Source organism: Bacillus rossius, chromosome 3, assembly GCF_032445375.1.
Source record: "Bacillus rossius redtenbacheri isolate Brsri chromosome 3, Brsri_v3, whole genome shotgun sequence".
NCBI classification, from domain to species: domain Eukaryota; kingdom Metazoa; phylum Arthropoda; class Insecta; order Phasmatodea; family Bacillidae; genus Bacillus; species Bacillus rossius.
Genome location: NC_086332.1, coordinates 45,462,729 through 46,588,226, shown reverse-complemented (window position 1 = coordinate 46,588,226; position 1,125,498 = coordinate 45,462,729). Strand labels below are relative to the sequence as shown.

At 37.6% G+C, this 1,125,498-nt stretch overlaps 2 protein-coding genes across 3 annotated transcripts; one reads left to right on the top strand and one right to left on the bottom strand.

The window, feature by feature from the left end:
- Positions 1 to 38,978: 38,978 nt before the first annotated feature.
- LOC134530606 (uncharacterized) lies at positions 38,979 to 76,427 on the top strand. Its single transcript, XM_063365592.1, has 9 exons — positions 38,979 to 39,252; positions 50,669 to 50,901; positions 52,466 to 52,576; positions 57,948 to 58,187; positions 60,224 to 62,711; positions 63,331 to 63,661; positions 67,458 to 67,584; positions 70,938 to 71,216; positions 72,236 to 76,427. Exons 2-8 carry the CDS (start codon positions 50,818 to 50,820, stop codon positions 71,202 to 71,204), a joined length of 3,648 nt encoding a protein of 1,215 aa, XP_063221662.1. The 5' UTR covers positions 38,979 to 39,252; positions 50,669 to 50,817; the 3' UTR covers positions 71,205 to 71,216; positions 72,236 to 76,427.
- A 281,774-nt stretch (positions 76,428 to 358,201) lies between these two features.
- LOC134530605 (cytotoxic granule associated RNA binding protein TIA1) lies at positions 358,202 to 1,075,412 on the bottom strand. Of its 2 annotated transcripts, none has more exons than XM_063365590.1 (9): positions 1,075,359 to 1,075,412; positions 693,186 to 693,273; positions 537,731 to 537,806; positions 484,925 to 485,027; positions 410,819 to 410,999; positions 383,763 to 383,892; positions 366,473 to 366,648; positions 364,579 to 364,726; positions 358,202 to 359,207 (listed from the first exon to the last, which is right to left on the bottom strand). In XM_063365590.1, the coding sequence occupies exons 4-9, from the start codon at positions 485,001 to 485,003 to the stop codon at positions 359,166 to 359,168; spliced, it is 756 nt and encodes a 251-aa protein (XP_063221660.1). In that variant the 5' UTR covers positions 485,004 to 485,027; positions 537,731 to 537,806; positions 693,186 to 693,273; positions 1,075,359 to 1,075,412; the 3' UTR covers positions 358,202 to 359,165. The 2 variants fall into 2 exon arrangements, with proteins under 2 accessions (XP_063221660.1, XP_063221661.1); XM_063365591.1 differs by lacking the exon at positions 1,075,359 to 1,075,412 and adding an exon at positions 908,680 to 908,752 and having other exon boundaries at positions 364,579 to 364,729.
- Positions 1,075,413 to 1,125,498: the final 50,086 nt, after the last annotated feature.

Here is a 1,125,498-nt window from a genome sequence, read left to right as displayed (position 1 = left end):
GCTTAATGTCCGGTGTAGAGGCTAATGGCAGAAGCGCATTGGAGAGCCCGGGTTCGGCAGCATGCGGTGTATAATCCGATGATGATGAGGATGATAAAGCGGCATGGGTGCAGCACGAAAGGTGGTGGCGAGGTGCTCTGCAATCGCGTCTGCCCTCTCTTCTGCAGTGTTTGCAGTGCACCCGCCAGAGGTAAGCCTCTGGTGTGGAGGCCTTGAGGTGGCGAACAAAAGCCCAAACTGTATCGCCCCTGCGAGCTATAGCACAAAGTCGGCGTTCTTCTTCGAGAGCGCACCACCGCTTATACAGAGTTTGACAACGTGACCGCAAGATCTTGTAGCCACGCTGGTGGAGTGGGTCCTGTGTGCGTTGCCAGAGTCTTAGAATGTGGTTACGAATGTCCAGTAGTGTTCGCAAATAAGGTGAGAGGAGCTTGTCATGCGCCGCAGTGTCCTTCAGGGGGATGGAGGCCACTGCTGCAGATTTGATCACTCACACTAACTGTTCGATCCGAAGGTCCAGATCTCGGGGAGTACGGATGGAGAAGTCCAGGAGTAATTCGCGCGTTATGAGCTGCTGGAATTGGCGCCAGTTAGCTTGCTGGAAGATGAACTTGGGGGGCGTATTATGAAAAAGAGGTTGAAGGTGGATTTGGTCGATAACTGGATAGTGATCCGAAGTACCAACACACACAACGGTAAGATCAGTGATCGTAAGGTTGCTGGTGGTAATGAGAAAGTCAATAATATTCGGTAGGCGGTTGGCAGCCGCTGGATAGTATGATAGTATGTGTCCTCTTGCGGGGGAAATATGCACAGCAGCATGAGACATAGGTAGGAGTAGAAATGGGCGCCTTTCTGGTTGATTGTGGGATAGCCCCAGTGGCGGTGTGTGGCATTAAAATCCCCCATCCAAAGAACACGCTGGTCCAGGTGCCGGATGGATTCCATGTCTGCGATGGGAAACCGATACCCAGGTGGTATGTAGGCTGCGACAATGGTGGTCGGAGTGTACACTTCCTGTAGGTGGATGGCAAATGCCTCGACGGTGTCCAGAGGAGGCAGCCGAATGGCATGGCATCGAAGAGAGGAACGCACGAGTAGTGCGACTCCACCCCCTCGGTCAATCAGTAGCGTAGCCAGGATTTGTGTATGGGGAGTGTTAAGAAGCATGCCCCCCCGTATTAAAGTGGGGGGTCCGGGGGTCCTCCCCAGGGAAAATTTGGATTTTAAGGTGTATAATAGTGCTATTTTAGCAGTTTTCGGTACTTATATTTAAATATTGTAATGGTAAAAATTTTATTAATTTTAATATGAAATTTGTTTGAGTGATGAATAAGAAATTAATTAAAGATTTAGTGCTGGGGCGGGGGGGGTTGAACCCCTAACCCCCCCCCTCCTAGCCACGCCCCTGCGATCAATACGGTCCTTGCTATAGATGGTGTAGCCGGGAAGTGACAGTCGATGTTGTGGGGTGAGCCATGCCTTAGTGAGGACTACGATGTCGGGGTGACGAGTTTGTAGCAGTTCAAGAAGATCCCCATCTTACAAGCGAGAGAGCGCATGTTCTAGATGGCGACCTAAAGACGTGTTGCCATCAACCAACATAGCACTTCGAACAATATCTGAAATTTCTCGCCGGTGGTATGTGCACCGTGCAGGCGGTGGGCTGCCACCCTCACAATGGGTAAGAACACACGGAAAGCGTCTAGTAGTGGACGCAGTTTCCTGCATGATCGGAGCAGTAGTCAATTGAGTAGTGTCAAGAGTACGTACAGTGCTGGTGTTTGATATTGTATGTTAAGAAATTTCGTTTTCTAACTTCTGTGGTGTGGCCACCCTGGTCAGACGTAACAAAAAAACTTAGTGTGTGATTCAGTGCATCAAGATGGCCGACAATTGGCGGTGTATGCACGTGTGGTCCTCCGGAACTTTTTGCCTCGTGGAACATGAATTTGTGTAACATTTTTGGTCCTCCACCCCTAGTAGCCAAAGTTTTGTACTCATAATTTTCGTTTTTTTTGTTCCTCGTCTCGTCGTTTTGTGTTCGCGCGTATACGTGTGTGTGAAACCATCCTGCGTCGACATCTGAAGTCTTGTCTCACCACATTGCGGGCTAAGGAGGAATGGAGAAATTGTAAGGTCGTTTCTTGTCTTAGTTTTGGTGTTGAATCATGAGGGCAGGCTACAATACATTCGTTAGGTCCAGTGTTTTCGTGCTTTTCTTTGGGGTTCGCTCTCTTCTGCCGGAACCTACTTTGTTGTTACCGTTTGTTGAATCGTGAAGTTCTTCTCTTTGTTTTTTTTTTCTTTTTGCTGTTTTGTTCTCTGCCGCCAGCACGATGAGGTTTGCGATGTTTTCGGTCAGCGCTAAGCTGCACGAATATAAGGTTAAGCACATACAGTCCCGAGTGAGCGTTATTGCAACCACACCGAATGTTACAATGGCTATGGTCCATGAAATGCAAGTTTTCGCCGAACAAATTTATGAGATTGAAAAGGCTACAATGACTTTGTACGATCAGTTTCTTCAACAAGAACAAATGCCTCCAGACTATGACGAAAATGTGTTTTTTGCATTCCATAATGATATTTCTGACCTAGTGTCGGATACCAGTTTGGTGACTTGCATTCCTAGCTAACCATGTTGACCTTGTGGCCCCCACTGCTGTTGTGTCCCACATGAATGTGAAATTGCCAAAACTCAATCTGCCTATGTTCTCTGGCAAGTAGGAGGATTGGCCTACATTTTCACAGTTGTATCAAGCAACCATACACAATAATGAGGCATTAGCCGATGTTGAAAAATTTCAATACCTTGTGGGATGCCTCACAAGTGATGCTGCACAATTTGTAAAGAATCTACCCATTACTAGCGAAAACTACGCTACTGCATGGGAGTTTTGACATCTCAATATAAAAATAACAGAAAGCTGGCCACCATGTACATAAATAGGATTATTGAATTATCCACTGTCAATTCTTCACATTTAAAATCACTGATGTTCTTCGCTTTAGGCTTTACTGTGTTGTGTTTACTTGTGACATAAAACAAATGTATGGACAAATCTTAATACACGAAAATGATCGTCCCTATCAGCTCATCCTGTGGCGTGACCATCCGTCGGAACCCCTTTCAGTCTATCAATTGAACACCGTCACATGGATTGTCACCATCTCCATCCCTAGCAATTCGTACGTTGCAGCAGTTAGCAGCTGATGATAGCCACTTGTATCCTCTAGCTGCGGATATTTTGAAGCACCACATTTTTGTTGATATTATCACAGGAACCATGACTGTGGAATAAGCATGCTGGTTGAAGGATCAGCTCATCAATCTCTTACATTCTGGCGGTTTTGAGCTCCGGAAAAGGTTAAGTAACCAACCTAAGGTCTTGCAAGACCTACCTCCTAGCCATTGTGAAAACCCTCAGGTGTTAGAATTCTCCCAAGGATCTGTCATAAACGTCCTGGGTTAAAATGGGACCCAACCAATGACACCTTTTCATATGATTTGAATATTGTTACTGGTCAACCCACTAAACGTTTTGTATTGTCGCAGATTGTACGCATCTATGATCCATTGGGTTGATTATCTCCTATGGTGATATGGGCGAAAATCCTGATGCAATGGATCTGGGTTCAAGGTTTGGATTGGGACGAACTCTTACCTTCTCAAGTGTTGACCCCTTGGAACAAATTCCTAGAGAACATCTACTTGGTGAAACAGCTTCAATTGCCCCGTTATGTATGTCCAGGGGCTACGATTGTAGAACTGCATGGATTCTCAGATGCCTCTGAAAAGGCATATGCAGCGTTTCTGTCCATCTGATAATGGCCAAGTCTAAGGTCTTTCCTCTGAAACAAGTGTCACTACCTAGACTTGAGTTGTGTGGTGCTCATCTGTTGGCAAAGTTGCTGGACTACTGCCTAAAGTTTCTTTCCCAGTATGTAAATACTCTTTCATTCCTAGCCTGGTCCGATTCAAGCGTCACTTTAGCTTGGATAAAAACTCCACCCTATTTATTGAAGACATTTGTTGCAAATTGTGTGGCTCAAATTCAAGAATGGGTACCTCCCCAACAATGGAGACATGTCAGGTCCAAGGATAACCCGGCTGATTGTGCTAGTCGTGGCATACTCCCACATGAGCTTGTATCTCATCATCTGTGGTGGCATGGACCACAATGGCTTGTTAGCTCACCAGATGATTGGCCTTAGTCTAGTGTCCCATTGATTCCAGATGAGTTACCTGATTTAAAGTCTCCTACTGTCACGTTACTAGCAGAGCAAGTTGCTTGTAAAGAATTGTAAATCCTGCAAAAAAAACCTGTATGGCCTAAACTTGTAAGGATAATGGCTTACATGTTATGTTTTGTCAAATGTTCTCGACAAAAGGCTCGCACTCACGGACCTCTGTCCTCCTGTGAACTCCAGCAGTCAACAAAGGTTATTTGCCGAAATATCCAAGGTCTACATTTTCATTCTGATGTGCAAACTCTAAGAAAAAATGGAATGTGTTCGACAAGGCTGCAACGACTCTCTCCATTTTTGGATGATGGTCTGCTCAGGGTGGGCGGTCGATTAAAGAACTCCACCCTAGATTTTTGTACCAAACATCCAATTTTATTACCTAAAGACCATCCTGTGGTTGCAACTCTTGTAGATTATTACCACCTTAAGTATCTTCATGCTGCACCCCAACTTCTTCACTCTCTTATCTCCCAACACTTCTGGATTTTGTCTGCAAGGTGTTTGATTCGCTCTATAATATTCAGATGTGTTCGGTGTTTTCGATGCAAACTTTGTACGATAAATAGATGTTAGCATGTCGGCCATTGCCAAGAGAGAGTTCCGCGCTGCCTGGTTCAGTGTTGCCAACTGTGACCTGATAGTACATCCTCCTTCCCTTATTTATTGATCAATGTATACATCAATTTACATCCATTTAAGAAGCTTCCTACATTTACATACAGTTGATACTGTTGAGACGTTTCTTAGTTAATCCACCAAAGCAACGAACACAGATTACAAAGAACTTCATAGTTTTCATTACTACAAACAGTTATCTAAAGTTAATTGATTGAAACAGTCTTGAGCCATAAATAACTATTACATGAAACACAGGTTTAACTTAAAGTTAGAAATACAGCGACCCAAATGCAGTGAATATTGTCTGATTTTGCATTTGCATTACATTACTACGTTACCCAATAAACATACATTTTACACAAAGTCAGATATACAAGATTCTCTACGGTTACTCTATGTAGTCTTTCAACCACCTTGGTCTGTTAAAGTTCCTTTTTAAGCTCTGCCTCTCTAGTTCTTTGGACCCTCCCTTAGAATTAGTGGCTATTTCTGTTTCCTGGTTATCAAAACCCCTAAACCCTTCTGTACTCTCACTATCCTCTGCATCACTGATACTTTCCAAGACTTTTTCTGTAGGCTGAATGTTATTACCTGGTTTATCTAAAATCTTTGGAGGTATTTCGGAACTTCCGAGTACCTGCCGGTAAGGGGCAGGTATAAGGAACCACCGATTCCTCCTGTAACATCCCCTGTCTGTGTCGATTATGTATGATCTAGACTCTGACCCAACCTGTTGGATTCGACCATATCTACGTAAATCAGTTATCCATACCGAATCACCCTTCTTCAAATTTTCTAGGTTTTTGACATTATGTCTTTTGTCATACTGCTTAGCCTGCTTGTCTGCTCTTCGCCCCTCCCTTCTCTGAACCTCCCGGGGACTAACCTGCTGAGAAAGTTGGGATGGTAGCAAAGGAAGGTTGGATCGAAGCCTTCGATTCATGAGCAGTTCTGCCGGACTAAACCCATTCTCCAAGGGAGTACTTCGATAAGCTAGGAGTGCAGAAAATATATCCTCATTTTTTTTAATGAGTTGTTTCGCTACCTTGACCGCTGCTTCAACCCCTCCATTTGACTGGTGGTAGTGCGGTGAGGAGGTCACTGTTTGAAAGTTATTTTCATCTGCAAACTGCTTAAGGCGATGTGACAGAAATTGAGAGCCACTGTCTGCCCTCAACTGTTCAGGAGTACCGAAGCGCGCAAAGACTTCTTTGAGTTTTCTTATTACCACTTCCTCTGATAAAGATGTTATGGGAAAGACCTCAAAAAATCGTGAGTAGTAGTCCGTTATGATAATATACCAAGTTTGATATTTGAAAAAATCTACCCCTACTTTTTCCCAAGGGCGCCTTGGAAATTTTTCTTTCAGTAATGGCTCTTTGTGATTTACTCTTTCTTCAACACAGCGTGGACAATTGCGGATCAAGTTTTCAAGCTGAGATGACAAACCTATCCACCAGACTGAAAGCTTGGCCCTTGCTCGACACTTCACAATCCCTTGATGCCCCATGTGAATGAAATTTATGCATTTCAGTTGTAGGATGGGTGGAATGACAATTCTTGTTCCTTTCAGTAGAAGGCCCTCTCCAAAAGAAATTTCATACCTGAACTGATAATATGGCTGCAAGTTTTCTGGAATCTCGCACTTTTTAGGCCAAGTCCCCAAGGAAAATTCTTTCAATTTTTTACAAATAGGGTCTTGCTCTTGTTCGGTCTGTATGAGAGAAAGAAATTTATCTGTAATAGGATATGTTGTTAGGGTTTGATGCACAAAGGCTTCAACCTCCCGGGTTAGTTCTGGATCATTCTTGCTAGCAAACTCTTCTAAAGGATTTCTAGACAATGCATCAGCCACTACTAACTCCTTCCCTGGGACGTACAGGACCGTGTAGTCATACCTCATGAGTCGGATACGGAACCTCTGAAGACGAGGAGTAAGTTCATCTATAGGTTTGGTCTGTAAAATTTGTAGTAAGGGTTTATGATCAGTTTCCAAGATTACGTGCAAACCAAGGATGTATTGTTGGAATTTCTCAGCGCCCCAGGCTAGGGCTAAAGTTTCTTGTTCAATCTGAGAGTAACGCTTCTCAGTGGGTGTAAGCGTTCGAGAACCATATGCCACTACTTGTCGAACTCCCGCTTTTGACTGCATAATACAACAACCTAACCCAAAAGAGCTGGCATCTGCACTCAGTATTATTTGCTGCTCTGGGTTAAAAAATGCAAGTGTAGGCGTTTCTGAAAGAAGTCTTTTAATCTCAGCAAAAGCCTTTGCCTGCGACGGTCCCCAAATAAATGAAGTGTTTTTCTTAAGAAGCGAAGACAATGGTTCAAGTGTTTCAGATTTGTTTGGGAGGAACTGAGATGAAAAATTCACCAACCCCAGAAATCGTTGTAATTCACTTGTGTTAGTAGGCTGAGGAAACTCTAACAACGACTGAACTCTTTCTGGGTCCACCGAAATCCCTTTGGATGTCAACACGTATCTCAGGTATTTGACTGCTGTTACCCCAAACTCACTTTTCTCTTTATTTATGGTTATCCCATCAGTTTCCAGTCTACGTAAAACCTCTCTTAATGTAGCATCATGTTCGGAAATAGTAGAAGCATAGACAAGAATATCATCCATGTGGAATAAAACCCCTTGAATGTTTTCCAGAAGCTGTGCAATTTTGCTTGAAAAATACTCCGGAGCACATGCAACGCCAAATGGCAGTCTTTTAAAGAAATATCTACCAAACGGTGTAATAAAGGTTGTGAGAAGCTGACTATCCTTATCTAAGACCATTTGGTAGAATCCTGAATTGGCATCCACTTTAGAGAAGTATTTTGCTTCTTTTAGCATTGCTAGTTTAGTTTCTACGCTAGAAATTGGGAAATGAGGTCTACAAACACTGCGATTTAACTCTGTGTAGTCACCACATAAGCGAACTGTATCCCCTTTAGGGACTACTACTATGGGTGCTACCCAATCTGTCGGTTGAGTAACTGGCTCAATAATATCCATTGCTATCAGCCTGTCCAATTCCCCTTTCAATTTACCTTGCAATGGTATGGCTACTACCCTTGGAACGGACTGAACAAATGGTTTTGCACCCTCTTTCATCACAATTTTTACCTCTCCTTTCATTTTGCCTAATCCCTTAAGTAACCCTGGGAACTCTATCGGGATTTTAACCTTTGTGTGTTCCGAATTTGGGTCTACATAACCTTCATCATTTACGTTAGAAACCTCACAACAATCACCTCTGAAGTATACAATACCCAACCTTTGCAGACAAGCTCTACCCAATATTGCAGTTTGCAGCCCTGAAATAACAAACACCTTACATCTACTTTCTTGACCCTTTGTTTGCAAGAGCAAATCCAGAAAGCCAAGAACATTTAACTGGTGGCCATCTGGACCAGAAATTTTCACCCTACTCGTTTTAACAACCTTTAAGAAATTCTCTGGCACAACTGAAGTAGGAACACAACTAATGTCTGCGCCTGTATCTATAAGAAAGTCTACTGACATTTCGAAATCAACTATTTTCACTTTAGTGGTCCACTTGTCTATCACTCGACCTAGTGAATTTAGCCATAATCCTCCTATAAATGTACCCTCTTGCCTCTCATTCTCATCTCTATCCCTGTCTGAAACTGTAAAGACTTTACCCCGTGCTGGCTTCACCCCGGCTTTGCATACCGAAGCCCAATGCCCTAATTTATCACAATTGAAACACTTAGCTTTACGTGCTGGACACTTCATCCTCTCGTGTGCAGGTAATCCACAGAACTGGCACCGAGTTTCTTCTGGATGTGTCGGAAATCTGGACCGAGACGAGCCTTGTTGAGGAGAAACACTGCATTGATTCGACGAACGAATTCCCTTATGGATCCTGTTGACATCACCACTGTATTGCTTCTCCCGATGAAGCACTGATGACTGCTGTGACTGAAGCTCTGCTTGTTTAGCTGCCAAAACCGCCTCTTCTAATGTCAGTTTTGAACGTAGTTGTAACTGCTCGCTAGTCTTCTTGTCCGCCATGCCAACCACTAACCTGTCCCGAATAAGTTCATTTTTAAGGTCGCCATAATCACAGCTTGCAGCCAAGGTGTGCAACGCCGTTACGAATTCACCAACCGATTCACCTTGAATCTGAACTCGAGAATTAAATTTGTATCTTTTAAAAATTGTATTTGTTCTGGGTGTGAAGTACTCACGAAACTCTTTCAACGCTTTTTCCAATGTGTTCGGCGTCGGGTGAAACTGTGTCCATATTTCCTCCGCACGTTCTCCCAACACGTACAGCAATAGATCAACCTTATCTTTTCCCGGTTTAGAACCATGCCCCGACACGGACATATACCGCAAAAATCTTCTTTCCCAAGCTGGCCATGCTGCCGGCTGAGTGAAGTCCATTGGCTGTGGTGGTTGAAGATTGTTTACTCGCCCAGGCGGCGAGGCCACCTCTGACGCGTCGCTATCCATACTGATTTATTATGTAGTAACAGGTACAATGAATAAACCCCGAGCGCCTCGAAACACAACGGAAACATTAACGCTGTTTACCGCTGCCACCATGTACGATAAATAGATGTTAGCATGTCGGCCATTGCCAAGAGAGAGTTCCGCGCTGCCTGGTTCAGTGTTGCCAACTGTGACCTGATAGTACAAACTTATTAACCAATTACCACTAATGGGTGATCTACCATAAACTATAGATACTCATACTCGGCCATTTGAGCAAACAGGAGTAGATTATGCAGGGTAAATTTCAATCCGATTGAATGGACTGCGCCGTTGTCCAATTCAAAAGGCATATGTCTGCATTTTCATTTGTTTTGTGACAAAAGCTGTCCACATCGAAATCGTGACTGATTTGACTGCCGATAGCTTCATTGCAGCCCTCTCACGTTTCGTGTCGAGGAGAGGATTATGTACTGCTCTTTACTCAGATTGTGGCATTAATTTTGTGGGAGCATCCAGACAGCTGACTCGAATTTTCCAACATCTTCTGAAATCCACAGCATTGCAAGAATTTTTATTGTCACAGTCCATTGTCTTCCATTTTCTTCACCCTGCAAGTCCTCATCAAGGAGGTCTGTGGGAGGCTGCAGTAAAATCTGCCAAATACCATCTTCGTCGAGTTATTGGTGAACAGGTCCTCACTCTTGAAGAGTTGATGACACTTTGTGCCAGAGTGGAGGCTGTTCTGAACTCCAGACCATTGACTCCTTAATCGTCAGATCCATGTGACATCGCTGCATTGACTCCCGGTCATTTTTTGATTGGAGCTCCACTTGTAGCCATACCCGAACCCAATGAGGACGACGAGACGCTGTGTCTTTCCAGAAGATGGAAGATGGTGTGCACACTCGCTACCCAGTTCTGGAGACACTGGTATAGAGAATACATATTTGCAACAGATGCAGCCTCGAGGGAAGTGGACCACTCAGACACCTGGACTCACTGTGGGTGACCTTGTCCTTATTGGTGAGGAACGTGTGCTTCTTCAAGGGTGGTGCTTGGCCAGAGTGACTAAAGTGCACCCAGGCAAAGCCAGAGTCGTCAGAGTTGACACTGTTCGCACACAGATGGGAGAACTTACTCGCCCTGTGCATAAGCTATACAGACTTCCAACTCAATAAATCCATGCTGGGGAACTGATTAGTGTTGTCTGTAGCTGGTTTGGCTTCAGATTAGAATAGATGTGTGTGTCAGACATATTGTGAACTAGACAAATGTTTTGATATGTTGTGGAGTGTGTGCCCTTTATATATAAATCTGTTCGGAGACCTCATGTATGTCTCGGTGGGCGGTAGGTTTGATATTGTATGTTAAGAAATTTCGTTTTCTAACTTCTGTGGTGTGGCCACCCTGGTCAGACGTAACAAAAAAACAAACCTAGTGTGTGATTCAGTGCATCCAGATGGCCGAAAATTGGCGGTGTATGCGCGCGTGGTCCTCCGGAACTTTTTGGCTCGTGGAACATGAATCTGCCGAAGGTTGGCGGCAAATATTTTCGGTGCCTCTAGACCGGAAGTCGACGGAGGTCGTTGCACCGCTGGAGACTCAGGCGGCGGAGGTCCCTTGACTGTGGTTCGAGAATGCGATGAAGTGCGAGGTGGCAGATGTGCCTCGCCAGGGAATAAAGCAGATGGTATGGCCGGAAAATCTGAGGACTAAAAGATAGGAGCTTGGGAGCTCGACACAAGTGGTGGTGCCTTAATGCTTGCCTGTTTCCAAGTTTGTCTTCGAGGGCACAACTGTGAACCACCTACATGAGGGCCCTCGCAGTAAGGACACTTAGGGGTGAGGTCCAGCGGGTGAGGACAGTCCTTGCTAAGGTGGTATTCGGCACACTTCATACAGTGAGGCAGAGTGACCATACCACTGACAGTTGAAGCATTGAGTAGGGCAGTTTGGTGTGTTGTGCTCCACTTTCACCAGAAAGGGGCCGATGTGGCGAATGGCGTGTAGTTCTCATTCCTGTGTGCGGCCCTCAAGGGTTATAAAGTAGAGCTGCATGTATACCGGCGATCAGGTGACTTTGGGGTCACCCAGTTTCTGGATCTTGGCATCGCGGAAGCCCTGGGAAGCCAGACTATCCACAATGTCTTGAGTGTCGAGTCCTTGGGGCAGCCGAAATAATGCCTTCGCAATGCTGGCCGACATCATGAGATAGGTAAAGGGTTCCATCCCCTTATCAATAAGAAGCTGTAGAAGTGATGTGTGAACTGCAGGTGTAGAGGGGTCGAATCGAATCTTGTGCCCTGCTTGGTGCACTTGAAAAGTTCCCGACTGTTGCTCCAAAGAGCGAAGGAAAACCATGGGCTTGTTGCCCAGTGACCCGCGACAGTAGATCGAGGGAATTTTCGGTGGCCGAGAAGGATGGTACTCGGTACGAATAGGGCCAAGACCAGTAGGGTGCTCGGTGCGAGTAGTGCCAAGACGAGTAGGGTTCTCGGTGTGAATAGGGCCAAGACTACTCTGCTTTTGGTTTGGTGGTTGAGTGGTGGTGTTCCTTCGGAGCTTGAGTGGGGGGATGTGCCCTGAGAGGTGTCTTTTCTCGTAGCTGTCTGTGCTGCAGAAGCCCTGGTGTATTAATCAACGGAGGATGACTGTCTTGGGGACGGTTTCCTCTTGGGGTTCTTGACACGCTGAGAGCCAGTGTTGAGATCGTCATGACTGGAAGCCCAGTCGGCTGCGGAACCTACGGTGGACATATCGCCACCATCATCAAAATCTGTGAGGATGCTGAACCGACTGCCGAACACTCGCGATGAGGGGGTGCCGTATTGGGAGGAGTCATCCATCTGTTCCTCTAGGTGAGACTCAGCGACAGGGGGAGGCTGAGAGGATGCGAGCCCGCAAGAAGTTGCCTAATTTAGCAGTGGACGATCACCCTGGGTGGGAGCGACATCTATCACTTGAGTAGGTAGCGTCTCAGGGATGAGCCGCACAGTAGATATGCCTGGAGGGGCATCCTATAGAGCCTGGGGCTTCGGACGAGCAGAGGAAGATGCTGTCACTGGTCAGCTCTGGAGAGCTGGTGTGTCCACTAGGGGAGGATCTGGTCATGCGTTGCTTCCGAACATTAAGTGAAACAAGTTTCGAGTCTAGTCTGGTTTGTGAGCGGCGGCTTTTCCCTACTGCTAATGCGCACTTGCGGGGGTCAAAAGCACTGGGCGTACGACTACGACTATCGGAACGGTTGGACGATCTGCCCGACCTATCCGATTATCTGGCCTCGGTTGAAGACCTCGGTCCTCCCTCAGCTCGGGATGGGCACAGACTATTTCTTGGGTCCATCCCAATCCTCAAGTAGTCCGCTCATTTACCCGAAGAGGGTTTGGCACCAGAAAGAAAGTCACTTCTAAACCTAAACTAACTACAATAGCACTGAATAAAACAAATCTAAGCTAATGTCCGCAGTTGCACTGTACACTGAATAATCAAAGTTTGTAGTAATTCGCATTGAAACATAGAGTAAATATTAGCTTTCTCACATTTTTTTTAAAATGGGTGGGGGCGATGGGTTCGGATGAACTGTTGGGCGACAGGGGATCTCTTGGAAGGCGGTGTGGTTTGTAGGTCCTGTAGCCTTTGTTCTAGCAGACAGATCCCTTGTTCTGCTTGTTGGCCCTGCTGTACAAGCTGACAGAGACTCTCCCTCAGGATTTCTGTTTGTTGGAGGTTTATCTCTTCTTCCTTAGGCAGCAGCTGGGAGTCGTGTTCCATGACCATCCTGTCACAATCTTGGAAGTTGTCGACCAGTGGTGGTCCAGTGGGGGCCCGTGACATTGCGTCTGTAAACTCTTTTTTTTTTCCAGGACAATGTTCAATGGAGAAGTTGTACTCTTGTAGTAGTAGTGCCCAGCGAGCGAGTTTGGAATTGCTGTCTTTCACAGAACTTAGCCAGGTAAGTGCCCGGTTGTACGTCCGTAGTGTAAAGTGCTGGTCCTCTAGGTAGGGTCGAAACCGCTTGATGGGCCACGTAATTTCCAAGCTCTCCAGCTCTTTGCTGTGGTATTTTTGTTCCAAGGGGGAGAGTTTGGCACTGGCATAGGATATAATCCTACGATTCCCAGGCGTTGGTTCCTGGTAGAGCACGGCTCCCAGTCCTAGTTGGCTGGCATCTGTCTGTAATGTGAAGGGCTGAATCGGGTTGGGTCGGCCAAGCTTTTTTATCCGGGAGAATTTTCCTGAAGGGAAGCTAGGGTTTGATCCTGGGTGGTTCCCCAATGGAAGCATCTTTGTGGACTCAGCAGGTCGGTAACAGACGAAATGTGGCACAAATTCTCTTACCCAATTGCAGAGGCCCATGAGTTTTCGGACCTGGCATATGGATTTGGGGGTGTTGGCTTCCATGATGGCCTTGATTTTTTTCAGGTTTGGCCTCGTTTCCTTCGGATGATACCAGGTGTCCTAAATACTCCAGTTGATTTTTCCCGAAGTGGCATTTGTTTAGATGGCAGGTCAGGTGGTGTAGTTGGCATCGCTCCAGGACTTGGGCTAGGTGGATGAGGTGTTCCTCCCAAGATTTGGAGAACACTTTGACATCATCTAGGTATGTGAAGCAACATTTCCCAATGAGGTCGGGCAGCACGTCCTGCACCATCATCTGTTGAAACGTACTGGGGGCGTTCTTCAGGCCGAAAGGCATGACCTTAAATTGATACCACTCCCCAGTTGGTGTAGTGAATACAGTCAGGTTCTTAGATTCCGAGTGCATGGGGATTAGCCAATAGCTGGACTTGAGGTCCAGGGGCGAGAACACGCCTGCCGTCCCAACATCTTTTAGGGTTTCGTGAATATTCACAGGCTGGTGGGGCTGCGCTGATAGTAGCATGATTCAAGGGCTGTTGATGCAGAATCGCGGCGTTTTGTCCTTCTTGGTTACAATCACGATCTGGGAGTTGTAGGGAGATCGGCTGGGCTCTATGATGTCTGCAGCCCTCATCTCTGCCACTTGCTTCGCGATCAGCTTGCTTTTATGGTGCGAGGGGGCCCCTGGTCTGGTGTAGATGGAGTGGTTATCCTTCAGCATGATCTGGTAGCTAGCACGAAATGTGCATGATTGTCTCCCACTAGGCAGGATTGTATCCATTAGCTGTGGTTGCAGAGGCTCGGGGAATCCCTAGTGTAGATCTGCTAATGTTAGCACGGGTGGTGTGGTATCCCCCCCTCCCAGCCGAGTGACCCAGTAGAGGGTTTGACGTGGAGCTGCTCCAAAGCACACCCTCTGGGCTTCAAAATCCATGACTGCCTTCTGTTCAATGAGCCAATCTTGGCCCAGTATCAGGTCTTCGTGCAGTTCTTCAGCTACTAAGAAAGACACTGTCACTTCCCTATCCCCAATGTGGCAGGTCAATGAGACCCGGCCTTGGATGGCAATATGGGTATGGCATTGTGTCAGCTGTGCGTATTGCACTTGTGGAGCCATGGCTGCTCCAGTCTGATGAACCCAGCTGGCTTTCACATAGCTGGTGGTGGCTGCAGAGTCCAGGAGGGCATATATCTGGTTGTCGGTTAGTTGTACAGATAGGCGAGGAAGGAGCCGAGGGTGGTTGTGTTCGATACTCATTACTTGGCCCGTTCCCTCGAATTCTCCCGGGGTCGCATATGAGCACAAAGTGTCCTCCTGTTTCTTGGGGATGGTTCCGGAGGCACATTTCCTTCCCCTTAGGCATTTCCCGGTGGGGCCTTCTGGTCCTGGTTGTCCCACTCCCGGCACCGCACTGGACAATCTGCGTTGAAATGCCTCTCTGGGCAGTGCCAGTACTTTGGGATTTCCTGACGAGGGGCGAATTTTTTCTTCTCTTGAGTTGGGGAGGCGTTAGTTATACTAGGATGTGGACTTCGCGTTTCCTGGCAGTCACGTTGTACAGCAGTGGCTCAGAGGCATAGTTCGAACCAATCCTGCGGGGCTGGGTATCTGAGGAATGGCCGCAGATTGGGCATCACTAGTTCTAGAACCGTAGGTAGAGATTCTTTGACATTCCGGTCGGGGTATAGGCGTTCGAACAGTTTCTTCTTGTGCATCAAGAAACTTTCAATCTCGTTGCCTTCCTTCTGTTTGGTGTACCTGGACATGGTTTCTGGTCTCGCAGTTGTTCTCGGCAGGAGCGACACACATAGATGAAGTCTTGGGATTCCGGGTTCCAATCGGCTTGATCCCGACATTACAAGTGAAAGGGAGCCCTGGAAGAGATGCAGGCGAGGCTGGATCTTTCCTGGATTTTGCAGCCAGGTGCAGTGCAAGGTTGTGATGCCATCTGGGCGAAGGAGGGCGCCACCAAGTGTTTGCTGTCAGTGGCGTGTGGTGGAGTTATTGTGTGGGTAAGCTGTCTCACCCATCCCCGACCTTAAGGCGAGGGGCCCGGGGGCCCTCCCCCGGAAAAAATTTGGATTTCTAGGTGCAAAATGGGGCTATTTTTGCAGTTTTCCTGGTAGAAATATAAAATGCACTTTTTTAGCAAAAATGTTTTCCAAGTAATTGGCAGCCGGTTAACCACTCATTTTTCGAATATAAATTACAATTAAAATATCTAACAAAAGATTTTCCTGTTGTTTTTATGTCTAAATCAGAAGTCGGTTTCCCTACTGCCAAACACTTTTTTTATCTTCAAAAGAAAAATAATTAAAATCAGTAATTAAAAAATTGCAAACAACGCAGTAGCTGTGTTCTTGGTTGGGGCCGAGTTGAGAGTCTTGCTCTATCCCGGACAGCATACGCTGCGGAACTCACAGCTTACCTTGTTGGCACATGGACGGCAGTCGCTGATGAAGTTTACATTCTCACTGTCTAGCACTTACTACGAAAACAGTTAACACCAAAACAGAATAAAATGTTCTTGAAATGGACACTGTTGCGCAATGAAAACTTGCCTTATAAGTTGTAAAAATAAAATTTGTACTGGTATTTGTTTGTTGTACGACGCGCGCAAACACAGCGAAGGCCAGCTTCTCTGGCTACAGCAGGCCTTGAGCGAACATTACCGAAGTAGTCTCACGAAGATACACTAACCCTTTCACTCCCTCCGCCCCGGCACCTCAACCCGCCCGGCTTTCACGTTACCATGGCAACCGGGGGAGACGTTACCCGACGCGCTCGCTACGGTGATCGGATCGCATTGGCACACGAGATGAAATTTCCAGATAGCAAAAACTATTACATTACCCCAAGCAACATAACAACAGGGTAAGCACTGCTTACCTAGCATCTATTGAATATACGCCACTGTTTGCTGTACTCCTGGAAGCGGGTGTTGGCTCCGGCTGCTCGAGTCCGATAGTCTTCCTAGACTAATTCTGGCCCCACGTTGGGCTCCAAATTGATGTGTCCCGGCGATGGGCCAGTGTCTGGAAGGAGCTTGAGGTGGGGGTGAAAACCCCCGGGGTGCGACTGCCTCAGTCGTCCCTGACGAACAGTGCCTGTAGCCAGGCAGGCAGCCGAACGGAGATGGGCTGGGGCCTCGGGCCTCGAGGCAGTTCGTCCACTGGGAGTGGTGGCAGTAGCCGGTGCAGGGGAAGGGCAGGAATCTCAACAGGGAGCAGGATACTGATGCGGGTTTCGATGGGGGAAAGGAGTACGGGTTGATGAGGGAGGTGGGGGGAAGGCGTTGGTGAACTCGGCGGGGAATAGGAAACAGGTGAAAATTGGTAGGAGTGGCCGGGGATGTACACTAGGCTTGGTTCGACGGCACTGGTGAAGTAGCCCTGTTGGTGGGCTGACCGCTGCTCCTCCTCATGGCATGGAGGTTGACGTGGCCAGTGGTGCCTGCGCCCTGCACGCTTACAAGGCATAGAGAGGAAAAGGGGACCCCTAAAGTGAAATCCCTGGGGCCGCTCCAGTGAGAATAGGATACTTAGAGCATTTTCCCTGCATCCGTTCCAGGGAGGATAGGAGACCTAGAGCGTAATCCCGAGGGCTGCTCTAGGGAGAATAGGAGACCTAGAACATGATCCCGAGAGTTGCTTTAGGGAGGACAAGAGACCTAGAGCATAATCCCGAAGGCCACTCCAGCGAGGGATTCTAGAGTTTAGACCCAAGGCCCCTTCAGAGGAAGGTGTGAGAGAGAGTGGGGGGGGGGGGGGCTAGGAGGCGGGAAGAAAGTAGCAATAATATTCCAATTTTCCTTTCCATTGGTTTTATTTCCCAGATTTTTCTGGGGCAAGGAGAGCTGTCAAGTATGGTTGACCCCAAGTACATATACATCAAGTCTACACTTCCATCATGGTTATTTATACATTGATCAGAGGCGCAACTACAGGGGGGGGGGGGCAAGGGTATTTTGCCCCACCCCCCTCTGAAACCTTGAAGTGGGGGCAAATGGGGGCAAATAAAGTGCTGTGCAATTAATTTTTAGATAATAAAACTGCTTAAATAGCACCATTTTCTAGAGCTGTAGCAAACCGTATGTATTCGTTACTGAGTAACGGGTCCACCATCTATATATGAGTAACGAAACGTTACACACGGCTGCATTTCGTTACTCGCATTTTTCGTATGTTTCACGCATGCGCAGGCTTATACGATGAATTTACGTTACAAAGAACAATGTTTGTTTAGTAAGTAAAGTATGAAGCTAGGTGGAAGTGGGAGATCAATGTAACTTCAACAGGTTAAGTGGGAACCAATGGTGTACCATTCCAGTATGATACAACAGCAGTTGTAAAAATGTTGTTATATTAGGAAAAAAAATGAAAGTAGAAAAAAATATATTTTATTCATTAAACAAAAATGATAATATATTAAGGTACAAATAGATATAACAAATGTGCAGGCAACACACATTAATCGTTGTGGTTTTTTACAAACATGAGTATAAAACAGATGCTTGAAAAGAGAGCATCATGAACAATTTGCGCAATGAAATATGCGCCTGACGTAACACGTATTTAAGTACTGCGCATAAGGAAAATTCTCTTAATTAATGTACATTTAAAAGACCTTGGCAGGCAGACAAAAATCATATAAAAGTCTCACGCTATCAAACGTTATCAAACAATTAAGTATAAATATTAAGGCTTTAAATTATGCATTAAGTTTACTTGCAACATAAGCTTTCATGGCAAATTTAAATGGGAATCGCGAACCCCAGCTAAAAGACATTAAATCAAAAAATATTACGACAGGGAGGAAGCCCAATGCGCAAAACAAATAATCAAGCAAACACTCATGTAAATTAAGGTCGGTGATAAATGGAACATCCAACAAAATTAGGTACAAGACCCATCTAGACCACTCAATCAAGAGCAGAAGGCTCGTAAGAAAGAAGTAAACAGACCATTAATGCACGCGGAAATTACAAGGCAGAGATCCATAGTGGATTGAAAGCGAAGCTTCTAACATAACTAATCAACCATGAGCATAAGTAGCGTGGCCTCCTCCCAGCGGACTGCCTACGAGAGAGAGTGACTGAAGACAGTGCCGGCCTAAGCAAACTCGCGGCCTTATATACAGGCGAACTGTCTTTCGAGAACAATAGAGAAAAGCGGGGGAGGGGAAGGTTCGAGAAAGGAGGAGAAGGGAAGACGGGAAGCCTTGGGAAAGAAGGGGAAGTGCGGAGGGGAAGGCTGGGGCAAGGTGGAGAGGGGGAAAGGATGGAGGGGAAGGGAGCGCTCTGCTAGCCCGGGAGGCGGCAACTGCTGCAACCCCCCCCCCTTAAGTGGCCCTACCCTGAGAGCATAAGATCACGAAGTCGAAGAACAATGCGAAGCCACGCAAGCTGCAAAAACATGGATGCTGGAACGCCAGCATGAAGAAATCTTTAGCGGCTCGCAGCTCGAGCCGAAACGTTGACGAGTCCAGAAGCGGGGCAGAAGACGCCATCAGTGTCGCTTGGTGCAGGGAATCCGCGAGTCTCAACCACCCAGGCCTAGGTGGGACTCCAGCGGAACCCGCCGTAGACCGAAGTGCCGAGGCAGGCAATCCAGAGCGGCAATCATCGTAGATGAGGGATCACCTCTGATAGGCTCTGGAGCATCCAAGCGCTCACAGGAGCGCGAAGGCGTTCAAACTGGAGACTGCCGGTGCTCAACAGGGCACCTCAACAGGGGGCCTGCATCCGGGCGCCGCGAAGGAGCCATGCCATCAGGCAAGAAGTCGAAGCGAAGATTGCTCTCAGGGGGACACGTCCTGGCGGGGGGAGGCGAAGACGACGACGACGCCCCGAAAAGACGTCTCTCCTCGAGGCGAAGAAGCAGGCTGGTGAAGATCGTAGAGATGCGTGGCCAGCAGAGCGAGGGCAGGGGAGAAGAGGATGGCGCGCCAAACTAAAAAGGGAAAAAAAAGGGAGAGCCGCAACAGCAAACACAACAAACAAACAACACTGAAACTTAATAATAAAACAGTTATCTTAATGCAAGCTTAATAAACACTCTCAAGTAATAATAGCAAAATACTTTAACTCACAAAGGCCTTGACTTGACTCACATGAGCCTTCTTAAACTTATGTTTAAACTTACATGACTTAAGTAACAAGGTATTAGCGGCCAAAATCCTATGCACACTATAAGGTCCTTCATAGGGAGGCAAAAGTTTCACATTTAATTTACTGGCCAAAGAAGGGAGGGTGAAGCTGCGACAGAGAACAAGGTCTCCGACTTTGTAACCATGAGGGGATCTGGATTTGTTATAAGATTCAGCGACAGCCTGACGGGCCTTACGTAAATTGCAAGCTACCGAGTCGAGCACACTGTCAAGGCCCGAGGCATCGAGGGCGGAGTCGAGAGGGGGAAGGCCCCACTGGTTAAGTAAGGGATGAGTGAGCTCACGCCCAAGGAAGGGAAGAGAGGGAGGAAATCCAGAGGGGGAATGAGTAGCAGAGTTCAAACCCACGTTAATATAATCCAAATCGGAATCCCAAAGAGTTTGGTCAGAACGATAGAGGGATATAAGGATGCTCTTCAAAACCTTATTTACTCGTTCGACCATGTTACCCTGAGGAAAGTAAGCAGAGCTATAGATGGGTTTCACAGCCCATTCAAAAAGAAAATCACAGTAAACAGAAGATCTGAAATAAGGAGCATTGTCAGAAACCATGATACAAGGGGGACCAAACAATTTAAACACCTGTTCTCTAAGAACTCTAACGATCGTAGCAGCCTTCATGTTTTTGAGAGGAAGGAGAATGACAAATTTCGAAAAAATATCCAGAACCACTAGTAAACAGATATTTCCCTTTTTGGACCGGGTAAGAGGCCCAAATATGTCGATATGTAAAGCGTGCCAAGGAGCAACAGGAGGATCGGCGGCATAGAGCCCTACCTTGGAGTTGTGAGGGGGCTTTGATACTTGACAGTCTACACAAGAGCGAACATAGCTACCAACATCGCTCAATAACTCGGGCCAGAATAAATGCGCGGAAATCCTGCGCTGGGTTTTCTCAATACCCAAATGGCCACCGAGAAGTGAAGAATGAAAATAAGCCAATACCATGGCCCTTAAGGCGGCTGGAACGACTGCCTTGCGAGCTCTACCTGAAGTTCCAGTAAAGTAAAGTAAACCCTGTTCTTCAATATAAGGCACAGGCCTTTTGTGATGAAGATCTCTACGAATCTCCTGACAAAAAGGGTCATTGCTCTGACATTCTCTAATATTTAAGTATGACTGGAAAAAATTTTACAAACAGAGAGGAATTCAGTTCTCTCAGAATAGTCCTCATCAACAGGCTCAAACTCATCAGTACAAAACATACGGGAAAGGGAATCAGCAATAATGTTTTCTCTACCTGGTATGTGATGAATGGAAAATCAGAACCGCGACAACCGAAGGATCCAGCGACCCAACTTACCCAGCTGGTGTGGGTGGTTAAATAGCCAACTAAGGGCTTGGTTGTCGGTAAATAGGTCAAACTCGTTAGCATCCAAATAATTTTCGAATTTTTCAAGAGCAAAGAGGCACCCAAGGGCCTCCTTCTCGTACACACCCAGGCGCTGCTCAGATTCCGAAAGAGAACGGCTTGCAAAGGCGATGGGTCTGATCTTACCCTCTTCCAAATGACCTAAAACTGCTCCAAGGGCGATAGAAGAGGCGTCAACCTGAACTGCGAAGCGTCTACTGAAATCGGGTAAAATAAGAACTGGAGGAGAGGCCATACAAGTCTTCAAGGCCTGAAAAGATTTTTCTTGTTCAGGACCCCACTCAAAAGCTACATTCTTTTTTCGAAGGTAATTTAAAGGAGCACTTAGAGAAGCAAAATTATGAATAAATCTGGAAAAGTAACCCAGCATGCCTAAAAAACGCTGAACTCCCTTAATGTTTATAGGCTTAGGAAACTGTACAATGGGTGCAATTTTATCTGGATCCATGAGGAGGGTTCCCTGAGAAATGACATAGCCAAGGAATTTTACTGACGTCTTTGCCAAAATGACCTTATTAGGGTTAACAGTCAGATGAGCAGCTCGTAAACGAGTAAGAACTTCTGTTAAGTGGGCAATGTGATCGTCAAGAGTATCGCTATACACAATAATATAATCGACATAATTAAACACAAATTTATACTTAAGGTCCTTTAGTACATGGTCCAAAACACGACTCATGGCCTGACTGCCAAAATTAACCCCCATGGGTATGCGATTAAATTCAAAATGGCCAAACGGGGTGGAAAAGGCGGTATATTTGCGACAAGAAGGATCCAGGAGGCATTGATGGAAGCTTTGATTTAAATCAATAATTGAAAACACCTTGGCCTTGCCTAAGTGCTGCAAGGCACTTTCTACAGTAGGGAGGGGATAAACATCCTCCATGGCTATTTTACGATTCAAGGGAATGTAGTTGTGAACCATTCGCCAATTAACCCCATCCTTCTTACGCACTAGGAAGGTGGGAGTGCTAAAATCAGAAGTGGAAGGAGAAATAACGCCAGCAGACAAGAGCTTATCTACGATATCATGCATGGCCTGAAGTTTAGGAGGGGAAACCTTGTGATATTTACTGCGAACCGGAGTTTCATCCTTCAAGTAAAACTTGTAGGGCAAGATGTCGCAGCGTCCGATTTTAGGAGAAATGGCATCGGAAAATCTATGCACGAGGTTGGCAACGGCTTGCTTCTGTAGAGAGTCGTTACTATCACGAAATTCAAAAATGACAGGCTTAGAAGAGTCGAAAGTTAAAGGGATTTTGACAGTAGGTGCGAATCCAAAAGAAAGCTCATGAAGACCAAAATTTAAAACTGCTTTAGTCTTGCCCAAAAAATCTAAACCCAAAATAAATTCAGGGTGTAAATCAGAAATGACAGCGAATTTCCAGTTCCAGGAAAAATGTTTAATCTTTAAATGTAAAGTGACTGACTTGTTAGATCGAATGCATTCACCATTTGCAACACAAATATTAACTGGATCATTGCAATACACATGTGAAGAAATACTAGGAAACATTTTAATTAAATTCTGCAAAAAACCTTCGCTAATAACCGAATGGGTGGCGCCAGTGTCAACTAGAGCCGGAAAAGAATGCTCCTGAATATGAATTGGAAGAAAATGCAAATAGACTGGCACAGAGGATTTTTTAATAAACCGACAGAAACGACCTCTCTTACGTCCCGTCAGACGGAGTTTCCCGGACACTTAGCCCGGTAATGCCCTGTTCCCTTACAGGAAAAACATTTCCGGTCATTGTGCGGTATGAATGGCTGACCGCAGTCTTTAGAAATATGTCCAAAAATGCAACAGTTTGCACAGCGAGTGCGTACATTTCTTTGATCGCACTGTACATGACCTGTGGCTTTAAGAGCGGAGGCGGCAGCAAGGTGGGCAGGAGCACTTACACGAGGCGAAGAGAATGCGCCCGCTGCCGGCGCGCTAATGCGTTCAGTGTTGTGTGACTGAGTGTGTTGCCGGAATGCACCCCGACTAGGATTTGAGGGGCGATAAGAATGACATGCCTTATCATTTGCCTCTGAGCGAAATGTGGGTAACGAGCGAACCTCGCACTTACAGTCGCGAGGTTGCCACTTACTATCAGTGTCACGACGTGATGGAAATTCCGTCTCGTATTTAGAGACGGCTAACAAACGGGCCTCTATTTCACTACCCCAGGCTCGTAAAGAATCAAGGGTGGAAGGAGGAGTTAACATGCTAGCAAGACTGAGAACACGAGGGGCAAAGTTACCTAAGACAAGCTGAACTAATTCCGCCTCGGGGGTATCAAGTTCCAACACATCCGCGTACGAAAGTACCGAATCAATGTACTGAGTCACCGACTCATCGGGGCGCTGAAAGCGAAAGACTAAGTCTCTCTTGCAGGCGTCCAACACCCGGGGGGGGGGGGGGGGGGGGAACTCCCCTCAGCACAGATAACTTAAATGTGTGAAAATCCGACTTTTGCACAATAGCCTCAGTTAGCCTATTCACAAATATACCAGAACACTTAGTTAAGAGCGCCTTCATAAACGCCTCAGAAGGAACCAGGTTCAGCTTAATGAGGCGCTCAGCCTCATGAAAAAATTCAAGAACACGCTTAGGCTCACTGCTGTCAAGAGCGGGCATACACTTCAAAGAGGAAAAGAACAACTTTTGAGAAAAGGAATGAGTGGGAGCAGGACTTACTTCCAGTGAGGCTTCCACCTCACCCCTCACAGGTGTGACGTCACTGCTGTCACGCATAAACCGAACGAGTCGGGCACGCAAGGTCGTGACAGTGTCGCCCGACTCGGCAGGCAGTTGATTTTCTTCACAGTACCGGACAAGTTCATCCCGGTGCAGCTGATAGATCCATGTGACTCCAGGGCGGCTCATGGTAACAGAGAACAAACAACAAAGTAACAACTGCCGAAGCAGAGTTGCGCAGACGTTGAAGCTAGGTGTAAGTGGGAGATCGATGTAACTTCAACAGGTTAAGTGGGAACCAATGGTGTACCATTCCAGTATGATACAACAGCAGTTGTAAAAATGTTGTTATATTAGAAAAAAAAATGAAAGTAGAAAAAAATATATTTTATTCATTAAACAAAAATGATAATATATTAAGGTACAAATAGATATAACAAATGTGCAGGCAACACACATTAATCGTTGTGGTTTTTTACAAACATGAGTATAAAACAGATGCTTGAAAAGAGAGCATCATGAACAATTTGCGCAATGAAATATGCGCCTGACGTAACACGTATTTAAGTACTGCGTATAAGGAAAATTCTCTTAATTAATGTACATTTAAAAGACCTTAGCAGGCAGACAAAAGTCATATAAAAGTCTCACGCTATCAAACGTTATCAAACAATTAAGTATAAATATTAAGGCTTTAAATTATGCATTAAGTTTACTTGCAACATAAGCTTTCATGGCAAATTTAAATGGGAATCGCGAACCCCAGCTAAAAGACATTAAATCAAAAAATATTACGACAGGGAGGAAGCCCAATGCGCAAAACAAATAATCAAGCAAACACTCATGTAAATTAAGGTCGGTGATAAATGGAACATCCAACAAAATTAGGTACAAGACCCATCTAGACCACTCAATCAAGAGCAGAAGGCTCGTAAGAAAGAAGTAAACAGACCATTAATGCACGCGGAAATTACAAGGCAGAGATCCATAGTGGATTGAAAGCGAAGCTTCTAACATAACTAATCAACCATGAGCATAAGTAGCGCGGCCTCCTCCCAGCGGACTGCCTACGAGAGAGAGTGACTGAAGACAGTGCCGGCCTAAGCAAACTCGCGGCCTTATATACAGGCGAACTGTCTTTCGAGAACAATAGAGAAAAGCGGGGGAGGGGAAGGTTCGAGAAAGGAGGAGAAGGGAAGACGGGAAGCCATGGGAAAGGAGGGGAAGTGCGGAGGGGAAGGCTGGGGCAAGGTGGAGAGGGGGAAAGGATGGAGGGGAAGGGAGCGCTCTGCTAGCCCGGGAGGCGGCAACTGCTGCAAGTATAATTTGGAAATTCGTCGTCCAGTTTTTTTTTACTGTTTTAAAGGTATTGTGTGTGTAGACAAAGTTTGAGATTGGAACAGAAACAACGTAAGAAAGTATTTTTTACAAATTAGAAATATGTATGTTTTTGTTTTTTACTATCGCGAATTTTCATGTTTTTTTTATTATCTTAAAAGAGATAATATAATAAAGCCATTCTAATGAGATTTAATTGTTTCTTGGTTATCAAAAACTGTTAATTATCAAATATTGTTAATTGTATATATTCTATTTATTATTATTCACACGACGTTGCCATCAGCCGGGGTTTCGGGTGCGATTCCCGCGGCGAGTCTAAGGAGTTGTACGTGAAAATTGGGGTGTTTTCCAGGAGGGCGCCAGGCTAGCTCTGTCGTCTAACCGTGAGTGGGTCAATCGGCCCCAGCGTGTCCCCTAGACTCGGTGGCTTGACTCGGAAAGTAGCGACGGCCGGGTTAATCCCTGCACCGTAGAAAAAACCGACCCGGAGTCATGTGGGGAGTTGCGTTGAAAAAGGTATTTGGTAATGACTATAGTTACCAGTCGTGAAGAATCAGAGAGACAATACTTGAAGGCTCCCCACGGTACACGCACGTCCGCTCCGGGCCGCGAGCTGATCAGAACTGTGTCAGGGGTTGGCGTGCGGAGGGGGGGGGGGGACACTCCCTCCGTGCGCCAAGGTTACGCCGTTCGTCTCATCTGGGTGGAGACTTGGCGAGGGGTGCGTTCCGCCAGCAGGAGCCAGTACTGCGGGCTGAGGCCGGGCTAATGGCCTTCGGTCGGTACGACGTCAACGTCATACTGTACGAGTATGCAATACGACTCGATTCGTTTCATGTTATGTGGTATCAGAAGTAACGAGTAACGATATGATAGTAACGAATACATACGGGTACACTTTTTTCCGTTACTTTTACACCTCTACCTAGAGGTGGGTCGAAAAGTATCAACCTGATACTTTGTCACTGATACACGCCTGTATCAGGAACGGAAAACGAGTACACTTGAAAAGTATCAAGTACTTTAGTATCTGTTCAGAATTCGCCTGGAACAACACCACGGCCAATGTGCGCAGAACCCGATCGCAGATGACGGTCACTTGGGCGGAGCTTGTGAAAGGGGAGGGAGCAGGAACGACGAATAAGGGATAAAGAAGGGAAATAATGTAGGGGAGGAAGCACAGGGGAAGGCGTTGAAGGAGAGGCGCAAAGCGAAATTGTTACGAGTCGTTTGGTTATTGTCCCACATCAAAGTACGCTCAGTGCGCAGTGCGTGCACAGTCTCGTTCAATAATAAAACTAATGAAATTTTAATATTAAAAAGTACATTAATACAAGATATAATATTTATATTTGTGCACCTAACAGCTATGAAAATGCAAATAAATTCTCAGTTGACACTAATAACAGATGTAATCAACATATGGACTTTTTTTTCCGAAAACAATTAGTAACTAGTGTTTTCATACATTAAAAGATTACGTTTTTTCCAAAAATTAAAAATAAAAAAACAGATATGTACATTAGTGAGCATACTATATCAATGTTTACGTTTCAAATGTTTCTTCAGATTAGTCGATGATGATTTATAACTCAGTTTTTGTTTACACAAATGACAATTAGCAAACTCATTATTTTCCGTAAAAAAAATTCCACACAAATGAAGTCTTTTTCCTGCAGTTATCCATTCCTTATTTCACTATAAAGATACTAACTACAAAGCATAACAGCCCGCAACAATGTACATGGTGGTAATTAATACACGGCCAGGACGAACTGCAGTGAATGTTGAACTTATTGATACTGGCTATATCAGGCGGGCATGAGAGTAACAGAGGTAGAGAATTACCGGGCGTGATAAATAATGTATCAGAGACACCAATACCTTTTTACGCTGGTGATGACGGCACGGAGGATGTGTACCCTGTAACGAGAATGCTGATACCTTGTCGCTTCCTGGGACCACTACTGCTCTTATACAAAAGGATAGAGCTGTAGCAAACCGTATGTATTCGTTACTGAGTAACAGGTGCACCGTCTATATACGAGTAACGAAACGTTACACACGGCTGCATTTCGTTGCTCGCATTTTTCGTATGTTTTAGCATGCGCGCGCATATTCGATGAATTTACGTTACAAAGAACGATGTTTGTTTATTAAGTAAAGTATAATTTGGAAATTCGTCGTCCAAGTTTTTTACTGTTTATTAAAGGTATTTTGTGTGTAGACAAAGTTTGAGATTGGAAAAGAAACAACGTTAGCAACTATTTTTTACAAATTAGAAATATGTATGTATTTGTTTTTTATTATCGCGAATTTTCACGTTTTTTTATTGTCTTAAAAGAAATAATATAATAAAGCCACTCTAATGAGATTTAATTGTTTCTTGGTTAACAAAAACTGTTAATTATCAAATATTGTTAATTGTATATATTCTATTTATTATTATTTACGCGACGTCATACTGTACGCGTACGCAATACGACTCGATTCGTTGCATGTTATGCGGTATCAGAAGTAACGAGTAACGATACGGTATTAACGTGACGCCGACCGCCAATGCTCCTCTGTCGCATAGACCGCTATGCCTCATCAACGTCTCGCAAAAGCGTGTGCACCGAACGCGCCCGTGCGCGCAGCAAAGTGCAGTTCGTGCGACGAGGCGAACGCCATACAACGAGTGCTACACCGGCGCAAGGATCCGGCCGGGTGTGGCATATCCTTCCGCCGCACTACAACAAATTGTTATAATTATGTTTTTCCACAGGATTTTATTAAACATTATTTTTTATTAATTAATAATTAAGTCTTTGCAAAATCATGTTTCAATGTGCGATTTGTCCCGAACCTGGCCGGTTCAGTTTCCCGCGAAATTCACACGTTTCCGCGGGAGGGCTGGCGGGGGAGGGGGGTCGCGCGCGGCGACACCGCTAGTGTCCTTCGAGAGCTCAACCAGGCCGGCAGCCTGCGCGCAACGCGGAACCTTCAACCTTTGCATTCACCGACATGTAGTTTTCCATAGTGTAATTTCTTTTCAACCTTTTGTACAGTTCCGCGGTCGGCCTAAATTTACCATGAGGTACTTAACTTAATTCAATCAGTGCTCCGAGATGAGTGTTTACGTCATACGTAAGTACTGTGGGGAGAGTATGTGTTTTTACGTCGGCGCTTCACGCCCAACCTAGCCTACAGGCTACTTAGTTTTGGCCCGCACGGGGCAGCCAGCAGGCGACACGTGCCATCCAACTTAATAACGATTCAGTCCCTGGGACACACCTAGACACCACGTAGAGTCGCCGGAGACACGGGCCTACGTGTTGCTAGCCCAGTTTATCAAGTGTAATGTGTTAGCGGAATAGTTGTTCGCCTAAGTGTAATTCGTCATGTCAGGGCTTATGTATCACCGTCGTACTGCAGTGCGCCACCAAACTTAATAACGATTCAGTCCCTGGGACACACCTAGTCACCACGTAGAGTCGCCGGAGACACGGGCCTATGTGTTGCTAGCCCAGTTTATCCAGAGCTAGGTACTAGTGTAGTGTATTGTGCTTCAAAATATCGTGTGCCATGTCAGAGTGTCTTTTGTAACTTTCGCGTCACGTATACGAGTCTGCCCCTCACGCGCATAAGAATCGTGAGCCGCCACTGAGGAAGTGAGCTGCGCGTGTGACTAGTCGCGTCGGGCAAACCGTTACGGCCAGAACGGGCAGCACCATGTATTGGGCTGTGCTGTATTAAATTCACCAACTATCTGAAGAAGTTTTGTGTTATTATTCAGGCGTCCCGAGTGGCCTCAACAGCTCGGGGGGCCCTACTGCGTTGACCCCTACCTCTAGCCACAAGGCCGAACCTTCCCTGAGATCACGAACTGAACAAAATCACGTCTAAATACTCAGAGGTAGCGGGGACGGCGTCAAATTGGCGCCCGACTAGTGTGGCTTTAATTTTCTAAAAATTAATTTCCAAATTTTGTTTCAAATTTTTCAAATTTTTTCTCAAATTTTTCAAATTTTATACTTCAAATTAGTGTACCAGTAAGGACTCGCGTAGGAAGTCGGGAATCGCGCGGAAACGGACGCGACGCGCAGACAGCCAAAGGAGCGGGCACCTGGCGATAGGCGCGCGTCAAGTTACACGCCAGACGCGCATCAAGTTACGCGTCAGGCGAGATAACGGCTGTGGGAGCGGAAGTCCGCGCGCCTCGCACACGGATCAGGTGGCGCAGCTGCGCAGCTGCTACGCGCCGAACAGGAGCACGAACATGAGCCGTGACGGAGCGGTAAAGATAGACATGGAAGGGGTATGCCACGCATGCCTTCTGCCAGGGTTGCCAATAAATCATGCCGCGGCAGGGTTTTTCGCCACCTGTACCTGCGACACAGATAGGAAGCACAAAACAGACTTTGACGACAGAAAATCAGGGCCGACGTCTACAATTCAGTGCGGCGCGAGGGGATGTCATCGGCGGCCCGATGAGGTGGCGTTCTGCCACCAGTGCGGCACCGTGAGGCACCGCTCGTGCACCGAGGCCCGGGAGTTCCTTAACTTCCGGAATGGACTATTCATGTGCCGCGCGTGCGAGCTCGCGCTGGACAGACCGTCAGCGACGCCGGCGGCCCCTGTCGCACCGCGCCCCGGCGGCACCCTCAAGCTGCCGGAGTTCGGAGGGCAGGAGCACGAGGACCCCGCAAAGTTCCTGCGGACATGCCGAGACAGGCTGGCACGATACGCGGTGCCTACAGATGAGTGGACGGAGAAGGCGTGCGATCAGCTGAGGGGGTGTGCCCTTGACTGGTGGACCACAGCCGGAGAATACGGCATGGAGTGGGGTGACTTCGCCAACGGACTGGAGGAGCGTTTCAACGACGCCCGTGCCCGGGCCCGGTGTCAACAGTCACTGTTCTGCCGGCCTCAGGAGGCGGGGGAGAGCGCGGAGGCCTTTATCAGGTCTAAGGCGCGGCTCCACCGACGGCTGGCGGAAGGGGAGGACGACAGCAGCATGCTAGGGGTAGTCGTCCAGCTGATGCTGCCCGAACTGCGGCCATTCCTTAGGGCCCCCACCGACAAGGGACTGGAGACGTTCGTGCAGTTGGCGAACGAGGTGGAGCGCGACGTGCAAGCTGTCCGTCGCAGCCGCGAGCCGCCCACCCGACGGCCAGGTGCGTCGCCACCGATGTTGGCGGCCCCCGAGGTCTCCAGGGCTCTGGTACCGTACGTGGAGCCAGTGCCGAGGCAACAGGGGGAGCAGCCGTCCCGACGTACCGCACCCAGGGAGAACACCGGGGCACCAAACCAGGGGGCTCCGCGCTGCAAGTACTGCCGTGAGGAGCGGTACCACTGGCACGACGTCTGTCCCACGCGGGCAGCTGTCTGGCAAGCCCGTGGGGCGGGCGGCCTTACGTCGGGAAACGCCCGCTAGGGGGTAGTGCCATGGCTGGCCACTGTCCCTGGAACCCTAGCCCGGCCTCCACTGTCACCCCGGCGCGCCCCGTCAGGACGGACGGGCGCGGCGCACTCGACTCGTCAGCGGCCTGCACCAGGTCGTCGGCGAGCCGCACCGGACACCAGGTGGCCCCGGCGACACCGGCAGCACCTGCGGTGTCCGCTGACACACCGGCACGCCCCGTCAGGACGGACGGGCGCGGCGCACCCGACTCGTCAGCGGCCTGCACCAGGTCGTCGGCGAGCCGCACCGGACACCAGGTGGCCCCGGCGACACCGGCAGCACCTGCGGTGTCCGCTGACACACCGGCACGCCCCGTCAGGACGGACGGGCGCGGCGCACCCGACTCGTCAGCGGCCTGCACCGGGTCGTCGGCGAGCCGCACCGGACACCAGGTGGCCCCGGCGACACCGGCAGCACCTGCGGTGTCCGCTGACACACCGGCACGCCCCGTCAGGACGGACGGGCGCGGCGCACCCGACTCGTCAGCGGCCTGCACCGGGTCGTCGGCGAGCCGCACCGGACACCAGGTGGCCCCGGCGACACCGGCAGCACCTGCGGTGTCCGCTGACACACCGGCACGCCCCGTCAGGACGGACGGGCGCGGCGCACCCGACTCGTCAGCGGCCTGCACCGGGTCGTCGGCGAGCCGCACCGGACACCAGGTGGCCCCGGCGACACCGGCAGCACCTGCGGTGTCCGCTGATACACCGGCACGCCCCGTCAGGACGGACGGGCGCGGCGCACCCGACTCGTCAGCGGCCTGCACCGGGTCGTCGGCGAGCAGTACCGGACACCAGGTGACCCCGGCGACACCGGCAGCACCTGCGGACCGCCTGACGGCAGCGGCAGCGCCCCGGGAGCAGTGTGGTGAGTCGTTCCAATTAGGGCAGTTGGGACCTGGGGCGGGGCATTTACTCCGGATTCCCGTCAGGATGGATGGACAGCCGGTGCATGCTCTTGTCGACACGGCCGCCAGCCACACGTATGTGTCGGCTCAATGCTCGAGCGTACGGGACATTGTCTCAGATGTGGAGGAGGTACAGTTAGCGACGCAGGGGGCGACAGCGCGTATTGTTGGCCGCTCGAACATCACCCTCTCCATCAGGGACCATGTTAGTCACACAACAGCACTAGTAGTAGAGGGACTACGGGAGATGCTGATCCTAGGTCTGCCTTGGCTGGCGCAGGAGGACGCCACTGTGGAAGTCAGGGAGGGGAGGTTGCACGTTGGCCACCACGAGCGGCGCACAGTTTACAGCCTGGGCTATCGGCCACCCGCCGAGCAGGGGACACCCATCACGCTCGCGGACTTGAGGAACGGTGTGCCCGCTGCCCATGTAGAGCTCATAAACAATGTCTTGTCTCAACAGCCACAGGTGTTTGCGGCCACAGATATGCTCCGCCGTACCACAACCACGGAACACACCATCCCCACCCGACCTCACCAACCCCAGTTCGTAAAACCATACGGGTTCGGACCCACTGAAAGGCACGTCATCCAGACCCAGATCACGGAAATGTTACGCGATGGAGTCATCGAACCCAGTGAGTCGCCATACAACTGCCAGATTGTCATGGCGAACAAGAAAGATGGCTCCATGCGTTTTTGTGTGAATTTCAAACCAGTCAATTCAGTAACCATACCCGCCCCACCACCGCTCATCAACATAACAGACGCTTTGGCGGGGCTGGGCGACGCCCGCATCTTCACGTCCCTGGACCTCAAGTCCGGGTACTGGCAGGTGCCGGTACGTCCAGAGGACCGCCCGAAGACCGCGTTCACTGCCCCTGACGGCCGGCGTTTCCAGTTCTGTGCCATGCCGTTCGGGCTGATGGACGCCCCCGCGACCTTCCAGGCCATGATGGTGCGTGTGTTAGACGGGTACGCGGGCGAGTTCGCCGCCGCGTACCTGGATGACGTCATCATCTGGTCACGGTCGTGGGAGGACCACGCCCGGCACCTCGGCCTGGTCCTTGAGCGGCTGGCCAGACACGGCCTCACGTGTGCCCCCCAGAAATGCCACGTGGGCGCGGCTGAACTGGAGTACCTAGGGCACATGGTGGACGCGGAGGGTTGCCGCCCTCTGCCAAAGCACCTGAACCTTATTGAGTCCAAACCCGCCCCTCGAACCCGCAAGCAGCTGCAGAAGTTGATGGGCCTTCTCAACTGGCTGCGCTCGTTCATTCCGCATTTTGCCAGCGTCACCGCCCCGATGACGGACTTGCTGTCACCCAAGCTCCGGTTTCAGTGGACCAGCGAAGCGGACGCCGCCCTGGATGCGGTGAAACGGCAGTTCCGCGAGTGCCACCAGCTCGCCCGTCTGCAGCCTGACCTTCCCCTGTTCCTTCAGACAGACGCCAGTCAGGAGGGGATGGGGGCCGTCCTATACCAGGTGGGGGACAAAGGCGTGCGCCGGGTGGTGGAGTACGCCAGCGCCAAGTTCGGCCAGCCCGAACGGCGGGTACCATGTGAACGAGCAGGAGTGCATGGCCGTCGTTTGGGCTATGCGCCGCTACCGCCACCACCTGGAGGGCCGCCGGTTCACGCTGCGGACGGACAGCCAGTGTCTCCGCTGGCTGGACTCCGCCCAGGGCCGCAAGTCGAAGTTCACGAGGTGGGCGTTGATGCTGCAGAACTTCGACTTCGCGGTCGAGCACGTCCCTGGACGGGACAACCAGTTCGCCGACGAGTTGTCGCGCCATCCCGACCCACACAACACGTTTCAGGATGACCAGGACTGGGAGGGGCTGTTGCCGCCAGGGGGAGTCGCGCCGCCGGTCACTCCAGGGGAGGCGCCCGCAACTTTATTCCACATCCCAAGGGCCCCCGATTATCCCGCCGTCTTGCCTGTGGAGACCCTGAGCGGATTAGTGGAATTCGTGAAACAGGCCCAGCGGACAGACGACCCCACACAGGCCGAGGTGCGGTCATGTGGGGAGCAGGTTCACCCCTACCACAGGTGCGTGGATGGGGTGTTGGAGACCCGGGTACCAGGGGACATGGACGCCTGGCGCCTTCATGTGCCGCTCGGTGCCCGCGAGCAGGTCATGGGCTTCCACCACACGCACGAGCTGGCGGGACACCCAGGTGCGCACCAAACCCAGTTAGACATCCGTAAGACCTTCCATTGGCCGGGGGTGAAGCGGGACGTACGGGACCTGGTGCGGCGCTGCCAGCAGTGCCAGCAGAGGAAGACGAGGCGGTCTGACGGGGTGGAGCAGCAGCGCCCCCGACGGCCCCGCGACCCGTTTCACACCCTGGCCCTGGACATAATGGGGCCCTACCCGCGGACCACCCGGGGAAGGAGGTTCTTGGTCGTCATCACAGACATTTTCACCCGGTGGGTCGAGGCCTTCCCGGTGTCCAACGTGCGCGCCGGAACCATAGCCGCCCTGCTGGACCACGAGATATTCCCGCGGTATGGTTTCGCGCGCGTGCTGTTGACAGACAACGGCTGTCAGTTCAGCGGGAGGCGCTGGAGAGCTGACTGTCGCCGTTGGGGTCTCGACCACCACACCACCCCCATTTACCATCCCCAGGCCAACCCCACTGAGAGGCGGAACCAGGAGGTCAAGGCGCAGCTGCGGCTGAGGTTGGGGGACGACCACTCCAAATGGGACGTCCACCTGCCGAAGCTGTTGTATTGCCTCCGGCGCCGCACCAACACTGTCACCGGTCATTCCCCTGCCGAGCTTCTGTACGGGAAGAACTTGGCTTTGCCCGGGGAAAGCAGGGTGGCCGATGTTGCCATGGGCACGGTGGCGCGCCCCAATCATGAGGAGGGGAGGGAGCACGCCAGACAACGGCAGGCCCAATTCCTGGCGGCCCACACGCCCATGACTAGTCACCCCCCACCCCCCATCCAGCCAGGTCAGCTGGTATATGTCAGGCAGCACCACTTGTCGTCCGGGGCGCGTAACTTTTGTGCGGGGTTGGCGCCTCGATGGTCGGAGCCGCGGGAGGTCCTGTGGAGGACGGGCCCCTCATCCTATGCGGTCCGGACGCCAAGGGGACGGCCCGCTAAAGTGCACCGGGACGACCTGCGCGTAGTCGCGCACGGGGTCAGAGTTGGCCCAACGACCCCCTCTTCACCATCCCCCACACTCCAGGAAGCCACAGATACGCCGCGGGAAGGAGCAGCACCTGAACCCACCACCCGGGGGGACATGCACACGGGCGACACAGACGTGGGTAGCCCTGATCAGGCACATGAGTGCAACCAACCCGACCTCCGGGACACCCCGAGCAGGTCCCCAGTGCCGCTGGCCACAGTTCCGCACGTCCCCGAGGAGGTGGGGAATCCGTTGGTCTGGTTTCCTGACGAGGAGGGGGAGGAGGTCTGTGAGGAGGAGGACGTCGAGCCACTGTGGCCGCTGGACCTCAGCCTGGCGGACGCCACGTTCCGGGTATCCGTGGACGAGCCCGAGGAGGGGGAGGAGGAGCCGGACAGTAGGGATAGGCGCCCCACCCGCAGACGTCGGGCCCCGGTCAGGACGTACTGCGCGGACGACAGCGAGCCGGTAGAGTTCGCTCCTGTCCCCGCCGTGGAGGCGAGCTGCCCGACCACCCAACCGGACACGAGGGGACCTACCACACTCTGCACAGTGGAGACCCCTACCAGCACAGTCCCCACCACACGACCACAGAGGGCCCGCCGACCCCCGGCCTACCTGGCGGATTACGAGTGGTCCAGGTCCCCGTCGAGCTACTCCACCCGGGCGCGGCCCGTAAGGGGCGATCCAGGTGTGCCAACACTCGTGGCCGGACCCCTATCATTCCCCCCGCCCACGTCATCCATTCCACCACCCTGCCACACCCCGACCACACTGACCCCCCCACCCACTTGTCACCATATTGAGCTAGAAGAGGCGCACGTCGCTGCCCAGTCCCAGGGGGGGAAAGGACACGGGTCAGGGCGTAACCCCTTATCATTCATTGAGTGGGAGAGGTATTCAGGGCAGAATGTTTACATCACAACACACCACCACTCCGCCGCGTAGTGTAGGGCTCGCAGTGCGGCGAACGTCAGTGAAGTGATCAGCGTGTGAAGCGAGGCGTTGATGCACATAGCGGTCTCAGAGAAGGGGGGGCATTTGACGCCGACCGCCAATGCTCCTCTGTCGCATAGACCTCTATGCCTCATCAACGTCTCGCAAAAGCGTGTGCACCGAACGCGCCCGTGCGCGCAGCAAAGTGCAGTTCGTGCGACGAGGCGAACGCCATACAACGAGTGCTACACCGGCGCAAGGATCCGGCCGGGTGTGGCATATCCTTCCGCCGCACTACAACAAATTGTTATAATTATGTTTTTCCACAGGATTTTATTAAACATTATTTTTTATTAATTAATAATTAAGTCTTTGCAAAATCATGTTTCAATGTGCGATTTGTCCCGAACCTGGCCGGTTCAGTTTCCCGCGAAATTCACACGTTTCCGCGGGAGGGCTGGCGGGGGAGGGGGGTCGCGCGCGGCGACACCGCTAGTGTCCTTCGAGAGCTCAACCAGGCCGGCAGCCTGCGCGCAACGCGGAACCTTCAACCTTTGCATTCACCGACATGTAGTTTTCCATAGTGTAATTTCTTTTCAACCTTTTGTACAGTTCCGCGGTCGGCCTAAATTTACCATGAGGTACTTAACTTAATTCAATCAGTGCTCCGAGATGAGTGTTTACGTCATACGTAAGTACTGTGGGGAGAGTATGTGTTTTTACGTCGGCGCTTCACGCCCAACCTAGCCTACAGGCTACTTAGTTTTGGCCCGCACGGGGCAGCCAGCAGGCGACACGTGCCATCCAACTTAATAACGATTCAGTCCCTGGGACACACCTAGACACCACGTAGAGTCGCCGGAGACACGGGCCTACGTGTTGCTAGCCCAGTTTATCAAGTGTAATGTGTTAGCGGAATAGTTGTTCGCCTAAGTGTAATTCGTCATGTCAGGGCTTATGTATCACCGTCGTACTGCAGTGCGCCACCAAACTTAATAACAATTCAGTCCCTGGGACACACCTAGTCACCACGTAGAGTCGCCGGAGACACGGGCCTACGTGTTGCTAGCCCAGTTTATCCAGAGCTAGGTACTAGTGTAGTGTATTGTGCTTCAAAATATCGTGTGCCATGTCAGAGTGTCTTTTGTAACTTTCGCGTCACGTATACGAGTCTGCCCCTCACGCGCATAAGAATCGTGAGCCGCCACTGAGGAAGTGAGCTGCGCGTGTGACTAGTCGCGTCGGGCAAACCGTTACGGCCAGAACGGGCAGCACCATGTATTGGGCTGTGCTGTATTAAATTCACCAACTATCTGAAGAGGTTTTGTGTTATTATTCAGGCGTCCCGAGTGGCCTCAACAGCTCGGGGGGCCCTACTGCGTTGACCCCTACCTCTAGCCACAAGGCCGAACCTTCCCTGAGATCACGAACTGAACAAAATCACGTCTAAATACTCAGAGGTAGCGGGGACGGCGTCAAACGAATACATACGGGTATGCTTTTTTTCGTTACTTTTACACCTCTACAAAAGGATCAGATATTTGTAACTAGGTACATTACTGTATCAGTATCACGTTGGAACAGATACCGAAAATTTCGGTAACAACTAGAGCTGTAGCAAACCGTATGTATTCGTTACTGAGTAACGGGTGCACCGTCTATATACGAGTAACGAAACGTTACACACGAATGCATTTCGTTACTCGCATCTTTCGTATGTTTTACGCATGCGCGCGCTTATTCGTTACAAAGAACGATGTTTGTTTATTAATAAAAGTATAATTTGGAAATTCGTCGTCCAAGTTTTTTACTGTTTATTAAAGGTATTGTGTGTGTAGACAAAGTTTTAGATTCGAACAGAAACAACGTAAGAAAGTATTTTTTACAAATTATAAATATGTATGTTTTTGTTTTTTACTATCGCGTATTTTCACGTTTTATGTTCTTATATTAAAAGATATATTATAATAAAGCCGCTCTAATGAGATTTAATTGTTTCTTGGTTAACAAAAGCTGTTAATTATCAAATATTTTTAATTGTTTACATTCGATTTATTTTTATTTACACGACGTCATACTGTACGCGTACGAAATACGACTCGATTCGTTGCTGTTACATAACATAGCATGTGCCATGTTATGCGGTATCAGAAGTAACGAGTAACGATACGAAAGTAACGAGTACTGATTGTTATAGTAACGAATACATACGGGTACACATTTTTTCGTTACTTTTACACCTCTAGTAACAACCCACCTCTACCTCTACCATTGAAATACAAATTTTCCTGGGAGAAGACCCCCGGACCCCCTGCTTCGATAGGGGGGAACAATGATTTGTTATAAAATGGTATATTGCCCCCCCCCCCCCCCTGGAAATTTAGTTGTTGCGCCCCTGACAGAGATATAACATATATCCTTCACATACCTATGTGTAATCATTACATTTAACTATACAATTTATCATAATCCGATCACTATGTGCATGTCATTTAACCTCGCCCTAGTTGTTCATAGGTGAGTTATTAAGTTCACTTAATAACTATTGCCAGCCCTCTGCCATCTTTGGGCAGGTGGTGACACTACCCCTTGTGGGCCATAGACCGAGTAGCGAGTCGTGGTGCACCCGTGGCTGAGGGTGTCACTTTGGCCCAGGCCAGAAAAAAATAACTAGCCTGGCACCCTCCTGGATAGATCCACCAATCCAGCATCAGTTACGCCACTTGATCCATCCCGAGTTTGACATGCTAATCAGGGTGATGGCAAAACATGTTCAAATTAAATTTAAAAAAAAAACCAACTCAACGCCCCCCCCCCCTTTTATTATCAACCTACACTCGCACAGACAGGATTTCTATATTCATCAATGATGACTACCCGATATGAGGTTAATGTCCCTTCCTATCCCCAACTGCTAAGATGAAACTGCTAACCCAGGGAATTCATCAGGCCAGGAGGATCATTTTTGTGGACCCTAGTTTTGTGTATAAAGTGGTTAAAAAGGAGGGGTGGATATCCAAAAAAATTCCGTCTGTCCTTATTATTCGACACGTGTGCGCACCGAAAGTGACATGGCCCATATCGCCTTGTTGTATTTTAGCCCGCTCTGAAAGAACGTACATTTATTTGTGTTTAATTTCTTTCAGACAGAATTAAATGAAATACATTTACGTGTGATTAAATTTAATTGCACTACAAATATTACTGAATAAAATAAAATTTGTACCACAACACTGTAGTAAACTATAGTACTACGATTGAAAAATCGGAACTTTGCCACAATCGAGTTGTGAAACGTTATGAAACATCGTAATCGTTGGCGAATGTTTACAAACTCCTGTACAAATAACTTGTTTACCTTCGGTTACGTATAATTTTACAGTCTGATTCGATCATTGAGCGATATGATTTGCAAAGCGATAAATTTAATCAGAATTACATTAATATCCTACGTTTTGTGACTTTTTTCCGAAAGCAAATTTAATTATTCAATGGCAGTTCAAGTCACATGTTTGATGTAGTCTCGTGATGTGTTTTGCTTGGAAGACCTGAATCATAGCGTGTAGTGAGTACATGTTAAGTAGTAGCAGACTAGTTAAACGTAAAATTAAGTTATTTGCAGCTAAGCAACTATTAATATGTGTTTGGTTTTCGTGAAAAAGCAGTTATAAAAAATTGTCATTACCTAGAGTAGCGACTTTCCACTAACCTAATAAACAATTCAAATGGTTTTGCATTAATTTGAATGTCACTAACCTAAATAACCATTTGAGCGGATTTTGAAGTATTTTTTAGTTTCCTTGACCTAACTGTAACATAACTAAACTTTTTAAAATGGTTTTACAGTATTTTAACAGTACTTAACCAATAAACGGTTTTTTTGCACTTAGTGCTTTGTTGCATATGTTTCACTTATTTATTTGTTATTCCAAAAGCCATTATTAATTAGTCATGCCAACGTATATAAACTGGCTTTAAATTTTGGTTCTTATACTAGACAGTTGTTAAAGTAATTTGTTAAATATTTAAGATTTAGGGAAACATGTCATTAGTAAAACAAGCTTTCGGTGTGTGCTGTCGGCTGGGGGAAAATTTGTTCCTCGTGAAAGTGCTGGTGGTGCTCGGCGGACTCGGTGAAAGACTGAGAAGCGGAGGTGGCGTGCCACGCAAACTTGTGATTGATACTCGGCCTAGAGAGAAGCTGCTATTATCTTTGAAAGATTTGTGCAATGAGAGTGCATGACTTGATGTAAGCTTTTGGACATACACCATTGCTTAGCAATGGCGTATGTCCAAAAGCTTACATCAAGTCAGAAGCTGCTAGTCAGGTGGGGAGGCGATGTTTTGCTGTGGTCTTATCACACTGGCCGTTGCTGTGTGTAAACCTTGGACTGTAATCCATGACTTCGAGACAGACTGTAAGTTAATTTGGTCCTGCCTGCCTTTTATGAGCCATCAGTAGGTAACTTTGCAGAACTTTTTGCCCCAACTACAAATTACAGTAACTAGTACTACGAATTTTCTGGCCTTGCAAACTTTGGTTTTGAACATATTTTTGTTGCCATATAATTTGTTGTTGGCGCCAAAAATAACTTTTGGTCATTTGCCAGGAACCCTTAAGCAACTGTACACAGTGTACACAGTAAATTTTATTGTGTCACAGCTGTGGTGAAGTAGTGTAAGCAAGGGCTGACTTACCTTGCACGGTCCTTCAAAGGTTGCAGGTTGTTAGCGAGAAATTTCTGGTGTTCAATTGTGTTTAGGCGTACCCACAGACTTTTGAGGTTATGCAAATGTTGCTGAGGAACTTTTACCTGCAGCAAGACCTTTTTGTATGAATGTGGTGCTGTGTAGAGAAGTTAAACTTTTTGTCCCATTTAACTTACCTGCCTGCTAGCAGTACCGCAGTTGGACGTGCTTTTTGTGTGAGTCACAGCTGGCTTGTGTTGAGAGACTACCACAAATTTTTAGCAAATTTTTGTGAGTTTTACTTTAAAGAGGAGCTGGGTTTAAATCCAGAGTGAACCAGGGGACCGGTAACAGCAGTGGGATGAGACTACACTTATCCCTCACTTAGCACTTCTTCAGATTGCGCGGATTCATTTAGCGCGATGTGAATTATACTGCCCCAGTCTTTAAAAGCACGTCTGTAAATTTCAGTTAGCACGAAATCTCGGCAGGCAAAAATAAAAAAAGTCAAGCACGACGTCTGTTTCAACTTCCGTGAACAACAGATGTGCCGTGGGATACAGTTAGCCAAACAAGGGGGGAAGAGATGCACGCGCAGGTCTGTCTACGCTATCGGCTGTTGTACAAACACCAGCTATGGCAAGTTAAATTGCGGCTATGGAGTGTAAAGGCCAAATGTTTTTACGTCCGCGCGTATGCCGCTGTGCCGTACCGTTGTCGCCTGGCCACAAACCGGGCCGTGTGAACTCAGTCTAGCCAGTGGCAGGGAATTCACTCAAACAAAAGCAGCGTTTGCCCATTCAGCTGCCGGTAACTGTTCGTGCTTGATCACTCATAATGCATCGTGTTCAAGTATTTGAGACAAAACTAGAAGTATTACGGCGCACAGATTGTCATGAAGGCCACTCTTATGTTGGTCGCACTTTAGTTTTAAGCAAGTCAACTGTGCGCACAATCGTATGAAATAAGGACTCTTACCAAAAGTTTATAAAAGTCTGATGCTGTTGGTTGTACTAGCGGGAATATATTTGACATTAGATACCGGAACAGAAATGAACAGATGATTCACATGGATAAGGTTGTTAAATGAATGTTGCAATGAAAAAAATAATCATTGGCCTGGCAGGATTGGTGCAAACCAGGTGGTGATACGCGAATAAGCACTTTAATTTTTGAAAAATTAAAAATGTAATTATCTGGACAGTAAAATCGGTTTCACTGTCAGTAAAGGATGGTCTGGAAAGGTACGCTACGTGAGTTGAAGGTCACGCCCGGGCGGGTAAGTCAGTCGTTTTGCCTAATTTTAGGCAAAATGCAGTTTAGGCAAAACACCGTTAGTCAAATCGCCGTTAGGCAAAACGCCGTTAGGCAAATTGCCTGTTACTCGACTGACGATAAAGTACATAACCACGTATCTCCTGTTACGCGGTGTCGTATTTGTCATACAAAGTGATATGGGAGGCATAGAAAGATAAATGGTGTGACATTTATAATTGAGTGTTATTCAACACATTTATATTACAATTTTGGAACACATAAAATATATTAACATTGCTATTTATGGAAACTAATGCTTCAGAATACGCGATTTCAAATAACACGAAAATTTTTAGGAACCAATTAGCCTAGTCGTGCTAAGTGAGGGATAGGTGTACCCTTTTTGGTTAAATAAATTATGTTGGCAGTATAGACTTGATAAAGATTTTTTTTTTAGAGGTTGAATAATTTTCTTCAGCAGTCTACAGCACACACCAATTTTAATAATATAATCTGTTTTTGCGCTGGTTAAAATTGCTAGGAAAGGATTTTTCTTGCTATTCACAAGTAACATTTTCAATGAATAAGAATTTTTAACATAATTTTGTATTTTTGAATATTTTTATATTAATTAATTTTCTGGTTAATTTTAGGTGTGAGACGTTACACCAAAGACTAAATGTGCTGGCACATTCTTCAAAAAATGAACTTGACTAAGCTTCTATATTTCAAAAGTTGTTGATCAACTTAATATTTTTGCTTTGGTTTTAGAAATTATCTAAGTAGATGGTTGTTTTCTTGCATGTTTCCTGCAATAAATTTGTTTTTAGTAGCAGTGTTTTATTTATATTGTTACGATTCACCGCGGGTTCGTAAAGGATAGCCCAATTAATAGATTTTATTTCACACACACAGTTTTATTTATTACCACTACTTGTCACTTACAAATAATCTTCTAAATTGGCAGATAATTAATTACACGTAAAAGAAAGGTCTATTCCCCAGTCACTCATTTCACACACCTCGCTGGGCCGCACATCCGGCGCAACTCTCGCCGCAGCACCCCTCGTGGGTCTCCGCCACGGGACTCCGTCGCCGCACTCCGCCGCCGTCACACCCTTCGCCGAGATCTCACACGACGACTCGCTCGCAACTTCACTGGGGACTCCGCCGCGCCCGCGACTCTATCGCCCGGAAACTCCCGACTCCACTGAACTCACTCACTCCCTGCCCTGGAACCTTCGTCCAAGGACTTCGCCACTCTGCCGCACCCGCGGCACTATCGCCCGGAAACTCCGCCGCGGGAGAACTCCCCACTCAGACTCTGACTGACTGACTCCAAGGTCGGACCAACCTCCTTATATAGCCCTTGGGTTCCCGTCCAGAACAATCGGGAATGTCTCCGAGATATCGCGCGACCTTCGCCATCGAAATGTCCAGAAACGCGTCGTGAGTCCTGTCGAAGGACTTGGTGGCTGCTCAAAGAACGCCGATAAACGCAACAAGCATCAGGTTCCCACAAAACGCGCCGATAAACATGTCTGAGTCCTTTTATTCCGCAGTGCGGCCTCTTTTAAGTAACTCGATCTGAGGCAGGTGCGCGCTGCGACGGTCAGGATGTCGCGAGATAGTATGACACGAGATACCAGGGAGAGGATGGGGGTGGAAGGGGGCGCAGACAGGCCGAACGAGCGCGGTGACGCCAAGCACTGCAGCCAAGCGCGATCGTAACATTGCCCCCTCCTTAAACCTGTTCGTCCCGAACAGGTAATGCATCTCCTCCTGGAGGTCCCCATGCTACTCGAAGTTTAGGCCTCCTGCCTTTCCTCCATCGCGGGCTGTACAGTCTCACCAGATAACCCTTTCTCGCAGTAGATGTAGCTTCTCTTGTCACCCGGCGACACTTCTGCGTCGCAGATGCCCCATGTCGTTCAGCCAGCTGCCCGAGACGGGCCGACCGTTGCCTTGGACGGACCCGATACTCTTGAGAGCATTGCTGGTTGCCTCCCAATGGTTCGCTTGTTTCTTCCCTTTTTCTCCCTGTTTGTTCTCTCGTAGCTACTCGTTCACAAAGCATTTCTTCCCAGCTCTTCTTCGTCTCTTCTTGGTTCCTCATTACCTCTTCGTTCTTATGAATATCACCTGGACTGCACTCAGTTACTCCTTGCACCATCTTCTTCACTCTTTGTGTTCTCATTTTCTCTTCTCGGTCTTTCTTCCCCTGTTCTTGGTCCTTCTTCACCTCTTCTTGGTCTGCCTGCATCTCTTCTTGGTTTTTCTTCGTTTCTTCTTTGTGCTTCTCTATCTCTCCTTGACTCATCTCTTCTAGGCTTTTCTTCAGCTCTCCTTGGCATTTTCCCCTCTCTCTTTGGTTTATCTTCATTTATTCTTGTTCAATATTCCTTAGTTTGTAACTCATCTTCACTACGTCTGTGCTTTTCTTCAGCTCTTCTTTCATATTTATGTCCTGGCTGTTCTCCTCTCCTTGGATAATGTCCTCTTCGCTGTGTTATTCGCTGTTCTCTTCGCTGTGCACTTCACTGTTCTCTTGACTGTTTTCCTCTTCGCTGGTTTTCTCTTCGCTGGTATTCTCTTCGCTGGTCTTCTCTTCGCTGTTCTTCGCTTTGCTGTTCTTGTCCTGGCTGTTCTCCTTTCCTTGGCTAATGTTCTCTTCGCTGTGTTCTTCGCTGTTCTCTTCACTGTTCTCTTCACTGTTCTCTTTACTGTTTTCCTCTTCGCTGTTTTCCTCTTCGCTGGTTTTCTCTTCGCTGGTCTTCTCTTCGCTGGTCTTCTCTTCACTGGTCTTCTCTTCGATAGTCTTCTCTTGGCTGGTCTTCTCTTTGCTGGTCTTCTCTTCGCTGGTCTTCTCTTCGCTGATCTCTTCGCTGTTATTCTCTTTGCTGTTATTCTCTTTGCTGTTATTCTCTTTGCTGTTATTCTCTTTGCTGTTATTCTCTTTGCTGTTATTCTCTTTGCTGTTATTCTCTTCGCTGGTCTTCTCTTCGCTGGTCTTCATTTCGCTGTTATTCTCTTCTTGGCTGGTCTTCTCCTGGCCGGTCTTTTGTTCGCTGTTATTCTTTTCGCTGTTTTTATCTTGGCTATTTTTCTCTTGGCTTTTCTTCTCTTCTAGGCTTATCTTCACTTCGGTCTTCATTTCATTCTTCATTTCTTCTTGGCCATTCTTAATTTCATCCTGATACTTCTTCATTTCTTCTAGGCTATTATTTGACCCGCTCTTCGTTTCTTCATGATGGTCCTTACTCTCATTATTTTCACTCTTCACTTCTTTCGCAGAGTTCTTCATACTGGATCTCCATGCCCTCATGTTATTCTCCATTTCTTCCAGGAGAACCCTTATCTTCCTGATATCTTCTACATTTAACTCTTCAGCAGCCATATCTCTCTAAAGAATTTACTGATTAAACAACCTAAATAATTTTTTTCTAATACTGTTCTTAATTTTCAATGACCTAGCCGAACCTTCTTATTAAACTAAAAATATCTCTATTACATTCAAAACTAACACTGACTACAGTATACTCAAACTAACTCTAGAAAATTTTAAATTCACTAAAGTTCTAAACATTAACTCTTATATTCTCATAAACTAAATTCTATCCTTAACTTTTATTCTAATACTGTAACTGAATCCTAAATCTATTAATTAGGGCTATCCCACTTCTGACACCAAAATGTTACGATTTTCTTGCGGGTTCGTAAAGTATAGCCCAATTAATAGATTTTATTTCACACACACAGTTTTATTTATTACCACTACTTGTCACTTACAAATAATCTTCTAAATTGGCAGATAATTAATTACACGTAAAAGAAAGGTCTATTCCCCAGTCACTCGTTTCACACACCTCGCTGGGCCGCACATCCGGCGCAACTCTCGCCTCAGCACCCCTCGTGGGTCTCCGCCGCGGGACTCCGTCGCCGCACTCCGCCGCCGTCACATCCTTCGCCGAGATCTCACACGACGACTCGCTCGCAACTTCACTGGGGACTCCGTTGCGCCCGCTACTCTATCGCCCGGAAACTCCCGACTCCACTGAACTCACTCACTCCCTGTCCTGGAACCTTCGTCCAAGGACTTCGCCACTCTGCCGCACCCGCGGCACTATCGCCCGGAAACTCCGCCACGGGAGAACTCCCCACTCAGACTCTGACTGACTGACTCCAAGGTCGGACCAACCTCCTTATATAGCCCTTGGGTTCCCGTCCAGAACAATCAGGAATGTCTCCGAGATATCTCGCGACCTTCGCCATCGAAATGTCCAGAAACGCGTCGTGAGTCTTGTCGAAGGACGCGGCGGCTGCTCAAAGAACGCCGATAAACGCAACAAGCATCAGGTTCCCACAAAACGCGCCGATAAACATGTCTGAGTCCTTTTATTCCGCAGTGCGGCCTCTTTTAAGTAACTCGATCTGAGGCAGGTGCGCGCTGCGACTGTCAGGATGTCGCGAGATAGTATGACACGAGATACCAGGGAGAGGATGGGGGTGGAAGGGGGCGCAGACAGGCCGAACGAGCGCGGTGACGCCAAGCACTGCAGCCAAGCGCGATCGTAACAATATTGTTACGGCCGTCGACTAACTCTTTTCTGTGTCGACCGTAAAGATGGAAATGAAGGGAATATGTACGTGAAATGATGATAATGAAATGAATCGTGAAAGATGATGGGGAAAGGGAATGGAAGTGAATCTACCGGGATCGTCTGTGTTCCTGATAATCGTGACGGCCCTGTCATGAGTATCAGGTTCTGGGGGGCGGTTCCACCACTCGTGTTTTTCCTTAATTATCCTTAAGGTAGGGTGACGAGTCCCTATTTGCAAAACATTTTAAATAAAGAGGTTAAGGGTGATCGTTTCCACAAGAACATGTTTATTTCCGCAGTTTCAACTAACCTTTTATTCAACACATATGTAATTCTCTACTTTCTGGGTCTTTATAATTACAATTTGTAACGATCTATTTATCACATATAAATTACACATAATTACTGAACCATAGTCGTGCCTATCAGGGATACTGTCGTTAATAAATAAACCGTGCTGTCTGCCATTTATTAGAGCTTATTCTTGACCTCATTTGTCTCTTACTGGTTGTGCAGTTACCAACTGTTGCTGACTAATCTCTCCCAAGTCACGTGACGGGTTTAAATTAATTTATTATTCATAATTTCTACCGAGTGATTGTTGAAATGCGTATTCTTAGTTTTTGAAATGAGAGAGAGAGATATTGAATATTACCAGCTGCATGGGCATAAGGCCGTTGTGCTGCTGTCTAGTGTTGAGCCATCGTCGCATCATGGCTGATCACTCACCAATCGTCGTCTCGGCGGCGGAGTAGCGTGGCTTCCAACTGACTCTGTGATTCTCACTTCTCGAATAAAATCTCCCCGTTTAAGAAGCCCGTTCTGTCCCTGTTTGCGTGTGTTGTTAAAACATAAACAGTTCCGCTTCGGCGCGCTTCTGATGTCGTTACACACTCCCCCTCCTTCCCTGTGCCTATGACCGAGTTTCGCTGCGCTGTGATCAAGGTCGCGCCCGCTGAGCGCGAGTGGCAACCCCCCGTTTGTTCCCGCGGCCGTGTTATGCTTGCGTTAGCAAACATTCCCCCCAACTCCCGCTTCACCTGTCATTCAATGTTTCCTGCTGCGTTTGTCATTTCCTCATCGTGTCCCGCTGTTCCTGATCGTCTGGCTAGCTATTAAAAAAAAAACAAAAAAAGCTTTCCCTGGTATCCAACAGTATTTTCGGCCGTTAATATATATATTCATGACTCCGGTCCTTTGGTGCTACCACTAATTTATTATTTCCTCTTTCTGAGATAAAGGTGATAGGGAGTTAGAATGAGTTTATAAAGACTTTCACATTTAGCAAAAGTTTTATTTTGTTTTGTTAATACCCAGGAGATACCTTAGGGCCACTCAGAAATAAAAGGAAAACACCCAAAAATGGATTTATTCAGTATGTACCTTATTTTATTTAAAATTATAATATTGAGGCACATTCAAATATTTTCTAGAACTTTACATGTAATTAATAATTTTAAGTTTGCCTGTACGGTATCATGGCCACGTTCATGCTTGTGTCTCGGTAAATGTTGAATACTATTATTCCAGTCACATGCAAAAAAAATGTATTTTCAGTTTAAAGGATGGTGTAAAATTGTTGTAAATATTACCTTTAATATAAATATAGTGACATATATTTGTTTTGTGCTTTAATATTGTAGCCGAGATTGTTTTCAAAAAGAGATATGACTGATCCTGTTGTCGCTGTCCTACTATTTACTTGATACTAGCTGCAACATGATCCTGTGGTTCTCTAAATACAGCATAGCTGAGACTGTTTTCAGCCCTAATTGTTTTCCACCCTAATAAGGAAAAATTAGGGTGCAAAACAGATTAGGCCTAGGGCTGAAAACAGTCTTGGCCCAGGCTGTAACATTCTTACATTAAACATCCCTGTCTTTTAGAAAACAGCCTCGTTAAGCTGTATTCTTAAGGATCTCTGGAAAACCACAGGATCATGTTGTAGCTAGTATGAAGTAAACAGTATGGCGGTGACAACATATTTAGTTGAAAACAACCTTGGCTATGCTATTAAAGCACAAAACAAATTTACGTCACTATATTTACATTGCAGGTAATATTTAATGTGGTTGGGGGATCCGCTTATGGATGATAATGCAATTAAATGGGTGCCACCTTATCTAAGGGTCAAGGATCCTGAGAGACTGTCCTCAGGACGTAACTTTGTCCGTGTGGAACCGTGACTCATATCCCCTCTATACCTTTGTCCTAGACCATTCTCAGCATCGGGCACGCTATAAGATGTTACTAATAAAGTGGGCTCTTATGAGCATCCCATATGCTGGTCTCAAAGTAAATGTTCATGTGGACGAATGCAGAAAGAAAGTACAAGATGTTCAGTACTGAGTTTTATTACGTGCCACTGTGCCAGCGGTGCCTTGTACACTTGATTAATAAAAGGTAAAACTTTTTAAACTGGTTTATGTGATATCCAGAGGGGCCTCGTGGTTGTATGAAGTCTTAGCATTGACAATCTAACTCTGACTAGCAGATTACTATTTGAATAAAATAAACAGATGAAACCCCGAGGTAAGCTGCAAAGATATATGAAAAGAATTTAATATAATTCAAAAAGTTGGATGACAATCGGTTGTGACACAAAGATGAAGTCCTCGAAGTGCTGAAGATGTCCTACCTCTAGTGTTGGTGCGGAGCGACTGGGGCAAAAGATGGTCGCTAGGACTGCTGGACAGAGCGTCTGCCACCAAGCTGGATTGACCGTTAGGCCATTCAAATTCGTGCTGTTAACATGTTATGATAACAACATAGTTGCCCTTCGAAAATTATGACTTGCTTTTTGTATGTATTGCAAAAATGTATGTTAAAATTATAAATTAAAATTAGTGGGAAAAAATAAATTAGCTGAGATTAGTAATTTTTTTTTTTTTACCTTTTGTTAAAATATTTTCAAAATATTATACTGTAAGTGAAAATAACTTAAAGGAATCACTCAAGTGATATTATTTTTCATATCCATTTTAACTGAAAGTATGTAGCTATGGTGAATTGTGTATGGCGATACTTAGTTTTAGCAAATGTCTTATGCTTGTTCATCAGTAATTTTGTGTAAGGGGCATCCTAATATACTGACGTCAGCCGGGGCTTCGCCCCACGAGCCTGATCATCCTCCATTCCCTTTCCCACCACCTTTCCTACCCGGCATTTGTGTCGTGACGTACGTAGCCGTGTGCGATTCAAACTGCGCGCCACGAACTACAGCAAGAGGGCGCTTAGATGCAGTGCGCCGCACCCCTAATATTTATTAATTAATATTGTAATCCTTTTTTCTTTCCGCCCCAAACAGTGTAACAATGGCTATGCATGTATGTGTTTTTAATTAACAACTTCATGGTCTTTTAATACTTAATAAGTCCAAGCACGAACAAGGACTCTCCCTAGCGGGAGACGGAGGAACTAGCATGAAACTCATTTTAACCCTGTTTTATGTTTATAAGTAATTATTACAGACGGTCTGGACATGGAAGTAATTTAATAATTATTGTAAAATTAGTTATGTATTTTCTAAGAGTAACCCGGGGCACGCTACAGCAAAGTGTAACAGTAATTGTGTTCAGCGCGAAGGGGCGCCATGTTGCCACCCGCAAGCCATGAGCTCATCCCAGTCTCCTTCTACAGCCGGCCGAGAGCAGACGTCTCTGCAGACACCCCGAGGACATCACCGTTGGTTCACCGAGTAGTAATTCTGTAACTTAATTTATTCAAATCGCTTTCTTTTTATCCTCGGGGCCTCTCTCGGTCGGAGAGACTGCTTAAGTAATAATTATTCACTCTTCGGAGTTTTTATCTCACCGGTGTATTAAGTAACGGCTTGAGGCGGCCACGTGCGTGGTTCGCCTCCTCACCTAAGTTGATTCGTGCCTCGGGCGTTTTACAGTTTTATCAGTGGAGGATCGTGTAAGGACGTGTACCGTGAGTAGAATAAAAGCCAATTAACTGTGTTACGTGTTTTGTGTTCGGGGGGCCACGTGGGTCCCTAACCTGGTCAGCGGCGTGTGGGACGCCCTGAGAGCCCACTGCGGGAATTAGAAGCGTGCCCGACGCTGAGAGTGGGCTTAGGTAGGGACAGGAGCTGCGTATAACATCTGGAGGGCTAATATCTCGCCGCACACGGGCCACGTAACGCCCTGAGTAGAGTCTTTCAGCCGGGTCCACGTGCCCACTCACGTGGTGGCGCCCATTAATTTCCACCGATATTTTCACCTCAACACCGGTACGCCCTCAATACAATGAACACAACATGATAACAGTCAGCACTAACAAGCACAGCACTTTCATTCAACTCCTTCCCTCTCTTAATAACCACACACTTTATTTTGCCTATATCTTGTTGATAATTTAGGTAGGCATATTATAAAAATTTTGTTTTGTTTTAAGACACTTTAATAAAATGCATGTAATTTTTTTTTCCAGAGCTGTTCATGATGAAGATAAGAATCGTCCAATATTTGTGATTTTTGGAAGATTAAATTATTATTAAAGGTTTTGGAGACTACTTTTGTACTACTTTTTATCATCATATGACTGTGATTGTAGCTTAGAGTTTTAATGTAGTGCCTAAAATGGCTAAATCACCATTTGTTTTGGTAATTACTGAAGATCTCACAGCAGTGTCTGCTCCACTGAAGTCAACACAGAGGATTAAGGTACACAAATGGTTTAGTCTACTTAGATTCTAAGTAGTTTTTGCCTTTGTGCCAAACTGTTGACTGAAAAGCCATTTTATTAGTCAGTGGCATAACTTATTTTGAAATGATTGCTTACATAAACAATTAATAAAAACAATGTCTTGTGACTTTCCTCTGGGAAAAAAATGTTAAAACAGTATATTTAAAATTGTACAAACTTAAACATTTTTCCCATAAAATTTATGTGCATGACTTTTAGCCACTTTACACTTTTTCAGGCTTTATAGCATTGAGATGTGTCAGTATTACAAAAAAATCATTGTTATTCACAGATTATTTTTTAGTACTTAAATAACTTAGGAAATGTTGTACTTATAGCCCTCAAACAAGTGCACTTTTCCCCTTTTCTGTATTTGACAGCTGAATATTCTTCCGTCATTTCTGAGGAAAATATAGTTAATTATTAGTTAGTCTAAAATTTTAATAAAAAAAATTCCTTAATATTTTAAAAATATAATTGATGTGGAATTACAGTTGTTTGCTTTAAGTGAATCTGTGAAAAAATTGCACTCACTATGGGTTAGAATGTCAATCACCTCTGGCTAGCTCAAAATTAGGTGATGAGTGGAACATACAGGTTATTAGCAGGTCACAAAGAAATTAATACGCAATATTTTATGTAATTATTATTTTTTAATTACAATCAAAATATATTCAGAACAGAACAAAAAAAATTAAACTGTATATTCAGAAAGGAGAAAAATGTGGAGCCATTGCCCAGCCACGGCATGTTCAGCCCGGCGCTTGAACAACAATCGCCTGGCCCGGTGTTCATATAATGACTACTTTACAGTCTTCCTTTCCTTTGTGCGGGCAGTGTCCTGAGCTCGCTGACGTAATTTTCAGCCAATCACGGCGCATGGCAACAGAACTTCTACGAAATGCTTACTTCTGTTCCCACGACACAGCAATTTTATCTCTTTCTCACACTCCCGTGACTGTGACTTACACAAAATAACCAAGGAGAATCATGTTGCATGCCTTCCCACACAAAGAAGCCAGGAAAAAAAAACTTATGAATTAAAAAAAAAAAACATCTAACCTGAAATTTGACAAAAAAATTATAACAAATTATTATTACTGGATTGTATGAGGAAGGCTGTAATCTGGGTTGTTACAAGACTTATTCTCACAATATTTGATGAATTTAAATTTTGGACATTATTTCTATTGTGTCACATATGCAACCAGTAGTTACTCATTACTTATTAATACTTTACAAAAATATTAGATAATTAGCATAATTAAAATCTCATTTAAATTATCAACATATTTCTGACACACTGCAGGTAGCAGATGGCATGTAGTGAAATAACTTGATGTTTATCATAAAATATAATATATATAAACATTTAGGACTATATTGAAAATTGCTTCAAAACAGAATCTTGAGTAGCCATTGTATTGAGGTGTAAACTAGACTCAGTACTTATAGTCTTATGCTTGATTTATAATCAGGTTAAGCTTTAGCAATTATTTGAAATTCATAATGTGCTAAACAAAAATTTGGATTTTTTTTCAGTACACTTGTTTCGACGTATCTGAAAACTTTATAGTTCTTGGAGCGTCTAGTGGTGGACTATATGTGTTCCAGAGGAATCCATGTGCCTTTTTACAGCTGCTACCAAACAAAGTAAGTGCTCACTTTTCTTCTTCGAATTACTTCTTATGCATGTACTATTTATTACAACTGTGGTACTATTCTAGATTGCGATACCTAAACACTACTGATGGCTTCACCAATACGGTGTTGCTTACGTAATTACCACCCCTACTTTCTTATGGGACAAGCACATGAATATGGGGATTTTGGATGGGGAATAATAAACACACTATTTTTCACGCATTTCATTTTTTAATATTATAAATTTCTGGTATTGTAAACTAGAATATAATCCCTCTGGTCTGTTATATTTTGCGCTTCAGATTTTTCATTATCAATAAAATTATGTCTGTAGATGTTACAACTTATGGCGGTATCACTTAAAAAAAAATCAAACACTGGTATCTCAAACTATGGTTGACCGGGGGAGACTGTATTCTAGTTCACGATACCAATATCGCTTTCAGTAGGCTAAATTAAATACCGATATTGCAAAATAGAATATACTAAGTGGTACTGTACTCTACTTCACGATACTGAGAAAAATAAAACCAAGATATTTCACTTTTTTACCGGTATTGTGAAAAAGGGTATACTGGTTGGGACTGTATACTATTTCGCGATAAAAATAAAAATTATATCTAGAATTTTTATTAAAATAATTATTTAAATATCAGTAGACTAGACCGGGTGGGCCTATTTTCTATTTCACGATACCATACATTTCGATCACAAAAATTCTTATTTTATATAAATGAAATGGAGCTATTGCTAAACAAACTAGACCTTTTTGAATTTTAGTCCCATTTACAATACCTTCCACATATAATTTATTAATTTACTAAAATTAAATATCCAAAAGTTTTTTTACTAGCCAAACCTACCCTCATACCAAACCTTTCGCTTTGTTATCGTCATTTCAACAATTACACAACCAACCTACAGGAAAATGAGCGATTTTTACATTACCTAATACCTTTATGATTCACCTAAACATAGGAACTATTTTACCTAACATCACAAATGTAACACAACACACCTTTAACCTAACACATCAAACAAAATTCATATAAAACTACAAATCACAAACATTTAAAAGCCATGAAAAACACCTTTCTTAGCATTATGGCAGTAATCATTTTCTGTCAATATTTTTCTTGTAGATACAAAATTTAAACCAGAAACAATTTGCCATTCCTCCTTAAAGTTATTCTATTTTGTGAAACATGAACCGCCACTTCCCTGGTCACGACTAAAATCACAACCGTACATTCTCTCTCTGCACTGCACCGTTTTATTGATACACTATAAATAAACACGACCTTCCTCTTCTCTCATCACTAATACACTCATTACCCCATATATCCAACAAATTCCTTATTACTGAATGCTTATTGCATACTTATTTATTAAATTTATAATGCTATTTATTTCAACTTATTAATTCACTCTTTCTCGTATAAACAACCGCTAATATCATTCAATCATCTTTTTTTCTACTAAGGTGCTATTTCGTCTTTCGCCGTTGCAAATACTACGTACAATATTTTCCTTCGTTCCACCATTCAATTTATTATCATAGGCCAATTTTCAAGACATCATTCTTTTCCCCTACCTTTTTTTACACCTTTGCAAGAACATAGCTTGTTTTTGTTGTAATTTCATTGTTATGAATTTGATTATTGTGATTTTTAGCCACTGTAATCAGATTATCATTTAAATTATGTTAAGTTAATGCATTTCCAACATGTCCGATACATATATATTTTTTTAATTTCAGTAAAAAAAAAAAATTAATGAAATTTATTTAAGCTTGAACTCACTAGCATTGTTTTAATAAAATACTGACTTATTAAAATCACACAACGAAAGGAAACATAATGTAATAATTGGACTTGTGTTTGGGAGTATCCAGGTTCTAATATAGGTTAGACCTTCACTATTTTGATTTTCATTGGTTTCTCAAAATTATTCTATGTATTGGCTAGGATGTTTCCCAACATGTCATATTATATTCCATCCCTATTTTTTCATGTTGATTTTGTTGTTTGTGCCTGTCTGTAATGACTTCGCCTTCAACAAAACAGAAAATTAATAAAATACATTTATTTAACAGCATTTAAATAACTTGATAATTCAGGAAATTGAGTTCAACAATTAAAATTTAATTCTGTAATTTCCAGTTTAAGTCACAAGAATTTTAAGCCAGTTTGATAACCTTAATGTCTTATTATATGACAGTACTTATGTCTCAGTTGCATGGAGTTTGCATGCCCAGTGGTACTTACCCTGCTGTTGCATGGAGGAGGATAAAATACCTATATTTAGAATGAATGAATTAGCTTAGTTTTTTTTTATTCTCTTATCCAAAAATACACCCCCAACATGTAAGTGCTCGATGTCTGACATGCTTTACTTTACTATATGATCTGTTCATCTATGTTGCAGAATTTAAAAGAAAGACTATTTTCTCCCTTGACCTTTTAGGGCACAGTGAGCAAATAAAAGTTAACTGTTTCCCTCTCTGTCTTTTTTTTCCTGCTCATCATAGCTCTCAAGTCCAGGATTATTTTCTGAGAGAAAAAAATGAAATCTGTTTTTTTAGTGAATTTCTCTACATTCACAAAGTATTCCCTTAAAAATCACCAAATTTTTTTTGAATTGCACATACGTATGTAACGTAAGGGTGTGATCCGGCCATGCGGAATTAGTGCTCTTGCTTGCTGGTAATTGACTGTCAGTATAGTTTAAATGGAAAAACCAAGTGTAAAAATGTGAATTGTAACCTGCTGTAAAACAGGCAAAACAGTACTGAAATGAAAACAGACAGTAACGATAAACTCTGAGCGAACTAAAAACACCAGCAGCGCAGTAATGTGATATGGCGGCTATTTCAGCACCTGGAATCCACTTTAAAAAATCTCAATGTGAATGGCTTGATTGTTGCGTGATTACAGAATGTGCCGAGCCATAGAATGTCAGATAAAGAGTGTATGTCTCGTTCCAGGTCATTATTTCATTTTGACGTGACGTCTAATAAATCGATGAACGCCGGCTGCACGCACAAAAAAGTGTCCCGTTATGCACATTGTTCCGTTATGCTGTGTCCCGTTTCACTCATTGTTCTGTTACGCTGTGTCCCATTACGCTCATTGTTCTGTTACGCTCATTGTTCCGTTACACTTGTTCTGTTACGCTGTCTGTGAGTGCAGTAATAATAGGTTATGTTACAATTGACTAAAAAATATGGTGATTCATATAATTGATGATAGATATTTGATTACAGTTTATTTATATGAAAACTTGTTCATAATTATATTTAAACTTTATAGCTAAACATCAATTTTTTAAATTAATTACAAGTCATCTATACGTGAACTGTTTCGTCAACTATTTATAAAGTGAAGTGAAAAGTTGATGTGGTTTTCATTGCTTATTACAACAACAATTTCGGCAATAAAAGTTAATTATTCTTGCATTTTAAAAATCTGATTACTAGTATAATTTCAAGTATTTATTATTGACGTGACGTCTAATAAATCGATGAACGCCGGCTGCACGCACAAAAAAGTGTCCCACTACGGATGTCCCACTACGGATGTGTCCTGTTTGCTCATTGTACGCATGCGTGGCATCTCTCTTCATGCCCATTGTACGCATGCGTGGCATCTCTCTTCCACTTGATTGGAACAACCATCGATTTTACTTTTCAATCATATTTTCGTCGTTTGAATTATTAATATTATGTAATTTAACGATCGTCCACCGATTTTCAGCACAATTGGTACGGTTATTTAAAAGTAATGTTGAATATTCACATACGTTTTGAACCAACAATGGTGTTTTACAGTTACACATAATAATTCAAATTACACCAGGGATCTTTTGCACAATGTTTTAAAAAAATATTGTAACACATTATAAATAAGTTTGGTGTAATTGGGATGCGTATTTGTTATAAAATCGTGTTATAAAAACGAAATAATATTATTCCCCTACCATGAACAAAATTTATATACATATGTATATAACATCTGAAACTAATATTCTTCAAGTATGGCCTCGTGGTCTTGCGGTCAGCGTCGCTATCTTCCAATTGAAAGATTGTTGGTTCGAATCCTGGCAGCTGTGAAACTTTTTTTTTGTACTTGTAAAAATAAATACGGCGCACACAACATTTCAAAAGTAATAAATATATTTGAATTAATGAATGCTAATAAAAGTAAATTTATTAATTAAATTATACATTTCATTTCACTCCTTTGTATCCATACAAAATACTGATAATTCAATAAAAATGATTCAATTTTATTCATAAAAGTATGCAGAGGTACATTTTATCATACAAAAGATAGAAAAATTAAAAAAAAATTTCTTCCTCAAAGAATATAATATTTTTAATGCCTATCTTGTTTTGGTTGCATAAACCTATTATGGCTCAGTCTCAGGCCGAATATGATATTTCCTTTTCTTCTGGATCAATCATTTCATCAATGTTTTGTTATGACGTTGTCACGTTAAACTATCGTCCGTAAACCGACTTTACAGACAACCAATTTTTTTTTATTATTAAAATAAAAATGATTCAATTTTATTCATAAAAGTATGCAATCATTTCATCTATGTTTTGTTATGACGTCACGTTAAACTATCGTCCGTAAACCGACTTTACAGATAACCAATATTTTTATGTTTAACACTGTTAAACTTGTCGACTTTTTGAGTGGCCAGACTCAACAAAATTGAAAAAAAATATTCAGTGCATACTTTTTGCATAATTAGCTGGCAAAGTGGAATTTTTAACATTTTTGTGCAGTATTAATAAGGGGAACCAAATGGAATAAATAACTGAAAATTTTCGGATTTAAAGACAAATATTGTGGCTACTGTGTGGTATGGTTTAAAATTCTTTCAGAGAAAAATTTACTAAATTTTATTTTGTCTTTTTAAATCATAAATATTCTGTTTTTTTTTTTAAAAGGCCAGGTAAAATTATTTTTTTCTGAAAGAAATTAAACCATATCATCGAACAGCCAGTAAAATTGTCTTTAAACCTAAAAAAGTTACAGTTTTATATTCTATTTAACTCTCATTATCCATACTGCACAAAACATTAAGAATGCAACTTTTACAGCTAATTATGCAAAAAGTATGCTATCTATATATATACATGTATACACACACATATGTATATCATTTTGTGAAAGTTCAGCCACTCAAAAAGTCGGCAAGTTTAACCCGTGAGAAGTAAATATGAAATAATGACCTGGAACGGGACGTTCACCCTTGAAGACCTTTAACTGAAGTCCTAATTTTTGTTGGCGAGCTCGCTCTGGGTAGATTTCACAAGCTGTGTGTACTGTATCATGTTGAAACGTTCCGAGTCGTGGTGGTTTCCCAGGATGGAGCCATCACGCATGTGGCCGTGTCCCCCAACGAGAGGTTCTTTGCGTTTGCGAGCGTGAAGGGAGTGGTGTGCGTGCTGGAGCTGAACGACGGGCCGGGTGCGCGACGGCTGCTGGTGTCGACGGAGCACCTGGATCGCGAGGTGTCCGTCCTGCTGTGGAACACCCGCAGCGACGAGCTGTTCGCAGGGGACGACGAGGGCCGAGTGTCCGTCGTCACCGTCTCCCTGTTCTCGGTGAGTGTTCGCTGGCTACTGAAGTGGTGTTCGTAACTCACTAAAAGTGACAAAAAAAATTCATCCATAGTACCTACTACAAATTTTTATATCACTACACTTTTCAGTTTGCGAAAATTAAATAATCAGGCTGGTAAAAATATTAGCCTAATTAGTGAAGAGAAGGGTTTTTTAAATCTGACGTTTTCAGGACTGCAGCTATGATGGATTAGCAATTTTGCCGGATCATCGGCTGTAAATAAATTTTCCGTGGGAATAGCATAGAGAAATTAATTTACAGTTAATGGTATGTAAATCAAGTTGTAAAAATCTGCTCCGATAAAAAAAATACAAATGTTGTATTGGTCTTCTTCTTATTGCGGAAATGTACCTGAAACATAGCATGCCATTTGAAGACCTGTCAAAATACTTGAAAAATTTACTTCATTATTTTGCTTGTAGTTTTATCTTTGGTTTTTAGTCTACCCATTAATTGAATTAATTTTTTAAAATTTAATTTAATGGATAGCCAATTTGTATTGTTTGTTTTTTTAGTAGTAGTTTTATTGAAGAGTATTTCTGTGTAAAAAATGTTTGTTTATTGTATGTCCTATTTACCAGGAAATTATGTTGTATTATTGGTTAGTTAAATAGCTCAGCATTGAAATTCTTTTGACGTTAATTATTTTATTCCCTTTGAAACTTGAGCAGTAGCTTGAGGATTAAAAGAGTACTAAAAAAGGGTGGCATTATAAATTTGGTAACGAGAATCTGCAACAACTTTCAATGCCTTACGGCAATACAGTATTAAAATGAAGTATGACAGTTGCCAAATGAAGAACTTATTCAGCATACAAGGCAGAAAACTTTGTAGTCAAATGAAGCAAAAAATTGAAGAAAAAATACAGTTAAAGGTGTGTTTTTGTGCAGCATACGAGGCAGAAAATTTTGTGGTCAAATGAAGCAATAAATTGAAGAAAAAATACAGTTGGTGTGTTTTGTGTAAAAGATACTGAATTTTTTAAAACTAAAATTGATTTCATATTTAACACAAGTAAGGTATTTGGCTTAGTGGGGAATTTTTTAGTATTGTTCATGACCATTCTGCAAGACAAATATGTTGCATTTGTATCATAGTTTTGGAAAAAAATAATATTTTGAAATAAAAATATAAACTTTGACAAAAACTGAGCTTCCATTTCAGTTTTTGATTCTTATGTTAAGTCTCCTTCATACCTTGCACACAAGGTGTGGAGGGCTTCAGAAAAAAACCACACAATTTGAAAACTGCTCAATATATCAGTGTAGTGTCTGTTTACGAAAAGCATTTAAGAATACACTGAGGGTGAATGAGTAGTTCTTTTTCCGGAATGGCTAAATGTTGTGTTTTCAGAATAATATTTAGGCATGAAAAACCTTGTACAAATTCTGCTATGTATGAACCTGCTATAAATTGTTATGGTTCTCCTTAAATCTCATAGTTGCCCCATGCACAATAAGAATACTTGCAGTCCACAGTCTTGTGCTTAAAAGTGATACTGCAATTAGAATCATCAGCAAGCATCTCACTTATCATCTGGCCTCACCAATGCACAACACCCATGACTAACAAGGCCTCTTAATAGTACATGGCTATTCTGCTGTGGAATTTTCTTCTTCCTTTCTCTCTCATTGTTTTTCTACTGTGAGATACAACCATAAAAAAAAAAAATTAAGTTGACAAATGGGTTTTTAAAATCTTCATAACCGTGCTTGTATCACTTAGCTGCCATGGAGTGAGGCAAAATATTGGTAGCACACTTAACTCACATTCCAGAGGACCTGGGTTCAAGTTCTGGTCTGGCCATTAAGGTTATGTTTTGACTTTGTTTCCTGCATTTAAAAATTGCTGGGATGGATTCTTGCTGAATGCCATTTCCAGTGTAACTTCAACCTTCTTCTTGATTGTTGTTGTTGATAAAATAATGACTAGTAAACCAACTTGGCTGCTAGTGCAGACTTGTGCAGAGATGGTGGATATAAATTTTTTGTAAACTGGTATTTTTATTTGATTGCAGGCAAAGCCGATGTTCCCCGTGCCGCCCTTCCAGCTTATGCAACTGGACTCGAGGGTCGTGCAGATGGACTGGTTCGCTGAGCTGCTGCTCGTGTCCACGCTGACACGCAGCTACCTCTGCGACACGGTCAAGGAGCAGTACCGGCAGATTGGCCACAAGCCGCGCGAGGGGGAGTTCGGCGCCTGCTTCCACGCCCCGGTCGGCGGCGTGGAGCCACGCGGGTCAGGGCCGCGCATCGGTGCCGCGGACAGGAGTGGCTACACCTCCGTGGGGGTCGCCGAGGAGCCGCCCGGCTCCGAGGGCCTGCAGGATGTGCGGCTGTACTGTGCGCGACCCGGGTCGCGTCTCTGGGAGGTGAACGTCCACGGCACCGTCCTCAGAACCCACCAGTTCAAAGATGCGCTGGCGATCCCCCCCGCGCCTGTTGTGAATCTTGTCGGGTCGGATGGCCCAGGCAGTCATACCTCTGCTTCTCCTGATGAATCTCGGTCTTGCTCATGGAACCCACAGTCTTTCAACTTTCCTAGACTTCACAATGTATACAAGAACTATTTGATGACCTTCCGACAAAGTGGTGTATATATTTTCGATCCGGAAGTTGCTAGTGTTGTGCTTTGGAGTGATGCAGTTGAAGATATTGTCGATGCTAAAGTGGTTAAAGAGACAGTGTATCTTTATACTTCTTCTGGAGATGTTCGTGCCTTAACATTGTTTTCCATTGAAGACTTTGTGGTGAAGCTATATTTTTGGAAGAAATATTCACTTTGTGCTGATCTATGTTTAGCGCATATGGATCACCTTTTATCTCATGTAACAGTGTTACCCAAGTTATGTATATTGTCAGATTTGGCTAGGAAAGTTGAAGATTTGGATTTGGTTGAGAAAATATCACCTTTGTTGGAGGCAGTTTCAAAGCTTTATAATGACAAAAGAAACTGTGTTAAATTAGAATCTGGCATTGTAATCATTGGAAATCAGTATTATCTAGCTAAAGAAGATGAGAATCAGTTGCGTCAAAGGTTGGCTACCTTAGTAAAAGAAAATACATCAAAGGAAAAATCTCGTTCGCTAAACACTTCTCCAAAAATGCTACGTCGTGGTTCTGCTGTCACTGAATTAGCAAAGCTTAATAAAAATGGTAGCACATCATCTTTACCAGAACTTTTACAAAACTCAAATAGTGGATCCACAAGAACATTGAGTGATGATGAGCACAATGCTTTCAACTCACCAGAGGCTCGTAAAGTGCTGAAAGATATAGGACAATCCATGTCAGGGAAACTTGTCAACAGTAAAAAAACTCTAATAGAAAAATGGCAAATACTGGAGAACAAAATGAAGGGGTTAGGCAGCAACCCTAATGTAAAACTCATTGGAATCAAACCTCAAAACCATCCAGAATATGATGCAGATCAATTGGATCCTCAGGATGAAAATACGGAAGATATTGTGTACCAAAAGTGTGTTCATCGGTTTCCTGTGCTTGATTTAGATCCTTTAATTAAGACGTGCCAGGAGATTCAAAATAGCGACATGAAAAAAAGCACAGAAAAAGGTACCAAATTCTTTTATTGTGTAAAATCATTGTCTAATGAGTTTAAAGAAAAATCAAGACCTTGTGAGAATGATTTCATATCGTCAATGTCACCTGAAATCGGGAAATGCAGCCACTCAAAATTAATAAACAACACCACATTAAAAAATTTCCCATTCTATCATTATTTTCATGGGGACTCACTTCAACTTGTTTGCAGTACACTGCACAAGTTATTTCAATTTCAGTTTGTAATTGATTTTGTGCAGACTCTAGAATGTGAAGAGTTATTACCTGTGCCAGACCAGTTGTTGAGAATACACAAGTTGACGGAGCTAGAATTAGATGCCAAAATGTGCCAATTTTTACATAGTTATTCAGACATCATAGACTCGAACATTATGGTTCAAAATATTAAGAGACTGAATTTGCCTTGTTATTACAAGTCTTTGGTTGCTCTTTTAGATATTTATCAGAGAGGAAAACAATTGCAAGTTGAAGAAGTGGAGGATGAAAAAGGTTTGATGATGCAGTTGAGTGTAATCCTGATGATGCTCCGAATGGACCAGATTGAAACTTGTTCAAAGATGGGCGAAGCTTTGGATCTCAAAGATGTGTTCTACTTGATCTTGAGAGTACAAGAAATGTCAGTAGAAAGTGGGGTGGACGCAAGCAAGGCGAAGAGGGACAGCCACAGAATGTTTCTGTCATTTTTGGACAAGTCTGTTGTATGCGATGAAGCGGTGTTGTCGGCCTTGAATGACTCGGAGCTGAGTGCCTTCTTGATTGCTGCATATGAGGATCTGAACAGTAATGTGGCATACAGCTGCCAGTGTGGTTATCCAGCCCCACAACCACCTGAACCACAGTTCCTTAGCATTGGCCGCTTAATACTTGGCCACTTGCTGACTGTTGGTAGCTCCTGCATCAAAAAATTTCTTCACAGAATTCCAGGTTTGATTTATTTCTCATCCTATTCATCCAAAGTTAAATAATTTAATAGTAAAATTGTAACATTGTAACAATTGTAAAAATTCAATCACATGTAGTGACTTATGTAGTGACTTATATGTACATAAAAAGCATAACAGCATTAATGATATAATGTAAAAGTACATTGAAACCCTTTATTCATTTTTTTTTGCCCCTTCAAATGACCAGAAAAAAATGTGTTTAGAAAATTAAGTGTACAAAGAGGTCAGTTTATTTTAGTTCCTATTAGAATGTTATATTGTACTATATAAATGTGTAAAATTGTGAAATGGGAAAGAGGGGTATGGAAATATGTGTTGGTTATGTAGGCATGCACAAACATTAGAAAATTAGATTGTGATAAAATTTTTTTTGTTTTTAAATCCAGGACTGAAATCATTTTTACAGGGAAACTTATATATTTTTGGCATTTATGTGTGCCAGCCAGCATTTAAAACTGATATTGCAAGTTTTTGCGGTATTTTGAAATTTGTGGGCTTTTGTTTTAATAGGGCCAGTTTATTGAAATGCAGATAAAACTAATAACTAATAAGAGAATCCATTGTGAGTATTAAGTTAATATGATCATGTACGTTCGCAGGCATGTGGTCTTGTTATCTGGACTTGAAGACGGACAGCCCCGGCTTGTCCGACCTGCCCCTCATCTTGCACTTGGGCGACGTGTCCTTGCTGGAAGGCGTTCTGCCCCAGACGGCCACGGAGCAGTGGGCGGATGTGCTTGACATGTTCGCAAAGTTCAGCTCGGGCCGGTGTCTGAACTGCAAGAAGCCGGCCACGTGGACGGCTCGCGGCGGCGGCATCTCCTGGTCCCTGCTCGGCTCGCAGGCGGTCAAGCACCTGGGGCCCGGCTCCGCGCTCGAGCACCTCGCCAAGTACGCAGACTGCCTGGGACCGGGCGAGCTGGACGCAAGGCAAGTGTGCGCGAGGCATGCCGCGACGTAGTCGAACTCACCGTCTTGCAACACCCACAACATTGCCGTTGACAAGAGTTCAGCATTAACACATTAACTGCCATAAACTAGAGTTTTCGAATGCAAACACTTCACTTTGACCAATGTTCTGGGTGTCCCACAGACATGAGGCAGACCATCAGCTGGATGAAAAGCAGCTTCACGTGTTTATGTATGTAGTAATTAGAGACAAGAATTTGTGGTTTTTGGTTTTTAGTTTTTGGTCAATTTAATTTTCAAAACAGGAGATTTCTGTGTTTTTATTTCCATACATTGTTTTTATTCATAAAAAAAAAGTGCATTATTCAACAAATATGAAACTAAAATATTTCTTGGTACACAATTCACAAAAATAGTCTAATTTTGACCGACATGTGATGCATTTATACAGTAAAATAATTAGTAATAAATATAACAGAATTAATAAAAAAATATAAAAATAAATAGCCAAATTTTTGTGTTAAAAAAAAGCCAATTTTGTTAATTTAAAAATGTGTTACTAATAAGAAATGCTAAATCAAACAATATAATATAAATTATCTCCAAGCCATTTAGTCAATATTTTTTGGTACAAAATTAATGCTAAATAAATTATATTGAATTAATTTACCATAATAAAGGATAACATTTTGTATTTTGATTTGTTTAAGTTTTCCTAAACTGTTGATTGATTTCATGGTTTTAGTTACATTTTGGTGCTAAATGGTGTATTAACTTTCTTTTTGGCATTATATATTGTTTTATCATGCTTTGCGGGGTTATTTTGGTTTTATTGCATTTCACCATATAATCTTGTCCCCAGTGGACTCAGAACTGTGGATTCCACTCAGTTTGGAATCGTAATGAACAAAGCCATGAGCTGATATTTTTTTTTTTGGGTTGCTCTGTTTGTCTCCCCACCTTCTTTCTGCTGCTTCTCCACCCCTACCGCTCCTGATCATTTCTTACACTGTCCAAGAATGGAAGATCTGCCTATGTTACGGTTGTCTGCCTTTCTTACGATCTAGGTTTCTCTCAATCACCCTGTTTACCTATCTTTCCTGTGAAGGTTTTATTTTTGCTATAGTTTTGGGCTGATATATTTTCATGTTATAAAATTACAGTAAATCCCTGTTAAGAAGTTTCTTAAGGTACTTACAAATTTAGATTTATTATCATGAACATTTTATCAAAAGCTGAAATTGAATATATTTATTACCTACTGCTTTTTTTTTCCAGGAAAGTTTCTTAAGGGGAATTTTCATAAGAGGGTAATACTCCACAATCCTTGTTCATTAAGAGACTGCTTGTATAAAATCTTAAAATTACCTATAAGTTATGTATATATCTTTTAAAGGATCAAAACTTGATAGGTTCAACTAGAATACAGTGACACCTCAATTATTTCTACAAAGTTGGCATTAATGCTACCAAATTTACCTGATGTGTCTTTGAATATATTATTTTTTATGAGTTTATGTTTAAAGACTTTATGGATATGAAATTGTAATTCAGGTTCATAGCACTTGAAAATTATTTTAATTATTAAATTTATTCTATATTTACTAGACCCTTTCTGGTGTCACTTTCTTCAGTAGAGTGATTTATATGGTCTCTTTTGAAACACCTAACTGCAGTTTAAAAAAAAATTGTGTTTAATGACTGTAGTTCTTAAGTGATGGCAGTTCAGAATGCAAAGAATGTGGTGTGTGGTGATGTACGGAGGTTGCTGGGAGAGTGAACGAGGAGGGGGAGCGGGTGTGTTCTCCAGCAGCCACAGTGAGGAGAAGCAGAAAGAACCCAGTGACAGACTCCATTAACACTCTCTCCTTCATCCTGCATATCTCATCTCTCACGCCTGTGCAGTCAGGAAGCCCCGGACTAAAGTGGCATGAGTGAGGCAGTTTACAGGCAGAGCGTGTAGTTTTAGGTAGATTTCGAAGAAATACTACCTATTGTAGCCGTTACCATGGTGCGACTTCCGGAAAATTTTTATACAGTTTTTCGTTTCGTGTCCATAGACCCCAAAAGCATCGTGAATTCAAAAGTTTATATGTATCACAATTTTTGTGGACACGATAACTGCCGTAATTAGTCACAAATCACTTCCAAACTGATACATGAAATATAAACTTGAAAAATCTCCGTTGAGTTTGTTAAGGGCAATATCCAACCAAAAGGGTAGAAATGGTTTTTTTTTGAAAAACAGAAAAATCGCTTTAACTCCCATAATATGGTAAATATCACATCAGTTTGAATGTATTAAAACACAGGAGTAATACCAAAACTTTTGTCTAGAAACATTTTGGTATGACCAACCATAACTGCAAGGGGTGGAAAAAAATAAGGGTTGGAAAACAAAAAAAAATTGTAACTCTGTTTGTTGGCACACCATTAAATTTTTTTCAAAGTGTGTGTAAATCTTATAATTTTTTAACTAAAACTTTTGTCTGAAACAAATTTTGATAAGACAAAGAATTGCTGTGCAAGGGGTTAAAATAAAATTGGGTAGAAATTAAAAAAAAATCCATGAAACCTTTAACTTGTACAGATGTACACTATTAAATCCATTCTTTTTTTATTGTAAAACCTTATAATAATATCTACAACTTTCATCTGAAATACAGTAAGTCCTCTATTTACGTCGTACCGATTTACGTCGTTTCGGATTAACGTCGCTAATGTTTGAGTACTCATGTTTCAATTTAAGTTGTCGCCGATTCACAATAACGTCGTTTACAATGACAGTAAATCTTTATTTTAACCAAAACACCGTATATAATTCGTTTATAATTCTTTGTTTCCTTCGGTAGTTAATTTATGCTATGTAGCGTAAGCTACACGTTCACCGCCTTATCTTATACATCATGAGGGACGCGTCCTGCTCTCCGCTGCTCTCCGCGCGGTGATGCAATACTACCAGCCCGCCCGCTCGGCCACCCACGTATCTCGCACGTAGAAGTGTTATCTACTTCCCGCAACGACACAGCATTTTCTCCTACCCCTTCCGGCCGACCTTGGGCCGTGGCCGGCCGGTGGCATGAAACATGGCTCATTTTGCGTCGTTTGTATTTACGTCGCGGTTTTCAGGAACGTAACCCCGACGTAAACTGAGGACTTACTGTAATATTTTAGAGGACCAACTATTACTGCAAAGAGTGGAAAATAACAGGGATTGAAAGACAAAATAATTAATAGCTCCCATAGTAAGTACACTATCAAATCCATTTTAAATGTTTGTAAACCTATTATGTAAAACTTTTGTCTCTGAAACGATTTTTGATACACGCAACCATTGCTGCTAAGGGTGAAATAAATATGGGTTAAAGGACAAAAATGAACCTAACTACCTTATTAAGTAACTGGTAAAATATTTAATAATTAATTGTGAATCTTCAAATAATTATCTAAAACTTTGGTATGCAACAACATAACCACAGTGTTTTATAGTACTTCTGACAATGATTCTATACATTTTGTGAACATTGGTGAAACATTTGATGAATTCTATAACTAGATGTGGCTGAAACTCAGGAGGCCAAAGAATTCAATTTTAATTCCCACTATATATTCTAGTCCTTCAAAACAATTTGTTTTTCCAGGACAAAAATGTTTCAATGTCTTGTGATGTGGGACAATAGTGGTACGTGTTAGTATGCAATACAAAATCTGCTGTACTGGTTACATGCAAATATTGTTGTGATTTTAATGGTTGATAAATGGTTGTTCTGTATAATAATATCTAAGCAAAGTTAATGAAGTATTTTTTTCTCCCCAGATTCTTCCAGAGTTGCATATTTTCAGTAATAGTTGATAAACATGCAACAGGCCTGAGGGATAAAGTTGTGGATATGGTTCTGGACACATCGGGGAAGAAAAATACGAAGGCATTAATGTCACAGGAGGTATGTCTTGGAAGTATGATTGGTTACTCATGTAATTATTTTGAATATTGACGTGTTTCTAGTACAGTATAACCTCCTTAATTTGGATTGACTGGGATGGGAATGATGCGGGATTGCAAGGGTCCTGGATATTTGAAGAGTTTGGAAAAAAAGAAATATAAAACATATTTACAGAAATTGTCCTTTATATTGAACTAGTTAGTTGTAAGGCACACTTTGAAAAATAATTAGGGGTGTGCGGGATCCCGACGCTTCGGGAAAAACGTCGGGAAAATAGGCTTCCCGAAATGCCGGGCGGGAATTTTATTATTCCCGAATTTTTCGGGAAATTGTTTAAAAATTTACAAATGTTTACTAATAATCATGTGAACATGTTTTCTATCAATTCAAACTGTTTTTACAACATTTTTTTATGGATTAGTACATTTTTGAAGGGTTTCCGTACTATTTAAACGCAAAACATCTTTTAAACGTATGCCGATCGTAGCGACAGCTGTGGTGTTCAGTGAATTATAATAATCGTTTACACATATCTAATTGGAATATAAAAAACGTACATGGAGTACCTTAAATATTGTATGCGTTCATAAATATATTTCTTCAAGGGTACAAATTTGCAAGATACGTGAATAGTCAGTTATATAACATTGCTATCACCATCGAATATTTAACCTAAAACCACTGTGTGTCCTTGAACACAAACAAAACACATGCGCAATCCAACCTTTTCGCCAAAGATATAAGAAATACTAGACTTGCGTTACATAACGAAGCGTAACCGTTCTCATTACTTGATAGCAGTGGCGATGTAGAGAACTGTATTGGCACTTTGAAAAATATGAAATCACGTAGTTTTACACCACTGCTCACGAGTATCTAAACATCTATGATTTTGCTTTGGGAGAAAAAAATAGTTTTTACTGTTTAGTTTGGCGGGCTTTGTCGGCTGACGTTATGTTATTAAGGCTTGTGCAAAGTATCTGTTCCTATTTTCGATGCCGTTGTATATTAAAACAAACTAGGGTAAATATGTATTGTACGGATTAGCGCCAAAAAAAATCGTACAAATATGAAATAACTTTCATTATATGCTATCTTACGTCCTCTTTTCAGAACCGCCTGCGGAGATAAAAAATTCCAATTACCTTTGGAGATATAGAATTTTTTAATATTCATTTTTTGGCGATTTTTTTAAAACAAAATTTTAAAAATCCGAAAATACCTTTATTCTGTGCTCTTTAACTTCCTCTTTTCATTAAACCTGGCGGAGATCAGAAATTCCAAATACTTTAGGAGATATGAAATTTTTTAATTTTCATGTTGTGCACTGATGCGGCATTAACCGGGAAGCCTACGATTCACACATCTTTCTGTACATACCCGAATACTCACGTTGGCAAGCCTTCTTTTCTTAAAATTAGCAAGAAGTAATTAAAAATACTTTAAAACACTGTGGATGGTTGGTTATATTAGGTAAGTATAGCTACATTAAAAAAACTGTAAAATCATTTTATGGTTGCTTAGCAAATAACTTTTTAATATGTAGCTATCCAGCGCTAGGAAACCGTTTACATGATTTCACAGTATTTTTAATGTAGCTATCCTAACCAAATCAACCATCCACAATGTTTTGAAATATTTATAATGTAGCTAATATAACCTAATTGACCATTAGTTTTCATGAGTTGCATATTTATTTACAATTAAAAAAAAAAACCGAAGATGCACGATCGGGCGTTAGCCTCTCGTCTGTTGAAAGAAGGCTTGCCAACGTGAGTATTCGGGTATGTCCAGAAAGATGAGTGAATCGTAGGCTTCCCGCGTTCACCATTGTTGCTTGTTTACAAGTATGATTTTTTTTTTTCGCGACGTAGTTGAACGACTACATAACGTAAAAAGAAAATTACGTGAGTTCCTACTGTTCATCCTTTTTCCCGGTTTGTTAGGTCAGGTCAGCTACATTATAAATACTTTAAAACTAAACAACCATTAAAATTAATTTTTATTATTTTTAATTTCCGTTCAGTTTCAAAGTATTTATACTGTAGCTGACCTGACCTAATCTACCTTTGTCCCGTTTTGTTAGGTCAGGTCAGTTACATTATAAATACTTAAAACTATACAAGTAAAATTAATTGATATTATTTTTAATTTCCGTTTATTTTGAAGTATTTATCATGTAACTAACCTTACCTAATGGAAAATTTCTATTATTTAGGCATTCACGCACACACAGCAAAATATAAAATGGCGTCTGTTGAATGATTACATAGGGCTTGTATTGCAAAATAAGAACGGCGATATCTCCAAAAGTAATTGGAATTTTTAATCTCCGCAGGCGGTTTTTAAAAGAGGACGTAAAATAGCATATAATCAAAGTTATTTCATATTTGTACGATTTTTTTTGGCGCTAATCCGTACAATACATATTTACCCAAACTAGCAGCCTACAAATAATGGAGGTCGCAACCGATCAGTTTGTTACTTGTATACCTAAAAGTGTTTGAAAGTATTTTGAACGTCTGACAGACAGTAAATCCCTGTCAAAGTGTGTCTCGTGTGAAAACTTTTTAAGATGCGAGCATGGTAGCAAGTCTGGATTACTAAGACATCTCAATAAACATCCCTCTATGAAAAATAATTTGAGGATGCTAAAAAATATGAAGTCGCCGCTGAAAAAAAGGGCAAGTGAAGCAGACAAAAGAAATAGCAGCAAAAAAACAACTAACTTTGCAAGAAAAGTTTAAATGGCCATCTTCTCATATTAGAATTAAAAATTTGCTTTTTTTGTAATTTTCCCGATCCCGTCCCGTTTCCTGCGGGAATAATTTATTTTTCCCGAAAATTTCCCGCAGTACAAAAACCTATTCCCGCACACCCCTAAAAATAATGAATATGATAATCACCGAAAAATGATGAAATTATCAGCCTCATCAAAATATGACACTATGCTCCAGTGCATACCTATTATCTTTGTGCCATGGACTCGGCAGCAGTGCTAGGAGGAACAGGTTAGCAAAGAGCAATGAAAATGTTACTCTTTCAGTGCATGAAAACAGAATTTCTACAGCGTTACAGAGTCAGTCAGTAATGAACATATTTATATTATTTATGAAAGATGTTTGAAACACAATTATTATTATAGCTTGCAAAATTGTATACAGTTAAGTATGCTTCTTGGAAAAGTAACACCTAACTTTCTGTAATATCAGTTTGGATGGCTGCTTATGAGTCGCACAACCATGCATCCTAGTGTTCATGTAATTGTTATGTTTATTTGTGTGTTTTAATCAGTCCGCGTTGTTGAGGGGCAGGCCTGTATTGCTGTAGAGTTGATGATGGATGGGGTGCAGGTCGGCCAGGCGCTGGCAGAGGCCCTGCAGCAGGACACGGAGGTGCGGCCCGCCCCCGCGGGACCCCAACGGGGGGACCACCACTGGGGGGTGGGCGTGGACCTCGAGGCAGGGCGCTGCCCCATCTGCTGGCTGCCGCTGGGCTCCGCGGTGCTCCTGCAGGACGGGGGCCTGGTGGTGTTCCGCTGCGGCCACGCCTGCCACTCCGTGTGCCTGGAGCAGCGCGCCATCAGCCCGCCCGCCTGCCTGCTGTGCGATCGCCTCTAGCTCACTCGCAGGGTACGTCGCAAGCTTCATCGTTGGGACATTACATTAATTAGTAAACGCCTGACAGCAACAAATAATTGTGCACCATAATAGATAATTGCTACGTTGCAGGTTATAATGTAGGAGAAAAAACTCTTTTTAAATTCCTTGTTATATATATAATCTGAGACAAATTAAAAAAAAAAAAGAGAAAAATTATTAAAGATAATGTAATACTGTATGTGCAGGATATCTGAAAGTATAGCAATAGTTGAATTTATTCTTGAACAAAGACAACAAATATTAGTTTAGGTTAGTATTTTCTAAAAAAAACATTTATGAAACACAACAAATTTTTAAAAATTATTATTTTTAATATTTAAAAGTAAATCATTAACCTTATTCAAGGGTTTCATAGTGTGCAAAGCTTTCAGATATACTGTGCGTACTGTACTTCATGTTTCCAGGTTATTCACTGACACTTGTATTGAAAAATATTTTCTGTAAATAATTAACAAGTAGTATTAATTAATTTGAGAATTAGAACTGTCACTCAACAATATTTTAATAAATTCTCTAGTGGAACTGTTTCCATCCACTAATAGATTATCATAATGTTTCAAATTAAAAACCATTATTAATTGTAAAGATTTATTTTATTGATTTTGCATGTTTCCATGTTCCAAGCTGTGTAAGGAGTTTCATATTACTAGTAATATATATTTAGAGTTAATTAAAGGGTCTGTTAATTGCAGGTTCTTGTTGGAATTAAAAAGAAAGACTGCTGATCTTTTCTCTAGGCCAGTTTGTTAGAGTTTGTTGCTGCTTGATTGGAGTGCGGTCAGTGGATAGGATCAACAAAGGCTGGATAAGTAAAAGAGGAAAAGGAAGAACATTAAAACTGATGCAGTGATAACGTTACAAAATATATAATTGTTATTTTTCAGAAATAAAAAAAATATTTAAAGGATACAATTTTATGGGTATGCAACTAATTTATTTATGAAAAATAATGTAGTTTTGTAATTTTTTATTTTGTGCATTTTTTTCAGTGAATCCCTTCTGTCAAAGAAACTTAACATGGAATGAAGATGATGCGACTTGTTCCAGGAGAAATTATTTTTAGTTTCTTAAAAGATTTTTTATTATGTAGTTGCTGCCATATTTCCTTTACGGTAGCTTCTGGGAAACAGTTACCGTGTTTTATCGCATAATCATTGCACTGTTATTTTAAAGTGTCCAAATGTGGTAAAAAAATCTCTCATAAAAATCGCAGGATGTTATTGGTCCCATTGTTAGATTCCGATTGTTTTTTTTAGATATTAAACATGGCCTTGCCAAAAGATTATCGTGCAACAGCAATCAGTTTTCAAATTCAAGTTACTGTCACAGTGTATAGTTATAATGGGAAAATACAGTAATTGCAATTAAGTACAGTAAAACTCATTTAAAATGTAACCGCACAATACAATTTCCCATCCAATATGGTTAAATGTTTTGGTTCTGCTACTTTCTACATAAGATATATATTATTTTTTCCCATGCAAGATGTTGCCTATAACTTCTTTTCCTGTATAAAAGATGTATTTTAAAGTTTAACTTCATTATTGGTTAGGATATTACTGCTTACTTATTTAAATAACAGAAATATAAAGTTGTCCGATGTGTAAATTTTCTTTTAAAGACTTTTCAAATGTTTATCTGTTCGTTGAAGCTGTGTAGCACGTGTAGAAATGTAACCAGCACTAGTTGATATGATTAATGTTTGGTTGTGTTGAATATCAATATTGATAGCTCGCCGATTGCATGCAATGTGCGCACTCTGTCTCAAACAGAGTAAACTACGTACATTCAATAGTCCACACTCTTTCGTGGTTAGTGTGTACTGACTGTAGTTTTGGCTCACATTCTGTTCACAGTTTTCGTTGTTATATTTTAAGGTGAACGAAATATGTTTTTGTTGCATGGCTAATTAATTAAAAATTTTTGGCGTGTTTTCGCATACTCTGCTTTTTAATTATACATACTTTTCATGCAACAATTTTTCTTTTCATAAAAAAAATGCTTTTCCAGCATAAAAGTAGTTTCAAACTTTGTTTTAGCATAAAATGTGTGAAGATTATGTGATAAACACGGTACTCAATACTGTCCAGTTTGTATTTCAAGAGAAAATAACTACAGTCTGCGCTCTTTAATCTGGCATTCTTTGATTAGGCACGGTCAGTAATCCGAGACCGATTGAGTCACTCTCATTCAAATTTTTTCAGAGTGGTTTGGGTGTTTGTATATCTTTTTGACCTGTAATATCAAATTACAAATTGTTTTAAATATTATAGAACTGGATGTTAATTTTTCTTTGGTATTCCAATTAAAACTATACGGAAGTTCAATAATCTGGCAAAATCGCAAATCTGGAACAGCCTTGTTGCGAACGTGTTTGATTAAAGAGCCTTTACTCTATCTAACCACATTTTATTTTCTCTATGGCATGTCTTGATCTAACTGTGAGTACTCACTGTGTAATGGGACTTCGTGAAGTGTCTCATACTGTGTAGTTCAACCTGCATGAGATGTGCAATTTTATTAAATACCTATTCTAAATTTAAAAATAAAATTCTATTAGTTAATTATGTACATTATAAGTTTGAGCAGTACACACAAAGAATGATGGGAAACTTTAGTTCTGTTAAAGATTCTAGTCACTTAATGTCATGCAATTATTTTAATGACCTTTTTATAACTGTTACCAGCAATAAGGTAGTGTTGCAGATGTAGTTTAGCTATTGTGGTTAGTTGTATGTGTTTTGGTTCCATTCTGTAGATATTTAAATTCAGTATGCTTAACATATGTAAATGTGACACTATGAAGTTAGATGTACCAACTTTTTTTTTCCACTTCAAGATAAATCTTTTACAAATATTGAACAAGGGTCAATGACTTATGGTTATGATGGTCAATGTTACATCAAGCAGAAATGTATTTCTACATCAATATTTCCCATGCTATGCACACTGAATTATTTTTGACATTATCGCAAATGAACCTTACCTGTTTAGATGGATTGTGAATGTAAAAAATTAACTAAATGCTTCCATTGTTTAGACTGTAACCATTAAATATTTTAGTGTGTCATTTTTCATTTCATAAGCAGGAACAATAAAAGGGTGAAAACATTCTACAATTTTAAAATATAAATGGCAATGCCATATTCAAGATTTTTTTAAGTGCAGTATCTAATGTATAGGTAAATCCTCCAATTGAAATTGTATCTAAAAACATCAATTTTTCACAAAATTTTGATTAGAGAAAATTTATTGTAACAACTGTCTTGTTCTTCCACCCCTCTACAATATCTTAGTGTTTTGTTTATTACATTTACTACACTTTATTCTCACAATAGCAGAAAACATATTGATTAAACAGTCCCATGTTGTGTGCTAGGGACAAGTACCATAAGTTGATTTTTAGGTTAGAATTTTCACTGATAATTGAAAAAATGTTGTGAATTATTGAATACATACTGGGTCTCTAACAACAAAAAGAATGCAGTGGCATCAGTCCAACATGATAAAAACCCCTGTTGCAAGAGCCCTTAATGATTTTGTTCTGTTTTAGCAGAAAAAAAAATTATATAGCGTGGTTTTGGTAATATTAATGCTAGATATTTTAGTATTGGGTGTTAATACTGACTTGGCACTATAACAACTGTTGGAATGCTGTATATTGGATTGTTTTTATTTCTGTTGAAAATTAGTGTGGTATGTGAAATGATTAAAGTGATCTTGCTAGCACAGTTATTAAAAATGGGCATATGTAAGAACAATATATTAGCTTGAGGATTATTATTCCAATAATATGTAGAACAGTTAAACTTAATGTATATGTTCACATTTTCAATGACTTGAGCAACACAACCATGGAGCAAGAGGTCTAAAGTACTCCCCCCCTCCCCTGAAATTGGTCCAGTGGTGCAGTGAAGGTAAAAAAAATAGTTGAAAACAGTATAGGGACTTGGGAGTCTTATTTCAAAGGTTTCAAAGATGGTTGGGATACATTGATACCAGAAGTTCTGCTACAATTTGACCATTTTGTCCAACAAGGTAAAAATTTGCTAACTTCTGCAAACTTGCTACCATTTCTCTCCTTCCTAAATCATTTAACGATTCATGCTCCACCCTTATAAAAAAAATGGCTTGCTGCCCATGTACCATAATATCTATGACCTATCATGTTTCTTCCTATATGGCTTTGACAGCATAGGCCTGTGGGCTCTTCAAGCCCATAAATTTGGAAATCTTCCCATGTTTTGTCTTTCTTTTGCCTATCTACGTGGCATGGTTATAGACAGTTTTTTTTAATCATAGTACTGGTATTCTGAAGTCTGATTCTCAAAATGTCCTTTAATATCACTAGGGATGGGCCAATCAAATCCTTAAATACCATCAGATCCTTAGTAATCGAAGGATTCAATATTCGAGAAAAAAGATTTGAAGAAAAATGTTAGAGGAAATAAAGTAAATTAAAAAAAAAAGCACTGATAACTTCTGAAATTTACTAGGTAATTTTTTTTCCCTTACCTATACTGTTCCCATTTCCCAAGATGTTAAACATGTAATTATATAAATAAAATTACAATATGATTTGATTCTGGAAACTTAGTTCATGAATAAATCATTTAAAAGGTTATGTATGTTTAAACATCATAACTGGTATGTTTTATTTCTTATATATAATTTAATTTTGAGACCTAGATTTGGATTCAAGAATAATTTTTTTAACTTCTCTTTGGGATTCGAATTCGAGATTTGGATTCCATAAAATTGGGATTTGACCCATGACTAAGTATTACCCTTCATTGGGTATGTGAACTTATGTGAACTGAATCATTAAATTCCCAGTAAAATTAATAAGCATATCTGTTTAAAAGTAGCCATCATATATGTGTTGAAAGTCTTTGTGCTTCCTGTTTTGCCCAGTATTTTTCCTGTTGTATCGTGTTATATGACATTTACTTTGCAATGAATCAACTGTGTGTATTGCGTTAAGACTACCAAAGATAAAAATCAAAATGTAAGAACTAATAACAGAGGACATATACTAATGTTAGATAATGTATATTTAATATTTTGTTAGAAGAATACTTGTTAAAGTTATAAATTTATTGAGTGTTATATTTGTAATTTAAAACTGATTTGTATGAAATTTATGTGTGAATAAACTTTTGACAGTTTTTACATTGCATTTTTACTAACTACTATCTACTGAAGGCTTGAATACTTATTGGAGTTGTCGCTTGTAACCAGAGTACTAATTTCGCAACAATGTGCAACATGATTTGTATTTAAAAAATGATGGCACTGTTTTACCATGTGTAGGCAGTAGTGATTCAGATTTCTTTATGTGAATGGTAAAGTAGTGATTCAGATAGCCTTGAGAAGGCTAGTTTTATGTCTAGAAATAATGTGTAAAATATATATTTTTTAAGTGTGTGACTTCAGCCTACAGCTGAGTTAATGCTGTTCACACCCCAGTGTAACACCGAACATTGCCTCCACCAATATTTGGTCAGGTCATGTCATATAGTAAGGTCTGGAATCTTTCTGTCCTCCTTGGCATGACCTGTCTGCTTAGTGAAGCTTGTGGTGGCTTGTGAACCAACAGGCAGAATTATAATTTACTGATTTAAATTGATAAAATGGCCTTGTGGCCAGTGTTTTTTTATACAATTACTGCTTTTAAAAAAAATTCAATGTTTTAATGGCATCATACAAAGTAAAAATGTGTTTAATTAATTTTAAAGGTAAGAAATATAAGTGATTATCAGAATTAAAATTTGAAATTCTAATGGAATGTGATACTTTGCTTAGGTGATATTTTATTTATTTTATTGAAAGCAGTAAATATTAGTTTGATTACTGATAATATTAGTGTCCTAGTCACCATGATTACATGTTGAATATAAAGTTGTAAAGGTTGACATTTTTAAAATTAATCTTTTAACAAGAGAAAAAGGAGAGAAAGCATATTTCAACCTAATTTTAAATACACCAAATTATAACTAGGAAATTTTAAAGATTTTTTTTAATGGCATGATATGAGTAATAATTATAAATCAGAATTTTTTACATTTTGGCCTCTTTCAATTAATTAATCATTTGGTGTATTGTGGGTAAGCACAATGCTACACAATAATTCTGTCATGGGTCTTCCATATTAACCGTCAACCTTACGTTTAGATGATAGCGCCGCTGAGCGCTCAGCCACGAGGCCATATTTGATAATTGGAAGTTTCAGATGGCATATATGATCGTGCCACCGGCCCCGGAACGAGCGTAAGCGGTGCGGCATTGCGGCCAGTTGCAGGAAGGTAGCATTGCTGTCGCTAGACTCTTCTGTCACAGTCGTTATTGGCGAAACTAAGGAATACGGGGGCGGGTGCAAGGGAAGAGAGTTGCGGCGTGCCTGTCCGCACGTGTTCCACAGTATTGCGTCAGCCGGCGCGCGACGTAGCGGCTTGCAGAGTACCACATTACTATTTTTCGATGAAAAGTAAGGTTTTTTTGTTCTATTTCTTTGTGTGATTGTTGTTTTATGTATACAGATAGAGTGATAAGTGTTTTTTCTCGTAAAAACTTAAATGTTAGTGGTTGAATGGCAGTGATTACTTTTAACGGAAGTTATCCGGTATAGTCATGGCAATTGTTTTTTTTCTTTTTTTGCGAATGAATGCAATGGGTACGGTTGTGGCCATATTTTCTGGGTACAGTTGGGACAAGTATTTTTCTTTTCTTTTAGATGCACCGAAAACGTGTAAGGAAGACGGAAAGAGATCAGTGTCACCTGCAACAATATCAAGACGCTTATCAAACAGTGAAACGCGGGACGTCAGCTGCGGAAATACACAAAGTTAATCGGATGTGTTTGTTTCGATACATTCATAAACGTGATGCAACCGGCGACGACGAAAGCCAGAATGAAGTCAGCGTCAGAATGGGGTATACCAGCCATAATAGAGTATTCAAGAACAGCAGTTATCAAAGAATATCCAACGTTGCGCGGAAATATATTTTGGTCTTTCTCCAAAAGAGATACGAAAGTTAGCTTTTGAGCTTACGAGTAGGTTAATTTTTTAGAAGTAAGAACTTCCTTAGATTTTATTGATTTTGTTTTTGTTGTTGCATGTTCACTTAAACAAATATTTATTTAAGCTGTTACACAGCTGATTGGAATATTAGTTATTTATTGGATGATTAATACGAAGACTGTTAATAATTATAGCTGCTACAAAGCCTTATTAGTTATAATTGATGCAAATGTTTCTTTGTTACCGACGTATTTCATCACAAAATGATTGTATGACATTTAGTACGTGCAATAAAGTTGATTAAAGACCATTTATGTGTATTTTTGAACCTGTCACTTTCGACCCCAGGCACTGTCACAACTGTCCTTGGGGTGGGAACGATTGTGACATTTGTTTCTTTCTTTTTTTCTTCAAATGGCTCCTATTAGTTAACCTTTGCACTTATAGACAAAATTGTAGTATTTATACGTCCGTTTCACTATAAAACACGCCTTGCTTCAAGCTAACTGGAATACTTACGAAATTATGGGCGATGAAATGAAAATTGGCACAACCGTACCCAGTCTACCCTACCGGTCGCCGCCAAGCCCTTCACACTCGTCGGAAACATTGCGCTGAGGATGGTCGCGTCGGTTATTCCGTATTCCGCGGGCACGTAACTAGAGCGGAGCAGAAGGGCGTCGCATTTAGGGGGCCGCTAAACTGCCAGAGTCATATTTATTAACTTGGATATCGTACAGTTAGAACACAAAAAAAAAAAAAAAATGTTGGGCAAATGAACTGGATTATTTGAATTGAATCGTCAAATATTTAAAAAACTTGTATTTTCCCCGAACCTTACAAATTGCGTTGTATTAAAAATTAAATGACTGCGAATGAATCTATAGATTTGGAATAGTGTAGTGGAATGAAGTGTTGTGGGGAAAGGTTTTGGTTTGGTTGGTTTTGAAATAAAAGGGGGGAGGGGAAGGGGAGGAGTCAAGATGAGTTCAGGCCCCGGGTGAAAACTAGTGTAGTTACGTCCCTGGTACGTTCTTTAAATAATTCATGCAATAGAGAATTTTATTTAATACAATTTATTGGACATACGTCATCGCAGTTCTGCATTGTTTGTCGTGGGAAAAATACATGTTTGTGCCTGATGCGGGAGCAGGTGGCAGTTCCCGTAACGTCACAACTTTTTTTTTGTCATAGGAAACCTACTGTGTTCGCCGGTGTTGTCGTTGTGTTTGTCCATAACATCTGTTTATCGTCATCGTTGTGTTCGTATATTTGCTCCGTTGTCCAGGTTTTTTTTTTATCTGTTTTGCATTTACCGGCCCGCTGTGTTCGTCTGTGGTGTTATTATTTTTTCTCATGACTAAATTCCTTCTACGAAATTTTTGTGCTGTCTGATATCTAAGTTTGAATGTGTTAGTCTGTGCTGTTGTCGTTGTGTTAACCATGATACTTGTTCAGGTTCACCGTTGGGTTTTTATCTGTTCGACATCAGCTGATTAAGGTTTCTTTTCTGTGGGTTTATTTATGTTTTTATTTCTTATTTCGCATTGGTGAATATTTTCCCCACGACAGATAGCGCAGGACTGCAATGGCGCGTGTGCAGGAAACTTGTGTCAAACACGTGGCAGGTGGTCCCCGACTCGTGGGAGATCTCGGCGAGGTACGACGTCACGAAGACGAGGCTGGCGCGCGAGGGCCACGGCTCCGGGCGGGTCCCGGACCTGCGGCGCGGGGCGAGGCCTGATGCTTGACGGCGCCACCTCGCAGCCGCGCACGCGGTTCTCATGCCCCCGCTCTCCGCCAGGCACGTTCATGCTACAGGCGCTACAGCTTAGCCAAATACACGCTCTTATTTAAAAAAAAAAAAATTGGTTGTCTGTAAAGTCGGTTTACGGACGATAGTTGAACGTGACGTCATAACAAAACATTGATGAAATCATCGCATACTTTTATGAATAAAATTGAATCATTTTTATTGAATTATCACTATTTTGTATGGATACAAAGAAGGAGTGAAATGAAATCTACAATTTAATTGATAAATTTACTTTTAGTTGCACTCATTAATTCAAATATGTTTATTAATTTAACGAAGAGATTATTTTATCTAAGTATAACTTTTATACATGTTTGCTATTTAACTTCTTCCAATCTGTGTTATTCTGTTAAGGATAGGACGATTATAGGAAAAGTAGGAAACGAATGGGAGTGTTTCAAGTTTAATGTGCCTCGAAAAAGTCAAATCGATGGTTGTTCCAATCGAGTGGAAGAGAGATAGATGCGGCGCAAGCGTACAATGAGCGTAACGGGACACAGCGAAATGGGACAATGTGCGTAACGGGACATTTTTCGTGCGTGCAGCCGGCGTTCATCGATTTATTAGACGTCACGTCAAAAAAAAATTACAGCAAATCTAGTAAGATGCTACACGCAAACATATATTATTTATCATTGGTACAAACGAACACTGAATGTCAGTGATGTATTATTCCTATTTCATCATCGCCAACTCTCTGCTATGGTGGTCTGAAGCTAATACTGTAGTTCTCACAATAATTTTAACGCAAAAAAAATAATTCTAGTAGCAACTTTACATATATCTCTCGGGTTTTGGTTTCAGCTTACTAATGCAATCACCAAACTGGCTAGATAGTGCATAATGTTTATTTCGTACCGTGGCCGATACGCGAAAAATATATGTACACAGTTTCTAGTACAGTGCTGTATCCCAGACTCGTAGATCGGCGAGACATGAATTGCGCATATATAAATCTGAAACGGTGCGGTGACTTCACTGTGAGCCTGAGTCATAGGCTTGGGTGCTGCAGCAATTCTAGTCTGACTTGGGAATGTACCTTCCAGTCAGTGATATCCGTGTGCTTCAGGGCTTCCAAACACTTTACCAAGTGTACTGCGTATTGGTCGGTAGCGGTGTAAATGCTAAACGTATAAGCCACAGGTACTTACCACTCATAGCGATAGTTTGAATTCCCTTCCAATCAGAGACGAGGCCCCACCAGGGAAAATCGGGTTTCATTCACGGAGGAGTAGAGACGAATTTTTTTTTCCTCTCGAAATAATGAAACGTCGCGGACATTCCCGTAGTCGGAGATATTTTCACGAGCTGCTCTCGTTTCCCACACCCACTCATTCCATCCGTGCTCCATTTCAGCGTCTCTAAATACCTTGATGTCACCGAAACTTTGAGATCAATTCATTTCATTTATAAAATATTAGAAAGTAAACGCACTCGAGTGTGCATAATTTACGTCTGTAAAAAGTTGCTGTACACTTGGGCAACGCTATCATGAACTGTAACTAGTAGATAAGGACCAGGACACGAAAACATATTCAGAAATTTTTCCTGGGTTGTAAGAGGGGGGGGGGGGGGGGAGGGAGGGATTTGTGTGTTTACATAGAAGCATTGAATATATATATATATAAATATATAAATAAATAAATAAATAAATATATATATATATATATATATATATATATATATATATATATATATATATATTCAATGCTACAAGGGAGGTGGCCGTGAGAATCTTTGTCAGCAGTAACACTAGAGACTGATACCGGACAGCTCTATACTGACAACACAGGCGAGAGAGTGAAAAATAACTTACCTGCAAGAGGTGTGAATACAAAAATATTTGATAGATAAATTGGTAAATGATACCTATATTATGTTATCTGGTAATGTCAAATATTATGAAATTGTTATTTTTTTTTAAATATAAAACACTAAAGGTTTATTGTCCCTCATAAATCTGTATGATGATTAAAAAAAAGTTTTCTAAGAGAAAAAGTTATTATATTTGGCTCAATGTTGATACCGTATGTATTAAACAGATAAATCGGTCATCCTGAGCATTTTGTCCGCCATCTGTCTGTCTGACGCGGCAAGAAGCCAGGATTTTCACACAATAATCTTGGAGCGGTCAGGTTTTAGTCTCTATGTACAGCATGTCCATAAAGGAATGTCCACGTCATAAATTTTAATAGTATCAAATGTAAGTTTCGTGGAGTGTTGGTTCAAGGTCAAAATTTGAAAAAAATAACTCAAACAATTTTAGAAAAGCGCATGCACGATTACCGCTTTGTTTTTTCTTTCTCGCTTGCAGCGCCACCTATGTTGAAAGAATAGCTCTTTCCCCAACTAGTAGATAGTGGACCTGTAAACTTTATTTGGCAACAGAATGTGTAAGGTACCTTGACCATAAGGCCCGGGTCCAAATAAGGCCCGTCATTGAGTTTACTAGGATAGCAAAGAGGTTTTCACCGGACGAGACATGCTACGGACAGCCTCTGGCATCTAGTGGTCAATGCAGGTACTACTTGTTGGGATACGAACTGTTCGCCATTTTACACGCATGAGAGACCAGCAAGGAATTCGTAGTGGCTGTGGTTACTAATTTCGACGAATCGTGGAAAACGACTTCACATTAAGGTAATGTAACTGACACAAAGTATCTATATACCATTTTAAAGCCCGTAGTTTACAGAATATGTTAATATGGTTATAATTCTGAAATCTTGTTGTGTATTAAACTGTGAGTAAAACACTTAAAGCAAGTGTGTGTTTGCGACAAACTCCAAATAAGGCCCACACTGGAGAAGGAAGGCCCGCGGGCCTTATTTGGAACATATGTTTTCTGAAATTTTTGTTAACAATGTAATATCGCCAACCCATTTGATAAAGCACGTGGACTGGCTGGAAGAAAATGGTTGAAACTGTTCTTACAGCGTCACCCAGAAATATCCAAGTGAAAAGCTCAAAACATGAATCCTGGTAGGGCTGCAAAGTTGAATAAGGTTATCGTGGATGATTAATTTTAAAAACTGAAGGCAGTTATGACCCGTTTAGATATTTTTGACAAGCCCCAGGTAATCTACAACATTGACGAGAAAGGCTGTATACTTACCCTCCACAAACAACAATAGTGTATGCCAGAAAAGGAGAAAAAAGAGTCAATCTTGTAGCACCTGAACATTGTGAAAATGTGTCTATTGTATCTTGTGCGAATGCACTGGGTCAGGTCATACCACCAATGATTCTTTTTAAGGGAAAGCGATTAAATCTTGAATGGAAAGATAAACTTCCGCCTGGAACAGAGGTTGAGATGACTGAGAAAGGGTCGATGACACTAGCAACTTTCATTTCATGGATTCATCATTTTGCGAAATTCAAACCACAAGGTAACATTTTGCTTATCTTTGATGGTGCATCATCTCACTTGGACATAGGCATTGTGGAAGCTGCTGAAGCCTACGGAATCACTCTATTCTGCTTACCAAGCAACACAACACATGAGCTGCAGCCTTTTGATAAATCTGTTTTCGGTCCTGAAACATTTTGGGATGATGAAATGTTACTGCATTGGTCAAAGCAGACAAACATTCAAGACCGCACAATAACCAAAAGGATTTTTGGGAAAATATTTAGTAGGTTTGGACCAAAGCTGCTATGCCTAGTAATATAGCAAGTGTGTTTTCTGCAACTGGCATATACCCATTTGACCCTACTGTTATCCACAAGAGTGCTTATGCTCCTTCAGAACTTCCAGAATAGAAAACCCAGATGAAACAGTACAAGGATCACAGTCTGCAGCCCCATTTCACCCACAAGAGAGCAAGAATGGGCAGGTAAAAGAGGAAACTCGAAAAATAGCTGACAAACTAAGGTATGCAGAAGACTCATCGTCGGGAACAAGTGATTCAAGTGACTCTTCTCTTGTATCCTGTGATGGCACAGAACCCAGTCTAAACATTTTATTCAAAGATATCCTACGGACACCTGAGGTGATGAAAAAGAATAATGTAAATTGAAGAAAATCGCTTAATTACAAAGCTGTTGAGGTAACTAAGACATTACTTGAAGACAAAATGAAGACTCAGAATGATCAGAATGAAGACAACAAGCCAGGCAATGCTGCCCCAGGAAGTTCCAATGTTAAAAGCAATAAAAAACACTCTGAACCTGCCACACAAAAACATCTTGCTATTGGATCGAGTGACACGAAGAAGAAAGGAAAAAAAGCCTGGTATTGTTTCATTTGCACAGAGGACAGGATTGCTGACATGAGACTGTGTAAAGTGTAGCCACTATGTTCATGAAGAATGTGTGGGGCTTACTGCTAAGGACGAAGTACCAAATTTCATTTCCCCAGTTTGTGCTTGTAGGCTACTTAGTTTTCACAGACATATTGTGTACCTACATGTTCATTTTCAGCTGTGACTTTTCTTTAAAATTTCTGGTTTGTGATTCGAGTGCGAACTTTTAGTATTTACATGTTCAGCTGTAGGAATTTTAATTTTATCGATAGAGGTTCTAAAATGTTACAATGTAATACAAATTATCTGAATGTGGACTACCACCATTGCACCTTGTAATGTATAGATGATTTCATTACACTTTATTGTTATTTGACTTCAATTGGCAGTTATTTAAACATGGGCCTTATTTGGTACTGCTGCTGGGCCTTATTCGGAACAGGTGTTCCTAATATGGCCCTTTGCATCATTTTTGGATAATGTCTTTTGGTACATACAACTAGCTTACTTTTGGTACTTCTGATCATGTATTATCGAAGTACACATGTTTAAGAAGGCTGCTGTCCAACATTCATAATTTTTACTATCTTCATACTATTTTTTTTTAAATTTTATAGTTAAGGAGGGCCTTATTTGGCTAAATTACCTTATGATTTGTTGTAAATAATCTAAATTAAACTGTAATAATTACGTACCATTGAAACCAGAAAATTATTTTATGGATATCCTGTGTTTGCTGTCGGCTCGGAATGAATTGACGACCGAACTAGAGCTGAAAGTCTCTTCGACATCATGTGTCATTAGAATCGATGAGGGGTGAAGTTAATTTAATTGATAATTGACTTAGATGAAAGGGGAGTACCCCGATGAAACCCAATGCATCGTCCGCCATGTTTCCCACTTGCGGAGAATACTGGTTCCACCCCGCCAGCAATCGAGCCCCGGCCTCTTTGTTCGAAGGCGAGTGGTCTGGCCTCTAAACCACAGTGTTCTGGTCGTATAGCCGGAAGTTTTCTATGTCAACAAGCACCTAATAGATTTTTACCCCGTGTTTTGACTCGAAGTAATATTGAATTAGTCATGGACGAGAAACTCATTCGTTTGCCTATCAGTTATAGTTATAGTATTACCAATTTTGGATTTAAGCTATTGATTTACTCAAATTAAAGCCATTACTGTCTACTGCAAAACTTCAGTATTCTTAAAAAAATATGGTGCTTACTTAAAGAGGAAATTCTTTTGTAGGTTTAACTGTTACTTTAGTAACTTTTAAACTTATAATTAACTATTTAATTTTTGTAAATCTGTACAATTTTATTGTATTTTTATATCATTTCAAACACACACGCATATATAATTCAAATAATTTTCTTCAATACTTGTAACGTTGGACATTCCTATTTTTTGTGCAACTGTTTGGAAGCTATAATGTAGTATTTCAGACAACCTCCCCCCCCTCCAAAAAAAAAAACTACTCTGCATTTCAGTCCGTTCGAGCGAGGAACTTGCCTAGCAGAAGAAACAGCAATGCTCTGAATGTCGTTACACGTACATGCAAAACTTCTTACACTGGAAAAATAAGCGAAACAAGTTCATGAGTATTTTATGCCTTTCCCCGTGTATTTAGTTAATGTTTTTTTGGTTCTTTCGCAATTATAGCGGATTCAATTACCAACGTTTGTGTACACAGAGTTGGCGATAAAGCTAGCAGGTCACTGAAGCATTAGATTACGCTATAATATAACAAAGGAAATAAATTTAACAGACTAGAACGGCCAGGAAATTGTTTTCATTGTTATTTCGCATGGTGGAGTCCTTTAACCATTATGCTACATTCATTATTATTTCGCAATTTAAATTTGAGAACAGAAGTTGCTCACTTTTTCTGGCATTTTCAGAAATTGTTTCATAATGATAAGGCACTAACACCGTGTTTGGTTTGCATTAGAATTACGTCGAACTAGAATACCAGGGTAAGTACAAGCTAGAAAGGTCGTAAAAAAAAAGATGGAACGTGAAATGAAGTGTGAAAATAAAGTTGTTTATGATTTGGTGTTTTATGAAAGTTCGCAATATTTTCATGTAATTGTGTACACAAAAACGTCGGTGCGACAGTCGTTGAGAAAAACGAATTCGGATTTTACATCGCACTATTACGCACAGAGGGACTCAAAGCGACTAAGTCATCGAGATCGTACGTGGCGAGCTCTGGTCCACTTACCACCGACTAGGCGCTCATGTGTCATGACTCATGTCCTTGTGTTAATGCGAGCCATCGGCAGGTTGGCTGGATGCATGCTCGAGTTGTGTACGAACAAATAAATCCATGCATTACAACCAAAACATTAATAAATTGAATCCATTGGGTATAAGGATGAACCATACGAAAAACAAGCAAACACAGTGATTGGTTTCATGGGCGTTGTCAGGATTTGGCAAAAAGGGGAAAAAAGGGGTTGGTGTAGGGTTATATATATAATTTTTTTCTACATATATCTGTTACTAGGGTTTATGATCTTTGAAAACGCATTTTTACCCTCACACTTGAAGCACTTTCAACATGGAGCCAATCCCCTCGCTTTTTTGCTCCAGCAGTAAACACTCTAATTACATCAGAAATGTCGCTTGAAATTTCTCTATGCCTCTAGGGCTTGAAATCTGAGTTTATTTTTGATGATGAAACGCTGGTGACGAAAGACTAAAAAGATTTACTGAGTTTGCTATGTAACTATTTAGAAACTCAGCACCGCCATTCAAGTAAGTGAATTACGGCGGATAGTGTCTGAAAGAAAACTGGAATAATTGCTAGAATCCTCGGTGTAGTCTCGGAGAAGGATGGCAGGGCGGGGGCCACAGTCAGCTCTCAGGACGTGACTGAAGTCCAGGCTTCGAATGGTCAGACTCCGGACTGCACTTGAGCCTTTATGCTCCGTGGGGGATTCGAACACGTGTCGCCAGGCAGCTCATTGTGCTGCTGGTACGCAGTGGAAGTTGCAATGGAAGCTCGAGTCAGCTACTGAAGAAGTAAACCGGCGGAAAATAAAGTAACACAAGTGAAACAAATAAAACTAGAAGGAAACCCGTCAATGACTTGAGCGAGTAATACGGATAATAATATAGAAGTATAATAGTCAAAGAACAACCTTTAGCAAATAACTGTAAATTTAAGTGTAAGCTTTCATAATGTTATACTGTTTCGTTTAATTTTTTTTGCTTGCACCATTATTCCAACACATTTGGAACAGATTTTTTAGTTGAAATGAAAACGTCAAGAAAACATTGTACACTTTTTGAGATGTATTTTTGTTATTAACTTGAGAAATGAGTCTTACGTGATAATATTTACTGTTGACTTTTGAACCGAGTTTCATTTAGTAGTTTTTACATACATTTTTTAATGTCTGAATGACGGCTGACCTTTCAAAGACACATAGTTATGTTCTACAATACTTTTGGTTATAATTTTTTTTAAGACTTCTGGCTTTTTAAATGTTTCTTTTGTTAGCGAGAAAAACGTCTTGCAGTGTAAGCCAAACACTAAGATTTATAATATTGGCTTAACCGTTGAAGAAAACAGCCGATTACGAGACGATTATTCAACCATTTACGCAACAATGTTGGCACAAGCATGAGTATCAGAAATACTTTTTCTGAAACATTATTAATTAACAAGAAATTCTTTGTATTATACATGTTTTTAGAATGTCTATAAATTAATATTGCCTAAATGGATTACTTAAGTAAATAAATAGGCTGTAAATTTGCATGAAATCCATTTAGAAACATTCTGGAAGTTATAGTGATCCAGCTTACACAGAGTGAATCTGAATCTGAATGCAAAACTTCGGCCGCAGGTGGATAATAAAATAATAAGTTGAAAACACATACGATTTGTTGAAAAGAATTTTGGAAAACCATGGTGTGCAAGTTTAGCGTTTGACCGCCTATTTTGGTCCGAAGCAAACAGCAGACAAAAACTATGTATGTGTGTAGGTATATATATTGTTTTGAGCTCAAAAACGGTAAAAATAACAATTTCTTAAAGTTTTATTCACAAATATTTTCACTGTTCAGAAAATACTTTGAACGGTTTTATTATTAGTTTAGTATAAAAGTACGCACCGATTATTTTTCTAACTCTGGTTATGTACCATCATAAAAAAGAAGAGATAAGAGTATCAAAACTGCTATTTCTGGGAAACGCATCCCCCCCCCCCCCGTGACTACTAGTCAGTCGCAAATTTTGATTGCTCTTATGTAACGGCAGTAGTGCGTGAAAAAAAAAAAAAACAGTATATATTTTTAATTTACTGTCTTCATCTTTACTAGTTTATGTTTCTAGATTCACCCGAAAATATAAATAGCTATTTGATTGTGAAAAATTTGGTGTCTCCGTTTGAATGTAGGAGTTATTTAAGCAAAACTTTCATAAATCGTTTGATTATTTTCCAAGAAACTCTATTAGGCACGATACCCTACTCTATCTGGGTGACAAGACGTAAATGGAGTTTTTATGACAATGCTTTACTACTCATATTTCATGAAAGTAGGCTATTTATAATGACCATAGACAAATGAGATATCGTTATATGCTGAAAAAAATGCACAGTATGAACCACGACATATACTTACGGCAGCTGATAGCGTTTATAATTATGTACTTTATTTCACAGACAGAACATATTCAATGTTTCAGCTTAAGTTGCGTGTTCTGCGCATGCGCAGTTTTAAAGTGGAGCGACCAAGAAAGCAAACAGCTGGTTAGGGAATGGAAGCGAGTTGCTGCATTTATTAGGGTGTTTAAAATTAGTACTAATTTATAAAACTAATTTTTTTTTGTTTCTACACTGGAACGTGTACGATAAAACAATCCTGTGTAACATTTGCTGATATAATTACAATTTTTAAAAACTGATTTGTATTATGGTAGAACTGATAATACCTACATTTTACGAGGCGATAATTTATGTGCAGAGAATTTAATTTCCTTTCCCTCATCTCCGAGTTTTGTGTTTTAATATTATTATGATGTAAAATTGAAAGATTACACAATAATGTAACGAAAACCATAGACTAATAGCTATCAACCACCATTTAGTTTGGTTAATTGTGAAGATTATTTAATCCCTTTTATATATGACACGTAATTTGTAATTCGTATTGCTATGTTCGGCAAGGCAAGACAATATTTTAAAATTTTTTTGAAGTTAGGTATTATTATTGAATAACTATTAATGAACAGTCTTAGTCTGTTCAAAATGCAGGTGGCTGCAAATGTATCAATTAAAATCACCTGTCAAGCCGCCAAATGTATTAAGTTTTGCATGCAATGCAACAACTGTAACGCAAGCTGTATTTTAATGTTACAGTTATAGATTATGGGCCATATGATTGAAAACCGTAATAAGGTTTCTTTGTCTCTTTATGAAGTGTACTTCCGTCATATTTCATAATCTATATTACCAATGGGTTGGGATTATGACTTGCCATGCGCCAATCACACGAAACAGTGCTAATTAACTATTTACTATCACGCCGTTTTCAATGCAGCGAAAAAAAAATTAAAAATTTCATTCTGGATAAAACGTTATGTTGGTGTAAAAGCTGCATTTTTTTTAAATTTAATTATTCTTATAGCAGCATTAAATAGCCTGCATGGCCTTCATTCTCGTAACCTACACGAGTAAAATAAATATGTATTTGAGGACGCAAGTACGATTGCTACCTTACATAAAATCAGCTGTTTGGTTCAGCGCATGTATTATACGGTGGTTGTTTCAGTTTCCTGCGCTGTGTAGCACTGCATGGTGATAGGCGCCCGCGACAGCGCGCCCCGGCGCGTGCTGCAACCTACCGGCGGAGATGCGAAGCTCTACGGGGAGATCCCCCGCCCCGCGCGCAATCACTGCCGCTGTTAGGAGCAGGAGGGGGCGGAGGGTTGGCGCGCGTATATAAAAATAGTAGACGAGGAAAGCAAAGGGGTTGGAACCTCCCGGTCGCGCCCACTCGCGATCGCCTCCGATTGGCCGCGCGGGCGACGCAGGCGTGCAGCGCCGACCAATGGCGGCCGCTCACCTGTCGCCAGCCAATATTATTATAACCGGCGCCGCTGGAAGAAGTTAACGAATTTCCCCGCCGGTTCGGGGCGCCGGCTTCAAGAAGCGCTTATCTCCGGTTCTGCTGTGCGCGCTCGCGTCTGCGCCGCCAGCGGACATCCGGCGGCAGAGACGCTGCTCGACTGCCGGGAACTGCCGCCTCCGGCATTGGGAAAGGAAACGAATCAAATTTATGCGAATTTTCAAATTTTTTCCTCCAAAAAAACCATTTATCAAACACAATATTCGTTTCTTTATCCTGATAAAGACTTATTTCATTTATATCGTCAAAAAACCTTAAACATATGAACTTTTTTTTTTGCCTATCGAACCTTTTTATCCCATCATTAACCAGCTAACGTAAAAAAACTTCTGCAAAAATGCTGGCAAAATTTAGCTGTTTTTATCGTTAGTAAAAGATTTCTCATAGAAATGTTTTTAATTTGGAAGGAATTCAGTACATAATATTTTATCTGTCTTTTACCGAGGTCTCAAGGAAAAACAAAAGTAAGAAATTTTCGTGATGTGAAGGCAACCCGCTAAACATAAGTGCATAGAATGCAGCGAATATCACCAGGCACACTATTCACATATAAAAAAAAAAAGAAGAGAAAACTACCACTGAGATAGACGACCAAAATTTTGAAATGCTCCGATTTGTTTTTGATTCAGCGCGTATTTAATTTTTTGACAGACAATCTTTTTTTAAATAAGTACTGTAGCGTATTCTAAGTAAAGATAAAATAAAAGGGTTTACCTAACATTTCTACTACCAACAACTAAAAACTTCCAAACTCATAGAAAAATAGTACAGAATACTATTTCCAAAATTATAAAATATATTTTTTTATAACAATGTAAAGTATTATGTCAAAACAGATATTTTGTTTACGCTGGAAATAATACATCAATTATAATGTAACCCAGACATTTTCTGAGAACAAATAAAAAATATTCACATTAACTTCACCTTAATATATAGAGCAGTGGTTTAATCAAACATCACTGTAATGTGCTTTATTTGCCTTCGAATAACATTACTCTAATATAAAAGGAATTGACAGATTTCTTTTATAAAATAATATTATTATAATTGTAATATTTCTCACAATAAGAACAAAGAACATGGTTTTATAATAACATAAATTATCCTCACAGTGTCGTAAGGGAAAATTGTCTTTTTGTACAAATTTAAAGTAGAAATTAAAATGAATGAATTTTATTTATTATTTTCACTAGTAATACATAATAATGTTAGATTATCGAAAACTATTACGAAAATATAATTACCATTAAACAATAGATTTAAATGTGAAAAAAACAATGTTTATAATATATAATTAATTATAAAAATTCACTTATGTCACATTTTACTTAAAACAATAGTATATTTATTTTAAATATCAATTGGCCATTGTGACATTTATTACAGCTTAAATATTTTTACAGAGTATTGAATAATTAAACCTATTACCTTTTGAGAATAATTACATTATAGAAATCATATTTTATCTTAGAATATAGTTATAAAATCCAAACGTAAATATATTTGTGTTAGAGTTTTCTTAATTAAAATAATATAATTGTGATAAAACGTACTACCCGATTGTAAAAATAAATACACTCTTCTCTTATTCTATTATTGACAGTGAAAATCATATTTTAATAATTCTGGAATATGATGGAGTACTTTTAAATAAATATTACGAATTTAAATGTTCGGCTGCAAGCATGCAAATAATAATTGCTTTAAGAACATACATAAATATATGTAAGCTTGTGAGTAATCATGTGTTTCTATCGTTTGAATTAAGCTCAACCATTCGCTTACCATAATTGAAGAATGTACTTTTATTGAAACTGTAATTAAATTTGACCAATAGTTGAAATTCTATTGCAAACTAGTAAATTTCGCTTGACTACTGAAATCCATTAAGCAATTAACCATTTATTTGAGAGAATTGCTGATTTTTGAGCCAGCACTAGTTAATTAACTCAATTTAAGGTAGTAGTAGGCCTATTTGATTTGTATAAGAGCAGTTCCTAAGGATGTTTTACGATTCAAACGATTCATAGTACTTAAATTATAAATTGGTTAGCTAGATAAATTCTGTAAGATTTCTGCTGTTTGTAAAATGTCGGAGATATTCGATTACTAAAATCTTCTTTTCGACGTATTTGCTTCGTCGTAACACGCTATAAGATCATGTTCTGTGTTTAAACAGCAATGGGGTAAAGCATACAATTCAACTCCTATTTTTACCTTCGAAATACATTTTTATTCATAAAAAATCTGGAATCATCAACTATCATTTACATTCGCAGTAATATTTGTAAGTACTTAGTTTTAGTTTCATATCATCCGTCCAGCTGAATTACACTAATGTTTTTAAAATCATTCAGATGCAAGGGTTCTATAGTCATTATTGGACCCTTACTGTGATGGCGGAGGTTCTCACACCTCAAGAGTAGACTCTGGCAGGAAGGGGTAGGGGGAATGAGGGGGGAGGGGAAGTTCAAGATTGTATTGGGCCGGATTCTAGATCTCCGGATCTTCGCACTTATCGGTTAAGTGTCGCCTTAGTCTAGGGCGTCGTGATATGTACTCAGTTCCCTAAAAAACTCTATTGTCTTTGACACGAGCTCCTACCCTCTCTATAGCTTCGACCGGAGACGTTACCACGCACGCGGCCCGGGTGCAATACATCATGTAACTGTCGGGGTGTACTCGTTATAGTTGACACTCTACCGTTGAAGTATGTCTTAAGCGCGTATCTGCAACTATCAGTCCTCTGCTGCAAAACGACTCCGCTCTCGTCCGTTGCTTCTTCACAGGCCCAAGTGACCTCTCGTCCCCTCCCACTCGGGCTCACGCGACATCTCCACGAAGAGGCAACTGCTGTGGAGCTCTACTCGCGCCTCGCGCTAAGGCTAGTAGAGGGACGACGAACTCGGAGCTGAAAATGCGAATACACACACACTCGCAGGCCCAGACTACGTCCCAAATACAATATTATGTTCCCTTAAAAACATTCATATAAAATAATTTTTAAAATTGGTTGTAAAAAAAACGTTCAAATACCTTGAAAACACACACACACACACACACACATATAAATTGCTTAGATGATTTTAGAAGAGCAAATGTATGTTGTTAAAATTTTTGACGTTGTACTTCTTTAGGCGCGTTATGGATAAACTGATGAGAGTGAATTTTTACGATGCGCGCGCACCATGCAACGAAATTTTCACAGGAAAATGGCGGACCCATGTGTATGAATATAAATACTTTTTTAGTCACTTTCATAAAAATTAGGGGACATACCAAACGTATTGATGTGTCAAATGATACTTTATGATAGTGAAACTAACTTGGAATGTATTTGGAAAACTAAAATAGTCATAGATAAGGTAATTTAAAGTTTTAAAAAGCCTAAGGATACTGGTATTACAGCGAATATAATACATATTCTCATTACATTGTTTCGTAAAGCTTTGTAGCGCAGTGGTTTTAGTATGCACATAATAAGTTGAACGACCATGGTTTGAAACGTGGCAATGGAAATTATTTTTTACTATTTTAAATTACAGATTACTGAATTATAAAAATTGTGCTCTAAGCAAATATATATGATTGCATATTATTTGTTTATGGTATGGCTATAATATTATAAATACATGGCTCAGTTCATTGGATTGATTATTTAATACTAGGTAGGCCTATATACCCTCTATTTTTATTTAAGTAATATTCAATTAATTATGTTTGTTAGGAAATGAATTTCTATGAATTCGCATAGGTAATAAAAGTAAAACTTAATAATAGTGCAACTATACTTTAATACTTAATAATTTAAAGTCTTCCAACGTGTGCGAAAACTATATAGTATGAACATTTTAATGAATTTTAACAAGGTGGGCAGTATTTTAATAAAAATCCTTGTCAAAAATCAGTTCCAAGACGGGTTTAAGTATTTCTTCAAGTCTTTTATTTTTAAAGTATTTTTTCAAGTGTTTCATTAAATATTTTAACTTTTCGCTATACAAATATAATGATTCGATAGTCGACGTAGCAGCTACGGTAGCGAATTATAGCGGTTGTTGTGGAACTTCGTGTGTGTCGCGTTCAGAAATTTAGTGATTTATATTGAATACTGGTCCATAAATAAAATATATATATATATATATATATATATATATATATATATTTATTGTGAATATTAGTGATAGAAATTGTGTTTAATAACTTTTTTAAGTGTTTTTATACATGTGAGATTATGTACCCGTACATACGTATATAAATTATTTTCATTATATACTGTTAATTATTACATTATTATTTAATAAAGAATTATAATTAATTATATTAAATATTCAGAATATTTATTGATTAATTAAAATTTATCTCAATAACATTACTAAATAAATAATTAATTTTACACTTATTTTTATATTAATATTGAATACTGAGTATTTATTAATTTAATTCATTTTTGTAACATTAAATTTAAAAATTGTTCAGTGTCTCAAATCATATAGAAGTATAATTCTAACGTGCGTACACTAGGTCACACACATTTTTGTTAAATTATTAAACTCTCTGAGAGCATTGATTACAAATAAAAATTTAATAACACATGAGTCCAACAAAATTATTGATTGAAAGTTTTAGACTGACATGACGTATTTACTAACATTTCCTACTATTATCAGCAAATTATGTTTTTTCCCTAATAAATAAAAATCACGTACTCTAACGCTCATTATACTAGCTTGATATATATATACATATATATATATATATACATAGAAAATATGACTTGGAATACAAATAAGTATCTTTACTCACTAAACAATTATAGGTGTGGACACAGAGGTTTCTCAGCTTGAGAATAGTTACTACTTTAAAACAATTTTTCATCTATAAGATCTATTAATAGTAGTTAAATATTTAAGTTATATTCTTACTGGTTGTTATAACAATACAAAAATACGAAATTGATACTTTAAATTTTTTATTGTCCTTTATTACAGCTGGTAATTCGTTTTTTCATAATATTTGTATTAAATCATACCAAATTGTTGTAATAAAATTATATTTTTTAAATAATATAGTGTAAATGATAAAAAGGATAACTTAATCCATGCTTCTGTGGTCTAGGGGTCCATGTACCCGGCTTCTGACTCTGAGGTCTAGATTTTGAGTTCCCTAAGGCGTGACTGATTTTAGATTTAGTTCATGCAAAGCCGTCTCCCGCTTAACCTTCCGGCGCAAAGTGCGGGGACATCAAGAGCGAGTATCATAAAATTAATTTTAACAAACAGTAGGTACTAAAGAACAAACTATGTTGCTATACGTGTGTCGGATTACTTAGAGAATTGGCATGCATCATACCTTAGAAGTTTCAGCAGGATTTATTATAGTGCTATCTTTCAAGTTATCCTCATCACAGACAGACATCCTAAAGTTAAAAAAAAACTATATTCATATTTAGTTTATGTAATCCAAGATACCTGTCAATTAATTAATGTAATCAAAGTTACATGTAAATTAGTTTTTAAAAATCTGGAAAGTTTAAATAAAATTCCCATTTATCGCCACTTATGTCTTTTTTCATACCTTTTGTCTGTAAGTTTAAGTTCCAAGAAAAAAAGTTTTAATTATTTTGCTTTAATTTCGGAAAATACGTGAGGAACTTGTAGTATTTTAGTTAAGCTTACAGTACCGTTATGTTGCTATCGTACTATATCAGCAGTAGTTTTAAGCAGAGAATGTAATGTAACGAAATGCGTGACTGAACGCATGGTGAAGGGTTTATTACGTCTCACGTGAGAATTTGTTATTCTATTTGTTAATTTATCATACTTTTGTATGGACGAAATAAGAAATTATGAGTGTCTAAGATAATAACCATCTATTAATGGTATCTCTCCTATGCTTGTTTAGAACAAAAATTTAGTCATAACAATTTTTTGTAACATGTTTTTTTATGGTGGATTACCACATAATTGGACCGGATTTCCGTTTTTATCCTACCCGAAATATACCGAATTCCATTAACAACCACAGAAAACTTTTTTTTTACCTTAAGCCTGTGCCATGTAAATTTGACAATGTTCCACTGGTCTACGTGTCCTTTTGCCACAGTTGTTCTGTAAATTGTCCTTGTAAACAACTTCATGTGACTGTCAGTGTTCGTAAACAATAATCACGTGATGAGTTGCAAGTGAAATTAAAAAAAAAAAGTTAAGGTCCATACTTATTTAAGAGAAGTGTCAAATACGAGACGAGTTACATGTGCTGATGTGTAGGCCTCGATTACAGGCAACTAGCGCTTTGGACAGAGAATCTTTATCCCCTTCCCCCTTTTTTCTATTTCCAGTTCACCCGAAACATCATAAAAAAATCTTACATTTCCAGCTTGTTTGTTATCAGTTTTAAAAGACTACATTATGCAACTAAATACCAAGGTTTTTCCAAGACATAGGAATTTTTCTTTTCAAAAATTAAATTTAATAAATGGTTGTTGCAATCTATCCGACTGTTATAACTACCCAATAAAACACGAATTCTAGTATACTTTATATTCTTAAACGAATTTTCCATCTATTTCCAAAGTATTTGGTTTAAGACCTTAATTTTTTAAGCACACTGCAATAGTTAGTATAAATTAACATTTCCCCTGACATGTATTTTTGAAAATAAAATCGTTACCGTACGCTGGAAAAATTATTTTTCCTGTCTATCATTTTTGATCTTTTTTTTTCGCACCTTAAAATCTTCCGCCCCTCAAAACCTGGCTCTCTGGGCAAACGCCCGGCTGGCCCGCTGGTAGATCGGAGGCTGCTGATGTGCTGTTCGCTGGCCGGTGCAGAACTGCGCTCCGGCCGAGAACATCACTAGTTCATTCTTGAGGTACGATTACATGGACAGAGTAAACGGGATGCAACCAGGGCAAATAATGGGATCGATTGGATGGGCAGAGTGAACGGGATGCAACCAGGGCAAATAATGGGATCGATTACATGGGCAGAGTGAACGGGATGCAACCAGTGCAAATAATGGGATCGATTACATGGGCAGAGTGAACGGGATGCAACCAGTGCAAATAAATGGATCGATTACATGAGCAGAGTAAGCGGGATGTGACCAGGGCAAATAATAGGATCGATTACACGGGCAGAGTAAACGGGATGCAACCAGGGCAAATGATAGGATCGATTACACGGGCAGAGTAAACGGAATGCGACCAGGGCAAATGATAGGATCGATTACATGGGCAGAGTAAACGGAATGCAACCAGGGCAAATAATGCTATCCCATTCGCTCTACCCGTGTAATTGTCCCTTAACGCTACGCTGACAAGTCGAAGAAGTCACTGCTCAGATCAGTTGCTCATTCGGACAACACCGCAGACTGCGTTGTCATCATAGCAGTTACGGGCCAAGTATTCCCAACTGGAAGATCCACGCATCGGACAGCGGGGCAAGGAGGAGTTTCAGGCGACGAATTGCCGCACATTACCACTATTAATGATGTACAATTACGTAGAGACCTGCAAAATTCGCGGTTCGATGGCCTTCAGGATAGACTGCACATTCTCCTGTACACTGGGAAAATAACGCAAGTTCATTGGTTGTTGACTTTTAAGTCGTCTCAGCTGGTTTGTCTGTGATTCGATCCTTCTTTGCTTGAGGGTTTATAATTGGTTGAGATTCGCCAAGATGAACAGTAAGCCAATAGAAAAATTATCTAAGAGGTATATGTGTTTGAATTCTTGCCTATCACCGAATGAATCCGCGAATTTTGCAGGTCTTTAACAATTAGGGACATGTATTTATAGCGAAAAATTCTGAGAGCTCGTTAGACTGCAAGAAAGTACACCCGCATCAACCGTTTCTCTGTTACAATTTGGCGGCCTTCTGCAAGAGAAGTCATTGCCACATTTAACCAGGCGAATCAGGACGAGTTTATCTCTGCACAAAATTGCTGCTATGCGTGTGCTGGCAGCAAATACAAACATGAAAAAAAAACACTCAACCAATCACGAAACACAGACGATGATGCAATGTTTTAAATCACAGCTAGGCTCTAAATATTTTCGCGAAAAGTATATGCCCCTAGTGCAAACAGTGAGTCTGAATTTGGACGAAAATCTTCGACAGCAGGTTTATAATGACAAAATAAGTTGAAAGTATAGTACCAACTATGATATAAAGGCTGATATACGGCTTTTGGAGCTGAACAACCTTTTTTACTGTGAATAATAGATAAAGTAATTAAGATGGAGTACTGGGCGTGTAGATTATGTTTAATTGAATGCACCGCGAATTTTGTCGATGTAAGAAAATTACTTCATAGAAATAATTTGGGATAGTAACATGCCACAAAAATTTGTGGAAAATAAAGGCGTTACCCCAGCGAAAAAATTCTAGATGGTTGTAGACATTCGTGACATTAAATATCATACAGACGCTCAATGTTCTATCTTAAATACTTTCTCTATTATTTACAAGATGACTGTTCAGCCCCAACGTCTTTAAGACGTAGGCCTATACCAGCCTTGAGAAGCAAAGATCATAAGTTGTATTATGTTTACAACTTATTTGGCCGAAGTTCGTTGGTTGAATTCTGACTCCCTCTGTATAATTTAGGTTGTAATTACGGTACATTCGAGAAACTACAAAAATATTAAAACACCCATCATACGTTTATGGTGAGGATGCCTACAAATTTGAGTATAATCTGGGAACCCCTCTTCGAAAACATTCAAAACCAATCTCTGCATTCAGAAAAAGACATATTGTCTCTGACTGGGAAGATAACACAGCCAACCTGAAGAGAAGAGGTAACTGGTGGACTGGCAGCTTCATTCAATCACAGAAGTCCATCTCCGATTGATCGAACAACCCAGCTAACCAGAATGAAAGAAGACCCCTGAATGGCCCACAGTTGCAGCCAATGAGGAAACACATCTCAGGCGAATATATGTAAAGGCATTAGGAGTGCTGATGATTGTGACTACAAGGCCATCATTTATAATTTATTAATATAAAAAATAGTGTCTTAAGCATGCTAAGGTCATATTTGCCAGTTTGCTGGTGGAAAAATGGGAAGATCTGACAGGAAACCCCATAAACCGCGAACTATGCGATATTTATCCCAACTAAAAAATAACACTTCAATATCGCATTAAATTGTGAACTACCAACAATCATTCCGTAAGTACCCGTTGGTTGAAAGAATGGTCGTTATCCACTCAGTGTGGTTAATGCATTAATTATTTACCTTTCATTAAAAATTACAAACTATCACAAACATGATTATTTCACGTACCAAAGAGGCCCGTGGTCGGAGATAGGTTAGGGTCTGTTTATTTTATTTTGTTAACAGGCATCTCTTCCAGATATCACGTAATGTAAACAACTGATGGTCAAAAACTAAAATAAACAGGTTACCAAACACAACAGCGTGAAAATTCTCATCAGCGCCGTATTTGCTGTATCCTTAGCAAAATACACGTGAATGAAAACTGCACGGATAAAATAAATACGTATGTCACTAAAATATATGGTAACATTAAAACAAATTGATAATTAATTGACTTTCCCTGTAACGAAATTTAATGCATTGGTTTTCTTGAAATATTTTTGTAGTGTTGGCACACGAGCAAAACCAGCTATTTTTCGCTCCAACTCCAGTATTTACTTTTTTCGTAGCTACGGGCTTTGTTTACAAATGACGTGCATAAACGAAATATAAATTTTTAATCATGCCGAACAATAAAGCTACTGCAGCGTCACGCACGGACGAGTTTAATAAGGAAGGATTGTACGTCAGTGACGGAAAAATACTTTTTTGTAAATATTATAAGTGCCGTTTGGAGCATGAACGCAAGGGCACGGTAAACAAGCACGTTATCAGTGACAAGCACGTAAAAGCTAAACGATCCTCATCTACTCTGAAACGACAGCTTTCTATCCCAGAAGCAGGGGCGGTGCAAATGTGCGCAAAAAAAAAAGAGAGAATATTTTGTTCTCGAAACTGTTGAAGCCTTTGTAGCTGCAGGTATTCCTCTTGAGAAACTTGACAACAGCAAGCTGACTGTATGAATGCAAAAGCATGTAAGTGGCGTTGGTGATCTTCCAACAGCGGATTGGATGAGAAAAAAGCACATTACCATACTTAGGGACAAAAAAAGAAGCAGAAATCAAGCAGCAGTTCTTGGGGAAAGATGTAGTCATACTAGCTGATGAAAATAATGACAAAATAAACAATTGTTTTTTCAACATCTTATTTAAAATTTTGGGCCCAGGTGCTGAACAAGATGTTATCCTAGGGGCTTCTTGTGTCCTTGATGCAGCATATGCTGTTTGTTGTTCTCGGGCAGTGAATTACGTGTGATCGAAGTATGAAGTTAAGGAGGAAAACATAATTGCATATTTCACAGACAGTGCCAGGTACATGACGAAATCTACTGGCACCCTTAAGGGCGTACTTGGTGATCACATGTACCACATACAATGTTGGGCCCATTAAGTAAACATCGTCGGGCAGATCTGGCAAAACAACTTGGATGAGCTAAAAATCTTTGCAAGGTAAAAATGGCCTTCCTTAGCACCAGAAAGAGGAGGCACAAATTCCTTGAATTTCTGCTCCAGAAACATGGAGAAAACAAGGCTCTGATAAAGTTGTTTCCGATGCCAGTGGTTACACAATGGAACACGTGGTTTGAGTCCGTTTCATACCTCGCACTCCACCTGCATGCCATTGTGGAAATCTTTGAGCAGCTGAGTGAAGATAACGCTGGTGTTAAACATATCAAGGGACTCCAGAAGGAAGAGTTACAATGTCTTGAGGTCACTCTGACATTTGTAGCTCAGAACTGTAATAACTTTGTAGAGCTCATTAATTTGTTTGAAGGAACAAAGTATCATACTGCTCATCAGCTGTGCACTAAAATGAGTAAACTACAAACTGCTCTTGACGTCTTAGCTAAGGTAATATTTCCTGAAATTGTTGAAGCCATTTTTTCAGAAATGAAAACTGTTAACTCTGCAAACTCTGCAGCTCTTAGAGAACAGTTCAAGAACACAGCTAAACTCAGTCTTGTAAAACTGACTGATCTGGTCAACAGTAATCCATCTCGCCAACTATTTCTGGGAATCAGCGCTATAATGAATCCTCAAAATGTAGAAAATGTTCGTGTGGAGGATAAAGAATTCCAGAAATACGTTGGAAACTTACTTTTTTTTTGTTGCAAAATGCAGAATACTTCAGTAGACACAGGCTACATAACTGTTTAAAACCTGGTTTCAGAAGAGCAGAAGAAACCTAATGTGAACCACATATACATGGTGGAAATACTCTGTAGAATGAAAGCGGATTATCCTGAATTTGCAGCTTCTGCTTTTAAGTTAATAGGGATACCTGCAATTAATGTGGACTTGGAAAGATCTCTTTCGAAGTATTCGGTCGTTGTAAGTGACAGAAGACGATATCTGAAACCAGATAATACTGAATTGCTGATAATGGTGACTTTCTCCTGAACTAAATGATATTGCATACAAAGAACTAAATTTTAACTGTACTTTCTATTTTCATTTATCTGTCTTTCTCCGAACTCAGAAACATTACAAAAGAATACTGAATGTTTCAGTATTCATTTTTTGTTTAATATTATCAATATAGTATTGTTTTATGTGCATATTTTCAGTGTCTAAGCACACATTGTTTAAGCATTCGAACAACACATCTGTGCTTGACGTGTAGCCTACAGGTTATTACATGTGTTTTAATTTTTTTTCTGACGATAAAGACGAAATCCACAATTTTTTATGACGAAGAGTGCTTTTTTATAACAACATAAAATCTTGGCTCTACTCATTAGGTATATGTATTGGACTGGCCTGTAAAAAATGATATTTATAAACCCACATGTGCAAATACGACGATGCTTGAAATACAAACAATCCATAGTTCGTGAATGAAACTTAAATTTTTTTAAACGTATGCATGTTCACTTTCAAATGATATCACATACTAGTGATGATAAACATTCTGATTAGCATAAAAACCTACAAATATCTAAACTGCAATAATACACATTACCGTAACATATACGGCATACAATATATCCTACCTTAAATGTGAACATACATATAAATATATAATAAAAAATACTCTTTAAAAATAATAATATATTTTTTTACTGTTCTCACATCGATCGCGTGTGTGAAATTCAGAGAAGAATACTGAGTTGCAATGCCACGAGAAAGTTCATCAAAAAATAAAATTTGTTTTCACTGTCATAGAACTTGTTAAGTTAAACGATATAATATATTTAAAATTATAATATTTTTACTGACGAAACAGCACATATATTTCCAGTCATTAAAAATTTTAGCTTAGCGAAATCTTGTATTTTTACAGGCATAATTATTTTTGGAAGGGGGCACGGCCATATTCCATGTACTTTCTCTTGGTTGTGACTATAGTCTGTGTCATTTAACTTGTCTCAAATTTTACAGTTATCAGAAGAAAATAGTACCAGTGGTACCCATTTCCCCATTGTCACTTGCAAAGTATCTAGTGATTCTGTTTACGAACACTGACAACCATAGAACAAAAGTGGCAGAAGGAAACGCAGACCACGTGTACTACTTTTGAGCACTGTCAAATTTGAGACAAGTTAAATGACACAGACTGTACCAGATGTCCAGGGAGCATCACCAAATAAAACTTTATTTTCGAGTGTGCTTCCTCTGAAGTCTCCCGCAAGATGCGGTCATTAATATAGACGTGCCGCGGAAGCCGCATGCATGTTTAACGGGTGTCGCGCAGACCACCGCTGCACTTAGCCGGTTGTTGTCCCGCGGCCGCCGCCGCCGGCCCGGCTTCTGACGTCATCGCGCCCGCCCGTTACCTCGTTCCGCCCGGCAGATGGCACGGCGTAAGATTAATTTTTGAATATGTTATGCGCAGTGATGGGTAAAAACGGCGCTTTTCACAGAACGTGCCCGTGCCCGCAACAAGAAGTATATATAATAAAAAAAAGGATGGAGGAGAAATAAAAAAATATTAAAGTCTAAAATAAAAACGAGAAATGCGGGAAAGTAACCCCGAGGGAACTGCATGCCCAGTTTATTAGTTCTAATTCTAAAAGAAATGAACAAGAGCTCGGGCGAATACACAGGAGTGCTTCTTTCTCATTATTTCCCCCCCTTCCCCCACGCGGTGTCTCCCTCGTTTCGTCGGTTCCTCTTTTGTTTTATCTTGTAATTTCTGTTGGCAGCCTCCGGTAACAAAGTATGGGCCTTCCCCACTCTCCTCCCTAAACTACTCCGCCTAGCCCGACCCGGTGCTACATTAGGCTTTGGCTTCCTTTGTGCGGGGCGCGTGATGAAAAACTTTTAAATTACTTTCATTAGGAGAGAGTTTTTTTCCGCGGGACGGTGGCAACCCTGGCCCGTGGCCCGGGAAGTCCGCGGCGTGACGTAGTGCTCGCGAGACGCGGCCGGTCAAACCATAGAGTCGAGGTGGATGTGGTCCGCACGTGAGAGCTGCGCAATAGAAAAAAATTGCCTACAGTACCATCGAGGTTATAAAATCTCATAGCACTTTGTACGCCTGAGTTTTAATGCAGTGAGGATGGATTTATAAACTACGCGAGGATGCCTTTTTGAATTACACCTGCTTGGAATATGGTATACTCAACCATTTTTAATTCCGAAATTTTGAAATTTAAACCTTCTTTACGCCACCATATAAGACACCATTTTAGATTGTCAAAAATAAATTAAATGTTCAAAAATAAAAATATATGAAATTATGTATATTTTATAATATTCTTTTGTAAAATAAACAATACCTAAACCTCAGTTTATAAATTTCTTAAGGACGTGGATTTAATACAGAAGCCGAGCTATATACCTAATACATATACTAACACAGGTATATATATAAAATACACACACACACATATATATAGGTATAGTGAAAACATTTCCCATTGTCTTAATTAGTCAGTAAAACATAATTATCTGATACGATATTGCACATTCAATTATAAGTTATTCTAGTGGAACGTTATCTATTATACTCCTTTATAGCCAACGTGATAACGGCTGTTTTGCTGAGAATCCACCAGGCGGCAGCACTGGGGAAAGCTCTTTAGCCGACTATCCATTAGGTGGCCATGCATTAATACATGGATACTGCTTTAAGAATTTTTTTGTCTGGACGTTGGTCTGCATCATATCTGCAGGACACCTAACGCAATGCATTGTGGAAACAGAACTAAAGAACTGTGTTTACTGAGAATGTCTGTTTAACAACGTAAATTATAATTCATGGTTGTAATTAACCACCACCAGAAATAGTTTGTAATACTGCAAGAAAGATATTGTAACTTTGTAAAACACATGGCTATGGTTATTTTTGCATAAATGAAACATGATTTTTTTGGAGATAAAACTGAGTATTTACTACCAAAAATTGGAGCACAATTTTATATTTTAACTGATCTTTAATCCAAGAATATTTTTTTAACAATGAAAAAAGATAATCAAATATTCAACAACAGGACTTTATATTGTTTTATTGTGCTTATCAATGTGCTCAGTTAATACCGTAAAGATATTCAGTGAACGGTTAACAAATAACTTTAACTATTGGAGGTACTGAGACAACACAAAGCATAAATTCTCGGTCAAGAATCCGAACCCAGTATTTCTGCGAGCACTATTCTGTAGTGATACAGTTGTTTAACTGTAAGTGTACAATATCTGCAATTTTCCACGAATATTTCTGTTCCATTTACAAAAAAAAATACAGTGCACAATTATATCGGAACTACCACTTGAATTGCCTCTTCAGATAGCGAATTAAAACTATTGTTAGTAATTTTTATAAATAGTACCCTAGTAGGATATACTCTCCCCACTAGTCATTGGCGGAGAGGCACATAAATATAACCGCTACGCCCTCCTTCTCCCCTCTCACCCACGGAAACTCTGTGGATAGATAAGTCAACAGAACCGTAGCTATTCATCCTGTTTTTTTTTTCTTTGGGAATAACTTGTCGTTAACCGTAACGTCCTACAGTCGGGCTGCGCCGAACACTTTATTTTATAATCACTGCGGCCGCGTGCCTTACGCCCAACGGTACGTTCCGGGAAGCCTTACGGCGCTCGGCGTTCCGCGCACGCAAGCCGTAATGGATATTTAAGTGTCCGTAAACACGGCACGCGACCAGCATCCTCACGGACTTCCCTCTGCGTGGCGGGAGACGGCACCCCAGAGGGGGGGGGGGGGGGGAGGGGTTGCTTGCACGCGTCAGTCCGTAAACAGCAACACCGCGGCATTACCGCCAGGGACTGGAAAAACTTAGCAGGCCCAATCAAATATCGTAATAGAACAATGGGGGAAACTCTGGCCAATTACTACGGCCATGCATTTTTCGCGAAAAGATTCCAAGAGTAGCTGGAAGTTGAAACACTGTAGCATCACCTGTGTTTCGTGATTGGGCCAGGTTCTTTCAGTTACACGTCTACTGTTACAACACCAATCATAGTAATTCAGTGCGGAAGCAAACACGTCCTGAGTGGCTCTCTCGCAGACGGTCGCCAATCAGAAGGAAGAAACCGCTAATGCTGGTATAGCGATTTGCAGTCTAATAGGCGTTCAGATTTTTTCGCGGAATGCCTGCCCCTACCAATTACCATTGGCAAAGAGCGAGACAATTTACTGCATTACTCTATAGCTGTTTACCACTCCACGTTAGATGCCACTACTGTAACATTCTCACGCATTTTAAACACATATTTTACCAAAACGTACACGGTTAAAATTTTCACCATCGATTTACGAAGAAATCTGGTTACAAATTATGTAATGATCTTCATAAATGTACGACTATCTTATAAATTTACGGATACTGAGTTAACTTACTTAGAACATGAATCTAAAACAATATTCTTGGTACATTAACAAAACATTCAAAAACTTGTTAAGTCCACAGCAAAACACTCTTATTTTGTCTGTGCTTGTGTTTACCTTTGTTTAGAACGAATAATAAAACCCGGAAGTCGAAATACGACTTAGTTTCTACGAAAATTCAGTTATTTGAAATTACTAAGAAGACTTCGTTCACTTGAGTTAAATTCTTTGTTGAAAAGACCGTACATTAGTGTAATTTCTAAAAGTGTAGGTACACTCTACGCCACCAGGTTCGCTGACATCACTTGTCTCACGTATCTCTGACCAGTTTCTCATACCGTCCCTATTACAGTATTTGCCCCAATGAGCTTCAGGACAGACTCCATGATCCTCTGCGTCACCTGTTGATTGGCTGCTGACTTCTAGTGAGGTGTCTCAACTGGGTGACTTGTGATTCGTATCTTCTTTGGTCGAGTGTGTTTATTTCACCCACAGTCCTCCAGATTACAAGTGAACCAATGGCAGAATTAGCACATGCGTATAATTATTTGAATTTCAGCATATTTACACGCATATGTACACGCGAACTTTTTCGGTCTCTACTAACAGTCTGTGAAATTCAACCTGTTTCAAATTTGACAGTTCTCCAAAGGAGTTACACTGGTCTGCGTATTTTACTACCATTGTTTTTCTATCAACTGTTTTGTAAACAACTTCATGTGTTTATCAGTGTTTGTAAACAAACATCATGTGATTTTTATTTAAATTTACACACTGGTACTACGTGTACACGAAACAAACCATATGCAGATTAAAACACTGTTGAAATCAACCTTGGATAGAAAGAAAAATTAAATACCCGTACTAAGAACACCGAAGCGCATTGTCGAAGTGGTAAATAATTGTGACTTGCATTCGGGAGGATGCGGGTTAGAATCCTGATCTCGGTTTACCGCTGTTCCCAAAATCTCTCCAGACGAATGCTACGACGGTCTTGTCCAATTCCTTCCTCAAATTTCCAGAATTGTGTTAGCTTTATACGTGACTGTCTCTAACGACCTTGCTGCAAAGAGACGTATATATAAAAAAAAAAAACTTCGGTACTGCCTACAGGCGCAGGTAGATTTCGAAATACATATTTCTCCTGGAACTTTCTGGAATTTTTTTAAAGTTCTAGAAACGTTCAAAAAAATTTAAGAACTTAATTTACATAAATTCTTATATGTTCAATATTCTAACGTGATCGATTTAATATTTTCTCTTATCCCAAGCGGTGAAAATGTGTCGGATGTTTTTAATTCAATGCATCCAGCTTTGAATAACTATGAAATAATTTAATTTTACGCCTACTAAATAGCTATCAATTTTTGACCTTGAAACACCATATTTAATCCCTTGTAAAAATAAGTGGTCCAAAAAAATTAGTTTAGAACCAGAGAATTTAGATAATATTCAGGAGGTTAACAATATGTTTAATGGGTTTGATACCGTACGTAGTAAAAAAAAAAAAAAGAAATTTATTTTAATTTCAACCTTAGTTTTATCACTCTTTGCAGAAATGGGTGGTTGTATAAAAATTGTTTTAGGCAATAGTTTAAGATAATATTTATAAGGTTCACAAATAATTTGTAAGTATTGGATGGTGTGCCTGCTTAGTGAGCTATGACTTATTTCTCCTCCAATTCCTGTTTTTACACCCCTATGTAGCAGTTGTCGGTTGTAAAAAATTGTTTCAGACAAAAGTTTTAGATAAATTGATAAGGTTTACCACAGACAAGAACATATTTTATAGTGTATATGATATGGAAGTTATGATTTTTCTTCTTCTGTATTTCAGCCCCGGTTTTTTTCTCCACCTCTTGCAGAAATGGTTGGTCTTATCAAACATTCTTTTAGTCAAAGGTTTTAGATAATATTTTTAAGGTTTACAAATAAGTGGAAAGTATTTGCTTACTTAGGAAGTTATGAAAATTTTTGTCCTCCAGCCTCTGTTTTTTCCACTCCTTTGCAGTAATAGTTGATCACATCAAAAAATGATGTAGAAAAAGGTTGTTGGTATTATTTTTAACGAGATATAATTATTCATACGGATGCAATATTTTTCATATTAAGGGAGTTATAACAATTTTTCTTTTTTCTTTAAAAAAAAATCCTTTATTTCTATTTATTTGGTTGGATTTTGCCCAACGACAGCAACAGCATCTTTCTGCGAGCAGTGAATCATAACCACATGAGGCGAAGAACTAGACCGTGGTAAACGCTGTAAACATTTTTCATCTTAACTTCTCCGAAGAACCCTGGTTACAAATTATCCAATGATATTAGGTCATTTACATTATCTTCGTAATTTTACGGGTTTTTAGTTCACTCACTTTGAAAATTATTCAACAACAATGATCTCATAATCAAAAGAAAAAAAAAACAATTCATAAACTTTTTGTTTGTAAGCAAATTTTTTTCCCCTCTCTCTTGCAACGTAACACAAAACTCGGAAGTCGGTACTCGGTATAGTTTCTACGAAGATACAAATTTTTGAGATTAAGTTCGTTTACTTCGGGTTGGTTCTTCGTTAAAAATTACGTAAATGCAGTCCTGTAGTTTGTAACAGTGCAGGTACGTCACTGGTGCCGTGTCGCTCCAAGTGAGCGCGCCCGCCTCCCCTGAGATCAAGTCGGCGCGGGAGTCGGTGACGAGGGGAGGCGGGCGCGGTAAATAAGTAACGAGCGCAACCAGGACATTGGCGCGACCTCGAATTAGGAGCAAATTAGGCGCGAGTCCCAGATCGCGGGCGCCCCCGGGCCCGCTTAATCCCGGGACTTTGGCCCCACCGCCCCTCCCCCTCGCCCTCCCGCCCGACAGAGGGGCGTGCGCGCGGCCGGCGCTAGTGTTGAATATTCCAGAGCCCCACTCGTGCCGCGCGCTTATTGAAGTCCCTGGCCGCGCCGTCCAGATTGCGTGACGTCACCGTCCTCGGACGCCAGTCACGTCTACCCGGCCACACACACGGTTGCATAGCTTCAAGAGGAAAAAAACCACCACGTGATTCGAAAACAATTCAAGATATCTTAGCGATGTTTGCGTACGAAAAAAAAAAAAAAAAAAAAAAACTTAAGACTACGCCGAGGGCGGAAGAGAAGTTGTGTTTCCGTATTTCGTTTTTAAACTTTTATTTTTTATTTTTAGGATAGTGAACGTAGCTAAAACGCGTGTATTCAGAATAACTGTTAGGTATGAAACACCTGCTGCAGACACTTGGAAACACTCAAAGTACTTGCATTGCCTTTTTATATTTGTATCTCCACCTTTTAATGTTATTTTTATAGCTCAAATCTAATAGCTTCCCTACACAGTCCATTTGCGCTTGGAGGCGATAGAGTGCTAGAAGCACCAGCGAGTTTAGCACTTATAATCCCGCCTCACCAACACACATACACACCCCTGACTAGGCGGGCTTCTTCCAACAGATTCTGGATAAACATTCATTCACGAATATATGTACTTATAAAAAAATCGTTACATGGCTGCCCCACGCGTTGGAAGTGAAACTTCGGACTTAAATTATTCACTTTCACCATCAAAATATACAATAAAGTACACAAAGGAGTGCTCACAATGTGACACACATGACGACGAAAAACCTGCTAAGAGTCTTACATCTGTCCGACTCTCCACCATCGAGCGCCCCACTCCTGAGCGTTGCCATTTTCGTCACGCTTTGTTGAGCCATCGCCTCGACTTACCTACCCTACCGGTTGCAAAAAAAACTTAAAAAAGAACATTTTTTAATAATTACATACCACTGTTAATTTTTGAGAAATTATAATGGTATTCACCTTGACCAACACGGGAAAAAACGTTTTCTGTACTTTTAGAAAATATTCCTTTGGAAATCTGTTGCCAATAAATAGTTTCCAATACTACGAGAAATATATTGTAACTTTGTACAACACATGGTTATGATAATTTTGGCATATATGAAATACTTTTTTCGAAATAATAATGAGCATTTCTTACGAAAATTAGTGCCTAATTTTATGTTTTAATCTATGTTACACGTATGCATCTTTTTTTTAAACCCCGGAGAATATAATCGAATATTCAGTAATAAACTTTATTTTGTTTTATTATGCTTATTAATGTGCGCAGTTAATAATTGAATGCTATTCAGGGAACGGTTTACAAATAAATTTAATTATTGGGGGTACTGGGACAACAAAAAGCATAAATGCCCGGGTAAGAATCTGAATCCAGTATTACTGCGAACACTATTTTGCAGTGATTAATTTGAGGACTTCTCTCATTGGCTCGCAGTTTCCGAGATAAGCTGTGGTCAAATAGCAAAAAAAAAAAAAAAAAAAAAAAGTATGTGGTCTGACAGTGCGTTCGAAGTGAAATTTCACAGACAGGGAGATGGGAAATTTGCAGGCTACACAAGTATTTTGCAACACGTGTTCTTATGCGCAAGCATTGAGCGATATGTACCTTTTTGTCTTGCGTTTTGATGACGTCAATGCATCGAATTACTCTACATGTTGCAAAGAAGTTTCACTTCAGAAAGATTTTCAGGGTTATACTATCACGAAATGAACCAGCAAAAGTTTTTTTTATGTGCAACATCCTGACGGCACATGGTAGGAGTAATTTCGTGAATGGAACGGAAGTTGCGTGGAACGGAAATTTGCCTGTGGTAGATGGCGCGAACCAAAGTTAAAAAAGCTAAAGGGAGACTATGGTTTTAACGGTTCGATAAATTTTTAACAAGATGGGCAGTATTTTAATAAAGTTCCTTGTCGAAAATCAGGTCAAAAGCCGGGGGTTTAGTTTATTTTATTTTTCAAGTCTTTTTCGTTTTTATCGGAGCCGTTTCATCAAAATTGTTTAAAATTTCGATAGTCGAGGTAGCTGATCCGGAAGCGAATTCTAGCGGCGTGCGCGGAAACTAATTGTGATTCGGAATCAAAATTTGCGTACGTTTGTCACGCTCGGCATTATTTTAAATAATTCTGAGTCAAAGTTTCGTACTGTAGGTAAGTTTGTTTGCAAAAACGAGAACTCGCGAATTCGCTCGTTACCGAGCTTGGATGTTTGCACATCGCTGAATGACTGGCTTCCTCTGGTGCTCGGATAATCGCGGGTAGCGCTGACTCACAGACGGGGCGCGCGTCAACCGCGGGGGAGCTAGTAGTCTCGTCGGGTCGCTGGCGTGCGGGCAGGCACACACGAGCGGTCGGAATTGCGATAGTTCCCATTTACAGTTAATCACTGCGGTAAATTGCGTTTACGCAGAAGAGGAACAAAGGGGTTAAAAAAAAAACTAACCCAACCCCCCCCCCCTTCCCGTCCTTCCAAGTTTCGGGGCTCGGCGCACACCGGCATTCCAAGTGCAATGAGCGCGCGGCGCGGCGACCATATAATCCACGCTTGAATTTTACAGCAGTTTTCACGGCTAGAATGTAATCGAATATGAAATGGAATGCGCGGCGGCAGTTAGGTTCTGCGCGCGTTATTCTATTGCGCTCCGGTTTTCATTCCGGGACCCTGCCGGCGCAAGAGTGTTCCATGGACACGGCTCTGGCGAACGCAGTGACGAATCTTGCCCGGGGCAGGAATTGTAATTATCGTACCCCCTCCTCTCTCACGTCCTTCCCAACATCAATAAAGTAATTAGTTTTTCATCCGTGTGAATCATATGTAAAATTTTAAATTATTATTTTTTAATTAGTGTTTAAGTTAACGTTTTATTTCACGTACCATATATTCATAAAAATAATATAGCTTTTAAGGTTCATTGGATAAATAATACGTAGCTTTAATAGTATATCATTGTTAAAATACATTATTGAAACATTATTTGGTAAAGCATAGAAACTAAACTGAATTTTACCTATATCGTATACATATCCAAGTTCCAAAATAAACATGATAAGAGTATATAATATTCAATTAGTAGATATTGTATTAATTTTTTTTCCATTCGCCTTTTATATCACGCTTTTTTTTGAAAAAAAAAAATTGTCGGCCCAGCCTGCAAGCAGCTTCCCTCCACCCCCCCTTTTTTTTTTTTGCCAATCCTGGGTAAGACCGTTCAGTAGCGTAGCCAGGATTTGTGTATGGGGGGGGGGGGGGGGTTAAGAAGAATGTTCCCCCCCCCCTATTAAAGTGGGTGGTCCGGGGGTCCTCCCCCGGAAAAATGAGGATTTTAAGGTGTAAAATAGTGCTATTTGAGCAGTTATCGGTACTTAACTTTAAATATTGTAATGGTAAAAATATTATTAATTTTTTAATAAATAATTGTTTGAGTGATGAAGTAAGAAATTAATTAAATATATTTTAATCAATCCAAGTGCCTTGTCCACGTCCACTCAAAATTATAAATCATTCTCGAAGCTCGTCAATACAAAAAAAAAAAAAAAAAGGAATAAAAATGGTTGGGTTTCGGCAGAACTGGCATATTCCTGGAAACAATTAGCTTTAGCTTGAAGAGTTACCCAGTCACCACCTGCTTATAATTACCGCGCTGGTTAAATACAATAGTAAGATATTTGAAAACTTGGGACCCATCATGGCGTCACAACCTTATAGCTTCTGCTGGCGACAGGGGTAGGGGAAGGGCAGGAGAATCGGTAGGGCTCGCTTACTCTTCCCCATCCAGTGCAGTGGCCGGTGATAGCAGTAACACCCAAGCTTTCAGCTAACCTGCTTTCAGATAAGAAAAAAAATGTTGGCTTAAGGGGGGGGGGGGCATTAGAACCCTAAAACCCCCCCTTGGCTACGCCCCTGAGACCGTTACTTAATGTAACAAATGAAATACATTTTATGAAATCGGTGTTTCTCTAATGCAAGAATCTTTCAAAGAACGCATTATTATGCAATTTAATAATTGAGTTAAAAATTTACGATGTTCTAGAACATAGTTCTCTATTTATCAACATAACATATACTTGACTAGACCCATAATTTTTCTTTCAAGTTTAATTTGCGGAAGTTTATTTGAAATCTTTTTTTTTGCATGCATGACATATTACGAGGCGTTTATTCTAAAATATGTGTTATTATTTCATAGTATATCCCGTAGGCAAGTAGACTGACTCAGTTTATAACCAAGATATATATATATATGTATATATATATATATATATATATATATATACATACGGCAGTACACATCAGGTTTTTAGAGAATATTAGAAGTAGAATATTAAACGTTTCCTTGAAAAATATTTTATATTAAACTCTCGTTTCTGCTAATGACAGCTTAACCACATTCCACACATAATTATGATAGTTATACGTACGATAAAACAGTGCTAAAGCCATGCAATTGGTAGACGAATGAAAATGTTTGGAGGGAAGGATAAACGAATAAATTGGCCTTTATAAATGCATGAGGGATTAGCTGCCGCACAGTAATATTTAAAGCGGGTATAATTTATGGACAAGTGCAGTTATTTTTGTTATTAAATTTCGAATATGGCTCTCATTTATAAAAAAAATACTTTTTCATTTAGACTAATTATTTAAAACATTATTAGATCATATCTGATGTTTACATAATTTTAAAACACGTAACAGATGAAGGGAAATCTATTTTGAGAATAAAAATATTATGCTTTCATGTAAAAGGTTATGACACATATTAAATTAAATCATACACTTGTTCAAACTCTTATTAAGAATGTACAGTTTCCATTAATTCTCGTTGTTTTGGACTTGTAATTTTGAAAATTGAATTCCAATTTTTAATCCTAGAAGCGAATACAGAATTTTTTATCACGCTAATTGTTGTAACTGGAACAGTTAGAACCACTTAGTCATTTAATTAATGGATGAGGTAAAACTGAATAATATTACTTAGGAGTTATTAAATATTACTAAAGCTTGAATATCATGCATTCGATCGGATATTTCAAATGCATATATATAGTATGATATTAAATGTATGTTTTACTAGCTGCAGTACCCGGCGTTGCCCGGGCTGAACACAGGGTGAAGGGGACCTTTTTCGAAATCAGATGTAGTTAGTAATTGTCTTCTTAGTTTGAATGTCAAGTGTGCAAAAGAATTTATATCACTTTCAGATCCCGACAGACGTTGTTCTGCTAGTGTATAGTTATTTACCTGTATATATCTAAAAATTGGTGATCTGTATGTAATCTAGACTCTATAAAGGACTATAGAAAAAAGGTGAAAAATAAGAGATTACTAATATTGAAAAGATTCCATTATCTAGCTAATGCTCGGCATGCATTGCAATGCCTCATTCAGTTTTCTTTTGTAATATGTTTGAAGTAGTTACACATATACAAATCATCTATCCATCTCTCTAAATATATATTTATCTCTATTACATCTATATATACCTATGTATCTCTATCTCTATTTATCTCTTTATATCTACATATATGCATATATACTTCCCACTATCTCTATCTCTTCTATATATATAAATCTCTATATAACTCTATACATCTACATATCTTTTTATCTAACCAATTTCATTCTCTATACCTTGCTCTATCTCAACTTATCTCTGTCTCTCTCTATCTCACTATATATAGCCTATATATCACTCTATCTCTGTCTCTCTTTTATATTTGAATAAATTGTGTCATGCGTGCGCACTGAAGTGCCGCTATAGAAAATGAAATAAACACATTTTTTGAAACGATTCGTGCCCAACTATTGCAAAATAGTTATACCGTCTCAGAAACCTTCACGGGCATGCGCATAACTCATAAAAATTTCATCGCAATAGGATGAATGGTATAGGAACGCATACGGCACAAACAAACGAAAATTAAAGACATGACAAATGCATCAAAAGATGGTGCGTTTAAAATTCAAGGCAACTCTATTTATTGACGAAGTTAAGAACAAAACTGTTATTAGCGCCTTTATTTTGCTAGCCGCTGTGAGCTCCACTAAGCGGGCTGGTCTCACCAAGGAGAAAAATATGAATTTGCCAGACCTTAATATGTGTATGATCGTGTGGCAGACATAGAGAAATGACACTCACTCAATATTTGTATGTCTATGACCTATGATTTTTTCTGTTATAAAATTAAATTATCTTTTTCACTCCATTAGGGATGGAATTTCATATTAATATGTGGTCTATGTGTTAATCCAGGTTATGAGCTCGCTGTAGGCCAAATTTCATCCAGATCCGTTCAGCCGTTCTGGCGTGATTGAGTTACAAACATCCATCCATCCATCCATCCATCCATCCATCCATCCATCCATCCATCCATCCATCCATCCATCCATCCATCCATCCATCCATCCAAACTTTCACATTTATAATATTAGTGGGATGTCTGGCATAGGCCAGTTTAATCATACAGTTGAGTTGAATCATACTCAAACGCTGCTTTATCAAATACGGACCACGTGTTTCTTGCATACGTTTGCCGTCGCTGTGCCATCCGGTCAGCAATGGCTCGTCAAAGATTTTTTGCATCTTCAATAGATTCATTAGCACGTAGCGATACCAAATATTGTGCATTCTGTAGCCGTCTCAGTTGTGACTGCTCCGGCGTTTCAGCAGTACGTTGAGTTGCCAAATACTCGGCGTGCTGTAGTCGCCGTTGTTGGGTTTGCTCCGGAGTTTCAGCAACACGTTGATTTGCCAAATACTTGGCGTGCTGTATTCGCCTCATTTCTGACTGCTCTGGCGTTTCAGCTGATCTAGAAGTAGCCTGTCGCTCCACTTGCTCAATTCTTCTAAGCTCCGCTTGAGGAGTCGTCCCTCGAACTCTAGCTACTTTCATAGCCCGAGCTTTATTACTCCTCTGCGAAAGATTATATTTGCTTTTTCGGGGCATTTAAAAAGACTACGACAACTAAAACAAAACAGCAAACCAATAAATCTAAATCAAGTCCGTATTTATCGATTCTTTTAAAGATAAAGGAGCCGAGTGAAGGTTATTTCAAAAAACTACCAAATAATAAACAAATCACACAAATTATAACTAAACTAAGAACAAAGTACTTAAACCTGTGAGCACAGAAAATTTAACTAACTTTAAAATAATTTAATTACAAAAGCACACAACTAAACTATCAACTAATTTATAATAGACAGGAGCTAACCAATTTCAGGAGCCTCCTACCTTTAGGGGCGAAATGTTCTTTGACACTTTTTTTTTTAAAAACATATTCATGATTATAACTTATATCTCCTCAGCCGGTTGTATAATCCTCTGACGGAGATTGTTCTTTGTTGCTTTTATTGGTCACAGTATTTGGCACAGTATCTAACCAAACTAACCGTTATTCTTAAACTAACCAAAAATACTATTATAATATCTAAATAAACACAACAAAAAATATTTGTTTGTTCCAAGAAGAAGGTGCCAGGCCGACATAGAAGAATGACACACAATCAATGTTCATTGGAAAAACGTATTAGTAAGTAAAGGGAAGCCTTCATTTCACAGACGAGAGAGTCACACCCGAAGTTCCCCGAAGTTCATGCTAGCTTTTTTTTCCCGTACCACAACAGGTGTTTTATTTGGGATTTAGCTTACACACGTCATACGCCGTTCTATCTCATTGTATAAACCGGTGTGGCATTACATTTTGCGGTCGATTAGGATAGGTTAGCTACATTATAAATACTTTAAAACATTGTGGATGGTTGGTTATATTAGGTAAGTATAGCTACATTAAAAATACTGTAAAACCATTTTATGGTTGCTCAGCAAATAACTTTTTAATATGTAGCTATCCAGCGCTAGGAAACTGTTTACATGATTTCACAGTATCTTTAATGTAGCTATCCTAACCAAATCAACCGTCCACAATGTTTTAAAGTATTTATAATGTAGCTAACCTAACCTTATTGACCATTAGTTATCATGAGTTGTCCAAAATAAACATTCACGGACACACAGCAAACGAAAAATATGGCGGCGTACAAATAAATACCGTTGCCTTGTTTATGGTCTTTCCTTTTATCAACGCCGCCATATTTATTTACAATGAAAAAAAAACCCCCGAAGATGCATGATCGGGCGTTTGGCTCTCTCGTCTGTGAAAAGAAGGCTTCCCGTAAGTAAATAACCTATGTATTAAAAGGATAAAAAGCATTCACACGCATTCAAAAACGATAGCACGTTTGTAATTCAAGACAATGCTATCTATTGACGAATTTAATAACTAAACTGTTAGTAAATAAAAAAAAAGTTTATTCCAAGGAGAAGGTGCCAGACCGACATAGAGAAATGATACACAATCAATGTAAATTGCTAAAAACGTATTAGTAAGTAGCCTATGTGTTAAGAAATAAATATTCACACGCATTCAAAAATGATAGCACGTTTGTAATTCAAGGCAATGTTATCTATTGTACGCGTAGCCACGTACAGAGTATTGCCTCAAAACAATATTTAATTTATGTAATTATTAGTGTTTCAGATTTTTATTCTTGTGTTACATCCATGGACAATTATTTATTACTCTTTGGACTCTGAAGTTTATTTTTGTTCATGTTGGCTATATGTTAATTTAATTTTCTTTCTGTGCACAATATTAACAAATAGTTTTGTTTTGAATGTTAATGTGGAGGGCAGGTATTTACAGAATTTTTATATTTAAAATTAGTCAGTTTGCAATATTTTGGTTATGTGTTAACGTATTTTTCATCGTTATACTGAGTATCCTTTAATGCTATTTAATTTCGGCCATATTGTAATAAGTTTGATTTAGGCTAAAAATGAATGTTTATATTTTGTAACAATTAGATAAATGAATTTTGTATGGAGTGCAGGAAAGCTAGAGGAGAAGAGAAAAAGTCTTTGGAAGCCATTTTTTAAGTATGGCCTGATCGAGGATTGATGTCTACTAAAAAGGGTTTTAACGTCAGGAAATGGCCTTAATTCATCAAGATTGGTAATTGAGGATAATCCTGTGGCTTTTGGCTACGAGTGGAAATATAATTTGTATCAATCAGGTTTGATTTTGGCTTGGTTAGGCCATTTACAGGATTTGTAAGGCCTCAGGCTTGATTACGTAAAAGAAGATTTCAGGTAAGCCTAAAATACATGAATATTTCCGAGCATTGTAACGTATTATTACTTGACACAGACTAAACTGATAATGTTGAAATATACAAAAAATTATACTTTGTCGACAAAACCCAGAGGTAGGGGTGAGAATCTCAGTGTGACCGATTGAAGCTAGTTTAGGTAAATATAAACTGTTACATGATTTTTCGTTCAAACTGTCGAGTACCATGGAAGTTTGCAGTCATGATTATATTCCAGCAAGAAAACATTAAACTCATCCAATTTTAAAGCTGACTATATTATAGCTATGTTAATAGGTTATTTTTATTACAAGTAACTGTTTGAGTAAGGTTTGGTTCAACATAATTAGGTAATATTTTATATACGAAAAGGTTTTATGGAAGGATGTAATTTGATGGTATATGTGTTATGTTGTTGGAAGTATTTTGTCACCTGGTGATTAAATTTAACAACCCTAGTAAAATCCTTTTTTTTTGTTGTTGAATACTATTGTATGATTCTATATAATAATTGTTGAAACACTACAATCATGACATTTCTTAGGTACCTGGTTTGTATATATACTTATTTGTTCCTTTAAAGTTTATTTCATGAATAATAATAATAGGAACATGGCACCTATTTTTATTAATTGTGACTAAAAATATAAGTTATCACCCTCAGATAACATAAATGCAACCTCTACACTTTGTAAGTAATTTATGTAATTGATTTATCGAGGTGGTAGCAGTGTAGGAGCAACACACAAAAAGAAGTAAAGAGGAAGAAGACGAAGAAGAGGCTATATTCACAGAAGTGGCTACCACGTGGGGCCGTACAAGCCACAGAAGAAGAGGCCAGAATAATAATATATATTTACACTTTTGATGAATTTAAGAACTTAACTGTTAGTATCTCCTTTATTTATCTAGCCGCCGCGAGCTACAATGGGAAGCCTATGATGTACATTCTATATTGCACAGACCCGAATACTTACGTTGGCAAGCCTTCTTTTCACAGACGAGAGAATATATCTATATATATCTATATCTCCCTCTCTAAATCTCTATACTACTATATATCTCTATCTCTCTATTTTTATACTTTCTTATTTTAATTTTTTACAAAATAGAAGACGAATATCTATATTTATTTTATCTTTTTACCTGTCACAGGTGTGACATAGGTAGGTATAAAAAAACTCGCATGTATTCGAATGCAACGTTGTGTCAAAATTTCAAAGCAATCGATGAAGAACTTTCAGATAACTACTAATCAACTAATAGGTAAGATAATAAAATGTAATAACGTCTATAGTACATTTAAAATAAATTAAGTGCAATTATTTATAAGTACTGTAAATACTAGTAATTAATAAAATGGTAATTGGAAAGCTTAATTGGGCTATCCCTTACGAACCCAGTTCTCCCCACATAGGTCGTAACAATATTAATATATGGCAGAGAAATGAAGAGTGCTTTGAGTAATCGGTACCGGGTGTTTCAAGTATGGAAATTATTCTGCAAACATGCGTTTTAGCCATTTTCGTTATTCTTAAAAACGAAATCTGGAAACCAAACTACCCATCCGCCTTCAGTACATTCGTAATAGCTTTTAGTAAAAAGCCACCACTCGGAAATCTTGAGCAGTTTTCAAATCGCATGGACGTTTTCTGCACACTGTCTCACGAAAAGCATTTCAGAGTTCGCTGAGGGCCGAAAAGTACTTTAGATTTCAGATTAAGTTTTTAAACTGTATTTTTAGAAGAGTAAAAATGGCGAAAATGCATGTTTTCAGAGTAATTTTTAGGCTTAAAACAATCGGTACAGATTCTTGAAAGCACATAAGGGACTTGCATTACACCTTTATCTTCATTTCTCGGCCATATAATGTTACAGTCACAACTCAAATTTTTATAATTATCATGTGACGACGAGAAGACTGCGCGCCAGTTCAGAGCCTTGCGCTTAGAGGCTATACCGCGCTGGAAGCACCAGCGAGCGTCGCGCTATCATCCCGCCTCACCTCTGACGAGGCGGGCCCCTTAATGCACCGACTCCCGCGGTTAGCTGCAGAGCGCAGCACTAGTCGGACTCTGTTAACTAAAGTGGCACCGTCTTGTGGAAGAAAACAGAACAATGCTATGCCCAGATAAATAAAAAATCTTCAGTTCTATATTTTCAGTAACACTTCAATATCTAAACAAACACTTTAAATTTTTATTAAAATTTAAAAAATATATATATTATATTAACATTGCTGTTGATACATAGATAAATGTTTCAGCCACGTTAAAAATTCAGATATTTACCACGACGGCAGTAAGAGTAGGTAAATGTTTTTGTCAGCAATGTTAACTTCATTTTTTTCTTCTAAAGTTTATTTCTACATAATGTACGTAAAATTTTTAAACTAACGAAAAGAACCCTAGTTCTCTTTGAATTACGAGATAAATCTTTTTTTTTTACACTGTCTATATTTTACGCATTGAAATACTGATACATTAGCAGTATTTTTGCAATTTTTTTCGGTGATATGTACTTTTCCCTTCAAGTTTATTTTGGCACTGTGTAGAAGTGTAGTGTTATCATTTTGCAATTTATGTATGGCACCGTCTCCACACTTACACTTATTATGTTTGTGTAAATGTGTCAAAATATGTAGTAGTGCTGCCTACAAATTTGTCACCAAAGTTAGATACACAAAAATTTATACGTATAGATCATTACTATAATGTGATAGTAGGCCCCACTTAGTTATTTTTTTACACCTTTATTGAGTTAATGTGAAATTTCTTTGTACATAATTAAAACAGTGAATTTACATATAATCAAATAATTTTAACCTGTTATAAAATACATTTAATATTTACCCTATCCTGTAGGCCCTACTACAGTATTATAACTCTGGATAAATAAACGAGAGTTAAGGCAGGCAGAGAGTATAAACAAAAGTCTTTAGAAATGAATTAAATTAAGATTTACCAGTTGTTCTCTGTTAATAACATACACTGTATTGACAGCGAAACCTACAAAATACACAAAATATATTTTTAAGTTTGTTATGGTTCTATACGTCCGACTGACTAGCGCAGCCAGAGAACCAAATCTCTGTGACCACTGAGGTCACGAGTATCCTGAATTTCTGTGTTATAACTTTTAATGATATTTTTAATTTTGAAATAATATTGCTACACAATACATTCATAAGCAGTCGATTCATAACTATACTTAAATGCCAATTCAGTTACGTTTATCCAACTTTATAAAGTTGGCGTCATTTCTGTTCATAAATATAACCATATAAAATGGTCGCAGATACAGACTTACTGCTTAATCTTATTTCTTTAAGGGCAATTCATACTTACAATTCAGTAATAAATTGCCTTAAACAATTAATTTATTTAGCCATGGTAGTTAAACGTTTTTATCCGCCCTTGTGCGAAAGGATACTACAAAATTGCTAAACTAAAACACGGAATAGTTTCTGGTACAAACGTTTACATGTTATCGTACGATGGTGTCACTAAAATTTACTACTCTTAATTTAAGCTAATCTCAATTAAAATTGTTTCAAAATTCTGTCCTCTCATTGGCTGGCTGGTACGCTGACAAACATGACCAGCCGTAGCAGAACAGAACTCAAAACATAAAAATTAAACTGTAAATATCTCAAAAATTATCAATTTAAAATACAATCGGTGCAATCCTCTGTATTACAGATTGCATTGTTAGGATAATAACATTTATAATTCCCTCCCAGGGGGTCTAGACAATTGAACTGTTGCAGAACTACGTGTAGGAATATAGTCTGTATTGTCATAGACACGTATACCATCTAGAACATAATAATGACTTAATAAAAATTATATAAACAAATTTTAGCTGTCAATATTGATATAAATAAAAACGATTTGTACGAGACAACTTTGTCGTTTCGGCACAACAGTGTTCGTAAAATATTTAAGCAAACAGCACGATATCTCGTACTTTTTATATCACAAGATAGGCCTATAACATTTATTTGCATAGTTTTCGCACTAAACTATTGATACATACATGTGTATATATGGCTATATTTTACGCACTAATACATTGCAAACTTTTCGGGAAGGCCTATGTATTTGAAATCGAGAAAGTCGCGCTAAAACGAACTGAAATAGAAGGTGGAGAACATTCACACTTTTAAATTGAAGTTTGTATTTCAAAAAATTGAAAAAGGGGGGGGGGGGGAAACATGTTTCACAGACAATGCGCAGTGGGACACAGGCGACATGGGTCGGACGAAGGCCGGACAGCTAAACGACATACGCGGACATACGCACGCACGTACACACAAGCACACGCACCGCGGGTCACAGCTACTGCAAATATGACACCTCTCAGCAGAATTGACCCTTAGGTCCCTACAGCGGCATGCGGATGAAAGCGAACCGGGTTATAGTTCGATGGGCTAGGGGGGAGGAGGGGGAGAAATTTTTGCGTGATCGCAGATGAAAGGTTCGCCATTTTTGCAGCGTTGCCCTTGGGGCACAAGCCTTTCCCTGTGATGGCACCTGCGCGATGTTGTGTATTCTTTTTGATCTTTCGTAACAACGTTTTTCCACCCCCTCCTCTTCCCTCCTTCATCCCGTCCAACCCCCATATACTACCCTCCCCCTTCAGTGTACACAGAAAAATAACCTTCCCCCTCCCTATCCCCGGGGCGCACGTCACAAAAATTAAACGACATGTAAATCCCATTGTTTGTCATGCACGTTCGTGCTTCCCCTACCTTAACTCCCCCTCCCTATCCCCCCTATTTGAATGCAGCATCAGAGAGGTTCTACCCTTCGAGCCCCCCCCCCCCCCCCCCACTTCCTCTCGCGTTGTGACCCTACCCTGTCAGCTGTCGTTTCATTTGAATCAGTCAAATCGTACTTATCTTCATCACGGTCCACGGCGTGCTTCGCAGAGTTTAGGGGACAGAAAAAAAAAGCATATCTCTATAACGGTGTCACTGAGACTTTTTTTTACCATTCATTTTGAATGAAGTAGCTATCACTCAGTTTTTAATTTTTCAGTGGTTGCTAACCTTTAAGGGTCACGGATGAAGGCTGAATGATAGGAATTCGTGACCAGCATTGCTGAAATCGACACACACACATTGATATATCTTGTAATATGCTTACGAAACGTATTTTCCTTATCAATAGACGTGACTAGAACTTAAAGGGATCCGCCTAGCAAGTGGTTTATTTGTGTTTGTGAGGCGGGATTATAAGTGTAACGTTCGCAGGTGTTTCTAGCGCGGTGTCGCCTCTAAGCGCAAGGCTGTGAACTAGCGCGCACTCTACTTGTCGTGGATGGGGAAACTATGATATCTGAGCGCTATTCATAACATTATAAGGTTGAGAAAGGGAGATAAAGGTGTAATGCAAGTCCCTTGAGTGCTTTCAAGTATTTCTAACGGGATTTTCAAGCTTAAATAGTACTCTGAAAACGCGTTTTTACCCATTTTCACGCTCCTAAAAACACTGTTTAAAAATGAAATCTGGAAACAACTATGTACTCATCCGCCCTCAGCATATCTTTAAACGCTTTTCTTAAACAGACTCAACTTGAATATCTTCAGAAATTTTCAAATGGATTTTTTTTTTTAAATCTCTGCACGCCGTATGTTTGCTCAGGAGATCGAGGCTCTTATTTAACACCTTTATTATGTACTGAAGTGTTTCAAGAAATGAACTCCGCATAGCATTTTAAGAAGGTAGAGCGTGTTTTTATAAACTTTATTTTATGCAAATACTAATGCACGTGTGTATATGCATATTGTGAAATTATTGACGTGTTTTCTATCCCGGAGTGTTTGAAGTTGTATAGGATAGTAGGAACAAATTGAATGAAAAAAAATTGAAATGAACTTACAGCGCAATCCTTGCTTCCCTATTGAGCGCAGCGCCATCTCCGTCTGGCAAGAATGACAGTGTGCCACTGCAAACAGAAAATTTTTGACACCGATTGACATTTTATTTACCAATCAAATATCCTGACCATAGACCAAACGATCAGACTGACTTAAGATACAAAAAATGTCTAAATGCAATATTCAAAAAGTTCTGCGATACTCCGGTTATCTTTTAAGCATAATATAATGGTATTTATTTATTATTACTTAAAAAATATAAATAAATTATGATATTTCCTAAATCAGTTTTGACAAGTAAAATTAAATTGAATATAAGTGTAAATTTATTTTAAGTATTTTGTGTCTAATCCCGTGTTAGTAAACACAGGTTGAGTTAGGATATAATTTTGTTGATGGATAACACTATGTTTACTAAATCTGTAGTTCTGGATTTTCACAGAATTTGGGAAATTAATTTCTTTAATACTTATAATAACTATTAATTAACTAATAGGTAAGATAATAAATATAATACCTCTATAGTACATTTAAAATAAATATGCAATTTTTTCAAAACTCTTAAAATAATGTATCTGCAATAAAGTGAAAATATTATAATTATTCTGACCACATCTTATCCAAAATAAATGAAAGAGTAAGTGTAAACGACATTAATATTATTAATTATTATAAAATTGATAAAGGCTTGTGTTTCAAAATTTGTTAAATAAGTTACCTCATGAAATGATAAGGTGGTAGCATAAGTGTGATTTCTTAAAGGTAAAATATATTCTTGAATACACTTAAACGGGAGTTATAAAAACGGGTACTTTATCCGCTTTAAAAATCAAAAAGACTTACGCATCACCACTTTATAAAATATCAGTCTTAATCGGTTTTCCTATAAATTTAATCTTGTATACACCTGAGTTTTTGTGGTTATTTCATTGGTAAAAACGTTTGGAATTAATCATATATTTTCCTTACAATGACAAAAATATCAGCAATACCCTAAAATTGCACGAGCGAAGCAGAGAGTTATTACCTAGTACAAATATAAATATTTTTTTTTTCACAATCTTGCAGTTTGTTTTGGTACTTAGCGAGGTTTATATTCACAGCTACGTACATCATGTTCGTTACTCGGACGGGCTTCGCAGCCCTGATCGGCTTGTAAAACGTTGGTTTGGAGTGACACCTGACCAGCAGAATCAGTTTGAGTGCACAGCGAGCGGGAGGGGAAAGGCTACAAAATGACTGATCACCCAACGAGAGAGCGTGTTTCAGAGACCCAGTGATGGGCTCAGGCAGAGGTCCGCTGGGGTTATGCGCGGGCAAGAGTGTCACATAGAGCAGAGACGCACACCTGCCAGCGAGTGATTTTTTTTTCCTAGCCTAAATTATTCTAAGTGTGTAAGGGGAGGGTCCTGGTTAGGTGAGGACCTAAGTGTGTCTCATGCCGAAGCCTATACACTCTACCATGCGGGTTTTTAACCATGCAACACAAGGGCGCGTGCATTGCCAGCGAATGGTTGCTTAGTTTTCTTGTTACCTTTAATTGAGGGATTACCTTGTGTATTCATTCCGGTAGCTTTTTCGTATCTCTGGTTTGGTCACGATTCATTTCACCAGATGCTATTTTTCGAGGCGTCGAAGGTCATGCAAACGATCGTGTTTTTTTTTAAACTTGTGACTTTTTAACTTTTTAACTTAGTAAATATATTTTGGTTCAAAATGAGACGAAACTAGAGAACTAGCCTGTTACGTTCACAGTAAAAGCCCTTAGCTGGATTTTGCATGTGCTAGTTCGTGCATCTTTGGGTACATAGTGTATCTATTGCTGTTGTAAAATTAATATGTGTGTTAGGTATGTTACATGAATATATTTCTCACGAAAATTATTTCCATGTGGGTAGGTTTCCGCACGGTCTAAATGATCGTTATCTAATAATGAGAGTTTGGTTGGGTTATGTCAGTGACATTAAAAAAACCCTCTAAAATAGTGAAACATAAATCATCGCAAAATTGTGATTTTATTATTACGACCGCGAAGTTGCACGAACGAGCGGCGAGCTTCGGATATGTTCGGGCCTGATCGCCGTCAGCGAATTTGAGGACTCCCTGGGCCCCGACACTTTCTTTTTTGTATTGAGCCAAAACTTTTAGACCACTTTCCATATTATTATTATTTTTTTTTGGCTTCACATGGCGTATAATCTAGCTTCGGGAACTTTTTGATATTGTATTTTGTGTACCGGTGTTAAGAATTATAGCAGTTGAAGCTGCCGCCGTTAAATACGTAAAAATTTAATTTTATAATGTCACGTTCCAGATTTTAAACTGTTAGCTTGGGAGGATATTATTTAGCCCTACGACATGATATGCAAGAAATTCGGATAGCTAATTCTAAATTGAAATTTAGCGTAAACATAAATTCCAAGATGGTGGGTTTTCTGGGGCAGCTATCGTTTCCCTCACCCATGAAATCCGTCAATGCTCTGTTATAATCTCGTCTTTTCATCATTGTTTCTAATGACCCCGATTCCAACGAGACGTCGAGTCCTCATTCACACAGTGCTTTTTAAATGGAACACAAATATTCAAGTAAAACCACATATATTTGTACATTTGTACATTTACATGAAAACAACTGTATCACTGCAACGTAGTGTTTGTGGTAGACTGGGTTGGGATCCTTACACGGGCAATTATGCTATGTGTTGTCCCAGTACTTCCATTATTTAAAGTTATTAGTAAAACGTTCTATGAATAGCTTTCCAGTATAAACTGCGCATATAAATAGCACCGTAAAACAAAATAAAATAAATTTTTGAAAACTCTATTATTTTCCATGGTAAAATAATGTATGCTTATATGAAATATCAATCCAAATATAAAACCATGCGCCAATTTTCGTGATAAATACTCCCAGTATTAACTAGAAAAAAGTATTTCATATATGAAGAAATAACCATAGCGATGTGTTTTACAAATTTTCAATATCTTTCGTGTAGTATTACAAACCAGTTCTTGGCAACTGGTTTCCAAAGGAATCTTTCGTAAAAGTACAGAATTTTTCTTTTTTCTTTCCATCTTTGTTGATACGGTTGTCGCCAGTTATATACTACAAATAACGCGCTATTTGTACCAAGCCAGGCATTTAATCATGACTAACCTATGTTGCTTCATGATCACTATTTCAACTCAGATGTTCATTTGCTGATGATCTACAACTAGATGGTACATGCAAAACAGTTTCTATTGTATTTTTAAAGATATAACAACATACATAATTGGGATTAAAATGGATTAAAGATCAAACTTAAGCTTTAAGAGGTGGAAACACTCTTAACTCGAATACTTTACTCGGGAGCCTGAAGATGGGAACACATCAGCTTCTGAAACGTCAGTGTTCCCTTGTGAGAGGTCTATTGTGATCACATATGTTGTTTTGCGTATTCGTATCACCGATATTATTATGCACTCGATCTATTTTCATCTTTACTTTTGATTGATTCGTTCTAGAATGAGGTTTTTACAAATTCATACTCGTTGTTAGCCCGTTTGATTACCCGTTCTTTTAATTCTTGTACGTTTATTTGAGACTGCCCAGTTGGCTAATTCTATGTAATTCTCTCTATGTTTTTCATATGTATATTGTTTCGAAATTCGTAGGACATATGTTAAGTGGTGATAGAATGCAACAAGTTAAGAACAAGTCTCTTTACATGTATGCTCGGAACTCAACTGGTGAAACGTGAATTTAAAAACAACCTGTTTTGACACCTTTTTTCTTTATATATTTATACATAGTTGATTCACGGTTGCTAGCTGAACAGTTTTAAAAGCCTTGCTTAGATTATTATCTTTTAATTCGTTGAATGCTTCTGCAGTACCAATGGATAAAGTATCTCTTCAAATGGGTCATATCCGTTGATCAATCGAAACATTGAAATTCTTTTAGTGAAAAATTATTTTACGGTTATGTCAGTTCTTACGCTAATGCGAATGATCAGAAACCCCCGATTTTGAAAGCCACCAATTGAAACAATCTCCCTCTGCTGTCAGCTAGACTGGACGAACACAAGGCTGTGTTTAAGTTAACACTTGTGATGTGATGGCGCACCGCAGAAAGATTTTCTTTATAGCAAAGAAAACTATATGTTACGAACTTTATGTTAGACTATCAAGTTGTCATGAACAACTTTAAAACCAACTGGATATTTGGTGCCAAACACTACGTTTTCAACCTTTTCAACACGAAGTCTTAACGTTCAAGGTCTAGAGGGACACTCTGTGCCAAGGATCTAAAGAGTTAGCCTTTAAAACAATAACGTGTGAATCTACTAAATATGGCTGAAAAATGTTTCATTGAGAAGAACAAACAATGCAAATGGTTTTGATGTGTAACATCTTAGCTCTCGGTATACGGCATTTAGTAGAAGTAATTCAGTGGATGGAACGGTGCTGCAATCTGTAGTGGATGGCGCGCGCCAAAGATCACAAAGCCAAAGGGAAACTTTAAAGTGTTAACTGTTTACTAAATTTTAACGAAATGAGCAGTATTTTAATAAAATTACTTGTCGAAAATCAGTTCCAAATCAGGGTTTAGTATTTTTTCAAGGTTTTTTTTTTCTCGCTTCAATTGGAGCCGTTTCATTTCATAGTTTTAAATTTCGCTCTACAAATCGAATGATTAGATAATCGACGTAGCTGCTCCGACAACGAATTCTAGTGGCGGGTGCGGAAACGTGTGATTCGCGTCAAGAAATGTAGTTGAAAACACAATTTGCGTATATATTTATCACGCTCGGCATTGTTTTAAAGAATTCTACGTTAATTTTCGTGTCCAAGTTTTGTGTTACAAATGTATTCGCAAAATGAGAACACACGAATATGATCGTTACAGAGGTTAGATGTTACACATCTCTGGAGTGTAGCCTACTGCAGCAGTTCCCAAAAGGTGTCACACGGGTTCCGTGAGTCAGGACGTATGCCATATAAATCAGGCTCAATTATCGTCAAATATTTTTCTTTGAAGGAGTTGGAGTTCCGCGAAAAGAAGAGTCGATCATAGGGTTCCCTGGGCGAAAAAAATTGGGAACCGCTGGCCTACTGAAAGACTCACTCATATATTATTTTTGAAATGTACTTTTCCTTGCAGCCCCTGTTGCGCGAAGCTGTCCCTGTGTTTGCACGGGTCTAATTCTCGAAACAATGCGCTAAGTTCCAGCGAAGAGAGCGAGGCAATTTTTGCCCGCGACCCTGGCTCCTTTGCCTTTCCTCTCCAGGCGCCGTCAAACGCGCCGCCTACAACAGGTTCGCTGCACCGTGAAATTAGCCCGAGTTAGAGCAGTAATCCTTTTTCCCACGCCCGGGGAGGAGGAGACGGAGAAGAAGAAGAAGAAAGTAAAGTAAACTAACATCCACCCTCCTTGCTACCGTTGTTTCAGGCTTCTTCCGCCTCGTCGAACCCAATTACAATGCTGATGGGCTTATCTCCGTTTCTTGACGATGTAAGGGACTGAAATACGAGATGTCTGCACTTTAAGGAATACGGGGTGAATTAACAACAACCCCGGGGGGCAACCTCGTGAACGCAGCCGTGGCTAAATTTCCAGCAGGTGTTTGTACGCATTGACCTGAGAATTTGCGAAACAAGAATACACAAATCTTTTTAGCTTTGAAAAATATTTTTAGTCGTTAAATATATATAAAAAAACACGCAAGAAAATTTAAAGTTAGAATTTTTTATACTGGGGTTACGCGTATTAAGGTTTGAACGACGGGACATCCACTTAAAGCGTATTGCTGTTCCAAATGGTAAGGACGTGTCCCGTACTGATGCAGCTTTAAAAATATGGATCATTTAATTCTAGTTTGAAACTGCTAGTCGGTAAAGGATATACAAAATCTTCCAACGTTAACACAACCTGGTTTATCAACAAATAAATTCTTTATCGGTGTTCAGAATTTTGAGTTTGTAATTATTTACACTCTATTTTCAAGCAATTGTCAATTTTACTCGGTTAAAATAATCACTTCGCTGTAAAAAATAAACCTTAAAAGCCATATACAGCAGTTGGCTGGCTAAGCAACAGACTATCACTTCATTTTTATAAAAGAAAGCTCCACAATAGACGGAAGCTGGTCGTTATTCCACGAACGGATGCATTGGCGATTCTGTGAGAATCTTTACAACTACTCGGAAGATCAACAGAGATTGCTGACATTCTTTAAGGTGCATTTTTCAATTAACTTCTAGGAACCTCTAGGCTAAAGGACTCTTTAAGGGAGTTTTCGTGAACAGCACATATCGTAAATGGGTGTAAACTCTCACCGGTTTTCGATGTGCTACTAGAAACAAATTCTTTAACTAGTTGCTAAAATATGAATTTATAACGTTACAAGAATATCAGTAAATTTCATGATACAACGCTATAGAGTACACGGATAGAATACTTTTTCATCTGAAACAACAACTACTTATTTTCTATTATATTAATGGCATAACATAAATAGTTTGGTATTTCATACAGTAGACTAGTATGAAGAAAAGTTATTAACATTTTATTATAAGGTTTACAAAACAGCACACTTTCTTGTTACTTAAAGTCAGAAACTTATATTTGATTTTCGTGTCCGTCTGCAAACATTTTGACAAATGGTTTCCACAGTTTTTTCTAAACCTCAGGATACACAATTACAACTGCACTAAATGAACTAAATGTACGTTAAAAAGCGAAGCCAATTTGTTTCTCCATTTGTTTGTTTACTCTCATTAGCCAATGTGGCAATCGTTTACTTACATACATCTGTACCAGATTTATTTACCTGTTGAGATCAACGATTGTGATTTCTGTTCTCCAAAAAAAAATTGAAACTTAATACGTCATCAAAAACTTTTTTTAAAAAATATCTACGGTTATAAACGAAAAATCGTCCATCCCTAAATAATCGCTATCAATGCATTCGAAAACATGTAAAAATACAGCCGCCACATGGTAAGTGAATATCACTGTTTTTCCAAACGGCTCTGGGCTCCAGTTCTCTCACAAGAAATATACCTAACGCCTTATCAGTATACAATTCATGCAGGCTGAAAACCACTTTTTAATATCAACCATTAAACACAACAAAACACAACACGAATACGTGGCCGCCACGCGCGTTAGAAGTAAAACTTCACATACAGAGGTAAAAGAATATATACATAACTATGTGTGTAATTATGCGAGTGACCAAGTACGCAAGAGAGTAAGTGTGATAATGCGCAAGTACACTAGTGCGCTAGTATGCAATATCACAAGTGTGGAAATAGCGAGTATGTAAGTGTGTATGTATGCAAGTGAACTAGTATGCAAGTGCGCGCATATGCGAGTGTGTAAGTATGCAAGTTCGTGAATATATGTAAGTGTTAAAGTATAAATTTATGCAAGCGTGCAATAATTAAATTATTTAAGTAAGCACAATTTTTGTTTCCTAAACTTTTCATTACCTACCCACTTTTTACGAATATATATACGTCATCGTTTCAACTTGCCGTACCGGTTGTAAAGAAGTTCACTTCAAAAAATAACTGTAAGCACGGAATAAAAAAAACTTCTTCGCATATTAGTACGTTGGCAGCATATCCATCAAATTTCGCGCCTCATTAAAAGTTCTGTGTTTGAAATTGGTGGCAGCTAAAATTGGAATAATTTAGTTAATGGCATTTTTTAAAATAAAATTTAGAGTGTTTTGCAACATTGGTTTAGATCTCTAATAACGCAAGAGTCTCGCCTCGCTCGAAGCTTGTCTAAAGCTCACAAGGCTCGTGACGATGCTTTTCGCGCGCCTGGCGGAGTTATACTGAAACTGGCTGTGCTCTTCCTTACCTCGGTAGCGAGCATATTTCCTGTTCGCGCCAATGAGAAAGAGAAAGTGAGAAAGAGAGTGAGAGCGAGAGACGGGGAGGAAACTCCTTCGCACCCACGCGCGCGCTAAAGATCAAGAAGATAGCGCGGTTCACAGACTCCTGTTAACATTACCCGCCCCGTACGAGCAAGGGAACAGTGTTTTGTTTTTATTTCAGAGCCTGGGTGGGTGAAGAGTGAGGGGGGATGGGGTTGCGAGCACACTCCTGGCGCCCCTCACCCCTTGTCAGTTTGTCCCGGCTAGATAAGAGCGGTTTCACCCCCCTCCGTCCACAAAAACTCTACCACGGTTAGATAAAAACTTGTGATTTACGACTTTTCGGGATCAAGTTAACGAATTCCGGGTGCGATTAATTAGTCCTCCAGGTTAGCTCGCAGTGTGCACATGGGAGACATACAGTGTTAACGTGAAAAAACTATCTAAGTCTTGTAAGTGATGTAAGGTAGCCGAGTACGCGTCTCCGACGCCGGTACAAAAACATTTAAGAATTATCTGAGGGCCGATCAGTAGTTTTGTTTCCGGATTAAGTTTTCAAAAAAGTATTTTTTAGAAGAGTTCAAATGGCGGTATGGTAGAATATCGCATTTCCTCATCCCTTTGGTTATGAAATGCGGAAAGAACTTGACGAGTTTGGCTGTGGCCTTAATTCTATCTGCCGGCTGCTGAACGTCATCACAAGCCAGCACGACATGGGACTGTCACGTCCGTGAGTGAGAAGCACTTTCACATCCGGGGCCAATCCAAACTTAAACTCACGCCAAGCAACATCCAAGACGCAACGAGCTCTTCCCAAGAAATCAAGTAATAAAATGAGGCTATGTGACAAAAAGAAGAGACCTAATTCCACAAAAAAACAACAATTTCAAGTGCAGAACAAATGAAACGTTAGAGCGTCCTAATACTTCTCAATTAGCAATGCAAATGTTTATTTTGGGAACGTTTACAAATGTCTAGACAACAGGGTAAATTTATAAAAAAAAAATTCCTAAAGAGTGACTCACTAATAAGTGAGCGCGTGGCTCCAGAATCTACAAGGGCAGAGAAAAATTTTCTTCCAATATGCATTGGGACATAATTAACCAATTTAGGTAAAAAGGATTATAGGATATTCCGACTATGATAACCTTTAATGCGCCCAGCCAACGCCCGTTTCCCGTGCGCGTATTTCGGAAGTGCACATGGAGTGAGAGACACAGTTGCACTCAGCCAATCAGAGAAGCGCTTGCGCCTGTCGTTCTGCACGCACGCACGCACGCACTCCTATTCTCCTTTCAACAACCCCGGGCCGTTTAACATTTCATGGCTTTCGAAAGGCTTAGCGGGCTGTCAATTACTCGAGCCAATTGGAAGAAACGTATTGTTGGAGCAGTAAAAAGTGTTTAGTAAAATTCACTTGAAAAAATTTAACATTATTTCATTTCAGCACCGGCAGGAGCTGCATGAATCAACGCAGTTTCGTCGACCTGTAACAAATAAATCAAAATATAAAATGCATGCAATATGAGAGTGATGCCAATGATGTGCGGATTGACACAGGCAACAATGATAGCTGATGTTGACGACAAACTGCAAGCAGGGAAAGTGCTGCTTCCGAATGCCAAAAATTTTCACCATTTCATTTTTTGACGTTTGTGTAATTAATTTAATACATGCAATTATGATTATAACAAACGTCTATGTGGAAAAGGTCACTCAAGGAAAATCATTTATTAAATAATAAAAGTTTGACTTCATAAACAAGAACATAATGATAAAATATCAATAGTATAACAGTGTCTCATCTAACAATAAAGGGTCATGGCAGTTGAGTGACATATGTGCCTCCAACCAAGGGGCTCAGGGTTTGATTCACTGCCACATCTAAGCCAAGAGTTCCGCATGTGGGAGAAATGCCTCATGTTATGTGGTTGATTTTCTCAGGGTATTCCCATAACCCAAAATATCAAAATGCTCCCAATTTTCCATTCTCATCTCATCCTCCCCTCATCTGTCTGTAATGAATGACCTACGTCATCGATATATCAGCCTCTAATTATAAACATACAACATACATTTGAATATATTTATATGTTAAAAGGTCTTTTTCTGTCTTTTTCCTTTTTTTTAGGGTTTACCTGGAAATGATTATTTATTTGGTTTCAACATCAACTGAATGTATGCCTCTTTAATGGGGATCACAAGCGTTGTGTGTTACTCACGTTGTAATCCGGCATCAATTATCTGCTCGTGTTGAGATATATTCGGGTGGATTTCTGCAGGTTGCAGAGTGAACTGACAATGCTTCCAGGTCACATTAGATGCACTGGGCTGCCTGTGTTTTTGGTTCACTCACAGTTCATCGCTGTCAGTTTTCATTTCAGCAGGCCTACAGCGTTTCATGTTTTTTACTTGGCTACATTTCATATTCTGAAACTTGATATTCCAGTTAAAACTATATCCGAGTTCGATTTTCCTGAAAATTAACTAATCTGGCCAGGGCGTGGTCCTGAAAATACTGGATTAAAGACTTTTCACTATGTTACTATATGTAGTATTGCTACATTAATGTAAACACAAATAAAAACTAACTTTGAACTGGTTACCTATCACAGCCTTGGAGTATGTGCTCCTGTGTGTACTGCCAAGTGAGCGACCAATTACAAATATTTCCTTGCAAGCTCTGGCATCCACTTGTTCATTAATGGAGAAGTATCATTTTCTATTCCCAAGGAAAAAAAACAAAAAAACATGTTTGATCAGACAGTAGTTACAAATTTTAAACTTAATTTTGCCACAGAAGCATTAATGACATTAATAATAGCATCTTGTGCAAGGCATGTTGCAATGTTGAAGCACGTCATTTTCAGTTTTAGCGATTCTCCGATCAAATAATAAAATAATTCTAAATTATAGAATTTGAGCCCAAATAAAAAATGTAGTTACTATTTTACCATAAATCTGTTTCACTTTAATTTTTAAAAGTGCAGGAAAAACATCCATCTACCTGCAGTCAGATAAATTCCTGCAAGTAGGCAGGAGAACCCATTGTGATAAATTAATTTTATAATTGCATTTTAAGTAATTGTTCCTTATTGCATTTGCAGTTGTATTTAACATAATAAAAAATAATAAAGAAAGAAATCGCATGTGTTTGTGATTAACACTTAGTAAGGTGGTTGTGTGTGATAGTTTCTTCCATTTTTTTTTTTTAATTTTTGTACGAAACAAAAGTTTTCTTACACTAATCCACTTACAAGTATGTTTTCTGTTTGGTAAATAAAAGCACTCTATTTCACATAATGACTCTTTTTGACAGCAAAATTAAGCTATTAATAACTTAATATTGTAAAGTAAATAAACAAATAAAATGTTCATGTAGCTTCCATACTAAATAATCACAAATCATTCATTAATTAGTTCATTTCTTAAAAACATTTAGCGATCGATCTATAAAATTTTGTTGAAACAATTACCAAACAAATTTAACTTATGCGATACAATCAATGTAGAGAATACTTAAGTAAAATGTTTCTTTTTTTAAATTTGTACTGAAAATTAATGAGTGTTCACACAGTTAAAAAGGTTCGGTTTTATTTCGGTTTTCATTAAAACGAAGAAAATGAAATTATGTGACTGTGTAATGTAATTATATTATTCTTCAAAGTAATTAAATAATGAAGACTTTTAATATAAAACTAAAGTATTACCTACATACTATGATAATTCACATTAAATAGTTTAGGACTTACAAATCGCATATTCGCGTCACGTTTTTAACACAGCATCTAACTGATAAATAATGTGAAACGAAAACACGCAAGTAATAATTCACAACAACCTGTCCTTGTCTTCCACTTAAAAAAAAAAAAAAAAAAAAAAAAACCCGGAACATATAGGTAATGTGCCTTGTGAACTGTTTCTCGCATTCGGACAACCATTGTATGCACATTTCTTTTCCTTTAAAATGTTTGAAATTCTAAAATTATCAATGCGAAATTAAGTTTGAATAAATATGTAGTTAACTTTTAATAATTAAACCATTTTTAAAGACAAGACTGACTGTAGGCTCGAAACAGAGATTTAGGAGGTAATTTTCACGTAAATCGGGTACGAAATCCTTCCATTCAATGATATAAGAAGCTGGCTTCTCCTGCGAGGTTTCATCTTTATCAAGGCACAGGTAAGGAAAGTTTCTCTTCAAGGTCGCATGCCGGTGTTAATAAGCGCTGCCGGGATATTTGAACCAGAGGGAGCTAGGGAGGAGGGAGGAAGATGGTGACATGACGTACGCCTAAGACCTCTAGGGCGTACGCTTTCGATACCCAGGGATTGAAGCGATCGCTGCGACGGAGCTTGCTACTATAATAATTCTGCGAAACTGGCCAAAAAATTTAACTTGGGCTCGCGACTTCTATACATTGCATATATTCAATGCTTCTGCTGACACCATCTCCAAACTAGTTCTCTTTCTGAGGTTTTTTTGGCAAATGATTCCAGGATGAATGTGATTGTAACTTCGCCTGAATCTGTTAGAGGGCAATTGCGTCTGGTAACAACCTTTACTGTGCCAAAGAAACTGAATTCGTTAGTTAATTTCGCAATATTTCGGATTTTATGCCACGGACCTTAAATTTTTTATAACACTTAAATTTACGGTATTAGGATAAAGTTTTTGCATAATTATATAGGCTTGCCGTACGCAAACTTTCAATTAAAGTGTGAAATGAAAACATTTATTATTCCCTAAAATATTTACGATACTGCTCCATAGTTTAAAGCACCCGATGAGACACCAATTTTCAGGACAAATGCTTATCCCTACTAACATCCGTACTAAAATCAGCAACACATTCCGAAAAATCTTCTTATGTCAATGTCTTCGCCTTCCGTTGCACATTCCTGGAATGTGGAACGTTGTCCTATGAAAGCTTCTTTCCGGACGTTGTGCATAGTTAGGGTTCTGTGCAGGCTGCAGTGTAGTGCGTGGACTGAAACTTAGAACTGTCATAAATTAGAAACGCACAACTTAGGAACGTCGTAACTTAAATAATCATAAATAAGAAAAATTATAATTTAGAAATACACAATTATAACTTAGAAGCATGTAATTGAAAAAAAAAAAACAACAACACGAAACGCCGTACCACCTAACATAACGCTATCACAAGTTAGAAGCACATAACTTAGAACAGGTAAAGGCAGAAATTTGTTGTGTGTTTGTAAGTTTTGTCCGCGCTCCGCCCAGCGAGCACTTGCGTCGCTCTTGCGCGTGCTTCCCCGACGGCTGGCTTATCGCAATGCATGTCCCGGCCGTCGAAGGGCCGCGACACTTGACACGAGGGGGTTTAAAGCCCCCCCTCCCGAGGTCGTGTTGACCATGATGCACTGCGCCATTGACAGACGCCCGCCTGCAGGGGGATTACCGGGGACGGCCCCCGATGTACGGCCAGCCTCGCGCCGCGCCCTTGCATTCGGACTGCCCGCCGGCGCGTCGCGGCCACACCTGGAAGCCGTGCATCCCTCTCCCGGCCCCGCTAAATCCTTCGGCCCCTATCCGCCTGACGATCGAGCCTTTCACGTCGATAGCGCGCGCCGGGATTAGCGCTTTTACCGCGCGCCGCTCACCGACCTTTCCGCGCGGATCCGGCAAGCCCTCAGTGACTCTGACTCGACAGCCACAGAGTTGGTACCCCCGTGTGTTCGGCCTCCGTCAAGGCCTACCCGATTTGAAGACCGCTCAGCATGTCCGAGTGGCATTTAGGAATGCGCCGAGGCCGTATGAGTAAAACTGTTTCCGTATCATGGTTTTAAAGTTTATCTTTTGGAAAAAAAAAACTCTGAAAAGCATTGCATTACACCTTTATCAGCCAATATAACGTCACGGTTACGATATAGGCCTATATATATTTTTTCATAGTTGGCGTATGTACGACAAGACTTCGGTCCATTTGAGAGCCTTGAGCTTAGAGGCGACACTGCGCTAGAAGCACCAGCGAGCGTCACACTTATCACCCCGCCTCACTAACGCAAATACACCAATGACTAGGCGGGACACTTATGCCTACGTGCATAATCGCCTGTCGTAAAAATCTTATTTTTACCTTGAGTTTCTTTTTAGATATAACGACATGTTTCTGAATAACACCTACAAAGCCTGACTGGCATTCAGTTCCGAGTAAGAAATTTTTTGAAGTTATACTTCTTAAGGCGCGTTATGAAAAAAAATTATGAGAGTGAATTTTGACGATGCGCGCGCACCAAGCTACGAAATTTTCACAGGATTAAAAATGGTTACATACAAATAAAAATTATATACGTGCTTTTAAATCTTAAACTTTAGCGATTGATTTCGAATACTGAACCTTATGATTAAAAACATTTATTTATTGTGAATATTAATGATATAAGTTGTGTTTATAAACTTTTCAAGGGTACTTTCAAGTGTATTTATATAAATGAGGTTATGTTCCTGTATGGAAAATTTATTTGTACTAAATTTATATATTATATTATTATTTAAATAATTAAATTAATAAATTAGAATAAACACTGTGAATATTATTAATTTTGATTATTATTTTATTAAATTAAGTAATTAATTTTATACATGTTTATATTAATATTGAATACTGAGTATTTAACTTTTTAAATTTGATTTAATTTATATTTTCCAACAGTATTTATAATATTAGTCCAGGCATTTAATAATTTTATTTATATCAATATTTGCATGCAAAATTTAAGTCAGTTTTTTTACCACGCCAAGTAAGTACAACTTATAACGCGTGTACATAAGTACACGTACTCCTTTTTACTTTTAATCATCTGGGTTTAATGCCTCTTCAAAAGCGAGGTGTCATTAGAGACAATAACTCACATTGCGACACAGAATAGAGATGATTTGGAGACGGAATTTGTTGATGACATATTGCATGGAACTATCCCAGAATTCTTCTGTAATGATTTAAGTAAACCACGTAGAAGCAAAGTCCCAATGGCCTTACAAGGGGCTCGATACTGAAATGCACTAGCCTCGTCTTGTCTTGACTCCCGCTCACGATAACCCGTATTCCGCCAGTATCGGTACTCTCAAACGAAAATAATAATAAAAAAGGGTAGGCGACATTACAACTTAAAAATATTAAAGAGTAGAACTTGAAATTAACTAAGTGCCCAAACTGAAAGTTTCTCAATTATTTCAATAAAATATTCTATGTGCCGTTCCTAGATATCTTTAAGAAAATAGTTGATATTGCAGTTCCATCAAAATCAACTAAGAGTTTCTCACGATTTTCTCGGAATCAGTTGTTTGGTTCTTAGTCCTTTTGGAATTTCAAGATGATTTCGTCTTTAAATCTCTCATAAATGCTTGGTAGATGTCTCGAGACTTTTTGATAGGAAGTGTGGTGAAACCAAACAGTCAACAATCACATCACACCATTCATTTGTGTTAAATCCCACCGGTTGACCTAAACAGGTAGTACGTGGATTTTCATCGGCCCGGACGTTGAAAGTGCAACATTTGGGGAAGAAAATCACTGTTGCTGATACCATCGTGCAAATCCAACTCGATGGTTGTACTCGTGATAATTTTCTACGTCGCCTCGCTGTTACCACCACTCTAGCTTGTCGTATGTATTGCACGTTGCCTATGCTTCAGATAATTTTAGATTTAGTATTTGACAATTATTTATGCATCTCGCGGAAGCGGCTTACCTGTGAATATTCCATCAAGATGGCTTCCATTTTTGTTAGTTTAGATGTACTGATAAATAAATAAATAAAATTAACAACCCCCATTTTAATAACCGAGAGTAATAAAATAGCCAATAGAGTTTTCACATATAAAAGATTTATGTTATAACTAAATTAGTTACAGTTGTGATAATTAGTTGTAATTATTATTTAGTATTTCGTAAAAAGTAGATTCTATTATTACATATTTATGGATACACGAGCCTCTCAAAGCTTATGTTTAATGAAAAAGTAACGAAGAAGATATTACCTGCTAAACGTTGTCAGTGTTACTCATGACCATCCCTGTATTAAAACTGATGAACATAAAACTAAGAGCAGCCAGTTTGAACAGTCGTATGTTTAAACATTAAGGTGCGAAGCCACAGCTTGATAATTTGTTGCCAACTTGATTGGTTGTACATACAGCGGCTAGGTAAAAATCAATGCAGGAGGTTGCCACGTCAGCATGATTTTACATGGTAGCAGAGAGAAGCCGTTTTCGTGTTCAGCTCATGGTCTGAGCAATGTTGGTTATACGTCCAAAACTTTGACTGAAGTGTAGTGTTTGCATTGTCGAAACAGTTTTAAAGGATTGCGTTGTATGTAAGTGACAGTTTTTAATTACGGACCCAATTCAACTTACTAACCATCTTAAGGGCTCCGTCTACCCGGGAACACATACGGTACTCAGAGCTTCAGGCAATACAACGCAATTTAAAAACCACCCAAGATATCCGAGTGGGGTCTTCTTACGATAAGCATTTAAGAGTTCGCTGAGGGCCGAAAAGTACTTTTGACTACGGATTAAGTTTTTAAACTGTATTTTTAAAAGAGTTAAATGGCTAAAACGCATTATTTCAGAGTAATTTATAGGCGTAAAACAACCAGTTCAGATTCTTGAAAGCACTTAACGGAATTGCAGTACACCTTTATCTTCATTTCTCCGCCATATAATGTTACGGTCACTGCTCAAATTTCACAGAAATCCTGTGACGATGAGAAGACTGCGCTTAGAGTCTATACCGTGCTAGAAATACCAGCGAGCGTCGCGCTTATCACCCCGCCTCACTAACACAGATACACTCTTGAAGAGGCAGGCCTCTTAATACGTGGTCAAGCACCTTTTAAGCAATGTTTTGGGCGTGCCAATACGGCGATGGCGAGGTAAAAACGAGGCTTCAACTACATCACAGCATGTCATCTCCTGACAATTCCTAACTCCGCGATGAAATGCAGCTACGAGTAAAGTTTTTGTTGTTGTTTCAAAGATTGTTTACACATGGGCACAAGCGTGTTGCACTTGAGTTAGTTTCCAGACAACGGAACCTTCGAAGCAGGGGCGCAACAACTAAATTTCCAAGGCGAGGGGGGGGGGGCAATATACCTTTTTATAAAGAATCATCGATCCCCCCTATTGAAGCGGGGGTCCGGGGGTCCTCCCCCGGGAAAATTTGTATTTCAAGGTGGAAAATGATGCTATTTAAGCAGTTTTATTATCTAAAAATTGATTACACAGCACTTTCTTTGCCCCCGTTTGCCCCCACTTCAAGGTTTTAGAGGGGGGGGGGGCAAAATACCCTTGCCCCCCCCCCCCCCTGTTGTTGCGCCCCTGCTTCGAAGGGGTTGAGGGGTGTAGTAATAGTTTGTTTACTCTCCGAGGCAGTTTATCGGTGTCGACCGGGCGAGCGCTTCTCTCGGCGCGGTCACCACGAGGCTGGACTGGAACTCAAACGAGGGACGACGGCGAGGCAGCTAGCTCGTGTTTGCTCTCGTGGTCGCGGTCGCCTCCTGCCCGTCCGGCGCGTGGCGAGGTGGACTCGCGACTTCCTCCTCTCCCCGAACCCTCCCGAGACCTCTTCCCGTGGCCGCGACTGTCTGGCTGGTCAGACTGAGCTCGAGGCGAGTCGATGCACTTTAGGCGGGCCGCACACTCGAGCAACTGTATTCATCACAAATATTTCATGTAATTATTATCATGTTTATCGCATACCAATTCAATTAAATTTTTGTTTCGTCGATGTCATCCTATAAGGAAAATAAGTGCTCATGTTGTACTTATGTGAACGTAACTGGGTTGATCCACTTATTTATGATAGACAGCAAAGAAGTTAAGTAGGTAGTTAAAAAGGCATTGAGTGTCTATGAGGGGAAAATTCCAAAGTTTTTACGGAATTCTTGAAATCTAAACTCAAGATCTCATTTCGGTATCATCAAAATTTACGAAAGTCATTCAAATGTAAACCGGAATATGGTTCATTCGACTCAAGTAGTGACGTGAGCTTGGCAGCAGAGGCGGGAGAATGTAGAGGGGACTTCTATGACGTCAGTGTCGCTATGACTGCACCAGCGTCAGTTACGTTACACAACGCCAGTGAAGGCGTGAAGTCGAGTGAAAATGTGAAGAGGTTCCAAGCCCAATTCAGTGATCCTAGTCTGAGTAAAACCCGAGTGTTCTATTGGGCCCAGAAGTTTCAAAATGGTCGTAATAAAGTGGAAAATCAAAGCCATAACGGCGTCTGGCGACCAGCGCCAACGAAGACAGTATTCAGGTCGTGCGTGAGCTTGTGGAAGGTCCACTGAAGGAGGCATAGGGAGGGGAAAGATTTGAAGACGTCGCTTCCGTCAAACAGTACAAGTACGTACGCAATTGGCCACTGGGGCAATCATCTTTATTTTTTCATGAAGGTATCATAAAAGCTACATATCCGATGGAGAGTATGCATTTCTGCTGTAGGAAACTCTACATATAAATTAAGAGCAGTATATAAATGTTCGTCTGAGCTCTGGTGCCAGTGCGAGGAGCTGGAGCAGAAATCCACCAAAAATTCACGAAAATTCGCTCAAAATTTACAACTTTCAGGAAAATAATCAGTCAAAAAATCTAAAAAATAATAAATCCAAATTCAAAAATTCCACATTCGAGGAAAAAAAAAACCCGTACAAAAATAAAAAATTTGGAATTCGAAAAACCTCAAAATATTTCGGCATTTAAATAACGAAAACATCCTCAAAGAGGCTTAAACTCCTCATCTACAAGCCTCCAATAAAACTCTGAGGACATTTTACCTAGACCAATAGGACGTTATGGCCACCATTTTGGATTATGACTCACTGTTGCAATTATAGTTACGGTCGCCATCTTGAAAATCCATATCTATAAGCGAAAAATATTGGGAAAAAATTAAAATTTATAAAATAATCTTAAAATACAATTGTAATATATTTTAAATTAAAAACGCATTTGCGTCATGGAGCTCGGAGTCTTCGGTTCAAACCCGGTGAGAACAAAATAAAGATGACAGATTCTTCCACTACGGAGCCCACCGACAGACTGATCTCCCACCACTAATACCAATATATATATATTATAAGAGCTAGTATGACGCCACGTCAGCCATCTGGTTTTAGTCTGCTGGAGGCTGCCATATTGGATTATGACATCACAACTACAATCATATTTTCTTCTGCTGGAGGCTGCCATCATGGATTATGACATTATTACTGTCATCTTGTTTTTATCTGCTAGAGGTAGCCATATTTATTTTTAGTGCTTGCTACCAGGAGCGATAATTTCACGTAGTACACACTTCGTCTGCCAGAGTTCACTGCCGCTATCTTGTTTTCAGTACTCGATACTAGGAGTGCTAGTGTCACACAGTATAGGTATATGCCATTTGCTAGAGTATGCCTCGGCCATATTAATTTAATTTTTACCCGCTAGAGTGTCAATCACCAGACCGTCGTGGCATCCGCCATATTGAATATCTGTAATTATAAAGCTAGAAATTTGGGAACAATTCTAAATATCATCAAAAATATTTTGGAATTAATTTACTGATTGATGCGATCGGTTCCTTTGCTTGGTTCGATACTTGATCCATGCAAATATTTAATTTTACATAAAAAAATATTAATTTCAATATATATGGTGGAAAGTCTTAAAAGAGACTTAAATTCCTATACTACCAGCCTCCACTAAGCTGATGATCACATATTGACTGCCATATTGAAATTCTCTAATTATTTATCTAGAAATTCGGAAAAATTCCTTAATTCGTTAAAAAATTACTCATTAATTTTCTGATTGATTTAAAGTATTACTTTTCTTGCTTCGATCCTTGGTCAATGCAAAGAATAAAAAAATTAATTAAATATCGCTTCAATTTACCATAAAAGTGACAGGTTCAAGAAATAAAACAATTAATTTACAAACAAAAATTACTACATAAATTCTACACTACTACAGAAATACTTGCTAAAGTTAGCTATCTAATAAACATTTAGTTCTGCATTGGCTTGAACTCATACATTTTCAGCTCCAAATGGTTTACTGAAGACAGAGTCCAGCCAGATCCTTCTCCTACATAGTATTTTTCTTCACAACAGAGTTTCTCGATACTGTGTTTAACACACTGCTTCACATCGTCGGAATAGTAAATGGAAGTATTCACTGTCTTGAATTCGCACTTCTTCACTTTGTCCTCGAACGGATATGGTTTGCCATATACATAGTCCAGCCACAAATTATTTTTTAAAGATCTGTGCGTTACTACTTCATCTGTAAGCTGATTTATTATGTCCTGCTTGATATTATTAAGTAAAGCACAAATGTCTTTTGACTCACTAAATGTTTTTAGATAATAGTAGTATTTTACGTTACACGAAATGCAGATTTCGCCAAGTGGAATCCGTTACTTAGATTAATGTCCAGGCATTATCGCAATAGGTTGCTGAACATCTATTTTTGTGCTTGTACGCATACGAGTCTCCAGTGTAAAGCGAGGAGTCGAAATGTCTGAAGGTGGTTCAACAGTAGGCGTCGACTTGGCGCTGCGAGGCCAGCTTCGCGCGAAGTCCTCGGCGGAACGTGCTGACGTCATGAAGTAGGTCACCGAGCATGATAAGGGGGGGGGGGGGGAAGTTGGGGGAGTCACGCACCCGGCCCCACCTTTTTCTTCCCGACACGGCTGGAACACGGTTCCTCCATATGAGGTCTTGCGGAGGAGGGGAACATGGTGCGGGTTACGGCCTCCCGGGAGCAATGGTTAGTGGGTGAGAAGGATAGGGAGGGGCAGCATGGCAAGGGTGAGGGGTAAGTGGCGTGGACCACCGTTGGAACATTGTAGTTCCCAGCTAAGTACCTACTGGCTATAATTACCCCTGCTGTAAATTAATTAGACTTTTTTTCTTCTTTTTTAACGAGAGCGGGCAGCCCCACGGAAAAAATCTCCCGCAGGCGGGCATTTTTGTAATGTGTGTGTGTGTGTGTGTGTGTGTGTGAGAGAGAGAGAGAGAGAGAGAGAGAGAGAGAGAGCTCTCAGCATTCGAAATTTTTATTTAATGAATTTTAGCGGTGAATTATGTATGCTTTACAGCGTTAGGGGTGTACGGGCGGGACATTGAATATTTAAGCTCGGTAATGAAAATCTATGCGAAATGGGGCAGGAAAGGGAATGTGGAACGGCGTGGGGGAAATACTAGACTAGGGTTGTTACGGTATCGATGCGCCCAAATTAGTTTTTAATGTTAATTCTTTCGCCGTAATGCGAAGAGAATGAAATGGGTTGTGTCAAATAAACTCAGAAAGCCCGTGTCGCAGATTAAGCCGATGGAAACGCTGAAATGGTTTCGAACAACCAAGGCAAAGCCAGATGTTATATTAAAGGGGTACGCATTATTTTATTAAACAGTTATGAAGTTAAGTTTTGTGTAACTTTTTTATATTTCACCAATTGAAAGGGTTTCTACGCTCCTATCTTAATTGTCTTAATTTTCCCAAATTAAAATCTGCAGATAGCTTACGTAATGCTACATTTTTTCGCTTTGGGTTCAAGTAAAGGCAAATTAATGTGTTTTGAATTTAAATAAGCATAATTTTGCCTGGAGAAGATCTTCCTGACGTATTGAAAGATGAAAAACTACAGTTAATTGTACGTTTTATCTCTGAATACAGTCAGTGGCTGGTCCTTACTGCCTAGTGATTGAGAAGGTACCTGTTATTTACAGCACAATTTTGTCTTTGTAATGGAGACCGAAATACTCGCATTAGAAACAGTCATTAGTAGGACTACAAACGTGGCCAGTGGTTAAGACCGCGACACTCCCGACATGCTCAGTAAACACGCTTGGCTTTAGTTAAATTTACAGGGTGACATTAGAGAGTTACGTTAGTGAGCAAATTTGGGTTACAATGGTCGCACTGATTCTTGAAATGCTGTAGGTCAGCATAATTACGTTCTGTTACACTGCAGCGTACTGGGCGGGATCGCTCCGTCCCAATAGTCTACAACACTCACAAGTAAACATAAGCCAAGCCTTGCTACAACTATTTTACACTAAAGAGCAACACGATATGTTTAATTACTTTCCCCCTAAGCATCCATTTCCGTGGCACGACGTTGTAATACATTTTTGAATGTATTTAAAAAATCTGCTTTCAAACAAAATCTTATTCATACAATGTCTACACTATAGTCTTATATTTGCCCCTCATTTTTCTGAAACTACTGTTAATATAACGATGCGTTTTAATAAAAATTTCTGGGTGATTATTTGTTGAAGCTGTATAAAAGAATGAGGTCACATTAATACATCTAAGTCACAATATGTCGTTTTATGGGTTTTACACGGTAAATATGAAGACCTATGACATTTGTCTATCGACCTTGTGCTCTGAGTCTGAGTAACACGTGGGGAGGGTGCGAACCAAAACGGCATTTTCCAGTTTTAGCCGAGAGAGCGATGTGTTAGGGCTTGGCCACGCTGGATGTGACGATACGAGACGCGACGCGACACCTAGCGACAAATATCAGCGCGACCGTCTCTCAGTTTGCTCAGGAGACGGTCTCGTCGCTTGCCTCAGACATGGATGCAGAAAAGTTGATAAGTGCAGTTTATGCGAAAAATAAAATTCTAATGGGTTACGAGCTCAAGTTGTTTAAGTGATCGTAACCAGAGGGATAAAGATAAAGAGAGAGACAAACAAAAAACTCCCCCTCCCTTTTTCGCCTTTTTAAAGGATGAATTTCGATAAAAGAAAAAAAAATACTATACTCAACTCTACATGCTCCTTGTTCTTTGATATCTCACATCTAATTTTAATTGATTAGGATGTATTAACTTATTCTTCAACGCCTTCATCACGTGTCTCTATAATACAGCGGCAGTTCGCTGTGGCCATGCTGTTGGAGACTGTCTCGTCGCGTCTCGTCGCATTCAGCGTGGTCAAGCCCTTAGCGAGCGCGGCAATCTAGGAACCCGTTCACACAAACGGGTGACACTTAAAATAGAATGCAGAAAGAATAATATACGCCGAATGGACAGAATCTCTCGCGGTCGCAAGTGGCGTGGCCTGAATATTACAAATGCGCGCTACTTGGACAAAATATGAACCACGAGTCAGAATCCAACCACCAAACTTCGGCTGCAGGTACTATCACGGAAAAAAAAGAACGAGTCTTTTAGTACTCGCCAGTGATGTGTAAACATCCAACATCGGTTACGAGAAAATTCACGTGTTATCGCTTAACAAATAGACATAATACGAAACTGTGACACGAAATTTAACGTAGGATTCTTAAAAAATAATGCCGAGCGTGGTAAATATACAAAAATTGTGTTTTAAACAATAAATCATATATAGTCTTTACACTTGCCGCTAGAATTCGCTACCTTGACTATTGAATTATTTGATTAGCAGACCGCAATATTCAACTATATAATGAAACCCCTCAGATAAAAGTGGAATTCAACATTAATTATATTGTTATGAAAATAAATATTCCAGTTGTAACGTGTGTACCTGCGTACACTTGCAAAGTATTGTACCCCTGACTTTTCACGGCATACCACCTGCAACACAGTGAGCTGGGCAGGCTTCCCCCGAATAGACGAGACTATTCTTCTTCCAGCTCGTCAGGAAACCTGCAAGTATAAAAGGGCATGCGCCCAGACTATCAAAAAGCAGAACAACTGGGACATCCAGCCAGGAGGCTGCCTCGCTGCTCCGACACCGCTCGCCGGTCTACACCGTCAACCACCACGGAGTTGCTGCCGCCCGAGGACCGATAAGACTTCGACTGGGTGAGACCTCTCCGAGTAGTAACCCAGGATATAGACAGTTCATGTGGAAGCGTCGCTGGAGTAAGCATAAAATCTTTCAGAACGAACATTAGCTAAAAAACGACGGTTCAGCCACAAGGGCAAAGAGGGCGGGCATTAGCAAACTCCGTGAGGGCCGAGCGAGCGGAAGAATTAACACAATAACGGTACTATCAGGACACTATCGCGACCAGATCGCTACACAGTTTGAACTCTAACTCTACCGCCGGTAACGGAGAATCGTAGCCACAAGAGACAGTGAACAAGAAAACGGACTTACGCGTTACTGCGAGAATGCGGAGAGAACTTCACATGATACCGGGGGAAGAGTAACTAAAATCAACCCATAAACTTTGACAGCGTTACACGACTAGTTGCGTGTATATAATTGTAACCTCTGGCAGTAACTATCTGTATTTGTGTTACGTGTAACATTCAGTAATATTAAGATTAGGTATGGTCCTTGTAACTTTGTAAAGGGTATATCTTTAGTAATTGAAATTGACGGGGTTTTGATCGTTAGCTGTGACGAGCGCACGGCTCGCCACAATTAAGGGTTTTGTTTTGTTTTAATTGTCCTGGAAGCGAGCACTTAGCTTTAATTCGTACGTTTGTGTTCTAGAGCGAACTTGCATCAGCAGTTCGTCTTCACGAGAACCCGACTTGTTTAAGTGTTATGTCAGTTTGAGAATCCATGCAATTCCTTTTGGTGTTATTAAGTTTGTCAATAAATTGTTATTGGATCGAATTTAACTTAGCAACTAATTTCCTAACCACCCGCATACGTCCCTTTTTCCTCCTTGTTAGGGTTTTCCTAGGTCCTTAGTAAAACCCGCGACACAGTGGCAAGATTTAGACCAAGTCCCTTGAGATTAACACGCATGCGCTCTACTACCGTGCTACCAAGCGCGTTGACATTGTACAATAAGAATATGTATTATAATAAGTGTAATGCTAGTGAAACTTGAGATTACTTTATACTATGAGTTTACCAAAAATATTACAGAGTAGTATCACTGAAATAAAAATAAACTTGGCACACCAATACGTTTGGTATGTCCCCCAATCTTTACGAAGGTAACTATATACGGCTTCATGCGGCTACACTTGGGTCCGCCGTCTTTGTGTCACATTTAGGTTCATCCAATTCCGTTCCATTTCCACGAAAATATTCCTAAAAATTGTCGCATACTGAGAGCTAAGATGTTAACACATCAAAAAATTTTAAAACATTGAAAATTATTTTTTTCGACAGCAAATATTTTCGCGGTGGTCCAAACTAACATTGTTTAAACTAAACTTCATGCATTTTCTTAAACCGTCGCATCTTCTTAAGAAGTTTCTTTGTTATTTTGAATAAAAAATAAATGTTCACACTTCAAAAGCATGTTCAAGCCTTGGAAAACACTCTAGACCATAGTCTATAAAATTTAAGCTTTTTTTCTTTCTTTTTTCGTGTTGAACCTGCATCAGTAGTTTTTCCTTCAAACTCTGACTCACACTGTATTTAGTAGACGCATGGACGATGCTTTTCCCGCCCGTGGTTCAAACAGAAAAAAAAAAAAAACAATATGTTTAGAGTGAAAGATATGGCACTTGCGCGCAGGGCAGCTAACTCTTGGCCTGGCAGAAGGATTCCCCGACTGCCAGCCATCCAGAGCTTTGCGCTTGGCTCACAGCAACGACGGCGGCACAGCAAGCTGTCCGGCTGCCTCCCAACCCTCTCTCCGCTTGCTGGTGATGTTTTTGTAAGCTCGGAGCGCAACTGCGTCACGGCGCTCGTGTGTGCGTTCCCGTGCGAGCGTGTGTGTGTGCGCGCGCGTGTGTTCCCGCCGGATCAATAAAACAGGTGAAACGAAAATCAACAATGCCTTTAAGCGGCGAAAGAACGGGCCGGCGAGCAACAGCAACACAACTGCCAGCACGCAGTTGTTCCCGCGCGTGATCGTCGACTCCCAGCACGCGCCAATTTTCCCCAGGACTTCGACGTCGGGTTAGTCAGCTGATCGTCCAAGCTTACTGTTAAGTTCCAACGACACGCGGTTGAGTAAAGAAAACTGCAAGTAAATTAGCAGGAGCGCTTCATTGCACTCACAACGCAGGTCATGTGAGTTTGATTTGCATCTAAAATTTGTTCTCGCGACTTTTTCGTGATTCTCGGTAGTTGCAGCTGCTACTAGGTTTGATCGGTGACGTTTCAGAGTGCTTGGAAATTCAGCACTGAGTCAGTTAACAGGTGGTTCGCGGTACTCTTATGTTCATTCGGTCAGTCACAGTTGAACTCACCATCGACACAGCCACCCCCCCCCCCCCCCCCCAGCTACAAACTGTAGTCATGGAAACTAGTATTGTTCTTAATGTGGTTTCAATATTAGTGAAGCTGTAGGTATTGACTAAAAACTCAGCCGTGAACGTTTACGAAAAAAGGTTTACCAGCTTTGCACTAACTAACCGTGTGCATGCAGTCAAATTCGATGTAAATCAATCAAATTTAGTCATACAAACATTAAGAAGGAATAATTGTCTCCAATGTAGAAATTTATAGTTTTAAATTGATATAATTTTTTTATATCCAATTTCGATTTTATGGTGATTCAGGTATGCCAATTTTCGGAATAGTTGCTGATAAAGTTCGTTGATAATATCAGGTTGATTAATTCGAGCAAAGTATAGTAAATCTACACTAATATTATATAAAGAGGAAATATTTGTTTGTTTGTATTGAATAGGCTCCGAAACTACTGAACCGATATGAAAAATTCTTTTTCCATTAGAAGCCGACATTATCCCTTATGAACATAGGCTACCTTTTACCGCGTTATTTATTAACCACATTATGTAAGCAACATATTTTAATTTTTCTATCCCTGATGAACATGGGCTACTTTTTACCGCGTTATTTATTAACCACATTATTTAAGCAACATATTTTAATTCTTCTATCTTTGTAATTCAGTAACTAGCAACTGTCCGTCGTCGTGGTGTCTTTCTTGACGCTCGCGTTCTCACCACCGCCTGCCTCTGCTCCCGCGCCGCGCCCACACCCCGCTCGGCTAGCTAGGCAGCAGCATTTGACCTAAGCGTCACTGCTGTGCGGGAGTGGAGTCAATGTTACAAAATAAAGTGCCGTGCGGTTGGCTCCCTACGCAGCGGTTGTGTGCGATTTCGTATATTTTTCTTGAAAATATTTTGAATTTTTTATAATTTTTCAATCACAACTTCATATACAGGTTAATTCCTGTTCAACATGTAAACAAATAATTTAGCATTAGTTAATGTAGTATTTAGTTATTTTTTATAATTTTAAAATGCCCAAAAGATCAAGATCTAAACTTTCTAGAAATAGTTTACAGGCTAGGGCAATAATAATACGTCGTGATAGAGAATCTCCGTCAGAAACTGAAAATAGTCTTGCAAGACAGAGAGAATACGCGTCGCAATCGCGTGCAAGAGTCAAGTATGGAGCTTTCGTAGCGGCTTGAAGAACAAAATATTAGGGAATCGAGATCTGAGCGTTCCGAACGCCTTCGGAATCAGAGAGAAAGACAACAGACGTCAACGGCTAGAGTTCGCAATCGAGTTTTAGCTCACAGTAACAGATCGGCTTTCAGATACGATCCACAGATTGATTATGCTCAACAGTCTTCCGTCCAAATCGGAGCCATGAATAAGATCTGCTCTAAATGTTCTGCCAAAAAATGGGTCGATGAACCTAATGGTTTGTGCTGTGCTTCTGGAAAAGTCAGTCTCCCCAATATTCAGGAGCCTCCACAGCCAATAAAAAGTCTTTTGACAAATAATCATTCACTATCTAGACATTTTTTTACCAACATACGTAGGTACAATAGCCTATTTCAAATGACTTCGTTTGGCGCGTCAGAAATTAGAGAAAAAATTTGTATGCCCACTTATAAAATAGAGGGCCAAGTTTATCATCTTATAGGCCGGGCAGCTATATTCAATAAATTAAGTGTTTCCGACGCGGACGAAGTCGCGGGTTTCAGCTATGTATCATATAGTCGTTAATTTTGGCGAATCAATTTTCACAATGATGTACTATTTGTAACGATTTAATAAATCCCACGCGGACGAAGTCGCGGGCCACGGCTAATATTTAATATTTAAGTGCATCAAGTGAACGTGAATAATCTGTGTTTGTTGTTTGTATCCCAATGGTTCAGTAGCTGTTTAGCCCACACGAATTATAAGGGTTATTATTTTTTTTCAGATGAGTCGTTTGTTCTCTTGATAAACGTCATTTTCGATCGTATGTGTTCCCAGCACATTAATGAACTTCATGACTTGTTTTCCTTTGTGGGGTGAACAATATTAAGAGTTGACAGCACCTAAAAATAATATGGCAATGAAATATCACCGTATTCATGGAAAACAGAAGACAGCCCCATACTAAACTTTACAAAAAGTGTTATCTAACTGGACAAAAAACCGAATAGTAATTAAAACAATTTCAATACCAGCCTATGGGTGTCTGTCCTGTACGTTCAATAACATTGTTACTATAATTTTGCCGAGAGTTTTAAGTTCAATTATAAAACTTATGTTCAAAACTAAACAGGAAAAACATTTTTAGAAAAAAACATTTATCCATCTGCCTATCTGAAACGTCTTCGTACTTGTAATTTAAGATAATGTTTACAAACGTTTTAAACAGTAACTTGAAGCCTAATTATATGTATAGCGTAATTATAAATATATATACACACACACATACATATACATTGTAGAAAGACACGTTTAATTTCTGTACTCGTGGCTTTTTCGACCCTAAGGTTTATGTGTGGCTTATGTAGGTTTAAATAATTATGTTAACTATAGCTTAATTTATTCCGGGGTCCAAAATGTTTTAAATAAAGGAAGAAACAAGAGACACATATAGCAAAATTCTATAATTTTTCAACTAAGGTCTCAGAATTCTTTCTAAATAAATCGACATAAATCCTTCAGTGGGGTATAACAAAAAAATAACTACAGAGAGAGAATAACGATCTCTCAAATTCGGATTTTTGATTGCGTCATAGTTGGAAATAAAAGAGCAGGTTTGGTGCCCAGCAAATTCCACTTGCGAGTTTTAAGGATAGATTTAAAAACTCCGGTTACCTGAAATACTTTTCTGGCAGAAATCTCACATGGATGACGTAAGGTTTCTGATGGGAAACTCTTTATCTTCCTCTGCTTCTGGTTATTTCTTGAGTTTAAGGAACATTTTTTTTTCTGCGTAGAACACCCTCAAGCACGACATTATTCATTCTTCACGTTAAGTCCTGCCACGAGTTGGGGATGGGAGGAGGGGAATTTCAGCTCGTCCAGTGATGTTTTACCCCAACGAACTGAAATCAGCACCACAGCCATGAGCGAATTAGCTGATGCGGGGTTCCAGTTCCGAGCCTTTGGCCTGCTAGGAGCAGGGATCAGAGCAGGAGCTCGCGGCCGGGGATTATGGTCGAATGTTCCACCGAGCCGGCGGCATTCTTTTCGATCCCGGAGCGCCGGTTGCAAATGAAAGACCACCCATTCACCCCCTTTTTGAATCCTCTCTGCCTCCCAGCCCCCCCTCGGCGTGCCGACATGCTCGCCAGTGCTCAAAACCACCCCCTCCCCCTCCCGAGCCCACCCATTCACGCGTGTAAACAACAGTGTCATGTTTATTTATCTTCGTTTCAGTATAATAATTTGCGCGTAGCCGGAGGGGACGGTGAAATGTGCAGCCCCCCTTCTACCCCTTCTGACGCGACCCCAACCCTCTACCCCTCGAGGCCGCCGGCACTCGTTACCTGTTGGCTTTGTGCGGGGCGAAGGGTAGGTGCGGGGGAGAGGGTTAATGGAGTGGCTGCCCCCAGCCAGGCTCCAGCCATAATTACGCGCTATCGCATGCCCCAGCTCGCGCCGCTGTAAGCTCTCCCCGGGTGCCGGCGACGTGGCGAAGCGAGCCGCCTCAGGCGACTGCTGCGGTGCGCGCGGCACACCGTCCCTGAGCTGTGCTAACTGCAAGCTGCTCGCCCCACGCAGTGCAAGTCATCCCAGGTGTCGGCAGTAGGCTGGCGCGCTGCAGTCAAAAATATGACGTCATTGACGGGTATATAAACCCGAGCAGCTGGCAGCTACACGCCACACCCAAGTTTAACTATAGATCACTTGAAATTTCAGCACACATACAAGCCTCCACATCACGCCAATTAGCCGATGTAATGGCGAGAAGCTTCTCCCCCCGCCGACGACAGGTACACGTAACGTTTCTAGCAGTACACTACAAGCCAGCGCACACACAGACCCGTGTGCCGAACTTATCCCACAAGACACGCGCCCCGCCCGTTGATCCATGTGATTCTAACAAAAGTGTGGGGGTGCACCTGAATTTACAATGCACCAAGTGAGTTATGGAAACCTCGGTTTCTGGTCTCGCACACGCTAAATGCCCCGGATGGCAGTGTGATCGACCGGCGAGCTTCAGAGTGAGTCAACTCGCAGAACATCGGGCGTTACTCAGGGGGCGCTTCGGCAGACGAGCAGCCAGAAGCTCTACGACAAGACTACTAGCGACGAGGAACGAGCGAGAGGAAGTTCTGCCCGAGCAGTACTACCGGTGGACGAGTTGCTGAACGACTGGAGAACTACTACTACAGCAGGAACGTCGGTCGCAGAGCGAGAACTAATGAAGCGTCGGTAGCATAGCAAGTGCTACTGAGACGTCGGTAGCTGAGCGAGTGGGAGACTCGCTATTCCCGACGGCTGCGGAGCGAGTGACAGACTCGTTGCTAACCTCGAAGAAACTAAGCGAGTTCCGACAGTAGATGAAACTGTTTGTTCAAGACCAACTATTTTAAATAGGCATCTAGGAGCGTCGAAACGAGTATTTTGCAAACTCGTAGCATTTACACAGGGCAGTAATTATTGGAGAGTATTAAAAATAATTTTAGAGTCCATAGTTTCCTTGTGAACTGCAGAATATTAAGTGTAATTGATGAATATCCTTTTAAAAGCAGTTCATTTCGTTCATGGACTGACTCTGAGCGAGTTTAATACTCTCGGGGCTCAGTATTGTAATGTAGATTTTGCTCAGTATTTTATGTCAAGGTTAAATCGCATTAAATTAATTGTTTCCAGTGACGTCGTTAAAAGTTGGTGCAGTACGTGTAGGATTGCTGCAGACTGCTGTGGAAGTAGGAAGCAGTCTACTTCAAGGATTAATCATCGTCACAATAGCAATTTTATGACTGTCAATTATATTTTAATTCAAACTGTTTGAAAGTGAAGGTGACTTAACGTCTTAGTACCGCTATTTACAGGCTTGTCGGTTGTTATCCCAACAGGACGAACGAGCGATGTCTCGTCGACATCGGTGTGATGATAAGAATGCACCATCGACGTCGGACAAGTTTCTGGTTTGACCCTCATCGGGAGTAGAACTCTGGATCGTCTCCAGTGGACCCCTCGATGACCTCGTATCGTCGGGGTACCTCGACTCTCGCATAGCTCGTCAAGCCCGCGTCACCTGACACTGTCAGCTGACTCCTGATCACAGGGGGAGTAATCCCTTGACAGCTCTGTCGTAATATTACTTGCTCTGGAATTTAAACAAAAGGATCTGTAAGCCAACTCCCAATCTACCCTTAAAGGGAGTATATTTGGGAGGACTGGTGGAGGATGCCGACCAAAAGGTTTGAACATAGCTGACACTGTAAGCAATGAAGATTACCGCAGGAATAAACCGCGTGGTTACGAATACAACATTTTTCGTTAAACTCCGACCATTGATGACGTTGTGACGGTATGTACCGTAACCTTTGAGTATGAACACACATTTCGGGCGGTATTTATCGCACCGGTGCTACGTGTATCAGATTATGGTGTGAAACTATAATAATGTATAATGTATAATTTTTATGGTTTTATGTTTGCTATGAAAAAACACAGATATTAAAACATCGACGACACAATTTTTTTACTCTATGTTTAAATGAAATAATTATTGAACAAATCACAGATAATTGAAATTAAAAATTAAATATAGAAATACATATTTAAATATTACTGAAACAAAACAATAGTTCATTTAACGCACACATGAAATATTCAATGGTTGCTTGCCTTTGACGTCACTGAATTTTACCGTGACTCACAAGTCCCGCGGATCATACGACACTGACACATCGCATTTGGTTCAAAATCACCAAATATGGTACGAGGATACCGCACGTCTTGGGTGAGTGTTCACAATCAACCCGTTGGACAAAAACTCATGTTACGTTGCTTGACTGTCAAAATAATCACTAATTTGAGAATTTTGAAATGCCAGGTAAAATTAAATAATATTTTCTGAAATAAATTCTACCCAATTCTCGAATTAGCCAGTAGAATTTTAGTTAAACCTGAAAAGTTTTGTCCTGTTCCCACTTGGTTCTCCTTATTTTTACAGCAAAAAAAAAAAATAACTTTGGCAGCTAATTATGCAAAAAATATGCGTGGAATATAATAATATTTCTTGAAATTTAAACCATTTAAAATTTCAACAAGTTGATTTGTGATTATTGCAAAGATAAAATCATGACCTAAAATTGGAGGCATCCCCTTAACGATTGAAAATACAATACACCGTCATGGCTTTCCCACAGTTCGAGTCCACAGAACTGAAGTCTTATGGGTATCTTGGATGAACCTCATTTGATCGAGTTCTGGCCCCTCTAAAAACTCACGAATTCATTCGCAACATATCACTGGGTACGTCCCAAAATATAAGCCGAGTAGTGATGAAGTGGAATAATTTAAGGAGCTGATGACTAACGTTATTTACAGTAATAAAATTCAAGCGAGTCTTTCAGATCTTGCCAGTGTTGTGTAAACACCTAACATCGGTAACGAGCAAACTCACGTGTTCTCGTGTTTTTAATGTTACAAATTAACTCATAGTACGAAACTCGGACACGAAATTTAACGCAAAATTCTTTAAACTAATGCTGAGCGTGATAAATAAACTGGTAAATGAAATATTCGTTCTTCAAATTCCAATATTTCTGGATGCGAACTACACGCACACTTTGTGTGTCCGTCGCTAGAATTCGCTGCCTGCATCGTAAACGCTGCTTGTCATCATCAAACGCAAGCAGCAGTTAGCAGCAGGAAACACTGGAGATTTGAAAATATTAGAAACGACTCCGATAAAATGACGCTTTGGACCGGATTTTAGACAAAGCATTTTATGACAATAATGATCATCTTGTTAAAATTCACTAAATAGTTAATATTATAAATTTTCCTATCACGTTAAAAAATTAAGTTTCTGTAGAATTACTAAAATATTAACTTGAAACATTAAAAAAAAACATATTATAACACTAAGTTTATGTTTGCATAGTTGTTTTTGCTTAAACTACTGAAATAAATCTGTAAATACTTACTACAAACAAATCTTAACCTTACTGAACTGATTCAACACTATTATATAATATATTAAAATATTATTAAAAAGTAAAAAAAAATCCCATGTCTAACTAAGCCAATTAGGAATATAGACTGAGATAATGCGTTATAATCATTGTCTGTTAGTTTTCTTAGGAATTTTTAAACTTGTGATTACTTTTTACTATGACTATTTTAAGTTACCAAATATATTCCAGGGTAGTTTCACTATCATAAATTATCATTTAGCATACAAAAACTTCGGTATGTCCCTTAATGTTTACGAAATTAACTATATACAGGTTTATGTTGCTACACGTGGATCCGCCATCGTTGTGAGGCATTTCCGTTTATCAAATTACGTTCCATTTTCACGAAATTACTCCTACCAAATGCCGTATACCGAGAGCTAGGATGTTTCTTCGAGCAAGAGTTCTGGAAGACCAAAAGTCTCATGAGATGAAATCACACTGGAAAAACTGTTTGGCGAGAAAATGCTGACTTTTAGTTCATCAAACTGATAGAACTTCAAATATGGCCTAAATTATTGTAGATATAAATTAATAAAATGCGAGAAACAAGGAATTTTCTATTGGTGCTGACCATAAATTTATAGCGAATATGTATATAAAGTAGAATATTTATGATATGATATTTTAGTTTCACTGTTCTGAAGAGAACATATAAACGTTCTTACATCATATAAGAACCAGTAATAATATTACAATTATTTTAAATCAAGGGTAGAAGAGCAACGGAAACATTTTTGCATTCTAATATCTCCAAACTCTCAGGTTCAGTCAACAATTATTGTCTCCCAGCTTTCGTACTATGTATTATGAAATGAGCAAACCATGCTTTGGCCTAAGGGCTAATTCATATAATATTTTCCTACTTTTGTTTAAGCTTCATGTAAAATCTCTGATGTACATAAATACCATGTACAAACAAAGATACTTTTTTTTAGGTGTTTCGATGCGGAGTTCTTAGTTATGTGCTTTTCCAGATTGGTGCCTATTGGCGTTGAAATGGGCCCGAACTTCTATCCCAGCATTGTAGTTTAGTTTTTTTGTATTTGCTTAAAATAACTGAAAGCACCACTTTTGTTATTATTTGTCACTTTTCAGAGTCTTATTAACTCACTTAGAAACCATTCTATCACACATAGAACTCGTCATTCAGCGAGGACTTTACTCAATCCCTTCCAGCGAAGCTAGGATCGCAACTATACTTTGTAGTCGCTTAGTCTTGAATTTACAATTTATTGTTCTCGTTTATGTGAAATGTTCCAATAAATTAAACCTTTGACTTGAATTTAATCAATAAACTGTATTACGTACCATATTAAATGAATCTCCGCCATCTTGTTCAATGAATTACAGTTCATTGCAACGATGTACTTAAAATTTTTAATTTCGTTTATCATGTAGCTTATCACAAGGCTTGCCTTATGAAGTATAGAATCGGCTAAGCATATTATAAACTAACACACAACGTGAAATATAAGTAAAGACATAGTGAAAAAGTCCAGAAGCAGCATTAGTACTAAGATGATTGATAATCATTTTTTTGCACGAAGAGTTACAAGAATCTGTACAAACATGAGAGGAAAATTTTATCTGATAAACATTTTAAGGCTTTCACGTCACCAGTTATGCGCGGGAAAGTTTACGGCGCTATTGCTCATTTTTAATTCGAAGTGCACATGATAAGTAGGTTACTCGTTGTCGGTGGTTACAGAGAGAGAGTTGACCTTGTGGTTGGAAACGATTGCTCGACCGCAGAGAGATAGTGACCGTACTGCAGACTGCATAAAGCCTCAAAGTTTTATCGCTGGAACAAAGAGGAGACTGGAGACATCAGCCGCAGACTCGGCCAAGCATGAGATTTTATTAGGATGCGGCATTTCGCAGTGGCTTCAGGGCCAACACACCCCCGCGCACCCGCGCACCCCTTCTCACTGGCCGCGACAAGGACATGCGGCCTACCACGACGGTCTCTCCCATGCATTCATTTTTCATAACAAGCCGAAGAAAGGGTCTTTGGGTCCACAGGGGGTGGTGGGGAGGAAGCAAGGGCTAAAAATGTAGAAATGACCGAGTGGAGAGAAGGCGGACGTAAAACTCGCCAGAGGTTTTTACGCGGAGAAAATATGTATCCATATTCTGGTGTAAGATGTCGGACCCCCTGCGGAATACATGCATAATAAATACAATACCCGCAGGGGTTTTTGCAAAGGGTTCAGGGATGGGGGGGTGCGGCGGTTGGAAAAGGGGGGGGGGGGGGGGGGGGGGGACAACTCGAGCGAGTGGCGACTCGCGAAGGCCGAGCCTAGCTTGCCGTTTGTTGTGTATATCATGAAATGGCGCTGGGATTCTGCCAGGCATTTTCATTTCGGTTCTTTTTTTTTCTCTTCTTTCTGCTCGCATCCCCTTCCCCCTTTCCCTTAAGACCATCGCGAGATTCCTCTTCTGCCATCTAGCAAATTATAGCCGCCCTGCTGGCTCCTTTTTCTTTTGGCTCGTGCCGATAAATAACGGCGGGGAAGGAGATAAATAAACCAGGGTGACTGGACGAGCGCCGCTAGATCTCTCTGCCCGAGCCGCACCTCTGACACAATTCAAGCGAGACAACCAATAAATACATACACTGTTCCCACGTGATTCCCCACCTCCCCTTATCATAACAACGCAAGGACCACCTGCGCAGTCGTGACTCGAGGCGAACTAAAGAATTACTCAGTATGGCTTTGTAACGCTCTCGCTGTTATGTCGATAAGGATGAACTGCTTACCCTATATGTAGTAGGGGAAGCACTTCGCTTCTGGATCATTTTAGAATAGTCAAAAATGGATCCAGCCAGAGTGCCTCCCTTCTCCTCAGACGTCATCTGCAGTGCCCCCCCCCCCCCCCCCATTTTGTAGTCTGTAGTGTGCTTTTGGCGGCCATCTTAGTTCCGAAGGTTCGAGGTAGATGTCGGCAGTGACACCGATGATTTTGATGTTGTACTAAAATCTGAATTGACATAGCCAAGCTTTGAATCGAGGGACACAAGCATGTAAAGACTAGAAAATGTTTTAAAATTTGTTTTTATTGACAAATAGTTTCAGGCAGTTGACAAATGGTACATTTATATTTGTACATTTGTGGGAAGAGGCACAAGTGCGCATTCCCAAACGTTTCACGCTTTACATTCACAAGGCCATTAACATTTCATTGTATTTACAGATCAAAATAAAAAGAGGTAAGGGCCAAAGTTTGGTTGTAGAGTTTTTTTTTTACCATAGTCCGTCGGGCCTTACGAGGATTTTAAATAAAGCCACGTACTTACTAAATAAGGTGTTTGGGTGTGCAAGTTACAGTCAACTAAGTTCATTATGAGCCAGACCAAACCTCGCCGTTTACGTCGGGAAACACTGAAAAATCAATAAATATGCTTTCTCTACATTAATTCCATGGTTCGGGTGAGCGAGTTGTCTTGCAATACGTCTTATACACCAATCCCAAAGGGGTTCGGAATATACACAGTTGGTGACTCGGTGAAGTGCTGTATCACAACGTCCACAGCTTTCACAACGATCATCACTGTCCAGGGAAATTTGATTTTTTTTTTACTTTTTTGTAGGAGTGAGATCGTTGATGAATGCATTTGCCGGCGCTCGGAGATTTGTCGATAAATCGACGTCCGCTATGTTTTTCCATATACGTGTCCAGTTGAAGTATATCCATTTGATTTGTACTCTGAGATTAATGCTGACTTTTTGGCAATATTTGTAATATAACAGCAGGTAGATACACACACCGTCGGACAATTCACTTACTGCCCGGCGCAACTCTTGTACCGCTAGTACATATCCACACTGCATGATGCATCCACTAGGCTACGAGATTAGTTGCAGAACAGGGAAATAAATAAGTAATATATGATTCCAAAGTATATATTTGAGACAATCGTATTAGTGATGTATTTGGGGGAGCGCCATTTAAATCTTAAAAATAGTTTGCCAGAGGGCACCATATTTAGTTCCATCTCAGGGTCTTACAAGCTACACTCACAAATTTAAGATGTCACATCCACCGATGACTTACCCGTGAGATTCTAACACAGATAACTTTGCACCGAAGATCGGCGCCAGCTAGGATTCTTACTTAGGTTGTCATAACTCGACTCACTTGGCCGTAGAACAATGTGCGAAAACTGCTCAAGACTTTTGAATCATATTTTGGCTACGAGTAACATTTCAGAAAATATTCTGCTTGCGATTACATTTAGTTCAAGTAGTAATGGGTAAGCCTAATTTTCTACATTTTGGATTCCAAAAGAGAGTTTCGAATATACTGCTAGAATCCAAATTTAGGTCTCAAGGGTCCAAAATAGTTTTAGGAATGGTGTTGAAACTTGTAAATGATCAATTAATTAATCAATTTATTTATATAATTTACATTTTAAAAGTGCAATATATTGTAGATGGATGAATAAAATAATTGACTTAGTAAACTTCAGAGATTATCAGTTGAGGATTTTATTGGTCCGTTCCTAGTTTTATGAAAAAGAAAACTGCTAAGAAATGAATCTGTAGCATGCAGCACGACGTAAATAACCAGCTGTTAATGTCATATGAGCATAACTGTAGCTATTCCCCAATTTTTAAACTTTATTGGTTTTATGCTCTGGTATTACTTCTTTTGAAATAAAATTTTAAGATCAGTGTGAGTTTGCAATAGTTTTTATTATCATTGCAGCAATCACACTCTAAATATGAAAATGTTAAATGTACTGCTAGTCAGAGGAATTTCACAAAAAAAAAAAGTGTTCAAACTGCTTCATTTGGAATTTTCATGTACAATTTATACTAGTAGAGAATTTCGTTAACAATTTTTGGTTAATAATCTTATGCATTCCCCTACTTTAACATTAAAGACACGGAGCATCTTCCGACTCTATTACTGCGCCGTAAAAACGGCAGGGTCCCCACTTTCAAGCCCCACGACGCGCATCCAAGAGGGGGGGGGGGGGGGGGGGAACTGCTTGCCAGGCAAAACCCTTAAGACCAGAGGCGATTAAGTATACCCAGCGCGTGCTGTGGTCGCCTCTAGCTCTCTCGCGCTGACGGTCCTGAAACCTTATGCTCGACGTTCGATTTGAGGTCCCAACCCCCTTCTTCATGGTCGAAGCGGGCGATAGTTGCTAGTCGAGGAACGCCCTTGCGGTAGAAGCAACCGTGGCTAAAACGCGTGTTTTCAGTACAATTTTTAGGCATAAAACAATCAGTACAGATTCTTGAAATTACTTAAGGGACTTGCATAACACCTTTATCTTCATTTCTCCGCCATATAATGTTACGGTCACCGCTCAAATTTCACAGTTATCCTGTGACGACGAGAAGACTGCGCGCCAGTTCAGAGACTTGCGCTTAGAGGCTATACCGCGCTGGAAATACCAGCGAGCGTCGCGCTTATCATCCCGCCTCACTAACACACATACACCCCTGACGAGGCGGGCCCCTTAATTGTCCTCGGCTAAGCTATTCCTCCTTGTTAAGTCTCCGTGCAGGCGCCTGGGAACAGAATACCGACCTCGCTTACAAATAACACTAATTTATTATTTTTATAGATCATCAGAAACTTGAAAATAAACTGCATCCCATTGTTTCATAGAATTTAGGACATCTTATTGGTGTCTCAGTTAAGAAATGTTTCAGTAAATGAAGTGATAGGTATGTTTGATATATCCCTTCAAACTATGGTCATTAACTAAATGAAATTTTTTGACACCATAACTGCCGCAATTTTTTTACAAATCTTTTCCAAACTGATACATAAATTCTAATTGTGGCACCATTTCTGTACCCGTATCTTCCGAACTACAATATTCTCTAGTTAATGGATATGGGTGAAATGAAAAAATCTGTTATCCTAATAGTAAAAGCTAAATGTGGTCAAATTTTGGTGGTAGTCGTTACTTAAAAATATATCGACTAATTTTATAGCAATATTATGAACTCCTGAAATATACAAAATTAAGGTAATTCATTGGAATCTTATACGGCGACTGTTCTACAGAAATGATTGATATTGATCCAAGTCTAACCCCCTTTTATTCCGTAAACATGGTTGTGCATAAAATCAATGTTAAAATATTTCGTAGAAATTGCAGTAAATTTAGTTTTTCTATACCATCATGTATAACATTAAATTAATTTTCATTTACAATTCATACTAACCAGAGGGAATTTCGCTAAGAAGACGAATCTGAGCATTTTATACAGAATAAGTTGATTACTAACGAATGAATTTAAGGATGCAATCAAATTTGAAAAAAAAAAAAAAAAATTACAGCAACATAGAACACCAGCCGTGTGCACGATGTCTAACCTATTGATTTACGGTCATGTGTATATGAAAGAAAGAAATATATTTTATTTCTGTCACAGATACATGGCGCAACGGACAATAAAAAATAGTACTGTGGCATTTCGACGGGAGTTTATAGTTGTTTATATTTATAATATTATGTTTCACAGGCATTCCTTGCTTTAAATATAAATAATTTACATAATTTACTCTAAATAAATGTTTATCTAAATTCCTTAAATATTGTTTACTAGAAATTTTGCATAACTTAACATAAACTAAAAAAATTTATATGAAAAATATTGTTTACATGCTGATAGCTGACATGGGAAAAATAATTTTTTAAAATAATTATTTACTACCGGTATTGATATATGTTACGACACAGCGTCAAATAGCATCGGTGTGAAATCAATGCGTGATGATTAAATTATTTACCTATCGCGCACATTTGTGTGCATGGTCTGCTGTGCGCGAGCTATCGATTTTTTTTAAAAATCGATAATCCAGATTTTTGTAAGTTCACTGTAAAAAAATAGAAGCTGAGATTTAAGTGATGGACTAAGATGATGTCTTTAAGATGTAGCTCGTGGAAAGTTTGGAAATGAAGGAGTGTTTAGAGGGAAGAAGGGAAGGGGGGACCAGATGTAAAGAACATCATCCACACAGTGACTACATTTCTGGTTCGTAACCGACCTCCCTCCGCGGGGCGGGGTCCAGCGAACGGCGCCCGCAGTTGTTCACACGGGGCGCACATCCGTCAGCGGCAGGACGCGCCGCGCGCCATTACGACGTCACGAGGCGCGACTGCAGCGCGGAACATCACGCCGACCTCCCGACGAACACGTTTATTCGCGCGCGTTCGCACATTTCGCCCGCGCCGTCCGCTGTCCACGTCGCCTTGTACAGCCGAATATATATATATATATATATATATATATATATATATATATATATATATATATACATACACACATATATATGCAAGAGCTCAGTCGCAGGTTGGTTTACGCTGAACTGTATCCAACACATTTTCGTCTTTTGTAGGTTTAAAAATACGTGGTACGTACTTCTGGGCAGTAGTTGCCTTATACTTTGCGACGCCCTGTGCTATTTACTTTAATGGAGGCACTCCTCTGGAAAATTTGAATAATTTGACTTTTTTTATAAAAACGATATCAACCCAACCTGTCAAGTAATTTCGGAAGACGGTTTCGCTACTTTATTTTAGGATATTCTGACACTGCAATGGACGCATCGTACTGTGCAAATGATAGAGCTGGGTGAAAGGTGCAAAATATTGATTTATTCAAACACCAAGAATAACTAATGTGAACATAGGAACACATCTTGGATATCAATCAACATATTAATCTACAGTCTCTGCTACCAAAATGCTCCTTTTTTATTTAAAAGGAATCAACTGCAACATAATAAAAGCGGCACAGTTACAAATGTCTTGAAAAGAACGAATTCACAAACATGATAAAACTTAGCGTATGGCACATACAATAAAATATTGCATAAAAATACCGGGACCTAACAAGATAAATATTAAGTGTCCATGGAGCTAACAAACTCTTAACTATGTTCAACAGCTCAATGCTAGTGACCAACCTTCAAAGACTAGTAGTGAATGAAACCTTAAAATTACACACTCAAAATCGCATTTACTCAGTTAATTAAACAAGCAAAAACTATTAAAAATTTAGTGCCAATATTATCCAATTCCAAATAATACTTAAAGCCCAAATGATTTTTAAAGGCAAGACAGTATATGACAAGCATTAAATTGTAATTAAAATTACATTTAAAGTGGATACAGAAACGGAACCCGACCCTCGATGCCTTCGACACAATATATAACTCGGCTGATAAATAAAGTATAAGTAACTGACAACGGGACTTACTTGCGGCCCTATGTGTTGTTACCAGGCTGTCCACTGCACTCGCTTTCCAAGAAGCCTAGTCTCGCCGATGGCGGGAGTCATCGAGTTCCTGCAGAAGTCGTAGTCGACTTCTCGATCGCAAGGGCCTCTTGTATAACTGCTCGATGTAACAGTCGACCACTTTAACTCCTAGACAACTGATAACGAATAGTAAAGGAAGGGCCTTACTATGTCACCATTCGCTAACATCTGGCATTCGATAGTAATTTAAAACGTCTTGGTTTTAACAGGAGTGTTGAAGCTTTGATTTTTTATTGCATTCAATAGACCATACATAATGGTATAGAATATGTCATAAAAAATACAAATAAACATAAATACAAACACACAAACAGGTACAAGAACAGTATTAAAAACATATAAAATTAAAATAATATAACAGCTGCACTTCCATGAATAAGCACCTATTTAGATAATATTATATATAAAAGAAAAGTAATACATAATTACAGTAAACAAAATTAAGTATATATATATAAAAAACAGTAAAAAAAATAGTAAAAAATGTTACGAAGCTACCTCCTGTTCATAATCATCTATATTATAAAAAGCCTTATGTGATAAATAAAGAAATAATTCTTTTTTAAATAAATTATATTGCTCCATATTTTTTAGAGCTGATGGTAATTTATTAAATAATCTAATACCAACATTTATAACTGACTGTAAAGTTTTCTTCTTATGAACCCTTTGCAGATGAAAGCTATAAGCAGACCTTTTTTTTAAAATATGACTCGTATCCACTCCAATTCGTACTAAGTCCTCTTACGTAACTTATTGTAAACACTCTAGTGAACGCCATAAAAAAGTTCTCAAATTTAAGAATTTTACTCCTCTGACCTCTAGGGATTCAAATAAACATAGTATTTTCCTTGCATAACCGTAACGTAACACTCTTACGTCTCTTACGTATCCTCGCTGAATTAAACACACACCAATACCAAACCGAGATAGCACTCGCCACTACCCCTGCCACTCGGGTATGCTAAATCCTTACGCCACTCGTCACTCATGCGTCACATACGTCGGAGATCTCTTCAGAAACGAAAGTCAAACGCCAGCCACACTTGCAAAAGTTTCTATCGCCCAGCGCCCGAGAAATATTCAAACACTTGCACCTGTGTTTAGCGAAATAAATATATTTATAAACATTTAATTAGTGATGATGACATACCATATCCAATTTTCGTAAGCGGCGTCCCGGGAAACGTAACGACAGGCTTTTTTTTTGCCTGAACCGTATGTTTTGCTGTCTAGCTGGTTGCCTATACACAAGGCTTCGTGCGTACGACACAGCGCCATTCACTTTTTCTAGCCCATGACCAGCACATAAAAATAAAGTAGGGCGGTGTGGGAGAAGGCCAGGAGGCACAACAATCTCACCCCCCCTCCCCAAAAGTCTAAGGACTGGTCCTTCGAAATAGCAAACAATAGGCTTGCGCAGGCTTAACTTGCAAGCAACTTCAATGACCACTCCGATAAGGAAAGAATACTAAACAAGAGTTACATAGGTAAGCCAACATAACCCTAAAACCTATGAACACTAGTGATTGGGTCAATTAAATTTTGTAATGTTTTAATCGGTTTACTGTCCTTCGGCGCGTGTAAAAACTACCTGTGGTCCAATGAGAAGGCAGTTCAAATATATTATTGTATGAATTCCAACATCTCTCTTATAAATAAAGCGTCAATTTTCAGGCGTCTGCTGATCTATAGTAGCAACACAGCCACTTGTTTAAAACAAATTCTTGCCTGGTAGTGAGTGTTAAAACAGCCACCATTTCAAAAATTTGTTAAGTTACTTGATTTCTTATGATTTTTGTGAAAAACGTTTACACTGTTTGGACAGCTGAATAATTAGAAGTTTGTTTTGCCACCGATGCTTCATAAAAAGTACGAAAATATAAATCTTCAAGTGCCTACAAAGTCAGGTTTTTTCTCTTTTATTATATCATTTCTATAATTCAATTATTTTATCTAAAATAAATAAATCAAGGGGTCTATTGTAAAATATTTAGCATAAATGATTAAGCTATTTTAAGTTGAATTGTGTGCTGGCCAGCAGCCTTCGTTAAATCTCTATAATTAGACCAGGAAACAAATTATTCACGGAAAGAAAAAATTCTCACAGTGAAAATAATGAAATTTTGCTGTTAATGATATTTGTATAGACATTTTTAAATGAACACAGCACCATTGGACTTATGTTGAACTGAGATTAAAACACCATCGCGTTTTTTTCTCTCTATCTCTCCTTTCTATCGCTCTATATATGCACACACGTATTTTACACAGTTTTTATTTATTGGCATTTAGCGTATTTGCTCTATATTTTCCGCAAACAATACAATGTTAGAGATTAATGTAAGTTTTGCTTGACATGCCGTATTAATAAATTATATTTTAATAATATAATTTGAGTCATCAACTTCAGCATATCGCCCGAAACACTTAAAGGGATATTTGGACCGAAATATAGATATTTAACTTGCGGATATAAAGTGCACACTTTACTCATTGGTGTATAAGATTTTTGTACATTTAATATATCATTATTATAAACATACTTTTTTAATTTAACAAAGTTTTTCTTCATTCAGTGTGTCTGGTTTTACTTTTACCGATGCTAGTAATTCATAAATTTACAAATACGATATAAAATATAATAACGAGAAGGAAAAAAAAATAAATGCACGTCAAGTTAATGTTTAAAAATTAAAACTTGAATTTCATGGAACACTTTTGTTCAGTTAACATAACATATTTACTAGAAATAAAAATTAATTGAGCTTTTAATTCACTGTTATACAATACGTTAAATTTATTAAGCTTTCTATAATATTTAAACTTTCACTATAAACCATTGCCCACACATATGTGACCACATTAATCATACAATCATCACGAACACATTGGAGAACACTAGCTGAAAACACGTTTAATTTACATTACGTAGTTGCGTAGAAGTAATCATATTCCCTGCACGTAAATCATGCTAACAAAATATCAGTATCTGCCTATAACAATACAAAAAAAATTTCTATCATTTTACATAATTTAATAACATGTTTTTATTTGTTACTTGCGTCAATTAATTCACACACACACACATTTGTCATAGATGTGAATAAACAAGCGTCTGTACGTTTCCCCGAACCTTACAAATGTCTCAAAGAAAACATAGAAGAATATTACTTTCATTGACAACACTATATGAAACGAGTTACTGAGACGAACTATTTAAGGAATATATATATATAAAAATAAAGGCGACAATATAAAAATTGTAAGTGATTTTCAGCAGTCCGAAGTTTTTCTGTTGTGGTAAACTCTCACAAATGAACATGGTGGATATATGGTGGAGAGTTTCTACAAATTCGAGATAAAGATACAGAGGAAAGCAGTTTTTTTTCTTTCTTACATCCTCAAAACACAACACATATAAGTTTAAAACATCGCCCTTAGGATTTATGGTAGAAAAATACAATCACAAAAATAATGTGGACTTGGCACGAGAACACGAGTTAGAGGTTTCGAGTGTAACCCAACACACCCTTCCTCCCCCCCCCCTCATAAAAAACTAGGAAAACAGCAAAATTTTCTGGGGATATGATGCAGGAAACAATTTTTTTTTGTCGAGTGTGAACGTTTGTTGTAGTGGGGGCGGTTGGTGAAGGGGGGGGGGGGGGTTAAAGGAACGGCGAGAAAAATATAAATGTTTATCGCTGAAAGAAGCCATAATTAGTCCGGGTTGGCACCCGGCTGACAGGGCCATTTGGACTCTGCGTCGTGGCGGAAGCGCCGCTGGGTGATGGGGGGGGGGGGGGGGGGTGGAGGGGTTTGCCGGGGTGTGCGGGAGTTTCTCCGGCTGCGGCGACGAACCCCTCTTCGGGGTCGGCATGGCGAAGTCCACGACGTCTGCAAGAAAAAAAATATATATATGTATACATCAAGGCGTCCCATAACTCAACGTGAAGCCGAGAAGAGCATATAGCCCAGTTAATCACGGTTCTGAAGCAAACAAACCCAATTTCCAAAAAGTGCACCAAATAATTAGAAAGAATTACTAAAAATTGTTGCTACGCAATCATTCATAACCTTACAATTCTATATTGGTATGATTATTTCATGATCCAATTTTATTAGTTATGTTATTCCAATAATAGGGTTACTGTTTCGTTTACTCTTTTATTAATTTTTACTACAAATTGGGTCAAGGTTCACAAAGTCGGAATCTACACAAAAAAAAAATAATACTAAACGGAGGCGGGTCGAAAGTTGCCGAATCATAGAACTTGCAGAACCGAAGGATGCCAGATGAAAGTGAGCAAACGGTTTTTCACTTTTGCAAAAAAAAAAGCCGCATACACTCTTGTTATTAGCAATCGATTTAGCAAAACAAACCGTAGCTACATAAACATGCTAATGATGAGAGTTTAGTAACGTTAAAGTTCGCTTGGAAGAAGTAATAATTGTTGTATTAAGATTTGATAATACAATCGGGAATGAGAATGAAATGCAACTATATTTTAAATGGTGTCACGGCCCTCAGGCGATAGCCGCTGCGGCGAGTTCCGTCTTTTGTCACGAGAGCTGAACCACGGGATTTGCGCTTGCGGGAGAAGTCAGAAACACGACCCGGGCGCCGTTATCCGCTACCAAGCCCGACGAAATAGGTCAATGGTCGTGCATGCATGTTTTGCGAGCGCCCAGCAGGGGAGCCATGACCCTCTCCCCTCTCCCCGTCCTCGACCATCATAAATATAGTTTATGAACGAGTCTTGACCGTCTCTCTCTCTCTTGACCGGGAAGCGGGCCATTCGCCGCCTTGAAACCTTGCCAGCCCTTGGCGACGTCGGCAGCGGTGGGCAGGACATCGCAGGACATCGCAGGACATCTCAGGACGCCAGGACACCGCCTTCAGCGGGCTCCAAGCGCGACTCCTGATATGGGGGAGGGGGAAGGGGAGCGACAGCCCCTCCCGAGCCCGAATTTCATTATTATATTTTACTAGGAGCTCGTAAGGCGCCTAAGGTGCCCGTTATTGTGCAAATAAATTTTTTTACTGACATATAAAATATATAACATATACAATAAATATTATATATATTATGTATAGTACATTTTTCTATTTCTCGATAATTTTAGGAGCAAGAAATGAAGTGACCACAAAAGAAGAATATAATATAAATATTCAAAAGTACGTAACTAAAAAAAAATCAAATCTGCAAAAAAAAACGTTCGGGTATAGAAACATATTTAAATAAAAGACAAAACTACAAACGGATATTTAATAAAAAATTCAACTTTTAAATATTTAAGCACATTAATAAAGAAAAAGAAAAGATTTTCGAAAGGGCATAGGTTTAAAATTCAAAATATAATAAAAATATTCCCAGTGACATAACCTTAGATTGCCAAAAAAAGAGGAAGGTTTTCACAGTTTTTGTTTATAGCTAAACGTTTTGAGATATAAGAATTTTTAGTAATTATAAGCATAGTTATTCGTAAGGTGCTAATGATGAATTTAACAAACAATTACATTTAATAACTACGGCGTATTCCACTTATGTAGCTGTATTGTTACACTTCCAATTTATATTTGTGATGATATTTGTGTGTGATGACCGTAACAATATATAGTTACACCACACCAAAAAGTTGTGAACCTCCATGATATCTGTGTAGCATGTTACCAACAGTTAACTGCGAACAATAAATGAAAGCACATATATTTATGACTTAAAAACACACGCTAATACTGCACAAACCTAAAAAAAAAAAAAAAGCCATAAATCTGTAAATCATACATTTCACTGTATGGTGCCAAACGCTGTTTTGAGTAGTGTGCTCAACTGAAAAAACAAACAAACCAAGGTATATACGATTAATTATGTACTTAAAGCCTTGCAGAGAATTCTACTCGAGGTGAGTAGTAGTTTCAAAAAACGAAGTGGCACGTTTTTAAATTTTTTGATAGTTGCAAAGATTAATTCGGATCAGATGCAGAGCAGACCCAAACTACATCAACTAGTTACTACACGAACACACTGCCTCAATTGATATTTGATAATTGATTTGGAAGTGCCTGGTCTAACTGTGTGTTAAAACTAAAATAATAATAATAATAATTGATTTGAGGGGTGGCTTTCATTACGTATTAGGGACAAAAAAAAAACAACAAAAAAAAAACAAGCCATTGGATGTGTCGACTCAGATTAATATGTTCACCATTAGCGCTGGGTGAGAATACTAAGTTTGGCGTCAGTAATATATTTGAGTGTTTGCTTGCGCCAGAGTTAAACATGCCCATCACAATTATTCGCCGTCAACTTGTGTGAAAAAAAAAAAAAAAAAACCAGCACGGTCGTTTGCGAGGCCGGTTTTAAACGCTTGCCGTTGGTTTACTACCCCAGTTTCTCCATCCGCGGCCCTTGCTTGGTGGGGGGGGGGGGGGGGGGGTAGGGGGTACGAGGTGGCATTATCGCAAAATGCTCGCGCACACCGGCAGTAAACCTTACACTCCTTCAACCTCCTCGAACACACTCGCGGCAGGCGAGAGCTGGCCGATAGAAAAGTCTGCCCCCCTCCTAACCATTATTACATTACTGATACGCCATTTATCCTCCACTTCCCTCCACCACACCAGCTTCTCCCCAAGGGTTCCGCAGTTATCGTGATCTGGGTCACGCACGTGGGGTGGAGCGATCTTTCCATAAATTGGGCGGGAAAGGAAAAGAGTTCCTGGGTTGGGAGGGGAAGGGGGCGGGTGCGACGCGTCTAGATGGTGAAGAGGGGAAGGGGGAGGCTCAAGTTTTGCGCGGGAAACCGAGGCTGATTACGAGCACGTAAGAATCCAATCAAGGGCGGGGAAAAAAATATCCGAGACAAGGATAAGGAGAGTCAAAGGGGGCAGTTCGAGTGGAAAGGGGAAGGGAAGGGGAGTTGTTTCTGGTGCAGAGTCCACGTTCTGTTATTTTGTTAACAAATAAATCGTAGCCGCGTGACTACTACCAAGAAATGCGCCACCTGTGACCACGATGAAATGTAATGACGGCCACTGTTTGCTCGAAGTTTTTTTTTTTTGTGGTGCCCGTTGCCTACTTTTCAAGTAATCATATATCTAGCTTCTGACACTTCTTGACTTTGTTGAACAAACAACCCGCATGAGAGAACCTTCATATTTAGTACATTTATTATTCATCTATTTGTTTAAATTTCGAATCCGGGTTTTACTGACACAATATAACAAGCGTTTGTATTCAAATGCAGTTTGAGTCAAGTAACGTTTTTCAAATTTGACAGTTCTAAAAAGCAGTACCTATCTTTCTGCCACTATTTTATGTCAACAGTGTTTGTAAACAACTTTTATATGATTGCCAGTGTTCGTAAAGAAGCGTTATGTGATGCTTTGCAAGTAACAGCCAGTGTCTGGCTGTCACGCGACATCGCGCCGTGTCACGCTGCTTTTTGTCTGACTCTCGGTGTGCCTAGCCCAACCGCGGCTCATGCCGAAAACTATACGCCTACATCACGCGGGGTTTCAACCATGCAAGAAGGGTAGCATGCATCTTGTGCTTACCGGGGATTGGCCGGCCATGGCAGAGATTGGTGCTGTGACAAACTCCGTTATCTTATCTCTGCACTATTAACTAGTTACCAGGGGCGCAACAACTAAATTCCCAAAAGGGGGGGGGGGGCAATATACCTTTTTACCTTTTTATAAAGAATCATCGATCCCCCCTATTGAAGCGGAGGGTCCGGGGGTCCTCCCCCGGGAATATTTGTATTTCAAGGTGGAAAATGGTGCTATTTAAGCAGTTTTATTATCTCAAAATTTATTACACAGCACTTTCTTTGCCCCCGTTTGCCCCCACTTCAAGGTTTCAGAGAAGGGGCAAAATATCCTTGCCCCCACCCCCCCCCCCTGTTGTTGCGCCCTGCTAGTTAAGCTGGACCCAGGTCAAACCTACACAGACACAGTGCAAACCAGGGTCTAGGAGAGGAGTCGGGCTATGCAGGAAAGTTTCTACCATGCGTTGGACACGACGAGGTGGTCCGAAATAGATTTCTCTGAGCATCTGGCTTTTGTATAACGAGGGCCGCATGCGCCCCTGGTGGTGAGCGACTGTGCTTTCGTCACTCATGCGGTTCCTGAACCTTATAAATAAAGCATCAAAATATTGGGTACTAAAATTAAATGAACTTAATTTTAATCCTATTTAAAGTTATGCTCATCACTGACTCACTGAGTTTGTAGCGCTAGAGACATGTATACGTTGGAGACATGCGTATCAGGTAGCACAAATACTAGCCAACTCCATAAAGAGTTGCATAAAACAGAAAATGGAAGTGTAACAATTGAGTAACATTTGAATTACAGCTACATAAGTGGAACACGCCTTAATTATTGAATTAAAAGTGTTAGTTGTATACATAATTTTTCAATGGGCGCCTTAGGCACCTTACGAATAACTAACTATGCTTAAAATTACTAAAGAGGCTTATACCTCAGAAAGATTAACTTTAAACGAAAAACTGTGAAAATGCTTTCCTCTTTTAGAATTCTAAGGTTGCGCTAATGGGAATCTTTTTATGATAATTTTGTACTTATGCGATTTCAAATTTTTGTTTTGTTTTTAAAATATTCTTTTAAATTTGAAGTTTATAATTTTATTAAAAAACAGTTGCTATTTTTGTCTATTATGTATATAATATATGTTTGTATGCCCGAATTTTTTTTTGGCAGATTTGCTTTTTTGTATTAACTTCCTTTAGAATATGTATACTATATTCTGCTTTCGTGGTCAATTAATTTCTTGCTGCTAATATTATGAGTAAAGAGCACAGATGGAACTTTATATAAAAGTATATTTTTTGGTCATATATATGAAATGATAAAAAAAAAATATTTATGATAAATAATTTTCATTTGCACAATTTTAAAAGAAATTTAACAATTAATAAAAAAAATTCTTATATATTAAAATAAAAGTGTTTGTTGTATTCATAATTATTTATTTTGAACGGGCGCCTGAGGCGTGTTGCAGCCTCCTAGTTTGCTGGGATTGTCTGAAGTATGAGTGAAGTATGAATCGCGAGCCGGTTCGCTGGGTCGCGCTCCAGACAGGACAGAGCGGCAGGTCGCACGTCGCTGCGAGAGGCGGTCGGCAGACAGCGGAGCCACCGGGCTGCGGTGTTCGCCCGGCCTAGGACGGGGTTTCTCCGGCGGACATTCGCACACCAGTCCCCCCTTGTATCCTAGCCACGCGCGCGAGGAGCGCCCTCGCAGGGCGCAGATGTAGCACGCTCCGGAGGACACGGGCACCTATACTAGCTAACGCGCGGCATGCGTTTCCACCACTCTCTCAATTTATTGTAATTAGTCTGAAGTAAGTACACACATACACACAGCATCTCTCTCTATCTCCCTGTGCATCTATCTCTATAAATATCACTTTATTTCTATATGCCTATATCTCCTATACCACTCTCTCTCTCTCCCTTACTCTCTCTCCCTCTCTCTCTCTCCCTCTCTCTCCCTCTCTCTCAATCTCTGTCTATCTCTCTCTCTCTCTCTCTCTCTCTCTATATATATATATATATATATATATATCTCCAGCCACATATCTATATACCACGCTATCTCTCTCCATATCTCGCTGCTATCCCTATATCTCTCTATATCATCTGTACCTTTCTTTACCTCCCGCTATATTTCCTTTTCTGTCTATATCTTCGTATCTATAGCTTTAAAACAGAAGAAGAAAAATGAATTATTATAAGTAGTATATAATAGGGCATACTGGCACAGGCTTCAGGCTGAGGTGCGAGGTGCCGAGCCACATCTCTGACGTCACGTCTATCTCTGACGTCACGGCGGCCATCTTGGATGGTTGTGACCTTGACCTTTGACCTTGAACTTGACCCCGGTGGCCATTTTGGATCCGCCATTTTGGATGACGTCATTTTGTTTTCTCGAAAATTCCGGCGTTGTGTTTTCCGCCATATTGGATGATGACGTCACCGTTGAAATTTACGTTATGGTCGCCATATTGGATTATATAAATGTTGCATATTTCGTTACACCCGCCATCTTGATTGAGTACCATGTCAATGTTACACTTTACGTTACGACCGCCATATTGGATCCTATTAATGTTGCAATTATCGTTATGGTCGCCATCTTGAAATTTAGATGCCATCTTGGAAATCCGCAATTTTTATGTTAGAAAATCGGGATGGATTCCAAAATGCATCAAAAAATTAACTTAATAGAATTCTGATTGATTATATCGATTCCTGTCCTCGGTTCGAAACCGGTGAGGACAAAAAAATTAAAAATGATGACAGGCTCCTTCCTCACAGTGGCTGCTGGCATACTGACTCCCACCACTTATGTCAAAGTATATATAACATCATCTAGTATGACGTCATGTCCGCCATATTGAAAATCCGCAATTTTAATGCTAGAGATTCGGGAAAAAATTTAAAAATCATTAAAAAAATAATCAACCTAATTAAATAATAAAAAAAACCTTAAAACCCTCGTTTCACTTTTCGTGACGGCCGCCATCTTTAAATCACCCACTGGAGATCACCATCTTGTTTTCGTCCGCTAGAGTGTGCTGATACCATGTTAGTAGAATTATCTGGTCACCACACATTTGTCCTCAACGTCCGACATTGAACTTTGACCTTGACCTTGAAATTTGACCTTGACCTTGAACTTTGACCTTAAACTTCAACTTTGACCTTTAACTTTGACCTTGAAATTTGACCTTGAAATTGAACTTTGACCTTGATCTTTGACCTTGACCTTGAAAATTGACCTTAACCTTGAAATTTGACTTTGAACTTGAAATTTGACTTTGTCCTTGAAATTTGACTTTGTCCTTGTCGACCATCATGGATCCGACATTTTATGTTCAGTACATGCTACCAGGAGCTACCACCTGCTGGAGTACGCCATCTTGTGTGTGTACTCGTATTATAGAGTACATTTCCATCTGGATAATTTATTCTAACCCGCTACAGTGCAGTAATAATTTATTACCGAGGTGCCCCCGCCATCTTGAAATTCGGCAGCCATCTTGAAATCATGTAATAATGTAGCTATAAAAGCGGGAAAAAATCCAAAATTCATCAAAAAAATCACTCATTAACTTACATATTGATTCGATCTGCTCCAGTCCTTGGTTCGATACTCGATTGATGCAATAATGTTTAATTTTATGAAAAAATAATAATTTAAATAAACCACGTTCAACATTCCTAAAGAGACTTTAAATCCTCTACTACCATCATCCTATCAGACATCAAGTCCACCATATCGGAAATTCGTAATTGTTATGCTAGAGATTCGGGAAAAAGTTCAAAATTCATTAAATAAATTTTTAATCTATATACTGATTGATTAGATCGACTAAGGTCCTTGGTTCGATCCCTGGCCGATACAAAAAACTTTAATTTTAAAAAAGTACCAGAAAAGTGCCAGGTTCGAGAAATAAATCACCGCAAGTTCTTTTACAAACATAATATTTATTACACAATTTCTATCCTACTACAGAATCACTTGCGAAAGCCAGCAATCTTTTAAACATTTAGCCCTGCATAGACGTGCAACGACGACTTCTTAGCTCCAACAGCTCCAAATGCTCCAAATGGCTCCAACAGCTCCAAATGGCTCCAAATGCTCCAAACGGCCTCAAAATGGCTCCAACAGCTCCAACAGCTCCAAATGCTCCAACTGCGTTTTCTTTCAACAGCTACAATGATATTAGAGTACAATGCTACGTGTCTAAGAGACTACGAGGCTACAAGGCTACGAGTCTAAAAGGATCTAGCTGGTTCCGAGTTATACATGGCTGCGAGACTGCATGACTTAAAGACCGCATGGCTACGAAACTACATGTCTATGAAGCTACAAGGATACAAGTCTACTCGGCTCCAACACGCAATGTACGCAATGTACGCGCAATACATACAATTTACACGCAATAAATGTAATGATTACACAGTACACACAGGAAACGGAACGTACACACAGTACACACACAGGAAACGGAACGTACACACAGTACACACAGGAAACGGAACGTACACACAGTACACACAGGAAACGGACTAGACTAAAGAAGAGTGATCTGCATTACGACAATAATTTTCCTTGTCCTGAGCGTGATGGTATTAGCTCACCCGATCGTGAGGAAGAACATAAATTGAAGGATGCTAATGGCTTCGGGAAGACTGAAACTAATGGAAGTATCAACACCGTGAAAAGTGAGAATACATTCAAGCCTATATTCAGTAGATTCTCCATTCTTTGTAAAAATGATGGACTCCTAAAAAGGAAGCATGAAGACGATGAAGACACTTCAACATCATCGATAGCGAATTCATACGGTAATCTGGGTGAAGAGGATGTCTTCTACAGTGATTGTTACAGTGACTCTGAGGCTGTTGACAAAGGCATAGACTGTGATGAAGCACCTAGAGCTGACAAGATCGAAGAATGTGACGATGTCCTGAGACCGAAACGATGGAAACGTGTTATAATAAATAAATCTGATAATGCTTATTATGATAACTGGGACGATTGTGATATTAAAAGTATTTATAATAAACAAACAAGTAAGATGGTGGTAGAAGAGATTGATTACACATCATGGAAAGATCCAAACATATTGGTTGACCGGCTAAGACTTCTACATGGCTCGCTTTGTGCAGGAAACTATCCGTGCATCAAAGAAATATCCTTCATACTCAAAGAACTGAGGAAAGCTGGCTACATACAATAATGGCTACTTTTACTTGTATTTGTGTAATGTTGAGAAGTAATAAAATATTGAAAGTAAAAATTTAATGTTTTTATTTCTTGTATTCTGATTTCCAACTAAGCCTGTGTGTGTGTTTCCGCTACTGTATGTGTGATCATTACGTTTCCTGTGTGTACTGTGTGTACTTTCCGTTTCCTGTGTGTACTGTGTGTACGTTCCGTTTCCTGTGTGTACTGTGTGTACGATCCGTTTCCTGTGTGTACTGTGTGTACGATCCGTTTCCTGTGTGTGTACTGTGTGTACGTTCCGTTTCCTGTGTGCACTGTGTAATCATTACATTTATTGCGTGTAAATTGTATGTATTGCGCGTACATTGCGTACATTGCGTGTTGGAGCCGAGTAGACTTGTATCCTTGTAGCTTCATAGACATGTAGTTTCGTAGCCATGCGGTCTTTAAGTCATGCAGTCTCGCAGCCATGTATAACTCGGAACCAGCTAGATCCTTTTAGACTCGTAGCCTTGTAGCCTCGTAGTCTCTTAGACTCGTAGCATTGTAGCCCAATATAATTGGAGCTGTTGAAAGAAAACGCAGTTGGAGCATTTGGAGCTGTTGGAGCTAAGAAGTCGTCGTTGCACGTGTATGCAGGGCTAAATGTTTAAAAGATTGCTGGCTTTCGCAAGTGATTCTGTAGTAGGATAGAAATTGTGTAATAAATATTATGTTTGTAAAAGAACTTGCGGTGATTTATTTCTCGAACCTTACGATTTTCTGGTACTTTTTTAAAATTAAAGTTGTTTTGTATCGGCCAGGGATCGAACCAAGGACCTTAGTCGATCTAATCAATCAGTATATAGATTACAAATTTATTTAATGAATTTTGAACTTTTTCCCGAATCTCTAGCATTAAAATTACGAATTTCCAATATGGTGGTCTTGATGTCTGATAGGATGATGGTAGTAGAGGATTTAAAGTCTCTTTAAGAATGTTGAACATGGTTTATTGAAATTATTATTTTTATTCATAAAATTAAACATTATTGCATCGATCGAGTATCGAACCAAGGACTGGAGCGAATCAAATCGATATGTAAGTTAATGAGTGATTTATTTAATGAATTTTGGATTTTTTTTCCCGCTTTTCTAGCTACATTATTACATGATTTCAAGATGGCTGCCGAATATCAAGATTGCGGGGGCACCTCCGTAATAAAAGATTACTGCACTGTAGCGGGTTAGAATAAAATTATCCAGATGGAAATGTACTCTATAATACAAGTACACACACACAAGATGGCGTACTCCAGCAGGTGGTAGCTCCTGGTAGCATGTACTGAACATAAAATGTCGGATCCATAATGGTCTACAAGGACAAAGTCAAATTTCAAGGACAAAGTCAAATTTCAAGGTCAAGGTAAAATTTCAAGATCAAGGTCAAATTTCAAGGCCAAGGTAAAATTTTAAGGTCAGAGTCAAATTTCAAGGTCAAGGTCAAATTAAAAGGTCAAGGTCAAATTTCATGGTCAAGGTCAAATTTCAAAGTCAAGGTCAAATTTCAAGGTCAAAGTTCAAGGGCAAGGTCAAAGTTCAAGGTTATATTTCAAGGTCAAGGTCAAAGTTCAAGGTCAAGGTCAAAGGTCAAGGTCAAAGTTCAAGGTCAAGGTCAAAGTTCAAGGTCAAATTTCAAGGTCAAAGTTAAAGGTCAAAGTTCAAGGTCAAGGTCAAATTTCAAGGTCAAGGTCAAAGTTCAATGTTGGCAGTTTAGGACAAAGGTGTGGTGACCAGATAATTCTACTAACATGGTATCAGCACACTCTAGCGGACGAAAACAAGATGGTGATCTCCAGTGGGTGATTTAAAGATGGCGGCCGTCACGAAAAGTGAAACGAGGGTTTTAAGGTTTTTTTTATTATTTAATTAGGTTGATTATTTTTTTAATGATTTTTAAATTTTTTCCCGAATCTCTAGCATTAAAATTGCGGATTTTCAATATGGCGGACATGACGTCATACTAGATGATGTTATATATACTTTGACATAAGTGGTGGGAGTCAGTATGCCAGGAGCCACTGTGAGGAAGGAGCCTGTCGTCATTTTTAATTTTTTTGTCCTCACCGGGTTAGAACCGAGGACGGGAATCGATATAATCAATCAGAATTCTATTAAGTTAATTTTTTGATGCATTTTGGAATCCATCCCGATTTTCTAAAATAAAAATTGCGGATTTCCAAGATGGCGTCTAAATTTCAAGAAGGCGACCATAACGATAATTGCAACATTAATAGGATCCAATATGGCGGTCGTAACGTAAAGTGTAACGTTGACATGGTACTCAACCAAGATGGCGGGTGTAACAAAATATGCAACATTTATATAATCCAATATGGCGACCGTAACGTAAATTTCAACGGTGACGTCATCATCCAATATGGCGGAAAACACAACGCCGGAATTTTCGATAAAACAAAATGACGTCATCCAAAATGGCGGATCCAATATGGCGGATCCAAAATGGCCGCCGGGGTCAAGGTCAAGGTCAAAGGTCAAGGTCACAACCATCCAAGATGGCCGCCGTGACGTCAGAGATAGACGTGACGTCAGAGATGTGGCTCGGCACCTCGCACCTCAGCCTGAAGCCTGTGCCAGTATGCCCTATTCTATACTACTATTATATATTTATTTCTACCTATCTAGATTTGTATCCAACTTTTTACCTGGCAAAGGTGTGACATAGGTATAAAAAACGCGCGTATTCGAATGCAACTTTGTATCCAAATTTATAAGTAATCAGTGAAGAACTTTCGTAGATTTAAAATTTTTAACGAACGAACATTTACATTATAATATATATAGACGATGCGATATACAGTGAACAAGATTACAATTGTTTTAATTAATTATTATAACTAACATTCATAATAATGTGTTCGTGTTTTCTCTGCAACAGCGTTCGGTAGTATGCTGTAGTAGGGACGTCCGCAAAAATATACCATCCTCACCAACAAATGGAAATAATTTGATAGTAAACAGCGGGAGAAAATTGATTCTATATATTCCCCCCCCCCCCAACCCAAATGAAATTCCACGTACGCTCTTGTGCTGTAATATTCTCAGTGCGTAAATGAAGAAATTATATTTGTACTCTGTTAACACAAGACAAATTGAGATCAGGCCTAGTGTTGAATTTTGCTAGTGTCTAAATAAGTAAGTAAAGAAAATCCCCAGTATGACCGTACTGATTTCAGTTTTAAATGGTTTCCCGATTTCTTATAGAAGCCATTGTTGATTTCTTTCCTAAAGTCCCCGGTCTTGTTGATGCTGTGTTATTCAGTCTCTATCACTGTCGGCGAGACAACACGTCAGAGCAATGCACGGGAAACAAGGGCGTTACCCAAAATGATTTCAATTAAATTATTTTTTACGACAACTACAAATTTTGCGATTGGTCTGTAGAATGTTGTTCATTTAAACAATACCAGACGCCTTGTTTTCCAACTTTATACTTAATTTTTTGCGATTAAAAACAAAATGTTCAGTTTCAGCTTCAAGGCTTATTTATACTCCGCAGCCGAAGTTTATCGGTGGAATATGAGCTTCTACGATTCCCGTTATTTATATTGTAATCAAATTTCGAATCGAATATGAAAATATTTATGAATATCAAATACTATAATATTCCTTTTTAAACATGCAGTGAAATTTATTTGTCACACTTCAGAGAAGTCTACGAAAAAATTGATGCAAAATGCAGTAAAATTAAAAAGATAGAAATATAGGTATATGGAACCATAATAGTGTCATGTAAAATGAAAAAAAAAAATAATAAAATGGCATTAGATTCATTTTCTTAAAACAGTAGCTAACATTTTAAATTGAATTTTTTGTTGTTGATACAACTGATAATATATAAAAAAAAGTTTTTAGTATTCTGTATTTTATATAACCATAACCATAGACATTTTAACGTTTAAAACTCAAGAACGTATTATGTTGCACTAAACAAATCCAAATTTCTCAATAAATCTTAATTGTTTCATACTATTTTTTTTTAAATATTTGTGTGAAATTTGTTGCGTATATTGGCAACGGAAAACTAAGAAAAAAGTTTTCAATTTAAATTTTCGAATCATAAAAAATGATTCACGAATTAAAACTATTTCAAATACTCGCATGCCCAGTGCTGGAATTCTAACTCCGTGGAGCGCGGTCATGGGTGACGTAAGCAGCGCCACTCGCGAATTAGCATTCCCAAGTACGTGATAAATAATCCATGTCTTAACAGCTCTCGACTGCGGCCCAAGCGGGGCCAAAAGGCCGCGTGCCTGTCGCGATTACTTCGTCATTTGCATCCCGCTTTCGGAACCGTTCAATATTAACGAGCCGTGCGGCGTGACACGTCTCCGGGATACGTAATCTTTATTTGCTTCGCACGATACGTCAACTTCAGCGGAGAACGTTGTAAACGTCGCCAGTTCGAATCTGTTCACTTTTCGCCATGAAGTTTCTTAACATCTATTTTTAACAAATTTTCTCACGTTTAAGTACTATAAATTTATTAACTACTTACTAGCCGCAGTACCCACCTTTGCCCGGGCTTAACCCTGGGTGAAGGGAGATTATTTTCTAAATCAGATGTAGACAGTAATTGTCTTAATGAATGTTGATTACGAGGATCGACAAATAACTAAATCGGCTTAATCCAAATCACGTGCAAAATCAGTTGTTAGCTAAACAGATAACACAAATCCATCCGAAAAGAAAGTATTGAGAACCTAGACCACCCCAAGGCAAGACGTGACGGACGCACTAAACGATAGCGCGTTTAAAATCAAGGCATCGCCATCTATTGACGAAGTTCAGAACTGAACTGTTATTAGCGACATTAGTTCGCTAGCCGCCGCGAGCTCCACTAAGCGGACGAGTCTCACCAAGGAGAAGGATAGGAAGTTGCCAGACTTTACTATGTGTATGAACGTGTGGCGGACTTAGATAAATGACACACTCTCAATGTTAGTATGTCTATGTCCTATGATATTCTGTTATAAAAATGAATTTACCCCTGGCGCTAGGTTGAACCATATAGAAGTTGATGCGCTGCAAACGCCAACTAGTGGAGAGTTACAAAAATAAAATGGATAGCATAAAAACCTTCTCCATGAAAAAAAAAAAAAACCTTCAATGCGCCAACTTTCATGATGATCATGACGATCCGTCAAACGGTTCCGGAGTGTGTGTAAATATATATATATATATATATATATATATATATATATATGGACATACACATACACCAAAATCCATTGGCAAGGAATTTACAAGTTGGAATACTGAGTGGAGCCAGTCGATAACGTCAGGCATTCAAATGAGCTGTGTCTTTGGCTTTGAAAAAAATTAAATTTTAAATTCTAAACATTTTAAAATAATGATTGCCTTAAAATGCTGATTTCAATCAGGTTTATATCGGAACTTAGCCTATCGTATGTTAATAAAATACACAGACATCAGACAGGCAAATTCTTTTGAGAGAATAAGTCAAAAACATACTAAAGCACTTTTTCCACAAAGTTAAAGGAGATCATGCATCCCTAAAATTTTAATTTCAAAATACCTATTTTTGAGAAAGAAATATTTGAATTCCTGCAAAAATCTACAAATAATCAAATTATGTTTCTAATAACAGAGCTTACAGAACTATAATACTGGTTGGAAATATTTACTTCTCATGAACACTACCTTTAAGTCTATTTTTCACGGAATACTGTTAGGAAATATTAGCATAAAAATATTCTCGGATAAATTAAAGTGAAGTGGTATTCCGTGAAATGCATACTACAGAAGTATCAAACATTTAATATAAATTTTCCAAATAGTAGACTACAAACAGAAATGTAATGCTATGCCAAACTTACACTTATGTTAAATAGTTTAAGTAGAATGATTGAAAAAATTGAATTGACAGTCTGAATTAGTTATAGCAGTAACTTCATGCTTAAGTTTACTAGGACGATAGGTATTTCTATGTGGAAGGATAGTCGATTTCATTAGGTTTCCTTACGTGGAATACATTTGCCAACTTTAGGGAAATTAAATTCTTAACATCGTAAATAACATTTAAGTGAAATCTCGTAGCATTGTTGTATTACAAAATCCGACTAAAAATAAGCAATTAAAATTTAAAAGTTAGGAATTAAAATTAATTTTCACTTTCGAAGTACTTTTTATTGGAAGTAAGTTGCAATTTTAGTATAAAATTCAGTCCTTTATAATAATGAACGATTTTGAAAGCAAAGGTAATACTGTAAATGTTCGTGCATTCTATGTAATGGAACGTGCGATGACAACATGAATGGTCTAGTTAATATAAAAGGAAACAGGAAAAAAAAATTGATTATTAATAGTTACAATAATTATTTTGTTACTATGACATGCCACAGACGATGTGACGCAATGCTCTAGGGGACAAGTCATTTGAGACGCAATTAAAGTCGCGGAAGCACATATTTTTTGAACAAGGGGAATATTTTGAAGTATTATATATTTAACTTTTTAAATTGTTTGTATTTTTAGATTCATAATTTTTTTTGGCGATAACTTACTACTGTATAAGGAACATACCTAATGCATTCTTAAAACGCCACACCGAACGAGCTATAACAAGTTGGAAAAAAAATGAGGTCATTGGCGATTTAATAATACAAAAAAAAAAAAGACCGCCAATCCCCCGTTGTTAACAGGTTGCCCACGTTGTTTTCAATGTCCCGACACGAGCCAAACACGTTTGCCGTAAAGCGCTGAAATATGGAGATACCCCCTCCTACACCCTCAGCTCCCGCGTTAAGGCAATAATACAGGTTTTTAATTAAGGCGCTTGTATTAAAAGAAGGGCGGCATGCAAAACGACCCTCGCCTTCCCCCCTCTACCCTCCAATTTGCTCTAGGCAACAGAACAATGGGCAGGGTTTTTGAAGCTGCTGGGGTGTGGGGCAGGCCGCGAAGGAAGGAAAGGAGGGAAGAGAGGTTTGGAGTTTCTGCAGAGGTCTAGCGCAGGCAGGCATCACCTCCTCCAACTCCCGTTACCTCCACTCCTCCCTTCACCCCGGGAACCCCTTCTTTACTTTTCCATCCAACCTCTCGCAGACATCCATCTCCCAGAACTGCCAAGTAGAGCAAGCACGCGGAACCGAGTAGCGCGAGAGGGGCGCGAGGGGAGGAAAAAGGCGCCAGTTTAATTAACACATCGTATTAATTATGCAAATTACCCCATCAGTAGCAGTAACGGGCGAATGTGTGGCAATTCCTCCGAGTATACACCGCCGGCTGGAAGGGTCGGCCTGGCGATGAGGGAGTGGGAGCGGAGGAGAGACGAGAAAGAAGGAGTAATGCGGGCACAAACACGGAGGGCGAACTTCAACGTCGTGTTAAATGTCTGAAGGGAGGCTGCAGCCGAGACTCCGCCATCACACGTCTCGGCCCGCGCTAGTCTTCCTGGTGCGGTGGCTGTTTGCACGAATTATTTTGTTTTATTTACGTGTAAAGTTTCGTTAGAGGCGCATGCACATCGCTCTACAGTTCAAAGAATCGGCCATGGAACGAACCACTGCATGGAGTGATACAGGGATACCCATGTTAACAACCAGGACCGGACTGGCTGGAACGGGGTTCAAGCTCAAGTCCTCTGGAATAAGACTGCAGTGTCTTACTACTGGGCCAACTTCTTTTTTAAAATGTTTGTCTCATTTGTGAATTTTTAATCGCCAAACGAGCCAGTAATGGCTTATTATTGAATGTTAATTTTACAGTTTCATCGTTTTTTTTGACGTAGTTGTAACCAATTTAGACGATACAATTCTGCATTAATGTTTAATTCGGGATTCGAACCCGTAAACCGATATGCATCCAGCTAAACTACGAGGACGGCTTTACTTTTTACAATAAATAAAACAACTTGACATAATAGTTTTTTTGGATTATTCCTGGATTCCAGCCGTTTGCTCATTACATGCATTTCGTGAAGCGTTAATGCCTTTCTCATGAAAACTTTTCGCTCGGAAAATTCTACGATACGTAGGAAAATCGGGTTTACTTTTTTGGGCGAAAGAATATCCGTTTCATATGATGCAAGAAAACGTTCAGACACTACACGGGAAAATTTCATGATTGAGTAAAATAAACAAAACCCAACTCTAGAAGGAAAAAAATCAAACCCTAGATTTGAAAGTTAATCCAAATAGACTAAGCGTGGCTAAGTTAATTTTAGGAATTATATTTACACACACACACACACACACCTAAACACACACATATTTACACAAAAAAGCACAGAATCACACAAAAAAGATCTTTATCCAATTTGTTAAATTATTTATTATTTAAACAAAAACATTATTAATTCATGATGTTTCAACGTGTCAGTGTACTCTGTGTTTGAATGCATCACTACATTTTCAAACAAGGTAGAATTATTTTGTTTAAGAATTTAAGATGAATAATTCTTTATTGGTGGTTCTTACTTCTTTTTGATTTCCCATCTTCTTTTCAGTGGATTTCAGTTTGTCATCTTACACACACTGTCTTGTACCGTCATAAAATACAACTTTGAGACAGTAAAATAACTTATTGTTTACAACATTACATCTACGATATTGCAAAGCTTCAAGCGGGTTAAAAATACAGAAACTTCGGTTGTTGTGCAAATTAATGCGGTACTAGAAATGTTTGCAGTTTCTTGCCATTTTTTAAGCAGAATAAAGGCAGAACTGAATTCTACTTATTTGTATTGCAGTCGACTCGACTTATGACCACAGTGTTTCATTTTTATTATTATTTTTTATCTCTTAATGCAGGGCCCTAAAAGAAATTTGGCTAAAACATTCCGAAAAGGAAACAAAACAGCATATAAAATGGATGAACGAAGTCTTGTTCTTATTTCCCAAGCATTTACTCCCCCCCGCCCCCTATTTTTATCTCGCTTAGAAAAAAATATACATAACGAAGGAAATGAAAGCACATTCATTTGAAATGCGCGGAACGTATTTCTGCGTTACTAGGTCCGGAAACACCGAGGGGTTGGTAGGGAAGGTAGAGGGGAAGGGGGTCGGGTTGTGGAAGGGGGAAGGGGGTCGTATCTGTGCGGGTACAGCCAAGGACGCGACGAAGAGGGAGAATGCTGAAGAAGCTAAGCACCAGCGCCACTTTCACTTCAAGGGGCGCACGCAAATAAGGAGAGAGAAAGTCATTCCCCAGAGAAAGCTAAGCTTATTGCCTAAAACATTGATTTAGCGGGGCACTTTAGGGCGGATTTCAATCAACACAGCCATCAACATTTGTCCTCGCTTAAAATCGTACATATTTTCGCGTGTGGGGGCGGCGGAACTTTTGGGTTTTGGAATTAGACCAAGATGTCCCGAGTCTGTGTTTGGACCAGAGAAATTTAATTTAAATACGTATTAAAATATTTTATTTCCAAAGACTCATGAACGTATGTACTAACACTGGAACAGCGAAGAAAAAAATGGTATCATAACTGTGCACTGTTTTTGTGCAAATAACCGTAAATCACGAAAAAAATTCAGATTACTTGTAATTTTTTTTAAAAGAATATTATGTGACATGATTTAGTTATCAGAATATCCGTATTCTTTCGTTTCGACAAATAAATATAAGTGACGTTAATTCTTAAGAAATTTTGGATTAAACGTATTGTTACGACCTATGTGGGGAGAATTGGGTTCGTAAAGGATAGCCCAATTAATTTTTCCCATTACGTTTTATTACAGTTTTATTAAACACTACTATTTACATTACTAATAAATAATTATACTTAAAAATGTCCGCTCACAAATCACTGTTATTTAAAAATGTTTATTTGCAAGTCACTCAGTGTCTGTCAAATTCCGCAGTTCACACTCCTCACTGGAGCTAGGTTCAACAGCGGTTCGCCCCTTACCACGCCCCTGTCCGTACATTGAGTCTCGCGCCACTCGGTCGCATTCTTACGATACCGTCGCTCCGCGTCACGCCACTCTCGAGGGGGTCTCTCACCCTCTTCGCCGATGTCGCACTTCCCTACACTCTCAGAACTCGTACGGAACTCGATTGAAACTCCCGTGAAGGCTTTTATACTAGTGGGTCGTCTTTCCAGAACCGACGGGAGCAGCTGTGGCGAGTTGTGTCATCCTGGGCCGACCAGACTTCCGAAACATCAAGAAAAGCGGCGCTCATTCACGCCACTTCGCGCGGCGGTCCACGGAAATCCCAAAGCAACTCAGCGATAGATAACAGCGCCGAGGAATGACGATGTGCGTGAAGCGGAGGGGGGAGGGGGTAGCTTGTTATCCATGTGGCATGCCTTACGTCAGTGGAAGGCACGTGACACGGCGCGTGACGCCAGTGGCTGTGCATGGCCGCCAGCCAGCTCCAAACAGGCATCGCGTTCGTAACAGTATTAATTGAACTTCATCTCTGAAAAGCCTAAACTAGGCGCCTGCCATTTAGAAGCTATCTAAATTGGATCACCTTGTAGGTTGTGACTGAGTCAACTTTGAAGAATGGTTTATATGAAACAATTCTTCAACTTTCACGCAGCAACAGCATATATAAATATATATATATATATATATATATATATATATATATATACACATATAAATATTATATATATTCAGGCAATGGGAGCAAAATACTGCAATCTAAAAACAGCTTAAGCATGTTTTGAAAATTTCTGAAATTCGAAAGAAGCTTTAGTTTCTAAAACAAGAAACGATTTGCACGCGTGTTAGTTGTACTAAACATACATATTTGAAAAATTATGAATGAATAACAACTCTTTCGACATGTATACATTGACATGTATGCATGTGATAAAGCTGCAACTGAATAAAAAAATTGCATTCATTTTATAAGTTGCTATAGAAAACCTAAACTATAAAAAACTTAGCCAAACTAAAATTTCTCGGATTACACGTTAAAAAACATTAAAAGTGTTGAGACAAATTTTTCAGGCGTTAGATTAATTTTAAAAGTTGTTTATCTCATTATCTACATAAAGGGCTTGGTTACAAAATCGAAAATAGCCTATAAACATGCACCAAACTGTAGACCTACGTCATAAAGAAAGTTTTTTTTTATTTCTGAAATGTTTTTACAATACAACGCACTTTAAATTTCCTGATATTTTGCACATTTACATTTCACGTTTCACGTAAAATAACACAAGAAACTAATGAAGTATATCTACTAGCACAGCCATATACATATGACAATTAATTTTTAATATCTAGAAATTAGCCTCTATTCTAGTTTTGTTTATTTTAGGGAAGAAATGTCGATTTGTTATCATTCACGTATATTGTGGATGTAAAACATGCCGAAAGGCCATTCAAATAATTGTTTATAGCTGCCGGAACTTATTCCGTACCCGTGGTTATCTTTAGAACATCATTTAGATACAGAACAAGTTAATGTGTTTTGTTCTAGATAACAAGTTAAAAAAACAAAAAAAAAAAACATTTCCGCTAACTTACAAAATTTACCGAAAAAATGGGTTGAAATCATTCAAGAACGGGTGCACTTTATTTTAAACTAGGATTGATTATTGCACTTCTTTAGGATGCATGGAAAAAAACTGACAAGAAAAGTTCTTCATCTCTCTACTAGAGAAACACTAAAGGAAAAAAATCTTACATGTTGAGAATTTCTCGCCACGTAAAATTCCATATGAAAATTTAAATGTTAGCGCCTAACGTCAACATTCCCAAAACTAAATAAATAACACAACATTGGGATAAACTGAAGGAAAAAAACCGCAGTAACCAGCTAGGTTGTGTGTCAACATTTTTTCTTTCTTTAATATTTCCTACCACACGTAAATACCATAAGTAGCAAACAAACGATTAATGCTGAATTTATTTCGGTTTGCGTTCAATTATATAAACAAGCCACATCTGCCACATCACAAATATAAGTTTTTTTTTTGTTTCGCATTACCGTTATAAAAAAAAATAATGACTCAGTTGTATAAATTCACATAAAAATGCTATGGAATAAAAAATTCTGAGTAAATAGTGAATGTTTAATAACAAATACGTTTGTAAAAAAAACTTTTAACCAGCACGTTCCCCTGATTTCAAAGATTGTTCTCTCATACAGTTACAAAAAAGGAGTTTGTAAACTGAAAACTCCCGGAACGTGCTCTTAACATTTGTGATACGGTGATATGTGATTTTACGTAAAATTCTTACCTACGTATAAGTTGAAACTAACAAAAAAATACCCGGTGATTAAATGTCCTAAGAAGATTCGTAACTGAACAGAATTTTTGGAAAGAAAACTTAATAACTATATTCGAACTTTAAAAAAATCTCATGAATGTTCACATATGTAAATTTTTATTGTTTTAGAACAATATTTTAATTACTAAGTGCTCATTGATAATGAAAAATGATAATGTTCACAAGAAAAGATTTCTAAATTATTTTTAACAATTTCTCAAAAACCTAATGGGTACTTTGTGCTAAACCTGCAATAACAAAGATAAATAATGGGTGAGATAGAAGCAATGACCATTTATCACCTAAAAAAAAGTTGGCGAAATAAGTGTAATTTATATTTTTGGACATTCAAAGATATAAATTAATTTATTTTTCAATAAATATTTATTTGTAGATGTTAAAACTTTAAATTTTTTTTTTTTTTCCATAACCCCCAGATGGATACATGGCGTATCTATTCTGCATGCGCAATGTTTATAGCTTGCATGATTGGGAAGAAATGTCCCATGAACTACAGCGAATTTGTTTCACAGATAAGAGGTGGTGACGGGCTGCAAATCCCACATAAAATGTTGGCGCAGAAAGGGACTGCGTTTCTCTGCGGGCATCAATATTCATGCCGCCAGCTTCTGTTTATTCAACACTGCGCGACTTGCGGGGTTCCCTCTCATGCATGCGTCATCGGGGGCTGCGCAGTCGCGATAGTTCCCGCGGTTAGTTGGCGCATGCGCGGTGCGTTGGCGGGTGCTTGAAGTACCTGAAACAATCACCACCAATAACTCGGTTATCGGCTGTTATTTTTTTGGACGACGTGAAATTTCAGATACTATCAGTGAAATATCCATCAAAACCTCCGTGCTAATATTTACCTCCGAAATTATTCAGCGTAGACGTCATTTGCAGGTATAAAGTAAGTTATGGGGCAGCACTTGCTTGTCAGTGAGGAGATAGCAAGCGTGCTGTGAAATTTATCATCGCGATGAAAACAAGGCACTAAAAGATCCAAAATTAGCTTTTAAATTTTCCATAGCTTTCGTGAAACGATTGTTTGAGTAATTTACGGTTTGATTTAAAATTAAACCTTGCATTTTTGTACCTTGTTTCCGGGTGCAATTATATCAGTATCATCTCTCAGCAATGTTCTTGTATTTGCAATTATTTTTAATTTTAAATAATGTTTTCTTTGCGGTTCCTAAACAAATAGAACAATCTCTAACTTACAAACGCGAATCACTGAGTTTGTTGATCACTTATTTTGTTTACTGAAACCAGTTACGATACACGTAAATGTTACGAAACTTCCTGCTCGGTGAATATTCAGGACGCTCACATAAGCTGTTGACGGTCATAATTTAATTGTGCGTAGCGAATGCTAAGGCCCGTTCTACAATGGCACATAACACGGAGACGGGTCACGTAAACGTAGACGGATCTCCAGGAACATTTCGCTATCACGTCTGCTGCTTCCACAATGCACGGAAACGTAACAAACTGTAACCAATAAGACTGCATTTAAGGTTACGAAATATCTATTTAATTTAAAGAAAATTTCATGCTTCGAGATTATAGCACGGGCAGAATTCACACAAGAAAACACGACAAAGTGATAATAGAACACAAGATATTCTTGTACTTGAAACTATTTAGAACATATACAAACATGGCTACCATTGCGGCCAAATACTCGGCTTCTATTGGTAGCACGAAGCAATGCAAACGGAAGAGCTCAGCATTGCCGAGCTAATCAGTACGGGCCGTCTCCGTCTGCGTGCTATTGTAGAAACTCTGTACCGTGAGATCCGTCTCCGTTTACGTGATCCGTCTTCGTTTCCGCGTCATCGTAGAAATGGCCTAAGACTGTTCACAACCACTCTCAGGCATTACTCAGTTTGTGAGCACCGAATCGGTTGTGGGGCTTTGTGGGCACTTTGGATGCCACGAAATATTACGTTATAAAGAGTGTGCCCAGATTTTTACGAAAATGTGTCTTAAATTAACAGAGACCACTTTTTTACTGTATGTTTAACAAAAATACATCATATCCGTATAGAATTTGCCATATATTTTTATAGCTTAGGGGTCGAGCATCAATATTTCCGAAGGAAAACGAAGCGTTTGTTAGCCGATAAAGTCCGAACCAGCTCTTTCAAGTTGCATTTCAGAAAATCACTTTATTTGTACCTACACATTATTCTTAAGAAATGTGGCCTAAAATACTATCAATAGTTCCAAAAAAAAACGATAAAGGTTCTAATTGTTTTACATTACACTGCAGTTAAGTCTTAAACTGATGGTTAGAATGGGAGACTAGTAATTTTTATTCTGGTTGAAGTCCAAAACACTTCAAAATAATTTTATGATATTGGATATGTTATAAACAGTACAGTTGATTGTTAATGAAATTTTTTTTTCACTGACTTACTTTTTTTTTTTTTTTTTTTTTTTAACCATAATAACCAATAAATTATTCATGAAACAACTTACGAACACTCACGCATCCACGGAAATTATTTTATTATTTCACTGAGGTTTCTGGAGAATAGTTTTCAGAACGCTTTCTTAGTTTTATAGTTTTTTTTCCTAACATTGAGACTCCTTAAACCACTATCAACGATTCCTCTGCGTTGTCTCACTTGCAGAGTTATGGGATTATTTGCTACCATTGGGCGGGGTATGACGGCAACCCGCAGTCACGCGCCGAGTCGCAGGTTGCCCCGAGGTCACCGGGCCGTCAGGGCGAGAGCCGGGCGACCCACACTCGCACGCCCGAGTCAGGCTCGGGACATCTCGGACCACGCTCCGAGTCCGTCGAAGCAAGTCGTCCCAGATCAGGGCTCAGCACACTGCGCCTCGCGAGCCGCAAGCTGCGCTTTCCATCGAATTTCACGGCTCTACAACTCACTGTGATGCCACAACACACAAATAAAACAAGCAGAACAAAATGAAACAGCGCAATAATATGGCATGTCCTCAACCTGCGCGCGCACCTAGCACAGCCCCGCTCCGCCCCCGCCCACACCCTGGTGTTTTTTCTTATTTTTATAAATAATAATTTACGTTTTATGATTTAATCTACCAATGAATGCCATATTTTTGTTTCATTGACGTGTTTTTTTTCTAAGTAGCCTTTATTTTTAAGACTTTAGGTCGAATTTGTGAATAAAATATTTTTATTTTATCTCGGGTTTTTATCGTCTTGAAATTCAATGTAAATACTGAGAGAATACATGTTGCAACTCTCTGAAAAATTTGAGAATCTGTTTACTTAATATTTGACTCATCTCACTCCAAAGTCTATCGACCCCTGTCCTAGACGGATGTTATGTCATCCCGAGCATGAAAAAAAAAAAAAAAGCCGAGTGTGACAGATATACACAAATTGTGTTTTCAAATAAATTTCTTGACGTAAATCACACGGAGTTTCCGCACCTGCCACTATAATTCGTTGCCGGAGAAACTACTTCGACTAGCGAATCATTTGATTAGCAACCAAAAAAAAAAAAAAAATTTAAACTGCCTATATAATTAAATAATATTCCCAAAAGAACCTTCCGATGAAGTAACGACTTATCTTGAACATTCTCTAATGGGGATTTCAAGGCGACGTAAAAAAATAAGACAATGTCATGGTACAAGGTCACTTCTGGTTTCAAAATACTGCACCTGAATTTTTATCCAAAGAAACAAATACAAGACACTTGAAAACATTTAAGTCATTTTAGTCCTAGAGCCTGATTTGAAAGGAAACACGAGAACTCTAGCTTTCCGAGGACGACATTATTGTTGGATCCTCCTCGCCAGACGGGCACCACTCTGGCACCCCTCGAGAATAACTTAGCGGGTTCGTTAAGTGGCGCGCGTCTTCGGCGGCAGGCCCGTAGGCAACCCCGGCGTCGTGACTCCCTCGTTGAGTGCCCCCCTTACACCCCTTCCCCCCCTGAAGTGGTTCGCAGACACACATCTCACGTCGAGCTCTGATGTGGAAAGCTCGGCCGAGAGGCAATTAGCAGCGCCGCCGCCCCAGGAATATGGCCGGAGCGCCGCGCGCCCCGACGCCATCTTGCGGGACGTGTCAGTACTAACGAGGCACGTCAAACATCCCGCTCAAGTGCGTTCCCGCCAATACCATCTCTTTGCTCAGTATTTTATTGATGTTGTAAGATCTTAGCTCTCGGTATGCGGCATTTGGTAGGAGTCATTTCGTGAATGGAACGGAAGTCGCATGGAAAGAAAATGTGTAACCACGGTGCTGCCATCTGTGGCGGATGGCGTGAACTTAAGTTCACAAAGCCAAAGTGAAACTTCGTTGTATTAACTGTTCAACGAACTTAAGCAAGATGGGCAGTATTTTAATAAAATTCCTTGTCGATAATCAGATTCAAAAACTGGATTTAGTATTCTCTTTTATTGGAGCAGTTTTATTATACAGTTTTAAACTTCGGTATGCTAATCAAATGATTCAATATTGTCTACGTAGCTGCTCCGGCAACGAATTCTAGCGGCGGAAACTATGTGTGATTCGCTTCCAGAAATGTAGTTGAAAACACTTTGCGTTTATATTTATCACGCTCTGATTATATTAATTAACTCTACGTTAAAGTTTGTGCCAGAGTTTTTTGTTATAAGTTTATTTGCAACATGAAAACACATGGATTTGCTCGTTAACAAAATTAAATGTTACACATTTCTGGCGAGTACTGCAAGACTCGCTTACATGTTTTAATTTTCCGTACTTACTTCTGACATGTAAATGTTTGAATTTTTTTTAATGCTTCGATCTATAATAATTATAGGCTGTTTAAGCTCGGTCTCACAGTCATATCATTTTATTTTTATTTTAACTTATAACTATTATTGTATGGCTATATCTGAAATTCCGAGAAGATACCTGCCTTGCAGTTGTTGTTATGTTACTAATTAAGTGAAATAAAATGGGTTAAAAAGTATCACCCTATATCCATATAAAGAAAAAAAATGGTGATAGAACCAAATAATGCATGACAGGCCATGCGCACACTGTGAACTCGACCTGTGCGAAATCTGTTCGCAATTAACAACTTACCGATAATTTCAGGCAATGAAATTTCGCGATGTATCAGACATATGTTGGAATTGTTAGAAAGTGACTACATTAACTACCAAATGATGATTCCATAACATCTGACCAGCAATATGTAAGCACAGTTTTTTCAACATAGGTATAAACAAATACGGGTTACTTAAAACTCACAGCAAAACATTCTAACCATGAAATATATTTTTTATTTACAATTTTGGCTAGTGACGCATAACCAACTGCATACATTCATTTATTAAAGCAGGAATTAGGTACACCTGAGCAATGGAATTTCTCGACAATTTCTTGCACACAATATGATTGATGAATATAACAGTTAACCAGCGCCACTAATATGACTTCGTACTCGACTCTCATTGGTTGTTGCGCCACGCGTCCGTAACAGAAATAAATTATATTAACTTTGGCTACATAATTTAACTGATGAAGAGATGGCTTTAGTATTTAAGTAAGTTGCAGTTCGTCTACACTTCGCATCCAGGGCACATCGAGCTCCCCTGCGGTGCCTTCGCCAACGGAATATATTGTTATAACTTTGTACCTGTACTTTACTTAAATACTAATTTTTATTTAATTATATTTTAATTTATTCGTGTAACAATGTTATAATTTATACTACGTTTTTTGTTTATACATAATATTGAATTTTAATAAATTTCTCTTTTTAACTTTCATTTTTATATAACTAATGTAAAGTTTCTTAGGTTATATTATATATATATATTTATTTCTCAGTTACTATACATTTACAAATGTTTACAATCGTCAAAATACCGCATGCAATTTGAAGTGACTCGATTCAATCACATACAAGCTTGCTTTCGTGAGTGCTAAATTTCCTGGTTAATTAAGTGAATATTGTTAACAAAGTGTAAAAAAAAAATAATAATTATTACTTTATCTCCATGCGCACGACCTCTCTTCCCAAGTACACGACCGTCCTTTGCGTTGTTATGGATCAGCAGGTTCGAAAGCACGGCGGTCAGATCTTAGTGTGCACGACCCACTGCTGCTGTCAAGCTGAGGTGGGCACGGTAGTCAGCTGGGGCGCGACGCGCGCACTAACGACGCGACGGCGAGGCTCTACCGAGCCCGTCTCGGCCGGTAATGGCCCGCTCATGAGCCAATACCCCGCGGACCTACCCCCCTCCCTCCACCCAGGCGCGACCCGCCGAGTGGTTGTCGCTGCTCCCGGGAGAAATCAATTAGCGAGGCTTGGAGAGCGCGCGGAACAGCTTGTCCGCCGTCAAGGGCGGATGGCGGGGGGGGGGGGGGGAGAGTAAATTCGAGGGGACTGCAACCTGCGCTAGGAGTTTGGAGGTGGAGAAGGGGGGGGGGGGTATAGAAGATACCAAATAAATCATACACAAACATACCCACAGTGCTTGCTCGGGGATCCGCGTTCCTTCCCGCTGAGGACTATCTGCGCGGCCATCCTTCCTGCCCTCGCCTCCTGTCACTTCGCCGCTTCGCCGTCCTTTTCCTCGTGGTATAACTCTTAACATGATTCCATACGGTCGCAACGCTGTTTCTTCAGATACACGGCAAAGGTGAAATAAAATACAAAAAAAAAAAAGAAGGGAAAAGGACTTCATTAAATACTTCTCATAACTTGAGTTCACTAATTTTGGTTGATTGTTACGCAAAGTGCTCTTTCTCCTTTCCCCTCCGATCGAATTAAAAAAAAAACACACACACTCATTAATGGGAAGACAAAGGAAAAAAAAGGGGGGGGGGGGGTAAATTGTCATTTAAAAAAGAGTAAACATAGAAAAATGAATATTTGAAATTGCTTCATAAATTATCCTCCTTAAAACTAAACTCGCTTAAAAAGAGGGCGAAATCAAACGAATTTATGTCATGGGAGAATTTTCATTTATAACCCGTTTATGTGCCTTTTATTTTATTCATACTTGGTTGATAAATTGAAAAAATGAAATAATTTAAAAAGTGATATTTAAAACTTATACTAAACATCATGGATAGATAATGAATGACGCGCTGCAGGTACTCTGCACTCGCTCTGTTCACACTGCGGAAGCAGAGTGGAGCAGATTTACGAATAACATAAAGTAAAATAAATATTTTGAAAATTTAAAAATAATTCAAATACATCACGGCCATAAATGATCGTTACTCGTATTTATGTATATACAGTATATAATATTTTTACGGGTGGATAACCATGGACTCGTAAGGATAACCCAATTAATTTTATAAAGTTGTATTTGCTACTAATATTTACATTACTAATTAAATCACCACACTTTATGTCTGTTCACAAATACCTAAGTATCTGTCCAGTCCACAGTTCGCACTCCTCACTGGAGCTAGGCTCGACAATGGTTCGCCCCTTACCACGCCCCTGTCCGCACACACAGTCTCGCGCCACTCGGTCGCACTCTCACGGCCCCGTCTCGCCACTCGCCGAACCCGCACTTCACTCAACTCGCCTGCTGGAACTCCCGCGGAGGCCGGCGTCGTCGCTGGTACATATATCGTATATTTCTGGAACTTGCTGGAGTAGTTGTGACGTGACGCGTCATCCCGGGCCTAGCCGGCGGTCGAAGCATTCAGAACAGTGGTGCGTTATTCACGCCACTCCACGAGGCGGCCTCATGAAAACCCCGCGGAATTCCCGGACTGTTAAGAAATAGATGACAGCGCCGAGGAAGGAGGGCGCGGGGGCAAGTGGTGGCGAGGTCAGGCAGCCCTAATTCCCGAATGTATGCGAAAGTGACGTCAGAGGCCTTGCAAGACCGCCAGGCTGCTCAGGTATCTGGCATGCGTTGTGGCTTTGCCTCCCACGTTCATAAATATATGTATATTTTTTCGTAAATATAATATATATTATCAGTGCGCCTACATAAAAAATTATCATCAATATCCTTAGAAAAAATACTCCGCAAAAAAAAAAAACAGTATAACCCCTCTAATACATCACCTGTAGGACTGGGTCGGATTATCAGAAAATACAGAAACATACAGATTTACAGACAAATAAACAATATCTGAACTCAAAAATTCCTGTATTGTTATCTATAGTAAAAACATTGCATTAAATAGCACAAAAACTAGTATTATTATTGAAAAAGAGCAATACATACTTTATGTATACACTGTACAAACTGAAAAATTGAAGGTAGCTTAAAGTAAAAATTTACTTAGAGAAAAAGTCAGCTATAGATTTTGATTTAGCAGATGAAATTCTAGACTGAGCTGTAGTGTTCCTCCATTTCTTGATCCCCAAAATGTCCACAGGTGTTAAGGTTGAGTTCTACACGATGTACTGAAGGGCAATATAAAAAGCGTTCTTAGCGTCGGTGTGTGAAATTCGGTTTCGTCATCATCACCGTCTGAGTTCTCGTTCACAGTTTCTTCACCATTCCTTTCCAAAACAGCGGCAATAATCTGGTTGAAATTGAGCTCTTCACTGGTTTCACAGTCTTTGTCAAATTGGGCAATCCACTCCTCAACGTCACTGGCAGGGACATTCGGTTGAACAGTTTGTAAATCTTTAACCATTTCCTGCGTGTCGGTGTTTTATTTGTCTTCGAACTGGTCACTTTCGGTCATAACTTCCGACCAAACATTAAATCAAGATTTTCCAGCTTGTCAGGTTTCAGTTCCTCTCATGACTCAGAAATAATATAGACAGTATCTTTAATATTTAGGGATTTCATAGCTTCAAATTGAGCTGATGTACTTTCTGCGGGACCGCCTCTTTAACCATTCTATTACTCCCTGATACATTGGTTGGATAAGTGATGTGATATTTGGTGGAAGGAAGATAGCTTTTATGTCCCCTTTCACTAATTTTTCATCCTCAGATGGTGTGTTATCCAACAGCAATAGAGCACGAACCGGGAGCTTTTTTTGTTTCAAGTATTTTTTAATAGATGGAACGAACTCGTCGAAAAACCAAGATTTGAAATGATTGCTATCCATCAGTAGATGGCGGAAAGTTCGAAAAAACAAAATGGTTGATCCAAGATGGTGGATATAAAATGGCCGCCGTGACGTCACAATTCAAGATTGTGGAAGGTACCACGGCACCACAGCCTGAGCCTGGCACTAAGCTTACTTATTCTTTTAGTTTTAGATATTAATATAAGTATAAACTGTTGTTATTTTTAAAATTTAGGAAAAAAAAAATATTATGTCTATTGCAAAGATTGCAGGCTTTCGCGGCCATTTTCTGGAGTGGCTTGGCTTCGCCTTCGACGCGGCTACAACCCAAGAGCCAAGCAACTCCCTGTCTATTGCAAATGGACAGTTTTATTTATAACATAACTCTGAAAACAAACAATTATTGACATTAATTCAAATTAAACAACATTACAAAAAAAAAACAATTGCAGACAATTATTTCAAATTTAGTCCAAAAATCAAGATTCATAAAAAAAACCAGCTGTTTTTAGTGGAAAACCTTTTGCTGTTCGTCCACTATCAAACTTTCAATATCAGGGTCAATGGAACTTGACAGCATTTGATCGCGTATCACCTGCAACGTTGCCACGTGCCACTAGATGTACGCGTACTACAGGTTGGGAAACCCCGTAATGTAGTAACTAAAATGAGTATGATGTGACACTGTCGAGGATCGTTCAGACAAGCACAGTTCTAAAAGGCATCGCCTGGTTAAGGACACTTCACACACGAGGTAAAGGAACACGGAGCGAGGTGGTACAACTGTGGGACACTTGATGCGCGGTCCTGGAGACACTGACTGATACAAACCCGGTCCGCACGCACCAGACTTCAGGTTATCATGTTCGGGTTCAACACAATCACTCTCGGCAATTGCCGGGGGCGGTTCCTTGCTGGAAATGCCGGAATTGTGTCTTCGAGAGTTGCCATATCTAATGACTTTGCTGTCGACGAAACGTTAAGGGGCCCCGCCTAGTCAAGGACATGTGTGTTGTTGGGATGGAATGATTGATGTGACGCACACATACTGGACTGGCACGCAGTATACTAGTCTAGGCAACTGGGAGATTTAAATAGCGGAGAAATAAAGATGTGTAATACAATGTAGAACGTGGGGTATTTACTTATTGACATTGGGCGCCTAATTCTATATATGGTGTTTCTCCAGCAATAAACAATTTATTGTGATTCCTCTTATTAATATTGCTTAATCCAAGTTATTACACTCATTTGTTCCTGGCTAATTTGTTTCCGCTTACAAGACATGTAAGTGTCCAAAATGTGTAGTAAATAAGTGGAGCGTGAATCATAAACTAAATATTCAATTATGAATTCGATTTGTCAAATTTATATTTAAAAAAAAATATGCCAAAGGTTAGGAATTTGACGTAACTAGTTATACCTTCCAAAATGTTAATTTTTTTATCTTGCCTTGAAAGAACAAGAAAACATAAATGACATCTATTTGGGTGATCAAATAGTCTCAATAAAATATGTACTAGATCAGTGATAGTTATCTGCATGCGGAAATATATCCCTAGAGAGCCAAAAATCTAAGTAAATGTATTTCATACTAGTAATGTCACGATTCACGTAACCTTACGCCTAGTTCAGTTGTTCGGAGACACTTCAAACTCTGCAGCACGGGACCTCTGGATTGCGGTAACCAGAGACAAGGACGTTTTCGACCAGCTGAAAACTAAGAATACTACTGTTATAGTTGCAAAATTAGATAACGGCAGTCCAGCATCCTTCTCTGATCCTGAAAAGCCTTTATAATTAATGTGAAACAATCTCACCGACGTAGACAACATCGAATCTTAGATGTATGGTCGTCATGGTTGTGTCGGGAACTCAGGTCTCAGAATTCTTGTGACAGCGACTGACGGCACCGACCATCGTCCTTCAGGGATGGAAAGAACGAAGATTCGAACCCAGGATGGTCAGGAACGTAGATATCGACCGAAGTGTAAGTTCATTTTTGAAGTTCGGAAAATCCATAATTTTGTCAAATTAATGCAGAATTTCATGAACTCAACTTGACATCTATCAAAATAACGGAACTCCGCTGTAGTCTCTTCTTGTGAGTTGAACGGAAATGTAAAGAGAAGTACGACCCTCACTCAGTACATGTCTTCCTCTCCGGATAATTTTTCCTTATTTTATTTGCTTTTAAAGAATCCATATTCGAAACAACCACTATCGAACGAATACCTGTTTATAGCAACCATAGATGAATTAACCAAAGCCGGAATTGAAAATCCACAGACTTATGGAAGTAGGAATAACGAGAATTTAAACCGCGCTAAAATATACTAATGGTTTTATAAATGAATAGATAAAATAGCTTCGCAATAGCATCATTAACTAGATTTGAGGCTTTCTATTCAGATCTTACTTTATTTTTAACATAAAACATTTTAAATAAATTACATCAATTTTGTATTCATAATCTCATAAAAAATGAAAAAAGAAAAAGAAAAACTGTAAACATAGTGACGGTTTACAACAAGTCTACTGGTTGCTTTCGAGACTTTCTAACAGGAGTTTCAGTCCTTAAAAATATCCTGGAAAGATTATAAAAATACAATAAAAAAACTAATCTGAAAATATAACTACCCGTCCGCCTTCAGAGCATTCTTAAATGCTTTCCGTAAGCACTTGGAAATCTAGAGCAAATTTATAAGAGCGTTTTTTTTATCCGAACCTGTGCATATAATCTGTGTGCCCAGGTAGGCGGAGGCTTTAAGCCTAACTGGGTCAGTAACTAGATGTTTCAGAGACATCTACATGTATAATCCGGAGGTCAATGTAGTCTCTAGCAAGGGCGTATCCGTTTGGATGTGGAGGGGCGGCAAATAAGGTAGCTGTCCCCTCCCCATTTGAAGTGGATAAACAATGAGCAACGATCTGTAGTTGGAAAATTTGTTAGCCAACCTCACATTCTCCAAATCTTAAAAAAATTAAATGTTATAACTCTCGTATGGTACTAAGGACCCTCCTACCACATGAAAGATTTGAATTCCAAAGAATGCCACCTCCCTGGACTCCTCCCTCCCGGTCCAGAGTATTCCAATCCCCCGCGGATAAATATGTGTTATGAGTAGGGGCAGCATTTTTCTCGAGAAGATTTCGAGGCAAGCTAAGAGTTAAATCACTGTAGCATCGTCAGTGTTTCGCGATTGGTTGAGTTTCTTTCAGGGACGTGTTCTCTGTTGGCACATACATCACCAGTCATTCAGTTTAGAAGCAAACGCGTCCTGAATGGTCTGCTTCTTTTGCAGACGGTCACCAATCACAAGGAAGAAACAGCTGGCGTGGCCATACTTTATCGCATTCTAATGAGCGGTCAGTTTTTTTATCTCGCGAAAAACGCATGGCCCTAGTTATCAGTAACATAACTGGTTTAAAAAAAAAAATACTGCAAAGTAAAATCTGCAGTAACGTTCACTGAAACTGAAAAGGAAGTGTACCTTTATCATGCACACGTCTATAAAACGAACGCCAATTAGCTTACACAGACAATACTTAAAAACAGAAGAAATAAAGGCTAAAATCTAAGAAGCTATGCAACTACGTTTGCACTAAGAAAACATTGAAAATGGCTCAATGATCACAGAATAGAATGAGGACTGCGCTATGATCTTTGATGCTTCCTAGCTTTGAGTATTATTACTTTAATTTGTATTTTGGGTTTTACTACTATTTTTATACTTGTGTGTGGCAAAATAACATTTCATTTTAATTTCACAAGAAATTATCCGACATCAATGTAATTATCTAACTAAGCGTAGTAGATAACTTTATTAGAAATTTATCTAAATTAAATAACGTCTCCCGTAAATACATATGCATAACAGATATTAAAATTTATTTTCAAATAAATAAATGAATCAAAACACTGGAAGTTAGACATGTCATATATAACTAAGCAAGGTAAGAAGAGATTTACCGCTGTCATGAAAAAAACAAGAAAAATAATCGGAGAAGCTAACGTTATTTCAGCGAGCAGGAAAAAAGAGAAACTAATTACACTAGCTTTAAATTACAACGGCTTCTAAAACCACCCTATCCTTTAGCAAGAAATAAGAGCCTGTTCACTGAAAGGATTTTATTTCCAAATGACTTGAAAGCAATTTTCTTCTTTTCAGACTCTTCTGCCAAGCGACGTGACTGAAAAAAGATACAACTCAAAAAAAATTATATTAGGGCTACTGGAAAAATAAATAGTATAAGAGAGTGAAATTTTATACAAGTATTTCTTGAAAACGGTGTGATTAAGGGTACTAAAAAGCATTTTTTCCCTCCTGATTGTTCAATTAAATACTATGCAGATGGTTACTTACATTTACAATTTAATAATTTACTATTTTAATTAACTAGTTATTCAGCCCAAGCTAGTTATTCAGCTCCAACTTTAAATACGTAAATGAGCTATGGGAAGCATTTAAACCATAACTAGTTTGATGTTTACAATTTATTTATTCATTATGAACACAATGCTAAATTTTGTCGATCAAATTCAGTCTTCATGAATTGTTACATTTTTCTGACAGGGTATTTTTTTCTCCCGTCATTATATTGCAGTTTAAAGTTAAGCTAAAGGTGTAAGTAAAGTAGTACTTACCACAGGTATACCCAAAGGCTTAAACATATGGTGCAACCAATATCGTAGTGTTCTTAGAATCCTTAGTTACTGACTAATTATGCTTAAAATTAGTTTAGTTAAGGTTTTCGTGAAATTAGTTCCTTATGAGTGTCGTGTTCATAAACCAATTCAACAAAACCAGCCAAGCATACTTTTATTCTTGACCGAAAATCGTTTATTATGGCTTCGATGCTTCTCAGTCGCAGTCGTAGCTAGAACTGTTTTTGACATTCGCAAATTAGAAATTCTTGGCTTTTTTTTTTTGGGTTTAGACCACGTCCAATAAAATAATGATGCACCCGACGTTTCATCTTGCATGTTGCAGCGATCCTCAAGGCAATGAACAAATGAAGGCCTTTTTTTTTTGCTTGAGTTCCTGAGCATGTACTCAACTGAGTACCGTTCAAATAACCTGTGCAGTTTGCTATGGAGTATTTGATCCAAGGGACATTTATCACCTGCCTAGTGGACCTAATGTAATGTTTTTCTAAACAAAATTTGTGGTATTGATTGCCTGCTGATAGTGCTCAGCCTAACTACTGACACTCCACAGCTCATCATTATTGATCGGATGATAAGACAGTAGAATGACCATACAAACATACTTTACTTGACTTAACATACTGAAGGCTTGATATTCTGGCAAAGTGTTAATGTAGGACCATCCACAGCCGAACTTTAAATGGTCCCTGCGAGCGGCCATGATTGGATGTTGGTCTCGCCAATCAGGATTTTATTGAGTAGAAGCTCAGTTGTATGTTTCGTTCTTAATAAGGTAAACACACACATGGACCAAATAAGACCGTTCTTACTGTAGACTTAACAAATTTTTTAATGTTTTTTTTAATATACCAAGAATAGCTATTCTAATGGATTTATGTTAAAAGTAAGTGAACTCTGTGCCCGAATATTTACGAAGAAAGCCGTAAATTTACGATGACCCCTGAATAATTTGTAATCAGCGTACTTCACAAATTGAAGGTGAAAAAGCTTGACAGCGTAAAAGTTGTCAGATCGCTTGCCTCTCAACTCAGTCGAATAGTGTTCGACTCCCAAAGGGAAACGGGCAGACGTTGCGTGAGCCACCGGTGAGTTTCCTCAGGGTATTCCCGTTTCCTCGTCAATGCTCCATTCACGACTAGTCGAGACCTTGGCCTGTATGCTGTTCTTTGAATGATTCTTGCAATGAAAAAAAATAATTTAAAACTTTTTTTATGTACGTACGCCATTGCTGGTTTTCACTGAATGCCACAGATAAACCACAACAATGGACAAAAAAGATGAATACTCAAACACACAGAAACAAACCAAAACCAGCCAATGCCAACTGTTAAATGAATAGACAGCACAGATAATCCCGGGGTAATAACAGGTCAGAAAAATAATATCACGGCACGGACGAGACAGTTGTAACAAAAACAGACAACCTTGGACAACTCGGCAAACAGGCTAATCCAACGATGACAAAAAACAGGTAATCTGGAAAACACAATTTATATATTATTTAATCTCCAGGTTACGTACTAATTCCTGTGTAACCTCTGCGTCCCAAATTTCTGTTATGATTATTTAATTTGCCTATGACTAGAGACCAGAAAAATTCGCGGATTTACTTCGCGTTATGCTATAATCCAAACACATGTAACTTTATATTTTTTCTGTGATTAGCTCACAGTTTATCTGAAGGACTCTTTAGCCAATGAAAAACCTTCAGCCAAAGAAGTATCGAATCGCAATCATCCCAGTCGACAGTTCTCACAAGTCAGTAGCCAATGAGCTGGTGGCATTTGCTCTAGTATGTAGAGGATTGTGGAGTCCATCCCAGACGTCAATGGAACCACGAATTTGTCCAGACCCTACCTATGAAAAGTAATTAAATACTTGTCAAATATCTGTGGGCCTGACGTTACTTGATGCTTGGTGGAGGGTGTGTGGAAAAAGTAAGTTAGAAATTTTTTTCAAGAGGATTCCTTCTTGTTCCACAAAGAGACTCTAACTATTTCGGGAGCTCGTCATTAGACTTAGCGGCCACTAGTTTGCCCTCGCCAACTGTGCCTGAGCTACGCCGTTAAACGCTGCCTTTATCTCCGGAAAGTTATCTGAACGTGCGCCGCGGTGCCTTTGTTTCTCAGGCTCTCCGGGGAGAGGAGGAGAAAAAAAGAAAGAAATATATATAAAAACGAAACGCCGACTCCTGCCATTCTCATTCGGCGTGGCTTAATTAGAACGTGCCTTTTAACAATGGCGGGCCAGGCTCTCGGGCTTGATTTAAGCCCGTCTGGGGATGGAGCAAGAAAATTGCAAAACGTTCAAAAAACTGTAGTCGCGGACGAAAAAGGTGGCGGGGGGAAGGGGGAACGGAAATAAAAGGGAGGCGATGAGAGAGAATAATCTGGAGTTCTCGTTTCCAGCCGGGCAGAGTTATGGTGTCCCAGGCGAGTAGACTGGGCGTGAATTCGAAACTAAGGGCATCGCGCCCTCTCGACTCCAGCGACACTAGCGGTAGAAAGCGGGAACCTAATCGTGTTTTCCTGTTGTTCAGCTGAGGAACGAGCTCTTGGTTGGTCCCTCATTGTGGACGGGAAATTAGCTATTTAAGCAGCAGTGCATGATTATTTCCCCCAATGCACATCGAAGTGGTACGCAACTGTCGACTGAAAAGCGGAAATTTTTTTTGCTGAAATGTAGTAATTTAAACAAAATTTATACTTGAAATATTTAACCCCATTACTATTTCAGGAACTATTATAAAAATAATAATACACTAACGACCATTGGTTAATGACTTACAAACACACACTCTACGGTATATTTATGATTGTGTAGTTAATCTCATCGTATTGATCTTGAAGGTAATACGTTAAAGGGTAGGTGTATGCAATATTTTTCACGTTAGAAATATGGTACCCGTTTTCAGAAACCTCCAAAACCAATATATATGTATATATATAACCTCTAACTGGCCAGATAGCCCAACCAACCATAAGAGAAGCTGTTGATTGGCCAGCAGATCCGATCCATCACAGAAGCCTATCTCCGATTAGCCAAACCAACCAGCCAACCAGGAAGTAAGAAGCCTCCGAATGGCCCACAGCTGTAGCCAATCAGGAAACACACAGAGACCAGACAAGAGTATACACAGGCAAGATGACATGTAAGATGCTACCCTTAAAGCCAAAATGATATTGAACCCCCACCTCCGTTTTATATCTGATAAGCAAAACATATTTTGATAAATAAATATAGCAGGTTTTCGCGGCTATTGTCTGAAATTACTTGGCTTATGAGATTAAGTCTCATCGAGTGCGAAGATTTCGCCAATATTTCACTATCTTATATGTCCTCATGACTGTATATGCATACTTGTCTGGGATCTGTGTTTCCTGATTGGCTGTAGCTGTGGGACAATTGGAGGATTATTTATTTCTGGTTGGCTGGTTGATTTGGCCAATCGGAGATGGGCTTCATTGAGGGCTTGGGTCTGCAGGCCAATCAGCGACTTATTCTCTTCTGGTTGGCTGGGCTATCTGGCCAGAGAGAGGTCATCTATATTATTTTTATTTGTTTTGGAGGTTTTCGAACATATATACCAAATTATTCAACAACCATCATCCCTAATTATATTTAATTGGTGTTTTAATATCCATATGGTTTCACGAATACATATTAATTGCATTGTAGTTGTTGGCTGTAGTCTTAATTGATAAAATTTAATTATGTCGCTTGTTTACAAGGAATGTTCTGATCTTAGGTTTTCATGTATTTAGTCTCTAATGATTGTGTTTCTTTGATCCTGATTATGATTTGTCTGCTATTTAGTTTTATGTACACTTTGCCACATGAATAGGGTATTCTAATTACAGCTGGAGTATTGTATTTTACTGCTGTCAGGGTCGCCACAATATTATGGATGGGTTTGAAAATTGTATAAATTCTAGGTTTCCTGAGAATTCTGGGTACATTTTAGAAAATTCCTTTTATGTAGGGGATCGGTGTATTGGTTGGGAGACATTAGATGTTTTTTAGCACACGGACAAGCTTTATTACTTATTCGGTTTTAGGGTATCAATTTGATTGAAGTACAGTTGTTGAGTGTTTTATCTGTTCCCCCAAGGCTGTCATCTTCACAAATGGCTCTTGCCCAGTTGAGCATAGTGGAAATATCTGTTCTCTTCTGAGGTAGTGGGTGATGTAAACTCATCCGTAGTTACCTATCTACATGTATTAGTTATATTAGTTAGTTTTGTGTAGGCACTGTAGCGAATGAGATTTTACATCTTTCCTTGTGACCAAGATATCTAGATTTCAAATAAATACTACCTATTGTAGCCGTTACCATGGTGCGACTCTCGGCAAATTTTTATATACCTAGTTTTACGTTTCATGGTCCATAGACCCCAAAACTATCGTCAACTTTATATATAAATCACCATTTTAAGAACACGGTAACTGCCGCAATTTTCCACAAATCATTTCCAAACTGATACAAAAAACTAGTAGTGAAAAATCTCGGTCGAGTTAGTTAATAGGCAATATCATACTAAGGGGTAGTAATTGGGAAGATTTCTTGAAAAAACAGAAAAATCGCTCTAACTTCCATAATATAGAAAAACCCGTTTGAATTAAAACTCTTTGGAGAAATACAGAAATCTTTTGTCTGAATACATTGTTGCAGGAGGTTGAAAAAATAAAGGGGTAGAGTTAAAAAAATCATTTATTACGTACCATGTACACTATTAAATACGTTCTGTTTTATTGAAAAACCTTAAATTATTATTATTTACAACATTCGTCTGAAATATTTTTTTATACGACCAACCTTTACTGCAAGAGGTGAAATAAACAGGGATTGAATGGCAAAAAAAAAAAAAAAGTCTAGGCATGTTACATTTGACAGCTAATATAAGCTTGTTCTCCGTGTGATAGTATTTTTTTTAATCCTCAGTTTCTTCTATGACAACCATTATAAACCATCAGTGTCTTATATCTATGGAATTATTTAAAATCAATATGTAACTTACGTAATGACTTCCACTGGGTTTAAGACCACAAATAAAATAATGAATAAATAAAACGAACGTAAGTAATGATTTGGATTAATATTCACGTATACGTATTTATTGCCTTTTTTTTTATTTCTCGTGGAAACTTTTATCACACCTCTGGCTGTACGGAGCGAAGTGCCGGGGCGAACTCTGCCCTCCGCAGCGGAAGTTACGCGCTTATATCACCGCGACCAAGTGGATGTCTCTCTCGGGATGGATTCCAGACGGCGCGTTTTCCTCGTTCCCCCCTCCTTTCCCCCCCCCCCCAAGAAATACAGTTTTATTAATCCCTGCGTCGCGCAGCATATCCGGGAACTCCGGAGCCAGCGCCGTCTGACGAGATGAGACACGGACCGCAGAGGCGACCGCAGGAGGGACGTTATATCGACTCCATCTGCAGCGCAGTCAGCTCCCTGTCTTTCCCTGTCTTTCGCTGCCTACTTCCTCCTTGCCCGGTCGCACTCCGAGGGAAACTGCTCAGCCTCAGGCCCCGCGCCTTCATGCAGGGAATATCGCACGACGAGTTACAAATATCTCTCTCTATGTATTTTTTCAAATGAAACTGAAATAATCATGTGAAATAACAGACGTACATTTAAGTTAAAGTAACTGTGTGGCTACAAAGGGGGTGAAAAAAAAAAACCGTGAGCGAGTCTTTCAACACTCGCCAGTGATGCGTTAACATCACTAACCTCGGTAACAAGCAAATTCACGTGTGCACGTGTTCTTCATGTTGCAAATAAACTCACAACACGCACTTCGGACATTTTTGAAAATAATGATGAGCGTGAGATATATACTGTATACGCAAATTGTGTTTTCAACTACATTTCTTGACGTGAATCACACGTAGTTTCCGCATCCGCCGCTATAATTCACTGCCTGAGCAGCTACGTCGACTATCGAATCATTATATTTGCAGAGAGAAAGGTTTAAACTTTACAATGAAACGGCTTCGTAAAATATTGAACATTGGCTTTGGACCAGATTTTCGACAAGGACTTTTATTAAAATACTACACATTTTGTTAAAATTCACTAAACAATAATTCTATAAAGTTTTCCTTTGTCTCTATGAAGTGTGGTTCGTGCCATCTGCCACACATGGCAGCACCGTGGTTACACATTTCCGTTCCACGCAACTTCCGTTCCATTTACGAAATTACTCCTACCAAATGCTGAATACCGATAGCTAAGACTTTTACACGTCACAAATGTTCGCAGTAATAGTGGGTTAGGATTCTTACCCATGCAGTTATGCTTGTGTTGTCCCAGTTTTTACATTAGTTAAAGTTATTAGTGAACCGTTCCCTGGATAGCACATTAATGTCTGAGCATAATACAACAAAATGAAGTCAATTTGTTGAATTTTCGATTATCTTATCCATGTTTAGAAAAAAAAGGCGTCTGAAATATTAATCAAAATTTCAAATTATGCGCCAATTCACATATTCAAGACAAGAAATATTCAGTATTGTTTCCAAAAACATATTCATGTAGGCAAAAATGACCATAGCAATGTGATATAAAAATTTACAATATTTTTCTTGTAGTATTACAAACTATTTCTTGGAAACTGGTTTTCTAAAGGAATCTTTTGTAAAATTACAAGAAAACATTTCTATGAACAGTGAAGTGAATTTAGACACAGGCTTCTGCGAACCGAGCCAAACATAGGCCTACGGTTTCATTCTTTTTCCTATGCTTGTAACCGTGAGTTCCAATGTTCCCCAGATTTTCGACTCTTTATTTTATTGATGTTCGGCGTTTGCAGATATATGTGATAAAATGCGAATATAGGTTTTGTAACAAGTTTAGGTAATGTACAGGTTAATTTCTGTTGCTATGGTTATGTAAACATGAGAAAAAAAGGCTCATCACTGACTGTAACACTGTATGAATTTTGTTTTCATGCGCTTACAGTGTAACATTTTCATGGCTCTTTGCTAACCTGTTCCTCCTGGCATTTCTGCCGAGTCCGTGGCGCAAAGACTCATAGGACGAGGCCGATAGTTTCATCATTTGCAATGATAAAGTAGCGAGCCATGGCACAAGTGCTACGTTTTGGCCGTTTACGAACCTTAGTGTTAAGTGTGGTATATTCGCTGAATCGAAATACGTATAATTACGCCAATAGGGAAGTTTAACTTCAATGCCTTCATCTTGGTGTTGGGTAAGCCATTTTCCTGCACATAATAGGTGAGTTATGTATTAAAAACGCATGGTAAGTAAGTATTCAATTTATCGCTGAAAACTAATTAAAAAAATCAAATTTATCTTGGGCTTGAAAATAATTCATAAGCATAAAATAAAACTGCGAATTATATTGCTGCATTATACAAATAATCAATAAAAATACGTCGAAATTATGTTATATATTATATATAAAATTATATATATGAATTATATCTATAATAAAATTATAATTTAATGTCTATATATCAGAAATAATTTTAATTTGCACAATATTAAAGAAAAGTGGATTTATATAATTATTTATAATTAAATATAAGTATTATAATTAAAGTATTTGTTATATTCATCATTTTCAACGGGCGCCTTTGGCGCCTTACAACTAAATAACTTGTGTACGTGTATTGTCTGTTTCCCGTAATTTTTTTTCGGTATATATCTTTGATGCTGATCGTTCACGCGAACGTGTGTTGTATTATTAGGCACTGCATAAGTTGGCCCCTAAAATTTGCTGCTACACAGTAACGGCTCTCCTATATATTCAATTTGCTGTTTATCTCAACCGCGGTCAATGTCCATATCCTTCGCCAAAAGAAAGGTTTTTGGCATATCCACACCCATATATATATTTTACATTTAGGTATATGCTTTTCATTTCTAGGTAGATTTTTGTTCAAAGTTAGGCTACCTATTGGTGTCGTTACCATGGTGCGAATTTCGCAAAATGTTTATCTAGTTTTTGTTTTATGATCCCTAGACCCCAAAATTAATGTGTGTATTAGGTCACTTTATTAAGGAAACGATGGCTGCCGGAATTTAGGATACATAACTTCTAGAATCATACGTGAAACACAGAGATGAAAAATCTCAGTCAAGTTTGTCAGTTACCGAAATCAAAATGCCTGTTGTAGAAATGGGAAAGTTTCTTTTGAAAAAAAAATAACTGAAAAATCACCACAATTTTCATTACATGAAAAACTTTGCATCTATAAAAAATTTTTTTTATCTCCTAAAAGTAGTACTAGAAACGTTTGCGTGAAAGATTTTTTTTAATCAGCAAACAATATCTCAATGGGTAGAAAAATAGGTAAAGTTACTTTTGTTTTTATATAATCGAGCTCGTTAGTCAGCGCATGATCGAAACGTAAGTATCTTTCATACAATGAAAGGTAAAATATATTTAGGGTCATCTATGTGTCGTATAAATTCGGTTCTAATTTAGAGTGCCAAAAAAAAAAACACGTTATAAGTGAAACAAATTAAAAATAAGTTAAGTCATATTGCTTATCCATCAAGAAGGTTTCTTTTAACCACAAGGCAAATTTTAGCACTGCCTCTAAAAACTCCTTGGTTTTCGAGTAAGTATTGAGCCGGCTTCAGTAAACATTCAGAATTAGTGCATAACATATTTGAGGAGATTTCCGTGAGCTTTTTATGGTCAATGACCTCGAAGCTTTCTTCCTCTTAACTCCTTGATATTCTCGCAGTGGAAAACCCCGGCCAGTTGCATAGTCACTTTATGACAGCAAAAAGGCATCCGTTATGTTAGGTGCCAATGAGAGTGGCACCATTTTTTTCAGTTCCAGAACTCAAACTGCAATTAAAATATTAATACATTTTGTTGTTTAATATGAGGTAGTTCCAAAATAACCTCGATATTCAAGGTACGTTACGGCATTAAAAATATGTTTCTTTCTTTCCTCGTTTCACACGAGTAATCACAACGCTTTACCTGAAGTTCAATGAATCGTGTGGGATATTTATTTGTTTGACTGAGTTTTCTTTGAAATACAAATACTTGTTTAACTGCGTTGTTTACAGTTATTCATAGATTTAACTTAACGTTATTTAAACTATGTGACGGAATTGACTGCATTCCAATAACTTAAGGAGGTCGGCCAAAAAAAATAGAAGTACTGTGCCCCAAAGTTATTTTTCTTAAAGTAAGTATTCTTGGAGGCGAAAGAATTGTACAATATTTTCATATCTGATGTTCTAGGTGGGTTTATGTATCCTAATTAATGAATTATTTTCACGTGACTCGAGTTCCAGATCCATCTTTTTATGTGTACCCCGATCTAAGACGCATCATTTATGATATTCCCTGCAGCGTGAATTAATTCTTAGATTGTCAGTTATTGAAGTATATTTATGAGATGTTCAAAAAAGTAACCACCTAAAATAAACAAAATTTTCTTTATAAGTACAGAAAAAATGGATCTTTGTAAAAAGCTAAGTCAGATTTCGGCTTATGAGATCAGTGATTTTGTTGTAAAGAGACATGTGATAGGAAGAAGAGCGTTTTTTTCTCTGGTGAACTAATAGGTGTTTGGGTGTTCAAATTAAAAGTTGTTTAACTAAGTTAGCTACTCGTAAATTTCCGAAAAAATGTGTAAATTTACAAAAACCGCCTGGATAATTTGTAACCAAAAGTTATTTATAAATTTAAGGTTAAAATTCTTAATATTATAGTTGTCACAACGACATTTTAACCCATATTAAACCTCAATGGCAGTTTTTATAATTATTTTATTTTATTATTTTGGCTTCTATAATTTTATTGTCTAATAAAATTATGAAAAAATTTTTTTAACGCATATTGAAAAACTTGTTATTTTTTATGTTGTTTTGAAGAATACTATTTCTTGGTCATCAGCAACGGTCTTTCAGTTCTTATTACACTGTTGATAACCATCACCGTTTAAAAAAACCGCTGAAGTAAGCGTTTCATGGTTCCTCTCTAATTAAAAGACCACAACTAAGTAATTAGGAGTGAGCGCAACACACTAACGACTCAGACTATTATCGAAAGCAATTAACCTTCTCTGTGAAGAGTTCCGGACTTCAGGCAGGCCCATTACGGCCAAACGAAGGGGAGAAAGAAACTCGAGACCGCGGCAAGAGAGACAATGCCGTTGAACTCCGAGGGAGACTGCAGGTCGCGTGAATATGCATCGCACATTATCGCTCCGCTCTGCTGCGCAAGTGTTTGTGTGCAATAGTTCGTGAGAAAATGTTCCGCCCGGATAGAGCTGAGCGGGCTGGTGCAGCTAGAAGTTAATTAAGTGGCGCGTGTTAGGTCCGGCCTCTCCACCAAAATAATTTCAAAATCATTCTACAACTGTTTACTCTAAGCGTCGTCAACACTTCAGCACAAAAAATCAAATCGTCAAACTTATTTTTTCCATACAATCAAATGATTTAAAATTTTCGCTTGAATATAAATATAATGTATGAAAAAAAATGGTCGGCTGTAAAGTCGGTTTACGGAAGATAGTTTAACGTGACAACGTTATAACAAAATATTGATGAAATGATTGCATACTTTTATGAATAAAATTGAATCATTTTTATTTTAATAACAAAAGAATAAACACTTGAAATTATACTAGTAATCAGATTTTTAAAATGCAAGAATATTTAACCTTTATTGCCGAAATTTTTATTGTAATAAGCAATGAAAACCACATTAACTTTTCACTTCACTTTATAAACAGTCGACAAAACAGTTCACGTGTAGATGTAAGTTGTGTGCTGCCGCTGTCTTTTTCTCCTCGGACGCATATGCCAATCGAGTGGAAGAGAGATAGATGCGGCGCAAGCGTACCATCAGCGTAACGGGACACAGCGTAACGGAACAATGTGCGTAACGGGACACTTTTTCGTGCGTGCAGCCGTCGTTAATCGATTTATTAGACGTTGTCACGTCAAAAAGTTAAGATTTTCTTATATCTATTCTTAACGTACCGCATGTAACGAACATTAACTCGAATAAAATCTTTTGTTTTCAACAAATGCAAAGGAAATCAGGAAAATTATATTTCCTGAAAGTAGCAAGTTCAATTAACCCATTTATACTTGCTAGTTTTTCAGACATTACCGTCTATAGTTTTCAGCTTTACAATTACTTCATCATGACCAAACTTAGTATTGGTTGATTTTTAATCACCGTTTTCGCAATGATCTAAGTGTTGTAATGCGGTGATGGTGAGGTAGAAAGTCACTTCAAATACGTCACAGCATGCCATATGCCATCGATGCCCTAAAAGACGGGTATATTAAACGGGATGTCAACTGGGGTAAGTAAAAATAGTCGCGCTACTACCCTCGTGTGGACAGTTGGGACAATATTTGGGAGAGTACTAAAGCTAGCAGTTGGAAGAATCAAGGGATAGCACATGTTTATAGCTCGCTCACTCTCTTTCCTTTATTTTTCATTACACCAATCGCTAGCTCGCCTTCTCCCACCTCCGTGCTTTTCGTGCCATCACACGCCTTCGCTAGTCACCGTGTGTGATCGGTAGGGGAACATTCGCGGGTTCAGTGACCTCCAGGATAGACTCCTCGGGCGAACGTTGCCTTTTCTTTGGCTGCTGACTCGTGAGTCGTCACAACTGCGTAACCTGTGATTTGATTCTTAGGGCCATGCATTTTTCGCGAAAATATTCCGAGAGTAGCTTGGAGTTAAAAAAATTGTATCATTGTCTGTGTTTCGTGATTGGGTGAGTTCCTTTCAGGTACAAGTCTACTGTCGGTACAACCAATCACAGTAATTCAGCGCGGAAACAAACGGAAAACAAACGGAACCTGAGTGGTTCGATCAAACAACGATCAGACGGCCGCCAATCACACCGGAGGAACTGTTGGCGTGGGAGTACATTGTTGCAGACTGACAATCTCTCGGTCTGTTTCGCGAAAAAAAAATGCATTCCGCTAGTAATCGATCAGTCGCGAGGTGGTTGTTGACTGTCGTTTTCGGGCAGGGATCCAGGAACGTGAAGCGGACGGTAGTTTTCACAGAAGATCGCGAGACTTCTGTGATACTTTTTTTTGACGTGACGTCTAATAAATCGATGTACGCCGGCTGCAAGCACGAAAAAGTGTCCCGTTACGCACATTGTTCCGTTACGCTGTGTCCCGTTACGCACATTGTTCCGTTACGCTGTGCCCCGTTACGCTCATTGTTCAGTTACGCTGTGTCCCGTTACGCTCATTCTTCCGTTACGCTGTCGGCGAGTGCAGTAATAATAGGTTATGTTACAATTGACTAAAATAATGGTGATTCATATAATTGGTGATATATATTTGATTACAATTTATTTATATGAAAACTTGTTCATAATTATATTTAAACTTTATTGATAAACGCCAGTTTTTAAAATTAATTAAAAGTCATCTACACGTGAACTGTTTCGTCGACTGTTTATAAAGTGAAGTGAAAAGTTAATGTGGTTTTCATTGCTTATTACAACAACAATTTCGGCAATAAAGGTTAAATATTCTTGCATTTTAAAAATCGATTACTAGTATAATTTCAAGTATTTATTTTTTGATTATTAAAATAAAAATGATTCAATTTTATTCATAAAAGTATGCAATCATTTCATCAATGTTTTGTTATGAAGTTGTCACGTTAAACTATCGTCCGTAAACCGACTTTACAGACAAACAATTTTTTTTTTTTTTACAGTTCCGTGTGAACGGCTCCGGCGAGGCGATGTGAACGCGGCCTATCTCCTCGAGGACCGACCGTGCGCATGGCGAGCGGGAGGTCGCCGGGGCGGTCGACGGGGGAAAAGGTCGCTAGCTGCGAGGGAGGGAGGGAGGGAGGGGGAATCATAACGCACGCGCGCGCTGCCCGACAGCTAATTAGCCGTGATGGGACAGGGCCGGACCGTGGGAAGCACGGCACGTGGACCGCGCGGCAGCAAGGCCGCGAGGGCTGAAAACCATTACGCAAGTGCCCGCTGGGGGAGTGTGTGGTCATGATTACCATCCGTGCGTCCCTTCCACCCCCGAGTGCTAGGAGCTAGCGGTGAAAGGCGGGGCTTGCGCTCGGAGAAATCTCCGGTCCATGCGCTGTGCTCTGTCCGCTCTGAAGACTGTATTAAGGGGGTGCAACATGTTGCAGATTTTTTGAAGCGCTTGGATTTCATAAAACAAAAATATTTATATTTATACTATACATTTTTTGTCTATAAAATCTACATTTTAAACGTTTTTTTTGGAAGAACAAATAAGCAGACTTAAACAGTTTATGGAACATTTTTTTTTTTTTAGTTTTATAGACAATACTACTATTTACTCAATGAATAAGTTTGAATTTTATTTCAACATTTTGTTTTTACTTGAATTTCTTTCAATAATTTGTTTTTACTTCGCTTAGCTGTCAAATCTTAGCCTTTTTTTTTTTAAAGAATTTTTAAAAGGTTGAGAAAAATTAAGTACATTAATCAATTAAAACAATATCATGAAGTACCTAGAAAAACTGTATTTCAACATAAAATAGTTTCAGTTCTTTAATCATTTTCATTATCCTTATTTGTTCGTCCTAAAAACGTCAAAATGTAAACTTTGGTATCTCATTATGCAAAAAAAAAAAAAAAAAATTGCTGACATAAATTCACTTCAAAAGCCTACAAATCAAATATTGTTTAAGGTTAATATTAATGTGGACATAATATGATGATTTGAAAGAAACGCAATCCATTAAAACTAGGTGATTGGTATTTTCGTTTTGTATTTTGTAAGCCTATGATTGGAATATTCAATTGTCACTTTTTGGCATCTTGAGCTGGTCAGAGATAAATGCCCAAGTTCAATAAAATTGATATATATATATATCCTTTATATACCCTATATTCCTAAATTATTGGGTAATTAATATAATAACTGTATCATATAAACATTGCTTAAATTACTCTATGTAAATGGAGATATTAATTATTTACATAGAGATATTAATTATGTTTTAAAAAACCAAAAAATAATTAAAACATAACATATTTAGGCCTACTATCGTACCTTACTAATGAAAAAGCGTTTATGAAATGGCTCAGAAGCAAGAGCGTTAGCAGTAGGTACTAAAGAAATTAATAAGTTAAATAATTAAGTCAAATATACAGCGGTAGCTCTTTGATAGAACGCTTGCGATCCATTACATATTCTATATCCACAGTTGATACCTATCCTGGGCCCTTAAGGCCCTTAAGGCTCCCAGCGCCCTTCTCAGGTCGTTATAGACAGGGTCTTTCCAACCATCCAACGTGAGACTCGTATGCGTCACTGCATTAAGTATTTATAGGTTTTCTACCTCATGGTTTTTTTCTAAGAATAACTTCTGTGGAAATTGACGTGTTTAAAAGGTCATATGTTTTATGTTATGTCATGTGTTTTGCACGGAAAAGGTGGCTCGGGTTGGTAACGGAACATCGACCTTACGTGCACGAGGCAGAGCGATGCTGGCGCTTTCTAAGAGCTAACAGCAGAAACAAAGATGGCGGTATCCAAGATTGGTGACCTACAGCAGAACAGAAAAAAAAATTACGACTGTGGCGTCATCCAAGATGGTGGCTTCCAGCAGACGAAAACGAGATGGTGGATAAGTCGTAAGAATCGCAAAATGTGGCTGTGATGTCATATCCAAGATAGCGGACGTGATGTCAGAATTCAAGGTGCGAACATGAGTCAAGGTCGTGGTGTCATCGTAACAAGAAGTGCAACGTCCGTGATTGGGGCACTTGATTTCACAATAGCAAAATTCAATAAGGCGGAATTCAAGATGGCGGCCGCGACTTCTACCAATTTAAAACAAAATTTAAAGACATAAACGTTACCGTGGCCGTAACTGTAAAATTGTACGGTTTCCAAAGAATGACTTGAGCAATAAGCATTAATTTTTACCAAATACCAGGGTAAAATAAAATAATAAAAACATATAAATTTACCCGGGCCCTTATGTTACCCGATACACCGGGGAGTTTAATCCTCCCTCCCTCAACGTGTGTAAAACTCTGTGTGCAATTACTGCACGAATTTGACCAGAGAACTGAAACAAACCACCCGAGTTCGAAACCAGTCTCGTGACTTGGTCCTGTCACGTGGTGAGACACCCCCCCTCCTCCAATACTGCCTCCCCCCCCCTTGTTCCACCGACTGTGGATCTGCGCGCAGCCTGCTGACAACGCAGATTGGTGCCTTTCCTGGAGCTAGTGTTAACCTCGACAGCGAGTCATACGGCGACGGTATTGATTTGCCATCTCGAGTTCATCTCGAGTGCGAAGCCTCAGTTTGATAGAAGAAAAATACTTCGAAACATGTGTGGTGGGGCGTACGCAGGGGTTGTGTGTCCCCACAAAAAAAAATCTATAAATATCTACCAACAAAAGTAACGAATTTGAAAGAAAACAGCAGGAAAATTGTTTCAACACCCCTTCTCCCCCCCCCCCCCCCCAATGGTTCAAAATGAAATTCTGCATACACTCCTGTACGCAGTATACAAGATTGAATAGAGAAGCAGAAAATGAAGAGCAACACTATTGGATCACACAGAATATTTTCGACAGAATTTTTTTTCCGAGAAATTACTTATCCAGGATTTATGTGATATCAAATTTTCCAATATACCTCACTCGTATAAACACACTATTGCCAAACGCTTTTGAAATTCCGGCGAGAAATGTGTTTTTATTTTACACTGTCACTGTTCATGCTCCACTGACTGCGCCATTAATAAGTAGTATGTCAACTGTCGGACTGAGTGTTCTATCACTGTAGAAACAACGTTAATATAGAAATGTTAAACCTGCTTACTTCCTAAATTTGTTTCGACGTAATTATCTCGGTAACAGATGAAACAATTAAACAGACTCCACAGTTCGGGTTGATGCACGTCAAGTTCAATTAAAATATTCTATTTTGAGTTTTTGGCTGGCACGGACACATGAAATCAAATAAACTAATTTAGAGTTATGCACTCTTTCTGTTGTTTCCTCTAAATTAATCGCACTGAATTTATTACTTTTTTTATAACATTGCTGGGTATATAAATTCTGGCATTCTGCAAACTAAAAATTTAAAATATTATTAAAAGGAATTAGGTTTAATATAATTGAACTTTAAGAGGACATTAAGTTTACTTATTTTTTTTGGGTAGACAGTAGGTTTTATCCAGTTTTTTTATATGCGCCGTGCGTGACATTTTGGGGTTTTATTTCTCAAAGAAGTAGGGAGTTTTAGTTTCATACATACTACCAAAATTGACATAAGCTTTTAATTCTGCCCGCATAAAGTTAGTCGTCATACGGGTTAGAGACGTTAAGTTAAAAAGCTAATATAAATTAGTATTACTTAGTAAAACGTCACATTCGTCTACTCCTACGATTGTATTTTGTATAGAAGTATAGCATTCTAGAATAGTAAATAAGCTAAAAGGCAAATCCTTATGCGCGAAGCTTAAAGGCAGGTATTTTTCGCCACAAAAATATGAACGCTCACAAGAATGTCATATCGCATGTTCGCGCCAGTGGTTTCTTATTTGTGATTGGCGGCCGTCTGCAAGAGAAACCGTTGCCTTTATTTTGCCGGGCCAATCAGGACGCGCTTGCTTCCGCACGAAATTGCTGCGATTCGCGTGCCGACAGTGGGAGCATACCCGAGAGAAACTCAACCAATCACGAAACACAGACAATGCTGCAGTGTTACTACACACGAAATCAACGCGCACTTGCTCCGTTTATTTGTGCTTGTTTTAGTGGGTTGTAGCAGCTCACGTGTTCCTCCGCATCTCTTACAGTCTTCTTCATTCCTGTTGTCCACTCAGTTTCGTAAATATACTCGGTGACATGTTGTTGGCAATTACTGCGGTTGTTTACGATTAATTACCAACCGTCTATGTGACCTCGGGCGTTACAAAATGAAAACATATTCACTTTCATCCCTCACTGCAGATTGTTCACTGCTCCGACGTTTACACAGTATGTTTATACATGACATAATTATGAGAGCATTGACATGTTACAATGTTTTCCTAACAAATCTCAATAGACTAAAAACATATCAAAAGAATAACAGAACAAAAACCACAATGTTTTTGTTTAATTATTGAATATAAACGAATTAAAGACTATTTTGTAGAAGTGTTATATTATTAATAACACAATAACACTAGGTGGAAATTAAAGTACTGTTATTAAAACATGTTTATTTACTGGACAGTGTTATATCATTTAACTAATTTAGGTGTTTTAACGTTTTTCTTCATAATTAACTTTTTATAACATTATTTTATATCATTGGGAAGGCTTTTAAACTTTTTTAAATCCACTACAGAAAAAAATATGCTCCGAAAGTAATTTTGTAGTCCTTTGTTCGTATATCTTGCAACTTGCTCTAGTTTTAAAATTATGGCAATCAGTATACAAAGTAAATTTTCCGAGGTTATTCTTGATGAGTGAGATACCTAGTTCTGAAAATATAAATGCTAGAAACAGGAGTAAAAGTAAATGCTAGGTTAAGTTTGATAATGTTTTCTACAGTGATACTCCACATCCTTACTTTATATTGTGAGCAATTTTATAGTTTCATAAGACCTTCATTGTAAAAATGATATGATTAATTTTTTGAATTACAACCTTAAAGCAAATTATAGTTAAGGAAAGATGATAGATTTTTCCCTTCGCAAGACGACACAAAAACCTTTTGAAAGTTTTGAAAAAAGAGGAAATGCTGATTTAAATTTGCTTCCTTTTTATTTGATTAAACTATAAATAAAATCATCATACACAAAACAAAGCAGTGAAGACTTCCTAAAACCGGGTCTCAAGTTAGTACACGCCTGAACACGTCAGTTTATTAAAATATTAAATTAGCCCTGCACATGAAGCCCACCACCCGTATGCTTCGTACTATGAGATTCGAAACTAGATCTTATAGAAGATATTTTTTTAAAGTTTAAACTAGCACTTTTTTTAAAAAGGACATCGCTGCTCTGCAGATATTTAGTTTCAGTATCTTTCGGCAAAGAGTAGGCTACTTAAGAGTCTGGGATAACCTAGGCTGGTACTGCTAGTCCCTATATTATATTCTAGCCTTTTGTTTTTGGTTCAGCGTAGAAAATATTATATAAATTTTTATATATTACATTAAATACAATAAAATATGAATTGTAAAATGTACGTTTCAGAGAGATTTAATCAATCAAGGTCCCGTTTTAAGTTAAACATCTCGGCCCGGCCACTCAAAGGGAATGATAATTACATTCTATTCATTTCCAGATTCATAAAATAGCAAAAAAAAAAAAAAGATTAATTTTTCTCATTTAAAAATCTTCTGTATGAGGTTATAATTAAAAAAGTTTTACCGTCATATGAAAAAGTGTGCCGTCAAAGTGCAAGGTTCCAAAATAAAAACCAGTAAATTATTCAGATACAACACACTTACTGACCGAGCGACACATTAGGGAGTAGATACCTGAAAGAGGGGGGGGGGGGGGGGGAGCAAGTGGGGACCAGGCCCTCTTGGAATTAAGAAGGGGGTCCGCTTGCGCCAGAAAAATCGTGACGATGAAACGGGGTTGATAAACGTAAACGTTAAACACTATGGTTTACGGAAAATATTCTGTCTATTACAACACTAGCTGCTTTATTGCATGCATAATGGGCCAACATATGGGTAGCATACAAAGTACAAGCATCGGTTAAAACTCCTTGCGCAAATAACTCGGGGCGCACCCCCCTCCCTTACTCGTGGCTGGTGCGTGGAGGTGGTGCAGTCACGTGGTCGCGGCGCCGAGACAAGAGGCCGGGACCGACGCCAGGCGCCCCGACGCCCCGGGCTAATCACCCGCGGGCAAACACGCCGCCTAACAAGAGGTATTAATTACCGGCGCCGACTCCCCTGGGAGCGCGCAGGCCCGGCGGGGGGGGGGGGGGTGGTGTTTCCCACGCGGCGGAGTGGTTGGGGGGGGGGGGGGAAAGAGACGCCTGAAACATTAACACGAGGGTGATAATTAGGTTTTATTGTCCTTCGCCCTGCAAGTCACGTCGTAAGTCCTGATCTTCGAGGCAACCCTTTAACCACCCTCTCCCTTCCACTCTTCCATGCTCTTACACCTACCCGCACCGCCACACCACATCAGGAGGATTAGGAAAAGGGGAGTAGGGGGGGAAAAAGGGTGTTTTGTTTCTCCTTGACTCCACCCCCTTCCCATCCCACCCCAGGGCGCTGAAAATGAAAAATTATGCACTTTAATGGAAGCGTGTCTGGAGAGGGCGCGGCGAATGTGGGTCGGCTGAGGTCACCCCTGGAGAAAATGCCGCGGGCGCGATGGAATGGCTCCCAGAGTTGGCGCGGGTTTCTTACGAGGACCATAAAGCTTGGCGACGCGAAAAAAAAAAAAAAAAAGCTCTGCGAAGTAATGAGCAAAGGTATGAGCTTTTGTAACGAATAACCAGCTTGACAAAAGCACTCCGCTGCGTTTGCGAATCAACATTACACCGTTATTTAAAGATGAATTTTTGGACATAAACCATTTTTGTTATACTGTATGTCATAAGAAATAAAAAAACAGATAGACTAGATAATATATACGAACACACAGAAAACAAGCCAAAAAATCCCACAGACAGCACATATAATTCCGTGGACGTAATTGGAATAATATGACAGCACAGACAAAACGAAGTGGGCTGACAACGACGAGACAGTTGCAACAAGAACGGTAAATAAAGACAAAAAATGACCACAGTGACAAATCTACGAACCCAACGAGGATAACAAACAGATTATGTGGACAACACAACAACACAGGCGAACTCAACGATGCACCGTTAGTGGGAGAAAAAACAATCAGCAGTTTAGTTATGGCCTTAAATTTCCTCTGCAAATGAAGCCCAAGACACGTATGCTACGTGCCAGGAGATTAGACAAGAGTTCTTATGGGATATTTATATATAAAGTTTAATATAACGTATTTTTAAAAATTTGGTTTCAGTATCTTTCCAGTCTAGGCTTACCTATTCTGCCCTCTTTTGGATCAGTGTATAAAATACTATGGAAATTTTTAAAATATATTCCGTATAATACGCTAAAATATGGATTGGAAAATGTATTTTTCAGAGAGATTTTACTAATCACAGTCCCATTTTCAGATAACTACTTTGGCCACTCAAAGGGATATTATAATTAAATTTTATTCAATTACAGATTCATATAATAGCGAACAAGTTATAATTTTTCCCATTTAAATATTTTCTGTGTGAAGTTACAATTTAAAAAAAATCCTGCGCCTTTTGGTTAACTTAAAGTTAGCAATCAAAAATATATTCTTTATGTTACATTCCGAGTACTTCTACACTGTAAAATGGATCCATTGGTATTGTATTTCTTCCCAATTAAGGACCTTTATCGCAAAACAGAATCACTCACGTAGTGTATCTACGAATACATAAACGCATCGCGAATCTCACACGCGTGTTCTTAGGAGAATAGGTATCGAGAAATTACGAAAGATTGAAAGTTACCTGATTCTTCTTACAAGAACGTGTGAAGAGTGCGATTTCTCTGGAGAAAATCTGTTTGAACACCTTGGTATATTTAGCATGCTTGCTCGAAATAGGAATTAAGATTTTATATATTTTAAATGAAAGTAGAACTGACATTCTTCTAACTCTTAATAAATATCTTGTATTTAAATATGCGAATTAAAATTTACTGGAATTATTGTTAATTATATGTTGCAGTGTGAAAATACAGTGGAATTTACATGAATATTGTCAGTGAACATACAACACAGAGAGAAGAAGAGAGAGAGAGAGAGGGGGGAAAGAGAGGAAACGAAATGGATAGAGAAAGAGAGTAAATAGATAGTTTGTGGAAATACACGTATAACTAAATATCTTCGTGGAATAGAAGCCAGACTTCAAAACGCTGGCAGATAAGCAATTAGGTTAAATACACCGTAGACGTAAAAATATCCAAAATGTTAAAATTTAGGTATGATGTAAATTTTACGCGCTCAATAGTATGAGGAGAGACTGAAAACCTAACAAAATAAGGCTCATTATATAACTTTTTTGCTTCCTTTGTCAAATGCTAAATATTAACGAATTTTTATTCACAATGAAAACATATTTGTTTTGTTAGAACTATAGTTTAATGCGTAATGTAATAATGTATAGGACATGTTAATCTGTAAGCTGATGGCTTTCAAGCGTACGTCAATGATGTCCGTGGAAACAAAAGAACGATGCAGCGTGATCAAAGGACTGACTGAATACACGTGGTTGATACAGGATTACGAAATTTACATTTTCATACAAACATAAATTTAGTTTTTCGTGTTTTACGTAACAGCACCAAAGAATTAGATTACCTTTTTTGCATACTGCCAGTGAAATAAGTTGTCCGAAGCTACGCTATGAAATAAAATGGGGAGTTTTGGAGTAATATATTTCCTTTATAATAACACGCACGGATTGAAACAACAGTAATATGTTTAGTTTATTTAGGTACAAATAATTTAGTTTATTATTCAACCTGTTCACTATTCAGAGACGATTCATTATTCGATTCTCAATAAACACCGTGTGTTATGTGGTCCAGTATGGTATTGTATACGACAAAAAGGCATACCTACTTCGTTGTAGTTCTTATAGTTTTGAATGTGCTGTCAAAGGTGGTTGTTGGTCTGTATTTGCTGTTCTTGACACCCCACTGTGTTCATCTGTGCTGTGGTTTTTGTTCTAGTTCCTTCTACGAATCCTCTCTACTGTCTATGCATTTATCTGAATTTATCATTTGATATCGGCTAATTTTAGCTTGGTTTCTGCGTGTGTGTTTGTGAAATCATCTTTTGTTTGTCCGTTTTTAAGGTTCTCTCTTTGACACAAGGTGTAACGTAGCAATGGCGTGTGTCCAATATAAATTTTTTTTAAATCAATCTTCTTCAGTGCGTAAATAATTTATAGTAATTTTATATAATTTATGTTTTCTACATCATTCGTTAATCAATACAAATTTAGTTTTGCCAAAATTCAAGAAATTGGAATTTTTCAGAGATTGGGGAAAACCACAATTTTACTAATTCATGAATGATGACAAAAATGAAGGCATTCACGACAAAAAAACATTCAAATAGCTAGTTCAAAGCTATAAACCATGTATTTCTTGCTGTTAATTACTGCTAGGACTGAAATATTGACAGGCCTCTTAGGTTGAAATCATAAAACCATTTAGAAACAATCATCCATAGTTAATAATATTTATTCAATTTTAAAATACAAATTATAAAAAAGGAGGAAACCACCTTCTTATTTATTAAGATAAACATTCGTAATGTAAATATTTATAAACTGTAGAATTTCTACTGAGGAGAGCTGCACTTACATTTTGAATGCTTGTCTCCAAATAATATGTATCGCTGCTCGTTTTGAAATATACATAAGATATACACGGTGGTAACCAAATACGTTTCCAGAATATTTAAGGAAAGAAAATAAATTCCCATCATTAAAACAAATTGTAGGTTGTAACACAAAACTCTTAAGAAAGTGTTTTGCTCAAGTCCATATTTTTTTAATTCTTAATAATAGGGCCGTATTTTGTATCAGCGCTGTATGAACAACTTTAAGAATACGGTGAAACATAAACTCAGCAATTTATTGTGTCAGAATCATATTTCCTGCCACGTAATTTTAAAATAAAAATCCTTCAATTTGCTGATGAAAATAGTTATTAAAAAATGGCTAGAAGAAGTAAAAACCTCATAAAACGTAATTTATTAAAATATTAAAAATTAATGAACAATTAATTTAAAACGAATTACGTCAACGCTGTAATTAATTAAGATGTGTGGTCGCGTTCAACCAACATACCCGAGGGAAATAGAAGTGGCGAAAATGAAGTGTAATTTGCCTGAAGGACGAAATTTTATTTATTTTTTCTATGTTGTAATTAATTTCACAGCTTAAAACACAGTTCGTAATAGATTCTTGCGTGTTATATGTTCTCCACGAGACTAGCAGGCAGTTGTGTTAGCACGGCGTAATCATTTCTCGTATCACTGCCTCAATTTGTATGCAAATACATCGCAACAATATCAGATATTCAACGCCATGAATATGTACGGGCAGCAACGCGAATCGCTAATGTTTGATTGTGCTTAATGTACACACGCTTTTTTTTTAATAATTTCTGAACAATTATCACAAATTAAGTAATAATTTGTTTCGTGTTTACTATCAGGTAATAAAATTTTTATTGACAGAATTCATACGTTTTTCGAAAGTCGTTGGTAAATAATAGGCTTTCTAGTTGATTAAACACATTGGGAATTTATGGTTTATGATACTGGCATAATGGGCCCCGTATCGTCCAGGCAACCGCATCAAACAAACACAAAGGCGCACATCCTAGCGATGCAGTTAGCGCGTTTAATTAAAAGAACTGACAATCAAACGTTCTAAAAATAATGCAAAAGGAAACAGATGATGTTAATTTTAAGAAATCTGTAAATAGAAAATACTTAGAATCTCTCAAATAAAATTTGTACCTTATTATTTCTCAACGTCTATTAATATTTACAATCATACTAAGAAATTTTTTGTATGTACATTATTTATGCAGTATAAAACTTAAACTAATTCCCACCAGAAACACTTTTTTTTGTTATATATGTGCTAGTTCTACTTCAGTCATAGCACGGTAACCAGTTAACACGTTTAGTTAAATCTATATTTTTACCGTCTTCACTGAAATAGTTGGTAAAACTAAACTTTGCACGCGCGTATATGGTATAGAGAATTTATTTCAATAGTTTTAGGATCGTACAATATTAATATCTGTATTGTATGGCTAGCTAAAAATTTTTAAAATTATACCAATACACTGATAAGTAACAAGAACAGCAGTATAATGACTGAAAACCTATTTGTTGGCGAAACATAATATTTGATGATTTTTGCCAACTTCACTGTCAAAAAGTTCCCACCTTAGCGTAATTCAGAATGGGAGCGTTCAGAAGCGAGGCGCGAGATACTCAGTTGGCGACACAGCCTCCAGAGAGCATCTGCGCGAAGGGGAAAGACGTCAGCCAGGTCTTCTTGCCCGACTTGCGGGGGTGGGAGGTGCGGTAATGGCGGGAGATGCGAGGAGAAATGGGTCAAAAAGGGGGAGGGGATTGGGGGGGGGGGATAAAAGCAGCGGTACAGCGCCGGGCAATTTGCGCTGGTCCGCTCAGCCGCGGGCGACAACGACATAAATGCGCGGCAGAAGACCTGTGGCCCATTTCACCCAAAGTTCAAGTTTTTAACAAACAAGTTATATTTTTACAAGTTCTTAAAAATACCCCTTTGGTAAGTTTTTCTTTCCATTAAATAACTCTCGTAAACGTGAAATGAGAAGTGAATTTTCACAAGTTTACAAGAGATTTACTTGTAGGATACTAAAATAATCGTGTAATTATGGGTTCTTGACAATAAAAGCTGACACTCGTTGTTTACTGCTAATTTTCTAACTAGCTCACAATTTAGATTACATTTACAAATTGATTCACTATTAGGGATCTAGTATTTCCTCTACTGAGTTAAAATGAAAAAAAAAGGAAGTGAACTAGAATCATGAAATCATTCATGCTGTAACTTAAAAAATAATATCTGTAACCAGTAGGGCATAAATTTAATCAAATGAGATTCTGTTGCCAAATTTTGTTAGTAAGAAGTGTAAGTACAATTAAACTTATCACTTACATCTGGAAATTTTACTTGTGTCAACTTCTGAACATATATGTGAAACGCCTGCTCGTGATATCTTGTGATTAAAAAATTAAATTTTCTCACTAGTGAATCAGGTCCATGAAACCCCATCTGCGCACTACCTGCTATTATCTTTAGAAGACCTCAACGTCCCGTCAAGTGCAGAACTATTCCCGGGAGAACATTTCCACGTTGTTACTAATTTTTTTTAACATAATTTTGCACAAATACACTATATTATACTAGAAATATGTATGACACTAACAAAAACTAGTTTTTTGTGACTGCTGAAAGTCTATTTTATGTCTACGTGAGTTACTTATTTTTTGTAATGCGTTACTTGGAAACTCGTAAAAAATATTTCGAGAGTTTTTCTTGGGGAAGTAGAGATAGTTTCTAGAAACTTATATCAGTTTTTTAGGATAAATTTAACTTAAAAATTGGTTTCATAAGTGTTATTTATTCAAAGCATAGAAAATTATTTGAAATTAAACTACTACTCTAGGGATAGAGTTTGAGATACGGAGTACTTTAATCTCTCAATTCATGACGCGTTTGCTTCCGCACCGAATCACTGTGATTGGTGTTGTAACAATCGACATTTACCCGAAAGAATCTCATACAATTATGAATCACATACGATGCTACAGTGTTTTAACTTTCAGCTAGTCTCGGAATCTTTTCGCGAAATATGCATGCCCCTAATCATACCACACTGTCTTGTTAATATTGGTAATATCTCCACATTACAGTGTTTACGTTCACTCACGTACATACTCAGATTTGAGCGCGCTAGCTCACTGTTGAAATATAAGTCCTAAAAAAAAATTGAACTGAAACTTATTTTACAAGTCTTTGAGTTACACTTGTGCTTCCAGTTCAGACAGCACTCGTGATTACACTCACGGAGGCTAGTTCGTGTAAGAGCATACTCCAGGTGAGTTGTGACACGGACTTTATAAACATGATCATTGACACGAGGAAGCCATGCAGTTACCCTTGGTTCCACGTTAGCAGCGCTGTCTCCGAGCCTGAATAAGCCAGCTCGTGAGATCCGCATCCCGGACAACGCTTCGCTTAGCGCCCAACGTGACGGAACTAGCTTCAGGGAAGAAAACACCGAGATTTGCCTCGCTTTCCAACTCGTCTGCCAAGGTCATACAAGGCGAGCTTGTTCGCTTGGAAATCACACACTCTTTCTCTCTAACCCCCTTTCTCTTTTCCATGCTTTTCCACAATTTTTCTTTTTCGCATGGGCATTTTTTTTTTTTAAATTATAATATGATGTTTCTGTAAAAACACAGGAAGTCTCAAAATTGTAATTTTCAGAAGGTTTTCGATTTGTTTCAACTTTATTTAATTGCAGGTTTTTTTTTTTAGTGGTAAAATGAATATTTCATTTCTTTATAAAAATAAATACATTTAATTCCAGGTTCTTTTTCCAGTGAAATAATATTTTATTGCTTGGTAAAAATCAACACAGTACTCTTAAGCTTCTTTATTAGAAAAAAAAATATTTTCATGTTAATTATTTATTTCTTTTTTTCATTTGAAAAAATGGCATTTGTATTTAAAAAATTTACTTCGAACATAATGGCATCAGTGCTCTAATAGAGCGAAAGAAGTATATAACAAACATTGTGCCAACTATGTTTCACAATAATGGCTTTCTATATCTACGATGTACAGGTATGTACCAATCACGTTTCATAACTCTATAAAGCAAATTTAGATGTACACATGCGTGTACTCACTAGCGGAATGGAAACAGATCAAGCGAATTTCTGGAGCTGTGAGTATTATTTAAACTATACTTTACAACTTGGCATTTTGATTAAATATTAACGGCTTGCATACAGTACAAGGTTTAGGCCGTGAGACAAATTAAAAGGAAATAAATAATTTCAGCTGAAGATTCAGCACACGAGACATAAGTTGAACACATGAAAATAAAATATTTATTACGAAACAATTTAGACAGCTGCTAGAGATCAACTCGATAAAAATGCAGGTATTCCATTATGATAAAACAACATATACACGCGTTCATTTATTTTTAAGACTACATAAGCGCTTTCGGCAAAACGTTTAGCCCAGCTACTTCATAATGAGAGCGTTACTTTTGTTCCGCAAATTAAATAGTATTTTTATAGTCTAATCAAATAACTACATGCCGAACAAATGAATTACCTAATTTTCAACAGAATACTTAAAATATTCAAGGATATGAAAAAAATCATATGATATTTAATAAAATTAAAAACAATAGTATTTCCTATAATTCATACGTTAAATTTTTTAAGCTATGAGTCACAATAGCTATCCAGATAAAATAGCCAGCTTATCTTTAGCAATGTTAAATTAATTGTTGGGGAGGGGGTAAATCATATAAATGCATAAATGTAACACCATATACGGTTCGGTCGCACATCATGTTGCTTATTTCATTTTAATGTTACTTATTTTATTCAAAGGTTATTTCTGTTAATTCAATACGATTAATCTTGCATCTGTTGTTATGATGAAAGATCCCACAAATAATCATTACAAACTGTGTGGCTATTTTCAGCTCGCAAGTAACGTTAGTATCTGATGATAAAACTTTCCGCCAAACTAAAATATTCGAGAGCCCTTAGACCAAATGTAATGCCTTGAAAATGAAACTACCCACATTCCGCGCTAGACCGGGGCTCTCACACGCGCCAACAATGTCGCGTTTTATCGACAGCGAATTGTAATCGATTCGGGCCAGGAACACCGTCGATTTGCGGCCATCAAGCATGGACTCGAACGATCCATCAGTTTCGGAAAAATTTGCACCGCTGAAGGTCTTAAACATATCAAAGTTTCCTTACTCGGAAATCCAGGCGGATAATCTCGGGCGCGCGGAGATCGCAAAAAAAAAAAGAAAGAAAAAAGGGTCGAACATAGCTAAAAAAAATATATCCCCCTGCCCCTTATTTTTTCTGTTGCAAGAAAATAGGGAGAAGGTTTATTTGAAAAAACCTTTTTGAATCGCGCAGAAGGAAGTGAAATAAGCCACAATACTTTTTATGTGTTCCTTTCTTGCGCCCCCCTTCCCACTTACAATTTTCCCTTCGGTTACGGCGCGTGTATATATCTTAGCACGAGGCAGGATGCATATTGCGGAAGACGTCTCGCTCATTGGAGCAGGAGGAGGAAGGTTGAGTCGTGAAGAGGGAAAAGGAGGGGGGGGGGGGTGGTAAGGTTTAGGTGGGACGGGTTAAGGGGGAGGCTAAGGCTATAAACGTCTGACGAGACGCAGGAAAGGCGTCCGTCTGGCTCAAATATTTAACGAGAAGAAGAGGCAGTCCGCTTGCTTTTTATGAGTTACATATTTCCAAAGCATTGAGTTATTTTTCGGCAACGGCCTTTGGGGTTGGGCTTGTAAAATATAGGGAAAAGGGGGGGGGGGAGGAGGAGGAGGTTTGGAGCAGGGTTTGGCGATGTTGGAGGGGGAACAGTAAATGGCTGGCCATTACTCTGCCTACCGAGGCGACGGTTTCCGTTTAAAAATGCGACACGGAAAAGGAAGAACTGAAAATATTTCTGAGCAAGAAAATAACAAGTACCTACTGGTGCAACTATAATACAATTTTTTTTCGTGCATTTAACTATATACATAAAATGTATTTTAGAGACTTTTTTCTTGAAAAAAAAATCACACACACAACACGTTACTCAATGAAAGTATTTTGAATAACGACTAAGAATAAAAAAAACATTGTTTATTCAAGAGTTCAACATAGATATAGGTACTTCCTTCTATCAGTTTTCTTATTCATGGTACATGTTAGAAGTGGCAGCACGTAATACCATTTTAAATGTTACAAATAAAGAAAATTAGTACAAACAAAATTTTACAACTTCAATCTTACAAAACTCTAGATTTTGAATGTATTTATGATATTTATGTATAAGTGTGTGTAAAAATATATATCCATTCTTAAATTAAAATATCAGCTTTTTAAATAGACTTAATCCAAATTACAAATTTGCGTGCTACTGATTGCGCTTGTGACTTTTCAGGGTTTCGTTTATGAATATTTGTTCCTTAAAAATGTTCCTTATTTGGCATTTCCTGCCATGCATTAAATTTATGCCTCACTATTTGCGAACACTCTGACTACCATCTATTAATGACATCCAGGTCATCGGAGAGTTCGCGAATTTTTTTATCACTGATTATAAGTACACTTAATCCTTTCGTTTCAACCTCACTTATTTCTATATTAATACCTCAAGTACTCGTTGCTAGTAATCTTTGTCACAAACTTCTTGGTTTGTAAAAAGTTAAACTTTATTTCTTCTTTCGGAAATTGAAATGGCTAACAATGATATCTCGATAACTAAATATACGTACACGTAACACGTGTTAACGAACTGACAAACATCTTACAGAACCGATTGTGTTCGTATGCAAGTTGTGCATGTGTGTTGATGCATGTCCGTGAGTGTCATTGTGTTAAGACAGATGTCGATATTTTCACATTCGTTTGAGATTACATATTTGAAAATATCACAATGGAAGACCAAAATTTCTGTACGAAAATCTAAATGATATCTTTTATTTAATTATATTATGAAGTAAAATACTATGTTAAATATAATAACATTTCCGTTACACTCCAACGCCTACCATAGGCGTTCCAGTTGGATTTTACATCTAGGTAGGAAGTGTTCTTTACAACATCTGTGTCTTGAAAATGACTTATATCCCCAGTGGAAATAAATTATAAAATGATTTGATGGTAGGGAAATTAAAACAATTAAAGTTTTGAATTCGCACTGAAAAAAGTAATGAAACCTAAAATTTTCTTCAAACTTTAAACATAGTAACATTTCTTTCTATACCGAATCAAAAATATTCACACAAATTTTAATTCATTTCTATTGTTTACTAATAATATAAAAAAGACTCTTGTAGACGTAATATATCTAAAACTGACTTAATGGTATAATAAATTTGAAGGCATTAAAAATTAATATATTTTATAATGCAAATTTAAGTAAATAAAAAAAAAATTGTTTGACACAGCGTTAGTTGATTATGTAGTTGGAATGCAAGAAATTTCCAATACTTATCCAGAATAATTTGTTGTGTGGGATTGTAAATTGCTACAATAGTGGTTAGGATATTTGGGTAGGTTTATTACTAAAAATGATAATTTTAAATATTATGCTTCTTTGAATAAAATTTACATCCATTAGTGGAACCCTACTTTTTAAAAATAAAAACTACATTATTCCTAGAATAATAACTTGGATATATACCTACTTGATTTGAGTTTTAGTAAGTACTGGGATAAAATCGTAGACCACTGCTTCGCCACTTAAGAGTGGCTACTGTGCACAGGCTGAATGCTAATGATACAGACAGACAGTAGACTTACGTGAACTATTCATACCCCGCTTTTTCGTTTTAAATCTTACAAGTATTTTCATTAGGTTTTAACAAATTCAGAATCACACATTTTCAGGACAATCTCTATAGGGTTAGAAATCTTTATGGGATTTTAAATCTGTATGGGTTTAGAACAATTATTTTTAATACATTTAGTCCGTTTTAATAACGTGGCAAGTTAAAAAAAATATTTAAATAAATATTTTCTTATTTTGAGTCATGTGTGTGTGAAATTTTGCAATAGATTTTAAACATCTTGATGAGATTATGACAGAGACATTGGCCAAATTTCGGGTTTATTTCAGTTACTCTTCATCTAATCATAGATGAAGTAGAAAATTGTTATATTTATTTGTTAATAGGATATCAATATGTTTAATTGTTATTTTTCAGGAAATTTAAATAAGGTAATAACAAAAAAAATAATTTTATAAGATTTTTATTTCAGTATTAAAAACAATAAATGGCATATCATTCTTGGTTACCAATTTTAAAAATATGGCTCACTTATGTTGCTGAGGGTCCTAGTTGTCCCACTATTATAATATATTCATTCTGAGATAGGTACATATGTTTAAAATTTTTAAGTCTCTAGCTCATCGCGAAGTTAGTTTAAATTCGATTGCAAAATTTGTATCGAACAGACAAACAGGCACAGAAGAAAGCGAGTTAGTAAAAACGTGGTACAATATATTCAATGTTGTGTTCGCACAGATGCAAGACTGCACGGGACTGAAGCATCAGAACAACAGAGCACGCACGTGGTGTGTTGTGGCGCCGGCGAGTGGCGGGGTCAGCATGGATGCGCCGAGTTCTGCCTGTCACTCCTGTCGCCTAAGGCGTCTGCCGAGGGATTTTTTTTTTTTTAAAAAAAATGAAGACTCCACTCTCACGAACAGACTTGCAACTTGAGGAGGATCAGTCACTGCCATCTTTTATTTTTATTTCTTTTACTTGATTTTATAATTTTGAACTATTCATCCGAATTTTAATGAATCAGGTACTGGCGGGATTTATATTTTCTTTCATGCGTGCTACTACAACTGTCATACATAACTACCAAGTCAACGACTTTTAAGAGTTCAAGATTATGCACTATGCCTTGTCGAACGAAAATAAAAAAAAATTGATACACACGGAAGTTGTGTTGCAAACTGTGGCAAACCATATTTAAAATGTATCCTATTTGGGCAGTGGCCTAGTTTCGATAACGTCGACTACACAGCTTGTTTGCCCGAGTACCGCAGCAACTTCAGATTCTCGTAAAGCTCGTGTCTCCTCCAGAGCACGTCGGACGTGGTTTGCAGTTGCTAGCGCAGTCACACATGTTTCTGTTCTCTCTCGCTCTCTCTCCCCCCCTCCTCCCCAACTGCGCAAGGAATGGTTTACCAATTGTTTGTTCCGTGTAGTCGGCGGTGCTTCTCTTCCGGGGCAGCTCCGGGGTGTCTCTGTGCCGCGCAGAGATGCATCACAAACAACACAGCAAATGGAATTAGGAATGAGTTTATAAGCCTCACGCACTCGCCTTTCTTCTTCGCTATTCGCGGCAGTTATTTTTCTCTCTTTACGTCCCTTGTTCCTTCTTCGGATATTAAAAACAAAAAAAAAGGCAGAAGTTTAGAAGTTTGCGCTCCGAGCAGCATTCGGCTAGGGTAATTTCTTCTGGCGCTTTCCGAGCATCGGGGAAAAAAAGAAATGAATAGCCGTTAATTTGGACGTTTTTTTTAAGTTTGTTTCATAATAGCTGCGGTACCAGGCTTGGTATTAGTAGATAAAGATTTTTTTTTAGCAGAATTATCTGCGGAAGTCGTCAAACGATTCAGATTTCCATTTAGTCACAAGGTATTTTTTATGTGCACAGCACCATACATCATTTTATTTATACATAAACGGAAACTTATATTGCTGTGTCTGTAACCAAATACTACAAAGCTGAACTCTGTTTGATGTAACTGTATACACAGCGTAAGTCAAGGACGAAGTCAAATTGATAGTTTTTTTCTACAAGTGTTGCTATACATTAAATAAAAAAGTACTTTTTTCCTTCAAACTATCATAGCCTATGTTCATCAGTAATAATGAAGCGTAATAAATGCGAAAACATTTTCGAAGCCAGTCCATTATTTTTAGAGCTAACCCTTACCGAAAAACAAAACAAACATAATTAAATTAATATAATTGTTAAATATAAGTTTGTTGGTCATCGGTTTGGAAGAAGCAACATTTTTCTCTTTCGTTTTAAAAACGTATTCGATTTCGGGTGTGTAATAGTTCTATATCGAATGCAACTAGATCGCCATAATGGTTAGAGTTCCCTAATAATCTTTGTAAAATTTTAGGAATGATTTTTAATAAGTTATCTACATTACTCCTTAGATCCTCAGCTCAATTACAGATATCTTCAAGAAGGGGATGTTGTGTATTGCAATACTAATTTTCTCATAAGGATATTCGAGACGATTAGGTTTTCTTCATCTCAGTATTTAGAATACTGTGCCGGCTGTTTATTTAGAGACAGTAGTACATAAATGTAGGCCCGGTTGCTGGTACCGGTGCGTGGTGTTGGTGGTGCTGGTGTACACCTTATTGGATTGTGACGTCACGGCAGCCATCTTGGATGACCTTGACCCCGGCGGTCATCTTGGATACGCCGACTCGGATGTCGGTATCACGAAAGATGTCACAGTTGAGTAGTTGGAAGGTAGTAGGTAGCACCACAGTCGCTGGGTTGTATATTATTATTCTGAAAACTTTTGAGTGAAGTGGCTGGGACTCGATTCATGATCACTCCTGTGATATCGAGGTTGGGAGGCAAGCATTTTATATAGTCTACCAACAACTCAATTCAAAAGTAGAGAAGTAAATAAGTAGTTGGAAATAGGGGGTTCAAGCACAGGCGGAGGAGCCAGGAGCCCGCCATCTTGGATGACGTCATCGGCGGCCATCTTGGATGATGTCATCATGACCTTTGACCTTGACCTTTGACCTTGCCAATCTATGCCAATCTATGCTAATCCGTATGCCAATCCGTATGCTAATCTATGCCAATCCGTATGCTAATCTATGCTAATCTGTATGCTAATCCATGCTAATCTATGCTAATCTGTATGCTAATCCATGCTAATCCATGCTAATCCATGCTAATCCATCCGCCATTTTGTATTTCTAGAAATTTCCACCAACTTCGAATCGTGACGTCACCGTTGCACTTTGTGTCACGGACGCCATCTTGGATTCGAATTTTTTTTTCGAACTTTTGAAATTCGATGTAAACATCAGCCGCCATCTTGTTTCGTCTGCTGGTGGCCGCCATCTTGTTTTCGTCTGCTGGTGGCCGCCATCTTGTTTCGTCTGCTGCAGGCCGCCATCTTGTTTCCGTCTGCTGGAGGCAGCCATCTTGCGACGTCATATAGTTCTGTTGGTCGCCACCAGATAGCAGCAGGGATTTTTTTATTTTTTTTCTTTAACTAAAATAATTTCAGTGCCGAGGCTGGGATTCGATCCATGGGACGTGAAAACGTCCAGGATGTCGTGGTTACGAGGCGGACACCTTGACCACTAGACCACGAGACCAATTGGGATATGGTGGAATAAATAATCTATATATGCCACGTACTGACGTCAAGTTTTATGATAAAAGGGGGGAGGGTGTCTTTGCCTTCCCAAATGCATGAAATTCAAATTATTATTATACCATCGCCATCTTTAATTCCAGCACAGACTACCAGATGGCGCCAAATTCAAAATATTAGTTAGGGAGTCGGCAGGCAGGTGTCGCATGCCGCCATCTTGGTTCTCAAGTTGGCTGGTAGATGTCGCTAGTATCGCGCGCCATATTCAAAAATTAGTTGCCAGAGGCGCCCTATGCCAATCTACGCTAATCTATGCCAATCTATGCCAATCTATGCCAATCTATGCTAATCCGTATGCTAATCTATGCTAATCTGTATGCTAATCCATGCTAATCTGTATGCCAATCCATGCTAATCCATCCGCCATTTTGTATTTCTAGAAATTTCCACCAACTTCGAATCGTGACGTCACCGTTGCACTTTGTGTCACGGACGCCATCTTGGATTCGAATTTTTTTTTCGAACTTTTGAAATTCGATGTTAACATCAACCACCATCTTGTTTCGTCTGCTGGTGGCCGCCATCTTGTTTTCGTCTGCTGGTGGCTGCCATCTTGTTTTCGTCTGCTGGAGGCAGCCATCTTGTGACGTCATATAGTTCTGTTGGTCGCCACCAGATAGCAGCAGGGATTATTTTATTTTTTTTCTTTAACTAAAATAATTTCAGTGCCGAGGCTGGGATTCGATCCATGGGACGTGAAAACGTCCAGGATGTCGTGGTTACGAGGCGGACACCTTGACCACTAGACCACGAGACCAATTGGGATATGGTGGAATAAATAATCTATATATGCCACGTACTGACGTCAAGTTTTATGATAAAAGGGGGGAGGGTGGCTTTGCCTTCCCAAATGCATGAAATTCAAATTATTATTATACCATCGCCATCTTTAATTCCAGCACAGACTACCAGATGGCGCCAAATTCAAAATATTAGTTAGGGAGTCGACAGGCAGGTGTCGCATGCCGCCATCTTGGTTCTCAAGTTGGCTGGTAGATGTCGCTAGTATCGCGCGCCAAATTCAAAAATTAGTTGCCAGAGGCGCCGCCATCTTGGTCCTCAAGTTGGCTGGTAGATGTCGCTAGTATCGCGCGCCAAATTCAAATATTAGTTAGGGAGTCGGCAGGCAGGTGTCGCATGCCGCCATCTTGGTTCTCAAGTTGGCTGGTAGATGTCGCTAGTATCGCGCGCCAAATTCAAAAATTAGTTGCCAGAGGCGCCGCCATCTTGGTTCTCAAGTTGGCTGGTAGATGTCGCTAGTATCGCGCGCCAAATTCAAAAATTAGTTGCCAGAGGTGCCGCCATCTTGGTTCTCAAGTTGGCTGGTAGATGGCGCCACCGTCACCATATTTTAGTTCATACAATCGATACCAGATGACGCCACCATCGCCATCTTTAGTTCCTAGTGTTGCTACCAGAGTGTGCCACCGTCGCCATCTTTAATTCTTAAAGTTACCGCCGGAGCGCGCCACCATCGCCATCTTTAATTCATAAAGTCGCTACCGGATGGCACCACTGTCGGCCATCTTTAATTCAAGGTATTGTCGCCGGATGGTGCCAAGTTTGAATTTAAAAACCTACAAGTGTTATGCAATGTGTAACCAGTCGAGATAAGTTTGGAACCTGTAGCCATATTATTATTATTATTTATTAATGTATGTTTATTAAATATGATAGAGTATTTATAAAATATTGGTGTTGTGTAGAGTCTCTCTCTCTTCTTCTCTTAGTGGCAGACAGTTGTAGCAATTGTAGTCAGTTTGGAACCACTATACTACATCTCGACACTACTTAGAAATTATGCCTCCACTATTTTACCCGGACTTGGCACCGGGCAAGCATGGAACCAGAGGAGTAATGCAAGGGAATGGCTTTTCATTTGTTTGTAACAAACAAACCATACATCCGATTACATTATCCCAAGTATGCAGAGGGCTGCGGGATCGCTCCCTACTATCATCCATTTCGCTGTCGCTGGATGAAGCCATGATGATGAGAGCGTGGTTAGAAGCAGACTACCACGTTAGTGGAGCGATGCTGTGAGGCCCCAGAACTCGCTCGAAATATCCTGCACAACACATTCCAAAAACCCGGCGCAGCCTATGGTTGACGGCACAAACACCCTGAGTGGCTCTGCGTGTTTCCTCCTGCCCGAACACGCGCTGCTGTGAAAGCCTCTTCCCGAGCACAGACGTCACTCCCGCAGCAGACAATACAGGCGTATGCTACAGGAGCTAGAACAATTGAATAACCAAATATATTTAGACTACCCAACTTCATAAATGACATGAGACAATTCCTGTGCGATAATCATACTTTAAATGTTGTAATGTATGGAAATAAATACTCTCCACTCATTTTTCAAAAATCGACACTTAATTCGACATTCATATTCAAAATCAACACTCAATTAAACACTCATTCTCCATCTGCACCCGATACAGAACTAAGTTACAAAAATTAAGATACACCTCTTAATATCAACTGTTTAAATTTTATTAAATCATAAAATACAATTTATAAATATTCTTCATCCAACTAAACATTATTTTATTCTATATAACATCTACATCTTAGAGCATTAAGTATACTGTACATGTTTCTTTGATAACAGACAAATCTTTAATTTAATGATTGCATTTAATTTTTGCAGTTAAATAATATTTTGAAAATTAAATGTTGACAAATTAATAACATGTCCAGCGGCCATATTGAAATTTTGTACTGTGATATAAATTTGAGGACAACGATCCTGAAGAAGCTAGTTGAATCATAGATCTCATCCAGTACCCGTGTACTGTGGTCAAAATGTCTTTTGATCCGTCTGCTGAGTATGCAGAGGTAACGTCTGGATTCCGTCGTGTGTTCTTCGTGACAGCTGATGGTCAGTTCCAGCTGGAGGTCTGCAACTTTGGTCATCACTGGGTGTCGAACTGTGACGAGGACAACCTAGATGTACGCAATTAAGCATGTAGTAAGGTCAACTGTGTTATATATCATATACGACCTGACAGTAAATTTCCCACAAGCTTAGACATACTTAAGGCTGCATCAGCAACCGAAACGTTACGTGTGCGTCCAGGACAAGCGTCAATGAAGTGTGAGTTGCGGCGTAGCACCGGCGCGGTTATCAGTTGGACGGAACAGTGTGACGGGCTTATTCACCACACCATTGAGGAAGAAAGTAATCAAGTATGGTGGGCTTCATGCAACTACCTGCAATGTAACCTACATAGTTTTAAGCCTCTGTACGAACCCGGTAGTTAGTACCACGTGACATCTATGAAATACATGCAAGAGAACCATTTTTGAAAAAAAAAAACGAAAGTGTTGCACAACAATAAAGTTGGTACAACTGTATGACATTGTTTCCGTCATAATCGTGAAACTAATTATTATAATATTAAATAAGACTCATGCGCCAACTGTATACAATGAACCACGTACCACCAGTATGCTCTGAGCCATACGCAGTTTACTTATGAAGTGGAATATTTTTTGTTTTAAAATTACAATGTTTGTAGCTCGAGAAATTTAATTTTAAAAGTTTTATAAATGGCTTGTTTTTAAAAATATATTATTATTATTTGCAATCTGTGGTTGCACGAGTATATGTCGACTTTCTTGTAATAAAAATAATGAATGTATTTCTCGACTTTAATTTAAGTAAACCCCCAAAGTGTATAACTTCAAATTAATATTTATTCGTGTAAAAATCCCTAAAGCAAATAGTGCATGCTTTGAAACGCAGGTTGAGGTCAACGGTTCGGAGCAGCATGCCAGGCCAGCGACCGGACGGAAAAAGTATTTCCGGGGTAAGGAATTTTGTTGACTGCCTGTGGGAGACGGGTCAGTCTTAAGGTGGTTTCATGCGAGGTCCTTCGTAATGAACAGACCCAACAAATCCGAAATTAATTTTGTAATACGCATGTCTAAAGGAAGTTCAATAATGCATACCATTAGTTTATAATGTATGAAACTACTGGTATGCATTAATACTAAAAATTAAACCACTAAACATATAAAAAAAAATTAATGTTTTTAAAAATATATATTTATAAACAGTCATCATCTTTAGAACCTGTGTTGGAAACCAGTATAAATTTACTCGATTTTTTTTAAAAGCTAACACATCAAATGAACGTTCAGGTGTGAACCCACCCTAGTGACTCGTCCATGACCTCACTGACGTCACACACAGAAATCCTTTATATACTCGAGCGAGCGCAACTCCAACCATTTGTATCGTGCCTTCATGATCGAGTTCTACCAGTCCACTAGTCCACGTCTTCAGTTCACCGCTGAGGTAAGATGCCCGCTCCTCGTTTATAAAAGAAATATTAGTATAACAGTGCATTGTTCAGATCCATGTCACATTAATATTAAAGTATTGTCATTCGTGCATTTCATTAGTTGTGAAGTAACACTATTCGCGGCTGAAGATTAACGGCTTATAGTAATAACTAAATTCGTTTGCAACTACTTATTTATTTTACAAGAAGCAAAAGCAGTAGTTAAAAATAATCTATATTGTTAACGTCTGTACTGTGGCGTCAACAAGCATCTAGATTTTAAATTTAACTCAAAATTAAAAACATTTTGAATGTCTAGCAATCATTACGATGAGTCAGATTATTCGGCTCTAAAAATCTACAACCTTTCGATAACACTATAGGCATCGATCTGCATTCTATATTAGCTTATATATTCAGGTGCATTCAGATATTTTAAAATTGAAACATATTTCCTAAAAATAATTCATTAGCGAGAGTTAATTTCCTCTTTTTGCAAAAACCATGTATCTACTAGTTTTGTTACGATATATACCAACACACATCAAATCACGAGTGTCGTGGTGGCTAATATCTAAAAAACTTTACGGAGAATTACCGTCTCAAGAATAAGTAGAAGCACACTGGTGAAATCCAACACAAATCGTGCACGCTTATGCTTTATTCCTAACACGTCTGTAGGTTAGTTGTAAACTGTTTACATTGATCCCCTCTGCAACTCGTAGCTACAGTGTTGTGCTCCTATCTGGTAGACATGGCGCTCCGTAGTCTGGAGTGCGCGGTTCGATACCCATCTCGTCCAGTTTTATGTTATTACAAAAAAAAAGTTGTTCACTATGTCTATATATTGAAATCTTTCATAGTCACATTTACTGTATACGTTACGTCCAAGTGCAATTCTAGTATCGCATGCATTATTGTCTGCGAGCCATAATCTCGTAAGCAACCATGCTCAGTCCTCTTTCCCTGACTGAACCAAATGCCAGACATGCTCGGGGGGACCGATGACTTTATTTATTCTGACAAGCCACAAATTAAGATGTATTTATTTTAAATAATTATTTCCAATGTAACACTAGTAGGCTCATTATTAGTTTTTATAATTTATTGTGCATGTCCTTACACAGTTTTATTCTCTAGCATGAGTAATATGGATTTTCATACTAGTGTATTTTCACATAGAATAGTTATTTTCGTATTTATTAAACACATTTTTGACCATAGAATAGTTATTTTCGTATTTATTAAACACATTTTTGACTTGAGTGGTAGTTGACGTCTACATAATGTACTGTAATATCCTAGCGGCTTACATATATACCGCTGCTCTCAGGCATCGGTCCTATGCTATAGGGTACGGACAAGTCTTTGACCTCGCCTCAGCTGATGTAACCTGTAATTTTATCACGTCTCAACTGATGCATACGTAGTCTGTGTTAACGTCCTACTGCAGGCACGAGCCTTCAGTCCGCCACAGTCAGAAGCCTACACATACTTGTAAAAAGTATTACACTTGTGATTGTTATTTTATGTAGTGTCACATGCAGTTGTAGCCATGAAACCATTTACGATACCCTGGGAACAATGTAGGGACCACATTAGGAAGTAATATTTTTCTTGTTGTACTTATGCTGAAATCATATATCCTAAAGTGTCTGGCCACATACAGGAAAAGGACGCATAGTTGGCAGCACACTATGCTATGAGCAGCGATACATTAATTTATATAGATTATGTTTTTATTTTAAATATCAGTGTAAGTATGTCTAGTATTCCAGCAATAAAACAGCAGAGCTACTTCCTTTCATTATACGTAAATGCTCCCCTGACAGCATAGGGTGCTCGAGACATGTCGGGACACGACTCAGACTGTCATGAAGCGCGCGCCGCCTGTCTGAAGAGAGTGGTGTAAGAGAGGTGGTGGTGGGGGGAGGGGGGGAGCTTCAACATACCTTCTGAAAGGTTTCCATTAGTGCTCTGACCCAGCGCAGAGCTACGTGAAATTATATATGCACTGCGAGTCCATTTCCTTACATCGCGCACGATATTACTGAGTCCCATACCTTATTAAATCATAAATATTATTTATATTTTTGTTAACTCGTTATTTACATTTGCTGCGTATTTCATTACAAATATATTCTTAATGAATAAAGTTTTTTCACGCACGATACCTAGCACTGTATCACGTAGCGGTAGACGGTCTGTTAGAGTCTCGTCGGCTAGTACACACATTTCCTACCAGTACAATTAATTATTATAAAGCTAGTGTGACCTGCTTATGTTTACACAGGAAATATTACAGCTTCAAACTGTTGACACATTTTTTTTTGTCAAGTTCTCAGTAATACATAAAATTTTTTTTAACAAGTTGGTGGTCCTGCTTATACACTTTCATCTGTTTTTATGCAAGTGACTGCTGGTTATTCTTCGAAATAGTATTTTAACTAGTATTTCGTTGGTAGGTATCTACTTCTCCGTCGAACCGCATCGAGGCTTCTCTGCAGGATCCGGAGCTGATAGCAAGAGATATAGCATCATCATCATCATCATCATCCACGTCTGCTGATATTTCAGTTAGTTCAGGGGTAGGCGCGATGGGTCCTAGTTGTCGCTTTTGCAAGAAGTTATTTACGGCCTGGAAAAATGCCTTACGTCATGAACGACAGTGTGCAGACGCACCTAACCTAGAAATGCACCTCTGCGAGAAATGCGGCACTACATTTTCTCGTTGGGGTAACCTACAGCGCCATTTGAAGATCTGTACCGGCACACATACATCTCGCAGCAAGCATTGTCGGTACTGCTACAGGCAGTTTACGAGGACCTTCGATGCTCGTAGGCATGAGGATTCCTGTACTGGAAACCAGGCTCGAGCAGTTAATGCTCTTTGTGATAAGTGCGGAAATGTTTTTGCCCGGCGCGACAATTTAGCAGCACACCGCTTGGTATGTCGTGGGTCTGCGGCGACGACTCCAGCTCTCCCGACTCGGTGCACAATGCTTGTGAGTGATGAGCAGCAAGCCTCTACTTCTAGAGCAGTTCAACCCATGGTGTTGCCTAATACCTCAACATCCCAGGCCACATCAACCATTGAGCCAGAAGATATTAATAATAATAATGATTTCGTTGAAGTGGCTCGTGCATTCAGTGGTAGTTTGCGCACCTTCGTAGCCGGGAACAATTTCGACCGTTCATTGGATATCTGTACATATCTTGAGACGATGGAGGATAGAATAGTTGCGCAGCTAACTGAGATTGTAGAGGCAACTGGGGCCGTAAAATTTAATATGTGGCTCGAGTGCAATTATGTAAAACCAGCACCATTCGACGACAGTGCAGACCTGCGTGCCTTCAAGACCCCCAACATCCCTCTATACAATGTAGATGATGTTGCTATAGCTGTTCGAAATAGTATTTTGAACATCTGTAAGGAGGAGGACGAGTACATGAGCAAAGGTTCTGGCTGGTCGCTGACGTCAGTGAAGTGCATACAACTTCGTGTCAGCAAGCTCGACCCACTGCGTGCATCTTCCTATCTGCCTCTGCCACCATCGATTGCTATCAAACATGCTGTACTTAATCCCCAGAACGAAGATCAAGAATGTTTCAAGTGGGCCATTATCTCCAAGTTTGTTGGGGGATTTAATGTGTGTCGAGTTGACCAACGATACCTGAACCTGGAGACACAATTTAACTTTGACGGACTTGATTTCCCTACACCAGTCAAACAGATTAATGTCTTTGAGCGACACAACCCAACCGTGTCAGTTAATGTCTATACTCTCGGTGAAGAGAATAAGGTGGTCCCAATTCGGGTTGTTGATGAAGAGAAGCAGCAGCATTTCGATCTTCTGCTAATATCCGATGTCGATCACAAGCACTACTGCCTCATAACGGACTTTTCACGGCTGATACGGTCTCAGGTAACCAATCACAATGAAAGAATATATATATGTAAGAGATGCTTCAAATCATTTGATGATCAACTCCGAGTGACTGGAATGACGGGACAACAGTGCCTGGAACAACATAGGAGGTACTGTGTTCCTCATGCACCTGTGCGTGTTGAAATGCCGCTTCCAGACAAGGATGGAAACCCACCCAGGCTGGAATTCACCAACTTCCACCAAATGGGTAAACTGCCTATAGTTGTGTATGCAGACTTCGAGGCCATGCTAACCAAGGTGGACTCATGTCAGCATGACCCCAATATAGCATACACAGAGAAGTACCAGAAGCATGAGCCATATAGCTATGGTATATACATCAAGGTGGACAATGCTCGTATACCCACACACCTTACAGCGAACCTGCCACAGGAACCGATTATATACCGAGGTGTGGATGCTGCGAGTAGGTTCATGGAGGATATAGTTGAAATTGGGAACAAAGTGAAGGATATATATGCTACCTCCATCCCAATGACACCTCTGACACGGACCCAGTACATTACCTTCAACCATGCAGCACAATGCTGCTACTGCCACAAACCCTTCACTGCATCAAACTATAGGGTGAAGGATCATGATCATTTTACAGGAAATTACATTGGACCTTCCTGTAATGGCTGTAACATGTTGCGTCGTAGACCAAAGAAGCTAGTAGTCTTCTTCCATAATCTCGGCTACGACCAGCACTTTATTGTCAAGCAGCTTGGGTATGACACTAAGGAGATCTTCATCATACCACACAGTGAAGAGAAAATGATAACATTCTCGAAGAAGCTTGGTGATAGGTTCTCAGTCCAGTTCATTGACACACTTAGATTCATGACATGCTCCCTGTCTACACTAGCACATAACCTACCACCAGCACAGTTTGTCACCACCATGAAGTTTTTCGATCCCACCTGTGTGTCGCTCGTCATGCGGAAGGGAGTATTCCCATATGATCACATTGATTCCTGGGAACGTCTGGACGAACAACAGCTACCGCCCAAGGAGGCTTTCTTTAACATTCTCACCGACTCTACCATTAGCGATGAGGATTATGTTCATGCACACACCGTCTGGGATGCCTTTCATTGCTCGACATTGGGGGAGTATAGCGATGTATACCTAAAGTCAGATGTTTTGATCTTATGTGATGTTTTCGAGAGCTTCCGCAGCCTTTGTCTTGACACGTATGGTCTAGATTGTGCGCATTACGTCAGTGCACCAGGATTTACTTTTGATGCCATGCTCAAGACTACCCAAGTTCGGTTGGACCTGCTCACAGATTATGACATGCATTTATTTGTTGAGTCAGGCATCCGAGGTGGGGTGGCACAGTGCATGAAAAGGCACTGCGTGGCAAACAATGCCTATGCACCTGAGACACACAACCCCACCAAACCTTCATCGTCTCTTGCATACCTAGATGCCAACAATTTGTACGGTTGGGCCATGTCTTGCCCTCTACCACACAGTGACTTTCAGTGGAGCAATGATACGAACATTGATTTTACCAGCATACCTGATGATAGTGATATTGGCTACATTGTGGAGTGTGACGTCGAGTATCCAGTAGAATTACATCCGTCCCACCGGGATCTACCCTTCCTTCCTAGGAATGAGTGTCCTCCCAATTCTACCCAATCTAAACTTCTCACCACTCTCTCCAACAAATCCCACTACGTTATCCATTACATTAACCTCAAACAAGCAATTTCCCACGGTCTCCGCCTAACTCATATCCATAGAGTCCTACATTTTCGTCAGTCAGCATGGTTGCAGCCATACATAGCATTGAACACTGGAAAACGACAAGCCGCACAGAACGACTTTGAGAAAGACTTTTTCAAACTAGCTAATAATGCTACTTTTGGGAAATTGATGGAGGCGAAACGTAAGAGGCAAGTAATGGAGCTGGTGTGCTGTGAAGAGCGCCTCCGCAAGCTTGTGGCTCGCCCCACCTTCAAAGACTACACAGTCTATGATCAGAGTCTGGCACTGGTGCACCTTCAGCACGAGAAAATAATGTTCGACAAGCCAATATATGTTGGATTTGCCGTTCTTGACCTCTCCAAGACTTTGATGTACCACTTCCATTATGATGTGATGAAACCCAGGTATAATGATAGGCTTGAGCTAGCCTACATGGATACAGACAGCTTTATTTATCAGATTGATACTCATGATTTCTACTCTGATTTGCAGTCTGACCATGCACTGTTAGACCACTTTGACATGAGTGGTTACCCTACCAACCATGTCCTGCACTCTGCGACCAATTCTAAAGTAATCGGGAAATTCAAAGATGAGTGCTGTGGCCGACCCATGACAGAATTTATCGGCTTGAGGGCTAAGCTGTACGCCCTAAAGTGCAGTGACATTGTAACCAAGAAGGCCAAAGGTGTGCAAAGGTCTGTGATTAAAAACCGAATCACTTTTGAGGACTACCTACGTACACTACACCAGGAGTCTACATTGCGTGTAAAAGTGCGATCTATACGCTCCTACCACCATGATATCTATTCCGAGTGCACCAACAAACTAGCACTTACTTGGACAGATAACAAAAGAGTTATCCAGGATGATGGTATACATACGCTACCCCATGGCTACGTTGGGTAATGGAGGCTTATCACATGTATTTATACATTTTTTATTTAGGCCTTCTCTTCCCCGTCCTCTTTGCTGTCATCTTTTGTTGTAATTAATGCTGGGAAGTATGTTTCAGCGATGGTTATTTTTCCCTCAATGTTTGCACATATTTACCCTCCCCTTGTGTTCTTATGGGAATTGTTTTCATTTTTCAGCTTCGTGGGGGGGTAACACAGCCAGGCATGGCACTTGGGATAATGTAATCGGATGGATGGTTTGTTTGTTACAAACAAATGAAAAGCCATTCCCTTGCATTACTCCTCTGGTTCCATGCTTGCCCGGTGCCAAGTCCGGGTAAAATAGTGGAGGCATAATTTCTAAGTAGTGTCGAGATGTAGTATAGTGGTTCCAAACTGACTACAATTGCTACAACTGTCTGCCACTACGAGAAGAAGAGAGAGAGACTCTACACAACACCAATATTTTATAAATACTCTATCATATTTAATAAACATACATTAATAAATAATAATAATAATATGGCTACAGGTTCCAAACTTATCTCGACTGGTTACACATTGCATAACACTTGTAGGTTTTTAAATTCAAACTTGGCACCATCCGGCGACAATACCTTGAATTAAAGATGGCCGACAGTGGTGCCATCCGGTAGCGACTTTATGAATTAAAGATGGCGATGGTGGCGCGCTCCGGCGGTAACTTTAAGAATTAAAGATGGCGACGGTGGCACACTCTGGTAGCAACACTAGGAACTAAAGATGGCGATGGTGGCGTCATCTGGTATCGATTGTATGAACTAAAATATGGTGACGGTGGCGCCATCTACCAGCCAACTTGAGAACCAAGATGGCGGCACCTCTGGCAACTAATTTTTGAATTTGGCGCGCGATACTAGCGACATATACCAGCCAACTTGAGAACCAAGATGGCGGCGCCTCTGGCAACTAATTTTTGAATTTGGCGCGCGATACTAGCGACATCTACCAGCCAACTTGAGAACCAAGATGGCGGCATGCGACACCTGCCTGCCGACTCCCTAACTAATATTTGAATTTGGCGCGCGATACTAGCGACATCTACCAGCCAACTTGAGGACCAAGATGGCGGCGCCTCTGGCAACTAATTTTTGAATTTGGCGCGCGATACTAGCGACATCTACCAGCCAACTTGAGAACCAAGATGGCGGCATGCGACACCTGCCTGTCGACTCCCTAACTAATATTTTGAATTTGGCGCCATCTGGTAGTCTGTGCTGGAATTAAAGATGGCGATGGTATAATAATAATTTGAATTTCATGCATTTGGGAAGGCAAAGCCACCCTCCCCCCTTTTATCATAAAACTTGACGTCAGTACGTGGCATATATAGATTATTTATTCCACCATATCCCAATTGGTCTCGTGGTCTAGTGGTCAAGGTGTCCGCCTCGTAACCACGACATCCTGGACGTTTTCACGTCCCATGGATCGAATCCCAGCCTCGGCACTGAAATTATTTTAGTTAAAGAAAAAAAATAAAATAATCCCTGCTGCTATCTGGTGGCGACCAACAGAACTATATGACGTCACAAGATGGCTGCCTCCAGCAGACGAAAACAAGATGGCAGCCACCAGCAGACGAAAACAAGATGGCGGCCACCAGCAGACGAAACAAGATGGTGGTTGATGTTTACATCGAATTTCAAAAGTTCGAAAAAAAAATTCGAATCCAAGATGGCGTCCGTGACACAAAGTGCAACGGTGACGTCACGATTCGAAGTTGGTGGAAATTTCTAGAAATACAAAATGGCGGATGGATTAGCATGGATTGGCATACAGATTAGCATGGATTAGCATACAGATTAGCATAGATTAGCATACGGATTAGCATAGATTGGCATAGATTAGCATAGATTGGCATAGATTGGCATAGATTAGCGTAGATTGGCATAGATTGGCATAGATTAGCATAGATTAGCAAGGTCAAAGGTCATGATGACGTCATCCAAGATGGCCGCCGATATCGTCATCCAAGATGGCCGCCGATGACGTCATCCAAGATGGCGGGCTCCTGGCTCCTCCGCCTGTGCTTGAACCCCCTATTTCCAACTACTTAAATAAGGTATAAAAATATAGGAATGAAAGTGTAATTGAAATTTTAAAGTGGAAGGAAATGGCGGATAAAAAAATGATGGACGTGACATAATACAAAATTGTGTAATCTAAGATGTTGGAATCCAATAAGGTGGAATCCAAGATGGCGGAATCTAATATGGCGGATCCAAGATGGCCTCCAGGGTCAAGGTCATTCAAGATGGACACCGCCACCACCACCACCACGCACCGGCAACAGATACCGGACCTACATTTTTATAATACTGACGATGATTTTACAGTGAATAACTGTTGTCTTTAAAGAGTTTGATCACCAGATCCGTCTGTAATCCTTGTGCACAGACCTTGCAAAAGTGGCTAAGTACTTTCTTGCTTTCTCTTTCTGATATTTTATGTAAGCCAGCTAGATCAGATTGCTAAGTTATGTTTACGCTCCATAGGTAGCAAATAAGCTTGACTCATAACCTAACTGGACAATGCCTATTAAAATAAGCCAACTATTACCCTAACAAAGTAACATAAGTAGGCCTACTAATTAAAAAAAACTGTTAAATTATTTTAGTACTTAAAAATTAACGCTATTAAAATTTGGCGTCTGACTTATGTAATTTAAAACAATCTAACATCTAGTAAAGTTAATTCGTGAAACAAATTTCTTTACTCCACCAGACTTCATGAAAGTGAAACCGCATATTATGAACATGTCAAGCGGAATGTACAAAACTTTTACGAAATGTTGATATTAGTTACGCTCTTTAAAACAAATGAGATAAGTCAAAGTTAAAAAAGATAAAGTATCTAGGATTGTAACACATTTAAAGATTTGAGCACTTCATATTAAATAATTAATAAAAAATTAGTTTACTATTTCTGACTGTAATTAGATATTTTAATTTGAAATGCTATGACTTACAAACACCCCCCCCCCCCCCCCCCAATATATTGTTACAATTTACCGCGGGTTCGTAAAGGAAGGATAGCCCAATTAATAGATTTTACTACAAACTACACAGTTTTATTGATGGTAACTACTTATGTCACTTACAATTTATCTTATAAAATTGCCAAATAATTAATTGCAGTTAAAAATGTTGCTTCACCAGTCACTCGTTTCTTACAATCCACACACCTCGCTGGGCCGCACCTCTGGCGCAACTTTCGCCGCAGCGCCCCTCGTGGATCTTGGCCGCGGGACTCCGTAACCGCACTCCGCCGCCGCCGACGCACTTGCCTTCGCCGAGATCCCACTCGATGCCTCGCTCGGACCTTCGCTTGGAACTCCGCCGCGCCCACGACACTATAACCCGGAACTGAACTCTTCGCCCTGGAACCTTCGTCCAGGGACTTCACCGCTATATCTCCCGGAAACTCCGCCGCGGGAAAACTCCCGACTCCACTGAACTCACTCACTCCCTGCCCTGGAACCTTCGTCCAAGGACTTCGTTATTCTGCCGCACCCGCGGCACTATCGCCCCGGAAGCTCCGCCGCGGGAAGACTCCCGCCTGAACTCTCTCTCTCTCCACTCCCCTCCTGAGGCCAACGTCCTCTTTTTAGATATCAGCCGCCATTTCTGGAACTCACGAGCGTGGCTGGGGCCAGTGGCGTCATTACGCGCCGACACGACGGCAGAAATCTCTCGAAACACGTGTCGGCGGCTCGCGTAACTCCGCAGCTGTCTGGTTTCGGATGTCAAACTAATAGTGCCACGCGGGGAGCGGAGTGAAAGAGGGGGTTGGGGGGGGGGGGGGAACGGTGACCCAGGTGCGCACGGCACATCTCATGTTACGGCGGCATGTGATGCAGCCCAGCTAGTTCTGCACCTGCGCGTGACGCGGCCTTGCTCACGTTCGTAACAATATATATAATATGGAAACTTAATGCATTACTTTGTCTTAAATAATAGTCACGCTCAAATTAAAAATTAGTACAAGTAAGTCATACATTTAAATTGAATGTTCTGTAGTCCTTTAAATTTTAATTTTTCCCGGAATCCGCTTCCTGTATATATTATGTTCAAAAGGTAATCGACTTATCCTATTAGTGAGAAATTAGAATTACATTAACGTTCTTATATGGCTGAAATGTTGTCTTTATAACAATTAGGGAAAATGACATAAATCATTATGATGATGCCAGTAAGTTTAACTTTTGTAGAGTTTATTGAATTACATGTTTTCCTCCTCAAGCAAGAAGCTAGCTGTTTTAGATTCGTCTTTAGTATCGATGGAATTTACCATCTAAGATTTTGTTACTTGGTAGTCGGGGCGTTATATAGGAATATTGGAAGTGCCGGTGGGAGCGAAGCTGCCGTTAACATATTTCCTCGGTCAATTATTTTTTTATTGTCTTTATCGCTCGTCCTCCACGCCACTTTTCCGCGGAGGAGAGTGGCCGAGAGGAGCGAGGGGAAAAGATACGCGACCAGATTGCGCTCCCGACCTTTGCCGCTGCTGTAGAACACTGCGGAGAAAATATGCGACCAGGTGTGGCGGCGAGGGCAGAGGGATGACTGCCATTCTCACCCAGCCCTTTCCTTATCCCTTGTCCGGGGCTCGCGTGGTTTTTATCCTCGTGCCAGGGCCGGCCTCGTCGGGCCGTTGCTCTGCCGGACGTGCGCGGCGTCAATGTTATCAATGTTTCAAGGAGGCTGGCTTCCAAGGAATTGTGGAGGGGTGAGTAACGATAACTCTTCATGCGTGTAGTACACCTCGCAAGTCATTGGCACGCCAACTGAATTTTGTCATAAACTAAGGAACGCGTAAAGCATTGTGTGGAATTCTCTATCGTATTTTTGGTGACTAGATGTTGAAATAGTAACAGCAGGCAACATCTGCCTCATTTAATTAGTAGCTTTAAAATAAAGTAGTTTTTTTTTCACTTTTGCGGCTCGCTAAGTTATTTCAATTAACCCGCAGAAAAAAATAGAAATAAGTTTGTTATTAATACCTGTTTTGTATAACATTTAGAGATTAGCATTTTAAATAATTTAGTGATCGTAGCTTTAGTGTCAAAACTAACACTCAGTTAAACACAAATAAAAAACGAAACCAAGCCGAAACATTTTAACTTCAATTTGACACCTTACCTTTTAAGGCAGGAACTCAATAGCACAATAAAAACCTTATCGCACTTAAAAATGGTTCTTTGAACTTCAATCAATAGTGAAAGACAGATAATGAATGCACGTTGAAGCGACGTATTGCGACACGCTGGAAGATGTGCATGGAAATGCTTCAGACATTCAAAACGGGAAACACAGGGGTTTCTCAAAGCACGGTAGTAAAACAGGAAAGTTGAGAACAACGAAATCTCGAACTCGAATATTTTCAAATTGAATTAAAAGCACAAATAGTCCATTCGAAGCTCTTAAACAACTGGAGTCCAACGATAATGATGCATTACCAAGTATGAATGTAGAAAACCCATCATCTAGGTCAGCTTGAAGTAATGCAGCAGTTCGGGTTGAAATTAAATGTACTTTTTACTTTGATAACGAATTTTAAAGCCAAACTGGGTCGTTTGAATCAGATCATAGAAAATAAATACTTAATTTTTTTCCCTTATGAAATTCACAACGTTCAGCCACTCTAAGAATACAGTGGTTTGTCCTAACCTTTAGGCGGTATTCCAAGAAGTTCGGGTAAGGTAGCGTCTAGTGGAAGTTTCGCTACCATCGATACAATTGTTACGCCAAAAATGGATACACAAAAATTGTTATAATATCCTTCAAATACTATTAAGTGGCGATTTTTTCTTGTTATTGTCACTAAAGTGTATTAAATGTACTCCAGGAGTTTCGCTATCATTAAGTTTCATTTGGCACACCAACACTCTTGGTATGTCCCCAGATGATGATCACAAAAATGACGATATACGAGTTAATGGCGCCAGACGCGGGTCCGCCATCTGGACGAAATCAAAGAAAAAGTAAGCTCTTTGCGCATGCGCGGAATTTGGGCAACAGAAAGGCAACGGATAGGACACAATCCGTTTGTTACAACACAGACCTCCCAGCTAGCTCAAAAACTGGTCTAAATTGCACATACATAAAATAACTTGAATTTGTTGGGTTAGAAAATAATGTTTAAGTTTCGTAAATACGTTCCACTAATAATTGATTCATGATGAAAATAATGTCTTTCGAGAACATAGGCGGAATTTTACTGCTTTTTATCATCCTTTACCGAACATTCACATTAGCACAAAGGCCACCAAAGGAGGGAGGTGGTCACGTGTCACCCACAACCAATCACATACCAAGTTTAACACCCAATTTCCAAAAATCAGCCAATCAATGCACAAGTTACAAGAAATAAAATCTCTCTGCATAACTAGGAGGTTTACCTTCTCTATCTCTTTCCAATCTTGATGATACATTTTTCCTTGATTTATCACGCTCGGCGGGGAAACCACCGTTTATCTCTCTCTCTTACACTTCAGAAAACTTAACCAACAAGCCAACTAGGTAATAACGCATAGCGGCTTTTAACATTTAAATCATAAATTAACAGACATATTTTAAAACCTATACAAATGAGAAATAAGAGCACGCTGCTAACATATGACTACCTCTGAAACATATAATCAGCTGATATTTATATTGGAACCAAAAACCTAATCAATTATTGAAAAATGATCCTAAAACATAATAAAATTTTTCATGCCAATGCTCTATACGTAGAGAGTGTAAGGGCTCGCAATGCTACACGTTACCTAACTGACCGTGTCCTGTTGTGCTCTAGCAATACGGTTAGGGTACAGTTGTTGCATATTCAACACGTAAATCCTTATTCGTATGTCTTGGAATAGCGGCCTAACTGAATTTCTTACCGTGTATAAAGACGATACGGATGTGATAATTTTTTTGGTGATTTTTATACTTAACGAATGATACCTCTTTTATTTCAGTAGTTACTCCACAAAGTAAAGTGAATGGCACTGGTTGGTTGTTAGCTTAGGAGGAAGAAGAATACGTGGAAGCGTGTGAATTTGTACTAATAATATAGCTGGTTCCATGTTCCAACTATAGTCCCTGGTGAATAATCACCTAACCGTGAGATTAAATGTGTAAATTTTCTGTAAAACATTCCGTTTAGTAATTAGTGACTCATCAGCTACATGTATTAGCATTTAAATTTAACGAAGTATTGATCCGGTTTAAAAAAAAAAACTAATAAATGTAGATAATGTTTTGACACAATGTTCGACACAAATTGTTTATGTTAGCATATTAATCATAGGACTTCACACAAATTTATAATTTTGATTTTAAAGAAACTCAAAAATATATCTTAAATGCGTGGTTTGGGAGTTATATTTAAACTGTACCTATTGATAGCAGCATTTCCCCTTAAGGTATTATTTAAGCATTACTTATAGTGTGATGGTCATCACATCGTTGTGTATCACAACGCGTGTGTTGGTGGGTTTTAAATCAGTTATTACTGAACTGTAAATTTTAATACACACTGTTAATAGTTAACTTTGTTTTTTTTCTTTGATATATTTCCCTTAGTATGTTTTCAAAGTAAAATCTTCCTACGTGAAAGATAATATTTTTCAAACCGTACGATGAATTTGCCATGCTTCATTTTAATGAATATTTTCCTTAAAACGTTAGCGTATTTTTTTTACAGTACGGATTTGAGTTTCATCTTGCTTATTAATCATAATGTACAAAACGTTGCGATCAAAATTTGTTCAGAAAAAAATGTGAGCCTTCCTTCAGTACTCGTCAGTGATGTCTAAACATCTAACCTCGGTAACGAGCCAATTCATGTGTTCTCATGCTGCAAATAAACATATAATACGAAACTAGGACACGGAACTTAAAGTATAATTCTTATAAATAATAAAGTATTTATTTTAGACGGACCCACGTGTAGCAACATGCACCCGTATATATCAACTTTCGCGAACATCGGGGGATGTTCTAAGCGTATTTTTATGACAAAGTAAACGTTATGATAGTGAAACTATCACTGAATACATTTTGTAAACTTGAATAGTCATAACAAGATAAATCGCAAATTGCAAAATACCTATAATTTATTAGCCAGGAATATTGTGTTGGAACAAATATGGAGACTAAGATATTTAACTTTTTTGGTACTCTAAAAATTATTAACGCAGCGCTATCTTTTAAATATCTTTCTAACTAAAGTTGCTTTCTAATAGATATATTAAAACGAAGTTAACCTGAAACATTTTAAAACACATAGTTATGTATGTATATTTGTTTTAGTTTAAACGACAAATATCAGTCTGTAAATTCTTCCTGCAAACAAAACTGAACTATATTGAGATTTAAGTTAAGATTTAACAGAATAATTTCATCATGAATTACCTTTATTCAACATGGCGTTGAATATTTGTATACTAACTATTTCGTGTGTCTCTACAGTATGACGAACACTGCGCTATCTCTACAAAAAATGTTATCTAAGGATTGTCAAAATTGTAATGCGTATTTTTTAAATTGTAATTATTTATTTTTATGATAATAAATTATAAAAAAATTAAAGGATAGTTGAACGAGTATAAAGCATAGTATGGCACACCAATACGCTAATAACATCAGTTGATATTCGCGAACGTAATAATATACGGATGAATCACGCGGGTCCACCTTCTTTACGAGATTTCTGAGTCTTCCACAAATAACACCCCAGTGTTTACACTTTTCCGTTAAAACGACTTCCGTTCCATTAAAGAAATTATTCCTACCAAATGCCGTATTCCCATATCTAAGATGTTTACACATAAGATAAAAGTTATTTATTATGTATCATTCTCGAATTAAATAATTTACTTTCATTATGCAATTTAAAGTATAATAATCCAAGGGTTGTTTACTAACTTAGTAACCAGAATACGTATTTTCTTCTTGTAAAGGCATCATCAAATAAACATAAACTTCCCCCGACTCCGAGAAAATCAGGAGCAAAAAGACTCTAAAATTGGCTCTCAGAAAATCCCCCCTTCAACGGAGCAGAACACGCACTGTTTCAGAAACAGGAAAAGGGGGCGGAGGAAAGGGTGGAAATAGTGTCTCCGTTTTCTTAAATATTTCATGGCCCATATTTCGCCGCAAATGAGAACATTCTCCGGGAGAAAAACTTTTACGTCTTGCGGGAGGGAAACTTCTTCATACATGTTTCTTTTCTTCTTATATTTTTTATTCTGTGGCGCAGATTTTCACCCCCTACTCCTATACCCTCCCCCTCCCCCCTTTCAAGACTCGTCCCGGCTCTTAACATTCTTTTTTAATCCGCGGCGAGGTCTCAGGACGACACTTTGGTGCGGCGCGCTGTGAGGACCAAGAGTGGTCAGGGGAGGGGCGTCGCGGCCGCAATCGAGGTGCATTTCATAATTCATAAGCGGGTTCTGCGCCAGTTTTGCGGCTGCCCCAGCCCGCACTTGGCGAGGAAGGGAGCCGCGGTGCCCCCCCCCCCCCTCCTCCACTGGAAGGTTCTTCACCGCATCGTCGGCCTCTGTGACGAACTGCCCCACCGCGGGGTCACGAGCGCCATAGGGCTTTTCCTGTTGGCAACTGCGAAAACTCACCTTGGGCATGTCTTATTGAAAGTCCGTGAAGACGCTGGAGACTCCGCTGAGGTTTTCATGGTTGGCCTTATATTGGTTGGTGGTGGTTAAACTCCGCATGCTGGGGAGACTGGTGCCCTCCCTTCATGGAGTCGTCCTGAGGGCGGATGGCATCATCCATGAAGTACAAGACCATATAGTGTCTGAATGGAGGGTCTCAAGCCGATAGGGGACGTGTAACAAGTGTCCAGTGGCATTCTTGCCGAATACTTGATACAATTAGTGGTGGGAGGTAGGAGATGTAAGCCTTTGTGCTGACTCCTGGTTCGCTGGGTGTTCACCATGGGTTGCACTGTCCCCCCCCCCCCCCCCCCCGGTAAAGGTGGTTAAATGACGCTGTGGTTCATCAAATCTGACAAACTTTCACACGAAATGGTGCCCCAAAGACTTCTCGATACTTATTTTACGAACGTTGGGTTACGTCGGATGTTCCCTATAGATGACATCTCTCCAGGCTGCCAAGGGGATGTCTGCCTCTGGGAGCAGTCGGAGACCGGGCGCAAATAAAGTGCCCTTTATCACTTCTTAATATAGGCTCTAAATTGATATGCTGTATTTTCACTACTCTGGGTGCATATGCCGAACCTTGAACTTTGACGCTATAATTTATTTTTGAAAGTGAAAACCGATCACCTTAGAATCAACACAAATGGATACAGTTACTCTAGGCACCTTTGGCATTGCTCCTACATCCCACAAAAAAAGATCCGGTCAGAGCGCCTTCACTTATCCTCAGGGGTCATCTGCAGAGATCTTAAATCCTAATCTTGGATGTAGGTGTCACTGTTCTCTCTTGATAGGATATTTGGACTCCTGAGTACTCTGGCCGACATGTCTCAGAGGTTTTGAATCCTCGTGAAGAGACAATTAACCAATGGTAAAAGCAAGGGCTTATAAGCTGGATATGTCCCGGGATCTGTCATGTGTTCCCGATGGGCTCTGTTGGGAGCTCAGGTGCTGTTTGGGGCCTTCCAGATCCAAACCGGGTCTCAGTGCTCTAAGCTCGGGGATTTTCGGTGTACGTGGGTTGGCGCGAATTCTGAGGAAACCATGTCATCCCGTCTGTGAGTTCGCAGGACTAAACACCCTGCAGAGCTCCAGCAGTACAGTTCTGGGCATGGTCTGGGGCAGTGGCGGATCCAGGATTTTGGTTTGGGAGGGGCTTGACTCAGCGGAGGCTAGGCTTTATCAAGGCAAACACTAAAACAATAGTTGACCCAGATGCTTTTGGAGGAGGCTTGAGCCCCTTAGCCCCCCCTCTGGATCCGCTACTGGTCTGGGGTCGAAGCTGACCTGGGCGGTGATGCGGGATTGGCGACCCTGCGATGCCCAAGACTGGGAAGGCTTAAAGATCCTGAGACTTGTTCTTGGGAGAGAAATAGAGGTACTCTGTGAAAAAACGGAGACACTATTTCTATTTCTTCCTCTACCCATTTACCTTTACCGGAAACAGTGCGTGTTCTGCTCCGTTGAAAGGGGGATTTCTTTCAAGCCAATTTTAGATTTCTCACGTTAGTGCGAATTCGCTGTAGGGTAGTCGTAATGTCTGTCTGAAAGTCTGTTTCGTTGCAACCAAGGGATTATTTTCACTGAAACGTAAAAGTTGAAGTAAATGACCGTCTGAATGCACGTAACGAATGTTTTGTTTACAATCATGCGCCATAGATATTCGTGCTGGTAAGCGAACGCACCTAACCTTATACACGTAGTCTTTGAATGCACCACTCGGAACACTTTAGGAGTACATATTTGACACAACACCACGACAAGTATATTAGAGTTGTACAAATAATGAAGAAAAGATAGCCTAATAAGTGGAGCTGTAAGGAAAATTGTACTAAGCTTCCAAAAGCAAATCTGAGGACATAAACAGAACTGGTTAAACCACTCATTGAGTAGGTAAATCAATCAGCTATTTTTTTTAACGGGGACACAAGGCATCATAAAAAACATACCCCAGCCTTTACAAATCGTTCAGGTATGGAGTTTCTCACAACAGTCAAAGAATAAGCATATTTAGGTAGTTTTGCATATTTTAGGTGCTATGGAAATTGGACTAAAGGTGATTTTGGTATGCCGTGTGAAAATTTGTCTGTATTATAATTTTATTGGTGATTTTTTTATTTGGTTAAAGACTTTCCTGGCATTATTTTATGGCTTATGTTTGAAAAGGAGAGAAAAAATAGTTTGCCATCGGTTCAACTCCATACCTCATTTATTGGGTGAAGATAAATTATAAGTTTTGCATGCGTTCATAGGCTCGGAGACAACTTTACAGTTATCGGGAAAGAGGAAAAGAGTTGATGACGTTAGGTGGAAAGTTTGAAAAACTATTTCAATTATGTAGTGACAAAGATTTTTTTTGTATATTCTGACAGATATCGTTTAGTCCCATCAACTTAAGAATGCGATGGGTTTGGAAGTGTTAAAAAATTGATTGTTACTTTACAGTAACACGACATAAAGCAGCAAACTTAAGAGTGCAAAGCGAAATTTCCCACACGAGAAAAATTAATCAACGGATGCAGAACCTGTATACCCACGCAAGAGGTAATACTGAAAAAAGAATTATTTTTATCAGTCAAAAATATTTCTAACCTCTGGCAGCGTATATGGACAGGGAAAAACTCTTTATATGTAGCTAACCTATACCATTAAAGGATTTTTTTTTTTTTAGAAAATCTTCTTTGGAACGCACAGCATTATGCAAATGTAAAGAACTATGAAAATGTGTTTTAAAATCTGGTTTGCTTAATAGCAAACCAAAAAAAGAAAGAAGAGATATCCGCATAAAGATGACACAGGTACCTATATGAAGTGAAACATCCGTAAATTCGATGATATTTGTGCTATTTTTACATACTTAATACCAAATTAAAGGCCAGAAAATTTTCTTTGCAATAATTATCAAATAATTTAACGCTATCTCAAGTAACAGTTCTGTAAAATTGAAATATCTCAAACAAAACGAATTAATATTTTTAATTTTGTGCTGTACAAAGTTTTGATTTTTTATTTAAAAAAAACTAATATTACTGCAATTTCATATTTTTGAAAGAAGAAAAACAAACCTGTTTATTAAATCACTTGAAATAAAAGTGAGTCACGCAATGTAATTTATTTCGAATAGTTTCATATTTCAAGATAAGTGGATTGTAAAATCGGGTACAAATACAGATCACATTTATAACAGTTTATGCTTTAGTATATTACTTCGCGATATTTTTCTAAGGAACGCAGCTTTTTAAGATAGGTTTGAAATTATTAGCCCATAACTTAATAGTTATTTATGTGGACCAAAGTTAAACTTGTAGACTTTTAATGTGAGTTAACTAACATAAAATGAAAAAAGGATACTAATGTTTTATAAATTTTGTACATTTAGTTGCCAAAGGACCATTTTGTTTATTTGACCCACCTACCATAAAAAATGGCAATTTAATGAAAAAAATAGGAAACACGCAATGAGATTTTATTTTACTTTATTGCCGTATAAAAAATCTCGAAACTTTGGAATATTTTAACCTTTCATTATATTTTTAGTATTCCAAATTTGACAACTTATGCGAATAAGAAGTGATTTCTTTAGCTCATTTTGAAATTTTTTTATGTAATTATTACTTTTTAATTTTAATTGACTAATTTTTGTACAGCGAACGCTTTGTGCAGTGTTTTGAATTAAATAGCAGCATGCCTATAATAAACTCAAACCAACTTAAAACATCTCAAGTGATGGTAAATAATCATATTTGGATGTGTAATGTGTAGTCGAATACATTCCGCAACACAGAGTGATTAATATCCTCAACCAGTTTTCCAGAACGTTACTGTTCGATTTAAAAATAACAACTCCGGCCTTCCCCTTCCGCCTGTACACCCAGCGCAGTCCATCAGCGAAATTACAAAGCAAAAATTGCCCGGAGGCTCAGAAAAACATCACCTGATAGCCAGGTAGAGTTCAGTTTTCAACTGCAAAGAAAAAAAATATTATTGTTACGTAGGTATAACGATAACATGCCTCAGGCGAGTATCGCTTCCAACGATACTTTTATGGAAAACAAACTTTAACGCAGCAAATACGTCACGATGAAATAACATTTTTTCAACGCTCTTTCATTAAGGTTCGACGAACACACGACAACGGAGTTAAAAAAAATAAAATAAAAAAATTAACAAAGCATTTCGAAGAACTGTTTATACTTTCAACAGTCCTGCTTCAGGCGACACGGATTTTAAATTCTGCATTTTACGGAACGATGGCTAGCATCGGGATATGGTTACACGTGAAATATTCCAGCCGGCTAAAATGTTTATTTAATCCCAGTTGAAATTTATTTAACAGTTTAGCAACATCACGGGTATTTTTTGAAACGAAGCTACATCAAAAATAAATAATCCATGCTGAGCATGTGAGAGCTTTAATCGTATAATTGTTTGGGTTTGATTTAAATGACTATACGGACAACAAAATATGTAAAATTGAGTAGGTGCAAAAATTTCGTAATGTGAAAATGTTTATTGAAAATGTCACGTTAATCCTTTTAAAATGTAGTACCTTCAAAGAATTTATAATTTAATAATTTTACTAACGAATTTTCTAACAGACTTGATTATAAAAATATGTGCTTTATCAGCAGAATAAACAGAAAAAAATGGTTTTCCACTTAAATATTTTGAATTGTATTCAAGTTACTTACATAGAAACTCAACTTTGCACGGACTTGAAAGTGTATAAAAGTGGTAAGAGAGTTTCTACATCTATAGGTAAGTATTAAACGGACAGTTCGTCTGTGTGTCTTACATGTCACTCGCGCATCGCGGAGACTGAAGAGTGCTAGAAGGCGTGTGAAACCCACAATTCTTTTTTAAAGTTATAATTTTTTACGAATAGGGGAAGACGTGGAACCACGAATAAGCAATTGTAGAACAATGGTAAAGGGCAGTGGTGGACCAACGAGGAGGGGTAGTAAAGGCAAATTATAAAATTTAAAAAAATTAAAAAAACAAGAATCTATTTTACATAAACTTTCAAAACTGATTTTTTATAAACTAAGGAAGCATTTAACAATAAAAATAGTATAACCTTTCACATAACAAATGTTTATGACTTTTAATAAAATGATTAATATAAATGCTGCAACGAAATATTTAATAAGGGAAATAAGTATTATTCCTAATTCATACATTTTTCATAACTTTCAGTTATGCGTAACGTTTCTATCATTGGTGTAGTACTTTCAAATCTTTTACGAGGGATATATAAAGGTATATCGCGTAATACCTATGTTTTTTTTTGTAAATGTACTAATGGTAGGAAAATTTTATATTGCAAAATTTTTAAACTTCTTAAGTTGACTTTATTGCCTTGCACTAATTTTCATTTTTCGTTTTACCGTGTCATGCTTAAAAATTGATGATGGCATCTCGCATTTAAAATGTAATCTGATAAATAATTTTGTATTCGAGGAACATGTAAAATAAAATTAAGCAATACCAAAATGAAATGATAAACGGTGGTTATATTTCTTATTATGTAGGTAGATTTCAAAAAAATACTGCCTATTGTAGCCGTTACCATACTACGACTTTCGGAAAATATTTTTATAAAGTTTTTCGTTCCATGGTCATAGACCTCAAAACCAACGTCAACTCAAAAAGTTTATATATATAGTTGGTCGTATCAAAACCTTATTGATGGACACGATAAGTGTCGCAATTTTTAAAAAATCACTTCAAAACTGATACATAAAATCTAGTAGCGTAAATTCTATAGGTCGAGTTAATTAATGGGCAATATTCAACCAAAGGGATAGAAATGGGGAATGTTTTTTGAAAAACAGATAAATCGCTGTAACTCCCATAATATGGAAAAATGACATCCTCTTGAACTTATTATAACTCGTAGGAGTAATAACAAAATATTTTATATGAATTATATTCTGATACGACTAAACATAACTGCAAGGCGTTGAAAAAACAAGGGATGGAGGACTAAAAAAATCACAAGTCCCTTCATAGGAACAACATCGAATTCGTGTGAATTCTGTATAATTTTTATGTGAAACTTTTGTCTGAAACATATTTTGGTAAGATGACCATTGCTGCAGGGGGTTGAAAAAACCCAGGGTATAATTAAAAAAATTGTAAATTGCGTACCATGTACAGTATAAAATTTGTTCTAATTTATTTTAAAACTTTAAATTATTATCTACATCTTTTGCCAGAAATAATTTTTATACGACCTACCATGACTGTAATGGGTGGAATAAACTAGTGTTGAATATAAAAAAAAAATTATCACTCCCTCATTAGACACACTAAAAAAATTCGTACAAATTTTTGAAAATCTTACCATTTTTATCTAAAACTTTTTGTCTGAAACTATTCTAGATAATAAAAATCATTTATGCAAGGCGTTGAAAAATCTTTGGCTTGGAATGAGAAAATAAATAAAACTTCGCTACCCGGTACATTATCGAATACATTATTATTTTTGTTTAATTGTCTTAATATTGACTAAAACTATTCTTAAAATAATTTTTGTTTACCCAATAATTACTGCAAGTGGTGGAAATAACAAGGTTTGAAAGTAAAAATAATCATTACTTTTTTAAAAATTGTGTTACGATTTATAATGTGGAGAGAAACTGGTTTCGAAAGGGATAGCCCAATTACGTTTTATTACAGTGTTATGGATTACTAATATTTACATTAATAATAAACAATTTATATAAAAATATCCAATCTCAAATCACTGGCATTTAAAAATGTTTATCATCTAGTCACTCAATCTCTGTCAAGTTCCACAGTTTGCACTCCTCACTGGAGCTAGGCTCAACAATGGTTCGCCCCTCACCACGCGCCTGTCCACACACAGTCTCGCGCCACTCAGTCACCGCTCTCTCACGATTCAGCCGAACCCCGCGTCGCGCCACTCCAAGGGGGGTCTCTCACCCTGTTCGCCGATGTCGCTCTTCCCTTCGCTCGGAACTCTCGCCTCACTCGCGGCACTCGCCGTCACGGGACTCTGTCACCCAAAAACTGTCGCGGATGCCGGCGTCGCTGCTTAAGTAGTCTGTGGCGCCCTTCTCGAACCAACGAGAGCAGAAGTGACGAGTTGCGTCATCCCGGGCCGACCCGACGCCCCAACATTCGAGAAGGGCGGCGTCCATGATCTCCACTTCGCGCGGCGGCCCGCGGAATTCCCAAGGCCGCTCAGCGATAGATAACGGTTCCGCGGCAGGACGATGCGGGGGGAGCGGCGGGGTAGGGGGATAGCGACAACCCTTGTAATCCGGCCAGGCACGCGTGGCATGCCTTACGTCAATGGACAGCGCATGACGTCAGTGGCCACGCGGGGCCGCCAGCCAGCTGCGAACCTGGCGCGCGTCGCTGTCTTGTCTGCGTTCGTAAAAATAGATACACTATCATATCCGTTATAATTTATTGTATGAATCTTACACTTCATCTAAAACTTTGGCTGAAACCGTTTTTGATGAAACGAATTATTACCTTAAAAATATGGATTGAAATTTCAAAATATTCAAAACTTTCGTAGTATATTTTGGTTTAAATTTATTTTAAAAAATAATAATATTATCTTAAACCTTGGTGCAAAGAAATTTTTTTTCGACCACTTTATTAGTGCACGTTTTCAAAAATAGTGTTTGAAGGTCAAAAAAACATTACCTTAGTTGACATATAATATGAAATTCGTTCTAAGCTATTCAATGCTGCGTTTTAAACTATTTGATTGTGGATACATTTGTTCAAAAAAAATCGTAATATTTTTTCTGCATTTAAAATGGTCAAATATTTAATAGATCATCTTGTAATACTGGATAACACAAATATGTTATGTACATTAAGTTCTAAAAATGTTACAGAAGTTTATAGAATATTCTCAAAAAAAAATGAATAAATAGGTACTTTGAAATCAACCTAGGCCTGTATGCTGTGCGGAGGATTATGTTTTTTTACTCTGATCTTTTACCTTAACCGTGAAATGATTATTACCATATTTCACGGAACTTTTCTGTACATTCATCGCGGAATTTTTCTTTACATGCCATGTTATAATGTCATACAATCTCATGGAAATTGTCGCTTACAGTTATATATGGTAATTTTCATTTAGAGTAAATAAAATTTTCTTCCCTTACATATAAGGGTATTTTACCTGCAATTTTTTTACTGTTTGACTCATAAATATGCATAGCTACAAGAATTCATAAAAATTTACAATGTGAAGAAGCATATTCAGCACATTTACTGTCAGAATACGCTAAAGTCCCTGAAGAAAAATGATAATTGGGAAAAAAAATATTAGCAAGCATAACGTTTGCTAAATTTTTTTTAAAAATATATATTATATATAATAGTTTATAACCGACGTCATTTTTACCTCCGCCTTTATGCAGTAGTCTAAGAAATAGGCATGGTCTTATGACGTCTCCGAAGAGACGGGGTGGAGTTCATTCTGAGCTCATTCTTCATGACGACGCCCCAGGGAACACGGTCGTCGTCTACCTGATTGCAAAACTGTGCATAGCAAAGGGTCGGAGGTCGTTCCGTTGGAACGTTAAGCTTCAGATGCTTATCTTTAAGGGCGCTCGAGGGGTTGTAAACTTTAAAAATACTTAGTTGACTTAAAATTATAAATGATTTGTGTCTGGTAATACAGAGTTGACTATAGGAAACAAGAAGGGTCTCAAATTCTTCGAGAACCTTTTTTTTCGCTCTATGCTGAGACCACGTACTCAAGCCAATACCAAGTGTTCGCAGAAGGTATCTCAAGTTTATCAAGGGCAAAGGTGTGTCGCATATCCGCACTGAAAGGTAAAAGTACTCAATCAAGAAAAACAATTCAAATCATAAATCTAAGGGGAAAATCCTGCCTGTCATTTTCACTTTAACAATATTACAATTTTAAGTTAATACCAATAACGTTTAACCACAGAACCACTATAATTATGTTTCCTAAAATTATATTCCCAAAAAGACGTTGAATACTCGTGCATTCTGGACCTTGCAGTGTCATACACATGAACTTCTTTGTCGAAAAACTGTGAACACACACATTTATGATAAGAACAAAAGGATATGTCTTAAAAGTACTATCCCCCAAGTCAATAATAATTCATAAAACGTATGACTGTGGGGCTTTAAATTCCAAGTAGGCATTTACTCAACTGCATACGCTACTATAAGTTATACCTTGTCTTTCTGTTAGGATGGACAGTGAAAATATTATTGACAACCATAAAATAACTCTCTATTAAAAACGACTATTTTCTACTAACTTTTATACACAGCTACAATACATACTCAAGATAACTCATTATGAAATTATTGAGCACAGTGTCCCTACTCCTTAGCTTGCGTGCTAGGGTAGACACCCCATGGGTATGCGGTACTATTGCCGTTGGTACTCGCCTGCTCCGAGGTCCTTCGCCAGCTCTAGTCGCCCTCGCTCCGGGACGTACCGGTTCACCAGGAGCCGTGGAACTCGCTGTCCTAGCTCGCCGCGGCTCCCAGAAGCGATGGGGGGCCTGACCACGGGCCTTCAGCACCAGAATGACTCGCCGTCCTAGTCGTAGCTCAGCGACACCAGTCTCTGACGCCCCGTCACCTCGTAGTCACGCGACTTCTCCCACTCGGCCTGCTCACTAGCCGAGCGAGTCCCGCTCGCTGTTGACGGACTGTAACATCCCGTCGTCTGTCGTTGCGTTCAAGACTCCTTGAGCGGTCGTTGCCTCGTCTGCTTGGAGTCACTCGTCGGGTTACTCGCACTCGCTGAGCGAGTGTTGCTCGCTCGCCCGGGGACTCGAACCAGCCACGTAGGTCCTCATGCTTGGCCCCGCCACCGCCTTACTCTCACTCGGTATTTACTCGTTTGCTCAAATCGACTAACCGAGCGACACTTGGCCTCGGGCTTGGTGACATGCCTACACTTCGGCTGTGGTTCCTGGTGTCAGGGCCTATCCTCGTACTGACGTCATCCGTCGGTTGGCGGGGCGTCGTGGCTGAGGCATAGCTTCGCCGGTTCCCTCTCGTGGTGGCGGTGTCGTCTCTTGACGCGTCGGAACCCGTCTCTCTTGTCTCTGCTAAACCTATGGCGCATGTACCCTCCCAGAACATTCTTCACTCTGCTCGCCGAAGTTGCGCAGGAAGCACAATCCCGGCCCTGCGTCGCAGTCGAATGAACGAGAACATTCCTCCTTCGCCCCGCTCAAACTCCGCGGGTTGTCTAACCAGCAGGAGAAGGCTGAGCTGCCCTCGCAGTTTGCACCACTACAGCGGGTTGCGTCAAATCACGCTACTCTTGAATAAATACTCAGTATTCAATATTATAATTACAAAATTACTATTCAATTTAGTAAAATTAACGAGATAAATTTTTAATTAATTATGAATAAAAAAAACTATGCTGAATGTGTATTATAAATTATTAATTTTACTTATTCATTAAATAATAATGAAGTAATTTATAATGACAATACATACGGGAACATAACCTCACAAGCACATCCATAAAAATGGCCATAAGTCTACTAAACCTTTCACAGACACTCCCTGCCAGCGTCAATTGCATGCAACCTGACATCTTTATACATACGCGAGAATAACATCACTTACATAAATTCACTTAAAAATACGCTTGATAAAGTTTATAAACACTATTTATATCACTAATATTCACAATGAAAAATATTTTTAATGGTATATAAATCACTTAAGTGGCTATATGATTTAAAAGCTCATACACAATTTTTATTTCTTTAGTCTATTTGTATGTAACCTTTTTTCATCGCGTGAAAATTTCGTTACATGTTGCGCGCGCATCGTAAATCTACAATCTCATTATTTTTTCATAACGTGCTGAAAGAAGTATAACTTCAATAATTAGACGTGACTGGTATCTTGTCAAGTTTAACAGAGAAGTTTTAGAAGCCCATGGTCATTAAAAGAAGCAGAAAGGTTGCACAGACTGAATTGTTCGAACAACCAAGGTATCGGGAGCCAGGAAGGTGTTGTGGGGGGTGGAAAAGGGAATGGAGAGGAAAGTTCAACGGTATGATTTACTTTTGATCCTTCTGGAAAGAGATATTTGTAGGGGTTGTTTTTTTTTTCCTTCTTCCCAATCGCGAGACATGGAGGAATTGATATTTGTTTTCACCGCGGGGTAGGTATTGCTAGAGACAGCTCCATCTGCAGCTTTTTTCCCCCCCTTCTATCAACCTCCCCTCCAGGCACGGGGTCGAAGACGCGGAAGGAGGTAACCAGATAACATAATAGAAACAGGGTTGTTCAGGGGGGGGGGGATAAGGGTGGTGGATGATGCGTTCGAGAGTACGATGAAACCCGCGGGGTTCTGCGAGGGAAGGGGACGCAGCGATTTTAAAAATGCATAATATTAGCTCCTTGCGAGGGTTTTGTTTGTGACGGAGGGAGAGGCCGGGAGGGGAGCAGGAAGACTGGAGTGCGTCCCACGGCGGATCCGCTGTGCTTGCCCGGGCAACGAGGAGAGATGCCGCCGGAACTTGGGTCTCGGGGAGTCCTTGGCCCGAACTGGAGAAGACCTGCGTCGAACTAGGGAGCCGGGAACAGAGCACATTCAGACATCTTCATTTGTCAGCGCGAAACTTTTCTCATAAAGGCCCTGAAACAATACAAGTAAACCGCCTCAGTACCGAAAAAAAACAAGAATACTAAATTATTCGTTCTTTAAATGATTCGTGCAATGGGAAATTTTGATTTAATGCAGTTTTTTATGGACATACGCCATTGCAGATTTGCACTGTTTGACATGGAAAAATTCCGAAAATCAAAAAATATTTTAAAAAAATATGAAGAAATATGAAGATTTTTGTCCGTGTTGTCGTCGTTGTGTTGTCCATAATATTTTTTTTTAGTTTCATCGTGAGTTCTGTTTGTCCGACATCAGCTGATTCAGGCTTGTTTTCTGTGAATTTTTTATCTCCAATTTTTATTTATTGATTTATGGTATTTTTCATGACAAACAGTGCAAAACTGAAATGGCGTATGTCTAAAAAAAACTGCGTTAAAACAAATTTATACCTAGTACGCCGTACCAACAGTATTTTCGTTTCCGTAGATAACTGAAACTCTCACATATTTATGTATTTATTGGTCCATTTAAAACGCCATAGAAAATAAATAATTCGTCGTATGGTTATGGCTGAAAAGTTAAAAATATTCAAAACTTTCTTAGTATAAATTTTGTTTGAATTTATTTTAAACCATCTTGATATTATCTTAAACCTTGGTGCAAATAAAAATTTTATACGGCCACTTTATTAGTGCAAGGTATGAAAAATAATGTTTTAAGGTAAAATATACCTTAGTTGGCATATAATATGAAATTCGTTTTAAGCTATTCAATGCTGCGTTGCAAACAATTTAATGCTCGATACATTGAGTTAAAATTATTCGTAATATTTTCACTGCATGGAAAATGAGCATATATTTAATCGACTAATTTTGGAGAACTTAAATATGTTATGTACATTAAGTTCTCAAAATGATCCAGAAGTTTATAGAAAGTTCCAAAATATTTCTGAATAAATATTTCTGAAAAATCACCTAAATCAGATATTAGAAGATCGCAAACAAAGTTAAACTGATAAGCATCTTGTAATAACTTTCATTTTTTAGAGTTTGTAAAAACTTACGAAAATCAACGAAATTCAAAACTGCTTTGTACGACATGCCGTTAAGACAATATTTAGTAAACACTATATTTTGGTGCCTGAAATATTTTAAAGTACATAAAAATGGCTTCCCTGATAAATTTTATTTTTTTTTTACAAAAATGTACACAGGTTAGCGACGAATATCATTCCACCATCCTCCGACATTTGCAGGTGTCAGTCAAAACATTCCAAGCAAATACTTTTCAATATTCCTTAAAACAAACTAATAATTGGTACAGTCAATGCACTAAATGCAACCTAAATTATAATCATACCGATGTGAGGGTAGACTCTAGCTCCTCACTTACTGGTTTACTGCAGACTAGCGATTAGGTACACTCTGTTCAAGATAAGGTGTCACACTTCTGACAGGCATTTCAGCGAACAGATTAAGATTAGTTCTACAAGTCTGTATGTTCGCTGAAGAATCTGTCACCTCGTTCTAAACAAAATGTGCTACATACGGTCGTGCTAGAAAATGCAAACTACACCAAGCACAAAAAATGTGGTTGTCTCGTGACTGTAGGACTGAGTCACGTGTAGTTATTAATAACGAGAACTTATGACCGTATATCCATTCAGCAGTCTCTTTACAGCTCACAACTCGCCCAGTCTCATCTCCCGCTGCTGACCTCGTAGCTGACTGGTTTCTCCTCACAATTTGATGCATTCTCATTACACGTAGCAAAGATATACATGTATATTACTATCTTGATTTATTCTTTCTTCTACAAGTCAGACTGAATGATGGTACAAGAAATAAGGAATTAAAAAGAGTTAAAGTACAGACATCATGTTTATCGTATTTTAACATTAAAAATCCTATTATTTCTATGTTATTCCGGTTAGGAAGCGGTCAAAGAGATTTCGCATACATATTTATTTAGTTTAAATGAGTAATAAATCCATTGTGAATTAGAGCGAGGCTAGATCAGAACGCACTAAAATAAAATTCTAGCTAAAACTATTTTAAATATATTTAAAAATAATAGAATATAAATGTAAATACACTCTTGAACCTGACATCTCATTTAAATTTCACTGATCATTGGCTTTTTAAAATTGAATATTTACGTATTATATAAGAAAAGTTTGAGTCAAGAGTGTAAAATGTAAAATTATTCGTAACAAATGTATAGTACTGTGGAACTTACCCACATAAATAAAAACATATTAAAACCCATTGACTGGTTTTCGTGGAATAATTGAGATTGCGAACAATAAAAACATTTATTAGGTACGTATAATTTTTTCTATGCTCATCACGTTACATGCGGTTAAAATGTCTAAGAACGGATTATATTTTTAAATAAATTTTTCTATAAAATGAATAATCTAAACTTTCTTGCCTAATACATATGACACTAACCACTGGTAGCTTTTCTCACTCAAATTTCGGGTTATTGTTGGAATTGCACCTTAACATTGTATAAGAGTATGTGATGAAACTCCGAGTATTCTTAACTACTTACCAATAAAACGTAATTTGTATATAATAATACATGGTTATTTATTTCAAAAGCGGTAAGATTGTTTATTTGTAATATAGAATACGTATGCTTTTTTTCGTATCTTACGTAGCCTACCTATTAGGTAAGTAGATATGCTTAGTCCTATAAGCGAACCTCGCAAAATTTTCACCCGTCCTCTCTTTTCCCCAATGACGGAGTAGATAAAAAAAGGCTATTCTTTAATTTAATGTAAAATATGAACACGTAAAAATGTAGAACTCCTGAATTTGTGATTACAGTGACATTCATAAAACCTAAGTACAGTAGAAATGCAAACTCATTCCATTTACAACCTCAGGTATCAAATTCCCCCAGAAAATTATAAGAAGTTTACAATTTATTTTAAATTAAAATTTATGACGCCAAATTTATCCTATGCTGTTTCAAAGGATTATTAAAAATAAATGAAAATTCTAAAATAGTAAAATATAGGAAACAAATTTTTATGTATGCTATTCATGCCAATATTATTACCTACATCTTTAGGAGATCTGGAGGTATACATTTTATTATAACACTGAATTCACGTTTGAAACCCAATAAGAGAATTCCATCAAGTGAAAAAAATATATATACAGTCACTAGTTATGTTTGTTATTCATGAAACATATCCTACTTCCCTTTTGAGTAAAATCAGAGTGATAATTTTTCCTAGAAAATTACTTTCCTCATTTTCACCGGGAAAACGGTGGTACTGCGAAAGCAATTACAACAGTTAACATTTTTGTCACACTACCTGAAGTGTAAAATTTTGGAAAATGATAAAACCAAGTGTGTAGTTTTTAAATGTTTGTTACCCATACCTGATATTTTAAATTTTGGATTAATTAGCTTCGGAAATTTATTTTTGTTATATAACATTAAAAAAATATAAAATTCTGACAATGTAGATTTTTATGTAAGTTAACCATTCCAAGCTTTTTTCCACCTGCTTGAGTTGATTTGTTTTCTTTATAAAACCAAAAATCCCCCCCCCCCCTTTTCATCCTTGTGGCGTGAAGTTACTGAAATAGTTGAAAAGGAGTTGATAGTTTTGTATGCACATATTTTTACCTAACAACTTAACTTACACTTGATAAGGTTTTGAGATATGGTTTTATTAATTATTCAACCTAGCTTATCCAATGATCACCCTTCTTAACTGTCGAATTTCTATTTAACAAAAATTACAATGAAACTAGTTGTGCACGGCTAGCTTTCTGTTTTTTGCTTAGAAACGTACCACCAGTGTCACAGATACTCTAAACGTTTATGAGTTATTTTGTTGGGAGTTACACTAAGAACATTCAAGTATGCCACTCAGTCATCACAGGCGTGTAGGTGGCGTGAACGCCAGTTACGGATATTGATTATACGACAACTTTATTTACTATCGTAGTAATGAAAATAACTAAATTACTTTGATATTAAGCGTTCATGGTGCACTTGTGACTCTACATAGCATCAAAAATCTTCCCAGGTAATGAAATATACTTGCTAACATTGTAAAGGCCGTCCTTGATATATTTACCATTGAACTTTATGGCCGTAAAAAGGCATGGCCATCTTGAATTTTGAAATTGTTTGCTCTATATCCATTTTGATTCATGGGTATATGACAGGACATAGATGATACCTTCCCATATTATTTTATACTAAGTTACATCTTAAGGTTTACAAACATGTTACAATCCATTAAACGGCTTGAAAGAAATAACCGAATTTTTCGTGGGGGAAAAATACAATTGATTTAATTATTTCACCAGTCCACAGTTGACTTCAACAAGTACCCAAAGCTAGTTTGTATGTCTTGTCAAGTCATATAACACATTACTAAAGCTGTACTGCTAGCTATGGTTAAAAATTTGAAAAACCAAGATGGTGGCGCATTCATCCTACTTAAGACATCACACTTAAGTAGTGAGGCAAGTGCTGATTTTTTGTGGCCATCTGGATTGACTAATAAATAATTGATTAATTTATTGTGAGTGAATTAAGTGCATTCCGAGAGGTTTGGCGTCCAGTGCAGCCTTGAGTGTTTCCTTTTCTAGAGACTTCCTTTGGTAACAGTGTGGCGTAGTGAACTGCCACTATGTTGTATTTCACGGTCCCAAAGTTTGCTATCAATAATCTGATACGGTGCAGTTAAACTTTTTGAAATCAACTTTATGTAAACACTAAACAAGAACACAACTGGAATGAACTATGGTCATCTATTACTGATTCATGCACAAGTAAAAAGTCGTGGCTATCAAACACCCATCTCCCATTACCAAGTGTCAAGGCCTTACAGGAGGAGGGGGGAGCATCCGCACAATCTCCTGCCATTGCAGAGAATACTTTCTCTTTTTATGTTTGTTTATTTGGTAGGTAACGTTGTGCTCCATGTTTTACCCGAATGTATGGTATAGTAGACGTACGGCTTCCACTAAAACTTACCATCTAACATTTTAAATTGTTGTATTCAGGGGTTGTATTTCATTTTGTGTCATATTTTCTTCAAGGTTATCATATATCAGAGGTTCTTGCATTAGAGTTTGTCACGCCCATGAAGTTTCTTTCATTCAAGCTCGTGTTATGTTCAAGATCATTTAATACTTAAGAGCGTTTTAGATTTGATATAATTTTAAATTTATATAACCTATATTTAAGTACATAATCGTAAATTACAAATAATTTCATACAATGGAATATATTGCTCTCTGTCCACTTTGATGAAAATTTTATTGACACATATGGCTTTTGCGTATTATTTCTTTAGGAAAGATAGTATATATACGATAAAAACCGAATATTTTATAAAAAGAGGTAATAAATGGGGCATAAATATGGACCATTTTGTAATTAAATATTTGCTCCGATGCCGGTTTCCGCCAAGTTTAAATCCAAAATCTGAACCGGACATACAAAAATTCGACTGGTAAAAATTACTTGTAGATACACACGATACTTAACGAATGTCAAGAGTCATTGTTAAGTCTTTATAGAGAGAGAGATAAAGAGAGCTAGAGAGGGAGAGAAAATGCAAGGATATATGTATTTATTTTTAAAAAAAATATATGGAGACTACTGCATGGAAAATTTTCAAAATAATTCCTCTGTGGCAAACAAAAGTGGTGCTGTAAAGAATCTTGACATGTTATCAGGACAATGCAGTTTGCAGTTCCATGGCGGGGGAGGGGAAACAGCGGCGTGGTCGAGCGCGGTTGGAGCTGCGAGGGAACGAGAATAAAAACACACAGAGCAGGGCGGTCAGCGGCGCATGTGCACTTTAAAATTCATGGGCTTGCCACGTCCATATATTCGGCATGCTGACTAAACTAACACTGATAAAGCCTGGAGGTGGTCCTGTTTCGGGTCGTTTGCAGAGGGGTGCAGGGGATGGGACGAGCTCGTGTTGAGCGATGGGGAGGGAGTTGGCGGAGGGTGCAGGGGGGGGGGGGATTGGTGTCGCGCTACAACAGCTCGTGAAATGGAGGCGGCTGCAGTTAATCCCTCACGCGTCACGGCCCTGTTGTATTTAACCGAGAGGTGAGATACCACGTGTCTGGCTGGGACCGCGGGTATGGTGTGTGTGTGTGTGTGTGTGTGTGTGCGGCCAGGGCTGTTAAAGCCCCTGCGTCAATTGACACGTGGTGACCAGTGGGAGGCGTGACTACAAAGGCCAAGACCTGCGGGCCGAACACGTTTGGTCACGAAAAAAATAGCATATATTTTTTTTAAGTCACGCGGTATTACATACACTGTAAAACATTATTGTTCTTTTTACAAGGAAAGTCCTTGAAAAATCAGTTGCCAACGATACCACCTGTAAAATTGCAAGGCAGAGCTTTGTACCATATGCAGTTTTACAAGTGTTTTTGGCAACTGAGTTTCCAAGAATTTTCCTTGTAAAAGTACAAAAATTATTTTATGCCCGAGCATACATACGGTGCGCAGAGTTTCAGGAAAAACTAAGTGATTTGAAAACAACTCAACATATTTGAGTGAAGTCCGTTTACGAAAAACATTTAAGAATTCGCTGTGGGCCGAAAAGTACTTTTGATTTTGGATTATATTTTTAATCTGTAATTTTAGAAGAGATAAAATGGCTGAAATGTGTATTTTCGGAGTAATTTTTAGGTGTAAAAGAACCAGTACAGATTTTTTAAACCACTTTAGGGACTTGCATTACACCTTTACCTTTATTTCCTTTCCATATATGTTACGGTCACCACTCAAATTTCACATTTGTCCTATGGATGACGAGAAGACTGCGCACCAGTTGACAGCCTTGCGCTTAAAGGCGATACCGCGCTAGAAGCACCAGCGAGCGTCATGCTTATCATCCCGCCTCACTAACACACATACACCCCGACTAGACATGTTGATTTATCAATTTTCTCTTTCAACTTTTTGTCATGAATTTCTGACAGGAATATGAATGCCTTTTAATCTTGGGTTGGATGTCACTTCAACTGTGGATTCGACACCGCTTAAAAATCGTAAACTGTGAAAGCTACAGAGTTGAAGTAAATATATCTTAGTAGAGAAGACCTTGCTCGTGGTCGTTACGTATGACTCACCCGGTTAACATTTGCAGTGATGACGTAATGAATGTCGGTGGGGGGCGTTGAATATTGAAGTCAATGAGAATTGTAACTCCAAAATTAATAGGTATATTGATTTGCGTTGATTTAAACTTTACGTTGCTCGTGAGTGAACACTGAGTGGTGCTAGTTTAGTTGAATAACTATAAAGTTACTATCTTTAGTTTTGGAGCGATTAATCGCAAAAGGACTCAGTGAAAACTGGTTATGTTGGATAAAAGAAAGAAAACAAGGGGAAATAGTCCGAGCAGAAGCAATTACAAATGCAGAGAATTGTCGTAGGTATGGAATGAGGCAAAAAGTAGCCGAGAAAAACGAGCCCCCGAACGAGGCACAAAATTTGCGCTCAAGCTAGCCTCATCCGTCTACCGCGCGAGAAGTGACAGGGAATACAGAAAATTGTTTGGATATGCTCTCTGATTTTGATTTTGATATGGAGTCGTTTGAGTCAGTGGTTGTGAACTTTGGGCCGAGTTTGTCGCGGTTTGGTGTCACAGTTTTTTTCTGGCATGGCTACCCGACCGTCAAGTAAGACGTTCATCGAATTCACGTCAAAAATAAAGCAACATCAATTTTGTTAAATTATTTTTATTTATTTCATTCACAACATTCACATTCAGCGTGATGCAAATCACGAAACAAACCCCTGGTGGCTGTAGTACAAAATACAGTCTACTTAGAATTATTTTTTTTTTTAATTAAGAAGACGTTCAAAACGAGAACTTCTTTTTCTAGAGCAGTGCTGGCCAAACTCACTCATTCTGAGGACCAGGTACAATTTTTGAAACTAATAAGGGGACCAGACACGTATTAATGATAACAGAATTTTGACAATTCTTATTTCTTATATGTTCTGTATAGTTACAAACAAATAAAATTGTGGTATGTGATGAGGTAACGAAATATATGTCTTTTAAAAACAGTACTTACAAAACAAAACCACGTGAGCGAGTCTTTCAAAACTCGCCAGAGATGTGCAACATATAACCTCGGTAACGAGAAAGTTCATTTGTTCTCATGTTGTAAATAAAATTATAATACGAAACTAAGACACAAAATTTAACGTAGCATTCTTTAAAACAATGATGAGCGTGATAATATATACGCAAATTGTGTTTTCAACTACATTTCTTGACGCTAATCACACGTAGTTTCCACACCCGACGCTAGAATTCGTTAGCGGAGCAGCTACGTCAATTATTGAATCATTTGATTAGAAGACTGAAATTTCAACTAGGTATATAATGAAACGACCGCGATAAAAAGCGAAAGATTCTTTAAAATAATAATAATCCCCAGTTTTGGATCTGATTTTCGACATAGAAGTTTATTAAAACACTGTCCATCTTATTAAAATTCATTAAACAGTTAATGGTATAAAGTTTCCCTTCGGCTTTATGTACTTTGGTTCGCGGCATCCGCCACGAATGGCAGACGGTGGTTTTATTTCCGTTACATGCGACTTACGTTCCATCCACGAAATTATTCCTGCCAAATGCTGTAAACCGAGAGATATGTTGTTACACATCAAAAATATTATAAATATTAATATTATTAATACTGAACAGTATTTAGAATATAAAAATAATATTTTGAGCACATCTGTAGGAGATACTGTGACATGCAAACACTGTCAGCTAACAAACTTTATACTAAATAAACCAAACAAAGATGGCTGATGCATGGTAATGATTATTTGCCTTGTTCCGCGGCTGGGTTGAGCCTGGTGGCGGGCGAGTTCCAAATGGCACCGCAGGAACGCGAACACTCTTCTTCGCTCGACGCAGCTCAGGGTGGCTCGACCTCCGTCGTCAACTGTCGGCAAACAATCCACGGACCACAACTCTTCATTCGTACCATCCGCTGCATCCTGCATACTCCTACACAACAAATGTATTCCCTTGCATCCCGCATGTATGTGCGACCAGGCAGGTCTCACCTGGGCCCAGCTTACCACAGTTTTAAGGTAGGGGAGTTAGTCATGAAGCCAATCGCTGCCATGGCTGGCCAATCCCCGAACAAAGCACACCGTGCATGCGACCCTTTACCTGCATGATTAAATCCCAGCATGACTAGGCGTAAAGGTTTCGGCCTGAGACGCACCTAGGTACCTCCCTAACCCGGACCCCTCCTACAAATACACTTAGTTTTCGGTTAGGAAAAAAACACAAAAAACAGCGGGCTAGTGAATTGAACCTAACATAAGTCCGCAAGTACGAACCTCGTGAGATTTAAACGTTCCTCAAGCCACACGCCGTGTGAACAAGAACTGATGTGTTGTCGGTTGCAGCAGGTAAAAGGGCGGGAAATGTTTATTTTAAAGTATGAGTGGTCATGGCATAGCAAAGTGTCATAAATTTATTTATTTTTTAAATCATCCAATTGGCTGTAAGACAAACTAGGTTCCAAACGCTCGCTGTCTTGTCATTTCTTCTGCAGGAGTGTGCATAATCATCAGCTCAGTTTCCTCGTCCATTGCTGCGCTTAAGGTTTTCATCATTCAACACCATAATGGCGTTAAAACTGTGCTATCCGCGGAAACCTTAATACATATACCAAAAGTTTATTGGAGGCTTTCGGGGTATTGTTTTGTAATAGATCCATGCAGCACACAAGGCCTCAAACACCGCTATGTTTCTTCAAGGTTATAGAAAACTGTCTGAAACTTTGGTGCAGTGTGGGAGTCTCGGCTTCCCCCCTGGAGGATGACTGATCCAACAAAAGTTGGTCTCTTGAAGGTGTTTCCCTCAGGACAGAAGTCTGTGCAAGAAGACGAGGTGGAGTGTCTGCTGTAGCAACCGACTAGACGCTGCTTTGTACCGGAAGCCAAGATTCCGCTATAAGGAATAAACTGTTTCAGTACGAAAATCTGCAGCCTTGCTCACTCAACTTTTTCGGAAACCAAGTTCCGCATGTCTGTCGACATTCCGACAGAATTCACACGATTTGTATATCAAATTAAAACACCAACATAATTTTCAGGAATATTCAGGGATTTATATTTTCTAACGTGGAATCAGTTTCGATGCGTAAATTTATACCGCCTGTAATCAGGAGCGATTAATAGGTTGACCTCTAGGTAGGGTTTGGGCGGAAGGGGCACTGGGTGTCTGGAATACCCCCTCCCCATTAAAACCAGAGAACGTGACTTCTAGATGTCTTTGATAAGTATTTAGAATTGAATATGCCCCAAATATTTACTTCAGAAGTCATTTTATAAAGCGCAACTTTTTACCCTTCTGGGGGAGTTTTGAGGGGGGGGGGGATGCCCCTTTGTCCATCCCTCTGGATCCACCTCTGCCTGTGACGGCTGCAGCAAATTCTGCACAACTTGTCTGTCACCATCCTCGTCGTAGCTCTTTCCAGGCAGGCATTGCCTCGAAAATAAATGAATTTGTAAAATATTAATTTTTGTGAGGACAAACAAAAAAACCCGGTTACTTCAGATTTTAATAAATTACCTTCGGAAATAAGTGGTAAAAAAATAGTTTTTGGGATCATAATGTTATCTTCAATAGTTTCTCATATGTTTAGGTTTTGGTAATTAACATTTGCTTAGAAAATTTTTTTAAAGGCGTGAATACGTTACACAAAGTCCAAAACTCAGGTGGTAACTAACCTGTCTGGCTCCAAAAAAAGTGTCCGTAAAAGATGTTTCAGCTAATCAGCGGTCTCTCATTAACTATTACTGTAGCTTCATTACATTTTAATTAAGTTAAAACGCGCAGAAGACTAATTACATTGAAATCCACAAAGCTCTTTGCGAGTGGCAACTTTCTAATATGTATTCCTTTGTTGAGTAAAATGAAGTATGACAAAACAAAGCTCTAAAAATTGCGCCGCTGTTATAATTCCAACACAGTAATTCTCTGTACGGTAATTAAACCAGCTTTTAACCTCTGTTTCCGCAAATGATTACATCATACTTTGTTCCTGCGAACATTGGTAATAAACTAACGAGACTTTCCCAGAGAGTACAGGATAGCAAAACTCTATTAAAATAAAAGTAAATTACAAATTTAATCTAATAATATCTAAAACATAAGTATTCATATGCAGACAATGTCAAATGAGAAATTGAATTTACGCCGTCGAAGTACGTTTTATTAACAGTTGATTTTTCCACTGAAAATATAATAAAAGAATACAAAGTAGGCTAATTATTGAATAGAAGTTTAGAATGATCGCGCTTCTTTCAAAACTTAAAAATAAAACATCATTTTTCATGTGGTGGGGGAAGGGAGAAACATCTTTATATGCCCGTAACTTTATATAGGTAGATAAACCATCCACCTTGTAAAATTGGCATCATATTATAAAAGTTAGTTTTTACGTTTGAAAATTAAAAACTTATAGCATTTTAAGTTGGGGCAACTAATAAGTTTTTTAAAGTTTACTTTACATACATAATAAAGACCATCATATTATTTTGTTAACAGTTGTAGCAATTTAAGGTTGCACGTGATGGACGCCTTAATACGGCACTAGATAACTCAAAATGTTAATTTTTATAAGTGAAAATAGTATTCACCTGACCACTGGCAATATTTACTTTAGAAACGAAAGAAAGCGTTGTCTACATGAGAAACATGCCACTTCCATGTCTTTAGGACAAGTTAACTGTATGAAACTCAGAGTTTTTCTTATAATTATTCATTTAATACTAAACATGTTTATAATTATGTATATAAATATTTTCCCCGAAATTACTACGGGATCTGTTGGGTGTTTGGCATTCCTTCAGCTGCTCTAGCAGACGATGTGTGTACTAAGGGACACTAATGCTCCTAGTAGCAAGTATTGAAAACAAGTTGGCGGCAGCTCTCTCTAATAAACACCGTGTGTACTACGTAACACCGGCGCTCCTAGTATTGAGTACTGAAAACAAGATGGTGGTTCTGTTTTGATGCTGTTATTTCTTCAAATTAAAAAAATATACAAGTCTGAATATGTGTGATATTTTTTAATATACCTTATTTAATTCTCAGTCTGGTAAATGTCTCGATGGCCGTGCGGTTAAAGGCGTATGTTTTCCAACCTAGAGGTCAGAGCTGTGAGGTTCCAATCACAGCGTTCCCAATGTATTTTGCATAACAAATTAAATTAAATATGTCGATAGGGAGCATAACAGCTCTGGTAGGTAATGGAACATCGACCTTATTTGATGAGACAAAGAGATGCTGGCGCTCTGTAGGAACAAACAGCAGAAACAAAGACATCAGTATTCAAGATGGCGGCCTCCAGCAGAACAGATTAAAAATTTGGCGGTAGTGACGTCATACAAGTTGGTGGCCTCCAGCAGACGAAAAAAAAAGGTCGATATAATGTCATAATCAGATCCAAGACCGCGAACATGTTATTAGAATTCATCATGGCGGCCGTAAGAAAATTGCAACGTTCCATAATCAAAAATGGTAACTAAAAGTGCAATGATGACGTCATACGCATCCAAGATGGTGGGTTACGAAAAGTGCAGCATTAGTGAGTGGGATACTCAAATTAAAGATGGCGGTTCTATGATAGAGGATCCAAGATGGCCGACGGGGTCAAGTTCAAGGATTATGTCATCCAAGATGGCCGCCGTGACGTCAAAATCCAAGATGGCGTCGACAATCCTCAATTCTCAGCTAGAAACCAGGGCTCGGAGGAACTATTATACACTACTGGGGTGTTTTTAAAATCTTATGTAGGCAGGGACCAAACATTTTCCTTAATTATAAGTTCAACAGTAATTTTCTTCTTATTTTGACCATCCACTTGTGCAAATTTTCATTAAGAAAACTAAAATTCTGCCTTGAAGTATGGGAAAAAGAAATGATGATGGTTTTTCGTCATTCCTCGTTTTTTTCTTCTTAAATCAGTTGAAGACTGTAATTTTCCCCCTTAATTTGAACGCAGTGGGTGCTAGATTCAATCAAAAATTACAAAAATTCTGTTTTAGTGGGTGGGAAAAGGAGATAGATTCTTTTTCTATTTCATGTAGACTATTTTTTTTATAGAAATCATCTATTAATAGTAATTTTGCCTTTATTTGTTTGAATGCATTAGGCCAAAATTTCGCCAAGTAGTATTGAAGTTCTGTTATTCTAAAGCTCATGTAGGCAGTGACTTTCCTCGTGTTTCAAAGGTAAAATGTGCAAAGTTTCAACGTTATTGTATGAGTGGTTTAGGAACGCATTCGGGACAAAAAAACAAACAAAAATAGATAGGCACTACTATAGTCTGTGTCATTTATCTTATCTTAAATTTGACCGTAGTACCAATGGTGTACATAACATTCTGCCACTATTATTTTGTCAAAACTGTTTGTGAACGACTACATGTGTGGTTGTCAGAATTCGTAAACAAATATCATGTGATGCTTTTCAAGTGAAAGTTGGCAAATGGGTTCCCATTGTACTTCTTTAAGAGAACTTTCAAATATAAGAGAAGGTACATGGCGCAGACCATAATGCTATAATAACTCTAGCTGCGTGTTTGTGAAAAATGAAGATGGAGGACAGAGTGACACGCTATTTCCGCGGATATATGGGTGTGGGTCGGGGGACGGAAGGGGAAGACAGAAAAAAACTGTCCAATAGAAATAATTTCCCCATTTCTCCGGGGTAATGAAATGAGTCTTCTCATCGTACGGACCGATAGGCAGGAGTGCGTGCAACTGTGGCTTGCCCTCTTTTAGATGTGTGGTCATATAATACCCCCCCCCCCCCCCTCCTTTTCACCATATCCTCAACTTCCCCGATACAGTCGCGCCAACCCCACCGGCGGTGTTTCCCGTGCGCGGGCTCTCTTGTTTGCCAACCTGTGAATGATACGGCCTGGAGTTGGCGTCACTGGTCCGAACCGCTGAATAACTCCCACCACCCCACCCCTCTTTTTCCACCCTTTCACCACCAGCCGTGGCCACGCGTTGGACACCCCCCGCCCCAACCCTCCTCACATCCAACCTACCAACCACCCCGTTTCTTTTTTCCTTATTGGCTCTCCGCTGGCGTGGAGCGGCGAGCTCGGGGACATTTAAATGATTCGGTGCGTTCAGGCGACAAATTGCATTTTATGATTTAACGTGTGGTCGCTGATGGGGTGGGGTCAACCGTACGTGGAGCGAGGAACGGGCGGGGTGGTTCTACGGGGTTGAATTCCTGCAGGTGAGTTAGCCAGAAATTATAATGCCAACATATATTTTCATTAGATGACCAGTGCGTAAGGGGAAATAAATGTCGGTCTCTAAAGTGCTGTTTCATAAATGAGTCTCCCCAGAGTGCGACGGCTCATTTGAAATGTGATTTTTTTTTGGTCACACGTTTCGGGCAGAACTAAAGCTGATGTTAATGACACCCTCTACCGCCTTATAGAGCAGGTAGGTGTTTAGGTATATTTTTTCAGGTGTTAAAATAAAGAGAAAATGTTGAATAATGGAAGAAATAAATATTGTACAATAAAAAAGTACCAGAGATGTAATGATATTTATTAGAAGCCTCATGTCATTAATAACGAGTGTCTGAATTGTGTATATATGTAAATATGTACGTAGTACGCACCAGAGATACACAGTTTTATTCATTTAAAATTATCTTGAAATATTGTGTGCATTTTTACAAATGAAGCAAATTAACGAGATAGTTAACATTTCACATACAGATTCGTCTATTTAACTGAGAAAGGAAAATGTGTCTATAATATTTATGACATATTTATAAGTCAATGATTAGCTCCAGACAATAAACAACAGAGGTGGGAATAGATTAGCATGAAAAATTAATTTGTAGACAACACTGTGCAATACGTCCAGTGAGGTTTGCTGGAATTATTGAAACTCGTCACATAGAGTAGGTACCCGTCAATAGTTTAGGACAGTTACGAATTTTTTGCATATACGTTATTGTTTTCAAATGTTTGGTTCAATTTTTCTTGATACACAGTCAAAACATTGTAGCCAACAGCACATATATTTTTAAATCTGATTTATATGAATGTTTATATTAGTTTTAAAGTTATGAAATTTAACAGGTTTCGTAAAATACAAGTTTGGTACATTTTGTTATACAAAGAAAAAAATCAAGAAACAATACATTTTCTGATATCTCAGTGTTATTTTTTTTTAATTAGAAAAATCGGTGCGTGTACTTTAAACCCGCGTTGGAAGTTTAACTTATTTGGTTAATAAAAAAACTTTCATTTAACACGTAAATAATTAATACAAATAAAATAACAAAATGACTATTGGTATTATAAATACAGTAGGTAAACTATAAATTCAAACAAATTTAAAATTAAAATAAATACTCAATATTAATATAAACACAAGTATAACATAATTATGTATTCGATTCGATATATTCGATTATATATTAAATATATATATAATCGAGATAAATTTTCATTGATAATCAAAATCAATAAATATGCTTAGTGTTTATTCTAATTTAAAAATTGTAATTACTTATGAATATATGTAATGTTAGTAATATATAAATAGCGATACGGGGACATTGTATTTCTTATGAGACTATGGCTTGGTGGCTTACTCAGTTGTGGCTTACCAATGAGCGTAGTCAAAAAATGACCGCCCAGGTCCTGATCATGCATCGAGAGGCGAATACGTACAAACATGGCCGATTCCTGACGATTGGTAAGCCACAACTGGGTAAGCCACCAAGTCATAGTCCCATAATAAATACATTGTTCCCGTATCGCCATTTATATATTACTAACGTAATATTTTATAATTTATATTGCAAAGAAATAATACATACGTGAACAAAACTTCACTTGAAAACACAATTTCTATCACTAATATTCACAATAAATAAAGGTTTTAATGAAATGGACCAGTATTAAATGTTAATCACTGAAGTACACGATTTAAAAGCACATACATAATTTTTAATTGTATTTAGCCTTTTCTCATCCTGTAAAAATTTTGTTGCAGTGTGCTCGCGCATCGTAAAAATTTACTCTCGTCATTTTATCATAATGCGCCTAAAGAAGTGTAAATTCAAAAATTAAGACAAAAATAATTTTACACAGATTTGTAAATAATTTTGAACGTAACGTTTTAAGAAAAAGCCTTAAACTGAACAAAAATTTAAAAATTTGATAAAGTTTTGATACCAACACATGTCTCTATAGCAAGAAATGTTATTTCAAATTATATGGATAAAAATTACTAAAATAATTTATGTATCAGTATATTTTACTTCACAATCAAATACGACAGGTTTTCATTGAAAAGCAAGCAAATATGTCACACAATGTATTTTTTAAACAAAAAAAAACACTGTAAAACATTTTTACATGGATATTTATTTGGTCTCTCATTTATCACACTATTATGAATGCGTACGTCTGTGTATAAGTTTATTCTCAATAACACCCGAATCGCTGAACGTATTTGGATGAGATTTGGAATACAACTAGCTCATAACCCTGAAGAACTCACAGGCCACATATTACAAAGAAATTCCATCCATAATGGTGTGAAAAAGGGTCATAGGCATAAAAACAGTGAGTGTGTGTCATTTATCTAAGTCCGCCACACGGTTTAACACATAGTAAGGTTTGGCAACTTCCTATTCTTCTTCTTGGTGAGACCCGTCCGCTTAGTGGAGCTTCCGGCGGCTAGCGAAATAACTGCGCTAATAACAGTTTAGTTCTGAACTTCGTCAATAGATCGCGTTGCTTTGAATTATAAACGCGCTATCGTTTGGTGCGTCCGCCGCATAGGGTTTGCGAAAGTTTGCGAGTGAGTGAGCCTATTTGTTACTTTTTCACTTTTTATCCCGAAAAAATTGGCTGTTCCTGTGGGATGATCAACGACACTAAAAAGTCATTAAAACGTTGACGTAGAAGTTCGTTCTAATCTTTTTTTTACAAACTAAGTACCTTCATCCAGGAAAAAAAAACGTTCCAGCAGGGTGGTATTATCACTAAACAATGTAACAACATACACCAAGAAGTATATATATTTTTTTCAATTTATATGAAACTAGATGGTGCTGACAACCCTTAAAACGCGCAGTTGCTTTAATTATCACGAGTCAATCTGAGGTGCTGCGAAGTTTCTTCGAGTGCCGCGGTGCTCCGAGAGAGAGAAGCGTCGCGTCAGCAGCTGTCTCTTCCTCTGGGATAGCCGCGACCTCGCGCTCGGCGGTGGAATAACTGCGCGCTCGGTGTCCAGACTTCCTCCGCACCTCGCGAGTCGAGGACACGTCAGCAAGGAGTGGTGGTCGCGGTGCGATGTCGCAGCGGTGCAGCTCGAGATCGCGTGGGACGAGTGCGCGACGTCACGCAAGCGCGCGAAGACCTGCGCGCCCACCGAGTGTTGATGGGGGTGGAGTGGTCGTCCTGCTCGCAAGGAGACTTTCGGCAGACGCCGCGGCGGTCGTCGAGCGAGGTCACGCATCACAGAGCTGTTGTGCAGTATCGCCGGAGGAACCAAAATAAGACACGGTACTGACACCACGTGTTCCCATTATCCCTGAAAGTTCACCTTTCCCGGTTAAAAATTCTCACAGTTCTTTTTTTTTTTTTTTTTAAAAGGCATTTTCAATTACTGTTAACAAAAGTCAAGTAAAAACACAAAAAGGTTGCAGGCAAACATCTGGGCCCCTCGTGTTTATCCCACTGACAGCTCTATATTGGCTACTCATGTGTATCGAGAGCCAAAAATCTGTACATTTACGCAGAAAACAGTAAGTCTCGAAACATTGTTTGCAGAGATATTGCAGTAAATTTTTGGCTCTCAAAACACCCCGAAACTATAACAGACATTTTACCCCGTGTTGAGGTACCCTGTCTCATAGAGTAACAGTAGTATCCCTTGACTATGTGTGAGAAATGTCTTCCAATAAAGCGGTGTTTATAACTGAATATTTTTTCCAAGGTTTTTTTGTTAAAGCTGCAATACATGAAATAGTCAATATTAGTGCTATTATGTTGAAAACTCTAAAGTATAACAAAAAATTTTAAAATTTGTCTGAGTGCAGGTCGGACTCGAGCTAAGTGTTGCATAGTTTACCCTTGCTGAGCGACTCGCACTTAAAGGTTATTTTGTTTTCAACTGTTAAACCAAGGGGCGCAGCCATATTATAATATTTTCTTCTGCTGCATTTATATCTACACTCTTTGTGTCAATCATAACCTGACATCAATTTTCCGATGAATGATTCTTTAGTCTATGAAATAGTTTTTGTGGGTTGTGATTTCCTTGCTTCCCTTAATTTTTATTAAAACTATAGTAAAAAAATATTAAATTCATATTTAAGAAGCCAATTTAAAGTGAATTATATTCGCAGCAAACATAAATCTCATAAAAATCGTTTTAACTTTGATAAGATTGTTTTCGGTTTGGCAGCTTTAGTAAGATTACATCTTTGGGAAAAGGGCTTCACTATGTAATGGCACACAAGCACTGGTTAGCCTTACAAGTTGCATGTCCAAAGTTAACTTCTCGCATTAGAGGCAACCAGGCTCTCAACCCGAAACATGTTAATCTCACGGTTCTGATTTCCCGACGCGCAAGAAACTTTTAAAAAATAGGGTGGCCATTTATCACAGCAGAGCCCACGACAGCGAGACAAACATTTCCATAATGAGGTAGGATTCCAAGTTTCTGCGGTGTCAGAACTGTCGCGGTGGGGTAGAACTGCATAAAGTCTGCCAGCTAACTCCGAGAAACGAGAAGGGAATGGAGCTTAACCAGTCTCTTGACAAAACGCGAAAACAAATTTTGATGTTTCCTAATTACATGTACAATATTAAAGTAATTTTTTGACGTGACAACGTCTAATAAATCGATGAACGCCGGCTGCATGCACGAAAAAGTGTCCCACTACGGATGTCCCACTACGGATGTGTTCTGTTTGCTCATTGTACGCATGCGTGGCATCTCTCTTCATGCTCATTGTACGAATGCGTGGCATCTCTCTTCCACTCGATTGGAACAACCATCGATTTGACTTTTCAATCATATTTTCGTCGTTTGAATTATTAATATTATGTAATTTTACGATCAGCACAATCGGTACGGTTATTTAAAAGTAATGTTGAAAATTCAAATACGTTTTGAACCAACGATGGTGTTTTACAGTTACACATAATAATTCAAATTACACCCGGGATATTTTGCACAATGTTTTAAAAAATATTGTAACACATTATAAATAATTTTGGTGTATTTGGGATGCGTATTTGTTATAAAATAGTGTTAATATTATACCCCTACCGTGAACAAAGTTTTTATAAATATATATATATATATATATATATATATATATATATAACATTTGAAACTATGTTATCTTATTATGGCCTCGTGGGCGTGTGGTTAGCGTACCTAATTTTTAAATTAAAGATTGTCGGTTCGAACCCTGGCAGCTGCAATTTTTTTTTTGTACTTGTAAAAATAAATATGGCGCACGCAATATTTCAAAAGTAATAAATATATTTGAATTAATGAATGCAAATAAAAGTAAATTTATTAATTCAATTGTACATTTCATTTCACTCCTTTGTATCCATACAAAATAGTGATAATTGAATAAAAATTATTCAATTTTATTCATAAAAGTATTCAGAGGTAGATTTTATCATGCAAAAGATTGAAAAATTAAAAAAAAATTCTTCCTCAAAGAATATAATATTTTTAATGCCTAAATGGTTTGGTTGCAAAAACCTATTACGGCTCAGTCTCAGGCCGAATATGATATTTCCTTTTCTTCTGGATCAATCATTTCATCAATGTTTTGTTATGACGTTGTCACGTTAAACTATCGTCCGTAAACCTACTTTACAGACAACCAATTTCTTTAAATAAAAAATGTGTTTTTTACACCTTGGTATTAATTGGTTGATATTTATTATTTGGCTAAGTTCAATAATTTTCTTAAATCTGTGTAAAAAAGCGTAACAACTATCTAAAAAAAAAAGGTAAACGAGTCTTTCAGTACTAGCCAGTGAAGTGTAATCATCTAACCTCGGTAACGATCAAATTAATGTGTTCTCATTCTGAAAATACACTTATAATACGAAACTAGGACACGTAACTTAATATCTTAAAAATAATAAAGTATTAATTTTAGGGAAAAAGCTATAAAATTTTCCCCTATTATAAACCTTACTATAATTTTGCTAAACAAGAAATTACTATTTATTTCTCAGGGCTAGCCGAACAAAAGGAGTACCGAATGCGTCGAATGTAAATGCCCCAACGCTGAAACTGACTGTTCTCCCTAAACCGGAATTATCATCGCCTGCGTTTATTAGGTTATACTTCTTCAGAGTCGTTAAGGGTGAAATTTCCATATGAATCAGAAATGCAACGAAATAAACGCACACTACTCAACTAAAATTTAACAGATTGCAAGTCCAAAGTGCATGAATTCGGAAATTGCTATAGCCACGAGCCGAAGTCGTCAACATAATGGACCTACGTGTTGCAACATGCACTCGTATATATTACATGTCGCGAAAATCGCTGTATATACTAAGCATATTGAAGTGCCAAAGTAAACTTGGTGGTAGTGAAACTATCCAGGAATTCATTTTGTAAACTTGAATAGTCATAACATGATATATTCGCAAATTTAAAAATACCTATAATTTAATAGACTAGATTTTTGTATTGTATCAAACATGGCGTCAAAAATAGACAAAATTTTGTTGGTTCTCTAAAGCATCACAAACGCAACGCTATTTTTAAAGTTATTTTTCACACTAAAAGTTGCATTCTAATAGATACATTAAAAGAAATATAATTTCAAACATTTTAAAACCAATATTATACCAAATATATGTATGTAATTGTTTTTGGTTGAACGACAGAAATAAGTCTGTAAATCATTATGCAATATTTTTATTCAACATGGCGTCGAATATATGTAGGCTAACGTTTCTTGGCTCTCTACAATATGACGAACGCTGCGCTATCATAGTTCAGTGTGACCTAGGAATTGTCAAAATTGCAATTCGTCATTTTTAAGTTGTTATTATTTATCTTTGTTACTATTAAATATAACATATTAATAAATAAACATTCAAAATTTCATGAACTAACAAAAAAACGTATTAAATTCTTTAAAATATTCGTGGGTGCCAGTGCTAAATTCGGAGTATGTTGATACAGCAAGTTTCATTATGCCAAGTTAAAAAAAAATATTGCCGAAACTATATCATTTTGAAATTCTATAGTTCCCACTAAATGACGTTTAACAGCTGGGACCATAGAAAGTGAGTGACACTGAACACTAAACAATAACTTGGTCCATTTCCAAACAAAATGACAATATTTTTTTCAAAATGATATTAAAGTTTACCAAACAAAATCAATCCCAGCATCATAATTTCTTTAGTATCTATCTTAACTATATCATAACCTAAATATTATATTGATTATAGCATAATTTTTACAACAAATGAATTTTATGGAGTCAGTAAAGCCAAAAATATCTCAGCTAGGTCAGATCGAACAGCAAACAAAATAATGAGACTCCTATCTATAATGGTATCCTCAATACTGAGATGGTATAACATAAAGTTACTGTGTGAAATAGTGGCAATATAAAAAATTAGAACCAAACAAGAATTCGATTGTAATAATCAGAATTATCACATTTACTTTGAAAATTTGAAGTCAGAATGCTAATAATTTACAAATACATGCACATTTTTATACATAAATTACTCCTTAAGGTTTATAAATAATGTAATATTAAACCTACAAATACCTTTAGTAGTATGTGTTAATCTGTTCACCATAAAATGTGAACTTGACTTATAATTGTTCTCTAGACGATGTTTCAGGAAACGCAGTAATTGTAGTAGTAGTAGTAGTAGTAGTAGTAGTAGTAGTAGTTTTCTGACCCGACGTGACTAATAGTCGTTGTACAATACAACTGGAGTTCACGGAGTTTCTCTAGTGGCTCGTGATAAAAATATCCACTATATATTTAAAATAGTTCATTTGAAACATTTTTTCTTGTCGATAGAGCAGTGGCGTATATGATAATTGCAACCAATTCAAGTCCGTCGGCCAAATGAAAATAATTTCAAACGAAGTACCCCCCCCCCCCCCTTCCCCCTCCAGCAAATCAATCTGATAGGAATCTTTCACTTCGACGTCCAGCCGGTCAGTAATTATATAAATTCGATACTTAATACACTGGTATAAATTAGTCTTAATTTAATGTGTACTATCGACGATAGTTTCACTTTCAATTATAGAAGACTTAATGATTACATCTGTTTCAGATTATGGTCGAGAGCGTGCTCAGAATGTTCTAAAATGGAACAAAATTCGAACTCCAACCAATGCAATTTTGTTTTATAAATAAAACTTTTTTGTCATTTCTATTAAAACTTTACTCTACAACATAAAATATTGTCGAATAGTTGTGCTATTATAAAGTTTAGTATGTCATACAAATACGCTTAGTACATCCACCGATGTTCGCAGAACCCACACGCAAAACTCTCCCCATTTGCTAATCCTACAGATTTACGCCCCTGGGGGGAGGAACCGGCACTTGCCTATTTAAAGGAACCATTTCAGCAATTTTTCGGAGTGATTTCGGAAAAACTATAGAAGATCGAAGTCATTACGGCCGGACTGGGATGTGAGTCTAGTGTCTCACCACTGCGTCATCTGGCCCCGTACGTGCATCGTAGGCGATAAATAGAATTCCCAGGCTTAGCGAACGAAGCGAATGTCATTGATCGCTAAAAAAAAAAATCAACTATTTATCATTGACTAAAATATTTTAAAATAAACATTTAAACAAGCCATGAACAGCGAAATTCTTGAGAATACTTCTGCGTTTGTAATGCCATGCAGCACTTTATCTTCTTCATTAGTATACAACAGAACAGGTACACGAAAATGTTGAAATCACCGCTGGGAAAAAAAAATTAAACCCGCATCTAAAACATAGCAACCAAAAAAAACAACAGATTTTGTATAATGTTGAGTAGGTTTGTGAGAGTTATTTTGCCGCATGCTACTTTAGTGCGTTACCAAGCCTTGAGAGAGTCGCGGTGCATATTTGTCGATAATTTTCATCTCTTACTTCTCCCACGACCTGAAACGAGCACTCTTCCTCGAATTCCGAATGAATCGCTTTTGCACTGTCTAGGGAAATTTTCGTTTTTTCCCCCCTCCCCGGGGACATTACTTCCTTCATCTGCTCGTCGTCGTAAGTGCTCGTACGTCCCCTATCGGTGAGTTCCAAGGGAGAAAGCATGATGTCAGCTTCCGGTTGCCGCTAAGTTCACAAACAAAAGAGAGCACGGAAGAGTAAAATGAAGAAGTGAAATACTACGCATGCACATAACAGAAATATCTGGCCTTTTCCCCAGAATAACCTGAGCTTGGAACCCAACGGGGTCTTGTATTACATTTGTGTCATCTGCTCGTTAAAAAAATACCTACTTGTTTGTTGTCCAAAGTGGAGTTTACGAATGTTTTCATTAAAATGGTAAATTGTTGTTGCGTTGTTATTTGATGTTATTCCATGGCCTAATAAAAGATTTAAGCCAAAAATATCTTACCTTAAAATATCTGATAGTTTTTATTTCACACTTGACCTCATTTTCAAATACGTTGGAGAAGAACAGAAAAGCTGGAAGTAGTCGGACTGGAATACCATACAAGATAGTCTATACGTAAAAGAACCAGTGCGCAGGGAGTCTACGAAGGAAGTAAGATTGAATGGGGTCAAGTAATATAATCAATAGATTACCTGGATGACACTATCGAATGCAATTTTAAAGGTAAATTATAAAATTTAAGAAGATGTCATTAAGATACTAGAAAATCTCAAACAAGGAATGGAGATTATCTTTCAGGAAACGTAGGCTGGACGGAACAACTGATTTGTAGTCATACAGGACACTAAAACCAACCATGCTTGTATTACGTTCAGGAGTTGGAGTGATCTGAGAAAGTGGTAATACAAGATGATTCAAAATAATATAAGCACATGCACTGACTAAAGAATCCACTGGCACACATGAGGATTAACCGCATTAACATTTAAAATTGAGAAATTGTCAAGTGATGGAATTTAGAAGCCAAACAACTTCAGATAATGGCCGCAAAAGCCTGCGTTCCTTATCCAAATAATTAATCTTTTTGTTTAGCAAATTATTGTTAAACTTATAAGTGTATTTACTTGTAATGAGTATAGTATAATGTGTAGAGCTTGTTAACATGTTTTCTCTTGCCAAATCAGAGCCCAACTTGGTGAAATGAAACCTTAACCTTTGGTGGCGAGATTGCTACAGACGGGAGCCAGGCGGGAAATTTGAACACACTACACTCTCGGGAAGACGAGAATAAGAAGTGGCTTTTCGTCTGAAAGAAAATGAGCTGGAAGATGAGTGAGCTGCAGGAGGGCTCCTACCGTCATAAAGCTGCAAGTGTGTGTGTGTGTGTGTGTGGGGGGGGGGGGGGAGTTAATAACGGGTTTTCGTACCACGTTTTCGTTCGCCCCGTGCTCAACAGCATAAAACACACGTAAATATTGTTTGAGCGGAATGGTTCTGCCTCACCTGGGACTAGCAATTTCAGTTTACTGAAATGGAATAAACATGAATGCGTGCAAGGACAATTAGCTAGCATTGTGATTGTTTGTGTAATGCATTTGTGCTCGTGGGCGAGAATAACACTGAATTTGATTACGAAGCCAAAGCGTCGAGAGTTTTTTGTTTCAGTCTGTTGGAATAGGGTGTCTCGTATGTGGTTTTCATTTACCTACTATAACACAGTGCAATAATGCAATATATTCATCGAGAATCTTAGAACTGAATGCATGTCATAATATGTGGTTTCAAATAAAATATTAAAGTTGTATTTTTTCTATTATAACCTATATTTAAGTTCTCTTCTATGTAATTTTATTGATTTCAATACCTAAAAACTGGTCATATGCAATTTTACAAATTTCTGGATGGCACATGATGCACGAAGCAATACCAGAAATGGCAAGGCAAACATTAATTTTCCAAAGTGGTGCCGAGAACCTCGGAATCAGCGAATCATCCACACTTTTTTTGAAACAGTGTAATAACACATGAGATTTTCTTTTTGAAAAATACCTCGTTTTAGGTTTACCTTGTTTGCTTACGGATTTATGGTAGAGCTCACAATCCTTTTAAGCCTCACTCTAGTTGATTAAAGCGTCTGCTGTGTCCAATAATCCCGTTGATAGTGTTCACAGAAGTTAATCTTATGCGCATAATGCCTGAAGTATGTAGTATATATCGCATATGCAAGTCAAAATATGCGAGGTTTTTAAAGTAATCTTTACAGAATTTCGAATTTCCCAAGTTCACTTACGAAACAAGGTAGCGCAGCACCCAATCACCGGAATAGCATCCCCAATTACAGGTTTGTATCCTAAAGCCAGAAATCCAGGTTTTTATATTTTACCTGGTTTCCCGAGATAACGTCAGGGATGGGTCCTCACCGAAAGTAATTGCCTATGCCTTCCATATCTTTCCTATCATTCCCTATCTTCTATTAATCGGTTATAAAAGGTTTATCTCTTCCATGAATTTGCTGTCGGCAAGACTTAACGTTTTAAACAATAGATATTACATTAAATTTTTTTAAATATTTAGTTTACTAGCTGAATTACCCGGCGTTGTCCGGGCTAAACACATCATAATGTAAGGAAAACATCACTACCGAGTTTCAAGTCTGTAGGACATAACACTTGAAAAACGGGAAATTTTGATTTTAAAGTTACATCGATTGAACAATCTCGGTGCATCAAAGCTACGCATCAGCAAAACCGAGGCGCCACTTTTTGGGGAGGCAAGACGTAAAGGACGCACAAAAACGGTAGGGCGTTACAAATTCAAGGCAACGCCATCTATTGACGAAAGTTCTAAATTAAACTTTTATTAGCACCTTTAGTTGGCTAGCAGTCATGAGCTTCATTTAGCGGATGGGTTTCGGGCTGACGCTCCAGTACGCCGTGATGTTTTTCAGCTGCTGCGTTTCCCTAAACTCAACGAAAACCATTTCAGTAACATAATTATACCATCTATGTAAGAACTGTACAATAAAAAGTGAATATTTGGCGTACTTATAGTTACGTTCTTGCTACCGCAGTTAAAAATTCTATGTGAACATTAAATAAAATGTCTACAAATCTGATTTGGTTTACCCGGAGATTTTTGTAAACGGGCTGTGGTTTTACTGTAACAAATAATTACTTAAAATCGTTCAACCAGGTAAATATGTGGGATGTCCAGAAACTACGAGGAGTATCTAGGCCATAGTGGCCAGAAACACTTTATAGTAATTAGCAACTACTTTTGATGAGAAAATTAATTAATATATAACATTAGTAGGCCTATATCATACTAAAATAACTAAAATTTAATATGTTATAATTCCACATTTAGCACCAATAAGATGAATAATTATATTTACTTCCTAATTATAGTAATAATATTTATTGTAATAATTTATTTTAATTAAACAATAAAAAAAATTAAAATTAATGAATTAAAAAAATAATGAAAATAATTTGAAAATTATAACAAAAATATCTCGATTGGCGTCTAATTGAGGCCACGTCAGTGGGAACGATGGTGTGTCTGATGTTTCAGGTATGCTTCGTTACAGTCATCTTCAAAGGGCGAAGCCCTGGTGTTCTGGCCCAGTATTTTCTTTAACCTATTCACAGCTGAGTAATGATTGGTTCATGCAATAATACCTACATAAATAGCATGACGGAACTTAAAGACAAAGTACAACGACTTTAATTATGAAACTGCTTCGTCTTAAAACCATCGTCATGATTGTATCTTAGTCATTAGTTCAAAATTCACGAGAAAATGAATTACGGTTAGTATCAAACTCCTTGTTGGTTATTTAAATTTTTTGATATTATTTTTATTTAAGGACTATTCCTACATAATGCGTCAAGATATATATCTAGTATTTTAAGATTGGTTTCACATTTAGTTACCAGATATTAACTAAAATTTATTTGCTAGCTGTAAAATGCCTCGCAAGTTAACACAATCATGAATAACTAGGTGACACTTTACTACTATTAGATACTAAGTAAATTTTGTTGTAAAAATTTGGAGCAACACGTAACATTTAAGAGACCTATCAGCCATTGTCGTTAGATTTAAGAAATGCAGAGAAAACTGAAATGACGTACACGGCTTAATACCAAGCCTCAATTGTTAATTTCTCCTTTGGATAATTGTTATTTTGTTAGAAAAGGAGGGAAGTGACTATTTCGCACAACCTCGATTACATTTCCTTTGCAAATACTGTTTGAACCGTCGTCGGGCGGAGAAGTGAACGTTGGTTGATTTCCAGGCGGTACGCGGCAACAAACGCACAATAATTTCGCTAAAGTGTTTTCCCTCTCGCGGTCCGCAAACAGCGCTCTGCGGCGTCGGCGCCGGACGCGCGGTGACGTCAGCTCGGGGACAGAGAGCGAGAGAGAGCGAGAGAGAGAGCGAGAGAGAGTGGTCGCCTCGGACAAGTGATGCGGTCTCCCAGAGGCAATTAACCAGTGTGGCGGGGACGTGGAGACGGGTAATGATTGAGGTCGCGTCGGGAGGGGAGGTAAATAAAGCTCGCTTCCAGCATGGGTTTGGAACTTCTCTGGGTGGCATCGCGACGACGTGGCCAATGGCCGGCAAGAGCGTCGTGACGCTGCGAACGATTCGGGGAGGGTTGGGGGGGAGGGGTGAGTGACGTCTGGCGCTGGTGTGTTTACCGTCATCATGAGAGGCGCCTTGTCCGTTACAATGTCCTCCCTTCTCGCTTTCGTGCGAGCTGACCGTCCTTTCAACACTACACCCTCCTTTCGACACTACCCTGCTTCGTGTCTCCCCCCCTCCCCGCCCCGCACTCAAATACACCCCCTCCCCACAACTAGGCCAACAAACCTTGACGGTTCCACATCTGCGGACGCGGACAAAGTTACTCATTAGTTAATTAACATGGCAATACCGTCTGCAAACAACCACCCCTCCCCCTTATCCCTGTTGCGCGCGCGTTTGTTTATTCTGCCGCGTGCACAATGTAATTGGGTGACGTTTAGAGTTTGCGCGGTCAGGATTGGCGAAGGGAGGAGGGGGGTATAGGAAGGCGGTGAGCGTGCTCTGGATGGGGGAGGAGAGGAATACCCCTTTAACTCGTGCGCCTGCGCAGTCCCTCGCTGTCCGCAGGGCTAACAACACACGGTATAAAACAAAAAAAATATTGGACGGGTGTGGGATATTTCACCTAAGTCCCCCGAGGCTAAAGGTAACAACGAACTTTTTTTTCAAACCTCGGGTAATTTTGTAAAAATAAAGAACAAAAAAAGGTTCCCTTGCTGGTTCGCAGAAGCGTTTGGACAAAGCTTTTCGCTACCCATGACGCCGTGAAACAATTGTGAACACGTATTCCGGCGGACGCCCGGGAAAGAGAACTTTCCAACACTCGGATTGAACTCGCGCAGTCTCTGTGGGCTCCCGCGTACCACAGAGTAATTAATTAAATTTTATACCTGCTGCGGGTAGCAGCGCTGTTCGACAGTGTTGAGTTGCGCCCTGGGCCAGTACCATGCATCGGGAAAACTGTTCCACCTGAGATTTACAGTCGTGGTTGGCTGCACTGTCAACATTTATGACCTTGATTTTTGCGATTAACACTTGTTACTATTCATCTAACGGTCAGTGTAATTTTAGCGGTGCTGAGTTCACTTGCTCGTAACATGAGTTCGCGTGAATATTTTGCAAGTTTAACCTCTTTACATGGCAAAGCATATCAAAACACATCCATACTAGTATCTACTACACTAGAAATTTAAAAAAAAATTGTGAAAGTGAAATTAATTTGAAAACATTTTAAAACTGCTTCATATGAATCTGAAAAATTTACAATTTTTTTTGCTTAATTCACTTATATTTAAGTGGTTTCATCCTTTTTTTGCAGTAAATTATACCAATATACATCATACTCGCAGTTAAGTCTGCTAGTTTAGCAGTCAAGAAAAGCTCATTAGCAGAACCGTGATTTACTCACTTAGCACTGATTTCAATCACCGATTCACTTCTTTAATAGGGATTGGCCAAATGCCCAAACTACATTCGAACACCATTTAATCTTTTATACTAGAAATAATTGATGTTTGAGTCAAACTATTCGAAGAAGAATATTTGAGGACGGGAAATTCAGATATTCAAACTCTAGAAATTCGTTTTGTTAAAGAGAACTACGTTATTAATCACTACAGAAATCATCAAATAAATATTTTTATTTGTCACCAGTTACTATGGAAAAGTTTGGTTAATTTTTCAGGCAATAGTTTAAACACAAATATTAAAATGTTTTTTTCCCGAAACATGTTGATAAATTATTATTTTAAAAATAAATATTAATGGAAAGAAAGTTTCTTAAAAATTAAATATCTGTGTTTTTTCTTCTAAATTTTCGTTCCTGGCTCTTAAGATTAGTTTTTGATTCGATAATACTAATTAATGAATCATATTCGATTTTCAGATTTGAGAGAATTAAGATTTGAGATAATTTTTATTTTTCGATATAGTTCGATCTCTTTAACTTTTATAAACTACGTCTTAACCTTCTCATAATTTTTTTTGTGAATTAAAATTAATGATATGTTATTTGACATAACTTAGATTGTAATAAATGATGAAAAACTTCCATTAAAACATATTTTTCAGATCATTATTTTAATAGTTTACCAACAGTGATACATAGCTAGTTTCAAAATGGTTCTCACCTAAACTAAAATTACCTTCCTCTCTACTTATAGAATAATCGTGCAAATTTAGTAGCAACGTATCTTGTCCAATATGAATTTATCTATGTTCCCCTGTACTCAATACACAAGGGTAAGATGTGTCGATGAAGTCTAGAAGTTCTATAGCTGTAAAATACAAATATGTATATATTACATAGTTTGCATTCCAAAATCACTCTGTCTATATGTAGGAATATGATCTTGAGGGGAAAATATCAACGTTTATTCTTAAAAAAATGGGTTATCCAAATTCAGATGGATGGATTGAAGGATTCTTTGATGACAGCCCATTGTTAAGCAATACTGACTTTGTAAACGTGCAGTTAGTTAATTTTTTATTATAAAATAGTTGTGGTGCCCGTCGTTGACGAATTAGTTTTTTTCCCTTTTATTTGCAAAACGTTCTGATGTACTCAGATCCTTTAAACAATCTATTTCACCATGAAAGTAACTGATACCCAAAGTTAAATCGCCATATAGTAGTAAAAAATTATATTTTTGATTTTTTTAAATATAAAATAAAAAATTAATGATACAAACAAAATGCTTATTGAAAGTTTAAACATAGGCAGTAGGCTCCATACATATACAAATTTAAATTAATTCTCACTTCACACGCACTCGCTATTGCGGCCCGTATACCCGTAAGTCATCAGTCATTACTGTAAATTGATTTTATTGGAAACTGTCTTAAATAAGTGTGTTTTTCACTTGATGGAAATAATTATAAGTTTTGATCCAATAATGTTATCAACAGTTTCATAAATTTATAAAAATCTGTTAAATAGTAAAGATTTTATTCAGTACTACAAACATTCAGATTTCTAATGTTTACATAGTAGTAGGATGTGCTAATCAAGTTCATGCAGTATCGTGTTTACTGCTTGAATAGCTTCAGAAATATGCTTTTTTTATTAGAAGCCCCAAATTACCCCATTTAATCACCTTTGCCGTCGAATTTCGAAAAATGAAAAAGACGCACCACCTAACTCTTTGTGAATGTATATATTCGATGCTCTGTTTCTGACCTTCACATGTAGAAGATTCTTGTTTTATAAAACGAACTTTACCCATTTTTAAAACATTATAGTTTGATTTTAAAAAATCGTGAAGAGAATTTGAGTGATTTTTATATTTTAACTACTTAAAACATTTATTTTGAAATAAGCTTAAAATTCATATGTATGTTTTTTTATGCCCATTTGTTTGGCATATAATACAATTTACACCCTTTTCAGCCATTTGCTGCCACATTTTGAGAAAATGGATAAGACATTGGACATAAATATTTATAAGTTTCTTATCTAATACTTAAGATATAGAACCAAACCTAACAAACTTTTACCATCTTAGGGTTAGAATTTCATAATTTTATGAATTTTGTAATGTATGTGTTAATTTGGCTATGTCCGTTTTAAATTTCATCCAAATCGATTTTGGTAAGATCATGATATAATAATAAACATTTAAACTCACAGTCATGTTAATAGGGCGTAGGACAAAAGACCTTATACTCCTTTTAAAAATTATGTAAAAACTATTGAGGTAATTCAAAATATTGGTGACCTACTGTTTATTTTGGGTAGGAATGTACGCGAATTAAAATTTTTTTTGAGACATTACCCATACTGTCCTACTAATGTATAAATGTGAAAGTTTTAATGACTAGATGTTTGTTACACAATTACTTCTTTACAATTTATTTTGATTAATTTTGGTACAAAAGTAGTGATATATCGGAATAAAAAACCATTGGTCCATTTTATCCCATTAAAACTCGTAGTTCTTTATGGAATTATCCTTAAAATCCATTAATAATAAAACCTAAGGGTGACACAAACCGCAATCTTGGCCATCATTCTATATGTTTAAAGTTTCATGTTTAAATTTTATAAGTGATATATAATGAAGACATACTTATGCTACTGCGGATATGAGTTATTTTCATAGCTAAATAGATATACACAGAGGTGAGTGTTTCAAAACTTTTATAGACTGAACAGAAATCAATCCCTTCATCGACGGGTACCACAGCTAGAAAATAAGATGCATATTTTTTTTACCTCTCTATGAAGTGGGATTTCGGAAAATGGTACTAAGAATTCGTAGTTTTTTTTTGACATGACAACGTCTAATAAATCGATGAACGCGGGCTGCACGCACGAAAAATTGTCCCACTACGGATGTCCCACTACGGATGTGTCCTGTTTTTTTTTTTTTTTCCTAACCTAACTAATTACTAAGTGTATTTGGGAGGGGTCTGGGTAGGGAAGACCCTAAGTGCGTCTCAGGCCGAAGCCTATACGCTCTAAGCATGCAGGTTATGAACCATGCAGGAGAGGGAGCATGCATCATGTGCTAGGAGGGGATTGACCAGCCATGGCAACGTTTTAGCCATGACTAACTCCCCTCACTGACTATTCTAAGTTAAAAACTAGATAAGTTGGGCCCAGGTAAAACCTGCATAGACACAGGGAAAACCCTGGGCACTGACATGCGGGATGCAAAATTTCATGCATTAATTACAAGCAGGTTGGTTACAGGAAACAGTAGGATGGTTCTGGAAGAAGAGTTGGACAGAGTAGAAAGACTACTAAGCAAATGGGCGGGAGCTTGGACATTTTGTCCGCATTTAGTTTGGTGGCACTGGTTGTTTCGGGGGCGACTTTAGTCGTTTCCCACCAGGCTGCCAGCCAGCCTAGACTAAGTTAAGAAGGGGAAAAAATTCGTGTGCGCTGTTGAATTTAAACTAATGTAAAGTAACATTAAATTAACATAAAATAAACATTAAAGATTATGTTCATTCGGTAGCTTAATTTAATCGTGCTTTTTCGTGAGCTGATGCATCGAGCCTGCACTCAGGAGTGGACATAGCCTCAGGTTGACCGAAGTCGGTTAGGGAAATTGCCCAGTCCTTCATCGCCAGTGTCCTGTTTTTTTTCCCCCCCTAACCTAAGTTAAAACTAAGTGTTTTGGGAGGGATCCGGGTTAGGGAGAGACTCTAAGTGCGTCTCAGGCCGAAGCCTATACGCTCTAATCATGCAGGGGGTACCATGCAGAAAAGGGAACATGCATCGTGTGCTAGGAGGGGGATTGGCCAGCCATGGCAGCGATTGGCGCCATGACTAACTCCCCTCACTGACTATTCTAGACTAAAACTAGATAAGTTGGGCCCAGGTAAAACCTGCATAGACACAGGGAAAACCCTGGGCACTTACATGCGGGATGCAAAATTTCATGCATTAATTACATGCGGGTTGGCTACGGGAATAGAAGGATGGCTCAGGAAGAAGAGTTGGAAGAGTAGAAAATATCTACTAAGCAATGGCGGGCACTTGGACATTTTTGTCCGCATTTGGGTGTTTGGTCATGACTGGTTTTTAGGGGGCGACAATGATCCTGTGAAGTACCCTGGGCACTTACATGCGGGATGCAAAATTTCATGCATTAATTACATGCGGGTTGGCTACGGGAATAGAAGGATGGCTCAGGAAGAAGAGTTGGAAGAGTAGAAAATATCTACTAAGCAATGGCGGGCACTTGGACATTTTTGTCCGCATTTGGGTGTTTGGTCATGACTGGTTTTTAGGGGGCGACTACGCATTCGTGGCATCTCTCTGGTATGTTGCGGACGGTACAGAGAACTCGGCCGGCACGTGGTGGCGTACTGCTGAGGTTTCACCCCGCCATGCTGCAGGGATAGGCGGGTCGCGCCGGTTGGATCGCGCCTGCGCATGTCGCCACACACGGGGTTCGAGGTTATTGTTGTGCGCCGCACCACGGGAGTATATTCGCAAGGAAATGGCGTTCTTACAAGTACGTATTATTTTAATTACTAGGGTAAATCAGTATATTTAAACAGTGTTGTATGAGTATTGTTTTAGCTGTGTAACTAAATATTTATTGCTGGTATGATACTTTTCACGCTTAAGTTTGACATTGTTAATTATTTGTCATGAGTTATTATTTGATTAACTAAATCACACACCGTATTATAGTTAAGAGCCCACGAGCGTGTAAATATTTCGAGTCCAACAGAGAATATGCTAATTAAAAGAAATTCAAACAAATATCGTGCGTGGAATATTATTAATTTATAACATCTGAAACATTTGTTTCCAATATGGCCTCGTGGCTGTGCGGTTTGACGGTTCGAATCCCGGCCGAAGCGAAAAATTTTTTTGTACTTGTAATATTAATACGACGCGCCCGACACTTCAAAAGTAATAAATATATTTGAATTAATGAATGCAAATAAAAGTAAATGTATTAATTAAATTGTACATTTAATTTCACTCCTTCTTTGTATCCATACAAAATAGTATTAATTCAATAAAAATGATTACATTTTATTCATGAAAGTATGCAGAGGTAGATTTTATCATACAGAAGATAGAAAAATTAAAAAAAATTCTTCCTTAAAGAATATAATATTTTTAATGCCAAAATGGTTTGGTTGCAAAAACCTATTACGGCTCAGTCTCAGGCCGAATATGATATTTCCTTTTCTTCTGGATCAATCATTTCATCAATGTTTTGTTATGACGTTGTCACGTTAAACTATCGTCCGTAAACCGACTTTACAGACAACCAATTTTTTTTTGTATTTTTGCTATCCATTCCCAAAGTTATGACTTCTGCATGATTATTTAAGGACATATAAATTTTTATTGCAAAATATCTTACCTCCTTTTCATCCCTTAGCCATTTAATTATAAAACAAAATAAAATTATAATTCGTTACATTTTGTGTATATTTTCTTTAGTTTCTTAACTCACGCTTGATTAACTTAAGATGTTTATTTTGTTATAAAATTGGACTTACCCCATATCCACTCCCTTATGGGGTGCAATTTTTGGAATTCGCATAGAGAAGTTTGCAGTTTTAGTATTTTTGTCACATAAAATGAATTCTTAAACAACAGCTTCGTTATTTTCAGACATATGAATTTATTATTAAAGTAAAGTCACTTGCTTTAAAACCCTTTAGCGACGTAATTTTGATAAATAAAAAAGTCACTAAGTTACACTTTATGTAACTTATTTTTCTTTAGTCTCTTACAAATAACTTTATTGGCTTCAGAGATATATTATAAAATTAATCTTACCCACTTTAAACACCCCTAGCGGTCAAATTTCGAAAACATACAATAACACTACGTTACTCGATACTTACGTTACTCGTGCTCAATTCATTATCTCCTATTCTGTTAAATTCGAATAAATTATCTATTTTTCATTAAAAAGAAATTTTTCCTTTCTTTCTTTTATGGGTTAAATCTCGGAAAATTGTAACGGTGAGGTAGAATTGCATAATATTCATATTTTATATCTAACTTACACCTAATTAACTTCGGATATATATTTTTTAATCATAAAACCATATTCATTCAGATTTCATTAGCTGCGTTAAGAGTGGAATTCCATAGTGTTTAATACTGTTTAAGTAAGCCAAAATTCTTTCTGACAAAACTTCCCTTTTAAATTCGCTTATAAGTATTTGCATTTTGCACGAATACTCATACCAAAAAAACAAATAGTTAGGGAATGGTGGCATTTTTATGGACATTTATAGTGGAATTAGGTTGAAAAAATCACTAATTCTGTTACCTTCTGCCTAGACCTATTAGCATAATATTGAAAAACACAAACTCGTTTTTAAAAAAGTCTCAAAATACCGGATTAATTGCAGTTTCAGCTTGATATCAGGATATAAGTTACAGGGCGGTAGCACTGTGGTGCAGTATCAGTGTTAAGAATGTATACCTCCCCTTAGCTTCTAACAACCTGATACTATCATATTATGCGGCAGCTCGAGCGGTCCGCGATTTTATTGTTAAGCAACATTTTGCTTTTTTTTATCAGTCGTTCTGAAACTCTTGGCAGTGTTAACGTCCAGTGTAGCCTGAGAATATAGGAACCCGCTATGTTGTCCGCTGTCTGTTGTGAAGCTAAAAGGAGCTTAAACGATTTAGAGAGGGATTCTTTAGCAGTCTAAATATGCTTTGCATCCTAAAAATCTATTCTAATAACAAAACAGTTCACAGAAATAAGTCCGCACATTACATGGGATATTGAGAGAAATATATGAAACATTCGACCGGAAAACTTTGACTTCGGGTTCATCACAACAAAATAAATTATTAACATCTCAACGACTTGTGGTCTGAAGCACTTCCCAAGGCTGGTTGGTAATACGTCTTTGACGTGAAGCTGAACAACATTTTTATAGTTAATAATGGAGAAATAGTTTAAGATAGAGCACTGAGCGTCTACATTATGTTTAATTGAACGAAGTTCTACAACCAGCGAAAATTTTGTCGCTATAGCAAAATTATTGCATTAAAATAATTGTGGTCAACACTTAAATTTTTCCACATATTTTTGTGGCGTGTTACTAAGCCCAATTTTTTAAATTAAAAAATTTAGCTACAGCGAAAAAAATCCTGATTTTGTAGAACTTCATTCAATTAAATATAATACAGACCTCAAGGTTTTATCTGAAATACTTTATATATTAATTAAAATAAAATTTTGTTCAGTTACAACGTCATACTAGCCTTGGGAAATACTTTAGACTATAATTTGTAAATATGTTTTCTACTTATTTTGTCGTAATAAACCTGCAACCAAAGTCAGTCGGTTGATTTCAAAAATATTAAAAAAATAGTTATAATTCAAAATTAATAAAAAGTTATTTTATTTTGTAAAATATAAAATGTTTTTAATTTTGTAAAATATTAAGATATACCTATTTTATTAATAACGCAAACAATAAGTATGCTGAATGTTTATTTCAACTTGTTAAATTTAATTGTTTATTGAAAAATTATGTAATATTTTACAATTTATATTGCAAAATAAATTATACTTACGGTAACAAAACCTCATAAACGCTCACATGAAAACGGCCAGGAGACTACTAAACTTTACACAGACACTCTGCCAGTGACAGTGGAAGTTTACAAGCAACTTAAAATCGTCATACATACAGGAACATAACCTCATTTATATAAATATAATTGAAAATAAAACTAAAAAAATTTTGTAAACACTATTCCCTTCACTAACATACACAGCAAATAAATGTTTTTAACTATATGGATATTCAATATATCCAATATATTCATTATAAATAACAAAAGTGTAAGACTTAAAAACACATATAAAATTTAAATTTTTATGTAGTCTTTTATTGTATGTAGCCTTATCATCATCCTGTAAAAATTTCGTTGCATGGTGCGCTCGCACCGTAAAAATTTACTCACATAAATTTTTCATAACGCGCCTAAATAAATATAACTTTAAAAAATTGTACACCACGTTTTCAAAACGGACTAAAAAGGATAAATAAAATATGCTAGCCCCATACAGATTTATAACCCTATACAGATTCCTAACCCTGTACACATTGTACTGAAAATTAGAGATTGAAATTTAATACAAATAAAAATACTTGTAAAATTTATAACGAAATATGTAGGACAATGAAATAGATAGCTGATTCATAAATAATTCACATAGGTTATTAGCAATTTAATTTTTCTGTAAAATATATGAATTTTGTGTGAGTTTTCTCAACGACAGCTACTCCCTACACTCCTTACTATTATCTCCAGCAAGCGCCCCACGTTTCCTGTTTTAAATCTCACATGCATTTTCATAAGTATTAAAAAATTCACAATCAAATTGTAAGGAAAACCTCTATGGGGTTATAAATCTGTATGGGGTTGGGAAAAATTATTTTATGCTTTTTAGTACGTTTTGAAAACGTGGTATATTAATATTTTTAATTTAAATTATTTTCTGCTTTGTATTTTTTTGTGTGCGTTTTTATCCAGTTCTGAGCTATGTTTTAAAGTTTCAAGTCTCTAGCTCACCGGAAAGTTTGTTAAAAACCAAATGCAAAACTTGCACCAAACCGACAGACAAGAACGCTAGTTAATAAAAACGTGATAGTAAATACACACCAGTTTGTGTGATTTCATAATTTTTCACAATATTTAAAGTACATGTTTTAAATACGTTGCCTACTTTAACCTAAACATACTTTCATTTTTGTTACAAACACCTATCTTAGATGATATTAGAGTATTGGTGTTGCTATGAAGCGCCATGTTTTTTTCCACCTTCCCTTCTATTGCGTCACCGTGTAATTAGCTGAGATAAGCAAAACCCTGTGACTGCAAATTCAGTAGTTAAAAACGAATACGTAAACTGCACATCAAATTATTCTAAAAACTGTTACACGACTATAGACTAAATCTGCAGAATTATATAACTTTTTAAACACATAATTGATATTAAATATGTAGATGGAATAGTCAAACTATAAATTATTTGGTCGTTTATAGTCGTTAGACGAAGCTCGCATCATTTTGTATTCACTATATAAAAATTGGTGCGAGGCCTCCACTTGTGTTAGAAGTGAGAACGTTACAGATAGAGCGGTAGGAAATTAGGGTACACAAATATGTGAAACACGTGGTCAAGTGTGCAAGTATATAATTGCACTGACGATTGTGCAGGCATGCGAGTGTATAACAATGTGTGTAAGGCTGGGTTCACAATTGAAAAAATAACAGTAACAGTAACAGTATGTCGTGTGCATAGGATATGAACGCCATGTTTCCTAACCTAACGATTCACAATAGCAGAAAGTTGGTCGTGTGCATGGGAGCGAGGTCGTGCGCATAGGAGTGAAATGAATATATTTTATTTCGGTCGCGTACGCATGGCACAACAGCCAATGAGAGAAGAGCAGGGTGCTTTTTTGGCGGGAATAGAAATATGTTTATATTTATTAACCATATTGTGGTAAGAAAATGTCGAGATAATAATAGTATTATCATTATTTTGAAAGTTAATATTTTTATTTACTAACACTGTTAACAGATGTCGCATAGTTCGCGAAATTTCATTCGCTGAAATTAACAGTAAGAATTCAATTGTGAACCGATTTCGCAGTTCGCACATGTCGTGTGCACAGGTCGTGTGCATGGCTTGCTATGCACTCGCTTAATTTTTTTAATTGTGAACCCAGTCTAAGAATCAGAGTGCATACATATGCAGGTGAGCAAGTATGCGAATTAGTGTGCCTAAGGCCGGCCGCACACCGGATACGGCGCGGCACGGCACGGCGCGGCGTTTTGCCGTAAGGCGCCGCATGCGATGTGGTTTGTATTGCTATCAATGGAGGTGCCGCACACTGCATCGTGCACGGCATGGCGCGGCGAGGCGGCGCCGCAAGGCGCCTTGTACTGCCTTGTCAAGTTTCGTCTTTCGGGCAAGAGGCTTGATGCAAAGCGTTCTGCGCATGCGCGAGAATCGTAGTTGAGAGGCAGTGGTAGTGGCGTGTAGCAGTTGTTTGTCTGTCAAACGAAAATGGCAAGCCAGGAGGATGATGTTGATGCAGTTACTAGTGTTGATGTTGACAGGTTGTTGTTTTATGTACAAAACAACCCACCAATTTACAATACATCGTTAAAGGAACACCATAATGTGGACGTCATCTCAAAAATTTGGAACGACATTGGCAAAGAGCTGAGTGTACCAGGTAAATGTTGTTATACGCCTGTCTTTAGTACTATCTGTTGTGCGAGTATTTTAATAGTAAGATAGTTCAACAACGAAATAAGCTAAGAATTTTCCCTGTAAGTTTTAAGCTAGGCCTAATATTAGCACTTGTTATTGTTGCATAGGCCAAAAATGGCTACAAGAAACTTCTGTCTGTCTGTCTGTCTGTCTTTTTGTCCTACGATAACGGCTAAACGCGTTGACCGATTTTTATATTTTGTTGCATGTATGTTCCTTATACCTAAGCGGATCGATGTAGATATAAGACTTTTACTTTCTCTCGTCCGTTTTAAGATAGCGGCCAGTTTTATGACGTCACTACAAGAAAACATCACCTTAAAATCACTGAAACAATTAAAAATAACCCACTTCCCGATATCGTAGAAACTTGAAATTTGAAATGTGGGTTCTCCTCTATATTTGGACTGGAAAAAAAAATCACAAAATTGAACATTTTTATAGTGCGGGCTGTTATGTGGGGCTGAAAATACCCTTGCATCCTTAAGATTACATGTTAATTTTGATACTACTGTGAGTTTTAGGTTCCTCAATAAATAAAGCGGCAAAATTTTACCAAACTGAGCGCTCACACTTGTAAACCCTAACACTTATTTACGACATAAAACAATATCTTTTTTAGTGACCCTAGTTTTCAAAAAACCAATATGGCGGCAAAAAAAAACAATATTTGTTGTTTGTTGACCGATTTTGATGAAACTATGTTTCACGCTGTATTTTTGGTCGCTAAAACGAATATGATGTAATTTCTTTTGAAATTTCAAAATTCAATCTGCCAAAATCCAAAATAACGGCCGAAAATCGATTGTGGCTACCGAAATTCAAAATTTAAGTATGTTTATTGACCGATATTGATGAAACTTACTGCATATTGTAAGACATTAAGAATAAAATAACAGCAACATTAATTCATTCAGAAATAGTCATACTTTATTTAACACATCTTCTATACATAATACAGTCAATAACAAATCATGTTGTTTATACAAAAGCCATTTGGTCTTGCCATGGTACTGAACCTTCAGTGTTGAAGTATTCTTTAAAGTTCTCTCTGATGTTGTAAGCAGCTTTAGCTGCTCTTGCCCTCGAAGTCTCTTGTTTATTGTCACACTCAACTTCAATGTTCATCATTTCGTCATACACCTGACTCATAGTACCCTCTTTTACTCTAATTACATTGTGGAGAACGCAACACGCTAACACAATGATTTTTGTCTTATCTGGATGAGTTAACATAGCCAATTCGAAAACACGAAATTTCTTCGCCATCATACCGAAAGCACATTCAACAATTCTACGTGCTCTAGATTGTCTATAGTTGTATATCCTTCGTTCTCGTGTCAAAGAATTCTTGTTGAAGGGGGTCATAATGTGTCTGCTGAGGGCATAGGCTTCATCCGCAACAAAGACATAGGGAAAATCAGTTGTCTTTGTCTTAAATAAAGTTTTGGGCTTTGGTAAGTTCAGTTTTTTATCGTTAAACAAACGACCAAATGTTGAAGAATTAAATACACCTCCATCACTGTGTTTTCCAGCTTCTCCAACATCGACTGCTACAAATTTACCTTCCGCGTCAACAATAGCTTGTAGAATAATAGAGTGGTATGATTTGTAATTAAAGAATAATGAGCCACTATTCCATGGGGCTTCAATGCGTACGTGCTTGCCATCAATAGCACCGCAACAATTTGGAAAATTCCATAGCTCTTCAAACCTCACTGATATTTCCTTCCACTTCTCTGGTGATGGATCAGTCATTAGGAACATTGGAGACATTACGGACCAAATGGCAGTACATGTTTCTGCTACAATCTTTCCTGCAGTAGTAGCGCCAACTCGATGGTTGAAATGCATATACTGGAACCGATCACCGGTTGCAAGAAATCTGTAAAAAAGGACAAGATAATAGAGTTGCTTACAATTTTTCCCACAATTAAATATTACAAATAATATTGTTAAGATGTGGAATTGATTTGTTTCAGTATGGAAAATAAGTTTACCACTTTTATTTTATTTAGTGCTCTTTCGTAACTTCTGGTTTCTTTTTAGGTAACACATGCAAGAAAAAGTGGCCCAATCTACGTGGCTCATACGTTAGATACGTAAAGGAGTTGAAAAAGACACCCAGTGGTTCCAAGCAACAAAAGAAAAAGTGGCACTTATTTGATGCTATGAGCTTCCTCCAACCTTGTATTGGTACTACGCGGAAAATGACAGGTAGTTTAGATGACTTTTTGCAAAATAACACCGATGTGACCCAAGACATATTAAACGAATCACAAGAACAGGGAGAGGTTGAAGACGATCCTCAACCACTTATTGAAAAGCAAAACAACTTTAACCCCTCAAAAAAACAAAGAAGAACTACAGCAGATATAGTGGCTGCACCAATGGTGGAATACCTAAAAACTGTCACAGAAAAACGTAAAGCTGGAGAGGAAAATTCTGATAGTGCAATGTTAACATTTTTTAAAAGTTTAGTGTCCGAAGCCGAAACGCTTTCTCCAAAAAGACAACGCCTCTTCAAATCATCGGTCATGGCAAAATTGCATAGCCTGTTGGAGGATCAAGATAGTGAGCAGAGTCGCTACACTCCGTCCTCTGCTTCAGTGGCTTCGTCCTCAAGCTCAACGTTGAACCATCAGTTCTTTCCTCTGATTAACCAGTTGCATGGCGTAAACTATAATGATGGTACAACTCACGGTGAACAATATCATCAATTTCCATGATTGACCACAAATATTTTGTATTGTTTTCTCAATAAAAATAGCATTTGTAACGTTTGAAACCTGGCATTTTACTACCCGAGGTTGTCACAGGTTATTTTATACATTTTAAGTAATTATTTGTTTTTTAGGGGATACTACATGAACGAATTATAGTTAACAAATTGAATAATGTGCAGTTAATAAAAATAATCTTACCTTAATGTGATCAGTAGTCGTTCTTCTGGAGTTATGCTCAGCCTATAGTTGGTGTTTTGTTTTTGGATGGATGGAGAAATTAATCCAAGAATGAAATCAAACGTTGCCGGTTTCATACGACAATAATTATAAAACTTTTCCGGATCTGCTCTTAGCTCAGCAATAAACAGTTTTATGTTACGTCTTTCATTGATAGGATGCACCCAGATTTGTCTCTTGGGGGAATCATCTATTGACTTTAGGAAGTACCACAACGCTATTACAGTCGCCTCTTCTTCTTCTGCGTTTATTTTCACGTGTCACAGACTGAAAACTGATTTCACGAAATATGTATCAATCTATCAAACACACAAGTTCACTTGTCTGAATTCTTCAATCCACTGAGCGTCTGCTCAAATTGCTTTCCCGCGCCGTGCCGCGCCGCGTGCTGCTCTTAACCATCGGGCGCGGCGCGGCAAGGCAAAACGTCTCGCCGCGCCGTGCCGTGCCGCGCCGTATCCGGTGTGCGGCCGGCCTAAGTAAGTACGCAAGTGCAAACGTGCGCAATAATGCAAGAGCGCAAGTGTGAAAGTGTGCTCTAATGCACACATGACATCGAGTATGTTGTTGCCTTTTTTTTTGGCAAGTAAATTTACAAGCTAAAAGATAATCAAAAACATACACATTAGAAATTCACACTTAGAATTTACAATAACTGTAAAAAAACACGGTGACATAAACATGGAATATGTCTTAAAATGGTCTGACTACTTTATTCGTCATTCCCCTCCCCATCAAATATCGAGCGCCCCACTCCTGAGAGTTGCACTTTTGCGTTTTTGTTACTCTGATCTCAACTTAATCAACCGTCTGTAAACGAAGTTTCATTTTAAAATATCGGTATTAGAGCACATTATGTAGCATATATGACACTATTTCATCTTTGAACAATGAGACTTTTTCAAATCAGGCAGTTTTAGACCTTTGATATTTTTGCTTAAATTTTACAACTGCAATAGCAATAAAATGATTTTCGTGTTTTAAATAGAATCAATTCAATATTTCGATAATTAACACTAATTTTTTTTCTGTGGTTCCATAATCTCTTGCTATATATAGCTATGTAATTTGAGGATAGAATGCTCTGCGACATCCTCTTCACGAATAAAAATGTGGTAACCAGTGTTTTATAATAAACACTAGCTGTTTCATTTATATTAACAGCTGTATGAGCTAGAAAATTTGTTTATCACAACAAAAAAATAACTTTTTTATACCTTCTGTCAGTGCAGTAGCATGAATTGTTAAAATAGTACTGGTCATGAAAATAGTTGTATAAATTAAATAATATAAAGGGTGTCCCCCGGCTAAAAGCTACATGAAATGCGCGTTAGCATATTGTATCCTGAGCGAACATGTTTTTACGAGTGACAGAATATATTTGGAGCACCTGAAATATTCTGCACATAAATAATTATGATCATAATTTATTGTCCCTCATCCTTTCCCCCCTTTTTTTTTCTTGCCGAAAAAATGCCATATGGTCGCTGCAAGAGTAAAAAAAAAAAAGTATAAAGATGTGGAAAAGTAAGGGTGGAAATGGTCTGGCGGTGGAGGTAATTCAACAAGTGAGTAGAAATGAAAAGGGAAGAAAAAAAAATTAATACGGAGAACGGCCACCAGGGAACGCGTTGGCTGCCTGGAGGGTGTACTTGGATGGCAACGCGGTATACCTAGCGTCCGGTCTTGATGAAACATTTTTCCTTCCCCGCTCTTTAACAATGTCTTCCACACACCGGCCACCGGGCATTACTTCCACATCGTGTTACGTCGCAGTTAAAAACGCGATGCGAATACTCGCCCTTTCCCTGAAGGGAAGCAAGAATTTCATTTCCCGGGAAACTCCCGGGTAGGGGACCACCTTTGTGGTGGGCAGAGTTTCCCGGCAAGTAACGACGCGTGTCGCTGAGGTCACGAAGAGACTGCCTTTCACGTGCTTAGAGCAAACGTGTTCAGATTAGTTTTTTTTTTTTTGAACCAGTAAAAACGGCTGCAGTAGCACGAAAGGATGGGTTTCACCCTGAAAGGGAAAGCCTGTGTTGTTTTATGATCTCATTACATTCCATGGCTTAGAATTTTAAAATTAGTCACAAACGATAACTATTGTTGACGATGGCTCTAATAGGTATTTGGATTTTAAACAATGACTCCTTGTCGTGACTTTGACCTTCTCACCTATAAAACTAAAAACCAGCACGGCTATATTTTAAAACTAATATAACTTAAAAAATATTCACTTAAATAGTAGATATTAAATTTGGCATAATTATTGGCAAAGTTAAGACGTGTTCGGATTCTCGTACTCTGAACCAGTAAAAAAAAATTTTTTCTCAGTCTCCGATATTGGTTTGACAGTGGTTGTATTAGAAACTCAATAATGCTACATACATAACCAATTTTGTCACTGTGCAGGACTATGTCACACAACGTGTAACTTCCAGTTGAAACACGCCACAAACGCACAGTCCTCTCGGGACTCAAACCAGGAACCCTTCGTGCCGAAGTGAGCGCCAGGTCAACCGCGCCGCCGAGGTCTCGGCCAGACTGGCCGGCGAGCGCTTCGTGAACGGCAGATCGCTTGGAGCCACAAGTGGGCGCAACTGCAGCACTTGATCTTCTCGGTCCGCATGATGGCGTCTAGGAAGGCGTCGTTTGTCACTGTCCGATGACGACGAAGATGACTGCACAATGTTAAGGGCAAAGTAATTTTGTGTCCACTCTGTCAGCGGCGCAAGACAAATGTGGAATTTCACCACGCGTGTATCCTCAACTGAAAAGATACCCAGAATTTTTTTTTTGAGTACTCAAGAACGTCGGTAAGGCGGCTTGATTTAATTTTGCAAAATATTGAAGATCGGATCACAAGAAAAGTGTCCTGCTCCGACGCAGAACGGCAGAGAACATTACGCTCAAAAAATGCACACCGTATACTGAGCAACCAGCGGTCAGGCATTGGGTTCGCGAGCGATGACGCGCAACATCGCTCTACATCCACCGATCCCCTTGCGCCAGTGTGGCCAAACTTTCTGTTGATTTTGTTTTTAGTTATGCTTCTTTAGGCGCGTTATGAAAAAAAAGGGTTGAGAGTGAATTTTTACGATGCATGCGCAGCATGCAACAAAAATTGACAGGATGAAAAAATGCTATATTAAAACAAAAATTATGTGTGTGCTTTTAAATCACATACCTTGGTGATTGATATTGAAAACGGGTCCAAATAAATTTAAAAAAAATTTATTGTGAATATTAGTGATAAAAAATGTTTTTATAAACATTTTAAAGTGTATTGAGATAAGTGAGTTTGTGTTACTGGTTGTATAATTTATTTTCATTATAAATGATAAATTACTACATTATTTAATAAATAATTAAAATAAATAAATAAGAAAAAACATTCAGCATATTTGATTTTTTATTATTTCAAAATATTTCTTGATTATTTTACTAAATTAAATAATTAATTTTATAACGCGCGTACATAAACACACGAACCCATTTTTTATCGCCGTCTTAGATTGCTGGAGATCACTTTGCCACTTCATCGCTCACCAGTCTAGCCGTGGCCTCTAAAACTGACTTTGTGTTCGAGGGGATTTGTCTTACTATACTTGTATATCCGGTAGGAAGTACGTACTGCTCTTCTGGGACCCCCCCCCCCCCCTGGGTGAGTAGCGATCACTCGTCTCTTCCCCCTTCCTTTCCCCGCGAATTGCATTCCGGGGTTTTATTCCTCGTGCGGTCGAACCGGGATGATTCCAAACTGGATAAACTTGGCGGACGTTGCCATGAGATAAATGGGGAACACCCGTTTTCCACAAGGCAAAGTGTATTCCACCGCTGGTACATCTCGTCGCTTCACCAATGGCTCGTCTTTAATGTCCTCGATGTTAAAGAGACGCTAAACCCTGTCAGGACGCCCGCTAGATCGGCATCACATCTCAACTACGAAACAACAAAATCAGCCAAGATGAGATCAGGAGAAAAAAGTTGTATTGGTGTTTCCCAATACTTCATTAAAGTACCCTTAGCCTAAAGGACTCTTGGAAAATCTACTTTAAAGTATGTCAAAGTCATTTTTTGTCAACCTTCCAAACAGTTGCAAGTATTCTTTCCAAATCGGCCATGCAGCCTGTCGTGAAGGGACGATTTGCTCGCGTCCTTTCAAATATCTTTGTGGCTTTTAAATAAAAATTAAACGGTAGTATGTTGCTTATCCAGCCGACTGCTGTCTACATCTTTTATATCTATGTTAATCAATTTACTTGAAAATGTGAAAATTTAATAATTGCCTTAAAATAGAGTATGAAATATTTGTTAATGTAAACAACGGACTACCTAAAAAAAAATGTGTGCGTTCGTTGAGTCCACGCGCAACGGAAGTGAAACTTCTTGCTTATTTTAATATTACGTATGGAAATCAAAATTCTTGTAACTGATCTTGCAGATCATAAAAAAATGCAAGTATGCGGGCGCTAACTTGTGCTATTGTGCAAGTGTGTAAGTGTGCAATTGTGCATGTGTGCAAGTGTGCTGCGTCATTCCTACTTCTCCCCTGCCGTCTCTTCATGTACCGGTCCCGTCACCACGTATCTATTTACTTCATGCGATCGGAACTTCCATAACGCTCGAAAATTGTAGCCCCATCATAAATGAAGTTTCACTTAAAAAAGTATTTATTTGTCGACGCACCAGGTTGAGTAAGCGTCAAAATAGTTCGGATGCCCCTTCACAGCTAAATAGTCTTGAAATTGAAGGTTCCTTTGGTGAAGGTTGCATCGGTAAAGGACACATCCGCGATACTCGGAAATAGCTCGTGCATACTGAGGCTGACAATGCGAGTTGTACGACGCAGCTCGGGCTCGCTTCCCTGCAGCGGCCGACAGTCCAGCCACACACAGCCCGGACGAGACGTCCTTCCTCCAACGATGTTGAGCCTCTGTCCCGAAGAAGTGTCGCCAATCGTGTACCTCCAGGGCCTCATCTACCTGGAGACCCATCCGAGTTCCGGGATAAGGTTTTAGACGTGAAAGATTACTGGGAGCGATTCACTGGAGGCAAGAAGCAAGGCAGTTGGGGCGGGAAATCCATGCCACGTTAATACTGGAAGTCAAGGTGACAAATAAACCATTTTCGGGAATAATTAAGTTTAGCGATAATTACTTTGCAGATTTATTGTTATGTTTTGTTTGTAAATACTGGCTTAGTTTATGGATTTTTAACGATTCTGCCTAGGCAAGCTTTTTTGAAGTTATTCAACAATCTTCTAAAATTAGACTTTATACGGCTATGATCTGTTTTCATAGCCAATTGTTAACTAGTTGACTTCAACTTCAAAACAGTCACCCGCTCTATAGACCTCCATGCGCGAATCAGCCATTTACTCACAACTAGACATGTGCCCGATGGGAAAGTATTCGATCGTTATTTGTTGATGAATTTCCAATAATGCAGATACAATTGACTTTTATTAATAAACAGAAGCCTAAGAACCAATGAAAAATTTCTATATAAACTTGCATCCTCTATTTAACCCTCATAGGGGATGAATTTTCAAAAATCCTTTCTTAGTGCTCACCTACGTTCTATAAGGAACTCATTTGCAAAATTTCATGCTTCTAGACCCGTGCGTTGTCTGTCAGCCAATGTTAGAGTTTTATTAAGTATAATTCAGGTATATACAAATACTACAATTTAGATGGCAAAGAGAAGAACAGGGATATAATCAAAAGTACAAAAACATAATTGTAGGTTAATATTTTCTAACTATTCAAATAGTACAAAAACATTATTGTGGGTTAATATTTTTCAACTATTCAAACACTTTTGAATAAACATCTCAATACTGCAAAAAAATCAATCAAAAACATTGTTTGAGAGCGACATTCTAAAAACAGAACGCCTATATCATTTCAACACGGAAAAATCTATCCCAGTACTGGAGGATGTATCGCGATGTTACTGAAAAAAGTCGGTAACTAACAGGTAGAGGTTCAAATATTTTTGTTGTCAACAACGAGACAAAACTGTAGTACTCATCATCCGTAGCAAACGTACTTTATTTCTTAACTTCTTTTGGCCACAGAAGTTACTTGGTAAACTACAAAACACTAGGTTTCATAAACTGGTATTGTCAACTTTTTCCAATAACCACAATGTACTTCGTATGCAACTGTCATAGATTTACTGTATAAGAATTTCAATATGTTTTGGGATGTGTACTTTTACTTAAATCGCACACATGGAAAGGATTCTTTATTGCTTTTTTTTTTCAAAAACCCAGAAAAATTTCCAAATATACGTCACCACTACATTCTGGAAATTTCTCCGGGAGATACTTGACTGTGGACTGCAGTGGATCTCCGCCGGGGTAGCCGCAACACGTGTTACGAGAAAGTGGAAAACGAACAAGAGGGAAGAGAGAATCGAGCGAAGAGCAGCGACAAGGAGCTACGAAGGGAAGTGTTTGAGAAAGGCGCTGTTGGTCTGAGAAATAATTTCTAATCTCTCCCCAGCTGCAGCCTCCCTTCGACCATGTATCAGCCACACCAGATATTGGCACTGTTCGCAGGCTGTTGCCTGCTGGTCCAATTTTGCCCGCGCTGAGGTAGCCTCGCTTTTCTTCTGATACTCTTTCACACTACACCGTCAATGTTATATTCACTTTGGAAATTGGCTCAATGGTACAAACGTTTTCCTTGCACCATAGAATAATTATTACGTAGACAAACTCTTTAATCCTACGTGCATGGTTCCAGCATGTGTACGATGAACATATTAAATTAGTTTTATGAGATATTTTCCTAAAGGTTTCCCTGGCATATACACTATTTTGTTAAAACTATCAACTTTGATTCATTTCACGCATTAAAAATAGAACATAAAATAACTTTGGGATTATAAAACCCCAACAATGTGCTAACTGCACCCAAGAAGATCATGTTTATATTTGCACCAACGTGTATGCAAGGCCTACATTTTCTTGTAGGCAGTGGTTCTTCTGAAGTTTGAAACTGTATCGCTGTTTTTGTGACAATCATCACAGATATTTCACTGATTGTCCGTATAGTGTCAGTTCTTAGTGTTGTTCTTAATTGCAACAAAATCTTCCAAGGATACGACTCCATTATCATTGGTAGTAAAATATTGTGCTAAGGCATTTACATAGATAAATTTTACACTGGAAATTTTAGTAATTTAACAGGCATTATACATTATATTATTTTCATACTTTGGTATGTTGTTTTTCATAACTCTTATGGTTTTGTGAAGTCACAGTAAGAATAACTCAAAACTTACAAAACTTAAACAATGTAGATAAATATATGTAGTTACTGGTTTGTTCAAACGTAGTTTTAATTTATCTAGGAGGCAGTATGTAATATTTGTAGGGCGGAGAGCAAAATATAATATTTAGAACGCGGGAATTTAAAATATTGTGAAAAAAATATGTAAAAATAGTAAACAAAAAATTGACATATGTGCTATTTTTTTTTTTTTAAATTTCAAATGTATTAGTAGTAACCAGAAATTTGTGAAAATTTACAAGGGAGTCACTGAGAAACTATGACAAAATTATTATATGTTAAGATTACACTTCTTAACAATTCAAAATGGTGATCATTTAACACAGAAATCCCCAAAAAATAAGTTGGTACGTTGTTACGAGAGACTCGCTGTCTTCTGATAAAGAGTAGTTTTATTACTTATCAGAGTTGGCGTACATTACGTGTCCTATTTAGGCTTAATTATGTGAACTACACTAGACGTTAACCACTCTGGCGGAACATTTTTATCCTTTGAAACTACACGCGTAATTAAAGTAAATAACTTTATAAGTTAGCAAAGTTAATTTTATAATGAGAAAAGTCGAATTTATCCATTTAAAATTTTGTTTTGCAGAAGAACTCTACCAAATCAGAAATCCCCCCTCCCCCACTAAATTTTATTCCGTGTTTGATTTTATTTCGAATTTTTATCAATAGTGGATTTATATATGAGTGCTATAGCTCGAAAACTACTACTTTTATTTATTAAGAACAGTGATTAATTGGGCAATCAACTGTTCTTACCTTGACGTTGAGTTCTGAGACATCATGTATTTGTTAACATCTTCCAATTACAATAAATTATTTTTATGTTTCTGCCTTTACAATAAAAAAGACCTGCAAAAATTTTATTCCTGCTATTTGAGTTAAATATAATTTGTTCATTTAATTAAAAATTTAGCTTTTATAAGAAGTACCTTAAATAGCTTCAAGAGGGCATGGTACACGAAAATATCAGCTCGATATTTATAATGCAGTTTATAAATTTCAGTATTTAAATTACTAAAAAATCTTTCGTTTGAAATGTATTTCTTGTAATGAACGTATGCAAAGCAAGAAACCGTAAGGGGCTTTGCTTTGAGACATGCGGTATTTTACTCAGTATTTGGTGACAACCATAAACTTCTGAAATGGACGTTAACATATATCTTCGTTTGAATGTACAGTATGTACATAAAAGAATTACCTCAAGTATAAACTTTAATAGTATCAACTGTAAGCATTGTAGAGTTTTAGTTCAAGATCACAATTAAACAGTTACTCAAACAGTTTTAGATAAGCGCATGCGCGAACACCAAATTGTTTTTTTTATCGTTTGCAGCGCCACCTACGTTGAAAGAAATGATCTTTCCCCAATTATTATAGGGCGAAACTGTAAACTTTATTTGGCAACAGAATGTAGCCCCTCCCCATTGGAATCTCTTTGTACGAGAGTGGTTATCGTAGAAGTTTCTGACTTTTGGATTGGTCGTTAGGGTCGAGATGACAGAAATTTTTTCGTCAGCCTCCACGTTCACCTGACATAATGCCATGCGATTTTTTTGGGACTTTATAAAAGATTTGTATCTATGTTCCGCCACTAATTAATAATTGACCATAGTTGAGACACACAATTGAAGAGGCTATTGCTTCCATTACTCCAGACGTGTTAACCAACATGTGGGAAGAATTGGACTCTGGTGTGCGGCATATAACTAAAGGTGCACATATTGAACTTTTGTAAGAACAACTATGTTAGATTAAGTTCAATTTCATGTGTTATTTGTTTTAAATAGTCTAAATTAAACTGTAATAAAATACCATTGAAACTAGGACATTATTTTTATGAACATCCTATATTTCAGCTCCTCGTTCATGAAGCACTCCTCAACTGAAGCGACGGTCCGAAGGGAGGAGGTTTGTGCACCAACGTGTACTGAGTTTCGTTTGGAAAGTTATTCGAACGTGGTTTCTCCAGAGGGGGGAACGAAAGACTCTTCCTGCATCGAAGGACTCTCAGGAGAAGGCGGCTAGTGTCAGGACCGTTACGCCCTCCTGCCGGCGAGCGATTGGCGCTCTTCTGAAGCACTATCGACTCGAGGGTCCTTCGAAACACCGCGCGTTTTCACCGACAGAGCGTCCGAGTATCCTTGTTGCGAAGCGACGGGGCGGGAGAACGCTCTCGTGAACGCAAACAGCAAAGCTACCAGAAGCAAGGACGATCTGCCTCAAAACAGCAAGAGGAAAATTTTTCGGAATTCAACCTCTTTCGTGTTGTAGGAGGGTCTTTGGTCACATACAATAATAAAAAATAAGAAAGTAGAAACATCTTTTATTTAAAAAATTAACAATAGTGTGTAAGATAAATCACCTTTTTTTTCTAACTATGGCACCTTGCTTCTTTTCTGCGAGGACCAATTCTATATATTTTGTTCTTTTTTCTTTTACTCTTTGGAAAAAAACGGTAGCACCTGCCTCCTTGCTAACCCCTTCTTAAACCCCACCCCCTGGATACGCCCTTGACCAGAAGTTTGCGGAGGTGAGTTTTGTGGTCGAATCAATACGCGAAATTTCAAGGTATCATTTGATCTCTTGACGAAAATGTTGATTCACAAAGATGCAAGAAGAATATCAACGAATATTGTTCCCAAGGTTTGTTTCGTGAAATATGAGTTGAAAAAACGAACTACTACTCATGCTAAGAAAGACGTGGACACTAGTAGCATGCTCGGATTGCCAGCTGTCAACGGAAGATAAAGCGGTGACTCGTTCTCACGATGCCCCCAGGTCGAGCACCACCCTCACTCGCGCTGCGTCTCGGTCCAGAGTCTCGCTGCGTGGCGAGGAAACTCGCAACTGCATAGAATGCTGCTAGCACACATACCGTTAATACAAAATTAATTGTGTTTTGTTTACGCAACACCAAAAAAAAGGTTCACTGGCGGACGTTTCTGTTGTCTTTTCAGTAGTGTTAGTTATTATAACATAGAGTACTTACGATTGCACTGCCTGCCCCTTTGCCAGCCGATATAATTAAGGTTTGCCACTATTTTAATTTATTTCCTTACTCATTGTCAACGTACATCTGATGCCCTCTTGACGAGAAGTCTTTCTGTTAGCATAGGGTTACCCATACAACACTCTTCTGCTCTAAACAGTTATACAATGTTTCTCCGCTTCACGTGATCCTTACATTATTTATTACTATGGCCATGCATATTTCGCGAAAAGATTCCGAGAGTAGCTGGAAGTTGAAACACTGTAGCATCGTCTGTGTTTCTTGGTTGGGTGAGGTTATTTCAGACACATGTCAACTGTTACAACACCAATCATAGTAATTCAGTGCGGAATCAAACACGTCCTGAGTGGCTCTCTCGCAGACGGTCGCCAATCAGAAAGAAGAAGCCGCTGGTGCAGGTATAGCTAGTTGCAGTCGAAAAAACGTTCAGATTTTTTTTCGCGAAAAATGCCTGCCCCTATTTATTACGGAATATCCTCAATCACCGTAGGTACCATGGAACATTGCATTGGTAATTAGTATAACCAATGTTCATGACGCTCGTTACCTTCTGACGTTGACCCGCTCTATGTCCTTGATACCGCAGTCCTCCGGGTCAGTGGTGGACTCAGTGCGTCTAGTAATTAATGCACTAATGTCTTACCAGTAAATAGGACAAGTCCAGCAGAATTCATCGTGGTACGGTTCAGCTCGGCGGCGTTCGGGCCAGCGTGAATGCAGCTTTGAAGCCCAGACAGCATTGGCTGCACGACGAGATGGTCTCCAGTAGCTATAATCGACTCTTACGGCCTGCTGGGTCCCTTGTTCACACCTCCAGCAAGGGCAACCAACTTTTCCTTCTGGATGGTTCCATACCGTTGTCGCCACACGATCACGTTACGATGACGTCAAGCCGAAAGCAGGCAGGCAACTTCGGAAACTAGTGGTTAGTTCGCGCGGCGCTGTTTTCATGATAGCGGAAGGCCCGTCACCAGGCGGCAACCCTCGGCTCATACATAAGTCTTTTCCAAAAAAAGGTGGTTGTCTGTAAAGTCGGTTTACGGACGATAATTTTACATGATAACGTCATAAGAAAACATTGATGAAAAACTACATACTTTTTAATTTTCAAATATTATTTACAGTTTTTTGCAAATTTAATTTAAATAATTCGTTTAAATATAATCACGAACAATTAGTTAAAAAGCCCGCCTTAACCTGTTTGATAATACAGAAGATTTTCTCGCACGGGGGTTGGCCAGTTCTTGCACGCTCGGCTCAGGCGGAACGTGACAATTTTTCGTGCGTGCAGCCGTTCATCGATTTATAAGACGTTATCACGTCAAAAAAAGTTTATGGGAGAAGTTACGCATGTAACAAGGTTGTGTAGCCTACGTACGGCGAACAAAATATACCATGCCATGATTCTAAATGCCAGGTTTATTAAGAAGTTTAAAATATAGCACGTAGTGAAAAGATTGACACAAAATTATGTTTCAGTTTTAAAAATTATAATATCGAAATTTCTTTAAAAAAATTTGAAAGGTATTTGTTTTACTCGGTAACGATTTTACGAAATTCGCGTAAAATTTTTATTTGAATTGTATATATGAGATCCCAACGTTACTAAATTAAATGTTTCAAAATTCCTTTCACAAGTATTGGCAATTCCTAATGCTTTTCTTAAGATTAAAAATAAATCACCATCACATAGAGTTTACAGGCTATTGCGCCCATTTTCCGTGTGGGTTTGGCCTGTGGGTTTATGCCGCACCAAAAATCTCACGATTTTGAGTCCGTCGAAAAAAACTTAATGAATATTTACATTATTTGGCTCTATACAAGAATCATGTCTTTATTGTTTTGCTAATTGGCTTACTGAAGCAGTATGCTACAACAATACCACTGATAGATTAGTGATTGCGTGTTTGATAAAAAATTATTAAAGCAATTCCTAGTCTCTTATTTAAGTTAATGAAAATTAAGGCATATTAAAATTCGTTAACGTGTTCCAACTGTTATGTACAATAACACGTGGAGACAAAATAAAATATTAAAGAACTGTATATTGTGGTTTTACAACTTTCTTGTTATTACTTCGTCTCGAGAGAAGGATAGGACTTAGCCACTTAGTTATCAGAACAGGCACCACCAGACTTGAACTTGTGTTCAACTAACACCATGATGCCTGCCTGTAATCGCTGAGAACAATTACATCGGAAATTACTTTATTTTGTCATGCCAAATGAACAGCATAACACTCACAAAGAGTTTAAGGGTATGAAATAAGTTTCTTCCAGCTTTTAAAGTAATTTTTTTACTTCTCACAAAAACTAATTTTTTGAACGAATATAATTATGGAGTGAAAGGCTGTAATTTTTTTGGCATAATTTATTCACTTAAAGTTTAATGAAGTGTAAATGCATACAGAACGCTAAGCTGAATATTAAACTCGGAAGCACATGTAATTTCCATCCAACCATTTTTTACGATTCTTCGTTCACGATGGAAATAGTTGTTCCGTTTAAAACGCGACAAACTTGTAGACTAATCAAAACTTTCCACTCGACAGCTTCTTAACTACCGATGTCGCGTCGCGCGGGGAGGTGTGTGTCTGCGGGCGAAAATGGGTTGGAAAAGTGTGAGGGGTGAGGGTTGGTTTCGCAAAAGGGGTGGTTTGATGGTCGAGCAGGAGCATCGAGGGGTTGGTCAGAGAGGGCGCTGTTTGTGTTTGCCGACGCCTCGGGCGAAGTCGACGTCCACACACACACACACACACACACACGCACACACGCACACACGCGTCTCGCGCGAGTGTATATGGCCGAACATTGGGCAAAGGGAGCTATTATGCTGTGCAGGTGAATGAACCTCGGGGATCTAGTGGCAAAGTGACACTAGTGCCACGCAGGAGAGTGTTCTTGCGGATGTATTGCAGGTGTTACAATTGTACGAGGGTTGAGATGGAACTAATAATGTTATTTAATTTATTCTTGTACAGAAATAAAAAATAATATTCGTCACATTTAGTAAAAATTTAATCCTACACGGAGCTAGTTATTTTTTTTTATAAATTTACTAATCAGCGAAATAGATGCAATTTTATATAACACATGTTCTTGTTGCGCGAAAAAAAGTTAGCTATCTCCAAACTGTTTATCATTTTATTGTGCACTTTGATCGACAAAATTGCCTTCTTTTCCAATTTAAATTAAATAACATTCAGTGACGTAAGAAAGGGGTAAATGCGTTTCAATCTTTTGCCGAAATTAAAAATAAATCAATTAGTAATCGGGACACAACCCGGCACAAAATATGGCATAATTGTAATTATATGAAGTATTAGTAGCTATTGTATTTATTCTCTTGTGACTCAATATTTTGTTTCTTGAATTAAAAATCCACAACTTGAAATTTTTTTATATTATTGGTGATATTTAACAAGCATTGAAGAAATAAAAAATATTAATAAAATACAGAAAAATAAGTTCTTCTCAGGCTTCATATGGTTACATAGGATAAACATTACAATGCCGTGATTTTTTTAATCAATTTAATATTAGTTTTTGGTTTTACATCAGCTAGGCTTTTCCCAAATCTTTCATAATGTTTCAGAGCACATGTCAGTTTCACAAAGAAGTTACATAATGTATGACGTTTAATATTTTAGAAATTTGGCTGCATCGAAAAGTTAGAATTTTTTTTGGAACGATTCTGATTGACTTGTACTGTCGAGCTTCAAAAAGATTTTTTGTGAATGTATGCCATCCAACTTCTCAAACAAGCATAGATGCACTAATAATTATGTTTTCCGTGACGTCAGAATCATCCAACTATATTTGACCAACGTATCTGAAGTTTTCGATGGATCCCAGAATGATATATGTTAGGGCATTTTCAGATTGTGTGGAAATGCACGCGAAAATTAGTAAAAAAATTTTTTTCTCTTTTAATAACGTCATTACAAAATAAATTCAAGTCTTTTAACAAACAAAATAAGTGTCTGTCCGAGCAAGGTTTTGTAACATTTTCCTACTTAAGTTATTAACTTGTAAACAATTTCATTTGTAGCATTTCCCATGATTTATTGTTCATCATTCTCAGCTTTTGCCAATTTACACTTATCCAACACCATGCTAGGCTTTTTTCTACTAATAGGTTTCAAAATACTATTAAAAAAATATATTTGTTTTTCAAGATTTGTCCAGCAGTATGAGAGGTCCTATTTGTTTCAATACGTGCAAAATTCAAGGTTTTTTTTTAAAGTTATATACGTACCCCAGGGCTAGTTATTGCAAATTTATGATATTCACGTTTATTCCTAAATAATTTTATTAATAGACTTGGAATGGAGGACAACTTTTCCCAAAGTATCCATGGGTAGTTAGAAATTATAGATAACGTAGTTTGTTGACATTAGATATCTGAGAGGTGTTTTCATGTTATCAAGACAGGCTATTTATGTAGATTATCCAAAATATCTCAGAAACTGATGAAGACATAAGTGTTATTCCTAGAAAATACTGCGGCTGTTTTAATTATCTATAATTCGGGAAGAAGTATGAGCTCTTGATTTGTTTGGCATATTGTTTACCCTAAATCATGTTCTAGGTTATCACAGAGGACTATTTTATTGATTAATGTTGCTTATAATGCGTTAAAATTAGTGCTGAGAGGTTTTTATTAGGTTGAGCTGCTTACTGTTGTCTGAACCAAAGACTCCAATGTATTTTGAGATTGTTGATTTTATGTTAAAATACACAAAACAATTTATATAACTAAAAATATTGTAGCTAGGTATAAAACATGTTCCATAATTTGTACCGCATCAAAGAACGTAAAAATAGAAGGTAAAACTAAGTCCAGACCGAAACACAACTGGCCTTTTTGGTAGTGTTTGTAAAATTGAGTGATATTTAGTATCGGGAAGATGCCACATTAGTTTCGACAGCTTTAACATTCTAACAATTTTTAAACGTTCTTTACGGGATTGACTATACATTTAGAGTTTTACAGAGAATATTAAATAATTTATTTTGGCGGTATTGATAAAGTTATCATTTAAAAAAATTAATTCAATTCTAAACGCCAATGGTTTTACAAGAGAAACTATGTACAGTATGTCCGTAAAGTCCTGGTGCGCTTTCGACTCGTCACAAGAAAGCTAAGAAACAAGACAGATATAAATGTGAAATCTCCAAGAGTTTGCCTTTTATTTTGCAAAGATTTCACATTGCCATCTGTCTCGTTTCGTTGCTTTCTTGTGTCCGGTCGAAAGTGCACCCTGACTTTACGGACACACTGTATTTGAACAGCGCAGACGTGCAGGGAGCAGTAAGTAGCCTTTCATGACAACATGATTCCTCGGCGGCGCGTGAGCTCACGTTGACGTCGCGTGCGCCGTGTCGAACACAGAATGCCCCCCCCCCTCCCCCCGCCATGGTCACAGGTCACGGGGGTAAGTCCTCCCGGGATTGTTAGCTTCGCCGAGTCTGAGGGATCAGCGACCATTTAGTAATTACGCCGCGCGTGGATTCGAGGGAATCAACCCTCTGCCATGCATCCGTGGTCCTCTCTCTCCCCTCCCTCCCCCTCGCCCTTCTCGTTCTCCTCTGGTACTTCCTCCGTTCGGCGAGAGCTGGCCTGTCAAGGCTCCCGAGGGCTGCAATCCGTTACGCGCTACCTCCCTCCCCCTCCGACACCCACTGATACCGTCCTAACCATTTCACGCCCCGCGGCAGTCGGCGGCGCTGCGCCGCGCGAGCTTGCTTGCTCTCTGGAACACCCGGGCCGCGTCATCGTCCAGCATTCCAACAGAGAAACGCCATCACGTGTACCTGCTGTCATGCACACTCCATCTTTTTTTTTTCTGATGCCCGACATCTTAGCTCTCTCGGTGAACGGCATCTGGTAGCTGGCAAGTCTTCTCGTGTACGCAACGGAAGCCGCAGGGAACGGAAATGTGCGACTGCGGTGCTCATAATCTGTGGCAGACGGCGCGAACCAAAGTTTACAAAAGTACAAAGGGAAAAATTATGGTATTAATATTTTAGTGAATTAACTGTCGAAAATCAGGTTAAAAGTCGGGGTTTAGAAATTTTTTACAATATATTTCGCTTTCATCGGAGCCGTTTCATTATATAGTTTAACATTTCGCTCTGCAAATCGAAAGATTCGATATTCGACGTAGTTGCCCCGGCAACAGATTATAGCGGTGGGTGCGGAAATAACTTGTGTGATAAATAATGTAGATATAAACACGATTAGCGTGCTATATTTATCACGCTCGGCACTATATTAAACAATTCTACGTTAAATTTCGTGTCCGAGTTCCCCGTATGCAACATGAGAACATTAGAATGTGCTCGTTCACGAGGTTAGATGTAGCACATCTCTGGCGAGTATTGAAAGACTCGCTCACATTTTTTTTTGCATTTATGTATTTTAAAGTTGTCAGCTGACAGTGTTTAAATGTCACAGTACACTCACAGTCATACTAAAAATATATAATTTTTTATATTTATGTAGCCTATATATATGGTTAAATGAAATACAATTTTAAACTATTTTCAGTTTTTTTTTTAAATGAAATTTTTAAAATACTTATTATTTTTTTTATTTTACCAATCGCCACATAAACTGTTTCTTAGTCACTTTGCAGAACACAAAAAATTGTTGTAAAAATTCAGTATTAACTCATATGTAACTGGCCCTCGGATTAGTGTGAGAATTAATATCTGGCCTTCGAAATGAGTTAAGATGGCCTTTGCTTCTCTAGAATACCCAAGCATCCATGTCCGTGATTACCCCCCACCCCCCTTTTTTTTTCAAGACGTCACATGGTCGCCATAATACTGGTAGCCCGGATGTGTCGATCCTTCACTCCTCAACTGAAGGACTCGAGGCTCGCTATAACATGCCAATTTCTTATAGTTAATTTTTAAAGGAATTATCCTGTAAATTGAACACTATGTATAGCTCTCTTGCATTGTATGTGTCGTCTCAAAAATTATCCACAGTTATTCACTGAAAATTATTTCATAGCGGTAAAATGTGACTCAGATGTTCGTAATTGTGATAACTCGCGTTATCACTGACCGGCATCATGTGGTTCAGAACATTATACAATCCGGCAATAATACAGCCGCGTCAGTTTATATATTTTTTAAGGGTGGATTGTGTTTCTTTACCTTGGCCGGCAGGGCGCATCCCTGCTGGGTCGGTGTTTTTTTTAGTTCTCTCATAGTTTTTCTTTACTATAGGTTTTCATGTCAGCACAGTGTTTTCTGTTTTTCTAGTGGGTTACATTTCTGTAATAATTTTTGGAATAAATCTTATTCACGTACCTAACGTGATAAGAGAGAATTTTATATACAGCAACGCTCATTGGTATTTTTTTCCTTTCTATAGAGCAGGTTTTATCGACTTGTTTTAATTACCATTGAGCTTTACATAATTTATTTTGTATTCCCTTTAAAGCTATATCGACGTTCGATAAAACGTCAGAATCGTTAATCCGACATGACCGCGGTTACAAATGTGCTGGATGAAACGCATTTCACCGTATTAAACTTTCGACACTTTTCCCCCGGACTTTTGACGTCAGCGATAGAGCAAAAGAGTTGATATTTCTTTGACTGCGAAATCTCATGAGGATACGGATCTTCTGTGACCTCGCTCTCATGAAGTGAGGGTTGCGGGTTCGATGCCAACAATCTGGCGTGACTCGAAGTTTATGAGCTCCGAGTTGGCAACCAAGTGCTTCCGAATCCACTGTAACCTTGGGTATCCATGTTGCTTTAAGCCTAATCCTTATAAACAAACAGCACATTTTGTACCTTATAATCACACGTTAACCAGCAGAACTCAATATTTTTACGGAGAAGTATAAAAAAAATAAAATAAAATAAAAATAGCACAGATTTAAATTAGCTTTCTTTAAAGAGGTCCGTAAAAAGGCAAGTAGTATTTCTTTTGAAATTTCATGTAGTACCGAATTAAAAATAAAAATAAAGCTAATATGGTTATCAAAAGAGCTGAAGAAGAAATAATTTGATAGCTGTAAATAAGAAGAAAAATTCTGGATACGACACACTTAAAAAGATTGGTAGATACGTAAATAGCTTGAGGAGGGAAATGAAGAAAAGAAAATACGGAGATGGTAAAATACACAAAAGAGTAAAATATGGCAAGAAGTTTGAGGATGGAAAACGATTAAAAAAATTTAACAGTATCCATAATATAATGGTATGGGTGTGTTTCAGATTTATTTGTACAAGACAGTTCGAAGGACCGAAATTAAATAAAAATGGGACAGTTCACACATACAAACTATTAATTAAAAGAATATTTTTTTAATCGGCCTGACATTCCTGGGATGCCCCGAGAATTGTTGAGTTGACACACGCACGTGTTCTGCAAGGAGACGTCGACGGCGAAACCGCTCCAGCACTTGTGCCGATGTTGCGCTGCGCGAGTGGCGCTTGCTCTTCGCGCATGCGCTATGGCCCTGCCTCCTTGTACACCCCCTCCCCCCTCCACCAAGCCCGGTCATTTCCGCCACACAACTCCGCAACCCCCGTAAGCACCGCCGCCAAATGAACTTTGCCCGGGTGCGTTTTCAAGTATTAATATATTCTCATTGCAAATACGCGCGCGCGTGGCAACACACACGTAGGGTTCCAGGGCGTATGGACCATCGCCGTATGCAGGAACTAACAGGTAATACAATGAGGCATTTACATTACCCTCCTCCTCTTCCCCTTCCCCTTTTGACCATTTTCGTCGGGGCCCTGCTCTTTGACCCCCCCTTCCTTTACTCTTCAAACCTCCCCCTTCACCGGACATTAACCCACATGTAGAATAATGGGTAACCCCCTCCCCAACATCAACCCCCCTTCCCACGACCTGGAATATGCTATGGGTATGGAAATGTGTTTATAAAACGCACGCGGAATAGGCCTAGCGTAAAGTCTGGACCAAACTGCCCGTTACAAAGAAATTTATTAACGCTAAATACAGTTTGATGCTATATATCCAGGACTGGTTTGTGAAAAAATATGTGTATATACGTTTTTTAGTAATTCGAAGGAACAACGGAAATAATAGGTAATATTCCGCGTTTTCCTTCCTTGTTGATCTTCATAGCTTTGTTTTTATGTTCGCCACCGGGTAACGAATGATGTGAGAATTGATTGATGCTCCCGTGTTCGGGTATTTATTGCCACTATTGTCATAGGACTGTTTATCATACTCTGATAATAGCCAAAGATCACTTGTAATGTTTTAATAACAACATTGAATTTATACAAGAAAATGAAATTTGTATTAATGAAACAAGTGTACTTCTAATTTCTTTATTTTATGTTTGAAATTTTTTTAGCAGCAAAATATAAAAAGAAATAATTTTTTCTTATTAATTGTTTAAAAAAAAAATTCTTACGGGAAGGAATTTTTTTTTAAATCGGAACGAAACTTCTTACTAGTGACACCGAAATTTTGCCGTCACTAATAGGATACTACAAAATAATAAATATGTTGTCACCTAGAAATATTTGGTATTTTGTATTTAGACAAAATATTTGTGTGGTCATAAAACAAATTTGTCCCCTTTAAGTATGAGGTTGAACATTGCCGAAGAAATACCAAGCTGAAGTAATAATGTTATATAAAATGGTTATCAGGAAAAACCCCACAATAAAACCTTGTGTAAGCTTAATTTTAAAAAAAAATATATTTTGTTTTTTTGTTTTTCGTTTGGATCCAAGGTTCAAGAGCACAATATGGTTGAATATATTTCCAATGCTCTTAATTTATCACATGTCAAAGTAGAAAATCTCAAAACTAAATTTTATTCTCACGCCTCATTCCACATAACAGAACTTGAAGAAGACTTTGTAAGAATAAACAACATTGTGATTTGGCCCAATGGGTGCTTGATAAGCCCCTTTTATGGTAAGCTTCACCCTAATCTCTCACCTGTCTTGAGATAGGCGTTGAATCCAATCCAGGTGTCAGGAGGAACAACATAAAACTCTTTGGTGCAAACGAACTCAAAGAAAAGGAATTTATTCTATCACAATGTAAGAGGTCTCAGATCAAAATCAATTAAATTTTTTGAAAATATCCTTATTTCCCAACCACCATGACATCATCTGTTTAACGGAAAACCTGATACAATAATGACAGCATAAATTCAAATTACTTCACAGACGAATACATTATTTTCAGAAATGATAGAGATGCTATTATTACGATGAAAAAATTATGTGATGGTGGTCTTATTGCACTAAAAAAAATTACTTTTTAATACCCTGGAATCGAAGCAGTATGGGTTAAATTTAAAATAAATTCTACCAAATATGTTATTCTGGGTACTATTTATCCACCCCCACAAACTAATACAAGAACATATTGCTCTTACTTTGAGAGCCTTGAAGACAAACATTCCTGCTGTCAAGAAGATTTAATGATACTTGGTGACTATAATGTTCCCGGCATGGATTTGTCTAATAATATCCAGCACATTAATGTCAATAACAAGGCACAGTGTCTACTCAATTTTTCATCAAGTCTTGGTTTACGCCAATGCAATAATATACGAGCTCCTAAAAATTGGTTAGACTTATGTTTAACTAATCTATTTCATTGCTCTGTGGCAAAATCAGATGAAGCACTCGTCAAAGAAGACACGTACCATCCTGCTTTTTCTAAAAAAAATATTCTGGACAATTTTTCCTGTAAGATCACTTCATCTACTGTCTTGAGGAATAACGCAATCGGTGACATTCTTGGCCTTTATAACTCTATTAAAAATTATGATTGGTCTAACTATTACAAATCGTCTGATGTTAATTATCTTGTTGACTAACTGACCATTGAATATGTAAGAATATTAATGACTACATCTCCTCTGTTATAAAAAAAGCTTCCAGTTACCCCAGTTGGATCTCTAGGGAGTTACTACAAGCCATTGAATCGAAGAAACACTTTAATAAACTTTATAAAAAGAAACAATAACATAATATATTATTCCTACTTTTTCAGTAACGTAAGCATGTAAGAAATCTTATTAAGCGTGACAAAATAAACTTGTGCAAATTTATAAATAATAATTTTAAGGTCAACCTCAAAAATATTTTGTTACTTTGTTAATATACTTAGGAATGGTATTCACGAACAACACTCATTGAAAGTGAATAGTGTTATATCAAGTGATAATGATCTTTGATCAATTTTTTATAATGTTAATGTATCTTCTAATGATAAGTACCAAAGAAATACCCCTTCTATGTGCTATGATACAATCTATTTTCCTTCTATTTTGGAAAGCCTAGTGCTTTGTGGCATTAAGTCCTTAAAGTCTTCCATGTGTTCTGGTCCTGACGGGATACCCCACTTTGTTATAAAAGGTGGTTCTCATTTATTAATACCCCTTCTGTACAATTTATTTAACAAAAGCCTTTACCCTCAAATCTTACCTAACAAATGAAAAATTACAAGGGTTGTTATTATTCATAAGAGTGGTACCAAATGAAATGTCACCAATTATCGCACAATATTTATTCTTAACAGCTTTTTAAAAAGGTTTTTAAAAATTATCTTTAGAATTATAAATTATCGTCTTAAAAATAGATTTTCTTTCTACCAGCATGGCTTTATGACTGTTATGACAACAGCTTCTGATCTCATTACTTTTATTTACCCCATATATGATGACATCACTAATAGGGGTCAGGTAGACGCCTGTTATTTAGATATAGCTAAAGCTTTTCGTACTATTAACAATGTTATTCTGCTCTACAAACATTCTGATTTTTGTCTAAGAGACAATTAGGTAAATTGGTTCTCTAGCTACCTTAATAATATATGTTCATTGTTTCAATTAATAACTATAATTCTTCACTTTTAAAAGCTAATTCGGGTGTACCTCAAAGTGGTACCCTTTTCATCCTTAATTTTTAATATATTTATTGATAACATTTTATGTGTTTCCATCAACTCCACAGGGGTACTTTTTGCAGATGATCTCAAAATTCGTATAAGACTAAGATCTCCCAATGATGGTATATAATATCAGAATGGCATTAATCAAATAAATATTTTGTCCAAACGTAAATAAGTAGCTCTGAACAAAGATACAATACAAATTATTCATTTCACTAGAAAATATTTTCCAATAAAATTTGATTATAAACTGGACAATACTGTATTCCCCAAAACCCTTTCTTTAAAATACCTTTGAATTATTCTTGACTCAAAATTATATTTGCATTTGCATGTAACTACTTAACACCCTGTTCTAAAAGAAACTCTAACTTCAATTAAATTTATAACTTATGATACTACTAATCTTGATTCTATCCTTTCTGTTTATTTATCACTAATTAGGTCTAAATTTGAGAAATGTTTTAGTTATCTGGAATTATATTAACTCCCCCAACAATTTAAAAATATATTCTGTACAAAATAAATTGTTGAAAATCATTAATCTCATAATCTCCACCTCATGATCTACTTAATCGTTTTGATCGCAGAGCGCATATAGATGCTATTTTTATTAAAAATTGTAATAGTTCAATAATTAACTGTAATTATATACTGGATAATACAGGAATAAGAGTCCCACAATTTAATTGTCGATTATCATCTACGTTTTGCACATCTCTCATGAGGAATGACTAATTTTATATTAATTTATAACTATAATAATCTGATAAACTTCATATTCTACATAAAATAATTAAATTATAAAAATAATAAATGATGATTGATTTATTTATATTAACACATTCTAATTGATTAAATTCCAACCTTTTACAAATATGCTTCTCAAGAATCAAGGATTGTGGTATTATTTCTCCTGGTTATTGTTCTGATGATTTTTGTTGTTTTGTGTTCTGCCCTGTCCTACTAAGTAAAATTGTCTTGTCTGTGTTATGCGTTTTATTTCACGTATTATATTTGTCCTGTGCTGTCTGTTTGTGTGTCTTATCCTTTGATTTTTGTTATTAGGTGTTTTTTTGTGTGTATTATATTTGTCACGCCCACCACTTAAGTGTCTAGTCTGTTGATGGGCATGGTACAACATTTAAATAAATAAAAAAGGTATGCCAACGTACACCAGCTAGTTAAATTGTTAGTTTATCACATATAGCTTGGAAGTCATGCCTCAAGTAATTTTATATCTATAATGTAGGAGTTACTTCGCAGTACACCTTTTAAAATTAGGTGTGATGATTATTATAAAAAATTTTAATTGAAATAATGCATGCTTTCCATTTCACAAACTCACATATACTTGGTATACATTGATATATACCTCCATCGATAACAATGTGAATTTATGTTCAGTGCAAAATTTCTTTTTTAACAATTTAAAAGCACTCTTTTTAAGTAAACTTTAATAGTGATTAAAAATTTATTGCTAAAAACTGTTTAATGAGAAGTAAAAATAGTTAATATAATTAATTAGAATATATTCAGCTTATGTTAAAATCACGGACAGTTTCTTTGCAGGTCTGAAGAATAATTAAAAATAATTATGTTTACTTCATACAACTATGTTTACTGAAGGAATCTTGCGCAAAACCCGCAAAACTTTACCAGAGACGACCTTTTAATTTAAAAGTTTGAAACTTTCTCTTTCGAAATAACATACTTTCTCGTCCAACGTTCCCTGGTGTCCCTTGGAAAAGGACCATTTTCCGGCTCATTTCCTTTTATACCTCTTTAAATGATAAACAACTAACTCGCCCGGCATAATTGATGGCCTCGAACGCCGGGCTGAGCGTTGTTTATTCTGTGCCCTCTGCTTCCTCCCCCTTCGCCCCACTTCACAGGACGGAGGATGCTCAAAAATGCTAATTCTCACACCCCTCGCTGGCCTCCTATCTCTCCGGCAATTCCAAGTCTCACACATTCTTTGCCCTGTCCGCAACCAACCCCCTAAATTTCCTTAATGATTTCGCAGTGGTTGGTTAATTGTCTTTTTCCCCCCTCCAACGATAATAGTATTTTTTTGCCCCCAAAGTTCCTTTCACGAAGGCATAGCTGCAGTAATGTGCCCACGAGTAAAATATATAACCGTTCCTACTCTTTTATTTTAAGTTACAAGTCCTCGCCTGCTGCCGGGACCACGTCATTTTCAGCCAGCCACTGTAATTTAAGCAACACTAACACGCCACTTACATCACGACACTTACATCACGCCAGTTATCCAACACTACAGGCGCGAACTCGTCACCATAATTACAATCTAAATAAAACATCTGGTGCACCCAGTGGACTAGACCCCCCTCCCCCTGCCGAAGTTAACCAAAAATAAAATCCTCGCTGCAGAGTAAAGCCCCCCCCCCACACAAACGATCAGTTTGAACTTTCAGTTCTGGATTATCAGTTGGAACTGTCATGTGTGAGCAAGGACGGTAGACTGGTCAGTCGGAACTGATGGACTGATGAACTGATGGCTTTTCATCAACTCGGACTGTGGGCTCGAGAGCCCTTAGTCCAAACTTCCGAGTGTGGAATCAGCGTCTCGCCAGTATAAACTGTCAGCCCAAAAAATCAGTCCACCAGTCCATCTCCATGGAGTCGTGGCAAACATTATTTTTTTAATACTCTGGTTGCTTAGCTATTTTAGATTTCTTTTTTCTTACTAAAATGACAACTTCAGCGGCAACATAAAGTTTCTTCCGTGTTAATACGACGAACCGATACATCCAACAGCAACAGCAACCACAAGACTGAACGTTTTTGGGGAAGGCTTCAGTCCAATCCAAACTGTCAGTTCGGCCTGTTCGGTCCAAACTGAGCACCTGGACTGATAGTGTGTTCAGAGGGCCTCAATTCAATCCAAACTGTTACTTCATGAAAGCGTGCGCAGCGCTTAATTTACTACAGGCGCTACCTAACCCTCGCGGGGGTGGATCCGACGGGAAAGGGCGCTACACCGTTCATCGCAGTCTGGAGGCGTTGGGGAAGAGCTATGTCGAGAGGCTGAGGCCACCCATCCAAAAATCGACACCACCCAATCCCTAGCCCATTCAGCAGCCGATATCTTCCCTGCTGGCTAAGCCCCTCCGACAGGTGCCTATCTGGGCCGATCACATATCTGGGGCTCCTCCGGAGCACCTAGAGAACCCGTGATCCGGCCGAGAACTAATCCAAACTGTCAGTTCAGGCCGAGCAGTCGGAACTGGGAGCTGGACGGATCGTGTGTAGGGGCCTTAACGTCGCCTGGTACTCGTCTGCGAGCTCAGCGGTTGGATCCCCAGGCCTGGCATTCGGCCCTCGGGGCTCGCAGCTGCTATGATGACGGCCCAGCTGCAACTCCACTGCAACTTCATTAAGCAGCTATTTCCGAGCCTGCTGCTGGGACTTTTTCCGTCGGCCGGTTCTCCCAAGGTAATCTATAACCATTTAGAAGTAAGATCTACGGGCAGTACGCAGCAGCCACGCGCGTGATACAAGTTTCGCAGTAAGGCCTCTGTCACAGACTAATAAGATAGCTGTTGCAGTCAGCCAACGTCTGGGATTTGCGCACAAGGTACATAGGCCTTAAATATATTAAATAAATTATATAAACTAGACTAGAGCATATAACAAATAACCTTTTTTTGCTTTTAGTGACAGAACTAAAGTTTTTAATGGTTAAAAGTTAGATGATGCAATTTTTTGATTTAATACACGATTTATGACAGTTTTAGTGTATTTTGTTTTCGTAATTAATATCTAAAAGGATGCACAGTTAACTTCAGAGATTTAATTTTTTAGATTTTTGAAACCCGCTTCACTTCTATTGTGGAATTTGAAACACAATAGGCTTATTCTTACAATACATTTGTATATCACTGTAATAAAGTTTTTCTAAATAACGGAAAGTTTTTTATATCATAATTTTAGTATCATAATTTCTTAAGGAAATAAAATGTTAATATTGCACCTGTTTTTTGAATCTATAGGACTTACGTGACAACAACGGCAAAAATGTGGTATAAAATTTATTAAGCTGTCATGTATTGGTTTCTGGTATATTGTTTTTAATTTATATGGTGTGGCTAATACATCTAGTCGGCGGAGGCATATATTATAGAACCTACTACAATATTTGATGAAGGTCCGATTCGGATGCGAGAGTTTATAACAAAATGGTGAGCAGTAGGCTGCATTTATAACCAAGCATATTATGGACAGGTATCATCATAGTAGGTACCTTTAGCGTCACTCTGGTGGTGTGTGACGGGAACTCGAGATATGGACGCCCCCCCCCCCCCACCGAAAAGTAAGGATGTGTTCTTTACAGAGACACCCTTAAACAAATGATATTTTAATTTCAAGACTTAATTCAGTGAGAAAGTAGTTGTGTAAAGATACCCGTATTATTTAGACGCTCAAACAACCTGTTATATCAGCAAATAAATACTCTTCCAGAAGTAATTTGTTTGCGTTCACAAATTTTTAACACTTTATTTTCAGACCACTTTAAATTTTAACGCTTTCAAGTTAATTAATTGGCAGGAATTTTTGGCTAGTTAAGATACTGTTGTTAGATATAGCCTATACGGGTATTTCATTATGTTCTTTGGATTCTTCATGCAATGGGAAAGATTGATTATAATGTTTCTTTGGAAATACGTCATCGATGGCGTTACTGAGATGCCTCAGTAACGGACAAAACGGTGAAAGTTTTCAAACAAACAGATAACAAGCCAAAATCAGCCAATGTCTAAAGATAATGCATATACAGCACAGAAAATTCCAAACTAGTCTGGAAAAATATCACAATACATACGAACACAGCCGGCTGACAATGACGAGCCAGTTGCGGAATGAACAATAAATAAAGACAAAAAGTCATCAGTCTGTTTGTACCTGTTTGTACCTTCATTGTGTTCGTCTGTGCTGTCGTCGTTGTGGTGTCTAGAAAATTTGTTTTAATATCTCAGTGTTCACTTTTGCACCCTGTGTTGTCGTTATATTAGTCTGTGTTAGTCTGTAATGTGATAATTTTTTTTGACTTGTTCCTTACGCGGAATTATCTGTGCTGTATATGCATTTATATTTTACTTTTGCATGATTTTGGCTTGTTCTTTGGTGTGTTTACACATACATATTGTTCGTACTTTATTGAAGTTTGTTGTGACATAAAGTGTAACCGGCAACGGAATATGCCCAAAGAAAATTTTTAAATCATATTTGATTCTGCCATTCTCCTCCTCGTGTAGCGTGCGTTCGTATGCTGAACGGTATCTAAGCTCTCGGCCTTCACGCGCATGCGTGCAAACTTCTCTCATGCCATCTCTCACTCACTCATGAGCATAAGGATGTAGAGGCTATTTTCACATACATATTTGAAATGCCTGCCTTTTTTTCATAAAAAAAACTGGAATAATTTTCTACTTAAATTAATTCCATCCTTAAAACATATAATTTCAAATGAATTTTTTACGAACCCTTTAACATTAACCTTTTTTTAAATTTATGATTGTACGTTGTTACAGTTATTATTAAAATATTATTTCATTTTACATGTACGAAAATAATATTGTTTTTGTGATACTCGAATATCAATCGACTTGCGAAATGTTTCCTAGTATTTGAATTACAGTAAACCATTATTTGCATAAATTAAGTTTGTTTTGGAAAAAACTATTTTATTTACTGAGATAGGTTTTTTAAATTATATTTTTAGAACGGTACTCTACCGAACGCACTAGTCGTCGGCTTATGCGATCTTTGTTTATTTCGTTTTCATGCCATTATTTACAATCGGGGCAATTCCTACACTTGTTTCAAATGCATTGCATTATTAAATTTCTCTTCTGATATATGCTACACGTAATGTATTATTCGTAAAATTCAGGTAACTTTATTTTATAGGCTTGGTACCACTTGGCATTTATTTGGTTTAGGGACTAGATATATAGATGTATCACTTTTATTTTTCAATTTCTGTTTGGTCATACAATTCGAAAAATTTACCACCATTTCATAAATTTATTCATTTGAACTATTTAATAATTAAATGGATTACAATTTTTTGTTCGACCCTAGCTAGGAAAAAAAAAATTTTAGCCTCTTAATACATATAGCTAAAATGTAATAAACAAAATATATTTGTTTTATAGGTCAAGATATCCATGCCATTTAAGTCAAGGTCTTTGATTCAGAAACATAAAATTGTTAGTGCATCTTTCCATACCATTCCGACGAGCATTCTAACTGTGTCACTACGAACAAGGAGTTCATACAAAGCAACAGTAAGATTGTGTCATTCGCTAATGCTACGCATACTATTATACTCGGTACGCTTTACGCATATTGTTAGGCCTATTTTAAGACTATTAACAAAATGGTTCTTAACAACAGAGTCAAGATACTATAAGACCAATTATAAGTGTATGTAAAATTTGAAGTTGTCAAATATAAAATTCCGTTTGTTTATTTATTGTTTCTCAAAATTTCAGAGCATAGCATGTACCACACTGTATCGATTTACCGGTTGAGTTACAGGCATATATTTTACGGTGATTTGTGCTTACCTAGTTGCGTCTAACCACCTCCAATCATATATGTACCACTAGCATTTAAAATTTTTTTATGGGTATTGTACGTAAAAAAGTTTGTGGGATCGTTTCAGACAAGAGTAAATCATGTGAACGATAGGAAGGGCGCACGTATGATAGGATAGTATTTTTCTTGCAGTATTTTTAGGTGAAAATTCATAGTTCGTGGGATTCATTAGAGGTAATTTTTTATGACGGACATATAGCACACTGAGCATTCAAACACGTTTAGGCTTTAGGTTGCTGAAATTTTTTTCTCAATGATAGTGTGGTTATTAATATACATGTTTATACTAATCCATAGGAATAATGAACCTTTTTCCTGGAACCAAGTTGTGTTTATAACGCCAATTATCCTAAGAAAATTGAGAGTCATGATTAAAATAATTATTGTATAATGATTCACTAATTATTTTTAACTAAATAATACGTTTCGCTTCAGCGAATGTTTAATGGTCGTGATAAGATTTAAAGAACAAAGATGATAATACATTTACTATACGCATTATATATATATATTCAATGCTATACGTTAGCTCCTACAGTAAGAGCAAAAATAATGTTTCTTAATAATAATTTGTATTAAAAAACCTCAATCCATATAGGCAAGTAAACTATTTCTTATAGTAATTTGTTTGAAAGTAAAAAACTAGGCTAAAAAGCTTTTGATTACCTGGGCGTTATTTCTATAGTATTCACAACTTTACTACATCGGTTATACAAAACAGCCTTTACGATAAAATACGCATGCAGGGATATTTAGTGAATATTTTTTGATGTGTAATCTCCTTAGCTCTCACTATACGGCAGTAATTTCGTGAATGGAACGGAAGTCTCATGGAACTGAAATTTGAACCACGGTGCTTCCATCTGTGGCGAATGGCGCAAAGAAAAGTTTACAAATTCAAAGTGAAACTTTATAGTAATAACGGTTTAATGAATTTTAACAAGATTGGCAGTATTTTCGTTAACTTCCTTGTCGAAAATCAGTTCCAAAGCTGGTGTTAAGTATTTTTTCAAATTTTTCGCTTTTGTCGGAGCCGTTTCGTTATATATTTTAAACTTTCGCTCTGCGAATCGAATAACTCTATAGTCAACGTAGCTGTTCCGGCAGAGAATTCTAGCGAAGCGTGTGGAAACTGCGAAATGTAGTTAAAAACCAAATCTTCGTATAGGTACGTATAACACTCGGCATTATTTTAAAAAAAATTAAAGTTAAACTTAGTGTCCGAGTTTCGTATTATAAGCTTATTTGCAACACGAGACACACGAATTTTCTCGTTATCGTGGTGCACTAGCGAGTAATAAAAGAACAGCGTGGTAGGACGTTCAGAAATAATGATTGGCCGAAAACGTATCATGGTTTCAGAAATAACATAAGAGTTGGTAATTTACTTGTGTAAACATTCAACTGGATATTGTGTATTTTTAGCAGATACTCACGACATGTATTTCGATTATACTTAAATAGCGTCGTTGCGATAATCCAATCATTTTCTTGTTTATGAAATGTTTTAATTTTTTGTCTACGTTTATGTTTCATTCAAGCCATGTTTTATAGAATTATTTTACCATTGCCTCATAGGTAATATTGACTTCAACTTGCCTGTCGGGTAAAAAATGCACCAGATAAATTTGCGCAAACTGTGGGAGAAGTACAATTTTATTATTTTTTACTAATTGTAACATTATTAATAAGGATTTTAAGGTAGTTGTGTTGAATATTACAGCAGCGGAAGGTTTGTATTTTAGGTTACCTACAGTAAAATTTGAGGACGTAATAAATTTGTAACTTTTTAAATATTTGTATTTGTTATCTTGCGAACATGATGTCGAACGATCGAGGTTCAGCAATATTCGTAGCTGATCGGGATTGGAATTTGAATACATGTCGGTGTCAAATGAAATACTACTATGTTCAAATTCATTACTTGTGCTCTTCTAGTACGTAACAGTTGTAGCAATCGCGAACAAAAAAATATTCAGCTTTTCCAGCGGTTTCTCTTAATGCACCGTGGTATTTTCTGCAGTCTTAATGACGTGTGCATATGGAAGAGTTACAGTCGGCCATTATAAATTATGCGGCGGTTACAAGAAGGTTTTTAAATGTATGAATTTGGGTTTGTACTTTGTCGGTTTGCGTGACTTTCCTGACGCGGCAACACCTATGTTTGGTATAGGTCATTTTATTGCTTGTGTTCTGTAAGTAATTCAAACTTTCGTGTTTATATACAATGTGGCTGTTTGGTTTTATTATTTAATAGCGTAGTTGATTATGTATTATATTATGATAATTTCGTGATCCTGTTGGCGCCGCCATAGTGTGCACCCGATACTCGCTTCAACTTGATCATGTGGTCCTTTAGATATCCTCAGGGATAAAGCATAGCTGAAACAGTTTTATAAAATACGGGGACTTTGATGTTAATACGTTACGGCCGAGGCCAGAATGTTCCCCGCCCTTCTTAGTTTTCGATGCCTCTGTTGAACTAGTTTCACTCCACAATTTTCCTCCACTTTATGGCTCTGCCCACTATACCATGTCTTAGAATATAATGCGAATTTCAAAATGCTCTTTTTGGGGTGAAAGAAACAACTAAGGTTTAAAAACCAGTGTTTCCAAAATAAAATTGTATTAAAAATATCGTTAAATCATGCAGAAGGTTGGTTTGGTTGGAAAGTAACTTAAAAATATTGTAAAATTGGAGTAGTTTGTCCATTCTTGTAAAATAAAGTTTTTTTTTCTCTCTAGTGTATGATAAAAAAAGCGGTATCTATGAAGGGTGTAAATACGACGAAATTTGTAATGATAACTTCGTTAAAACAACTGAATTTGATTGAATATTACTGACAACTTGCGTAGTATTTTTTTTATAAATTTGCGTAATTTTTTTATTTTGAAGGGTGTTTACCCGATGAATTGTCTTGTCTTAATACCACTCCATACTATCGAATTTTTGTTTTTATTTTACTTAGCCCTGTGAATTTCAAAACGCAGTTTTATGGTATATTTAAGGAACATTCGTAGATTACGAAAAATTCACTTTTCCTTTTTTTCAGAAGAGCGTTTGCACTAGGATAGTACTCAAATTGAAATAATTTAAGTTCAACTGTTAGAATTCTGTGTTGTTTTAGTGAAAATCTTAAGTTGATTGTGTCCGGGTATTAATGATTTTGGTTGGATTTTAAGTGTTGCGTATAGCCTGTTTGGCGAGAGATTTTGGACCTTTAAGATTTTGAATACTAACTACTGCAGAAACTACTCTGATTTTGAGTTTAAACGTTTAAATTCAAAGACTTAAAGTCAGCGATGATTCTACAACTAAATAAAACGTTCAAACGATAATGGTAATATAAATAAATGTCGAAATGACCAAATACAATTTTTGACTCCTCTATTAGCTATGCGAAACGGTATTATGTAAACCATTCGCTTTCTTCGACAATTCATTTTTATGTTTAGTTGAAAATAAAAATAAATAAATAAAAAAAGGTGTAGGTACATTTCTACAGAGAAATGTTCTTTTTTATTATCAGTATTTTTCAGTAAAGAAAGTTTATAAAAATATATTGTTTCTAAAAATATATATTTTTAATTAACTTCTTCGATCCAATTGTCGACTGACATGGAGAGAGTATCTGTAGTTGTGAAAATGCAGGGTAGATGGTGCTGCTGTTCCCTCTGGTTTCGCGCGATTTACCTAGATCCTTCTACGTGGCGAGCAGTTTGAACGCATGATCTAGATTTAAAATTTACGTTGCTACTAATAGAGCTTTCGCAATGAACTCATATTTATTATTAGGAGTGTATTTATAACTAGTGAGATTTCAGTAATTTTCACGTTTTCAAAATATTTATTGCAAGGAATGATTTTCACTGAAAACGATTTTTAAAAATGAACTTAATAAGTATCTTGGTGGCATGATTGCCGAGAAATTTTCAAGGGCAATATAAAGAAACAACCAATCACGTGTAAATTATTTTAAATTAAGTTCATTTGGGATTTATTTTGCGATAAGATGATCTTGGTTAGCTATGAATTATGTGAATTATAGTTATCAAATACTTTAACTGTAATAAGTTTCATTTTTTTTACCAATGCCAGTACATACTGCAAATCTAAGTGAACACATCCCTATCAATTTCAGCGGAATTTTTTAAGGCAATGTCCGAAATTAAGTACATAGCTAAGTATACTTGAGCACATACCGGCATTATCTTATGGTGTACTAAATCAATTAGGGCGAGTATAATTCTTTACATTAGGAAATTTTACTAGCCAACTAAACAGGTTGTTAACTATTTTCAAACAACTGAATTGATGGCAATATGGGCACTTAAATTTAGACTTTTTGTTTTGCAAAGAAAAATCGTTGAAATTTGTTGAAACTTCTTTATAAACCCGAAATAAAGTTTTTATTTCATATGTAAATCTTGGAAAATAAAAAAGAATTAAAATAACTTTATAATTCTTAAAATTTCTGAGTTGTTCATTTAAATATAACTTAAAAAACTCTTTTTAAAATGTTGGCTTTTATTCACCTGTAAGAACATGACAAGTACACATATTCGTTGACTATCATACATGCATACTTCACTTTCAGTTCGTAAACACTCGCGATGTTACTTCCTGAGGAAAATACATGTAAATATATACTTTAAACGAATTGGACACGGCATAAGGGTTGGTCTCACTCGTCAAGTTGAATTTTTCGGTCTGTTGCTTATTAGAGAATGTCATAAAAAAATTCGAAAATGGAATCATAGAAGAAAATTTATAGGAATTTCTCACTCATGGAAAAATGCGAAATAAATTTATAGCAAGTAATAATGACGAAATTACTTAAAAATTTATCATTTCCAAAATTTGCATGACCTTTATATAAAAAAAAATTACTATGCCTTGTGACGACAATATAGTTGGAAAAAAAAGATTGAAATGCTTTTATAGTGGGACATCCTTAGTATTGCCTTAAAAAAGAATAAAGCACAGTGGTAGCAACTGAGAGTTTAACACTCGTTCCTTCCATACAGCTAAATTAAATATAAACACGAACTTTTGATATCACATTTGATAAAATAGGTTTTGGAGGTAGCTTCGATCATTATGTCTTCTGCGTTTGTGTGTTTTTGGCTATATTTTATAACTATCAAACAATAACTGTTTTCATAAAAACAACTACACTGTGACGATTATAATAAATACATACATTTAAAAAAATTGGGTTGTGAAAAATAGGTATGAAACTTTTGTTTTGATTTAAATGTAAACTTGCTTATAAGTTTATTTACACAACTGTACATCCGACCTATTAACTTGAACAAACTTACGTCTAGTATATTTTGGGTGTAAAGTAACTTATGTTAAAAACCTTAGAAATTGATTCGTTATGATAATTGAAAATTACCTAAAGGTTTGCCGTATCTTGAACCGTCAATAGATAGATCCTACAAACGAGCCGGGTGAATACTTTATTGGTAGGCAACCGGTGTATCTTAGCGGCCCCGATATATCACACAACACTTTACTGTCTGTCTGAGCTCAGTGTGGTACTGGAAGCAACAAGGCAACTCGTGTGGACACGTAACTGTGCGGTAATCTACACCAAGTGCATGTCTGCAAGCTCAGCTGAACTAAACATCTCCATATCATAGCACTTTGAACATACAACTGCTTATCTGCCCCTGCGCTTTATGCCACCCTCTCGTCAAACACGCTACACCGGTTGCCTATCCACGAGTCGTTCACCCATCTCAAGTGCGGTGCTGTCATAACTTAAAAACACACAACCTAGAAACACTTAACTTAAAAATAAACAAATAATTTTTTTTAAGTTAGGGCAGTTCTAAGTTGTAACTTTCTAAATTGTGTGTTTTTTGGTTGTGTTTTTTTGTTGTGTGTTTCTAAGTTGCATATTTTGGCATTGTATGTTTATAAGTTAGGTGTTTATAAGTTTGTATCGTTATATCTTATTTTTTTGTTATGTGGTTTTTAAAAATTCTAAGTTGTGGCTTTTCTAAGTTGTGCCTTTCTAAGTTATGTGGGGATCCCGCCTCAAGTCAGTATGCCTTCTACCGACTACTTCCTTCACGGTTCGAGGTAGAATAAATGTCAGTTTTCATTCTTACGTAGTTTATAATGAATAATCACCTCCCAAAACTACTTTCCATCCTGTGTAGTATGGGAATGTAAGTTACATTATTTATATATATATGTTCTGTATAAATTAAACGTCTTTATAGCTATCAAAACTCACAAATATGACCTAAGGGACAAATACACAACTAATGAGCGCACCAGGTTACACATATAGCTAATAATGAAAATGTCACCTCATTAGGTGTTCCTACTTTTAGTTGATGTGAACAACTTAGCAAGGCCATTGGAATGTGAAATAAATTTTCAGGGTTCTCCGGGACTTTCATATTAAATACAACTCGTGGTACTTTGTCGAAACAATATTGAGTTTTGAAGTCAGAAGCCGACTACTAGGTGTTTATTCCGAAAGTATATACCGTTTTCACAGCACAATAACCATAATTTTCTCTTAATTCCTGTTGTTAGAATTTGAAAATTTATGCAGTCCACTTAACTATGCCCTACATAAGTATATCACTGCCTTAGAGTGCAATAATTTTGTTTGCTCTTGTAATAAGATATTTTTATGTATCAATATCATTACGCGCTTAGTTAAGCAACACATAATGGGCTTTTACTAGCGTGTTGGATAATCTATGCACTAATGGAATGTACTGTGCGTATCCTTTTCATTATTAGCACCTTAACACGTTAGGTATTGTACAAACATGTCGATAGTTTGATAACTTCAACATCACTAAGTTGTGATAACTTAATTATTTAATATTTTTTAGAATTGTAAAATTAAACTTTACCTTAGATATTAAAATCATATTAATTGCATTTTAAAAGAGGTTAAAAGTATTTGACTTTTTATGTGAATGATTGAGTAAGTCTTTAAGTCTTACCTCTTCTTTTGTACGAATAAATATCGATATCCCTAGGAATATACAGCTCAGGGAAAAATTGGAGTGTGTGGCGTGGCAGCACTGCTACGCTGTGGAGGTCGTCCTCTTCTGTCGCTAGGTCTCTTCTTCCGCTTCATCCTCTCGTTTTTCCAGATCACATCACTTCGTGCATTTCTTCAGCTTTCACCATCTCGCTATTTCCTTTGTGTGTTCCCGCGTAGTGGTGGAGGGGATAGACTAAGATTCACTTTAATTGAGTCAGACACCCTAACAGTTCCAAGACATATCCGAAGTTCATCGCTCGCTTGTACAACTTCGTAGTCGGAATAAATAAAAATTATATTTATGAGAATTTATACTATTTTACTCTTTTATACTATGTTTAATGTCAATCATCTAATATAACCAACCTAAATACCCGTCCAGGTAAAAATTAATAATAAATTTTTCCTACAGTTTTAATAGTGTAACAGACCTAAATAACTTAACTTTTACTGTTACAACAGCCAAATAACGAAGTTATACAAACATGCATTATTCGGACATCTGTAACTGTAAGTGAATTTTAGGTTTCTCAGAATAAATGGGGAAGGGGCCGAAATCCATAGACTAATGGCAAGATAGACTGCACGCCCTAGTTGTGTAGCAAACATTGGAGGTCCCGAAATTGAACAGCTTATTTGGCAATAAACATGTCAACAACAAGTGTAGTGGTAGACGCAGCTAGCACATTGTTGAAGTTAAAGGCTACGTCTCATATTTTCATGTATGCCCGTGTTTTAGTACAACACATTTTTGTTTTTAGTGATTAGAACACAAAACTACGCAGTGGTTTGAAATAAACTTAAAGTTAAATAAACATCAACGAACCTGATTTCTTTTCAAGAACCATTGGTGTAAATCAATGATTACATTATCCATCGACTAACCATAAGCCGATGTCGGAGCCAGACACGTAAAACATCTAATTGTTACGTACAGAGTGAGTCAGAGTTCAATCGAAAAACTTAGGCTGAAGGTTTGTTACAAATAGAACTAAGTTGAAAACATACATACGGTTTAAGTGCTTCCGTTATGTTTATACATTTTTGAAGTTGAAAAACTTTTAAGATAGAATCCTAAGTATTTAGATTGTGTTTTATTAAATATTTTTTTACAAACAACGCAGAACTCGTTAATTGCTTAAAATGATTTAGTTTAAATAATAAAAAGGGGAGTATGTGTGAGAAAAATGTATAAAAAATTCCAAATTTACGTTAAGTGTTTATTTCATTTACTTTTCATTTCAAAGTTTTTTACGTAAGCATGAACTAACTACACGCGCATTTTCTTACCTTAAAAATTGAACCATTGATCTCAGGACAAAATGATTCTAAGCTTCATCTGGCGGTGTCAAATTACATTTAAAGTAAAGCAAAAGAAATGCCTTAGACTACGTTGTGGATGCATTCTTTAAATACAGTTTTCGTCTGTGAACATCGATTATGAATACATTTAGCATGCCCAAAAGTTTTACACTTATGTATAATATACCCCCCAATGTGTCAACATTGAACTTTGTTGTGCTTTTCAAAACAGTAAAACAGTAAGAGATCTCTCGTCTTATGAGTATTCAGCCATGTCAAGAGTGGAGGGTTCCCCAACGTTTCGGTCAACACTGCAGTCGCCATTACCAGGGTAGCAGTCCCCTACATATTTCATGAAGTTTCTTGACTTGTGGACATAAGCCTCAAATTGGCCCACAGCTGCAGCCAATCAGGAAACACTCGCGTTTCAGGTGAAAGTTAGTCCAGGATACTCAGTAACAGACTGTTACCCCGTTGATGATGACCACTTCAAATGTTGACCGAAACGTTGGCGAACTCTCCACTTTTGACGTGGCTAAAAATCCATAAGTCAAGAAACCTCACGTAGAATGCCTGCGAAAGCTTACGATTATTAGTTAAACACTACCTGTAATAGTTTTTTGTACTTTTACTAGGAAATTCCTTGGAAACTCAGTTGCCAACGATATCGCTTGTAAAACTGCAATGCAGAGATATGTAAAATTACAAATGGTAAAAAGCTCTGAATTGCAGTTTTACAGGTTATATCGTTACTGAGTAACTGAGTTTCCAAGGAATTTCCTTGTAAAAGTAATTTTGTTTGCACTGTAGGCTGATCACTTAAGGCACCAGAACTGCAGGCAAAAACACAAAAAGATTGCAGGCCCGCTCACCACCTTGCACGTAAAGGCGACTGCACACTTGATGAACGCACTGGTGTCGCCCATAGAGATTTCTTATTTCTGCCGGAATAGTTATGATAACTATGTATAGATGGACTTCCTAAAGTGCAGTGGTATTCGTGCGTAGACAACCATAGACGTCACATACCAATGGGGTGATTCAATGCGTTTAAGGGGCCCTCTGGTCGGTGTATATGTGTGTTAGTGAGGTGGGATGATAAGAGCAACGCTCGCTGGTGCTTCTAGCGCGGTGTCGCCTCTAGGCGCAAGACTGTGAACTAGCGCGCAGTCTTCTCGTCGTCCTTAGGACAACTGTGAACTTTGAGCGGTGACCGTAACATTATACGGCATAGAAATGAAGATAAAGGTGTAATGCATGTCCCTTAAGTGCTTTCAAGAATCTGTATCGGTTTTTTCACGCCTAAATTTACCCTGAAAACACGCCTTTTGACCATTTAAACTCTGGAAAAAAAATCAGTTTAAAAACTTAGTCCGAAATCAAAAGTACTTTTCGGCTCTCGGTGAAATCTTAAATGCTTTTCGTAAACAGACCCTACTCGGATATCTTGAGCAGTTTAGAAATCGCTTTGTTTTTCCTGAGGCACACCGTATGGTTCCCGGGTAGGCGGGGGCCTTAAAGACTGGCAGCTCTTTGTGAAATCAACGCGGAATGCTGTGCTGTAATACTCATTCTCTGAACCTCAATGTTAGTGTATTTCGTCACGTTATCTTCGCGTTAGTTCATGAAAATCTGTCAAATGACTTTGGTCGATCTGCATTTGAAATTGACACCTGAGCCTTTAGCCGCCGCACCCTGGGACGCAGTTGCGTAGTTTCCTGAGCGCATTCGGCCATTTAAGGTGTCCGCCCGGTCAGGGCTGTATGTGTGTTGTTGAGACGGGCTGATGAGTGCGACGCTCGCTGGCGCTTCTATCACGCAGTATCGCCCCTGAACTGGCGCGCAGTCTCCTCGTCTGCATAGGCCAGATATGAGATTTGGGTGGTTACCATAACACCACACTGCATGTAAACAAAGATAAAGGTTTAATGCAAGTCCCTTGAGTGATTTAAATAATCTGACAGGATGGTTCATGCAAAAAATACATCTGAAAACACGCGTTTAAAAATGTTCTCTCTTCTAAAAAATAATGTTTAAAAACTAAATACGAAATATAAAACACTTCATCCACCCTTGGCGTATTCTGGAATGATTTTCGTAAGGAAAAAAAAGACACTCTGATGTCTTGAGCAGTTTGGAAATCTCGTGGTTAATTCAGAAGCTTTGCACACCGTATGGGGACTTTAAAGGCAATGCGTTTGCAGAGAAACATTCGAGGCAATGCTATTTGAGTGTTTCAGACGTTTATTTCGGAGCGCCCAGAGTGCGAGAGTCACTGAAGCTGTAAGACCATACAGGATAATGTATGTGAGATGCATCTCACCCGGATTAACTGGAAAAAAACGTACATTCGCTACGCCGAATTCCCCTCCTTATCATTTGAATATCACACAGCAGATTTAAAGTGTACATTTATGAATCAGAATCCAATCCAGGACTCAAACTAGAGCAATCGCGCATACATCAATGCCTGCCGCGCCGACTATGACTGCGATTCAAAGTACGCGTTCCCGTGTGAAGCAGGCTGTGCTCTGCAGATCCTGTGGCCCAATGAGTATTAAGCGTAGATTGAAAGAAGAACGTTTTATTCTTACAGAATTTTTGAATAGCACTTTCCCTGTAAATGTCTTCAAGAGACACATGTACATACTTACTTACCTTCCAGTACAGAATCGAACTTTCTTAATTTCGCCAAACTGCTGTTAAAATATTTTGCTGTCAGTTAGGTGCCACATATAATACAAATCAATACACCGCACGTAAAACCTTTATAAACTCCGAGTTACAAAAGAAAATTGATTCCTCAATTATTTTTTTTCTTTCACACAAACAGTGCATCTAAGGTCACGCAAAAGCGTGAGGGAAGTCGCCTGCTCGATCTCGTTTCCCAGCGCTAGGAACGGTTTTGTGCTAAATGTGATGGACATATAGACTGGGCGCTATAAATAAACATGGAAATTTTTAAGCTGAATGACAAATATAAATAAATTGACTTAATTGAATCGGTGCTTATCGGGTTGGTTTCTGCCACTATCACTCACATATTGTTAGTAATGAATTAATCGCGCATATTAATTATAAATATAAATATACCTGTATACATTTATTATTGTCCTTTTATGCCAATAATTCCAAAATGGAATAGCGACAAGATGTTAGTATAGTCAAGTGAACTTTATTTCTAACTAGTTTTTTTCGAACCAAATAACTTTTTGTAAAAGATGGCTAGTATGTAGTTTCCTCTCTCGTAGTCTGCACCACCATAATTTTTCTTTTGATGAATAGCTTCATAATTTTTTTTAACTTCTGATATATTGTGGTGAGACGGCGTGTGAGATATATTACATATCTTACAATTAATGACCCAGTGTTCCAGTAACATTTTTGGAAAAACAGCATTTGCGTGTACAATACGGAGAACTTAACAAACGTTACGTCTGAGGTTTTGATTTGAGGCAACAGTTGCGCTATTAGGTTGATGGACCTGTGAGTGGGCCACGTTAAAATGCGAATTATAAAATTTAAATATCCTAGTAAAAATTAAGGTAAGAATTACAGTACTTTGCACAATGCACTTACACAGTTTCTGTGATTTTTTACTTGGTACGTGTTGGGATTGAAAGAGGGAGGGAAAAATAAAAACATATCTACGCATTTATTATAACTTTCTTTATTCTCAATTCCATTCTCAACTACCAATCTAGATTTTTGTTGATTTTATTTTTAGTCTATCTACATTTTTGGTTCAATTTCTCTTTGCTATATTTTATATAGATCCCTTTATCCCATACAAATGAGATTTCAACCATAACACATTTTATTTCGTTTGTATAAAATTCTCTGCTATACAGAATATGGGGTTTTTCTCTTTTGGTTGTGTGAGGAGGGTGTTGGGTTGGTAACAGGCTTTTACCGATTTCATAAACAATTTCATGAAGAAAAGTTAACCATGTAGTGAGACTCCCTTTACATTAGGTTCCAAGTTAGCCCACGTTCAATTAATCTATTTTATAACTTAAATCATTCTAAAGTGCACGTATTCAGAACGTACCAAGAGATATTAATTTATTTATAAATCAATCTAAATCATAGCTGTAAATTGACTACCATAAATATTGAACATTTGATTTCTTAATAATTGACACTTATATAAAAACATGTATTATCTAAATAAATAATCTACTAAGTCTCAAGGATGCATTTCAAAACCTTTTTTTAAATTATTAGAAAAATTGTAAGGTAATCCTTTCCATTCGCACGCGAACCAAGTAACGCGAGTGATACGTATGTATGTAGGCTAACTGGCCGAAAAGGAAAGAGAGGTTTTCCTTGTTAGTAGCCGATTGTTGATTTCTGGTATCTAATTAAATTTTTGACTTTTTAGATTCACTTCTACTTTACGCCTAAATCACGGATTCTTTATTCGACTTCACTTTCACGAGTGTGCAATACCAAAAAAATATAAATTCCCATTGATGATTGGAAGCTCATAATCGTACGTTTTTTTTCTTTACCTCCCCACAAAAATGAGTAATAAAATATTTCAGTACACGATGTAGTTGGTTATTTAACACACTTTAAAATAAACCACCATTACTTCGTACAGTAAACGGTTGTGTCCGAACTAGACGTGAAAATATTTCTTGTATTTAATGTGCACACGAACATTATATCCTACATAGTTATTCAATTGAAAGTTTTGATCCAAAGACTTGATCATGTATGGTTTCTGTAGATCCAATAATAATATTTTATTATTAATTTTTGGTTTTATTATTTTGGTGTTCCCAGGAAAAAATCAAAGTTGAACGCTTGGAAGTGAAAATATTTTCACGTGTTTTCTTTTTGCATCCGAAGCTTATTTTTAAGCTTTACAATAATAGTTTGTAATATAAAACGAATTTTTTCCCATAAAAATAAAACATTTCCATGATTATCTAGGATACTCATGCGTTGAAAAAATGGCTTTGCCTCATACATTCAACCACTAATTCAAAAAGAACGTGACACAACTCACCGTATTGGATACAATAAAAAGTACATTTTGAAATATTCATGCATTACAATATATCCGGAAATGACAACTACACAACCAGATGAAAAAGAACCACTCAAATCTTGTTACACAAATATACGTCATGTACCTGAACATGGAGTGAGACAATTTGCCAAACAATAGACGGACATGAGTTAAGAAAACATTTTTTTTGACCAATAAGTTTCACATGACAGAATAAATATATTAAAAATGATTTTTTTGAAAACATCTCGAGAAAAAACACACCAATATTTGAATCAACAAATTCAATTGACACTGGTATCAGTTTCACCATAGAAAATTGTTACCCTTTCTTTACCGCTCATATCTTTATCAACTTTCCAAGAAAGCCATGGTTAAGTGTAATAATAATATCCAGTATAATAATTCTTTTAATCTATTATACGTGGCAATCCTTTCTGGAGGTGTTTTTTTTTACTTCTATCACACAAAATTACACATCACACACACACACACAACTGCTGTTTACATTTTGTAGTGTTGCATTTGTTTTTATTTGTGCGCCTACAACTAACGTGCAAAAATCACTGTGTACAAACAACGTAATCTCGATGACAGTCCAATGTGAAATGAGGGAACAACAACAACATCAACAGTTCTACCCAAAATTAACAACCATAGTTCATAAGCCCATCATGCCACGGATCTTCAAATAACACGTTCTCTCTTAATTCAGTACAGACTTTCATAAGTTATGGAATGCCAATGTTTTAAAATGTGATTACTAAAGAATAAATAAGCGTGTCTAAATTAAGTTTCAATGAGAGTAAACTGGGTGGCGTCAGTTACGTTTTCTGCACATTAAAATAGCGGAGTTAAATTTAAAAAAAAATAAAAAATATGGAATTGATTTTGATCCTATTCACTGCAGATAATTTCAATAAGATTACATAAGGGGGTTGTCGAAAACTATACGTATCACAGCAGTAAAACACATCAATTGCGTTCTCTCAAATTAAAAAAATAATGGATATTTTTTTACTCAAAGTTTATTAATTATTTACCAAATAAAGTCACATTTATAATTAAATTTCTAACTATTTCCGCTCTTGAAATGAAAAGACCCTCAGATTTCACTCACTGCGGCACAACCTTCCATAAAGAGTACTGTATGATTGAAGGCCGTGGCACGATAATTGTATGGTTTTATAATTATTAATAACATCGGAATTCTACACGTGACTTTATTACATTCTTTGGAAATTCTTGTATCAAAATGTGCGATCCATTCACAAAGTATAAAATGTTCTTCCATTTGTCATTAGCGTACGTTTAGGCTATAAATGTTTTTATATTATATATTGGCTTAGGCTAACAACACATCTCCAGTATTGATTTTGAGTACTCTGTCCATAGTTAATATTTTTATCCACATTTCCTTATAAAAACGTACACCTTCCAGCAAAAACAAATAAACCTCATGCCTACATTTGGTTTTATGCCAAAAAAAAAAAAACGATAGCCTATGTACAATCGAGATTTTTTGGAATAGTTTGAAGGCTTTTTGAATATCACATTGTACATTATAGCTATAAATACTAGCTACAGCTATGGAATGTTATTAATATTTTAAATATATATTTAAAACAAACTCTGTAAGTTACTAATGAATTAAATTAATCACACATAAGAAAATAATTTAATACGGTTAAGATGTTTGTTTTGTAACACATAATCTTAATATAAAGAAAGGAACTAACTAACTAACTAAACACTGAAGAGTATTTGTTTTTGCTGTTACACAACATAAAATATATAACACATGACGTTGTGCCAAACAAAACCATACTTCTAGTTAGCCAACCAACCATAACCACTTCTAAGCTTTAGGTTACAGGGCCTATTACCGAAGAGTAAGGTACAAGAAAAGGGATTTTAGGCGGTGGGTATAGGAGGCAGATTTTTGTCGTCACCTATAAAAAAATTACAACGCATTTTCAAAAAATATTTACCTGCCTCTTCTCATAGGCATTATCGGTAGACAGAAATTCGCTTAGCATCACCTTAAATTCCCATTAAAAATGTTTGTAAAGATGAAAATCTAATGCTTTTTACTCTCGAAAACGTTTAACAAAATAATTATTTCGTACAAAGTTGGAAAACAAAGAAGAAATATTACAAAATAGCTATTTTGCAAAATCTATCAAATCGCGGATAACTGCATACTCAAACACTGCGACATAAACTATAGTCTTATATCTATTAATGTATAATATTTATAAACAAATATCTCACATTGTCAATAATTTGAGTATCTTATTTCTTTGGGAATGATAGACGCACAACAAAAAAATCCACAAAAGAGTAATAAAAAATTCACGAACATTATTAAAACTTGATTTTCCTCAGCTTATACAGCCAAGAAATTTTCGGAAAACTTTTGGGGGCGTTTTAAAAGTTATTTGTTACGCAAGATTAATAAGGCAATAAATTCAATACCCCTTCTGCAGTGACTTAAAAAAAATAGCTCACAAATTTTCTGCAGCTTTGACACCGTAAATTATAATGTTTTACGTCGTCTGTGTATAGTTAATGATGTTCAACTTGTATAAAAACAAGGTTAATGTACCAGCTTGCAGTTAAATAGTTTCAATTATCATGATAGACCTAAATATCCCCAGTTATTTTTGTTTCCCTTAAAAACTAAATAACATTTTGTTTTGGAAATAATTTTCCACGCAATGAGATTGTAGTGGAACAGTTCATGCGGAATAAGTTTTTGCAAGGTTCGGGCAGGTGCTGGGCAGAAGGCTGGCTGGTGTACCTCAGTTTTTGACTCTATATTATAGAAAACTGAGATGTCAAATTTGAAAATCAGTTGCAGGAGTAAACAAAAATACTGTGCCGTTTTATGTACAAAACTTTTCATAATTATCTACTGTCTCTACCACTAACGTTTTTTTCTACATTATTTGTAATAAATGGCATTCCCTATGTTAAACACTAATTACCTCTAGCTGTATGCCTGATATATTAATTATATTTACTTCATATATTTCTTCGACTCGACATGTTTAGTACAATACTGATTTTTTTTCCTTTTCCTTAAAGATTTACTCCTCTGCAAATCATCATTTGACATCTCAGCATTGAGTGCGAATTGCCTTTTATTATACCGGATACATGTAGCACATTGGGTTATATATTTCTACATTTAAAATCTAATCTACCTGTATCAACTATTTAGGTTATGCCATCTGTTTTTTGGTATTTTTGCTTTGGTTTTTTATATGTATATATGTACTGTATATCACCAATAACCAAACCCCAGGTCGAGTTTGCGTGTCTACTTGTTATTAAAACGTTTCTTCGCTAGGGTTTGATTTTTTTCTAAGCTACACTGGATATTTTTCTTCACTTTACCTTTTATCTAGCTACACTGAACTTTGTACATCTTAAAGGGGGTATCACCCTTTATAATATATATAATAATATTTAACAACTAGATGCAATCATTTCACGACATCGTCTTCGCTGCTACGAAAATAAGCCCCACTCAAATTTACACATCAACTCTTTGTAAACTACACAATCCACATAACTTTTACGTTTCGTAGATATATAAGTGCTTCCTTTATTTTAAAATAACACATGTCCATCACTCATTATTTTAATATACATAATCAAGTTTGGAATATAATATGTTTGTTCATAGTGTACGCAATATTATTTCCCCATGCGTGAAATATCTATCGCTGTAAATACGATACTTTGGCAAGCTACTTGCAATTTACGAGTGTTATTGACAACAATACATAAGTTTGCAGTTTTGAAACCATTTGGGTTGAAGCTCCTATTCAAAAGTGCACGCGGTTCTATGTACAAAGTCTTCTTAACATAAGCATGCAGGTTAATGGTTTTTGGGTAAGTGTATTCTGATCGCATGTCCTCGGAAACGAGTCGAGTAGAGGGTCTAGCGGTGACGTCATCACTGGCCCAGTTCACAAGATGGCCGCTTTCGCTGCGTTGTGTTCGTATTCCCCTGTTTTACCATCAAACTAGTAGGCTGGGCGCTAACCAGTCTTCATCCGCTAGCTGCCGGCGTGCCGCACAACATTAAGAAACAACACGCTGCTTTTACACGGGTGTACAACAGCATCTCCGTTTCAAGTGCTCACTTTAAACACTATAGTTCACCAAATACCAACAACTTGGCAACGAAAAATATATTTTTGCTGTAAAATGAGAAAAAAAATCAAGCTGCATAATTGTGACTACTGTTTTACAATAAATTCTAAATACGTTTAACATCAGGAAGAAAATAACTGCTCTAAATAAAATGATTTTTTAAAAGAAAGAACACTACAAGTGATTTTGATTTTCAAATAAAATATTTTATAGAGCTGAAGGTTTTTTTTTACAGCTTCACCAATGATTTTTTATTCAGCCTTGAAGTTTTTAGGAGTTAATATTGTGAACTATAGGTTTTAAAAAAATAGCACCACAGTTGATTTAAAATTGTATACAACCTAGTATTTTAACAACAAATTTTAAATATTAAAGTAATAATAATCTGAAATATAAATATTTATTTTTAAATCACAGATACAATTCAAAAATAAAAACTTATCTAACAAACAAGAAACTGAGTTCAATCAATCAACTTGATATTTAAACGTCATATTTTCCGTGATTCTTAAAATATATATTTTTTCTGAGCAAAATCTTAAAAACTGTTAATCGGGAACTTTTCAGAACATAGTTCTTCAATGTAATTTAAATTGCAATTATTTGTTTATAAAATATGTTGCACGTAAAATGTAAAAAACTACATGGCCTTTCATAACAAGCCAACGTGAATCTTTTTCGTTAGCGTACATTAAAACTGTTGGCATTTTTGTAAAAGAATATATATTTTTAGTATTATTTCTAGCAATCACCCTTGGTCACATACCTATAAAACGATTTACAATACATATATTTTTAATATATTGTATACCTATAGTTTACCAGACCACAACTGAAATTTGAACATTAGCTGTTATTTTTTTTCAAGTGTCTTAAAAACTACGTCAGTTAAAAATAATTCGCATTCTCACTGTTTTCTAACAGAATTTTATGGACGAAAATTTAATAACCCGCATACACATAAATTGTTTTGTAAACAAAATATATGCCTGAATATATATTTTCTCCCTGAATTACATTATTTCTTCGTCGTTGCACATAGGAATATAACTTACTAGTTGGCACATTTAGGAAATAATTGTCAAAATAAAATCATCTGGACAAATTTTCTCTGTTTGAAAAATTACAAACAACCAGTCTTGAGCATGTTTACGAATATGTACACACTAAAAATACATTTTTCCATTTCCATACACGCCTTAGGTAGTAACATTTTTCACATGCACTCGGTACTGCATAAATATTTCTGTTTATATGTTTAGCTGCAGATTTATTGGTGACTGTAATCTCGTCGTCTTCAGAATGAATTCTGACAGTGATTATGAGCCTGTGAACCGCTCCTTTTAAGCGATCGTATTGCTGGTACCCGACTGCTGCATATATAGTAATATATGCAACTCATGGTGCCTGCAAGAAAAAAGAAAAGCTTTAAAAAGCAATGCGCCGTCCCTAACCAACCATGAATACAAGCGTCAGCCAATCGTGGGGCATGCGCAAACTATGTATATAACTATATTCTCGCTGTTCGATGGTGACGTGAAAATAGTTGCGAACCGTGCATGCTGGACAGATGTTGCTCGTTAGCCAAGGAAGATAAATAAGTTATTGCCAAACACTCAAATTAAATAGTATAACATCAGCAGGATCAACCGATACCTCGAGATCGTAAATACAAATGATTTTATGTTTGCGCACGCTAAACCACAATTCGCTTGCTTTGATTAATATTTGAGTTAGCTAACTCTGATTATCAAGAACATCCAAACACTTTTACCCATGCCCATGCTTTTGTTAAGCAAGCCGCAGTTATTCAAAATATTGAGCGTTTCTGAAGAAGAGTTAGGTTTTTCTGTCTTTAAAATTTGACTGACGCAAAATAATAAGTTTTAAATAAACACATACAACGTTCCGATATCATATAATTATATTTGACATCGTAATTTCAGAAGTAAAGATTGATATGGGTTAAGAACACTTACAGAAAGAGTTGTTGCGGTTTTTCTTGTCCCTAACTAATATATCGAACTACTATTTTCGACAATAAACTTCGTGTTAATAACTAGAACAAGGAATGCTGTGTATGAAAGTTTCTTTACTTGGCTTAAAATTTGGATATAAAAAAATAAGTTAAGAGTTAATTAAAGTTTTAGCAGTTTAAATGAGTTTTAATTTCTCAAATGATTTCAATGTTCATAATGTTTGTATTATCATATATATACGATCTTCCTTGCTGTCTAAAAAAACACATAGGTTTTATATCCTGCAAGACAATTTACAGTAGATATTTAGAGATCAAAAACAACTTTACAAGGTTTCCAAAGTTCGCATACTGTAATAATAATTAGAACTAACAAAACTTTTTAAGCAATATTTCAAGAATAATAGACTAGTTTAGCAGTAATTAAAATAATTCAGTGTACAAAAGGCTGACTGAGAAACAAGTTGTTATTGTTTGAATCGGAATAGAAATTTACCTACGAAAAATCTTACAAACTATCATCTAGTATCGGAAAAATTTAGATTAAAGTCTAAAAAAAGAGACCTCTAAATGTTTTAAGTAGTAACCCTATATATAACATTTAAATGTTATATTTTTACCCTACTATTACGCTTTCACATACACTGTTAATGCAAAGGTTTTAAAATGTCTTAATTACAACGTTTTTGCATTTTCAATAAAAAGAAAAAAAGTTTTTATGATGGAATATTTAAAGCTATTAAGTTTATGTTTCAGAAAAAGTACTGCATTTTATCTTCACCTATACAATAAATTATATGCATATATTTTGAAGCGATTCATTTGAGTCACTTTCCTACATATTTATTATTTTTAGGCCTAAGTAACAGACGAAGAAGACAATAAATTAAAATCATCAAGTATCCATGCATACGTGAAGCAAACTCGAAAACAAATAAAACATGCAAATAAGTTGATAAACAGTACTTCATTTAAATCTTTATAGCATCAAAGAGAAAGCATACTCCAAACTTGTACCAAAACAGTTTACGATAAAGGACACATGCAACATAAAAAGTTTCGTGCTTGATACTTCGTCTCAGCGTAGATTTCTAAGTTACTTTTATAGAGCCACCGCATATGTGCCTGTGTGTCTAGTATCAATTGTAAATCGATCCGGTAGATGCTTTGATTTTGAGTTCTTTAAGCTCAGTTTTAGTGGTAGAGACTGTGATTTAACCGACATAAAAATTTCACACCTCCGTGAAAAAAATAAGATTAAAATATACTGGCATAACATATATAATTTCGACTTTTTTACATTCAAAATAAATTCACTGTTAGAAACTTTTTTTGTAACCAAAAGAGAAAAAAAATAGGTTCAGCTAATTTTTTTTGTAATAAATATAAAATGTCAGACACTGTCAAACTTGCAACTCAGTTTAATGTGAACATTGGAATGGTAAAATTATTTCTCTTGCTTGACTTATTATGCACGTTTAAGCTAGTGGTAGGAAAGTACCAAAAATTGTTTTGTTTTAAGATGAATCTATAACCTCCATGCATACTTGAATGTTACAAACAGATTGGTTTGTCTGTGACACACATTAAATATGTAAGAAATAAAGAGGAATTGAATTAAAATAATTGGTTTCCTCTTTTCCTGGATAGCAATTCATATATTTTCTATCGATCATAACACTTTGATAACAAGATAACTATTTGTATACAAAATTGTAAGCATTGCCATAGTATAAAGAGAATACCCGCTAAAAATTTGGTCTTATTAAGTAGCTATTATTACCTAGGCTAACTAAGCAACACTGTTAGTAGAATATATAATTATATTTCTTCAGACCTAAGCAATAAACAGTCAGTTGTAATGGATAGCACTAATTTTCGCTCAGGGACAGATTTAACCTTTCAATGGTTCAGTTGGGTGCAAAAAATACTGGAAAACGCGTTTGCGTAGCGATAGACGTTACAAATTAGCTCAAAAATTAATTATTCAGTAAGAATATATTTTTATTTTAGTTATTACATGGAAGCTCAAAACTTTACTACACGGTCTATAAGCGAGATGGATGAAATGAACAATATGTCAATCTCCAACTGCAGAAAAAAATTAAGTATTAAATATCCCATACGTATACGTAGCCAACTGTTAGTAAACTATAGGAACTTTGAAATCAACCACACGGAAAAAAATTAAAATGTATATTCATGTATTTTTATAAAATTGTATGTGGAAAGTCAATAATACACATGCTCGCTTTCAATATCTTGGTGGCTGTATTCTTTTCCACGGAAAACGCTTTCAATACAGAAGTAATATATGACCCATTCAATTATTTAATTAAATTATTCTCTTATTTTTGTGTCTCAACATCATCATTGCCAGGCGTGAGTATGAGTGTTTAAGAATAAAAATTAAAAAAAAATTATATTCATATAGTCACACCTGTATTGCATGTCTATTGTACCTAGGTATAAATGTGCCAACTAGGAAGATAATTCCTCTGTTACCTTTTGAAAATGCATTCGTTAACAAGAATCTAAATACAGATAACTTACACACTCAAAGTACTTAAAAGTTTAGCATACTTTATTTCAAATTCAGAGCTTTATTTCTCAAATTTACAATAAATATTAAAGAAAATCATTTTTCTGTTTTAGATGCGACACTGTCAATCAAGAACAAGCCGAAAGATTCAAAAATTAATAAAGTTCAGTCATGCATGCCATTTAAATCATTGAGAAAATCAAAACAATTGAAACTTCATGAAATATTTAAAATCTATTTTACCTACACACTAAATCAGAAGCTACTGAGTTGCAGTTACTATGCTGTATGAACGGTAAAAATAATATAAAAAAATGTTTAATCCTTAAATTTTGGTTTAGAAAAACCTATTTCGAGAGAACTCTTGTTCAAGTATTTACAACAACTAAATCCATTATTTAAAAACATGAAATTTTTCAAATAAAATTTTCATATCTATCAATGATAACTAATCGCCGAAACACGCAAAAGAACGCAAAAACCAACTTTTGTAAGTTATATCAAAAAGCATAACACATGTTTCAAAATGAATTTTCCTTTACAGATTCACACCGAGTGAAAGATTTCATCTGAAAGAATTGGCAACAACGCCACGGTCGTTTGCAACTCAATTGCTTCCGAAAGTGGATCAAAAGATCATCTCATCGCTTGAAAACTGCAGCGAAGAAACAGAATCTACTTTGAAAACAAACAGTTACGAAAGGTAATGGTGATGGAAAAAAAAGGTGTAGTTCTAGAAGGACCTGGTCACAAACTACCTGGAACTGCTGCATCGGGTAAGCCATCATGCCGCCCGGCTGCTGGATGGCCGCGCCTTGCGCCGCAGCTGCCATCTGCTGCGCGGCTGCGGGAATCTGCGGCTGGCCGGGGATGCCCTGCCAGGCTGCCGGCAGCTGCATGCCCATCCTGCTGGAGGGGCACAATCGCGCGGACGTTATTCCAACCTCCACGCAAACTCCGTGGAACGACACCTCAGGTGCAAGGCGAACAACGCGTCTTCCTTAACTACGCCGACACCTCTGAAGTTCAGGTCAAATCAGACGCAATTCAAGTGCCCAGCGCCATTTGCAAACTAGCTCATTTTGAGGCGCGTGGCAAGCAAACGCAATGGGTAGCTTGCAAGCTACATGCAACGACACCTCAGGTGCACATCAAACAGCGTGTCTTCTCTTATCTACTCCGACACCTCTGAAGTGCAGGTCGAAGCAGACGCAATTCAAGTGCCCAGCGCCATTTGCAAACTAGCTCATTTTGAGGCGCGTGGCAAGCAAACGCAATGGGTAGCTTGCAAGCTACATGCAACGACACCTCAGGTGCAAGGCGAACAACGTGTCTTCCTCAATTATGCCTACACCTCTGAAGTGCAGATCAAATTCAAGAGGCCTAACGCCATTTGCAAACCGTTCTTTTGTGTCTTCACGTCTCCGACATTTTCTGTCCGTTTCGTGATCAATTGCAACTTTCGTGGTTCGCATTTAATTACGATGAATTAAATGAGGAATCACATTTTGCGTTGCAACATTACATTGCTTAAAGCTAGGCTATACCTGCAAAGTTGGTTACTTGCACTATAAAGTTAATTTTTTATGTATGCCAGTTTCCATTATTTTTATAAAAACTAAGTTTAATATTCCAAAATTGTATATTTTCCTGGGGTGTCTCACTAGAAGTTCATTTTATGAGTCTACTCAGCTGGGAAACGCGTTTAAATTTACTTCGCTCGTTCAATTGTGTAAATATAGCTTCATAAATACCTTAAATCAGCAATAAAAATCATTTAACATAGTGGGTGACACCAAGTCGTAACTGGGAATATAGAGCAGATAGTATAATAAAACAAAATATAATCAATCATTGAATACTATACGATCATTTCCATTATTAAATAAATTATGCTTATATTACTCATTAACTAAAATGTAAAACCATGCGCCGAATTTGGAAGATACGAAAAACGAATTTAATGTATGCAAAAAAGTGACCTCAGCCATGCGTTGTACAAAGCACACTGTTAGGACTTTTCAACGAAGAATTCACCTCGAATAAACTAACAGTTCTTCGAAATTTCGACTTCCCGGAATTTTTCTCTCTCGTTATTAACAGAGTGAACTCAAACGTGGAAGAAATAAGGCGTGTTTCTGCAGTAGTCTTAACAGTTTTTGAATGTGTTGAACTTAGGAAGCCATAAATTTCCGAAGATGAGGATACAGAAGATGAAGATCCCTGGATGATTGTAAACCAGTGTTGCTCGCAGATTGAAGGCGTGTACTTGTCGACTGGCCAGGGGCGTAGGAACCGGGGGGGACAGGGGGGACGTGTCCCCCTGAACTTTTTGGGTGGAGGGGACTGTCCCCCCCAACTTTCTAGACCGTGATATTTTTATTTTATAATATTATTCTGCCCAACTTTATTTGTAAATTCTTCACTCTCAAATTTTATCTTAAGGAAACAATAATAATTTTAACATCGATGTATCCAATGATTAGATACAAAAACTGCTTAAAAAGCGCTATTTTGCACTTTTAAAATCAAAATTTTCCGGTGGAGGACCCCCGGACCCCCCGTCTTAGTAAGAGGGGAATAGGTTTACATGACATAAAAATCATTATTTGTCCCCCCCCCCCCCCCCTTGAAGAGGAGTGTGCGACTCACCCCATGTAGCCCTGCTGGTAGCCGAACTGGCCGTAGGTGTAGCCCTGCATGCCCTGCAGGAACTGGCCCTGCATCTGGGCCGCCGCCGCAGTCGCCGCCGTGGTGGGGTAGCTCTGCGGGTACCAGTAGCCCATCTGCTGGCCGTAGGCGTACGGGAACTGCGCGCCGGTCAGAGGCTGCCGGCACACGCGCGCACGCCTCGCGCCGTCAGAGAACCCTCCCCCCTCACCCGCCGACCCCCTCTTCATCCTATACTTGTTCTCAGGGACGAGGGGGCGCAGGATGGATCGACAAAAATTTTTTTATACTACAAAATACGTTAATTAAAATCTAATAGGAAAAAAAACGACACAGTATCTACTGCACTGAGAGAAAGGTTTGTTTGCCTCTACAAAATATTTGTTTGTATATTGCGAAATAAATATATTTTGTTAATTAAAATAAATATTTTTTTTAGTAGGAAAGATTTCGTTGACCGAACAAAATGGTTTTTTCAACTGAACTGTATATTTGGTTAGGTGTAACAAATCATTTTTGTTACTTACCGAGTTTGGTTAAGCTAACAAAATATTTTGTTCCACCAAGTAAATATTTGTTTCGCCATATATAAACAAATATTTGTTTGATTCAAATAAACCTTTTGCTCTGTGTGACATTTCTTATCAATAATCATACGTGTTTGATATCAATTAAATTGAAATTTTTACCTATAATGTAACCTTATGCGAAACAATTCATGGTACATTTATTGCTATTGAGAAGGGGGGAAAAAGAGTGGGAGGGGGAGCTCTAAACACAATTTCTGCCACAGGAGCAGGAAAGCCTGGTTCCGTCCCTAATTTTCCTTGGAAACACGACAGAATTCTGTGTTCAGTTTGGAAGATTTTGTAAACACTGCACGATCATATTTGTATGAATAAACTCAGTAATGCGTGACTTGCTAAGTTATTCATAACTTCATAAAATAATAAGGTATTTTTTTAATTGCTTTCCTCTTGAATTGCTTATGAAATGGAAATTTTTAACATTACACACTGATGTTTTCGGCGACCAGGGAGTCAAATTGTTTTTGGATTTTCAAATGTATAACCAGAGAAATAGGATTTTATTCTGGTTTCACGACTCAAGTAACAAAATAAACATTTTTTTCTATCAGTGCTTGGATAGAGGAGCATGTTAAAATAGCTTGAGATATTATTTTGATCTGGGAATGTTATTAATTAAGATATATTTCCAATAACACGACAGTTAAATACAGGATGGAGATATCCATCCCCCCTCCCTATTCGTGTGTCAGCTGGATTCCGGCATGACATTGCACGGGCGAGGAAGGCTATAGAGCTGTTCTCAGCGCGTCAACTAAGGGATCTCCGACTAGAGCAGATGTTCTGCTCTGACGTCATAGCTCGTGAAATCGATGTCTGGCGACGTGGTCTCCACTGCAGTTGTTACGGTTCACAATTTTCCAGTGCCTTTTTATTTAAATTTTCGTGCACCTTAGTCCGGAATCTGAGTGGGAGTTGTATCCACGACGGCGCAACTCGGTACACTGTAAATATTTTCGTAAATGTAACATGAATATTCATATAAAATTACAGATATTTCTAAATTTGTGCATTCACATAAAAAAACTGTATCACTACAAATTATTGTTCGCAGTTATACTGGGTTCGGATTCTTCCCCTTTCATTTATGCTTTGTGTTGTCCCAGTATCTTCAATAGTTAAAGTTATTTGTAAACCTTTCCCTGAATAGCTCCAGTATTGACTTCGAATATTAATAATCATAATAAAACTAAATATAGGACAATTATTGAACAGCCATGGTTTATAAAAAATATGATTGAATGAAACATAAAAAATAAAATAAAATCATGCGCAAAATTTTGTAAGAAATACTCAGTACTATCTCGAAAAATCGTATATCATAATATGCAAAAATAACAAACTTACATTATCATACAAACTATTTCTTGGCAACTGGTTTCCAAAGGAATCTTTTGTAAAAGTACAGAACATTTTTTTTTCTGCTTGACAGTGGCGTGGTGGCGCGCGGGCGCTTGTGCTAACGCATCACGTTCCTGCGTGTAGCGTTACTACGGCTGTGCGTCTGACGCGGGCCTCGTGCTGACGTTTACGGGTCGCTCTGTAGCGTGGCTTACTACTTAGCTAGCCCGGGCACTGTTTACGATGTTTAGGTGGGACATTCTGGTGGAACATTCTGGAACGTGGGACAGATGTTTCTTAAGCGTGGGTCAGTGGGCGGGCCCAGGTCTCCTCGGTTAGTTGGAGATGTAGTGAGTAGGTAGTATATGTTGGCCCGGCCGGGGACAGGGTTTAAGGTGTGGTGTCTGTGGTGTCGGCTGCCATCTTTGACTGTGACGTCACGGCGGCCGTCTTGGACTACCTTTAACTTTAAACCTTGGCCTTCAACATTTGCCAAAAATTCCTCAACGCTCCTAAATGTTATCCTTTTTCGAGAAAAAAATATAAAATTTTTTGGGAATATTTTCCATTTTTTTCCCTGAAAAAAAATCAAAAAATTTGAAATTCGGAATGCCTCAAAAGACTTTTGCCTTTGAATGAAACCAAATTGCTAAAAAAAAAGGAAGAAGAAGCTTAAGACTCCTGAAAGCAAGCCACCCTAAACCACCGAGATCACGACCTTGACATTGACTATAAACACGAAATCTTTCATTTTTGCCTAAAATATTCCGAAAAAATTCTAAAAAATTGCTTGCGCCACACCCGACATCTTGGATTTTAGAAAATTTGCACTTTTCGCTACACCCGCCATAATCCGTAATTTTTATGACAGAAGATCAGCACCACCGACACCACACCTTAAACCCTGTCCCCGGACCGAAAACATATACTATTGTAGTGGTAGGCTCATAAGGTGTAAGGTTAAAATTGTAATTTCTTTAAGGTTTTTTGGGTCAGGAAGGACCCTCAGTAACTTAGTAGACGTGCGCGAAGTTCAAAGTAAAATAGTCGCTTTACAGATTTTCACAGCAGAAGAGGGATGTGCATCCAAGGGTGATCGAAGATCATAAGGAAACAAAGAAGTTGTAATTTTCTCTAAGGAGACTAACGCCTTAAGTGAATAAGTCATTCTTGGGTTCAGTTTTAATGGCGAAGAAGGTGTTTGGACTGTAATGTATTTTATAGTTCCTGTAAGTTGATTTTGAAGGTTCCATAAAAGTAAAATAAATAAATATTACTAATTTAAATATAAATTTTCGTAACGACAAGTCTTATTTGTGAATATAAGTATTTTATCTATTCGTAATAAATGTTTCATGTTTTATAATTTAGAGTTAAATTATTTTTAAGTATGACTTAGTGTTTTCTCGCATCAAACATCCTGCGTGGGATGGTGAATTATATTAAAATATCCCAGTTAAGCTGTATTTACTTTAGTCTAAAGAAGATTTTATTATTCTCTCGCAGATCAAGCACTTGTTTCAACGTTTGAAGTAGCACCAGTTACCGCTGAATGCTCTAGAGTTACGTTTTGCCCTTACGTCAGAAATCAAATCAATAATGACACATTTATTTATTATCAATAATTTTTCCCCTATGAATGGTTTTCCTACTATTGAGACCCCACTCGCTACACAGTGAAGCAAATAAAAATGTCAGGTAATATGAGATCCCATGGTAAACTGCAGCGTTTCGTATATCTGTCGTTTTTAAAACGATTTTATAGAAGATTTTTGAAAAATTATTTTAAATTTTTTTGTTCATATATAAGTTCAATTTTTGTTACAAAAAAGAAAATAGAAACGTGATATTGTAATAAACTTAACTTTTCGACCGAAAGTTATTTTCTATTCTGCTGCAATTCGAATGAAACATATACAATTAAAAGTTTATTTTTAAATCGTTGACTTTTTTTTGTTGGTGAGAATCAAACAGTACCTAAAATATCCCTGGAAACATTTGTAAATAGTAAAAAAAAAAAAAATAAGGGCAATTGTGGTTGTAAGCCTGTAGTCTACTTTAATGTAGCTGTATCACGAGACAAATTAAACCACTCGCTTTAAATCACCCGCGACTTAAACCCCCAACTTTGTGAATGGAAACACGAGCGTGGATGTGCAACGAACATCTCTCGTGGCGGACATCGGTGAGCCGAGTGTATTTGCGCAGTACCTTCCCGCGGGTGTTCGCCTCGGGAGGGAGAAAGAAAAAAAAATCGTTTCCGTCGTCGCGTCGGCAAGAGCGACGCCGTCTTTGTGACGGGTGTTCCGGGCTGGAGCTTGCGCTCCGTAATGTATATGTTTACTCTCTTTCCCCTCCCCCCACTTCATCGCGCTCTCTCTCTCTCTCTCCGTGTCCTCTCCTGGCTGGATCATGATTGCAGTTCCCGCAGAGCCGGTTCTTGTGTGCCCAATCCCCCCTTTTCCTTCCTCATCCCGCAACGCCATCCCGTTCGGAACAGCCGCAGTCCGCCATTATCCGCTTTGAAGTATGAGCGTCATACATTATTTCCGTCGATGCCGAGGCCATGCTAATTTGGATGCAAATACAGTCCCCCCCTCCTCCACCACCCCTTCCCTTTCATCCTATCCCTGTGCCAGCCTCCCCTCCCTCCCTCTTTACCCCTTTGTGTCGGCGGGATGTGCGGCTCGGCCGAGGGCGACCGAATAGCTTTGTTTCGTATTTTACGATCGGGCGCTGTTTCCGTTGTTCGTGGCCACCCGAAACGTCGCCATCACCGCACGGACTTCTTTTACTCTTATGCCGCGTGGGCTCAGTAATAATTAGTTCTCTCATTGAAATGTACGCGCTGAAACACACACAAGGTGGTTCGTGACGAAAACAAAGTTACTGATGAATGACGATGTTTCAATGGTTCCCAGCCGTTGGAGTAGGTGATCAAACACGCCACCTTCTGGCGGCAGTATGTTTCGCCGCACTCATGTGAACTGCGCACCGGTAAGTGCCGTTGGCGCGCGCGCGCGCTTCACATTGGGGCGTTTTTGTGCATTGTCATAACGCCTTACGAATTACGTCTACCCAGTCTTGTTGATATAACTTTGTTTTGACTTATTATAACGCTTTCATCAGATTCTTCGTTTATTATACTTCGTCATGATATATATTGTATAAAAATTGAGTGAGTGTAGAAAAATTAGTATAGATATTTTATCCCTAAATATTATCGATCAATTTTGGATAGTTATATTTACTTTGCTGATCCTGAGAGGTCGTCCTTGAGGATGACTACAAAAGGGGATGCCGAAAAAGTCGGGAAATTATTTTCAACCCAGAAGCTCAGACGCGCAGAAATGGCTTTCTTTTAGTTCTATGATGTATAATGGAAAGGGGAGGACTCTTAGACTCCTCGGCCACCGAGATCTCCAATGGAATGATGTACGGCTACCGCGAACACTTCTGGCGGCGTCAATGTAATCCCATTCCACGCGCGGCTTACAGTCAGTCAACAAGACGGTATCTGCGGGCGGAAACGACCACCCTGGGGCGCCGCGGTGATAACTCGGCAGCCGGGCCGGCCGGGCGGGGCGGGGCGGGGTGGGGACGCGGGACAAAATGGCGGCCACGCCCGTGCGGGCGACACGCGACACACGCACGTCGTTTCCCCAGGAGTCACGCCACGCCTCGGCAGGACGGAACGAACAAGCGAACAGCGCGGAGTGACCATGTCACTACTGTTGCCTGTTTGTGCGTGGGTCGTTGCAAGTGTGCGACCACCTGTTTGTGTCTTCCTGTGCAAGAAGCTGCGATGACGGAGTCTGTTCCGTGCCAGTCGTAACAGTTATCGTAGTCACGTGATCACAGTTACTGTTTATTAAGGCCATTGGAAACCTGTGGCTGCGATGACGAAACACGATTCTCGCAGTTTATCTAGGGAATTGCAACATTTTGACTACGATGACGAAATATGATTGTCGCCTGGTATGCAGGCCATTGCAAACATGTGACTACGATGATGAAATATGATTGTCGCATGGTATGCAGGCCATTGCAAACATGTGACTACGATGACGAAATATGATTGTCGCCTGGTATGCAGGCCATTGCAAACATGTGACTACGATGACGAAATATCACTGTCGCCTGGTATGCAGGCCATTGCAAACATGTGACTACGATGATGAAATATCATTGTGGCCAGGTATGCAGGAAATTGCAAACACGTGACTACGATGACGAAATATGATTGTCGCCTGGTATGCAGGCCATTGCAAACATGTGACTACGATGACAAAATATCATAGTCGCCAGTTATGCAGGGTAATTGCAAACGTGTGACTACGGTGACGGAATATGATTGTGTCGTTTCTTATGCAGGAATCTACGATGACCGAATCCTTTATGTACAAGCAGTCACAAACGCGTGACTTCTATTACTGAAGGAATTGTCGCTCTTTACGCGTCTAAGGCGAAGAAACATTGTTGTCACTTCCAATGCAGTCTGCTGAATAGATGTTATGAATAATATGACAAAACACGTCACTTCGTATGAGGTCGGTTACAAAAATGATGAAACTTCGCAGCCATACAATTCCAAAAGCGTGATCGCATTTAAAAACAACAGAACACAGTCGGAGGTTCATACTCAGCCATTTAAGAAATTATTAGAGATTACTTTTTACGTGTTCACGGGGACTGGGTAATGCAACATGAGTGTGCTAATATTCTCATGCTTTAAAGGTCGTGAACCTCTTGAATGTTCTCATGAAATTATTTTGTAATCAGTGGTTATAAGCGCTCAAATTATTTTTTTTTACAATAAATTTTTAACGTAGTTTCAAAAATTCTTGGGCTTTGAGGCTTATAGTTTCACAATTTTCGGGTTCAAAACACCACATTAACGGGAGTACTCGACTTGAGATGAAGTTTCGTCACACCACCGTCCATGAGCCTAAATCCATCACCGTCGTGAATGTTAATAACTCTGGCGGCGGAGGAAGATGCGGCAAGTTTTATGGATACGTTTTTTTCAGGGAAAATTTTTTCCCCCCTCCTCGGTGCCCTACTTTCCAGCGACTACGGCCCCTATAACGACCAGACCCAGCTGTGCTCTTATTCCCCCCTTCCCCACGCATTCGCTACTCCCGTCTAAATCACCTGGAAGAGCTAGCGACTTCTGGGAACGTCGGAGAGACAACACATCCATGAGAGACCGAGGTCTTCAACCAATCACCGAGTGAAATCATTCGTCATCATTCACCTTGATTTTATGTAATCTTTATCCCACTGTATGATACTGCGCTATTTTATATTATATAAAAAAAATCAATTAATGTTGAATTGTTGTAAACTTGCCATGGGTTTTTCTTGATCAGAATTATGCAGTTACGTGTAAAAAAACAAACGACTTAACGGCGGAGTTAGAAAGTAATAATATGCGATAACGATTTGTTAAATGACTTATTCAGTGCGTTTAGCTACGTTAGCACTTTCCTTGCCATTTTTCCAAATGAACAAAATCTGAAATACAGATATTCATACGCAAATATATGCGTGGACAAAAAAGGTGCTAAATACGAGAGTTTGAGGATAAGCTTCAAAATGATTCGCAGAACAACGACTTCAACACATTTAAACTGAAGCAATAGCACTACGAGAGCGATACTACCACATCTGAAACATTATCAGATTTTAGTTACACCCATATGTCAAAAAGTGGTCTGCACCATTGTGAAAAAATATTTCAGCAGAATTCCATGTAAAGTCCATGTGTAATTTTTGCAATTATTTTTTGTTTCTTAAGGTGATGCTAAAAACAATCCTAAATTATGTATTAAGGTTCTATTGTACACGGTTTACCATCCATAGAAGATTGCTTAATGTTTAGAAACGGAAATTTTGCTTCGTTCAAGATGTTTCACAACAGGAAACACATAAAAATTTGACAGTTTTACATCGTTAAAAATGTTTTGCAAAATGCCATATACACATATTTGGCACTTTTGCAATGTTTATACATAAAATCTTGTGCCACATTTATGTTTCATGGTCGTGTTCAAGTTATGCATTTTGAATGTTACATAGTTAACTGCCACAACATGAAATCATAGCGCTTTCTCTACTTGTAAGTGGCACAATAGTACAAACTCCCACAAATTAAAAAAATTTTCCATTAAAGACGTACTTAAAATTGTCAATTGTCATGGGTCATTTTCCCATAACCAGATTTTTTTTGCTGTGGTAGTATGAGTTTTTTAGGTTGAAGAAACGGGGACTACACACGACAAAGCGTCACTTTCGTGGGGATATATATATTTTTTCTCACGTTTAACGAACGCTGGTCATAATATGTGATCACTGGGAGTATTTCCAAAGTGGCTCTACAATACTAAATGGAATGGATTTAGCTTTGAAGTTTCCTCAATGTTGGGATAACTAAGACGACGCAAGTCGAAGTGATTCCGATGGAGTATTAACAGAATGAACGAGTAAGGTAAAAGTGAGAAAAACTCGAAAAAAAAAACCAATGGCACAGGGCAGCTTCCACAACGTTTTTCACTTGCGAGGAAAAACCAATCTCAGTCAGGAATTCATCCTGGACCATCTTGGTGACCACTCAACCATCGAGGTCTCTTAAAATATTGAAGAACAAAATTATTTCTGTCCATAGCTTTGCCACGACAATTTCTAACCATAAAACAAGCGAAGTAGACCCGAACCTTCAAACTCTAAAAGAAAAAAAAAATCAAATTAGATGTAATTTATTCGTACTGCGTTGTAAATACTCAGAACATGCCGGGACTCCCAGAATGTAGGACTTGCACGGGGGAATAATTTTCGTCGGTTCCCTGCCGACGTCCGTTAATCGCGACGCAATGTTTGCGGGTAAGCAAGGCACCAATCGATGGGAAGAGGGGGAATTTAAAAGCTATTCGTCACGGCACGTTTGAATAAAGCGCAAACAATTCGTCGCAGTCCACCTGCATCCATAGGCAGTTAGTTTGACGAGCTTCGTTTGTGTTCGTCGTTAGTCGGGAGCACAAACTCCAGCTATTTACCTGCCTTCTTACAACGAACGATTTTCGCGTGCGTTTAACGTCGCTGATACGTTCTACAGCGTTTACTGATTCGGCTATACTTGCGTGGACACGAATAAGCCCGACAAGTCGTTTTTATATATTTTTTTCAGCGAAGGTGGTTTTTATTTGATTCCCCTTGAAACTGGGAGACGCACGCTTTATATTTTTGGACCTCCATTTTCTAAATAGTCAGTCCACAACTGATAATTTTGTAATTTATTGTATTTACTTAGAAAATGAAAAAAAAAAAAACTTTAATGCGTACCATAGCGTGACGCAGGAAAATTTTTGATTACATATAATTCATGACATCCATAATATTCATCAATATTAAATGCCACTTTTATGGTCACATATGCTATATGTTCGCCGGTTAGAGAAAACATAAAGTTATTGAAAGATTGAAGGAGAGGAAGGAATTCCTGCTAAATCCTATGTAATGATAAGAAATTTATAAATAAAATATGATATTAATTTTTTTTTGATATCTCCCTTTTGTAAAACACATTTTGAAAGAGTAAAAACATCGCTAAGGAGATTGGGAATCGTACATTCTGATATATTTTACAACTTTTATTTTAAATTCAGATATGGGTGAAGGTAAGTTAACTATAACGGCGCGACTTATTAGACTATACCTAGACCTATACACGTATGCTTAGGATGTTTGGCTGGGTCGTTAACATCCCGAACATAAATAATGTGCTCAGCAAATGTACTTCAGCCACATTCCTGACCACTGGCGAGGTGTAGACGGTTGACGAGTGTGGACTACTCGATTTCACTACAGTAGGGGTGGTATGTGACCCCCTCCCCCCAAACCCATTAGAACATATAAAACAAGAGAGAAAACTAAACATAATCTACTCTAGTTCACACCTGACGTTAGAAGTCAGTTCAATTAGTTTTTGTAAAAATTATTATTTTAATTTTGAAAATCTAATTTACTGTGTGTAATTAAAAACAAACTTTATTAACTACTTTCAATGTGCCTGAAACGCGTCAAATAAACAATTTAAGGGGACTACAATTAATTTTTTTAACCACAATATTTTAATATTTAACTGTAGAGTTGTACCACACCACCTATACTACGGTAATCTGCTCAACACACAAATATAACCTGGATCCGCCACTGAAGGCACAAGGTGCCGAAACGGCCGCGCGTTTATTACTGTGTGACTGGGTTTAGATCCTCCTTGCATCACAGCGGGGGAGCGTAGGGGAGGGGGGGGACGTGTCGATCACGGCGTGATCGGCGAGATGCTTCTGCAGTGGTTCGCCTCTACCTTCCGCAGTATTGGTGTCGGGAGGGGGACTACTCAACACCCAGTCCCTGACGCGTCGCACGGGTGACGAATCCCCTGCCCGCTTCACCAGCCAGGATCCCTAGCCTCTGGGCCAAACGGGGTCAGACCCGGGCACTGCTACCAGGAATTTAATTTGTCACTCGGCACGCCCTACTCTGGGGCGGCGGCGGCAACTCTTATCGGCGGCGGCGGCGGCGGCAGTGGGAGGCTCCGCGTGGTCTGGCGTCGCTCGCACACCCCTCCCCGTCACGCCACGACCCCTCCCCTCCCTTCACCGGGCCAACTTCTCCCTTCCTTCCTCCCTCGCCATAGCAACCGCCGCCGCAAACACGGCCGCTCAGACGCCGCCACCCAGCAGGTAAGTCCCCACCCCTCGACCCCGCTCATGCCGGCATTACCCCTTCAACACGTCGGCAGGCAACCCGCTTGGCGCCAACGGCAGCGAAGCCTCGTTCACACGCCGCGTCAACTCCACGGAACGAATTCCTATTTCCTAAGTAAGCATAATTTAAATTTTTTTGCGTACTTCAACGGAGGAAATAGAATAACTCGAAATTTACCGTGCGACGGTAGCATCTTTACGATTACCCGCGTAGGGGCTAACACTATATTTATTATTAACACCCATCTTTTCGTCTCTCTTGGCATTTAGTCATCTCACTTGGCATTCAGTCAACTCGCTTGGCATTCAGCCAAAACTTGCTTTGCATTTAGTCAACTTGCTTGGCATTCAGTCAATTATTTTTTTGGCATTCAGTCAAAACTTGCTTGGCATTTAGTCAAATCACTTGGCATTTAGTCAACTCGCTTGGCATTCAGTCAAATCTTGCTTTGAATTCAGTCAACTTGCTTGGTATTCAGTCAACTCACTTGGAATTCAGTCAAAACCTGCTTGGCATTCAGTCAACTCGCTTGGCATTCAGTCAACTCGCTTGACATTCAGTCAACTCGTTGGATATTCAGCCAACTAAGCTCACGAAGCAAAAATAATTAGTAAAATTATAACCATAATTAATTAATTAATTAAATATGAGCTAGCTGGTAGTGATATGGGTGTTCACTCCCTTCTGCTTCACTCGTTCTGCTTCTAAACTAGTAAAGGTTGGTCATGACAAATAAAAATATATTTCATGGTTTTGCACAACTAGCTGCCAGTTACATAAGTTATCATTTATAGGAACTATATTTGGGAAAAATAAAGGTAAACAAACTTGATCTTGATAAAATGAAACGTAAATTCTGAAACAATAAAATATTATTTTATGACAAATTATTTCACTAATTTTGACACACTAAGCTAGAAAATAGTTAAGAATTTTATCTAAAAAATAGGATAAAATGTTTTTAGTGTTGCGATGGTTTAAGGATATGGAAAGTGTCAGTTCTGTCGTTAATTTATTTTTTCTTGCCAGTAGGAAATATACAAATTTAGCAAACCAAACAAACAATGATTAACAAAAATCAGAATAATAATGTTATGTTAATTCAAAAACACGAATATTCATTTATTTTAAAACCTTAAAATTGAAAGTTTCACGAACATTTTTAATAGTTAGTTGAAAGGCGTGGAGCAGTCTTCCTAATGGTTTCGGGTCGGCTTAAATTCACCAAACTTCGCCACCGAGTTTTTTTTCCTCCCCGACGTGGTCGAATGGTTTCGTGGCCTGTGTGATGGATGTCAGGGGTGTGCCCGAGAGAGGTGGTTGGGAAGGGGGGGGGGGGGCAGATCAGGGGGGACGCCTGGCGCGGCTGATACGGCACATGCAACAGTTATGACGCTGTGTGAGTAGGGGGGGAAGCGATCAATAGCCCGGGCTCGCTTGTTAAGAATTTAGAGGAGGGGGGGGGGGGGAAGTCAAACCAACACACCGCGGGCATGCGAGATCGCCACTCGTTAGTGGAAAGTCTTGCATACATTTTTTTTTTTGCTCTAGTCACATACATCGTGGTTAGACGACTGCAACTCGGGGCGCGAGACGAATGCTATACGGCGTCCCACTCTTAGATTGCAGTGTGGAAGTAAAATAAGCGCTTTCGCTTTCTCTCTCTTTCTAACACAATCTGACTAACGCAAACGTTGTCCATGTTTCTGCGCGCGCTGTTGACAAATATAATACGTATTTTAATTTGAAGGTATTGATTATTGTTTATTTATTTATCAAGTGAACATTACAATTTTTGTATGAAGTCGTATCAATGGATGTGTGTGATTTTTGTTTTGTTTTAGGTTTCAAACAGGCTATTTATTAAATATTTATGAGCGTGGTAGTGGGTTTATGCCTAAAAGATTATAAATTACTCAAATTTATTGTTAAAATGCTTTCCGTGCAATCAGAATTTCAAAGGAGTATATCCCCCCGAACTTCTTTGTAACGTGTTAGAGATATGGCAACAGTGTGCGACCTAAGCCGTGTACTGCAATCTAAACGTGAAACGGACTATAGCAGGTGCTTTCCTTAATTCGTGACTTTAGCTGAGATTTAGTACGTGGCTTTTCTGAAATGAAAACAGGTCCTCTGGCCAGTAGTGATAGTTAGCTTATGCTTTGTTTGTTTTCAAACAGCTTATTTTAAGCTGGATGACAAAATTAATAATGTCTAACAACAACGAGTGGAAGGATAAGATTTATATTTATAATTTCTTTAAAACAAAAATGTTATTGATTTAATCAACTAGCCTTTTAATCTCGGGAATTATCTTTTTTTTCAAAAGTCTCTTTATAAACAATGTTATGTTATTTTATCGGAATAAAAATTCTAATAATTTAAAAAATACTAATATTAGAAAAATATAGTTTATAATTTAATATATCATGAAGTAATATTTTAACAAAGTTCCGTGACTGAACGACATGATTTTTCCTCCCTTTATTCAAACAACCACAACGCTAGTCTTAACAGGTATATATATATATATATACCATATAATCGATCAATAAATTCACATCAACATTAGTAATTGGTTGAGGAATATTTAATATGGTTGAACTTGTAGCATACCACATTCTCAGCTATTGGTTATTGCATTTTAATAATTAATTATTTCATCAGAACTCAGTCGTTTCAAAGACAAACAGAAAGGAAACGGAAAATGAGTTTAATGAATACGAATGAGTGAGAAAGAAAGAGAGAGAGAGAGGTAGACAGTTGACACGGAATTACCTGTTTATTTTACATAGGACACTATAATCAGTTATGAGTATGACTTTAAGCCAAACACAAATGCAGTGCTTATATGGGTGTGTATATATTTTTTTAAAAGTCGTATTATGCAATATACAATTTTGATACAGCTTGCTTGAAAGGAAAATTTAACAAATCTTCGAACTCCACAAACCTTTGGACATATATATCGCTGATATATAGTTCAATAGTTAGACATCATAAAATTATATGATTTGAGATATTTTAGTTTCTAAGTTTTGAATAATGAGAATTCTGTAGTATGTTATTATGGCGTGTAAATTTTACCACAACATTACAATCTAAGATAATACAGCTGCATGATAGGGCAAAAATTAGAAAATTTCATACCTTAAATTGTAAAATGTTAAGATGTCTCACTATTGAAATAGATCAGCGATATATGCATGTTTACAACATAGCACACTGAAATTAATTTTGGTGTTTCGCCTGATACTTTATTCCCAAAAAGATGCTTTTAAGAACTAAAGTTTCGTGTTTTTTTTATGGGCTTAATTTTACTTACGGGTTATGTTCGAGGTTTTAACCATTTTATTTTGTTTTTGGTTACTCAATTTGCAATAATGCTTCATGATTAATGTGCAATGATGTATGGATACAAAGTTTTAGAATCTTTCGTAGAATATTCTTATGGCTTTGTTCTTCGTGGGACTTCAGCACGGGAGGTCTCTGAACAACACCCTTGCCATGGTATTATCCAACACGCTTTTCGCGCGAGAAGCAGCAATTCGTGCTCGAGTAGATATTTAGAGTGGAAATGCGCATAATGAGGCGAGAAGAGAACGGAAAACGCCATCTTGGTTCCAACAGGTTTTTTTTAGGTCGTGACAATTTTTCTATGTTTTTATATTGCAAAATTTTGTTTGAATAAAACTAGGGATAGGCCAATCCAAACCTCAAATACCGTCAAATACTTAGTATTCGAAGGATTCGATATTTGAGGAAAAAATATTCTAAGAAAAATATTCGAGGAAATAAGGTAATTTAAAATTGAACTCTAATAACCCCTTGAGTTTACAAGGCCAATTAATTTTCTTCAAAAATATCCTGTTATCATTCCCCAAGATATTGTCCTTTAAACATGCAATTGTAAAACTAAAATTAAAGAATTGATTGATTCTGGGAACTTAGTTTACGAATAAAACATTTAAAGAGTTAAATGTTTCAACACCATAGTCAGTACTTTTCATTTCTTAAAGGTTATTTTATTTCAGACCCTTGATTTGGATTCGAGGGGTATATTCGTGGTTCTCTTTGGGTTTTGAATTCGAGATTCGGATTCGAGAAAATTGGTATTTGACCCATCACTAATTAAAACATAGTTTAAAATCGAATGGAATGCCTTGATTTAGTAATGACTGACTGCTACAAATATTTTCCCTTGTGAAATAATTGACGTTAAAATTTAGTTTTTATTTTTATTTTAGGAATGACTGTAACTGATAAAATACACATTGTTATGGTCTCTCTAAATCTCTTCACGCGTGGTCTGTTCTTTAAAACGAAGGGGAATGTAGACAACCTACAAGAGCAGAACGGCCAGTGGACGGCCAAAGTACATATCGAAACTCTCCCGGTCATTCTGCCACACGACAAGCCAAAACGCAGAGGATTGTTGAACGAACGCGCATTGCTTCGTTCGAGGCCCCGCTACGACGGACGCGCTGCTCCCGATGGGCCCACGTGTCACATGACGTGACTCTAGGGCCGCGGTCGAGATGGCCAGCAGACAGCCAGCAACTGGCCAGCAGTTTGGCGTACTCAGTGACGTGAGCGAGTCAGATGCGAACGTTTTCTACGAAGGCGCAACGAAATACTTTTTTCCCTAGTAATTGAGGCTATAACCAGTGATTAAAACAAACGTAAACTTGACGAACGCAATAAATATTTAGTAAAAATGAATACAAGAAGTTTCTTTACAAATTGGAAAATATTTTTAGTGTAATATCTTTAATTATTAGGTTTAAAACTTAACAACTTCCTACCTATTTTTATTTGTGATAAGTAACGATTTGAAAGCGTGAGAACTTACAAAAAAACCCTCTGAGATAAAGAGTTATTTTTTTTACAAAAGATTAGCTATTTATTTAATTTGACATCAGGAATGCAAGTTCCAACACAGCATTCAATGTATCACGCAATCATGTTGTGAACAACACTGCGTCGGGAGTGGTTGGCACATTCTCATTATAGCAGGGACCTTTCTTTACACACCAGCTGAATTCGAAATATTTGTCAGCAGGCCAATTATGACCCCCCTCCCCTCCTCCAACACCTATACGTGTGAGAAATAATTCAAGAATCGGTCTTGCATCTCATGCTGGAATCGAAATAGCGTGACAGTGGTGATACAAAGATTTCTAACCAATCACGTTCAACACAGCTATGCCATCAGCGCGAAAAAATATCGGTTTGAAATGTTATCTATATCCATCGCGTTGCTGGTGCGGCGTTATTGAAATGCACGTTATTATTTATTTTTGCAATGATTTTTGAACTGTTGCATTGGTAATTATATTATTATTATTATTGAATTTATAAGATCTTGCTTACTGAATTTATCTTTGAAATCTCTGAATGAGTTTACGCACAGTGATATTATACAAATGAATGTTAAATTTAAATTAAATAAATCGCCCTCTCAAAAATATGTATTAAAAAAAACCTTCAAGTGTTGATGGCTCTCATATACGTTTAGTGCGTATGTAACAGCAAGTAACATTTAATAAACGTTTATTTTTAGTTGTCGCTCTGGTAAAAAAAACCTTTATGTTCGCAATAATTTGATATTTTTCTGTCGCATCGCGCCGTCACGTGACTGCGATCCCAGCATCATGGAGGCAAAAAACCAAGAAGCGTGCAATCTCTGTAGTAGTTGAAGTCGAAATGAGAACGAGCATCCACCTCTCTTTCCTATCTGGATACAAAATAAAAATTTATTTGGTTGTAATGAAATTTAACTTTTCAAGATGACATTTTTACGAATCTCCCTAGCGAATCCCTTTCGAGATTTGAACAAACTTTATAGAATATCATTCTTTAATACATTAAAGGTGATAAAAATATTTTGTTAATTTTTCGGTAATTTTGTAATAGTTCGTTTGTTTCATTATGTGGATAGTGCACTGGATATGCCACTCGTAGCTAGCGTGAAGAGACTAGTAGTACTCACGCAAAAAGCTTGTTTTCGTTAGTGTAAATTTTTTCATAAAAACATTAATGTGATTTTGTGAATTAGCGCTCGTATCGCAGTGGTCGCCAATTTGTACTCGTTTTGGTTTTCCGGATAATTTGTTGTATTGTGCACTCTGGGAAAAGCGGGCGAAAGAATATTCAGCCAAAAAAAAAAAATAACAATGTGCAGAGAATTTGTCTTAACCCTAGTTTGATAACAACACAAGGTAAATTATAATTCATCTGACATAAGCACAGCTCCAACTACCACGAAGTTCTTACTATAAGTTATCTGTTAACAACTATTTCACATGTTGATTTTATAAAATTATAAATTTAGTTGATACTGTTTCTTTTACGGATGAAAATGTGTGCAGAATGCAGCCAGCTGTCGCTATTGTCAGTGTATTTAATAATTTAACGCATTTCCTATATCTATATATTTTTATCTACGTGGATTGTTAATGACTTTTTCTGTGTTTAAATTGATTTTTGTTTTTTAATGTGTGTTGGTGGAATGAGTGTTCGCCCGCAGGCCAGCCAATACTGCCGGCACCTCCGGACCGGACCGTGCAACCCACCTGTCCGGCCGCCTGGGCGTTGTTCGGGTCACCCGACTCCTTGCCCCAGGAGCACTTCACGGTCTGGCCGTTGATGTCGGTGTTGTGCACGGCCACGATGGCGTGCGTCGCCGACTCCTTCGTCGAGAACCTGCGGGCAGAGCAGCGGGGCTGACGCGCGCCCAGGGGACAGCCTGGCTTCAACATGCACACATAGCGACCAAAATTCAACATTTGGCCTCTTAAATTTCGTGGAATACCTGAAGTTAATGGTCTCCCCCCCCCCCCCCCGTGCAGTGGAATCGAATTCTTTGAATGAATGACTCAAATTGCATTAATAGTATAAATAGGCACTATAGTATGGCCTTAAATACAAAAAGTACGAAACTGTTTGAATCCAAACTGGCGTCTTATGTTTACAAAAATTTTTACATTTGGGCTTAACTCGCTCCCGACGGAGAGGTGATTACAGATAAAACACACAGTGACGCAAACTAGGGATAGGCTACTATCAAAGGAAACCCAAACATTTTTCTTGGGTGATCGTGGAAGACATGGAACACTTGAATCAGCACGGCTGGACCGGCATTCAAGTCCGGTTTCTCCGGAGACGAGCGGCGGTGGGCTGGCACTTCCGGGAGGCGAGCCAAAGGCGCGGGGCACCTAGACCGAGACCTAGTTTATTGCAGTAGTCGTGGACCCACCCGCCAGATAGTAGGTTTCACCATAGATATATTGATTGTGAGAAGTAATGCATAAGCTTTTTTCAGGTAAACAAACCAGTAAAAACTTATTCACTTTATTTTGGTAGCCACATATTTCGTGGTGTGGCATACCAGATTTTTACAATATTTCCTACTATTCTATATATAACATGCCTCTTTTCATTACACAGCAGCTTTAAGTGTTTATTGCGCAGTTAAGATCTCTGTTACTAAGAAATTAGTCATAAACGTGTTAAATTAACGTTATAAACCTAAAACTTTGGATTTGAACCTCATTTCCGAGTTGGTTTTTGCTAGTAGTTATGGGTCCAACGAACAGATCACGTTACATGTCGCGCTAAACATGGTTCCAGTTTATAATATAAGAGTCGCACATCTTCTATGGGCAAAGGGGACATGACTGAGGGGTGTGGTTTTGTCCCTTCACAACCGTACTGCGGAAGGCAACGGAACTTCGCAGCAGAATCCTTCCGCCGGGTCTGTCCTTATATTTATGCCATGGCAATATCTCCCTGGGCAATGGCTGGGGGATACTAAAATAAATCTCCGGACCGATAACACCTAGTCATCATCTGCTGTCTTGGTTAAACGATTTCATTGACTTGGAAATGATGTACGCAACAAAAATAACACACTAAACATAAACGATCCAATCTGTGATGGATCTTGTTTGTGGGCGCCTCGCTGTGGAAGCTGCAGAGGAAAATGTGTAGGTGAGGGGGGGGGAATAGGGGGTTTACGAGATCAAGTACTCCTTAATCTATCCCTTAGTACATACCAAGCGATCAGTTATCGATTCCTGACCGGCTTTACGGCCAAGATTTTCGCGTAAGTGAGACGTGTGGCGGGACTGAGTTTCTTAATAGAAGTCCTCCCGCCTGTCTCCCCCTAATCATTTTATTGCTACTCCCTATACATTCGTTTTACTTCTCATCCGTCTCCACTTACTTCTACTAGAGCAAAACTTTAAACGTCAATCGATTCATTCAAGATTATTTTAATTTTTGTTTTTAATATTTACAATAAAAAATATTATTCAAGTGGGGGACAATGGAACATTCCAAAACTTTTGAGATTGACATAGTTTTTACAGATTTTTATTGCTAAAATTCTTAAACACATAAGTATTTTATGCCTTATGCTACCGTGGAGATCTACTCTACATCATCAGTAAACTAAATCAAACTTAAACTTAAAATAAATATACCTCAAACAATCGCCAACTGCACGTGTGAACAGGAACATTCTTGATTTTTGTGTATCTTTTTTCTTAACGTATATGATTAAATCAAAATAATTCTAGGGATAAAACAATTATCAATGATCGCTGTGTATTGACCGCTCTTTATCTTTTCCAAAATGAGTTTCAAAACTGATATGACAAAGTACGACGCGTGTTTTGACTCAAACTTCAGCAGAGGCGAGGAAAGAATCGTTGGGAAAGAAACCATTCCTATGTTCTCAGAAGAACGATTCACAAGCTGATTTCAAAACAGGCGCCCAGAAAAAAAAAATTATCACGGTTATTCCCACGATGGAGCAAAGAGCAGGAAATACACCGCGCTTAAATTCTCGCATCGTTTGGTACGAATATTATTTTTTTAAGCTCTTGCAAAAGAGACAGCCAACGAGGATGGACGCGGGATTTATCTCGGTCTTCCTTCGCTAGAGCTCGTCCGTCCCTGGGGGAGAGGAGGGGGGAATTAAAAAAATCATCCGCCCCTTTACCGTGCATCGCCGAGGACCGGGCGACGTGACGTAACTGCCGGGGAGAGGGGAAGGAGGGATGGTAGGGCTCCATCAATTAGCTCTTTCAGGGAGAACACTGGGTCGACAAAGGCGACCGATTGTTGACAAAGGCCTCCGGGGGAAATGGGGGGCGAGAGGGGGTGGCAAGACAGCTTCGGGGCGCGGAATGAATTATCGACATCGGAGGTCGCCGTGTAGAAATAATAAAATTGACGCCTCCACCCCTCCAGATTGTGAAACGGCGGGAGAGAGAAACGCCAGAATAAAAAAAAACTTGTAGGAAGAGATAAAAAAAAGGTCTTGGGGGAGGGAGGAAGGGAGCTGGATGTGTGAAAAGAAGATCAGAAAACTACAAAAAGTAGGAATTACGATGCCGAGTACCCACGCGCTCTTGGTTAAGATGGCGACCTTCAAATCGGGCAAGGTATCTCGGTTGGTGTGTTTGCGTTTTACCGCTACGTAAAAACTTCCCGAATCGTCTCGTTTAAACCTGTTCAAGGAATTCCTTTGCAGTTTTCTTTAAGAAATGAATGTTAGCCGCATGCTCGAACAGCGAAATAAAATAAATTTGAAACTACCTATTTACTCCAATCAAAAACGTGTCCCCCTTTTTTTTTTTTTTTTCATTTCGGTCATTACGATTTAAAGGATAATTTTTTTTTTAGAGAACACAAATTCCGCATGTGAAGATTAATGCCAAAACGTGACTGAAAGACCTCAGTTGTATATACAGATACTATGTATTTCTTTAACCAATCATGTTTAAAATCAAAATGTAGAGTTATCTAATTCTCACATGTCAGTTGAAAAAAAATATCATGATGTTTGTTTGAGAACACTGACAGTTGTTTCACACTTTTGACAGAACAACAGTGACCAAAGATACGTAGACCACTGTTGAGAGCTGAAAATTTGAGACAAGTTACATCATGCAGACTGTAACAAACACTCCAACCCAGTAGCCATTAGAGTCCGAAAAGAATCAGAATATCTGCTATTAATACATGCGTAATACCAGTTGTGAATCCAAAGGCTGGTGGGGAGGGGTTAGTTTGAAAATCTAAAATGCCCTCCTGCCCCTTCTTATAGCAAGTTACTCTTGTACTGGTAAAAACGGCATCGATTCGAAGGCTATGGAAAAAAAAAGTGGTTTTTGAGATAGGTTATCGTATGTTTGAAGCAATTTCAGAACTTTCGCATGAACCAACAACTATTACTATGCTGTCATTTACTTGCATTTCCATGCAGACAAAAATTTTCAGACATAAAATGATTAGAAGAAAGAATTTTGAAGAAATCCAAATATTACAATTGAAATAGCCTTAAAAATCTAACAATATGCTTATTTAATATTTGTACTATACCATCTGGTTTGTAACCATAATTAATAGTAAATAAAGCAGAAATTTTTAATTGTGAATGAAGAAAAAATAATAGGAATGCCATACGCATATACTTTAGAAATATTAAAGAAATAATTTTCAAACATTTTTAAGTCTTAAGATTTCTTGTACTTAAAAAGGAAATGTGTTCTTATAAACTAAAGAAAGTTAATTCTCCCAAAATTTTCAAACACAATGTTTTGCATCAACACGAAAAAAATATGAAAGTAATATAACACTACGGCTTATCATTAAAAGTAGTAATACGTTTTAAGATAAAATATTTAACAGCATTGCTCTTATATAAAATATAATTTCGTCTCAGCTTTACTTTTCAGCTTTTGAGCTGGCAGCGCCATGGCTTCAGCCAAATGCGGACGAAATCTGAACTGTTTCAATTTTAATTTCGGTGAGCGCCGCGAGATCGCGAAAGCGGTGGCAGTAACGCCGTGTTCAAGCAACAGATGGCACTCGCGGTACTAGCCACATTGCTCCCTCGTATGGATGTAATAGCAGCCTCTATGTGGCCATTGCCTGATCTAAGTGTCATGAAAGCGAAGTAGCTGACAGGATTACAAGGTTGTTATGAAAGGTGAAGCTAATTGTATTCAAAAATCCTCAGTTTCGGCAGAAAACAGCCGGACCTAAAGTATGAAACGGTGGACGAATATGGCTTAAACTACTTTACATGAGGCATAAGTTGCTACTTCAAAGAGTCACACGCGAATAATTTCTAGACAGTTATTTTTTTCAAATGTATTTCTAGAGATTACCGTTCAAGCATTTTGAAGTTATTTTGAAATAGGTAGGTTGCAAGACATATATAATTTTTGCTCGTTTCAATTCATGCTCTCCACGTTTCAAATTAATTTTGTAAATGCGATGTTGCCACATTACATATGTGTGTCTGAAACAGGAATGTGTATATGGGATGGCAAAATAGTATTTTCCAAAAGTAGATGCCACTCTGCATAAGATTATAGAAATTCGGTACACAATAAAATCAAGAAATAGCCTAATATAGCCTGAAAAAAATATTTACAGCATTATTTTGTCAACACTGTATTTATCATATAATCCACAACGCAATGCTCTATAAAATTCTTCAGTAAACTGAACCACCGCTTGCATGAAATATTTCCACTCAAATGACGGGTCACCTTATTTTAAGCTTGATACATTTGTTTCTTAAAGTAAAATAACCAATTTGTCAAACCCTCCCCCCCCACCCAGTGGAAAGGGGGGGGGGAGGTTAGGAGAGAGAGTACAGAGACAGAGAGAAGAGAGACTTTCTAGCCAATTTAATAAAATCTTTGGTGGTTTGTACGCTACGTGATCATGTTTATGCTATCACTGTTTCAATTTACGAAAATTAGAAGTAACTTGGGCTTGGGGAACAGAGCCGCACGTTTTGGTTGGGGGGGGGGGGGGGGGGGGGTTGATATCGGCGATATATCCAGCACGAAATCCAAAAAAATAAATAATAATAATAATTTGAAAGCAGACAGCGAGAAAAACCCATGATGGGGAACTATCAAGGGAAATAAACACGGTTCCAACCAAGCAAAAATATTTGCTTGAAAGTTGCTGAATACGTTTTATACTTAATCTTAACAAATTAACAAATATATATTCGAATGTACGAAATTGTATTGATAATATATCAATGAATTAGACTTAATTTCATTCTCAATGAGTAAATGAATACAAGTAATATTAGAAATTTATTTGAATAGGGACCTTATCATAAAGCCTAGTTAAACCTAATGTTTTATTTTTATGATTAATGACAAATTTAATACTTAGAAAATTTGAGCAGTCTTAAATTTATGCTGAAATTTCTTGTACACAAAATTCAACATAAAAATATTTTTTGCCACGTTAATATGTACACTTAGTGGATAAAATTAGGTAGATAATTGTATCATGTAAAAAATCATGCTTACTGCTTTACAATCTTGCATTTTGACTATATGAGTCATTTTGAGTCCACAAAAAAAATCTTTCAGATATATATCATTCATCTTTACTCAGAAAAATACTAATACATGCCGGTAAGGTCGCATTATTTTAAACTGAAGATTAAACTATTAAAAACACAAACAAGTGTGATTTCTTAACTATATCAAATCGTCGTCTAAGAAAAGTAAGCATTAAATGTGAATAATAAATATATCCGAAATTTTTCTACTTTGACGCAATAGAATATTGTGTTTGAAATTCTCAATGTCACAGATCGATATTATAAGATATTACTTAAGTCTGAGAGATCTACGCTCGTCTGTAAAAAGGCGAAGATGCATTTTGTCATAACATCTTTAATCAGTGGCAGAAGTCTTCTTTCTCGCTCGTAAAAAAGGTCACACAGAACTCAAATAACTCTTTGAACTTAGTTTTTTTCTTTTTGAACTGAAACTTTTTTACTGCTGGTAGGGTAAGTACAAGCGATGACGTCATTATACTGCAATAAACATGTGATGCTAAGAGGACAACGAACAGTGCAATGATAATGAATTGGGTGATCGATGGTGGAGAGGAGTGAGGGGCTCAATATTGGGGCACTCGATGACATACTCACATTATAGCACACTTACATATTTTCGCACTTGCATACTTTCGCACCTGCATACTTGCGCACTAGTATACTTGCATAATTTCATATTTGCGTTCTTGTATACTTGCATAATTTCACACTCGCATAATTACATACTTGTGCACTTGTATAATCGCATACTACCATAATTGAATACTTACACACTTGTATACTCGCATAATTGTAAGCTTACGCACTTATATATTTGCATAATTGCCCACTTGCCCATTTTTATATACTCGCATAAGTTCATGATTGCGCACTTGTATAGTTGCATACTTACGCATTCGTATACTTGCATATTGCATACTTGCGTACTTGTAAACTTGCATAATGGCATACCTGCTTGCGCACTTGTATACTTATTTAATTGTACCCTCACAAACTTGGACGCTGGCCAAATTGCGCATGCGCGCACTTGCTCACTCGCATGCTTGAACACGTTCTCGTACCTATATCTGTGAAGTTTACCTTCTAGCGTTCTGCCAGCCACGCCCCACGTTAATGTAGTCATGTGAATCTGTTACGCGAGTCGTCGACCCCGCGAGCCGAACTGACCGTCAAATGCGAGCGCCGCCTGGGACTGGCGGAGTATGTCGCACGGCAACCACTCCGGTAATGCGGGTAGCCTGCACTACGAGCTTTGAGGGCAAAGATGATTACGGCACTTCCGGTTCTGACTGTTATTGACCCCCCACCACCCTAAATAATGTCAACTGAAGGCACGAGGGATTGGCTGTGGCGGCGCAGTGATGCAATGCCTTGTTACCGCACTTGTTACGCAGAGAAATTCCATGTTCTGTTGGGATTAGAAAAAAAAAACTTTAAAGTAGGAAGCTTACTTAGAGAGCGATCTATGGCTAGGACGAACTTATTACTTTTACTAGAAGTGAAGATAATACTTCGGGAAGTCAAGCTAGCTGAGAGGATCTTCCTCCATTGTATTTATTCACTAATTTGCCAGTACAGAGCACGAAAAGTAAACTTTCGGGAGCTTAATAAATACCGAATCATCTTTCAGGAGTCGGCACTAAGAAAACACAGTCTTGATAAACTACTTCTGGGCTTTGTGACTCTGGCCACAAAAATACACGTTCTAGAGATACTATTGACTCTACATAGTGAATGTCTTTGTTTCTAAAGAAAAATATTCTTAGGGACAGCGCTATGTTCTAAAGAAGTGTTATTTTTTTAAATTCTAAACAAGTTAATTATTGTGAAACGTCTGTGAAATATTTTTATGCATGACTATTTGCTCGTTTGGAAGAAAATTGTGTTAAGAAAATTTTATGAAATAAATAAAAACAATAGCAATATTTACTTTATTCCTTACACGCTTCACAGCCTTTTTATGCTCTCTCAATACTACCATCTAAAGTAATTTTTTGTCATTGGGGATTTAAACTGGCAAGAGAAATGGTAGTTGCTACGGGAGTAAAGGGCTATATCGGAGTATTGGGGCTCAAGGACCACCTTAATATACATTTATGTATGTGTAAATACTCTTAAAATCGCTCGCATTATAAACTGTAGCGTTGTATCTTTCCTAATTAGTTATACCTATTTTCGTTCTCATTATGTTAATTTTAACTTTATAGAATAGTGAGTATCATGAGGAAATTTCATCAATAAAGTGATTTTAGTAAAAACTAGCTAAACAAAATTTATCTACGAACCTGAAACTTTTTGGGGTGAATAGGTAAATATTTTTGGAAGTTTGATTCTTCGAAGATGGACGAGAGATAATTTTTTTTTCAAAGCGATGGCCAAAATGAAGTGTTTATTATTTTGAGAAAGAATAGTTATATTAGAAAGTGAAAGTTAAATAATATTAGGTAACACAGTGAACAAAATTTTACACCTGAAATGTAGCCATTTCCACAGTAAATTTTCGTCAGGGAAAAATTCTTTTCCTACTGCGCTTCGAAAGGTAGTCCGATTTTGGTAGCCATTGAATGAGAGCAGTTTACTGTAGTACTCTTTTACTGAATCAGACCCTCCGCGATTTGCAAGGTTTGCAGATACGTGCTTGTTGTTGACTTCTGGCTGAAGCAGCAACAGCCACTGCGAAACTGTTGCCTCGCCAGTAAGCTCGTGAGTGGACGTTGCGAGTAAACAACAACACCCAATCAGCGGGCGTGACTGTCCCTGGCGCATGCTGCGAGTGCGAGGACCGGCTCGCTGTTTGTTTGCCCGCCGCTGACGGCAGCATCTTCCCGCTGTAGCACACACTCCGGCGCTCGGAGGTCTTCTGTCTCCGCGCAGTTTGATGTGGATGTCGATACCAGCCGGGCGCTTCTCTCCGGGGAAAATAAATCCCCAGATAGCAATAACAAACCAGACATCTGGTTTGCATCTTGGAATCACGAGGACCTAGATGCCGTCGAAGACGTTGAAATACAAGCATGGCAAGGGCAAGAAAAACCCTACTCAGAGCGTATAACAATTTTAACGCAAATGCAGAAATAGACCAATGCAACACTCGAGAATACACGTACAAGAAAAACAAAATGTTTAAAGGTGCATCACTCTCAAGTAGTTGTGAGGAGTAATAGTCCGGCAGTCATGCGATTGTTTTTTTGTTAGATTTAGTGTCCTCATTTATTTTAGTATTATTCGAAACTCTCTTTCTCTCTCTCTCTCTCTCTCTCTCTCTCTCTCTCTATATATATATATATATATATATATATATATTCAAACGCTAGTATTTTCTTTTGATTTGTCAAATTAATATCATGTTTAATCTTTGTTTTTTGATGTTTTCCTGAAATTATTTTCTAGTTTAAAAATGTCTAATATAGTGCGCAGTTTTTTTTTTAATTTATGGTTTACCAAGTTTAATACTACTCACACGAGTGTAATTTTGTGTAATAATTTGAAATTTAAACAAAATTTAATTGTTCTGAATGCTTTTGTAAGCATTTGTAGTGGCTTTAAAGTACACACTAGTTCTTAAAGAACCATTCTGATTGGTTGAAATATCTTGTAGCTCATAGCCTGGATCGACGACCAACTGTTAGGAATATAAAGTTTGTTCTGAGTCCTTTTGAGGAGCAATAGTACAAAATATTCGTCGTGTTCGAATTATCATTTTGTGAACGGTGAATCGTGATTAAAGGACAAAATATTATATTTGATTCTTAACAAAAATATTTATACTAATAAAGTGGAGGAATTAATTACTGACCATTAATATCGACCGTACCACAAACTGAATGCCAGTTTTAACATTAGAAAAGAATATTAAGATAACACCAGTAATTCGTGTGACGATCAGCAGTGACATGTGTAACTGTTTTCGAGCCGTTGAAGTGTAAGTTCGTCCTTGTGTGTTGCGATGAAACGATTCCCGCTGTACTCAGACGCTACGAGTGAGTCAACCAGAGCAGAGCGCCAGAGTTGCAGTCAGAAGGAGATCTTGTAACACAATTTATTTCATCATATAAATGAAAATGATTTTGTATACTTACTTCAAAATCCGGTACTTTATGTTAATGAAGTGTTAATGTTTAATGTAGGTGTAAAATTTAGAGTTAACTTTGTTTTAAATTCTTTCAGTTCTTGTTTTTATCGTTCATATAAGTGGTTTTCAATGGTTATTTGTGAGAAATGTATGATTTGTTATTAATTCAAATTTTCTTGTCATAACCACTTTATGTTCATTTGTAATTCCAGGAGTTCCTATATTTTGAGCTTTCTCATAGTTGCTTTACAGTTTTGGCTATTCAACAAATTTAATTGAGTTTATCATTTTTTGACTACTATCTGATAAATGGCTTAATGATTTAATTATCGAGAAACATAAACTCTAACATCAAAATATAATACTATAATATACGAGTTAACACATTGGACTCTAAGAAGTGTATCGTTAGTTGATTTGTCATTTGGTAAAGTATTTATGTATCTGTATAATAATGGGTAGTCCAATGTACCTTGACATTAATTTCGGTAATTACATACATGTTCACAATTATGAATGCTCCAAAAAATTTATAAGTTGTAGACAATGAATTTTTACTATTTCAGAATTATATCATTCCTAGTTTATCTTCCAATAGTGTCTGGCACCCTTAAATTATTAATTTACATATAAAATCGATTATAGATATTTCAAATCACACTTAGACCAAAAAATGCGAAACCAAATTTTCTCACATATTTATAAAGAACCTTTTCTGTTCACAATTAAACCTTTATCTGTGAACCTAAGTCAGCATCTTTAGTGGACATTTTAAAATCACGCCACACATTACAGCTACCGATAAATTGTTAGTATATCTCTAAGCTATAGCGTGAAAAGACTGATTCGGTTATGCTCTTGAGACACATGGGCATAACTGTATACATTTTAAGTTTGTAATGTCTGATGTGTATGTGTGAATGTGGATGTTTTATAATGAGTAAGTTACAAACTATGGGTTAGAATTTATGTTGAGCAGTTCACAGCATTGCTACTTAATCAGTGTGTGTTTACAACGTCTCTAATTCGGAAATTTCATGACTACGACCATGCCGAATAAAAGATTTTGCTGGATTATCGAATTTTAATATAGTTTTAAAACGCCACAATGGCATTTAAAACAAGTTGTCTCTGCTGTACTATATACATAAATAATATATGTGATCCTTGGTTTATTTTAAAATCAATAACATGTGAAATGTGGCCCGCTAGTAAACAGGAAAAATTGCACTGAAATGAAAACAGTCAGTACATAACGATGAACTCCAAGCAATTAAAAAAAAGGCGGTAGTGCAGTGATGCGAACTAGTGGCCAAGGTGAACGGCTAATCGGTGCCGCATTACAGGAGGTGCCGGATTACAGAATGTGCCGGATTACAGAATTTGCCGGATTACAGAATGTGCCGGAATACAGAATGTATCCATTGTAGCTCATAGCCTGGATCGACGACCAACTGTTAGGAATATAAAGTTTGTTCTGAGTCCTTTTGAGGAGCAATAGTACACGATATTCGTCGTGTTCGAATTATCATTTTGTGAACGGTGAATCGTGATTAAAGGACAAAATATTATATTTGATTCTTAACAAAAATATTTATACTAATAAAGTGGAGGAATTAATTACTGACCATTAATATCGACCGTACCACAAACTGAATGCCAGTTTTAACATTAGAAAAGAATATTAAGATAACACCAGTAATTCGTGTGACGATCAGCAGTGACATGTGTAACTGTTTTCGAGCCGTTGAAGTGTAAGTTCGTCCTTGTGTGTTGCGATGAAACGATTCCCGCTGTACTCAGACGCTACGAGTGAGTCAACCAGAGCAGAGCGCCAGAGTTGCAGTCAGAAGGAGATCTTGTAACACAATTTATTTCATCATATAAATGAAAATGATTTTGTATACTTACTTCAAAATCCGGTACTTTATGTTAATGAAGTGTTAATGTTTAATGTAGGTGTAAAATTTAGAGTTAACTTTGTTTTAAATTCTTTCAGTTCTTGTTTTTATCGTTCATATAAGTGGTTTTCAATGGTTATTTGTGAGAAATGTATGATTTGTTATTAATTCAAATTTTCTTGTCATAACCACTTTATGTTCATTTGTAATTCCAGGAGTTCCTATATTTTGAGCTTTCTCATAGTTGCTTTACAGTTTTGGCTATTCAACAAATTTAATTGAGTTTATCATTTTTTGACTACTATCTGATAAATGGCTTAATGATTTAATTATCGAGAAACATAAACTCTAACATCAAAATATAATACTATAATATACGAGTTAACACATTGGACTCTAAGAAGTGTATCGTTAGTTGATTTGTCATTTGGTAAAGTATTTATGTATCTGTATAATAATGGGTAGTCCAATGTACCTTGACATTAATTTCGGTAATTACATACATGTTCACAATTATGAATGCTCCAAAAAATTTATAAGTTGTAGACAATGAATTTTTACTATTTCAGAATTATATCATTCCTAGTTTATCTTCCAATAGTGTCTGGCACCCTTAAATTATTAATTTACATATAAAATCGATTATAGATATTTCAAATCACACTTAGACCAAAAAATGCGAAACCAAATTTTCTCACATATTTATAAAGAACCTTTTCTGTTCACAATTAAACCTTTATCTGTGAACCTAAGTCAGCATCTTTAGTGGACATTTTAAAATCACGCCACACATTACAGCTACCGATAAATTGTTAGTATATCTCTAAGCTATAGCGTGAAAAGACTGATTCGGTTATGCTCTTGAGACACATGGGCATAACTGTATACATTTTAAGTTTGTAATGTCTGATGTGTATGTGTGAATGTGGATGTTTTATAATGAGTAAGTTACAAACTATGGGTTAGAATTTATGTTGAGCAGTTCACAGCATTGCTACTTAATCAGTGTGTGTTTACAACGTCTCTAATTCGGAAATTTCATGACTACGACCATGCCGAATAAAAGATTTTGCTGGATTATCGAATTTTAATATAGTTTTAAAACGCCACAATGGCATTTAAAACAAGTTGTCTCTGCTGTACTATATACATAAATAATATATGTGATCCTTGGTTTATTTTAAAATCAATAACATGTGAAATGTGGCCCGCTAGTAAACAGGAAAAATTGCACTGAAATGAAAACAGTCAGTACATAACGATGAACTCCAAGCAATTAAAAAAAAGGCGGTAGTGCAGTGATGCGAACTAGTGGCCAAGGTGAACGGCTAATCGGTGCCGCATTACAGGAGGTGCCGGATTACAGAATGTGCCGGAATACAGAATGTGCCGGATTACAGAATGTATCCATTACAGCATGTGCCGTATTACATAATGTACCGGATTACGGAATGTGCCGGAATACAGAATGTACCGGATTGCAGAAGGTGCCGGATTAAAGAAGGTGCCGGATTAAAGAAGGTGCCGGATTAAAGAAGGTGCCGGATTAAAGAAGGTGCCGGATTACAGAAGGTGCCGAACGGGGTGACGGGCCGAGAAGCAGGCGGCGGCCTCGGTCGACCCCGCTCGGCTAATGAACCCTGCTCCCTCCGGGCAGCGCAGTAATCCCATGTCGCCCTGCGCGCGCGTCAGGGGTGGGAGGGGGGGGAGGACGCGATAACAGAGACAATGGAAGCCAAGGCCGGAGCTGCCGCTCTCTTCTTGTTCCGCCGCCGTTAATACATCTGCATCCAGATCCATTAGCCCGAAGGCTCTTTGCCTCGCGCCGCCGCGCGCAACGACGGGCCAAGTCGCGCAGGTCTGCATCTGCATCTGCATCTGCCGGCTGGCGCTACCGGAAAGACACTGTGTCAACACTATTTTCATCCAGCTGACGATCTGCGGAACACCCGAAACATCGGCTGAAGTCAAGTACCTACTCATGTACCGAAAACAGCTTTGAAATGCCAGTGATGGCCTGTCAGTAACCGGGTTTAACGGCAGGAATTTCTAATTCATACTATCTGAAAATTATATGTTGCTACTATATGACGATGTTGAGGTACAAATTGGCTTCAATTGCGTCACAACGCGTCATCTCCTGACAATATTCCTGACTCCAGGGATGCTTGCAGAACCGGGATGAGATACTACAGCAGACTATGTTCAATATATATAATTTTTAATAGTTTATTTGAAAGTTGAATTTTTAATTATTAATCTTAATTTCGGGCTGGATATGGCGTTGATATACTGCGTGCCTCTTCAAGGTTTTATAATTTGTCACAGCCTACTGAAAATAATTGATTGCTTCACAGTGTCACAGCCAACATACGAGTCCACGAATGATAATATCAGTAAGTGCCCAAAACAAAATCCAATGCAATTTAAAGTATTAAAATACACAATAAGGGAGCTGTGTTGCAGGATGTGGCAACATGTTTGAAAAACTAAAAATATTTGGGCTGAATCCTCCCCAAAATCCTCCATACCACACATCCCCCCAAGCTCCTCCATACCAATCTTCCCCCCAAACTGATCCACTACTTCACATCTTTCCAATCCAACCCTAAAGTTATCAGAACCGCAAAACAAGACTTCCAGCGCTGCGCTCAGCGTAAGTCTTTGTCACATAACTTGCCTCGTGTTTGACGATTCTCAAATGTACCGTCAGTGGTTCTGAAACTTGCAAAGCATCAAAAGATGTTTTATGAACAATGATGACAGCATGATGTTTACACTTACGAGAGAACAACAGTGGCAAAATGACACAAATACCACTTGCGTCGCGTCGTCCTGAAGTTTGGTTGTTTAATCGAAACCCATTGAATACATGAAAAAAAAAAAACTGTTTTCAAGCGTTGGGGAAAATCACTGCAAACTACCCATGTCCGAAGACAAACGTTTAACTGTCTTTACATTGCAATACTTAAATTTGGAGACATGCAAACTTACACTTTAAACACACTTTTCTAGAATCTTGGGAAAATCGTTTCTTTATTTGTTGATGCTATACAAAACGTTTAGAGGTTTACGACGGTGACTACATACGTACGGCTTATTAAAATCTGTAGAACACACGATGACACGCTCTGAATTCATGCCAGGAAGTTAAAATAAATTTGCCGTTAAGTTTATGAAAACCATTAAATAAAAACTAATTTAGTTTATAAACAATTCTATAAACAATAAACGATATCTGTGTTATGAATTGTTTTTAAATCCCGCGCAAAAACTAAAAAATATAGAAGCAAAATAATTTCGGATACCATTTTCTTGGTCAATTTTCATATTTTAGTTATTTATTTTATTATTATTATTATTATTATTCAAGGGATATCCCTGTAAATTTATCTAGATAGTACCCTTGCATGTTATTATTGTTCCAAATATTTTAGCAAATGTGTTACTAACTGCTGTTGAATAACAAAATAAAGTCATGCATGTGTTAACAATTATGATTAACTGTGTTATATTTCACATCTTGAAAATCATGGTTAGTAAACATCTGATACAAAAATTTGCATACAAATAACAATTCTATGTAAAATCTTTTTTTTTAATAAAGGTTATAGTAATAAGTAGAAAAATTCAACATGGTGTGTAAGACCGAGCCTATAGAATTGACACTAAATCAAAATCTATGGGTGTAAAAGCATCTGTAAGTGGAATTTACTTGTTAAGAGGAATTAGATACAAACCTAATGACGCCGTCTTGGTTTCAACGGTTTTCAGGCCACAGAAATTATTTACTCTCAAATATAGGCCTATAAAATCGACCATAAATTAGGTAGAGAGCACATACTAAAATATTGTATTTAATTATTAAATAGTGCATATTGACCGTATCATTAGAATTGTAGTAAATCCCTAAAAGTGACATCAATTACACATATCTACTAATGAGTTCACAGCAGGAAAAATTTGTAGCACACAGCCCCTGTTAAACTTAGGAATTCCATTAAACTATATACTTACTACGCTTAAACCTAGCAAAATTTGCAATAATATACGATAAAATAATTGTTCTGCTCTTAAAACTTTTGAAACCAAGACGGAATCCTTCGTTTTATGTTCTCCCCCTTTCGGAGACGCTTTCAGATTACCTTCGCATTATGATCTTTCGCTTAAGGGAAACCCTTTCAGATTGTCTTCGTGGGTACTGATGAGTCAATCTCATTAATTCTTTAGGTCTCCAGCCTGTCACTTAAAGGTTCCAACGCTCCAACTTTTGCTGTTTCTGTCACGGTAGTTGCCAGCGAAATCGCCAGCCGCACAAGCATACATAAAAAAAAAACACATTAAAATTGAGAAACGAATGACCATCCATATGTCCGCAAGCCCAGTGGTACTGTGCGAAGCCACTAACGAGGTATCATAAATTACTCAGCAAAGAATACAGCACGCGTATCTGCTGCGATGATGGAGCACCGCGCTCTTTGCGCGCATAATGTGGGCGCGCCGGACCCTCCTCCCACGCACGTTTCCCCCTTTTATTTTTTAAACATTTAACAATGTGGTGCTTCGCCCGCACGGAGCGCGCGGTGTCTTTTATCCGGCCGCGCGTTTGATTCCGCCCGCAAACCCGCACAACGCGGCTCGCTGTGACACTTGTCGCTTGCCGGCGGCAACGGCGACCACTTTATCCCTCGCGGGACGGTGTAAACAGGGGAGCGGCGTTGGAGCGAGAGAGAGAGAGAGAGAGAGAGAGAGAGAGAGAGAAAGAGGGAAATGGTGGAAGGGGGGCGAAGGGTGAGCCCCATCGCATCGTGCCCGGTCTAAATCGGACATCGGTGTCGGTCCGCCGCAGTCTGATTGGCCGAACAAGGCACCGACTCCCGCTCAGCTCGGCAGAATGAGCTTGGACCGACCGCTAGGGACGACTTTAGTAACGCACACTGTCGAAAGTTTTCACCTTCAATTTACGAAGTTAGTTTTAGTTAGTTTTCGTGAACTACACCAAATAAATTCTGTACTTCCGAAATCGATGACCACCCAACATACCTCAGTTAGAATAAATTGAAGTTAATGCTTACTCACACGGCCAAAGACGAAGGTTTGAAAACAGAGTGCCATTAGCGTACATTGCGTGAAATGAAATGGGAACAGTCGCACCTGTGTTTCCGTACCATGTGCGTCTCTGCCTGAGGACGGGAGCAGATAGCAGTTCCCGAAACGTCGCTTGTTTCTGTTTTGGTAAAACTATTGTATTTTTTTGTCTTTTCGTTTTGTCGTGTTTTTGTCTCGTTTCAACTGTTGTGCTGAATTATTTTGGTTTCAATATTTTTGTGTTGTCATCATTTGTGTGTTTTTTGTTTAATTAGTACTTTTTTCTTTGTTTTTTCTTTGTTTGTTGACCATATTTCTGTTTCGGAATATTTTGTGGTGTTTATATTCTTGTTGACAACAGCAATTGTTTGCTTAATTTTGTGTGTTTTTTGTCTATCTTGTGTATTTTTTTTAATTTTATTTTATTTATTAGTTTTTTTTTCCTTCAACAGAAAAAGTTCTTAGCAATGGCGTATGTCCAAAAACTTACATCAAGTCAATTAAAGGTCATGTGTAAAAATATAAATGCAGTGCATTTTTTCAGTTGAAATTAATATAAAATTGCCTAGTCTCTTGCTGCCGACTATCTACGAATAAAATAAGACAGACTTTAATTAGTTACTTATAATTAATAACAACGGACAGTAATAATTCGATAACTTTTAAATTTCAGTAAAGATAATAAACATATAATTTATTTAATATTATTTTTTTAACTTTTAGCGATACAAAGCACTAATATTATCGCGTTTTAGTAAAATCTTGCTTGTAAATTCTACTAAGTTAAACCATAATTAGTTTGCATTAATTAATTCACAGTTAAACTCGTGACGGCATCTTTTCTTTAAAAATTAACAAGGTCATTCGAAACCAAACTTGACAACATGAGGGTGTTTTTGGAAAGCCTAGCATAACAAACAAATGGTTACAATGTAGACCGAAGTAGAAAGTGTGGAGAATATGTTTGATATGTCTTAGAAGACCGAACGCTTAACACCTTTCTAGATGTACATACCGGTCGGAGGTAGCGAAGATAACGCACCCAAAACTGACGGACAGCCTGTTTGACCGTAACTTTCCGGCAGTCACCTCGCGGGCATACTTCTTATTCTGCAGAACTTGCGCACGTCTAGCAACCCCCTTCCCCCTGCCCCTCGAACAGTCTCGCGAAACTACCCAGCCAGTTACGGTAACAAACGTAACGAGCTACCGCGCGGAGATTGAAAGTTCTCTAGCGGGGAGGAGATGGTTTTGGAAAAGGGGTGAGAGGGGGGGAGGAAAGACGGCTAAGGGGTTGCCTCCTTATACGCTCATCTTCTCCTCCTACTTTTGAAAACTTAACACCGCGTCTACCAGAGAACCGGCGGCAAAACTTCTCTTCCCTCCATCGCTGAAAGAGAGAGAAAGAGATGGAAAGAGAGAGAGAGGGTGAGAGAGCAGCACGAATAAGTTTAGTTCGAGTCTCTCTGACTACCAGCGTCAAACATCAACTTGCGGAAGGGGTTCTCAAAACATTCATCAAAGTAGGGGTTTCATGTTGGCCAGGGGTGAACACGAAAGCAAAAACTGCGTATTTATTTATTTTTTGTTTTCTGAGCGAAACGACAAACCCGATGAGGTTAGTCGAAGCAATAACGTCACTAGAGCGCGAATAAAATTATCTTTATGACAAAACAAACAACGATGAGAAATAGAATTAATTGCTTTTTGGAGCCATGTTTGTTTCACTTGTCCTCCTGTGGGGACACCCAGAAAAATTGCTGATTTGTGAGAGCTAGGCCTCGTGGCTGCGAATACGTCAATTGCACACTACGCACACCATACTGAAGCCTCTTCAACCCCATTTGAAGACGAATTTTTCAGGTTTTGTATAGATGTTCGAAAACACGTAACGTGCACGCACCTATGAGCTGGCGTGACATGCGTGCAACCGGTCTGTGAAGGTTGCAACTGTAACGCGCGTTGCAGGCCGCGCTCCGCCAACAGTTCCTGACGACGGGGGATGATGTCAGTTCCCGAAACGTCACAGCTGTGTTTCAATTTTTTGGAAGTCTACTGTGTCTTTTGGTGCTTTCTTCGTTGTGTTGTCCAGAACACCTGTTTAGTCTCATCACTGAGTTCACCAGTGCGCCGTTGTGTTGTCGTTTTTCATATGATCTGTTTACTATCATCGTTTGCCTACTGGGTTGGTGGTCTGTGCCGTGAAGTTTATTTTCCGACTAATTTCTCCCACGGAATTATCGGTGCTGTCCACATATGCATTTAACTTTTTACATCAGCAGATATTGGATTGACTTCCTTGCGTTTGTGTATTCATCTCTTTGATCGTTATTAAAGTTTCTCTATGGCATACAGAGTAAACTAGCAATGGCATATGTCAAAAAATAAAAAAACGAATTACTTAAAATTTTCCCTGTTGCAAGAATTGTACAAACGCCGTAAATGTAAAAGCTTTTATTTGATTGGGGAGGGGGGGGGGTGGCTCTGACGAGATATTATTTTACGAACGCGTGACGTAGCGCTGGTGTGGATTCTATCTCTCTTCCCTCCCCCCTCCCGACTCACGGATCAGCCTCAAGACCCCTTGGTAAGCGGGAAGGAGGTGTGTACGGAGAGTGGTGTTTGTCGGCTTGTCAACACGGGCTCTCGCGAGAGAGTGACGACGGGAGGCCGCACAGACGACGACGCACCGACGAGACGTCGTTAATTATGCGAGCGAGGGTTTCCCCGCGAGCCGGCCGCCTGGTTCGCCGGGGCTTCCCCCGGTGCAAGGGAGCTCTCTCGCGGCGCTTCCGCGAACTAGGTGAACTCGTCGAGCGGTTTCAACGCCGAGCTTCCCGGTGCGTTTATGGTTTTCCCTTGCAAGTCGATTGTTTCGTCGCAAACTCGCGCCGAGTCGACACCAGCGGCGCAACAAAGCGCAAGGGAAAGGTGCGTAACGACCCCGCCTCCCCTGAGCTTTTTATATCGACACCACGAGTTTCGAAAACTGCTCAACGCGTCAGAGTGGTGCCTGTTTACGAAAATCGTTTAAAAATACGCTGAGGTAGATGTGTGGTTCTCTGTTCTCGTATTTCGTTTTCAAACTTTATTTTTAGAAATGGCTATAATGCGTGTTTTCAGAATAATTTTTAGGCATGAAATTCTTGAAAGCACCCAATGGACTTGCATCACACCTGTATCTTCATTTCTCTGCCATATAATGTTTTGGTTACCATTCAGACATCACAGTTGCTCTATGCACGACGAGAAGACTGACTGCGCGCCAGTCCAGAGCCTTGCGCATAGAGGCGACACCGCGCTAGAAGCACCAGCGAGCGTCGCGCTTATGATACCGCCTCACTATCACTAATATATTCCTGACTAGGAGGGCCCTATAAAGCCTTTTCTTCCTTCAAGAAGCGTTGTAAGGAAGAAATACGAAAAAAAGGTTGTTCTTTATAATATTGTGATGTTACGTCTCGTCGACATCAAAGTCGTTACAGACCGTCAAACAAAAGTTAGGGAAACTAGTAATATATTTCATCGTAGCTTACTGTAAAACATATCCCAGCATTTGCCTAGAGAGATTTCAGAAAACCATATAGAACAGAAATTAGGTTCCTCTTGAATGTAGTACAACGTTCTACAGGTGCACCCTTTGTATGATTTTTGAAATGGGGAAAATTTATTAATTCCTTTTTTTTGTACATAAGAAACTGCTAGTTTACACTGGATGTCATAGAGAAACATCAATAACGGACAAAGAGATGAATACACAAGCACAAAGCAAACAAGGCAAAATTAAGCCAATGTCACAAGTTAAATGCGTAGCCAGAACAGAGAATTACGTGGAAGAATCAGCCAGAAAAAAATATATATCATAGAACAGACCAACACAGTAGGCTGTTAACGACGAGACAGTTGCAACAAAAACATTAAATATAGACAAAGAATGATCTTGGACAAAATAACGACGAACGATGATACTAAACAGATCATATAAACACAAAGACAACAGGTGGTATTTACACGTTCTATCCCATCTCCAGGCGCGATCAATGACAGTTTCGTAGTAAAATGTTTCAAAAAAGTTTGTATTAATGAGACAAGCTCACTTAAATTGGCCTAATTTATTATTTTAAATATTGATTATTATTTTTCCTGTTTGAAAATAAAATTTTTTTTTGGCTGCGCCATTGTAACCCAACGACGGATTCACTGTGTGCATTAAGTTTAATATATATATATATATTTTCAAAATCTTTGAACGTAACTAAATTAGTGTAAATGAGTTTGGACCTATGCTGTTTGTCTATAGTATTAGATTAACACGGTAGCTTAATGTCCGAGATTAGATGACCCAGTTAGCGATGAATTAAAAAAATAAAAAAATAAATTGCGTTTTAGTACAATCCAGTCAATCTTACATGTTTCTGACAGTTCCGTTATTATGCGTTTACAATTCAACTTAAGCGTTAAATGTATTAGAGCTTTTAGCTATGAAAACGTGCTCTATTAATGATTAAACTGTGTTTATTTTATTTTATGGCTTATAGTCTCGTTGACATCGAGGTCTTCAGAGAAGGCTACAAAAACCATGACGCCAACCAGGAATGGTAAGAAAGAAAGTCGTTAATGGCCTCATGGTGAGGCACCATCCCATCATTTGTCGGGAGTGTGATTTCGGGAACCGCTCACGTAAACCGAGATCAGCACGGCCAGAACCGAGGTTACAACCCAGGTTCTCCGGATGCGAGTCCAATGTTGACAGTTCTTACAAGCAGCAACAGCGGTTAAATCATTTCCCAACTGCCACTTTGCATAAACAACAACGTTATGGTTTGGTTACGAACGCTAACATCACATGGAGATTTTTCATTCTTACAATCATAGTTGAAGCAACAACAGAAACATAATTATGCTTATACGACTAGTACTATTTTTTTTCGAACAGTTACGTGATAAACAAAAAAAGATTGTACCACTGCACCACACTTCGCCTGGAAGATAAACCACTGGGAGCGGAATCGGCGAGCTTTCCAACTACCCGGGATCCACTGGCAGTTACGGAAACGTTCAGGCGAGAAGTGACCGCCGGCAACCGCAGGGCGAACAGCGAGAGCAAGCGTCACACCTGACGTTCCGAACATAATCCCGTCACGCGCGCGCGATTCTCGCCCGCGGGCCCCGCGCCCGAGCGGATGAAAGCGACCGCGGAGAATCTCGTTAATCGCCTATCGCGTATCTGCCCTTCACCCTCCCTCCAACGTCGACCGACGGACTATTAGTTGGCGCGTCCGTCACGGATTAGAGCGCCCCTCCCCCCCCCCCCCCCCCCACTTACCACCCTCCCAATACGGGCACGCAACAACGAGCGTCACTAATACTTGTCCGCGCACCAATTACCCGATGACGCGGAATCCCCCGTACATACACACTTCTTTTTTTTTTTTTTCCCCCCCGAACCCTCCAACCAGTACTGTTGTCGCCCTTGATGTCGCACAGGCCCGCATTACGCGCTACAAGCCCTGGTGTGACGTTTTAACGACAGAACGCAACGAAACATGGCTTTCCATTCCGACTGGCCCTGTTTCGGGGAAAGAAAGAAAAAAAACTCGTGTGAGCAAAAAAATGTCGACTTTTGGGTGTTGTAATCGAAATCCGATGGGCGGTAGCATTTCACGGCGCACTGGTTATGCGGCGGTGCCTACACTAGCGTTCGTATCGAATCAATTCGCAATGTGGGATTGAGAGCTGTTCTGGTGGTTGGCTAGTGAGGGGGGGGGGGGAGCGGAGACAGTCTTTATCCGAGTGCCAGTCAGCGCGGCCAACACGCCAGGCCGCGGATGGCCGGCGTGTGTGGGATTTTGGGTTTGGTGGGTTCGGGTTATCGCAGGTTGATGAAGAATGGGGGTGGGGGAAGGGGTTTCTCGCCACATGTGCACCTGCTATTGATGTTTCAATTTCTACGTGATCACGTTATCCCGAAGCCGCAGAAATCCGCGCGCGTCCGTCCGACGCACGGGACGACGGGACCAGTCGGATTCTTCGCCTCGCGACGCGCGACCGTCATTTCGCTCGTCGGCCGCGCCGCGCAGAATTTAAAGGAAGAATAAAACGAATTTTTTTGACAGTACCCACGTTTAACAATATATTGATGTCCAATATAGAGGTAATTGTTCACTAAATCGGAAGAATTTCAAATTCTACGAATAACCTGATCTTTCTTGAAATTGTCTATTATGGAATAAAAAATTGTGAACATAACGCACATGATAAATGTACATTTTAGGGAATATTAACTACTCCGCATAATGAGGTTCACGACTAGCTCGTAGGTAATAACAAATGCGAAAATAACTAGTAAATACACAAAAAATTTTAATCGATAATTATTAATTGTAAAGACTTTAACCTTGGGAAATATGAAATTGAAAAGTATAATTTTAAAATTAGAAAAAAATACATTTATTTTAAAATAACACACATTTTTTTAAACGTATGCAATATAAATTACTTTTAAATCTCGGGTCGTTGCTATCATACCCTATTTTTCTTCCTTTCGCTTATAATAGTGCGCCAGTGATATGTAATTATTATTATTGATAGTAAGTATTGACGATAAAACCATAATTAACCCAATTTTAATAAAATAACATGCATTGTTTTGCGAGGAGAACCCGCAACATCTAAAAAAAATAGGTTTTAAAATACGCGGTTAAATTAACATAAATTATAAATATATCGCAAGCGAGGAACCAAATGTAACTTAAAAACCTTACTTTTTTAATTCAACTAAGAATTATGAACACAAGCCCAAACAATATCACCCCAAGTCAGGCCATTACTCGTACCACACAGCTGACCGACATGTGACTTGGCCTCCTAATAGTTGGTTGTTATAAATAAATTATATCTATTAGTACAAAAATTATATGCGGAAATAGAAGAGGTTTTTTTATATTTGATTAGTTAAGAAGAGAACTGTCTAAACTACTCTCGGTGTTTCAAATGGAGGGATACCTTGGCAAATTGCTGAAACTCGTACGCATTTATGATCTATTTAACCCTTGCCAGAATGAAAAATAAAGGCTTACAGATCAGGGCAGAGATTAGACGTCCAGAATGGCAAAAAAATACTCATACTATTTAACTCTCAAAATACTAGATAATAGCTCATCGCTCATTGCTTGTAAAAAAATGTGTCAAGTCGATTTTTGAGATCAAAAATTTTCTAAGAGCGCATTACCGCATTAAGCTTATCATTAACTGACGCCCTATAAGACAAGTCCTATGGTCGGTTCAAAAAACGGAATAAATTGTAAGGCTAGAGGCAAGTTAATTACGACAGTTAATAAATCTATGTAAATAAAAATTATGAATTTCGTTCACAATCACAAATCTCCAAAAGTTCTTCACCGATTGGTTTGAAATTTTGACACAACGTTGCATTTGAATACGCGCGTGTTTTTATATAGCTATGTCACATCTGTGACAGGTAAAAATATAGATAAAATATAGAACGTTTGTGTGTACATATGTCTTATGTTTTGAAACAATAAATATAGGTATAGATAGGAAGATACAGGCTTAGAGATAGAGAGATAGAGAGTGGGTGATATAACGATATATAAATATATAGAGAGATGTAGGGATAACTAGATAGAAACAAAGATACACAGAGAGATTTATACATAGAGAGAAATATAGTGATGTTTATAGAGGGTCATATAAATATATGTTATGGATATGTGTACCTAATTAAAACCAATTACAAAAAAATTAAAGAGGCGTAGCAATGCATTGCAGGCATTAAATAGTTATCTATAATTTAAAATTTTTAGCTCCATACTTAATAAATAGTTTCGCCACAGTGTGTGCATGTATCAAGTCTGAAATTTTACAGTTCTCAAAAATTCTGAAAATGGTCTACGTATCATTCTGCCAATGTCAACGGTGTTCGCACCCAAACAACATGTGTTGGTTTGCAATTGACTGTTGGGAAAGGGGTACAACAACTGGTACTACTTTTTAGAACTGTCATATCTGAGATGAGTTAGTTGACACCGACATTATTCTTAATGACAAGGCGTTATAAAATCAAAAGGCATAAAATTTCATCATTTACAATAAAACATTTTTTTTATGGTTACCGGAACAACGGAAAGTTCGTATGAGGTAGTGAACCACACAATGACGTAAACTTTAAATTTCAGTTGATGCGGGAACTGTTCGTTGAATTTGCATGCTCGGTACTCAAAGGCAGTGCGATTTCAAGATAACTCCGTAGCTGCTCTGCACAGTAGTAGATCTCTGGCGCGATTAATTACACCGCCGACCGATAACTAAATTCTCGCGTGTCCTTAAATGCCTTTCCGAGAGGTCGTTTTTTTTTCGTTCCACATCTCCTAGTTCCCCCCCTCTATCCTCTTTCGTAGGACTTCCTCACGCGCACCGCTCTTCTTGGCGAAGCAGAAGAAGAAGGGGGGGGGGGGGGTTGTGAGAAGGAGGGAGGGGCGAAAGTGGTAGACGGCTGGCGCTAATGTCCTGGCCCCTTCCTCAGCTTCCGATTGGCTGTTTGAGGAACCGGAAACGACTGCTGGATCGCCGCGCCACGGCAACGGCTCGTTAGCACTGACGTCACACCTCATCCCCCTCCCCCTTCCAAAAGATCCCCACTTCTTGCCGCCCCTCCTACGAGAATTGCAAAGACAGTCTCCCGCCTGAGAGGATGGCTTACGTGCTACTTTTCCCGGTAGCGCTGAATCGTAAATGTTTTTTGAACACGTGTGCCTAGAAAGAAAGCGAGTAAGCGTATTGCCGTGAAAAATAGTTTACGGTTTATACACACCACTTGCGTTAGTAAATGCTGGTTTACAAGTCTTTGTATTTCGGTAAAAATGTTGTAGGCCTTCACTTTATTGAAATGTTTATTTGAACAATTTGGTTTATATGCTTTAAGAATAAGTAAAAAAAAATCTAGTTTTTTTTCTAGAACATGGCCAAGCTAAATTTGACGTTCAATAAATTTATTATACATTATATGGTCTAATGTACAGCGTGTCTGTTTATGATAGCGTTTTATTTTTGCTAGTTTCATCTTGTCCACATGTTTTTAGAGGATACTTAAATTTGTTGGTCGTGCTTTATTAAGTTACATTGCCCAAAGAGGAGAATTTGAAATTTTTTTAAGGAATAGTACATTCTAAAAGATTTTTTTTCTTTAATGTTATTTTTCAAGTTGTAAAACATACGTATTTTTACCGACAAGCTGTACATTCTGAAAACAGGCAATATAATTTTATGGATACCGTTACTAGATAAAATTTTGTAAATGAAAGTTAATTTATGTAATATTTTGGAAAATGCATTGATGCAAATAATATTTGATAGTAAAATTATTAATATTAACATTATTTAATAATAATAAACAGCTAACGTGACGTGTTGGACTTTGCCACAGATCAAGGAACTTCTTTCGTCAGTTTTCTTTACTTTGCAGGTTGTGGACCATGGAGGTAATAAATTAGGGTCTAGGAGTATGCAAAATTTTAATTGGTAATAGTAAAATTTAAAATGAGAACGACCCTCTACTCATTTTAAAACGTGTTGATTAACTCGTTTTCTTGTCTCTCTGTTTGTCTGTTCGGTAGGAATTCTAAAATAGATTTTAAACTAACTTTCCGACGAGCTAGATACTTAAAATTTTGAATAAAGCTCAAAACTGGATGAAAAAACAATATTAACTCGCTTTCTTTTCAGTTCGTTTGCTAGTCACAAATTTGTTTGGTTTTGTTTAGCAAACCCCCCCCCCCCCCCCCCCCCCTCTCTCGTCATACCCACACGGATTCGTGGCATTAGACTATGAGCAGAACAGTACAGCGTTGCGGGATGCATAACACAGAAATCGCAGGCGGTGCCTATATCACACGCATTTTGGGGCTCAGAGAAATGTCCGCAACATGTTCGTATATTAAGGTCCGGCAACTTCCCATCCTAATTATTATTTACATCTGGACATCTTAACACACACACACACACACACACACACACACACACACACATATATATATATATATATATATATATATATATATATATATATATATATATTTCAGTTTGACTGAACGCACGCGGCAAACGCCAAGCGCGCTGAAACAAAGCCACAGCCGATCTCGGAGCGCAGCGACTGACCTCACGAAGGCGTATCCCTTGTCCTTGAACACGCGGATCTCCTGGATGTTGCCGAAGGGCGAGAAGGTCTTCTGCATGAGCTCCTCGGTGAGGCCGTTGGTGAGGCCGCCGCAGTAGACTGTGCAGTTGGTGGGGCTGGACTGGTTGTACACCTCGTCGAAGGTCAGCGGCTTGGAGTTCACTGCAACAGGCACGCAACGTCGGCGTCACATCCTCCTGGAGTGGTCCGCCTTAAGGGCCCCGCCTAGCTGGGCACACATGCGGTGCGCAGAGCTTCAGGAAAAACAACGCGATTTCAAAACTACTCAACATATCCGAGTGGGGCCTATTTACGAATAGCATTTAAGAGTTCGCTGAGGACCGAAAAGTACTTTTAATTTCGGATTAAGTTTTTAAACTGTATTTTTAGAAGCGTTAAAATGCCTAAAACGCGTGTTTCCAGAGTATTTTAGGCATAAAACAATCAGTACAGATTCTTGAAAGCACTTAAGGGGCTTGCATAACACCTTTATCATCATTTCTCGGCCATATAATGTTACGGTCACCGCTTTAAATTTCACAGTTATCCTGTGACGACGAGAAGACTGCGCGCCAGTTCAGAGACTTGCGCTTAGAGGCTATACCGCGCTGGAAGCACCAGCGAGTGTCGCGCTTATCATCCCGCCTCACTAACACACATACACCCCGGACGAGGCGGGCCCCTTAACGTGGCTCTCGGCACGCTTCGTCTTCAAGGCTCGTTCTCTCTCGCTCGCTCGTTCGATTTTACATCGTTACTTTTATTTAAGGACTACATACTTCTAAAATTTCAACTCGATACCCCAATATCATGCATGTGAAAATGCGCGCAAATCTTCGTAATTATCATTGATAGCTAGGGACCGGAAAAAATTCGCGGTTTAAATGACCTCTGGGATGGACTCCACGATCCCATATACACGGGCAAATACCACACGCTCATTGGTCACTGACTTGTGAGACTTGTCAACTGGGATGCTTCCCATTCGATACTCCTTGGTTGAAGGTTTTTCATTGGCTAAAATTCCTTCATGTAAAATCTGAGCAAATAACAGTATCAATAGGGAAGTATGTATATTTGTTTGGATCCTAGCACAACACGAAATGAATCCGCGAAATTTTCCGGTCTCTATTGATAGCGCAACTTTATGCACACACGATATTACACTAAGTGAATATCGTGTCTGTTGAAAATATTTGCGGTGGAACAACAAATGCCATTGGAGTATCGAATTGAAATTTCTAGAAATTGCACTTAAATAAAAGCAATGACAAAAAAAAATGATCAACATGGCGTGCGATACCGAGCCTTTTAACTCGTGAACAGGAACAAATTTCTAAGTGCCTACATCAGGCAAATAAATGACATGCTAAAATCTGCGTTCTGCAACTTTGTTCTCTAAAGTAGTACCGGCGGTGCCCATTTAACAAATGTCACTTGCAAAGAAACTCGTGACGTTTCTTTTATTACGAGCGCTGACAACCACATGAAGTTGTTTACAGACACTATTGATAGAACAACACTGGCAGGACACGTAGACCATTCTGCTACTTTTCAGAACTGTCAAACAGGAAGCAAGTCGCATGGCACAGAGTAGATTACACAAGCGCCTGTAATTCACTGGATAAGACTCCTTAACACACAAAAATAGATTAAAAATGAAGTAAATGTGAACATGGTTCAAAGTTATGCGGATATTTACCAATTCAAAAATATATACGTTCACATCGGTTTAGCACTTACAGATATTTTTGTATCCGTTTAGCTCGTATTCCTACATGCTGATTTTAATTAATGTTTGAGTTTCAAAGGGCACGAAAGCTTTCTCGGGTAGTCAAAATAACATATCAGCTAATAATAGGTAAGATACATCTCGGATGTCTTTTCTCCTGTGATCGAACCCTTGAAGGGCGTATGTCCCGTTCCACGTCATTGTTTTATACTTACACTTTACACGGTTAAACTTCCCGACTTTTTGAGTGGCTGAACTTTCACAAAATTATATATATATATAATGTCGCCTACATTTTGCATAATTAGCTCGTAAATTTGCATACTTAACGTTGTCGTGCAGTATACTGTCGCTGTCAGTATACTGTTTTCATCTGAACTGTAATTAATATTTTTTTTTCATTATTTTATGCAAAGAATTCTTTGTACTATTCATTAATTCATGTAACATCACCTTAATGCATTAATTTTTGCTGTCCATTCTTGAGGTTTTCTATGAAACCAATTTAAACAACCAATGGCGAAAGACCAAGGAATTGTTTAAAATCAATTTTTCTTCATATTGCAAGAATCATTCAAATAACGTATAACTCTTTGAACCCACTGACACATCATGTCAGACAGTAGTGTGCAAATAGAAAAAGACAGGTACCATCATTGTAAAAGCATCAAGATTTATTTATAAACCGCATAACTTTTTGACTTGTTGAGCACACAGATCACAGTTTACTTGCAACGAAGAAATAACGTTAATTGAAAAACAAAACACAATAACAAATCGTAGAATACTAGGCTTACTCAAACATATATATTCCCTTTATTTTTTACTTATTTTATTAGGTGCATTTAACGACATTTTATCGGTTTAGTTTGTTATAAGCACTGACGGACAAACTATATTTTAAGAATTAATGCTCGCCAAAATATTTTATGGATTTAATAATTGTTGTAGGGCATACCCTTTGGTTATTTTCGTGCGAATAACGTACAGTCTTTGATTGCTGAAATAAACCAGTGAAAATTAATAGCAGTCTAGCAAGGCACATGGACACTCATGGTAAAATATTTAAATTATATACTCGATCAATGTAAATTCATAAATGTCCACTAACGATTGAGTTTATTTAATAGAATCTTCAACAAAGTTTATCCAATAGCAAGAAGAAAAATATTACCCACTTCCAAAATAAATGAAGAAACGAAAATCGCTGATTTTATATAAACACGTTGTAGTTGGACGTTTAAGGTTTCAGTCGCTCTTAAGTAAGAAAAGACTCTATAAATCTTAAAAAATAAAATATATATCGTTGATTAATTGATATTAAGTAAAATATTTAGTCTATGTTTTCAGATATATGCATGGCAGAACTTCTGCTTTTAGTGTAAAAGTTAATACGTTATCCGCAATCTTTCATGTGTTTGAAAAATCCTATTAGTACTCTTCTTGATAATAACGTGCATAAATCACTCACAATTCTTAAGCATGTTTTACTTACTTCACTCTTAATTAAATATAATATTTAATTAGAATGTAAGCGGAATGGATGAATAACGACATGCAATAAAAAAACAAACAAATATACTATGTAATAATTGTTTTAAATTGTTTAGAACACACGAATGGAATAAAAAGTAAATTAAAATCATGCAAGCATGCAATGCCTAGATGTCAAAAGTTGGTTTGTTAGATGGCTAATTAAGGAAAAGCGACTACTGGACTATGGGTTGTTATAAAAAGAAGCAAGCATAGTCTATGTATTTACTTATTTAATAAACCACAGAAATAGAAAAGTTTGAAAAGTTTTGAAAGATATTATTAACCTTTCTGTACTTTTTCGAATGTCAAAGCAATGCTGCTTCCCTAGGGACTACGGGAAGCCATTGATTTTCCTTTCCATTACTCAGTAAATTTTGTTTCATTTGCTTTTTAAGTAACTTATCAAAGCAAATATTTTATATAATAAAATATCATTGAAATAGTTGGTTTTATTTTCAGTCAGGTTACAAAAAAATTTCGTAAAGTCATTAAATTAATAATAAAATTTTGAGGTAAAAAAGAATTAGTTTTTGAGTAACTTTAACTACATTTTTGTCTTATCCATTTGTCTATTTAATATTTAAGCTTTTATTAATTTAACTGTAATTATAAAAACATATTACCTTTAATAGAGCACACACCACTCTGTTATAGTCTGATATAACTTTTCCAGTAACATATTTAGTTCCAGTTAGCCATAATTTTTCCCACAGGAAAGAAGCGTTGCAACACGAACTAAATACTGACTTAAAATACATATATAAAAAAGAACAATTTCATATTTATAAGTATGAAAAACAGTTATGTTCTACAACGTTTAAATTATTTTAGACATATCGAGAAGCTTTATTTTTAAGACTAGAGCAATTCACTATAAATTCCGTTGTTGGCCTTAAATAAATTTGAGCGAAAACATTTTCTCACTACGAGTCAAAGTGGATTGCAGTGTATTTTATATTTAACCCCATTAAATATGAACAGGTATCAAATAGAAAACTGAATTCGTGAGATGGTCTACCCTCTCCTGTAAGCCACCGACCCGGAAACTGTTCGTCGTGAATAATGTTCCCAAAATGACCTGGTTCACTACCTTCTTTGAAAATAAAAATCTACCATTGTCAACCCTATATGGCATATGCAGTATGCCAGCTTGTCTTGGAGATAATATTAATTGTGGAACCCATTGTAAGAAGAGTCAGATACCGGATGATATATAATTTATCACCATGTGTTATCATGACAAAGGTGTTTAATAAAGACATGAAGACCTCCCTCTTTCTAGCAATCATGCTGATAAAGAAAACCATATAATTAAATAATTTTTTGGAGGCTACCTTATAATTAACCAGCTGTTCTAGCATGAAAGTCGTAAACAATGCCCTTTGAGGCTCACTGCGACAATGGAAGTTACGTATCAGCTAGAGTTTGAAGCTCGCAACCTAAACCATTAAGCCTCGAGCTCTATGTTATGCCAAACTGACATCATTGTAGCATTATTTTCCGAACACAACTTTTCAGGCGGAGTTTAAAATTTCACTCGATTGCTTATAGAGTTCTCTTGCGATTTTTTGTGGCCTCTTCATGGTTGAATCTACTTCTTTATAAGTGTCTCAAGTTATTGGTCTTTGCAGGGATATCTCTGTTTAAAATTTAATCTACCGGAATTTTATTAGGTTTAACACAGCGTTTTATAAATAAATAAATGCTGATTTTAAACTGTGTTAAAATTATTTGGAAATTAAAGAACAGATATCCATTCTAAGACTATGGTACAAGAAAGGTGTACAACCTTTCAAACCATTACAAAAATAACTTCTGGAAAGTTTATACTTGCAATATCTTGCCAATAAGCAAGTAAATGTAGATGGCGTTCAAGCAAACAAAACAAGCTGGTAAATTTAAGTTAGTAATGAAATTCTTGAAACTTTAAGTTATACATTTTTCATTACGTTCATAAATTAATAAAAATACATTCACTAAGTTTTAGTGATAAAAACAATTTACGTAATTTGTCTTTGTAAATTAAGTTAAAATTATGAAGCCCGCCAGACTGGAAATGTTGATCACTATACGAAAAAAAAGAGTATTTAAATATAATACGTCTACACATTAAAGTTATATTAATTTCCTAATATTTTTTAATGTTGTATGTACACTTTGAATAAGAAAACTACATATTGAGAACTTTTTTCGAATTGATTTAGATGATATTTAAGAACACGAAAATATGATATGGTATTAAGTTACATATTACTCGTAATGATGAAGAACTTTCTGTTTACATAACTGTACGAATATAATCCCACCAATATTTTGAACAAGTGTTCAAATATGATTGTAAATTTTAACATTTAGAATTACGTTAAGAATTCATAAAGATAAAACATATCAGAAAATATTCCGATATTATACAAAATGTCTGCATAAGGACATGTAAATACATTCTTTGTTTTTTAATTAAAATCGACTTGCAGATAAACTAGATGAAAAAAGCTATAAACTGCACTCACCTTATACTTATGAGATACAGAATTATATGGCCGATTCTAAAAAAATTAATGATTTCTGTAGTAGTAGTGGTCTTTTCGTTGGCACTACATGGAATTTCTTTTGCAGAAACTTTTGTGGCAACTTTATTTCAGCTCAGCAAATATCAAACTGCTTTACTTCCCCTGAAATGAAGCTATAAATGCATTAGTACTGGAAGGAAGACCCAAAAATTTGAAATTGACGTGTTCTTCCTTACAAACTTGGTGGTAGATTTCAGACATCCCTTCTGCATAAAAATAATTTTCACATTAATACCTACATTATATTTGTAGACTGTACACTTAAATCGCAAATGAACTATACTTAATATTATGTGCAACCAATTGTCCTGTACGAAACTTAAAATATATATAATTTAAAAATAAAAAAACACAGCGCAGAGTTCAGGCATGATATAGTTATGGGTGAAAAAAAATTAATGCGCAGTGTGTTGAGCCTAGAGAAGATTAAATTACAAATTAGAATTTAGATAAAAAAACACTGCTGATAGAGAGCGTGTCCTCAAATAAACACAAATGAGATTATTAAAGAGTTTTATGTAATTTTGCAGATTTTAATTAGGTAATTAATGAGTCTATAGTAAATTACAGCAAGGAAAACAGTTAACTTGTAGTGTGACTAACAGTATACAGATGTGAAGATGAACTTGCTAAAATATAATCGATTTACTAACCATGCCAAGGATAATCATTTGTTAAAATGGTATATTTTTTGTTCTGTATATCTGTGCGAGAGTCCCCTCAAAGCGCAGCATCTGAAAACTAGACATAATAATGGTCATCTAAATAAAACGTACAAAATCTCTACAAAACTGAGTCTGATTGGGTTTACCATCACTTTATCAGGTTCAGAATTGGGGATCGAAGGTGATTGAACCCATCTGCTCTACCGACGATGGCTTGGCTACAATTTTGGTTCCGGGCCACCCAAGCAAGATCCACGGATAGTTACCAGCCATTGACTTCCAAGGCGTCCGGCCAGTTCAAAAACACCATCAGGTCTGGGAGCTTTCCCGGGCGGAACATCCCTTCCTGGCTGTTGCGATGCGTTTCTCCCCGAGATGTTGCCGCATCTTCCGCGCCATTTACCGCACCGGAGTGAATCCTCTGCCAGATCGGGAACCCAGCGTCCGTCTCCGGGACAGGACGTATGGGTTTTAGCTGGCGCAATCGTTACTCCATCCAAGTTTGATCCTCCTTCGAGACGGCAGAGGCTCGAAGACGTATCATTTTTCAAGTTCTTCCCGTCGATTTTTTTTTTTTTTTCATACTCGACGGTTCAAGGGGTCGAGCGACAAAAATGCCCAGATTTATTTACCTTCGTCGGCTCGAAGCGGGAGGTTTCGTCCGTGCCGCGGCAGCGCAGCCAACCATCGGGCGTTGTTTCTTCGATATTTCTCTGTCCCGGAGTGATCGCTCTAAGCCGCCACCGCCGCTACTTTCCTCCTCCACCCCCTCCTCCCTGAAGGAGAGAGACGCGACCGACCGGTGTTTTTGTTTTTATTGGCCTTCGGACGGGGGCTGAGCTCGGATCACAGGCCCTTCCCTACCGCCATCCTTCTCCCGCAGGACTCCTTCTGCAGCCGACGTCCGCGAGGTAAGCGCATTTCTCCCGGGGCGGGGGTTTTATGGCCGCGCAGTAAAACTATTCCCGGCCAGTAGCGCGGACCTCGCCCCGCCAGGCACTAGCGGCCCGTGAAGGGGGGGGGGGGGGGGGGAGGCTCTCGTGTTCCCCCGCGTCGTCCCGAGCTGCGACATCCTTCACCGCGCAGTCGCAGTGCTGCGCCGGGAGGGATGTGTACAAACATACGCACTCATATATACACATATGTAAAGGGTCAGAGGTCGTGAGAATAGCTGAACATTACGCTCGTACGTCAGTACGCACTTACATGACAAACAATACCTAGTCGTCAAACCTTGATAGTTTAAATGTTGAGTAATTGCTTAAATCGTCTTCTTTTCCATCTAGCGATTAATGGAATATATGGGGAAAAAATGACGCCAAGTAAAATATGACTGCAGGAGCTAGCCTACACTGTAAACGTCAAACTGTTATAACTGTTATATCTACTACAAATAAGTGGAATTTCCCTAAAAAAAATATATCTGAAAATGCCGCAAAATAATCGGATAGAATAATTTCAACAATTTTTTTGAGTGTATGTTTCAACAATTCCGTTTTAAGAGTGTTTGGCAAACAGTTTTTTTTTTTACGGAAACCATTACTCCAGTGTTAGAATGTAAGGTATTACGAGTGTTAAGGTGGTACGGAGTGAGGTAACGCAGTGGTAAGACACTTGACTATTTGGAGTATTAAGGTGGTACGGTGTGAGGTAACACTGTGGTACGACAACAGACTATTTGGAGTGTTAAGGTGTACGGAGTAAAGTATTAAGAGTGTTAATGGTGGTACGGAGTGAGGTAATGCGGTGGTAAGACACTCAACGCGCATTCCAGAGCACCCCAGTTTCCAACCAGGTTTGTCTATTTATGATTTCAGTCATTTATGACTCACTGAAATATCTGGATGCAAATGCTGAAATGGTTTCTTTGCTATTTAGGCCAGTGTTCTTGTACAACTACACGCTTGTGTTCACTGCTCCCCAAGCCGAGCACTACGATTGGAATTTGATAAACTGTGGATTCTAGGTCATTATATATTCAGTATTCATAGAATTATGTGAGCATTGCGCACTGGATTGTAGCAGATAATTCAAAATTGAAATTCTGCAACCGATAATCAGTCGTAGAACTAATTGTATATGATCGTGACGAACGTGAATGAGTGTAAATTTACCCTGTTCAGAACGCGCGCATTGCTCGCGTTAGTTGTACCGTCGCTGTGATGGGACATTATATGAAGTCAGTCATGATCGTTGTGAACATTAATATTCCAACGAAGTTTTGTATTTAAGTCGAATTTTAATTTTGAATTGACTGATTTTAGTCTAGTTAAATCAGACGTTGTAACACTCTCATGCAAAATAGCTTTCAGCGTAAGCAATAATTTGTTTTGGATTTTTTTTTTAACTAAACAGATATTTCTCTACCTTTGTACCTGATTTGCAATTCTGCTTTCTATTTGTATTTAGCCTTGACATTGGAATGTAAAACAGAGTAATCTTGATAAAACAAATATTTATGAAGAAAATGTTCTCTTCGATAGTCCTGCTACATTATTAGCCTAAAGCATTTTATCACTTTACAAACACGTAAGGGCGCAGAATTAGCCTCAAAAAAAGTTTTCACCATGTTATATTTGAAACTAGTTAATGTATACGGTAAGATAAGAGTAATTTTGTGAATGGAAAGGAAATCGAATGAACGGTATTTTGTAACCATGGTGTTGAAGTTGTCAAGATACTGGACCCACGTGTAGCAACATAAACCCAAACATATAGTCACTTTCGTAAACATTAGGGGACATACAAAACGTATTAGAATGCCAAATGAATATTTACGATAGTAAAACTACCCCGGATTATATTTGGTCAACTAAAATAGTCGTAAAAAATAATTACAAATTTTAAAATACGTATGAAAACTGGCATTACAATGATTACAATAAATTGTCTACTTCTAGGATCCCAAGAGGCTCGGTAGCATAGAGGTAGAGCGTGTGCTTGTAAAACTTAAGGGTGAAATTTTGATGTGATTCAAACCTCGTCACTGTATTTTTTTTTCTTTTTTAATAACATAATATATTATGTAATACTAAAGTTGATAAGCTCAGGAAGTTTAAGATTGGTTTGTAGGCAGTATTTACAGACTGATTTCAGTCGCTTGAGCAAAAACAAATATTAAAACATACACTTAGTGTTACAAAATTTGTTTTAAAATATTTTTGTACCACCATAGAAGAAAAACTTCTTATGTGAGCAGAAAATTTACAATTTTATGTTTTCGATTAATTTAATAAGATCGGCAGTATTTTATTAAAATTCATGTTGAAAATTTGGTCCAAAGATAGGGTTCAGAATCTTTATCAAGTCTTTTTCGCTCTTATCGGAGCCGTTTATAAAAGTTTAACGGTTTGAAAGTTCTGTCTGTTTCGTGCTGCTATCTGCGCGTGATGGTGGCAAGCAAATTTTACGATTAAGTCAGTGAATTCTAGCGCCAGGTGCAGAAAGCATGACTGTGATTCGTGTCCAGAAATTTTGGTATTTGAAACGCGAATATTTAATTTATAAGTATTTTATCATGTTTGGCAATATTTTAAAGTATTCTAGGTTAAATTTCGTATCCGAGTTTCGCATTAAAAGTTTATTTGCAACGTGAACAACATGAGTAAACATAAATTGGTTCGTTACCGAGGTTTACACATCACTGGCAAGTAATGAAAGACTCGCTAACTTTTTTTTACATGTTTGCATAGATTTGAAGCTAGTATTAGTTTTTTTTCTTTTAAACGTGAAAATATTAAAAACTGGTACATTTTGTCATTGTAATTTTGTATTTAAGGCAGCTTGGCATCGTTTAAATACAACAGACGCTTGGAATCATAACAAGTTTAACAAAATCGCGCTTAAATAATAGATGGAATAAATGGAGTCCATCAGGGGGAGTTCGCGACTCGTAGACAGCACGGCATTGCCTTGCACGCACGAAGCGCTTTAACGGCTTCGAGTCCCGATCCATCCATTCTCATTCAGGTTTCTAATGATTTATAGAAATCTCTCCTAACAAAAGCCGAGACAGTTCCCTTACAAAATATAGTCCAAGATTTTTTAATGATCTCGTTGATCTCAACTTAATTAAAACGAAAATAACTTACACCTACGCTTCTGAATCTGGAGGAATAAGAAGGGGCGTGTGATTTTGGTGGAACTAAACCACAGTCTGGACTCCAAAAACCTCTATGTGCTTGTGAAGACTTCAATTGGACATTCGATTCTTCGACAAACCTCTGAAGTTCAAACCAATAACAAAGCAACAGAAATTTAATAGTTGAGTCACATTTGAGTCATTAAAAAGATCAAATGTTTTTTTTCTACAAGAAAAAAAATTGGTCTGTGATAAAAATTACAAAGGTTGGAGAAAACACAGAACTACCAACTCTATCCTAGAGTTCATTGGACCAGCAGAATCTCCAGGTTTATTGCTATCTTAATACTTATAGTCAGACAGCGCCTTGTACACGTAATGTCTAGGGGAATGAACTTTTTTCAAAAATATTTAGAGTCTAGAAAAGTGTTAAAACATTGTAGCATTGTCTGCATTTCCTGAAAGGTTCAGTTTCTTACGTGTGTGTGTTCGCTGCCAGAACACGAATAGCTGCAATGTTGTGCGGAGACAAACAAACACGTCCTGATTGGTCTGGTAAAATGTGGCAGTGACTTCCCTTGCAGAAGAATGTCAATTGTAACGGAGAAACTGTTGGCGCGGGTGAATTTTGTTGCAGTCTAGCGAGCTCTAAAAAATTTTTCCGGGGGAAAAAAATACATGGCCCTAGTTATGTATCGCGGAATCGACGACAAAATTATACGCAGCAGCGATACAGTGGATGTGGTCAGTGGAAGGTTTACCGTCGGGTCCCGAGAGAGGTCACTCTGAACTGCTTGCTGCACCTGATTGGTTGAACAAGTAGGCTTGCTGGTCGCGAGACAAAACACTACCCACCCTATCACGGGCAGAGCGGGTTCGACACCCGGCACAAATTTGGCTTAAGTTTTCACATGTGAGGAGTGTGTTGGACGTTGACCATGGCCCATACTGTTACACTTCCTTTTGTTCTCAGGTAAGTTTTAATGTTATACTAAACATTTTCAAACAGACCTAACCACTGCCAAAACATTTACAAGAATAAATTTTTAATATGAAAAGAAATGAGCATGACTACTGAGTACACATACATATATTCTTCATCACGTTTGTTACCTCTCTTAGCCCAAAATGTTATTGTATTGTTCTAATTAATATTATAAATTATAAAATCTAAGGAAAAACTTTGTTGTAAGCCTTACTTTTTTTTTAATTTTCAATTTTAAATCTTGCAAAAATTTCGGCATGATTTATTAGTAATTTATTTGGACAGTAAATTGGTTTGAGAATGTGATTAGAGTTAACTGACGTTACTTTAGTAGTTTTTTGGATGTAATATTAAAAAACTAAAAATGGAGTTAAAAATTTTATCCAATATTATAATTTAATATCCGCATATCACACTAAAGGAAAAAAAAACTATATTTAAAGCCAGAGAATTGTTCCTATTTGGGATCCTAACGCGATTAGATGTATTTATATGTAAGCTTAGTTCTGCTGTACACCACGATCTCCAATACACACTCAAGACTCTACAAATAAAAAAAAAACGGAAAACATCGCGTCGTGAAGCTGCAATTAAAAAAAAAATTGCAGAATAAAACTGAACCAAATATAGAGTTTGTGTAGCCAACGTCCATGGAGTCAAATCAAGCCTTTGAAGTCCTATTGGTAGGGGCAGGCATTTTTCGCGAAAAAAATCTGAACGCCTATTAGACTGCAACTAGTTACACCCGCACCAGCGGTTTCTTCCTTGTGATTGGCGACCGTCTGCGAGAGAGCCACTCAGGACGTGTTTGCTTCCGCACTGAATTACTATGATTGGTATTGTAACAGTAGACATGTATCTGAAAGAACCTCGCCCTATCACGAAACACAGACGATGCTACAGTATTTCAACTTCCAGCTGCTCTCTAAATCTTTTCGCGAAAAATGCATGGCCCTACCTATAGACTACAGGTCGACCTTTCATACACAGGACTCTGCGTCTAAGCACCAGGATATTGCGCAGTTAAAAATGTTGTACGTGACAGTAAAAACACAAACTATGTAAATTTATTAACTAATATACAACTAAGTCAGTATTATCTTAAATAATTAGGAAGGACGGCTAATACTTAATTCGTAATTCATTAGTACAACAATGACGCAAATGTTTAAACACAGGATTCCAGGTGATATTCTGTTTAAATCTTGATTCGTAATAGTTTTGTGATTATTACATTTGTTTATGCAAGTTAATGTTCATGTATTGTGTAAACCTTTACCATATGCTTGGCGGTTTTAAATGGAATCGTTTACAAGAAACGGTTGGAAGAGATAAATTATTATCAATTTTTAAAATTTATTTACAGTTTTATTCCAAATCAGGTTTGGATAAAAAAGTAATTAAATATCGGTGATGAAATTTCCTTAGCGTCTATAGAAAAACTCTAGTTTTTCTACCCGCATAAAAATGTTTATTTGAGCAATATGTTCAGTTATGTATGAGTGATATAAGAAAGATATTTTCTTAAATTACTTTCTTGGTTTTAAATCTTGAAAAAGTTAAAACAAATATACACGGTACTCAAATTAAAAAAAAGCTAACGTAACTTATAAACACTTTGAAGATAAGAACAATAATACAGCATACCAGGCGTGAGGAAAGACGGGTTTATCTTTTTCAGGAATAAAGGCGTGACGCCTTGAGTGTTTCATTTAGGGGGGGGGGGGGGGCGGGTAAAAAAACAGAAGGGAAAAAAATAACAGTTTTGCGAAGCTTTCCAAGGAAGTGCCATGCACGTTAAAGAGAGGCGGCGAATTGGTCGAGAAGGAAAAAAAAAACCCTGGGAGGAGTAGGGGAGGGTTAGGTGAAGAAGAGAAAGGGGGGGAGGGGGGAGCTCGCGCCTCATTAGTCGTCTGATTACGGCTGCCCTTCGCTCTGCTTGGCTTGACCTTTATACACTTCCTCCGGAGCCGCTGCAGCAGCCGTTTCCCTGCTTCTTCCCGACCAACAACCATCCCCCGGTTCAACCCTTCTCGCTCGCCCGGGCGCTTAGACCGTTATAATAGCTTCCCACCTCCCTTTTCCCCTTACCAAGCGAGTGTCTGCGCGATACGGTTCGCGCGGAGTGGCCGGGTCAAGGAAGTGTCCTCCCGCGACCAAATGGCGTCGGGGCGCGAAACAGCAAGGCAGCCGAGTAGAGGATCACGAGCGGCATCAGACCGGAGAAGGACGGGCGACCTATTCACGGGAGCGCGTCGCCAAAGGAACGCTGTGCCGTCCCAAACACTTATTTTTCTTCTTCTTTTCAAACCATCTCTCTGCGTGCTATTTCTTATTTTTTTTCGCATTTATAATTTAACGAGAAGGGAGGCCGTATTCCGCGAGAGAGCATTCATCCGCTCACCGATATAAAAAAAAACACCTGGCTTCATTTCGAATATAATGAATGCTTCGGAGCTCCTGTGTGTATTTGGCTTCGCTGAAGAAACATCAGTTTGGTGTTTTGTACGCGACGCAAAGCCGTGGCATTACATTTGTTTGTCGCTCAAATGCTTGACACCTACGTAAATTACCAAGATTAAAATATTCCTGTGGAATTCTTTTTTCCTAACACTCATCAGGTTTGTAAGCAAAATACACCACCTGAAAAAAAAAAAACTATTGAGTTGGAAAATACTGCGAGTTGATTCCATTCCAATTCGTTACCGGAACATCACACATCAGTGTCGGACATTAAATAGTTTAATTATTCCTGGAGTAACTTCCGTCTCACCCAGACTGTATTTAATTTTCTTAAAACCTCGATATCAACGCGAAATTATGCCCTTATAAAAACAACTCATGATTTTTGATCATTTAAAGAAATGTTTGAAGGTTTGGTAAAATGCAAAGATTTTTCAGTTTTTGAAAGAAAACCCTCTTCAGGGATGTGATGCTTACGTTAACTTGTTAATGCTCTCATTGGGTAAAGGAGCAAGTAAGCGCATCTAAAGCCCCATTGGCACGATACTGCGCAGTATTTTCGACCTTAATGCGTGGAAACACGAGAATTTGAGTGGTGAGCCTCTAATCTTAATGTTGGAAAGTATTAATAAATTAAAATTCAGAACACTTAATATAATTCAAAAGTACTATTTTATTTAAACAATTATCGTGAAAATTATTTTACTCAGTTGAAGGTCTCGAAATGTGTCTACCTTTCGCAAATGGTCCGCAAAATTAACATCTAGACTTTTTTGTCACCAAATACAAACGGCAAAGAAAATTGGAAGGATTATATACATCAAAGCTGGTGTTGCCTTTGGTAGACTCTTTACACTGTTGTGTCTAGATACTGAAATGAACACAAAGGACGTTCCATCGTCATAGGAAATAAGTCACCTGGGAATCCCAGTTGGGACAACCAAATGAAGAGGTGTATTTTTAGTTTATAGTAAATTCGTGCACGACAGATAACGACTACTAAAATACAATCTATTAAAGACAATATGAGACTTTCTTTACAGATGTTTTACATTATAACCAATGATGTTTTTATTTTGTTAATATTATGAGAACATTCAGCTGTCAAAGTTTAAATGTAATATAAAGCACCAGTCCAAAAATGTTCATTTTATTGTGAATAGTGTTATTTTTTTTTTCTTGCTGTGTCTGTATCAACCACAAGTTCAAACTTATTTCGTCATAGGTATTAATTCGCACGTTGCGTAGTCCTTTACTAATGAAAGGGAAATCACATCTCATTAGACTGCATTTAGAGAAAAAAAGAAATCAATAATTAAATATTGAAGAAGTGTTATACGATGCAAAACCCCTTCAAGGCTAAATAAGCCGCGATAAATAACCGCAAAGAAGTAGCTTTTCTGTAATACCACCTATTTAAATTAAAAGCACAGATTGTACATATTGATAAATGGACACTCCATCTTTGCAATACCTGGTTAGATACTCTTACACTAGATGCATTAGGTAAATTTAACAAGCAGCTTCTCATGGGCATAATCTGTTGGAAAGTTTTGTTGAGATAGGTTTGTATGAGACTGATGATTAAAAAAGACTATAAAGTATTTCTAAAACATAAAATAGGGCGATGAAAATAGTTATTTGAATATATTACATTTGGAGCTTTGATTTCATTCTTCTCTAAAACTCTTTTCCACTGTAAAGTTCGAGGTTTTAGTTTCCGATGAGCTAACGATATGTAAGCGGATCATATAAAAGTCAGTACTTCAGTGCAAAAAAAATCCATTGATACGTAACCCAAAAAAGGCGAGCGATGACATAATAAGATCTGTTGAATCAAATTAAAAATATTGACTTCCGTTAACAGAACGTACGTGTTTGGCGAAGTGTAAATGACAAGAGAGAGAAAACGATTTCAAGAAGAATTCCGGCGAGAAAGTTATTTCGGCGTTGTAACAGAAAAGCTTCAAATATAAACATTGAGGAGGTAAGTTGTAACTTGCTTCATTATGTTTTATGTAGCCAAAATAAATTATTCTCGTTAAAAGTTCAGGGCTTTCTTAAAATCATGTTTTGATACGCGAAATCTTTATATTTCGAGCAACCTTTAGAAGCAGTTTTCAAAAATAGAATTCAAAGAACAGCACAACATGATGAAACATTCACAAACGGCTCTGAAGTTTAAAGCTTAGCTCAGAGATATTACTGGCCTGCTAAAAGATCACCTTTTTAATGTAAAACATATACTTAAACGTGCCTCAAATTGTTTCATACTTAGTACTTAATGCCTTACATGGCACTAGTTACATGAAGAATGAGTAATATAATTATTTTGCGAAAAAGGTTTTTTTTTGAAATCGAGAACTGCTTGGAATATATATATTGTAATTTTAGGTTTATTATATTTTGATTTAATTTAGCCATTAACCTATCGTCATTTGTCTTAAATACGTTTCAGAAATGAAAATAGTTTCTATACACGCAATAAAATCAATTAAATATCGACTTAATATTCTATTGTTTAACATAACTGCATAACACATAAATTTTTTTAAATTATACCACAAGTTAATTTAAGCCAGTGAAGTCTATAGTCGGAGTAATTACTTCAGACAGAAATAAAAATGGTGGCTCAGTGAAACAGGAGAAAAAATCTGAAAATAAAATATTCATGAACATAAGTAAAGTTATTATATAATACTACCAATTAAGTTTAGTTTTCAATTTATAAACGTCACAATCACACTCTAAATTTGTAATAGTAGAAACTTTACCACAGCAGAGATTCTCTAATTACAAATCTCTTAGTCGGCGAAAAATTTCACAACCAAAGACACTATTATTAGTGAATTTTACTGATTTGTTACCAAAATATTATTTACAAAAGTTTTAGCGAAAAACATTTATTAACTATTCAGGTTAAGATTTAGTATGGAGTAAGCAATGAATTAAGGAATACTTTACTTATCACGTGTGGTGAATGACTTTATTGTTAACTATTATTAATATTTTAAACAGGTAAATGTCCTTAATACAGCACTAAGTCTTATTTTGCATTTAGATATTAAGACATTAAACATCTCACCTAAAGCTATTCATTACTGATTTCTTGAATTTGTCTCTGCCCTTATGGCTTGGTCTCATACGCTATTTTGGCGATTTTATGTTTTTGTCATTATTATTCAATAAGTGATTTTCCTGTAAATTTATTTCGATAGCCCTTGCCTTTACTGTCGGGTCTCCAATTATTTCACCAGACATTAACTGAATAATGTTATCGAGCTGTAAAAGGACATGTAGATTATCATAATAATAATTAATTCGCCGCTATTATATAAAAATCAGTTAATATCATTGAAGTAAATTTCACAATAAACAGTTAAGGCAACAGAGCTATTGTAAAAATATTCCGGAATCTCAAATAATAGCAATGAAAAAACATTAAGTTACTTGTGTGGCGTGTAAGACCGAGCCTAAAGTTAAAACATTTTAATACTATCACAATAGAGCGCCTAACACTGTAAGATACGTAATCTGCAAGTACAAAATTTACATTACGACAGAGTGGTATTATTTCATATGATTGTTAGTATTACATTATATGTAAACTATTTGTTTGCTTAGTTTCTAAGCAAATTTATCTATTTTTTTAAACAACAAATCACAGTACTATTTATGTAAGCATAAATATGATATGTGTATATGTGCAAAAATAAATGTGTATTTTTTATTATGTGCAATCTTAGAAATTGAAAACAAATTGAGAGAAATATCAAAAAAAAGTATAGAGTTAAATAAGAATAAGTAAAAGAAGAATAAAAAGGGCATAGCAAAAGATCAAAAAATGCAAATATAAAACTATATAAAAAGTATGTATTTAAATTTATAATAAATAGATAAAAATGATTGTACAAACTGTATGTAAAAACATTTATAATTTGAAACTATGTAAATAAAATCGTAAGATGAATAAAATGATTACTAAAAACCATTCTGTAATTTAAAACAACTTACGAATGTTCACCAACTATTTTGTAGATGAGCGTTATCTGAAATAGATATTCAGCAAAACTAAGTAACGAATTAAAAGAAAACATACATTTCGTTCTTCAGGAGAAGATATCTATTTTAATACGATTTCAAGGTTTTACCGGATAAAGCCATTCTCCTGAAGAACCTTGTGAATACAGGACCAATTATTTTCAAATTTAAACCACAATAAATTTATGTTCCAAATGTCAGAATATAGTATGACTTCCCACAAGTTTAAATAAACAGTTTCAATAATACAGAAAGGCACACATTAAAACAATTTTTTATTGTAATTATGTAATAACTGTCTAACCTCTATTATTTTCATCATTTTCACTGTAACATTATTCTCAGAAAACATACCATACTTAATTGTTAAATGTTAAAGTGAGGTTTTTTCTAACCATGAAAACGTTACCTATATATTGGAGTTACTTTATGATCCATACTTAAGTTGAGATATTGCATTTATTTTTATTTTAATGACACGATTTAATTGCTCTATAAAAATCTTAGCTATCGATAAGCATGCTTACAATCTAAATAATGATTTAAACATTCCAATATTTTGTATATCATTTATATATGAAAACGTCTCAGAATAAAGTTTGAAAACCCAATAGTATATATATATATATATATATATATATATATAGAGAGAGAGAGAGAGAGAGAGGCTAAGTTAGAATCCTACCAACAAATTTTGGAGGCGGGTTTAACACAAAGAAACAAATTGAAAACATGATCAAACGTACGGTTCAAAGTTATTGCCAAGCTGATATACTCCTGAGTTATATCTCAACAACTGCTTTATTACAATTAATAGAAAAAAATATATTTAAGATCGAAAACTGAGCGTCCGAAGAAAGTTAAGAAAAAATGAATATCTACAAATCTACAAACCCACAAAACTTGTCGCTGTAGTGAAATAATTTCGTGGAAATAATTGGGGCCAGAGTAATTTCCATACAGTTTTCGGATATGGTCCTACCCTTTATTAATCCAAAGACATAATTTTACGTCAGTGACAAGTTTTGTGGTGGTTGTAGGGATTTATTTTTAAATTAAAAACTATCGAGACGTATAATTTTTTTCCCCATCTTAAATACTCTATTATTTTCAATAAAAACTATGCTCAGCTCCAACATCAAAGGTGTTTAGCAGACTTCGGAATCACTTTGGACGATGAGTCTTTTGTTCCCAACCAATTTGTTCGTGATGTACCAGCAGCCCATGTTTGTCCCTCGAGTTGTCGCTCATCCTGTATGTGCATTGAGTGAAGAACGTAACATGGAGGCTTGTCCCAACGACACCTTTGGAGCATTCTTCAAGAGCGGTGGGAGGAAAATCGCGCACGCACAATAATAATAATAATAATAATAAACGCACCACAGAACGCAAGGACCTTCACAGATTTTCGCAGCAGCCTCCTACAAATTACTTTCAGATTACATCGCGTATTTTTTTTCCCTACCCCCTTCTCCTCCTTTTAATCTTTCGTGATAACCACGTAAAAGGAGACGGCCTGCTTGAGTTTGGGGTGGGGGGGGGGGTAATGAAAAGGGAGGGAGGCGAAGGTGGTCTGGGGATGGAACGTTCATTTTCCACTTGCCCCTTCTCGACCCCCGCACTTCTTTTGTTCACCCGAAATAGGCGGACGCATAAAGAATATAAGAAATACTGTGGGATAGCGTGTCGCTGGGTAATAGCCGTAACAATCCGCGAGCAGGCAGTGGGTTTCAAGAAGTTTTGTGGGGGAGGGGAGGTGAAGAGAGAGTTGTAATGGGGTGCGGCACTAGAAGGAGCCTGCTCGGACACCGGATCCCCTCCAATAGCAGTACAGTTAAAGGTCTTTAATCCGGCATTCCGTGGTTCGGCCCCTCCTGTAATCCGTCTCCAAACTAGCCGCTCGGGTGGACTCCAGGTGCTTACCTCTGCCGCCAGTTCGCATAACTGCACTTCCGGGTTTATTTTTTTTATGTGTAACATAATAGCTCTCGCGATATGGCATTTAGTAGGAATAATTCTGTGAATGAAACGGAAATGTGTACCAGGAAGCTGGGCGAAGCGCGCGCCATTAAATTTTTGAAGTGAAAACTTCTTTAGCCTCGTTGAGCGATTTTCAGTAGGGGCAAAACTTATGGGTTCGCGTCACCGACATGCTCGTGACGTGTTGCGCCGGACTGGCGACGCGCAGCGGCCTGTGTACGTGTATGCGAATATATACACTAATACATTGTATATACTCGACTGTATCATGTGCGTGTTGGACTCTTTTTTGGGATAGGTAAAATCTTGTGAGTTCGCATCACCGACATGCTGTAGTAGCAGTAAGTGAAGTTAATTTGACCACGTAAATACATGACCTAGGTCTGACATCACTGACAAGCCATAGCTAGGTAATGAATTTTTACGTAATTTTGACATACCACTGACATCTGTTGTGACTAAAAAATGATGTAAGGATAAATTTTATCATGCTGACATAGTACTGATATAATACCAAAATCATTTTCTTACGTACATTTGACGTAGAAATGATGTCATATTACACATTTTAAAACAAAGTTTTAAGTTTTCACATCTGTTGACAGTCCCCATTATTGGCTATTTTTTCCGGTGCCGGTCTACAGTTGGCGCTTTGTGCTGCAGCGGGTCAGCGAGCGAAAACATTTCCATTACTTTTGAAAAGAGAGAGAGAGAAAGGGAGAAAAACAAAGAAGACACAGCTATAAACCGTTCGTTCCGCTAACAGTAGTCTTGAACAGCGCGACGCATTTCCATGTCTTATATGTTATGAATAATTGTGAAATAAAAAAGTATAATATAAAATATAAAATTTATCATTTCATAATTATTGTATTAAAAATACATGTGTTTATTCATAGTTTGTGACACGACAGGTTAAATTTTTCACGTCACTGCGTTTGCCCAAGAGTTTATAGTTACCGTCGTTTTTCATTCCAGTACAGGGTTTATTGTTTCTAGCGGGTTAAAATTCGCAATTGGTATTCCCGTTGAAACTACACTGACGTGCGGTGATCCGCCCAAACTACTGTTCCTGCGTGGCCGTGGACTGGGACAGGCCGGGTTAGAGAACCTTCGACCGGGGCACGTGCCAAGGTGTCTGACGGCTCCGCCGGCAGGAGGCAGTTCGCGCCCCGGGTCCTCCGAGACTTCGCCGGTCGGCCCCGTACGACGGGGCGGTATCCTGCCCTTGCCTGCCCGGGCACACACTCAGTGTGCGAGGCTTCGGAGGAATCCCTGCGACTTGAAAACTGCTCAACACATCCGAGTGGGGTCTGTTCACGAAAAAGCATTGAGAAAACGCTTAGTTTGGATAAGAAGTTCTATTACCGTGTTTCGTTAATAAACTCTACGGTTAGGGTTGTGAAGTCGAAAAAAAAAAATGAAAAAACGCGTTTTTCAGAATATCTTTTACGCATGAAAATCCTGGTAGAAATTATTGAAAGCACTCAAGGAATTTGCAGTAGACCTTTATCTTCTTTCTCCGCCATCTAATGTTATGGTTACGGCTCAAATCTCCTCACTAACTCAAATACACCCCTGGCCAGGCGGAACCGTTGATGGTGACGATGGGGTTCATATCGGTCGGCAGGAGGGCTTTCGAACGGGAATACCAAAATGTGAAAATGTGAATTGTGAATTTTAACCCGCTAGAAAACAGTTAACCCTTTACTGGAATGAGAAACGATTGCAACGATAAAATATTGAGGGAACTAAGTGATGGGTAACATCTAACCTATCGTAACACAACACGTATTTTAATACACCTATAAAATCATTAAATTTACGTTATATATTATTGTTTCTCAACGTATTTATATATTAAAAGCCACATGGCAAAGCGTCGACTGTTCAACACTGCTTGTTAGCTGAACGAACAGTAACCCGCTGTGTCTTCTGTCTTTTTCTCCTTGTCTATATTTCTCTCTTTATTTTCAAACGCCATGGAAGTTTGCGCTCGCTGATACAAGCGCCAACTACAGGCCGCACCGAAAAACTGAATGGCGTTCGCTTCTCCTTACTTCCTGTTACACATTTCCGTTGCATTCACAAAATTCTCAGAAAAAATACTACATGCGGAGAGCTAGGGGGGATGATTCTGCGGTGTTCCACCACGGTGTTGCGCAGTGCGGGTGAGGGAGGAGGGGGACTGCAAAGCACAACCGATCCCGAATCCCAGGAAGATTCTTTTCCACGAGTGGAAAAAGAAGTTCGCAGACCCGTCTAAGAATCAAACCACGCCACCTTTGGCCCTCCAGCCCGACTATCTCGGCCCCACTGAGCACACAGGCTGGACCAAAGCGCACAACGACACAGCTTTATCAAACCCATGAATTTTTAAGAGCATTGAGAAACCGTGCACTGCCATGCCCATAGCAGTGCTACCGACTCTCCCAGTTTATTTTTCGAAAAAAAAATAAGTAAAAAGAGTACGTGTACTCTGACCGAGCGTTTAGAAGTTATACTAACTTGGCGTAAAAAAAAAAATTAATTTATCTTTGCATGCAAATAGTTAATAGAAATAAAGTAATAAAATGACGTGAGTGATATTATAAATACGTTTGGTAAAGTATAAATTCAACAAATAATTTTTTTAAACAAATACTCGGGTTTCAATATTAATATAAACACGAGTATAAAATTAATTATTTATCTATGAAATAATCAAGATATATTTTAATTAATTAACAAAATCAATAAATATGATGCATGTTTATTATAATTTATTAATTTTATTTGTTGATAACTAATGTAATAACTCATAATTAATAATTCCAAATAAATTATAAATTCTATAACATAAACACATATATAATTACACTTGATAATACACTTTAAACAGTCTATGAACACAATTTCTTACATTTTTATTCTTAATAAATAAATCATTTTTATTTTAATGACCAGTAGTTAATATCAGTCACTTAAGTATAATATTTAAAAGCACATATATAATTTTTTATTTAATATCTCAATTTATTTAAAAAGCGACTGATAAAGGCTAAAAATGAGGTACGTTTAATTTTATAGAAGAACATCTCGTCTCCAAAGTTAATATAGTGGGAGATTACGATATGAGCTAAAATAAAGCACATAAATCCTTATGTAATGCGATTTTTTTAACTATTCGAATTAATTAATGGAGTAAAAAATGGGATATGATTAGTTTTATATTTAAAAAAAACTAACCTCTGAAGCCAATACAGCGGAAGGTAAGACTAAAAGAAAAAAAATATTTGCTTAAAAGGCAAGACATCGGGACTTTTTAGTTTTTAAAATTATACCTCAAAAGAGCTAACAATATTGTAAGTTAAGTTCTATAAATATATAATATCTCGGAATGAAAATAAGTCGGAACTAAGAAATTCAAGAAAAATGAGTACACACACAGTTGTGTAACACAATTTTTGACTTTCTTGGAATTTCAACCACTAAGGGGATCAAAAAAGGTTAAGATGGTTTCATAATAAAATAATCATAGTCAATATTATTCATAACAATATTAAAATATTGGTTATGTAGTACAAACATTCTAAATTACACAATCATCTTCGTTGTTTCCTAAAAATTTAACCAACAAGTGAGTGAAAATTTGGTAAATTTTATTTTATGAATAAAAACTTTATACCATCGAAATTTTTAAGGGGGCATGTTAGTAACGGAGCAAACAAGTATTAAATAAAAAAGTAATGTAATGCATATTATTATTGATGTTTCGGTATTTGACCCTTTAATGAATGGAAATGAGTTAAGTTACTTATTAAAATAAAAACTGAACTACGAAGCTAATCAAACTACTTTTAAGTTATTGGATATGATTAACATACTGAAAAAACAAAAATCTCTAAAAAATTTACAATATCATTATTTATTTTAATTAGGGTACGTTTGACTTTATAAAATAATGGACCCAAATACCCCAAAGCGAGAGGTAAGTAGCTGGTCATGACTAACATTAATAATAATAATAATAATAATAATACCTATTTGATCTAGTACCATTTTAGTATTTCCAGTGCTAATACGGTGATAAATTGGAGGATATTATTATACAAGCTAAATATTTATCGATATGTAATAATTGAGACTTTATAAGTTAAAAATAAGAAGATAAACTTAAAATAATAAAAGTTTATAGGGATTTTTTTTTAAATTTCGCTCTTGAGGTGATAAAAATGAAAAGAAAAAAAAATGAGTAATTAGGACAACTATAATGACCTAAACCACAAATGCGGGCATATGAGAATAGTTTCTTTGATAAATGACACCTAACAAATACTTGACATTTGATTCTGTCTATTGCTTTACTTGAGGATGATAGAAAATGATCATTTACGTACCGTACAATGTCACAATATTAGCGCTATCCTGAAATGTGAGAAGGGGAACCGCGTATGACCGGATAGTCAATCATAAATGTGTTATAAATTATTTAGGGACAGCTAATATTTTCACTCCTGTGTGTTTGGCAGAGGAAAATTTGATCAGCACGCATTTATCTTCATGAAAATAAACAAAAAATACACACACACAATTTTTTTTCCTGAAATTTCTTTTAGGAGTGCTAGCTCCAAGTTTTCTCACTGCTATTATCTTAAGTAAAATACGTTGCTATAATTGGAATTAAAGGGTTGGTTCCTGTACTCATTCATTTTGTTTAGCGACTGAGCTCTCTCGGCAGTTCCATTCCACCTAGTAAATTAAACTAATTAAAAATGTGACTTATGAAAGCTTTTCTCTGAAAAGAAAAATGTGTCCGTATACTAATGTACGCGCGTTAGAAGTTATACTTACTTCGAGTAATAAAAAAATTACATTACTTTTGCATGCAAATAATTAATAGATATAAAATAATAAAAAACTTGAAGTGATATAAATACGCATGGTAATGTTTAAATTAAATCAACTAAGACATTTAAATAAATACTCAGTATTCATTATTATATAAACATGCGTATAAAATTAATTATTTAATTTAATAAAATATCTAGATAAACTTTAATTAAAAATAAAAAATATAACGACTGTTAACTCTTATTTAAAAGTTTTAATACTGTAATATTTATTATTTATAATGCAAATTAATTATACATACGGGAACACAACCTTACTTATATGAATGCACTTGAAAATAGACTAGAAACAGTAAATAAAAAAAATTAATTATTAAAATTCACAATAAATAAATATTATTAATGATATATACAAGTATTAAATATCAATCACTAAAGTATAAGATTTAAAATCACTTATATAATTTTTACATATATGTAGCATTTTTTTCTTCCTGTAAACATTTCGTTGAATGGTGCGCGCGCATCGTAAAAAATCACTTTCCTTATATTTTTTTTTCATAACGTGCCTAAATAAGTATATTTAAAAGAACAATACTAAACGACGGCATTTTTTTTATTTTATTTGCGAAGCAAAGAGTTGTCACATATAGACTGTCGCAAGCAAATGAGTTGGAGCCGGTGTCTAAGGTTGATGAAGCATCGAGCAACGGGCATGAGGCGAGAAAAATAAGTGACCTGGTCGTGGTTTCATTTTTAGATAGCTGAAAGTTCTTAAATGAGGCTACAATTAAAAAAAAAAAGAAGAGCGTATTTGAAACGTAAACCGCAAGGGATATCGAGTTCCTTTCTCTCCTATTTCGTATCGACGTGTAGGGAGGGTAAAAGGGATGGTGAGGAGGGGGAGTTCGGTCCTTCAAGCCTGCCAACTTTTCGAAAGAGGTAGAAGTGGTGAAAATAAAAATTCACCCCCTTTTTTTCCCCCCCAGGTTCGCTGGCAAGCGGTGGGCAGCCCCGGCGAGGTGCGTATGGAAAATCGAACGCGTCTCCGGCAGAACGCACGAAGCAAGTCGGAAGATTATCGCAGCGACAGGCGGGGACGAAGAATGTCTGGCGGATGGGTGCGCCTCCCCCCCCCCTTTATAGGTTGCCACCGTCATCCACCCTCATCCACCCAAGTCGGCAGGGTGGCATAGCTGGAATATCGATGTCGAAACTCGCCCCGCCCCCCCCCCCCCCCCCTCTGGGGCTGTAGAGCCGCGAGGACGAGCGACTTCGACGAAGAGAATTCCCCCAGGTGAACCTCCGATATCGACGTAACGCACGAGGCACTTTAACTGTACCTACACAGAACCATATTTTTCCGTACTTTTCACTAAAGAATCTTTTGGAATCAAGTTGCCAAGAAATCGTTTGTAATTCTACATATAAGAAAGATATTGCAACTTTGTTCAACACATGGCTATGGTTATTTTTGCTTATACGAAATAAGATTTTCGAGATAATAGTGAGCCTTTCTTATGATAATTGGCACAAAATTTTATATTTTTATTTATGTTTCATTGAAGCATGTTTTTATTTCTAAACTATGGAAGTTATGATCGAATATTCAATCATTCGACTTTATTTTGTTTTAATTTACTTATTAATGTACGCAGTTAATACTGGAAAGTTATCCAGGGAATACGTACTTTGCAAATAACTTTAGTTATTCGAGCTTCTGGGGAAAACAAAGCATGAATTCCCGGGTAAGAATCTAAACACAGTATAAACGCTAACACTATGTTGTAGTGATGCTTTTTTTTCATGTAAATGTAAAAATTATCAAATATATTAAGTTTTACATTAATATTTCTGTTCCATAAAAAATACAGTTTATGGCTTATTTTCGTCATATTCGCACTGCAAACGTTATCTCCTTCTAAGGTACTGGATTCAACTCTCTTTCATCACTCCTTTCTTGCAAGATGAAAGAACGGCAATGCGTCGTGTGTGCCCTCACGGGTTCAGGCACAGGGAAGAAGGCTCTAAACGCGTAAAGGCATTTCGTGGTGGGAAGACCTTACAACTGCAAGCAATTCTGTTCTGATGCAATGATTAACAATGATACTATTGCAAGCACCTGTTGGCTCAGAATTTGGAGCTTTTAGTCGGTGAAGCAGCTCGATCTTTGGCCGGGTCGGAGATTTCACGCCAGTGGAAACGTTTGGTTCGTTTGATAAAGGTGCTCTGCTTACACTTTCATATTGCGAAAGGCAACGGTGAACCATTGTCGAATTATCCGGCTTAATTTGCCCTAGTCATCCCCTGGCCATTTCCCACTGTCGATGGTTAGAGATCCAGGCCTCGAAGCAGGCCACCCAATTTACCATCACTATTACGAATTGCAAACATGGTGATAGGAAACTTACAGTTTTCCTTTTATGGTGTCTTCTTCATCCGTGAAGCGCACCAAACAATGAAAATTGACAGAGCAATTTTTTTTTTTAAATTACGAAGGTCATGAGAGGTACCTTATAAAGAATAAATATTTTAATGGTCTCAACAATGGTTTGGCATTCATATTAGTTTTCTTTCTACATTGGACTAACCTGTATACAAATGCGAACTTAATCAGTGTAATTTTATTTCTTATAGCATTGGAGTAGTTATTGTTATCTTTTGTTGTTTCTAGTTCAGTCGCTTTGGCAATGTATAAAAACGCACGTGGTCTACTGTGATCATGATTAATTTGGATGTCTGTCATCAGTTTTATAGATCACATCTGCGTTCAGTTATAGTTAATGTCTAGTCGATCTACAAACAGTTTTCGAGTAAATCCTATTAACTCTAATATCATTTAAAGATAAGGAGTTATGTTCAAAAACAGTTTCATAGATCACATACTGTATTTGTAAAATTTTCTTTTACCAAGTACAGATCACGATATTTAAGCTCTCAACTTTGGACACTAACTTATACTCAGCACTACCAAAGTCTTTGTCAGAGCTGTTCCTCCCACACCTTATTTACATTTTAATTTTAAATTAACAGTTATTTGAGTAACAAGAAAATATCCTCGATTACAAGATGAGAAAAAATAATTCCACACTCTGTTGCAACTACTGTATTCGCTAACACCGTTCATCAAAAATTTGCCTTTGGGTCAGCAGCATCGAATTAGGGAAGAATTTCAGGTGTGGTGCGACCCTCCCCTCCCCCCCCCCCCCCCCCTCTGCAACCCGTTTCGCCGTACATTCACGGCGCCAATGCCTGGTCAGGCAAATAAAGAGACGGAGGAAAGGGTTGGGGTTAAGGTAGAAGAAAAGAAAAGAGGTTTAGTGTGGAAAAGGGAGGGGGGTAGAGAAAAGGTACTAAACAATTTTCGGCGCCAGGCCACTTGTTATCTACAGACTTGGAAATAACCCCTTCGTCCCACATTTACGTAACGCTTTTTTTTTTTTACCGTCGCGACGAAAATTTCACCGGTCACGTAACGAGAACCCGTCCTCTTGCCTGCCCTTGCAATGTGCTTGGTAAAAAATAACCGGGGTGGGAATAGGGTGGGATTTAGGGTCGAACTGAAGGGTTGGGGAGAGCCAGTGTCCACAAGGCTCTTTGTCGAGCAACACTGACCCTGGGGCTCGGAACTCACCCTAGAGCCCTCGTCGTTAAAATCCAGGCTGTGGTCATCGATAAGTCGTAGTTTCGGGCCATTAAAAAAAAAAGCTTATACTTTCTCTGCTTTTTTTTTATAATGCAAATCCCTGCGAAAGGGAACTTCTATTTGTCACGCCATTCGTGTTCAAACACGGTTGGGTTGGAGAGCCCGCTGTCAAATATATTAATGAAGTTTTTCTCGCGATAAGAGCACCTCTCACCCACCCTTTCCACCCCCTTCCACCCCTCTTCCACACGACGTGCACGAAAGATTAGCCCTATTACGTTAGAGGCAGTTTTTCCCTTAGATTTTTATTCGCTAGTCCAAAACGACGAGGGAATGAAATTTCGGTGCTTAGTGACGTCACCTAAGTAATTTGTTTTTCAAATGTCATGGTGAAACAACTTTTGCACTTAATCTCGAACTGAAAACATGCTAATTTAATAAGTTGGATTGGAGGATGCGTAACGAAATGAAGATTTTAGCACCGGTCTGACCACATGGTTCAAAGTAACTTATGCAAGCGTCAAATACAATACACGCTGACCTCTTTTTTTAATCAGCAACAATCACGTAAACATTTATAACAATTCTAGATACAATGCAAGAAATATAGCTGACCATTTACAATATACAATTAATGTAGGTACTAATTATTTTCTGCGTATGTATATTATCGTTTTGTAATTAATTTTTTTTAAATTGTTTTTATGTGTGTCTGCCCATTTGGTCCATTGGCTAGAGTGTCCGGCGGAAGGAGGGGGGGGGTATAATTGGGCCCGGGTTCGATTCCCGGCCGGGGTGGAGATTTTTCAAACATTTTCCCTGGGTCCAGGATCGCGAAAGGCAATGGTAAACCATCGCAGAATCATCCTGCCTTGACACGTCACGGCTGTCATCATCGTGGCATTGCCTGTGCTCACGACCACCAGTAATGGGATTAAACGACTCATCATAATTATGTACTCAGGTAAACTAGACTTCATATTCACGTGGAAACAAAAAAAAGCGTGTGCTTGGAGTCCACCCGCGACAGAAGGGAAACTTCTTGCTTAGAATTTATATGTAGATATAAATTATTTATATACATAAATATCTTTATACGCATAAAAATAAATGACACTCATAAGGTTGATTGCGCAAATCAATATCTCTTTTCCACACTAATAAATTAATTGTAGATAATTTAAATAAAATAAAAGTAATATTGTAGCGTCAATCATTAGCCGTTACGAAAACTGATGAGTAGACAAACACAAGCAGCGTTACGAGAATTCAAGAAGCATCACTGCTCCGTCATTTATACCTGCCGTCTCCCCTTCCGGCCATTACAACTAGCATATAGCATGGCCACTCTATTCTTTTGCCGTCTTCCAGTTCGACCGCTAGTGCAGGCGTTGGAGTGACGTCGCCGCTGACGCACTCTCCTCAGCTCCCGGTCCCCCCCCCCCCCCCAGCGCATACCTAACTATCCCCCTCATGCGATCGGAATTTTCGTAACGCTCGAAAATTGGAGCGCCCTCAGAAAAAAGTTTCACTTTAATAATACATTTTTTTCTCTTTTTTTTATAACGCTGATTTAAATAATATTCTGTTTGTTTATACTAGACTTGTGTATCTATATCGTACTAGATAATGCACAAGTCCTTGAATACTAGTCACTAGGATAATTGACAAGGCGTAAGTTCGTCACAAGTAAAAGTTTTCAAGAATGTGCAAACATGCTTGCACGGCGTGTGTTGGGTTTCAGTTTCGGTGGCAGCTCAGGGTGCGAGTGATTTATAGGGAGTTTCTAGGGCGCATTATTACTTGCAACCGGGTAGAAAAATATTATGACGTTTCATATCAGACACACTTAAAAAAACTGTTTTTATGTCTATGAATTATTTAATAACGATAGTAAAATATTTAAAACTTATATAGCCCTATCAATCGTTTACTAGTGATCAAATCTTTTTGGCACTACCATATTAAGCTACTTAGTAGAATAACATATTTTTTTTCTTGTTTTTAACGAAACATTGGTGGGCTCCATATTGACAAAATTTATTTTGTGGCACGTAAACAAATCTTTTTTAAATTGTGTCAAGTCATTATGTTTTCCTACGTGTCGCTTATAAAACGTTTTAAAACCGACTTTTGGTGATTATTTAAAAATATAAATTTAACATCAAGGTACGATATTAAATAAATCAATGCAACCTGTATGAAAAACTTTTCCTCTTTCCCCGAAGATACAGGAATTATAAATGTAAATCAAATGTGTCGTACTTTTGATAAAATTAAAGTCTTGCAGCAAATATATTTCACTTACTTTTGATTTTCCAGGTGATAATATTCACTCATATGTACATTTCAGATGAAGTGATTAAGTTTCCTTGGAGGTAACACAGACCATTTGTTTGAATGTCGTTAAAATTTTAATAAATGCGGAAATTAAACATACAAATTGTGGATGTCAGAAGGATCTTTAGAAGCACACAGCAATGCATGGACATTGTGGTGTCAGGAAACACACTTTCAGTTAACGTTCAGACGAGTCTCTGGAAAACTTTTTGGTATCTAATGTTCAAAACACTGTTTAAGTCTTTTTTTAAAAAAAGGGAGGGGTAAGTTAAATTCTTGTACGACCGGACTGCAAATTGGTAAGAAAAAAGATAGGCTCTCCTTTTTGCCAAAATACTCACGCCCCATTTGACCCCGGGTGCCCACCGTCGGGAAATCGGTCGCGGGTGGCTCCTGGACTTCAACGATCGATCAGCGGATAGGTCGAGGGAAAGGTGCGCGTGGGTGGTGGAACCCATTTCAATCGGAGGGAGCGATATATGCACGTCGTTGTCGGCGGGGAGGGTGGATAGGGGACGAGAGGGCGCGTCAAGGGGTGCAAATATTCCCGCAGGAGGAGGTCACGCCGAAGGAAGGCTAAATACCTTGGCCCCACCATCGAACAGAACGGCGGACCTGAAGAGTGGAAACTGATGTTTCCGGACAGTACGAGGACCAGGGATGGGGGAATGGCCGTTGGAGGAAGAATGGGTGGGATGCGGGAAAGGGGAACGCAGGGTGGTGGGGAAAGGAAGAATAAGGTGGAGGAGGAGGAGGAGAGAATGGAAACGTTTTCTGGGCGTCGGCGCGGCGATAGCTTCCCGGGGGTAGTTTTGATAAGCGCGCCGCCGTCAGAAAGCGTTCCCATGTTTGTTTGTAGCCTGGCGCGCGGCCAAACAGCGGGAGGGATCTCTCCGCCAGCCAGACCTCCCCCCTCCGCCGCCGCCATTCCGGCCACCGACACCATCACACCCTCCCTGCAGCCCCCGCAGGAGGGTTTAAGGGGATAGGAAGTAATGCTGGCGATAGGTCGCCGGCGGGAGGGAATTTCGTGAAGGCGGGCTATTCAGCCTCCGCGCCGTGGATTTCGAACAAGAAATTTTCTTCGCCCTCAAATTGACCTTAGAGTTTTCTCCTGGGCTTAGGTCCCCGGAGTGAACGACTCGAACAATTCGGAAACTGAGCAACCTTCAAGTACCACGAGGAGATGAAACATGCTACACGAAGAGTGTGGACGATTCTGTTTTTACGATCACACACAATGTTTGACTTAAATCATCTCACAATGAAACAAATGTATCCCAAGATTTAAAAACTCTTTTATTCAGAAAGTTCATTAAAGTAACGACTTTAAACAGATCGAAGAGTACGTCCTTTAAATGATTCATACAAAGAGGAATTTTTATTTAATACAATATCTTTGACATACGTCAGTGCAATTTTGCACTGTTTGTCATGGTATTCATAAATGAATAAATTCGGGAAACAGATGCCAGTTCCCGAAATGTCACAACTATTTTGTCATAGGAAACATACTGTGTTCGTCGGTGTTGTAGTCGTTGTGTTTGTCCATAACATCTGTTTATCTTCATCGTTGTGTTAGTATATTTGCTGCGTTGTCCAGGTGTTTTTGTCTGTCTGCATTTACTGTTTTTGTTGAAACTGTCTCGTCGCTGGTAGCCCCACATGTTCATCTGCACTGTTATTATTTTTTTCCTGACTTAATTCCTTCCACGGAATTCTTCTGCTGTCTGATATTTTAAGTTTGAATGTGTTCATCTGTGCTGTCGTCGTTGTGTTGTATACAGTACATTTTAAGGATCATCGTTGGGTTTATCTGTTTGACGTCAGATGAGTTATGTTTTAATTTTTTATTTAAGAATTTTTTTTCCCCCCGTGACAAAGAGTACCAAAACTTCAAAGGCGTTACGTCCGAGGAACTGTGTTATGTGGAAGAGTGTCGGTCGGAGTGTCTGATAACCCAGGTGATCCGACGAAGGTCCTTCGAAGCGCGTGTGCATGAGAGGTGGGTCCTGCGGACCGCGAGCACAGATCCTTCGGGCAGGATAATGCATTCACGTACCTCGCGGTCCCGCGAGCGAGGCAGGCGGTGTGACGAGCGGGCAACTTATTCAACCGCGCGGGTGCTTTATCACGGACGACAAAAGTGGATCAAAAACAATGAAGGGTAGCGCCCGGGTGTAGGAGAAGGGGTTAGTGGGAGAGAGGAGCGAAACTTAATGTGCTCGCAGGGGTTGGCCCGGCCGTAAATGTGGGAGGGGGGGGGGGTGAGGAGGAGGGAGGGAAGCCGTTGGGGGGGGGGGGGGGGAAACTTTGCCGACAGGAGATTCACAGTGTAAACTCCCCGACTTCCTGCGAACAGAAACTGCACTCAGTCTTTGTCACAAACATTCGGCGGCGAGAAGGTTAGTGTTCTCGCATTCCCGCCCCTCCCCCGCCCACAACTCAACTCCGCCCAGTCCTTCCCCGCTCGACAACTCCAGCCGACCGACATCCCCTAGACCGCGGGCTGGTCGTGAATACATATACACCACTTTCCATGGGAAAGTAATTTTACATCCGAACACGGCCCAAAGTTTTTTTAACCCCTCCCCCTTCACCCTTCTTTCTACAACCCTTCTCCAGAATCCCCGCAAGTTGCTGACGTGCCGCAGAAATAAATTACATTGGTTTTACTCGTGCGAAATAAGGGCAGAAAACCGTTTATTACCGTTCCTTGAAGCAAGCTGATGTGGCACAATACAGAGCTTGATAATAACTAAAACTTTTTTTTTGTTTCGTTTCAGAATTAATTAGTCACATAGAAAATACAGTATTCTATTCAGAGGTTATTATTTTTTTTAAATATATGAATAAAATAAAATGTGTTTAAAATTGTGACAGTTTGAAGTATTTGATTTTTACTTTAAAAAAAACAAACAAACGGTATTGTAACTGCCACCAAGGGGTTAGCGAAAGGAAGAGTCAAATTGATGCAAAACCAACAAAATTTTGTATTACAATAAGTAAAAGCAGATTAACATTAAATTAACATATCTGGACTTGCAGTAATAAATAATTATAATGAATAACAAGTTTTAAATGGCATACGAAGTATAAGTGATAAAATTTACCTAAATTATTTCAAATTTTTTGTTGTAAATATTCAAGTATATACCATCTCGAAGTATTTTGTAAAATATATCCAGCAAATATTTTGTTGTGTTAAGGCTATACTGCTTCAGTAACTTACGCAGTATATTTATTACAAGTTTTCCCATACAAAACGATTTGTCCACGCAAGATAAAATTTCTAGAAATGAAATAACTATTGCAACATACGTATTTTTGTACTGTCATGCTCACTAAGGGGAATAAAACACCCGGTGGAGCGTTTGTTTTACCGCTGGAGAAGTGTGCTTGCCGCCAAAAGAAACGTCCTGGATCAACAACGCATGAGCTCAGTTTTGAACTTACTTTGGACTTATGTTAATGAAGTTCTCCCCCTCACGTGAGTCTCATATTGAGAAGGTAGAAATAAAACCTATTTACATGTAGATCAGCAGCCAGGATAATAAAAACCCATATAACTGATAAAAAAATTCACCACAATAATTACGAGCACAGTTACAAAAATTTAAATTAAGTTCGTATATATAAAAATTTATCTTATATATGGCATGTTTTGCCAAAATTTAATTTACAGTCAAACTGACTTAAAATAACATAACATAATATAGCCATACTAAGTAATAATAAAATAATTTTATTACCAGTCTATTTCGGACCAACATTTACATTTATCACAAAGAAATTTCTTAATACTACTTAAAAAAAACATTTATATACTTTGCGCAACATTAATTTGTACTATATAAAAATCCAATAATAAATTAGAAATTATTCAAATTCATTTAATTTGATGAGTGCTTTCTTGTACTTCCTGTTACTAATACTAAATATTCAAATAAGCAAACTCAGCAAGGTATTACTGTGTTATGTAAATTATAAACATTCAACATGATATGGTGCATTAAAAAACTTAACGCGTTGAAATAGTTTACAAAGTTTATCTGGTATAAAATATACTTTTATGTGATTTTTGCTAGTATAAAAATATACAGTTTATTTGTAATCTTGAATCGTATTTGAGGCTTTTTTTTACGATTATAGCAGTTTCAATCAATTATACCTTTCTCATTCTTAGTTGCAGACATTTAAGAAAATAATTTTTGAGTTTGAATTAATGAAGAGATGTTTAAGGCAGGAATTAATTTAAGTAACTGAGTTTTGTTTTAAAATATTTTTAAGTTTCGTTTGTTCTTAAATTTTCTTTGATAATTCTTGCAGGAAAGCGATTTCACAATAAAATTCTCGCTGAAAACGAGATATCCAGATACTATATTTCCGTTAGAAAAGTTACCCCGGATGCATGAATATTGAAAGAATAATAATAATTCATGTATCGTCAAAAAACATTCAAGTTTACCCAAAAATCATCTCGTTATAATGCACACTGATCTGTTTATAAGCAGTTTTAGAGTTTTAAAATAAATTAAAGAAATAATGTCAATTAATGCTTGCCAACATACTAAATATACCAAAGTCTAACAAAGTGTATATTATATATGTATATCCAAATATAAACTCTTTCTCTCTCACACACACGCTTCACTTTACGACGATATTAAGAATGTTAAAACAAATATTTAAAAACAATAAAGTTAGTAAAATGGATAATTGTTTTAGCACCATTCGACATCATGCAACGATTACTATTTTGTTTTCTGTCATATTCCATTAATTTTTCTTTTTAACAGATCACACAGCACGATACAATTTTTTATAATTTAAATCCGATTTCTTGATGGTTGTTGAACGAAGATGTAAATAAAGCTGTGTAATTATAGTACTGTGCCTCCCGCTTTTTTTTTTTTTTTAAATAAATCAAACCCTTGATGATTCTCACAAACGTAACAGAACATTATCTCATCCCTAGACGTGTCTCACGAGCAAAGGGGAAAAATTATAGTTTCATTCGCCCCTCAAACCGTTAAACTAGTATTCCCCCTCGCCTGGCACAGGGGGCGACGGCTCCGCTCATAGTTCAGTACGTTGTCACTGTGCTCGCCCCTTCCTCCTGCTGAGCGACCACCCTTTCTCACGGTCCGACCCGCTGCTCCTGCTCGCAATTTTGCGGTGTTTTTTTTTTTTCCCTCGAGGATTCGTGTCCTAACTCCGCCTTTCCCCCCTCTCCCCCTCCCTTAAGGGAACCCTGTTCTCATCGCGTGATTGGGGCCCAGAAATCACGCGACAGTTCCGCCCTCCCCCTCGCAGAGGCAGAGTTTAGTTGTTTCACAACATGCACGAACCATCAAGGCCGGGAAGGGCCTCGGTTCGGCCCGCGGGAGTCCGTGTGTGCGCCGGCGTCAACGACATTTCACGGACTCGCTCGCTCTCCGGGGCAAGGACGTCCGTCGCCTCTCCTCCGGACTTCGAGAAGTTCCCCAGGGGCGCGACGATCCGTCGGGAGTTGCCGGAGTTCACGTGGCTCCGCCGTGTTTGCCGTCGCGTGTTTGTAAACAGCTGCGCGCAAGTTAAATTGGTGCTCCGGCATGCCAGGCGATCCGTGTGCCTGTGCATGTGTCCAGCCTCGTGCGGTGTTGTGCAGTCAGTTTAAACACAATACCACACACTTGAATAAAACAAAAAAAAAATACTAAATGCTTTTTTTTTCTGTATATTCTCTTTCTATTGCCGTACACACAATGTTACAAATAATAGATAGCGTATATTCCTAACAAATTCCAATCAAATTGTTTTGAATAAGTGTATCTTATAGGCGGTTTCGGATTTCTAGCAAATAGAACACATTGAAATTACCTGAAAATAAAATTACTGTTATTTTATAAAGGTTTTAATTTTTTTATTGCTGAAATATTGTTTGAAGTCAATTTATAACTATGAATATTGTGTTTAAGAAATATAAAAGGCCAAAAATTAAAACAGTGGAAAATGTTCTCTGAACAAAACTTTTTTGCATCGTCTATATCTTTTATCAGAGGCTTTTGTGACCACAGTTGTATAATTCACAACAGAGATCGATAGTAACCAGTGATGTGCTGTAGGGCCTAATAATTATGGTTGTTTTTCATCATTTGTATCCATAAAAATTATTATTCTAGTCCACATTGTAAATTTACTTATGAAGCGACATTATTTAAAACTGAGAACACGATCGTGCGTCATCAAGAAAGATAGCCAACTAAGTAATCTAAAAACTTATTTTTTACAATAATGAAGTTGAAATAGTGTATAAATTTAAAATATAGATACCCTACAGAAGAGAAAACTTTACGATTATTAATGATAACAATTTCTGTTAAAATAACTCTTGTAAAAGACAGTTGTTTTACAATATGAAATGCGGATTTATATTTTTTAAGTATCCTATAAACTATTCTGGGGAAAAAAAATTAAAGCCATCAGTTAAACTCCTCAAGTATAGAAACGCATGAAATTACCATTTAAAGCATTTCTTAGAAGTTGGTACAACTTTTAATTTTTTCAATGCGTCTTTCAAAGAACACAAAATTGAATTTACGCGGCAAATTATATATATATATGTCTACCAGCGACGTTCAGGAGTGATATTTTCAAGAAACAAAATAGGTATTCTAGGCAGCTGGGAAGGAATTTCGGAGTGTGTGTAAGGACACAGAACAACTGCAAAAAAAAAATTGTTTGCTTATTTTAAAGACTTTTGTTACAATTTTTTTTTACTCTCCGGGGGCCCAACAGAAATACTGACTGTGATTATTCAAGGTGAATCGTAAACAAACTCTCCCGCGGGTACGCTGCAAGTAGAGACCCGCCCCCGCCTGCATCCAACCCCCTCCTCCAACGTTCTACCCTGCCTCCGCCCGCCCAAGAACCAGGTCCCGCGAAGTTTCACTGGGGAATAAAACCAGGGACTCTTCCGCGGGTCGCGAGGGGGGAAGTGTGTGCTCGGGATGTCGCAAAAAAAAAAAAAAAAAAGAAAGTAAGTGGGGCAGAGTGAATGGAAAAGTTTCCTTTACCGCCATGACTGGGTTCGGAAAACACCTGCGCACCCGCCAACAGTTCTGGAACTTTCCTTCTTTTCTTTTTTTTTTACGTGCGGGGAGTGGATTTTATGAGTTAAGATTAGGACACGGAGTGCTGCCCGCTTTGAATGTGTATTTCCATTTTTTTTTTCAAGATCGAAAAGTCATTAAACGGGAAAAAAGGGGGGGGGGGGAAGGAATGTCGTTAAAAAGAAAGAGGAAGTGTCCACTCAATGGTGAGGCCGGCGTTTAATCGGCAAACTTACAACATTAACCTGTATTACATGTATAGTTTCAAATGAACGCGAATTAAAATTCTTTTTACGGAACAGCCAGTAGCTTCATTGTATAATGGTTATAGTTGAGAGTAATGAAGTCCTTTTGACATATATATTTGATCGTCAAAGGATGTTCTGCGAAAGGAACACGTTTATTAAACAATTTGAAGCTTGTCGATTATTCATATTAATTTTTTTTAATTAACGTTATTTATATTTTATCGCTAATTTTCCTAGTAAAACCACAATAAAAATTGTAAAAATAAGATCTATGACTTGAATTAAACTATACATAAGTTTCTATTTCAGTTGTTTAACATGAAATAGTTATATTTGGGTAAAAATTTGAATTCGTAGGTGTCCCACTAAACCTTATGTGAGGTTAGACCAAATTTATTATATACTTATATATATACACACATACATACTAGAAGATTTCCTGGGATTAGTTTCAAGTTTCATACGTTTATTGGTGTTTGGAGAATAATATGGAAACCACTTACCGCCAGTTAACGACAAACGAACAAAAGCTATATCTAGGCCTAAGTTTCGGGTCTCTTACGTCGTGTATTTTTCGTTTTCTTTTAAATAATATAGTGCGAGGGCTTTACCCGTAAGCCTACCACGTCAATGATTTTGCATTTTATGTTTGGTTTCAAATTTTCTCAAAAAAACATTAAACTTTTTCAAAACCTGATCCAAAAATTAAACGCAAGAGAGCTATAGGAATATATTCACTGGAATATCTCTTATTTAATAATAATTACAAGAAATATAATTAACGATCTCGGCGTGTGAGACCGAAGTAATAGTTATGAACATTCAACGACGTGTTTTAATTGTGATATTTTTTTTTAACATATTCATAATATAAAAACACGGCGGAAAGTTATCAACGTTTTAATTGACGTTCGAAAGGAAACGCAGTGTTGTTCGTGCGCAGCCGCGAGTTCCCGCTCTCGACGTCTCCGCCCGCGGGACGTATCCGCGGCGTTTACGCAGCCGCTCAACTTAGATGGGAAAAGTTACGGCTCCGCTCCGCAGACGTTCCGCCCCGAGCCCTCCCCTCCCCAACCCCCCCTTTCCCCTGCGACCCACGCACGGAGCAGAGCCCGCTGACGGGCGGCAAGACACATTCCCCTTCACATGTCACGCGCTCGTCGGCGACTTTGTGAACATGCGAGCACGACTTCCAGCCTCCACTGCGGCACTGGGAATAAGTGAAAACGTTTATTCGTGACGGAACTCGGGGCTGGAGTGGGCCCGAAATAAACATGTCACATTAATAACCCTGAACTTTCCACGGTGAAACTTCACAGTTGAGTTGAAGTGATCTATTTGTGATACCTGAATCGCATATAACAGACGACTCACGACATAACCTTCGATCCTGAAGTTTAACCGACTCCGTAGTAATTTCTCATGAACCTCTTACGGCAGACATCCATTTCATCTGTTACTAACTTTTACGATTGCGTATACTGTAAACAACAAACATTATAAGAAAAAGTTGATAAATTTCTATATTAGCCGACTTATGCGTTGAGAGTACGATACCGCAACTTATACTACATTATAGTGCACCTTGTCGATTAGAAGCTATCAGCTATTTTAATTCCTTGATCAGCCCGATCCAGATGTGTTCAAGCTGAAAGCTGGTGACGTATGCTTAGGTCTTTGACTTTTTGCACTGGGTTCGGTTCCGGGCGGGGTCAACTCCGGATTGTTTGCGAAGTCGGAAACGTATCGTTAGTCGTTGATTGACATTTTTAGAAGTACCTAAATCCCAGGCAAGAAGCCACGATGCCGAGCGTAAATGCTACATATTTTCAAATTATCTTCGGCCATCAAGTGAAGTGAGACCGGATCCCGCCACGCGCACCATTGGATAGGGTCCAAGTAACAACAACCAATACAACAGCTTATATGCGTAGTCTGAGAACCGGGATCCCAGTTCGGGCCCTGGGAACATCATTCCTTACGTCAATATTGTCTCCATCGAGGCGTTCCCATATGGGGGAAGCACTGACCTTTAGCTGACCAGAACTTCGAGCCAATACCAACCCATTGTACTGGCCCTTACGTCTATATAAGCCGGCTACACAGTACTAGGTTCTGTTCAGAGCTTTAGTTGAATGCTGCCCACGTGTGCCCACGGGAGAAGGAGAGAAAGAGAGGGGTTTAGCTGGCATCGAAGACATCGACCACCCACAGCCCCCCGGGAGGTAGGCAGCACCGCGCAACACCTGCAGTCATGACGTGCCCCTGCGCGCGCGGCGGCACGCAACCCCGCAACACACGACCTCCACCGCGCGCTTGGAAGGATGGAGCGAGAAAACCTGGGCAGTGAGAAATAAGGGGAAGGGGGGAGGGGAACAGGGAGCGGAGCTATTTATCTGGCGAGCCATCGAGGCCGTGCGCCACAGCAGCGAACGATCGACCAATCGACCCATCGAACGTGGGTGCCGCGAGGGGGGAAGGGGAGAGCGCGTGCGGAAGAAAAATAACTAACGGGAAATTCATTTGCTCACTTCGCCCCGATCACTCACTAAACCACACGAAGATACCTTTTTATATGTTTTTTTATGTGTAACGTATGGGTATGTGGCATCCGTTGGGCGTAATTGAATGAATGCGACGTAATTCCAGGAACGGAAATGTGTAACAACCACGGTGCTGCTATGTGTGGTGGACGGTGAGAACCAAAGTTCACAAAGTCAAAGGGAAACGTTAAAACATTAACTATTTAGTTAATTTTATCAATATGGGCAGTATTTTAATAAAATTACGTGTCAAACATTAGGAGCAAAGCCAGGGTTTGTTAATTTTGAAGTCTTTTTCGTCTTTATGGGAGCATTTTAATTATATAGATTCAAATTTATGTCTGATAAGTAAATGATTCCACTGTCGGCGTAGCTGCTAAAGCAGTGAATTTTTAGCGGTGGGTGCGGAATCAACGTGTTATTCCCGTCAAAAAATGTAGTTGAAAACTCATTTTCCATACATTTATCACGCTCGGCACAAATTTAAAGAATTATTCTTCGTGAAATTTCGTGTCCGAGCTTCGTATTATAAGTGAATTCGCAACATGAGAACCCATGAATTTGCTCGTTACCAAGGTTATATGTTACACATCACTGGCGAGTACCGATCACTTTTTGTTTATTCCAGTCCATTTAACATACACGTTTCCTACAACATTACGTATTAATTTTTTGTGAAGTATAAACATTAGCTTTGTGTCAGTTTAAAGTCACATCCTTTATGTGCGGGATACTCGGATAATACATAATCAGGTTCTGCAAAAATGCTTGTCCGTATTTAGAATGGGGACCTGCAATAAAGTAAGTCACTTACAGTAGAAACGAATGAGATCGAAACTAGCTTTTTACCGAACGAGTGTCGGTTATGTTGCAGCAAGAATAAAAATGCTCTGTTAGTCACGGCAGGTACAGTAGTGAACCTAGACGTTGGTAATTTCTTGCAGTAAACAATAATATATATTTTTTGCAAATTTTTTAAAATTATAACAACTTTCTTCATACCTTGCTACTGACCTGAAATTTCCAAGTTGTATGTTCATAAGCATTTGTTGTATGGCAAATTCTACTGCGTGAGTTTGAAACAGTGACATGATTAAAAAGCATTGCTAGTAAAATAATCATATATATATATTTGAAATGTTTTAATATTCTTAAGGAATAATATTATTAAAAACTATTTTACACGACGCAAAATATTAGCACTAAATATGCCTAGGTAATCATTATACATTATGTTCAGTGGTGAAAGTAATTACAAAATTTAATTTTAATTGCTTGATTAGGCTAATCAAATTTTATTCTTCGTTTTATGAATGAAATAATATACTAATAATGTGCCTTTAACAGAGTAGTTTCCTTAATTGCTTTGCTTTATTATTTAATGTTTTGGTTATGATTTAAAATAAATTCAAATCATAAAATTTCTGTCAATTCAATGTGTGGATTTTTAATGGATTTGGAAATAATTAAGACCGTTTAGTAAATAAATCCTAGCAATAACATTTGGCATGTAATCGTGAGGTTTACAATTTAGGATTAGCCTTTCGTATTTTTCCTTTGTTGAAACACTCTTTTCTTTCTTAGAACGTCCTACATAAATCAGAAAATAAATTAGCTTATCTGAAATTATAGAGACACGAGTTTTTCAGGGAGTTCGTAAAACTATAATTTTATAAATTAATGAATTATTTTCTAAAACTAAAGAATTTTGTGATAAAGGCTACATTAATTATGCTCTCATGTCATTCCAGGTTTGAAATATAAATTAGTATTAACGTTTTCCAAAAATATAAAAAATCAACTTACTAAATTAATGAAAAGTTGAATAATGTTTTTAATAATTATTATTAATTTATTTAAAGTGATAATGGTAACCATTAAAGTAAAGAAAGAATATAATATAGGACACTATACCCTAGATGGTTGAAAAGTTATACTGAGAACTTTCCTCGGTGCGAATTAACAATACGTGTTCTGTAAGAAGTGAACTAGGTCTTAAAGTGTCAGTCTGATATATTTTTAAATTTTTTTTTTTTTAAAAAACATCAAAAAGAGAGAAAAAAAAAAGATATAACCATGGGTCTCGAAGCAACCCGTCCGTTAATTTCTTGTGGTACACTAGAAAAGGAAAGCGAAAGTAAATTTGTCAAAAGGGGTAAATAACTTCGCGCAGAGGAGCTGTTTCCGGTGTAGCGCGGAAGAGGAAGAGGGGGAGGGGGAGGGTAAGAGGCGAGGCGATCACCGCGCGGCCCTCTAGAAGGTTTATGTTTTTGCCAGTTCCGTATCCGGGAGCTGTAAACGTCCGCGCCTGTGTCGGCGGGGTTCCTCCGCTGCTCCCCGCCTGCACTACTTCCTGGCCTGACGGCGCGGGCGTTACCCGCGGCGGCGCATACATTACCCGTACATAGTCACTTTCGTAAACAATAGGGTACACACCGAGCGTAATGGTGGCCCAAATGAAACTTTATGATGGTGAAACGACCCTGGAGTATATTTGGTAAAGTAAAATAGTCATAGTAAAAAAAATGTAAACTCAAGTTTGAAAATACATTAATAAAATAACATTAAAATGTCACTATCACATAGTTTCCTACCCAACATTTCAAAGTACTCGATAACGCAGTTGTATAACGTTCGCTCGCTTATAACCTGAAGGGACGGGGTTTCAAATCTAGCATCTGGGAAATTTTAGGAGTTAAACTTCTTTAGGAGCGTTTTGAAAAAAATTAAAAGAATGTTTTTTTTAATGCGCGCGCACCAAGCAGCGATATGAAAAAAAGCTACAAACTCATACCAACATTATACCATAGTGATTGATATTGAAAATAAGTCAATTTCATTAAAAAACATTAATTTATTGTGAATATTAGTGATATAAATTGTATTTATAAAAATTTCCAAGTGTATTTTCAAGCGTATTTACATAAGTGAGTTTATGTTCACGTTTATTTAACTTATTTGTATAATTAATTATAAATTGTTATGTTATTATTTAATAAATAATGAAAATTAATAAATAAGAATAAATATTCAGCTCATTAATTAATTTACATTATTAATTAAAATTAATCTCAATTTTCGTAAACTAAATAATTGTTTTATAAACGATTCATACTAATAATTGAATACTGAGTATTAATTAATTAATTTTAATTTGATTGATTCTATACTTCACCAACCGTATTTATAATATCACTCGAGTTATTTTATTATTTTATTTCTATTAATTTTTGCATGCAAAATTTAAGTTAGTTTCTTATTACGAAAAGTAAGTATTACTTCTAGCGCGCGTAAAAAAGTACACGCACAATTTTTTTTAACTTCTTTAATAACATTGTAATAAAAAAATGTAATAAAAATTTGAATCAACTCAATAGGTTTAAATATTTTTTAGAAAATATTTACTGAGTGATTTTAGTTGTTTGAACAAAAACAAAAGTAAAAAATATACTTAGTTTTTAATATGTGTTTAAAATTGTTTATGGTTAATATTTTAGTAATGCCATAGAAGTATAACTTCTAACGTATGCAGAAACTTTATAGTATTAAATGTTTAGTGAATTTTAACAAGACGGGCAGTATTTTAATACATTTCCTTGTTGAAAATCAAGTCCAAAGCCAGGATCTATTGGCCTGCAAAATTTTAGTCTAAAAAATACCTCAAAGAATGCGTCTCGTTTGTAATGCTCTATAGAACCAACAAAATGTTAAATTTATTTGATGCCATGTTCTTCCCAACACAATTTTCCTGACTAATCTTCTAATTTTCTATTATATTTTCTTATGACTATTCAAGTTTACAAAATGTATTCCATGTTAGTTTCACTACCATAACTTTTACTTCGGCACAGCAGTACGCTCAGTACACCCCCCGATATTTGCCAAACATGCACGGGTGCATGTTGCCACACGTGGGTCCGCCATCTTGACGACTGAGGCGCGTGGCTAAAGCATTTTCTGTATGCATGCGCATTGGACTTTCAACGTGCAATATTCCCGTTTTGATATGCGCGCTTTTTTCATTGCATTTCTGGTGCATACTAAAATTTCACCCTCAAAGCGCCTGAAGAATTATAACGTCAAAAACGCAGGCAACCGAAATTCCAGTCTAGTGGGAAATGCCACACGTTCAGCGTTGATGCATTTGCATGCAAAGCGTCCAGTTCTCTTGTAATTCGACTATCTCTGAGAAATCAATAGTACCATCTTGTTAAACAAAATTACAGATAGGTTTTGAAGAGGGGAAAATATTTTTCCAGTTAACCTAAAATTAATACTTTTCATATTTTTTTATCAGGCTCGGTTATAATTACGTGTTAAATTTTAACGCCCGACTTTCGTAATATAATTTTATTTAAAAATTGAGAACAGAAGAATTTGCTCGTTAAGGAGGATATATGTTTACACATCACTGGGTATTACTAAAAGACTCGCTCATATTTTTTTAATTGCAAAGTATTTAACATAATCTCATTTATTTTGTGACCGCGAAAAGGAAACAGATGATAATATACCACGTTACCTTTGACCGTTTAAAAGCGAGGTCCCGTGTGACATATTTATATTTTTAATTCAAGATGGCAGTGAATGAAACCTCTTTTTTTAGAGGCATCGCCGTAACAGTCTTAAGTTAAGTCCCGGTTCGTTTACGCAAACGCTTCTTGCCTACTCATGGACACTGCAGATAGGAAAACGTCGTGAAACCTTTGTAAGCCATACGTCTTCATATAATATCACTTGCATAAGCCCGAAGTTTCCAACAGGCCAGAAACACATGCAGCTCGTTTGTTTTCAAAATATTACTAAAAATCTTTCATAGTGACGATACAAAACAAAGCGATAAATGTTTTTTGTTAAAAATAATGGTATGTTCCTTTTGAAGCACTATTTAATGCATAATCATTTCTATTATAAGAGCCTTTTTAAATTTAAAAAAAATCCAATATCTTATTATATTTAAAAATTAGAAAGAAATAGTTTTACAAAGCACATAACAATTTCTTGAATTCTGGGTTCGGGCCGGGTCCGTGGAAATGTTATTATGATCAACGTTTCAGCATGCCTTGTTGCTGACATCTTCAATGTTGATTAGTTCCTGTGGCTGTCCGTGATTAAAGGAACGTCTTTACCACCAGGATAAGTCAGCTTTTAATGTGCCGCACTTCAAGTAAGGGAACTTCAACTTTTATCTAAATATTTCATTATCAACCACTTTAGAACGTAGAGATGTTTAATAAGATAAAATAAACCACTTAAAACAGTAAATGGAGCAAGGACTTTAGAAACCACTATCACTATCAACATAATAAAACAAGTCTTTCACAAATCAATGAAGATATTTCCATCCCAATTTAGAGTATATTCTTACAATCCTCTTTTAACGACCGTACTAACGATGTTCTTTTCAGTGTATCCAAGATAGCGATTTATAATATTTATATAAATACTTTAAATTTTTATTGAAAAGTTCCACAGCATAAAGACATCATATGATTTATTGTATCTTGACTAAGTCCCATTTTTTTGAAGGTAAATAATCTCTTTCATGTAACGCATTTAAAGTATGGTCATCGATGTCATTGCATCCACACAAATTTTTTGTGATGAATGCAGGGTCACGAATGACAATAGCATAGGAAGATCATACTTCACATCTTTGTACTTTTACGTACTTATTTTGTAACAGACTCAGACGTACACACACACACACACAGTTATGTTGCTAAAATTTTTGCTAAAGATATATAAATACAGCTTAAAAGCATACTGACAACTCACAAGTCTCTATCGTTTGAACATTGAATGTGTTTACGGAATACATTTTGTAATACAATTATTTTTTTTGCGTTTATCATTTTATTCAGATTTTGTATGCTACGAGGAAGGACACAGCACTTGCAAGGACGTTTAACCTGGAACATCAGTTCGTTAAAACTGGGGCAAACGCACTGCCGGTGAACGTATATGGTTTTCATTCCCCGACCTTCCTTTAAAGATCGTCGACTTAATGTAAAATAAATAGATTTAAAAATAAATAAGCGCTTGTATTTATGTACGCACTTTATAAGTTATACTTACTTGGCGTAATAAGTAACTAACTTTATTTTGCACGCAAATAATTAATATAAATAAAATAAAAGGACTTGAGTGATATTATACATAAAAACGGTTGGTAAAGCATAAATTCAATCAAATTAAAAAAATTAATTAATACTCAGTATTCAATATTAATACAAAAAAGTGTATACCATTAATTATTTAATTTAGTTAAAATCGAGATAAATCGTAATTAATCATTAAAATCAATAAATATGCAAAATGTTTATTATTTAATAATTTTATTTATTTTTTAAAGTAATCATATAATTATTTATAATGCAAATAAATTATACATACTCGAACATAAGCTCACTTATATAAATACACTTGACAATACATTTGAAAAAGTTTATAAACACAATTTCTATCACCAATATTCACAATAACTAAATGTTTTTTTTATTTTATGGACCAGTATTCAATATAAAACACTAAAATATGGGGTTCTAAGGCACATATATAATTTTTATATATAGTAGCCTTCTTTCGCATTGTCAATTTTTGTTGCATGCTGAGCGCGTATAGTAACAATTTATTCTCATAAATTATTTTTTCCATAACGACCCTAAGGAAGTATAACTTCAAAAAAAAATTTCAGATTCAAGGATTTCTACCCTCGGTTGCAGAGTCCCATGAGTAATATTTATCGCACACGAGCTGCGTTCGAACATGTCCGTCCAACGCGAACACAAACAGGGGATGGGAAAATAGACGGTATTTTTTTTTATTCCTAGCGTGGTGTCGCAGGCACAGTGCTATTTTATCCGCGTGCGGGTAGGTATTTAATCTTGGCCGTAAGGGTGCTAGGGTGGCGCCCGGCAGGGGTGTCGGTCCGCGGTGGTGTGTGTGTGAGGAGGGAGGGGGGGGATGTGTGGCATTAGGCACACCCCTGCACAGCGCGCGGCGGTCGCTCCAGTCACCCGTGCACAGCGGTGTAGAAGGAGTGGCGGGAGGGTGACGGTAGTCCCTGGGCGGGGGGAGGGGGTGCTGGAGTTAATCTGGCGAAAATGTCACGCAGGGCTGCTTCGCACGGGACGCGCGCTCACAGCTGGCCTTCTGGCCCGTGGAGGGGGGTTGGAGGGGGGTGGGAGGTGGCAGAGCCGTGTGTGTGTGTGTTGTGTGTGTGTGAGCTGGTCACTAGCAGGTGGGCCAGAAGAGTTCTGGAGCGTGTGTGAGTCTCTAGTAGGAGGACCATGGCGGTTCTGGAGCGTGCGTTGTAGTCCAAGTAAGGAGACCAGGGTAGTTCCAGGCCATGCTGGTGATAAACCCCAACCTGAAGTGGACAGGCTCACGGCCAGGTTAACCCTTAAACCCACTCCCTTGTAGAGTCCCCCATTTGACCTCTCGGAATCAACGAAACAAAAAGAGACATTTGCCTTTTGGCACAGATTCCGTGTTCAAGTTATCATCTAGCTGCTCCTAACAGATAATTATGGCTATTACTTATACTAGCGAACATTTTCGAAGACGTTACACAAACAAATCTTGAAAAGATGATTCAAAGCATTGCTTGAGTTTTCTTGATGCGATGTTATTAATCTGTACACTGACCCAATGGTTCTTATAAGTTCAAACGGTTATTAAACTTTAGTTAGAGATTTTTAAAAGTTAGTATTTTACTAACAAAAAAAAAAAGGAAGTGACTTATTCTGGCAATCAAATGACTGAAATAGTAGAAACAGATATAAAAAAATTTACTACTATGAATCTCAGCCATTGTGTAAAAATATTTTAATTTTGGGCTTCCATATATGTATCTACTAAATGTATGCGGCACATTCAAACTTAAAGTTACGCAATTTTTGTTTTGCAGATTCTTTTACCTCCTCCCAAATCAAGTTTGTATTTTCTAAACTCTTAATAAATAATTTAATACATAAATGCCTCAATTGGCAACGAGAGTAGATATACAGTTTGTTGAGTTATTGAACTGAAAATTTAATATGCCGAGCTTTTATAAATAACGATATTGTAATAAACGTAAACAAAATCATCGTTTGATTATTATTTGCACATTATATTCTCACACACACAGGTGGAATAAATATTTTCTTATATCATACATAGCTCGGTGGCTTCTGTTTAGTATTATTTATGTCGCAATTAAAGATGCTTACAATTGAAGAACGTATAAAATTCAATTTTTTTTCCCTCAATACTTATCACAAGAAACAAAAAATTCGAAAGTATAATGATACCTGTTTAAAAGTAATAAAATATGAGCATTTAATGAATTTTTTAAAAGGTTGCCAATTATTTTGGAATATTTTGCTGTAAGTTTACTCTACAAGATTATATGTTACTTGCTCTTGCACTTTAATTGTTGGAAGGCATAAATGAAAGAGACGCTCCATAGATAAAATCAAATATCTTCCAAAAACACCTTCTGTGTTTACATGCTACGTTCTGTACCTCAACCCCACCAGTAAGGTGCTGTAGGCACACTTTGGCATAAATTAGCTGCGATGGTGGGAAAAAAGATCTCATTACTATACATTCCTGCCAAAAACTCATTCGCCACATATTTTCTCTTCACAAAATTTTTTCTAACATCAGATTCTTTTTTATTGTTAGTACACAGGAGAATGCTCTCATGTTTGTGTTCATCCACAGGAATGTTTTTTTATCTCTCGAATACTCTGGTTTCATTTCGGCCAGTCCATTAAGCAGTCGTTCTGCATTGCTGGATGTGTTCATTTGAGCTGACACAACCAAATAAGCTCGCGGAAACAAGTATCTATCCGAGAAAGATTCCAAGTAAAAACCAATGTTCACTCAGAGACTCAAAAATTCGGTAATAGTTGTCAAGCTATTATACTAACTAAATATGCAAAAATTATATATGTGTGTATATGTAAAATAATTTATGTAAGTCAAAAGTCTCAATAAAGTTAACAACATCTAAAAATGTAATCATTTGTTTACATAACTCAGTTTGTAAATGTAGAAAAATATAAAAAGGGTTATTTTATAAGTGATTTTTATTTATTATGTATTGTCATTCACTGAAACCATTTTCCTACCTATAGTTTGGTCTAAACTTAATCCCACATACAGTGGGATGTATTTTTTGAGGACTCTGAAAATGTTAATAAACACGATTATTCTGTACAGTTTTACGATTCCCTGTTTGGTTGATGTAAAATTTTATTTTAAACATGACACATCACCTATTTAATGTTATGAAAATTACAAAATAAAATATAAGCAATTTCATAATAGCTTACATACACAACTAACACCTCCTCATCCAGAAACGATAATCGTCGCATTAAAATATATTTAAAAATATTTTAATCGAAAATCCGCCACCATTTAAGATAATAAGATATTTTATAATAATTATTATTTTTGTATAGGCACGTGAGTGCATTGTCAATGCAGATCTTAAAATAATTCTATCTCGTAAATATAACTTTAAAAAATTGGTTTTTCAAAGATAGATTTAAGAATAACACATTTATCATATTTACAATTACCCACTTCATTACATTTAAGTAGATACAGTAGCATTAATTTTTAATATATTTTAATTATGCTTCCTTCCGTTCTAAATAATTTTCAAATTTTTTATATAACTGACATTGATTTGATTCTGGCAATTATTTAATTTTGCAGTAAATGATGTAGCTGGTAGAACTGAGTTCTAAATGCAAGTCCAAATTTTTACAATTGCTAGATTCTTACGAGTTAGATGAACACACTGCAAGGTTTAGGTGAATAATTTAAGCTTCAAACGTAAAAAAAATAACACCACTGCCTGGAAAACGTCTCATGCGAAAATCACCGACAGAAAGAAAATTCAATCCTAGGTGACCATATACATTTTTAAAAGATTTTATTATGAAACTATGGCTTCATCTGCAATGGTATATATTTGCAATTTTTTAGTTACCTGAAACTATGCATAAATTGGGGTGTTTTCATTACTAATAATTAAACGATAGTGAAGATAATACTATTTATTAAATGTGTGAAAAAAAATTGTGTATATATTAACAATAGCTTTAAAGGAATAAAAAATAATAACTATAGTGATATTGTATATTTTCCAAATAAATAGAAAGAGAGGTTTGCATGGTTCGTTGAAAAGCGTAGCCCACGAGTGAGCAAAGTTTCCGCGGCATCGGAGAAGCAAAACAAAGGGCGTCGAGGAGGGGAGAGACCTGGACACAAGCGGTGAGTAACGATGATGATGATAATAAAAAAAAGCACAGGAAGCTGCGCGCAACACGTCGCAAATTAGCCGCCGCCTGTTCACGTGAGAGCGCGCCCGACGAGACGCGCGACTGGGCGCTACAGCGACCGCGCCGGCTGCGCCATCGGCCACCGCGAAGTCGCCATGTGGCGCCGAACACACGTGCTCCTTCTACTAACACATACCTCCACCCCACCCTCTCCTTTCCAAACACACCGTCCCCTTCCATCACAGCGTACCGTCGCCTGTCAATCATTTCTCCCGCGTTGAGGCAACTGTGAACCAAGGCTGTGCACAAAATTTAATTTTTTGTGAGAATACAACATTTTTTTTCCAGTTACTCAAAACGAAAATCATACTTTTTTAGAATAATTCATTATCATTCATCATTCTGCAAACGAAATTATACAACATGTTTAAGTTTAATTTTTCATTGATATATTAACTGTTTTAAATATGAACATAATTTTTGCAAACGTATTTTCACAACTATTTTTTTAAGCTTGCTAATTTTTTTTTAAATTTTTAAAACTTAGAAACATTCGTGTTAAGTTAAATGTATTTTCTTGAGCGCTTAAAAAGATTTTTTTATCATCCCTTGGAGTCCTGGAAATATGAACATGAGGACTGCTTTATTGAGTTAAATAAAAATAATTTTTTATTACAAACGCTTGAATTCGAATAAGAATGAATTTATTTCAGAGTGAATTTATTCAATGTTACCTTAATGTTATGGAAACGATAAGTAAGATTTAAGCATACACGTATTTATGACACCAAAGCTCCTCTTAAATAAATCACAAGAAAATGTTAATTCGAAGGTACTTTTGAATGTATCACCTTTATCATCGCAAAAATACATCAGTGTGTTTACATTCTGGAAAATCAGTGAATTTATAACTGGGCAGGGAAAGTCAGGGAATGTACTTTAAGTCCTGGAAAAGTTATGTAAATTCCCCATAATATTGATTTCAGGGGGGAAATGTCTTGCTCTAGTCTGCCATCACACAGACTGTGAAATGATTGTTTTCCAAGTGGATTTTATTGAATATTCATACATACCGTAAAATGGCGTATGCAAAGTTTTGTTTGAACTATGTCAGCTATTGGAGGTTTTGGAGGCTGGATTTCCTTTATTTCATTATGAAAATTGAAAAACAAAAAAAAAAAATGGAAAATATTTTTTAAAAAGTCAGGGAAATTTGAAATTTGGTCAGGGATATTTAGGGAGATATCATGGAATTATTATTAAATATTTGTGCAGACAAACTGTATATGTGCATATTTATTTTTAAATTCAAATCTATTTGTCATTATTATATGAGCTCGGAATCTTTAGTACAAAATTAATATTTGTAGGAATCAGTATTTAAATAAGTCTACTTTATTTCACCAGAGCAATTAATTAGTGGCCACCTGTAAAATGTGCGTTATATGTATGTCTCATGTATTGCTATTACAAGATTACAACACTGTAACTAAGATGCGTAAGGGATGACTGAAACTACCACGGTTAATAATAATAAAAATTAAATATTACAAAGTATTAATTAAGACAGCAATATTTCAATCTAATTATAATTTTTAAATGTGGCACAAGGAATATTATAAAAATATTTATTTCATGTTAGTGAATTTCTCATTACCAAATGTGCTAAAAAATAATCATTACTAAGCATAGTATCAAGTTAGAACAAATAGCCTGGTCATCAGCAGTACAGGTTGTCTAGTCACTAATAACCCTGTACAATTCGCTCAAACTTATTGCACTGAAGTGGACTCAACATTATTTGAAATTTGTTTATTGGATGGTGTCAAATTGTAATCTCTGTCCTGATTGCAAATGACTAAGTCACGCGTTTGTTACTGTCACCTAGTATCTGAGGACAATTCAGGTAACCCATTGACTACTAAATAATGAATTTCCAATCTATAACCAATTGCAGTGTAGTCTGTCGCTAAAAAGTAATACGGCATACGCACATTTAAATCATTTGCTTGCACCTGGAAGCTAAATGACCAAACCTAAAGTTCAATACTAATAATTCAGTCCAATGTCTCCTTTCATAACTGAAGTTAATTTACTCCTAATAAAAATTAATTTTTAATATAAATCTTTATCATTAATTATTCTACAAACGAAAGTATACTACATGTTTGAGTTTAATTTTTACTGGCTATATTAACTTTTTAAAACAAAAATTATATTTTACAAACATTTTTTCATGAACCTTCACTTTGGTTTAAAAAAAATGTTAGCCAAATATTTTACATTTGAAAAACTTAGAAACATTTATGTTAAGTTACATATCTGTTCTTGTGCGCTTAACAAAAGTTTTTTTTTCAACCCTGAGTCTTGGAAAAAAAATCTTCATAATGACCGCTTTATTTAAATAAATAAAAATTTTATTATGAACGCTTTAATTCGACTAAGCATGAATTTATTTCAGACTGAATTTATTCAAAGTATGCCTTAAATGCGGTGGAAACGACAACTAAGACTTAAGCATACGTGTATGTATGAGACCAAAATTCCTCTCGGTTTGCACAAAAATTTTCGCTAGTTTAACGTTCCTCCTTCCGTGTTCCTTAACAACGCAAGGATTTAGTTACAGTGAAAAAAACGTTGATTGTCCTTATGCGGAAGTATCTCATCTTGGTTGTGATCTCGAGTACATTCAGTTTTCGGTAATGAAAACACGAGCAAGGTAAACAAGAGGTTCTGAAAGAAACAATAATAAAAAAAATAAGCGGAGGGAGATGAGAAAACACGAGGTTTATGAAACTCGGTGTAGAAATTGCGGTTGGGTTAAGGGCGGTGGCGGGGATGGTTGACGACGAAGGAGGGAGAGGGAAAGAGGAGGGGAAAAAAATTGGGAGAGAAACCTCGAAGATTGTTCTAGCTGTTCCCGGCGTCTCAGGGATCATCTGTCAGTGTTCGGGGCTCGTCTCATCCAACCTTATCACGCAAAACGTCTCCCGAGAGGCAGCGTGCCTTGATAACTACGGTTACCGATTTCATCTTGCCGAGTCCTCGTTCCCCGACCCCGGCCCCCGCACGCCGAAACGCCTTTCGTGGGCCGGGGGAAGGGAAAAGAGGGGGGGAGGCAAGAAGAAAAAAAAGAAGAATGGAAATTGAGATTTATGCCTGAAGATGTTGGCGGTGGAGGCGGGCCGCGCGCCCTCAAGGGAAAGCTGCAAACTACGGTATCTCTTATCTGCAACTTTATAGCCAAATAAGCTGAGCATCGCGCTGGAGGTCGCTCGTAGCCTACGGAAATTGGCGCAGGGAAAAAAAAAATTGCGAGGGTAGTACGTACATGTTTTCTTTCTCTCTCTCTCTCTCTGACATTCTGTCTTTCTCTCCGTCTCTGACAAGGTACGCGCGTACTTTGTTGCCTTCAGTTCCCTCGTGGACGGAAACAACTCTCTTCTCTTCTCCGTGATGCACTTTAGCGGCGCCGGAATCCTCCTCCTGATAAAAAAAAAAATCCGCTCTTTCATGCTAATACCGCTCATACTCTCGGAAGAAAACCCGTCAAGTACCAAGTATCATTTGAAAATAGCTCGAACTAGTGGCGCAAAACAAAATGTACTCATCAAATAGTATCGCTTACCACCAACCTTGGATTTTATAAATCCTGCAGATTGTATCCTGAGATAAGTCTCGAATGTCTGAAATCTTTAACCATAATAGGGGTACTCACGTAGCGTGGCACTTTATCAAAAGTAATACTTGCCGATAAGCAGTGTATTACTCAATTACAATTTTAGATGAGCAAATTTATAGTAGAGGGATAAATCGATATAAGTTGACTGGGTAATTTAGATGTCCCTACCGTTGCGGTCAGGTTCACCTATTACTGTTCACCACGCTGTTTTCATGACACCTATATATTCACTTGCAGTTTTGAACTCTATATTTTACAAATTCATGACGTTACAGTGTTATCATTCCTTAAGAGAATCACCATCCAAAACACTAACCTACGAGCAACTATCGTCCGTGAAATGCACCCTTCGAGTTGAAACGCTTATTGAAATAGATGCGAACCTAAGTCATTCATTACTCTTGAAGTGATTGTGTGCGTAGGTAAGAGAAACAGTAGAAGGGCTATTTTAAACAAAGATTCACACTTGTCGGAATTCCCGCGGTGTAAAACACAAGGTTTTGAGGGCCAGTCGTCATACAACTGCAGTGACATTGGCCGCTGACCGCGCTTAAACAACGCGACGCTATTGCGGATATGCTAGGAACCAAACCAGTCGGAACCTTGTTACGAGATCCGTGTGAGGTCTGGATATTCTAGAGCGCTAAGGGCGAATATGGCACACGTTCACTCTATGCCTCGTTAACTCTTTGTGCAAGGAGATGAACGCGCGTTACCACACGCCTCAGAGTCTTTATAAATGCGACAGCCGCATCATTTTACGGTGTTATGACAAAGATGAGGGAATGTTGTACGACACTATGAAAAATTTAATATTATGTACAAAGAATATCGTTATATCAAGTGGATGAAAATATTTCCTTTTTTTATTTGTCGACTCTAATGTAAGCTAAGAACTCAAGTTATAGACAAAACTAAAAAAAGCAATGTAATTAAGAAATTTTGAGCGTTTTATTAATATTAAACCTTATAAGTATCTAAAAAAAATGTTTGCAAGCCAGATAGGCTACGTAATCCTCTGCTGGGTGTAAAGTCACTGGGAACGAACTCCAAGCTGACTCAAGGTGTGCTTGTTTCAGCTCTACCAGCGACCGCTGCTGTACCCGTGTGTATCGTGAATTCAAGAGGAACTGCTGCCAAGCTAATCTGTAACGATACTTAGGTAGGTGTGTGTAGCATTTTTGGCAGTCGGCATTTATTCAGCTGATCGAAATGTATTTCCAAGAAACAATCAATATTTTTACTTACAATTCCGTTTAGTTTTAAATACATCAAAACGCGTTGTTGGTAACTATCAAGTTAAAGCATCGTTAAATAAGAGGCAGATTTAGGTAAGGTTTTATTTTATTTTTTAATTTTATTTTAGACTTAAATCTTGTAAACATTTGAATCCTTTAGAGAAGTAGCTCTTTTTGAATTCTTTTTGTACACGGTGATTGCGGGAATGAGTGATTTGGGGTTTTTCCTTGTACAGTTTACTTTTTTTTTGCTGTCGATTTCAACACATTTGGATTTGGTCGTGCACAATTTCTTTAGTCCGTAATGCCATGGTTATTATCATCCGGATCATTTGTATTGTTTGTTTTATGACTTTATACTTATAGTTTGTCCATTGTGTACAAAATGTTTGTAAGTTTTATGATTCTGATATGTGACGTTTCCAGAACCCTTGTTTGTTCTAAGGTAGAATAAATAAAGTAAATAAATAAATAAGATACATACATATGTAGTATAAAATTACGTCCTTGTATATATTTTAAATGTGTATGTACCAAAATACAAGTTTCTAAAAACTGCGCAATAAACAATATAGCTGCTTTGATCAATAAGTTTGTTATCATTCATAGAAGTTTAACGAATCGTAAACGAACACACATCCCAGTTACTTTAATGTCCCCCCCCCCCCCTCCTTTCCCAAATGCCATCGCAGCTTCCCCAAACAAATAGCATCGACATTTGCATGCGGCCGCAATGGGGGAAAGGAAAAAAAAAATTCGATTGAAATTTGGCTGAGAAATTTATTTCAGTTTACATGGCACTAGTGGAATCCATCAGTCGTATTTTTATGGCTTGGCTGAGGGAATCGAGAGCAGATAAAACTCACAAATCTAACAGATTCTGACACTGAGAGATCTTTATCCATTCCAATTTATAGCCCTGAAACCCAGTGGTCAGGCATAAATAAACGTCAGTGATGATGGGTCTTCGTTTTGCCCCCGAGAGATATGCAATCTGTCTGTGCGTAGGGAGAAAAAAAAATGGTGTTAGGCTGGTAGGAGTGGGGGGAGGAGAGAGTGGATTGGTCCAAGTCGTTATCGTCATCATCATCAACTTTCTGGGATGAGTTCGGCGTCGTAGCCGCAAGAAGTGGTAATGAATAACTGGGAGATTTACAACTTTATCGGCGAGACGAGCTGCTTGGACGCGAACGTAAAAGGAAGGATAAAAAAAAAAAAAGCGGAAGAAGGGAGATAGATGGCCCGGCTACCGTCTTCGTGAAAATTTGATCGAGCGCAGAAGAAAGTTACAGCAGTATATTTTGTTGCAGGTACAGTTCTGTCTTTAATAAGGTCACTCTGTTGGTTATTGGTTGAAAACAACAAAAAGGCTACCTACGATTAACCGGAACTGTACTGACCATTCCATACAATGGGGGATAAACAATATAGTTAAATAAAGAATCACATTTTAAAATGAATGTATTAAATATTATAAAACAAACCATTTTGTTACTAATAATATATATTAGTTTATGTACAAAACCCTCATAGCTAATCTCTGCCTATTCTCAGTTAATTGTTATTCATTAGTGTTTCTACACCCAGAATCGATAACACGGCAAATTTTTACTATTTTTTTTGTTTTCGCAGTGTTTTGAATAGATTCAGGGTAAATTGACCCAAATAACTTAAGCACTGTATGTGTTAAGCATCTACATATGCGCAAACATTTTCAAAATGTGTCTCAACAACTAAACATGCACCATGTTCACATTAAGCCAATGAAAGTAATTCCCATGGTTGAATGAGTTAGTAGTTTGAGAAGTTGTATTCGCGGGCTATAATAGCAAGTTTGCATGTGTAAATGAGTTATGTGTTTTTTTTTTCAGATTTCAACGGTTAGAACTTTTTTTATGCTTTCATGCCGATGTATATTCATTCAATATATGTGACAAAGAATTCACTGAAAAGTAAAGTGATTTCCAAATATTTCCGTTGTTAGTAAGAAGATGGTATAAAGCTTTCAATTGTGCCCATGTATTATCTTTTTAATTTTATTAGCATACAAGCTAGACTTCAAGTGAAATGAAGCACCAAAGTACCGCTCGTCTTCTGTCCACTTCCTAATTGCTTTGACATGTGACATATATCTGCGCAATAAATAGCAGTTCTTAAGAGAGCATTAGATTTTGTTAAAATAAATTAAAAGCATACGTAAAACTTCGTTTATTTTTAAAGTTGTTAGGACATACTTAAATATTTTCGTCTTGTTTTTTGTCATGTTGGTTTCAGATTTGATCAAGGAAATAAATTAAAAAAATAAAGTTCCCTTAGGCCAGAACTACTTACAATTAAAAGTTAAATATATGTGTATTTAATTGGAAGTAAGCTAATCTTGAAACTTTTTTAAGAAAGCCTTTAAGCACATTAAGATCCACCTTATGTTATTTATTTTGTCTATAGAAATTATATTTTGGCGGGGGGAGTGTCCCAGTGGGAATCATCTTAATCGGCTGTAAGTACGGACCAGTTGCAAGGGAGGGACTCGAGCAAAAAGGCGCGCCGCCACCTTATCCCATCATTCCTGCAGGAGGCGTTTACCGAATGAAATTGGGTTCTTAAGGGTAGCAGGTGCGTGGCGCGCCAGCCCCAGGGAGCGGCTCATAAGAACCTCCGAGCAGGAGAAGTTGCGGGCCCAAATTAAGATAAAGTAGTCGGGTGGCAAGGAGCTCCCAAGGGGCCGAAGGGTTGGTGGGGGAGGGTGTCCTGGGCAGGGGGAGGGGGGAGGAAGGCGCAAGGTGGATTATGACTCTCGTATACCGAAGAGATATTCCGTCGTCTTTACTGCATCAGAGCAGCCCCGGGATAATGCTCGTACGCCAACCAGGGATACAGACTTCCAGATATTCTGGGCTGCGATGGTAGCATTAGAATACTTCACAATACCCAGCTTGAGTAACGTATCAAGGGTTAATGTACCTAACTGAGTTCTGCGAGCCTACGAATTAAAAAAAACATTTCCTTAAAACATATTTATTCCTTTCAAAATGCTGCTTCTTCCATGCAATGTAACTCATTTAAACTTAAAGGTACGCAACGTTTGAGAATAAGTTTCCTTTGACAATAAAAATAATTTATCTGCCACAGATTGCAAGCTACGGACACTCAAACCAAAGCGTACTTTTTCGAACCGAATAGTCTATGTCCTGTAAAATGTTATAAGGTTAGTGTAACGAGTAACGCCCTGTTAGTAGCTAATATTGCCTACTAACCACAGTTCAAATGAGATTGCCACAGACTAGTCATAGGCTTGGATGTATATCATCAATAAATATGTAGGTAAGTCGTCTGAGTGAAGTTAAATTGCAAATCTTTAGTGTGCCACATGTACCTAATCGTAAACCCTTCTTTTTATTAGATCTGAGAGAAAGTGACATCTTTGCAGTTATTTCTCGGAAGAAAATTTTAATCCCTGTGTAATTATTTTTGCCACAACATAAAGCAATGAAAAAAATATTGAGTTATATCCACAATTGATTTAATATGTATGACGATTTAGATATAGAGTGAGCGCGCACCATATATCTATCTTACAACGAATGAAAATAAATTTCTCAGACGTTTGAATTATGTCAAAATTAATATTGTCTACAGCGAGTGAGTGACAGACATAACACGTAAATGTCGTCAACCCAAATAACTTGTCAATTTGTAATTATTTTTCTCCCTAGCCTGAATTACCACTTACTGCACCCCCAGTTATATCGCAAGCTTAATTATTGTTCAACGAAAACAACTTGTCTGCCAATGGTATATATAAGCCTAATAATGAATATTGCACAAATATTGGCATGTTGTAGAACATTTAGAAAATATTAATCGGTTTTAAGTACCATGACAATAACATCACATTTGCGTAATGTGAAAACTTCTAGAGAATTAATTTGTAAACCATTTACACTTACCTGTTCAAAATCAAACTGTATACAATCAATTATTATTATTATTTATTTCAATTCGTTCCATTTTGCTTTGTTCTTTGCGCTGTTCTCAATGCCAGTTTTATATATTAATATTAAATATGAGAATAAAGCCGGTTTCCTTTTGACGATGTGCTGAGGGAAGTGAAGGAATGGTTTTATGTCCCACACTTACATTCGCATGTTTTATGGAAGCATGAACCGCGTAACCACTCCTCCCGCCAGTCAGATGTCATGAGGAGCCATGCGGAGGGGCGAGTGTATTTTATCGAAACACCAATTTATGTACAAAACCTTTACGCGAGTCCTACATCTGACCAGAACACGTAAAAAAGTTTCGTTGTTTGAGGTTAATAAGAAATTACGCCCGCAAGATAAGAAGTTGAAATGAAGGTTTTAGTCTTATGATGCTTAAATAAAAAAAATTAATTTAGTCTTTCGATGTAAAATTTCTTATCATTAAAGGTATTTCATGTTTTAGTAACAATATTTTTCGTGACCTAAAGCTGTTATACCGATTATTCTTAAAATTATATATAAAATGGTAATTTACAGAAGAAATTATTTTTTCTGCCAAAATAAGCAATACATCGAGACAAACAAGTTTTATAACTTCCTTAAAATTAGCGAAACTCACTTTCTTTAGGTGAAATAATTGTTAAGATAAATTTAATTTTTTTATAGGGGGCAACTTGTCGTAAACTTGTAGTATTTTTCTCATCTCATCTTGAAATGAAAATAATATGCTACCAATTATAACATTTCATTTTTCTTAAGTTCATTTTATTCACAATTAAGCAGTAGGCTGGCCATGTTTTTCTGGCTAGGTCAAGAAGAAGTTCTTTGAATGCGTCTTGCAATGGTGAAGATTTATTTTGAACAATTTCACGGAGACACGCCATTACAGGTCTGCTTCTGCCTGCAGCTGTGGTCGTGTTGCTTGGATCATCTGGTGAGTTTCATTGCTGTGTTCTCCTGTGGGTCGCTGTGTTTCCCAAGATTGTTGTTTCTTTTATTAACTGTTCATGTCGGAAATGTATCCTCGTTGTCGGCCCACTGAGTTAGTCTGTGATGTAATTTCTTCTCATGAAATTCCTCCTATGGGATAACCTGTGTTGTCCATGAATGTAATGTTTGACATCGGGTTATATTGGCTGGTTCTCCAATTGTTTATGTATTCCACTTCGTTGTTCAATCTCGAGGTTGTTCTAGCACGGCTAATTTTTTTTTATTAATGGAACAGAAATAATCTGTTAAATTACAGATAATGTTATTCTTTTCATTTAAAGAAACAAACTGTATCACTACAAAATAGTGTTCACAGTAATGCATGGCTCGGATTCTTTTGCTTTGTGTTTTACCGGCACCTCCAATAGTTAAATTTATTTGTAAATCGTTACCTGATTAGCTTTCCAGTATTTACTGCGCGCATTAATAAGCATTACAAAACAAAATAAAGTCAAATTATTGAATATTCTACTATCTTTCCCAAGGTTTAAAAATTATGCTTGATGAAACATTAAATAAATATACAATTATAAGTCAATTTTCGTAAGAAATACTCAGTATTATCTATCAAAATGTAATTAATTTACGCAAAAATAACCATATCCATGTGTTTTACAAAGTTACGACATATATCTTGTAGTATTTCAAACTAATCTTGGCAAATGGTTTCAAAGCAATCTTTTGGAACAGAACATATTTTTTTTTCTGTGTGACAACTAGAGTAAACTATCAAAAGCGCATATTCACGAAAAGGTTTAGAACACGACAAAAAGGCATCACCACAAACTGTGGACACTACCCCCCAAGAGAGGAGTCTTCATTGAAATGCTCTTGCCGATGGGTCGATGCCTGTCGACCAATGAAGTTATGGGGAGGAAGGGAGACCGTCCAATGAAAGGGCGCTGGAGGCGGGGTGAGAGGAAGATACCCTACGCCGAAAACGTCGACGTCGACCCACTGAACCAGCCGAGTCAGCGAATGCAGAGCGTAGGCCAGCAGATCCGAACGGGTCCACCCAATCCATTACCTTTGGACACGTTTACATTAGAGAAGCGTGCAGCTAAAACTTAACGCTATCTTGTTTGAATATTGATAGTCAGATGGTCAGATGCAAAAATTTAAAAAATAAATATGATTAAAATACTTATTCAATTTTCTCATAAATTCTTTTGTTGCTGCTGGATCCTTGAGTACATAAATGTTAATGGCGGTTTGCATTAACGAACATGATATATTTTCGAAATCTCCAGGGCATTCTTTTTAATATTACGCCTATTGAATTATGCATTAAAAATAAGTTCAATATCCTGTAGTCTTGTGTAATCATTTTATATGTAATCATGTTACCCTCAGAGTGTCAGAAAATTTAAGTTTATGGTACTTTAAAAATAATTTATCTTTATGCTAGTTATAAGCAGATTATATAGATGTAATGTGTTACTGTGAAATAATTGTAGCAACATAATAAACACTAAAAAAACACGTTGCAAAAAAATTAATTACATGATTATTATGGTAAACAAAAATCGTAACTTCTGTTACACTTCACAGAAACAACAGCACGTTGCGTTATAACGATAAAATGCAATTTTTCATCGTATAAGACACTAATAAGTATTAAAATTCACATTCTGTAGCAAAATATGTCGCAAGATGTATGCTTCCTGCAAAAAGAAATTTTTAAGCAGTCCAGCAAGTTTTAATAATTTAAACATTTTGCCTTCTTAGTTGCGTCGTACTCACTGTCTAGAGGTCCATTTTCTGGGTAACCACAGCAAATACATCCCGTTCCAACCCTCAGAGATTACCTCGACTTCGGCGACACGTTGAACTCTCTTGCATTCGTTCATCCGAACTCACCGAGCGAGGCGGTGCAGACCAGGAGGACTCCGCCCAGGTTGGCATCCCTGTCCATCCATTATGATTTTCGGTTTTCCATTGTTTTCCAGAAAATCACTCCAGGCAAATGCTGGGATTTGTTATTTACAATAATTCGTTGGCGGTTACTTCCCTAAGATATCTGAAAAGTAGTTTAGTGCTTACGTCCATCTTAAATTACCTGGCTGTCGTCGAGATCTAAAACCAATATAATATACATGTATATATAATTTATCACACATTTCATATCTTTTTCTGTAAATATAAAATTTTAAAAGTAAATATTGTATAACATTGATTAAAAAAATTTGTATCTGTTTGACGAGGAATAGTGAGTAGTATTATTCGGTAGGTTCGGAAACAGAATTAAGAATGTGGTGAAATTTTCGGCCGCCATTTTGTATGACGTCACTGGCATAATCTTGGATGATTTTGAAATTTCATCTTGATTTGAGCAGCCATCTTAGGTAACAACACGATTTCCGCTTTTTTTTTTTTTTAGAAAAAAAAAATAAAAACCTTGGTCTTTGCTGCGTCTCGAAAATACGTGCTGCGCAGTTCCGAGAATCTACCTTCTCCTTCCACCCCGCGCGCGGTGTATACATGTGTACACACAGGTGACGGTGCCTTCGCTTTCTCCGCTGTCGTGGCAATCAGAGCCCGGGGACGGATAACCCGACCGCGCGACGGGCGACGGCCGAGAGCGGGGAAAAAAAAAAAAAAAAAAAAGGATTTTTATGTTCCCCGGTCAAGGGAATTGGTCAAAGTCAGCATGAAAAAGAGGGGGGTTGAGAAGGAATTGTGAAGGGGGTGGGGGTGGGATAAAAGGGGGAAGGGTGCAAAAGGAAATCGGGAGAGTTAGACGCTGCGAGACAACCTCGCCCGCCGCACCCTCTCCCACATAAACTTCGAAACCCCCTCCGAGCCCTACCCCGCGGGCACTAAGACCCCTCCAAGCAGATCTCTGTACCACTCGCCTTCCCTCTGCGGGAGCTCGCGAAGAGAATACTAATAAGCTTACCCCTGAGCGAGAACTCACGTGGCCTGCCCCCCCCCCCCTCTCCCTTGCCGACGACTACCACCTTTGGCTGAAAAGAGCTTTTCGTCTGCACTTTCCTCTCCCCCATCCTCCCCCGGCTCATACTGTCGCTTTTTCTCTCTCTCTCTCTTACTCTGAATATCACCAGTGCATTAAACGCTGCAATGCAATGCCACCTGACATCAGCATAAACAGATTTTTTTTAAAGGAACTTTTACATTCCACTTTTGTAAGTCCAGTACCTATCATTTATTATTATAAAAAATATTTTTGAATTAATATTTACAGCATTCAATTTATTTTTTTTTAAATACCTTTACGTGGCCAAACCCGATTTTTCGCATGTAAGAAACGTGACGAACCCTGCCGCAAGCCGGTAAGTATTCTCTCTGCACACTCGTTCCCTTCAATGCTGCATCCTCACATCGACACCCCTCATATTCTCCGATGACCTAGGTATATGTCGACAAGATGTTGATTCCATTATATCAATAAGCCACTGATTCTTGTAAAATAGCAGTTATTTTCATCTTAGCCAACGAGAACTCAGCTGTTTTCTTTTAAATAGTTAATTTTCAGCAATAAACTAAACGGTGTTAAAAAAATATATATAATTCTACCACACAATATTATATTTTACTGTAAATATACAAATGTAAGTAAGTATAGCATGTGTGATACTGATTTAAAAAATTGAACCAATTTTACAGGGACTGGTGAGTAGTATCGTTTGGTAAGTTCGGAAACAAAATAAAGAATGTGTTTTATGTCGGCCGCCATCTTTGATGACGTCACGGTCATCATCTTGGATGATTTTGACATTTTTCCTTAATTTGAGCTGCCATATTAGATGCAATTTTAATCTCCGCTATTATTCCAATTACAATTTAACACTGCCAACTTAGACTTCATATTGAATCTATAAAAATTAACTTTTAATTTAATAGTAATATTAAAATGAAGAAAATGTGGTAATAAAAGTTTTTTTTATATAATAGAATATGAAGAACAGGTTAGAAACCGACAAGTACAAAAAATATTAATTTTATTTTTAGTTTAAAAAGTCATCTAAAATTATTTAATTAAATATTTTATAAACATTATTTAATCGAATAACGCCCAATCACAACATAAGTCAGAAATTTTCATTTTGATACCGATGGAGGCATTTATAAAATAGTAGTGACACTTCCCTCATCGTATATGTCGCATGTGATGAAGAAACAAAAAAATAATTCCCTTTAAAACAGTAGACACAAAAAGTTAACATTTAAATCGAATAATAAATAACATAAAACAATAAAATAAATTTTTCAATATTTTTGGGTATATATATATATATATATATATATATATATATATATATATATATATATATATATATAATGGCTTTATAACAGTGTATACAGAAAATTATTTAACTAATACAAGAAAAGATGGAGTGTAGGTACACGGCATTTTACGAGGTAATATTTCTTTGATGAAGGATTGTTAAGGCGGGTGGTACGAAACAATGTCGTGGGCTGGATGCTGTCAGTTGGTTATCACTGTTACCACCATTGTGACGTCAAGGCAGCCACATTTGCTGCCATGTTGAATTGTTTTCTTGTCAGCCAGAGTGCGCTTGTTTACATCACCATCTTTCTTTATTATCTGCTAGAGCCACTAATGTAATTCACCATATTGTCAAAAAGCTTACTGGCTGCTTTCTTGTCGGCTATTTTGGGGGACACTTTGAAAGTATTTAAAAATCAAGATTCTGGTCGTAATTTCATTCGAGATAGTAGCTCATACCAAAAAAAAAACAGGTCCTTATCCTGTTTCTGAACCCACATAATTTAAATACTTTGTTTTAAGTCCGTTTTTAAGTGATTCTTGATTGCTGAAATTACAATTCTTTGAGTTGATTGTTTGAATTAAAGAAACGCAACAAAAAAAATTGCTCCAGGTAATATTGTTAATGGAAAAAAATAATACTGTATTAGGAAAGTGAGAGAGAAACATAAGCGAAGTTACTTCATATTTCTGGCTAAACTCTATCCGCCAGCGCCGTGCTGTGATCTTCCCGCGAAGGGTAAGGGTTGTAAGCTGAGCCAACGCTACCTGCAGCCTAGCGAATGCCACCAACCTAATTTATATCGAAGATTACGTCGCTAAATGCCGTGTGCTGCCTCTCCACCACAAAAGACCTCCCGACATCAAAGAGGGCCCCGGGGAAGAAAGAGCTGAAGATCGGCAAAGAAGAGATAATGAAAATAGGTGGAGGAGGGGGAGAGTGTAACGGAGCTTAACAAATCACTTGAAAAAAAATTTCTCTCCGGGCGTTCATTAGGGTCAATGGGTTGAAAGTCGAGTAATTTGAATTATTTCATCCTGTACCCACGCAATGTATAATATGCGCATAAATGTATAAAAATGTGCTTGTAGTTTTTTTTAAAATAAAGATAGTTCTCAACTATTAAAAGAGAATCAATATTATTATGTTATAAGCTGCTTCTCCAGTTGACATACATAAAACACACGAATTTTTCAAAGCCAGTAACAAATAAATTTATCATTCATCACAAAGCACAAAGCACAAAAACAACGCTGTAATATTTTGTAAACAATAATTTTAATGCTTCACTAAAAATTATTTTTGTTTTTATTCACACAACGATGAAATGTTAGACTGCTAGCAAATATATATATTTTTAAATTGTCTGCAGTGACGTTTTAATTGACAAATATCAATGAATTTTTTTCCTTCATTAATTTAAATTCTGTCTTTAAAACTATTGCATTATTCTGATGCAAACAAGATGTAACCCAAACCTTAAAAAAAGGAACTTTTCTTGAAAGAAGTCCAAGCATAAAATCTGTAAGTATGGTGGAAAGTTTTCTTAATTTACTTTGAATACAAAGTATTACCTATGGTTCGAACAAAGTTTTTAAGCTGTATTTTATGTACACAGAAATGTCATTTATATTAAAAAATATTTAGCTAGATTATTACTTATTCAAAAACACAAAGATATATCTTTCATTTAACTTAAGACGATATACCATAAGCTAAATTTTAGTTCCTTCTGGGTAAAGAATCACAAACATCTTCTTACTTCATTGCAAACTTTATGCTGGTGGATACTCATGTCAGTTATATAGCGAACATGTTTTATTTAGGAAATAAGAAATGATTCTAAACAGAAACATACTACTGGTCATTTAAAAGTAGAATTTAAAAATTATCGTTGAATATACTGCAAACTTAGTTGGTCAGGTAACAAAAAAAAAGGTAGGTTTATATTCTGGAGAAAAAATAACGTTCCTGGATATGTTTATTTTATAATATTAAAGTACTATTTATTGACTTAATAATCCACGTATCTATTTTATTCTCATTTATTCCTCGCCTTTCATATTAGCTAAAGTAAAAAGATGTATTTTTTTATCTAAACGTTTTTCCCTAGTTGCATGTGACATAATGTTTGCTGTTTTTCTGAAGTGTGGAAAAGTAATGATATGATTCCGGCAACTTCGAAAAACATTTTTATGCCATTTAATATTTTTTAAAAACATAATTTTAAAATATTGATCAGAAATTTCAATGCACCCAATATACAGTTGTAGAAACAAGGATAATAAACTTCCAGTAAGTTCCAGTTAGTAAAACAAATGTTTTGATTAGTAGTACTTTTCTGACGGTTCACAAACAATAAATCGCGTGAACCGTTAGTCTGGCGATAAACCACCACCATGACCAAATATATAATGTCTGAAAAGTAAAATATTTGTAGGAATTGCTAAATAACATAAAAATGACAGTTAATATACAGTAAACCAATATTACGAGTGTGAACAAGCCTTATTCAGTATTTACGTTCAGTTCTGTTAATAGAAGCTTTAATGGTTAGAGGGCCTCGAATACAAGTTGAAAAGTTTTATTCACTTCCAGAATGGATTTCACAATTCTCATGAACTCGGGTGAAATAAATCCACTCTTTGGCTACAAACTCGTTAGACCAGTTAAGTGGATTGCTTGTGATTGGATAACTCTTTTGTTGATGACAGTTCATTGGCTCAAAGTCATTCAAATAAACCGTGGTCTAGTCACAGAAGTAGAAAAAAAAAAGAATGTGTTTGGATCCTTACATTTCAACCAGTCATAATCAGAGTCTTTGTATTGACCTTCACAAACTTTGCAGACACTATCACTCACGATTTCTTTGCGCCGTTTCTTTGACTTAATCTGCAGCCCTGGTGTCGCCTTCCCACTTTTTAATACAGAAGACAAGTTTTTCTTAGCTGATGGTATCGATTTACCTTTGGCTAGTACATTTTTATAGGGTGATTCTGTGAGAATAGTTGCTGTCGTCACTCTCCTCCTGCGCTGCGTGTTAGGCCTGTTAGCAGTTGCGACTGGTATTGGGCTAACTTGTTGGACCGAAACCTCTTTAGAATTTGGCTTACTCTTGATGGCGGGGTGGATTTGGTCGATTGGATTGGCAGCTGTGCAACTGACTTGTTCTTCCTGTTCTAATGTTATAATACTTGAAGATGGCAGCTTATTAGTGACCTCGCTGTTAGGGTCGGGTAATGTAGCATTTTCCCGGAATGGCGTGACTGTGGTTAAGGAAGGTGCAAATTCATGTTCCAAAAATACATGCGAATTAAGTGGCCACAGTCCACATTTTTGAAAACCATTCGTTGCGTTACAGGCAACATCAGCTCGTCCAAATGCATATCCAACAGCTTTCGCTACGTGATACTCGTTGAATACTCTTCCTGGGTGCTCTCGCAGCCAAACTGTCACTGCTTGATTGTAAAATGTACTGAGGGGGCCGAAAAACGAAACATCTAATGGTTGTAACTTGTGTGTCGTGTGTGGTGGTAGACTGACTAAAATTATATGATTCTCTCTCGCGAATTCTATGACCTGTAGTGATTTTGTGTGGGAAGCATGTCCATCAAGTATTATCATGATAGGCTTTTCTGAAGATGGCTTGGCTTTATTATGGAAATATTTAAGATATTCCAAAAATATTTCCCCGTTTGACCATCCATTTTCTTGGAAAAATGCTACGGAGCCTGTTGGTGCCCCATTGCACATCTCTTCGTTCCTTCTTTTCCGCGGAAATATGAAGGCAGGTGGGATAAAATGACCTTCAGCACTCATCGCACAAATTATTGTTGTATTCCTCCCACGTTCCGCACTAGTCAATCCGCCAATTTGTTTTTTACCTTTAGTTCCTAGAACTTTTCCCAATCCCTGGACAGTTTTGATACTGCTTTCATCGACATTATATAATCTATCACCAGATATTTCGTATTTCGTGTAAGCATCTTCCAACATTTCGAAGAATTTATCCACGATGGGTTTGTTAAAGCTAGAAGCCCTGGCGAATGAAGTTGCTTCCGGAGTTCGTAGTGAAATGTTTTTGTGACGTGACAAAAAGTTGTACAGCCACTTTTTTGATGCCATTCCCTTTTCCTTGTTAAACTGGTGAGAGATATTTTTGGCTTCAGCGAAGTCGAATGCAAGCTTTCTAACATCTGTACAGGACAAACCAAAAAAGCGCGATTCCATTAGCAAAATATGGTCTGTTATTTCTTGCTCTTCTTGGTCGCTGAATGCGCTAGTAAACCGCCCAAGGTGTTTCTTCGTTTTTTAGCAATCTTATTGGAACTGATGACACGTCTTGCAAGAGTACGTTTAGATATATTGTAATTAAAAGCAGCCTGCCGTAACGTCATTTCTTTAAGTCTTACTTTTTCAATTGCTTGTGACATTGACATCTCATCCCAGGATCCGCGTGTCGTTTTTCTCTGGTAGGAATATTTTGAAAACGTTGGCGCCATTTTCCTTAAACACACCAGTAACAGTAGAGTTATTCCTGTATTTCTAGATTATGATACACGATAACAATGTAGCTACCTCCCAACTGTACAATTATTGTTATTTTAGCTATGCCACCTATTTTTAATAATATAGCATTTTAAATAATCCATTGTTTTTTAATAATAGCTGTAAAATAGTAATAATAATTTGTAATAATAGCTAATATTATGAGTATGCAAAACCCATTATGGCGTACACACTATAAATACATGCATTACAACATTACGCACATAAAAAAATAAATATAAAAGACTATCTATTACGAAAAGAGGAATGTATAAAATAAGTTACCCAAGATGGGATGCTGTACTCAAGATGGGACAATGTCCCATCTTGGGTTATTTAGCGATTCCCATCTTGGGTAACTCGGCCATTTTGACATATGCTGTGTCGTGCCAAGAAGGTTAAACAACAACTTACTTTGTTTATAATGCATTATGTGCATAAAATTATAAGGCACTATTGTAAAACAAAAACTTTTTTTTTTCGACGAAATATAAGGTGCGTATCGCAGTTTATATTTATTAAATACTTTATATTATCACACCGTAAAAATAAAACTTACCTCTACTTTGGTATCAACGGCAGCAACTCGACTAAAACTACGTATACACACTTCTGGGGGAAAGCCACGTTGTCTGGAATGTGTAGACAGTTGCTATCTAGCGGTGGCTTAGAGAACTACGTCAGTCCCATCTTAGGTGACCGGACCATCTTGGGTAACCTTCCCCTACCTATTTGTAATACGAATCCGCAAAATTTTCCGGTCTCTATTAATCGTAGGTTAGCTCGCAGTATTTTTTTTTTTTTCGGTGGTAATGGGACTCTGTTTCCGAGTTACACTTTTGCAACGTTTATTTCTCGAAACTTCTAGGAGTAGTCATTTTTTTCTACCCCCCTTGTCGCGGGGTAGCGGCTACGGGGAAACGAGGTCTTGGACGGGGGAGGGTAATTAATTCGTAATCAAAACTTTATCAAATTGTGCGCGGGGCGCTGGCGATAGAGCGGGCGAGGGGGGATAGGTTGACGGCGGGTCTGGAAAGTCGGAAGGGCCGGCTGGGGTTGGTGGAGGGGGGGGGATTAGTGTTGGGAAGGGAGGAGGGGAAAGAAGGGGCGGGAGGAAGGGAGGAAGAGGGGGGGGGGGGGTTGAGAAGTAATTCGAGAGTTCGGGAGGTGCGTGGTCGGTTCCGCGGGCGGGGTGCGAGGAATTGAATCTGTCGCGCCGGACGCCTCGGCGCTTGGAACAAGCGGTCCGGCGCGGCGTGTGTGGGACAGCTAGCTGCCCGCCAAACTACCCCCTCTTTCCTTCTCCGGGCACCGCCACAACCCTTCCCGCCACCCGGCGAACAAACTGTCCAAGCAGGGCCACCGATAAACAAAACAACCCTAGGCAAGTGATTTCAACATCGTCTGTTTACTCGGCGAAAAAACAAACAAAAAAAAACTCAAGACTTGTTAACGATCAAATTCCCAACAATGAACACAAATTATTTGTCCTTTTTCTAAAAATATGAATTTGGTTTTGGCTTGTTTACACAGGTTAATATTTTAAAGACAAGACTTTTAGTACCTTTTTATTATTATTAAATACATAAATAATAAATAAAATCCATCAAATATTTTTAAATGCCTACTAAGAGATAAGTGAATTACAAATTTGGGACTTTGAAGGTTAAAAGTAGATTTTTCTATTGGCTGACTCAAGGCATGATTAAAATTTATCGCTATTGTTGTATAGGTCTACTATTATTTTTTTTCAGGTGTCAACATTTATTAAATATTTGTGTTTGCGTGTGGTGTCGAGTGTGTCCTTAAAACGAATCCCACTTTGTTTTATACTCCACAGATTATCCTTAAAGAAAGAGTTTTAGAAATTAATTTTAATGGTGACCGGACGAAAGCACCAGGTATGGTGGTGAGTGAGGTCTCGTGTGCCTTTTGTTTGTTAAAAATACTTTAAGTAACATAAAAACTAATTATTATCTTTATTTAACATGTTTATTTAAATACATATATTGCTAACGTTCTTTTGCATTCGCCATGGTAAATAAAAAAAACTTTTTTATATTTGCAATCTCTCAAGGTAAGCTTTGCCGCTTTGTAATACAGAATTTGAATCCTTCGGACGACATGTAAAATGCACTGATCGTTGATGTAAGAAAAAGCACGTCATAACTATCCTCTGAACATTAAAAACATTTTATAGTCAGTTTTTTTAATTGAATAATAAGTATGTCACGTAACTGTACGTTGTTTATTTTTAAATGTCTACACACATTTCTTAAAACGATACATAAATACTGTTGCTACGGAATCAAGTCAAAAATTTGATTGTTGCCAAACAGTCGTGGCTAATTCTGAAGAAAATTATTGGACCGCTCATGAGTATCACTAAAACACAAATTAATTTTATTTTTTGGTAAAGTTGGCTATATGCAGTAGTAACTTTAGTGTTCCTAATATGGATTATTGGTTTGGAAAGTGGATGACAATGAAAGTGAGTTTTATGTGAATATTGACTATGAACCTTATAATTTACGTAATAATTATCATATCATACCTTATCATAACTTATAAAAAATATTTAAGAAACAAACAGTTTAACAAACCATTAAAATCTCTATAAAATAGAAAAATTATAAAATAATGTTGTTTAAAGTATTTTGACAGCAGTGTTTATCTTTTCAAGGGTTCGTGATATCCTATGTAATTTATAATGTAAATAAACATTAAATTTCATTAAAAAGTTCCACTGATGTAATGAATTACAAACTGCCGATCGTTCTCTCAATATTTAATTTTTTTATCTGTCAACTAGACGACTAACAGAAACTCACGCAAAATTTCAAAACACGGTAACCAAATAATGCGTCACTCAAATTGAAAACGATAAGTTAACTACGAAGGCAAATGGTAATCTTTGATCGAAACATGTAGGCTACAATTTACTAAAAAAATACTTGTAAATTTTTGGTAGTAATAGATATAAAAATATGTAAAAATTATTATAAAAAATTAAATTATTTAGATTATTTTAACATTCTATGTAATTTTATTGTAAATCATAATTTTTTTAAGTTCAAGATTTTAAGTATTATAGTTTTGGGCTACACAAAAAAATTTAAATTAACTTAATTAAATTAATTTCATTAACTGACTGAGTGAGCAAGAAATTGCTACTTCTTAACCAAACATTTAGTTGAATCACGTAGAGCATAAGAATTCATGCTAATGTAAAAAAAAAACACGTAAACGTGCATTCATGACATCCGTGTGAATTAAAGTATCAGTAAGTACATTACAGACCACCAGAGCCACTGGCTTGAGAGAACAGCTGAATAACAAGCGAAAAATTGTATTATTAAGTGTTTCTGTATCATTGAAATATTCTTTAGTATTTGACGATATTATATAACACAAATTCAAGGGTAAAACTTTTAATAAGTTTACAATGTAAACAAATTTTGCTGGGTTTGCACATTTTGTTGGTTTCCATAATATTTCTTTAAAAATTACAGTTCCTTACATTGAGAAACAAAAGAAAATAAATACTACATACAATACAATGTTGCGACTAATTTATGAATTATAATACACGACAAGTTAACTTATCGGGAAAACGCTATCTGCAGATCACCGAATACAATGCTATTATTGCACCTTGATTTTATGCATGGCAAAATATCACCTAACTTAACGTTTTTATTCTAGAAAATTAATACTGTTTTCACCTATACAAAAATGATTAATAATAAACATTTTATTGCGATAGGGTTTGGCTGATGATGTAAACAGATCGCCGTTCCCGAAACGTCACAACTGTTTCGTCGTTCGTAATTAACTTTATCGTCTTGTCTTAATTTTTCTTTACTCTCTTTGTTGTTTTGTCTACAGCTGCATGTTATTTGTCATTTTGACTTTGTTATTTTGTTATTTCGGATCGTTCTGTGTGTTATGAAACATATTTATATATTATACTTATCAGCATAGGTTTAAAACCAAGGAAAAATATTCCTGCAATGGCTTACGTAAATAATGTTTCACATAATGGTAATAATTAATGTTGCAAGTCTGAAAATGGTACTGGTATTAACATACATGTAAGTAATTTATCTTTATAAATGTTTAATCGATGTACGCAACGTTTTAAGCACTATTTATTGGTTGAAATTAAGTTTAGTGAAGATATCCGGATGGAATATATGTATTTTAACGACTCAAAATATTTTCAAATGGGAAGGAAAAAAATTTCCACTGAAAAATTCTACAAAATTCACAAAAACAATAATCGGTCCCTGTGGCTTTGGTGGTGCGTGGTAATAAAAAAAGAGAGAGAGAGAAAGTCGATCCTTTTATTTACCTTCGTTCTTGGGGGCGGGCGGTTTCCTTGTCGCCCAGTTGGTGCGGATACTCCTGCTGCCCAGCCACTGGCCGTTCATCGCGGTGATGGCGCTTTCCGCTTCCTGCAAAAACACGCAGGCCGCGTTCCGTTACTTTCGCGAAAGCACTTACTTAACCATCCGCGAAACAAAGAGAGTCATAGCACACACACCTAATTATATCGTTATTATATCGTCTTCTGGAGGCCGCCATCTTGGATTCTGACCTCACGCTATCCAAAATGGAGGCCGGTGACAAGGTTAAGGTCAATTTCATCCAAGATGGCCTCCGTGACGTCACAATCCAAGATGGCGGACCGTCTCCTCGCTCCTTGCACCGGCACCAGGCGCAGGAGGAACAAATATAGCGTATAATTACTCTGGAGTCTAACCTATGGCGCGGCTCAAAACTTATTTACATCACTTCTGTTCCCAGTGGCTTGAAGTGTGCGTTTTTCTAGTAGTAATGTTTAACCACGTGACGCTAAAATCAAACATTAACTTCCTCACCAAGCCAACCTCCGTATCAATATATATATATATATATATATATATATATATATATATATATATATATATATATATATATATAACCTTTTTACAAGGAAAATTCTTGGAGACTCAAGTTTCCAACGACATCACTTGTAAAAACTTAAAGGCAAAACTTTGTAAAATTGCAAATGGTACAAAGCTCTGCTTTGTAATTTTAGAATTGATTTTGTTGGAGAGTGAGTTTCCAAGAACTAGCCTTGTAAGAGTACAAAAAATTCTTTACAGTGTACCGCACTTGAATTTGCGCCGATTTTCGTTGTGAAGGTTTCTGGTTTATAAACTTTGGCAAAAAATGGGTGTGAAATTTACATCGTTTAATTTCATCAAAAGATTGGTCGAAATCAGTGAGATTTTCAAAATAAACTCTCATCGTATCAATAACATTTTATTGATAAAAATTTAGTTAAACATTTTGCAGTTGTTATACCTACATGGAACTGATAATTTTTTTTTTCCGTGGATTTTCAAGCAATAGTTGGAGTCATTCTTAAATGCAAACCATGGACTATTACTTCAACAATATCCGTAGTCTGGGTCGTTTTGTGGTGCTGTCTTTAATGACCCTGAAGTCGACGAGACCACAAGTAAAAAAAAAGTTACCTTTTCTCTCCGACTTGCCAGTGATGTTTGTTTAACTTCAGACCTCGGTAACAAGCAAATTCATGTGTTTTCATGTTCAAGATACACTTATAAAACAAAACTTGGACACGTAATTTAACGTACAATTATTTAAAATAATGACAAGCGTGATAAATATACGTAAATTGTGTTTACAACTACATTTATGGACGCAAAATAACACGTGGTTTCCTCACCCGCCGTTATAATTCGCTGCCGGAGCAGCTACGTCTACTATCGAATCCTTCAATTTGCAGACCGAAATAAAACGGCTTTGACAAAAGCAAAAAATAATTGTAAAAAAAATTATAAACCATGGCTTCGAACCTGATCGGAACAGAGAATTGTATTAAAATACTGCCCATCTTGTTAAATTTCACTAAACAGATATTTTCTGAAATATTTCCCTTTGTCTTTGTGAACTTTGGTTCGCGCAATCCACCACCACAGATGCTAGCAGCGCAAGTGTTACACATTTATGTTAGTTGATTTCGGTCGTATTTACGAAATAATTTTTTTTTTTTACCGAGAGCGAAGACGTTACACATCGAAAATTCTACTGAGAAAATTTTAATTAATTTTTTCTGTGACATCACTATTAAAAAAGGCGGGATAAAAATATGTAGCCTGAGTTTGACGGAGAAGACCAACGCTGGGCCCTCGCCCTAACAAACACTGCCACCGCCCCGGGGCGCACGAGACAGCGGGGCTTACAGCCCTTCTCGGTCCGCACGCAGCTTCTCGCCCTTGTGGCCGCACAAAAGGTCCCGCGCGCCGCCATCAAAGCCGCCGCCGCAACGCGCACGCCCCGTTATTAAAATCACATTCGCCGGAAGGAACGGATCGCGCACTGTGTAAATGACGCTCGGCCCCTGAGGGAGGGGAGGCGATGCTTTCACGGCGTGGTGGAGGGGGGGGGGGAGGAGGAGCTCCCTCGCTAATCCCGTCATTTGCAAAATGAACTGGTGGGGAGGATGCCCTTAAGGGAGGATACGTGTTCGGGAACTCTTCCACAGAAACGGCGGTACCCCCACCCCCTAGCTCGTGCGTCGCGGAACAACAACCACATGCACGCGTGTGTCCTGGGGTCGACCGGCCAGCATCTGTGTCTGATGATGTAGCTGCAGATGATGTGCGGTCCAAGTCCTCCACCGTCCCCCCACCCCCTTCCCCCCCTTCCCCCCCCCCCTTGCTCCTCCATACCCAGGACGGCACGGCGATCCCTTCCTCTTCGTCGTCGTCGGCCAACCCCTCTCGCCGACTGAGGCGCCTGTCGGATGTCAGGTCGGCGAGCCCCCTCCGGGGACAACGCGCGCGACTCTGTGACGAGCCCGACTCTATGGTAATTAGCGTTGGGGTCTGATGACGCAGCTGCTGCTCGGGCGAGGAAGGGGGGGAGGGGGCATAGGTCACGGTGAGGGAAGGAGCGTCGGATGTCTTGTGGACCCCCGAGGCTCACAAGCTTCAAGCGAATGTCTTTAGTCTCGGTCTCACACGCCATTTTAATTTTTTTTAATGTGACATTCTTGGTTTCGAAATACGGTATTCGGTGGGAGTAATTTTGTGAATGGAAAGGAAGACGCATGCATAGTAAATGTGAAACCATGGTGCTGCCATCTGTGGTGGATTGCGCGAACCAAAGTTCACAAAGCCGAAGGGAAACATTAGAGTATTAACTGTTTAGTGAAATTTAACAAGATAGGTAGTATTTTAATACAATTCTTTGTGAAGATCTGGTCCAAAACCAGGGTTTTGTTTTTCAGTTCCTTTTGGCTTTTGTCAAATTCTTTTAATTATATAGTTTAAAATTTCGGTCTGCAAATGGAAGGATTCGATAGTAGACGTAGCTGCTCCGGCAGCGAATTATAATGGTGGGTGCGGAAACTGCGTATCATTCGCGAAATGTAGTTGTAAACGCAATTTGCGTGTACATATTACACTTAATTTTAAATAATTCTACGTTAAATTTCGTGTTCGAGTTTGGTATTATAAGTGTTTTTGCAACTTAGGGAAATACGAATTTTCTCGTTACCGAGACTAGATTCTACACTTCTCTGGAGAGTACTGAAAGACTAACACTTTTTCAAAATATTTTGTCATTACTGTTATTTAAGTGCTTTTTCTAAAATTTCCACTTGTTATATCCCTTGTTTTTGTTACGTGTCATACATAACACACACCATACATAAAAGCATTTTTTTAAGCTATAGTTCATAGCATATTGTAACTACGATTTTAGTTCTTTGAGTACATCCCAGCTACCACTATAAAATTACGTATTTCAACCAATGCTGTGCTATTTACATGATGTTTTTTCTCACTCGTTTGATTTTCTTTTGCTATCAATTCACTACACAGGTAAAACCTAACAAATGGTGTTGTGCTGCAATTTTTTTTTTTACCACGCTTTTATCAGCTTGGCCTGTATGTATGAGTTTAAGTCCCAACATTAAAAAAAAAAATTAATCTTTGCTTTTTTTAATTTTTGATGTTTCCGATAAAAAAAGGCTGGGTTATGGTGCAAAATGTACCCGCGGGTGAAAAAGGGGGGGGGGGGATATGACCCCTAAATTTCGAAAATTTAAAAAAAGATATATTATTTTCGATTTAGTGTGTTTTTGAGGTCGGTTTATGGTGAAAAATGTGCGCAGGTTCAACTTTCTCCCCCTCGGAGGAGGTTAATGACCCTAAATTATAAATAAAAAATATGTACTTTTTTTTTGTTTGGAGTGTTCCCGATCCAATAGGTCGTGTTATGGTGTGTGGAAAAAGTGCCGGAGGAGGTGTTAAAGCCCTTAACTCTTTAACGCTCCCGTAACCCGCCTTGGAGGCTGATGTTAGGAAAACTCACGTGCTCAGTTAATGTGTAATATATAGAAAATCACTGACGAGTTTCAATCTTGTAGACATATACTTTAAAGACCGTCAAGAGCTTTGATTTTACCTAAAACTCAAAAATTTAGATCAATATTTCTTTAAATTAGTTTTTAAAACCATAAACGTTTGTTATTTCATTTCATAATAATTTTTATGGTGAAAAATGTGCACAGGCTTGCGCTTTATACCCTTTGGTTGGGGGGGGGGGGGTATAATGCCCCTAAATTTCGAATATTTCAAAAATATTTTGATTTAGAGTGTTTCCGAGGTCGAGTTATGGTGGAAAATGTGCCCGGAGTTCGATAATGGCAACATGGGTACTATATCTGAAATTATCTGGCCACTCTTTCGGCGTGATCAAGTGTATGATACGGACATAACATACATCAGTCCGTGTTGATTTCGGCACAGATGGTGTACATATATTTAAACCAATGGCCATTCAGTTTCAAGCGAAATACAACTATGGTACTGCTGAAAGACGAATATTGCCATTAATACTGAGTTGGACATCTACCGTGCATAAAATGCAAGGCTGCACTGTAGATTATGCAGTTGTTTATTTGGGATCGCGTCTATTTGCTGCCGGACAGGCTTATGTAGCTCTTAGTCGCATAAAGTCACAGGATGGTCTCCAATTAGAAAATCTTGATTGCTGTAAGATAACAAGAAAATTTCCGTGTAATGTTGACGCATTAGCAGAAATGACTAGATTACGTGAAAATTAATGACTAATTTTAAGTTCAGTGTAACAAATAAATACTTGAATCACACATATTTAGTATTTTTAATTTGTATCAATTACTCATATTAAAGGTTTTAATTTTAATTTTAATTTGAGACTTTAAATAATACAATAAACTTATAGTTAAAAAAGCCAAATAAACTAAAAATTACAAAGTAAAATTTAAATTTAAGTTTATTGTCAAACAGCCAAATTATGCACTACAACTCTGTATAACTAAAAGGGTGGGGTGCTCTCTTCTTTCATTTCCGTAATGACTATACACTAAAATTAATTATATAAAATTTAACATAAATTATATTTCAGCACCCGACTTGATGTAAGTTTTTGGACATACGCCATTGCTAAGAACTTTTTCTGTTGAAGAAAAACTAATAAATAAAATAAATAAATAAAAATAAAAATACTCAAAAAAAAAAAAAAAAACACAAAATTAAGCAAACAATTGCTGTTGTCAACAAGGATATGAACACCACAAAATATTCCGAAACAGGAATATAGTCAGCAAACAAAGAAAAAACAAAGAAAAATGTACTAAGAGAACGAAAAAATCCCCACAAATGATGACAACACAAAAATATTGAAACCCAAAATAATTCAGCACAACAGTTGAAGCGAGACAAAAAAAAAAACAAAACGAAAAAACAAACAAATACAATAGTTTTACCTAAACAGAAACAAGCGACGTTTCGGGAACTGCTATCTGCTCCCGTCCTCAGGCAGAGACGCACATGGTACGGAAACACAGGTGCGACTGAGAAGGGGCTGGAAAATGAGGGTATTTATCAGAGAAAGGGCTACATCTTGCTCAGCCAATGACAGACGAGCTGTCTCCCCATTGGCTGTGCACCATGTAGTTAAAGCGGATTGGTTATGGTGGGTTGAGTATTGGCTATTGTTTTGTGCTGCAGGGATGTTTCTCTCTTTATCAAAGGGATCCACATATTTTTTAATTCAATGCTCTGCTGGCTGAAAATATTTTTATTGCTAATAATGAAGGCTGATTCTTTGATTTTCCTTTTTATTTTATCGGATTCCTGTATGAGTGGTGTGGAGTCTTCCCAGAGAATTTTGTGGCTATTTTCCCATGTATGTTCAGCAAGTCTGGATTTTAGGGTTTCACCCTTCTTGCAGTTGTTTTTGTGTTCTTTGATTCGGGTGGATAGAGCTCTGCCAGTTTCACCTATGTACATGTGGCCACATTCACAGGGGATTTGATACACACAGTTGTGAGTTTGTAATTTTTTTGTGGCTGGTTTCACCTTGGTAACAATACTTTTAATAGTAGATTTAGAACGGAATGCTGTTTGAAGTCCATATTTATTTCCTAGGCGTCTTATTTTTTCTGAAAGCCCTTGAACATATGGAATAACTAGGGTTCCTGCAGGTTTCTCAGTTTCTGTGGATTTGAGTGTTTTGTTGGATTTCAAATGCTGTTTGATGGTGTTGACAGGGTAACCATTGGCTATGAGTTCTTTTTTTATATGATTGTGTTCAACCGCAATAGATTTCTCATCAGAACAAATAATCTCAGCTCGGTTGGTTAGTGTGTGAATTATGCCAGTTTTTGTTGTTTTGGGATGGTTGGATGCAAAATTAAGGTATTGGCCTGTGTGCGTAGGTTTCCTGTATACTTTGTTTTCCAGGCTGTTGTTTTTTCTGCTGACTAGTACATCCAGGAAAGGAATGCTACCTTTGGTTTCTTTTTCATATGTGAATTTTATTGATGGCCTCAGAGAGTTGAGGTGGTTCACAAATTCCTCCAAAGTTCCAGGTCCATGTTGCCAGACAGTGAAGGTATCATCCACATAACGGAGCCAGATTTTTGGAGGGCTATTACTTTTGCTAAGTGCTTCTTGCTCAAAGTTTTCCATAAATATATTGGCCATAAATGGTGAAAGAGAAGAGCCCATTGCCATGCCATCGGTCTGTTTGTAGAAAATATCCTTGAACTGGAAATATGTTGTGGTGACACAGAGGGTAATCATTTCCATGATGGATGGGATTGGTATTATAGTTCTGTCCTTTAGGGTTGGATCAGCTTCCAATTTCGCCTTGACAATGCTGAGTGTTTCGGCTACTGGCACATTAGTGAAGAGGCTTTGGACATCAAAACTCACCAGGGTATCATTGTTTTCTATTTTCAGTGTTTTGACTATAGAAATAAAATGATTAGAATCTTTGACAAATGTATCTGTCTGTCCTGCTAGTGGCTCAACAATTTTCAGGAGATATTTTGATAGTTTCTGGCATGGGGAATTACAACAACTGATGATCGGGCGCAGAGGCATGTCGGGTTTATGAATCTTTGGAAGACCGTAAATGTGGGGTGCTTTACTGCTGTGTGTTGTCAGTTCTGATCTAGTTTTTTCTGGGATGTGATTCTGATGTTTTTTTAGAGTTTGGTACACTTTTCTTTCAATGCTGGCTGTGGGGTCTTTTACCAGTTTTGTATATTGATCTGTGGTGATCAAATCAGTAATTTTTTGCTCATAGTCTGGTTTGTCAAGTATGACTGTAGCACGACCCTTATCGGCTGGGAGGATTACAATGGTATGGTCGGATTTCAGAGTTTTGATGGCCTTTAGTTCATCAGGCGGCAGATTCGGTTTAGGTGGACCAGCTGAAGTGATTGATGTACGCACATTCCAACGAAATTCATCTTGTTTGGCGGCAGGAAGTTTGTATATTGCACTCTCAACAGATAAAACTATGTCAAGTGCAGGAATGTGTCGTGGAGCAATGCTGAAATTGAGGCCTTTTTGTAAAACATTTTCCTCGCTATTGGACAACTTTCTTGAAGATGAATTAACGACAGTGTTGATGCTCTGTGTTGTGGGATGTGTTTTTGTATTTATCTTACTCGTCAGTTTGGCTAATTTATCTTTTTGCTTCTCTTTGCACTGTAGAGACCTCTTTTGGACCAGATTCGTGATGGACTGATAGATGCGATTGAAATCTTTAGTATTGAGGGTAGACTGAATTTCAAGCTGTAGTGCCGAAATTTCATTGTTCAAATGTGATTTTTGGCAGTGATATGCAGCAATTCTTTCACTCAGAAGCTTTTGGCTGGCTTTCCGGGTTATTTGTTGAGCCTGTTTGCTGTTGACCGGGGATTTGATTGTGAGTCCTCTAGGAATGACTCCCTTACTGCGACATTTACAGAGAAAAGTCAAGTTATACGAACATTGTGATAAATCAATTAATTTCTTTTCCAACTTCCTCAGAGAAATATGCATACCGGGTCCATACCGGGCATTGATGTTATCTTTAAAAGATTTGTGCAATGGGAGTGCATGACTTGATGTAAGTTTTTGGACATACGCCATTGCTAAGAACTTTTTCTGTTGAAGAAAACCTAATAAATAAAATAAATAAATAAAAATAAAAATACTCAAAAAAAAAAAAAAAACACAAAATTAAGCAAACAATTGCTGTTGTCAACAAGGATATGAACACCACAAAATATTCCGAAACAGGAATATGGTCAGCAAACAAAGAAAAAACAAAGAAAAATGTACTAAGAGAACGAAAAAATCCCCACAAATGATGACAACACAAAAATATTGAAACCCAAAATAATTCAGCACAACAGTTGAAGCGAGACAAAAAAAAAACAAAACGAAAAAACAAACAAATACAATAGTTTTACCTAAACAGAAACAAGCGACGTTTCGGGAACTGCTATCTGCTCCCGTCCTCAGGCAGAGACGCACATGGTACGGAAACACAGGTGCGACTGAGAAGGGGCTGGAAAATGAGGGTATTTATCAGAGAAAGGGCTACATCTTGCTCAGCCAATGACAGACGAGCTGTCTCCCCATTGGCTGTGCACCATGTAGTTAAAGCGGATTGGTTATGGTGGGTTGAGTATTGGCTATTGTTTTGTGCTGCAGGGATGTTTCTCTCTTTATCAAAGGGATCCACATATTTTTTAATTCAATGCTCTGCTGGCTGAAAATATTTTTATTGCTAATAATGAAGGCTGATTCTTTGATTTTCCTTTTTATTTTATCGGATTCCTGTATGAGTGGTGTGGAGTCTTCCCAGAGAATTTTGTGGCTATTTTCCCATGTATGTTCAGCAAGTCTGGATTTTAGGGTTTCACCCTTCTTGCAGTTGTTTTTGTGTTCTTTGATTCGGGTGGATAGAGCTCTGCCAGTTTCACCTATGTACATGTGGCCACATTCACAGGGGATTTTATACACATAGTTGTGAGTTTGTAATTTTTCTGTGGCTGGTTTCACCTTGGTAACAATACTTTTAATAGTAGATTTAGAACGGAATGCTGTTTGAAGTCCATATTTATTTCCTAGGCGTCTTATTTTTTCTGAAAGCCCTTGAACATATGGAATAACTAGGGTTCCTGCAGGTTTCTCAGTTTCTGTGGATTTGAGTGTTTTGTTGGATTTCAAATGCTGTTTGATGGTGTTGACAGGGTAACCATTGGCTATGAGTTCTTTTTTTATATGATTGTGTTCAACCGCAATAGATTTCTCATCAGAACAAATAATCTCAGCTCGGTTGGTTAGTGTGTGAATTATGCCAGTTTTTGTTGTTTTGGGATGGTTGGATGCAAAATTAAGGTATTGGCCTGTGTGCGTAGGTTTCCTGTATACTTTTGTTTCCACCATAACCAATCCGCTTTAACTACATGGTGCACAGCCAATGGGGAGACAGCTCGTCTGTCATTGGCTGAGCAAGATGTAGCCCTTTCTCTGATAAATACCCTCATTTTCCAGCCCCTTCTCAGTCGCACCTGTGTTTCCGTACCATGTGCGTCTCTGCCTGAGGACGGGAGCAGATAGCAGTTCCCGAAACGTCGCTTGTTTCTGTTTAGGTAAAACTATTGTATTTGTTTGTTTTTTCGTTTTGTTTTTTTTTTGTCTCGCTTCAACTGTTGTGCTGAATTATTTTGGGTTTCAATATTTTTGTGTTGTCATCATTTGTGGGGATTTTTTCGTTCTCTTAGTACATTTTTCTTTGTTTTTTCTTTGTTTGCTGACCATATTCCTGTTTCGGAATATTTTGTGGTGTTCATATCCTTGTTGACAACAGCAATTGTTTGCTTAATTTTGTGTTTTTTTTTTTTTTTTTTTTTTTTTGAGTATTTTTATTTGTATTTATTTATTTTATTTATTAGTTTTTCTTCAACAGAAAAAGTTCTTAGCAATGGCGTATGTCCAAAAACTTACATCAAGTCATGCACTCCCATTGCACAAATCTTTTAAAGATAACATTTCAGCACCCACTGGGCGTAGATCCCTGGTAAGGGGGGACAGGTGTGATCGGACCCCCTGGAATTAAGAAGCGCCTCGCTAAGAGGGCCTGTCTGTACTTGCAAAAGCGTGACTGTGAAACGTGTTTGATGTCAAAACTTTGTCTTATGGAAAACTTTCTGTATATTTTAAAGTTTTCATCTTATTAAATTTTTACTGACTGTATCCTTAATTTAGTGACAGAAAATCTATTACAGATTATATTGTTATTACTCATAGAAAATTTCAGGCAAATTATATCAATTAACTCACGTTTTTAGTTATACAGAGTTGTGGTGCATTATTTGGCTGTTGGACCAAAAACACAATTAACATTTTATGTTTTAATTTTTAGTTCATTCAACGATAAAAGCTGGGTCTATTACGTTTTTAATTATAAGTTTATTAAATTCGGTTTTATGACAGTATTACTCACATTAGAAAATAAATTTAATATTATCGTTGATATTTTCTGAACCTCTATAGTGCAAAATTCAGAATAAGTATTTAAAACTGTAAACGTAATCTTTAAAAAAATTCTATAATGAGATATAACGAAAAAAACATTAATATGCCTAAAAATCCACTACTTTTACACAAAAAAAAGTATGCTTAACATCCCTTTCTCCTTATCAAAAGAAGTGCTTTAAGTGACCGGTTTGGGTGTCTTTACGTGAGTTTCGAGTTAAAACACGATCAGGCGAACGTTTTTGGAAATCCCAAGTTCATATAGAGAATCACGCTGGTCACTTTGATGCAACACCAACCATTCAGGAACACATTCTTGCAGAGGTAGATGTCGTGAGGCCTTTGGCCACTTTCTGTGTTAGTGTCCAAACTTAAGATTATTACTTGGGTTCCTTGCACATAGTGTGCCTAATGGTGTTGCGTTTATGTACATATTTTATCTCGTGGGAAATGCAGATTAATAATCATTAATAAAAGTTTCAGGATTACGCTCATTTTTCAGGGCAACAGTATTGCTGCTGTACGAAGACGGTGACAAACCATACTTTTTTGTTTTTAAAGGTTTGGGCTTGTTGGCATGACAACTTGATCATCATGCATGTTTTTGCTTGCTAGTGAACGGGATATAGACCAACAATGTTCTTCTATATGCATGATATACATTGATTCATCATGGATTAACTAATTAGCTGAGGATAGCATGTGACTTCTGTTAAAATTAAAGTGCTGCTTACCATTTTTTCTTACTTTGTTTTTCGTGAATTGACATTTGGCATCCGAGATCCGATTCTAAATCTCCATTTCACTTTGAAATTACACTGTTTGTATATAATAAGTATTTAGTGTATAAAATTAACTGTTACATTAAAAACTTGTACCGTATGAATCCGTTACGATTAAAAAAAACCTTTGCGTACGGCGAAACATGTATCGCATCAATTCATCTTTGTAGTTTCGCCCCAGTTATGGACATCCGTCGTAAAAAAATTCCGCTGCGACGGGCAAAACTTTCCCATTTCCAACAACTACCGCGTGGAAATGCAACAGCTTCTACATACAGCCAATTACCGGGTGAAAGCAACCCAGAAAATGAAAGTTTCCTTTTTTTTTTTGTCTTTTTATGGCCGTTCGCGAATGTATCAATTACGCGCCAAAACTTTTCTCTCGCCGTGCACAATAGTCAATTTTACGTCTCAACACATCTGCCAACCTACCCGAGGTCCGTTTGGTAATTTCGCGAGGATATTGTCAGCCCTTGCTTCCCCCCCCCCCCATCGAGGAAAACGCGCCACGCTCCTCAGTTTGCCAGCATGAGGAGGGCGGGGGGGGGGGGGGGAAGAGTAGCCTCGTGCGGTCATCTCCCGAGCCACCGGCGAGCCCCACCCCTCCTCCAAGACCCCGCATCCGACTTCATTTTCTGTTATATTTGGAGCGGAACGAGCGAACCGGGCTGTTTACAGAGACATTAAGCCCTCCTTCTCGTCCTTTGCCGACCCCTTTTCAACCCTTCCCAGGGGAGGGGGGGGGGCACGCTTCCTGGCACGACACGGTGCTACCCCCCCGCCGCCCGCCGGACGGACTTAAATAGTCCGCCTTTATAGAAATTGGGAGGCAGCGTAAATTGCATTAAACTTCGCAATAACACTAGCGCAGACGAGGAGGGAAAGGGTGTTGGAGAATGACGGCGGAGAGAGGGAGGGGTGATGATCATATAAGCTCCCTCCCAGGCGGATGCCGGCCCCGCCGTCAGAAGTCAAGAACCGTGAAAACTGCTGATGCGGGCGAGGTTAAGGGGGAGAAGCGAGGAAGTTTGTGTGCGGCGAGAGATGGTTAGGGGGGAGGGGGGGAAAGGCTGCAAGTCGAGGGATGCGGCTAAGGAAAAGGTATGTGTGCGCGCTTTCCCTCTATCACCTCCCTCCCTTGCCATAACAGTGAAAGGAAATGAGCAGGTTCAGTTTAATTTGGCCCTTCGCACGGGGAGGCAAAATAAATAAATAAAGGCAACACGCGGTCTCCCGGAGACCCTTCTTCAGGACGACCAGTTGCCGCCCGACGCGACGCTGCAACCGCGCGGTTCCGGTGGCTCATCAGGAAATAAAACAATTTAGGGGTCGGCGATAACGCGTCCCTTCGTTGTTGGAAACACCCCTCACCACCCTTCCCAAAACACGCGCTTTTTGTGAGATGCTGCTATGCGCGCCAGCACCCAGGAGCTCTTGAAAATGTTATCAACAGACGCGAGGTCGCCACAGCCATCGACTGTACAACTAAAATACGCTTAAGAGTAACGAACATTCTAGAAGGTAAAGTTATTTCAGGGTCTCATGTCTCACCCTACTGTCGGCTGGTGAAAAAAAAAAAAACTAACTCACTCAATTCAAATGTCTGTAATTTAAGGAGTTTGAACCATGTCATGTTATGGGAGCCTAAGTGAATTTTCCGATGAGTAAATTATGAACTAGAACTGTTTGATATTTAGAATGGTGCATGGTGCCCTATTCATAAACCATTTTTGTAGAAAAACAGTATTTGATTATGGTTTTGTGTATTCTTCAAAAACACATTCCAACTAATAATTTTGCTCTATAAAAATTAAGTTCAATTCAGAACGAATTATTTTAAAAACAAATTACCACTTGCCTTTAAGAAGAGAGTGTGTTAACAATTTTGTCATTTTGTTTTCTCAGCGTTTGAAATAGATAATCAAAACTTATTTGTTTATTTATAAACTAATATATGGATTAATAAGTTGCACAATCAAATATTTATTTTGTAAAGTAATTTTCGATTTAATATTTTCTTAAAATTTTATGCTTCCAATAAATTTATTAGGTCAGTAAATATCCTTTTGTGAAAATCAAAATTTATTTTATCCATATGTCTGATAATAATAATAATAATACATCGCATATTTAAGTACCTCTCGCATTTAAATATTGCACTGGTGTGATTTATATGGCCATGGGTAATAATTCGCGTCCAAACTATATTAATTTTTATAACTTCTGAACAGTGACCCAATTCTAATTACTTTTTTACCTTGGAGGTCCTGCCGTTTCAGTGCACAGCTGTCGAAATAAACCTTTAAACATTTACTTTAAAAACATATAGCTGAGACGCCATACGATTAACGTTAGTATTTTTAATTCCCCTTGTTATTAGAGTGTGATGATTAGATTTTTCACTATCACATAAAAGGTTGGAATTTTAACTGAACCGAACATTTCTTTTTGCGTTTATTCTGTGACTAGCGACTTTCCGATAGCAATACGGTGTTTACTGTTAAAAATGTAGTGTAAAGTTAAAAACAAACTATGGCTTCAGAAACCAAACATTTACACACAAAACTCTTCCAGCCTGTTATTACAGGAACAACATTAAACTGGATTGGTGACAACATGAATATTCTGAGTACAGATGTTTCGGCTGCAGGTTCTGACGTGTGGTTATTACTTTCTTAAACACCTATTAAAAACTATTATGCAGTCATTTCTCAATGATTTTTGCGTGCAACTACACAGGAAAAAAATATATTCGTACTTTTACAAAATATACCATTTTAAAAAAGTTGCCAAGAAATTGTTTGTAATACTACAAGAAAGTTATTGTAACTATATACATATATGAAACACGTTTTTTCAATATAATTTTGAGTATTTATTACTTTCATTGGCGCAAAATGTTTTATTTAATTTAATGTTTCATTCAACTACAATTTTTTTTTCATACCATGGAAATCATAATCAAAAACTCAACAATTAAACTATATTTTTGTTTCATTATGCTTATTAATATGCGCAGTTAATACTGGGAAGGTGTTCAAGGAATTTTTACAAATAATTTTAACTGTTTGAGGTACTGGGACAACACAATGCTGGGCAAGACTGCGGACACTATGTAACGACTTTTGGCACTTCCCGCGTCAGGCGCCGGGCGGCTCTGTACGCGGTGCAGTCGTCCTGCTCCTGTGCAGGAAGTAGGTACTTCTCGCCCGCTGTTCCCACCGCCCTCTGAAAGCGCTGCAGCGCTCTCTTAAACGGTGGTCGTCCGCCACAGACATTAGCGGGCTGTTGTGGCTTCCGTCGCGCGCGCGGGGAACGGTCAGACGGCGAGAAACATTTCCCGTTCGCAGCAGTTCCGGGTGTTAAACCCCCCCCCCCCTCCCTTCTTCACCCCCTTGCGCACGCTCACGAGGTTTGTTTGAAGACACGGCGGTGGAAGGGGGGGGTGAGGAAGGGTGCGTGGGACGGGAGGTTTATGGTCGCGCCGCGGCTTTGGAACGACCCCCAGGCGCGCTGCGAAAAGGGGGTCGGAAAGCGATTTCCGAAGGGATTACCGTCCGCCGGGCGCAATAACAGGTTGATAAAGCGGCGAGCCGAAATTCCGGTGGCGACGGCGGGATGATTATTCCACCCCCTTCCCCCTTCCTCTACAAACCCCCACGCGCAAAGCGGCTCCCGCGACGCTAGCCCAGCTTTAATTGGGCCGCGCTTGGGTTCAGGAGGAGCGCGTGGCTGTGACGAGGTCGAACGTGTCTTTCGATATTCGTTTCGAAGTAGAGGACTAATTTCTTTTGTCGCACATCTGTAAGATACACTACTTATTTTTTTTTTTATCTCAAAGGTAACTTTATGAAATTTCTAGTTTGATGGCCAAAAATACTTGCATCTTTTCTGAATGAACAACAATTTCTGGTAACTTAGTTCTTATAGATAATAATTTTTAAATTATACTTCTTCAGGCGCGTTATGAACGAAATTCTAACACGATGAAAAAAAAAGTTACATACAAATAACAAATTACGTAAGTGCTTTTGAATGTTATACTTTAGTGAATTATATTGAATACTGGTCCATATAATCAAAAGCATTTTATTATTGTGAATATTAGTGATGAAAAAAAAATATAAAATCTTTCAAGGAGGCTACTTATATTTATATAAACGAGGTTATTTTCCCGTTTGTATAATTTATTTGCATTATAAATTATTGTATTTTTATTTAATAAATTATTTAATGTAATAAAATACTATAAATATTTTGATTTTCATTATTAATTAAAATTTAACTTGATTATTTTTCAAATAATAAATAATAATTTTTATACACCTGTTTATATTACCTTATATTGAATACAAAATATTTATTAATTTTTTTTTTAAATTTGATTGAATTTATACTTAGACATCTGTATTTATAATATAACTGTAAGCCTTCTAATATTTTATTTCTATTAATTATTTGCATGCAAAATTAAATTTTTTTATTATGCCAAGTAAGGAATATTTTTAACGCGCGTACATAAGTACATGCATCCATTTTTTAAATTTAATTTTTAAAGTAATACTTAAGGTATAATATCAACTTTCTTCGGCAGCACGAACATTATATTGTGTAACTCCCGGCAAAGATATGCAGATCGGTGTTGCTGAGGTCCAAGACTAAAATCATTACTTGACTATCGTGAATGTGGCCCAATTATTCCCCAATATTATTGAGTGGTACTGAACCTGAGAGCCCTAGCAGGATCACTTGGTAACTTCAGACGCAGTAAGCTGGGGATCGTGAACATTAAAAATTTTCCACACATTGCTGTTTTTCGTGAACACTGTTTGTTTTGGCAAGTACTCTGCGAGCATTTTCACTGAGCAGATGTCCGACCTTTGTTCAGTGGTGCATCGTGGTACATTGTAGTTGTGAGGAAATAGGTAGAATGGCTAGTGGGAGTTTTAGAAACAAAAATTAATTGAAATGAATATATTCTAAAGAGTACGATTATGTATCACGGAAGGCACTTAAAAACTGTTGACAAAGGTTAGATTGTTTTTTATGATTTATTAATAGCGTAGGTAACTCAAATCTCTATTACCAAAATTGTAGTTTGATTTCAAAAGATATATATATATATAAATATATATACACACTAGATAATGCCCGGCATGCGTTGCAATGCCTCAATCAATTTTTTTTTGTAATTTTTTAAACGTATACTAAGCATCTCTCTTTATCTCTCTAAATCTCTATCTCTCTATGTATATCTATATAACTCTCTCTATCTTTCTATTTATATCTCTATCTCTATATATATTTTTACATATATCTTTATATATATATTTCTTGTGTGCATGTGTATGTCACTGAACTCCTCCTAGACGGCTGGACCGATTTTGATGAAATTTTGTGTATGAGTTCACGGGGATTCGAGGATGGTTTAGATTCACAATTTGATATTTTATCTCAATTCTGAGTTCAGAAAAACTAAAAAAAACACGCTTTAAAAGCAAAAATTGCAACGCATTATTAGAAGCCATTAAGTTTTGCTATTGTAAGGAACTAAGTAGAGAGTAAGAAAAAAATAAAGATTCTGACAGTTTATAGCGTCGCCATATTTGTTTCAATTTTCAATACCCTTTTTGTATATTACAATTTAAATTGCAGAAAAAAATAATGTTTCATAGCCACACAAATAGTGAGGATGGTTTAGATTCAAAATTGGATATTTTATCTCGATTCTGAGTTAATAAAAACTAAAAAAAACACGCTTTAAAAGCAAAAATTGCAACGCATTATTAGAAGCCATTAAGTTTTGCTATTGTAAGGAACTAAGTAGAGAGTAAGAAAAAAATAAAGATCCTGACAGTTTATAGTGTCGCCATATTTGTTTAAATTTTCAATACCGTTTTTGTATATTACAATTTAAATTGCAGAAAAAAATCATGTTTCATAGCCACACAAATAGTGAGTGTGTGTCATTTCTCTATGTCCACGAGGTCTCGCCGCGTCAATTTTCTCCTTGGAGCGAACCCGTCCGCTTAATTAAATAAACAGCTTTTATCGTTGAATGATTTCATGATTTATTTAATGAAAATATGCTCTCATAAAAAAATTAGTTGGATAGACCTTCAATAGGTGTCTTTCTCTCACTCTCTCTCTCTCTCTCTGAAATGTATGTAGCTTGCTCGCGGGTCAGTAATGCAGACAATCTTTACATTCTAGCTCGAGACGGAAAAAACAGTAAATGTGGTTTACAAAGACATTTTATGAAGTGTCTTCCCGTCATTACATTTGAAAGTAGAAACATATTTACTCAAAATTTAGGTAGTAACATATTTTTATTGCAAAGACTGAAATAGAGGTGAGAAAAATTATCATTTGTGAACATAAGAAAACTACTACAACTGTATCAACTGTTATGTTATAATGTTTAAATTTCTAAATGGTGCAAGATAATACAAAATTCCATGCAGAAAAAGTCGTGGGCAGCAGATACGTATAGTTATAGGTGTGGGGATATGCATGCTGATTTTTCATATACTGCATGGATGCGAACATGTAAGAATAATCTATCTTACTATAATAAAACAGTACTTTTTCTGTCTGTCTGTTTGTACGCGATTTTGATGAAATTTTGTGTGTAAGTTCACGGGGATTCGAGGATGGTTTAGATTCACAATTGGATATTTTATCTCGATTCTGAGTTAAGAAAAACTAAAAATACATGCTTTAAAAGCAAAAAACTAAGCATTGTTGATAATTAGCCTCCATGGCAACGGGCTTTTGCATTGTTGTTGCCTTCTGCGTAACCATGGGAAAGGTTTTTGGTAACGGCAGTGGCGTGCCCAAGAGGAGGGGTATGTATAATGAGAAGATACAAAATGTCCAGCGTAGAAATACTTACCGCCATATCCATATCTCACAAAAAGTACATTTGGGCAGGACAATGTCTGTCGGGTCCGCTAGAAAGATATATAGAGAGATAGAGATATAAATAGAAAGATAGAGAGAGTTATAGAGATATACATCGAGAGATAGAGAATTATAGAGATAAAGAGAGATGCTTAGTATACGTTTAAAAAATTACAAAAAAAAATTGATTGGGGCATTGCAACGCATGCCGGGCATTATCTAGTATCTCTATATATCTTTCTAGCGGACCCGACAGACATTGTCCTGCCCAAATGTACATATGGCGGTAAGTATTTCTACGCTGGACATTTTGTATCTTCTCATTATACATACCCCTCCTCTTGGGCACGCCACTGCCGTTACCAAAAACCTTTCCCATGTTTACGCAGAAGGCAACAACAATGCAAAAGCCTGTTGCCATAGAGGCTAATTATCAACAATGCTTAGTTTTTTTGCTTTTAAAGCGTGTTTTTTTAGTTTTTTCTTAACTCAGAATCGAGATGAAATATCCAATTGTGAATCTAAACCATCCTCGAATCCCCGTGAACTCACACAAAAAATTTCATCAAAATCGGTCCAACCGTCTAGGAGGAGTTCAGTGACATACACATGCACACAATAAATATATATATAAAGATAAAGATATATATAATATCTTCCACAAATACAATTTTTGCAGCTTATTTTTTTGGTTTAATATCATATTTATAATTTTAATCAGACTGTTATTGGCCAACATAAACTCTACCTCAAATTTCATAATGCACCGCTTTACTAAAAAATAAAGTGAGTTTTTTAGGAACCTGTTTACCGACGTGTTATTTTTTTTTGTAAATTACGTACGTAGGTATTTCTAAGGAAAAAATACCTATAGTCTAAAGAAGGTTGTCAACGTAATGTATTTGTAGCTGGAAAAATTAGCAAAAATTAGGTTTGTCAGATAATTATGGCAAACAGAAAATGTTTAGTTTAATCATTTTTGCGATAAATGATTACTAAGATTAGCCGTTTCATGAAAAATGTTAATTTAATTGGAAGTGTATGTAGAATATCGTGTTTGAAGCTTGCAAACTGCGATGAATAACCGTGTTTCTGACGTCTAAAAAGGTAGCAGCGAGCTGCCAGATTGTCATATTTTCGTCTCCAACTATACGTAGAAATACATTTTGAGGGCTTTCAGTGATTAAATATAGCTTACAGTTTTTTATTCCTGCAATTAAATTTGAACTGATAGCATTTAAACATGATTTTTATCCTGCCACCACATAAACATTTATTATTTTACTGAGATATCTACAACTTTCCAAACTTAGCTTTACATAAAATTAAAATAAGTGCTACGATGGAAAATTTGTACATGGCATAATTTTCATACACCAATGAACTTTTAAAACTACTGTAGTTTCTCGTTGCATGATAAAATTAATGTTCTGCAATTTTTAAACTTATATAAAATTCGCTTTTACCACACAAATTACTTAAAATACGAGACTCATATAAACATTATTTTACTTTCGTTTGTGGCCCGTCTTAAGGACTCTTCTACCATTTCCGTTTGGAAGTATTTGATAGATACTCAAGTCATTCAACTTATAAAGCATACTTGGCTGCGTTAGTGATGTTTTTGGTCTCAACGCAAAGATTAATCCGCCAACTTTAATGCAAGGTATAGGAAGTGAAAATTTTACTGTGCGACAGGGCACTTAATACTTATACAAACAAATTGTCACTGCGTATTGCTTTAAAAAAATCAAAATTGTATCATATAGCTTCAATGTAACTTGGAAATCCATGTGCCATGGATCTTGAAGTAATCACTATTCTTATTTTTTGACATGAATTTCCAACATGACTATGAATGACTTTAATCTCGGGTTGGGTGTCAATTCGGCTGATGATTCGACACCGTTTGAAAATCGTAAACTATGAAAGCTACAGAGTTAAATTAAATATATACTAGTAGTGCAGACTTTGCTCGTAGTTGTTACGTATGACTCACCCGGTTAACATTTGCAGTGATAACATAATGAGCGTTGTGATGGTGGGGAGCACCGAATTGAAGTCAATGAGAGCTGTGACTCTGAAAGTAATAGACCATTTTGAGTGACTTAAACTTTAAGTTTCTCTTGAGTGATCACTGAGTAGTGCTAGTTGAGTGGAAAAACTATAAAATTATCAACTTTGGTTTAGGAGCCATTAGTCGCAAAATGCCTAAGTGAAAGCGGGTTATCATGGAGAAAAGAAAGAAAACAAGTGGAAATCGCCCGAGTAGAAGCAATTAAAAATGCAGAGAAGTGTCGTAGGTACCGAATGAGGCAAGAAGTAGCCAAGAGAAACGATCTCCCGAACGAGGCGCGAAATTTTGCGCTCGAGCGAGCCTCAGCCGTCTACCGCGCGAGAAGCGGCGGGGAATGCAGAAAAAACCTTTGGTAATGGGCGTGGATATGCTCTGTGATGATTCTGATGTTGATATGGAGTCCGTCGAGCCAGTGGTTGTGAACGATGGGTCGAGTTTGTCGTGGTTTGGTGTCGCAATTAATTTATTTATTTTATACACAACATTCCCGTTCAGCGCGATGTAACTTAATGAAACAAACTCCTGGCGACTGAAGTCCAAAATACAGACTACACAGAATTTTTTGTTGTTTGATATTATGTAGTTGATGGTTAAAAAAAAAAAAAAAAAACACATTTATGAGATTTAACCTTTTAGAGAAAAATGTACACAAAACAAAGGCCCTGAAGAAGACCAAGAAGGACGTGGGAAAAAAAAACAGACACTCAAAAGGTGTGTAGTAGAATGTAGACGAAACGGAGGAGGAATGTTGGATGGACAGAGGACCCAACCGCAGGCTGGAAGCAGCTGATGACGTATGTTTGGGTTCTTTATACCATAATTATAAATAATATAATTATTTAGAGAAGATTGTCCAGTTACCTTAAGTGAAAGTAGCTTAAATAAAATGTTATTAAAAAATAAATAATCTCATTATTATAAAAAAAACGGTTCAGTGGTCAAAATAGTTTGTGAGAAAAAGCAACCCCCAAAGAGAGGCTTGCACACGGTATATCGCCGTCTCCATTCCTCAGCAGGCAATGCGGCCCCAATTTCCTGAAGGACGCATGACGCGCCGCTTACCGGTGGCCAGGGCACTGAGGAGGATGTGCTGGCGAGAGCGGGCACTCGGGACGAGCGGAGAAAATTGGTCGGAGTCCCTCTGGAAGGCGGCGGGTCGCTGCCCCCGGCGCCCGCGGTAATTCCGGATAATGATGACGACGCCGAAAGGGGTTAAGGCCGCGCGTTGGTGGAGGGATGGGGGGTGGGAAGTTGAAAGTCCATCGGCACCACCAGCTCCTACCCCAGGAGGCACCACGAGTCTGTATCGGCGGGTGAACTATCTGCGGTCCTGCGTCCGGGCCGCGAACCCGCGACCATTACGGCGCCCGCACCCCCGTACATACACCCCTTCCCCCGGCGCAGTCCTGCCGGCGAGGGAGTTACGACGACGTGTTGTTCATGGCCAACACCTCCGGCGAGTAAAAAGCGAGCGGGAGGGGGTAGAACCACCCGCTACTCGGGGGGCGCTGAACCAATTTCACGGCGCGCGGAGCGAAATGGCGGTCCCCCCATCCCTCCCCCCCTTTACGGGGTTTACGATATGGATGATGGAATGACCGGGGCAAGGGAGGGAGAGGATGATGAAGCGAGGGAAAAAGGGGCTGGAAGGAGTAGGGGTTCCCATGACCCTCTTCCCTCCTTCATCAGGGGAAACCCGCCATTACCCCCGTCGACTGACCCATTTCTGCGGCGGCGCGCAGTCGCCCTCGGAGGACCATCTTCCCGGCTGCCCGGTTCCGTCGGGGGTCTGCCCCTCCCTCGGGGAGGGCTGTGCGGCTGATCACATGAGCGGTCGGCGCGCAGGAGAGAGAGAGTGGCCACCAACTAAATGCTCATCCCGCGGGGCCCCACCGAGACTGCACATGACCCCTGCAGTCTCACAACCAACAGTAATTATTTAGCTGCAATTCAGTTTGACATCCCAGGACATCATCAGTCTGTTTGAGCCTGATGACGGGAATAGATGCCAGTTCCCGAAAAGTCACAACTATTTTGTCATGGGAAACCTACCTAGTACTGTGTTCGTCGTTGTCGTCATCGTTGTTGTTATCCATAATATGTTTGTCTTCATAGTTGTTTTCGTATATTTCCTACGTCATCCAGGTTCTGTTGTATGTTTGCATGTACTGTTATTGTTGAAACTGTCTCGTCGTTTTTTGCCCGCTGTGTTCGTCTGAGCTATTATTATTATTATTGTTATTTTCATGACTAAATTCCTACTACGGAATTCTTGTGCTGTCTGATATTTAAGTTTGAATGTGTTCATCTGTGCTGTAGGCGTTGTGTTGTCCATAATACTTGTTTAGGTTCATCGTTGGGTTTATCTGTTTGACATCAACTCATTTAGACTTGTTTTTTGTGTGTTTATGTTTTCATTTTTATTTCTTATTTGGAATTTATGAGTTTTTGTTTTTCCCACGACAAAGAGTGCAAAAGAGCTGTGGAGTATGTCCAATAAAGTGTATAAAATCTAAATTCACCATTGCAGGGATCATTTAAAGAACGTATCTCAGGACATAAACGAAAGCTTTTAAACATAATCTTACGTCGAAAAAGTAGTAATAAAATGGTTGCAGCTTTATAACCGCCTAGAAAAAATTGATTGTTTTTTTACAAATGGTGATAAGTGTTTAAAAAAGTTCCACCAAACCAAATTCTGATTTAAAAATAATTTAATTACGCCCCATGATATATAATTATTCAATCTTTTATTTGCAGTTAAATATTTTTGAAGTAACTATATAATTCCCTTTAAGAAGACTATAAATTTAACTGGCAAACTATGTGTAGAGACTTAGCAGATAACAACATATTGAAAAAATATGTAGATCAGATTAATATTTTTAAATAAAAACTTTAGTTATCTTTAAAATTCGACAGTAAAGTTAATTTAATAATATTTTTTCCTAATGTGTTCTTTTATGTAATTTAAACCGCTAAAATATAAATTCGTTCTTTTTTCTATTTGTTCCTACACAAATATTAAAACGAAAAATAACATATTTTATTTTTAAATACTAGGTTTTATAAAAATACGTAATATTTTTATAGTTATAGAGTGTGCTCTATACATTACACGTGAAAATCTAAAAATATATAGTGCAAAATTAATTTACTTGGAAAGAATATTTAATTTAAGGGAAATTAAATGAGCTTAGTCAAAAAAAAGTATCTCGTCACGTTTAGTATGCTTCAAGGAAGAAAATATCTTTCTAAGTTTTTCTTTGTGCAAGTAATATTTTTTACCCTTATTTTCCTGCGTAGGTAGTCAAGAAAATGATGATCTAAAATAAAAAAATTACAATTTGTCAAATAGACTTTAAATATAATATTTTAAATCTGAAAATAATTTTGAAAAAAACGCTGAAGTTTACACTTTCATAAAAACATTGACATCCGTAAGTAGGTACTAAGTAAAAAAAAGACAATTAATTCTGTCTATGATTTAAAACCTCTAATAAGCATTATGTTTAAAAATAAAAATAAAATAGGACCATCAATAATTGCTTATAAATACTGTGCAAGCCTTTGAAGGAACGTACAGTGTTTCGGTTCACGACAAATTTGTTTTTTTCAATAAACCACCAGCGTGACCCGAAAAAAAAATAAAAGGTCGTTGACCTACACCGCTCTGTGGCTCGTCAGGTGTGCTTCCCTGCATGCGCACGACGTTGCACATTAAAAAAATTAAAGGACGGGAGGATTATTTTTAAGGCGTTACGCCCTTTTGTCGGCGCCGAGCAGGGTGGCTCAGCACGGTCGTGATAAAGCACGTCGCACATGCGCGCGGTTAACAAAATACAGAGGCGTCCGGCGAAGGGGGATGGTTGGGGGGGGGGGGGGGGCGTTGCGGGGTGGTTTTCGGAAGAGCGGAGCGCCGCTCGAGAACAGGCAGAGAGCCGCTAATCCCGTCCTCCGCCGCAACTCAACTGCGAGCTCGCGAATGTATTCACGCGTTAAAAGATGCAGGCGAAAACGAGGGGCAATCCGCATACGCGGCTAAACATTTCAATAACGCTTCATCTAGCGTAGGGTTGGCGGGAGGTCACGGATAAAATAACACATACAAGAATGCAAACTGCTGCCGATTACCGTTCCTTTTTTTTTTTTTTTCACGTAAGAAGGTGCTTTAAAATATATATCGCCCCGCCCGGATTGGAGCTTTAGTTGGTTGTTGGTAGGGCTGTTGGTCCTCTACTTCCCTACAGTCCTTTTTTTTTTTTGCATCCAGCCCTCTCGTCCTTTTTTTTTCTCCCCCCCCCCCTTTTTTTTTTGAGGCTGATAAAAGAACACCCAACATCACACGATGTACATATAAGCCCGCGCGTTCAATTTTTTTTATTTTATTTTTTACATCGTCCGCGCGTCCGACGACCTCCAGTACCTGTCTTCCTCTCCTGACCAGAGTGTGGCCCCGCCCCCTTTCCACCACCCGTCGGACGTGGACAAATGGCCTGCATTGGGGGACGGTGCGGTGCTCGCCTCGCAGAAATATTACGGAGGCCATTCCACCTTTAAAAACACCACCCACCTTCCTCCATCCCCTTTACCACCCTCTCAAGTTCACCCGAGCGCGCCTACTGCTCATAATAATCATCCGTTTCCAACCTCATTGAATATACTCGTCAACTTATGTGGTTAATCGATACACGCAACGAATGTAAACGCACATCGGCAGTAACTGCTTACACTGGGATTTATGAACCCACGTTCCCGAATATCATTTATTTATTTTATAACACGCGATTTTTTTTTCTAGCCCAGCGAGGGTTCAATCCCCGACAGAAATATTCGCCTATTTATCAACTCAAAAACACTTCGAAAGTCACTTAAATTATTTTGTTTACGTCACAGTCCAACCATATTGCTTCTCACTAATATTATAAATGTGAAAGTTTGTATGTGTTTTTGCTACCACTCAGCTCCTTAACGGCTGAACGAATTTTCATGAAATGTGGTAAATAGTTACTTTAGATCCTGGAATAGGACATAGTTATAAATCCCATTTATGCAGTTTTGCTGAAGGAATTTTTTTGTTGCCTTTAAGCGTATTCGATCGGTGTACATCCTGAAATAACACAAAATAGTTATTACAGAAAACAGTAAATACCAACCTACAGTTCCTGTGGGGTTATGTATGACAAACGTAGTCTACGATACGTTTACACTGTAGGATATAACTTATCAGGGAAGAAATTATGGTTACGGCATACGTGAGAAACATTACAATCCATTTTAAGCAGTCGGGTCACAATATAATTTTTTTTATATCTTTACGTTTGTGATATTTTGAAATGTATATAAATATATATGTATATATATATATATATATATATATATATATATATATATATATATATATATATATACAAACTAGCTGCCCGACCCGGCTTCGCACGGCTATACTAATGGAAAAAGAATTATGCCACATCTCCCATTTACAGTAATGGTAAATAATAAAAAATTCCGTGAAAATTTATTACAATGCTGTATAATGTACCGATGGTTTCCCGACTCGTGCACGCAACATAAAACTGATGTACCCGTACTTCGCTACGGCAGTCTACAGGCAGATCATTCTTGCGCCGCTCATAATACATGCCCCTCGTTGTGGGTACGCCACTGCCGCGCGATGCCTGTTGTCATGGAGACGCAGAAGGCATGAACAATGCAAAATACTGTTCTCATGCAGACAAAGTACCCACTGTTGCCTGGTTTTAACCACCTATGCTATGGGATCTAATTTTCGGAAAATGTCATCCTGCGTAACATAAGGAACATTACTGTGAAGTTTCAAGTCTGTAAAATATATATACTTGAAAAAAAAGGGCAATTTTTGATATTTAAAGTACTTGCAAAATTTCAACGGTGATGAGGACTGTACTAACAATGAAATAGCCGTTGCCATAGAGACGAATGAAGCATCAACAAAGCAACAGCCGTTGCCATGGTGATTTCCTACCAAAAACTGGAAATAAAAAAAAATTTAGGGGTGGACTACCCCTAACATTTAGGGGGATGAAAAATAGATGTTGGCCGATTCTCATAGATACCGGATAAGCACAAAAAATTTCATCAAAATCGGTCAAGCCGTTTCGGAGGAGTATGGCAACGAAAACTGTGACACGAGAATTTTATATATTAGATAACTACTGCATTAAGCTTCACACAGGTAGATATTTGAAGAGTTAAAAAAACTGTTAAATTACTTATTTAAATTATTTTTATGTTCAGACAAAATTATTTTCGTATTTGACCTTAAAATTCGTATTATTTATTTTCCATAAGGCAGTGTTTCCCTAACTTTCAATTTGATAGTCGATATGTCGTACGCTCGATCCCGATGATGTTCAATAAGAGAGTTTTATTGATAGAAAAAAATGAGTCCAAAGAAATTCTCAGTTCTGGTCCACGCCGTGGTTTTATCCAGAAAACGTAGGGATAAAATCATAACAAGACTTTCGTATTAATATGTAATTTAATCAGCAATCTCTTTAATACAACTTGCGCTTTATATAATTACAAGCATATTTACGAGTCACAAGATACGTCTTAAATTATTTTGTATTATTCAATTAAATATCGATTTTTACTTATATTCCGGCGAATATTTCTACTGTCTAAGTTTGTGTCCTAGTAATGTTCCGCTAGATATTCACAGTGACAACCGAATACCTAAATGTCCTTGCTAGACGCATTTCCACGCTGTACCTATTTATGATTTCACACAAATCAAAATCGTAACAATCACGCACATGCGCCAACAATGGTACAATGACTTCACGGGCAAAAAAAAAACAGCGTTACGAACAGGTACTGACATGATCTATCCGCTATGTGCTCAACCCTTGTTTTGACGAATTGTTGGTCTCGTAGTTGCTAGCGATTCAAATCTGACGGTGTTACAACCACACAAGAAAGTTCGACCGGCTGTCGCTGAAACGAACGAATAGACGTTTTCACGTCAAAATGTGTAATAACAAACATTAAAAATCTCATTCCGAGAAGATCACGGTGGCGGAACCACCAAGCTAACGTTCGACTCCCAAACCAAACGGGTACCGCCTACTCGACTTAAATTTCAGCCCTGCCAGCGTCCTGGAACCAAACCTTTACTGCGATATCAAGGCAACCGAGAGACCAAACACAAGAAAGGGGAGTGGGGGCGAATTCTCCGGGTGATGACACCTTATAGGATCTTAAATTCCTCTGCTTGTCAAATCCATCATCCTCCTCTTCATCTCTCTCCCTTCGAGATTGTAAAAAAAAAAAAAAAAAAAAAAAAGGAATTAATCTTTTGTGGACCGCGCGCAGCACGGATCCACGTCTACCTGTGCTCTTTTCACGCGGAGTATTTTACTGCTTTTGACTGCCGGAGGCATTGTGGTTTCATTACAGCTGCCCCCTCCCCCTCGTCGCAGGCGTTAATGGCTCCGAGGTGAGAGTGGTCACAGGGTGACGCGGGGGAAAGCGGGATTGTAGAGAGAGAGAGAGAGAGAGGTGGTTTTGTGGATTTTACGGCGCGTAAAGACACGGCTTGACAGGTGTTGGGCCGAGGCGGGACCGACGCTATTTTTTACTTCTTTTTTTTTAATGTTCGCGTTCACGTGGAGGGCTGAAGAGGGGAGGGGTGGGGAGGGGAAGGTTATTAGTCGCGCCCTTTTGTCAAACTCTGCTTCTGATGGCCGGGAGAGCAAGATGCGACACGGGAGCTTTGAAGAGCGATGGGGAACGATGGTTTGGTCGTACAACCATATATCCTCTCCCCGATAGTCGTCGCGTCAGCTTCCCGAATCAGACCCGGCTGTCTCGGATGTCGCGCGAGTATGCGCGCCTCGCCCAAAGGGTCACACGGAGGGAAAGTGAGAATGCTAAACATTGGTCGATTGAAACTATCATTTAGAAACACCTCCAGTTAAAATTCTTTAGAGTAATGAGTCTAGGGGCATGCATATTTCGCGAAAAGATTTCGAGACTAGCTGAAAGCTAACACACTGTAGCATCGTCTGTGTTTCGTGATTGGGTGAGTTTATCTGAGATACATATCGATTGTAACAACACCAATCACAGTAATTCAGTGCGAAAGCAAACGCGTCCTGAATAGCTGGATCAAATAAGGCAACGACTTCTCTCGCAGACGGATGCCAACCACAAGGAAGAAACCACAGGTGCGGGTATACCTAGTTTCAGTCTAATAAGCGTTCAGATCTTTTCGCGAAAAATGCCTGCCCCTAGTAATGACTTTCAAACATTGGCAAATGTCCTGGCCGAACGTCATTATTTTGGTTCCAGAGTATCATTTTACGATGTTTTCTCAATGATTGACACCAAATGTTGTATTCCTACACACGCGTAATATATGACTTTTCTAAAAGTTGAAAAAGGTGATTATAATTTTATATATATATATTTTTTTTGCAAGGCATTTTTCACCCTGTGTTTAATTTTCTGTATTTCCATACCTGATAAATCCATACTGCCCATTTGTCGTTTCAGTTTCGAAATATTTTTTTTTTATAAAAATATAAAACTGAAAAAAAAAATATAATGGTGATGGCAGCCGAACATTCAAACCAGGGGATGGCCACGTCTGCAAGATTATATGGAAACCAGGTGACGCAAATTTTTGTCAGCTCATTTTCCGAGCGTTTGTTAGATGATCAAAACATTGGTCTTATGTCGTAGAAACAGTTTAAAATGATTGCTTTTTTAAGGGAAGTAAATTTTTTTAACGTTGGAGATTCTCATTCATGACTTACGTACCTTCATCAGACGTGGTCAAGCATCGTTTCCGCAATGTTTTGGGTGGAACGCCATGGCGATAGCAGCAAGGTTGAAAAAAGTAACTTCAACTACAGTGCCTAAAAAAAGTTTAAGACCACCTTTAACTTTAGTTTTTTTTTGTTACTGAGAACAAAATAATTTTAGTATTTATACAATAATTGCTTAAATTGTATATATAAATGTGATTTAACTATTTGAATAAACATTTATTATTTTCGAAACAATCAACAGCTAATATTATGGCTTTTACCCGTTACATGCAATAAGAGTTGAAATTGAAAAATCATTTGGTAAAAAAAAAATTAAAAATTAAATCACACACTTGAAATATTACCTATAATCCATACGAATAATATAATTTAATACATTTAAAAATTATTTATAGTATTTATACAGATTTTGAGGGAACATTAGTAAAATATATGGAGTTAACATAAAATTGGCTAAGGGAATTAAAATTCTCATGTCATTTGCTACAACTTAAACAAAATTAAATTTTAATTGCCACTGAGGTATTACTGTATCATCTATTTAATAATCAACAGGACCTCCCTTGTTTTTGAAGCACATTCGGACACGTTTACGCATGCTCTGGACCAATTTCTTGCGCTCATGAGGCGTAATTTCGTTCCAAACCTCTGACATCTTCTCTCGAAGTTCATGGATACTCCTTGGCTTGCGAGCAGCAACCCGAAGACCTATGACATTCCCTAAATTTTCTATTGGGTTTAAATTTGGACTTTTAGCAGGCCACTCCAACATTGAAATTCCTTTTTCTTCAAACCATTCCATTGTTGCTGCAGATTTGTGACATGGAGCATTATCTTGTTGGAAAACGAAATACCCACCGTGAAGCTTTTGGGCAGATGGAATAATATTCTCCTGCATAGTTTCTATGTATTTTTGCGAATCCATTGTCCCATCAATGAATCTTAATATTCCAGTATCCTCTGATGACATGCAACCCCAGATCATGACTGAACCACCTCCTCCCTGGACAGCTGGTACAAGACAGTTAGGATTTAACTTTTCTGTGGCGGTTCTCCGAACTTTCATCTTTCGGGAACTGTAAAGCTCAAATCTCGATTCATCGCTGAATAGGTCTTTTCCCCAGTTCCTCTTCCCTTTGCACCAGTTTCTACGGTTCATCTTGTGAGTATTATTTAACAGTGTTTTTTTTAACGGAACATAGGAATACAGTCCTTTTTCCCTCAGTCGACGAGTAATTGTAATTGTTGATACTTTAATGTGTGTACTATCTTCAAAATCCCTTTTAATTGTAGGCAGCGACGACTTACGGTTAATTTTAGCCGCTTTACAGATGACTGTCTTCACGCACAGTTGTTGCTCTAGGCCGGCCACTGCGTGGTTTATCCGTCACCACACCCTCCTTTGTAAAATTTTTTATTGTTTTCGTTACACAGGTCTTACTCCCACCAAACTCTAAGGCGATCGTTCTGTGAAACTTGGCGCATTTACTCATACCAATTATTTGCCATTTCAAAGACTCTGATACAGATTTTTCCCCCATTTTAACAATAATTAACACACTCACAACCTTCACCCATAACCCATACGAACGAAAACTATTCTGGTGAAACAGGTGTTCTTAACAAAAAAGTGTCTTTGCTGTTATCTTTCGAGGAAAATATAAACTACTGAATAGCGTTCATATGGTCTCGCTAGCTCACTCGATAATATTGTTTTAAAATATATTAAGGGGCCCGCCTACTTGGGCACACATACGGTGTGCAGAGCTTCAGGAAAAACAACGCGATTTCAAAACTACTCAAGATATCCGCGTGGGGCCTATTTACGAATAGCATTCGCTGAGGACCGAAAAGTACTTTTAATTTCGGATTAAGTTTTTAAACTGTATTTTTAGAAGCGTTAAAATGCCTAAAACGCGTGTTTTCAGAGTAATTTTTAGGCATAAAACAATCAGTACAGATTCTTGAAAGCACTTGAGGGGCTTGCATAACACATTTATCTTCATTTCTCCTCCATATAATGTTACGGTCACCGCTCAAATTTCACAGTTATCCTGTGACGACGAGAAGAATGCGCGTCAGTTCAGAGACTTGCGCTTAGAGGCTATACCGCGCTGGAAGGACCAGCGAGCGTCGCGCTTATCATCCCGCCTCACTAACACACATACACCCCTGGCGAGGCGGGCCCCTTAACATGCTAATACACTTCATTATTTTATCCCTACATTTTTCAAAAAATAAAAAAAAATAATTCTTGTATAAAATATTTTTACTATGTATTTTTTCTCCTTAAAATAATCTCACACTTATCTAAATGGTAGTAAAAAATTGAATCAGAAATTAACCAAATGGTTTAATATTTACAAAATATTTTATAATTAAAAATGTAGGTTTTTTACAACTAATATCGTAAGCAAAAAAAATTGTATCTCGAAAACTAAATGTCGTATCCCAATGCTTTTTGGTTGGATCGATGTCTCAAGGTCTGTACTGTTTACAAAATATTCATGAGATTATAACTTTAAAAAAATGAAAACTAGGGTAATTTTATATGAAATAAGTATGTGGTCTTAAACTTTTGTTAGGGACTGTACGTCGCAGCATACAGTCTCCTGACAAATTCCTATCTCCATGCTTCAAACAGACGGAATCACGCAGGATAAGGTATGAAACCTGGACAAATACTCGCGTGTTTGCAGTTTTAGTATACATATCCTTGTGTGGTTCCAGTGTATTGTCTCTGCACTAGTGTGGCGAAGGTCGTGTATTCGATGCCGGTCCTTGGAACTTCTGAAATTTATTAGCATCAATTCGGTGCTTACGTGTCAACCGCGTTGATCTTGGAAGTTACATCGCTAAATCCTCTGTTCTTGATATTTTATTATTTGCAAAATATCATTTTTTATAAAGATCGCTTCAGCAGTGACCTAATGTACAACATTGCGATAAGCTTACTTCCATTTTAAACTTGCCACAACTGCGGCACACGGGTGGGGTTATTAATAAATACAAAATGTGCAAACATCAAAAATTTTAAGTAACAAAAAAATATATTTTTTTTTAAATAAAACTCAAGTATCCAACCATAATCCTGAATGTCGCACTTAACACCAACTTATAAAAAGACGAGGGTAACAGTAAGCAGTTGGAACCTCAAGTTAGCAAATAAATAGACAAACAAGCTTTCGTTTCCACATTTTACATTTATAAGTAAATTACGTATTATCCATTCCATATATAGGTATAAAAGACTGCTTTACGCTTTACAAGAAACTACCTCCAAAATAGGCCACAAAAATTTATACTACAAACCATATTAAATGTAGGGGAGGGTGTTGTACCTTGGACCATTTATCATAAAAATCGAAATTATCGAGTTATAAATAAGACATTTTCTGTTTTCTTGGACGCAATTAACTCTTCAGTGTGTTTTCGTTGTATCTTCATCGGTATAAACCCACGATCTGTGCACAATTTATTTCCAGAAACAAAACAATAAAATGTTGCATAGTGGACCATGGTACACGATGCTCGTGTACCTTGGGACAACCATCCTGTACCTTGGGCCACATTAATAAAGTAATAAGTAGCCGAGCCTATGTAATGCAATATATATGAAATATAATTAATAATCATTATTTCATATACTGTAGCAAAAAACAATACAAAAACACAAATAAAACATTTTACAAACATAGTGTACCTTAAAGGTAAAACAAATTGCATTCAAAACAAAGTATTGCTTTCATTGTTAGTTAATTCAAAGGCACACATCCATAGAAGAAATGTAAATAATGTCACAACATATACAATGAAAAAATTAGGACAAGTATCCTTTAGGTTACCTTAAACAATGGTAAAAAAAATGGTTTTAAAAATTAGTTTGTAAAGCTATTATTTATATGACTAGGCCCTACTGTTAATCAAACAATGATAGACCTACAATAAATAGCCAATTAATAGGTTATTAGGTTTTAACGTGAAACACAGTAATCACAACTGTATGTTTTCCAGTCATTGCCTTCTACCCCAGCGCACAGGAAATGAGTCCAGCGACCACATTTAATGCATATGCACCAATTTTCGCCACTACAGTCAGCCTTCTTTGAATTCCTGCAGTAAGGCATTCTTCGTCAGAACGGTTCACTGTTGCTTTATTGGTAGATTGGCTTACGTGAAGCACAGTGTCTTCATCTTCACTTACAGATGACAATGGATCCAGTAGTTTCAGCTTCTCCGCCATGTTTGGAGGTATAGATATCTTCTCAGAATGTTCGCTTTTAATGGCTGGCTTTGATTTAAGCACTTTACTTAAATAATTGGCAACTTTAAAAGAACTTCTGTGTTTTTCCTTTGAAGTTTGTTTTTTCCCTTGCTGTTTACCTTTATGTTGCTTTATAGCTTGTTTTTCTGGAGTGTCCGTAGCTATCATCGTATTTCTAGATCTTCTTCCTCTGTTTGAGATTTTCCTCCGTGCAGCCTTCAAATATGCCTGGATGTCTTCAGGGGTGACCATTTTCTTTTCTTCTCTTGTCGTGTCAGGTGTAACACAGTGAACAGGAAATATTCCCGATTTTGTAAATCCGGATAAAATGTTATTTGGTGTAAATGCTTTTGGATAAGCCACCCCCAAGGCCTCTGCTACTGTATAAATGTCAAATGTTTTCCCCTTGTTATACAGCCTGATTGTAATAGGTCTTCAATGGGCTATATACAGATATGTCCAAGGCTGAAGCTTGTGAGATGTGTGTGGGGGAAATGTTACCATTGTTGGGATGCTGCAACCCCACACACGAGTATTTCTTCGCCATTGATGGTAATCTCTTGTACCATGGACCACTGGTCCAAGGTACAAGATGCATTTGTGGCCCAAGGTACATGACGATGTATTTTTTAACACTAATGGCTGCTGACAGTTTAAAACACGACAGAAAGATAAATGCTTATCATTTTTCACTCACCAAATAACAAACTATCCACTAGTGGTACACAACACAATGTTTATACAGGTAATTTAAATAAAAAACACATTCAACGGGAAACGAAAAAAATTACTTCACACAACTTAAAACAACTTTTTACTGCAGTACGCGCGATTCTTGTGCTAGCGCATCTATACTCAACCTGACAGGTGAAATCGTCACTAAGAACGACACACTTAATCCAGACATCGCTAGGTTGCAGCACAAGCACAATAATCAAACTGGCCCAAGGTACACCATGGTCAAGGTACAACACTCTCCCCTACCTAATATAATCATCTTTCCTTATTAATCAGCTGGTGACGTAAAAAATAAAGAAATTACTTAATAAATGAACATTTATTCCTAATTTACAACTAGTACAAAACATCCATTTTTTTTAGTGAAAAAGTTAAGGACGCTTATGTAAGAAATGTCTCTAAACTGAGCTCAGCTGTTGTTTGCAGTTCGACAATTCAAATGCACCGTGCGTTGAACTTTATTTTGCCAGAGGCAAAGTTAACGAAAGTTAACATAGAATTATTTAAAAATAATGCCGAAAGCGTGATAAATATATACAAAATTTGGTTTCAACTACATTTCGGGAAGCGAATCACACGTATTCTCCGTACTCGCCGCTAGAATTCGCTGGTGGAATAGCTCTATCGACTAACAAACCATTCAATTTGCAGAACGAAATTTTGAACTGCCAATCTTGTTAAAATTCATTAAACATTTAATACTATAAATACTATATATTAATATAATACTTTAAATACTATATATTAATATAATACTATAAATTAATATATTATAATTATATTTAATAATATAATCATATATAATAATATAATCATATATAATAATATAATTATATATAATAATATAATATAAATATATATTATATAATATATATAATATAATATTAATAATACTATAAATTTTACTTTGGTGTTTGTGAAATTTGGTCCGCACCATACGCCAAAGATGGCAGCACCGTGGTTGCACATTTCAGTTTCATGCGTCTTCCTCTGCATTCACGAAATTGCTCCTACCTAACGTCGTACACCGAGAGCTAAGATCTTCGCACATCAAAAACTAGCTAGCTCCTAACAAAGTTTAGCTGAAATATACACCCTACGTATTTTATATGAGACGCGATCCTCCACGAAATTTGAGTTTATGTGACAGAATATAGCACTCAAAGTTACCATCGCTGCACGGGCCTCCATATGAGTCGTAACTCTCACGGCAATTTCCCTTACACCAAGAATATAGTTTACCAAAATACTAAATTTTCGTGTAGCAGTTTTGTGCTCGCTACCAAATTAACAAACCAGTTTTGTCATAGGAAACCTGCTGTGTTCGTCGGTGCTGTTTTTGTTGCGTTGTCCATAACACCTGTTTATTTTCATTGTTGTGTTCGCAAATTTTTTTTGCGTTGTCCAAGTTGGTTGTCTGTCTACATTTACCGTTCTTGTTGAAACTTTCTTGTCTTTGTTAGCCCACTGTGTTTGTCTGTGCTTTTATTTTTTTCATGACTAAATTCCTTCCATGGAATTCTTGTGTTGTCTGATATTTTAGGTTTAAATGTGTTCGACTGTGCTGTCGTTGTTTTGTGGTCCATAATACATGTTTTGTTTCATCGTTGGGTCCATCTATTCGACATTAGCTGATTTAAGCTTTTTCTCTGTGGGTTTATTTTATCAATTTTTTTCTCATCTTGTATTCTTGATTTTTTTTTCATGGAAAACAATGAAAAACTGCAATGACTTACTCCCAAAATATTGTATTAAAGAGAAATTCTTAGTTGCATGAATCATTTAAAGAACAGCTCTCATTGCCAATTTTTTTCCTTCTCGTTTACGTCCTAAACCATGAATTTGTTTCGAAACACTATTTTTTTTTTTTTTTTTTTTTACCAAAATTGATTCACTCTTTTGGGCCACAGTGGTGGATAGGCCAGATCACTAGCTTCCCACTTCGGCCACCGTGGTTTGATTCCTGACAGGGTGAAACCAGGATTTCCCGTGAATGGGGAAAAAAAAAAAAAATTGACACTGCCATGAGCCGGTGGTTTAATTTTCTCGTTTTGGATCCGTTTTCCCGCAAAACCGAAACTCATTCCGTCAGTGCTCCGTTCTCTACGCACTTGGTCTCCAACGACCTCCACGTCTACGAAACGTTAAACCTTAACTCATTCGTTCTTCGTTCATTTCCCTGACGGCGGACGGACGCAGTGAACGACGGCCCGGTCCAGACACCGTCCTTGAGGACTAGGGCGGGTCCGGATGGTGTCTCGGAGGTTAAGGGCCACTTCGGGTGATTGAGTGGTCCCCGCGGCGATTGGAGAGGTTCCGAACTCTGAACGTCAAGGCACGTGCAACCTCGGTCCACCACGCAGTTTGCCGCGGCAAAACTCGCGGTGTAGTGGGGGATGATAAATTAGCAGACGTCCTTTCCCTGCGTTCTTTCTTTTGTCCAGGAAACGAAGACGTAAAAAGGCACAAACCTGTGAAAAATTTTTGCACAGTGGTAGAGGTCGACTAAGCTTAACAACACACAGTAAGTTTACCTACCACTCTAGACCTTGTGCGTATCACCTAAAACGTGCAGTTAAGTCCTAGGCGACAGTGACTTACAGCAGTCCATTAAAATGCTTCCTATTTATGCAGTTTTTAACGTAGATTCTCCAAAACTCTACCAAACTTATCTTGAAACGCTAGTTTAAACATTAATGTTAAAAAATATTCTGTGTTTTAATATTAAATTTAAGATTTAAATCGATTATGTAATGAAAACATTTTTTGTTGAACTCTGGCACCCAGTTAAGAATACGATTTACACAAAACTAAAGAGCGCAATGGGAAAAGTTTCTTCATAAATGTTTTTTTCGTATTCTTTTAGCTTTGAGACAGTATATTTATAAAGAGTCTGGGAAATAAGTTGGCTCACTAGAGAGGCCCTAGCGTGACTGGATGCATCGTACTGCGGCGGGTCTAAGCTCTTACGGCCGGTGCGACATTCCAACACTCGTTATTACACTTGGTCTTACTTAAGAGTACCTATAGGTACTAGAAATATATTTAATTAATATGATATGGTAAATACTAAATTACATCTATCAAAATATATTTTAATGATTCTCTTATGTAAACGATTTTTGATAAAACATGAAAATTAACATTAAACGATTTTTGTTTGGAATTTATAAATTGAAACCTCTAAGAGACCTTTAGTTATCTATCCGTGGTTACAAAATTTGATACAAAAATTTTTTATTTAAATTTTAAAATTATTTAAAAAAGAAATATAATAATTTTTGTATTTCTTATGCAGCATTTTATTTTCGATCAGATCAATGCAAAATTGTAATTATGCCTGTATTCAAAAATATTTTAAGAAATTTAATTCTTCAAAATCAGTTTACGACTACATAAAAATAAAGTAATTGCTACATCGTTAAGTACTAAGTCAGAGCTGTATTTACATTTATAATATTATTAATTTAGTAAAATTATTATTTCCAAAAAATAAATAAAACTACCCCGATCGTCGCGTCCTATCATCTTTCCGAATTAGCTCGGCTCTCGGTGGTGTGAACATGCATACCTCGCTCAAAGGGTTGTTTGGAGGTAAAGTGAGCCAGCAAATGGAAAGCATTGGATGAGTCAAATATCATTTAGCAAACTGCAATTTGAAGTATTTGACATACAAATTTTCGCACATGGCTATGTTTAGCTATGAGTGTAGCCATGTGTGTTGTGGGCATGTGTAACCAAGTGTGTGGCCATCAGAGTAACCATGTGATTGTCCGGCCTATTTACTGTGGTGTTTTCTTCCACATGATTTATTTTCTACTTATTGATCACACTTAAATACAACTGTTACTATCACAGCACGGTTTATTTAACTGAATAGCGATCAATGTTATATCAGCGAATTATCAAAATTAGTATTAGTACGCAGGACTGTGTGCTTAAAGTTGCTTTATTAAGCACATTAATTAATTTCAAAAAGTACTTAGTTTTTTTTGCAGTCGGTTTTTGAAACAATTTTAACAGACGTCAGATGTTCGAATAACGCCATTTACAGGAGCAGAGGGAAAATTTCCTTTTTCAATAACTATTTTCTACCCTCCTCACAACTGTTTTAAATCAAGTTGTGCGGGACAGGTCAAACTTTCGCAGTTTGGGAACTTTCTGACTCACCATTATTTCACGTTCATAAGGTAAATTACACTCTCAACTTGCATGAAACAAAGTATGTATGCAAAAAGGGGAGAAAAAAGATGGAGAAAATATTAATTTTCGTCTGTTTACTTTCCACTTTGAGCAAACTGTACCCTTTCCTTTATGGATGTGGGTTTTACTGCAGGGAATATTGAGCTCCAAAAATAAATCCATTCGGACGAAAAACTGCCCAGGGCGTCCCAGATGAAATCACCCACTAGTTTACATATTTTATTTGGAATAGTAAAGGAGAAGGTGGGGGGGGGGGAAGTTATATGTATCCGAAAGCTGATGTCACACTATGTGGTTGAACCGGAGCGGTTGCCAGTAGCCTATATATTCGTGAATTCTTATGGATCATTTGTTTATATTGTTGCGACCTATAAAGTGGGGAGAAGTAGGCTCGTAAGGGATAGCCAAGTTATATTTTATTACAGTTTTATTGATTCCTGATATTTAAATTAATAACAAATAATTGTACTTAAAAATGTTTGATCTCGAATCACGGGCACTTAAAAAGGTATATCGCCAAGTCACTCAATGTCTTGCCAAGTTCCGCAGTTCGCACTCCTCACTGGAGCTAGGCTCAACAGTGGTTCACCCTTTACCTCGCGCCTTTCCACAAACACACAGTCTCGCGCCACTCAGTCGTCGCACTCTCACGATTCAGCCGAACTCCGCATCGCACCACTCTCAAGGGGGGGGGGGGGAGGGGGTCTCTCACCCTCTTCACCGATGTAGCACTTCCCTTCGCTCGCTGCAGAGGCAGTAGTGTGTGGCGCCCTTCCCGAACCGACGAAAGCAGCTGTGACGAGTCGCGTCATCCCGAGCTGACCCGACGCCCGAAGCGTCGAGAATAGCGTCGCCTGCCTACGCGACTTCACGCGGTGGCCCGCGGAAATCCCAAGGCCGCTCAGCGATAGATAACGGCACTGAGGCAGGACGATGCGCAGGGAGCCATGGAGGAAGGGGGTTAGCGACGACCTTTGTAATCCGGTAAGGCACGCGTGGCATGCCTTAACGTCAGTGGCGGCCACGTGATACGCGCATGACGCCAGCTAGCACCGAAACCGGCGCACGTCGCGGTCCTGTTTGCATTCGTAACAATATTTTTGATTTGATCAATTTCCTTAGTGCATATTTGAGAGACTTTCATTGTGAACTCTTACAAAAACGATTAAAAGACCAATCAGTAAAAAAAAAAAAAAAAAAATGTCTGTGGAAATTTTAGCCGCAAAGGCAAAACGCAGTATTATATCTACCTTTCAAATTCCTCAAATTTGTTCCACCGAGCCGATAAAATTACGTACTACGACTTCAGATAGTTTCTCATGAGCATTTAGTCCATGTAGTTGACACGCGTCTAAAACGAGTCAACTCGATGTCTTTAACCCACATACCTAATGGTTCTTGATTAGTATAATTCAGTCGCTTCTTGCGCAGACATTACGCTAAGGGGCTAGGATCTGATCAGTGACTGGAAACCATTTTTAATCAAAGTGACCGCGACCTTAAACTTTGACCTTTAATTGTACCTCGAGTATTAAGTCAATTTGATTGAATTTTGAAATTCCAACTGCATTTTTACCAAAACAAACGTAATGTAATTAATTTATTAAAAGTAGTTGGTTGGTAGCAGTCATCTTTGACCTGTCATTTATACATCCATTTTGAATTCCGAAATTTATGCTACCATCTCTGATTATTCAAAAATGAAATTTATAAAAAAAATATCATCCATTTCGGAGTAAATATCTGTAGTCATGTTTAGTCTTGAGTGTAGACATGTAGAGCCATTTGTAGCTATGTGCGTAGTCATGTTGAGCTATGTGTAGCTATGTGCGTAATCATGATGAGTCATGTGTGTAGCAGTGTGTGTAGTCGAACGTAATCATTAGGGTGGCCATGTGTGGAGCCGCGTGGAGCCAAGTGTTTATTCGAATGCACATGAGTAGCAACCAAGTGTGCATTAAATAGTCTGCACACAGAGCCAGATGCTTTAAAGTGCAGTCATGTGCTTAGAGTGGTGCTAAATGTATGTATTCAAGTGAATTATAACATATAATTTGGTACAGGGCTTTTATCTCAACTGCACAAACTGGTTGGCGTGGCACTCTGGATTGGTAAGTTCAGCGATCTCAATTTATTCCTAAGTGAAAGTTAGCCTTCCGAAACGCAACAGTGGTGCGATGGTAGCTCGCAGACAGGAACAGGAACGACCAAAATCCCAGACCAAAAATACAATCCGTGCTTTGATTAACACAATGTAAATTGTAATTATAACTTGTGAGAACTTGGCCAGAGATGAACCCAAGTTTTAAACGCCCCATGCCATGGTAGGACTTGGACTGACATCCCTGGCTAGAGTCTGAGTCCCCGACGTGCGGTGGACGCCGCTAGGGGGTCGCAGGGCGGGGCTAGCAGTCCGCGGCGGTCTTCAGGGAGAAGGGGTAGTACGTGACAGGGGAAACTGGGGGAGGGTGTAGCAAGGAGAGGGTGGTTTCCAGCCGACACAGCGGTCAATTACTTTGATTAATACGGCTCGTACCTGCCAGCCCGAGGCGGAACCGCCCAAGCGCCGAGCCGAAGCGATTAAAGGACTCCCGTTCCCTTTTCCGTTCAGGCGTCCTCTTTCCTCAGGGTCATTGCCTATCTCGGGCAGTCGACGCGAACACATAAGTTTGCTTACCTTCAGTTGGGCGCGTAGCAAATCCTTGGCTACAGAGGACCTTGACACCCCACTTCAAAACGTACATTTTAATTTTTGGTGTAAGAATATTTCAGTGGTCGACACCTTGTGTACAGATACAAAATGCATGTTTAAAATATTTTTAATACCTCACTAAAGAAACAAAAAAAAAAAATAAAGATTTGTTTGTCAAGTTTATTCATTGAGCGATAATCAACCTGGAAAACCAAATAAGTTTGGATAGTGACATTTAAAGAGACACGTGACTTAAAATAAAATGCACTGTACGTAGTATGGCAATTGAAATACCTGTAGAGTTTCGAAACATTCAAGAGGTTACGTTTTTGTAAGTGCGCCTAACGTTTGAATACATTGGTATTTAAAAGTTATCTTGCAGCCACGACAAGTTAAAACATCACAATTTAAAATAAAATCTATGTCATTTATAGCAACAGATAGCGAAAACTATAACGTCGATGGACACAAACATAAATTATACACGTATCTTCTATTTTTTAAAGCAAGTCTCTCAATTATCAAAATACAGATAGCAGTTTTACTAGAATAAAACAGCCCTAGTGGTTTATGAAAAGAATTTTACAAATTAATATATTTCGTAACACAAGCACTTAGATAAAATTTACAATGACTTATACAATTCAAAAATATTTAAAATGCTCGTATTCCTAATACTGGCTTGATATAATCCGTTGTGAATCGTCTAGAAATCTAGCTCAATATATATGATACCGTGACGTGAGAGAGATGCAGTATAAACTCAACGTGGTTTTGGGGAAACAAGTTTAAATTTTCTAAGTCAGAAATTACTGCACTAACCTGCTTCCTATCGAGTTGTAAGTCCATAGAAAACCAAAGTGTTCAGATTACTAACGGATATGTTTTGATGTTTGTATTTCATTTTATTGACCCATCCATCTCACAGTCAGTGAATACCCATCACATATCCAAGATGAAACTTTTAAAACACTAGAAATTGGCCACTGATATTTAAAGTTGGGCCGAACATAATAAAAATAATGAACTATGTGATTAGGAAAATGGGGCTTTTAGTGATCGATTATCGTAATGTATGATGCCGACATTCACTCTTAATTATCAAAAAGTATTTTTGCATGGCACTTAAATAATATTTTGTCGTATTTACTGCTGCCACAGGCTGAAAATAAGGATGCAAATATTGTAACCGATGATAAAGTATTAATTTTGCTTCATTGTATTTATGATGAAAAATTAAATATTTATGTTTCATTGGTATACCTAATTTAAAGGAAAATAATTATTGAGAGTAGTGAAAAATTTTATCAATTAAAAAATTGCAGTGATAAAATATTTTAGCTGTCTATGCACCGAATGGCTAAAGTGAAAATTTTTTGGGTATTAGCTTTGGAAAAATAAAAAATGCTGAAATTATAAAAACCTGAAGAGCCTCCAAAATTTCTGGACGTTATAAAGAAAGTGAGTTGGAGACAGGGCTCTAAGTATTTATGTGAATATCTATTTACCTTTCTTTTGACGTCTGAATTCTACCGTCACCTACATGTCTGTTAGCAAACTGGTCACTGTAGCGGTTGCACAATGTGAATGGAAAGTGGAGGAAGAAATTGATGTTTACAAGACGAAGAAAAATTTTACAACCCTAAAAATATTTACCGCCAACCAACAAGATGATCGTGTGCCACTTACAGTTAAATTTTGTAAATTATGCAGTCGGTTAAAATTCCCACCTGCTTTTATGCCTTGCCAATTTACAAAGCGACCATACTTCCGAACCCACAGACGTATTTGCAATAAATGCTTTCACAAGTCCGGTCAGACTTGCACATCAAAACGCACTGAATCCAAATGACCAACACTTATTACGTTGTCGTAGATGTTCCGTAACTCAGACTTCGAATATCCGCATGTAGAAAAGAGGGCAACATTAAGCGTGTGTGAAAGTTACACAGTTTATGCAAGGAAGAGGCAGCATGTTGGTTATTTTAACGACTTGAAATTACAAAATACCACAAGTGGGTGGATCATTACCTTAAAAAAAATATTGTTAGACGAAAAATTTCAAAGTTGGATCGAAACGAAACACCGGAAACTACCACAGCAAACAAAATGCCTCCACCGATGCAACGAAACACAATAAACCAGCTTCTTGCAGCGGAGTAGTGTCGCTTTAGCCGAACACGGCGGCCATTTTCTCCTCGCTGAAAGCCGGCACGTGATTAATGACGTCATAGAACTCGACGTCCCTCCCCTCCGTAGCGGAAAGACTGGCTCGGGCAGGCGGAACGGAGTGCAGAAAAAAAGAAAGAAACAGCAACAACAATGTTTCAAAGTTTATCGCTCAGATAAACAAGCTCCTAGCGGCGCTGCCTACCGATGGGAAAAAAACAAGTGGCCCTGAACGTCGCAATTTATAATGACTAACTGCTTATTAGTAGGGCATGTTTTACGGCATCCCGACACAGGTCCCATTCAAAATATTTATTCTAACCCTTTCTCGAAAAAAAAAAAAATCCTTCAGGAACGCCAGTAGCATAGTTTGTAATGATCTTGCCTTGTAAAAACTGTTTCTTTTTTCGAACCCAGGACAGCAACTAACACTCCCAAAATTTGTGTTTTCTATCTGTGAAATAAACTATAATTCGTTACTGAATGTCAAATAAGTGAACTGCATTGTAAATTGCCATAAAACAATGCCAATCATCGTTACTTAGTCGCTGAAAATACCAGTAAGTATCACCTATACTGGAACATCTTTACAGTTCCATAGTGAAACTAAGTGATTTTTGGTTCTTTAATCTTTATTATTTTATGCGAGTTGTTCATAAATATTATTTTGCAGTACAAGCTTTCAGGTCTTAGGAATTTTTTATTAAGGAGAGTTAAGTTTAGAAACACAGCCCTCTCATTTGCTCGTTGTGGAAAGAAATTTCAAAGTGTGAAATAGCACACGCGGGAAATCCCCAAACCAAAATCGTTTTGTGTATTGTGCATATATCTTACGTGCATTAACTACAGAGAAAAAAATTCTCGTTTAGACAAACGAATCTAGAAGTCTTTCAAGAATTTTTGATAACTATTTGTAAAAAAAAGTATTGTTTAAGCAGTGATCCTGCTAAACGAAAAAAAAAAAACATTTTTAATAACGACCATTTATATCTAAATTCAAAAATAGCTTTTTAGTTTTGGCATTGGTTTTCTGGCTAATAAATAAACGTATTATTTTTTGTAATAGTTAAGATTAATACTCTATGTTTTACTCAGAAGAAAGAGAGAGTAAACAGAAGTTATTTAAGATACAATTGGCTGTAAGTTTTAAATGTAAAAAATAAAGCGTTGTAAGAGACTAGGCTGTATTTCCCCACTGAAAACACCACAGTGCGTTTTATTACCTAATGACAACGATATTTCGTAATAAATGGGAATAATCTAGTACACTGAAAAGATAAAATTGAACGACACACTTCAGACAAAAGGTGATTGAACCGGAGACAAAATTCGGAACATTATGACACGCCTATTTTACAACATGTTTCCAATAGGTAAATTTAAGCTTGAGTAAAATCGAAAAATTAACTTACCTATTATTGGGTATGTTACATGCCAGCTTATAAGCCTTTCGTGAAAAGGAAAAAAACAAACAATTACTCATTATATTTCCTCACCGTTAACATCCCTAGAGAGCTTGGCAGAAAAATTTGACGAAGCCTATCCTTCATGTTAATGTTCAAATAATTTGTAAAAACGATCATGTGTGTGCCACTTTTTGGTTTTGTAAATTTGAGCGGCATTCTTATATTTACACTCAAGAATAACCATAAAATATGAAGAGTGCACGTCAAAAAATAATTCCGTTACAACGTTTACAATAACTGATTTAAGACGAGGTTATTGTAGTACAGTAAAAAAAGAGAGAGAACGATAAAGTAAAACTGAAACTTACGATGTACTTCTTATAAATTACATAAGGTCTAAGGACCCATAGTTCTGCGTAGCCAATCAGAGTTAAGGATAAAAATTTAAATTTTTTATTCTTTGTGCCCTATATGAGTTTAATACAAAACATTTAAATAACGATGTTGTTTTCTATAGTGAACTGGTGCGATTATTTTCTCACGGGTTCTCGGCAAATTTTCGCACATATATGCACCAAAATTGTCTCCAAGCTTTCTAAACTATTTAAAACTGTGTGACAGATTTTTTGGATTTTTTAGGCATCATTTAGGACGATAAAACAGAACTACATATTTTACTCAGAACAGGAATATTTTTCGAAGAGTTAGCCATGGCCTATCTTAAGGCATCGTCTCAGTATTCTCCTGGAAAGATTTCTGGAAGCCATGGTCAATTGAAATCATGATGGTATTGAAACCCTGTCCTCCTGAATGCAAATAGGCTACGCTGCTAGAAATAACAGTGAATTTCCGGACTTTTAAGTGAAGAATTAATGTAAAATAAACGAAGAGTTCTTCGTAATCTCAAATAAGTTTTTGTATGCTTTGTAAATGTAGTAAGATAATTATTGTTCATTCATTATCAACCCCCGTAAACTTACGAAGGTAACCGCAAATTCACGAAGATCCCTGGATAATTTGCAGCCAGCATTCTTCGTAAATTTTAAGTTTAAATTTTCAACAGTGTAGGCCGCCTCGTTATGACCAGAAAGCTTGGTTTTGACCTGCGAACCACGGTGTTCTGCGAGCATTTAACTCGGGTTATTTTTACCACCATGTTGTCCTGCGAACAACTGAGTCTGTTTCTCTAGAGTTATTCTACCAAATGTTATTTTTGGAATACCCTCGACGACCTCCAACCAATTGTAAACATTTTAACTCTCAGGTGTGCGGATATCAAGAGCCACCCTCCCTCCCCCCACCCTCCGGTGCGGCCGGCCATCAAACACTCACCCTCCGAGTCTCTCTGCCAACACCCCCCGTCCCCTCCCCTTCTTCGAAAAACAAGTCCTCGCATCCATTAGCTGTATTATCCTCCCTGGAGCCTGCAATGTTTTCAATCAGTCTCCCGCGAAAACATCTGAAACACAAACCAAGCGACGGAGGAGGGGGAGGGGGGACGCAAACACAGTTTACTAAAAGCAATGTTGTTAGAGCAAAAACTGATCGCCGTGGAAAGAGTTAAAGGCGAGGGTTGAATGGGACGCAGGAGTGGGGAAATGAAGGCAGGAGGCAAACCCGCGAGAAAAATAGGAGTGGTAATAACATCCAGTGTTGAACCCCAATGGATGGCAGTGTTTCAGGAGTGAAGAGTTTTTTTTTTTCAAATATGCTTGTTGTGCCACGTGGCGGAGAGGCGCATTAGCGTGTTTGCACTGGGAAGCGTTGCCAAACGACACCAGGATTTCATTACTATCCCCGCCATTAAAGAAACATTGCGTTTGTAACGGACGTGTGTCTGTACACAAAATGACACTCCGACACTCTGGTGGTTTGTTCGAAAAATACATCCGACAGGGGGAGTGAAGAGGCGATTAAACTTGCGTGAACAGAACCTACCTAAAAAAAAAAAAAGTAACCTCGTACTGGTTAGCAATTCAACTAATCGAATGTGGCTGGCTTGAGACCTGGCAAGTTAGGACAGTTTATTTTTCATGTTGGTTTATTTACTACGAATGATAACGTATTTACTATAAAACTATTCTGATGTCTCGTAATGTCACTAAGTGAAAATATTTAAATAAATAATCCCGTATTGGCTAAAAAGATTTAAAATTAAAAAAAAATTAAAAAATTAAATTAATATCATCAAATTTCTATAAATACACACAACTAATAAATATTATATAATAATGTTGTAAGTAGTAATTTTGATAGACGGCCATTTTACTCGGTGCATGAGAGATGTGTTGCTTTATGTGTTCGTTCAGCGATTGGGTTGGCCTATTCTTCGACTCCGATATTCCCAACTCGTAACACTATACGCATGGAAATCTAGTGGTAACTGTCTGTTAATCGTTTACGTAAAAACGACTCCAATGATATAGCTGAAATGTCTCTTTTTTTTTTTTTGGATAAAATTTTGAAAGGATGTATTCCGAAAATATAACAATATGTTAACATCAGTATGAAATTCCATTTTTAAGGTCTTAAAAAAGGGTATTTATATGTTCTTACAATAAATAAGGGTGTGTTAAAATACGACACTAATTTTATGAATAATAATTCATATAAAATTACATAGAAGCTAGTGAATCAAAATGTTGAATAATGAAACGGACAGCAAACCCGGAAACGACGGGAATTATAGCTAGTTTTATATAAATGCATAACATTTTTGTAGATAAAATTATTTATCAGATATTAAATTTTCAAATCATTAGCAACGGCATATTAGTTAGAAAAATAATCTAAGCGATTTAGAACCCATCATTGTTATGCATTAAGGTGCTAAAAACAAGGCTCTTAGTTTTTAAAAAGTCTTTTAAAAAATTCTAAGCAAATGGATTATCCAAAACATTTTTAGTAGACGCCTTCAAACGCTGTACATTTAATATGTCCCATAAACCTGAGTAAATAATAAAAATCTTTATCTTGGGCCTTGATTACCTAAAATTTGATGTAGGCATAATTTTAAACAATATTTTGCCCGCAGACCTATGACCAGTATCGTTAGAGTTTTTTTTTAAATTATAGAACCACGTGAGATTCATGTACTGAAAAAAAATTATATATATGTATATATATGTGTATGTATATGTATATGTTTGCGTGTGTGTGACAGACACATCTAACGAGCTTAACTCAGGGATATTGGAGAAGAAATGAACTGTGGCCTAAAGTAAGTCACTCTCCCAGCACTCGACTGAAGTGACATCGGAAATCTTAAATCGAGATTACTGGACCGAGTTCCGAACCCAGGTCCTCCCAAGTTGCGAGCTCGGCGCTTCACCGCTGCGCCACCTCGCTCGTCCAGGGACGAGTTCACAGTAACCTATGTTCACGCTGTGTAGTAGGCGCAGGCCCCTCGCAAGCACAGCGCTGTAACCAGTTCCCCGGACGCTTTCGAAGCGAAGTTGTAGGCGCTGCAGTCGGCCAGGCGACGAACAAATAGATCACTCGAGTCTCGCTCCCAGCAGTTCGCGGAATCAGTCTTGAACATGAGTGTTCTCAAACGTTGTTGTTCCGCAAACAGTGTCTGTAAACAGCTTCATGTGATTTTCAGTGTTCGCAAACAAAACTTTATCTGATGCTTTGGAAGTGACAGATGGTAAACGGGCACCACTGGTACTACTTCGAGGAACTTCTGAAATTTGAAACAAAGTTACATAGAACGGACTGTACTTCTAGCGCACTACGTGGCACAGGTAGGAATTTCCAGGAACTCAACCACCATGCAAAAAGATGTATCATCGTACAGACTACCAAATGTCGTGAGTCACAAGAGATTTTTTTTCTCTCTTTAAAATCAATGTTTCCCAAATACTGTGCCAAGGCAAACAAGTGCGTTGTAAAGACTTTATAGGTATACTGCATAAACGTTTGGTAACCAAAGAAAATCTATTTATACAAAAATAAGATGACATATAAATTTAAAAAAATATATATAACTTGAAAGTGGTAGAGGAGAAAGAACAGTTCGTCACCGGCAAAGAAAGTTTTAAGGCATAATTTCAAAAACCCTTATATAGTTCTTTTAACTTTTTACATCACAGTTGAGTAGAAAGATGTATAGTTCTATTATAAAATCCTTTAAATAACTCAACAGAAATAAATAACGATGCGTTAAAAGAAATTGCATAAAAATATTTGGAGTGTGCCGCCAATATCAGCATTATATGTAAAATTACCGTTATCGAAAGATCACAAGAATGAATATCACAAATACAAACATTAAGCGAAGTATTTTGAATAGCGTGACATAACACCTTAAGAGATTTCAAAGACAAGCGCTAAAACACAGTTTCCATTGACCGTATTTTACCAGGAATAGAAAACCTACACGGGAAATCATTTTTAGGTGCCAGTAGCCGTTTACTGCAAGCATCCCCCTATATAATACATTATGTTTAGCGAAGACCAATCTTAAATATTAAAAATAGAGAAGTGTTATGGCATAAACTGTTGAAACCAAGATGTCTTTCGCTTTTTATCCATACCACTTAACCAAACTCACTGACAAGAATGTGGCATGCAATTATTTTTTTTTTGTAGTTTGGAAAACAGACACGGAAGATAAGGGAACGGTTTCCCCGTGCAGACCCAATAGTTCGTGCATTCGTGTGGGTGACGGGACACGGCCGACGACAGCAGTCCCATCTCGCAGGACGCGAGGGAAGTGTATATCTGTGAGTGTATCTCTGTGTGTGTGTGTGTGTACCGCAGTCACAGCTGTCCAAAGTTGGTAGACGACGCGCGCGCACACACAACCCTCTTTCCGGCCGCCCTCCTCCTCTCACCCAAAACTCCTTCCCTGCCGTCTGGTGGTGGTTTCTTGCTACGTGTGGGGAGGGGGGTGGGGGGAAGTCGGAGCGGGCGTTTACGGCGCTCGCGGGAGCCGTTTAAATTCAACTAACGCCGCGGCGGGTAAAAAGTAATCGGAACTCCATTCTCGCTCGGTCGAACGCGAGTGCGCTGGAGTGTGGGAGGGTTGGCCGGGCGAGAGAAGGCATTCAGACGCGGACGTTGCTCGTTCCGCCCTGTCTTCTCGGGCCGTGTCTGCGAAGAAGTGGTCGCGGGGAACGACGATGTTACGGGACGCTCGCTGCGAAACTTGGGTCAGTATTAAAAAAAGAGACTTGCGAGAAAAATCTCGCTATTTGACAAGATTTAAAACATTTTTTTTTAAGTTTATCATTAACAGGGATGTATATTTGTCGCGGTAAAATCAAACTGTTTGTTATGGTTCAAGACACTTTTTTTTTACCCAACCGGTAGATAGTTGACTGATGTAAGCTTTTGGACATACGCCATTGCTAAGCACATGTATGTCTGTAGAAGAAAACTACAAAAAAAAAACACAAATGACAAAAACACATACTAAGCAAAAAATTGCTGTTGTCAGGATATAAACACCACACAATACTCCACAACAGGAATATGGTCAACATACAAAGAAAAATGGACTAACAGAACGAAAAAAACCCCACAAATAATGACAGCACAAAAATACCGAACCCAAAAAATTCGGCACAACAGTTGAAACGAGACAAAAACACAGCAAAACGAAAAGACGAAACAAACATAATAGTTTCCAAAAACAGAAAATAAACAAAAAAACCCACAAATAATAGATTATTGCAAATTATTTTGAGAGAGGCTGGTATGCATACCACTATAAAAACCTGAACTGCGTTACAACTGTACCCTGGGTAATCACGGTACGCCCCGAAAGACAAGAAACCAATGAAAACATTACAAAATTAAAAATACCCCACACACATGCAATCCGTCCGAATGGTTATATGTGGCAGCTGCCAATGGACAATAGGTCAGTAGATAGGATCGATAGAGAACTGGAACTTTCACGGATTCATTTGTTGTCATTCTTAAACACATTGTACTACACATACTCTACCCTCATGTGCGTTCCTATTGGCTGGTTTCTTTCTGCAGAAACTCTTGCTTTTTGTTGACCGGCACACAGTCGCAGAGGGGAGTGTCGAGAGAATTTGATCCAATTCGGCAAAGAAATGCAAAGGCATGCATATTTTTCAGTCTACTTTGCGATCAAAAGAATCTGCGACCATGTCTTCAGATATCGACTTAATTGTGTACAAGGGCGTAGAGTTCATCCTGGTACCAGGAAACAATGTGAATTTATCAGTTACCTATTAATCAGCTCCGACCTGCAGACGAACCTATGACTCTTGAATAGGCCAATAATAACACAGCTTTTAAATTTCAAATCTTTTGTTATTCGTTTGTATAATAACCACGCCACGTCCAACCTATTCATTTCGGTACAGATTAGTAAAATTAGTCCAGATTAGTTTTGTAGAATATCTTGACCTTAAAGAGTTTGCGATCAGTTATCAATTTAAGGGGGTAAATTGTTTGCCCCGAAAATTTGTTCGCTCATTATAATGAAAAGGTTTGTCTGTGCTAGCGATATTTTTCTTTTAATTGGCGGCCGTCTTCAAGATAAGTCATTGCCCTATTTGGCCGGGCTATTCAGGACGCGTTTGCTTCCATGCTGGATGACGATGACTGTTCTACTGACAGTAGACAATTACCTTAAATAAACCCAGCCAACCATGAAACACAGTCTTACAAAGTCTTAACACACAGATGGCCTGGAAATCGTTTCGTGAAAATCACATGACCGTAGTCATTATTAGTGTTACGCATTTTTCTGCGAAAACATTTCCGGACTAGCAGCATCGTTTTTGTTTCGTGATTGGTTTAGATTCTCTCAGACACGTGTCCAATGTCGGCCCACGAATCACAGCAATAATACAGCGCGTAAGAAAACGCGTCCTGAATGGCCTGACAAAATAAGGCGATGGCTTCTGTTGTAGACGGCCGCCAATCACAAGGAAGGCACCGCTGCCGCAGATAAAGCTTGTTTCATTCTAGTGAGCATTCAGATGTTTTTTGCAAAAAAATAATACCTGCCCTAAATCGTCATATCTACTCTAATGGCAATCCACACCATTTTGGACGGAGTGAAGTACCCTTAAAGTAGCGATAGCTGTATTTCGGAGTAATGATTCATGGTAGGCGAATCAGAAAGTGCCAATTAACTGGAATAAAATAATTTTCTTGCGAAATAAATCAATCGATGGGAAACCAAAACATTAGTTGAGCGCACCTTTGACTTTCAATTCTACCATTCATAATTAATAGAACGTGGTTTTCTTCCAGGTGAAAGAGCAGACAAGTTCTTACTGGCTGATTCAAGGGTGATATAACTGCATCATAACAATAGAAATATATATCCGTCCATTTGGCCTAGTGGCTAGCGCTTCTGCTGATGTGCTAAGGGGCGAGGGTTTGACTCCCGGCCGGGGATGGAAGCTTAATACCCTCTCCCTGTGTTCAGGACTGGTTGTTTGTAACACCCCTCTCACTCTTCATCCCGCGGAAGGCAAACACAATCCGCCTCGGCAAGCACGGGGAAATAACGGCTATCAAATATGTAGGTTCTTGAAAAAAAAAATTATCGGGGTCCAGAAAATTTGGATATTTTCCAACACTATTTCTACGTTTAAAGAAAAAAAATAACTGTCTTCCCCCTCTTTTCTATTAGAAATCGCTGTAAGAAAACGCTTGTTGATATCAGCGAAAATAACTTATCAATTTAATTGACTCACAATAAAATCATTATTACTATAAACAAATTTCATCTCATTTCTTTCGCCAAAAGGATTATCTCTAAATTATTTTTGGGTGGTCAGTTTTTTTTAGTGAAACTGTTCTGGCTCTCCATAAACAACTGTCTTTAATTATTATGTTATTTGTACGGCAAAAACGGTTTAGTTTGTGCACAAGCTATCACGATTAGAACACTTACTGAGTTACTTGCATTAGTCAAGTTTAAGAAATTCGAGGGCAAATTTGAAGTAGGACTACTTTTAACACTGAAAAATCTGTTTTAAAATCTCTATAGCCATAAAATTTAAGAAGTGAATTATTCAGCACTGCCAATAAAAACCTATTCTCTGAAATCCAAAAACGTATCTCAGATCATAATTGCTACAATATATTGTCAGAAAAAATATTTAAAAAGAACTAGATGACTATAATATTATCATTACAATTCCATATAGTTACATGCGTAAAACAAAATAAAAAAAACACATAAAAACAATCACACTCATATATCTTCTAATACTTACCGCTTTTTTGACGAAGGAAACAAAGCCATAACCTTTAGACTTGAGGGTTTGAGGATCCCGAACTACCCTGCAGTCTCTGAAAAAAAAAATAAAGAAAATAATTTTTAGAGGAGGATAATTTATTTCATTTTTCAGCACAATAAAAACAAGATGAATAGCAAAAATTAGAAATATATCTATCTGCCAACTATCCACCCACACATTAAGACGTATTTTGTTAATGTTACATTATATGAAAATTGAAAAATCCTGTTTATTTATTTCAGAATGAATAAAGATCTTGGCTGGGAAAGTAATTTTAATACAGGAAAATGAATCAATATTCTGAAACAAACAAAAAATAAAATGTGTGTCATCAAACTTTTCTCGAATTTGACAGTTTTCAGAAGTAGTACCAGTGGTATCCATTTCACTGATATCACTTGTTGTTTACCAACATTGATAATCACATTAAGTTAATTACAAATAATGATAACGGAACAATAACGGCGGAAGGAAACGTTGATTACCAGTAGCTACATTGAGAATGCCCATGGCACAAACTATAGACTACACAAAATAACCTGCTGTTTAACAGTTTCTTTTTCTGGAAACGGCTACTTGTAGTGCGTTGAGTTGTGGAGGCAATCACGAGAAACTAGAGCAACCAATTTTTCAATTAACCTCACTCACGCGAAAAATAAATGTGAATTTAAAAACCGGGAGGTGATAACTATTTTTGACCCTCGAGCTGGTGTGCAGAGCGTTCCAGCTTGAAATAGAAAAGAAAAGTAAAGCCTATACCCGGAATCCACAGAGGGGTTGCTTCTCTAGTCAATCTTGATTGCCGGAGAATTAAAACAAGTTCTAAGAGACACTTATTTCTGCATTTCACCGGAAATAATATACAGAAGCAACGAGTCTGTTCGTGAAATGCAAATATCAGACACAAATGAGATATCAACCTCGACTAAGGGGAGGCATAGAAACTGAAATGACCTCATATTGTTTACATCAGTTTTAAATCCATGACAGATTTATATCGTTTAATTTTTAAAGTTTGGCGTCGTTTCAGAAATATAAACTTTTTAATTAAATGCATGAACTTTATAGTGGCTGGCTGCTACAAAAATATTTACCCTGTGAAGCCATTAGGAATGATGTAACTGATATAATACTTTCAATATACACTATACTTTAATGTTTTAAAACAAAATACAGTGTCGAAAGCTATTTACCAATATTAAACGTTAAAAAGTGGTCAATGTTGAAAATAAACATGTCGTCATTAAGTTTACTGATTTTGCTGAAAGCCTATTAAGTTTGCAGCTGTTTAGTGAAACAAAAGCACTCAAATTACAGCTAAACATGAAACAGTTTTACAATTAATTAATATATAATCATAATATATACTATATAATTATAAGATGTTTTATAATTTTACTAGATGAGTTATTTCACATTATATATTTAAAATATATGTATGTATATATTTATATATAAAACACATATACCGAAACTGTAAGCATCTGCAATGGTTACACAAAACTTCCTCCATCTAGAAAGCTTGTTTATACGTTCCATACGCGAGACTTGCAATGGGAATCTCCGGCGAGAACCCGTCAGTGAAAGAGCCCCCCACCCCTCCCCTCTCCAAGCCACTAAATCCGGCCTGCGCTTCCGCGCCCGGGGAAAATAGTCCCCGCGGCGGCCTCCGCGCGTCACCGAAAAGACGTGAACCGTGAGGGACCGCGTTTGGAAGGGGATAGGGGTTGTGGAGGGGAGTCCTTGATGGGCGCCTGGCGTCGGTCCGGCGCGGAGCTTGGCCGGGGGCGTTGTGTTGGGGGGGGGGGGGGTGCGCGCGTAGCGGCGTCCCTTTGTGCGGTCCCTAGGAGGAGGGAGGGATGTCCAAAGGGGGTGGTTTGGGGAGTGGAGAGGCTGGGGTAATTAGAACACGGCTGGCTGGACATGAGCTGTGGGTGTCGGGTCTCGGCCAAAGAGGGAGTGGGGAGAGGGATGTGTGATGGTGGAAGGGGGAGAAGGCCCGAGGCCTCTTAGAGGGGTGGGCAGGGGAGAGGGGGCTAAGCGATAGGATATCGTCGCCCGATATTGATTGTGTCTTGGAGGTCCGTGGTCGCCCGAGCTGGCCGTGGATCATAAATCACCCCTAGGGCGGGCTGCGCGACCCGTCGCCTAGTCCCTCCACATCAAAAGAACGCTTTTGAACGTATAATATACTGCAAATACCACATCGCAGTGAACTATCGCTCACTCTACCCTGTAGAAGATAAACAGTTCATGATTACTTACGATGTTTTAAGAAACTTAACATATTTTTCACCATTTGTGAACATAAAATCTGTTGAATACGGCACACAAGGGATCTTACTGAAGTCAACAATAGGTCCCGTTTAATTTTACTGATTCACTAAATGGTTAAACTGAAAACTCATTAGTCTTGCCAAGTTGTAAACGAATATGTTTTTCTCTAGTTTGTACCATACATGGCCTCAATTTAACAATATTAAATTGTTATTAATTTCGGCGAGCGAGAGTCGAAACGCGGGCCAGAAAAATGTCCACACAGTAGAATATTCTAAACGTGAACGGTAACATAATTAGGATCCTACAACGAAGCAGCAATGCGAGGATTGGGAGAAACATTTTAAGATCTCTCGAACACCATTGAGAGCCTGCTGTACCTGAGAAAACACAAAGGCAAAGGGTTTGAATCAGGTACTTGAAAGGCCACTAGGGTAGGGTTTAGGCCTACTCGACATCCATACGAGCACTTCGTAAGGAATTCTTTTCTTGTCGAACGCACCTTGGCGATTAAGTTTGAACGATTATCACTACAGGTTGTCATTTTCCGCGGAAACAAAATGGGGTGTGGCTGTGTCATGGACACGGCCGTGTGTTGTACGTAAATACGTATACGTAACAGGTAATATTTTCTATACAAAATATTAAATACGCTATTTTATGTATGTTATAATCATGTTTGAAAACTAAGAAGTCACGTATTAGCCGACGTTATATATTTTTGATTATATAATTTTTTTTAAATTTTAACACCATATATACTTATGTAACTATTTTACGCTAACGTTATATAAATTCAATTGATAGATTTTAACAAGAGCTGACGATTGAAAATCAAACGAACGCCGTAGCTTCTCCAAAAAAAAAAATTATAGGTACTAAATGGAAATCTCGAAACGCAGCCAAATGACCTCAAAATGGCGGCGCTTTCCCCTTCACCACGCGCAATGCGTCACAGTCATCACTTAGCGTAACGAATTCTTTGATCCTTTAGCTATGTAGTAGTGTGATTAATTTTTGGATGGATATGATAGATATGTAGCTGCAACACCAAACTGTATCCCCCGATTTTGTTATCATTCGTTTTTTGAATTGCCTACCACTATGGAAGCAATTTCAAAGACGTATTCACGTCAAAATTCTGAGCTCCTTTTAGACTGCAGCAAGGTATACCCGCATCAGCGGTTTCTTCCTTGTGATTGGCGGCCGTCTGTGAATGAAGTCACTGCCCTATTTGACCGAGCTACTCAGGACGCGTTTGCTTCCGCACTGTATTACTGTGATTGGTGTTCTAGCAGTCGACACGTACCTGAGAGAAACTCACCTAATCACGAAACACAGACCATGGTACAGTGTTTTAACTTTCGGTTAGTCTAGGAATTTTTTCGCGAAATATGTATGCCCCTAATTATCACCCCTCTTGGAGGCGAGTGACGTGCCCGCTACGCCTCCCTTAGCTTACAACACTGGACCTTACAGTACAGGGGTAGCTAGTGTTTTAAATTTAACGGCCCATTACAAAATTGTTAACAATCTAACCGGTTAATATGTAGCGTGTATAATTTTTTATTAATTAAGATTTAATAAAAAGACAACTTTTTCCCAGATTTTGTGCTATTTATAGTTTTGCAATAGAACAAATATTCTAGCAAACATCGAAACATTGATCTATAAAAATTAAAAAGATAGAATGTACTAATTGAAATTTTGCAAAAAGAAAAGAAAAAACGTTGTTACATTGATTTTTTGCTGATGTGGAGGCCCATGGTTTGGTTGTCACAGCCCTAGTGCAAGATGGGTAAAGCGGTAGCGTAATAAATCGGAAGTTAAAACTTTCGAAAAAAAAAGTTCTCACGTTTTTATATTTGGTACTTAGGTCTATTTACAATAACCCAAAATTTTTCTTTTATATTTGGCAACAATAATAATAAAGTATTAATTTTTAAATATTTTCTAAATAATTTTAAATATGTGTACGATAATATTTTATGACTACACATTAACTTTGTAATGTGTTTTTATTTTTGTTGAATTAATAATTTTCAGTGAAAGTCTAATTGATTAATTTATTTATAATTTTTGTCAGTGTATGACCACCAACCTGCACTATAATTTAAAACGAACCAAACAGGTGTTAGAGATGTATCTCCAAATAACCCCACTTGTGCGTTAAGTTTCTGTTTTTATTTATTTGTTGTTAAAAGTAATTTTTAAATTTAAACACGATGTTAGTGTGATACCTACATTAGTGGATACTGCTCGTGTAAAAAAAATTTTTGCAACAGGAAAAATTTCAACATAATTAAAAGGATCGTGTATGTGTGTATATACCTGCATAATATACACAAACGCCGATTTACCCCATTTTACCATGTTTTGACTCCCCATCGCGTTTTGGCAGCATTAACCACTCTCGTAATCATGTCTGTCATCATGGCACACCACATTAGGCCATCATAAAACACTCCATGGTATGCAACACTACTTGGATTTCCTCAGTTGACAGGAGGCGTGTCGTCAGCGAACGAAAGGGGCTTTCGGGATGTTTGTTTTTCACCGAACACCCATTGGATAGTGTCGCGCAACATATTTCCCCTGCCAATACTGAATGTGGGTCGTTCTTCGAAACGTCCCCATCCAACTGACAGTCAAACACGATTCATCGCCCTTGTAAATTGCTCACGTCGGCAATAAAGATACCGCAGATACCACTGGCATCGCAGATAACGACGTAGGCTTCAGTGATGATAACCGATGAATGCAAACACGATAGCTGAAATATTTGCCACGAGATAGATTAAAGTTTTTATTCACCATTACTGGATTTTATAAACCTCGATAACTTAGTAATATTTATAAACCTAAAATATTGTAATGACGTTACCCTGAATTACATAATTCTTTAATTTCCTTCACCGTAAACCGGTTTAGACTTTCAACTAATCGCCTTACTGATGTGAAAACTACGAGTCAGTGTTTTGGAAATATAAGTTCTTTCAAAGATATGTGCCACTATTTACATTGTTAATATTTATTTTGTTACATAAATAATAATGAAGCTCCTAAGAGGGATGTGGGTATGATTACAACCACTAGATTGCAGCATGACAAATTTTATGGTTATTGTGTGGATACGCAAGATCTAGAACCCAATTTAATCTTAGAGGTCCAATCACTAAAATTAGGAACCCCTAAATTGAAGTTTGTAAATAAAGCAAACATAAAGTGTTTAAAGTGGCACCGTTACCGTGTCTGATGTACGATGTTGTTAGCATACTTTTTTTAAGGGGGATGGGGTATTTTTGCAAGCTTTTATAAATTGCAAATCTCTCTCGCTTTTATTATAAAGAAAAAAAGCTTTTTCTAAAAAACATGTTATCACAGGAGCTTTTTTACTATGCGGTTTTTTTGGTAATGCTTTGAAAATACTCTCAAACATTCCACTGTTTTATGCATTTCCTATAGATGGTCATCGGTGACTGTAATCACTAACCCTGAAACCACAGGCTAAGGAAACCTAGCTACCTGTTTCATCAGAACTTTATCATACGGTTTAGTTTCATCAGTCCCATATCGTTAATCAAGAGCTTTACTCATCTTGTGGCTGGAAACGTAAAGGTAAAAAAAACAACTCGTATAGTTAGTTTTTCCTCCAGAACTATCACATTAACGTGTTAGAGCTGATGTTCACCTCTTACGCATGGCAGCAAAGCTGATGACAGCTGCGCTAACAAAAGAGTCCAGGGAGGTTACAAAATTTTATTCCTCTTCCCCCCCCCCCCCCAACATTGTGTGGGGCGGGACGGCTTGTCTTGTTGGTTCAGCTGTGTATTGGAAGTGAATAATTCACTTGAAATCGATCACAACTTCCTACCGCGTGGATCAAAATGAGTGAACGTACCACCACCACCAACTTTAAAAGCACGGATGCAACAATCCTTGTTTTTCTTAGCTCCTTCGTTAGTTGAACACAACACTATGAAGTGAAGCGAACAATATTGATTATGCGGAACAGGAGTGCGCATTATGTTTTGCATCGCGTATAAAAAATGGTATTAACTTATGATCATTAAACTTTTCCATCGAAATTGCAGAAAAAGTAATTATCAGGAACACCAGAAATGTATTAAAGTAATGGTTCTGAGCTCATACAACTATAAAGCTGGTAAAAAAATTACTCTAAAGTAGTATAGGTTAGTATGTTCTGGCACAGGCTTCCAGGCTGTGGTGCTGTGTGTCCTTTCCGCCATCTTGGATTGTGACGTCACGGCGGCCATCTTGGAGGAGTGTAACGGGACACAGCGTAACGGGACAAGTTTGACCTTGACCTTTGACCTTGACCCCGGCGGCCATTTTGGACCCGCCATCTTGGATCCGCCATTTTGGATGACGTCATTTTGTTTTCTCGAACTTTCCGCCATTTTGTTTTCCGCCATTTTGAATTATGACGTCACCCTTGCAATTTCCGTTACGGCCGCCATCTTTAACTTTTTTATTTACTATCCGATTTTAATGAAAATTTTTTTAAAATTTATAAAAAAATTAAATTAATAAAATTTTAATAAAAAATATTTAAAAAAGGTACTTTTAGACACGTAGTTCGGAGTCCTTGGTTCGAACCCGACGAGGTCAAAAAAATTAAAAATGGCGACAGGCTCCTTCCGCAATGGTGGCTGCAGGCAGACTGACTGGCCCCCACCACTTTTTTCAAAGCATATATATCGACAGTGAGCATGACGTCATGTCCGCCATCTTGTCTTCGATGTTGGAAACCATCATCATTGTATCGGCGGCGAGAGTGCGCTGGCGCCTAGTTATTTTGATTCTTACCCGCTAGAGTGCAGTAATCATTTATTACTGTGACACCCGCCATCTTGAAATTTGGCCGCCATCTTGAAAATCCGTAATTTTAATGTTAGAGATTCGGGGAAAAGTTCAAAATCCATTAAATAAATTTGTAATCTATATACTGATTGATTAGATCGACTAAGGTCCTTGGTTTGATCCCTGGCCGATACAAAACAACTTTAATTTAAAAAATACCACAAAAGTGTTAGGTTTGAGAAAATAAAAACACCACAAGTTCTTTTAAAAAAAAACTTTTATTACATAAATTCAATACACTACTACAAGTACAAAAAATAATACACAGACATAGAACTAAAGCCTTGTGGATTTCTCGATGTCTGCATCTGCCACCCACGAATTAAAGCGAGGTGGAAAGCCCCACCACTTGACGTAGGACAGTCCGTTTCTTCGTTTTATAATCTTCTCCACCAAGTACATATCAGGATACAACGTAGGCTGAATCTCTTCGGCATAGAAGCCGCCACGGATAGGTTTGTGGTCCAAATCTTCGAGGTAGTAGGTCCTAGGCTCTGATTCACGAACATGTGTCACACGAAAAAGTTCGGGACTCCAGTTCGCAGTGAAACCTTTCTCGAAGATACCTTTCTGCTTGGAGATTCGCACAATGTCGCCGACGTTAGCTTTACGCTTTCGTGGATCTTTCTTCTTCGTGTTGGGAAAAACTGTTTGAAGCAGGCGATTATTCTTTACGTCCTTTGGCTTCATTTTCGTGGTAGAATGCACAGTGGAATTATACTCCCTTATTAGTTTCGGCAAGATGTCAAGCCACTTGTAATTTCCGTTAGCCGTGAACTGCCGCCACATCTTGGAACGCAAAGTTCTGTTAAACCTTTCGACAACGGAGGCTTTGACGTTACTAAATGTAGAGTAGTGTTTGATGCCATACTTCTTCATCAAAGCCTTGAAGGTCGCATTGTAGAATTCTTTCCCGAGGTCCGTTTGCAGGTGCGACGGTACACGTCCATCACGCAAAATATTGTTCATGGCCTTGGCTACGTCAGTTGCAGTCTTTGATTTGACAGGTCTAGCCCAAGCGAACTTGCTATAAACATCGATGACTGTCAACATGTACTTGAAACCTTTATTCAATCGGGAATACGGTATCATCTCAACAAGGTCCGCCTGGAATAAATCATAAATTCCACGAACTATGACTTTGCGACGAAGGTATTTCCGTCTAGCAGGAGCATGAAGTTCGCGAGCGATTCCGGTTCGACTCATTGTATGTAGCCGGCTTCCTTCAGTTCTTCAAGTATGGAGACTATTTCGTTGATGTGCGAATAGTTTCCTACACTAAGCGATGCATGTAGAATTCTAAGGCGATCAACTAATTCATTAGGGTCGTCCCAATATACATAGTCAAATGTCTGACCACTTTCTAGATTTTTTAAACCTTCGCCATGTATTGTTAGTTCACTGAAGAGATTAGCGAGAATGTCGATTTTTTCATGATCTACGTCTTTATATACACCACTATCTGGATCGTTATCGCGAAAATGTGCATTGGTTAGCTCTAGCAGTTTTTTGTACTCTTGTAAGTCGTTGTGAGAATATCCTTTAGGCTCCCTGCGAAACAGCAATTCGTACAGACCCGGAGTCCCGCGCGTTTTGAACTCTGCTACGCGCACGATATTTCCTGGTAGAAAGTCTATTTCTTTAGCACCGAGGAACCATTTATTATGTTTTCTGTACACTCCGTAGGTCGTGTCATTATTCCGGCTCGTAAACGATATCAGGTATGGTCGGACCATTGCATTAACTTGATGTCCCTTTTTCGGTATTTTTTTCTTGTGCATGGACTTTGTACTTGTTAAGTCCTCTTCTTCTCGATCTGGTTCATACTTTCTCTTCTTTACAGTCGGCATTTCATCTTCAACTTCTGTCTTCACAATGAAGGCTGGTTCTTCCTTGTTTTTAAGTTCGTCGAGGCGACTAGTGATTGGTTTAAATATCTCCTCATTTTCCATCTCACGTGCAAGTCTGGTTCGTCTAGCAAGTAAATATTTTTCGCGAACAGACTGTATAGCTCGATGAAGGTCACTGGCCAGGTCCGACATTGTACTGGCTGAAAACTTATTGCAAGACCTCCTTTTATACTTTTCTATTCGTTCGCAGAAACTTCTTTCTTGTGTTTGGCCAAATCTGAATTTGTTGACGATTGAGATAGTGATGCTTTCAGACTACTTTGAAAAGTCCTCAGATCGTCCCGTCTTTGTGCATTCGATACTTCGATCATGTCGCGAATGCGAGAATCCGAAGCTTCCACGCGCTGGTCTATGGCTACGAGGTACTCAAGAAATTCCTTTTTCACCCCGTCTACTTTTTGAGCCAGTAGCGAAATGTATTTGCGGATAACGTCGTCATGAGACTTGAGAGCAGTACCTAAGTCTCGACTGCTACGACCGAATTTCGAAATGCTATGACTCATGTTTGGTGATAAACTGATCGAAACCTCGTCTGTACCTGCCCTTATATAGAGGCCAGTCTTTGACTATAACTAGGAATCCGTGTTCTTCTTTCCAACACAAGGAGCACATGTCTTTGAATTCCTGGAATGTCATGTCGGTGTTTACGTGATCATCATAAGCGTGGCGTAAATTAAGTTCGTCCATGCGAAACAAAACTATGACATTTGCGTTGTCTCGTAGGAGATGTTTTGGAATACGACTGTACGTCTGACACAGGTAAACGCAGTCTACCTTGGCGTGTCTGCCCATGGAAAAGTACTCTTGTATTATGCCTTGTTTCTCGCACATTACATCGTCGAAAACAAACACGGAATTGGCTTTTGCTTCGCTTGGAGGTACAACATCGGTATTATCGCTAAACGGAAAATACTCCAGACCATCCACAGATCGTAGAACAGTTGCTAGGCGCTGGTACTTTGGCTGTTGCAACGACTTGGAATACAAGTAAACGTTCTCGAACCGAAGACCATTTGGTTCCTCCAGTAAACTCAGTAAAACACACGTTTTACCGCAGTTGGACGGACCCGCCATTATGCAACGTACGGCAGAAGGCAACAGTAAGCCATGTCGTGATTCACGCGCACTAAATACATCGTCTTGCGTAATGCGCACGGGCAAACACACGTCTTGCTTGACGACCTGCATTGTACTAAAGTAATTGTATAAAATCAAACACATTTATACTTTCTGGTCAGTTGTGCGTAATGACTCGAAGAGGTAAGAACAAAAAACACATCGGCGCAGGACTCGTGAACTCTCTGATAAACAATCTACCATTCGAGCTACACATTCCCGGCTACAGATTTTGCGGCCCCGGCACGAAACTAGCGAAAAGGTTAGCTCGCGGTGACGTGGGCATTAATTCTCTCGACGAAAAGTGCAAGCAGCACGATATCGCATATTCATTAAGCAAGGATCTGGAATCCAGGCACCGGGCCGACGAGATATTGGCACAGGAAGCCGAAGATATAAGTAAATCGTCGAACGCGGGACTAGGAGAGAAAATCGCAGCGTGGGGCGTATCTAAGATCATGAAGGCAAAGACGAAATTAGGACTGGGTGCTCGTCGAACCAGCTACATCAAGTCAAAGACTAACTCACGCAAGACCAAGAAGCGCAAGATCGGTGCAGGCGTGCAAAAAGCCAAGCAAAAACTACAGACTCTCGACAAGAAGATTATAGGAGGATTTCTTCCTTTGCTTTTGCCTGCATTGGGTGCTCTCGGAGGCCTTATCGGTGCAACGAGCGGTATAGTGCGGGCAGTCAACACTTCGAAGAATGAGCGCAAGCAGTTAAAAGAAGCACAGCGACACAATGCCAGCATGGAAGCCATTGCCATCGGTAAAAAAAACGGCGCAGGACTGTACTTGCATCCTCACAAGACAGGACGAGGCATGAGAAAGAAACGTGTAAAGAGAAAATCCTAAGTTCCCTACCGAAACGACCGCTCACCAACGTAGATTTAATAAAGTACGCACGCAAACTGAAAATACCAAATTTCCGCGGCGTGTTTATGCGAGACACTTTGCCCAGCAAGCCAAAGACACGTGAGTGTGCCATAATTAATTTAGACACGTCGGCGGGTCGCGGCACGCACTGGGTGGCGTACATAAAGTCTGGAAAAAAAGCAACTTACTACGACAGTTTTGGAAATTTACGCCCTCCGCCCGAACTGCGACAGTACCTGGGCCGATCCACTACGTTGTTTTACAATTACGAAACGGAACAGAAGCCTAATCAAACAAACTGCGGACACTTGTGTCTTCGCTTTTTAACAAACAAAAATTAGCTGACAAATAAAAATTGCTACTTAAAGGTTGTGCAGTGATGTTAATTTATTAGTCATGTCGATAACACTTACCCTGACAGGTCACGCATCTGAGCTGCGGGCGGTCCATTTCCCGCCTCTGGATTTAGACGGAGAATGGTGTATCGGACTCGTAGATTTTCAAACGTTTAATGCCATACCTAATATCGACGAAGAAAATTGCAAGATCTGCTTCCTGAAAAGTGATGGGACCGCTCATGAAATACGGTTACCTGTTGGCTCTTACGAAATTGACGACATTGCAAATTACATCAGGGATATGTTACCACAGGATGTAGACTTTCAACTGCGTGGAAATCCAAACACTCAAAAAAGCATTCTAACATGCAGTGAAAATGTCGACTTTACGAAACCTGGCACCATAGGTACGATGCTCGGATTCGAATCAAAGGTTTATGATACGGGAAGAACGTACGAATCTACACGCGCAGTAAACATTTTGCCTGTGAATGTCATAAGAATAAACTGTAATTTGGCAAGTGGAACGTATCTCAACGGAAGACTAAGCAACATGCTGCACGAGTTTTCGCCGATGGTCCCGCCAGGATATAAACTGGTCGAAGTACCGCAAAGTATCATTTACGTTCCAGTCGTCGTGAAGTGCGCACACGAAGTCGTCGTCCGAATCGTTGACCAGCGAGGACGATTGGTGAATTTTCAAGACGAAGAAATTACATTACGTCTGCACTTGAAGCAATGGGCATAAAGTTCGTAACACCGAACAGTTATAAAAGAAATCGTATTGGCGTGAACAAGAACAGTTCTCTACCAGACATCGGTGCATTAACACCTGACAACATAAAATATCTTCTCAGTATTGGACAAGTGCCGAATAAATATGGAAGACGAAATCCTCAATGTGGAAGATCCGGTCATTTTTGATGACAGCATTACGAAAATGGAATTGCACGAGTACCAGCCTTTCCTGCTCGGACCGTACGCACTTCCATCGGAAGTACGCATTGCAGTACAGCACCAAGATATTTGTACTTTACCTTCGCAGTCATTTCTACGTATAAGAGGCACGCTTACAAAAGCGGATGGTACGCATCCGACAACGACGTCAATATCCTGCAATGGTATTCTTCACCTAATCGAACGCATTACTTATGTACTCAATGGTGTCGAGGTAGACCAGACGAGAGATGTAGGCATAACATCTGCTATGAAAAATTACCTTTCGCTCACGCCAAATGAACTGTCTGCTGCAAAGATGGCCGGTTGGGCTCTCGAGGATGAATATAAGCTTCCGGTTTATGCCGAAGGGAAGTTCGAAGTTTGTGTTCCTCTGTCCATGCTTCTTGGATTCGCTGAGGACTACAAGCATATAATCATTAATTTGAAACAAGAGCTCGTACTGCTTCTAGCCAACACGCACATTAATGCAATTGTCGCCGCTGCAGAAAACCCTCAAGATGTCTCGCTAACACTACAGTCTATCGAGTGGATGCTGCCCCACATCCAAGTGAGCACCGTTGAACGAGTCAAGATGTTGAAGAACATAGAAAATGGCAAGAATTTCGATGTGCCATTCCGATCCTGGAGCCTGGAAACTTATCCTGGCTTGCCTCATAGTCAGCGTATCAATTGGATAGTAAAGTCCAGCTTCGCTACGGAAAAACCAAGATACATCATCGTCGGGCTTCAGACCGGAAGACAGCTCAATGCAGGAGTAAGTCGCTCCGTATTCGATAACTGTCAAATACGTAATGTAAAAATATTTTTAAACAGCGAAAGTTATCCGTACGTTGACATGAACATGGACTTTGAAAGTGGAAGATTCCTTCTAGCATATCAAATGTATGCCAAGTTTCAGCAAGCTTACTATGGGCGGAGACAGTCACCGATACTGAGTCCCGACAGTTTCAAGAACAAGGCACCGTTAATGGTGTTTGACGTTTCCAAACAGGATGATCGAATAAATTCAAACATCATCGACTGTAGGATCGAGATAACGACTAGCGGAAATATTCCACCAAACACCTATGCTTTTTGTCTGATACTTCACGATCGGCTTGCTTCGTACAATTGTCGAGACAAACTTGTGAAAATTCTGACATAAACACTGTTTCGTTTTCGATAATAATTTAGTTACGACCGAGCATTGCTAGCGACAAGATGTACTGCAACCTGCAAGGTTTCCAGAGTCAAAATGGATTCGTGCTCAAGGAAATTAGCGTCACCTCTGGAGACAAGACTCGAACCCGCAGCTTCCGACCTCCGTATCCGTGGAAACTACTAGACGAAAAAAGTAAACGGTCGAACGAATGGTTATGTAAATACTATCACGGACTAGAGTGGGACGAAGGAAAAATTCCGTACCACCAAGTGAAAAACACTATTGGAGATTTACTAGTTCAAAACGAAATAATCTACGTTGCCGGACCCGAACAGAAGAAATGGCTACGAGAACTGTGCGACGTTGGAGCAGCTGAAATCGTAGATATACAGACCGACTACGGCTGTCCTTCCCTGCGCAAGCTTAGTGCAATATACGACATGCAGCCATGTGACAAGTTTGAACGTGTCTCTGCCTGTACAAACTCGCAGCTAATGCAGAAATGGCACACACAATGTTAGTAGGAGCCTGCATATATAAATGGCGTACATACGTACGTGCCTTCAGTTAACGTTCGACCTGCAAGAAGATGTTTACATTTCATCCTGCTAACGTGTACGTGAGCGCAAGACCTAGCTTCAGCAGTGTCGAGTACAGCTACTGGGATTCCGGATATCTACGTACATATACAGAAACCTGTGATGGAGGTGCTCAGCATTGGCGGTTTGCGCACTTTCCTGTGTCCTACGAACCGACTCAGCAGCTATTAGACTGTTGCGAACCTGGAAACTGTGCCGTCTATCACATGAGACCGTACACAATCCTTCCTGCTAGCATCGCAGAGGTAGTCGCCTCGTCTGCACGTGCAACACCAAACATGAGCGTGTTGCAACCTGTTGAGGCCTGCGATGCTTCTACGCAGACGTCCAAACGGTGTGCGTCTCGTCATCGCAGTTCAGGCAGTGAATTTGTCCCAACTAGCACTGAGCCAAAGCCCAGGCGTAGACGTGGTCACAGACGTCACCGACCATGTCTTGTCGGAGTTGTCAACGTCGCAGAAGATGACCAGCTGGAAACCTGTGTTCCTGATCCTGTGGCCTGCGAACCAGTTGGAACCGGAGTCGACGAGTCAGTTCGTGCGGCATTAAAGACTTTGCTTGTGAAAATGCTTAATTCCTTAACCTAACATGCATTTGTGTATGTTTTATAAATAAATGTGTAAAACTTGAACTCGTGTGTTTTTTATTTCTATAATTTTTAGGTACCTAATAAAAAAATAATTTTAAATACAGACATTATTTTGACTCATGTAGTATACCAGTAGACCATGGGTACATAAGCGAGGTTCGGACGACTGGACCCGCAGTTCACCTCTGGCCGCGGTGCTGTACGGACGTGCTCTCTCCATTAAATTTCGTAGTTACTGCTCCAATGTCGACCTGAATAGAAAGTTTACCGTCAGCAGCGGGGACCTCGATGGCAGCAACGATGATGGAGTCGGAGATCCCGATACCTGCTGCAGAGGAGACCACGACAGCGGAGAACTCAATGCCTGCGTTGTCGACAGCTGCGGAGATCTCGATACCGACTGCAGAGGAGACTTCAATTAATGAAGAGCGTACTTCGAATCAGTGCAAATACTGTGTCGCATCATTTACTAGAACTTCAAGCGCTCGCAGACATGAAAGAAGCAGTTGTCCCAATAATTTACTGAAACGAATACAATTTCAGTGCAATAAGTGTAATAAACTAATTTCACGCCTCGACAGCTTACATCGTCATTATATAAAATGCTCCGAGACAGTTAAGTGCAAGTATAATGAACATGGTTATTGTTTTGACTCATGTGTTGTACCAGCTGATGAGAATATATACCCTGGTGATATGAACATTTAGTCCGTCTCTGGCTGCGGTGATGAACGCATCGGGTAGTCAGCCTTGAATAATAGACCAGTATCTAGCTGTTCTTGAGACCTCGATGGCGTCTTTACCAGTATCAACACCGACCTGGATCGAAGGTCTACCATCATCAGTGCAGACCACGATGACTACGTCGTCTACAGCTACACCTGCTCTCTCCGCACAGCAGGAGATTTCGACGCGTGCAACATCTTCTGCAGAGCAGACCTCAACGGCTTCAGAAGTTAACATGACAGCAGTGTTACAATGGTTGTCAACAGTTCCAGTGTCATTGATAAAGGAAGGAGCATCCAACAGTGTTCCATCGCCCAACTGTACGTACTGTGACAAGATAAAAAACTTGAAATTACGTGATTATGTAATACACAATTGTAATAATAACTCTGAACGCATTAAATATCAGTGCAACAGGTGTTTAAGCAAGTTTAAACGTTATGGAAGATTAAAACGTCACCTCAGGAATTGTGATAGACTGTCTGTACATTCATCAGAATCAAGCTGTATATTTTGTAACAAAACATTAGCAAATATTCAAATTGCAAAACGACACGAAATATATCACTGTCCTTTTAATGAAGTCGATAATTCGGTTTTGTGTGAAAATTGTGGTGTACCATTATGTCGACCTGATAGACTGAATAGACATTTACGAACATGTAAAGGACTTAGTCCATACAATAAGAAGACTGTTTGAATCGAGAAATCCACAAGGCTTTAGTTCTATGTCTGTGTATTATTTTTTGTACTTGTAGTAGTGTATTGAATTTATGTAATAAAAGTTTTTTTTTAAAAAGAACTTGTGGTGTTTTTATTTTCTCAAACCTAACACTTTTGTGGTATTTTTTAAATTAAAGTTGTTTTGTATCGGCCAGGGATCAAACCAAGGACCTTAGTCGATCTAATCAATCAGTATATAGATTACAAATTTATTTAATGGATTTTGAACTTTTCCCCGAATCTCTAACATTAAAATTACGGATTTTCAAGATGGCGGCCAAATTTCAAGATGGCGGGTGTCACAGTAATAAATGATTACTGCACTCTAGCGGGTAAGAATCAAACTAACTAGGCGCCAGCGCACTCTCGCCGCCGATACAATGATGATGGTTTCCAACATCGAAGACAAGATGGCGGACATGACGTCATGCTCACTGTCGATATATATGCTTTGAAAAAAGTGGTGGGGGCCAGTCAGTCTGCCTGCAGCCACCATTGCGGAAGGAGCCTGTCGCCATTTTTAATTTTTTTGACCTCGTCGGGTTCGAACCGAGGACTCCGAACTCCGTGTCTAAAAGTACCTTTTTTAAATATTTTTTATTAAAATTTTATTAATTTAATTTTTTTATAAATTTTAAAAAAATTTTCATTAAAATCGGATAATAAATAAAAAAGTTAAAGATGGCGGCCGTAACGGAAATTGCAAGGGTGACGTCATAATTCAAAATGGCGGAAAACAAAATGGCGGAAAGTTCGAGAAAACAAAATGACGTCATCCAAAATGGCGGATCCAAGATGGCGGGTCCAAAATGGCCGCCGGGGTCAAGGTCAAAGGTCAAGGTCAAACTTGTCCCGTTACGCTGTGTCCCGTTACACTCCTCCAAGATGGCCGCCGTGACGTCACAATCCAAGATGGCGGAAAGGACACACAGCACCACAGCCTGGAAGCCTGTGCCAGAACATACTAACCTATACTACTCTCTAAAAAAATAAACTTAAGATTTATTTTCTTTGATTGCCAGTATAAAATACCTAAAATAAATTTCCATAATAAAAGCGCTTAGAAGATAAGTTCCATAAAAATTGAATTTTTAATGATATACGTATATTTACAGGCCTAAGGTTTAGTTACTTTAATCATGCTACCTAAGTATGAGCTTTGTGGAAGCAAAACTATTGTCAGAAATTGATTATGAATTAAGTTTTTCATGCATCATTAAAAAAACTTTATACATTGGCTACTGTCGCATTTATTCAAATTGTCAGGATGAACTTGAAAAAATTTCTTTATTTTTTAAGTAAATCGCCATTCAATGAGAATCGAGTACACAAACGGAAATATTTCCTAAGAACCATATGGATAGTCGATACCAAAATATATGGATTTATATAAATAAAATGTTCGATACAATAGTAAATCACACCTTGGAAAGTATTATAGTGATCAGAAAGGTAAACTGCTAGCACCGAAATCACCACACCTCGTATGTAATTTTCCTGTCATATTGATTATTTTTAAATAATCATTAAAGCGTGTAAATCGCAGGGCAAAAACGTGACGTGTTATAATTTGGAATTCTTTATCTCACATAAAGAAATCAGTTGAAGTATTACCTATTTAAATTTTTCTTGATTCGGGTGGTAACTACAAGAAATTGTATTGAAAAATATTAGACTGTGAAAGTATCCTGGTATTCCTTTGAGTTTTCTCGCCAGTGTTCCTTGCATCAATGGAAACTTGAGGCGAAAGTGAAAATTTGCAAGCCGTTTTCATTTAATGGTTTAACAAGTACCGTGATTACTGACAAAGATCTTATAATGGTCATAACGAATTTTGCTAATTATTTTGGAGCTCCCGTTGCACAATTAACAATAATTACTGTAACGAAGAGAATCTCCTTGTGATTTAGTTCTAATAATGTGCGTGTCAAGTTAAATTAGGATTTTGCCTGCCGGTAGAAGATTAAAACTTTCTGCCTTTAGACAAAGAGCCTAGCACTAACTACTGACCGTGAACAGAACTGAACAATCTTCTCATATTAGGGTCATTTATTTTTGTATCTGACACATTTTTAAGTGTTCTTGAACAAGCTCCATGTCACATAACGTTAGCTCACTACTAAAGGAATAAGCAAAAAAATTATTACAACTATGGAGATTTTTTTTAAATATAAAATTATTCTTCCAGTGATTAAAAAATAATTTTATCTAAACATAGACCAGGAACATCTCATAAAACTATTTACAAAAATTTTCTACCATCCTTCCCAATTTAAAACAAGTGGTTGACGAAGTAAACTACAAACTCGTAAATTAATGATGAAAGGCCATCACTGCATTTGCTTTTTCTTAACAGAAAAACGAATCAAATGGAAAAATTCAATAAAAATATAAAACTTTAAATTAGCAAAACAAGCATTCAAATAAATTTTACATAATTTCGGAAGAGAACTATGCGTATTAGTCGTCTACGTTTGTCCTTTCAGTTAGTTGAGCAATGTCATCTTTGTGACTACAGAAGTAATGTCATGTCAGTAAAAAATTAATCTACGAGTCATTAACTCCTATTGCAAGAATCCTTCAGAGATCTATGCTTGAATTGCTTTAGGATCCACCCGGCTGTTACGCTAAAATCTTTTATTAAAAATAAACGATTGTATTAATATTTCTCATATTTGGTATGCTATTATTTTAAAAAATCCAGCTACTCGTGATATTGATGGCAGCTTATTACACTAAAATAAGAAACTATATATAAGATTTGGTGTTAGAGGATACCTTTTCATTTCACGTTGTGCTGATACATAATAGCAAACTGTCTTGCGTGGTATCTACCTGGTATTTACAATGTGCTACATACATTTCTGTATCTTTTAAACTTGTGTAACTTTACTTTCACTGTACTCTCAAATGAAAAAGAGTGTGCGGAAAGCTATAAAACTGTAAAGAGCCGAGTATTAGCCTCAAGTACAAACTAAAGTAAGATTTTCAGTGATTGTTAGTTTAACTGGTTATTCACATGTTAAAACTTTATAAAAAAAATCACTTGTGATAAGGGGTATTAAAATATAAATTCAAGAACTGGTTGTCAAAATCATTACAATTTTTATATCCCATACGAAATTCTTTAGATTTTGTTCAGTAAATTTCTACTCCACTTTATATTTATTGTTAAAAAAAGCTGCAACATCATATTGCTCTATATTTATGCTCCCTATGAAAATAAACTTAAAATTTGACTTAATGATTAATAGAGTGGCAGGAGTGTTGGCGTCAACTTATTCTTTTTTTTTACATTTATTAACGAAGTATCTGTAGAAACACACGCGAGTGAGTCCTTCAGTACTCGCCAGAGATGTGTAACATATGACCTCGGTAACGAGCACATTAACGTGTTCTCATGTGGACACGAAATTTCATCTAGAATTCTTTAAAATAAAATGCCGAGCATTATAAATAATTACACAAATTGTGTTTTCAGCTACATTTATTGACGCGAATCTTATGTATTTTCCACACTCGCCGCTAGAATTCGTTGCCGGAACAGCTATCTCGACTATCGAATCATTCGATTTGCATTGAGAAAATCTATTCTATATAATGAAACTGCTAGAAAATAGCGGAAATTGATTGAAAAAAACACAAAACCCCGGCTGTGGATCCGATTTTAGACAAGGAATTATATTAAAATACTGCCCCTCTTGTTAAATACATTAAATAGTTAATATTATAAAGTTTACCTTTAGCTTTGTGATCTTTGATTCGAACCATCCGTCACAGATGGCAGCACCGTGGTTATAAATTTCCTTTCCATGCGACTTCCTTTCTTTTCACGAAATTACTCCTTACAAATGCTGTATATAGAGAGCTAAGAAGTTATACTCCAAAAATAAAATGTCATAAATAACTTTACAAAATCATAATTAAATAATATGTTTGTGTTAATATCAATTTTATTTACTTGCAGCTACTGTTTGTACTGTCCAACATGTAGTTACAATTCCTGGCTGGTGAGCTGTAATGTCCCATGTTCCATTACTGTCCATGTTGGGAATTTCCCAATTGCGGAAGGCAATGACACACCATCACAAAATCACCCTGCCATTAGAGACTCAGGTGCATTGTGGTTTTCACAATCGTGGCTTTAATTTTGCATTTTTATTTTCACTAAAACCATTTAAAATTAAAAACAGTAAACTCATTAAAATATTATCGTTATTTTAGCAAACATGAGGTTGACTATCCAAGTCTTTTAAAGTGTTTTACCGACTGGCAAAAATTTGTATGCGTCAGGCATATGCTGCTTTAACTCATTAGCACGCACACATTCAACAATTCTTGAGCACTGCAAACATATACTATACTGCAATTACTATCAAAGTGCTTGTTTAGTTGAAGTCGTTATCCTAAACATGAATTCCACCCGCAGGTTCTTTGTTGGCAAAATTCCTGCAAGCTGACAGGAAATATGATAACTTTCTAAATTTTCGTTCCAAAACAACTTAGCGGATCTGTCCCAGTTAGGTGAAATGTGCTTGTATGAATTCGAAAGCAAATGTTCGGAGAAACAAACAAAAGTTTAGCGAAAATTTTGAAGTTACTTAAAAAATTGTGCACGGCCCACAATTAGGTGATCCGAATAAAAAAAACTATGACAGGGTATGCCCCAGACTGCACTTGCATCATGGCATTTGCAGGTCTCGTGGTCCGACTGCCAGGTACGAGCACAGAATCGCAAGGCCAACTTTACTTTTTCTCTTGCGACTAACCGTTTTCGCAACCGGATTCTACGGGCGGGCATCCGGTAAAGTGGTTAAGGTCCGCCGGAGACAAAAGAAGCGCTTCGGGCGAGAAGACGCGGAGGAAAGAGAAGACGCGGTAGAAAGAAGGAACAAAGAAGCAGAGAAGAGAGCGGTGGCCGGGCCGCTAGAAGAAAAGAGAGGAGGGAAGTAAGTCTGCGTCAATGCAATGACATGAAACTTGCACGGGACCCCCTCGGTAGTGGTAATGAGCTGCAAATTATTCAGGAAGGCCGCTAGCAGGGTGGAAAGCAGGAGATGGTCGAGGCAGGGGAGTGGCGGGGAAAGAAGTAGCCCCGTCGTTCGCCCAAGATGACGCGGCCGGTCGGGAAGAAGGTTCGGCTTGTTTTTATCCTCTGCTGGGGTTATGGACGCGTCGCTTGGTCGGCGATCGCGAGCGCCTTCCTCATCATATCTCAACGACTTGGGAAGTCATCAGAGACTCCACGAAGGCTCTCCGCCTTCCACGGACGGACGGTGAAGTGGAGGAACCGGGGAAGACAGCCCGTGCGCGGTGCTTTCCAAGCTGCGGTGGTCTGTTGGTGAGATCACTTGCCTCCCACCCAAGTCCTGAGTTGAATTCCAGTCGGGTCCGAGACCAGATTCTTCGCGAGCTTGGAAACTTGGCGCGCTGTTGGGTTTTCTCTGCCCCCCCCCCCGAACCAATGCTCCACCTTCATATCTAATACCCATGACATCGAAGAGACGTTAATCTACTGACGGGCAAGAGCTCCAAGATCACATCAAACCATTACTGTACCAGCTCAGTGCTCAAAACGACTATTTGCGTCATACCAGGGAGTTGGGCGCGAACCCACGACACCAGCCAAGCGAGAGCGGCTCGTTAGCAATAAAGCACCACCAAGGAGGTCTTTACAGCGTCACACGGCGGTATTTGTTCATGAAGTTATTTACCTGGCGACTTCACTGCAGCCGATTTTGTAGGCCTATTAATCAAGAGATTGGACAACGCATGGAAACGAAACCCAGATACATAAACAACATAACTGGAACGTCAAAAACTGTACCGAGCCACATAACACTAAGTCATAGACTCGTTAATCCTAACGTTTGGGTTTTTGGTGGGTGTTAGTGTTTCAAAGTGAACCATCATGATGATAGGTGACCACATATTTCTCACCTCCTTCAGAGTACAAAATAAACACCCTTGCTCATTATTTTCTCGTGTCGTAAACCCAGTATTAAAACGCTGTTTGGTACTTACCCATAACTTAACCCACTGGGCCGCTCCATTAAAGTGCGCACTGGAGAACATACACTGTTAGAAAGTACAATAAATTTTCGGAATTTTTAACTAAGAATGCACCTCAAACAAACGAAGTTATATTTTTAAATCTCAGACAACTATAGCTTTGTTGAAACCATGCCGTGATTAGCGCTTAACATGAAAATCATGCAAGTGATGTGAATAATATGAATCCCTTGACAAAGTAACCAGTTTTTTTATGTTTTTTTTAATTATTGAAATATATCTTGTAATTTACTCTTAATTCGAAATAAATTTTGTGCTATTTATTTACAAAAAGTATTATTTTTTTAAATACAGATCCTTAAATAAGGAATATTATTCGTGTATTAGAGTTGCAAATATTAAACATTGTATGTACAGTGTACATGTGCGTGACGCAGTATCTCTAACGACAACCGAGGATTCTGTACAGGTCTCAGTGCACATTCGTCAACCAACTTTGTGAATGCCTACCTAAAAAAAATTTAAAAATTGGCCTGTTGAAAGACTTGCTGTACCTGTGCAGGACCGATTTCACGCGCAGTTTCTTGTATGAACAGGAAATCTTGGCTTAAAATGCCTCCATTTCCCCCTCCACGCTAGCCAGCTGCGAATAACAATCCCAGAAAAAGCCTGTGTAAAATCTGGGCCTGTATATCTGAACCCGGCCCTGAGACATCTAGAACGGTAAAGCTGGATTCACACCAACGGGCACAGTCAAATCAGATCACGATCAAATCACCGTCCAGTCCCGGGCAACCTATCCATACAGCGTGGGCAGATCACTGTCAAGTCACATTGGAATTAGCCCAAAATGAAGTCTTTATCTATTAATCAGTGTGAACAGGTGTTGTCTACCTCTACCAATCATTTTCAACAGCTTGTGTCTACTACAGTAATGCCATTTACAAAATTGTTACTAATAAGAATTGCGTTAGTTTTAGAGCAGGAAGAGAATTTTATTAAACCTCGATCTAGAAGACATGGTATCCCTAATTTGAGGAGGGAAGAAGGGGAGATTTAAAAACAATATCCGCATCTGGTTGACGATGAAACCAAGTTCTACCAATACTTCCGCATGTCGCCTTGTGATTTCATAAATTTGCTGAACGGGCACGGTACAGTCACAGTCTTGGTCGTTCGATGGGATAAGAGGCGGGCAGTCATTCGATTATGATTTGACTGTGACTGTACCGTGCCCGTGAGGGAGAATGCTTTCATTTAAAAACGTAGGGAAGCGATGTTGACTTGACCGTCCCTGACCGACGTCTGAGCTGACCGTGCCCGTTGGTGTGAATATTGAGATTTAAGCTAAGTATGGTTGGATGATTGGTTGGTTGGTTTGACGGCATCGTCAAATCATTACTGTACGAGTGTATGACCAAGCTACGAGTTTGTTCCCTTTAAAACAGCACGTAAACTCAACATATGTTGCGAGCAAACGCAAAAATATAATTAACACTCGGAATAAACTTTTCGAAGTGATGCTGTACAATAAACAAATTATATATAGTATAAACGGTATTCCGTTTTTCATAATGACTCTTACGCCATGTCGAATGCGAAATTTTTATTTTATTTTTTTTTTTTTTTGGGGCAATCCCCACATTTTATAAGTTTGCGAGAGTTGTAAATCGAGCAGTAACTCGGAACGCATTACGTGAAAATCCCTCGCTAATCCACTTCCATGCAAAGAGAGAGAAAAAAAATCATCATATAGCTGGCATATGAACAATGTCAAATAGGAAACTGACCGTACGAAACAGTGAAGCGGTACTTTGGATTTTTTTAAATGCAAGTTCGGTTTAATTCCCGGCTGTAAATCGCGCAGAGCAAAATCCTTTTAGATTGCGCGCTTGGCAGCCATTAACCGCAGTTGGAGCGTTTCGTATAAATCGGAAAGAACAAACAGCGCTAAACAGCTAAACATTTCTTGAAGTGCCGATTGGCCCTGGCCGCAACGGTGGTTTATTCTCCTCGAATAACACGCACACACACAAACACACACACACACTCGCTCACCCGGCGATAATGCAGCAAATCCCCCGACATCATTTTCTCCTAGATATGCATCAAACCTTGCACATAACGGTAATTAGCGACATAAATCCCAGGCACTGAATAGCGCCGCCATAAGTCACCATCCCTGCAAGGTTTCGGAAGGGGTTGGTGGGGGGAGAGGGGGAGGTTGCGTGAAGTAGAAGGGGGAAGGGGGGGGCTGTTCGAAACGCTCTGGCAGTATTTCAACCCTCCACCGTTCTCCACACACACACACACACACACACCTATGTCGTCATCCCCACAGACCAAGCGGGAGTGGAGCTGGTGTGGAAGAGATGGTGATTTGAGGGTGGAAGGAGGGAATAGAAGGGAAGGGAGGGGATTTGTGCCAGTTTATCTGGCGGGCGACCTTTATGCAGATAGGCCCTACGCGCCGCGCGCCAATTACTCTTCTTATCGAGGACAACGCATCACCCGCCAGGGGAAAAGTGTTGGGGGTACCCAAAGTCTACCAATACGACTAATAGCTTTGTGTCCTGGCCATCGTGATTTTTTTTTTTGTTTTCTCACTTCTGTTTATTTATTTTTTTCTCTCCCTCTCCCCCCTTCTCGCAATACACAGCTAGCGGGTCTACCCCCGGGGGTAATGGCCACACTTGACCTTATCGCTCTGCGAGTTGGGATTCTCGGCGGCTGGCGTCCACCTGATACAACCCTGCCACCCACCCCCCGGGCCACGCGCGGGTGGAGGAGGGGGGGGGGCAGATGGACGCGGGCCGCGCATGCGCAGTGCCGCGGACAAAAGAGCCATTGTTACGCGCGGATTAACGGCCGCATGAGGTAGAACAAGGGCGGAACACAATTACCGTTTCATGCGAGCATGAAAAAAAAAATATCAGGCTCGGTTTCCCCACCAGTCATCAGATAAACTACTTTTTTTTTTCTTTCTCTCTCCGGGACGGGCGCGGGCGACCCTGGACCAAAGTAAATTAAACGGTCCGGTAGGTAACAAAAGCTTTTATCAGGTTGCGAATCTTTTAATATGGAGTCGGGCGGCATCCCTTGGCGCAGCGAGCGAACAACATGTCGGCTCGAGGGCTCTCCGCGGACGTCATCATTGTCATCGGGAGAGGGGAAAAAATAAAACTAGCGCGCTCTACAGGCTCAGATAATTTTGTGTGCAAACGAAACAGGCGTGAAATTTGACTCGATTTTAGTTCCAAAATTGTCTGAACGCGTTATTAGGGCAAATTACATTAATTAATTTTATTATATTCTGGAGATGTAACTATATTCATATCGATATAATTCACAATTTAGCAAAACACGCTTCATTTTGCTTGGGGTTGACTGTTCATTGGCAAGCGTTGATGACTAAACAATTAAAAAGGGAATTACGATCATAAAGTATTATTTAAATATTTAAAAAATACTTAAAAATTATATGTAACATATATTCTTACTCATATTTTAATTTTCAATTCTGTATACTTTACATTGTATTTGTTAAATAATCTATTACCCATTATTGTGTCAAAATTGCTACTATTTTGATTTTTTCTGTTATAACTTTAATTTTTTCTTAAACATAAAAATCTAAGTTGTTTTTTAAAGAAAAATTTATTTGATTATTTTCTTTCCTGAATTGGCATGCTGAAATGAAGGCTGAAAAGTCGATTCAGAAAACTATTTTAACACTGGCATTAATGTTTTTAGTAGGGGCAAGCGTATTTCGCGAAAAGATTCCGAGACTAGCTGAAAGTAAAAACAATGTAGCACCGTCTGTGTTCCATGATTGGGTGAGTTTCTTTCAAGTACATGTCGATTGTTACAACACCAATCACATGAAGTCAGTGCGGAATCAAACGCGTCCTGAGTGGCTCTGTAAAACAAGGCGACGACTTCTCTCGCAGACCACCACCAATCACAAGGAAGAAACCACTGGTTCGGGTATACCTTGTTGCAGTCTAGTAGACGTACAGGTTTTTCCGCGAAAATTGCCTGCCCCTAGATGAGAATGAAGTAACTTAACTCTAACTAATTGTTCCTCACAAATACATAATATTTAATTGTAATTTTTTTACAGTTACGAACTGTTAACTTAAAAAAGAAAGATTTTTGGAACTTCATTTAGTTCTTAAACCTTCAATACACATGGTCGTATACATGTTTCGAGTTCTTAATAGCAAAACTCTAGGAATATTGTACAGTTCAGGAACAACGACAGCAGTTATTTTGAAATTTGGTTCGTTCCACTTTTTACTACCGAACCGTATAAAAACGCTTATTACTGCAGATGAACAAATGAATTGGTGTTGCTTCTGATATGTAAAATTGATTCTTAAGTTGTTCATTAATAACGGAAAAATAATATATAAAATATACATTACATTAATAAAATAACCTTGTTTATTAGTACATAAAATTAAACAAAAAAAGTTTATATCTTCAACTAATTAACAGTGAAAAAAGATAGGGTTTTTCCGACCTTGCTTTCTGCCCTATCTTAAGCAAACTTACACCTAAAAATGTTATTTTGTACGGACGGCATAGGAATTTTTTATACTTTTTTGTAGCGTTATTTACAGATGTACAAACTTAAAACAAAAATTGATACATAAGAAAATGTTTGATACAAGTTTAAAACCATTGACGATTCGGCTGCAAAAGCTCTCAAACAGTAAAAAAAAAAATAAAAGGGAGGGGAAGAGAAAAAATACAGTTTTCTCATCACCACTTGACAAGAACGTTAAATGCGGGACGATCCCGTTTTCCCAATTGACGTGACGTCACCGGCACGTATCTCCACCTCCCTCGAGCTCGGGGGTTGGGATGGATGGGCTCTGTGCCCTTCGACCCTGCGCCCCCTCCCCTTAACTCTTGCGGGGGTGGTCGGGGCGGCTATCACGCGTCACACCTGTCAAAAGGGTTGCATTCTCCCTTCGACCCTGCTGCAACATGACGCGGCGGAGAAATTGGAGATAATAACCGAATTAACCTACCCTCCCAAAACACACACACACACACACACACGCCCTAAGTGCGATATGGTCGGACGGCATTGTGACTGACATGTGGGTGGAGGGAAGCGGGGTGAATACGCATAGGAGAGGTTGTTTGCGATTTTGCTGGGGGGGGGGGGGGTCGTCGGTGGTGTGTGTCAAAGAGTAGCGTAGTGTTTGTTCCGACATCAGAAAACATCGCTCCCGAACGTTTTCACGGGGTCAGATTTATATTTCTTTTTTTTTTTTTCCGGGCCGCATTTCAGGCCGCAGATTGCAAATGACGGCATGTCATGCGCACAGCCAACTGCCAGTGACGAGAGGAATACGTTCCCACCAGCGAGCTTGTGCGCGTCCAAGAACACATCGTTTCAGAATTTTAACAAATACCAAGCATTAAACTGTAATTTATTTCGAACATAGTAACAATTTTATTTATATATTCTTGGGGTCGTACTATACTAACAGAAAATTTATTACAAGAAATTTATAATTTAAATATTAACGTATCCACAACAAAAAAAGGGGGGGGGACGGGAGATCAGCGAAAAAAAACTTACAGGCTCACTTTCGACATGAACTTTCGAAACCACGACGTATTGAAAGTTTCCACGATTAACTGTTGGATAATTGAGCAAACTTAATCTCTTTCGCATACTTTAATTAGATATTAATGCTGGCGAAGAGACAACACAACCCTAAGTCCTGAATCCAGAAAGAACCATTTCCCAGAAGGCCTGGCCGTGGTCGAGAGGTCCTCTTACTTGCTTCCTACACTATCAGAACTCACACTAAATTTACGGATTTTTCTACGAAGAATTCTCTTATAACTTATGGAGAGTTCTTCGTTATTTCAGATAACTGGATCTTTGTAGAAACTATGCAGTATTTCAAATTTCGAATTAAATTTTCGATGTAAACAAGGAAATCACACACGTGGAAGAAATCAGTATTTTTACATTAGCCTTAACCAGTTTTTGATTGTTTTTTATTATTGTATTTCAGGATTGTTCTTATGTGTTCATATTAAAAATAAGTGTACTTTGTAGCTGTAAATCTACGAAGATAGAGATACATTTATGAAGATCCCTGTATAATTGGTACCCAGCATTCTTCGTAAAATTTATGTGAAATGTTTTACAGTGCACCAAGACTTCAATTTCGGTGACGTCGGAAGCGGTTTTTTTTGCAAGTGAGAAACGTGACGGTCGTTACCGCGATACTCTGATTGACGCATTGCTCGATGTAGTGGGTGTCTGTTCTAAAGTTAAGGTCACTCTGGCTAGCAAAACCAATCCCAGCTGAGTGAAGTTTCATGCCAGACGGTTGTTTAAAACTAGTAAATAATTCAGTAGGAAGATTCGTAAAAAGTAAAATATGATGTTATATAGGTTGGAGAGAAGGGCATGGGGTAGTTTTTATTTTGTCTTTCATTATTGCCATGGCAAAGATTGCACAAATCATCTCCCTAACTGTATACCTTCATGGAGCCGATGTTTTCTTTTATGGTACTCCCGTTTCCCCACCAATGTGTGCTCCGTGGTCGCTCCATCTCACAGTTTGGCCCCTAATCCGTCTCTAGTGACCTCTATGTCGTCATGATGCGCAACCCTAATCCACTTGCTCGTCCGGGAAAACACAGGAAATCGAGATGGGGAAATGCTGGGTTGGGTATTCAAGATCGAATGGAATGTCGAAATGTCACCGCCCCACTCGGTTTGACGGAGTTGTCTGGTATTCCCCTCCAGGACGAGGCGCTAGAGTATAGGAGCCCATTTTAAATCGTGAGGGCTGATTACAAAAATATTTATATATACAGCAATCGAGTCAATTCGTAATTTGTGTGGACGTTTTTGACGTGATAACGTCTTGTAAATCGATGAACGCCGGCTGCACGCAAGAAAAAGCATGACTCATTGTCACGTTCCGTCTGAGCCGAGCGTGCAAGAACCGGCCAACCACCGTGCGAGAAAATCAATCTTCTATAATATCAAACAGGTTAAGGCGGGCTTTTTAACTAATTGTTCGTGATTATATTTAAACAAATTATTTAAATCAAATTTGCAAAACCTGTAAATAATATTTGAAAATTAAAAAAATATGCAATTTTTCATCAATGTTTTCTTATGATGTTATCACGTAAAATTATCGTCCGTAAACGGACTTTACAGAAAACTCCCTTTTTTTTTGTAGAAAAAAAATTCCGTACGGTCCTCATTTCCCCCCTGATTCAATAAATGCCATTGTGGTTTGTGACTGCATGAATGTACAAGCGACCGAGCATCATACCAGTCTAATTAATTAATTATGAAAAAATAAAAGACAATTTGCAAATTAAAGTTTGGCAAGATGCTAACTTAAACTTCAATTTATCATGCCGCATCATACCAGTCAAATTAATTAATTATGGAAAAATAAAAGACTATTTGCAAATTAAATTTTGGCAAGATGCTAACTTATTAAACTTCAATTTATCATGCCGAAGATCAGTAGGAATTCCTGTTTGTGCAGCAGGTCACAGCTCTAGTTTATGTGAGCATAATGCCAAGTTTATAAACTACGCAAGTAAATCAAGACACAAAAAAAAAGGGTTCAACAACAACGTTTTTAAATACCCGTTTAAAAACTACGCACGGTTAAAAAAAACGCAACTCAATCATCGGCCAAACTTTTAACTTCTTGTGTTTCAACTTGCGTTTGCGACTTCCATGTACGAAGTCAAGTGTTCTGATAACTTTTAAAGACGTGTATGGTGATTTTTTTTAAGGTCAAATGATTAACAGTTTGGTATATTTCATTAAACAAATGAATTACTAAAAGAATACCAGGGGAGTGAATTTGTTTTCCAATATTTCACAATATCAAGTTGTAGGGTAAGTGAATTGCTCCATAACCCACCGTTGATTACTTGGGTCGGTTGCTGCGTTGCGTCCCTGGCGAATAGGGATTGGAAAATTTCGCGGTTTCAATGACCACTAGGATAGGCTCCACGATTCTCTATGCACTCGGGCAACTAGGTATTACCTGGTCATTGGCTACCGACTCGGGAAACCCGTTTACTGCGGTTCATATGATTCGATACTTCTTTTGTTGAGTGTTTGCCATCGGCTCAGAGTCCTTCAGGTAAATTGAGGGTCCAATCACTGACGCAGCATTAAGCTAAACGAGTTTGGATTCCAGCCTGCCTTCGAAAGGAATCCGCGAATTTTTTTCCGGTCTCTACTGGCGACGCTAAGAAAGCGCGGCCTGGTCCTCCACAGAGCCAGAGGCTAAGCACGGGCGAGGCGCCGTCGGGCGACCTGGTGATCACGGCTGGACAGCCCCGACGTAGGGCGGGGTCAAGAGGAGCAGCGTCCCTGGGGTACATTAGGGAGCGTTTGACGGATGGCTTGTCAATCATGCATCCGCTCGCTGGGGTTATCCGTGGGGTTTGCTGCTGGACTGTGGCCACCCCTGGCAGTTTCGAGCGCGCTGGGTCGCCTAGTCAGGGGGAGTTCTAGTGACAGTGCCACACTCACTGGTGCTTCTAGCGTGGTGTCGCCTTTTAGCGCGATCCTCTGGACTAACGCACATAGAGCAACTGTTGAGACATGAGAGGTTACCATTGCATTATGTGGCGGAGCAATCGGTACCGGGTGTTTCATGACTTGAAAAATTATTCTAAATACACGCGTTTTAACCTTTTTTTTGCATTCTTCTCTTGACATAGTTTAAAAAATAAATCCTTAAACATAACCCCTCATTCACCTTCAGCATTTTATAGTATCTAATATCTTAAGCAGTTTTAAAACCGCGTGGGTAATTTTTTTCCTGAAAGTCTATTCTATTCGTGAATACAAATACGAATGTATTCGCAAAAAAAAAATATTTTCTGTGAATACGAATATAAATATGTTCGTACTGACATATGTGAATACTAATATTTAGCTATTTGCAGGTGTGATTACTAATACAGTTTTATTCCTGTTTTCGTGTGAATATTCGTATTCACATAATAGAGCCTGTGAATACACGAATAAAATATTCGCATTCGCGTATTCGGATTTGCACATATATCATTTAGTGTATGTCAGTATATTCACTATGACTATGTCACAAAAAAGTTCTAACATATTATGGGCCAACAATTTTTGACATCGCTTGGAAAGCATAATACATACCTACAACTGTGACCTGTAAATTTTTAGTAACATTTTCCAGAGGACAAAAAAAAATTCTTTTCGTCTCTGCCTAGATAAGAAACGGCAACATTTATGGTAGCCACTAGCTTCACAGGAAACAGATATATTTTGTTTTAAAAGTGTTCGCTTCTCCCTTTTTTCCCCGCAAGACATAAAACGTAGCTGCGAAAGCGGTCCCGGGGGTGACGTCAGAAGACGGAAGAGGGAGAAAGAGAGGGATAGAGAGAGGTAGAGAAGGGAAGAGCAGGTAAGTAAACGGCTCGTTAAATTATTACCGGCGCTTCGTGGCGGGGGAACTTCGGAACTGGGGCAGCGGAACACTCAGCTTTCCTCGCAGCGTTCCACAGGTTTGTTTATTGTTCAGTCGAGTCTGATTTACAGCCGCGGGAGTGCTGTGCCTCCCCCCCTCTCCCTGGTGCCGGTCAGCCGGCGTGTGGCTCGCCCGACCGAGCGACAGGTGACGTGGCTTTACCGACAGTCTGCTGCGCTCGTGCGAGAGAGTGCGACACTGCTTCATCGACAACTTACACAGATTAAAAAATTATAACCTTTACCATTCGTCAAATAATTTTTTAAGGTATTGAGACATTAAAAAAAAGTGCATTGAAACGAGTGTACTGACACCACGAACACATTTACTTCTGAGTGTTTTGGTACCATACGTTACCAAATACATATAATTTTATTCGGGTGAATTAAAAAAGACGCATTAAATTAGTCGTACTTTTAAATAATGATTAAGGAAGAAAAATATCGTAATTGTTTCGTCTTAAAACATGCATCTATTTAGACTTTTAACTAACATCAGTTTTTGATGTAAATCTGAGGTATGAGAGGCGAAAAATAGGCTGCAGAATTCACATAAATAGTCTTCTTGAGTAATAATTCCTGCACTATAATCTGTTGTTAACTATTATTTATTTATAGTACTATAAGTTTGTTTGAGATCAATAAATAACACGAAAGTAGTGGTGTAAACCTAAACTTGTAAAATTCATATTAGTGCTACGCTTTAATTTACATTAAGTTAATGTTTTTTTTTGTTTTTTTTTTCAAATAGGTACTGTAGGATTTAATCTGTTCACGGTTATGCAAAAAGGCTTAAAGAAACGTTTGTTTAAGTATACTGTATTCCAAATCACATCAGTATCAACTCAGAGATATTAAATTTGAGTTATTCCAAGGTTTAGAGCAAGCCCATGGTACACGCCAGACCGTTAACTACCATATAGCAAAAGCAAACATTTAGAGTTCGAGCCCAACCTCAACCATGACTCATATTTATGAGCACCGTGGCGGGGGCCAAGTGGTTCAAAGCTCGCTACGAAATTGTAGGTCTTAACTTCAACAGACTTTGTGTATGACCTCGTGAAGCAAAACCTTCATATTTCCTACTGTCAAATGTTACTCAAGCCTGATGTAGGGCCCATATACACGTGACCTAGGACTTGTATGTAGGAACGGAGATCAAAATTCTTAATGAATTGAAACAATATAGTTAGAACAAATCGTCAACTGTATTATCATTAAAATTATCGTCATCTGACACAGCTTTTAAGACACCGTTTAGGTACGTTCACAACACAAGGCTCTCCATGATTTTCCGCCAATCCATTATGTCTAGATCTTCCCTGTTTTTAATTTGGTGGTAAGGATCGGGTTCGATACCCCGTGGGGCCGAATCCGGATTTTGGACAAGTGGGAAACTTGGCGAACGTTTCCGTGAACCTGTTGGTTCCTCGGGGTTATCCAGTTTCCACCACCCACTCATCCCGTGCCCCCTCGTCACTCCTAAAGTATCTAATGACCTCGTTGACGGCGAGGCTTCAAGCCTTACTAGTGCATCGTCATCAACTGCTAGATTTACAGAGAATCAGTGAGGTGATTCAAAACTGAGTGAACATCTAGCTTGCTTTATGCCGCAGTTCCAACTGCGAAACCCGTCGTGCTGTTATCAACTCGCGCGCAAACACTACCGATCGGTTAGGAGCTGAAGAAAGTTCTTTACCTTCCCAAGCAGCGTTCAAAACGGAACACGAGACGCGGAAGGAGAAGCTGAATGTATGCCCTGTCAGCGGCTAAAAATGGCTACCGCGAGCTTTTAACAGCGGTCCTAGTCCTTTTCCTCTCGAGTTTACTGCCCCCATTCTCGCTAATAGAATCGCGCGACCATTTTGTTCAGCCATTTGTCTGCTCCCCTCCCTCCCTATTCCAAAGCCCAGTAACAACAGGTCTAACACTGAGTCGTGGTAGCGGATTGTCAGAAAAGGGGAAGGGGGGCGGAGGAGAAATGGGGATAAAACTGTGGTCGCAGACGAACTTACCAGTGAACGTCAAGGAAAGGAGTGCTAAAAAAAGAAGACCAGAAGAAAACAAAGGGAGAAGGTATAGGCGAGGAAAAGAACAAAACAAAAACTTTAGAAGAAAGGAAAAGAGCAAATATGGACCAATGATGTGTTATAAAAACGTTGAGGTTATGTTCGGCTGGCCGGCCGCTCAACCCGCGGAGCCCATTTTGCGAGCGTGGTGCGACCTAGGCGCTGCCATCGTAACTATACGGCTTTTCGCGGCGCCTTAATAATGTAGACATGAGCACGAACACAGATTCGATTACATCCCGCCGGCTGAAATATTAAAGTTGTAAACAAGTGCGGCGAAACGGAGGAAAGAATGTAAAAGAACGCGCGGGGAAAAAATCGTTCATGTGCACCTTTCATCACTGCTGTGTGGTAGTAAAAAGAAAGTTGAAAAAGAGATTCTTCTGTCTTTATTCTTCTCTAAACACCACATCACTGGAACAAAGGGCCAAGAATATAGTATTTTATTTTTATACAATAACATGTTAATGAATAAAAAATATTTGAAACACTTTCTGTTTCAGTAAGTGGTTTACATAAACATCCAATGACTTATGAGAGTCGTCGAAATGTTAAAAATAACTACGTCATACTAATACCTGTAAACGAAACCTTTAGCTAGCGAATACTATATGATTTCACAAATTTTGAAATATGTTAGTAACTGTAACGGTTAAATTATATTTTTTGTCTGCGAAAAAAATGAATATTTAAATTCATGTCATATCTCCAATTAATATTTACCACAATAATCAACAAAATTATTTAAATATAAACTTGCCTGTTTTATACTGCGAATGAATTCTCAGTTGATTTCAACTACCAAAGTGTGATAATATAATATATTTCAAATACAGCCATTGTTATACAAGTAACTCTGTATACTAAAATGAAAAAAGACTCCGGAAAAAAATGGAACTGCAGTAGTTAGTAAACTCTGTCTTTATTGCCTAACCACACGGAAGTCATTAAATGCATCCAGCCTGATAGAACAAATTTTAAACAGGTTTCTCTTTTAATTTCAGTACATATATCGATGAATTTACGTTGAACTAACTGCTACCCATTGAAAACGCATTGTTTTGGGAAGAAATGAGGTCAGAGCAAACGATACCTTTAATGACTTAAAGTTAAATTTTTAGCAAGAGAGCTCTTAAACATCTTCCTTTTTTATTTTAGGTTTACTAAATGATGAATTATTTGATTATATAAAGACTCACTATATACATTTCTTCATTTTAAATTTGAATAATTTGAACTTCAATTTTTTTATGGTTTTTAGAGCCTCTTCAGTATCGACCTATATGTAGCCATTCAACTACAGCACATTTTTAAGAAATCCAAAATGACCTATGCTCAAAACAATCTCAAAATCTCAACTGGAATAATTTAAAGAAGCCATGGTTAACAAAATCAGGAAGACTGGAATGGGATTGACGCAAGTCGTGTTCGAAAACTGCTCCGAATTTATCGATAAGTTGAAGAGCTACTTAAATATGGAGCGGGATATACTTAAAAAAATAAATAATCGAAAGTTGGGAAGTATTTATCAAGTCAATTAACAACAATTGATAATCGTCTTAAACAACAGTGAATTATAATTTGCTTATAATACGGAGGTTCTTAAAAACACAACGTTTATAAATTAAAATTCCTAGATTATATTTTAAGGTTCTCTGATGATAGCGTTCACTAATTTCCTCGAAACCTTTCAGTTCTCAAGTTTATTCGTTTTCAGTCTTCGTTCGAATACTCAAAACTGATACATTTTTTTAATAGGAACCTGTAGCGTTATCAAAATAGTTTTTCTTCGTGCGTCTTTATCCAGACACAAAAGGCAGAATTTAAGTAACATTTATAGCGGCAAACGAAACGGAACGCTGCATTTCCATTTTTGGTGAAATAAAAATTGTTTAGATGGGCTTATAAGAGAAGGTGCCCTTAGAAGCACGACAATTCTCTCCCAATTTTTCAACAGAATCTCCATACAGACCTTATTGCACCCCTCTCATTTCGCCAACCTCTGAATATATTAAACTATACCACAATCCTCTCCTCTCTACACCCCGTAACCCTCTAGCACCTCCACACCCATATTAGCGAACAGTTTGTTCGTAAAAGGCGCCAATTTTAATTTGTTGTCCGCACGTATACGTTCCAGGCATGCAATTTGGCAAAGCAAGAGGAAAAAGGGATTTCATGATTAACTTTAGCTCCGATCGAAAACTTTTTGAACTCGCGCTTCTACGGTTTGTCTGCATCATGTCGTTTGTTTTTGTTTGTAAGCTTTCGGTACTAAATCCAACGGGATCTCTGTGACAGCTGTCACGAAACAGCGTGTCACGGCTTATTGCTGCTTTTAAATCGCAGCGTTGGTAATTAAAATCTTACTCCAGGAAAATTATTAAATTTTGTGCCACAAGTTGGAAACTACGAGGCTACAAAAGTAAACTTATTCGTTCGTTTATTAAAATTATTAAACTCTGCCCCCAGGCAGACTTTTACGCCCAACGGCTTTGGGCATAAATACTTAATAAAAATGGTATATCCCAGATTTCAGGGAACTCAAAACCCATCGGAAACCCATTATATGCTTTCAAATTAATACAAACCTTGCGAGGGTTTTGTTTTTAACCATCTATTATACTGAAAACTTCACAACAAGAGCGGCGTAGACTCAAATACTTTAGGGGCTGACATATTTCACAAAATTACAATGTGAATAGGCTGACATTCCGTCACTCAAGGGGGTTATGTTTGAAATTGAGTTTACTTGATCACGTAAATGCATGTGTTCTGACAGATGTTATTTCTTTAAATCATTGGGATAGTTCATTAAGATTATGCCTATAACATTATTATGTTAATAGTAATTTCATAAGGGGATAGTTCTTAGTTTTCTGTTTCTTTCCTATTGACAAGAGTACTTCGATACAAATAGATTTTTATTTTCTTCTTGAAAGATGTTATATTCTAAGAACTTTAGAATTATTATCGTAAACACGTAAAGCCTTTGATAATAAATTTAAATCCAAAAAAATTGGGTAAGCTATAAAAACATTAATTTGACATGAAAGTATATTTCATAAAATAAATATTAATTATTTATTCAATGATGTGATAGTAACTAAAACTAAATGTTATTGATTTAAAATTTTTTAAAAAAAATAGGAAGGTATTCAGTCCACCAAAAAATAGTATCTTTTTAAAATGCTACATTAAAAAAAATAGCTCTGAGAGAATATAAACCAAATATATTTCCATCTTCTTTAAATTATATACTTGATCTAGTGGCTAGCGTGTCTGGCTGGAGGGCCAAGGGCCACGGGTTCGATTCCCGGCCAGGAGGGTTCAGGACTGGCCGTTTGTGTTGTCATTTTCATATTCATCTCGCGGAAGGTAGTGATGGACCACTGCGGAATTGTTTTGCCTTGGTAAGCATAGGGACATCACGGCTATCTGGACACCCAGTAATGGGTAAAATGACTTATCATAAGGGGCATGCATTTTTCGTGGAAAGAGCTCGAGACTAGTTGAAATTCAAAACATTTTAGTTATCGTCTGTGTTTCGTGATTGGGTGTGTTTCTTTCAGTTACGTATCTACTGTCAGAACACCAATCACAGTAGTTCAGTGCGTAAGCAAACGCGTCCCGAGTGTCTCGGTCTGATAAGGTAACGGCTCTTCTTTCAGACAGCCGCCAATCACAAGGAAGAAACCGCTGTTGTGGATATACCTTGTTGCAGTTTAAGTAGTATTCAGATCTTTTCGCGAAAAATTCCTGTCGCTACTTATAATCATAAGTAATTCAAAGTAATTAATATGTGTTTCTTACATAAACAGAAACTGTTTCTTCCATGTGTGAGTAGGCGGACGTGCAAAACAAAGACGAAGTCCGTCGAATGAGAGATTTCATACCTAAAGTAAATACTAGGTAACATTTATTTTAAAAAATATAAATATAAGGTTGGAATAGGATTTTAGTGCACAAAAATTAATTTCGGACGCGAAAAAAATATTTGAAGAATAAATACGTATTAAATTAATCGTTTATTGTTTGACGTATCTTTGACTTAGAGGTGATTGTGACGGATGAGTAAGTGAAACGATGAGATTGGGGAACGAATTAGTGCATAATTGGGGAGCAATAGAAGTAATCCGAGGGAGAAAAAAAATACATGTGGCATACAGCAATATCCACCACGTTTTCTGATTGTATAACATCCGATCCTGGGCTAAAGGAATAGAACCCGAATTACGAAAGTTACTGGCAAGTTATTTGAACACCTAAAAAACATAACTATGGTACCATAAATTCCTTTGTTTTTTCTGTGTCTCTTACTTCAAAAATAACAATTTATCAAAGTTTTAAAAACGAATAAAGAACTTTATTTACTAATAGCAGTTTTTTTAAACTGAGAAGTTTCTCAAAAGGCCTCAATACTAACGGTAATTACATTCTATATACCGTAAAATTACTTCGTCTCAATTAACGCATGGTCTACAAAGGTCTTTAATAAATTAAATTAACACTGATACGTTTGATGATACGAAATTTTGATAGCTTATCATTTTCACACTACGTTTTAATCCCGATATGATATTATATTATATTATACGATATTATTGATGTCAAATAATTTCGGAAACTTTTACCTTAAAATATTACATAACACATACACACGTACTAAAAAAAAATTCTTGATTGGCTCTATTAAAATATTGATTTTTATCTTATAAACCTGCACTGCGAACGTGAAGGGAAAAAAATTATCTTTACGAAGATTATCCTCAAGCACACAGTTCCGCGGAAGCGAAGGACAACCCCGCTTACCTGCAGAGTGTGATCGCTGGAAGGGACGATGAAGGGGGAATGGTGCGAGGATTGTGGGGTGGGGAGGACTGAAGAGAAGTGGCGAGGGTGACGCAAGCAAGTGATGTGTGGACGCGGAGAAGGAGAGGTGGGAGGAACGACAGGACGATAAACAAGCGTGGTAAAGGACAGAAACTGTGGTGGACCGCCTACAGCGAGCAATTGAATCCTGGTTTGAAAACCATTTACCTGGGCGTCGGTCACGCCAGCTGTTCCTGAAGTGAATGACCAAAAAAAAAAAAAAAAAAAAAAAAAAAAAAAAAAAAAAAAAACAGTTTGGCGACTTCCTGACGAGGTAAATGGGTCAAATTAGGGGAAAGGGGGAGGTAGGAAGGAGAGTCTTGGATGGAGAAGGGGACAGAAACTTTACCCAGCCACTCTTTTTATAACTTTGATAAACGCTCTATCCATGTAATTAAACCAGCATAGTGCACAAGTAAACTTATATTTTTTTTTCGCATTGAACCTTCCCGCCGTTGCACCACGTTAGAAATCTAACTCGACACTCTATCCTATTTTTGAAGTGAAACTTCTCTACAGCCAGTAGGATAATTCGACAAGATGACTCATCTGAGCGTAGCGAAAAGTGCAACGCTCAATATTGGCGAAAAAGGGGGAGAAGGAGAATAACAAATAAATTAGTTGGACAACTGTAAGACCAAACGCACTAGAGACTAATACCTGACAGCTCCATAATAACAACACAGGAGAGAGTGTGAAAAAATAACCTAGTGGCAAGAGGTGTGACTGCAAAATATTTCTATAGATAAATTGTATGTTATATTGTATATTATCTGGTGTCAAACACGATTTATGTATTTTTTTTTTTAGTAATTTGAAGCACTGGATGTTAATTTACCCTCATAAATCTGTTCAGTGATTAATAAAAAAAAATTATGTCGGGAAATTTCTGTCATAAGGTTGGTACCTCATGTATTAAACTGATACATTGTTCATACCATGAAGATAAGAAGTAGGCTACCTCCAGGGTTCATGCTGAGAACACTGTCCGCTATCAATCGGAATGACGTAACAACAACGCCACAGTTTAACAGCAAAAACCCAGGAGCTGTCCGGTTTTAGTCTTTACTTCATTTTATAATAATCTTTGCAGGTTTTCCATCAACTTGTTTGTTACAATTGTGAACCTACATTGTGCACTTTGTTTTGCTGGATACTTCAAGTGGATCTACTCATGAGTGAAGATCTACTTCTAACGCACGTGGCGGCCCCAAATACGTTTATTTTAAAATGTAGATGAAAGCTACCCGTCGCTCTCGACGCAGCTTCCGACGCAGTGAAGCTAACTGTTAAATCCATCGGATCTCTTAAGGAGGGTTTTACAGCTATGTTAAAAGCACTTTTATTTTTTTATTTGGGTACACACTTTTACGTGTCCCAGCAAAAAACATCGCGTAAATGATTTAAATAATGAAAGCATTTTCCTCTAGGAATTACGCTAAAATCTTGAATGCCAAAAATAACCAGCAATTAATAAACTAAAAGCAATATTAATTGCTTGGTATAAAAAAAGGCAAGACTTAAAATATCAGCATTACGTTAATAGTTCCAAGAGTATTCTAAGAAAAGTTTATATATCTACAATACAATACAATTTGTTTCAAAGAAAGGAACTCCAAAAAATGTATTCATTTGTTTTAACTACTTAATGTTATAATAATTTGATGTTGTTCGATATCATCAACACTGAATTAATATTTTTGTCTAAATTTATACATATATGTTTAAAGTTTGAATGCAAGGCATTAGAGAACATCTAAAATATTAAGCGGTTTGTTATTAAAATCAGTTTTCAATATATGAATTAGATCTGACATAAAAACCATAATAATATAATTAATGGTTAACGAGTTAAAAATTTCATACAAGAAAAAAATCTTTTTTATGAAAGATTATAACTGCTGTTTACGTCTGATGTCTATCTAATCGTTATTTATAAATTCAAGGAAAAAATAAATTGAATTAAAAAAAGAAAAATATTGTTCTGGTAACTATTTGATATTGAATGCAAGCCCAGATGTAAAGTTTCTTAAGGTACTTCCTAGTGTAATAATTCATAAGTTCCCATAGTGAGCTGTCCTGTTATAACGGCCATTTAATAGATTTGCATCATTAATTTTTATTCTAATAATAATGATTTCAAAACCTCCTAAACTTATAATACAGTTTTTTATTCATTGATAAGTCATATTTTTGTATTTTTTAAACTAAAACAATTAAAAAAAACATTTGTTTAAGTAAGAGGCGGAAGCCGCCCACATTACCCCAAGGTAGTTCCATACCACTAGAAATTAAAATGAATTGACGGCAGTTTTAACACAAAATATGCACCCCAAATAAACTAAGAGTTCCAGACAACAGAATCTACATAGAAACTACTCTTAATTACAACTTCCTTGCTCTGCACTCCATTGTAAGCAAATAAATATGCATGCGAAATGAAGAAAAGTGAACCTATCCCGTTTTTTTATTTGTTTCATTAACACTATAAAATGTTTCTTGTCAGTTTATATTAAAGTAAAAAAAAAAAAAAACTGACACGAAAATTTATGAACATATCTGTAAATTTACTAAGATCCCTGTGTTTGTATGGAATTGAAATTTGTACTTAAGGAATATTCTATTTTTCTTTCAATTTTCAGCAAAAAGTAAATTACTGTTAGTAATGGAATAGAATAAACCAGGGAATACCAACTTAAATGTTCAACGAGGTACCTTTTAACTACGTTTGGCAATCACAGATGGTGCTAGTGCCAAGTAATTAATTTTTTGCAATAAAAAATTAGCACTTAAAGTTTTATAATATTGTCATTTTATGTTTAAAATGGAAAAATTGAGGATTCAGTTACTATTTCATAATAATTATATTGAAATTGAAAACTTTTAAAAGTCCGCCACGACCGAGCGTGGTACACGCACTGTAGTTTAAAAAGTTGCCACTGGAAGCGTTGATGTCCGCCATGTGTCGAAATGGTTTTTGTTACACTCACAGATGGCAGCACGTGTCGCAATGAACTAAGGGGCCGTCCATTATCTTTGACTTATCAGTCTCCCCCGTATAGATTGTCTCTGGAAGAAACAGTAGAAAATAGTGGTGTGCAGTTAAATTATGCTTTATCAGTTGAATGATACAACCTGGAGAATCTGCGACCAGTGCCGTAGGTTGATTTAGTTGAGGAAAGCGTCGAGTGGAGACGCCAAGACCCTGAGGCGAGTGGACGCGCCAGCTCCTCCAGGGAGCGGAGAGGTCGGAAACACGTCGCGACGTCGGGCTGGAGAGAGTCGTTATCGGGACGGCGCCGCCGGCGGGTTTGACGCGCCGCGCCGGGCCCCGGGGTACCGCGGACAAAGCGGCGTTGCAAGTTCTCCCGCTTCCAACTCCCGTGCGCGAGCGCTGGAGTCTATGTACCCTGGGGAAAAAGGACATTAAAATATATCTGCAGTTTCGTCGGTTAGTTACTTCACAGCGACGAGTTTATGTTCGCCACTGCCACAGCTGCACTGGCCGGGAGTAGTCATCAATACTCGCGCGAGACCAAAAAATTCCGGGCGTAATACCTGGTCTTTATAGTGCCCTAGGCCCGAGGAGACCACGGAAAATGCAGCGCTGTAAGTGTTCCCACTCGCGACTCCTCTGCTCGAGCGTAATTTTGATACTATGACGATATCGATGCCAGGTATCGTTCTTAAATAAAAGTATTAAAATTCTGTAACGATTTATCGCTGGTATTGGCATCGATTTGTTTTGAAGTTGCGAATGATGCAATCGGTTGTATCGCAAACACTGTCATGGTCCACACGTAAAATTCTCGTAATTTTTTTCTAACATCAGTTGGCGCCAGTCGTTCATGGGCTTCTGTATCGTTTATCCTTTGGTATCAGCTGCATGAGATTGTCATTGGAATTTTGTAACAATTGGTCTTCGGTTTCTGGTCCGTTAAAGCGCGCCGAATATCTCAATACCCAATGGTAGTGTCAGTCAAGCGTATTTATTATACGCTTGGCGTTAATTCTATTTTGTCGCCATATGATAACGCAAATTTGGCAGATCCTTAAATATAGGTTATTGATTTTATTAATACTATTAGTCTACAAAAGAGTGATACCGCAACAACGCCAGTTGCTATAACGCTTTGTTTATTTCCAATTACCGCAATTGCTATTTTTTTAAAATCCTTTGTATATTTAACCTCAAAAATGACGCACTAACTCTGTAACGTCAAAGAGATATGTATACTTTGGATACAGACGTATCATTAAGCACAAATATTTTTCTACTCCATAGATATGCGTATAAAATATAAAATGGAAGTGTAACAATAGAGTTACATTTAAAATACTGCAGCATAAGTGAAACATGCCTTAGTTATTAAATTAAATATTACAGACATAATTATTCAATGTGAGCATTAGGTGCCTTACGATTAACTATGCTTATAATGACTGAAGCATCTTATATCTGAGAAAATTTAACTTTAAAAGATACAATTGTGAAAGTTTATCTCTTTTTGAAAATCTAAGTTTGCGTCACTGGGAAGTTTTGATGATATTTTGAATTTTGTACTTTATGCCTTTTCGAAAATCTTTGGTTTAATTTTTTTAAATTTTTATGTATTTAAAAAATTGTTGAGATTTTTTCTTTTATGTGTATATATACGTCTGTATGCCCGAAAGTTTTTTGCAGGTTTGCTTTTTGCAGTTACGTCCTTTTGAGTTTTTATATTATATTTTTATTTTGTGGTCACTTAATTTCTTGCTGCTACAATTAACAGTAAACAGCACAGATTTATTTAATACATATTTATATATTTTTCTAAATTCATTTTACCATATAAAATATATATCAGAAAAAAATTTATTTGTACAATATTAGAATAAATTTAATTTTTAATAACAATTCGTTTATATTAAATTTAAGTGTTCGTTATTTGAACGGGTGACCTAGGCGCCTTACAACCTCCTAGTATTTAATAGTGATCGATATATATCGACGATTAGAAAAGCCATGCTGGCTGCGTTCTTCTCCGTGCCCGTGGCGACTGAACCTGTTGATAGCTGTCATCGCCGTGTAGGAGCGCCGAGAGAAGATAGACGAGGCGGATGATGCGCGCGCATCAGGCCGTGCTGGGATCACAGCGACGCGACGCTAAGGTCGCAATATGACAGTAAAATATCGAAACATTATTAACACACGTCTTCTACCCGAACGACGAAAAGAAATAATCGTATTTCGAACATATAGACTATACATACGATAGCAATCAATGCTCACGAGTTAATTTTTTTTCAATATGTATGATCTTATATGTTTTATAAATGTATTTACATGTTTTAAAATATTTCTCAGATAATTTAAGTATATTTAACCTTAAAAATACGAACAATTTATATTTGTATTACCAATGAATAAAACTAACAATCATTCGGAAACTAAATAACCGAGAATTCTGGGAAACTGACGACACAAATGAGTTAAACGTTTTTTACTAGGAAATTATTTTATTCCCATCGTGTTGCGCCAGTTTCCCTGTTGTGATTCCAGCTTGAAACGCTTAGTTCATCGCGAAAACTTCGCCCCCCCCAGGTGGCTCTTGGCTAAGCTCAATAAATGCAAACTGATGTTTTTGCAACGGCGCGAGCACGTCCAAGAGGCTGCGTGGATTTTTTTCTCTCGTGCTGATTATGACAAAAGTCACAAGCGCGTCCAGCCACGAGTGGTCTCAGACTGGCAGGATAGGCTGCGCGGTGAACACTCATGCATTGCAGGGTAGTCTACGTTTCGTGCCTTTGCGGGTGAAGGCGCTCACCTGAAACACCCCCCCCCCCCCCCCCACCTGGCTCGAAAGATGACGTCACCTTCGGGCGTTGAGGTTGGCTACGACCGTGGAGTGACGCATGGGAGCCCCTGCCTTGTTGGCAGCCAGCACTTTGAGGCAGAAGCGCAAGAGGAGGCTTCCTTCATCACTTACGGTAGGCGGTTGCGGGAAGTGTGAAAGATGAATAATAATATCATTGGACAAAATATACTGTTTTATGGGAACTCGAGTAGGTAGACGAATCATTGCCGCTCCTAACTCTTAACTATCCCAACACCTCCCAAACATGCAATACATTTATGCACTTGATGTCGAGACATCAAAATTTGATTACAAATAATAATTCAGGTTGTTTTCTAAGGGGCTAGGACTTAAATCCTAGTTAAGTGATTTGCTCTGCTTAAAAAATATTTTTGTAAAATATATATTTTGTCCATGAGTTCTAGGCTCATTGAAAAGTATATTATTGAGACAAATGTATGAATAAAATACATCCCAAAACCGATAAACAAGAGGTCATTTGTTTTAATACTGTTTTAAATATCCTGTCTGAATTTGAAAATATAGTAATTTTCATGTTTGCACCGTAAGACGTGCTTTTTCAATTTTTGGTTGATATACGGGAACCCTAAGAAAAAGGTTCCACTGCTAAGGAAGATATCGGCTGCGAAAAACACTACCTAGTATATATATTTTCATTTTGTACTATGTTAAGCCTTGTGTCAGTGGTAGAAACAGGGCAAGGCTAATTGTATACGAATAATGTATACACCTGCACCTAATGTGGGTGCCTAGTGTGGACCGAGGACCTCATAGCCAGTATTTAGTCACGTACATTTTCTGAACCACCACTTCTAGCGTTTGGCAAGCGTAAGTAAACCTTTTCAAAATCTATCACACGGTGGCGATATGGATGAACTACAAAAGCAAATGCTAGCTTCGAGCAGAAGATACCATTTCACTCACTGCTTCACAATTTTGTTGATTGCTGTTAAAATTGTGGACCTTGAAAGCTTGTCGTTATCTCGAAATAAAAAAAAATACTGTAATTGTGGCACTGTTTGGACTTAACTGTTATTAAAATCCATAATTTGCCAGTAATTGTGAAAAATTAAATTAAAACTTCTGGCTAAACTGTAACACTACCAATAAAAAGTTTTTAAAGCAGAAAATTTAAATGACATATGACAAACTTGATAAAAAACCTTTTAGTTGCGTTTATTTACAAACATAAATATAGAAATTTTTAAAATGACTTTTGTTTAATTTTACACATATGTACACGAAAAAATAGTATGCTTGTAAACAAAAACATAGATTAGTGGCCTTCGCGGTCAGAATTATCAAACATATATTGGATTGAGACTTTATGTGTTCGCAATTCCTTTTAACAGTTTGCCGTGCTTTCTTTGTTTCAGTCATTTCCGAGGGAATATTGAGAGCGTTCGTACATCTGGCGCTCGTATTTATTTTAAGTAAGAGACAGCTAGGTAGTGATTGGCCCACTAGCGTGGCATTGATTAGTCCTACAGGCCAGACACTCCGGTTAAATTTTAACAGCGTTGACATTGGTTAGTTTTTGGATGGCAACCATTCATCGCAGAAGGCAGTTTTCAAAAACACTCAGTTGGAAGAGTGAGTTCGTGTGAAACTAAATTATGTGCAGCATAAAATTTTTATCAAATTATAAATTTATATAAAAAAGAAATGTGAGTCAATTTTAAAATTTACTCAAGGCTAAGCAAACCACTCAGTTTTTGTAATAACTTATGGGCCTTTTCACACCTTAAGAAAGCACTCAAATAGCAGAGACAGCAAAAAAATTTGACTGTACAGACTTTAACTGAAATCGACGAAAAAATACTGGCTTCAAAAATTATTCTTTTAAGTTTTGAATAAAAGGGAACCCTCCCGGTATTCTCATTTCCACTTCGACTCTTATTTCGTTTTTTTTTTACTATTTCCTCTCTTGGCTAAATCCTTCGCCAAGTGTCATCTGCGCCCTTTCGCGCAGTTTCGGCAACAGCGCGCCCCAGAGCGCGGCCCCTTAGCGCGAAGAGGAATATCTTCGCTAAGTCACAATCAGGAGGGCGGTGTGGGGATAGCGTGTGCTATCGTTAAGGGAGGGAGGACCGTGCTGGGGTGATAAGAGAGAAGAACTTGTCTCAGAGTTTTAAATTGTCGCCATGGCACAAGAGAAAATTCCTCTCTTTCTCTCTCTCTCTCTCTCTCTCTCTCTCTCTCCCTCTCACTTTCTGGGCTTGCATCGTCGTTTTTTTCCCCCTTCCCTAAATAGCCTGAAAGTTTAGGCCAATTAAAATCTGATTGCCACTTGCCCGGTCTGCCGCGTAGCTTGTTCGGCTGGTCTGGGAAATGGGATTTGATGGCGGTTGGGTAAAATTTCGTTGAGTTGGGGGGGGGGGGGGATGAGGCTCGGAAAAGTTTCACCACGAAACTAAAAAGGTTTAAACGTTGCCTACGGATATTACAAAAGTCGGTCACAGCTTTTTAACGACTGGGGATTTAGTCTTCGCATGGACGAATTTTCTTTTGTCGTCGAGGGCACAAATCACTCTCGCTTCCTCGCGGGGATTTTCTTGTCGCGCTAACGACCTTGACTGCTACTTCATTTCCCCGCCTTTTAGTCTTATCGACCATATCGTCGAATGGCATGATGATCAGTTCTGTAGGTTGCCGTTAGGCACTAGCAACACAAAGCTGGTGTCAAAGAATTTCGCACAAGAACGAATAGGAAACCATAGATAGCACAAAAAAACCATAATTGATACACAAATTTACTTCAAAAATACTGTTTATGGTATGATAATTAAAAAATCCATATAAACCATAAGATTTTTCTTGAATTTATGAATATTTATTAAATTAAATTAAAATAAAATTTATTAATATTCATAATTTAACAGAAGAGAAATATTCGTTTTGTTTTTGTGGATATAATTCTACTCAATATAGTACAATATAAGTTAATTTAGATTTATGATTCACCTACGAATAACAGTCACTTTGAAATGTAATATTAAAAATTTGAAATTAACCAAATATTTTTTGATTGAACTATTTTGAAAAGGAAAGTGAAACTTAATTTTGTATATCATTTACAAAAAGATTAAATTTGAGGCTTTATACAATATTGAAACCACATTTATTATAATATCTGCAATATCAAGGTTACATAATTGTTATACATATTGGCACCATTCATGTTTGTGATGTTTGGTGGTTTATTTGACAGACTCATTGAAAGACACAATCATAGTAACTATATAATACGAGCTTCTTTCCATGTTATATTGTACATTTATAAAATGATATTATTTAACCCTAGTTACATCAAGTCTATTAAAAAAAATCCTACGACGTGAAATCTATATTCGGGAAAATAGTGGATGTGTTAATCTCACGCCTTATATATATATATATATATATATATATATATATATATCGGATGACGTTTCGAAACACAGTCATTTACAAAGTACGAAGTGAGTGCTGACCAAATGTTTCGGACGTAAATGTTGAAGTAGAACGATGGATTCAATGGATTCAAACTTCATCAGGAATAAGGGGGGGGGGATATTGATTGAATCCGTGAACGTCGGTTTTGTCAATGAACCCTGGTTAAAAAAACACTGTCGTTACATTTATTTTAACCTCCCAGCGTCCATTTTCAGGTCACGTGCCCCTGGGACGAAAGCAGTTGTGTGGGGTTAAGTCTACTTCCTCGAGACGCAGGCTAAGTGGAAAACAAAGGAACGAGGACGCAGGAATCCGGGCAGGTGGAGAAAGGAGTGGGAAGGAAAGGGAGAAGAGAGGAATGAAAGAGGGTAGACGGCCTGTGGGTGGCTGCCGCCTCTCTTAAAGACGACGTCGCGCTAAAACGGTACGCGACGCCGGAGACAAACCTCTGGCTTGGAAGTTCTCGTCCTAGCACATCCGCTTTCGGCGTCGGACGTCCAGGGATGGGGTGGAAAAAGAAATGTAAGGGGAGGATGGGAGAAGGGAGCGAGAGAGATTGCAGCGGAGGGCCCTTGCTGCGCAAATACGAGTCTAGCGAATCCTCGGGCACTGTTTACATATCATTAATTGCAACCTCACAGCGAACCCACGGCCGGGGAATCTACAAAGACTCTGTAGTTTTTTTATCTTTGGACCGTTTCTTCATGGAAGAAGCGCAAAAAAAATAAATGTGACACCCGAGGGTCACTCGTCACAGTGTTCGAATTGCGTAATACCGTTTTAACGAGTACAAACACGGCCTTCCATGCCACTGTGAATGCGAAATGTCTATCGTAGCCCAATTTAACGAGGTCTTAATATTTATTACCATCTCAGTGAAATGTCATACTCACACACAGTAAAAAAATAGTATTTTTTTTTTGCAATCTAGGCTATTTGCACAAAAAAATTTCTCTCACGATACAAAAAAAAATAATGTTAACGTTACAAAATTAATGATGCAATCCAACTTTCAACGTAAAGAAAGAAATACGTATCTCTACCGTCACTGACATTTTGACTCATTCCATAAAAATTTTTAACCAAAAAATATGTCTAAGATATATTTTATAACACAAATTAGATTTTCTTCTGAAGCTCAGTTGAAATTTAATTTATACAATTAATATATTATAAATTTATATTTTTGAAACAAAGTACTTGTGTTTTTTTAATCACGTTCAGAAAATATAGGAGCCGTATCAGTGTAACATGCTGAAGGAAAGTGGTTGAGATATTTGCAAGCCAATGTTTCAGAATAAAAAAGCTATTAGTTTTTTTGCGTTTTTAATAGAGATGTTTAATTTTTTAAGACAAAACGGGATGTTACATGGTTATGTTAGAATGTTGGAGAATTAACTGTTATTATAGTTAATCATTCTTAACACTGAATGCATTGTTTAGCAAAAATTACCATATGGAAATATATATATATATATATATATATATATTTCATCGTATCATTATCCACTTCGGGCACTCTATAATAATATGTTCCGTGCTATGAAAAAAATAATTCTTTAATATTAACTATGCAGAGGTATTATGGACACAATGAAGAGTTATTGAATTCTAATGACCGGATGATTGTTTGCAAAATATGTTTTGTCGAAATATTTTTTCCGACTCTATATGCAGTTTGTATAACGTTTGGTCTGTTTTCACAAATAAAATTGAACGTTTGGCAAATTCCATTGAAGTCACTCATTCGAATATAATATTCTCTCTCCCCCCCCCTTTTCCAGGCCTTTTTTTTTAAAAACCAGAGTTAGGTAAGTGAAAATAAAAGAGCGCTTGTAACTCAGTACACTTTATGGAAGTGAATTTTCGTTGGTAATTCAAACCTCGACTCGTAAGTATATCGTAAGGAGTAAAATGGCAGAGAAACAGAGAGAGAGAGAGAGATAGAGAAAGAGAGAAAGAAGACAATTTTCGAAATAAATATTACTCACTGTTGAAATACACCAATAAGAAAACTGTGCGTGTTACAGTTTTAAAAAAATTTTGTCACTTGGACCACTCCAAATTAATGAAGGAAATATGAAAATCATAACAGGTAGCACTATCTATGCGGGAAATGCAGAGACTGTCTCAACAGAACTCTCTATGATGTTGGTTGAAAAAAGAGAAACGCGAGCGCGCTGGTAACAAATATAAAATTCAAGGCATTCACAGCTGACTGTTTCGGATCCGAATACCTATCTATTTTCTGAAACAAGCGCATACACACTCTCGGTATTATCCTTTCGTGCATCTATCTCTCTCGGTTCTAATTATTATTATTTTTTTGCGGGCGAGGGGCGAATCATCGCACAAAGCAGAGAACGAAAACGAGCCCAGCAACGTATATAGCATAGTGCTTTCTTTATATCTCTTTGGCCAAATATCAATTCTCTGTTCATTTCGCGTCAGGAACGTTTCACAATAATGTTACACGAAAAAGTTTAATTGAAATTTAGCCTTGAAATTTTACTGTCATCGCGCCCCAAAAAAAAACTGTTTCACTTCAAAAATCGGCTTGTATATTGTCATTATCGAAATGTTAATGTACTAAAGTGTGTGTAATTGGCAAGAAGCTGGAAGTCCGGGATGGTTGGCGAGGCGGGGGCGGGTCCGAAGTCAAGGAGGTAGTTGGTAAGTCATCGCCCACGTCCCAAAGGTAATCCCGAAGCCTCGCGAGGAGTTCCCGCTCGAGCCCCTAGTTTGCGCGGCAGTTCGGCCTTTGAATATATATACTGTATAGAAGTCGCGAGCGGATAGGATTTACTCTACGTTTTTCAGAAGCGCATGATGAGCAGCTTGGGAACTTCACCGCTGCAGTGCGCTGCCGTAACGCCCTGTATCGTCTTAGTTGTTATTTACACGTTAGAGCGCAGTCATGTCGCCCGCTGTCATTCCCCGCACCCCTCATCCATCATTCACTGCAGCTCAAGGTCGTTCAACGTGAGGGGGAAGGGGTGTTCGAAGAGTTCGACACTTGTCCGCTAGGGACCACCACAAGTCGATGCCCTAGAGATGGTGGAGATTGCGGCGGTGAATTAACCAACTACCTCAAACCGTATTAGAAATTTTAACCTGGGCTGGCGACTTATATACAGTATATATATTCAAAGGTTCGGCTTCGCAACCCTTCGTCCTCCCTCCGCCACCCCTCTCCAAGGGAAGGTCCCGCCAGCTCGCGGACTGCAGTCGAGCTCGCTTCAGGCCGGCAGCTCGCGCCTGCTGACTGTGCCACGTCACGCGTGGGGATTTAACACTTCAGTTTTTCCCCACAGCTTTGCCCGATCAACTTCCGAGAGTGGAATTCGCGCTTTTTCTCCCGTCTCAACAACGACATATTATATTTTAACCACAATATTCTTTTGTTTGGCGTGTATACGTTATTAAAAATCAGACAATCATAAAAATATGATAGAAATCTGGGAAGTAACGGTAAACCTCATTATCGTCTCGCCTTGATAACGTCTTGACTTTTATTCTCAGAGACGCAAAGGTTCTGTGTCGTTTCTTAGGATAAGTATATTTAGCCAGCTCGTTAGTGAGACCTTGAGTGTGCTATACGGGATACCGGTTTGTTTGTTGCTGGAGGGATGTTTGTCGACTTAAATAACTCTAAGGCCGGTATTCCAAGACACAAAAATAAGGGTTTAGAGCCGATACTACAAAACTTCCGGTTAATGTAGGGAATAAGCACTGAATAGCATATTCAAAACTTCGACCTTTAGTTTTGTACCTTGGAATATCGGCCTAGGTGTTGAACATAATGCACCTGTATCCTAACCGTATTCTTAGTGCACAAAACCGCTCCCAAACCCTTAGAGAACTCACGGCTAGACCATTATATTTAGGGAATGAATTTTGGTGTCCTATCCGTGACCTATCTTTGTCCAAACTTCCACACATTTTAGGTGATTTTTTTCCAGATGGCGGACCCGCGTCTGGTGCCATTAACTCGTATGTAGTAACTATCGTGATCATCGGGGGACGTACCAAGCGTGTGTGTCAAATGAAACTTTACGGTGGAAAAACTATCTTGGAATACATTTTGTACACTTTAATGTTTATTACAATAAATAATCGTAACTTAATAACTTGTGAAAATTAGAAAAGCGATTCTAGTATTTTTGCAGTAACAATGGTACTGAGGGTTGCAAAATGTCCACTAGAATGCATTCAAACATTTTTTCTAGCATCGCGCATGGCACTATTTATTAAAACAGTTGCTGATATGTTCCCTTACAGAAATTCGGTTTGGACACGTTATGGAATACGGCCCACGAGTTAGGTTACAGTTGTATCCCAACAAGGCAATGATTATTCGCTACCTTACCCGAACGTCTTGAAATACCACCATATATGTGTATTTCGGCCTCAGCACTTGCACGAACCAGCTGAAAATAATTATCGTTGGAAAGAGGAGGTTCTTTTCCCCATGGTTCACACACAGGTGCTTCAATGTCCGGCGCCGAGTGAGAGAGACAGTTACAGGATGGTCTCAAAAGTTGGTGCGGCGTGCCTAGTGTACGACGGCGCTGTACCCTATCCGATGGAACCAGAGAGCGAAGATGACACCCATAAAATTATTTTTCTTTTCAGATTTTCATTTTCAATAATTAACCAATCACATTGGGGCTTGTTTGAAAGTCAAACATGGTTGTACTGCAATTCTAATAACTAGTCCTATAAAAAAACTGTCACTTAAAAAAACCTAGAATATTTTCTAAGTGGTTTTCATCTATTTAAAGTACTATTAAATTAAGTCATAAAAATTAGATTTCCACTCCAAAAGATTTTTTAAAAATAAAATCAATTAAAATAAAAAGAGCGATTAAAAAAATATATTTAACTGTTATTTATGATTTCATACAAACACGCTGGGGCACGTTAAATTACTTCTTCGCCAAGAAAACTGCGAAGCACAAACTGTAACTCAAATCTCCTGCACTGTAGTTCTAGACCAGCTGGAGTGATTCGAGGAGTAGAATTAAAACGTGAAGCGAGCGAAGCTGTTGGGGTGGTTGGGGGGTTGGGAGACGAGCAGGAGGAGCTCGGGACGGGTGTCAGTTACGGCTCGGGTCTCGCGAGTCGATAAACCGACCGCGAGGAGACTCGCGTATTCAGGAGCTGTCGAAACCTCCCCAGGAGGCCGCCGCAGATTCTCTCCCTCCGGGGAAGGGTTGCAGGCACACGCGGCGGAAGACATGTAAATGGGTGGAATGGTTGGTGGGAGGGACAGGAGAAGAAAACGTAGGGGGGGAGAAAACGAGGAAATGAAGCCGTAATTGGCGGGAGACGTCGCTACCCGAGAGCGTTCTGCCCCTCTAATATTTCTAAAGGCACGTGCGTGGCGTGCCAGCTGGTGGTACCAAAGTTGCGAAAGATGCGCGAAGCTGTGGGTATCCAAAAGACCGGCCGCCGCCTAACCTGGATGAATGAAAAAAAAGAGTAAAAGAGGGACGTCGGATAGTGAACGGGGTGGGAAGGGGCAGCAAAGGGGTTTGCTAACGAACACGACGACGCAAAAAAAAAAAAAAAGCAAATTGAAAAGGAGAGGAATTTAAGCTCGTACCGATGAAGACCTTACCTGCGGAGAAAACGAAGGATCATTACCAGCAGTGTGCGGTATTTTCATTCATGTTCTTTTTTTTTCGCTCCCACAGGTGCTGAGACTCCGCCGTGATCCGTTAACGAGCGGACACGAGAGGTTAGGTAAAAAGCCCTCATTCAGCGATGGTTACACCGCGACAAGCAACGCAATATCTCCCGACGCTTCGCGATATATTTTGAATCATATATTCGCTTCTTGCTTTGCTAAGGCAAAAAAAAATGTGTATGCATAGTTGTGCATATCCTCAAGCTGTGTTTTTAAATTTCGACGTATTTTGCTGTGTTGTTTTTAAACTTAAGGATTTCGGTTTCAGATCCAATTTTTGAAGAAGTTTCTAGTAAAACTGTGCCGTCTTTGTGTTTTTAAGATTTTCCAAAAAGCATGCAGAGCTTAAGGTATAACGCAATTGTAAAAAAATTGCTTAAAATGTCTGAAAAGATAACTTTAAATAGTGCTTATCATATAGAAAACCTTCATTGTTAGTATGCTAGTAACATTCTCGTATTTTGTCTCTTGCTATTGTTTTTTCGGAGAATTATCACGAATATAATATTCATATAATACTTTTTTTTGTGGACAATCATCACGTTTGCTTTTATTTTATTAACAATAAATAGTATGATTTATGGTAACCCTCATAAAGCGACCCGACATGGGACAGAATGTACCTTGTGCTTAGAGGCTATGCGGCACCCGATGTATCAGTAAGTGTCACCCTTATTCCTCCTTCGCTTGTAGTACTCGAACATGATAAATATTTCCAGTAGACAGCCATATTAGTAAATTTGAGTATATTTGAAAGAAATACATTTATTGCGACTCCTGGAATATTCCTACCAAATTTTCTGTTTTATAGTTCATAGACAACAAAATAAACGCCAACTCAAAAGTTTATATAAGCATTAATGAAGAAGATAAATAAAGTAGTTTTGCACAAATTATTTCCAGACTAAAACAAAAATATAGACATAAAAAATCTCAGTAAAGTTAGTTAATGCAGAAAAATCATACTAATCGGTAAATATGTTTTTTTACACCTAAAACTCTTTCAAAATAAATTCTTCAATGTGAAAATATTGCATACATTTAAAGTCATAAAATATTTTTACGTCCTATTTTTTTTGTGGTCTGGAATCATTTTTGATACCACCAACAACTACTCCAAGTGTAGGCACAGTATCAAATCCTTTAAACCATAATCTACATATACTGTGTAAGTTTTTAACCTACATTTACTGTGTAAGAATAAATTTTTCGTTTATGTTCTTACCAAAAGTATGAAAAATTGTAATATTGTGGTTTGTTGAACTGGCAGATTTCTCAACAAAGTTTATGTTTACGCAGTTTTTTATCCTTACCTCTTTAACATCTCAAGCCCCGCCAATCTGTTCAGATTCGTGGTGATCCTTTATGTCCTGAGTGGTTTAGCGGCGAGTTCAAGAGCAAAGGTTCTTAAAATGACGCCCAAACCCTTTATTCGGTTTAAAGCGTTCCAAAGGTATAAATTATTTTGAAGTCCCTTTATTATCTTACGCCTGTATATAAACAATATATGTTTAGTAGTGATGGGTCGAATCCCCATTTTTCTCGAATACAAATCTCGAGTGCGAATCCCAAAGAGTACCTCTAATGTACCCCTCGAATCGAAATCTGGGTCTCAAGGGTCAATAATAAAATAATATACAAGAAATTGATAATATTAATAGCTGTGTTGATACATTCGACCATTAAAACGTATTTTTTTACAAACCAAGTTTTCAGAATCAAAATATATATTGTAGTTTTACTTATACATTACAATGTTAATAGAAAAACATCTTGCGGAATGGTAACAGGATATGCATGAAGAACAAAATGACAGTCAACTTCAGAGGTTTTTAGTGCTGATTTTTTTTTTTAATTTTATATTATTTACTCTAATATTTTTTCCTCAAATATCGAATCCTTCGAATACTATGATTTCATGGTATTTGAAGATTTAAGGATTTGATTGGCTCATCCATAGTCTTATGTTTATTTTATTTTACACTAGTTTGGCGTGAAACAAATGAACACTCGTCTCCAAAGATCACTTCGTAGCTTATCTTAGTTAGTGGCTGCCTGCTATTGGATCGAAAATAACATGGCTGAGAAAATCGTGGCTGGGTATTGAGTCCGAAATATTTTTCAAGGCTTGAAGTTGATGAGCCAACAACACCGCGAGAGGAATGATACAGAGATGGAATACAAATATGAACTGAAATATCGAGGTTTGAGAAGGAGCAGAAATTCAACTGGTTCATGACCTAAATGATCACGATAAAAAGAAACCCACCGCCCTAGTTGTACCTTGCGTGGTTGTTTCGCGACGACTGGAAACCTACGCTAGGCGGGCAAGTGGAGGATGATTGAGGATCGAGGAAGAATGGTTGGGATTTATTCGAGCTGGCGACTCGTCACGAGAGAGGCTTCTTTGCCAATAAGAAGACATTCACAAGCAGATTTACGTGATACGTAGCCACATCCGGCCTTTGTGTCCGAATAAGTCATGGATTTACGCATACGGCTAAATAAGTCGGTAGCTAGTCAAAATTAAATATATATATATATATATATATATATATATATATATATATATATATATATATATTCTTTAAAAAATAGCAATACGATACTTGAGGTAGATATTATCAACGCATTATAACTGCAACGGTAATGTTTACTTTATTTTAAATTCACTTTAACGCAACGAGATCAAGAGTATCTAGAAAACTACTTCCAATATTTTATTTAGTCTCGCACATACAAACATTCTTGTCAATATTCTGTGAGAAGACAAAATCGACACTCGATCGAAACTCACGTAAAACCACTCACAGTGAACTAGGTTTATGCAAGTTTGTAAACTCTTAATGATTTTCATGCATTTTTTTGTGGTGTGGCTGTCTGTAATAATGCGCTCTGCTTGCCTTATTTTGGCGCCATTCTGTTACCACGGATGAACGAAATATTCATGGAGATTCTTTGATGGCACGTCGCTTTGCCGCAGGCCTGAGCCATATGCTAGTGTAGCAACTTTCCCAAGGAAAAACGATGTCAAAATAGAGAATGAAGAATTACTTACTAACAATTCTTTGTCATTTACATAAGCATTCAACGCTGCCGCTAACGACAAGCATTCTCATTTACAACTTATATTTCTATCACGATATGCCAGTGTATAAAAAAAGGACACTAGAAAATATCAAATATTTTGAAATCATGAAACATAACGTAACTGGAAAGGAATTTTTTTTAAGAGTGGATTATTGAAATAAAATAATAACCTAGCACTTTAAAATTACGATTTATAGTTTGGCAAAACCATATATACATTTACTTTGTATCTTCAATGATGTAAGTAAAGATCTAACATACAAACTAGCGCGAAAACAATTTTATACCAACAAAAAATAGCTAAATTTATATTATTGAAATAAAATTAAACAAACAATTTTACCATAAAGAACTTACAGAACTATTTTTTCATACACAAAATAAACTCAGGACAATGATTAAAATAGTACCAAAATATTGTCACACACACAGCATTTTATTTTATTTAAGGGTCAAAACACATTAAAATAAATAGGCTTAACACACTTAGTATGTCACCAATATGAACATAATGTTTAGTATAGAAACTAAATTTAATATTGTGAAGTTATGAATGCTTGATTTACATAATATTTATGGCTTATACACATATTAACTATTGTTGTGTTAACTCATTCATCCATATATACATTTATGTAGCAAAAAATTATTGGTATTGTATGTTAGAAAGTTCGAAGATTTCATTCTATACTCCTACCTTCTATTTGCAAGAGTGTGGCGAAAATACCGTACATTTGAACAGCTTGCGTTATCTGTTGAGGATTTGGGAAAATCAAGATCTTGGCCTTGAATAGAAAAAAAAATCTTCCTCTTTAGCGGCTAGGTTGTGTCTTCAGGTTAGATTGCGCATCGCTGCTTGCCAAACTGGAGCTTTACGAGATAAAAGAAAGTTGGTAGCATGCAGAGTGTTGGTAGACGTTCTTCTTCACGTCCTCCTCCAGAGGTGAGAGTTTGCAGGGAGAGGGGAGGGAGGGCTTCCCAATTTCCGGGTAATCTGTGAGGATTACACAGTTTCCTCTCCCAGATCACTTCTCTGCACGAGATCCTTAAAGCTTTATCCCTCCTCTCCTCCCTCTTCCCAAATCATTGCGCTACCCTTTCGAGATTTTTCCGAGGTCTTTCAAACTCGAACCAGCGACAGAAATGTAGTGCGGAGGAGGAATTGCATTGCATAAAAAAGTCGAAATAATAATAAAGCCTAATGAATATTTTATTTTTTCTCTAACATATTTTAGTTAAAAACAATACATATTTCCGAACTAACAAACCATAATGAGAATATAGAAATGTTTTCCAGAAAGAAACTCTAAGTAACGCACAAAACGTACTGAAACATAAATTGAACAAGAAAAATGTTGCAAAAATAACCAATAAATAATACAAGTTATATAAATAGTTATAAGGTATGATATTCGGATAGAAATAAAAATTAAATTAAAGAAAATTAACAAAATACTTTTAATATAGTATTTTAGATTATATTCGGAGATTTATTTGTGACAGTGCTTAAAGCAATTTTTTATCTTTGGCTAAACCTATTGGGTGGTTTATAAATTATTGTTTTTAAATATTTAGTCATTATTATTACTATTTTAATATAAAAATGTGATAATTTTAAAAATTTTAATTTGTCAAGTGTTAACCTATCAAATTGTATTGATGATAATTTGTACGTATTGCAATTCTAAATAAATCTTAAAAAATATTTTTTTTATTGACTAGCTATAGATACAGTTTCATAGCAGTGAATTAATGAAATAAGTTTTGATCATTACTATAGGTAAACTTAATGATTTACAATGATTAACTTTTATAATTATTTTCAAAATTATATAAATCAATTTATAGCACTTAATCGTTTAAAAATTATTTAGAGTTAGATATCACTTAAATAAGATATTTCAAAACAATGATTCTGTTAACATTTGTTAATGCTCAAGTGAAAAATTATACAACTAACACATATAACTATTATTTACGTAATACAAACATAAACTTGCTACTGTATCGATATATATTTATGTGTATATATATATATTTTTAAATGTTCTGAATACTTTTTACACGTGATATGATAAGAAGCGTGTTTATTATCTGATGGTTGAAGAAATGTTTGAATGACCAACGCACAGTAAATGTGGGCTATTACTTTTAAATGGTTTGAAATTTATGATTAATTTTGTAGAACCACATTACATAAATGATGCCATGAAAAAAAAAGAGAAGCCTCTTTTAGATAACAATGATGTAACAATTACATTATTTGTTACTAAGTTTGAATCTCCATATTCCTAGCCATATGCTGGACTTTTTAAAGTTGAAACATTAATTTTTATTTTTAAATATATGGTTGTATTTTTTGAGACCCACTTGCCACGATATCGCAAAAGGAAATGTCAACCCACTGCTCAACCAAATTGTGAAGAAATCCAGTAACAAGCACCGCGGTGTTGCCAAAGTTCGCAAAGATGAAGTCTCAGGTAAAGAGACACCAACATTATAACGTAACAAATGTACTATTAATTTTTTAAAGATTTTAAGAAATAGTTTTTTTTTATACTTTAGGGCGATGCCAATATTAAAATACAATACTATTGTGGGAAATATTAAGAAGAAAAAAAGTATAAATTTCATTCTGGGGGAAACTCTCAGGTGTGAAACTGTTGCGATTGGTCCACTCAATCTGATTTAAGTTCAGTGCCTGCACCTCCGATCCGGCTGCCGTGTGATATTTACGCCCTGATTGGTCGCGTGTAGCGACGAGGCCTTGGCCGGGAGGAGCGGCTTGTTGACGACTAATTGGACCGTTTAACACGGGCTTGTCCACCGGGTCTCTAGGTGCCGGTCGCTCGCGGCGTGATTGCTCTTGCGGGTCGCCCTCTGTTATCCACGTAGAGGGGGGAGGGGGAGGAGGCTGCAGATGGCATCCGGCTTCCCCCTCCGCGACATACAGGCTTGCCCCTGGCAACCGCGACCACCAGCCGTACACGAATACCCGGCGGGATGGTCTGCGCGTCCAGGCGGTCGACCTGAGCGTTGCAGCGACGGACAGGCAATCGAGATCCCAGATGGGGAAAAAAAAAAAATTGTTAGCTAGCTAAAATCCTATATATAGTTACGCTCATCACTCACTCACTGACTCTATAAAGTCAAAGATATATAGTATACCTTGGAGACAAGCGTATCATGAAGCACAAATATTTGCCTACTCCATAGAGATGTGTGTAAAATAGAAAATGAAAGTGTTACAATAGAGTAACAGTTTAAATACAGCTACATAAGTGGAACACACCTTAATTATTAAACTAAAGTGTTTGTTATATTCATCATTAGGTTTCTTACAACTAACTATGCTTATGATTACTAAAAACGCCTATATCTAAGAAAGTTTAGCTCTTAACGAAAATCGGTGAAATTTTTTTTCCCATTTTGGAAACCTAAGTTTCTGTCACTGGGAGTATTTTAAATATATTTTGTATTTTGTTCTTATACCTTTTTTTTTGTAGTCACGCCCTCTTTGAATTTTTATATTATATTGTTCTTTTGTGGTCACTAATTTTTTCCTGCCAAAATAACACTGATCGACTTTATATATTTTTTAGTATATTTTTACCATATCATATATATTAGAAATTGTTTTAATTTGCACAATATTAAAATAAATATAATTTTTAATAAAAATTTCGTATACATTAAATTAAAGTGTTTGTTATATTAATAATTATTCAACGACCGCGTTAGACACCTTACAGCCGCCTAGTAAATCTGTAAGACTGAAAAAGTAACGCTAAATGACAATTTCGCTTATGATGCATATTTCTTATGAATAGTTGCCAGTATTTTAGATCAGTTATGAAACCAAATAAGTTTAAAGTGAGACATACATCCTTTCTTTATTTACAAAATTTGTAAAATTTTATTATTTTTGGCTTGAAATAATTATATGATCTTAGCGTAAAAGATATTTAAGGAATTATATTACCTCAAAGCTAGTGCACCTCGAATAGATTATATTTGAGCCACACGAAGTTATATTAATCATCCTTATTTTGCAATTAATTTCACTCAGAAATAAAAATTAATAGAACTGGATTTATGTTTAAAATAACTTTAAAATTCGTTCTAAAATTAACTCACTTTCCAACATTTAACACCTACATTAAACTAGAGGTTGAACATTGCAGCCCTAGACTTAATCTTCGCGTTTCATCACGTTCGCCTCCTGGTGTTTTAAAGGGCAAAGCTTATTAACTTTAGACAATGTATGTGTTTCATAACATCCTTGTTAAAAGTTTTTGCGTTCTCTCTGCGGGAAGTTCTGTTACACAAGCTTTACCATTTCTCTTTGAAACTTTGGAACTCTGTTTAATTTACCTTACAAGAAAACAAATCAGAATGCACATTTAATTATCTAAGAAACATGTTTTTACATGAACTAAATGTATTTTGTTCTAGTGACATTTTTCTTCGAAATAATTTAAGAATATTGTTATTACCAAAATATAAACATACGAGTGAAATGTTTTCCAAAATGATGCCTTGTTTAAAAATATAGTCTCAAAGTTTTAATTATAATGTTGAGGTGACAAATCTAACAGGTTCACTGCAATACAAATACATCGTTCATAATCAGATACTATCTTTTTAATTGAATCGGTGCTGAACTTAATTAAGTGTGTTATGTTCTTTGACGTTAATTGATATATTCTGGTCAGTATTTAATTTATGTTTAGTGTATCCTTACTTTTATTTCACCATGTTAAAGTGCGCCAGATTAACCATAACAAACATTATTTAAAAAGATTTAAATGAAACTTTGTGTGAGATATCGTATGCCTTAATTCAAACACTGGCAGTAAAATATATTGTAACCTTACATATAGTCGGAACTGAATCTTTATATAGCTACCGTGAAGAAAAAAACGCATAATTGTTTTTTCTGTAGTGGAGGTATACAAGCCAAACAGGGGAAAAAAAAACCAAATTTCCAGTGAAGCATTTAGGAGTCAAACTTACCACCTTTAGAGTGCAAATGAATCAAACGAATCATATATTTTTTTTAAAAAACATGTATACACTAAACTCTCCCATTTGATTTAAAATACAAAAACCACGGGCCAAAATTCACCTAACACAATATAACATAAACAAAAGTGATAAATTCTTAAGATATTAATTTGATATAAAGAATAAATAATTTTTTTTTCATTGAAATAATTAGGATTATTTTTTTTGTAAATTTACGGTTTATCTGAAGCCATACGAGAAACTAAGAACAAGAAAAGATTTGACACTATTTTTATCTTCATAGTGAAAAAAAAGTACTACCTCATGAGTTGGTTATATGGTTTGTTAAGGGAAGGTGTTGCTCAAATAAATGAATATTATTTCGTTTTAAAATCACGCAATTTTTTTGTGTCACCACCAACAAGAACAACTTTATCCTAAGGTTTTATGCGAATTTTGGCGTGTAACACCTTCTAAAATGTTTACATAAATATAAAATGATATGTGGCTTCTCAGTTTATCATCAAAAATCTCAATGTCAGAGAAACATGCATTTTATACTTGTTTCACGTCCCACAAGGCACATAAAAATTAAATAAATTACAAAATTTAAAAAAAAAATCGTTCAGGCATTTGCCCTTAGGAAATGAAACAAACTACATAATTTAATACAGAAGGAGGGATGCAAAATTCAATACAAATTTTTTTTTTACACAAAAAAAAATGCCAAAGGTTCCGGCAGTTCATAAACAAAATTTAATATTTATTATAGACAGAATACAGCTTTAAAGAAAAATGTAATGTCTGTGCGTGGGGATGAGATCACGCTGCTTGAACAATAGGCTAGCCGACCAAGGCCTCGCACGCTGTTCACCCTCGCTCGCGCCTGGAATGTTCTTTTCCCCTCGGCGGAGTCTCCCCGTGGTGTTTCTGGCGGGCGGGAGTTGGAGAGTGGTGTCGCTGATGTCTGAGCTGCGAGCTGCCCATGGTGTAGAGGGGGGAGGGACACCAGCTGGCGACCCCGCGCCATTGTCGGCCGGCTGAGGTACGCGCGCCCGCGGCGGCAGCTCCGGGTTTATGAGCGGAGCAGAGGCAGCTCGGAGGTCCCGAGTTCCCGTAGGCGAAGGCACCGCCTCGCAAAAAGCGCGGCTCAAAGTTCTAACAGGGTAGAAGAAGGGGGGGGGGGGGTGGTAAGGGGTGTGTCTCAAGGAATAGCGTATTCATGGGCCCCGGGAGTAAGGTGATCACGAGGGCTTGGAGCAGCACAGCGGTAAGGGGGGGGGGGGGGGGAATTGCTATAGCTATCGCCCCAGCTTCGCCGTCGCTGGTAAACAATGACTTACAACCCAGGGACAGATATCTGCAAACAAGAACAAGTTTTGCTCGATGAGGGAGAAGGAAAGGGAAGGGAGCTGGCGGTGAGGCAGAGACAATGGGGGCTTAAAGTTCTCAACAACTCTTCGCCTTATCGCCGCAACAACCTTCCTCCTCCTCTCCACCCAACCCACATCCACTACTTCCCCCGCCTTACCCCTGGAGAACGCGGCAATTCGACCTGTCCGGGGATAAATTCCGCTGTCAGGTGGCAGTCCCCAAGGTCCCATGGTGTCTCGTGGAGGAAGATGCCTGCTCTGATATAATAATCGTACCCCTGAAGTGGAAGGGGAAAAAAAAAACCTTTGCCTCACCAAGAAAGATAAACTCAAATGTAAACACCAGTTATTTCGAAGAAAAAACTATTTGTAGCAGCTAGTCACAAACTGTTGAATTCAAGACGGAGTATTTTAGTTTCCACATCCCCCCGCTGAAAAAAAGAAAAAAAAAAGATGACTAGCATTGTGCTTCAGACAAGCTGGCTTTCCGCTTCGTTTCTCACGAGAGAAGGTTTCGCTCGCTGAAAAACCCTCGCGGTTAGTTCAACACTCGGCCTCTCGCGCTAATGGAGACGGCGTGTGCCTGTGTGCCTGAGCAACGACGCGAACAAACTTCTCTCTTGGAAACCAGCTTAGTGTGAATGTGCAGGGCACAACATTCCTACTTCTTGGAGTGTGCTTTCTGAGCATCTCGCAACAAGGAAACCCCATCTGCCTGCCTTACTGCCCGTCGCCTCCAGAACTTCAGTTAACACGAAGTTTGGGACACACGTTGCTGGATAAAAATGAAGATATTATTTTGCTTATTTACAATTCATTCATTGATATTTTACTAACTGAACCAGAATAATCAAAGAAGCATGAAAGAATATTATAAATAACGGGTCGTACATTAAAGAAACAGCTGTATTAAAGTTATTAAAATTATTTGCAATAGACTACTCCAATATTATGTTCACTTTAACAGCTCCATTCGAGCTAAATAGATGAAAACAGCATTTGGAGCAGAGCTGTGGCCCGAGACAGACATGAAAAAATTCTTATGAGCAACTAACCTGTTCCGTTCAAGATGGTAGTTTTAACAGGTGCTGCATGCTGGTCACCAAGATGGCGGGGATAAGAGATGCTGTCTGATCACCGGCTTCAGTTCTGGGCGGCATGCCTCCCTTTCACCGTCGGGACATTGCCGAAATGTTTCGCTATTGTCGGCCGGAGGCTTTGCGCCGCCTCTGGCGCGAGGGAGGGAGGTCGGAAGGCCATAATTCCTCGTCCCCTCCCCCGACCCAACCCCTCCAACTCCGCGGCAAAGGACCACGGGTCACCGCCTTGGACGCCTTTCAAGTATCGGACAAAGGAAACTGTGATTTATCATACCCAGCGTCCGCGCTCTCTCGGGCATCCAGCGGAGGCAGCGCTCTTTTAAATTATCCTGACAATTATTCCTTAGCCACGAATTGTATACTGGTCACCTTCATGCCATTTATCACGGTAAATAAAGACGAATATTACCGAGAAAAAAAAGGCACTGTGTGCACTTACTAAACTTTAAGATACAGACGACGCAAAAGCGATCCATATTTCTACTGAAGAACACTAGTTGATTATAAATTGAACGGTATTAAAAACAATTTAAATATTGGTTTGAGTTCATTTAATGCACAAGCAAGTGTGTTAATATTCGATGTTTTGGAAGTTAAGTAACGCTCCTACGCTGTTAAAAATGTTCACCTTAATTGTACGAATAATACTGTTTACAAATTATTTATGTTTATTCGTTAATAAATAGTTGTCTATGACCGGTGTTCAGTTTAATTGCTTTGAAAATAATTAAAAATTATAATCTTATAATATAATCAAAGAATTCCAAAGCTTGTAAAGTCTTCTGAAAGGACACTCCTCTTTCTTTTACGTGTGTGCTCACCTGGTTTACAACGAAACACGTGATTCAGAAGTCAGAATTCCTATTGTAGTTACTTGGATTCGGGGTGTTAGCCTTTTAGAAGGCTAAGACATAGCCGACGTTTCGGTAGACGTTGCAGTCGCCATCATCAGGGAGCAACGCTTACCAAAACTTTGGTGATATCCGCATTCGACGCGGTTACAACCCAGAAGCCAAGCAACTCCAGACATTGGCCGCGAAAGCCTACGATCTTTATTAACAAAGTTCCAGTTGTCTGAGATTATGAAGAACTCTTCATTTATTTGAAGTTAATACTTCTTTGAATTTACTGTAATTTTTAACAGCGTAGTCGAACGTAGACAGACGTCTTCACCACGCTGTAATCTTCAGTTGAACCCATTCGTCTCCTTATTGGACAAGAACGCGTCTCGGTAAACAGTGCAGACGTGAGCTGGGAAGGGAATCCGGGGCTAGACAGCTTGGCAACACTGGAGCGGCTCTTGGAGACACTTACGTCGGATGCGCAGTCGTCGTGGAACTCTCTAGTAACCCCCCCCCCCCCCTCCACCACGAGAACACCCGAGTTGGTAGATGACTTTCGGCTCTCAAATAAACCGCAGCGGTGTGCACGCACGCACGCACACACGCACGCGAGCACGCACGTGGAAAGCGCCGCCGCCGGCTCTGATGCGAACTAATTCGTTCCAGCGGCTGTCTCTCCCTGCGCGTTTAAACAATCCAACCTGTGAAATTGGCTCGGGGGCGCCTTCTTAAGCCGTGTCGCCAATTCATCAAGAGAGTGTGCGCTCTCTCTCTTTCTCTCTCTCGCTGAACTACCACTTTCCCACTTTCACCCGCCCTTCTGCGTCACAAAGTGTGCCGTACAGCTGTCCAAACTCGAAGGAAAGTAAGCCAAAGCAAAGCACACTCGCTTAGCTCTCTTGCACACATTTATGGCAGCTAATAGTTAATGTTTTCTGGTTTATGTCTCATTTCTTTTAAACGTTGTCATATATATATATATATATATATATATATATATATATATATATATATATATAATTTCAACTTCTCTAAATATTTCCTAATGTTAAAAATGTGATCATACTCCTGTTTTCAGGTGAGCTCAATCCACAAATGTTGTTATATTATGTAATAAAAGCTGGCGCATACTAGCCACGAGTGTGCACATCAATTATAATTAAATGGGCAAATCACATGATTAAATTTGTAGCCTTAAGTTTTAAAGTCTTATATTTGTTAAAAGCTATATATATTTATATATGATTTCAGCCGATCACACACTCTCCAATGTAGTTTATTGAAGTCATAGTGTGGGAATTTTTTTTTTTTTAAGAAAATTTTTAACCTGCAGCAGCAAGATGTGACGCAGCCAAGCAAGCTCCTGGATGTGAGGATAACGTGGCGGGCAACATGACAAGCGAGGTCAAACCAGAAGCAATCCCTTGTGCGAGGGCGTGTACGACGTGGAAGATGCTCCGCTCGGCCGGGAATGGCCACTGCCTCCCCGCGAGTGGCCGACGCTGTCGCTGGACGGTTGGGTCTCTCTCGTGGGCCTCGCGCCCCGGGGAGGGGGATCGGGGGGGGGGGGGGTTGGAACCAGCGCGGGGGCAGGAGTTCGAAGAAGAGGGCGGGGCAAGGGCAAGGAGGACCCCGCCGGGGTCAACCATTGGAGCCGTCAGTTCGAGTCGCCGTCGTTCCCCGGGCGGTGGTTGCGACTAACGAAGAGTCGACACGACGCTGATTTAACTCTACAAGCGCGAGCCGGAGGGAGTGGAGCTAATGGCTGAAGCAGTTCAAGTAAGGGTTAAGTAGGGGAGGATATGGAGTTGTGAAATGGCAAACATAAAGACCAAGATATTTAAGCGCTACTCTGCTACGACAGAGCTTTAAACTATCTTTGTCTTCGAGGGTTTTTACGAGTCTCTCGTTTAATGTCACTCGGAAGTGGAACATTCGCGAAAAAAAAGTCGCTTTTCCACAGAATACCTCATGTGTACAGAACAAGATTGAGCCAAAATTGCATCAATTGTGCTACTTTAGTTTTCTTTGAAACCAACCAAGCGCTCTTTCTTGCTTTTCTCTTTGTTGCTTTGTTACTTCAAAAGTATTTTCGACCACACTACTTATTTCCTGTACATAGATTAGATTTTTTATTTCCAACAACAGTCAAATCACGTTTAACCAACAGTTTTTAATATTTTTTTTTAAAAAAAATTGGAAATGAAATAACGCTTCTATTGCCAGGTATATACCCATTCTTAATGACACATTATGTTGAAATCTAGTACTTTGTGCTATACCTATAATTAAAACTTTTATTTTCTTATGTTTTTAGTAACGTTACAATTTTTAATTGGTGAATGTTTTCAAGTTAATATGCCTAAGTAAATGCTATGAAGATATTTGGTGAATAATTCTATAAATTTAATTAATAAAGGTACCAACAACGTTTATTGTAAATAATTTCATGAACTAATGCTATTATGAGTTCTCAAACATAAGCTAAGATTGTGTGACAGGGTGTTGAGGAGCACAGTTGTGCACACATGGTCGAGATGACGCCAGCTCCGAGGCTATAGCACTCGGAGTACCGACTCGATGCTCATACACGGGAGTCACGCCGCGGCGTTAAGGGCGCGATGGTGATCATGGTTTTCCAGGTTCCTAAAAACGACGTATTCCAAAGATTTGGAAACTATCGGCACACAGCTGACAAGAACAGCAGTGTTTATATTTGCGGTCACCTCTAGAAGCATCGACTGCAAGTACATAGTTCACATTTTCTCTTGCTCAGATGCGTATGGAAACGTTTCAATGAGGCATAAGGGGAAGAGGATAATAACATATGTTTGGTTAGAATTATTTCGTAACAGAAATGTATGGCGTTTTCGAAAGATCCAAATGAGAACCTTACGTTTTATTTTTCATTTTAGTGTGACTTATCTATAGTAATAATGAATGGCATAAAATCATGGTAGCGCTAGAAGTAACATCAAATATGGAGCATAGTAAAGACAAGATAGTTGTTTAATTGCAGGTGTTAAAAAAATCGTGCTTGAGACCCAGTTAAGGCTTCCTCTCTACCACTAATGTTAGGTCATTGCATTTTTAATGCCATTTTATTTTCTATTTGCAATAATTTGTCTGATTTTACATTAAATAGACGGTGCACTTTGAATTTTACTAAAAAAAATATAATGCCAGATATATGCTAAATGTTACCTGCTATTTGTACAAAAGAAGCTAGGTAATTATTTATAACTTAATATTTTACCTGCGTCGAAGTCATTTACGTGATGTAATTTTATGTGTCCACAGTTTGGAAATTCCTTAAAATTTTCTAATTTAGTGCAATTTATAAAAAAAATTGTAGTTGGCAAAAAAAATAAACATGGAAGATGAAGCCGATCATTAAAAAAATATACAATATACAACAGCTCGCTTATCAATTGCTTTATCATCTGCGCGCGCTGACAGAGCGAGGTAACATACCTGTGCACATGGGATTCAACCCCACTCCACACTGCATGTTTTCGAATAACATCAGATGGATTCTGGGATGGGCAAAATCATTTCCTAATATCCTCGTCCCAAGTCGTTGTGTGCTTCTCTGTCTAATGACCTCGATGTCGACGAGAAGTTAAGACCCGAATAAATAAAAAATAAATATTTTTTCACTGATTCACGGCATATTTCTGCCTGCTGCATGAATAAGTGTAGCTTGTTCACTGCTAGGCTGAACACAATTTTCGAAGGTGTTTCAGTCAAATGTTACTATAACAACTTTATCTTAAATTTAGAAAATACCCACGTTTATTAGTGGTTAAAGGTTCTAACACAATATAAAATCAACTAGGATAAGCTAGAAATTCTTGAATTAAATACATAAATTTTAACCAAATATGTGTAAATATGATAACAGAACGTCGCAGTGTTACAGGAAATAAAAACACAGAGAAATAAATTTTTTAAGAATGTTTACTTAACTCTAACAATTTCTTACTTTTACGAGGTAATGCTGACAGTCATTTCAATAAAAAATTTATAGCGGGCCGATATACTTTATCAACAATCCAATATTTTGTTTTCTTCCCCTTCAGCCCCCCGTTATATGCAGCGAGGCAAAAAAAAAGGTTTTGGCACTCAACGTTATCCCCCCTCCCTTCCTCCTCACACGAAAACTGTTCGTGCCCTCTGTGCTTGTTTATGGTATGACAACCCGCTGAGCGTTTATTGACTGTTGCCAAGTATACTTTAAAAGAGCAGAACTTTTATTCTATTTGCTTCTTTCCTTCTCCCCACTGAGGGGGGCCGCAGCAAGGCGCCCAGCTTGGAAGGCCGCCTGCCACGCTGCGTAGCACTGCGGGTTGCATGTGTAAAAGGCGTGTCGAGCCAGGGGCTGCCAACAACGCTGGTCGTAATTCTCTTGCCTACCATTTAGCACGATATCCACTGAGCTTGGAAGGAAGGGTAGAGGACTCTGGCTACTTCTTCAGTCTTTACTCATTTCTGTGTGCACAGTTTCTGGTGTAAATAATACGCTGGTAAAAATTATATAAAAAAATTCCAGAACTTTTTTATGAATGTATAATTTTACCATTGTTTTAAGTACTCTCTCTCATTATAACGTACGATCGTTATAAATAAGATATACATCATGCTTTAATTGTATATCTGCAGAATAATTTGTATATATCTGGTGGTACCCGAGAAGTTGGCATCGTTTATTTTAGCGTTTCAGTCACTTTGGCCAGCACAAACATGCCGGGCCAAAGCTATAAAAGAAACAAATGTGATAGATAAAATCCCAGCAATGAACTACCAGTTTGGAGCTATATTAATTTCGGGACACTTGAAATATTACTTTAGTATATAACAAAGTGAATACATTATCTCCTTATGAATATTGTTACGACTTTGTTATTTAATCCATTCTTTCTATATGATCATTATTATGACTTTCTTCCTTCTTTAAAAACTGTTTTGTGTGATTTTTGAGAATATGTAAATATTTTATTAATAAAACTGAGTTTTAAATTAGCTGTTAATTATTTAATAATGTTCTAGTACATCCTCAAAGACAACAGTAAATATACTTTGATTTCATAGAAGGTGCATTTTTTTATTTATAAGATAACATTTTTTACCTGAACTGTTAACTGTTTTTAAACTTACGAAGTACATTTAATTACGAGTTTGGTTATTCCTTTGGCAATTATTATATAAGGCGCAAAAACCTGTTTCAAAATGAAACAAAAGTAACAATTTTTATGAAATTCATAAGATATTTAATGAATTTATACGCAAAAGTGTTCAAAAACATTGTACTTGGTTCTTTCAGAACGATATTCAAACAACTTGGTTAGACAATTTAAATAATAAATAAATCTGTAAATCTCTGGTAGTATTATTTCGTGCACAAAGCTGAAGGTATCTTAAGGTAAATGTGTTATTTATTACTGAAACCATTAACATGCCATTAATGTATCTTAATTTTAAAGTTTTTAATAAATTTTATTAATATTATATATATATAAATCTAGCCAAAATGGCTAGACCTATTTTGATGAAATTTTCAGACAATCTTCACATAAGCCCAGAGGGTGATCCTGCGAATTCGGTAGCAATCGGATCAACAGAAAATATATATTGGACAATTTTGTGTCATATTTTTAATACAAATCAATATTAATTTGATTTTCCTATTTTTTTAATTTAGATTTTTGATCATTCACAAATAAAAGCAATATTAGGGTCGCTTGTAATTTATAAATAAAGTACAATCAGAAATTTCGTAGACGTAATTGTTATTTTATTTTCTTCAATTACACATTTAAAATTTAAAATCTAAGGGAAATCTATGCATGTATTTTATTATGCGAGAAAGACATAAGCCTCACTGGTGAATCTAATAGAGTATCGCCTCTAAGCGCAAAATATCTGAACTGATGCAAAGTCTTTTGATCTTGCGGTGTGTTGAGTGGTCTCCCTTACATTTTATATAAAAACACCAATCAAAAATAATTGGTATTCTATGTGTACATTTCTACATGCATTTGCGTAGTGAAAGTTTCGCATTTACTGAACACCATCTTACATAGTGGTAAATTAGGCAGTTTCTTAAAGTGAAAGCATTTTCGTGATCTAGAAGTAACACACACACATTTTGTAGGTTGAATGCATGGTGATTCAAGATTTATGCCTTGACATCACTCACCATGTTGATTGATTGCATTTCCATAACATCAGTTCCTGTCTACGGAAATTTCAACGAAATTTACACCATTAGGCCTAATGCATTAAATTTCATGTTCAGTCACTTAATTTAGACTTCAAACGTATGTCATGTTTATGTTAAAAGACAGGAAAAACTTGCTTGTCAATGTTTTTTGTTGAAAATTATTTTGTGGATTTTACTGAATAAATGTTTATTTACTGCATATGTGGGACAGGAGTTCTTCAGGCTATTACGGCTTCAATAATATGTACTTTAGAATAAAATACAATGCATTTTAGTTTTAAGATTAACGTCATTGAAAATGTATACGGGTTTTCTGTGATATTGTCGATTAATTTTGTAATAAACTATTTTTTCTCACTAATCAGCCTACAGTTTCCATATAATCGACGTATAAACACTGAAACATTTCAACACAAAACGTAAATCAAAATTATGTGTCCTGATTGAAAGCATAGTATGCATGAGGGATTTTAAAACCATTTTTTTTCCTTCTCCACGAAAAAAATTTAATCTGCCTTTTTCGTTTTCTTGGTCTTTCTCAAATCTGTCCTTACCGTGTGAAGCTATCCACTCATTGTTATATTTCGAAGAAATATGCAAATTTTACCCCTTTTCAAGCCTCTTGCATCTTAAGTCTTCGACAAAGCTATGAATTCCAATGAATAATGATTGTGTCCACGGTTAACTCTTTAAAAAAGGCTTATTCCAGCATCAGCGACTGTTTGTTTACGTCCTGTGTCCCGCAGTTGGCAGCGGCGCTTCAACCGGCCGTTACTCGAACTGCTTGCCTTCGCCCCAGCAGGTAACCTGTATCTGATCGTATCGGGACCCGGGTGGACTTGGTGCTGCGGGGAGCGTCGAAACGGGACACTCTTTGCCCGCGGCAGCGCGCGTACGTTTGGTTTTCGGGTGGATGGAGGGGGGAAGGGGGGGGAAGGGAAAATACGGACTGGAGGGGGTAGGCGTGACGCGGGCACGGAGCAGGAAATCGGGGCTAATTGGCGGTCGGCCGGGCGCTTAATCGAGCTGGCCTCCGAGAGGCCTACGGGGAGGCTGGCTGCCTATCTGCCCCCTCCCTTCCACCCCCTGGCAGGTCTGAACCAGCCCGGGGCAGCATTGTTAGCGCTGTGACGTCGTGCGGTCCGGGGGTCGTGTCGGCGCGAACACAATGCCTTCCCCTCCGCATCCTCCCCTACCTCCCCCACCGCCTCCCCCTACCCCTGCAAGCGGCCATTCAGCCGGAGCGGCGGCGGCAAACGCGCCTGTGCGAGCCTTCCAGCGGTATGCGTGTCCCTGAGTGGATCCCTGTTGTACCCGTGCTCGCGATAACAGAATCTCTCCAGTTGTATAGAGACATTTCGCACCGAGCGAGTTGAGTCATTCTCATTTGCCATTAAAAAAAAAAAAAAAAAAAAAAAAAAAAAAAACAGTTTAAAATTTCATTTTATAATAAGGTAATGTTTCAATTTATAATATATTTTAATTCATATGTTTATTCAAGCAAACATATGTATGGCGTCCATCCTTTTATTTTTTGTTGGTTTACGTGAAATTTGAAATTTTCTTTGAATATATGTCTGCAGCTTTGTACAATGTAAAAGTGAATCAGGCAAATATCATTGCATTCTTTTGATTGTTCCGGAAAACAGTCACGGAAAGAAATATATATATATGTCAAAGGAATCATTTTAGCAGTTTGCTGTATGGTTTTAGCTAATAATTAAAATAATTTAGAAAAATGCTTTTCTTTCACCATTGTGGTCTTTTAAAATGTACGTTACAAGAACCAGCCATTACTTCAATTAAAATATTTTACAAGGAAAATTATACTTACTACAATATACTGTGAGTACACAATCATAATAAAACAATTTAAAACTGTAAGAGGCCCTTCAGATGGATTTTAAGAGTGATATCGTAAGGCAACACAAATACTGAGAATGACATGCAAGTTGGGGCCAATCAATAGCTCGCAATTCAGGCGACAGGGAATTTGAAATGTGCGTTTCGAATGTGCAAGTGGTTCTCTATGAGTGGGGCTGGAAAACTAATTCGGAAGGAAGCGACGCGTGGCGCAGTTGGACGGTCTCGAATGCACGACCTCTCTGGAGCGAGTGAGGTTCGCCAACGCGCGACTCAACACGCTCGGCACTACGGAAACACGTGGACTTCCACCGCCCGCCTGAGAAGTCACGACCAAGCAAACGAAGGGACGACACGTGTGTAGTGGGGGCCACGGTCATACAAACATAGGTCTGGCAACTTCCTATCCTTTGCCTTGGCGTGTCTCGCCCACTTAGTGAAGCTCGAGGCGGCCTAGTGGTAGTTGAACCCATGCATGACATGAAGATATTAATCTGTGGTGTCGGAGTCTGTTCCAAAGTAGAAATGACGTTGGTTAGCTCCATAACCATAGCTGCATAAAGGCTGATTGTAGAAATTTGTTTGATAGATCGAAGTAAACTAGTTAGGATGAATAGTCAAAAAGGCATATTTAAGTGAGTGTTGTTAACAAAATATAATAACAAAATTAGAGAAAAGAATTAGTTTAAAACTTCATGTAAATATTTTTCTATTCAGATGAGAAAAATGGGCAGTCATTCTTAATTAGAATTATTTTATTAACATGATAAAAATCACGCAGATTTATTCCCCAACTACTAAATTCCGTTTACAAGTAAATATCGTTATAAATAATATATTTCATTATTTATTGTCCTGCCAATTATTGAATATCATTAACAAAATCCAGGAAAGTACAAAAAAATTGATAAATCTAATAGTTCGGAGAGTGTTCATTTTTAACATGCTTTTATAAGCTTCACTTTTAAATATCTAACGAAATATTAAAATAAATATTGAAAGTGAATGTTAACCTAAATGTAATTGTTGTGTCGATTTGAATATGTGTAAGTATTTTTAATCCGGATGAAAATACAATAATTAAGTACCATCGAAGTGATCTCATGATGGAGCCAGGAGGTGGATCTTGGAAGTCCGATGGCTACTATTAAACCCTCAAATTGTGGGATTATATAGTTTTTAAAAAGAATTTCGTTAGTGTTTTTTTTTTTTTTTTAACTAAAAATTTATTATTCTCGTTTCCACAAGGCGTTGGTCGATGGCAGATTGTTGGGCTTGGCGTGGCTATGCAACCACGCGCAACAGTATTGTTGTGCGCGTGTCGTACGTCGCAGGGGCTACTTGCCGCCCGAACGACGTGCTTCCAGGGCTATATCCGGAGCCGAGGGCGCCGCCTCATCCCCGCGCGCAAGATGAAACATCAGCCAGGGTGTCGGGGAGGGAGCTGGAGAACAGGGGATCATGTGCCTGCCAAGCGATGGGGCTGAGTGCTGGGGTGTGGGCACGTCGGGGACGTGGTTTGCGTGGAGACAGAAGACACCGCGGGTACGATACACACGCGGCTTGTATTACAACCCCCTCCTCCTCCACCCCCCACGAGCCCTGGGGGTGTGGGGCGAGACAGGATTTCCCCCTTGCAGCAAGAAGTGGTGAGTTGAATTTGCAGTCCACCCCTATGCTGGCACATGGACTTGGACGGGAAAATGAACCCGACAGTTAAAATCATACTAGCGAAATTACGAACTTAGACAAGTTGTCGTTTTTGCGAATCGCAAAGTGCCTTAAATACTACACAAACAACCTTTCAAATCATCAATAATAAAATTTTAAAGTTAAATTGAAATTAAACCACCAAGTTTATTTTGAACGTCAATAAAAATATTAAGTTTGAATAAAAGATAATTATCTCAAAACTTGACACGGTTTGCAAAATATATTTAAGTTTTTTTGGGTCTGATGTAATCATTTAAAATTTATCTGCGCGCGGACAACAATACAAATTTCTTAAATGACTAAATTTTTTGTTATTGTTTGTTAGATTTTTTACTTTGCCATAATATACCGAAAGTATAAATATATTAATGATACGATAGTTTTAAAATATTAAACAATTAAAATATATCTACAAAAATAATTTTATTTTGCATAACTTGTATGTGTTGTTATTGAAAATAGTATTTATACTTCGTGTCAAATATTTATTAAAAAAAACCTCTTACTTAAGCGACGAAAAAAAGTATCGCAAGGATTAAAAATTCATTTAAAGAAAATGTAACAGTTTTTACGATTGTAGTCTAAAAGCGCAAATGGAACTGATGTATCCGAAATAATTTTGTTTAACATTAAGATAACAGATTATTACATACAATAATTTTGATTTCGATAGTTGCATAATTTTTATAGTCTTAATATAATATTTCATCAATTTTTGAAACCAAAATATTGGAAATAAATGAAATATTACAATAAGTAAATTATATGGGCGATTACTTAATAAAACCACCTCAAATTAAAAATTATTGGTGAATGAATGCCAAATGAAATTAAAGTGAAACTTCACAGATAAAAGAATAAGAAATATTCATGGTACATTAATATTTGAAACGTGTGTACAAGTTTCCAAGTACTTATAGAAGCGTTCAGGCGAGTGTACAGGCTGTACGAAAGCGCAATAACATGCAAGAACATAGCGATTAAGAAAGCTTGTTTGCATGCACAACCATGCGATTGCGAAAGTAAGGGAGTGTGCTATATATAATGCAAAAATGTCACAGATCGCTGCTGCTATGATTTTTGTTTTTGAAAGGGTTTATTATAGCTAAAATATTATACATAAACTAGCTGACCCGGCAAACGTTGTTTTGCCATATAAATTATTTCTAGGGAATTTCTAGCTGCAGTACCTGGCGTTGCCTGGGCTGAACACAGGGTGAAGGGTACCTTTTTCAAAATCAGATGTAGTTAGTAATTGTCTTCTTAATTTGAATGTCAAGTGTGTAAAATAATTTAATTCACTTTCAGATCCCGACAGACGTTCTGCCAGTGTATAGTTATTTACCTGTATATATCGAAAAATTGGTGGTCTGTATGTAGTCTAGACTCTATAAAGCACCATAGAAAAAAGCTTAAAAATAAGAGATTACTAATATTGAAAAGATTCCATTATCTAGCTAATGCTCGGCATGCATTGCAATGCCTCATTCAGTTTTGTTTTGTAATATGTTTGAAGTAGTTACACATATACAAATCATCTATCCATCTCTCTAAACATATATTTATCTCTACCTACATCTTTATATATCTATGTATCTCTCTATCGCTATTTATCTCCTTATATCTACATATTTACATATATACCTCACACTATCTCTAACTCTTCTATATATAAATCTCTATATAGCTCTATACATCTATACATCTCTTTATCTAACCCATTTCATTCTCTATACCTCGCTCTATCTCAACTTATCTCTCTCTCTCTCTCTCTCTCTCTCTCTCTCCATATATACCTATATCACTCTATCTCTGACTCTCTTTTATATTTAAATAAATTGTGTCATGCGTGCGCACTTATACAACAAAAACAGACGAAGTGCTGCTATATAATATTAAATAAACACATTTTTTGAAACGATTTGTGCTCCAACTATTGCAAAATAGTTATACCGTCTGAGAAACCTTCACGGGCATGCGCATAACAACTCACCAAAATTTCATCGCAATTGGATGAATTGTATAGGAACGCATACGGCACAAACAAACGAAAATTAAAGACATGACAAACGCATCAAACGATGGTGCGTTTAAAATTCAAGGCAACTAACTCTATCTATTGACGAAGTTAAGAACAAAACTGTTATGAGCGCCTTTATTTTGCTAGCCACTGCGAGCTCCACTAAGCGGGCTGGTCTCACCAAGGAGAAAAATATGAATTTGCCAGACCTTACTATGTGTATGATCGTGTGGCAGACATAAAGAAATGACACTCACTCACTATTTGTATGTCTATGACCTATGATTTTTTCTGTTATAAAATGAAATTATCAGTTTTTCACTCCCTTAGGGATGGAATTTCATTTTAATATGTGGTCTATGTGTTAATCCAGGTAATGAGCTCGCTGTAGCCGGGGAAGGTTGATCAAGTGTTAATTGATCAGCTATCGACCGGGGTTGAAAAATATAAAATTCTATTAAAAATTAGGGGTTGGTGATAGAAGGGTGAAAATTAAGGGTTGTGTGTATTTTTAATGCCACATTATAAAAAAATTAAAATAAAAAATTTTGTCCAAAAATTTAAAAAAAAAAATTTTTGGGGTGGACAACCCTTATCACTTAGGGGGATGAAAAATAGATGTTGGCCGATTCTCATAGATACCGGATAAGCACAAAAAATTTCATCAAAATCGGTCAAGCCGTTTTGGAGGAGTATGGCAACGAAAACTGTGACACGGGAATTTTATATATTAGATTAAACTTACGTAGAGTACACAATGGAGGTTAACAAATGTAACAATTTGAGACGAAAAACCTGCATAGAGTGAAAAAGAAGTCCTATTCTCACATTTATTTTATATTCTCCCTTCCCTCACCCACATACGCAATCATGTGATCCAATTTCGAGCGTTTAACTTTTCATTTGTTTTTAATACTGCGATCTTAAATCACTCGAGTAGCTGTAGACAAGTTTCAGTTAAAAAGTTTTTGACGTGATAACGTCTAATAAATTGATGAACGCTGGCTGCACGCACGAAAAAGTGTCCCGTTACACATATTGTCCCGTTACGCTATGTCCCGTTACGCTCATTGTACGCTTGCGCCGAATCTATTTCTCTTCCACTCGATTGGAACAACAATCGATTTGACTTTTTCGAGGCACATTAAACTTGAAACACTCCCATTCGTTTCCTACTTTTCCTATCATCGTCCTATCCTTAACAGAACAACGCAGATTAGAAGAAGTTAAATAGCAAACATGTATAAAAGTTATAGTAAATATAATCTCTTCGTTAAAGTAATAAACATATTTGAATTAATGAGTGCAAATAAATGTAAATTTACAAATTTACCAATTAAATTGTAGATTTCATTTCACTCCTTCTTTGTATCCATACAAAATAGTGATAATTCAATAAAAATGATTCAATTTTATTCATAAAAGTATGCAATCATTTCATCAATGTTTTGTTATGACGTTTTCACGTTAAACTATCGTCCGTAAACCGACTTTACAGACAACCAATTTTTTTTATTAATTTATCGGATTTCACATCTGTTTTTTTTTTAAAAGATGAGTTTGGTTTTAATAAGTTAACGGATATTGTTATATTTACCAAATCTGTTGTCCTGATTTTTGTGTTTATTTTTTTGGTTCTATGACCTACTCAGGTTTATATGTTAAAGACTGAAGACTTTTTTTAAAGACACGGCATGCCTTAACAAGGTTCAAAATTGTTTTGAACTGCATATCTTAATTTTTTGCTACAAATTAGTTATGTTTATTTGTTAAACAATATTTAAGCACGCACTTTTTAATATTTCCTGTGAGATACATCGCTGCATATCCCAAAACGTTTGCTTAAGCAATTGTTAATCGTTAACGACTCTTATTAGATATATTAGGTAACAGTCTTTCCTTCAGTCCATGCCAGCATATTTAAGCATTGGCTTCCATCTTCCTACTCGTCCGAGACGTTTCCAGCTGCGTCCATCGCGCGCTCCGTCTCGCACACACGCGCATGCTAGTTCCAAATTAATTTAAAAGGCATCCCGCAGGAACGTATGCCCTTAATTATGAGGCCTCGCCAGAAGAAAAGAGGACAGGGCGAAGGGGCGGCGAAGGGTTTTAAAACTGCCACCGGGGAGGAAGGAGGGGAAAAAATTGAAATGGCTGTTGGTCGACCCTTGGGCTTGAGTACGGGGAGAGGAGGGGGGGTCGTGGATGGAAAGGGGAAGAGGAGAGTCTTCGGACAGCCAAGCCCCATCTTGGTGATATAGCTGGCGGTCGAGCCCTTGCGCCCGCTAATACGTGATCCTGGGAGAGAGAGAGAGTGAGAGAGAGAGAGATAGTGAGAAGGGGGGAGGAAATAAATTTCGTTTGGCCTCCGCCGAAAGGACGCCGCGGGTCAAACTCAACGGCCGTAACCCTGGGACGGGGATTAAGGGCTTCAGTTTACACTCGGCGTCAGTGAGACTCGCCCCCACCTCCTCCCCTCCCTTCCCCCTCCCTCTAGCAGTTGGTCCACGGGAGCGCCAACGGGAATAGATGCTGCGGCTTTACTAATGAAAAAGCGCCGTTTTTTTTAATCTATTTCAACCCGCCTTCAACTTCCTGATTGTGGAGTTATTAGAAGAAAAAAATCCGTGCGCTGTAATTTAGCCCACAAAAATGGATGGAAAAATATTGTGCAAGGGTTTCAGAAAGTATTTTATCTTTACCGAGCCTTTTTATATTTTTGCATTAGTTTGAGTTTACACGTGTTCCGGTTATTGTTTATAGTTTTCTGGACAGAATTTTAGTAATCAATATAATTTTTTATTTTAAGTATAAAGGCTTAAATTTGTTATGTCGCGCAGACGATACTGACCTTTAAATTATTGTTACTATAAAACCCCATAAAACTACTGCAAACTCAGACGTTTGAAAAAAATCTTGTTGTGCCTCCTGGCCTCCCCTGTGGTCCCCCTCTAATGTATGTATGTATGTATCTTTGGTGTTGTATAAATGATTACGCGAGAAGCATCAATTAAACACATGTTTTGAAATCACTCTTTGTAGCCGTCTTGTTTACTGATGGTACAGATACACAGTCTTATATTTTAATTGTTCTACAACTTTATTGTTCATTTTAACGTAAATATGATTGCTTTATCTTTGCTAAGCTGCGCTTCCTACTCTTAACAGACTTGGTGTTTAGTAATTTTGCGAAAGAGCTTAATATTTTCTTGAGGTCTTTTATTTGATTTTTAGGAGAAATGTTCATGGTCAAATTATTTGAGGTATTTATGCCTTATAAAATATGTTACAGTTGGTACCAGGGCAGTAGGGAGAGAGATATCGTGGTAGCAAAGCATCTGGTCGTTGCATTTACAATCGCTAATGTGTCCTGTGTACTAAGAAATTATTTAAAAATAAATAATGTCCCATTTGCACTATTCGCCAAGCTCTGTTCTGTTGACAGTCCCGCGCTTTGCCACACTCTAATAAAACTCTCTTAGCGGCGGCCATCGATGAAGCAGTTTTCAAACAGTATGGAATGTCAAATATAACTGAATTTTCCGTAGTTTAAATAATTTTATACTACGTACATTACGAAAGAGTGGAAATCAGGTGTTTTTAAAAAGAAGTGTAAATGCGCTTATTATTATTTTTATCTCCAAGAAAAAAAACAGGGCAGTGATGTTAAATCATACGTCGCGCGTAGCTATTATGTTTTCCTGCAAGAATTACCGGACATATTTTCTCCTATTTTTTACGACAGTGAACGGAAAGACCGCGCGTGAATTTATACACCACTCAAAGAGGCAGTTTGATGTATACACATATGTATTCCCGCGCCACTTGAAAGTTCGCTGAAAACAATTGCCGATCGGACACGATATATCGAAACGCACCGCAATACAGATAAAAAATAGGGAGAGAGAGAGCAGTATTTTTTTGTTGTTGTAAAGGTTTGTGTTGGGATTGAGGGGAACGGGGAATGAAACCGGGAACGGTCGACTAGGCATGGTGCAGCGAGGGGGAGAGGGGGCTAGGATTATAAAAAGAAGTGGGATGAAGAGGAGGAGATGGGGAGGGGGAATTTATTTGAGGGTTGTCGGGGGGGGGGGGGGGGTGAGGGGGCGCCCGTGGAGGAACAATTGCCGCCACAAAGGGCGCATCACGTCCGCATGACTAGCTACCGGGATAATTGTCGGATGGTTGAGCAATTATTATTCCGCGTGCGGAGAGGGTTGCAGGGCTGCTTCAAGGAGGGCACAAGCGGCTGAGAAGGGGTCGCGCCGGACTCCAGCGGGCAGACGGCACGCGGTGGCAGGTAGCGCAGAAGTTAGCGAGCACTGACGGCTGTCGGCCGTAAGCCGCGCACTTGTGGGAACATTCTAGCAACTTCTAGAATCATTTCTTAACTAACTGCAGCAAGGGACTGTGATTGACAACAAGTTTTGCTTTTGTGGAAAAAAATATAACTTCTACTGCTTAGTAAAGAGGCTCTAAATCAAACGGTAAATTAAAAAAAATATTAATTTATTGTCTAATGATTTTTTTTCAGTAACTTAAACAATGAGTGAAAATGGGTACGTGGTCACCAAGCACGTCAAGAAGTGAAACAGGAGCCTCTGATTGGCTCATGGCTGCAGTCAATCAGAAATAAAACCACATTGATTATAGACAAGAATATATAAAGCCCAAGAATATATATACATCTCAGACTCTCAGTAGCATGTAAGCCTGATGATGGTAACTGCAATGTTGACTGAAACGTCGACGCGGCTTAATCCCACATGGAAAGAAACTTTAGAAAGTGGCCGCAAAAACCTTAAATAGTTTTTAATGAAACTTACCATCTACTAAATAGTTCAACATTTTCTGAATTGAAAAATATATACATATCACTGAGTTGAAACAGGCAGACACTAGCTGGCTTGTTTGCTTTTTTCTGCAGTTAATATTGCTACATGTGCAATACTAATATTGTCCTTACCATTTAAGAATACATTCCATGTAAAATTAAAATGAAACATTTTAATAGTCATGAAATGTCTCAACACAGTAACATTATATTTTCTTTTTGACAAAAAAAGAACAAAATATGTCTGAACAAACTAAATTTCTCTACAGAAATGAGTTTACTTGGCTGTTACTGCTGAACATTTAACCGTTCTCAACAACGTATCTATATTTAAGAATTATCTGTGTGAGTTCCTGCTGTCTCACTTTTTGAAGTTAGAATCCTTCATCTTTGTTAACTTGAAACAGAACAATTTCATTGTCTTTTTGTATAGTCATTACTGTCGGGTATTTTTTAAAAATATTTACAGAGAAAGGTAACTATGCAAATTGAAAATAATCTTTTGGGTTCTAAGATTTTTTATATGGCGGAATATTTGAGATAATGTATCTTGCATAACATACATTAACCCACACATGTAAATGTTACAGTAAACTCTTGGCTAAAGCTCATTTTGAGAATGGTCAGAAAATTATGAGAGAGAAAAAAGGGCGTGGCTAGACAGAAGTGCTTGGTGTGGGTCGCAGGACACCTCGCGTCACCATTACAGCTGTCTAATTTCATCTACTACCGTCCTACCTCAGTGCGGGTCGCAGGTCACCTCGCGTTGCCATTACAGCTGTCTGCACTCAGCCACGGCAGTTCTTCCTTGGTGCAGGTCGCAGGACACCTCGCGTCACCAGTACAGCCTTCTGCTCCCGGCCCCGCGCTCCTCCGTGTTTAACGCGCGCCGCCGTTAAGTAATTCCGCTACGGCAGCCGTCTGCGAGTGTCGCCGGAAACGTGGCGGCCCGCCCAGGATAGAGAAAATGTTAATTAATCAGTCCGCGGGATCGTAAACACGCCCTGGTGTGTTTCTCCACGGTAATGGCGTCAGTCTTCCCCCTCTCATTTCCCCCCCCCTCTTTGGCAAGGTTCGTCTTTGTATCGCTCCGCTCCGCGGATCCTTTGGCAAGCGCCACGCTGAGTGCCTGGAGGGATGTTTGTTTGAGTTGGGAATGAGGGTTTCCCGGAGTTTAGTTTGCGAGGTGAAATGTCAATTCGCAGTCTTCGTGTGGTTCCCAACCTTCTCTTACGCCCTCCTCACTTCACCGCAGCGAATCGCTATCATGTCAGACACTCCCCCTTAACTCACTCTCCCCGAAAAGCCTCTTTTCACGGTGGGAAGGAAGGTCACCCTTCTTCATCTGCATAACTGTCGGAATTAAAGATGAAGGGAAGTCGGGTCCGAAATTATACAGGAGTGCCTTACTCGCATCCATTACCGACCACGAATACGTACGAGTGTGCCAGGGACGGGAAATTCATGAAGAGGGGGAGGTAGAGAAGATACGCATTGCTCAACTGAGTTGGTAAGTAAATACTTCGCCACTTTACGACCTTCACTAATGACGGGTACTCTCAGCCGGTCCATGTTTATTACATCTACTTCAGTGTGCGCATGTCACACTCTCAAATTTTTTGTGAGCCTTAGTCAGTGTGTGTGAGAAAAACGCTTATCTTTAATTTATTCTATTCTCAACTCTAAATAACACACTAACCTTTCTTGATATTGTAACTGTCTGACGCATCGGTGAATAAAATTGGAATACCTACTTTAAAAAGTCATGTTTTAACATCAACACGCGTTTATTCTTCATTGGACAGAAGCCATGTGTTGGACGAAGTTGCAAATAACAGATAGTTTTTATTTTCATGGAATAAACCAACTCATGAAATAGCATAAATTTATAAATTGTAGAATTTGTGTTTAAACGAAAACTCTGCGCGGGAGAATGCATTTCAGCGATTTACAACGGGATAATTGCAACATCTCTTAGCGACAGGCACGGTAGAAACGCATAAAACAGTCGTCTTTGCATTTGAAAACTGTTATTGGTGTTGAGCTTAAAACAGTTGATACCAATACAAGTATAAATTTCCCTTTGATATGTTGTGGGTGGAAAAGATAAATAATAAGTTAGGAAGCCGTTTCTTGCCCGCTTGAAATGAAATTTCGACTATTTCAGTCGGCAAACGAAAAACATGACCTACAAACTATTCGGCGGTACGCTTTCGGGAAGTTTAATTTCGTGGAAATCGGACGCAACCATCTTATTTTTATTTGTCCAAGAGAGACCGGCGCCTCTTCCCTGCTACCTCCCCCCACCCCTCCTCTCAACAGACCCGGCGATGGGGGGGCAGACCTGGTACAGCGGCGGACAGACAAACTGAACGCACCAGTGGCGACGCTTGTTTGTGTACCGGTGTATCCTGCACCCTCCTTGCCCCGCGCTGGCGGGCGGTACCCCAGTCAGCCGAGTTCGCTGGAACGTGTAAATGGCTTCGCGCACGTTTCCTACGCCCGTCCCCTCTTCTCCTTACCATTTTCCGTCAGCGTCAAACGTTTTACTTTCTGGGGCCTTCCAGAGATATGTGCAACCTCAAAGCGGCGTGTGTGTGTGTGTGTGTGTGTGTACCACTGTCAAGCACTCTTCGGTGGGGGGGGGGGGGGGGAGACGAGAGTTTGTTTGCACAAACGTCGAGGGCGAATATCCACGCGCATCACGTCTGGAAAGAGTGACGTGAAACGTTGCTTGATTTTCCATATCATTCTTCGCCTCTCTCATTTTTTTTTTCATTCCTCCTCTGGTAAGAAAAAAACATTGTGACATGTTTTGGATACTATTTGCTAAAAAAAATTGTCTCTCGCTGAACAGCACCCGACAATTCGGGGATATTTTCATTGCTCGTCTGCGCGTGACAAGGCGAATACTGACGTTTTTATACGGGAGGTTAGGTGGAAGGGTAAAAATTATCTCTTGTCTTTTGTTACCGATAGATGCAACTGCAGTGTTTGACATGAAAATACTGATAACTGTTCTGTTTGAAGTACGTTATAGAGGAGTAGGGGCTCGTTTTTAATTGATTTCCCGTTAAAGTGAAGATTTCGGATTGTTTGATTTCCTTATATGGCATTTATTGGGACACTTTAAATATCGGTTACTATTTATAGACAAAAATTGTAAATCCATGTACGTTTGACTATTTTCTTCAGATAACGGATTATTTTACACTCCCAAAAAGATAAACTGGCAATACCATTTGTAAACCGTTAAAGGAATGAAACAAAAATGATGGTTAATTGGGATAGATATATAAAATTAAACAAAAACCAATGAAAAAAATATCGAATGAGTAAGCTACAAGTTTGTAGGAACCAGAATATTATTGGTGTTTAGCCACTACACATACTATAATATTTAATAGAAATCATTCGGAAAAATGTGGCGCATACTGAAATTACGTAAACTGAAAATTTCTCACACGTTAACGAAGTCGGGAAAATATCTCGATGTAATGCTTCTTTTTCAGGTATCAGTTTCAGCAAAGTTTTTAATATTGCTAATGCTACTTAATAGCCAAGATGAACGAATTTTGATCATTTGTTTAGTATGCCTTTACCAAAAAAGTCACTATGTAAAAACTTTGGTTAAGTTTTTTAGTACAAACTTGAATAAATATAGTAAAATCAAAGATGGAATACAATAACTACACAAGGAGAGCGGGAAACTAACAATAATATATCCTTTGTTAATAATATGTAGGTGTTTTATCAACATCGGTTTATAATTTAAATTACTTTCTTTAAACATACTTTAGTGAAATTTCAATAAATATAATTGAAATGAAATAGCCCTTCAAATTGAAAGGTTATAAATTAATCGAGCTTGTAGCCCCGTTGATTAAAACTTTTACTTTTAATTTTCGAAGCTAAGTGGTTACAGACTATCCAGACAATATAAAGTCACATAAGGTCGTAAATAAACAGCTTTCTTTTTTTCAACCTGAACTCACAAGATTCATCTTAGAGTAATAACGGAACAATTAAAACTTGTTAAGATCACCGCAAACACTCTCGCCTATCTTACGCGCGCTGTTTACTTTGTTTACAACGGAACACACACCTCGGAAGTCGGAATACGCCGAAGTTTAATTAAACATCCATTTACTTAAATTTTAAAAATATCCTTGATTTATCTAGGTTACGCACTCCATTTAAAAGTCTGTAAAGGTAATGTAATTTCTTACAGCTTGAATAATTCTAATCATAAATACTGACGATACGACCTCAAACATAACAATTTTTACCAAGAATATTCAATACGTGCAAATTCTTTATTATTATCAAACGAGAGTTCTATGCTATGTCACAAAAAACGTGTTAATTAACAACATTATTTGACATAATTAATGGGTACAGAATGGTAGATGGACTGTACTGCATCATTTTCACATAAAATGATTTAAAAATATATATGTTTAACCCACAAATAACCTTCGATCACAAGATTTTATTTTCAGTTACATCTAAGTGATTATTTAATTCGATAAGAAAAATGTAAATTTAGCCTGATAACTCTTTATTTTAAATATGGCCAAAGAGAAGAATTACCCTTTAATCAAGTTTGACTCAGAAACGTAGACTTCCATTCCTCTCTTAACAAAGAGAGATGTGGAGGAAGTAATTGTTCTTTTTAGAAAGAACATTATTGGTGGAGAAGTTAGCTCTTTAAGCAAGTTTGAGATGCTATTTTGGTAAATGCTTCTTCGTAGTTTGGCAAATATAAACACCACGAGGAATAAAATTCAACCGAGAAAATTGGCGGACATCGTAGGAAAGTAAAAGAAAGGAAATATCGAAAGTTTGGTCGTTAGCCACTCATTTATTTGTGTGGCCTGAAGAACGGATAAAAAAAGTAGGGGGGGGGGATCAAATTTGTTAGAACGGATAAGATATTCAGGAGAAAAAAAAAGAAAGAATAGGAAGTTGACTTCTTTTGCAGCAACCAGAGGAAGAGCGATGAGATCTTCCAAGTTCCTTCATATTTCACGCATCATTAAGAATTTAAATCGCAGAAAGTTTGTAAAAATTTATTTTAAAAATATCTCATCACGTATGCTGCATTTCATTTTAAATTCTTGAATTTTTTTTAACCTACAAACTTCTTTCTTATCCGGAAGCAGAAATAATTTTTGTGTACAAACCATCGTTTTAAAAGGAAGTAAAAACACATTTACATATTATACGTTTTCAGTCTAAAGTAGCTTACATCTAGTTTGCTAATCTGAAGACTGCTTGGTTGTAGAGTTTTCATTATTGCAAATTGAAACATTAAACCCATACTGTAGCAGAAACACTAGAAAATCTCATTGATAAGAGTTGTAAAGTGGTTGGGCAATATAAACCTTCAATCACAAGTATTTTTTACATCTTTACAAATATCAAAAAACATTTCGCTAATCATTGAATATTTAAACGCATTTAATAATCAAAACAAAAATTCTGGGTAGGCTGTATTTTGGACTACAGCTGTCAGTGGTTTGTTTCATGAATTTACATCGCGCTGAACGGGAATGTTTTAAATAAATAAAATAATTAATAAAAATTGATTAGCCACGCTAGAAAAATTGCAACATGAAAACATGTACTTTCAGAGGCTCCGAACAATTTTCTGCGTTCTTCGTCGCTTCTCGTGAGGTAGACGGCTGAGGCTCGCTCGAGCAAAAATTTCGCGCCTCGTTCGGGGACTCGTTTTGCCCCACTGGCTCATTTCTCTCGGCTAAATTTTTCCTCATTCGATAACTACGATACTTCTCTGCATTTTTAATTACTTCTGCTCAGGCGATTTCTATTTTTGTTCTTTTCTCCAACATAACATGTTTTCGCTTATGAATTTTGCGATTAATGGCTCAAAAAACCAAGGGTAGTAACATTATAGTTTTTTCCACTCAACTGGTACCACTCAGTGCTCACTCACAAGCAAATTGAAGTTTAAATAACGAAAATTGGACTACTTCTTTCGTAGTTACAGTTATCACTGACTTCAACTCGACACTCCCCACAACAGTAACGCTCATTACGTCATCACTGAAAATGTTAACCGGGTGAGTCATACGTAACGACCACGAGCAAAGTCTGCTCTACTAAGTTAATATATATATATATACTTACGCTCTGTAGCTTTCATAGTTTATGAGTTTCAAGCGGTGTCGGGTCCTCAGCCGAAGCGACACCAAACCCCAGATTAAAGACATTCATATGCCTTTCGGAAATTCATGTCAAAAATCGTATTTGAGGATCATGCCAGGAGCTACGTCACTAGCATGGCAACAGGCTTCAGCAGCAACAGTTGCTCAAGTCAGTCACGGGGCAGTGCACATCCGTGGCAAGATGCAGTAGGATGGACGAGCCAGCAGCGACTGTGAGTCCGGCCTCGTGGCTCCAGTACGACGGCAGCTCAGCGCCGCCGGGCAGAGAAGGCGCGAGGCATTCCCCGACAAAGCATTGTGGCTGGAAGGGGAGACGCGGCCAGGAGGGAAAGGAAATAACGGTTTGCCATCGAGTAATGTTGGCATGCCCGCTGCAACAGCCACTGGGGTGGCTTCCCTTCATTGTAGCCGGCCGGGAGCCGAAACGGGGCGCGGAAGGAGGGCGGATGGGGGGTTGGTTTGCGAGGGTCTGGAGCGGGGGTTGGGGTCGAGGTGTATATGTGCGTACAGACCGAGAGGGGGCGGCAGAGATATTTGCATAAGTCGGCGGAGGCAACGCTTCAGTGCTAACCAAGCCAATGAATATTTATGGATTCGTATTATGGTATGGCGTTTTGGATAGGGTTCAGATGGCTTGGAAGGGTTTGGGGGGAGGGGGGTGGAACCAAACGAGGAGTTTTGGGCAGGCGGAGGTAGCGACCACGCGTGGGTGTTAGAGAACACACCCGTTTACAGACGGGTGTGTTGAGCGGCTCTGCATAGCAAGGGATTGGGGGGGGGGGGGGGACGTAAGTCCAACTACGAGCATCCGCGCCTTGTTTCGATTTCTCTCCCCCTTTCTCTCTTATTCGCCTACCTCCTCCACTCATCATATCTTTCCATGCGCTGGGAACACGTCCAAATCAAAAGCAGGGGGAAAAAAATAGTGCCCAAATACAAAGCCACACATTTTTTGATGAAACAGTCTTTAGCAACGCCTGCAAATATGACCATGCGTTTTAAAATTTAAAGCTTCAGTACTGTTTCATTTAAATCTTCAGTTTCTACACATTTACTATAACATAATTAATATTTAAATCACATAAATAAAAAATACATAAATGTCTAGGAAAAAGCTAGGAAATTATCTTAGTTTTCTTTAATTACAACAATACTATTCTAATAGCAACATTACTATTTGTTTCCAAAAATATTTCCGTTCCCATTTTTTTACACCGATTTACAATGGATTTAACAACACACGTTTCTTTTTAGGTAATTATTCAGGATTGATGTTGTATTTGGAATTCAACTCTTTAGCAGAAACTGAGTTAACTCTGTAAAACCAGAGGTTTATAAATAATTTAAGGGAAATAAGCTTTGTTTGGGCTGTGAGTACATTCGTCAAAAGACGACAAAATATTCTACTAAAAAAAAGTAGCATTGCCTGTGAGCACGGTGATCAATGAAAAGCAATTAAAAAATACTGTAAAACAAAAAAAAAATATTTTGTGAAATATTCAGCGAACGCATCGAGTCCTTAGTAATTCAAAAAGGTAAGCTTTTAATTGCAGCTAATTTTGATGCTAATTACTGAATTGTTAAAGTTGGAGAGAGGGAGGAAATAGAGTTACAGTGGCCGTTACAATTCAAGTGGAATGGTTAAGGAGAAGGTGTCAAGAAAGTGAAACAAAAGAAGTGTCGAAAGAGGAGGAATGGTGGGATAAATCGGTACTGGACAATGAAGACAAAAGTTTGTACCATTCTAGCACAGGAATGAAAACAGTGTGGTCCTAAAATTCATCGGTAATATAATGCAATGTTTCATTTTAAGTCAGTTAGGCTATTTATTTTGTAATTTTATTTAAAATTACTTAACTTCACATGCATTAATTGAATTAAAAAATGTTTTAAAGCTAATGTACAGCTAATATCAGCTTAGATCATTAAAATCATTTTGTAAGGAAGTTTCGTAATGCATTCCATCACGAATAAGCCATAAAAGAGACAAGGTTATGAATCCGGTTTGTTCTTCAACACAAGTCTACAGACTGTTTGCTAATTTTGACGTAATGTGAAGCTAAATTACACCTGAACTCCACACAAATAACTTTTTAAGCAGTTTATATTGTTTGATACTATTATATAAAGTGGGTTATTTGCTTCTTATGCTTCAAATAAAACAAACATAAAAAAATTACAAACTCTAGGACTCATATGTCGATTCAAGAACATTTTCATTCGTAAAATTAAACTCTAGTAATAAATAACTATCGCCTATCCTCACTCTACAGAAATTTTGAACCAACTTTAAAATTCGAAATTTCATATAATTTTACCACAATACTTCTAAAAAAATTAGTTAGGTGATTTAATTTAATTTTTGTAAACATTACTTTTCCTCTTAGAACCAAAGGTCGTATACATAAAAGAACATAAGGTTTTTTATCAATTAAGTAACTTCTAAATGTTTATAAAACAAACCAATTTGAAAAACAGCTTAAATGATTTGCTAGCTATAAATCTAGTGAAAATAATTGAAATTGTCATTGACATTTTAACGAGAATTTAAAGTCTTTACTACACGATCAGTGAAGTTAAGTGCCTTGTCCTCTTGGATGCTCTTCAACAGAAATCGCGTTGTACCTTTGAATATATATACTGTATAGAAGTCGCGAGTGGTTAGGATTTACTCTACGTTTTTCAGGAGCGTATGATGAGCAGCTTGGGAACTTCACCGCTGCAGTGCGCTGCCGTAACGCCCTGTATCGTCTTAGTTGTTATTTACACGTTAGAGCGCAGCACTGTCGCCCGCTGTGATTCTCCGCACCCCCATCCATCATTCACTGCAGCTGATGGTCGTTCAGCAGGAGGGGGAAGGGGTGTTTGAAGAGTTCGACACTTCTCCGCTAGGGACCACCACAAGTCGATGCCCTAGAGATGATGGCGATTGCGGCGGTGAATTAACCAACTACCTCAAACCGTATTAGAAATTTTAACCTGGGCTGGCGACTTCTATACAGTATATATATTTAAAGGTTGTACTAACCTCTGAATAAAAATTAGCTTTTATTTTTAAAAAAAAATATGCCTATATACTTTCGAAAAATTTGTCCAAATACTTTAACCTTTCTTTCAATATGGTCTTTATTAAAAATTTTCGGTAAAATACAATTTTTTTTTCGTTTCGCCTATTATTATAAGAAATGATAATTTCCACCTTACCCTTCAGGTTTGACTTCACAAAAAAAAATTTATATGAAGAAATACTACAAAAATCTCTAAGCAAAATATGTTTACGATTTAAGCATAAACATTTCTTGTAATTGCAGTAGATTGGTTTTTTTAAATAACGACTTACGTCAGTCTTTGGTAAGTTTAAGATAATTATTCTTGCATCACACTGACAACATTAATAGTTCTTGACGCAGGAGGGATTAGTTAGAAAATGTAAAGAAATGCTAGGAGCATGATGCTTTAATCTGATAAATTCATTCGAAAGTAAAAATCCCTCTTTCCTTTACCTTGTTATACACGCATAAAACATTTCAAATCCCAGAAAAACAAATAACTGCATTTTCTTCTTTCACTAGGAAAGGGATTTTCTCCTTCGGGAAGACGCAATAAAATGCAAATTCTTATCCAACACGAAGGATGAATGAAAATGAATGTGGCGGAGGATTTTTATTCTTTCTTACCCATACTTCAGGCGTTTCAATTATTTTTCACATGTTTGCTGTCCTGGGAAAAAAAGAAGAAACAGCAGCATCAGTTAGCGACGCGTCCCACAAATGCTGAAAACAGTATGTTTTTAATGATCAGCATACGTGGACAAAGCACTGAGAGGGTTTCCCCTTCACATAGGCTACCGTGGCCAGGTTTCCTTGGCGCGCAAACATCTAATGCCCTTAAGAAAAAAATAAAGAAGAATAATGGCCGGCATTAGGGGCGAGGTTTCCGCTCCATTTTAGGGTAGTCACACACAAACTTCGTGCGCGAACGGATCTTAAAAAAAACAGTGGAGGAAATTTCACATCGAGTGTAACTGAGGCTATGGAAGAAGGATTTTGGGTGGGGGGTGAATGTGAGCTTCGTGAGGTTTAGGGGGTGAGGAAAGAGAAACGAGCCACAAAGAGGGGTAGTTCGAGAGTGGAAAGACCAGCATTTTTTTTATCCCCACCTTCCCCCGGGAAAATTTCCATTTTATATTTTTTTATTTTATTTCCTAAGTGTACGTGCGGTTCGCATCCGAAATTTTAACCGCGCACCTAGCTCACCGATCTTTCGATTATCCGGCGTTAGAACGGGTGCTTGGGCAGTTGGATGATATTTTTGGACCTACTTTTTCTTCCTCTTCTTTTCTTTTTATATAAAAAAGAAAATGGCCTCTTAAATCCCTTTCAATGTCCCACGAAATTGCATTTAACTACCCGTTGTTTTCATCGGTCTCACATGTACTTGTAGTTACTTCATTTCATTGGCATTACTATTAAACAATGAATTGGTTCGCATTCACTAAACGTTTTATTCAAGCTGTAAAATATTACATGCGAGATCGTGCTTATGAATAATGGTGTGATTTTTCACCGCTATTAAACAAATATTAGGAAATCTCTTTTAAAAAAATTGGAGAATAAACATGAAATACAAAATTACTTTCATGATCAATTTACTGAAAAAACCCTCAAATAATAGCAATTACCAGAAACTAAACAAATATATATACATATATATGACGTTTGCAACAGGACCTTAATATTTAAGTGAAGTAATAAATAGTCTAGCGCATATTTAGGAGAGTTAACTGGAGGAAGATACCCATTAGCAAGATTTTAACTCACTCAGTTGCTCGCAGAGTGAAACCCATCGGTGACGTGATTAAAACACTTGTAGTTAACTTATTATTTGGTGAAATTCATATTATAGAAACTGTAGTTTTATGCTAGAGGTATATAAACTGATGTTTCCGTTACAAAACCCATTTAAATGTAGAGTTAATTTACCTAGTACCTAGCGTTATTTCTTAAAGTTCATATTCATTGACGATAATCTGTACCTGTTATTTTTAGCACGTGTTTTCAAACAAATTGTACATACATCGATTTGATTTGAAAATTTTTACCAGATTGGTGACTGTTGATAAAAAGGTTCACGTCAATTTTTGGTCAGTATCTTTCTGGGAAGATAATTAGAAAAAGCATATAACAAATATCTGCCCTAACATTCACCTAGCATCAGGATTAAAATAATGAGAGCCATATTGGGAGATAACAAATACAAGAGAAAGGACATTAGGTGAAAATGATTGTAGGTAAAAACCACTGTAGTCAATTCATTAACTCCCGAACGCAAGTCAGATATTCTTTCGTTTAAGACTAAACAAGTACGATGCAAGCATTATCTCCAGTATGAAGAAAACAATACGAGAAAACATATCGGGGATTTTTGGAGAAAATTAGTGGGTCTAATTTCTGAAATTAGCCTTTAATACCCAGCACAAAAGGACTGGTTTTGTGTCCAGATGAAATGAGGATTGACAAAGCATATTTGCTATGGATGTTTCAGTTATTAAACATTTTTGGAACGTTCATTTCTGTTTTATTGCTGAAAATAAGCCACTTTACCTATTTTTGCTTGTTACCAACCTTTTCCAGTTACTCGACAACATATCTTAGCCATAAACTATTAAGAGCAGTGTTTACTACTGAATGTTCAAAACACTACTATCATAAATTATTATTTTTTGCTTGCTTAGCATGATCAGTCAATCGAACGAGCAAAAAAACGCAAAACTGAGTTCATCAACTAAACGTAATTAACATGGTTTGAATACTAGCTTACTTTTGATTACTGAAGAATTAAAAGCAGTAATATATGATCCTGGGAATACGAGTGAAAAGGATTATGATTTCCGCACACGACCCGTTAAGAACAATCATAAAACAATTTCACTGGTATACACTGAGTCATATTTGGAGGGCAAGGGTTGATCCTACTTGTTCATTTTCAAGAGATAAACAGTTAACTAGACTTTACTAAAAAACCTATAACCGGAGATTAAAGAAGTTACATACGAGGGGTATTCGCACAGTAAGCACCATTTGGTAAGTTAAAACAAAATAAACTCATGAGAAAAAGTTTTTATTTGAAAGTTTTAGTTGACTAAATATCTACGTGACATGTTCACATAATTGTTACGCTGCATCAGTTTCTTTAAACTCTCTGCATACATAGAAGTTGACCGCCTGCGAATTGAACGGATGCCTTGGTCATAGGCATTATGGACATCGAATACGCAATGCGTGTAGCCTAAGAGCAGTCTTTTAAGAAACATCGCCGGAAAACAATTAAGCAATCTCCGTAGACTTTATTTTTTGGAACAAAAAGGGTGTCGTTTTAGTTGATTTACTAAAACGTGTGTCAACAATTACAGCAAAAATATAAAAAATATATGATTGTAAACTGGTTTAATTTCCAGGCGGTGATATTCTATGCAGAGGCGTTAAAGAAACTGGTGCAGGATTGCGAAAAGTGCTTGGAACTGTATTAAGCTAAAACGGCCACTAAAAACTTTTTCTCAAGAGTTAATTTATTATTTTTTAATGCCCAAACGGAGCTTACTTAACGAATATCCCTCGTACAATTCAAAGGTACGTACCACTCGACCGGAATAATTTGCATTCTCTTTTAGTTGCTGACTAGTGCCCTGGTCAACGAAACGTTTCGCCTCTTTCCGTAAACACCAAGTGACGCGCCGTGGTCCTGAAACTGACGGCATCCATGCGCCAGAAGTTTGCGAAGTGGAAGGCGGGTTGGAGGAGGTGTTACACTAGGATGTGGAGGGGAGGGGGGGGGGGGAGTTATACTTCCAACGAAAGGGTACGCACCTGCGGCCGTCGCCGCGTCACTTACGGAAATTGGCAATCGAAACGGCTCTTATGCGATGAGGACCGCGGAGTAGGGGGGGGGGGGTTGTGAAATGCCATGCCTGCGGAGGGAGGAGTGAGGGGGGAAGGAGGTTAAAGAGCAAGTGGAGGTGAGGCTACAAGAGAGTAGCTCACTCCTGCCCCTCTGGGAACAAGCATTCTAACCGGGCGGCACGAGCGTCCTTCGACCAGGAAGCGACAAACACCGCCGAAGTCACCAGCCCCATGTCGTCGAACGCAGGGAAACAGCAGGCGAGTGATCAAGCCGATGTCGGGGCCGCAAACACTCCCTTCCATGCATTCTTCCCTACCTACCTACTTCTTTTCTTTTTTCTAACTGGCCTCTTCCTGCGGAGAACTTTCCGTACCATCCTGCGCAAACCTTTTTCGCCTGGTCTGATGAAACCAACATCAAAGGTTGTAAAAAAAAGGTTCCTCGGCTTGTGGGGTTTACCCCTGTAAAATAAATATAGAGTTCAGAAAAGTTTCGGTCCGTGTTGTGTTCGCCATCATCAGTATAACGGTCTCCTACTGACAGTCAGTTGTCTTTAATACACTCGCATGAGAGGTGAGTGAATCCTCACCGGATAAAGCTGTGGGTCGATCAGAGACTTCTTTCCTTCTGGAGATGTTTCTGTGATTGGTTGGAGCTGTTGGCCAGGAGGAAGGATACCTCTGATTATGCCCCACCAGCCACAGCCAATAAGGAAATAATTTCCTCTTTGTAGAAAGTATTAAAAGGCAAGAGCACAGCTAAAATACGGAGTCTTCAAGATCAACTGAAATTTGGCGAACTCTTCACTTTTGACACGTATAAAGGTTAACACCAAAATACACTTCTAACACTTTGATTCTCGTTAAAATAACAAAGCGTAATGGTTAAGAGCTTAAAGAGCCTCAGTTGAAATAGTGGTTAAGTCAGTCACCTGCAGCTGAGTAACTGATTGTACCTATTTTATTTCTAGCATTTCGTACATTTTACAAGAAAGAAAAATTTTTTTATACTTATTCAAGCTATGTTTCTAAATCACTGATATATTTCCTGCTAAATTTTCTAAACATTAAAATATATTTTGTTATTTAGTATTTCTGTATTTTCTAAACATTAAAATATTTTTTTGTTATTTAGTATTGCCCCTAAAAAAATTGTAATATACATTATTATTTTTAATTATTAGGAAAAAATGCATATCAAAAACATGTGTTACCAATATCCTCTCGTCAAAGTCAACTTTACTTAAACATAGTCTGGTTTCCACTCATTGCAACAGCCAATACCTTATAATAAGTAATTTATTATTTGAGAATCATATTCACGGTTTAAGAAAAATATCAAATGAATACCATGTAAAGTTCTTCTTTTTTAAAATACACACGTTCAATATTCAATTAACAGCAGCTAGGCTTTGGTGTTTTTTCTAAAAAAAATTAGTTTACATGCAAAAATCAAAACCACAACTTACCCTACGGTTTAATTAAAAGTTTTTTTTTAATTTTTCTCAGAAATCATCCAGTCAGCTGATAGCTTGAGCGGTATGATATGATAATATATTCTTTTTACTAAGGCTTCTATCCAAGATCGTTATGGATATCTTTGAAAAAAATACGCCACTATTTTGTATGTCTTCTCTTTTTTACTTACACCTCCCGATTCGAACCACACCATTACCCTTCCTCTTAAACACTCCTTAGTGAACAGCAGTAACTTATTTAATATGTAAATACATTTCAGCACTTTCCGCCTCTCCCCCCCCCCCCCTCGCTAACAAGGATAAATAAGACGCCCGAGCAGAAAGGAAACGCTGAGAAAGTGTTGGAGCAGATTAGCATCGTATTAGGCCATTACTAGGTAATGCAGAGCTGCGATACATACGCGTGCTTTATCTGGAGTTTCTCAACTCCGGCGCGGTGCCGCTAATGCATGCAGCCAGCCTCCTCTTCCTGTTCCTACCCTTCGTTCTTTCGAGTTTTAATATTTTTTTTTATATATTTTTTTTTAAGTGGGAAGAAGATGAAACTTGCGCGCCACCCTGTTAAGGCTTGTAGCTAGATTAACTAGTAATGAGGCCGTGTTAATGGTAATAAGGGGGCGCGCATCGCAGGCCCCAGTGTTTGCAGAGAAGTTCCCAGCGGAAGCAATGTTGACGGTTCCGAGCCACCGCCAGGTGAAAATCGTCCTGATCGGCCAACTTTTTGGAACTCCTTCAGAAAACACGGCACACCCCGCCCGCTTTTCCAGTGTAGACCATGGCTTCTCAAAACACCGTCAATGCCTCCGGATTCCGCGCGGACATTTTGAGGCTCTTCCGAGGTTCGTGCTGAGTCCTGGTTCAGAGTAACCAAGTATTTATGGACTTCTGGTTTTAGCGGAACATATACATCATCTTGGTTTCATCAGCATTAAGTGTCCAAAAAAAAGTGAGTACTCACCAGTAATGTGTAAACATCCAACCTTGGTTACGTGCAAATTCGTGTGTTCTCACGTTTCAAATAAAACTTGTAACCCGAAACTCGGACATCAAATTCAACGCAGAATTATTGAAGATAACGACGAACGTGATAAATATACGAAAAGTATTCATTTTAGGGAACATAGGAACCAAAAAATATATAAGCAAATTTAAAAATACCTATAATTTATTAGCCAGGAAAATTGTGTTGGGACGAACATGGTGTCAAATATATTATACTTGTACGGCATTATTAAAATATTAACAGGAAAAATTTTAAAACACATATTATAACACTAAGTTTATATTTATAAATTATGTTCACGCTTAACACTAGGACTCCCAGAGTTTGTTACACCCTAGAACTCCCATATAGGGTCAATTTGACCGAATTTTAAAAATACTGTTTATGATATATATTTTTGGATTGATTTTAACACAGAATATACCATTTACTTTAAGATAATTTTATGAGAGATAAAATAAATAAAATTTTATTTATAAAAGATTTTATTTAGATAATATAGACATTCGTACACACTTTTGTAACATATATTTTGTAATATTTCAAAATATTTTATTTCAAAATATTATTTAAAAATAGAATATAATTATCATATTTTTTAAAATTGAAAATGAATGTGACCCTTCCTTTTTTTGCATACTTCAAAACACATAAAATTGTACATTTGATATAATGTATACAATTCAACTTTCTATTTTTCATACATTTACTTTTACATTACATACTAAGCACACAGTTTTTTTGACGACTTTCCCTGTGCATTTGCCACAAACATATTTAGCACATACAGTACAAACTTCGGTAGTCTTGTTTCCATTGCACTTGGAAATCTGGCATTGACGGCGCTTACGATTTTCATGTGGAACTGTGTCAAGATTGTTGTCCTCTAAGTTTTCCCTTCGATTTCTCACATGGCCCTCTCGAAGTTGCTCTGCTAGTTTCATGATGAAATCTCTTCGGCTGATACTAGAACCTGTAGCTTCTTTGTACAGTACCCATGAATTAATTCCAGCAAAATCAAGTATGTTGTAAAATACTTGGAGTGGCCAGCGCCGGGATGCGGCTTTAGTTGAGTATTGTCGAGCCATTTGATCTGCTATATCGACCCCATATTTAGTAGCATTGTAATAACTGACAGTTTCTGGAAGTATTTTCTTATCTACGCCAATAGAAACAGATGTATGCATGGTACTAAGTACAAGTACATTTTTGTTTACTTTTCCTTGGTACACAGTAAGAGTGCAGTCATTCTGCTTTAGTATGAATGAATCCTGCAATGGAAGATTTGCATTCTTGAGTTCTGCTGGAATGTCTCTTCTAGCCCTGTTCACTGTACCAACAACACTTATACCCCTAGCCATCAATTTTTCTGCCAAAGCGACTGAAGTGAAGAAGTTGTCCATGGTAATATTACGGCCAGTGTCGAGATAAGGACTAACCAATCGAAGAACTACATTTTCAGAGAGAGACTGGTCAGCAGGCCGTTTATCATCTTTGCCTAAGTAAGGGAATCCATTTAGAATGTATTTACTCGCAACATCAACAGCCAGCCAAAATTTTATTCCAAATTTATCAGGTTTATTAGACATGTATTGAGTGAAACGGCATTTGGCTTTGGTTGGGAAAAGTTGCTCATCAACAGTAATATCAGCACCTGGTTTGTAGCTGGAAATGCAATTGCTGGTAAATTGATTCCAAATATCCTATATAAGAGCAAACTTGTCCTGCTCCAAACGTTCTGGTCTTGATGATTTTATGTCAAAGCGAATAAATCTCAATATTTCCTGGAATCTATTGCGTGACATTGTGTCTCCATAAAAACGAATACTCCATTTGGCTGACCAGAGACTAGCGAGTGGAAGTCCTTTGGCTCCACTCACACCGCGCAGGTACAATAGACCAATAAAAGCTTCTAGCTCTTCCAAACTTAAACACCATGTTTCGTCTTGCAGCCTGTACCGAGCCTCTGTTTCAGTGCATTTTACTATTTTCTGCAGTATAGTTTCATCAATAAAAAGTCTGAATGCACTTGTAACGTTTGCCTCATCAATACTACGTTTTGCAGTAGGCGAAAGTCCTGGCCTTTCACGTAGCACATTCTGCAAACCCACCCTGCCTACAGCACTATCACCTGCATTCACAACAGTCCATTGCTTTCCATTCGCACTAATCATTGTAACACCAACAACTGGAATAAATTGCTGAGGTCCACATCTAACGCACTTTTTAGTGCAATGTGCGACAGATCTTTGAGCTTGAATGAATGATCTTGCATTTAATTACCACTTGGTTCTGGTTCTTTTTCTCCTCTGCCTTGCCCTCGTCCTCTGCCTCGCCCTCGTCCTCTGCCTCGCCTACTTCCTTGCCGTACTGCACGCCCTGACACATTCGCTGAATACGTAACTGGTGCAGATAATGCAGCAATGCCATCTGATGTGCCTTGAGTAGTGCCTGGAAAAAAATTATTTTTTATTTAGAAAGTCCTTCATTCATACACATACGCAATAACAATTATGATGCAGCAAATATATCGTGGAACTCAGAATCGTAATAGCTGAGATAGGTAGTGAGTGGAGTATATTACAAAAATCTTATATTATTGCTATATGTTTTGTGCACATAAAAAAAACCCAAGACGTTTCATTGAATATTTCATATAATATAGAAAAAAAGTATGTTATAATAGAATGTCCAAATATTAGTAAATTAGTAAATATTAGTAAGTAAAAATATTTGTCTAACCATACAGGCCTAGATCAAAAACCCTTGAGATCAGTAGTCTCAGCCCTAAACATCCATTTATACCGGGATACTCTTGAGAAAAAATATTACTTAGACACTTGTTACGGAACTAAATTTTTATACTTTATTCAATAAAATTATTTTATTTACCAGTTATACATCTAGATGAATTAGCTGCGACTATAGAAGTTTTCTCAAACACAAGGTCATCTGGTTCATCGATTTCTTCACTTCCAGTTGAGTCACTATTATTCGGAATGTAATCTTCATCACTCCCAAGCAAGTCACTGCATTCAGATTGATCTTCAGGAAGGTCTTGCAAATACTGAAAAGCTTGTTCTAGTGTGAGTTTATGTCGGTTCATTATAAATGTTCAGTAAAACACACACAGCAACAGCGCCAATGGAATTCACACCCAAGACCTACTTCATTGCGAAACAATACTGTTACCCAGACTACTGATATGCGTGTTCTCTCTTTACAGAGATGATTCACTCTGCAGTGGTGAACAACAATGATGACTCATGCACAAGGCAGCCAACATTTTCACTGAAGGGGAGTAAGAATGCGAACAAAAGAAATGCATTCATACCAACCCATACCAAAGTACAAACCCAGCTTCTACCGAACAAGAAATACGATATAGGTAGAAGTCAAGGACTTGGCATCATTTTGTTACGACATGCGCAAATGTAGAGCACATGCGTGATGATAAGAAAACAATTGATATGCACACAGCTGCACACACAAAATATAAAGGAAATTATTTATGTGGTCCTATATAAACCCACATTAAATAATATTTATTCTAGCAAAATATTGTTAAATAACGTGTATGTGCACATAATATACTCGTGTAGAAGATGAGAGAAAGGTTTATTCAATTGCATAACTCAAAGCAGCTATTTTTGAATTTTTTTTTCGGAAGGTCAAAATGACCGCTGTGGGAGTTCGAGGTAAAACATAAAATATCTTAGTTGCAAGTGAACCAATTATTGATAAATTATGGATTTTTAGAACAAAACTATGATTTAGGAAAAGTCATAAAAGCGCATCACTCAGATGCGAAATCTTTAGAAATTAAAATAAAAACAAAATCGCTAGAGGTCAAAATGACCGCCTTGGGAGTTCTAGTGTTAAACGACTAAAATGAGTTTGTTAATACTTCCTACAAACAAATATTAACCTTATTGAGCTGATTCAAAATTATAATTATATAATATTATATTACAAAGTTATTAAAAAAGTAACGAAAAAATTTCCTGTGGCGAAATTTGAACTACGTTCTTTCATGTTAACACCCGCGCGTTCTAATACTAAACTAACGGAACAACTTGAATTGAGGAAGGAAACAATGCATTTTTTATAGTGTAATTACATTTTCCTAACATATTTTCAAACAGTAGATTACTTTATACTATTACTTTTAGTTTACCAAATATATTTTAGGGTACTTTCACTATCATAACGTTTCATTTGGAACACCAATACGTTTTGTATGTACCCTAATTTTAACAAACTTGACTACATACGGGTTTATATTGCCACACGTGGGTCCCCATCTTTGTAACAAATTTCTTTTCATAGACTTACGTTCCATTTTCACTAAATTACTCCTACCAGAAGCCATATACGGAGAGCTAAGATGTTTATACATCAAAAGGATTTTATCATTTAATTTTCAAAACTTGGCTATAAAAGATAGCATAGTATATAATTTCATGAAACGCGTGAACTTAATAGTGAGTGGCTGCTACAGTAAGCTTCCCTGTTAATTCACTGGCGTTAAGTATTTAATTAAATTGTAAGAATAACCATTCTTTTTTAATTCTATCAATAAACACTTTGAAAAATATCTTGATGCGTTTTCCCTACGTTAATGGAAACAAATGTTCACTTTTAAAAAATAACCAATTGTTACATCATATAAAAAATGCTGACGTCAATATGGCGTTCCTGTACCCCCTTTTCAAGATAGCACGTTAACATCGCTCTTAAAAGCTCAATAAAATAAGCAAAAAACTTACGGAAATGATCAGTAACAAAGCTTTTATAAACACATGCAATACTACCGAGCACTGCTGTGTCCAAATCTACAGTAATTCTAAGGAATATTTAAAGATGCGTGAACTTAAAATAAACTAAGAATTCCTCGTGGCTCCAGATAACCGGATTTTGGTATCAACTACGCCGGATATCCTATTCCCGAGTTCTTTGTTCTGTTGTAAACAGGGTAAATACTCATATTTCATGATTAACAGTGTTTTTTTTTTCTGCGGGCATCCCCAGATATTTTTTCTAACATTTGTGAACAGTTGGTACGCTTCGCATATTCAAGGTAGAAATGTTTTTTACGGTGTACCGCTGGGGAAGCTCTCGTGTCTGCTAGAGGTTGCGGTTGTGGTTGACAAGACAACAATTACTTAACCGCGACGCCAGCTTGTTAGGCGACTGTCAAGGGCTGGAAGCTGGAAGCGACTAGGCGAAGAGGGTTGAAGTCTTTCTGGAGAGGGATGAGGGGCTTACAGGAAGTTCTGGAGAGGCGGAGAGAGAGATACACGGAGTAGGAGGGCGACGAAGACGTCCCTCCTCCCAGCATCAGGTAACGGAACAGACTACAAGAAGTCAGCCTTTCTGCCACTGATTGCTCCGTTGCCAGGCTGGAACACGTCGATAAATAAAACGAGATAAAACTTGTAAACCTTAGACATACCGAACCTTTAGCATTTGACGGTCTTGCCGCAATCAAACTTAGGACAGTTATTTAAACGTGAATGATTTTGCGTGCGTTGTCGTACCTAATGAAGTTGTTGAGGATATTGGTCACTTGCGTGTGACGTACGTAAAATAGAGCTACGTTTCGGATGTTTTTTGTTCTTACCCCTCACTACAAATTCATTAACCTAAAACTAAATATTAATTTCTAACTGCAGTCGGGTAGTTGAGCTGTTGAGGTATATATTTACCTACAGCTGTTTCAGTCTTAAAATATTTTGAATGTGTGGGTTTACCTCTCAAGAACTTTATATCTTAAGATAAAGAAAATTTAAGCTAAGAAAATTATAAATTCAATGTAAATATTACGATTTTACAGAAACATCCCAAAAACAAAACTACCACGGGACGATACACGCGGGCTATAGTCAATTTTGCTAAAGAAGCGTTTGTATATTTTGCATTTTATGTAAAAGTTATTATACAATTTATATTCACCGTAGGTTCCCGTATCATTCAAATCAAATTAAACATAATTTTTTTGATAAAATTTATTTGCATATATACTCAGGTATGCAAAAGGACGAACCAATAACCCTACAATATTTAAAAAAATCTGTTTTTTTTGTTAATACATTATACTTAAAACAATGGATTCGATTTAGAACGTACTAATACCTAAATACTCAAAGAATTACTAAATCAACTTAATTCATGTATCTCGAGAAATGAATTTTTTTTTAATGAATGGGATTATTTGAGTCAAATCCTGGTTCACTACACCCAAGTGTGTTTTGGATAAAGTTTTAATCGTTATCGCTAAATTATATCCAGAAAGAACGTTTATAGTGAACGCAGTACCTAAGTTTGCTAGCCCAGATTCGATGTTCGAGTGGTATAGATCTCAGGGTCATTAAAATAAGGTGCGATGTCATCAGGGTACACCCCATTGCCCATCCCCGAAACATTTTGTTAGAAGTAATATTTTTTGCTATCGTGGTTGCACTTCAAGCACTTTAATTTTTTAAAATGTGTTGTTCGTCTCAGATGATTGTAAAACATCAATTTTATAATGTCAAATTAAAAAAAAATCAAAAAAACTATTTTGTACAATTGGAATTATATATGTATATGTGTGTATATCATATATGTATATGTATATGTGTATTTATACACCAGAAAATAAATCCCTCCAACCTTAGCCCTGCGTAATTTAGACTATATATACATATATATAGTCTGTATGATGCAATACCTTACTAATTGAAGTCATATTTCTTACACGAGGTTCTAGCGTTTAGCGTTTGCGTTTCTTTCTCACGTTGCCGTGGAGGGGGAAAAGAAAGAGAGAGACAGGCAGAGGGAGAGAGATAGCTCGATGGCGTGGGGTTACTGATGCCGGTCACTGATTACAGAAACAGTGTGCGATTTCATATACTTTCAAGTGCTTTTGTAAACGGTTACATACTTTCTCATAGTTCTGTCTGTTTTCGCAACTCGTAATTTGCAATTCCGAACTCTCAACTCTGAGGTGGGATCCGGTGTTAGCATTAAATTTGAAACAATATGTGTACACATATCCAATGTAGGTTTTTTTTTTTTTTTAATTTCATGTATTTTCAGTGTTGACTTGACATAATTGTCAAGTTTCCTGAACGATGGCGTCACGAAGCCTGTAACACAGAGTAACGGTCGAGAAGACTCTTGACAAGTCCTTGATACACTCCAGTTGGCCCGACGAGGCCTGGGTGTATCGGAGACGCCGGCGTCGCTTCCTACAAACTGTCGCTCCAGTCGAAACAAACAGGAAGAAGGGCCGGGAGGGGGGGGGGGGAAGGTAGGCGGAAGAGGAAGGACGAGAAGAATGGGCGGAGCATTCAGAAGACGCCGAGGTGGGTGATTGGAGGAGGAGTGTGTTGGTTTGTGGGGGGAGGGGACCGGAGAGAGAGAGAGTCAATATTGACGGGACCTCAAGGCCGCTTAGCGGTGGAGAGTCCTTGGCTTGATTGCATCAGGGTCGCCGGCCGACAGGAGGGATGACGAAACCCGCTGGCGACACGGAGCGCACTCTGCTACTGGAGGAGCGCTCACGGAAACAGGAAGGGCGAGAGAAAAAAAATAAAGACCGTGAACACACACACACACATACACACACTTTACTAGTCGCCAAATCTATCATCCTCCAGCAATATACAAGCCCAAGAGTGGATTTTCAATCGTGCAGCAAAATACTTTATTCAGAGGTGCCCCCCCCCAAACACTATGACTCACCCCCCCCCTCCTCTAAACTAATGATGCGCCCCCCCCCCCCCAGAATTTTTTTATGCCATTTTCTAAATTATTTACTTAATTATTTTATAATATTATACATTTTTAGTATTATATTTTATCACATTTTGCATTAATTAAAACTGATTTTTTAATAATAATTTTGGTCATATCAGGTAATATTTCCATCCTGAACCGACAGAGGCAAAACTGCTTTTGTTGAGGAAAGTGCGGGGTTGCCAATTTGATTTACAAGATCCCTTTCAATTATCAAAGCACCAGAATCGTATTTTCACATTAGAAGCTATAATTATGTAAATAAAATATACATTTTTCTCGTCTTTTAACCACCCCCCCCCCCCCTGAAATTTTAATGACGCAGTCTGCGTCGTTACCCCCCCCTTGTGGGCACCCCTGCTTTATTAATTGGCGTGTCTCTTCGTCACGTGAGTAGTTGCACAGATTTACCCGCGGCGACAAATTTACAACGCAGTCGGTAGGTGCTGTGAAATCTACACAGTTTCTAAACGGATCTTACGTTTTTCTGAATATTGTAAACAATCGAGCGATTTTAAGACTCTGTTCCACAAGCCAAGTTGGATACATCATTTTATTATAATTACTGTTTAGTAAGGTTTTTTCCCCCTTATTAAATTAGTCCACTAATACTCTGTCATTTATTATTGGGTCACAAATTTTCTGATCAGATATTTACCAAAACGTAAGAGTTCACACAAGTAATTGTATTTATTAAAATTTTTATGAAGTAATTGGAAAATATTTTGGTGTATATATTTTGTCTTAATTTTATATGAAATATAAAATGCAAGTCAGCTATCGTCGTACATTTAAAGGAAAGTAACTCAAATAACAGCAATGCCAAAAAGGGCAATAAACAACGCAGTGTGCAAAGACCGAGCCTTAAATGTTGCATGTGTTTTTTTTTACTGTATAGGTAAATTATATTTTTTTTCCCCTCGGACGAACGGTCAGCGATTCACTAGTGTCGTGTAAGTCCGTGTTGGGGTTGACAAAGAAGCACGAGGGAGAGGCAAATGGAAATACCACCTCCCGGAACCGCCTGACCTTTTTTCCTCTCTCTCCTCTCTCCCTCTTCTCTGCAGAAATAAAGCCAGTGGCTACCAGCGAGCGATGACGAAGGCCCCAGCGTCGCCAACCCGGAAAGAAGTATTTCCGTCTGCGCGGGATCCTACCCTCCGCTCGCCAGATCCACCTAACCTCCCAACCCCTTCGCGAATTGAGGTTTTGCAATTAGTTACTCCTCTTCTCTTGTTATCTCTTCCTCGCTCGCTTCCCCCCTCCCCTTACAAACGGGCTCCTAGTCCTCAGCCGAGGCCGTTAAAACCTCTCTTCGCCCAAATGGATCTGCTATTCAGTGCATGGCCTGATGAATCGAGGTAAACACTCTCTCCATTCCGGGACAGAATTTCGATTAAGCGATGATCTGTTCACGAGCTCCAACCAATCGAATACTGGCACGGAAGTTTTCTCGTGAATATGAACGGTTAACAACTGTTTGAACTTGTTACCGAAGCAGTTTATTACTTTGGTTACATGATTTTTGGTTTGGCACTGCTTAGCGGGTAATTTTTTTTTAAATCAACATTGCTGCAGTATTAGGTCCGTAATTTCGAACGAACTTCCGAAATCAATCAGACTGCAAAATTACCTTTCAACATTAAAAAAAATATCATTATTCAGGTACTTTATAAACTCCCATGCTAAGGTTTAACTATGTTATTAGTTATGTAGTGTAACTGAATATGCGAAAATGTGAGTTAATTTAATTGAATTATTATAGGAAAATGTATTTCCATTTTTAGGATGGTTATATCTTGGTTAAATGTAAGAAATTCTTTTTATCATCAAAATTTTTTATTGTATATATAATGATACAAGTGGGTAAATAACTATTTTCGCCCATCTACTTATATTGTTTGCAGCAATGCCAATTTTTAACATGTCATACGTTAGATAATATTTTGTGTCTTTTATATATAAATTGATTAATATTTTTATATACTTAACATTAATTGGTTTATTTTGTTTGTCTTCTATTGTATTTATAAGTTTTTTCGTTTTTAATAAAGTGTTTTTTAAGGGTAATTAAGTTATTTACGTTTTTTATCATAAGTTTACATGTTCTTAATTAATAAATATCTGTGGTTAATTACACAAAATAAAAAAATAAAAACATAATTTAATTGGTAGAATAGTACTCTTCCGAACCACAAGAAAGGAAAGGTTAAGGGGTAGTATTCAAAATATTTTTTATTCGTCTATTTTGATTTCTATTGCTCACTATTTAATATAAATTAATTACATAAATAAAAATTATTATTTTTAAGAGTTTTTAAAGATATGATAACCGCTTACTTATTCAATGGTATTGAGAACCTTAAATAAAAATCTATTTTTCATTTCAGCATGAATATTGAACACAAAACTATGTGGTAAATAGTTCAGTAGCTTTAATCGTAAAGATTATCATTCCAAAAATTATTAATGTAAAAAATGGCTTCCCCCTCAAAGTGAACAACAAAAGTTTGCATTTCTATAATTTATTTTTATGTATGCCACACAATTACTTGTTCTTAGTTCGTGCTAGTGTTGAAGTACATATTTTCTTTCAATTTTACAAGTATTTAATTCATAAAATTTTACTTTAACAACTTAGGATTTTTATAATTACTTACTTATTTAAAATCATGAACAGAATTATTATATTATAGAAGCAAAATAATTATAAGTACGTAAATAGGATCTTGAGTCGTAGTTTTGATCGGAATAAATCACGACGATAATCTACTGAACACCTGATCAAACACAGGACACAAAGAAGCTTTTACAAGAAAGAATTAGTAGTTTGATGGTTCAGACAGTCTGTCACACCGGGAACACCGACGTTTAAGAGCTGCGGACGGACGTTATTCACGCTTGGCTCCTGGTGCCCTATGTCACCGCGTTTCGCAGATATCCCCTGGAAAAAAAGAATAATAATACGGAGTACACAAAAATACCATCCGCCCGCATCAAAACGTACACACGCGAGCGAGCTGGTCGCCAGGAGTTATATTTTCGAATTTCGTTGACGTCATCAGCTATTTGTCACAATGACCTGCGCTGTCGTCCCGAAGAGCTGAAACGCTGGAACTGGGCGTGAAGGGACGAGGTGAAAAAGGGGTGTGGCAAGTGGGGGAGGGAGGGATATTGCTCACACTTGATTAATATTCCGTTCATTCGAAGGCATGTTGCTGGAAAACTTGGGCTCGTCGGAGGGGGGTCGGGAGGGGGAGATGGCCGAAAGGGTTGTGTGTTTGGGGGAGGGGGTGAATGGAGTGTAGGTGGACGCAGGGAACGGTACACCCATAATTCACGGGCCTATAGCTCTTCCCTGACAACGCTCGGATACGTTTAAACCAGGACGAGGGGAGTTTTTCGGAGGGGGGTGTTGCAAACGCCAGCTCGTGCAAGGGATATAAGAGACGAATGGACAATAAATATTTGGTTCAGAAATATTTGCATCGTCGCAAAACTTCACACTTTTTTTTTTTTTAATTTTTTTTTTCACCTCTATAGTACGATCAATGTATACGACTTTGTCAGACAAGAAGAACACAGCTTCAGTGAGAGGATTTATTCTACAATTACAAATGTAACATAATGTCTTTTTCTAACTTTGAGTAAATTAAATAATTGCATAGATTGCTAATTCAAATAATGGGTTACATTTAATAACATGTTTTTAAATAAAAAATAAAAATTGGCTTGGATAACAAGGTTTTAACGTGTTAGAGTACATAAAACAACATTTGAAATGATATGCAGTTAATAACGTTACATATATGTAGTGTAAGCAAAAATATGTTATGAAATATGCAAAATTCCCAAACCTATTTAATTCACCTAATTTATGTTTCCAAAAAAAAAAAAAACTAACATTGAATATCAGAGTTAATTTGTTTTAGAGACCTTTCATTCTTTCATATTTTTTGTTGGGCAAAGAATTTTACCACAAATCCATGCATTGTCTTTAAAAAAATGGCCCAACTGCAGGCTCCAATAGCAAAGGTGAATTGTGATTACGTTTAGGGCACGACTACTAAGTTTCATAGGTTTTTCCAAAGGGATTATAATGAAGGTGTCTAAATGGTAATTTAAAAAGTTAAAAAATCGTTAAAGACTTTGGTCTTGTGGTCTGAACGCGTTCAAAGTGCCTAAGTGTTTCGGGTTCTTTTCCCGATTGAGGCGATCATTTAGGTACTTAAAAGTCTGTTTCCTGAAGTACAGGAATGAGTGCTGGCTTTCCTTTCCCTTTCGTCCCGTGGAAGGCAACATCGATACACTACTGCATTCCACAGATGCACCAAGTGCATTCGATACCACATGGTTGCAGGGGTCACTACTGTAAGTTAGGAGCTGAACGAAAAGAACATTCCTTTAGATGAAATATGAATTTTATTGGTGTAAAAGTTTGTGATCGCACTAAATCACGTGTGTAAAGTATAATAAATTTGGTTAGTAATTTATCAGTAGACGCACCTGAAACCCATTTCACAAAAGATAAAGTTTAGAACTAACAAGTAAAATTTTACATGTTTCTTAAAATATACTGTTACAAGTATTTCACCAAAACACTCTAGAAAACTTGTTTTGAGAAGTGAATTTTTATACGCTTACAAGTTATTTACTTCTAGGCAACCTAAAACAACTATGGTTTATTGGAAATTTAAGCTAATTAACTTGTATATCTACTTTGATGTCTACTTGTAATTTTTTAACTACTTCAAAAGTTAGATGGATGGCAATTGAAAGCTTACTAGAAATCATCCTAGAAAAATGTTATTTTCCCATAAAAAGAACTCAAAACACTAACAAATTTATTAAAAGGTAATAACTGTCGCCAGTACATTAATAAAATAAAATTGTGTTACCAAATCTTGAAAGTTACAAGTGTGTTAATGACACAAAATCATGCTAGTTAGAAGTGTACCAACTACTACACTTGTCAGACACAAACACAACTTTTATTTGTTAGTGACGATTTTAAATAATATGTGTGAATTGCCTATTCGTAACAACTTGTGATTACAAGTGCTTATTTATTGCAATATTTTTTCTTAGAAGACTTGCACTTGTAAGAAACGGGTCCCAGCATTTCGCCTGAATATTTTATTGTTTGGTAGATTTCGAGAGCCTTGTATCACTGTTTCGCACAATTACTTTCATTGTTGGCTAATATCAGTGACAGGTACTCTCAAAGACTCAAACGGACCAATGATAACGCAGATACCGAACGTCCACAATTATTTTCCTGGAAAACAGCTACGCCACTTTAAGGGTGAGAGGTGACCGAAAGACATGACCTTGGTTTCAACAGATTTACTTAATGACCATTTACTGTCATTTAACTGTCGTGTTTATGTTCTTTGAAACATGGTATATGATTTTATCAAATGCATGATGTTTAAAGTTACTGATTGCTTCAAGTAGTTTCCCCTGTGAAGGCATTGGCGTTTAGTATGTTATTCATTTTTTAGTAATGATAACATCAGTAAAAATATTATTAAATTACAATTTGTTCAGGTCATTAAAAGTCCCTTAATTCGTTATCTTTGCCATTACGATGGCAAATTTTCAATACTTAACGATTAAAAAATTTATTCATATGGCCCGAAAAATGTTGATAAATACAATATATCTTCTCTCGGTTCCATCTGTCTCCTTGTTAGGCGTTATTCCACCAACCATACCATTAAGTGAAAGCTTCATGGATTTTAGAAATATCTTAAAACTAACGATTTAAATAATGTTTTGTTTAATCTGGTCTTTTCATCTCTTCAACACACGATACTGTCTATTTATTGTAACGAAACATCCCAGTGTATGCTTTGTGTGATTAAGAAAAAAAAAACTACAAATAAATGGGGTCGGATTTGAGCCCGGAACCTAATGAATGCAAGTTTAGATTCATACCGTTATGCCCACCTTGATTTGAGTCTCTACGTGTTGGTTAATAAAAGAGAGTTTATAAAATAAAAACAGCAGATCGGGAGTGATAGCGTAAGGAGCAGAAATCGCGCAGTTTCAAAACTGTGTCCAAAAATGTATTCTTTCTAAAAATGACGACTTAACACTCCAGGCCAATGACTTAAAAAAATATGTGTCATTGAGTTTTGTACACGCCTGTATAAAGTAAGTTCAAAAACATATAATATTTTTTATTTGAATTTGTTGTATAGTCTTTTGTCAAGTAACGTGTCTTAAATTTGACGGTTCTGAACATCAGTGTCACTGTTCTATGTATCCTTCTGCAACTTCTGTTCTGTCAACAGTGTTTTTGGAACATCTACATGTGGTTATCAGTATTTGTGAAAAAAAGTAGAGCTCGTGTACCTCAATACATGATAGAAGTGAACTTTCTTTGGCAATTCAAACCCCTACTCGTAAGTATATCGTAAGGGTTACAAGAGCAGACAGAGAGTGAAAGAGAGCAATACAATTTTCTAATAATAATTAATTAAGAATAAAAAAAAATTCTCATTGTTGAAATACTCACACCATAAAACATATGTGCGTGTTACTGTTTCTTCAAACAATTTTGTCACTTGAAGCACCCTAAATCTCTGAACGAAATATGAAATTAGCGCTATCTATGCGGGAAATTCATATACTGTCTCAACAGCGCTCTCTACGCTGCTGTTTGAACAAGGAGGAACGCGAGCGCGCTGGTAGCAAATATATAATTCAAGATATTTACAGCTAACTGTATATGATACCTTTGTCTATTTTATGAAACAAGAAATGCTCACACACTGTCTTATTTTTTCGTTTATCTATCTCTCTCGATTCCTTTTTATTTTGTTTGGTGGGTGGGAGACGAATCATCGCAAAAAAGAGGAGAACAAAACAGAGCCTAACAACGTACATAGCACTGTGTTCTCCTTATATCTCTTTGGGCAAGTACCTATTCTTTTTTTAATTTTCGCGTCAGAAACGTTTCATTAAAATTCGGCCTTGAAATTTTACTCTCATGGCGCCCAAGTACTACTTTCAAGTAGTGTCAAGTTGTAGACAAGTTACGTGAGACAGAGTTTTTCGGCCTCCCCCCCCCCCTCTTCCTCCGGTACACAGTCCCAGCTACGCGGCTGGTCAGGCAGTTGAGGGTCGCCGTCAGCGAACAGCCGCTGGGGAAGGATACGGCGTCCCTCGCGCCAGATCCTGAAGCGGTCCCGCGCCGTTTCAGCTCACGTGCGCAACACGCCAGAGGCGACGCTATGATGAAGAGCCTCTGGTCCACACGCGGACGGATGTTAGTCAAGGATGAAGGGGGAGGGGATCGCCGCTCCCGTTGTTTATCAGCGGCCAGAGCTCACACAGCTGGGCTGCGTGCTGCGGAGAGGGTGTTGGCTGGAAAGTTTCGGTGGAAGGGGGTAGTGGTAACCTCACCTCCCCCCCCCCTTACCAAGGCACGTTAAAACCTCGCCCTCGGACCAACCACAGCCGCGGAACAATGCACGGGAGCGCGTCCCAACACAGCGCAAATAAACAATGTTCTAGCCTAGCCCCCCCACTCGCGCCCGGACCTCATGTCTGAACCACGTCATACAGAAATAACTCATGGCGCTAGCTGATAAATGGGAAGAGGGGGTGCGGTAGTTCACGGGGATATGGTCGATGTGGAGAGAGGGGTGTTAGTAAAATAAGGGGGGTGGGGGTGGGGGTAGGTGACGAGATACCGTGTGGGGAAGGGGAGAGATTCGGCAGTGTACAAGCACTGCAGTGTCCGTTACGCGAATCGCGTGTGTTTGTCGAGAAACGAGAGTGCATGTTTGTTCTTGTTTTGTTCGCGAAGCGCGACGGAAAAAAAAAAAGAACTAGCGAGTGATCAACATACGAGCCCGGACGCTGCCGCTGATGGCGACGCATCTGCTTTCCTAATGGACCTGGCTTTAAAGCCCTGTAGATGGCCGTATTTCACCTGTTTCACAAGTTCTTGCCATGCGATTGATGCAGTGGACGCTATCGGTTTAGAGACAGTAAACGGAAACACAATAATGTTTTGCTTGTTCGTAACGGTTCGTCACGAAATAAAAATTGATCAACTTCGGCGCACAAAACCTTCGTCTACGTTACCCGGATAAGCAAAAAGCTCTTTTTGGGAATTACGCCGTAAGCGATTTTAACACTGTGTTTTACATTCACAATCATAAATTACTACCTACGTATTAAGCATTGTTTAATCTGCTTCAATACCAAGGGTCAGTTAATTGTATTACATTGATGAGATAAAATAATTTAAAGATATATGTATTTCCATTTTTTAAATTGTTGAAATATTTTTAATGAGAGGAGTCATTCGATATTAATGTGAGTATATTAAAATAATAATATTTTTTTAATGTTTGCCGCAATGAATTATTTGGTAGTATTACATTTTAAGATTACATTTTCTGAAAGTAAACAAAAGCAATTCAGAACTTGGGTCGTCATTTTTTGTATATTTTTTTATTAAAATAGTGTGTTAAACTAACATATTTATGGTAAACCTTAAAAAGTTTTATATTTATCCTCGGCACTGCAAAAATATTTTCATCTATTTTTACAATCTACATACAAAAAATTCTATGTTCGCTTTCATTTTAAGAATATTTAATAGGAACCGTGTGGACTAGTTTCCTGATTAAAGGGTTTCCGAACGAAAAACGATCTTTATCTCTGTGGGCTAATTCAGCCTCAGTTCTAGTAAAATATGACTTTTTTCGGTTGTCAGGGTGATATGAAAAATAAGACGCACTTTAGTGTTGGTAATAAATCAGAATATAATCTATGAATCCTTTTAGTCAAGGTTTGAATGATGACGTCTATATTCTTGCACAGTCGAGCAACGTGAAGGAAAGGGAGAAAAATAATTCTTTTTTTTTTGACAAATGTTGGAATGCCGGATAGCTGAGGGAGCCGTCTCGAAAATATGTCACTGGAGAAGCATTTGTGAATTCCAAATAAATCTAATTCCTACCAGTGTCAAATGCTACAGTCAAGTGTCAAGGGATTCTCACAAATTTTATCTTTTTTACACAAAATTTATGTCAATGATATTATTATACGCACGTCAGACTACATAAGCTGTAGTAAATAAAAATAATAATGGGAAAGTGAGGTTCTCCATATCTCTGTTTTTTTCATGTTTTCGTACTGAATTTTTATTCCCAAACCTTGTAAACGGTTAGTTGTAATAACAATAAAAAAAATTTGCGAACACACAATGAGAGGTTAAATGATTTTCAATCCTGCATTTTTTTTTAACTTATCGCATTTATTAGTCATTTATTTGAATCAAAAATTAAGATTTGTATAAATGTTTTTAATACTTTATTATTTTAACATTAAAAGCGTAAAAATATCTTTGGTGCATTTGTACTTTCACTCGTGATAATCACTATCACTTTAAAAGAAAAATTGTTCAAAGGCTACATCAATAAGATGTCACTCTTGCTGCATTATAAAAAGTACGAAACATTAACACTATGTTTGTGTTCATGAGTGTTTATTTTTCATTTTTGTTTGTAATTTTCTTAATTCTGAGTGAATGCAAAACACGGTGACCAGCATTTTCTTTCTGCTTATTGGTTCGATAAATTTATGTCTGAGCGGAGGGACCTAAGATTATCACGTTTTCCTACGCAGTTTTAAAGTTTCACCTTCAATTTACAAAAAAAGTCTGTGTATTAATTATCTAAGGATATTTGTAAATTAACGGAGATAATTGTGAATTTACAAGCACTAGTGTTATTTTTTGAACACGAAATCACTAGAATCGTATTGAAGTATTTGAAAGACTTTTAAAAAAAACTTGTTTTTTCCACAGCAAAAAACATATTACTTTCTTCCCTGTACATGTTTACTCTGTTTAGTTCGAAACAAATAACAACTCGGAAGACGTAATATGGCGTAGTATAAAACGAAGACCGAGTTACCTGGAAATTCGAACACTTGGTTCATATGAGGTGCTTTGTTCGTTGAGAAGGACCTTCAATCAACATGAATTTCAAACAGTTTATGCTTCACCAAAATTAATTCAGAGCCGCGCTGGCATTGATCTTTATCCAACCATGTCCAAGGCTGATTTATCCCCCTGAAACATAGGTACGTGTTTCTATCTCCGAACGAATGTCATCAATGAGAGTGACAATGGCATCAGTGACAGAGACAATGTCGTCAGAGACGGTTACAATGTTATCAGACAGTGACAATGCGATCAGAGACAGTGACAATGTCATCAGAGACGTGAGACATGGTTCGATGTTCTGGAGCATTGGTGGATAAACCGGCAGTTCCCCGATGAAATTCACACTCTCAAATGGAACGTCCATTACGTTTCCCACTCAATGTCCGTAGCCCTGTTCCTGTCCGTGATAAATTTTGATGTCGACAAGACTAGTTTAATTTTTTTTTAAAAAAAATATGTTGTATTTCTACTAAGTTTATTCCTAAATTTATTTAAATACATCAGCAATTAAGTTTCAATATTATTTCGTTTAAGAACGATTCATTCTAATTTTTCATCATATAAGAATTGCATATGATGCTTGTAGTTAAATTTTATTTTTATAGAAGTCCAGTTACGCTTTCATAATTAGCACTGTTTGCTTGTCTGCATAATTACATCACGTACACTCTCAATAAGCTAATTTTCTGTGATTCCAACTACTGGCTATGACTCTAATATTTGTGGTGACGTTTAAAAAATTTTATCTTTAAAAATAATCTGTAAATAAAAATCGAACTATAAATCAAATATGGGGGATTAGAACGGTTTTTAAAAAGGCATGCCTGCATTGGCAAATGACCTGAGGAGTACAGAAAGGCGATATGAAATATGGAGGTTGTTTTTCACAGGCTTGTGATCCTTTTTTAAGTAACTTGTCTCCAGCTTAAAAGTTTTCAAAAGTAGTACCAGCATTACCCACTTACTATCACTTGCAAAGAAACACATGTTGGTTTGTTTACAATGTCTGACAGTAACATTGAGTTGTTCAGAAACACTGTGAATAGAACAACATTATCAGAAGGATACGTATACCCAATGGTATTACTGCCATGTTTGAGACAAGTAACGTCCACAGACCACTTGCACGTACGGGAATACGTTACGACGTAAACGAAAAGTAAACGCCCATTGAAGAAGACTGTATAGTAAAGTGTAAGGGAGGAGGCTTAGCCAACCTCAGAGCGAGTACCTCGTAAACATTTTTTAACGTCCCTAAACAAGTAACGAATGTTATTATTAACGTACACAAATGTATAGGAAATTTTCCACAAATAAATTGCATCTCTCCTACGTTTGTTTAGTAAATGTACAAGTTTTTTATTTGTAAGTAAATAGTATGGATATTTTCCAACGTTAACTATGGTATCTCACTTTGATTTGACTAGGAAAAATTTAACTGCATTATAAATGTACAATATTTATATGGTTTAATGTTGCATACAACACTATCGGTTGATAACTTCCATTATAGTTTTAGGAACATTTCCAGAAATATTCTACAGTTTATGTATGGGGTATGAATTGTTTCCAATCGGTTTCGACGCCAAAGAGAGAGAATGATGGATAGAGAGAGAGAGAGAGAAAGAGGTGAATAATTAGCGGACGATTACTAAACTCCCTCGGTTCTACCGACCCCCAAAATCCCTCTGGACCTCTTTCCCCCCTCCCTCTATAAACGTGCCTTAATTTCTCACCTCTCTTAAAAAAGACTAAAAAAGTTCCGTGATTACGTTTTTTTTTCCACCACAGGCTGTTAATTATATTCCAAAGCTGTAGCAACGTGATTGTGCAACCGCAGGGAAATTGGCCCATAATCGCAGTGGAGAGAGGCTGGTATGAAAATTACTACTTTTTTGTTACTTAATTGGAGCTGACAGGCCTGTAAACTAAGTTATGGCCTACTTTTTTTTTATCACAAACGTGTACAAAATTAAAATTGTGTAAAATATTTGCTGTGGGAACTCGTTTACCAGGAATGGTGCTTGCACTGACCTTAAAGCTCTGACTGCCATTTAAGACTAAGGGTTAGGGATTGTAACTCGTGAAATCAGAAAATTAAACTAAAATAATTGTATGTTAGGAGCGTTTTCACGTGGATGTATATATTTATAAAGTAATTTTAATTTTTAAATTTAATAATAATTTTGAACGTGTAGGCTACTTATATAACTCTACGGTTTAACAGATCAAGAGGCTTGTGGTTTTCGTTAATTTAAGGAATATAAGCCACAACGAGGCAAATTATGCCTCTCTGAGGAATATGAAGTGAATGTTTTTTTTTTTAAGGAAATAAAAGGGAAATATTGCCTTAGAAAGGGAATTTTTCCGCGAAAAAGGGAAAATTTGTGACATTTTGAGAACGTTTGTGGAAATTTTTACACAAAAATGGTAGCTATGACGTCATAATCTCAGATGGTAATTGGTCACTGACTCACTCCTAGGCTCCACAGTCTGAATAACATAATAAAAATACGTTGTTGTTTTTTTTTCTTGAAGCAGTATATTATTAGTGTAGGCCTAAGTTTATACGCTAAATATAATAATATTAAGTAAATATTTTTGTATTTAATATGCATATAAATTGGTCACATTATTTGTTTTGAAATATATATAAAAAAATTATTAAGGTTTAAATTGGTTTAATATTATTTATATTTTTTTATACAATATACGTAAGAGTTCTCAAAGCAAGCTCTCGTAAATGTTCATTTGAGGATCTGTCACGCATTCCATGCTGTTTGTTTCATTCTTCTTGTCATTACTTTCATTAGTGAGCAATTCCCTTAAATCAATGACGAATGCTCTTTTGTATTGTACTTATGTTTATTTACAATTATTTATGCCATAAATTTATTTTCTATACAATATAGGTAAAGTGTCACGCAAGGGTTCATAATTAAGATTACTTACGAGACATTTTACATTTCAGATATAACTTTAAGTAATAACTTCATGATAAAAAATTTGCTACAAAAAATGAATGTAAGGAAGCCTTGATGAAAAATTTGCTACAATTTAATTCAAAGTAATGGCAAGATAACCGAATATTAAAATTACGTATGAGACCATGCCTTGAGCTTAAACTTCAGTCCTAAGCACGGGTTATTAAATGACAAATTGACTCCTTCAAAATATAGTAGATAATATGTAGCGCCAGTGATGTAAGGAAGTTGTAAAAGGGCTGAAGAGGGGTGGGGGAGAGAAATAACTTAGTCACCTTTCCGGGAAAATAATTGTAAAATATTGTGGAGCACGGTACGTAATTTCGAGAGATACAAGGCGAGCTGTAACCAAAACTGCAACTTTCACCCTTGTAAGAAGCCACATCACCTACGGCAACTTCTCTATGGAACCCCCCTCCCCCCCCCCCCCCACTTATATCTCTGCATGTCAGTGTCAAAAATAATGTAAGATTTCTCAAACAAACGTGTTCAAAAATAGAATATCGTTGACATAATTAATAAACCTCGGAACACCAATATCATAAATTTGTCTTTTTTTTCATTTTTGCTTTTATTTATTCGCAATTATTTTTTTCCTTTTCTCTCCAAGTGTTGTACATCGAGAAATCTTTCAATAAAAACAGTTCCCATTTCAGCAAAATTCTTAACACATGTAAAAATTTCATGCAAGTATTAAGTATATGTATTATGGAAAACAGTCATAAGTGAGTTTTTATGTTATGTTAGTAGTGTTAAAACTATAAAGTTTGAAATTTTTTCCTATTTGTTAAAATACTCCCCAGAGAACAATTTCTATATCCGCCACTCTGTAGTGCCGTGACAGTTCCGCAACGGATGGTAGGTATGTGGAGGGGGAGGGCGATGCGGGGGTGGAAGTAAAAAATACATATATGGTGGTGAGAGAGAGAAGGTGGGAAGCGAGAAAGGGAGAGACTGCTAACACCGCGGCGAAGGCACCGCGCGAATTACGCAGGCCGTTGAAAAATGCCGCCTGCCGCGGGCTCGCTGTCTCGCCGCGGGAGAGTTTATCCAGGGGTGAACGTTGTGGACAGCTGGGAAAGGAGAGGGGTGGATAGAGGGAGGGAAGAGATTGGCACGGGAATGTTGATTGTCGGCGGTAAATCTGCCGCGCGACGGGAACTACCGCGCGCGTCCCCCGAAATGAGCATTCCGCGGGTGTGGCGACCACGCGCACCTCGAACGAATGTTGGCCGTTGGTTGTGGAAAGTGGTGGGGGGGGGGGGGCGAAGGGGTCCGCGCATGAAGTGGACGAGGAAGAGGAGGGAACATCGCCGCCAGCCGATTAACACCAAGTCCCCACACGACATGTGCTTCAGACGATAGAACTTAAGAGCTTGGTGGTCTGACATGGCCAGACTGGTTACTTCATTTACCCTTGTCATTAAAATCGTTGAAATGCTTCTTGAAGTTTTTTTGGCTTGGGGGATTTAGCAGCGTCGAAAGCGAAGTTCTTTACTGACTTTTCGGTCTACATTTCAGTTGTCATCAACATGGTAGAGTCATTGAAGATGGCGATTGCAATTTTTCGACCGGAACTTCGCTGAAACCTTCGCCCTCGGCGCGGTAAGCTCTCACAAGCAAAGGCACTTCGGGCAATGGCCGCGGAAGCCTCCATATTTATTAAGATGCTTATTGTTATACACCACGATGCGATGATTTTCTTGCATCTTATATTTCGCCGCAAATTTTTCAACAGGTACGTATTTACTGGCGTGTTACTAAACAGCGATAAAATTGGCGCCATTATGATCATTTACCTGACCTATTTACGGGTTCAAAAATAGAATATCGTTGACATAATTAATAAACCTTGGAACACCAATATCATAAATTTGACTTTTTGTTTACATTTTTGTTTTTATTTCTTCGCAATTATTTTCTGCCTTTTCTCTCCAAGTGTTATACATCAAGAAATCTTTCAATAAAAAACCTTTCCCATTTCAGCTAACTTCTTAACACATGTAAAAATTTCATGCAAGTATTATATGTATTATGGTAAACAGTCATAAGTGAGTTTTTATGATATTTTAGTAGTTTTTTATATTCTTAGTGAAAAGTGAAACTAAAGAATTAAGATGTAGCGAATTGTTACAGCTAGTAGTACGGATGGAATATCAAGTTTTTTTTAATCTGCACTATAAATGTTTCAATCCAGAGAGTTTCGAGGTTTGCTAACTAGACCGACGATACACCAAAAATCTCATAAATTTGGCTACAAAATTTAAATGCAGAAGATCAATCGTTTTCAATTGATATAATGTTGATAATGCCAATAAAATTAATGAGTCAACCTGACTGGTATAAACGGACCTTAACACAGGGAACAACTAACAAAACGTGTTATAAGCCTTCATTGTCATGATATGTCATTTTTGGCTGCGAGTATTTTACGTATTTACTGCCAATCACGAAATGTTTTCATCAATATTAAAAAATTATACTCGTGATCTGTGTGGCCAAAAATTAAAAAAAATTACTTATTCAAAATATTTTTTAATTTTGTTAGGGAATGATGTGTATATTTAAGCATGAAGCTTAGGGCACGCATATTTGTATAACCAATCCGTAGTTTTCTTTATTTTTTGGTTCAAAAGACGTTGATATCAAAGAATGTACAGATCAAAAAACTAGCTGCACGTTAATAAAATACGGTGGGTGCAAAAAAAAAAATCTTTTTCATTCGCTGGAATTATTTCGTCGATGGCACAAGTGTCTGGCGGCATTTCTGAGCACTGCAGCGCTTAAAAACACGCTGTGTGATATCTCAACAATCGCTGCTTTCCTCTTCGACCACTCCGCGTTCACCCAGGAGAGCAACTTACACTAGCGAAGCCACTGACACGGTGGAGCGGTGAAGCTCTCTTCTTGGTAGTGGACCCGCTCATACGGTGCTGCGACCAGATTTGGCATTTCCGCCACAATTGGAAGCATACATTTAGGCTTTTTGCAGTAAAACACCCAATACGACTATACTTATTTCCGAATGCATCAATAAAGTACTGACGGGCTGCCGAGATGGTGGGGAGAGTAGTTTATCTGCAACTTGGTCCGCAAAAACGACTCCATGTATGGAAGATCTTTTCTGCTAATGCAGCTCTTCTACCGGATCATCTCCTGCATTTATAACTGCTTGCTTTCAGGCATGTCATATCTTCACTTGGCAGATCAAAGCCCAGGGTTTCCTCTGCTGAATCTGTGCAGGTATCACTTGGGCTCTCCTCAGCTGGCGTGAGACTAGAAGTAAGACAGGTGAGTTATTGATGACAACTGATGCCACGGTCGGCCAATCCCCAGACAGAGCACACGATTCCATGCGAACTTCTCCATTGCATGGTTCAAACCCAGCAAGATTAGACTATTAGGTTTATAAACTGAGATGGACTTCTGTCTTTCCCTACCCCCAAACCTAATAAACATATCGCAACCTATCTGTAAGTTAAGTTAGTAGAATAATTAGTTTAATAACTTTGTTTAATATATCGCATTTATAAAATGGACTAAATTGTATAAAATTATTCATACTAGCTCTATGCCGTAATATAACCCCAAACAGATTCCTAACCTAATACAGATTGGTCTGAAAATTTGTGATTGTGAATTGTTTGCGAATTATGACCATACTTGTAAGATTTAAAACGAAAAAATTGGTGCGCATACAATAGATAATTGAAGCATGAATAATTCACATAACTCACTAAAAATTTTATTGCACTGCAAATGATATTAACTGTATTGTGAGTTTTCTCAACGACAACTACTCCCTACACCCCTTACTACTATCTATTGCATACGCCCAACACTTTTTGCTATCAATATTACAAGTATTTTCGTAGGTATAAAAATTCACAAAAAAAAAATTTAGGACAACCTCTACGGGGTTAGGAATCTGTATGGGGTTATAAATCTGCATGGGGCTAGGAAAATTATTTTATACCTTCAATCCGTTTTAAAACCTAGTATATTAATTTTTTATTTAAATAATTATATTATGCTTTTAAATCTTGGATGTGCATTATCATCCAGTTTTGAGCTGTGTTTAAATTTTCATGTCTCTAACTCAACTGGAATTTGGTTTAAAATCGATTGCAAATTTTCACCGAACATACAAACATAACAGGCAGACAAGAAAAACAGATAATAAAAACGTGGTGGTAATAAAAAAAGTAATTTCATGAGGTACGTTTCTGACCTAAGTATGTACTATTGAACAACATAAGTAAATTCTTTGATTATTATTTACGTATGTAAGTATTCATGAGTTTGTATTTTAAAATGCTAACTGATTGATACACGACCCAAATACTATGAACACCATGGACACGAAACTTCAGTTACATTAATTGTAATCGTTTTTTAAACAAACTGTTTTCGTCTCTTGATGAAACATTATTTGTCATTTATAATCCTCCTGATGTGCCTTTGAGCGCGAGGATTTGCGGTAACACAAGTTGGCAATGCTGCAGGCTGACGCTTTTCGAAAATACAAGACATGAAAAAAAAAATCCACTGAAACTTCTCTGTGAGTGACAATTATATGCGCAAATGTACAATCTTGTGTGTGTTTGTGCGTTACAGTCGACCTATTTGATCGAGGCCGCGTTTCATCATACAATTTTCCAGATGTGTAAAACATTAAGTTTACGGATAAATACATATAATTTTGCTATCCATGTCAAATCCAAGCACTCTTTTGTCACATCTCATATTTACGCGTCAGTGACATACATTTATTCGCGTTTGTTTTGTCCAATACGTACGACAAATTCTATTTTTTTTCCCACGTAAACTTATTTGATTATATCTTTATTAGAAAACTAAATAGTGGTTATTTATATATCCACCTAAGACCTGTTTAAATATGTAGCATTTAATTGAAGAAATTTTATGCCAAACAATTTTTGTATTAATATGTAATAGTTAAAAAATAATATTGCACATTAAAACGCAAAGGGTACACGGTCCAACTTCAGTTGGATTTTTAAACAGCTATACGTTTCGTTGGTGAGCTAGTGCAGTAGTAAGCTCATAAAGTAACATGCTCCTACCAGTTGGAATACAATTCATCAGCGTATTGAGAAAACGTTTGAAGTTAAAAAAATTATTAATTTAACGATTATTGCAGTTGACGCATAACTTATCCATGTTTGGTGGTCGTTGGTTAGAGCTCCTGGGCTGGTGAGCCACACATCCTAGGTTCCGTTCCGGACAGGGTCAAGGGATTGGTCACTTGTGGACTCGGGCTTGTCTTGTCCCTCCCGTTTCACGCTGTGGGAGGTTGTAGCAAACCACTACAAAATCATCTCGCCTGATTGGCCCAACCACTCCGTAACCATCTTCCCGATGTGATGGCCGAGGAGACAAACACTAAACCAATAATGGAATACCCATTCTCGGATTCTGCACATAAGAGCGTTGTCGACTCCCGATTTGGCAACGGAACTGACGAAATTCAGCTGATGTCAAAAACGACATTTGGGTACGAATAAAACTTAAACAAAACAAGTTTTTTTTAATCTGACATGGAGGTAAGAAGTTCCGAAGTGGGCATGTGCAAATTTTGCAACGTTAATAATTAAATTGATAATGAGAACATCTCCCTCAACTGACCCGTCTTTTTAGCAAAACGTTTGTGGTTTTAATGGAATACTAAGCTAATTCATGACTGATTCGTTGTTGTGATGTTTGTTAAACAATTTAACTTCATTGTGGTTTTTTTTCGATACTTCCAAGGGAGGTCCTTTCAAAATTATAGCATTTTACTTTACACAGTTACGAATTGTTTTGCTAACCAATCATAAACGAGAGTGACTTCAAATTGAGAATGACACCTACTTTATACAATAATTAAAAATAATCAAAATTATTAACATGTAAGTTGTAGTGATTTTAAGAGAAACAAATAGTAAAACTACTAATTGAGTGTCATACAGAACGTACTGCAATGAAACGTTGATGTAAAAACTGCTATGGGGTGATATAACTTGGACCATGCACCAGTTTGGTCCACCATGGTGTTGACACTTCCGTTCTGTAAGTTCTTGTAGCCTTGTAGTCTCGTAGCTTCGTAATTAAGTAGCATCTTAGTTAGTTGGAGCCTTGTAGTACGTACCCTTGTAGCCTCGTGGCCATGTAGACTTGTAGCTTCATAGTCTTGTAGCCTTGGAGTCTCGTAGTCTCGTAGTCCTGTAACCTAGTAGTCTCGTAGCCTTGTAGGCTCCTAGTCTTGTCACCATGTAGCCTCGTAGCTAATTGGAGACTTGTAGACTCGTAGACTTGTAACCATGTAGCCAAATGTCCTTGGAGTAGATGGAGTCAAAGAGTGTCGGAGACAAAACTTTTGGGGTAGTTGAGGCTTACCGTAAATTGGCGATCATATCATACTGATGAAATCGTATCCTACTGAGTTAAATGTTCGTGTAAATGTTCGCTCTTTTCGTTAAATGCGCGTAGATAAGATTTCAGTATCGTATCCGGCTGATGGGATCGTCTCCTTCTGATGAGATCGTATTGTTACAAGCGCAAGCAGGGTCGCGACGCGCGCCGGGTTCGGTGCTGGCTGGCGGCCCCGCACGGTCACTGACGGACTGTACTTTGCGTCAAGATGACTGAGGGTGCATGTGTTGTCCAGTGCACGTGCATGCGGAGGTCGGAGCACGTCGACGGACGGTCGGGCGCGCGACAATGGACCCGCCGCCCGCGCGGGCGATGCATTGTCGCTCCTGTGACGCCGCCGCCGCCGCCGGCCGGTTTTCGCGGAAACACCGCAACTGGCGGCAGGATAGTCGGGGACCAGTGATTGTTGGACGTACCGTATTATAGGTGTGCGTACCAACTTTTAGGATCATATGCCGTGTGCCAACATAACATTTACTTAGTAGCGCGTTTGCCAAACCTGTTCCCGGAAGCGCAATCATTGTACAACTATAGAAGCAGTAGATGACTGTTAATTGTTGTTTTAAAAAAATTAGGACATCATCCTCATTGACTGATAACTCCGCAATTTTACTGAAGATATACACCAAACAAAATATGTTTCTGGAAATTCATTCTAGCCAAGCAGATATCGCAATGTCTCCAAGGCGTCTCCTAGCAGAGTTGCTCATATTTGTGGCCACACAATGTGACTTAACGTGTACCATGCCCCAACCAAACACTACTTTAGTACGGAAAAATACTAAATTTTTGACATCGATCTTGAATTAATCATATATTTCTTATATAGGTACTTAATAAAACTGTAACACTCACTGAACGAAAGACAATGCACAACTTAAAGCGGTGGATCTAGAAGCATGAAATTTTGCATAGGAGTTTTTTATTTAACGTAGGTTAGCACTAAGAAAGGAAATTTTGAAAATTCATCCCCCTAAGGAGGTAATATAGGGAATTAAATTTTCTATGGATGTTTGTCATTTTTCAATTCAGAAATATGGAAATTGATGTTTTGGCTTCTGTTTATAAAGACAAGTCAGTTGCATCAGTAGTTTTGGTAATTCATCAAAAATGAGGATCAAATAATTTTCCATGAGATACACGGCTTGTGTTGGTTGTTTGGAACTGGACATACCTATTAAATGACAATCGTTTATTGTATCGTAAGATAAAATAAATAAATATATAATTAACTACTTTTTACTATCGCTGCAAACGTAAAAAAAATTACTGCATCTAAATGTTATATTAAAAGTACGTTTATTTTTCATTACAATTTTTAATAAGCTTTTTAGTTTCTTAATTAAATATTTCTTTAAAATTCCAGGTTTTAACTATATAGCTTAAAAAAAATTCATAATATTTCTAATTTTCTAAAATTAAAAAAACCAAAAGTTTTTTTATTTTTAATGGCATATTTAATGTTAAATCAGGAAGTGTGAAAACAAATTGAAATAAACGAATACTAACATTACGCATTAGTTTAAACAGTGAAATACGTATTAAGACCAGGAATTGGTGCAAGGTTGAACCGGGAAGGGGAAGGAGAAGGCACCATCCCGCCCCTCAAAGCTCGGACAGTTTAACTCCCGGAGAAGTGGTCACTCGGACAAGTGGTCCTTCGAACAAAAAGGGGCTAGGAGAAGTGGTCACTCGGAGAAATGGTATACACCCGCCCGAGGAGTGGTCAGCGCGGCGGCGCGGCGGTCGTTACCGCAGCTGACACCCTCGGGTGACGTCACGCCACGCGTGGTAGCCTACACCCTGCCCGAACGACTTAAAAGAGAACCGTCTGATCAGGTACGTATCTGTGTTAGTGGGGTGGGTTGATATGTTCGACGCTCACTGGTGCTTCTAAGCGCAAGGCTGTGGACTGGCGCGCAGTGTTATCGTCGTGCACAAGGCAACTGTTAGATTTATTCAGTAACTATAACCTTATATGGCGGAGAAATGAAGATAAAGATGTAATGCAATCCCCTTGAGTGCCTTCAAGAATCTGTGCCGGGAGTTTATATGCCTACATATTATCCTGAAAACACGCGTTCCGGCCTATTTTCACTATTCTAAATATAAAGTTTAAAAATTTAATACGGAAACAGAAGTGATCAACCACCCTCAACGTATTCTTAAATAATTTTCGTAACCAGACACCGCTTTGATATCTTGAGCAGTTTTCAAATATAATTTTTTTTTTTCCTGAGGCTCTGCACACCGTATGTGCGCTCAGGTAGACGGGGCCCTAAATACGTAATTACGGTATGATTATGGCACACACAACTTTCAAGCAGACACACGAAAGAATAGTTGATCAGTTGTCAACGTGTGGCATACGTCTGTTCGTAGCCTGCACGACGGAGAAACTTCCCTTTCGCTTTCGAGCGAAGACGATCTCGCATAAATCACTACGGCTGTTACCGAGCACCTTTCTAACGACATCTTTTGCAAATGTGTACCCTATAAGATGCCAGTCATTTTTGTTGGTATTCCGAACTGTTGCAAGTATCCTTACAGAATTGCTGATGCAGCCTTTTGTGAAAGGACTAGTCGTTTGCATATTTAAATGCATACTTTTGACCTTAGGACGACAGTCGCAGTATGAACTAGCTAAATGCTGTTTACATTTGTCTGTGTGTTTATTATACAGCGTGAGCAGAAATGATCATTACTTTTTCAAAAACTCTTAAAAAATTAACGGCTCGACGAATTTACATATAACCATTCCAGTCAACAGAGAATCTCTGAAAGATTTTTTTACAAGTTACGGTGACTCAATATGCGCTCCTCGAGTTGCGCGACAAACATCAAGGCGGTATTCAAACTCGTCCCATAATTATGTTATATGTCGGTGGCGATGGACTCAACTGTCACTGTGATTCACTGTCTCAGATCCGGCAAATATAGCGGCAGAGGTGGCACTAACACTTTGTCTTTGCCATAACCCCACAGAAATAAGTCACATTGGTGATCGTGGTGGCCATTTGCCGCACACCACATCGTCGAGACCTGTACGACCAAACCCTCTCCCGCGGAGATGTATTCACGTTACACAACTCCCTTTTCGCTCACTGAAGCACGCACCAACTCTTCTGTTGTGCGGCAGGCGCCGTTATAAACACTTCCTGCGTATAGCGAAGTCAACCTGCAACGAACGAACCCGAAACATTTGCATAAAATTACTTTCAGGTGTTCTGTATTGACTGATAAATGTTTCAGATAAATCGTCTACATCTTTTAGTTTTTATGATTTATTGAAATTGTATTGATCATTTGTGCTCACCCAGTGGTGAATTGATAAACTAAAAATAGTAAAAAAAGTAGAGATCAAAATTTGTGTATAAAATCATCGCAAACAATTTATAAATGGTAGCATATAACCACCGAAAATGTTTTCCTTTTTTGTCCTTATATTTTTGATACCAAATTCTTTTAAGTCAAAAGAATTCAGACATCCATTTACGAAAGACAGCTCACTAAATGTAACGTTTATAACAAATAACCCTTTCATGAATGTTGCATTTATAATTAACGCATCCTTACCACTCGGAATCGTCCTATACGTCGCAGGACAAATTTGGCGTTCCGAAATTCGAAAGGGGCGAGCGTAGGAGCTCTTCTCCACCCCTAACCGCAAGACACAAGCAGGCAACTTGAAAGTTCTTTCAACCTAATTAACGCATACGTGAATTCGTGGGAGTGTCGATGAATAGGGCCTGGATGTGTATGTAGACGTAGTGAGAGAATTATCGTCAGCATGATGAGAGCATAGACATCAGGGTATTAAACCTGTGAAACATACTAAACAAACTTTTTCGTCGTGTGTTCAATCAGTTGATGGCTTTGAAAGAAAAAATAAGTAAAAAATAATAAAATATATATTAGTAATTCACCAACAATATAATACCACAAGCCGTGGTATTTTTAATGCGATCTATCTCCGTCTTAGTATATGCCAACAGGCTTTATACGCACGTACCCATACGAATATTCATATACGACACTTGAACGACGAGCAAAAAAAAAAGCTACATTACAGAATAAGTCTGAAGTCTAACGTCTTCTGTTTGAATTTTTCTTTGCGCCGTCACCCATCCTTCCCCAGGGAAAGGGCTCCGCTGGGGCCAGGGTCGTCAAAGGCTGCGCGTAATTTCGGCGGCGTTAGCGGCGACATTGGCCCAGGGGGTGGCGAGCGAGAGATAATGAAAGAGGGGCGTGTGCGAGGGTTTGGAATGGGGGTACAGGGACGCATAGCGCCGTGGCGGTAACCGAAATACCTCACCGAGAGAGGGGGGGAGGGAGGGGTCCTCCGGAGAGAGTGAGAGAGACACACACGCCTCTCCCCTATGGGGGGGGGGGGGGGGGCTCACCGAGGAATCCACAAATCTTTGAGAAGGGGGAGGGGGTGTGTTTGGGGGTTGGCGTGGCTCACCGTCGAAAACCGAGGAATGCTTTGTGTGGCCCCGCTTCGCTGCGACGCATTAACCTACGGCGCTGAGGCGAGTTTAACGGCGAGAGAGAGAGAGAGAGAGAGAGAGAGAGACAACGTGGTCACCAGCGACGGCCCCGCCACGTTAAGGCTACGGCTGCGCTTCACATGGCGCGATCATCCTCGAGAATATTATAAAATAGATCAGACTTACTGTGCAAATAAATTTCGCTCCGTTCCAGAAAGTGTTCATTTCACCTCCCACCCCTTTTCGAAAACTTCAATTGTTTCAATAATTTATAACTATGTCTTTATAGAATTAGAACGACCTTTAATAATATTTTAAAAAAATAGTGCAATAAGTGTAAAAACTTAATATATATTTAAACAAAATTTGTATATAAAGTATATTTTATGGACCAAGCATTACGCGTTTTTGCATTTATTTATAGTAGATGTTTACTTAACAAATATTAATAACAGAATGTATTAATTAATTGTTTATAAGTATAAAGATTTGTAACATTCTACTATCCTTGAATTATATTCCTGCTTCCTCTACAGGTAAGTATGTCAGACATTTCTTGAACGTTTTGCATCAAAATAAACATTTTTATAAATATTAATTAATTTTTCCTCAACAATATCAACTTTAGGTAATGAGTCAGCCATTATGTAACATTTTAGAAACACAATTTTGCAAAATCTTCCTAAACGTAACTCTAGAGTTTATTAAGAAAAGAATCAACCAATTTCAATTATATTATAATGTGAGATTAAAAGTTTAATAACAAAAACGTTAATTAAAAGTATGCTTTGCCAAGGATGGTGTGAGAATATTTTCAGGGAACACATATTCATAGTCTGTGTAAATTTACTAAAAATTGTAGTAAAATAAACTGGAATTTGCAAAATCTTTTCACGTGTATATTTACATACCGTACATTAAACATACACCATCAGCTATGGTAAATTTACCAAAACATAACAATTGTTATTTACACTTTTGATAGTATTTATTACTTGGGCCCAAGAATAAAAAAGTACTAACATGAGTATGTGCAAAATTACACAAACATTAGTAGCAACTCTGTTGCCACATATAATTGATGTACAAATTATACAATCTTTTTTGCAGTGTACGTTTTGCTACAATTATTCTCATCAGGTAAAAAAAATACATTATATGAGCAATTTTTAAAATTAAGGCAAGTAAAACTTTTTATTTTACTTTATGCAACACGGTCATAAGTGCATTTTCTGTGTTCCCCATTTGGTAAAGCCATACAATTTACTTTCTTAAGTTATGCTTTTAAAATTATTGTTCGTAAAATTCTAAAATAAAAAAAAATATTGTTTCCAAACTCTATCAAGGTACTTAAATTTGAGCCTTGAAAACATATCGTGACATTTTTAAATTGTAAAATAGCGTAAGGTTTTCCAGTTAAACTAGTCCAGAAAACTTCCTTTCATAATCGTAATCAAAGATCCAATTTTTTTTCTCAGTGTGCATTTGAGAAACAAAAAAATCCATGTGAAATATCGCATTATAATAAACGAGAAGAACAGGAAAAAAATAAAATAATTATTTTAGTGACCAAACAGTTTCGAAAGATTTGTAAATCACAGGGCAAATAACCACCTCGCTACTCATTCAATTTAGGAGGGGCTAAAAACGAGATAAAGGAAGACCTGTGAGGGGGGGGGGGGGAAGGGGAATATATTTGACAGGTCGAGGAAAAACGTTGGCGCTATTTGCCCATGTAACTGCTCCCACAGTCGCCGTGGCGAAGGAAAAATAAAATTTAAAAAAAAAAGGGATCAGGGCGGAGGCGCCACACAATGGCGCTATTAGGAAAATTGACCTATTATACGAGGAGGCACAATGTAATCGCCTCGCTGGAAGCCGTACTGTCAGTGGCAGCTTCTGCCGGGTAAAAAGTTTCCTTTTTTTTGGGGGGGGGGGGGGGGGATATTGACTCGCGCACCTTCATTTCCGACAGGTAACCCAGATTACTGCGAGGTATTCGCGCAGTTTTGTCCGCGCCGGTAACGGCCTGACAGACCCGCTGATTTGGAGGTGGGAAAAGCAATCGATATTTCTGAAAGCTTGTTACTAACTAAATAAAAAAAACTATCGCACAAGCATTCATTTGTGTAATTGAAGTTAATTTCTGTCTTCTGCGCTTCAAGCGTTAGGAAATATAACAAGTTGGCTCGTATTCGCCCGCCACCACGAATTATTGCATTTTAATTCCAATTTTTATTTTTTTATCCAGCACTGGATGATTTCAATGATTAAACTTACCCAAAAAGTATTTCTTTGTAAGATAAAACCAACTTGAACTATCAAACCTCCATTTGATAAAGATCGCAGGCTTTCGCGGTCCATAGTCTGAAGTAGCCTGGCTTCTGGATTGTAGCCGCGTCCGAGGCGAATATATCACCGACGTTTCGGTCGACATTCCAGTCGCCATCATCAGGGTAGAGTTACCTACTGAGGTTTTTACAAGTTCCTGTGCCTTTAATGCTCTCGATTGAAAGGAGTTTTTTTATTCGATTGGCTGTAGTTGTGGGCCAATCGGAATTCCATGGTATGAACAATTTATGTATATGTTTAATACATATTGTATATTTATATTACGACAACGTTAATAACTGTTTTTTCTCTCAAAATAATGTAATCCTTATGCAGATTCATGAAGGGGGTAAATAACCTCCAGTGCTTAAATTAAAAATAGTTAATCAAATTTGAAACCAGATAATTAAATGAATTATACCTCAATTTTTCCGCTAGATTAGTTTTCACTCTCTCACCGGTGTTGTCAGTATAGTGCTGTCCGGTGTCAATCTTCTGTGTATTTGTGTGTAAAGACCGTAAGAGCATCAGACGTCTTTGGGATAACTTAAATATCACGTTTACTCAGAAAGTAGGACACCTCCGATAAGTGGCACGTGGAAAACTGTTTTTGGCGGTTTTTCAGCTGCAAAAAATTAACGCAGCTTCATTGTTTTTGGCAGGCATTTGTTAGTAACAGCTGCGTGGCCAGGCACACCCGTGGTGCCACGAAGGCCTGCCAAAAGAGTAAAAAAACTGCAAGCGCGCAGTTATCGACATGCACAACACAAAAAGACAAACAGCACAAGCTGCCATTGGCGCTGGTTCCAAGTTTGCAATTGAAGGCGTATATTCTGGTTTTATTGTGGTATAAATACTTTATGGAAAGCAAGCGATCGTAGTAAATTAAAATAAGTTTTTTCTAGCTTTTGATTAGATTTAAAAATAATTGAAAATTTTGGCTCCAACGTTGCATACAGATTTTATGCAACATCTAATATTTCCAAGAAGCGCTTAAGCTAGCTTTAAACACTTGTTTATGTCTACTTTAAACGCTAAATCACTCATTTTAAATATTCATATGTATCCTACCAGCTGTTAACGTATGAAGTATGTTGTTGATAGTATTTATCGCTACATTGCTTAAAAAAATGGCATTTTATAAAAGGATATTAAACGATATCTAACGGTCTACTAACGTACTGAAAATGTTTTCAGACGAATGGATCTTTTTTTGTAAGTTTTCGTAATTAACAAATTTCTGCGATCGACACGTATGCATAATGTACGTGACCCAAATATATTTAAATATTAATAAATTTTTAGTTTTAATTTTTTATCCTTAAAATAATTGTGACGAATTAAAATGCGTCCATAGTAAAATAGTATCAGTTTTTTTTTAATTTAGGAAATAGGTTTTATTTGTAAACTTCTATAAACTTCTAATAATATGCGCAAATGGGAAAATTTTAACAAATATTTTTTTTTTATTTTTTTATGAAAATGAACTTTATATTATCATAGACAACTACGGCAAAATAATTTTGACCCACCCATATTACTAAATTCAAACCATAACATAGTAAAATAGATATGGAACCATTATTTTTAGTCGAGTGGGTGGAAATATATTCTCATTATTACTTATGCGTAACTACAAAAAGCACGTTTAACTTTAATGGGAGTGTTTGTTTTTAACTATATATATAAAACTGGATGTTAGTGGGCTATGTATGTATGACGTCGATAAACCCCAACAACGTTTGACCCATCGCCATGAAAGTTGGCACATCGAAGTGTTTTTTTCATGGAAAGGGTTTTTATGGTATACAATTTTTTTTTGTAATGCACCACTAGATGGCACTGCAGCGCATCAACTTCTAAATCTTCCAAACGATCGCCATGGGTAAACAGAAAATCATAGGTCATAACCATACAAACAGTAATTGCGTGTCATTTCTCTAGGTCCCCCGCTATCCATTTTGCTTTAACAAGCGGACAATATATCATCCTGTGTTCAGCCCGGGCAACGCCGCGTACTGCAGCTAGTCTATTATATATGTTAGTAAAGTGTCGTAAGAAGGTGAACTATATTTTTTATTATTTCATTACATCAGCGCACTCGTGGAATTTATTCCTGTAGACTTATAGCTTTAATTTTGTTAACGTTATATTCGAACCAAGGACAGGAATCGATCGAATCAAACAATATTTTGTTAAGGGATTTTTTGATGTATTTTGGAATGTTTCCCGATTTTCTAGGTCAGTAATCACAAATTTTCATGATGGCGGCCATTACTGCTGACAAGATGGCGGACACCATGGTAGTAAATAATACTACACTCTAGCGGGTAAATATTTAACTAATATGGCGGCATAACGATCTTTCAGGCGACGCGCGAAAGGACTAGCGCTCATTGTATCGATTACTGAAAACAAGATGGTGGCAGAGCTCTCTAGCAGACGATGTGTGTTAACTAGCGCTCTTGGTTGTTAGTATTGACAATAAAGATGTTTTTAATTACCCTCTAGCAAGTATTGCTATTTTTCCTTAAATTAAAATATTACAATTCTTATTATTTGTGTTATTTTTTATGTGCGTTATTTAATTCTCAGTCTGGTAAATTTGTCGATACCATGCGGTAAAATGCATATGTTTTCCAACCCGGACGTCCGAGCTGTCATGGTTTGAATGACCGCGGTTTCCATATATTTTGTATAAAAAAAATAAATTTAGCATGTCTATAAGGCTCACAACAACATTGGCAGGTAATTGAACTTCGATATTATGTGCATGAGACAGGGCGTTGCTGGTGCTCTCTAAAAACAAACAGCAAAAATAAAGATGGAGTTATCCAAGTTGGCTGCCTCCAGCAGAAAATAAAAAAACCAAGATGGTCTGACATCATCCAAGTTTGTGGCCTCCAGCAGACGACAACGAGATGGCGGCTGTGTCACCAGAATCGAAAAAAAGTGCTTGTGATGTCAGATACAAGATGACGGAAGTGATATTAGAATTCAAAATTGTGACCTTAACGAAAATTGCCACGATGATGTCACTCACATCTAAGATAGTTACCGTAACGAAAATTGCAACGTTAGGAATGTGGGGTATTCGATTCCAATAGAAAAAAAAATGGCGGGAAAACAAAATGGTGAAAATTTCTTGAATCCAAAATGACGGATTCCATTTTGGCAGAACCAAAATGGTCACCGGGGTCAAGGTCAAGGTCAAAAGTCAAATCAAATTCCTCCAAGATGGACGCCATGACGTCATGGTGGTCGGGCTCATCGCTCCTCGGTCCAGCTCCATGTCTTTTATCTGGTACTCATAATCAATTACAGCTTCTTTTAAAAATTTACTCTCAAAGTAAATAAATAATAACTGCCTTAAAATCATAATACTTTCTTCTTCTTTGTTGCTCCAAAATAAAACATTTCTAATGATCGGGATTGGTAGACAAATAACTAGGTCTGTTTTTTTCACCATACATTTTTTTAGTACAAAAAATTAATAATTCACGGAACTATAAAATCTTGTAGCTTGTGTCAACAAACTCAGCTCATGTTGAATTAGAATAAAGCCCTAGTATCTGTTTTTCGGGTATAATGCTACATTTTTTTTCCCACGCTGTTAGAAACCACAGTAAATTTGTTTCTGTACTTGTAGACGAAGACTGTGCATCAGATAAACAAAGAGTTCTCATAGTTCTACACAACTGGATCTTCGTAGAAACTCCGCCGAAAAATAACTTCCGAGTCTTGAGTTTCGTTGCTTACAGTGTAAAGGAGGAATAAGTTTTTTTGAATTTTTTCATTTTTAAATACCATTAATTATATAAGTTCATTTTTAAATTATTGAATACGTTTCTTCTAATATTTTTGTTAATTCACGAATTTCGCTGAATAATCTGTACATAGTTTTTGGCTTGAATTTAAGGTATAAATAAATAAAAAACAGTGCACTAGAAAAATAGTGTACAGAGTGAGTCTGAATTTGACCGACAAACATCGGCTGCAGGTTCATCACGTCAAAATGTGTTAAAACCAATAATACATGACTTGTGGTCTTAATTGCTTCATAAATCATTTCTTTGAAGTTGGAGCTGAACAACATTTTTATTGTAAATAATAGAGAAAGTATATAAGATAGAACGCCGAGTGTCTGAACAACGTTTAACTGTACAAAGTTCTACAAGCAAAGGAAAACTTATCGATGTCATCAAATTATGTAATTTAAATAATATTTTTGTAACTTGTTAACACCGACAAAAATTTCAATGAAATCTTTCTAATACCGTGAAAACGTTAGTGGTGGTTGTAAATCTTCGTTCAATTAAACATAAAACAGACACGTAGTATTTTATTTTAAATACTTACTCAATTATTTGCAATAAAGCTCCAATTTCGACGACGTATACCAGCGTTGGGAAGTAGTTCAGAACATAAGTGGCACATATGTTTTAAACTAATCTTGACGTGTTGAACCAGCATCCAAAGTTTTGTCGGTCGAATTCAGACTCATCCTGTATAGAGGAATCAGTGATACCTTTTTACTGATATATTTCAATCACTTTCAAGCGGGATTCACAGACCAAACACTCAGCTCTATCCACAGACGTATTTAAAAATTATAAGGGAGAAATAAATAAATGGCAACCGGGTCTTTCTCTCTGGTTAAAACCGCTGTTAGCCTCGGCGGGCTAGATCATCGCCGACCAAACTTCTTGTCAAATGCGCTCTTCGAGATATACTGTGTTATCTTCCCGCCGTTGTTTGGATTTAAGCAGGGTAGAAAAAAAAAACAAGCGTTTCTACCCCGTCTACAGTGCTGAACTACACCTAGCCTACACCACTACAATTACTTCAAAACATAACGAACCAACTCTATGTTTCTGAGTTTGAGGCTTCGTCCATGGCAATGGTAGCGTGCCCGACGTTCCGGCATGCATTGTTGTAGCCATCTTCACTCACCATCGAAGATGGCTGCAGAGAGGCACGCCGAAACGTCTGCACGGCCGTGGCCTTGAACCAAGAAGCCACGAAATTGTACGATTATCGGCTATCAACTGTGCCATATTGACAACGCAAATATTAATAAGTTCAAGCAACGGAAACCTAACAAAATTTAACAGGGATATGTTTTATTTTAATCAGCTCAAACAGTTCTGCAGGGAATATTTTGCGTATTTTACGGCTGAATTCAAGTTCGCCATTAAATAGAGTAAAAACGAATCTTAAAATATCTTCCTTTTTTTTTCCATCGTGGGCAGCTCGTATATGAAACCGCAGCACGCCTCACACAAAGGAAAAGGTCGTAGCCGCATGATATCAGTCAAGGGCAATTCTTCAACGACCAGCGCCGTTCGTAGCTGCCACTGTCGATGTCTCCTATCTGCACCTCAGTGTGGACTCAAGCCCTCCGGATTAGCAGGACAAATGTTGACGCGCCAGCAAACCACGTTTGGTTTCGTCGTCCGAAGGTTTGCGGAAGAATAAAGTGGTTGATGAAGTTTTGTTCAGGAAGGGGGGAGGGGGGGAATAGCAATCGCGGGGGCGCCCGTTGCACGCGAAAGCGAGGAGGAGGAAGAAGAGGACAAGACGCGCAGAAGAGAAAAAGGGACGAAGCAAGGGAGGGATTATTGACGACGCGAAAGGGTGATGCGAGCGGGAATGAATCTGGGAGAAGGCAAACTGCTAGTGGCGTCAGGAATAACATCAGCGTCCAGCCCCTATATGTCGCACAGGGCCGGTTCCGAATGCGATTAGTCCATCTCTATCTCTCTCTCTATCTCACAAACACACACACACTTTCTCTCTTTCTACAATCTTGTGACTAACATTAAAGATTCATAAAAAAAACCTAATATACAGTGTTACTGTTTTTTTAAATTAAATTTTTGGAAATATTTTAACAAAGGTAAATAATGAAACGATACATTATTATTTATGATTTTTTTAATAAGTACAGAATTTACAGTTAACCTTTCACATGAACAAGGTACCAGAAGAGCGTCATCGGTGACGACTACATTTATAACTACATCCCCACATGAATCACGAATGCAGTATTTCTATTGGCTCTGCCCCAGTCGCGGCAGCTGACGGATGGACATGGACCGACGGTCGCACTTGTTCCCCCTGGGTCCCGCGTCGAGCTGAGGCCTCTCCTTGGACGGCTCTTTGAGGCCCTCGAGTCTCGGGCCTCGCCGGCACCTGGGCCCCCGGAGGCCCGCCAGCTCGCTCTCGTGGCCACGAAACACCACGACGACCTCGCCTCCAGGCGCGTCCCCGCATTCGAGGTGCATCGGTGCATTAGTGTCGGTGAAGGCGGGATGATAAGTGCGACGCTCCCTGGTGTTCCCAGCGCGGCATCGCCTCTAAATGCGAGTCTGTGTGCTGGCACGCAGTCTTCTTGTCGTGCACAGGGCAACTATGAGATAACAGCGGTGATCATAACATTATATGGGGGAGACACGAAGATAATGCAAGTCTCTCGAGTGCTTTCTAGATAAGACTCCCCACCGAAACTTCCGTGCCTAAAAATCATTCTGAAAACACGCGTTTTAGCCATTTTAACTCCTCTAAAAATACTGTTGAATAACAAAATATGGAAACAAAAAAAAATTGTAGTAAAATGGACTGTCTCATATGTTCTTACTAAGAACTCTAGAGAAAAGACGTGATACTTTTTTTTCCAACAAAATTTGGAATAAGCAACCATCAAAGCCAAGCAAACTTTAGAAATTCATCTAGTTTGGTAATTTCCTATTCTTGGAGATTTTACGTAGACATTTGACCAAAACCAAGTAAGCACTAATTCATGCATTCGCGTGAATGAATAATATACATAAATTTTTTTAAAGACCTTTCACTATCACTTTTAACAGAGTCCAGATATAAGAGACATGCCGTCTGGAAACTTTAAGAATAGATAGTTATGAAAAAATTTTAAACCATTAAATAATGTTCAAAATCAATACTTACTCTTCTTGACACGAATGTGACTATCGAATGTAATTATAGATCTACGACGTCAATGTCGTCATGTTCGCTATCTTCAAGCGTGATAGGCCATCATATTTCTCTTTCTATTGTAAATTTTAATTGGATTAACTTGATATTATTGTACTAACATAAAAAAGTTATTTCATTTCATTTTTTTTCTTGCATTTTTGTTTCTTAAAATATTTTGGCACGTAAATCCACAGATTCAAAATGATAGTCCAAACAATTAACAAGAGTTTATTTCTTACCTAATATTTACACTAATAGTTAAATTGCAACAATTAAAATGTCTGCCTACAAATTAATGAATCTTTCAGTAAAGAGTACACAAGTAATTCTTTCCACTGGAGCTCGGCTCGACAGTGGCTCTATCTACTGCTAGTCTCTTACCGCGCACCTCTGTCTCAACAACTGCTTCGCAATACTCGCTCGTCCGCCGCACACACAACACAATCTCGGATTCTTCGGTCCCCGATGCACCAGTCTCCGCACATTAAGCCTGGTGTTCGCTGTCTACTTTCGCTCACATAGGGATAACTTACTCTCTAAACTTACGTTACCCTCGCAGGATGTTTCGAGAATCTGCTGGTATCGCCTCCAGCCTCTAGCCTCTACCATCTTCACACGACACACCGCAGGCCTGTCCCCACCCTAAATACCCGCCAGGTCTCGACATAGAAACATCTCGCAGCGTGTAGCGTCATCTTAATCTCCAACTTAAAACTTGAAGCTCCAAGAACAATGGCGTCCTGGTTAACGCCACTTCCCGCAGACGTGGCTCTGAGAACGTGCCGAACCCTCGAGAGCCACAGAGAATTCTCCGGGCTCACAATAAAAGCTGTGAGGACGGGGAAGGGCCGCTGACATTCGGATTACCGCAGACGGAAGGGAACTACCTGTCCGGGAATTTGGGTCACTCCTGGACCCCCCCCCCCCCCCCCCCCGGCTGCGCTGGCCGGTGCGTCGGTACAACTGGCTGCCTCGTTGTCTGGTCTCAAGTATCCCCGTAACAATAAGTGATGGACCCGACGTGATGAAACTATTATCCTAGCACAATCACGTTTGAGAAAAACGTGACGTAGGCGCGAAAAAAATCGCGTGCGCGAAAAACTTTCGAAGTTAAAGAAAGTATAATTTCATCACGTTTCAGACGCGACATTACTAAAAGAGGTAGCTGATATTTTTTTTTTTTTGGGGGGGGGGGGGGTTACGAAGGGGGAGGTTGGGTTGCGGAGTTACGAATAATTGGTATAATTATTAAAATTCGTAATTTAAAAATGTTTTATTTACTAAATATTTTACTTGTTTAATTGTTGAAATACTCAATGAGTATTCCAAATTATATTTAAAACTTGAGGTATTAATTTATTTAATCAAATTAATTTCAAAACATATATTATACGTGGATGTCGTACGTAGTGGCTACAATTTTTTTTATAAATTATATCTTAATTTGACTCTGTCGCACGTGTGAAAACCGCATGAACACCAAAAGCGGGATATTTTGCAGTCCCATCGTGGCCTAAGCGCTATTTTTATTCCAGCGTTAAGCCTCTGTGTACAAAGGTTCGACGTCATAGCCTACCAAAGAAACAAACAAACAGTCAGAGACTAAATTTTTAAAGTTATACTTCTTAAGGCGCGTTATGGTAAAATTTTGACAGTGAATATTTACGATTCGCGCGCACTATGCAACGACATTTTCACAGGATGAAAAAAAAAAGCCATATACAAATAAAAATTATAAATGTCACTTCAAATCATATACGTTAGTGATTGATACTGAATACTAGTCCACCTAATTACAAACATTTTTTTAATGGTAATAAAAATTGTCTTAATAAATTTTTGAAGTGTATTTTTAAGTGTTTTTATATAAGTTAGGTTATGTTCCTACATGAACAATTTATTGACATATAAATTATAAACTTATACAATATTATTTATTAAATAATTATAAATTAATGAATCGTAATAAACAATCAGCACTTTTATTGATTTTCGGTATTAATTAAAATTTATATTGATTATTTTAATAAATTATCAATTAAATATATACATGTGTTTATATTATTATTTATTCAAAAAAATTAATTTATGAATTGAATTTACCAACCGTATTTAGCAATTTTTTTATTATTTTATTACAAATGCAAAATTAAAGTTTTTTACAACAAGTAAGTATAACTTATAATGCACGTACATAAAGTACACGCACCCATATCTTATTTTTTTTATGAAGGTTACTCTGAAAAAGGTGGTGACCAGCCTGAATGGACCGTGTGGGTTTCAGCGTCTGTCTGGATGCGACTTCAGGAACCCACACGTCGATGACGGTGCACAATTTCCCCCCCCCCCCCCTTCCCAGTTGAGAAGAGTTACTCTTGCACCCTACCACGAGGGTTGGAGGAGGGGAAGGGGGTCGTATTAACCAAGCGCGCGGGCTCCACCACCCGCCGTCCCGCACACACTACCCCTAACTCCTCGCGAGCTCAGCCCTAACTCAGTTTTATTTGACCGTTTTATGTCCCGCCATACCCTCTCCGAACCCCCTGCACCCCCCCCCCCTCCTCCAGAGGCACCTGCACCCCGGGCAGCGAGGGGTTGCCAAACGAATATCCGCCCCTCGGGGTTGGTTCGAACCACGCGGGGGTGCCCCCACATCCACCCCGACGGCAGCTGTCGTGAGAGTTGGTGACAGTTGCCACTGCAGTGGAATACGCCTATACGTACAGTGCGATAGCTGAGAGATCAAATTTTACTGTATTGTTGGTTGTCCAATTTTATTTTTTTTAAAACAGAAGATTTAAGTGTAATTTTTGTTATTTAAATTTTAAATATTTAACTCCAACAAAATAGTGGTAAAATTAATATGCTGCATTACTACGAAAAAAAAATAATTTGTAATAAAGTGGTCTAAAATAGATTCATTCAGAATAATAAAAATAAAATAATGAGACTTTGTAAATTTTAAAAGAACTCAATAAGAGATGCACAATAAAACAAATTAAACTAATTTTTTTCTGATCCATATATTTACAAGTACAATTTTTTGTCCCGAATTGACATTCCTTGAATTCCAAACATTTAAAGATTACTTTTTAAAGATATGAATTAAGTTTAATTTAATGATACTTTACTCCATTATATATAACTTGCTAGTTATATAGTAATATATGGTGTATTAACATGCATTTCGGTGTTAGGCGATGTTTTGTCATGCTTTTTGGTGTTATTTCGGTTTTATCGGAATTAACCATATAATTGTGTCCCTAGTGATATGCAAATATTTCGTACAAGATGTAGGACCTTGTTAGCAGCTGTACCCATTATCATGACGGAATTGGCTTTCGTTAATTGTAAATAAATAAATTTAAAGAAATATAATAGATATCTCCAGGAGAGAAGAAATTAAATTGGTTTTACTAGACATGACAGAGTTGTTCACTGTGATAAGTTGTGAAAGTCAGAAAAATCGTGTACTTATTTTTTTTGTAATTGTCTTATTACTATCAGCAATAACCTACAACCAGTTTGCCAAAATTATAACGGGAAAATACCGACCCAACGTCTCATAGCTAGCGAAGTTATTAGAGACTATAACACACGACTACACAAAACCGAGACGTCGAGAAAGCAATTGGCCAATTGAGCAACCATTCCAGCATATGACTGTAGTGTTTTTTTTAATAAAACCGGAACAGGATTCAAACCAGGTCCTCTAAAAAGGGAGTCCGCCGTCTTACTACTGGGACACTTCGCCCCATGTTTGAACTAAAGGGAGTTCGTCTTCTGAACCAGTGTGTTTACGAGTATACTCGGTAAGTCACTCGCTGCTGTCCCGAAAGCACGTGATATAGAACAGCGAAATATATAGAAGTGTGAAGTACAAGATTAAATCTGAAACAAAAATGAAAAACAAGGTGTGCGAGTCCTTCACTATTCGTAAGAGACGTGTAACACCTAACCTCGGTAAAAAGCAAATTCACGTGTTCTCATGTTGCAAATACACTTCTAATACGAAACTTGGACATGAAATTTAACATAGTTTAATTTAAAATAATGCCGAGCGTTATAAATATACGAAAGTTATGTTTTCAACTAAATTAATGAACGCGAATCACATGTAGTTACCGCACCCGCCGCCAGAATTCACTCCAGGAGCAGCTAAGTCAACTATCAAATCATCCCATTTGCAGGCCGAAATTTTAAATTATATAATGAAACGACTCCGATAAAAACAAAAACTTACTTGAAAAATAAATAAAACCCCGGCTTTGGGCCTGATTTTCGACAAGTGAATTTATTAAAATACTGCCCATTATGTTAAAATGCATTATACATTTAATACTCTAATGTTTTCCTTTGACATTGTGAATTTTGGTTCACGCAATCAGCTACAGATGGCAGGACCGTTGTTACATATTTCCGTTCCATATATTACTTAAGTTCCATTAAGGAAATTACTCCCACCAAATGCCGTATACTGAGAGCTAAGATGTTCACACATAAAAAAAAAAACATTTCAGGACATAATAAACATACACATTTTGAAGAAACTAATTTAATGTTACGAACGTGAGCAAGGCCGCGACACGTGCAGGTGCAGAGCTGGCTGGCGGCCGCCGCAACATGAGATGCGCCGCGCGCGCCTGGAAGATTGCAAGGATTGTCGCTTTCCCCCCCTCCTTCCCTCCACACCCCGCGCGCCACCAGGCAGCTGCCGACACGTGTTTCGAGAGATTTCTGCCGTTGAGTCAGCGCGGAATGACGCGACTGTCCCCAGCCGCGCTGGTGAGTTCGAGAAGGCGCCTGGGCCAATATATATGCCCGGGACGCCGGAATCCAGAGAGAGTTGAGAGTGAGTGAGAGTTCAGTCGGGAGTTCTCCCGCGGCGGAGTTTCCGGGGCGATAGTGCCGCGGGTGCGGCAGAGTTGCGAAGTCCTTGGACGAAGGCTCCAGGGCGGGGAGACGGAGAGTTCAGTTCCGGGCGATAGTGTCGCGGGCGTGGCGGAATCCCGAGAGCAGTTCCGAGCGAGGCGTCGAGTGAATCCTCGGCGAAGGCAAGTGCGTCGGCGGTGGCGGAGTGCGGAGACGGAGTCCCGCGGCGGAGATCCACGAGGGGTGCTGCGGCGAGAGTTGCGCCAGATGTGCTTCCCAGTGAGGTGTGTGGATTGTAAGATACGAGTGACTGGGAAGCAACATTATTTTTAAGTGCAATTTATTATTTGCCATTTGTAAGTGACATAAGTAGTGGCCATCAATAAAACTGTGTAGTGATAAAATCTTTAATTGGGCTATCCTTTACGAACCCGCGATCGGAACATTAATAAGAGCCAAGTTTTATTCGCAAAAGGATTTAAAGGCCGGATGTATCATAAAACACTGTAGCATCGTCTGTTTTCTAATTAGGTGAGTTTCTTTCCTATACAAGTCTGCTGTCGACACACCAAACACATCCATTCATTGAGGAAGCAAACGCGCTCTGAGAGGACTAAACAAAAAATAGGGGAATGACTTCTCTTGTAGACGGCGCAAACAAAAAACCCGACGCTAGTGACAACGTTTGACAAGTTTCGAAAATCCATCTTCGAAAAACTTGACGTCTGGGAAAGAAGCCACTGTGTAATAGCATCGCGGAGTTCGTCACCGTAGAATTGGTACAACGCAAGCCAGTATTTCTCGTGCACGAGGAGGTGGTGATCTATCGGTGCCGAATCAGGGCTGTAGAGAGATTGCGAACACGTACCAACGGAACCGCTGCGAAACTTCATGGGTACGTCTATCACTGTGTGACTGAGCGCTATCACAAAAAGACACAATATTGGAAGTCAGCATGCTTGTCCTGGGCAAACGTTTGATTTTTCACATTTTTGCGGGATTTTCAACAGCGTTCATTTTCAATTTATGCGTGGGACGATCATACTGCAAAACAATCTCTTAATTCCACTCCTCGAAACCTACTGGCCTACTTTCCGCGCCACAAGATCAGCTCGCCATCCCTGCCAATTCCTTTAAGTTGCGCAAGATAGGAGTAATTTCCTGAATGGATTGGGAATTGCATGTACTGGAAATGTGTGACCACAGTTCTGCCTTCTGTGACGGATAGCGCTAACCAAAGTTCATAAAGTCAAAGAAAACTTTATAGTATTAATTGTTTGATGAATTTTAACAAGGGTGGGAAATATTTTAATAGAACTCCTTGTCGAAGTTCGGGTTCAAAGTCAGGGTTTAGTAGATTTTTCAAAACTTTATCACATTAATGGGATCCGTTCCATTGCATAGTTTAATCATTTTCTCTGCAAATATAATGATTCAATAGATGACGTGGCTGCTCAGGCAGCGAATTCTAGCGGCGGGTGAAGAAACTACATGTGATTTACGTCAAGAAACGTAGATGAAAACCACAATTTGCGTATATTTATCACACTCAGCATTATGTCAAAGCATTTACGTTAAATATCGTGTCCGAATTTCGTATTATATGTTTATTTGCAACATAACACATCAATTTTGTCTTTACCGAGGTTGAATTAACACATCACTGGCGATTACTGAAAGACACGCTCAATATATTTATATTTAAATTTTTAGTTTTATTTTTCTATTTTTTCTGTTGTATACATTTAGGTGTCTATACCTACTAGTGTATGTTATTGATAGCTAAACTGAGTTTTTTTTCCAAAACGCTTTTCAATTTGGCTGTAAATACCTGCAGTGACGCTCGATGTTCTGTACCTCGTCAGTAACATGTGCAGGAGACAAATTCTTCGCCAGATTGAATATGCCATGCCATTTTCAATTTATCTTTTTGTTTGACTTGTTCGCCGACTGGTCAACAATTTTGCCATGTCGCTGAAGCAGGCGATTAGAGTTTCTGTGCACAAGTTGTTTCCAATTCCATGATTGAGCGCATACAACCTCTAGGCTTGTGAAATTAGTTTCACCGAGCCTTTCCTATTCACCAAACATTTCCCCGGGTATAGCATCCAAAAAACAAAATCATCAAAAAACCGTTCAATACATGAAAACATAAGGTTTTGTGTATTAAAAATAACATCTTGATACCATTTGCCTGGTTTACTGTGAATATTACTGTTGATTATATATACAGCTAATTGATTGTAACGGCGGAGGCGTGTTTAATTTATGATTTTATATTTATGTTAAAATGGACTTTCGGTGAGTCGTAAATCAACAAAAAAATCATCAAGAGCTGATTTGTCACTATGACCGATATACTCACAATAAGGGTACACCTGCACTAAAAACAATTTTTGCTGTAGGCTTTTAAGGTATTCATGGCTAATATTGCCTGTCTAAGGTTATAAATTTGTTTTAGCTCGGTCGACTTACGTCTCTAAATGACTTATATTTACATACGAGATTATTTCTTAGCAGTATCACACTGTTACGAATGCTTGTAACCTAATGATGCATAATGGAGCATATTTTAAACCGGGTCTATGAAGGTCTCTCCTGCCATGTTTGTTATTTCACTTTCTTTTCATTAATATCATTTGAGAACTTTTTCTGTTCGTTAATCGCTAAAGCTTCATTATATTTTATTTTCATAATAAATTTTCTCAGCGGGATTTTAACGAAGATTATACAAAAGAAGTAAAAAATTCACTCAAATCTTCGTAGGTACGATCAATTTCGTGACTTTTAACAGTTCGAAGATAACAGTTAATATCTGGTAAGAAAATTTGTGACTCATAAACAAATTAAAATATAATTTTTAGAATAAATGTACCGGGAAATTTTTTAATTAGTAGGAATTAAAAGGTAATTAAGTAGCGAACATGGCGAGTGAAAACAAGCAATTATGCCTTAGTACATGTGCACATGTACCTCAAGTACTCAGCAATTTTGTGTGCTGTAAAGAAAAGCAGCTTTTGATTCAATACTTTGTTTAATATTATTATTTTTCCTGATCGGAGGAACAGAACAGTGTTATGCCACACGTTGCTCATTAGCAAATTCGCTACTGACTGTCACATATAGAAGGTGACCCACAGTTTCTGCTTAGAAACCACTGTCTCATATGTGTGTCACTACTAATTTCTTTGGGATATATCAGAAAAGATATTATTTGATTAACATAGTCGTAATAAACGTGTTAGGAGATTGCGGTAGTCCCACGTGGCAAAGTCTAAAAGGACGCCTTAACTGAAGCCCTAATCTCACAAGCCATGTTGATTTTTCGTTTCTTAGTTATTCTTTTATTCAGGCGATATTTCTAAAACTTTAACTCGAATACTCTCTTGAAATTTTTGTTCAGCCCAAATATTTTCAACAGATATTACACTAACAAGTGGATGGTTTGACTTGGAAAATTCACTTTGGGATGAGACTCGGTGCATTAGTAGTATACTTTTAGGGTGTAGGTACACCCCTTAATATAATAGCACACTTGCCAGCCAAATCCGAGAAAAAACCCTTTGAAAATTCGAGCTCATTTTATATACTAGTTCAGTTTCACCACTCTGGTCGACGGCGCAGCTACCTAGGTGGTTACGTACTTGTTTGCCACTCATTCGCTCGGTTTCGATAATCGCTGATGGACACTTTTGTTTAATAACTATATTTTTAATCTTCCGTTTATAAATATTATTAATTTGAATTTTAAATATATTATTTGATTTAATTGGCAATATATTTATTAGATATTACTTGATATTTCAGCTAGGATAAAGATAAATTGCCTACTTGTACAATTAAATTATTCCCCAAGAATGTACTCTTCTTGTTAACCTTGCGACGTTTAATTCTATAGACAGAGAAAATATTTAAGAAAACGTTTACATAATTCTGCTCATTTAATAGAATAAAATCAAGAAGTAAATTACCATTAAGACTGTATCAATTACTTAAACCAGTTATTAAAATTGGAACGTGGGCACACCTGCACAATGTCTCATGGTTAGCGAAGATTTTAAAGGCGATGACGCATGACTAAACAAACAATAGGAGCTGAGAAAGTAATTGGCGAATTCAGAAACCATTCCACCATATTTCTGGAGTGATATCGAGAAACTATTTTAAAAAATAAAACCAGTACGACCGGAACAGGATTCAAACCGGGTCCTCGAAAAAGGGGGTCCACCGTCTTACCACTGAGACACCTCGCCCCATGTTTGAACTAAAAGGAGCTGGTATTCTCTACCAATGTGTTTACGAGTATACTCGATAAGACACTCGCTGCTTTTCGAAAGCCTGCCATTCAGAATTCATGTGTTCTCATGCGGCAAGTACACTTATAATACGAAAGTTGGACATGAAATTTAAAGCAGGAGTGTTTAAAATAGCCCCTTGTCTTTGAAATAATAATATATGCTTGGTGCGCTTCTAAACTTTGAGAAAAAAAAGAAAAATCTTTTTAATGTTCATGAAGTATGTTTTCCAACATTGTGGGAGATGTAAAATTTTGGTTTCCAATATTTTTTTATGATAATTTTTATCCAGGTTCTTGTTTGTCAAACCAAATATATGAACACAATTTTATTATAAAAATGACATTTAGTTACTATAAGAATCATGCATAACTGTAATTGTACCCATTATTATTTTATATTTGAAATATTTTATTATTGCTATAATTTAAATATCAAGTAATAGCTAATATATAATAAATAATATAAAATTATTGATATATTATTTAATAAGATTGGTAACCTGCAGATTTAATAAAAAATCAACTTTTAAAGTCACCTTCAGCAAAAATTGAAACCTGAGCGTCTTAGCGAAAAGCAAGTAGTTACCAACCAGGCTGCTGTGCCGTTGGTCAGGGTGTAACTGTTCTAGTTTATAAACTGTGCTTGCATTTACTAAGGCTTTTTTCTGGGATTTGGCTGGCCAGTGCACTTAATTATTTAAAGGAGTTGACACACTGAAGATATGCTACCAATGCACCGAGTCCTAAAGTGAATTACCCAAATGGTGCCCTCCCCATGCAAGTGAATATATGTTGAACATATCTTTGGCAGAATCACAAATACAAAGAAGGTATCGAGACATAAAATTTTAGAAAAAGCCCGCTAAATAACGGTTTTGACAATTAATTAAACAATATACATGCTATGTGAAATCAAGACTTAAATGCCCTAGAATTTGCGTCTGGTGAGCGCAGACTCTCCAATTATAAACTATACTAAATATTATTATAAATCTATTTGTGGGAACGGCATTTTAAGGGCAAAATTTTGTTGCAACATAGTATAGGAGGATTTAGGCGTTTCATATTTCACAGTTGACAGCTTATCCTCACTCTCTTCCAATCACAGTGATTTAAAACTTTCAGAAAAATAAATAGCATTTTGAAATTATTAATCAACATATTAAACACCAATTAAAAGAAGAAGAACTTATACATCTCTAGTTGCATGCTTTTCTTCTGTGATTATGAAAGAGGAACAAATTTATTTTAGTTGTTAAAAGGTGAAAAGATAAAGTGTCTTCAGTGAGCGAATGTAAAGGTTTTATAAGAGACAGTACACTAAGACGCCAAAATATGTTATTACAATGTTACAAGTAAATTAACTTTGAAATTAGTTAACTCGATTGATGTGGGATTGGCAAAATTTATGCTGTTAATCGATTTACATCCAAATTTTGAAAGACCATAAACTACTTAATTGTTCAGCTTTATATGGAAACTTTAATTACATAAGTTACAGGGTTGTAGAACACAACCAGAAAAGACAAGTCGCTGAAGCGCTAGAGGGCATGCTGTATCAAAAATTAATGAGGAAAAAAAAAACAGAAAGAGATGGAATTTTATGGCAACGATGAATTTAAAGAAAATATTTCAAGCGACAACTTCCAGCTACACAGATCACAAAAACCGCTCGAAGTTGCGGCCGCCAACACAGGCTGCACACGAGTCTCTTTGGAAACGTCCTCGGCACAATTTCTGTGCTTCCCTTGCACTGCCGTGCGCAAGCCCGATGCATGCGCTGCGCTGCATGTTGGTCTACTCTCGACTCGCGCACGCGTCCTTCTCGTTGGAGATCAACAGTACAAATGACAACAGTTGCTGTGAACTGCGCGTGCTTACTTCGCTTGCTGTAAAGCGCACTCTGGTGCTTTCCGAGTGTGCTGGCTTGAGCTTGTCTAGCTGTCACGAAGATAATATAACTGTGAAAACCTTATTTTTTATTTATCATTAATTTCCAATGATTTTCCACAGACTTAAGGTCCGAGAATTTTTACACTTACTCGTGGAATATTATCTCAGGTAGGTGTCCGCCATTATGGTCCTCACAGATTACGGACCCTGTGCAGCACATGATTAATGACTTCTGGTCCGAGTGCACGTATTTATGAAAGAATATTGTCCTTGAGCTTCTGTATTTTGGGTTTATGGTTTCTTCACACACACTTTGTCCTTCAGATAGTCCCCAAGAATGAAAATTCGAGCGGATTGAAATCGGCCGAACGGGAGGGCCATACCAAACAAATTATCACGAATTGTATCCCACATATGAAGTGTAAAAAATCTCCCAATCTTGGTCTTTAAAACTTTTAAAATCAATGGAAACTAATTATAAATTTAAAAAAAACTTTATTCGCGGTGACTTTTGGCCCAACCTGTATAACCCTTTATCTTTATCCTGCATATTTCACAGAAATGAAATTTAAAAAATTTACTATGTCTTATTGGTCTATAGGAAAAATATTTTTGTCAACTATTTCGAAAAGTAGTTGTTTGTTTCTCACGGTGTGCCACCAACGTTTGCGCAAGTAAACATGCGTAGGCAAGCAGCCGCTACGCCGGAGGAAACTCTATGATGAGGCGGTGGAGGGGGGGGGGGGGGAGTTGCGGGCGACACCTGCCGGGGTCGCTGAACTCGCCCCACGACGGTGCAGTTTTAACGTGGTCCCTGGGTCACCAACTCCTCCTCCTCTCCCTTTCCAAACCATCTTTTTTTTTTTCCGGTGGCGCACGCACAGCTAATTAACCCCCCACCCCTGCTGGTGTGTTTGCGGAGTCCACGCCCCGGGCGCCCGCCGATAATGAAATGTCCCCCCCCCCCCCCCCCTCGCAACAGTAATGACCCGCGCACGCGCGCGTGTTTTTCACGGTAGAGGAGGGGGGAGGGGTGTTTTCTGTCACGCACCGCCCCTGTCGACTTCACTGGCGCGTGCGGGGCGCGAGCCGATGAGACCAGGTCCTTACTCTCCTCTCTCCCATTTGACGCTAAACTGTCATGAAGGACACATCCTACCTGGGCACGCACTCGGTGTGGAAAGCTTCAGACAAACCCACGCGATTAAAAAAAAAAATGCAACTACTCAATATATCCTAGTGGTGTCTGGTAGCCAGAATCATTTGAAAACAAAATAAAGGCGGATGACTAAACTTGTCTCCGTATTTTATTTCTAAACTTTAATTTTAGAAGAGTGAAAAGAAATAAACTTTTCATTCAGAATAATTTAGAATATTTTTTTAGGCTCGAAACACCCAGTTCAGATTCCTAAGAACAATCAAAGGACTCGTATTTACCCAAGTATCTTCATTTACCGCCATGTAATGCTATGGTCAAAATCCACAATTAAAAATTGCCCCGTGCACGACGAGAAGACTGCGCACCAAATCACAGTCTTCAGCTAAAAGGCTATACCGCGCAAGAAGCCCCAGCGGAAGTGGTAATAACCACTCCGCTTGTCGAAAATAAAAACAAACCTTAATCATCGGGTCCCTTAAGGGTTCACTTCAGCCGCCATTCATGATTTAAAGTTTTGTTTTCGCCTTGTTTAGATGTGAACGTTCTCAAGAAAACCTCACGTTAATAACACCGAATACACACTACGTAATCGTTTTTTCTTCCCGGAACCCGTTATGTTTTTAACCTCTTCGTATTAAGAACAGTGATACTCACCAAATAGCTGGAAATAAGTGATAAGTGCTTCGAGTGCCGATTTCTGTCACCAAAGCAAAGACGCAGTCTCCAAGACATTTATTGCAAATCGTGGCCGGAGTAGTATGCTAAAGTAGAATTTGGTTACAGTGGTTGAGTAATCATATGTGGTGGTCATTAAATTAATTACATGGTAATTAATTCAAACTCACTTTCCTTCATATTATATTTTATTAATTTTTAGAATTTATTTTTTTTAGCTAACGTACCATATAATATAAAGCTATCAAAACGATAGGTACTAGTGAAAAAACGGTCTACCTGTGATAAAATGCGGACTAGTTAGGTTAACAGTCAGTGAAATTGAAATATTAGACAAAATTATAGACGCAGAAACCCGAGTAGAAATTTCCGAAACTCACGTAAGGCAAGACACCAAGCCACCAAGGTAAGTATTATTAAGTTTTTTACGTCACATCGGATACAGGAATTGGATTTTTGTAGCAATATAACATCCCAATGAAACAAATGCAAAGCATCGCTGCTCCACATTTCAGGATAAAAAAATATAACTCTGTGGCTTTGTCAAGGTTGTCACTTAGGCAATTGAACGTCGTTACCATAAACTATAAATATAATTTTTCGCAGTTTTCCGAAATTGTTTCCCTTATTTACACGCTCTAAAGGTATTCCTTTTTCAATTTTTAATAAATTAAAATGTTTTTAAAATAATATATACTATTTGTACTAAAATCTCTAGACAGCATATACAATTTACAAATTAAGGCATTGTTTATAGTATTAAAGAGAGCCAACAAAGTTTTAATATTTTCGACGCCATTATTGATCTAACACTTTTTTCTTGGTTAAATATTATCCAGTATTTATTAGGTGCGATTATTTAATCTTATGACTTACTAAATTTACAAAAAAGTATTCGAGGAAATTTTTACTCTTACAAAGTTTCATTTGACACACCAATAAGCTTAAGACATCCTTCAACAACCACGAAAGCGAATAGATACGGGTGTATGCTGCCCCATTACGGTCCGCCATCTTGACGACTTTGGCTCATGGGCAGGCTATGTCAGAAACGCGCATGTACATTGGACATAAACCGGTTAAATTTCCGTCTCACAATGCTCTACGAATTTCTTCCTCAACGGGGCCTAAATAAGTATAACTTGGAAAACAATTCTGATTCGGTGATTAGTGCTTCTCTGCCTCCAAATGCATAAATGCATGTTTTATGACATGTATTTTATTTTTGCTTGGTGGCTTGATGTCTTACCTTTCATGAGTTTTGGCCATACCTATTCGGGCTTCTCTGTCCATAATATTCCCAATATTTAAATTTCACTTACCGTAAACCAAAATCCTCTGGTCTCGTCTGCCGGAAACCCCATTTTATCATAGGCAGGCCATTTTTTTTCTGTATTGCTTACAAGTACCTATATTTTTGATAACTGTTTGGAATATTATGTTAGGTAAAAACAAATCTAAAAATAGTAAAATAAAACATGAAGGATGGTGAAATTAAATGACTTACCATGTAGGTAATTAATAGAAAGAGTGCGATAGTAACTCCCTCCCCCCGAAGCTTGCACTCCTTCATCAGCAGGGGCGGCTCCAGCGCAGGGCAAGCCGGGAAATCGCCGCGCCGATGTTTTTGACCTTTATTTATTTTTGTTTGTCCAGTAGTCTTTTAAATATGGACATCAATGGGGAAAGTAACAATTTTATTGCAACGTATAATGCTGTGATTGTACCGTAAAATTGATCTTCAGCATTTGTAAACTGGTCCAAGGATAATTTATCAGCAGAGACAGGGAAAACTGAAAGATTTACTTCACGTTCAGCTGGAATCCAATATTGCTTCTGTGATTGGCTCGCAGTTTATTTGAAGGACTCTGAGCCAATTGGAAAAAAAAAACTTTCAGCCAAAGAAGTATCGAATCGCAATACATCCCAGTTGACAGGGCTCATAATTCAATAGCAAATGAACAGGTGGCATTTAATTTGCCCGAGTATGTGGAGTCCTCCTAGAGGTCGCTGAAAGCGCGAATTTTTTTCCAATCCATATTTAACGGGAAATTATATTAAAATATCCGAAGCTAAATGAGCAAAACAACCGTAGAAATTTTAAGTTTAAAAGTTGTGTTGAAAATTTTTGGAAGAGTAGATTTTTCAAGTCGTCCGGCGGAGGGTTTCCAAAACCAGTAAACGGCCCAGGGCCACAACTGTTCATCACTCGCTGCTGGCGTGCCGTCCAGCCATCTTTAGGGGCATGCATATTTCGCGAAAATATTTCGAGACTAGCTGAAAGTCAAAACACTGTAACGTCGTCTGTGTTTCGTGATTGGGTGAGTTTCTTTCAGGTACATGTCAATTGTTAAAACACCAATCACAGGCTTTTAGTGCGGAAGCAAACGCGAGGTGAGTGACTCTGTCAAATAAGGCTACGACTTTTCTCACAGACGGCCGCCAATCACAAGGAAGAAGACGGTGGTACGGGTATACCTTGTTGCAGTCTAATCGGCGTTCAGAGTTTTTCCGCGAAAAATGCCTGCCCCTGGCCATCGTGCATCGAAGTGCTCCCGCGTCAAACAGCCCGCGCGGACAGCTGGTTCATCCGGCGCGCGACTGTCGCTGCGCCACTTTACCGCCGGGCTTTCCTGTTTTTTTAATGTATGGCTGGCTGTTGATTTTCATCACCGACCAGCCAACCATCCCCCTTTCATTTACTTATTCTTTCTTTTTTTTATTTTTACTCATATTCCTTGAAATATCTAAATATTCTTGTAAGATTTTAGCCTTTCTTTCCATACTTGGAAATATGCACGTGCATTTTTATTTTTTTCATGTTGGCAGTAGTACATGCTGTACTCATAGTGTTCTCCAACCCTACTCTTTGTGAGGATTACTTGTGAATACTCTTTGTGAATGTAAATGACCAAAAGGATTAATATTATCTGGAACTGTATTTATAGTTAAACTAATGCTGCCACGTAGCCAAATATTCACCGTTATTCCTCTTAAAAATTATGCATTACCCTACCTTAGTGTAGTTGTCATAGATTTAGTACTGATTCTGTCTTTGTGATGTGTTAAGTGTGACAGTTGTATTGACTTTGACAAATCAGTGACAAATTTAAACATTTGCAAATTAACACCCATGCTTTACCCGGGACTCGAACCCAGAACCCCTCGAAACCGTAGGCCAGTGCGCACCCCACTACGCTACGGAGGTCGGCTCTAGCGGCGCGCTGTTTCGCAGCCTCGGGAGTGATCGTCCGTCCGGATAGCAATCGCGTGCCGTGAGTTACAGTTCCTCCTGGTGCGACACGGAATAAATTCGCCGGCACAAGTGATCAAGACCCTATCGAGCAAAAAAAAAAAAAAAAAACATATAATTCAACAGGTTCAAATCAGTTTTAAAAAAGTCTAATAAACATAATAAAAATTTCGTTTGGAAATAACGGTTATCAGAACTGATGGCAACGGAATGCCTTAAAATTACAACCGCTTTTCAAAGTATATTATTTTTTAATTTAATTAGAATTATTATTTTAAAATTATAAAATGGAATTTTTAATATTTCAAGTGTTAAAAAATTCTTTATTTGTTAACAAAAATATCCTAGATAAAGGATAAAATTTACTATAATATTTATATTAATTCAAGGAGAACTGATTAAATAAACGTAAGTGTAGACAAATGTTAATTTTCTCTACGTAATACTCTGACCAATTCGAAGTATTTTTTTTTGCCATAGTAATGCGCGTATTTAAAATAAGTTTTTATGACGTTCTTAAAATTTCGAGAGCAGTGTATGATTAACTTTGCAAGAACCTCGTCTCTGATGACAACGCTGATCGTTCTACTAGAACGTAAAAATTCCTCAGAGGAAAGTTATTTTTAGTCGGAAGTGTTGACAACTATGAGGTAGCTATAATATTAAATTTCAATATATTTTTTTAAATATTTAAGGCCAAAATTATATCCATTCTAGCACACAGATTTTATGTATTTATATATTTTTGATTAGTGATGCGAAATAGAAATAAAATGAATTTATCTAGTTAGACAAATGGATATTATTTTTTGGTTGTCATGAACTATTTATAAAGAAATAAATATTTTGAATACGGGTTTACAAAATATGTATTTATACAGAAACGTTCAACACACAATACTGAAACGTCCGTAAATTAACTTAAGTTCTAAGTTAATTTTGACGAATGTGGCGGTCGACGTGCGCGATGCTCAACGGGAGGTTGTGCGAGCCACACAGCGCCGTACTGCGGAACCCGTGGGAAACAACAGCCAAGCAGGAAGTACTCACGAGATTTCGCCGAACGGCGCGAAGGCTTCTCGAAGGGTTTGCGTCTCGATTTCCGGGCTCAGGTCACCGACGAATATGTGGTAGTGTTCTGTGGAAAACAAAACAAACAAACAAATGTTTCAGTGGACACAATAAAAATTTGTACGAAAACACATCAACAGTGAAGGTACAATTGTTTTCTAAGTAGCTATACTTAATGTCTAGTGAACATTAAAAAATATTTATCGATGATTTGGAACGAAAAATATATATGTTTCTTTCACATCAAGCTACCTTTTTTAAAATTAACTTTTAAGAAACATTATCTGGAAATAAAAAATTTGTAAAAATTGATAGTAGAAATTATTTCCAACGTGAGCAGTTGTATAACTTAATATGGTGTTAAAGGTACAAAAAAGTAAATGTTCTGTAGTATTTTTCAATTGAATAGATATTTTAGTAATAAGTTACGTTTGAGAGCCAAATAAAATTAATTATGAATCAATACCTGAACATCAGCCTCTCAAATGCAAAATTCATTCAAGTAAACTTCCGGTATAGATGATTACTGTTTCCAGTAGATTTATTACGTTTGTAATGAAATTTAAATTATTTCATGAAATTATATTATTTTATAATAAAGAAAAGATAAATGAAATTTTTATTTACATTAAAAAAATATATTTTTTCTTGAATAGATAATATATAAAAAAAACGTTCATTGAATATAGACTTTTTCGGTTTGCAAACAGTTATTTCCTCAAAACTGTAAGCTACAAAACTACTAATAAAGATTTGAGCAAGAAACAAATAAATATAAAGATAGTTAAATACACGATTATTTGAGTGGAAAGGAAAATATAAAAAAATATTGTAGAAACTAAACCCCTGTAGCTGAAGTGACTAAATGCATGGTCTCTTGTATGTGAACTGCTTAATAAAACACTATTGGCTGTTTTAAATTTATAAGTTAAAATAGCCTACATTAAATTAAAACATTTTTTTTTGTGATCATGACAGTATAATGGACCATAGATCCGTCTGAAGAGTCCTTAAAACATTTGTCTTAAAGCTACTTCTGAACAGACTTGGTGCTTATGTTTTTAACTCGAAATTTCGTGGGTTTCACCTTTCCTTTTCTCTTCCCAATTGTGGAATAATTAATCTCCATAATTTATCTTATAAACTATAGGAAACTAAACCATTTTTAATGTACATGAGTTTGGTTTAAATCTTGTTTCGTTGATATAAATAATAAGTGTAGCAGATTCTGTAGAAAGAATCTTGCTAAAGTGACAGTTACATGGAATGTTTCGATAAAGTAATTTACTTCAGTGAAAACGTCGACCTGAATAGGAGAAAATGTTGCATGCTTAAGAAATTTCACGAGAAAGAAGTAAAAACTTATTTCATTACAAATGTAACCAAACTACTAATGTTTCAATGAATTTTTTTTAGTTGCAGAATGTTGAAGTTTTCGTTGGCACTGTGTACAAGCATGTTCCATTCGCATTCACCGAAAGTACGTTGATTTATATCTGAAGGGTGGCACATTTAAACGTCTTAAGTGCACTTCTTGCAATATAAATTTATTTTCAATTTTTTTTTGTTTTTGTTTTATTTAGGATAGTTTGTCACAGTTATGGAATGTATACTTTTGCAAGTATGTTTTCTCGAACACTGAAGTGGTACTTATAATATGAAATGTGAACAATTCAACATATTATCATACAAATACGCAATAGCACCTAAATATGTTCTCCTGTAAAATTCTTTATAATAGTACTTACAAATCTTTTCCTGTGCCACCATTCAAGCTGTGTTTGTAAAATTCAATTTAAAAAAAAAAATACTGTATGAGTTGTTTAGAAAATAAACGGAGCCTTGAATAAGTTTCGTGCTGTAACGTTTACGCCTGGTTTATTTGGCAGTAGTAAAAACAGCGGGAGACGCTAGACAGGTTTTTTTTCCCTCCCGTAAACGAGTGGCGTGAAACTTGTTGTGGGAAAGAATCGCCGCTGCACGGACGGGAGATGCAGTTCAATCACGTGGCGCGCGGAGGTGCAAACGCGACGCCAGGAACGAGAGAGCGGTTCATCACGCAGTAAAACGCCGCTTCAACCAGCTCTAAAGCCCCGGCGGAGCAAAAGTTTTTATTGGCCACCGGCACCTGATTGGCACGGCTCGAATAAGCCTCTAGGAACACACATTAAGCTTCCTTCCCCTCTCCCCTCCCCCGTCAAACACTTCCCCCCCCCCATCCACTCCCTGGACTAAAATCCATCCCTCTTTCGGGGCTGTTGTGAGTTTTCTGATGCTGTAGCGCGTCTCATCCTAAGTTTGCAGTGTGCAGTTGTAATGGGCATCCTCTCTCTTCCCAACACACGATCCCTGTCATCAGTCCTCGTTTCGGTGTGCACTGTTGCCAGATATATACCATAGAGCACAAACATTTTAGTCACAACTATGTTAAGTTTCAGAAAAAAAATAATTTTTTTAAGTTCATTAAACTTAAAATTATTTTTTAGATATTTTATGGCGTAAATGGAAATTTTAAATAGAAAACATTGGGGAAAATCCATCCTTTTTATTTTGTCACAGGCATAGTGTAATTTTTACTTGTAAGTAATTAGAAACGAACGATTGCATCATAGTTTAAAATGTATTTGTTACTATTTGACTCAGTTCGATCATAGCATATGAGTTAATATGACTGATTTGCAATAGTGTCAGGCTGCTAAAAATAGTTTCTCATGTTAAACAATTGTTTTTTTTTTCAGAATGACTACAGCTGTAACTATTCAATAAATATAAATTGTTTTTATTCTTTAAAAGATCGAAAAAAAATATACTAAAAAATAAAAAATAACAACTGTTTTCATTTACGATGGCAAATAAAATAAAATAATTTGATTGTAAATAGGCAATATGATTATTTAGTGGAACGCAACTATTCTATTGCGCTTGTACTAGAAATCTGGCAACAGTGCACGCCATTTACTCTGTACTGCAAACTAGGTGTGCGACGCTTCATACCTAAACACGTCTACGATAATGTTATCCTTCTGCCAGAAATATCTTCTTGCCGGGCAGCGAAGCCCCATTATATGCTTATCGATTTCTTTTTTTAATCAGTTGCACGGCGTTAGCTCCTGCGCTAACTTTATTCGCTTTTCGCGAACATCAAAGAGAGCTAAGCCCTGCACACGGTGGCGAATTATCGCGCGGTCATTTTCGAAACGAACGTTTGGCTATTGTGAAGTGTTCGTTTGGCTGTCACATGCCATCCTCAAGCTAGATTTTGTAGTCCCTGACGGTTGTAATAATTTGACGTGCGGGCAGAACCTAGGAGACTTATTGCAGGAAGTCTTCTGTCAAACTGTCATAACTTGAAAACCGCGACAAAGAGAAATACAAGATACGTATTTTAAACTAACACAGCTATAATATGAGACCAATCGTAATTGTGTTAAAAAAAAATATTGTGACATTTCAAAGTTGTACGTTTCTCAACTATGGCAATTAAAAGTTATATTTTTTTCTAAATTATGATGTGATTTTAAAAGTTGCGATGTTCCTTATCCGTGATTTTACAAGTAACGATTGTAATTTATCGTGCGTGTCTTACTTATTACGGTTATGAGAAAAAAGTTTATTTTTAAATAATTCTAATATGAGTGTTCTATGTCATTACTTTCTAAGTTATGCGTGGAAATCGCAGGAGAGGAGGTACCACAACTTACTGGAGATAAATGCGAAGTTGAGAAAAAAGAATGTTACCTCTAGAAAACCATAAATCATCAAACAAAGTCCATTACGTTCCCAACGTGTGGAGGAGTCACTACCAGAAATCGAACCTAAATCGCCAGGCCACCGAGGCTCTTGACTGTCCAAATAGTTTTAGGACTGGGCGTCCTAGGATGCCCAGGCTGAATCTTACCTACACTCGGACATACATAACTACTCTACTCTGTCAGAAATTGCAGTAAATTGATAGACTTTTCAACGAGGAATTTATTGCAAATAAACGAAGTGTTCCACGTATATTCAAATAACTGAATCTTTGTAGAAACCATGCCGTAATTTGACTTCCGAGTTGCATGTTTCGTTCTAAATAAAGGTAAACACACAAGTGCAAAAATATACTTAAACAGTTTTTTTAATGTTTGTTAATGTACTAATAATATTCTTTTGAAATCATGTTTAAAGTAAGTAAACCCAGTGTCCGTAAATTTACGAAGATAGCCGTTAATTTGCGAAGATCCCTGGATAATTTGTAACCACATAGTTCTTCGTAAATTGAAGGTGAAGATTTTTAACAGTGTACTTGTATTTTTTGAATAAAAGTATTCTTGCTTGCAAGGAACGTTTTACTTAAGTAATTTGTTTTTGTTTTAATATATTTATATGGAGTCAGGGTTGACTGTATTAGATTAAATATCTAACTATAATGGTTTTACATTCATCAGTGTTGGTATTTATTTATATTTATGCCTTTTACCTTTTATTAGTTTTAAAACAGACAAATGACAAAAACTCTTCAGAATATTAAAAAGGCAGTGTTACGGTTGTATCCCAACAAGGAATATCGCCCTTAGTGTTACCGCACTTCTATGCCCGTAAAATACGTAAAAAAAATTAAGAATGCCCAAAGTATTTTAGACACTGTGCAAAAACAAGGTAACGAAAACAAATTAATTTTGCTTTCTTTACAGAATCGCCAATTTCAAACACTGATTACATGGCTTGAGGCGGCTGAAAGACTCAGTTATGTCTTTAGATGCCTTGTGTTTGCTCTAATTTTTATTTATATTAAATATTAAAAATTTTAATTCTTTGATGTCTAAGATTAAAATTAATCTGTTAAAGCCTGTTTATTTTTAATTAATAATAATTAAGTGAGTGTTATTTAAGTTATAAAGATTCTCATTATTGAAATTCACTGAGTGAAGATGCACGGTTTAAAGTATCAAGAAAATGAGAATTTTTGGGTCAAGTATGAGAAGTTTTTATTTTATCAGGAATTTTAAAACGCCACTTGAAATGCACACGTCACACAAGTTCGTTGAAAATTCTCTCCGTGTGTATGGATTCGTCAGAAACCAGCGGCGAGGAGATAAAGAGAGTAAATAAATAACCCGACAACCCGGATGAAGCAAACACGTGGGCTCTTCCATGGACACCTCCTCCCCCCTCCCCTCCTCCACCCCTTCACAAACCCAAGGCCTTCAGTAATTCGTGACAGATTGTAGGCGGCTGCGAAAGAGATGGCCGTGCGGGGAGCAGGTCAATATAGAATTTTTTTTCACCCTCTCCCCCTCCCCCCCCCCCCAAGTCCCCAGCCGGCAGCTGCCCAGTTGGCGCGCTGGCCCCCCTGATGAAGACGGATGATGGCCGATATGAAGAGCGGCCCCGGTAGGCGCATCGGGAATGAAAAATGTCCCCGGGACGCTAGACGAGGACTAACTGTGTTGTGTCAACCATCCAGAAGGTGGCGAGGTGACGGTGAAATCGGTCGGCGTGACTGATATTTTTGTGGTGACAAACGCATTGAGAACAGCACGTTATTAAAACTCCTGTGGCCAAATCGTCAACAGGAAATATTTTTCCTTATTTTTAAAAGACGCTAGCAATGAATCGTAGCTATAAAATGGAGTAACATATTGTGATAAAAAAATTTTCTCTCTCACTACTTGCTTTCATTGCCTTATCTTCTTCTTCTTCTTTCATATATATAAAAAAGAACGTATGTTCTTCTTCTATGCGTTGAAGCATCGTTCATCCGACTGAGTTGAAACTTTGCACACTTGGCCTTCGGAACAAGGGAATGGTCACTGTATAAGTGAGATTTCGATAAAACAAAAGCTTAAAGCATAATTTAATTATTCTTGATGAAAATTCCCCATTTCACCGTCATAGTACAGTCTAACCACGAAAGAATGGGGTCTTTTCAATGTAGTTCACTCGGTACGAGACAGAGCGTGTGAGTTGCATGCAATCAACGAGCTATCGATGTTGGTATTGGACTATGCGAGCGCACTCTATACAGTAATCAACTTAACCGAATATGATATAAGATTTAAAACGTCTTTAAAGAAACTTTACTCATCGCCGCTTTGTATGTCTGTTAAGTAAATAAGTAACCGGTAATATCCTTACAAATAATGGTTTTCAACTTAAAAAAAACATCGTTTTATACGGAAAATAAGTTTGTGGGCAATATCTCACACTGTTAAAAAATAAATAAAAGTTATTATTATTATTTATATTATTATTGGACCTTCGAAACACGATGAAGTCTACTTTTTAAGTGAGATTATGATAAAACCAATCCTTAAAGTAGAAATTAATTTTTCTTGATAAAATTTCGCCATTGCATTGATAACTCATCATTCATTCGATATCTATTAAATTTTAGACGCTTTACCTTTGAAACCATAGAGGTATTAATTAGTCTATGGAGTGGTTTCTGTTCTAAAGTTGAAGTCAACTGGTTAGCAATTGGATAGCAAACAAATCGTAGTTGTATAAAGGCTAATATGCTATACATTTGTTTAATAGTTTGAAAGGAAATCACTAGGAAGAATCATAAAGATGCCATCATGTAATGAATATTGCTGAACAAACCTTAAAACAAACCTCTGCAATAAATTAGAATTAAACTTCATCGTAGGCAAAAATTGTTTTGCTATGCAGAAGTAAAGAGTGTGGGGGAGGGAGGAGTTTTATTTCGTTCCGATTTAGACTTCAAGTATTAACATGGTAAAGATTGTATACACCAATTACTTCCATGTTTAAAACACGAAACGATCATCAATGTATAGGTGAGATTTCGATGAAACAAACCCGTAAAGCAAAAATTATGATGGCGCGCGAGTAGTATCGAATAATTACCAGTTACGCTATTTTATATCAGTTCCTCTTTTCTATTGTCCGAATAATAATGATGGCGAGCGAGTCCAGAGAGATATACAGAAAGATAAAGAAGGAAAGATATATAGATGAAGAGAGATTGAAAATAGACTGTTAGTGTGATGGAGTGAGATAGAGAGGAATAGAGATATATAGAGGGAGTGATAGAGAAATATAGTAATGAAGATAGATATAGATATATAGATATATTCACAGAAAATGTATAGGAAAAGAGAGATATAAGAGAGTGATGTTTATAAAGATTTTTATATTAAAAGAAATATATATATAGACAAATATATAGAGAGATAAAAATAAAGGGTTAGATGTACAGAGTATTAAAGAGCTATATTTATAAGGGTATAGATCGATTTATAGAGATATAGAGAAATATGGATATATAGTGAGATGTAGAGATTTATAGAGTTATGGACATATAGTGAGATATATAGAGGATGTATATATAGTGAAATATAGAGATATATTGAGAGAGATGGAGTGATAAAGAGAGATGAATAGAAAAATATATAGAGATATTAAGATATACATAGAGTTACTTAAGTATAAAGAGTTATAAATAGATAGAGAGATGTATGTAAAAAACTTTAAAAATAATAAAAATAATTAAATAGGCATTGCAACGCATGCCGGGCATTAGCTAGTTCCATTATAACTTCCTTGCCCTAGTAAATACGGCGTAAATAACATATAAATGTTGTTTTAAACGTAATATTTTCTATAAAACAATTATTTACAATGTTTAAAGAAAACTCATTTTAGAAATATCTTTAATTGTGCTGATAAATTACATACAACATATGTATTTAAATATTTAAAGACATTGTACAGAGATATTTTTGCATTGAAATAGATCAAAGCTAGGCTATTTCAAAACTCAGATAACGATTGTAGTAATGATCTAAAGACGTTTATAGGTTATACAATATAGATAATTTTTTGAAAATTAAATTTGATAAGTTGTACAATTGTACAAATGGGCGTAGTAAAGGCAAGTCTTTATTAGCTGTAATAAAAAAATAATGATTGGAGCAATGAGAAGTACTGAAGACAATTTAAATTTGCCCGAGTGTTTGAGTACTGCATAACTGCATAAATTGTTCAACGCATAGTTATATATTCTGTTCGAACAATCATTATTTAAGAGAACTTTAAAAAAATAACTTGTATTTGGAAGTAATTTTTTTTCTGCTTATTTATTGGGGCACGGAGGGACATCATTTTTAATTACTTTATTTTCCAGATCCGAGTGCGACTTTCTTTCATGAAAATTATATCAATCGCGAACTTTTACCATTAAGTAATATAATTTGCATTTCTCGCAAGGCCCCGCAGGTTCGAGCAAGTGGATGTTAATTCATCACGCGCGAGGGTGAAGTTTTCCGGGGGCTTGTGACGTCCCTTGGGGGGGGGGGGGGGGGGGGGTTTGTCGGTCTGCGGGATCCCCGAAAAAACGACTCGGAGTCCTCCGAAACTCTCCTCCCAGCCGCCTCCCACTCCATCATCAGCACCCTTTTCTTTCCTTCTCGCTCACCTCCCAGCTCACCTTCGTCCGGTCGGTAACCGGGTCGCAACCCCGCGCTGTTCTGGGTCGACGAACACCGGTGCTGAGAGCCGACGTGTGAAATTCCCGCTAAGCTTCGCTCTTGTGCCCTTGAGAGGGTATGCATTTATACGTTCTTACTGCATTTTTTAATGTTGCGATCTTGCAGGAAAATTTTAATTGAAACAACTCAATAATAGCATATTTAAATAGTTTCCAGTTTTTAGGAAAACAATTTCACTCAAAAACCTCAAAAAAATCTGACAATTCAAAAATGTAATTTTTCGAAGTGTAATACCCCTAGTGTCTTAAAGAATAATTAAATAATAAAGTTAAAAGATTTGGAAGCTTTGATTACTGAGGCCCTCAATTAATAACTATAAAAGTCAACAACAGAGGCGACACTAGAAGTAAACAAAGAAAATTTAGGGACTCCCTACAAATACTTGGGAGTAAAAGGATCGTTATTATATATTAAATAAATAAAAACAACTGTTACGTCTATAGACTTCCTTATTTTATTAATCATTGTTCTTTTTTTTTGATAGATTAAATTTTCCTTAGTAAAGACTGTTTTTCATTGATAAGTGATCTTATTTACATAACTCACAATTACACTTATTATATGATATTCCTTAACGTTATTTACGATAGAGCCGGCCCTTAATGTATAACAAAAATTAAAATATTTAACAACAAGACTGAAATTAACATTGGTAACTTTAAAGTTTGTACATATAGTCCTTCCAAAACATAATATAAATTTCTTCTCCTCGAACTGCCTTTTACTGTCCGCTGTCTTAACTGGGTTACACTAATCTTGGGTTCGTGAATAAAAAGATAGAATTATGCGGGTATCACCCGGGGCTGTAGGTAGACGGTGATCAAGGTAGTAGGCCTAATGATGTTGGATACTGCGCAGGAACCGACTCCAGAGGTTCTGGCAGAGGATTTTGGTTGCCCCAAACTTGGAACCCTGTCTGAAACAAAAGTCCAAATTCCAAAGAATTAGACCTGTTTCCAGACAGTATACTTAAATGGCGCAAAAGGCCAATAGAGGGAAATAAAAGGGGGGGGATGACGTCAAGACTTACCAAAACAGGGTGTTGGTCCTGGCGCTCAGGAGAGGGCGTCTCGTCTCCGCAAACCCGAACCACGATTCGCGGTAGCCACGGAAGTCATCATGATTAAATAGAAAATAATTTATATTAGAATACTAAGTTTCTCTACTATTAACTAAACTACTGACTGGTTAATAATAATTTTAGATAGGGACTCCATCCCTTAGTCTGAGCAGACTACATAATATACGATGTCGATGATTCACCGAAGATCGCAGATACAAACGGTACCAGTCAGTCAGGAGGCGCGCACCGAAGTAAGTTCAGAGCGGGATCTCACCAGGATATCATAAGCGCGGGGTCTCTAGAGAATGGGAGGGGGGTAGGCTCTGAGCCGAAAATTACCGAGTCCACCCGAAGGTGTCCGGCATAAAAAAAATTAGATCTTACTGGAGTGACTGCGCGACTGAGGCGCTATCTTTTGGTGGCGAGAGGAAGTACTAATAAATCAACTTGTGACCGACGAGAGTGTCAAGCTAGGGCGTAATGGAGTAACCAGTGGTGCCACCTAGCGGCCTGAGACATAAGGAGGGGAGAGAGGTTGTCGTTACCTCCGCGCGAGCGCGGTAGTGTCGGCGCTGCCGACGCCTCACCCGTGGCATTAGTTACCACAGCCGTCGCTAGGTGTCGTTAAGGTGCAGAATCGTAACTGCGGCTGTGAAGCCTGAGATGGCCTTGAATTCGGTTAACGCACTCGAGCGGTCGTCGCTCCTAGCCACTTCTGAGAAGAGAGGGTGGGTGAGCAGGCGGGGGTGGCTTCAAAAAACGCATGGTCTGTGGGACACAAGGCCCACGGGATTCTCCTGTCGTGTCTTGCTGCTAGTGAACCTTATACCGATTCGTGACAGAGTTAGCAGGGCTCAGCACTGCTTCACAAGCTGCTCTTAGCAAAAGGAGACCCGCGAAGAAATAACGTTACCGGCTCCGACGTGCCTGGAGGCGGGAGAAATATTAGCCAGAATGCTAGCCTAGCATGAGGCTGGGAAAGAAAATCAGCTCGCCTCTGAGAACAGAGGCTGAGGGCCTGGCCGTAAAGAAAATAAGATGAGAGAGAGAGAGAAAAAAAAATATATTATATTTCCAAAAATATTTAAGATTACAAAATTTTTAAATAAAATGTGCCTAAATACCTAATACACGGCACATACTCCCCCGCGTTAAAGCGGAGCTTAGGGGAAAGCAAAAACAAAAACCAAAAACTTCAGTAGGACGAGTTACCAGGTTCGCCTGTATCCTACTACTAACATTTGACGCACGGCTGTGGCGCGTCGGCACCTGCAGTCGCGTTGAGTTAAGAGAGGTAGTCGGGTCGAGATAGAGGCAAATGAATAAACGTTTTTGTTAATGTAGGTGGTAATACCTTACAGATAATCTCAATTACTAGTGGGGTCACTTTAACCTTTTTATTAGAAAAATTCTTATACTAAAGAAATTTTATAATTATAGATAATTATTGTGGGTGCACTATTAATAAAGTAAGTTTCAAATATTGTTATGTCAAGAGACTCAAAATAAAATTTTAATATTTAGCATTGATCAATCTAAAATTATATATAATGATCACACATAATTAGTTAATAAAGTAAATATTGAATTACGTCGATCTCAGATGTTGGACATCATGTAGCTTCACAAGTGGGCACTGTGAGGGAAAGCCGAAATTACTGAGGCCAAAACAAGGGAAATGCGTCCTTGAGCACTCAGCTACATATGGGGATTGGAACCCCTGTATATGGGTATGGTGACCCGTAACTTACAAACTAAATGGGAATGAAAACCCCTGTACATATTAGTTTGTCCATAAGAAGTCGAAGGCATGGGTCCAAGCCCGGCACACTCTGACGATGGATCAAACTAAATTATATAATTTTATACTTGCTCAAAAAGCTAAGTACACCTCAGTCCCGAAAACTACACTTGTTAACTTACATAGGATCAATATGTTCAAGCTCTGATGGTTGATCAGACCAACAGGCTGAAGCAAAGATACCTACGAGGGAATTTCACCCTGAGTTAGATCGGGTTCGAAGCCCGAAAGATCAACCAATTTAGATGAATTTAGAAAACAGATTAAAACAAATACAGACTGTGTAAAAACTATAATATTTAGATTTTGAAAAATATTTTATTTGATAAACTATATTTTAAAAGTTCAGTTCTCCAGTTATTAATTGTAGTCATAATAAAATAATAATTAATATTAAACCTCGCACTCAAATTTAATTAATATAAATATAAAATCGTAACATCCAATATTATAATCGTAATAAACATAAGTAAATTTAACTTAATTAATTTCGCCGTCGGATCTTCCATGGCGGGCACAAAAGTTCACACTGCCTGAGAGGGGGTTTGAACATAGGCCGTCCAAAGATGAGTGGTGGGAATGGAACCCAAAAAACACTCGAAAACGGTCATGAGATATTTCACTCAGAGGACCAGGTCTTGGCTCATTGGCTCAGAGGACCTCTCGCGATTTAACGCCTGAATATAGTGCTGCACTGTGGCGAGCGTGACCTAGTTCGACTTTAGAAATACACAAAACTAAACCTTAATGCCACCTTGGAAGTCACAGTTGCAAAACCAAGTATAATAATATTATCATAATGATGTAAAATAGCTACTAATTTTGGAGTGAGTGAGCAAGACAATTAAGAGAATTAAAAAAAACTTTAAATATCTAGATGCACAAATGTATCAGCTACTGTGCTCAAATTCTATTTACGTAGCTGTGCAGTGAAACAAAAATTAATTCTTCATGAAAATAAAACAAATTATAAATCTTATTGAAACAATAACACAAAATTAGTTAACACTCAATACAGTCTGAGAAACTATGAATATGCAGTTCAGTTACTGGTTAAAATAGTCAATGTAAATAAATGGACTTACTTCACATCCTAGGCAATCATATCCTCCGTACTAGCTTATAAAAAAACAGTTAATTAACCTACACCATAATAACTTAATTTAGGAACCTTTCGTCGAAGGCTAAAATGAATACACCTTTCATTGGGTACTCAGGAAATAAATCTAAACAAAAGCTAGGCACATGGATGGATGCAAATCTTGGAAAAGTAATAAACAATAATCAATAGCATCAATGCATACATTACTTTTAAAGTTAAATTGACTGTGAACCTGTATGTATAGAATACGATAAATTTATATTTCTTATTATAGTCATTAAAATTGTCTCTGACCTTAGATAAATTTGCAAGATAAACTTCTCGTAAATTTGAAATCTTTATATGTTCTGAATAATGTCTAGTAAAGCCTACTTGGTACACTAGTAAATAGCGTAACTATGCTTACATTAATTCTAATATTAAATGATCGGCGTAAAGTAGTATTAAAATTAGAAGGTTTATAAATTACTGTCAATACCCCTTTTAAATGTTATGAAACTACACATGAGGTTTTTCTTAAAATGTTAAATATAATTATGTATAGATATATATATATAACACAGCATTTAAACATTATATGCTCAAAAAATGAAGATACACTTAAATATAGCTTATGATTAAAACAATTGCTTTTTTGCGTGGGAAGTATGTGCCTTCATAATTTATTATTATTATTATTACGCGCGTCGGGAAATGAATAGTGTACTCGGGTGTAACAAGCTGTCAGGTTAGCTTGCACAACGGGGTACCTACAATGAACGTCACGTCAGCCGGCAGGACTGACCTTGGCGCGAAGCGCCTTTAACTAGGGGTGTGGGGGGGAGGGAGTATCTTGTCCAGCGGACACGTCTCTGTTGATAAGCCACGCGCGCGGGCTGAGTCGCGTGGGTGGGGAGCCAGCTGCCTCTCGGCTCGCGCCCAGATGTAAACACAGAGACTGAAGTGCAGCAAAACTTATGATAATTTTAAAATTCAAGGTTCAATTTAGCTACTACGTGTATCAGCGGACAGTTCACAAATTACTTACTACCACAAGATTCTAAGTGACAAAAAAATATAAAAAAAATTTTTTATTCAATTTTTTTTTTTTAATTTTAATTTTAGGTATGACCTTTCAAATAGGTATGCCTATAGACGTAACCATGCTCTGCTACCATTTTGTAATACCCCTAGTGTCTTAAAGAATAATTAAATAATAAAGTTAAAAGATTTGGAAGCTTTGATTACTGAGGCCCTCAATTAATAACTATAAAAGTCAACAACAGAGGCGACACTAGAAGAAAACAAAGAAAATTTAGGGACTCCCTACAAATACTTGGGAGTAAAAGGATCGTTATTATATATTAAATAAATAAAAACAACTGTTACGTCTATAGACTTCCTTATTTTATTAATCATTGTTCTTTTTTTTTGAAAGATTAAATTTTCCTTAGTAAAGACTGTTTTTCATTGATAAGTGATCTTATTTACATAACTCACAATTACACTTATTATATGATATTCCTTAACGTTATTTACGATAGAGCCGGCCCTTAATGTATAACAAAAATTAAAATATTTAACAACAAGACTGAAATTAACATTGGTAACTTTAAAGTTTGTACATATAGTCCTTCCAAAACATAATATAAATTTCTTCTCCTCGAACTGCCTTTTACTGTCCGCTGTCTTAACTGGGTTACACTAATCTTGGGTTCGTGAATAAAAAGATAGAATTATGCGGGTATCACCCGGGGCTGTAGGTAGACGGTGATCAAGGTAGTAGGCCTAATGATGTTGGATACTGCGCAGGAACCGACTCCAGAGGTTCTGGCAGAGGATTTTGGTTGCCCCAAACTTGGAACCCTGTCTGAAACAAAAGTCCAAATTCCAAAGAATTAGACCTGTTTCCAGACAGTATACTTAAATGGCGCAAAAGGCCAATAGAGGGAAATAAAAGGGGGGGGGATGACGTCAAGACTTACCAAAACAGGGTGTTGGTCCTGGCGCTCAGGAGAGGGCGTCTCGTCTCCGCAAACCCGAACCACGATTCGCGGTAGCCACGGAAGTCATCATGATTAAATAGAAAATAATTTATATTAGAATACTAAGTTTCTCTACTATTAACTAAACTACTGACTGGTTAATAATAATTTTAGATAGGGACTCCATCCCTTAGTCTGAGCAGACTACATAATATACGATGTCGATGATTCACCGAAGATCGCAGATACAAACGGTACCAGTCAGTCAGGAGGCGCGCACCGAAGTAAGTTCAGAGCGGGATCTCACCAGGATATCATAAGCGCGGTGTCTCTAGAGAATGGGAGGGGGGTAGGCTCTGAGCCGAAAATTACCGAGTCCACCCGAAGGTGTCCGGCATAAAAAAAATTAGATCTTACTGGAGTGACTGCGCGACTGAGGCGCTATCTTTTGGTGGCGAGAGGAAGTACTAATAAATCAACTTGTGACCGACGAGAGTGTCAAGCTAGGGCGTAATGGAGTAACCAGTGGTGCCACCTAGCGGCCTGAGACATAAGGAGGGGAGAGAGGTTGTCGTTACCTCCGCGCGAGCGCGGTAGTGTCGGCGCTGCCGACGCCTCACCCGTGGCATTAGTTACCACAGCCGTCGCTAGGTGTCGTTAAGGTGCAGAATCGTAACTGCGGCTGTGAAGCCTGAGATGGCCTTGAATTCGGTTAACGCACTCGAGCGGTCGTCGCTCCTAGCCACTTCTGAGAAGAGAGGGTGGGTGAGCAGGTGGGGGTGGCTTCAAAAAACGCATGGTCTGTGGGACACAAGGCCCACGGGATCCTCCTGTCGTGTCTTGCTGCTAGTGAACCTTATACCGATTCGTGACAGAGTTAGCAGGGCTCAGCACTGCTTCACAAGCTGCTCTTAGCAAAAGGAGACCCGCGAAGAAATAACGTTACCGGCTCCGACGTGCCTGGAGGCGGGAGAAATATTAGCCAGAATGCTAGCCTAGCATGAGGCTGGGAAAGAAAATCAGCTCGCCTCTGAGAACAGAGGCTGAGGGCCTGGCCGTAAAGAAAATAAGATGAGAGAGAGAGAAAAAAAAATATATTATATTTCCAAAAATATTTAAGATTACAAAATTTTTAAATAAAACGTGCCTAAATACCTAATACACGGCACAGAAGGGCAACAAATCAGAAACTGTACTTTTATTAGGGGTTCCTGTTAAAACCATGTTAACGATCGATGGTCCATAAATGTTAGATAATGGTTTGGATAGCCTTAAAGACCAATTTGAATTTCAATCCTAGCATGAATTGAGAGCGCTTAATCGTGTGTCTTACAAATTTGAATTAGCAGTTTGTACACAGACTTTATTACAAAACTCTATTCATTTACAAATAATAATTCGTTTTTTTTCCCCCCTAAAACCCCGAAATATCTAAGATTTTTTTGAAAAACAATATTTTATTTAATTATTTGGATATACATCTTAAAAAAAATTAAATTATTAAAAATTACTTATATAAATGTTTGAATCAAATTGGTTCACCCCACGATTACATGTACATACTTTTTTCTTGCTGGGATTGAAATAAAATAGATTTGGCTTTTAAGCTCTAAAAACCATTGGCTATAGACTTATTATATTTATAAAATAATTTGTAAACAATCTCAAATATTACATTAATTAATTTAAATCTATGAGAAAATCACAAATAAAGAACATAATAATTTAGGATACCAACTCCTTAATACAATAAAGTGATTAGTCCTTTTTTTCTCGGTTTTTGAGCACTGTGACCTCAGATGCAGTGATAAAAATCGCAGTGCTGCTAAAGTTTACACGGCAGTGATTCTTCCGTGGTTTAACTCTGTCACTTGCAGTATGTAGGTGAAGGGACTTTGCAAACAACTAGGACTTGACCACTAATCCAAACGACCGGAGGGTATTGAATATCGAAAGCACCATGATATGAATATACGCTTAGTTTCTTTTCGAATGAAAATATAGTTTATCATAAGAATACTTTGTTGTATTGAAAAAAAATTAAGTGCTATTACCTTAAAAAAAATGAGTGTTTGATAAATTTTTTTACAAGATGAGGTTAGACTTAAAATAATATTATACATTCTTGAATATTTATTAAACCACATGTCAACAGCTCATAATGCCATTTAGGTATTAAATGTAATTTTATTTACACCAGAATTTGTGTAAGCATAAGCCATTTATTTATTTTTTTTTAATTTCAGATTGAAACATTGGTATCTGAAGACTTTTTTAAGCATGTGCCGATCTCGAGTATGATCGAAGCACATTTTCGTTTCTTGCTGCAACTAGAAAGTCATACAGAGGTCATATATATCGTCTAGCAATATTTAAGTTTACGGCCAAAGGTGTGCTAATAACAGAGAAAATGTCTGTGCAGGTTCCTGAGGAATAACTCAGCTTCAATAAAAGACTTTAACAGTTTTTTTTTTTTAGCATTTTATCTTTAATCACCATTTTTTGCATACTGAACATGTATACACGACTCGAGTTCGGGACCTCGTGGATTCGATGACGACCAAACAAACTAAAAATGCTGCGACAAATTTTAATAAAAGGTTTCAATTTATTGAAATTATTCTCTTACCAAATGGGCTTCCTAAAACAGCTATTAGTTTTATCGAATTTTTTCCAAAGCAGTGGCAAACTCATTTCATTCAAACTATGTTTGAATACTATCGTAAAAAAATGTTTAAAAATAACGTTATCGTTCGTAATTATTAAAATCACTTTTATTTATGAAAAACGTATTTCAATACAGTTGTAAAAATGTCTTGTTCCAGTTTTTATATACACTCAGCCCACACATGTTTAATATTTTTTAAATGTGCCTGGGCAAATAAAATAAAAGTAAAAAAAATAGTTTTATATTACAACTAAATAATATAATTTATGAACTATGTTGTAAAAAACTGTATAACAATGCACTTAAATTAATAATGACGTTTGTTGTGGAGAATGTCTGTTAACAATCAGTCGAGAGTTACAACAAGTGACGGCAGTATATCGATGACGTTTGTATTTACTTATATTTCTAGTGCTCTCCGTTAACGATGTATAGGCAAGAAATAAAAACTGTTTTACTTAACACAAAATGTATTGGATCTAATGAGTCCGATGATCAGAAAAGTATGCACTTCATTACAAAATATTTTTATAGCTTATTTATTTATGATCCCTTTAGCAAGGCCAGGCAAAATTAGCGATTTCGATAGATATCATTTTGACTTAAGCAATATACAGCTCTAATGATTTTTGTTTAAAAATATTTTTTTGCATGTTTTCCTAATGAAAAAAGGAATGGTTTGCAGATCAGTCGTATAAGGGATTTTTAAAAAATTCAAATTTTTACCAACAATAAACAACGTATATATACAACATTCATGCATACGATAATATAAGCGCACTCACTCGTGCCATTAAAAAAATAGAGGGAAGGGATCTAAAATTTAACTTGTTACCGATCCGACATTTCTGAGTTCCCCACTTGACAGCAAAATTAATTTCCGAAAACCCTTAATTCAGCCGTCAACCGTAAATCACACCCCTCGTTGGTGCCTAGCCGGGTGAAGCCCGATATTCCCACTCCTCCAGTTTTCCGGCCACGTCCTGGAGACCAGGAGACCTCTAGGAAACTAGCTGGAAGTTTATTTAACACGCAGGCTTGGCGCCATGTGCCTGGAGAACGAGTCCGCCTCGAGTTCAACCCGGGGTGGGAGGAGACGTCTGGATCCATCCCCCAAACAACCTCCTCCATTACCCCACGTCACAGCGCCACAGGGGACGTCGATGATTGGGAATCCCCTTACGTTAAGTGATCTTTGACACTCGCCTTCCCCCTTGGTGTCTTCAATTTCACAGCCCGTTGCTTTATGGTGCTGGAATAGACCTTTGTTCAACGTTAAGGTGAGTGCTAAAGCTAAAACGTAACGAACGCAACGAGGGCCTTGCGAAGAACAGTTTCGGACACAATGCAGGTGTCTGTTGAAAGTCACGATAAAAAAAAATTCAACATAGCAATATTGACGAATAATTACTTTCTCTCACTCCCAGGTAGCTGCCCGATGAGAGACAGCAGGGAAATAATTTACAGTGTCCATGGTATCGATAATTCAAAGATGTCGACCGTGCACTTTACAAAGCTAAAACATGTCAGAATTAATGTTTGATATCCTACAGTGTTTTGGACCATAGTTTCAGTAATTTGATTTTTAATACATATTTTCTGGCCCTGAACAATCTGCCGGTAACCATTACCCACCAGTCGTGAGGATTATTATTCTTCGTCTAACATAAGTATGGCCTCGTTGCAGTACGCGGCTCTTCCTCAGCGCAATGAATTGCTGATAAACGGCTCAGCCATACCTGTGATATTTCATGTAGTACCAAAACTAAAGTAAAGATCAATAAAAAAAATCTGTTTAAAAGCGAAGGGAAAAATAACTCTCTTCTTGTTTTTTTGAACTTTTAATATCTTATGTCTTAATTTTTCCAGTTGAGGTACTCCTAAATCACTAATTCACCTTCTGTTTTCTTTATTTAACTTTTTTATCTAGATTTTCGCTTGTGTCCGTATAAAACACGTTCCCGAACAAACCATGACATCCAGTGATTTTATTACTGTAGTAATTGGGCGTAAAATCTCGCGATGAAAGGTTGATGGCAGTGGGAGATAGTTTGGAGACAATTAACCTTCCGTAATTTTCTTATGAAAAAGATATTTACCAAATCAAGAACTTTTGAAGGTACATTTTATCATTTAAAATTCGGCTGGAATAGTTGGTCAAAGCCGTTTAGTCAAAACAAACCCAATTGCTTTACACGTCAAAATACTCATGTAAAGCTAGTTTACATTTTCTATTTACTAAGCATGAGCAAGAACCCCCATTCTTATGCCTAAAGGCTAAACTTGAAATTTTTATATGGCTAACCAACAGATTTAATTCATATTAACTGTTTGTACAAAAATTTGTGCCATTCCTGATTTCCTAAATGGTGACAATGGAAACAATCACATGCTATAGAAATAGAGTCTCAAAATTCAAACCGTGAAACATGCCTTTTTTCTAAATTAATAGTAATTTTAGTACGGTTTATTTAAGTGGCTAGTTTTGTTGTGCAATTTTAGTAAAACAAGCTCTTACTCTAAATGGCCCTAAATTTAAATAAGAAATGTGCGTGAACATGTAAAACATTTTAATTTAATTTGTTGTGCCAGTTTTGTTCGTTTTAAGTTAATGTTAAACCTTGAATTAAACAATACACAAACCATTGTCAAAAAGTATCAAAAATTTCTGAATCAAGTAATTATCCAACTATTTAATGAAGTTTTCGTGCCCTAGAAAATCCTTTGAAAACACCTCGTAATGAAAATGAATTGTCACGGAGATAGAAAGAAAACTTTTTGCTGTTTTCCATTTTTTATTTCTTTTAAAGTAGGTACATTTTAAGAAACAATAAACTTTTAGTTTAATTACGTTTTCAGTTAGATTAATTATTATAAGAGAGAGGAAAATTAGTAAATGAAGAGATTTGAATGCATTTACAAAATTTGTTAGGTGCAAAAATGTTTTACTAAAGCTGATTTCTTAAAAGGTAGGTTTCGTGACTTGTTAATTTACGTGAATTATGGGAAGATTTCATTAGACTCTTTGAAGAATTAAATAATGTCCCACACAAACTGTACAAATCCAGACGAAACTATCTGAAAAATTAAGTCATTTTTTTATCATAATTGAGAAGGCAAAATAAATAATAAAAATAGAAGAGTACCTATGTGAACAGAGACCGCCATCCCATGTAAACACCTCTGAACACGATTTTATTTTATTAAAACTTAAAAATTTTCCAAGTTCCCGAGATAAAGTCATTTCTCTGCTGCGGGTACTCACGCAGTGTTTGTATTTAAAAGCATACCTTCTCCTGTATACACATATTCGACCAGGTTCATAACTAATGTATGCACTCACTTTGGATACCGCATGAACATAGTTTCTATAGACGGAATATTGGAACAAGATAGTTTCAAGTGAGGGCTACGTACATATACATATAAAAGAATGTCTTAAATAAAGCCGATCTGAGCAATTATAATTTTAGAACTCTTTCTACATCGCATCATTAGCAACGAATTTAACTAGGATTTAAATATAAGAGGACTTTGCTAATATCACGAGAACTCTATTTCGGTTAGAAATTCTCGTAATACTGTACAAATGAGATTTAATCTGGTTTCTGCATAGGACATAGAAGATTTTTGACGATGAAAGGTTAGAATTATGTTAGTGGTTGTGCGCAATCCTCGCAATGGTATTAACTGAAGTAAAACTGAGTCCCTCACGATATTATTTTTCAATCTCGGTAGTATTTGTAATGAAGTTTAACGTGTTGTTCGCAACCTTTTGTTTACCAACACTGAACTCATGACGATATTTCGACGACTCTTCCTAGTGAAGTTCTTTACAAATTTTAAATCTACGGATTGCTTTGTCAACCAATTGCTGACCAGAGAAAGTTCAAAATCGGAACGGGCGTCCCATTCCGTGTGTCTGAAAAGATAAACCATCTACTCTCTCTCTCTCTCTCTCTCTCTCTCTCTCTCTCCATATTTCCTTAGACAAAAGTGTGAGGAATGTAAGGCCTCGGCTGGTTTCGGAGAAGGAAATGATGGCCGATCGTCGCCGCGGGAGATACGTCGTCAACGGGGGGGGGGGGGGGGGGGGGGGGGAGGGTGGAGGGGGGGAGGAAAAAAGGGCTTGTTCCGTGGCGGGGGAGGGATGCCGTTGACTCGCGTCCAGCCAAGGGTTATTATCCTTCCTGCGCGCAGAGGCCTCGATGGACGAAGCGGCAGACGAGAAGCGAATCGCGGAAACCGAATGAATGGAAACGGGAAGGAAGAGGAACATATTTAACACAGCGGGAGAGAAGTGCGCAAGGAGCGGACCAGTGGAGAGAGTGTTTGTTTGTGTGGGAGGGGGCGAGGGGTTGTTGGGGGGGGGGGGGTTAGACATATAGTCCACCCCCGCGGTGGTAGAAACGGCGAAAAGAAGTACGTGTTTTCTTTTTCTTGATTTTTTTCCCTTCTAGGCATGGGAGTTTTCCCTTCCCCCTCCCTTTTTTGTTTTCTTTATTTCTTCTCTCCTCCTCTCCAACGTTCCGTTGCATCACAGGCTTGCCCTCATCTTTCCCCGACGGACGGACAGTGGAGTCTGGAACACTCTCCCGCGGAGACGCACGGACGGCGCCCTGCTGCGAGGCTAGACTGACCGCCGAGGACCCCTAGCTTACTGAGCTGTTCTTCAGGTTGCGTGGTGCCAGCGAAGGGGGACGCACCACAACGCCGAAATACCACAACGCCGAAATGCCAAATTGACCACAACGCCGACAGCTAGAAAACTGCTGTGTACCACAACGCCGAATTACCACAACGCCGAAATACACTATTGCCGAAAAATGTCATTGCAGGACTGCCACAAAGGTTAGGTTAGGTTAGACTAGGTTAAGTTAGACTAGGTTAGGTTAGTCTAGGTTAGGTTGGACTAGGTTAGGTTGGACTAGGTTAGGTTAGACTAGGTTAGGTTAGACTAGGCTAGGATAGGCTAGGTTGAGTTAGGTTAGGTTATATTACGCTAGGTTAGGTTAGGTTAGGTAAGGTTAGGTTTGATTGTGGTATTTCGGCGTTAAGGTAAATTTAAGAAACACACACAAATTCATTCAGTTGTTATTTCGGCGTTGTGGTACACAGCAGTTTTATAGCTGTCGGCGTTGTGGTCAATTTTGACATTCGACGTTATGGTATTTCGGCGTTGTGGTAACGACCCCCAGCGAAGATGTGCAGCGCTTTTTGATTACCATTAAGGGCAGCAGTATACATAGGGATTTAAAATACAGCTATTTACAACATTCATTTTAAAACGAGAGCTGCATATTACTTTAATAATTTTAATGTATATTTTATATACAAACTAAAAATATGTACTGATTATTTTTATTAAATTTTTATTTAAAATTTATTTAGTTTTTACAGTCATTGATGGATACTCTAAATGTCATAAGACAACCTCAATATCAGGCTGTGTTCGTCTACGCTGTGGTCGATAAGGTGTCCAGAGGCTCTGCTCTGGTTCGCCTGTTCGACTATCTGTTGTCGTCGTGCTGTCCAAATTACCTGATCAGTATCATCGTTTGGGTTCGTTTGTTTGTCGCTGTGGTAGTTTTTGTATCTTTATTTACTGTTCTTGTTGCAACTGTCTCGTCGTTGTAAGGCTTCCGTGTCCGTCTGTGCTGTAACATTTTGCTGACTAATTCCTTCCACGGAATTTCCTGTGCTGTCTACGTCTTTTTTATACCAGCTGATTGTGGCTGGTTTTTGTGTGTGTTTGCATTTTCGTCTTTTTTGCAAAATTCGCGGTTTCGATGGCCTTCAGGGTAGACTGCACATACCCCTGTACACTCGGGCAAACAACGCAAGTTCATTGGCTGCCGACTTGTAAGTGGTCTCAGCTGGTTTGTCTGTGATTCGATCCTTCTTCGGTTGAGGGTTTTTAACTGGTGGAGATTCGTCCAGATGAACAGTAAGCCAGTAGCAAAATTATCTAAGAGGTATATGTGTTTGAATTCTAGCCTATCACCGAATGAATCCGCGAATTTTGCAGGTCTCTAGTAATAGCACATGTCCCAAAAAATAACATTTTTTATCAATCTTCCCATCGCACTATTCAAATAATGTATTTTTTTTTTAATTAATGGTTGGAAATAACCAGGAAACTAAAATTCAAAGAAGTGCATTGACTGACGGGGCGGACACGTGAGTTGTCTGCGGTCGCTGACGACTCTTCAGCGACCTCGGCGCTCGTCAGCCGATGACGCAGCGCGCCGCGGTCTCGCGCTACGCCCGGGGCTGGGAACGGGGGTTAGCAGGGTCCGGCCTAGCCCTACCTGGGGCGTACCAGAGCGGCGGCTCAGTGGCAAAGCCCGCCCGCTCATCAGGCCGGCGCCCCAGGGGATGACCGGCGCGGGAGGGAGGATACGCCCTGATTTGGATTTGATCACCGTCCGCTCGCGCAGCTTGCTCGGTGCATGGCTTCGATTACACCGCTCCACCCCCGTCCACCCCCTTTACACTTGTGGGGGGTTTGCGCTGCGAATCGTAATATTCACTGACCCCGAATTCATTCCGGTTTTTTAAATTGGCAGTTGTAAAATTTTAGGTAGTTTTGGTTCGGATGTTACATAAATGAAACTCTCGTTATTCCCTTATTCGTATATATCTCAGAATGATAGATTTTTACACGTCAAAGTTTACACAAAGACACGTAAAATATATTCTCTAAGTATTAAATTTGGTTCTTAATATTTATTTTCCCGGCAGTGTAGGTTTTAGATCATTTAGGTGATTCTTACTACAATGTAAGTTTGGTTGGGTTAGGTGAGCGACTTTTAAAATACTATAAAATTGGGAAAATGTTTGAAATCTCGTTAAACGGTGTATTTATATAAATACAAAATAATTTTGCATACAACCTGCCTTTCCTGCTAATGATGCAAGTTAACTATACAATCCTAAATCCTAAAATCCTAAATGCGTACATATTAATGCTATTAATAATTTGAAACAAAAATGTCAAGTTTATGTGAGAAAAAATTTCTTGTTTTTAATTTTCGTAATAATACATCGTCTGCTTTGAAAGGCACAGAATAATGTATATACTTCCGTGATGAGTCCTTTATTTGCCATATTATTCTAAAAATTATTTTGATCCTCTTGAGAGTATAAAATGTCAGCTTCGCCATAGAGACCGATTAAGTTGCTAAGAAAATCAGTAAAAATTTAATATTAGGGCAACAGATCTTATTAAAATCATCTCAATCTGACGAAGTTTGAGATGTAAAGAGTGGGGTTACATTTTAAGGCTTCCGTACCTAAAGGGTAAAACGGGACCCTATTACTAAGACTCCGCTGTCCGTCCGTCTGTCTGTCCATCTACCACGAGGCTGTATCTCATGAACCGTGATAGTTAGACACAACAAATACTAAAACCATAGTGATTTTTTTGTTCGTTTTTGCTCGATATTGAAAACGGCAACAGGTAGACGCTTGAAATATTCACAGAATATTTAGTTATATAGTCACTTTAAAAATAAATGATAAAATTAAAATAAAACAAATATTTAAGAGGGGCTCCCATACAAAAAACGTGAAAACAGAATAAAATATCACAAAATATGTATTTCTGTTGCCGCTATAACAAGAAATACTAAAACAGAATAAAATAAATATTTAAGTGGGGCTCCCATACAACAGACATGATTTTTTTGCCGTTTTTATAGATAAAGGTACGGAACCCTTCGTGCGCGAGTTCGACTCGCACTTTGTCGGGTTTTTTTTATGCCACATCACATAATTACTGCGATTCAAATGCTGTTCGTAAAATTCTTTATTCACAGTTTTTGATGCGCCCTAAAAACCCAAAGCGCCAAAGCTAATAAACGTATCAACATCAAATGAACGATCGAATCATATTAAAACCCTTAAAGACTATTTTATTTAGTAAAGGCATCAACCAGGTAAAAAAGAAAAAAAACTTAATGACACAAATGAAAAATCTCGTAGATAGAACAATTAAATTTATCCTACAGCTAATTGAACCACATACATTTATCGGCTTATATTTAATATAATCAGTATTTTGGCAGTGAATTATTTAGTTAAAATATGCCCCTTGATTAGTTATTAAAGAGACGCGTTTGCTTCCTTATTAATTTAAATACGGATGTGTAACGTATAATACTTCTGTTTACTCTTGCAGTGTTGCAGTTATCAAATAACAAATGTTATAAAGTGATTATCGGCCATGAATTGTGAAAATTATCGTTTGATAATAAAAGGGGAGTGATTTTAAATTCCATATTGACGAGGAAAAAAATTATTCCCTGTATATTCACATGTAACGTACAGAGCAGCTAGCCTTACAGAATGGAGATGAGCTAAAAAATTCCAAAAAAATGGTATATAAGTTTCAGTTCGCAAATAAACTAAAATCTGCTATAATTACTGTTAAAGTATTAAGTAGTTTATTTACTGGAAAAAATAACGTTACATAATGACTTAAATAAAATATATTACCTAAATAATAGTCTCTAGTCATAAAACAATCAAGCTTACCAGGTGAGAATCAGATTCTGTTTTCCGTTTCTTCCGCGTCACGAACTTATCCATGTTGATGTTTGCCAAGAAAGCAGAAGACTGGCGCACACGAGAGCAAAACCACTTTAAAAACAGACTACCAGAAACCTATAATACTCTCATTTCAGAGGACAAGGTAGTGTGGGTAACAATGGGGAGGAAATGCTAACGGAACCCTACCCTAGCTTCGTCCTTTGGAATGAACGGTTTCTAGGAATATAAGACTTCAAAGTTCTCACTGGAAAACTCCATACCATGGCTTTCGCAGCAGGGGTAAGAGAAAATAACGACGGAACTCGAAGGTAGGAATGTAAAGCATGTCAAAGTGTCTGTAGTCGTTGTAAATAATAATATGATATATATATAAATATATATATATATATATGTTGTGTACACCATTAACTTTAAAATCACGAAGTGGGCCCCCCAAGGACTGGCCCATTAATTCCAAGGGGCCCGGGCCCCCTGCCCCCCCCCCCCCCGGTATCTACGCCCATGTCTATATATATATATATCATGCTGTACAAGAATAACTTCTTATATTGGTGTGCAGGTAAACAAAAATATAAAGTAATTTATGAATTAAAGTAATTTAGTTTCATGTTACTAGTTACTATAGAATTAGTCTTACTGCTATATTTAAAATATTATATACTTTTTTATTTTGTTTTACTATTGTGAGCGATTTATCATCTAAACTATCAAGATAAGGGAACAGGAGATATCTGAACTAAGAAGAAGTAAAGTTCATTTCCATTAATTTAATTTAATTCCCATCGTTAACATATTACGAGAAACAAATCAACAAAGTGAAAACTGAGCTTGCTTCCTAAAGCCGGGAGTTATAGACCAGCGATCCCGTTAACAAAAGTTATTACCTCAAGTAATACAAAAAAAAAATTCTGATCAATCATACATAAACATAATTCACTTTTGCATCCCAACACAAAAGTTATTGAAATGAAACTCAAGTATATTTAAAAAAGACACTCGCCATTATTATGTTGAGGCTCTAAACAAAGCATGTTATTGAAGAGTTCCTCAGTACAATGTTAATGCATTGTAACCCCGGCCTCCAGCAATCTCAAAAACCTTGATCGCTACCGGAGTCTACAAAAAAACCTTCCACACACACCGCCACAGGGAAGCAAAAAAAAAAAAGAAGAGAAAAATTTCTTATATGTACCCTTCCCCCGTCTTGTGTGTATGGGATTCAAAAAAAGATTCTATAAGCAACAAATTGAAGTGGGGTCGATGGTCACATATAAAGCAAACAGACGTACGGTGTAAGAATTTAATGCAATACTGTTACTGCGAGTGATGACGCCGTACAATAATAATATACATTTAGCACTGACATGAAAACTTAATAAGTGATACAGGGAATATAACCGCAACAACACCATGCGCATGGATTTACTAAAAAAAAGGAACATTATGATGAAATATTATTATGAAAGTTCTAACAAAACGTCTGTATGACCATTTTTACCGAACGGTATTTTCTACATTGTTTTTGCACAAAAATGCACCAAAATATCGAGCTATATCGAGCACACTTCAGAAGTACTTATAAGTTGTTGATGGTATTAATCACGTTAGCACCAGGCGTTAAACACAGTCACGATCGTTTTACGTAGCATTAAGTAAAATTGCCATTTTCTTTTTCCACCTTCCGTGCAGGTGAACCATCACCAGAAAATAAATAAGGGTGTCTAGTCTTCTTTGAATAAAGATTATAGTGCATCCCTAAGGTCACAGTTTCCAGTTGATATAAACATTAATTTAAAAATAGAAGTCCAAATTCGAGTTCGACAACTGCCGCGGTATGACGAGGCTCGTTTCTGAGGACCTACTCGCCTTCTGTCGCGCTGTGTCACCCGGCGAGTCGCGCTGTCCGGCCTCGGCTGCGGACAGCAGCTCAGCTAGCGATGTCCCCTAGCGAGTCGTCGGGGCGACTCGTCGATGGTGCTTGCAGATTGTTATCCGCCGAGAGATGGCACTCGCTCGGCGAGTACCCGGTTGGTGTGACTGGATCCCAACCAGCAACTTCCTGCGGCTGTGGCGAACCTCCTTGAAGCAGTGGCGGTGTGGTGAGTCCGGATCACCACAACTCGCCCAGCGAGTTGTCACGCTGTGGTGAGCTCCAACCCTGGTTGTCATGCTGCTCGTCGCTTTGAGGTGGCATTTCGGTCCACTCGCTTTGTGGTCGTCCACTCGCCCAGCGAATGGCGAGTTTTGGCTGGAGGACTCTGACCTGTCACTCGTGCTGTGACGTTGAAGATAGCTTCGCCGATGACTTCGGGGTTACTCGCCCCACGAGTAGCCACTCGTAGGCGGAGGACTCCAGTCGTTCAACTTCCCACACTGCCAACGTCCGCCATGATTCTCCGCCGTGGCGACCAGCGTCCTGTCGACTTCTGTCGTGGCGTCGGTCTGGTCACGGCAGACATCTGGTGTCGTCGATTGTCGAAGGCAAGTGCTTTACTTTATGTTTGAAGTCTACACGTGACTACTCTAAATTATGAGGAAACTTAAATAGCTTTGTAGAATTTTAGACTCATTTTTTGAAAAATAAAAAAAAATTCTCCCATCTTAAAACTAAGCAAATAAGTATTAAACTGCCAAAGTTTAGCACGAACCTACATTCAAAACTTTTCCCTTGGCACTGTCACGTCCCATGGAGAAAACACACGTGCATTGATCCCTCCTTCCCCACCCTTCACGGCTCTTGGAATGAGTGTCTGGGGTATCCAAGTCGTGGAGCGAGTCGCTCCACCTTTCAGGAAATCGTCCCCCACCCCCTCCCCTTTTTGCTTCAAACTATCCCACGACGTACACTGTAAAAGTTATGGGGAGGCCGGATGAGGTAGTTCAGACACACCGCCCGCTCAAAGTGCGGCCTATAATTTTTTACGTGGCCCCTCCTTTTACACCCTTTCCCCACCACCAAAGTTTACTTCCACACCCCCCAACACACCCGATAGTCTCGCCTCCCTTCCCCCCTTTCACTAAGGTTCACCCGCACCGGCGATGGTGGTGCAACTATAAAGAGTTATCCTTCCCACTTTCATGCAGATACGGACCGAACGGGAGGCTGGTGGGAGGCGGGTAGGTAGTCCCTCGCCCGCCGAAGAAGGAAAATTGTGAAAGGGGAGGGTGAGGAGGGAAAGGGGACGAACAGGGGCCCTGGTGGTTAGCCTCTTAGCCGCGCCGCGCCTGATGGCTTTCAACTGACTGCTGGCGCGTGATCAGAAATGTCTAGCGGGCTCGGTCCCCGGGGCACACCGCCACCAATAACTTTTCACCGGAGGAGTCGCAGGCCAAGTCCCGGATCATCGCGAAAAAAATTATTTATATATAACTGTTACACTTCTTTCGAAGTGTTGTGAAAAAAAAATTATGAGAGTGAATTTAATTTGGTGAATGAAACGGAAGTCGCACGCATAGAACAGAAATGTGTAATCACGTTGCTGCCATTTGTGGCGGATAACGTGAACCAAAGTTCACAAAGCCAACAGGAAACACTTAACGTGTTAACTGTTTAGTGAACTTTAACAACAAGGGTAGGATTTTATTAAAGTTCCTTGTCGAAAATCAGGTCCAAAACCGAGGTTAAGTATTTTCTTAAGTCTTTTTCGCTTTTATCGGAGAAGTAAAATTATATAGTCTAAAATTTATGTCTGCAAATCGAATGATTCTATAGTCAATGTTGCTGTATTGGCAGCGAATTCTAGCGGCGTGTGCGGAAACTATGTTTGATTCGCTTCCAGGAATTATGTTGAAACACGATTTGCCGTATATTTATCACGCTTGGAATTATTTTAAAGAATTTAACGTTTAATTTAGTATCCGAGTTTCGTGTTATAAGTTTATTTGCAGCATTTCTCGTTACAGAATTTAGAGTACTGAACGATCACATTTTTTCTCCCCTTCAAATAAAGTAATTTTGACACCATTCTGTACACGCCAATGCAAGCTGGCAGACAATATTAGGAAAGAAGTGCCTTGATGAAACTCTGGAAATCAATTGTACGATAAAAATAAACAGCAAAATACGTCTTTTAGTAACTTTTCAAAAAATCATTTGTTTAAATGATATTTTACTTGTGTTTTTTCAAGCTTTTCGCTACCTTATTGAATAAAAACACAAATAATTTTATACAAAATACTTAAGCGACAATCATTACAATTACACTATTTGAGCTAGCGTTTGAATTAAAGCAAGGAATACGTATTTAAAATTAGTCTTTTAAAATTGGGTTACATCAGTTAAAATATTTCAAAATTTCAATATTTGAAATCGTGAAAATAAACTGTATATTTACTGGATGTTAGACAACCACTTACAACTCATCAAACTTAAAAACATTTATATAATGGATTTTACATTTGTATACCCTGATATGAACATAATGAATAACAATTTGTTAGTTAAATAAACAAGTAATTATTTTATTTCGCAAAATATGATTTAGGAGGGATCACATTAAAAAATAAATTGGTTAAACTCTAATTATATATATTTTTTAAATTAATGAATAGACACCAAAAAATTTGTGAATTTATTTCGCGATAGGCTAGAATTCAAATAGTTATTTTAAATACTGGTTCTGCTATTGGCTCACAACTCGTCTGTTCCCTGGACCAATGATAAAACCTTAATAAAATCTCTATCGAATCACAGGTTGCTATGTCAGGACATCTCAAAAGATAGTTGTGTATGAGTGGTTGACATTTTCCCGAGTATGCGAAGAACTGTGGAGTCAGTCGTTATGAATTTTAGTTCTGAAATTCTGCAGTTGTTTTCAATGTAGCGTCTGAGAGTAAATAACAGTACATAAAAATTAAGAAAATGAAACTAAACTTATTTTTATATTCAAAACTGTATCAGAAAGGTTCACATTAAAAAAAGCACGACACTGTTTGAATTTTTTTTTAAATCAACCAAACTTCAGGAAAAATACATAAAAATGATTTTTTTTCTTTTTTTATTGAGGAATTGGTCAAATTGTTTCTATATTTTTATTGAATGCAGTTCCTCTAATAACACATTACTTAATTATTGTTTATTTTTAATTGAAGTATTGATTTAAAAAAATAAAAAAATATATTTGTTTGAAGAGAACTATTCGTATTTGATTTTTTAAAATAAAATCTTGTTTAATCTGGACTACAAAGGTGCCGTTATTAATTCCAATCTCTTACCGCGTTTTCTAGCATTCAATCAAATTTCTTACCCTTATTCAAGCCAAATATTCACTATTTAAAATGATACAAAATATAACTTTAAAATTAATACTACTTAAAAAAATTAAAATTATTTTTAGAAGACCTGTGGTTATAGCTTAAACAATTACTTATAAATAGTTGATTAAAATAATTGTAATTCTTCAATACAAATCGCAGGCTTCTTGGGATATAAGATAAAACACACTGCCAAATGAAGTACAGACATTTTTACAAAATTTTGCTAGTTATACTAGGTATAGAATATTCAAGGTTACCAGAAAAACTTTTCAGATTATTCTAAATTCTCTATTAAATTTTACTACTTATTTAGAGGTTTGATTATTAATTTTAATATTGATATGTGTTATTTTCCTTATGTGTCAAAAATATTAAATTTTTATTCAGTATTTCTTAAGTTTTAATTAATTATTAATAAAATGTTAATCTTTTTGTTTTTAAGTGCAATTCATCAATGATGTAGACAAAGTTACTTATTTGTCAATTACTTATAACTGTGGGACTTTTGCAAATATTAATGGGTTTAATTATGTCCTTTAAAGAGTTACGTGCCTAAATGAATTGAACAGAACTGTCTTGTAGTGATCTACTTACCACCAGCAAGATTTTTTTAGCTCGTAAAATTACTAACGAAGATTTTTTAACGATGTAAAATTATTACATTTTTTATAAAAAGCTAAATCCTTGAGCTGTAATTTATTAGAAACAAGCCTAGTCTGATAATTGTTTTCTGAAAATATTTGGCATATGTTTAAAATGCACGTTAAAAATATATTTATATTAACTGAAAAGATGTCAACTTAAAAATAGTTTCATAATTTTTAATTAATAATTTCCAATATATAATTTTTGTCACGTCAGTAAAAATATTGTATGAATTTTAAAATACCATTCCCAACATTAACCCTTACATCATTTAAATTATATGTAACGGAAATCTCTTTTTACAATAATGTTCTGTTCTTAAGTGCCAAATGAAGAATTTACACACGTGAGGGAATAATTATTTTTACAACTCCAATCATCTGTCTTACATTTTTACAACCAAAGAGGAAATGTGCGAGGAAAAAATTTATACGCTGAAAGCGAAAAATACAAATTTTTTACTCTACCCATAATTAAATTTTGCATAAAATTTGTATGTGTGTCAAACCAATATTCAGAAATAAAAAAAAAAATTCTTTTTAGATGTTTAATATTAATGTCGACGGATGGTGTATATATAGCAAGCCTTTTATTTTTGTAGGGCGACTTCGTCCACATGAAACAACTTCATTACGAGTTCCAATAACAAGCTTATACGAGTTCACCCTTGTTAAAGGGAGGGAAAAAATTTTTTCAAGTAAGTGAATTTGTGAACTTGCTTCCCTGCTTATCCCTCTTTTGCCAGTTTATAAATTTGCGACCGTATGTATTTGATTATTATGCCCTACTGTTTTCCTACTCCTAAGTTGTTAACGTCTGACGGAGGCCATCCAGAAGTCAGGACACGTGCTTATCATAGTCCTGCGAGGATGAAAGCGTACAGACATGTAAAGTTTCCGAAAACCTTCAAGGACTCTTTACCCTAAAGGGTCATTGATTTGTGTATATTGAAACACGTCAGCCATTTTCTGTCGAATTTCCAAATAGTCACAGTTGGAGGTGCAAATCTGTAGGATTTTCTAATATTTTAGTGAAAGGGGGGGAGGGAAGCCGCGTGGCCCTACAGTTTAGAGCGTGGGGTTAGCCGAGACTTCATCTGTGTATAGGGTGCTTGTATGTTGTATACTGCCCCTTAATTTGCTCTACGTGCATGCAGTCAGCAGTAAAACTTAAAGATATACAAAATGTTTTCCATAAGACATAGTTTTGACATAAATCCGTTTCACAGTCACGCTTTTGCAAGCACAAGCAGGCACCCTTTAGTGAGGGACGACGGGCTTTTTAATTCCAGGGGGGGGGGGGGGGCAGAGAATTCCCCCCCCCCCCCCGGGGTCACAGCCTTTTGTAAAATGAGGTGTCGCTCGCAAACTTTCTTGCATCCTCGTGGCCTTTACAAGTTTATTAGTGTACTGTATTTTCTTGTAAAACTTCAACAATGGCCCGTTTCTTGGACAGCCAACTGCTTACAAAACCCTTTTGTGCTTATTTGTGCTGGAAAAAAAATTGTAATTTATTTTTAAAACACAAACAATTTATCATCTCACTGCTTGTTTCTTTCTCAAAGCAGCTTTAAAATTAAGAGGAGTGAACAACAGTAAAAAAAACCTATACTTAATATTTGAAAACTGCGCTTGAGTTGAGATGCTAACCATCGAGCTAACGATGCCTCTGTGCATGATTTAAGGGTCCTGGCGCGATATTGGGCTGTGGGGTGTGTGAAAAAATAGGTTTATATACGAATCCTCTGAACCTATTCCAAATACGTTTCCGTAAAAAAAGAAATAAAATTTCAAACTTCGTGAAATGCCTTCTTTTAAGATTTTTTTAAAGTAAGCATTTACTTTAGGGTCTTCAACGTGACCAAAATGTATATTGTCTCACTGCTGTAAATTTGCATTTAGAAAAAGTAATAACAAGGAAATAAACATCCAATATGTGACCAATGAAACATTCTTTTTGTTTCAACGATAAACAGGGGCCACCCCTTAAAGTCTCCTAGATACACAAATCACGATGAAAAATATTGCACGCCCACACACTGTCTTGCGCGTAGGGACTACGTGACAGTTGATGCGCTTGCTAATGTCACCCTTGGTGTCTTCTCTTGATTGTCCAAATAACAATTTTCGTAACAATTCTTGGTAGCAGGGCACCTCAGGTCTCGGAAATGTTGGGTTATATCATTTTAAAGTCTTTATTTTAACGAGAATATTTTTATGGTTTTAATTTTAAAATATTTTTTTTTCAGACTTATAAATTTAATTATATTAATAATAAAGCAATCGTACATCAAAATACAATACACAGTTCCAGACCTTGTTTTGGCATCTTTCAATATTATTGATATTATATAATCTTGTTTTTTCGTCTCTAACACTTAAACACTTTCACAGGTAAATTGATAACTCTAAAGGGCAAAATAACATAAAAATATATACAGCTTTTATAAATGTTATATATACTAACACCCCTGCATTTTTTTCGTAAATTTTGTCATCAGATAAATGCTACATACGTTCAACTATTTCTAAAATATCGGGTTAGTGTGTTCGGTTATAGTGTTTTTCCTGACAAGTTCTTTCACTAGAATAATATTTTTGTATTATTGGGTGACTGGGTGACGCGTATAAAATTGTTTCACTAGTCTCAAATTTTGAGATACTTATACGTAAATAGACGAAAATGTCCAAGAAGGCGAGTGAAGGCTAACCACAATTGCACCAGGAACCTCCTGGCATAGGCACGACCGGGGCCACAAGTCTCAGGCGCATCCAGACACTGGGAAGCGTAGTCTCTGACCGGCAACCCGATGACCGACAGGAAGCGCGCGTCGTACCCATCCTCGGATCCCGTCTTCTCCTCCGCATTTTGCGCCTCCCCATGGATATTCAAGCGAATGCTAACAAGGAGGTCGGGGATTTGGAAGTCCATCTCCGGACATCCTGACAAGGCGGCTAAAGCGCCATGAATTTTTATGAGAACAGCAGTCCGACCCTCCCCTCTCCCATAACCCTTTCGCTAACTACACACCCTTCCCGACCTTCGTCCGACTTCCCTCGTCCGCGGACTCTCCCCTCGCTGCGTCTCTCTTGGTCCGCCGTTCGTATACGTGCGCAAAGTCCGTGACGTGTCTTTCAAATTAGGGAACGCGGCATCTAGACTGTGTGTGTGCGATTTTTTTCCTCCCCACCTCACCCTCCCTTCGGCCAAGGGTGGTTAGGGTTTCTGTCGCTCACCTCCCAGCTCTTTATGTTCGCCTGGTAGCGCCGTTGCGACACGGCAAGAAAGACATAACTCGAGACCACGTCCATAAAATAATGTCCCAATTTAAATGTTATGGCAGTTTAATTTACACTGTTAACAACAAATTATTAAAAATAATTGAAGGTGAAATAACCTTGTTTTTCTTACAAATGTTCAATAACTGCACGTTTAGTTATACGGCAAACATCCAACTTAAAGTCCAATTCTTCCCACACTTCGGTTAACACGTCCGGAGTAATTGAAGCAATATCCGCTTAAATTATGTGTCTCAACTCTGGCAAATCATTAGGTAGCAACGGTACGTAGACACGATTTTTATACAGCCCCGAAGGAAAATTCGCATGGCGTTATGTCAGGTGAACGTGGAGGCAACGATCAGGGATTTCGACGTTCAACCACTCTCGTACAGAGATATTCCAAAGAGGAGGGGCTCTATCCTGTGGTCAAATAAAGTTTACAGGTTCACCCTCTACTAATTAGGGAAATAGTTATTCTTTAAACTTAAGTGGCGCCGCAAGCGAGAAAACAACAAAGCAGTACTCGCACATGCGCTTATCTAAAACTGTTTGAGTTACTCATTAACTGTGACCTTGAACCAAATCTCTTCAAAGCTTACAGTCGATACTATTAAAATGTATAACTGGAACATTATTTAATGGGCACACTTTATATGCATTCATACAGAGCGCTTGTATCGATCGGGAAGAGAGTGAGTGGTGAATGTAACTAACCGCATTACGTTTTGGCGCCAAGTTTGGTCCACTTGCACTTACGGCGACACCCAGCATTTGGATATGCCGAGTCCTTGTGGCTGAGGATACGTCAATTGCGCGTTACGTACCATTATTCTGAAGCTTATTGTACAGCACTAGCATTAACATAAAAATAATTTTGAATGAATGATTTATATTTTTGCTATTACGTTAATTGCAACAACACAGACGCAGCAACAGCAGCGCCGAAAGTGAACTGAGATAGAAATATTAACAGTCTACGAAGTTTCGCTTCTAACACACGTGATTACCACGCCATCAGAGGTTGCTTTTTTTTTTTGCAAATGGTGATCGTTTAAAAAAAAATATGCACAGCGAAGTAACTGTAAGTCAGATGGTATAAGTCAGATGTTCTTTACGTACAAACCTTAGCAAAAATTTATCACAGGGCTGAATAAAATGGTGCAGTTTAAGACACTAGTCAAGCCATCCCGATACAGGTTTTCTGTGGTCCTGATGACTTCAATCAAATTCTGATACATTTACAGAGAGACATTTTCAGAGTTAGAGCAATCACTTAAAATAGCACTGTGTTATGAAAATTTACAATCATAGGTCTAAGCAAAAGTTGACTAGTAGAATTTTTCGTGCTAAAAACAACTAATTATTTTGGTGAGCATTCTAAAATTAAAAAAAAAAAAATTGTGAATGAGTCTTTCAGTACTCGCCAATGATGTATAAACAACCACGGTAACGAGCAAATTCAAGAATTCTCATGTTTTTTTTTACGTTGCTTGCAAATAAAAATAAAATACGAACATTGGATACCAGATTTAACGTATAATTCTTTAAAATAATTTGGAGCATGATAATTATAATACTTAATAAAATTTTCCCTTTTTAAGTACCAACATTTTTTGTTGCGAATCACACACATACTTTCTGCGCCCGCCGCTAGAATTCGCTGCCTCAATCGTATACGTTGATTGCTAACATCAAATGCTGATAAATTTAGCAGAACGAAACAACAGAGAAATTTTAAACTATTAGAAACGGCTCTCAAAAATGCGAAATAGACTTGAAAAATCTTAAACTCTGGCTTTGAAACCTATTTTCGACGAAGAATTTCATTAAATATCTGTCCATCTCATTCAAATTTAATGAAAAGTAAATACTTTATAGTTTCCGCACACGTTAGAAGTTAAACTCTATGACATTACTAAAATATTAACCACGACATTTTAAAACACCTATCATAAAATTAAGTATATTTTTATATTTGTTTTTACTTAAACGTGTTAAATAAGTCTGTAAATACTTCCTACAAACAAGCCTTAACCTTATTGAGTTGTTTCAAAATAATTTTTACATTATTTATTAAAATGGTATTACAAAAGTAAAAAACAAAATTTCAATGACGATATTTGAAACACTCTCCTTAAGTTCACCAAACTCACGCTCTACCGCTGTGCTACTAAAACTCTAAGGAATTGAAAAGGAGAATACGTATTATAATCATTGTAATTCCAATATCTTGGGTATTTTAAATCTTCTGATTACTTGTTACTGTGAATGTTTTAGTTTACCAACTATATTCCAGTGTAGTTTCACAATCTTAAGTTCCATTTGGCACCAATACGTTTGGTATGTCCCCTAACGTTTAATAAAGTGACTATATACGGGTTTATGTTGCTACACGCTGGTCCGCCATCTTGACGACTTCGGTATTGTGGTTACACATTTACGTTCATTCGACTTCCGTTTCATTCACGAAATAACTCTTACCAAATGCCGTATACAGAGAGCTTATATCTTTACTCATCAATAAGTAATAAAATAACACGTTATTACGTAAAGTTTGACGACTACACAAACCTATCGACGTATAAATAACTCATATAACCTTTTTGTAATTTTTTCAAGTTATAAGATTGTGTCATAATCACAAATTCCTGTTTGATTATGTCGATTGTAGCCAGACACTTTTAACACGGTTATGGCAACTAATTGGTGTTGTTTTTGTAGGTTAGGGTCATTTTGATTTATAATATGGTCTAAAGGTTATATTTAACAAATAATCAAGTTATATAAATAGAATATAAGTGTATACCGATGTGATTCATGTTATCAAATTTTATTATGATAATTCATTTATGTGAATTGGACAATTCCCGCGAACGAAGTCGTAGGAACGGCTATACATCATTGGAACACGCTTACCTTGAACGATTCACCTTAGCTATAACTTTACTAAGTGGATATTGAAATTGTTGTTTTTAATTCGCCTTTGAACCCCACGTATTGGTCAAGATAAAATAGTAATGTTCAACTGAGGTCCATCGTTTAAGGGACATGTGCCGTTCTTGAGCATCTTCTCGTAGCGTACGTGGTGTGAATACAGATTATTTTTCTTGTTTTTTTTTTTTTTTTTTTTTTTTTTTTTTTGGTTGGTTGGTGTCTAGGAGCTGGTTCGCCTCTTCTGACGGACGGACGCACTCCGACGTCCCTGATATGTCGACTGGAGTTGTGTGACGTCTACCTCCTGGCAAGTGCTGTCCAACCCTCCTCTTTCAAATTACCCCCTACCCCTTCCTTTCACGAACCCCTTCCTTCCCATCCCAGCCCCACTACAACCGGCCGTATTAGCACAAGAAAGGCAACACCGGTCGCCGCCGTGAAGAATGGTAATCCAGGCTGCAAATAAAAGGTTGCGGAAGATGGGAGAGGAAACCATTGCGCTTCACGGGTATTTTTTTTGTCTTCATCCTCGAGTCCATTCCCTATACTGCAAGTTGGAGCCGACGTGCAGACTCGATTTTACGCGGCGATGGTTTCATTTCTTTGCTATTTCTGTGAACTTTAACACGGCGCCTCTCTTGCACACGTTGTTTTGTCACAATATTTTCATCGGATATTCACTAGGGCCGGTGTTCCAAGACACAAAATAAAGTTTGAGGTGTTGAATATGCTACACCTGTTCCGTAAAAGTATTCCTAGTGCACGATAGGGAACGGATTTCGGTGTCCTATCCATGACCTTCCTGTTACCTAAAATTCCGCGCATGCTCAGAGATCACTTTTGCGCTGATTTTTTCTAGATGGCGCAACGGCGTCTCGTGCAGTTAACTCGTATTAATTCAATTTCGTGAATCGAACGAATTTTATTCCTACTGGAACTTTATGATAGCTTAACTATGCTGTAATATATTTTGTACTTTTTAATGGTCACAAGAAGAAAAAATCGCAAAACTACTTGAAAAAATTAGAATAACACCATTTGATTCGTGCGATGGAGCAGCTACCTATAGGTGTTTTTCCGTAATAATGGTTTTGATGGTAACCAAACGTCCGCTAGAATGCGCTGGAACCAGTTTCTAGCCCCGCACAGGGCACCATTTATTAAAAAATGTATTATCCTTTACTGGGATTCGGTTTGAACACGTTCTGGAATACAGCCCGTGAGTTAGGTCACGGTTGTATCCAAAAACGCAGTGCTAATTCGCTACGTTACATGAACGTTTTGTAATACCGCCGTAAGTGTTATGTAATGGGTGTACGCTTGAACCTCCGTGTTTTTTTTTACTTTATACTTAATATTCAAAAATTAAAGGGCATGAATTTTACTGTTTACAGATAATAACAAAACAGTCACTTTTGTCAAGCAGCATGTCTCCGGAAACGCAACCCTTCATAGCTACAGGCGCCAACAGTGGCGCGCCAGGTTGAAATTCCCGCGCTGTGAACCTCACTCAACTGGCTGAAGAAAATACGCGCGGCGTGATGTTCAAAAGCCACGCGGGAAGCATGGGACGAGCGTGATGCATAATGCTTGGTTTAGCATTTCAACCACACGTTGAATTCATGCCACGCAGTGTCAACACATTCTATTTTATTACGTACTAACTAAACCAGGCATGTGTTGCAATGTCTCAATAGATTTTTCTTGTAATTTTTTTAAAAGTAGGTACACATATACAAAGCATCTCTCTATCGCTCTTTCTAATTCCCTATCTCCCTAACTATATCTCTATATATTCCTATATATCTCTCTGTCTATACCTCTATCTATATACCTACACACATATTTCTATATTTCTTTAACTCGCTCTGCCCTCTATATCGCTATACATCTCTTCTATATGCCTATATATGTCAATCTCTAGCAATTAAAATATTTAAAATCTAAGGTTTTACCTATCAATATTTTATCTATCACAGATGTGACGTAGATACATAAACTTCCCGCGTATTCGAATGAAATGTTGTTGCAAAATTTCAAAGTAATCGGCGAGGAACTTTCTGAGATTTAAGATTTTTAACATACGAATATTTACATTTTTTTGTATAGATTCTGTGAAAAAACGATATTTTAAAGAAAGGTCTACAAATTTTATATTTGTGCGGGGAAAAAAATTGCTACAATGTTTCAAATAGCATTCAGGTGATTGCACGAACAAGATTATTGCGTTTTTCTCACCATAGATGGGACTATGGAGCAACTAGTGACATGACGAGGTCGGAATGATAAGCGCACTGCGTCGGATCGACAACGTCATGTGTCGGCGCAGATGTGTTCGAAGCGCCATCGCCGTCGCCTTACGGGGCCCGCCTAGTCAGGCGTGTATCTGTGTTGGTGAAGCGGGATGATAAGAGCGACGCTCGCTGGTGCCTATATTGCGATGTCGCCTCCAAACGCAAGGCTCCGACTTGGAACGGAGTCTTCTCGTCGTGCATAGGAAAACGGAGCGATTCCAGCGGTTAACCATAACTATATATTGCGGAGAAACGAAGATAAAGGCGCAATGGAGATCTCTTGAGTTTTTTCAAGAATCTATATCGGAAGTTTCATACCTTAACATTATTATGAATACACGAGTTTTACCAATTTTAACCTGCCCAAAAATACAGGTTGGGAAACGAGACAAGGAAACAGGACAACTCATCCACCCTCAGCGTATTCTTAAATGATTTTTTTTTTGTAATCAGACACCACACGCACATCTTGAGCAGTTTTTAAAATCGCGTGGTTATTTCTGAAGCTGCGCACGCCGTGCGCGCGCTTAGGTGGGGCATAACCCACGACGTTGAAACCGAGTCAAGATCTATCTCAAGATCAACCATGTTGCCAAACAGGCCAGGCACGCTCACGATAGATTACCGCTCCGTTCTTGCCGGAAGAGTAATTTGGGGAATTTCCTTCCAATGCCGTCCGCATCTGTGCTTGGGAAATAAAACTCCCTCGCAGTAATTTCTTTCCATCGGTTTCGCACCTGCAGTGCTGATTTCGGCCGGCGAACAATTACTTTTTTTTTTTCTCTCTCTCTCTCTACCCTCCTTCCACTTTCAACCTCTTCCCCAACCCCCCTCGTGAAAAAAAAAACTGGAGGCCCCCCGGGGGCTGCAGATGGCGCGCTAGAAGCCGGGATTTGCGCCTTCGAACGGGCATCGGGGGCGCGCGGATTACAGGTGTTTTATCATTCCCCGCACGGGAGGCCGTCCGCGGTAATCTCCCGCGGGATTGGTAGGCGCGGGCGGAAAGGGAATCGCGGCCGTCGGTGGTCCAGGAATGGCAGAGGGAAGGGGAAGGGAGCAGGACAAATCCTCGATAGTCTGCGAGGGGGGGGGGGGGGTCAGAGGTCGCGAAGCGGCGGTGCGACCTGTCAATACGGTATCTCCAGCTGCGTTTAACTCAGAGCAGCATTCCCTTTTCTATCGCCAGCAGGCGATATCACTAGCAAGCGATGCCAGAAGGCTGAGTGATGGTGCTTAGGCGTCCGTATCGGAGTCCGCACTGATTGAATATTTTTTACTTTAGAATTAATAAAAGGGCACTTGTTAGAAATTATCCAGAGGCCTTCGTATATTTACGACTGACGAGCGTACTAACTTTTAACATTACGTCACAAGAATCATTTTTGAGTTTCAAACGATACTGGTATTCTACAAAGAAGCAAAATACTTTTCTTCCTTTCTCATGCTTCTTTTATCCTATTTACAAAAAAAAAATTCTAGTTTCCACAAATTAACTATCATCTAGAACTACGTAGAATCCTTCGTTTATTGGAGGTGCATTCTTGGTTGAAAATTCTGTTAGTTAACTGCGGTTTCTAACTTCGTATATTTCCGGCTGAAACTAATGAATTGCAGTAGGACGGGCAATAACGACAATGGCCCTTTCAAACAGCAAGCGTAGACTATCTCTACTATAATTTTTGTAATCAGACACCGCACGGATATCTTGAGCAGTTTTCCAATCACGTGGTTATTTCTGAAGCTCTGTACTTTGAAGCTATTGCTATTAATCTTAAATGTCTACTGTATAACATAGTAAAATATAACTGGCCTACAATTGCACTCATCTAATCAATTCTCAATGCTTGTTTGAAAAAAAAATAATTTAACTTAAATTATTTTTCGAGAAGTTGTGTCCGATTTAAGGAATAATTGAGGTCACAAATAATATATGAAATATGTCCATGCAGAAATAAATTAAACGAAAAATTACAGGGAATAAAATTATGCCTTGTGAAACAGGTTAACGTATGCGTGTTGGAAGTGCAGAGTGTCACTAATAGGATTAAAAATGTTTTTTTTTCCGCGCTCCTCAGCGGCGATGGATAGCTTCCAGGGTGCTTGGCAAGCCGAAGCACAAAAAAAAGCAGGCGTCTGAAGGCCGCGTCTGCTGCCAGCGCTGAGCGACCCCGCCTGTATTTATCTCCGCACAAGCAGCGCTCGGGGAAACAGAGAAGCGCTAAGGGTCGCGACTGGAGGGGTGGTTTGTTCGAGGGGCGCAGCGAGAAAACAAGAGGATCGCGCGCGGGGTTTTTGTGTGTGGGTGTGTGTGTGTGTCGGCGATGGGGGAAAAAAAAAAAAAACAAACGAGCAGGCAAATAAGGCCCAGGTTCGTTATTCGCGAAAAGGTTTATCGGCGGAACTGAAATAAAATAAACAGCAGGGAAGTCCGGTTGAATATTTCAGGTCGTTTGGTGGATTTGGGGTGTGGGGGTGGGGGTAAAGGACGAAAGGGTTTGTCGTTGGGGTTGATGAGGGTTTGCACGAGGAAAGGTGGCGTATCGGCGAAAGGGAAAGAAGGAGGGGGGGGAAGTTGTTTCGTCGGGGAAAGTAGCGTATTGACACTGGCGATATTGACAGAGGCCATACATCCTCGGCGCGATGCGGTCTCGTAGATCCTCCCCAGGGGGTAAAAAGTGGTCGGGAGTGCGGCGGAGGTGCGGGTGGAGGATCACGGGGGGGGGGGGTGGGGGTGAATAACGACGCAAGGAGCATAGCGGGGAAGGGGGGTCACCAGGGAGGACGGTGTTTACATGTGGGTCCAGAGGGGATTGCGGCTTCGTCGGGGGCTTCGCCTACAGCCACCGCCGAACCGCACCGAATGTCTCTCTCTCTCTCTCTCTCTTTCCCCCTCCCCCCTTCGCTAACCGAACCCAACTACGTCGTGGGATGGGGGTCTCACAGCCTCATGAAACGGACACAACTACATTAGTGCCATCCACCCCCCCACACAGTTCCGCCACCCCCCATAACACTCGCACAACCCAAAACCACAAACTCCGCGCGGTTAACGAGTCACCCCTTCTCGTGGGGGCTTATTTGTTGTTCGCTGCGTTAGGGATGCGCGGCCCCCGCTGGTCAGACGTCGAGAGATAGCCAGTCCCCCCTGGCCCCCCTCACTAAAAAAAAAAACCAAAACGACCTACTCTGACTGCAGTGGTGCTCGTGGAAGCAGCGTGGCCTTTAAAGTCTCGAGGAAAAACTTCTTTGCCGTTGCTCCCGGGAGCCGATGGCGATGGTCTTCCAGTGATGGGCCTCGGACCTTGACACAGTTCTGAACGACAAATTGCATGCACACATTGTTTGCGTATTTATTTTTAGTAAACTTTGTGGGCCCGCCTAAGCAGTTTTATTTTTTTTCATCTGGTCCTCTCCTACACAAGTTTAATTCACTCAGCTGCACTGCACGTTTGATGTTCTGTTTATTGGACGTCAAGGGCGAACTTTGCCGAAGATTACACGAAGCGTTATTCGCCCATGAAGTTTTGAAATCTCTGAATACTTTTGCAATCTGTATATTTGCACCGCTTGCGCTTGTAACTTGAAGTATTTAATTTTTTTTGCAAACCTTGAGAAAGAGAATATTACTCTTAAGATTGTTAAATTACGATGAAAAATCAGATTTAAAATAAAATTACATTTTAAGATGTTTCACAGATCTTAATGTGATGTTTAGAGTCATGGACTTCTTATTTGTTTTATTGATTTAAAATACAAGTAAATGATTTTTTTTACTAAAATTTAGTTTTACAGCACACTAAACAAATTACGCAATTTTTATTGATACTCCAATCACAAAATAACAAAAAACAAAATGTTTCAGTAAATCATGGATTTAAAAAAAATTATTAATCTTGGTAGGTCTCTAGATGTTAAACAATCATTTCCCCGTAATTTTACGGAACCTTGTTTTACAAATGTTTTCATTTTATAGTAGCTTCTTTCCTTGCTAGTCTCTCATCGAACATTATTTAGGCTGATAACAAAATAAGGGTGAAGTTAAAAGCTGCACTGAGCTATTCACACATAAACTCCATATTTAATATGGTAAATACTGCTTGAGCTAAACACCCTTATAACCGTATAATGTTCATACGTTTGTTTTTAATAAATAAGCATTTATTTGTCACAATATTATTCCTCAATAATTAATTGTTTCCTCTTTCTCTTTTAAAAAATAAAATCGTGTTTACATGTGCCATAAGATATTTAATTTCATTTAAAGTAGCTGAAAATATCCTTTTTCCATTATTTTTCTTGAAAAAAAATCTCTCCTCTTTAACTTCACCCCACCGAAAAGCAGGTAAGACAAAATATTACAAAAAAGAAACACCTACTTGTCACTATTACTATACTTGAACGACCGTACATGCTTTTTTATTAGCGAATTATGTATTTTGACCTTATAGGCTACTAGCTAATGCCAGGCATGCATTTCAATGTCTGAATCTTTTTTTGTAATTTGTTTGAAGTATATCTCTATACGTCTCTCTATCTCTCAATATACATAAATCTATCTCTACATATCTCTCTCGATATCTCTCTATCGCTATATATATTTATGTACATATATGTATCTATATATCCCTTTATATCTCTATATGACACACTATATCAATGAAAATATTAAAAATATTTCTCTTTATCTATCATTATTTTTATAGATTCACTTAAAAATGTATTAACATTCTCGTGGTTAAGTGAAACTTTCAGAAGCAAGTATTCGAGCACAAGAAAATCAGCCGTGCCCGGCGTGTGGCTATGAAGCATGACCCCAGCATGCGAGGGCGCTAGTGCCGAGGCCGGCTCGGCCCACTCCACCCTCCCAGAGGGCCAGGGTTGGAATCCCGGGTCAGCCACCTTCAATTCCGCTCCCTCGTGTTTTACCGAAGCTCCTCCACGCAAGTGCCGGGATGGTTATTTGCCGTACACCCGGCGCGCGTCGTGGTGGATTGTGGTCTTTGAGGGCCTCGCTTAATCCACGAAACGTCATAAAAACAAAATAACACAAAGTATGTGAGCGGGTCATTCAGCACTCGCCAGCGATGCGTGACATTTAACTTCGCTAACGAGCAAATTCGCGTGTTCTCATGTGGCAAATACACTTAAAATACGAAGCTCTGTCACAAGATTTAAGGTAGAATTTGATTAAAATACTGCCCATCTGGTTGAAATTCACTAAACCGTTAATACTTAAAGGTTTTTTTTTTTTTGTCTCTATGGAATTTGGTTTGCTCCATCCGTGACAGATGCAGCACCGTAGTTGCACATTTACGTGCAATGCGACTTCCGATCATTCTCGTAATTTCTCATACAAAATGTCGTATATACCGAGAACTCAGATTGTACACATCATAAAAATTAAACAATTAATAATTAAGTTAGCCCATTTTCCACCGAGCCTCAACCTCGTCGTGGTCGAGAAGTTCGTTCCTAACGCGACGACGAAAACGACGTGTCATGCTAGAGTCTTAAATAGCGCGATTAGCACGACATCCATGGACGCAAAGCTAATAGAATTATTTTGTGACCAATCTCATTCCAGACATCAGTGACACCAGCGCGATTAAATTCCGATTAGAAATAGTTTTTATTTTCACTTTCTGTCGCGTCGCGGTAACAAGTCACTGAAATAAGAATGACAACTTTTTTTTAATTATGTACATTGCGATTACAGTAATTTCTGGTATTTATTTATTTTTGTTTTGTTTACTAAAGTGGCTTTTGAAATCGGTAAATAGACTTACGTACAGTGAGTTTTATTAGAATAAATATAACATTTTTGCTTAACAAAATTTCATCCACTAAAACATATTTTAAACATTGATGTCTGTGTTTCAAGTGCAAATTAAAATGGCGAGGGAAAAAAATATGTTTTTTTGTGCGGAAAAAAATCAGCGCGTGTACAATATTGCGATATATTTTTTCCGTGGCATGGCGTCCTTCGGGCTGTTGTGATCCCAGCTTTGCTCGCAGTTATCGGACGCTGGGAGTCGCACAGTGGAGGTCGTGCGTGGGCTGCGAGAGCACAAAAGGCGAGCTGAAATCCCTCTGAGTCGGTGGTGCGTCCAATCACCGCTTCAGAGGCTCCGTGTGCCAGCTACAAAGCCTTGATTCACACGCTTTTCTGGGTCAACACACGTAGTTATTTGCGTGTCCGAGTTATTTCTGCCGATGCTTTACCACACAACAACTGACGACGCAATAAGATAAGACAACCACCTATTTTCTACTTTCTACGTTCTTGGAATAGTTCTTGCAATGCGGAAGATTGATTCGAGATGTTATTTTGGACATAAATCATTGCCAGTCACACTGTATTTCATGAGAAACCTCGAAAACTGACAAAAGGTAGTTTAATGAAAATGCTACGATTTAATGATTTTCTACAGACGCGTGACTGTAGTGAACGTTAACTGTTTATAATATTATAATGTTTCATTGAAAATTCGGTTATACAAGTTCAATTTGCGTTCTGTATTAATATAGTTTTATTTTATGTGTAATTTTTTGGATTCTTTGGTCGAAATAATCTGTTTAGTAAAATCTGATTTGGCAGATATTCTCGTTAGTGTCCTAGCACGTCTGTTTTGTTAAGAACATTTAGTATTCTTCGAACGTTCATGGACACTACGTGTGTTTTATAGACAGTCCAATTTTTTTGTATAAAATCGTGGTTGATACTCAGACCGTATAAAGGAAACATAAGGAATATTTCGGAATGACTGCTTTAAAGTCTGACCAATTGTTTTACAAAAATATAAGAAGAAATTGAATTTTTTTTATACTTGAAGGATTTTTGGACTTGATTTTTTGACGAACGAAATTATATCCATGGACAGAATCATACTGCAAGTTCGAAATTTAATTTCCTGGATTTTGTGCATCGTGAAACTGTTTAACAGGCCCGTCGCAGTGGAATTGATGGATAGTTGTATCAAGAATCCACAATGCAAAAACATTTATTCCAAAGACCAGGCAGACAGCTATGCCTAGTTGTTCGCAGTGACACTGGAATCATCGCGTCGCTCCGTTTCGTGGCAAGGCCTCGCTGACGACCGACGCGGCTATCAGTGCCGGCTGCGGTTCACCAGACATTGCCGAGAGGAACGAGCTTCGAAGGACCTTTCCATCCCTCTCACGGTAAACATTCTTGTTAGAGAAGTACCTACTGAAGTACCTATAGGTATGAATTGATGCAAACACAACGGTTTTCTTTAGAAAAAACAAAGTGTAAAAATTGTTAGGGCTATGTTCATAAATGTTATCATAAAAATTTGAGATATCCTGCTTAAATTTTTATTTGTGTGTAAATTTAATTAACTTTAATATTGCCTTACTTAATTTTGTTGAAGTGTTGTTTTTAAAGTTTATTTGTGTTACGTTTATTTACAACCATCAATGATATATATTTCCCAGATGATACCTTTTTAGCTCAGAGCCCTCAATATTAGTTTTATCGATTGAATAGCCACATAAACGTAATCTTTCTTGGCACAAAGACATAACGTACCTTCATAGTGCTTGTGCAATAATAAATATAGATTCACAATAGAGAATTGATAATCATATATTTGAATTTGGATGCTAGTGTCGTAATGAATTGTAAGCTGTATTGTCGAAAGGTTTCGTGTAATTACTGTGCACACCATTTTAGATAGTTTTAATAATACAAGTTGTACCGGTCATGTTCAGAACAACTACCTGTTACACTAGTTGTTCTGATTTGGTGAACCTGAAAATAACCCATTATTCGTTAGCATTACGTCAATGATGCTCTAATTCTTATCTAACTTAATACTTTCTTATTGTGAGATTGGCTATTCCTGGCGCCAATATTTTAAATAAATTACATGTCTTGTTATTGAGGTATAAGATAATTAGTAATTCCTTCTTACAGTCAAGTGAGAAACCCAAATTTCTTTATTAAAATACATCAAAACAGAATAATTTGGTGCACAACTTTATGGAATAGATAGCCATCGCCATGTATTACCTGACAGTTTAAACACACAGAAAACAGCCAAATCAGCCCATGTGAAAAATCGGAAGCATAAGCAGCACAGAAACTTCCATGGAAGGAATTAGTCAAAACATTATTACAACACGGATGGCCAAAAGGGAGGGGGGTTTCATCGACGACAACAACAAGAAGAGTAAATAAAGAAAAAACGACCTTTGACAACACAACGACAAACAGACGAACCCAAAGATGGTATAAGACATTCAATGTGGACAGCACAACGACAACACAAGAGACGCACAGACTTGTGCAAAGGCAGCTCTATTGATTTGCTTTGAAATCCCCTTTTAAAAGCCCTGCTTAGCTTTCTTCATCCCTCCTTTGTGTGTTCTTTTCGCACATAAATAAATTAGCATTTCCATGAGTCTAGAGGCTTTATTACATGCATTCATCAAGTGAGTTGTGAAATGGATTAACATTCGGGTGGTTTTTTTCCACCATTTCTTACAGTAGACAAAGCACGTTAAAAAAACTAGATCAATGGGTAATCATTACCAAAATTAATTAAGACATAAAAGTCGTTAATTTTTTTATTAAATACTAGCTAATGCCCGGCATGCGTTGCTTACATATTTCGATTATTTTGTGTGATTTTTTTGAAGTAGATACCTACATTGAAAGCATCTCTCCCTTTTTATACCTCTCATTCTCTCAATATATATGACAATATATATCTATATTTGTAATAATATCTCTTTAATTCTCTATCTCTTTCTGTATATCACTTTTTATGTATCTCCATATCTCTCTGTTTATATCTCTCTATGTATCTATGTTTCTGCCTATATCTCAGTCCATCTCTATCTCTATATATATCCATATAACTCTATATCTGTCTTTATCTCTATGAATCTATGATTCTACATATATACGTCCCTCTAACTATATATATATATATATATATATATCTACATCTATGTGTATATTTATCGCACTATCTCTCTCTCTATGCCTTTGTACCTCCCTCTCTATATGAATATTTATATATCCCTGTTTTTATCTTTCTATACCGCTCTCCATCTTTATCTCACTATGTATATATTTTATTATCTATATCTCTTTATAACTCTCTCCATCTTTATTTCTCTATGTCTGTATATTTCTATCCATGGCTGTATCTTTACAAATCAGAAGACGAACACACTTTTTTTTTCCATTTTTTTACCTATCTATATTTTTATCTATCTTCTTAGATGTTACGGGTGTAACATAGGTACATAAAAATATGCGCGTATTCTAATGTAACGTTGTGTCATAATTCAAAGAAATTGGTTAAGAACTTTCGTAGATTTATGATTTTGAACAAACGAGAATTTGCTTTTTTTATTTATACAGATTTTTGGAGCTAGTAGTTAAATTGAAAATGAAAGTATTTATTAGGTAAATTAAAAAAATTCATGGCAAGATTACTTAATTTTTTTTTTGCTTTTTGTATTGTAAAGATAGGTTGGAGATAGGTCATTATACTCACCAGTATTTATTTAAATAATTTTATGTTCAACCTTTTCATAATTTCCAGAAAAAAGCGTATTATACTTGTAAAATTTTTTGCAAAAATGAAAAAGTTTAATTAAAAAAATTAATTTAGTTTAAGAAAATTTATCACTTTATATTTCTAGAACCACATATAATAGCTACATCAACTAATAAATGATTTTATTAACACTAAAAATAAATGGATAAAATATTTGCGTCCTCATTTGTTTTCAGAGGTTCAAGGCCATGGCGTGATATTATACTTGTGGTATCGCTGACCTAGTGCCTTATATAAAGCATTTAATAAATAATAAACCTTGAGAAAATGAATATATTAAAAAGTTTATGCAATGATTTCAAACATCCACGTAAAGTTAACAATTAGAGTTTCGCACCTAAATTTTGGAGCCAGTGTGATTTTCAATTTCTCTATCGAGCCTCTGAGCGATCGTGAAGGAAACTTAAACGCAATGTGCTTAATGCCGTATGCATCTCTTCTCATTAACAAACTACAATGAAATCTTTCGTCCCCGTTCGAGCATAATAACTCTTTGGCTACCGTGGCCAGAACTCAATTTGGTTAGCGTCCAGTTAGCGTCAGAGTGATCGCCTGAATGTTATTCAGAACAAAGTTTCATTCTGTTTTTTTTTCTTTACTGTTGTGTTGCCGTAGGTATATTGGTTGAAATGTCCCATGCTACTTTTACATTGGCATTAACATTATGAATAAAAAAAATAAAACGTAAAACAGTATTAAAACTTTTTGAAGCAAAAAAATAAACAGGAAGGGTTAAAAGTCAATAGTAAAAATGCTAGAACTTTTTGTGCAGGAAATTTTTTTTTGTGACGAATTCTTTTAAAAATTGTACATATATTCTCCGGGAAAAAAAAATTAGCTTTTCATTTTCTATTTAACTTCCCTCCGTTGATGAGATATCGCCAAATGAAACAAAAACCTCAGTAAACATTAGTAAATCAGAAAAAAAAAACAGGCATCTAAAGATTGTTTTAAAAAAGCATTCTTGGTAACTAAAACACTTAACGCTTGAATATCACGTATCGTGTCATGCTGTTAATTTTATGTTTAACTTATAACAGTTTAGTCACAAAACGCGTTTTGAAAAAAAAAGACATCTATTTGAAAACAATTTTTTTTTTTAAAGTTAAGTAATTAAATAATTGTAATATAAATTTAGTTTATGGTGAAAGATTCTTCCAAATCTTTCTTTGCATAATTGGAGAACGTAAAGTTGCCATAACCGAAGGAGCGCAGACTAATCCGTTTGCGACGTTAAGCAATCACTGCTTTCCGCCACCCACAGGCATATCTTACAGGCCATTTCGCCTTTCTGCTCGCTTCCCAAAAAATACTTTCCCATCCCATCACCCCACCCCTAATCTTCCCTTCTTCTTCCCCTATTCACCTCTTTCCCAAAACCATTTCACTTTCTTTTATGAAAGTGACACGCTAGTAAAGCTGTCCGACTCTTAAATGCATGAGTGGAAAAGATAGGGAGGGGTGAAGGGGGGGAGCTAGAAAAGGAAAGGAAATGGAGAATTAGGGGGGGGGGGGTGAATATTTTTTTTTCCTCTTTGCGATAGATGACGTGGTAAAGGGTGCTGGGAGACGGGATGATACATTATAAATTAGCGGAAAAGCGTGTAGTAAAGGGCACTGTCCTTCAAGGATGGAAAACAGAGTAAAGGAAATGTTTTAGAAGGGGGCGAAAGAGAGAGGGAGGGAGAGAGAGATTGAAAATAAGCTTTGTTAATGTCAACACCTGAGCTGCAAAAAATATTCAAGTGCAGAGGTGAGATTTTCAAGCGATGATATAAAAAGGGGTCTTATTTCCTCGTGACTTTGAAGTAAATATTACTCTAAACAAACGTACCCCGATATGACTAGCTTGAACCTTTAAACCAAGTTTATGATTGAAGTTAAAATGTGAGACATGTGGATTAAGAACTTTGCCAAGATCAGATTGAAAATCAAATAAATATTGTAATTTTAATCTAAAAAAAAGTTTTAAGTTGTTTCAAATTACTAACGTGCAACAGTTTGGCTAACCAAATGGAATCGTATTCAAACTTAATGTATGAAAACAAAGAGTTTCTTGGCAAAAATTTATTTTGTACTGTCACAATGTAGTGAAGAAATTTTGAATTTTACTTTAAGTCTGTCTCGAAAAATACAGTTTAAAAATAAATACGGAAGCAGACATACTTCTTCGTCAACAGCGTATTCTTAAATGCTTTTCGTACACAAACGCCACTCGGATATCTTGAGCAGGTTTTTTTATCTTTTGGTTCTTCCAGATGTTGTACTGTCACAATGGAGGGAAGAAATTTTCAATTTTACTTTAAGTCTGTCTCGCAAAACAAGCCATGTTCATCAATTGCACATTTATATATGTACACCAGAAAAATTTGTTATACCTTAATCACATACTATAAAAGGGTTACATATATCACTTAATGTTAAATGTATCACTCAACCATATTTGTTTCCTGAAGGAAATTGAAAATTAGTATTTGCTTAGGTCCATAAAAAAATTTATAAACTAACGTGTGAATAACTAACGTTTAATTTGTATTGTATTTGTGCAGCAGATAAAAAAAAAGGGTCTCTGCATTGTAAAATAAACCAAATATAAATTTTTATTTTCAAAGTTCGTACAATTAATCTTGACGGAAAGAAGGGTAGTTTGAAAATAATAACCACGCTACAATTTTTGTTAATGCACAGTTATATATATATTTTTATTATTTAAACCACGGAGAGAAAATGTTCAAAGATCCAAAACATCGACTATGGCCGTAATGCAAAGCCATCGGAAAGATGGCGCGGATAAAAAAAAAAGCCAGCTAAGGAGATAACCAGCAAGAGGCGGCTTATTAAGCCGGAATAAATCGCACGCCACTTCTTCCGGACCGCTCGCGCACCTCCGGCAGACGAGACGAGAGCCGGCGAGAAGCGGTGGGCGGGCGAACTTTCGGATCCCTCCAGCGCCGACCCCCCACGTTTCTGTATGGAAAACCAATAAATCTAGTGAACCAACCTACAGATTTCCAATAGCGCACCAGCGTATAGGGGGTGGAAGGGGGGGGGGTGGAGGCAGGGGTGAAGGCGATGCTGAAGGGGTGGAGGGATTGGTGTGGGTGTTTCTGCGGGGAGGGGATTGGGTGCCGGGGGAGAGGAGGGTTAGAAATCGAGGGGGGGGGGATGTTTAGGGGGTGGAGGGCTGCTGCTGGCATGTTTCCATGTAGGATGCAACGTGGCGGCACTCTAACCATACCCACCCACGATTCAACCCTCTCCCCTCATACATTCATCCCAAACATACCCCTGGAAGCTTCCATGGCAACACCCTCGTCGGCTACCCCCCTCCTCTTATTTCCCCCCTAACCCCCCCCCCCCAACTAGCACACTCCCGCCTCCTGCCCGAGAACACACACAGTCTGACTTGGCGGGGTTTGCTTGCGTTTTAGAAATTCAAACAGAAAGAAGGGTACACCGCGAGAAGGGGAAGGGGTAAAAAAAATGTTAACATTGCCCGTTGATCGTCTTCGGTGTCTCGGCGAAACCTCCGTTGGAGAAGTTGTGCTTCCGGGCGTGGGCGGAAGAGATGCTGCCAGTGGGTCGCTAGGTCGCGACTTGCAGTCAGATTAGCTAGTCTTCCATGAGGTGCGCTTTGAATGGTTTGCAACCGAAAATACGCCTAAAACTTAAAAAGACCATGCGCATCAATATCTTTCCCTGCGTTTTAAACACCAGACCCTTTGATTTGAGATGATTTTTGGACCAACGCCATTTGCTGGTAACACTGTATACCACAAGGATCCTAAAAAAACGGACAAAAAAGTTGAATATGCAAACACACAGAAAACAATCCAAAATCAGCCAATGTAAAAAGTTCAAATACAACACAGGCAGCACAGAAAATTCCATGGAAAGAATTACTCAGAAAAATGCTATAGCACAGACAAACACAGTAGGTTGAAAACGACGAGAGAGTTGCAACAAGAACAGTCAATAAAGACAATAACCGACCTTCGACAACACAACAACGCACAGGCGAATCCAGCGATGTGACGATACTGATATTCTGAACACCACAACTACGACAGCACAGGCGAACACAGAAGGCTTTCTAAGACAAAACAGATATTTCGACACTCACTAGCTTCGCCAGGAGAGCGGGTAGAAGGTATAACAAACCAAGTGTATGCCAATGTTCTCTATCAGTATATTTGTGGCTGAGGACGGTAACCGAAACATCGTAACTGTGTTCATCGGTGCTGTCGTCGTTGTGGTGTCCAGATTATCTATTTTGTCACATCGCTGGGTTCGCATCTATAAAGTTTCTAAGTTGGGTTCATCTGTTTGTCGCTATGTTGTCCAAGGTTGTTTTCTGTTTTTATTTGCTGTTCTTGTTGCAATTGTATCGTCGTTTTCAGCCCTATGTGTCTGTCTGGCTAATTCATTCAACGAAATTTCCTGTGCTACGTTTTTTATTAACATTTCACATCGGGTGATTTTTGCTTGTTTTCTGTGTGTTTGCATATTAATTATTTTTGCTCAGTTTTTAAGAATTTTTATGACATAAAGTGTGACCAGCCAACCCCCTTCCCCCCTCACCCTAAGACAATCTTCAACTGCAAGAACGATTCAAAGAACGTTAATGAACCATTTGATTTGGAACTTGTTTAACAACTTCGTGATGTAAGTCGACCAGTTCTTCCAACTATATGATTACCAGTGGAATCGCATTCATTTGGAGTTAAAATATGGTTCCAGCTACACTGATTTCATTTTGAATTTTTTTTCTCAGAACCACTCCAGGCTAAAGCTGGGATTGTCGTTTGCATATACCAGGGCCAAATATTCCTCACATTAGTTTTAACGTATTGTTTTATGTGTATCTCTCCGATAACGTGGGTATTGACGAGGCTTGGGAAAGAAAAATTATCCAATTTGATATTTTAAAAAAATCCGCATTTTAATAACTGTACATAAGTGTGCGAGTACAAAGCAATTAAAATAGAGCTACTATCAATACTCTTAAAACAGATTAGTTAAGTATTTAGGGTTTATTTTCTTAAAATGTAACAATATTTAATATTATGTATTTACCAACAATTAAAATTTAATTCATTGCATAACAAACTATTATAGTTAATTTTGGTTTGAATAATTCAGTAATTCTTTATTTAATAGTTTTATGTACGTAAAACTTAAGTTTAGAAATACCATTATCGTAAAACGCTTTAATTTTATCATACCACTCTGAAAATCTAAAAAAGTTACATTTTATCTCAACGTTCTTGAAAACGAAGTTTTCCATGGATATGGCGAAACCGAATTTAGAAAAATATAGTAATAGGCAAATGTTATCCTGAAATTAAAGTGTTTAACTACGAAGACAACATACAGATGGTTAATTCAAAATTGCGAATAATATGACAACTTGCTCTTATTTCATGCCTTGATTTAAATATATAATTTTTTTAACTATCTTACAACAAATATATACCCTTTTTGAATAATAAATAAATTTTTTAAAAAGTAACATAATTATGTTATGAATTTAATTTAAATTATGGGAAAATATACAAACTTCTAAAAGCCAAGTAATTTAGGAATGTAACCACTCTAGTCGATATAAATACTTCTTGAAATACTTTACAATGAACTTTACGGCCACAGGTAAGCTGTTTACGTGACAATCACGTCATAAAAATATATATAATTTAATTTCGTTTCATAATCAACCACAATAAACAGCAGCCGTCGTGGAAGACAATTATTTTTCTCCCAAAGCCCACGGACGCGGACGCCCAGTAAAGCTCCGAGGAGGTTATAACAGACTTGGCTCCAGCAGTTATATAACGGGATCCCCCGTCGGGATCTCCTTTCCCAAAAACAACCTCCCGCCGTCGTTCCTGGCTACGGGGGGGAAGGGGTGGCTCTCGTTTCCAGCGGGAGAGAGGGGAAGGGGTTTGGACGGCCTAGCTCAGCCAGGCGTCAACTGACTGCAGCGCATCCAGGCGTGCTTTGGCCGGCGGTTCGCCAGCTGTGATTAATGCCCGTTCTTCATCAACACACCACCCCTTGCCTCCCCTCTCCCTCTTCCTCAACCGAAACCATGGCGGGGCTTTTTGCGAGGCCCCGGCTCCACCCCCGAGACCTGGACCAACCCCTCCGACACCTCTCCCGGGAGAACCGCCCCAGACACGTCCCGTAGGTGTCGCCTTCCGGACCCGCGACCTGGCTGACCGCTTCTTGCCCTCGGGGTCACACCGTCCAACTCCCGTTCCCAACACCTTCCACGCGATCAGTCCAGCTCCCAGTCCGGACTGACACGATCAGACCCGGTGCGCGGTTCAAACTAAAAAGTCCAAACTGCCAGTCTTCTGGTTGCTGTTGATGTTTGGATGCATCGTTGCATCGTAGAATATGGAAGAAACTTTTGGATGCTGCAATTGCATTTGTATTTTTAAAAGTTTGAAAAAGGAAAATAAAAATAGCAAAACAACCAAAGAGTATAAACAAACATGTCTGCCATGCCACTCAGTTGATGAACTGATGGACGGAATGTTTGGACTTGCGAGGCGCTGTTCCCACACACGGCAGTTCGGAGCGTGACCGTGTGTGTTTGTCAAGCTGGTAACTTGCGCTTCACTAAAAGAAGTTGTACGTGTGGCTGGTTCGAAAAAAAAAAAAAAAAAAAAACGCAGAAAGTAGCCTGTGTTTCCGCCACCACCAATCAAAAGGTGAAATTAAAAAAAAAAAAAACCTGTTGGAAATAGCTTGTTTTTCTGTCACCACGAATCTAATGCCGAAATACACATGGAGATTAAATAATGATAAAATGGTAAAAAAAAACTGAAAAATAATAATAATATTATGTCAAATAAAGTGTATTTTATGTTCAAAAGCAAGGAGTGTTAAAGTGGCTAAGAATACCCACCTGTTTTTACAGTAACGAAATATATATCTAATTGTACGCCCAGCAATGTAATGCTCCAAATATTTTGGAAATATTGAATTTTAAAATGTTTAATCTTGCTGAATACAATAATAAACTTTATTTTAGTGATAGATTTTAAAACATGTTTGCCATTATTGTTCTTACATGTTTTTGATGGAGAAATTAAAAGCAATATTTAATCCAATACGACCCCTCAAACATTGTTGACAAATGTATATCGAGATGAAAATTTGACAGTGTGGCAGAGCCTTTGGAGAGGGATGAACTCACCTACCCCCTTTCGCAATACCATCTTACCCTCTTTTCGTTTTTTTTAAGGCTGTTTTCCCTAAACGCGCTCGTGGCAAATAAGCGTCGAATGCAGATGTGACTGGTCTCGAACATGAGAGCTCTCAAAAGCAGTTCCAATGGTCTATGGCAGGGGACGGCAGAATTTCTAGTGAGATGAGTCAAATATTAAGTAAACAGATTCTCAAACGTTTTAGAGATCCGCCACATGTTATTTTATACGTGGAATTTGAAGGAGATATGAAACTTGATAAAATCAAAATATATTATTCCTAAATTTAACTTAAAGACTTAAAAAATGCTAATTAGGAAAAAACACATAAATTAAAAATAATATGGTAGTCCTTAGTAGAGCTCTACTGATAAAACATTAAAAAATATTTAAATTTATTATTTAAATAAAAAAGCACATAGGCATTGCAAAATGTATTACTTAGTTGGAATGGTAACCTTGTATCGCTTTCGAAAACTTAGGTATGTCTGGCAAGCAACTACTTATTTTCAATTTTATGCATGATTGTAAGTTTTCGTCGGATAATTTACTTCTTAATCTATTTTCTATATGATTCATTGTAGAGGATAATTGTTCACATGAATAGGTAGAGCCAAAAGTTGTTAGAATGGCAAATGCTAGTTTTTTTTTGGTTGTGTCATATGTTTCAGGAAGCTTATTCCACGTATCAAATATGATGTGCTCTGTTTTAGGCATATGCTTGGCAGCCATCCGCGTATGGTGAGTTATAATTTTTTTTTCTCCCTTTCGAACTCTTCCAAGCGGCTGATGAGAACTGATTTTTTTTCTCAGTGAGTTGTAGAGCTGTAAAATCCTATGAAAAGAGCCGCGTGCGTCTCACGAGCCACGATCTAGCGACCCTTGGTCTAGGTAATCTTCTGCCACTTTGTCCTGCTAGCAGTGCATATGTTACGGGAAATGATAGAAGAACAAGTAAACCTAGTTTTACCCTAGTTAACTTAGCACTATCCAAGTTTGTTGGGTAAAGTCCGATTAATCACTCAAATAAATTTGAATTCCGCGTTTACCCGTGTACACCTAGGTCCAACCCAACGCGAATTTACGCCGGACCCCCCCCCCCCCCCCCCACTCTTGAGAATCCTACAGATTTGCACCCCTCATTGACCCATAAAGTAAGCCCGCAGGATCAATAGGTGCTCTGATTTTAATCGCAAGCCATGACTTGTTCGCCTGTCGTTTGGCAAAGAACTTCAGCGAATTCCCCTCACATTATCTCCGCGTATATTTTACGTGATCGACTTATCGATCTCACTTGGCCGATCGCGCGAGAACAAAGCCCGCCGACCCGCAGTTATTAAAATTTGGTTTCCCCGTGATCGTCGGGAGCTCTGCGGCGCAGTTCTTCTCTCGTCAGCCAGCGGCGGCAGTTAAGGGAGTAGTAGCCTATATTATTTTGATTATAACTACTATTTCGTGTTTTTGCACATTATTTTTAGTAAATTCATAAAATAAACTTATTTAACAGTTGATAAAAAGATTTTTTTTCTGAACAAGTCCATACATATGTTCTTACATGCACTTAATGGCATATATTTAAGTTTCTTCTAGCATGTACAGATAACATGAAATCATGTGGTATATTTAAAGATTGAGATTAACCGTTCGAATGTAGTCTTTGTATTGAAACTCTTTACTTTTAGTATATCAGTACTAATAAAAAAATTGTTTGCGGTAAAACGTTTCTACATTGGATGACATTTTGAAAAAAAAAAAAAAACTTTTTGAGACTTTTTGTATGGTTAAACGATGTTTTTGGAGATTATCATTTTCAGTAAGAAAATGTCTCTTTTGATTGATTTTTTCTCAAAACCTAGTAATCACTAATCAATTCCAAACAAAAAATAAACAAATATTGTTCGCTGGCTAGATTTTTTTACATTCACTTTAAAATCCATGGCATATTTGATTATTTCTTCATTGAATAACATAATATATTTTTGAATAATTTCCCATCATTTGACAAGTAATTGTATTCACTGGCAGATAATCGTTGAAAAAATAGGCTTTTGAAAGCTTAACTGTAATTAAAAAATTGCTTAAAGTTTCTTCCTCCAAAAAAATAACATTCAGATACGATACTTAAAAAAAAAATGTTCTTTTTACTTAAATAAAATATTTCTGTAGATAACCTAAAATTTTTCGAAAGCGTTAGAGAATGCGAATCTGTTTGTTGTCCGATTTAGCACGATGGTCGTTAGTCAGAAAGACAATGGTCGCTACGAAAAATAAAATAAGAGTCACAACTGAATAAACACACCGTGAGACCTTAACAGCTTTAACGACCAGTCTCTTTTTTTCTGTGTGTTCTTTTCTTGATATCCAGTGCTCTTCGGCTACATGGAGTCTCTCTTGTGTTCGTCCTGCGGGGGACTGCAAATCAACGCTAACACATCCAATTAAAAGCCCACAGAGGGAGTCGAACCCAGTGAAAAGGAAGGACGTAAGGGGGTTAGTGAAGGGGTTGAATGAGTATGTTTGAAGAGAGCTCTGAAAAAAAAAATGATCGCTCTCCTGAGTATAGAACGAGCGGTATCTGAATCGCCCGAAAATCCCTGGTGGACTACAACGACCAAGCGGTGTCAATCGTGAAGTTGTTTGTACTCACTTCCGAACGAAAAAAAAACTCGGTATATTTTTTTTTCGTTTGCATACGTTTTTCTGATTCAAATTAATCAAACACCTATTTTTTTCCCCTATCCTCTCTCTTCTGGGCACCCTTGCAAAAGCCCATCACGACCCTTTCCGACGCTATGACTAGTGGCGTCCATTTATCGAGGGCAGCTCTATCAACAGGCGAAGCAAATTGGCGCGGGTCCAAACTACACGGCAAACAGGGATCGAGTGGCTGCCGTCGAGCACGGATAAACAACGAGGAGTTTTTTTTTTCTTTCTCCCCCACACATTCATCCCCCAAACTTCCGCGGAGGGTAAAGGGGGGGTTGACACACCGTTCCGATTGGGAGCTGCCTGGCAAATTGCTTGTGCCGCAGCGCGCGGCGTGCGGTCGGCGCCTAGGGAAACCTCAATCCCTTCGTCGGGATGGGGCACGCTTCGAAATCGAGGTTTGGTCATTTGCGATGAACCAGTGTTTTCATCCGGTCTCAGTACTGAGCTGTTCATCTTCAATCCAGGGAGACTCGCTTGAAACATCGCGCCGCTGTACCACAGTCCGTTGATTTTGCAGTCCCGTTAATAAAAAAAAAAAAGGCTGGTAATTTGAAAGACTTATTACCTGAACAAACTAAAAACATTCTCAATGATAGTACTATAATAAAGCCTTAAATCACTACATTAGTTTGCAGGTGTCTGAAATGATAGTAACACTATATTGTTGCTTTCTTAAATTAAAGTCACTTAACAGAAAATGTTTCTACAAAAAAATATTTTACATATACATATCCTGCAATAGTGCTAACAACATTCTAAATAACGAAGTAAGTTAAATTCATATATAGAAAATTTTGTATTACAAACATAACTCCTGTAACTTCAAAGAATCATTAATATCCAAATTACGTAATCACATCGAAAGAAAATTTCAGAAGGAATAATAATTTTATAATTAAATATGTTCTTTGATTTAATATTATGCTGAATACATTAAAAAAAAACATTTGGATATATTATTTTTTGCCTTAAAGAAAATAGTTTCACAGTGCGATCGGGACTCCCAATAGCTCTTGAACAATTTTTAAAGATATTGAACGTACTCGTTTAAAAAAGAGTTTCAATTCGTGAATGCCGGAGGAACTTGGTCTAACCGGATGGTGGCTAGGTACACGTGTGTCTGCTTTAAGTAAAGGTTGTTCGCCAAATCGCCCACGGATATATGAGAGGTAAAAAAATAAAGTAATAATCACTGGCGCTCAAACTGCGTATTCGAAACTTTTAACGAGTTTCAGCAAAATTGCTGGTCGCCGAAAATAGCAGTCAGGATCCTAAAGTCCAAAAAGGAAGCCCAATACCTCTCTCCTTTCCCCAAGCCCTCACACTCACACTCAGAACACCAACCCCAAATAGTGGAGTGAAACAGGACGAGGAGAGAAATCGAGGCACGAAGTAAGAGCGGGAAATATTTTTGGCAAGGAGCCCATGCTTGATCCTCTAGTGCCCACCCTCCGGAGAGCCGCTAGCCTCCTCTTTCACCCCCCTGTGCTAGAGCTTCCTTTTTCCACAACCTCCCTTGAAACTATCATTCCCCCTCCCTCCAACCCCCTCTTGATGGTTCGCTGGGACAGAACCCATAGTTCTCCATTTCGGGTCGTGTTATGACGGGGACAGCTATCAAAGTGATTTCTGTTCTCTTCTGGCGACAATTCCATCCCCCTCCCCCATACCATTCCAATCTCCTCTACCCTCTCACCCTTTCTCTCTTATAACTAGCCACCAATGGCGACCGGTCCAGAACAGGCCATAGCTCGGCTACGCTCATATTTGGAGGGTTTCGCCCCGAGACTGCTGAATATTTCAGCTATATAGCCGGCCGAAGTCAGCCAGCGGCGAACGAAGAAGAGAGATAGAGAGATGATACCGAAAAAAGGGGAGAGCAGAAAAAAAAGGGAATGAAAATAGATTTTTCTCTGACCAGCAAAGCAGTCCAGTTGGCTACGCTTCGCGCGGGGTAAATAGAGAGAGAGAGAGAAAGAGAGATAGAAAAAAAAAAGAACAGACATTTTCTCAAACGAGTCGCAAATTAAAATTCACTCAGTCGCCCGCCCACAGTGTCCCAATTACTGCCGCGTACATCGATCAACCTCATTTTCGCGAAGCTCGAGGATGTGCCGTGAAATATTATTTTGGCCACCTTCCATTCCAGTCATCACAATCATTTGATAAAAATAAGTATTAACTATTGTATGATGGAAACAAAACATTGAAATCTGGAATAAATTACATTTTTATCATTGCACATCGCAAAACTAATTTTATTGTCAGAAATTATATTTTCTGCATACATTTAAAAAGAAAATTACTAATTTTGAAACCTGGTAAAGCTTTTATATACTTTTAACTAAATTAAAGGTAAACTCATTAGAACATATAAATTTGACTGTGAAAAAGTAAAGTACATTTATAAATTAAATTCTTAATTTTTAATTTAAAAAAATTAAGTTGTTTGCAAATATATTTTTGTATTCACTACGATATCGTAATCACTATAAACGTGAAAACCAACTGTAATAAGATTCTGTCCAATAGGTTCAAATTTATATCGGAGCACCCTAATCAAACTTTGTAAAATTATTTTTTTATTTGATGTCAATTAAGTATAATCATCTGAGAGAAAAAAAGGTCATGCCAAGTGTTATAAATAAGGTTGGGAAATAAACCCAAAAGATTGCTGTCATGAATGACGTCTAGATAAGAGCACGTCTTCGTTGGCTATAGTGCATGAGAATTCTCAAGTTAGAAAAAAATAAACAGTAACAGCCAGTCGCATTTGTTTATTTCAAGGAAGAAACACAAGAGTCGCAATGTTTCTCGCAACAGTTTTTGTGCTAATATAAGATAATATAGTTTAATTTCCAAAATTTTTCTTCGTCAAAGCCGAGGTTATAAATGTTAGTAGTGACCGGTTACTAAAATAAGATTTCCCTTTGAAGTCATTGTCTTTCGTATTGCATTGGTTTGTGGGAATGATCACCACTGTAAGAAATACTGTCAATACACGCCATTTTATGGCCTTTGGAAATCTCTTAATGTGTTATCTCTGCTTTAACAAAGAGAAGTTTGTTTTCGTTACCACTTAATAAAATTCCCAATACTGACTGACAGAAAACATACAACCTAAGCCGGTGGGTCTACAATAATGCAATTTCGTACAGGAGTTCCTTATTAATCGTAGGTGAGCAGTACGAAAGTATTTTTAAAACTCTATCCTCTTAGGGGATTATAATGAGGATGAAAGTATTTTATACAAATTTCGTTATTTCATTGTTGCTGCTTCCTTCGTACCCATGGCAACGGAAATTATTTCGTTTAAATTTGTTATTATTGGCAACAGCTATTGTATGCTACATTTGTTTTCATTAGAGGCGCTGCAGTGGCGTACCCACGAGGAGGGGCATGTACAGTATGTTCTTAAAAAAAAGTCCCAGTTATAAATTTTGATAGTATACACTGTAAGCGTTGTAGAGAGTTAGTTCAAGGTCACAAAGCGTAACTCAGAAAAGTTTTATACAAGCGCATGCACGAGTACTGCTTTCTTGTTTTCTCGCTCGCAGCACTACCTAATCAAAATCGCCACACCTCAGCGTAATTAGTAGAGTGCGAACATTAAAAATTTATTTGTCAACGGGATGGAGCCCCTCCCCATTGGAATCTCTTTGTACGAGATAGGTTGAACGTCGAAGTCCCTGAACGTTGATTGTTCGTAATGTTCGAGACGACAGAGCTCTTTTTCGCTAGCTTCCACGTTAGCCTGACAACGCAATACAAATTAATTTTCTTTTAAGGCTTTACAAAAGGCCAGGGTCTACGTTCCGCCGCTACCTAATGATTTTCCAGAGTTGAGACACAGAATTGAAGAGGATATTTATTGCTTCCATTACTCCTGAATTTTTATCCAAAGTGTGGGAAAAATTGGACTTTAGTTTGCCGTGTAGCTAAAAATGTACATACCTATTGAATATTTCTAAGAAAAACTAAGTTATTTTACCGTCAATTTGACGTATGATTTGTTTTAATTAATCTAAACTTAACTGTTATAAAAAAAAACATTGTAACTTGGTCATTCTTTTATGGACATTTGTATAACGGGCAGTGCGAGTGTGTTCTGCCTGTAGACTTTCGTAGCGAAGCACGGGTACTCCAGCTAGTCAAACGAAGAAACATTGCTGTAGCATAAAAACTGTTTGAATCAATGTGGTAACTTTCTGTTCCAATCTCGCGCCCTTAAACATTTTCTAAATCATCTGTTAGGAAAAAAAAACCTATCGCCCGTAAACTGGGACTAAATGAACGTGTTCGTTATAGGGCACACACCTATTTTGTTTGGCACCGTGTAAGGAAAAGTAACTTCTACATTCACTTTAATTAGTAAGTGATTTAAATCGATGCCATTAAAAAGCGTTAAAATTTAGTATATAAACAGTAAAAAAAAAAGGCTATGCAGAAACAACCTAAAACAAATTGAAATGAATGATTCTCTACTATTACAACTCAAGTATAGAAATGAACCAGAACACACCAGTTGGGTTTTAACTGTCATTAACTACTTCCTTACTGGTAAGAAAGTTGGCTACTAGTTCTTATAATGGAATAATTATCTTAATTCTGTTTTGATAATATGTTTAGCTTTGTCTAAGTATTCAACGCAAATATAAAAAAAATTATTTGTAATTATAATATTTATTAAATAAGTGATAGTGCTTTGATAGAACATTTAAGATTTTCGTCAAAACTGTATTAATGTAAACGCATATATGTGTTATTCAATCATGTTCAAGTTATTGGGTTTTTATATAAAAATACATTTCGTTCAAGCGTTCTTACAAGACTGTTTTTTTTTTTTTTTTTGGCAAAATGAATTCGTGAAACATTTCGGAGGATATCAGTCAGAGGTATAATAGGCACGCTCGTTTTTTATGGCGCCAGAGGCAGCTGCTATGTTTTCACACCTCATTTTGCAGTCCATAGTTTGGCAATAATTTCCGGATCTCTTTCCACGCCATGGGTCCCGAACATATATGGCCCTAACTCTCCTTGAGAAAAAAAACACTTTTTCCTTGTCCCATTTCCAGGGACTCGAAGACAAATAAATACCGCAGCACTCGATTCTAAGGAAAAAATCTTAAGAAAGTTATCAGTGGAATTGTCGATCTGGGGTACCAGAAAATCCAACACAGACAATTCGCAAACTCCAGTATTCCTGAAAATTCTGGATATTTCTGATGTAAATCAGTTTAACGTGCAGTCTTGTATGCATGATATACTAGTTTGTTTGTCCACAAGTATTTCTATGAAGCATGAATCCTGCACATAGTAATTTTTTTCACTATTAGCACTAATAAACAAGTTTTTTTTTGTGAGGGTTACATTTATTTCCTGTAATATTTAGTTGGATTGTTTAAATTATATAAAAAGTAAAAATTAAAAGAAAACAGTGTAACAATTTTATACCTACGTCCTAAAATTAGAAGCTAATATTTTCGTGTTGTATTTGCTTACAGAGTACTTAAATTTTTACTTTATAGATTTGTAACGAACTGAAACCCCTATTGTTACAATTTAAAATGAAAAAAATACATACATTTTGTTGTTTTATTAGCTATCCACAAATACGCTAAGGGGGATTTTCTTAGCAGCAGGATATTTGCGTCATGACAAAATAATGCAGCCAGCGTCATGCGCAGTCCACCAAAAAAAATAATTAAAAAATGAGGTTGTCTTCCTACAGAGCGCATTGTTTCCTTTAAGTTTAAAGGACGACGCATTTCACTAGGTGCAATACGTTCGATGTGACGCAAAACCCCTGCTCCAAGGAAAATTTCCCCGTTTGGAACACCAATCTGTCGAATTTCTGTTACTGTGAAGTGTTCTTCCAACTTTCGACAGTCTCTCTCATAATTACACTAGCTAGAAGCTGTCAAACCAAAATTAATAAAATAAATGTTTCTAAAGTTTTGAATGTTTATAGCGATGGCTATGTAAGAGAATAAAACGTGGAAAAAATCATAATTGATTTCACGTGTTTAACTACATTGATAATGAATGTATAGTAAAAGTATTAAAATAACATTTTAAATATTCTATTGGTTGGAATGATGAGCTACAGTAAAACTGTCTTGTGTGTAATTGTAATGTAATATTAATTTTCACGTAATATAGGCATTTCAAAAATACTTTATTTTATTTTTTCTTATAAACAGTGTACCTCTTTCATTAAAAAACATTTAAAATCTAATTTTAATATTTTGGTCCAAAAATGGTTAGGCTGCAAACTTATTAAGCTTGTAGATATGAAAAACCGCCTGTTTGGAAGACTAAAATTAACTAATATAATTTATGTATATAAACCTGTAAAATCATACACGTTTAATAAAACGCAATTAAAATGGCCTCCAGATATTATTAAAAACTTTTATTATATTAAAAAAAGCACATCCTAGAGAAAAAAATATTATTGTAGAATTTTTCACATAAGGTAAGGAAATAAAATATAAGTAAAGTGGATAGGAATTAATAATTAAAAATAAATTACGCAATTCTCAAAAGAAAACATTTGAAAGGGAAATATTTTTGCTCGAGATAAGTAATAAAATAAGTCGCTAGAAAATATTTTGATAACTTAAAGTGCAACGAAATGACTACAATTTATTTTCCTGCAAAGGATGTTCGGCGGAATACAATCATTTTTTTTCTCCTCCCCATGCGCTTCAACAGATGGAAGGAGGCAACATCAGGTTCGATTTGTTGTTGTCTGGTATCTAATGTTTGTAATCACTTTAAACGTCTTTCCCGTAGCACATGCCGCTTCGCCTGGTGAAGATAACGTTAAGGGTCCTGCCTAGCTAGAGCGTGAATTTGTGTGAGTGGCACTAAGAAGAAATGATAAAGTTTATTTTCGTAGGTGCATTAAGAGTTCAACTGACGTAATAACTACACAAAGGCGAAGTCTGCAAAAAAAAAAAAAAAAGATTTTTACCTAGGAAGTTCAGACAACTGCAAAAGCCTTCTATTAAGAAATAACTCTCGTATTTGTTTTTAGTTAGTGGCTAACTAGCCTCCTGCCACTGATGTTTTGTCAAAAGTGTTTGTGAACAACGTCATGTCGTGTCAGTATTAGTAAACAAAAATAGTGTAATGATTTGCGAATTTTTTATTTAGGATCTATCAATTTGGACACAAGTTAGTGAGACAGACATTAGTTCTCTAGGGCGAACTTTGTACAACACAAGTCTTTGATCCAGCATTATATGGCTGGGATAGTTCCTTAATTTGGCACCAATAGAGCCGCTTATTTTCCGAAATTTTTTTGTCATGAATTTTAAACAGGAATATGAGTGTTTTTAATCCTGGTTAGGTGTCACTTCGGCTGAGGATTGGACACCACTTAATACTCGTAAGCTAAGAAAGCTACAGAGTTAAAGGAAATATATCCTTGTAGAGCAGACTTTACTCGAGGTCGTTACGTGTGACTCACCAGGTTAACATTTGCAGTGATGACGTAATGATCGTAGGTGGGGAGCGTTGAATTGAAGTTAGTGAGAGCTGTAACTCCAAAAGTAGTCAACCGATTGAGCACTGAGTGGTACTATTTGAATGGAATAACTATAAAGTTTATAACTTCGGTTTTGGAGCCATTAATCGCAAAATGCCTAAGGGAAAACAGGTTAAGTAGGGCAACAGAAAGAAAACAAGCAAAATCACCCAAACAGAGGCAATTTAAAATGCAGAGAAATGCCGTAGGTATTGAATTAGGCGAAAAGAAAAATGAGCCAGTGGGTCGAAACGAGTTCCCGAACAAGGCGCGAAATTTGCGCTCGAGTCAGTCTCAGCCGTCTACCTCGCGAGAAGCGACGTGGAATGAAGAACATTGTTTGGTAATGGATGTGGATAAGCTCTGTGATGATTCTGATGTTGATATGGAGTCCATCGAGCCAGTGGTTATGATCGATGTGCCAAGTTTGTCGCGGTTTTGTGCAGTTATTTCGATGTCGCAGTTTTTCTGGCGTGGCCGCCTGACCGTCAAGTAAGACTTTCATCGAATTCACGTCAAAAAATAATCAACATCTCTTTTGTTTAATTATTTTATTTATTTCATACTCAACATTCCCGTTCAGTGCGATGGAAATTCGTGAAAAAAAACCCTGGCACCTGTAGTCCAAAATATAGCCTGCCCAGATTTTTTTTTTTTGCTATTGGCCTTTCAACACCAATATGAGTCATACTGGCATTGCTGGCGTTTTTAGTTGGCTCAGAGCTTAAAGTTACTTTAAGATTTCATTTTAGTAGTGTTTCCTTATTTCTAGCTGGTTTTATTTCACGGGTATGTTACCGTGATGATTTTCCGAAGAAGAAAAACTCACGTCTATATTTTTTCTCTCTGTATAGAACATATTAAAGAAACTTGTTTTTAAATGTCTTTTTGACCTACGTTAATTTGTGTGGTGATCCTGGTGATGTTATTTTGACGTTCGATAACCCGGGCCAAATTTCTAAACCGGCGTGGCCGTGGTACTCGGAACTGCGTGCCGGAGTGCTCGGACGCCCAGTTTTTCCGACACTCCCCTGGACGCCGGCCGCGCCGCGACGGGATATTAGGGCGGACAGATTCATCACGCGCGGAAATGACTCAGCGTGGGCGTGGTCCCGCCTGTTGCGTCACTGCGAGCGCGCGGCGTCTGATCACGCCACCGTTGCGCAACGACGAAACTGCTGGCTCGAGTTTGCCGATCTCGCCTCGCGGGGCGGTGGGCAGCAAGCGGCCAGTGCACCGATTCATGCTTACAGTGTTTCATTTGTCCGCGATGTCGGAGGATAATGACTGTCAATCAACAGACATTCGGTAAAGAGTTGACATGTGTTCTCAGCGAGTTATATTTTCCTAGTTTTCTGTAGATGTAACTGTCGTCTACTGCCTGTCGATCAAACGATTTTTGGCAAAGAGTTAAAATTATGTTCTCAGCGAGTTATATTTTCCTAGTTTTCTGTAGATGTAACTGTCGTCTACTGCCTGTCGATCAAACGACTTTTGGCAAAGAGTTAAATTATGTTATCAGCCAGTTATGTTTTCGGTAAAAAAATATAATTGCCTTCTATTGCCTGTCGGTCAAACGACTGCAGATCAAATGACTTTTGGTAAAGAGTTAGTATATGTTCTTAGCGAGTTATCTTTTCCAGTTTTCGGTAGAAAATAAGTGTCTCCTACTGCATATCAATCAAATGACTTATGGTAAAGAGCTGACATGTTCTCAACAAGTTATGTATTCCAGTGTTTGGTAAAAATTATCTTTCGCCTACTGCCCGTTATTCAAACGACTGTCGATCAAACGACTTTCGGTAAAGAGTTTTCCAGCAAATTATAATTTCCAGTTTCCGGTTACTGCCCATTAATTAGACGACTGTCGATCAAATGACTTTCGGCAAACGACTGTAGTTCTGCTGCCTACCAGTCAAACGAATATCGTCTACTGCTTGTCTAACGATTTTCGGTCTTTTGCCGTACCAACGTTGGGATCATACCATACACTATGTAGGTTATTGCCAGTCCTCAATTACATGTACCTATTCGTTGAAAGTGTCCCTTTCTAACTACCCCAGTGTCAATGTTGACCGACGGGTCATTAACACGAAATATAAAATATTAAAATACACTTCTACGCATAATAGTTATTCTTTTATTTATCATATATCAATAGAATAAGATTTAAAATGTTATATTCATTCCTTTTAAACAAAAACCACGCACTTATGCATATAAATTTGGCATCATTATAAAGAATTTTTATAGTATTAGTGAATATTTGTATGTTTGTTTGTTAAAGTATCATTCAAGAACTAATAGACCAATTTTGATAAAACTTTTCGTGTTTAAAAGCTCATGATTAGAATAAAAATTTGGTGTATAATCTCGCTACGATGACGGTAGCCGGAGATATTACAATAATCACATTTCACAATCAACTGCAACCAATAAAGGGTGAGCTCCCATTTATACCATCGCCTACTGCTATGTACCACATACATAATATAATTTACTTCTTGTATCTCAAACAATAATTTATTATTTCACGATTGATGATAACTTTCTTATTAAATTATATGATAGCTAAAGAAAAATCACACTAGTTTAGATACACACCTATTTATATTATCGAATTCTTAAATTCATCTACGAATTGATTTCAAGTATTTAATATAGAGCATGACTGTTCGGTGACAGAACTTACAATAATTCGTAATATAGCATTTCATAAAACGTAATTGTATATAGTTAAATATTAATATCTCCAAATACAGGTTTGGTAACCAAACATATATTTATAGAAAAAGGTCGGCTATTTAAACAGTAAGTTAAACGAAAGTTTTTCAATCTGAAGGAAATTAAATGTGATTTTTGATGTAGTTTTACTTTTAATGGATAAAAATACAATTTTGATCATTCAATAGTTAAAATATTTAATCATGTTACAAGAAAGCAATACTAGTAATATTGCAGGAGACAAAATAATTCAATAAAATATTTCACTCTTTTGATTTGAGGTTTATTAGGACCAGAAAAGTATAAGTTGTCTGATCTATTGTCTACCGTAGCGATAATTTAGGACACTGCGTACAACATAATGGTGGGGCCATAAAACAGTTTACACATTAAGCGATAAATTATGGACTTAACCATTTAAGATAAGATTCCTCGTTTAACTCACACATGCACACACACCTCCATTTACAACTTTGCATTTTTGCATATTTCAGTGTACAACCTTGTTTTCAGTCACGATTTAGAGGTTGGTAGACATCTACCGGTCCCTTATCCAAAAGCATTATCTTTATTTTTTGCCAATTTTCCAGCTTCACTTTACAATTTCATATATCATAGGATTTTTTTTCTATTCTGTCACACTGCTAAGTGCTCGCTGCTTGTACATTCGAGTAATGCAAAGGGTTGGCATCAATTTCACACGGGCTTGGCCAATCAGCGCTCAGGGCCAGCCAGGACAACCCGTCTTCCTCCAAAAATTTTAATAAATTTAATATTGCATTATTAAGGGGTTCATGAATCACTTCCCGAGTTCAAGCTCATCGAGTGTCAGTTACACAGGATTTAGTCGGCACTGAATCTATCAAGGATGGTACTGCGGTGTTACACACGGCACTGTGCGACTGACACATAGTAAGCTCCACACAGGCTGAAATCGTGTGTAAATTACACTCTGTGAGCTTACAGAAATATAACATTTTGATTTAGAGTGATGATGAGGTTACTACATAATTTTATTTAATCCCTGTAATCTTAATGGGAAATTGAACGAATGAAATTCAGTAAGAAGTACCCTGTGACGTCAAATATAAGCGTCTCCTATTGGCACGCGTGGGGGCGGAAGAAATCTGGGCCTACGAGAACTTGAAGGGCTTGGATATGGCATGTATAAAATTTTCCTGAATGGCACGACACTGGTTTCCTCGCGCCCTTCTGCATTTATATGCATCTTTTCCCATCTAAGGATGAAAGGACACTATCTTCCATGACCCTCTCCCCCGAAGCCTCCTTTCCCCCCCCCCCCCCCCTGGTCAATAGCATTTGGAGCATGGAGCTCGCCCACCTTCGGCCTGGTCGATGGAACCGTGGCGGTGCAAGGGGGGAGGGATGTGTTTGGCCGACGGTGGGTGAGGGGCAGGGGGGTTTATCTGGGAGGGTTGCGGTGCGGACGAGTGTGGAAGGGTCCGATCCCGAATGTTGGCTTTCCGGCCACGTCCCGTCGAAATGTGTCATTCTATCAACCGGCGGAGGAGTCGCCCCGGGGTTAAACTGCTGCTTTACTTTCTTCTCGGATCGTCTCTCCAGTCCGCCCCGCACCCCTCCCGCACCCACCCCTTTTCCTTTACTCTGGCCGCCCTCTCTGCAACCCTTGCACCATTACACCTCTCCTTCCCGCCGACCCCAATCTCCCGGCCACCTCCGCCGGGCCTCTTTTCCCTAGTTGCGGCCGGAGAACTTCCAAACCTCAAAACTGCCCCCCCCCCCCACGCCCCTGGTTACTTTTGTGTGGGTGCCACACGTGTCTTGGGGGGGTCGGATATATATATATATACACACACATACATGTACATCCTGCAGTCCACGCGTAACGGCCTTCCAAAGGAAAATTGCCGCGAGCAAAAAAAAAAAAAATACAGGAGCGAATCCGATTCTGAAGACAACCACAGGAGTTTGGAAAACGTCAGGGCACGTCTGACGGGCCATACTTGATTGGTTGACCAAAGGTGAGCTGCAATTTGCAAATTCATGTGAAAACCTTATGTATTTGGTATTAGCAAATGCCACGTCGAAAAACTCAACTCTACTGCTCACTTAAAAAAAATATATATTTAAAGTTATGTAACCAGAGATGGTATAAAACTGAGTTTTTGTACGGGTTCTGTAAAGTACTGGGAAAAAAAATCATAAACAACGTGCAAATCCTGAAATGTTTGAGCGGAAGTATTTTTGCTTAAGGGGAAGGGAGTGTGTAATAAAATGTTCAGCAGTTCCTTTCATCCCAACGGAAATAGTATCATGCGCGTTCTCTGAGGTTACGGTCCACTGATCCGCACAGCGACACGGGACGCTTTGCATCCGACTCGCGACAAATCTCTTTTGCTGAGCGAGAGGTGATGTTGAGGGTTAAGAGAAACGGGGGTAGAGGAGGGAAAAAAAAATAAATGAATCTCTGTTCCCTCGGATGACGTTTCGCTCCATTCAAAAGCGGACGAGATTCTTTTCTCCCCCCACTCCCGAACGCGATTCTGACAATCGGAGCGCGTATGTTTTATTTCGCCCGGCGCGCCGGTGCGGGCAGACGGATGTGGCCGGAGATGGCAGGACACGGGAAATTCCGCGCGGGCATCAACCACCACGCGACCGGAACAGCCGATCATTCTCTCTCCCGGAGCCGAAGTCACGCAGTTTCGGGGGCTCGGCGGCGAGACGGGGATAGAGGTAGGGTCTCGCGGATAACCCTCCCAGGGCGTGGATCCCACCCCCTTCCCCTCAAACTGCGGAGTCAGGAGCGAGGAGGGAAACCACGGGTGGGGGAGAGAGGCAGGGAAATCCTTGAGAAATGATCGCCGATGATCCTCCTCCCTCTCCAGAACACAAACTCACCCCCCCCCCCACGACCCACCAAAAAAAACCCAGAACCTGCTTCCTTCTCCAGCATCCTTCTGAGCTCCGCGCCACCCCTGGACCGAGAAGACGCGCGCCGCAGGAGGCCCCATGATTCCGACGAGTTATTGCGCGTCCATTTGGAGAGCGTGCCTCAACCCCCTCTCTTCCGCCGCTCGCTAAGGAGTCCATCTCTCTCTTCAGCCACCCCTCCCATTCCTTCTTGAACTGGGTGGAGGCGGGACAAGAACTTTATGGGAGGCGGCCACCGTCCCTTTCCCCCCCGGTCAGACCGGCGCGACGGGGCTCATTGTTCGGGGGCCCCCGCGATCTCCGCCGCTGCGGCCCGGGGCGCAGGAGGGATTGTTGCCTTCGATGGATCACACCGTCTCTCGGGGAGGCACGTCTGTCGGAGGGGGGGGGGGTGGAGCTGGAGAGGTCTTCCCCCAAACCGTCCGTAAGAAACACGTCCGCTTCCACTCCTGTCCGACCTTGCCTCGACCCCCGGCATCTTCCCAGCCCGCCCGTGGTCCTTCTCCGTCGACGTGGATCTCGGGTCGCATCGATCGCGCCGTCTCATCAGTCCTCGCGGGTAAACACAGGCTTCTTCTTCTCCTCCTTCCTCGGAGAAGTTTGCCTCCCTCGCTCGCAAGCGTTTCCCGATAGTTTCCACTACGCTCTTCATTCATGCCGCGGTTATCATTTCTTCCCCCGGGTACACTGAGAGAAAGAAAAAAAAACGTTTGCTTGCACCAGCAAAACATTTGTTTTGTCGATGTTACGGTTAGAGGAAATAGATTTTTGCGTATTCTCGCGGCAGCCTTTTATGTTTGGAGGAAGACATATACACGTCTACTTTACTTTGATGACTTGCTCGCAGTTATTTTGACATATCCTATAACAAGCCTGACATAGTAACAAACAGAGAGAAGTTTGACCAACACATGTGGATACCAGTCGCAAAGGACTAAAAGCTGCTGCTGATCTCCGACAATGGTCAGTCACAATGATGCATGGTTTCGAGTATGTTTAATACATTTGTGCCAAGCTTTCAAAAACAACTTGAAACAATGGTAGTTTAATTTTATGTTACAGACAAGGAAGTTTAACGATTATCATTTCATGACAGGCAAAAGAAGGCACAATTTTGTTTCTGTTACGCTACAGCAATTGGACCATAAGACATGAAGAGTAGTAAGCTGAGCCATTGAGAAACCCTCAGCGTAAGATTTATATTACAACGGGCAACCCGGTTTATGCATATTTAAAGTGAGAGCTATAAGCAAAAATATGTTATAGGAATGTCCCAGGTTATGCTATTACAAATATATAAATATGTTTAGTTTTAGATATATGAAATGTTTTTCAAGATAAAACCAAGTATTTCTTACGAAAGTGGGGGAGTAATTATAATTCATGTTTCATTCAATAATAATTTTTTGAACAATGGAAAATATAATCGAATATTAAATAATTCGACTGTATTTTTTATACGCTCATTAATGTGCGAAGTTAATACTGGGAAGCTATTCAGCGAACGGTTTACAAATAACTTTAACTAATAGAGGGACTGAGACATCACAAATCATAAATGCCCGGGTACTCAACCCAGTATTACTGCGAATACTATTTCATAATGATAAGTTGTTTTCGTTTTCATGCGAAAGTAAAAATTTACAAATATTTGTAATTTTACGTGAATTTTTTTGTTCCATTTACAAAAAAAATTTACCGTGTAGTGCAAAAACAGTTTAGAGTGTGTTTGCGGGTAGCTGGTGCTCGTAGGCAGTGTGATCTCAAATCAAGTATCAGGTGGTACCGTGTAGGGACACTGCCTGCATCAAGCGTTTGTGTCTCGGATATCAACACCCAACGAAACTTGTATTAAGCCAATAACGATGTGAGTGACACTTTAACTAATTTGACCCCGTTGTCCGTTACCGGGGTCTGCACACCATCGCGTATGCGTATGTATGATCTAAAATGGTGATGAGAAGGAATTTTTTTTTTTTTTTTTGGGGGGGGGGGGGTGTCAGGAGGAATCGAGGTAAACCAAAAAAATAAAACCGAGCGCGTCGCAGATTTAAATGGGTCTCGCAGTGGCGTACAGCCATGGTGATTTTTCATTATTCTGTTTGGCACGAGCTCACACAAAAAAAATGACGACTTCAATTGCGTAAAATTAATTTCGCCTTGCTATATATTAAACTGAATCAAAAATGCCCCACGGAATTTCATGTCCACAAAAATGTTAAAATCTTTCATTTGGTTCCTACTACCCTAACCTTTTTGAAAATTTGTGAGCTCTTTTTTTTTTTGCTTCATTTTTTTTTTCCTTTTAATAACGGTTTCTGTTTGAAAAATCAAAGAAACTTATAGTTTGAAATTAACGAAGACTTTATATGAACTATGTTATACTGTACAGAATTTCGCACATGTATTTTGTTAAACAATCTAACTGGACGAGTTAAAATATTTTCAGTTTAAAACTTTTTTTTTGGTTAGCTAAGCTAACTTATAAAACTTAAAACTGTTTAGCTGATTAAGAGATTTTTTTCTAACATCAATAATAAACAAACTGTAAATATGAAAATAATAAAATTATTCAAACGGTTCAGATTATTTCTTTGACTTAAAAAAATTAGATTTTCCTCATTATGTTATACTTTGTGACTGACCAGATTATGTAATAATGATTTCATATATCTATAAAACACGATTTAAATTATCGTAAAAATAATTCGAATCAATACTATTCTCGGATTACTGCTTAGCGGAGGTTTATTTTTAATAAGATATAAATTCACACAACAAACGTTTTTCAAATATAAGCAAATTTGTTTACTTAAAAAATATTTATATGTAATTTTAAAATATGAATTGATGAGATTTTTTGTGCACGTATAATTTTTCGTTCCCATACACACAAACACATGTAAAATATGTAATCAAAACAATGTAAAAGAAGTTAATTGAAAAAGAAGCAAACACTTGTAAAGTTTTACTAGCAATAACTAGAGACCTGTAAAATTCACCGATTCATTTCGCGGTAGGATAGAGTACAAATACTTTTGACATTATTTTGCTTCAGTGATTGGACCACAGTTTATCTGAAGGACTCTGGGCCAATGAAAAATCTTTAACAGAAGAATTAGCGAATCACAATCATTCCAGTCAACAGGTGTTACGAGTCAGTAACCAATCAGCAGATGTAATTTGCACGAGTAAATAGAGGATCATGGAGTCTATACTTTAGGGATTCGAAATCGCGAATTTTACAGGTCTCTTAGTATAACCTAAAAGCCACTTAACAAAACGGCTTTGCGAATAGGTGAAATATAGTCATGACAGGCGGATATGTTAAACACACAGACTGTGACAGGAAAATATGTATATTTATTGTGAATTCGTCAAAGTACCTACGGAAACGTTAAACCAGTTCTAATTTTTGTAAAAATATTTTCCTTAATTTTAAATTTGGTGAGTGGTATTTAATATTAATATTTTGAGCTATTAAAGTAACACTTCTTTAAGGCTGGTGATGTAAGTCAAAGCGATGACTCATCAGGAAAGTAACGAAAAGAGCAACGCTCAGAAGTAAGGCGCTCGTGGTGATTATCGATAGGGGAAGGGGAAGGAGAATAACGAATAAAATAGAGAGACAGACCACCATAAGACGTTTTGCAGGTTTGGTACAACTGTGTAACTTTAAAGTTAACTTTCATTTTGGGGTGTTATTGTTTACTTTCACTATACAAATAAATTATTTAAAATGTTTACCTTTCAAGTTTATTATTGCATTTTAAGGTTTTCACTTTAACGAACGTTGCAACCACGCACCCATATTTTATGCCAAGTCATTCACAATGCAACCAACCGTAAAATAGTTTTATTTAATTTTTGGTGCTAAATTTATTTTGTAAAATTTGTACATTACCTGTATTAGATGTTAAAATTAAGGATTACATTTATAGTAAATATATATGTATAGTTATTGTTTTAAATGATATTACTCAAAGTATAAAACTTATAAATCAAATTAATAAGTTATGTTAAAATGTACAATTTATGTTCTTTTACAAATAAAAATCTCTCTAAGAAAGATGTAAAAAAAATACCATGTGATTTTTTTTTTATCTGCAAGTGGCTAAGAAGTTTACACGAGTTTTAAGGCTAGATCCTGCAAAGTTTCCAGTAATTACGGAGCGATCTATCACTGTCTTGACTAGGTAACCGATCAGCAAGCCTTTCTTTTACCCGATCATAAAAGTGGAAAGATAAGGGAAGTGCTCAATCTTGGTAGACTACTTTTACTTCAAAGAGTCTTTTTTCTCTTAAATTTGACAAGACAGTGAATATCCTCAAAAAAAAAAAAAAAAAAAACCTTCTACACGAGCTGCAACGTGTCTTATTTAGGCAAAACCCGTGTATGATGTTAAAGTATCTACTTAATAAAAATTAAAGTTTTTAATGTATTTTAAATGAATATTTTTAACAGAGCTTTTCTAGTATTAAAGTTTAATGCACATTTGCTTACGCTTATATTAAGGCCTTGTATGACAATGGATATTTTTTTTAAGTAAAGCGCTTGTCTTCAAATCTTATTGCTTGAATTATTTTACGTTAAACGAGGGTCACCAACACGTAAGTCAAGTACTGATGAAAATGTAGTGAATGTAAGCAAGAATTTTTTTGGCAAAGAAGGTTTGTAAACTGTAACCATTCTGGGCGTGTTATTACACCATTACAACCTTAATTACATAACTGAAACACTACTGTTTTAAAATAGCAATCTAGTCGGACATTTAAATAAGTACTAAAAATCCTTTACAGTAGATTCTGTATTTTTGTGTATGCTATTAATCATTTGTAGACAATTTGCCAAATATCGGCAATATAAATAGCAGGGAAAATTTTCAGAAATTTGTATCAGCTAGAAGATCATGCATTTGGTTTGCGATTACAGAAAGTGCCGTTGGTTCAAAGCCAAGAAACAAAATAAGTGTCTGGACATTAATGCATAGCCATAAAATCTATCCATAGATAAACAAGTGTAAAATTCAAATTGTTTGTGTTTATTAATATGTTATGATTTAAGTAGATGCTCAATGCCTAGTTGTGTGATTTATTTAAATGAAAGGTGTCACGCCCTAAATAAGCCAATTAAGTTGGAAACTTAAAGTAGGTACCTAATGATAAATAAATAAATTTAAAATTTCATTTTGTAAAAATTATTTATTTTTGTGTTGAATATATGTGATGATAAACCGGTAAATGTTAAAATATATTTTTTTGAATTTGACTAGTAGAACTCTTGTGATATAGTTATGGACAGACATACATAGAGATAAGCATGTTTTCCAAAACAATAGGATCCTTAGAGTATCTGCCATGTAACCTGACAGTCCTTGAAAGTAGCATCAATAATCCACGTATATGTTTGCCAATATTGTCCTGTCAACGGTGTCTGTGAACAACCTCAAGCAAAGATGTTATACTCAAACACCATGTGCTGCTTTACAAGAAACATTTAGAGAAATGGATACCACTAGTACTACTTTTGAAACTGTCACATTTGAGGCAGTTACATGAGAGAGTTTAGTTTCAAACGATTATTATCCATACTGTAATAAAACTGTAGAACCGTCGCGTCTGTACTCTGAAAATATTTGCCAAAAACTGGTTGTGGGTTATGTAGAGAGTGTAATAAAATAAAATAAGATTGTTTTTAAAAACTTTTTCGTCCGTCTGTTTGAACACGCTAATCATATAACTTAACTACTAGAAGAATTTTCTTGGGGTTTTAGAGGTAAATGCATTCCAGCCTTATACAAACACTAACGCGAATTCGTGCATTAAATTATGTTTTGATTATATTTGATTAGAACAAAAATGAGCATTTTCGGAGTATTGTTTGCAAACGAACGTACATTTCGTTGTTTGCATAAGCTAAATTTGTTAGTTTGATTTGCAAATCATGAACCAATGTTGCACCGTGCGAGGATATATATATGTATACACACATATAATAATAGAGCGATATAGCACTGGCTGACTCACTGACACTCTCTTAATGAATTCTCCGGAGCTATACGACCTGCATACGCTTAAAGCTGAATTTACGAAAATCAGCTCCCAAGAGGCGTTGTAAGGTTCTAAAAATTAAAATTTTCCGTATTTTTTGACAATAACTTCTACAAAATCTAATTTTCACGCTTTCTTTGTCTCCGTGGCAACGGCCTTTGCATTTTTTCATTTGTAAATCTAAATCTGACTAAAGGAAGTCTCTTCACTACGTAGTAAGCACGGGAAACACCGGGTTCTTCAGCTAGTTAGTTCATGTTGCTGGAACCAAGCACGCTGGCAACAGGCGTTGCTGAAATCTGCAACGCTCCCGAAGTTTTCATGGCAGTTGTGCAAAGGTTTTCCATTGCCTTCGGTAGTATAGATTTGAAGGATAACTTTACCAAACCTAAACCCGAGAGGGAACATTTCCATAAGTGGGAAACCGAAAACGTTTGGCTCACCAACCATGGGTCCCAAACAGTACTAAAGGTTTCTTAAATTTTCCTTTAATTCAACTCATTTTTTTTACGATTACCAAATTAGAAATGTAAATATTTGTCAACATATATTAGGCAAAAGAGCACTGAGTGATGGAGTGTCTTGATGTAAACACCCAAACTATAAAGTGATTTATGTGCAAATAAAAACCTTTCTGAATTGAATTGAATTGAACCATGTGTACCGACTTTTAGAAAAAAAAAAAAGGTCGACCAATGTCGATACGGAGCTCGAAATAAACGTTTTCTTTAGAGTCGTATTTGTGGAAGTATATTTTGCATTTTTCTTCCTTAGAAGTAACGCTTTTTTTTTCAGGCTTCTCAATAACTTTTTTGAACTCCATAAAAATCTGCAATGCTATGTTCAGATTAGTTAATTTAATATGCACGTGTAACAACGTAACTTCATCCGAATGTTAGATTTAAATTTATCTGTAAAACAATTTTTAAAGCAAGGACGTTTATTTAAACGCGTTTGACAAACTGTTGTTTAGACCTCATTCTGCATATGTTAATGAAGACGCATACTTTAACAAAGCCGGTGCGAGCGCTATCGACCACGTGGCCCGTCTAGCGGAGAGCCGGGACTTGCTAATTCGGGCTTCAATTCACTCTCGACTGATTATTGTCCTATTACGCGGGTGTAATTAACGTGATAACTAACAACAGCGCAGCGGCCAGAGATAGTGAAATAATTAAGTGGAGCTCTTGGATAATATTTACGACACCAATTAACGGAGCGCCGAAAGTCCGTATCGCCAGCCCGAATCCAGGATGAAGTTGCCCGCCGGGTTGGTCAATACCGTTGCTCTCGAAACCATCCCGCGTGTGCCGGCCTTTTCAAATGAAGATGTTACATACGTTGCATTTAAAGATATAGCCAAAGCTTTACTATTTCAAATATTAAAATCACTGTATATGTACATTTTTTGCCAAATAAAAAGCCTTGTAAATTTCGTGATGATCAATTCGCGCAGCACGTTTCGGACAACGCTATGACCAAATGCAATTAGTTTATCTTGACATTTACTATTTATATATTTTTTTTAGAATTTTGTAGTTCATGCACAATTTCCCAGTCTAATATTTAAATTGGTGTTGCATGTATGCATATTTATGCTTTAGAAAATTAATTATATTATTTAGGGTCAAGTCACTTGAAACTTTTCATTCGAGAATGATTCCAAATACTAAAAATAAAAATTCCCTAGTAAAAAATAAGAAAATATATATTTAATTTAACACGTTATAGCATAAATCTCACGTGGCAACATTTTTAATCGGCTGTAAGAAACAATTCGGTAAGCAAAGGGTTTGTACAACTGTATATTTTTTCGGAGAGGTTTCCGGTCAAGTCTTGGGTTGGCATGAAGCTGAAGTAGCTCTTTTCAAAGGTTTTTACACATCAAACATTCTTAATTTATTGGCATATTAGATGTAGCTAAAAACTCTAAGATAAAAAATAAAGATTTAATACAATTTCTCGGGCATACACCATTGCAGTTTTGCACTGTTTTTCATGAGAATAATTCATAAATATATAAAAGAAATAAAAATTAAAACATAAACCCATAGAAAAACAAGCCTAAATAAACTTAAGTCAAAACGATAAACTAAAAGATGAACCTAAACAGGTCTTATGGACAACACAATGACGTCAGCACAGACAAATACATTAAAACTTAAATATCAGACAGCACAAGAATCCCGTGGAAAGAATTAAGTCATGAAAAAAAACCGCACAGACATACACAGTGGGCTAAAAAAATCGAGGCAGTTTCAATAATAACAGTAAATACATACGGACCGAAACATGGAAATCGCAGGATATATACGAACACAACATGTGAATGTATCATTTAAGAACGTGAGAAAGATAATGTTTACAAAATACATGTTGATTGACGAGTCAAAAATTAGGGGTTATATTTATTACTAATTATATTATTAAAATATTGAATTTTGGCTTATATCTAACATTGAATTTATAATAAAATTTTCATATTGTTTATATGTATTTTTATCAAACGTAATATGTGTTTATTTAATGTTTTCAATATATGAAAATGTCAATGTATATTTAAATCTTAGGTTAAACTGTAAGAAGGTTATAGTGTTGTATAGGGCAACTGTTAAAAATGAACCCTTTTTTTTTGTTTAGCAAATTGGTTTTCCTTAAAAACCTGTTCTCATAGTTTCGAAAGTACAACATTTTTAATGATAAATGCATGATTTTCTAAATCAGTAAATTCTTACAACAAAAACCAGACTACATAACAGGATTAGTTCAAAATTGTTTTCTACTAGTATGTAAGGTTCTAAGTTGAGTTTCAAATTTAAATAATCATTTATTTTAAAGGATTTTAAAACTATTTAAAAGCACGTATTATATTTGAGGAAACAAAAAATTATCAACCAAAATTAAATTATAAAATAAATATAATAAAGGAAAAAAAACACAAAATTAAAGAAGCAAAACAGCTTGGAATACTACTCGCGTAAGAAACCGGGAGACAATAATTTTGCGTTTTTTCTTTAAGTTTTATTCGCGTTTTAAGTGTTATTGACAGCGAGGCCGTTAGCGACGGTAACAGGTATGACTGAAACACTACAGAGACATTACCTATAAAACCGTGCCAGCTACAGCCTGAAGTTCAAATGGGAACTATTGTTTATATATATATATGTGTGTGTGTGTGTGTGTTGGTGTGTGTAGGTGTGTGTGTGTGTGCGCGCGCGTACCTGACGTACTTGGCGTAATAAAAAGCGAACCTGAGGTTTGCATGCTAATAATTAATAGAAATAAAACAATAGAAGTACTGTAGATGTATTATAAATACGGTTAGTAAATAATAAATTCAACTGAATTAAAAAATTAAATAAATACTCAGTATTCAATATTAATATAAACACGTGTATAGAATTAAATATTTAGTTGGTATAATAATCGAGATAATAAATTTTAATAATTATGAAAATCAATAAATATGCTGATTGTTTATTATAATGTACAAATTTTATTTTCTTATTATACAGAAATGTAATCATTTATCATTTATAATCTTAATTATTTCTAAATACTGTAACATAACGTCAATTATATACAAAAATAAAATAAAACACTTGGAAAAGGCAAAATTTTATGATTTAAAAGAAAAAATATATTTTTTTATTTGCATGTAGCCTTTTTTTATCCTGTCAATTTTTGTTGCATGCTGAGCGCGCATCGCAAAAATTCACTCATAATGTTTTTTTCTTTAACGAGGCTAAAGAAGTAGGTATAACTTGAAAAACTTAAGTTATCAATATCGCAAAAGGGACTCTAAACCTGAGCTTGCAATATTTTTACCTCTAAGTCAGCTCTCTTGTTTTAATTTTTTTTTATCCATGCGGACGAGTTATCATCAATTACAATTAAAATTGTTTGTCTGGAGAAAGGAAACGTTTCGTGATGTTTATACGTGTGTTTGGTCATACGCCGCTTTATCGGCTTGGGAATCGGCGGCAGAGGTGACGGTGGTGAAGCCAGATGGAAAAAAAAAAAAGTGTTAGGGAGAGGGTGATGGGACGGGGTGGAGTGGGGGTAAACGACGCCAGCACGTTTGGGTTTCCAAGGGGGGAGGGGGTGGAGGGAAGAAGTAACACGCTGAGTTCGAACATCCTCGGCCTTCCGGCCGACTTAATTAGCGGCCCTCCCCACAGACACCCTCCGAAACCACCCCCCTCCCCTAGGTACCGGCAACCTCTTTTCCCTACCCCCGCGCGCAATCGGCGGAGGACGGCGGGTGCGTTAGGGCCGAACTCGCGCGAGCTCCGGGCACCTCGCGGAGGGGATGTCACTTCGCAGCGCATCCTTGCGGTGGGTCTGGGGGGGGGGGGAGTAGGGAGGAGGCCGAACCAGCACGCGAAAAGAGCCATTAACCCCACGAGCCCCCTGGTGAAGGGGGATGGGATGGAAAGGGGCAAGACCGCGGAGGGTTTGACACATACTGCTCCGAAAACAGCGACTTTCTCCTCCGGGCTTTAAACATGAGACACGTGCGCGCCTGATGTCTGAAGTTCTACCCATTCGTTGACGACTTCCTCCTGATAATATCATACCTCTCTTCCATCATAACCAAGAAATCATTTTGTTTATTTGTAAAAAAAAAAAAAAAAATCAGCACGAGGCCAGTTCACATTTTGTCCCGTGTTTAAAGAGCACAAAATATATTGTATTTGATATATTATGTATTATAATTTTCACGTGTTTTACTTCATAAGCGTGTATGCAATATCAGAATTTTAAATTGTTAAATTAATTTTACGTTTATTGTAACAAAAAATTCAGCAGTGATGAAATAAAACACTGTCTGGTGTTCTTTACTCGTAATACATATTGTATACATGCATGTTTGTATATACATATATGTACATATTGTAGGGAATAACCTATCCGATAACAACCCTTCCAATTTTTTGACAATGAAAACGCCCCAAGCTAGTTTGGAGGTAATAAATATATGTTGCTGCGACGCGACATATTAAAGATTAAAAAGTACTTCTCAGAATGTTTTGTTTGTAGGTTATTTTATTGCTGGTAATGAAGTTTTGTTACCACTATCGTTTCATAATACGTATTTTCGAGAGTGCTCACCATTAATTAAAGTTCAACATAAGTAAATTATGACAAAAAAATATTTTGCTGATTTGTTTTTAAATGGACAATTGTATTACCTCTTTGAAAGAATGTTACAATTTATTAAACTTAACTTCATATGAAATTGTTCTAAAACGCCGTTTAAGGGGAAGAGGGGAAATATTCGTTAAGAAAATAAATTTAATAAATTGTATATAAATAATCTAAAAACAAGCATTTAATATCGATCAGTGTCCGTCACTCTAGACTTTAAACAGTACTTAGTAGTACCATCGAAAGTACAGTCTGCATGAGCTGTGTTTGGCGGAAGAAAACCAAAAGAACTGTAACAATATATTTTATTATATTATAGAATGAAGTAGCGCAGTGGTAAGGTACTGGACTTGCATGTACGTATACAACTAATGGTTTATTTGAACAAGCAGGCTTTGATATAATTGAGGATCTGTTGTATTTTATTCAGAATGTTCGTTGTTATCTTATAATGTATAACAAACAATATTTCGGCAACTATTAAGCGCAAAAAAAAATTGAGTGAGTCTTCAATACTCGCCAGTGATGTGTAACCTCGGTAAACGAGCAAATTCAAGTATTCTCATGTGGTTCATGTTGCAAATAAACTTATAGTAAGAAATACTGACACAAAATTTCAAGCAGAATTATTTAAAATAATGCCGAACGTGATAAATATACTGATAAATAAAATATTCGCATTTCAAGTACATACCAAAATTTATAGTTGTGAATCACACACTAACTTTCTGCGCCCGCTGGTAGAATTCGCTGCTCGAATCATAAACGTTGCTTGCCACCATAATCAGCAGATGACAGCACGAAACAAACAGAAATTTTAAACTATTAGGAACGGCTCCAATAAAAGCGAAGAAGACTTGAAAAAATCCTAACACCCAGTTTTGGACCTAATTTTCGACAATAAATTATATTAAATTATTGTTCACCTTCTTAAAATTTATTACACCGTTAATACTTTAATGTTTCCGCACACGTTAAAATTTATACTTATGTGATATTACTGAAATATTCAAAAGCACATATTTTAACACTAAGTATATGATAGTACATTTTTTTCTTAAACGGCTAAAATTAGTCTGCAATAATTACTACGAACATTAACCTTAACTTATTGAGCTGATTGAACATTGTTATTTAATATTAATATATCATAATGTTATTAAAAAATTAAAAAAAAAAAAAGAAATTTATTTAGAGTGACGCGATTTGAACCACGCTCCACCGCTTTTTTTATGTACCTTAATGTTAATAAAATGGCTATATATGGGTTTATGTTGTTACTCGTGCGTCCGCCATCTTCGTGTCACATTTCCGTTCATCGAATTCTGTTCCATTTTCACGAAATTACTCCTACCAAATGCCGTATACCGAGAGGTAGGATGTTTACAGATCAAAAGAAGCTTCTGTGAGTCGTACATTTTTTTTTATCGGGTATGGATAACGAATTCTCCGTCGCCTGCCTAGAAGGATTCTCCCGCCGAGCAAAGCCGGCACGATTTCCCATCGCCGCCATTGATCCGAGCGGGAAGGACTTAAACCTTGATAAAAGATGGTCCCGTGAGGTGACCTCGTTAATGTCCTTATCCTCCCTGCACCCCCCAAGATTTGCTACCTTTGCCGCGTCGGTTTTTCTGCGCAAATAACTCACTCTGTAGTTTCTTCAACATTCTCCATCAGCGTGAACTAGATCCACGTGTATGTATTAAACTGGAACTTGGAACGTGCAACATAATACTGGCATTCAAACAATTGGTGTCCATCATCGGGGGAAACATGAAAAAATCTGGAATTATCAGGATTTTTTTTTGGAATTTCTGGAAATATCAGGCGTCAGTCATGGAGATACGTATTATGCCCGGGAATATAAATTGAATTATCATACAAAGAGGAAGCAACTGCATACATTATCATATCAGAACATTTTTTAATATAATTTAATTCAACTGTATATTATATTGAAATCAAGTTTATATTTATTATTTTAAAACATTCTAACTTAAGTAAGTTACATCCATGATTCGATATAACATTCATAAATTTGATATAATTTATTTTACAAGATATTTCGCCCCACAGAAGATAGTTTAAGAGCAAACTTTGAAAGCAGCAAAATAAACTCTTGGGTGTACGGTCACCACATACGTTAGAAGTGAAAAATCACAGACGGGTTGAGGTTCTACGTCAGCTCACCAACAGTTCTTCAGGAAGCGATTCTGCTACCATCTGTGGTTCCAGCACGTAACTTGATAGCTAAAATATTATACAAAAACAGGTAATATGTGAGTTATGTGTATGAAAGTTTGTATAAACGTGATAATTAAGGTTCAAGTAGTTGCAAAGAGTCTTCAGAATAATGCGTGTAATGTGCAATTGATATATCCACAGCCACAAAACTTCGGCACGACTATGTATCACCCAAGGAGGTGCAAGTGGATCAAACATGGCGCCAAAAAGCAAAGCTCTGTTCCGGTAGGTACACGTTCGGTAATTGTCAGTTGTTTTTGTTTTCATCACACTGTGGTGATGTCATCGCCTCGATTTACCAGTGCAAAGCAGTTCATGTCTACTCGCTGGCAGTTTTTGCTGTGCCGAAATCAAAACATTACAGGCTTGTCCCACCGTCTAGGGGATTGTGCGTGAGGCCGCCGGGAGAAATAAAAAAGAGGGTTGGCGAGACGGGGTTAGGCTAAGAGGAGAAACAAATGAAAGAGGCGGAAGCAAAGAAGAGGGAGGTGAATGTAGCGGAGGGTAAAGGGTGGCGTGTAGTAGGAGGATGGGAGCTGATAGAGGGGAAAGCGTGGGTGGGTAGCACGAGTGAGGGTTTAGGTTTGATGCTCGGGGATGATGAGGGGGGGGGGGGGGGGGGGAGTGAGGTTCCAGCGGAAGCAGTGATTGTTGCCAAATTGCCGGGGGTCTGGGACAAGGAACAGCTCAGTCCCTCCCCACTTCTACCCCGCTCCTTCCCTGCGCTCTTTCTCCATTCCCTACCCATCTCTCCTTTTCCTCTCTGGGGTTTCCATCCGGGGAATCAATACGGGGGAACCTTCACCCCTCCCGCGAGCCCCAGGAGGATATCCCGGGCCCGCGGCGGCTCCGCGGAGGACACAGCCCTCGGGAGGTGTCTGGGGCCGGCGGCGGTCCGTCGAGGCCTCGCTCCAGCGGCACGGCTTATCCCGTGATCCCTGAGACCCCGTGGCGGGCGGCGCTCCTGGCCGCCGGCTGCGTCACTCAACAGCAAGAAGCGTGACGTTAGTTCCGTACATCTGTCACGCTTTCGAAACCAACTTAGTGGACTTTGCTATGCTAACAAAAATAAGCGAGAGATTTTTAATTTTCAATGTTAGTTAAACTGGTGCATTGGTTAAACAATTATTCTTGGTTTGTTTTTGTTTGCGAAATCTTTAAAATTACGTTCACGTACGGTTTTTTTTCTTCCATACAAATAATACATTTTGGATTAAAATAAATTTTTCTCAGACAGTTCCATTAAAAAAAAAAAATAGTTGTACAATTTTACGCCTGTTTTACATGGGTTTCTAATTTAATGGCACGCCAGATTTAACATATACTTGTTTGATTATATTTGTCGTGGCTCAAAATCAACCGCAATATTTTGCAGTCACGTTGAGTTCTTCGCGTCGAGTCTGTCACATTATTCTGCTTTCAACCAAATACTGCAATAGGGACAATATAGGAAACTGGTAAGAAATACGAGAAACAATTGATGTCAGCGTATCTAGTGGCGTGGAGTATATCCTAATTTGTTTGTAAAATATGTGTTTAAAGGGCGCGAGACTAGTTCCAGAAGTGTCATCTAGCGGCGTGGAGTGGTCAACAACTAGAAAGCAATGCAGTGAATTGTTTCGATCTTCGTCAATGGTAATTGGCCAGAGTTCCCATATTGTCCTATTACGATATTGTTTATAATACGTGCTCCCAAGAACAAAGAGAATCCCCTTGAAAAGGCCAGAGTACTTTATTTCTTCTTCCAACCACAACCTACTTCAGCTAAGACGCACTAACCCGAAATATATACATATATATATGTTATTTTCCTTTCCGGAAATTTATTATACTTTTTTCTTGTAGAACTAATTATTAAAAACCAAAAAAATTCCTCCTCTTTTCCCATACATACACAAACACACAAATTTAATTATCGTGAACTGAAGCCCACTTCTGAAACTTTGGAATACACCAATGATTAGAGTGTATTTGTTGAGACAGAAAATATTTTTTTTCCTTAACTTGTGCTCTCAAAATGATATTTTTTTGCAATTGAAACTATTTAATGTCACGGCTCCGATAGCATTGTTAACTGCCGGCGAGTAAGAGATGTAGCATGTCTGAGCAAATATGTTACAAAATTAAGTTATTTTGCCACACAATTTCAGTCCCCAGAGAAACGCTACTCCGTGACCTTTGTATGTAGGATTATACTTTGTATGTAGGATATACTTTGTATGTAGGATATACTTTGTATGTAGAATATCATTTAATATGCTGTTTACAGTGTGCATTGTTCTCTCCCCGATACTTACTAAACAGCTGAAAATAATTTAATGGAAAAAATACAAACAAAAGTTTATAATAATGATCCAACGTCCTTTCCAGTGAACATGAAGTCATGAAAGAAGGTATAAATATAAATATGCATGCCAGTATAGTTAAACGAAAATTCTGAAACTAATCGAATATGCGTAAATCACCTATGGTAAGATATGGTGATTCGCCATATCTGTCACACTTTAAACTGTGTGGACTCATTCAATTTATAGTCAATGGGAAAACACCCACAACAAAACAGAACGTCCATGACATGACCTAGAATAAAAATTTGTTCAAACGTAAGATTAAAGTTGATTTCAGACTATAATTGCGCAAAATGATTACACAATTAATCAAAATAGATGCCTATTCAGTTTACGTGCAGGTTGAATATCCCGCTTTATTTGTGCTTCAGGATTGGTTCTAGCAGGAGCCAGCAGTTGACAGAGCAAGGCAAGGCATCGGACGTGATCACCACGTGTTGCACCTTGATTCACAAGAGGACTGGCTTATTGGTTCGTTCTTCCGTCGAGCTGTTCTTTCGGGGTTTCATTCGTTCGACTTTTCGCCCGTCACAAAGGATGGCACCGACCCTCACACGTGCGTTTTTGCCCTTTGAGCACGGAACACTGTCCACGCCCCTAATAGCATTTCGCTACAACCGAGCAGCACATTTTGTTAGTCGAAGTGGAGGATTCGAAAAACGTTTCGTCGCGCCATGAAAAAATGTCGCATTTATTCAATTAGTCAGTTGCACATTTCTGACTACGTGGTTTAGATTCTTCTATAGGACCCCTAGGGCGCTATTTCTGAAAGTATGAGACAGTGAAAATATTATTTGTCCATGCACCTAACGAAAATGGAACCCAAGGTCACCTGTTCAACGACTAACTTGTAAGTGATATATGTACAGGTACTCTCAGGTACAATGATCCATACATAGTTGATTGTTGACGTCCAAGAAGATACCACTCGTTATTTAAATGTTTCGTGCAATGGAGAATTTTTATTTAATAACATTTTTTTTTGGATATACGCTTTTACAGTTATGCACTTTTTGTCACGGAAAAGTTTCAAGATTGCAAAATAAGAAATATAAAGTAATCATAAACCCGCAGGTAAAAAGCTTAAATCATCTCATGTCGAACAAATGGACACGACGATGAAACCTAAAACAACGACGACATCACGGTCGAACACATTTTAACTTAAAATATTAGACAGCTCAAGAATTCCATGGAAGGAATTTAATCATGAAAAAAAAATAACAGCACAGACGCAACCATTGGGCTAACAAAAACAAGACTGTTTCATATACAGACAGACAACAAACCTGAAAAACTCAGCAAACAAACGAACATTACAATGAAAATAAAAAATGAAGACCGCACCAATGAACACAGAAGGTTTCCTATGAGAAACCGTGCAAAACTGCAATGACGTATGTCCAAAAAATTGTATTTAACCAAGATACCACTCATATTCAAAACTCGCCTTTTTGTGGCATCTGATACGTTTCTTCTGAACGCGAGGTTTTGCTATAAGCTTAGAATACGCCAGTATGTTTCAATTTAACTTCAGTAGAACTACAAAAGTACAATGATGTCTATAATCCGCCAAAAAAGTTCGTAAATTTGATATTTCATTTTGGCATATTGTTGACAATAATGACTTACTGGACTAACTGAGAAAATTTTCTTTTGGAGACGGACTCAAACACAAACCCCCCACGCTTAAAGCCGATATGCTTCCAACTGCTGAGTGTAAGACGGTGCCATTCGATTGTGGGACGTGCTTTATGATGCTCGCTTGAATTCTCGAACTGCTCCGCTTGCTGTTACGATCGGAGATACGGGACTAAAATTTTTGTTTCGCAATAAATAACCCCGCCTCGAAATTCCCAACTCACCGGAGGGGCCCAGCTGTAAATCAGCAAACAGAAACTCCCAACTTTTACAAAACTTCGCCGTGTGCAAGTAAGTGCATCGTCGAATAATTTATGAAGCGAGGTACGGCGAAGTGGACGCTGACCACGGTAGCGCATCTGGACACACACCGGCTTTCGGGGCTATCGAGTCCCGGATAAGGCATGGGTGTAGGTTTGTAATTGTTATACAATAGTCATGAAAATATCACATGGTCAGTTAAATTTAAAATGACAATAATTATATAAACCTGTAAATAATAAATACTTCAATATAATTTTTTAAAAAAATTATAGTAGAGTGGATTATTCAAGGGATAACGAGGTTTTATCTCGATTCGGCCATCTTGATTTTGGTTGTCCGTGAGTTTCCCGCAATCACTCTGAGAAAATGCTAAGATGGTTTTTTACTATAGGTCATGGCTGATTCCTTTCCCAATATTTCTGTTCTCTGTATTTGAGAGTTAATGATTTTCAAATATTTCTGTCAACGATAATTCAAACAAAAAACAATAATAATTTTACGTCAATTATTTTTATTTTTAGTTTGTCTGTTCATAGATTTGCACTATAACAAAAACAATACTTAAACTAAGCGTTCGGTTTTAAAACACGTCTTCATATCTTATACGTCATTTATTACTAGACTCTCTCTTATTATAAGCGGAAGTCCTAACCAACAAATCGTGGAAGACTTATAAAAAGCCTTTTGAAAAATTAAACGATAATCTTAAGTGGCCTACACAAAGCTGAATACGATTGATTTGTCATATAGTTAGGTATTTTCCATAATAATTTTAAACTTACCAAAATCATAACGCAAGTTTGATCTGCGGGGACGTACGTAGGACATACGGAAGAGGAAGAAATGTTATTGAGTTAAATTCCGAAAATGTTTATTTTTATCGATAGAGTAAATGTGTGACCTAGGAAATACAATAGATCCGTGTCATGTGTGTATAATGCAGTAACTGCGATCGTGAGCAGATTAGTTTATCTTGCCGATGTGGTAAGCCACATAACAGGGATACATTATATGATCTTTTCCAGAATATAATGTGGTTTGGAAAGACAGCAAGTACAGAAAGGTGTACTGTTCTTGTAACTATAAAAATTCGGCAGTTATATTATCATTAATAAAATGTAATTTATTTTTTGACTGATGATTATAAAAATTTCTTGGTAACTCAAAAATTGTGTCACCTCTACAACCTGAACGTGAAAATAACATATAATTTACTCATGTTTCTGTTTAAGTAAACAAAAAAATAATTATAGTTATTTAATATTTGATTATGAAAAAATGCATTTGTAGTACACCCGGCCATTGGGCAAGAAAAATATGAATGAAATACAACACCGCTTACCAGCTCAAACACCAGCATATATGTATAAACACTTTTAAAAATTTAAAAACAACAATTTTAGTAATGAAGTGAAAATATTTTTTACGAGTGGGCATTTTCCAGTTAAAATTAAACCCAGTAAGTGCCGACTTAAATACTAAATAATTATAAGAATATGCTAAACCAGACTGTGAATGCATAATCTACAGTGTTGTCAAGATCGTGTTTTACTCTGTTACGAGTAAATAGTTGTATTAAAATAATTTATTAAAATTTATTTTATTTTAAATGAAACACTTTACATGTTAAAATTTTATCAAATTTAACTGTGGAATAACCATCTAACAACAAAAGCTTTTAATATCTGAACCACGGTTTTCTACACTACCCAAAATAAACGATGCCAAGTAACTCTTTCGTACGTTTTTCTTACTAACAAATAAAAAAAAATAGAAATTGAAAAGCATAGCAAACGCTGAATCACTTAAATTGCAGAATTAAATATACTAAGCTCCAGCTTATATATATAATATATGTGTATTATATTTATATTATAGGTGTGTGTATATATATAACTATTCCTAGTTTGTGATTTTTTTTACAAATTAGTAATTTTTTAATTGAGTTTGTATCTTATTTTAGTCTCTCAAAGGGATTAACATATACTTAGTAAATGTTTCTATTAACTTTATATTCGTTAAAGATATCGTACGTTTTGTTTTTTAATCATTTTATACTTTCTAAATATTTGTGTGGTTATGTGGTAGACAAGTCTTAAATTCACCACATAAAATGCATAAGTACGTTAAATAATTAAACCAATACATACTTAGTTATATTTTTAATACAGCGTGTGTGTAAAAACGTTCAGTGAAATACACTCAGTTTTATTATCACTGGAAAATTCTCTTCACAGTTAAAAGGTTGAATAGTAACTTTTTTGGTTTTATTCAAAGTAATATTAATCTATATATAAATAAAAATGTAACTATTCGTTTGTACAAAATAGCTAGTCTCCGAATGTTCTTCACAGATTGCTTTGAAATTTTGACTTTGCATTCGAATTACGTGTGTGTTTTTACATACATATGCCAACCAAACCTGTGATGGGTAAAAAAGATATAAAAAATTAAGATGTTAAAATATATGTAAATGAATGTTTGTGTGTTATTCTTATGTTTTGTAAAGATAACATATAGATCGGAATATATAGATATAGAGAGATAGAAATATAGCGACAGGTATAGACAGGTATCGAGAGATATAGAGAGGGTGATATAAAGATACAGATAAATAGTATTAGGGATATAAATATATATGGAGATAATTGAGTTAACGATAGAAACATAGATGATTATAGAAATATAGAGATGGACTGAAATGACGAGATATTGATAAATACATAGATATATAGATTCATAGAGATATATGGAGATAAAAAGATATTACAGGGTATTTATAAGGTGAGAGACATATAGTAATATTTATTGAGGGATATATAAAAATATAAATAAATAGAGAGAGAAAAGATGCTTTGTTTATGTGTATTTACTTCAACATGTTAGAAAAAATTGTGTGCTCTCCCTTTTCTTTCTTTTCCATTTAACCAGACTGAATCACAGCAACGCGTGGCCGGTATAGCTAGTAGTTAATAAAATCATCATCTTTATATGCAAAATAAACAAGGAAATATAAGCAGCAGGGTTTAAAACAGTCACAGACACAAACGTTACAGTTTTTTGGCCATGTGTCTCCGCATGCATAACAAATCAAGTACATGAGTTGAAGCTTATGTATTTCGTGGGATCACCTCATTGATTAAATTTTACATTAGTAATCATACTAAATTTCAGTACGTTTTAACATAATTTATGCTTCTAAGACAACAATAAAATTAGTCCTGCAAAAGCTAACATTAAAATGCTTGCCTTTTTCCAAAAATCAATGTTGGTTGGGGTGGAAAAAAGTAAGAGGGAGTGTGAGATGTGTTATAATGCCCCTTTGGTTGCGTTTCTGCTACTTGCACACGGCAAAGACAAACATTGCAGAAATTATTTATTAGGAATCCTGTTGCAAGGAGTTTTATGTAAATTATTTTTTGATATACGGCGTACATTTCATAATAACTGTCGATTGTTCAATATCGTCTTCAATTTCCTAAACGACCAATGAAACCTGGCCAACAGCTTAAAAACTCGAATAAAGCATATCATCACAATGGTTACATTTCCAACGGTCATTGCCTAACACACTGGAATTTTATCCTTTCTATTGCAATAAATACGCGGATCTGTGTGATAGTGGTAGTCAATTCGTTGCTCAGAGTCGAAAGCACGCCGCGGAAAGGCAAGCACTTTAGTCTGATGCCTGGATTGGGACGTCAAAGCCCTAGCCTCCGCCCCGACGGAACGGGATAACGTATTGGCAGTATTCGGCCTGGAATGCCTCGGCGGTAACATATCAACCCTCCGCCATCAGCCCTTTCCCCTTCACCCCTCCTTCCTTTTCCTTGTCCCTCCGTCCAAACCTCACACACAACCCTACTAACGTCTTGTTAGCCGGGAGGAGCTCGGTAATTGAACACACAGAGTTAAATTAGCTGGCGCAGCCAACACACTCACCCCCTTCCCCTTCCAGTTTCCCTTCCCGACCCATCCGCCCTCCCAAACCGTTTCCAAAACTGAACCCTCCCTATCCGCCGCCGTCACGTATGTTCTCCACGGCCTCTTCTTTACTGCCTGCGCCGTTTCTTTCGCCCACGCGCTTCCCCCAGCCCTGCTCTTCGCTGCTCCCGCGCCGATCGAGTCGCTTGCACGCCGCTTTTTATATCCCCTGCGGCGCACGTGGCACCACACGGTGTTCATCAATTTCCTTTCCGGATAATATTTTAAAAATCACTATTTATTAAAGTTCTAATGCTTGGAATGACGCTGGATGCTAGCTGGCAGCAATAATTATGGCACGGAAAAAGTATGCAGACCAGTGTGACGAAGAGTAGGTATTTATCTAGTTTTGGGACGTGGATTTTTTTGTCTAGTTACCATCCAGTAGAATATTACGGTAACATGAAATTTTATACATATTATTATTAAATTTACATTTGTGGTGCCACCTTTAGAACACATTTTGTTCTTTGGTGACTTAACACGACAAACAGCATCATACTTTGTGATCCTTTTTTTTTCTCGCGTTTATTATAAATTTCAGTAAGCAAAAATGTTATAAGACCACAAACACGCCAGCAGTTGTAACTTAGCCGAGCTGATAAATTAAATCATATCACGCCAAATAAGAATTGGAAATTATTTGGTAAAATGTTACAAAGTATCATACCAAATTATTTTAACGACGAGACATAACTAACAACCATCAAAGTGTTCTGAAAACTGATTTGTTTGGTGTTGATGATAAACAGTCTCCATCACGAAAACGCCGGAGTGAATTATATCGATATCTTTACGTGAGCAGCTGTACTTTACGTAGTTGTCATACACGGCCCCGAATGTAGACTTAAACAAGATTTTAATTCTATGTTACGTAGGTATAACCTTAATTGTATTAATACATATACACTGAACAGTATGGCTTTTTTGTTATAAACATTTCAGATGGCGTGTTAAAATCTTTCTTAATCCGTTTAGTTACACGCAATTATGGAATCAGGTACCAACTGCTGTTTCAGAAATTTTGTATTTTATTTATTTTTATTTGCATATTTGTGTAGGTGGTGAAGTTCAGCCGTTGAAATTTCTACTAAAATTAACTACAATAGTAAATTAACTAATACTTGAACTAGTTAATCAAAATTAATAATTTAAAATTAAAAAAAAGTTAGTTCACGATAAATAAGTAATATGCTGTAAAACAAACTTCAGCGCTAGTTGAATGTTCAAAACAAAAAGAAAACATTACAAAATTAAAAAAAAACAACTATAAATTATATAAAGGCTGAAGTAATGATTAGTGCTTCTCAGTGTTACTTTAAAAAGTAGTATTAATGTAATAAAATGATGGCCTCTGCGTATGTGCAGAACATTATTGGCAAGGCTTTGTGTGAAAATGGCTGTAGACTATAGGGATATTCGTAGTTGGTTACTAATTGTACGACTACGCCCGACTGTCCCGTCCGTCAGCAAGTAATGGCGTGTGCTATCACGTCCACCGTCGGGGTTTGCGAGAGCTCATTACGGACGAAACTTGTCCGCGCGAGGCGGTGGAGAAGCAAACAAGGAGGTGTACTGCGCTGTGTTTCCTTCATTCGAATATCTCTCAATCAAAGCGACGACGAACCTGCCGCTCCCTTTGATTGCCACATAATGGAACGTTATTGGTTTAAAGGAAATTGGGGGATTGTGGGAGGGAGGGGGTGTCGGGAAGGAGGGAACCGGGGTAGAGAGGGGGACGCTGTGTCCATGGCAACGCCCCTCCGCCGCCCAAAATCCAATATCGCGATGCGCGAAAAGTAAGCAAGAAGGAAAGGGAGGGACATACCCGGCAAGGGAAGTTACTTCTTCCCCCCCCCCCCCTCCACCTTTTTTTTCACTCGCAGAAATTCAACATCCCTCCCTCCGACAGCCCGAAATTCTCCCTCACCAACCCTTAATCACGCCCCCTCCTCCTCCCGTCGACCGACTTCGGTCTCGAAGCACCTTCGTACCCACCACCCACGCTTTGCCAGACCTGAAATCCGAAAGCTCCCGCCGTGCCTACCCGCGGCAAGTCAGGGAATGGCGACGAGGGTGGTGGAGGGGCTGTTTTTAGCAGGCTCGTGAGAAGGGGAGGCAGGTCGCGAGGGGGAGCTGGAGATAAAACGAGACCTCCAACCAGGGTTCAGTCAGTACCTCCCACTTGCCACCCCCGCGTCAACCCTCTCTTCGCTCCTCGGAGGGAAGGCTCGCGACAGTCGAGTTGCAGGGAAAAAAACGATTATAGTAACAACCACGGAGCGGTGTTCCGTAGGGTCGCAAGAACATGATTACAGACGGGGCTCTCGGATCGAGTTCATTCCGACACGACGGCGCCTCGCATCCTGAAATGAGTCCAGCAGATAGGACATCAGGAACAACGTACACAGTGGTGTGATCTGTGTTTCTTGGACGCACTGGAGACTGTGTTACATATGGTTGGCATCGTCCACCTCGTGCTTTGTTTTGGTTGTAGAACTATTTTTTTTTTAATTCTTGTTTTTCCTCTGACCCTTCTGAGTGTATACGACAGGTAAACTTACTTTGGGCTGATGACAAAATGAGTTTCAGATCTCTTCAATTTAGGGGTGATGTCATAAAACTGCAACATTGTGGAGGAATGCCATGAGGGTGGAGCATTGTCGGAATGAAATAGCGCGGGTAAATGGAAGTTACCCGAGGAAACCCGCAGCCTTGCGGAAACGTCCGTCACGTTTCCTCCATGCAAAATGAATCCCCTTGGTAATCAAACCTGTATTGGTTTGGTGGAAATAGTCTGCTGATAAATAGAGCGATAGAGACTTTACAGCTGTTAAAATCCAAGTTAAAGTCCATGTCACTTAAAGCGTCTCAGATTCGACAGTTCTTTATGTCGTCCCGGCGTTACCGATTTCCCAAACTGTCACTTGTTAAGAAACGCGTGATGTTTGCCTACGAACACTAACAATCCTCATAAACACGGTTAACCAAACAACCGTGGTAATAATTTTGAGAACTTAAGCCAGTTAGATAATTACAATGCAGGATTTTCCAGTCACTGATAGCTGAAAAAATAACGTATTGTTCAAGACTACATAATTATATGGATGGAGAGACTGATAAAACCGGCCCCGGGTTCAGTTATATTAACAACGCGCAAATGCATGCACAATTATATTAGTCTACTGTAATGAAATTTACCACAGAATTTCAATTACAAATTCTCACTGTCGTGTAGTACACGTATATTGCACGTAGAAGCGTTATCGCATCGTATACGCGCCAGCAAAATAAATTAGTATTTCTTGTCATTTTAAGTGGTTTTGCGAAATGTAATATAATTTTGCAATTCTCGTATGACTATCTGTATAAAAAAGTTAGAAATAAAATGAGGTTTCTTGTATTAGGTTCAGACACGAATCACAAACCAAAATTCTAAGCCTAACTGCGGTATTTTTTTAAAATATGTATTAAAGTATTTCCTGTAAACTGAAAAATAAGCTTCTATTTACAAGTATAAATAAAATTCATAACTTTTTTCCATAATTTTAAAATCGAAACATGAAAAAAATTTGTGAATTGTGATTTTTTCTTTTGTGATTTTTGAAATACAACCATTTTTTATTATTGGTATGGATAAAATAACACTAACTGTATCTCATTAAAAAAATGTTTTGAGGTAACAAAATATCATTGGATAAATTTGAAATTAATTTTTTTTTAGTTTATCTTATAGGGTGAATATTCTAATTTAACGAGGATATTCGGCATTTCATTGATGACGTCGTATTTCTTATATAGAACGAACAGTAAATCATTTGAAGTGAAGTGTGCTAAAGTTCTGAAAACGTTTTTATAAAATAAATAAAAGATTGCGTGAAGTATCTTACCTCAAAGTTTTTTCTACCTCAGGCTTCTTTCATTCACTTCAAATGTAAACTCCAGCTTATACGCTGTAGTCAAGGAAGAATAACGCAAAACAATAGCTGCATGGTAAGAGGTAAATAACAAAAGAGAGTTCTGAAAAAAATTTACCAAGAGAAACACTTGAAAGAAAAGAAACTGAAAGACTTATGAAACGATGGAGATTGTTTAACCTGAACTTTGACCAAACAATGTATAGCACAAGTCAGCTTGAGTAAAATAACTGGATTTGTAATCTGAATTTTCTTTTAATATAGTAAAATTTTTGTTAGTCAAAACAAGAATATATGTAAATTTTAAAACGCAGGCATGTTTAAATACTTTATATTTTATAGTCAGTACTCCAAAAGTAACAGTTACTTACTTATGAACATATTACAGAGACTCAAAGATACGGAAGATAATAAGAATAAATCAGGTAAAACATATTTTAAATTAATTAAGTCACGTTTTAAAGCATATAAACGATTTCAGAGGACTTCTTGTGCCGTCGTTCTGAGACAGTATCTTCATAGTCAACTACATTATCTAGATGATGTAGGCTACATGAGATAATAGATACTAATATGTTCAATGATAGGAATCATACCGTTTGCATAATTACTTACACTAAATTTTTAACACTACAATAATTTGGTAGAAGTGTACATGAGCAATTTACTCTGGAAAATAACTTAGTAAATATATTAATTATTGATAACCCACGTTTTAAAATGTGCTCTTGTGTAATAAAATTGAAAGTTTAATAATCTGATCTCAAAAGTTTATTAACTGTTTCTTTATTGAAATATTTTTCATGTGCAAACAATACTTATTATAAAAAAACTCTTTCATTTAATTAAGTTTTTGGTTTTTCCTTATGACACAGTCAATGACATTGAATCTTATATTATGGCTATATAGAATGTCCCAGAGTTCAAGGTAAAGCCAAGAACAGTTGGTAGGCCAATTAACGACCGTTACGAAAAATAATTTGACGTAAATTTCGAGATATAGGCATTTATTAAAAAAAATATTATAACCCCTACATTGCACAAAATTAAGAGACAATGTGACTAGAAATTTCAATATGATAGGCAATATTTTTATATTTGTTACTGAATCCTAAAAAAACTTCGTATAAAAAATTTAAAATACAATTATACACGTTAAAACACCATTTCTTGTATCCGTAAAGGTATCGCTAGGAAAAACTTTAGCAGAATTGGTTAAAAGCCCTCAATAATATATTGAGGTGACAATGAACATTTTTATAATGTTGTATATCCTAATTTCATAAATTTTTTTGATAATGATATTATTATATTTTATATTATTGGAGCGAAATAAAAAAGTCTAATTTATGTAAACATTTAGGCAATAGGTTAAACAATTATTTATGTAGTAACGAATTCGTGTATTCACATGGCGTAAACGAAGTGAACACGTCTTGCTTCGTTTCTTACTGTGCATACCAGAGTGTCAAAACAGACAACCTCCTGAAAGCGAAGAAAGAAAGCCGACTGAACAATCACATTAAAAACGACGAAGGCTCAAAAAGTAAAAAAAAGTAAAACTCATATATTGCCAGCGCAAAACGACACGTTTGAAATGATATACGATGAGGAATCTAAGGCTATGGCAGGGAGTGGGACGGGGGATGGAAGGATGAAGGCAAAGAGAAAGCGAGGAGACAAAGCCGAAGCCGTCGCCATTATCACGGGAACATTATCATATATCAAATATCGGCGGAGTGGAGTACGTGGACGCAAGGCAACTCCAGAGTGGAATGGTGTTTTAGGTGAACGACCGGCGAGTTGGAACCAGGAGGGGGGAGGGGGCATATTTGACTTTGAAAAGCTCCAAAGCTACAGGAAGACTTTCCGTGGTTCGACGGCCATCTGTCCCTCGCAAAAACCCTCTGCCCACGTGACTTTAGTTATTTGGGAATGTCCCCTCCAAGTATGTTTATAAGCATCCTCCCCCAATTTTTGGATATTATATATTTATTTTTTTAATTTTCTGCAGCCTGCAGTACATAAGTGTGTGTTTTTTTTTTTTTTTTTTTTTTTTTTTTTTTTAGTTTCATGTCTCGACATTCACAGCAGGACCTCTCTTTGGCCTCTGGTGTGACAATGTGTCACGTCAAATGAAGCAGCTCACGTGACGCAAGTAGTAATGATATACTCCCGTTTGTGACACGCTGCAGCCTGTCCATTAATGTGCCCGCCTAGTCATGAGTGTATTTAGAGTCTGTGCGACGCTTGCTGGTGCTTTTAGCGCGGTATCGCCCCTAAGTGCAAGGCTGTGAATTGGCTTGCAGTCTTCTCGTCGCGCATACAACTGTAAGATCTGAGTGGTAACCGTAACATTATAAGGCAGAGGAATGAAGATAAAGGTGTAATGCAAGTCCCTTGAATACTTTCAAGAATACCTACCGGATGCGTAATGGCTAAAAGTTATTTTTATAACTCTGCGTGGAAAATTAATTGTTTTTATTTTTACAATGTGGCAATATGGTTATTATGAAAAAAATTGCCACGAGGTAGGTCCAAGCCGTTTAGTTTTAGCGTCGCGGAGCTGTGGACAAGTTACTCATTGTTCATTCATTCAACGGTAAAACATTATCAATGCCTATGAAAGCATTGCAATATGTCTATGTAGCTTATTGGCAGAATATGTTCCACTGTAATCCAGTGATAAGAGCAGAACTACAAAAATCAGTCCATTAGAATGCTCGATCACATCTAACCTATACATAATATAAAATAAAATTAAAAACTAATGTATTATAATCAATCCTAGCTTTGATATTTACTAAAAAATTCGTTATGGTGTGATTATTTTAACAGTGAGTAATGTTTATTGTTAATTAATCATTATTTATTGGTCAATATTATTGATTTATTAATAATTATTGATATCCCGAGCAGTTATTTTGAAGTGAGTATTAAGTTTGTTAATTCGTATTTATTTAGAAAAATTTTCTTTTTTCACTCTTTTTCTCTCTCTGCCGTTTTAGCCCTTACAATATACTTACGAGACGAGGTTTGAATTTCCAAAGAAGTGTTCTATAACGTGTAATGAGTTACACGCGCTCTTTTTTCTATGGTAAGTCCGTAAATTTATTGTAATTTAACAATACGGTACAGAATTTTTCGTTATTTTAAGTTAAACAGGATATCTTACAAATATACGTGAACCAATTTCAGGATAGTTTCATGACATGAAATAAAATCTTCTTATAACTTGAATTATTTTCTGATTATTTCCACACGGTATGTGAGGCCAGGTATGTGCGGCCCTTAATTTCAGACGACAGAAGGGCTTAAAAACGTTTATGCCTTAAAAGCCCTATAACAAGGATTGGCAACTAAAACTAGTATTATTACATGACTCACCAATGATGAATAAAGAGCGCTTGGAAATACACTTAAAGATAAGCGTGTCATTGCGAAAAACCAAACATACTAAATATAAGTTTTACTTTAAAGTTAAAGAAATAATTTCATTTTATATTAACCAGAGTAATAACATTTAATGTTTGTAATTGATTATATTATTATACTAAGAGTAATAATTAAAATAATTTTTGAGGTCATAAACGAACGTGAGAAACGTAATAACAGTAATTTAATGCGTAGTTAAAAATAAAACTCGTATACCTACATATATTATTTTATCCTGAAGGCTTGCTGATGTAGAAAGATATAGATAGGCCTAATGGAGTCAACATTTTGTGACGGTGTTGTGCGTTATCCCTCCTCTCTCGTGCTTTCTCTTATCTGTCTTGTTATTGCTACGTAACTTACCTCGCGATTTTTTGTCCTTGTAAAAACAGAATATTCCACCCCATCCCTGTTCCAAAAAAAAAAAAAAAAAAAAACTAGGAATTGGCGCCGATATTCAGTCCAGCAAAGGACAAACATTTTCTTCAATTTAGAGGAAAAGAAAGTTTCTCTCTCAGCTTGAAACGCCTAAAACACAATTATCTCATCATTGCGGAACGAACTTTTTCGCTCTGCTCTCTGCGCTTTAATGAAGTTTGTTTTGGTCGGAAAGTAAAAGTTATTTTTCTGTCTCCACTCAGAGAAAGCAAACAGTTGTTCTCAGAAAGTTATCCAAGTCAACAACCAATGAATTTTGCCCCAAGATGTTTTCCAAATTGCAATTTGACCCACGAACAAGAAACTAGATTACATGTTTCCTCAATTCAGAAAGGGAAAAAAACCGCAATTCCCATAAAGACTGATCACTTCATTTAAAATTCGCGGTTTAGGACAATCAGTGTGTTTTTGTGAACAAACACATTTACATGTCCTTTTATTTACCTTGAAGGATTTCATACTATATTTAACTACTAGAAAATCTTAAATGACATAGTTCTGTATGTATTAAATTACCGTGTTAATATATAGAAAAAATATTATTATAATATATATATATATAATCGTAAATATACAAAAAGAGCTATTGAAAATTTTAAGCTCATATTAAAATGTACATACGTGAAAACTTAAGGGCTTGTATATATACATATATAAATATAAATATATATATGTATTTACCGATAGTATTATAAAAAAATATAAGGTTGGAGATTAATGATAAAACCCAGGCTACAATAATCGATGCAGCTTAAGTACCGAAAAATTTCTTACTTTTCTACTTCATTTTAAAAATATTACTTATTAATTATCTGAATGTATAGCCAACAAAACATAAAAACTGATAACCATAGATGTAACAATGAATAGTGAATACGTATCAGATAGTACGATAAATGGTTAATACATATTAGACAGTACAGGCGTTGTTATTATTATAAAATATAATTTATTCAAGGGTATTTTACTTAATAACTTACATTCACATTGCATGCAAAAGTGAGTTAAGATAATTTCTTGAGTGGGTAGCCACACAGTTTTAAATGAGTCACACAAATATTACTGTGACATTTGGAACAAAATGTTTATATAAATATTTTTTGTATAAAAATACTTAGATCATACTGACTTATAATTGTAACTCTTTTAATAAAGTATTGCAAATTAAACAAAACAGCTAGTTGGTAAATCATTTTGCCAAGAAAAGGGTTCAATTTATAAAGAAAGAAAATTCTTCACCACGTATCTGAAGTCAGATTACCAGGAGTGATTTTTAAAGCACCGTATAGAACCGTATAAGAGTTTTAAAGGCAGAAGCTCCAAAACACTATTTAAAACATTAATTTAAACATATGTTCAAATGAACTCCACATTATGTCACGGGAACTTCAAATTCGCATTAATGTTTTCAATATTAAGAAATATAACAATTTTTTTCCTTATTTTATTTATAATCTCCAACAAACCAGTTAATGAATAACACAAAATATTGAGATGTATGGCAAAGTTCAACGCAAGAAAAAGTGGCAACAAAATAAGAATCGCTGGCATAGTTTTACGTACGAACGAATATGTTATTTTTTAGGACTTTAAAAAAATGTTTTGCAAAATGAACGATTGCAAAGAAATGTTTAGCGAAACATCTAATTTCTTACCCGTTGCCATTTTTTTTTCGTAATGGAGAACTAATTAGTTATCGTATGCATCACACGTTTCGCCGCTGGGAGGATTTGCATAGCAACAGAAAGTTTTTTATTGGCACAGATATTCTAAAAGGGACATCACAGTTTTGGCTTTAATGTTTTGTCACTCGGCTAGTAAAAAAAGGAGTCTATTTGAAAATTAACCTCTTCTTAAAGTTCTTAACGAGCTATTCCTGAAAGTAAAATAAGGATAGGGGAGGAAAGGATTTCGAGATTTTTTCGTTCGTGAAAGGTAGGTACCAAAAAAAACTCCCCTCTTATTCCTTACCCCGTCATCCTCTTAGTTTAATATAAAAGTGTTGAGTAGTGATTTCCTTCGTAGTCTCTGGTGAGTTAACTAATTAATTTCTTAATTAGTCTCATTCAGTGATACCAAAGCGGAACGTAGATGGGAGACTTGGTGTCAAACCGTGTTAGCAAAAAAAAATCAAGAATGAAGCATTACTGAGAGAATGTGTGCATGCCAAATTGTTTTACGAGGTGTAACACAACTCAGATAAGAGAGCGACTTTAAGTTATATCACAGTCATTAAAGTAGACACTCTTCGTCTATATTTTCAGGTGAATAACTGCATATATATACTCACTCTCATTTATCTTAGTTAAGCATGGATACAATATTTTTTCTTCTGCATGTGAATTCGCAAATGCACAATGCTTCATGAAATTATTAGGTTATTCAACATTTTAAAATAAAAAGATTTTTTAAAGTCAATATTTAAAAAAACTGTCATTTGCTGAATATGGATAAAGCAATACTGTAAAATTAGTATTAAGAAAAAAAAACTATGATGTTTTAAGGATATCAAAATCGTTTTAATTTAATTTATATACTTTCATAGTATACTTTTAAACCAGTACTTAAAAAATATTGATGATAGGAACCGACAAAATAAATTATCCGTCACTTTCAAGTGACGAAGTCAACGGAAAATCCTTATATTTTTATAGTGACTTCTTTAAAAAAATGCTAAGTTACGTTTCTGCTAAACACAGCAGTTTTTGAAACCTGGCCGGCAAAGCAGAGGAATCTAAATATCTGGAAAAAAATTACGATTTCAGTAATCACATCATTTATTTAATTTTTTTTGAAATATTTAAGAAAAAACCATGATAAATTTTTTTTGGGTTGGATATAACGGTGTACCTCACGTTTTAGTTGTCAATCGCCCTTGAAGATGGCTGCAACAAAGGCATACTGAAACTTCAGACAATTTATCATTGCCACGTATGGGGTCTCAGACCACTAGAAATGCAATGTTTAGTGTCTCTGAACACGAAAGCCACATATATAGATTTAAATTGCTGTCAGTTATCTAATGAAGAATTTAACTATAACGTTTGATGTTACAGTTAATTTTTGATATGTAAACATCTTAGCGCTAGGTATAAGGAGCAATTTCGTGAATTGGACGGAAGTCCACGAAACGAAAATATGTAACTACGGTGCTGCCACCTTTGGTGGATGGCGTAAAACAACGATCACAGAGACAAAGGTAAATTTTATAGTACCAACTGTTTAATGAATTTAAAACTAGATGGGCTGTGTTTTAATACAATTACTTGTCAAAAATCGGGCCCAAAGACGGAGATTAGTATTTTTTCAAGTATTTCTTCACTTTTATCGGAGCCGTTTTATTTTATAGTTTAAACTTTCGCTCTGCAAATAGAATGATTCGATTAGTCTACGTAGCTGCTCCGGCAGCGAATTATATTGGCTGGTGCCGAAACCACGTGAGATTGGCATCCACAAGTGTAGATGAAAACACAATATTTATCACGCTCGGCATTACTTTAAATAATTCTACTTTTAAAAAAAACGTGTGCGAGTTTCGTATTGTAAGTGTGTTTGCAATATGAGAACTGACGGATTTTATCGTTACAGAGATTAGATTTTTATACATCACTGGCGAGTAATTCGCGGACATTACCACGTCGCACTAGCTTCTTTTGCACCCAAGTATTCGACGAAAAACAAAAAAAAAAACTTGAAAACAATGCCTTCGGCACGATCTGACAAGGAACTCGCAAGGTTTCACAAGTTTGGGGACCAGTTCCCGAACGAGTGGGAATTCGGTTTTCCTCCTCCGCACAGCTTTGCCCTTCTCCTGGGGGTTCCCTCAGCCCGCTGGCTTTCCCGAGGAGCAAAGTCTTCCTCGACTGGTATTCCAGTCTGATGGGTGGTTGCGAAGTAGAAGGGCATAGGGGGGGGGGGGAAGAGAGAGAGAGAGTAGAGGAGGGGTTCGTGGAGAAAGCAAGTGCTGACGGAGGGAGAGAGGGGATGTGGCGTTGTAGTGTTGTTGTCTAGGCTTTGTCAAACTCGCTTAAACTTTCCCTTTCCTCAAGCTCCAAAACGATTCAATTAATTGTTTCGCGAAAAGCGGGGAGGAGAGTAGAAAGAAGGTTTGGAGTGGCGGGCGAGGCACACACCCTCCCCCCTCTCCTCAACCCCAGACGTTACCCCACATCGATTATTCGAAAGGCTCCGACGAAAATTGGTGGAAGGAAAAGTGAGCGGGAAGATATAGCGGGTGGTATGAGAGGGGGCGGGGGTGGAGGGAGGTTTCGGAGATGTTGGACCAAGGTGGTTAGGGGAAGGGAGAGGGAGTGATAAACTTCGCCCCGCCGTCGACTCCAGCGGATCCAGTCTCGCGGAAAAGTTATATTTAAAGTAAACACGGCTCAAGTTTCGAGAGTTCTCCATTCCTCGGGAACGGTACCCGCTGCCCGCCCATCCGCGTCCTTTAATGCTCTTCCTCTTCCCCGACGAGCATAAACGGTCGTCGATGCTACATTTACTGTATTTTTTCCCCACTTCATCCAAGAGGAAGTATTTATTCTCTTCGAAATTTGAAAAAGGTTATTAGTGCCGCCTTATATTCTTAAACTCATTCAGTCGTTTTATTTTCTACCACGAGAAGTAGAGAAGAATATATACAAATACAATTTTTTCCCCGTCATTGTAAAGTCTTAGGTTTTTCTTTCTGGAAGTTAAATTATGAAGAAAAAAAAAGAAATCAGACAAAGATAACGTACATAAAATATTCCGCTTAATAAAGAATTTTTTTTTTTTTTCGATACCGGTTTTCTTCTCTTTTTGGGGTGACAAGAAATGTTTTGCGATATTACAGCTGGAGCCCGTAAATAAAAAATAGTCAAGAAACAAATAAAATTACCATGAAATTAATTACTACTGCACAGTAAATGCACTTTCTTTCTGCTTCCACTGGTAAGGAATATATTTTTTCCCCCACCTTCGTGTACAACATATAAAATCAATCCTTATCATTTAACGTGTGCTTAGGAGATGAGTGGAAACATTTGGCGGCAAAACCAGGCGTTTCAAGACAAAAAAAAAATATTTTTTTAACAAAACTTCAGTGTAAGTTTTGACAAGATATAAAATAAGTAAGTAATTAATGTTTCTTAGGATATGTCTGCAATAAAATGTTACGGATTAATTTATCAGAGAGACAATTAAATTTGCGTTCACTCCGTCAGTGTTCCACTGTTTTCTCACGGACTCTTGGCCTTATTTCATTCATATATATACTAACTGAAGTACCCATGCTTTGCTGCGGCAGTCTGCAGACAGAACACTCTCGCACTGCTCACTATACTAGCCCTTCCTTGTAGGTAAACCACTGCCGCGCCTCGAATGAAAAAAAAAACAAAAAACAATGCAATGCCCGTTGCCACGAATACGAAGAAATCATCAACAATTGAAATGCGAAATTTCATCAAGAATCATCAGAATTCTGCTGGAACGATTTTTTTTTTTCCCTTGAAATCTCGTGCTTCGTAGGTCATGTGTGCAAAATTTCATCGAGATCGGAGTATAACTTTAGATTTGCGTGAGAAACAAACTGACCTTCTACTATGAATATATATATGTGTGTGTGTTGGTGTGTGTGTGTGTGTGTGTGTGTGTGTGTGTGTAGCTTTGTCTGCCTGCGAAATTTTATCAAGAAGTATCACAACTCTGCTTCAACGTGTTTTTTCCTTGAAATTTCGTGTTTCGTAGGTCACGTGTGCAAAATTTCATCGAGATCTGAGTAAAACTTTAGACTTGTGTGAGAAACACACAAACTGAACCTCTACTCTGTACCTTAACATGTTTATAGCTTTGTCTGTCTACTTTGTCTATAAAGTAGAGTGTCTGTCTAGTGGACCAAAAGGGGGGGGGGGGGGGGAGGCGGGGTGGTCGGTTCGATTCCCGGCTGGGGAGGGGAATCTTCAAAACCTTTTCCCTGGGTCCAGAACTGGGAGTTTGTGATGTCCCTTTCACCATTCATCCCGCGCGGAAGGCAGTGTCCAAACCACCGCGCAATCATCCTGCCTGGGCAAGCACAGGGAAGTCACAGCTCTCATCGCCGGATCTCTGCCTGTGCTTCACGACACCCGGTCGTGGGCTGAAACGACTAATCGCCATCATCATCGTATATCGCTTCACCGAATCTATAGGCGGCCTTCAGACACCCTCGTGCCGTGTTCGCACGCATCCCTCCCGTGCTTGCCCGATTAGCCCGGTAGTAATTTAGCGGGTCGGGACAGCTACCTGCCTCTCCCCCACCCACTCCAACTGCAACCCCTAGTGAGTAACGTCCAGGACGCGGATGATTAAAACGCAGGCCGGATAGGCTCGTGTGACACCCCTCCCCTTATCCTTTTTTTTTCTAGTGGTGTCCTGCCCGCTTCGTGCTACTAGCGCGACCCGGGTCCATGCTCGCTGTTCAAGATAATGTGCCTGCTTTCACAAGAGTTTCACTGACCATTCCCATATTCACAGTCATGTCAAATTTAACAAATAAAAATCCGGAAGTCATGGGTGTACGAATAATGAGGAATGGGGAATAAATCCCACCCCCAAATATAATTTTCAAAAATCTATAAAAAAAAACTAAGTTACTACTAACAGAAAGAAAAATAAATAATTGAAAGCAAAACATGGGGCACAGACCCATTAAAATCCGTTTGTACCATACTTCGTGGTCCCCTTGTAAGTCTTAGGTAAAGCTAATTCCACTATTTATCATATCCTTAACTGACGTAGTTTATAAATATTAGAACAAAATATCACAATCGTCTCGTGAAGAAACAGTCAGTCATAAACTTTTTATTTTGCAAGTGCTCAATGATAGGTTAAATAGTTTCCCCGAGACAAAGAATAAAATTAGTTATCAGTAAATTAATTTGGGATAGATTGAAAAAAATAAATAAATACATACTAGGTGGCAGGCGTTTACTCTTTATATGACTTGGCCTGCTATAGTCATAACATTTTTCAATGAACACCTTAGGCGCCTTACGATGAACTATGCTTACAATGACTAAATAGGCTTATATCTCAGAAAGTTTATCTTTAAACGAAAAATGTTGAATATTTTCCCTTTTTTCGGTATCTAAATGCGCATCACTAGAAATCTTTTGAAGATGTTTGGAATTTTGTACTTGCGCCTTTTCGGAAATCTTTGATTTTAATTTTTAAATATGCTCATGTTTGAAGTATATAATTTTATTAAATAACTGTTCCTATTCGTCTCTTTTATGTAAATAATATTGGCAGATATGATTTTTGTAATTACACCCTTTTGATATTTTTATTATATTCTTCTTTTCTGGTCACTTAATTTCTTGCTGCTTAAATTATCGGTTAATAGTACAGACGCACTTTAAAGATATATAATTTTTTGTAAAATATATTTATAATTTCACACATATTTTCACAATATTAAAAGAAATTTAATATTTAGTAAAATGTTAGTGTATATTAATTAAAAATATTTTTATAATCATCAGTTTTCAACAGGTGCCTTAGGCACCTTACAACTTCCTACTTGGTCAATATCTGCTAAGATAATTTGAGATGAAAAATAAATGCATGAAGCGTATCGCAATATATTAATAAGAAAGGCTCTCAAATAACATTCATGAGTATAAAATGGCGTTTGAGAATAAGCATTGATAAATCACAGCAGAAATACTGATTTGCGACGGAGTGCGTTCGAGGGACTGGATCGCTGCATGTAGGGTGTGTTCCGAAGCTGTTGGGAGGGTTAGCTCTGACGCTCTCTATCGTTTTGTTTGCCCAATAAGTGACTCTCTGTTCAGATTTCCCAACGGAAATTATCCTAGAGTAAACAACCACTCCCCTCTCCGCCTTCCCTCCCGCCATTTCCCAACGGAATATCAAATGTTGACTTCAATTATTATATGGGATATATAATCGATATGGAGCGATATTAGCAAGCGTCGCGCGCTAAATGGTGTTAAGGTGCTCGGGGTTTGCACAAGCATGTGCATTTTTTTAAATGCTAGAATACAAAAGTGATCAATTTTGTTTTGCATCATCGACGATTCACAGATATAACAACATTATAAATAACCACATTTAAATACAAAGATAAAAACTAGAGAGGTGTCGCAAAAATAATCTATTTCACTCACGTTGTGTTCCAAACGTAATTGAACCCTCGTCTGAGAATCGTAATAGATGTAATTACCTCGTGAATATTAACATCAAGGGTTGTCAAAATTGATGGAACACCTGGACAAACAAATCAAGCAAGAATAATATTAAATCGATGTGGACTACTTTACTCTTTTTTGTTTCCTCAGTGGACCGCAGGCCAATACTTGGATGGTGCCTCACAACAGGCCATGAATTAAGACATTCTTGATTTGCCTTAATTTTCTACGTATTGCGTGTACTTCTCTAATTACCTCATCTAATCTAGTGAACTATTTACTGGATGATCAGTTGTGATGATTTTCCTGCAAAATCTTTCGCGGTGTCGAGGAAATTTTTAATCGTTGTTTCGTATGTTGCAGGAGTCATGTTGTGGTAAACGTTCAACTACAGTAGTATTACATCACACAAGTGAGAAATAAAGTTATAAGGCAATAAATAAAGGAATTAATTCAAATAATCATAAGTCAATCCGAATGAAAAACAATTAAACTAATTTCGCAGATCTCTGGTTGATTTCCTTTTTTCTTTCATTTCTCCAATCCTTTACAGCAATATATTCAGTTTTGAGTCCCACCCATGAGTTATGACATACTCTTATACAGAATCAGCCAACTACTAATACAAAATTTAAAAAAATAAATAATATTTGTGAAACTTTAAACACAGAAATGTACAAAGAGAATAAAATAATTCTTTACCGGTATTACATATAGCAAAAAAAAAAAAAAAAACTAAAAAAACACGCTTTTTTGTTGAAGTAAAAATTTATTTTTAAATGTAAGTAGCTAGTTCAATTTGGATAGAATTAACTGGAAGCCTGTATAAGGTAATTTTTTTACTAAGCTTTAAACAGAATAAAGTAATAAACAAAACCACTAATTTAAATTTTAAAAATGAGTGGGGTGCTTGATATCAGTTGTCTTAAATTTTTCATCACTAATGACTATTCGTTAGGAAAGAGTCATTTTTAAAATTAAGAAGAGAGCTCCCCACGCTCATTATTTCATTAATTTTAATGGTTTTATTTATATATTGATTCTTATTTTAAGCTTAATAAATATTAAGTTATACAAACTTCCAGTTAATTCTGCCGTGCATAAACGAATTTAATTTCAAAGACTATCTTTTACTATTTAGTTCATACAACAAAAAAGTTTTTTAAATTATTTTTTAATATATATTTTTTTTTTAATTTTTAGTTAGTATTTACCCTATTATTTCCCCTCCTCTTCCCCAGTATTTTCCACCAGTTTATGAAGTTCTTGCCTGAGAGTCACACACTCATGTTTGACACCAAATAACACATTCGCCGAAAACCTTTTTGTGTGGTTAGAAGAACGGAATCACATATTAGGCTTGAAGAGTTACCCAGCAAACACTTTTTTTTTTGATAAATGAACATTTACATAATTGAAAAGGTTGTCGCGGGTTTTACTAAGGGCATAGGAAAACCCTAACAAGGAGGAAAAAGGGACGTTTGCGGGTGGTTATGAAATTAGTTGCTAAGATAAATTCGATCCAATAACAATTTATTGGCAAACTTAATAACACCAAAAGGAATTGCATTGATTCTCAAACTGACATAACACTTAAACAAGTCGGGTTCTCGTGGGGACGAACTGTTGAGGTAAGTTCCCACTAGAACACAAAACGTACGAATTAACGCTACGTGTTCGATTCCTGAACAATTAAAACAAAACAATACCCTTAATTGTGGCGAGCCGTGCGCTCGTCACAGCTAACGATCAAAACGCCGTCAATTTCAACTACTAAGGCTATACCATTTACAAAGTTACAAGGAACATACCTAATCTCAATACTACTCAATGTTACACGTAATATAAATACAGATAATTAATACCAGAGGTTACAAATATATACACGCAACTAGTCGTGTAACGCTGTCAATGTTTATGGGTAGGTTTTCGTTACTCTTCCCCCGGTACCATGTGAAGCTCTCTCCGCATTCCCGTAGTAACGCGTAAGTTCGTTATCTTGTTCACTGTCTCTTGGGGCTACGATTCTTCGTTTACGGCGGTAGAGTTAGAGACCAAACTGTGTAGCGATCTGGTCGCGATAGTGTCCTGATAGTGTCGTGATCGTGTCAATACTTCCGCTCGCTCGGCCCTCACGGAGTTTGCTAATGCCCGCCCTCTTTGCCCTTGTGGCTGAACCGTCGTTTTTAGTTAATGTTCGTTCTGAAAGATTTTGTGCTTACTCCATCGACGCTTCCACTTGAACTGTCTATAACCTGGGTTACAACTCGGAGAGGTCTCACCCAGTCGATGTCTTGTCAGTCCTCGGGCGGCAGCAACTCCGCGGCGATTGACGGTGTAGGCCGACGAGCGGTGTCGGTTTTTTTTTTTTTTTTTAAAGGTTTGACAAGTCAAGTATCACATATTGAGCAAGGTACTCACTCTTGTAAATTACACGATCCCACCACCAACAGTTGGGTTCAAACACTCCAGCTCTTGGAGCTCTTTCGTAAACACTGCTACGAGCGGGGGAAATAAAGCAAAGAATGAAAATAATAAGGTATTACCAGCAAAGGTATAAGATGCTGGGAAAAATTGGAAAACCCAGCCCGCAGCCATGGTGGAGGGGCAGCAAAAGTAAACAAAATGACATTTCGCTAACAAAAGAAAGAAAGTGGCACGGGGCAAAAGAAGAACCGATGCTGATGAACAGGTAGGGCGGTCAGCAAGAAGCCACGAGGGAAAATAATCTTCACGTTAGAAGGGAGCAGGCAAAGTCATGCCAATGTGGGGAGGACAGGCCGTGGTTCTTCACTAAGGTCAAAGGGGATCTTGCAGCAGAAAATCACGAATGCGGCGATGAGCACGTGGTGCCACGACGTCATAATCGCCGATGGCCGCAATCACCGGGTTGGTGTGCCGGCGGATCGTCCGGAAGAAAGAGGCAGCAATCAGTCTAACCGGCTCCTGCGGGGAGTGCACATTCCCCAGTCGGTAGAGAAGGCGGACTGCAGTATGTAGCGGCCAGCCGAGGACGGTGCGGAGTCCGCGGTTGTAGCCGGAGTAAACGGGCCGCTTACAGTACTCCGGAACGTACGCCCAGACAACGGCGCCGTGCATCAAGATGGGCAGGATGAGCGATGCCCACAGCCGGAGACGGGTATCTTGGTCCAGAGGGCAAGCGGGCACAAGGAAAGGGCGCACCGAACGGAGAGCAGAACGGGCCTGGGCGGCCATGGGGGCAAGATGATGGGTCCACAACAGCGTGGAGTCCAAGTGGACTCCCAGGTACTTGATACGCGGCTGCCATGCCAGTGGGTGGCCGAGCAGAGTCGGCGGTGCAGGGGGACGCCGGCTACGTTTGGTCAGGAACATGACGGAGGTCTTTGCTGCGTTGGGCAATATGCCCCACCGCTGAAAGTATGTGCTCAGAGAACGAAGGCAGCACTGCGTACGGGCCTGAAGCACCAGAGCATTCTCTCCGACCAGGTGGACAGCAGTGTCGTCAGCATACTGGTACACCATGGCGCCCGGCAGACGTGGGAGATCGGCCATGTAGAGGGTAAACAGCAATGGGCTAAGGAGCGAGCCCTGTGGCACGCCAGCGGCAACAGACCGCGGCCGGGAGATGGCGTCGGCCACTCGAACCTGGAATAGGCGTCCGCGAAGGAAACTACATAGCAGCGACAAGAGGCGTTCGGGAAATTGGCGCGACCGAAGCTTGCAGAGAAGACCATCATGATGTACAGAATCGAATGCCTGGGACAAATCGAGTGAAATGAGCGAGGAGTGCTGGTGCAAGCAAAACCCCTCCGTCACTTTGTCAATAAGGGCCGCGATGCATGGATGGCAGAGTGGCGACGGCGAAAACCGAACTGGTGGTCGGGCAGGAGTTCCAAGACATCAGCAGCAAGGACGAGGCGACCCAAGATGATACGTTCCGACACTTTGGCCAAGATGTTGATCAAGGAGATGGGCCGGTAGGACGTCAACAGATGCGGCGGGCCACCAGGCTTAGGCACTGGCACCACAATGACCAACTTCCAGGCCGACGGGATGTACGATTGGAGGAGCATGCCATTAATTATGTTCGCCAGGAAAATCACAGCCTTGCGCGAAAAAGAGCGAATGAGGCGTGCCGGAATCCGGTCCACACCAGGTGACTTCTGGATGGATAGCTTGTCAATCGCACAGGCCACTTCCCTGGGTGAAGTCAGATAGCTGTATGGTAGGTCCGAGTCAGCTTCCGGCGAAAAATGCGTGGTACCTAGCTCGGCCCCCACGGCACCAACAGGAGAGATGACAGAGTGGAACGTAGCTTCGAACCGTGTGGTGAGAGCTTCGGCCTTGTCTTGGGGATCCTCAAGGACCGCCATGGCATCGTGCAGGGGGGGAATGCCCCAAGGGCGGGCTCGCATGCTGCGGATGTGGCGCCACACTGAGCCCGACGAGATGGACAGCGAGCGGAGGGGTGCAAGTTGGACAGCCGCCTACCATTGAGAGACCGCCCAGTTGGTAGCACGGCGGGCCCTGCGGTAATCATCCAGTCCAGCATCTGTGCGCAACAACTGCCAGCGGGAGCGAACACGATCCCGGTGGCGAATCAGGTCTTTGATGGCGCGCGGGAAAGGCATCCCAGCGTTCCGCGGCCGGCATTTAGGAATGGCCAGGTCCGCAGCACGGAAGACGGCAGCTGAGAGCACCTGGACAGCGGCGTCGATAGCGGCCGGCGAGTGAGGTGAAGTGGCAAGATTGAGCTGCCCATCCAAAGAACGCCTGTACGAAGGCCAGTCGGCACGGTGGAAGTCCCAATGGAGAGTGGCGTCCGAGAGGTCAAGCGTAGCCTGGAGCTCGGCCACTACAGGCAGGTGGTTAGAGACAAGGCCGAAATGAGTGCGAACGACATATAGGGCAACGCCAGGCGTGGTCAAGAACAAGTCCAGTGTGGAAGGCCGCTGGTCGCGACGCGCGGGCACATAAGTGGCAGACGGCGGAGCGAGTATGCGGAGACCATCAGCCGTAGCGACACGGAGTAGGCCTCGCCCCCGATAGTCCATGGTGGCACAGTGCCAGCGGGTATGTCGGCTGTTGAAATCACCAGCGATAATGACAGCTGCATCCAATTGAGCCAGCAGCGAGATGCCCGCAGAAGGAAACGGCCTATGAGGCGGGAGGTAGGCCGCCACAAATGTGAAAGGACGCGCCGTGCCAGTGATGCGAACAGCAACGGCCTCAAAAGGCAAGACTTGAGGCACTACACGTCGATAATGGCGCACATCCCGGCGAACGAAAAGCGCGACCCCGCCGCGCATCGCATCCAAGCGGTCAGCACGGTGGATGACATAGCCAGCCGGGGAGAAGGAGATCTGGGGTGTGAACCAGGTCTCGGTGATGCCAGCGACCAGAGGGCGATAGGTGTCCAGCAAAAGTGAGAATTCTTCGCGGCGACAGGCCAGCGAACGGGCATTCCACAACAGGAGGTTGTCAGGCATGGCGAGTGGCAACATCATCGGACGATGGAGGAGCATCGCCACACCCATCGAACAGCGAGGACAGGGCCATGAGGACCACGTCGCATTTGTCCGCCAGAGAGCGCGCCGCTCGAAAAGAAGCCAGCAGATGTCGGAGACCACCGAGCCACGCACAAAGGTCCAGCTGACGGAAGAAGGCGAAGAGCTCCCGTAGCGATTCCATAATTTGCACGTCTTCGGTCGAGGCAGATGCCGCAGGACCCCGGAGTCCGGAAGACCGGGGGAGACCAGCAGTGGCCGCAGCAAAGGAGCGTGTTGGGTCACGCCAAGCGGGAGCAGAAATCTGCGCAGGAGCCTGTACTGCCTGGGCCTGCTGACGGCGGGCCTTCCGCTGAGTCAATTCATGACGCTTGGAGCAGCCAGCATAATTGGCCGGGTGGTCACCACCACAGAGACAACAGGTGGGCTTCTCAGTCAGAGGACGAGGGCATTCCTTCGCCGTGTGGCCTCCTGCACAACGCACACACTGAACAGGCTCGTTACAGTTGTGGGACGTATGTCCCAAGGACTGGCAACGGTAACATTGGACCAGCCGGCCACCACCCAGAAACAGCTCTATCTTCACCGCCACGTGGCCGAGGTGGGACAATTTCAGCACTTCCTGAAGTTGGTCGGTGCCTTCCAAGATGACCAGGAACAGCGGATATGGTTCGCGATACGACCCAAACTTCTCAAGGCGCAGAACTCGGGAGTGCCGAATGCCTGCCTCGCGGAGACTGTCCGAGATATCATCCGTCGGCGTCTCAATATGTAGCTTCCGAATGACCACACGTGCATTCCTATCTTCGGGGCAAGTCCACGTATGATAAGGAATGCCGCGCTGCCGGAGGAGGTCCGTCATCTTTACATGGTCGGCTTTGTTGGCCATCTGGAAGGTAGAGGAATCGTTGTAGTGCGCAGCAACGAAATCGGCACCAAACTCGGCGCGCAAGGCAGACATTTCCTTGATGGCAGTTGGTGGTAAGCCACCACGACAGACAATAAGAGGCGGCCGGCGCGACCGCGTCAAGCGTTCGTCCGCGGGCGGGGCGCGTGGCTGTTGAGATGGAGCGACCCGACGGGAGTCAGAAGATGACGGACCGGACGCATGGACGGCGGGAGAACGTCCAGGAAGAGTACCAGAGGGAGAAGGGCGCGAGCCAACAGGGGCAGAAGGATAGACAGCACGACCCCTTGCGTGCGGGTCGGGAGCACAGGCAGATGTAGAACGGGCCCCAGCAGGACTGGCTGACGGTCGGCGAGAAGCAGGAGATTCATGAAAAATGTACGTTTAATAGCAAAATTATTTTCATATTTAATTATTATAGGTTTTAATTTAAAAAATTTATAGGAATAACCAGGAAAAATATTTTATTATTTTTTGTAAATATATATGTTTAAAGATAGTTTTAGTTTTTCATATATTTCTTCATTTTTTAGTGCTTAGCAATGAGTAGACCAAGTAAGCATGCCGCTCGAATGCGGAAAAAGCGTTCACTAGAATCAGATAGTGATAAATCTTACATTAAACAAAAAATTACAGATGTTTTGAGTACTACACAGCGAGTGAATACCATTATTGTAATTGATCAATCTCGCAAATCCACTACTCATGGAAAGACGCCACCAAGTTATGTCATTCCAACTAATTTCGATAGTTGTGGTTGTCCTTCGCAGGTTAAGACTGGCACAGATCTTCTCAAGAAACCCTTTTAGCCAAAAGTCAAGCATATGTGGTTCTAAGTCGTGTAAAAACCCTAAATGGACCTGCTTTGTGTTATTTAGAACCTAACAAACAGTTAAACAAAACACACTATGCCAAGTCATTAGCGGAGATGCAAATATTAAGAGCTCTGGCTGCAATTGGATGGGTGAACGCTAGTAACATTTTCACCTGTCGAATAGTTTAATTGTCGTTCCTTGTTGGAAATGTGTACTCTTTACCACGATTGCATTAATCGCGAGAGATTTGGTGTCGTCCTTTGAGGAGTTCCGTTCTCCATCTCGAAAGGTTTCCATCGTATTACTTATAAAAAAGGTTGTTTGGAACCACCCTAAAGGCATAACCTACATAATAAAAAATTTTTTAATAATTGGTCGACCCAATAAAAATTTATACGTCAACATTGACAATTATTACAAACATACGGGTCTTATTAAGAAACTCGTCTTTTTTTAAACTTGGTTAAAAACTAACCACAATTACAGCTCCCATAAATTATTTATAAATTAAACATTATAAACTTTGGGATATTTGCCATTTGTCATACAAGCCTCTTTGTTAAGTGGAAAAATCGCTAAACCAATATGACCGTGGTCCCAACTTGAAGGTTAGAGACCATTCACTATGAATGAAATTTTGAACTGTTTTATGAAATTTCAGGCTGAAAATAAAAACAATTAAAATTCAGCGCTTACTTATGTAAAAGTACTAAATAATTCTGAATAACAAAAATTTATTTCCATAAAGGGTCATGTGTTATTTCCAAATAACGTACAGAATATTTATTTAGTCTCTGTGTCAGTGGATGGTTTTGTAAAGATGCGGTTTCAGGAATTTAACAAACTAGCCAAAAAAAATTGATTGTCTGTAAAGTCGGTTTACGGACGATAGTTTAACGTGACAACGTCATAACAAAACATTGATGAAATGATTGCATACTCTTATGAATAAAATTGAATCATTTTTATTGAATTATCACTATTTTGTAAGGATACAAAGAAGGAGTGAAATAAAATCTTCTACAATTTAATTGATAAATTTACTTTTATTTGCACTCATTAATTCAAATATGTTTATTACTTTTACGAAGAGATTATTTTAAATATAACTTTTATACATGTTTGCTATTTACCTTCTTCCAATCTGTGTTATTATGTTAAGGATAGGACGATGATAGGAAAAGTAGGAAACGAATGGGAGTTTTTAAGTTGAAAAAGTCAAATCGATGGTTGTTCCAATCGAGTGGAAGAGAGATAATGCGGCGTAAGCGTACAATGAGCGTAACGGGACACAGCGTAACGTGACAATGTGCGTAACAGGACAATTTTTTGTGCGTACAGCTGGCGTTCATCAATTTATTAGACGTTGTCACGTCAAAAACAAAATGCGAATAATTAAAATACTAAACTTACATAACAATCTTTTTGAGACCTTGTTCGCCACATAAATTTTACATTAAATTTAAATAAAGTCTTGTTTACAGAGCAACTTATTTATTTAAAATATAGTAATGTATTTAAAAGACACGAAGGAAATATTTTTACTGTTATATTCAACTTCATCCGTGTGTTAGAATCATTTCGGGCATTGGATCGAAAAGTAGCGCGCCTGTAGTGTAGGTGGCCACAACCTGCATGCACCCACGAAAAGCGGGTTGCGTGCAAACAGGCGCACCCAAACAATAATTGATCACTAGACGTCATCGGAAATTGAAACGGGTTTATTCGATGGTTTCCAGTCAGTTAAAAACCAATAAAAATTTCAATTTCAATCTTCAATCTCATTTTCAAATAAATTTGATCCGTACTATTTTTGTCATTAATATAAATGTATTAAATTATTATTATTTTTAAATGAAAATACTTAGGTTTAAATAAAAAAAACTTAACACCCATTTTAATACAATTATATTAAGACCCTAGGAAAGAACACAAAACTGTAAAATACATATAATTTAGAATTGAGCCCATTAAATGGTTTATCAATGTCATCTATCGTATGAGAAAAAATAATACCGATCTGATACTTAGTACGTGGTGCGTAAAGTTTTGTATTGTAAAATCATGAAGAATATCTGAATACTTAAAATTTTATAGATCCATTTTTACGCGTTCCCAAATATGTTAATACTTATTAATCTCTCCGATTGGTTGATTATATAATAATTTCGTTCGTAAATACAGCATCTTCATATATTGTAATAAAATTGAGAATGATTTGTTACACGAGCACACACAGTTAGAGGCTTTTAAACAACGTTTTTTACACACCTTTATGCTTAGCGCTGTATTTTTAACGTAAAAATATCCCATCATCTGATACAACATTTTAATTGTAGTTGATGTTTTTATTTTCGTTCAAAAAATTAGCGCTGAATCCTTTATTGTTACTTGCAGTAACGTTTAGATTTTATAAATAAAAGTGAAAAAAGTTGAATTCTTTGAGTATAATTTCATGCAGTAAAACTATAGGTTAGTTTTCAACAATTAAAGACATAATTTGTTTTGTGTTGTTTTCGTAAAAATGTTTAGCGCACAAATAGTAATTCGTTCTTTTTGAAGAGACGAGAGCGTGGGAAACTGTTTACCAATTTTATATTTTTATCTCCAATGAGTTCCTATCGAAAGCATTACATTTTTTAATTAATTTAGACACCAAATTATAAATTAGAGGCATTCAAAGCCAGAGTGATAAATTACATGCTGGCTCCTAGTTTAAGGCCACACTAAAAATGGCTGCCATAGATAATGCCACCAAACCTCGGTGTAAAATTACCGGTTGTTCGATATCCCACCATGAATTATGAAGTCAGGTGATTGTTTATGAAATTGTGTAGTTTCTTTTAAAAGAGAGAGCTTATATCAGTTCTCAAGGTTAAAATTCACATTTAAAAATCTTGTAAGAAATGGTATACATGCAAAATTTTCCAGAAATATTAAAAATAAACTACTTTTCCGAGGACTGTGTTTTAAGGAGCCCGTGTATATGGGATTATAAGGTGCTTTCAGCGCGGTATCGCCTCTAAGCGCAAAGCTCTGAACTGGCGTGCAATCATTTCTTTGTGCATAGGACAACTATGAAATTTGAGCGGCTACTGTAACATTATATGGCGGAGAAAGTTAGCTAAATGTGTAATACAAGCCCCTTAAGTGCTTTCACAAACTGCACTGGTTGTTTTATGCCTAAAAATTACTCTGAAAACACATCTTTTACACATTTTCACTCTTCTAAAAACACAGTTTAAAAACTTTATCCGGAAAGAAATCTATTCGGCCCTCAGCGAACTCTTAAATGCTTTTCGTAAACAGACCCCACTCAGACGTCTTGAGTAATTTTCCAATCGCGTTGTTTTCCCTGAAGCTCTGCACACCGAATGTGTGTCCAGAAAGGCGAGTAAGTATGTATACATTACACACACCAATATCTCTTCATCCGCTTGGTCAAAATATTTTTCCTTCCTATGTTATGAATGTTTAATGCAGTTTCATTAATACGGGGTAGTGTCTGGGTGCAACATTTCAGCGGAAATGATCAGGTGCGTAGCTAGTGAGGTCAGTTGGTTACATAAAAATTACATTACAGAAAAATTATTTTTGAAGGATTATGGTAATCCTAGTGTGCTACAGTAAATGTATTTTTTCCCCGATATAGCCTGACATACCTCATACACAAAAGCGGCATTAATTATTTATCCAAGACAAATATGTATGTAGTTTATATTAAATGCAATTTTGCGCACGTATTACTCTAATTCATGTATTTTACGACTTTTTTAAAGAAATAATTGAACTATTTACCAAAGATAAAATAATTTAAAATAATTAAATAAAAATACATCTAAAATGTTTAGTTTTATTTTCTCAAGCAAAATCATCACTTAAATTTCTACGTGTGAACGGCAGAGTTCTGAAAGTCGACTGTTCCATTAGATTTTAGTGTGATAATCAATTTCCTTCTGTAATTCAGTCACGAAGAAAATTTACCTGCTCACAAAAAAAGGTATTGTTGTTATACTGGAACCCCTCCTTCACAAAATCCTGGCTACGGCTTTACGCCTGCAGTCTGCAACACTTAGATACCGCTCAGGTAACTAACCACATTTACACAAAACAAACATTAAACTGATTTATCCCCGGGAGCTACAATTAACACGCAATGCAGTTGGTGCAACGCAACAGTGGAGTAAGGAATTTCTAGTTTTATTTGAGTGTGATTCGCTTGCACGCATAACGCTTAATTTACTTGGGAGCTCATCCTGTGTTACCAAAAACAAAATGGGTGCTTGTACTATGACCAAGCGTTAGAAGTTATACTCACTTGGCGTAATAAAAAACTAAATTTAATATTGCATGAAATAATTAAAGGAAATAAATTAATAAAAGGACTGGAGTGATATAATAAATAGTTAGGTAAAGTTTAAATGTAAAAAAATAATTAAAATAATTACTTAGTATCCAATATTAATTAAAATACGTGTATAATATTTTTATTAATTTAGTAAAATAAATATGATAAATGATAATTAATAATGAAAATCAATAACTATGCTTACTTTTTTATACTGTATTATTTTGTTCATTAATTAATAATGTAATGATTTGTAATGTAAATAAATTACACATACGGAAACACTGCCTCACAAACACTCCCATGAAAACGGCTTGGAGACTACAAAACCTTCCACAGATTTTCTACTAGTGACAATGGAAGCCACACGCAACCTGATATCGTTATAAATACGGGAACATAACGTCATTTATATGAATACACCTGAAAATACACTTGAAAAAGTTTTTAAACAGAATTTTTATCACTAATATTTACAATAAATAAATTATTTTAATTAAATGGACCATTATTCAATATCAATCGTTAAAATACATTATTTTAAAACACATATATAATTTATCTGCGTTAATACTATTTTAAACATACGCACATGAAGTATTTCGTAAATTAAATTTACTCATCGTTGCCGTTTAAACAATTTCATACTTTATACGTCAAAACTGTTAGTTCTAAGGAGTTGCAACAAGACATTAAATCATAATTTTGAAAAAAAAAAAAACACTGTTTATAAAACCAATAGATGACAATGTTGTGGAAAATAATGTGGTGCCATCTCCTATTACTTAAATGAAGAGGCGAGGAATTATAATTAAAAGCTAGCCAACAAGATGCAATATTGTTTTTCTATAGTTATAGATTTAGTACTTTACAAAAGTTAATTTTGGTTAGAGACTAGGACAGAGCAAGAGACATATTTGAAAGCCAAATCACGTAAGTATTTTATTGTTATAATTATAGCCTGTTTTATTTACTGCTGATATATTCACGTAAGTATTTTTTTTTTTTGCGTTTGGACGTAAATGTTTTGATCTGGTGAAAATAATAAAAATAAAGTTATTTTATTTTATTTATCGCCACTGTTCAATCGACCTCTTTACCACACTTAGCCGTGGTTAAAACTAATTCCAGCCTAGCCGTGTGGTACCGAATCCGATATCCACGTTCAAAGCGAACGCTAGGCATCAGCATTCGGGTCCGAGCGCCATGGTATCATTTATGCATCTACCACAGGCATCGGGAAACAACTACTACAGCCGCCACTCGAAAAATCCGTTACCCCACAAAGAAAGAGAAGGGGGGGGTGATGAGAATGATGATGGAGGGTGAGGGACGAGAGGGGGTGGGTGCCGGAAGCAGCAGGCCGGCAATCCATAATGCAGCTCATTATTTGCAATGCATATTCATGTGTGGCCGTGGTCGCCATATTGGTCTGCGTAGGGGGAGCCCGGGAAGAGCGTTGTGGGTGAAGGGGGTTTGGGGAGGGGGGAGGCGGCGTGGTGATACGTGTGCCGATAAGGTCCCCGCCGTGGAAGTGTTCCTGATATCGACCCCTCTCTTCGCGGGGAGTGAAGGGGGTCAGATGGCCACTCCTGAGTATGAGGGGGCGGCTGGGCTGTGGAAAATGGTACAAAGGGGGTTGTTGTGTGTGCTGTATGTCCGCGTCGCACGAAGGGGTGCCGAAGGATTGATAAAGGGTAGGGGGGGGTCTTGACATTGCTCGCGCAGAAAGGCCAACGCACGCAGCGGGGGTTTCAAGCGAGGACTGGCGGGGGGTTAATTAAGGGGAAATGAAGCCACCCATTCGTTATCCGAAGCTTGCCGTGAGGAACTGTACTAGGGGCTTGCCATCCCATATGTAATTTTTCATTTTTTTTAAAACTTTTGGACTCATTAGCATATAGAGTAAATTTTTATGTGTGACAAAGCGTATCAGAAGTAATAACCTTAATTATATTTAATCTATCAGGAATATAATAGAAAGTTAGTATTTCTTTTTTTTTTTCAAATCCAGTTGTGATGAGTGGAAATATACCTAGCAGTGTCACAGTCACGGCGACATGATTCACGACAACATTATTACAAAAGCATTTTCGTAACATGTCTTTGTGCTTTCATTAAATGCGGCCTACTCATAAACCATTTTCCAGATACGGGTTTTGGGGCAGCAACAGCTGAAATTGCATCACACCGTGACGATTATAATTTAATTTAAGCAACCGAGAACCCAGTTAAGTACTGGCCAAAAGAGAAAGAAATTAAATTAAATGGAATAGTTACTACTTTTTTTAAAATTTAAAACTTATAAAATATCTGACGTCAACGGCAATGATGCATGGAACAGAAACACACAATACTGTTTTGAACAGAATTTTAGGACATAACACTTTTATTTGTTTTAATTTTAACAAATTGGCTTCATTAAGGAATTTACTACAATTATTAAGGAAATACCTGAATATAATAGTGGCATGAATGCAACAAATAGTATTTCCTGTGAAGTCACTGGAGTTTAGTATTGAATTAAAAAATTATAAAAAAAATCTCTGGTATAGTATTTGTAAATTTCTTAACTTTGTGTGAGATTTTCTTTGACGCATGCGACGATGGCAAAATTTTCAAAACAAGACAACTAAAAATTGTTATTAAAACTAATAAAACAAATATGACAATTTTATATTCGTATTTCTCCCCTTAACTAAAAATATATTCTTTTTTCAGTATTTTTACTTTCTGTGAAGACAAAAACACTATGAAAGATAAAAAGAGAAACATTTTAATTAAATTTGTACTTGTTTATCGTTTATGTATAAGTATAGCCAATCAAACAGTATAATATCAAAAATAGTTACGTGCTTGAAATAGAAATATAATCTCCCTAAGTGATTTCATAATGAAATTTCAGTGAGTAGAGTAACGAACCTTGCAAAACTTTTAATTAATCATCTTCTCACTCACAAAAAGCAAAAAAAACTATCATACATAAAACTTAATTGCCTGTTTATTTTAAAGTAAGTGTTGTAGTAATATTCAGCTATGTGAGTGTTCTATCTAAGTAAATTTCTTGTAACCACAGGAACTATTATTATTAATATATTATATTTATTTTATTATATTAAATATTTTATTGGTGACCATATGTCAGTGAATGACATTGTGAACTGGTAACAAGATAAACGTTTACCAATTATATATTTTTCTTCTGCTGGGAAATTTCAACTTTGAGTAAACGTTTTATTGAGCAGTTAAACGACATTATATTTTTTTTTAGCAGGCCTAACACACGCTTTCGCGACTGTGACGATTTCTCCGATGTCTTCGTCTGACGTCACGAACGGAGGAGGCATTGGACGGAACGAAGATGAAGAGGGTTCAGGGGGAGGGGAAAAAGGAAGGGGGCAAGAAACGCGCGGTCGTTATAGAATGGCGAAAGCCACCAGGCTGAAAGCATCGCGAGGGACTAATTAAAGAATGAAATTGGACTCCTGGTGTTGCTGCGGAGAGAAGGTAATATCGGAATCGACGGACAAGCAGCCATTTCCTCTTTCCCTTGCCGCCTTTCCGTTCGACCCCCTCCAACTCCCTTCCCCTCGAGAAAGTCTCTCTTCCTTCTCCAACACCCCTTCCTTCAATTAAAACTCAGCCCAGGCACCTTCATAACTAACCAGGGAGCCCTCCCAATTACAATTAACGCTTATGATTGCTGTGTTCTAAATTAGTGACTCCCAGCTGGGAGTGGGCCGTGGATCCTTGGCGAGAAGGGAGGAGAAGATTGCGAGGGTGAGGTAAGATATCTAAAAATACAGGACGATAAGGGAGGAGTGCGGTGAGCTAGGGACAGTGCCGGTTAAAATTAAGACTCCCGGAAAACGATTGCAATATAATTCCCCCCCGCACAGACGACTGAACACTTTTTCCCGTCGTGCCAGGCTTGTGCGAGCACGCAACCTTCTCGCGGTCGTCGTGTGTGGCAGGCCCATAGCGCGCGCCCTAGCGCGGAGGCCGCGTTCGTCTTCCGTCCAGCCCTCGTGGACTCGACCTGGCGCCTGCACGGAACCGACCAGCAAGCCACTGATCGGCTGACCACAGGAGTCACTGGTTCGGCCTCAGCTACATCCACGGCAGCACGCAAACACCTCGCACGTACCACAGCGCAGAAATCAAACATACTTTTTTTCCACACAACGCAGTAACTCGAAACATTCCAAATGGTCGCCCCCCCCCCCCCCCCCCTTTTTCGCTCCTTTACTTCTGACGAAAATCTTTAGTTCCAAATTTTTTTTATTTTGTTCTTACCTAAATCAGACCATAAAAACACAAATAATTAATTAATACAACCATTACCAAATAAGTTTTAATTTTAAAAAAAAATGCGCATATCTAAACAATCTATGCCGCTGACGAAGTGCAAAGCTGATTGGCCGCAACAACTTTCTGTGCGTATGCTATGGTTCCAATTTAGCAGCTGCTATCTGTTTGACTGCCGTGCGTGTGTGCTGCTGTGAATGAAGTCCGATCTCACCTGGTCTTAGAGACTAAGGCAGATCCCGGGCGCTGTTTGTAGTCGTTATCATTTTGCACAAATTTTTAATAAAACTCACTCTCGTGATTTAATTTAAAATTATTTATTTTATTTTTGTAATATACAGTTTCATATTTCTTAATTGGAAAATTTTTCAAAGTGGTTTTAGAAATTATCGTCGCTGCATTCGGCAAATGTGGTAGCATTAAAAGATCACTGATTATATATTTTTTAATATTTTTTTAATATTTACAAAAATTTAGCAAATAAAGAATTTATTCTACTGTCGCGGCGATTTTAAGAGTATAAGTTTTTTTGGTGTAGTTACGAACTTTATATGTATATAAACGTTTGATTTAAGTCATATCTATAAGCTAAGACGTTTTGAAAATTGACTTGAATTTTTAAATTTTTTGGTGCGAGAACTGTAAAATTATGTTTGCCAAAAAACATTCATATTATATTAAGTATCGGATTTGGATTGTAACATGATATAAAGGCAAACTACGACATCTCTATGTCTATACTAGTACTTTTATAAATATTTTAATCACTTTTGAAATAAAGTAACCTTGCATTTACTTCTTTAATCAGTAAAATAACAGTATTAAAACAGGAATCTACTTCCTTAAAACTATAAATGACGACGTGTTAAAAACATCTCCATTTATTTTAATACAATCTTTTAACCGTCGACATAGCTTTTTTGCGTGGTAAGTACTCGCCGTATTTATAATTCACGTAGAAAATGGTTGTACGATTGCATCCTCTTGTGAAGTTCACGAATACCTTTTATCTTCCAAGCGCCTTCTGAAAAGCAAAACGAAGAAAGATGAAGAGCCAGAGAAAGCATTCTCAAATATTTTTTTTCGTGTTATTTCTTTTTTTCCCTGAAGACATAAATCCAGCAACCGATAAATTTATTTTCGAAACGTCGGTATCACATCCAAATCTGACGCTTCCTTCCCTCCATCGAAAACTGACCCTCGGGATCATGTTTTGCTTTTGTGTTCCCTTCCCATTAAGAACTCCTGTTTCGCTGTTACCTCCCACTCGTTTCCTTCTACCCCCCCCCCTTGCCAAGCCACTTTCCTTATTCTTCCCTTTCCGTGATGGCGTCCCCTCCAACCTTTATATTCTCCCGTGAGTTATTTTCATTTTGCCATATTCCCCGCTGGCAGTTGGCCAAGAAGAGCTTTGAGCATACAACGAACGAAGCGAGGAGAAGAATATACACGCAGCTTTCTCGTGGCAAAGATGAATTCATCACAGTGATAAGCAGTGATAGCGTTAGTAATGCATGCGACTACTCCTGATAAAAAACTTTTGTTTGTTTCTCAACATTATGTGCAGTAAAATGCGAGTCTAAATCCTGGGATTTAAACTAAATAGGAATTCACTGAAATTTGATGATAGAAATTACATTTGCTAAAAACTGAGAAAGTCATTGTTTGGAAGTTACGACGGATAATCTGTAATACATTTGTGAGAAATGTTTTTTTTCTTCAGTACCACGAATCTTTTATTTTCGTCACTCGCCTGAAAAAAAAAAAGAACTTCTGCTATGCCAGTTTTAGACCATTTATACTTAATAATTGGTAGCTACTTTCATTTTGTACCTGAATCTTAAAGTATAATAAGTCGAGCCACTAGGAACAAGGTCTGCTAGCTAATGTGAGAAATTTTTTTATTTATTTATTTTGAGTGTTTTAAGAAACTTCTTTGAATATTAAGTTTACAGGCTTTCGAGGCCACTGAACAAAAAAAAACTCTCTTGGATTTCAATGTTCAGCCACGTCACAGTGATATTGATTACCAACGTTTCGCTCTGCATTACAGCATGCATCTTCAGTGGTAGACTCAACTGATAGATGTCTAATTGACAGGGTTCATCTTTAAGAAACTAACCACGACAGGCCTCCACCAATGAGCTCTATTCCTCAGTTAATTACTCGTGTAGGAGAGCTCACCTGCCATCGGTTAACGCATCAAATAATTTTTTACTCCAGTTAAAACTACCTAAACGTTCGATAATCTGGTAAAAAAAACCGCTAATTCGGCATGGTAGTGATCCAGAACGAAGTGGATGAAAGATTTTTCATTGTAATATATTACCGGGGAGATAGGGGAATGATTAATTTTTATCGATTATAAAGTTCCGATGGACTTTGGGATATGCACAGTAGTTTCGCCTCTGCTAGCACGGACAGTTTGCGTGGTCACTGCACCCAAGATAGATCGTCGCGGTAGGGCGGTCGTGAGAAATACAAGGAACCAGGGATGAATCATTTTGTCAGAATTCTCCCACGGTACATAATGTGCTTTTTTTTTTAAATCCCAATATTTAAAAAATATATCCATATGTGTTTATCGTGGTCATAACTACGCGTACTGCACAACTTGTGACGTTTTCAGTAAATTATGTTGGCAGTAAAATTGCAATTTAGTCCATCTGTCTGGGAGTGTTAGGCCCCGCCGTTCTGCAGTATCACATATTTTGATACCGCTTGAAAAAAAAAAGCTTCCGTGCTAGATTTTTTTGTTTGTTTTACGAGGCATGGGACGTCGCTTCTGCTGTTTGTTGAAGCCCACACTTGTGACCTGGTGTGATCATAATGGCAGTTGTACTGGCTCGCGTGAAATAATAGGTTATCTCCTCGCGGTGCTTACAGACTAGAGGCTGTTAGTAAATATCTGGGTTGCGAAAGGGTATAGAACGTCTGGGATGTATGCAAAAAAAATATGGCAAAACCCAAGATGGCGGTGCCCAATGCCCCTCAGACACCATCTGTAAACTCAGACGGGCTCTTCTGGTGCCCGGGCGCTGGCCCCTCGTGATGGTCCTGCGTTGCGACCTGGCAACGTGGCAGAGGCGGGAGGCCTCCAAGATGCCGTGGTGTTGATGGGGTGGGACAGGAGGGGGGTTATGAAGGGCGGTCGAGGCACTGGACCGACCGGGGCAGCGGCTGTCGGCCCGGCGAGTGGGCCATGTGAGTGAATTACAGGGCACTTCCTTCCCCGATACAGGCCCCACACGTGGGGGGCGGCAGGGGCAGGGTGAACTAGTCCCAATTTCCCTCGGGGATCAACCCGGGGACCCGGACCGGGCCGGCCGGAAATAGTGTTACAGACGCCGCGCGCTAATCTATCGCCTGTCGCGCGGAGCGGCAACGCCGCGCCACCTTCCCCCCAATCCCCTCACCCCATCTCACCCTTAAAGTTGACATGATTTTAGGGGGAGTACCACAGTTCAGGTCACGTAACTCGTCTCAAATTTGACAATTCTAAGTAGTAAGTGGTACCAACGGTCACTTGCTTACAAACACTATTGTAGAAAGTGATACGACACAAATGGTAATTCTTTATTTGAGTCATTGTTCGTTGAGCAGAGACGTAAGATGGGCGGCGTTGAGACACTTTTGGAGAAGGATTTCAGAGTAAATGAAATTTTTTCACTGTCAATTAAGCACTTTGAGAATCCTTAGACCAACACACGGCATTTCATCTCCTACCTTTATATCATTCTACAAATTAAAAAAAAATGCGTTTCTGTTAGTTTTATTTAAGTTATATTATTATATTTTAACAGATAGTTTTTAAAGTTATTGTGCTGCAGCGTACAGACATGTAGTGACGTCACGACACTTGAACATTTGCAGAAACATCACATTTTAACTTCCCCGGTAGACACCAATTTACATTTTCTTTACGAATAAAGTTCTACAATGCCAGATCATTTCCAACTTTTATACAACCCCGGAAAGTTATCAAAACCCCCTTAAAGATGATCGTTATGTTTTTCATGGTTTACCGACCGTGTAAGCTGAAAGACGGGTACAGATCCTTTTACACTCCTCTATATCAGTTAACTTGCTAATTTATATCATAAAGTAAAATATAATCAGGTTTTTCTTTGAACCTTAGGTTCTGCGGTGCAGTTCACGATGGTTTCGAAATTAAGCTTAAACTTCCATTTCAGTCTTCTAAAATACACCCTGGTGGCCACTCACGTAACTACACCTAAAATCATGCAGATACAAAAATTTTACAGCCTGTTAAAGCATCGAGAGCAGTCAAGATGAATTTCCCACAACAGTAAATGAATGCACTTTTTAAAACTGTGGTGATCCCCAAATAAAAACATTACATAACATATATTTTTTACGTTCTTTAAATTATTTCATGCAATTAGTAATTTTGATTTAATGCAGTTTTTTGGAAACATTATATTTCAGTTTTGCACCGACAATTTACTACAGAACTCAGTTGCAAACCAACAACATCAGCCAATAGTATTACCCCTTTTGTGTGCGGCCAATCAGGATAGCCCTCACCTGCCATTGGCTGTGCAAGGAGAGGAGCTCTAACATATATAAAACCATAGTTTTTTCAGAATGTCTGTTTGTGCCAAATGACGGAAACAGATGTCGGTTCCCGAAACGTAGCAACGGTTGTCATTGGAACCTTCTGTGTTCGTCAGTGCTATCGTCATTGTGGTGGCCATGGTAGTTGTTTACCTTCATCGTTGTGTTTATATGTTTGCTGCGTTGTCCAGTTGTGTGTCTGCCTGCGTTTAATCTGCTTCGTCGTTTTTAGCTCACTGTGTTCGTTTGTGTTGTTACATTATTTTTCATGACTAAGTTCCTTCAATGGAATTCTTGTGCTGTATGGTATTTAGAGGTTGGATAATTTTTGTCCGTGCTTTTGTCGTTGTGTTGTCCATAAAACTTGTTTAATTTCATTGTTGGTTCCGTTGGTCCGACATCGGCTGATTCAGTCTAGTTTTCAGTGAATTTTTTTATCCTCACATTTTTTAATTTTTAATTTTTAATTTTTTTTCGGAATTCGTCCATGACAAACAATGCATAACTGAAATTGCGTATGTCCAAAACACTGCATTAAATATATTATTTTACTTCTTTCCATATCCTTTCACTTTATACAAACGTTTCAGAATGGTTTAGGCTGAAAGACTAGGAGCCTGTGTAAAAAATATGCTTAGCCTAACAGTAATATTGTTATAAATATAAATATTTTGTTACTGCACCAATAATATTTTTTAAATTAATTTATATATCCAAAAATAATGCAACTTTTTTCATGAACTAACACTTATAATATTACATACTGTATTAACATACGTAGAGTAAAAAATATTTAACTATTTATTTGTTTTATAACTTGTTCATAAAAAAACGCAAAAGTCATTTATTTACATTAACAATCAGTGATATTTCAGAGTATTATTTTTAATGTTTTCATTTAAGAACTAATCAAACTTTTGTATTTACGAACCAAACACGTCCCACTTTACAACATAAGTAGATTGTGGCTGTGGTTCTCCACTTTAGCTTTTTTTTACGCTAACAGGTCATATGAATAACAATATTTTTGAAAAAAAAATAGTTACGAGAATAGGTTACGATATTTTATGTAGTATGCATAGTTAACATCAGGAAATTTTATTCTGCATGATATTTGAAAATATGTTAAACCCCCTTTTTTAAAGTAAGAGAATCTTTATTTCCCGTAAAACCTTTTTCATATCCAGACCAATCCTCGAATGATTTAATCGTACAAATGTTGCTTCGTTGCTCTTTGATAATAAACTGAAAAAAATTAATCGTATTACATCCAAGGAGACTGCAGATGTCTCAGGACGCACACTGAATAGGTGGCCTCGAAAATTCCTGACCTAGTAAATTCATTTATGAAATATTTCTGAAAAAGGTTCACGGGAAGTAAAAAATCGATACTCGTTCGGCCAAAGCGGTATCGGTCTCGTTCGCCACGTTGCTCGAAACTGCAGAGGCAGCGACCTTTTCGCAGCCCCGAAGACAATGCCTGCAGGGAGTCGTAATTAACCTTTACAGGCGCCCTCAGACAGCATATTATATTTTGACTTTTGGTAAATGCTGCCCTAATGAATTGCCATAAATAATTTCCAACTTGAAAATGACATAAGCTCTTAATAAATTCAGTTTATTCAGGAACATGTGGCAATTCTTAATACACGAGGTTCAATTTAAACAAAAAACTCAAGCAAATTTTATTATCTTTACTAAATAAATCCTACTGAACTATACATTTGGTTCTATAGTAAAGAGACACCCTTATTTTCATATTACGATAAAAAAAGTTAGTTTTACACTGACAATATATACAGGAAAAATTAAAAACAAACGTTAAATTTGTTTGAAGTGGTCGCATTAAGGTTTGACGTATTTGAAGGGAATTATCCACCAAAAAATTGCTTTGACTCTACTATGACAAATGATAAATTACACTTTTTCACTAAATTTAATTTATTTAACAATTAAAACATATTTAATGTAAACTTGCATACAGAAAATTTGGTCACTTAGGTAACACCAATAATATTTTTGATGTTACAAGGCAAACTATAGCCTAATATGTTAAAGCTGTAATTAAATTAAGCTTATTATGAAAATGATATTTACATTTTGCAAATAAAACTTTGGTTTGTGTATTTTGTTGCAATAAATTAAAATTCAAGCTGTTTTCTAGTTCTATGATTAATGAAAGACAACATTTACCTGGAGTTATAATATGAAAGGTAGCACACTTTGAAATTTTTTCCCATTAAGTAGTCCTAAAGGTATCAACTCTTTCATGCCAAATTGACATGAAAAAGATTTTAAAAATAGAAAAATTTTGAATTATCACAAACCATAAAATTTACAATTTGATTATAACTTTTTCATAACGCAAAACACGTTTGGGGGCCTATTTTTTGTATCTCTATATATCTTAGACATATTAGTACTTGCATTTCTTGTATCAGCTGGTTATGTGCCAATATTTGAAGATAAATGAAGTGTTTTGAAATAAAATGTTTGATAAATATGTTTACTGAGCAAATTTTAGTTCTAATCAGCTATTTAAATTTCATGTAAACCCCTTTTCCCCTCGTTCCAAACCACATTCTTTCACGAATCCCGAAAGTATAGACAAAAAATTGGTTTTTTAAAAAAAATATTTTCCTTTAAAGATTACGTCCGTTGAAAAAAAAAATCGTTAGCAGAAGCTTCGTCCAGCCAGTCTCGCTGCGAAGTTTCTGTTTCGTCGAGACATTATCGTCCACGAAGAGGACGGGGAGGAAGATGGACCCGCACAGTTTGTTAAACTGCGTGCCTGCGAGCTGCTGACCCAGACTCCCGAGAGAATGAGAGAGAGAGAGACAGAGGTCCGAATGGTGTTTTGGTTGTGAGGAGTTAGCAAACGGGTTTGGGTTAAGGGAGACGAAACTTGTTTACAGTTGCGAACAACATTCCCATAGTGACGTCTCAGGCGAGTTTAGGTCACCTTCCAACCAACCCCCCCCCCTTCCTCTCAAAACCCAACCCAACTGGCCCTTCTACAATCTTCGTCACACTTGCGGTCCGGGAAAACGCCGGACTGTTGGTCACCCTGCGAGTGACAACGGCTTGCCAGACCCTCACTTACCCACCACCCCCCCCCCCCTAAACCAACAAATGGCTTTTCCCCCCCTTCAACGCTTTGGCGGAGAACCGCTATTCTGATTGCGAAACGCTACCGGCGGGGAGTTGTAAAGGGAAGGGACGAAGGAATACAAGAACCAAGGCAGGTGGCTGGTAGAACTCGTTGATTGAAAGGTCCATTACATTAGCGTTTAAAACTAGCGCTGGGTCGGGTGTTGCAGGTGTTTGTGGGGGGAGGAACGGGGAGGCAGCGGGGCGACGTATGCCCGGGAGCTTCAGAGCGTAGAGACCACCGCACGACGCGGGAAAGTTAAATGGGGTTTGTGGTGCGCTCAGGCCCTGTGCTGGCGCAGGAACCGACGCGTTTGGAAACGTGATGGACCTCAGCTTCTGACATCCCTAGTGCATTGGTGCCTCTGTCGACAACACGAACTGGCAGTGGTGGTGATATTGGATGCATGGTAGGGGTAGCACTCAACCCCCCCCCTCTTCCAAGACGCCTTTCCCAACCTAAAATATTTTAAAATTAAAAACTGGGGGTATAAAATAATTAATTCACTCCAGTCCGCATTTGCAATTTGAAGACTGTTTAACTGTTTTTCTTTTTCATTTTAAAATGTATTATTTTTTTTAACAATGCATTTTTTTAAATTTTATTAATCTTTAAATTAAGATAAAACCTTAGTTTTGGTAATGAATTAATACATCATAGAAGCGTTATAAAATATTTCAACGGCCAAAAAGTACACTGAATTTTGTACTTCCAAAAATTCGGATGAAATTTAGTATTCGTACAAAAAATTTTCCACTGCTAGATTTTATGTAACAGTTTGGAAGTGATTTGTAAAATTTGCGACAGTTAAAAAACGTGATATATATAATATATACGCATATATACATATATATTCATATATATAAACTTTTAAGTTGACAGTGGTTTTGGGGTATATGGACCATGAAACGAAAAAAAATTGGTAAACAAATTTTCTGAATGTTGCCCCATGGTAAGGGCTTGGATAGGCAGTATTTCTTTCAAATCTACCTTGCCATTAAAGCAAACTTTTTGTTGCCACTCTATTTGTGGTGTATTAGATATGGCAAATTAAAATTGAAAATGCGTTGTTATATTTATTTATTTATTTTAAGAAATAATAATTTGATTTTGCGTATTTACGATTACGCGTAAATTTAACGTAATATTATTTATATAGTGCATTCCAGCTCATGTTAAGAATTTTGTAATCGAATTTTGACAATCATTCCTTTCAAGAAATGCACTCATTTTAATTTCACATGGATTGTATAAAATTTGTTTTTAATGACAACGTATTAAAAATTATTTTTGTGTTTAAATGCCATCTGAATTGTAAGAAAAACACTAAGCAAACACTTAGCTAGCTCGCACTATACCTAATAAGGCAAAAGATTTAAATGAGTGAGACATCAATTGACTGAACAGTTTTAATATAAGGTCCGTGTGAACTTTCTCAGATAATAAATTATGGTGAGGATCTATCAGCTACTACACCAGAGCTTTGCTCAAGATACAACGAAGGGAATGGGGAATATTATGTTGATGCCAATTTAAAGTTTACGAACTTTCGCGGGTAGCACATAATTTCCGATAGCGAAAATGAAAGTCGCTGAAGATAGAGAGATAAATGATCTGGCCTGTAAACGTAGGTACTACGAAGAGAGGGTCGGTAGTGAAAGCTTTTGTATTATGAAAGATAAAATCTCAAAGCCCGCTGCTTTCAAAAAAATTGTAATAGTTTGTAAAGAACATTTCTTACGGTACAAAGTCGATTTATACTGAAACCATTTAACAATTTTTAAAATTGCATATTTTGCATGTTATGTAAAGTTAACTAGTAATACAATTCATGTATGATCCGAATAACTTAATTTTATAAATGACGTTCAAGGGAATACTAGTTAGTAGATTTTTACCATCTCTGGATGTAAAAGAAACTGAGTTGTTAAGACGTAATGAAAACGGAAAAGATGTAAAACAGCAGTATCAAGAGGAAACATACTGGCTTATAGCAACGTCCACCACATTTCTGTATTGTGTAGAAGAAACTGTTGAAAAAACACTAAAAAAAAACGCTACTATAAGAAAAAAACACTCTACTTACAGTACCAGTGTCAACGGCTCTACTCTCAGTGATAGACACTTACCTGGAAACAGAAAAACAAAAAAAAGTATTAGCGCCCTCAGTAAGTAAAATGATATGCTATACAATGATTATTATAACTGCCTGTTAAATTTGGATTTTGATTTGGCTTCTCGTCTGAAAAGAAGACATTGCACACGGGCACATACAAAACACTTCAGGAAAATCAAGTAATTATAAAGAACTAGCCAATCATTTAGAAAATGGAATATTCAAGCATTTTCCTGAGGTAATTGGAGGAAAATACGGAAAACCAGACTGAGGATGGCTGTAGGCCATCGGGTCCGTACTGTGCTGCTAACGCTTAGTCACTCGGTATACGAGTACTGTACGACAAAAAAGTGTACGAAAACTTTGAAATACGTTTATTCTTTTACAGTAGTTACCAAAACATTGTCTCAGTTAACATCTTTATAAATCATAACCTTAACCGTACTTCTGAACAAACAACGTGTTTGTGCAAAGAGAAAAAATAAATTTAATAATTATGGTCTTTTCTTTATTTTTAACCACGATATACCATTGTGTACTGTAAGTAAATACTATCAAGAAGTTTTAAAGTGAATTTCATTAAACACATTATACGTTGCAAAAGGAATAGAAGACTCTATTATATTTTGCATGTTATTATTAACATGAAGGAAAAGCAATGTATCCTACATGACTGTCTCCGGAAAAACTTTCGGCGGTCGAGGAAAACCAAAATGTTTACCATTTTAATATGTTTTTTTTTTCCTATTTATCTCGTAGCCAGTCTATTAGGAGTTTCGTTTCCTATATAATGTAATTAAATTTATTAAGTTTCCTAATTTTTAACTGTTCAACGATTTATAATTACAATAACAGTAAGCGCACTACCGCTTCTTGAAAACTTACAATTATTATCAATTTCATAGAAATTAACATTCATTTTTCTCGACTTAATAAAGCACATTGATCTTTGAAGTTTGACTGGAACCTGTATTCCCGAAGAAGGGTTTCATACTTTTCATGTAACCTTTTTACACTGACCTCTATTAGACCAAAAAAGCCCATGTTCACTATTGTACAAAAATAATAACGCAATAAATTAAATGTTTTAAATATGCTATAATTTAAAGAAAATATAAATGAATAAATATTGGAGCGATTATAAGTAAAAACTCAATAAGTTCATATATGAATGTTTTTATTTAATTTAATATCCAAACATAGTAATTAACGTCATGAATAAAAGTAATTAATAGTACAAAAATAATTTTCTTTTACAATTTGAATTTTAATAAAGGTTAAAAATAGCCAAACCTGTTTGAAGTTGAAACAAAAATAACCTTTAAAACAACATACTGTAAAAGTTTTATATATTTTTACACATATTCCAAAGTAATTCTTACAGTCTTTAATTAATTAATAGAAAGTTCGTCGAAAACGTTTTGAAGGCTTTAGATAATTCTTCGGTTCATCAAGAACCATCATAGGTGCATGGCAACTATCGTCCTCAACATGTTCGTCCACGTGTTGCAGTGGCTCCATGAGCTGATGGAAACGGACATAATTCTCTTTAGTCTCGTCCAAAGATGAAATTGGTACAGCATTGTCACACTCCATCACACGGCAATCTTGGTACATGCTAGTGCATTTCAAACCTGCCTTGCGACAAGATAGGCTTCACTTCATCATTTCTTGCAAGCGCAAGACACCCTCCTTCAGAAGAATGTCAAAGGAAAACGTTCTTACTCCTGAATGCAGAACCCAACTTCTGCGGGTTGATTTATTTGCCAAAACCAACTTGGATTTGGTGGTAGTACCGGTGTGAGTAGCTGCCTAGAACATCGAAGGTAGTTGGCAGAAGTGAAAGATTTACTTTGTTTTTGTTTTGGACACAGATTTTGCAAACATGTTTACTCAGAATTATCCGTGGATTGGTCTAAGTTGATGTGACCCGTGTAAGATATTTTCCGAATTTTCTCCTGTATGCATTGTGTCTTCTGAGTGTATTTATGAATCCTTTAGTGACGTACTTTATTTTAATAAACGTGTTGACAAATGTTACACAATTTGAACCACGTACCTGAAAAGAAACCGAGTTGGGATATTCCTAAAAGTGTGTTGAATGCTGCGCATTCGACATTCAATAAGGACACATATACCTACTCATAGATACTCTTTCTCTTTTTACCATAACTTCGCGTTTATCTATGTCTCACCATCTCTATATTTATATCACTATAATAGTCACTACCCAAGGCCGTACTTCTTGTGAGATTTACATTCCCTCACTATTCCCCAATACTCTTTTATGCAACCAATTCTTCACACATCAATAGGAGTATCGTGTATTTGGAGAAGTAAATAATAATTAAGAGACAAATAAAAAAAATGTTCATTTGAGTTATTTTATCGAGTTGAGAAAACCTGTCATGATTAAAAAAACTGTTAGCGTTTTTAATATTCGTACTACAGAAATGTCGTTGGAGTGAAAATTGTAGTAAACATAATCTTCTTTAAAACATTTCAAAGTGGAGGAGGGAGTTAAAATGGTCTATTTTTAGCGAATATAAAATAATAGACCATTTTAACTTCCTTTTTCCATCTCAATAACGCAAACCTTAAAAATGGTGGTAAATTTCGTGATTTTTGTGCAACTTAATTTTTTCCCGGAATCAGCTATGTTGACACCTTGGATTTTTATTATGATTCTAATGAAGAAAAATATAATAAATAAAATAATTTACCTCACCTTTTTAGGCTAGCCAAGCCCATTTTTTTCAAAACATTTTGACAGAACTAAAAAATAAGCAAAAAATGTTATGGATACAATGTAACCCATTGCATTGCTATTTAATTAAAGAGCAGTGACATTTTACAAATTTAAAAACGCTTTGTCACAAGTAACTGAACTAATAATGTTGTGACACGTATGAGGATAATTCTTTTTAGATTAAGTTAAGCCATGCGTTTCACCCAATGTTTTTCATATAATCTTTTAAACACTCCGAGACAGGAAAAGTTAAAAACCTGTAAAATTGCCCATATTTTTTTTTGGAATAAGTAACAGTTATGTTAAGAGGATTTATTACATATGATTTTGGTTCCTAGCGTATGACCTGTGATTTAGCGGAATAACATCTCGTGTCTGGTAGTTTTATGTTTTTCTACTCCACGTACAATTTGCGAGTGGTGGTTTTGGGCCAAAGTGTGTGATTAGAATAAGCTGGAACTTTATGTGGTCATTAATTTAACTTCGTCTGTGCGAGTGGCAGTGTTTCGAACAGATGTGGGATTGAAATAAGTTGAATAGATATTTTAGTTATTAATTTCTCTGGGAGAAACATAGTTCACCATGCAGTTAGAGAAGTAAGTCGTAGAAGAAAAAGGAGGAAGAAAAAATGTTTTCTTGTTTGGCGCGCCAAGCGAAATGAAGCGAGGTAATATCAACTTGGACTCGTCATCAATTACATCCACTAAACTTATCCTTAGCGACCTCCCAGCTTTCTGTCCAGGAACTTTTAAGATTGCGCACCGAGTTACGTGATAAGGGTTTAAACACTTAATAAATCACATGCAACAGCATCGTAACGACATAAATGATCAACCACTCATAAAAATCATGTTTTAAAACATACCCGCTAAATTGATATTTGTAAAATTAAACTGAGAAAATTACTATAATATTTTATTTAAATATGTCTAGAAATAAGTTAGAACATTTTTGGTCCATATTAACTTACTGCTTCTTGTATTACGTTAATCACACTTGTTAACCACCCTTTAAGATGTCTGAAAGATATGCCGAAACGTCACACAAAAACATTTTACGATCTGGGTCTCGACTCAAAAGGCAAGAAGAATATTATTATGACTTCTATGAGTTGAAACCTAAATATTTGTAATCGAAAATAGTTTGTATTCTTTTTTATTTGAACATTTTTGATATAAACGTAAACAAAAAATGTGTCGAAAGACCACGAAATTATGTAGGGTAAAAATATAAAGAAAAATTTATGTAGGCTAAATATATGAAGGAATTTAACACAAAATTTTAGTAACTACTGAAATATTAATTGTGATAATTTTTTTTAACTTCAAATTTTTTCAACATCTTGCAGTCAGAAAATATATTTTATTCATACTCTATGTTAACAAGGACAAATATTTACGTATTTGTTATTCAATTATGCTGAATACATGCACTAGCATACACATATGAACAAATTCATATTGCTTGAGTTCAATATCTGTATGTTTAATGTAACTTATTTAAGTATATACACAACATAAATATATGCAATTCGAAAATTTAAAAGTTAGGTAACTTTTCAAGGAAACGAAATAGCTTACCGTAAAATGTAAGTTTATGAAATAGCTAATTGCAAACATTGATAATGGCTCTTAACTGTCTAGGGTTAAAAATGATTTTCTACCAAATTATAAATTCACTATATCTTTCTGAAAGACAACGTGCACAAAATAAACAAAAATCAGTTTGTATATTTACGAATTTTTACACTCTAAGAACCCTACCACCCTAGAGCTGTTTTAAATCAGATTATTTCTTATAAACTGTTAGAAATTACAATTAAATTGACAGGATGTTTACCTGCTAAAACACTTACAATAAAGGCAGAGATCCATTTTAGTTTCAAAAGAATGGAATTTCGTACAGAAAATACGCCGGATTTTCCTTTCGGCGTTCTGTTATCTGTTTTTAAAATTTTTAAACGTCACATGAATGGAAAAATGTGTGCTTTTTGCTGTACCCTGAATAAATATTTGAAGCTTTTGTTAGTATTTTAAAAAATATTCTTCTGAGTTGTTTTTTTATGTTAATAAAAATCATTATCAATTAATTTATTAAGTTTTCCGTACATTTTACGAACATACTGGGATGATTTTATAATTAGTGGGCTTCGTAAATTGCAGATACATTAATTTTAAATAGCATGCCATTAGAGGAAACGAAAATTATTGGCATACTTTAACGAAGAAATGGCCATCTCTGCCTGCCTGACGGGAAAGAATACGCGTGAGGTGTGCAGGCGAGGGAAAAGGTAGCATCACGCACAACGGCGTCACGGGACGGCAGCGCACTTCCAACCCCCGCGCGGGCAACACACTTTAATATCGTAAACAGGGAAGTATGAGATAAAGGGGGGTAGCTTTCCTTACGCGACGCAGAGCTTACTCGGGGGGAGAGAACCCCCCCCCCCCCCCCCCCCTTTTCTTCAACCCCTTCCAGATATTCCAACCCTCGCTGCTCCCACGTCTGAGCGTGTATACCTCCCGCATTTTTTATAACTCAAATGAAAAGCGAAATAGACAGAGGGAGATCATAAGATGGGAAGACGATGAAAGAACACGGGCTCCGTGAAAGTAGGAGGCTGCGAGAAGCAGGTTCGGGGGTTGAGAGGAAACTATAAAGTTTGGGGGGAGGGGGGTTTAGAAGGAAAAGAGATTCCGCAAGAAGAGCCTTTGGAGTCTCGGGGAAAATGCCTCGTGCCACCTGCTGTGTCTGAAATGAGAAAGTTAGGGGTTCGTGATTGGCCCGCTGTGCTAAGGTTCACTTCATAAAATACGCCCCGAATCCTCACTTTTTTTTTCTCGTTGCATCTGTCGTCGTAAATTCTTGCTTACCCCTCATTTTGAAAGCTTTTAACAACTTAACACTATGCCGAGTGGTTTAAAAGGGGGGAAATCTCACAATATACAACTGTTCTAAAATATTCCATGCTAGAGACGAGACTCAAACTTCGGACTGCGAAATAAAATGGCATGTAATTTGATCCCCATTTCAGAGGAGTCAATCCTCTTCGATTACTTAACTCTATTCTCCATGATCAGGAAATGCGATCATCTTCTCATGTCAAATTACACGTAAGTTTTTAGTGAATTTTGAAATTCCTCAGAAACACCGCTCATCTGAATCAGTTATTCATTGCGTGAAGTGTCGTAGTCGGGCTACGTGAATTTGCGACAAGTCTTCAGCAGAGAACAGCCAACGTCTAAGAAGAAAATTTGTAAGACTGCCCTTTCTTGGTGAAGCGCTTGATAGTCTCTCTGATGAGGCTAACTACAAGGTGCAGCAAATATGCGGTTTGGCGTAGCTCCAACCCGAGAGCAACCGCAAACTCCTGAGAACGAAAAAAAAAAAAAACACAGGGAGTATTAGACTGGGCCTTAACACGTGACAGTTTGCCCAGGCAGCACCGGGGTAAGACGTGGGCGACAGCGACGGTACAGAGGATGTCGAAAACGCTTGCCTTGTTCTGGGAGAAACTTTAATGGGGTCTCGTCGTGGATAGGAACTACATTCGGCCCGCTGTCGGCTGGCCGGAGGATGAGATGCCTGGAAGTCGAGTCCCTCGAGAAGTAGAACAGCGAGGATCAAAGGAAAATGGGGAGGACAAGGAGGAGGGTTGGTAGATGGAAATGATTGTTTGTAACGTGGCAGTACCGGTCGATGTCGAAGGGGAAGTGAAGTAGTGAGCGGGTGGGAGATGTGTTTTTTTTCCCCTTCTCTCCAGTAAAGTGTTCTGCATCTTTGGGAGAGTGGAGAAAGTAAGGGGGCCGCGGTTATTTCAACACTTCATCGGCGCAAAGTGAGGCTTCGAAAGGGGGAGGTGGCGCCAAAACAACCGTCTGGGAAGAGAAGAGAGGACGAGGGTGTATGTGTGTAGAGGTAGGTGTCAGTATCAGCATGAGAGGACAGTCTTAAGCGATGGGTTGGGACCAGGCTCAAGCACTGGGCTTGGAATGGCAGAGATATCGGGGGAAAGGAAGAGAATGGTTTGCGGTTATCGAAACTGGATGAACTATGAACAGAGTGAGCTCTTTTTAAAACTGAAAGACAAAGCACAGTTTTAATCGGTGGGTCTAGAAGTATGGAATTTTAAATCGGAGTTCTTTATATAACGTAGGTGAGAACTAAGACAGCATATTTTTCTTTGAAAATTCATCACCTAAGGGGATGAAATAGATGATAAAAATTGGTAATTTTTAAAGTAACAGATATATAAATTAGTGTTCAGGCTTCTGTTTATAAATAAACAACATTTGGAAGTGTCCAAAGTTTTTGCAATTCATTAAAAATGAATATAAAATACTTTCCCAATGGGTGCATGCCAAGTAACGCATAAGTTTTTTTTGGCACCTACGACCGTTAAATAAAAACTCGTTTACTAGAAGAAAAAAAACATTTTATAACAATATTTTTGTTCCTGTTTTTATGTTCACATGTTTCTTGATTTATATGGTAATTTTTTATCGGTAAATTTTCTTATTTTCTGTTGTATGTATCTGTTTGTATTGGTTTCGTTTTGCTTTGGTCACTGGAAGTCTATGGCACGCTCACCTTCGCGTGTTGGCCATTTGCAAATGTGCCTACCTGCTGTGGGCTCCCCTCAAGTTTTGCTTGCCTGCTCTTGGTATCAACGAGGGGGAGTGTCCACGTAATTGCAGCGACCATTTTGTTCTTGTCTGTATGCGTTGTGCCCCCCACTAAATCACTCAGCTGTTGGTAGAGACATAACAAATAAAAAAAAGCACGTGTAACTCAGTACTCGTGAAAGAAGTGTAACTACTTTGGCAACTCAAACCTCGACTCTTGAGTATATTGTAAGGGATAAATCGGTACATAGAAAGAAAGAGAGAAAGAAAACCATTTTCTAAATAAATATAAATTAACAAAATTATTACTCACTTCAAAATAACTGCTCAGAATATCAATAATTATTGATAAATCAATAAAGATTAATTAACAATAATAATTAATCACTGTTGAAATACTAACACCATAAAACACTGTGCGTGTTACGGTTTCTTCAAACAATTCTGCCATTTGTAACACGCTAAATTTGTGAACGAAATATGAAATTCATAAAAGTTAGCGCTATCCATGCGGGAAATACAGAGGATGTCTCAACAGCGTTCTCTATGCTGCTGGTTGAACAAGAAGGAACACGAGTGCGCTGATAGCAAATATAAAATTCAAGGCACTCGCAACTGACTTTATAGGATACGTATATATATTTTCTAAAACAAGTGCATGCGCCTAATCTCTGTCTTAATCTTTCGTTCATCCATCTCTCTCAGTTCTATTTTTTTTTTGGTGGGGGACGAATCATCTCACAAAGAGGAGAACGAAAACGAGCCCAGTAGCATATATAGCATAAAGCTCTCCTTATTTCACTTTGGTTACTTTGTCGCGTCATAAAAGTTTCACAAGTTTTCACTAAAACTTTGCATTAAAATTCGGTCTTGAAATTTTACACTCATCGTGCCCAAAGAAATTAAAAAAGAAACTAAAGAGCAAAATAATTTATGTTTACGGCCCTCATAAGGCTAGGGGTCAGCTGCCTTAGAACGCTGGAGGTCGCCTGTAGTTCTGTCGCCCGCCGGGCGAAGCGCCCCTGTTCGACGTCCTCAAAAGCCCGCGCGGTTCGACGGGCTCTAACGATCGGGACCAGACTCGATGTTTAATTATGAGGGGCGTGGGCGGACGGGAGAGGTTCGGGTTCGCCGAAGAAGGGGGGAGATGGGCGGCGAGGAGGAGGTAAGAAAGGAGGGGATACAAGGAGGTTGGAAGAGAGGAGCGTCTGCTAATTGAGTTATCCTTGAGACGCGGCTGCCGCGCACCCGAACAACGGATACCTTCCCCTCTACCCCTTTTCCCCCCTTCTGCCACACCCCGTCAACCTTAACGGCGGGAAATTGACGCGCCAATGGGTTGTCAACACACTGTCTACAGTGTGGCGGGACTTCCCCGGGCGAGGGAGAAGGGCTGGGGAAAGTTACTCTCCGGTGATGTGGACGCTTGTTTTCATGTTCCCCGCTTCGCTATTGGTCGCTTCCCTTTCCAAGGTCAAGTCAAGTACCTACCGTTTCCCATACTGTTAACTGCCGTTCCCACTTTCGATATAAATATTAGTTTCATCAGCACTTAAAAATAAAAAAAACACATTTTTGTGTAATTATTTGTGTTTTTGCCTTCATGTGCCATTAATAACTTGCACGTGTGCGAGATGGGGTAACGATTAAAAATAATAATATTGCTAACGTTTAGATACAATAAATATTACGTATATAAATATTGTTTCTATAATTAAACAATCACTAGTTATTAACGTCTCGTCTCGTTGACAGCTAGGTCAGGAAAAGCAGGGAACAACATAAACTAGAGAACAAGGAAATTAGGGAAGTGATCAGTCATGGTATACGATGTATGTTCAAAAAGAAACGGAAGTTTTGTAATTTCCAGAGTTGTATTAATAAGGTTCTCGCAATTATTTCGTAGTTGTGTTGGCAAACATGTCTGAAAAGTATTTATATATTGTTAGCCATATTGAATGTTCAGTTTATTGTCAACTGTCAAAAAGGTTAAGTGTTTTGGTACCGTCAGCAATTTGTTTTTTTTTAAATTAATTGTTTAAAAAAGAATCATAGAATTTGCAATAAATGTTGTTATATGAATGAAATAAAGTATACAATTTTTTTATAAATGTTATGTATTGTTTTTTCAACAGGAACAATCAGCTTCAGACGAGGCCTTGGCCAGTCCGAGATTTTAATCGAGTTCACGCGCCAGCAAGTGCGGCTACCTGCAGAATACCTGCATGCGACGGGAAGTTACCAATAAGGGGTATGAGGCCTGACTCCTGGTGGGCAACTTCCCGTCGCACACAAGTATTCTGCAGGTAGCCGCACTTGCTGGTGCATGACCTACGTTTGCTTCTCGGACTTGCTGAGTCCTCGTCTGAAGCTGAATGTTCATGACACAAAAACAATACTTAATATCTCTAAAAAAAATTGCTACACTTTATTCATTTCTCATAACAACATTTAATGCAAAATTGTCTGATCCATTTTCATAAATAACAAATAGACGATTGTACCAAAACAGATTTAACCTTTTTGACAGCTGAGCACAAACTAAAAACACAGTACAGCTAACATGTATAAATACTTACCAGACACATTTACCAAAACAACAACAAAAAAATTTCGAAACGGACTAATACATCTCGCAAAATTACCAAATTCCCGTTACTTTTTGAACACACCTCGGAAATAACATAACCATCTCAGAATTTTCTTAGTTTAATGTTATGGAAAACGACTAAGAAATAAAAATTGCGAATAGCCAGACCACGTTTTAAAAATTCATATCCTCTGGAATACGACCACTATTTCTTACCAATTTGTTTTATGTTGACAATTTGACATTTATTTCTGTTAGTTTAACTGACTTAAACAATTGCGTGGATTAGTTACACTATACTAAGCCACAACCACACCTTACTCAGGGAGTCTAGACCAGAAAATCTCGCAACGGAAGCCGACGTACATGCAACCGCTCTTCCATGCTCCACGAAAATCATCGTACTTACGAATGGATTTCCATCGCATCAATTCTTTTTCATCTCCCGCGCGGTTTGTTTTGTACCTGCAGCGCTCGGCGTCGCACTCGCGTGTGCACACGAGCGAGCGATAGTTTTTTTTTTTTTTTGCGTCCGCACTCAACTGCCTTTGCAGCTCCCGGAGCGCACACAATGCCGTCTAATGCACACACACGTCACGCCCGCACATAATCAGGACTGACAGCGCGGGGGGTGTTTTCTTCCGCCCGCTGACACGCGGCAATATCGTAAATTAACAAACACGGTTGCCGATGTGATGGCTGCGATAACAGAGGGGAACGCGAACTGCAAACGTGGGTAAGGTTGACTTAGCAAAAAAAAAAAATGGTCTGAACAGTATTTTCACAATTATGAGTGCAGTTACAAACGTCTGTTGAAAATTAATGTTGTAAGCCTAATGGAAGTCAAGTAGTTACGTAGGTAAATAGTACGATGAACTTCCACGGTTGCAATGTAACTGCATGTCCAAAAGGAGCAAATTGAAGTTGTGTAAAAATCGTTTGTAAAGATCGCAGGTATTCGCGGCCATTTTATGGAGTCTCTTGGCTTCTGCGTTGTAGCCGAGTTGAAGGCGAAGATATCCCCGACGTTGAGGTCTACGTTGCAGCCATCATCCGTCTGCAGCCAACTGATCCCTGATGATGGTGACTGAAACGTCGACCGAAACTTCGGCGATATCTTCGCCTTCGACTCAGCTACAACCCAGAAGCCAAGTAACTCCAAAAATCATCTGTGTAATGTGGTAAACTTCGATGACTGATATTTGAGTGGCGACGGTAGTTCTATTTATTTCATGGTTTAAACTTTCGTTTCCTTGTCATGAATACCTTTAAATTTCTCTAAACAAAAATCCAGCTATCCAACATTAGAGGTATGGTTATGCTACTGTGCAAAAAAAAATTCATGTGTTTGGGTCAAACAAGATTACCGTGGAATATGAATATTTTGGGAACCAGAGATAAATGACTTTGACGGGTGGGCTTAGACCAACGAGCGAATTATAAATGTATAATAAAACATATATATATATATATATATATATTTAGAACAAGGGCTTCGTTTTCCAAATTAAATGTTTTGATACGGTGTCTAGCCCTTTATGGGAGTTAAATATGTATGTATTAAATAAATTTTTTAAATTGTTTAGTTACAAAAAAAATGAAGAAAAGAAGTTACATAAAGGTTCATATAAATATATTCTAACTAGTAAAAAAAAGAGACTGGTTATTACGATATATATTAGGTGTTCAAAAATAGTTAACTTAATCAGTATGCAGATAAAGGGCAAGGAGTCGAGACAAGTGAATCACACGTACTGGTAGTTCAACCTGAGGAGGAAGGAAGTGTACGCCACAGGATAGGCTACAAGGGCACGGGGGGTTGCGGCAGCGGACTTTTGACCACAGAGCAAGAAAGATAAAGAGTCGCAACTCAATGCTTTATCTAACACTCTTGTTTTCTTTGGAAATTAATGATCTGTGCGGTATTTATCAAGAACCTAACAACCTAAAAATCGTTAACTTATCGAAAGAATATTTTTTGTGTTTTGTTGCTAGGAAAATTCACCATAACTGTTTAACAATCCGAAACAACCAAAACACTATGTTAAAGTGCTTTATTTTTGGTTTACAAAATTTAGAAACTGCACGAGTGTTTGAAATCAAAACTATATTTTTAATTACAAAAAAAAAATACACACGAACTCACGAATGCACATGTGCTTATTTAATTGCTACCAAAATAATTCAACGTTGTCAAAAAAAATTCCTAATGTATAATAGCTAGTTTGCAATTAAAATCAATATGCCACTCCGTTCATACAACATACCATATATTTTGAAATATTAATGTATGTAAAATTAATTTTTTTATTTAAGTCATTAGGGAGCGTTCAAGTATTACGTAACGCAATTTTTGATATTTTTTACCCCCCCCCCCCTCCCCCCCATGTAACGCGCCGTAACGTTTTTCTGTACCCCCCTCCCCCCTAGTAAAACGTTACGTAACCCCAAGTGACCATTTTTACCTAAAAGTCACAATTATGTGGCGTAACGTACCGGAATAAGTCACTAAAATACCTTTGTTATTGTTTTAATCGCGTTAATGTTATTTATTAACATTTGAAATGTATTGTTTTTAAAAGAAAGAGCTTTCTAATGTTTTTTTTGTCCTAATAAATTTTTACTACTCAATCATACATTTAGCAATCATACATTTAATTACGTCGTTTTCCTGTCTTGGCTCTGTCCTTACCACACTTTATGCTTTATCCGCCATTGTTCTTCTCATGCATTCTCCTATTTTAACGTTTTACTAATAAAGCTATTAAAATTAAATAACAAATTTTATTTCTAATAATTATTTTTACCTTTGGCAATGCAATTACAAACATAGGTAAAACTAACTGTAATAAAATATAATCGTATTTAAGAATACGATCGAACGAAAACGAAAAACATTTGAAATAAAATAAGCCATAATTAAAATAAGTAGATTGTAAAAAAAACAATTCAATTGGAGTTTTACTGCTCCTCTGTCCATGGGTTTGCCAGCCACTCAGATTCTTTCATTACTGGCATCCGGAGAGCAGACGAAGAGCGATCCGGAATTGTTAACCCGCTTGCATCAACTTCGTCTTCGTCGAGCCAATCGGCATCCTCGGACGATGTTTCACAGCGACGCACAATGCAGAGAAGCTCATTTGCCCTTCTTGCAGCAAGTCGCTGTGGCCGTACTCGACTTTCACGAAGGTCTTGGGCAGTCTTGCCATGCATGTAACGATTGTGCATTTGCACACTCTTGTGGGATGTAAAAAAAACCCACAGGTTGAACATACTCGGTTCTTTAGGTCGGATTGTACTGATGGGCAAAATAAATCGTAAGGCATCTGCTTAAACCCTTCTAGAGGAGGCGACAGATCAACAGACAACCTCACAAGAAGTGGCGAAAACTTGCATGATCCTCTGTCTATCTAACTAGGTACCACGAACTTGTTTGCGGTTTGAAGGATTGGGCAGGGTGGCGGCAGGAAAGTTTCTGCAAAGACAGATTTTAATGCACTCCTTAAGCGGGAACAGCAGGATTCACCCGCACATTAAATAACTTGCAAGAAATATTGCGATTCACGGACGTGAGCGCTATACCACGCCATATTAGGGTCTGATGGATCCTGCAAGCTATCTTCAGGGTTTCTATATTCCGCCGAAACATCGTAGTTGTCAATTTTCATACAGTCGGTCGAGTGCTTGGAGCACATAAACGAAAAGGGTTGCCATCTTGGGAGAACAAAATACGAACAATTCAATCGGGAATCCTCCATAAAAAATAAACGAAGAGGGTTGCCAACTTGGGAGATTTTAATTCGCTAGTTTTTTTATTAACCTTTCAGACCAATCGTCTTTCGTACCACAACATTACTGTTGTGATGAGAGAAAATCTCACACATAGAAAACAGTGTATTTTGAATATAAATACCTATATAATTTCTAATATGGCGATTGGAGTCTACGTTGACAACCGAAGTATAACGAAGCCATCCGAATAGCGGTATTTTTTGTTTTAACTACTTTACTGGAGTGACGAGAAAAACTATCACAGCTGTTGATATATATATATATATATATATTGCTTTACGTTTGGAGTTAAAAAAAAACAATATTCACTAATCCTGTAAAGCAAGCAGAAGCAATTTTGTGAAGGTAAAAAAAAAAATTAAGCTATCATGCCATTTGAAATTTTGAGAAAAAAAGTTTTAAAAAATGCGTGAAAGAATTTGTCTATACGCGACCGTTCTGAAGGGTTAAAAAAAAAAACAATGTAACGCATCGTAACGTTTTACAAGACCCCCCTCCACCCAAATTCGTTACGTAATACTTGAACGCTCCCTTTTGTTTAGAACTGTACATTTAAAACTTAATTTTTTGGTGTTGGCATTTCTCGACCACTATTTTTTTTTCCGGCTGCGTCCCCTTGCTGATGACTGAACCGGCGAGCGGGGGATGAATCACCCTTCCACAGTTGTTCCACTTCTCAAGCCGGGTCGATACGCCGTCGCCGCGCCGGGACGAAGGCCTTGTCCGCCGGCTGACGCCAGCTTGTCATCGCACACACGCGGGACTGCGCGGACTGACGGCTCTCGAACAGCAGTACCGGCGGTCCGCCGGTTCCCCCGCCGCAGTTGTTCTGCCAGCGGTGTTCGTAAGCAGCTTCACCCAGTCGTCCGTGTTCCTCAGGGGAATAAAATATCAGGTGATGCTTTGAAAAAAAGTGACCGTTGGGGGAAAACGGGGAACACGTACTTTAGGTTCACACCACGCATATTCATCAATACTCCCCCAGGCATACAATCCCGTTAGGGCATGATTCTGGTTAGGAGAAAGATGGGTCTTTTACATTGCCAGACACTGTTACCAGTACCTAACATGGGTTCCAAGAACCGGGAAATAGATTCGCCATTTCCAATCGCGGCCTGTTACTGGAGAGCGCACGGCTAAGTCGAGAGGTTGAGGAGACCCATCCCAACTTCGGCCCCACCGAAACACCCCAGCTCCGCCGTTCACACCCAGACCTCCAACAGAGCCAGCCCCCTCTGAGGGATCTGAGTAGCAACGACACGGAACCATACCTCTCACATCCCTGGGACCCCTCGGTCACCCAGTTACTCGTGATCCAGCTGAGGCCTATCCAGGAAAACGGGGAACAACTGGCAGCCTACTACTTTTGAGACAGGTTACATGGCGCAGGTCATAAGAACAACGACACGCGTGTTTTTATGTACGACCGGTCCACCGAAAGACACACGCGTCTATTCTCATCATCCAATGTAAACTGGTATTTCGCTAGGAAAATGGGGGAGGGGGTATGATGCGTCTAATGACTTCCGGGTTTCCCGCTGCAGGACACAGTTCATGAGTTGCTGTGATTACTATTTTAATTTTTTTCTCATATTAACCCAAGTGCAATATATTTTTTAAAAATAAACTATTACAAAAGCAAGCTTGTGCTTGAGTGCTATTAGTCTCGTTATGCTGCGTGCATATTTTAACTATATTATCCGTTCATTTAAAAAGAGAACAAATTACAAAAAAAGGTTTTTAAGTGACAAGGTTTGAAACGTCAAAGATTACCCTTAGAGCTTAGCAACCGTACATTTTAACATTGCGTTATCGAGCAAGATGGAGTTAGTTAAGCAAGGAGAATGTAATGTCAGTTTCCTTTAAGTATTTTAGAAATTGGGGTTACCTTTTACTATGAATATTTTGGTTTACCAAATATATTCCAGGGTAGTTTCACTATCATAAAGTGTCATTTGGCACACCCATAAGTTTGGCATGTACCCCAATGTTTACGAAAGGAACTATTTACGGGTTTGTGTGTATACACGTGGGTCCACCATCTGTGCCATTTTTTCGTTCAACGACTACCGCTCCGTGTTCACGAAATTAGTCCTACCAAATGCCGTATAGCGAGAGATAAGATGTATCACATTAAAAACAAAAATACTAAGAACCGGGGAAAAAAGAAGATGCTATTATTTTGAAGAATATATAATCTTTAGTTAGTTAAGGATTTAATTGATTAAAATATATATAATATAAAAATGAATATATACTACCAGAGAAAATAAAAGTCTACTTAAATATTAGAGTGATCATGTAATAAGTTAAATTATCCAGCCAAATATTTAACATTTTCTTTCTAAGCTTACTTGGTGAAGGTTGTGGTTTCAAACCCAGCAAACCAGTAAAACTCAGTCACCAGGAGGTGTGGAGTCCACTATGTCCTTAGAGTGGCCTCATAAAGATCAACCCCAAATCCGCGCGATGTGTGACGACATGGAGAGGCTACATAAATATTAATTATTCAGTAATTTTTAAATTCTTCCTCGCAAAAATTACAAAACATGTAGTCACTAAAACAGCTATGGCTTGCCATTTTTTTTACTTACCTCCAGTCGCCACTGCGGGGGAAATCTGGAGAATATCGTTATCACACGAGCACGCGGTACGCGTACAAATGTCGGGACCGTCGGCTGGAATCCAGTCGAGCCGAGGCTACGTCTCTACCAGGAAGGGAATCGAACCCAGGTGCCTCCCGCTGCGTCGACATGTAGGGCAGCGGAACCCTTGTGCCCGGAAGACGAACGTCACCAGGAGGAGAGGGTCTCGCCGAAGAGGTGAACCTGTCGTCGGTCGGCGCTACATTATTTACGCTCTCCCTTGTTGTACCACGGCCGGTTTGTGGGGTGGTAGAAGAGGGAGAGGGGGGATTCGGAAGGAAAAGTGGGACGAAACGCGACGCACTTCGAAGAGCCCACATAATCTGGCGGGACCATCAGTGTCGATAGGCGAGATGGACCCCCTAGGCCCACCACCCTGGGGCTTTTATAGCCGGCCGCCGCCGTCGTCCGCGTCAATATTTATGCGTGCGCTGCATTTACGAGGGGGCGTATATCCCAACCCCATCCTACCTCCCTCCTCACCCCATTCGTCGGCCCGAAACAACACTCTCCTCGCAGATACGACCCCGCGGCAGAGCGCACCGAGGGTGGACAGGTCCCCTCCGCGCTGGGGGGAACGACCACCTAACTACAAACCCCCTCTTTCCCCCCCAGCAACACACCCCTCAACACCTAGCACCCGTTACTTGAAAGATATATATACTATCGATCGCACAGAGGCGTGGAGCGTGATGCTCCAGGGGCAGTAAAACCCGACGAAACACTTCACAAAGTTTTATATTTGCCAAGTGCAGTTCGGTTTTTCCAAAATGAGGTTAGATACTAAATAGTGCATATACGTGTATGAGTAATATCGTTTCAAAAAAAATCGGCCTATTACAAACGGATGCCATTATAAAAAATACAGGAATTAATTATGATTATGATGATTGTGTAAATGCAATTGGCGTTTCATATTCCTTTGGTTGTTTAAGAAAAATATATATATATTTTTTTAAATTTAAAGACATTTTACTTTATTTTTTTTGGATCAACAAACATAGACCATACAAAATATATTTATAAAATTAAAATTAACATTTTTCTTACGTTTACATGAAGTTCTTTTAGTTAATAAGCAAAACTATACAACTGTCTAAACATAAGAACATATTAAGGTATTATTTATTAAAGATTTATAATTTAAGTAAGGCCTTAAAACGTTGAGTATTGATGAAACCATAACGTTTATTTTGTAACTACAGTAAGAGCACTCGGTTCACAGGTAAAAATCACCACAAGAATTTAAAACAGTAAAATTCATCGCGAAATCATAACTATAGTACTGATTTCTGCAAGAGTGTAACAGAGAAAGATAGGTAATAAGTTATGCGACTAATTTGGCTATTCTTTAAAAATTCAAGCAATACTGAGTTAAGCAAACAAAGCATCGTTAGTACAATGAAAATAAAATAGCAGGAATAGCCAAAGAAGGGTCGAGGAACAACTATAAGGATGGTTTTCTCGTTACATTTCGTCTGAATGTCTTATCTGAGTAGTTATTGCAATGCCAGGTCAACCAACAGCGTCTAATATTCACCTCAAAATCTTTCAAAGAGGCTACATTGAAGACTATCGTCAGGTGCATCCGGCAACATGCCAAAGGGATCATAGGAAAGTTAAGTCAAGGTGTGAAATAAGACGGTTGTGCGAGTGTGGAGCTAGTGGCCGACGCGATAATCTCCCCTGATCATGGACTGGTTCCATAGGCAGGTCCTTCCAAGACCAGAAAAACGGGATCGATAGAGAGAAATAGAGAGAAAGGTGGGTGCGCCAAAGCCATAGGAGATCTATGTTTACTAGATTCCTCCTCTTCAGCCAACCGCGCAGGAAGTTCTTCCTCTAAGGCCTCCATCCCTCCTTCGCCACTGGATTATGTACTTTTGTGTGTGTCCGTCACAGGAGAAGATCGCCCCGAAACTTCCGGAGGACTTTAATACGTTTCCCTCTCCGCTCAACTTTATTCTCTTCGACACACCGAGCCTTCCTCCTCCCCCCCCCCTCTTTTTTTCCCATCCCTCGGTTCACGTTTTTGATAGGAAGACGAGATGGATCTTCAGCGAAAAACCCACCCCTCCGTCCCTTCCTACTCTTTATTTAAGACCCTGGGTTCGCCTTTCAGTGGCCTTCCTTCATCGCCGTTCCCTCCCCTGTACCGTCGCTTTCTTTGGAAGCGTGCTCTTTGGTACTTTCCCTGCGGTACATCTCCCCCCCCCCCCCCTACAACCCTGACCTCCGCTTCGAAAGTCCCGCTAAAAGGGACGGCAGGATGCGACAACGCTAACAAACGGCTTATACTATTTCCCCATAATGAGACTCGCAACCAAGCGACATCTAACAGGTCATTGTACTCCTTCGCGCAGTCCCCGAACTTCAGCGACAGAATCAGCAAGACTTTTGGGTAGTCCATCACGCACTGATCTCGATGTACTTTTAAAATAAGTTGGGAATATTTATATATTGCGTAGCTAAATATAATACGCTGTAAACAAAAATCGGACATCTCTATGCTTCAAACGCAGGCGAGCGTTTGAATGGCATGGAGTGAGACTATAAATGATTATATATTAGTAATCAAAATGCATTTAATAATCAGGTGACCACCAATAATATTTTCTTTGAAAACGGTAAATTTAAAGCACTGGATATGTATTTGCAAAATAATTTATTACAACAATATAAAAATGTGATAATTTTACTATCATAACGTCGTTATCGTAAATTTTAAAGAAACCAAAATGTAACTTCCCGTTATATATTGCAATAGTGTGATGACAACGGCAGAATTGTTGTACAATAATCATGATGCTGTCCTGTATTAGTTTTCGCTTAATCTTTGATGAAAATAAAGACCAAGAATCCAGTGCACGTGGTATTCATTCAGAAGTTAGTGCCCAGCAGTTATTGTAGTTTTTTCATTGTGCTATTTAACAGTCCTGTCTTAAGGTATGCATTTATCAATAAAAAAACATATTTTGAAGAGCTATGCTCTAATATATGGATCATTAGAAATAGTGCAATGAAGTATTTATCATGTAACTATACTCCTGGTTTCTTACAAAAAAATTGGTTTTAATTTTACAAACAAATGTTCCAGAAAGATACGCACTACCTTAATCAAAATGAATGTATGAAGGGTGTGATTTATTCGACTAGTAAAATAATAAGATCGCAGGAACACCCTAATTATTAACAACAATGTAGATATTGACAACAATACAGGCATTACATTCAATAAAATACACATGAGTGAACATAAAAAAAAATTGAGAATCTTTACTTTACTTCACTTACTCATGTTAACTCATATACCTAGTAGCTTAGAATTGTTACAGCCGTTTATGTCGCAAAGGAAACACTAATGAAAATGAGTATTTAATTTTTAATAATTTACATTTTTGACAAACAATAAGTTAAATTGATGTAAAAAAAATGGATGCGAAGCCGCCGTTTAAGATGTGAAAATGTACAGGTAGAGCGATAGAAAATTTGTAGCGTACACAAATATTTGGAAAACGTGCTCTGTGTTCAAGCGGGCAAGTAAACAAATGTACAGACGTGTGTACAAGAATCCGAGTCTATAATAATGTGTGTAAGCATCCGAGTGCGGAATTATGCGAAAGAGCAAGCACGCCAGTGCGCAAGTATGCAAGTGTGCTATAATGGAAACATTTCATCGATCGCTGTTGATGACGTTTGTGTTTATTTTTTTTTTACAAATTATTTGATGGTTAGCGAAGTACCCAATGGAGGTTCACCATTGTAAAAAAAATTTGGTGACGAAAAACCTACAAAGAGTCATACAGTGGTCTGACTCCACTTTATCCGCTCTGAAAGTTGCCCTTTTCTTTTTCATTATCCTTTCCATTTCAGTAAGATGACGTCATTCCCTTGAACTACCGTCCCGTCTGTAAAGAAGTTTCATTTAGAATATTAAATATTGGAGTTTAACTTAGCACCTTAAAGCACGGGAAGCCTTAAGAATTCAGTAAGCCTCGAACCACTTGGGACTTAGTGCTCCTTGTAGACAATGCTAGTTTTTGCGATCAAAACGCTAATCCTTACCCTGTCAAGCTAGGTAGCTTGCTGGTGTGAAATAACGCTTGTGTTCCGCAAGGCTATGTTTTAATTTAATGGTTTGTAAAGCTCTCAGATTTTTTATTGTATTTTACCAATTCAACCCAAGGGCCCGATGAAATTTTCGTTTCAAAGGTGGTGCTGCGCCATATGGAGCGAAGGTTAAAAAATAAAAGATTATGTAAAGATAAATAAAAAAAGTCCTCTCACCTGGTCGATTCGCCGCATGTCGCACAGTGGTCGAAGCATGAGTTGGGGAGGGGTGGGGGAGGATTGTGAAGGGTGAGAGGGGGAGAGTGAAGGGAGATGAGGTGAGAGGGACAGTGGTAGTGGGGCAAATATTCAGGCCGCAGCAGGGTGGAGAACAATGAAGCCAATCAGCAGGCTAATTAAACAACCTGAGTCCACCCCACTCACACCGTGGTTACACGTTGGCGAGGAGTGAAAATGGGGTTTGGGAAGGGGGGGGGGAGACACAAAACGACGATTTCCCAAACTAATTTCCCTTCACCGCCTAGCCACTCGTCTCCATTCCAGTCCACACTGCAGTATTTCGCTGAGCGTGAGGAAGTATTTTTTTTTATGAGAAGGGGGAGAGGAGGACCGCATTTATCACCTTCATTCTCCAAGGTGACCACGCCCTCGTCGACCCGTAGGCTACATGGTTTACTCTTAAGGGATGCTTTCTGCAATCGCTGCAATCGCAAAACTTGCTTATAGAGACGCGAAGAACTACACGTGTGTGTATTAGTATAATACTGAAAAAACACAGACACTTTCTTGTACGTTCACATTGCTAAATGTGTGGTTATCACTAGCATAGCCGCATAGTGCAATATTTATCAAGTAACAGTGGTAATGTCTTTTCAAAAACTATGCCCTACTACTTTGACTATGTAGTAACTTACCACTAAGATAATAGCGGTATGTACGTTTACAAATAGTACAGACTGCGGCAAAGCAGTAGCAACAAATCACACAAATTTTATAGTAAATTAGATTTTCCTGGCGTAGTGCTTCTCAACAAGTAAAAACTTACACCTTAAACATTTATGTATAACCGATACGTGGAAAAAACACATTATATTATACAAGCGTCCGACCCTTGCTACGCACGTGCGCCAACTACAAACGGGACGTCAATTAGATTTAATAAGTAAGTATGTACTTATAAGTATAAAGTTCTCGTAAGTGTTCGGTGTTTTCAATTATTATATACCTAATAATTTGTACTGCCCAAAATAAATTAAATAATTTCTTTGTAAACAATGTTGACATCTTCTATTTCTCATGAGACAACACAAACAAATTTAGGTAAGAAGTCACACAAGAAAAGGCTATATACAGCTGTCTATGTGAAAAACACTCAACATTTAAATTATTTCTTTTTAAGTCCTGCAATTCTGTTGTGTATTAATTCGATGAATCAGTCATGTATAGTTCAGCGTGATCCATTAAGTTCCCCAATAGTGACATTTTACAACTTGATTACAAGACATCAAGGTTTCTCTAGTATCCTTAAAGTTAACATGATTATATTATACACGTAAACTAATCAGAAGCAGTTCTCTAAATGATTATGAAAATAGCATAAAAATCCGTTGTATAGTTTAGAAGTAACTTATGCGGATAGCGACATTGTTTTATAATATTCAGAGAATAGGATATATTAGATGGTTCAGCAGCTGAAATGTATTCTATTGCAAAAAAATATATATATATACCAGTGTCACATATACGGAGGTCAGCAGTGCTTACGAAAACCACTTCCCACAACCCTCTACGCGCGAAAAGGGCTGGAATCTTCTCTTTCGACCCACGGTTCGTTTCGTCTGCCGGAAGTCAATTCGCCGCCCCAGCGACACGCCGCAGACACTCTCATGTTTTTTACATCGCGGGTGCGAGTTCGGATCAACCGACTTCCTTTTATCAAGCAACTCCGCTCCCGATGTGACTCCGAGTGGAGGGGTTCCCGGGGTCGCTTCGCCCCCGAACTAACTTGCCGGCAAATATAGGTATACCCCACACAGCGCGCGCGCGCTCGAAGCGAACAGGTTCATTTCAAGTTTTCTGTCAAACACCGCATTATACGAGCGACGGCATCTTCGGGTGCACAAAGTATCGCGTTGTGAATCTGCAGAGAGAAGAATTCTCAGGCACAGAATGAAGCTTTTACCTTCCTTTAAACTGAAATATGGCGAATAACTTAAAGGGGTGTAATGACCACCACAAACAGGTGCCAATTTCTTAAATTGCAAAATAATGTTTAATTTTGAGCAGTTAATTTTCAACTTATCGTTTGAGTACTTTTTTTGCGCTGTGTTAATACATACATAAATATGAACAAGTGACTAGTGGAAGGTGTGTAAAAAGGTATTTATTATAAAAGGACAAACATGAATCTTAAATAAGAGTATAAAATAAAGCAATATAATAAAATGGTTGTTCTTTAATGTAGAAAACTTTTTCATTTACTCATTTAATTTTTTCATGTAATGATAGATTCCTCTAGCATTTGTTTTTGAGAACTTTGTAAACAATTACAGCAAATTTTTTTGTGATTTTAATTTCGAAGGGTGGTCTGGAAAATGTAGTCATAAATTTAATAGATAGTTAAGTGTTTGTAACTGCGAGCCTTAAATGAGGGAACTAACAAATTTTTAAAAATCTATTTTACATTATCTCAGTATATCTAAGAATTTCTTTTTAATTTTTTTTCGAAACATGCTTTAAGGATAGGCCTATGCCTTTCATTACACACATAATATTGTTACGAGTGGGGGAACAGGTTCGTAAGGATATCCAAATTTGATTGTGTACAGTTTTATTTACTACTAATATTTACATTAGTAATTAAATCACCACACTTAATGTCTGTCCACAAATCACTCCCACTTAAAAATGTTTGTAAATTAATCACTTAATATGTGTAAAGTCCACAGTTCACATTCTTCACTGGAGCTAAGCTCAAAAGTGATTCACCCCTCACATCGCACACAGTCTCGCGCCACTCGGTTGCACTCTCACGGTCCCGTCGCGCAGCTCGCAAAGGAGGGGGATCTCTCGTCCTCCCCACCGAATTCGCACTTCACTCCTCTCGCCTGTTGTAACTATCAGAACTCACGCGGAGGCCGGCGCCGCCACTTTTGTACCCTTGGTGGTCTTTCTGGAACCGACTGGAGTTGTTGTGACATGCCGCGTCATCCCGTGCCGACCCGACGCTCGAAGCATCCAGAATAACAGAGCATATTCACGCCACTCCAAGCGGAATTCCCAGGCCGCCATGGGATTGACAAAAGCGCCGAGGATGGTGAGCGTGGGGGAGGTGGGGGATATTGCCGAGGCCGGGCCGCTGTAATTCTCTAAGGAATGCGCGAGTGACGTCAGTGGCCGTGCGGGACCACCGGGCACCTGGCGCGCGTCGCGCCCTTGCAGCTCACGTTCGCAACAAGATTTTATCAAAGAAAAATATATTTATACTCTATAATTTTATTTTACTGGTTTTCCTAAAACGGAACTTGACCTTTATAGATTATTTCTTGACAATATGCATACATTAATAAAAATTAATTCAAACTGAGAACACTTTGGTTGAACAATGCCACAATTTAAAAGTATTGTTAAAAGGTTTTTATTTTGGCGGTAAATTATTTATGCTATGTAATTTTAAACAACACAAACTATTCATCACGATGGCAAGAAACTCGTATTTCGTGGGTAGATTTTAGTTTAAAAGAATAATTTCAATACCCGTCAAATACTTACTTATCTCTCTCTAAGAAAGGTTTATCATATGACATTTATTTGACCAAAAGCTATCCATCCAATTTATGACCGACGAAAGCACAGAAAACTTTCATGACTAATAATTAATCTGGAAAAATTAAGAATGAAAAAAAGGTAATTTTTGATAGCATAAAAAGCTGTCGTTTTTATATTCACAAGATATTCTAATACAAAAGAAATTCGTTATTATTTGAAAAGATTTTGCTGTATTCATGAATTTTTAATCTAATTAAATCAACGATTGCAAATCTTAAATGATGTAGTCAACCAATGACTATTTTTGAATCTGGCTAGTGAAGAAGGAAAGAATGACCACAAAAAAACTGTCGTATTATTATGTAGGGGAGACCGGGGCAAGTTGACGATGTTAAGCTTTGAAATGGCCTTTAACAGATAAATAAGCATTTATTATATCTAATTTGGTACCAATACGAAGTATATACTATTTTCTACCTAAAAATGTAACAGGGTTGTATTAATGTGTGTAGTTCTGAAGTTATTGACAAGAAACCAATTAGTTAGCACATTCGTCATCTTGCCCCAGGAGTGGGGTAAGTTGACGAACCTATTGGGGTAGGATGACGAAACCAAACATATATATATTTATAGACAAAGTACACAATAATTTTATAGATATCCTACACTAAACAATATGCAGGCTGTAAAGAAGATATATTGTAACATATTTGAACGACTTTGATACAATTCCTTGCCACATAGTAACGAAAAACTGCAATTTTTTGCTTTGAATAATGTCATTAACAATAGTCACACACATAATTGGAACATTTTCCGTGCCACCACTCAGAACATGTGGGACTTTGAATCCAGTCTTCATTTGGAGGTTCCACGTAAACTTCTTCACGTGCAGGGCAAGAAACACTATTTTGGCTTGATGGTTTTGCTACAGAATGATCAGAGCTTCGTTTTTCAGTTTCTTAGATTTTTTCTTTCATTTTTCTTCTCTTCTTTCTGCTTCTTCTCTCTATCTCTTTGTAACAACATGTTCTTAATTGGCGAGCTTGTTATTACTGAAGCTGATCCTGTGCTTCTTTTCCTTTTCGCGGTTGTCCTGTGGGCCACTGGCAATGGTTTTAAATAATAAAACGATGCCGTTTTACTAAATGAACTTGCATTGGCATTCCCAGAAGAAGGCCCTGCTTCATCGACAAGATCACTATTTTTTCTGGCTGGGCTAATGAATCAGCTCCTGAAGCATTAGGCATATAATTTAGCCACACATCGTTTGATGCATGGTGAGATGAAATTGGTAGTTATGTGGACATTGGTTCTTCACTTCCGGGAGGTTATCATTCCGATGTAGCCGCAGCAGCAAAATCACATTCTTTGAATATCTGAGGGTTGTAAGACTCTATCCCAGTAGCCTCAAACCCGTTGATGGCATTGCCTACAGTTGCTGCTTTTGAATAAGCTGCAGCGAAGAGATTATCCCACATTACGATCAGTTATTTGTTGTCCGGGATGTGATACCAAATAATTGTCACAGGTTTGTGAGTAGAATGTCTTCAAAGGGTCGAATAAACGAAACATCCAATGACTGCAACCTATGCGAAGTATGTGGTGGCAATCCGACCATCACAATACCATTATCACGACAAAAATTCACAGCAGCAGTTAGCTCTACGTCACTCCAACTTCTTTCCGTTCTCCGCTTATAATGCCTGGTCATCTACAAAAAAAATCAAACAAAATCGTTACGACTATTAACACAGGAAATATTTATAATATTATATTATTTTATTATTATTTTGCTTTTAAGTAAATGATCTTCATATATGTACATCATTGGTTTAAATAACACATTTAATACAAAATAATGCTCACATTGTCATTACCTATGACAAGTTGACGATTGCAGGGGCAAGATGACGAATTCGTCATCTTGCCCCCGTCAACTTGCCCCAGTAGCCCAATTTTTGCTTTACCAAAATTACTAACAACATTAAAAAAAATTCTTTAATAATCTATACATTAAAATACTCCCAAAAGTCAACGTTTAATTTTACATATATAAACATTTTATACAAATGGACTCTTTTCTTGTAATAGCTTATCATACGTACCTTCAATATTACAACAATGGCTCACGAAACAGTTAGCCTCTCAAAGCTGCCACATTCAAACTGACTGGAGAATTCCGCTGCACCTGCCTAGTAGGTGCAGATGGTGACACTCAAGGTCACAGGGGCGCCAACCTTCTATCTGTGTTTCTGGATTAGTTAGATACGATTCGTCATCTTACCCCGTTCGCCAACTTACCCCGGTCTCCCCTACATTGTTGCAGATTTTCAGAAAACTCTTTTATAAACTCAATTATATGTTATTTAATGTGTTAAAACACTTTAGAATTTTACACACGCAGATAATCACGTTAGAATATAAGAAAGGTAAATTTTTCTACACGTACATATTAACTCACGCTTTATTCAATGCTATGTTAGTAACCTAGTTTTAACACAGTTTTCACGAGTACTTATTCACTTACCAGCTACTTAACTGATAAGCAGCCAGTTATCTACCTAGTGGTATAGAAATTTCGTTGGTTTGATGTTTTTCTTAAAAAAAAAAACCAAAGAAAAATTCACACAAAAGGAGATTTTAAATGGTTTGGAAAAAAAATTGTTTACAAATAAATTCAGTTACTCAAATATGATATAGAGATGGAAAACATACAATGTACATTACATTGTTATAGTTATTATTTAGTGCACCTTCGTATGTAAATTATGTATCTGTTTTTTTTTTGAAACATGATACTTTCTGATTATATACATATAGTTAATTTCTAATATTTTATGGTATGTTTATATGCAAAATAAAATATTATAGTAGTATAGGAAAGTATTTCCGAGGACTGGCGCTGGCGCGTGGTGTGTGGCCGGTGGTGTTTTCCGCCATCTTGGATTGTGATGTCACGGCGGCCATCTTGGATGGTTGTGACCTTGACCTTTGACCTTTGACCTTGACCTTGAATTTAATCCTCAAAATGTGTCAAAATCCGCCAAAATTGGGCAAAATTTGCCCAAAATTCCTCAAAATTCGCCAAAATTTCCATTTCTGTGAAAAAAAATTCCGCCAAAAAATCTCAAAAAATTCCACAATTCAAAAATTCCCGTTTTCGAGAGAAAAATTCCCGTTTCGAGGGAAAATTTCCCGTTTTTAGTCCTTAAAAATCCCAGCGGCTAGAAATGTCCATATGTAGGCTTAAGCATCCATGACTACAGCCTACGATAAGCCTCTGACGACATCATGGATTATGACGTCACCGTTGCAATTTCCGTTACGGCCGCCATCTATAACTTTTTTATTTATTATCCGATTTTAATGAAATTTTTTTTAAAATTAATAAAAAATTTACTTAATAAAATTTTAATAAAATACTTATAAAAAACAAACATTTACGACACGGAGTTTGAAGTCCTCGGTTCGAACCCGACGAGTGCAAAAAAAATTAAAAAATGGCGACCGATCCTTCCCCCGTGGTGGGTGCTAGCAGACTGACTCCCACCACTTTTTTTCAAAGCATATATATCGTCACCTAGTATGACGTCATGTCCGCCATCTTGTCTTCGATGCTGGAAGCCATCATCAATGTATCGTCGGCTAGAGTGCGCCGATGACATGTTAGTTTAATTCGTATCCGCTAGAGTGCAGTAATCATTTATTACTGTGACACCCGCCATCTTGTCATTTGGCCGCCATCTTGAAAATCCGTAATTATTTAGCTAGAAATTCGGGAAAAGTTCCAAAATTCATTAAATAAATCACTCATTAATTTACATATTGATTCGATCGATTCCTGTCCTCGGTTCGATACCCGATCGATGCAAATAATCTTAATTTTTAAGTAAAAATACCTAAAAAATGACAGGTTCGAAAATAAAAACACTGCAAGTTCTTTTACAAACATAATATTTATTACATAATTTCTATTTTACTACAGGATCACCTGCGAAGGTTAGCAATCTTACAAACATTTAGGTCCGCATAGGCGTGAAATGACTAATTCTTAGCTCCAATCGGTTTATACAAGACAGAGTCCAGCCAGATCCTTTACAGACATAGTCCTCCTCTTCTTGACAGAGTTTCTGGATAACTTGTTTAACAGTTTGCTCGATATCGTTAGAACTGTAAATTACTGCAGCCGATGTCTTGAATGCACACTTCTTCACTTTGTCATCGAACGGATAAGGCTTTCCATATATACAGTCCAACCACAAGTTATATTTCAAAGGTCCGTTTGTTGCTACGTCATCAGTAAGCTGATTGATTATGTCCTGTCTGATATCATCAAGAAAATTACAAATGTCCTTTGACTCACTTAACGTACTTGGATAATAGTAGTCTTTCAATGTTCCACGAAATGCAGACTGCGTCAAGTAGAAGCCATTATCGTTCACTTGTAATGCTCCGATCACAGTCTTATGTTCAGATGCCACAGCAATCGGTTGCTGCACATCAGTTTTTTTACTTGTACGCTCACGAGTCACCAATCTAAACTCAGGAGTCGTAATTGCTGCAGGTAGTTCAGCAGTAGGCGCACGGACTTCACCTTTACAGTTTATCGAATGTCGGCGCAAATTATCAATTCGAGTAAACCATTTATGACACTCGTCACAGCGAAACTTCATGCGAGAAGGACTCTTCGTACATTTACTCCTCTCATGTCTCCGTACATCATGTGCAAATGCAAACGTCATGTCGCAGTAGCCACAAGGATGCCTAGTTGAAGACAAACCCGAACCAGATGTCGCTGTTACTGCAACTGAATCATTTCCAGGCATACTATTATGCACATCAATGCATCGTTGTTGTATAGAAACCTTTACTTTCTGCCGCACTGCAGGTCCATTACATGTCTCCAAGTGATGCTTCAAATTAGCATTTCTTGTAAATTGCTTGCGACACTTAATACAACCAAACATTTTACGATAAGGGTTCTTGGCACATTCTCTCTTCTCGTGTCGACGAGCATTGCTGATGTTTGAGAAAATCTTGTCACAGTAACGACATCGATGTTCGTTAGTTGACGATTCGCCATCCATTGAAGTCTCCATCGAGGGCGAAACAGCGTTCGTCGAGGTTTCCTGTACAGTCAGCACTACCGGCATTAAAGTCTCTTCTGCTGGTGGTATCACATCTGTTGAAATCCCCTCCAATGTTGACGTCATCGTTACCAACGGGATCTGCTCCTTCTCCGTCGTAGCTGTCGATAAGGTTCCCGTAGTCGATGGTACAACCTCCGAGTTCAACGTTAAAGACGGTAAAGATGCCATCGAGTTCGCAAGAACAGGTAATTACGCGATTTATGCACCAGATTAAACAATCTAGGTGATCCGTACACCGTCGACGGCAGTAACAAACTGAGCGTCCTGCTGTCTAGGACTCGCTTATATACATGCACCGTATGGAATAATACGCTAGTCAAACCAAGAACATTTTACTAAAATACTAGAGTCAAAACAACATTAAAAAAATAGAAGCACCATCAAAAAAAAAAAAGGAAGCACACTTGGAAGCACCGACAACGAAAAGGCAGCACATTTGGAAGCACCGACAACGAAAAAGGCAGCACCATCATCGAAAAGACCGCACATTTGTCATTGGCTCCAATATTCATTGGCTCCAATATTCATTGGTTCCATCAGTCTATTGATTCTATCAGTCTAGTGACTCCAACAGTCATTGACACCAACGGCCTTTTTCTTCATCAGCTCCAATGATATTTGGCTAGAATGCTACGAGTCTAAGAGACCATGAGGCTACAATTCTACGAGTGTACAAGACTCCTCCAACTACCTTCAAGTGTATAAAGCTCCAAATGCTCCAACAGCTCCAACACGCAATGTACGCGCAATACATGCAATTTACACACAATAAATGTAATGATTACACAGTACACACACACACAGGAAACGGAACGTACACACAGTACACACAGGAAACGGAACGTTCACACAGTACACACAGGAAACGGAACGTACACACAGTACACACAGGAAACGGAACGTACACACAGTACACACAGGAAACGGAACGTACACACAGTACACACAGGAAACGGAACGTACACACAGTACACACAGGAAACGGAATGTACACACAGTACACACACAGGGAACGGAACGTACACACAGTACACACAGGAAACGGAACGTACACACAGTACACACAGGGAACGGAACGTACACACAGTACACACAGGAAACGGAACGTACACACAGTACACACAGGAAACGGAACGAACACGTAATATTCACGCAATTGACACACAGTACACGCAGTGTACACGCAATTTACGCAAAGTACACCCAATGTACGCAATGGACGCAATATATATGTAATGTACACACAATGACTACGCTTCGTTCGCGCAGGACAATCATTTAATGAAAACGAAGCACGTTTGGACGGAAATTCTATAAAACGAAAGCTCATTTAACGAAAAGGAGGCGCATTCTCTCGTTCATTCAACTTGGTAGGATACGATCTTCAATGATAAGTTAGGATATAATCTCTCCATCAGTCTATGAATCCAACAGTTTATATTTCCATTAGCCATCGACTCCAACAGTCATTGACTCCAACAGTCATTGGCTCCAACAGTCATTGTCTCCAACGGCCTTTTGGTTCATCAGCTCCAATGATATTTGGTTAGAATGCTACGACTCTAAGAGACTATGAGACTACAATTCTACGAGTGTACAAGACTCCTCCAACTACCTTCAAGCGTACAAAGCTCCAACTACTTCAGCAGCATTATGTTATAATAGTACAAGGCTACTTGACTACGAAGCTACAAGTCTACATGGCTCCAATTGCGGCATCTGTCTTCGTCTGAATTTTCTCTTTGACTCCAACTCCGCCCGCCAGCATCTCTTCGATCTGCACCTCGATTAGGTTATAATAGTACAAGGCTACTTGACTACGAAGCTACAAGTCTACATGGCTCCAATTACGGCATCTGTCTTCGGCTGAATTTTCTCTTTGACTCCAACTGCTACAGCAGCATTATGTTATAATAGTACAAGGCTACTTGACTACGAAGCTACACATCTACAAGGCTCCAATTATCACATCTGTCTTCGTCAGCATTTTCTCTTTTGCTCCCACTGCTCCAACAGCATTATGTTATACGATTCCATGGATACTTTGTTACGTTGCTACAGGTCTACGAGGTTCCAATGCATCTTGTTTACGAAGCTTCCAGAACACACGGTTACGAGACTGCGAGGCTACAGGACTACGAAGCTTCCAGGACACGAGGCTACATGGCTACGAGACTACATGACTCTAACTGATTACAATAGCACCACTCAGTGGTGAGAGTTAGGTTATCCCATGCAAAAGTACTTTATGCATGTAGTTCTGCTTTTCAACAACAGATGTCGCCACATGTTGCTTGCAGGTAAATAATATTTAGTTCTTTTATGCGGGATGCAGGATGCTCACTAACGATCGCAAAAGAAGGATGGCTTCGCTAGACTCCAAGGAAAAGGAAGTTCGTCTTGCATGTTGGTGCTCCACAGATGTCTCATGGCGTAATATTAATTTGACTGAGTAATGATATTTGTCAATTCCACCTGATAAAAATATTGCAAGTTTTGATTTAGTAGCAGAAATTATCGAATTAAATGTAACTCCAATTAAAATGACATGTCTCAATAGACAAAAAAAAAATCCATGCAGAGAGTGGTTCCTCAGAATAGTCAGAAACACTTGAAGAAACCACAGGAATGATTGCAAGAACACGGGAAAAACCATCAAATTATTGACATTAATAATCAGGAGCACACGGAGAAAACCATCATAATATTGGCAAGAATAATCAGGAGCACACGGAGAAAACCATCATAATATTGACCAGATTAATCAGAAGTACTCGGAGAAAACCACCACATGTTTTCCTTGATATCATAAAATTACAGGAAAAAAATATTTAAAAATAAAAATAAATTAATAAAAAAATAAAAAAATAAAAAAATTGCATAAACAGTTTCTGCTAGCTTGTAAACTTATCATTGTTGAGCAAAGATAGAGTTCTTGTACAAGCCAGAAATTTATGCAAATTTTTTATTTTTTTATTTTTTTATTAATTTATTTTTATTTTTAAATATTTTTTTCCTGTAATTTTATGATATCAAGGAAAACATGTGGTGGTTTTCTCCGAGTACTTCTGATTAATCTGGTCAATATTATGATGGTTTTCTCCGTGTGCTCCTGATTATTCTTGCCAATATTATGATGGTTTTCTCCGTGTGCTCCTGATTATTAATGTCAATAATTTGATGGTTTTTCCCGTGTTCTTGCAATCATTCCTGTGGTTTCTTCAAGTGTTTCTGACTATTCTGAGGAACCACTCTCTGCATGGATTTTTTTTTTGTCTATTGAGACATGTCATTTTAATTGGAGTTACATTTAATTCGATAATTTCTGCTACTAAATCAAAACTTGCAATATTTTTATCAGGTGGAATTGACAAATATCATTACTCAGTCAAATTAATATTACGCCATGAGACATCTGTGGAGCACCAACATGCAAGACGAACTTCCTTTTCCTTGGAGTTTAGCGAAGCCATCCTTCTTTTGCGAACGTTAGTGAGCATCCTGCATCCCGCATAAAAGAACTAAATATTATTTACCTGCAAGAAACATGTGGCGACATCTGTTGTTGAAAAGCAGAACTACATGCATAAAGTACTTTTGCATGGGATAACCTAACTCTCACCACTGAGTGGTGCTATTGTAATCAGTTAGAGTCATGTAGTCTCGTAGCCATGTAGCCTCGTGTCCTGGAAGCTTCATAGTCCTGTAGCCTCGCAGTCTCGTAACCGTGTGTTCTGGAAGCTTCGTAAACATGATGCATTGGAACCTCGTAGACCTGTAGCTACGTAACAAAGTATCCATGGAATCATATAACATAATGCTGTTGGAGCAGTGGGAGCAAAAGAGAAAATGCTGACGAAGACAGATGTGATAATTGGAGCCTTGTAGATGTGTAGCTTCGTAGTCAAGTAGCCTTGTACTATTATAACATAATGCTGCTGTAGCAGTTGGAGTCAAAGAGAAAATTCAGCCGAAGACAGATGCCGTAATTGGAGCCATGTAGACTTGTAGCTTCGTAGTCAAGTAGCCTTGTACTATTATAACCTAATCGAGGTGCAGATCGAAGAGATGCTGGCGGGCGGAGTTGGAGTCAAAGAGAAAATTCAGACGAAGACAGATGCCGCAATTGGAGCCATGTAGACTTGTAGCTTCGTAGTCAAGTAGCCTTGTACTATTATAACATAATGCTGCTGAAGTAGTTGGAGCTTTGTACGCTTGAAGGTAGTTGGAGGAGTCTTGTACACTCGTAGAATTGTAGTCTCATAGTCTCTTAGAGTCGTAGCATTCTAACCAAATATCATTGGAGCTGATGAACCAAAAGGCCGTTGGAGACAATGACTGTTGGAGCCAATGACTGTTGGAGTCAATGACTGTTGGAGTCGATGGCTAATGGAAATATAAACTGTTGGATTCATAGACTGATGGAGAGATTATATCCTAACTTATCATTGAAGATCGTATCCTACCAAGTTGAATGAACGAGAGAATGCGCCTCCTTTTCGTTAAATGAGCTTTCGTTTTATAGAATTTCCGTCCAAACGTGCTTCGTTTTCATTAAATGATTGTCCTGCGCGAACGAAGCGTAGTCATTGTGTGTACATTACATATATATTGCGTACATTGCGTACATTGGGTGTACTTTGCGTAAATTGCGTGTACACTGCGTGTACTGTGTGTCAATTGCGTGAATATTACGTGTTCGTTCCGTTTCCTGTGTGTACTGTGTGTACGTTCCGTTTCCTGTGTGTACTGTGTGTACGTTCCGTTCCCTGTGTGTACTGTGTGTACGTTCCGTTTCCTGTGTGTACTGTGTGAACGTTCCGTTTCCTGTGTGTACTGTGTGTACGTTCCGTTTCCTGTGTGTGTGTGTACTGTGTAATCATTACATTTATTGTGTGTAAATTGCATGTATTGCGCGTACATTGCGTGTTGGAGCTGTTGGAGCATTTGGAGCTTTATACACTTGAAGGTAGTTGGACGAGTCTTGTACACTCGTAGAATTGTAGCCTCATGGTCTCTTAGACTCGTAGCATTCTAGCCAAATATCATTGGAGCTGATGAAGAAAAAGGCCGTTGGTGTCAATGACTGTTGGAGTCACTAGACTGATAGAATCAATAGACTGATGGAACCAATGAATATTGGAGCCAATGAATATTGGAGCCAATGACAAATGTGCGGTCTTTTCGATGATGGTGCTGCCTTTTTCGTTGTCGGTGCTTCCAAATGTGCTGCCTTTTCGTTGTCGGTGCTTCCAAGTGTGCTTCCTTTTTTTTTTGAAGGTGCTTCTATTTTTTTAATGTTGTTTTGACTCTAGTATTTTAGTAAAATGTTCTTGGTTTGACTAGCGTATTATTCCATACGGTGCATGTATATAAGCGAGTCCTAGACAGCAGGACGCTCAGTTTGTTACTGCCGTCGACGGTGTACGGATCACCTAGATTGTTTAATCTGGTGCATAAATCGCGTAATTACCTGTTCTTGCGAACTCGATGGCATCTTTACCGTCTTTAACGTTGAACTCGGAGGTTGTACCATCGACTACGGGAACCTTATCGACAGCTACGACGGAGAAGGAGCAGATCCCGTTGGTAACGATGACGTCAACATTGGAGGGGATTTCAACAGATGTGATACCACCAGCAGAAGAGACTTTAATGCCGGTAGTGCTGACTGTACAGGAAACCTCGACGAACGCTGTTTCGCCCTCGATGGAGACTTCAATGGATGGCGAATCGTCAACTAACGAACATCGATGTCGTTACTGTGACAAGATTTTCTCAAACATCAGCAATGCTCGTCGAAACGAGAAGAGAGAATGTGCCAAGATCCCTTATCGTAAAATGTTTGGTTGTATTAAGTGCCGCAAGCAATTTACAAGAAATGCTAATTTGAAGCATCACTTGGAGACATGTAATGGACCTGCAGTGCGGCAGAAAGTAAAGGTTTCTATACAACAACGATGCATTGATGTGCATAATAGTATGCCTGGAAATGATTCAGTTGCAGTAACAGCGACATCTGGTTCGGGTTTGTCTTCAACTAGGCATCCTTGTGGCTACTGCGACATGACGTTTGCATTTGCACATGATGTACGGAGACATGAGAGGAGTAAATGTACGAAGAGTCCTTCTCGCATGAAGTTTCGCTGTGACGAGTGTCATAAATGGTTTACTCGAATTGATAATTTGCGCCGACATTCGATAAACTGTAAAGGTGAAGTCCGTGCGCCTACTGCTGAACTACCTGCAGCAATTACGACTCCTGAGTTTAGATTGGTGACTCGTGAGCGTACAAGTAAAAAAACTGATGTGCAGCAACCGATTGCTGTGGCATCTGAACATAAGACTGTGATCGGAGCATTACAAGTGAACGATAATGGCTTCTACTTGACACAGTCTGCATTTCGTGGAACATTGAAAGACTACTATTATCCAAGTACGTTAAGTGTGTCAAAGGACATTTGTAATTTTCTTGATGATATCAGACAGGACATAATCAATCAGCTTACTGATGACGTAGCAACAAACGGACCTTTGAAATATAACTTGTGGTTGGACTGTATATATGAAAAGCCTTATCCGTTCGATGACAAAGTGAAGAAGTGTGCATTCAAGACATCGGCTGCAGTAATTTACAGTTCTAACGATATCGAGCAAACTGTTAAACAAGTTATCCAGAAACTCTGTCAAGAAGAGGAGGACTATGTCTGTAAAGGATCTGGCTGGACTCTGTCTTGTATAAACCGATTGGAGCTAAGAATTAGTCATTTCACGCCTATGCGGACCTAAATGTTTGTAAGATTGCTAACCTTCGCAGGTGATCCTGTAGTAAAATAGAAATTATGTAATAAATATTATGTTTGTAAAAGAACTTGCAGTGTTTTTATTTTCGAACCTGTCATTTTTTAGGTATTTTTACTTAAAAATTAAGATTATTTGCATCGATCGGGTATCGAACCGAGGACAGGAATCGATCGAATCAATATGTAAATTAATGAGTGATTTATTTAATGAATTTTGGAACTTTTCCCGAATTTCTAGCTAAATAATTACGGATTTTCAAGATGGCGGCCAAATGACAAGATGGCGGGTGTCACAGTAATAAATGATTACTGCACTCTAGCGGATACGAATTAAACTAACATGTCATCGGCGCACTCTAGCCGACGATACATTGATGATGGCTTCCAGCATCGAAGACAAGATGGCGGACATGACGTCATACTAGGTGACGATATATATGCTTTGAAAAAAAGTGGTGGGAGTCAGTCTGCTAGCACCCACCACGGGGGAAGGATCGGTCGCCATTTTTTAATTTTTTTTGCACTCGTCGGGTTCGAACCGAGGACTTCGAACTCCGTGTCGTAAATGTTTGTTTTTTATAAGTATTTTATTAAAATTTTATTAAGTAAATTTTTTATTAATTTTAAAAAAAAATTTCATTAAAATCGGATAATAAATAAAAAAGTTAAAGATGGCGGCCGTAACGGAAATTGCAACGGTGACGTCATAATCCATGATGTCGTCAGAGGCTTATCGTAGGCTGTAGTCATGGATGCTTAAGCCTACATATGGACATTTCTAGCCGCTGGGATTTTTAAGGACTAAAAACGGGAAATTTTCCCTCGAAACGGGAATTTTTCTCTCGAAAACGGGAATTTTTGAATTGTGGAATTTTTTGAGATTTTTTGGCGGAATTTTTTTTCACAGAAATGGAAATTTTGGCGAATTTTGAGGAATTTTGGGCAAATTTTGCCCAATTTTGGCGGATTTTGACACATTTTGAGGATTAAATTCAAGGTCAAGGTCAAAGGTCAAAGGTCAAGGTCACAACCATCCAAGATGGCCGCCGTGACATCACAATCCAAGATGGCGGAAAACACCACCGGCCACACACCACGCGCCAGCGCCAGTCCTCGGAAATACTTTCCTATACTACTTATTATGATGATTTATTTCATTTTTTTTTAAATAGTGGATAGTTTCATTGCTTGCGGTAGATCTGTGCTCGCGACGACGAAGGCGAAACGGTCCGTTAGCTTTTGACGAACTGGAACGAGCGGGCCGTCGGGAGACGCCCAAGCCTCGCTGTGCGAACGGTCCGAACTGTCGCGCCGTAACGAGCGACGGTAAACTTAAATATGCATCCGCCTTTGGCCAGTTTTATTATGTGCTCGTTCGCTTCCCGCCCCTTCGCCGGGCCAATCATCATATTTACACCCTCGGCGTTGACATGCGGTACGTTTTACGATCCCCCGCAACGTAAAGCCACATCCGTGTCGCACATGAGTGGCAGCTTATGTGCAAGTCGTTAGCACGTAGAAGTTTTCCACGAACTAAACACCCATTATAATTGGTCAAATAAGAGACAAACAAAAATTATTTGTATTACAAAATGAAGCTTTCGCGTGTTTAGAATCTCCCAACTAACTAAAAAAAAAATAATTAAGTGTAAATGAGTCAATTAAAAAACTATAAACAGATTATTATAAAATATAACAACAGTGTGGAGTAAGAAACTTTATTTAATTTAAAATATATGTATATATAATTTTTTCCAGTACATACTGAAATAAATTGTGATTCCTTACAAACAAGTTTATAAAATGTGAACATGGGTGAGAATTATCGAATGATAATAAGTTTCGTTACATTTTAAAAATCAAGAATATACAATGACTAGCTGCAGTACCATGCGTTTCCCGGGCTGAACACAGGGTGAAGGGGAACTGTTTAGAGATCAGATGTAGTTAGTAATTGTCTTCTGAATTTGAATGTCAAGTGTGCATAATAATTTATATCACTTTCAGATCCCGACAGACGCTGTTCTGCCAGTTTATAGTTATTTACCTGGTCTGTATGTAATCTAGACTCTATAAAACAATATAGAAAAAAAAATTAAAATAATGGATTACTAACAATGAAAAGATTCCATTATCTAGCTAATGCTCGGCATGCATTGCAATGCCTCATTCAGTTTTGTTTTGGAATATGTTTGAAGTAGTTACACATATACAAATAATCTATCCATGTCTCTAAATATATATTTATCTCTATCAACTTCTATAGTCCTATATATCTATGTATCTCCTTATCTGTATTTATCTCTTTATATCTACATATATACCTCACACTATCTCAATGTATTATATATAAGGGTACTGATTGCTTCGTTGTTAATTTCACAATGGTGTTTTTACTTGTATGGGAAAATTAAGAATGATAAGGCATCTAGTGCGTGGCAACAATGTTAATAGGCAATAGGAAATAAACTTCTAGCGCCTGCGGCATTGTCAACACACACTTCGTACGTGTACTGCATGTTGTATCTAACCCCCTCCAACGCATTTGATTCTAAATTGGACTTTTAGTAAGGATCCCTAATGTTATTGATAATATAATATAGCCTATAGCCTTCCTCGATAAATGTACTATCCAACACTGAAATAATTTTTCAAATCGGACCAGTGGTTCCTGAGATTAGCGAGTTCAAACAAACAACCATACAAACAAACTCTTCAGCTTTATAATATTAGTATAGATTTATTATATTTCTGTTATTAGTAATTTAATATTAAATAATAATATATATTAAATTATATTAAATATCAAATAAAAATAACTATTTTTAATATTAAGTTATTTATACTTTTATTTAATTATTCTAAGGATATTTAGTTTCTACTTCGGTATTGATTTTAAGTGGTAGAAACATATAAATGTTCTTAATTTTTTATATTTAATAATACTTTTTTTTTAAATTTACTAAACGAATAATGAAAAACATGTACAATTTTGATTTAGTAGACAATAAAATGAAGGGTTTTTGTCATATTTGTGGTAAATAAAATAGTTGAGTTGAGTTTTAGAAAACCTCAACGATTGTATTAGTTAGCTAGTTTGTAAAATACTTTTCATTCGATCGAGGTCTTAATTCTTTGAGCATTTTGTGTTTGAGTTTTGAAGTTCTGAACTCAAAACCACACTCATTATAATATATATTAGGTATATTTTATAATTGTATGATATATAAATGATTTTATTTACATTTAATACATGTTTCCAAACAAACGGATGGCAAATGATCATAATTTAGAACAAATATTGTTTTTTTCTTCTTTATTTTCTGATAAACAACAGTGGGGGGAAAAACATGTTTTTAAGAATTAAAGATTTTCGTGATTTCCTACACAGAAAAGTTCTGAAATAAAGTATTACTTAGGACTTCATTAAAAAGATTTGTTAATATACCCAATCATGATAACTTGATAACCCATAATGAAATAAAAATCGCCAATTCGATATAATCTTAAATTGTAAAAGCGCGTAGCCGCTGTGCTTATTGCCGAAACATAGCTTCCCAATCCTTCATTTAAAACAAGTAAATACTTTTTTCCCATAAACCTACTAGAACTATTCAATAACTTTTATGAAAGATAAAATTTCGAATTAAAAACTAACGCTAATAACGCTTAGTTGGTTCACTCATTTTTAAATAAAATACATAAAGCATCTGTTTAAATATTCGGTGCTCGTAATATACTGGACGTATATCGAGTAACCTTGTAGGCCGATGTGATCCTCGTAAGAAGAAAGGAACAGTACACTAAATTCCTACATTACCAAACGAGTCACCTGATATCGCCGAAAAAATAACCTTTTTTTTTAATTGCTCTATGATTCAGTAATAACCATAAAGCGTTTATTCAGGACACAATGAAAAAACTTAAATCAATCATTATTATATATCTGAGTGCATTCACTTTATTTCGTGAGGACCAGGGGATGTTCTTTAAGCCTGATGAAGTGAGGAGTTTTCTGAAGTGTTTTTTCTACAATAACCCAACTGATAAATGAACACAGTTACGTAATAATGAAACATGCACAATAATTAAAATAGAATTTATCATTGTTATTTTTTGTGTTATTCATGTACGCAATTTAGGTTACTCATAGTCATCGCAGCCATGAGAATATAAATTTTAAGCCAGAGTAGAAGGAGGTATAACAGAAGACTTAGCTGTAGTAAGCAATCACGGTGAATGTTACTTCTAGCGGCAAAGTTTCGCACTTGCCGCAACATCCTTCTGGAACTCCAGGGAGTCCTGGAATGCGCGTTTTTTTTTCTGTGGTTGGAAGGGGGGAGGGTTTGTGGGGAGATCGTTTTTCGACTTATTTGCGCTTGCGAAAGAAAAGAGTTTATAAAGTTTACTGATTGGCGCTAATCAGAGCACACACAACCGACAAACTTATATCTCTTTTCGGATTTCTTTAGTGCTTTTTTCTTATGCTCTTTTGTGTTTTCTAAAGTTGATAGCAACTACACTGCACATTTGATTAATTTAACTTTAAATTTTATCTGTAATTTTTTATTCTTTGAGTTTACATATTCTGTTTTAATTTTTGCGTTGTTAATTTATTTGTCCTTATTTTATAATATTATGTTTATTAAATTCTGCCAAGTTTATCCAAATTGCATTTTTTTACATTTTCTTTTTAATAATATTTATTAGAACAAATGTGTTGTCAATAAAATATTTTGGAACAAGAATAAATCCAGAAAAATGCTTAAACTAGCAATTATTGTTATATATAGATTTTATATGTTAAATAAAAACAATAATTAAAAATTAGCAAATGCTTAAGCGTGGCTCCTGTGTAGTATTTATTTGGATTCGTAAACTTTTTTCTTCATATGTTTTTTTTTTTAGTTTTCTATTGCCATTCTTAAAGATTCATAATTTAGATAAAATAAGAAATTAACAATATTTTTTATGTTTCATGTTTCCAAACCCCATTGTCTGTAATTTTTTTTTACCTTAGCGTACTACATACAAGTAAGCCAGTAAACATCTCAAGTGACTCGTGACTTTACAAACGGTCATAATTTCTAAACTATTGCATTAAATTTATAAAGTTAACATTTTTTGGTAAACCAATTTTACGAAACGTCTTTTACATTTCCTCGATTTTTTTATAATTTAATACAAAAATTTTGCATTAATTTTCGAAGGTAATATTTTTTTTCCCCAGGCTTAATTTAATTAAAAGGAAATATAGCTTGGCTTATTTATGTTTCACCTCAGAATATACTCGGGCCCCCGTAGTTTCACATTTTAAAAGATAAGTACCTAACCAAAGGAATCGCCTAGTGATATTTTTACTTCTAAGGAACAAATAGAATGTATTTTAGACGTCATCATGAGAATGTCTCGTGCGCCTGGCAGGTACGCAATCCGTGATTCGTTTCTGCACTGCGCGCTGCCAACACTTCAGGTATTCCAACTATCTGACGGGCGACATGAAGTGTCGTGTGCCACACAACGCTTGCGGAAAGCCGCAAGTCAGCATCACGGGCGTGGAGTGAGTTTGCATTTTGCGGTCAGGTTGATACTGTACTGTCGTCTTAAGTAAAGGTATGATTTAGTATTTTAGGGTTTCCATAAATAAATCGTGTGTGAGCGAGAAGTACTTCACGGGAGAAATATCGTTAAGAAAAAAAAAATATTTTCTATAACATCAATTGAAAAATTATAAGTCTTAAATACGTAAGACCACTTTCTTTAATATTCAAATCAACCGTATGAACTAAATTGTACACTGACAAGCAGCAAGTAAGTAATTTAAAACTTGTAAGTCAGCAGGATTTTTTGTTTTCAACGCGATTTTATTTTACAATAATGAGAAACTACGTTTATGGGCACTTGTTTGTCTGGGAAGGCATAACATACTTGCTGCTAGGTGTGTAACAAGAAGTTAAACTTTAATTTGAAAAAGTATAATTTTTTTTATGTGCAACATCTTAGCTCTTTGTATACTGCATTTGGTAGAAGTAATTTCGTGAATGGAACGGAAGTCGATTGAAAATGGAAATGTAACTCGGTGCTGCCATCTGTGGAAGTCTCAGAAATATTGAAAAGATGGCGGACCTGCGTGATTCATCCGTGTATTATTACTTTCGTGAACATCGCAGAATTCACACCGCACATACGTATTAAAGAATGAAACCTTTCAAGAGTGCAACTATAATTTAATACTTTATGTTATAACTTAAAGTCATACAATGACAACTAAAATAAAAACGTTAAAATAAAGGAATTACAATTTCAGCAACCCTTTGTTAATGCTGAAATGTAGAACTAGCGCAACGTTTTCCTTACTGTAGACACAACAAATTGTTTGCCTACATATATCAGATGCCGTAATAAAAAAAATAATTTCGTGATGCAATTTTTACTGTTAAATCATAAATGTTGTATTAGCTCAATGAAATTAAGGATTGTTTGCAGGAATAATTTACAGATTTAGTTTAGCCGTTTAAGCAAAAAGAACAAATAAACAAATATGTACTTAGTGTTATACTATTTGTTTTAAAATTATTCTGGTTGATTTCTTAATAATGTCATAGAAGTATAACTTTTAACGTGTGCCCTAAGTACACACTCTTTGTTTTGTATACGAAACAGTTCAGTTATAACACATTCTTTCATTCTTTATTTAAAAAATTAATAATGTACAAAATGTTTTAATACGTAACATTTGTATAACTCGGGGTCATTCCAACTATTCCTATTTGAATAGGGATTCGGATTGGGGGGGGGGGGGAAGGGGACACATTATTCTTTGAATAATTTTTCTATTGAGATTAAATTTACTCACCCCCATTTCCTGTTGGCCCATTCCTTTTGCAACTTCACATGTATAACTGTTGATCTGTATCATCTTAGCTCTCAGTATACGACATTTGGTATGAGTAATATCGTGAATGCAACGGAATTCGTTTAAGGTAAATGTGTAACAACCACGTTGCTGCCATCTGTGGCAGTTTGTGTGAACCAAATTTCACAAATACAAAGGGAAACATGATAGTATTAACTGTTTAATGAATTGTTAGAAGATGGGCAGTATTTTGATAAAATTTCTTGTCAAAAATAAAGTCCAAAGACGGTGTTCAATATGCTCTGGCAGCGAATTGTAGCGGTGGGTGGGAAACTACGAGTGATACGCATCCAGAAATGTAGTTGATAACAAACTTTTTTTTGTAAATTCAACACGCTCGGCATTATCTTAAAGAATTCTACGTAAAATTATGTGCCCAAGGCTCGTGTATTGTATTAAAAGTGTATTTTCAACATGAGAACACATGAATTTGCTCGTTACCGAGGTTAGATGATACACATCACTGGTGAGTAATGAAAGACTCACATTTTTTCCCTAAACAGTACACCTACAGAGTGTATTATTTAATATTTACGTAAAAATTATGGGTACATATGCAAGACATGTCGAATGTATAGTGACAGTGAAAATATGTTTTTTTTGTTTATCATTAAAGCGTTTACCGTGTACAACGAGAAACATTGGTTTTCTGTAATGCGAAATCTCATACATTTTTAACGCTCATTAAATTATTAATTTTTTATGTTTTTCCTTAAATATGTTTATTCATTTACCCCGCAGAAACAGTACATGTTAATTTATAAGGTGCCAAATAAAGTTTGAAGTATTTTCGCTGCACATTTTATTTTCAGAACGGCAATATGTATATATATGTATATATATAAATATAAAATCTTCTTTGGCAGTATTGTGGAACTTGGCAGACATTCCTATCCGAGGTCTTAGTTAAACTTCTTCGTGCAAAACTACGTAACCGGAACTCGGCGCTGTCTGTGAATGCGAAATGTCCTTGACCACTATTGTGGGTTCCCTTTGATCTCATCTCTGAAGCCCTAACTCAGCACTTCCCTTTGGTCATCCTGCGAATGCAGGGCAAAGCCCTTAGCACCGTCACGCCTCACACGAGTCACTATATCTCGTCATCACGTTCCGCACAGAACTTTTGTGTTCCACTGCGATAAGTTCACTGATGGTGAAACCTGCAAATGGCTTAAAAAGCAACGTTGTATCTCTGTATGGTCAAAATCATTTTAAAAAGACTTAAAAAAATTGGAATGTAATGAAGTGGATTGACGTAATGGAAAAACAAAAGTAAAAATCTTGTAACATATAATTTGTAGGAATCTCCTGCTTCGCAAGCTATTCCAGGAATTGCCATAGACAGTAAATGAATCATCTCAATCATTTCTACAATTTTGTTTTTACTATTATTACACTGTTTAAATAAATAAAATTTGAAATGTACCTCTATTCCAAAAACTAAGTTACTCAGAAATACCCCATCGTCTTTTTTTGTAATATGCATTTTTCGAGGAAAACAAAACGTACAACGAAAAATCTTTCTTTACTAAGCGGTGAGACAAATTCTAACCCAGACCTGTATGGTTATGACGAGATTTTGGTTTCTCCGGGCCATCATATTCTGCGATTTATAACATGGAAATACCTGAAAAATCTAATAATAACACTTACATAAGTATACGTTTATTTTAAGTTTGTGCTGGAAAATAATATAACATAGTTCCCACAAAGCAACTGCCCATTGATAGCTGTATTTATCCTCCGTTTGGTTTTCATCTAAATTTTATAATATCTTTTGGTATTTTTGAAACAAAAACTTCCAGAATACGTTTTAAGTAATGTCAGAAGTTTAAACCTTATGTAATTATATGTTAAACAGGGTTTTCCGAAACGAAAATACTGACAGAAGGTTATTCTCAACTCTACTATTCCAGCCAAAATATGTTCTCCGTGTGCCAAATGAAATGACCAAACTACTACAAGACACAGCTCATTTGCAGAAAAGACAACTAAAAGCTTTGCCGAGTAATTTCAAGTCCCGTCGAACCGCGAGCTTCCGAAGAAGTCGGCATGGTTCCGGTCGCTTACACGAGTTCCCGAAAAAAAAAAAAAAAAAAAAAAAACTCAGTGGTGCGTTCCGTACGGGCTTCCGGCGGCACGGTGGCTAGACCGCTGTCGACTAATCGAGACATCGCGTGTTCCGACCCGCAACCTTTCGTATCCGCCGCGGAAAATAATTTCGTGCCCGAAGCGATCGCGAATCGGCCAGGCTTGTCGCTGGACGCGGACGAGAAAGATGGAGTGGAGTGGCGGGACGGGTCTGTGCTCGACGCCGAAGCGAAGGCCCGCGTCTGGAAGGACAGCGGCCACGTGGTCCCGTCGACGCCCGGTGGAGGGGAAGTCACATCTCCCACCTTGGATGATCCTTGTGGTGGGAAAAGAGTGAGTTGAAATAATTTCATAGACATTTATAATGCTGGTTTAACGCCGGTTTACATAAAAAAAACTCAATCATTTGTGCTGTTTAGGCATGTGACATTTTACTTCAGCTGTTATTGTCTTTTTCTTCCCTGTGTTCATGTCATTATCACGGTTGTCCGTTATTGGTGTTTCTTCTAAGACAACTATTGTTAACCCGCAATGGCACACTATTTAAAAACGTTCCTCCTTAATTTTACGAATATGATCAGCTGCACATGAATTAACGTCATTAGGGTTGAGTCACTTTGAATATGAACTCAAATTGATGATCTCGGAGAGTTTACAAAAATCTTTAATTCTTGTTACGCCTGCAGCAAAAAAAAATTTTAATTTTGTTTTTTGTTTTCCCAATTCCAAATGTTTCTTCTTGCTAACAACAAAACACATAACTAGGAATTTTTTATCTGTAAATTCACTATGATTTCAAGCAGTGGATGTCCGTGAAAATTATTTTAACCTAGCCCCACTGGTCGGGAGAAAGGGTCAGTTTCGGAGTGTGAAGGGGGGAAGGGGGGAGGGGGTCACCCAGCCGCTCCATCACGGGCCAAGGGGCGCGACGGACGCCATTGTGGGGAAGAGGGGGAGGCAGAGACGCCTAGAAGCCCCTTCCACCCCCCCTCCTCAACCACGCAGGGCGCTCGGTCGGACGGGCACGAACTGTGCTAGGGTTGAAGCAGGATGGTCGGGGGAAAGGGGGAGAAGGAGGTGGGGCAAAGAGAAATTCTGGCACCGCGCCCTCAGAAAAATCGCTCACTGGAAGAATAAAATGTTGAGAGGAAAGGGATGGTTGGTAGTATGTCGAGGGACGTAGCGAAGCGGGGAGGGGGGAGAAGGGTCCGCCAGCGATCGTGGCAGCGGGAAGGGACTCGTGATCTCAGCAGCGCGAGTGCCGCAGCTGAAATAACTCACGGCCGACCTACCCCCTTTCTCATCCCTATTTCCACCAGTCATTTCTCCGTGAACACACGACATATAGGTTAAATATTGGCCTGACTAGCTATTATTCCGCAGATAATAATGCTGTTGGCAAGGCAACTTACCCACAGAATTACATGAAATCTTCTTTAAAAAAAATCCTCTACTTAACCAAATCAAAGAGTCCTATAGTAATCATCATGATGATTCCATAGTCACACACACCCTAAATTAGTATGCTTCTGCAAATTCTTGTTACACTCATTTTTTTTTAAATTTAATATCTAACATAACTATGGGTAAATGTTAAAATTTGTTAAATCACTAAGTACGTGCTTGTTAAATGGATTTGAAAGACTTAAAATTTATATTTACATCCTAGCATGAAAAAAATTGCATGTAATCGTGTAATAAATAGTTTTTAATTGTTATTTATTCGGTCATGGTCGTATTACCCTTTTCTAAAGATGTCATTAATAAGTTATTTACAATTTGGATTTGATAAAAAATAAACTTGAGGATTTAAAGTTGTTTGGCGAACCGAATTATTACTTATTTATGAATGTCAACCTGAAAATAAAGAAATTTAGTACAAAGGCTAAAAATTCAAACGGTCAACAAAAATTTGTATAACACATGATTCTACGCTATAGATTCACGCTGAAAAATAAACTGGCCTTTCAGGTTTCGGAAACTTTTAAATAACGCTTATTGAAGTCATAAAACGATTTAAAACTATCGACCATAGGTACATAACATAAGAAAAGGTCTGCCCAGCATTTTATTAATCGATGTAGAAAACGTGCCGTTATGATTAGCTGGAGGTCACGTGACCGACAGACGAAGGGATACAGGAGTGTGCAACGGATCAATGTCATTCCAGCATTTAGCCTTGAAAAACAATGAGCGAGTTTAATACCTGATCGTCTGCTAATTAACATGTTGCGAACCAACTTGTTCAACTTAATCCGCTCGCTTCCATCAAATGGGTTAAAACAAACACTTTTCGGTGTTTTCCGCTGCTCGCTTACACAGACTGTGTTTCCAGTGGCTGTTCAAATGTCGACAAACCGCTAAACCAGTGAATCGTTGGTGATTTGGGGGGGGGGGGGGGGGATAATAATGTGAGCGAGTCTTTTCTCGCCGGAGATGTGTTACATCTAACCCTGGTAACGAGCAGTTTCATGTGTTCTCATGTTGCAAATACACACTCGTACACGAAATTTAACGTAGAATTATTTTTAATTATGCCGAGCGTGACAAATACATACGCAATTTATGTTTTTTAATACACGTAGTTTCCGCGCCCACAGCTAGAATTCGTTGCTGGAAAAGCTAGCTATGTCGGCTATTGAATCATTCTCATTTTCAGAGCGAAAGTTTAAACTATATAATGGAATGGCTCCGATAAAAGCAAAATAGACTTGAAAAAATATTTAACCCCGGCTTAGGAACATAACTTCGACAAGAAATTCTACTAAAATTCTGCCCATCATTTTAAAATTCATTAAACATTAAATAATAAAAGTTTCCCTTTGGCTTTGTGAACTTTAGCTAGCGCCATCTACCACAGATGGCAATATTGTGGTAACACGTATCCGTTCCTTCGACTTCCGTTACACTACAAAAACATTTTTTTAAATTTAAATTAAAAATAAAATTGAAGAATAACTACGTAAAATAAAACGAATAAAAAATTGTGCCTTAAGAAGATAAACTTTGAACAAGAAGCAATTTTTTTATATTGGAATTTAAAAAAAAGCAATTTAGTAATAGATTCATTTATAAAAAAATTTACTTTTATAATTTATTTAATTAGTTTTAATTTGATTGAATTTATACATTACCAACCATATTTACAATATTATTTTATTCGTATTCATTATTTGATTGCAAAATGTTTATTGAACCAAGTAAATACTACCTCTAATGTGCGTACACAAGTACACGGACCCATTTTTTAATTTGTGCTCACGACATATTTTATTACTAGTTTGTGTTTTAAAATAAATTTTTGGACACAAGCCATTACAGTTTTTCACAATTTGTGACGAAAAAATTATTCTGAAGAATGAAGAATGCAAAAGAGAAAATCAAAATGAAAACATAAACCCACATTATGTCAGCTGAATTAGGTTTGTTGGTTAAGGCTTTTTGTTTTCATTTTTATTTCCTGTTATGCATTTTAGAATTTTTTCTTTAACAAAAAGTGAAATCTGCAACGACATACATCCATAATATTGTGTTAAATTAAAAATTATCAATTGCATAAATCATTTATATGTAGTAGGTTGTATGTTTCGCTTTATGAAACTTTGATGTTATGTGCTTTTAAGTTATGTGGTTTTGCGTCAAGATATACAAGTAACTAGCTACTAGCTAATGCCCGGTATGCGTTGTAATGCCTCAATCTTTTTTTTTTTGTAATTTGTTTGAATTAGGTACACATAGGTATACAAAAATCTATCTCTAAGTCTCTATCCATCTATCTCTCTCTATGTATATCTCTAGCTCTCAATCTATCTATATCTCTATTTACATACATATATATCCATCTCTTTCTCGCTCCTCTATATACCGATATTTATATATGTATATATCACCCTATAGTAATAAAATAATTTAAAATCTATGTTTTAAATAACAATATTTTTACCTATCATAGGTGTGACATAGGTATCTAAGAACACGCGCGAATTCGAATCCAATGTTTTGAAAAATTTCAATCGGTGAAGAACTTTCTTAGATTTAAGATTTGGAACGAACCAACATTTATATTTTTATTTATATAAATGATTTTCTGTGTTTCAACGTTTCTAAATTCTGTGGTTTGATTTTGCAGTTAGTTTCGATGTACAGCAAACTAATGCTTTCATTAAAAATAGAAGAAAAAAAATTAAAGTTACCATTAAAAGAAACAAACGTAAAATTCAGTTGAAGTAATGTTTCCGCGGGGAATCTGAGGTAACGGTCGCTAAGGCCCGGAGCATTTAGACGCTTCCTCGCGCTGCGTCGTCACCGGAGCGGTGGTGGCCGTTAAGAGCTGCGCTCCTTCAATTAAGCGGCGCCTGCTCGTGGCGTTAGCGACCCCTCTGGTCCCGTTAACGCCCGTAAACAAATCCCGCTGCCCGGTGTTTACGCGCGGAACAAATGCGAGAATACGAATGAAACAGCGGGATAAACCACCGGGCCGCGCACCCTTTCCCCTCACCTTTTAAACACCCCTCCCCCTTACCCCTTTATCAACAAAACTCGCGGGATCCACGTCGTAAAATGACCTTCACGTCGCGCTCGTTACAGCATGGGAACTTGAGTGCGAGAATGGTTTAAATCGCTTTAGGAACGTTCTCGATTCACTTCACACGTTTCCCCGCAGTGAACATGGGTGAAGACGTTATGAGCAGAATCTCCTTGGTGAGCTCGAAGGGAGTTTATTTATTTATTTATTTTTTTGTTACAGCCGGAGATTAGAAGTGGGGCCACCTAAATGCATAGATAATGTGCTCGATTTGAAATAATGTATTTAAAACAAAAATGTGAACGAGTCTTTCAGTATTCGCCAGTGGTGTGTAAACATCTAACCTCTGTAACGAGCAGATTTCGGGTGTTCTCGTGTTGTTTGTGTTGCAGATTAACTTATAATACGAAACTCAAACACGATTTTTAATGTCGAATTCTCAAAAATAATGCAAGCGTAATAAATAAATTGATAAATAAAATATGAGTTTTCCAAAAACCAAAACTTCTGGATGCGAATCACAAACATATTTTCTGCGCTAGCCACCATAAAACACCGATAGTAAATGGAAGCACGATATTATTGAAAATTTACTAAATAGTTAATGGTATAAAGTTTCCACACACGTGAGTAGTTATACTTTTATACCATTACTAAAATGTTAACATGGAACATTTAAAAACACATATTATAACACTAAGTAGTATGTTTGTGTATTTGTATTTTTCTTCTTCTTAAACGATTGAAATCAGTTTGTAAATAGTTTCTACGAACAAACCTTAACCTTATTGAGCTGATTCAACATTATTATTATATAATGTTATTAAATAAGTAAAATTAAAATTGCAATGACGTGACTTGAACCACGCCCCTCGAGGTTACCAAGCGCTCTCTCTACTGCTGTGCTACTAATGTGATAAGAAATTACAAAGAAAAATACTAAATATACTTACTGTAAGGCCAGTTTTCTTAGGTATTCAAAAACTTCTGATTACTTTTTACAATGACTATTTTATCCAGGGTATATTCAATTTCATAAAGTTTCATTTGGCACATTAATACGTTTGTCATGTCCCCTAATGTTACGAAAGGTGCTATAAACGGGTTTATGTTGCTACATGTGGGTCCGCCATCTTTGTGACACATTTCCGTTCATCAAATTCCGTTCCTTTTTCACGAAGTTACTCCTACCGAATGCCGTATACCGAAAGCTAAGATGTTTAGAAATAAAAAAAAAATTGAGCGAGTCTTTCAGTACTCGTTAGTGTTATGTAAACTCTAACCTCGGTAGCGAGCAAATTCATGTGTTCTCATGTTGCAAATACACATATAATACAAAATTTATACAATAAATCTAATGTAAATGTTATTAAAATAATGCCAAGCGTGATAAATATACAAAAACTGTGGTTTTAAATACTTTTATTGACGTGAATCACACCTAGTTTTCGCACCCGCCACTAGAATTCGCTCCCGGAGCCGCTACGTTGACTACCGAATCATTCTACGTGCAGACCGAAATTTTGAACACTATAATGAAACGGCTTCGATATAAGCGAAAAGAATTTAAAAAAATATGTAAACCTGTTTTTTGATTGGATTTTCAACAGGGAATTTAATTAAAAACATGTCTATCTTGTTAAATTCGTTAAACAGTTAATACTTTGTATTTTCCTTTGGCTTTGTGAACTTTGGTTCGCGCCATCCGCTACAGGTGGCAGCAGCGTAGTCTCGCGGTTCCGTTCCATGCGACTTCCGTTACATTCACGAAATTACTACTACCAAATGCCGATATACCGAGACCCAAGATGTTTACACATCAAAAATAATTTTGAGATTTAATGTTTATTACAAATCATCAGTGTAGTGTTAAAAGTGTTTGCCTTAAAAGTACGATGAACAATGTTAACAAATCATCCAGGGATCATTGTAAACTCATGGCTATCTTCGTAGATAAACACGTACTGAGGTTATTAATTTTGAATATTAACGCAGAAGAATCTACAGAATAAAAATTATATACCTACTCTCCTTCGTTCCACGTACGTGTTTACCTTCTTTAAAACGGAACACACAACTCTGAGTTCGAAAAATAGCGTCATCTACTCGAAGAGCTATCTGGAACTACGGAAAACGCTCCGTTTATTTGAAGTTGGTTCTTCGTCGGAAAGTCTGGTACGGCTTCACTCGCTATGTTGTTTGTTTTTTTAGTTATTCCGTCAATGATTTTATTTAAAGGCTTTTTCTAAAATTTTAATTCCATACCTCTCTTGCAAGTGATGAAACAAAAATTAAAATTTTAGAAAAATTACTAAAATTTAAGTTATGAGGGAACAACATAAAAGTCAAAAGGGAGTGTTCAAATAATTTCCAACAGCGTGATTTCAAAATATTAAAAACATACACTTGGCCAACAAGTCGTCTACAAACACATAAACATCACACCAGTTGGCAATGCCCGTCGCTACGAAATTATTGAAACTCCGTCGTAAGGAGGAACATTAGTTTTGCAAAAGAGGTAAAATGGAAGGGATGATGAGATTACAAAAGAGGGGGAAGAGATTATTCCATTAGGCAACGATGTACTTCGTGGAACGAGCGCCGCGCTCAATGCCTCCGGCTATAGAAATGCGACAAAATACTCTCGGAGCGGAAATGTCCGCGCGGGACCGCCGTCTCGCGATAGACGCAAACTCGATTACAGCGATCTTTCCACCTGTTCCTCCACCTTGTTAAGGGGGGGGGGGGGGGGGCTCGCTGATTGCATCACTGCGGATACAGCTCTGGAGGGAGTGGGGTGGGGGGGGGGGGGCCCGGATACAACCACGGCTCGAAGGAAATACAAGATGTTTGACGTAAATACGTCTTATAAATCGGGATGCCAGTTTGAAGAGGGAAGTGTAACGAACACGGTTAAGGAAGAATACATAAGAAACAATGAATTTAAATTAATAAAATAAACATTGACTGAAATACTTCAAATATGTATCATCCACCTAGGACAGTTATTAGCCTATGAGCTGGGAAATATATGTACCTCAGGAACAAGAGTAAGTCACAAATAAGCAACTTAAATGCTGCGGTTTCCATCAATACTCATATTAATGTGGTTGACTAAAATAAACTTATGAGTAATTTTTTTTGTAAAGGGGAAAATTTTCCACAGCCACAGTAACATAACATTGAAACAGGACTTACGTTTGTCTCAACTACTCAAAGCTTTGGACTTAGGCTCTTATTTCTCTTGTTACACGCTACAGAAAATATTTTTTGAGTAAGTGTTGATGTTATGATTTGATAGAAAACCATTTGTTATGACATAATCAAAGACAAAAAAATAGCCTAATATGGACTTAGGTTTGTTTGTCCCTGGTGTAGAGAAATAATTCTTGGGTTATTATTATGGGTCGCTTTCGGTGTAAACATACTATGGTGTAAATATTCTAACACATATTGAATGAAGTATTACCTACACGCAGATATTTTTATGTATAAACCGAGCTCGTTTGGTCTTACAGCCATATAAGTTACACACATCGTTTAGGTCATGGATATCATTTCAGGTAATGTCGTGTGTTGTGAACAATTTTCCATAAGTTTTAAACGCACATACAAAAGTTTGTTTTCACTTATACTTCAATTTTGTCTTAAGTTGAAGATTGGCACGAGCTTTGTTTATGAGTGCAAAAGAAAAATAAACCAGAAATATAGGAAATAGAAATAGCAATATGGGAAAACTGCACAATGATTTTGAGAATCAATTAAAATGCTTAAAATTAAATAGTCTTCAAAATACATTTTGAAACCAGAATGCAACACAAAGTCTGAAACTGAACCAAACAACTGAAAAACTGCATGAAAAAAAAACCCGCAGTTATTTATTTTACAAAGTTAATATTACGATGAAACATACAAATTTGTACCAAATTAAAACACTTCTGGAAAAATTATAATAATTTTCTTAATAATAACAGTTCTCTGAGAAGTGATTTTGCTCAAATAAAGTTAACATTACTTAAAATCATTATATATGGTCATTCTTTAAGTGGGATGGTGGTGACACATTTTCACTGCCGTTAAAAAATTACTGTGACATATAATTTATAATTTAAATTATATAAATAAAAATAAATTACATCAGAATTAAAATTTAATATTGTAAGTCATGAAACATGAAGATTCACAAATATCGCTCAGTTTGTAGGAGGCCAATGTATAAAATATTAAAAAGACCAAGTTAAAACTACGCTTTTGTTGTGCAATATTATTAAAGTTAAAATAAAACCTTATATTCCCGACTCAAAGCGCTTACTTGTTTTATATACATGGAACCCAAAAAATTTTCATGAAAACTAAGATAAGAGTTTTTAAAAAGGTTTGTTCGTTTGTAGTACGTTCGTAGTTTGAAACTGTTCATACTTTCCTGTGAGTGACTAAAATATTGTTAGTGTTTCGGGCTCTGTGTCGGTAGCACTTCTCAGACATAAAAATGTAGTTTGAAAGTATAATTTAAATTTCGGCAGTCCGTTACTCAGCCGTGGGTGTAACTCTCCAACAGCCTTCAACTCCAGCGGTAAGCCCTGGAAGGACCCATTCGACAGCACAGTGGAATTAAAGAGCCTCAACCGCTCAACTTAACTGCCTGGATGGAACTAATACCAACCCAAGCCCCACTCGCATGAATTGGCAACACTCTTACCTCCTTCAAAATCACAATCAGCCATTTCAAGCCATAGCACAAGAGATGCATGATACAGCACTCAAAATAAGTGCAGTACCACTCAGTTGTGTGCCCACAAGAATTCTCTAGCTGGCATATGTATGCTGTAAAACGTAAGAGAGAGAGACAGGGAAAACTAGTACTGAATGTAGCTCCTGTTCTATTGGTCAAATCCGAAAACCGCTTTGTCCGCCATAATCTGGCCTTCTTTTAGCTAGTTTTTTTTTACTGCAAAGTATGCGTTTCTGGTGTCAATGTTTGTTGTAACCTGTTGATAGCATGCTTGCAAAGAAAACCAGGTGTTGCATAACTTTTTTTTTGGTAGGTGTAAATTTGCTCATCAAATCGTTCATATGTTACAGAATGACTAACGAACCTCTTTTATTTTTCATTTGCGGTTACCAACTATGCGTGCCCTGCCAATTAAAATACTTTTATTTAATTAATTCAATGCCATAAAAATTAATTTTTTTAAGTGGGGTTATTTGCAAAGATTGTATTGGGTTAAGAAAATTTTACATCTGCCCCTCACTGACGTAGCTTCTTGACTATAAGTAAATATCATTAATTCATACAGTTTTAGAGTAAAAAATTTTCCATAGTAAAACCACGAATTTAAATTTATATATTTGTAATTCCTTAATTTTTGAACTACGTAGTCCGTTATATTGTCAGAATGGTGGGGTGTTTTTTTGGGTTGTGTCGTTGTTGTTCACAGGTTGTGTAAAATTATTTTACTACAACCCGGCGTTTCTTTGGTAAACTCAGCGCTACACTGCCTTTTGCAGACAAATCGATGTGTGAACGCGAGTTTTACATTAACGTGGAGGAGTATGAGTTTTAAAATATTCATTAGAATGTGTATTTACATGCACAGAAATTCCGCGATATAGCTTTTTTGTATCTAATACTTTCAAAGTAGATTATTTGTAACGAATATATATTTAATTACTACGATAATTTAACATATTTTGTTTTCATTTCAGTTCAGAATTAAATTTTTGGCATATTGCATAAGATAATGAAAATGTTACGAAATGCATAGTGAATTAAAAATCAATGCATGCATTTATTTTATATTTGTGGAACCTATATTTATAGTAAAACGATTTAACTAACGCAGATAACTAAAATGTAATATTTTTACCACATGTACATGTTCTTTGTTATGACTCATTTTTATGAGTATCCTCTTGGCACTCGGTATACGAAAGATGGCAGGAATAATTCCGTGAATGGAACGGAAGTCAAGGGAACGGAAATGTGTAACTATCTGTGGCGATCAGTGGCTAATGGCACGAACCAAAGTTCACAAAGCCAAGGAGAGACTTTACAGTATTTACCGATTAATGAATTATTTAAACAATATGGGCAGTATTATAATAACATTCCTTGTAGAAATTTAGGCACAAAGTCGGGATTAAGAACATTTTGGCTTTTAGCGGAGCTGTTTCATTATAAAGTTTAATATTTCGGTCTGCAAATAGAATTATTTGATTGCCATAGTTTCTTTGGCAACGCATTCTAGCGGCGGGTGCAGAAACTACTTGTGATTCGCGTCCAGAAATGTAGTTAAAAACACGATTTTCGTACGTATTTATCACGCTCAATATATTTTGTTTTTCTTTTGAAGAATTTTACGTTAAATTTTGTGTGCGAGTGAGTATTTGCAATACGGGGACGCATGAAATGGCTCGTTACCGAGGTTATATGTTGCACATCTCTGCCGAGTACTGAAAGACTGGCTCACAATTTTTTTATTAATTATTTTTTTTTAAATTCCAAGCACGAATTTTCACGGGCGAGCAGTGAATTTTGGGGTGTGTTCGGGATACGATGGAGGGGTCGCAAGACGCGGAACTTGCTCCTCGCATCGCCAAAGCCGTTGACGCGCCATTTGAAAACTCCTTCCCCCCCCAACTCCACACGGGAGCCGGCGGGCAGTCGAGAGAGAGGGCGCGCGGTGCGGCGGGCGAAAAGCCGCTGGGAGGGCCTTCCACCGCGGCGAGCTGCCGGGGGTCGCGAAGTGGGCCCTGCTTGTCCACTTGTCCACGCTGCTCTCTCTCTCTCTCCCTCCCTCCCTCTCTCCCTCTCTTTCTCTCCCTCACTCCAAACAACGCACAACACAAAGGAGCCCGATCCAATATTCGCAGATTTCACCTGAGTCCTCTCATCCAAGCGTATCTACAGGATGATTCACGAGAAGTTACCTCCACTCGCAAGGCGCTTACCCCTGACTTTTGTATGCAGCAAACTGTGTCTCATAAATGTTGGTCTCTGTAGGATTCGCGAGGAAGTTTTGGTGGGTTTAGGCCGTGGAGGGGGGGGGGGGGTGTTATAAATTCACGTGGCCCGAGAATTTTCAGCTTGGGTTTTAATCGACACACTTCATCTCTGAATACTGTGCACGTGTGTTGTACACTGCCAATATTTTGTGACCGTGTGCATTTAATAACCAGTAAACCTTTTAAAATATACAGGAAGTTTTCCATAAAACTAATTTTTGACGTTTACCATTATCAACGCCGTTTCACTGCAACGGTTTTTGAAAGTGTAAAGCGCGTCCCCCCCCCCCCCCCCAGTGTGGTGGTTCTTCATTTCAGGGGGGGATTTCCCTGGTCCCGCTGCCTTCTCCCCCTCCCCTAGGATCTACGCCAATGGTGGGTCTTATTCCCAACATTGGCAGAGTGACACAACAAGTTAAAACTGCTTTACAATTGCCAGCGTTGCGCGTGTGGTGATGGATGAAGAACACAGTTCAACAAAGGACTTCACAGACACGTATCACACATTCCGTGTGCAACCACGCGCATAAACAAGCGCGCTACATGAGCGTGCAGCCAAGTGTACGGAAAAAAATGTTTGAACATCAATTGTAAGTTTGTTACAAGTAAATGTGATGATTTATTCACAACAATACGGTCGATGTATTAACCTCTGGGCGGATTAGTATTTTAATTGACGTTTTTACAATGTTTATGATTACTCTGTTTATATTAAAAACATTACCTAAATTTTTTGTGACTTACTTTGCTCGAAATGATTTTAAAAATATGCCGTGTAAGTGGTGGGAACTCCTCGTGGCTCTCTTTACATAACTAAGCGTACTTACCAAACACTGTATAATATGCTATTAAAAAATTCTTTGGAAACTTGTTGGGCTAAACACCATAATTTAAAGCGGATAGATGAGAATATTTTTTGTGAAAAAATAACCATGGTAACCAATTTCAACATGTCGTATAAAACTCCTATATATTTAGTTAACTAATTTTACACAATCTTTCCATCACCAGTAAATATATCTACAGACATAATACTTCAATAAAATTAATGTCATAAAACTGAGAAACAAAATTCAATTCACGTATTCTGGCTTGGAATCCACCACCATGTGTTAACGGGAAAAATTGGTGCTGACCCTGCATAATGACAAAAATCTTGGCAAGGTCTAAATTCACTTTATGACTTGTCTTCTGTCGTTACGCTGGGTTTTGTTTTCTTTTACTTGTCAAAAAATTTCTCGAAGAAACATAAAAATTAATAATAATGCAGAAATTAGAATTTAAAAAATAATTTAAACTGACACTTAAGAAGTTAATTTTCATAGATTTCCTGGTTATGAAAACAGGTTTCTATAATGCAATTAGTTGAACGTATTTTTAGCTACAAATTCACGCCATAAAATTTTACAAACCACAAATGAAAGGAAAAAAAATTAAAATAGGCTTAAACCTAAAATATGGTTGTTGTTTCATGAAACATCCATTTTATTTGCCCTTGAACAAAGAATTGGACTTAAATCGCAATGATTCAAAATGGTGTGTTAACGCTGAGCCTAAAGAATAAAATTTAGGAAAATAACTCTGAACGCTCCACTGATATATTTGTAAATTTTCAGTGCTATACTTGTTGGATTCTATAAAAAAAATTAATGGAAATTTTTAAAACAATATGTTTATTTTGTGTGTATAAAGAGAGAAAAACTAGTTTTGTATCAGTTATTTATACGTCAAAAATAGTGGCCAATTTAAATGTTTAAACGAGCCGATATATGGTAACATTTACACTCTTATTAAAATTTGACACTAACAGACCCAACTTGATATTCTAAACAAATAACACTCGCACCAAAGTTGTTTATTACTATAAATAACCACCAATTATAATTCGTATCCTTGTTATTACTTTACGTCGTGTCTTAAGTCTGATGTTCATTCAACTCTTTAACTAAAGCTTTCGCAAAAGAAATTTCATGCTGTTAAAACCTTTAAAATCACTTGAATAAATGCAGCCTAGCTGATTATGGCAATTACTATGCTCAAATAAGTGTTTTAAAATGTTAATCAATTTTATGAAATGCTTATTAAACATCATAGTTAGGATAAACATAGACTTGCACTAAAACAAGGATTTTGCGAAAAGTTGTTTTTTATACTAAAGATATTAAACTAATACCTGGTTAAATAATATGTGAAAAACTACTTATCACTAAGACTAATCTTATCATTATTATTAAATGCAGTTATATTTTCCACAGCAGGCACGGTTCTGTGCAAACATTTTAACTATTTTAAACTACAACGTAAATACAATGATTTTCAAAAATAGTTCAACAGAGTTCTGTTACGTTAGAATACATTTATATTACTTGTCTAATAATTTGCAAAATAGTGAAATTACTTTGACATTGACACAAATATATTTAACATACAACTAGGAGCAGGCATTTTTTCGCAACAAAAAAATCTGAAGGCCTATTAGACTGTAACAAGGTAAACTCGCACCAGCGGTTTCTTCCCCGTGATTGGCAGCCGTCTGCGAGAGAAGTCATTTCCTTATTTGAGCCACTCAGGATGCGTCAACTTCCACGTTGGATTGCTGTGATTGGTGTTGTAACAATCGACATGTACATGGAAAAGAAACGCACTCAAACGTGAAACACAGACGATGCTACAGTGTTTTAGCTTTCAGCTAGTCTCGGAATATTTTCGCGAAATATGCATGCCACAACATACAACCAATCATAATAGAGTTTTAATACGACGAAGTGTGATGAAACTGTGCCGAAAAAACTTCACTAAACCACCTGCGTCATCACTATGGTACAATTGTAATCGACGCGTAACCAATGTATATTCTGTATCATACAACTTGCCTAAAATTTGACAGTTTTCCAAAGAAGTACAATCGGTCCACATATTATTCCACCATTGTCGATCTTTGATCTCAGTTTGTAAGCTACTTGGAATGAATGTCAGTGTTCGCAAAACAAAACAAAATTTTTGCAAGTGACATTTTTGGAAATTGGCACCACTGGTACATATTACCTTTGAGAACTGTTGAAGTTTGAGACAAGTTATGCGAGACGGGCTTTACCTTGTCATCGCAGTAACCGGGTCCTGTACGCAGTAACATTCTGTACGTAACTGAGTTGTGGCCCATAACAAGTTCCTGTATGTGCGCGGAATCCCACAGTTAGCACAGGACTAAACGGAGACGATTGGTCGTACCCTCGTGTTGCGAACTTTACAGAAATTTTCGTGCGTAAACACGGCCCCCCTTTTCAGTGTGATCCCCAGGCGCCTTCCAACACCCTTTACGAACGCCGTATAACGTAAATAGAGCTCTCAGAACCGCGAGCCGTTGACATCAAAATGCACCGGGAGGTAACTGCGAATGTTCCTTAATCCGACGAAAGCAACCCATCCGTTTCGCGGATTATGCTCTTTTATTTTGCTGATGCGACCCAGCGAGGGATTAACGGCTAGTGCCACCTTCGGCTAATCATGAGCTCGAAGCACATTGCCTCGTGAGAGGATGAGTCACTTTGGGAGCCGAACCAATTATTCTCAGCGTCACGAAATAAATCTAACTAATAGGCTGTTCCAAGTCCCGTATTGGCAATAAATGTCACCACTAGGTAGGCCATTTTAAAAAGCTGTAGTTTAACCGTGATTTTGTTTGTGTGGTTGGGTTTTCTTGAAAGTAAACCAAACGTCATCTTAAAAATGTTTTTGCGCAAAACGGAATTTTAATATGGATCATACTACAGAAACTAGTAAACGTTAATAATAGCTTATACCTAATATACATACACAAAAACAATATCAGCAAGTGCTACAACTTAAGAAATAAACTTTTAGATTATATTATGTTATATATTTGCCATTATTTCTGATTTCTTGTATTATGTAGGATAACTGTTTTTACTTGGTTAAAGAAGTGTGACAGCTACCATAAGTTAAGTGTAACATGAACAAATAACTGTATAAAACTAAATTTCATGGTCCAATGAGTGATGAATAATTCGGTTATATTAAATTAAGTTTACTTTTAAAAGCAAAAGATATGACCGAAGAAAAAATTGTATAATGAGTTAAATAAATTGTATCCATAACATTATTTATTAAGTTTAATATTACTGTCCTAAAAATCGATTGAAATTTCTTTTATTAATAATCAGGTGAATAAATACAAACTTTTTAAACTTTTTTATGTCTCTAATTTTAACTTAATTAATGCATCTGATTGATTTTATCTATAAATTTATTTTGCTATGTGATTTTACTTTTTTACAAAATGTATAAAAGTATATATTTTGAATTTTTCTTGTTAGTAGTTTTTGATTGTCTTGATGAGAAACTTGTAGGAATTTCTGTAAGATATTAAAATCAAATTACCTTTGCGTACGCTTATTTTACCCATATCAGCAAATTGTGTATTGTTTCGGGTCAAAACATAAAAATATGCACTATGTTAGGTATTTTTTTTACTAGACACTATTTTTGTCATACATACAATTACAGATATGTGAAACTAAAATTATATTCGAGGATTATGACTAATGTATTTTTCAGAGTTATTAATCCCTAAACATTGTGTAACTCATAGTATTTACAAGTAGTTTTCAGGATTAGTTAAACTTTTCACATGCTACAAACTAAAGGGTAAGATATCAGTCATTCCTTCAAAAAAAATATATTTTCCTAGTACTCGTTAATGTATTTTTTTTAATACATAGTTGCATCTTCGTTCCTAGCATCTGCTAACCTGGTACACTACAGGTTTGAGCATACATATTATACTCTTTTTCATCCAACTTTTCTATAAAGGCGGGAAAGCGTTTTGAAATTCCCCTTTCAACGGGAGTACCATTTTAACAGGATTTTGAATGACAATAAACGAACGTGGACTAGTCACTTTGTGCCTGCTACCTGCGCATTTCATTGTGTGAAGAGGAACCTCTCGTAGGACTTTCTTCGCTGGGAGAGAGTGGCAGAAAGGCTAGAAAAATACCGGTTGTGTTTTAAATAAAACATGTGGAGACGTAGGGAGGTAACAAAGGGACCCTCCCGTCTAAAAAAAACCGTTACAGTTTTGAGGAAGTCGCACAATTTATTTATAGGAAAAGGAAGCAAGATTTATCTTAGAATAATTCTGACCCTTTAACTTTGGTGGTGGATGGTTAATTTCTGAAACTGTTTAGCTGCATGTACTATTTAAATTACCTGTACTTTTTCAATAAAATTAACGAAGGGTTTTTCTTGTGCTTCATAAAGTTAAGCTAACTTTTGCTTTTGATTAAAATATTATTTAAAATAATTTTATTTATTTATTTTGTCAAAACTTTTTAATGATTTACAATAATGTTTTCCAGATATTATGAACATTTAATAATCTCAATCTCATAACCTCACTAGGTTGTTAAATTTTCTGCACGTAATTAATTTTAAAAAGAATCGACTTTTTTTTAACTCTGTTGATTACTTAGTTTATTACTAAAACATTATTTATGATTCTTTAATCAGTAAAACTTTTATTAAGCCTCGACAACCATCCTTTCATTAAATAACAATTCAAATAGGTAAAATTATTGCAATGTGAAGCAAAAACTGGTTACGCAAACTTAAGTCTCGTTATCAGAATTATTACTTACAATTCTGAAACACTCCCGTAAAATAAATTGGTGGTTGTGAATTTGTAAGATACAGCTTTTAAATAATGTGTTTAGTGGTACATAACGATCATTTTGTCAGCAAAATAAGGTTTCTGTTCAAGAGAATTTGTGAAAGAGTAAAGGCGTAACAATTAATTTGTTTTAATATTTAACGTATAACATTTAAGAAACAAGTCTTAAGCTTCCAAAAATTAAAAATTTTACTAGTAACAGAAAGACAATAAAAGTTTTGAAAAAATATTTTGAACATCCAATTTCAAAGCCTAAAGGAACAAATAATTGAAAATCCTTTTTTCCCAGTAGGTTTTAGAATATATTATATGCGTTATTTTTAGTATCATTTACATAAAACATTGTTAAGGCTACGTGATTTCGTGTGTGTTTCCTCGCGTAGAATTTTAAATATAGATCAAGGGTGAATCCAAAAATTTGTTAAGTCCCATCTCAATCTTCCTCCCCCTTACCATTTCTGTATTACAGTGGCATGTATGTTTAAATTGTATACAGTATAACAAGTAAATATATTATGTGTAGTATGTAGGTCTATGTAATTGTAAAAAAAGTTAACCGAATAAAATATATTATAAACAACAGCATGATCGACTTACGCACTCATCCATGCATATTATTACCTACTGACAGATGAGGATAGAAACTTTTAATTTGGCAAACTCAGAGCTTTTAGCCTGTATTCGTTAAGAAAAATTCCAAATGCAAAGAAAAAATAATGTTTAAATTCCCTAAAAATTGAAAATAATGGACGCAACTGTAATGACGAACACATGCTTTAATTTTAGAAGTTTATTGCAAGTAAATTATAAATATTATCAGGAAAAAAATATTGCACCAGCAGAAAGAGGTTTCGAAAGATTTAAAACTTTCATTTTAAGCATTTTTATCATATTTCCATCGTTTATAGCTCAGTTAGATCCAGAAATATGTTTGGGTTTGGAGATGCTGCCCCCAACGAGCGAGGCAAACATACTTTTTATATTATATAAGCTGAAGTCCCCGGCGTAAACTGGTATGATCAGAGGGTGGAGGGGAATTTTTTTTTAAAATAAGACGTAGACAGTAATTTTCTCCTTTGGGTCTTACTAAGGAGAAGGATAGGAAGTTGCGTAACCTAACCATATGACCGTGTGGCGGACATAGAGAAATGACACACACTCACTGTTTGTAGGGATATTACCTATGCTTTTCTTTTATAAAAAATGATTCAACCCATGGCGAACGATTGAACAGTACAGAAGTTGAAGCACTGCAGCATCTAGTGGAGCGTTAAAAAAAAAGGGAATACACTTCCATGTGCCAACTTTCATGATGATCGTTCAAACGGTGTCGTAGTTTATCAATAACTTGAAAACGCCTGAATATATTACAGTAAATTAATTCTCACTCTCTTAAAAAAAATAAAAAATTATGAAGTGAGGGGGAAGAGGGAGGGGGCAGGCAGGCAAAATTCTCGTCGCCCCCTTGGATCCGTCAAAATGCTCGGGTTGACGCCGTGGCGCGCCGGCGACGAAGCGGGTGGAGGAGAGGCGACGTGTCCCGGGCAGAGAGCTCCTTGATGGAATATGATAATGAGCTGCTCCATCAACTCACCCCCCCCCATCCTCCTGGCCGCGACGAGCTCTCGTGTGTCAGATCACACAGCGCCAGCTCGGCCCGGCGCCCGACTGCGACCACGACGCCGGAGACGCCATCGCACTCGCGAGGAACCTCTCTTTCTCGTGAGACCAGCTCGCTCCGGTTCCAGTAGACCAAAACATCTGCCAAACTCACTCTTGGCTTCTGGATCGACACCACGCCAGAAGATCTTGTCGTTCCAGCGTGACATTTAAGCAGGGCCGTCTGAAGCCGAGCCGTAACTGGATCATGGACAAACCACCCAGAATTATTCTGGTGCGGAGAAGATCAGTTGGACGGTGTTATGTAAAATTAATTAACCAACAAAATTTAAAAAAAAAAATTGAATATTAAATACATGAGTAGATAAAACGACTCTCAATTAAGCAAAAACTTATTCCACCAACATTACACGCCACTGCGTGCCATATACCGGACATACATCCAAACCACTATCCCAATACCGGCCAATGCTTGTTCAAATTTGAGCTCAATTTACTCAGTTCTAATTGTGCATAACGCCGTCCAGTTTATCCCGTTGTCAGGAATCAGCAACTATCTTCTTCCCATGCAAAAACTAAAAGCTTGACCATTGGATTTCGTTAGTCAACCTTGAAGATGTCTTAACATGGAAATTCGAAACGTCGGGAACATTATAAATTACTAGGACACGGTATCAACCAGAAAAGTAACACTTTATCAAAGAAAGATTTAAAAAAATTAATATTTTCTAATACACAGGGATGTATCCATATCGCATACTTAATATCCCTACAAATAATTAAAAATGACGCACTTTCAATAAATAACAATTCGTATGAACGTAAATAAAAATTACACTTACAATATTTTTATACAGCATGGGTATCATTAAATAGTTTCGATTGAAACAAGAACAATCCCATAAATTTAAAATATTTTTTTATGAGACTTACATGCATTTATAAGACAAAGTATATCTGGGGTTAGTATTCCTAATCTATATTTGAATTTTAACTCTAGCAGTTTATGTTTTTAACTTAACTAATTTCAAAACAAAACCCTATTTGGTTCACAAAGGACGTAGTGACACATCAGTAAAGATTAGTGTTTCAGCTCTACATCTCTATTAACAGGACGTATGCAAATATGCATCGGAATTCTGAAACGAAGCAAAGATCGCTGCGTACAATACAATGCACTTTCTGTGGTCCCTTAGCTAAACTGCTATTCGGAAACAACCATTTTTACAACTTTATGACTTGAAATGAAAGTTTTCCACATCTATACATGAGCACGACAGGAGAACATAAAAGACATAACCCCTCAGGAAAAATAAGGAAAAAACCGGCAGAGACATGGAAATGCAGCAGTGAATTGAGAAGTTAACTAGTAGATTTACTGCTGTATCACTAATTTTCTTTATTCATTTGTGTTGACTTATCGTACGCTCTTTATTGTTCGTTCTCATGTATACCATTGGGAAGCGACCCTTAAAATTCATACATCAGTAACACATTACACTGGTATTAAACCTGAATAGATAAACACAACCACAATTCAAGTAGCAGAGTTATATTTAAAATGTTTTGTACATACTTTAAGGAGGACTTGGAGGTTCTCAGATAAAGGCTTGCATTCTGAATTCATGCGAAAGCACCCGGAAATCAGTTAATCATTTGTTATATTTTCCTGACTCTTTCATTCGTATTTTCAGTCAAAATACTAACTTACAAAACGCAGCCAAGAAAAAATATTTCAATTACTTTTCATAATCATCTTAAACATTTCTGACACTATTGTGCCTAAAGACAACTGCAGAATCTGCAGTTAATATCACATTTGAGACGTTGAGACTTAATTTAAATAATTTGTTGATGTGTATCACACAAATAAAAATTATATAAAGTTACCAAAATTGCATATATTTACTTAAAATTCTGATACACTGTCTCTGTTTGTTAAAAAAAAAGATGTTTTTTAATCGTTACATGCACGTTACTACTTAAAAAAATTAAGACTTAAAATTTTTATGTTCATAGACTGTATTTTGTGCCATTCAGCTGTTGATAAATATTTGTTGGGTTTATGATATATACAGAAGCATATAACGACACACACAGTTTTCTTTGCGTGACCCTTACAATCATTTCTCTTCCAAGAGATACAAAAGAAAGAAAAGTCGTATAAACATGTGTCAGTATAACATTTCTGTGAAGGAATTCGACAAAAACTTTTCTATTCCTTTGTCATTAGTCATTTACAAAAAAACTGGCAATAAATTTCTACCATTAACTAATATACACCATGTAGGCTAGGTATCGCAGAAACGTAACATAATTACATTTAGAAAGCCAACAGTTTCGATCCCAATGTCGTATACCCGGGATGTTTACGATTGAGTCTATCTAACTGTCATCATGGAGTTAGGAACTGTCAGGAGACGGTATGCTGTGAATTAATTATTGAAGTTACATTTTTTACCTCAACATTGCCGTGTTGTTACCCCCAAAACATTGCGGAAATGGTGCTCGATCACGTCTGGTAATTGTTAGTAAATATGAGATAGAATCTACGTATCTTGTAGATTAATGTCGTTTAAAATGTTCACACAATTCACAATTGAAACACTACTTAAGCCAATGTTTAGGGCGTCCAACCAACATGAAACCGACCATAAACTGGGAAGGGGGGGGGGGAGTCTTCACCAGGTTGAAACGTAATATTGCAGACGGGACTAACCCCTGCCTGACCTGGACTGAATGAACCTCTGGAAGAAACAAATATATTTCGACAAGACAAATAATTTCTCCTTCCCCTGAGACCGCACAGGTACCGAGTTAAGCCCCATCATCGGGATAGTGCTCCACGGTGTAAGCGCGGAGGTTAGGCCCCGCGCTGGCCCAAGCCCCAAAATCCACGTCGGCGTCGCGGCGCGTCAACACAGCCGCGGCGCTACAAGCGAGTGCCGGAGACGTGTTTCACAGTCTGGCGGGCGAAGTGAAAGCAAACAACACCGCGCATGAGCAATGCACACACGCGAGTGGTGCCGTAGTTCGCCGAAGCGTTGCGTTCAGGTTTAACTTGAAACCTCCAACCCCGCTTACAACATCCTCCTCATCCTCCTGTAGACCCTGCTCGATATTTGTGTTCTGTAGTGTACGCGTGGGGCATGATGCTAATCTCCGTTTCGAAACCATTCAAGCATTCCACTGTAACTGACAAATAAGGTAGCAGAATTAGCTTTTTGTCTCTTAAGCCAACAACACGCCACTTGAAAGGCTGAGAAAGCATTGAAGGTTAGTTTCATCTACCTTGTTGGGAGTTTTTAGATTATTTAGCTGATTTAAGATTTTCTAGAAAATTTTAAAAATAAAAAAGGTTCAACATTGATGTTTAATTGCATACTTAACTGAATATGTAAAAACATGAAAATCAGCATACAAAGAATGACCATTTCGCAAAGATTCATTAGTACTTGCTTGACTGTTTTATATGTACTTATTAGATATTATTGTGAGTAATACTCTTCCTTAGGTCATGTAACTATAGGATAGTAATTTATATTTATGTTTTAATATATATCCTTAAATATTCCTTGCAATTATTGATATTTTTTATAAATTTGTTTGAGTAAAAATTATATTAACTTCTTAACTTTTTTTTCGATTTTGATTTTCATATTTTCATTGACAGCCAGCATTAAGTAAAGTAAACTTTGTAATTTTCTAAATTTTAATGTTATAATTTATTTAATAATACAAGTTAACATATTTATCACTTATGTCTATTTTAATTCAGAGTGCGTTAAAGCAAGATTTTCCATGTGTTAAATGACCTGTGTATTAGATTTAGATAGGGCTTTAAAATTTTGTCAATGTTTTGGAAATGTAAGAGGAACTATTTACAAGGACACGCTGATTTTATTGACTTTCTGGACTATTACAATTCTTCCAAGTTAATTTGTGCACCATCTATCAGAGTGATTTTTCTACAAATCTCCTACCTAGACCGTATTCAGTAAGAGTGATTTAAATTCACCAGTTGGAGAGGAAGAATGTTAATCGAAGAGTTAAACTATCGCAGTGCAGTACCACTAGGAAGTCACATCTCTGCGTTGGCACATAGTATTCTTTGCAGAGCCAAAACTACTGCTGCAGTATCGTGAGCCAATCAGCTATATCTATGGAAATAGAGGACTTGAGAATTTGCAAATTCCCGTATGGTATGTAGAATACGACTAATTAGTGTGCAACAGTGCTGTGTCAAAGTGTCAGTTGAATATCGTTCGTAGTCTGCATTTCTGTTAAGCTTGGTTACAATTTTAGCTTCATTATTTTTTTTTTCTGTATTCTATTTTAATTTTTGTGTTCATTTTAATATAAACAGTGGTATTTCTGAAAACTTGAGTCTCTATTAACTGCTTACACTGAACTACTTGATTTTTTATGTAAGATATTTTTAGCTGAATTTGAAGTAATTTTTATTGTTGATTAAATTGACATAATATTTGTTTCAACTTATATTATATTTTCTTTGAACATATTTTTTTTTGTGAACTGATTATAGCAATTCTGCTAATTCTATAATTTATTGTGACATATTTGTTCAGAAGCTCTAACAATTGGACACTACTTGGAGCTGGATTTTTGTGTAAATAAGTGAACAATATGTAAACGTTTTCTTCGATTGTAAAATTGTTAATATCTTTTGTTTCGTGATAATTTTCTCGCAAAGGTAGTTAAATGGTTCAGGAAAAACATTTTTTGCGTGAAAGTTAAAAGTAATATCACTCTAAGTAATTAATGATTAGTGTTGTTATTAGAAAATTTGTATTAGTTTGAAGAACAAAAGGGGTGCCCATTTTGAGCTTAAACGATTTCAGAGTAAATTCCTTTAAATGTATGAAATTTCAAAACTTTTCTGGATATTTAGACATTACAACTAAATAAATGAAATCAATTCTTTATTAATATTATTTGTTTTCGCTAACATTCAATATAGAATTACCAAACTCGAACGTATATAGAAATCTAGACTCACTGATTTAGTACAAAAATATTTTAGATTCCACATATCTCATTCTTGATACATAGACGAACAAATAAATGTAATAGAAAATATTCCACAATATTTAACTCATATAAGGTGATATATATATATTTATATATTTTTTTTTCTTAGTAACAGTATTTTTGTAAAACAACGTAAAATGTTATATGATTAATATATAGCAGTATTAAAATGGAATAAACATACATGGCATGTAAAGCCACGCCATACGGAAAGCGCTGGCATTAGTGTCAAAGGATTTCGTTACCGCTAAATGACAAGTCAAAACATTAACTAATTTACTGCTCCATTACGTAATTATTTTGTCCTAATCTTTCTTGTCTAACGCTTAATAAAATAAAATTTTTAAACTTTATATAAAATATAAGTTTTTATTTTTTTGTATAAACAGAAATTCTAATTATTCATGGGTGTATAAAAATTCTAGGTTTTTTATAAAATAAGATATCAAGCAAAATTAAATTAACCCAATACTTATCTATTTTGATTTTAAAAGAAAGAATTAGATAGTGAATTAGAGCAACCTTTGTAATATTTATAAAATAATTTAAAATTCCACCCACATTGAAATAGATATATATTTCCTGTTATAATCAAGATTAGCTCCAATTCCTAGCTGATGTGTTGTTGATATTTTTTTTCTTCTTTTAACAATACTCACATCGTGAGAGAAAATTTACGATTTTTCCTAGCGACTTCCATTCAAACTATTAAACAAACTTCCAGCACCAGCATCTATACAGCTACCGTTCGTTTTTCAAAAACCAATTTTTGACCAGATGAACTTTTACTTCAGGACGGATACCTACTGAGTGTAGACCAGTGCCTCTGTGGCTTTGTCAGTGTGCTCCGTTGTAAATAATATATTTCGAACCTGCGAACACCAGGTAATTGATAACATCACAGCGAATCTCCCGCGTTCCAGCGGCGAGCAACAAACGACACAACGACTTTTGCAGGTCCTTTTTTTAAGACCGTCTGCCAATCGCACGCACGCATTAGAACAATGTGATTCCACTCCCCTCCAATCCACCCCTTTCCTTCCTACTTTTTATATTTCATCCCTTGCACGCGTTCTCTCTCTCTCTCTCTCTCTCTCTCTCTCTCTCTATGCTTCGTTTATTGTCTGTGAGGGGTGGGGCGAGCGGTTGTCTGCAACTGCAGGCAACTGCTGCTGGTTGAAGCAGACTACACATGGAATATGTTTGGGAAGGAGGGGTGGGGTATGGTGGAGGCAGTGTTTTGTCGGTGGTTAAGAGAGAGGTGAGGGTATGGGTTGCAACCTGCAGCTATTCACAGCTGGTGGCGGCAGCTACACGGGTACCTGGGGCTGTAACCCCCCCCCCCCCCCATCCTCACCCTACCCAACACAAGTGTTTGTGTGAGAAGGGCCTGCCATTGTTACCTGCGCGCAACTCGTCCAGGCTCGAAGAGGCCAAAGCGACGCCAAGTACTAGGCTCTGGAACCAACCGGCAGTTATGCAAAAGTAAACCTCAAGCCAGAGGTTTCGGTTTGTTCCCACCGTTTGGTCCAGCTATCAGCAGGAAGGTCGTCGTCACGATAAAAAAATATATCGTTAATCTGCTTGGCTTTTGGTTTCTTTTCGCGTCGTAGGCTAATATTTCACGACATTTTCGCCATCTTCATGTTAGCAGTTACCTACTGTGCTACGGCTAGAAGCACAAGCCAAGCCATTCCAGACGATTGCGGCGAAAGCCTGCGATGCTTATTAAAATGTCGTTACTTATCGACTATCTTTCATCCTCAACAGTTTCGTAGTCTTCTTTTTTCCGTGACGTCACTATGTTGATAATTATTAAAAGTCGTTGTTTCTGAACGAGAGGGCAGTGAGCTACCAAACCGAATAACACACTTTATGTTTTGTATTATAATCATATTTTTTTCTACCAAACGTGTACACTTTGAAGTCAAGCTCGCCTTTGAGTCACAAGATAGAAGAGGAAATCGAATAATTATAACTCCGCCTCCCCCTACCGCCCTAGTACCCGTGGTGTTGCTAACAAGGAGAACTTAGAGTCACCGATTTTGACGTCCTTTTGCTAGAAAAAAGTACTTCCTAAAAGCAATCTACCCTGCAAAGGAGAAATCCCAACTCTAATATTCTCAGTAACATTACTCTCAGAACCGCTAAGACAGCTTGGGCCAGCGGTGAGAGGGTCTGACTTCCACGCTGAGAACTCGAGTTTGATACAAGTGTAGATACTTTGCTTTAAATTTTTTAATAGACTTCTCATCGATTACGTGAACATTCGTGATTATTTATCAAGTATAATTATTTTGTCCTGTTTTATTTTACTATAAACGTCCAACTGCTGGGTGAAGGTAATATAAAATGAGGTAAACGCTGTTATTAAATGCACGACATTATTTATTTTTTATACACATACCTAAATGTGACAATATTTACACACCGCGGTCACGGTCATTTTCTACAGATTTGGCGCATACCTTTGGATAATACTTATATTAAAAACACGTCAAACATATGTTTTGATCGCATCATGCGCAAAAGCAGAGGGAAGCAGATTTCTTTAATATTTTGGAATGTGACTCCTGGGTCTATCAGTTTTGCAGAATTATAAGCATATTTCAACATGTTATTAGTAAAAATCTGAGCGCTCAATTGGTGAATAACTAATGAATGTGTTTTTTTGGCATCTTGAGGCACAAAGAACTTCCAGAAATGTTTGTTTTAAATAACATACAAAAAGAAAAATTCCACTGCGTAAAATTACATATTGATGGTCCGTACCATGGAATTTTTTTATTTCCAGTAAATAAACTGGAATTTCCAGGGAGACAATAAAAATTCTATTAAAGATATTGAAAAAATAAATATTACTGGTATTGATATCGAGTTGTCAGTTAGGAAATCCAACACTTTTACACTGAATGGACCACTTTCCTATTGGGATAGTTTATAAACTACGCAAGAACGCAATATGGGAAGACGAAAAATTTTCAGAAAACCCTTTCCACAGTACTAGGTTATAAACCACGCAAGGCGCAGCAACGCGTCGAAAGTATTGTTCAACTTCCAACATTCTTGCATTTTGTCTTGCGTTTCCAACGGCTATATTGGAACAGGAGTGTTCTGAAAATGGAGCACTTTTGTTCATAGAAGTCTACTATGTTCTGTTGAATATAGATATTACTTTTTCACTTGTTAAACTTACAGCGAAAGTAACTATTTTAAATAAAATTTTTAACAATATATTTTGTTTTCATGATCAGTATTAATAATGTATTGTTTTCTATTGTTTTACAATTTTTATTTAAGGGTTGGTAAAGTCTTGCGACTTTCGTGCTTTATGAACGACTGAGAATTTTCTTGCGTTGGTTGCGTTTTGTGTTGTTACAATCGTTTCGTATTTTATAAACCCGGACTTAGCGATTCTAATATCATCGTTACGGGGAATGTTGTGCCTCCTTTTTAGATCGGCTATTTACAGAAAACTTTTCAAAGTTGTGTTTTCTCCTGTAGGTTTACAGGGTGGATTTATGTCGAAAATTACTTTTTTCTCGGAAAGGGACGTCAAAATCGTCAACCTGAAGTTTACGCCCTCTCCTGGTAAGTTAATCGTTTCATTCATCAAGTCATCTCTCAATTCAGTTTTATCGATGTCGTGATAAGGGGATTGTTGGAGCAAAAACTTATAATATGGGTCCAACTCAGGAATCCAGGCTGAAAAATAAAAAATAAAAAGATTATTTGTTCGATTTCCAGCCTAATCGGAAATTTATTGCTTGTGAAATTATTTCCTTCTCAGGTTTTAAGAATAAGTGTTTTGTGAAGTCTTCGAGTTGCGGAAGACAATGATGAAACCCCTGCAGAATTTCCTTGCTGTGAGAATCTCAGGAGCACTGTGTTTTTCACCATGGGACCGCTCCGTATCGAGTAAAACGTCTTATCATCAATAAAATCCATATTTTTAAATTAAATGGCTTAGGATGAAGTTATACCATCCATTTTTTTATTTTTTTTGTACCGATTCATACAGACTACTTTAAAAATTAAACACAAGAGAAATTGTATGGCGCATGGAATTCTCTTAACAGGTTGCTGTTTGAAGTAGTAGCTTGGCTTCTGGGTTGTAGCCGCTTCTAAGGCGAATATATCACCGACGTTTCGGTCGACATTGCAGTCACCATCATCAGGATAGAGTTACCTACTGAGGTTATTACAATTTTTTTTTTTTCAATACTCTCGCCTGGGAGCAGTATTTCCCGTTTGGTTGCAGCTGCCTGTCGACCAAAACGTCGGTGATATATTCGCCTCGGACGCGGCAACAACCCAGAAGCCAAGCTACTTCAGACTATGGCCGCGAAAGCCTGCGATCTTTATTATGTTGCTGTTTGTTGTATTTTTACAATTATGGCTGAGTTGGTGGATGCAAGAACCAATATGTCAGTTTTTTTTCAAGACATTATCAAAGTTTAAATAAACAATAGGGAATATGAATGCACAAGAATATATATAATAAAAGTTGCTTCTATTATGAAAAACTATTGAAAAAGCTAGTAATACGTGAGTTAGATAAACACGAGTCACGCACCACTCACACACCATAAGCTTGGTTTAGTTTTAACGTGTTATGATTACAGAAACTGACAATTTATTTTTAAAAAGTTACACATTGAAACTATTGAATTCAATGTAAAACTTTAATTAACCGCAAAATATAATTACAAATAAAAATAATTAAACGTTTATGTAAATATTAACAGTGGCAATAAAACAGTGGTAATACGGCTACTATGCTCGATAAATAAGACCACAAAATACTTGTTACGTATATGACTATAAAAAGTTAAAATTTGTTCATTTGTGTAATTTGTATGCTTACTGATACATAAAACGACTAAATATATCCTAAAAAAAATTCTGTCATGAGTTAAATGTTATCTTGGCTTGAGAAATAAACGCCTCGTTATTTATTATTTAATGAAAACTATATAAATTTATTGCTGAGAATAAAATAGCTTTCAAAACTAACGAAATGGAAAAAATATATTAGCCATTTACAGTGCATTAACAAGTGTACGCTGTAAATATATGAACAGAACTCATGCAGCCAATAAAATAATAATCTAAATAATATTTTCTATGTTATAAAGCTAGCTATAAAAAAATTTCACTATATATTTCGTAATTTGACAAAACATAAGTTCATTGCAACTTTATTTTAAACGTAAGACGAAAATATACAGAAGACATGCATTTAAAATATTCAATAATATTTGCCTAACCTCATAAATTTCTAAAATATATATCAAGGTAGCGCTATTGTTAATAGTACACCGCAATAAACAAAACTTAATTTTTTTTACTGGACTTTCGAATTTGGTAACAGCTTTCAATTTTTTTAATGTCTGTAAACTTAAAACTGAAATTGGTAGTTTAGTCAAATCAATAGAAATAAACTGCTACTGAACACTAAGTTCCTCGAATTTTAAAAGCTCAGTGTGTTGAGAAAAACTCCAAGAAGTCAGAATATGCTTACGAATTCTCTCTGGGGAAATATTACAGTTTCACCACAAATAATAACCCGTATCAATAATATAGTTTATGAAATATAGTTCGCGACGCAATTTTTTAATGCATTAAAATATAATCTTCACATTGGCTCAAGTGTATTTTATGAGCTAAAGTAGATTGAAAGGGAGTGTATAAAATAAAATACTGTTTTTTTTTTGTTTTTTTTTAAGATGATGGAAATTAATTACCTAGATTTTCGGGTTGTCACATAACGAATTGGCGAGATCCTATGTTTATAATAAATTAAAACACGAAATTTTATTCGCTAGGGAATTTACTAGTACCTACATTATAACTACGTATTTTAAATAAGTTTCTCGTACCTATGCATTATTATATTTCCAGAAATTAAGGAAAGGATTGAAAAGTTTTAACAAACTGTCACGATGTTTATCTTTCGAGCAGAAAATCACTCTAAGGATTTAATCTTTAACAAAATAAAAGTGTGGAGGTATAATGTTTAAAAATCACAAAACAAATATTGTGAAATTAAATAAAGTTATGTATTCATTAAATCGTTTTGAAAACGTATGCTCCTTATCAAGAGATTGTCATCAGATAATGTTAGTGTTACACTTTCAATTTTTATTTGTGTATTAAAAATGCTTTAAATATTCAGCTGTTTAAAAAAATATACAAAATACTATTATTTTCTATGAATCCCTCTAGATTTGTTTGAAAATTTCTAAAGGTTTTTCTGACATCGTCATTTGCGTACATGCAAGAAAACAATTTCACCAAATAAATTTACTACTTGTATGATCAAATGTGTCGTGATAAAAAAAACTACATTATTGTCTGACAGTAATATACAAAAATTAAAAAAAAAAAAAAAACATTCTCTTCACAAAGTTTTGCTTAATGTTTTCTATACATATGATTTATTAAAAGTTTCCTAGGTAGCTGATATGTTAAATAAATACCATAAAAATATATATGGCTAATTTTTCTTTAGCCAGAAAGTATATTATTTTCAAAGCTATCTAAATTGAGAATTCTTAAGCCCACTGAAATCTTTATTTACCTGTAATACAAGTTTTCATGAGATTTTATTATTTTCTCTTAGTTACGTATCTCTTAAGAATAATATACGAGCCCTTTGACAACATTTTCAGCAGTATTGTCATATGTTTATGAACTGTTTCAAGTTCTAAAAAAAATTTATCTTATTTTTAATACGATTTAAGATGCTTCTCGGTTATTTTGTCATTAACTTAATAATTCTTATTATACTTAACTGCTTTAAGTTACCTGCAACCAAACGAATATGAAAATCATTATTGGCTTTACTGGGTATATTTATATATTTGTATTAGTTAAGTTAAATGTTAAAGACTGCACAGGCACTTAAAATACTCAGAACTGTATGTCGTGTTTTCTTTGAATGACCTTATTTTCATTAAAAGTGAAAGAACTTGATGTATATAACGATGCACCTGAAATAAGCCTTCGATAGGTACGTACGGGTACTTGGGCAAAATAAGATTATTCAATTTAATCGGTTGTATTGAGACTTAAGGATAAACTAAACTTAAAAGTGAAAATGTTATGTACAAGAAACTTTAATTTATTAATATATTGCATTATTCTTTTCGCGAGATTCATGCCGTTTCATTCATTTACGAAATCTGTTATTTATTTTCGACATAGCTTTAACTCATTTCTTTAACAGCGCCCATTTTAACCCTTTATGGTAAAGTTTAAAAATATTAAGTAAAAAACTACGTATCTTCTTTTGTTTTACTAAGCAAATTTTTCTAACAGTTATCTCTATTTGAATTGAAGATATTAGTGTTTATTTAAAGAAAACAAACTTACCCTTTTTACACTCTTCTTGGTTTCATTTTAGAAAATTGTGAAAGGGGGTTGGTAGTTTTTGTTGGTTTTTATTAAAACTTAACATTTTAACTGCAGCCTTATTTACTTAATTGGTAGAGTATTTTATCCTTATGAACCATATCAACCCTATTTCACCCATTAGGGTTTGAATTTTTAGAACAGTGTTTATTTTAGTATAACACATTACTAACAAAAAATTCCATAATTTTTTCAGTTATTTTCGAGTAATACTACATAGAACAAACAGAGAATCGGATTAAATTATAAAATAATTAGATATTCGGTTTTTAAAATAATTTATACAGCCGTTTCCAACATTATGTTATCATATAAATTCACATTTCGAAAAACATATATGTACGAAAATAATTATAATAAGAAAATATATTGTTTTAAAAGTGACGCCTACTAAATTATGAGAGTTATAAATGTAATATTAACCACTTTAAATCTATAGAATAACAAGTTTTATTTAAGTCACCGTTACAATACTGGAAACTCGTAACAAGGTCAGTTTTTCCAAGTGGTAAACGAATACATTTCTTTTACATATAGATCACTCAGCAGAGCTGTCTAAAGTGTAGTGTAAGTTGAAACAAAAATAATGAGTTTTTTTTTTTTTCGTTTTGACGTACTTATACTTACTTTTTTTTTTTTTTTTTTTTTTTTTTTTTTTTTTTTTTTTTTTTTTTACCAACCCGACCTTAGGGTTAGGCAGGAACAAACTTGCAATACTATTTTGTCGCCAGTGACTTAAATTTCACCGTGTGGAAATAATAGTGTTGCGTGCCACCTTGAGAAATAAATAATTGGCTGTCTTTGAAAACACGTGCGTGATCTCGCTTATGCTCCTAGCAAAGACAGAACTACCCGAACACCGTTATTGAATGCATATAACTTCAAGTCAAATACTAATGAAATAGCGATTTCGTAAGTTAATTGTGGACTTGTGTGATAATTAATATTTGTGAAATTATTTTGGTATTAACAAATTAGTAAAACAAAAACATCACTTAATCTGACCAAAAATTACATACAACACTACAATACTGCCTAATACCTATTTAACAAAAATGTTTATCCTAATAAGGCAGCTCTGGTAAGTCGCTTGTGCGCTTCTCCATTTGATTCGTTCGACCCTGCGATAGTCTCGTCACCACGAAAATGGACCTGGTATAACATTTTTTTATTCGCAGCTATTTCATAACCACGCGTGCATATGTTAATTCACATTTAATGCCGTTTGTTTAGTTCCTGGGTCTGAAAAATCGTGCGATTAAAATTCGCCAGTGCGTGCGTACCCTTATGGTCTTATGGGGATTGAGTTAGAGGTGTTAAAACCATAATGTTGGTAGGCTTAAACAGAATCACATGCCTTGTTTACACTGTTTACAAAGTGATTCAGGGAATAGCTTGTCGTTGATGTTGAAATAGACTGAAAGATTGTAGCTTTTTTTTTCCCAAGTAATTTGGTGCCCCCGAACATTTATAAACTCACATAGTTTGCTGAAATACCGACATGTTATGGAAGCATTTTTAATAAGCAAGAAACCTAGCCACTGTGTTGATACAAGAGAATAGAAGTAAGTAGTTGGTAATTATTGCGCCAAACACATTACTAAATAAATTACCACCTGCTTGATGACATTTACCTACGAGAAAATTATTGTCGTTCGGCATTAGCCTGTACTCAGTGCTGACAAATGGCACAGTTTGAGATGATGTAGCACTCACGTTGAGGAAACACATGCCTTGATAATATTGCTATGTGACGAAGCAGTGTACCCAGGCGCTAATCACACCTCGACATGGATACTTTACAAACGTTCTAGCAATCAGTTCGACACGCAAACACACACATAGGGACATCCACCTACCTTGCTGACAGTAACACGCAAGGAAAAACCGCATGGCCATTGCTAGTTTGGCCTTAGTGTTGACATATGGGGAAGCATACTGGTGAAGAAATAGTACACATTTTACACAAACATTCCCCAACTACTTGCAAACTTACATAACACACAAAAGAAACTACATGGTCTAGAAACGTTGTTTCAGTGTTTTAAAATAAATGAAGCATGTTGCGATCTAAAATACTATTGTACCAGATCAAAACTTTTACTTATCTTTTGACGATGGAACACAAAGAAAAATATAATTATGAAATGTTAACCTGTCTTTGAAAAGTTTACAAAGGGAGAAACTGATACTGAGAATAACAAACTAGTACAATTGTGTGGAATAGCTCAAACGTGGCATCTATGTTGTCATAAGAAATATTTGGTAAAGGTATAGTGTTTTTTTTAAAAAAAAAGAAATGTAGTTATTATACACAATCATTTCACAAACTCGCTCCCACTTACGCATGACGAGCCGGAATGTACAAGAGCTGATGATGCCTCAGTATTGATGGAATAAAAATTGCAATCACCTTGCATAAACGTGTTCAACTAGCATTGTTGAATTCTAAAGATCGCCTTACAGATATCCTTGCCTGCTATGGCAGGCTAGCTTCAAACTTGCCTAATATTTTTGACATTGTCGGTTAAGAATTACAGGGTTGTATATCGCGAAACTTCTCTATAGGCATGGTCTAAAGATCTAAAGATCTTTGCCGAGACGGAAACACAAGGACAACAGGGCTGTCTGGCGTTAACCTCGACTCAGAGATGTAGATGGATGTCTGGGGATACTGATACATGAGAAAAGCAGGACTATGTAGCGTTAACCTGGCCTCGGTAGAGATCAAGAGATCACTTTGAAGACATCCTCGCCTGCTTTTATGACACTAGCCAACATGTAAAGCAGGGCTGCCTAGCGTGGAAGTGACGATCCTGTTGGAGCTAGCGGGGAAGAGGGCTCGAGGTCGGGGCACTCACCTGCCTTGCCGGCGGCGGCGACCGCGGCCGCCGCGACGCTGTGGCTGAGCGCCAGCTTGCCGTTCGCCTCGAACTTGGCCTGGGCGACGGGCGCGGGGCCCGGGTTGGCGGCGGCGGTCATCGTGGCCGCCGGCATCATCAGCGTCGACATGGCCAGCATCGGGACGACGGACGGCGACGAGCGCGGCACGCCGAGGTACGGCAGCAGGCTGGCCGGCATCCACAGCCTCCCTGCCCCGGGGCGCGCCCCTTCTGTCCCCGCGGCTGCCGGTTCAGGTGTGCTCTGCTTCGCGCGCACGTGGGCCCCACCTCTCCCCGCTCTAGCCCTCGCGAGGTCTCCTAGCCGATAATACCTTCTTCAGCGTCGCTACCGCTTGAAATTGTTCAAACCTGGAGAAACCGCAGACGAATCTTTCTGCTGCTATTCGCCTTGAACCTACAAGAAAACTATCACACACGCCTACTACGGGAATATTGACTCCCTGATTTTTCGGTAAGGCTCCGGAGGATTTTGGTCGCTCAAACAATAATATCTTACTGTAAGAAAGGAAATAATAACTAACTCAAATTGTTTAGTAGCCACGCAAATGGGAGCAAAAGCGTTTTTTTTATTACAAAAATATACCGCGGGAAATAAAATGCTTTGTAGGCTAGAAAGAAAATATCTTTTACATGCAGCCTAACCAGTCAACATTCTAACCACGCAGCAGGCCACATCGACAATAAATTGCTCCCTTTAAAGCACTTCGTCGGTCAGCTAAGCTTGAACCTTGATATGCTCAGTTGCGAGTAGTTAACGGCGGAGAGTTGACGGAACGCGCACCTCGGCGCCACGGGCGACAGTCATCTAGGAGAGGAGGGGGTGGGGGGCGTCCTCCGCCGGCGATCACAGGTGTCGGGCCGCTGGGGCGGGCGCGCGGGCGGACGCCTGGACGTGAGTCGCCGGTCTGCTGGTCATGCTTCGTCGTCGGGCTGGCGTCGTAGCGCGGTCACCACCTCTCCCCCACCACACAGCCGGCGTGTGTGTGTGTGTGCGCGCGCACGCGCGCCGAGTGTTCCCTGTGCTGGCACGGGCCCGAGCGCAGGCTGGTGGCTTCTTCCCTCGAGGACTGTGCGTTCGACCCGGCCGCCACCGCGTCCAGCACGACTCTGGCCGTCAGTCCGGGGCGGCTGGGGGTTGGCGACTGACGGGGCGCGCGGCGGGAGAAGCGGGTTCCCCCACCCCTCCAGACCCCTCCTCCCACCCCTCCCCGGGAGGGGTAGCGCGGCTCGAGGGGAGGGGCGCGACGGCGCGAGGGGTGGCGGAGACGCCCGAGTCGCCCCGGCGGGAACGCACGAGGCCACGCCGTTGAGACCCCCGGCGCCGAGTCCGACCGAGCGAGGTCTGAGCCGTCGCGCTTGTGAATGAGGTTTCCCGCTTCGATACCGCCTTGCTCCTGACAGCCTCATTGCATTAAGGCACACACGGCAATGAAACACGTGAACCGCTTCATATTATAAGAACAACGACAGAATCATTACCGCCTGGCGCACTCTTGAAAAAAAACTTAATTTTAAATTTTCTAAAGTTTCCATCCAAAATGTAAAAAACCTTTCGGTAAAAAAACCAAACATTGCTTTTATATTTTACACTTTGTGAATTTTATTGTTATAGGAAACTAATACGAGATTGCTTTGTCTAATTATTGCGACAGGGTGCAGTAATAAATGGTTTGCGATAAAGTTTATTAAGAGAAATACAAGGAGCATATTTTTAGATATCGACTTCTCTAAAATAAAATAAATTTAATTAAATTTCAAAGAAAGTTTTCTAAATCAAACACAAATATTTAATAATATGCTTTATCCAATAAACGAGACATAAAGAAAGTCTTAGAGCTAAATTGTAAACTGACGGGTATTGTACAATTCAATAAAACAAAAGGTGTGCCGTACGGCTTTTTAATTAGTTCCGGGAGCTCTTGGATGATGCTCTCTTAGTGAAAAATTAATCATATAAAAGAAAAAATATAAATCGTTTAGCTTCTTATATTTTTAAATCCAATTGTGCTATAAGAAAAGCCAACATATAAAATAGATGCGTAAATGAAATTATATTGTCATATTTTGCTGTAAGTTTGAATTTTTTCCTTTGTGGTTTACCTGTACTATGTGGGATTGCACAATGAAATGAAGATTAAGTGAAAAGTTAAACTCTAACCTACAAAACATTACAAATTTTTAATTATGTATAAAAGTCAAGTAAAAGTCATCCTGGTAACAAGTAAAAAAAAACATTTGTATTATTCCAACAGAAAAAGAATTAAAAATAATATATTAAATTAAAGTATGGACGCTTTATATTATAGTTTTTTGAACTAAAACTAGTATTTTTGGTAACATTCTAAAATTATAAGTAATATTTGAAAGAAGCTTTCTAAAAGGAAAGAAAAATTTAAAAAATGTGTACGATATTCTTTAATAGAGTATAAATTCGTGTCGTCTTTTTTTATTTTTTTATATAATAGTTGCTGCGTTGTCCGCCTAAACCTCCCTTGGGAACTGATTTCTTAAAACCATCATCTCAGTTGATGGCTATGTAATATAAAATCCATTCTTAGCGGATATCTAGGTAGTAAAGGAATATAAGTGTCATACTTTTAAATGTGTGGGTCTTATAGATCCGAAACACGTACAAAAACACTTAACAAAAACCAACCCGAACGACAAGCAAATGACACAATGATCGTAGCCATGGAAACGCAGAATGTATCAACAATGCAAACGTCCGTTATCTCAGTTATAAATAATGCAACCGTGGTATTTTTTTCGGGATAAAACGTATCCTATGTCACTCTCCGGCCCATAAACTATCTCTGTTCAAAAAATCATGTCGATCCGTCGCTCCGTTGCTGCGTGAAATATGGACAAACCAGCAAACACACTTTCGCATTTATAATACATTATGTTCATAAACGAATGTCCCAGTAATAAAAATTTAAAGTATCAACTGTAAGCGTTGTAGAGAGTTGGTTAGGTCACAATTAATTAGTAATTCAGTTTTAAATAAGCGCATGCATGTTGTTTTCTCGCTTGCAGCGCGAAAGAATGGCACTTTCCCCCATTTGAAGATGGTGAACCTGTAAACTTTATTTGGCAACAGGATGGAGCCCCTCCTCATTGGAATCTCTTTGCACGAGAGTAGTTGAACGTCAAAGTTCCTGACCGTTGGTTTGATCGTAATGGTTGATACGACAGAGGTATTTTTTCGCTGGCCTCCGCGTTCACCTGAGTATAATTCTGTGCGATTTTTTGGTGGTTCTATAAAAGACATGCCTACGTTCCGCCGCCACCTAATGATTTGCCAGATTTGAAATACAGAATTGAAGAGGCGGTTGCTTCCATTATTTCGGACGTGTTAACCAAAGCGGAGGAAGAACTGGACTTTGGGTTGAACGTGTGCCGTACAACTAAAGGTGCACATATTGAACATTTGTAAAAACCGTTTGTTAGTTTACCTTTAATATGATGTATGATTTGATTTTAATAATCTAAATCAAACTGTTACAGTATATGGCGAATCTATTTCCCGGTTCTTGGAACCCATGTTGGGCACTGGTAACAGTGTCAGGCATGTAAAAGACCCATCTTTCTCCTAACCAGGACTACACCCTAACGGGATCAGATGCCTGGGGGAGTATTGGTGAATTCTATGAGGTGTGAACCTCAATTACATGTTATGGTATACCGTTGAAATTGGGAATTTTTTTTTGTGTGAGCATCCTGCATTAGTAGGGGATATTAATTTTACCTTTCATATTGTTTGCTGATTTGTCTGTCCCTTGGGATGGGGGGGGGGGGGGGGAAAGCGAAGCCCCGCAACAAAGAGGTTCCCATTCCGTTTCCCGCGCGCATCGGCGAGCGAATCGATAGCGGCCGGTGAGAGTCGGGGCGCCGCAGCTTCCAGCCTGGACCACGCCGGCGCCACCGGAGGATGCTTCCCGCGCCGCGCGGCCGCCCGCCAGGTCGCAGCACGGGTCGGGCGTCTCGCGGAGGTGCGAGCCGCCGCCGCATAGCGGCGCCAACAGCGCGCGCGAGCTCCGTCCCCGGCGGCGAAGCACGATGCGGAAGATACCAATTTAGAGTTTTATTGAAAACCTCATTGTGGGGACATAAATATACGTGTGCTGCCAGCGAAGCATAATGACGGTTATAAATACGCTTTTATTGCTAAAATGAACACCGTTCAGACGTTTAAAAATATATACATTTCTTTACGAACATACAAATTAAATTTGAATACTTAAAACTGTGTCTCTTAGAAGATAATATCAGCGTGAAAAATCTAAATTGTTGAAAACAATTTTTTTTCGTTTAACATAATCTTTTTTTTAAACTTATACCTATATAAAACATCTTACAATATTTATAAATTTTCAGTTTTAAACATAAATGCATTAATATGTTTAGAAGCAAAATAACTGCTGCTGTCATTTGGCTTTTTATTAAAAATTCAATTTTAAATAACATAAAAATTATGTAAAAAAAACTACACCAAAACGTTTATGTATAAATAAAGCTGTAGTTTCAAAACATAGAAAGCTTATTTACTTCTAAGTACCGTCACTCGATTTTGTAATCAAAACTAAAACCATCATTTAACATGACCTGTCTTGGGTGGAATCAATGAAAAATAAAAAATAAATAACAAATAAATATTCTTCGTGAAGTGATGGTACAAAATAAAAAGAAACTTATATATTTTTTAATAATAAATATATTTTTAGTAGTATTATAATGATAAATTCTGCGTCATTTCGAAACTACATACGCAGAGTAATTAATTAGTGTTTTAGTTAATATACATCTGAATATTATGGCATAGCACAAATATTAGTAATTCGTCACAAAGATGTAAATAAAATTATTTATGGTTATTATAAACGTAAAAATTCATTTAATCGCATTTTCCATTTAGTCATTTCGCACCATTTTGATAATAATGATCTAGAAAGGTGAATGGTTTAATTATTTAAATAGTACGAAAATAATATATTAAGTTGTTTAATTGATAACTACGCTATTAAGCAATTAATGTCAGTTTTGCAAAATTTTCTCCTAATGTCAATTTTTCTTAAATAAATAAAATAGTATATAATACCAATTTGGCAAAAATTGTCACCAGAAAAATTGTTGCTTGTTGAAATATTAATATTTTTTGTATAATATAATTTATATTCAAATATATGTAAAACCTTATAAATTCGTTGACGTACGATATAAAACTGAATTTTAAACCAGGTATTCCTTAATAAGTACTTACCAAGTCGATAAACAAAATTCACCTGAATAATTTACGTTTATGACGGTGGCAACAAGTTTAATGCTTCTTTTCCAGGAAACTTTTTTTTAATATTTATATTTTAACATGATTTAATTCTGCTATGACATAATAGCAATAACATAGTGTGTTTGCTTAATGATACCTTATCATGTGGCGAGATGACTGAAATAAGTTATATTAAGTCCCACAACAGACAAAAATTATTTTTAGATAAAAGAAATAAAATCATATTTTGAGTCGGTATTCTTTTGTGTAATGAAATGTGTGGTTCCAAAAAATTTCCAAAGTTAGATATCCAAAAAGTTAAGCTTTAATTTTTGGCTAGGCATGTACGTGGTGAGATATGCAAAATAATTATAAAATTATTTTGAGGGAGTTGATTTTTTTTTTGCTGCAAATTAGGATCTTAATATTTTTGACGGAATTTTTCCTGTACACAAAATCTAATTTTCTGTTTTTAATAAATGCACTACCATAGTATACCTTAATAGTATATCGTGCAGCCAGATAGTTTTCTCCGTGTGCTCTGAATATTCCTGTCAATATATTGTTGTTTTCGTCGTGTGCTCTAGGATATTTATGACAAGATTGTTGTTGCTGTTCCCGTGTGATCCTGATTATTCATGTCGAGTCTTTTGCTGAGAGTTTCTGGTTATTCCTGAGAAAACAATATCTGTACGTAACATTTTACGTAATGAGATAAGAAATTTTATTCTGTGTTTCGTTTACTTAGTGAATTCCTGTCACTAAATCAGCACATACGATATATATTTTTTATTTTGTGGAATTAAAACAAAATATATTCATTAACAGACGATTGCTGTGATTTAACGCACGTGGGAAACATTATCGTTAAAGTCGAACATTTTTTCTCCTTGATGTCTAGCGAAGCCCTCCTCTTGCGATCGAAAGAGAGATTCCCGCATCCCACATAAAAATAAGAATAATATTTACCAATACGCAATACGTGGCGCCATCTGTTGTTGAACAGCAGAACTACTTACGAGTAATTTCTTTTATGAGATAAATAACTCTCGCTGATGGAAAATTAAAATAAAATCTATATAAGTAATTTTTCCAATTTAAAACTCTCATTTTGCATTTAGCATTAGTCACAGAACTAACATGTATCCTGGTTCGTTGTCTGTAGCTGTATCAATTAGATATCGCCATAGATACTGCGGCAACGAGTTTACCTTGAGAAAAATGCTAAAAGTCATGATAGAGGCTAGTGTATGTTAAGTCTTTACCAAAAAAAACATTTAGTGGCAGTCAGTGTCAGAAATCCTTTGGTCGAAGATAGTACTTGAATAAACATTGCAAGAATTGTAGAACTAAGCTCACTAAAGATAAAGAGGACTGGTCTACAACCCGAGTAACTGGAACGAAGGCAAAATATTAGATGACTATAATGATTACGAAGAATTTAAAAATGTTAATTCTAAAAATACTTTTCTAGATCTCAATAATAATTTAAAATTAAAACTAACAAAGAAGATAGCAACTTCATGGGAAATTAGGATATATTTTCACCAAATTCTAGTAGCTTCCATGAACATGCAAACAACGGAAGCTGACAAGAACGAAGACTGCGATGAAACATCTGAAGCTGACATGATTGAAGACTTTGAAGACACGTCTGAGGATGACACGATCGAAGACTGTGATGACTTTCCTGAAGCTCACAAAATATATGATTGTGATGAAGCATTGAGACTAAAACGTTGAAAACGACATGTTAAAATATTTTATTCTGATATAGCTTGAGTTGATCACTGGTTCGATGACCAAAGTAACCTTGAGAATGGTGTTGGAGCCAAAGACGGATCCAATGACTGTTGAAGGCAATGACATTTGGAGTCAATGACTTTTGGAGCAACAGACTTTTGGAGCTTAAGACTGTTAGAGCTAATGAATTTTGTAGCCAATAATATTTGAAGCCAAACACAGTTTTAAGCCAATGACTTTTGGAGCCAAAGACAGTTGGAGCAAAGACATTTGGAGGCAAAGACATTTTGAGTCATTCTATCCTACCGCATCTTGCAACCGGTCGTATCCTACTGTTGATTCTGGATCTATATGTCTTTAGTCAGGTCGATTTGCCTCTTGGTTCGGAGACAACTGGTCTATACCCAGACATTAGAATTGACTGGCTTCGTGGTCCGAAGAAACTTGGCATTTACGTCTAACATTGCACAAGACCTGGTTGAAAGGTACTTAAGTATCGAAAAAATTACATTTCCATGGTTTGCATAGTGAAAACGTATTTATTTCGTTTGACAGGTATCTTTTTACAGTCGTTTTTCGTAGAGAGAATGATTAAGAAACCCCACAAAATGTAATGGAAAACAGAATTTTTTTTTAAGTTTTAGTAATTTTTATCATTGACTGTGAATTGAACCAAGGATGGGAAACGAATGAGTCATTTATTATTTTAGTGAATAACTTTTGTTGATTTTTGGGATTTTCCCCGTATTTCTAGCAAAATAATTATAATTTCCAAGACGGCGGCCAAGATGGCATCGTTTACTTACTGACGGTTGGTATATGATGAAATTAAGTCGTTTTAGGATTTTTTCATCATGTATTATTAAATAGATGATTTTATCGTAAAATTAATCTTTTTTCTTTCGTCAAGGATCGTACCAAGGACAAGAATCTATCGATCAACTGGAGGCTGGTAGATGAAGAATTCGCACATTTTTAGGTATTTTTTTTCCATATTTTATTGAAAAATATTTATATTTAAAATTAAAGTTTTCGCATTGAACTAGGAAATAAATAAATTGAATCAAGAATTTTTATTAAGCAAATATTTTGATGAATTTAACATTCTTTTTCCGAATTTTTGGTAAAAAATAAAATTATTCCAAGTTTATGGTCAAGATCAAGGCCATGGCCTCGGCGGCTTAAGGCGGATTGATTTTTGAACTCTTAAGCCACTTTAAGGAATTTGTGTTCTTTTAAAGGCTAAAGCCTTTTGAGACATTCCGAACTTTGAAATGTTGAATTTACGAGGAATAAAACTGGAAAATTTCCCTCATAAAGGGAAATTTTTTCCCCTCGAAATAGGGAAAAGATTTTGGAGTCCGAGGTGGCCGAGTCCTCACTATTGGCAAGCCACCACCGACAAAATCGTAGTCCCATAAGAAATGCATTGCGCCCGAACGTGCTTCAATAAACTACTGACCGTCGAGCGGAGAGGAGATGCTGGCAGGTCCCCGCTGAGCGCGGCCGGCGCAGCGGTGACCCCCGCCCCCCAACGCCCCCCCCCCCCCCTCATGCGGCGACGCCACAGGCCGCGATGTCGCGTGTCGCCATCTGCGGACCCCGGGACCATAGCCGCGGGAGGTTTTTGCCGCGGGGCGGTCATCGGAAAGCCATCGCGCGCACGCGGAATGCAGCGGGCGGTGGTTTGGGAGCTGCGGCGTCATGATGAAAGTACTTGCGACCGCCTGCAAATGTCACAGCCATGTCTCTGCGAAGCGTGATTCGGACATGCGCGATTCCGTTTCGATTAGATTTTCATGCTCACCACGTGCGCAAACTGTGCATGCTTAATCTTTTCATTGAACCACTGTGACGGGTAACCGGCTTAAAAAGTGTGTTGAAATTAATATGTAGATATTATAAATTAGAACTTTTCATCCCTTATAAAAACTACTTAGGGAGTAAACATTAATTTCCATTTATAAAGAAACAAATAGTTACACGGGACACAAAAGGAAATAGCTGACCGTATGTTCAACGCTTCTAATAAACATTTTATTATAATTAGTGTATAAATTATATTTCATTATTATTTTATTCAGAGTAAGCTCGCAGAAAGCTGTGGTAGTAGTTTTACCTCGCTTTAGTTACAAATATTGTTTTATTTTTATTATATAACCATAGGTTCATTAATAAAGAAACTAAAATATGCCTTTGCACATCCATAATATTGTGAATCATAGCACTGAATTTTGTTTTGAAATAACTCCAAAAAAAAATGCAAATCGCTTTTAACAACATAAAAAAATTAAAGTTGGATAAATATATATATAACAACTCAAATTATATTTACGCTGACATAGCTCTTTAGTCTAGCTTTATTCTTTACTGATATGCATGTCTTTAAGTTATTCATATATTGGTTTTTGCACTGTTGTCTTAAGGTTTTTAGTATTTACATTTTATTTTTTAAATAATCAAATAAATCTTTTAAAAAAATATGTATATAATAAAAGTTCATTTAAATTAAAAAATAATTACTTTTATTCGTTTTCAAGTTAGCTTCTTAAAATTAAACAAAGAATTTCACAGAATTTTTATAATGTAAGTACGTACCTACACAAAATAAATATATATTTTTTTTACATTTGGTGTTGAATATGTCGTCTACAGGACATGTGTTTCTAATTCAAGGTTGTTTATAATATTTTGTTAAGAAAATTATTTATTATGTCAACCGTACTGCATTATCACGAATTGTTAGCATTGTATACTTGATAATGTCATTCCCAAATAACAATAAAAAAAATTCTTACTTTAATGAACACGTGTCAAAATTTACAATTATTTTATAATGAATGTGAGTAAGAGCGCTTACAAGCGGCATTTTTTTAAAAATCTTGGTAAAATGGCAATGTTTTAATCTGGCTACTAATTGGTCGCCTCTGTTAAGATTGCAGTTTGAAATACATGTTGGAAGTTGGCTGCTGTAGTTAAACTTACATAATGAGAAAATAGGAACTGTTACGAAAATGTTTTTAAAACGTTATTAAAGAAAATAACTTAAATGAGGATGAATTGCCCAGATTTATTTGAGTACACTAATAAAGAGACAAAACTTCGCTGTTGTGGATATCATAACATTGTATATCACAAATATAAAAATTATCTTAAAATGAATTGGTTTTTTTTGACCTCGCCAAGTGTCGTATACTGTTGGCTGAGTATGCTATAGTGCAGACAGGCAATAACAGACCAGAGACAAATCTAATACTGGTTGCAACGCAACGTAGTTATGCAATTTCGATCCAATTTCCATATTTAGATGTCAGCACCGACCAATAGCAGATCCGTAATCAGCTTAGATTCCTAATAATTTAAGTATGTCTTGATAAATCAAACCGTGTTCCGTATACTGCGAGGGGAGTCGAAAGAACAAAGCCAAGACTCTTGCTTTTATTCACACTTATTCTGAAATACCTGAGAACTATATTTGAGACACGTTTGGCAATTGGCATAATCCTCCCAACAGTAAGGACTCAGATGATTCATTACCCACGTCCAAATTTTGTTCTGAACTTAAATGGTGTGATAATTCGAACAGAATATTTTAGCGAAATCGGTGTCATGAACTTACAATGGTTTTTCTGAATAAGTACGTATGACACCGTAAAAATGTTTAATCCAGAAAGACTTTAGTTTCAGTTCACTGCTGTTCTTAATATCATTTGTTATTAACACAACGACATAAAAATTTAATTATAGATTATTTTACGAATTGCATTTAAATGTGGTAGCAGGAGTACAATGATTTTTATTTATTAACTACATGCCAGTTCCAAACATTTACAAGCACTTGCAAAACTAACGTGAGTAAATAACTGTATATTACTAACAGCGTGATAATGTCTCAATCTTTTTTTGCTAAGGTGTATTTATATTTTAATACTTTTGGATTAGAATAATCATATATGAGGCGTGTCCAGAAAGTAAGTAATGTTTGGTCATAAAAAAAACTCATGAAAAAAGGTTTAACTTGTAGTTTTTCTTTACTACATATTTACATCACATTTTAACATAGTCGCTATTCAGTTCCAAGTACTTTTTGCAACGCTCTATCAGTTTATTTAACCCCTCTGCATAGAAGCTCGCCGCCTGGAAATTAAACCATTTGACAATCGTAATTATGTACAATTTGCTGTAATTTTTGCCTCCAGTTTCATTAAATGAACCAAAACTAAGCCCTTTTCGTCCCAAAAAAGGTAGACATAATTTTTTGACTCGAGTACGGAGATTGCTTAAAACGTTTTTCCAGAGATGTTAACTAAGCGCCTGTCTTTAGGCTACACAAATTGCGTTCTCGAAGTTGATGATGCCTATTGCCGAGGCGTCTGTTCCATACTGGCTAAAACATCAAAACAAACAATTAATAAACCGAGGCAGCATAAATTACACTTGCGCAAAGTATTTGCCATACCACACGTTAAAATTTATTTTAATTCAGAAACTACTTTAGTCGAGAGTGTCATTAAAATAATTTGTTTTTAAATCATAATATTAACTTGGCTAACAGACAGAAATGTTAAACACCTTCTCCGTTTTAAAATAAAAAACCATACCAAAATAAGTAAATATTTACAACTTTGACGTTCTCTAGTCTCGTATTTACGCCTAAAGACAATTTTTTTTTCCAATGTCCCAAAAAGGTTACTCACGACAGTACATAAGCATTTAAGATCACACAAAAGAAAAGGGGATTAGAGTATTATATTTTATATATATTTTTAGTTAACACAGTTTGCGTTTTTCAATTAAAGTAAAAAGCCTAACTTTGTATCTAGGTAAGTAAACACATAATATATTACAATTATAAGTGTGTGCATTTTTATGAAACACTTTGCACACACACAAGTCATATTAAATGAGCTATAAAACCGTATACCGGATACATATACATTTAAAAAAATATCGACCCAACCTTTTACACGTAAAATTCAAAATAAAATTTTAAAAAATTAAGTTTTAGGTTGAAGAATTTTTTGCACTATTAAAACGTTATAACTCATATCGTTCTATGACATTCCGACTATCAAAATTATATAGTTTTTGAAAAGATTCTGGAATAAATATTTTTAATGTGGAGTAAGGCATTCTTGAAAACATCTCACTCAACAGTTTCACTGTTCATACCGATTCGATATAAGCAAAACTTTCGGACATTATCTTATCAGTGCTTAAGACAGATGCCTTAGGCTAGTCGAAAATGTGTACTAATACAGCTATAAAAAACGCAGTTTTAAAATATAGTTGGGCCTATAGTTCGTTAGTCAGCAGAGTTGTTACCGTCTGGAATACATTCCTCGACGAGGCAGCGTGGCAAAGCCAACTGAACGCACTTGCCAAAGGTCTTATAGCGCGCTTCCATATCGTAGAGGCCACACTTTTGCCTTAGTCAGCGCGGTAAAAAAAAGTGCTCCATCATATCCTGGGGTTAATGGGATTTTTTTTTTTTAAATTTACAATTTCTGACATCTGACCAGGGCTCCGCACCTACACTGTTAGAAATTACACTAAACTTACGGGCTTGTCAACGAAGAATTCAACTAAAATAAACGAAGAGTTCTACATAATTTCAAATAACTGTATGTTTGTAGAAACTACACCATGTTTCAACTTCCGAGTATATGTTTCGTTCTGAACAAAGGCGAACACACACTTGGACAAAAGAAGATTGTTCTTGCTGTAGACTTAACCAGTTTTATAAAATTCTGTTAATACACCAAGAATATTAGTGCCGAAAGTAAGTGAACCAAGTGTCCGTAAATTAACGAAGACAGCCGCAAATTTACGAAGATCTCTGGATAATGTGCAACCAGCATTCTTCGTAAATATAAGGTTGAAATTTTCAACAGTTTAGCAGGGGCTCGCACCAGTCATTTTATTTTTTAGGTACTCATTTGTCTAGTTTTTCTTTGTAACATGTTAAGAATTAAATGTAAAAGGTAAAAATTTAAAACTTATTAACACCTAATTTAAAGTGTCGCGCAATGCCTTTCATTTCAATAGATTCTTAATGATTTAATATACTAAAAACTTTCAAAGATTTTATTGTTTCATATGATGATGTAATTTCAACAGAATTTTATCGTAAGCATTAATAAAATTAACCAGAGTATATTTTCGCTAGAAAGAACTTCAAAATTTCTTAAGCTATATTTAAAAATAATGGCCGAATATCAAATTCCAGGTTGGTTTAAAAACATTCCTTTCGAGAGTTTATTAAAAAAATTCCGGTATCTTTGTTACGGGACGATTCTATAACCCCCCCCCCCCTACTTGACATAGGTATAGATAGACCCTTTCCAAAAACGTAAATGGCCCAGGATATACTCGGAAAGAATTATTTCATTTTCTCCAGAAGTTTAAAATTCTAATTGTGCTATTTTTTTCACGAGCAATGGATGGTTAACATAATGTAAGAGCAATATAAACATTCGTGATCGACAAAAAACTAACACATTCGCAAATATGCAAGAAATTTCTTTCGCGAATGTCACATTCACAGTGCTTTTACTTAGGGTTTATTTTTAGTAATTATGTAACCTATAGTAACTAACTAAACGTTCGCCACATTTGAATTAGCTTTTAAAAATATGGGAATTAAAAAGGTTACTATTTTAACTTCTAGATAATAATTCTAAATGAATAAAAGCAACTCAGGTTCGTTCAGTGAAAAAAAAAATACTATTTACTTACTGTCATGTATCTATCTCACGGATGGGCGAATACAAGAACAGTAAATGAGCTGCGGTTGGTAAATTAAAGAAAAATATTATTCAACGTTTCCGTAAGCCTTGCGGCTATTCATTAATTTTCACATAAGGCTTTTGGCTGTGCGACAGCCAGTAGCTAAGATTATTGAGACACTAACCAAGAGATTTTGAAAACGGAACTCAATCTTACTCGAAACCTCGACATGAAAACTTCCACGCAATCGACGAATATTGGCTGTTAAAATATGGTAAATGTTTTAAAAAATACTTTAATGACTTATTTTCAAAATATATATTAATGCGTTGCATCTTATTTCTCGGTATAGGCCTACAGCATTTGGGAGGGGTAATTTCGTGAAGGGAACGGAAGTCGAATGGAACGGAAATATGTAACCACGGTGCTGCCATCTGTGGCAGATGGAACGAACCAAAATTCACAAAGTCAAATGGAAACTTTACAGTACTTACAGTATTTATATAAAATATATTTTCAAAAATCAAGTCTGAAGCCGGGTTTTAGTATATTTGTCAAGTATTTTTCGCTTATATAGGAGCCGTTTCATTATATAGTTTAACTTTTCGCTCTGCAAATTTGAATAAAATAGCTGCTTAGGCAGCGTATTCTAGTGGCAGGTCTGAAAAAGACGAGTCAAAGGCGTCAATAAATGTAATTGAAAACTAAATTTTCGCATATATACCACGCTCGACACTATTTTATAGAATTCTACTTTTTATTTAGAGTCCGAGTTTCGTATTTTTTTTGGAAACATTAAAACACGTGAATTTACTCGTTACTGAGGTTAGATATTTATATCTCACTGGCGAGTAGGTATTTAAAAACAAGGTCACATTTCATAGTTTAACTCCCTATCAAAATACCCACGATTATTTCACCAATTCATTTCACTACATGTTGGACTCACTTTGCTTACTCATAACCTGCCCTAACTGATTGCCTGTACACGTCTTTTCCTTTGTAAATAACTGGCACGGATTTGTTTAGAGCTTGTCAAAAGAACTTAAATCCTGTTATCAACGTTAAACCGATGTATATGTGCTTCAAGTCTACATTCGATACCCAACAGTTACAGTCATCAAGTCTTACTTCAAACCGTTTATGTCTAGAAAAATATATTTTTTTAAATCTATAATTAAATGTAAAATATTTATGAATACCGCTGGGAAGGAGTTTTTGGCGTGTGTTGCGCGAGTCCTTGACCTGATGTCTGGCCCGCCTTAAATTTTATTTCCCCCGCGCGCCTTCTTTCCCGGGGCGAGAACCGCAGGAGGCGGAGGGAACGGAGCGAAGTTCCGGCGAAGTGATAATGGAGCCCGCGGCGCGAAACACGGCGCCGAGTGCACACCCCCCTGTATATATATATATATATATTTTTTTTTTTTGTTTCGCGAAGTGTGGAAGGGGGGGGGGGGGGGAATCGGGGGTTGGTAGACCGCGGGCTGCTGCGTTTTGAGAGGGAAGGGGAGAAGGAAGGGGCGCACGAGAGCGGGAGGGGGTTGTTTACGACCGTGGGGACCTGACGCCGCGCCCAACGCGAGAATATCATCCCGCGGCACCAACACCGCAGACGTACATCCCCCCACCCCCCTCCCCTGTTCACACCCGTCTTTGCGCTCCTTCCCTCACCCCCCAGCCCAACCAGGCACAACGAGCCTCTTGCTCCTCGCTGCGGCGCGGGAAAGAAGCCCAATTACGTAGAGCTTCATTACCGGAGATGATGTATACCCGGAGATAGAGAGAGAGAGAGAGAGAGAGAGGCGGAAGGTGTGGAGCAGAGAGAAGAGGCGTCGGGAGGAGAGAAAGGGTTGGGGGATGCGTATTAGCAGCACAGGCGTTGGTTAGTTCATCGGGTGGGGGTGGAGGAATCTAAGGAGCCATACACCAAGATTCAGGTAATAAAAGGGGGGAAAAACCCCGCGAAACGTACTAAATTTCTGGAACAGCTCGGAATTGTTCCTTGTTTTAGGTCCTTCCCGGTTTTCCTCGGGACGAGCGTAAAGGGAAGTAAAAATAACAATAGCCAAACTTCTGGGCTTAGTTCCGCGAGGAGTATGACTGAGCGGAAAATCTGCGTCGCGCTGAAATCGCACTGGCGCGACGTGTGCGACGCAACAGCAAAATTCCGGTCAGTGCACCATACCTACACCAATAATATTTTTGCAGGTGTTTTTAATTGAAAATTTTTAAGAGTATTGTGTTGAATTAAAATTTAAAATTCGTTAGGGGAAAAAATAATTTTGCGTAAAAATTTTCAAATATTTCAATGACAAATTTAATAAAAGAGACTCGAAATATTTGAATACAAATAATAATAATAATGATATTCCAATTGCACTAGTCTTGCCATCATTCAAAACAGAAATATTACATTCATTTCATTAACGTTGCGCCTGCTACACGAAATGGAATAAAATTAAAAAAAAAATTCTTTCTAATCGGAAATTAAGTCGCTCAATCGGAATTGGTCGTATTGTCGTCAAAGGCTTGCCGAACGTGATTGGCTAGGAAATTATTTCGTTCACGTCGATTCCACCGCGTCACGTCCGGTGGACTTTAATGATTCCAATTCGGGATGTTCCGCTTGGCATCAATACTGAGGACTGGAATTTTTGGGATTCAATAAGTTTTTTGGAATAAACTCATGATTTTTGCAGTGGTTGGAAAATAATTATTCAAAACCTCTTAATGTAAATTATAAAAAAAAACCTGCACAGACTTTAAGCATGAAAATGTTGTAGTAAAATTATCTACTAATGCAATGAAATTAAATCATTGAAGGCTCTCCAAAACTGCCCGAAAAAAGTTTCGTTGAAATATATTAAATCTGATCTTAACATGTACTGGCATATCGTTTGGTCCTATAACACAAAATATTTCTACATAATTTTCGACAGTAAAAACCATGCCCCAGTTTAGTACAGGTGTTGAGCCACTGATTCCTCCTCACATTGCAATGACACCTTCAGTCCTGAACCTGCAACCGAGGTCCGGTAACTGAACTATCCTCACTCTATTTTTGTTTCCGAATGCATGGTACATACGCAGGGCCATGCATATTTCGCGAAAAGATTCTGAGACTAGCTGAAACTTAAAACACTGTAGCATCGTCTGTGTTTCGTGATTGAGTGCAATTATTTCAGGCGCAGGTCGATTTTTACAACACCAATCACAGTGATTCAGTGCGGAAGCGAACACGTCCTGAGCGGCTCGGTCAAAAAGGGCAACGACATCTCTCGCAGACGGCCGCCAATCACAGGGAAGAAACCTCTGGTGCGGATGTACCTTGTTGCAGTCTAATAGGTATTCAGATTTATTCGCGAAAACTACCTGCCCCTATACATACGTGAATGTACATTCGGAACTCGACCAAAAAGCGCCATAAGGTGCTCTCGTAGCAAACGATAACTATAAACGCGCAGTTCATAGCGACCGTGGTTATTCATGCCGTGTATCACCAACTAGATGGCTGTGAACACGAATCAGGAGAAGAGACCCTATATGAATCACAATCACGGGCTTGCGCATGTCAATGCCAGGGAAGCACAAAGATTGCACTGAGGATGTTTTCCAAGACGAGTGCCAGATGCGAGGCCCTTTGAACGACAACACCAACATCGCTGAGAAAGAGGCTCGTTTGCGAACTGCAGGCGGAATGCCTGGCGAGAAAGGTGTGTCTCCCGTCACTCCATATCTCTCTCTCTCTCTCTCTCTCTCTCTCTCTCTGTCTTGTTTCTCATCATTTCATAACACAATACGTACAGCCCTCACCAGTTGAGTTCCGAGAAGACGTAGCAATAGCGACTTGTGCTTGTCTAGTTTTGTTATATCACGCACGTACAACCAATTTATAAAGATTTTATATACCATATCTCCCTCTATATTCTTGTGTCCAAATGACAGCGACAAACTATCTTGTCATATAAAATGTCTGCTCATGATTAAAATGAGTTTTTCTCGACGGTTTTGCTTCTGTGCATGAAACAATAACATCAACGTGCTCTATTCCATCTAGATCGATGCTACAGGAAAATTCAGCGCGGACCATTAAGTCACATTTGTCACTATTTCTTTGGTTTTTTTTTTTTTTTTTGTATTTTGGAATTAATATTTTGTATTGATTGAAAAAATTATTGGTAAGAAAATATATACGTTCAACAGCTTCCGAAAATAGCCCACTTTGATGTACCAAAATATATAACCGTCAATAACTGGAAGAATACAATAAAAAGTTATTTTTAATATTCACGACTACGTTATACTGGGAAAAAATCTACTTAGAATATGGAATAACGTGAAATTCCGTATGCTGGCGGGAAATAACAACGTAAATTAAATAATTTTGTGTAACATTTGGTAAAAAGAACTTTAAAATCTCACATGATGGGTTAAGTCACCAAAAGACGGCACAGACGAATAATTGCAATAATAACATTTTCTTAAAAAGACTAATTAAATTCGATTCTTGGTCACTTTTCAAAACTTCTGAGTAAAAAAATTCGTAGTGAAAAAACGTTGAATAAAACGAGAAATGTTAGAACATAAATGCAATAATAATAAGCAACATATCCGAAAAAAATCATAGCACAAAATATTATGGGGAAACCCCCATTTTTCATGTGTAACATCGTAAGCTATCGGTGTACGGCATTTGGTAGGTGAAATTTAGTAAATGGAACGGAGGTCGCATGAGAAGGAAATGTGTTACCACGGTGCTTCCATCTGTGACGGATGGTTCGAGCTAAAGTTTACAAAGCCAAAGGAAAACTTTATAGTAATGATTGTTTAATACATTTTCACATGATAGGCAGTATTTTAATAAAAATTATTTGTTGAAATTAGGTTAATAGCCGGAGATTAGTAATTTTTTTAAGTTTTTTTTATATCGGAGCCGCTGAATTATATAGTTAAAAGTCTCGGTCTGCAAATGTAGGTAATGATTCTATTGTCGACATAGCTGCTCTGGTAGCGAATTCTAACGGCGGGTGTGGAACTACGTGTGATTCGCGTCGGAAAATTTGGTTGAAAACAAAATTGCATTTATTTATTATGATAGGCATTATTATTTTTAGAATTTAAATTTAAATTTCGTGTCCGGGGACCAAATTATAAGTGTATTTGCATAATGAGAACACATGAATTTGCTCGTTACAGAAGTAATATGTTACACATCTCTGGCGAGTACTGAAAAACTCGCTCACATTTATTTTATTTATTGAAATAATAACCTAAAGTATTTATCAAGCACTGATAACTTTTATCATCTTGAAAATTATTTGTTTTGAAACCTTAAAAATTTATTTTTATTTAAACTAATCTTCAAAATCTTATATTACTGATTGTTGCTTGTTAATTGGCAGCACATTGCTGAGCTGTAGAAGTTGAGATTCTAGTGAGTTATTGCTCAAAAGTCTTGATTGATTTCGAAATTGTCTTAATACCAATTTTTTTCTCCTGTAAACTGCAAAGCAGAAATTTAAAGAAAAGTAGCTTTGTTGGCAATAGTTACAAAATTAAAATCGCGTCACCGAGTACAGAATTCAAAACTTCAATGACACAGGAAAACTGTTATTGAATTGCAGTGTGATTGGATTCATCGACAAAATGTATTTCTTAACTGTACCAATATAATCTTGTTTTATTTACCTATGAATCGAGAAAGTAAAGATATTTCGAGGGGCAAGCGGGGCGAAATCATTTCTTCGGCGAAACAAAGAGGAGGCTGCAAGCGAGAGAGAAAGATAGAGAGAAAGATAATGTGTGTGTGTGTGTGTGTGTGTGTGTGTGTGTGTGTGTGTGTGTGGAGATGGTCACCACAGTTGTTTGAGTCTTACATGGTTCAATTACTTCCCAGTTGGAAACTCCGAAAAGTAAAGGACTCCTGTCTGCTGACAATAGTGTTCACCACATGGCCCGAGCTATTGCGGGCGAACTTTTTTAATTCTCCTCTTCACCTCTCTTCCACACCAACAAACCGGACCGGTACATCCACTATAGTTTCTTTCGGTAGAAATAGTAGATCGAGAAACATTTCAGCAACATTTTCAACCTATACTCGAGTTAGACGAAACTACCGTCTTAATGTGACGTATTTTCACGTAAACAAGTCTTACCATATTTGGTACTAGCTGTGTATTTGACAGTTATTAATCCTCCTTACAAACAAACATCAGAAATTTTAGAATTGTGAGTTGATTGTTGATTTAATTACTATGTCCAGTTACAAAATTTTTTCTACTTATTCGACGGGGGCTCAGTCAGCGAGGTTGCACTATAATCTTTTTGATGTGTAACATCCTAGCTGTCAGTATACGGCATTTGGTAGGAGTATTTTCGTGAATGATTTTCGTGAATGCAAAAGTCGTATGAAACGGAAATGTGTAACCACGATGCTGCCATCTGTGGTGAATTGTGCGAACTTAAGTTTATAGTATTTATTGTTTAATGAATTTTAAAATAATGGGCAGTATTTATATAAAATTACTTGTCAAAAAACAGGTCCAAAGTCAGAGTTGATTATTTTTTAAAATTCTCTCTTTTTTTTGCCTTTATCACAGCCGTTTTATTATATAGTTTAAAATTTCGCTCTGCAATTCATAGATTATATAGTCGACGTAGCTGCTTCGGTGACGAATTCTAGCAGCGGGTGCGGTAAGTTCGAATGATCTTTTTCAAGAAATAGGTAGTTTAAAACACAATTTGCCTTTTTATCACGTTTCGCATTATTTTAAAGAATTCTACGTTAAATTTCGTGTCCAAGTTTCATATTATTATATTTGCAACATGAAAAATAACGATTTTGCACGTTACCGAGGTACGATTTTACACACCTCTGGCAAGTACTGAAATACTTGCTCACATGATTATGTTTTAGACCTTTCTGTTCGTTCTATGTCCACGAAGAAGAAGCACGCATCCACACTCGTGTGATCATGTACTTGAGGCTGCACGGTAAACACGAATAATAGTCGATAACTGATCAATCGATAAGTGGTTATATAGAACGAATGGGTACGTGTACTTATGTTATTGCGTTAGAAGTTATACTAACTTGGCGTAATAATAATCAAACTTTAATTTAGCATGCCAATAATTAGTATGAATTCAATAATAAAAGGACTGAATTGATATTATAAATATGGTTGGTATTGTATAAATTCAATCCAATTAAAAAAATTAAATAATACTCAGTTTTCAATATTTAAATATAAACAAATATATAAAATTAATTATTTAACTAAGTAAAATAGTCAAGATAAATTTTACTTAATAATAAATATCATCAATCATTCTGAATGTTATTCCATTTTATTAATATTAATTTTATATTAAATAATGATATAACAATTTAATTTATACTGCAAAAAATTACACAGACGGGAACAAAACCTCACAAACACACCCATGAAAACGGCCAGGAGACTACTAAATCTATCACAGACACGCCATGCCAGAGACAATGAAAGCGTACTATATTAGTATAACTTCTGTGGAATGTTTCTAGTTCCCATTTTTCCCCCCCTTTCATTTGAGTTAGTAACTGTCCGTTGATATTTCTGTTTCGGCCAAAAGCATTGCCTGAGAATTTGTAGTGTCATTTCGTTTGAAATTGTTTTTGACTAACACCGCGTTGCTCTTCCGGTGTTAAGTGTTGAATCTTTCCCCTCGGAGCGCAGCAATCTAGTGCGTGTATTACTCGTGATTTTGGAGAGCATAATTTGGAGTTATAATTTGAGAGTTGCTCAGTCTGGATGGACTAGACGTCATATTTGTCAAATGCCTGGTCGTGGCCATTGCTTGATTTATGCTTGTAGTTTGATTTCGAACTTGACAAAGCTATGCACAGGGCCATGTCAACTTGGGTGCCGAGCGCTTGCAAAATTGAGTTCGTAACTTGTCTTTCACTATCCTGTGGTTCGAAAGCAATGACTGCCAAAATAAGAGTGCATGTTTTTTTTTCGTAACTCTCGCATTAATGCACTTACCTGGATTGACAAATGAAGCGACCTGATTGTCAGGTTTTAGTTACTGACATTAGGCGTAGCGACTGTGCTGATTACGGTCGGTTGTGTGAGCACAGGGCAGAACGGTACAATAAATACATTTTTTTAGGGAGTACAGTAAAATCTCGATTATCCATTACCAGATTGACCGAGCATTCGGTTAACCGGGTTCTAAATTAAAAATTAAATATATATTGGGTTTGGGGAGGGGAACTGGGGTGGAAACCATGCCCGCGAAGTGTAATTCATTATGGAATAGACAAGAAAGGAGTAAAACTAATAACAACGTATTAAAAGTAGAAACTGACAAATTTCACGTACCTGTGCAAATCAAATTGTAAATATAATTCATATTTTTCATTGAAATTGTGTCTTTTAGGTCATTACAAATAATTTAATTCATGCATATATTAAAATTAATAATTTGTGTTAGTAATACTTGTACATTTGTTAGTAAAAATTAATTTCCTGTATTGTATAATTAAATACATTTGAATTTGATTATCCAGGATTTTGCTTATTCGTAGAGACCTGCAAAATTCGCGGATTCATTGACCTCTAGGATAGACTCCACAGTCCTTTAAATACTCGCGGAAATGACACCTGTTCATTGGCTACTGACGCGTGAGACGTCTTAACTAAGCTGTCCGTAATTCGGTACTTTCTTGGTTTAGTGTTTCCCATTGGCTCACAGTTCCCAGGATAAAATGTGGGCCAATCGCAGAAGCAGTACGAAGGTATAGTTGTTTTGATGCTAGCCTATCGCGAAATGAATCCGCGAATTTTGCATGTCTCTACGTTATTCGTGCTGACCCTTACCCCCCCCCCCCCCCAAAAAAAACAAATTGCCCTGGTTAATCAATGTTTTACTGTGTAACTTATCCGGAAACACTTTTATGTTTAGTGTTCAGTATGGTTATGTTTTTGTACAGTTTTAACTAAACGTAATGGCCACGAGATGAGTAACATTTCTAGTGTCACTTGACGATTTCTTGAAGTTCACTTGTGCCTGTAAGTGGCGATTCAATCGGAAATTTACGACCTGCTAAGTGTGGAACTTGACAGGTGAACAAAGCTACTCAACTCTCTTGTGTAAAATAATTTTGTGAATGTAAATAAAAACAGCATCATTTGTTCTGTTTTTTTTTTAATGAAGCATCGTACTTAGTAGCCATTGAGAACATTCCGCTTGCATTTTAATTTTAATTCACTTCGGATGTTTCAGTGGCCTGCCACTTCATAGGGAAATAAAAAGTGTTTTTCTTTGTTGAGAGGTCGACAGCAGACCTTATATTCAAATTCACCAATGCTGCAAGCTGTGGCCTAGTTTTAAAAATTAAAAACTTACAGTTGTCCGGGTATAATACACTTTAATCAACAACACTAATGTTTTCTTCATAGAGTAAAATGTTATCCCGTCTGGAAACGAAAATATAAATTACGAGACATTAAAATAAATATATATAAATTTGTAACGCAAGAAATGACTGCCGAAAAAGTATATTTTTTGTTGATACACAAGCTTATGTTGCCGTCGAAATAGTTCATATACATTTTCACGCCTATTTTCTTACTGAATGGAGCCTTGAAACTGAATGACACTTTGGTTAAGGGTGCATCGGTAAGCAAAAATACTTGCTTTTCGGAAACGGAAACTGTCTTCTGAAATCTGTCTTTCACGTAATGTCTTATTTGCAGATAAATAATTCAATAATCTAAAAAAGATCAAAGTTCCCGCTATCATTTATTTTTTTTATTTCCTCGTAGACAATTACAAAGTTATGTTTTTTCTCAGGAAAAAACTGTACGATAGAATTGGTGTTGGTATTTTTACAGGTGTATATGATAATTGAAGTTCAGCGAACTGTGATACACAGTACTGAAATAAAAGAAAACAAGTTAAAATAGTATTCTTTTGGAAACTTGGGCGAATTTATTCTTCTCCAGTGAGTGGGCACAAGATGGAAAGAGGGGAGGCAAAAGTAGGGAAAGATAGAGACTATATTTAATGTGAACCACTGAAAAAAAAAAACATAAGAAGAAAGAAAAGTTTGAAATTTAAATACTAAGATGGCAGCGGGAACCTTTATTCCATAGAATTTTGTATCAATTTCATTGTAATGTTAATTTATATTAAAAAGAATGCATTCGCATATATGTAGGTATAACTTTTTAAACGAAAATGATAAAACTAAGATAATGTTGTTTCTATGAAGAATTTTAAATCAGAATTTAAGATCCATTTCTCTTTACTTAAAATTTCAAGAAAGTTTATGCAATTTACTAATCTGAGTCGTAAGACCATAGTATTTAATACTCACAGTAAACTATTAGAAAGTTATGATTCACCATGAAATTGCTTCAAAATTTTAAAGATTATTACTTATATTCTAAAACAATTTTTCAAATATTTTTCAAAACTAAAATTCTATTACACATTTTTAATTTCATATTTCATTAAATAAAAATTAATTTTTATGTTCAGATAAAAACGTATCTTGTTAACTGTTTGATGATGATTATAGAAGACACATCTTTATTTTAAATAGTCACGTTTTCTGTGTACTGATACACAAAATGAGTCTGAATTCGACCGAAAAACTTCAGCTGCAGGTTGAAAACATGTTTACAACATACGGACTAAAGTGCTTCCCAAGACTGGAACACGCCAATTGCAGCCAAACCGGTAGTTTAAAAAAACTATAAACTATTTATTAGGAAATGCCAAGTATTGGCGTAATGTCCAACTGAACAAAGTTCTACAAACACAGGAAATCTTGTCGCTGAAGTAAAATTATTTAGTGGACATAATATGGTGTAACGACTTAATTTCCTATACATATTTCTGGCGTGGAGGAGTAATGTGGTGTGTAATGGATGGCTGATTATTAATCTAAATGTCAATAGTAACAAAAAGGCAAATATACACGATCGTTTTCACGAAAAACTTGTATAAATGTTTTACTGGAATACGTCGATGCCTGGCTCAAAACACTGTTTGAAACAGCTGCCTAAAACCATAAGGAACTGTTTTTTAAGTGATTAGCGTGCAAAAGAAGGTATTTTAAATAACACATTAAGTTATAACATTTAATAAAAAACAACTGGTATTTCGAAGAAAGCATTTAATTACTAAATAAACTAAAACAACTGCAGACGTAACTTAAAGCACATAAACGTAAATGCTGAAGGTACCACACGTGTCCAAATACCACAAGAGAAAAAAAATTGGTTTCACCTTTATTTCTGAAGTAATATCTTGCCAAAAAATAACTGGTTAGTTAAAGGTGGTTTTATTAAGGTACTGCAAATATCAAAAATTAGCACTTAAAATGTTAAGATTGAGTTTAAAAAAGGCAGTTGGGCAGTACTTTAACAACTGTCCGCACTTACTTCAACATAAACACTACTATTTAGTACCCGTCAATACTATGAATCATGTATGTGTAAATATAACACCCTGTTTTGTTGCGTGGTGGCATCCAGAATTGAAATGCATTCGTTCTACTTTACGTGTTAAATTTTTTGAACTCTGATAAATAAAGAATAGCATTCTTTAACTAACAAAATAATTTTTAATGTAAAGTTATTTCCTCACAAATAAAAGTGCGAGCACAAATTTTTCTCTTGTGATGTTCGATAACACGTATGGTTTGTTAAGCATTTACGTTTATGTCCGTTAAGTTACGTCTGCAGTTGTCCAAGCGCTCTTGTGTTGCGACCGTTGCACCTTTACCAGGCATCACAACATTTGTAGTTAAATTTTGTGCTAGATTTCGCGAAAACGGTTGGGTATAGGGTAATCTTGTACAAAAAGGTGATTGAAAAACTATATTAATCCTTGACGTCAGAAGTACTTATGGGAAATAAGGGTGTTACCCTACATTATGTCCTTTAAATAATTTTTCTTCAAAAATATTTCCAGTTTTTTTTTTTTGCACTTTGTACAATTAGCCATCACCCAGACGCTTGCCGTTTAATAATAAAAGGCTTTTTTATTATTAAAAAAACACACTCATCTAAAAAGTCAACCGCGTTTACTGATCTCGGGAAGTACTTTATACCGTTTATGTCAAAATGTTTTTCCAGCTTCTTTTTACGTGATAAACCGTTAGCCGAAGTTTGGCTGTTGAATTCAAACTCATCCTGTCTATATCCTAAATAACATTTTACAGAAATCACAAATAAATTGCAAAACTTCAATTTCAACATTATTCTTCCTCTAAAGTCTTTCGTTTCGGATTTTTTTTTTCCTTGGGTAAAATATGCATTTACCTATCACAATGGTTCTTAGCAATTGTTCTACACAATATTCCTATATTTTTTTGTGAAATGCATTTAACATGTTAGTTTTTAGTAAACTGTTTGTAGTTTGAAACTGAAACTTTTCTATTAGTGCAGATTGCTCTTCGAAAATTATATATATATATATATATATATATACATATATATCCATAACTTCTGGGAGAAATAATATTTGTTTGTAATGAAACATGCGTCCAAATAGCATATTATATTAGTTTGAAATACCTTTCAATAAACACTTTCAGTTTTTATTTAATCAAATTTTTGGAATGATTGCTGGATTTTTCGAATTTTATATTTTGAATTAATTAAAAAAATTAAAAATATTTTATGGTTAAACAATGCATTTAGAATATAACTGGACATGAGTTCCTTTCTGATGATTTTTTAAACGAAGCAAAGACAGATAATGTAAACCAGAGAATAAAATATATATAAAATAGTTTTTTTTATTTCAGTACTTGTTAAAATCACTTGAAAATTCTTGGAAACAGAAATTTCCGCGTACATGCTTTGAGGCTTGAATGAGATACATGTTCCAACTTCAACTTCACTTATAAAATTTTGTCTCTCATTCAAACTATTTTTAACTAGCCAGTGCGAGTCGCGAGCGGTTCCCATCCACCTTTATCGCAGCGATCGCAAATTCGCGTACGCGACTGCTGTCATTATCGTCATTACTGGGTGGGCGTAATTCGAGAGCTGGAATGGCGTGATGAAGCAGAGGCCCGCCTCACGGAAAGTAAACGATACGCTATGGAAGGGGAGCAAAAGTTTTCGGTTAACTTTTCTGAGCCAGCAATAAAGTTTTAACGACTTTTTTTTAATAACGAGGCGAGTGATCACACACGAACATAATTTATAACAGGCGCCCCAGTTTCTGCAGATTTTCGTGTAACTATGCGCACTTCATTATACACCATGAAAAAGCGCATGTTAGTCGGGATAAGCTCACAAAAAATCCTAAATACAGCAGTTAAAAAGAGGATTTGTGATAAATATTACCACAACCTAAGTTATCAGGCTAAAAAAAATATTCTTTTTAAGTTTTTTATATTTAATGTATTTGAAATATTTTAGTTTTTGCTAAAGACAATGATTATTTGTTTATGTAATGTAGTTGACATAGCTTAGTTTCATACTGTTTATGTTTATCATGTTTCCCTTGCTTATAGCACTTATTGAAAAGCCAACTTTTACTCAATATAAAACCTATGTTAATAAAACGTAGGGTTATTTTATGCTAACTACCCAAATGAAAAACATAACAGTAGATTTTCCTGAGTTTCCAGCTATTTAACTTGCATTGTAGTTGAGTGAATAAGGATTGCGTGATGTTCTGGTAGTGTTTACTCTAAATATACAAGGTACAGTGACTAGTAGCACAAGATTTATAAATACTATTTTGGCGTTTTTAAATTATCACTTAGCATGTTTTTATCTTGTTCCTTGAATTTTTTTAATGTTTATCTTAACCGACTGTTACTTGTTATAACGTTTTGTATAGTAATCTTTTTTTAAATTTAATTTATTAATTAGTAAGTTATAATATAATATTGAGCTTAAATGCTGTATCCAACATATTATTGCCTTCCTCCAGCCTAAATAAAATATATTACTGTATTATATGAGAGACCATACAATTAGGTTTTCTATTTGTCTACATTCTAAGAAGTAGGTTGTGAAAATGATAAAACATTCCGTAAAACTGAAGATGCTGTATTATTTTTTATGTTTAAATATTTTTGTTCTCGGTATACGCCACTTCTTGGTTGCAGTAATTTCGTTTACGGAACGGAAGGCCATGGAACGGAAATGTGTAACCACGGTGCTGCCTCTGTGATGGATAGAGCGAACCGAAGTTAATAGAGAGAAAGGGAAATGTTATAGTAAGTATTACCTGTTTATGAATTTAAAAATATGGGCAGTATTATAAAAAAATTCCTTGTTGAAAATCAGGTCCAAATCCAGGGTTCAGTATAATTTCCGCTTTTATCGGAGCCGTTTTATTGCATAGTTTAACCTTTCGCTCTGCAAATCGAATGAATCTATAGTCGACTTAATTGCTCCGGCAGCGAATTCTTGTGGCAGGTGCGGAAACTACGTGTGATTCGCGTCAAGAAGTGTAGTTGAAAACACCATTTGCGTATATTTATCACGCTTGGCATTATTTTAAAGAATTCTACGTTAAATTTCGTGTCCTAGTTTCGTATTATAAGTTTTTTTGCAACATGAGAAAACTTGAATTGGCTCGTTAGCGTGGTTCGATGTTTATACATCAGTGGAGAGTACTGACAGACTCGCCCTATATTTTTTTCCTAATATTTTATATGAAATAGAGTAAAAATCTTATATAATATGATGTAAGCCTAAGAGTACTTGACTTAAATACAAAAAGTTAAAGTTAAACTGCAGATAAAATTGAAATAAATTATTTGTACAAAGATTAAAAAGTTGATATTTATGTTATAGAACAACAGCAAATGACAGAGTTTATATGAATATACCTAGTTTACCTGTTTTTAATTATTTTCAGTCCACGATTTAGTGGACTGGGCTTAATATTTCATTGCAGGAGAAAACTTAAAAACACATCCTCATTTTTATTTCAGTGTTTAAGACAAAAATAACTTTTACCAGAAAATAAAAGTCTGACGAAACTCGAGAAGCGAATCAGTGTTTGTAAGCAAAAACCAACGCGAAACTTAATTTAGCGAATGAAGCGATATTTTCGTACCTCGAACTACTTTTGACGGTGATTTACTGGTCTCTTGATGCAGCCAATCTCGTACCGAACAACCAATCCCTACCCTTTTCCCCTTTCCAACCTTCACCACTCCATCAACCCCCTCCCCTTCTTACCGACAACGTATTTATGGCACTCGCAGAACGAACTGAAATTAAATTACCATTTCACCATTCGCAAAATTAATAACCTGGTACGGTCTCCTCTCATTCCAACAACTTTGTTTCTCTCCCCTCCCCCCTTTTTTATTCAAACATTCCATCCTCCCCTGAAGTGTTCGGTACTATTGGAAATTCACCTCCCCCCCCCCTTTTTTTAAAATAGAATATAAATCCCTTCACCATTTTAGCCTCTACTAAACAAAACTTGATAACAAATTTCAGAAATACTGGCATGGAATACTTAAGTGTAGGTTATTTATTCGAATAAATGAAAGGACGTTTAGAAACCTTGAATGACATAACTTCAAAATATTAGGCGTATTCTTAACAAATAAATATGCCAAAGTAATGTTTTTTCGTTACAGACTTAAGTGTTCTTCTTGTTAAAGTACATAAAAGAGATAGCTGACATTTTTTCATACCTTGAACCGTGAAGGATGTAGTTTGTAGAAGGCATACCAAATGGAAGCGGGTAGGCAACCCGTGTAGCGTGGGTGCCGAAAGGGCGGCCCACAGCGCAGGAGCAGACAAGCAGTTGTATGTTCAATGTTGTGCTATGGAGATGTTTAGTTCAGCTGAGTTTGCAGACACGCACTTGGTGTGAATAACCGCGCAGTCACGTGTCCACACAAGTTTCCTTGTTGCTTCTAGTACCACACTGAGCTCAGACAGACAGAAAAAGTGTTGTGTTATACATTGCTGCCAATAATATCCACAGGTTTCCTACCACCAGGGCATACCCCAACTCATGTCAACATCAATAGTAGGGTATACCCATTTACGGTGTTAGGTAGGGCAAAATCTTGGCTATCTTTTTTACGCGTCTTATAATACGAATTCTCTACTAAAACTTGTTTGTAAACTTAGAATGATACACACTTCACACTTGAGAGGTCTTTTAACACAGTTAAAATTCAGTATAAAATTTCTCGACAGTGTTTCGTGTTCGGGGGAAATAAAAATTAATGGAATTAATTATTAGGAATTGTTTGAAGTTGACGGACGGAAGTGAAATGTATGCTATATCAGTGTGAACATAATGTGGTACACCCATTTGTACTTTAATTTTAAATGTAGTGGAACCAACTATAATTTTATATACGAATATTAATTCATAATATTATTAAAATTTTATCTGTATTTTAAAAATTTTTAAATAATTAACTTGTAAGTTTTCTCTCTATGAGACCTAAATCGCAAGCTTTGACATGACAGCTTCGATTTAGGAAGAAAATAATTAAAATAAGAAACATTTCTTTTAAAGGTTTTCAGTTGATTTTTTTTTATAAAATTAATGTTTAACTATCGAGCATCAAACTCTCAAACACGCTCCTATCATCACTTGAAGTTACACATGAAACGTGGCCACAGAATGAGGCAGTGACTGTTTTCACAGGTAACGAAGGTTTTTTTATCAAATGGGATCATAATGTAAAAACCAAAATCACCCCATTAACTCTTGCCTGTAAGACAGTACTAATGCGAACGCGATAGACCAGACCACGACGCCAGGTTCGGAGCTGGCTGGCGGCCCTGCACGGCCACTGGAGTCACGCGCCGCGTCACGTGCCGTACACTGACGTAAGTCATGCCACGCAGACCTGGCCGGATTACAAGGGTCATCGCTACCCCCCTTCCCGCCTCCACTCCCCGCGCATCGTACAGCCTCGGTGCTGTCATCTATCGCTGAGCGGCCTTGGGAATTCCGCGGGACGCCGCGCGGACTAGCGAGAATAAACGCCGCATTTCTCGATGTTTCGGGCGTCGGATGACGCGACTCGTCACGGCTGCTCTCGTCGGTTCGAGAAGGGCGTCCCTGAGGTACTTAAGCAGTGACGCTAGCCTCCGCGACAGTTTTGTGACAGAGTTCTGCGACGGGTGCCACGCGAGTGCCGCGAGACTTTTGAGCAAGTTCTGAGAGTGAAGGGAAGTGCGACATCGGCCAGAGTGGCGCGAAGCTTAGCGACGAGATCGAGAATGTGCGACAGATTGGCGCGAGACTATGTGCGGACAGGCGCGAGGTAAGGGGCAAACCACTGTTGAGCCTAGCTCTAGTAAGGAGTGCGATCTGTGGAACTTGATAGAGATTGAGTGACTTGAGAATAAACATTTTTAAGTGGCGGTGATTTGTGATCGGACAATTTTTAAGTACAATTATTTATTGTAAATGTAAATTTCAGGAATTAATAAAACTGCAATAAAACTTTATTGGGCTATCCCTTACGAACCCAGTTCTCCCCAAAATATATATCGTAACAGTAAGTACCACCAGAATAATTTTTATAAATTTAATTTTTATGTAAAATATCAACCTCATATAATTTATTACAAACCATGTTTAATTTCGATTCATTTCAAACTAATATAATCAAATTAAATCTAATAATTTTTTGTATTTATCTTACACAGTTAAAAACATTACAGATATTAAAAAACCATAATATTTTGAATGCTTGTCAATAGTGTTAAATTCATTTTTGGAATTTTACGTTACGATACACATAAAAAAATTATAATCTTACGTATACAATTTATTGTTAGTGATATATGTTTTCGCTTATAGCAGGATGTTTATTTTTTTTTTTTTAAATAACCATACCGACATTAGTGCAATATTATTTAGAAGTTGGCAACGTCGCTCGTTTTGAGAGAAAAGTAGTATTCATCGCGTGGCGGTAGAACATCGTGAAATCCCTCCCCAAAGCTTGGTTGGGGAAATAGGAGAGGAGTGGAAGGAGGTAGGGTTGGTTCTTGTTAATAGTAGTTTACGGCCCGCGGCTTGATACACACAGGGAGTATCTCTCTCTCTCTCTCTCTCTCTCTCTCTCTCTCTCCCTTGGGTCCCGCGGCTAGTTTGTTTAAGCAGGCGTAATTCGAGCACCGCACTGCAAAAAAAAAAAAAGTTCAACCTGAAGGGCGCGGCACGAAGTGACCAACCACCGGAGTTTGTGGGCCCCGCGGGGTGAAGAGGGGAATTGGGGGAATAGAGGGGAGTGGTGGGTACAGGGGAGTAAGGGGGGTCCGTCGGAACTCGTTTCGCCATAGTTTACACACGGCTTGTGTAGTCGCCGGCGCTGGCCAGGAGATGGCCGTGCTGCTCAAAGGACTCGCGGAGTTTGGCGGGTCTTCCGAAGAGGCGGAGGAGTGTTGAAGAGAGGGGAAGATTGCAGGGTTTCAGCTGCAGGGGAGAGTTTTTTTTTTAAAAAAAAACATGCTTGGAAAGGTTATTTGGTTCGGATCACCGCGACGGTTCAAAGCGCATCTGGGCGAAAGATTCGTCTAGTCACGCCAGGAAATGGAAAGAGGGGTGGGAGTTTGAGGGTGTTGGGGAACGATCCAAACGCGTGCCGTTCGTTTGACGAGCCGAGGTCGTATTTACCTCGGGCTCGAGGGACAGGCAGCGAGAGGCGCGTCACTCGCCCCCGACGATCGAGTCCAAAACCAAACCTTATTTGGTACCGCGGGAGGTATGGTCACCAAGCTGAAGCTGAAGTGAGCTGGTGGAGGAGCATTCGCTACCGGTAGTGGAGCCTGCAAGTTAAACATGATCTATGAACAGTGTATTTTTTTAATTAATTACTCAGTAGGCACCTACCACACTGGTCGATTTTGAAATGCGTGGTAAAAAGTACAGGAGTAGTAAAACATATCAAAACCATTTTACAAAATATTGTTGTACTAAGAATACAAGCATGTGAAAAAAGTTTTTTTTTTAATTTCTCAAATAAAATAATTTTAGAATTGTGATATAATGGATGAATGACTATATAGCCTACATATTCACAGTAATTAGTTTTCATTTGAACATTTCAAGAATTGTTTTGTACCATATACATACTTCTATGATTTGTATTATTCTGATTCCATTTAAACTGCTGCTTTTAATGCATGCAAGGCCACGAATTTGAGAAACCAAAGCTGGGTTTTAGGCAGAACATAATTAAAAGATGTTTTAATCCGTCGATAATGACATCAAGTAAACCCACTAAAAGAAAAAGAAACAAAACATAGCTTACTTTGTTCTGGCGATATAATAGTTGATTAGATGGTTTTACTGTTTTTATGACTTCTGCTATGTTTTCATTCAGGTAAAAACCTCTTATTAAATACAATTTTAAAAATAATTTAAAATTTAAATCAATTAGTGATCAAGTGTTAAATAGGTACAGTCTTAACCTCACAACTGACTTACTAGCCTAGAGGTTGAATTTGCCATTTGACTTCACATGACAAAAATAAATAGTTTCTTCTAAAATTTCGAAGACGGTCAACCATCATGCAAGCTAACAATCGGCATTCGTAAACTGCTTTGCCTTCAAATGCCACACCACCATTTTCTTCTAAGCATACGTACAAGCCAATTTTTTTTCCTGTTAATCATTTGGTGCTTTATCTCCTCTCACACAACATGTTTAGCACCATTTTAGGAGATTTGTATGTTATGAAAGTATGTAAATATATTGTGACTCAACTCAGTACTCTGTGAAATATTCATAAAAGTAAAAAAATACGAGCAGCAAACTAAAATGTCAGTGAGAGGGTTGCACCATCTATTATTTCCTTTAAGAGGAAGGCGGATACGTAAAAGTGGGTTTAAAGGGCCAATAAGTCAACAGTTTAAAATATTTATACAGAAGCATAGATAACCATAAAAAAACTTTTTTGTATAGATACAATTTGTAAAACTTTATTGCTCTTAGAAAGTAATATATTCGGTAAGCAGCTTCCTCAGTTTCCATAAGGTATTATCTCAAAAAAAAAAATAATTCTGATGTATTCTTATAAACATTTGTGTGTGTATGTGTGTCAGAAACGTTCTTTGAAAGATTATTGTAATGAAGAAAACAGATTTTACATTATATTTTGGACACCCGCCATTGCTGGTTTTCGCTGGTTGTCATAGATAAACCTCTGGAATGGAGAAAACACGGAGAATAAGCCAGTGTAAGCTGATTTCAAATGTTACTTTGTTGGAAGACTCGGGGAAAGCAACAATGAAAGTGAATACAGAAAATGCAGCCCTGGACCACGCAGTGACGCGCAGGCGGACACAGCGATGCAGCTAAACAGATGATATGGGCGACGCAACGACTGCAGCATGGATGAACACAGTAAGCATTCCATGGTAAAACGGTTGCGAAGTTTTCGGTAACTGGCATATGCTCCCGTTAGAAACCTGAAAAATTCGCGGATTCATTTCGTGTTATGCTAAAATTCAAATAATTATACCTTAGTGCTGCTCCTGCCATTGGTTCACTGTTAATCTGGAGGACTGAGGGCCAATTAGAGACCCTCACTCATAGAAGTGTCGAATCACAGGCCACCTAGTCGAGACGACTCACAAGTCAGCAGCCAATGGACAGTTGGCATTTGCCCGAGTGTGTAGAGGATATTGGAGTCTATCCTGATGGTCATTGAACCCGCGAATTTTTCCGGTCTCTAGCTCCCGTCATCACGGAAAACGTCATTTCTAACAACGGAAAATCAGCGTCCACATGTGCATGACACCCTTTTCTTGCCGCAGTTAATTACAGAAGTGCACGCTCGTGATTGGCCACACACCTATGAGCTGATGTTTACCTACCTGCGCGGATAACAAAATCAATCATCCCTCTCTCACCAATTAAATCAGCCTTCAAATAAGTAAACTTTAAATTATTATTGACGTAAAAAAGGTCGTTACAGTGATAGTCGGTGTAACTTTACTTGTGTGACAAAATACCGTTAGATTTGAATCGCTAAATACAACTAGACTAATAATGCGTTGTTTGTGACGTCATCGCACCAGTGCAGGCCGCGCTCGTGATACTTTCATTCGATAATTAAATTACATATTAATATGAAACACTTGTTAGGATTTCATCCGACGTATTCACGAAAAACCTATGGCGTGGACCCCAACTGCGTCGTTCTTTATATTGTTTTTTTAAATTCAAAGCAAATTCCGACATCAAAATTTCAATTAAAATTAAATTTTGCCAACTAAATAAAAGAAATGCTGCTAAGAAATGTAATGCTATTTTTATCCACCCATCATCATTATACTAGCTCCAGACATCTCAGAACTGGTGGTAAGGGGTGACGTTCCGTCACCCGATGCTCCAGGGAAGGAAGGGGGGGGGGTGGTTTCCGGGGTTCGATGCCCGGGTCTGGCGCTCGCCCTCGGGGTCTGCAGTGGCTGTGACGGTGGTACAGATGCAGCAGCTAGTAATGGCTGCGGTGGAGCTGAGTTCTGCGTGGCCGACGGGCGGTCTAGTGGGTGTGCCTGCCCACACTCCTGGGCTTGTTCCGTGTCGCGCAGAGCTCCCCGTCGTCGTGTTGGTCCTCGAGCTGCGGCGCGGGCCGGGGAAGCATCAGCGGCGAGGAGAGAGGGGGAGGAAACCCGCTTTTCATTGAGCTGCGATCAGTTTCATAACGTATTCCAAATTTCGTCGTTTCACTCGGAAAACTTCGTGGGTGGAATTAAAAAAAAAAAACTCCACTTTGCGAGATTTCATATTATGTACTTTCACGATTTCCGATTATTTGAAGAAAAAAAAAACAACTGACCTAACCTAACCAACATATTATTTTAGTTCAAATCACCTAGAACAGAAAATACTTACCCAAATAAATACTTATTTGTGCAAGAATTTTATTATTTAAACAACAATTTTATGAATCAATTATGTATCTAACCTATTTTAAACTACCTTTTTATACGTTACGTTCGAGTACACATGCAGTATTCTACACTATCGAAAAAAAAATTGTTTTGAAAGAATTTTATTTATTTAACACACCGTTATCCGAACAGATTATATCATTTACTTTAAAAACTGCATAAAAAAATGGCGCGAGGTCACCAGGTTAATAAAAAGTTAAATTTCACAATTCAATGATCCCCTTAAACGATAACAGAAAATATTGAATACCTCTTCACTGCAACGATAAAACTGGGCTTTAGTACATGATGAAAGCTCGTATTCGAGGTTCACAATTTAAAAAAATAATTGGCTACGAAACACCTGCAAAGGGTCTTACAGTTGTCTGACTGTCTTCTTCATTCCTTATCCTCTCTCATTTCTTCCGCAACTGAACGCTCCACAACTGAGCGTCACAATTTTCGTTACACTATAATGAGTATAGCCAAGCTATAATAAAAGAAAGTTTGATCATTAAAAATTGAGGCTTTCATTTTTATTATTGTTAAAAATTGAAATTACTCATAATAAGTACATTTCAAGCGAATAACTTTGATCAACTGCTTTTAACAATTCGTGATACGCAATGTGTACACAAAACAATGCATATGTTGATAAGAGTAAGTTAAACAAAAACTGCCACTCTGAAATCATAATTATTTTATAATTAGGTTAGGTGTACAATTAATATATATATAAATCCATATGCAATTTTATAAACCCAAAATAATTATATTTACACATTTCCGTGTGACTTTAGCGAATTATGTAGCTATAGAACATATGATTTCATTTGTAAAAAAAATATACAAAGAAATTTTATATAATTTAACTTAGTAGGTAATATTTTAGTTTTTTTAAATATGGCATAAACCAAATATTTACTTTATTAATTCTATATTTTACTGGACGATGTGAGGCAATTAATTGATGTATCTTTCGCTGCATTTCGGTGTTATGCAGTGTATAAACTTTAATTTCGGTGTTTGGTGGGGTATTGACTTCAATTTTTGCTGTTATTTAAGTTTCATCGCTACTCACCATATAATCTAGACTCTACTAATAATAAGTCATCATTAAGGGCAGGTTATTTTTCGCGAAAAAATCTGAACGCCTATTAGACTGCAACTAGCTACACAAGCACCAGCGGTTTCATCCTACTTTTTGGCGACCGTCTGCGAGAAAGCCACTCAGGACGTGTTTGCCTCCGCACTTAATTACTATGATTGGTGTTGTAACAGTAGACATGTATCTGAAAGAACCTCACCCTATCACGAAACACAGACGATGCTACAGTGTTTCAACTTCCAGCTACTCTCGGAATCTTTTCGCGAAAAAATGCATGGCATGATCTAGCTTCGCCCTACCGGCCGCAAAGACTTTCCACATTAAAAAAAAAAAAATCCTTAGAGGCTCGAGCACCGTATCATTCGGGAGCCTGACTAGGAGTCATTGAATGGTATGTTTCCCGGGGCAGACGGTTCACCAACCAACCTCCCCCCCCCCCTTTCCGATGTTCGCGCCGCGGCCCCGCGCGACGCTGTATAAACACGCGTGTGTGCGATGTACGCCTTTAAACCGCCCGCGGCGCGCCAGATGCCGGTGGTCCCACTGTGTTTACATTATTCAAATAACAGCAGTAGCCTGGAGATGCGAAGGGGATTTTGACGAGGGGGAAGGGGCGTGGGTTAGAGAGGGTTGAAGCGAACGCAACTGGGCCTTCCTTTTCTCGCTCGTCTGGTTATAGTCCTCTCCCCCTCCCGTTCTTCCGAAATCACTAAAACCTCACGCATTACATTTCCGAGGGCGGATATTCATTTCGCTGGAACGATATCGCTGAACCAAAAAAAATTGGCCACAAACACGTCTTTCGGGGTGATTGTGCTTATTAATACGATACATGATAATAACAACCTATAAACCTTCTCGTAAGATATTCTTTGCCCGATTGAGGAAAGATCCAAAAAACCAGTAGGCTGCTATAGAAGTTGTATGATTTGACGAAATAAATATTACATTTTCCAACAAGCTGTAATTTTTTTATAGCGTTTCTCAACTTTAGTTTGCAAAGTGAATATTAACCGTCATATTCTCTTTCTTCCAAATTCACCATTTATACGCTAAGCGCTTTCCTTTTTTCCGTGTGCTCTGTTGCCAGATATACGCCATAGAGCACAAAAGTTTCAGACATGTCTTCATAAAGTAATAATATTTGTTTTATGTATCTCTGAAAATCTGAATTTTGTAGAGGAAAATTTAGAACGAAATTCGGGAAATAAATTTTCTTATGGCGTTTCGTCAAGAGCCTCATCTGATATTATTCCATTTTTAATTCTAAGAAGACGTAACTGAATGATGCCACTTTTCTGTCAACATTTTTGCCAACAAATTCTTTGTTTACACAATTGTACAATTGTACAATTTTTAATTTGTTTTTATTTAAGATCATTATTTTGGTAAATCACACGTTATAATAGTGTTCGACTACTACATATAGTTACTCCTCGGAAATAATATTTGGGGTTTTGGCCCTGAATTTTTTATTTCAGAATGACTAAACCACTAATTAAAATGTTGGTATAAATATTTTTATAAAAAAACATTTTGTAAAAAGAACGTTATTACAAAACATAAAAATTAAAAATGATATATATTATTTTAATTATTAAGGTAAAAATTAATATTTTTATGTTAACCAGCTTGGTAGTATCAATCTGGCAAAAGTGCTTGCCAATAAACTGTACTACAAATTTTAGAACGCAAATGTATCAGTAACACTTACTTATTTTGACAGCTTAGTGATATTCCGCAATGAAACTAATAACTTTACATAAAAGCGCTTATTTCTACTTCAGTGATAGCAGTTCATTACGTCCAGTATTGTTAAACTCTGAATAGTAAATATTAGTCTTTTTTGCAAACAATCAGCTGTACCTAATGAAAGAGAAAAAATTTATATTATTGATTACTTTACCAATATTTAAATAACAGCATAAATTTAAAACATCAAACAATTATCAATTTATGATGGTTGAATTTTCTTTTTGTTAATAGGTACACCACAATATAGAATTTTTTAGCAGTATGAAAAATTATCAATTTTCCTCTGTTTATTAATTTGACCAACATTTTTTTTTCATAAATACTCTTAAACAGCTAAAAAAAAATTACATGTCAATGAAACCTAACTTTAATGAGTTCAATGTAAATCATTTTAATATCAAATCAAATAAGTTTTAAGAAATAAAGATGAAGAATTAGTAAATAAAAATTCAATATAACATACAAAATAAAGCTATTGTTTTCATTTTTGTGTAGTGGCAACCGGAAGAAATGGTTGCTTCAAAAATGCACTAGCCAGCCTGTAAGGTTCACATATGATTGCTAGAAACTGGAAAAAGTCACTCTTACAATGACCTCTAATAAATACTCCAAAATCTCCTACATGCGTAGGCAAATACCACTCGCTCTTTAGCTATTGACTCGTGAGACCTGTCAACTGGGGTGCTTGGAAATCAATACTTTTTTTTTGTTTAAGATTTTTTATTTGCTCAAAGTACTTCAGAGCCAATCACAAAAGCAACGAAAAGGTACATTTTTTTTTGGATTCTAGCATGTCTATTGCGAAATGAATCCGCGAATTTTTCCGGTCTCTACTGATTACTAGACACCGGAAAACATTCGTGGATTCATTTCTTGATCTGATAGAATCCAAATAGTTATACCTTTGAGCTACTTCTGCCATTTATTAACTGTTGATTTGGAGGATTTTTGGTCAGTTATAGATAGAGGCATGCATATTTGGTGAAAATATTCCGAGACTAGCTGAAAGCTTAAACACTGTAGGTTCATCTGTGTTAAGCGATTGGGTGCGTTTTTTTTTTCTGGTACATGTCGATTGTTACAAAACAAACCACAAAAATTCAGCGCGGAAACAAACGCGTCCTGAGTCGCTCGGTCAAATAAGGCAACTATGTACTTCTCTTGCAGACGGCTACCAATCACGGGGAAAAAACCGCTGGTGCGAGTATACCTTGTACCAGTCTAATAGGCCTTCAGATTTTTTCGCGAAATATGCCTGTCCCTAGCTATAGATAGAGACCGAAAAAATTCGCGGGTTCATTTCGCGATAGGCTAAAATACAAATAGTTATACCTCAGTGCTGCCTCTGCTATTGGCTCACAACTCACCTGGATGACTCTGGGCCAATGAGAAACACCCGACCAAAGTTTTATCGAATCACAGGCTGCTACTTTGGGACGCCTCACAAGACAGCAGCCAATGAGTGGGTGCATTTGACCGAGTGTACGTATAACTATGCAGTTCATCCTACAGGTCATTGAACCCGCGAATTTTTCCGGTCCCTAGCTATAAACCATAAATTAAAGAAGTATCGAATCACAAGGTACACATTTGTGACGCCTTACGAGTCAGCAGCCAATAAAAATGCGTCATCTGCCCAAGTATGCAGAGGATCGTGGAGTATATCCTGGAGGTCAATGAAACCGAAAATTTTTCCAGTCCCTTCTGATTTCCCAGGGTGTTGCCTTCCAGCCCTATCGCTCTTTCTCCCTTCCCAGACAATTCCCTTCAGCAAGCCCCAAGTCAGGCACTTACCACAGTTTCTGTGCCGACTGGTCGCACGGAGGACGAAAGTTTCCGTAGCGCCAGCTAACAGTTTATAACGGGGAATACGCCCGTTACGACGTAGACGCGTCGGTGAAAAGGGGAGGGTCACTTGGTTCTCCCAGTGTGACGTCAGCGCAGTGTCACTTGGGCGGTGGGCCAGTTTCCTGACAGCTACTGCGCAGCAGTGTGACGCCAGATTATTCCGACCTTACTAGCGGCATTCTCACGTTCCCCTCCCACATAGGGTAGGGAGGGAGTCACGTTCCAGTTCGTTTTTTTTTTATAACATTCCAGAGCTTTAATAAAAACAGAACTGTTGGGGATCGCTCACTTTTGTTGATCGGGAGGGTATAAGGGCTTCGGCAATGACCAGCGGCTGGGGCCACCAACCCAGTATAGGCACCACCTCAGCCCCGTTACCACTCTCAGCAGTGTGACGTCAGCCCTCACCAAGGGAGTACAGACAAGGAGAGTGGCGCTAAGAGGGCGCGCCAGGAGCCGACCAGCCCGGGCGCAGCGACCAGTGAGGCGAGTGGTCAGCTGCATTAAGGCCGTGTTGCACCAGCCGAGTGCTGGGTCGAGGAACTTCGGCGGGGCGAGTAGGTGGCTACAGTCTGTGGAACAGTGGATGAGACACTTGTCGTGTGGTTCTGGTTTGTTTCTTCTTTCTTGGTTAATGGTCGATTGAAAATTTTTAACTTTATTTATTTTATTTTTGCTTCCGTCACACATAAGTTGGGTAAATTCATTGCTTCTGCCAACTTAAAATAAGCAGCACACTGCTTTTTTTTTGTCTTTGTGCGCATCCGATTTGAAATCCCACAAGCAATCGTGTTTTTTTTTTTTTAATTTTTGATAAACGTCAAAGTAAGAAGCAGTCCTTCAAACAGCCCACGTAGTCAGTAGGCGGTTAGGGCTCGTTTAACGCATGTACCCCAGATTAGAAATAGTTAACGTCTTTCATGAGTATTAAGTTGATAACCTGAGCAATAACTTTGTTAGTCTGTTTATTATTTGCGAAGAAGCGAGTTTAATAATTGATAAACTAGTTTATTGTCAAGAGAGTTTAAGATTGCTGCCGTTCGTTAACGCACCACTGTACAACCATTGGTAATTTTAGTAAAGGCATCTTAATAGAAATTGTAATAATTATTGTATTCCTATGTTAAGTATGTATGTGTGATGCATTAGTGTTTTTTATATATGTTCGTTTAGGGTCATAGGGGCAGATGAATATGTTGTAGTTGCATCGTTATCATTACGTCTCTATAGTATAGTAATAAATTTGTTGTAGTAAAAACTGTTCCCATTGTGCCATGTACCCGCTGTCAATTATTTTCAATCGTTGGTAATCAACCTGATAAGTTTTTTCGATTTATTACTTTGAGTGGCTACAAAATTACCGTAAATTTCCAGTATTATAAATATAGTTTTGGTGCCATTATTTGTAAAAGGTACTTAGATATTTATAACAACACATTAAATAGTTTAAAATACCACCCTTATTCTAAATGTCATCCTTATTTGGTTATTTTTAGCTTCAATTATAGCTAATTCTGTTAATATTGTATTTAAATTTATCTCACATTAAACAGTAATTTTATAACTAACTAAAATATATTATTTCTCATAGAGTTAATTTAATTCGTGAGATTCGTTTCCAAAAAAAATTTGTACTTTCATTTATCCATTTTAATTAATTTATTAATTACTATTAGAGTGCCTGCCAACAGTCATTAACTTATGTTATATTTGTTAAGTACCTGAGGTACTTAACAGATATTACATAAAATAATTCCTAATATACATATTGTCGCGGGTTGAAATTTTGCAGGGTTGTTGAAATCAAATTTAGGGACTTTACTGACGGGACTCTGGGCTGGCTGCTCTGTTCACTCGTCAGCGCAAGTGGCGTGACCATGTAATTGGGGCACGGGGCCGGCGCGGCGCGCTGCGGGCTTGCAGAATTTTGTTTGTTTGTTTGGCCGCGCGCTGGCGCAGCCACGGGCCGCAGTTACTGGGGCGCGCTGTCGTAACAAGCCGCGCGGTGTGGCCTGCACATTGGGGTAGAGGGGGGGTAGTCTTCCCAGATGTTCTAGTTAGTTGTTTAGTAAATTTGACTTCAATAACGAGCTTTTGTTATGGTAGGCGCGGCAGGGCGCGCGAATTTAAGCGCAAGTGAGTGGTGACTCGGGGCTCACTCAGGCGGAGGCTATGCGTCTCACCTGTGGTCACGAGTTGTTAGTTCGTTCGTGATGTAGGAATTCAAGCTTTCGGGCGGAAGCTATGGCCGACGCCAGAGGCCACGAGTCGTTTAATTTAAGTTAGGTCATAATGTAGTCATCAAGCTTTCGGGCGGAGGCTATGGCCCTCGTCAGGGGTCACGCGTCATAGTTTTTAAAATGTAATGTTCGTTCGGGATTTCAAGGGCAGGAGAGGCCCCTACGTTATTTTTTTAAAGTAATCGATCAAGAAAGGCTTTTCGGAAAATGTGAGTATGGACTTATCTTTGTTTTAATTTTAAGTATTAATTATGATTTGAGGTATTCGGAAGGACTAGGGAAGTGTTTAGTGAAGTTCTCTCATTCTCTCTCTTGTAAGGTCGTTCAATCGTTAAGGAAGTAAAGAGATTATTGTTTTAAATTGTAATCCTGCTATTTAAATGTTCTTTAAAATGATGTTGAGTATTTGACTTTAAGAATAAAATAATTTTAATTAAGTATTATGTTATTTTGCAAAATCTCCTTAGTTCAGCTCTCACCAGACATCCTGTACGGGATGACGAACCTATGATCCTAGGTACAGTAAAGTATTTTATGAAGTTAAGACTAGTTGATGCCAAGCGAGTTGTTTCTATGTAAAGAGCTACGATTCTCGCCCCCCCCCCCTCTGAAGGTGGATCGTGACAGAAATGGCGGTGGCACCGGCTAGGTGCACGTGACAGAAATGGTAGAGTTCGCCGGATAGGTTCTATTTCTGGAGAGAGAGAGAGGTAGATTTTTATGTTTATTATTAAGTTAGTTTCAGCTTCTGATAGCAGGTTATTAAGAGTTTACTTGAGGAGAGGATTACGGAATTTTAGTCTATAGTGGAGGAAGTCTTTGAGATTTTTTTTTTGACGTAACAGATGTTTATTTGAGGATACTTGTAAGGATAAAGTTTATAGTGATAAGTTGTTTTAAGTCGTTGAATTTATTGTAGATTTATATCGGGGATTATTACGTGAGGAGAATACGTTATAAGTTAAATGCTTATTAGAGATAATGCAAGTGGTTTAATTTAATTGAAGTTCATTTTAAGATTGTAGGTTAAGAGAATTATAATTTAAAATAAAGTTTTTTGTCGTAAATAGGAATTATTTTCAAGAGAAGTTTGTTTTGTTTTCGTGCGCGTAGGAGACGAGACGTACGAATTAAATCAGTCGAGGGAAGGATAAACGTTAGAAAGGAATTAAAGAGAAAACGAGAGTTTATGTAAAAGAGAGTTATAGAATTTATAGTGATGTTTTGTTTTAATTAGAAAAATGTTGAGAGTTGTTTCAGAACGACACGTCAGTGGACGTGGCAGAATGAACACGTGACGGGGAGGTGCTGAGACCTAGCGGAGAACGGAGGAACCGCAAGCGAGGGTTGGCGCACCTGATGGAATTCGGTGACGTCACGGGCTCATACGGAGACGTGGACAGGCCGTGACCTTGTTTTGATCAGCTGTACGGTAACTTAGCGATAAGAAAATAGACTATTGGTTAAATAAATTTAAATTTAAGTGTGTTTTAGAAGAAGAGGAACTTTCAGTATGTAAGTAATTTATTTTAAGAATGGTATGATGTATAGGCTAGAAGTGTTTCGTTGTAAGTTGTTTATGTTTTGTTAGTTAAATCCTACCTCGGTTTTAAAAATATTTTTTTGGGATTTGTAAACAGTAATAAGGAGGTACACTATAAAATCAATAAGCATTGATAAAAGTGGAAGGATAGTTTTTGTGTGTAGAGGGAATTTACTCCAAGGGAACAGAGAGACAAAATTAATGTTTTCATTAGGGCGAGGGACCCTAAGGTGAGGCGTTGTGTCCCTGGGAAGAAAGGGAATTGTAGCGCAGACCATAGGAGATGGGCTGACTACGGAATTAAGGGTTAGGAGAATCCTGAGAGTTGTGAGTAGTTTGGGGCAGGAGTTCCCCATGTAGTACCGAAGTGGCTATCCTGTATGGGATAGGGTACCATTTCAATGAAGTTTGTTGGTGGGGTTAGAGCCCCCTGTGTAGTGGGCCTATAGCAGATAGGCACTACAGTGAAATTTTTGGTTATTTTGTGAGGTAAATTCCCTGGAGGTTAAGTAAGATTGGATTCAGTTAGGAAGGAGGGAAATGAGAAACATTGCTGTAGAGAGTTAGTGTACTTGCCTAATGTGAAATTGAATTTTACTAAATTAATTTAGGAGAAAGTTTTGTTCGGTAAATAAATAATAATGGAAGATAGCTAGATAATTAATTAATTTTTTTTGAGTAAGGTGTTTTAAGTAATGAAATAAAATAAGGTGAAGTAATTTGAATAATTGGGGAGGAGTTTCTTTAAGAGTTTAGATAATTGTTTTTGAATTTATTGAGATATTCAACCAGTGAAGTTTGAGTGTGAGAGATACAGTGAGATTTTAAGGAAATCGGTTGTTTATTAATTAGGACAAATGAGATTTTATGATTAAGAGTCAGTAAGCATAGTTAAAATTTACGACATGATATTTGTTGACAGTTTACAGTTATTAAGGAGAAAACAGAGTAATCTATTTATTTTTATTTTAATGGTTTGAAGATAAGATTATGAATTTTTTTTGGAAGTTTCTTTGGCATGTTGGAATAATTTTTTTTGATTTTTAGAATTTACAGAGAAAATTTAATTGATTTACATTAGTTTGGAAGTATGGAGGTTTAGTGTTCGATTAGCCCTAACTTGATGGTCGGATCCCAAAAGAATGCCGTAAAACCGATAGCCATTTGAGAGGAATGCGGTAGGCGCTTGTGTAGAGAGGGGTTGTGGGAAAACTCCTTGGGACTGATGGCAGATCAGGGGCCCTAAATAGTGTGTGATGCTGTAAAACCAGTGCAGGGAAAGCCTGGTATGCTTAAATTTTTGGGCACAGGTTATGTAAACCTGGGGTTCCATGGGATTTAGTCATGTTAGCTGCTGTGAGACATTAAGATTTCCAGGCTCCATAGTAAATTCAATGTAAATTTTTGTTTTCTTAAAATAATAAATTTGTTTTTAATTTATTTGAGATATTTGATTTGTAACAGTGAATACAGACCCCGAGGAATAAGAGTTGTCATGCTGTGAGAGGAGAAGGTGGTAGGCCTAAAAGGGTACAGGCACCACAGAGGTTATGTGCATTGCATAATTTAAATATAAGGAAACTTGAGAATTTGAAATTTTGTTGTTGGTTTGTACACCCATAAGAAGAGTATAGGCAGAATTTTTATTGTTATGAGATGTCTAATTTAATTGAAAAGAAGAAAGTTTAAAGATGCAAGGTAACATTATTATTGTAATAATTGAAAGAGATTAAGAGGTAGAGAGAAATAGGCAGTTTTTGTTTGTAAGTACTAAAGTTTACATATAGAAATTTAGTAACTAAGAATGAATAATAAGTTAAGTCTAGTGTAAAAGTTTTTTTTAAGTTTGTTAAGTTAAGAGTCACAAGTAAATTTTTTTTTAGAGAGAATGTCTTTGATAGGAAGTATTAGAAACTTATGGGAATTTTAGGGTAACATAAATAATGTAGGTAATGAATAATAAATAGATGGTAGGTCTTAAGTTAGGATTAACATTTGAAGCAGAATTTAATTAAGAAGAAGGAAAATAAATAGGCCTAATGAAAAGAACAAAAAAAGGATTTTATGGTAAAGCATTTTTTTTAAGTAATAAACAATGAATAATAATGTTGTTTCAGGGTAATGTGTACTAATAATACAATTTTTTTTTAGGACCAAAGAACAGGAATTATGTAATTTAAATTAACATGTATTTTTGAAACTGTTACAGATTCCTTAAGATGAGCTGAGCAGCAGTCCAGTTTACAAGATGACAAGAGTTCGAGAGACAAGATACAAGATCACTGAAACAAGAGCCAAGACTGAAGATACAAGAGAAGAGAAAGCTGGCAGCCATGGACTTACAAGTGGAGATTAATAAGGTCATGTAAAGTTTTATTTTTTTTTATGGAAGACAGTAACTGGAGTTTTTTTTTGTTATAAACATTATTTACAGAACTTTTTAGGTTATAGTAATGTAATGGAACTAGTGAGTTGTGGTAGCTGTCAAAAAGAACTAATACCTTAAGTTTAATTTTTAAAGTTAATTTTCTTAATTTACAGAGGGATTAGTAGTTTTTTTTAAAACCTTATTTAGGTTGGAATTTAAAGATAATAGTTTATTATAAATGTGTACGAACAGTTCAAGTTCACAGTACTGATAGGTAGGTCAGATGATCTTATTGATTTTGATGATTTGTTGTTTTGAGTTGATTTTTAAGTGTTGTGAATTAGACAATGAAATAGTTCTGAAAACTTAAATTATTTCAAGCTAAGAAATAGTAAATTTAATTGTAACTCGAAGGACACCAGAATTTAATTTTTTTTTTTGAATTAGTAATGTTTGAAAATTTTATACTTTACAAGAAAGGTTATAAACAAACAGATCGGATGGAACAAGGATGCAGTAAATCACAATTTCATTTAGAATTATTGATTAGCTTTTGAGGTTATGAAGTAAAAGTAATTATAGTTTAAAAGTTTGAATAAAAAAAAATGTTTTTTTTTATTTGTTTGAAATAGAAAGTTTAAAAGTTAATTAGTCATGATCTAGGTGGGTGATGGGGTGGGAATTGGCCACTCTTTTTCCCTATAACCTCCCTAACATGGCCTTCTATTACATCTAACAGAAAAAAAAAAGAAGAAAAAGAAGACTTATTATTAGTTAGAATGTTTTTTTATGAAGATACCTGATGAACTTTTTTTTTATTGTTGGGAAGAATAGTAGCAAGATTAATCAGATGTTTTACTCAGAAGAAGAAGAAGAAGAAGATAAAGCAGTTTTATGACTCGACAAGCCAGAGATTGGTGTTTCCCCTCTGCGCTCCTATTGACTACGTTGTTTACTCTCATGGGATAGCTGGTTCGGCACCATGGAGAGAGATTGGTGGGCATTGTGGTTGCCCCCAGAAGAAAAGAAGAGTAGAAGAGGTTATGGGTGGGTCATGTGAACTGACCTTCAACCCAGTTACTTCGTGGGGACTATTTGCTGTATAGAGAAGATCAAGACTCAAGAGTTAGGGAAAATCATTGGAGGTCATGTTTCCCTTCCTTAAGTTTTTCCTATCAAATTATTTGCCTGATTAGATTATGCTAAGGGTGGGATACTTTATGTTAGCAGTTGAATTAATTAATTTTATTTTTTTGTGTGTTTGCATCCTTGCCCATCGATTGCAGTTTAGTAGTTAGTTTTGTATTTGTCAGGCGTGATGGTAATGCCTGTTGATGATGTTTCAGAATTGTAATCTGTTCGTGATGAGGATGGCACAACTCCGAAGCAGATGTGGGGAGAAGTTGTGAGCTGCCCTGGAAGCCAGTCCAGTAGCTGTTGGAGTTGAGTGGTGTTTGCTGATGGCCAGCCCAGGGAGCTACTCTTCTCGACAACACTGACTTCGAGGAGTTGCACCAACCTTCACGAGATAAGAGTTTAATTAATTGAAACACTGTAAGGACACTTAATTTTTTTTGAAGAACGAAAGAAGTATGGTAATAAACGGAAACTGAAAAAAAAAAAATAATAATAATTATCAAGAATTTGCACATTGTTTAACGAATACTGAGAAACTAAGAACAGTAATTTAATTTGTAAAGAGAGCTTCACTAACAGAACAATTTTTTTAGAATTGAGAACTCGAGCCTCTGAAGGTTCCTGTGAGAACAAACCAGATAAAAGTTTTACATTTAATTTTATGAATACTTGTTGTTTTAAAATAAATCTTATGCAGAATCTAGATGTATGTTCAGACAGCAAGGAACTAAGAAAATTATTATTTTTGTGAAATGAGGAATTTATAGTTATGGTTTAATGGAAAAAGACAATTTGTAATTTTGAGGTAGCTCGATGGGGCTCGAGCTCTGTGAGGGGAGGGTTATGTCGCGGGTTGAAATTTTGCAGGGTTGTTGAAATCAAATTTAGGGACTTTACTGACGGGACTCTGGGCTGGCTGCTCTGTTCACTCGTCAGCGCAAGTGGCGTGACCATGTAATTGGGGCACGGGGCCGGCGCGGCGCGCTGCGGGCTTGCAGAATTTTGTTTGTTTGTTTGGCCGCGCGCTGGCGCAGCCACGGGCCGCAGTTACTGGGGCGCGCTGTCGTAACAAGCCGCGCGGTGTGGCCTGCACATCGGGGTAGAGGGGGGGTAGTCTTCCCAGATGTTCTAGTTAGTTGTTTAGTAAATTTGACTTCAATAACGAGCTTTTGTTATGGTAGGCGCGGCAGGGCGCGCGAATTTAAGCGCAAGTGAGTGGTGACTCGGGGCTCACTCAGGCGGAGGCTATGCGTCTCACCTGTGGTCACGAGTTGTTAGTTCGTTCGTGATGTAGGAATTCAAGCTTTCGGGCGGAAGCTATGGCCGACGCCAGAGGCCACGAGTCGTTTAATTTAAGTTAGGTCATAATGTAGTCATCAAGCTTTCGGGCGGAGGCTATGGCCCTCGTCAGGGGTCACGCGTCATAGTTTTTAAAATGTAATGTTCGTTCGGGATTTCAAGGGCAGGAGAGGCCCCTACGTTATTTTTTTAAAGTAATCGATCAAGAAAGGCTTTTCGGAAAATGTGAGTATGGACTTATCTTTGTTTTAATTTTAAGTATTAATTATGATTTGAGGTATTCGGAAGGACTAGGGAAGTGTTTAGTGAAGTTCTCTCATTCTCTCTCTTGTAAGGTCGTTCAATCGTTAAGGAAGTAAAGAGATTATTGTTTTAAATTGTAATCCTGCTATTTAAATGTTCTTTAAAATGATGTTGAGTATTTGACTTTAAGAATAAAATAATTTTAATTAAGTATTATGTTATTTTGCAAAATCTCCTTAGTTCAGCTCTCACCAGACATCCTGTACGGGATGACGAACCTATGATCCTAGGTACAGTAAAGTATTTTATGAAGTTAAGACTAGTTGATGCCAAGCGAGTTGTTTCTATGTAAAGAGCTACGATTCTCGCCCCCCCCCCTCTGAAGGTGGATCGTGACAGAAATGGCGGTGGCACCGGCTAGGTGCACGTGACAATATTATAGTACACAGAAACAGTCACAAAATAAAGACAATACAAACATCTAATATAAATCCAACAACTTAGACAAAGTTAAAAATAAAGTCCTAAACAAAGGAAAAATAAATATTAATATTATAAAGTTTAAATTAATTCTAACTAATGACATAATGGTTTGAAAAAATTTACATAAAATAATTATTATACAGCATAAAAATGAGGAGCATAAATGTGTTTCATTGATATTACAGAATTTCGAAATGGATCAAAACTTTTAAAACAATCATTTCAGTTATATGTAAAACGTTAACATTAGCACTATTAATGATAATTCCGTAAACATAAAACATTTATTTAATTGTTGGAACCGTCATAAAAAAATTGCCCTTGAAAATTTAAGCAACGGACCTTCAACGCATGAGACTTTCAGTAACATAAATAAACAAAAAGTATTTTTTCATACTACATTTTACGTTTTGCATGCAGTAGTGTAGTACCGGGCGAGCTAGTTAAAGGAATAACGACGAGCAAGTACCTATATCGTAAACGCTGCGGCGCGCAGCGAAATGACGGTCGCAATTACCCGCCAACTAGCGCGGGCTGGCGGCGCCGTGTTCACGCAGACCACGCGCGTCTATAAAGGCACGGCCTAGAGCTGCGGCAAAGGCCCGCGTAGCGCGCGGGCGATATGTACGCATGCTGCTGGCGACTTCAACCCGCGAACAAGCGCCCCTGAACGAGCGTTATTGCGGAAAGGTAAAAACCGCGATACGCCATGTTGGTTTCAACTGTTTTCATAACATCACAATAAATTATATATTTATTAATGTTATTGTTTTTTGAAACTCTGTTAAAATTGTTGTCTATGTCATAACGAAGTAAAATTTTCTCTCTCATTCTCTCTCTCTCTCTCTGTATATATATATATATATATATATATATATATATATATACACACACACACACACACACTTATAACAGAGTTTAAAAACAATAAAATATAAATTTTTTTGTACTTTTTCAAGGATAGTCTTTGGCAACTCAGTTGCCGACGATATCACTTGTAAAATTGCAAGGCGGAACTTTGTACCACTGGCAAATTTTACAAAGCTATGCGTTGCAGTTTTTACAAGTGATATCTCTGGTCACTGGGTATTTCAACGATTTTCCTTGTAATATGTTAAAAAAAAATTTTTTTACACTTTTAATTTCCTGAGAATTTGAATTATCAACAGGCATTTCTTCGCAAAAAGAAAACCTGAATCCCTGTTAGACTGTAACTATCTATACCCGCACCAGCGGTTTCTTCCTTCTGATTGGCGACCGTCTGCGAGAGAGCCACTCAGGACGTGTTTGCTTCCGCACTGAATTACTATGATTGGTGTTGTAACAGTAGACATGTATCTGAAAGAACCTCGCCCAATCACGAAACACAGACAATGCTACAGTGTTTCAACATCCAGCTATTCTCGGAATCTTTTCACGAAAAATGCATGGCCCCTACCAATGAATTTACAAGGGAATCCACTTGTAACAGCCTGGCATTATTAACTGCAGGTATTCCCTAAAACAATACACTACACATGTTTTGACAAAGGTTAATTTTTTTTAATGTTTACGCCATAAAATTGTTTTTTCCTGAAAACTGTTTAAATCATGATTACTTAATTCGGTTCCAATATATTCACGCCAAGAAGTCCAAAATGTATCGAAATCCATACGAAAATTTATTTTGCGGACTAAGCGGAAAACAGCACAATGAAAATTGCAACGAAAAATGTGTGTTCTTTATTGAACGTCGGCGAAAGTAGATGCGAGTCAAAATAGATATCCGAGACCAACTGAAATTGGATAAAAATTATCGTTACGGTCATCATGTCTTAACTTTTTAAACTACTCATAATTAAAACATAATTTTCTTGATTTTCAAACAAGTGTACAGCAGATAACAAACAGAAAAACTAGGTAATTGTTTTCAGTACTTAAAAATGTACTTTAGAATGTTTGAAATGCTTATTTGTAAATTTGGCAACCACAGCTTACAAAACTAAATAATAATAATATTTATTTTTATTTGAAGCAAAGTAAATTGTTACATTCTTGTTCTCAAGCCCTTAACAGTGTCATATGTATAGTACTATAAACTAGTCTGCAGCAGCACAAAAGGGCCGATAAATGTGAACCGTGAATAACATAGATAAAAGATAGTAATCAATGCAAAATATAGGGTACATTAGAATGACTCACATAATCCTGTAAAGTATTTTTTTTTGCCATGGCCGTATAATATAATATCTATGTGTGTTGATTTTTGAATACTAAACCTATAAAACTATCATTGCATTTTTATTACGTCATTAGGTTAGTTATTTCCTTCAAAGTATTGGTTTATTAATTTCTGGATTAGAATTTGTCATATTATCTACTATATATGTAATACATTAATTGTTAAATATTATTATTACATAATGTGGTCTTTTAGTGAATGCCAAAAGTATTAAAAAAATTTTAAATGTTCCATTAAAATTTTTTTACTGTTTCAGATAAAGTATTTTGCACTTTCCTGTTATAAAATACAAATTCAGCAGAAGTTGAAGAAATAAAACTGAAAGTTATTAGTGGTCGTGACAAGAACAACGATTAAATTTATTTATCTCCGTATAAACAGACTAGTTTGTTTAAAAAAATATATTTTGTCAATCTTTGCAGAAAAAATTTTAAATTCAATGTAAATTATATTTTGCCCTTTTTTTTTCTTGCATCAATCCATATATATTAGTTTAAGATACAGTGTAAAATTTATTTCTAATTGATGCCACGACGTGAAACACCTTTAAAACACAGTTAATAAATAGTTTTCAATTTTAACAGTATTTTTTTAATTTTTGACACCAATTAAGATGTTTTAAATAAATTTGTATAGAAAAGGCTTAAACAAATCCTCGCGAGTAAGATATTTTTTACAATCTGGTAAAATATTTCAATTGTTTTAAATAAAAGTTAGTTTAAGGCTTAATATTTTTAGTGGCAAAAATTACATTTTCAATAAATAGATTTTTAAAGTTTATTTGAAATATACAATGTTAATCGATAATATGTGTTACGATTACTGAGGCAAAGACCAAATTTAGTAAACAGTTATACAGTTATTTTCTTAATTGACTTCTTAAAAAATTATGAAAGCTTCAAGCTACTGCAGGAAAACCATTAACAAGATTAAGCATAGATACATATAAGGATGAATTCGCGATAAAGTCTATCCATTCACGTGCAAGCAACAACCAAATGTGGAGCTTACTAATGTCAATAAAACTTGAAATGCAAGTGCGGCAAGTACAAAAAAAACATCAAAGTACGTTATGCACTTTCATCTATGCATCCGCTTCGCGCTAGGAAACAACAGAGCATCGCCCGGTCCGCCATATCCGTGCCGCACGGTCCGCTAATAAAGTAGATTTAATACAGGTCCACCAATATGTTTCCATTGCCCAGGCCATGGGGAGGATACCGGCAGGTCTGCCAACATTCGTTTTCATTTTCTGCCTGCAATGGGGAGAGAGGGGAAAAAAATATTTCTCATCCCTTAACTAGCATAACCCGACGTCCATTTATGACTCCAAGGTACACATATACTCGTCCATTTGGCAACCACCTCGCCGGCAAAAGCTCGCGAGAGATATTACAAATTTGCGATTGTCTTTTTTTTCGAGCAGTAAAAAAAAATAAAGGTAAAATGAAACAAGATGTGAAAAAACCTTAACTGTGAAAGGGAACGTCGTGATAATATATAAGCGAGATACGGTAATCTGCAGTGGGTTCTTATTCGTAGGGATGGATATTCGAGGTTTACACACACACAAGACTACACCATTTACAAATACACAAATCCATAAATTATTCTTTTCTTCGCCTTATTTATTTCCCCTTTTTTGTTGGTGTGTTTTTTTTTATTTACGGGTGGGGGAGCCATCGTTAATTCCAACCCCCCCCCCCCCCCCAACACCTTCAGAGCCAGTGACGCTAAACTGCCTTGTTGCAGAAGTCGCACGTAATTTTTTAGGATTTGCACCAGATTAAGGGCAATACGTGCACTACCACTACCACATTCTGGGCAAGCGCACGGCTGTGGTCCTGGAGATCAGACATAACAGGAATTTTTTTTTGGGGGGGGGGGAGGGAGGAAAGTGAGAAAGACGGTGTGAAAAGAGAGGGTGCTTCCCCTCTCACAACACCCCCTCTTCCTTCCCCTGAACCACAAAACCCTCGAACCTCATCCTTTCGCCTGCCATTAATATCCGAAGCGTTGCCCAGACCATAAACTAGAATTATAATTATCCCCTACCCTATTTTTACTTTAAAAATAAATAATACTCTTAAATAGGGGTGTATACTTGATTAAACATATTTTCAGCCCTTTATCTAAAGAGTGCTTACCCAGACCCAGGAAAAACTGAGTTGTTGCTAAGTTACTCTACTCATACCAATATTACTAGGCGTAAATGAATTTGTAAATCTATAACGAAATTATTTCGGAACAAGAGAAAGAAATATTTTTTTCCTGTGCCACATAACACGCCAGAACTATGTTTTGAAAATTTTATTATTTTTACCTTAATTCACAATTACAAACAAATATTTGGTAGTGTCTCAATCTCTGTAATTGTAAATTGAAATTGTTTTAATAACTTAAAATTATTTTATAAACATTGCACACTTGGTTAAACCCAATCTAAAAAATTTAAGTTAGATTTAAGATTTCACAAATTTAAAAAAATATATACATATTTTCGGTAGCCTTTATGAGAATCGACAACTACGACACTATTTTAAGATTGTATTTGAGCCCAATAATATTTATCGTTTAATACACCACCACTACAAAATGAAATTAATTGATATTGATTGTTTACCAATATTTTACCTTTCCTAAATTCTAAAGTAAATATAGAATATTTATAAACAGTAATTTCCTAAAAAGTCAATTTGTTCGGAAAGTTTAAAATTTATATATATATATGTATATATATATATATATATATATATATATATATATATATATATATGTATAGTTCAATCTGTTGCATTTTCTTATGTCAGTAGTTAATATTTTAAAGTGCTTGCGGGATATATCATCCAGACCATAAGCTAGACAAAATTTCCGAGAGTGCTTTTGTAATAAAATAAGTTTTTAAATGATTTTAAACACAATAATTGTTCATTCAAGTCATTTGGAATAAAGTTTTTTCTATTGCAACAAGCTATAGAATGCCATATTTCCGGTATACCAATAACAGAATTTTCACCACTCACTTCAATTTAACACGATTTTTCTTTAAACGAACCAATTAGGATTTGAACTACTATTAAAATAAAATACTTCCTATACTTTTAATCTTCTAATTCATCCAATGACTTATGGAACGAGTAGATTTAATAATATTTGCCCTAATAAATGTACTAGTATTTCATAATCTTACAAACACTATGTTTTTTATTAATAGAAATAATAAGCATTTCCTATACTTTATGTAGATAAACCTTTTATAAAATTTGGCTAAGCAAAAACTTTTAAATGATAGGCAATATTTAAAACAGTATAAACGTATACAATTTCATAGATTATTTTTAAAAAGGCTTTTTATAAGAAATATATACTTGAAAATATAAGCTTTTTGTAATTTTTTTAAATATTCAAATAATTTTTTTTAGTTACTAAAGGTAACATTTTAGAATAAGTGTATTAAGTATAGTAAGTAAATTTTAACATAAGCAAATAGTTTTTGTCAAACAAGAGTCAAACAATTGAATTTTAAGTAAAGGTATTTCAAACAAAGGAATGGTAAATATTCCCATATTTCCATAAATTAATTCAATATGCTATCAGCTTAAGCGCTGTTTTGCACCGAGATGTCTCATGATCAAAACTTTACTGCGAGAGCTTCCACTGCGTTGTCCCGCATTGTTGTTGATGTTGGCTCTTGGTGAATTATGAGCACGGAATACGTTCTTTTTTTTTTCCTGCAAAAAAAGTACCGTAACTTGGCAGTCCAGTCGTTAGCGTAGCGGCTCTGACCTCGCTTCTGGTGCATTTATACCACCCCTATCGTCCCCTGCGGGGCCTAATATACTATACTTTAATTAACCGCTGCATTCCTCCCCTCTTACATTAATTATACACATTACCCGGTGCCGCGGAGTGACTATCGATATAAATTATGTGGCCTGAGGCTGCGAGAGCTTAAAAAAAATTATGGTCCCACTTCTAGGGGGCAGTAACGTCCGTTTATAAATGTCCCTCAGAGGAGATTCAAAAGAATTCAGCTGCTTGAACGCTTGTACTCTTAGGAGGAGAGAAAGGAACTGATATACACCATAAAAATGTTATGTCTTTTTAATTTTGAAAATTTTACTTTTTTGTAAATTATAGTGTGCCATTTAATTTAATGCCCGAAGTTCATAGTAAATGGCTGCCACACGTAGTTTCCCATGTGAAATCATTTGGGCATGTCTTTGGAAATATATTAATTTGTGATCTCTACATCAGCAAAGGCAAATTTTCGATATTCTTGGGTAAAAAATTGTTATGGCATGAAAACTGCTGAAACCAATATAGTGACTTTTTGGTTCGTCTCTTTCTTTCTCTCTCTCTCTCTCTCTCTCTCTCTCTCTCTCTCCTCTCTTAAGTTGCCTAGATAATTCCTTCAGCAGAACATTTTTTGAGTTCCAATGCAGATCTCCTGACAACATTGTGTATATGTTTTTATTTTTATTTTGTTGTTCCTTTATTTTCAAAAACTAATAAATGTTGATCTTAACATACTTAAAACGATTCAACAAAAATAATTTATTCTTATTAGATATTTTTACCGAATTTCATGCTGGATAGTTTCAGCATAATTCTATCAAGAGCTATCTGTCTAGTTCAGTTCATTTTTCTTCTCAGGGTGCACATTTGCACACTGATCATTGGATACTAACGGGACAAAAAACCAGGACAAAGAAAAATAAACCTCTACTCGTATTCCTTGTCGCATGCGAAAGAGCGTATACGCGAGAACACGGATCCTGTTTACGCAAAACCTATTTGGCAATGGAAGGAGTATTAGGTAACCGGATATGTACGCCAGCGTCCGTGAGTGGACCAGGCACGAAATTGTATTTGGAGGGAACATTTTTTCTTTTTCTCCAGCCTTAAGAATGTGACATACTGAGGTACGAGGCGCAAACATAGAACCCTGACACAGCGTGGTAACATGCGAGCAAGCGCCTGGGCTAGTTTAAGATAAAAGTAAATAAATAAATGAAGAGCGCCTTCCATAAATGTCATGATATTACAAAAAGTAAACATAATTTATATGAATAAAGTTATTTAAGTTATACTTTACGAAGATAGAAAAAAGGCTGTGTATAAAATTAATTCGCATTAAAGAATAGGAATTTTTGAACTAGCAAAATGTCCAAATATACAATTATTTATTATTTTAAAATTTGGTTAGTGATATAGTTATATAGTTAGAGAGAGACTTTGAAACAGGAAAATAGAGTGAGAATAGAGGATTGTCAGTGACCAGCCGTTATCTAAAAATTTTAAGGAAAATGTCTACAAAATTTCTTAGAAAGATTAAGAAATCCTTTAAAATAAGACGCTAAATTTCTAAATAACAATTCCTGTTTCAAGGTAAAGTAAACATAGTTTTCCCCTAAAAAAACGAGAGAGAAAATATTTCTCAAAAAAGGTGGGGTGGGGGGGGAAGGTATTTTCCTCAGAGACGAGCCATTTTCATAAAAGATAGGCCATTTTCCTCAAAAAGGGGAATGTTTGATCAAAGATGGCAAATTTTCCTCAAAGTGGGGCCTTTTAACTCCGATATCTCATCTGATATCATTTCCTTTAAATTTGAACCAAAAATAATTCAAAATAAAAAATTCTAAAAATATGACAATGAAAATGTACTTGACGATGCTTTTACAGAGTGGTTTCATTTCCTAGCGGGAAATTTTTTTGAAAAAGGTATTTCTAAACTTGTTTAACGTCAGGAAAAGTGTCTTAAGTGTGTGTGGCAATCATGTCGAGAAGTACAGTTGAAGTTTTCAATTAATTTTAATTAATTTTTTATTAACTACGAGTGCCTGTCATCGATCACCAAAAGAAGGGGGAGTTTTATCCGAACTATCTTTGTGGTTTCGCTCGCGCCTGGTTCGCATCGCTGGCACTCTGAACAGCAACCGTTACATCGCGGATGTGTTTGAGCCTTTTCACGCCCCCTACCACCAAGCCCTGCTTGGGATGATCCTGTTCCAATAAAATGTGACTCTCATCGTCCTACGTATCCCGGATGTCCTGCGTGTCACGAAGCTTCCTTTGCCGGTACGTTCACCTGATCTCTCCTACATAGGGTGACCAAACGTCCCGTAAAAACGGGATTGTCCCGTTTTTTAACGATCGTACACGGGGTCCCGAAAAAGTCTCCCGGGACGCCTAAATGTCCCGTATTTACGTTGGGTTGATGATACACTTTTGTCGCGCCTCTCCTCGGACCGTCTTCCCCTACTGAAAGAATCTTTTCGCTTATGAACATTCAATGGACGGATAAAAGGAACAAGATGGGAGTGGATACCCTTTCTGCAATCTTGCAGGTACTCTACAATTTAAAAATGGACTGTTCTAGTTTTTACAACTTTATATATACTGGAAAAGAAAGAGGTTTTAAAGTTGTCTTGAACGAAAGAAAAATATCCCCAATTGAAATCCTACAGATTTTTAAAATAACTTTGACTAACAATTTTAGTTATCTTGTTTAATTATGTTTTGAGGTATGCCAATACTTATAATAAATAAGTATTCACTGCAAAATTGTGGTTTTTATTTATTATACGCCTCACAATTTAAATTAAATTACATATTCACAGGTAAATTGAAAAAGATTTATAGGTCTCAAATTAGCAAAAAAGAGCATGTTTCAATGATTACGTCTCGATGGAGCCCCCTCGGACCCCCCTTTAGCTGGAGAGTATCGTCCCCAAACCCTCCTTTGATGTGTCCCGTTTTTTTCAACTTTATGATTTGGTCACCCTACTCCTACAGCGAGCACGCGTCGCCACTTAAGTCTGGCCAGTTCGCGTAGCACAGTAGCGTTGTCCCCATTATCTGCGCCCCACGCAGAGCTGCAAATTTAATGGAATCTGCCTGTGTATGATGAGAATTTTGCTCTCTGTCTCTGGTCTTGCGTGATCAATTCCTTCTCGTGTGTTGACGTTTCAAAGACAATCATCAGTGCACACAATCGCCCCAAGGGGTAGATGAGTGAATGCATTGTGTTCAGCATGACTGAAGTCCGCTCGCATAGCCGTGGTCTGAGGCAAAGAAAATATATGATTAAAGTGTAAAGGTTTTGCTTGTGATTTTCCTAACATGACTGTACAAGTTGGCTTAAGGGCGTAGAAGCCTTATCATTTTGCTTTTATAATTTAATTTATTTTCTCAAAGGAACAGTATATCAAAATTTAACACAACTAATTTGTATTGTTTATTAAAAGATGATATTGATTAAAAGTGTTTATTTACTATTTTTAGGACCTTTATAACAATTTACCTATATATAAGTCCATGCATGAATTGAGAGCATGAAATCTCGTGGTACTAAATTTTGAATAAACTTTATACCAATGCTCTTAGCAATTAAATTTAAAAAAAAAATGTTTTAATATTCTAGAAACTATTTAAAAAACTAATTTAAATAAAATGAAATCTTGTGTGAACAGTCGAAGATATAGACATCGTGCCCCGTTTCGAAAACTCGGCGGATTCCAGTAGTACTATCTCTGTGGTGGTGTGGAGAAGGACCCATATCACAGTCATCAACGCTAGACGAAAACTATTATTTACTAATGTAGGAAATACGATGAACTCCGATTGAAAATGTGGTATGTATATAAGGTAATTTGTGTTATATTGCTATTTGTGTAGGGTTATAATATGTTGTGTGTAATTTTGAGTAGTGAATTAAGTTCATTAGTTAACATATAAATGAAGTATCATTTTAAATTTAGTTTAAATTGTTCATAGTAGTTTATCCTTTGTTTCACAACCTATTTAAGTGCTCTGGTACAACCTTGCATATTTTTCCATATGCACAGAGGATACCAGAGATAACTATTCTTTTAACGTTATTATTTAATTACGTCATTATTGACTTTGCTAAGACCAGTAAATGATTAAATGCTGATATTCAAGTGTTTGAAGTAGATGATTTTGTAGACTCTAACTGATATTTAACTTAAAGATTACAACACTCTTGTTTCGGTAACTGTCTCATCAATTGCACTACTACAAAAATATTGTATTTGAATGTCAGCTATATTAACCTAATACATAATACCATAGTTTAAATAAGCAATTGATAAATAAAATTTCTTTTGAGTAAAATAATGTCAAGTTCTGTGTTGATTGATATAGAAAAATCATAAAGTTTATTTTACTGAACGAATTATTTTAACTTCATTTCTTTCTGAGTAAAGCAATTTTGTTAATATTTAATATTTTCAAGAGTCTGCAATGGCGCCCAATTTCCGATAACGTGACTTCTTTCAATCACTGACGATATTATCATTTATCTGTGTGTTCAGCTGATATTAAAGTATCTTAATCGGAGACATAGTTTACTCACGCAGCTATTTCTCACTTGTAAAAGTTAAAACTCGCACTTTCGTGGGTGATACTCTAGAGTACCAGTATTAAATATCAAATCACTAAAGTGTATGATTTAAAAGCACGTACATAATTTATATTTTTAAGTAACCTTTCTTTTTTTTCATATCATGAAAATTTCTTTGCATGATGCGCGTGAATAGGTAAAAATTCACCCCTCATAATTTTTTTTCACAACGCACACAAAGATGTAGAACTTTAAAATACAGCATGTCTTAGTTCAGGAATTAATTTACAATTCATGACATTGTTTCGAGACAGCCAAGGTGCAAGTTCCTGAGCCCGCCAGGGGGTGGGATGCCCTAGAAGATGCCGAAGGACTCGTATTAAGTCTTCGGGACTCGGGGCAAGCGCGCCGGAGGCCGGCAGTTCGTGCGCGCGGAGGCTACGGTCGCTGGTCAGCCCTTCCCGAGCGCCCGTGACCCGGCGGCAGCCCTGGGGCCTCGGGAGGGACGCGAACAGCCGAAGACTGCCGAGATGCCGCGACCTCTCGCGGCGGTCGCCCCGAGGCGTCAGCACACCTGATGCGGTTCCGACGTCGACCCCTGAACGTGACTCGGTCTGCGAGCAAGTGGTTCGGAGGCCGCTGAAATGCCGCGCCTTCAGCAGAACTTCAACCAGCCTGAAGCTCTTCTTACCGTCGCGAGGGCACACGACAACGAGGTGTCTCCGTCTAGTCAGGGGAATAGTTTACTTAATTAATTTTTGTTAGTTACATATAGGCTACTTTTATATTGTAAAATATCTTCGGCTGTTCTCACAAGAATTAGTTTTCAATAAAAATGTGTTTTTTTTTTTTATAGTTTCTAGAACACGAAAGGCTCATATAATTTCAATAGCATTGGTATGAAGTTTATTTAAAATTGTATACCAAGAGATTTTATGCTCTTAATTCATGCTAGGAATATATATATTGTTTTGCCAGCGACTTAAATGAAATTAATAATTTTAATGCAGCAAGTATTGATAGAGATTTTTTTTTACTGTAGAACGTTTGTTGGATTATTTTAAGGTCCTTAAAGGCCTATTGATATTTAAATCCTGCCTTGAATTGTGCATAAACTCTTTATTTTAGGATGACGTTCATAAATAGATAACTAAAATTTCAGGTTTACAAAACCCATAAAATCTCAATTTTAAATCTTAAAAAAAAAAAAAAAAAAAAAAAAAAAAAAAACCTTTTTTTCTACAAATAAGGTCTACAAATAAAGAAGATATCTGACAAAGACCACTTATAACTTTAATTCAAAAATTGTGTATCACAAGATTAAGCAAAGTTCATGCTTATATTGAAATATCAATTGAGTTTTTCGTTCCTCAAAACCAATTATTTGAATCTTACTTAAAGGAAAGATCCATTTAAAACAAATACACGTAGTCCTAATGTGAATTAATAAAATCATTTACAAAAACAATAACTTGAAAATTTTGGATAATACCTCCTTTAGTATGCATCGGACGAAGGGATCCCAAGCGTTCTTCCGTTCGAATTATTTATTTTCACGATATTGCCTCCAAATTCAACACTCTTCATACACGGTGTAGTCCGCGCTAAGGTCTGGCAATCCTCTCCCTAGCTGCGCTCGGCACGGCATAACTATACTACTATAGATGAGCTGCGATGCCGTCACAGGTCCTCTCTTAATGTGTTTGTTAAAAGTTTTGAATTTTCGACACCTAACCTTCGTCCTCAAAAGGCTTAAATTTTTTTTTATAGTAAAAGCATTTCAAAAATTAACCCCCATTTTTTTTCCCCAAATCCAAAAAAATAAGGGAGGTAATTGTTCAAACTCGAGGCAAGTGGCGGTCACGAAAGTAAATCATGTCGACCCAGGGAGCCGGTTTAAGCCACAGTAAAATGGCCGTTAAGTCACCAACATCCGTCCCTTCCCTCCCCCCCACGACGTACGTAAAAATCAATAGCCCCCCTCCCCCTTCCTCACCCATCATGCCCTCTCCGTCTCGCACGGCACGCGATTAACGCCGGTGGCATGTCGAAACCGCGCACGCGAGGCTTCGAACGCCAGACCGGCGGCGACAAAGGAATTGCGACACACCGCCGCGCTCGCCTGAGCGTTGCCCCGCAGGCGCCGAGGCGCCTGGGCGCGCGTGCATGCGCCCGCCTGCCTGGGCTCACGTCTCCGCGGGGGGGGAGAACACTGCTCGGCGCGTACGAGGACCTTCTCAGTGCGTACGATGGGTGGTTCTCTATTTCCGCGCAGTTCTTGTTTACACTAGACGGATCCTTTACCGACATAGACTTCCTCTTCTTTGACAGAAGTTTCTGGACACCGTGTTTAACAGACCGCTTCACGTGTAAACGGGAGCATTCGCTGTCTTCAACGCACACTTCTTCAATTTGTCCTCGAACGGATTCGGCTCTACCATATATATAACATATATACAGAGTTAAAAACAGCTAAAACACACGTTGTCAGAATAAATTTTAATCTCAAAAATTCCAGTAAAGTATTCTTAAAAGCACTCAAGGGACTTTTATTACACGTTAAATATTAATTTGTCCACCATGTAAATGTTAATGGTCAAAGTTCAAATATACGACGAGAAGACTGCGCGCCAGTTCAGAGGCGACACCGATCTAGAAGCACCAGCGAACGTCGCCCTTATCATCCCGCCTCACGACACAAATACACGCATGACTAGGCGCGCCCTTTAAGGCTCGTCCCACCTGCAATGTTCGAAGGGTTAATTTCCATTATAATTTTTTTTAACAAAAGTTACAGGAGATAGTCAGGAACCGAAAGAAGCCATCTTGGTTCCAACACTTTTTAGGGCACAACGAATATTTATCCTTTGATATTGGTAAGTTTAGCCTCGATACACCATTTTACTTCCTTTGATACAGTGGCTGATCTTTTAAATTGATTGGCTGTACAGGTAAGTGTACTCTGTGAAAGTCATTTGCGTTTAATATTGGAGAATGACTACAACTATAATAGTACTGTCAACTGACGCTACTTTATAGTTTCTTGACGTTTACTCTACGCTTTAACAAATGCAAATCAATATTGTACGATAGAAAAATTTATAGCCTAAAAACCATTGCAACTTAAATGCCATGTTTGGCTTTCCTTCTCTCTATCTCTCTCTCACGCGCTCTCTCTCTCTCTCTCTCCCTTTTTATAGGATGTTTTGCTACATAATTTGTAGCAAACATTTTAAATATATGTATATCGATTTTATCTGATATTTCTTTTGGTTTAACTAAATGCATCATGGTTACCTACTTTAAATTAATTTCACATCTGGTTATTAAATACTATTTAAATATATGGTACCAATTAAAAAATGTTTCTACGTGTTGATCTGTAAAAAGCAAAAAAAAAAAAAACATGAGATGGCAAGTATATGTATATGTGATACTTCCAACTCAGATTCAAGTCAAATATTCCCATTGAAATTTTGTCGAAAACGTTTCTAAGTTATTCGGTTCACTGTTGCTAGTATCTCTAACGCGTCTCGCACATGAGAGGACCACGGGTTCTATTCCAAATCCAAGGCATTATTCAAAAATTAAAATATAATATTTAGAGCCATGAGCTTAATAATTGGTTTGATTTTTTTTGTTGTGTTTTGTCGCAATTAAAAATCCGTTTTTCCTCCCTGACTCTAACCTAATGACATTCATTAATCAATTTATATTTTACATTTATTAAAAAAACAGTGCTACGATAACTTTGCTGACTCTTAGTTAAATGTGTTCATAAAATAAATTGAAATAAACACTCGCTGGGCACTTTTTAAAATCAAATACTTTTCACCAAACAATAATTAATGATACTACACGCAAAAGTTATTATTTCTTTACGATACAAATGTTTAGTATAATTAGGCAGGAATATCATCCGAAGTTTTATTTAAAATGTTTTTAACTAAACAGAGTAAAACTTTATATAAGGGTTTCATGGTGTAACTGCAATATTTGTACTAGGTACAATAAAATAAAATAATCTTAAAGAAGTTTCTCTGAAGACTGACTTTGCAAATAAACTAAAGTAAATTATGTTTATGCCTAGATATGATCGTTAAATTAAACATAATTTATTTAACTGTAATTTTTTTGGTTGAATCTTTCCCTTATATTAATTTTTGGCAGCGGATGAGGCAATTTGGACGAATAAAAAAATTGAAAACATGTAGTAGAATAATTTTTTTTTGAAGTTGTATGATAAAGAAAATTGCAAAGTAAGTACTAATAAAAATCGGCGTTTTGTTTGCATTGTGAAAACATGACTTTTTCACACCAGAAACATTATGCGTATGCATATGCATTGCATATATATATTTTTTGAGACAATAATCTGTCAAATGTCACTCAGTACTTGCAATGCCCAGGAGACTTGCCCGTCGCTCAGACATCTGAAGTAACATCAGTGTTCACAACAAACGGTTTTATTCGGCTGGGAAGGGGAAAGGGGTTTGATTCTCCGCGCACCCACGTGGCACGCGGGGAGAATGGAAATCCGGGCAAGAGGCCATGCTCCTTTGGGATGCTGCGAGGTCTTCCGGAGATAAACTTTCTATTCTGTATCGGTAGCATCGTGATGTCTACGTAGTAAGCATGCCGGCTGGGGCGTGTTTGTGTGTGTGTGTGTGAAAATGAGAAAAAATGGGGGGGGGGGAAGAGGGGTTTCTTTTGTTGGGCTGAGGCCCGCGGGAGGAGCATGGCTGCTAAGTCCCCGCGCAATATTCGATGGCGAAGCTTAAAGCCAACAGATGGGATCACGGGCGTGCAACATTGATGACGTATCTCGGAAAAGGAAAGCCACCGAGGAAAAGAAATACAAGCGACTTCTCGTACCGACAATGCTCTGGGAGAGTTCTTTTACTTTCGAACCTAAAAACCCTTTTGATTCTTTACAACAAAGGATTTTAATAACCTTTTATATACTTAACACTTTGAAATAATGAGGACTTTTTTCATTCCCTTATAAGTAGAGACCTGTAAAATTCGCGGATTCATTTCGCGATAGGATAGAGTCCAAATACTTTTGACATTATTTTTCTTCATTGATTGGTCCACAGTTTATCTGAAGGACTCTGGGTCAATGAAAAATCTTTAACAGAAGAATTAGCGAATCACGATCATTCCAGTCAACAGGTGTTACGATTCGGTAACCAATCAGCAGATGTAATTTGGACGAGTGCATAGAGGATCATGGAGTCTATCCGTTAGGGATTTGAAATCGCGAATTTTACAGGTCTTTACTTACAAGTCACATTCATATGCTTTGCAAACTAAATATCTTCTACACTTAGGATGTACCATAACTCAACGCCAAGCAGAGGACAGTCGTGAGGACAGTAACTTAAGGTTACAAAAAACTTATAAAAGTGTCTTAGCTTTAGAGTTATAGAGAATTCTTTTCGCAACAACTTATTGTAGAGACCTGCAAAATTCGCGGTTTCGATGGCCTTCAGGATAGACTGCACATACCCCTGTACACTCGGGCAAATAACGCAAGTTCATTGGCTGCTGACTTGTAAGTCGTCTCAGCTGGTTTGTCTGTGATTCGATCCTTCTTTGGTTGAGGGTTTATAACTGGTTGAGATTCGTCCAGATTAACAGTAAGCCAATAGCAAAATAATCTAAGAGGTATATGTGTTTGACTTCTAGCCTATCACCGAATGAATCCGCGAATTTTGCAGGTGTCTACTTATTAGATACTGTGACTAACAATTTTTGCCACGAAATTATTAATAATCCTAGAAATGATAAGGATTCAAAATAAAATCAGACTTTCTTTACTTTTACTGTAGGAAATTGTTTGATTGACTTATGCGGTAAAAATATTTAATCAGGAAAATTTAACATGTCATACTGTAAAAAAAAATACATTGCTAACTTAACAAGCTAGTTGAAAAGATGGCTAATTACAGCAAATAAAACAATTAATTCATTGAGTTGCTCTTCACGGTTCTATGATTTGATTGTAATATTTTGTAGCAAGAATAAGTAAGTATTTTATTTATTTTTCATTGGCACATATCCTCGACTTTTTGTTTGTTTGTCTGTGTGCTTTTTGTGCTACGGATCACTATATTATTAGCGAGCAAATTCTTGCCACGCCATTCTGCATGGTCACTGGAAAAACACAGATAAAATGTATTCTTAAAGGTACATATATAAATTTACAAATTAATTAAACTATTAAAAATGCGTTTAAATCCTCGATCAAAACCCTGAAGTAGGTATGCTAGGATATTGTTTCCAGTTTTTTTGAAAATATAAATTAATAAAATCTTTACAACCATAGTCTTTTTTAATATATTTCGTTTACCATGGCCATGGCTGTAGTCATCGACATGATTCTTGGCTTATGTATTTGTCTTGAGTATTGATAATGTACCTCATCTTCACCTTCACTGCCATATTTCCACCTTCTTCAATCTTGCTTACGCTCCATCGTTGATCTATTTCTAGTATTTCTTCTATCTTCGTCCGGTACTTCCTCTGTGTTTCAAGGATCTTTTCCCCCCAACATTCTTCTTAATGTATTTCTTTTTCGGAGGCTAGATTATTCTAAACTTATCTTGGATTTTTTTTTAAATTTATTGCTTCTTTCTTCATCTTCCTTCTATAGTATCTTCTCTTCTGTGTTATTTTACGTTCTTATTGTTTTTCTTCTTCAAATTCTATTATCAGTATGGGATCTTGATTAGCGTTCCATCTGTCAAAATCTCCCAGGCTCTCATCCCATATCAGACGTGAGTTCCTTCCAAGTGTAATAAGATTTATTGCCTTCCACGATGGCGTGCCGGTCTTCGTACATTCCGCATGATATTTGGCAAGCAGTTCTTGCCTGCAGTTGTTTCGGAATGTAAACGATAGTGCGAAGCACCTTACGCCGCTGTAGCCCTACACGTCTGCTCCCGGCCCGCTCACAAGTGGGTATATGGAGTTGCACTTCCGCGCCACCTGAACCCTCCATCCCTGCGCTTGAGCCCGACATCAGTATGCAGCTCGGAGTTACCTCCTCAACCCCTTTCACCCCCTCTTGCCACGGCCCTTCAGGAACCCTCCCTGCTTCCCGAAAACCCTTCCGCAGCAACACCCCCTCCCACCCGCCCTCCCTGCAGAGGAAGAGTCGCTATTCCCCGCACGGAGTGCGAATCACAAATTGAGCGCACGGCTAAGTATATAGGCGGCCCAGATTCCACCCCGCTACGACGGCAAAATAAACATATAAGGCCCTTCGAAGGAGAGCGAGTGGAAAACCGGAATCCTGCCGAGTCCCAGAATCGACGTTTGATTTCGTAGAATTTTTCGCCCTTGGACTCTGTACGAACGTAGTCCGCCACGCACAAGTTGTGTGTTAGAAAAATTCTCTTTTATTTTTAGTTCATCACCGAGCGTCTTTTTGGTCAAGAGAACTGTTTAAAATCGTGCCATGGCTGACCCCGCTGTAACTTTGTTGAGGTTATGAATTATTTTCGTATCGTTTTAAATCATTTAATATTTAAATTGAAACAATATCATAAACAAACATCAATGCTGGATTATAAGTACTTTTTTTTTTTTAGGAAAACATCAAGAATGGACAGCAAAGAATAATAGTACATAAATACTTAGAAAAAATAAGTCATAATAAACTTATGTCAAACATTAAACGCATAGACAGCATAGAGATCCCCATAGACAACACAGTGACAAAAAGGCTACAAAAACAACAATATTAAACAGATGATCTGGACAACACAACGCGACTGCCACGCACGTTAGAAGTAAAACTTCATACTTCAATAATCAACTTGAACGGTGAAACCAAATATTCAATGAATGACGAATACACGACAGTGATTCACGATGATAACAAACATGCTGACGCAAAACTTGTAAAGAATCTTACAGTTGTCTGACTCTCTGCTCTACTCGTTATTCCCTCTCCCCGTTCTTCTAAGCGACATGTTTTCGCTCTACATTCTGTAAAGAAGCTCCACTTCAAAAATATGTACTATCCCACTATCACGGTTGGATAACATGAATAAAATTGAAAAAAAAAAAGTTTTTAATAGACTCAAACGTAACTCCGTTTGTAGTTGCATCTAAGTACATCAAAATATAAATAAATGTTTGTTTGTCTTTCTCTTATGCTTTCTTAAAAGATGGCACACGGGAACTTCAAAACAAGAGGAAGGTCACTATCTACACGATAGTTCGAAAAACCACCCCCCTTCACCTTTCCAACCACTTAAAACAGAAATTAAAAACTACTTGATAAAATTTAATTTACCTTGCATTAAAAATAGGGTAAAATTACTGTCTATATATTTTTTAAAGAAACATGTCACTGTCTACATAAAAAAACAACCCCACTTCCTTTGATCACCCCTAAAACGGTATTAATTTTTTTTTATTAAATTTAGCAAACTTTGGGTTTTAACTATGGGGAAGATAACTGACATCAACAGATTTAGAAAAGAATGGGTATGTCGATAAACCACCTCCTTAGTAATACTTGATGAAAATTTTCACACATATTATTCAAAAACGAAGAATAAACTGTTCAACTTATAATTTAGGAAAAGGCGTAAGATCACCTACATGAGATTTTGAAAAGCCAACCCATCCAACTTTTCATCCCTTAAATCATAATCTTGCATTAAATTAAAATTAAGCACAAGAAATGTTTAAAGTAGAGGAAATTTGCTGCTTTTTTTGATTTACAAATATCCACCCTCATGGTTTCCGAAACCACCCGTTCCTTTTTCACATCCCTTAAAACAGGATATTGGTATTTTTACATCCGATTTCGAAGGAAAAAATCTTCTTAATCCTGTGTTTAGCCAGGGAAATGCCACGCAGGGTACTGCAGCTAATATATTAGTATAATAAACGAAAAATATATGGTCGAAAACTGGTTTTAAAACATACGTACATTTTCTTAAAACAAATTTTTATGTATTTTTAACGTAAACACTCCTTCCGCCACGACTCAACTTAAGCATGACAAATAGCGGTATTAGTAGCTTATTGGCTAGTGTTGGATATTCAAGAGGGTCCGAGAGCACAATGTAAAATACAAGAAGCCCCCCGTGGAAACTTTTTAATGAAGGGAAGGTACTATTTAATCCATTCTACACTTGCACAGGTGTTGTGCGTGACTGTGGTTACGTCATACATGATGAATACTGTAAAAAAAAAAACTGCCTTATCTCGGTTGTCAAACCACTATTTTTTTTTTTCATTTTGTTACGTCTTTGGAAATATATTTTTAAGAGCAAAAAGAAAGGTTTTTAGCATGTATTGCGAAAAATAGATACTTCTGTATAATACCTGAATTCAAGATAAATAAATTCAAACTGGTTGCAAAAAGTTGTGTGTGTTATTTTAGTCCGTTTTGATTAAATTTTAATCAATTCATTATGCATTTTTATGGAATAATCTATAAAAAATTGTCTGCAATAAAAATTTTGAAATGAATTAATTAATTATAATAAAATTTGACCAGTTTATAAAACTTTATAAACTTGAATGTTTTAACAAATTGGAGTATTAAATGAGTATAAATAACCAATAGTAAGATTACCAATCGGTCTTATCAGCTCTATCACTAAGCGGCAAACATCGGTTCTTCACACATAAATATTTTAAGTTTCAGATAAGACTTCGAGGCACATGGTTCCTTACACATGGCATGGGTGAGCACTCCTTTTTACACACACCAGCCGTATCCGAATGGATTAGAAATGACTGGATTTGTTCTTCAACTCTTGACCACACAAATGCGTTATTGATTTGTAATTGCACCTGTATCTAGTGGGATGTAACTTGTTTTTAAGGGCTTGCTTAGCCGTGAACACTGAACAACATAAATACGCAAGTAAATTATTCCAGCTTTTCCACAATATCATGCATTGATTCACTTGAACCAATATTCTGCAAGGCAATAAGCCCTTTACTCGCTAAAATAAAATATCTTAGAATTTCAGTACGATAACACAGGCCAACAAGAAAAAAAAACTTTTTTTTTGTCTAGGATTTAAAAACTGATTTAAGCTATATTTGGGTCGCTGAATCTAAATATTAAATTAGTTTTTTTATAAGCTCTTGAGATAAGTGTGAAAAAAAGAACTAAAACCGCCTGCTTGACTCAAGCCACTTCGTCACTGGGATACCCCAGGGTGAGAATCCCAACATTCATTTCCTTCATTTCAACGCTTTAACTAAATTTGAGTTCAGTTTGTGAGTTTTAGCCATGGAGGATAGATTGAAGTTGATGAAAAATGAGTTCCAGGAGAAGAAGTTGTGTAAACCATCCTAGTGTGTTTTGCTACATATGTGGATAATACACATTAAAAGATAACATAAAGACTGTTAGTGACCTTGTAAAGAGAGCTTATCATGGATATTTTGGATAAATCCTGGGCACCGCATCAGGTTTGTGGACTAGCAGAAAAAAAAGTTTGAAATTCGGCGTACCAATGGTGTGGTAAGCACCCAAAAACCACATCGATGACTGCTATTTATGTCTAGTAAATATTACTGGAATCAATCGAAACAACCGTAGCAAGTGGACTTATCGTGATTTAGTCTACAAAACGCCCGGTACCTCACTCACAGTAAGTACCGATCCCAGCATTTCACCAGCTTCCAGAGCTTTCTGAGGACGAGTGTTGTCCATATAACCACCCTTCTGATACTAATGAAGGTGACAGTGATTATGAGGGGATGTCAACAATTCCTCAATGTTTCAACCAGGATGAGTTAAATGATCTCGTCAGAGATCTTATATTTTCAAAAGAATCTTCTGAATTACTGGCTTCCATGTTGAAGGAAAAATAAATACCGGAACAAGGAAACAAAATAACTTTTTACCGTACTAGAGAAAAGAGTCTGCTACCATTCTTCTATCAAGAAGAAAATCTTGTATTTTTTCACGACATTAGAAAAAGAAGAAAAAAGAGTCTTCCTGAAAATTTTTCCATATGATTGGCACCTATTTATTGATAGCTCAAAGCGAATCTTGAAATGTGTTCTTCCGTAGAATGGGAACAAATATGGTTCAACACCAATTGCTCACTCAACGACAATAAAAGAAACATATAGCACTATAGCTTTGGTCTTAGAGAAGATAAGGTATCGTGATCATCAATGGGTGATTTGTGTGGACTTAAAAATGGTTAACGTTCTCCTCGGAAAGTAAAGTGGCGACACCAAATATCCTTGTTTCTTTTATCTCTGGGACAGTAGAAACAAAACACACCACTTGGTTAGACAAGAGAGAAGACATGGCCAATGGAGAAAAAAGTTATTTACGAACCCTTAGTTGAACGAGAGAATATCATCTTTCCTCCACTGCATATCAAGCTGGGCCTTATGAAGCAGTTTGTAAAGGCTCTTGATAAGGACGGATTGTAGCATGTCTGCTACCCCTAGATTATTTATTTTTATTTTAGCTTTGTAAGCCCGGTACTTTTTATTAAATCATTGGTATTTTTTATGTTTAATTAAGTTTTGTTTTCAATTTTCAAATATTTTTATTCACTACTAGAGGCGTGCCGAAAGCCATCGTATTAATCAGCTTTTGAAATATTTGTATTAATTAATTTTTTTTTTAAATTTGTTTTACTATTATTAGTTTTATTTATTGCCTGGTTTATTTAAGTTTTACGCCGAGTATTTTGAATTGGCATTTTAGACATTATAAAAGGACTTTAGTTCCTTGAGTCGCCGCTAGAAATGCAACAGCGCTCGTGCGGACAGTGAAGGGAGAGTCGGTTTTCCGCTGCCGGAGAGGCCGGACGGCCTGGCACTGGTTTGGATGGCGTCACGACGTGTATGCAGTGTGCAGTACTTATTTTTTGGTGAAGGCGTAAACTTTTAAATTTAACAAGCTTGAATCTTGGTGGAATGGACAGAGAAGTGATCAGTAGAGACCTGCAAAATTCGCGGATTCATTGACCTCTGGGATAGACTCCACAGTCCTTTAAATACTCGCGGAAATGACACCTGTTCATTGGCTACTGACGCGTGAGACGTCTCAACTAGGCTGTCCGTAATTCGGTACTTTCCTGGTTTAATGTTTCCCATTGGCTCACAGTTCCCCGGATAAAATGTAGGGCCAATCGCAGAAGCGGTACGAAGGTATAGTTGTTTTGATGCTCACCTATAGCGAAATGAATCCGCGAATTTTGCATGTCTCTAGTGATCAGTGGTATTGAATTTTTGAAGAAGCTACGTTTTCGTGATGTACGAGGGCGATGCACGCCACACACCGGTCAGCTGTTCGTCCCATTTGCCCGGTTGGGCGTGACCACCGCAAACGGACGTTTTCTTGAGCATTTGCAAGTTTATGCAAATATACTGTAAACGCTTTTCAGAAGAGGATATCAAGTAAGTGCCCCTTGCATATTTTTGGCACAGGTGTAGGAAATCTACGTATTTGTTTTTAAGTTGACTTGTAATGTTGCGGTAGTCTCAACCGTTTGGTGAAACGTAAAATGAACTTAAAGTAACTTTTAAAGTTTACCAGTGGAAACAGGTACTATCGTTGCGTTTTATAAGCCTTGCCAACATTAGTGCGCACGCACCTTTTAAAATGGAATCACACAGCCATCTACTTGAACACGAACTTTTATATATATATTTTGGTATTCTGTAATAATAATATACCAGGCTTAATTTTAATAAATATATTTTAGTAGGCCTTTGTAATATGTTTATTTTGCTGGCGCCGGAATTTACTTTCACATGGGAGCTCCCGATGTATTTATTTGTAAATTTAATATTTTAGTCTAAGTTGTGCTTGACGCCAGCAAAGGCTTGAAATTGTTCTTAATTTTTTTGGTAACGTATTTAAACTTTAAAGTTTATGCTCAAATATTTTATAGTTGTATAAATGTACGTTCCGGGTAGGGAATATAGGAAATCTATTGTAGGAAGTAATGATATTTATATGGAGTGTGCCAACGAAGTTGGACTAAATATAATCTCGCCTACTATATAAGGAATTTATGTATTGCATAATACGTTATTATAATTGGATCAACTTATTTATGCAACGTGCTTTATGTAATGTAATGTTTTTATCAGAACACGTCATATGTTTGGCAATGTTAATAATTTTTTTTAGGAAAATAAATTTTAGATGCTAATCTTTATTTCGATTGTAGTTTTTCTTAGCTGTACCAAACTGACTCTATCTCTTATTGTCTGCTGCAATTTTTGCTGTAAAGAATTTTTTAAAGCTTTTGAATTAATGTTGTTATTAAAATTTTATAATATTTTCTTTAAGTCTGCCCCCATTTCTGATTTGTCGGTTTTTGACGTGGTTTTGGCTCTGGAACTGTTAGTATTTTGGGCAGAGCAATTTTTCTGCATTAAGATAAATTTTTTATACACGTTAGTACCCACCTGGGGGCGGGTATTGTGACCTTTGGCTGAAAGTGATGAGCAAAGGTTACAGGATCATGCTTTGGATTTATAGGGGAAAAAATACCTCACTTGTGTAAGGAAAAAATTAAAGCATGAATATTTAACGGCCCAGAAATATAAAAAATTCATTATGGAATAAGCCTTCGTAAATTCCATGAATGAGGATGAGCGAAAATCCTGGACTTCATTTGTTGCAGTTGTCGGAAATTTTCTGGGCCAAAAGCAGAAAACCATGTTGAACAAGTAAACGACATGCTTAAAAATTTCAAATCCCTTGGGTGTAGCATCAGTATTATGGTGCACTATTTACACAGCTACCTTGACTGTTTTCCAGAAAATATAGGAGACACCAGTGAGAAGCAAGGTGAAAGATTTTTTCAAGATATTAAAATTATGGAAGACCGCTATCGTGTAAGAAGGGACACGCACATGAGGGCAGGTTATTGCCGAAGTTTAAGAAGGGACTGTTCCAAGATATATTCAAGAAGTTCACGAAAAAGAAGCTAACGAAGTGTTGAGTGACTAGTTGGTTCCATCGATGACTTGGTACTATCTTTGTATATATAATATTTTTAGTATATACTAATAATATTTTGTATAGTATAATAATATCTTTATAATATAATGATATTTGTATAATATAATAATATTTGTGTAATTTAATAATAAGAATTGTATGTTTAATTTTTATATTTAATTCATGGATTTGTCCTAAAATAATTTAAAACGTACATTTCACTAAATCGTTATATCTTAGAAATTTTACCTCCTAGGCAAAAAAAAATGCCTTATTTAAATTCAAGGCACCAAATTCAAATAAAATCATCTCCCAATACCTCGGCACCAAAACTAATGTAGGCCTATGTAATTTTCCCTTCCCAAATAAATTTCCGTTGAAGTCACAACTTAATGCGTGAAATTTTGTATATTTAGGTTTTCAACTGATATTACCTCGTCTGATGATGGCACAAATATTATACGTTTTAGAAATCTGGGATACGTTTTACTAGCAAAACTATAATACATGTGTTTTGAATAAAAGTTAAATGTATCTGCACCCTCACATTTGACATTAAGGACATGTAGAAAACTTTTGTATCAGTTTTTTCTTGAGTAATCTATAAACAATTGAAATACCATTGCATCGCAAAAACGTAAGTAAGCTACGAAATAACATATTTCTTTGTTGCTTTCTTTGCTTGAATTAGAGTTATGTGTGCGATGTAAGTGATCAGTTCATATTTGTTACTTCGGCGTGGTTATAGCTCTTTACATATTTATCTTCGAAATGTCTGTGTTTTCACATAGTTTTCACTCTGTTGCAGCACCTCCATGAAGCTTCTTACCTCAAGTAGGATTCTAGATTGATTGGTCTTAGCACGTGTCAAAAACAATATTATGTTCATTATTCTGCCAGTATTTCCTTTTGATCTTTTGGGAGAACACATACTACGATGGTTTTATCAAATCTTGAAGTTATCCTAATCCATCCATGATTTTAACCGAGCTATTTGGTTGGTAAGGTTAAACAGTGGAGGTTTTTTTTTTTGCGACGGTATATCACAACAGACTTTACGATAAGAATTAGTTTACTTTTTTTCTGAGCACCTTTTACCATCTTGTGCAAACTTGGATTTAGATACAACCGACACTCCATACTTCACTATGGTTGTATCCAATACGTAAATAATATCTCCTGCTGAATAAAAATTAGTGGTACGAAGTAAATATGTATATAAAAATACCAAATGGTTTAAAAGCCTAAGAGTGCACATTTGATATTAAGTGAATGAATAGTAAACCATTAATGCAATTAATTCTTTGAATTTCAGCACCTGAGTTTACAGAAATTATAACTATGCATTATTAAAAAATAAATTGTTGCAACAACGAAGCTGAACTAGTCTACTTAACATTAAATAAATGTAATTTATGTTTAGAAAAAAAGCTATTTAATTTGTTACACTGAGTATCCTAATATTGAAAACAATTTTATGGTTTTTTATTATAAACGTATTTGTCACAGTTCATACCTATATAAGAATTTGTTTTGTAATTGGATATTTAACCTTTTTTTACAACTTGCAAGTAACATTAGCCTTAACATGTGTGCTATAGAGTTATCGATTTCAAACCAGATTTCAAATATTTCATGTGATTTTCCAAAGTTTTTTTTTTTAAATTAACTTATGATATTTTTTTTACTTTGCACCTGGAAACGATTTAATTAAAAATATTTTATTCCTGTATTTTTTTCTGGTGGCTGGAATGTGGTAACATATTAGTACGTTGTATCGAATTTCTAAACCAAAATAAACAGGGGGATAAAATATTCACAGGTTTTTACGTGGATTACATCACTGTGAAATTTAATTTTGAATACAAATGTAACATTTCTTGCCCTTTTAAATGCCTCCTGTATAAAACAAATGTCTTCGATTTATTTTCAAATAAATTTATAGACACCTTTTTTTTGCCGACGCCTAGCAAAATTATCGCGAACAAATTGGATACCAACAAATTTTTAATGAAGTACCACGTAAGTTAAGCCAATTATTTGACCTCACATTCTAAGAAATTATACGTAGCGTTTTTGGTTGGGACTTTCTTGAACTTATGTTACGCTTGATTCTGGGTTACAAAACCCTGAAAACCATATTTTTTCTGTGCGGTACGGTTTTTCTTGGTTCGTAACCGACACAATTAATCCACACTTAGCTTAAAAATGCTGTTAGAACCCTCGTACTACCTGTATGTAGGTCTATGTTCTAATTTTTCCCTAATATCCATAATGTATTTTATTACCACAGAATAAAATAATGTCAAAGTAAAAGTAAATTTATTAAAACTTTAAAATATAACGATTAAGTGAAATGCAGTAGTGAACTGGAGAATAATTATAACAGACATATAGCCTATCTTTTTGAAGATGTTCTAGTCTACTAACTTAAAAACGTCACTGAAATAGTTTTAGTATTATTTCTGAAGTAAAATAATTAATTGCAAACGAAATTTTCTAACTACTTAAATATAGAAAATTAAACGTTTAGTAGGTTTTACTTGTAAATTCTTTCGAAGCGTTAGCGATTACATTAATTTAACTACGTGGCCAATGAACTTGCTAAATGCCCTAAAACATACACCATTTTAAAAATATAAAAATTTAAGTTAATAATGCACAATAAGAGCTATAATTAATATTATTTGAAAATTACAGCTAAGAACCTGTGTGCAAATCAACTGAAAAATATTAGGTGCATGAATTTATTTAATTTTTTTATTCCTAAGATATTGTTACGCTAACGCTTACATAGCTTCATTGAAACTTTAAAATAAATATGACGTGTTAGCAATAAAATTTGTACTTAAATCTCCGTTTTTTATTGCTGTGATAATAAACAAACCTTGTTGGCGAGAACTAAGTGGCTGCTTTTTGCGCTAGTGCCCATTCCAAAAATGAATTTACTTCTAAAAACGTATTGATATTATAAGTGAATAAACTAATATTGATCACATGGATTGATAAAATGTGTTATTCCTATTCGACATATGGCAGTCCATGGCAGTAAAATTTTCAAAATTTTTTTGTGTTCTTGTTATTAATCTTTATTTTAAGACGGGGAGGGAGAATAACGAATTTAGTAAAGAATCAGACTAATCTAAGATTTATTGCAGGTCGCCATGTTTGTTAAAAGTATGAGTGAATGTCTAATTTGAACCATCAATTGGTACTTTATTGTTTACAGATCTGTCTTTGAAGGGAATCATTGTATATTTGTTTTATCGTTCAAGTGAACTGGAGTGTGAAGTGTCACTTCTGACGCACGCACCTGGTGGCTTTCCGCCGATTATTTTATTTTGTTGTTACGTATTTAGACATTACTTTGATGGCGGGTGGAAAAAACAATGTAGGTACGGTTGCCGAATACACGATACTACGTACGTCGAGTATCCGATACTGGCTAGGAGATTAGCAGCACAAGGTAATATCGGAGGTCTGGTACATGGCAGATACGGGTTGTATGAGTGTGTTTATAAAAAAACCTTAAAATTATATTTTATAAACTTTATTTTTAAATAGTGGGGCTTTATTAAGAAAATATTGGAAATTCCGGTTTATAAAGTTTTTATTGCAGATAAGGCATACAATTTATTATGAGTTTTCTTTAATGAAAATAACGATCAGTCTCCATAGCGTAATATCCTAGCGCGTTCGACTGTTAATCGTAGAGTTGATGATTCAGACCCAAACGTGGGAGGTAACATTATTTTTCATTCGATAAATACTAAGTAATACAATTGGTGTCAGAAAAACTAATATAAAATTTGTGACACTGAAAATTTTCATGTGAAATAAATAGAAAGGAAAAAAGAATACTCCCAAAAAGTTCAAGATTTTATTTTAATATATCAAAAACTTAAAAAAAAAAACCGGGAGGCCCAAGCTTGAATCTCCCAATGATACGTATGTATGTCCCACGATAGGTGCGTGACCTAACATGTCCTTACGCCTCCATGAACCAACCCTCGGGTGATTTCAGAAGTCGTACTTCACTCTGATCACTGCCTCGAACATATTTAGGTCCTCATACTGCGCTTCTGTACATTCCGCTCGCCCGGGTGAGAATATATATATATATTCTGCATTCGTAAATTACGTACCATTGCCACATAACCGGCGTTGCCGCAGGTTCGCTCACAAAAAAAAAAAAGAATAACTGACTGCCAGGCCATTTTACCCGCGCAGACAGTGCCGAGGCCTTATTGTTTCAGGAGCGAGTTATTTCGGTGCGGTTCCCCTGCAATTTTCGGCGATATTGCAAAAATTATGTCCGCGCCGTATGAAGTCCGCGCGGAACAACAGCGAAACAAGTTCGTATATAAATAAGTATGCACGTCAGCCCACGGCCGGTGCTTTGTTAGGACAGGGTGCGTTATGGGACCACGGTTGAAAGGGGTATATGAGGGGGAGGAGGGAGGTTGGAGAACGGACATGGAAAGGATGGGAATAAATGGGGGGTGGGGGGGTGTCGGATGTTATGTATAAGCCATGCATGACGAGGCACATCTCTAGCTATGTAGCGTGCGCGAAAGCTAACTTGGGTTCGTGGGGGGGAGGGTATGGCGCTTGCATAATTACGACTCTGCTTTCGCGAAAGTTTCGGTAATGGCTGGGCGAAGGTTCTATCCGTTATTTCAGAGCAGCTGCGCTTAGGCACATACCCTTGCCAATCACTGTCGTCGTGCTTCGCAGCCTGATGATTTTCATTTGCCAACTTCGACAGAACGAACTCTCAGAAATGTAAAGCTACTGGGATGAAAAATACATGTAGTAAATAATTAAATTATAAGCATTTTAATGTATTTAATAAATATTTAGTCGAACAATAAAATAAATAAATTTACCCACACCACAAAGTTGGTTTTCTTGTCATAGTGTTTTATTTTATTTGAAGTTGTGAGAATCTGATTTGAATACGTGTTAAATTACAACTTGCTTAAATATTTCTAAACCCTTCAATGGATAACTAACAGCATATTATTTTTTTTTGTTTTTAAAGAAGATAATATTAATATGAGTGTTACGTTTTTGATAAGATTAATACTTTTGATGTAATATTAAAACTATATCATTGATGTGAATAATAGTGTTTTATTGTTTATAAAAAATTATTTTTCAAAAGTAGGAAAGTAGTATTTTATTTATATTTTTGCTAAGCAAAAAAAAATGTTATTATCAGTCTCCTCTAAACTCTTCAAAGTAATCTTACACTTACGTTAGAAGAGAAATAGTCCAATTTCATATTTTTGCCTAGAAGAGTTTACTTTAATAACTGTTTGTAGCCTATCAGATATATGGTGTTTGTAAGAAAATCAGAAATCTGTTTTCTTAAAAAAAATTATATAAAAAACCTATACGTTTGAAGTTTTAGCTTTTTTAAACTGAAAGGGCGAATACAAAATATTTCATAAAATATAGCATGATTAAATGCTTAAAGATTAAATCATTTTTAATTATATAAATCTTGTGCAGAATGGAAACATATTTCATCGAGGACTTATGTAAAATTCTATAGTTTTAAACTTATACACATATGTAAACAAAATTGAAATTTATTACACAGTAGCGTAAAATTATTTTTGTTATTTTATCTCCCATTGTTATTTTATTTTATTAAATCACTACTTATTCGCTGTATAAATTATATTCAACACAAAAATAGTGATTAAATTATAAAATAGAAACATTTTACTATAAGAAAGAATGGTCGTCAATAGTAAATTAAAAATTTTTTGCACATATTACTTGTAAGGTAAGGGCATGCACATTGACTTCTCTATTAAGATAGGCTAGATGCCAATTTATCCACGAAGAAACTTACTTTTAAATTACTGCACTAGTTCTCAAGTCATGGGTTTACAATCATTGCAAACAATTTTTATACCCTACATTTATCGATTATGATAGTTAAAATCTACATGAAAGTAAAAAAAAACTAAATATCCGTAAAATAACCAAAAAGTTACATTTTTTTTAATTGTAGGGTAAGTCTTTAGCAGTGATGGCCAAGTTCAATCTTTTCAAGCGGCATATATTATTTTTGAAATTTTTCTGACGGCGAGACATATAAAACTGAATTTTATATTAAAATAATTTATACTGTATATAAAACATTAAAAACTTTAATTTCAATAATAATTAACATGAAATAATATACCTACAGTTTTCAAATCTATAAAATATATTTTCAATGTTTCTGTGAGAATATTATATCTCCCAAACAGAGTATGCTTACAACTTACTACACATGAACTCTAACCAAGTTATCTAATACACAACTGTTTAATAGATCGTATTAATTTGTTGGATGGTTATTTAAGGGGCCACCCCAATAATGTGTGTATCTGTGTTAGTGAAGCGGGATGATAAGTACGACGCCAACTTGTGTTTCTAGCGCGGTATCGCCTATAAGAGCAATGCTATGAACTGGTACGCAGTCTTCTCGGCATGAATAAAAAAAATGAAATTTGAGTGGTGACCGTAACATAAGATGGCGGATAAATGACGAAAAAGGTGTAAAGCAAGGTCCTTTAGTTTTAAATAATCTTCACCCAATGTTTCCTGTCTTAAAAGTGTTTCTGAAAATACGCTGTTTAGCCTTTTCACTCTTCTGAAAATACTGTTTAATAACTAAATACAGAAACGGAATTACCCATCCGCCTTCAGTGCATTCTTATATATTTTTCGTAAACATACGCCGTTCGGATATCTTCAGCTGTTTTGAAATCGCGTGGTTTCATTTGAAGCTCTGCTCACCGTATGAGTGCCCAGGTGGGCGTGGACCTTAAGGGCCAACATACGGTGTGCAGAGGTTTCATAAAGACAACGTGAAGATATCCGAGTGGGGTATCTTCACGAAAAGCATTTTAGAATTCACCGAGGGCTGATAAGTAGTTCTGTTGTAGGATTAAGTTATTAAACTGTGTTTTTATAAGAGTGAAAATGGTTAAAAGGAGTGCTTTCAGAGTAATTTTTAGCCATAAAGCAAACGGTACAGATTCTTGAAAATACTCAAAGGACTTGGATTACACCTTTATCTTCATTTATCCGCCATAAATTGTTACGGTCACCTCTAAAATTTCATAGTTTTTCTATGCTCGACGAGACAACTGCACGCCAGTTCAGAGCCTTGCGCTTAGAGGCGATACCGCGCTAGAAATACCAGCTAGCGTCGCGCCAATCACCCCGCCTCACTATCACAAATATATAGGGCCTATATATCCTTTACTAGGTGGACCCCTTTAGGAAAATCATAGACAGTTAAATCAAAATATTTTTCGCTTTTATATTAAATATTCAAAAACAAAATATATATTTTTCCGTCAAAATAAAGTCTAGTTAAATACAATAATAGTAAAAGTGTTAGGTATGGTAAAAAAAAAAATACTGTTCCGTCGAATATGGGCTTTTTTAGTTCACGTATCTCCCCTCTGGAAACGCGAAAGCTGGCGTTCTGGAAATTCTTGATAACGGCTCATGTGGAAGGTATGTATGCCATGAAATTGCCAAAGTGGTTCTTTTAATGAAAACAAAAAATATATATATATTATTGGCCGTACGGGCGATTGCTCTCTCTGCTCGCCGGGGCCATCCGACACCCGGGCACGGCCCGATGGCGCCTGCACCCTGCGAACAACACGAGGCCTACTCGACTGCTTCGATGGGGGTGAAGGAGGGAGAGGGCAGACGGGTTGAATGGGGCGTGATCTCGCGTTGCGCGAGTCACACGAGTCGCGGCGCGCAGCCGACACAAACTGCGCGGGAATCCCAGGAAGCGATAAGGGGGGGGGGGGGAGCGGGGGTCGCCCCACTCGACAGCCAGGCCACGCGGTCCGTTTGACACGGGAGACACACAGGAGCGGTTGAATGGGGGAGGTGTTTGCATGCGCGTTAGATAAAGAGAAGGGGAGAGGATGTTACTTTGGTGATGAGTGGGAGACACTAGAAACCCGTCACCAGGGGCACCATTATACAAATATATTTTTTTTGTTCCATCCCAAGCCTGTTCGCTTTGTTTTAAGCGATGCGAGGACTTCTGGAGGGGTGTGACGTTGTAGGGAGAAAGAGAGAGAGAGGGATAGAAGGGGTGGTGAGAGTCGTCGGTAAGCAGATTCCTTCGGTAATTGAACTGCGCTGGAATGCCGGGGAGAAACATTCCAGACGCGATGACGTCACCCTATTGCAGCTGTTCCCTGTTCCGGTCTCTCCCTCGCTGCGCGAATTTCTGTCGCCAGGCGCCAAAGTACGCAACAACTCCGACCAAGTTGTAGGGCCGAAAGGAAAAATACTTCTCAGAATAAAAATTCTCAAGTCTTTAAGAAGTAAATTTAGTTTTAAACCAGTCACATTTACAATCAGGATGTTCCTTAACTCAACGTCAGGCTGGGGACAGTTCATAGGCCTCTATCTTACGGATCTGAATATAAAAAATAAAAAAAAACAAAGTGTCCTGTTTTTTGATTTAAATGTATTTTTCAAAAGTTTTTATGTCCCCATCCTGCACAAAATTAATATATCCTATATTTACAATTTTTTTCTACGCATTCATAAATAACCCTACCGTTGATATGCACAAAATTCAAAATAAAAACAATATTTGGAAAAGTTAAAAGGCAAAAACTTTTATTCAGGTAAGTTTTTTTTGGTTATACTGTAAAATAATACTTTGTTAACTTTGAAATATATTTAAAAAATTGCTTATTATATATAATTAAGTTAGCAGAGAAATGTTTTTACAGTGAGAAAAGTCAATTTTACCGAATTGAAAATTGTAGTCGCACATTTCATGCAAATAAATTTTGTTCCCCCCAAAAGTAAAGCATGTTGGATTTTATTTAGAATTGTTATTAATAGTACGTTTATTTATGATTGCGTGGCAAATATTTTTAGTCAAAGTATTTAATAATTTGGTTCAGGCTGAGTCATGGGATGCCTTGTAGAAGGGTTATCGTACGCAATTTAACATAATTTACGTCTTAGCCAAAAATGAAAAAAAAAATTAAAAAAAAATAAATAAAAAATGAAAATGGACATGTAGTTTTCCGCCTGAGGCAGGGTCAGCATGGATAGAACGAGGCTGGCGCTCACAGCACCCGGCTGTTCTGCCCGAGGGACAGATCTGTCGTTCCGGCCAGCCTGAAGAGTACGTGAAGTGAGATGAGATGGAGTATGGAGCGGTGATGGAATGAATTGTTAGGGGGAAACGAGAGTACCACGAGAAAACCCACAGGCCACGGAAACGTTCACCATGTTTCCCACTGGTGAAAAATCCGCCTCCAGTTAAAAGCCAAAATATCGGTGCCAAATAAAGTACTTCTTTATAGGAATAAAATATTATAAAATACCTGATAACCTTTATCATTCAAATGCAAACGAAGTAATTTTTTGTCATTTAAATCCACGGCACAAACAACACGAATAACTGCAAAAACGTCTATACTCAACAACGGAATTCGCAACAAAAAAAAATTTTAATTATGAACACTGAATTATTTTTAAATTATCTCTTAATGCCTTATCATAGTTTACCAAACCTACTTAAGTGTTATTTTATTGCATTGCTGTGGATAACAGGACATTTTTGAACCACAAATAAATTGTAGAAAATATTTAAATTCAAAAGGAACTAAAATTGTATTAGAAAATTTAATTTGGCTCTTCCCTGACCATCATTCGGAAACAGCAACTTGGTTCTTACCAAAGCGCGACTTCACTCCATTAATAATTTAGTGCGTTTAAATTCCTATATATTAAAACATAAATGTTTCATAAACTTTTCCTTCTTCAGCTCATTATTATTTTGCAGATTTTATTTTATATAAAAAATAAAAATATGTAAATCCACTTACTATATTCACACTATAATGTACGTCAAAAGAATTACTTGCGCTATTATTCAGTGTGGATTTTTCATGCGCAAACAATATATTATTATAAATTTACCAGTACATTCACGATAGTGTTTTAAATGGTAGTGTTTTAATGGTTTTATGTCACATGAAACGAAAATCCTGCCAAACACTAGAACTCCAGCACTAAATTACATATATATAAATATATATACATATATAAATACTATATCGGGGATTGGATGTAAAATATCTACTATTTTTCTGTCGCGATAATACCAGGAAATAATTTTTTATCACCTAAAGATATACGATGGTTTCCCGTTGCCACTCCGGTGACACGTGACTTTCGCTCGACACTGCAAGAGGGACGTTACGGTGGTATGGTGCGTTCTTTTTTTTTTTTTTTGTTTCGCTGGTTGGTGATTTTTCATCACCATCGAATCTTTTTATTTTTACATTTTCATTGACTTCGACAATTTGTGTCAAATTCAAACTATATAAATCTACACTCATGCCTTACCCAAGACTCTAACCCAGAAGTTCTCGCATCGAAAGCCGGCGCACATCCACATCGTCCAATTTGCCGGCGAATTACCACCTCCCCCCCCCCCCCCCAACGGGCACCCTTTGTTTTTTTGTAAGACAAAACAAAACGTAAAAGTGGTGAGGAAGGGGTGAGGGAGAATGGGGTTTACAGAAGCCATCGACAGCGAAACACATGTTGGTGGGTGGGGGAGTTGATAAGGGGGAGGGGGGGCTTGCCCGGCACGTAACACGCAGTCGGAGGGAAAATTAGTACTAATGGTCGACCGCACGGTCGCGAAAGTCTCGTTCGTCGGCGGAGAAGGAAGGAGGAAGCCCGGAAGGCTCGCGGAGACGAAGGAAAGAGGAGGAAAGGGTGAAATTCGCCGTCGTCGTGGGGAAAGTCACTAATGAGGGTGCGATGTCGTGACACAGATCGTCTTTTGTTTTTCCTGTCCCCTTTTTTTTTTTTTTTCGCGAAAGGGAGGAAGACACTTTCCTTCGGGAGAACGAAGAGGGGAAGGGCAGGGAAGAAGAAAGAGAGAGAGATAGTGGAATAAACTACTAGGACGACCAGGGGACGGGGGATGGTACTACCAGGCACGGGCTTTGTCATCATGCACTCTCCCTCTTCAACCCCTGGGTAGAAGGCTCTGCCCGGTTGGGGAAGGGGGGAAGGGAAGTGTCTGGTCGAGGGTGGAAAAAAGTCTGTCTGCAAGCAAGAAAGATTCGCCTGTTTGCAAAAAAAAAAAAAAAACGGAACGTTTAGGAAGGGGGATGTTATGTCGAAGCAGTTCCGTAAACTTTTATCGCACACAGTTTCAGCGCGTGCAGGTAGTGTAGGCGAATTTTTTTGTTTTGTTTTTAATTTTCCCGACTTTACAACTCGCGGGGAAGTAAGGGACGGGTTTGACCCACGAGTTTCAGGTAGTTGGGGTTAGCAGGAGCTGGAGGAAGAGCAACACGAAATTATGCACGAACACACACAAAAAAAAATTTAATTGCGCTTTCAATTTGACGGTTTATTACGGCGGTGTCGTGCCGTAACGCTCACACACGCCCCTTTCTCTCTCTCTCTCTCTCTCTCTCTCTCTCTCTCTCTCTCTCTCTCTCTTCCTTCCCCTTCCACACCACCGGCAGCGAGGCACGCTCTGGTGTCCGAGTGTGACTGGGCCAACACCCGCTAATCTACGCACGGTATCGCCAAGGCTGACGCAGCTCGACCGACCAAACGGGTTGTTGACGGAGCAGTTAAAACGCAAGAGCGCCGAAAGTCTGTTGTAAAAAGGCTACATAAAAAGAACACACTTTTAATGTTACAAAAATTTTAGCTCCTTTTCCGTTTAAAGTTTTTCATTTAAACGCCATAAATATAAATATATATATACACATATACATATAATTTTTTTTTGCTGAAAATATAATTTCAGTTACATGTAGCCTATTTATGTGGTGCCACCATGTTTCGTTGCAATTTAAATAACACTAAATATAAAATCACGTTTAAAAACAGCAATTCCAGAGCAGTGGAACCAAATACCACTAAAGATAACAAATTAAACAAATGTGAATCACATTTAAGATTAGTGACACCAAATTGCGTTGGCACAGCTGGGTTGATTTTTTTTGCCAACTAAACAAATGTTACATGTGGATCTGTCACCATTGCGTGGAGTGTTCATCCATGTGTTGATTTGCAAGTGAAAGATGAGGAAATAGTTTCCAGTGGCACTACTTTCAAGCAAAATATAAAATTTGAGGCGAGTTACATGTCTCGTAGATTTTGCAGTGTTCGGAGACGTACAGGATGTCCACAATATAATTTTTCAGTTTCAAAGGTATATTATAACACTTTAATTTCGACTTTTTATAACAAATCATACGTCAAATTGAAGGTAAACTAAACACGTTTAACTCACAAATGTTCAATATGTGCACATTTAGATATACGGCACACATTCAAACTATTAAGTCCGATTCTTCCCACACTTTCCTTTAACACGTCCGGATTAATGGAAGAAATAACCTCTTCCATTCTGTGTCTCATCTCTGGCAAATCATTAGGTAGCGGCGGAACGCAGACAAAATAATTTTATAAAGCCCCAAAGGAAAAAAAAATATTGCATGGCGTTATGTCAGGTGAACACGGAGGCCAGCGAAAAAAAAATCTCGGTCATCGCGACCATCGGCTTATGATTAAGCCACATGGCGAATTCGCAATTAACTTTAAACAAAACGCACTTTGAACTGAAATTACTGATTCACTCTTAGTAAATTGCAGTACGCAAATCGCTTTAGTCTCAGGAGTCGGGGTCGCGCTTCAAGAGAGAGAACAACAAAGGAGAACTGTTTTGAGTTACTCTTCAATTGTGACCTTGAACCAAAATTTTTTAAATGCTTACAGTTGGTACTATTGAAATTTATAACTGGGACAAACTGTGTAGCCACAGTCGACGCGCACTCGGCGCTTCGCCATCGGCGTACAGCGACTTGAGTTCCTCCGGCCTTCGTGACTCCCCGGCGCCTCGCAGTGCCACGACTGCTCTCCAGGGAAGCCGCGGAGGAGAACAACCTCGGCCGGTGTCGGCGTGGTCAGAGCCAGCAGCACGAGCTCTGCACGCGCCGCTGAAATGCTGGCTAGCGTGCTTCCTGAGGGAAAGACTCACTACCAGCCTAGCCTGGTGGATAGGAAAAATAAAAAGACGGTTTTCGAGTATCGAATTCTAATGGCGAGGAGAAGTTGCATATTCCCATGATAGTAAACAAAAAAAACCACTGATTCCTAATTTAGATATTCAGTTTACACAAGAGCCTTAAGTATATAAGAAAATTAAACTGATGGATTAGATTTTTTTTATCATTTAAAATAGATATGAAATAAAAAAAATTTCACCCATTAATAGAAAATCATTTCGAAAATCCTGTTACGTATCTTGGGTTCATGCCTAACCTCTTAACTTTGTGAGATTCGGTGAAACTCATTATTATTATTATTATTATAGTTTTACAAACTTTAGGCCTTATGTGGAAACCCAAAATGTAGAGCGTGATTATCCATAAAAAAAGTCTCTTTACGATATACTTTTTGAAGTCCAAAAACTTAATCTAAAAGATTTGAGTGGTGAGGTAATATTTTATTTTAATTTTTCAGATTGGTTTTTAGAATTTAGGCGTTTTTTTGTCAAATGAAGATAAAAAGGAAAATATTATTTTTTCAATGAAACTTGTTTACAGCCATCAGGGTGAGCCAAGGCAATGATTCATCGGAACGCAATGCAAGGAGAGATGTGCGAGTTGATATTGACCTCACTACTGCTCGCGCTCGGGAAAGCGTTGTTGAAGCGACGCTAGAGTTCTGCAACTTTCGATAAGCTATAAATGAAAGATTTTTATATCCGAAAATTCCATTAAGTTAAATAATATTTGCGAAAAATATGTCAAAACATTTACAATATTGTTAGTATTTTATTTTTAATACTTAAGAGTGTACTTTTCGAAGGAAAAAACTAATCTAAATAAATTTCATAATTTAAAAAAAAACTTAATAATATTTAACTGATGAGATAACTCTGTTATAATACACCAAACCTAAGTTAGAGCATGTTTGTACCACGCCTCTACCACACACTCGTCCTTCTAAACGCCGCTCCTCGAAGAAACAGCCCGCTAGTAACACGCCCATTAACTCACCCAGTCCGTCTTACAACTGAGCATGTGGTAAATATGACAGTATTAAGTACGTTGTTGTGTACTTTATTGCTTAGTTTTATCGTTCTCCCGCGACCCTCCCCGGCTTCGCATGGATGCGGTCTGCTAATGCGGCGTCACTTTGGTTTAATGAGTAAGTACGTGTAAGTATCAAGCGAAGTAGCTTTTTCTGCTACGTATATGATAGCCGGATTTCCCTTTCCTGTACGTTTTCATCATTGTGACGTACCAAACGCGTTATTTTTACGTCTCTTGTACTACGGCGTATGTTCGAACTCTGACTTCTTCGTGGTATATTTGAAATAAAACATTTTATATGTAAATAACAAAATAAAAGATTAAAAAAGAAAAATTTGCAATGTTTATAAATTACAAACAACGACAAAAAACTCGGGGTTTATCATCAAAACAAAATTATATTTTCTAAAGATGACAAAATAACTATTTTATTTTAATAATAAACTAACAGTAAATTATTTTTTATAGAAAAATACCAGGGTGTGCTGAAAGCACAAAACTTAACTTAAAACCTACTTATTTAAACATACAGATAAAAAAAGGCGCGCAGAATGCGCTGACAGCATCTAAATTATACCAAACATTTTTCGATCATAAATTAGAAATTTATCTATATTAATATTATAAAGCTGAAGAGTTTGTTTGTTTATTTGTTTGTTTGTTTGTTTGTTTGAACGCGCTAATCTCAGGAACCACTGGTCCGATTTGAAAAATTCTTTCAGCGTTGGATAGTACATTTATCGAGGAAGGCTATATATAGGCTGTATTATATTATCAATAACATTAGGGATCCTTACTAATAGTCCAATAAGGTAACCCAAGGTGTAAAAGAATGACCCGAAAAAATCCTTACACGGCGTGCGCTGCGAAACCTATTGATTATTGAACAAAACAATGTACTACCACTTTGCAGAACATATAATTGTCTTCAAAAAATATCGCGTAACCATATGTCTAACTATTGTAGTTATCTCACAATTAGTGTTTTATTTTATTTTTTTAAATAATTAAAATGCCGTCGCTTCAAAAACTCTTTATTGTGTACCTTGGCTTTAATCCTTATCAAAATAAATTACTGCATATTCAAGACGAATTCAATACCTTTCTAGAACTTTTTGAATTATTCGGACGTTTCATTCAAAAGATATCGTGATATTTAAAATGTAAGTATTAGTGTTGTAGCCAAATAAGTATTAAGTATTGCACGCGCATGTATGACTAGCATTGAAGACCTAATCTCTAAAGTGTACCCAGATGTAGTCCATATAGAAAACAAAGACTACCAGTGGATGTGTCAAAGGGCAATATTGGCAGCTAGAAACAGTAGCGTTGACGACATCAATAACATGATACTGGGTAAACTTCCAGGAGAAAGAGTGAACTACAGGTCCATTGATAAAGTAATGGATCAAGAAGATGCGGTACATTATCCACAATAATTTTTAAATTCTTTAAATCCGAGTGGCCTTCCCTCACATTCACTCAAATTAAAAACTGGCTGTCCAATTGTGCTGCTAAGGAATCTTAAACCACCAAATTTATGCAACGGAACCAAACTCCAAGTAAAATTCCTTCGCGATAACGTGATTGGTGCTACAGTATTGACTAGTCCAGCAGTAGGGAAAACAGTGCTGATACCTCGCATACCTATGATACCCACGGATTTGCCTTTTCACTTTAAGCGAATTCAATTTCCGGTGAAGGTATCGTTTGCGGTAACAATTAATAAGGCCCAGGGACAAACATTTAAGTACGTAGGAATAGATTAACGCCAAGAGTGTTTTTCGCACGGGCAACTATATGTTGCTCTGTCGAGATCTGGTTCGGGAGAAAATCAATTTCTTCTTCTGCCGGAAGACAAAACTAAAAATATAGTTTACGCAGAAGTACTTTAATATACCATTGGTTATGAGTGTTTTGAGAATAACCTAAAACTGTGCATCTACCATATTATATCAGGAAGTCACAATACCCCCCAACAAAGTCCACGCGGACAAAGTCGCGGGCACTGCTAGTAACAGATAATCCGACAAAATTAATTAGGTACCTATTAAATAATATCGCGCTTAAAAGCACGGATTGATAGAATGCATATGGTACGGTGTACTAAATTAAATGCCTAAGGTAACTAACATACATATATAATTGGACAAGTGTTATTACTATTTTGATCAAAATAGCTTCACAAATAACTCATTATTTTTTTTAACCAATTTTATAACTTAAATATGGTTACTGTGTGTCATCCCTAAAATATAGACAAATGCCATCACGGACTATTTTAAAGGCCTTCTTAAGACCTACAATTCTGTAGTATGTTAATTTGATGTATCAGTCACGTATAAGTCATCGTAAGCCATGTAAGTGACCTAAAAGCGTCATTTTATGACTTGATTAATAAAACGTCGAGACTTTCTTACTAATTTAAAATAAAAAAAATAATGTTTTATACATGTAAAACTTCTGTAAGATATTAAATAATAGTAAGAACCGTGTCAAAATTAATTGTGTAGTTTAGAAGAAGTAAGCAAACAAAGTGACAGCGGCTGATAGAAAATTTATTTTAAAATAGTTAAAAAGAAGTGAAATTTGTAATAATTAACTGTTCCGTCGCCCTGGAAGACTGAAGTCTGAAGTTTTTCTTTAAACACACGTGGTGACCACGCGCCCATCATTTTTTTAATATTTGTTTCCGTTCATAGCATGAAAATACGCAACTATTCCTCACTATTATAATTAGACTAGCTGCAGTACCCGGCGTTGCCCAGGCTGAACACAGGGTGAAGGGGACCTTTTTCGAAATCAGACGTTGTTAGTAATTGTCTTCTTAATTTGAATATCAAGTGTGCAAAATAATTTAGATCATTTTCAGATACCGACAGACGTTGTTCTGCCAGTGTATAGTTATTTACCTTTCGCATTTATAATATTAGTGCGATACTCAATAATTACGTGTTTACTCGTCGTTCTACATTTTCTCCGGTACAAGACATCAATTAGCTTGTTGGGTGTATTTTAACTGTTACAGCTAGATCTAGCGTTTAATTAACGGAAGATTTATCTGAAGATCTAAAAAAAATAATTTCCTTTGGCGTTTTATTGTTTATGTTTTCCTCAAACACAGATAATGTTTTAAAACAAACATAAATGTAATTGAAGGTAATTTCAAAGTAGAAACTATAACTAATGGTTTTTAAAATAAACTCATTAGCAAACGAAAGCCAACAGCAATCTCTCCTTGATAGTAGCAGCCAGTCTAGATAAGATTTGCCTATACTGATTTCTCAATGAGTCTGTGTGTACCAAACGACGGGACCAGAGAATAATTCGCAAATAATGAGTTCTCTCCGTTGTAACAACGATTTGGTCCACATTTCTCAGAGCATGTGCCTGTTGTTTCTTCCAGTGTTTTTGACACAATTTTATACTGAACATTCTCCTTTTCTGTCATTCTTTTTTTTATTTGGTATTTCTTGACTTTTCTATTGTTGAGAATAAAATGGTTCGTGTGACTCCGTGTAAAATTTTGGATTTCGTGAGACACGAAATATAACCTGAAAGTTGTGATTTTCGAAATGTTAAAGTAAACTCTGTACATTAAAATAACCGCCACAATACAAATTATTTTAATTTAATTTAATTTTCTCTGCTAGTAATAAAATGAAAGATTTTGTTTGTATGCAGTTCTAAATTATCCTGCTTAATGAGAAAACAAAAAAAAATTTAATTAAAAATACTTTCGAGATAAATATATATAAAATGAACAAAGTTAAGTATCTTAATCAAACTCAAAGAAATATGCTGTCATGTTTTGATGCTGATTAACAAAATATTTTCAAAAATATAAAATTTTTGGCATAAACATACATGCTTATAACGCCATATGCTTGATACTATACTGCATGAGAGAATAATTACGACATTTCAAGGAATATTAAGAATTGTAATTTAGGCAATTAAGCCCTGGCACAAATAGAGTATTTTATCTTACACCCTTTAACCTTAGAGCGAGTATATGGGCGAAAGTTGTTTGGTTTTTAACCCCACATTAAATCTACATCTTAATTTATGCAAGTTAAACACGATGATAAGTGAAAATTGAAACTTTTGCCATAAGGTGTTGGGTCTTTTTATTAAATAAAACCTACGTTTTAAAACTGCGTGATGATAAAAGCTTACACGCACCATAGAAAAATAAACATATTAGTGCTTCAAAAAAATTCAGTTAATTGCTCATAAATATTAATAAACGCATACTGCTTAAGTTATGTTTGGTCACACCTTACTTATAAAGTTTTAAGTCTCCGTTTATCGATTAAGTAATATCTCACTATCATCAAAAATAAATTACCTTAAAACCTCAAGCCTAGAAAGAAACGAAAAGTCAAAAAACTTCAAGACTTAATTCATGACTGTGTAAATGTAGATCAGGTCTTTCATGACTTTATGACCTCGAAAAGATAAAAAGTATCAAGATTAGAAAGCCAAGTAAGCCCAACGGTGTTCGTGGTTTTTTTTTTTTTTTTACCAAAGGATTTATTCTGCGAATAAATTCTCCACAAGAATATTTTGTTAGTGTAGTAGGTCAGGAAAAGAGCTATTTCTTTAAGTAGCGGGTGTAGGGAATCCATATATCTCATAGATAAATGTTTGCATATGTACATATAACGTACATTTATTTGTGTCTATCTCTCAACTTAATAATATTAAATGCTGGAAAAAAAATTTCGCATGAAAAATATTTCAAATACAAAATACATGGAAGAACTTTAGCTTGAGAACCTCTTTACCCCGAAGATTGAAAAATAAAACGAGGGACAGGTAGTACTTTCTTGCCGCCCCTTTTGTAACCACTGCTGCAGTAGGCTCAGCAAGTTAATCGTCCGCTGTCAGCCCGCTTATTTAAGGGGGGGGGGGGGGGGAGAAGACATTTGGCCTATGCACCGTGAGAACCCAGTGAGTTCAGTTGACAAAACGGTAACTGAAAATAGCTCAAGTGGCGAAGCACAATGTCGTCGGCCCCCCCAGCGGACTGACCACTTTGCGGTGAGGCGAGCGTACCACGCAAGCTATTAGATCCGGTGGATCGCGTATGGTTGAAGGGGGGGGGGGCGGAGGTGAAGAGGGGCATTAGCATTAACTATTAACCAGCCCGGAAGAGCGTCGGGAAATGGGCGTCCCGGATTACCAGACGGATGCACTGGAGCTGGGCGGAGGTGGAAGTAGGGGGGGGGGGGGGGGGGGCACTGGCGTGGTGGCGGGTAGGAACGTGCCACCGCTCGGTGGACCAGGGGGTTGTGGACCGTGATGGGTTTCGAGGGGTCGTCAGACGGTAGGTCGACCCTGTGTTCTAGCCCCCGCGACACTTCCTCTCGTCTCGGCGCGAGGGTCAACGTGCAAGTTCCCTGCCGTAAAAGTCCCGCACCGGATCCGTCAATCGTCGGGTGGATTTTTTCAAATCTTGAAAAAAAAATATTACTGACTGGCAGTATTTTTCCACCCTTAGCCCCTCACACTGAGGAAGGGCGATGCCCAGCCATCTGAGAAACATCTTGGCCATTTCAGTCCTCGTCACCCGCAACAATCTTCTCGCGATTGTAACTAGGAACCAACACCCCATCCTTTGGATCGGTCAATTTACCATCTCGCGTTGGACGTCTTTTCAATAGCGGTAACAAAAACTGTAAATATTACAGCCACAAGTTCGTCTGCCATTTATAATTTTCTTCAGACAATAAGTAGACTGATAAAATTATAATTGGCATTCCTTTATTTTTATCAGACAAACAACTAGGGATGATAAGCTAATAGTATAAAGTAGCCTAATTACCAAAACAACTTTAGTTAGGACACAGGGTAAATTAATAAATACCAAATCGTCTTGGACTCTTGGAACATAATTATTGACGACTTGTGGTTAAGATATTATTTGCACATTTGGTTGTCTTCAATCAGAGGCTATACCAAATGTACCTAATTACTAATAAACGGGTAGACGTCCGCGTGACGTAATTAAGTATTTATTACAGATTATTGCAGACTAGAAGCGGCTAATGGTCCTACGTACCTGGAGAACCACCCGTGCGCTGAAATAGCGATTCACATTTTTAAGCTACCAGGCACATATTAAAACATTTTTACAAAATCTCTTTGGAACAAAAATAGGACACACACTATGCGTTGTGAAGAGAACTTTGCTTTGAAATACAAATTATGTAGAACATTATTTTTTTTAAAAAGTAATGAAATGTTTTAAACTATCGAACACAAATTACTTCAGAAACTTGAGATAGTATTTAGTTTGCTATGTCATGCTGAAAATTTAGATAAAAATTTAAAAAAATGTTAGTTACAAAAATCTTAACACGGACTTTTATGCCTTAAGTAGGGGCATCGGGCTACCAATACCAATATGCTTAAAGCAAATTACAAGATAATAAAATATTACCTCCATATGGCTGATATGACGTCAGATTGGCGTGAGTAACATATGTAAGGAGTTGTGTGGGCTAGTATGGTTATTTTCATGATGAAAAAAAAAAGGATGCTGAGTGAAAGCTGTGTCTTTACAAGAAATTTAACACAGAATTGTTATTTTATTCAAAGTGGCAAATTTATTTTGAAGTAGGGTATTTCAAGGTCAGAGTTGACAAACCAGGTTATTGACCTGTTCCTGCCTGTTTTTTTTCTTCTGAAACCCTCATCCAGCATGATCCATGTTATACTACTTTCAAGATAAGCGAAATCTTTGTTACTAAATCACAGCCCTACGCCTGGATGAATAACATAATGCCTTGTGAGTAAAATGTAGCAAACAATGGTTGTTTTAGGGCTGTTTTCTTAAATGTTTAGGTAAACGCACAACGGGAAAATGTTTAGAATTTTAAGATTGTTTGTTTAGTAAGAGTACTGATTTCACCCTCTCCTTTAACAAAACCTTTGCTGTAAAATTAATTTACATAAAAGTTTAAATCACGCTTCACAGCTATTTCTATAATTTTTATCACGAAGACGATGTAAATCAACCCCTCAAAAATTTCCGCGTGTCTTATAAGGATAAAGAAGGGGGTGGAGTCGCATCATGAATTTTAAATGCTATGGCTTTTCTTTACTTAGTGCAGTGAAATTTAATGAACACAGTGGGAGGGGGGAGTAGAGAAGAATTAATAATGGAATAAATCACCTGCCTCCTCAGCTATTTATTACAGTTCTCTGCTACTATATCATCCAAGTTTATACCCCTGGGTCACATATCTTGTACCGAGCAGTTCACCCCATTAAATAATAAATGAGGACTAACGTATTAATCAATATCCCTGCGTCGTTTGTTAATGTATTTTTTTTCCCATCAGCGGCTAAAATTTTTAAGTAAGTTCTTAGGTAAATGTCCTCTTAGCTGCATAGTTTATAATGTTAAACATCAATTAATTGATACTTAATGGTAAACCCACCTGATTGGATAAAAAAAAAAAGATGTGTAAAAGGAAAAGAGGAACTACCAAAGCAGAATTTAGAAAAGACATTTAAAAAGGATGCATATTGGTGTAAAAATGAGTAGAGTGTTTTCACTAAACACATTAACAGACATGGAAAACGAATATTTGGACTAGTGAGTGATAAAGTTTTAGGTGAATTGAATGGTATGCAAATCAAATGTCAATCGGGATATAATATCACATTTGTATAGAGGAATTAATTTTATCTAAAATTAATTAATAATTTGTTATTGTTGTTGCACTTTTTGTTAAAATATGGAACTTGAATTAAGATGTTATTTTTTTTTGTAATTCTTATTAGGAAAGTGATTAGATTTCAACGTTTTTTCACATGATTAACAAATATAATAGACAGTAAGGGTAATATCATATATTTACCTCCAAACGTATAGGTTCTATTTTATTTGTGAATGTCACTTTTCTCTTTAATTATTTGTGGAAGCGGGGTTGACGGGACAGCTCGGGCACAACCAGAAGCCATCTGACTCTTCGAGGCGGTCGCTGAGTCAGAGGGGAAAGCTGCAGGAACTGCTTGGGGCCGCGAGAGCCCGGTGTTGTATTTCAACGCAAGAATATATTAGGACTTACATTTATCAGATGTCTGTTGAATAGTACACCCTCCCCCGCCCACTGCCAACCTAACGAAAAATATTGGGCACGTGGAGGAAGAGACGAGTTATCACTGTCTCAGTTTTTTTCTTTTCTCGTTCCCATAAGGGAAAAGTAGGAGTTAGAGGAGTAAACGAATTGGGTGGAGGAAGTCAGCGGCGCCAGGGGGTTGTAGAGGGGAGGGGGTGTAGGAAGTGAGTTGAGTGATGGATTAAAGAGAACGTCAGGCACCGCTACGTGAAGAAACATCCCGAGAGGAACAGATCATAAGGGGTGGATCTCCTGGGAGAGGGGGGGGGGGGGCAGAGGAATAGAAAAGGAGGGACGTATTGTTTATCATACTAGAGAAACGAAGGAGAACCCTGCGATAGGGATGGGAGTGAGGAAGAGAGAACAGGAGCAGAAGTAATTTTAAGTGCGAAAAAAAAAAAAAAATTGTTGAAAAGTTCTTGGCGAACAACGCGAAAGTGAGGCTGAATGGAACCGACTTTGGCTGGCGTTCTGTTACTTATTTTCAGCCGTGTTTCATTGCAAACTTGTTTATTTACAGAAAAATAAACCAACCTGAACTCAGTTAAATTTAAAGTCACCGAAGGCAATCGATGCCAATTAATATATATTTACATGAAAAATGTTTGAGAAATAAATTTTAAACTTGCCCAACCGTTTTAGTTCTTTAACAGAGTAACCATAATTTCCATGGAATTAATTCAGTATTAATTAATATGCTTGATCATAAAATGAATTACATGTTTCCTAGGATAATAAATTTAAAGTGTAATTCTTATCATTACATTTTAGGCGTTTATAGCAGATAGAAGTCGAAAAGGTGAAAGTATGGCTAATACGTTGTACAAGAGCCAACAATTATATGGGTGAAAAAATAAATAAGATTTAGTCATCATAACATACTTTTTAAACAAGGCTACGTTATTTACAGCCGATAATGAGATAAATAAAATTTAATTTCCAAAATAGAGAGGTTAAGTAACTGAGGGAGACTAGGTTTTTATGAAAACCCATTGGTGTTAGTGACTAAATAAGAGAAAAAAAGTATATTGAGAAATATAGTTACAACCAGAGCAGGAATGTCCAAATTCAGACGAGGCTAGAGGAAAAATAATTTATTACGCCATGTTTATGACACCGTGGAACGGCAACAAAACTAAATATCAATGTAAATCCGCCCAAAGAAGAAACGTTTCATCTTCCATGTCACCTGCGAAATTTTCAAAGATAAAATTGTCAAAATACAAAAAATACTTATGATAAATTAAGTTCGACGCCAATGTCAGCAAATTATTCTTGGTTTTGGTTTGAGGCCACGTTTGTGGCTATGATGGTGTGCCCGATGTCTCGACAAGCTTTGTTGCAGCCATCCTGATTAGCCAGACAATCCTCTACATCATTGCCCCCCACAGGGACCAATCACAGAGCTCGGCTGTGAATGTCCCTATATAAATACTGCGCCAGAACACCAGGCCTTTCAATTGTCCATCGCATTTGAAGATGGAAAACAAAGCATCTCCACTCATACAGACCTATTATCAACCCCAGAAGACCAAAAAAAGTTGTTATACCTAATGATTTTTTTCAATTTGGTAAATTTTTTGGTGTGCTTTAATATTACCACCTTGAAAACAAGATTTTTTTTTGTGGTGTTTACTTTCCATTTTTGTTTCGTGGTGAATTTAGTGAGTACTGCATGCTATAAATGCTTGTTAACAAAATTTGTGCTTACGTAAACTAATACAAATAATATTTCTGATATTTCACAAAGACACTTGGAATACTTTTGTATCCTTCGTTAAATAAAACGCAAATTCTTATGTGTAATCCTTAAAATAATACTGTATGATTACAATTATAAATAAACCCGTTAAAGGAAACTCCGTCTTAATTAGTTGAAAGTTGGACGGAATTTTTTTCATTCTGCATAATATTTTCGAGTGAAATGTAGAAGAAAAACATAAAAAAATTAATTCCACGCGTAAAATTCTTTTAAAATCAATGGCTTACATTTTTGTATCTTTTCAGTATTTAGTTAAGCTGAGAGCAAAAATAATGTTTTCTTGCTTTAGTTCCGGTTTCATACCAACTATATTGTGTAAGTTAAATAATTATTGCGGTTTAAAATGTGAGGTTATGTGTAAAGCTGTGTTACCATGCTTTATCCTTGTGAAGATCTATAAATGGTACATCATTTATTGAAATGTTTCTGTGGACACTTCAGCAGCAAAGTCGTTATGGTTTTTTGAAGATTGAAGCTGAAGAAAACCTTACGAGGAGCTCAAGGGTGAGAGTATCGGTGTACTGGATGTTGATGGTAGTGCCGCTTCTATGTTCGCCCTAGAAGAAGGAGTGTCAATGGTAGAGGCTATATTGTAGCAGATAATGGTGTGATTGGGGTGCCAGTAATCATTTTGGAAAGAAATATTGCAACTAAGGACAGCAAACATGTTGTATGCCAACGAAGGCTAACTACAACACAGAGTTGAAAGAAGGAAAAATTTGGGAATTGTGAAAGCATAGAAAAATGTCAGACAAAATCGACCAAAGATTTTCACAATGAGGTAAAGCAGCACGAATAACAACAATGGTAGGACGTGCTTGAATGTTCAACAGGTGAAGAATAATCGTTCATCGTTAATGTTGGAGAGAAGAAAACAGCGATGAGTGGAAACAGAGAAAGATCCCATAGAAGGAAAAAACCCAACGGCGCTCCTGAAATCATCATCTTGCGGGCAGCTATGGATGTAAGCGGGCTTGAAATTCTGCAATATCTTGTGGGGGGAGATATGTACATCTTGGCTTCATTTGGATCGCGGCGAACAGCTATCCAGGGCCGCCAGGAGTGATGAGCCCCTTCCCCACTACACTGCAGTCGGACGACGGTGTCAAACCTCTGAGTTGGTAGGCGACTTGTAAGAGAAGCAATTTTCGTAACATTCTGTAGATTAATAGCACACAGCTGTCTCGTTCTCGTCTTCCTTGTAGTCTAATGCGATCACTGTAAGACCAATGAGACTGCTGGTGACTCCCGAGGGACTGAGTATCAGGTCGCCTGCTTGGCGAGCTTAAATGATCGTTTGCTGCAACGGTCGATGAGACCGATAACATTTCAATACAGCCCAGGAAACTGTTGGGCTCACTAATCCCGAGTCTGTTTCAGACACTACAGCTACGGCCACACAGGGCGCTATGCTCGCTAATGTTAGCGATGTTCGCTACGCGAGCTAAAAATATAGCCAGCTGCATCTCAGGTGTCACTGGCCACGCCAATCTATGTTCACTGTGTTCGCTATGTTGGTGATCTTGGCGACGTCGCCAAGTGTTTGGTTCTCGGCTATTTTTTCTAAACGTCGCAGACTTCGTGCATGCGCAGATAACCAATAACAAATGTTTTCACGCGGAATTGTGCAGTAATTGCGTTTGCTTTTTATAAAGTTTAATTCTTTTCAGGATTGTGCTTTAAATGGTAATTTTGACGGAAAAGTTCATTTAAGAATTACGAAAATATCAACGTTCATGAAGATAATCTACTAAAGAATAATATATAAGTATAAGGCAGGATATGCAGGACAATCCCTAGGAATTTATTTCAAATGAATGCTATCAAAATGAGCTGTATTTATTATGAAATGATACATAAATAAGGTTTCGTCTTCACAGTCAACTGCTTCATCAAATGATGAAAACGTTCCAATTTATTTTATATATATATTAACTTCATGAACCCATTTCTTTTTACGTTTACATACTGCGAGAGCCAGCAGAATAGTATCATCGTCGGAATCATCACTTGAATCCCACGGGATGCGTCCCTCCGTCATCGCGAACTAGACTATCCTGTCTGGCCACCTGGGGCAACAAACATCGTGAAAATTGCGAACATAGCAAACAACGCGAACATAGCATAGCTTTCTGTGTGACCTCGGCTTTAGTTGATGAAACGTCCCACAAGAGTCATGCACGCTCGCGGACGTTTCATCGACTTGGAGTCTGGCTATTCGCTGCTGGCTCGGGTGGAGAAGTTACGTGCGTACGCCACATTACATTATTAAACTATTTATGGAGAGACAAATAGAACTGCATTCTGTCTTTAGAATGTGTTGTGTGAATAAAACGTATGTTTCGATGTTAAAATAAAATGCCCTTTTTTATTCCCAGGTCTACAGTTGACAATGATTTTATAGCATGTGCGCTAATTTGGGCCACTTAAACTACAAGGACGTAAGCCCCAGTAAAATTCTAAAACATGACTTGAATTATAAAAAAATTAAAATATGTCTAAAGTTAACGTTTTTTTATGATTTCGTAAAAATAAGGCTAATGTGAGTTCCAAAATTTGCAGATGTATTGTCATAACATAAAGTTTTTATTTGGAAATTATTTAATAAGATTACATTTGTTTGTGACATATTGTGACAAGATCTAATGATGCAGCAGTGGAAACCTAAAAATGTATTCTGAGTTTCACACAAATTGTTTTTTTAAGTAGATTTTTGTTGATTTAGAGCCTCTTATAATTAACTTGATATTTTTTTTTTGCTCTAGACGATTGGTCTTCAATTGATGTTGAATCGCTAACAATGTCCATTTTATTTTTATTTTGCTGAAGTGATAAATTTAACTGCCATCTGCTACACTAGATAAATTGTTAGATGTATCAGTTTACAGTTAAACGCCAGTTGAAGTGCATACATACATGGAATGTCATATTGTATGTTATTTGTTTAATAACTGTGGTTTTATGGAGTACTTTTGATTCAAAAAGAGGTCACAATTAATAAATGTTATAGAATGTTACATTAAAAGAGATGGGCATATAACTTCCAGACGCGACAAATATCCAAGTAGAATTCATATATTTTAAAATAATTTTTTAAATTACATGCTGAAGCAGTGACATACTAAAGGTTGTTTGCTGCTTAGGAAACTAGTAAACCCTAGGTGATCAAACATACTTAGCTATCCCAGAGCCTTCTTATGACGTTTAGGTATTATACCCTAGAAAGAATTAAAATCTAATTAAATTTTTAATACAATTTTGCTCTTCGATACTTTTTTTTATCAAAGAGAGTTTTGTTTTGAAATCATTCGAAGTGACGAATTTTTTTTTAAATTAAAATTTTAAATTTATTTTAAAAATGGCTAAAGAAAAATTGGTGCAATGGGAAAAAAGAAAACAATTGCGTACCTGAATATATTTAAACCGACATTACCAGTTTCTTTTACTACACTTACACGTCATTTAAAATTCATAAATGATAAAGATACCTAAATATTTTCTAGAGAAGGTTTAAATAAATAAAAGCAATTGGTCTAAGACTCATTCAACTTTATTTATCCATGATATATTAATAAACTAACAAGTAAAAAAAATGAACATATTCAAGTTCAATATGCAGCAACACAATAAATTAATTGTCACTGCAATTATTAGTCACATTAATAACAAATAAGGATTTCAAATATCGTGCGTACTTAAGTCTGTCTCGAAACTGGATAAGGATTATGAATACACATAAACGTAATATGCATTACTTATAGAGGCTAGACAAGCTTACACAGAACTCAAGGGTTTTCAAATATTTGTGCCCCATAATAGATAAGAAGGTACTCAAATACCCTTATGCTAAAAAAGCTATTACAATTATGGCATATTTTGCTACCGCTTGTAGATTATATTAGCTACTGAAGTATTTTAAACCAAGGTGCCTACTAAGTATGAATAAAACTTACTACTTAACTTATGACTGGACTGAATTGTCTTCCAAAAATAAAATAGTTTCGGGGTAAATATTTGTATCTGTATGTAAACTAACTTTAATTGGCATACAGTCCAATGTTTTTTTTTTGAGAATGAAAAGTTTTACTTAAAGAAAGTTGTATTTTCAGCACCATGTCATTTTACGCTGTAATAATTTATACTAATATGCAAAAGAGTCTTCGTAGAAAGCAATAGCCCGCCTTTCAGAAGCTCTCAAGCTAAAAAGTGTACTTCTAAAGAAATACCAAGACTCCGGGAAAAAAATAAATCAAAGAATTTTTTTCACCTCAGATTTATGTATATATATATATATATGTATATATTTGGAACAATCGCAGTTTTTTTTCCAACCATCGAGATTAGTCGAGCTTCAAGCCTGAGAGGTCGAACGCGAGGGAAGATTAATAAACCACGTCCGAAATTCCCAGGAAGCCGTAAAGATATTTCCCCAGCGCCGATAAGAAAATTTCCCCGCACAAATCGGCATGAAGAGAGGGGGGGAGGGAAGGTTTAATCATTTTTTTCCCTATCCCGCCTAATTTTTGGGGCAGCACGAGATAGAGGGGTTTGGGGGATGGCGCGCGGCGATAGGTGGGAATGAGAGGGTGGGAAGGAGGACGGGATGGTTGGTGGTTTTTTTTATCGGATTCTTGAGGAAGGGTGGTGGCAGGGTTGAATTTACCTGTCCGCTGTCCGTGTGCGGGTGGTTGGCAGCAGCCCTATCCACCTCGCTCTCCCCCTCTCTCAAATCATTCCTTCTTCCACCCGCAAGGTGTTGATAAGCGCTCTCAGAAATCTTTTCGACCCCGCCCGGGTGGGGAGAAGGGGTAAAAGGGGTGGCGCGATGCAGTCAAGGACGAAGAATGTTAGCCGGGCGGGCGGTGGGGGTAGTTCGGAGGCCTCCCCCTCCCCGATATTTCTCGGCGGCGAGAAGGGAGGTTCTAGAGGAGTAGGGGCGTGGGAGTGGCAGTGTTCCGCAGCAGCGAGATGCCACAGAGATAGCACAGAAAAAAAAAGTTTGGTCGGATGGTGTGTTGCTGGGGAGGGGGGGGGGGGTTAAGGTACTCCGGCACGCGACGTCACGAACCAGGGTCAAGGTCCGGCGGTCACGACAAAACCGACACCTCTTCTCGCACGCCGGTCACACCCTGCTTCGCCCTCACGTCGTAGTACGTACGCCGACTGAGCTACGTACGTCTTAGAAAAAAAAACAGAGGGAAATTCGAGTTTAATGGTTAAGGCTTTGAATATATATACTGTATAGAAGTCGCGAGTGGATAGGATTTACTCTACGTTTTTCAGAAGCTTATGATGAGCAGCTTGGGAACTTCACCGCTGCAGTGCGCTGCCGTAACGCCCTGTATCGTCTTAGTTGTTATTTACACGTTAGAGCGCAGTGCTGTCGCCAGCTGTCATTCCCCGCTTCCCTCATCCATCATTCACTGCAGCTCAACGTCGTTCAACAGGAGGGGGAAGGGGTGTTTGAAGAGTTCGAGACTTGTCCGCTAGGGACCACCACAAGTCGATGCCCTAGAGATGGTGGCGATTGCGGCGGTGAATTAACCAACTATCTCAAAACCGTATTAGAAATTTTAACCTGGGCTGGCGACTTCTATACAGTATATATATTCAAAGGTTAAGGGGAGCAGGAGAATGGAGGTATTCCGGCAAAACTCCCGCTAGCTGGCTGAAACGATTAGGTGATGTCTGATTAAGAAACCATAGATTTCCACAACCATGGGCGTAGATGGTGAGGGTCCATTGGGGGGGGGGGGGGTGTTTCAGCTCAACCCCCCCCCCCCAATAGAATCAAAAATCCCCTCGGTAAGGAGGCCCGATTGCGCTTGCTAAATCGTAACTGTGAAAAGGGAATGATAAACTTTATCTCGCGGGCCCTTCATGGGAATCCTACAGATTTTCGCCTTTGCGTACAACTACGTTTTTAAGTCAGGTTAAAGTAAACAGCAGTTATATACCAAGCCGGAGATTTAGGTATTTGAAATCATTGAGTTTCTTTATTCAAGCGTTCCTAAATAAAAATTTAACGCTCAATAATTCATTTTATTATATAGGAACAGATATAAAAAAATAATTTTGTCTTCCTATTTGCATGCAACAGTTGAAAAAAAGCAAGTATCAAACTGTTAAAACAACTGCAAATCAATGAAATTTTGCAATGGAAAATATTTAAGTGTGCTCTTATTTGAATCCAATAGTTTTTCAGTTAAATTCAACGTTGAAATTAATTTTAACTGTTTATATAAAGTGTAGGTTTTCATGATATGGCGAAAATGGTAGTTGTTTTGCATATAGTTATATACAAGTAAATTAATATTATATGCATACAGACAACCCAATTAGACATAAATCAAGATAATTACTAGATAATAATCAAGTTTTTAAAAAATGTGCTTGCGTTCAATTATTGATATTTAAGTATAGTAATTAACTGTGGTGTCAGCTGCGTCGCTGTTATAATAGAGGTTGATTGGAAGCACCAAGCGTATGAAGCATGTGAAGTGCTTATGTCGCACCGTGGTTGCCAGGTACTTAATCTATATCTAGGGGCATTCATTTTTCGCGAATACAATCTGAGAGCTCGTCAGACTGCAACAAAGTACACCTTCGCCAACAGTTTCTCCGTTACAATTGGCGGCCGTCTGCAAGAGAAGCCATTGCACATTTGACCAGGCCAATCAAGACGAGATTGCCTCCGCACAACATTGTCGCGATTCGTGTGTTAGCAGTGGACATACAATTGAGAGAAACTCAACCAATCACAATGCTAGACTAAATCTTTTCACGATAAATACCTGTCCCTATCTTTATAAAATAAACGTTTTAACAGAAATTACTTGCCGATGATTATTTTCCGCACATTCTGTGACCTGAGGACGATTTGATTCAGCCGTATTTTTCACGAACTTTCGACGAAATTCTATGAGATGCTGTAACATTAACAACAGCAAGGTACAGAAACCACTGTTGATGATAACAGTAAATTTAAGGATGGTCATATTTTAAAATACAATTATTTATGGTAATCAGTTTTTCTTTTTTTTCACGTGAGAATAATACAAGCATAATACTTGTCTGAAGGCTAACATAAGTCATTTCGCTTCTAATAAAAAATTTACTGAAACATTTAAAATTGCTAAAAAAAATTTAATGGTTAAAGAGTAAATTTTTTTTTCTTAGTATCCACGAAAATACCCGAAAACCACATAGTTAACTTCTCAAATCAATAATTATTCCAACAAATAATCACTTAAACCAGCTCACTGCCTTGAGCGTAAAGTCGACCGGGCACTTGTAGTGCGTGTTGGTTTGGACCTTAGCTCTTCCTGCCTTCTGTTAAAATCACAGCAAGATAGGCGTAGTGGTAAAACGCTGACTCGCAAGCGGGAAGATAGGGGACAGATCAATCCCAACTAAAGTTCCCCATGGTTTACGTTTATCACTCCACGAAAACACTGGAATGGCTCTTTACCACAGGCCATGGCTGAATACACCCCTATTTGCCCTGACTTTTAATTTATGAGTCCGTCTATTAAGGCGGGCTTACAACTAAATACTTGAGAACTAACCGTAAGTCTTTATACTACGAATCCATTTATAAAAGTGTGATATATTATGATTGTCACTTTTAGGGATCGTGAAAGGTCGTGTGCGAATCTTCGGTTGAATTGGAAATTAAAGGAAATGGTTATAAATATTTTATTTTTACGTAAGAACTATGGGAAAGCGCCAATCAGAGCACAGTGGAACGTTAAGGCTCTTTGCTTAGTGAAAGCAGGATCATATATAGTAAGAAAGGAATTTGAGATAAAAATATTATTAGCAACATGTCCAAATATCAATAAACACCAAGGAACAAATTGTAAGAAATTTTAAAATAGTTTTAATGTAATACATATAGTTTTCTTACTATGGGAATTAATTATTCTAGTTTATAACTATCATGTTTTTTTATTTGACACTAGTCGGTGGAAATACGTTGATTCATGGATGCTTATATTTTAGCGCCAGTCCAACTTTTAATAATATTTTCATATCAAATTATATCCTCGTGATTATTTTTTCGTGTACGGATTATAAGTCACGACCTAAAATGCTGCAATTCAAAAGTTCAGTTTTATACATATAACAGATATTTGAAATTCGTTACCCATGTAAAACTGAATGAAATTACAAAACCGATCAATTTATAAAAAAAGAACGGCAAAACGTTCTTCGAAAATACAGTCGATAACTACACAATAATTACAGCCATTTTAAAATGTTAGCATTCTGGCCCGTTTTCATAGTCTGAAATTAGTGACTATTTATTTAGTCGTGAACTGTCAATTCGCAGTATTACTTATTCGTGTGCTCGTCAGCTAATAGATTAAAGTTATATGTATGTACAAGCTGATAACCCGCATCTTCCCTTGTGTGATTTCAGAGTATTGCTGATATCGTATCATTGAAAGAAACGTATGTTATTAATTCCAAACACTTTTACTAAATGAATAGACAAAATACATTTCAAGATGCATAAAAGATTTTAGATACGAGTTTCCCATGATAGAATAACACTTACACGTTTTTACACCCTTTAAAATCAATAACTACAAAAAAAATTATATTCGTTACTCTACATGCTTGTTCACTCTTAATTTCTTGCCTTTATATGTAGTAGATTCAGAAACATTCATTTTTAACTTTAAACCAAACTGAACCCTTTTACACCTCTAAGAGGCGAAATCTTGCAAAGAAGTAAAAATAATAATTTGTTTATTATTTTTATTATTTTAACCAAATAATTAACATCTTTATTTATTAGTTTCGAAGATACATATTTTTAAAATGAATTAAAACTTACGCCCTTTACACCACCTTAAAAGAATATTTTGAATAAATTAAAAAAATGCAATATTTAACTCTAGATGCAAGTTATATTTTTCTTATTTTCTAACTTATAGTTATAATTGAAAATGAAGTGTTAGTTTTTCGATTTAAAACATATCTAACCCTTTTTTTTTTTGTTTTAAAATGAGGTAAAATTTGTGGTTGACAGTTTTTGTATGTTTATCATTGGTCCCCAATATATTTTCTTATGCTTTATTGAATTTGGAGATATAATTATTATTCTTAAAACCATATTTTCTCCTTTTCACCCCTTTGGGTTTGAATTCCACAAAATAGTGAAATTGTGGTTAGATGTTGTGGTGTGTTTATTATTGGTACCCAATATATTTTATTATTCTTGATTAATATTCTTAAAACCATATTCATTCTTTTTCACCCATTAAGGGGTTGAGTTTTACAAAATGTTATAAATCTGGTTGATGGTTTTTGTATTTTTATTATTAGATGCGGATATATTCTATTATGACTTATTAAATTTGGAGATATAATTATGAATCTTAAAACTATATTTTCTCATTTATTTAACCCTGTAGGTATTACATTTTTCAAAATGTTGAAATTGTGATTGTTTGTTTTGCCGTGTTTATTATTGGGACACAAAAATATTTGATTTTTCTTGATAAGCTACAGAGATATAATAAATTATTTAAAAACGATATTTACCTTTTTTTACCCCCTTGGGTGATGAATTACGAAAAAAAGTAAATTTATCGTTGGTTGTTATGGTATGTTTATTATTAGTACCCAAAAATTATTTATTTGGTTTTATTAGCTTCGGAGATGTAATTATTAATCATAAAACCATATTTACCACTTTTTAACCCCTTAGGTGTTAAATTTCGCAAAATACTAAAATTGCTGTTGGTAGTTTTCGTATGGTTATTACTTATGTCCAATATATTTTTTGTTGCTTCATCAGTTCACAGATATGATTAATTATTTTAAAACGATACCTAACCGTTTCTCACCCACTTAAGTGTGGAATTCTGTAATTATATCAAGCCTTGTTTTGAAGTTCGCCAAAAACCTTTCCATTAAAAAAAATCACCAAAATACGCCATTTAGTTTTTTATTAATGCTGGAACAAACAAACAGACAAACAAACACAGACAAAAATTTCAGAAATAATAATTTTCTTTCTCAATTATTTAAATAGCCATTTCCAAAAGTTATTTTTACCATTTCATTCGATGTACCGACTTTTTACCTCGATCAGTTTTGTTATTAAATTAGATTTAGTAACTGAATAGAAAAACCCTTTTTACTCTCGATCTCACACACCATATTGGTTATATTCTTTCTTGTCATTAGTATTAGTTGAGGTCTTTTTATGTAAAATAATCATGATATCTCTCTCTCATGTTTGATCTCATAATTTTCCATAATATTTTTTATTTAATATTATCTAATAGACGTAACAATAAAACGCAAATTTTGATAACTATGATCAAGGGCGTGAATTATCACAGCTCAAAAGTAACGTTAAGTATGTAAATATCCGGTGACCCTACAGCAAATTCAACAGGGTTATCGGAATAATTTAGCGGAAAATCACATACTTTAAAGGAATGACAAGTACCTAAATGAAATAAATCACTCGCAAAGTGAGACTAAACCTAAAAGACATCGTAGTTAATGAAACACAAAATCAGGACCGTAGAGAGAAACTAAAAAACCCAAGAGAGAAAAAAAATTCTTCAAGCTCCTTCCCCATTAGCCATTACTTATTGTACAATTTAACAAATCCCAAAACTTAAAAAAGAAATTAAAAACTTAGAACGATACCATGGTTATGTAATAACAGTAAATTTGAACTTCACATAAGTATTTTATAACTTATCTAAAAGCAACGAGTAGCTCTCTCACAAACGGTCGCCAATCAGAAGGAAGAAACCGCTGGTGCGGGTAGCTAGTTGCAGTCTAATAGACGTTCAGATTTTTATGCGAAAAATGCCTGCCCCTAATAAAAACTGTTGTAAAACCAGTATCCTTAGGTTTTTAAAACATTAAAGTACTCTTTTCTGTAACTATTTTAGTTTAAAAATACATTCAATGGTAGTTTCGCTATCATAAAGTTTCATTTGACATGCCAATACATTGGTATGTCCTCACATTTTTATGAAAGTAACAATATAAATATGTGTGTGTGTTTATGTTCATACATGTGGATCCGACATATTCATGTGAAAATTTCGTTGCATGTTGAGAGCACATCGTAAACATTAACTCTTTCGTTTTTCCATAACGCGCTTAAAGAAGTATAACTTCAAATATATAAAAATTACTTTTCACATCATTTCTTAACAAATAATTTGTCCACTATCTTCTGTTTCACTCATGTATGGTGTTCGAATGAAGCACGGTGAAGCAAACGCATTATAGTCAATAGTTCAGCTAGAGCGGTGTCAAACTGACGCTCCAATTACGCCATGATTTTTGTTTTAAAATAAACAAAAATAATTTTATTACTATAATAATTTTACCATTTATGCAGGAACCGTACACTGACTTAAACTTAAAACTGAACTTTGGCCGTACTTACAGTTACGTTCTTTCTAATGCAGTTAAAAAAAAATTATTTGAACTTTAAATAAAATTTCTCCTAATCTTATCCGGATTATCCCGAGATTTGGATCAACGAGGGCCGGATACATAAAGGTTTTAACTGTACTCAAAATATTTATGACTCGGTATCGTATCGTCTGATTATGCTCAACACATTTTGGATAGTATTCACCGCACTGTTGCTACTGTTACCTCCTGTCCGGAAGGGCGGGAGGACAAGGTTTGGAATCTCAGAGATGGTTCAAAAGTTCGTGAAATAAAAGTTAGTTTTATTGACAAAACTTGCAACAACATCACACCCTTCATTACACGAATGATCACACTTGACAAACTTCTGAGATATTACTTTGATGACTAGCACAATGAGAATTTTCCAAGGAATCTGTGAACATAATAACAAGATTAACAACATTGGATCACTTATAAAAATTACACAAATTTAATTAGTGCCATTTTCTAAAGCAAACCGCAATCTCAAATTTACGAACATCAAATTATTAGGCTCCATACAAATCTAGTTTTTGGCACATTCAAAATTACGTTAATCATTTTTACTAGCCTTGATTTAACATACCAAACAATATCAATTTACAGTTATAAAATAAGACATGCGAAAGAATATAATCAAGGACAACTGAAATTAAATTACTTTATAGCACAGATTAAATATTGTAACATGATTACACAGTTTATAAATTCTGAATACATACACTCTCACGGTGATATGATTAAAGGAAATAATACTTTAAAGTTATCAACACTTTTCTTGGTGTAAGTCTCGGTCTTACTTATTATAGACGCATATTACCAATTATTACACTAAACTGTTTATGTTCTTACACACACATTGTAATAGGCAGCGAGTTCTATTCACATATCACCTGACTAGTGACAGCGGTACTCGTATTCCGTGGTGCCCCGCCAATATTGCGGCGAGTATTCTTTCATTTACTCGCCTTGGTAGGTAGCTGCCTCCTGGAGAACTCAGCAGAAAACCCCGCTGGTAACGTCCCCGTTATATCAGTTGATTGGGCAGGGTGGTTCTGGATCAGAACCTGCCACGGAGTTGGCGACGTCTATGTGGACTCGCCCCGTCAGTAGTTCTACGCCTCCACAAAGTAGCTGTGTACTGGTCGTTACATTCACCTGCACTGTTCAGGAAGTTAGAGTAATGTTAGGTCAAATCCAGGTACGTAAATGATACGTTGGTTACGGACGTGTCAGTCGTCACGCTAATCATCAACGTACTGCTGGATGGTATAATATACGTTATGCGAATGACCCCGACCTCTCCTCCCTCACTTGCAACACTGCCCTGCTGCCGTATTACCATCAGCTCCAGTTAAACACTTCCATGCCTCGTGACATTCACGAGACAATTCCCTTTATTCTACAGACGAGGCAAAACTTCTGGTTCCTCATTCTGCGAAAATATTCTAAGTCCAAACTATTTCTGCTTGGAATTATTCTAAGTCCCTTGTGGACTTGTGTTTTTTTTCTACTACGTTGAAAATAATTTCAGAGTCCCTTACGGACTTAGTTTCTGACGGACGTAGTTTCTGACGGCGTCTCTTACCGTATTTTCCTGCTGAAGTTGTCGGCACGTCCACGGGCAGCGTGACGGAGGAGGTCGTTGGTGCGGGTCGTGGTCACCGCTTGTTCACGCAGCCGGGTGAGTCAGAGACTGACTGCAGAAGCGTTGGCTGGACCCGTATTTATAGTCCGCCGGGCCCCGACCGAGGAACAGTCTGGATACCCGCGGCGGAAGTACATCATGTTGGTAGTTCCGGGCGAAGCCCGCGAAGCCGGGCGGAGTCGAAGCGGCCCGAGCGGCCCCGATGCATTGCCGGCCGGCGCGCAGGAATCGAACGTTGCGCGCCCCTGTGCTGCGGTTGGTATCCATCAGAAGGGCAGGGGCGCTGTCTGGTAGTCTTTATAGTTACGCAGTGCGAAACTGCGTAACACTACGTTACATCGCAATTGTTTTTCAGTTGGCGGTACTAAGATAACTGAAGTGTATGCAGTGTAACAGTGTAGAATTTTAGAAACACTTTTTTATTTTAACTTAGTCGAGTGAGCTAGAAAGCTAATGTAAAAAAAAAAGAAGAAAACTGAAGTTAGACGTAATCCATGGTTTCATGTTTACTTTGGCAATGCACACGTTTAGTGAAAGAAAAAAAGGCTGTATAGTGATTTTAAACGGCAGTTGTGGCTCACAGTTCTCGCGGATCGTAACGGTGCGCACTCCGCATGTCGGTTCGCAATCATCGGTGGAGCGTGTCTGCGCGGGTGTTAATGGCGGGCCCGCTGGGGGCAGTCGGGAACCCGGGCGAGGAACGTGGTGTTACGCTCGCCCGCAAGCGGTGCGCGCCGGGCTCAGCGCTAGCGCAAACATCTGACGTAATGACTCGTTGCCCGCCGGCCGGGACCGCGAGGAACCAGCCCTCGCGTGTCTCGTCCGACTCCGCCCCGCCACAGCCCCCGTCCACGGCACTCGCTCCCAGGCAAACGCTCACCGGCTCAGTTCTCCCCCTCCCTCCGTGGTCACACTAAATATCCCCCCCTCAACCCCCTCCTTTCCGAACCACTCTTGTCCTCGGACAAAAGCACGGGGCGATATCCGCGCCGCATAAATCTTTCAAAACCCCACTTAAATTATTTACATCGCCGCGGCGCGCGATAAGGGCCACCCGTCGCAGACGTCACGCCACGCGGCCGGGAAGTGAAACGACTCGGTGTCCTTGACGCGGAGGGAACGCCTTCATTTTTTCCCCCTCCAGGGCCACTCTGGAGGCCTGGAGAGAGTCGGCGTTTCCAGTCGGCTCCACGGGCGACGAGTTCTGCAGCTGAGGCAAATGGGTGCTCCACGCCCCAGCCGCTGTCGTGGCGCGTAGGCCTACTGTTGGCCATTTCATTTGGTCAGATGGCGTATCGTGTAACGACGAATCATGGGTCCGAAAACACATGGGTCGATAACACCTTTTGTGTGGTAGATCCAAATAGTCGGATGACACACTGTGTAGGGTAGAACTATGGGTAGGGGCAGGCATTTTTCGCGAAAAGATCTGAATACCCATTAGACTGCAGAAAAGGTGTACCCACAACAGCGGTTTCTTCCTTGTGATTAGCGACCGACTGAGAGAATAGCTGTTGCCTTTTACCGAGCCACTAGGGACGCGTTTGCTTACGCACTCAACTACTGTGATTGGTGTTCTGACAGTAGATACGTAACTGAATGAAACACATCCAATCACGAAACACAGACGATACTACAATGTTTTGAATTTCAACTACTGTCGAAATCGTTTCGCAAAAAATGCATACACCTAACTATGGGTCAGAAAATACATCTTTGTAAGGTGGAAAATGAGTCAGAAAACACTTTGTATAGGGTAGAACAAAGGGCTATGGGAGGGAATTTGGTCCTGTATAAATAGAGATGCGTATTGGTTGGTGAATACCGCCTGCAAGCTGCGATTGTCATCTCCCCTCGAAAGTTTTAATTGCTTGGGATGGAAATAATGCAATTGTATGAGCAGCTATGTGTAATTTTGTTTTACAACTATTAGATATCTTAAAATTATAGGTATATATTTTTAGACGAAAAGATTGTCATATAACTACCGTGAGAATTTTATTTAATATGAGTTGCAGTTTAATGATTAACAAACAGACGGAATGCATGAATTGTAGATTGAAAAAGAAAATCAACACGTAGGTGTACATGGATGGAATGGAGCTGACACTCGTACGAGGGACAGACCTGCCTGCCTGAAGAACTCATGAGGTGAGAATAAGATATGATATGGAGCAGTGACTGGATGAATTGGTGGTGAACGGGAGAAAACCCACAGGCCACGGAAACGTCCACCACGTTTCCCACTAGCGAAAATTCGACCCCGACGGGAATCAAATCCTGGTCGCCTCGGTGGGAGGTGCCTCACCAAACTGTTAATTAAAATTGTTAATTTAAACACTCTCTACTTCTGGAAAATTTACGTAAGTTATAGTTATTTACAATAAACTATTTATTCTGTTCTCGGTTTCCAGAACTGTGTTGTTGTGCTCGACCATCTCTAGCGAGCTCACTTTTTTTTCCCTATCGTGATTGCAAACCAAATAAGTTAAAATATTTCTAAATGCATATGGTATCTGAACGGGAACCAGTTTTACCCATTGGTTTAATAAGTTTAAACAAACGGCATCATTATCAGATTTACTGTAAAGTTTGTCCAAAACATAGATGCCCTTATGATTTTAACATAATTTAAACTATTATTTTATTATTTACCCTATTAAATACTTAAATTTGCATTTAGAAGCTGTTCATAAAATATAATTAAATATTAAAATAATAAGGCATGATTTTAAGTAGCAGTGTTCGCTGATGTAGCCAGGGTACATGAGTCCAGAATCACTCGAGTTCACAAAAATCTCAGAGATTACGTTTTAAGCCTCCGCTGCACAAACTCCTATAAATAAACAAGAGAATCAATAAATTTATTTTTTATCTTGTTGAAGTGTAACACAATGTGAGTAAAAAGCTATTTTTCTTGGATGTACTTAAAAAATGTGTATTTTAATGTAAATCAAATATATAAGTGCTGTATTACAACACACAAAAGGCCAACATTTGACAGCATCAATGATAAGTTGCATAAACAACTATGGTGCTAGCTACAGTGTAATCTGCCTCGCTCAGGAGAGTTTATATCCTTACAGGACCAGACTATATAGCAAGTAAAAATAAAAGTCAATTAAGTTAGGGAATGTATCATATTGCTTCTAAAAACTTTTAATTGGCTGCAAAAAATTTTTTTCGTTAATAGTTCTTATTTTTGTGGGCCACTTACGGGAAGACGGACCAAACGAAGTCCATGAATTTAAGAAACGCAGAAGATCAGCTATTTTTATTATCAAACACATTTCACGGGAGAAAATTTTTAAATGACTGCAATCGCAGTTCGTGAAATATTTTGTGTCTTAAGCATCAACATTGTTACTTTTATTTTTTAATGACATTGGCACGTATGTTTACACTATGTATAGAAGTTGCGTTTAACGCTGCTCTATTTTATGTGCCAAAAATATTCTACGTGTTTTTTATTTGTAAAACTTTTCTTACATAATTACGTCACGTCCACTCAGTGAACGTTAATTTTATTTATTTTCCCACAGATGGGTAAAACATACAACTTTACTTCAAAGATTCTTTTTCCGAAATTTTTATAAACATCCTTTTAATAAATAAAAACTACCTAATGGAGTGTTTGAAGACGAGCCTCAATTTGTTTACATGCATTTATTTTATTCTTCACCTGACAATTTACTTTGCAGGAAAAGAAATGTTTCGAAGCTTTGCGGGAAAAAAAAAAAAAGAAAAATAGGCCGAGTGTGCTTGAGTTTCTCACGCCAGCGTGAATATAAGTATTTTCTAGACCAACTGAGCGAAAAAACGCCCGACGGGGTGCAGGCTACGGCAAGAGAAGAATTGAGATGGAGAAAGAAGAGAATCAAAGTGGGGAATAAAAAAGAATAGTTGTAAGAGGAGGGGTGGAGAATAAAAATGCACCGTGGCACGCAAGTCTACGGTGTCGTATTGACAAGTTTTGTTTTTCCATGCGATAGGCGGGGGGAAATGTATAGCAGGAGTAGCATCACACACGAGGAGGGGTTGAAAGAAATGTGAAACGTATGAGATGAGAGCACACACACACAGACAGAAACACACACACGAACACACGAAAAGAAGCAGAAGCGTGGAAATTGATTTAAAGAACCGAGGTAACGAATTAAAAAATGGCCAGTCTTCAGTTAACTAACAAAACCAACCACGCATTTTTTTTTCTTTTTTTTTCATCCACTCTTAATGCGAAACTTTTCCGCTTCGACCTATGTACCTTCTAGCTCTCTGGCACGCATACTTTCGTGGTCAAAATATTTTAAGTAAATAAAACGAAACAAATGTTTAGTGGTATTTTTTTGTTAGAGGCTTGGAATTCCAAAAATAACTATTTGGTTTTGTTATTTGAAGAATTTCGCTTGCTGCGCCGACAATATATTTGCTAATAAATTCCCCTCCGCCTTCCATTAAAAAAAAAGGAGTAAAAAATACGAACATTTGTTCCCTGCCAGGCAGCGAATACTCCAGTGGCGGGTAATACGGGGCAGCAATGCGGACCTGTGAACTGTGTAATTATTTTTATCTGAGAGTAAAACACTCTGCATATATTGAGACGTTAAAAATTATATATTAAAAAATACCATTCAATACTTTTTTTAGAAAAAAATTTAAAAACAAAACTGTTTAAAATATTCTACTCATTACGTTTTAAATAAAATGTATGATATCAGAATACTTTTCTCGTTTATAATGTAAATCTGATTGGAGTATTTAAGAAATTAGGTGAGGATGTAAGTTTAAATGTAATTTGTCCTATTTCTTATATGTTTTCATTTTTAAGATAGGTTTTTTATCTGTAAATTTATACATCTATATATTATCAAACTCAAGGTGGTTTTTATAAGTGAAATAAACTTTTAAAAAATATTAAAGAACGTCACTGAAAAATCTGTTTAATCGAATGTTAGGTAGGAGGAGGGGCGCATGTGAGGTGTGAACAAAGAGCGAATCAAAAACTGTGACTTTCATGTACCTTTCAGTAAGTGAATAACATCATTATACTTTTACGCTTGTACATTTATTTTATTTTTAGAGCTACGAAAAAAAACAGAAACAGAAAGGATGAATCTGGAATATGTCAGTTTGAGAATAAAATGCGCAGAGAAAAGTGCCATCCCTGAAAGCCAGCGCAACCCGAATGCAGTGGTGGTCGGCCGTTCCGCAAGCCGGGAGGGACTTCCGAGTTATTACATAGTAGGAACTTCTGCCTTTTGTTCCGCGTATTTCCTCCAACCCTACCCTGCCGCTCCTTCCAACCCCTTTCCTTGAACCCCAGACGCGTCATTCTGCAGACTACACACCCAGCTGCGATAAGACCATTTGTTGTGGAGGAGGGCCCGGATGACTTCATTTTGCCGCCGCTGCGATGCCTTACAGCAGCAGTTGCTGTCTGCGGCGACTTCCTTCCTCTCCGTGTGGCTGATAAAGCAGAATGGCTTCGTCTCAGGTGAAATAACCGGCTGCGCGGGTTGCGAGACGACAGTCTCGTAGCGAGCGAGGCTGACTCCGGGCACATGAAGATATGGCGGGGGGGAAAATATCCGCACTCAAACTTAAGTTGGCCAGATAGAAACCACAAGCTGCCATTCTGTATCCGTCCATTTCCACGTTGCTACAATTTTTTTTTACATCACCAAGGGAACGGACACATTAAAAGATTTTTCTGTGGCAGTTTAAAAATTGACTTTTTTTTATAATACATACACTATTTCCAGTTGTGAAAAAAAAATAAAGAATTTAAAAATTTCACGAGAGAAAAAATATTTCTTACGTCTAATCACTGCCAACTTCCTAAAAGTTGAAGGATTTCACACTAACATCACATTACCTGAGCCTCTTTCTTTCAGCACTATGTAAAGCATGTTATTTGTTTTCTCGAGACATATTAATTAATTTTTTTTAATCTCTAAAGTAACAGAACTTCAAAAATTTTTGTAATGTTCTTTAAGGAATTTGTAATCTTTCATTTGATCAACATCAACATAATTTCTGCTCTCCAACATACAACTCAAAGGTATAAAATTACTCTATTGCTACTATTTTTTTAAATACTATCAAACCACCATTCAAATAAATATAAAGAATACCTAGGCAAAACATCACGTTGAAATTGAAATCAATTTGGCCCTTTGATTCAAACATTCACGTGAGCACGACTGAACTGTGATATATTGTGGTAACATTTCCAATCATGTAACTAAATGGCTTTACCTATACAATTAAATTATAAATAAACTATCAAATTATGGCATGATTACAGTTAATTTTACCTTTTTCTGTACAAATTTAGAAGACTATATATATGGTAAGTTATTTCAACGAATTCTATAGTTTAAATATTTCCAATACACGAGTAAAAACTTTTCTAAAAAGGTTTTTGTAAATTTATGAAATTTTAAGTAAACTCTATAGCCTAAAGGAATAGCTGTAGTTCAAGAGTAATCACGGAAATAAAAATCGAGTTTATACACATTTGTCTGCCAACATTTCCTAATCGTGAAGACGGAAGAGGCCTATGACTTCGGGAAGAAAGGTTTACACGAGTGTCATTAGTGCTTCATGAAATACACTACCTGTGTTTTGTAACCGCTGTCACCGTCCTTTCTACAACTCGCGACTCGAGTCAACTGAACAAGGGGTTCGGAATTTGGGAGGAAAAATGGAGGGGGGTTGGAGAGGAGGAAGCAGAAAAGTTTCGCGAGGTTTCCAGCAGATTAACTTCTGCAGCCAAGCCTCTCTTTGAAGTCCATCGCCCGTGCGAAATCATACTGCCCCCGGGCAACGGTGGCGCGAGTCATCTAAACATTTCACCCCCTACCCCCTTCCCATCCACAAGCAGCCTCAGTGCTTCGACTAAGAGCAGCCCTCCTTCACGCAAGAGTAACGGAACGGATTTAATGCACCTTTGTTTCGGCGGCAACATAATTCCAGGGGCAAGGGTTTCCGGCGAGAGGAGGAAGCAGACACACCTCCAGAAAACAGAGAAAGACAGACAAAGAGAGAGAGAGAGACAACGTTGACAAGGACCAAGGAATCCGCTTGGGGTTAATCCATTTTGCTTTTCGTTCCGTTTGAAGTGACTGCAATAATCGAATTAGGAACTCCATTTTGCAAGGCCAAAGAAATTATTCGGTCGCCGTGACGCAGCTTCCCTTCACGGATGAGTGACGTGTTGTCGACGGGGGGGGGGGGGGGGGGGGCTAAACGCTGCCCGCGGCACGCGCGACGTGATGCCTGCAGCAGCAGTGGTCGAGGCCGGAGCGCGACGGTCAGCCAGCTCCGAGGAACACCTCTCAGGCGAGTGATACGTGCCACATTCCCACGATTACTTCCATTCCATCACACTCGCAATGACTCAAATGTCACCGCTAAACGAAAAATATATACGTGTGTGTGTGTGTGTGTCCTGCCAACTCAAATTCTTGGCAAAATAGAATTGTTCAGGAAAAAATAAAAGCACGTGTAACTCATTAGTAACACGTGGTAGAATTTAAATATATTTGGAAATTCAAACATCGACTCGTAATTGCTCGCTTTATATCTCTTCAGCGTAAAAAAAAAAAAATTCAAAACAAATATCTCACGAAAACGTTACATTAAAGTTAGACCTCGAAATCGTATTTGAAATTTTACCATCATGGCGCCCAAATAAGTTTCAATTAAAAAAAAACAGCTTGAACAATACTCATATACCACTGTTTAACAATAGTGATTTACACAAGTAATTAAAATAATACGTGCTTGAAATAACATCGTTTTCTTGCGAACATGGCCCGTGACGCGGTGAACAACAATAAGCTCAAAACCTGTTGTGTTGCCCTCTGCCCAGGTACTCCCTCACTAGATGCCAGCAGGTATGAAGGCGTCAGGCGCAGGCGGGTCGCTACCGCCGCGACCCGCCTATCCCTGTTTATTTTATTTTTTGCCTTTGGTCAGAGATTAACTTTGGTACATGATTGTCTAGTTGCTTTAATTCCAAGTTGACCTAATTAAAATTTGCCAGTTGAATCCTATCCCATGTTTTTACTTTTGAACGAATTCATGTAACTATTTAAACTAAGCTATATCCACACAAACACGAACGACCATTACGCAAATATAGAAATTTAATTTATATAGCAGAAATACGCAGGGACCTGGTTTATGGAAGATGATAAGGAAAATATTTTGTCTATTGCAACTTGTTTCTATCAAACCCAAATATACCTAGCAACACTTAGAGACCAAACGATTCTCAGATGTTGATTATTTCATGCCAGAAGCAACGAGCCGTTGGCTGAAATTAAAATCTAACGAATAACGAGTCTCGTATAATTTTGCACTTACTGATAGAATGGCAAATACCCGATTTCGGCAACGAAAGTTCGTGCGTTGTTAAAAATTACCGTAAACTTAACAACTTTTTATCGCAGAATTAGTCTCAAATAAGCTAAGGACTCTTCGTGGTTCTCAGAGAAGTTGTTCTTTGCCCGACCTCCAACACAAGACAGCTGCATGCTTAAAAATAATATTCTGTGATAAATGCACGAGCCTGGAATGAACTATCGAAACCAATAAGAATTAAAAATTCTCTTTCCGTGTTTAAGAAAACATGTTTCAAGTACTTGCTAGGCTCCGATGATCAGGTTTAGATGCGGTATCAGTAATGGGTGACTGAATATGCAGTATGTGTATGTGTTAAAAAAATTATTATAAAATTAATAATAATATTTGGAATTGTTTGTGTCTTGATTAGTTTTTTAAATGTACTGTAACAAAATATTTCAAACCAATAAATTTATAGCATTATATAGATTTTTAACAACGTTCAAACTCCCTTTTTAATATCTTATACCTTAGGTAAATTTTTTTTGCTATATGTTATTTTTTCCTCTGCTATATTTTTATATTTGCTAGTGATTTGTTGATTCAGTTTGTGTTTTATTGTTTTTATAAATAATTTTTGTTTTTATTTGTTATAAATAATTTATCTTATTCTTGTCTATACTTACTTTGTAAATATGTAGGCATGCGGTTAAGTGTAAGACGTGGCAGAACGCCGTAACAAAGACACATCAAATCAAATAAATAAGAGCATAATTAAGCTATATTCTGATTGCCAAGTTCTATGATCCGCAGTTAACAGGGTAAAAAGTCACATGAAAGGAAGAAGAAAAGTTTTTGCAAGGGAGGTTTTTATTTTAGTTTTGTTTTTGATACTCCAAGATAAACCTTGTTTGTTCCAATTTAGAGTAAGTAGCTTGAAGTAATAATTTTTACTAATAGTTCTGTAAATTTATGAAAATCGTTAAAAACTAGTAACAAACGTTATTTATAAATCTTAAGTTTTTATGTTCAACAATTTGTCCAAAATTAAGGTATTAAAATTGGATAAATCAGTAGAAATGTCGATTTTAAAGATTTTTTGTTTTATTCTTAATTGTATTGGGCTCATTAAGGCCTCCGCATTTAAGACAGTTGTCAAGTTAGGGAGTAGCTTACAATCAAACCTCACTCTAATACATATTATAATTTTAAAAAATTCATTCACATCCATGAATTGCACCCGAAGTTAGGCAAATTGTACCATAGAAAGTTTGCATGTTTAACATTCAAGCTTATGGTTTTCTCGTAGAAAAAAAAAACCAGTGAGACTCTTTCGAGAAGAGCCTGCAAAAGAAAATAACTGTCTATAGCGAAGCGGTGGCTGCGCAATCCGCTCGTTGGCAAAAAAAAAAGCAGGAATTTATCCGAACTCCATTTTCTGGTAATGTTATCGAATAAAGGAGTAGAAGAGGCCAGTGGTACCACTTCTACGTTAATCAGCAAAGTGAACGCCGGCGGCCATATCAGACTGTTACGTCTAAAGTCTTCGGCTCTCCGACCACGGACACGTACTTCAATGCACTATCGCCAATCCCAAAGCGCTTCCCCATTCAACCCCCCCCCCCCCCCCCCAACGATCACTATCTTGCCGAGTGGAAAGGGAAAATCTGCGTGGCGATCCGAGAAGTGTTCGCAACTTCTGAAGAGTGGTTGTTGATTCTAAACACCGCTCCGCTTAGAAGGAATGCTTTACCATGGGATTAATTCTTGGCGAATTAGTCTGGCTGCTAATAAAAAAAGAGGTGATGATTTCAGCATGCTTCATTCTTATCATTATGAAATATTTACTGCAGTCTTTCAAAAAGACAATTATTACGCACTTCAAACCGATGTTTACACAAGAAACTCTACTGAGCAGACTGATTCTAGCACAAATTATAGCCATTCTCTAATTGTAATTTTTTTTAGTAAAAGTGTATTTAGTATGTATACCTACACTATTCAAACTGGTTTCTTATGTTTGCATATTGCTGTTTACATGGTCGAAATTAATATATACATAATGTATTATTTTATTTTGCATTTAGTTTTACTAAAAAAAAAAAAAGTAAAAAAATAAATAGAATTTGTGATGTCTTGGAAAAACACTTTAATTTTATTGTATTATGAATCCTCTTTCGATATTCTTTTAAATAAAACAAAGCATTTAATATTTATAGTTTTATCTTTTAAACTATCTATTGTAAAGTTAGTGTTTAGTGCTACAGAGTAATATGCGATTTCTAATGATTGTCTTAAATAGTGTAAAATATTTTTTATGATAGTTAAATATTCTATTTCTCTGAAGAGATACTTGTGCGTTTACATGTTTATGAAACCATTAATCTAGCTTTACAAAAAAAAAAGTTTCGCAGATATACTGTTATGTTCTGAAGACGTCTTGATTAGGCTTCAAATTATAATGCAAAAAACCACTCATGGGATAAGAATTTTATTTTTAAGAATGCAGGTAGATAGATTAAACTTCAGATGATTCCAAATAACTGAACACTTTTCCCTTATCTGGTTTCCAATATTTCTAAACAATGTATTTATTTTTAACTATAACGTTACTTTGATAAGCAAATTTTTCTATCTAGCCAGCCTTTAAACCTCAATGTTAATCTAAGATACATTTTTATACTTTCTCAGTTTAAAAAAGAATTGGATTACAGTTAAAAATGGGTGAGTATTGCGCATATTAAGCCAAATACCAAAATTAAGTTATGTACATTATAATGAAAAAAAAACAAAACAAAGTTGCTGGTGTCACTTTCGTATTGACGGTGTATAAGAGCTGAATATTTACTGCACTTGTTTTGCCGATCTCCACGGCTGGCCTGGGAAACAATCCAATCCGAAATAATCAGCGCCAGGCACGCAGGCTTTCAAGAAGTTGCAGTTCTCCCCTGTCCGGTCATTACCATATTCAAGGCCGAGCAGGGTAAAGTAGCGGATTGAAATGGTACCAGCCATATTGCCCCTGCGATGCGACTTTCCATTCCACCCCCCCTCCACCCTTATTCCATTCCAAACCCTTCGACGAAAAACCCTCCCCTCATCAAACTCTTACACCCCCTCCTCCATCAAAACTCTCTTCCATCTCAGCCAGGTAGGCAGAGAGTAATATATGCTAGCGCTGCGTGCGCCAGGGAGGGGGAAAACCTCCGAAACTTGCAAACTGCTCCAGTCGCCTTTTGCCCTTAATTAATCGCCACGAAAGCCGTGATTAATGAATTGCTGCTAGTCACGCGACAAATACCAGCGGCACGAGAGGGGTAGGCGGATTGCCCGTAAAGGGGGGTTTTCCTGGTTGATGAGGAGGGGAAGGGGGGTACGAGGGAACATTCGCTGAATAATCACGACACCGGAGACGTCTCGCAACGAGACATGGACGAGACCAATTATTAATTTTTGCCCGACGAATGCACGGCGGAGGTCTATGCCAGGCGTCGCGCGGCGCCGACATGACTCACCAGCGAAGCATGTCGAAGGCTGGCCACTAGCGAAGCATGTCGAAGGCTGGGCACTAGCGAAGCACGTCGAATTTACAAATAAGTTTCATTTTTCAAAGAAAGATTATAAGAATATTTAAGATCAACATTTAACTTGACTGTGAAAATAAACTTTGCAAAATAATATGAAGACTTTTTACTGTAGAAAATATTTGCTTAGTAGTCTACGCTATAAATTTAAAAGTGTTGACCTAATACAAGAAGAAATCATGTTAACATTGTTTAGTAAAATAAAATTGATTCAATTAATTAAATTGGATAGTGAAAGTTATGTTTGGTTAAATAAAAAGATGAATTCAAAGTAAACTTTATTGAGTTAGGTTATTAACTAATTAATTATGAACTGCGGATTCCCACTGTAAATAATATAAGTAATAATTTTAAAAATGCAAAAAAATTACGAAGCTTAAAACTTTTAATTCTGTTTTTTAAATTACGTGTTGCTAATTATGTATGTTTGATTATTCTCGCAGAAAATCTCGCCAGACATATGGTAGTGATAGTCTTGAGAGCCAATTTTTTACACATAGGTACGTTTTAAATTTCCGTATATTAATTTTTTTTGCGTAATTCTGTTCATAAATCTTTGAGTAAAAAGCCAAACTACGTTGAAGCATTTTGTCAACCATTATTTTATTGCTTTATATACTTTGACCATGATTCTTCACGAATATAAAGAATGTAGGTATAATGCAAATAAGTAATGATTTATTGAGGTAGCCATGCAGCTGGCGATAAAAGTTAAATTCGCGCAAGAAGAAACAACGGGTTAATCACGACGTGAAAAAAAAAGGCAGCCCAAAGTGACGTCAGAGATGTCCGGTGATCGCAAATGGGTTTTCCTGCAACGGCGAGAGGCTATACGCGAGACCGACGCGCGAACATGGGAAAACGGAACGGCGACTAACCGCATGAAAACGATCTTAATTCTAATTACTTCCAGTTTAATTAAAAGCTTCGAACCCGGACTTGAACCGGAGGGGGGTGGGGGAAAGGTAGGTGGGGTATTTTTTTGGGTGTTGGAGGAAGGTCTCCCTTTCATTTTCCTCCTCGTCGCAAAACTTCTGGTTCGAAAACGCGGCACGGGGCGGGTGTGATTGAAATCAGAAGTGGTTGGTGAGCCGACGCCAGGAACGTGTAACATATCTGATTGTAGGATTCAAATGCCAGGCTCAGTAACTCTGTTAGTTTAAGACTTACCCGACCCCCCTCCGTCCACACCCTTTAACCCTTCTACTACCATTTACCGACCGCTATTTCCTTTGCCTTCCTTCATACGCCCGAACCCCTATCCCCGCCACTCAACTTCGGTTCATTTATCCTTCCGACCTCTTCCCCCGCTCTTGCACACAATCGAACCGACACATGAACAATCGATGCGCGAGGCACCAGCAAATACGAAAAACACAGCCGTAAGTACCCGGAGAGGTAATTGCCCTATCGTAAAGTGAACGTAGAAGATAACTAATTTCAGCTGGAGACTCATTATGAAAAAAAAAAATTGTGAGAAACATACACACGACATAAGGTATTAAGTGCTTCTCAAGGCTGATATACGTCATTGAAATTAGGCTGAAGAACTGGTTTACAACAAACTAGCGTATAAACTGCGGCTTCGCTCGAGCCATTTCTGAGCATTACTGATATTTTTTCCACTGTGGGAAAAGTTTGGGATTAATTTAAAAGATGTCATAATAAGAAGACACAATAAAATATGAGGTGTACATAATATTTAATTCATAACAAAACCGTTTAAGATCGAAATTTCGTAGGTGTTACTTTGTAACCCTTTTTTAATTTGCTTATATCGATATCTTAATTGAAGTGTACCGATTTTATATATCCCGTTTTAGTCTTTTTGAGGATATATTTATCCTTGATGAAATCACACCTACTTCCTTTTCATTTCATGAGGTAGCCAATCAAATGTTTTTTTTAACGCACCGATTACATTTTAAATAAGATTATACCATCGTTTACAATTACACTTTAATTTATTTTGGTTGAAGCTATGCTCAGAATAACTAAAAACCTTCACCTTATTAGAGTTATTTAAATTATTTTAAGATTTTTGAAACAATCAAATATTTGTTTGATGAGTAGAACATAGGTAGCCTACGTACTAGTTGAGTTGTAGTTATGCATAGTATTACTAAACAAATTCTTAAATGTTTCGTCGTCTCTTTTCTCACAGGTATGCAATAGTGAAAAATCATAACTACAGATTCAGCAAATATGACCACATCCGTTAACCAAATTGAACCAAACGTATCCCGTTTTACTACAGGTTTTAAAACCAAAATATTGGTGGTAAATTACATTTTTTTATTGAATTTAAATTTAACTTGTCAAATGAACTAAATATTGATTTAGTAAATTCATTATTTTTGTTAAATTATGTTCACCCCTGTTACAACTTAAGGGGTGATATTTATGGTAACTATGAAGAAGAGGAGGTAGTTATAGGTATGCTAATTAATCATTGCCAATATTCTAAATAAACGTTTGTTGGATTAGGAGGTATTATTTTTTAATTAAAAAAAACATATTTGCAAACTTTCCATTTCTTTAGGAGAAAAATTCCAGCAAGTAGCAAAAAAGAGAAGGTATATTTTTTGTTTGTAAATCATATTGAATACCTTACCTCCCTCTTAATTAGATACCGAGCATATGATTTTTTAATAAAACAAACCTGACCACGTTTTCAGTCCCGTTGAGTTTGAATATCGAAAAAAGGTAACCCACACTGAAATTATATAATGTAGGTTATTCTTGCTAAGTTTGTTACCTCTCGCTTAATTTTCTTGTAGATATCATGTATAACTATTAAAAACTAACTAAAATTTCACTACATTTGGGGGAAATTTTCTATAAATTGTATAAACACATGCCCGAACTCATTATTTTAGTTATGTATGCGTAGTTGCTCGAGCTTGATTTTCTTTGAGATATATATTTTTTTTACTATAAAACCTTACTCCCTTTTTACCGCATTGCAGTCGAACCTCGATAAAATATCATAACATGCAACGTATCTCATTATATATGTTATTTGTGCTAAGTTTCTTACTTTCCAATTGATTTGCTTCTGAGATAAGATTTTTTTTATGATAAAACGAAAGTTTTATCTTTTTTGCCTCATTAAAGATAGAATTTCGAAAATTAAAAAAGAAAAAAATTGGTTGTCTGTAAAGTCGGTTTACGGACGATAGTTTAACGTGACGTCATAACAAAACATTGATGAAATGATTGCATACTTTTATGAATAAAATTGAATCATTTTTATCTTCATAATAAAAGAATAAATACTTGAAATTATACTAGTAATCAGATTTTTTAAATGGAAGAATAATTAAACCTTTATTGCCGAAATTGATGTTGTAATAAGCATGAAAAGAACATTAACTTTTCACTTCCCTTTATAAACAGTCGACGAAACCGTTCACGTGTAGATGACTTGTAATTAATTTTAAAAACTGAAGTTTAGCTATAAAGTTTAAATATAATTATGAACAAGTTTTCATATAAATAAACTGTAATCAAATATCTATCATCAATAATATGAATCACCATAATTTTTTAGTCAATTTTAACATAACCTATTATTACTGCACTCGCCGACAGCGTAACGGAACACAGCGTAACGGAACAATGTGCGTAATGGGACACTTTTGACGTGACAACGTCTAATAAATCGATAAACGCCGGCTGCACGCACGAAAACGTGTCCCGTTACGTACATTGTCCCGTTACGCTGTGTCCCGTTACGCTCATTGTAAGCTTGCGCCGCATTTATTTCTCTTCCACTCGATTGGAACAACCATCGATTTGACTTTTTCGAGGCACATTAAACTTGAAACACTCCCATTCGTTTCCTACATTTTCTATCATCGTCCTATCCTTAACAGAATAACACAGTTTGGAAGAAGTTAAATAGCAAATATGTACATAAGTTATATTTAAAATAATCTCTTCGTTAAAGTAATAAACATATTTGAATTAATGAGTGCAAATAAAAGTAAATTTATCAATTAAATTGTAGATTTCATTTCACTCCTTCTTTGTATCCATACAAAATAGTGATAATTCAATAAAAATGATTCTATTTTATTCATAAAAGTATGCAATCATTTCATCAATGTTTTGTCATGATGTTGTCACGTTAAACTATCGTCCGTAAACCGACTTTACACACAACCAATTTTTTCGTGCGTGCAGCCGGCGTTCATCTATTTATTAGACGTTGTCACGTCAAAAACATTCGTAACTCTACATGCATGTTTTTAGTTCTACATTTTTTTCCATTTAGATGTACATTCCGAAGTATGCAATATTTGTTTACCATTTAGCCAAATTACTCCTTTGACATAATAGGGGTGGAATCTCGCAAAATTGAAAACAAAAAAAAAGTATGTTATGTTTATTATTTTTTGTTATTCTTTTCTAATATTTCCCGTGCATTTTATTAGTTTTCGAGACACAACTATTTTAAATAAAAAAAACTCATTTTAATCCCTTAATATGACTAGTTTTGATAAATGTAAAAAAAAAAGTTTTATGTAACTCTACCTTCATGTTGTTATTACTTGGTTTCATATCTTTAATTCAATATAATAGGACGTACGTTTTTTTATTAAAAAATTCTCACTCTTGGTACTATCTTCGAAAATTCATTTTGCTAAATGGTAAACTTATGGTTGATATATTTAGTATAGTTATTGTGACACAAATACATTTTATTATGCTTGATTAGCTTTAGAGATATAATTAATAAATTTAAGACCGTATTTATTCCTTTTTTATCCTCTTACATGCTGAATTCTGTGTTTACGTTATACATTTAGCTTAACAATAAAAATATTACTCGAAATCCTTCGAGTGGTTTTGATTGAGGTTGGAACAATTAAACAAACAGACGAACAGACAAATATTTTAAAAAGTACATTTATTGATTTAAATAAGATTAGATGTCATTTCCAATAGTTTTTCGTAATTTCATCCAACGTAAATATATCTACCTTGAAAAGTTTTATTATTAGTATAAATACCACAGATAGAATTTTTACTTAACATTGGGATAAAGTTTAGACGATAAAAACGACAAGAAAAAACCTCCTTGCGTTTCTACCCTTTGCTCCACTGTTTAAAAAAAATGTATTTAATTAAAAAACAAATAAATTACCGTCTGTCAGGTGTGCAAAAAACACAAGCCCCAGGGGCACTGATGCTATTACGTGTGTACATACATGTAGCAGATGATCCTAGAAAGTAACTTAATAAATAGAAACATTTAGTTTTACCGTGCGAATTGATATAAAAACCTTTAATTATCATATTTTACTTCCGAGACCATAAAAATTATGGGAGTGAAGAGGGTCACTCCAATTTAATTCCATTATATCATTATTAGATAGCGAAATTATTTGAGGCGATTTTAGAACTACGTTTAGTCAAAACATTTCTAGTCGCTTAGTGGTCCATTGACATTACAGAGTACATATTCCAAAATAATTGTGTTAATACTCATTTTAATGACATTTTAAAATTTATTGTCTATTTTTAATGCCCACGGGAGATTATTTTCGGTTTTAAATCTAGTTAGATAAATTTTACTATTTATGATTTATATACAAGGTTTAAATCATTCTATATGTTTAACTGAGTTAAATAATAATTAGTAGTAGACACTTCGTAAACCATAAATTTTAAAAGAATCAATAAAATAATTTTTTATATATTTTAGTTTTTTATGTAAATCTTTTCTGAATCAGTGCCAAAACCTGTGAATTAAAAAAAAAATTCTCTTTAAAAAATTAAAGATTAACTTTTAAGTAACAGTAGCTCATTTTACCAACAATTTAAAAATTAATGTTCCTGGATATAACATTCAAACCCGTATTAGTTAAGAATAAAAGGAAGCAGATTAAATCAAGCCAAGAATATAATGTCATTGGAGGAACACAGATTGTTAATAACTTCTTGAGTCAGTTTCTGCTACTCTTATTATTATTTTACTTCTATGGTTTCTGGTAATTCTTAGTTTTATATAGCTTTTTTCTATCCACTGAATTATTATATTTTTGAGTTTTCCGGTTGTATGTTTATTTTGTATAATCCGTTTGGACAATAGCAATAAACAATTTAAATTCAAACTGCCAATAAAATTTATAAAAGAATATTAAATTATTTTGAAAAATATCACAAAGTATTTCGGTATCCGGCATTTCGTAGGAGTAATTTCGTGAATGGCACGGAAGTTAATTAACGGAAATGTGTAACTACAGTGCCGCAGTCATCAAGATAGTGGACATAAAAAATGTATTGTTGTGCAAAATGAAACTTTATGATAGTGAAACTATCCCGGAATACATTCGGTAAACTAAAATAGTGACAGTATAACAAAATCTAAATGGTTTTTTTTTAATACTTAAGAAATCTGGCATTTCAATGATGATAGTACATATTCTTCTTCTTATTTCTCAACCGTCTTGGTAGCAAAGCGGTATAGTACGCATTTACAAATATTATTGATGTGGTTCAAACCTCGTCACTGGAAAAGCCTATTATTCTTTATTTAATAAAAGTATAATACAATAATATTTTATAATAATGTTGGATAAATTCAAGGTTTATTCGTAAGAAATATATACAGAACGATTTCAGTAGTTTGAGCAAAAACAAATATGCAACATATACTAAGTGTTATAATATATGTTTAAAAATGTTTCAGGTTAATTCTTTAGTAATACATTTGAAGAGTAAATTCTAATGTGTGCGAAATCATTCGAGTACCTATTAGCGGTTTAGGGAATTTGAACAAAATGGACAGTAGTTAGATACAATTTCTTGTCGAAAATCAGGTCAAGAGTTGGGATATGGGATTTTTTTTTTAGTCTTTTTCGCTTTTATCGAAGCCGTTTATAATAGTTTAAAATATTCAGCTGTTTCGTGGTGCTATGGGTGAAAGATGGTGGCAAGCAACGATTACGATTCCGGCAGTATATTCTAGCGGCGGGTGCAGAAAGTGTATGATTTACTTACGTCTTTAGATATTTTAGTATGTATTTGAAAAGAGAATATATTATTGATAAGTATATTTATCACGCCTGGGATCATTTTTAAAAATTCTACTTTAAATTTAGTATCCGAATTTCGTATTATAGGTTGTTTTGCCACATAAAAAATATGAGAACACATGAGTTTGTTCTTTACAGATGTTACATCACTGGCGAGTACTTAAAGACTCACTCATATTTTTTTTATTCAAACAATAATCGATGCGTATTTTATTTGTGGTTATAAATACCAAAGAGTATTCATACATTTTGTTTTTAAATTGGTCGAAAAAGCTGAATGCGTCGTACAAACTTCAGATGAATCATTAATACGATCTTCCTTCTTAAAACAATTGTGAAATCCAATGAGGATCCACGGGTAAAGGCTCTTTAGGCATATTGTACTTATATGATCCAAAAATTTAGAAGCTGAATTTTCTTGAAGGCTTTATCTGAATTTAAATCGTAACTAGTATTGATTCTTTGCTCTCCAAACCATTTGCTGGGAATATTCACGCGCCAGCACACGTCCGCAGACACAATGTGCCGTATTTGCTCTTTGCAAACAGCGTTGTAATTTTACTCGTGAAACATCCGCCACGAGCCGTGTCACGGGCGCCCTGCTTTATCTGCTGTTTACGTACGTCGCGGGAGCAAAGTTATGCGAGTAATTAAATTCAGTCAAATTTGAGCTTGTCCTGCAGACATAAATAACAGCGAATTGTAGATAAAACACACTACGTGACAAAGTGTCAGAAACTTGATAAATTTACGTGTGCAATAAATATTTTTCAACTAGTGAATTTAAAGAAAATATATTTTTTTCGTTAATACATTGTTTAAACATAAAAAAAATATTGTATATTTTTTCCTTGTTGTCTCCACAAAACATCTAATGGTATTATACGTGAAAAATACAGCCATAAAGCTTAAATATTATTAAATGCTGTACTGTAATTCTCTCAATTTTTACTTACAAGTACAGATAAAAGGTGTAATCACGCTCTAAATATTAATATTTAACACATAACCGTAACATACAAAGGCTTTATTTCTGATAAAGAAAATTCGCATATTAAACCATGAATTATCGTAGCTTGTTCACGTTAGATAGTTGTATTTATACCACACATATATTTTTTTAATTTTGAATATTTAACTGTAACAAACCGCAGCATGTTTTAAAATTTTTCGAAACTGAAGCGGTTGAAATTGTGAAGTGGTATTAAAATTTAAATACTAATATTCTCATTGCATGGGCCTAGTAAACGTCAAAATTAGATTATGTATGTAATTTATAATGCTGCCTAATAATAATATACAAAATGGAAACAAACGAAAGTTTTGAAAATTATTTTTTTTCTTTTCCAAAATTACTGTATAAAAAATTCGAAGTTTTGTTTTAAATTCCAGAATATTTATGGAGATTCTCTAAAATTTCAAATTATTCTTAAAAATAGACGTAAAAGAACAAATCTCGCTTTTCAGATAACTGATTTAAGGATAGTTACGGTGTAATCAAAATGACTTGTTCTAACACATAACGTTATTACATTAATTTGTAAAAGATTTTGTAATTTTAATCTAACATTAAAATTATACTTGAAATGATTTCTATGGTTGAATTAGTATATACATTTACTCATTATAAATTATAAATATCAACTTAATTTCGAAATTACAGAATTTTATTGAATATTATTGAAAAAATGTCAAATTTATTGTGACCAGACTTTAAGGCCTGGTTTTCACAATACTAGTAATTTCATAAAAACTTTTTTAATATTTTACTTATGTTTATATAACTTTATCTAGGAATACAAATTGTAAATTTTGTTTATAGAATTTCTACTTCATATTAAAGTGACATTTACGTAAAAATTAACATTAATTCTTGTTACACGTGGTTCCGCTAAGTTTGTGTCACATTTCCCTTCATCGACTTCCGTTCCATTTGCACGAAATTTCTCCTACCAAATTCCGTATACTGAGATCTAAGTTGTTTACACATAATAAAATGTACGCTTTCAATGCACACTATTATAAGTAGTTTAATTCTGAAAAAGATTATCACGCCGATTTCCCAAAAAGAGTTTCAGTACCACAAAAATACTAAACTGATTATAAATACACAATATTTATTTGTCCTTTACCGTGAGAAAAATGTTTTTTTTCTTCTTTTTTTTCTTTTCTTCTTTTTTTTTTTTTTTTTTTTTTTTAGCCTGTTTTAGGTTTGATGTTCAACATACTAGTGAATAAATAAATGTTGTATTCCAAAGTGTTTATATTCAAAAGAAATTTTGAAGAATGAGAATACAAAAATCAAACACTAGCACCATTTTAGTTGAAGATGACTAAATTATTAAGTCATAAACAAGCTATCAATAAAAGCCTGTATTTTGTTACCAGTTATAATCCTCTTCTGGGAATGTTCAGTTAACACTTCGCGGAACAATTTCGACACTACAATAAATTGTTTATATATTTCTTTTTTGTATTAAGATAGATATTTAGAGAGTAAAATTTATCTTTGGAAATAAAACTTACATGTTTCTCCTCATAGACTATATTGTTTATCATGTCTCTTGAGATCTAGTATTTTATTTACTCATTTTATTATTGACGTGCCTGCGCTTCGATTGGAAAGTCCATGGGCAGAACCCTCTCGCAGTGCTCATTAGGCCCTACAGGTGGCTAACTTCCCCCCTACCCTCGTGCGTGCGCCATTGCCGCGCTTCGAACGGGAAAAAAAGATCTCAATATATTTTTGGAAATCAATTACTGAAAAGAAAAAAATTCATTAGAACTAAGATAAATGGGGGAAAATATAATTTAAGGAGGCTGGTATTTTAAGGGCCTTCAAATTCGCATTAATTTGATTAATAACGACTGTGGCAATATGATGAAAAAAGTAATAATTACTGAAAGGATGGATTACGATTGGAAAGCGAATGAGGCATTAACAATGCGTTGCCACAAAGACGAAGGAAGCATCAATAATGCAACATCTGTTGCTATGAATATCTTTGGAAAAGCTTTGTCCGAAATAGCTAAAAAAAATTATAATTAAATAATAATCAAGAATAATTTTGAAACTAATCTCTTCGAGATGCAAACAGACACCCCCCGGGGAATACACGTGCCGAATTTCACGGGTCTGGGTCTCGCAGTTTCCGCAATAACGTGAGCTACAGACGTACCTACAGACAGACAAACTATTTACTATATCATTGTAGATTCTAGTACAGCATTAACAACCCTTCAAAGCATCATCCAAGCGTCATAAAGTTTCAAATACGCACGCGAAATAAAGATTACCGCTCCCGGTAGGGCTTTCACCTGGAACATCAAACAGATGGTAGTGATTACGTTGTTATCGCTGCCTAATCACCACTTCAGGCGAGATGGGAACAGGGAATTGTGGTTGGGGAGGAGGGGGGATGGTTGTGGAGAGAGATTCCGCCGCAGTTTGCGGCGTGCTCGTGTACCTTCGGCCATCCCCGTCGCGATTCTTCGGCCGCGCACCAGCCCGCTGCAGCGGGCCAGAGCAACGTAATGCGCTGTGTTCCCACGAGGGTGCAGTGGGCGTGCGCAGGAGTGCTACCGAGCCGCTAATTGCAAAGTCTGGTCAGCGAAACCAACCCCCACCCCTTTCACAGAGTTACGACGAGCCGCAAAACAACCGGCCGCTCTCGACACCTCGCTTCCCGCTCAGTTCGGGCCCCAAACCACCAATCGTCCGTCCTCCCCGCTAGCAACGTTTCCTTTCCCGACCCGACCTTTACCGATGGCTTCCGCGTGCCTCTGGAAGGTAGATGGGGGAAAAAAATATATATACGTGAACAGATATATACATTCCCTCCGTCCGGAAATCCCTACCTGCTATTGCCTTTTAATCCCAGGCGCCTCCCCTGCGATTCGAGATCCCCAGGCTTTGGTGTCCAGAGGGCAGATAAGGGTGCATGGTGGAACGAATACAGGACAAGGTGTGGCAAACAGCATTAGTGATGGGTCGTGATTAGCACCGGTGGGGGTTTGGTGGCGAACATGAAGAGAGAGAAAGGGAGAGAATCGATTGAGTTTTTATTGGTGGCAAAGGGAGCGAAAAGGGAGAAGGTGAAGAGGGAAAGAGACGAGGTGCGCTGGCTGGTTAAGGCATTAACTTTAAATCCGGCCTCCCCAAATCCCCCGGCGACAGGTAGCAGCACTTGGCGCGCGCCTGTTGTGCGGGCGGCTGCGAGGTTTGCTGTGGGCGATACGTCAGGTGGAACGGCTGAAGCGTTACTAGGATCGAAAAACTACCCCTGAGAAATTTTTTGGGTTCATTCTCCAACTTCTATAGATATGGTAAATATCTCATAAGACAAAATACTTTTAAAACAAATTATATAGCCTTATTTTTTTCTGTCTAAAAATTATTTCATGGCGAGGCCAACATTGGGGCAGTACACGGAAAAGCATTTGCCTAACAAGCAGTTTGCCGTCATTCACTTAAACGGAAAGTAATTCAACCGAAAACCCGATTATTCCTCTTTCTGAAGAAAGAAAACTAAATACTGACAACAGGCACAAGATTTAAAATCATATTTCCGGAAAAGATTTAACCGAAAAGTAGTTTGGACGACATTCATTGCTCAGAAATTTCGGACAACTGACTTTACGTCTCCTGTTACCCGTAATGGTTATATCCATAAGGAAAATACATACTCTAATAACTGACTCCAGTAAATATATCATAAGTTGTGTAGTAATAATTGAATACAGCTACCGTTAAAAATTTCTCGGAAACGCAAACTATTAAGAAATTAAATGGATGTATTCTTCCGTTACTATCACAGATAAGTTGCCCTTAAATAGGACTTAGCTCAAAGGTTACATCTAAAATAAACTTCTCTCCTAAAACATTTTTATATTATTTTGATTCGCGTATACCGGGAGATATGACATGGAAATATCATCAAAAGAAATGTTTGTAACATGTGGACATTTTACATAATAACTGTCATTTTAAATATAGAGAAAAAAAATTTCAGTCGTCTTTTTTTTTTTAGCCAGAGCAAAGAGTGAAAAAGAATTATCAAAATATGTTATCAATAAAAATAAAATAAAAAACTTGCTACTGACAGATGAGCTAACTCTTAAATTCACTGAGTTTCTTACAAGGGTGAGCACATGATTAAATCGAGTTATAATTTTTCGCAAGAGAATAACTTTTCGGTTGTTTCCACAAACAGGTGTGCTCCCGTTTCCCTCTCCCAATCCATTTCACCGACGCTCCATAATCTCATCATTCTCTTCTCGTCTCCAGAAACCTTGGAGTTGACAAAACAAACTCATGAAGGTATGGAGTTGGTTATGAAGTTGAAGTCATCTTGTTAGAAAATGAATAATAAAACAAATCGTAGTTGTACGAAGACTAATACGTTAAAAGTTTTTTTTGTGGCTAAAAGGAACTAGCTGGGCAGAATCGTAAAATATATTCACGCAGTGAATTTGTTTAATAAACATTAAAACACATCTTCAAGGAATCAGCGTTAAATTTCATTAATGGTTTTATTACCCAGAATGGAAAGGTGGATCATAGTTCATCATCATATTGACTTCAAGTATTAACATGCGAAATATTGCACACACACACACTACTATGGTAAAACCCTTTTTGAATCCTTGCAAAAGAGTCGCCTACAAAGGCGAAATCAGAATTTCGGAAAAGGGGGGGGGGGGGGGGGGGGGAGAACACATTATAAAACACCATTTTTCTTCTTCCCCCAATCCTATGCCAAACTTTCTTACATAAAAATAGGATCACATGTAATGTTCATCGCACGCAAGCAAATTAAAAAGAAAAAAGTGTTTTTTCAAAACTTGAGTTTGTTTCGAGAATCGTTTTGCAAGTAATTATGCCAGTCAAAAGAAATAAATTCAGCCTAGTCGTTGTACTCGCCTACTGTCGACTACTGAACCGACCAATTTTCTGGATTGCGTCGCACCCTACGACTACATATCGTCACGGCACTTCAAACACGTGCACATCGCTGCCAACGTAAAAAAAAAAAAAAAAAAAAACAGTGGCGGTAGCTGTTCCAAATCCCACTAGCGCATTCATAAACTTCATTTCCCTCACCAGCGCGCTTGGGAAATGAGTGTCGACGCACGTAATCACTTCGCCCCTTCCCCGCACGAACCACGCGCGGGCGGGAAAACATTCGCCGCAGAGTCAGCGTCTAAACTAACCTCCCCCATACCACTCGCCAGCCCCTCGTCAACTTCCCCTTGAAGGGCAACGTCCCATCGTCGGCCCGTCACATGAAACATGAAGACTGGGGCCTGGATGGAGTTGTGAATAATGCCGCGGGAGTCTGTGGAAAAGGGGGCCACCCCACCCCCTCGCCCCTACAACACTGGGCCGAGCAAAAACACCCGCTCGCCGCCTGCAATATGCATGACGTCACCCGGGCTCGGCGCCGCTGACGGCGGATGGACAGGCGAGAAGGCGTCGCACCCTGGAGGGTAGGTGGGGAGGGGGGCACCCGCCGAACACAACAGCCCCCCTCCCACTTCCACGCGCCGGCGCGTAAACCCCAAGAGCAACTCCTGAACCCAAGTTTTATGACGGCGGCGAGCTTGTGACGCTGTTGTTCGGACCTCTAGAGAACACACTCCTCTTTTATTTTTTAATAAAAAAAACAACTAATAAGTCATGCATTTGATATCACACCGCCAGAATGTTTCCTTCGTCATTTCATGGGTTGGGGAAACAGAATAAAAACCATCCTTTATGAAGTTTTCACAGCGAATCAAAATAAACAATATATAAACCTCAGAAAAAAATATTAACCCAAGAACAGATGGAAGAAGATAAAATTTTGTGTTGACTAGGTGTTGTGTGTGGTTTTACTAAAGTGCCGTAGGTTAATTTAGTTTTTTGCGTCATAAATTTTAAATTGGGATAACTATAAATTTATCAACACTTTTTGTTTATTTACAAAGTATTTTTACCAATTATATTTAGACCATTAATTTGAATGAATTACTTTTCTAAAAAAAAGTATTGTTTTAAAGTTTGTAAGGTAGGCCTACTGCTTGACTACTGTGAAATCCATAAAGTTTTCTAATGTACAGTAAAAAAATTAACCAATGATCTTGTTTATCTGGTTAATCAATGTAATAAAAGAAATACTTTAAAAATGAAGTACGCGCCTTCCAACAAAACGCAATGATAGTAAGATAAATTAAAAAAGAAAATGTAATCTAACGGAATAAATACCGGACGCAGCTGCCGGCTTGTTGCGCACAGAACACCGCAGCAGCGACCCTGTCTCGAGGAGTTTAATTAAGAGGCCCCGGGCTCGCAGCGTGTCAAACAACCTGCCAGATGACTCCCCCCTCTTCCTCGGTCCCACTTTCACATTCACACCTGCTTGTATTTACACTGCCGCCCTTCCTCCGCCACCCGATAGCTGCACTGCTCCGTTGCTCCGATAATCAGCCCCTGGGTGCGGGAACAACTGGGTGTCGGGCGACGCCCGTACGCTGTCGGAAACTACAGCAAACTCGCGGCCTTCTCCACGTAGAGTTCACGTCAAGTTAAGTCCATACTATCCGACCGAAAAATATTGTCGTAGCATGTCAGGAATAACTGATCATTTTATTTCTTACGTTAGTAGCAGGATGTTGTCTACAAGAGCTATAGCCTACAAGTTTCCTCCGCCACGTTTTGAAAGTTACTAACCACAGGGCAGCGACTTGTGTCCTGTTTAAGAGGCACGCATGATGCCTAATCAGTTTCAAACTATCTCCACATCAATCACCGAAAGAAAAAAAAATCCATAAATAACCCAGACATTTTTTTTCCCCCTGCTAGATGGGAAAAATAAAATTCTTTGTGGTCCGAGAATTGTCCAGAATTGCTGGAAAGCCCTACTTCGACTCCCAGTGTTCAAGAACACGTTGACAAAGTAAAGTTTTTTGAATGTTTTGATAATACAAAAAATATGTATATATTCTTTTTTTAATTCACGTTCGAAGAAAGTCACCTCAGTGTTCGTAGATTCACGAAGATAGCCGTAAACGTAAGAAGATCCCTGGATAATCTGTAACCAAAGTTCTTCTTAGTGAATTGAAGGTGATAATTTTTAGCAGTGTAGACACACACACAGAGAGAGAGAGAGAGAGAGAGAGATAGAGGCCCTATATTCCCTCCCCCCCCCCCCCACTTCTCGCTCTCTATCACACGCGTGCTCCGAGCTGCGGCAACTGAGCGCTAACACGCGCGGCATCGCAAGTACCCAACAAGCACAAGGGAGTTTGGTTTTTGACGAAGGGGAGAGGGGGTGAGGGAGAGCAGGCTGTTTGGACACGTTTCCCACGCCTTCTTAATAAGCGCGCCTAATTAAGTTTGGAGAAGGGAAGGGTTGCAAGCGCCAAATAATCCCACACACCGGTTGCACATCCATTCGGGAGGATTTCATTCGACGGGATTAACGAACTTCGTCTGACTTAGTTGTCTTAAAACTCAGCAATATTAAGATGGAAAAATGAGTTTTATGATATTCATTCATTGAATATGTGCTCTCAAACCGATCGTTTAACATTTTCTTCTTAATATAAGGCATTCATACTAAATGTGTGAGTAGAAGAAGGTACTGTAGCAAATTTATCAACCGCTTGTTATTGACGAATACAATCATTATGGATGAGAAATTCTGTAACTTCAAATATTTTGGCAACAACCAAGCAAAGCTTTGGAACCACAATATTTTTTAACTTTACCTGAACGTAATATTTGTGCAATTTTGTGAAAATGTAGTATGTTTAATTTGATATTCTATAAATCAGTAAGACGTATAAACTGCACTATATTTTGTGGAAAAAAATGTCATCTAAAATAATGATTATTTTGTTTTGAGGTCAAGGTCTTCTAGATTAAATATTTCAGCCAGTAATTAAGGTTTCCACCTCCATAGATTGAAGTGAGACTCGCCCGTTTTATATTAATGGCAAGATTTATAACTACTACACCATTATCCGTGTTATAATTTTGTATTTATTTAATAGAACTTAATTTTAAATTTCTAGTTTCCAAGGGTAATGATTAAATAAAATACGGCAATTAAGCCGTTCAGGGTTCTACAATGTAATAAAATCATAGCAATTATTCCTAATTTGTTAGTTTTTTAATAAGAAAATTTTACTTTTTAAAAAATGCTGAGTTGTTTAGTCTGACGGATAGATTTCCAGAAACTTGCACAAATACATTAATATAATTGAATAAACAAAATGTGTGCTGTCACTGAGAAATCAAATGTTATAATAAGATTACAAAAATGCCTTTATAATATATTTTGATATGTAAACAATTTAGCTCTCGGTATATGAAATTTAGTAGGAGTCATTTCGTGAAAATGGACTGGAAGTTGATGATCGGAAATGTGACAAATATAGCGGACAACGTGGCTTGTAGTAACATAATCCCTTATATAGTCAATTTCGTAAATATAAGTGGACAAACCAAACGTATTGGTATGCCTAACTTAACTTTAAAATAGTTAAACTGTACGTTAATACTTTATGTTATAATTTATAGTTAAAAGGAAATATTGACAATTTAAAAAATACGCAATAAAATATTGACAATCATTAGTCAACAATGGAACCTAAAGATAGCGTAACTTTCGTCATACTATACGGTCTCAATATATTCGACACCATGTTGAATAAATAATTTTCGTCACTGTTAAATCTTAAATGTTGAATCAGGTCAGTAAGGTTTAGGTTTGTTTGTGGGACGTGCTTACAGAATGATTTCTCTCGTTTAAGCAGAAACAGATATACAAAAATCTACTTATTGATATACTATTATGTCTTTTAAAATCTTCTAGGAAAATAAATTTTTAATTTAATTTTTGCAGTGCAACTTAAGTTTCAAAATTACTTAAAAGATAACGCCGCGTTCGTAATGCTTTAGAGAACCAACAAAATGATAAATATTTTTGATGCCATGTCTGTTCCAATACAATTTTCCAAGTTGATAAATTATAGGTATTTTTAAAGTTACAATTATATTTTGTTATGTCTATTCAAGTAAACCAGTTGTATTCCAGAGTTTCATAGACGCTGATGGGCGCGCACCAGGTATAGTCCCAGCCACCACGCTAATGGGCGTGCACCCGAAGAATAATAAAAAGTTTTTCCCTAAACTGAATACTTTTTATAAATGTATGGCACTCAGAATTTATTAAAAAAATTATACGTTGAATTTCTTGTCCAATTCTTATATTATAAATGTATTGGCAACACGGCAACACGCGAATCCGCTCGTTATCGAGATTATATGTTTACACATCACAGGCAAGTACTGAAAGGCTAGCTCACTTTTTTTTTTTAGTTAATATTTACTGTGAGAACTTTTCAGACCTGCAACTATTAACTCATCACGATAGTCATTTTAAGGTAACATTTTTTATTCAATAATACCATGTTAAAAATTTCTAAACCATACTTATTAAATGTGTAGCTGTGCGTGTTCTTAAAATGGACGTGCGTATTATAGACACATACATTTTAGTAATATTTATATATTGTAAAATAATCATCTCTTACACACCGATAACGACGATTATCTATAATTTAGTTGGCTTGATTAAACAATTTCTTCCTTATACCGTTGGTACAAATTGTCTTGCTTTCAAAATTAATATCACAATTCCAACCCAAGCTGTTCGCCAGTTTTAAATTGTTAACTAGTTTTAAATTGTTAACTAACAGACCTGCCAAATTAAAGACAAAAAAAATACGAATCAACTAGCACAAAAATGGTAATGGCTGTTATAATAGTCTATTTTTCATGTATAAATGCATGCTTTAGTTGATTTTGAAACATTTTTGATAAAAGGGAACCAAAGCTACTTTGTGTTACGAATAATTTCATGTGTTATGTGGTTCTAGCTAGTGTTCACATAAATAAGTGGAACAAACTCACCTAGCAACTAGGAGATTCGGACATTTATTTAATGACTTAAGAGTATGCCAACATGTATATTTCAATAATCACACAGTAAAAAAAAATGGGGTTTAATAATTTATCACAGCACACTTAACGTAAACAGACACAAGTCTTATTTCGTTGATAGTCAAATTTTCGGGACCTACATTTTAAAGAATTCTCTAACGCTAAAAAAAAACTTCAGTTTGCGTGTGAAATGAAATGTTTTATATCATGAAATAAGAATGCAAAGTTTCTTTTGAATTTTACCCACTGAAAAAAATTATAATTTCTTAAAACAGATGATACCTCCTAGGAAGTGAGTACCTAGCAGTCCCCATCCGCACAACACAGGCATAAGTTACAAAACTAGAAGACGAAAAGTCAATTCTGTTATTGGCATAATAAGTGCTTATACGTGTGTGAGGAAATTATTTAAACAAAAGAGAAGTCTGAACATAGGTTTTGGACATTTAAATATCATAAAACCTTATTTTGCACAAAACATTTAACATTATAATAAGATTTACTCGAAACTTTCAACATACCCAAAAGGTGGGTCAAGTTATTTTTGCAAAGCAAGGATTATATATTCATAAACAGCATGGAACATGAAATACAATATAAATAAATGGTCAAATTTCAAACCATAAACGTTATTACAAAAGCGTAGCATAATCAAATCGCTCAAAGAAGCGACAAATCAATTAAGGGGAATTATACACCAATATTAAATAGTAGGCGTAGATGCCTTTAGCAGATAAACATAAATTTTCCATGACAACCTTATTACACACAAGTATTACTATTCGTAACAAGTATACTTAGCAGCTAAGTAGTAAACGCTATAATCATTAGGTACATGTTTAGGATAGCCTACTAATCAAAGAGCTGACGTAAATAAGAGTAATTATCAGTTTACTTAAGCGTTTAAGTTATGAAAAAAGTTTAAATACGACCTCCCATGCATGTGGTCCAGGTACAATAAATTTACGTAAAGACGTAAACCTACTGACTTAAGCAGGTTACAGGTCAAAAGTGGGGACCACAATCTATCGCCAATAACTCAAAACACGAGACGTTAGTTCAAGCCCCGCAATACAAATTAATCTGGACGGTAAATATCGGTTCATACAATGGCCTAAAAACCAATTCTCCCCTAGGATAATGAAAAGACAACATGATTCTAGATCACGCAAACGCAACATGCCGATCCACACTTATAACACAACGCAAGCACAGCTATAGCTCACTTAACAAACCTGGAAACGGCCAATTTTAATTTTAGAAGTGGCAGGCCGAAAGAGAATTTAGACAATTTTAACTTGTAGAGGACCCCGCTATAAAGATGTGATCTCGTGCGCTGGGAAAATATATATTCTTTTTGCATTTAATTTGTTGTAAGTATTTTCTATATATTTGGATTTTGATTCATAATACATAATCCCAAATAGAACTTTATTTATAACATTGGTGAAGAAATATATAATTAAAAGTTATTTAAAGAATCTTGTTTTAAATCTTGAAAACGGTTATTTCATTAATTTCCACACAACTATTCAAAATTTTGCTCCCTCCCCTCCTTTTTTTTAGCGATCATTCCCCTCCCTTACATTCCCCCCATTGTGCCATTACGTCTGTTTTTTTTTTCTGCGTGCCGCCCCTCTTCTGCTTGGTGCATTCACCGTACGGGTGTTGGCGAGGCCTCCGCCTCTTTCGTGGTCAGAATTTGTACCTATGCGTTAGTTGCTTAAAGGTCACTTAGCGCAGTTCTGACCTCTGCGACTGGAACCTCAAGACTCCATGGCCGAGTTTGTAGTTTAAAGTTTTTATGAGTCGTCGTGTTTATGTTGCGCACGATGGTTGCAGTAAAGTAACGTAATTTGTACTTCCAGTTCTTTTCTCTATTTTTTTTATTTTTTTTTTATTTCAATCGCCATTCAACTAAATATAATTTTTATATACTGTGTTTTGGAGTGGTAGCGTAAAATATTTCACTGAATTCGACCAACGACCACAAGTAGTATTCTGGACGCCTGTTAATTCCGAAGGTTTATCTGTATTTTCTTTTTTTCTTAAAGTTAATTATTTTGAAAAATCATAGTTTAATCTGTCCATGTTTCACGTAGTCCTTTGGTGCCTGTTTCGGGTTTCTGGGTGCGCCCATTTAACGCGTTTTTTATGACTTTTAGTTCTTTAGTAACACTTATGCGTGTCAATTTTGTTAACATCTTGTCTTATTTTTTTATAAATTGTTACCCTGGAGTTTTGCTAACTCGTATATGCCTAAATGTTTCAGCCATTAAGTAAAAATTTAGTTAATCACGTGCCTCGGTATTGTAATAGTTGTTTGAATTATTTAAACGCACGCGTGCGTCGTGTAAAATGTTATATATCTATTTACATTTTGAACTTTCATTGTGTGTCACGCATCTATAATATATGCCTTATATCCCTTGCCTAATATAAATTTGAAGTTTGCAGCTGGGAGTAATAACTTGTAATTAATAGCAGACACAAAGGTAAGAATATTTATTTAAATTGTGTAAATGTTAAATGCTTTGCTGTAGATTTTGTAATCGTAACTCTTGTACTTGCTCATGCTTATCATGTATTTAATTAATTTATTACTAGACGTATGTAATTTTCTTATCGTTATTCATTTTTGTAACTGCAACTGTGTGCAAATGTCTTCAAACTTTAACAGCAGTTCTAATAAGCATAGCCGAAATGATGAGTTCACATTTATTTCTTATTATCATGGTGATAAGGCTCATAAAGGTGCTCTGTACATACGGGTGCTAGAACCCTTACGTTTGCAGACATTGCCTCAACGCTCGCCGCAGTTTTGAAGAGTGTCGGGACGCGTGTAGTCCTGGGAAGCTACAGACTTCAAGGCTAGAAGTTAACATCACGAGGCACGGCCACCACGTGCCACAACACACAAATCAAGCTGTACTTACATAAAGGCTGCACCGCGTATGAAAGGCCTGCGAGAGCGGTATGTGCGCACGCGCAGAGGCGCAAGAGGGAAATTTACAAGCACAAAAAAGAGGGGGGGGGGAATCACAAAGAAAAGGGGAAACAGGGGAGGTTGGCGTGCGCCCATGGTTGGTAGGAATGTGTCGTGGCAACTGTATTGCACTTGCTGTGTTGTTTTAGTTCCTTTGTATGAGTAAATTGAGAAGATATTAAAGAAAATAGAAAACAGGTAGGTCAAAATTTTTGTTAATGTGAACGCAGTTGTGTCGTAGAGACAGTATTTTGCAATATTTTTGAACCACCATTCCTTACAACATGTAAACAAGCTAAACGTATCTTTGTAGTGTTCTGTAGCTACGCTGGGCACAACAGGGACGTAATGGTGGCCTGGTCCATCTCTCCCTATCGATCGGGATAGATGGACAAAAATAAAGTGGGAGAGATGGACCATCGTGGGAGAGATGGACCATCGTTTTAAATGGGCCTACATATTATTAATGAGTAGGCTGTAGATTTGTAATGTCGTTTCTACAAAAATAAGTAGTCACAAAACATATTGTTAAGTAATTTGTAGGTTAATTTCCAAACTTTTAACGTAAATTCTTCTCTCCGTTAGGCCTACTTAAAAAACAAAAATACAGTATAGGCTGTATGCGGTAAAGTGACCACTTTTGAGGCCATAGTTACTTTTATCATTCGATCAAACTATTATCTTTCGGCCACTTTTAAATATGATATAAATAATCGCTTATGAGCCTATTACATGAAGTTTTCTCATTATTGGCGTGTTCTTGTTCGTATTTAAAAGTTGCGAAGTGCTCACTTTACCTCGTACAGCCTTTAATAATTTTTTACAACTTTTTGTAGTCATTTAAAATATAATTCAGTCAATTTGTGTATAAAAATAATTTTATATTCGATTGTAAATTTGATTTTGAAGATCAATACGCCTATTATGTTGACCTTTGTTTAGTACAGATATAAATTTGTTTAAAAGTACGTATGCAATAATTGACTTATTGGTCTAGTGGGTAGCACGTCCGCATGGCTTGAATGTAGTTTCAATGGCGAGGGCAAATACATTCCTCCCTATTGCATTTTTAAAGGGAAGAATAAGAAACAGGAGTTCAGTGATGGCATGTCTCCGGGTTCCATGATTGCAATGAACGTGAAATCTGCTTACATAACCTCTGAATTTTTTTTCGACTGGTTGAAACATCACTTTTTGCAAAGAAAGCCTGCTGGAAAAGTACTGTTGATTCTTGACGAACACTCCTCCCATTGCAGCAGTGTGTAAATGCTTGAATTCGCTGATGAAAATGATATAATTTTGCTTAGCCTTCCTAGTCACACGACCCATTTCTTGCAGCCACTTGACAGAAGCTTTTTTAAATCTTTGAAGTCTAACAACAACAAAGAATGTAATGTGTTCATGAGGAACAACCCATTGCGGTAGATTACGAGACTGCAATTTGGCAAGTTGCTAGGATGTGCTTGGTCCAAATCAGCGACTGTAGAAAATGCAGTTTCCGGCTTCAAGGCATGTGGAATTATTCCGCTAAACATGTATGCAATACCAGACTACGTTTACCTGACACCTAGCGAAGATTCAACAATCATCACCCCTGACACAAGAGGTTCTAGTGAAACGTCACTTTCTGAAGCTACTGAAATGAACTTAGTTCAACTACACTCTCCAGACATTGGTTTGACATCAAACCAAGAAGCAACCATAGTCACCGATAGGTCTACCCCTCCACTCGAATCTGCTCTGCCTATAAGACATTTCGAACATCCTATCAGTGATGAATGCCTGGCGAATCCTGGAACATCGTCAGGGCCCACCAGTGTCTCCGGAGTCAAAGGGGTCGACAACCCCACGCCAAAAAAATTTTGTACAACATCTCACCTATTCCAATCTTAACAAAAAAAAACTACAGCCCGTGGTAAGAGTGCAAGTGTTTCGAAAGTACTAAATTCTAAGGATAATGTACAACGTATTACCCAAGGAAAACATGACAAACTGAAGAAAATAAAAGAACAAGAAAGAAAAAGACGGAGAGAAGAAGCTATCCTAACTAGGACTGTTAGGCCTACCAAACATAAAAAACCAAACACCAAAGGATTTTCTCAGCCAATTTTGTATGATAAGTGATGATGGTGACTGGGAAGAAGATGAATGTGTTGGGTGTAATGAGGACTAAAATACTACAAAAAGTACAGAAGACTGGATTAAATGCACAGTGTGTTCCCGTTGGTTGCATGGGAACTGCACAAAGTACGAAAATAATTGCGATGTATGTGGAAAAAAAGAACTATAATCTTTATAGGTTTTAAAAAACTACATCTGAAAGATGAAAGACCTTGTTCATTATGTTAATGTATAGGCACTGTAGACTTGTACGTCAGAAACGATTTTTGTTTAATTGAGTGCTTAAATCTGAATTTAAAGTTAGTCATAACTGATTAAATAGCTTTCTCAATGCTGGTCCATCTCTCCCATATAGGCTGGTCCATCTAACCCTAGGTATATGGTATAGATGGACCAGTTCTGCCAAAATTTTCAACATTTTTCTTCACTTTGTTAACGTAAATTTTCTACATATACCTTTGCTTTTCATATACATAGATCAACAGAATATCATAGCGAAATTTACTTCACCATATCTTGACAAATAACAAAATTATAAGAGTTTCAAAAAAGGTGGTCCATCTCTCCTGGATTTACCCTATGAATTTTATAAAATTGAAAATTCTTAAAAATTGTATAAATTAGATTAACTATGGGAAAATATATATTCTTTTTGCATTTAATTTGTTGTAAGCATTTTCTATATAGTTGGATTTTGATTCATAATACATAATCCCAAATATAACTTTATTTATCACATTGGTGAAAAAATATATAATTACTAGTTATTTAAAGAATCTTGTTTTAAATTATGAAAACGGTTATTTCATTAATTTCCACACAAGTATTTAAAATTTTGCTTAAAATATTTATAGAATTATTGAACCTGCTTTTTATACTTATGAAACAGTATTTTCGGCCAATCATTTTTTTTATAAATTAACATGGTACAGGTTGCATAATTTTATTAAGAATTATTTTTTAAAAATGAATTAGTTACTTATTTCCTTCCACCAATTGATCAAGTCTTTAGATTCTCAGAAAAACCATCAACTACAATCTGTGCGCAAAACATAAACAAATTAACCAACTACATAAAACAAAGTGATTGGTTCGGGCAGAATGTTTGTGTAGGTACTGCAGTTACAGCCTAGTGTTATGAAAGGTGTTAAACAACAAACACATTTAAATGTAAATAATTAGTTTATAAAAATTCATATATTCACTATTTTGTAAAGTTATTCGTTATTAATATAAACATATATAGTCATTTCTGAACCGTTTAAGGATTTCTCTTAAAATTTCTGTGCCAAACTTAATGTTTCTGAATACTGTTTAAAATATTTAATACCGGTATATCAATTATATTAGATATGGCAAAGTGTAAAGTAATGTTTTAAAATATATTTACAAAGTGTTTTAATAAAAATAATTACACACGTTAAGAAATTTATTGTATGCAGTAGGATGACAAATTTTATTCGAAAGGAACTACAGTAGTGATTAATTTAAATAAAAAACAAAATGAGAAAAAAACATTTTGTAAAGTTTTCATAAGAATATTATTAATGCTAAAGACAAACTTATAAAATATAAATTTCTAACAACATAATTTTTTTTGTTCTGGGCCCAAAATGCACATGACTTTTACGTGAAATTTTGAATAATTTACGTACTAAAATTACTTCTCAAATGTTTAACATTTATAGTAACAACTATACGCTTATGCATAAAATCATGTCAGCGTGATTCAGCCGGCATTACATTCATAAAAGCGTACGCCGGTGTGATGTCTGAACTGCAGTTTATTTCAACTCGGGACTTAGTAGATGCGAAAGAATGAATGAAGGGACACGGGTACGCTTCTTTCTCCAGCGACCATATTTTTTTTTTTTCGGACGTTATTCATGTCGGTTAATGCATGCAGTGCCGGAATAAAAGGTCGGAGTCATGGCGGAGTCTGATACCTGGTTGTAAATCATAGAGAGTGTCTGGCGGGCCGTGTTGTATATATACGTCGTACACTACGGAGTAGGGGAGTTGTTGGGTTTGCGTGAGGGAGAGGAAAGGGGTGGGGGGAAGGAAGGAAGGGGTGAAGGGTCATGCTGCGAGCCCTCGTCGTGAATTCGCAATGATATTACTAATGGTAATCAGCAGCTACAGCGCGACAGGCGGCCGGTCGGCGAACTAATCACGCGGCCACCGCTTCCCTCCCCCCCACCCCCCTATTCCACAAGTCTACACTCACAACCAAGAATACACACTAACACAGAGGTATTGTCGGAATGGTAGTGGACGCGTTTTAACGACGTCATTACAACGGCCAAGCGACTGTGTAGGCGGTTGGGGAGGGGGGTTTTGGTTTGTGTCGTGTGCTGCGGGACCACAGACGTTTGGCGTCAGCAACGATTAATCTCTGAAATGCGTTAAAAATTTCAGTTCGTTAAGATTTAATTTCGCGCGAACATGGTGAGATAAAGATATTTAAAAAGGAAATTTCTCGACGTCTGTTCGATTATTTAGAATTATATTGAATTTATATATTTTGAAATTGATTTTTTTTTTTCGCACGACTCGCTGACACCTAATACGAAACTGGTTAGGCAATTTCACGAAATGAATCGGCCTTCAAAATACAATGTACAAAGTTTGCCCGTGAAAGTCGTTTTTGGAACGGAAATATGACTTTCCCGAAATCTCGGCCAAAATGTATTTCCCCTGATTTTCGTTTGCGAGACCATTCAAACAATTCTCGAAACAAATCTGGTTCTTAGCACTATTTCGATGGGTGCCATAGTTAAGCGGGTAAAGCACCTGGTTAAATGATATCGATGATGAAGAAAATAAATCGATGATGATTATATCTATGATGATGATTTCGATGAGATACAATGAAAATCATGAAAGCTGTAACAGGCTTTGAAATCTATCCCTTCCGAGTGCGAGTAAAATGATTTGTAACTGAGTTGAGCGCAATTATTTAGAAGAAAATTGTGAACAAATCAATTAGATTTTCATCCATGATAAATACCAAATTATTATGTTTTGCTGTTCGTGATGTACGGAAAATAGTCATCACTCGACGTTATGGCGTGTATATGACTGCCTTGTCCTTTTTAAAGTCTTAATAATACTAAGTAAAAAATAGCATTTCCTAGAATATAATTGTTTTACTATGGTCAAAATAAGGTCTATAAAGATCACACTTGAAAAAAAAATTAATTTGATTTTAAGTTTACCAGGCTATATGTTAATTTTGAATGGTTTATTTAAATACAAAACAAAAAGTGAAGAAGCATACTGTAAAGAGTTCCATTATAATTTAATTTATGCTAAAGACAAACTTGTAAAAGATTTATTCCTAAAAACATATTTTTTTTTGTTCTGTGCCCAAAAGGCACATTGTTAAAAATAAAGCCGTAAGTTTACAAAGGAAATTTACATCCAATGAAAGACCGTAGTACTGTGTTTTCTAAAGATGAGCCAATAATTTACCAGTATTATGCTCAAAAAGGAGGGGAACATATTTCGCTGTCGAATTAAAAACATTGAAATAGTTAGCTGTCAGAGCAGTGTACTCTTTATGTAACACGTAAAAACTGAGTAACACTTATAAATATCTAAGAATAATTTGTAAATATTTTTTTAAATAATTCAAAACGTTTAATGAATGATTGTAAAAGTTAATGAACGACATCACCATCAGCTTAACAATATTCCCTAAAAGAATTTAACTTCTTAGAATTCGGGCAGTTTTGTTAAAATGGGGCGACGAAAGACTGCCATAATGTGTAACTACCATAATGACAGAATTCCGCCTGGCCTCTTCGAAAACGGCGGAAAAGTACCATAACGGAAAACTGCCATAACGCGACGGAATTCTGTCATATTTGTTTATACACTCAATGGAATGAATACAACTGCTTTGCTCTCGAAGTAGCATATAGAATATGTCACTAGGTAGCGCTGTTAACCACCTACCTTGTTCTTAGGTTAATTTAAAAGCCTACAGATAGCACTTCTGGTGGTTATTTTCTGTAGTTCATCATAAATCAACTCAAAAGATCGCGCACTAGTTGAAACAAATGTTTCCAAAAATGTATTATAGGAAGCAGCGCTGTATATTTATAAACATGATCTTTAACTAAATATGGTAGTTTTCCATTATGGCACTATTCCTCCTGTTTTGACGGGGGCGACGGGATACTGCCATAATGAAAAACTACCATAATGATAAAATTCCACCTAGGGGCGACGGAAATGTACTATAATGGAAAACTACCATAAGTTAAAACGCAACCATACAGTCCTAATACTCGAACGACATGAGTAAATTATGTCTGTAATCTTAGAAAGAATTTGTAGAAATAAGCAGCATACAAAGTCTTGTGATTCTGATTCATGTGTTAACTCCAGGTCATTAGTTGAAATGAAATGCAATCTAGTGACCGAAAATCACAATTCTCTGACAACCGACCTTTAAAATGTTGCATGATTTTTATATGTTAAAATTCCATGACAGTTTGTCACCATCAGGTGTATAGCCATCTATAGTACTGAGGTGGCAATTCAATTGAATTTATTTTACGTCATGTCTATCAAAAGTACAAATAGACGATTTTTAGTCAAATTTGCATATGCGATTTCATTGTATTAGGTACTCCGCAAAGTAGTAGTTTATTGTAACTACTACTTGATATTTAATAAATTATATTTCAACTGTAATCATAATCGATCAAGAAAAGATGCTGATGAGAAAAATATTATTATGAAATATGTTTGTGAAACTATTCAGCAAGATATTTCAGCTGACCAGATCTGATTTTCATGCTAACAAAGGTCTCTGAATTACGATAGCATTTATTGTGTAACCTTTAGTAAAATAACTAATTAAATTAATCAGAATTATCACAGAGTAAGTAATGACATTAAACGTAGTGCCCTCTTTTAAGACCTTCGAGTTATATTGGAAGCCAAGCTTTCTTTTCACCAACATGTGCAACACATGAATATCTTTAGGTCTTAAAAATGTATAACTTTCTCTGCATCAACTAACTTTAAATAGAATAGAATTGAAAGTATGAAGGAAAAAGTTATCATAAATAATATTTAAAAATTTCCGGCATTAAATTATTTTGAATATGCTACATTCCTATATAAACTATTAGCATTTTCTATTTATTAGACGTTCAATCAGTGATGCACTTTTTATTATATACATTTTATTATCATTTTTGTTGGTTCAGACATAATATCTCGGTTTCGATTAAGAATTCCAACTTACAATTACAGATTAAGTGACACTTTTAAAACCTTTAGTAACTATAAAATGTGTAAAAAATTGAAACTCTTTTTGAATAATCTAGAAACATTCATTGGAAAAAAATTAAGAGGTTTTTTAAACTTTGGTAATCTAAATATTTATTTTGTATACACCATTTTAGCTTCTGTTTAAGAATTTTTGTGAAAACCAAATGAACCAATTAGTTAACACGAACTTTATCAATCTTTATTAATCTGTGTGTTGTGTTGTTTCGTGTTTTGTCGCAAAGTCATTGATATGTAACAGTGTATGTCTTGTATTACTGTGTTTTTGTTGTTATTTTATGTGTCATAAATTCGTTTATAGGTGCTGTAAAGCACGTAAACTGAATTTCAATTTGATTTGACTGTTTTGAAGGAGCAGAATAATATGCTACACATAGTAATATTTTTTATTTCCTAATATAAAAAATACTAAAATTTTAGCAGAGTTTATTTTTGAAGGACTGCAAGCCTGTGCCCACCAACATTCGATGTAGGAGCCTATGTCTCCCCTACAGCACCTGTGCTGCTTGACCTGTAACTTTTACACTACATAAAAATATTTTCCTCGCATTTCAGCATCTTAAAAATACATGTTGTAGGCTTTCAATAATTTAATATGGATATTTAAAACCTTAATATTTGAGTTTATTTGTGTTCTATCACCCTAATAATGAAAACATTACATAAGAAAACACATGAATATTAGCGTTTGATTTGCACTCATTAAATAATGATCTACAATTATTTTAATTATTCCAGTGTGGAAAAATGTAAATTATATGAAGCTAGTTACATTACGATTTTACGAGAAAGGCCGTTTTTCTCATTCTGTAGAATGTATAAGAAATTTTGGCAGAGTTACCCTTTTTTCTTTTAAGTTATGGCAGTTTTCCATTATGATACTTTTCCGACACCTCCGTCAAAACAGGAGGAAAAGTGCCATAGTGGAAAACTACAACAATTTTTTTTTTTACTAATCGTCGTAATACGAATACCATATAATAATAGTAATAATAATAACACATTTTTGGAAACATTATTTTCTACTAATGCGCGATCTATGCGGTGATTTGTGATTGCAACTATGATAGTCAGAAGCATTATCTGTAGGCTTTAAAGTTAACATGAGAAATAGCTGGAAGGTTGACAGCGCTACCTACCAAGTATTCTATACACTACTTCGAGAGCAATGCTGCTGTACTCATTCCATGGAGTGTATAAGAAAATATGGCAGAATTACGTTTCGTTATGGCAGTTTTCCATTATAGTACTTTTTCGCCTTTTTCGAAAAAGAGGCCAGGCGGAATTCTAACATTATGGTAGTTTTCCAGTATGGCTGTCTTCCGCGCCCCTGTTTAAATTCACACCGAGTAGGATGTACAAAAACAATAACCACAACAAGAGAAATGTTCACATAAACCCCATGCCAAATTTTCCATAAATTATTATTTTTCAATACTTTTCAATGCAGAAACTAGCTGCAAAGAGATAAAAAATTGAAATTAGCACCTACTCATCGCGCATTACCTCAGTTGTAGGCACGCAGCCATCTACTGCGTGACGGTCTGAACTCCCATCTGGCTGAGTCGACATTTCCCTCGCTTTATTTTCCACCGCAAATTTCTTTCTCCCTCCGGGGGCGGTTTTCTCTTTAATGTTATTGCCAACTTTGTGCGGTCCCGGTTTTGGTGCCGCGAGGCCCCCATTAGTCCGCGGAGTAACAGGACAAAAGGGGGTTGTTACTCTTTTATGTTTTCAACCCCTGTGCAAATACACCAGCAGGTGAAGAGAGCAGTCCCGGCGTTGCGACTGTTGGGGGTAGTGGGTGGAGTGTTGAACATGGCGGGCAGAATAATGATGCGTTGGTTGGAATATGGTTGGGGGAGGCGGTTGACACTGAAGGTTTCCCACCCCCGTAAAAAAAATTCCCCTAAGGCCGAAAAAACCACGACGAACGACGAGCCCCCGACAAAGAAACGGGTAAAGACGCAAATGCTGCAAGGGAGGATGTAAATTAATTAGTGCTCCAGCTGGGTGTGACGTCACTGCTTTGAGTTTTATTACGCCGTGTTCTTATAAACGTTTCTGGATAAACCGAGTTGCTAAATTGCGTGACAGAAAGAAGTTTTACTGCCTGCCAGTTTCTTCAGTCCATACAGAGATTACTAACATGTAATATTTCTTATAAACAGTAGGTTGTAATCATCATATCTACGACATTAAAGTCAATCGTGAGCTAACGAAATATTATTTAAAATTCTTACAGGAGAATTTTTAATAATTATATATTTTTTTGGGTATTGGTAAAAAAAATACTTATTTTCAACTATACAATATTTTACTTATAAGAAGATTATAAACATTTTCACTGTAAATATTTTGTATTTGTGTCAGAATTATAATTGTACCCTAATTTACATTTTTCTGTTTATCTGTAACCTAAAGTCAATATTTAATGATTTTAATATAAAAAGGTTTTACGATATAAGTTTGCCGTTTATTTGCAGAAAAATAATGCCAGCAATCAAGCCTTAATTGCTAGGTTTTTAATAGATATGTACTTGAAAATGTACTTTAGTAATGGCAGTTTGTAAGCTTAAAACGAAAACTAAAAATAACAGTCCCTTATTTTCAAAATTATTTAGGAATAAAATGTAATAATTGAGTCTTTCAGTTATTGCCAGTGATGTCTAACACCTACCTTCGGTAAAGAGCAAAGTCATATGTTTTCATGTTTAAAATACACTTACTGTACGAAACTCAGGCACGAAATTTAATGTAGATTGGTTTTATGCTGTGCGTGATATATATAAGCAAATTGTTTTTTCAACTACATTTATGAACTCGAATCAAACGTAGTTAACGTACTCTTTGCTAGAGTTTGGTGCCGGAGCATCTACGTCAACTATTGCATAATTTGATTAGCAGACAGAGTTTTAAACTATATAATGAAACGACTTCGATACAAGGGAAAAGGTTAAAAAAAAAAAATACTAAACCCCGGCTTTGCACCTGATTTTTGACAAAGAATTTTATTAAAATACTGCCCATTTTGCTAACACTAAAAAGTTTCCCTTTGCCTTTGTGACATTTGGTTTGCACCATTCGTCACAGATGGTAGCACAGTGGTTGTTACACATTTCCGTACCTTGAATTCCGTTGCATTCACGAAATTATTCCCACCGAATGACGTACACCAAAAGCTAAGATGTTACACATCAAAAAATTATTTCATATTTACATATCTGCAATTAATAATTCAGATTATTCTAGCCATAATTTTTATTTAAATACAGCGATCCTGTCTTGCAATATGGCAAGATTCACTACCTTATGATATGTGGACAGTTTAACTTGGGATATCTTAAGTAGATATACTTCTTTTTTTTTTTTGCTACATACAGTATACAAGTTTACCTTGGATGATTATCTAAACATAGTAGGCCTAATAATAATATTTTTAAAAGAGAGTTGGAGTTTGTTTTTAACAATTAAACGCGATCATTCAAGAAGCTATTAAAAAATCTTTACCTGCCATAATTCTACATTGTTCCAAATGCACATAGGATGTGTTTTATATTATTTATTAAAAATATATATGGTTCCAGAATTAATAGCAACTTTAAAAAAAGCGACTAAGTTTAGTGAATACTATTTGAAGCTTATGCTGAGTTCAACATTCCAGACAAAAAGTAATTTTAAAAAACTAAACTATGGGACATTTCAAAATAAATATTATTAGAATTTTAAACATTGGTTCTATATTTTTATCGCTACCGTGTTCCGTATCGCTCTGCGTTATCTTTGTAAGTTTAATCTATTTTCTGTGCCTTGAGTAACTGTATTTTAGGTTACAGTTTTTAGTAATTTAATAAAGGACAATTTTTAAACTATTTCTGAGTATAATCCTAAGGTGTTTTTTTTTTGTACGAGCGTGATAATCACGGCGTTCAACAAGAAACCCGCCCTACCATCGACAGTGCCCGGAGGCCTCTTTGCAGTGGCTCGGCATTAAGTTCGTAGTTTCTGGGGGGGAAGTACTGCCAGAACCACCCCCTTTTCCCCTCGAGGGGGCGAGGGTTAGGAGGCCCGTATTTTTTTTTTTTTAGCTTGTCCGCCGAGCGGAGCCAGGGTGTCAGGGTCGGGTTACCTTAACGTCCGCAAAGAACCCTCTCTCTCCCCCCTACCACCCTCTTTCAACCGAACCCTCTGCGGGCCCTGTAATCCTGAAGGAGGAGGATGTGGAGGGGGTGAAGACGACGGCGGGGGAACAAGCGCACCTGACGGGAATAATTAACATCCCCCCTCCCCTTCTCAAGCTGCTTCACTTCCTCCTGTTGCGTGGTGCCGCCGGGGAGACTGGTAACTGGACCTCCGACTTGCCTCCGGGGGTGACCCCCCGTGACCCCTCCAGGTCGGGCGGCGAGCAAGAGCGACCTCCGAGTACCGCGACTGCCTGCACCTGTAGCAGGTACACTTGCCGCGTGAATGAATCCTTGCCTGATTCAATTCCCATAGCTGGTTGTCACAAAGAAAGGATATCGGCTTGTTTATCCGCGCGTGTTTATTTGTTCGTTGTAGTCGTCCATTCCTACTAAGAGGTTTTGTTCTTTCTATAAAATCAGCGTAAACCAGCACTGGTTGACTTTGCAACGGCCGTTAGTGCTCCAAACGGGAGCGTGTGATAATAAATCAATCTTCAGGAATTTTAAAATGCATAACAGGATTTAATTTTAACTGAAAAGCTAGTTGTGAGCTTGAGTTGTGTTACGTAATTTTAATATTTTACTTACAGGCTGTAATATCGTGACATATCTTCTGAAGATTGGCACCAAAAATTTAAAAGTCTTAACAAGTAGAAAGTAACACATTGTATCGTTATCTCGGACACAGTAATAACAACTTGTGAGAGTCTTAATTTAATAAAAATAAAATAAAATTTAATAACCAACCAACAGCCTCGCCGCCGTTGACGATACCCGCCGCGGGTGTGACCAGAATATCAGTACCTCAAAACAATTTCAAGATCCCAATATTTTGCTAGCGACGACCAAACATTTTATCTGTACATACTTCAACTTTTATTTATTATTTCAGATCTTCAATTCATTGAATTTTTTTACAGACACTAACTAAAATAATTAAAATTTGCTGATTAATTAATTTTTTCTTATGTCTTACGATCGATGTTTTGAAGTTCGTAGTTGTAGCGAGCGAACGGCAACTGATATAGTTTTCTTAGCCAGAGTTTCAGACAATTCTGAAAAAGAATTAAAAAAATATTATAGAATGAAAATTTGAAAATTTCATAAGCAATCGTTGCGTAAAAATGTGAACAGGAATTTGAAAATTGAAAACAGGATTTAATTTTAACTGAAAAGCTAGTTGTGAGCTTCAGTTGTGTTACATAATTTTAATACTTTACTTACAGGCTGTAATATCGTGACATATTTTCTGAAGAATTACCAAGAACAGGAGCAACATTATACGCAACAGAATTACAACCTAATGCGCTTTATCGTTTGGTGTAAAAACTTTTGGTGTCAAAAAACTTACTTATATATATTTTTTCTTTTTATTGACAATATTTCAGTGTATTTCAGCTAATCTTCTAAACTATTGAGGTATATTTTATTTTATTTAAGACTGTGTTAAAATATGAAAAATTTGTTCTGATACGTTCTCGTTTCTAACAAATGCAAGTCTGGCTAGATTTATTTAGTTTAGTTTTGTGCAGTTCTTGACTGTAATGATTGTCATAATTTGATTCCAATACATTCAGATTAACTGAGATTTGAAAAAAAAAATAAAACAGAAAAGCAGCAACGAAAAATATATCGTTTATCTTAATTATTTACCATCACATCTCTTTCATGTTTTATGAGGAAGCGATAGGAACAAACATACGCCAACTTGGTTTCAAACGTTTTTGGACCAAACAAATTTATTTTGTGTGATTTTCAACATTTGGCTTGGTTGAAGCATACTAAGTGAATAATTTAGTGGAATGCCTGAAATAAATAGCGATTTGCTGCTTTAAAAAGCTTCCCCTGTGAAGCCAGTTGCGTTTAGAATTGAATTTATTTCTTCTTGATGACCGCAACTGTGATAATATGGTCAAAATACATTTTTTTATATAATATTTTTAAGGTTTAAAAATGTGAAATATCTGCGTTAACATCCCGAAATACACCACATTCGCTTAAACAATTTTAATGCAATTTAATATTTTAAGATTAATATATTATAATTATAATTAAAAGACTGTAGCAGAGGGGCTATCGAAAATAGTATCATAGATGTAGTCACTACCGAAAACTAATTAAATTCAAAACAGCCAATAATGCCGCAGAGAAAACAATCTGTAGCAGTCAGTCACTCTTACTTACGGCTTTCCCCCCAATTATAGCCTATGCATTAACTAACCAAAATTGTGAAAATTAAACGATATAAATTTGATATTGCGTGAAAACCGTTGGAACAAAAATGACTTATTGTAGGTTCCTATTTAACTCCTAACACGAAGGCACATTTTCAAAAGCAAATAGTTAAAATATTGTCACGGCATGAAATCCCTCCCTCGAAACTAATGTTTGTTTCCTGATTCCCAGCGGGCTGCCGCGTGCGGACCGAGGTCTGGCTGGCCCCGAGGGACACTTGGCCCGTTGTCGCCCGCAAGTACGAGGGCGCGTCGCGCGTGCGCCGAAGAGGTCGAGGGGTCGCGCGACGTCGCGGGCCGGGAGTCGGCAGCTCCTCTTAGTCGGCGAGCGGGGCCGGACTCCTCTAGGGCATGCCGCAGCGACCGGAGCGCGCTCTCTCTCTCTCTCTCTCGCTCTCTCTCTCTCTCTGTGAGACGGCGGTGTTGCCCGCGGGCTGCGCCACGCACAACCTCCCTTATCTCCTGTGGATCCCGCCCCTTATCATTTCAGGGCGAGGGTGGACCATAACAAAAAAAAATATATATATATATGCATGGATGTAGCCGCGGTTCAAATGGAACAGCCCTGCAGTAATTTCAACGTGAAGGCTCCATTCAGATGTAACTGAAATGTAGCAAGGAGATCAAAGCCAAAACCCGTTTCGCGTGTCTCGGTGGCGGAGGTGGTGGTGGTGGTGGTGGTGGATGGTGGTTTTAAAAACCACCACCCCTCCTCCCCCCTCCCTCTTTCCTCCGCAGTACGCAAACGTAGCCCCTGCGAAACTGTGCAGGTAGGTAGGTACCTATGTGCCAACCTCGTTGACGCATATCACGGCGAGAAACAGCGAGAGCTGATGGGCCCGGCAGAGAGAGAGAGAGAGAGAGAGAGAGAGAGAGAGAGAGAGAGAGAGAGAGAGAGAGAAATCTCCTGGTGCTTGACGTGCGCCCCTTTGTGGTCAGTAGAAGTCATTTGTTGAGGGGTGGTAAAAGGTAGGGTTTAGGTTGTGGAACATCCTCAACACTGATGGCTTTTATCCACGTGCGCTGGAGCGTTAACCCGTCCGCGTTCGCGAGGGCTCTTGGCGTTTGTGAAGGTGCTACAAAGCACGCAGCATGCTCCTGAGAGTGTTCTCGCGTTTGTTTTTGGTATGTCATGTCACATTTACGCGTCAGATGTAAACACGTACGGATTTAAGGGAGTATTTTATTTGTAAATGCAAGCTCTTAAATAAAAATACAATGGTGAATAGTTAAAAAAATTAAAACGACCACTCCAGTTGACATATTAAAAATTGGTGACGTACTAGATGTTTAATTGGAATTATTTGCAGATAAATAATGCTAGACTAATGCAAAGCACTTATGCGTTTTTTTCTTACGTGCAAAGCACAATTTTCTTTTAGCCAAACGACATCAAGAAGTTTCTACGCTCTAAGGAATCACCAACATCTTTTACCCTTTTTCCCATGACCATATTTCCTTTGTATCAATTTTCTGGATAAATAAAATTAAAAATTGCTAGTAAAATTTGGGATATTCAATAAATGTCAGGCATAATACTACCCTGGAAAGACGTGGCAGAAAAAAAAAGAGGGGCGGGGATTTTACAAGTAAATCCATGTAATCATTCTCAAATCAAACAAAATAAGTTTTTTTTTTAATTTAAGACTAACGACTGATGGACCAAAAACACCGGACGTTTACCTTGAAAGGAGGGAAGAAGAATGGAAGAAGAATATTATCTCCGGCAGGCAAGTAATGACAAATCACCAGAAAAAAAAACTTACCATTAACACCTATAACATCGCTCGTTATGTCAAGACTATAACAGTCCATATTTGTTAAAAATAACTTATTTCTCATTGAATACAAAAGCTTGGGTGCGTTCTGGAAAACACCACAACCATTATAACAAAATCAGAAGTTGAGAGGAGGTTTACAATCCAACAATGAATTAAATATTTCTTTTGAAAATACTTGTATAGGCCCATAGATTTGATTTAAATCATGTTTTAAGAAATAATAAACACAGAGTTTGAGATTTTTTTTACTGTCAAAGTACTCGAAATTCACATGTTTATAAAGAAGGTATAATTGCTGCAGAAAATATATGGAATATTTTAAATTAATAAATAGGGACTGCTTACAAACGAAAGTAAATTTATTTAGCGTTTTAAATTTTGTATAGTCGATCAAAAAATATTAAAGTCCGATCAAAATACTTTCAGTGCTCATTGTTGTTATGATGAAGGTAAAATTAATTTCTCTTTAGCTGTAGAGTGTCGTGGCGACTTGGACTTGTCGTAGACGGCACTGTGGCTTATTCCGGGTTTAGATAGAAGCTAGTGGAGGAGCAGTTGAAACGGAGCACGGGAGTACGGAGGGTGGAGGACAGTTGACTGCATCACAAAAAATGCAGGTTTCCTCACAAATAACAAAACACAAAATAACGACACGAAGTCGTTACGTAAAGAGGGGAAAATAAATTGGTGAAGAAATCTAAATAAAATAAAAACGGGTGCGTGTACTTACGTACGTGCGTTGGAAGTTAAAGTTACTTGGAGTAGAGTAAAAAAACTAACTTTAATTTTCGCATGCAAATAACTTATATAAGTAAAATAATAAAAGGACTAGAGTGGTATTGTAAATCCGGTTGGCAAGTGTATCAATTCATTTAAAATAAAAATTTTTAAAGTAATATTCAGTATTCAATATTAGGTAATATAAAAAAGTTTAAAAATTATGTTAGTATTTAATTATAGAAAAATAATTTAAATAAATTTTAACTAATAATGAAAATCAATTTATATGCTGGATATTTATTTTAAATTTGATAATATTAATTACTTGATAAATAATTATAAAAAAATTTAAAATGCAAATAAATTATACAAACAAGAAAATTACCTCACTTATATAAATCCACTTGAAAAAGTTTATAGACACATTTTCTATAACTAATATTCTCAATTAATTACTTTTTTATGTATACGGACCAGTACTGAATACCAGTCACTAAACTTTAATATTTAAAATCAAATAAATAATTTATATTTGTATGTAGCCTTTTTTTAATCCTGTGCATAAATCACTCTCATTATTTTTCCACAATGCGCCTAAAAAAGTATAAATTAAAAACCGGATTTCACTCACCAATTATGAGGGCTCGGATCATGTCCTCAAGACCTGAGAAGAAGACGGAGATGAAGCACACGGAAACAGAAAGGTCGCCATGTCGGTGCGTAGTGCAACACACACGCACGAGGCGACGAGAATCCGCTAGCCGACCAAGTACAACTAATAATGTTTGAAAAATAAAGTGATTCGGGATAGATTCCAGAATCTGAGTGAGGGCATCGTTTCGGCGAACCGAGACACCGACGAGCAAGGAAGGTTCGACTGGCCGCTGCGGAAGGGAGAAGCTGTTGTCATGGCGACGAGCGGGCACCCACGGGACGCCGAGATGCGAACGTATACATCTCCGGCCGACGGAAGTAGCGCTGTAAGTCAAGCGCGCAGCTTCAACGAGGAAGGTTTTTTGGAGCCAGAGGTGGGGAATCAGTGTTTGGCAGCGAAGAGATTTAAAAACGAGCGTGCAGATGAAAAGCCCAAGTGAAAAGGCAGAAAGCTGCAGGCTGGCAGGAAAATGATTCGGACGCGGGGTGTGCGGGGAACGACTGGTTCGGGCAGACCACAGACTGCGTTGGCAATGAGTTGGCCTGAGGTTGGGGCCCGGAAGCACAAGGAGTGATGTGAACAGCACTGACAAAACGAGAAAAAATAAAGCTATCGACGACTAGGGAGTATGCCCTAGTGATGAATGCAACTTTCAGGTCGAAAGGCTTGAAATAATAAAAGTGAAATAGCCTATACCAAAATTAAAATTATCATAAATAAGACGTCTGGACCTCCCTAGGGAAGTAAATAAATTTAGATAATTTTTTATCTGCGTTACCAGTAACAAAAAGCAAGGTGACACCATGGGAAAACACTAAACGCGTTTACCATCGTTTCCCGAAATGACACCACTGATGGGACGGCACTTCACCAAAGGCCGTGGTCGATTACGTGACCAATTCTTCTGCATCGTTTTGTTTCACGTGAGCTGGCCATAAAACCTCTTTGGCTAGGAGAAGTAAAAATAATTTACAGCAGTGATATTTTGTTTAACCCAATACAATGGTGGTTGTTCTTTTGAAATCTAATCATATTCAATAATTAATGAAATTCCAACATGGACCAGGATCAATGTATTTTGGTAACCCAATGCCATCTCAGTTGTGAAATTCGGACCAGTTATGAAAACTAGTAATTATATTAGTCATTTTGTAGTAAAGAAATTAATTACATAATATATCTAAATAAATGTGTTTAAGTAAAAAAAAATAGTTTGATTACCTGAAGCATAACACAGTGTCGTATAATATTACCATATTCAGTGTGACTGAACCAAATATCTAATCTCAAAAAATCTGTTCGTTGTTTTTTTTTATAGCTAGATATGAATATGAAACATTGCATTTTCCGTGGTAAAATTTTCGCACCTCCGATATGTGACGTGTTTTGAAGAGTTTTCATAAGCGACGACCTCATCAAGAGTTCATTCACGACGTTTAATAATCAAAGTAATGAATAACAGTCTCAGCCGGGCTCTGTGAGGTAACTGCACGTGCAAATAACCTGACTTTACTGAAAAGAATTGCTAGCGCATTAAGAAATTTCGTATTGCCTGTTGCAAGACATACTTTCTGATTTCGATTTGGAAAAAAAAACGGTTCATGAATATCTAACGACTGTGGCATTGGACAACGCGACGCCATTGCACGTGAAACCAGGCTCTGTGGACGTAGCCCATGTGGTTTTATGGACGTAGAAAACGCATGCATTATTTTCACCGCCTCGACATGTTCCTCCAAGGACTGGCTGGGGCGCTCGTAAAACAGATCTTGCCGAATTGGCATCTGGGGTTGCTACTCATCCGTCTATCCAACTCCAAGATAACCCTAACCCCCTGCCTTCTGAAGAGCATGAACTGCTTTATTTTTGAAGCGAGTCTTCTTTTCAGATGGCACGGGAAAATACGAGGCAGTGACTCATCAGAACTTCACAAAAAGTTCAACACTCCTGAGTGGGGATTCCGATGGCGGATAGTGGAGAGGAAGAACATCGACGTTGCTGCATTTTTCGTTACTCCTTTAACACACCGTGGCACACGCGTCCTGGTGACCGCCGCTCCTTGTTCACACAGCTCGCTGTAAACACGCCGATAAACACACCCAGTCCGTCTCTCAGCTACTCATTTCCTATACAAAATGGTATTTGTTATGCTGTTGTGTTACTGTGTAGTTTTATCACTTGGACGAATTATTGAAGTTTGAAATTTCGCTTTTAACGTGCGTGACGACTACGTACGATTGTTTTATTTAATCCCCTGAGGGTCCTTTTACGTCCTTGTCTCCAATGCAGCGAAGAGGTTCAGTCGGTAACTTCGAAAACCAAAAAAAGCGTAACTTAAAAACTCCGAGCATGAAAATTTTTTGGTTCTACATCCGAAGCTTAAACATCGCCATTGGGTTTAAGCTCATGCTCGGTACATTTTTATAAATAAAACAAAAATAAATTAACGTATTTTTTTTTTTGTTTCAACAGTGGACGCATCTCACAGAAACGAGAGAATCTCGGGAGTTCTAGATAATTGGATGTTCGTAGAGACTACACCGGTTTCTGAAGTATGAGTTATGTATTCCGTTGTGAAAAGGTTAAAAATGATTTGGAAAAAAAGTGATTATACACTTAACCGTTCTTGTGAAATTATGTTAAAAGTTAATAAACTCAATCATTATAAAGATGTGAGATTACTCATAAATTACGAACGTACCTGAATAATTTCTTATCAGTTTTCCTATAAAAATTTCCTGAGAAAATTTTTAGCGTCAGTGAAAAACACATATTAGTTTTGCCAGCGGAAGCTACTTAAAAAAGGTAGAAAATCGAACAACTGAAGAAATTATCATGAGGACACCTAAAGTGAAATCTATGGTTAACTTTGGTGGTAGAACGAATGGAAATTTACGAATTTCACAGAAAATAAATTGTCGGTAAACAATGAAACAGTTATTTCGAAAAATTATAAGGGCTTAATCAAATTCTTAGAGTTTTGGAGCTTAATATAAATTGATATTGGACAAAATGATATGATACGAAGCGTGGTTGATTGTGTCTAAGGTTTCGGAGAATGCTCAAACCAGACACCTTATAGTTATAAACATATTATTCTTATTTTAACTTTAAAAATGCGTTTTTGATACCATCGGTATTTGTGGTGCAGGGAATTTTTTGTTGTTGTAGGCCATGAATTATATTAAATTAAAAGTATATAATTTTATCCTATCGATAGCTAAATTTTTAACTTTCACTGCCAAAAAAAGTAATTAATTATTATCAATCGATGTTCAATGTTTTCTTTAAGGTTCATTAGACTATCTTAAGCATTTCTCTGAACAACAGGGAGACGAAGAAATCCAATTATTAAGGACGAGGTTACTTTAACTACTTTTGTTACATTTTTTTTCTCAGGGAACAAATAATTTTTAGTAATGCGTGAGAAGGTGAAATTGCAGTTTTATGAAATAACTATCTATGTGTATGACCTTTAAAAAAAGTATTTCACACACAATTAATAAGTAATATGGTTCTATTAGTTTTAATACGAGTTACCAATTCGCTTATGAGTAAATGATAAAACAAGTTACGTTTTTTTTACTTGCTGCCCATTGACTTTTTTTTTTTTTTTTGCTAACCGTGTCACTGTATCCATGTGCGAGTGTGCAAGATAGCGATTGATTGTAAAGTCAAATGGGAAGCTAGAATAAATACTGGTAATGTCGGTGTTAATTATTCACGCCGCGTTGTCCGCTGAAATAATCTTCCCGAAGTTTCAGTTTTAAACGCCGTACTACTCGAGTCTGACGTCCCATCGGACGGGAGCACTTTGCCTTTTGACCTGCTTCCGGATCGCTGACAGGGTGGAACACGCAGCACGATTCATAATTAAAACACAACGCGTCTACGGAGAACTTTCCGCGGAACTGTTAGCACTTCCATGCCAATATACCTGTTAGACATTTCCCCAGCAAACAACACTATGCATGTTTGGTGTAATTAAATTGGCAGTTCACTAAATAATTTAATATGCATCAATATTTTTTTTAATAATTAACATTGCATCTATAATATAATAATAATACCTCTTTTATAAACTGTTTTTTTGTTCAATAAACGCTTACGTGAAATGTTTGCATGTAATTTTTTGGTACACAGTTTTTAATTATCAGTTTGTGGAAAAAAGTTTCTGTTCCAGAAATTTTGGAAAACAAATTTTTTAGAGATGTATGAATGATGTCATGAAGCTGGAAGGTTTTACGATAAAAGACTACATGAAAACGATGAATACGAAACTTTTTAACCTGATCCAGGCCTTTAGATCATACTTGGCTTTTAAAAATATTGAATTAGAGATCCCTAAAACCATAAGAAGAAACCTATTAAATTAACAATATTATTTTTAAATTAATTCAATTTATATTATTAATAAACATTTTACAATGGGCAAAACTAACATTACAGGAACAAAACAACTTAGGAAACTACCGATTTAAGCATGCAAGTTCTAATGAGTTAAAATATTTTTCAAAATAACTTATCAAGTAGTTTAGAATGGCTCAAAAGTAAGATACAATATTTTTTTTAAATATTACTTTGTGCATACTAGCAATTCACACTGCTAAATCTGCTGAGATTAACAAAGCTACGCTGATATTAGAAAAAATTACGAGCGCTTATTTTTTATACCACTAAAACATTTTATTATAGTCTGACTTTGTCTGCTACACAACCAACTAGGCAGCAAACACCAAAACTGCTGTAACGAGTTATAGTTGTAGCTGTCGGAAGAAGTAGCTATATTACATACATCAATACTTTATGTAATGACTCCTGAAACATTCTGCATGGTTGTAGGTCAAAATATGTGCCCTCGCATTTGCACTAATGGAGGTTTAATTTTTCCGTTAGGTTATAAATTTCAACAGAATGGTATCAAATATTCATAACACTGTAAGACACAATTTCGGGAAGAAATTTTGTTAAGGAGAAGTAATATTTTTTAATGTGGTAAAAAACTCGGTTGAACCATACACTCACTATACACTATACCTACTTTTGTATTTTAAATAGTTTTTATATTTCTCGTAAATATAAATTCTGGAACAGTTTTTTTAAGGTTGGATATAACCCTCGAAATTGAGCTGAGTCTTAGATGACATTATGATATCTGTAATCAGGAATACTTAATTTCCTTCAAATTTCCTTCCGATAGAACAAGGTTTTCTTAAATTTTCTTCCTATACAACCAGAACTTGATACATAAAACATTTTACAGCTACAATGATTGGATCAATCTTAATCAGCATTTTATTTATTTATTTAAGATTATACTCACTGCTTGTGTCTTGTTTTGGCTGATTTCCTGGTGACGTGGCCCAGTTGACCTTCATCTCCTGCAAAATAAGGCAAATTAATTAAATAATTGAAAATAATTTAAGAAAGAACTCTTTTCTCATAAAATTTAGAAAATACATTAATAAGTTACCTATTTTAAAATTTATCAAAAATAATTTACAAACAAGTAGAATAATTCATTTTATCACACAAGAAAAACATTTTTAGAAAAATATATTATAAAATATATATAATATAAGTATTAAAATTACCATCATCATGTTAGATTTATACAATTTTGAAAAAAGTAGGTACACGTTTATGTAAGTGGTAGTTATTGTACACAAAGCAGTTCGACATTAAAAAGTTGTTTAATTTGGTTGTATGGTTAACAACATTGACAACATACAAAAAATAAAAATAAAAACTCTCATTATGCTCAAAAAGATTTACAAGTTGTTCAACTCAAACCAAACCCTTATATAATTTAACACTTGTATTATAAATGATGCCCACATACGTATTACAATTAATTTACAATTAAAATAAAAAAGGAAAAATTTAGCGTTAATTACAATAATACAAAATGTTCTCTTTTAACTAAGTAACGGGAAGATATTTAACTTAAGCTTAGGTAGAGGTTCCTTACATTTTTAGCTAAAGGTACTAACTATGATATTTAATAAATATTTAGCACCAGTTGACAATAGTAATTTTGTATTTTTTTTTTTTTGAGTAATTGTTGACCCAAGATTCATTAAATCCACCAAAATGACGGCCTTTTCGTTCCAAAAAACGGTAGCTATATTTTTTGGACTCGAGTACCGAGATTGCTTAAACGTTTTCCAGAGATGTTTACTAAGCGCCTGTACTTAGGCTACACGGATTGTATTATAAGTCCATGATGCCTATGGCCAATACGTCCGTTCCATTTCCAGGTGGCGATCTTCTTTACATGGCTGTCGAAAAAACTTTTTCCCAAGAGTTACATTTTATAAATGACCAAACGGATATTACTTCACGAATATCCCTCGTACATGGTATTCTCTCCCCAATACAAATAATCAATTCCTCTGAACACGCGCGTTTTTTTTCAAAACAAAACAGTTAACCCTAACAGTTACAGCTTTAAGAAGTAAACTTTTGATTATGAAGGATAGTGAAAAGACAAAATCAATCATAAAAAACAAATGTTAAAATAGGTAATGATTTAGTTCATGTCACGAAGGAATATATGTTAGTTCATATTACAAACAATCAAAGTTTTGCTTTGTACATGTAATATACTGAATCGTATTGTTATCCGAGAAACTCAAAGCAATTAAGTCGGATTTTGATTTTTCACCCTTATGAGACTGAAATCGATAATTTTTTTTTGTTCTGTCACATCCTATCTTCCACGTATTCGTTGGCCGACGGCATGCTTGGGGGAGGTGTCACCGTTTAATTAATCCCTTCGTAATTAATGGATACAACTGCCGAGCGCTCTGCGCCTGTCGTGATTGTTAGGGGGGTGGGGTGGAGTGAGAGAGAGAAAAAGCGGGAGGTGGTTGGAAGGCAAGGTCCCCGTTATAACAGATCACGGAAACACACAAGACCTCGTGTGCGGGCGTGGTTTTTTTTTAATAGTTCGAACTGATTAGGGAACAGAACCAATCAATAACGTTTGAATGGACGTTTCAATATCCTACACGGATAAAAAAAATATATATTGACGGCGGATAATAACAGCGGAGGAAATGACGATAGGTACGGATAGGGCAGCGAGGAAAGGAAAAGAGAGGGAGAGAGGCTGGAGAGAGATGAGTTACGTTATTTATTTTTGACGTGGTGTCAGCCCGACACAGTTTACGATCGGAGATACTCGTCAATCAGGGAAGAATTCAATTATACAAATATGGCCGAGCTACAGCAATATCAAGGCCTCGTCCTCCTACAACCCCCTACCCCCCTAAAAAAACCATTTCAGCCCCATGGATCCTCAGGGTCGACAAACGTAGTGAAGGGGGAAAAAATTATCGTGGTATGGGAAACGTTTGCCGAAAGATAAAATAGCAGCATGCCTCGCTATCAGATTCGCATTCGGAATTTATCTGTGTATAAATTCATAATTTTATTTCGATGTGGCAGCAAAGTTAACTTCTGGCCTTTGGAAATTTATTGTGATATGCATGTTGATTTGGGCCCTTCGCAAGAAGTGTGGTTTCAAATCATGGAATGGTTATCGAAACAAACAACGCTTGGCTTTCACAGTGTGAAGGAAAATTCGCCCAGAATGTACTCCTAGTGTATAAAATAAGGAAAATAAATTATTATATTTATCCAAATTTTAAATTTGTAGAATTGGAAATGGTTCGTTTTTTTTATTACAAACGGACGTGTTAAGGTTTTACTAAAGAATGTTGGGTATTCGCTACCAAAAATTTCGTAATTTTTTGTCGAAAATTTTTAAAATTGTTTTTACTTAACAGTTATGTTCCAAAATTGCTACATAAGAATAGCGGTAAAAAAATCAATTTATTTAGAATAATTGTTTGTCATTAAATTCAATTGTCATTAAATTATTTAACAAAATAAAAACCAAATTACCTGCGAATACTCAATGGGTAAGTAATAAATATATCTACTCCTTAAAATTAAAAATCCAGAACTCATATCCAACCTACACAAATATTTTTCTTACTTGAAAAGTTTATTCGTTGAACAATTTTGAGACACATTCAATAAACCAACAAATTATAAGGCACCATATACAACAATATTATATTTTATATAATATTCAGTTTCTTTTAATATATTTTATTGGTACACAGTTTTTGTGTTGGTTTATCTTATTTTAAGAGATCTCACGAGTCATATGTCCTGTTTAAGTTACCTATTTCAAATGGATATTGTGTTATAATAAAGCGTTTTGTAACGATGTGTGAGTAGTTACAGATTAAAGCTGGTTACCAAACATATAGCCTACATTACAAAATCCACAGAAGCTTATCGATGAAAATCATTCATTCTGTTTGTAATACACTTCTATTGCTTACATTAGTTAATTTGCTAACGGTGTTAACAATTTTCTCGTGTTTCTTAGATAATGCACATGATTTACCGTGATTTAACTAAATCTTGTATCAAATATGTCACTTTGGAAATAATTTTTTTTGCTGCATTTACGCGCTGACGAAATAGGCGTCAATTCTAGCTAAAAAAAAAAAAAAAGCATGAACTATTTAATGTGCCAGAAGACTGCCTGGTGCATCACAATCTCGCTTCTAAGCGCTAGGCGCCGAAAAGGCGTGCAATTTTCGCGTCCATGACGTGCCCTCTATGGGACAGTAAGCTGTAACGCTATCATTTCAAGTAACGTAACAAATTTGCACAGGATTAAAAATTTCTAAAAGTTCAGTAGATAACCTTAGTTTTAGTATTTTTTTACATACCCAAAATATATAAATAAAAAACTGTAAAACGAAAGTAGTGTAGGTGAAACAGATCAATAAAAAATGAGCTCTGGCTTAACGCCTTGTCGACATCGGAGTTCATAAAACAATGAGGGACCTTGAGATGAGAATTGAGTTGTAACGGGATGAATGATGTGGTGATAACAGGAGTACACCGAGAAAACTTACTGGCTTGCGGCACTCGCGAAAAGTTAGGTTAATCCACACCGAGAATAGAACCCATATCGATTGGTAGGAGCGCGTGATCTAATAACTTGATTTTTTTTTTACTGTAGTAACTTATTTGGCTCTTTGTTCAACCATACCCCTTTATTGGCTCTTTATTTAAAAAAAAAAAAATCGATTTTTTTTTTTTTTTTTTTTTTTTTTTTTTTTTAACTTATGGTCTCCGACCCATAACTCCAAAGCAAAGAAAACCACGGAAGTCGTTTCATAATCACCGTAGCCCATAAGTGTTTGTATCAGGGTCCCCGCCTACCCGGGTACACATACGGTGGGTAGAGCTTCAGAAAAAGCCACGCGACCAAAAAACTAATCAAGATAACTGAGTGGTAATTGACAACGAAAAGAATTTTAGTAGTTCTATCTAGATTTGGTTTTGGAACGGTTTTTTTTCCCAGGACTTAGAAAACGGCTAAAACGTGTGTTTTCAGAATAATTTCTTGATATAAAACTGTTAAATATTTCAACTTATTGCACTCAAATCTCATAGTTTCCTTACGCAAAACGATAAGATTGCGCGAAAGTTCAGAGCCTTGCGCTTGGAAGCGATATCGCACTAGAAGCACCAGCGAGCGTCGAACTTATCATCCCGCTTGACTAAAACAAATAGGCCTAAACCCCTGACTAGGTGGGCCTTGTAAGTGCTATTCGTACTCAAGGGACCTGTCAGAAATCAGGGCTTTGCAAGTGTCACACTAACATCTGAAGTTCTTCACCCAGGTCCATTCAGGCGATGCTAGCAAAAGCTGGGTGTGTTCAGTTAGTAAAAAAAAAAAAATAACATGTGAGCAATTCTTTCAGTGCTCGCCAGAGATGTGGAACATCTAATCTCGGTGTCGAGAAAATTAATGTGTTCTTGTTTTGCAAATACAGTTATAATACAAAACAAGTACACGAAATTTAAATTTAACGTAGAACTCATTAAAATAAGGACGAGAGTAATAAATAAGTTTTCAACTACTTGTATGGACGTGAATAACACGTAGTTTCCGCTAGAATTCGTTGCCAGAGCAGCTACGTCGATTATCGAATCAATCAATTTGCAGATCGAAATTGGGAATCATATAATGAAACGGCTCAGATAAAAGCGCAAAACTTGAAAAAAAAAAAAAAAAAAAAGTAGTAAACCTCGGTTTGTACCTGATTTATAAACAAGAATTTTTTATCAAAATACTGCCCATATTGTTCAAAGTTACTAAACAGTTAATAAATACCGTAAAGTTTCCTATTGGCTTTTTGAACTTTGATTCGCGCCATTTGCCACAGATGACAGCGCCGTGTTTACACGTTTCCATTCCATACGTCTTCAGTTCCAATAACGAAATGATTCCTACTAAATGCCATATACCGAGAGCTGAGATGTTACATATTTAAATGTGTTACTCTGTGGCACGTGTTATAATAATAATAACAGGAACTCATCGACTGCTCCAGATTGCACAGAAATAACTCTAAATTATTGCGAACCAATGCGTCCTGAACGACTTATACCTAAGAGAAGACGGACGCGATTATAGTCTGTCACGTAACTTGTCTCAGATTTGACACTTCTCAAATGTGGCAACATTAATATACATGTTATTGAATGATTCTTGCACTTAATAAGATTGATTTAAAGCATTATTATACACAAGCGCCATTGTTTGTTTTCACTGTATGTAATCAGTCTGTTGGTGCCTGGTGAAAACTCGTTCTTATTAGGAACCCTACGTTGATCGTGTGTGCCGTCGACGTTGTATTGTTTAGAATATAGGCTGGATTCGCCTGCGCTCTGCTTGATTTTCAGCTCTCTTTGTTCGTATGTCTCTTGATGTATTCTGCCGTTAATACCTTCCACGGAATTCTCAGTGCTGTCATTACATTTAACATTTTTATTAATCGGCTGATTTTGGCATATTTTTCTGTGCGCTTGTGTTATGATACTCCGGGTCTAATCTTGTGGTTTCTCCGTCACATACAGTGTTAACCAGCAACGGAACATGTGCATATAAAAGGTTTTCAATTTGTATCCACATACTTCTGAAACTGTTGTCCTGTCTTTGCTAGTAACAGTTGAGAAATGGGTAACATCGTCAAAACTTTTAGGAACGTTAGAATTAGAGACAAGTTACATTAGCAAAGATTTTGGTGCAATATGTAGGCGCAGAGACAAAGGTAAAGGCAAGCTTTTCTTCAACAAAGCCGTGCTTTCCACTACACAATAAAAAACACTCTTTGCCACAAAAATAATTTTTAAACAAATGATGTTTTTTTTTCATTCCAACCACAGTAATTTTAATGTTGCTGCGAACATAAATATTCGCTTTTGTTAAACATTGGAATAAAAAAACAACATTTTAGGCCTAAATCGTCAAAAAAAGGTGCAACAAATATTCCTATGACTAAATATTGTTTGTGTTTTAAACCAAAGTATTGTAACTACAGAGAAATTGTAGTTATATAACAAGTCAAATAAACTATATGAACATTTTATAAGCAATAATTACGTACTTATCAAAAATTTAAGTTTATTGCTGTTACGTTTATATTATGTTAACGTACGAAAACCCTGACTCAGTATTTTCTTTAGAGTAAAGCAAATTTTTTTTACAGTGTTCTTCACTACTAGACGCCTCACGTTGAAGGGGCGTGGAACAAGCATTATTTGGTGCGCACGAAAGAAGGTGAAATGTGATAAATATGTAAACGCCGGTCGCAACTGGCGGTTGAAAGGGAGGGAAAAAAATGGAGAAGGGGTGAGAGAGATGATAAAAAAAAACTGAGGAAGGGGTGTGGCCGAGTTTCTACACGCAACTTCGCATGTGTGAATGATATGGGATAAGGTTTGAGTGATACGCGGGTTGTGTAATTGAACGGGGAGGGGGTGTCGGGGGGAAGAAGGATGGAAGGATAAAGAGTGGGTTGGGGGGAAGTTAGGGAACTGGTGGCCAGAGCAGCAGACCTCGTCACCCGGCGACATGGTGACTCGCCATAAGCCTCGCGTCGTGTTTACACGGTACGAACGAGGCCAGGCTCCTAGGTTCCGTGTTACAAGAACCAACACAAACATTTGGTTCCAGCAAATTTCCAATCATCGCATTTTAGCGTGGAAAAATAATCAACTTGAATAAATTAGACTAGTTCTAAGTAATGGTAAAATAAATATGAAAGGTTTGGATTACTGAGGTTTGAAAATATTTTTGATTTCAACGATAACACAGATATAATTACATTGAGTCGAGAAGAAAAGATGGTAATAAATAGAAGTTTATATAAAAGCCTCACTTTAAAAAAAAACATGGAAAACTAGGTAAATAATAAAAATTACATAACTTACTAAATTCACAAATATTAATGATACACTTATGTAAAAAATTTCAAAGTTATAAAGAATGTTGTAAAAATAGTATTATATTTTTTTCATTAACTATCGATACTGCTATAACGGAAAATAAAACATTTTAAAGTGTTTCTTAATTCTAATTTATATTATAAACACAAACGTTTATATTTCTCACTTATGAAGTTTCTAATATACGCTTAGCCATAAAAAATTTAAACAACCTGTTCTGTATTTTCTCCTTTGATTTATAAATTTCGTTAACATTAATATCCCTGATTCCTTAATAAGGAAGTACGTCCTCATAAAAAAATATTATAATTTTTAACGAAACATATACACGCCGAGTTTTAAATATTCTTAACAGATTCTTTCCAAAATGTTTTCAAATTGTTTCTGTCAAAAAATTTGTCATCTTGAAAATTTTAAATTTTAGTTTAGCAAAACATCTCACCTCTGCGTGAGTCGATAGGACAAGACACATGGAACCAAACACGAATGGCGGAACATAGGATTATAAACAAAACTTAATGTTCGAAATAACTCTTTTTTTTAACTTCTTTGAGGTAAAAAAAGAAAGAAATAAACAGTAAATATTTAGATTTCATACGTCGTCTTTTTTTTTAAGCGCGAGAGAAAACTCCAAAACTCCCGGGATCTTGCGTTTGCTTGTTTTTTTTTTTCTTGGAAGGCTTAAAAAAAATAGGGTTGATTTAGGAAAGGCCTGGAGGATAAAGGGGAGGGGGGAAAGGGTAGTGTGCGAATAAAGACGTAAAAACATTTTCCCCCCACCACCCCGCCATCAACGAGCTGCGACCGCCGTTCCCCGGCGCGATTCGCGCGGCAGTAAAGCCCTCGAAACGCGCGCCGCCCGGGGTCCAAATTCGCCCTCGCAATTCCTTCCGACGGCGGGTTATGCCGCGCCGGCGAGCCACGGCTCCCAATTACGCGCGCGCGCGGGACAGAATTTAATTAACAGAGAATAAACACGTGGAGGGTGTTTGGGTAATGCTGGGAGGGGGAGGGGCCGAAACAAACAAACGTGGTCGACGAGTTCGCGGCAGGGGGGGGGGGGGGGGGGGATAGGTTCGGCGCGCGCGAAATGAAAAATACAACCACTCCTCCGAGCAGCTCAAGAATCGTCCAAGTCCACGTCTCTTATTTATCATACTACAACTTATTTTTTTTTTAAAGTGAAAATTCGTTGTCGAGGCGATGACGTTTGCCAGGTCGTTACGAAAATTTGAACGCTCAGAGCGCGACGGTAAGTGGAACGATCGGGAGTGGGGCGCTCGATATATCGCACTTTCTCGTGTTTGCGCACATGAATAATTGCTCACCCGAATACTTTCTCACTCGCATATTTGCTCACAAAAATACTTACATACTTACTTATAATTCATTACACTTCTGTCTGTGAAGTCTCACTCTCAACGCACGTGGTCCGCATTTGATTTTTTTTTTAAATCTAAGCCCTGTGTTATCTTAAGCAAATGGAATTAAACAAAAATAGATTGTATTTTTACTCACACAGTTGTAGATAGTATACCTGTTTTATCATCCTTTTTTGCTGACTAATCAAAAGCGAAATTGCTAATGGTTTTTTGTTTTATTTGCAGTTAAGTACTCGGCCTGTCTTGGAATTTTGATTATTTTTACTTATTTACATCGGTGGGCTACAACTTCGTACGTTGGCTAAAGAAATGAAGAAAATACTAATAGATTTTAGACTATTTTATCTGTTTAGTAAAAGTTTCCCATTTTCTACGGTTTATTAGTGTGCATGATGGACGAGAGGTTAAGACGCCAGACCGATATCCATAAGGTAGTGGGTTATATATTCTACTAAGTCACTAAGATTGTTAGAAGAGTTTGCATGAAAACATAAGATAAAAATAACTCCCTGAAGTAAACATTGTTCATTAACATCTATAAGCTACACAAACATAAGTTTGGAAGTAGTAAAAATGTACATGTAAATTGTTACTGTAAATTTACTCAACGATGCAGCAAAATTAACAAATATTTTTGGTAAATTACACACTTGCATTTGTAATTATATAAATTACAAAGTAAAAAAAACTAACAGCTTTGCCCTATTTATTAAACCATAGTCATACTCTTAAACATTTAGAAGTACATATTCTTACTTGATCACGGGAGTAAAAATACACCAACATATGTAGGTGTAAAATTACACTTACATCAGTGGAGTTTATGCTATCAGATACATATTGTGTCAAATTTAAACAATTTTTTACCGTGTATGAACTGGTAATAAAAGTTACGATATCACTCTCTTCCCACTAAGGATATATGGGTTTTGATTCCCCCCCCCCCCCCCCCCACTTTTTTTTAACTCGTATTTCTCGCATCTGTTAAACGCGGCGTTAAATATCATCGCTGTCACCTACTGCCGGACCAGTTTCTTCCCTTGCGCGTGCGAGGCAAGGCGGTGGGGCCGTGGTAACTCTCTGGAGTTGCGTCACGGGTAGAACCGGGTTCAACTACCGGTCGGGCCTTCCTGGTTTTTCAAACACGTGGCCACCAAATGTTTAGACTCGCGGCTCTTCTAACTACTCATTATTTCTGGTGGCTCCTCCAACACGAAACGATATTATTTTCATAAAAAAAAAGTTAAATGAAACTTTATCCGTTCTTTGAATGATTCTTGAAAAGAAGAAGATTGATTTCAAATGTTTTTTGTTTAATGTTCACTGCTTTTAGGCGAGTTATGGGGAAAATAAATTACGAGAATGAATTTTTACGGTGTTTATAAACTTTTTCGAGTGTATATTCTTGTGTATTTATATAAATGAGTTTATGTTCCCGTATGTATAATTTATTTTCATTATAAATTATTACATTATTAAATTAAAAGATAATTTAAATTATTAAATTGAATTCACATATATCATATTTAATGATTTAATTATAAATTAAATTTTTTCTCGCTTATTTTACTAAATGAAGTTATTACTTTTATTAACGTGTTTATATTAAATTTGGATACTGAGTATGTATTTTTTTTTTAATTTGTTTAATTTTATACTCTACCAACCGTATTTATAATATCATTCCAGTTCGTTTATTATTTTATTTCTATTAATTATTTGAATGCAAAATTAAAGTCCTTTTTTTTTATTATTTCGCCAAGTAAGAATAACTTCTACCGTGCGTACATAAGAACACGCACCCTTTTTTTTATTACATACGCCATTGCTGGTTACACTGTTTGCCAAAGAAGATTCTTATTACGGACAAAAAAGATGAATACCTACATATACACACAGAATCAAGCTAAAATAAGTTGATGTCAAAAGTTAAATTCCGTAGAATTATCAAATCAGAAAAATATAATGATATACAGATGAACAAAGAGGGTTAAAAATGAGACCTTTGCAGCAAAAACAGTAAATGAAGAAAAAACCGACCTGGGACAACACTGTGACAAACATAAGAACACAATTTTGTAGCACAAACTCAAGTACACAAATTATAATGTCTTAATTATTTATTTTGCTTTATAACATTGTAAATACATTTTTAATGAAGAATTTTATGCAGATATAACTGAATGGTCTAGACTCTAGATAGTATAAGCTTACGCTCTCTTACCTTGCTTGTTACGTTATTCACGCAGATCAATCAATCGAGTGATTGTGTGATACAAAAACGCTGCGGCGCACACTTAGAAGTACCCTTGATATAAACAAACACTTAAATGGTTCCTTACTTCAAGCCATTTTCACTTCCTTTCTCAGTTTATTTTTGTTATTGTGTTCTCATCTGCCATCTCTACTGACACAGGTTTTTTTCAATGTCAAAAAAAATCTATAGTCACAGCGGAATTGTTCCAAGATCGGGACAAGCGAGGGATGCGGCTGTGAGAAGAGGGATTTTCTCCGGATGCTCCCGTTTTCCGTTCTCAACTCATCGCCCATCATCGTCTCTAATGACCTCTACGTGGAGGAAACCTTAAAGGGCCCGCCTATTCAGGGGTGATTTTGTGTTAGTGAAGCGGGATAATAAGTGCGACTCTCGCTCGTTTTTCTAGCGCGGTATCGCCTCTAAGCGCAAGGCTGTGGACTGGCGCGCAGTCTTCTCAACGTGCAAAGGACAAATGTGAGATTTGAGTGGCAACCATAACATTATATGGCGGAGTACCAAGATAAAGGTGTAACGCAAGTCCCTTGAGAGTTTTCAATAACTGCGCCGGGAATTTTATACCTAAAAATTATTAAAATAAAAATTTATCAATATATTACTTTTTAAAACAGACTAAATGTATAAAATAATTTGCCCTAGCCCCATACAGTTTGTCCTGAAACTTTTTGATTGTGAATTTTGAATATCTATGCAAATACTTGTAACAATTAAAACGAAAAACTTGGGTAGCATGCAGTAGATAATAATTGATGCATAAATAGTTCACCTAAGTCACTAACAATTTTATTGCACTGCAAGTGAAATTAATTGTTTGAGTTTTCTCAACGACAGGTACTCCCTACACTCTTATATATTTCATGCGCCCCAAGTATTACGTTTTTAATCTTATAGTATTTTCCTAGGCATTAAAAATTCATAATCACAAATTTCCAGGACAATCTTATGGGATTAGGAATCTGTATAGTGCTAGGAGAAATTATTTTATACTTTTTTGTCAGTTTTAAAAACGTGGTATGTATTTTTTTATTTGAATAATATATTTATTTTTTTAGTCTTGTGTGTGAATTGTCATCCATTTCTGAGCAATGTTTAATGTTTCAAGATTCTATCTCATTGGGAAGTTAGTTTAAAATCAACTGTAAAATTTGTACCCAACAGACAACCAGACAAACAAGAAAGCGGGATAGTTATAACGTGATCAAATAACAAAAGAAAACTCGCGTTTTAGCCCTTTTGACTCTCAAAACAATACAGTTTAAAAACTAAATTCGGAAATAGATTTACTCATCCGGCTTCGATGTATTTTTGAAAGCTTTTCGTAAACCGACACCTCTCGGATATCTTCAGCAGTTTTTACATCTGAAGCTCTACACACGGTATGAGTGTACAGGTAGGAGGGGCCTTAAGCCCGTTTATTCATCCATCCATACTGTACGCAGTTTTCTTAAGACAATAATGAAGGTCGTTTTGTCACGCTGTCGAGAATTGGCGGTAAACGGGTGTTTTATGGTGGCAGCCGTTATCTAGAAGTACTATGACGCTTGGTGGTCAGGAAAGTCAAGCAAGTTTGGGTAAGTGTGGGGGGGGGGGGGGGTGGTGAGGGTTAGGTGACCGGACTCAAGGAACGGTGATTAATGCGTAGTAAATAGTCGTATCTGTATGCTAATTAAGCCCATGTCACGCAGCTTGTAAAAAGAAACCAACTTGGCTAGCCACTTTCCCTCACAGTCTATTTGAGTCTTGGCGTCACCGCAATCTCTGTAACACGCATTATTACCTCGCTACGTCAATACGTCCCAGTGATAAAACGTTAATTTCTTCCAGGTCTACACTGAGTATTTGCATGGCCCTACTGACCTGAAATGATATCAAATGTTAATTAATTTTAACACAAGGGAGAAAAAAACAACTCACGCAACGTGCTACCTCATGTTCCAACACTTGAAAATATAACTGTAATTCCGACTGTAATAAAACTGTGGTAAGAAATTCAAATTTGTGTCTACATAAACTACTCTTGTTTTAAAACTCAACTAATTCACGTAAGAATTCATGTTAGTGGTAATCTATGTTTAGATACCACCACATATATATTATTTAAATTACATGAATATATATACATGCTAAATTGCAAGTAAACACGTGGTTATTTGTGGAAGATTGTTTGCTGTTTAGTGATTGAAGTCGTATTTATTTTGCCAATAAACCCACAGTTTAAAATTATTTTTGAACATGTGCAACATAATCACCAGTTGTCTGATAAAAGATTCATAATTTAAAAGCACAATTTCAACCCTCATTTTTCCCCCTGGTATATTATCAATATTTGTCTGGTTATTTGTAGTTTCAATTTGATGTTACCTTCAAACAATCAATAAAAAATATTCTTAGATTTAAAGAGGAACTAAACAAAATAATGGAAACACTTTTTTTTTGTCACGAGTAGAACGCATTTTAAGTTTTTTTAAACCTTGTTGCGAAAGCTTTATCTTTAATTTTTCAAGGAAAACTATTTTTTAGTTTACCTTTTAAGCTTGTCAAATTTTAAGTTGCAAAACAATTATTGAATTACAAATATTTATCGTAACGCTAAACAAAGTTTAGGTATTTGTCAATTTTAAAACCAAATTTATATTTAGCATTTTAAAAATCTCTTATCCCCTGTATATTCTGAAAGTTATTAAATATATCGGTTCCTAAAGACTTACAGTGAAATTAGACTATTTAATTTTATTAACATCTTTTAAGACATTTGAACTTAATGAAAATATCGTTGTTTCTGCGAAGTGAATTCATTTCCTAACGGGGAAGAAATAATTACGTTCACGAACGGAAACGAAAAAAAAAAATTATATGCAGGGATCCGCTTTCGGGATGCCATAAATGCACACAAGCCAACAAAGTTTTGATCTCTGCGGGATCTCCCTTCGCACGTCGGTTGCGAGCAGCACGGAAAAGGTAGCGGCTAGAAGGCCCAATAAGGGAAAAGGTAGCTGGCTGGCCTGGCTTTCGAGAACACGGACCCCGTCTCTGCTGGTGGTTGTTGCTTCGCTTACGAGAACAATGCTTGGTGTGGCCACCTCTGCTCCCACTTCCCCGCCTTGTGAAATTAATATTGTTCTTCCGAACGCTATGCCTGGCAGAGCACTACGCGCTACATGCTCATTCGGCAGGGTGCAAGGGAGGGATAGAGCGGAGAGGATTGAACCTGGGAAAACAAAACATTTCGCTAAAAGCATGCATATCACAGTAACATGTAAAATATTTGATCACATTCCCGGAATATATTACGCCACCATGCGTTTTAATCGGTTCGTATTTTAAAATTATGTTTTAAAAACCACAAATAAAAAAATGTCCATGCACATCTAGGAAATGTTTATTTAAATAGTCTATAGCTATCAGTTTCTTGTAACATTGATGTATATTAAAATACTGATTACAGTGATAACAGACATACGGCACCTTATCTATATCTAGTATAGAGACAGGCATAAAGCTCGTTGTGTAGTAAATTTTTGGTCAATATCCTTTGTTTGAACATTTGCGCCAGAATTATTCTCTTTTTGAAGTCCTTAATGAAAGACATGTTTAAAATAAGTAAATTCGCTTTTAAATTTCCTACTATTTCGTTGTAAGTTCTTCTGAGAAAATTGTTACAAATAAATTTGTTTTTTATCCTTTCCAATTTTTATATCCTGTTGCTGGTGGAAGCTTTTTTTTTTTTGTTTGTTTGTTCCGGAGAGTTTGCGAGGATCTCTAAGTGGTGGCTGGTAGCCGTGTATTTTGAAGCTTCCCACCTCCCCGAGGAAGTATCCCTTCCTCCTACCCCTCCACAGGCAGTTGCCTTTACGGTGGAACAGAAACGCTACGATAAGCCCTTTGATCAACATTCGCATTGTCGGAGGCTGTTGCTGCTGCATTTCGGGGCGGAAACATTTCCACGAGGCCCCGAGATATAGCGTTTGGTGGAAACAGGCTAGGAGGAAACGGAAATCACCCCCTCTCCACCAAACCCATCCTCTTTTTCACCCCTTTCCCTGTTTCCTCCTGCCCTCAGGGTGCGTAAGCGGCAAGGGATGAAGGTTAAAGCCATCGAATGCCCCGAGGTTGCAGAACTCATCTTGCACATAACAACAGCTGACTGGCAAGACAAAGAAAAATATACGTAATAAACTCGTTCCAGATAATTTAAAAAAAAGTTCCATTTACAGTACAAGGGAAAGTCCAGGAAGATGTTCCGAAATGAGCTATCGTACAAATAAACGATGCAGTTACAAAACATGATTTCAAGTACATGGCCTGAAACACTGAAATTTAATTGTTTCATAAAATATTTGATGAAAGAAAAATATAACATGTGACATTTTTAAGACAATCCGGCAATTAAATATCGGCTATGGTTTTGCTAGTTTATCTTGATAAATTCAAAATTTCTCCTGTGGTATATATTTAGGTTAGTTTGTGAATATCCTAACAATCAATAACCGTTAAATGAGGCAATAAAATCTTTCAATTTTTTTAACACCCAATCATGAAAACCCAATTTAAATCGAAAGGAATTGACCAGTACTATAAATTACATGCTAGTTACAATTTAAGAGATTGTTGTTTCATTAATCACAATTATTATTCACAAAAAACTTTATATACAAGGAAAATGAAAATGAAATATTATGATGTGGGGCACTGGGGCCACTCCTTTCTGCCCGGGACTCGAACCCAGAACCCCTACACCAGAGAGCCGGCTTGTATACTAATTCGCTATGGAGGTTGGCTTTAAAGCTATATTTGAAAATATTCATACAAATTAAACATATTACCAGTTACATGTTACACTGCAGACATCACTTTCATCAGTGTTAAACGTTCCAAAGGAAATGTTAACGAACCTAATTTAACAATAAAAAATTATTTTTCAAGCAAGTTAATTAATATAAATAATATATTTAATCAATAATCTACTGTATCGAAGAAAAAGGTAATACATATGTACTTGAACAACAATAAGTATTTTTCGCAGTTATTTTTTTAGGTCATGGTAGATTTAACGAAGTCTTTTTAGAAGGAAAACTTGCGATCCATGTTCGGAGCGAGTTCCGCCGGCCCATGTCGGAGGACTTGAAAGAAGTCCGCGCAGTCGCCTTCGAGAAGTTACGAGCCCGTAATGCGACCCTCGCCGCTCAGCGCTGGGATAGCATATACAAGTGGCTCACCGGCAGGTATTGAATCCGCGACTACAAAGTAGGTATCATTGGAGCCGTTCGAAATCACAAACAAAAACACGATTTCATGAAAATATTTATGACAACAGATACATCAAGTGTTCAGCCGTTTTTCCACCTACTTGCCACCGGAATTGAGACATTTTGCCATGCCGTGGGACCAGGGCCTGAACTAGGAGATTCGTTAGGGGGGGCAAAGCTTAATTTGCCGCCCCCTCCTTACCAACATTATAAAATACCCTTTTTCGTTAGAAGCGGTGGTTGAAATGATACCATTCACTTATACATAATTGAGAACTTTTATTTATCAAGTACACTAATTGTAAAACTAATAAAATTACATGTTTTATTATAATGAAATAGACTGTTATCAAACTATTGTTTATTGTTTGAACAACAGTGAAAATTAATGTCTTACCAATATGTTTATTAATTACTAAAATTACATAAGGAACATGTGATTCTGAATTAAGTTTAATATTGTATTGATAACATGCAAAGAAATTCAATTCAAAATTTAATTTTTCGAGCATCATTAGCTGCAAAAGTGTTAATAATATCATCAAAATTGATCAAAGCAGTTCGTTTGTGTTCAACAGATATAATACTTAGATTTGTTAATCTCTGCTGGCCCATCGTGCTTCTCAAATAGCTTTTAATAAGGTTAAGTTTACTAAAACTTCTTTCACCTGACGCAATTGTAACTGGAAGGGTGAGAAACATTCTCAGAGCAGTAGTAATGTTAGGATGTGCCTCCTCCAGTTTATTTTTGTAGATAAGGCTCAACATTGTTGATGCTATAGCATCTTTTAATTCATAGTCTACGGTTAATGCATGGTGCTTAAAACTTTCAATTTCAAATACGAATTCTTCTTTGTTAAGCTCGGCACTGTGTTTCCTAATTCTACTGCTTTGACTTTTAAATCTTCTACTTCCATTTTATGAATTTGAACACCACTTAAAAATCCAAACTTATTGTTAATGTTCTCCAAAGCCTTAAACCTGTTACTCAGTTCCATAATTAATCTGTCAATGACTTCCAACATTACTTGATGTAAGTTTTTTGGACATACGCCATTGCTAAGCACTTTTTCTGTAGAAGAAAACTAAAAAATAAAATAAATAAATAAGTAAAAATAACCAAAAGACAAAAAGCACAAATTAAGCAAAAAATTGCTGTTGTCAACAGGATAGATATAAACACCACAATATATTCCGTAACAGGAATATGGTCAATAAACAAAGAAAATTAAAGAAAAATGTACTAAGGGAACGAAAAAACCCCACAAATGATGACGACACAAAAATATTGAAACCAAAAAAATTCAGCACAATGGTTTAAACGAGACAAAAACACGACAAAACGAAAAGACGAAACAAACACTAGTTTTCCAATACAGAATAGAACGATGAAAACCTCACATATCTATGATGACAGCACAAAAATATTGAACCCAAAAAAATTCAGCAGAACAGTGAAACGAGATAATAACACGACAAAACGAAAAGACGAAACAAACACAATAGTTATTTCAAAACAGAAACAAGCGACGTTTCGGGAACTGCTATCTGCTCCCGTCCTCAGGCAGAGACGCACATGGTACGAAAACACAGGTGCGACTGAGTAGGGGCTGGAAAAATGAGGGTTTTTATCAGAGAAAGGGCTACATCTTGCTCAGCAAAGTGATCACCCGCGCAACGGATCCTTGAGATGCCATCTCTCATCGCAGTGGTTTTACTCACTCCAGACCACGAATTATGGTAATACTTGTTTCTTAGAGTGAAGTAACGCATTTGAAGTACGAATATATTTTCAAATTATGCATAATCAAGTTAAATAGAATTTCTTAATTTCTTGGCTAACGTATTGGTTGCGATATGTACACTTTCAAAACTTTTTTTAATGACTAGTTTCATTTTGTTTTAGTGAACCACTTTTCATATTTTGCCGCCCCCTGATATTTGCCGCCCGGGGCACATGCCCCCCCATGCCCCCCCCCCCTTAGTTTTGGCCCTGCGTGGGACCAACTTTTCAGTACCTGTGTCGTAGACATCTGCCGCCCGGGGTAGTTTGGAACCAGTGTGTGAAAACCACCTTCACCTCTCAGTTCACTCTCTGCCCGGACAGGAACTTCACGAGGTGTATGAAAGAATGAGAATCTCTGGGATCACTTATGGATAGCCTTCCAACAGCGCTAGTCATCACGCACACTTTGTCGACCTGCTGAAAATTGTCTGCAAACATCGACGCACCAGCTGCTTGCTCTTGACGCAATGCCCGTGGACCTGGCACAGCTGACGACGAACTTCGATCGTCATCCAGAAACTTTATCACCGACCACACTTGAAAGTCAGCAGGAGCTGGAATAAGAATATCCACCTTCAACATTTGCGACGATGCTTCTGTGAGAACGCGGGAAGTTCCATTAGAGAATACCCCACTCTTCGTTTTGCTCTATCACGTACGCGCAGTCGCTTCGTGCAGTTTAAGGTTTTCTAGCTGTGGGACAAGTGTGGAACCAGAACGCACCTTGCAATGTAATGCTCCTTTCAGACGAAGTGGTTTGGTTTATTCAACTGCTGCTTGGTTGACTCGAAACTAGTTGAAAACCGCGTGAAGGCATTTTTTTTTCTTCACACCACGCAACTTGTGGGATCAACTTCACTTCCCAACGGGAGATCATTACTATGGTAGAACACGAGGAAGCAGGAGCAATTCTTGTGCTTTTTCTCCTGCAAAAAGAGAAGTAAAAAACGATCGGCAAAGCAAAATCGATAGCTTTTTCACGCCACTTCCCTCCAAGTTTTACCCCTTTTGATTTTATAGCTGTATTATTCACACCTCATATCCCATATCGCGAAGCTACTACAACGAAATTTCTTCTATGAACTGCTCCACATTGAAACCTCCATCACCACCTCAGTGGACTCAACTAGGCGACTGGTGTGAGGAAAAATGCCGAGTAGTGTATTGTGTTGAGTCTACTGGTAAGCGGCACAGGTGCCTATTGGCCGCCCGCCACAGCGGACGAGTTGACTGTTCCCAACCTTTGATACATAGTTACACTTCTTTACACCCGTCCGTTCAACTAGTCGCCTCATCTTGAAAGGGTCTTAGGACGCGGTTACACTGGACTCTGAACTACTTCAGGTAAACATGTTCAACTTTTACGTATGGTTACACACAGTCTGAACATGTATCGTTGTAGGCCATTTCTCATTCAACCTGAACAGGTTGGCAAAGTAGTTCAGAACGACATCTCCTCTACACAAGCCTCTGATTGGCTGTTGAGTTTCGAGAGTATAAACAGTCCTTTGCGGTAAACTCAAGATGGATAATGTTCCTAGCACACGTTCGTGTAATATTTTACCGACTGAAACAAAAAAAGATGAACATGTAAATATTTTTTTGTTTTAAAATTGATTCTGACGGTAATTTTCTAACAGAACAGAGGTACACATGCTCAAATAAATGGTATCCACAACACATTCATTCGAAGATAGTATACAATCGGTTTTGGAGTTGAACACAGTTTATACCAACTGCCGCGTAACCGTACGCTTTTGCGTTTTGTAAAAACGTTTAACTTAAACCTGTTCACCTGAAGTAATTCGGCGTTTCGTGTACCCGCGCCCTTGGTCTTGTTTTCCTACGCGCGGAAAGCCTGGTTCGGTGGTCCGGCATGCCGTAGGAGCCGCGCCGGGGTGGCTGAAGCTTGCCTCGCCGGAACTCCCGCCTCCTTGCGCCCCGCCATGAATTAACAACCAGGAAAGTGCTGTTTGCTCCGAGGAACTAGCCCGCCCCCATTATAACGCCCTAACACGACCTGGTCTTCAGAAGGGATTTCGCTTCTAAAATGCACAAAGCTCCCGCCTTGTCTTTCCTTATGGCTCGCTCCCCTTGCCCTCATTCCAAGATGAGGGTTGCCAGGGGAGCTGGTTGTTTAATAGGGAGGGAAGAAGGACGCATTCACGCCCTCCGGAGTCCTGGGACCATAAATTATTTAAGTATGCGCCCTTGTGATGGATTCCTCTTAATAACAGCTCAAGCATCTACCTGTCAATTTCACGGTGGATGTCGTCGAGGATAATCGCCAGAATCCCCCTGCGCAATACTCGGGTGACGTGAAGAAGCTGCTTGAATGCTTTGATGTCGTAGTCATAGACATTAATTTTGTTTACTATTTTGTGAAATGTTCATTTGAAAAAGTATTTTTTTTCTTTCGTTGATATAGCTCTGTACTTGAAATAATGCTGGGTTTTATAATCCACAGACTGGTAGAGAAATTTTAATCAAAATGAGTCAGCATTCTGGTGCTTCAAAATTATCTATTTTAAAAATAATTCGCTTATAATTAAAGAAAAACATTTCGAATATAAATAAACATTTCACTTTCCATCCTTCAAAACTATTTTTATGGAAGTAAAAAAAAACCAGTAAAATAAATGAAATGTGTTTTATGAGAAGCTTAAATGTTACTGAACATGATTATTTCGCTTGGTAAATCATCAAGTAAAAACCAAGTCCTCACAATCGCCATTGAAGCTAATTGTTTTTTTATTCATTTTCTGGAATAGTTTGTTTTATAAAAAAATTGTATCACACAAACGTTATAGATGAAAATTATAAAAATTACAAATAGTTCCAACTAATTCGATAGTGTGTCTATTAAGGGAGTTATGAACTTTCTGTTCACCAACCTTATTTTTTCCATCCTATGGAGTTACGTATTTAGACAATGATTTTGGTATTACTCTTACGAGTTATAATAAGTTTAAATGAGTGCGATATGGATTATTATTATGAGAGTTATAGCGATTAACTGGTTTTCAAAAAATCTTTCCAATTTCTACCCTGTTGGTGGAAATTTGCCCATTGATGAACTCGACCGAGATTTTCCATTACTTAATATAATGGATCAGTTTTGAATTAATTTGTAAACAATGACAGCAGTTATCGTGTCCATAAAAATGTGATATATATAATTTGACGATGGTTATGGAGTATATGGACCATCTAACTAAAAATTAAGCACCATGGTAACGGCTACACAAGAGGTAGTTTTTGTTAGATGTCTACCTAATAGAAACCAGAATTTGTGATAAAATTTTCTTTTATATTAAACCTAAGAAGAAAACAAAATAATTCCTGGTCACACATACAAATAAATTTATTGATATGTAATTATAAATATGTTTAATATTTTTAGGCAAACTATTCTGAAAACCTTGAATAACAAGGTGAATAAATACTGACAAATAACATAGAAGTACGTGAAATTGAGGAACTAATAAGCTGTGTTTAGTTGTGTTTGTGGGTAACCATCCCAGCATTTCCCTGGAGTGATTTCCGAAAATTCAAGGTCCGGAAACGGAACCGGGGTCTTCCTGAGTACAAGTCCAACGGTTTGTCGTTGAACCAGCATTTGTTATATATACATTTCTAATTTTAAAAGATAATTTCGTTGGTATACCTACAGCTCCTGCAATTCACATTTTGACAAACATATTTTTTTCCCCGCTTTATATTGACACAATTTTCTTACTGCGAAACGATATTTGTGACTGTTTCAGACAAACAGAAATATACACCCATGCCATACCCGCGACTCGAACCCAGAACCACTCGCACATAACCCCGGAGGGCATCCAGCCGCGCTACGGATGTCGGCTCGCTCAGGGAAAACGAGAAGAAATATTTTAAAAAAAAGTCATACAAAAAAAGCTGTGCGATGGAGGTAGGTCATTTCACGAACACAAATTTTTTTTACTATGAAACTTTGTTTCGAGCAACGGAACATAGGAGCTCATTTCCGGGTTGAGTCCGAGTGCCCTCTGCGAATGTTTCGCCCCCCCCCCCCCCCCCTTCCGCCCTTCTCGTAGCAGTGCCAGCGGGGAAGGGTCGTGGGATTGCAGTCGGGCGCGAGCGACCAAGAGCGAAAAGAGAAAGTTCTCCCTTTCCGAGTCCACGAACAGCCAATCTGCGGTGGCCATCCGCGATGAAAGCACTTACCCCCACTACTTGGCTTCCGCAGACACCCCCTCAACCCCCACCCCAACACACACACGCAGCTCCGGATATTGTCGTCAGTGGCACACCGATTGCTACTTTACAAAAAAAAAGTATATATGTATGTGTAGAGAGTTTTGAAAGCCTTTACCCCGCCCTCGCTGATTCGGAAATGCCCCATTCTAACCCTCCTTCCGTTTCAATATTTTTTTTCAAAATGAACAAAAAAAATTTTTGTTAACCACCCCACCGGCAAGGGAGTCGTTACCGCTGATTACACAAAAGATTGTTGAGAGCCAGGAAAAAAAAACTATTCCACGACCGCTCTCGAGTCCACGATATTTCAAGAACCACTTCGATCGACCATCATGAAATACACTCCCCTACACATCGTCCGGCGACCAATGGTTTGCCATATACTCCACAACCCTCCCGGCATTTCTCTGGAATTTTTGCACGCTCCCACCGGCGCAGCCGCGATTATTCGGCAGATCCTTTTCGTTCCACTCCTCAAGCCACTTTGGTTCGTTCACTTGCCTGTATCTAGTCAGAGGCCTTACATCCTTTCAACCAGGGTCCAGATCACTTGACCCGCATACTTCTTCTTGATTATTGCTTGCTCAGCGTCGTCTATAAAGTGTAAAAAACACGAGCAGTATTGAAAGTAAACAAAATTTCTTCGGGTATACTTTTCTTTAAAATAAACTAACAAAAAATATTATTACCTCTAAAGCTATGATAAAAAATTATATGGATTAAATATATACAAAAAAAATCATTTTATCGAATTGGTTGCCATTTTCTTTACAAATTTCAAAGGGGTAGTATTAAAAAAAATTATTTCTCTTCAATATGCACATACCATAAAATTACACATAGAAAAATAGTTCATTAGTTCATTAGACTGAAGAAAATTAGTTTTTAGATTTTTATATTTTATTAAGATTTTTCACATTAGCAAAATTAACTAATTATTATTAAATGAAAATATACGTGATCCTTTTTTCTTTGAACACTATACATGTTTTTACAAAATAATAAGTGTTTTTATAAAATAATAAGTCTTTTAAAAAAAGAAATAATTTTATGCTATGATACATTTCAATAAACTGATTGAAATATCTCGGTATTATTTGATTCCAATATTTCATGAAAATAATTAAAGAATTTCTGCTATTTCATTGTTAATAAATAATATTTCATCCATCAAAAGAAAAATATTGAGAGAGAGAAAAAGTTTTCTATTAAAATTATGTTTTTCATTTTAATACCAAATTTTAATTATCACTGACGTTATTCGCTTATTTTCATGAAATAGAATAAAAAATAATATATAAACACTGAAAAAGTACAGTTTACTGTTAATTTTATGAACTTGGACAGACATCAAATGTAAAGTTGGCTTTTGCTCCCGTTCATTTGCAGTGACTATTAAACGTAATTAAAATATTTCAATTAAATAGAAGGACCCATGGCTGCTATGCGTGATTGCAATAATAACATTTATATTCGAAAAATTCGACCCGAAGTGGTTTAACATTTACATTCCAGAAAAGAAAAAAAAACCTGAACCGGTTCTCTAAACTGAAAGTACAAATAGTCATTTAAAGTTCAAAGATTATTTACTAAAGAATGTATCTCATGAATTAATTTTCAGAGGGTACTATTTTTTCCGATTAGATAACTATCTATATTAAAATAGCAATGAGAGTATGTAAACATTATGCTTATCTTTTATTTATAGTTTGCATTTAAGTAGCTACTTATGAGTCAAAATTCAACTAATACAATTCGGCCACAGTTTTATCAAAAAAAAACTAAGTAAAAATCATACGTTTGGAGAAGTTATGGTGTAAAAGGCTTCCCAAAGCTGAAACACGCCCTTGAAGATGGAGGAAAAACCCCCACAAAACGTTTCACTGCTGTAAAATAATTTATTTTAAATAATTAGTTTTAACCTCTGGTTAGAAATAAAATGTTTGGTGAATAAATATGTTTACCACAATAATTTCAATGGAATTATATTACGACAGTATCATATTTTTCCAATGGTTTGTGCAATTTTTTTATTCAACTATACATTACCCATACGCTCACTTTTACATCTCAAAGTATTGGGAAGCACATCACACCATAAGCTTTGAACGGTTTCCCCCCCCCCCCCCCCCCCATTGTGAACCTGCAGCTGGAGTTCTTCAGTCTAATTCTGACACAGCCTATATAATTGACAAAAATTTCTGTAACTATCAAAACCACACAGCGACATATCATTACAATATCAAGTTGGCTCTCACTTCTAGTTGAATAGGCGTGGAACAGTATACGCCTCTCTCCAAAGCGATAACCAAAAACAGCAGGGCGGATAAATGAATGGGACAGAGAAAGAGACGAGACGGCGCTGAATAGGAATGAGTCAAGCGTGGGTGGAGTGAGGGATAGGGTCTAGAAAAGGGAAAACGTGGGGAAGGGGGGAAAAAGGAGGAGTCGAGTCGCGAGCAGAAGATCGAAATTCAATTGGGCCCGAAGACGTATCAAAGAACAGGAACCAATAAAAGTCAACCTCCTGCAGACGACCGCAGACAAGCCCAAAGGAGTTAGCGGAAGGGTGAGGAGAGGGGTAGAGGTGGTAGTGGGGGAAGGCATTGAGCCGATAGGCAGTGGCGACGAGGGTGAAGTGACAGGAAACAACGTATAGGCAACAAAAAAAATACCCCGCGAGGAACTAGCAGAGGAACGCATCCGTCAATGAGAATGGAGGTCGACGAGGAGTTGTGAACAGCGTAGTGCAAACCTGCAAAAAATTTGGCCAAAGCTGAAATTTTGCACAGTGTTAGAGTCGACTATGCTAAATAACAGACCAAACGTTTACCGCCGTACACAATATGCGTCACACCAAAAAAAATGAAGTAAAGTCCTTTACGACAGCGTCTTACAGTCATCCATTAAAATTGTTTCCCATAAACGCAGTTTCTCCCGTAGACTCTCAATAAAAACATCAAAATAATCCAGAAACGTTGTTCTACAAAACCATGTAAAATATTTCAAAGTGAAATACTAAATATGAAATAAAAATTGATTAAAGTTTTTGTTTATTCATTAAGTTTTAAGACGGTATAATTATAAAGAGTCCAGCGCAATTAGTTGAATATCTAGAGTGGACTAGGCGACGGAGTGTTTACCGTGCTGTGATGGTGATCCGTTTGCAGCAAGCCTGCACAACAGGCGTTACACGCGACCTTAATGGCCAAGTTCAGGGAATACTGCAAATATGTTAAGTTTATTCGATCTTGTATGTTTGAATTCAATAAAGCAAGTGAAATAACATTTCAATTACTTTCTTCTTATGAGAGATATTTGATATGGCTCTTTAAAATTGCAATTAACTTAACCTTCTAGAACTTGCCAGCAGAAACACCCTAAAATACATGTTTAATAATTATGTAAGTATTTAAATATATGTAAAAAAATATACTCAAGTGGGCTTTCCTTCTCATTAAGCACGATTAAGGTATCTGTTTGGAATGGGAAAATGGAATCGCTTATTAGGTTTAAAGTCATATACTGTTTGTTGGGATCGAACATGACACCACATTTAGGATAAGGCATGATTGCATATGACAATATGTTTTCAGTATGTAAATTATCAAGGAAATAATTAAATTTAACCATTCAATATAAAACCACCGCGATTTCTGTGCCTGCCGGAAAATTAATTCACTGAAATAATGGTTCACAGTGACATGTCACAAATGAAAGTGAAAAATAAAAATGTTACCCTCCATTATTTCTATGAAATAATTTTGCAACAGTGACAAAATTCGTGGTGGTTGTATAAATTCGTTTAATTAAACATAATACAGACGCTCAGTGTACAATTTAAATACTATCTCTGTTATTTACAATAAAATTGTTTTCAGGTGTAACATCAAATACGTAAACCAGCCCTGGGAAGCACTTTTAGACCATTAGTCATTTATAGGTTTTTCAACTTATTTTTTCGTGATTAACCCTGTAACCCTGAGTTTTTCGGTCCAATTCGGGCTCATCCTGATGTGATAGCATAGTTGAGGTATGCACCCCTCTTTCCCAGCAACGACCAAAAAAAAATGTCCGTCCGGCTGTGACGGTGTCAGCGGCCGTGGCAGGGATCTGGAGGGTGCCCTCCGACGGCGACCTTCTTGTCGAAGTCGTCAGTCCCTCCCACGTCAGACGAAATTGGGGTCTGGCAGTCAGTCACCGCGCTGACTGAGTGGGAATGGTGGGTTTGTTGAAGGGAGGGGTGGGGGGTGTTCAGGTCGAAGGGGTGAAGGATGTCAGGAGCTTCAAGGCAGCGCCCACGGGAGAAGGAGACACTTGCGCGCTCGCTCGCGAACATTCCTCGCCGTTCGTCTCCGACACTCTACAGGACGATGGGGGGGGGGGGGGGGGGGGAGAGGATGTGCCTCCGACGCACCGACTTCACAACCGACGTACCGTCACCCTTCTCCCGACGATTGACCTTTTAATTTATTTTATTTTGGTTTGACTCCAAGGCTAGGCTTCACCCAGCAAACCACGGAGGTTACAGTGTGCTGTCGCTTGTTCACGTTGAATGAAGTGCATATCTGATTAGCAGTTTTGTCATCAAAACGAACCGTTGCTGTGTAAAGACCAATGCTGGAAGTTTATGGAACTCGCTTGGGAAAAAAATCGTAATATTGCCATCACGAAGTAAGAATTTTCAACCAAAGCATCAGCAAGGATTTAGCGTAAAACATTTATAACAAATATATATATTTCTATCCTGATGGTAAAAAAAGTACGGGGATCGTTCTAATTTTGTCTTAGATTATAGACATAACAAATTCTGCACGCACACCCATTCCCAGGGGAGTACGCAACGGGGGTACGGTATGTGTGTGTATACACACCACACACATGCCTACACACACACACACACACACTGTCTCTCTATCTCTCTTTATCTATCCCGAAATCATAAATAATATATTATTCCTACCAACAAACGGAAATAATTTTAAAAATTATGAAAAAGTTGTCGTACCGTCACACTCCTCAATTCTTAGTGCGTAATCCACTTTGCAATCGCCACTCTTTGAAAAGCTAAGTCATGTTAGACGATTGGTGGCTTATCATTGAAATAGTCCATGAGTACTCATACACCATACACTTGTATTCATTACCATTTATTTTAAACACCGGATAGACATAATAGCTTAAATTATGTATGCAAACGTCTTTAAATAATTTTGCACTCCCATTCCACACCCTTTTAACCAACACTGGATATATTCCATCCATATCTGCAGCAGCAATAACAGTAACCTAATAAATACTTCTGAAATGGTTAAGTATGGTTAGGGTAAGTAAAGAAGTTGTAGGTAATATTTTACCCACCGGAACAGCACTCAAAGACTTAAATCAAGTTTTCAAAAACTTTAAAATAATGATTAATGTCTGCGAGATCTCGCTATTAATATGCCCAAGCTATTATCGGCTCAGGGCTTCCAAATAACATTTCTTTGGCGTCTTGACTTTACCGCTGGCTTTTCTTTTATTTTTACTTTTCCCCCCTGGATGTTAACCTTCTTGACTACCTGCCACATATAATTTATCTGTTTTAGCAAGGTGGTAGACAGATTGCAATCATCTCGTTGGAGACTTGCTGTTCAGTCATAATCACTCAGATAAATCTGTTTTTTTTTCTAAAATATTTCGTTTCAGTTGTTAATGGCCATTTAATATTTTTTAATAAGTTTTCGTTTGGATTAGTGAATTTTCCAAGATTTATACTATTTATACTATTTTATAAACTGCTAACATTTTTTAATTATTAACTAAGTTATAATAACCTATGTAAGATTCTATTAAAAGAGATTTTTAATTTATAAAATTTGGTACAGAATAGTTTCTATGATATTTTACAATGTAATGAATAGGATATAATAAATTAAGGAATCTTCTGTAAATAGTTTCATTAATATCAGACTGTTTTCCCTGTTAAAGAAGTAGTTTTGTGAAATTAATAGTTTTTCCTTCGTGTTTTATATTCCACTACGTAGGTATTGATGATTTAAATATCACACATTGCAATATGAAAACGAATCGTTCTGTCACTATTATAAAGATCAGATATATTTTTCTATATTCTTAAAAAGTTTCATTAGAAAAATTTACATTTAAAATTACGTATTTTGTCTTTATCATTAAATAATTACTTTTGGTATAAATGTGCGCGATGAACAACAAATCAAACAATGCATCAATTTGATAAATAATGCATATTTTATGTGATTTTATTTTGTAAAGAGGAACATTACGTTCTAAAGACTTCTGGAATAATTTAAAAAAATTAAGGAACGTTCACTTTTAAGCTTTATAGTTTAGATTAACTTTTTTCATTACTGACGTCATAATTTTATCATGATTCTTATAAGGACATTTACATTTCGTGTGACAAATAGAACACACGCTACTGAATAATTACCGATTGCAATCTCGGGAGGCAGCTCAAAGACAGAGGGCGACGGACATGCAACTCTCCACCACGGAACACTGCTCTGTCCTCCATTAGTCTGGTATCAACGTCATGCAGTGGCTCGTTAAACACGAATTTTTAGTATTGTTTTGACTTAATTTAGTACGTAACTTGCCGTTTAATATGCCTAGTCCAAAGCCAAATCCCTGTAGAGGCTGTGTGTTGATTTAGCCGAGAAAATTAGCTCAACATTTTTATTGGTTATACAAATCATAAAGGAACAACATTTGAATTAACCACAGGCGACTACGAGAAAAAATTGACGAAAATTAAGTTCAGAAATTGATCCTTTTTTTAAACTCCTTCTTTCTCGTTCAATATTTGCCACAGTGCTTGGTCTCTTATTGATTAACATACATTTCTCACCTTTATATCAGACAATTTAACTGTTTGGATTAAACCTATCAACACCCAAACAAAAAAATTTGATATAAAATTTGTAGAATCAGTATACGTTTGATGTCACTATACCTATATATGTATTGGATGGAATGAATGTGACTTAAATTTTAACCCAAATTTTCTCCTAAAAATATCATGGCATTCATAAATGAAGTTATTTTGGGAAAATATTAAATATGTTTATCCTGTATGTATGCATGCACATGTAAATGCGTGTTTACATTTATATATATCTATACGAGGCTGAATTCTTGTGTAAATGATTACATGTAATAAAGGATTATACTTATATGAAATAATTACTTTTTGTATGTGCGTATATGTATTTAAGTGTATATATGATTGTATGTTAATATAAACGTAGCCTATGTATATTTGTTATTTATATTAGATAAAATATATATAATATATTGTCTTACTTAAGAAAAAATAAACGACAGTGCAAGACCAATTGAAGAAAATATGTATTAGACAAAACAATGATGACACAGGGCAATGATATTAACAGAATGAAACAATCTCATTCAAATGACCATATCTCAAGAGATACCAGCTAACAAAAAAATCAAACATATTTAAAATTAATATATAGGACAATAAATTTTGATCACTGAACAAGCAACGAAATAATACAAATAACGACCCGACTAGTGGCAATAGTGGTGAAAAAACTTCGACAAATAAAAAACTAGCGAAAGTAACAAAAAACTGAGCACATACAATGTTAAAATAACAAGAAAGAGGAACGGCAGCATGTACGACACAATACAAAACTAAATGCAAGAAACTATAGCAGTACTGAACCTTTTACAAATGTAACAGAGTATACTTATGCAACTTAACACTTTGAGTAGAAAAAGCCAACGATGCTAGAATGATGTGCGAAAAAAAAACGCAAATGTTAAAACCTGGCTTTTTTCAATCGCGAGAACAAGTTACGATTATGAATAAACTACTCGCATGAATGAGACCAATTCCATAAATTTGCTAAGAACAAGGCCTGTAACCTGGCAAATCCTAAAATCTTTGCGGAGAACCAGTGATGAAGACTTTATCATCAAAGTACACTAAATAGAATAGATCACTCAGCTCGTGGTATGGATACAAACTGCTGCATGAAGTGAAGTGGACGGTGGATTTTATTTAAAAAAAAAAAAACGTATATATATATATATATATTAAAGAGCAGCACGTACTTCTCTCGCTTCTTGTAAGGGTGCAGGAAGGAATCTTCCACCTCGTTCTCCAAGATGCGCCACCCCTCCCCCGCCTCCCAACGCCCACAATCTTCAGGGGCGCGGGATCCAACCCCTGGGACGCAGGGAAGATAACGAAAATGGAAGAAAAGGGACCTCCCCGACACCAAAATGAAAAGTCCCTCGCATCCTCTGCCCAACGACTCCACCCATCGGCGGGCCGTCCCTTTCATCCCGTCTTTAAGAGACACAGCGGCATCGACAGCACGGGGCTTCTTCGCACGAATAAGAGGGAGGGGGGGGGAGAATCCTCGCGACGTGCGCGCCCCGACGCCGGGGCGTCCTTTTACTCTTCATCCTTCCTCGTTTAAGCGCCTTAACTTGCACCCGAATCGGCTCAGGAATGAAAGGGTCCGGACAGGAAGGATGAGAAAGGGGGGGGGGATGTGGAGGCGGGGGAGAGAGTGAAGGATACAGCCGCCACCGCTAGATAAGGCGACGGGGCTGCTACTGTTGCGAAGGCAAAGCAAGATGGACGGACGAGAAAAGAAAAAAAAAGGCGGGTGGGGGGGGGGGGGTTGGTTTTCGAAAGAAGGAAAGGAAAGGGAGGTATTGTCAGGATGTTAGTCGTGTTGCAACGAGAAACACGACCTCTCCCTCAAACCACTTAACGCCAAGGTGGCGACCAAGGATGTAGGGGGTTGAAAAAAAAAGTGAGGCGCAAATGTTCAATCGTGCGAAATGAAAGGATCAAAGGATTTGGGGAAGGCGCCGTAGATTTCATAGAGATTTGATTTGCTGGTGATGTTACCGGAAAATATAGGGTATAATATGTACTTATTACCTTGAAAATAACAAGTATTTTTTTTTGAAGTTATACTTCTTTAGGCGCGTTATGAAAAAATTATGAGAGTGAAATTTTAAGATGCGCGCGCGTCACCGTAACACAAAATTAACAGGTTGAAGCTGCTCGCTAAACCACTCATTAAGTCTCAAAAAAAGCTACCAACAAAATAGAAATAGAACTTCTATTAGTCGCTCATGTTGGCACGCTCGTCGTCTCTGATCACTGTTTTCATATTTATAATATTTATCCACATGTTTCTAGTTTCTACATTCACAACATGTGTTTTAGTTTCATACAAGTGCGAATTATAGGTATATGTGCTAATAAATTATATTTAGTGGTGATTTAAATTGAATATTTTTATTAATATTATTTACTAATCGTAAATATTAGTAAAAATAATTATGCCTTTATACTTTTTCAAGTGCTCAAATATAGTTGAGGTTAACTTATGTATTTTTTATTGATATAAATTAAAATATTATTATTTAATGTAATTAATACTAAACATTATGAATTTATTAATGTTAAATATTTATTATTGGTTATTTTATATTTACAAAATAAAGAAATAAATGTAATAAAACATTTAATAAAAAATTTTAATAAAAATAAAAATCGAACATCAAATTAAAATATTAATTTTTAATATTTATTATTAAATTGAATAAAAATTAAATATTTATAAAAATAAATGAACAAATTTAATGAAATTTTTTTGGTAAAAATAAAATGTGAATATTAAATTAAGAAAATAAAAAATATTTAAAAAATGAATAAACTTAAATTAAATTATATTTTAAATTTATTATTAAATTTATTTATTTTCTTTTAAAATATAAAATAATCAATAATAAATATTTAAAATTAAGAATCTTATAATATTAAGTACAAACTGTAATATATAGGTATTTCCTATTATTTTCTAAATTTTATTTATTTTTAATTTTTCAATTAAAACTGAACTTTATTGACTGTGTTGACTATCTTTTTCAAGCCCTTTTATTATTTTTTTGTAATTAATTATTTGCATGCTATTAAAAACTTTTTTTTAATGATGCCAAAGAAGTATAACTTCTCACGCGCGTACATAAGTACACGCACCCATTTTTGCAATAACAGCGCTTTATTTGGCCTTTTTTAAAATTCGGTACCGGAGTCATTTATTTAACTAATGTCTCTTTTAAATATTATTGGCTCTAAAAATCACTGCTTAAATGAAATTTATTAAATAAAAAAAAAGGCCTAGTATACGTACCTATACTTATTCAGCTTTTGTAAAGAATTTTTGTTTTGTTTTAAATAACGTTACAGAAATTAGTTGTTCAAAATAATTCTTTAATTATATGCATACAAATACAACTAGTTGTAAAAATATGATTTTAACTTTTTGATAGTTATATTAATGTAAAACATTGATTATGTTACCGCTATCTAACTTACAATTTTCTAATAAGTTTTTTTAAATTATAATCTGGGGAACAGTTACTGACAGTTATTATAGGTTTTTGGCCATTTTTTGGAATTATGATTTTAAACGCATAAAATAATTTTACTTTTTCAATGTATGTACTTTTTTATACTATTGGTAACACAATATAAAAACAAAAGTATAAAACAAAAAAATATATTTGAGTTAGGTTCAATAAATATTTATTTCTCCTATTTGGTTTAGTAATGATATATAAGAATTTTTTTTGGGACACGGTGCTAAAAATAGATATAAAACTGTACATTTCTCGGTTAACTAAACGGAACATGATACGTTAGTTTGAGAAACGTTCCTGAAGCCGAAATTTACTATACAGGTATATATATTTGTTTTCGAAACACTAGTAGCTAACATTTCCGATGATACCTATACGATGCGTTATTCGCCTTTGAAACTCTGTAACAAAATTCCTTGCATTGTGGTTGAAATGTGTAACAATTGAAACTCACACACTGAAATAGAAAAAAAAACGCAGTATTCGTTAATGAAACCAAACCCAAAATATAATACAAATAAATTATTAGTGGTTCGCAGTTTTATAAAAAAATATATTTTCTTTCGTTTACTCCAAGTAAGCGCAGTAGGTTAAGTGTTTGTAGAAATTTAGTTATTTTTTTTAATTATCTCTTTTAAATTTTTTATTTATCAAAAAAATGTGCAGCAGCCTCGTTGCGAAAATGAAACTCTTTCTTCAAGTACGAGACAAATATCAAGAAGTCATGTTCAGTTGCAGAATATTTTCTTTGACTTCGTGTAGTGTTTTAGTGCGGCATTCCAAGAAGTTCGGGTAAGTTTGCGAATAAGCACTGTCTTGTTGGGCTACAACCGTAACATAACTCGGGGGCCGTATTCCAGAACGTGTCCAAACCGAATCCCAGTAAGGGAACAGATAGGGGTGTCACTCATGTCGCCGATTAGAAGAGGCATGTAATTTTCACGAAAACATTTCGAAACTACGAAGTTAAAACGCTATGTAGCATCGTCTGTGTTTCGTGACCGGGCGAGTACCTTTCAGATAAGTATCTATTATCTGCACACCAATCATCATAATTCAGTGCGGAAGCAAACGCGCCCTGAATGAATCAGTAAATTAAGGCAATGGCTTTTCTTGCAGACGGCAGCCAATTTTCAAAGAAGAAACCGCTGACGCGGTCATATCATATTGCAGTCTAAAAGGTGCTCAGATTTTTTCGCAAAAATTTTCTGGCCCCACTGATTAGCTGTCGTCACTGTCCAGAAGCCACAAGTAAGTTGAACGCGACCTTTTCATTACATGGTTAAAACCTAGTATGTTAGGGTGTACAGACTTTGGCCAGAGACACGCTTAGGATTCTCCCTTACCCTGCCCCTCCAAAACACACCAAGATTCAATTAAATTAGGGAAAATAAATTCGGGACCCCACGTGGAAAACCAGTAAAATATACTATCCCAGAGAGGCATACAAACCTGCCAGTGGTCTGCAAATATCTAATAAATATCTTGAATTTAACTAAATTAGAACAAAAAAACCTTTCGAATAGAGCTCTCATATCCGGTAACTCTATGATTGCAGGCCCCTATTTATAAATGTGTAAATAATTTTTGTTCGTTCCAGGTACCCATTTCTGCTACGTACTTCTGAGGGCACCTGACCTTCACGGTCTCTGCTTTGGAACGCATCAGACATTATGTCAAGTGGCCAATAGAGAACTAAGCCAATGTGATCTATTTTTTTACGCTCACCAACGTTTGTGCGAGCGTCCTTCCCGATTCACTGGAGTCATAACCACATGGGTCCGTAAACATTTCGTGCGTCTGCTGAGTTTTGTTAAGAGCGTTTCGCACGGCTTCACACAGCTCTTCTGGCCAGAGTTCAACCCGAGACTTGAATTTCAGCACACAGGCATGTAAATACATAAATTTGACACCAATGTTCACACTAGTGCACAATACACTTTACCGCACACTATAGGCACATGTGCCCAAGTATCCCACACAACACTTACTCTAGCCAATTATTTAAAGTGATTCTACTGGATTAATACACTGTTAAAAAAAGTTTTGTACTTTTTACAAGTAAATCCTCGGAAACTTGTTGCGAACGATATCACTTGTAAAACTGCAAAGTCAAAGCTTTGTAAAATTTCAATTTGTACAAATATCTGCCTTTTAGTTTTACAAGTGATATTGTCAGCAACTGAGTTTGCAGGGACTATCCTTGTTAAAGAACAAAACAAATTTACAGTGATACTCACTGAGTGGTAGAGACCAGAAAAATCCTCGGATTCATTTCGTGATTTGCTAAAATTGTAATAATTATACCTTTGTGCGGCTTCTATTAATATGGAGGACTGTGGGGAAATTACAGACCTTCAATCATAGATGTATCGGATCACAATAGTGATGCTTCGCGAGTCAGCAGCCAATGGAACAGTCTACGTTTGACGAAGCATCCATGTACATAGGGCTGTGGAGGTCATTGACCTTGAGGTCATTTAATCAACGAAATTTTCCAGACCCTACTGAGTGGGCTGTATAAACATCTGTATCTGGTCTCCGACAGTAAATTAACAAACTTTTCAAAGACTTAATTAGCTGGATCTTCGTACAAACTTCGCCGCATTGGTACTCCCGACTTTCAGGGTAAAAAAAAAAACACATTGAAGAATGAGAACGTGACAAGTTTTTTTTTTTAATGTTTTGTTAATACGCCAATATATTTACTGTGCGGGTTCCATGATCAAAGTGACTGAAACTCAGTACCCGCAAATTTACGAGGATGGCCGTAGATTCTCGAATAGCGCAGGTTAAATGATGGTGTCAGGGAGCTCTCTTCGTAGGTTCCTGCGGTGGAAACGAAACGCCCCCGGACGGCGGAGCGACGCATCGACGGGGGCGGCGGGGCGCTGCGCGGGCCAATAAGCCGCCGAGGCTCGCCTTTGGATCAAAGGGTCCTGCGGGGTCTTGCCCGCTTCCCTGCGCGGCGGTTGTTCATTCCGCGGCGAGAGGGCCAGGCGGCGTCAAAGGAGGAGTGGGTGTTGGGGCGCTGAAGGGGGGGGGGGATGGCGTCCGCGGTCCGGCCTCGGAATGGGGCGCCGGCGCCATCTCGCCGCTCCTCAGGGCGCGCTAGCCCGCCCTTTAAATTGGAAATTCTTCCGGTGCGCCCTGGCCGCTTGGTGGTCGCTCGGCAGCCGGTGACGCAGCCTCGCCGATCCCCTTCCTCCTCCTCCCTTCCCATAGTGGTGATCCTCTCCGGAAGCGCGTATACATATATACATATACATATATATACATATATGTATATACGAGGGCTGTTTTTTTTCCAACCTCCGAAAGGCTATATAAAAAAAGGAAATTTACGTAACATAGTAATTCTACCACCAAAAGTACAGTAGGGTCTTACTTATTTTAATACGTAAAAGCCAAAACTATCGAGGCATTTGTCATATCGTAACACAAGCTTATCTATGCATGTTTCGAAGACGTTAGCCGCCAGTGAATAGAGATAACAGGACAAGTGCCTTGATCTCCCGCTCCCTCATGACACCGCTGTAAGGCGGGTGGACTAATCGCGCGGCGCACTGGCTCCCGCGTCAAGAATTATAGCAAGAATATGAATAATAAGGCACAATACTCCGCACAATTAGTCCACCCGCCTTACAGTGGTGTCATGAGGGAGCGGGAGATCAAGGCACTTGTCCTGTTATCTCTATTCACTGGCGGCTAACTTCTTCGAAACATGCATTGATAAGCTTGTGTTACGATATGACAAATGCCTCGATAGTTTTTGCTTTTATGTATTAAAATAAGTAAGACCCTACTATACTTTCGGTGGTAGAATTACTATGTTACGTAAATTTCCTTTTTTTATATAGCCTTTCGGAGGTTGAAAAAAAAACAGCCCTCGTACATATATACATATATACATATATCTCTATCAAGCGTGAATAACTAAGTAAGTCGATATCTTATATTATAAGTAGGGACCGGAAAAATTCGCGGTTTCAATGACCTCTAGGATAGCCTCCATTATCCTCTGCACATCTCAAGTAAACATGCGTGTTCATTGGATACTGAATTGTGAGGCGTCTCCACTGGGTAGGTTGTGATTCGACGCTTCTTTGGTCGATAGTCTCTCATTGGCCCAAATAGCTCCAGTTAAACTGCGAGCCAATAGCAGAATCAGCAGAATTGTACACATGTTTGATTTTCAGCCTATCACGAAATGAATCCGCAAATTTTTCCGGTCTCTAATTATAAGACTTACTTATTCATAACAGGTACAGATATATACATATATGTATACCTATATATATTTGGACGGTCTCCGGGTAAATGGTAACAGGTCACATTTTGGTGTTTTTTTTTGTGTTATTCCAGCAATAAACTCTCAAGTATACTTAGAATATGTAATGCATTTTTAATCATTGGCAACTATGTTGGTACATATGTATGTTGGTTAATTAAAGCATAATGCAAACAAATTTAAGTATTTAATTTAAATTTTTATCTAACAGTTTTTTTGTTTCTCCTGCAAAAAAATTGAATTCTTGACTCGTTACCTTTTACCCGGAGACCGTCCGTTTGTACTTTTACAAGGATAGTCCTTGGAAACTTAGTTGCCGACGATATCACTTGTGAAACTAAAAGGTAGATCTTGGTAAAATTTGCAATTTTACAAAGCTCTGTCTTTGCAGTTTTACAAGTGATATTGTTGGCAACTGTGTTTCCGAGGTTTTTCTTCGTAAAAAGTACAAACTTTTTTTTACCGTGTATTAATCCAGTGGCACGCTACGCTTTTAAAAAATATTCCTTTGGAAACCTGTTGCCAAGAAATAAGTAGTTTGTAATGCTGCAAGAAAGATATCGTAGATTTCTACAACACTTGGCTATGGTTATTTTTGCCCATATAAAATACTCTTGTTCGAGATAATATCGAATACTTTTTTTTTACGAACAATGGGGCATGATTTTATATTTTAATTGGTGTTTCATTGAAGCATATTTTTTTAACTATGGGAAAGATAGTATAATATTCAGTAATTGGACTTTATTTTGTTTTATTGTGCTTAGTAAACGTACGCAGTTAATTCTGGGAAGTTATTGTTACTTCAATTACGTTACAGAATTCCATTTTCTGAAAATTGCTAAATCAATGTTATCAGAACAGTCAATCAAACATTCATTATTTTCAAAACTATAAAATATTTCTACATTATAGAGCCTTCATTATTTCTTGAAACTGTTCCAAACATATACACACGTTTTTTCTTCTTCAGAAAACATAATAAGTCTACATTATTTTGGACTCGATAATTATAATAGACGTACCTACATTCAACGTTTTATGTCCACTCGAGCTGAAGTCCTGGTTCATTTGAAGTCATCTCAACTTATTTAAATGCAATTATTATTTAGATGTGACATACACTGCAAGGTCACACGTATTTATAAAACGAAAACAAAAAAAAACTCATTCTCTTCACTCTGAACTTATAACTGCCATTTCCTTGGGAGAAAAAAGTTGCAATTACAGTTATAAAAACAATTAAACTAAATGAACTGTGATTTTATGAGTATAAATAATGTTTTGCAATCCATACAAATATACATAAAAGTTATTTTCGAAGCAACTTAATTAGAAGCGCTGAACACAGTGGCTAAAACGATTCACAGAGTAAGTTCGGTTTTCAGCTGAATAGTGTTTAACTCGACTCAACAATAATTTTATGTTCATTTTTTATTTTTCATAATTTTCACAATCACTTTGGTTTTTCTTAAAATTCAACACTCACAAAAGCAAGCTTGTGTGTGTGATGCCATGCTTTATGCTGAGTGCGATATTTTAACTATTTTATTCATATATTAAAAATAAAAAACCAAATGAAGTACAAAAAATTACAAAAATACATATATAACAAATAAGCCAAAAAAAACTTTACAGACACTTGAATGCTAAATTTTTAACAGAACAAGAATGTTTAGTTTGGATAAAGTATTTTATTGATTCAATAATATATTAAATTAAAATCATGAATTAAATTAAAATGAATGTAGGGGAGACCGGGGTAAGTTGACGATGTTAAGCTTTGAAATGGCCTTTAACAGATAAATAAGCATTTATTATATCTAATTTGGTACCAATACGAAGTATATACTATTTTCTACCTAAACATGTAACAAGATTGTATTAAAGTGTGTAGTTCTGAAGTTATTGACAAGAAACCAATTAGTTAGCACATTCGTCATCTTGCCCCAGGAGTGGGGTAAGTTGACGAACCTATTGGGGTAAGATGACGAAACAAAAATATATATATTTATAGACAAAGTACACAATAGTTTTATAGATATCCTACACTAAACAACATGCAGGCTGTAAAGAAGATATATTGTAACATATTTGTACGACTTTGATAAAATTCCTTGCCACATAGTAACGAATAAACTGCAAGTTTTTGCTTTGAATAATGTCATTAACAATAGTCACACACATAATTGGAACAGTTTTCGTGCCACCACTCAGAACATGTGGAACACTGAATCCTGTCTTCATTTGGAGGTTCCACATAAACTTCTTCACATGCAGGGCAAGAAACACTATTTTGGCTTGATGGTTTTGCTACAGAATGATCAGAGCTTCGTTTTTCAGTTTTCTTTGTTTTTCTTTCATTTTTATTCTCTTCTTTCTGCTTCTTCTCTCTATCTCTTTGTAACAACATGTTCTTGATTGGTGAGCTTGTTATTACTGAAGCTGATCCTGTACTTATTTTCCTTGTCGCGGCTGTCCTGTGGGCCACTGGCAATGGTTTTAAATCATAAAAAGATGCCTTTTTACTGCATGAACTTGCATTGGCCCTCCCAAAAGAAGGCCCTGCTTCATCGATAAGATCACTTTTTTTTCTGGCTGGGCTAATGAATCAGCTCCTGAAGCATTAGGCATATAATTTAGCCACACATCGTTTGATGCATGGTCAGATGAAATTGGTATTTAAGTGATCATTGGTTCTTCACTTCCGGGAAGTTTTCTTTCCAATGTAGCCGCAGCAGCAAAATCACATTCTTTGAATATCTGAGGGTTGTAATGCTCTATCCCAGTAGCCTCAAACCCTTTGATGGCATTGCCTACAGTTGCTGCTTTTGAATAGGGTGCAGCGAAGAGATTTCCCACATTACGATCAGTTATTTGTTGTCCGGGATGTGACACCAAATAATTGTCACAGGCTTGTGAGTAGAATGTCTTCAAAGGGCCGATAAACGGAACATCCAATGGCTGCAACCTATGCGAAGTATGTGGTGGCAATCCGACTATCACAATACCATTATCACGACAAAAATTCACAGCAACAGTCATCTCTACCTCACTCCAACTCCTTTCCGTTCTCCTTTCCGTAATGCCTGGGCATCTACAAAAAAAATCAAACAAAATCGTTACGGCTATTAACACAGGAAATATTTATAATATTATACAATTTCATTATTATTTTGCTTTTACATAAATGTTATTAATATCTGCATATCATTGGTTTAAATAACACATTTAATACAAAATAAAGCTCACATTGTCATTACCTATGGCAAGTTGACGATTGCAGGGGCAAGATGACGAATTCGTCATCTTGCCCCCGTCAACTTGCCCCAGCAGCCCTTTTTTTGCTTTATCAAAATCACTAACAACATTAAAAAAAATTCTTCAACAATCGATACATTAAAATACTCCCAAAAGTCAGCGTTTCATTTTACATGTATAAACATTTTATATAAATGGACTCTTTTCTTGTAATAGCTTATCATACGTACCTTCAATATTACAACAATGGCTCACGAAACAGTTAGCCTCTCAAAGCTGCCACATTCAAACTGACTGGAGAATTCCGCTGCACCTGCCTAGTAGGTGCAGATGGTGACACTCAAGGTCACAGGGGCGCCAACCTTCTATCTGTGTTTCTGGATTAGTTAGATACGATTCGTCATCTTACCCCGTTCGCCAACTTACCCCGGTCTCCCCTATATATGCTACCAGAGAAATCAAAACCCTTCTTGAATGTTAGAAAACCATAAATATTTTTAAAATTTTTTATTTTAATTATGTACTTATTTTATTTTAATATTTTTCATAACTGTAACTAGAGATATCCAAACCAAATACACAGGGAACCAACATAGGGGAGGTCCATTCTATCACTAAAAAGAGAGATTAAGAAAATAATAAATAGTGGCATGTGGAGGTTTTCTACATGTTTGGAAAGTCTAAAACAATAAAATATGGAGCTATGCCGTTGTTACTAAATAAGCGTGACTTTATGCGATGGTATGATAATTTTACATTTTACAATAATAATAGTTCAACCAGTACCTAGGTACTTAAAAATACTAACCAATGCATAACGGATGTTTTCGCGTATCTTTCTTACAAAATATTTGCACCTATACTTAACGATATGCGTGATTTTTAATTATTATGAAATTTTCATTTTTTGGCATCCAGTCCTTGCTGCAATATAAAGCATTGATTATCTGTTAGCAATGAGTCATGCACGTAGCAAAAAACCGGCTAACTCCACGGCTTCAGCGATTCCATTGTACGCCCAGTGCCACGTAGTAGCACTACCTAAACATCAACATTTAGGGCCATGCATTTTTCGCGAAAAGATTCCGAGAGTAGCTGGAAGTTGAAACACTGTAGCACCGTCTGTGATTCATGATAGGGCGAGGTTCTTTCAGATACATGTCTACTGTTACAACACCAATCATAGTAATTCAGTGCGGAAGCAAACACGTCCTGAGTGGCTCTCTCGTAGACGGTCGCCAATCAGAAGGAAGAAACCACTGATGCTGGTATAGCGAGTTGCAGTCTAATAGGCCTTCAGATTTTTTTTCTCGTAAAATGCCTGCCCCTATCAATATTTAACGTTTAAAAAAAATTTTCTACAAAGAATGGAAACTATAAACGGCACCTTTCGGTTCTTATCTCCTTCCTTTAAGTGTAACACGCACACGCGGAATGTGTCAACCTGCTGTCTTTCAAAGCTGTCTCAAATAGCGAGGACGAGTAGATTCGCCGGGTATGACTTCTTAGGTTATCTCCCCGCTTCCCCCAACCTAGCATAAGCCACGGAGCTTCTCTCCCGATCCGCCAGGGGGCTAATGATAGTCGTCGGCGCGCTTCGTTGCCTCGCCTCCAGGTGTAACGAAAGAAAGAAGGCTTCTGACGGCTCTAGTTTTATCAGAAGCCCCTTCAGAGCTCTCCTAATTAGCCCGTAGAACCTAACCTGCCTTCGGTGCAAATTACTTGGATTTTATCTGCGTCTTTCATTGCCTGAGAAACGTCAGGTCTTCAACCAGTGAAGAAGACCCCCGGAAGACCGGTGTGTGGAGGGATGTTTGGAATCGTAGTTTTTGCAAAGGATAATGTCCCGTATCGCATCCGTTCGATATGATTTGCTTGAAAAAGGTTCATATTAAAATGTAGAAAGTTAAGAAACGAAATTTCCTTCGTGAATTTGTGATTAATTTACTATAGTTTTTTAATTGCGAAATACCTTTTTTCTTCTGTTCTTGATTTTAATAATATAGGTTTTTTCTCTCTCAAGATTACCGAAAAACCTATCTTTTACTTGTAATGAAAATTTATTTTCTTTATTAGTGAAGAACTAATTGATGTTAGTTAGGCATATATATTTTATTTCGGTTGTATTGAAAAATAATTAAAATATTAGAAGATTTTGTAATTATCCTTAACTAGAAATAGATAACATTGACTGATACTTTGTATGGATAGTTAACCACACTATTGTAGTGCTTTATTTAAACACTTTTTTAAAACAAATTAAGTTTATATACTGTGTTTTCGTGGTAAAAATATAAATTTTTGTAGGTAGATTAATAATATGTTCTAAAGACCAAGAAATGATACAAATATTACAGTAGGCCTATATACTAAAAAAATTAAGTTGGCTTCGATAAGGAATGCGATGTATATATCAGATTTAACAAATATAATTTTACATTCAATAACAATAATCCAATTCAGATATGAAAATCTAGCGTTCTAAGAATATAATTCACTCAGATGATTAAACTGTTTCCTTCTATTTTCAACCTTGAAGATCAATTGACGCTGAAAGTTGTAGCAAACAGTCTACAACGACTGTTGAGTAGTAGTGGCAAGATCTATGAGAAGATAATACCCATATTTTAACATTTGATTTAACGTAGTTATTCGTTCGTCAGTTGTCGTTTGCGACAACCAAAATAAACTAACATTTCGTGGTATAGAAACACGTGTTTCAGTACTTACCTATATCTATATGGGATAAAACTTTATGTATTGTAAGCCAATAGTCTTGTGCTGGCAGAAAAATAAATATTTACATTTTGCTGAAACTGCTTTTATTATGCGTGTTCCCATAGCACCATGAGCTGCTACGTCACCAAATTTCGTTTTTCGAGTGATTCGTATCTTCAGCAGAAAGTAGGACTTCAAATAAAACCAAACTTCACTACGTTTTTTTGCATGAATATAGTGAAATATTCCCTCTGCGATTGCAAAGGTCCTGGAGAGTGATAAATCACGTTCCCATACAAAATTGCATTTCGGAAAGTGGCGGGATTCCAAGGCGGTCGCGAGTGAACGAGCGCCCAGCAGAGAAGAACCGTTATTAAAACGGATTCGTCTACACGTACATTTCCCCAAAGAGCTTCATAGAAGCCTTTATAACAGAGATGTCTAAAACATGCTGTAATGAAATATTAATACAACATTTTCGCCTAAAAGTTGAAGGACTAAGCTGATAACTATTATTGAACCTGTGGTAGTTATTATAATGAACTTATTCTACTGCCATATCAAGTGCTAACAAAAGAAATAAGAAATTATAGGGGGAAAAATCAGACTCTTATTCCAATCATTTCAATATTAAATTTCAGTATTTTGGTATAAAAAACTTTAAGCTTCGGAAAAATGCAAATTAAAAATGATAATTTTAACAAGGTACACTCACATTAAGCAGGAAAGGCCGATAATTCGTTGTCATTTTTTAGGAGGGTAGAAAAAATAACATTGCAGTAAAAATAAATAGCCCAAACAAATTATAATTCAGAATAAAGAAACAAATGTAAAAACAAAGCCAATATACAACATGCAACAATATCAAATAGTTAAATAATAAAACATTTAATATGAAAGCAAAGAAGACTTTATTCCAAGGCCTAAACATGTCACCTTCTCAGTTGTGAACCTGTGAATTCGGGTTCATATAGGTATCCCCTTTTATTCCTCACTCTTCCTTTTGAAGTCATATTAATTGTCACCAAAGCTCTCCTTTAGAGCATAGCAGAGGTTGCATCGTGCATGGATGATGAGAAAATGAAAACAATAATATAATAAATCTGAACGACTTGACAGAATCCGATGGGTTTAGTTTTGTCGGCTAGATATTTCCATTGCGGAGACTTGAATGAACAGAAATAGTCAGTACAGTTTATATTTAATAAAAATTGCAAACTGTTTTTCTTCAAATAAAGCAAAGTTATTAAATCACTTGTGGAAAACCTTGATAATAACCAAATCTCAGAACAAATATATTTAAAGATGTTATTAACAATGGCATTATTAAATATTTCAATAAGTTAATATATGATAAAAATTAAAATATTATTTGGCTTCTAATATTTAATTAATTTGCGATTTTAATAAATTTATAGCCTTTTTTTTTAATATTTTGTAATTGTTTAGTCTCAACCCCTGATTTTAAGAAAAACTGTCGCAATTTTTTTACTATACACTGTACTGACTATTTATGTACATTTAAGTCTCCATACTATAAGTATATAGCCGCTAAAACTCACCCCATCGAATTATATCAAGTGGTTTAGATTCTATTATTGTTTTTATAGTCTCATCCTTCATACATAATGCGGCCTTTCATTTTTGATTCAGCCATAATTCAGATTTTTGGGTATTCCATGTATACCTATTTCAAATTCACAGAAGAAAATCTTATAGATGTCATAATTATATAAAAAATACTGAACGTTCGAAATATTAGATAATCGCTTGAAAATGGAAGGGAAGTTTAAGTGTGAGCAATTCAATGTTAAACGTACTCAAGTGAATGTTAGATTTTATTGATTTATTTTCAATGCACATGTTATAAATTTTATAACCATCAATTTAAATTTTGAGTTCAGTGTTGAGAAATAATTTATTACAATGTTTATTTCTATATGTTTCCATTGCATTTTTCATACTAAGTTCTTGATTATATTGATGCATATATATTTGTAATAATTCACCATCAATGATAATTTTAAATACAATACAAAATTAAGCTAATCAGACAAATGCAATGTGTATGAAACACAAATACGAAACAAATTAGCTATAATAATTTAAATTAAATTGAATTGAAATTTTTTAATAAAATTAAATCGTACATCGGAGAAAAGTATACCTAATCAGTCAATTTTTCCTACTGTTAAGGAGATGAAAATTACTGTTTTCCCAACAATTATTTCCCCTTCAATTATCATGTTACTGTCTGTGTCAACTATGTATAAAGTGAAAGCATATAATGCTTGAAAAACAAACAGCCTACGTCAGACACGTAGTGCACAAAAGCTATTTTAAAGCAGCAAAGTTTTACACATCACTAGTTCATTTCTCCAGTATGACGTGACATTCCCTTTAATACATCCCACACTCCACAACCGGACATAGTTCGTGACAAGATGGTAAAGTGCGTCGTGAGTCAGGTCTGTGTCACGCTATGCAGTTTAACAGGAGCGGTTACCAGTATATACTCGGTGATTACTTCCAGAACACTTTTTCACGTGTTATATTTTTTTATAAATTGACTTAGTTCGTACTTGAAAGATCTGTGTTGTGTATTATTATAAAAGCGGTTGATATAACATTCATCCAAATAACGTTGAGGAAGTATCAGCTGCAGTGGCAGAAACTCACAGTATGAAGCCAGTCTTAGGCAGTGGATGGAGTTCTATGCTGGGTACAGATATCTCACTCGAGGAAGAAACAGATTTCATGGCCCGAGAAATAATTATGGCATGTGCGTTCATTGAAAAATAATAATAATTTTACAGCTGCAATAATTACCAATTTACACTTACTTGCGTTGCAAAATAATTTCAATTATGAATAAAATTTTGTGAACCAATAAATAATGAAATCAAACAAATAATATCATTGTGTCCATATGTGATTTTATATTATCCTGAATTGAATGTTTTCTTTTCCTTTAAGGAAATAAAACACATTAACAATATATAACTTAGAAAATAATTCCGTCAGTATGAATTTATTTAACTAAAATCCTGCTACTGCTATTGACTTATATTTAGCAAAGGTTTTAGATACCTAGTAGCTACAGGATTAACCAAGTATTTAATTTATCGTAATAGCTTAAACAAGTTTAACATTTTAATGGTTATAAGATAACTAAACATTATTTTCGTAAAGCATTAAAAAGTAAAGTAATAACATTGCAGCATTATTTAAATTATTTTTCATGTTTAAAATGTAACTAAAAAAAGCATCTACAAATAAATATATAACTTTACAGGTTTAGATTAGGAACAGGAACAGCATAACTTCAAGTTTTGGCATGTTTTGTTTGAAGGTCAAGGTCGTGCTTTGTTTTTATCTTTACAATTTTTCTGTATTTACTAAAATTTCTTCCACTGCTTGTGTACTAAAATTTTGAACTAGGCTATTTAACAGATCAAAATATTATTTTGTAAGTTGAAAAGTAGTTAGGCCTATCATGCAGTTACTAAAAATATGTTGGGTTTTGTATATAAATAACCAAAGTGAATATTTCTGTCCAAGTGACAGAATTAACGGGCACAGCTAGTATAATAATACTAATAAAAACTTTGGAAAATAAGTATTACTTTTTTTAGCCTACTTCTAAATTTTACGCAAGTGAAGCCGTCAAGCGTTATGAGCTGAAAATCTGTGAAATTTATCAGGACATAATAAAAATTATCTTTTTGAAACCAACAGTGGGCTAGTTGAATTAAATTCAGGGAATATTGTATGTAATTTTGCACTCGTGGGTCGTGAAGCAACTCGCGCCAGCGAAAATTTTCAAATGCATCGCTGCGTTAGCAAACGCGCATCTACTACGCAAACTGACGCTGTGGGGTGGGTTCAATGACCCCGTTGATCTTGAGACAGCAAGAATTAATTTTTTTTTCCATACGAAATAACATATTGATTCACAGTTGCGATTTTTTTTTTCATTAGGGTAGACCACGAAGGTAAGAAATTGAATTGGGCATGTGCAATTTTTACCACGTTAATATAAAATTGAAGTCAAAATGAGTGTGGTCCTCCAATTATTTTTCAAATCTGGATAGCATAAACATATATATGTATTATAGAGACCTGAAAAATTCGCGGATTCAGTGACCTCCAGGACAGACTCTACTACACTCTACACACTCGGGCAAATGCCACCTGTTCATTGGCTGCTGACTTGTGAGTCGTCTCGACTGAGTGTCTGTGATTCGACACTTCTATGAGTGAGGGTCTCTAATTGGCCCTCAGTCCTCCAGATTAACAGTGAACCAGTGATAGAAGCAGCGCTAAGGTATAATTATTTGAATTGTAGCATATCACTTAATTAATCCGCGAATTTCGCAGGTCTATATGTATATATATAAAGAGTGAGAGAGAAAGAGAGAGAGAGAGAGATAGTTTTAATAAATTCAACGCTTATTTCTTGCTCAAGTATTGTGAACTTCTTTGTTTGACAATACTCACTTCATGATAGTATTTGAACGATTCCTCATGGCGAGTTCCATTCATTTTACTGCCAAGAGCGCTGACCAGAGTAAGTGCAAAGTGAACCAACTCATCCACGGGGCAGACGCTGCTTCCAACGCGAGACCGCGTCGACATGGCAGTATCAATCAGTTAGCGGGAGGCGACTCAAACAGGCCGATGTGTAACCACGTAATGTTTAAAATCGACACGATGGATAGCGCTAATACAGCTAGCTAGTTCTTTTGTTCATTCATAGAGAGCGTTAACACTTATAATCAAAGTTTTATTTAAATGTTTATGAATTAAATAAATTTACGAATTAAAAATTGATTATTTAGTATTATTGTTTGCTAAATGTGGATTTTTTTTTTACGGTCATGTGTACCCACCTGACCGCTTCTGTAATAACTGAAGAAAATGAAATTAGCAGATATAATATAGCCCGTAATGTTAAAATTAACTGTTTTTGTAAAGAAAATAACCCTTTCAGCGTTCTGAAATTGTATCGAGGCGTTTATTATTACTAATACTCTACTATGCTAGACTGATAGTTATCTGGTGGCTTCGTTCGAGGTTTAAACCCTTTAACTGCTATGCGAGTTAACTCGGTGTGCTTTAACATGCACACCAATGCGATGATCGAGATTACTCGGACGCGATCATTGTGATGCTGCATCAGCTGTGTAGATTACATGTACTTAAGATTATTCCGTTTCTTTTATCGTAGGAACCGTAAACGTAAAGCTTAAAGCTTAACATATACTTCTCGATTCAACAATTATTTGGTTAGCACTTTCTCAAAATATTATTTATAATCCACATTTCTTGCCAACCGTATGTACGCAGCTAGCCTGCGCGCTAAAATCGTTCCTCGTGCGGCTGTCTGGTAAACGTGAAAAAGTATAAGTTCACTAAAGCTATCTGTAGGTGTCTCTTGGAAAGAATTTGTCTGTTCACTTTTTTACCAATAGAGGGCACTACAAGTAACTTTGGCGGCATTCCGCCCGCTGAGCGGGAAAATTATTTGGATTAGTAGTGACAGATAGACTGTAGTGGCGACAGTAGGCCTACATCATGGCAACAAAATGACGTGCGGATATTTTGTAGCCTAATGAAGACATAAATTACTTCAATAAGTTAGGATTGGATCTTTCAAGTTTGGAAAGTGAAGTAAGCGAGTTTGAAGGTGAAACAAGCGATAGTGATAACGAAAGTGTAGAAAATGTAAATTCATGTGTAAATAAAGTCAAAACTTCTTACGTGTGGCGTCAAGGTGGTGGTAACCATTTATTCCTGATTTCGATAGAGTACTGCTGGCATCACAGGTAGTGTCACCTCAGAATCCGCAGAGATTGAATTTTTCGAGTTGTTTCTCACTAAAGATTTTGTAAATACCTACAGTTGTTTCGGAAACAAACCGGTTCTATTTACAGACAGTAAAAAAACACTGAACTCGGCTCACACTCGCGACTTAGAAAATGGCTTGACACAAGCAACAATGAAATCTATGTTTCTGTTGCTGTGACAATATTGATGGTAAGAAACAAACATCTTTCAATTACAGAATATTGGTCAACAGGTTCACTGATGCATGCTCCAATATTTTCACAAATAATGTCACGAGACAGATATTTGTTATTGTTGAGCATGCTTAATTTCTCTGATAACGAACAGCCTTCAGAAAATGACAAACTAAAAAAAAATAAGGCCTGTGGTTAATCTATTGAAGAAATGTTTTGCTGAAAATTTCGCATCGTTTCAAAACTTATGCATTGATGAAAGCCTTAAAAAACAAAAACAAAAACATTAAAAAAACATAAAAACAAAACGCCATCGTTTTGGTATAAAAATTTTTGTTTTGTGTGATGTTGAGACTGGTCAAGGTTAGTAGAGAGAGGTTGTCTCGATCCCATAAGAACAATGTAGACAGCCCGACACTCCGCTCTGACGTCATCTGCAGCCCCGCCGTTCCCAGCCGTAATACTGCACCTGCTGACTGACGGCTTTCTCTTATCAGCTCGGCTCGTTTCACATGTCTGATACGCAATACTTATAGTATTTCATTTATGCTTTGTTGATTACTGTTAATTATAATCGTTTTGATATGCTTTTCAAATGACAAAATGCTGTGACTGAAAACAAGGATGAATTATTATTTCAACATATTTTTAAGTGACAGTAAAACTTTTCAAAATATCAATGATGAATCCATGAATTTTTAAAAATTAATATAATTAACATGTAACTTGTAAACAAAATGGTTTATTTGTATTTATTTCTCAGCAAGATTATAATGTTTAAAATAATTGCATATCAATTTCTTAGTGTTTAATAAAAGTAGCCATAGCTCATTAAAACGTTTTGGGAATGTTTACAATATAAATAAACTGAAGTTAGATTTAAAAATAAATTTCTAACATGAATAGAGCAGTTTTTCGTGTAATCGTTTCATCCTGTTTTGCATCATACTGGAGCGTTTTCTTCACTTTTACTTCGTCAAATGAAAGAACAACAATGCGTTCGAAGTCTAGCAACGTAGAACGTGCTACATTCAAAAATTCAAACATGTTTACTAGGATACCTTTTCTCATGTCAAATGAAGATGCCCATCGTTGAAGAGTTGAAAGTCCAGGTAATGGGAAGTTAAGTTTCTGTTTTAAAAATAAATAACATCGCTTACTGAAATAACGCAAAGTGAAAGCGAGAGCTATTTCCTCATTGGTCCAGTTTACTCTTTTTTTCAACGAAAGTAATGTCACTTTGATTTAAAAAAAAAAAAAAAAAACACTTGAAAGAATATTCCGCATGCGGAACTCTAACGAAGAACGTTTTTTTGTTTGTTTTTATGATTTACGTTTTCTTTTTTGAGTTTTTTCATGACTTCCAAATTTAAAACTGACTTTCTTTCGGCAAGAAACAAATTTTCTTTAAGAATTTGGATTTACTTCCTAAGCATTTCAACCGAGTCATTGTTAGAACAAGACTTTGAATTCTTTAA

Excerpts from the sequence above, each read along its gene's own strand:
- LOC134530606 (XM_063365592.1), top strand. The coding sequence starts at position 50,818 with ATGGCTAAATCACCATTTGTTTTGGTAATTACTGAAGATCTCACAGCA. Across the intron at positions 50,902-52,465 it reads AGTCAACACAGAGGATTAAG|TACACTTGTTTCGACGTATC; the intron begins GTACACAAATGG and ends ATTTTTTTTCAG. Across the intron at positions 67,585-70,937 it reads AGGCATTAATGTCACAGGAG|GTCGGCCAGGCGCTGGCAGA; the intron begins GTATGTCTTGGA and ends GATGGGGTGCAG.
- LOC134530605 (XM_063365591.1), bottom strand. The coding sequence starts at position 485,003 with ATGAACGGCCAGTGGCTGGGCAGCAGGAGTATCCGCACCAACTGGGCG. Across the intron at positions 411,000-484,924 it reads GCCCGCCCCCAAGAACGAAG|TGAACTCCAAGCCGCTGACC; the intron begins GTAAATAAAAGG and ends TGCCTGTTGCAG. Across the intron at positions 366,649-383,762 it reads ACGCCCAGGCGGCCGGACAG|CCTCTGACCGGCGCGCAGTT; the intron begins GTGGGTTGCACG and ends GTGTGCCGGCAG.